This window comes from Periplaneta americana, chromosome 8 (assembly GCF_040183065.1).
Source record: "Periplaneta americana isolate PAMFEO1 chromosome 8, P.americana_PAMFEO1_priV1, whole genome shotgun sequence".
Taxonomy (NCBI): domain Eukaryota; kingdom Metazoa; phylum Arthropoda; class Insecta; order Blattodea; family Blattidae; genus Periplaneta; species Periplaneta americana.
Genome location: NC_091124.1, coordinates 93824746 through 94836807, shown reverse-complemented (window position 1 = coordinate 94836807; position 1012062 = coordinate 93824746). Strand labels below are relative to the sequence as shown.

The 1012062-nt window shown below is 35.9% G+C and overlaps 5 protein-coding genes across 7 annotated transcripts; 2 read left to right on the top strand and 3 right to left on the bottom strand.

Annotated features, from left to right (window-relative positions):
- Window positions 1-90168: 90168 nt before the first annotated feature.
- LOC138704895 (catalase-like) lies at window positions 90169-146893 on the bottom strand. The gene is made up of 10 exons (XM_069833289.1): window positions 146743-146893; window positions 137177-137351; window positions 134559-134700; window positions 131030-131180; window positions 123348-123527; window positions 114006-114197; window positions 111569-111721; window positions 105270-105502; window positions 95910-96039; window positions 90169-90588 (listed from the first exon to the last, which is right to left on the bottom strand). The coding sequence occupies exons 1-10, from the start codon at window positions 146860-146862 to the stop codon at window positions 90481-90483; spliced, it is 1584 nt and encodes a 527-aa protein (XP_069689390.1). The 5' UTR covers window positions 146863-146893; the 3' UTR covers window positions 90169-90480.
- Window positions 146894-159927: 13034 nt separating this feature from the next.
- On the bottom strand, window positions 159928-188341 carry LOC138704894 (EF-hand domain-containing protein 1-like). 2 transcript variants are annotated; one of them, XM_069833287.1, is made up of 11 exons: window positions 188027-188341; window positions 179889-180025; window positions 177227-177443; window positions 174113-174268; window positions 173864-174027; window positions 168916-169100; window positions 166671-166776; window positions 166050-166164; window positions 165563-165682; window positions 162392-162614; window positions 159928-160323 (listed from the first exon to the last, which is right to left on the bottom strand). In XM_069833287.1, exons 1-11 carry the CDS (start codon window positions 188072-188074, stop codon window positions 160106-160108), a joined length of 1689 nt encoding a protein of 562 aa, XP_069689388.1. In that variant the 5' UTR covers window positions 188075-188341; the 3' UTR covers window positions 159928-160105. The 2 variants fall into 2 exon arrangements, with proteins under 2 accessions (XP_069689388.1, XP_069689389.1); XM_069833288.1 differs by lacking the exon at window positions 162392-162614.
- Window positions 188342-198915: 10574 nt separating this feature from the next.
- Window positions 198916-635384, top strand: LOC138704893 (pseudouridine-5'-phosphate glycosidase-like). 2 transcript variants are annotated; one of them, XM_069833284.1, is made up of 11 exons: window positions 198916-199210; window positions 199321-199579; window positions 204810-204950; window positions 210190-210265; window positions 212480-212622; window positions 217646-217847; window positions 225487-225618; window positions 233800-233902; window positions 318196-318271; window positions 415202-415264; window positions 633783-635384. In XM_069833284.1, the coding sequence occupies exons 2-11, from the start codon at window positions 199346-199348 to the stop codon at window positions 633825-633827; spliced, it is 1215 nt and encodes a 404-aa protein (XP_069689385.1). In that variant the 5' UTR covers window positions 198916-199210; window positions 199321-199345; the 3' UTR covers window positions 633828-635384. The 2 variants fall into 2 exon arrangements, with proteins under 2 accessions (XP_069689385.1, XP_069689386.1); XM_069833285.1 differs by lacking the exons at window positions 318196-318271; window positions 415202-415264; window positions 633783-635384 and adding an exon at window positions 255266-260670.
- On the top strand, window positions 570774-628208 carry LOC138704892 (protein maelstrom homolog). Its single transcript, XM_069833283.1, has 3 exons — window positions 570774-570931; window positions 576349-576484; window positions 626696-628208. Exon 3 carries the CDS (start codon window positions 626794-626796, stop codon window positions 628159-628161), a length of 1368 nt encoding a protein of 455 aa, XP_069689384.1. The 5' UTR covers window positions 570774-570931; window positions 576349-576484; window positions 626696-626793; the 3' UTR covers window positions 628162-628208.
- LOC138704891 (uncharacterized) lies at window positions 586979-598144 on the bottom strand. Its single transcript, XM_069833282.1, has one exon. The coding sequence runs from the start codon at window positions 596714-596716 to the stop codon at window positions 595025-595027; it is 1692 nt and encodes a 563-aa protein (XP_069689383.1). The 5' UTR covers window positions 596717-598144; the 3' UTR covers window positions 586979-595024.
- Window positions 635385-1012062: the final 376678 nt, after the last annotated feature.

Below are 1012062 nucleotides of genomic sequence, written 5' to 3'. Positions count from 1 at the left end.
GTTATGTATGACGGATCATTCACATCGCGTCTAAACTGGGCTACAAGGGAGACATCTAATCTGGTGCATACCATGTCTGTATATAGATCTGAATAAAGACTGTAATTTTAAGGTGGTGTAAATCACTATGATATTAGACTCTAATGTTTAACTCCCCTCCTTGATTCATCTCTCAACAGGACCCTATTCAGTTTCCTTCCGCCCTCTATTCCATATAAGCCACCTGTAACTGAGCGAGGTGGCTCATGCGTTCCTCATGGGACTCGCATCCGGGAGATCCGCGGTTCGATCCTCGGATCGACCAGCCTGACTGGTTTTTCCGTGATTTTCGACAGTTACTTAGGCAAATACCGGGTTGAAATTTTCATTGCCACGGTTCATTTCCCTTTCCATACCGTTCGAAAAAGAATTTAGATTTCTTATCATTAATCTTCATTTCATTCCATAGACTTATTCAGGTCATGATGCATGTCTTCGTCCGCTTACGGGAGGCAGCGTCCTATTGACAATATGAAAATGTGAAGTCTTGGTTGTTCAGTCTTTGACTTATTTATTGTAGCAAAAATATCAAGAATTTATTTTTACTAATATATATTAGTGAACGTTTTCGTCCTTATTATGGGCATCATCAGACTAATGAGTAGGCCTAGATATCTATGTAAAAGTTAGTAAATCCATGTTAAGCATATTGCAATAAACTAGTTTAAAAAGTTTAAAACAATCATATTGGACAATTTCAATTACATGTACTACGACAGTGACTTTTATATCTATGGTTCTAGCATATATGAATACTAATTTGTGACCTTATGTATATATACTCGTATTATGATTTGTTCCTTTTATCTTGCTAAATGGCACTTGTCTGCAATACATTTGTATATTATCTAGTTCATGACGTACATTTTAATTTAAGAATGTTCAATTTTGTTTTATCACATCTTTCAACATTGCTATAAGTAATTTGGATTTTAGTCATTCTGTTTTTGCATGTATTACTGTTTGAGTAGCCATACACACTCATTGTCAACTTATCCTATTTCATAGTATGTTATACACAGTTCAATTTCATTCCATACTGTGCTTTTTCATCCATGTTTATTATATTGACTTCATTATTTTAATTACATCTTTTCGTCACTTGTTTTTGCAGATATTAATGACAGAATTTTTTTTTTTTGCAAAAATCTTTGTTCTTTGTAGATTTTTTGTAAAAAGTATGCATATTTAATTTATCCCCATTGGCAAATAAGATAAACAAGTGGTTAGTTACAGTTTTCTCCCGCATTCATACAATTGTTGCGTAAAGTATACATTTAATAATTTACCCATTTATCAACCTAGTGATGATAGAAAAGTATTAGTTCGTAAATTTTTTAACTCATCTCATACAAACAATTTTAATACGTTTTTATTAAATATGCATAATTTTCAATAAATTTTATATCTAACATTGTCAATAATTTTTAATCATTTATTTTTAATTGATGGTTGTTTTAAACTTTAAAACTTGTTCATTGCAATATGCTTGACATGGATTTACTTATTTTGTATAGATATTTACTCATTAGTCTGATGATGCCCATAATAAGGGCGAAAACGTTTACTAATATGTATTAGTAAAAATAACTTTTTGACATTTTTTCTACAATAAATAAGTCAAAGACTGAACAATCAAGACTTCACATTTTAGTATTATCATTATATTATTTATTGGAATACACATAAAATGAATTCAGAATTCAAAACCTATTGAAATGTACTCTCTACCACTGGAACAACTGCGCGCTGCATTATGCTTTATGCTGGCTTGAGGGGATTTGTGTTTGATTGCATTGTGGTCCTTTCGAAATGATACAACTGTCTAGATGGCAGAGTTTGTGAACGGGGTAACTATATAGCTACGGGCCTCCATAATTGACACTACGTGGGTGTATTCGATCTCTGGTCCGGGCAACACATCTGAACAGGAGAAATGAGTTCTCTCTCTTGAGTATTGTGTTCCTCGTAGCCGCACACATGCCGGAAGCAGGGCTGCCAGACGTCCTGAATTTCCCAGGATTGTTTTGGATTTTAATGGTGTCCTTTATCCTGGACTGAATTATATTTGTCCCGGAATGTTGAATAAATTGGCAAAATACAATTTTTGCTCATTTCTATAAATTGTTTTTAAAATTCCTTACTCATTTTTTTTTTTCAAGACTCTGTCCAACATATGTTCAACTTCGTCGTTAACGCCGCCTGGCGCATCCTATCGGGTTGTATTGAAATAAAACATATACTATGTACTGTATGTATTAGGTATTATACATAATCTTTATTCTATACTCTCTTTGGAAGTTGATTTATTATTAAAAGGATTTAAGCACTCTATCATTCATTTTTCTCTTTAGGACAGGCTGTAATAAGACCATTATTTTTCCTAACTTTATCAATAATTATAAGGAAGTTTCATAATGTAAAAAATATAACACAATTACAAGTTTGGGCACAATATAATTAGTTGAAATACTGTACATAAAACGAATAAAATCAGTTTTATTGCAAATTGAATTAATTAAAATGTGTAGTCACGTTAAAGTACGCAGTATTATCACCTGTCCTGGATTCCTGATGAGAGAATCTTACAATCCTGGTGGAAAGTCTCATGGAACAGGACCGCGGGGATTAGAAAGATTCCCGCTACTGAGACTGACAAGCAAACATTCTGATGGGAGCAAATAAAAAAAGTTAATTTTTTTCTTTCACCATGTTAATAGTGTCAAAAGAAGTGCTTATACAAATTTTGACCACTGGACCGCAATTATGAGGGCCGTAAAAAATAGGTTCGCCAGGGGCAGTTAACAAAAAGAAAACACAATTTCATTGGAAAAATTTATTGGAACAGACACAGCTATATTATTGAGCTATTTTTCAACATATTCCCCGTCAGAATTGAGACATTTGTTATATCATGGGATCGACAGAGAGGTGCAGACGGGTCTCAAACGCTGGTTCCGAACTCAGGCGGCTGACTTCTACAACACAATGTTACAGAAATTGATCCCATAGTATGACAAAGTGTTTCAGCCTCAGTGGGTTATATATTAACAAATAGCGCAACAATTGCTGTGTCTGTTTCAATAAATCTTTTCATGCAATTGTGCTTTTTTCTGTAAACGGCCCCAGGGAAAATCAGTATCTGGACGGCCTCGTAATTGCGGTCGAGTGGCCAAAATTTGTATAAACACTTCTTTTGACATTATTAACATGGTGGAAGAAAAAAATTAACTTTTTTATCTGCCCCCATCAGAACGTTTGCTTGTGAGACAAAAGTCAATACTACTAAATTCTTAACCTATTAAAAGTATTAGTTAGCCTGGAAAAGAAAGATACATAATAATGGAGACTGCAAAAAGGTAATCGTGTCTTAATAGGTGAACGTGGCAAGAACGTTCAGATGGGATGAAGGTGTGATAAATGTTTCTTGATGTGATGGGTGTTCTGCAAGAAGAAGTGGCTGGCTCTAGTAGGAAAAGGATTGTGAATTATAAGATATAATGAAAGAGAGGTTTATTTATAAAGATTAGAGAAAGAAGAGTATACCGCTACCATTGCAACCTCTGTTCATCTGCTTCTATAGGCATCCGACAAGGAAAACTCAGTGCGCAGAAACCAGCGGGCGTGACTGTCTCGCGCAGATGACGTATGCTCTCATTCCCAGCATGCTCTCACGCCTACTGCAGGGGGGTAAGAGGGGTATAGCATGCACACCGCGAGGAGTCCGAGCTGAGTTTTCCTTCTAGTATACCTATAGTGATTCATATCGAATTGAAGGAGCTGAAGGAAAAGAAAGTAATTTATCTCCTCCACTTTAAAATAACTCAGAGCAACGTGGGTATGCATAATTTGTATTAGTAGCGTAATCTTCGTTTCAGTGCATTATTATTATTATTAGTTTCCAAAGTTCGTTACTTTCACAATAAAAAAAGTGTTGTTCAATGTGTCTGCAAATAATACAACAATATTTTACATTTGCATACAGGTTTATATGCAATAAAATGCGCGCATTAATAATATTGTATTTTTATACAGATCTTTCGCATAAATATCTGAAGGGGTGAGACTAACATAGTCCTAAGCCACACAGACAAGATTTAGCAGGAGAGCGTATTAAAAGTTCAGATCCCAATGCTATTAGTTGCGGTGTCATAATTTCTTCAGCTTATCCTTGCGTTATTTGTTGAGTAAATTGTATATTATTTAACTAGTAGCTTTCCCATATGTATAGGAAATGAATTCACACAAAAAACTACCTATTTTTTTTTCTTAAAAATGTGTCTTTGGACTATCTCATTCTCACCCCTTCATGTATATATCTTATCAATCAATCATTAGTATTGCTATATCGCTTAATAATACAATATAATGTATTACGAATACAATTTTCAGTTACACATTTCTTCAATGTACTGTAGGTGTATCAGGAGACATTATTTTAATCATACAATTTAAGTTTCATTCATAATTTCATTGCTAGAATGCACAACGTTGCTGGTACAATCAGACCAACGGATAAGCTACCGGCTCCTCCAGGAGTAGTTTCTGGGTTGTCAGTTGTCGTTGGTTCCTCACTTGTCGAAATAGGATTTTCTGTGTCGTCGGTATCGATGGTTGTTTCTGTATCAGTGGTTATTGTAGTGTCGGCAACAGGTTCTGCACCTACAACATAATTTGTATTTACATTAATATCGTCATTATAAAAGCTTAAAAGTCTCAAGTGAATACTCGAGTTCGAATTTTTTTTTTTTTTTGCAATATTGTGTTTAAGTCACTGCTTAAATGTAAACAAGGCCTGGGCGCAAATATATCTCCTTAACTCTCCATTCTACCTCTCCCGGCTGAGACAGTCATGTTTTGGTGCGGTACGAGCAGACAGGAAGATCATTGACGGATTGTATCAAGCGGGCATCATAGCTTTGGGTCTGAGTGAATTGTCACAAAACCCGAACAATTGTTGTGCAATGTTCGAACATGAGAGGGGATATCAAGATACTACAAACTTCATCCTACTCCATAGGCATTCCAGCATTACGTGGAAGTTAAGCATGTAAACTAAAATAATCGAGTCCATTGAAAACCGGTAAGAGGCCTTATGTTCGGTTCAAGTTTGCCAAGTCTCTGTACAACCGAAGCTCCTTTTGCTTTTGTTGAATCTTACCCTTTCCTTACAAATGTTCGATGCCTTTCTCTTTAGTTCCTCCTCTCCCTGCGCCCTTATGCTTTAGCTGCATAAGGATATTAAGCACATATCCTACGAAGTTACGCATAGTAATGAGTATAGGTAATTTTTCTTGTTATTAATATGACTCAACATTCACAAAAAATATACGCATAAATGAATCAAACAAAACATATAAAAAACGAATATGTTCAAAGTACCGACTAGTATTGTGTAATGGTCAAATATGAGAGCGGATACCAAGACATTGCAAACTTCGTCTTATTCCATTTGAAAAAAAAAACTAGTAGCAAGATATATGCTCATATCCTTAAGCGGTTTAAAATTGTGTCTTGCAATGTTTTTTTAGTAGGTTATTTTACGACGCTTTATCAACATCTCAAGTTATTTAGCTTCTGAATGAAGTGAAAGTGATAATTCCGGTGTAATGGGTCCGAGGTCCAACACCGATAGTTACCCAGCATTTGCTCATATTGGGTTGAGGGAAAAGGGAAAACCCCGGAAAAAACCTCAACCAGGTAATTTGCACCAAGCGGGATTCGAACCCGGTCCACCTGGTTTTGCGGCCAGACCCGCTAGCCGTTACTCCATAGGTGTAGACTCTTGCAATGTTCGAATATGAGAGGCAACCAAGACATTACAAACTTCTTATTTTATATGAAAAACTAATCGCAAGATCTGTGCTGAAACATGAAGAGGTAGGAGTCGAGGACAGTGAATATTTTTATAAAAAGTTGGAACAAACACAACAGGTCTCTTTTGCAGAGCGAACATCGACGAATAACTTGAATCGAACATAGTGCCTGTAATACTTCCATCATCCGTGCAGTTACACAAATATTGTTACAGAGCAGCTGTGATTTATTTGAATATTATGTGAAGAATATTTTCTGTCGGTAATTGATATAGTAATAACTGCCATGTATTTTTAAAACATAATGTTTAATTATATTTTTGTAATAAATATTACCTTCCTTACATCTAAATAACACTTCACAATCTAATCCTTTCTCAGCTAAAATCATGAAGGGTTGGGAGGGGAGAGGCCAGCGAACTTAAAGGACACGGATCATACAAGGCGCAAGTCCGAGCGAGCTGAGACAGATCCGCTTCTTCAAAGCAGACTTCGGTTCTTGTCACGCTCGACAAACTCGAACCGAACATAGAGCTTGAAATGCACGACACTAATCAAGATATGTTAATTGCCACAAAATTACCAGCGGGCAATTTTAGAGTTGGTATGTGCGAGATATGTTAATTGCCACAAATCTACCTACGGTAAATTTTAGAGTTGGTATCTGCGAGATATGTTAATGGCCACAAAAGTACCTGCGGTAAATTTTGTGGTTGGTACGTGTGTGGATCAAGTTGCTTATGTTTCCTATCAGTGTCTGTTCTACCCTGCTTTGTGATGGCAGTGCATTTTACTTACAGTGAAAAAAGTAAACAACTTTTAGTGATCAAAAATTTTAAATTTTATGTTCATTGTATATCTAAAAGTCAGAAACATACAGTACATGGCGGTGTGTCCAAAGAAGCTGCAGAGCGAAGGTTTGCACAACAGGGTTAACTGAAGAAATATGCGACATGGGTAAGTGTGACTTTACTCATAATCGTACGAGCATAGCCGAGGTAAAATTAAATCGACAAGAAATAAGCGATACTTGCAAAAGGAAAGCAATAGAAAACTTATCTGAAAAACCTTAAAAATTCATTCGTGTTGAATTGGCAAACCATGACAATGAACATGAGTTGACAACAGCGGATCTTGAACTTATTAGGCGAAATATAGGCCTACATTTTGTCAGATCAGCTGTAGCCTACATCCCGCATTCCCTAAAGCAAGACGAGAAGTCCAAGAAGTGCTGGAATCAATGACCATAAAGAGATGTTCCAGTATGTGATATCGTGTATTGTTTTGGTGATATCGTATTTTGGATAATAGCGGATGGGTTATATTGTAGAATGGGATATCGTTAATTATTTTTAATTTTTTAGATAGTTTTATTGGTTTGCTGATATCGTATTTTTGGATAAGAGCGGATGGGCTCTGTTCCAGTATGGGATATCGTGAATTGTTTTGGTGATATCGTATTTTGGATAAGAGCGGTTGGGTTATATTGTAGAATGCGATATCGTCAATTTGTTTTTTAAATTCTTTTAGATAGTTTTATTTATTTATTGTTTTGGTTTACGTCGGCCATGTTGTGACGTTACTGCGTTGTGACGTCACTGCCGCCATATTGTGACGTCATAGCTTGTGCAACTTGACGAAAATTAAGCGATATCGTATACTACATGAATCCCAAATGCAGAAACTGTATATGGATGGGATATTTCAATATTGTACTCGTTCACTTTTATCAATTGTATTCCGTGCATGGCCTGTTAAATAATATTTACATTTGTTATTCGCGCTTTTGTCAAATAAGGCACTTGGAACCTGTACTAGGCTGTTAGGCGTTTTGAAAAATCTTTGAATTTTCCCTCTTTACTGTGTCATTAAATTTGAAATTCCCACGAAGTTAGCCATCGAAACAGCGTTTCCAGATAGTAAAATTGAAGGTTGTACATTTCATTTGGGGCAAGCGTGGCACAGAAAAATGCAACAACTCGTCGTTTCAAAACAGTTTGCTGATGGTGAAGGTGAAGTTGGAAAATGGTTGAATTACGTTTATGGTCTACCATTTCTTCGTCCTGACCAGTGGCGTATACTGGTTAAAGGGTTTGGGCTACCACTGACCCTATTATTACACAAAATATATCTAACAATTACTTTAATTTTAATTACTATGGTAAAACTAATAATACAAAATTATTACATTATTTTATATTATAAACTTTCTCTTTTGTAATTTCCTTGGACTACCACCGGTAGCCCGGGTAGTCCGCAAAATACGCCCCTGGTCCTGACGAAGTGAGTGATGGTTTTGTTGAGGACTTCATGTCAATAAAGCCTAATGACATTTTTTTGTTTAGTCAATTATCCGAAGACAGGTTTGAACCTCAAAAGTAACACCAGTAAGGCATCACTTATGAGGCAATTAGGCCAGAAGTTAATGGGGTAGGGTGGCCAGTTCCCTTCCCCCCTAATGACAGTGCTGTGGATAAATATAGCGATTATTTATTACTAATTTGATTGATTTGTATCATCTCGTGGGTGTGGCTTGTGCCGAGGAGTGGATTTGCTTGCTTTTTCCTCTTTGGAATTAATATTATCCGAGCTTTGCCAATCTTATTGAGTACACAGAAGCTGCATTTCTTGGAAATAACGAAACCACGTTTTTTGCAGGCTCCTATGATTTTCACTTACTTGGCATCGGAAAGGGTCGTAATGTACCCCTCTCAAAAGGTTCGATTTTCTTGGGCATTGCTGCTGTGAGACACAGTGCACTCTATGAAATCACTCACAACTGGTCTATCACCTCTCGCCACAGTTCAACAGTCGTGTGACTCCTGATGCACATGACGTCTTTCAAAGTCATTTCCAGAGATCGGAAACAACCTTCTGTATATATACAGAGTGTAAGGGAACGTTTTATATTAATTCACAGACGTAATAGATCAAATCAATGCGAACAAGTTTTATCAAATAAGTTTTTTGGGGCGCGCTTCCGAACAGGGCCAGAGGCATTTCCCCTAAGGTTAGAGCCCAGTTTAGGTGTGTGTGTATTAATCGAAAAAATGTCATATAAACATGCGTCCTATTCTCAATATTTTCTAGCCCCTAATTTTCGATTAATACACACACACACCTAAACTGAGCTCTAACCTTAGAGGAAATACCTCTGCCCCTGTTCGGAAGCGCGCCGTAATTAATTTATTGCATCTTCTCAAATTCAAGAAGAGAGGTCATGGAAACAGGGAATCTAAACCAAAAGCTCATAACATGTCACAGGACAAAGTAAATACAAAACCAAACTGCGTACAAGAACAGAAAATCTCAAACTCGACGCAACGACTCTACTGAGGAAAGCACACATAGCTTTATAAGGTAATATTATAAGTAGAGTTCGAAGTTGAGGAGCATTTACTCTTAAGGGGACACTCAACTCAAAAATTGGAGAAAAAGTGTCATAGAAATGAAAAATTAAATTTCTACACTAATTTACGTGACAGAACTAAACCAATAGGCAGAATTCTTCCCCTATTCATTGAAAAGTCACAGTCAAATGCACAAAGCCCAAAAATAAAAGTGATATTTCAATTAATTATTGATTAAAAATTGAAATATTTTTTATTTTGAAAAGTATTGGATCTAATGAGCTGAGATTTTGCATGTTACTTTCGTTGTGTATATTAAACTTTTTCTCCAAATTTGAAAAAGATTGGTCAAATAGGAAAAAAGTTCCAAAACATAGTTGAGTGTCCCCTTAAGTTAAGTACAGACAGAATAATACAGTGTTTACAAAGCAGCTGGCAAGATAGACCCTCCACTCATACACACATCATGTTAGTTGAATGGAGCAATATATTCCAAGTAAGGAAAAAATTAAATGTTCGCCTGAAGGACAAACGTAAATATTAGGTTGGTCGGAATACATCGCATTATCGTCGCTAGGTTGTAAGAACGTAACAATTGTTAGGCCTATAAACAGTTATACAGGGTAATAATATTTACAAAGGTACTTTATAACAATTATAATAATAGACTAATAATAATAATAATAATAATAATAATAATAATAATAATAATAATACTTAATTATTAGAATATCAGAACACATACCATTTGTAACTGTAGGCCTACATAAATTACACAATAAGGAAAGGAAGCGACATAAATACTGTACAGTAATTATAAAACATAGATCACAAAAATAGACTTGTCTGAAACTAATTAGATTACTATAAAAGAAACTATTTAGATAAAACATTTAAAAATCAATATGTTCTATTTAATATAAACTTAACTTCCGTATGAGCAAAACTCGTTGCCTAGAAACGAAGGTAATATTATACTTAAAATGAAAATAAGTTAAGTATTTTATTCAGTAAGAATGAAATATTAATAAGAAGTCAAAATGAAAGTTTTGTAGGTTAACTTGATAACAAAATAGAATAAACTAATAAATCACATGAAGTAAAATGAAGTACCGATACCACAAGATAATTATTTAAAATATACAGTATGTTAAATATAACAATGTATTAATACTAATTTAAATTACATATTCTAAATGTCTCTATTTCTTATTTGTATTTATACGGTATAATTTTTAAATATAGATACCGGTAGTTTAAAAATCATGTCTTACATTTTAGTCCATAATTAAGGCTGTGTTCTATTTCAGCAATTGCGTCGCATTTTGTCGTTTCAAATAAAATTACTTATTTCTACTGTAAGTTTTCTTGTAGCAGAAATTTAATAATGTATATTTAAAAATTTGTTCCAATTGAATTTCGTTTTCGACATCGCAATGACTTCACATAGTCCCAACTGTTCCAGCTTCAGTGCTAGTACGTACGAAACCTCCAACCAGACAGGAAAAAGTAAACAAGCCCTAGCCTGTTCCCCCACCTCCGTCCAACACTCCGCTATCAGTTAACCTGTATCTTCTCTATCGGGACCTGAACTTCGAAGTTTAGTTATAAGCAGCTAACAATGCCTCAGTTAGCAAATATAGCTTAAATACTGTATGTAAGAGCTCCGCGAAAATACTCGGAATCTAATAGGAAGTAGTAATTTTTATTGGATTATTTTACTACGCTTTATCATCTGCGATGGTTATCTATCGTCTGAGTGAGATGATGGTGATAACGCCAGCGAAATGAATCCAGGATCCAGCACCGAGAGTTACCCAGCATTTTCTGTTAATTGTTTGAGGGAAACCCCCGGAAGAAACTTCCACCAAGTAACTTATCCAACCAGGTCTTGAACAAGCCTGCTCATTTCACGGTCAGATATGCTAATCGTTACTCCACAGCGGTGGACGAATGTAGTAAAAAATTAATCTAACCTGGATAACTCGGCAAGCAAGAGAACAGAATTTTGACAGGCCAGTTAGGGGAAGTTGTCTTGCTAAAACTTCCAGCTATTGCCACGTTTGCTCTTGGCTGGACTCTTTAAATGTATTTTCTTTTACAACTGGTTGGATTCTTTTCAATATAATAATAATAATAATAATAATAATAATAATAATAATAATAATAATAATAATAATAATAATAATAATAATAATAATATATTATTATTAGATTATTTTATTAATAATAATAAGATATTTTATTATTATTATTATTATTATTATTATTATTATTATTATTATTATTATTATTATTATTATAACAGGTCATCACCGATCATCGAATGGTTAGCATGCCTGTCATTAGACTAAGAAAAGTAAACAATATCTGTTTTTGTGCCATCGTGCATTGAAATATTTATGTTTAGTCTACTGTATATGCTATAGGCTAGTCCTAACTAATTTGGTAAACAAGATTAGGTTCTGTTATAAGTTATTTGCTACACAAAAGTAACACTGAAAACTGTGATAAGGTGCATTGTCACATACTATTACAGAGGGTTCCTGTAGCATTTTCAGGACACTATTTTCGAACCACTCCAGAGTTTTGTCTCATAATCAAAGCTCGGAACTTGGGGACTTGTGTCTTTGCACGTGGCTAAACGACCGGACTTCAATGTCAACAAACTGCCGCTTCCAGCACGGAGGTACTGTCAGGTCTGCTATAAAAGTGGTTTCTGGCTGGAACAATATATTAGTAGTATTATGGTAGGTTGAAATACGTAATTTTGTAGCATATATATAATAAAAATAAACATGAGCAATATATCAAATTTACTGTTCTGCTCTGCACATTTTATTACAGTGTATGACTACGTACATTTGAAGCTTTCCGAACCCATAACTTCTTCGCCTGTTAGTTAAATATGATTTGAAACGAAAAAAAACTTACTTCCACGTCACATGAAGTGACGGAAGCAAACTTAAAATACTGAATGTTTTCACTGTCACTGTTCTCTGTTCGATTTTCAGCTGTTGCTAGCTGATTTCGTATCTGAGAAAGATAAGTATATCCTACATTTTTCTCGAAAATAGTTTTCAATTTGTAGGTCACTACTGGGGCAGGTTTTCTACGACTTGAGCCATGGCTACGGACAAATTTCCCACCAATTTAATCTTTCAATGAATGCCCGTTTCCAGCGTCTAGCTTTGTGTCGCACAATTTACAAAATATAAACTCTCCATTCGAAGAAAATAATGTATCTCCTCCGAATTCCTCCAAGAAATTTTATACCTAAAATTTAAAGAAATGTATTTTCTAACTTCTATAATATACCCATTCGAATAACACGTATTGTCCAATTCCTCGAACAGGCCGTTTACCTGTAATTCTCTGAATATCATTGGCTTTGGCATGACACAGTTTCTTCGTCCGTCTTCCTGTCCTTCGATGTGACCACTTTCTTAGTACATATGACTGTCCCTGAGAGCTTGCAGCGTGAGCTTTGTGTACGTTGTACCTGTAACCTTACTCATGTACACGACACACAAGTCCCCAAGCTCCGAGCTTTGCTCATAATCTGTAGGTGTATCTGCCCATTTTCTTGTGAGTAGGAGCTAGAGCATCATCTATGAAACCGAAACGCCCCCCCCCCCCCACAGTGCACAATAACATTATTCTGTGTAGTTTTTCATGCGACACAATATGACTGTCGTACCAGGTTTCGTCTAAATCAGGCCTGCACAAGATTTGCGCTCTCCGAGCCGGTTTACAGCTCATGAGCGGAATGCAGATATTAGCTGCGCTCTGTATAAGGGTGGACTGGAAGAAGGGGTGATCTCGTACAAAATATACACAAAAGGAAATATAGTGCTAGTAAGAGTGTTTATTAAATGAATTCCCGTTCATTGTTTGCAAAACTATCTTGGACTATTATTAATTAATAAATAAATATTTATTTTACAGAACTAATAGAAATTATATAGCTACTTAAATGTACAATACCAGTTTGTTATATTTTTATTTATCAGTACATCAAAACGAGGTTTTATGCTGTTGGCAGCTGAAAGGAACAGTAGCCTACTGATCGTAATGAAACATCAGTTACAGATGTTCGATGCCTGCCTTTATTAAAGTTGATAATCGAAAACAGTTGCTCACAAATATAGATATTGAGCCAAACATAGCAATCATTTTCACAGCCAGCCTGTGTAGTCGTGGATATTATTGCTAATGTTTAGTTTTGTAAAACTCAACCAGGCTAGTAGTATTATTCAAACGATCTTTGCCCTAGGTCACATTGAAGTTGAATAAGTTCGAGCTGTAAATCGTTAAATGTTATGTTCCGTCTTTTAAATTCCTCCATACTGTACTGTAGCAGTAGCTGAGCAACGTGAAACAGTTACTGAGAATAGGCCTACACACTGCACTCCACTAGATAACTGAGTGGTCGTTTCCCTCTCATCTACTTATAGTAAGTCTATGTCATTCTGACGTATCTTCCTCTCCGTTTCGGCGAGCGGTAAACACAGCTCTCCCGCTCCTGAGGAGCGCGCGCGCTCGTTGAGCGCTGTTTGTGCAGGTATGGTCTAAATACACATCATTGTAGCCTTGTAAACGCAATTCTTATCTGTTCAAGATACGAGTACCACCAGGCAATGATGTTACTGGCTTCAGCTCTAGTGGGTTTTCTTTGCACCGTCTTATGTAAAAACCCTATACTTCGGAGTAATCTACGAACAGCACTTTTGCCATAAAGAAATTCGTAGTCAGTGCCACTAGTTTTCTCCCGCATAGAATGCGTTACGGACTCTACTGTGGGTAACATCCCGCTTTTGTAGCACTCGTACACTGTTCGTCGCACAAGATCGTGTCTAAAATCATCTATTTTTTTCAAAAGGACGGCTTCCCTTTCTTCCTTTTTTTTGTTCGGAGTGTGATACGTAGATGGATCTTCAATATTTGATATTGTCTTTATACTGCTTAAACTAAGGCCTGTCGTGTCTTCCACCAATTGATTAATATTCCTCCCTTTCAAAACTCCACCATTTTGAATTATTCTTCTAATAAAGTTCTTAGCATTTTGTACTATAAGTAAACTTTTTCATAACTTCGTCCCCTTTCCTATTGACGATTTATTACAATTCTTACGTTTAGACGGCGTCATTTCAGAAGAAGGCCCTGGTTGTGGCTGTAGAGGCACTTCACTTTTATTATAGTTTATCCACGGTCGAAAGAAATTAAACATTGTAAATTCACTATCATACTGCTGAGACCCACAACGCGCTGTTACTAAGACACAACTGAACCGTAATGCTGTGGTAGGGGTATTCTTTCAAAAATGGAAAATTCACAATACAGAATTCTCGGCCGTCTTCTGGCAGTATCTTTGTTCACGGTTTCACTAATCGCGGGAGCGTTTCACTCAGATTTATGGCTTCCTGAACCCAACCCTGCAACGAAGGTTCTTTACTTGTGAAACCAAGAACAACATTGACTGCGAAGGGAGACCAAAGTCATGATCAGAAATGTTTACATGTTGCGTTACAAAATAATGAAATGCAAAAATCAATTCAAAACTTTATTGAATTCGAGGAGATTGCAAAATTAACGAATTTGTCAATAAAATAGATAACTTACAGTACGCACTCATGTCATTGCAGTCCTCACTGTCTAACTTCTCGGTTTGTTGACGGTCACTTTCCAAACATAAATTGGATTCGTCTCCTGAGTATTTTGGAAGCCTTGAAGACACAACGGACCTCTTCTTTTAAATCTCCAACAGAGAACCTAAATCCCACCAAGATGTCCCTCCATGTAGGACAACAGACAGTTATTCTACGTCGTCAAAGAGAATAGGAGAGGTCCAATTCTTCCGTTGTACACTGGAAACTGGCTGCTGAGATATTGTCAAACGAGACTTCGGTAACTCTGTCGAGTTCAAAGATCACCGAGTGTGACAACAAATGATAGTGCGATGCACCAGCCGCAGACGTATGGAAAAAATATGGTACGATGATAATTTAATTAATAAGTTCAGTCCATATCACAATGATGGGGATGTTTTTAAGGTCTTCGGAGTAAAAAGAATTGTTTTAGATCACAAATAAACAATCCTTGTAAGACAGCTGAGAAATAACGCACATTAACCTGTCATAACATTTCAACGAGCCGCTGAAGTGAGAGAAGTAGCAAATACGGATCTCATGCCTCACGCCTTACACACACATACAAGCACTCAGAGACAATGAAATTAATATAACTTAGTAGATTTTAATAACTTGTTCCTCGAGAGTATTGCAAAAAATTATAATACCATATTAATCCAAATGAATACTTTTCTCAGAAAAAAAATAATTTCTCCCTAAATGCTAACACTGTTTTACGCGATAAGTACTATCCGTACGATTCTGAATTTTACTATTATCTTTAGAGAAACTGATAAGGAATGATTTATTCCTTTGCAGGTTTTAATAAAAAATGGAAGGTTTACTTGCAAATTAAATATTAACACATATCGTTATTTCCTGCTACTGAGTAGACAGAACAGTTTCTTGGTTCTACTCTCACCTTAGCGAACGTAGTGAGTATCCATTAGAAGTCGAATTTCCTCTTCGCGTATCGCTGATGCTGAAATTATACAATGATCTGCACTTGGAGCTACTATATTCAATATTTACGCAAATGATATCCCTTCGACTCAGCAACACTGCAAATACCACCTTTAAGCCGACGATTTTTAAGTCTCACTCAATGACGCAATACGCAAACTTAATGAGTATCTTGAATTTATATCTCTATGGATCAGAATGTTACGACTATCATCATCATCATCATCATCATCATCATCATCATCGACGCTACAGCCCAATTTGAGCCTCGGCCTCCCTTAGAACTCTCTTCCATGCATCTCTGTCCCTGGCAACCAACCACCATTCTTTAATTCCCACTTTCTTTAGATCCTCTAACACTCCATCCATCCATCGCAGTCTTGGTCGTCCTACACTCCTTTTTCCTTCAAATTTATTCCCCATAACTTTCTTGGGTATCTCATGATCTGCCATCCTTTGCACATGTCCTGCCCATCTTAATCTTGATATTTTAATGACTGTAACCACATCAGGGGACTTATATAGTTGGTAAAGTTCAAAGTTGTATCTTATTCGCCATTCTCCATTATCACATATTGGGCCATATATCTTCCTTAGAATTTTGGTTTCAAAGGATCTCAATCTTGACATATGAGTCTTTGAGAGGGTCCACGTTTCACTGCCATATGTTAATACAGGTTTTACCAAAACATTATAAATATTGCATTTTGTTTCCCTTGTAAGAAGTCTTGAGTTAAAGTGCCTCAATAATCCAAAATATGCTTTATTGGAATTTTGAATTCTTCTATCAATTTCTTCACTAATATCATTAGTGTCATTGATTAAGGAGCCCAGATATACAAAACTAGAGACCCTCTGAAATTTATATTGATTAATTTTTAAATGGGTTGTTGTTGTCAAGTCCCTTTTTTGTTTTTTACATCCAACAATCATGTACTTAGTCTTCTGTTCGTTAATTTACAGCCCCATTTTTTGGGCTGCTGTTTCTAAAGCAGTAGATGTTCTCTTAACATTCTCCACAGATCGACCAATGATATCTATATCATCAGCATAGGCCAGTATTTGGGATGATTTGTAGATTATTGTACTTCTAGTTTGTATATCTGCATCCCTTATCACTTTTTCAAGGGCAATATTAAATAAAAGACACGCTAGTGAGTCGCCCTGTCTTAGACCCTTAGTTGTTTGAATAAATCTGATAGTTCAGATTGGATCTTTATTTGACACTGACTGTCATCCATGCATGTTTTAACTAGTCTCACCTTCGACTAACTATCAATGCAGGAAAATCACAAGCAATGCTAAGGGACATCAACGTCTATTATGCAAAATTACTCCTTCTCTTCTAGTAAAATTAAACGGCACAATAATCCCTTTTGGAGTTTACTTCGACACGTATTTAAATTGTAACACCCAAACAACTCACATTACCAGAAAATGATTTCTTTAATTCATTTCTTAAACAGCATTAATTTTTTTTTCTCGCCACCACTCAAAAAATAACTAGTATAAACACTAGTAATGCCCCATTTTCATTACTGTGATTTTCTACTGACCGACCTCAATGTCAACCAGTCGCAAAGATTACGTGTTCATAATTCTTGTGTTCGCTTCGTCTGCGCTGTCCATCGCACTGACAACCTTAACCCATCCTTCAAAACTCTAGACTGACTTTGGTTTAATAAACGTAGAAGTTCTTCTTTTCAAAGTCCTTTTAACCTATAACCTATCTACTTTGCCTCCCGCTTCAATATCTTCAGATACCCTACACACGCACGCAAAATATCCACGTATTCATCATTCACTATCTCGCTATCACGCGCGTGGAATACTCTACCTAGTGACATCAGATGCTATCGAAATTAAACAGTATTAAAAAATAACTTAGTAGACATTTCTTACTCAGTAGAATATGATGCAGGAAACTGAGTGTTTTAATTATAATTATTGTAAATGTTCCGAAATTAGTTCTGTTTTGTTTCTCTTGAAATTTGTACAAACTTAGATGTTCAGTCATTTTCTTTAATCACTATTAATATACAGGGACATTATTTCATTTTTACTTCAATTTTTATTGTACCTGAGTTTCTTAATGTACATCACTCAACCTTCCACTACTAGTAAACTTCCAATCGTCCTCCAGACAGAACCAAGGCCGCGTATGCAGTCAAAGTCGCCTTACGGTCATAATAAACAGTATTGAGTTAGTGAGTACAGTACGTTCCAGAAATATGTTCGCGTTTTCCAGTGACGAAAGAGTTTTCAATATTCAACCATATTTTCGCACAGGTACTGTCGTCCGTTTGCCTACGTCGCATCCCAGTTTCCCCCACCCGCTCCTGTTCGCCCCTCTGTAAAGGCTAGTGGTTGGGCTGTCTTAGTTCTTTTCTGAAAACATTAATTTCTGTTAAGAATTGGACGTCTACGTAATATTACACAACTGTTAAAAATAACTTAAGTAAAAGGGTCTCGTTAAGTAATTAACTGTCACGTGATTTCCCGCCTTTCTACGATCCTGCGACAAAACCACTTGGACGGACAGTAGATAGCATGTCTGAGTAATTTTATCTTTTCGGATCGGGCAGAAGTGAAGATTGAATTTACAATACGTAAGGTACTCTTTTATAGAGTAGGTACAGAAATATTTCAACATGAGTTACTAGTACGAAGGACGAAACTGGTAATTGGAATTAGGTAGGCCTATGCTAGTCTATAGTACGATAATATGCACAAAAGAACTGGAGCCTGTATCGAAATGAACGGCCACCATTTTCAAAAATGTGTTTAAATATCCATATTATGATTATTTTTCAATTTAACTTCATTCTTTAAATTGTAAGCTAATGTGCTGTAACAGTAAAATATACACTGCATAATGAATACGTCCGAATGGATAGCTCAGTTCGTGAGTAAAAACACTTATTGTTAATACAGTACTGTATTTTGATTAAAGAAAAACCTAATGAAAATTTGAAAGACATGTTGGTTCAGAAAAGTGAGAATAGAATTAATAATTATATATAATAAATTTTCAGTCTTGGTCGTCCTACACTCCTTTTTCCTTCAAATTTATTCCCCATAACTTTCTTGGGTATCTCATGATCTGCCATCTTTTGCACATGTCCTGCCCATCTTAATCTTGATATTTTAATGACTGTAACCACATCAGGGGACTTATATAGTTGGTAAAGTTCAAAGTTGTATCTTATTCGCCATTCTGAAAATTTATTACATATAATTACTAATGAAAATTATTAAACTCAAAATTGCGATATTTCCTAGTTTACGTAAATGGATGAACTACTTTTCTTCCCTCTCATACCTAGTAAAGTGATTTGTTTGTATTTTACGCCAGTATCATCGAACTCCAGTCGTGGAAGTGGGTAGCAAGCGTGTTTTCGGTTCTCAACCGTTAATCCATAGGTATAGCCAGGTTAATATTAGAAATGTTAGTAAAAATAAAATGATGTCCCCATATTACCCTGTGGGTACATTAATTATTACTTTTTCGTACATATTGTAGTCATGATCTTTGTATTTGTATTTTTCCCCTCCTTTCTTTCCTCATTTGTGTTTTTTTTTTTCTATTTGTGCTTTTATTTATCTTCCTTATTTTCTTCTCACTTTATTTGTTTCTTTTTTGTATTTCTGATGATATGGTAAAGAAGGCCTGATGGGCTTAACTCCACCACATTAAATAATTAAAAAAACTGCTGATTCAACACAACATTTAACTACGGTACTTATTTCAGAACATAACTGATTTTCTTTCAACCCTGAAAATATCACTGGTTAATTCTATATTGTTAATTTAACTTCCAAAAAAAATGTGTTGTGCACTTTAAATTTCTCAACTGGCACTATCACTGTCACACACCATTAATCACACTAAAATTAATCACTGGTATGGTGTTGTAACTTAAATATGTAATATATCTATAGAAGCTTCTTGCTACGTTCGAAGCTAAGCCGGTTTCTTGCAGTACGGAATATCATAGAAAAGACCAACTAGAGAAACGTCTTTCAAGTTGGCTTGAAGGTGCTGGGATGTTAAGTAACTTCAAAGCAACTCCTGACACCTCCATATGCTACCCAATAGGGAAGTATTAGGCCCACTATGTTCGCGATGGTCTTTCTAGAATTTGCTCGATAATGTTGATAACCATTTATGAAGGATGTTTTATTTTTATTTTTCCAATCTTGTTATTTGATCCCAGCTAAGTTCTCACCTTCTTTGCATACCATATTACAAAAAAGGGTTTTTCCTGTATGAATGAAAGGTTATAAATAAAACATAAAATATGAAATACACTCACGCGAATAGCGATACTATCATAATTGTGAAGTGGATGTTACAGTTTGTAAAGTGCCAATGTTAGGAGCATATAAATTCGTAATAGAAAGTAACTCTTTAAAATCATTTTGTTTTCCGTCATGTATAATAACAGTAACCATCTCAAAAATCCTGTTTTCTTTTAACATTTTTTATATTATTTATTTAGGTTTTACGTTTTTTGCTGATTTACATATGCCTGGTGGTGAGCTACCTTGTTGCCAAAGACTGCAGTTGGAATCTACATTTCCACAGCTTCCTTATCTATTTCTTTGCTGAAAGAAGAAATGATTCAGCTAAACATTGTGAACGTTTACTGGCGTTAAGATTGACACATTTTCGGGACTTCTGCTACATCTTGCATCCAACACAAAACCAATTAAGAAAGTCTTCCTTTTCCGTACACGCAGCTTACTGTCACTTGTGGCTGATGTATTAAAGTCGTGCAATTTTTTTTTTCTGATTTTTTCGTACGTTTTACCAAATCGAACTTTCCCTTAAATTCATAAGCTAACAATGAGATTTTTGCTCAATCGTGAGTCGGGTTATAGGCTATCCTTCAAGGCTTATTGAACAAAGAAAACACCAGAACTATTTATTCAATCCAACATATTCATAAAGGCAAGCGGATCATTTGCTGAACTACCCCAAACGAGACGAAGTAATATTATGACTAGTATCCTGTGCTTGGTTACTTTGAATACAAGTTAGGTGTACATCGATCATACTAGTTTCGTACGGAAAGCAAGTTGTAAGTCGACAGTCTGCACCGGTACAGTATGTCTAATTCTGTTTATTCGTGTACCTGAGTGTGTATGTCGGTGAACAACACGAATACCACTTGGATTTAATAACAATAATAACGGATTATATATCTAAAGGTAGCTTATATGCAATAAAAGATCATTTTCACTGGAGACGGACGAAATAAAAAAAATCAGGAGCCAGTCTTTATTTTCAGGAGCCACCACATTTCTTCCAGACATGCAATGAAGAAACTTTTCGAGCTAAGATAAAGATACATTTGCTGAAATATATTAAAAATATTAAATATCTATGCAATGTAAATACATGCTCTCAGACAGGCTCTGAAACTATGTAGGGCAATATCTTGAGGTATGTAACAAATATAACGATATTAATAAATTTTAAAAACACATTTCAATTTCTTCGTACAACAGTTTTTATTAACATTATGTATTAGTCGTAGTGACAGAAAAGAAATCGAAGTTTTAAAAAATTTTGAAATCCATAAACAATTCAGGCGCCACATACAACTTTTATTCGCCATGGCTAGAGCCCGATCGCAAACTCGTGGCACCAACATGCGCGAGCTTCTCTCTAAGACTTCGGAGTGGGGGGGGGGGGTTCTGTGTGTGCGGGCGGCTGCTTACTCATAGAGCGTACAGTTCAAACACCCCCCAGCAAATCTCTTGGGCGAGTCCATGTAAGTGGGTGCAAATTCGTCTTTCGCGCAGGTGCCACGAGTTTGCGATCGGGCTCTACGTGGCGCCCGGAATTTGTCTACCCCGATTTTTACAATAAGTAAAACGGATCTAAATACTTTAGATCTAATTAAATTTTGGAATTAATAAATGAAAAAATATACATTTCAGCACAAACTTAAAACAAAACAGATTATGAATGCGTGCTTTACGAGTCTACAAATTACAACCATTGACTGTAAATATTTTAAGTCTTTCAAATGAAAAATGTTTCCTTCTTTCTGATAAAATACATTTCCTTCTTGCCTAATGATGTGCTCGCTACCAAATTCTTATATTGTAGCACTCATTTCCAACCGCCTAGCTCTGTTCCCCCCCCCCCCCCCCGTATATTCACTGAACAGCAACTTGAACTAAATAGCGCTGGGTGACGTCAAGCTATACTCCGTACATAACTACACTGTTGCGGATTGTTTGGAGACTTTAGGTAATCAAACGCAGGACTCTAATTATGGCATTAATGACCTGACAAACACACGACTGATTCAGCTCTATCGGAATCGTGACGAACAACTTTGACATAAGGCATTTGAATAGTTCTAGCTTTCAGTTACGTTTGTTACTTGTGACAATTATCTTAATGTAGCATAAATTCTATTCCATCGTAACGTTTTCTCCTCCGTTGTAGGTAATTCATACATATCTATTGAAATTCAGAAATGTTTTATCCGGAAAATATTTCAATTACGGTCATTTATAATTACAGTTTTTCTTTCTCTTCTCTCACAATGGCTAATGTACACTAAATTTACTAAACAAATGCATAACTCCCTTTTATGAACAGAGTTTAATTTACAGACAGAATTTTGTCCATAATAATTGATTTACTTTAAACAGCCACTTCTGGAGTATGGTCTGTCTCATTTTAGCCTGCTTCCTAATCTCACGTAATTAGATAACCTTTAAAGCAGTCTTTAAATAAATCACTGTTTCTTATTCATTTTACACTAGTCACAGTTCAATTGGGAATGATTATACTTATTATAAATTATGTAAGTTTGAATTGACACGACACGAATGCGAACATTAATTAAAATTAACTATTCGTAGGTAGACGAACGAAATAAAAATGATATGCCAAAACCACATTTTGGGTGCCAGACACTGAAAACGTGTACTTTGAAAAATCCTGGAAAACAATTTTTAAGATTCCTTGAAAATTGAATATAATTTATACGACAATATGCTTCACATTTCTCTGCAAAATTAAGTTAAAATAATTTATTCCTGATTTCTTACCCTCCATGTTCTGATTGCTAGACATCACCAGAACTGTAACAGTGAGCAGGAAGAACAATGTTCGAAGGAACTCCATTTTTAACTGGTGAGCGAGGCCAGGAACAACAGCAGTATATATATCCCTTGTTTACAAGCATTCATGACGCAACGACTTTACAGTGACTCAGATAAACCTGTTCACTCTAGATACTATCAAAGGAAGTAAATCAAGTTCCCTTCCTAAGTGTATCGCATTTTATCTCTTTGAAACCATAGCATACCTTTGTTTGTTTATTTATAATACAGATGATTCTCACGGAACGGTAGAAGGCAGAAATGTAGAAAATTGGACTTTCAAAGGCATAAAGGCAGGAGAATGATAATATTTATACACTATCCTGATTTAGGCGTATATAGAGGATTCCACGTTAAGAAAATTGCATTGAACATATGGAGGCTGTTCCACCAACTATTTATAACTAATTTAATTAATTAGTTTCCTTTAATTCATAGAACATAATTTCTACAATTTGGAATTTCTCGTTAGTGATATCGACAGAATTTTTGTCATCACACTTCTCTAGCTGAAGAGGAAAATTGAAGTCGAAACAGAGAAAACGCAAAACAACAAATAGAGTTTACACTCCTAAAATACAAGTTTGTGTTTTGACAGATCTTTGCCAAAGGTTTCATCCTTTGATTGCATTTGGTATCATCCTTTGCAATCTTTGGATTTTCCAAAGGCTTTGGCCTGTGATACACAAAATGGGACGATATTCTTTTACCCAGTTTGCGAATCTTCGGTTTCGAACTATTCGGTTCTCATCAGTTTGCTTTTGCAATATTTCTGACAAGATTATCGTTCCACGACTTCTTCGTGTATCACAGGCCAAAGCCTTTGGAAAAACCAAAGATTGCAAAGGATGATACCAAATGCAATCAAAGGATCAAACCTTTGGCAAAGATCTGTGAAAACACAAACTTGTATTTTAAGAGTGTAAACCAGTGGCGGCCGGTGAGGCATTCTGGTGGTGGTGCCAAAAATGAAAAAAGGTTTTACTCAAATTACCCTAGTGAAACTGATAATCGCAGCTCACGTTTACATTATGTTAAATAAAACACATTAATTAAACTAGCTATTTTACTAGGTGTATAGTTAATGCATCTAGTAACAGTTACAATAACATTTCCGAAACTAATAACGAAATTTACAGATATAGATAATGCAACACTTTCACAGTATTGTTAGTGAAATACAAACAAATTTTATAACCAATAAAATTACTGGCAAAAACACACGAGATAAACAGTGATATAGATAATAAACGAACACGTTTGCATTTTATTTAACAGGCCGATGAATCCAAGGCAGCGGCCTGAATAACACATGTTCATGTCCTGCATAGATCTCGTGTATCGTTAACAAAAGCATCAATACTATAGCAACAGTGTAGCGATATTTAGTTGCCGCAAAATAAAACAAATATTACACAACATTAACAAACAGTGTTACATAAAAAAACCATAGCTATCTCTTCATTCAATATAGTTAAACGGATTATACTTTACACATTCAAATCCAAGTTATGTGCATTAGTTTTGAATTGGCAACATTACATTAACATCTGGCGCAGAACTTTAACTTGTGTTTTCGTGCAAGTCTGCGGTTTATGGTTCCCTTCCTAACGTCTCCAACAACCTTGCCATCTAGCGAAATTTCTGCATTACTGTGCTCTAGCGGGCGGAATATTAACTACCGAGTCAAACTGAATTCGGCTCAAAGTCTGCCATAAGAAACGTATATAAACTAGAATCAGTAGCCTTTTGTACAGTGTTATATGGACGTAGGGAGTGCCACATAGAAGTGGCTCCAAAGTTCGGAAAAACTCTGCAAGAGTGTGTCCCGATCTGTGCGCGCGCTCGTTCAGATGAAATACGAATAAAATGTGTAAAAATAAACTATTACAATTGCTTTTTAGGATATTATTTTTTGTTTATTTCATTGGCGGTGCCATGGCACACTGGCACTACCCCAAAAGCCGCCCCTGGTGTAAACTCTATTTGTTGTTTTGCGTTTTCTCTGTTTCGGCTTCAATTCGCCTCTTCAGCTAGAGGAGTGTGATGACAAAAATTCTGTCGATCAGAGACAGAGTGGAGAAGGAAAAATCTCTAACGATAAATTACAAATTGTAGAATTTAATACACCTCCACAAATGCTACTGCTTAAATCAGTGGCCGGCAGATGCTGCAGCTATAACGTAAGGGCCAGTCAGGCCTCAAGAGCTTGGAAGAGCGAGCAGTTGAGTCGTATTACTGTTATCACGCACCAGCGCAGTGGCGTCAGTGCAGCAATGATACGAGTTCTTGGAGATAAATTGATGGAATCACATTCCTGTATTTTGCTAGGGAATAACTACTCTGCGGTCATGATGGCAACATTCTTGGCAAATTCCCCGTCATTAAAAGAACGCATGTTCTTTGCAATGGCTAGTGAAATCCTATATCTTAAGCCTTAAGCTTACGATTGATTCACTGATAGTGTGTTCCCTAGCTTCACTTAACAATTTATCTTTCAATTGCTGCACTAGTACTTGTCGATATTCTCCCCCATATTTGTCATATTCATTTTTGTGGCATAGAGAATAATGGCATTGTATATTGAATTTCTTTACATGCTGAAACAGCTTGCCACAAATCAAACACTTCGCCAGTCCTCCATACTCCATAACACAGTTTGATCTCGACAAAGCATTTAACTTCGGCACGGTAGTAACACAAAGTGATGGTGTGTTTCAAAAGTTGAAATATACTTTACATACTACTCACCAAGTTAGGGCCTATATAGTTCAATCTGTATATTGTGTAGGAAAATGTCTGTTAAAAACACTTAAACTGTTTTCAAGTTTCCGAGTAAACAAAGTGTTGTAGTACTGCTTAAATTATTTATTTCTATATTTGTTATTTATAGCAGTTTCGGAGCCTCATTTACATAATTCGAACGCTTCTGCAGCTGGATGTATTATGAATTTCATATTATTATAAGTATATTAAATTTGATTACAAACCAAAATATTTTGTTACATTGATTTATCACGGATGTACAGTTTTGTTTTCGTACAAATGTATTGTAATTGTGCTGTTCCCATACTACCTCAGACGAATGGATCGCGCTCTGTCATTGCATAGGCGCCGTACCACTACTGTTCAGTTGAACCTTCTCTCCTCGCTGTGCTCAGTATGCAGAGATTGCCGAGCAAAGAGCGTGGCGGCTCCGTGGTATGACGTCACAGAGCACGGAACATGCCGGTCACTGGCTTAAATCAACCCGTATACTGAAGAAATCATTCCAATACTAAATGGCACCAAGATAGAGGAAGGCCTAAACAACGATGGTCAAACAATATATTCGAACATTGGAATGGGCTCAAATATGGAAATAACTAGAATGAAACATATGAAGCAAAGAATTTAGATTTGTCGTTTGTGTGGATTCCAGGTTAATAAAAAAGCATTGATTATATGGGCCTTGTCTAGTACATTGTATAAGCTCTGTGGTAGGTAGGCATATCTATGACAACTGGTCATTTGATGGAATAGCCCCATATGCTCAATGCTTTCTTCACGTGGAGAAGTATTCCACCTTAAGGAAACAGCATTGGTCTTACGGGTCTTGGCTAGTATGTACATATAGATAAATACAATATAATATTTGTTACTTAGTCAAATGACAAATCAATGTAAAATAATGACATATATTATATGGTCATTAAGTTTTATATACATGAATTACAAATTGCAAACGTTTTCGCTCATTCAGGCATCTTCAGGCACAATTATACAATATCTCAATATCAAACTGTGTAGCCATTACATTGGTGGTAGATAAACTGTTTAAGATTAATGATGTACAAAACATCTCGTAATTAAAATGTAATATTACAGGTCATAAAATTAAAATAATGTTAAAAACCACGTAGTGTTGTAATTAAACTTCATGATATTCTGTGGAACTCTTGTTCATTAGAGTCCAATGAGTGATGAATTATGTCTGAAATATATAAATAAATACGAAATATAAATGGAAATTATCAAATGTAAAAGTGTAATCGGATTGGATAATTGAAAGTACTCACGTCGTTTGAACGTGGCAACTGTATAGATCACTATAAAACATCCTATGTTTGAAGTAGTTATCTGTAATGAAAATAATAAATAAATCAACATTTTGAAGAAATTGAAAAACTAATTGGAAGACTAAATTATGGACGTACTTACGTAGACGTGAGACGACCTGCTGCTATAAGGACTGTAACTGGTATGACGTGGGGGAAGTGTGTGTTCGTGTAAACAACTAACGCGGAAGGATATTGCGTAGTGATGGGGTTAGAGGTTGTACAGGGGATTCCGGATTTGAGTCAAATTTTCACTAAGAATGCTGTTCTCTATTTGAATCTGTTTTGCAATATAATATTCCTTTGCAGAATTTATCAATTTAGTATCTATTCCTGATTTTAATATTTTTAAAGTTTCATGTGTTGGGCCTAATTCATGTCCAGTATCTATTAGATGGGATGCATATGTGGATTTCTTACGGTTATGTTTGAAATCCGAAATGTGCTCATTGTATCTAATTTTGAAATTTATTTTGGTTTGTCCTATATATTTTTCTTTACATGTAAAACATTCCAATCTGTAAATACCATTATTGTGGAGTTTATTAACTTCTTGAAATCTATTGTTTAAATTGTTATTGAGTTTATTAGTTGGTTTATGTGCTATGTAAATATTTTCTTTTTTGAAAAAGTTAGCTAATTTGCTAGATATATATTTATTATATGTTAAACTGAAATATTTTTGTTGGTATTGTTTTGTTTTGTTAACGTAGATATATTGCTTAGTTCTTTTTTCCTTTTGTTCTTATTTATTAATTTCTTAATGAAATTAGTACTGTAACCATTTTCGTTGGCTATTTGTATTATTTTATTATATTCATTCTTGTTATTGTTTTTACTTAGTGGAAATTGTATTAATCTATTAATCATGTAATTGAAGATACTTAGTTAATGTGCAGTAGGATGTTCTGAATTTAAGGGAATACTATGGTTGGTGGTTCCGGGTTTTCTGTAAATATTAAATTCTAATCTATTTTTATGTTTTTTATTACGATGTCTAAAAATGAATCATATTATTGACTTCAATTTCTTATGTGAATTTCAAGTTATTATGCAAGTTATTGAAAGATTCTAATATTTGTTCATTAATTTGTTGGCTTTCGTAAATTATTAAATTATCATCTACGTATCTATTGTAAAATTTAACATTTTGTGTTTTTAGAATATTATTAACTTTATCTTCAATATCTTGAATAAATATCTCGGCAAGTAAACCGGATAATGGATTGCCCATAGCTAATCCTTTATGTTGTGTATATATTTTATTATTAAACTGGAAATAATTCTGTTTGGTTATAATGTATAATAGTTTAATTATTTTATCTATTATGAATTTTTGTATATTGTTATTAAGTAGTTTTTTCTCTATTATGTCAAGAGTTTCTTTTATGGGAATATTAGTATATAAATTTTCTATATCTAGTGATAACATTTTGGTGTTTTTTGTAATCTTTAAATTTTGAAGTTTGTTAATTAATTGACTGGAATTTTTGTTCTGTATAAATGTTGTAATTTCAAAGCAGATTTTAGAAAATGTTGGAGAAATTTGCATATTTTATAATTTGGAGAATTTATACAATTTACTACTGGTCTCATTGTTATGGAGTTTTTATGTGTCTTGGGTAAGGTTTTCATAGATGGAATTTTTGGATTTGGGTTGATATATTTCAACATTTCATTGGGTGGGATAATATCTGGCATTCTTTTCAAAGCGGTTCTAATTTCTTTTTGATAAATATCTGTAGGATCATTTTTAATTTCTATAATTTGATTTTTCTCAAAAAATTCTAAAGTTTTATTGCAATATTGTTCTTTATCTAAAATTACTACAGCATTGGATTTATCGGCTTTTACTTGGACTAAGTTATTATCATTGAATTTTTTCTGTAAGTTATTTAATTTACGTTTTATTTGTTTGGCGTTTTTGAATTTTTTTTTGTTTTGGAATAGTTTTTGTAATCCTTTATTAACTTTGCGGTTTGATGTCTGAGAAAATCTTTATTTGGGTGGGCACAATTCTGTATTATTGTTTCTGTTTCAATTACTAACGTATCTAATGTCTGGTTTATATTAGGTTGAGGAAAATTATATTTGTAACCCAGATGCAAAACGTTAACTTCTTCTTGTGTGAATTCTACATCGGTTAAATTAATTATCCTGTTAAGTTTTGGGTTCTGTTGTTCAATATCATGTTTAATTTCAACTTTATTTACGAGGTTATCTAATTTCTTATTCAAATTATTGTACCTATTTTCCATTAATGAATGGATATTTCATTAATTTCTAGGTCGACGAGAGGCCATGTCTGTCCAAAGGTCTTTGAAATTATTAAATATAGTTCATATAACTGTACGTTTATGTTTTCTTTCTTTTTATACAAAAACTTGATCTCATTTTTTATCCAATTTATTTGTTCAGTTGTTTTAGTCTTAATCGCGGTTTTTGTTTTTGATTTAATTCCAATCGTGGCATATTTGGGAATAACTTTGTTTTCTAAGCATTTACGATTAAACCAAATATTAGCTATCGTATTATGAAGTTTAATTTTACAATTGAGATATCGCTTGTAGATATTTGTGTGACTCACATTCGTTAACTTAGAAAGCATGATGAAAATATTCAGATTGTCAATTAATATAGATAAACACAATATAATATTTGTTACTCAGTCAAATGACAAATCAATGTAAAATAATGACTTATATTATACGGTCATTAAGTTTTATATACATGAATTACAAATTGTAATTGTAACCAAACAGAATTATTTCCAGTTTAATAATAAAATATATACATAATATAAAGGATTAGCTACGGGCAAACCATTATCCGGTTTACTTGCCGAGATATTTATTCAAGATATTGAAGATAAGAAAGTTAATAATATTCTAAAAACACACAATGTTAAATTTTACAATAGATACGTAGATGATACTTTAATAATTTACGAAAGCCAACAAATTAATGAACAAATATTAGAATCTTTCAATAACTTGCATAATAACTTGAAATTCACACAAGAAATTGAAGTCAATAATATGATTCATTTTTAGACATCGTAATAAAAAACATAAAAATAGATTAGAATTTAATATTTACAGAAAACCCGGAACCACCAACCATAGTATTCCCATAAATTCAGAACATCCTACTGCACATAAACTAAGTATCTTCAATTACATGATTAATAGATTAATACAATTTCCACTAAGTAAAAACAATAACAAGAATGAATATAATAAAATAATACAAATAGCCAACGAAAATGGTTACAGTACTAATTTCATTAAGAAATTAATAAATAAGAACAAAAGGAAAAAAGAACTAAGCAATATATCTACGTTAACAAAACAAAACAATACCAACAAAAAATATTTCAGTTTAACATATAATAAATATATATCTAGCAAATTAGCTAACTTTTTCAAAAAAGAAAATATTTACATAGCACATAAACCAACTAATAAACTCAATAACAATTTAAACAATAGACTTCAAGAAGTTAATAAACTCCACAATAATGGTATTTACAGATTGGAATGTTTTACATGTAAAGAAAAATATATAGGACAAACCAAAATAAATTTCAAAATTAGATACAATGAGCACATTTCGGATTTCAAACATAACCGTAAGAAATCCACATATGCATCCCATCTAATAGATACTGGACATGAATTAGGCCCAACACATGAAACTTTAAAAATATTAAAATCAGGAATAGATACTAAATTGATAAATTCTGCAAAGGAATATTATATTGCAAAACAGATTCAAATAGAGAACAGCATTCTTAGTGAAAATTTGACTCAAATCCGGAATCCCCTGTACAACCTCTAACCCCATCACTACGCAATATCCTTCCGCGTTAGTTGTTTACACGAACACACACTTCCCCCACATCATACCAGTTACAGTCCTAATAGCAGCAGGTCGTCTCACGTCTACGTAAGTACGTCCATAATTTAGTCTTCCAATTAGTTTTTCAATTTCTTCAAAATTTTGATTTATTTATTATTTTCATTACAGATAACTACTTCAAACATAGGATGTTTTATAGTGATCTATACAGTTGCCACGTTCAAACGACGTGAGTACTTTCAATTACCTAATCCGATTACACTTTTACATTTGATAATTTCCATTTATATTTCGTATTTATTTATATATTTCAGACATAATTCATCACTCATTGGACTCTAATGAACAAGAGTTCCACAGAATATCATGAAGTTTAATTACAACACTACGTGGTTTTTAACATTATTTTAATTTTATGACCTGTAATATTACATTTTAATTACGAGATGTTTTGTACATCATTAATCTTAAACAGTTTATCTACCACCAATGTAATGGCTACACAGTTTGATATTGAGATATTGTATAATTGTGCCTGAAGATGCCTGAATGGGCGAAAACGTTTGCAATTTGTAATTCATGTATATAAAACTTAATGACCATATAATATGTCATTATTTTACATTGATTTGTCATTTGTTTAAGTAACAAATATTATATTGTGTATATCTATATTAATTGACAATCTGAATATTTTCATCATGCTTTTTAAGTTAGTATGTAGATTGTTTCCATAAGATGCCTTCGTTAGTAGAACGAATGAGGTATAATATCTCTGTCTCACTCCCTTCCTAACATAGGCGCCGACTTCGGGTATGCTGGGTCGCTCAAGCAAATCCTAAAATTTGAGTGGGTATGCACAGCATACCTCATTGAAAATTGTAGTATTATATTTATTTACGTTACTATTTTGTAAATATATACATATGGTTTCATCGTACCCAACCGGCACTATAAAGGTTTGCTTCTTGACCATAATTAAAATCGACTCACTCATCGCATTGATGGGCGGCTGGCTTTTATAATACACCGCTGTAAAAAGATTATCTTAAAACAAACGGCTAATTGAATTCGTAGGAATTAAAATCCACGTTGACATGTAAGTGAAGTGACCGTTTTCTAAATATTACAGTGTCTATCGCCACTTGATTTTCATCCATGGGTGTTGTTCTGAGTGGCTATGTAATCAGTGTGTGCACGATCCAGATTTTGTAGGAAATATGATTACAGATGAAGCTTGATTCACGCGAAACAGCATTACGAAATTTCATAATATAAATCTCCTATGATGTACTTGTCATGTCAATTCATACAATAAGGTAAATCGAAATACTTTGTAATAATTTCAAGGATGTTGAAATTCATGCTGCTGTTCCTAATGAATGTTAAATTTGAAACATAATTTCGATAGTTTTATTGTTTAATTTTATTGACCTGGGGGCTTTTCTAAAGCACGTGACACTGAAACTTCCATCTTGAATTGTCCTAAATTCTCCTGTCCTGAAATCTCTGATAGGTTAGGTTAGATTAGCTTAGGTTAGGCTTTTCGTATACCTCGTATATACGAATCTGTGACAGGTTAGGTTAGTTTAGATTTATGACATATCTTGCATATACGAATCTATGCTGGTTGTTAAATTAGTTTAGGTTCTTTGTATGCCTTGCATATAGTAAGTGAAGTGAAATGTGCGTTTCGCATTGTATTTTGAAGTGTTCTACCTCTTTATTATTCTTGTTAAATAATCACTTTTAGGTTACCTGCACCGATCAATTCCTTCCAATTTTTACCTATTCTCTAATATGTTGTCAAGTCAACTAACGTCCTATATGAATTCTCCACATTCAAAACTACCTTCTCTCTGTAAATTAGACCTTCTTTTTCACTTTTTTCGCCAAAAAAAAATGTCAGTGTCGCGTGCTATAGAAAACCTGCCCTGTGGACTGACAAGACTAGAAGGAAGTTAAGTTTCCCCCTTTTTCGTCTCTCTTTTTACGACCAAGACCAGTTACATCATAGTCACGAATTTGTAGTTTCATCACTGGCGAAAGCCATGTACGAAATTATTCAATGACACGATAAACAAACTTTCTAGAAATTAAAAATACAGTATTATAATCACCAAAAAATTATTGGCACACTGGCGTCATCGTATGTTTTTGTCATTTAAACTGCATTAAACACAAGGTCATGTTTCTGTACATTCACCGTGGGTTATTTACCAGTCAGTCGTAAGTCTGGTTCGTAGTGCTCAGTACTGTCAATATATAACTGAAGAAAGGTGAACACTCATCCTCTGTTCGAGATAAAGTTGTGTTATTGCATTCACAAGGAAAAACTTGCAGAGAAATGGGTAGAATACTTTGTATAAGTTTCTCCACTGTAAGATCTATAACACATAAACACAGAGAACAAGCATCCATAGGAAACAAGCAAAGTTCTAGTCGCCCATGAAAACTCACATATCGAGAGAAAAGAACCACCATACATTTAATCCAAAAGAAAGCTACAAAAAGTGGTGTCCCTTTAGCTGCTGATATTGCAACAACATCTAACAAGACTGTAAGTGCTCACACAGTACGGAATGCCTTGAATAGTGCTGATGTCCATGGCAGGTCTTCCAGCAAAAACCATATATTTCCGAGATGAACAGGAAGAAACGTCTTCAGTTTGCCAAGGAATATTGTGGAAATTCTAAGACACTGTCATATTCTCAGACAAGACGAAGTTCAACTTGTTCGGTTCTGAAGGACAGAAGAAAGTGCAGCGAAAACGTAACACAAAATTACAACAGTAACAACAACAACAACACATAGTTCCAATAGTAAAACATGGAGGTGGGCATGTTATGATTTGGAGGTGCATGGCACCCTCGGGAGTTAGAAATTTGGCCTTTATTGATGGAGAAATGGATCAGTATAAATTCATTGGTGTATTGCGAGATAGGCCTATTTTGTCAACAGAGTGTACAAGTTCGAACTGAATGGGGTCTTCCGTTTCCAACAAGATAACGACTCCAAACACACAGCTATAGAAACAAGAAAGTGGCTACTATATAATGCCTCCAGAAAACTTCTTACTACACTACAGAGCCCATATTTGAATCCTAATGAGTATTTGTGGGGATATCTTGGAAGAGAAAGGGCCAAGAGTCGCCCATCTAATAAGGAAGGGTTTAAGAGGGTTCTCAGATGTATGATATTAAATTTCCCCTGAAACGAAGAGAAATTTGGTTCATTCAATGCCGAGACTTCTGGAAGCTGTCATCCGTGCTAATGGTTTGCATACAGGATACTGAAAGTACAATACAGAGACCTATTATAGGCATTAGTATAATGTGCCAATATTTTTTTTTGAAATGAGAAAATATATTTTCTTTTCTAAACAATTATTTTGTGTTATTGTTATTGTAATTTCATTTAAAGTTTTAGTTTTAAATTTAATTAAGGAATAAACATTTTATTTTCTTAAACTTGCCCTTTATACAGAATCTTATATGGAAAACATTGAGTATGCCAATACTTTTTGCTGTCAGTGTATGTGATTCCCCGGGAGTTTGTTCCGAACGGGCGTAGAGTCAATGCGGATATTTATTCTGAACAGCTAGAACGAATTTATGAAGTTTTGAGAGAAAGGTACCCGGCATTAGTTAATCGAAATAGAATAATTCTCTTGCAATAGGACAATGCGAGATCCCATACCGTTCTAACAACCACGGGAAAAAATGCAGAAATTGGGACCACACCCGACATAATTACAGTGCTGATCTTGTGACTTTTTATCCCTGGTCAACTTTCTGCGTGGAAGAAATTTCCAAAACTTGGAAGCCATTGAAATGGGCATTACCGAATTCTTCTCATCAATAACCGTCGAGGAGATAACAAACCCCGCTGAAAGGTGACTAAAATCCATATAAACTCATGGCCTTTACATTGAATATTAGATTAATTTCTTGTCACAACAAACTCCAACTAAAATTTTGCTCCAAAACCGACCTTACTTATGACACAGTATATGTGTATGTATATAGATAGCAAGAAATCTTTTTAGATAACAAAAATGGGTATGAGATAAGAGAGACAATTTCATGACTAATAGTAAGAGTACATCGACCTGAGTTGAAAAGTAATAACGTTTGGTAATGGAACCACATTTAAAATGTAATTTTGTTGCATCTTATGTGACCATTGCTTAATTACATTTGATCAGATAGCATTTAATTTTACCAGGACCAAGTCTCAGTTTGTACTGTACACTGTTCCTTCAATATGAAAGGAGGAAACATTCATACCGCAAGGAAAAACAGTAGTTGACGTCTGCAAAGGACTGCACTTACTTCATTTAATGTCGAAACGAACTTACGTATTATTTTAGTGTTTTTTCTCTCTCATTTTTCGACGTTATTAGGTATATCTTGCAAATTTAAAAATTCAAGACAAAACATCAGCAAAAATGTATTTAATTACTGGAATATATAACTATTACTTAATTAGAAGTTAAAAATATCATACAGATATCCAGGTACATAAGAAAAATCGGCTAAATCATCTACAGAGAATGAAATCAATTCGTTTACAGAAGAAAACTTTTTAATACCATTCTAAAGAACACAGAGATAGAGAAAGATCTAAACCAGTGGTGGGCAAAATGAACGCAACCACAAGACAGGATTTAAATGGCAACTACATAGTGTGGGAGGGGTTGCACTCTAGAGTGCAGTGAGGATTTACAGACAGTTGCGCCACTACACTACTACCTACCATATGTAATTAGAATAGTCCATTCACGTGATATTTAATTAATCATTTTTCAAAGCAAGTTCTTCGAAATTGGGATTTATATCTGTGCATGCTATTTTCAGTTGCGCAAGGAGATAAGCATCGCTTAAGCGGGATCTGTGGCTGGACTTTATAAATTTCATTTTAGAAAACAGCTGTTCGCACTGGTAGGTTGATGAATACATACCGTCATTTCCCATAACTATGGTCCACGATACAACCATTCAAAGATCATTGTAGAAGTAACATAGACCATTCGTAGATAGCTGCAGTGACTTGAATTCAAACTACAGTACAGCAGGAATATAAATAAACGAGGTACTATGTTATGGAGTACAAAATTTGAATAGTTGTATCGTGGACAATAGTTATGTTCCAGGACCATAGTTATGGGAAATAACGGTACTCATTATTTTTTAAGCAAACTGTCTAAGCAGTGGATATGTAGTATTGGACATCTTTTAAAACATTTTAGCCCCCAGTAGACCTTCACATTCTGCTTTCAAGAAGCCATCATTCTGGAAATCCAGTACCTCTAACTGCAATTCTGGGATAACATTTTCAATTTAAACACGAAAAGGACTGGCAAAAATATTGAAATCTTTCTCCATCCTTTGAAAATCACTGAATCTGTGTTCTTTGAACTCGTATAACAGGTGTTCTATTTTAAGAATGTACATATTTAAGTTCGCGTCCTGAATATTTGTAACTGATCCTAAATGTGAGAAATGAAAGAACCGTCTTTCTTGTAAGTGTGATATCCTCTCGATTCACATGATTCTGCGAAAGACATTGTGTCACTAATGAAGCTCCGAAGTACAGCAGTCCAGTATAATCCGCCACATACACGCGCAGTATTTTCATGGAGTATGGGAAGGGGAAAGTAAGGGGTAAGTTTGATGCTTCGCTGAGGTCTGACGTCACTGCGGCAATGCCGCAGGAATGCCCACCATTCATCTAAACTGGTCAAACCAAGAGCATCTTGAGTCATGTGAACAATGGCAAGTCAACATAAACCTAAACTGTTCATGTTGACGTAAATGATGACGACGACGATTATGATTGTGATGATGATGATGATGATGATGAATATTATTTTACTGATTGGTACTTCATACAGAAGTATTATTTATTGTGTCTATGATTATTTACTTTTTGTTTATTAGGAAAACATAATACGAAAGTATAATCTGGGTCGATATTTCCCAAGCTGGACGGTACTGCCCCCAAGAGCAGTTTGTGTTATCACTTGAAAGAGGTCCATCCATTACACAATAGTACTGGATCATCATCTGTTTCTACGGACCGCTCATCTCAGTCGAATTTAAATCACTTCATAGCCTAGCCGATTTCTGTTTGGAAGAAAGCTGAACTAACGAACAAAATACTATGTTTGAAGCAGTCTTCATACTTTTTTTATTTGTATTTGTCTCAAAAACCCCCGGAGGAATTGGGACAATAAATTATAAACCTACATAATAAATACGTCGGTAAATAACTAAAATAATATTGTTTTGCAATATAACGATACAATATATATATATATATATATATATATATATATATATATACATACACATACACACACACACAACATTTTAAACTTATGCTTATCACCGAACACAAATTAAATTTAACAATAATGTGTATTACAGTATATTAAAATTTTTTCAACACTGTCAAAGCTCAATTAATCGATTAAATTCAAATCGTTAATTGATTAAATATTTTGATCGATCAATAGCACTAGTTTCAATGTGACAGGCTCATGTCAGTAGATTTACTGTAAAAGAACTCATGCGGAACAAAATTCCGGCACACTAGCGACGTTGATATAACTTCTACAGTTGCAAGCGTCGTTAAATAAGCCATACTTCAAAAAACCAATGTTTATTTGCTATTGTAATATGGCATGTTACTGACGATGACATAGCAGCAGCCCTGACTGATGCTGACGCGTAAAACAGATGGAACACTATTAGATAGCTTGGTTTGTCATAGCTTTCATCAATATTTATAAGGAAATGGCTGGAATTAAACTGTATCAGTTCGAACCCTAGAAGGATTTAGTGTGTAGAAGTGCCAGAAGTCAGTTCACTTGAGAACAGAAATAACAACAAAGAGTGGTGTAATTGCGGTATATGTAAGGTAATGCCAACAAAAGAAGAACGTTTTAGTTGCTGCAGAAGTATTAGCATTAATACTATTAAAGGCAGTGCAGAGTGTATAACTTTTCACGGTTCTTTCGAAGGCGTTGTTCTAAAATATAGATACACGAAATACAGCTAGGCATTTAATTGAATTGGTCATTGCTAAAAGGCCCTTTCTCCGTATTTTTGTAAAAATGAGTTAACTACAGATTCAACATCCTTACACATAAATACACAATCTGTGCTAAAAGGACTTTCCTCAAGCCTTCATACACACGCACAGTTGAGCATTTCATTTTTCGTGTCATGCTAAAATGCCCTTACTCCAGGGTAGAGGGCCTTCTAGCTGTGAACTTGTCATTTAGCGGTGTTTCCATCTGATGACAAACCTTTATACTTACTATACTATCAGCTATCTTCATTGTTTGAAGCGGTCTGTTTATTCTGCTCTGATCTTTATTTGTGTTTTAATACAAATTATTATATTATACGCAATTTCGGCTAATTAAAATGGAGACTGAGAGTTTGAAAAGCAAAAAGAGATGTAGTGATACTTGCAGTTGGAAACGAAATATATTAAAGAAAGCTAAAGTTAAAGGCACTGAACATGTGACTTACTCTGGAGAATTGGTGGCTGAAAGACGAACTGGTGAGGATTGTAGGTAAGTTCAGAATATTTACACTGAATCACTGACGTAAATGAATATTGCATAAAAATGTTATTTCCTTAGGCCACAAAAATCTTTATAGGCTATATAAAATATTTATGCATGCAAAAAAATAAAGTCGCTCATTAACTGGTGGCCCATGTTTTACAAAAGAAGTCTTTCTGTAGAATCTTATGGTAGAAATGTACCTCGGTGTTCGAAGTTGTCATTCGCCCCTGCGAGTTATTATGAATATATGTACAATGCCACTCTTCCTCATATTGTTTCAACATCCAAGTTCGTTGATGGTTGTATTAGGCATACCTTTGCTCTTTGTCTACCTGGAATTGAAAACATAGTCCTTCCCCAACGTCCTACTTATGATGAATTGATTGCAATCAATCCAGACAAAATGCAGGATATGAAGAAAATTCTATGCTACATTCCCCAGGAACAGTTACCTTATTATGAGAAAGTTGTAAATTCTCCACTAGCAGAACATAGAGAAAATACAGAATGAAATCGTCAAGTAAGATTTAAAACAAGGGCCTAAAACTTTGTAATACGTAATTAAAATATATTTTAAGAAGAGAAATATACTTTTAACTTGAAATAATGGTAGTTTATTTAATTTACAATCCTGTATTTTATTACAGTACTCCATTTTTAACCAAATGTGAAATTATTTTAAGTTCACTGCTAAAAGGCCCTTAAATTTGAATTTTTAATTAATAATATTATACAAACTACATATAACAATATAAAAATTCTGCTTCCAGAAAGCACAAATATACCTTTATGATGGACAGTCACCACATTGCTCTACGAAGATTAGTATTTCTTAAAAAACAGTTTTTTTCGATTTATTCAGAACTAACATTTTTGGACAAAGGGCCTTCTAGCAATGACCAATTCAATTATGGTTAGGACAGAGACCTTTAGATAAGAGACGAGAAACGAGTAATCACTGTTTTATAGGTCGCTTTTTCCAGTTCACATTTTTAGTACCTTTCTGAAACAAAATAAAAATCTAAAATTTTGTCTGTCATGTCCATGCCGTATATGTTCCGTAGAATATTTGTCATTAAAACCACGGCTGTCATATTGACTATCACCAGCTATTCAAACTCTGTTTTACTTTCCCATAATTTACAAATCATCTTCCTTTTTTGTCCCCATACTCTCCTAATTTCATGACCGATATGTGTTTTTACTAATAGGCCTGTATAATATGTACTGTCGTAGCCAAGAGTTACTATATTTGTTTCATAAAAACGTTTAAAAGTAAAACCCTATAAAATTGCGTATGTGGATGCAGCTAAACTTGGACTTTGAAGATTGTCTATTGTCTACTCAATTTTTCCTGTGAATACCACACATTTCTGTGTCCTGTGCATTCAGTTTCAACACGAAGGATTCACAGTCGTAACTAGTTACCACATTACACACAAAATATAAAAAGGTTCGTGAGACATTCCCATATTACAAAGAACACTTTATTTTTCACTCCTTCACTTCGATAAGCACATTCTTTCTTTCTTTTCCTTCTTCGGTTCCACCATTGACATTGTAACTGATCGATAGTGTGAATTATTATTAGTTCTGAATTGTAGCTGTTTCGTTATACTGTAGTTCTCACTTTTAATTTGAAAATGCATATATATTTTACGTCCTATTTCACATTGTACACCGATTTGTAACAAAATGGTATAAAATTATGTTTCTGATTCTTCTTTTATTCATCTGGCTGAATGAAATTTTCCTAACTTCACAACAATAAAAACTAGCACATACTTGCTTTCGATTCCAGTATTGTTTCATGTACTATTTTTTTTTATTTTTATCCTCTTTCTTTCTTTTTAATGACGAATCTAATATTTGTTTCTGTCTCCTTAAATTCACAGAAGAAATCGCATTCTTTTTTGAAATTCTTCGTTTTTTAGGTTGAAGTAAACTGAAATGAACAGAGCACACATGAGCATATTTGCTTGGAATGAAGTATTTGAAATTAAACCTATTGAGCCATTCATTATAGTCTATTGTTCCGGAGATTTTCTATATTCGGGGATGATGAAAAGTTATAATATTCCTCTTATGATAATGTTCAGAACGATTAATACAACACACTACAAATCGTCATAATTATTGCAACAATGGATGTAACACGATATACTAAAGAAAATAAGCGAGCAGTACTGCAATGACGCAAACTAACTGCACGTGAGGGGGCTCAGCTGACGTCATCGTCACTGTGAAGCGAAACTTCACGAGAGATTTGCTAGACAACGTATCGACCTAAAACATTGGGGTTTTCTTTGCAGTTTTTGTGAGAGAATAATCTTTCAATTATGAAAATATTGAATTTAACCGGACTGGGACTTCAAATCAGGTTAGCTTACGTTATCAGCGGATATTGGGTCCCGATACTGAACGTTACGTGTACTTCAGTTGGAGGAAGGTCACTGAACTCATTGCTACTCTCTCTGCGTAAGCCAAGTGACGTGACGTCTTGTCTTTGTGTTAGGAACCGAAAATCCGCTAACTGGTCATTACTGTTCATCCTAGGGTTTGTTTTAATTTTGTGCTAGCGTTACTGTCTTCCAAACAGTGACGTAGCGCCAATGTAAGCTAAAAAGCTCAGCTTCCCCAGTTAATAACTCCGTAATAAACCTGCAGTTTATGAACTAAATTATTTATTAATTTTAATAGACTACAATTTATATTTACCCGTTAAATATTGTGATGCGGCAGCTCAGGATGATTTGTAATGCAGCTGTAAATATGAAGCCTGCACACACCAGCTTTCAATCCCCTCCACTGCACTGCAAGCAGTTTCGTTTCTTTCACGCATTCTCCTGTGTAACCCACCCCGCAGATTTTCCATCCCTTTCTAACTAAACTACCCTGGTCGCAAGGCTCGCAAGAAGCTAGCTTTGGCATTGGAAAGAATTTAGCTTTCGAGTTATCCCTTTCGTGAGTTGTGTTCAGTTGAAGTTTTAGTGTGCATTGTGGCTGATATAATAAATAATGAGTGAAATAACAGTTCCTAACAGTAATTTATATAGTCAAAATAATCTTCTGATAAAGATTTTAACGTTGATTGACGTAATTTTACTAACACTATATCTATTGACCGTTAATATTGTGATTTCTCTAAATATGGGAGGGAGTAAGCCAATGTTAAATTATACGTATATGTGTCCAGTGTTAGAGATATGTGTAAACTATGAAATTATATTTTACTACCATTTGAGGTGATGCCTTATTGTTGTTACTTATGAGGTTCCAACCAATCTTCGGACTACTGATTTGACATGGACTATTATTTATTTTAAGACTATATTTTTGCAATACGTTTCCTCATACATGAAAGACAACTTGAGTTAGCTTCCCCTGCTCAAAATTTCATGCTACGCCACTGCTTCCAAAAGAGAATTTCTCGCACAGTTGCGATGTTTTTTTAGAGGATAGAGAGGCGGGCGTTATCGGTACACATTGCTAGGTTGATCCTTATCAATTGCCGATGACGTTCGCCGATAATTCGCCAGATTGTCTAACGTCAAAGTAACAAACAGCAGATCTTTATGTCCATTTCTTCAATATTTCAACGTTGAGATCATTTCTTAAGCATAGTTTTGTGACTTCGTTTCGTCATTTATGTCAAATATAGGGAAAAGTTAGATAAAACAGGATACCTTGAAGTTGACGGGCTAAAATGAGCCTCCTAAATGGTTAAAATTACTTTTTATTACATTAAGCCAGTGGTCGTCAGCACAGAGACCTTGGGGCTAGCGTCTCTTACCTGCGGAAAACAGAGTGCACCATGGTGCACTCGTAGCTGCTAGCGGGTATGCGCTCTACCTCTTCCTGCTGCACGACGGTGCACACGGGACTGTCCCGCTTACCCTTTGCACATTTCAGCGACTGCTGACGGCCACTACATCTCAGTTTTCCATCTCAGTCTACAATAATTATGATTTATTTATTGGCAGAAGTTTTTAAAAAATAATACTTTTCCTCAAAGTGTCATATCACCCCATTTTGTCCAACTAGTAGAATAAAAAATAAGGTACCGGTAGGTATTTAAATCAATGTGAAATTCCTATTTCTCGTTTCTAAGTAATATGAACCTATAACGATTGTGATTTAGGACGCAAACAGAATAAAATACACAAGTAGCGACACAAATAGCACAGGAAATATTACATTACCTAAAATATTTATTAAAAAATAGCACATAAAATTTCTAATAGTTTCAAAAGTTGAAAGAATGGAAACAAAATGGAACATTAATTTAATTTAATTTAATTTTTAATCTTCCTCAACTTGGTGAGTTGCCAAAGACAAAGAATGTTAAACAGTAGCATTTAAGTTGTGACATTAAAAATGTCTTACAAGAAGTTTGTTTACAATAAACTGAAATTTACAGCAGTTAATTTAAAAATTTGGACAAAACAGGACACCCTGTTTTGTCGACCGTCGACCGTTGGAGTACCCTGTTTTGTCCAACTGCGCACATTTGAAAATATAAACATGGCGCGAATTAAACAAGGAGGTTGGGAATGAACTCATCAGTTGTTTACACGCAGAAGTAAATGTAGATTGAAATTGTATACTTATAATTTTGATAGTGTTTGTCAGTGGCATGCATTAATTACATTAATGTCACGAAAAACTGGGTGCACAAAGAGTTAAAACTCCTCTTTTAAGAGATTAGGTACAGCTTACAGCAGTAAATTTTTTTTAAATATTCAACTTTTTTTTTCCTCCATTACTGTATCTTGTACAATAATGGAAATTGGTATGTGTAAAATACTGTCCTTCTGCTATATGAAAAAAATATTTTTACGATTTAAAAAAAAATATATATATATATATATATTTTTTTTTTTTTTTTTTTTTTTTTTCAAAATTCAAAATGGTGGCAGTTCACTGTACAGTGATGAAGCGTTTTCCTCATAACTCCTGAACTTTTTTCATGTTCTCTCTCTTTTATTTTATTGCTGAAACTCATGTTTACAATATCATGCTCTTTCAACTACATTCCTTAATAAATAATATATTTTTTATTTTGTGTTGGAAGAAAATACTAATATTTGACCATTTTTTTAAATTAATTTATTTTTATCAGACAATCTATCAAAGTGAAAGAAGTGATCTCGATTATAGATACGACATGCATAAATACATACAAAAAAATTTCATGCATAAATACATACAAAAAAATTTCATTACAGAATGTTGGATAGTGTTTTTAGTTATGTGGGAAAAGCTTCATCACTGCACACTGAACTGAATTAAAAAAAATGTAAATATTTTTTTTATCGTAAAACTATTTTTTTTTCATATAGCAGAAGGACAGTGATTTACACATGCTAATTTTCATTGTTGTACAAGATAGTGATCTTGCATCATATTATAGACATGACATGCATAAATACATACAAAAAATTTCATTACAGAATGTTGGATAGTTTTTTAATTATGTGGGAAAAGCTTCATCACTGCACAGTGAACTGAATTTTAAAAAAATGTAAATAATGTTTTTCAATCATAAAAATATTTTTTTTTCATATAGTAGGACAGTGATTTACACATGCTAATTTTCATTGTTGTACAAGATACAGTAATGGGGGAAAAAATGTTGAATATTTCCAAAATTGTACTGCTGTAAGCTGTACATAACCCCTTAAAAGAATAATTCGCTAGGACCAACACAGAGTAAACTGCACATAGTATGAAACTGGCTACCACAGGTCATTGTACAACTGTCAGCCACTTCAGCTGTACCAGTGAGATAGCACCATCCGCCAAACCGTACCCCATTCTGTCCAACTATGCTGTTTTATCGAACTCTCCCCTTCTAGTATATGTTGTTACGTGGTGTTTGAATCATATGTTTATTTTATATAATGTTCGTTTCTAAAAGGAGAATGTTTTTAGAATGGGTAGTGGAGTTTAGTTACGTACTGTATTTTGCAATGGTTCTACTTTACATTCCTGTCAGGGATATTCTTTGCTTTGTAATACAGCACCAGTTTTGGAGGCATTAGCTCATGAAACGTATATCTTTTAGTGGGTGTGTTACTTTACCATTTACATCGCAGATTCGCTACTCTCTTTCCACTCAGAAACTCATATTCCCATAGTGTTCCGTTATTATATTTTTCATCTGGCCACACTACGTAGGGCCTACCGCTAATATTGTCCAGAAAACGTTATGTTCAACTCGCAGTATTTACGGAAATATGCCGGCTCGGGGTAAAATACGTGGAAACGTTCACCACGATCACACGCCACCACTAAAATGTGCGAAATATGGGAAACGCACCAACCTGAGTACCATTATGTTAGGTTGGGACTGGTTTAAACCTGGTCGAAAGCAATAGATTTATGTTGTTCTCCGTCGAAAGATAAGTAAAACACAGTGTCCTGTGTCATGTATTTACATTACGTAAAATGATGGATGAAAGGATTTCAGCAAGGCTTTTCGTTTCTTTTATATCAAAATTAAATGTTTCTGTCACCGTGTCGAATAGGTATTGATTTCCGTCTTCCAAATATCCTAAAATAGAAATTTAATTCAGTCCACACCTGTGGAGTAACGGTCAGCGCGTCTGGCCGCGAAACCAGGTGGCCCGGGTTCGATTCCCGGTCGGGACAAGTTACCTGGTTGAGGTTTTTCCGAGGTTTTCCCTCAACCCAATTTGAGCAAATGCTGGGTAACTTTAGGTGCTGGGCCCCGGACTCATTTCACCGGCATTATCACCTTCATCTCATTCAGACGCTAAATAACCAAAGATGTTGATAAAGCGTCGTAAAATAACCTACAAAAAAATTAATTCACATCGTCAGACCAGCAGAGGCCGATAAGACCTGATTTGCCACACAAAAATAAATAATCTCGATTTTGTTTATACCAGCCTGAGCATAAGAGGGGAAGTGAAAGAGTTTGAGAAACCCCCGCCCATGTTCTTTTTGATAATCCACCTTATAAATAAACGCGCAGTAAGGCTCTGTGCACTGTGGTGGATTTTAGGCGACCAGCGAGAACCGAAAGTTCGTAAAAGCTTTTATGCCCACCTGAAACAATCCGTCACTCACTTCCTGCTAAGTTTATTTCATACGTTAACCTCACCACGCCGAAACCAATATTACAAAGTGAACTTATAATGCAACCCCCATCACCTTCGGTCTCAACTTCAACTTGGGCTAAAATAGCGACTGTCAATACTCAATCACCATCTAGACAAACATCTCAACCGTTACAAAGAGAATTACATGAACTTCATAAATTGTTACGTTCCTTTAACATCCAAAACTTTCTACTAGACCTCAAGGAAGTTTTTAAGCAAGTATCGTTATTAGTATGTTCAATACAAGAAGTCATGGCGACAATTCAGCCTTTCAATAAGCCAACGCAACATGGTCAATACTACTCTGTCGATCATTAACTATATTTTGAAATGCCAATTAGACTGAAGTTTCAATTATGAGGATTTTAGGTGAATCCAAACATTTTCTTTTCAGAAGACCATAATTCACTAGCCATTAATCAAATAATTTCTGTTGTATTTATAATATTGTTATTGTGATTATTTTGTGTTATTGGAGGTTAGCCTCCTCATGTTTATTCTGTAAACCCGACAAGGTAAACACTCTTTTTGGTGTGACACTTGAAAAAATTGCATAACTTAAGTTATGCACCAAAACATTACTGTCTCAACCCGGGAAGGTGAAGTGGGGAGTTAATGGGTGATCTGCAGTTACTCAATCGAGTTATTTACGCCCAGGTCTGATTTATACTGTAATAAATGTTCGGGTCTATATGACTATAGGATATCGGTAGTGTGTTTATGAGAATATATGTTGGCTAGATTGGAAAATGGGGTGATGTCATGTGGTCGACGTATGTGAGAAGGTTAGTGGGTTAGTTGAGGTGATATCTCAGTGACATGAGGTCGACGTATGTGAGAAGGTTAGTGGGTTAGTTGAGGTGATATCTCAGTGAGTTTTATTTACTCGTCGTGTTGGTTTACATCGGCCATGTTATGACGTCAGAATCGTTTGTCAAACTTGACGAAAATTAAGCGATATCCTATAATAAAAGAATCCCAAATGTTATTTTTCTTTCAACCTACCCGATGCCAAACCAACATCTATTTTATACGTACTTCAGTAGTTTTATTAAAATATAATCCATGACTGTATTTGTATTAATAGGAACTTGTAAAATATTTCTTGAGTCATCCAATATCAGTGGTATCAAGATGAAGTCCTTCACTAAATCAGAGAACAATAAATCTTAAAATCTGTAATCAGCAATTTTGTCACATTCACATGTCCATATGTCAGTCATAATAAGATAACAATTTCATAGCGCAATGTTCAAAGGCGGAAATTATCAACCTCAAAATGACTCTTAAAAATGTCTGTCAGTTGGGAACTAAACGTCAAGCATTTCGACATGACATACTTTGCGATAAATGTGTCCAATGAAACTCGTACCTGCGTGTATAAGTTCCATGTTTTGCACGTTTTATATTGTGAATATCCTTTTGTATACTAATTCAGTAACTTGTAAACCTTAGTTTAATATAATCATTGAAGGCGTGGTACCTAAGTTGGTAGAGCAATGGTTATGCAATGGAAGGTCCTGGGTTCAATCCTGGTTAGTAACGGGATTTTTCTCGTTGTCAAAACTTCCAGAATGGCCCCGAGGTTCCCTCAACCTCTTATCAAATTGGATACGGAGTCTTTTCCAGAGATAAAAGGTGGTCTGAGCATGGTGCCGACCACACAACCTCATTCCAGTGCTTAGATTTAAGAAAGCATGGAACACTGCCTCCACTCTTCCAGCATCAACATGGCGTCTATAGGGGATACCTTTAACTTTTGACTTAGAATAAGTCTTTCCCGAATCGAGTATGAGCACCTGTTAAGGGATTTATGGTGAAATAGAAAATGCCAGAATTTCAAATGCTTATCGTAACAACATTAGAGTGGATCGGGGGAAGATGCCTCAAATTTTCTTTCATTGAAAATTTAAGATACTCTTCATTTAGTTTTGAATTTCATATTGAAATATCAAAGTCTGGAAGGATTTTGAAACTATATTTTTGGTACAAAACAGAAAACATTAATTACCTTGTATATAGATACAGGTTTTCTTCTTACCTGAACTGTAGGCATCTTTCCTGATAGTCGGGTAAGATGGCAAATGCAATTAACACATTTACTGATATACGAATTTTACCTGAACTTGGTGTGATACATGTACAGGGACATCATTTTATTTTTACTTCAATTTTTATTGTACCTGAGTTTTTGAATGTACTTCACTCCCACCCCCCCTCTACTAGTGAATTTCCAACTGTTCTCCTCACAGAACCAAGCATATACAAAGTCGCCTTAAGGTCGTAGTAAACACAAACAGTATTGAGTTAGTATAGTTACTTACTTACTTACTTACTTACAAATGGCTTTTAAGGAACCCGAAGGTTCATTGCCGCCCTCACATAAGCCCGCCAGCGGTCCCTATCCTGGGCAAGATTAATCCAGTCTCTATCATTATATCCCACCTCCCTCAAATCCATTTTAATATTATCCTCCCATCTACGTCTCGGCCTCCCTAAAGGTCTTTTTCCCTCCGGTCTCCCAACGAACACTCTATATGCATTTCTGGATTCGCCCATACGTGCTACATGCCCTGCCCATCTCAAACGTCTGGATCGAGTTAGTATAGTACGTTCCAGAAATATGTTCGCGTTTTCCAGTGACGAAAGAGCTTTCAATATTGAATTATATTTTCGCACAGGTACTGTCGTCCGTTTGCCTACGTCGCATCACGATTTCCCTCACCCGCAACTGTTTAAAATAACTTAAATAAAAGTAATTAACTGTCACGTGATTTCCCCCCTTTCTACGATCCTGCGATATAACCACTTGGATGGACAGTAGATAGCATGTGTGAGTAGTTTTATCTTTTCGGATCGGGCAGAAGTGAAGATTGAATTTACAGTACGTAAGGTACTCTTTTATAGAGTAGGTATAGAATTATTTCAACAAGAGTTATTAGTACGAGGGATGAAACTGGTAATTGGAATTAGATGCAATAATCTATAGTGCGATAATATGCACAAAAGAACTGAAGCCTGTATCGAAATTAACGGCCACCATTTTCAAAAATGTGTTTAAAGATCCATGTTATGATTATTTTTCAATTTAACTTCATTCTCTATATTGTACGCTAATGTGCTGTAGACAGTATAATATACACTGCGTAATGAATACGTTCGCATGGATAACTCAGTTCGTGAGTAAAAACACTTATTGTTAATACTGTACTGTATTTTGATTAAACAAAAACCTAATGAAAATTATCAAATTCAAAATTACGATATTTCCTAGTTTACGTAACTGGATGAACTACTTTTCTTCCCTCCTATACTTGGTAAAGTGATTTGTTTGTATCATCGAACTTCAATCGTGGAAGGGGTTTCCGGCTCTGAGCCATTAATGCAAAGGTATAGCCAGGTTAATATTAAAAATGTTAGTAAAAATAAAATGATGTCCCTGTATATAACAAAAATGACTTACTCTGAAGTTCACGGACACTTCCTCACACGTTTATCACTACATATTTTATTGCCGTGTGCAAGACTCGTGAAATCACTTCTTGCACACAATGAATTCATTCCAGTACATTTTTTGTCATCATTCTTCTTTAGGCGGCGTTTAAGGGCACGGTAAAGAATCCCGCATGCTTACGATGCTCTAAAACAGTTCATATCACAAGTTATAACATGTTCCATCGCAAGTTGAACTGACTTCTATCAGAGGACCTTACGTAATGTTTACGCATTCCCTGCAAGAAAACAAAAAATAAAACTCTTGCAACAATTTGCCATCTTACCCCGAAAAAATTTAGCATCTTCCCCAAGTATCGAGGTAAGATGCTTCGTGCTGTGACGCAACCTAAGATGGCGGAACAGGATCATTGGTTGTTAACAATACAAACTTTAGAACCTTTACTATAATATCCATTACAAATTTTTGACAGTTATTACGAATTCAAGGATGTATTAAAATTTTATCATATCTTTGCAATTATTTTATAGCAAAAAATGAGCTGTTTCCTTGCTTTTCTTCTTTTCACAACAAGAACACGTGGCAAAATGAGTTAGTTTCCACTCTACAGACATTCAGTGTCTCAGTGATCATGAAGACATGCGCGTGGCGTTCTCCCTTGGAAGAATATGAAACTACAAAGAAATATGCATCTTCCCCCAATAGTCATCTCCCCCCGATTCACCCTATGAGCCACTCAAATGTCATTAGTAACTAGGCCATGAACTAATGCAACTTCTGTGACTACGTTCAGTGACTCGGCTTCGAAACATTCCAAGAAACAGCTTCAGTTACATTACAAGCTTAAGTTACAACACCATACCACCGATAAATTATTATTATTATTATTATTATTATTATTATTATTATTGTGTTATTTTACGAGGCTGTATCAACAACTCAGGTTATTTAGCGTCTGAATATAGGTGAAATGAGTCCGGGGTCCAGCACCGAAAGTTACCCAGCATTTGCTCGTATTGGGTTGACGGAAAATCCCGGAAAGAAATCTCAACTAGGTTACTTGCCCCGACCGGGATTCGAACCCGGGCCACTTGGTTTCGCGGTCAGACACGCTGACAGTTACTCCACAGGTGTGGACCCAGCAATGAATAGTCTATTTGTATGAATAATGAAGGGTATGTCCATGTATGGTGGGTCCCTATCACCACGGCATGGCGCGTCCTCAGGTTGCGGATAGAGGAGACGGCCTCCAGATATGGAGGGTAGCTGCGAATATATTGAATAAGCAGTCGTGGACAGCCGATAAGGGGTGGTCCTCCAGCCTGGGGGTTGGGCGAAGGGCTAACAACCCATCACCGTAAAAAACAGCTTGTTACGAATTCCTACAGTAAGCCTCGGAATAGGACTGATTCTCTGGCACGACCACAGCAAAGGAATAAGGTTGTGAGATTTGGCACTTGGAACGTAACTAGTCTTTATAGAACAGGAGGGGTAACATTAGTAGCAAAAGAACTAGCTAGATATAGAATAGACTTTGTGGGAGTACAAGAGGTTAGGTTAGATGGGAATGGCATATCACAAATAGGAGATTACTTGTTGTATTATGGGGAAGGAAACAATAATCACCAATTAGGAACAGGATTCTTTGTACATAAAAGAATAAAATCAGCAGTAAAAAAGGTCGAATTTGTCAGTGACAGGTTATCATATTTAGTACTTAAGGGTAGATGGTGCGACATCATGGTTATAAATGCTCACGCCCCTACAGAAGAGAAAGACGACTATATAAAGGATAGCTTCTATGAAGAATTGGAACATACTTTTGATCAGTTCCCTAGATATCACATGAAAATTTTATTGGGGGATTTCAACGCTAAAGTAGGACGGGAGGATATTTTTAGACCAACTATTGGAAAAGAGAGCCTACACGCAATTAGTAGTGACAATGGAGTTAGATTAGTCAACTTTGCCACATCGAAAAATTTAATTGTCAAAAGTACAACATTTCCCCATAAGGATATACATAAATATACTTGGACTTCTCCAGATGAATTGACACACAACCAAATAGATCACATCTTGATAGATAAACGGAGACATACTAGTATAGTAGATATTCGAACTTTCAGGGGTGCAGACTGTAATTCTGACCATTATTTGGTGATTGGAGAATTAAGAGAAAGATTATCAGTAGCCAAGCGAGTAGAGCAACAAGTTAATATTACTAAATTCAATATTTTGAAATTAAAGGACGAGGAAGCTAAGCAAAATTATCAGGTCGAAATTTCGAATAGGTTTGCCACTTTAGAAAGTTCCGACGAAGTTGAGAAAGAATTAGATGTTAATAGCGTGTGGGAAAATATCAGAGATAGTATCAAAATTGCAGCTGAGCAGAGCATAGGTTATTATGAAACTAAGAAAAAGAAACCGTGGTTTGATGAAGATTGTTGCATGGTAGTAGAAAGAAGGAAACAGGCAAAATTGAAATTCTTACAGGATCCAGTTGAGGAGAAGAGAGATAATTATTTCAATGAAAGACGGGAAGCAAGTCGTACACTTAGGAATAAAAAGAGAGGTTACTTGAAGGAAAAACTGAATGAGGTAGAAACAAATAGTAAGAATAAAAACATTCGAGATTTATATAAGGGTATAAAGGAATTTAAGAACGGATATCAGCCAAGGGTAAACGTGATCAAGGATGAGAATGGTGACTTGCTTGCAGACTCTCCATCAATCCTAAACAGATGGAAAAACTATTTTGCGCAACTACTAAATGTACATAGGCCAAATAGAAATGATCGGGACGATATTGAAATACAAACTGCTGAGCCATTTATACCCGAACCCACGCTTTCAGAAGTCGAAATTGCGATAGAAAATCTGAAAAAGTACAAGTCTCCAGGTATCGATCAAATTCCAGCAGAATTAATACAAGAGGGTGGAAGTGCATTATATAGCGAAATTTATAAACTTGTACTTGCTATTTGGGAAAAGGAAATTGTACCAGATCAATGGAAGGAGTCCATAATTGTACCTATTTTTAAAAAGGGGGACAAAACCAACTGTGGTAACTTTCGAGGAATATCACTTTTGTTGACGTCGTACAAAATTTTGTCCAATATTCTTTTGAGGAGATTAACTCCGTACGTAGATGAAATTATTGGGGATCATCAGTGCGGTTTTCGGCGTAATAGATCGACTATTGATCAGATTTTTTGTATTCGGCAGATAATGGAGAAAAAATGGGAGTATAAGGGTACAGTACATCAGTTATTCATAGATTTCAAAAAGGCATATGACTCGGTTAAGAGGGAAGTATTATATGATATTCTTATTGAATTTGGTATTCCCAAGAAACTAGTTCGATTAATTAAAATGTGTCTCAGTGAAACATACAGCAGAGTCCGTATAGGTCAGTTTCTATCTGATCCTTTTCCAATTCACTGCGGGCTGAAGCAGGGAGATGCACTATCACCTTTACTTTTTAACTTCGCTCTAGAATATGCCATTAGGAAAGTTCAGGATAACAGGCAGGGTTTGGAATTGAACGGGCTACATCAGCTTCTTGTCTATGCGGATGACGTGAATATGTTAGGAGAAAATACACAAACGGTTAGGGAAAACACGGAAATTTTACTTGAAGCAAGTAAAGCGATCGGTTTGGAAGTAAATCCCGAAAAGACAAAGTATATGATTATGTCTCGTGACGGGAATATTGTACGAAATGGAAATATAAATATTGGAGATTTATCCTTCGAAGAGGTGGAAAAATTCAAATATCTTGGAGCAACAGTAACAAATATAAATGACACTCGGGAGGAAATTAAACGCAGAATAAATATGGGAAATGCGTGTTATTATTCGGTTGAGAAGCTCTTATCATCCAGTCTGCTCTCCAAAAATCTGAAAGTTAGAATTTATAAAACAGTTATATTACCGGTTCTTCTATATGGCTGTGAAACTTGGACTCTCACTCTGAGAGAGGAACATAGGTTAAGGGTGTTTGAGAATAAGGTGCTTAGGAAAATATTTGGGGCTAAGCGGGATGAAGTTACAGGAGAATGGAGAAAGTTACACAACACAGAACTGCACGCATTGTATTCTTCACCTGACATAATTAGGAACTTGAAATCCAGACGTTTGAGATGGGCAGGGCATGTAGCACGTATGGGCGAATCCAGAAATGCATATAGAGTGTTAGTTGGGAGACCGGAGGGAAAAAGACCTTTAGGGAGGCCGAGACGTAGATGGGAGGATAATATTAAAATGGATTTGAGGGAGGTGGGATATGATGATAGAGACTGGCTTAATCTTGCACAGGATAGGGACCGATGGCGGGCTTATGTGAGGGCGGCAATGAACCTTCGGGTTCCTTAAAAGCCATTTGTAAGTAAGTAAGTTGTAAGTAATGAAGGGTATGTGAGAGTGACACTTATAAACATTTAAAGTGTAGGCCTATAACAAAATTTTGTCAATGAAAATGAAAATAACAATAAAGAATCAACCAGTGATATTTTTGTGTTAGAAATAAAATCAACTACATTTGAAAATAAATTTGTTAAATGTTCTGTTCAATCAACAGTTTTTCTTTTGGGTACAGCAATCACACTTGTTTCTTTTTTACAGTTATGTAAAGTATTAGACAAAAAAATAACCGGCTGCCCCATAAGCTAAATCCCCTTCGGAAGACTTCGGTTGTTTCCGTGAGAGCGTAGATTTACATGTGAAGGAATTTCTTATACACGACTCCGGTCTATTCTCTCTTTGTTTTGTTTGTTTCTTTTTCTGTCTGTGTATAGCTAAAAAATTATGAATAACCTATAAGAAGATATATTATTCAGGAGTAAATTAGGTTCAAAATAAACATCCTTTCCTTAGTCGTGTGAACTAGGCGCTGCCCGAAGTGGACATAGATAAATTCACGCTACAGGAGAGCGGTCATTTTTTGTGTCTAAGGCTATACGTACACCCTTTGACACGGAAATTGGTCGCTGTTCAGAGACTAAGTTCCACCTCGGAATAGCTCGAGAATTATCGTGTACACGGTGTTTATACGCGCACGTTTTACGTAGAGAGATTAGAAGTTCGGCCTTTGTAACGAGAAGAAAAAACTCTCTCGCTAAGCCATAAAGGCTTTGTAGGAAATATGTCGTTTCGTGACATACGGATACGTCGTTGCTACAACTTGTCTTCATCCTCGGACCTCGATGTTTAATAGTTCCCAGCATGAATCTCGCTTGAACCCGAGCGACACTTCATACAAATTTACGATACAGGAGAGCGACCATTTTACGTCCCGAAGGGTGTACATACGAAAATACAGTCGATGAACTTAAAGAAGTTACTAAAATGTTGAAATCCTATTCGGATAAATTGCCATTATAAAAGTACTGGTGTATGAAATAGGTATCACTGTTCTCAATTTAATGAAATGCGAAAGAATAGTATAACTTACTTTTCAATCTATTAATATATAGCCTACATGTATTTAGAAAGTAGTGATGGGCGAAGTTGTTCCGACTGTTCCGGTTCCGGAAAAATACTATGTGCCAAACAACAGTTCCGAAATAACAGTTACAAATTGAGATGTATCGGAATCGTTCACCGATGCGAGCTATGTCTCTGACTTTGAGGAGTCGTTCAAAAGAGTTAGAAGTAAGAATATTTCTAGCTCCCTCTTCCCCAAGCAGCTCGCACATACGTTCGAGCACTCATCGCTTGGACTCCTCCTAAAATACGTTATCTACATGACATCATAGCACACATGCTTCTCAATAGATAATAGATGGCATTCCAATGCACATTCGAATCGGTTTGGAAACTTACTGTGTATGCGGACAGAAGCTTCAAACTTCATGTTTATTAGATAAACAGCTGTTGAATACAAGGTCAGAATGCAACACTAATTGGTACATAAAGCCATGAAGATACGGTAACCAACTCAAAAATTTAACATGTAATTTAAAACGTGTAGTATGTAATTTTTGTTCTCCGTGTTACGTAGTAAAAAAAACAAAATCATTAATTTTTATTTTTACTTTTCTTAATGCTTAGTTATAATAATAATTACATTATAATTTCATAAATACAAATATATAACTACTGTATATATTTATATATTAGCAGTAGTGAAACCTGAAACCCACATACTGGCTTAGTAAAATGTTAGAAACGCATCTGTACCAGTGTAATAATTTGAACTTTGCATCGCACCTCGCTCTGTGTCATTACTTATGATCACACTACAAGGATTTCAATTTCCACGTTTCCTCATCCATCCACGTGAGACTTCCAAGTTCCAACTTATTCCAAATACAACATAAATAACAACGAGAACAGTGTAGCCGTCAACGGAACGGGTTCCGACTGTTCCCTGTTGTCTCGGAGTCGGAACATGCCTTGCGCAACGCAGTACTGAGGGCCCGCAACAACTGGACAAGTGAGCAGCTCGGAGTCGGAACAGTGTTATTTCGGAACAGAAGGTTCCGACCTAATGTTCATTTTTGCAACAGTTCCGAGACCGGAACAGTTCCAAAATAACTGTTGTGTTATTTTTTTTATCCATCTCTATTAGAAAGTAACCATTTGGTGCTAAGATACACAGGGTGTTCCCGGGCTGGTGTTACAAACTTTCAGGGATGATGGAGAAGGGGACATGTATCAATTTGAGATCAGGAACCCTAGTCCGGAAATAACTGAGTCGAAAGTTATAAGCAAAAGTAGTTGTGTGGAAATGGAATTTTAATTTGGCACCACGTGCCCTCCTTCCCTTAACCTTTGTAACAGTCGTGGAAAGATGGTATGAGCCGGATGTCTCCTACGTGGGTACTTGTACCCGATACAATCTGTGAGCTTGTCTACTGTTCCCATTGGCTCATCCGTATTCGAAAATCTGGTCTCCATATTCCACTCTCGTGTACTCCATTTCACTAGAACTGATCGACTGGACACTGCAACTTGCAACTTGTACACATACACCGCTGTCGTCGACTTGGTTAGCGAGTTGGTATAGCGCTGGCCTTCTATGCCCAAGGTTGCGGGTTCGATCCCGGGCCAGGTCGATGGCATTTAAGTGTGCTTAAATGCGACAGGCTCATGTCGGTAGATTTACTGGCGTATAAAAGAACTCCTGCGGGACAAAATTCCGACACATCCGGCGACGCTGATATAATCACTGCAGTTGCGACCGTCGTTAAATAAAACATATTTATTTTACACTGCCGTTTACAGACGTGCATATCAGGACCGACAATGTCCATTACACATTACGCCATCTGCAGTGTTTTAATGTAGTTTCCTGTCCCTACCCCTCAGATTGCGCACTGAATGGAATACTGTAAGTAGACAACGTCAGATGAATACAGTATGTGTAAGGTGTACAGATAAATACACATAAATAAGGTGTACAGAGGAATAAAATTATTTCATTTCCACACAACTATTTTTGCTTATAACTTTCGACTGTCATTTCTGGACCATGGTTCCTTATCTCAAATTGATACATGTGCCCTTCCCCATCATCTCTGGAAGTTTGTAACACCACCTCGGAAACATTCTGTATAAGAAAATTAAAGTTTAAAATTCCATGTAAAATTAAAGTAATTTTTATATCACTACTACACGAAAGAAAATTATTTTTTAAGTCAGCTCGGCATAAAAAATGGTTTTCAATGCAAAATAAATTAGTCTACTAGTAAATTGCCAACTCTGATATCGAGAGTAGCTATAGACCTGTGCGGCCTAGTAGTTTAATTCGTAATCGCGAGTTCTGCAATATTAAAGTAATAATAGATACATATGATACACTATGAGATCTACATCAGCCGGGTTTAGTCGAGTAGCGGCGACCCAGCTGAATCAGGAGCTTACTAAGCCGGTTACGTACTCGATCGGGTATGCGCCTGCGTGAACGCGTCCGAATTCTATCCGACACCCGACTTCAAACTAGTGATGGGCGATAGTCGATGGTACTATCAATATTATCGATATTTATGACTTAACTATTGAAACTATCGATAGTCGAATTGTTTCCAATACTATCGATAGTTCTGGCGACTACAGCTGTACAACACTATTCTTTTTCTGCGATTCAATCAGACATTACAAATCGTTTGTAACGATTTATTCACGGTTTGTTCAAAACTCACCCCAGTCTACGATTCCAAGTATTCTTTTGAATCGTAAACGAACGACTCATACTATTTTTCACTTTGCAGTCGTGGGTAGAATATCTCACATAGAGGGAGAGTAGACCCGGGAAGGATACTGTCCATTCATAATGAGAGTTGATACATTGGATTGTCTCTTTCTGATTGGCTGGAACCAGTTTTCGTGACCTCCATTAATCTACAACATTATGAACGACAGTTATCTTCAATTATAATTTATAAACTCAACCTTATTACCAATGCGTTTTTACATTAAATTCCTATTTAACTACTACGCATATTTCAGGTACGCAGTCGTTATTTTTTCACATTTAACTAAGCAAATCCAACATTTTGTTTCCACTTATTCATTTCTTTTATCATACACTATTCACCCATAACTGAGTAATTTGGTAAGAAAGTATATAGTATATGTATTCACTGGGATCTTCAGTTCCCTCGGAAAGACTGTTATCCAAAACTGAAAACTTAATCAATGAAAGACGAAACCGTCTGCAACCCAAGAAAGTGGAAACGCTTATTTTAATGGGAAACATAGACTATCCTTGGAGCAATGGCCACATGTTTAAAAAAATACATAATGATGGCTAATGTTGGGATTTTAAGAACAGATTATAATATTGTGTGTTATTCCTATATAATTCAGATTCAATTCAGTATATAAATATTATAAAATTAATAGTTCAGTACGCGTTTAGACATAAATTCAGATATGTATATTTAGTTTATAACCAATTAACAAAACGTTTTGTGATGTCTATCGATAATATCGATAATTTTTGATTATAACTATCGATAAGACTATCAATAGTAGAAACAACAGTCGATAGTACTATCGATACTGTCGTGACTATCACCCATCTCTATTTCAAGCCTCTCTCAAGTAGTGCTGCGTTCTGAGAGCAGTGATAGTAGTATTACTTACTTACTTACTTATGGCTGTGAAGGAGCCGGAGATTCGTTGCCGCCCTGACATAAGCCCGCCATCGGTCCCTATCCTGAGCAACATTAATCCAGTCCCTACCATCATATCCCACCTCCCTCAAATCCATTTTAATATTATCCTCCCATCTACATTTCGGCCTCCCCAAAGGTCTGTTTCCCTCCGGCGTCCCAACTAACACTCTATATGCATTTCTGGATTCGCCCATATGTGCTACATGCCCTGCCCATCTCATACGTCTGGATTTAATGTTCCTAATTATGTCAGGTGAAGAATACAATGCGTGCAGTTCTGCGATGTGTAACTTTCTCCATTCTCCTGTAACTTCATCCCTCTTAGCCTCAAATATTTTCCTAAGAACCTTATTCTCAAACACTCTTAATCTCTGTTCCTCTCTCAAAGTGAGAGTCCAAGTTTCACAACCATACAGAACAACCGGTTATATAACTGTTTTATAAATTCTAACTTTCAGATTTTTTGACAGCAGACTAGATGACAAAAGCTTCTCAACCGAATAATAACAGGCATTTCCCATATTTATTCTGCGTTTAATTTTCTCCCGAGTATCATTTATATTTGTTACTGTTGCTTCAAGATATTTAAATGTTTCCACCTCTTCGAAGGATAAATCTCCAATTTTTATAGTTCCTTTTCGTACAATATTCTGGTCACGAGACATGATCATATACTTTGTCTTTTCGGAATTTACTTAACAGTAGTATTTATTTATTTATTTATTTATTTATTTATTTATTTATTTATTTATTTATTTATTTATTTAACCTGGTAGAGATAAGGCCGTCAGGTCTTCTCTGCCCCACTACCAGGGGATTACATCTACGATATGAAGAATAAAATTACAATTGAAGAGTCCACTACAAGAGTGATGGATGTCACTTTCTTGTCGAAAATGAACCAAGATTGTCAATGAACCAAGCTTAAGTCATATAGAATGTACATTAGGGTGACCCTTATTTTTAAACTTTCTAAAAGTTTAGCTTCCACCCCTCTATTTTTTCCAATCAGCAAAAAAAAAAACGATCTGTGCAAATTTTCAGCTCAATCGGACAACTGCAAGGCGACCCTCATCGATCATGAAGTTTTGAAATTTTAGCCCGAAAAATATTTTTCTTATATTATTAGATAAACCTATATTATTATTATCATTATTATTATTATTATTATTATTATTATTGTATGTGCTTTATTCATCTATTTTATAACTAAACATGATCTTGTTGATGAATAACTTTTCAGTTATTGATTGAAAACTGTCTGTGCTGACCTGCTGACTGCTCGTGTAAAGTGACTTTCAAGACTTTTTTCCTAGAGTTGTAAAATGCCATCAACCTCTTCACATAGTTCGTCAAATAAGTTAAGACAATACTTTTATGTCTCTCTTGTTGGCTACATCTCAACTCAAACTACCCAAACTACCTTCAAACCGGCAAGTTTTAAGCATTTTCTTCTACAATGTACAAGTTTTAAATCTTATAACAAAGGAAAGTCTAGCATTCGAGATTCAAGAAGTTTTTAATTTTTTGGCAAAAAGCACGAATCCGTACTAGAAAAAGTGACCACTGTGTTCATACGTTATTCAAACTCTATGATGATTGGAAAGGTTTATAGAAATATTTGAGTAGAACTGCAGGCAAGGGAAAAGAAAAAAGAGACATGTTTGTAGAAATTATGGACGATCTCTTTGACAGAGTTCATTCAGAGCTTTGGGACAGATGAAAAATGAAGAGGATAAGAATTTTTAACGATGATATCATTTCATATACTAGGAACTAGAAGTCATGCTAGGTGAATGGCAAAAGCAATTTTTGCATTCAGCATATACTTGTTTCAAGATAAATTTCAGGTATCTCATAAGGAGAAGAACTTTTTAAGAAGATTATGTATTTTTCTTGCTCGAGTGAGGCTATGTTCGAGCCTGGTTTCTGTCATCAGAAGCAATTAAAGCACCTTATCATGATTTCCTATTCATGCGTGAACTGATAAATTATCAGGATATTGATCTAGAAATCAGGCTGCTGCAAATAAATTTTCTAATCATCTCTGGTACTCAGTTCCTGAAACTGAACTATGTTCCAACAGAGGTTAAAGCAAATATGGTTCAAGTTATACTGGAAGTAAACGAAGGCGAAGAAGAAAAAGAAGAAAAAAATCAACTGAAGAGCTACATTCTGCAACACAATGATTTTTCTTCCTTTACAAATATTGAGTTTTTGTCTTTTGTAACTCCTGGTATTAAAATTTTCTTCACGAGATTTTATATCAGCACCGATTTCCTCAACAAAAACCCTTCAACTTGGAAGATGATCCTGTTTACAGGAGTGGAATTTAAAAAAATTTAGAAGATAGTTGTTGTGAAGGACGTTGCAGAAAGAGAAGTCAAACCTATTCAGGATTACAATAATATTCTCACAAAAGATGGAACTGACAAACAATTTGTTTTACAGATTGTTACCAGAGATTGTAAAAAAATATCCAACTGCTACTAAATCCTCCCTTAGGAAAAAATAATGTTCAATATTCGTTCATATACATACTGTTTTGATTCTATAGGAAGTATTATTGTAAATAAAAATGTGTTTCTCTTATAGAAGTTGTGTGCATTACTAAAAAAAATCTTATATTCCTTAAATTTTTCATTTGATTTTCAGGAATTTTTCGAATTAACTTTTGGGAAATTTCGTTCAGAATATTTTTAAACAATTGCTGAGGTCTCCAGAATGTCCAAATAAATTTCTCTAAGAAGAAAAAAGGAAATGGTCGAGACAGGTAAGAGTATACCGCTTTTGTATGGAATTAATCGTTGCGTATACTATGTTCCAACTTCAAAGCGTTTGAGGGTCGCCAAGCAATTGTCCGATTGAGCTGTAAATTTGCACAGATAATTTTTTTGTCGAACGGAACAAGATAAGGGGGTGGGAGCAGCACAATTTTAACGTTCGGAAAATTACCTATAGCTAAGGGCCAACCTAATGTACATACATAGTTATATGGCATTAACACTGATAGTCATTGTTCAGTAATGATCGGAAAATCACAGTTAAGCTTTGAGCGCTAAGCATTTCAAACTTTCAATTGCTACTCCTGCAAAATGTATTCCAAATGACATCCATCATTCTTGCAATGGACTCTTCAATTAATATTAAATTTATCATTGCAGTTACAATAAAAATCAAAGTACGAAAAGATTACCCGATTAATGAAAGCTAGACAATTTATTATGTAAGTTAAGAACAAAGAATATGTATGAACATTTTTTTTGTATTTACTGAATTACAAATTAAACCTAGGTTACCAAAATTGTATAGTGATGAAATAACCGGATAGTATACGAGTCTTAAAAAACTATCTCACAATGCTGCATTATCTTTGATTTAATTTAATAATATTTCCACCAACTGTAATATTTTAAATGTATTATTAACTATTATTAAATGTGAAGTACAGTCCAGGATTATACGTAATCCAGTTGTTGAACTGTATGTAATTCGTTTTTGTGTGTTGTAATTTTTAAAATCAAATTTGAATATTTACATATTTTCGTTCGCTTTGATGTATACTAAAGTTTAATTTTAACTTCACATGATTTTTCTTATGGCTCTAAATAGATTTTTATTATTCCCCACGACCCTAAAGGTCAGCTGCGGGATATGAGGAACATTAAGTCATGTGACAGTGAAGACCGCTTCCTCTGTAGGTCTACAGCAGTGATCTCAATGTTACAGGACTCTTAACGGATAGAACAGCAAATGCACACAGCCCAGGCGAATATAAAGCCTGTATGCTTTGTTTTTACATGCTAACTTATCTTCTTTCTCACAGGATATGTTTCAAATATTTGAAAACATTTGCAAGTCACTCAGTATCTGTCCTAGCAATCATGTGTGACAGTAAAAGGATAAGCTACTTGCTAGAAGACAAAGTTGGATTTATAAACGAAATTGAGGCAAATCCCAACAAAAGAAAAAGTGAAATTGTAAGAGGTTAATGAACATGTATAGACGTGGACAAATTATTAGCAAAATTGAAGATTTTTATTATATATATTTTTTTTTTACAAAATACGATTCTTCAATTTAGACTACAGTTGACATTTTTGCGTATTTCCAAATTATTAGCAAAATTGAAGATTTGTATTGTATATTTTTAGAAAAGTTAACTCTTCAATTTGGACTACATTTGATATTTTTGCATATTTACAAATTATTAGCAAAACTGAAGGTTTTTTACAAAATTCGATTCTTCAATTTGGAATACAGTTGACATTTTGGATATTTCCAATTTATTAGCAGAACTGAAGATTTTTATTTTACAGTTTTACGAAATTTGACTCTTCAATTTAGACTGTAGTTGACATTTTTGCTAATTTACAAATTATTAACAAAATTGAAGATTTTTATTATATATTTTTACCAAATTTAATTCTTCAATTTAAACTACAGTTGACATTTTTCCATATTTCTGTCTATTGCAATGATAGAAATATGCAAAATTGTCAACTGTAGTCTAAATTGAAAAATCAAATTTTGTAAACAGAATTATCATAAAAATCGTCAATTTTGTTAATAATTTGTCCACGTCTGTATAATACAAAAAAGTTAATACTAATTAAGATAGTCCATACCTGTGGAGCAACGGTCAGCGCGTCTGGCTGCGAAACCAGGTGGCCCGGGTTCGAATCCCGGTCGGGGCAAGTTACCTGGTTGAGGTTTTTTCCGAGGTTTTTCCTCAACCCAATACGAGTAAATGCTGGGTAACTTTCGGCGCTGGACCCCGGACTCATTTCACCGGCATTATCACCTTCATATCATTCAGACGCTAAATAACTTGAGATGTTGATACAGCGTCGTAAAATAACCCAATAAAATAAATAATTAAGATATCTTAAAATCTGAGTTGATATTTGAGTAACAAATTTTATACTGAGTGTAGTGCACATATATTAAATAATAAAATTATAGCCACTTTCTATTGACTAAAACATACTTCGAAAAGTTAAAAGAATGAAGTGTTCTCAGTTCCCTGTTCAATATCACAATAATTAATTTTCTCCATATAATGTACCGAAGTACATATGGTATTTCCATGCAGATATTCTGCGTCATCATACGATGATACGTTCCATTACTCTTTCACAGTATGATGACGCAGAATATCTGCATGGAAATACCATATGTACTTCGGTACATTAAAATAATATATATGATATGCGTAAATCACTTCGTGATTTAAGACGGCGCTTATTCCGTCGGATCCCGGCCAACTAGTCCTCATAACGAGTGCACCTAAGCACATGTGTGGACTTTAGTCCTACGTTCATAGACATCTATGACGTAGTGCAGAGGGCGGCCACTAGAGGGAACCCAAGAGTTGTAACTTAATCTGAGACGATTATGTCCGGCGCCGGGGTGGGTATCCGGTGTGGCTTAGTGGATAAAGCATCAGCACGTAGAGCTGAAAACCCGGGTTCAAATCCCGGCGCCGGAGATAATTTTTCTCCGTTCCATTACTCTTCTATCGTATAAGTTTCTCTAGTTTTAAGTCTTCCTTTGAATTGAAAAGGCAGCATCTCAGTGTGGCTAGACATGACCACAATATTCTTGAAAAGTGTAACTGCCAAGTTCTAATCGAGTGGAGTCATGGTGGAGTCTGCACCTAGGCCCGACTGATTCGAGACTCTTGTGCAACATGAACAAACAATACGTGATGTCGAAAGCTTGTCTGTACTCTCATGTCGCTTGCGTCATTCCTTTGCTAGTCACAGCCCTGCTTAGCACACGGAATCAGACCCGACCGGCGCAGATCTCTGGAGTGGACCATAGTGAAAATGCTGTTGTAAGGTGGAACTAATTTTGGAATGTGGCTTCATATGAAGACAATATTTTATTTCTTGCTCTTCATTAATTACTTTTATCATAGACATATATCCACCATTGCAAACCAAGACAGAAATAAAACATTCAAACCAACACAACTGCAGTGTCATTCCCGAGACCGGTTGACATATTCTACATGCCGGTGTATCCCTGGTACAGAGTAGAATTTTAATCATTATATGATTTCTAATGACTATAGTAACATGCCGTAATTAGCCTACCATCAGCAGCAGTAGAAGCATCGCCATTACTTATTGGATTCTATAAAATATTTGGCATCTTCAATGCGCCTCCACATTTCTAATTCCATCCTTCCAAACTTATTCTGCCTACAAGATTAAAGTAAGCTGTTAGTAAATTCTGCTGTTCGTTCATCTTCAATCTTGTTAAAATTGTTACACCAAATATTTTAAACTGCTTCTTATTATCTTTTGTAGTATTGAAATTGAAGTTATATATCACTATCTTTCTTCCTACAGCTGTATTTTAAGCTGTGTCTAGCTATCCTTCTCCGCTGTTTCATTACGCTATTAGCCACGATTTCTTTGTATCTTTCATTGCCATATACAGAGTGTTTCACGAGGAGTCACTTACGAAGCGTGTTCCCGAAGACATTTTGATCAAAAAATGTCATATAAACATGGGACTTATTTTCAATATTTTCAGAGTTACACTAATTTGAAATTGTTAAAAAATACTTTTTTTCTTTAGTTTTAAGGATAAAAGAATATTACAAATAGAGAATGAACTCTTGAGAAGTGTATTGTGAGTCCCTGAGCCTAAAATAGCTTATTTCTATTTGTTAAGTACGTACATATTTTTTAATTTTCGTGTAGCAGTGAAAGAGGAAGTTTTTAATGTCATGAGGTGGGGATGTTTCAAATATCCTGTAATAATTTGATTGTAGGAATGAAGAAATTTCCGCAAGGTGTCTACTTTTGTTCAGCACTTGAGTAGACAGTAGGAATGTGATGAATAGGGAGGATGTAGTCCTCCCTAAAGAAATCAGCATGGCAAATATTGCTAGATTTAAATATGCATTTATGGCTTCGGTATCATTGGGAAGAATTTTTCTCACTTATAAAATGATTCTATCTAAGAAAAGGCAAAGTTACGCATTAGAAAATGAGAGAAAAACGTTATGTATTGCAATGCCAATTATGAATAATTTGTTAATTATAAATTCATTGGTAAATTAATTTAATTGTAATATGAACACTTATGTAGGCCTATTAGCAGTCTTAGAGCAACGAGGCCGATGGAGTCATTAAAAATTACGTACCGGTATTCATAATTTAAAAAAAAAAAGTTTCTAACCACAATATTTCAAAGACGAGATATTTATGTTCGACTGTATTTTTAAAAATGAAGCCATACTTCAGGAGTGATGGTTTTATCAACAGTAATCTCAGTAGAGGCTTTGATTTATCTAGAGAAAATCAAAATTCGAGTGGAATTTGACTATTGACTATTACACGATTAGAATAAAGTATATAAAGATTATAAGAAATATTTTTGTCGCTGCATACTGTAATGCTTAATACTCGCTAATTAATTAGATTTTTATAATTACTGTAGTTTATGTGAATATAAATTACATTTTAGCTGCATAAAATAGTATTTTAACTTAGCATGCAGGCTTTCACGGCCGGAAGCTCTGTTTCAACTAGTATTTTAACTGCTTTTAATGCATTTTTAGGTGCCTAAATCTATGTTTTAGTGCCTATTTCGATAAATTCAGTGTCTATTTGAGGTGCCTAAAGGTAAGTTTTAAGTGCCTAAAAATTCAAGGTCTAATTATAACTAGAGCGCGGATTTCCATGCAAATACGCGTTTCTATAAGCTGGTAACCCTTCTTAAACTTTGCAAATATTCGTTTTATGGCGATGTAAGGAATTGTTGCGTTATTGAGTCTAGAATTTATTTTATACGTATTATTTTCAATATTATGCCTTACATTTATTTGAATAATTTTAATTGTCCATTACTTTTTGAATTATAATAAAACTTGTTCAACCTCGGACTCGAATGAGCTTAAGGATGAGAACAATAATTCTGCAGTGCCTGGGGAAAGTGACATAAGTCAGTTTCCACAAACCTTTTTTGATAATTTGTTGACAACTTACACTGGTTTATGTCGATATGATTTTTTTCTGTATGAATTATTGTAATGGGAGAAATACTTATGTCTGTTTTCCCAAGCGAGCAGATGTTTGGTAAGTTGGCAATAAATTATCAAAAAAGGTTTGTGGAAACTGACTTATGTCACTTTTCCCAGGCACTGCAGAATTGGTGCGACGAATACTAGGACGTGCAGTGATTTGAAAAATCGTTATTTAGCTAAAGACATAAGAAATAAAGTATTCTAATAGAATGAAATAGGTATCAAGTGACTTACTAAAATTCTATTTCACTAATGTTACCTTCATCAAAACGTTTGAACAGAGCCGCCATTTTCAGTTGACTATCTATGAGGTAAACAAATGACGATCGCAAAGCATGTTTTATAGTACCATAAAGAATTTTCATTTTGAAATGTTGGTAAACAATCAAACAAATGCTAGGGAAGTTATAAAAACAAACAAATGCTAGGGAAGTGATAAAAATAAACAAATACTACAGAAGTGATACAGTTGTAGGATAAACAACCATGAGTGATTGAAATACATCCTTTCGTACCGTTAATTGGTCAAAAATAGTGTGAGTAGTAAAAGTGTAATATTCTCGTTAAAACATTATAATTGACCAAGGCTGTAAAAGGGTGACTGTTGTTTCGAGGTGATTATAGACGATATAATTATGGTGATATTATACTGATGTAGGTAGCCTATTTCTAATATGAGTGTCTGTGGAAACAATTTTTTTAAGTAAAGGATTTTTTCACATAAGAACTATAACGTTAACAAGTTATAGTGCTTACAAGCATGCAATATATTGTCACATTTTTCACGACATGTCTAGGTGCTCGATAAAAATGAGCAGCACGTCCACATTATGAGGCGACGTCTGAACTTCCACCGCTATGAGCTGAATACTATCTTGTTGGATCTGGACAACAAAAACCATTGTAACTGTTATTGTTCTATGAGTGAGGCTGATTGAATTAGTATTGAAAGTAACTGGAAATTATTTCATATAAATATTACTACAGGGTTGTTTCCGATCTTTGATAACGAATTTGAATGACGTCATGTGCGTCAGAAATCACACCGACAGCTGAATCGCGGCTAGAGGTGGCAGACCAGTAGTGAGTGATTTTATAATCAGAATGCACGGTGTATCAAAGTAGCAATACCCAAGAAAATGAGCCTTTTTGGGAGGGGTACATAACACCTCTTTCCGATGCCAAGTACAGGTACGTGAAAATCATAGGAGCCTGCAAAACACGTGGTTTCATTATTTCCAAGAAAGGCATCTTGTATGTACCCCATAAGACTCGCAAAGCTCGTAACCTGGTAACCTGGATGCAAACTTCTGTGTTTATGTTAGGGTTATGTTTAATTTTCATTGTGAATGGACCTTTAGGTACTCTGAACAGCAAAATTCTGTCCCTTTGTCACTCCAGTAGTGTTGCCAAACTTCCATTATAAAAGCAGCAAAGAATAATACATGTTAATCTTTCTTTTTAATAAATTTGGAACATAACCGTTCATTTCATTTGAAAATTGCAGCGGGATAAATCATTCCTTATCAGTTTCTCTAATGATAAAAGTAAAGATCAGAATTATACAGATAGTACTTACCGAGTAAAACAGTGTTAACATTTAGGGGATAATTATTCTTTTCTGAGAAAAGTGTTCATTTGGAACTAATATGGTATTAGAATTTTTTGTTGTACTCTATCGAAGGTCTCGCACCGTGGCGTCATGGTCTAAGGCAGCGTTTCTCAAACTTTTTTGAAGTGGGGACCACTTTTTAAAGTCAGAACAGTTCCGCGGACCACCTTACTCTTGTTCCCTTCGAAAGCAAATTTATCATTTTCGTAGCATATTTTAATACCAGTATACTTATATTTTAAAATTGAATTAAGGTTCGGTACTTTGGTCCCCTGTTATGAATTCGGGTGGTCCCTGGCTGGAATACAGGCCAGATGTGCAGGGAAAAGATGTCGAGAAACATCACGTATACAGTGCTTTAAATCCCTCTTTTGTTGCTGAGAGTAGAGTGGGAAGTCGATAGACGGATAGGGTAATAAATCTCATAAACTGTCTGTACTGGGAGAAAAAGTGAAATTTGATTGCCATGTGTCATTCCCAAACTCTGAAATTTTAAGCTATAGTGTGATACGCAATTCGTTCGAATTTTATTTTTCTTCTGTCTTTTTGAAGGACCACAAGGGCAGACCTCGTGGACCACAGGTGGTCCGCGGACCATAGTTTGAGAAACACTGGTCTAAGGCATCTGCCTAGGACTCGCATTACGGAATACGCTCTGGTTCGAGTCCTTATGGTGGAAGAACTTTTCTCATGTAATTTCGGACCTGTACCCACCCAGCATCGTGATACACTTGGGGAGCTGCGATGGGTAGCGAAATAGGGCTACTATAGCCAGTTATAACGGCTGGGTGGGTTCATCATGCTGACCAAACAATACCTCCATTCTGGTTGGATGATCGTCCACATCTGGTTCGGCATGTGCACGTGAAACCAGCAGCCAGCTGATTGCCGTCAGCCCTTAAAGGGCTGTAGCACCACGGATGATGATGATGATGATGATGACGATGACGATGACGATGACGATGACGATGACGATGACGATGACGATGACGATGACGATGACGATGACGATGACGATGACGATGACGACGACGACGACGATGATCATCATTATCATCTCTTTCGAGGTCTGTCAATGTATCTTTTTTCCCTCGGAAGATTATTGATATTATTATTATTATTATTATTATCATCATCATCATTATCATTATCAGGCTATAATTATCAAGGAATAAGCACTTAAAATCTACACAGTTATACTACTTTCATTCTATATATCGATGGTGTTCAACAGCAACCTCGCATGTAAAAAAATTAATAAAATGAGATTTAATTTGATCCATATCAAAAAAGCCTATCCCGAATATTCTGCAAACACATTTTAGGTCAAAGTATGGATACAAACTATACAAGAAGATATTTAAATCAGATATTTGTTCGTTATCAAGATTTTAAAATGTTCTTTCGGTCTACTGTAAAATTGAATATTTTGACATCCGAGGTTCCTGTTCAACACGATAGGTGTGTGTGCGTGCGTGCGTGCGTGTTTATGTGTGTGTGTGCACATAACCCGATTTTGATTGATTTTTTTTTATTTTACGACGCTTTATCAACAGCTTAGGTTATTTAGCGTCTGAATGAGATGAAGGTGATAATTCCGGTGAAATGAATCCGGGGTCCAACACCGAAAGTTACCCAGCATTTGCTCTTATTGGGTTGAGGGAAAACCCCGGAAAAAACCTCAACCAGGTAACTTGTCCCGACCAGGAATCGAACCCGGGCCACCTGGTTTCGCGGCCAGACGTGCTAACCGTTACTCCACAGGTGTGGACTGTGTACATAACGATAGTCTATATATATATATATATATATATATATATATATATATATATATATATATACATATATATATATATATAAGGTGAATCGTAAGCAATGTCATTAATTTCAGGAGGTTATTTTTTGAGATGTTTCAAACTAAAAGGCTTAATACAATTTTGCTCATTTTTGCATCTTTTCGAGATAAAATTGTTTAATTTGAAATATTTCATACCGTGCGTTGGGAAAGCCATTGATTTAAGCTCCAATATGTTAAGTCAATTTAAGAGACCAATGTATTATGATAATAAGTGATTGAAATAATTTTAGTTTTTTCCTTTGAATGCTCATAAATTTGATGGGAACAAATGTAACTTTTCTTTATGCAAAGGAATTTTCAAATATTACATTTTGTTCCGATCGAATTTCTGCACATTTAAGGACAAAACTGAAAGTCTTTCAGTACTTAACGTAATACACTGCTCTCCTAAATTGACTGAGAAAATTGAGAATTAAATCAGTGGCTTTTCGAAAACACGTTATGAAATATATCACACAAAACAAATTTTTCCTCGAAAAGGTAGAACAAAACAAGCAAAATTGTATTATACTTCTTTGTTTGAAATATCTGAAAGAATAAGCCCTCGAAAATAATGACATTACTTAGGGTTCATTCTATATATATCTTCTTTTCTAAGTAATTTCTCTGTTCGTCCTTTCTTTTTCCTTGGTATATTATTTCTTTAGGCCTATTTGTCTTCTTCTCTACACGAATATAAATATCTCTCAGCAAAAATTAAATACATTTACAAAGATTGTACTGTACAATATTATATTATTACAACATATTATATCAAGAATAACAATGTTGAGTACTGTACGCACACAATTGCTTTAAAATACTAATAAAATAACTTCAAGATGAAAATAACAATTCAAGGTCGAAAAGGAAAATCTAGTTCAAGGCAGCTGTGTAATATTAATTTAATACAGCCATTTATCATTATTTTACTGATTAATTTCCCTCATTATTTCCTTTCCTTCATTATTTATCAAATCTCCCACAAAGCTCCTTCTTTACTTTCACTCTCGTCTTCCGTTTCTCTCTGATTGGTATTCATTTGTCAGTCACAGATGTATTGTGCAAAACTGATGTTTGGTCCTCCGGTGCTGCTGTTGGCGTTGCCCTGTCTTCGCCCTCCAAGCACTCCAGTCTGCAGCAACCCACTTCGTCCTTCCCAAGCTTATCCTATTAGGAGGGCTGCGAGTCAGAACGTGGTCGCAGTTTCGACGTCATCTTGCTCAAAGTGGACCAACTCGTCACGGGACTGCGCCTCGACGTGAAGCTGGACATGGCTGCCAACTTGCTGGGAATATGTCAGATGCCATCTTTCTGCTCTGTTTCTCTTATGTTCTTATAACCGACCTTTTTTTTTTTTCTTTATGCCCCTCTGCCATCCGCCTGCGCTGCTTCTCTTTTGTTCTTACAGCCGCCTTGTTTTTTTTATGCGCCTCTGCCATCCTTCCGCTCTCCTCTTTTAATCTTATAGCATCCCTTGTTTTCTTCTTTTTTCCCCTCTGCCATCCTTCCGCTCTGCTTCTCTTTTGATCTTATAGCCGCCCTTGTTTAATTCTTTTTTGCCCTCTGCCATCCTTCCGCTCTCCTTCTCTTTCGATCTTATAGCTGCCCTTGTTTTCTTCTTTTTACACTCCGATATCCTTCCGCTCTGCTTCTCTTTTAATCTTATAGCCGCCCTTGTTGTCTTCTTTATGCCGCTCTGCCATCCTTCCGCTCTCCTTCTCTTTTGATCTTATAGCCGCCCTTGTTTTCTCCTTTTTGCCCCTCTGCCATCCTTCCGCTCTGCTTCTCTTTTAATCTTATAGCCGCCCTTGTTTTCTTCTTTATGCCCCTCTGCCATCCTTCCGCTCCGCTTCTCTTTTAATCTTATAGCCGCCCTTGTTTTCTTCTTTATGCCCCTCTGCCATCCTTCCGCTCCGCTTCTCTTTTAATCTTATAGCCGCCCTTGTTTTCTTCTTTATGCCGCCCTGCCATCCTTCCGCTCTGCTTCTCTTTTGATCTTATAGCCGCCCTTGTTTTCTTCTTTTTGCCCTTCTGCCATTCTTCCGCTCTGCTTCTCTTTTGATCTTATAGCCGCCCTTGTTTTCTTCTTTATGCCCCTCTGCCATCCTTCCGCTCCGCTTCTCTTTTAATTTTATAGCCGCCCTTGTTTTCTTCTTTATGCCCCTCTGCCATTCTTCCGCTCTGCTTCTCTTTTGATCTTATAGCCGCCCTTGTTTTCTTCTTTTTGCCCTTCTGCCATCCTTCCGCACAGCTCCTCTATTGTTCTTATAGCCGCCCTTGTTTTCTTCTTTTTGCCCCTCTGCCATTCTTCCGCTCTGCTTCTCTTTTAATCTTATAGCCGCCCTTGTTTTCTTCTTTTTGCCCCTCTGCCATTCTTCCGCTCTGCTTCTCTTTTGATCTTATAGCAGTCCTTGTTTTCTTCTTTTTGCCCCTCTGCCATTCTTCCGCTCTGCTTCTCTTTTAATCTTATAGCCGCCCTTGTTTTCTTCTTTTTGCCCTTCTGCCATCCTTCCGCTCTGCTTCTCTTTTAATCTTATAGCCGCCCTTGTTTTCTTCTTAATGCCCCTCTGCCATCCTTCCGCTCTGCTTCTCTTTTGTTTTACAGCCGCCCTTTTTTTTTCTTTATGCCCCTCTGCCAGACTTCCGCTCTGCTTCTCTTTTAATCTTATAGCCGCCCTTGTTTTCTTCTTTATGCCCCTCTGCCATTCTTCCGCTCTGCTTCTCTTTTGATCTTATAGCCGCCCTTGTTTTCTTCTTTTTGCCCTTCTGCCATCCTTCCGCACAGCTCCTCTATTGTTCTTATAGCCGCCCTTGTTTTCTTCTTTTTGCCCCTCTGCCATTCTTCCGCTCTGCTTCTCTTTTAATCTTATAGCCGCCCTTGTTTTCTTCTTTTTGCCCCTCTGCCATTCTTCCGCTCTGCTTCTCTTTTGATCTTATAGCAGTCCTTGTTTTCTTCTTTTTGCCCCTCTGCCATTCTTCCGCTCTGCTTCTCTTTTAATCTTATAGCCGCCTTTGTTTTCTTCTTTTTGCCCTACTGCCATCCTTCCGCTCTGCTTCTCTTTTGATCTTATAGCAGTCCTTGTTTTCTTCTTTTTGCCCCTCTGCCATTCTTCCGCTCTGCTTCTCTTTTAATCTTATAGCCGCCCTTGTTTTCTTCTTTTTGCCCTTCTGCCATCCTTCCGCTCTGCTTCTCTTTTAATCTTATAGCCGCCCTTGTTTTCTTCTTAATGCCCCTCTGCCATCCTTCCGCTCTGCTTCTCTTTTGTTTTACAGCCGCCCTTTTTTTTTCTTTATGCCCCTCTGCCAGACTTCCGCTCTGCTTCTCTTTTAATCTTATAGCCGCCCTTGTTTTCTTCTTTATGCCCCTCTGCCATTCTTCCGCTCTGCTTCTCTTTTGATCTTATAGCCGCCCTTGTTTTCTTCTTTTTGCCCTTCTGCCATCCTTCCGCACAGCTCCTCTATTGTTCTTATAGCCGCCCTTGTTTTCTTCTTTTTGCCCCTCTGCCATTCTTCCGCTCTGCTTCTCTTTTAATCTTATAGCCGCCCTTGTTTTCTTCTTTTTGCCCCTCTGCCATTCTTCCGCTCTGCTTCTCTTTTGATCTTATAGCAGTCCTTGTTTTCTTCTTTTTGCCCCTCTGCCATTCTTCCGCTCTGCTTCTCTTTTAATCTTATAGCCGCCTTTGTTTTCTTCTTTTTGCCCTACTGCCATCCTTCCGCTCTGCTTCTCTTTTGATCTTATAGCAGTCCTTGTTTTCTTCTTTTTGCCCCTCTGCCATTCTTCCGCTCTGCTTCTCTTTTAATCTTATAGCCGTCCTTGTTTTCTTCTTTTTGCCCTTCTGCCATCCTTCCGCTCTGCTTCTCTTTTAATCTTATAGCCGCCCTTGTTTTCTTCTTAATGCCCCTCTGCCATCCTTCCGCTCTGCTTCTCTTTTGTTTTACAGCCGCCCTTTTTTTTTCTTTATGCCCCTCTGCCAGACTTCCGCTCTGCTTCTCTTTTAATCTTATAGCCGCCCTTGTTTTCTTCTTTATGCCCCTCTGCCATTCTTCCGCTCTGCTTCTCTTTTGATCTTATAGCCGCCCTTGTTTTCTTCTTTTTGCCCTTCTGCCATCCTTCCGCACAGCTCCTCTATTGTTCTTATAGCCGCCCTTGTTTTCTTCTTTTTGCCCCTCTGCCATTCTTCCGCTCTGCTTCTCTTTTGATCTTATAGCAGTCCTTGTTTTCTTCTTTTTGCCCCTCTGCCATTCTTCCGCTCTGCTTCTCTTTTAATCTTATAGCCGCCTTTGTTTTCTTCTTTTTGCCCTACTGCCATCCTTCCGCTCTGCTTCTCTTTTAATCTTATAGCCGCCCTTGTTTTCTTCTTTTTGCCCTTCTGCCATCCTTCCGCTCTGCTTCTCTTTTAATCTTATAGCCGCCCTTGTTTTCTTCTTAATGCCCCTCTGCCATCCTTCCGCTCTGCTTCTCTTTTGTTTTACAGCCGCCCTTGTTTTTTTCTTTATGCCCCTCTGCCAGACTTCCGCTCTGCTTCTCTTTTAATCTTATAGCCGCCCTTGTTTTCTTCTTATTGCCCCTCTGCCATCCTTCTGCTCTGCTTCTCTTTTGTTCTTACAGCAGGCATTGTTTTTAAGTTATGCCCCTCTCCCATCATTCTTCTCTGTTTTTCTTCTGTTCTTAAAGCAGCTCTTGTTTTTACTTTTTTCACCTCTGTCTTTCTTCTTTGCTGCTTCTATTTTGTTCTTATAGCAGATCTTTTATTTATTGTATGCCCTTTCGTCTTCTCTCTGCTCAGCTGTTTCCTTGTAATATTTTTGTCGTTTCTCTTCGTTTCGCTTCTCCTGTAATCAGTCAATGAATGAACCAATCAATAAACCAATCTTTTTTTAAGTCATCAGCATCCATTGATGCTTTGATTAGTGTCAAGTAGGAAATACATTGAGTATATTTAGACTATTGTTAATAAAAATCAAATGGGAGTTGAACGGAAACATTTTTGCCTACATTTGTATTTAAGACTCTTTAAGGCTACAAAATAGATTATTTACAAGCCACTCTTTGCAGCATTCAGATTTCACCTGAAATTGATTCATATAGCAGCTTCTGTTTTTACTGTTTTCTCTCTGCGAAATTGTCTCCTTGTAATAATTATTATCTGTTTTCTTTTTTCATTCCCGGTCCACACCTGTGGAGTAACAGTCAGCGCGTCTGGCCGCGAAACCAGATGGCCCAGGTTCGAATCCCGGTCGGGACAAGTTACCTGATTGAGGTTTTTTCTGGGTTTTTCCCTCAACCCAATATTAGCAAATGTTGGGTAACTTCGATGCTGGACCCCGGACTCATTTCACTGGCATTATGACCTTCATCTCATTCAGACGCTAAATAACCTAGATGTTGATACAGCGTCGTAAAATAACCCAAAAAAATAAATAAAATCCTTCGTTCCCTCGTCTCACTTCTCCACTTTTTAGTTTCTCCTGTAATCAATTAATCAGTCAATCAATGAATGAATGAACTAATATTTTTTTTAAGTCATGAGCATCCATGGATGATATGGGTAGTGTCAAATAAAAAATACAATGAGTATATACAGACTCTTACTAAAAACAAGCAATTTGAATATTCTTATGATGTACCGAAGTTCATATGATATTTCCGTGCAGGAATTCTGCGTTTTCATATGATGAAGGATGAATAGAACAGAGAAAAATTCTCTCCGGCACCGGGACTCAACCCGGGTTTTCAGCTCTACGTGCTGACGCTTTATTCACTAAGCCACACCGGATTCCAGTTCCGATGCCGGATCTAATCCCAGAAGTTTAAGTTCTATCTCTCAGTTTTCCCTTTGGTGGCCTACCCTCATGTACTATGTCACAGATATGTGACAGTGGCACAATGCCCAACGCACTATGTACAGAGGTGCACTAATTACGAGTGAATAAGTAGCCGGAATCCGACGGGATGAACGCCGTCTTGAATCACTAAGTGATTACTTACGCATATCATATTATGATGTATCGAAGTACATATGATATATCCGTGCAGGAATTCTGCGTTGTCATACATTGAAGGATGAATTAGAGCTGGGGACGGAGCGAGTAGAAATGTTGAGTTACTCGGTTCTATCGGTTTATGTGCTTGGTAGCGGAGCACCGAAGTTACTCGGTTAACCGTAGCCGTTACCTGTCAGTTCAAACATTCAAACAGAGTTCACGTGTTTTACTTAATTCTAGCAGACAACAACGTAGGTACTGTAGTATTTAAATATTTTCTGCTGCAGGACAAATTATTTCCTTATCCCCAAGGCGGGCTGAAAGGCCTCTAGTATTAAAGAGGAGTTCATCCTATTATATGATCTGTCAAGTGGGCCTAATGAACACTGACAGTCTGAACATATTACTGTAAATAATGATAATAATAGTAATAATAATATTATTATTATTATTATTATTATTATTATTATTATATTATATATTATTATTATTATTATTACTATTATTATTATTACTACTACTAATAATAATATTAAAGTCGAGGATAAGAGAGAAAGTATGGAATTCAACGGGTTGCATCAGCTCCTTGTTTATGCGGATGACGTGACTATACAGTATTAGGAGAAAATCCACAAACAATTAGGGAAAACACGGGATTTTACGTGAAGCAAGTAAAGAGATAGGTGTGAAAGTAAATCCGAAAAAGACAAAGTCTATGATTATGTCTTGTGAATATTGTACGAAATGGAAATATAAAAGTTGGAAATTTATCCTTTGAAGAGCTGGAAAAATTCAAATATCTTGCAGCAACAGTAACAAATATAAATGGCACTCGGGAGGAAATTAAACGCAGAATAAATATGGGAAATGCGTTTTATTATTTGGTTGAGAAGCTTTTATTATCCGGTCTGCTTTCAGAAAAGCTGAAAGTTAGAATTTATAAAACATTATATTACCGGTTCTTCTATATGGTTGTGAAACTTGGACTTTCACTTTGAGAGAGGAACAGAGGTTAAGGGTGTTTGAGAATAAGATGCTTAGGAAAATATTTGGGGCTAAGAGGGATGAAGTTACAGGAGAATGGAGAGTGTTACATAACACAGAACTGCATGCATTTTATTCTTCACCTGACATAATTAGGAACTTTAAATCCAGATGTTTGAGATAGGCAGGGCATGTAGCACGTAAGGGCGAATTCAGAAATGCATATAGAGTGTTAGATGAGAGACCGGAGCAAATAAGACCTTTGGGGAGGTCGAGACGTAAATGGGAAGATAATATTGAAATGTATTTGAGGGAGGTGGTATATGATTATAGAGACTGGATTAACCTTGCTCAGGATAGGAACCGATGGCGGGTTTATGTGAGGGCGGCAATGAAACTTTGGGTTCCTTAAAAGCCATAAGTATTATTGTTGTTGTTGTTGTTGTTGTTATTATTATTATTATTATTATTATTATTATTATTATTATTATCATCATCATATTAGAGTGTTTGATTAATATTGAAATATGTTAAAAAAGGAAGTGCATTATATTTTCTTCTATTTGTGTTTATTAGATTTGTGTTACCTCATCAGTCATCATTTTATTTGTATTTATTTCTACGTATTATGTTAGCTAATTTTATTACTTTAATTTATCAATAATATTACTCTTCACCAAAGAGAACATGGTTGAATTGAAGGCTAGTAATGTTATAAAATAAATAAACATTATGTTCTTCAGTTTCAGATTCCACGTTTTATTGATTATTTTATCCACTTTTCGTAATAGTAAATAATTCTGTGTGTTATTTTTAAGTGCTTTAGGCAGCGCTTCATGGAGTCTGTTTCTTTTGATCTTCTTTTTTACTTAGCTGCAGCGTTTAACGTTTACCTCATACGTTAATTTATTAGCTGTTAGTATTATAAATTATTTTATCAATTTTATTTCGTCTGTCATATATAACAACACTGAAAGTTAAATAGGCCTTTCATACAAAATAACTCCGCAAATAGTTGTAATGAAGTAAATGAAATTTGCAACTATCATTTTACAATGAAGCGAAGCACTTTTTTCTCGTCAATTGGCAAAGGGAAAGCGCTTTACTACAACGCTTTTAAAACACGCTTGGTTTCACTTTCAAAGTACGTTCTAAAATCGACTCTATCTGAATTTTGAATCTGCCGCCACAAATTTGTACTCGGTACTGTACTCGGTTCAACCGAGTAATGACGTCACAATAACTGCTCCGAACCGAACCGCTCCGTCCAACGAGTTAGAAAGAGAAAGATATAGAGTGGTCCTTGCGCCGCCATGTTTGAAGAAAATTGAACGACCGTCGGTAATGAACTTATGCGCCCAAAACAAAGTGGGCGTGGTGATAACTGACATTAGAATCGTCAGCTGTCTTAATTTCGTTTGCATAAATCAGTTAAACTGAAGTGGAAAAACCTAGTATTTCGTCAAATACGTGCTAGGAACTTAATCTAAACTTATGTACGCTAAATTTAAAACACTTGAGCTATTCCTAGAAGGAATGCTTAAAAGAATAATCTAAGCAAAATTGTCATGTAGTATGACAAGAAGTCCTAGCAAATATACTGAAGAAAATGTTAATATTCCTAGGTTCTTTTAAATGCGACCTGCAAGATTGCCTGTAAAATGAACGAGTATGATTCGGATGATTTTATTAAATTGTTTTCCCAGTCTCTACACGTTGCAAAACTATTTACTATACCATAAGATATAGAATGAAAATAGGCCCTGTCTGTAGTAAACAACCTTTACCTCCAAGCTGGTAACGTGGGTGAAACACGACAAAACATGCTTTCAGGTTTTTTTGTTACAGTAAAGTATAATTATTATCGAAATGTGAACGTGAGGCCAACAGCCGGCTGGTCTGTCTGGGCCTTTCAAGGGCTGTGGCACCACAGATAATTATTAGTGTATAATTGAGCACCCACGTACAATAATGGGGTAAGTAGTTACGAAATATATTCATACTTACCCCATTATTGCACGTGGGTGCTCAATTATGTTCTTTCATGTCCTTCCAGTCAAAATACTAACAACAATACGACCTACCCCAGAGTTTTGCGTTATTTTGGATGCGAGTGTCGAAATACAAGTTTAATATTTGATTGCTATTACTAGGTTTGAAACGGAATTGTAGCGGTTTTATCCGTATTTAGTTTAACTTTATTACTAGTGAACCATTTATTTGATTAATCGTTTGTCTTCGAAATAGGCCTACTTCTTATAAGCTACAGCTCATCGTCTTCTTGTATAAGCAGTAAGGACAGAAGGAGCAGAAATAAAGGATGCCGGTGTCGAAATACAGTTTTAATATTGTATTGCTATTTGTTTTTCACTGAGTCTGAAACGGAATTGTATTGGTTTTATCCGTATTTAGTTTAAGTACATTACCAGTGAACCATTTATTTTGTTTATGCCGGGCGTTGTTACACATTTATGCATGAAAAAAAAATGCTGCTAATTAACAAAACTATGGACTTAACTTCACAAAATTTACATGAAATATGATATATCAGTTGTATTTTTCCTTTTGACATTGCAGTTATATGCAGCACACACAACAGGCATGTTTTTTCTTCGTTTTTTTGGGCCTCTTACCTCCGTTATACAATATTGTAAGCAGACGAATTTTTACACAGGTGGGCGCTTAGCTCAGATCTCCCGTGTTTCGCGGTGGCACCGCAAAGAGCGCTGTACAGGACAACATGGTCACTCTATAGTCTTCTCTTTCTAACTCGTTGGCTCCGTCCCCAGCCCTAGGATGAATAGAACAGATATGTGGCTTGACAACTTTGATAAGGAACATGATAAAATATTTTACCAAAGTTCTGTGATAAAATGTAGGGTAATAATAATAATAACAATAATAATAATAATAATAATAATAATAATAATAATAATAAAAGCCGTAGATCCCCAGTGGGGCAAGGCCTCCTGCTTGGGCAGAGGTGACTCGAGTCTTGACCATCAGAAGTGCCGACCTGATAGTAAGCACCACGCTTAGTAAGTCTATGGCGCCGCGTGATCAACCTTCTCTTCTTCCTGTTTACTTCTGTATGCCACCATCTCAAATGACACCGTGCTGTTTGGTTCCAGACCTGGGTGGGCGAGGTGCAGACAAAGAACAGCCTGCAGTTCACCATCCCCAACCTGGGAAAAATGGTGCAGCCGTCGCCTCCAACCCCTATCCGTGCGGAATACTCGTGACGTTCCCCGAGGGTGGGAATGTGCCTCGTCTGCGCAGCATCAGTTTCAATGGCTACCAAATCTGTCCCTTGACCCAGGTAAAGACCAGCATCAGTCAGGGTCCAAGGTTCGCGGCTAGGGTGATGAACCGTCATCATTTTGAGAACAGTCCCGCATTTCGAGATATTTGAAACGTACCGCGCAGGACAGTATCTGGCCCACTTCTTTCTGTCCAGCAGTATTTACTTGCTTTCACAAGTTGAAGCAGTCAGGACTCAGGCAGCAACAAAACACACCATTATTGTTCAGTAAATAACGCTTTGCTCCACATATAAATACTTGATTTGGACTTTTAGACCTATTTATTATTATTGTCGTAACTTTGAGGCCCATTTTGAGCCGAGGCCCCTAGTGGTCACCGGGATCGCTCATGCATTTAAATGACACTACTTACTTCCAATTCCAAGAATTGTGGAACAAGTTATGGCTGAATGAGAGGTGACAACTGAATCTGCGTGTATTCAAATCTATGATGCTGTAGATATTAAGCAGTTATTAGTGCACTACCGAAAATACAGTCCAACCTGGTTAATTCGAAGTTGAAGAGACCATTCAAAATAATCTAATTATCCAAGATTTAAAAAAAAAATAGATGTTTCAATTATTTTCTTGCTTTCTACGCCAGAGATATTTTGATTTAAATAACTTTTTGAAGATAAATAGTTTAAAACAATCAACTAAATTTATGGAGACCATACGGGAATCATATGTCGCACCTCTTGTATAAAAAAATCAATGCAATGTAGTAAGAACGAAACTATTTCTTCAAAATTTTGCACAATATTCCCAAAATACAGCATATTTAATTAAAAAAAGCTTGATACTTAGGTTTGTTTGATTTTAACATTCAATCTTTCATTGATGCAAAATTCTTTCAATTTATTTAATAACAATTGTAAAATAGATTCACTCACATTTTGTTGCCCTCTAGCATACCACTTTAAATTCCTGAATGAGGTCCATGGCCTGGCCGATTGTAGGCAATGGTTTCCCGGGATGTTCTGACCCTTCTTCTTTATCGGAAGACACGGCTACAGTTTGGTCAGCTTATATTGCGGACTGATATTCATAATTTAGGTACTGAATTTCGTTCAATTTTACTTCGGATTTCCGAAAAAAATTTGAATCACAAACTATTTTTTTAGATGAAATTTTATCGGAGTGTAGGGAGACCGTGCGAGAAGTTCGAATTATTCACGATTTCAAATTAAAAACGTTGGAATTAGACTAGTTGGACTGTATTACCCAAGGATTATTAGAAAAAAAAACATGTTACCTGAATCCGAAATGGCTCTGACCCTTTTTAGATCTGTTTCCATCTTAATTCCTTGTCCTCTTTCAGTGATGCACAGTATGATATTGTATCTATGTTATCCCTTAGCTTATGGTGACGTGTAAGTTATTAAATCACTATGCACTGCAAGTAAAGACATCAGAATTTGAAATCACATGTAAAAGAAAGAATTATTACAATACATCAATTTGCTGTCTCATCATGGTTGCAATGTTACTTACTGATCAATTCTTGCTCATTGTTATTAACAATGACAAAAGGCTCTCAATGCCAGAAGCGAACTTGGGAATTTTAAAGTGTTATTTGAGTACAGAGGTTTTCATTTTCCAACTAAACCCCTGCCTATGGCTAGGAAAATATTGACGATGATTGTGATAGTAATGATACTATCGATCATCATGATGATGCTAGTGATAGTAATAATCAATCAATCAATCAAGTAACTTAGGGCATTTCAAACCCTAAGATGTTTTTAGCCTCATTCACGATATATCGCCATTATTCTCTGTTCTCTGCATCTTCTTTTCGACCTCCCACTGTAGAAAGATTATCATATACTTGGTCCTGCCAACGGAGACGAGGTCTACCAAGAGGTCTCGTACATCTTGGAGCAGGCATGTCAAAACCCTGCACATTGTGCAGTAGTCTTTGTGCGATGTGCACTTTCTATTCCCCTACCTGGAGGTAGTGAATCACCTCGGAGGGGAACGCGACAGGGCTATACAGACCTGCAACAGCATATCAGCTTTTCTTTCAGTAACGCAGTTTCAGTACGGGTGCTGATTTGGCTGTCTGTGAATGAGTTATGATAAACAAAGTGAAGAGTTCACAGATAAGGAAGAAGGGAAATTATGAATCAATAACACAATTTTTATAATGTTTTCCTCAGCCAACAATAAATTGTCCTAACAAAAAAGATCTTGCGAATATGATTTCTCTTAATAAAAGTGATCAACCTGCTTGGTCTAAGTTGGTAGCTGGGACGCTGCCGCCGAGACGATCTGTGCTTCAGATGGATGCAATTATTAAGGAAGTGGATGTTAGCAACAATAAAAAGAGTTATTCAGACCACCCGTAACAGTAATTTATTTCGGAAACTAGTGCATTAAAACTTTCGAGACAAAAATATTTATAATTAAAGCACATGTGAGCTTTCACTTGAGCTTGATTTCATCAATCAGCCTTAACAGGAAGTAGAGTCAGTGGTGTATTACTTTAAAATTTCAAATGGGAGTCGTGGTCAACTATGGTACCATTTGATACAGCTCTTCAAAACAAACAACTTTCATAGGAAACGTTTTTATTAATTACTACTCCTTCAATGAGAAAACAAACGAGAAGACAATGGGTGATTCAGACCACTCGTAACAGTAATTTATTTCGGAAACTAGTGCATTAAAACTTTCGAGACAAAAATATTTATAACTAAAGCACATGTGAACTTTCACTTGAGCTTGATTTCATCAATCAGCCTTAACAGGAAGTAGGGTCAGTGGCGTATTACTTTAAAATTTCAAATGGGAGTCGTGGTCAAATAGGGTACCACTTGATAGAGCTCTTCAAAACAAATAACTTTCATAGGAAATGTTTTTATTAATTCCTAGATTTTCAATGAGAAAACAACGAGAAGACAATGGGTGATTCAGATCACCCGTGTCATTTATTTCGGAAACTAGTGCATTAAAAGTTTCCAGACAAAAATATTTATAACTAAAGCACATGTGAACTTTCACTTCAGCTTGATTTCATCAATCAACCTTAACTGAAAGTAGGGTCAGTGGCGTATCACTTTAAAATTTCACATGGGAGTCGGGGTCAAATAGGGTACCATTTGATAGAGCTTTTCAAAACAAACAACTTTCATAGGAAACGTTTTTATCAATTCCTTATCTTTCAATAAGAAAACGTACGAAAAGACAATGCCGTCAACAGTGAGAAATGTTACAATACGAAAACATAGCCTAAACAAGATAGTAAATGTTGAGAGATGTTACTGAAAGACTGGAAAATGCCATTAATTTTTACAAATGTTCAAACTGTGTGCCGTTATGAGCAGCACACACTCGTATTCTTCTTCTAACACTGTCAGTGACTCCTAAGACTTCGGCGTGGTCAAGTGACTGGAAGGTCTCTCGGATTCGCTGTTTCATGTCATCTCTTGTTGTGGGACGATCTTGATAGAGGATGTTTTTCAATCATCCCCAAGCATAAGAATCCAAAGGATTTAAGTCAGGAGATCGTCCTGGCCATACCACAGGACCGCATCTGTTTGTAGTACGTAGGAGGTATTTGTAATCACTCTTAACTTTTAGGTACTTATTTTATTAGTTACAAAAGTAATTGAAAAACTAGGAAAATCTACATACGTAGGTACAAAGAAAAAAACAATTCCTTCTTATTGTACATTCTTAGGCAAGGCCTCCTGAGCTTATTTCCTGGCTAAGTGCAGTGTAGATACTGTATTGCGGTGACTAAAGGAAACACCGTCCCGCGCCGTGGTCCAAGGCATCCTGTCTAGGACTCACGGAATGCGCGCTGGTTCGAGTCCTCATGGGGGAAGAAAGTTTCTCATGAAATTTCGGCCTGTGTAAGGGACCGGTGCCCATCTAGTATCGTGATGCACTGGGGAGCTACGATAGGTAGCGAAAATCCGGTTTCGCATACCAGCTACAACGGCTGAGGTATCATCGTGCTAACCACATGATATCTCCATGATGGTTGGATGATCGTCAACCTCTGCTTCGGCATGTGGACGTGAGGCCAGCAGCGGCTGGTCGGTCTTGGCCCTTCATGGGCTGTAGTGCCATGGATTTAAAAAAAAAATAAAATAAAGGAAACACTGCTGCGCGAGCAAAAGGGGAAGGGATGGTTTACTTGTATTCACCCTCTCGGCAGTGCTACCGGCCACCAGGTCTACACTCAGCCAGGTAATTGTGCGTGTGTACTATGTCAACATTAATGTACTTATCTAGTTCACATTTTCTTCTCGTAACATTCTCTCGTTATCTTTTCATATGTTTTCTCATCGAAAGAATAGGAATTGATAAAAAAAACGTTTCCTATGAAAGTTGTTTGTTTTGAAGAGCTCTATCAAATGGTATCCTATTTGACCCAGATTACTATTTGAAATTTTAAAGTCATACGCCACTGACCCTACTTCCTGTTACGGTTGATTGATGAAATCAAGCTCAAGTGAAAGTTCACATGTGGTTCAGTTACAATTTTAATGCACTAGTTTCCGAAATAAATTACTGTTACGATTGGTCTGAATCACCCTGTATATCCAGCGAATAGGGATTATAAAGAATGGACACTGATCGAATTTCCCTGTGTTTTGTTTCTCTGTGCGCCGGCGTTTAGTTCCACTTTCAAGCTCTAGAGGTTAGTGTAATCGAGCATACGCTAAGATAATAATTGAGTTATGGAGTTGAAACACAGGATCCAAACATCGCCTACCTTATTGCATAATCCAGTAACGCTTTGCTTCAAATAAATTCAAGTTAACAGTTTTCCTTATTTCTCAGTGACAAACTAGTTGTAATAATATTTTTTTTTATATTTCAGATATAATAAATTATATTATAAAATAAATTATATTATAAAATAATGTAATTCATTATAAAATCATGTATCAAATTCGTTTAGTATTTGTATGTAATATAATATAGGTATATGGTTTTACTTCTCATAAGAGTTTTGTTTTCCCATTTTCAGTGCTATCAAATTATTACGTATTTTAATTGTTGTTGGGGTCAACGTCTCAACTCTCATTATACAGGAACTTTATAGTCTAAACATTACAGTTAATGATGGATTTATTATTTCATGGATCCAATTTATTATATTTGAGTACATGATGTACCTAGATGTATTAATTATATGTGTTATATTTCCGCTGTGTCGACTGCTAGCTGGTGTGATGTCAGCGCCAACTCTAGGGAGAAAGCAGAATCTCACGCTCTAGCTGGCTTGAAGGTCATTGAAATCAGTCCGGCTACATCAACATGTCAACTCAATAAAACAGTTATTTATTTATCGAGTAGTTCATATGAGACAGTGTTATTTATAGACAGTAGTGTTTTTCCCTAACGACTTTAAGAATTATTTATAACTAGAGATGTGCACGGACAGACCGCGAGCTTTCAGCCGACTATCCTGTAGGGCCTACAGCAGTAAGCCCACCAATCCTGCACTCGGCTCTTACGAACTGCTCCTTCAGAGTTCGAGCTCGAGGCAATGAACCCTACCCCGCTGCCAGCCCGCGGAGCCACTCAGGCCTGCTTGCGGACTTCAATGATTCCTTCACAGTTCGTAGTCGAGCCAGTGAATTCCGAGTCCATCTCGAAAGACGACATAGCCTCCCTCTTTCTGTTCTTTTTCATCAATAATAATTGATCTATTACTATGTCAAAAGATTTGCTTGTATAACATTAACAAATAGGGCCTAATGCATTAAAACACAATATTCCTTTACTTTATGCGTGATATAACATATTTCTGTATATAATCTTATTCATTACTCTTATTATTTTGAAAATAACAGTATTACCACACTAAACTTGTTCATATTCAAATGAAAAGTAAAATATGGACGAGAAAACACAACGTTACATCAATCCTTTAATACAGAGTTAACGAAAAATGAAATGACAATTTTCTGACTCTACCACCATTATTTATCTTATTAATTAGATCATAACATATATTCATGGTTCCCAGATGTGTCGCCTACATGAGTTCTGACCATTACCTTTACCTCTACTCTTATTTTTCTTCTACACTAATATTTCCTCCATTGTAAGAATATCTTTCTCCACTCCCTTTTCATTCACTTATGTTGTTCGTCCACAAGGATTTTTCGTCCATATGATATCACGGTCATAGCAAATAATAATAATAATAATAATAATAATAATAATAATAATAATAATTTTAATATTATTTCATGTTAACTATATTCTTCTTTTCGTAGCCACCGGCGTAGCTCGGTCGGTTAAGGCGCTTGCCTGCCGATCTGGAGTTGCGCTCGGGCGCGGGTTCAATTCCCGCTTGAGCTGATTACCTGGCTGGGTTTTTTCCGAGGTTTTCCCCAACCGTAAGGCAAATGTCAGGTAATCTATGGCGAATCCTCGGCCTCATCTCGCCAAATATCTCGCTATCACCAAATCCATCGACGCTAAATAACCTCCTAATTGATACAGCATCGTTAAATAACCAAGTAAAAAAAATTAAATTCTCCTCTTCGTCAAAATGATTTGCCTATAGTTTTATTCTCTTTCTTATAGTGGTTCTACTGAATACAATTTAATTTTGTAACGTATGATTCTCAAATACAAGTTAATGTTGTTATGTTTACAATATATTTGATTATCTATCCACAATTTGTTCTATAGCCCGACCACTGACATAAAAACCTGCGTCACAAACCAGTGTTCGTTCGTGCGCAGGTTCTCGTAGTGGGGGTCAGTTGTGTTGTAGATGCACTCCCTGATCGACGTCTCGCAACGAGTACGTTTTAAACTATTCGAAACAACAGTCGTGTTCGCGTCCATTCTTTCACTTTTCAATCAATTAATATTCCATTTCGACTTATTGTATATAGGCTAGTTAAAACAGATTGTAATTTATAATAATGGAAGGGAAACCAAGTGTGCGCGGCAGGCCTTTGAAAAGTGAAAGCTCCGCTACAGACACAGCTTTTGAATCGGAGTCACAATTAGAGTCTGACTAGTGTAACCCGGCCTAGCGAGCTGCTCGCATAGTGATGACGTCTCTCCCTCTATGGCCACGTGAGTATTGGTATTGGAAAAGTTGAAGGTCTTTTTGTAGTTGGTCGAGCTATAGTTACTGTTTCTTCAGGATATAGACTACCTTTTTAACAAGGTATCGAATGTTTACGTGTCCCGCGGATAACTATAGAATCGCCGTTTGAATTTCCGAGTGATCTTTTTCAATGTGTTCCAAAAAATCCGAATGTTTGATTGATGTATGCTAATTATTTTTTAAAAACGAAACTGCTACCCTTCCACATAATAATTACTAGTAATCTGCACTCTGTTTATCTCTTGACCATAGATGTTCAAATGTGCGGGCGAAAATCTTGGAGGTAGCTCTCGTCTGCCTCTTGCTCGACGGTCTCTTGCATATATTGTCTCGATGTATGCAAGAGATCTTAGACATCATCTTCAAAACTGTGTAATGTTTGGTCTAAATTATCTTCTAGTCTATATCTTGCAATGAAACAAGAGCAAAGCTCAGAAGGCGACGAAAGCCAATGCGAATGACATCATTTAGGAAATGTTCTCGAAGTCCAAGATTTACTGCGTGACGTCTGATGTTTTAACGAAAAAGATTAGACATCCCTTTACCATACTATTTTGGAACGAAACTTGAGCGGCATTTATTGCACTAATTTTGGATTCCTCTAAGATGAATTGTAGATTTAAATCCGAGTTTATTCCTTGTGCTGTAGTTTTCAAATGCTGGAATATACTTCTTTACTTACTTTCACCTTTTCTAATAGAAAGTGGATATAGATATACTGTATAACCTGAAAAATTTGCTGAAACACAATTCCATTGGCTATGTTTGTTTGTCTATAAAAAAATGGGGAGATATTTTATTACTTACAGACATTAGACAGCTAATAAATTGGACGTAGGTCCTAATGTGAAGTGGATGTTATATCTGTGAACGAAAAATTGTGGTTAAATAAGTAGTTACTCGTGGTAGTGAATATTTCTCCTCATCGTTATAGTCATCTTTTATTCTTATTGTCCTCCACATCAAAATCACTCCAACTCTGCCCTCTGTTCCTTTACAAACGCTCAGTAAAGACACATTTTATATGCAATAATAATGTTGCTTTTTAACTTACAACTGCTTATTTTACATTGTGTGAAAATTAAATACAGAACATCAATAACATTAATTATAATTAACACAACTTGAAATTGAATTTTTACGTGAGCACTTTTTTATTTGTGAATGCAGTATTTCGTTCTAATAGTAATTTAGCACATTTAGTGAGTACCTTTCACTTCAACTGTGAAGGAAACTGTTTACGTGTTACTGCCCGTACTACTGAATTTACAACAGAAATTACTGCTCTATATCGATAAGTCAACCCTTTTAGATATGCAGTGTGCTTTAGTTAGCCCGCGGAGTACAGCTCATGCATGATGTCCAGACACTCCCCCACTCTTCCTAAAGAGCTGCGCACGAGATCGGATGAGTCTACTTACGAATTATAGGGGAATGGGTTAGTTTTGCCTTGAAATCTGTAGACACATGCCCGATCTTCCCTTCTACTCCTACCCTCTCCACAGAAACGTTGTTCCCCTACTGGGCATCGCGAGTATCTTGATAAAATGCATGAGCTGTAAGAGCAAAGGACGGAGCAAGCATGTATGATAATTATGATGACGGAACTTACTCTAGCCGCGTAACGCAAGATCAAGAATTAACTCAGACCGGGGCCGTCCTGTGCTCATCTCTGTTTATAACATAGCAAGCCTATCAATACAACTTCATTATGAAGTCATTCCGGCACTTTTCAAGCCCCAAGTCCATTTAAAACATAACTTATAAGTTCATCATCATATTCCAGGCACGAAATTAGGCCTGTTTCGGCTCCAGCTATACAGGATCCAATAGACGTTTCTGTGGACGTCCAGGTCGTCGTCGTCCTTGAGGATGGTATTTTAGCATTTCTTGAGGTTGTCTGGTCAGCTTCCATACGAGAAATGTGTTCAAGCCATCTGTTTCTGTATTCTGTAATTTTTTCTTCTAATGGTTGCATGTTGAGTTCCTGCAGTATATCCTCGTTCCTCTTGTGGTCCAGAAGTGTGTATCCTGCAGTTCGTCGCAGATATTTCATTTCAGCTGCTCTTAATCTGCTGATATCTCTTTGTTTCAGAACCCAAATTTCGCTTCCATAGAGGAGAGTTGGTTAACTTATAAGTTAACATGTCTAATCATAGCTGAAGTAACTGACGACTTTTTATTGAAATGTTGTGAATTTATGATGGGCCTATATTAAACGTTTTTGAGCGTGTTTGATCTCCATATTCTCCAGCCGTTTTCATCCCAACATTGTTCCAATGACTACCATAACCTTATCGTCTTTGAAGCAGTTTCTGTTAAAGTGTGATTCATATAATTATATACTGTATTAATCTATATACAGGATGGAAGTAATATAACTGAACAGATTTTAACAGCTTATTCCTTAGATAGAGTACAACAAAAAATTCTAATGCCATAGTCCCAAATTAATACTTTTCTCAGAAAAAATATTTTTCTCCTAAATGTTAACATAAGTATTATCTGTACGATTCTGATGTTTATTCTTATCATTAGAGAAACTGATGAAATATTCATCTGTATGCAGTTTTTCAGTGAAATGAATGGTTTTCTTGAAAATTGAATAAAAATATTACTATAAGGAAATCTGGCAACCCTACTGGAGTGACTAAGGGACGAAACTCTGCTGTTCAGGCCCTGTTCATTTGTATTTTCTTATGTGAGTCGGTGACGCACTGTTACCAAACTACGCTGACTTACAGCCTAATTTCCTAATTAACCGTGCACTTAATTTCGAAACGCATAATAGGTTTTATTATCTATTTCAATGTAGTCTATTGTCCCCTTTAATCTTCACAGTTACATTACTTCCATCCTGTATATACAATTACCAAATGCTATTTGACGATGGAACTCATACTTCTTTGTTTTTTTCATTTAAATACATATTTTAAATGAATTATTTTACTTCGGAAAACGTATTATGTGTCTTTCATATGTTAAATTTTACATTAACTTTCTGAAGATGGCCGATAGCAGGCTGAAACATGTTAACTAGGTAATGTAAAATTTAACACGTGAAAGACACATAATACGTTCTCCGAAGTGATATATGTAGTATTAAAAGTTGTGTAATCAAGATGTAGAATTATTTTATCTCTTAAAACTTTATTTTTAATTAATTATTGGTAATTACATAAATGACTTTGTTTTGAAGCTATAAATCGAAAATGATAACTGCAATTTCTTTAATGTACATTAATATCATTACAGTTTGCCCTTATCCCTTTATTCACACAAGAATAATGCATTTAACAAGTGGTTAATTATTTATAAGGAAAATAGAATAAATTACTTGTTTTATGCTAAAGCTCTTCGCGTATTAAGTGATAGTTTGTTAACAGTGAAATGCTTGTTAATTATGGGGGAACATGAGTTATACACGCATCTTGCTTCATACTCAGCACGTTGAACATTTCGTGGCATACTTCTCATACTTTCCCAGTTGTTCCTGCAGCCTCCGTCCTAGTTTCTCGTGCACATTGCTGAACATCTGAATGGCACGGTCCTAAAAATGAAAGAAAAATATATTTGCGTTTTAATGAAGGCTACTTTTAACTACGCTTTTGGCTACAACATCGAAGATTTAAATTTCTCTTTGCAAGCTTTTGCACACTATGAGAGCTGGTTCTACGTCCTACCACAATGGTGATAATGATATAATTATTGGTGGTGGTGGCGGTGGTGGTGGTGGCGGCGGTGGTAGAATAATAATAATAATAATAATAATAATAATAATAATTTATTTCGTGTAGAACTGTAGACAGTCTTTCCCGCATCCTTTAGTTTTGTTGCCACTTTCAAATTTGTCCCTTTCTCAATTGTTTAATTTAAAATTTTAAAATTCAGTTTTATTTTGACTGCCTCCGTGGTCTGTTGGTTAGCATGCTGGATTCCAGATCAGGAGGTCCCGGGTTCGATTCCCGGGCTCGGCTCTCGGTGAATTTTTCTTGAAGAAGAGGAATTCCCTGGGTGTCTAGAGTCTGGAAATTTGTATGAATGTGAGTGTGCCTGGTTAATATTAATTAACCAATCGTCACAAATATAAAAATACATCAGGACTGTCGCTGGGCAGTAACCTGAACACACGTTTCAGCGTCACATTGTTGACAAATAATTCTATCTGTTAGCACAACCATAGAGCATCTAATAGATCCTATAGAGTTACCAACAACGAAAAAAAAATTGTTCTGTTTACTTCAAAATAAGTAACTTATTGCATTAGCAATTTAGTACAGGGACATCATTTTATTTTTACTTCAATTTTTATTGTACCTACGTTTTTGAATGTACAGTTACCCTTAAAAAGAATGAGACGATTCTTGGTCGTCGGAAGTTAAAGTTCTACAGCGCTGTTCACTCGATATCGACGTAACGATACATACCATGACAAATAGTACAAGAATTGTTACAAGGACCACAGCAAGGACAAGGACCAGAATAAGGATCACGAAGAAGACTGCCATTTAAGGCCAGGATTTCACAACATAGCTCGAGTCACAAAATATAATTGCTTCACTGTACCGAATGGCAAATGCCTGCTAAGGGATCTACATTCTGGACTGCTGCTGTCACTGTCTTGTCTCGGTAGCTCATATAGTAGCGTGTCGGTTCCACTGTATAACCGAAACGTCTCGTGTTCGATCCCGGATAAAAATTTTTTATGGAGGTGTAATTAATTTGTTCAGAGTTCCTCGGCTGTCTAATTTGTCGAAAAATATGGAATAATTTATGCCCAATATCTGGGTCTTACAAGTGGGCTGAACCTCGTCAAAAAAATGAATCTTACTTGGAAGTTAAAAGTATTCTTCCTCAAACAAAAATCATAAGTAACAAAAAGAGACCTGCTAACTTAAAATCTTGTCCACATGTCATCAGCTTCTATTACAGCTCTAAGTCGATCCGGCATGGATGTCACGAGATTGTGGAAAAAGTTCTGATCCCCGGCGAGATCTTCCCAGGTGTCAACAACTAGATCCCACAATTCGTCTCGATTTCGAGGGCGTCGGTGGGCATGGGTGGCTATCCTTCTCTTTTTCAATTCCGCTCATAAATATTCGATGACATTCAAATCAGGTGACTTCGGAGGCCAATTAATGATTTCGATCTCGGATCTCCTTTGAAACCATCTTTGAATGCTTGCAGCATAGTGCACGGGATGGTTATTGGTTATCCTGCTGGAACAGCAATGTTCCTTTGGGAAAACGTTCTCGGGCGGAGAGAAGGAATATATTTTCCAGAATGTGTTCGTAAGTTCCCGCATTAAACCGGCCATCGATGCGTTCTATAACGCCAGGTCCATCGTAAGACATCCACCCCCAACACGATATGCTAAAGAGTCCCGATCTTTCACGTCGGTGCACATAGCGCTGGTCATGTCGGAGACCATCCTCACGATAGACACGGACAGGACCTTCGTAATCACTCGAGATGGTTGTTTCGTCGGAGAAAATTACATTTCTCCAATCGAAATCCACTCGATTGGTAGCGAAGGCAAGACGGTCGACAGCTTGTGCTTCCCCCAATATTTCCATTTGCGCAGCCCTCCGGCTCCTAATACCGCGATTCCTCAACCTGCTGATCACCGCGATTCCTCAACCTGCTGATCACGGTCTATGAAGAGCCGGGAAAGTTAGATGTTGCTCTTATTTCGTTAGCAATCAGAAAGGGGTCCTGTCGAACTGTCTCGAATAAGAGAGCATCCTCTTCCAATGAAGAAATCCGCGGACGCCCAGGAATAGGGCGATTTTCGACCTCCCCTAAATTTTGGTAACGATGAACCCACCTCGCGGCTATACTTCCAGGAGTCCACATCTGTGGAGTAACGGTCAGCGCGTCTGGCTGCGAAACCAGGTGGCCCGGGTTCGAATCCCGGTCGGGGCAAGTTACCTGGTTGAGGTTTTTCCGGGGTTTTCCCTCAACCCAATACGAGCAAATGCTGGGTAACTTTCGGTGCTGGACCCTGGACTCATTTCACCGGCATTATCACCTTCATATCATTCAGACGCTAAATAACCTAGATGTTGATACAGCGTAGTAAAATAACCCAATAAAATAAAATAAATACTTCTAGGAACACCGACCAAACGGCCAGCAGATCTAGCCCCATATCCAGCCTCAACTAGAGCTATAACTCGCTGTCTCATGACACGTCGGTTCGCCATTACGATGAGAAATGAAGGATGACGATAATACTTTAGTGTAGACAATGACTATTTAACGTGATATAGAATTATTGATTAGGCATCTTGCATAGTAAGAGTTAATAAATCAACCCTAAATTAAATATCTAAATAACAGGATATAACAGGAAGTCCAATTGTTGCGAAACTAATCAAATTAAATCTAAGCTGAAGTATCACAGCCATTGATAAATGTTTTGTACACAGAATTAGACTGAATTCCTATTCGACAGAACCTATAATCAATGGCTTGTCTGAACATGATAAACAAATCCTAAGTGTTTCCAATGTCACTGAACAATTTCAAAATATTCATTTAAAAACTAAGAAAGGATCGTAAATGCTGTATCTAGTGATTATCCACATTTATGTCTAGAAAATGAATCTTGGAAAAACATATAAGATACTGGTGCTACTGCTATTAAGAGTAAATGCATTGAATTTTTCACTTAATTTCATAATCACTTCAGTGGATGTTCTCCACTCAATGTTGTGAAAAAAATTCAAAAGTAAAAACATGTAGATAACGCAGGACTTCAAAATCTCATGTATTAAAAAGAAGAATCTATATGTAATGAGTTGCACTTAATCTCAGGACTTTGTAAAACTCTACTTCAACGTTACTTAGCTATTTCAACGTTATTTAGACAAAAAAAAAATCGTTGTGTAGACTAAGAATCGAACTCGCACTCTTTTACACAACACGCAGAAGTCTTACCGTCTGAGCTATTGAAACGACATGAAAGCTTTCCTTTCTGTGCGGGTGTCGATCTAGTCATGAAGGTCCATTGTCGATTTAACTACACGATTTATGTATATATTTATGTTTTATTTACGTAATATTAAGCTTATCATATTTTTTGCAGTTTTTGAAGTGAATTTCTGAACGATGCTAGTAACAAACCAAATAGCCTGATTTTAAGTAACTTATTATTCGTTATCTTGTGTATCAGTGCTCTGGTCTCCGATCATGCGCAGTGTCTTACATCTGAGACTTAAGAATATTCAATCGTCTCATCCTTTTCCAGGGAAACTGTACTTCACTCTCACCCCTTCTATTACCGTCCTCCACACAGAACCAAGGCCGCGTATGCAGTCAAAGTCGCCTTACGGTCATAATAAACAGTATTGAATTAGTGAGAATACGTAGTACATTCCAGAAATATGTTCGCGTTTTCCAGTGACGAAAGAGCTTTCAATATTGAATCATATTTTTGCGCAGGTACTGTCGTCCGTTTACCTACGTCGCATCCCGGTTTCCCCCACCCGCTTCTGCTCGCCCCTCTGTAAAGGATAGTTTACTTGGTTATTTAACGACGCTGTATCAACTAGGAGGTTATTTAGCGTCGATGGCATTGGTGATAGTGAGATGATATTTGGCGAGATGAGGCCGAGGATTCGCCATAGATTACCTGACGTTGCCTTATGTTTTGGGAAAACCTCGAAAAAAAAAACCAGCCAGATAATCAGCCCAAGCGGGAATCGAACCCGCGTCCGGGCGCAACTCCCGATCAGTAGGCAAGCGCCTTAGCCGACAGAGCTACGCCGGTGGCCTGTAAAGGATAGTAACTAGGCTGTCTTAGCTCTTTTCTGAAAACATTAATTTCTGCTAGGATTTGGACGTCTGAGTAATATTATACAACCCTTTAAAATATCTTAAATAAAAGGGTCTCGTTAAGTAATTAACTGTCACATGATTTCCCCTCTTTCTACGACCCTGAGGCAAACCCACTTGGACAGACAGTAGATAGCATGTCTGAGTAATTTTATCTTTTCGGATCGGTCAGAAGTGAAGACTGAATTTACAGTACGTAGGTACTCTTTTATAGAGTAGGTACAGAATTATGTCAACATGAGTTACTAGTACGAAGGACGAAACTGGTAATTGGAATTAGGTTATAGTGCGCTAATATACACAAAAGAACTGAAGCCTGTGTCGAAATAAACGGCCACCATTTTCAAAAATGTGTTTAAATATCCATAATATGATTATTTTTCAATTTAACTTCATTCTTTATATTGTACGCTAATGTGCTGTAGACAGTATAATATACACTGCATAATGAAACGTCCGAATGGATAGCTCAGTTCGTGAGTAAAAACACTTATTTTTAATACTGTACTGTATTTCGATTAAACAAAAACCTAATGAAAATTATCAAACTCAAAATCGCAATATTTCCTAGTTTACGTAAATGGATGAACTACTTTTCTTCCCTCTTATACCTAGTAAAATGATTTGTTTGTATTTTACGCCAGTATCATCGAAATCCAGTCGTGGAAGGGGGTAGCAAACGATGTTTCCTGTTCTCAACCGTTAATCCAAAGGTATAGCCAGGTTAATATTAGAAATGCTATTGAAAATAAAATGATGTCCCTGTACAATCATATTATATACTGTATATTTTCAATTATGCTTATTGTATTTAATAGTTATTTACATGTGCATTAATAAATAAATTAAGATATAAAATAAATAATAATAATAATAATAATAATAATAATAATAATAATAATAATAATAATAATGAAAATTTATTGAAAGCTAGGAATATAACAGTGTTTCCTATCCTTCCTTTTTAAAAATTAATATATTTACTTGATGAAATTATTTGAGCTCCTAATATTATCACAGTTTTCCCCTTACCTGAATCCAGTGATATGTGTCTTTCAGTGACTCCACCATATTGTTCACAAGGCTATATTTATCTTTCTCCGATAGATAGTTCCAAAAGTAACGACCCTGTGAGTAGTTATCTTCATAACTGGAATTATACCTGTGAATATAAAAAGTATATGGAAATTACTGTATACCGTCTGAACTAAAAAATATCTTCGGAAAGACCAACAATAGCAAAATAACTCACATTACTTTGGTTTATTTATTCTTCAATGCTGAAATATTCTGATAATACACATAATACGAGTAATGACTGATAGTAGTTAGACGTGATGCATATCGCTCGTGACCAAGCCAGTTATTTTCGTAGGTGTAAATAACCAATAGTCTGCAATACCGTGTGCAAGCAATTAATGAAATCGTCTTCTTAACATTATCGTGTCTCAAATAGCAATATGAGTCCGATAAAGGATGTTAAAGGTGAAATTGAAGATGATGTGAAACGCGTAGTGCGGCAGACTCTTCAGGACACCACCATGTTGGCAACTTATGCCAACTTAATACAAGAGTCAGTGACTGCAGCACTAGCGGAGCTCATCACGGCCCTAGAGCAGCCGTGGCGAAAATGTGGCTCTTGCTTCCTACCTCCCACAATCCCCATCCTCTCACTCACTGGAGTCAAACTCCGTTCCATTTGTATTTCTCTCTGACCTGCGAGTGGCGTATCGTCCCAATGTCTCTCTCGAAACCATGTACCTCTACAAAAACGAAAGTTTCAAGTAGAATGGGAGGACGCATTTTTTTGCTGCCAATATGATGAGAATATTAAATGTATGATTTGTTCACAAGTATTACGAGGAAAACGGTTGTATAGCATACAACGGCATTATACTACATGTCACTGATGAAACATTAAAAAGTTAAGTGTTATTATTGTTATTATTATTATTAATATTACTATAATATTATTGTTATTATTATTATTATTATTATTATTATTATTATTATTATTATTATTATCTCTATACGTCGATCCTTTTTCAGCAGATGTACGAATAATGCGGTTAGATCTTAAATTTAAACTCACAGATTTACAATGTGATGTTAAATGAAAGCTAGATGTAAGGACTTGACAAATGTTGAACTTTTCAAATCTTTGCCAAAAAATAAATATCCCAAGCTTCGTTCTTTCTCTTGCTCTTTTGTAGCCATTTTCGCTACAACGTACGTTTGTGAAAAATTATTTTCAACAATGAAAATAGTAAAAACCAAATTTAGATAACGACTGACAGACAAATACCTTCGTCATCAACTACGACTGGCAGTAAGTGACATAATTTCTGATTTTGAAACTTTGTCGCAGAGACATTCTGAAGACAGTTAATTTTAGGTTGTGATAATGTGTCCTATGTTTTATTGTTCATTTCTTTCTTCGTTACACGTACTAAACATTAGTTTGTAACCTTGTACTGTGTAAAATTATATTTAAGTGCTTGACGTAAGGAAAATGAAAATCCGTTAATAAGTCAGACAGTCGCTTCACTTCCCCTTCGGGTGTCCGCCTCCCTCCATAGGTGCTATGCACGTTGCAGGTTACACAGTGGCTCGGCGCACGATCACATTTTCGCCACCGCTGCCCTAGAGGAAAGTATGGACCTATACTGAAAGTCAGATTATGAGCCAACTAAATCGGAAGCAAAGTTCTGTTGCTCTCTTTCTGAGCTCTGTTGCCACATAGTGCGCGAGATTCCACATAGTGCGCGAGATTCGAAGCGTGTTCAGCGTTTGTCACCGATATGTTTAAAGTAACTGTCATAGCTGTGTTTTCAATTAATATTATAAAGAAGTATATGAAGAATTGAAACATTTCAATTAAACGAACGACCAACGATTCAATTCAAATTAATAATAATAATAATAATAATAATAATAATAATAATAATAATAATAATATAGTGTTAACTAAATATGTCGAAATATAGTTGGGAATATCTCACAGCGTTCAGAAGAGGTTTGGTTGCGAATTGTGCTATGCATGTGCCTGTTACTTCATCCCGAAATTCGTATATTTTTCTTAAAATAATATCCGTGACTCTAGAAAGAATATCTTTTCTATCAATGAACAAGGATTCGCGCTTTCGTTTCATATATTTGAACCCAATGTCCGCAAGAAGTCGCCTCAGGGTTGTGTAATGGCAAGGTCTCTAGATGTCGCTGTCGAACAGCTCCTAGTCAGGTCCTCTCATCCCATTCCACTAATGTCCGCCATCTTCGCGCCATCGGTTGCTGTTGTCAAGCATAACGTTCTCCGAAAGTTATCGAAATATGTTTTGGAAACTTATTTTATGAAATATATAAATTTAAACACAAATTCCTTCCACAACCCAACCATAGCGCAATGTAAACAAACCTAAGAGTTGGCGCAAATCTGGCAGCGTGCGAAGACCTGACTTATCGACGGACCTTGGTGTAATGGGGCATCAGCGCTTGCCCAATACAATTAACGACAAAACCATACCAATACTGTCAATAAATGGGTCTTTTATTAAGTATAGCAACACTGTAAAATAAAACCTTGGATTGTTAATGGACAGAGATCTAAATTGGAATAATCAAATAACTCACATCTGTGAGAAAATATTTTTATTCCTCCACTCTCTAAATCATTTGCGAAATTGTCTGTCCCTTTCCATAAAAATAAACATTATTCGATCGATAGTGATGTCCCATTTTGATTACTAAGATTCTCTCTTGGCAAATATAACTGACAATTTAATTGAAAGTCTACAACTTGTTTATAATGTGTATGTCCGTTTCATATGCAATACTCGTAAATTTGACCATATAATGCCATCTTTAGAAGTTCTTTCATGGGTCCGCCTAAAGAAGCGTAAATACTCGTAAATTTGACCATATAACGCCATCTTTTGAAGTTCTTTCATGGGTCCGCCTAAAGAAGCATAGAACAGCATATTCTTTTTCTGTTATGTTTAGAATATTACTCACTGCTACCCCAAAATATCTGAGAACTCGCTTTGAATATCTTACAACGTTACGGAATCAACATCAGGCTTTATTATCGTTTTCTTATCACCGTACCTCTTTCTATTCATCCTCTTTTTCCGTGTCAGTTTGTCGCCTATGGAATTCCTTACCTCGTCATATCAGGGATTGCCGAACGGTTAATCAATTTAAATTAAAAATTAAGGATTACATACTTTTACACGAAATTGACTTATGAGCGAAAGCCGATTTTTATAGATGCCACTCTGTGTGTTTGTATAAACTGTCATTTAGGCCTATCATAAAGTATAATTAAGATTTGAATTGTAAATCACTTAATTATGTATCATGTTCAGTCAATATTTCTTTATATGGAAGCTTGTTGACGTGCATGAAAATGATTTTTATATTTAAGTATGACTATTAATATTAGGTACTATTTTTGTCATTGTTTCATTGTATTTCACTTCTGGTAGTGTGGAAGGAAAGGCCTCATGGCCTTAACTATACTACAATAAATAAGTAAATAAATAAATAAATAAATGAATAAGGAATAAATAAATATTACAGATACAAAATAAGTGTTCTATTAAATATTTTATTTCTTTGTTCTTGTTGTTATTATTCTACATCAAATGTGTAATATTTCTGTAGCTATTTATTTCGTTATTATTTCTTCACAGCACTTCTTCCTTGAGATGTATTTTTCTGTCCTCAGTTGTTTTTTAATAAAAATATTTAAAGAATACCAAGTAAAACCTACAATCTCTTGAACCGTAAGACATTCGGATCTACTACCTACTGCATTCTATAACGTCTTATAATAAATGTTACCCTTATACTCTTTATCTATGACGAGCAATTAATCTACACACGCTGTTGTTGTGTGGACAAAATTGGCTTACCTCTAATGTAGGCATATATAGGGGTGGTGGCTAATTCCACAATTTCAGTACTGTATTTTAAAAGAGTGAAATTATAATATGTTAAAAGTGAGAAAAATGTCAAAATCTCTATTTTCCTCCGATTTAGTATTACATTGTTTTTCTTGTTTCTAAGAGAATAATTTCTTTAGGACATATTAAACATAGTCGCATTAGGTGACGCAGAAAGTAAAGTACTAGAGTGTTAGTTGGGAGGCCGGAGAGAAAAAGACCTTTGGGAGGCCGAGACGTAGATAGAAGGATAATATTAAAATGGATTTTATGGAGATGGAATATGATAGTAGAGACTGGATTAATCTTGCTAAGGATAGGGACCGAAGGTGGGCTTATATGAGAGTGGAAATGAATCCCCGGGTTCCTTAAAAACCATTTGTAAGTAAGAAAGTAGGATACCTAAACTTTTCCTGACATATCTGCTAACAAATTTTATGGTGATGGAATCAAAAAATAGCGTTCAAAATAACAATTTATTTTGATATCAACATATAACAAATACGCATAGTTCTTATGTTCGTCATGGCGAGCGAATTGAAAATCATTGCACTTCTTATGGCACTAATAAATAATTATTACAGAGTCTGTCATTGGGTGATAGCCACTCTCATCTCTATATTAGCCAGTGAAGACATTTTGGTAAGCTGTGTCAAAAAGTTGACATACTGAAAAGCAAGCATTGGATCCTTATACATTAGAAAAACATTATTGACGATGATTGTTAGAAACACTATTCATATCTGATTCATTTACTTACCATGTTCTGTAAATTTATCTACCGAATTTTATAATAATGGCAACAATGAGTTTTGGGAGTCTCAATTTGCAGAACATTATGACTGAAGTTGAGATTAACAACGTTTCTATCTTGAAAAGGGCCAGATCTACCACAGTGCTTCTTTAGGCATTCTGAACTTAAGTACTATTAAGCGAAATACGACCTAGAAGTTTGCCATTTGATTTTAAACTAGAATTTCAAACTGTACAAGGAAAGTGGTTTTAGAGTTCAGTGTGTACTAGAATTTGTATTTTGACATATTGAAGACTGAACGATTTATATGCTGCTTTCAACTCACTATCAGTTTTGACACAGCGTGTCTATGATCGCACTGCGTGTATACGGAACCAAATTCACTCAGCGTGTTAGAAAATAGACGAAAATAGAAACTAAAAAATATATCTAAAGACTAATACAAACATGTTAAGTTTTTTATATTTCAGTCTTCGACTTCTTTATAGTAAAATATATCCACAAAGTTATTTTTTACTAATACATCTTATTAGTTAACTTTTTCGCCCCTTATTGTGGGTATCATCAAACTGATGTAGGCTAAGAATATATATATATATATATATATATATATATATATATATGGTAAAAATCCATATTACATATTGTAAAAATGTTTTGAAACTTTAAAAAGACGAGCTTGAGATTAAAAACAATAGACATTAAAAATAATTAACAATGATTACATATAAAAAATTTATTGAAAATATACATACCTATGTAATATTAACATACTGAAATTGTCTATCAACGAGACGATTTTACTATATACATGCATTTCTACTTCCCTAAGTTTGTTATGTGTGGATCGTTGAGTATGTACTTCACGCAATGACTATTTGAATGTAAAATGACCTGTAAGAAATCACTTGTTTATCTTGTTATATAGTGATGCGGAAAAGAATTAAATATGCATACTTTTTACAAAATGTACAAAACGCCTGCAAAAAATTCTGTCATTACATATTTAGAAAACCAATGACAGAGATAACATATAGCTAAAATCATGGGAACTATGTACTAAAGATGAAGAGAAAATGATAGTATAGGGTTCAATTGAATAACGTTCTGTTACACGTTACACAATGTACTGAAGATGAAGAGAAAATCATAGTATAGGGTGCAATTGAATAACGTTCTGTTACACGTTACACAATGTACTGGAGCTGAAGAGAAAATCATAGTATAGGATGCAATTGAATAACGTTCTGTTACACGTTACACAATGTACTGAAGATGAAGAGAAAATCATAGTATAGGATTCAATTGAATAACGTTCTGTTACACGTTACACAATGTACTGGAGCTGAAGAGAAAATCATAGTATAGGATGCAATTGAATAACGTTCTGTTACACGTTACACAATGTACTGAAGATGAAGAGAAAATGATAGTGTAGGGTTCAATTGAATAACGTTTTGTTACACGTTACACAATGTACTGAAGATGAAGAGAAAATGATAGTATAGGGTTCAATTGAACAACGTTCTGTTACACGTTACACAATGTACTGAAGATGAGGAGAAAATCATAGTATAGGGTTCAATTGAATAACGTTCTGTTACACGTTACACAATGCACTGAAGATGAAGAGAAAATCATAGTATAGGGTTCAATTGAATAACGTTCTGTTACACGTTACACAATGCACTGAAGATGAAGAGAAAATCATAGTATAGGGTGCAGTTGAATAACGTTCTGTTACACGTTACACAATGTACAGGAGCTGAAGAGAAAATCATAGTATAGGGTGCAATTGAATAACGTTCTGTTACACGTTACACAATGTACTGAAGATGAAGAGAAAATCATAGTATAGGGTTCAATTGAATAATGTTCTGTTACACGTTACACAATGTACTAAAGATGAAGAGAAAATCATAGTATAGGGTTCAATTGAACAACGTTCTGTTACACGTTACACAATGTACTGAAGATGAAGAGAGAATCATAGTATAGGGTTCAATTGAATAATGTTCTGTTACACGTTACACAATATACTGAAGATGAAGAGAAAATGATAGTATAGGGTTCAATTGAATAACGTTCTGTTACACGTTACACAATGTACTGAAGGTGAAGAGAAAATCATAGTATAGGGTTCAATTGAATAACGTTCTGTTACACGTTAAACAATGTAATAATAATAATAATAATAATAATAATAATAATAATAATAATAATAATGATTTATTTTAGCTGGCAGAGTTAAGGCCGTAAGGCCTTCTCTTCCACACAACCAGCAAAAAGTGTATATACATATGCATGAACTTACAAAGAATTCAACAATTTGATTTAGATGAGAGTTACATGTATACAAGAGTTATTTACGAATTAAACAACAAAATACTATGAACTATTAATTAAACACTGAAATAAACTGCGTAGCAGAATTAAACTAAAATACATAGAATGTTAATATATTTCAAATTATATTAGATAATAGAAAGAGATTATTATGAGACAATTTTGAAAATGCAGCACAATCAGGATGATGTCTAAAGAAAAAAAAGCAACAGTGTAGTCAGTAATATTTTAAATCAGTATGATTGGAGTGAAATGCTAATAAGGTTATTGCTAATAAGGTTATGTACTGAAGATGGAGAGAAAATAATAGTATAGGGTGCAATTGAATAACGTTCTGTTACACGTTACCCAATGTACTGAAGATGAAGAGAAAATCATAGTATAGGGTGCAATTGAAGAACGTTCTGTTACACGTTATTCAATTGCACCCTATACTATGATTTTCTCTTCATCTTTAATACATTTTTCCCATGATTTTAGTTATGTTTTCTCTGTCATTGGTTTTTTAAATATGTAATAACAGAATTTTTTGCAGACGTTTTGTACATTATGTAATAAGTATGCATATTTAATTCTTTTCCACATCAATAAATAACAAGGTAAACAAGTGATTTCTTACAAGTCGTTTTACATTCAAATAGTAATTGTGTAAAGTAGATACTCAACAATCCACACATAACATAGTGAAGACAGAAAAGTATGTATATAGTAAATTCCTCTAGTTCATAGACAATTTCAATATGGTAATATTAAATATGCATATTTTCAATAAATTTTATATATGTAATCCTTGTTAATTATTTTTAATCTTTATTGTTTTTAATGTGAAGGTCGTATTTTTATTTTTTTTAACTTTGGAATATATAATACGGCTTTGTTATCATATATATAGATATCCTTACATTAGTCTGATGATGCCCACAATAAGGAGCAAAAACGTTAACTACTGAGATATATTAGCAAAAAGTATCTTTGTGAATATATTTTGCTATAAATAAGTCTAAGACTGAAATATCAAGTTATTGGAGCAAATACAAAACTGAATTCTAAATTCAAATTTATATCTAAAGAAACCAAATTACACTTAAGAACAGAGGGACGAACGTTTCTGACATGAGCAATGAGTCATCATTATAGGATTGGTGGGGTACCGACAGTCATGTGCCAGTGTATGACCATAACTCGGGAACGACACGTCCTATAGTGTTCAGTTTGGTGTCAGTCAGTTCAGAATTACAAGTTCTGCAAGCATGCAAGTAATGTAAATTTCTGAAGTTTATAAAAGTTTGAACGAAATTAATTTTGAAATAATTATGATTAAAAGCTAGTTTCAGTGAAATGTGCAAGCATATAAAGCGAAAATACTCGTACGATCAGACGTACCGGAAACGTTTGAAAATGAAGAGAGCAGATCAGCAGGAACAGAAAACGGTGTCGCATACCCCGGCAGAGGCTCATTGGTTGAACATGACACTCGCCTGAACGATGTTCAGCTCATTCTTTATAAAATGTTCATGGAAAACTCGGCGATATTCAAAAAGATCTTCCTGAAGTTGAAGTTGGAATTAGAAGTGTTTGTGATTCTTACCGGCGAGTCATCCTGGATATTAACAAAGATTCGATCCTAGTTCAGTTTCTCAGCAATCAGTTCAATCTAAGCTCTGTTGAAACTATACCCTCTACACTGTCTAGTTCATGTTTAGATTTGATGTTTCCAAGAAATCTCAAAGTTAACTGTGTGCCTCTTATTTCCCACTTCTCGTATTATAGATATATCTTAGCCGGTGTAAAATTTGTCAGTTATAAAATCTTGTGAAAACGAATACTGTAGTCTCAGTCTATCTCAGCGAACCCCTCACACATATGTATTCTACGTGTAAACATTGCGGCTATAACAATGTACAAAGCCTTCGACTTTTTTTTTAACACAATGAAGTCTAGATATTTCTCGGTATACAATTGAGGACCTGGATACAATAACAGCGTAAATCTACTGACGCTGTTATTGCATAAGCATCGTTTTCAAAATCCAACTGTTTAAATTTTGACTCCTGTTCAAATATGTTATTACCACAACTCAATGAAATCTTATGGGTATTGGAGAGATTGTCATGGCTTCAGATTTATTATGTTAAATTATTTTGCGGTGTGTTAAACAGATAAATTGATTGCTATAAGTTATTTTCATTCTCAAAAAGTGTTTGGTATTATAGTAATGTGTTCTTAGAAATGAGATTATGAACATTGTTTCCAATACATGCAAAGATAACGATTACAATTCGAAATCATGATTTAGAATAAACATAAGAGAACCAATGTAAGATTAAAAGTAGCTGAGTATAGACCTACCTATTGACATCGCCAGAGGCACTGTACACGCTGAATACTGGTGAGGGAAGACTTTGGGGACCATGAAAACTGTTGGGGTAGTAGTTTGGTGCCTCTCCCTGACTTTCAAACGTGCCCAGTCCATTTCGCTGATAATTAGTTACTGGGCGATTGGTAGGGCAATTCACAGGCAATTGGAGATAGTTCACTCCTAGTCGATAGCGCTGAGCATCTCCGTATGCAAACAGACGACCCTAGAAATACAGACGACAATGCATTGTTAACTGTTGGTATATTATTTAAAAATACAATATTAATTATGTGCTTAATAAGTAAGAGGCGTTATTAAACAGTATATTTCCATAACAAGTATTTCTCAGCATGTACAGTAAGTACTATGTATTGTAAAATTAGTTAATTGCCACATAAAGTTACAACTCCGTAACATAGAATACCCATTTAACAACAAAGATGGCTTTAAATTGCCCTACAACTTCATATCAACCCTTAAATTTAAGCTTTCCTGAACTTCCAGTATACTTGTGTACTAACCGAAAACCAATGTGGTCAATATATCAACATACAAAAAAGTCACTTCTTGATCTACATTCCTAACAAATAGTGTTACGTTAATTTTCCAACTTATTCTATGTATTCCCTTCCAATTGCTAAAAACATTGTCTTACTCGTATATACTTTACTATTGGAGTAGCAGCAATAGTTGTAATATTAGTGGTAATAGTAATAGTATTAGTAGCAGTAATAGTAGTATCAAAAGTAGTAGTAGTACAGTAAAAGTAGTAGTAGTAGTACAGTAAAAGTAGTACGTAACAGTAGTAGTAGTAGTAGTAGTAACAGTATTAGTAATAGTAGTAGTATCAATAGCAGTAGTAGTACAGTAACGGCAGTAGTAGTACAGTGACAGTAGTAATAGTAATAATACAGTAACGGTGGTGGTAGTAGTAGTAGTAGTAGTAGTACAGTAACAGCAGTAGTAGTAGTAGTAACAATATTAGTAGTATCAGTAAAAGTAATAGTAATACAGTAGTAGCAGCAACAATAGGAGTAATAATAGTAGTACAGTATCAGAACAGTAATAATAGTAGTAGTGGTAACAGTAATAGTAGTACTAGCAGTAGGAGAAATAGTAGCAGTAGCATTGAGAGTAATAGTAGCAGTAACATAGCAGTAGTAACAGTAGGAAAGGCTTGTACACAGATTGTAACTTTAATAATGGCAACTATTTATTTATTACGAATATACAAGTGTTACATTGGTGAGACTTTTACAGTCCTTCAATGTAGCAACCAGCATTGTCTACAACTCGTTGCCAGCGATGTGGAAGTCGAGTATCCCTGTAGCAGATCCTATTCTGTTGATATTTCTGATGGAGAGCCCTACTGCCTGCAGAATATCGGGAACAGTCCGGAATCGAACGTCACGAAGTGGTTCCTTCATCTTTGGGATTGTCATAATCACAGGAGCTTAAGTTCGGTGAATGTGGTGGATGGAAAAGCACTTCCCACCTCCAGCGACTGTACAAATCAGCTACAGGGTGTGTCGTGTGTGCCCTTGCGTTATCCTGGAAAATGATGGGAGAGTTCTGCAAAACGTGTGGGCGCTTTCTTCGCAACGCTGGTCTCAGATTGTGCTCCAAAAGATGACGGAAATGTACATTAATATACTGTCTTTGCGGGACGGTATGTGTTAGGATGACGCCGTCACAATCATACACAACAATCAGCATAACTTTCACATTTGTAGGGGTACGACGCTCCACTGTTTTGCGTGGTGACCAGTAATGACGCCACTCATTTGATTGGCGCTTAAGTAGAGGTTCGTATGACCTGGCCCATGTCTCAGCAAGCGCAACAATACGCCATAAGAAGGCGTCTCCTTCACGATCATAACGCTACAAGTGAGTTTGAGCGGTGTCTTATCGTATCCATCGCTGTGCCTCCGTCAAATCCCAGGGAACCCACCGAGATGCAATTTTTCTCATTTTTATGCGATTCTTTAGAATAAGAAACATAGTCATATGCGATATTCTTATCTCCTGGGCAAATTCATGTACCGTCTCTCGTCGATCGTTGTCTAAGAGCGCGGAAACAGCTTGCACTTCCTCTTCATTAGAACACTCGGACGACCCGGCCGAACCATGTTCCACGCGGTCACGCCCATCGTTGAAAGCTCGAACCCACCTCGCCACAGTCCTGCATGGTAACGCCGACTCTCCACATGCCTCAATAAGACCGTCATGACATAGTCGTGCTGTACGACCATGGGTAGATTGAATTTTCAGCCGAGATTGCTGTTCCTGCTTTGTAAACGTGGCGAAACACAACAGCTTAGAGTTGTAACTAACAGGAGACTAACTTCAACTCTCCGTGAGTCGGACAGAAGGGTCCTTTTAGGGGGGAGGAGGACAGACATAAAATGTGGTAGAAGTGACAACAATTAACTCCTTCTCGTTTCGCTTTTACGGCAGTGTTGCCACTATTAAAGTTACACCCCACGTATAAATCTGCAATTGGGCCAAGTGCAATGTAATCCCTAATAATACTTTTTTCATCAGAAAATCGGCATTTGAAAGTATTTCAAATGTTAAGGTGGTATTCGATATTGTTGTGGTTAAGACATTGCGCTGTACGATTCTCAATGTCATTATTAGGGACCGTATTTTGTTGAAGGTTCTCAAGTGGTTATAGATCCAGTTTTAGATCTAATGTTACCAATGAAATTGACTCAATAACGGAAGATGATGTTCGATATGCACTTAGGAGTTAAAAAAATGAAAAAGCTCCAAGATGTGGAGGAATAAATATGGAATTGTTTAAATAGGGAGAACGAAGTATCTTAAGACTGTTCAACAAGATCATAGGAGGTGACCAGACTGGACCTCATCATATGTAAGTGCAATATACAAAAAGGGAGATAAGTGGAATCCAATTAACTATTGAGGTGTCAGTGTCTTGACATCAGTACCCGCATGCGATTCTGAGATTCTACGTCACTGCTGCACCTCGCTTAAAGGTTAGAATTTCCATCGCGGAACGTGCCTGATATAGAGAAACATAAAAAATAGTAAGACTTCGGGACTGGCTGTCAAGCATACTATAGGGCTACTTACGATAAATAGTCTACATTAACTCTGCCATTACCTTCAATTGACATATTTATAAAATCCATAGGAATCGAACAATGTAATATAGGCCTACAACTAAATACGAGCCGCCGGCATAGCTCAGGCGGTAGGATATTTTCCTGCTGATCAGGAGTTGCGCTTGGACGTGAGTTCGATTCCCGCGTGGACTGATTACCTGATTGGGTTTTTCCGAGGTTTTCCCCAACCATAAAGCGAATGTCAGGTAGTCTATGGCGGATCCTCAGCCTCATCTCGCCAAATACTACCTCGCTATCACCTATTCCATCGATGCTAAATAACCCACTAGCTGATACAGCGATGCTAAGTAACCAGTTAAAAAATAAATACGTTACTCTTTAAAGACAACTAAGATTTATATGCAGAGTCTAAAGATTGTTAACAACAATCTATGTAGATAGAGGTCTATTAATAATCTTATTGTTGCATAGACACCGACTATGTGGATGCTCGGTGGCTCAAGCACCCAACGGATTAATTTCTGTTTCGATTTCAACATTTGTCCGGCGATGAGGCGAAAAATAATTTTCTTGCATTATGTAGGCTAATGTTGGCTTTATCAAAAATATAATTTATCCAATTTATAATATACAATTTTAAAAAAGAAGCGATAGCTATCGATTTTATTTTCTTACCGCAGTGTACGGTACCATCAATAATAATTGAATCAGGGATTGCAGAAACAGCACATGTCACTATTTGTGACGAAATGAGTTTATTCGAGTTTCATGGACTGTTGATATAGGGCTATCATTCCATGCAGAAACAACATATGTCAGTATGGTCGTCTCACATTTGGATACCTGTGAAATCCTGGAAGCGTGCAGAAACGACTCATGTCAAAGACATGTGCTGTTTCGTTGTGCTTTAGTCTGTCGCCACAGGGAGTGCCACTTTCAGACAGTTGCCGTGGACAAAACAGTAACCATACAATATTGCGATTTTGTAAGGCTAGTGACAACTGATGGGTTTCAAACTATCAATCAATACTATCAAGAGAATGATAGACATTTTTTATTACTGAAGCGAAGTTTGCGGAAGTAAGATCGACTTTATTCACTAATGTAATATGTTGAGGTTATTGTGAATTCCAGTAAGTTGAGATATTTTACAATGAAGTTAGTAGACTCTAGTCTCTAGTGATATGCTAGACTTTAAACAATGGTGGCCGACGTGCTTAAAAAAACCTGTCTATCGAATCCTTGAGGCGTGGTGTGCCAAGAAGACAAATGAAAGTCTTGCAACCCACCGTTATGAAGCGAACGAACCTGGTATTGTTATTGAGTGTGAATTTATCGATAGTTTAATCAAGGATACCTTCAAACTAACAAGCAAACATTCTCATGGGGCAGGTAAAAAAGTTTTTTTTTTTTTTTCCACCATGTTAATAATGTCAAAACAAGACGTGCTTATACTCGTACAAATTTTGGCCACTCGAGCGCAATTACGATGGTCGTAAAAATAGGTTTTCCTGGAGCCGTTTAGAGAAAGAAAACATAATTTCATTGGAAAAATTTATTGGAACAGACACAGCAATAGTTGAGCTATATTTCAACATATTCTCCACCGGAATTGAGACATTTATCATACCATAGGATCGACGGAGAGGTGCAGACGGCTGTCACACATTGGTTCCGATTTCAGGCGGCAGACATCTACGACACAAGGATACAAAAATTGATCCAACGGAATGACAAATGTCTCATTTCTGGTAGTGAATACGTTGAAAAATAACTCAACGATTGCTATATCTGTTTCAATAAAACTTTCCATGAAATTTTGTTCTGTTTCTGTAAACGGCCCCAGGGAAACTTATTTTTTACGGCCCTCGTAATTGCTCTCGAGTGGCCAAAATTTGTGCAAGTACTTCTTTTGACATTATTAAAATGGTGAAAGGAAAAATATTAATTTTTATCTCCCCAATGAGAATATTTCCCTGTAAGTACAAAGCGGATTACCATATTACCTTCTTCATTGGCATATCCAGACAAAATTATGCCAATTCAAAAAAAGAAGCTTCACGATATACGCAAACTAATGCGTTACATACCATATGAATATGAAGAATTTCACAATAATATTCTTCAGTGGCCTGTTGTTTATAATATTGTGGAAAAATAAGTTCATTTATATGCTGAACTTATGTTTTAAGTATACAGTAGGCCTAAGCATATATTATATCCCTAATTTGAAAAATAAACTTTAGTTGAACTGAAATTTTGATTCCTTGCACAAGCAGCACATGTCAAGTTAATATATCTGCAATGCTTGAGAAAAGTGGCTTAAGTCAGTTTCCACAAATATTTTTTATTAATTTATTGACAACTTACGGAACATCTGCTCGCTTGGGAAAAGACACATAAGTATTTCTCCCATTACAATAATTCATACAGAAGAAAATAAAATCGACATAAATCAGTGTGAAGATAGTTTTTTTCCTTCTCCTGTAAAATTAACATTTTTGACTTGTACCACTTTTCCCGAGCACTACAGATATATTGATTTATTTCAATAAAAATTCATTAGATTCCAATAAATTTGGTATAAAACGACACATCTATTAGGCTTCTGTCTGAAGAAGCCAGTACTATAACTATTGATGTGGTCTACCAGCAGTAATACTGTTTTTTGTGTCTACTGAAAAATTTGGTTTTCATTTTATGTGCTGTTTCTGCAATTCCCGATTCAATTAGTATTCCTGGTCGAAGTCGATATGGACTTAAATTACTATCTTAGACTGCACAAATACTGTTGAATGTTTTATCTTGCATGTCTCAGTTGTAACAATGACTTCACTGATTTATATCAATTCCAAAGTGTGAGCACCCATTGAAAAAAATTAAAAGTCGGCGCCTCTGATTGTTTTAATTGAATGTAACTAGGAAAGACATACGAACGCATTGTGGTTATTTCTCATGCTGCTGATATGTTTTGCAATATAAAAAATTATATTGTTTTCCTTTGGTTTGTGTACCAATAATAGATATCATGTAATGTAAGTACAATAATTTGGAGATAGCCTATAGCATCTTATCGAGATGACTTACAAAAAATAAGTTTTGACGAACAAATTAACCTATTGTCGGACTGGAAACCGTGTCTCCAAGAGTTATTTCTTTATTTACTTACACCTATTAAGAAATATTATTGGACTTACCTGCAATATTTTTTCTGGACTGGGCTCCAATCCCGGTATTAAATGTGCTGGACTGAATGCCAATTGTTCCACTTGTGCAAATTGATTGGTCGGGTTGTCAAATAGCGTTAACTTGCCAACTTCTGTATACTTAAACTGTTCTCTTGGCCATACCTGGATGTGAGATAAAAATTGTATTAGTTACATAATAATTAAGCCGCTTATGTAAAATATCTGTACATTCAACTGATAATTAAACTTGAATTACTGTCTTAGACTGCAGAGTGGTAATTTCCTTTCCCAAATTTTATTTGTACATATTAATAAGAGAAAGTAAAATTTGTTCAACATTTGAGCATAAATTCTATATGATGTTCGATAATAGGCAAGCAAACAGTTAAGCAAACGCAATTTAGTGTTAGGGAAACATTGGAATAGGTATTATTTTATATAAATGAAGGTAATTTTACGAAATTGCAATGCAGTCTATAAAACTTTTACAATAAAAAATCAAGGGAAATTGCTTTCCCTACGACGCATAGTGTATAATTTTCCTAATCTAGGTGGACAAAAATCAAATTTCGATTTGTTAAGTTAAGCATAGGTGAATAGGAATTCATGTTCTTTAACATTTGGAGAATGCTGTGAGAAATAGTTTTTACTGTTTTATCAGCAGCAAGCTATTTAGAAGGGTACGAACAACGAGTTCTTTCTAAACACATCTCGCTCCGCTCCAGTCGTAGACAGAGAGGCTTACTATGTGAGAGAATAAGTGCAAATTGTTAGTGATTTATTGTGCTGTTAGATATGTAGCCTACTCTGTTCAGATAGGTGCGTTCTTACTAATGTAACTTCAATTTCAATTTTGCAAAGTATTTTTCTCACAGTACTGTTTAAATATTACAATTGAAAAATTGAAGTTATCCAAATATAATGTGAGTTTTAGTACAATCGGTCACAACTGGTTACAGGAACTCTTTTGCCATTTAACACAGCATAATTTAGAGTGTTGAATCCGTGATTTTAAAGTTTGCGGGTTCTTGATCATTTTTCAGTAATTATTTTTTTCAGTGGTGGGGCATACGGTAATGCGGCGTAAACTGTTTCACGTTTGGCTTAACAGCAGAAAAGAATAATGGAATAAGTAAGTTTTTAATTACTGTGTGTGAGTGTTTAGGCCTGTAAAATTATTCACATGACATCGAACATCAGGTTAAAAAGTACATAGAACTCATTTTTATCTAACCTTAACAAACTCACCGTGGATCAGAACACAAATCTACTAGTTGAACAAAATTAATAACATTTCTGCATTCTAACAGATTTTTATAAAACTTTGTACAACCTTACAGGTGGCGCATATTTTTTGTGTATAAACTCTAATTACGTTTGCACAAGAATATCTACTCCTTTATAGCGGGTGCATTTAGACAAAATTAATAACTTCTCTCCTATCTAACAGATTTTTATGAAACTTTATACAGAAGTTAGATGTAGTATATATTTTTTGTCTACGAAGTCTGATTATGTTCCTATAAGAGGAACTGTCCCTTTATAGTGGTGAATTTAGACAAAATTAATAATTTCTCACCCATCTGACAGATTTTTATGAAACTTTGTACAACAGTTAGGCCTACAGGTAGCATACAGATGTAATAAAAATTTGTACACAAAAATATATGCTAGGCCTACATGTAACTGTTGTACAAAGTTTCATAAAAATCTGTTAAGTACGAGATAAGTTAATTTTGTGTAAATGCACGCCCTATAAAGGGGTAGTTCGTCTTATGGAACCGTAAATATAGTTTGTACACAAAAAATATATTCTACCTATAACTTCCATACAATGTTTCATAAAAATCTGTTAGATAGGAGGGAAGTTATTAATTTTGTCAAAAATCGCCCGCTATAAAGGAGTAGTTCCTTTTACTCAAACGTAATCAAACTTTGTACACAAAAATATGTGCTGCCTATAAGGTCTGCACGAAGTTTCATAAGAATTCTTTGATCCAGAGAAGTTATTAATTTTGTCCCTCTAGATTAGCGTTTTTGCACACTTTGCGACGCAAAACTGAACTTTTGAGAATAACAATTTAATTAGGCAACATATTACTTTTTTTAAAGATCGTGTTTTTTATTGTATTTACAGCTATTTTTGTTAAGCTTAGAAAGACAGAATTCCCATTCAGAAACTTGTTGCTAAGGAAACCAGTCTTCATAAAGTAAAACTATACTGAAATAGACCCATTACAGTGCACTTATTGTTACTTACCATTACAGTGCAGTTTTGCGAAGTCTTTGGAATAATATTGCTCTAAATTTTCAATGAAAAATATATTGTATTTGCAATTTTAAAAATATGATCGTGCAAAAAATGTTGTACAATACACGTTTGTGCAGTGCATTACAAAATCCTGTATCCTAATATACTATTACAGTACTGTTGCATATTACAAACCTTGGTCACATCAAACGGGTTAAATTGAAATTTCTTGGCTTCTTCAAAAGTCATTATTTGTATGCAAAGTGTCCAAGAAGGGTAGTACCCGTTACCAATAGCGTTGTATAAGTCGCGTGTGTAGTAATCCGGGTCTTGAATTGCCAGTTGTAGTGCTTCGTAAGCTGTAAGATTCTTCACCCCTTGATGTGTCTACAAACAAGAAGGGGTTAGTGGAATAAGGGGGTATCCCACATTTTGGTAAAAACTGAACTAAATCCATATTATGAAAGCTGAGTCCATCTACTGTTAGTTTAACGTACTATTTAAGTAAGGGATAGCCCCATTTTAAAATAAATATGAACATATGAAAGGGCTTTGTAAGTTGTATCAGAATTCTGAATGGAATAAGGAGGTATCCCACAGTTCTTTGAAACCTTGGTTCTGAATGGCAAGCTGTTTACCTAAATGACCAATGGGAGAACTGCTTTGATACAATAAGTTTCCAAGCAGCATGGCGGATGTTGACCGTACTAATGTTTTTGTAAGTGACGAAATAGTGAAAATAAGACAAATAATAGCAAAAAGAAGAAAATAAATCCATAAAATGGAAAGACAACAGCAGAAAGAAGGCACGAAACAATGGACAAGAATATATTACACGTACAGACAAAGTAATGTCTGCTAAAGTGTTCACTAACATACAACAGAGAAAGAAAAGCCACCTAATACAGGGTGTTAAAAAGTATCTAATATTTTAAGAGGTGATAGTATAAATCAAAATAAGAAAATAATGTCTAAACATGGGTCCTACAACACATATTTTCTGAGATCTGAACACTTGTTCATAAGAGGTGCTCAATGTGACGTCCATTCATGGCAATGCATTTCTCTGTCCTACAATACAGCAGACTACCAGAAAATCATACCGTAGTTGACACCTTTGGCACGGAATAATGATATGTCGCAAGGAATACTGAAAACAAAAGTCTGGTTGTGGATATGAGCGGGGTTCAGCAGAGATGCTGTTGTGAATTTTTGTAATCTGCATGTGTGGGCTGATGAAAATTCCCATGCAGTTGAAGAAACGAGGCATCAGCACCGATTCTCAATCAACGTATGGGCAGGCGTTCTTGGTGAAAGATTAATAGGGCCATACGTGCTACCACAGAGATTTTTAGGACTTTCTTATTAACGTATTGCCAGTCTTGCTGGAGAATGTGTCATGTCAGCAGGACTACAGATGTGGTTCAAGCACGATGGCGCATCAGCACATTTTCTCCGCAATGTGCGTGAATCAGGACCACTGCAATGGTCGGGGAAGCCCCACACCTTGGCCTGCTCGTTCCCCAAACCTAAATCCCCTAGACTTTTGGTTATGGGGACACATGAAGGAACCAGGCCAATTTCAAGAGTGCGTGATTCCTTACGCCAAAGGGCAGAGGAATGCATTGCCATGAATGGATGTCAGATTAAGCACCTCCTATAAAGAAGTGTTCAGATCTCTGAAAGTAGGCTATGTGTTGTAGGACCCATATTTATTAGACATTATTTACTTCTTTTGATGCATACTAGCACCTCCTAAAAAATTGGATATTTTAACACCCTGTATAGCAGGCACAGTTACGGAACCAAAGCACCCCAATGGAATGCCCATCAAAGCTGCTTAGCGTTCTGACATATCGTCCATATTAAAGTTCATACCTCCAATTCATCACAACTTTTATTTAAATTTGAAATCAGATAATGGATGTGAAGTAGAGAACAATGATCATAACCCATTACCTCCTGGTCTAGTTGCCTCACAAGTGGTGCCTTGTTGGTATCACTTATGAGGTTCAGACCTGTCTTCAGACAGTTGACTCAACAAACAAACAAATGAATCTTATTTAAGTGTCTTTTGATTAATGTCTTTCAAAGTTTGTTTCTTTCTTTGTTGTAAAAAATAGTATATCATAAGTGAAATTGTCCTACAATAATAATAATCAAGATATTATGCTCTACACTTGCAGAAAGTTAGTGCAATACCTATCTAACACATTACCCAAAAGACTTTGTGATTCTTATTATTTTCCTTAAGTTACAGAGAATCTAACAAAATGCTAAATATCTCAAAAACATACTTTTGAGGGATACCCCCTTCTTCAACTAAGCCCTTTTAATAAGTCCGTTGAAGGTATTATACGACACAGTGGAATAACCAAAGTCGATTTCTGATCATATTCAGAGCGAAAGCATGGAAACGTAAATAAGAAATAAATCCTTTTAAAGCCGTATTATATACGTATACGTAAGTACGAAGTTTCCAGGTTGTTTTTGTTTTAGTAGTTCGTACCTGCTATAATTTGAAAGAATATTATATTATTTGTCACAAATACAGATGTAGCCTATATTTGACAAGATGAGTTAGAAGCAATGGCTGAGGTAGGTAGGAGATTAGATGAGGGCACTCAATTTTGAAATTACTGCCAGGTGGAAGAAGTTTTATCAGTCTGAAAGAATGCGACTGATGGTATCCTACAATTTTGTGTATTGTTGAAGCTATTTCGAATAAATTCGTACATCAACTAACATAAGTGTTTGAGTTCTCATACGACAATTAATTCTTAAATGTAGTATTTATTTTATCGCAGTGTTATTTTAATTTAAGTTATATTCATAATAATGTTAAGTAGTTTTCGCTTTGTATAGTTATTTTTATGAAGAAACATACAGTCCGCATTTCACGAGAAGATCCGAGCAAGGAATGCGAGTTTCCCCCCACTCTTATAACCTATTCCAGACTCTGAACCGGCCGGCCATTGACTGAGCCTTGCTTGTACCAGCCGGCCAATGACACCACTTCCATTCACCTGCTCCTTCAAGAACGCTGAGTTACTGGCTTACTCTCCCCTCACCCCGCAAGGACCGTACTCCCCTCACAGTAGTGTGTCATCCCTTCTACACTTCAGAACGTTTAGATCAGCGGTGACCAAAGCGGGTGTCGTGATTACATCGTGTAATCATAGACATTCAAACGGGTACGAGGAGTTTACTGTACATTGCTGTGTTTTTCATTCACGTACTGAAGGCAAGCAGTGGCGGTATCATGTCGCTCTACAAACTTTGTCTCTACAAGCAATAAGAGGTAGTTTCGTAAAGAATGAAGAGGAGAAATTTTTTTGTTCTGTCGGACAAAATGTAATATGTTTACTTTCTTCAACGGTTCAATTAGGAGTATATAGAAACATTAATTTCCACGCTGAATAATGTATTATTATTATTATTATTATTATTATTATTATTATTATTATTATTATTATTATTACTGACCACTAAATATGTGTTTCTGTAATTCTTCTGTACATGCATGAATATTGATATTTTTAGATCTTCTCCCTAGAAGGATAAAATTATTAGGTTTTATCTCAATTTTAATCTCTTTAATCTTTAGATGAGGATAGCTATTTATTAGTTATTCATTTAATAATAATATTGTAGAAAAACTGATTCAATATTATGTGCCTAACGAACTGTTAAACTCCAGGAATTGATGTCTTAAATCATAGCCAGAAAGAGAAAAATGACATAAATGGGGTTTGAAATATCTCGTGCTCTAAAGCCTTTTAATAGAACACAATTTCTCAAAAGAGTAATGATTAAAATACCTTAAATAACATGTCCACAAGAAGTTTTTAATTTTGAAAAACTACGAGAGAAGAATTTAGAAAATTCCTGATTATATTCAAGAGGAAGGTTAAAAAAAGAAGCAAGAAAAATCGTATATTATTCACTGGCTCTTGATGACAGCAGTGACATTACTGATACAGCAAAGCTTGAGATTTTTATCCGCGGGATTGATCAAGATGTTAGTACAGGAACTACCACTGGTTGTAGTTTTCATGCTAACTACCTTTCCTCTGTCTCCTTACTTCATAGACTATCTGTGGCATGTAATCACTGCAGCTCGAGTTTTGGTCACCGCTGGTCTAGATGTATACATTAGACCATTTATTAGTTACATACACATGAATACTCATACACACGCATACACATGTAAGTACATATAAAAATATTATTTTACGATTTTATTATAGTGTGTCTCTCCTTGTCTCTTCTCCCATAGTAGGCTACGTCGTCTATTCTAATCTTGGTCGAAATATGGCAGAATACAGCATATTTTTAAAACTTCTCAATATCTGATTATTCTGTATTGTTTTATTCTCAAGTAATATTGCTTCAGAACCAAAATTATTGTACAATGTCTTTTTTCATTTATTACAAAGCATGTATCCTATTATTTAATACAGGCAACGAAACATAGTGCCCGATGAGAGAAGTTTGCTATTCCTTGATGGGCGGAGGTAAACTACACACTTTTCAGGTATATTTTATTCCACATCTTTGATATACACTTGGGGTATGTAATCTGCACACACAACAAAACCTAGGTAGCAGGGGTCGTATGTAAACTAAACCAGGGATTATTTTTTAATTAATTACATATAAATCTAACGCAATGTCAACCAATGTTACGGGCGACAAGCACAATTGACTTACGTAGTCTGTAATGGAAGGAAAGAGGTACTGTATGAATTAGACTGACTTATTGACTTACGTAGTTTGAGAGGTGATATATGAGTTAGACTGACTTGGATGGTAGTTACGCAGCAGTTCAACATAAAGCATTGGCCCTTGACCACAGTTGTTTATAAGTTGAGCACTTCAAACATTTTAGTATTGTTCGTGTGGTATCATGGAAATACAAAGCATAATTGATGACCGTGGAAAAGAATCCGACCACGGTAATTGTGCCATCCATGCTGCAATAAATGTTGTATGGAGTGAGACCTATGACATTGGATGTAGGTACCACGTAAGTTAATCTTGGCTACGTCAGATTAAGAAATAAAATTTGATAAAGGAATATAAAAGTGATTCTGAAATCGGCAGATGGTTAAAACTTGTATTCGGTCTACCATTTTTAGACCCACTTGAGGATGGCGACTGTATTGTATCTGATTTAGTGGCCATTAAGCCACAAAATGAAAAACTAGATAACGTTTGTGATTGTTTAGTAGACACCTATGTAGCCGATGACGCTACCTTTCCTCCTCCAATCTGGGCAGCTAAAACAGCAAGCTTGCAGCGTAAAATTAATGCCTGTGAGTCTTTTCATAGTGTATTCAACAATACATATTACTCTGCTCATCCTGATGTTTATACTTTTATAAATAGGTCAATTGAATATCAAATAGACACAAAGGTAAAAATTCAGGGGATATCTACTGCAGCAAGAGTTAAAAATAAGGCTCCTGAAGAGGAAAGAAACTAGGGAGAGAAATATAAAAGATTTTAATGAGGGGAAAATATCCTGATTGGAATTCATTAAGAGAATAAAATGCCACCTACCAATTCAAATTATTGGTTAATACTTTAATATTGTAGTAGTGAGTATGTTCAAAGCAAACACATGCCATTATAGCTCTGTTTTCAATTTACATTCTGTTTTTATTACCTGGGTTGTTTGCGTGTGCAGATTACATATCCAAAATCGGTGTGTGTAAATTACTTTTGTGCGAGATCGTGCGTATTTGCTTGGTTTCCGCACAAAACCAATCCGCGGAAAGTCTAAAATTCCACATTCAGTAGGCCTATTCCCAACCTAACACACATAACAATTTCCCTCTTCTTACCGCTTAAGTGACATATTGATTTTACTGCTTTAGGCTTTTAACATATTATTTTTAGAGACGTTCAATATAGTAATAATTATAAATTGGAAACTTACCACTGCAATTTCACCTAAATTGCACTGTTAATTATTGTTTTTAAATATTTGCAAAAATTAAGTAAACTCTACTAAAGTTACTGAATTCGTGATGCAAGTAACGTTAAGGAAGCCGTGAAAAAATCAACAAGATTCCAGACTCATCATAGACTGGGGAAAAAAAAGACAGACCTGCTGGAGTATAGTAAACACAGAAAATATTTTAAAGCAACAATGTTGAAGATAGATATTTTTGTTTTGCAAATTTTCCGTCATTGAACAGAAACCAAGATGTAGATTTCATTGCAACTAATTATAAATTCCTCTTTCAGGTATGTAATAAACGATCTTCGCACAAAATAATGTATGATACACGAGCGGTATGTTTTCTTTCAATTCTCGGAAATTAAAATAGCTCAACTACATTTCGCTTTTTCAAACTTTTCCTCGAACATGAAAACTTCAGCATACCGCTCTTGTAACGCATATTACTATCTTTTAGGTCACATACCTGAAACGTGTGAGCAGTTTACCGCCCCCGTCCTTGATTATAGGTACGGGTTTGTTTACTTGCGTGTGAGTTGCCATGAGGGATAGGCAGAGACCACAGATTTCCGCATAATGACATGAAGCGTAGAATGAATATAGTAATTTGTAGTAATATATGGGACTCGGTAGGAAATTAATTAACCATTTCAGTTTGGATTTAAGGACTGAAATATAAACATTATTTAAGCATGTCAGTAAACTAGTGATTCAGAAAATTGAAAAAATACGAGTTACATGATTCATATTCATTGTTTTTAAATTTAAACGACTTATTCAACCCATAAAATTTGGTACAGATAATTGTTAATAATGTTAATGCACTCACAGAAAGGATTAAAACAGTGAGTTAATTCAAGGATATAAAAAGTACTGATTGCAGTGTAGCATTTCTCACTTTGAAAGAAGTAGTTTTGGAACAATCACTCAACACTTTTAATGTTAAAATTGACGTGATTGAGGCATTACGAGCTCTCATGTTGAATTATCCTTAATTTACACCTGCTGTGTTGAAATGTGTCTGGGTTCCTTGTGCATCTGTTGAATAAATTGTTGTACGAAACCCTTTTTATGCGTAATATGGGGTTATTTTTTGAGGTAAAAATTTATTTCCAATTTATATGAAACTATTTCTACTAGCTAACTTACAACTAATTAGCGATAAAACGCGAAATATGATATTTTATCACGATTTGTTTTCGAAATTAATACGAAATTCTGTAGTCGCTAGTCCATGACGTAATTTACTCTTCCCAGTTGATAAAGCCTCGTAACATAACCAATTAAAAAAAGTTATTCGTAGACTGCAACAACTAAGGCACAGTAGTTCAACGAAGCACGACCACGCTACCTTCTGTTATACAAGTAGAGGGACTCTAGAACACAGTTAACCTGAAACTACTTGCCTCTCTCCCATCGGGCAACAAGTTTCGCTCCCTGATTATCAACAGTAATCTCACTAGAGAAAATCAAAACTCGAGTGGGATTTAATTGACTATTACACGATTAGAAGAAAATATATTAAGATTAGAAGAAATAAAGTATTGTAATACAATAAAATATTGACTTACTAAAATTATATTTCACTAATGTTAGCTTCACCAGAACGTTCGAACGGAGCCGCCATTTTCAGTTGACTATCTATATGCGGTAAACGAAGCGATCGCAAAGCATGTTTATAGTTCCGTAAAAAATTTGCAGTTTGAAATGTTGGCAAACGAAGAAACAAATGGTAGGGAGCTAATAAAAACAGAAGAAAGTATATAAAGTTAGAAAAAAATACTCAAATACAATAAATGACTTACTAAAATTATATTTAACTAATATTAGCTTCACCAAAACGTTTGAACGGAGCCGCCATTTTCAGTCGACTATCTATGCGGGAAACAAATGACGATCGCAAGAATATTTTACAGTACCGTAAAGAATTTGCAATTTTAAATGTTGGCAAACGAAGAAATAAATGCTAGGGAAGTGATAAAAACAAATTCTAGGGAAGTGATAAAAATAAAAAATGCTAGACAAGTGTTAAAATTGTAGCGATAAACAGCCGTGATTTTGAATTTAAAAATTTGTTGTGAATTCTATAGTTGCTTCGTACAGATTTTATTTCGATTTTTAACTACAAAATTACATTATTCTTACGCACTTATCACAACAATTTTGTTACAAATGACACTGCACTCGTAAACTCTTTAAGACTGTACAGTAGGATGCAAAATTAGACTGTAAGGAATCGAATCATTAGAAGTAGTACGTTTTGTAACAACTGTTGTAATAAGTGCATAAGAATAGAATAATTTTTAGTTAAAACTAGAAAAAAAATCTGTAAAAAGCAACTAAGTTATTAAAAACACATTTTTAGCTTCATAATACTATGATGAAGGATGAGTGGAACGGAGAAAAATTCTCTCCGGCACCGGTATTTGAACCCGGGTTTTCAGCTCTACGTGCTGACGCTCTATCCACTAAGCCACGCCGGATTCCCATCCCGATGTCGGATTGAATCCTCTCAGTTTAGGTTCCACCTCTTGGGTTCCCTCTAGTGGCCTACCCTCATGCACTGCGTCATAGATGTATGACAGTGGCACAATGTCCATACATGTGCAGAGGTGCACTCGTTATGAGTGACTAAGTGGCCGGGATCCGACGGAATAAGCGTCGTCTTAAATCACTGATTATTTTTCGCATATCATATCGGTGCTTATTCCGTCGGATCCCGACCACTTAGTCACTCATAACGAGTGCATCTCTGCATATGTGTGAACATTGTGCCACTGTCATACATCTATGACGCAGTGCACGAGGGTAGGGCACTAGAGGGAACCCAAGAGGTGGAATTAAACTGAGAGGATTCAATCCGACATCGGGATGGGAATCCGACGTGGCTTAGTGGATAGAGCGTCATCACGTAGAGCTGAAAACCCGGGTTCAAATACCGTTGCCGGAGACAATTCTCCGTTCCACTCATTCTTCATCATATGATGACGCAGAATTTCTGCACGGAAATGTCATATGTGTTTCGGTACATCGTAATAATATTCATAATACTAGTCAATTAAAGAAATGACATATCTGAATAGTTCATTCTCTATTTGCAATATTACTTTACTATTAAAACTAAAGAGAAAATGTATTTTATAAACAATTTCAACTTAGTGTAACTCTGAAAATATTTAGAATAGGATCAATGTTTATTTGACTTTTTGCTGAAATTGTCTTCGCAAAATATTCTCCGTAAATGGCGGTAACTCCTTGTGAATCACCATATATAGCTTATTCAAAAAATATGTTATCAAGTAACGGATCTGGCTGGACATGTGAATAACGAGGAACAAAATTGTGTCTTTATACAGAAGTGTACATATATAATACTAGAAACATAAGTTTAGTCCCTATTGACGAGAGATAAACCTCTGAAATCGAACCCGGCTCGTCCAATTTGTAAGCCGATATTGACTAGTAATAAAAAGTCATTTAATATGAGATAGTACCTGTGAAGACAAGTAATTCCTGCAAACATGAAAACAAGGTTTTATATCTATGATGTATATGAACATTTTCTATACCATCCAGTGGAACTTGACGTAGACTGCCTTTCCATAATCATTCACCATCTTGTAAGTGCTCACGCTATGGAAGTTCGTGTGTCGATAAGACTGTGGTGTTCCACGATCCGAGAAATAAACCAATGTTTGAAACGTCGTTTCTGGCAGCAAAGTGATAAAATCCCACATCATATTCGGATCCTGCAATAAAATAAACTGCATTATACAAATCGGTCACAGTTTCTTATTATAATATACGTTACAGGAAGTTTGTATAATTGCAAATTTTTATGAAGTGCCTATCAGTGTCCTGCAACGTTAGAACATGAAAGAAGCAACCAAGACATTAAAAACTTCATCTTATTTCATATGAAAAAATAATCGCTAGATCTGTACTAAAATCCTTAAGCTGTTAAAAGCATGAGAGGTTGGGAATGGAGGACAGTGAATATTTTTACAAGGTGAAATAAACACGACAGGCCTCCTCCTGCAATGCGAATATGGGCGAACTTTATCATATCGACAAATTTGAACCGAACATGGCGCCTGCGATGCACGATGCTAGTGTAGCCTATATGGTGATATTAAATGTGTAGTAAATTCGGTCTGTACGTCAAAACGTGTTTTGATAATGTATTATGCTCAGTACTTTTATGAATTGAGTAATGTAAGTTCTTGTTATTTTCTTTTCCTTTCTCTTAAGCTCATAGAGTCGCATCTTATTTTCTGAGCTTCAACATGGCTGATGGTAAGAATTCCTTCCCTCTATATGAATTACAGAATGGACACTAAACACTCACAACACTCACATTGTGGACGTCTCAAGCCGTTAGATTAACAAGACACGAGACCACTGTTCGAATGACATAAGTCAATATAAGACAAAGGACAGTCACTCAGTCCCGTGGTAGAAGATATCGAACCCTGGCCTACCTCATAGAGAATTGTGCACAATATCCACTCACAGCGGCAGATGTCATATAAACTTAAGCATTTTCCTTTTCTTTTCTGATTTCAAATTACAAAATTCTGTAGTGACGTCACCACAAGGTCACAATAAGAGTGTAATGTGTCAAGTGAATGAGAGCGGTAATGTACTGTACTCCAACCACGAGAAAGTCTCCAGGGAATGAGAGGCGGCGGGGTGATGCTGTGAATGAATGTTGATATCATAAGATGTCATAAGGTCACACACGTGGGTACTCATATCTCTATTGGCTATCTCTCAAAGCACAAACGATAACACTAATATACACATTTTTATACTACCCTCGTTACAAAATTAGATCACGGTTAATTTCCTGGTCTTTTAATCCCTCCATAAAGGAAATAACATATGCAGGAGAGCGCATAATATTTAAACTGATGTAATAACGGTAATATTATCTATCTACTTCGCTCCAATAGATGACGCAATAGTAAGCACATTCCTTTCACGGTTTATCTCCTGGTTGGAGAACAGTAGACGTTTGTGGTGTCAGCGAAAGCAATAAAGGCAATGTGAGTCAACATCTGGGAAAGGTTAAGGTGCACAAGAAAGACGATAGGGAAAAGAAAGGGGGATTAGGGATAAGAAGTGAAAGTATAGAGAATGTAAATAGAGCAGATAGATGAAATAGGGCGGGGAGCAGCAAGGATAAACCATCGTATAATCTAAGGAAATGGTGTGTTAATGGATTGAAGGATTAATTGTGCAGTGAATATGGATGAATAGTGTTTAAGCATGAGGAGAAGGGGTCATGATGAGTTTATTTAATTAGTGGGAATGAGTAGGACGTACTGTAAAGATAGTAAGAGTAGAGGAGCTAAAAGTAGGATTAGACTAGATAGGTATCAGTAGGACAAAGAAGTAATATAGATAGATGTAAAGTAAATAATAGTGTAGGTCTAGCTAAGACTATAGTACAGTAAAATGATTGTAGTGTAATTGTAAATAAGTAGGGTCTGTGAGAATGCGGAGCAGTAAAAGAAATTGGTATGTTTTTATTATGAATAGGAAAAAGTAGAAGGTAGGATTAGAAGGAAAAAGGAATAGTTAATAAACGCAGAAATATAGTAAGTGTGGTGAACGAACATGAAAGATATAGTGGATGAACAATGGAATTAAGAATAGGTGTCGGTCATTAACATCGGGTAGTGTATAAGTTGTAAATAGTGTATGAACGGGACTGCTGGCCCGAATACTAAAATGTGAAGGGCCAGCAGGACCAGAGTTTAGAGTGAGAATAAACCATACACAATACCATATTACAAAATTATCTCCTATCTCGGTCCACGCCTGTTTCTTTATCTGATGTGTTCATTTCCTACAGCTGGTTTGGATTAAGAATTTTGTATCCTAGATGCCTAACATATTTGTTTTGTATTTTGTTATATTAAGAATTAGGAATAAAATTAACCACGAAATCCCGTGAAGGGTAAGGGGCATCTGACTATGCAGGGTGACTGTCAAGCAATTCCCGGTTAGCCACTCCGGGAATGATGGTCACTTTTGTAATGTAATAGTTTGGGATGTTGTCTAGGTTAACACTGAAGGGTCCACTGTTCACTAGTCACTGTTTGGGGTGCAAGTCACTTTGTGTTGAGCTTCCATTGTTGTCGGTCTTTTGCTGTTCTTGACCATAGATGGCCGAATCTTGATCTGAGTTCGCCCGCTCACCTTGTCTTCTGTCTTCCAGCGTTGTGTTTGCCAATCCTTGGGTCCCACGTCGTAAGGATGTGTCCACCGGTTCGTGTTGAGTCGCATCACGTGTCCATTTCTTCTTCAGCTTTTCGGCCGTTACTGCTGCGTCTTTGAGATGTGTTTGGCTCCTTATGTCTTCGTTACGTAGTCTGTATCTGATTGTGATGTTCAGCATCTTCCTCTCAATTTTTCTTTAGCACTTTCTCAGCATGTCCCGCTCTCTTCCCGTTAAAGACCGTGTCTATTTTATGTTTTCCCTAATACAGTCAAGGTGTAGGCCTTATGGTCTGTTCCGATATTACGTCCATCTCTTTCAGATTCGTTTCTGAGATGCCTTTTATCTTCTATTCTTTCTATATTATAAATAATCTTTCCACTTATCTTTCTTTTCTTGCAATGTATGTACTACTGAGTATAAATTGTCTCATTTCTAATATGGCCTCTAACATGCTTAATTCTGTAGCATGATTATGGTCTTCGCCTTTTTATGTAATACCCAAAGTTCACTGCAATGTAAAACAGGGAGTATTAACGAAAGTTGACGTACTATATATCGGCCGACAAGTGGTAAAACCTCCATCCTGCTGTTTGCCTCCGCGAACGTTTGGAGCAATTCGATCATGGATACATACGTAAGCAGTATGAGCTGTGGAGTTATCCTAAAGAGAATACGCCGTGAAACATCTCTCATATCGTCGTTGTTCCTGCAATAACTCCTATGTGCAAAATATACAATTTTTCAGTAGGAGGAAAAAACACATTTATTCATCCTATGGCAGCCGTACATAGGAGACTGTGAATTCTTACATTTTCAAAAGAAAGAAATATAATTACATATATTATTATTATTATTTTCTGTATCACTATTTAACCTATTTAATAGAGCAAAAATCTGAAAATCGATAAATATGTTATTACAGGAACAATGACGATATGTTCATTCACCATATAATGTTTCTAAAATGTGACCTATGTACCTCACACTGTTGATTGTTTCTTGAGAAAGAAACCATTTAGTAATTCTTTGGGAGCTGACGGTACATCACACCTGTATTTTTTCATCTTACAGTGGAACCTCATTCACGATCTGAGATTATTCTCCCCCTTTATTTGTAACATTTTCTAATATCCAGTTTCAAAAATGAAGTCTGATGTGTGATGAACAGAGCTAGGAAGTTGGTACAAAAACTGTTAAGTTATGTGAGTTTGGACTATATCTCTACCGAATGAAAAGTAGTAGCAATGTCAGTGAACCAGAATGACAAACATATACAGCCGGGTGATAACCAAATATTTGCTCCAATCAGCCACGACCTTAAAAAAAACAATAATATAAAAAGAACAATAATTTATAATTGTAAACTTCGTAACTCCCAATCTAAAGTAATTTACCCATACATATAAAAATAATATACAAAGTAGCCTCATTATAACAAATAACAGTAAACATTTTAATTTTATCACAGGAAATACGGTACTTCTTTTATGTTTAGAAAAATAATAAAAACAATATTTGTACTCTGAAAATATTTCTTCTACGTCACAAGGTGTTACTGGAGCAAATCTGAAATATGATACAGTATTTCTTACTATCATCAGGTGAACAACTATTTTGTGAATTTAATAGTGTATCTCGTATGTGGCATATAATATTAAACCCATAATTATTTTCAAGAAAATTTTTCGTTTCTATTATAATGGCAGCTAGGAAGTTCGCATCCTAATTCCGATGTTGAACTTGGACTGTAACGAACCTGAATGCATAGCAGCACGAGACGTCAACATTTAACGAAGGATAATCCGTGAAAAAATAAACGTGTTACACACTCCTTTTTGCATAATTATTTAACAACAGATGAGTTTACTTTTTTGGAATCATGCATAATATTAACATTACGTAAATAATACAATAATAACAGAATAGCTTACTTTGTTCAGAAACTAAAATATTAATATAAATTAACAATATTCTTCAAGCTATTCACGAATGTATACAGTTCCACAGAATGATACTATGCGTTGATGTGAACTGCGTATCGTCTGCAGCCAGGGGGAGCAGGGAGAGGCGCGGGTGACATCTGTACTCCTCGCTGTACTCAAATGAAATCTACTGTTTTTGTACCGGTACCAACTTTCTACCTACGGTGATGAATTAATATATGCGGAAAGTTTCACCGCGTATTTTCAGCAAGATAACACCACGGCCCATACCGATGATGTATCCTGATCGAATTGCGCCGAGAGTTCGCGAAGGCAAACAGCGGCCATAGCTTTATTTCGATAGAGTCTTACCGCTATTGGCCGACGTTCTCTGAATGTCTGCGAAACAAGTGTGCCGTCACATTATGTAACTGAAGTTTGATTTCATTTTAGTGACTGTAATCGTTCTCTGATCTTGTCGTAGAACCTCGAATTAAGCTTGCAAGAAATACATAATTTAAACTTCTTCAAATGTTTAACTGTTATGCAGTGATCTACTATCCACTTACGTTATGCATTTAGGTAAAGTTATTACAATAGTTTGCCCGCTCTTAGTTTGGGTCTTAATGGGAGCATTAACCACGTGCTAGCGACCGCAAGACAATCTATCATTCAAAACACCTGAACCATCGACAACCTGTCCGCTCCGCTTTTCCCTCATCTAACCCACTCTAATCTTGTCACAATCTCGACATCCTAACATTTGCCTGTTTAAGTTAGGATTATTCTAAGAGTGAACGAGATACTGTATACAAGAATTTATGATTTACTTAAAATTGCCTAGTTATTTTTAATCACTAAATTTAATATATATATATATATATATATATATATATGCTACCTATAGTTAAATATAATATAAATGTGAGTAAAGTGAAAAAAAAAATCCATTCTAAACTAATGTAAGATGACATCAGTCATCATTAAATAATCGAAATTATCGTTCGAAATCATTAGTGACTAATAGTGGAGGATGCTAACAGAACCGGTCACTTCCACCAAAGCAAAAAATAAGTTGTTTTGTGGTTTCGGTGTGCTTAAACAGGCATCTTTCTGAGTATGTTACTGTTTTTATTCTAAGTCGGTCATATTTCCATGAGAAACAGTGTGTTAAAATTGGTATTTTCAATCAAAACCGGATAATTACAATATCAAACTATTGCCAATATTTCTATTGTCTGTTTTGTATAAAAAAACTGACATTTCCAACACTCTGTATGTGTTGCAATTACCAATCCATTCAAAATCGGTCGTTTCCACTTCTATGTACAAGAGTGATAATATCTTACTGCTATTTGAAATTATTGTAACAATGTTATAATTAAAGCCCGGATTTCTAAGCACAATCAAACAGTAAAATAACCAAGCAAATAAGCAAGGAAAATGGTGAAAATAAGCACCAAAATAAGAAAAAACGAATACATGGAAACAGTAAAATAAGCACGAAAAGTGGTGAAAATAAGCAAAAAACGAATACACGAAAATATTATGATAAATTATTTGTTTCGTAGATATCTAATATTATTATTATTATTATTATTATTATTATTATTATTATTATTAGGCTACCTTATTGAATTATTATTATTATTATTATTGAAAAATGTATCACTAGAACTCGATTGTTCACCCACATTGCTTTTAATCAGTTGCTGGTTTAACTTAGATTTATTCTTAAATCTTTTTTCTTCGTAGAAACACTCTTTTTACACACCAAACAATAACACATTGCCTTCCTCACTGAAAATATTACTTCAAAACTCATTTACGCATTTGCGTAAGAATGCTGATTGAGAGGTTTTTGTGGGTGACATTCCTTAACTACAACAACCAGCAATCACACACACCTTATTGAACCAACGCGTGCTGCACAACTTGCACACTGCAGCTTGGAACTCGGGGATTCACCATCCACGCACATGACATCATTCCGATAACGCGAAAAGTGCGATAACCGATTGACCCTGCCTAGTCGCAGAAACTTGGCGGGGAATCCCAAGGTTCTTTCCTAATTAGAACTATGCAGTATTATTTCACAATATCCTGGGTCTTACCCTACCATTGCTTTCTTACGCATTCGATTGAAGTTAATTTTTTATTAGCCAATAAAAAAAAAGGAAATCAGTGATAAATGACGGCTAGGAGTGAAATATGCACTTTTAAAATTACTTTTTTTGGGTAAAATATGCTGTTTTAATTAAAAATCGTAAAATAAGTAAGCAAAAACGTTTTCCTGCGAAATAAGCATTTATAAGCACTAACAAACATAGTTAAAACTGCTTATCTAGGTGTGTCTTACGAAGTATAACCTTTCTGCTTATCTTTAAAAGTGTTTAAAAGAATATGCATTTTGCTTAGAAATCCGGGCTTCAGTTATAATATATTCATTTTTTCATGATACAGTAGAATGAAAGTGAAGGATATCTAGGGAGATAAACTATTCAATTCATATTTTCTTTTTCTTGCGATGTGGATTCACATAGTTGAGCTAAATGTATTTTACTTGATTTTCAAAATTTAATTAAAATATATGTATATAGTATTTGGTAATCTAAGCCTGTGTGCTCTGAACTCTTATTGCTGGGAGATTGCCTGACCGATGCTTACTACACAATTACCATAATATAATGCTATAATCGTAATGTAAGATTGTAATATTATATTAGTTATTCCATGATACAGTTGATGTAAATGACGTGTATGTTTTACTATTTTAAATATCAAATAGCTTTTTTTTAACAAAAGTGAACATTTCCCTCACATTTACAAACAAAACCGGACATTTCCAAAAGATTTTTCTCCATAAAATCCACAGAAAATAATTAAAATCATGATTATTCAGACCATTAGAACAACGGACGGAGCATGCACGACAAATAAAATTGTCGTTCACTTTGGGGTAAAGTGAAGGCTCGATAGGCAACAGTTTTTTTTTTTCTAATTCCTGAAAAAAAAAAAACTATTTTGGAAATGACCGGGTTTGTTCGCAACTTCTGTTTTCTTGTTATAGATTTCTTTCAAAATATAATTTTCTCATTACCTTTATGTTTGTAACAGGATTTCTCATAAAAGCATGGACCAGCAGTGGATATTTCATGGCATCTCTCACAAAATATACTTCAGAACTACAAGACAGTAAATCATAAATACCATCTTGAGTGTAGAACTTCACCGACATTCCAAAATTGTCTCTGCAAAAATGAGAGGAATTTAATTATTTAAATAGGGATTTCCATAGCACTTTATAAAATGTGATGTTACATTTATTTATATTTTCACTTTTGCTATTTAAGATATCTTAACCAAATACCGTAGTAGAAGTACAAGTGTTCAAATTAATATTGTGGAAAATACAGGAAGAATAAGTCGAAAGAAAAAAAGAAGGCAGACAGAAGGAGAAATAGAGTAAAAAGGAAACTGAATTGGTCCTTGAAATCACAATGCTACAAACAGACAGCGCACAGTGGTCCTTTTTCGCTATTTGGCCGCGCAAAAGACAGAAATTGAGTATCACAATATATTTTCATATTGTATGGAATTTGTAATTACTATAATATTCAAGGATACGAGATTTGTTATAGTTACGCTTATTTGTGCAGCCCTTGTGTTGCAAAAGCAGTCAGAATTATGATGTTTCTTATCCCATCCCCGCCTGAAGCCGAGCTCTTAATTTATGTTCGATAACCGTGTTTGAAAAGACGCATTTTCTTTTTCTTTTTTTTTACGATCTTCATCGATTACTGGTGGATATGGGAGACTAAGGTACGTGCTATATTTGCGATATTTTAAAAATCCCATAGAACTTACTACTTTAAAGTGAAATATACTTGAAAATTGAGAAATTATTGTTATTTTAACTTCTAGTTTTGAGTATTTTAGACCCGGAAATTTAGAATTGAGGCGGTAGCCGAAAAAAAGGCCCATGGGTCTATAGGCCCTTTTTCGGGAGAATGTTTAATTCGATTCTCCGTGTTAAAATCTACTCGCTTATGTAGTTTCGTTTCGATATCTTGTAAACAGGGGGCAGGGTAGCTAATTGAATGAACCCATGCACCCTTGCGTAGTTGTAGAATGCAGCAGACATGAACACAGTCAGCTTGAGGCAGGCACTGCAAGCAGTATAATTGTGTTGTGTGTAGCAGTTGTGATCTGTGTGCGATCTGAATTGTTTCAAAATGGAATGAAATGAACATAAACGAAAAGAGAGGAGACAGGACATGAAAATGAACTTAAAACGAGAAGATAGAAAAATGAATAAACAACATGATATTACGTGTGTAACTTCGAAAGGTGCTATTGTTGAAGGTAAAGGCGCGTCTCTACTATGAAACATTTAACAACAACATGTTAAATAAAACATGTTGAATTTAACATGTATATGAGCATTTCAAGTCTCAGTTGACTTAACATGTCAACTAAGTATGTTGACTTTAACACTTTTAACATGTTGGCGTGTTTTCCAGCAGAAATGGAAAACATGTCAAGTCAATTCATTTGCTCGTGCAGCGTCGGTACAGTTCGGCAAAGTTCGTACAGTTTCCATAGCAACAACTATAAGTTTCGATTTTGTGGCGCGTATCTTGATCATTTTTATACTATCATTGGTGTTGGCTGTAAGTTGTTCGAAATAATGGAGTGGACGAAAGAAAATGCATTAGAATAAAATTAATGCTCTGATGGAAAGGCCTTGTTTGTGGGATGTGTCTGAAAAAGAATACACAGGCAAAACTAAGAAGGCCGACTGTTTTAGAAAACTGGAATTATTATTTAAGTGTTCTCGAGAATATAATAGAGAGTTTTCGCACTCTCATCGTACGCTAAACGTTAATGCTATGTTGATGTCAGTAATGGTCGTATTTGGTGATGTATGTCAGCGTTCGTAAAACTTCGGAAAGAATAATTAACATCTATCATGTTATAGGTCCTATGATAATCAATCGCGCTGTAATTTTTTTAATTGAATGAAATGACTGCTCTTAAATTATGTATTTCTTTGATGTAACAGGAAGTATTTTTGCAGCACTATATTAAAATCGTGTTCTGACATTCTCAGCAAATATTTGAATTCAAATCGATACTGTATTCAACTTTAAGCTCGTTTAGAATGTATCCTGCATAGTGTCTTTTACTAAGATATTGCCGCATCCACATTCTCATTTTCTTCCTTTTCAAAGCCTTGTAACAAGCAATAGAGGCAATTACAAAAGTCATATCATCATCTGAGTCCATTCTCCAAGGTTTGAAAATAAAACACTATCTACTGTATATTAAAATCTCATAGACTGTTTATGGTGGACTACGCAAAGAAAGTCAAGTTTAACATGTTTAACAGTGTGGACAAAGTGTTAAATGAAATTAGCATTAACATGTTCAATCAACATGTTGGGATTTTAACGGTAAACAATTTAACATTTAACATGTTGTTGTTAAATGTTTAATAGTGGAGACGAGCCTTAAGTTTTTGCACCCGTTACCTCTGCTGCCAGGAGAAATGTTTCTCCAAGTTCACTGTTGATAAACAGGAAGATCTCTTCGAAATATTTTACTGTACAGTAGGCAAACAAAGTTACTGCAGGTTGCTACAGTGGCAGGCTTGTTATAAAAAATCTACTAGTCGTGAATGTAAATTAAAATCCAAAAGTAAGTCGTGAAAATACATGGTCATATTCTCTGAGTCTGTCTACTTTTATCCCGATAACAATCTTGTTGGCGTTTATTTTTATCCCATACTGTTTACAACTGTCATTTAGCTCCAATAGCAAATCCTTTAGGACCATCTTCTCTTCTGCTAACATCAACATATCATCAATGAATGCTAGTAAATTTATGGAATACTTGGAACCTCGCACAAAACATAAATCTCCTTAAACAACACCAATAAATGAGCCTAAATGTCTTGTATTGGTTTAGTGGCTACCAACCCTACAATTGGATTCATATATACAGTCTTCAAAACCTGCCGAGAACGATGGACTTTAATGTTGATAAAAAAAATCTTGGTAGACCTACGTCTTTTCTCGGGAAGAAATTACGTGAAACCGAGAGTCCAGAGTCGTGAATATACGATCCGCAAACAATTCGGTTCCTGAATTTGAGGATTTCAGGAAAATTGTTCCTGCCATTCATTACTACATCAAAATTTGGAACTATAGGTATCCTACAAGCAAAACTCAGCTCGAACTCCTCGCGGCGCACATTCTATTCCCCCCTCTTACCCCCCTACAGTAGGCGTGAGAGCATACTGGGAACGAGAGCATGCGTCATCTGCACGAGACAGTCACGCCCGCTGGTTTCTGCGCACTGAGTTTTCCTTGTTGGATGCCTATAGCACAATGGAATCCTTACGGATGACATGAATGAAAATGTGTTTCTTCCACGATCCATCTTCAATACACATATCCATACGTGGGACTTATTAAAATCTCTATTGCCATGCAATTCTCTGAAAAGTCCCAACCAAATTTGCTACCTTTACCAATTTTGCAGGTACCATTTTAATATTAGCCTGTATGATTTTTGATACTAATAGAAGTTTGAATATATAATTTTGGTAATAACCTTTTACTTACCTTGTTGTTTCCGCTGTTCCCCTGTCATTCATTTGGCGTGAGAAACGAACTGCAACGTTTGTAGTCTTCCCAACTTTGTCGAACAGTTTCGCTTTTGTATACCTTGTAATGTCATGTGTCACTGTAAATTTCCCAAAAGCTCCTACGAAATGAACAACAGCTATGGTAATAAATTGTTGAAATAGTAATGGTGGGAACAGTAAGATACCGGGACAGGGAATTAGAGTTTCATTGCTTTAATAAGACTGGGACTAGCAGGTGATTGATCACCAAAAACAGCTTTCTGAGATGCTGATAAAAAAACACACTGCGAAATGCATGTTGAGCTACCTACAACACTGTCTTTTGGCGCACGAATGAGTCACTTACAGTTGAGCTACGACAAAGACAGTTTAGTATGATATTCTCATATGGATATTCCTACCTTAGATTGAATAAAATTAAATTTGAAAAATTGGCACTTAGCACATTTAAAATGTTAGTTCTTCAATTCCCCAGAGGTTTCTCACATTTTTAGTTACACCCTGTATTATTGTAAAAGCTACCTCTATTTATATGACTGTACAGTCTTAGAAATAATTGATGGACCACAGATAAATTTCAAAGTCCCAGAAATGAGGCACTACGCATGATCAAAGGACGAGCGACCAGGGTCACAAGCGAACCAATAGTTCAGATAAAAACATCCATTCTGTTTCGTTGTATGTCGTCCCTAAGTAGTTAGCACAAGTGCCAGGGAAAAGAATTTAGCGTAAATATATAGGCCTAGTGCGATAAAAACGTTTTCACAAATTGTTGCTAAGTCTGTAGGCTACATAGCTTTTCTGAGTTATAGGATACAGTTTATTCTTAACGACCGCTGTTTTCGTGTCATAGAGAAGTCTTTGAAAAACAATTATTACGATATTTTTCCTGCACAGTACGCTCAACATATTCAACTGGTGTTCAGAAGCTTTCTGTCTATTCTCGTCAATCAAAATAAGTTTCTCAACTTTATTAAACATTGTTGTTGTTTAGTCAACTGTCCGAAGACAGGTCTGAACCTCAAAAGTGATACCAACAAGGCACCACTTATGAGGCAACTAGGCCAGGAGATAATGGAGTAGGGTAGCCAGTTTCTTTCCCCCTCCATTGCATACATCGCCGACTAGCTACATATTACACTAGTCAGACTTCGGATGCACACAAACAATTGTTCTTCCTCTGACACATATTTTCAAGTGAGATGTACTGCCTGATTGTAGATGTACAGTAGTGGCAAAAGAATCAGACCGAACCTTATAGCTGATTTCAGAACCTTGTTCACTCCAAAGCACGATAGACTGGTAACTAAGACTTTCGTGGTTCGAATCCTACCTAGGAAGGAAACTTTTTTTTTCTTATTCAAATTTATTCCAAATATTTTTCGATTGCAAAGATATTTTACTACTTAATTAACTTATTATTTCCAGAACATGAATTTTACCAGCAATCGAAAAGTATTGAGAATAAATTTGAATAAGGAACAAAAAAAAAAAGTTTCCTTCCCAGGCAGGATTCAAACCACGAAAGTCTTAGTTACCAGTCTATCGTGCTCTGGAGTGAACAAGGCTCTGAAATCAGCTACAAGGGTCGGTCCGGTTTTTTTTGCCACTACTGTACATATCAGACAGAACCTCAACCAGAGGATTTATTAAACATAATGAGAGTAATTTTAAAAGAAATGATTCTGAATGATAAATGAAGATATTCATGATTTTAGGTCTTTCAATACAGCAACGATCATCGAAATATTACTATAAAAAGTTAGGTAGTAAATTGGCGTACCTGTATCACCTGCAAGAAACAATACATTTATTATATCTTAAACCTTATGGGTATAGATATCCCAGTGCATACTGTAAAAGAAGGTGATCCATGTTTGAGAGTGAATTACTGCAAATGGTTTCAGGAATGAAAGTTAAAGTTAGAAATTACAAGAATTTCAGTGGAACGATTGGAGAAAATGAACGATAACATTTACATGATATGCCATTTGTATGAGTCAGGAGGGTCGACATTTTCAGCATCTGTTATAATATAAGTGTGTTGTAGTTTAATTGGGCTGTTACGGTACTAATTCTGGCGGCCGCAACCGCAGTCCTCGCCGAGGACCCATGCGCCGATACATCGGTAAACCAAACCGATAACAACTCTGTAGTAAGCTTTCTCTTTTTTGTTAAAGTTATTTTCATTGTACCGCAGAAGATATTAAAGCTATTCAATTCCATGATTGTCTGTAATTTAATTAATCCTTATTTGAGCCAATCATAGGCTAAATTTCACTCAACTTCTCATCCGCCTTAAAAAAGTAAATTCGCGGCGCAACAACCCACAAAAACCTGGACCGACCAGTCGACTGCTGGCCTCATGCCCACACGCCTCTGCAGAAGTGGAAGATTTTCATCTGCCTTACCTATAATTTTATTTAAAAGTGTAACATAAAATATCCGTACTATTTTTTTTTTCATATGAAATAAACTATAGTATGTAACGAATAAAATGTCATAAAAAATACTTGTGAAGAAAATTGTATGACACATTACTCCGCTTATTTGCAAACGGCAAGAAGTACTTGGAGAGCACTTTGATAAACTGACCTGTGCCACTGGCATAAACTGTTCTGCTCGGAATTCTCTCTCTGTCAAAGGATCCGACTATATCCATGAATACGCTGTCGTGCATCACTATAGGTCCCCTATGGCCAGCAGTTAAAGTGTTCTCAACGTCGTCCACATGAGTACCGTAGCTTGTCCGGATGATGGTCACATTCCCCTGTGAGAGAGTTTTGTAATAATTCAGATGTAAAAAGAACTTCGAAAACACAGCTAACACACGATTAAACAAAATATTTAAATACATTATTTTCCTGGTTATTTAGAGTGCTGAGAATTTCTGAATATAAAAGTAAATGCAAAATAACAGCAATGCGATATATTTATCAACAATTCTTTACGTGTAATGGTGGACATCACATCTTCGTATACTGACCCACCATTACCATCTATTACATTTACACTTACAATATTCCAATAACAATTACGTCATCATCTACTCATTTATAAGTATATTATTGTAATTTAAACTTATCGTACATTCGTTTGCTAATATTTCTCTCTTTCTTAATGATATCCCTAATACTGCTCATCTCTTTGCAACCTTTTTTAATTATTGCTATGGTATGATATGAAGAGTCCACTACAAGAATGATGGATGTCACTTTTTTGTCGAAAATGAACCAAGACTGTCAATGCATAGCTTAAGACATATATAATGTACATAGAGAGTTACATGGCATTAACACTGATAGTCATTGTCCAGTAATGATCGGAAAATCACAGTTAAGCTTTGAGCGCTAAGCATTTCAAACTTTCAATTGCTTCTCCTGCAAAATGTATTCCAAATGACATCCATCATTCTTGCAGTGGACTCTTCATATAGTATAATAATTCGTGTCAAGAAATACATTAATGTAATGTGGATCTCACAATTTTGTATACGGTTCCACTATATCATTCATTTGTTGTCACTTTCATGTCGAAATGCTCTTTAATCCCATTTTCATAACTAATACTGTTAATCCCTCTTAGTGTAAAATACGTTTATATTTAACACTTCCCTAATCACTGTTAAAAACTATTAGTAGTCTAATAATACTCGCTATTTCACTGTCTTGCTATAATCTGCTTGCCTCTTTCGATCCTCTCTTATCTGTAACTGGATACCTCCTCCTATTTCTCTCACAAGTACTTTATTGTATTATATTCTTCATTACACGCCAATAACATAAATCTTCGGAAAACGTATTATGTGTCAATCTAGTGTTAAATTTACATTACTTCGTTAACAGGCTGAAACATGTTAACGAGGTAATGTAAATTTAACACGAGAAAGACACATAATACGTTTTCCGAAGTGATAAAGTGTTAAAAGTTGTGTAATCAAGATGTATAAAATAAATCTATTTATTCCAAAAAATGTTTAATAATATTCGTCTTACTCTTTACCTACTCAGTTTTCTTCCCGTTCAAATTCTATCGTTCGAGTCTTCCCTATTTATATTTATCACTACTCATTTCTTCATACTATAACAGTTTTAATTCACTCTTCACCAATTACTATAATCGATTATTTCCCTTCGCAACGAATTTCCTCTATTCTCACCTTTATTAATAAACCTAATGAATTAGGTTAGGTACAGCTTATAGCAGTAAAATTTTGGAAATATTCAACATTTTTCCCTCCATTACTGTATCTTGTACAATAATGAAAATTAGTATGTGTAGAACACTGTCCTGCTATATGCAAAAAATATTTTTACAATTTAAAAAAATTATTTACTTTCTTTTTCAAAATTCAGTTCACTGTGCAGTGATGAAGTTTTTCCCACATAACTCAAAAACTATCCAACATTCTGTGATGAAATTTTTATGTGTATGTACAGTATTTATGCATGTCATATCTACAACATGATGCAAGATCACTTCTCTATCTTTGATAGATTGTCTGATAAAAAATAAATTCATTTTAAAAATGGTCAAATATCAGTATTTTCTTCTAACACAAAATAAAAAAAAATATTATTTATTGAGGAATATAGTTGAAAGAGAATGATATTGTAAACATGAGTTTCAGTAATAAAATAAAAGAGAGAAAACATGAAAAAGTTAACAAGTTTATGAGTTATGAGGGAAACGCTTCATCACTGCACAGTGAACTGTCAACATTCTGAATTTTGAAAAAAATAAATAAATAACTTTTTTAAATCGCAAAAATATTTTTTTTCATATAGCAGAAGGACTGTATTTTACACATACCAATTTTCATTATTGTACAAGATACGGTAATGGAGGAAAAAAATATTGAATATTTCCAAAAATTTTACTTCTGTAAGCTATACCTAACCTCTTGCTTATTCACAATTGACGTTTCACTACTCCTTGCTTTCTCGTTTTAACCTGTTCTCTTCTACCGATGACTCTTTGCTTACTAATAAAACTTATCACTAATCTTTTTCTTTTACCATTATAAAATAGGATCGTTATTAGAACTGATTCTCCCACTAGTTCACTGGCCATAACAATAATATAGTAGATATTAACTTTTCAAAACTGATTCGGTACATTATAGTAATTCATTCCTCATTACTGCAGCCAATGTATCCATAAGACTTATACCTTTCAAGATAGTGCATTAGCGCTGCAGATATAATATATAAAAGTGTTATTTTTACACCTCATATATTATTAAACTGGCCTTTGAAGTGACCTTAAAATTCAAAATATATCAATAAAACTAATTTCATTATGTTTGATGAGTTAAACACGAACACAGTGACGTGAATAAAATTAATTTGTATACACCTGTTACTTACATAAAAATTTAAAACTACATATTCCGTGAAATTCATGTAACATTGTTGTTCGTACTCTTACCCTACGGACAGAGAGTAGTTACATTTAGATGCATAGTAAACAAAGCATGCAGTGCGCATAAGATCTTTCAGTGGAGGTCACTTGCTGTTAGTCTGTCATTCAGAATTGTATACAATGGAGCGTCGTAAGGAGCTCAGTTCCGATTTAAAGAAAGTTATTGTTCGCCTGGCTCTAAAGAGCTATTCGTATGCATATAGAAAAATAGATGAAGTAGTGCATAAAACACATTCTACAGTACAACATATTGTAGAGAAATTTGGAAATCATGGAACTTTAAATAATATGGCAAGAAAAACTAAGCAAAAATTGCTAAATGCACGTGACGAGAGATTCATAGTTAATCAAGTTGTCAAAATGCAAGAATAAGTGTTTCACAAATTCGAGTCATGATTGAAGAGTCTTCAAAAATGAAGATCAGTAATTTATTTATTTTAGTAGGTTATTTTACGACGCTTTATCAACAGCTTAGGTTATTTAGCGTCTGAATGAGATGAAGGTGATAATGCCGGTGAAATGAGTCCGGGGTCCAGCACCGAAAGTTACCAGCATTTGCTCATCTTGGGTTGAGGGAAAACCCCGGAAAAAACCTCAACCAGGTAACTTGCCCCAACCGGGAATCGAACCCGGGCCACCTGGTTTCGGGGCCAGACGCGCTGACCGTTACTCCACAGGTGTGGACAAGATCAGTAATCAAACTATCCGGCGTGTGTTGAGGAAAAATGGTTACGATGGCAAAAGACCACGAAAGAGACCGTACTTTAGTGAGACAAATCAAGCTCGATGATTGGACTTCGATAAAGAACATGTTGGTAAGCAAAGGAAATAGAATAGAAGGTACCGTACTGGCCACCAGAAACATCCTCCACTGTTCGTGACGTCATCTGCCGTCAAGGCTGGGACTTGTAACATGTCTCATACTGTACTATGGAAAGCAATATTTATGGCATTCATAAAAAGACTATTTTGATCCCAAATAATTTTTTCAATTATTGTTGGTTCTTTAACAATGTTAAAATTCTTATTTCTTTGCAATGGGGATATGAAAATAATACAGAATGACTCTCTAGGAAGAATATTATGTTATTGTGCTCACATTACATAGTTGGCGATTTTCTTAATTTTCTTCGCTGTTTTACGGCTAGTTGTAGACTTTTCTAATCTTGGCATTTGTTGAGAGTTTTCATGATGATCGAGTTCTGGAGTATCATTCAATAACGAATGGATCTATAGGCCTACTAGAGATCTTTTCATTCAGTATATTATAAAGTGTTTGTGCTATGTTTTTTAACTTCCATGCTACTCCTCAAAACATTTTCAAATTTGTAAACCACACCAAGCCAGTCAGCAGAAGGACGAATATTTCTCCGTGAAACACACTGTAACCAATAGAATTTCTTACTTTCACAGTTTTTTTTCTTCACTATAGAAGTGTTTGTTTGCATTATATACAACATAAATATTTCTCTTCAATCGGTACGAAAGGTAACCGGCTAACATTTCAACAAATTCACTTTTTTCATAATTATTTACTTTAAGACTTTAATTTAACTCTCATTGTTAAACCTTCTGATATTGCTGGCCTAATACTTTCTCCAGTTACCGAAACAAATCCAGTGTATATTAAATGAATCCTCATTAATTTCAATACGTGTGATATATCGCACAAACATCAAATTCTACGTCCACATGTCACAACATTTCGATATGTGTCTGACTTATATTAATTTCGAAGTCTTTTCGTAGTTTCTTATTTTGAGGACCCATGTCACTACGAAAGCACGTACTTTAAAACCAGAGGCTTGTACAGAGATTTGTACAGAGTGCAATCAAACATATAATGAATTGGCTGCTTCCATTTTTCCGTCAAACTACGTACAAGTATGACTTCACAATAATTTTACTGTATGGCCCATAGAAACAGTCGCTTGTTGGGTCATAATTTATAACAAAACATCACTGTCTATTTTCATTCTATCGCAACACAACACCATATTTTTCTCCATTTCAATTAAGCCTGGAGGACACTCGGTTATTGAAAGAAGTTTACGAAAAATACGTGCACTTGGTAAGGGTAATTTACAATATTTTTCACATATTCAGAACGTCTTTTTGAAATTGCACGAAGTGTCACAACTACTGCAATATCGTTACTGACCCAAAATTTTACATGAGCCACGGGTTGTGGATTTACATTGGCATTTTGAAAAGAGCTGTTCATATTTAATAAGAAATTATTTAAATTTTCAAAGTTATTTCTCAAGTTCTGAAATTTTTTGTTTCAATTGTAATATTTTGTCATTTGCTACTTGTAGTTGAAATAGCAGAAAACTCACCTGAATCATTTATCATTTTAATCCAGCACATATAAATACCAAATATCTCGGCAGGATTTTTGTTTACCACGTCCATACATACAGTATGCAATAGTGTTGTTTGTACAGTTCTATTTTCCAAATAAAACGGTATTTTATCTTATGAAAATATATAATTTAATTTCTTTTCATATGAGATAACTATTACACATGGACTTTGGAATATATTCATGCAAAAAATAAAATATAAACTTCTGAATAAATTAAACAAAACAAAATAAACAGAAACATGTCCAATTTCTATGTAACAGTCTTGTTTGTACACTTTGATTATTTACAATTTTAAAAAACATAACCTTTCGACTTTATTACTGCTTGGCATCTCATTCTCATTCATTTTACCAAGTTTTTACACTGTTCTGATTTGATTTTAGCCCATTTTTTCCTCACTACAAGTTTAAAATCCCCTATTGTTGTACACTTCTGCTTTCTCACACTCCTTTTCAAAATTTCAAATAAATATTCGATGGAATTTAAGCCTGGTGATTGAGGAGATGTTCGCAGTTGTTGAGATATGTTCCATATGAGTCAATTCTTTTTGATTTGAGCAGTAAGTTTACTGTCATTGTCTTGTTGGAACATACACACATATACACTTTTTTGTGCACTCTGCCTAACATTTGACCTTAAAATGTTATTGCACACATACTTATTCGTAATCCCATCTTTGAACTCAATATTCTCCACACCATTTGCAGACATACATCCCCACAATAGTATGCATCCACCCCCGCGTTTCACTGTAGGTAATGTGTTGTTTTTGTCCCTATCTGTGTTGGGATTTCTCCATATCCTATGAATGTCATCGGAACTATAAAGATTTATCTTCCTCTCATCTGACCAAATCACCCTGTTTCAAAATGCCTCATCCTTACCAACAAGGAAAACAGAATAGAAACTATTGGCCACCACCACTGTCGTCTGTCAGTCTTTGAACAAACCGCAAGAAACACCCATCACAGTGTACGACAGAGCGATAATCCAGTTTATCAAGAAAATAGGAGACCAGTCCTCGTGGTAAAGAGTTTTTCGAAAAGCAAAATCAAATGAATCACAATATACTTGCCTTGGTAAATTTTGGTCTTTGATGGGTTCAGTGAAATACTGAGACAAAGTTTAGTGCTATACGATTTCGAAAATAGTAAATAGAATGACAATAATTTCAAATAAATTTGTATTTTAAATGTTCTTCGCCATTCAGAATAACAGCACAAACTTTACTTTTACTTCAGACCACATTAGCAAAAGGTGATATTCGACTTTGGTCGAACATACATTCCAGACTAAAGTACATTGAGAACATAACGCCATACGGTATGGGTAGGTACGTAAGGGAAGGGAGATAGCGACAATACAATTTTATACAGCACGGATAGCTAGGCGAAGGGAGATGCTACAATGAGAACACAACGTCATATGATACGAATAAGTAAGGGAAGGGGGATGCTACAGTGAAAACAATTGTCATACTGTACGGACGGGTAAAGGAATGGATATGCTACAGTGAGAAAACAACGTCATACGGTACGGATAAGTAAGAAAACACAACGTCATACGTTACGGATAAGTAAGGAAAAGGAGATGACACAGTGAGAACGCAACGTCATACGGTAAAGGAATGGCGACGCTACAGTGAGAACACGTCTTACGTTACGAATAGGTAAAGAAAGGAAGGAGCTAGGAGAACATGTAATTTAATGGAACGGCACGGCACGGATAGGGAAGTGATAGGAGAGATATACATATGTATTATGAATCAAACTTTACCCTTTTGATATGTTGTAACTCAAATCCTGAATAAGTTTTTTTCTGTGAACGCAATAAGGCCTACTGAAAAAGTCTTTGTTTAAATTCAATACTTTGTCAGTATTGCAGAGTTACATTCGTAGGGCCTATTGACAGTTCCAGTATACAGTAATGCCTTTATGTTAAAGATTTCGATTACGTTATGTGCATTCGTTCATGTAGTGGTTTTGAGTTTAAAATTGTAAGTACGATTCTACGGAATAATAAGGGTGTAGGCCCTAATTGATGTTTTGTTATTTGAAGTGTTATATCAGTGAAGAAGTGTGTTGTGCCAGTGAAGTTTTATGCTTTATAGTGGTAGTGCAAAGTATTTGAACAGTGAAATGTTTTTGAAGTGTTAGTGAAATCAGGATAGTGTCAGTGAAATGCGTCGTAGTTCCAGTGCAGTGAGTGAGTTGAGAGCGAAATGGTTGTAGTGCTGAAAAGTACTTGTGAATGTATAAACATATCATATATACTCGTGGATTTAAGTTCGAAAATAAGGTTCATATACAAATTGGACTTACTTTAAATGTTATTTTAAGTGATCGTGTTTCATTTAATTTAGGATGCTCCTTGTTATTATTATTATTATTATTATTATTATTATTATTATTATTATTATTATTATTATTATTATTATTATTATTATTTTCTTCTTTCTTGGCGCTACAGTTCATTGTGAACCTTGGCCTCTTCTACGATTTTCCGCCAGTTGTCTCGATCCTGCGAAATTGCTTTCCAATTCCTATATCTCATTTTACATACGTCTTCCTCAACTCCATATAACCATCTTATTCTTGGTCGTCCACGGCTTCTTTGGCCCCCAGAATTTCCATTTACTGTAATATCCTTTTAGGAATTTCTACGTCACTCATCCGTGCCATATGCCCAGCCCATCTTTATTATTATTAATTGTCATTATTGAGTGTAATTAGTTACCACTGCCACCAGATATTTACCCATTTTCAGTGTGAATACATACCCACCCACCCACCCACCCACACACCCACACACACACACACACACACACTCACACAGATTAGGTTTTATTCTGTATGTATTTGGATATGTGTATATCTGTGTATAATTGCGTGTCTGCTGTGCATTTGTACAGTTATTCCTTTTAATTTAGCGCCATTTATCCGCAGTTGTCTTATAGGTTTTCCTTACGTCTGTCACACTGGCCACTCTGGCTCATTCAAGACCTGAGGTAACAATAATAGACTATACAGTGACACAACAACAAAAACTTAATCACCCAGGATAACTGAAAAGAGTTTAGATTCCTGCTAAGTCTGTCAACTAGTATCAACGATAATTTCTCTTGTGGTGATCCTATGATTAAACTGGATGTTTGTCGGTTTATTACACGATAGCACGTGATTATGGTCTTCATATATTTAATATCTTTGTCGGAGAAGTGCAAACTAAGTTATCAAACAGTTCCTGGATGTCAACGTTCTTAGTCCTACAGTCTAGTAGAAAAATTGGATATACTGGAAGTGCACAAGACCTTTAAAAGCATCGAAAGAGGATGTATTATTTTTATCTGGGCCGACATTAAACTTTCAATAGGACATACTTAAGTGAGGCAATATTTATATTTGTATTTTAATTGTAGCAACAATTAGTGATAATAACGAATGACTGTCCAAGATATTCTTCTGCGAATCACATGAACTCCAAGTTACATCCGACGTGCTAGCAGCAACAGTGAAAAAGCTACCGAAGGTGCCTGAGTGGCGCAGTCAGTAGAGTGTTGGTCTTCTGTGCTAGAGGTTGCGGGTCCGATCCCGGTCCAGGTCGATGACATTTAAGTGTGCTTAAATGCGACAGTCTCATGTCAGTAGATTCACTGGCATGTAAAAGTACTCCTAAAAAAGCAAAACTTACATTATATAAAACAGTCGTAAGACCAATTGTGCTTTATGGCAGTGAAACATGGATTCTGTCGAAGAAAATGGAACAACAATTGATGACATGGGAAAGAAAAATTCTAAGGAAAATCTATGGTCCTAAATATGAGAATGGGCACTGGAGAATTAGATATAATACAGAACTAAAAACTCAATATAAATCTCCAGATATTGTTGCTGAAATCAAAACCCCTAGGTTGGAATGGTTAGGACATGTAATCAGGATGAATGACCAGAGAATACCAAAAAAGATTCTAAACACAAAACCAGAAGGCAGGCGCAATATTGGCAGACAGAAACTAAGATGGTTGGATGGAGTGGAGGACGATTTAAGGACTCTAGGCGTGAGAAGATGGAGGCAGAAGGCTCTGGTTGGACAGGAATGGACCAAGATCCTAAGGGAGGCCAAGGCTAGACTACAAGGGCCGTAGTGCCAAAGAAGAAGAAAAGTACTCCTGCGGGACAAAATTTCGGCACCTCGGCGACGCTGATAATCCTCGCAAATTGCGAGTGTCATTAATTAAAACATAATTTACAATTTAGCTACCGAAGGTCAAAGAGTTAAGTGACTCACACTGTATAATCGGACGGACAACGGATATACCGAATATAACAAGTGTTATTGAAATAGTAGCAATGATTTTGGAGTACTCACTTTATGCTCTCTAGCCCAATCGGCGAGTTGATCGTTCACTGGGTTTCGATACCTATTTTCTGCAGACGACTCTCTGGACAAGGCCAACAGAAACAGAGAACAAGCGATAAACATTTCCATGTCCGAAGACTCGATGTTCTATCGTTCAACATGCAATACTTCACCCTAGTGAACATTCACAGATATATATCAAACACTTTACTACCGCGTTGCCTTATCGAAAATTCCAACAATGAATACCTAGTTTTAGTACCGTGACTTCATACAAATAGCTGTATGACTATCAAATCGGTATTTCACAGCACGAATTCCGACTAATAGTCTCGTAAGAATAATTTTGGCAAAATAAAACTCTCTAAAATTACTCCTAGAATGACATTTCTATTTGTCTTGTCAGATTCTTTCAAATAGAAATTGTGATGGACAAAGATAGCGAATAATGTTCTCGGATACTATCGTTCCCTTAAAATCTGCCTAATATTCATTCAATCAATAGGTCTGTAGCTCCTAAAATTAATAGAATGGCAAAGTCTTACTACTGCTGCAATTCATCCACTGATCTAACTTTTGATAACAGATGCAACAAAGACTGAATTCATCTATGAGGAGTCTCGTGGGCTTGGATAAATAAACCTAGAGATAATGAAAGAACACTGATTTAGAGAGATACGGGAAGCTAATGCAGTCGATGGTGTTCCCACAGCATCACAATGCTTGCGTGTCGTATGGAAGAGGATGCGAACGAGTATGTTCTTAGTATGAATAACTATAGAGTCTCTCAAAACAGCTGGAAAACGTAATAAGATCACTGTAATAACTATCATTATTGCTTATTAGCAGTGGCGGCTCGTGAACTTGTGGATTGGGGGAGCTGCAATAGATTTTGGTACACACAAATTTCACTTCTTGATATCATTACTAATAAGTATAGGACAAAAATAAATGCACTACATATCAAAAAACCAAAACTTCCTGAATTAGTTGGGAGACGTTTGTGGCATCATTTGCCATAGTCGCTAAAAATAAACTAATACCATCGATTTCAGTCTGAATTTCAGATCGGCAGACACTCAATATGCAATCTACCAGTTCATTCTGAATTTTTTTAGAATTACCTTTAAACAGTGGCATGTTCCAAATGATTTTTGAGAGGCTCGTTTAGATTACTCACGAACTGTAGCTACTCACGAAATAGACCAGGGTTCTTCGAATCGTTTTTTCATCATGTCCCCTAACGAGAAGTTCATATTGGCCATAAAATTTGATAAATCAATATTTTTTAAATAATTTCACTATTTTTTCTCACTTCTTCGCTATGTTTGAGAATGTTTGTTCTGTTCACTTGACTTAATTGCGCAGCAATATTAGCTTTCTCAAACATAGCCAATGAAACAACATTTTTCTGGTGAGGCTGCGAAGATTCGTGCTTTTCAATTTTTAGGGACAAATGTCCTTAATCTGTCACACCAGTCCTAATTCATGCAGCATCACCACCGAAGGGAAGGCAAAGAAAAAAAATACAGCATTTTTTTTTTCTCATCCACATAACCACAAATACTTAGCGTATATTTCATTGTTAAACTTCCTTACAGAAGCACTATTTCGGCTGGATGAAGCTTGAATAAGATTTAAGTCTGGTAACGGACGACTCTTTAATTTCACATCATTACATCAATCTTTTCCGCTAGGGAAAGTTAAGAAAAATAAAATTAATACCGGTATTCTGTAATTCACACACACTCATGCTTGCACATTTGCACTGGTTAAGTTACGGTGCTAAGACGTAACCATAGTAACACTCAGATATAGTGTCAACAATTTTCTAAAACTGGAAAAGACGTCTCTTTCGTATTTTACGTGCTATATCAAAAGAATTCTACTCGTGCAATCATTTTGAGTTAAAGCAAATATTAAGTTCTGCTGGAGACTGGATATATACGTAATAATAAGGCAAAAGACAATATTAATTTCGTTATATTAACTCGATAAGATTCTACAACATTAAGCATTTCAGCCATAAATATTGTTAAACCAGAAATAAGTAAAATAAAAACATTTAATCAATCACTGAAAACAACTCTAAACCGAATTTAAGAGAAAATAAACATTTTGTCATTAAGTTTCAAGGGAATAGATAATCCATTTGACGTAGCATTACAATAGCGGTGTGGGAGGGGAGGAAAGTTCTTCCCTTGTGGCCTGGCTCTGCAAGCCACTGCAGCGAAATAAGGGTTTTAAACAGCGGCAGTTTCTCTCTGCTTCCCTTCACCTCTCTAACTCCCTGATCAAACAAGACACTCTCTACGAGCTGCCCACCCTGCAGATCCCAGGACGACTTTGAATGCAGTGTCAATTCCAATACAGTCGACGCGCACAAAGATTATGCATAAGATAATAGTACATATTCTCGGCCACATGAAATATAAAGCAATATCAATAAAAGCTGTAACAATTCTTCTGCAAATTAAAATAAATATTATTTTTATTTTCCTGTCAAAGCAGGGAGTGCTGCAGCTCCGCAGCTCTTATTGACGGGCCGCCCCTGCTTATTAGTATTATTAATAGCAATACTGTCCCGCGCCGTGGCGTCGTGGTCTAAGGCATCTTGCATAGGACTCGCGTTACGGAATGCGCGCTGGTTTCGAGTCCTCATGGGGGAAGAAATTTTCTCATGAAATTTCGGCCACTGTATGGGACCGGTGCCCACCCAGCATCGTGCTGCACTTGGGGAGCTACGATAGGTAGCAAAATCCGATCGCGAAAGCCAGCTAAAACGGCTGGGGGGATCATCATGCTAACCACACGATACCTAAGTTCTGGTTGGATGATCGTCCACCTCTGCTTCGGCATGTGAACGCGAGGTCAGTAGCCGGCTGGTCGGCCTGGGCCCTTCAAGGGCTGTTGCGCCACGGATTATTATTATTATTATTATTATTATTATTATTATTATTATTATTATTATTAATTTCACTACTGCTATACCTACTATCACACCCAAGACTGTTGCTACTAATGTTATTACAAATAGTATGCCTATTACTCTTCTTGACACTATTTATAGTTCTACTCCTAACTGATGTTATTGCTAATACTCTTATTACCGGTATTGTTATTGATGCTGTTATAATACTGTCATTTGTACTAGCTACCTCTACTACTACCACCAATGTTTTGACTATTACGCATACATTCCATTATTAGTACTATTATTTGTTAAAGTGTATAAACTACTCTTGGTACAACCAATAATTCTATTTCTTTTACTCTAATTTTTATTAATCTACTATAAGTCCACTAAATATCACTAAGAGAAAAACTTATGAAATTAGAAAATCGTAAATGAACGAAGAACGAGGATGAGTTATAAATGTGGAGTAACAATATGATTTGATAATTCGGTGTGGAAAAACAAATTAATATCAAAATAGTACAATACGTTTCGAATAGAAGGAAAAACTTTAGCTTCGACCTAAGACTTTCTTAAGAATAGATCATTTAAAGTCAATTGAGTGATGAGTATTCTAAAAATTCCACATAGTATCAAGGTATTAAGCGAGGATCGGTATTGATACCAACACATTTTTCTTTAGAACCTAGCAGGAATTAAACATCGCGAATGCCAGTCTCAAACGCTACCGTCTGAGCCAACTATCTCGGTTGTACATCATTATTTGTGTAAATAAAAGAATGAAAATGAATGTGGTACATAAATATTATTTTAAGAAACACAGGAAATGAATATGGGCAAATTATGAGCGCAGGAACGCCATTTCGCACTACTTTGTAAAATGACTCGACTCCAGTGAGCTCAACGGTAAAATATTAATTTTTACTCCATATGTATTGTATTTTTGGTCCAGAGAAAATGCTCATCTTTACGACAAAACTCGTAAAAAATATTACTATGTTCTGTGGACAAAAAGAAATTGAAAGATATAAAATTAGAGTATTTTATTTGGACCAAATAAAATTTAAATAATCAAATAATAAATATTGCGACAGAATATAAAGTTTTCTGTGAGTAAGGATCTATTTTAATCCTACCTCAGTCCTCTATTCACTTGAGAGTTACCGTAATGGTATAAAGCATTATGTTCATCTAGGTCAGGCATGTCAATTGATGCCCACACGAGCAAGCGCGCGCTTTAGAGCCCAGGAGAGCCTGAGCGCTGTACAGCGGAAAGGAAAGAGACAGACGAAAGAGGTGGTATATGCCGCTTGGTCGAGCTATTTTCAGGGATGGCCAGCACTGATGCAATAGATAAAGGGAAGAGAACTTATTAAAACTCTATCCATGTTAATTTTTAGATTTGCCTGACAAGTATAAGTGCATTATAAGAATATAAGTTTTAATTTTAATGCTCATTTTTCACAAGTTTGATTTTTTTACTCAAAAGAAATATTTTCTCAACTTTTCGTATTGAAAAGTGAAATTTTCAGGTATAGGCCTATTTATTTAGTAGCCTTACAGAATGTTTTCATAAATCTAATATACCGTATATACGTATTACTGAAGATAGTGTATTGAAAATTTTGAAAATATTCGCATGGAAATTGTTTGTAAGGAAATGAATTAACAAAGCAACTACTGTTACATCATAAGCGAAAGATACGTGCCCATGTGTTGTAAAAATGTCAGCTTTATAGCTTCAGCAGATTTCGAGAAAATAATGTAATATTCTGATGATAGGAAGTTGCTCACAAATATCACCTTAAAAGCATAATGCGATAAGAGTTTTGTTATGTAATATTAGTTACACTTAAAACAGATACAGTAGGCCTACCTAGGTAACTTTGCTTTGTACTGTAATGCTGTTTTGATTAGTTTATTGATTACTTTTGTAAGGCTAAAGATACCACCAATATAAATTCCAACTTATCATGTCATACTCAATCTCTTTCTTTGGAATATCACTTTCTTTATGAATGATGTGTTTCATCCACTTAATACAGTATAATATTATACTACTATGGAATTTAAGTGATATTCCTTCTTAACTCTTTATTATGTTATTAAGATTTAAAACACAAGTGCAATATTAAGAAATCAGTGTTAGTACTTTTGTTTTACAGACAATATAGATAATATTAAACAGAAAGAAGCCATATAAAAATAACGACATAAAATTTGACGTTCCGTTTGAAGTTTGTGCACCACTGTTTTCTTAATCCAACAGGTTGCTTATTCATATACATAACCCTTCCTCTTTCCATACTTGGCGCTTGCTGCCCGCGCACGACGTCAAGGTCAGAAAAATGCGCTTGCTTTGACATCACTGATCTAGAGAAACCACACTTTCAAATCAAATGGTGAAAGGAGTATCTATATCAGTTAAATAGCTTCTGACATTACTTCATACAAACATACGAACATTCCCTATATGTTAGATAAACATTTGGATATTTCCATCATAGAAAACAATTATATCCGAATGAAAATAGTGTTAAATGAATATCTTCAGTTTGTTGTGCAAGGCCACCTTAAATAGACGCAGTCATTTGTTTTCATTTCATTATAGCCTGTTAGTCTGAGGTGGCACTGATAAAACGCATTGTTGTTTTAAAACTTGTATATTTCGTTAAATATCATTCCTATCAAAATTATGTATAGAATAAAACTCATCTAAAATCGTTTTCAAAGAAACTTTTGTTATGTAACATTCCTCATGAAAATCAATAATAAGCTAGATATTTCGATTTATTTAATTCAGAACCCCTTATAACCCCCCTTTTAAATGAAGTGTTTTCAATGTCATACAGCCTGAAATCTAAGTTGGATCTAACTTAATTTACATGCCAATTTTCATAGAAATCGGTTCAGCAATTATCGCGTGTAAAGGTAACAAACATCCAGACAGACAGACATACAAACAAAAATTTAAAAAATGCGACTTTTGGTCTCAAGATGGTTAATTATACAATATGTTAACACCAATTATTATTGGAAAAGCGAAAATTACCAGAAAAAAATTGATTACAGGTTTATTATTAGTATAGATTACTATTAGGCCTATTACTATTATTATTATTAACGGAATACGGCGGTGTGATGTTTATCAATGTCACCTTTCATTCGGGAGGTCCGGTGTTTGATCTCAGGGACCTGCTTTTCCGACTTGGGTTTTTCGTGGTTTTCCAAGCACACATCAGTTGACTGTTGCACTGTTTGCTGTGTATGTACAGCTCGCGTGAAAGATCTGAAAGCTTCGAGACCGTTGAGATTTAAACGGTAGATAACGGTTTCTTGTCAGGCGTATAGCCCACTTGCAAAACATTTCTCTCTTTGTCAGTCAGTCAGTCGCTTGCTTGCTATAATATGCGCTTGTAGTTGTAGCATTTTTAAGTGTGTGTAATACTGTACCATAAAAATCGTGTATATAGAGTTGAAGTGCGTGCGTGCGTGTATATATGGTATTGGTATTTAAATTGTGTATATACAGTTTAAGTGTTTATAAGTTGCAATTAGACCTATTGTTACGGAAATTCTTGAAAGTCCCGGGTATATCCCACCTAGACTTCCCCCTTATCACCCTGAATTAAGCCAGATCGAGAACATTTTGTTCGATAGTGAAGGAATTGGTTGCTTCCAAAAACATAGATTAGCCTATAAATTAAATTCAGAAAGAGAACTATGTGAACAGAAATTTAACATTATAACTGAACTCGATTGGCGTCCTCTTTGTAAAAATTTAAAAAAATAGAACAAGATTATATGGACCAGGAAGTACTGTTTGATGATGTCATAGACCCAATTATAATATATCTCGGTGGTATCAGCAATGATGACGATGACGGTGAAATGGAAGGTATAGCAGAGCTTGAAGACTCCGACTAGCAGGTCAAGATAAGAGGTCAATGTTTTCAGTTAAATGTTTAGAGCGTATTTGTTGTTGTTCGCACTCTGCCCCCCACTCCCCCCCCCCCTGCTTCTCCTTTGTGACGTCAGCCAGGATCGGAGAAATGTTACGAATATGAGAATGGAATGGAGTTTGGCAGAAATTATGTTAATGCCATCGTGAGGAAAGGGGAGTAAAAATAAAGCCAAAACCTGACTTCGTCCACCAGAAGTGTCGCTATGGATTTTTCAAGTCTAAATCCCAGACCTATCCGGGATTTGCATCCGGACCACAAGTGTAACAGATTATGCTCTAGAGTTCTACTGTATAAACGAAAGTAATGAATTCACTCCTACTTGTGATCGAACTTCAGACCTAAATTGTACGACTAATAGAATTATTCAAGAAACGTTTTATTTAAGAGGAACTTGGATTTCTTTTTCTATTCCTGGCAAAATATAAAGCAAACGACGATGCCAATTTTATATCTTATTCTTTGAATTAAATAGGAAAAAGGATAAATTTAGTTTATGTTACTGATTTGAATTCTCAATACAGCGAGATAGCCACTTGAAATGGTATCGCCATGTACAATAATCTTCTTCCTTTCCTCTTTTCATTTAAGAACGAAGGATGGTCGAAACTTTCAAACGTAGCGTTCGTCTGTATTTCATCAGCAATAGAAAGAAAGATGAGCCAATACCTCTCTTGCGTAAAGAATCACCGATTCCTTTCCAGTTTGAAGCAGTGTGGCCCAATTCGACCAAATCTGGAGATATCGATAACTAAAAAGACAGCCGCATCTACAGCTAGCGCTACCGCTCTAGTTTTTTTTTATCCAAACTAGAGTCGTGCATAACCGGTTACGAAAGATAGAAAAGACATATTGCTACTGAACGCCTGGCGCTGTAGACAGTATATGAAGCTCTTGCTTCTCGCGGAGTGGTCCAATGTTCGGTTTAACAAATGTCCGAGTCTCTCTCGGTTGGACGGCTCTGGATCATGAACGACAGATAATATTGAGCGATCCAGGAGTTCCAAGAATCGTTACAAAGACGCGATTATCATCGTGTACCTTTCAATTAATATTTTCTCCTCTCTTCCCATTCATTCATTTATTCATTCATTCATTCATTCATTCATTCATTCATTCATTCATTCATTCATTCATTCATTCATTCAGCAATCCAGGTAATGCAACAGCACGCATCATGAAGCTACAATCATTAGGCTTAAGAGTGCTTTTATTTTTGTTAATAATTCTTTATCTCTCTAAAAACGATTTATTAGAGAAATAATAATACATCAACTTAGAATAATTAAAAGATATATAGGCTATATTAACAAATACTCTTTCAGAGGTAGCCTATGTATTTTGAGTTTAACGTATGAACGTTACAATAGTAAATGTGTACATATTTGCTCTTCTATTCCGTAAGTAATTGTAATTTATTTTATTCTTGTATTTGTTTACATGTCAGATTTCATCTATGCATTACGCTTATCTCCTTCGTTGTTACGATGTCCATTAGTTGATTTATATATTAATTATGAAGATAAATGTACCAAAGTGTCCAATCAATTATAATCCTATTTAAAGCTAACGTTTTTTTTTAATTAGGAAAAGTAAATTTCCTTCAATTATTGTTACTCCATTTGTGTAGTTACAAAATGTCATCAGAGTTCCTGTATGATGAAATGCGCTTGGTATTCTGTACTATATATCTGTGGTTCTGTCTAGTCAGGTGCAACCGCTTCAAGGCTGGATGTCTGAACGAATGTCCAGCCTCACAGGTTGATCTGCGACTGGTCGAATATTAACCGGTTCTAAGTGCTGTTCTGCAGCACTCTGATCCAAACAACCCGGCTTTGATCCCCGGCATGTCCTTTGAAATTTACAGTTCCAAATAGAGTTTTCATTGCAAAAGTTTTTTCTCGAGGTATTCCACTGTTTTTCTCTTTCATTCCATCAACACACTCCATCTTCTCCTCATGTCGTCTGTCGTCTGCAATATGCTAGCTAAAAATAAGCTGGGATGAAATCTTGGGGCTAGTACGGTTTTCGATGCTGATTTAAGGACTTGGGAATCACGACCTTCAAACTTACCAGGTTGTAGTCTAGGGTGGTATCTGCATCTGTCAAACTCACGCAAGAAGATTCGCCTCTCAGCATCGGATTCAAGAATACCAACCCGGCCATCTGTCGGACATTGACAATCATGGATGGGCGAAAATGAGCCAGTGTGATTCTAAGTGTATGAATTGAGTCCTCAAAAAGCCAGTCAGCCAGTGATTATAATAAATTGTTTCCATTCAGTTATAAAAATAATAATGTAACATAAATTTGTACTAAAATCTTCACACCTCACTTTTGCTGTTTATTATTACAATAATTTTGTATTGTTTTATATTGAAGTTCGCTGCTATGGCTCACTGGGTAACGAGTGCAGTTCATAATCAAGCGGTCCGTGGTTCGACTCCTCGTAAGCGTAATTTACCTCCATTACACAAGACTGGTAGTTTTCTCCTTATCTTACACTTGTGACATCTCCGCAGTGGCTCTGCATCATGTTGACCACAGAGTCAGCGAGACGCGCAGTGTAAGAAAGTCAAGGGTTACGTTCACTTCATTGGAGTGTAAATCGGTAAAAGTAAAAGGAGATTAAACACGAAAACTAAAGAAAGAGTTTATGACTGCTATGAAGGAAATTATGCCACTGTTTTACGGCTTGTGTTTATTTTCCGCGATAAGGCTGAAGCTAATTTAAAGAAATGGTCAGAAACGACATCCAATAAACTACTTACGACACCGATAGTTCTCAGAATATTTGGTTTATCGTAAGTGCATAAAGTAAATACTTCGAGTTACATTATCACGTTGCAAAGAAACTTATTGTTTCATTGTGTTGTTTACTCCTACTAGAAATGTTCTGTTATCTTTTAAAAGAAACAACACGTGTCATTCAGGTGAAATACGGCAAAATGCAGCTGCAGCCCGCAGGCTTTACCTGCAGTGGTTTGAGAGTGATGTTAATAAATAATAATAATAATAATAATAATTATTATTATTATTATTATTATTATTATTATTATTATTATTATTATTACAAGCTATACATCTCTTATAGTATATTTAGCCATGGGTATTAGAGACCGGCGAATCCTCCTTCAAACCTGCCCATGATTGTTACTTCGTGAGTGGGCTACGCAAGTCTTCTCTTCTCTTCTCTTCTCTTCTCTTCTCTTCTCTTCTCTTCTCTTCTCTTCTCTTCTCTTCTCTTCTCTTCTCTTCTCTTCTCTTCTCTTTTCTCTCTTCTCTCTCCTCTCTCCTCTCCTCTAGTCACAAGTTACGAAATGTTACTATTTTGTTGAGTCAGATACACTCTGTAGGAATATGAAATGTATAATATTGTCTTATTATTTTATGAAATTCTGTAGCACAATAAATAGTAAAACTGTGTTTCTTTAATCAAGAATTATTTCTTGAGTCAAATACACTTTGTAGAAAAATGAAATGTATAATATTTACCTTATTGTTTTATGAAATTCTGTAGTGCAATAAATTGTAAAACTGTGTTTCTGTAATCAAGAATTATCTGCTGTTATTTCTTGAGTCAGATACATTTTGCAGAAAAATGAAATGTGTAATATTTATCTTATTGGTTTATGAAATTCTGTAGTGCAATAAATTGTAAAACTATGTTACTTTAATCAAGAATTTTCTGCCGTGTTGGACCAGAAAATAAAGATTTTTTTGAAGTGGCTAAATAGCCAATGAACGTAGATTTCAAACTAATACTGTTTTATCTTAACCAGCGTAAACTGGCTTCCATGAATGTAAGTCACTCCATAATATGAGCATACAGGCAGGTTTTCTCGGGTCCTGCCTGGACTGGACTTATAAAACCTGGGCTGAATGGGCCAGTCCTAGATTTTAACTTGCTGTGCAGCTGCGCCAGAACCCAAACCTGATGGGAGGCAGTTACGGGAATGAGTCTTGTCTCATTTGCTGGTCTCTACACTCTACACCAGATGTCATTGGGGCAGACCATAACAAGGGTCACGATGCATATCATGTTATCGCTGCACTCCCATTGGTTGCCCAGTCCCTACTTCCTCCTCCAATATTTCAAAGAAGTCGGCGCCTATGCTAGTGGACATTATCAAATTTAGTTGACAAAGCCATGTGCATTTGAAAGTACAGAATGGAAATCTATACAATGAGATGCAGCTCTGGTACCCGCACCCATTCATGGAGCAACTATGTGTTGAAGAGAACCAGGAACAAAAGATGCAAAACCGTTTGGTTGTCTTGTGGAAACAAAGCATAAACAACATAAACCATATCAGTGGTGAAGCTCTTAAAAGATTTTGAGGCTTAGCCTACACCAAAAAATTGAGTTATTATACCTAGTTACAGCAGGCCTATAAGTTCGTAATAATGATGTATCATAACACTTGGTTGCACTCCAGTCCTTCCATATATTAAGTTCACTGTTGGCAGTCATTCCAGAATTGAGAGTTCAGTGCAAGGATTGTGGCAGAAGCCTCTAAAGGCATGGCTACGACCTTAACTCGCAAGGTTGAGAAGGAGATCGGAGTGGGAGTATCGATTCATTACATCTCCGTACAAAACAAGGCTAGCTTTCCAATAATATGTCGCGCTATATTGGTGTTCTTTGATGTGCTGCGTTGTTGAGTGTTAGCTTAATTGAAAGTACATGCGTGTGTGTGTGTGTGTGTGTTACATATTAATTGTGTGTAAAATGGCTCATACTGAGATAACACTGAGCTCATTATTTGTGGAATTAAAAGAGAAACCGTTTTCAAGTTGGATGTATGAAGCAAAATGTGCTTACAAAGATAGCAGATCGACACCACATTTATATAATAAAATAATTTGTGAGGTCCACATTACATGAATGTAATTCCTGACATGAAATATATATGCATATTAAAATAGCGAATAGAGGAAGACAAAATAGAAATTTTCATTTTTCATGATATAAGAAATATCTTTGGTTAACAGAGTGCTCTGAGACAAATAAGTTATATTGTTTTCTATTTGGGGGTGAAAATGAGTGGACATCATTATCTTATGGGGTCTTTGGGGTAAAATTAAAAATAAAACAAAATAAAAAAGAAAGGAATAAAACTACGATAGGGGGAAGAAAAGAAGAGAAAACAAGGGAAATAAAAGTGGTGAGAAAACTAAATGCCACGATAGAGAACAGAAAACTTCAGTGCTCTCATTTGCTTAAAGAATAAGGACGTGCTGCGATTATTTTTCATGTATGTATCTGGTACTCAGTCCTGAGTCAACTAATGAAAAAGATTCCTTTCTGTTTCTGTTATACACAAATTTCGTACCTTGGTTAGTACGAATTTTAGGTTTTAGTGCATTAATCAGACCTATCTTGCGTATTTGTTACGAATCTTTATTACTCGTATATATCTTTCTTCCATGTTGAATCTTTCGTACATTACTACTTTCAACACTTGAATATAAATAACTGATCAAATGGCCATTTTACTCGTGTTAATCGTGTAAGCATATGCGGCTTACAACTGTTTCGGTGCTTCTTCACACCATCCTCAGAGCCTACTCTACATTTCTTCACTATCATAAGTGTCCTGTGCTGTAGCATCATCATATAAGGTAACATGTCAGCATGTTACAGAATACGTACTGGTTCAAGTCCTCGTGTAAAAGGAATCTTCTCATGAAATTTCAGTCAGTGCATAGGACTGTTGCCGCCCACCCAGCATCATGAAGAATTTGGAGAGCTACAATAAGTATCAAAATCCACTTTCAGAATCCAGCTATAATGGCTGGGTGGGAGGGGGGGGAGATCATCATACTGACCACAATATCACCATTCTGATTGGATAATTGTTCGCCTTTGCTGAGGCTTGTAGACATGAGGCCAGCTGGTCAGTCTTGGCCCTTCATGGGCTGTTCACGCCATAAACGAACTATCATGTGCAGTGATCTTTGTCATGCAGTCAGAATGTTGCTAGTCACAATTATGGATAATAATTAATTAATAACATTTTTTTTAAACACGTTAATTTTTAGAGTAATAATTGAGGGGCTCACAGCCAGAGTGGACTAAGTCCACCAGTGGTCAGTTTGTGGATTAATACAATCTCGGATGAAAAAAACAAACAAACCAAGTCCATAACTCATTTGTTACTCCACAGAGGGCAGCATTTCCTATGGAAGGTGAAGGTTGCTAAGCATGAGCCAGGAACTTTAAGACTCAATTTCTCAAAATTATTCCATCTGGTTATGAACCCCTCAATTATGTAAAACTGGTCAGAATGGGGAATAAAGAAGACACACTGGTAATATATTATTCACATTTATATTCGAAAATAAGTTATGAAACAACTACATTTCATTTTAAGAATAAAATACCAGTACGATTTTCTGTCTTTCAACTAAGTTCTGCAACCATGATTACAAAAATTGAAATTTCACTGCTTAACATTAGATAATATTCAATCTCATTTTTGCAATCCCATCAGCAGGCGTTGTTATTCTTGCTTTCTTCCTCCTTCTGCATCTCTTGCATGCGATTTGCAATGTCTTCCTTGAGATGACCTGCTTGTATCATATAATTGCGCATATTGTCCACAATATTAGGAGGGAACTTTTCAGGATTTTCTTCCATATAATGATACACAAAAAGATCTGCCCCAGTAATGATGAAACGTTGTGTGAATACCACCACCACTGCTCCTGAAAACCATAATAATTAAGTAAATCATTAATAGTGGTTTGGTGTCTTTATTGAAAGAATCTTTTGGACGCATAATTAGTTAATCTGCCAGAACATTACCTTTCTATTCCATAAACCCAAGTTCAAATCCCAGCTACCCAAGTGACCAAAAACTGCATTGGTACACATTTATCAAGACACTACCGTCTCCTCTCACCTTTCACCATTTATTTGTAATAATTCTTATCATTTGTATTTGGTACTATTGCAGTAGCAACAGATAACTGTTGTGCAGCAGACAAGATATGACAAGAACTCTCAGATAGGAGAGAGCCGCTAATGGGGAGTAAAGCTTTGGTTTTTCCGAACCGACACATGTCGTGTGGGGTGCAAGCCCTGCCTCGCACAAATCCAGATTACACAAGAGTTAGTGAGTGGTTTCTATAACTGCGAGATGCGAGGTCTGCGCACCTCGCAGCCATAGAAACCACTCACCCCGCATGTTGCATGTGCCGGTTCAGAAAAACCAAGGCTTTAAGATGTGGGGACAGGCAGGAGCGGTTCTGATGCTACTATCTAGCATGAAAACATACACTACAAGGTTGTTTCAAGACTTACCTGTTATGTATTTGAATTATACTAGTTCGATGCCAAGCTACAGGAGTATCGCACAGAAAGTGAAAAAGAGACAACAAAATGCCAATGCAAAGACTTCTTTCTAAATTACCAGGAAAAAAAAGACCAAAGAAGAAAACAAAAACAAATGTTGACGAATTCAGTTGTGTCCTACTGTCCTACGAAAACTGTTGAAGTGCACTCCACAGCAACTTTCACTCAATTGTCGAGACTACTATCCCCACTTAACCACAACTGCAGTTTGCCACAGCGCATCCGAAAGTAATGGTCCTGCACCACACCATCTCCCTTAGGAGAGATAAGATTCATATGACGAATTTACTTTAACTGTGGTGGTGGTGGTGGCGGTGGCGGTGGTGGTTTCTAATGCCAGGCGTTTGACAATAAAGTCATTTGACCTCTTGCACCCCAATATTTTTCAAATATATTATCATGGTCAGACACTGAGGCACAGATTTCGAGGTGTTCCGAATCCATTTCTTGGTTTGAGTTGCACAATGGGCAGTTAGGGGACTGATATATTCCAATTCTATGCAGGTGTTTGGCCAACAGTTGTGGCCTGTTGCCAATCTAAATGCAGTTACAGACGATTTTCGTGCTAAATCGGGAATTAACTGTGGATTATGACGCAGAGAGTTCCATTTTTTCCCTTGAGATTGTTATCAAATTTTGTTTGTTGAAGTTTAAGTATGTAGATTTAATAAATCTTTTCACAGAGTAATATGTAGATTTACTAACAGGTCTGCAAGTAGCAGTGCTGCCCTTCTTTGCTAAAGCATCAGCATTCTCGTTTCCCAGGATTCCACAATGGGATGGTATCCATTGGAATACAATTCTTTTATTGAGTGTTATTAATTGAGAGAGCATTTTAGTTATTTCGCTGTTTGAGAAGAAGGTGTATGTCTGGAGACTATTGATAGAATAGCTGCTTTAGAGTTTGAAAATATAACTGCATTCTTAAATTTACTTATATGGTATAGAAGATTCCTGAGACTTTCACTTATTGCGATGATTTCTCCATCAAAACTTGTTGTTCCATATCCAAGAGATCTATAAAGTGAGAAGAGACAGCACGTAACACCTGCACCTGCACCGGCATCTTGTTACCTGGAGATCAAGGATCCGCTGGTGTATAAATGAAGCCAGTTTTATAGAGGGTACCAAATATTAATTGTCTCTAAAGACAATTGTTTCATTATTTCAGTGTTTACTTCTGATTTCAGTACCAGTATGTCTTCTGTTAAATTTAGATTATACTCTATATTTAATAGAGTTAAAGGGTTTGGTTTCATTTGTAAAGTAAATAAAAGTAAAACAACACAAATAATTGGATATAGGTCTACCAGTATATGTTCAAGCAAGTTTAAACAGATAATGAAGTTTACTAATTCTTTATACGTAAAACAGAAAGTAACACGTAAATGTGTACTAAAACCCGTCTCTTGCTCATACCAATGTAAAGATCAACTGGCGTGTAATATTCTGGGTCGTCCATGTTTGTGCCAGGCTTCGGTATACGAGTTGATCTCAAGTACGTTCCTTCCATGAAACCAGAATTGCGTTGTGGAATTTCGCTGATTGTAATAGAACAGTCGGACAAAGAGTAGCTGAATACAAACTTGCGATCCTTATCTTCAGGATGTACCCAGTCCATGACAGCTTCATAACGAAGGTACTGTAATGAATACAATATGTTTTGTGTTATATTATATCTCTTTAGATCTGGAGTTGGGATTGCAAAATTATGTGCCAGTTCCCAGACTAAAGAATTGAATTTCATGTGTTAAAACATTTATATATACAGGGTGTTAAAAATATTCAATATTTTAGGAGGTGCTAGTATGCACCAAAACAAGAAAATAGTGTCTAATAAATATGGGTCCTACTACATATACTTTCTGAGATCTGAACACTTCTTCATAGGAGGTGCTCAATCTGAACTCCATTCATGGCAATGCATTCCTCTGCCCTTTGGCTTAAGGAATCACGCACTCTTTGAAATTGACCTGGTTCCTTCATATGTCCCCATAACCAAACGTTTAGGGGATTTAGGTTTGGGTAACGAGCAGGCCAGGGTGTGGGGCTTCCCCAATCAATGCAGTGGTCCTGAAATGTCAATGTCAGGTGTTCACGCACAGGGTGGAGAAAATGTGCTGGCGCACCATCGTGCACGAACCACATCTGTAGTCCTGCTGATATGGGACAGTCTCCAGCAAGGCAGGCAATACTCTAATAAGAAAGTCCTAAAAATCTCTGTGGTAGCACGTATGGCCCTTAATCTATCACCAAGAACACCTGCCCATACGTTGATTGAGAATCGGTACTGATGCCTTGTTTTTTCAACTGCATGGAAATTTTCATCAGCCCACACATGCTGATTACGAAAATTCACAACACCATCTCTGCCTACTCTGCTCATATCCGCAACCAGATTTTTGTTTTCAGTATTCCTTGCAACATATCAGTATTACATGCCAAGGGTTACTGTATGATTTTCTGGTAGTCTGCTGTATTGTAGGGCAGAGAAATGCACTGCCATGAATGGACGTCACATTGAGCAGCTCCTATGAACAAGTGTTCAGATCTCAGAAAGTATGTGTTGTAGGACCCATGTTTATTAGACATTATTTTCTTATTTTGATGCATACTATCACCTCCTAAAATAATGGATACTTTTTTTAACACCTTTTATAAAATAGTATAAAGGAAATTAGATAATCTTGTATTAAGGCAAATACATAATATTTTCAAATTATAATCATTTAAAACCATACCAACTTGGGTTTTGCCTGGTTTCCCCAAGTCCCTCCAAAGGAATTAAGGGACAATACCTCTTACAAAAGGCCACGATATGCCAGTGTTTAGCATGGCTTTAAAGAAGGTGACACTATGCAACTAATATGAATAATACAGAAAGTGTGGTGGCGATCATTTCAAGAACTTCAAAATGGAATAGGATTTAACATAGGGCCCATTTAAGAACTTAAATTATAAAAATTATAAACAACCTCTTAGCATGCAACATAATTTAAAAAATATACAAACACACAAAAAACATCCAAATGAAATTCTCAACACACAACTCAATTTCAGAACACACATACTCTTTGACTCCACATTACACTACACAAACAGACCCCCACAGAAAACAAAACATAAGGCGCCAAGGCCAGCAACAACCAGTTCTGATGATGGCCAATAGCAGGCCGAAACATGTTAACAAGGTACTGTAACATATAAATTTAACACGTGAAAGACACATAATACGTTTTCCGAAGTCATATAGTGTTAAAAGTTGTGTAATCAAGATGTATAATTTAAAAATTACATTAGTAGAAAATTATTAATGTCATGCACCGTAACATCATGGCCTAACACATCATACCTAGCACATGCGTTATGGATGTGTGCTGGTTTCAGTCCTCATGGAAGAGGCATTTTCTCATGAAATTCGTGCTATGAGGGACTGGTCCCCACTCAGCATCAAGCAGTAATGAATTTGAGGAGTTACGAAAGGTAGCAAAATTCAGTTACAAAAACCAGCTCTAATGGCCGGAGTGATAATCGTGCTAAACACACGTCTTGGGATTCTGTGAACAGGGATTGCTCTTGAGGAACTCTAGACATCATCTTGTAAGATCCAAAATTGCTGCCGCATTAAGAACTAAGGGCTGGATAATAGAAGAAGAAATCTCCTGTCTAGCAGAAAATGGGTCAACGAGACGAGTAGATATTTTAGCGTACAATGCTGACACTAAACAGGGCATCATTGTGGACCCCACGTTACGTTTTGAAGTAGGATGTCATCAGTCAGCCGAGGTCCACCTTGAGAAGAAGTCGATCTATGAGCCTACAGTCAACTATTTCAAGCTGAAATATGCCTTAATTGACGTTGAGGTATTCGGCTTGCTCATAGGTGCTCGAGGGACTATACCAGCTTTTTTCGAAGAATTTCGACGGAAATTTGTTCTGCCAACATCTTTGAGGGATGACATTGTGATAATTGTGTCAAAAAAATCCTGCCAAATCCTAATTAATCACATGGTGCCACATTAATAGCAACTGTAATGTTTCACGCCCTTTTCTTTGTTTCCCTTTTTTAAAATTCAATATCTATGTTTACATATATATAATAATTTTTTTCAGGATATATTGAGTCCGTAAGGGCTACCCTCAATGGGGGGCAGTTTAGTATTATTATTCATTCTAGTTGGATGATTGTTCAAAATCTCTACTGAGGCATGTGAACGTGAGGCTAGCAATCAGCTGGTCGGCCTTGGCTCTTCATGAGCTGTCGCACCACAGATTTATTATTATTATTATTATTATTATTATTATTATTATTATTATTATTATTATTATTACTATTATTATTATTACTATTATTATTATTATTATTATTACTATTATTATTATTACTATTATTATTATTATTATTATTACTATTATTATTATTACTATTATTATTATTATTATTATTATTATTATTATTATTATTATTATTATTATTATCACTAGCATTAGCAGCAGCAGCAGACAAATAAATAGAGTTGTTATACATGAAATATTAGGAGTAAATTACAAATAAACAGAAAATAAAGATTATATAAGGTAATGACTTACTTTGCTAGCATTGATGACATATCGTACAACATCTTTCTTTGGAGGAACAGGAATTGTGACTGTAAGACATGATTGAAGTGAGTCCTCAGGGCTTCCAAATCCAAGATGTGGTGGAATAGGCTGAAAGATATCTGAACCTTAATAAATTCGTATTTTGATACAGTACTGTTTAACAAAGCATAATATTGCCACTTGCAATACACTAACCTAATGAGAAATACATATCAACTATGCTTTGTACATGCACGAAACCAGCAGCAGCAACTCTGATACTTAGTTTATAGATTTCACCAAAGAAATATAGGTTCCATTTCTGAAGAAACCTGTGGTATTTAAAATGCAAAGCAAATAAATGCTATGTGTTTTATACGTAGATATTTCTTTCATTCTCATTCCATCATTGCTTTATTATCAACTGATTGTTTTAAAAGCATTTTCTGTTTTAAAATACTAAATGAAGGATGACAATAACTAATTATTCACTTACAGGTGCAGGAGGAGAAGGCTTTTTCTCAAATACTTCTATCGCATTTCCCTGGACAATGTTAAGAACTTCCTTAAAATATTTCCTTGTGAATGAATCTGTGTCATAGATGAGAAACCTAAAAAAAAAAAACAGTATTATCGGAAAGTTAATATTTACTAAAAAAATTAAATTTCTAAATTTAGAATTTTTTACTCAAACATAAATTGTAAATTTGACGCAGTTATATCAGTGAAACAGTAATGAAGTCTACAGAAATGGAACTTAATTTGATATGCTTGAAAGGTTAAAAATTCTTACTGAAATAAAGAAGACCATTTCTTTCATTTTTTCCTACTTTACGTATGACATCACACAGCTCTAATATCTGCCCATCTGTTATAAAATCATTACATTAAAGTAGTAAACATAGTTATCAATTAATCGTTTTTAAATAATTGTCTTAGCTCTCAAGAAAAAATTCAATTTAGAATATGTGATTACTTCAGGAAAAGGGTGGCATGTATTTTATAGACTAGAGCAGCCAGATCCTGAAATCCGCCTCTGGATACAGATTTCCATTTCAGATACTATTCATTACTGTACTGTGCTACAGTCTTAAACTTCTATTACAAATAACATTACCTTCTTCCCATAATGAAAATAGTTTCTCCGACCAAGAAATCTTGTGGTGTGTAATAAGAGGTCACTTCTTCATCTGATATTTCCATTGTAATAGATGGGAAGTCAACTGTACAAAATGACGAAAATAATTATTAAATAATGTATTTAAAATTTATATAATAGGGAAACATTATAAATCTAGAATATTATGTTTTAAATCATGTGGCATGGAAATTCTTAATGTTCCTACCAGATTTTGTAAAGAGGAACCAGTAGTAAGGGGAAGCGAGAAATACACTATCGAAATCGTTCTATTTTTAGCATAAACGATACAGTGTGAACACGGTACTAAAATTAGAATGCAACACTGCACAATCCAGTCTATAAATCACGAGTACACTTTGCTAGGAAGTAACCTTATGATTAATACTTAGAAAACTGAAAATTTTGATCGAATTTACCCCATGTGACGGTACTGAATTTGTTTATATCAATGCCACCAGGTTGTCTTTCAACATTTCTGGTCTTCTTGGAAGATGGAGTTACATTACCCTGATGATGTGATAGAATGACTACATATGATTACGTGGTGCCAGGAGAGGTCTTAAATTAAACTTAACCTAAATTCCAGACCTTGGAAGAATACGGGAATAATTTCCTTTAAGGAAAAATTCCTATGCTCTTACTGGGAATCGAACCCGGGATCTCATTAACAGAAGCCAGGAGCTCTGGCCACTAGACCATGAGACTGATCGATCTACTGAAATTAGGTGCAAATGTTTTACGCACGATTTTACTGCTTTTAAGGTACTGTGCTGATAAATTGACGATAAAAAAATGATCCTATACCTTCACATTCAGAACAATCTTTATATCATCATTGTACGCACTTGGCACATAGTAGGTATTCATATTCGGAATAAATGTTGACTGCCATTTTGCTATTTATAAACCATGAAAATTTGTTAACAGTTTTCTTTTAGTTACTTTCTTTTTCCAAGTTTATAATTATAAAATAATTATTTTGTCTCATTACAAAATTACTATTCATTTCGGAATATGTATTAGGCCTATATGTCTTTATCGTGTTAAATTTTACTGTACTTGGTTAACATGTTTCAGCCTGCTATTGGTCTCCTTCAGAACTGGTTGTTGTTGGTCTTGCACCTTTTGTTTTGTTTTCTGTAGGGGTGTGTTTGAGTAGTTAATGTGGAGTCAAAGAGTGTGTGTGTTCTGAAATTGAGTTGTGTGTTGAGAATTTTATTTGGATGTGTTTTTGTGTGTCTGTATATTTCGTATTGTTCTAGTGTGTTTAGTTTCTGGCTTTTTGGTTGGATGTGTAGAATTTCCATGTCCGTGTTGATGTCTCTGTAGGTGTGGTTAGCATTTGTGATGTGTTTTGCAGCATAATAGACAACATAATACGAAAGACAAAATATAATCACAAAAAACATAAGGATACAACACGAACACAAGAACACAAAAAATACATCACACTAACATACGAAAACAAAAACACATACAAGATTGCAACCTCATTCAAGAAATTAAATTACAACATCGCATACAGAACAAATAATACTCTACAAAAACATCTCAACACACAAACAACACAAACAAATACAACAACACACTCGTATACAAACTCAAATGTAACACCTGCAACAACTTCTACATAGAACAGACGACAGATCATTTCAAACACGTTACAAAGAACACATCACAGCCATAACAAAATTACAAAACACCTCCACATATGCAGAACACATCACAAATGCTAATCACACCCACACAGACATGGAAATTTTACACATCCAACCAAAAAGCCAGAAACTAAACACACTAGAATAATACGAAATATACAGACACACAAAAACACATCCAAATGAAATTTTCAACACACAACTCAATTGCAGAACAAACACACTCTTTGACTCCACAGTACACTACACAAACACACCCCCACAGGAAACGAAACAAAAGGCGCCAAGACCAGCAACAACCAGTTCTGAAGAAGGCCAATAGCAGGCCGAAACATGTTAAACCAGGTACAGTAAAATTTAACACGAGAAAGACATATAATACATATTCCGAAGTGATATAGTGTTAAAAGTTGTGTAATCAAGATGTACTATTCATATATGTAGTTATTCTTATAATGTGTATGGTATGTTTTAATTCATTAGGTTTCCCCATACCACTGACTGCCACTGGTTAGTAAGCTTCATTTTTTGCAATTTTTTAACAAATGTGTGAAGATCAGTACCTGGGACATCTTTCCAATTTCTGGGAAGTTTCATCTTCCTCAGAAGAAGAGGAAATGGATCACAGCCATCGTTCTTCTTATGAACTTCTTGCACCTCAACAGTATCATCTGCCAGATAGTAGTAGATTATATATGGCCTCATTTCTCCATACTCTGAGTCTCTATCATCCCACACAGCAAAGAACCTACAGGTGAAGTCGTATGCTTTAAAAAGTCTCAAACTTTCTTCCTCATGATAGTATCACAGTCTAGTATATACAGTTACGAAGCTCAATACGTAGTAAATATGTGTCCAAAGATAGTTGCTAACCACTAGGATCGCTACTATCGCCTCATCACAGACAATGAGAAATAGTATCTGCACAGTCTATTGTTCCTAGTACCCTCATAAACCCAAGCTTCGTGACTGTATGTACTAGACTGTGATATACCTGGTAAGGTTTATCTTGTCTCAGTAGCAATAAAACCAAGTCCCTTCAAATGAGGGTGGAGATTATAGGAGGGTTGTAAATTTTCAGCATTCCTTTCAAAACCTTGTTATTGTGCAGGCTACAGGAACTTAGTTTCTTGAAAGACAAGCTCAGTGACGGAACTACACAGTACAAAGAGAGATATTTTGTAATTTTATTTTGCGCTACAGAATGTATCAACTGGTCCCTTCCGACACTGGATGGATGGACGGCACCGCTCTATTCCCCCATCGCCATAACAATACAGACGAAGTAAGACATATCTCCTTTCTCTCTCTTTTCACAGTGGGACAAGATACATCACGCAGACTCTAGTATCCTATGTTAAGAAAATTATATCAAAGTAGTCTAAAGAAGCATATTCCCTGAAATTCTTAACACTAAAAACTTTTTATTATCTATAAAATACTATTACGCCTTAAATAAACTCTTCTTCAAAAAGAGTTGTAGGACTTATAAATCAAATTAAAAAATGGGTTACCACGCACAGAACTGAAAGTGCGCAAAGTTGGCACCAGTAATAGCAGTGGTGGTAGCAGTGGCAGTGGCAACGACAGTGACAGTAGAAGCAGCAGTACAAATGAGGATTATTTGAGAGCTTATTGACTCTCGCACGTCAGTTTCAAGGCTTATTGTGCTACCCCGTAACCTTCCATAGAGGTTCCAGTTCTGGGATTTAACAAGCTCCAGAACCTTCACTTCTATATAAGGATCTTTCGTACTGGAGCCTCCTTTTTTCCAGAACCTCACACTTGAGCAGTATGTGTTTTGCAGTTTCAATATGTTGCCCACATAGTCTACAGTGGGGTCTCCACAAAAGATTTCCCCAGTTTGTAGATGTTTCCTGAAGTGTAAATGTTCAGTGATAAATTCAACTACTCTCTTCAGTTTCTTTCTATTTAAATGTAGGAGAGACCTGCTGAGAGCTAGGCTGGAACTCTTGACCAAAACTCTGCCAAGAAATTGACAGCAATAATTGATGCAAACACGTTTGTTCGTTTTTTTGCGCTGAAAGTTATGTTAGTTACGTTAGTGATGCGTGTATTAGTCCAACATCTGAAATGGAGGCGAGTAAAGAAAAGCAGAGTAGTGTGGTTAGTTTTTTGACTGGCTGAGGGTCCAGGTCGAAATTCATCAACACACGTCTGTTATGTATGATGAACACTGCATGTCAAGTTCATGTGTGCTAGAGTGATATAAGAGATTCCGAGATGGACGCAGGTCACTGCATGACTCAGCGCCCAATATAGGCTCACTGCGTCATTACCGTACTTTTGGTGTTATTGCGCTAGTGGATGGTCTTATCCAGGAAAACCGACAGATCACAGTATAATAACTTATTTTTTTTTGGTGGGGATAAGACATGATTTCATACACACCATTATCAAAGTCCACCTACAATACCGACAAATTTGCATACAGTGGGTTCCACACCACCTGATGGAGGAACAAAAGTAGAATAACTGTATCTCTGGAGGAAGAGTTGACCAATGTGTGCGAGATACGCTCCAGAGACTTGGCTGGGAAACACTTCAACAATCACCTTACAGCCCAGGTCTTTCCCCGTGCGATTTCCGTATTTTTGGTGACCTGAAGAAAGACACCATTTTGCAACGAATGAGGACATTTGTGATTCAATGAGGTTGTGGTTCTGTCAGCAGCCAAAGGACCTCTACAAAAATAGGATTGATTGTCTTGTCTCCCAGTGGGATAAATAAATTATGAGTTAAGGAGAATACTTTTGAAGTAATAAGTATTCAGTGACACTTTTTGGTGACTGACCTATTTTCATTTGACTGTGCTTTTTACGTGTCAATTCGGAAAAAATATTTTCATATAAAAGTTTTGAATACATAAATAGGGTACTAGACATAATATTCCTAAAGATGTAAATGGATTTTATATTTCATTGTTTAATTCTTCAATATCTCTGGTGTCATGAAATAAATCTAAAAAACTTTATCTGCAATAACCATATACAGAGTGGAACAATTATCGTGCTCCTAGTTATCAAAATCCTATCTGGCCAGATGAGAATTCAGTACCTAGGAGCACGATAATTGTTCCACTCTTTATTATACAATATGCATAGGATCAGATCAGCTTAAACCAAAGGCCCAGTTCACACAAAATAATGGCACTGGCAGTGAAGGTGATCCCTGGGTTATGAATTACGACTGGGCAAGATAACACCGAGCCTCCACACATGTGAGATCGCCCACGTAGTGTCAATCACAACCTTATTTATCATCCACTTTAACAAGGATAATGTTTTCGTATTCAAAATTGTAAGAAAAATCAGTAACAAGAAAATCTCTCAATTTTTTACGTACGGTAATATACCGGTAATATTTTAATTACAATAATATGGTAGTAACAAATCCCTGAAATCTTATTATGAATGGTTTGATTGTAAAGATGGTACCTACTTATCGAGTGTGTATCACTTATACATAGCTATATAAAAAGAAAGAACTACATTTTTAACTGACGGTGTTGTAATATAGATTTTATGTATATTTTTAAGTATAAATGCAATAGAATTTCACGGATATATTTTTTAGTTCGTCTAAGGTATGTGAATTTATCCTTTACATTTTGTATTTTAATGTTCCTCAGAGGTAATAACCACAAGAGATTAGATCGGGAGGATCAGGGGGGCCATATGTTGTTAGTGATGGCTCTATTGTCATTAAGTTCATGAATTGCTTGCAAGGAAATATGGCTGTATGTGCCACTCACAGTGTCCTGCTGGACAACGTGAAACTACGTTCTTTCAGAGTTAATGAAACAGAAAAGATTGTAAAATATTTTGCATATATCCATCATTTTAATTATTGTTTCTTCAAAAAATATTGAGCCTATTAATATTTGTCACTGGTAAATCTGCATGGCATTCCAATTTTTTGGTCATAAAAGGGTTCCTCATGGAGTAGATTTGGTTTTCGAAATTCCAGTATCTGTTGTTTTGCTTATAAACATAGCCATGTAAGTGGAACACGGCTTCATCCGAAAACAAAATGAGATTAGGATAAATTTTTCTATCCTGCACTTCAGGTATCGATACTCAAAATTCATTCATAAAAATTGCTTCTAAGTCCTACTTGATCACCCAGTTTAAGCTCTTGCACAGTAATTTTAAACTATTTTAACTTAAGTGTAAGAAATTCCTGTTGCTGAGAAAGATGCTGAAGAGATTTTTAGGGAGATTTTCCAGCCAGTATACATTGTCATCTGGAGTTTCTTCTGCGAGCACTGTACATCGCCTTTTTCTCATCTTTAACACTTCCCACTTCACGAAATTTATTAACCAACTTACGAATAGTAATAGACCTGGGACACGAACACTTGGGAATTTCTCATGAAATAATCTCCTGATAGCACGACCATATGAATCACAAATGAACAATAGTTGAGGAATAGAATATTTAGGCCTATTGTTTTCAATTTCATCTTTCCTTTCCTAGCAGATGATGGGTAATCTTCTAAGCAGATAATATAAATGTGTGGAAAATGAAAGTAGACAGTTTCAGTATCTCCTTTCACTCCCTCTGTATAATATAGAGCATGGACCAGAATTTGGAATTTGTTAGAATTTCTTGGAGGCCTGACTCATTTAGTGGAACCACCATCTTGTGTTTATTTCTTGTTGAATTAAGTGCATCACACTGTAGAAGTATCGGTATTCATTGTCCCCTTCGCAGAGTTTGCACTCGGGTTGTCTGTGATATGGAAGCTATGCAAATAGGATTTTGTTACTATGTGACTTATTCTTTATTTCCTTATGGATATTTGGATTTTTCTATTGATATTTTTATATATAAGGAGAATGGATGTTTCTGGTCCAGAGAGGCTAAGGAAGAGACGGCTAAGGAAGAGATGACTAAGGACTTCGTAAGTAAAATGAAATATGAATTGGAGGAGTGTAATAGGAAGTTAAATAAGACGATAGAGGTATTGAAAATAGGTAAGGAGTATGGTGGAGGAGGCTAGCTAGGATAGCGAAGTATAATATGTAGAAAATTAGTGAGATCTGAAAATGAAATGTACACAAAAAAAAAGACATAGGCCTAATAACGAATATATTGGACAATGGTGTAGTATGTTTTAGTAATAAGCATTATTAGAAATTGTGTGTGTCCGATATAAGTGAACTGAAAATCAAGAACAGAATCGTAAAAGTATCAATTTTGAATGATCTAAATTAAGTTGTTAGGATTTAAAGGTGGGAATACTGATCAATTGAAATAGGGTCGAAAGTTAAATTATAAGAGCATCTACAAAAGTATATCTGTAATGAATGTAATTGTGGCACAGGATACAAAATTGTGAGGTCCACATTACTTGGATGTAAATGTTGACATAAAATATATATATCAAACATCAAATCAAATATATAAGGAGAAGAACTGAATTGCATTCTCATAAGAAATGTTGGTTAGGGAGAGTGAATATTGAAGTACGGTACCAGTACATACCTCAGTATCTTCCCATCATATTCCAAGAAACGCCTTAGTTTGTCATCGGCTAACTTGGTTTTATGACTATGAGGTTTTATTCTCAAATTTCTATCCAACATGTATGGATCTGGTGGCATTTCTTCAGAATCATTCAATTCTATGCCTTGACTTTCCAGATATTCCTGCATTGAAAGATCATGTTAATTAATTTTAGCCTAAATAGAACACAGAAAGTAAGGAATCACTATTGCCTCCAAGAATACTTACTTTAGTGAAAATATCACAGTCAACAATGTGGTATACAACACCATACATTGCTATATCTATACCAATGTTGAAGTCCTTCCAGTGCCAGTAATCACCCAGGTTTGTCTTCGGAATTCTGTCTCGTCTTACAAGCCTTCCTTGTTTCATTCCAGAGTTCTGAGAAAAGAAAAACGCGTAAATTGTACAGATTCTCGTTCTTAATGAGGGAGAAAGTAGAGCTAGGTTCAGTAAAGTAATATCATTAAATCTGTACTTCACAAAGAATTAAATACCGGTACTTTTAAATAGGTGTACATAAACGTAAAGTATGAGAAATGTATTATCTTCATTACAACAACATAATAACATAATTTTGAGCGTTTTATTTCGTATTACAGTATTTGTATATTTTAATTGTACCGTACTGTTTTAGTTACTATGTTACCTTTTTTTAATGAGAGTATTTTTAGTTCATTTTTCGTAAGGTTGATTAGTGATTACTCGTATAAATAATAATGAAACAGAGGAAACTGCATATCAGTACCGGTACTATAAAAGCTGCAGACATTTAAAAACTACAGGAAAGAAATTCACCCACGCTGAGGATTCAAATTGTGTGGTGTAAAAATGCAAAATGTATTGTATTTACCAGAATATAAGGCAAGCTTGAATTTAACACTAAGAAGCAGGAAGACTTATACCAGTATTGCACGCAAATGTATAACTCTTAACCAGGGATTCGTATACCTGCATAATCGGGTAAATTCGTGTTGGGTTCGTTAGCCGAGCAGTTTAATGTGCACAAGATACGTCTGGCCAGCATATCGTGCCTAAGATCGCAGGTTTGTGTCCTGGTCACTAGAGCCAATTGAGCCTGTGGTAAAGGATGGGGAGGGCCCATGTAAAACAATCGGTAAAGGTACGCATGGAAGCTGACGGGGTTTCAGTTGACTGCAGTTGAAATGATTTTGCTCCTTTAAAAAAAAAAAAAAACATTACAAAAAATTTTTACTGTTTTAATGAAGTGCAATGTCCTTAATGTTATATAAAATTAAATAATACCAACGTATTTTATATATAACATACAATTTATAACATATTATATCACGTCATGACTATAATATTAGCTGGTCACTATAATGGATGCACAGCTCCTAAGGGTTAAGACGACCTCTTAGTTTTCCAATGGCTTCTGCAGAATTTAATTTTTTAAGATATTTTGTTGATGAATTCATTATTAACTTGGTTATAGAACATACAATTTCAAGGTTACTTACTTCTGCAAAATAGATATCCTCCTCTTGATGAAATGAAATTTGTATCCCCATACAATCTGTCTAAATATTCTATTTACAAAAACTATGTACACGAACTTACTATTAACTAAATGGCTTTACACTAACTACACAACATTTTGAAATTGACAATGTTACTCAGCCATCACTGGCACTTCCTTCACCACCATCATCATATTCACTGTCACCAATGGCGCAACTTATGTATTTTCTTAATACACGAATTTAAGACGATTCCCCATTTTTCAAACGCAAAACTTGAGAAAAAAACTCGTTTTATATTCAGGTAGGCCTACATACTGTAATTGAGGTATTTGCATCTGAAATTTCACAAAAGGAATTATGTACTACAATCCAGTGTTACCAGAGCCATCAGATTCATTTGTGACTGATTCTGATACAAATTTGAGACTAACATTAAGTTCTTTAGATGATAGCAGTATCCATGAAAAATCACAATGAAATGTACCAGTACAACTTATGATGGCAAAAATTCCATCGTATCTTCAAATAGCGTACCTACCTATACTTACCATGTCTTCTTCCAAAAGTAGTCTGCATAGCTCTATTGATGAATTGTTTATGTTTGTAATTTTGAAGTAATTTGCATGATATGTATTATCAATTTCTGTATATCTCAACTGATTGAACTGTTTATGCATTTAAATTGAATTGATTTACTTGCTCTGTATTATATTTTATAGCTCAACTGATGAATAATCGTTTGCATTTGTAAATTTAATAATCTGATTGGCTATGTGCTGTATATTTTTAGTAGAGCCATCGATGTACCACAGTCGGCAGACTCGCTGGCCTGCTGATCCGGAGCTGTGCTCGGGCTTGGGTTGGATCCCCCATTTGGTCTCATTTGTTGGTTTCTTCAGAGGTTTTCCCCCAGCCTTGGGACTGATGCCGGATGGTCTATGGCGAGTCCTCGGCCTCATTTTATTTCACCCCCTTTGGTCTGATTACCTGATTGGGTTTTTTTCCGAAGTTTTCCCCAACCATAAGGCAAATGCCAGGTAATCTTTTTGCGAATCCTCGGGCCTCACCTCATCTCACTACATCTCGCCAAAGTATTGTAAAAAAAATTGTAGAAAATTGTAAAAATTGCAAAATTTTAAAAATTATAAAATTTTGTAAAAATTGTAAATAATTTGAAAAAATTTTAATGGTACTTGTAATTTTGTAAAATTTTGACTTGTTCCACATCTTAAAGCTTAATTGTTAATGTAAGATCTATGGAATATAATAAATGAAATTTTAAAAAAAAGTGAGTACTATGGACAAGTATCACCCTGTGTGTCTAACCAACACAACTTCAACACATCTACACAATCATAAAGTGTTTTGAAATTTCTAAATAATCTGTCCTGTTTTTATGAAAAGTCCTGCATTTTCTGAAAGAATTTCCCGCATTTGAAAGTTTAGACAAGGTAACCCTAACTATACAACAAATTTTATTTGTAACTGAACAATTATTATTCCTGTAAATCTGCCCAAGAAGAGGAAAAATGAATAGTATTTTTTGTTATTGTTCTCTCATTCTTGAACAGAGCTCTTTACATGTAATAAATTTATAATGCGAGAGCTCACACTCACTTTCCTTCCTAAGCATGCTAAGAATCTTTATCAAACATGCCATTTGTCTCTGGGCTGTATCCTTGTATTCATGATGACAGAAAGCATCCAGTGGATTAAGTAAAATCTTAGAGATCTTGTGTTTTGTATCCATGACTCTGATGATAAACAACAGAAACACCAACTATTCATGGATCTAATGTAGAGATACGGATGTTAAAAAAACACGAATAATAACTTCTACACTATTCCACCTCACCTCTACTTCTGGTTCCATGACAGTGATTGTATCGTCCTCCAGGAAGTAGATGATGTTCACTTGGCGAACACGGTAATGTTCATGTGGAGATTCAAACACAGACTGTTTGAAGAATGCTTTAAAGGTAAGGCATTTTTTATCGTATAAAACAAAGTGAGGGATGAACTGGGAAATCGCATATTCTTTCACACGTCCATATGTAAGTGATGGGTCATACCTATAACAAGTACCAAAAAATTGTAGAGTATTCATGCAAAAACAAACAAGTTCATAATTACAAAAATTCTATCTAATTACTGACACTACATAACAATCATAAGTGCTGTATTCAGTTAAGCAATTCTTGACATGTCTCATTTTTATCTGATAACAAACTGTTCACAGTAAAGCAAAACGAAAAGTCCAATGTGCTGTAACAAGCAGAAAAGAACATGTCCAAATAAATAACATTCTGCATCATGTTATTATGGTTGCAGACGTACGGTTTTACCCGGAACAATATGGCATTTTCCGTTTTTTTTTTTTTCCATGTATGGAGGAAGTCTTAAACCGTTTGCCAAATATTTCGTTTTCATATTGTGCATCGCCATTTGTTGAAGGCATGCAGTGCTGCATTGGTACCTACATAACCTATGTCACATTCATACTGTTGATACTGAGACAGGTATTCGTGAAACTGTGAAAGTATGATTGTAGTCCATTTGACTTTCAGATTGAGCAGCGTGAAGTGCTTTGTACTAAGGATAGGTCTGTTTACCACATGCGATGTTTATGAATATTGTGTGTATATTATGGATAAGTTCTTGAACAAGTGAACAAATAACAATAAATAAAGTAAAATAGCGAACACGTACAGAAAACGAGGAGGTAACAGCACTAACAGACCATCTGGGAAAAAGAATTTCCAAAATTGCGCTCAGTAACTGACAACCAGTACAAAGCGAAATGTATAATTTGTGTAGGAAAAGCAGAAGATAGCTTTTCCATTTCTCATGGCGGAATTACAGATGTCAGACAGCAATTCAATAGTGTATCGTATAAGGAACGGCAGAAATCATCACTTCAAGACTCATTAATGAAGAATTTATTCAAGAAAAACTCTCCAGAGTCAGAAAAGGTAAGACGTAGTATGCTCGTAGTATTCTTTGAATTGAAATAGGTTTACAGAACGTAATGAGCAGATATTAATGTGTCTAATTTCCGTTCATTTCAGATCAGTGCATTGGAGCTTAAGCTGGCTTACAAAATCCTAGTTTAGTGAAATCAAATTGTTGTGCACATATTCTTCACAGTGATTGTAAATCTGGCATGAACTCAATGTCTTTTGATATTGAAATGGTAATAATTAAAATATACAATTATTTTTCAAATTCTGCCAGAACAGTTAAACAGATGAAAGAGTTCTTTGAGCTTGTTAAAACTGAATATACTAACTTGTTACAACATGTGTCAACAAAATGGTTTCCCGTATCTATAAAATCTGCTATTGAAAGATTATTAAAGGATCTATAATATCTTATTTTTCAATTGTATAAGATTGTCCAGTTTTCATGCAGAAACACTTGTTGAGTTCATCACAATCAAACAACCAACAAATTATTATAGAATTATATCTGCATTTTTCATTATATCTTGCTGAAATTTTTCACAAATTACTTTTAAATGTACAAAAAAAAAAAAAAAAAAAAGTTGACTGTGTGTGAAGTGTACAATATAATGCAAAAGTGTCAAAGTTCAACTGGAAAAGAGGGTGAAAGACCAATTTTTCGGTTACCAGTATAAAGTGATGCAAACATAAAATAAGTTAAGAGCTCAGAGTTATTGCCAGAAGACAAAGTCTGCATAAATGAATATGGACATATATATGAAGTTTGTGTCAATTACCTATGTAAATGGTTTGATTTCAGTAGTGATAATGTTTTGTCAATGATGGATGCTCTAACATTAGAGAATGCATCCCAGTTTAACAAGGTTTTAAGATTAGTAGAATCTCTTAGAGGAAAGGAAGTACCGGTAGGTGGGTAAAAAAAACAACAGTTGTGTTTGACACAATAGAAAGGACATACCGTATCACAAAACCTGCAAATAACTGGTCTCGGGCTCGTCAGAATATGACCTGCTTGAAAGCTTCCATAAGCATTCACTGATCTCATGCTGCTCAGATATAATGTGGACTTGCCTAAGCCATGTGTGGTTATCCAGTCTATATGCGTAGAAGTGCATAGTGCTGTACACGCTTACATTTACAGTGAACAGTTTTAGTTCAATGCTAATATATAGAATTATTATTTTTGTTCTATAGGTCTCACTTTAAAGAATATACATAATTTCCTAACAAATTATTTATGTACCAGTACTTAGTTTTTCCTTTAAAATTGAACAGCAGCCCTTACGTGTGAGCATCTACTGATTACGAGACTCACCCAGTACTTGTATTGTTACCAATAGCACAAGAGTGGTAAATAAAGTTCAGTACTGCCTTCAAATTATACATTTCTAATCTATATCTGGCAGGGGTAATTAATAGTCATTTTCGTCATCCTAGGAAGAACTACAAGAAAAAATCCTCTTACCTTAATTAGGCATACATATGTTTTTAAAAAAAGGGTAAATTATTATGTATTGTAAATTTTAAAATAGAAGTTGTCATACTGATACATACCTTACTGGATCTACAATACTGAAATAAGCTGTACCTTCTACATCTAAAGGTCTTTTCCCAATGCCAATATTTGCTGGACGTGGGTAGTGATATCCATTTTTGAAGTCAAACTGTTGTGAGACGTGAAACTTTGTTATCTGTAAGAGGACAGTTGATGCATTTAACTAGATTTTACTTCCACGTTTTTCACCTTTAATTTCATATTCGGTTCGACATTTTTCAAATTATTAGGAAATAAATGCATAATTTCCATTTTCCTTGTGAAAGATGCTAGAAATGTAATAATTAATTAGTCTATGTAAAGATTAATTTTTGGTCCTACAGAATTTATCTGTTATGGTAACAATGGTTATTAGAGGAGAAAGACCTGGGTTCGATCCCTGTCACTGGAGTGAATTTTTCTCTTCTAATAACCATTGTTACCATAACAGATAAATTAATTAGTACTGTCAATAGTGTAAATATACAAACATTTGGGCATAAAACAAAGGCGAAAAGAATTAATAAAGGGAAAAAGAAAATAATAAAATAAGCAGTGGAAGAAGAAAATAAAAAAATAAAGGAGAAATTATTTATAAAAAAAATTATAAAGTGAAGGATGATGATTGGAGGTGGGAATTTTTGCAGTAAATGGCTTTCTTACAAGCACTTTGGAAGTACTTTAAGTATTTTAAATTTGTAACAGATCAAAGTCAAACCTGTCATAATTACTTCGATGTCAAATGTGATAATAAAAGGCTACATTTTTTCTAGAATTCCTCTGTTTCCAACAACAAAAAAATAAATCGATGTTATGAAGATGATACCACTTATTTATTTTTTTACCACTAAGTAGCACTTTCACTTTTCGCAACTGAGCTTCCAGTTTCCATCATGTAGCCCAATAGTTAGTCCCAAATTATTTCTTGGACAAAATAATTTATCATTGTTATTATATTGAAAAAATGAAAGTTCTCTAAATATGCAGTGTATGACTACTAAGAACTTTAACACTTTTAAAATTCTATTGTAGAGCAGAGTGTGTACATGATTCAGAAGACTATGCAAACCACATCGAAACTAGTCAGTTAAGGTAAAATACGACCATAGTTTAATATTAACGCAATGAAGTAGTTGTTTATTTTAAATAACTTAATAGTTCTTCAGTATATTGTACAAAATGGAAATATAAAAATTGGAAATTTATCTTTTGAAGAGGTGTAAAAATTCAAATATCTTGGAGCAACAGTAACAAATACAAATGACAATCGAGAAGAAATTAAACGCAGAATAAATATGGGAAATACCTGTTATTATTCGGTTGAGAAGCTTTTATCATACAGTATGCTTTCAAAAAAGTTGAAAGTTAGAATTTATAAAACAATTATATTACCGGTTCTTCTGTATGGTGAAACTTGGACTCTCATTTTGAGAGAGGAACAGAGGTTAAGGGTGTTTGAGAATAAGGTGGTTAGGAAAATATTTGGGGTTAAGAGGGAAGAAGTTACGAGAGAATGGAGAAAGTTACATAACGCAGAACTGCATTCATTTTATTCTTCACCGACATAATTATAAACATTAAATCCAGATGTTTGAGATGGGCAGAGCATGTAGCATATATGGGCGAATCCAGAAATGCATATAGTATGTTAGTTGGGAGGCCAGAGTGAATAAAATCTTTGGGGAGACCGAGACGTAGATGGGAGGATAATATTAAAATTGGTTTGAGGGAGGTGGGATATGATGACAGAGGCTGGATTAATCTTGCACAGGATAGGGATCAATGGTGGGCTTATGTGAGGGTTTCTTAAAAGTCATAAGTAAGTAAGTAATAGTTCTTCAGTGACAGATAAACTTTCATTTTCTACATGATGTACAAAAAGTGTTTTTTGTAATACCTAAAGTAAGATACCTTACTTAAGTCATTAACCGTACTGTTTATGTATATAATTTATTGTGCACAAATATCCGTGATATACCGTAACTAATCATATATTATAATTAGGGATGTGAATTTTTCGTATGAAAGATACACGCGAAATTTTTTAAAGTTAATTTTATGCATGGAAAATGCAAATCCCTTAATGGAAGTCCAAAATTAAATGAAATATTATATCCGCGAATTTTTTAGAAATTAATATAAATTCACCAAATTACTTCATAATCACGATATTTTCAACAAAAAGCAGGTTTCATGGAGAATTAGCACGAAAAATGACTTTTTTCCAAATAAAACGTGGAAATTTCTTCTTCATAAAATATACATGAACATTTCTACATATTTGATTGTTTAGCATTACATGTGTGTGACATCTGGGAATGAAGTACGCATAGTTTGAGGAACTATTTCCAGGGAGCAGCACAAGTGAACAACTGTCATTTCTCTTTCCCGCAACAACTTCCTTCATGAGATGAAGAAGGCAGTGCCGTCACTTTCTGACAGTTGAATGAAATTGAATTATGAATTTAACTAATAACGCAAACAATTTTCTGTTAGTTTCAAAGGGATTGTTTCAATATTAATTTTTAAAAAAATATTACTTCATTATTTTTTAAGTTTCTGTAGGGTGCAAAATGTACACGAAATTGCTTGTTTTTTTTTACGAAATATTAACCGAAATTAAATCATTTTAATCACAGAAATCAGGGTAAAATAATGACCATAAAATCACACCCCTAATTATAATATTTAATCTTAATAATTAATACACATTTGCTAGTGAATTTAAAAGTAACAGTGAAAAGCCAGTAATCTTTTATTAAACGAGTGATATTTTGGTCAAGCTGTCTCTTTTAGCTTTTAAATTATTATATGTGGAAAAAAGGAATCCTTATTGTACCATTTTGGAAGTTGTAAAATAAAACGTTTGCCGAAAAAAAAATGCTCCATTTTCGTAATGACTATGGTTACTGCTACTTTGATTTTAATGTTACAGAATAATATGTGCAGATATCTTCTTTTCTAAGTAATTTTCAGACGTACACACAATTCTATATATAGGCCCTACTATATTAAACCTAATTATTTTAAAGTCTCTTTTTTGTTCTATTCTTATAACAATTAAAGCTTGCAGTACAGTACATTAATTTAAAAAAGTTAATCGTATATGTTTAAGTTCCAGAATTGTCATCCGAGGTATTTTCAATTGGAGCTGTAACATAATGTAACTAACATCTCATTTCTTCAACATAATAGAGTTTGGATACATACTGTCTTTACCATTTCCTTTACAATTATTTATCTTATGTAAGAGACACAATATTAGAAAAAATTTGTCACAGTTGATTTTGATTAAATCACGCTGATGTAGCCTTCCAAAATAATTTTGAAGTAAATATCTTCAAAGGCCCATCAATTACACAAACAAATGGTTTGTAATGTAGAACTACATCTTTCTCCTCACAAGATATGAGGGGGAGGGGGGGAGGGAGAACTTGAGAATCAACTGTCGCATAAAAATGCAACTCCCTTTCATCACTACAAGAAAAACATGGGGAGTACAAGAAAAATACAAAGAGAACAAGTGGAATCAAAGAAGAACAAAGTAAATACAAAGAGATTAAGGGAAATACAAGGAGAACAAGAGGATGATAAAGAGAATAAGGGGAATACAAGGAAAAAGAGGAATACAGAAAAAGCAAAAGAAACTCAAGGAGAACAGAGAGATACAAGGAGAAAAACGGGAATACAAAGAGAAAAGGGGGAATATAGGAATACATAGAGAACAAGGGAATGAAGGAGAACAAGAGGAATATGAAATATGTAGCATATGTATCTGTCGACAGGTGATTAACACCCACACGTTTCTGGAAAACAGGCACATTTATCGTATTAATGATTTTTTACTTTGTAACTACTTAAACATTATTTGATTTTTATGTTCAAGGTTGTTTATGTTTTAAATATAACAAATATATATATGTTGTATTTTGTAAATCATCTCGCAATCCCCCTCAGCTCTTTACACGATCCCCACCAAGGAGTCGCGACTCACACTTTGGGAACCACTGGTGTAGTTAAATAAAGTACTGTATTACTACATATGGAGCATGTGACAAAGTCTGGAGTTTTATTGCTGCAACACACACAAAATTGTAGAATTCTGACTGGCTGATGCATGAAGCTTCATAAGGCCAATTTAGCTCCTTGATGTTTCTAAGTTTTATGATTGTACTGACATAATCATAAATTCATGAAAATTTTCCCCTAATTAAGCAACTTTTTTAGCTTATTGATTTTACTAAATTTTATACTTTACTGTAGTGCTATATTATAAATTTTCCTAAAAAAGTTCCCCTTGTTAAGTAATTTTTTTTTTTTTAGTTTCTTGATTTTGCTAAGTTTTGTAATTGTAATGGTATAATAATACATTTTTCTGAAAATATTCCCCTTATGCCTATAAAGAAATTTTATTTTGCTAAGTTTTATAATACGACGGGGATCCAGGAAATAACGACCGTTCGCGCATACCCGCCGCGCAGCTGACTCCCCTTCCTTGTTTGAAGTTCAACTGGCTTCCTTAACATGTGTTCTCATAATGTTGTGAGTACTGGTTGCAACAAGTCGCCATTGTGCATTTTGTGTTACTTCAAAATGAACGACGTGATTGATAATCCCACAGACTGTGAGGTGAGGAGTGTGATTCGATTTTTGAATGCTCGACATTTGAAACCTCCAGAAATTTACCGGCAATTGAAAGAAGGTATGGTGATACTGTAATGAATGAAAGAAGTGTGAGAAAATTGTGCGAAATGTTCAACAATGGGCGAACAAATGTCCACGATGAAACTCGACCCGGACGCCCATCACTCATACAGAAGACCTGAAGACTAAAGTGAACAACAGAATCTTGCAAGACAGGCGCACATCACTCGACGAATTGCATATTGCCTTTCCTGACATTTCTCGTTCTTTGCTTGGTGAAATTGTGTCGCAACATCTTGGCTACCACAAAATCTGTGGGTTCCACGGCAACTGAGTGACCAACACAAAACTCAGAGAATGGCCTCAGCATTGACATTCTTGATGCGATATCACACAGATGGAGACGCCTTTCTTGATCAAATTGTGACTGGTGATGAGACCTGAGTGTCTCACAACACCCCAGAGACCAAGCGCCAATCACGTCAGTGGCATCATCCCTCATCACCCAAGAAACGGAGAAAATTCAAACAGACTCTCTCAACACAAAAAGTCATGGCTACTGTCTTTTGGGATCGCAAAGGTGTTCTTTTGCTGGATTTCATGCCAAAAGCCACTACGATCAATGCAAATCGTTATTGTGAGACTTTACGAAAACTACGGCGAGCCATCCAAAACAAGAGGCGAGAGGAGTTGTGCTTCTTCACGACAACGCCCGCCCGCACACTGCTGCTTCAACTCGAGAATTGCTGGATCAATTCGGTTGGGAAATCTTTGATCATCCGCCCTATAGTCCAGACCTTGCTCCTAGCGATTTTCACCTTTTCACTAAGCTGAAAGGCTTTCTGGGTGGTACGCGTTTTGAAAGTGATGAAGAGTTGAAGAAGACAGTGAACACCTGGCTTAATGAACTGGCGGCAGAGGAGTATAACACGGGAATTCTAAAGCTAGTGAACAGATACGACAAATGTTTAAATGTAGGTGGTGATTATGTAGAGAAGTAAAGGAAGCTTCAGTTATGTAACAGACTTTGTTTTTTCAAATAAATATATTTTTTTTAATTATTACAACAAAACGGTCGTTATTTCCTGGATCCCCCTCGTAGCACTAATATAATTGCATGTATAAACTTTCTTAAAAATTTCCCATTTATTAAGAAATTGTTTTAGCTTCTTGAGTTTTCTAAGTTTTAGAATTCTATTCATATAAATTGTAAATTGTTCTAATTTTTTCCCTCTTATTAAGCTATATTTTTAGCTTTTTTATTTTGCTAAGTTTTATAATGTAAATTACTGATATAGGCTAGTTATAAATTTTCCTGACAATTTTCTCCTTGTTATGCAATTCTTTGTTCATGGATTTTGCTAAATTTTATAATAAACATACTGATATAATTTTAACTAAATTTTCCAAAATATTTCCTACACAATTTTCCTCTTCTTAAGAAATATTTTTTATTTTCTTGCTTTTTCTGAGTTTTTTTAATTGCAGATTTACTGTTATGATTATAAATTTTCCTGTAAAATTTTCATCTTGTTGTTTAGTCACCTGTCCGAAGACAGGTTTGAACCTCATAAGTGACACCAATAAGGTATCACTCATGAGCCATCTAAACCAGAAGATAAATGGGTAAAGTGGCCAGTTTCTTTCCCCTAATTTTTCTCCGTATTAAGTTTTTTTTTTTTTTGTAAGTTTCTCGATTTTACTAAGCTATATGACATTGTACTTAAATGAATTTTCCTAAGATTTTTTTTTTTTTTTTTTTTGCAAATTCTATAATAAAATTGTACTGATATATAATAACATAATATGATTCTTGCAGTTTTGTCCACATTAAGTTTTTTTTTCTAAGTTTTATAATTGTGTTGAACTAATTATCAGTCACTTCTATCCTGATTAGTAGATGAAGTAATTTCTGCTCAAATAGTCACCATTTTGCACAATACTATACTATACAATACTATATACAAGTCACTTTCCCCAAATATTTCCTTACATTTAATTACATTCAATTTACTTTTGACTACATCATTCCTTTACAGATTTTGTTCAAAATGGAGGCCCTGTATCTCGATACACAATTCACAACGTTTAGACACTGATTTAACTTACATATGACAGAACATAACTCACGACCTTAATCGATTTTCACAAATGACTATTCGATCACGTGTCACAACTGATGGAGATCCTGCGGTTTGTGAGAAAAATCATCATTTTTCAGGATAACTCGCAGCAAAAAATCCATGGTGGAAGGTCGCATGATCTGGGTGGTCATTCTGTTGTGCCACAATGGCCAATCCATTAATGGAATTGCTGGTCCAAGAAGTTCCTCACTCCTATATCAAAATGAGGTGGTGCTCCATCCGTTGTCATAGGCTATCAAGTGCATATTGGCAAAACGAGGACTGTTTTCAAGACATGACATCGAAAAAAAATTTGACGTACAAACATGGTTGTCAACCCACCACTTATTACACCAGCTATTCGTTTATTCAAGTTATGACATCTGTATATATGTGTACAAGTATGAAACCTAAGAACGAATATTGGGAAAAGCGACTTTTGACCCACTTTGTAGCTTATATAAAACATAGAACTTCGCTCTTGCTTTGGATATGGATAGCTGACTGAGCTACGAATGCGTTGTAAAAAGAATTAAGTGGAAAACCTACACACAGTACAGTATAACGAAGTCGGGCAATTACTATATTAATGTTTTCTCAGCTACACGTAAAAGTAACTGATTATTTTTAAATGAATATGGAATAGTGTCGTGATAATTTAGATTACGGTATGTCAGTACAGTTATCAAGAAATTATATTTGTCAGGTTTTGTTTTTTAATCAGTGTTACTGTTAAGGCAAAGCAAACGTGAGGATACCGGTACCTAGCGTTTATTTTGGAGTCAGTATTGACACAGCCATCAAAGGTTTGACGACTTACGACTTCCGCTTGATATGCTGGTGCTTAATGATTACTAGAGATCATCTAAAAGGCAACGATTTGGTTGGGCAGGAAATTTTCCTTCTCACATCACTATTTACTGTACAATTCGATGCTATTTAGAGTAACATGAGTATTATAAATTGGAGAAGACACATTTGGAAGCAAATCACTGCGATGTTTTAATAAGTAATAGACCAACGGCGTAGCTCAGTCAGCTGAGGCGTTTGTCTGTCAATCCGGGGTTGCGCTTTGGCGTTAGTTCGATCCCCGCTTGGGCTGATTACCTGGTTGGTTTTCTCCGAGGTTTTCCCCAACCGTAAGGCGAATGTAAGGTAATCTATGGCGAATTCTCGGCCTCATCTCGCTATCACCAATCCCAATGATGCTAAATAACCCAGTAATTGATACAGCGTCGTTAAATATAGTATGCCTACCGGTACTGTGCAGGCATTTTCTTCGGAAGGACAAGGAAAAGCTCAGTCAACAAAATTATCCTCATCGATGACAAGAAAAGACCGTGCTGTGTAAAGATGTTAAATAAATACTGTACGAATTGTGAAACACTGACCGTTGGATCCCGAAAAGAATAACCTGGTAACAGCGGCAGTCCTTCCATTTGTAATAACCTTCTTTTCTCAACTTTGTGTAATTTGTGTGGACGTTGTAAAAAAAATCAGTTGTCAGTTACCAGATGTTTCTTTTTAACAATTACGCGTTGCCTAGCAACAGTAATATTGTAATTTAATATACCGGTACAGTGATACATTACGAATCCCATATAATGGTGCACAATAGCGTGCTCCAATAATTTATTTCCACGATTTACAGTAAGTGGATATAGCATAAACTTTTCTGCAATTAAAGAAATCGGCCAATTGCCCCAATCTCCTCTTTACCCCTCCCCCGACCCCCTAACAAACAAAATACAAGCAATGTGCCCAACTCTTTAAGAATAAAATCCGCTACTGAACCGCCATAATTCTGCTACATTCCATTACTGTTCTGAGCAGCGAATAAATATGTAGGAATTAAGAATGTTGTTGTTTAGTCAACTGCCCGAAGACAGGTCTGAACCTCACAAGTGATTCCAAGAAGACACCACTTATGAGGCAACTAGGCCAGGAGATAATGGGGTAGAGTGGCCAGTTCCTTTCCCCCTCCATTGCATACATCGTCGACTAGCTACATATTACACTAGTCAGATGCATACAAACAATTTTGTTTTTCCTATGACACATATCGTCAAGTGAGATGTACTATTTGAGGAACAACTGGATAATACGCACGGCAGACCAATATCGATAGTCGACTCTACTCGCTGGCCACTAGTCACCGGGCCGTACCGAGCCGTATCAAACAAAATATAATCGAAATGGTGGTAGTCAAATTCGCGACTATATTCTTAAATAATTCACTCCATTAGTCAAGTTCAAGGTTTTATGTAGTACAACGGCGGTTTTTTGAATGCATTAAATGAAAATGAAGATGTAATAAGATAATAAACTAGGTTATCACAAGGAAATTAACAGGAAAAAAGATGTGTTTCACGGAATACAATTAAAATGACGGAAAGTAAATTTCCGGTTAATGTTCGCCAAAGCGTAAAGTACGTAATTATGACGGCGTTGCTGTTTTATTTCTGGCCTATAGAAAAATACCTAGCCTTTTACGAAAAAAAATTTAAGGACCATGAAATTATTCACCGCTTTCATTATAGGCCTATTATTTTTTAACAATATTACGAATCAAAAACTGTCATATTATATAATTTTAACTACTACATGGACGAACCAAATCAAGCTAACCTAACCTAACCTAACCAAAGCTAACCTAACCTAACCTAACCAAAGCTAACCTAACCTAACCTAACCAAAGCTAAGCTAACCTAACCAAAACTAATCTAACCTAACCAAAGCTAATTTAACCTAACCTAAGCTAACCTAACCTAAGCTAACCTAACCAAAGCTAACCTAACCAAAGCTAAGCTAACCTAACCAAAACTAATCTAACCTAACCAAAGCTAATTTAACCTAACCTAAGCTAACCTAACCTAACCTAAGCTAACATAACATAACATAACCTTCGTAAATGCAAGGCCTGTAACCGGAGCAAGAAGGGATCTCAATCATTTAATCTGCAAGTACACGCAAAAATAAATTCAAGTAAGGATCACGCTCCCACTGCATGAGAGGTCCGCGCATGCGCTACAGCAAAACTGTTTCTGTCCCGAGCCTCTCATCTAAGGCACTCGTCATAATTTACTCGCAATATTTACGCAAATACACATTGTCGCTAACAGTGGTGCTATCTCTCAATAATGTTCAGAACGAAGGAGGTAGACAGAGAGAGAAAAAATTTCTCCCGCCAACTACGCCACACACCAACGTCATGTTCTTATGTTGGTGACATTGTGTATTTACTTAAATTTGGTGCTAAACGTAACGGCACGGTTCAAAGTGACCGTGCTAATTCTCCAGTATAGCGCTATTTGATAATAGATGTAGCCTACATATCAACCAGAGGATATTAGGAATGTGTTACATTATTTTAGAAATAGGAAATGCTGTGTTTTCTGGAATAGTTATACAGTTTACGTTATGGAAAATGAAATCTGTGAATTATATTTATTTTGTTTTATGCCATAAGAAACCTACAATATGTAGGTAATACCAATGAAGAAATAACATAATCAGTAGTCCATGAAATTAACAGGCTTTGACAATTTGTAAAACAAGAGAACGTCAATTACGGTTATTAAGTCAAAATCTGATCTCTTGTTTACAAATTGTCAACCCACTGATTAAGTCGTTTATTTATTGTTCTTTATACATTACGAAGGTTTCTTATAGCAATGTTAAAATCCCTAAGTATGTCCTATATCCAGAAAAACACACGGTACGATATAGGCCTATTCATCAGTAGTTTTCTGGCCAAGGACAGGTCTTTCACTGCAAACCCAACATTCTCAAATCTTTCCTATTTTCTGCCTTTCTTTTAGTCCATAAGATAGCTTAATGTCGTCTATCATCTGATATCTTCTTCTGCCCCAAGCTCTTCTCCCGTTCACCATTCCTTCCAGTGCATCCTTCAGCACCGGTAGGCAGTTTCTTCTCAGCCAGTGACCAAACCAATTCCTTTTTTTTTTTCTTCCTGATCAGTTTCAGCATCTTTTTTCTTCACCCACTCTAACACAGCTTCACGAATAGGCTTGTATATAGACACATACACTATTTGTGGAAATTGCAATGCCAAGAAGGATACATGTGACTGAAATGAAATTGATATCACAGATTAAGTACACGACAATACACAAATGATTAGAATTACAGAACTGTACTGTACCTGATTTGTGACCGTGAGATTTCAGTATGGTGTGAAGCCTCCAAGCGCTGCAATCAGAGCCTCTAAGCGTCGTGGCATGAAATCAAAGAGGGCCTGGATATGTTCCTGGAGAATCTCCCTCCACGCAGTTTGTATGCGAGTCCACAAAGCGTCAAGAATAGGTGCTGGAGGACTATGACGAACAAATTGCCAACCAACCATATCCCAGACATGTTCGATGGGCGACATATCTGGCGAACGTGCAGGCCAGGGAAGCAGTGATACTTGTCGTTCTTCGAAGAAGACTTGCACAATCCTTGCCACATTTGGCCGGGCATTGTCCTGCTGAAATATGGCATGTGGAGTTGCCTGAAGGAGGGGCAGTACCTCGGGCTCCAAAACCTCAATAATGAAAGCTGACGCAACGGCATGCGAGTCACTAGTCCAGCCCTCAAAAGACGGCAACAAACCGTTGACGCAGACAGCTCCAGACCCATTGCAGTACTCCAACGTCGACTCAACACTGTGGATGAAGCTGCACGGTTTGTCACGCCCATGCGGACAAGATGGCGGTCATCCCGTGCTGTGGTCACATTACGTGGTCCAGTACCCCTCGTCTCTCCGTACGACCCTCTTCTATCCACTGGTTGCACACACGCATCACTATCGTAGATGCATGCCCTGTACGAGGCGAAATGTCACGGTATGATAAACCTACTTCCCGGAGACCAACCATTTTGCCACGTTCGAACTCGCTCACGTGCTGATACTGCGCCCTTCCACGTCGACTAGACATGCCTGCACTAGCTTTCACGTTTCCACTTCGTTTGGAAGCTCTACACTGACTGAGCAAAGCATAACATTGATCTTGCTTGTGACACGAGACGTCGCTGTTGGGTCGGGTTGGGCTGTGTGTACGCCATTTCTTTGAAAACGTAATCAATTATTGGTGGTAGGCCTACACTGTTCTACACATCTCCGAATTTGGAGCCGTTCGGGCCATTCTTTCTGGATGTTGCACTTTTCACAAACAATAGTGTACCTACATACGAGGCGCATCCAGAAAGTAAGTTTCCCGATTTTTTCCCCCTTGAAAGTAAACGTAATTAGCCGTGTCAATTGCGCATGCGTAACAGATCTATGACGTATCAGTCATACGCCAGCCGGACAGGTCCCGCCTGGTACCAGTAACGTGGCAGCAATGGTCCGAAATGGAAGCTCTTATTCCTTCTCCCGCCGCCTGCGAGGTTCGGTCGGTGATAAAGTTCTTTAATGCACAAAGCATTGCGCCAATTGAAATTCATCGGCAACTCTGTCAGGTCTATGGGCCGAACAACATGAGTAAGCAGATGGTGCGTCGCTGGTGTAGGCAGTTTTCCGAAAGTCGTCAAAGTGTCCAGATGAAGAGCGCAGTGGGCGACCGTCCCTCATCAATGATGATCGTATTGAGCTGGTGCGGCAGTGCATCATGGAGAACCGTCACTTCACGATTACGGAGTGAGCAGCCATTTTCCGCAGATATCGCGATCCTTGTTGCATGAGATTGTCACTAAGCACTTGCTGTTCAAAAAAGTGTGTGCCAGGTCGGTGCCGAAAAACCTGACACCCGAACACAAAATGCAACGTTTAGGAGCAGCACTGACATTTATGCAACTGTATCACGATGACGGCGACGAGTTCCTCGACAGGATCGTCACGGGCGATGAGACTTGGATTTCGCACTTCACCCCGGAAACCAAGCAGCAGTCAATGCATTGGCGGCATAGTGGATCTCCGGTCAGGACGAAATTCAAACAGACGCTGTCGGTACGGAAAGTGATGTGCATGGTGTTCTGGGACAGGAAGGGCATTCTGCTCATTGACTTCCTTCCAAGAGGTGAAACAGTGAACGCTGCCCGTTACTGTGAAACACTCGAAAATTGCGACGTGCCATTCAAAACAAGAGGCGTGGAATGCTTACTGCAGGTGTTGTGCTCCTCCATGACAATGCTCGTCCACATACGGCTCGGCGCACAGCAGCTGTTTTGACGGAATTTGGCTGGGAGTTGTTTGATCATCCACCCTACAGTCCTGATCTTGCTCCCAGCGATTTTCACGTTTTCTTGCACCTCAAGAAATTCCTGTCCTCCGGTGAGCGTTTTGGCAACGACGAAGAGCTGAAGACGTCTGTCACACGCTGGTTCCATTCACAGGCGGCAGAGTTCTACGACAGAGGGATACAAAAGTTGATCCCACGATACGAGTGTCTCAATTCTGATGGTGGCTATGTTGAAAAATAGCTGAAACATTGCTGTACCTGTTGCCAATAAATGTTTTCCTGAAAGTGTGTGTTCTTTTTTTTAAAAAAATAGAGAAACTTACTTTCTGGATGCGCCTCGTATAAACCTATGTTCGGAAAAAGAAATTGGCTACTCTACCCCATTATCTCCTGGCTTAGTTGCCTCATGAATGTTGTCTTATTGGTGGCACTTATTATGAGCTTTCAAACAGTTTTCGGACTGTTGACTGAACATACAACCAAATTTTTATTTTCAACTTTTATAAATACGCTTCTTGGGAGTAGGCTAGTAATTAAGTTACTCTATAAATGATTTTCTTTGTTTGTTATTTTCTGTTATTTATATACCGTATTCTTATTATCTGAATCAAACTTGTATACAGCTTTGTAAAGACAGGCATAGTTGACCAGTAGTAACTAATTCAATTCCCAAGCAATTATAAGTGATAGATCCTAATTAAATAAGGTAATAATTATTTCAACAGATTTCAAACTGGTTCATTGTAGTCAAGCCAATCGGAGAACCTCTCACTGATTATAATAAACAATCGTAAGCAACGAATAAACCTATCTCTATTAGTTACCTGTCAAACTGTTGGACCATCACCGGCGATGGTTGGACAAGCATTAATATTACAATAGTTATTCGTACTAGTGATTTCAAGTACGGTATTGCAGTCATGCTATGTAGGTAAGCATGTGAGTTAAAATTAAATTATGGTTTATTTAACGACTCTTGCTACTGCAGAGGTTATATCAGCATCGCCAGTGTGCCGGCATTTTGTCCCCCCAGTAAACCTACTAATATGAGCCTGTTGCAATTAAACACACTTAATTGCCATCGACCTGGGCGGGATCGAACCCACAACCTCGAGCATAGAAGGCCAGCGCTATACCAACTACGCTACCGAGGCCGACGCATGGGAGTTACGTCAAATATTATTTTATGTTTACAAAATAAAAACTACAAATACACAAATAGTTTCCACACAAATACCATTAGTAGAAAATCTATAATATTACAGATTTCAAAGAAAACAACAAAATTTAAGCTTAGAACATATTTTTTTTTAATTCCGCTACATTGCAGGAGGTTTTCGATTATCGCCGTGACCCCTCCCCAAGATTCAAAATCCGCTACAGTTGTGCACTCTATATCAAGAGGGCTAGATATATTATAGCCTTCTTGCTCTACATATGTACAGGTGGCGGCATTAAGCCACCTTCGAGTCCACCGCTGTGAAGTAATGGTCAGCACTTCTGGCTATGAAACGAGCGGGCCCGGGTTCAAATCATGGTTGGTTTTTTTTCCCCCGGAATTTTCCTTCAACAAATTGAAGCAGAAAAGCAGAATTGCTGGGTAACTTTATACGTTGGACCTCGGACTCATTTCGCCATTATTAATTCACATATCATCATCATCCATACAATAACCCGGGTTAAGTTCACGATGCAGTGTGCTGTACTTGTACAAGAGTGCGGCCGTTCGGCTACCCAATCATTCACAGAATAGGGTGGGAAGCACAATAAGCCTCAGGCTGCAGTGTAAGCTTTCGGGTCCTTCCTCCGTACAAGAGAAAAAAAAGGCACCTTCGCATTGATGGATCGCAAATAAAAGATCTTGCGAATAGAGTGACCAACTTCAGCTTTTTAGGAATTGCTTCTGGCTTCGAAAAAAAATTATAAACAGAAGTCTAACATACGGTATTTCGCGAGAAATCGCCAGTCTATTTTTTTTAATATCCTTATTTTAAGCAAAACAAAACATTAATAGATAATAGATTCTAGTGATTCTGGTACTGTATTTAACTTTTTTTTTATTTCACAAGTGCAGGAATTGCCCCATATCACCCAATACCTTCATCCAACATTTCCGGAATACCTCATCATTTGTAATAAGAAATATATGCATATGCATATTTACACCAGAGCTGCATGTCTTAATGAAAGTTAGTAATTACATGTTCCATGTTTAATTAAGACGATTGACGCATGGTTGTTCGAACATAGCCTATGTATGCATATGTTGTACGTTTGTGCATTTTTAGACATTAGGAACATATTTCATTCATATTTTTATTATTTTTTTGTAACGAAAACTGTTTTTAGTTTTCTGGACTTTGGTAAAAACATGTAGTACTTATTACTTACTTTAGATTAAATTATGGTTTATTTAACGCGTTCGCAACTGCAAAGGATATATCAGCGTCGCTGGTGTGCCGGAACTTTGTCCCGAAGGTGTTTTTTTACATGCCAGTAAACCTACTGGTCCACACCTGTGGAGTAACGGTTAGCGCGTCTGGCCGCGAAACCAGGTGGCCCGGGTTCGATTCCCGGTCGGGGCAAGTTACCTCGTTGAGGTTTTTTCCGGGGTTTTCCCTCAACCCAATATGAGCAAATGCTGGGTAGCTTTCGGTGCTGGATCCTGGACTTATTTCACCGGCATTATCGCCTTCATCTCATTCAGACGCTAAATAATCTAAGAAGTTGATAAAGCGTCGTAAAATAACCTACTAAAATAAAAATAAATCTACTGACATGAGCCTGTCGAATTTAAACACACTTAAATACAATCGATCTGGACCGGGATCGAACCCGCAATCTCGAGTATAGAAGACGAACGCTATACCAACTATGCTACCGAGGTCGACTATTTACTTTAGCTTTTGGCGCATTTTCTCGACAAAATTTATTCAGAGCTCCTTGATTTGACTTCGAGAATGTGTAAATTGGGCGAAAATCAATAATTTGCATGTTATCTAATTAGTTGCTAGGCCTACGTACGACTTTAAGGTGTATATTCTTGGATAGACTTCAGTGTAGGGTATAGGCGACTGAAGTTGGTGTATTTTTTTAGTAGGTTATTTTACGACGCTTTATCAACAGCTTAGGTTATTTAGCGTCTGAATGAGTTGAAGGTGACAATGCCGGTGAAATGAGTCGGGGGTCCAGCACCAATAGTTACCCAGCGTTTGCTGGGATGAGGGGAAAACCCCGGAAAAAACTCAACCAGGTAACTTGCCCCGACCGGGAATCGAACGCGGGCCACCTGGTTTCGCGGCCAGACGTGCTAACCGTTACTCCACAAGTGTGAACAAGTTGGTATATTTTGATGTTCCTTGTATAGGGGTCGTTGTGATGCATTAATGAGTTGGTTTGTTGTTTTGTCCCGTAAAAATAAAAAAATCAGTCTTATCCGATCAATTTCGATAGTTCATAGCCTACATATTCCGCAAGTCAAATCAAGGAGTTCTGAATAAATTTTGTTGAGAAAACGCGGCGTCAGCGAACATAAAGAATGATGGTCTGAAGATGTAGAGGGAAATTAGCGAAGTGCTTCAAGGATACGGTAGTGATTTGGACGTTAATCCTACCGTGTTGCCGAATTGTAAGTTTTGTCCCCTAATATAGACCTAGTAAGAACTTTTTTTGTGTACAAGTTTATATTTATGGGCAGGAGAAACAACCTGAATCCTAAAAAACATGAAAAAGAGTATTGTGTTACAAAGTCATGCTGTCATAAGATAAAATAAATTGTCTGTGTCAAATTGGTTTTAATTAAGTTAGCAATAGCCAATAAGGGAATAATTAAGAAATTAAAGTGACAGTGTTTTTCTTTATTCCCAATAATTTGAATATTTCCAATTATATGACTAGTAATTACTGTTTTCGTAGGATCCTATACTGTGGTATGTTTGCCGGCTCTTCAACATTTAGTCACAGTCATAGGCGAAGTTATGGGGCAGGGGGGGAGGCAAGGGGGCACTGCCTCCCCAAATATGTCTGAACTTTTTTTTACCTATAAAAGCTAGAAAATATTGAATTCAAAAGATCTATTTTGCTTTTGTTTATGATTAAGTTTCTGTGCTTAAATTGATGAATTAATGTCTTCAGATCATGTGTCTGGACTATAATACTCATATTTATTTTAAATTTCTGAAAGTATAAGAATTTCTATACCTCACTTGAGGAATGGAAGTACTGTAATGTTTTTTTTTTTGTAACAGCCTGTACTCATATGTCAGAAGTCTGCAGGTGTTCAGGCCGCCACTTGGAGATTTATGAATAACATACTGCAGAACAACGCAGAAATAAGAAACGTGATTCCAGTAAAATGTGTAAACTTAAAGACGAGATTAAATAAAATAATTAGACACGATAATTTAACACGAGAAAGACACATAATACGTTTTCCGAAGTGATATAGTGTTAAAAGTTGTGTAATCAAGATGTATAAATAATTAGAGTCTACATTTCTTATGATATCTTCAGGAAGGTAAGCTTCATATGAAAATTTTTCTGTTAGCACTTTTACGTAGTTTTATTGATGCATGCATATGTTTCTGTATGAGAGAGAAAAAGAGGGAGATTGTTTTAAGTTATGCCCTATTATAATTTGTAGTTGACCTACAATTCAAGCCCTATACAACTCGGTCCGATACATCGCGGCTATGGATGTAACACTATATGAAACATGCTCCCCGAAAATACCTTTACTAAATGATCATATATCGATTGTTGTGCCACGGTTAATCTATAATGGGAGAGGAGGTAAAAGATGTCCCCCATAGCTCCGTTATATGGGGATTCTAAGATTTTGCTTTGCCCCCAAAGAAACGGTTCTCTCTCCACCTATGGTCACAGTGCACATTTCGACATTTATAAATGCATATTTTCTGCATATTTTACGATATTTAGTTGTTATAATTCTCAACACTGCTCTCCATTGATTAACTCGGCAATGTTCATCCTATAGATACCGAAAGAGCTTAGGCTTAAGGTAGATTTGCAGTATGAAAACCTGAAAAATCGGTTTCCGTTTCGATATTTTTCTTAATATACCCTCCCCCAGGTCCAAGTGATAAGGCTACTGTCTCTTTGAAGTATTAAGTATGAAAAAAAGACATAATTCTGTAGATTAATAATAGATTTTCAAATTAATGTACAAATTAACGTTTACGAAAATATTATGTTTCAAAACATAAGCATTCATTATGCGATTAATTTTTTTACAGTATAGTTAAGAAAGAATTGGGACAAGCTTGGAATATTTTGTAGAGAGAGGTCATTGTGTGACAATGGATCTGTGGGATATCCGGTCCTTTTCTAAAAGTACAGAACAAAATGGAAATAAACGTTTTATTAATCCAGAAACAGAATTGCTGGGTAACTTACTACGGCGTTGGACCTCGAACTCATTTCACCATCATTAATTCACATATCATCATCATCATCATCATCATCATCATCATCATCATCCATTACAATAGCTCCGTCCACACCTGTGCGTCTGGCCGCGAAACCAGGTGGACCACCTTGTCCCGGTCGGGGCAAGTTACCTTGTTGAAGTTTTTTCCAGGGTTTCCTCTCAACCCAATAAGAGCAAATGCTGGGTAACTTTCGGTGCTGGACCCCGGACTCATTTCACTGGCATTATCCCCTTCATCTCATTCAGACGCTAAATAACCTAAGATGTTGATAAAGCGTCGTAAAATAACCTACTAAAATAAAAAAAAATACAATAGTTCAGGTTAAATTAACGGTGCGGTGTGCTGTAATTACTTGTACAAGAGCGAGGGCTGTTCGGCTATCCAGTCGTTCATAGAATAGGACTGGTAAGCACAATAAGCCTTAGGTTGCAAGAGTCTTGGGGTCCCTCCTCCGTACAAGGTAAAAAAACACACAAACGTTTCAGCTCTGATCGTGATCAGGGGTTTCCGTAATAATGAAGAATCTGCTAATAGTTCAGATAATAGTGCAAATGTTGGTGCATCTACATTTAGCTATTTTTAGCTTTATTTTGTACTACTAGACAGCCATTTTTATTAAGCATGGGTTGGCGACAATGCGTGCGGTAATGGAGTTTTCGCGTGTTGGCTAGTCTCGTGAGATACACGTGTAGAACGCGGCAATTTTCTTCGGTCGTGCCGGTAGTGTTTATATTATATTTTTCGTGTACGTTAGTTTCCGTAACTTTCAGGGAACATTGCGTTAATTATTTCTTGCCCTGAGTGATATTTATAATATACATTTGTAAGTCGTGAACACGTAGTTACGAACGTCTCGTTTTGTCACTGTCATATTTTTATGATGCTCTGTAGCTTCGATTAGGTTAAAAGTAATTTAGTAAGTTAATATTTTGTTCAATTATAGGTAAGTAGTAAATTAGTTTGTGATTGAAAACTAAAATAAACGCAGAAATAATAAGTAAAATGGATTTCCACTGAGGTTATGTTAATTTATTTTAATTTATCTGTTTACAGGTCATTAGATAAACAGAAATAGTTTATGCAGATAAAAATGACACACATATTACGAAATCGTGCTGCCTGGTATTTATTGAAACGTAAAATGAGTAGATATAACTGTTCAAGCTGTATTGATGTTTCGTCAGACGTTTCAATAGCATTGAGAAACCACAGACCTGTCGTTGCATTGGAATCGACAATAATTACACATGGAATGCCATATCCTCAAAATCTTGAAGTGGCTCAGCAAGTTGAGGAAACTGTCAGAAAGGAGGTAAACAGTATTTTGGTTGACATTTGGATTGTGAATAAGGACTATGCATATGATGTAGGTATGAATTTTGCCATTTTAAAAGAAAAGTAGGTGTTAAAATATGTCAAATGAAAGTAAGCTTACCTTAAAGAAAAATTTTGAGGTGGTACTGCTCCTTCCTCCTTTCCTTTAGCGACTGAGACTGATCTGCCGAATGATGTCTGGAGGTGACCCATGTATCTGCGACTGTAAAGGTATCCCACAAATTCAATGGCGACCCATTAAGTTTAATTGTCATTAGAGACTCTTAAAGTTTTCACCAACAAACTATTTTTTTCGGCAGTTTTGATGCTATGAGCAATGCTGAAACCTCGTTCACACGCGGCAGTTGACAGAGGCACTGAACGGACTTTCCGTATTAATTTTTCCAGAATAGGCAAAGCATTAAAGGTTAGAGAGCCTCACTTGTACTCTCTCCATTGTGACACAGCAGTGAAGGCTGTTAGCTGTGAGTAATGTACTTTGTTTCCTTTTGTCCATAATAAAACATTTTATACATTTTTCAATTTCCCTTACCCATTGAATCCTGTACCTGGACCCAGTTTGGTATTAGCATTGTGAAGCACATTCCAATGATCTTCAATCGAATATCGCGAATTTCTATTCCTGCTGATATAATATAGTTGCCATGACTTATGGTATGACCCTCTTGCTAAACATGATAAATATAAAGATGTCGCCATCCTACTCCTACTCATCCTCCTCCTCCTCCTCCTCCTCCTCCTCCTCTTTCTCACCATCACCATTACCATCCTTCTCCTTTCTAGTAGTAGATCTAGTGCCCTATTATGGTCTCCAATCATTTCTTGTAACGTTTTCCAATAAGTCTAATAAAAAAAAAAAAAAAAAAAAAAAAAAAATGTGACTGATATGTGACACTGCTTTCAGTCAGTAAATCTGTATCAGGACTGAAGGATGTAAATTTCAATTTCAAATTACTTTCTACTGACAGTTTGTTTCTATATTTATTTTTCGAGTACACCAAGGTTGAAAAGACATGCTTACACAAATATTTTGTTGAAAAACCCATCAAGTATAGGTCGCACCAGGGATTTTGGCAGATGGATTTTCTTGATGTGAATTGGAGAGCGAGTCCTCACCGCTGCAAGATCGGCTGTTATCTCTGTCGCAGTGGAATGGGTAGGACATAAGAGTAAACATGCACGTCCGAGTATTTGTGCACTCTGGACAGTCACCTCCAAAAACTAAACAAGTATTACAGTAGCCTATAATGTGTCTTTGGTATTTCCAAGAAACTTGTTCGATTAATTAAAATGTGTCTCAATGAAACTTACAGCAGAGTCCGTATAGGCCAGTTTCTATCTGATGCTTTTCCAATTCACTGCGGGCTAAAGCAAGGAGATGCACTATCACCTTTACTTTTTAATTTCGTTCTAGAATATGCCATTAGGAAAGTTCAGGATAACAGAGTGGGTTTGGAATTGAACGGGTTACGTCAGATTTTTGTCTATGCGGATGACGTGAATATGTTAGGAAAAACTCCACAAACGATTAGGGAAAACACGGAAATTTTACTTGAAGCAAATAAAGCGATAGGTTTGGTAGTAAATCCCGAAAAGTATATGATTATGTCTCGTGACCAGAATATTGTACGAAATGGAAATATAATCTTTTATATATGGAAATATATATGTATATGGAAATATGTTAATCCTTAGTCAATAGATAAGACTGAGTTTTACGAAATACTGAACGTTAAGGGATGGAAAATGGGGAGGCAGTAATGATCAAAATAATTATACTGATTAATTTTTTTTAACCAGCAGACATGCAGCCTTTAAATTTAAAACAAAGATTCACTCATAAAATTGGGTTAGACTATTCATCTGATCTCTCAGAATTGTTCCTAAAATGTATAAGGAAAGTAAAAAAATTCAATTTCACTAAACTATATTTAACTAGAGACGTAAAATTTAAAATGAAGGTTTCTCTCTACAATATTGGTTAAACATTCTTAGATTTTTTTAAATACCATATCCTAAGGTACTGATGAAAAGGCAGAAGGGAGTGAGAAATCTCATGTCATCCGATCTCAATGAAAGTCGTTATCTGGGGATCTTTGCGATCACAGAATACGAATAAGGTATTATTTAGTCCGACTTTGTCCCTAAAGTGGTGGAGTGGGAAAAAAATGGGTGAAAAATTAAAATAGTTATCTTAGGGATTTTCGAGACGAAAGTTACGAATAATACAATTTGTGCGAATTCAATATGGCAGTTTCAATATTATGAATTATATTTTAAAAAATTGAACATTGGATATCGCACAGGTAACACATGTACAGTATTTAAGGGGGTATGTAACACCTTTTGATAGTAGGCCTATGCATTTAGTAAAATCCAAAGTGTAATTTCTACATATTCTGAATGAATGTTGTGCTGGAATTTGGTATAGTCATCAGCCAATACCTCTAGATTAATAAACAACTTTTTAGAAACCATAAAATACAGTATTTATTGTGAATGGTAATTATATTTTTCAATTGGTGCAATTTGTGCAGGGAAAATTGGTTTCTCCGATATTTTGTACGATTTCGAATATTTTAAAATGCTTTCTTCTCTGTTCTATTGACAATGTGCGTGTGAAGAAATTATTGCTCTTGTAATATCCATTACAATCCTATTTATTATACTCTTATATAAATCTAACTTCCACAGCATGCAATTTTACCCAATTAACCAAATTATATTTTGATTATTAAGAAGAATCGTAATTTTATTAACTTGAATTGTCGCACCACCAGTAGACGATCCCTAGATTATTACTGGACAAATCTTGTATATTGATCTGGTAAGGGTAGGATTATATATATATGCGCAATGCAATGCTTTTTTCTTTTAATTAAGAATTAATTTAATTTAGAAAATGTAGGAGACGTATTGTAAAATCATCGCGAACGGAAGTCATTTACATTTATTAAAAGTATTCTTTGAGTAGGACTGTACCGTGGAAATATGAACGACTCAGAATGTTATCGCATCTCATTCTCGCAGCTTACACAAACAATATTGGCTCGCCTACTGGAAATGTCATCGAGGTCATTTGCCAAAATCGGTGCCTCCGACTATACCTCAGAGTATTTTAATTAAAAATAAGACTGAATTAGTCTCATGAATCACTGGTTTTAGCAATGAGTCATACGAGAACTCTTTCAGGGAATTATCCTGTGCTGATGTTAGATTCACTTTAAATCATCTTCTACAAAATGATCTTTTATCCATTGTTTCCCCTCGTCTAGCAGAGGAAAGTAATATCTAAGGCTTTAAAATGCTGTTTGGTTTTGAAGCATCCGCATCAACTGTCATTGAACATGAGTCCAAAAGTCACCAGAAATGCACGAATGCCAAATATCGCTTCCTTCTCTCTGTTAATATTTTTGACTTCACAAGTTACTACAGTTGAAAGCATAGGCCTACTATTTTGTTATAATATTACCCATAGCTATCTAAGAACACTGCCAGACATTCACTTTCGTTCAGTATTCAAACTAACTAAACATTATTTATAAACCAACCACATTTCGATACTTAACACTGCAAGTTATTTGATTTGTGACTGACGTTGTTTCGTGACCCACCAAACCTTATGACGAATTAAAATGTAGGACAGCTCACTGAAAAACACTGTATAAAAGCAGCATCATCTGAGCATAGTGGTTGCAAGTAAATGTTCGGAAAGAACTGGTTGACTCAAGCTGTGTTGACCTCCTTACCATGTTTTCTTTTAAATATTATACACACAATATTTTTCCATGCAAATAATAATCATATGATTAACAAATATCTTCCTGATATCATTCTCTCCTTTCAATTTACTAAAGAATAAAGTCAGAATTCGTCAGCATATCTTTCAGAATTCTGTCATCTTGTGAAACAATGTCTTGATTATTTCTAGACATACTGATCATAAATTAAACTCAGATTTTCAAGTCATGTAAATTATAGATTGGTTTGGTTTCGTATATTTTCTTTAATATCTCTATAATGCTCAGTTTAGAGAAGTATTGTACATAGAATTCTTTTGTTCAACAGAGTATGTTTACAAATTTTCCCACTAGAATAATGAAAGAGATGGCTCACTGCTGATTTCAACACATACCTACCTACTGTGTGTGGTTTAGATTTTGTCTTGATTATCGCTAGATAGTTTCACTCTGTATTGTTGAATTATGTGATATGTTCTTTACTTACTCACTTACTTACTGGCTTTTAAGGAACCCGGAGGTTCATTGCTGCCATCACATAAGCTCGCCATTGGTCCCTATCCTGAGCAAGATTGTTGTTGTTGTGTTCTAATGTTGTTGTTTTCTAATGACAATAAAGTCATTTGACCTCTTGCACTCCAATATTTTTCAAAGATATTATCATGACCAGCCAATGAAGCACAGATTTTGAGGCCTAAGCAAGATTAATCCAGTCTCTATCATCATATCCCACCTCCCTCAAGTCCATTTTAATATCTTCCCATCTATGTCTCGGCCTCCCCAAACGTCTTTTTCCCTCCGGGCTCCCAACCAACACTCTATATGCATTTCTGGATTCGCTCATACGTGCTACATGCCCTGCCCATCTCAAACTTCTGGATTTAATGTTTCTAATTATGTCATGTGAAGAATACAATGCCTGCAGTTTTGTGTTGTGTAACTTTCTCCATTTTTCTGTAATTTCATCCCTCTTAGCCCCAAATATTTTCCTAAGCATCTTATTTTCATACACCCTTCACCTATGTTCCTCTCTCAAAGTGAGAGTTCAAGTTTCACAACCATAAAGAACAACCAATAATATAACTGTTTTATAAATTCTAACTTTCAGATTTTTTGACAGCAAACTGGATGATAAAAGCTTCTGAAGCAAATAATAACAGGCATTTCCCATATTTATTCTGTGTTTAAATTTCCTCTCGAGTATCATTTATATTTGTTGCTGTTGCTCCCAGGTATTTGAATTTTTCCACCTCTTCAGGGGATAAATTTCCAATTTTTATATTTCCATTTCGTACAATATTCTGGTCACGAGACATAATCATATACTTTGTATTTTCGGGATTTACTTCCAAACCTATCTCTTTACTTGCTTCAAGTAAAATTCCCGTATTTTCCTTAATCGTTTGTGGATTTACTCCTAACATGATATGTTCTTTACAGTATTTTATGTTTTTTTTTTTTCTGTAGGGGGCAGTGCCAGCAACAATAGCTATTATTGGAGGTCGCATCAAAGTTGGTCTTGATCCAGAAATATTAGCAGATTTTGCCAGTTTAAATGTGCCTGCTATCAAGACATCTAGGAGAGATTTTCCGTATGTTTTGAGCAAGGTATGATGATATATAGATTATTATGCTTGAACTCATTTTCAACATTCATCATTAAGGCAACCCTAATGTATGAAAAGCATGACTTTTGCTCGTAGGTTTGCTACTTTTGACCAGAATCATGTTGGTTGAGGGTCTATAAAATATAAATTTTAAATATATATATAAAAGAGCATAATTCCTAAAAATAAAGTGTAAAGAATAATAAAGCATCTTCTAAAATTCCTTTGGAAATACATTTAAGTTAGGTAGGACAAATAAAAAACTAAATTCTTTTCTGTTAATAAAGCTCATTTTTGCTGTTAAATATTCAGTGTACACAAATAAATTTTTTTTAGAATGATGCGTATTGTGAATATAATCATTTTTATACAAAAAAGTTAGTAATCTTTATTTGAAAAACAGAGTAACACAGTATGGGTATTGGTCGAAAATGGTGGTATATTTTCCTTTACATGATTAGACAAACATTTATTCGTAACTATTACAGAAATTAATAAAAGAAAGAGATTTTATTTATTTGTAAAAAAAAAATAAAAGATTTATGTTTCCAGTTGAAAAACTTCTTCTGACAAAAAAGATTTAGGCTTAAAGGGTAACTGCTTTGTTTACTTTTTGAAATTAATGTATTGGGAATCCTTTTGTGAAAGAACAAATTATAAAATTACATTTCTGTGTATAAACTTTTTCAGTCTTTAGTCACAAATCTATTTTTAGAAATCGTTTCTTGCCACAATTTCAATATCAGTTAACAAGTTTTCTGTTGAAGAATTAGCTGCTTCTAGTCTCCATTATGTGTGAGCGAATTTTCAAAAACATATTATTTTACAATCTTCCCCTCAATAGTCTGATTTCCCAGTACTACTGGTTGTTTGACAAGCTACAAGCGTCATTCCTAATTTAATGCCTCCTATTATTTGTGTTGACCTATAATGTCCGAGCTGGATGTTAGTGGTGTTTTAGTAAATTTTGAACTTTCACGTTAATGACCTGTTAGTTTGGTATTCATGCGATAAATAGCAGCAGCAGGGCAGTCTACGAAAATGACATCTGACATAGAGGTGCATACAAAACAGAGATATGTTACTGAATTCCTTACTGCCAAACAAATTGTACCCATTGACATCCATCAATGCTTGCTAAAGGCTTACGGAGACTATATAGTGGATGTGAGCACAGTGAGGTAGTGGGTAGTGTGTTTCGACAGAGGAGAAAATGGCAGTCTTTTGGAATAGGCAGGGTGAGGTTGTTTTGGATGTCCTGGAGTCTGAAGAAATTGTCAATTCTAAATGCTAATTCAGTTAGGTCAGAGAAGGAGATAGTCTTTTGCTTGCAACACAATAATGCCAATCTCCATACAGTTTCACAGCCATGCAAAATTTGACTGAACAGTCTATCACATCCACCATATAGTCCGGATTTAGTGCCTTCAGACTTTCATCTCTTTAGACCTATGAAAAGACAAGGATGCTGTCATTGCAGCTGTAAGGAAGTGGTTTGCTTCTGTTGGTTCAAATTTTTACGTCCACATCATGCAGGCTCTTATTCATTGTTGGCAAAAGTGCATAGTGACTTGTGGTGACTATGTGGAAAATAACTGTATGTAGTTGAAATCTTGCTCTATTTAATTGTGTTATTATGGGTTCGGTGCTACTTCACACAAAGAATATTGACCCAAATGAAATTTGACTCATGGACGATTGACACAACGAAGAATGCACCCAAATAAATTGGCCCAAGAGAAAATTAGAACAAAGAAAATTCATATATATTATTATTTTTTAAATTTTATTCGTTGATAATGCAATAATTTAAGTGGAACGTAGTTTTGAATGGTTTATATATCTTCTGAAAAACTGTAGGCCTATTTTATTGCAGAAACCTAGTCTTGGATGGATTTCTTCAGATTTGAATGTTGTAACCATGGACATGCAAATATTCAACAACACGTCCTTTGTCTTTGAATTCATCATACCTTTGTGAAATACTTTGCAGCCTTATATTTCTTCTTCTTCTTCTTCTTCTTCTTCTTCTTCTTCTTCTTCTTCTTCTTCTTCTTCTTCTATCTCTTATGCTGTCAAGCGTCGGGGTAACCTCGGTCTATCCATCTCTGCCACTCCTGTCTATTACTACTCAATCTCTTCATTTCTCCCATTATCTTCCCATGTTTCTGTCCAATTCTCTCAAGTCTATCCTTCCATGTTATACGTGGTCTTCCTCTTCCATATCTTCCTTCCACTCGCATTTCAAAAACCTGTTTTACTTTCCTTTCCTCTCCCATTCTCTTAACATGGCCATACCACTTCAATTGGTGTTCCTCCACTACCATGCTCATAGCTTTCCTCTGTCCAGTCTCTTCTCGGATTCTTTCATTTCTGATTCTATCTCTTCTGGTTTTCCCTACTACTCTCCTTAGAAATTTTATTTCCGTAGCAGTAATACAACTTTATATTTAAGCGTTTATATTTTCTTTTTTGTTGTTCGTACTAGACCCAACTCCTGTATCATAGTGTGACATCGGTTTGCTGTTTCTTTAAATAATGTATGACTTTATATAGTGGAATGTTGCTTACAAACAATGTTCTGGAAGTGATTGTGCCATGCTTCTGTGTTATTATTTGTGTGTGGTTCTTTGGATCTAGCTGCTTGGAACTGATTCCATAAGTGAGAAGGATATCGAGCTTCTGCAGCAGGTCAACGACCTCTTGCAGTAATCTTAATGTAGGTGGCCTTGAAATATTTGACGAAATCTGTCATCCGTTTGGGCAGTATCTAGAGAACAGTATGAAAATGCACTGGTACATCTTCGACAGGAACAAATGCTGAAGATAGCAATTTACCGAAAGATTGTCTGATGGTAGTATCATGTTGCAATGTTACCACGGAAACTTTATCACACTGGATGAATTTTCCGTGAGTGAAGGTGAGAATGGAAGCTGTTGAGTGTAATCATTTTGGGTGAATATTCCTGGATTAGTATTATTGAGCAAATTTTTTGGGTGAATTTTCTTTTTGGCCAACTTTCATTGTGCGAACTACCCTGGTTCGGTTATTATGCTCTCTGTATCTATTATAATGTCCATGAAAATAAATAGGAGGCATTATTTTCAGAATGACTCTCATAGTAATAAACTTAGCGTCTTATTTTAAACCTTTAATATCAATACCAATTTGAAATACCGATTTTTCATAAATAGTACACTTATTTCACCAAAGTGACCAAGGGTATCAAAACCCTGCAGTGCCAGTGAAATTTGTGGTGGACATTTTTTCTCCCAGTACTTCAATCACTCCAACCAATTAACTCCACAATTGCTCCATCATCATTCATATATTACCATCCCGAGGGGTGTGTGGCAGCTTGATCACCCATACAGATTATCCTCAGAGGTTCATAGGAGAGGTTGCATATCTGAGGCAAGAAGTGTCAAAAAGAGAATTGAAGGAGATGTATAAGTGATATTAATATGTGAATAGCTATGTTCTATGCAAAATTAATTGCAAACTTTAATTTCATAGTACAATTAAATCATATTCTCACTTTTTGGAATTTAAAAGAAAATACCTTATTATAACTGGTTTCCGTAACCAGATTTTGCTACCTATAATAGCACCCCAAATTCATCACATGCTGGGTAGACACTGGTCCCATACACTGGCCAAAATTTTATGAGAAAATTCCTTACTCATGAGGACTTGAACCAGCGCACATTCCATAACATGAATCCTAGGCATGATGCTTTAGATCACGATGCTACAGCGCAGGACTCATTGAGCCATAGTTAAAGGAAATAAATTAACAGAAATATAACTCACAGCTTGTTAAGGAAAATGGATTGCTGGAAAAAACCATTTTGAACATCTTAAGAATGCAGCCATAATGTAACTTGGCAGCCAATCAGAGGAGACCATACTGCACATAGTGAACACTCACTGTGCCATAGTCTGCCTAGCTGGCTATCTTGCCTGCCTAGCCTTCTCCTAAATGCATACCTAATTTTAGCTCGGGTGTTTGATCAAATAGATAGGTAACTCCTGTTATGCACCATAGGGTATAATAGGGTGACCAGACGTCCTGTTTTTAATGGAATTGTCCCTTTTTTCAGCTTGTCCCCTATCCCGAGAAAAGTATGCTCAGGACATCAAATGTTCCATTTTTAAAAATGGTGTCCAGTTTCCCTAAATTATTGTTGAAATATTTATTTTTCTTTTATTTTATTTAATAATCACGTAAAACATTGATTAATTCTATATTGTTTTCATCAGATGTCACCATAATAAATTCAATAAAGGCATAGTCAATCACAAAATATCATTTCAAAAATGTGTCTTGCATGGACTTCTATAGTTTCCTGAAGGAAAGGCCAACACTTTAGAGCAAATTCACTCATCGAAGAAATATGATGCTGATTGTACAGTTCATCTTGATGGAGAATGTTAAAATAGTTGAAAGGTAATATGAGGCAAAAAATGTTGTTATGAAACAAGTTCAGAATACATTGACATGGATATAATGTAAGGTCCAATTAACCTGAAGTATTTTTAAACAGCTAAGTTAACCTAATTAATTCAGACTAGTTGCAATATAAAAAAATGGTTAACAATGACTTCAGCCAAGTATCCATGCTACTCTATTATGTATAATTATTAGGCCTATAGCCTAGTTATTTTATTACTTTAAAAGAAATAAATTTGGATCTTATTGTTCACTGACATTATATAAACACAAGTAATAATGAATGTTTAGATGAAATGTTGATTCATGACAACTTTAATAAGTGTCCCGTTTTTTTATTTTGGGAATCTGGTCACCCTAATGTAATATAGTACTGGTTTGTAAGGTTATGGGTCAGTAGTACTGACTGAGGTGATTGTGAAAAATAAGTGGAATAATGACTAACCTATTCATTTCTAAGTAATTAAAATATACATAAAATGAATATAATTTAACATGTCTATTGTAATCTATTCATTCCTATTTTTGTCCGTAACAAATTCCCATTTGGCCCTCCTAAGATATGAACCTGAGTTTCCAGCATGGAAAGCTAATTGTCTAGCCATATGACTGACATTGTACCTAACTTTATTAAAGTTTAAGGAATTTATAATTTTGAGTTTATTTTCAAATATTGTAAATATTAAATTATTACATTATTTATAAAAAATAGTTTTAAATGTTTATATTTTATAAGAGTTTTGTTTATTTTTCACATTTATTTTTCTCCTTTTAAATAAATTTCAGGGTTTGAATGGTGGTACAACTGTTGCTGGGACTATTATGGTGGCCAACACTGTAGGAATTAAAGTATTTGCCACAGGTAATGTATAAGTTTTAAAAAAATATATTAATTTCTAAACATAATTTAAGACATTCAGATCAACAATTCTCAAATTTGGCCTTAAATTACTACAAGTATGTTCTCACTAAGTAATTATACTGAATGTGATTTCTCATTATTTTTGTTTGTGTAAGTTATTTGAAGTAAAATGGTAGTTTTAAACGTATGGATTATTGATAAAGCTTTTTCATTAATTGTAAAACTTATTTACATAAGATGATCTGGCTTTTTCTTTTCCCCACAAGTATAATTGTCGTAATTAGCCATCCTTTTTCCTACCGGTACATGAAGGAAATATTTTCTTCTGGAAATTCAACATAGATTATACATTTATACTTGTTCATTTATATTGCTTAAATGTTATTCCAAATTTTATTTCAATTGTGAGTAAGCTTCATCTTTGCTGATGTTTACACGGCTATGGAACCTTGATTATGTCATCTAATGACATCATTCACTCACAGAAACCTTGTTTAGAGTATGCATTATACTATCAGTTTAAATGCATGCTACAGTTGAAAAAGCTGACATACAGTCAACTCCGGATATAGTGAACCTGTGCGGATTTGCATATTTCGTTCACTATATCCGAAGTGTCTCTCCCCTAACCTTAAATTACAGAAATGAATGAAATTGTGAACAAGAAAATAAAATATTTAATTTTTGTGGAATGGATTACACTGTATACTGTTACTCACAGTTGATTTATGTATGTAAACTATGCTGTCGACCCAGGTCCGCTTGCGAAAGACCACATTCAGTGTCACTTATAATATTCGCCTTGACTTCCAAAGAAAACATTTTACGCTTCGACATTTTTATACAGTACTGTTGGTACACTAGAAACAGACTGGTCAGGTAGAAATGACAAACGCTGTTATGGTGTGACTGTGTACTCAGCCTTGGAATTTCCCGGGTAACTTAATGGAAACTGGGAGTGGGTTGATGGAGTTTGAAAGCCATCGAAATCTTACCTTCATTTATGCTTTGGACGTAATGTTCGTCCCCTTTTAAGAAAAGAAGGCAATTTCATTTTCCATTGTTTCGATGCTATCCATCATAGTGGAAATGTTTATGAGAACAAAAGGCAAGCCTTTGACTGTGGAGGATTAGAAATAACAGTAGCGTAGAGTGTCTGAGAACAGAATGGCAACCCTTCGATGGTGGAGTGAGGCAAGGTCGTTACGTGTTGCCTGGATTTACAGTACAGCACATTGTCTAGGAATCACTAATTCTACCTTTGTCGTTTGACTAAAGGAGTAAGAAACTTATTAGAATGTTGTTCTCGACACATTCTTTCAATTTTATACAAGAAGGTCTGACTTCAAATAAGAATTTTTCAGGATACTAGGTTCACTATAACCGAAGCGAGGGTTCACTATAAACGGAAATATTAATGTACTTTTCAATGTATGCGGGTCAGGACCAACGATTTAGGTTCACTATAGCTGAATGTTCACTATAACTGAGTTCACTATATCCAGAGTTGACTGTATCTACATTGTTCTCAACAAATGTTCTTATTTTCAACTATCAAATTATCATTCTCAGCCGAATCTCACTTTGCCTTCAACCATTTTGAAACTAGAACGTTTGTACTTGAATTAATGATGGCAAAATGAGTCCGAGGTTCAACATCGAAAGTTACCCAACAATTCTGCTTCAATTGGTTGAGAGATTATCATGGAAAAAACCTCAACCTGTTATCTTGTCCCATTCAGAATTTGAACCCAGACCCGTTCATTTCATGGTCAGACATATTGTTACTCCACAATGATAGACAACTTACCTCCAAGCCCAATGCGTCCAGTGCATTTGTACTCTTAGTTATATGTATCTGCTTTGTATGTAACTTACATTATTTTGATATAGAACTACATCCTTCCCCAAGTGTCGGTGAGGAGGTATGTACAGAGTTTAGGATGTCTCAAACAGTGCAGAATTTGAAATGCTTACTGCACGGAAATTATAAGAGCTGTGTTAATGATTTATTTACAGTTGGATTTAGGACAGATGTCTTTTCTTAACAGTATGTAAACCTGAATAATTTCTGGCATCTTGTCAACCCACTCGAATTATGTGGATGTAAAGGGAAAAATTGAGACTGTGTCGGGTGAAGTTCCTGGGTAGCTCGGTTAGAAATTATTCAAGTCTGCTTTACAGGGAGCTTTACCAAACAAATGTATTTTACAGGTGGTTTAGGAGGTGTACATCGAGGTGGTGAGACTACAATGGATATAAGCACAGATCTAATGGAACTTGGAAGGAATTCTATAGCTGTAGTATCTAGTGGAATTAAATCTATTCTGGATATAGAGAAAACACTAGAGTACCTGGTAAGTTTCTTTATTTGAAACAACATAAGTAAAATTTAAGTAGATTATTGACATTGTGCTTTTTTGTATAATTTGTGGTAGGCCTAATACATAATGATGTGCATATTAACTCTTGTTTGAAGCGTATTAAGTTTGAAAATTCTTCTGATATAGATACAAGGCTGATGGCTATTGTTCTGTTCTCAACAGTGCAACTTTATTTTCATACCAAAAGTCATCATTAGTTGACACATACTTTTATATTATACTACTGATATTATGAAACAAACAACCACTATATTAAAGTAAGATAACAATTTGAAGCCACAACAAACTTAAAAGTACAAAATATAAAAGAGGAGGAGAGTAGTAGAAGAAGAAAAAGATGACGAAAATAAAGGTAAAGAGGAAGATTATGAAGATAAGAAGAATAGGGGATGGTGGTAGCAGCTGCTGCAAAATTGCCAGAGTTCTATCTACCCATACCAGAAGTTCCCATTTCATGCTGACAGTCAAAAGAGCTTCTAAATCTTCTCAGCCCAAATCCTCAACCATAAGTTTGTTGATGCAACTGAAAACTGTGATTTCAGAAGCCTTGTCTCCTAATTGATAAAGAAATGACAATATGGAATATGACATCGCATAGAAAGTTCCAAGAGTACACATGTCCCTTCTTGATCTACCTACCAAAAAGCTTTAGGAATTTTAATTTTTCAAAGTAATTTTGTGTGTGTGTGCTTGCGCATGATTCGGGTTCCGCATATTGCGAATAGATGGCAGGACTGCAACCCATTTTGAAGTTGCACACCATTTTGGCGGGCCATGTTATGCATGATGTGTATCTGTGAAGAGTTATGTTGTGTACTAGGGTGAGTGTATATGTAAGTGTTCGTGTAAGTGTAGTATAGAGAATGGGTGTGGATGATGATGAAGTGAGGAAGGGAGAAGGAGAAACCCGGTGCCGACACATAGCCTACTCCTGTCGAATAGCACCAAGGGGGCTGTCAGGCTTAATGTCCCCATCCTACAGACGAATCACTATCAGCAGTGACATATGCCTTCTCTTCATATGCACTGCAAAGAGATTTGGGATTTAACCCAGGCATATTGGTGCACAATTTAGTGATTAAATGTTGTACACCACCATCTCTCCTAGTCCCGAGGTAGAAATTTTACAGGAAAATTTCTGACCCCACCGGTAATCGAACCCGGGCTGTTAGTCTGGAGGCAGATGCGCTACCACAGAGCTAACTCGGTAGACCAAAGTAATTGTAGTATATAATTTTAAGCCCTATTAATTTTTCCTAAAGTTTTTTGTTGGAGGTGTCTTTGAAGTTCAATGCTTCTATTACCAATTTATTTATGGTTTTGCAGTTCTTAACATAAGATGTAAAATTTTCATTAGCTGTAAATAGTATATCCAGTTATTTCGGTAAGTAATGTTTGGAATATATATTAAATTCTTCTCCTCTGTGTTTTAAAGAACATATAAAATCGGTTTCCATGTCTTGCTCAGTATCAATCCTCTGTCTTGGTTTAATGTTTTGGAGCATATTTTAATTTCTAAGGCAATTACCTATGTGGAGTAACTCAATACTTTTACTGTTTTATAAGCATTTAGTTTATCCACAGCCCTTTAATTTTAATACTTCTGAATCACCTTGCGATACATAAGTTACCATCATATATCATATTGGCTTGGCATGGTGGCAGTGATCACCGAGTGCATCATGGGTATACTACACAGGTCATAATATTAAGTACTTATATTCTAAGAGTCAATAATTGGATTTTTCTTCTCTGTACTTATAACAATATTTTATTATTTTTATTAATTCAAAATACAATAAAATCTTGGATTACGAGTAACTTGGTTTGCAAGTGTTTTGCAAAACGAGTGAACAATGAGGAAACATTTTTGTTTGATAAAGGAGCGATGTCTTGCAATACGAGCAGCATGATTTGTATGTAACTTGCTTCGTCTGAGGAGGAAGAGGAGAAAAGAAAATGTTATTAAAGAGGTGTGTGAAAAGTGGGAAGCAGTACAAATTTTTTTTCAAATTCACCACCCTGTTAAGGTTGTAGCAGTGCATACGATAAATCTGTTTAATGACAACGCAATGTCACATTTCCACAAAATCCTCAAAATGACACAGAAGAGTCCACACCTGTGGAGTAACAGCTAGCGCATCTGGCCGTGAAACCAGGTGACCCAGGTTCGATTCCCAGTGTGGGAAAGTTACCTGGTTGAGGTTTTTTCTGGGGTTTTCCCTCAACCCAATATGAACAAATGCTGGGTAACTTTCGATGCTGGACCCCTGGACTCATTTCACCGACATTATCATCTTCATCTCATTCAGACGCTAAATAACCTAAGATGCTGATAAAGCGTTGTAAAATAGCCTATTAAAAAAAAGACGACGCAGAAGCAGGTGTCAGTGGATAGATTCTTAGTTGAAGCTAAAGATTTCAGTCAGTCAAGTGATTCCGTTAGTGATGGTGAGAATATTTTCTTTATATGTTCAAGAAGCTTACTAAGCAGTAAAACAGGTGAAAGACACTCAAAAACAAAATACAGTAAAGTAATTTGTGTTGCGCTAATGATTGAATTTTACCTAAATTATACTGTATCAGTATTTTATGTGAATAAAAGGTTGTGAAACGAATTAATTTGAGTTTGCATGGTTTTTTATGGAGAAAGTCACTTTGATATTCGAGTGTTTTGGATTAAGAGCATGTTTTCAAAACGAATTTTGTTTGTAATTCAAGGTTTTACTGTATATTATTTATAATTCTCTTTTCCATATATTTGTACAGGGTCAACCATAAGTAATGTCATAATTTCAGGGGGTTATTCTTTGATTTATTTCAAACAAAAAAAGTTTAATACAGTTTTGCTCGTTTTTGCTTCTTTTCGAGATAAAAATTGTTTTATATTAAACATTTCGTAGCGTGTTTTGGGAAAGCCATTGATTTAATTCCCAGTATGCTCAGTCAGTTTAAGAGAGCAGCGTATTATATTTGATGGTGTTGGTAAATCAATTAAGGCATTGTTGGCAATTTTAAATAAAGGGTGTCTAATTCGTATGGGTTTATTCATTAATTTATTTGTCGTAGTGGTCCTTTTGAAATATTTGTGATTTTTACTACTACAATTAATGTTGGTAATAAATGATTGAACGAATTTTAGTTTCGTCCTTTAAATGTGTAGAAATTTGATTTGAACAAATGTAATTTTTTGTTCTGCAAAGAAATTTTTCAATGTCACTTTGATGTAATTGTAAGAATTTTGGTATTCTGTCATTCTACATCATCTAGAAAGGAAGGTTAAAGAATATATTATAATAATACAGAATAAACCGTAAATTATGTCATTAATTTCAAGGGGTTATTCTTTGAAATATTTCAAACAAAGAAGTGAAATACAATTTTGCCCGTTTTTGCTTCCTTTTGAGAAGAAGTCCATATATGAACCTTGTCTGCCTTATGTTTCTCAAAAGTACAACGTCCCTCTTAAACAATGGTCTGTCATTGGTTTGCTGTTTGGCAGTAGAGGTTCTATTTCCAAATTCACATGGAATTATCTTAAGGAACTTCACATTCCTTTTGATTATGTAATGTCTGTCCTTATAAATATTATCAAGGATTCTCTTCAAATATTACATCGTCATCTGTATTTCAATTAATCCTCTTATATTTGCCTTAAACAATTAACTTTATTTTTTCTTTAATGTATCACATCACATTATATTGTACATGTTTATTGTATTCAGAACCCTTGTGGTCACTCATATTCTTTGAGCTGATGTCTATAATTTAGAATTTATATATCATGTGCTGCATACAAAATTTACAGACTTATCACTCTAGCCTTACTGAGAGAACAAGAGAGAGAACATTTCACACGGAGTAATTTAGATTAAGTTTCACATAATCTTTATGCTACTCCCATCTCTATCTTGCTAAATGTTTATCTTTCATCAAAAGAATGATTGTGAATTTGAGTTGATTTCCCACTAGATCCATACACAACTTCAACCTTATCTATAAGTTTGAATTTTGCCATGGCTCCCACTGTATTATCATTAGAAGACATTCTCATATTCTCATTTGGGACTTTAAAAAAATGTATGTAAGTATTTCTGCAAAATTAATGTAACACAAAAATGAAGCAAAAGAAAAGCTTTCTAAAAACGAATAATTATTTACAGATTCATACATCCAATTAGAAACTTTTTCAGGTAAAACTTTTCTAATGTAATAAACCGTATCTACACGAATTCATTTTCAGAACTAAAGTAATCCTAACCATTATAAAAATAGAGCAACGATAAGGGGGTTTGAATGACAAAAATAAAAAAATTGGTATACTTCTCTTAGATGCCAAGTTTCGAAATATTTAGTCAGAATTCATTCCTCTTCACAAATAATTTTAAATGCCTTGGAAAAATCACTCTTTGTAATAAAAACTTGCCTGCTTTTGACCGTCAGTTGTAAACATTTCATTCCTATTGAAGAATGTTTGTACATTAATTATTTTCATTTGAATGGTTATCAGTAAAGACTGTATGAATTGAAAACAATACAGAATCTCATTACAAAGGACTAGTACTTTTTCATATTTCTACTGATTTTAAATAGTGATTTGGGTCAAAAAGAAAGTAATATCAGAAGTGAATATAATATACAAAGAGCTCTAACATTGCAATCTGCTGCAGAATTAATTACATTTACTTAAACGATATAGTTTATCAATTAAGTCAAATGTTTCACTTTTAGGATTGTAAATGATACCTTTTTGTATGCAATCAAAAAGACGAAAGTTATCTTGTATTTCGTTGCATTGTGAATTAATTAATTTATGTATGTTTTTTTAAACAATAGTTGAAAATAAACCAGAAACAGTAATATTATTCCCTATATGATAAAGGAACAGAATTGTTTCAGAGCCACATAACAAGTATGTGTCATCTTTGTGACATAACTTTTAATTATTCTTCAAAGTTAAAGTTTTGTGCAACATTTATTTTTAACTTTGTTACAGGAAACTCAAGGTGTTTGTGTAGTAACATACGGTAAAAACAAGAATTTTCCATCGTTTTACACATCAAATAGTGGTCTGGAATCTCCATACAATGTTGAAACTCCTACAGAAGCAGCAATATTGATTAACAAATTATTCGAGTTCCGAATGAATTCTGGTGTATTACTAGCTGTTCCTATTCCAGAAGAAGATGCTATGGAAGGTATGAAAATTATCAGAATGATATCAGTAGCTTCCCCAAAATGTAATCAAGTTAATACAAAATAAATTGTAAAAGAAAAAAAGTCTAAAATTAAGTACAGTATAAGTCGTATAAAGTTGTAGTAGCACTGCAATATTGTCAGGCAATTAACTACCATATAGGTATTATTATTGAATGTTGATATTCTGTATTCATGTGAAATTGATTATTAATTATTTTCCTACACTGCAGAACTGTGGATAAATTTTCACAATGTGTGAAGTAAACAGAGGTAAGTGGTGTGTATTAAAATACAGAGTGATTCACGAGGATTTACCATCCTTTGAGGAAATTATTTCTGAAGACATTTTGAGCAAAAAAGTCATATAAAACATAGTTGCTATTCTCAATGTTTTCAGAGTTACACTAATTTAAAGTTGTTTGTAAAATTTTTTTCTTTAGTTTAATGGTAAAAGAATAATACAAATAGAGAATGAATCATTCAGAAGTATAATTTTTTTAATTGGCAAGTATCATGAAGCTAAAAATGTGCTGTGAACTCCTTAGTTGCTTCGTACAGACTTTTTTTTTTTTTCTATTTTTAACTAGAAAATCACATTATTCTTACGCACTTATCATAACAATTATTACAAATCACACCACTTCCACCGACTTACTTATTTGCAGTTCAATTTTGCATCATAATTTACAGTCTTGGAGAGTTTAAAAAATGTCGCCTTCAACTTGAGTACACTTTGCTGCACACTTGTGAATGGCACTTGTCACTCTACGTAACTGCATATGTCTATCTTTAATTTTCGTAATATTCATGCTGGCTGCTGACTGCACGCTGACCAAGATCACACGTTCATGGCAATGCGTTCCAATAATGAAATCGTAACTCTGTAAATATTGAGAATAGGACCCATGTTTATATGACATTTTTTGCTCAGAATGTCTTCGGAAATAAGCTCCGTAAAGGACGGTAAATCTTCGTGAATCACCCTGTATATATTATATTTGAATACTACAGATTATTATATTTCCACATATTTACCAAATTTTTTCAGACCTAATATGCTGAGTTTCTTTATGTGACTTCAAAGTTATTTCTAGATTTCTTCAGTTTTGACGTTGTTGTCAGTTTGACAAGGAAATGGCTGACATCAAATACTGTGCTGATTTACCATATGCAGAAGGTCAGAACATTACAGAGCAATAGGGAAGTCAAACATCTGGTGTATGTTTCTTTATGACACTTTATCTATCAACTTCTTTGGTTGTGGCACTGTTTTGCACTTTTTATGTGGACTGTGCTACCATAATTTGCTTGAGAATCTGCACTGGTTCTTTGTTTTGTGCACATTGCATTCCAACTTTCTTAGTTCAGGCACTGTATTTACACATGTTACATTGACTGCAAGGACAGTCTGCTCGAGAATTTTGACTTTTCCTGTTTTTTTCTGCACACTAAACCCCATTATTATCTTCTGGTTCAGGTTTTTACCATCATGCTGACATTGGTGATAGTGCATGCCTTTCTAGTTATGCAAATGAGCATTGATAGTGAAAAGACATAAATTTGCTATGATTGTTCAGTTTACAAGAGCCAAATGGAGCATTGTTACTATATTATGCAATATAAATCAGATTCTGAGCAGATACTAGTGTGCACTTCTGAAATGGAATAATTACTTTATACACACGTAACCCGAATCATGTAAGTGTAACCCGAATCATGTAAGTGAAGTGGGTAGGTATAGAGTACACACACTTTATACACAAGTAATTCGACTCCTCCTCCTATGACTGTGGAGTCAAACATTGTACTTAAAATGTGCTGTGAAAGTAATTTTATTTTTAAGAAATTCGTTTTTTAATTTACATCTGGAGGTTACATTTGTTGTTTAGTATACATGTTTTTAACAAACTTGACATTCGGACCTTCTACATCTGAGTATTTTAGAAATGCGCCAGATAATTTATTTCTGGTGGCATTTGTTTTATTATTTTATTCTTTCTTTTTCAATACTAGCTAGGGCGTGAGAAGTGCTCACTTTTATGATTTTTATGCATCACCTTGTTGAAACTGCATTTGTGTACCTCGTTTTAACTGTGACAACGCTTTTTAGTTCTTTTAAGCATTCTGTTTATTGTTTTGTGTTTCTGTTTTGTGAAGGATTTTAGATAAAGGAGCAAATAGCCATAATAGCTGATGCACCCTTTTTAAATTCCACTAACTAACTAACTAACTCGTTTTTTTAAAACATCAAGACTTCAGTGTTATTGTGAGGTTGGCAGTGTTATATACAGTATATATATATATATATATATATATACATATTCCGCGCTCTGGCATCGTGGTCTAAGGCATCCTACCTAGGACTCGTGTTATGGAATGCGCGCTGGTTCAAGTTCTCATGGGGGATGAAATTTCGGCCAGTGTATGGGACCAGTGTCCACCATGCATCGTGATGCTCTTGGGGAGCTACGATAGGTAGTGAAAATCCGGTTTCGCAAACTAGCTATAACGGCTGGGGGGATCATCGTGCTAACCACATGATACCTCCATTCTGGTTGGATGATCGTCCATCTCTGCTTCGACATGTAGACATGAGGCAGCAGCCGGCTGGTCAGTCTTAGCCCTCCTTGGGCTGTAGCGCCACGGATTTTTATATATTTATACACACACGTGCACGCGCACGCACATAAAATGGAAACCTTATAGATCACTATTTCCCATTCTGTCAGATAGAACTAAAACAACGTCATACTCAAGATTTCCAAAACTGTTAATGAAATGCACTTCAAATGAAGAAGAGAGCAGGGCCGAACAATGAAGAAACAGATGGATGAGTTTTAGGGCTGGAACAAATGAACAGTGACCTATATCCTTGGAAGCTCATTGATGATAATGATTAATTACTAATTACACCGTGCTGATTTTAATACTTTTTCCTGATGATTTTGATCTGATAACTGATTCTTAATAGTTTTTTATGCTGAATTCGAAACTTACGTCCAAATAGCCCCATCACATCAGAATTTTTCACAAATCACAAAAAACCAAAATATATAAAAACAATATTTTTACATGTAAATATATTGCGTTCATGTTTGTTAAATACGTGTAAATCAGATTTTGTGATAAAATTAGAACTATTAACTGAATAACAAAGTTAGTAACATAATATTTACACTCGTGTAACCTTACCTTGACCATATGTGCATTTCACTCCACTTGAAATTTCCGTTTCCTTGACTTCCTGGAAGACGTTTTTGAAGAATTCTCTCTGAAGCATTCAGCAGTAATCAGCCATCCAATTTCCTTGGTATCTGGTTTCCATGTCTTTGATGTCTTCATGAAACCTTTCACCATGTTCCTCACTAAATGCGCCTAAGTTCTTGGGAAAATAATTGAGTTGTGAATGTAGAAAATAAACTTTAACATTCATATTGCAGCCCAAGGTTCTGAAGTTATCCAACATAGTTTCAACCATTTCTTTGTAATTGGGATCTTCATAGTTGCCTAAGAAATTATTTGCAACCATTTTGAAGCTATCCAAGGATTCTTTTCTGAATCACATATAACAGCATCCAAATAATTGTGTAATATTAATTTACATATCTGAGGGCCTACAAAAATTTCAGACTTGACTTTATTATAACTGAGTGAGGGAAATTTATCACACAGATATTTAAAACACGGTCCACACCTGTGGAGTAACGGTCAGTGCATCTGGCTGTGAAACCAGGTGGCCCGGGTTCGAATCCTGGTTGGGGCAAGTTACCTGGTTAAGGTTTTTTCCGGGGTTTTCCCTCAACCCAATACGAGCAAATGCTGGGTAACTTTCGGTGCTGGATCCTGGACTCATTTCACCGGCATTATCACCTTTATATCATTCGGAAGCTAAATAACCTAGATGTTGATACAGCATCGTAAAATAACCCAATAAAAAAATATTTAAAACACGATCTATTTTTGTCCAAAGCTCTCACAAACTGCTTCATAAGACCTAATTTAATATGTAAGGTTGGCAACAAAACTTTGGTGGAGTCAAGTAATGGCTTATTAATACACCCACGATTAGACATTAGTGTACAATAGAATCACATAAATAACACGTCAACATACAACTATCATTCACTGGCAAGTGCTAAACTCAATCTGGAGACTGATCGGCAATTGAAGGAAATTATTCTTTCCGGTGCCATTGTGATGTTGCTTTAAAAATTGGATTCTTGTAATTGACTATCCAGCTAATTTATAAAAATAATTTTAACGAAAATCTTTCAAATCCATTCGTCATATTCTAAAGCAGGCAGAGCCTAAATCTTCTCACACCACGATTTATTATTTTTTTTTAATCGTAATTTATGCAGAAGCACAATTTCTAAAATCTGTTACAAAGTGCAATTACACATGTTTTATTGCATCTGCGCTTGACGTTTTGAGATTTTAGTAGCTCAGACATACCGTCTGCAAAACACTTTAAACAGTCATAAATATACGAGAGATAGGAACAGGCACCTGCACATCCGTGTGCATTTACTTCAGGTACAAAAATCAGGGAGTGACTGCTTATTAAGGGATGGAAAAATTCTACCAATGTCAAACACAGCCAAGCATGCGACAGTGGTGAGAACATGAAATATTTAATTCATATCCACGTTAACCTAACAATATATAAAGAGAGATATATGAAATTACTTTAAAATTGCAGCAAAATAATTATCAAAAAATAATTTAAAATATTAATCTTTGTACGAACACACTTTAAAAATACACAAAGATTTAGAAAGATCCAAACTATAAATGTGCAAAGTTTCATTGCTGTGCGATAGTTTCTGATAAAAGTGTACTACCTAAAGTAGGTAAAATTAACATGTTGAGGATAGGGTCTACAATCCCTCTAAAAATATTGCAATTAAATAAAATCATTTATACTAAATATCTTACTGTAAAAGTATTTCTATGACTGTAATTCATATTCAAAAGAAATATTATTACATTTAATATTGTATCTAGAAAACAGTGGCCCATGGAACGTTTGTTTAATTGGGATTATTTGCATTATAAAAACATTAAAAAAAATAATAGCTTAATAACTATCTGTCCAATTAAATTCAAATTTGATAATATTATTACTGTTAAATTGTTAATTGACAGTAAAAATTTTAAGAAAATCTGTCAAGAAATGTAGAAGTTTGAAAATTTAGTCCACGTGTTCCTTAACTAAAAATAAAATTGCGAATTGTGGAATATTCTGATGTGATGGGCAAAAACTAAGTACATTTTCGTAATCAGGACTGACTCAAAAGTCGATAAGAAACGGAAATGCTATTTAGTTTCAATTCATATAAAATTATGCTGCACGGTGTTATCTTACATTCATACAAAAAAAGAAATGTGTTTTTACACCTCTAGGTCTGTTTTATGCCTGTAATAACTGTCAGATTTCTGTCAATGAAATTGCAGACATGCTTGCCAAAAAAAGAATCTCTTATTAGTCAACAACAAAAAACAATCCATGTAACTTACACCTCAGTTAAATGATATATGTACAGTCAATAATGAAATAATTGAAGAATGAGTTTGAATTAAAGTTGCAGCAGTCAACAAGAAATGGGAACATTATATAGAGCTTGGCAAACAAGACTTGAACGTGCTTGTTTGCCAATCACCACACATTACTCTCTTCTAAGGCATCCAGCATACTGACATTTTATATTTATAAAACTTAAGCATTTTGAGTCCTTGTAAAACAGTTCATTGCGACATAATTCCTATGCTAACCATCTTGAAGATTTCACTTCGAATTTTCATTAACCTTGTTTGTATATCATCAAGATTTTCTGTGTGAACTCTCTTTGCATATTGTCTTTCTCATTGTTTAAAAAAGGGAATCTGTTTCATGTCATTTATTAAATAAGTCAAGGACATATTGCTTATGTTTCATGATGTGAAACAAGTCTGAGTTATACAGTTTTTTGGTGAGATGAAGTGAGGCTGAGGATTCACTATAGGTTTTTATTTTTATTTTTTTTTTATATTTTCCACATACAAACCCTATTTTACATGAGTGTACCATAAATTACCAGACATTTGCCTTACGGCTGGGGGAAAGCTCGTAAAAAACCCAACCAGGTATTCAGTCCAAGTGGAAATCTAACTCAAGCCTAAGTGCAGTTCTGGATCACCAGGCAAGTGAGTCTACTGACTCTGCGCTGGTGGCTCTACAAAATTATACAGTACATAGCAAGCAGATAATTCAATTTACAAACCTAAACAATTATTCATCAGTGAGCTATAAAAAAAGTAATACATAATAAGTAAATTAATTCAATTTGAAAGCATAAACAATTCAGTCGGTCGAGATATACAAAAATAGGTAATACATATCATCCAGATTAATATTCAATTTACGAGCATATACAGAAATTCATCAGTTAAGCTATACAAGTAAGCAGATTAATTCAATTTCCAAACATAGGCTTAGATGGTCAGGTAGCTTCCAGAATACGTAGTCGAAATTTGCACAAACCTGTCATGTACAGTATGAATTTTTAATCAAGAAATCTTCACAATGAATACTCTTTGCTCAGTAGTGAAACTAACCATGGTGGTTATATATTTACGATTACGGCCTCTTGTTGTGAGAACACTAATGAAACTAACCATTGTTTGGTAATCTGAATCCAGTTGTGTCTATCTGCAAACTTCTTACTTATCAATTCCTGGCATTGAGTAGCACGTTACCTGGATCAACTTTTGTTTTTCATGCTCTGTACTTGAAAATCAAAGAGCAATTCCAGATATCCCACGCAAATCAGTAATTGCAAAATTCAAGGTATCTACTGGATATGGCTGTCTCAAATTCTATTAAGTAGTTGAAAGAGAAGCATTCTTAGTTACAAAGTACTGGGGAGCAAGCCTCCTGATAGCTTCAGGATCAAATGCAGCATACTAGACGATAACAATAACAGCAACAGTAACAACAACAACACTGTCAGAGAAACTCTTCAAGTATGGTGCATAATCTTGAGCAGTATTTTGTATTTTGAAACCAATTTGATATGACTAATGTTGAAGCCCACCAGCTTGGCACAGAAGTTACTGACCTGAACTAATCCTCCGAGGTAACACTTATGCAAAGGTTCGAGTCCTGCTTGGGTTGATTACTTGCTTGGTTTTTCTTCTGAATTCAATCATCACATTCCTTTGGAAGAAAATCATATTCATATATCCAAATTGTAGGGAATAAAATTCTAAACAACTGAGTATAGGCCTACTTGTATTTTTTCCCTTCTCACTCTTTAAGCAAAAGAAAAGTGTTGTTGTTGGGGGACAAAGTTACTCGCGTCCACAGCAAACCTCAAGCTGTACGTGTCCCCTGGGTGGTGCAAAATGAGTAACAAAACAGGTGCAAGAGCCATCTTTAGGAATGCGACAAGCTAAATAAAGTTACCAGCATAGTAGATCGTTATCGGGATGCCAAAAGACTGCCTTTAGAAACCAACCAGAAGAGTTTGTTGGCTTATTATTAACTATTTTCTGTTACTTGTAGGTAAACAAATACGCACATATATACACATATGTGTGGTAGTTACTTAGCTACTTATTTTTAAAATTAAAACAGCATTGTATTTACTGTTGCAGGAAGTGAAATTGAAGAAGCTATTAATGAAGCCCTGAAGGAAGCAAAGAATCGTGGGATCAAAGGAAAGGAAGTGACTCCATTTATTCTTAATAAAGTAATGAATCTTACGGACGGAAAATCTCTCACCTCAAGTATCCTTAATAATAATGTTAAATATGGATTTTGTTCACTGAAAAGCCGTAAAAATGTGTTTCATGTAGAACTACTTGTCTTGTCTTTTACATAAACCATTTACACTCGAATTCAGCTAGGGCTATATGTATTGTGACTGAGTTAATTTCTCCAAATTGGTACATTAGGTCCTTTAGTGGCTCTCATGCTTTGTCTTCTTTCCATTCAATCATCCTTATGCCTCTTCATTCTGTCTTGTTTATTTTTTTTTCTCTTCTACAGCTTCTACATGCAGAATCCCTATTATATTATCATATGCATCTTCATCATTTCATCCCTCCTATTTCTCTTGCTACATCTTTTAATAGGACGAAATTTATAAAGTTTTGCAGTTTTATTTATTTGAACCCTATTTTACCATAAGATATATTAGGGTTATAATTAAATACATTTCAGATACAAATAAGTACACAAATGTTACTAACGAATACATGTAACATAACAGACAGACAATTATATCATATGCAAGTACATATTATGTAAGTATGTAGAATATATTACACACAGAAACGTATATATGACATAAAAGCGGACGTATTACATAAAATTACATACGTATGACATAAAAAAAACATTATATATAATGAAGTACATATTTAATAATAAATAATACATCTTGATTACACAACTTTTAACACTGTATCACTTCGGAATATGTATGATAACACTTTCTTGTGTTAAATTCTAACGTACCTTGTTTACATATTTCGACCTATTATGGGTCATCTTCAGAAATGTCGTTGCTGGCCTTGGCGCCTCTTGTTTTTGTTTCCTGTGAAGGTGTGTTCGTGTGGTGTAAAGTGGAGTCAAAGTGTGTGTGTGTGTGTGTGTGTGTGTGTGTGTGTGTGTGTGTGTGTGTGTGTGTGTGTGTGTGTGTGTGTGTGTGTGTGTGTGTGTGTGTGTGTGTGTGTGTGTGTGTGTGTGTGTGTGTGTGTGTGTGCGTGCGTGCGTGCGTGCGTGCGTGCGTGCGTGCGTGCGTGCGTGCGTGCGTGCGTGCGTGCGTGCGTGCGTGCGTGCGTGCGTGCGTGCGTGCGTGCGTGCGTGCGTGCGTGCGTGCGTGCGTGCGTGCGTGCGTGCGTGCGTGCGTGCGTGCGTGCGTGCGTGCGTGCGTGCGTGCGTGCGTGCGTGCGTGCGTGCGTGCGTGCGTGCGTGCGTGCGTGCGTGCGTGCGTGCGTGCGTGCGTGCGTGCGTGCGTGCGTGCGTGCGTGCGTGCGTGCGTGCGTGCGTGCGTGCGTGCGTGCGTGCGTGCGTGCGTGCGTGCGTGCGTGCGTGCGTGCGTGCGTGCGTGCGTGCGTGCGTGCGTGCGTGCGTGCGTGCGTGCGCTTTTTTTTTTTTTTTTTTTCTGAAATTGAGTTGTGTTGAGAATTTCATTCTACACTAGAACAATATGAAATGAATTAACAATATGAATTTCATTCTACACTAGAACAATATGAAATATACAGAGACACAAAAACACACCCCAATGAAATTCTCAACACACAACTAAATTTCAGAACACACACACTCTTTGACTCCACTTTACACCACACGAACATACCCTCACAGGAAACAAAACAAGAGGCACCAAGACCAGCAACGACCAGTTCTGAAGATGACCTATAATAGGTCGAAACATGTAAACAAGCTACATTAGAATTTAACACAAGAAAGTGTTATCATACATATTCCGAAATAAATAATAATAATAATAATAATAATAATAATATAGTAATAATAATAATAATGATGATGATGATGATGATGATGATAATAAAAATAAAAATAAAAATAATAAAGAATATTACACAGAAATTAAACAGACACAAAAACAAACATATTGCATAAGAACAGACACATTACGAGTACATAGATAATGTACACATGACAGAAGAAAAAAAAAACATAGTACATAAAAATTACACACATATGACATACAAATATATATAACATAGTAATTACATACATATTTATCACAAAACTGACATATCACATGGAAGTTTCATACATACGACATAAAAAAAGACATTAGATACAAATACGTAGTAGATATTACATTACAAATACATTAATGCATTTGGATTTGAAAGTGAAATATGGGTATTAAGTGCGGATTTTTAAAAGAGAAATGATGGGAGTAGAATTGGCTTATTTGCAAAGAAGTGAAATAATTTTCAGATTGGGACATGTGAGAAGCTAAGGTATTAATAGAACAGTGTTGCAGTAGGGGAAATTATCCCCACTCTCACTGCTTCTTTTCACACAGCAGCTGCTGTCTCTGTCTACTGTGTACTGTTTCCCTCTACCCCTCTCCCTAACAGCTCACTCCCTAGTATGTACATTTGACAGCTCATACCTGTCTGCCAAAATTCTAAATTAACTAAACTATGTGCATTGACACCTCGTAAAAAATATTCGCAATGTAAAATTACACTGTTGCTCATTCATTAGTATGTGCATTTGACACCTCCTATAGCAACCCCTCCTCATCCGCCAAAATTCTAAAGTAACTGACTTAGCATAACTGTCTTAGAGTACATGGTACAATTACACTACTATGTGCATTCCACATCTCATAAAAGAACACTCACATGGTAAAATTAAACTTGTATGCACATTCGATATCTGTTAAAATAAGCCACTAGAGCCCCTTATTCGCTTTCACAACATGCAACATAAGTAGATTAATTTTTTCCTTTTTTCTCAAATGCTCTCACTGCCAAGCTGGATAAGGCATCACTTGTTAGCAGTAGTGTGCATGTGTTCGGTATGCAACTTCGACACATTGAATCTCAGCGTAAGCAAAGAAATAAAGGGAGAGAGGGGAAGAGAGAGATGGAGTGAGGAAGGGAGACAGAGGGAACAGAGTTCTGTTTTTGCGTCCTAGATGGCACTTTTAGTTTTATTTCTCTCCACTAGGTGTCACCCTGCCTCAAACGTTAACTTTCTGGGCTTTCCTGTTAGAATGTGTGGTGAACTAGTGGAGGGGATGGTGGACAAAACTTCTCTCCATCGGTCATTCAGATTCTCCCTGCCATTATAATTCTTATTCAATTTAAGTATTTTAGAATTATTAGCACTCATCTCACGAGCAGGGCTCTTTCCTGTCTCCTTGACCCTATTCTATACTTTCGAGTGCAACCTTCATCTTATGTGCCCCTTAGGGGTGCCCAGGAATGAAGCACTAATGGACCCTTGTTGTCACTGTTCCTATATTCTCAGTCGAGAAATCATGTACGCTCCCATAGTGCCTCATTTGGCTCCTCAAGCAGTGTATGTATCCCTGCAGCTGACCCTGCCTGCTGGAATAGAAGAATCATTTTGTGTTACCAGTCCTTAGCATGGCTTTCTCAGCTGGGGACCTTCTGTCATAAATTTGCAGCAGAGTTCCAGGCAAAATTTGTCATCCATTTCTCACCCACATTCAATTTCCACACTTAATTACCTTTGCAAATTGGAAACATTGTTAAATAAATTGTTACTTCATATAACTGAATGCTTCGTAATATGCCACCAGCTAGAAAATTCTTCCTCACATTTTGTAAAAGGATGAGGATGAAGAGATTAATTAAAATGTGTCTCAGTGAAACATACAGCAGAGTCCGTATAGGTCAGTTTCTATCTGATGCTTTTCCAATTCACTGCGGACTAAAGCAGGGAGATGCACTATCACCTTTACTTTTTAACTTCGCTCTAGAATATGCCATTAGGAAAGTTCAGGATAACACAGAGGGTTTGGAATTGAATGGGTTACATCAGCTTCTTGTCTGTGCAGATGATGTGAATATGTTAGGAGAAAATACACAAACGATTAGGGAACACACGGAAATTTTACTTGAAGCAAGTAAAGCGATCGGTTTGGAAGTAAATCCCGAAAAGACGAAGTATATGATTATGTCTCGTGACCAGAATATTGTACGAAATGGAAATATAAAAATTGGAGATTTATCCTTCGAAGAGGTGGAAAAATTCAAATACCTTGGAGCAACAGTAACAAATATAAATGATACTCGGGAGGAAATTAAACACAGAATAAATATGGGAAATGCTTGTTATTATTCGGTTGAGAAGCTCTTATCATCCAGTCTGCTGTCCAAAAATCTGAAAGTTAGAATTTATAAAACAGTTATATTACCTGTTCTTCTGTATGGTTGTGAAACTTGGACTCTCACTCTGAGAGAGGAACATAGGTTAAGGGTGTTTGAGAATAAGGTTCTTAGGAAAATATTTGGGGCTAAGCGGGATGAAGCTACAGGAGAATGGAGAAAGTTACACAGCACAGAACTGCACGCATTGTATTCTTCACCTAACATAATTAGGAACATTAAATTCAGACGTTTGAGATGGGCAGGGCATGTAGCACATATGGGCGAATCCAGAAATGCATATAGAGTGTTAGTTGGGAGACCGGAGGGAAAAAGACCTTTAGGGAGGCCGAGACGTAGATGGGAGGATAATATTAAAATGGATTTGAGGGAGGTGGGGTGTGATGATAGAGACTGGATTAATCTTGCACAGGATAGGAACCGATGGCGGGCTTATGTGAGGGCGGCAATGAACCTTCGGATTCCTTAAAAGCCATTTGTAAGTAAGTAAGTATGAGGATGAAGAGATTTTTTTCCTCCACTTGACATTTTGTCATAGTAATCCCAGTTCAGAAACCAGGGAGGGACTATCTTTGCTTATTATTTATATATTTAATCTGTCTTACTAGTTTTGTGCGTAAGGTCGTGGAGAAAGTGTTCACTAAACACTTGTTTTCTGTTGTGTGTTGTAGATAGTTTGTGTTCGTGTAACTGATTTAGATTTATGTTTATGATATTGGTGATCGAGGTGGTGATGAATCATGGTATGTAAATTCCAATTCGGCATTTGCCTTTTGTGACTGAGGGAAACTATGAAAAATTCCAGTCAGATTAGTCGACCACAGGGTTTGAACCTGGGACCTCCCGAACGTAAGTCTCAAACGTTACCGCCTGAGCCAACTCGCTCGGTACCATTGTGAAACAGTCCACTCTTTGGTTTAAGCCTGAGTCAGTGTTTTAAAAATATTACATCAACTTTTATTCATAAACTACCTTCTAATGAAGTTTAATGATATTTCCAAATTTTATGTTAGTGTTTACTGACAAATCCCATGTGAATAACTGTGTGGATAGTTTTTTTATTACTACTGTAATGGACAGATATATAAGTTCAAACTAAGCTCCTACATCAATGTTTTTACTGCAGAAATTCATGCTTTTTACAAGGAAATGCTTTTTTAATCTGTCTGACTTTGGGCAGCTGCTTCAGTTCATTGTCTGTCATTCACACATTTTAGTTATGTAGTCATTTTATTCTGATGACCCCTATAATGCTAAGGATCCAGGTCCTCTTTCACTGATTCCATACTTCAGGTTCTGAGATTGGAGTGGTGTGGATTTCTGATTATCTTGGTATTCATGGGAATGAGAAGGTGGATGTCACAGCAGAGACACTGTTATTTCCTTGAGAGGTGGCAAGACGTGATAAATTGCATAAAAAATCTTCTTTGGTGGCGAGGGAAGAACAGTAATCTGCACTGAAGGGTATTAAACAGCACAGAATAAAAGACACTCTTTGACAATGGGATTCACCTAAAAGAGTGTTACAAACTGAAGAGGTAAAGCTTATGAGATTGATAATAGCCACTGCCATTTCATGTACATGTAAATGTCTTTCATGTGGTGATCCTCCACTAGAGTGTGACACCTATCATGTCTTAGTGGAATGTGTTTTATTGTACTGTCGAAAATATGATGGTAAACTTATATTTGTCCTTGAATAATTTCACTGTTCCGATACCCAGCCCCAGAAAAATTTTTCCCTCGAAATTATTCAAATCAACTTTACAGGGAGTTATACCTGAAAGCTCGATTTGCATAATACACGTCACTGTTTGTTAACAGAAAACCACAATTCAAGTCACACAGAGTTTGTGTGCACTCAGTGCTGGTTGCTTGACGGTTGTCAGCCCACTTTGAAGTCTGTGGATATAGAGTGAAAAATTGGATCGGTATCTGGTAGAGTTTCTGGGTAGCTCAGTTGGTAAAGTGTTGGTACGTTTAATCAAAGATCCTGGGTTCGATCCCCGGCCTCGGAACAATTTTTTCCTCCAAATTATTCAAATCAACTTTACAGGGAGTCATAGGAGTTATACCTGAAAGCTCGAGTTGCATGATACATGTCACTATTCATTAACAGAAAACCACAATTCAAGTCACACAGAGTTTGTGTGCACTCAGTGTTGGTTGCTTGATGGTTGTCAGCCCACTTTGAGGTCTGTGGATATAGAGGGAAAAATTGGATCCGTGTCTGGTAGAGTTCCTGGATAGCTCAGTTGGTAGAGCATTGGTATGTTTAACCAAAGGTCCCGGGTTCGATACCTGGTCCCGGAACAATTTTTCCTTCGAAATTATTCAAATCAACTTTGCAGGGAGTTATACCTGAAAGCTCGGTTTGTATATTTGTCCTTGTTGCCCATTGTGCAACTCAAGCCAAGAAATGGATTCGGAACACCTCAAAATCTGTACCTCAGTGGCTGACCATGATAGTATCTTTGAAAAATATTGGAGTGCAAGAGGTCAAATGACTATTGTCAAAAGCCTGGCATTAGGAAATAACACATATTTGTCCTTCTTATTTATTCTCCAGATGCCATAAATGTGGAGGGTAATTTAGGTGCTGATTATTTTGTTTTAAATACAATGCATACCAAAATGCATCAGAATATTTTATTAGGTAACATCGCCAGACATTTTACATCGTGGATCTATCATTATTGTTATTGATTTTCGTGTTATTTTTTGTGCAGCGCACTATTAGCTAAACTGCTAAAGCTTCGGCTTTCCATGCTTTTAACCAGGGTTCAAATCCTAGCAGGTCGAACTTGAATTTGTTGTGGACAAAAATTATGCTTGAGGAGGTAGGTTTTCGTGGTGTACTCATACTTCCCCTACTGGCATTTTATCATTACTCCATTAATCATATCATTATCATCATCATCATCATGCTATGTAAATCACTTCCTATCGTGCAATGAGGACAATGCTACAGCACAAAAAGGTCTACAGTTACAGTTGTAGTGTGTCTCTCGTAGTGGGAGACACTTAGGTGAATGACGCAAAATCATGTAGGCCTACCTGCCATTGGATAAAATAAATATAAAATTTCTTAAAAACTCGGAACTTCAAAGGTGTTAAAATTGTTTAAAAGGTAATATACCTTGTATAATGGATGGCACCTTTTCTACACTGGTCTCGTGTCTTTGTCAATGTCAGTTGACTTTGCAAAACAAGCTGAAGCTACAGTAGTTCAACAGATGCTGATGAAGACACAGTACCAGTGTCAGAACGATGTCATCAGGTTGTTCATTTTATTATGTAGATATTAGGAAGATATTTTAGATTTTATTTAGTTTTACATATTTGGACCCTTTACATCAAACTCTTTTACTTGTTTTAGTAGGTACCAACTGAGGACATGAATTTTATATTTATTGTATGCTGAATACCCTTTATAATACCATAAACGTGACCCACGTCGTTTTTTTTTATAGTCACAGTTATTGCTATTTTCATGTAACTAATTTGTGATTCTATTTGAAGTGTGATGTGTATAAATTATGTGCTATAAAATTACCTGATTGAGAGAATGCATGTAACAGCTACCACTGATGCTTACTTTATATAAACACTACTGCCACTTCTACCGCTACATTTATCACATCTTCCATTTGTAATAATACAGTACCTAAGTATTTCTGCATTCAGGATAATGGGAATCTGTGTGTCCTGCTTGAATTTTATAATTTGTTTTATCTAATAAATACTTCATACAGTAAGTAGCTCGTAATATTTACCGAAATTGAATGTAATGATAGCTATCATGTCAGAAATATTTGAATTGTCAAAACATTAATTATCTTTACTGTATTCCTATTAATTTGTTCTTGACTGTACCGTAATATTAAAGAAAAAAATCAACATATTCACAGATATCACTTGAGATAATTTAAACTTGTTCAGAAAACTTCATATTTGTGTTTATGTTGATATCTTATAATAAATGTCTTTATATTTTCCATAGTGATAATTTATAAATTGAGAAAAACACAGAGTATGTCCTTAACTTTCTTCCAGATATTGCCCTGATAAAGAACAATGCTAAAGTTGCAGCTCAAGTTGCTATAGAGCTCGAGAAGTTACAAACAGGATCATCGAAGTTGCGAACAGAATCATCAAAGTAAGTTCAGTATAATAAGTCGAAGGGTCCTCACTGTAAGAACTTTATACAACTGTTTTTGAAATGTGATTTTCTGATAATAGAACTGTGTATGGTCTGAGAAGTCAGTAATGTTCTCTAATATAAAATCTTTGTACCTGTGTGCCTTTTTACAAGAGGAGATCGTGTATGGTAATCTCTTATGTTGATGAAAGTCGTACCAGCTTGTAGGGAGTGACTGGTTTAGCTGAGGGATAGCAAACTGAACTGAGTTGAATTTTTGCCGAGATTTTCTCCAACTGTAAGGTGAATGTCAAATAATCCTTGGCGGATCTTTGGTCTCATCTCATTCGAATACCATCTCACAATCACGAATTCTACCAGTGTTAGTTCCACATTTGATACAACATTGTTAAATAACCAATTTAAAAAAACTTGTAGAATTTAAAGAGTAGATTCAAACATCAACAAATTTTTACTTTTTGTCTTGCTCCAAAATAAAAATAGGTGAATATTACTAATATGTGTGCTCTAAATCTGAACTTAAAATCCAAATTGTCCCATCACGTACCATTTTCCGGGGAAAGTGAATTGAATTTTTTATGAAAAAACTTTTTATTTTTTTATTTTTCATTGCTACTGATAAAATTACAAAGACTAGGGATTCAAAATACCTCATAACACTTGAAAATTGTGTACTGGATACAAAATTATATTACATAGTTTAAAACTCAAAACACACAACAACAATAAAAATATTTCATATGTAGAAAGTGAAAAATCTCGGAATTTGAACTTATCATTTAAAAAGATTTTCTGGATGACTTCCGTTTATAACTAGACCCGGGACTGTGTTTTATAAGGAACCAACGATGGTCTGCAAGCATGCTGGATGATGATCTTCCTTTATATCGCCTTTCCATTTCAGATATTTCTTGATGAAATCTTTCCCCATGCTGGTCACTTACCGCTCCAAGGTTAGGAAGAAAGAAATCCAAATGAGAATGTAAAGAGTGTATTTTTGAGAGACATATTACGCCCCATTTTCTCATATGCACTTAACATGGTTTCCACAAATTCGATGTAGTTGTCTGCCCTAGAATTTCTAAGAAAATTTAAGCAAACATCTTTGAAAGCACGCTATGCCATTTTTTTCTGTAATGGAAAGTTGTTCCTCAAATAGTCAGCAAAACTTTGCGCATTTGTGGAATGATGAAAATACCCTCTTTTAATTTGCCTTCACTCAAATTGATAAATTTTTCTTTTAAATACTGAAAACCATACCCTTGTTTGTTCATTGCATAGACCTCACTTTGAACTGTTATGAAATTTATTGAATAGAAGGGACAAATATCCGTTTATTTATTAGAAGTGCAAAAGAACGTGTTAACAAACATAAGAAACTGGCAATAGGTCATAAACTCAAAATGCATTAGTTTCCTTTTTGGTTTACAACCCCCAACCCGCGCCAGATGTTTCCTGGAAGAGCACTTACCAAAAAGTGAAATCATAGTATATCTTAAAAAAATTACATGTTACGAAGAAAAGAGATGCATTTTCGGATTCAGTGCACACCAAACCATATGGGACACATTGTTTTAAGTCAGAGGAAAATTCTTGTTGTTCAGTGTAGATGTACAGTTTTAGAAAAAAGTTTTTTTGCACAGATACTTTATAAGTCACAAAAAGGAGGCAGTGCACATGATCAGACATACAACGAAACAAAACTAATTTTATTATCTCAACTAGTCATACTCTTGTGAACCAAGTCACTTGTCCTCTGATCATGCACACTTTCTCCTTTCTGGGACTTATAAAGTATCTGTGCGAAACTTTTTCCTAAGACTGTACAGTAAAACCCTGTTTTAATGTTCCTGTTTTTAAGAAATTCCCATTTTTAAGAAATAATCTGTTATGTCCAAGTCAAAATACCACAAGAATAATGTAATTAATTCTCATCTTTAGAGAAATCTATTTAAGGAAAATCCCGCTTTTAAGGAATATTTTCAAGTGGACTTTATGATAATGAAGCCCAAATATTGAACTGGCTTTTAGTAATCAATAGTATCAACATATTCGATAGTGCATCTCAGTTGATAGTAATGCGGTCAACGAAGCTTGAGTTGTGAAGGTATTAGGAACAATAGACTGTGCCGGTACTATTTAGCATTGTCTGTGATGAAGCAATAGTAGCGATCCTAGTGGTTAGCAACTATCTATGGATGCATATTCCCTATGTATTGAGCTTCATGACTGTATATACTAGACTGTTGTCTTGCTTTGTGTTGCTTTCACAGAGTAGTTGCTGTGCCTGCTTTGTTTTCGCGAGTTGTGTGAATCCTATTTCCAAGATTTTTGTTACTTTATGGTGTTTATTCATTATTATAATGGCAACTAAATGGAATAAATTAACTATCGAACTGAAAGTTAAAATAAAAAGGAATGTTGAGTCGAGGCTAATCCTCAAAAAAACACTATTACATATGGTAAAAAGCATGGTTTACCAACTAATTCATTATGGGGAATAATAAAGAAGAAAGAAGAAATTTTCAGTGCCGAGTTTCAGTGTGATTCAGGTTCAACCACACAGAAAAACAATAAATTGTGCCTCAGCATTTGGAGAGTTAAAAAATATTATAATAAAATGTTTTGTGAATAATAATTGTAGGCTTACTTAAATAATTACAATGTTTTGTATATAACACACATGTTAATACTAGTTATTTTAGCCTTACGTTCCCATTGTATGTAAACCCCCTTTTAAGGAAAACCCCTATTTAAGGGATTACTTTTTCCCTCTATTTAAAGGGGGGGGGGGAAGTAATCCCTCAGAGATTCGTTGAAAAGGGGTTCTACTGTATATTCACTGGAAAACGAATTACGAATTTCTTTAAATGTTATTATTCAGAGATATTTATGTCAGTTTTACATATTATTTAAATTAGTTATGGTAGGTATTGTCGAAGTTAGTGTTCTCCCCAAACTGATACTTCTAATATTTTGTTGTTCCCCTTTCCTTAATATCTCCCTTTTTCTGTTTTGGCATATTTCCATTCCAATTCCTTCTCATAACTGCGTGGAAGGGGCTTCATCATGCATACATAGTCAAGTTAGATGTTCTCTGTTTCGTGGTATAATTTGACAGTGCTGATCTTAATTTTATTACATTCCATACCTCCTCAATATGATCGAAATCTGAACTTGAGCAATCCAAATCTGATGCCTTGTTCTTTTAGATGGTTTATGATAAATTTGGATGTGTAACATGGTGCTCTCCCTTGGACTCCTCAGGGTTTCTTACTCATTTTATTAATTGTAATACTGTAATTGTATAATTTATATACATGCTGACAGCTGTGAGCAGTATGGGATGAAGATAAATGGAAATAAGATGAAGAGCATGGTCATAGGAAGAAAAATACAGAAGATAAACTTACAAATTCTAAATGAGGCAGTAGAGCAAGTGGACAGCTTCAAATACTTGGGGAGTACTATAAGCAGTAACATGAGCTGCTGCCAGAAAGTGAAAAGGAGGATACCAATGGCAAAGGACGCTTTTAATAGAAAAAGAAGCATTTTCTGCTGACCTCTGGAGAAACAACTAAGGAAGAGTCTAGTGAAGTGCTTTGTATGGAGTATGGCATTGTGTGGAGGCAGAAACATGGACATTACGACGAAGTGAAGAGAAGCAAATCGAAGCATTTGAAATGTGGATATGGAGAAGAATGGAACGTTTGAAGTGGACAGATAGAACAAGAAATGAAGCTGTGTTGGAAAGAGTGGGTGAAGAAAGAATGATGCTGAAAGTGATCAGGAAGAGGAAAAGGAATTGGTTGGGTCACTGGCTGAGAGGAAACTGCCTACTGAAGGATGCACTGGAAGGAATGGTGAACGGGGGAAGAGGTCGGGGCAGAAGAAGATATCAGATGATAGATAATATTAAGATACATGGAACATATGAGGAGACAAAGAGGAAGGCAGAAAATAGGAAAAATTGGAGAATGCAGTGAAAGTCCTGCCTTGGACAGAACACTGAATGAATGAATATACATGCTGTGTTCTTTAACTCTGAACATTAGCTCAACTCTATAGCATAGCACAATATACAGGTTTTAGTAATGTAAATATATCTTCCTGTGTCTAATTTTTATACAATTGAAAATTTCTTCTTCCATTTCTGTCTTCCCAGTCACTATCCTGTAATCTTTTCGCTTCCATCATGCCAGTAACATCCTCCAACCATGTTTTCTTAGGTGGTCTTCTTTTTTTCCTAGTTGGAACCCATTCTAAACTCCTCTCCTGTAACCTATTTTCATTCATCCTTTTTACATCTCCAAAGCATTGTAATTGTTTAGTTTCCACGAACTGTATAATAGAATATATTTCCTCTTATTGAGAATATATTTCCTCTTATTGTATGATATCTAATTCTGTCTAGTTTGTAGTATTATGCTGCCCTTGTTAAAATCTGTTTCTGTTGACTGAATTTTGATGTTAGTTTTGCATTCATATTCTATGTTTCTGCTTTATAAGTTATTAAACTTTTTCCTTTTGATTTATTTAAATATTGGTTTGTTCCAGGAAACTCCTCTCAGCATTATTGCACTATTGCAAATCAATCCTTATTCTATTTCTTATTTCAGAATCATTGTTTCCGTCTTTTGTAATCCAGATATTTAAATCACAAATATCAATACACACTTCAGCATCTCCTAATAATAGTTTTTGAACACTAAGACATTATAAATTACAACAAAATTTAGCTTAACAGTCTACTCTCGTCAAAGCAGTTTGAAAATATGTGTATGTATGTATGTATGTATGTGTGTATATAAACTACAAATGAGCAAATACCTGGTGGCAATGGTAACTTAATTACAATTAATAATAATAATAATAATAATAATAATAATATGGTAAAAAATAATAATAATACAGTAGTAGTTAAAATAGTCAAAGCATAACAGTTATTTATGACTAATATTTTACAACTCCTATTGAGGAGTATATGGTCAGTATAGACATTCCTGGTGGTGAATGTGTGAACTAATAACCACAGACAGATTAAAGAGAATCTTTTGCAAAGCAAAGTCAAAAGACAAAGCAATAGCATTTGTGGAGGTGGATCAAATTCTACAATTTGGAATTTCTCATTAGAGATCTTTCCTTCTCCATTCTGTCCACTTTGGCAATGATTCGCGAAAACACAAACTTGTTTTAAAGAGTGAAAACTCTATTTGTAATTTTGTGTTTTCTCTGTTCCAGCGTCAATTCACCTCTTCAGCTAAGGAAGTGTGATGACAAAAATCTGTCGATCACTACCTTAGGACAGAGTGGAGAAGGAAAGATCTCTGATAAGAAATTCCAAATTGTAGAATTTAAAGAGAGTCATTTAAATGATTTTATATGGATACAGTAGAACCCATTTTTAACGAATCTCTAAGGGATTACTTTTTTTCCCTTAAATAGGGGTTTTTCTTGAAAGGAATTTACATGAAATGGGAAGGAAAGACTAAAATAACTAGTACTAACGTGTGTTATATAACAAACATTGTAATTATTTAATTAGGCCTATAATTGTTATTCTCAAATTCACAATGCATTTTTATTACAATATTTTCTAACTCTTCAAATGCTGAGGCACTAATGCTTCTCCATTTGGTTGAATCCAAACCACACTGAAACTCGGCATTGAAAATTTCTTCTTTCTTCTTCATTATTCCCCATAATGAATTAGTTTACAAACCATGCTCTTTTGCCATATGCGATAGTGTTATATGAGAATTAGCCTCAACGTAACATTTCTTTCTATTTTCACTTTCTGTTCGATAGTTGATTTCTTCCATTTAGTTAACATTATAACGATGCATAAACAGCATAAAGTAACAAACATCTTGGAAACAGGATGCACACAATTGGCGAGAACAAAGCAAGCACAGCAGCTACTCTGTGAAAGCAACGTAAAACAAGATTATAAAGAATAATGCTGGCACTTGACATCGCATTGCTATCAACTGAAGTGCACTATTGAATATGCTGGTACTATTGATTATTGAAAGTCAGTTCGATATTTCGGGCTTCCTTATCACAAAATCCACTTGAAAAGTATTTCTTAAAACTGTTTCCTTAAAATAGGGACTTAATTATTCTATTCTTGTGGTATTTTGTCTGGGACTTAACAGATTATTTCTTAAAAAACGGGATTGTTAAAAGGGGTTTTACTGTATGTCTTCCCCTAGATAGAGTTTGTCTATAAGACAAAGAATACTAGATATATCAGTGCACAGTTACAATTCTTGGAATTTGAGTGAAAGTGCAAAGAATATTTGTGCAGTAGAGAGAGAGGGAGGGAGGGGATGGGAGGGGGAGAGAAAGAGACCCCTACTTAATATCAAATTTTTAAAGAAATTTATTTCACAGCTTGTAATTTTTTAGTGTTTATGTGGTAAACTTGAATATAATGCCCCGAGCACAGTCATGAGCCTTATAACCTCGATGTCATCAAGTTCGTAACTGGAAATAAATTTAATAATTTCAAGGGAAAAATTGTTTCGGGGCCAGGTATCGATCCCGGGATCCTTCGCTTAGCGCACAAATGCTCTACCGACTGAAATTATTCAAGTTTGCTTCACAGGGAGCTATACCTGAAAGCCAGATTTGCATAATGGAAATAAATTGTTTCTCACTCAACACAAAATTGTATGTCATGTAGTTTATGTTAGTAGATAGCATACAGAATTTGCAGCTGTGTATTTGTAGGAGTTTAATTTTTCAAAAGAAAAAAAAAAAAATATATATATATATATATTATATATGTGCTTAAAGTACTCTTTGTCGTTTGTGACAGCTCACAAATGGTGAGAAGAGTTCTAAAATAAAAATGTGTTTATGTAGGGTTTGGAATTGAACGGGTTACATCAGCTTTTTGTTTATGGGGATGTGTGAATATATTAGGAGAAAATCCACAAATGATTACGGTAAACACGGAAATTTTACTTGAAGCAAGTAGAGAGATAGATTTGAAAGTAAATCCGAAAAAGACAAAGTATATGATTATGTCTCGTGACCAGAATATTATATGAAATGGAAATATAAAAATTGAAAATTTATCCTTCGAAGAGGTGGAAAAATTAAAATATCTTGGAGTAACAGTAACAAATATAAATAACACTCAGAAGGAAATTAAACACAGAATAAATATGGGAAATGCCTGTTATTATTCGGTTGAGAAACTTTTGTTATCCAGTCTGCTCTCAAAAAAAAAAAAGCTGAAAGTTAGAATTTATAAAACAGTTATATTACCGGTTATTCTTTATGGCTGTGGAACTTTGATTCTCACTTTGAGAGAGGAACAGAGGTTAAGGGTGTTTGAGAATAATATGCTTAGGAAAATATTTGGGGCTAAGAGGAATGAAATTACAGGAGAATGGAGAAAGTTACACAGTGCAGAACTGCACGCATTGTATTCTTCACCTGACATAATTAGGAACATTAAATCCAGACATTTGAGATGGGCAGGGCATGTAGCATGTATGGGCGAATCCAAAAATGCATATAGAGTGTTAGTTGGGGGGCCAGAGGGAAAAAGAACTTTGTGGAGGCCGAGACGTAGATGGGAGGATAATATTAAAATGGATTTGAGGGATGTGGGATATGAAGATAGAGACTGGATTAATCTTGCACAGGATAGGGGTCGATGGTGGGCTTATGTGAGGGCGGCAATGAACCTCCGGGTTCCTTAAAAGCCATAAGTAAGTAGTATGCTACAGTCCTCCTCAGTGATCATGTGGTTACCATGCTTGCTGTTGGATCTGTGGGTTCAAGCCGATCAAAGGCAATGGATTTTAAAGAGTGATAAAACCCTGAAAAAGTTCTCTTCTGGAGGGATGTAGAGCTGTGGGTCCTGTGTCATAGATATACAACATGTAAAAGAACTTTGTCTCTGATGAAGGGCTTCAGACTATTTTAACCCACACTGAATGTCGATACTGAATAACTTCTGCAGTTAATATCATTAAATGAAATAAGCTACATATATCAGTAAAGCCAGCCTCATGGTCTAGTGGTCAGAGCTTCTGGCTACAGTTCATGAGTCCCGGGTTCGATTCCGGTTAGAGCACAGGTATTTTTCTGTAAAGGGAATTATTCATATGTTCGTCCATGGTCTGGAATTTAGGTTAAGTTTAGATTTAAAACTTCTCCTGGTGCAACATAATCATGATCATCCTGTCATATCATCGGGATAATGTAACTGTGCCTTCCAGGGACCCCAACCTCAAAAGCAGGTTACACCTATACCTGTTTTTTTAAAGATGGGACATGACAGTTAAGCTGCCGAGCTTGAAACTATAGCCCTGTGTTGCCAATATGGGCTACATGCCGTCAGCTGATGGGATTAATGTTAGATGGCTGACATTCATTGACAATTTATGCGAAGGTAAAAAAACAATAAAAGGAATGACAGACAAAACTTATCAATGCTAACTTTGTGTGCGCAATAAATGTCACCAAGAGAGCTATTGAGCACTCACCATGTGAGAACTAACTTTGGCAACTCAACCGTTGTTACCATGGTAACAGGCCTGCCACGCTATGTGACATCCAGTTGTCTTTCCAATTGCAGCGCTAATGTCATGTCCCATCTTAAAAAAAAAAAAAAAACAGGTATAAGTTACTGTCAGGAAGAAAGACCAGAAATGTCGAAAGATAATCTGGTGGCATTAGAAAATAAAATCAGTACAATCACAATATTGCTAATGTGATTTCATTACGTGTTTTATCTGTTAAATAGTTCAGTTTGAATATCTAAATACTTTATCAGTACTTCTAGGTATGTCATGTCATACTTTGCATGATATTATCAATTGCTTATCCTAGCTGAAGTGTCACATGCACATACCTACTGAAGACATTTTTTCATACACTATATTTATTTTATTCAAGTACTTGGTTTTAATCTTATCTGAAGTCCTGCTGATCAGCTGTCATTAATATTGTCATTAAGATATCAGTCTGAGTAAAGAATTCAAGCTCCTTTAAAGTAACAATTGCTATGCTCTTTAAGAACTTGAAATAAGGCCACATATACAGACAATACATTCAACTCCGGTTATTGTGAACCTCTGTGGACCAGCATATTTCGTTCACTATATCCGAGGTTCACTAAAACCGAAGTGTCTGTTTTTATACTACTGATGTTGCTATACGTACAGTATGAATGCCCGTTTGGGACAGACCATGTTTAATATCAGTACTAATGTTAGCTATATCTTCCAACTTAAACAATTTACGCTTTGACATCCTGATGTTCACAGTTCATAACTTGAATCTAATCTGACCATGTAGGTAGTAGGCACTGATCGATTTCGCACCTCTTCCCACTAGAGGTATGCTACTGTGTACTCGGCCTTGGAATTTCCCCGGGTTCACTTTTACAAAGATGCGGGAGGAAGGGTTGAGGACCATTATACTCTAATCCTTCTTGTATTTACCCTTTGGTCATCACTCTACTCCCTTTTACAAAAGAAAACATTTTCTCTTCCTATTCTTCTAATAACCTCTTTTAAAGGAGTCAGAACTAATCCTTCCTTTATCCCTCACTGCATACACTATTCTCTTTAACATGTTTCAAGCTGTCCAGGAAGCTGAACAAATCCTTTGTCTTTCAATACACTTAAGGAGTAGAAGTTTTGAGATTTTGTTCTGAACATATTTTTGGAAGTTTATAGGAGAAAGGATTTCCTAAATTACCATTTTGGCTATTTTTAAAATTACATTTTCTTGGGGAAGTTATAGTTTTAGGTTCACTATAACTGAAGTGAGGGTTCACTATAAACGGTAATATTAAAGAACTTTTAATGTATGCGGATCGGGACCAATGAGTTAGGTTCACTATAACCGAGTTCACTATATCCAGAGCTGACTGTATTGAGTATTTGAAAACGTGCTCAACACAGTAGAATTTAAGTATAAAATTGAAAGAGAACACAAGAATTGAGAGTTAGAATGTAATAGTTCTTCGTGTATTTGTAAGATATAGTATCAAGATTTGTATAACATTTAAGACTAGCAGATATTCAAAGGAATATTACATAAATAAATATTCTCGATCATGGCAGTGAAAGTTACCAAGCTGAATGTAACACAGTCTTCTATTGCATATCTTCTTCTGAAAACATTTTGTTACAAGGAAAGGAATGCACTAGTATCTACTACATTAATATTACATAGATGTATGAGGCATTACAGATAGACTAAACTCAACAAATGCTTGTTCAAAACTACAAAGTTAGCATTTCCTCAAATGCTAGGTTTGCGGTGCTATGCTTGGCCCATACCTTTAACAACCACCTCAAAGTTACCACTGATACAAGCGGCACTAGTACCACACCCATTCATGGATCGATTATGTGCTAGGAATACCAGGAACAAAGATGGGAAACCGTTGGGTTGTCTTGTGGTAATAAAATATACCTAAATAACATAACCACTACTCAATTGAAAGCCACTTTAATAATTGACAAATCAGCCTTCAAGAAAAGTAGCATAAGAACACACAAAACACAAATCCCTGACACACACACTCAATTCCATTCCCCCTTCTCTATTAAGAGACAGATAATCAACCAAACATAATAAAGCGTAATCCTAAAGTAACTCCAATCTCTAGCAAGGGAAGGAGAAAAGAAATAATATAAAATTGCTAATATATAAAAATGCCTGATTTATAGAAGTAAAGACATGTCCCTCCCTCAATTAATAACAAAATATACAACAAATGGATCATAACCTCTAAACTGCTTCACACAAAAGTTGTTGTTGTTTTCTAATGCCAGGCGTTTGACAATAAAGTCATTTGACCTCTTGCACTCTAATATTTTTCAAAGATATTATCATGACCAGCCACTAAAGCACAGATTTTGAGGTGATCCGAATCCATTTCTTGGTTTGAGTTGCACAATGGACAGTTAGGGGTCTGATATATTCCAATTCTATGCAGGTGTTTGGCCAAACAATCATGGCCTGTTGCCAATCTAAATGCAGCTACAGACGATTTTCGTGGTAAATCGGGAATTAACTGTAGATTTTGATGCAGAGAGTTCCATTTTTTCCCTTGGGATTGTGTTATCAAATTTTGTTTGTTGAAGTCTAAGTATGTAGATTTAATCAATATTTTTACAGAGTAATACGTAGATTTAGTAACAGGTGTGTAAGTAGCAGTGCTGCCCTTCTTTGCTAAAGCATCCGCATTCTCGTTTCCCAGGATTCCACAATGGGATGGTATCCATTGGAATACAATTCTTTTATTGAGTGATATTAATTGAGAGAGCATTTTAGTTATTTCTGCTGTTTGAGATGAAGGTGTGTGTTTAGAGACTATTGATAGAATAGCTGCTTTGGAGACTGACAATATAACTGCATTTTTAAATTTACTGATGTGGCATAGAAGATTCCTGAGACTTTCTCCATCAAAACTTGTTGTTCCATATCCAAGAGATCTATAAAGTGAGAAGAGACAGCACGTAACACCTGCACCGGCACCTTGTTCTCTGGAGATCAAGGATCCGTCAGTGTGTAAATGAAGCCAGTTTTGTGGAGGGTATCTAATATTAATTGTCTCCAAAGACAATTGTTTTAGTATTTCAGTGTTTACTTCTGATTTCAGTATTTCTTATGTTAAATTTAGATTATATTCCATATTTAATAGAGTTAAAGGGTTTGGTTTAATTTGTAGGTTTTCTTTTAAATTCGGGATATTGATTTTCTGTTTTAATTCTTGAACAATGGATATGAAACTTTTTTGAGTTTTCAATCTACAGAGAGGACTGTATGAATGCCAATTGTTTCCTGGTAATCTAATAAGTTTTTCATATTGAATCAGTGCTTTTTCTTCTGTTGTCATTTTGATGCTGTTAATATTAGTGAGGAATCTCATAGAATCTTTTGGAGTTGTTTTGATTCCACCAGTAATGAGTCTGAGAGCTTGGTTTTGAACATATTCTATTTCGTTTATGAAAGGTGAAGTAATTAAAATTTCTCCGCAGTATGTCAGCACTGGCTGTATAAACATTTTGTATGTAGTGTTCAAAGTATTCCTAGAGCATCCCCATTTCTTTCCTGCTAGTCTTTTTAGAAGGGAGAATCTTTTACGAGCTTTTTCAGAAATGTATTTCAAATGGTTGCTCCATGTTAACTTACTATCGAAAATAACTCCAAGATATTTGGATTCATATGTCCTAGGAAGGTATTGGCCATTGTATTGGATATTGAATTCTCTTTCTTTTTTACCAAGTGAAAATATTTGGTAGTTACTTTTGCTTAAATTGAGTGTCATCAAATTTGATGTATTCCATTCATGTAGTTGATTTAGTGCTTTAAGAGCAGAATTTTGAATTTTGTCTCTATGTCTGTAAGATCCGGAAGTCCACAAAACTATATCATCTGCAAATAGTGCTGTTTTCATGTTTGATTCCTCTAGTAGGGAGGGTAAGTCATTTATATAAATATTGAATAAAGTTGTGCTGACGACAGCGCCCTGAGGTAGACCTCGATATGTTTGTCTGTAACTAGAAAATGAGTTATTGAATTTAGTGGCAATGAATCATTGACTAAGGAATTCTGATATCCATCTGAACATATTGCTGGAGATACCTAATTTCTGGAGTTTTAGTAATAATTTATTTCTCCAAACAGAGTCATATGCTAGCTGAAAGTCAATAAATATTGCCAAGGTATCTTCTTTCTTGTTAAAACTGTCTTTTATTTCTTGGCCGAGGCGTATGACTTGTTCATTGGTAGAGTGTAGTTGTCGAAAGCCGGCTTGTCTTGGTGATAAAAGATTTTGGGATTCTAAATACCAAGTTAATCTGTTGGAGATCATGGACTCCATGGTTTTTGCTATCATGCTTAATAGTGCTATTGGTCGATAACTATTAACATCGTGGAGTAGACACATGTCCATCTCCGGAGGAAATCTTAATCCACTATTTAGAATAAAAAAACACAGTTAATGAACTCTCTCACAAAATCCGTAGAATATAGCATGTAGAGAATCCATCAGAGTAACTTGGTGTGTAGCAAAAATACTCATACAATGAAAATGATCCAACCTCCAAAAAATCACAATCAGCGTACAGCCCAGGTCTTCCTATCACGACGCATGCTGCATAGCCACCACCAGTGGATGACGTCCTCTGTCTGATGCACATGCAACCAGCATGCTCGCTGAGTCTCGATATCCAGAGAAAGTTCCAAACAGGAAAATATAAAAGCCGTTAGCCATTCAAAAGATTCAATCAGGGAACCCCTAGCAGTTAATCTCGACCCCCAGAAAAGTATGAAGCAAAACCACTGCGCTCTAGTGAAAGAAAGAAAAGAAGAAATAAATTAAATTAAAATTAAAGAAAACAAAAGGAAGGAAAGGGATAAAGCTAAGATAGGAAAAAGGAAAGAAGGGAAAACAAGAAAATTAATGTGATGGGAAAATAAAATGGCACAGGTTCCAGATAGTAAGGCCAAACTTGCAGAATCTAATTTTGGTTTACATACTATATTATTAATATTTCCGTATTGTTTTCATTGATTAATATTGTACGAATTTTATATAGCTACTATTCTTATGTTGTATTATCAGATTAAATTAATTCAGAATAGTAGCAAGGACAGGAACTTTTGTGCTCACCCATGTGATGGTAAGACCATTAAAATCAAATTATTATTATTAGTCCCCGAAATAATAATAATAATAATAATAATAATAATAATAATAATATTATTATTATTATTATTATTTATTAATATTATTATATTCACAGAAGTTACGATTTTTGTTCAAAAGTAATAAAATAGCACACAATCTTGTCATTATTTTAGATACTGGTACATTGAAATACAGTACAGGGTTCTTCATGTATGTCACTTCTCTCCCTCCGCAAGCTCGGTGACATTTTTCATTATATGCCTCATGTAGTACCTAAGTTACTGCAGAATTGGCCACCATTTCTACAGCAGAAACTTTTGTATCTAAAACCTGTTTAGTGGGAAAATGTTTACGGACAACTTAAAATTTAAATAAAAGTTCATCTTACCTGTATCAAAAGAGTTGTTCAAAATGTCCTCCTGTTGCTTCAATATATTTTTGACATCTCCAAAGATTTTTTTGACCAATCTTTTCTTGAAGAATGTTCGAAATGACTTGCCAGATATTTTCTTCCACTTTTTACATAGCTTGAAAATGTAGTTCTTCATCATAACTACAGGCAATAAACACAGCCTTTAAACGACTCATGGCTCATATTGACAAATTTAAAAAAGTAGTAATACTCAAAGATTCTAAGTAGTAATACTCAAAGATTCTAAGACAGGACTACAAGCAAAGGAAATCACCACACCCTGAAAACTATAAAATAAGAGAGGTATATACTCTAGCAAAAATACTCTAAGCCCACTGTAAAGAAATTGTAATTCAGTGGATACCCGCACATTGTCAAATTGCAGGGAACGAAACAGCTGACTTTCATGCAAAAAGAGGAACGAACATTACACGAACTACCAACCATAACTTGTCTATTCATAATGTGAAAATCTGGTTCAGGCTTAAAGTCCATCAAGCTTGTAAAGCAAAGCATATTGAAGACACCAGAACCAAATCATGGAACATACTGTTTGAGGACAACTTTTTCATTCCTAACTTACCTAGGAAAAAACAGTGGTGCTTTTCCAGTTAATTACAGGCCATGTCTGTTTGGCATCACATCTGCATAGAATTAATATAATATATCTTTCATCACATTGTACTCTTTGTAAGGATGAGAATTCCACTATGAATGAAGAACATCTACTGAAATGTCCAGCGATTAAGAAGGTCTCAGCTGACAAATTATTATTAAAGGGAGCTTGTAGGAGAATGGAGGAAATCCAAGTTCAATGAGCATTGACAACAACAACAACAACATAACTTGAAACTACAAAAACTTGCTGCAATATGCTATACACCATTCTCAAACAATTAGAAAAAACTCAATTGCTTGCCCAATGTTAGACATAAATGAGTAATCCCTTCATTGTTCTCGAACAATTATAGAAAAAAACAATAGCTTGCACTACATTACGCACTAATTAGTAATCTCTTCAGTAGCTCAGAACGGACTGATGTGAAATTCCTTGTACTACTGCTATTCTCTATTAACTCAGTCTGTTAAGTACAATTATAAGAATAGTATGGAAGAAAAATAATTTTGAATAAATTGAGTTTGTATGTTACTTTTTCAAATAAGACCCATTAATTTTCTAGGCCAAAAGGATTATCTTTGATATGAATTATAATACAGATTGATTGATTTTTAGATAGTGAATATGGACGGAATTCGTCCAATAGTTTAGGCGAAATCATGATATGGAGACAGACAGAGCATCTGAAACACTTTCAGGAAACATTATTTCCTTGAAAATCTCGAAATCGATGTTTTGCAACATCAAAATACATTAAAAGAGAATGTATTTTGCGAAGTTTAGGCAGAAACGATATGTACCTTCAAATCACTGGACGTTTCTTTATCTATGACACAATGCAAAAACCTACACTATATTAATCACAGTAGAAGTTTCAAATCATACTTAAGTTTTATTAAAATTTCCCAATTTTACCGAAGTGTTCACAATGAATGTGTGAGTTCTTGTATTATAGACATATACTTTTAAATTGAACTCATATACCAGCTTTTTCAACAGAACTATATGCTTTTATAGGGCATTGTTGCTTTCAATTACACAATCCGGGTGTAAATTCCTCACTTACTCCAATTTTCTAAATGCCATTCATTCTTTTTTATTTTGATGACATTGTAAGACTTAAAGGTTCAGGTTGTGATTTTTGAGTGATTTGTATTCTAGGCAAAGGGGTGTTGGATTCTGCACCCAGAAATGTTTCTAGGATGGCACACTAATGTATTAGCATGAGAGGGAATAAATGTCAGTTACTTACAGAAATCTCTTTGGTTGTAATGGGAAAATAAATGGTCTGAACAAGAAGGGATCAAATTATGTAAAATAAAGCATACTATCCAACATCTACATGGTAAAGCTGCATCTACATGGTTCAACTATCCATGCAATCTGCGGAATATATTGAAAGATGCAAGTTGAAAACCCACATTCATTTAAGATGCATGCAGATTTTGTGGCTACATGGTGTGTTGTGTTGAATGTCACTTATATATACAGAGTGATTCATAAATATCTGTAAAAACTTTGTGGGTGTAATGTAGAGGTAAAACTAAAACTAAAATGTTCTATACAACTTTTCCCGCAAATCCTTACTTTCAGAGTTATGATGCAAAATGTCCTCTCTTGCTAGGTATCAAAAACATGGACTAGTGAAACCTTTGAATGTGTAATGCTCGCTTACATAGGACTGCGTTAGATGTTTGTTATTCGTACACCCCTATTACATACAGTTGATTTCGACCTGATAAGACTTAGTTTACTGTACGTAGGTATATATTGATCTTAAAATTTTACAGACCACGTTCAACTCATTCCGAACTGTTTCATAGCTATTTTGATGTCACTGCTGTAGTTATGCTACGTTCAGAATTTAAGTGGCATAAACGAGCAACTTCAGACATCCCTAAAGGTAGAAGTCTGGTGGTCTGGCTGGCCAAGCAATTGGTGTTGCACGATCTATCTTACCACACACAACTCAAGCCTATTGAACTAACGACAAAATTAATGTGTACCTACGGGATGTGGTGACCGTAGGAACTGCAACAGTGCCATACAACTGAACATACCTACGTACAGTAAACAAAGTCCTATCAGGTCGGAATCAACCGTAGTGGGGTGTACGAATAAGAAACATCTAACGCAGTTGTTATGTATGCGAACGTGACACAGCCGAAGACTTTACTGGCCCATGTTTTTGATGCCCGGCAAGATATGGCATTATGCATCACAACTCTGAAAGTAAGGATTTGCGGGAAAAGTTTTTGCAGGTATTTATGAATCACCCTGTAGATATATGTATATACCGGGTGCTTCAGACCACCCGTATTAGCCTTTTTTCTCGAAAACTATATGATACTGGTTGTTCATAAAAAAATTTTGATAACCAAAACCTATGTAAAGAATCGATTGGTGGCAGTACCATTTCCTGTAACAAACTGGAAGTAGAGGTACCTGTGTGCAACTTCGAAATTTCAAATGAGAACATGGGTCATTGAAGGTGCCATTGGAAACTACTTTTAAAAAGAAACAACTTTTACTGAAACTTTTTTTTCTAACTTTTATTGTTTACTCAAAAAGCAACAAAAATGGTATTTTCTGAGAAATGTTGTATGTTGTTTATGTACGTACACTTTTCATAGTAAGTGTTCAAAATGTATGCCACCTTGTGCTAAACAATGTTATGATCAGTGATTGCACGGAGACCTTCAGCACATCTGAGGAACACACATGGTGTGGCTTCTCTAATTCTTTGTTTTATGTGTTCTCTAGTTGTTGGACGCCCCTGGTAGATAATGTCTTTAATGCTTCCCCACAAGAAGGATTGCCCGTGACTCAGGATTGCATCATAATACAGTGTTTAGAATTTTCAGAGACAACACATTTCATTCATACCATATTCATCTCCATCAGGAACTTGGGGGACATGACTTTCAGACTCGTGTTTGATTTCTGCATCTGATTTCTAAACATAGACCGTGATTTTGAGCTCAGAATTCTGTGGACTGATGAGGCAACTTTTAAAAGTAATGGTAATCTCTACAATTCCCATTACTGGTCTCCGGTTAATCCACACTGGCAACGTGAAGTGGATTACCAGTACGTGTAGAGCCTCAACACATGGTGTGGTCTCCTCGGGCACCGAGTCATAGGACCATACTTTTTTGAGGAGAACTTGAATGATAGAACGCACGCTTCCTCTGAACATTTTGCACCAGTTGCTTCGTGATGTTCCCCTTGCACTTCGGTTAATGATGTGGCTTGAACAGAGTGGCAGCTCGGCTCACTTTTCACATAGGGCTCGGTGAGTTATTAACTGGTTATTCCCCTATGGTGGATTAGACGAGGAGGACCAGTAGCCTGGCCTGGCCGATCTTGTGACTTCACTCCAAATGACTTCTTCTTGAGGGGGAGAATTGAAGACATATTTTATCAGGTGCATCCAACAACTAGAGAAGATATGAAACAAAGAATATTAGAGAAGCCTGTATGTCTCTCAGCTGTGCTGAAGGTCTCCGTGGAATCACGGATGTTAGGAGGAGATCAGAACATTGTTTAGCACAGGGTGGCATATATTTTGAACACTTACTGTGAAAAGTGTACGTACATAAACAACATACAACATTTCTCAGAAAATACCATTTTTATTGCTTGTGAGTAAACAATAAAGGTTAGAAAAAAAAAGTTTCAGTAAAAGTTGTTTCTTTTTAAAAGTAGTTTCCAATGGCACCTTCAATGACCCATGTTCTCATTTGAAATTTCGAAGTTGACCATAGGTACCCCTACTTCCAGTTTGTTACGGGAAATGGTACTGGCACCAATCGATTCTTTACATAGGTTTTGGTTATCAAATTTTTTTTATGAACAACTAGTATCATAGTTTTCGAGAAAAAAGGCTGATGCGGGTGGTCTGAAACACCTGATATATACATATATATATATATATATATATATATATATATATATATATATATATGTATATATAAATTAATAAATATTAAATATCAATCCAATACTCCAATACTTAGGCATACTTTATTCTCAAAATTGTGGTTGAACAGTCCATAGGCACTCCTGCTTGCAATAATCTTCAATAAAGCTAATCGTACTTGCCACCGTTTTCAGCTTAAAAGGTCCAACATCACCAAACAAAACAATTTTCAGTTTACTCACTGTCACCAGCTGCTTGCTACATGCTAGTGTTGAATGAAATAATGCACAAGATTTCCACTGACGATGGATAGCTTTCAATTGCTGCATGCACCATAATTTTTATTGAAAAAAAAAAAGACATGCACAATTGAATGCGTTTCATGCACTATTGCATGGATAATTTGCATGTGTAAAGTTGAAAGAAAAGTTGAACATGTAGATGCACCTTAAGAGTGTCACGGCATGGAGAGGGTTGCTGGGTTGCCCCTGTCTACATACATTTATCTTTTAAGCGGTGATCCTCTACCAGAATGTGACACATAGCATGTTCTAGTGTCAGTGGAAACATATATTTTACTATTCAGTTATGTATGTTGGTTCTTGGCAATAGCATGCAATATATTTGACAATTCTTGATGCTCCTGATAATGATTTAAATTATATAAGTGATGTTTTAACATTTTTAGTAAGTACAGATCTGGATGTGTGTTATGAAGCTTACAGAAATTTTGGCACTTGCTCTTTGTTCTTAGAAACCTATACACTTGGAAGATATGTCATGTACCTGTTATTTAATTTTAAATTTACTATTCAGGTTCTTTACATCTGGATGTACAATTGATTTTAATAGTTAAGACACTTCCCATCTGGCGGTTCTTTCATTGTCTCTTATTGATATTTTAAGAACATTTTTGGGTGTACTGTTTGTTAATTTTATTATATATAAATTATGGGTTGGGGACAACTCGCCACAGAAAATTAACCACAGAGGCAACTCGCCACATAATTGAAATTCGTATCAAAGGCAATTCGCCACATAATTGAAATTCGTATCAAAGACAATTCGCCATATAATTGAAATTTGTATCAAAGACAATTAGCCACACATTAAAATTCGTGTGAAAGGCAATTGGCTTTATACTCAAATTCGCAACAATTTATAATATTATATTCCTATGGTAACACAAGACAAATCCAGAAGCTGTAAACTAATTCGGAACTATGGTGGAAGAAATTCGCTTCACAAAATCAGAAAGAGGCTCTGACAAATTAATTTATCTTGGCTACATGTACACGAGACTTAGAGAAAATAAGAATGGAGTTGAAGCCAAATTTCATGTACATAGCAATTTACATACTTAATGGAATTTACAATTATTAATCTCTGTATCCATTCGCACAATATAGAGTTTCTGGAAGTCATGGATTTATCTTTGTACCACAGTGTGGCAAATTGTCTATCTGTGGCTAATTGTCTATTTGTGGCAAATTGTCTATCTGTGGCGAATTGTCTATTTGTGGCGAATTGTCTACCTGTGGCGAATTGTCCCAGTTACCAATTTTCTGTGGCCAATTGTCCGGAACCGATAAATTATAATTATATATATGATTAATCTTGAATAATGATTTTTAATGCAGACACTAGACGGCAGTTCGGAAGGCGGTTGGCTTCTATATGCGCTGCAGCATTTCTGGCATGTGACGTCACAAGCTTGTACAGTAGAACCAATCAGAATCAGTCTATAACAAGTACTTCCCGAGTTCGTTTGTTCATGTGTAAGTGTTTCAATACACTGAATAAGTAAAACTAACATTTATTGTGTGTGTAAGATAAATAAATGGAAGAAGAGACTGTAAGAAGACAAGTATTGCACAGGCAGGTGCGGAAAATATTGTTTAAGGTTTATAATTATTTTAAAAATGTTGACGAGCAGAATGCTGCTGGCCATCTTGATGCTGGCTGTAATGTTACCAACATGCAAGAAATGACTGCAGAAGCATGTGGTGTGGGATTGAGAACCTTGCAAAGAATATTGTTAGTGAAGGAAACAGGGTTTGTTTGGTGTCATGCTTACAGTAATCAATGGCTAAGATCATTATTGCCTTTTGATAATTTAAATTCTCTCCTGTGCTATTTGTATTGCACGTGCTCGTGAAGTACAATGTGGCAATGTTGTATGCTGCCTTGCCCTCACTATCTGTCTTTCTTGACGCAAATGCTAGCAGATTACCGCCTTCCGAATTGCCGTCGACTCTAGTTATTTTAAATTTTGTGATTTTAAAATGACCGGAGTAAAAAGGTGCAAATAACCGTTGATACTGATGCATCCTTTAAATATATCATCTGACGTCATTGCTAAGTTTACCCTTACTGTCGTCAGTGCCTTATATATGATTTCAAATTAAAATTTCAGTAATGTTCCAGAATAAATCGAAAGTATCAATAAGATTTTTCATGACCTGATTTAAGGATGTTTGTTTTTGTAAACAACGAGAAAATGGAACAGATTGCATATAGCTAGTGCACTGTATGAAGTGGAGATTAATGGTAAAGGATGAATGGAAAATTCCTTATTATGAAAGAATGTGTAATTAAATAAGTATTTTAATTGTTATCCCCGAACTTCAGCAATTGAGTGAACTTATTTGAGATTATTCACCTAATGAAATGGCAGTGGCTTATTACCCACAGAAAAATATGAGATAAATAAAATATCATTATGTTTGCAGGTTATAATGTCAAGAACCGAAAGAAGTAAAGTGTGCAAAACATTCGTGCATTAAAAAAATGCTATGCATAACCTAACAGAGAGACAGAACCTGAACTTGATCGAGAAGTGATGGCTGATCCAGCAAAAATTGACTTGGAGGCCAGCAGACAACGGACAGTATTCCACTCGAATTCTTCCTTACATTAGATGTTTGGACCGAATTGAGCTGCATTTTTTATTAAATGTATCGGTATTATCACTTAGCTTAGTATGTCATTCATGTATGCAAGTATGTATAAGTTTGATGTAAATTTTCAGCAAAAAGTAAGCTAAAATGTACACAATTCAGACATCAAGTCCGATATTGGAAATTAAATTACAGTAAACACTCTCCCTTAGGAGAGAGAGGATGCTGTATTTCAGGAAACACACCTAAATCTTAGGTCTGTACAGTCTATTCTGACTATTGTCGGAACTGGTCTTATCATCTTTTCTGTGATCTCTCCACATTTATTATTCCTTTTTGGGAGTGCACTGTCCTGTTTTCTTATGTTTGAATCTGGCATGTGGTCAGCATGATCGTTTCTTCTCCTCTAGTACTTCCTAGTCTTCTCAGTAATACTTCTTATTGCAAAGTGGAAAAAATCTCATCACCATTACTTGAATTTATATTTGGTTCTTTGTTGCTGTTTGGTTATAACATCCCTGGCAAAGTGTTATAAATTATATTGTTCCATTCCTACTATGTTCGCTATATTAGGTACGCTATTATGATGTTGCTTCTAGGTAGTATTACCAGATTATTTGAATGAAATATAGGAGACAATGGTTCAAAATGTAGGACATTACATGAAAATGTAAGACATGGGTAGGATAATGTAGACAAATTGAACATCAAAATCTTAAAATGCAACTCAAAATATGTACCATATATATATTTTATATTTTCTTAAAATATTTAAACTCATAAAGAATAGCTATCAATGAATCTCATCAGTTATATTTTTCTGAAGAACTAATCTTATGCAAAACATCTGACTTCTTTGAAATATACCTAATCATGAAACTCTGCACAACTGAAATTTTTAAAATTATATTTCACTAAAACAATACCTTTGACTCAGTCAATTAAAAATGTTCCTTTGGTCTGACTGCTGCTGATATCAGTGCAAGAAAAAAAAACACCCTTTCAACATTAGCGTTGTTTACAGGAATAGCAAAAAAATACTCCCCTGGTTTCAGCAGTTCAGAATGGCTCAATGCTACTGAAATACACTGACCAGCAAAGAAAATTGGATCACTTCGTAAAAAATCGAATCATCATCAATAAACCACCAATTTATAGAGTATATTAGTAAGTTGAAAAGGTTTTACGACTAAGGAGAGATGTATTGAATGTTTTTTGAGATGAATATGATGTTAAGAGATCACAAAATGCCATGCCATGAGCCATTTTCTATCCCTGAGCATCAGGCTGTGTGCTTTATGGTTTTACGACATGTATCAATAATAAAACCTTTTAAAGGTTACAATTGTGCAGTGGCCCCTATTGATAATGTGGCACATTTTCTGTCATAAGTCAACTTTATTTTAGTTTCTGATAAGTTAAGATGCCTCTTATTCGAGAAAATATTGCGAGAGATGGCACATTAGTTGAGGGTGGATGAATCATTAGTTTTGCAGCTAATACCATCATGAAAGCATCCAATGTACCTTACAGCAATTCTGTGAACTGGTTACCAACCATAGATGACCAAAATCAGGCTGTGATAGGTCTACATCCATCATGGATGACAGGTTCTGATTCTCCATATCATGTGATATTTCCCACAACTATGGTCCAGGCCAAAAATCGTCTCGAAACATTGAGGAACATCACCAGACAGTGCAATTACAGTTTGTGCGGAAACACCAAAATTCGACTGTGGACCATTGGTTAATGGTGCTGATTTTGCTTCCAGTTATCTGATGTTAAAGAGAGACTGTGGAGAAAGAGTGGAGAGCGATATTTGTCTTGAAACTTCCCCGAAAGTACACTGTTTGGAGGTAGTTCTATCATGGTATGAGATGATATCCGTTTTGGTGTCTGTTTTCGTCGATGGAGGCACTCTGAATGAGTGGTATTAGCAGACCTTACAATCGTCTCGCTCCCTTCGCTGGCAAGAATTTCATCCTTATGCATGACAATGCCCACACCCATGGAGCTCGCTGTAGGACAGACTACCTTTGTTAATTATTACTTCTGTCTTTTTTTTTGTGCACATGACACTTTCTTAGCAATGTCCAAGTCACAATGAAGCTTCACATTTAATTTAGGTGTGCAGTCCATGGATTTGTGTGATACATGATGTTGAACTGTGGGAAATGAAAGTGTTGCCTCTAACATGATCTGATGATTGTGTAAACTGAACAAAGAATATTATCTGAAGTACCGTACCGGTAGAATTTTGTAAAATTTTCTTTGTGTCTTGGAAGACATATGCACTACAAATCTTGTGCATCTATAAAGAGAAAATTTAGTCTCGTGTTAAAATAATAGACCTGCATTTGTTTACAGTAGAAACATATATTTTTTTTACTTGGTTACTTAATGATGTTGTATCAACTATTGTGTTATTTAGCATCAATGGAATTGATGATAACAAGATGGTTTTTGACGGGTTGAGACTGAGGATTCGCCATACATTACCTGACATTCACCTTACAGTTGGGGAAAACCTCGGAAAAAACTCAAACAGGTAATCAGCCCAAGTGGGAATCGAACCACACCCAAGCACAACTCCAAACCAGCAGGCAAACATGCTACTGCGTGTGCTACAGAAAACATTGCTGGGAGACAAACTGTGTGTGATTCGAGTTTATTTCTCCTTGCTATGTAACACACATACTTCCTTGTGAAAACATTAGTGAATTTACATTTCCTTTTTGGCATGTTGGTGCACGTGTTGCAACTGAACCTCTATTAATAAGCTTCCTGCTTCAGTTTCTCTACTAATACCACAGTCTAGTATATACAGCCACGAAGCTTGAGTTTATGAGGGTACTAGGAACAATAGACTGTGCAAGTACTATTTCACATTGTCTGTAATGAAGCGATAGTAGCAATCCTAGTGGTTAGCAGCTATCTGTGGATACGTATTGAGCTTTGTGACTGTATATACTAGAGTATGCTAATACTACTCTCTTGAATCACATAGCACACTAACCTTTTAGCACTGAGTGATATTTTTGTGATCGCAGCCATTGAATGTTGTTAATTAGGATGATCACTTCATTTCATATTGAGCACACTAAACATTTTAAATTTGTGTAATGAACTACCTATATATTGGTGGGATGGTTTTGGAAATGTTTGCAGTTCCCTTGTTCTGTGATTGTCTGCACAGAGCTGTACTAGCTTCAAAGCAATAATGATTTTTCCTTCACCTCTCAGTAATTGCAAAGTATAAGTAAAAACACATGTAGCATTGTTTACCATGGCCTAATCACAAAACTTAAATGTAAACTGGAGATAGTAGTCATTTCCAATAGAATAATGCATTCAATTTGGCTAGTGACTTTTGTGCCACACAGTAGTGTGCGTTACACTGTTCTCATACATGTTTTAATTTATGTGAGATAAGTTACATTGTAAATATGTAAAATTCTTTCTTCTTGCATTATTTTAATGATCATGTCACCAAAACTCTTAATTATAAATCAAAATGTTTGAAGGGTTACATTTTGATGTATACATTTTCCTTAGCATTTGTGATTAGATACGGTACATATGTTTGAAGATAACATCTTGAAATTCATCTTTCAACAATTGTCTCGCATAAGGAAGTATAGGTTGATAAATGTTTTATAAATAGTGTTTAGGGCAGGCTTGGGCGCTATTAGCTCGATTGAGTCATTGCATGCCATCTCTTTACTCCCCACTCCACCTTACCAGGCTGAGACAGTTATGTTTTGTTGCCGTACTAGCAGACAGGAAGGTCAGTGACGGATTTACAAACTTTCGGCTTTCACTGGTCGCCTAAAATCCACCACTGATGCACAGAGCCTTACTCTGCACTTGTTTATAAGGCGGTGTAAGTGAAAAGGACATGGACAGGGTTTCTGCGTCCCTTTCACTTCTCCTCTTATGCCCATGGCTGGTTTAGAGTGTTTCTGGAACATCCTCATTTACTACCAGCTAGTCGTTTAAGAACTGTAAATCTTTGCCTTGTTTTGGATGAGATTTCCTCTATATGGTTTTTTTCCATGTTAATTTCTGATCCAATTTAATCCCCAAATATTTGATGGAAGGTTTATATTCCATTATGTTGTTATTATATTTAATGAGAGTTTGTGGTACTTTGTGACATAAGGTAAAATTGTGTAGTATGTTTTGTCTGTGTTGACTATTATTTTGTTCTCATTGCACCAAGATGCCAAATTAATTAATCCCTCCTCAAGAATTCATTCGTTTTTTCACCGAATTTGTTATGGTGTTTGTGGCTGACTGATGTCCATATTTCCGAGTCATCTGCATAAAGTGCTGTTTTGACTTTCTCAACTTGGTTTAGAGTCTGGGGAGGTCATTAATCATAACATTGAACATCATTGTGCTTAGAACTGATCCCTGTGGTAAACCAGTATGTATTTGTCTATAGTTAGACATTTCGTATCCAAATTTTGTACTAATATATCTTTGAGTAATACTTCATGTTTTAGTTTTCTTTTAGCTCTATGTTTTAACTAACTATCCATAATATTTATTGAGTTTTATTCACTTACGAAAGTGACGATAATTTATTAGTTTCTTCATGTTGTTAATGTCTAATTGAATCATGACTTGTTAAAAGGACTTGAGTCCAATGACTCTACTGTTGAGAAAACTAAAAAAAGAAAAAAAAACTGTATGCCATCTGGTTCAATTATGTGACTTCAATTCAAACTACAGTGACTATTGCTACTGTTATTCTCTGACATGTTTATTACAACACTTTTCATTTCAGAAACGTTTTCAATGTATTTTAAGGTGTTTATAATGCATGGAGTTAAGTCCTTTTAACAATTCATTTTCAAAAAATAAATATATTTCCAAAAATAGCAAAATTCGTGTCAGCAAGAATTAGTAGCCCTCTTCTCTTAATGTGTGTGAGAATTCTTTCAACTTTCCTAATATCTTCCTCTATGTTTGAAACTCTATCAAAGTACATGCTTGAGGCAAAAAATACTTTCTTCTTGTAATTAATTTCAACGACTATGCAATCTTCATCTGAGATTTGCTTGATTTTTGTAACGTCAATATCTTTGTTATTGACAATTACCGCTGCCCTCTTTCTTCTATGGCCACTTGTATATGTCCTCATTGTTTTCGATATTCCTGCCAATTCATTATTAATAGTGTAGGGCTTCTGAATGAATGTTATGTCAATGCCCTGATTTTTAATAAGCTGCACCAAATTGCTAGTCGCTGTTCTCGAATGTTGCAGATTAATCTGGACACACGTGAGTCCATGGTAATCCATTCTAATAGTCAGTGTTTAGTTGGTACCGTTTAAGTACTGTTTGATGGCAAGGACAATCTTTGTCTAGCGCAGAGTGGTTCTCGTTCATGCTGTTGTCTCTGTTATATTTATTGTAATTGACACAATTTATACATTTGTAATTCTCTTTTCTCTCCTGGCACTCCTTTAATGTGTGATTTCCAGTGCAATTCGGGCATGTTTGAATTCCCTTGCAATCTTGGGCACGATGATTGAACTTGCAGCACTTGTAACAGTGGGTGACTTTTTTGTAGTCATGCCAGTTACACATATTCCAGTGTGTGTGTGCGTGCGTGCACTATTTTAGCTACAGTACTACAAAATGTTAATAAATAATATTTATTGTTTTGTGAACTTTTTGATTACATCTTCATAAAATGTGGCAGATTGTATCACTGTATGAAGAAGTCCCTTTTCAATGGATAGAAGTGCTAACCCATTAAGACGTTCTTGGCTTTGTATTGATCGCTGGTATGATTTTATTCTTCTAAGTGCAGAGAATGTTCACTCTATGGGAGCTGTGGTGCTAGGGATAGTGACAATAAGTAATCCAAGTTTATAGACTTCTGGTAATGCTGTGTCAAGTTGTTTTTTCTTGAGTGTATTAACCAGCTGGTATGGATGTTGTCCAGAAAATTCATATAAGTGTAGAGCACAATGAGTTCTTTTTTCAGCCTGATAAAATCAAACATGTCCGAGTGATTTTCTTTCAAAATGTTAAATATAGTAGCAGGAAAGTTCACCCTAAATTCTTCGTACTTCTGAGGATCTAACAAAGCCACAAAGTTTAAGTTATGCATAGAACTAAATCTTTCATCAATCTGAAAAACTATTGTATCGATTATCTCAATGTAAAGGGCCTTTCTTGCAACTTCAGGGTCTTATTCTGTGCGGCGACATTTACTTGCAGTTTCATCATCTTCGTGGTGGTAAACTACAGTTTTTGTCCTTATAGAATCCCAACATTTTCTGAGATTTTGGATATGTCTCTTTGTTTCTGTAACTTTTTCACAGCAATACTGGATATCTAAAGATTTGGACTGAAGTATATTGAAAAGTATGTCAGTGTAGCTGAATATCTTACTGAAAATAACTAATAACAGTGATGTCTCAAAACTGGTCAGAAATGTAAGGAAGCCTTGTGCAGTAACAACTGTTTCACTGTCCCAGGTAGAACTGTCGTCTAATATGTCTTGAAAAAATCCAATAAATTCATCCCTATGTTCCTTTATAGTCTGAACAAGACGCGATGTAAAATTCCATCTAGTTGGAGCATGTCTAGGCATTTTCTTTGAGGTGTATTCCTAAGTCGTTGTGTTCTTTTGGACAATTTACTGAAGAAAGAACCCAAACCAGTTAAAGTCTGTAAAAATATTTTGCACTCTTTCAAACACGTAAGTGACTGAGACAAGATTAAATTTAATTTATGACTGAAACAGTGCACAAATATTGCCTTAGGATATTTTTCAAGAACTTTAGCTCTCAGACCATTTGTGTGTCCAGCCATGACAGCAGCTCCATCGAACATTTGAGCAACGAGCTTGTTACTTATGTCATACTCAGTGGCTATATTTTGGACATGTTCGAATAAACCACTGGCAGATCTATCATTGCTTACATCAGTAAAACATATGAATCTTTCATTAATCTCACCATTGTCTGAATCAACATACCTAAGAGTGGTTGAAAGCTGGGATGCATTCATTATGTCTGATGTTTCGTCTAGCATGATTGCAACAAATGACGTTTTTGAAAGTTCTTGTTTTATGTTATCCATAACAACATCACTTACAGCGAGAGTCAAATCATTCTGTATTCAATTTGAAGTTCCGCGGAATGTGTAGAAGTTTCCAGATGATGACTGAGGGTTAAGCCATATTTTGCAAGGTAATTGAGCGCACCTAAATATACTCCTTTGTTAACTGCCTCTTCTGACTCACAATGACCACAAAATGGCAATTCATGCAAGGCTAGAAAACAGACTGTATCGATTAACCTCTTCAATATTTCCCTGTTCTTTCGCACCATTTCATTGTGTTGCTCGACACTGACACGAAGTTGTGAATCTAACTGTACGTCTATTCGAGATGATCCAAATGACTTAAATTGTAAAACACTAAAAATATGTGCCTGTGACTTTTCATGTTTATTAATGGCTTGTGCAGATTGTTCAGATTATCATAACCATTTTTAGACCAAACTGTTTCTTCTTTAGAAAACATAAGACAGGGCCAGCAAAAGAGTTTATGTAATTTCGCACTTCCTGCAATCTACTGAGTTTTCTGATATTGGGATGCTTGGAAATGTCGATTATATTCTTTTCCTTTGTCTTTATGAGCTGCAAAAAGCATTGGCATTTCAGGACATGGTCGATCACTTTGTATTATTATGGATTTATTAATTTGTCCTTTTCTCCTCAAATATTAACTTTGTGTTATGTTTAATTTTTCTTGCAAAGAATGTAGTCGAAATGGGTGTTTCAATAATTGTTCGATAGGACATAACGAATCACCCATTCTTAATCAATATTTAATTTATACACAGAAAACTACGACATAAATTGTCACTCACAAAGAAACAAATCTTCAAATAACTGAGAGATCCTGAACACTGTCTCAATTGACAAACAAATCGCATGTTTCACACACACTGCCAAATTCAACAATCAACACTGGTATTTTTCTGCAGGAACTTAACAAGCCAGGACAAGCGATAATCCCAGTGCTTGTTCTTGCTGTGTATTCGCGCGTATAGGCAATACAGTGGTGTACGAGGAAATTTTCCATCCTTGTCTACTGTCCATGCATGCGCCAGCACTGTAAAATGAGGCTTCAGGCAAGCTGTGAACGAAGAGCTGCCTTACTGCAGAAATGTAGTTAATGCAGAACATTTAAATTTGAAGTGCAGAATACACTTTATTAAAAAATGTTTATTTATAAGGTGAATGAGATAAAATGATACATTAATTTGAAGTGTAAGTCTACTAGGGTATATGGCGCTTACCCCGCTTGCCCTAAATGCACGCCCCTGCCCGCTCTTCATATTTGAGGAGGCAAAAAAAATGCTGCCAACATATCTTTTCTCAAGGAAAACCTATTGCAATCAGAAAAACTGTTGGATACAACATTGTTACACCTATATGACACTTATGACAGAAATATTGATTACAACATTGTAGGGGGAGCCATTCAATTATTATTTGCAAAACATTTCATTATAATATTTTCCAACTCTTCAAATGATGAGGCAACAATATTTTTCTGTTTGGTTGAACCCAAACTACACTGAAACTCAGTATTGAAAATTTCTTCATTATTCCTCATAATAAAGTAGTTGGCAAACCGTGCCTTTTTCCATATGTGATAGTGTTATTTGAGAATTAACCTCGACGTCTCTTATTATTTTAACTTTCTGTCCAATAGTTAATTTCTTCGGAATATGTATGATAAGACTTTCTTGTGTTAAATTCTAATGTACCTTGTTTACATGTTTCGACCTATTATGGGTCATCTTCAGAACTGGTCATTGCTCGTCTTGGTGCCTCTTGTTTTGTTTCCTGTGACGCTGTGTTCGTGTGATGTAAAGTGGAGTCAAAGAGTGTGTGTGTTCAGACAGATACAGACACAAAAACACACCCCAATGAAATTCTCAACACACAACTCAATTTCAGAACACACACACTCTTTGACTCCACTTTACACCATACGAACACACCCTCACAGGAAACAAAACAAGAGGCGTCAAGACCAGTAATGACCAGTTCTGAAGATGATCCGTAATAGGTAGAAACATGTAAACAAGGTACGTTAGAATTTAACACAAGAAAGTCTTATCATACATATTCCGAAGTGATACAGTGTTAAAAGTTGTGTAATCAAGATGTATAGTTAATTTCTTTCGTTTAGTAGCCATTATAACGATGCATAAACAGCTTAAACTAGGTAACAAAAAAACTTGAAAACAGGATCCACACAACTCGCAAGAACAAAGGAAGCAAAGCAAAGCAAAGCAAGACCATAAAGAACTATAAAGAATAATGCCACCATGTGGTGCAGCATTACTGTCGATTGTGATGCACTATCAAATATGCTGATATTACTGATTATTGAAAATTGATTCAATATTTCGGGCTTCATTATCACAAAATCCACTTGAAAAGTATTTCTTAAAAGTAGAATTTTCCTTAAACCAGTTTCCTTAAAAGCGAAAATTAAATACATTTTTCTTATGATAATTTCGTTGGGACTTAACAGATTTTTCCTTTAAAACGAGAATGTTAAAACGGGGTTTTACTGTATTTTCATTCTGCTGTGCATGGCCTGTCTTCATCAGATAGTGGTAGATCATAAAGTTCCTCTCTACATTTATTTTTTCTTTGTAGAGCTGCACTTTTGCTTCTGTTACTATTCCTATTGATGACATACTAGCCATCACACAGGAGGCTTCAAGTGAAATAGTTCTATAAGCCTTTGCCATCTTCATGTTTATAAGTCTTTGTACCCTCTGCAACTTCCAGAGGTTTGCTCGTTTCTTTAGAGTATCTTCCTACAGTGGGGCTCCATACACAAGCAGTGTTATCGGCATTTCCTCCTAGATTGTTTTAAGTGACTTTATGACCTAGACCCCACTGAAGTTTTGCAGATCTGCCTAGCATATGGATCAAAGTGGTGGATTTCTCTGCTACTTTATGTATGTGTTTGTTGAAGGTCCGTCTGTAGTCAAAATGTATCCCCAAATATTTTATTTCTTCAACCATTTCCATTGTTCTGTTGTTCAAATGAATGCCGATATTTTCGATGTTCGTTTTCTTTGTTATTAACATAGCATTTGATTTGCTGTTGTTGAATTCTATGTTGTTGTCTCTTGGCCATGTCTCTATTTTTGCCAGATTTGAGTTTGCATACACTTCAGCTTCAGATGGGGTATTTCCTATTGTCAGTATTGCAATATCTTCAGCACCTTTGTGTGTCTAGAAAATGCTGAATTCAGAAGACTATTGTACATTATATTCCACAATACTGGGGCACATCATGATCCCTGGGGACAGCTCTTTGTTGCTGCTTTTTCTGCTTTATATTATTTACTTAGAGAGTTGCTACCTTATCCTCAAAGTAGTTGCTGGTTAATTTGTATAGGTTCTCTGGGCAGTGAAGAACTATGTAATCATGATGAACTTGGGTGTGAAAGGGGCCTTTGATGCTGCCTGGTGACTGAGCATACTAAGTAACTTGTGCAACCTTCACTGTAGCTTTATATTATTTATTTAGGAAGTTGCTATGTCTTCTAGTAGATTCAAAAGTTGGAATGTCTGTACACTCATTAATCAAAAGCAGATTGCTTGTTATTAGAAACTCTTCAAAAAAATTTCCCTGTTTATTTCTGAATATGTCATACCATAGCTTGCTTCTTGTGTTGGTGTCCATGCAAAGTATTAAACCTTTCCCTCTTGCCAAGTATGTGATTTTCGCCACTTTCTCGATATTTCATTTTGAATATCACAAGTATACTGGCATCAATGAAGTAAACATTCCTGTGGGTGATCTCCATTACAACATAATCCTCGTCTGAGATTTGATTAACTGTTATTACATCAATGTTGCTGTTGTTTATAATTATAGATGATCGTTTCCTTTTATTTCCATGTGTGAAAATTTTAAAAGACTTCGGAAATCCAGCCAAGTTGTTGGAAATGTTCTTGTAGGAAAGCGATATCTGTGCTTTTATATAGAACAATTTGGGCTAAGTTATAAAGTTCCATTTCGTGAATGTTGTAGATATAGTTGCACGCATTTGATCTATGTTGCTTTGGTAAGCCTATTACATCATCGTACAAGTGTATAGTTAGTTAGATGAAGTGGTCATACTTGTAATCTGTGTTTTGTCTATACTTGTTTAAGACACGTGCAGACTCAGACAGTTTCTGTGGAATGAAGAATACAGTAATTAACACATATTTTCCGCATTCTTGTGTAGTTATTATATGTCATGAAGTTTATATATTTATCCTCGTTTTTGGGTGCCGTGCATTCTCACAGTTTATGATTCCCTGTGTGCAGAGGGCAAGTTTCCTCGCCTTTGCAGTCAATGTGCCTATGCCTTTGCATTGCAGATCAGCCAGCCAATTTTCAATTTATGATGGAGTAGCTTCTTCCGTGTTTCATGGCCTGCTTCAATTACAATGTAATTCTGATTTTTTTTTTTCTGATGATGTATTTACCTGATATTTCATCCTGGTCCAGATCAAGTTCAGAGTTCTGTGCTAGTATTGTTTCTTCCAAGTTCTCTACTGTGATATGAGGATTGTTGTAAATAATTAGTCTTGATTTCCATAATTTTGGGACATATGCATGTAGTTGTTTTCCGAACTTTGCACTAATTTTTGTGCTTAATACACATCTCTTCTTGGGTTCTAGCTTCTATTAGAACCTGTCCATCCTTTAAGTGATTTAAAAGTGTTGATACCTATTTTCGTTTCTATAGGGTTGATTGTCCAAAGGAAACTTTTTATCTTCTCAGGAGATTGTTTTCCTTTAGATTTAACTGTCAATTTGTACAGTTTTTTTGGTATCTCTTTTCAATGCCTCGCAGTAGAATTTCTTATTCCCGTCAAGAGGTGGCAGCACTTGTCTCACGTTGCTTGGCCAGTTTCCAAAGTGCCATTAACAGTTGATGTGTCATGTGTCATCGGCTGCATAGATTTCTTTGTATGGAACTTCTTCCTCACTTCACTAACCTCATTTTCCAGTTTAGTCACGTCATTCTTTTCGTTCAGCTCTTCTTTAACATTCACAAATATTTTTCTTGCTGATTGAAGAATGTCTTGCTTTAGATCTTTCCCCAGATTTCCACTCTTCTCCATTATGCTTGTCAAAATACTAGTGGCGAAGCTACATTCATACATGGGTATTCTAAAGTTCATACCTTATATTTTTTTTGTAGATAAACTCCATTTGTCGTGATGAAAGAGTGATGGAGCGAAGAACAATTCTCTCCGGCGCCGGGATTTGAACCCGGGTTTTCAGCTCAAATCCCGGCGCCGGAGAGAATTGTTCTTCGCTCCATCACTCTTTCATCATGTGATGACGCAGAATATCTGCATGGAAATATCATATGTACTTCGGTACATCAATATATATATCCATTTGTCGTGTTTTTCGCTCTGCAAAGATGTCGATGATGCATTCTTTGAAGATGTCGTCCCTAGAAAGACTGTTCAACAAACCCTTCTCAATAGCTAGAGTACTCAAATTGCTCAGCCTAGAATCTGACATGGAGTTCCTTAAAAATGTCTTAACTCTCGTCAATGCATTATACGAGTACTTCGTTCACTCGAAGCAGTAAATACAGGGAAGGTGAGAATCAGTCTTATGAGCTGCACTGTTTCTTGATAGATTTCTTCTAGGCCATTGTTCAAAAAATATTTCAGCAACAAACCTGCAGGCAAGTGCTTTGTTTGGTCAGAATATACATTTGTGAGTTCATTTTGAAGCTGTTCTCTGTCAAAGTATGGATACTTTTTTATCAGTGCACTCAACTTAAGTGATGGAAACACTGATTTATAAGCAGGAACTGTTTTTCATTGAGTAATTCAACAAAATTGAAGTTTTTAAAATCTTCAAATCTCGATTCCATCTGTGTCACTATCATATCAATTATTTCAAAAGCTAGGGCTTTTAGTGTCATACATAATCCTGATGCTGCCTGATTGTTCAGTGCCTTGGTGTCTTTGATGCAATCCTCAACAGTTTCCTGATTTCTTTCCCATTTCTGTTGAAATAATGATCCAGGTACACTAATAACATCACTATCATAGACAGGTTCCAATCCTGTACCATTGTCTCCCATCATACTTTTAATTAAATGATCTACCAGCGTGATTTGCACAGTAGTTGGTGTGCCACCACCAATCTTATACACTTCTTGCTTCTCTTCTGCAAATTTCTTTTTGCTGCATTTTTTCACGTTCTCGTATTTCGTCCTAAGATTTTTCGCACATCTCAGGATGAATTGAAATCATTACACAGTTTCTCCCATGCTTCCGCCTTGGCTTTTCACGTTGTGGAATCTGTTTTTTTTTTTTGCATTCTATTATACCATTGTATTTCTTAATCAAATTAACTAATAATTCTACCTCTCTGTCTGAAAAATTTGCGCTTCTCTTTGAACAATCTCCAAGAGGATCAGTCATTTTCAAACAGTAATATAAACAAACTGCAGCGATCGTCTTCTTTTCTATTCTTCCAGTGGTACCAACTGTATTCAACTACCGTTCAACTTAACTGAGAGGCGCTTTCAGTTAAACTCTCGGCTACGTTTAACTTACATTTAACTCAATCTTTAGATTAATCGTATTTATAATACCAGGTCTAAGAGATTTTACATTTGTTACAGCAAGTTTTACTTAATGATTGCAAATGCTGATATTTGATGTAAACTTTATCTGCAGCACATAAGTGGACAATGTAAACAAATATTTTGTGATAAAAACACACACACAAAAAAAAAAAAAAAAAAGAAGTTTGGATCTTCTAATCTTCTTAACAAACTAACAGCACCATTATAGGAATCTCCATTCCAGTCTTCATCATTGTCAATAATATGAGACATTACTCTTCTTAGTTCCTGAAAATGAGCAGTTATAGTTGCTGTAGTTCTAGAGTGATAATTTCAGCGTGTAGTGCTTGCTTGAGGGAGTTTGAAGCCTGCTTCTCTTAAAGGCACATATCTTTTTGAAGATGTACTGAAAAATATGTGAAAGGCTGTCAAATCATAAACAAACATAGGCGAACTTTCTTAATCTTTTGATACCGTACAGAAGTACCAGATTAAGTCTGTGAGCGTAACAATGAATGATCATTGCATTAAGGCACTGATGTTTAATTATTGAATTAACACCACCACGAGAACTTGCCATCACTGAAGCACCGTCATAAGTTTGACAGATTAGCTTCTTGTCAACTTTGTTGTCTTTCATCACATTCAAGATAACAGTAGATAAACCTTCGGTGGCTTTGTCTTTTGATACATCAAAGAATCCTAAAAACTGTTCTTGTACTGAATTGTTCACACAGTAACGAAATATAATGCTCATCTGTGATTTACAAGATACATCTAGTGTTTCATCTGCCTAAACTGACAGGAATTCCATCAAGTCAAATTCCTTCTGAATTGTTTCCTTCACTACTAACGTTGCACATTTAATTAATTCATTTTGGATTTCACTTGAAGTCCTTTTAAAGCCTGATATGGATTCCAACTTTTTTCTAACAAACTGATCTTTTTGTGCAAGCATATCCAATATTTCTAGGTAATTGTCTTTATTTTCTGACCGATCATCACTCTCAATGTGTCCACGAAATGCAAGCTCTTGCTTTCCTAAAAAGCATATGACTTGAATCAGTCTACCAAAATATTGTCTATTGTGACTCACCATTTCATTGTGCTTGAGACTCGAGAGCCAAGCCACTTCTGATAGAGCATGCTCTATTCGGAGTTGTTCCAGAAGATTATATCATTCCCAATTAAGAATATGTTTCTTAGAAATTTAATGTTTTCGTGCTCTACAATGGAAGCTTTTAATACATGCAATACCAGTTTCACTCCATTCTTTACTATCATCATCACCACTAAACAGAAGACAAACATAACAGTGCATCATGCCGGTTCTTACACTTACTGTTTAACCATTCATATTGCTCATACCACTGAGACTAGAACTTAACGTAACATGTTTATCATGTTGTACAATATTTAGATGAGATTTTGGTCTTTTTTCTTTCACTGCACATTTTTCTTCATAGGACAACGAAGAAAATGGTCGTGAACATTAAATCCAGATGCTTGAGATGGGCAGGGCATGTAGCACGTATGGGCGAATCCAGAAATGTATATAGAGTGTTAGTTGGGAGACTGGAGGGAAAAAGACCTTTGGGGAGACCGAGACGTAGATGGGGGGATAATATTAAAATGGATTTGAGGGAGGTGGGATATGATGATAGAGAGTGGATTAATCTTGCACAGAATAGGGATCAATGGCGGGCTTATGTGAGGGCGGCAATGAACCTGCAGGTTCCCTACAAGCTATTTGTAAGTAAGAAAGAATAATGATAGCGAAATGCGCGCAAATTGCGCAGATGTCTGATTTGAATCACATTGATTCACTTCAGAGCAGTGTATATTAGAGAGTATCGCATTCTTGGCAGTGGCGGTCATATTTACTCCTTGCTCAGCACAGAAGCATAAGCAGTAATTCTAGAAGGAAGGTCATTAAAGGCGATATCATACATGTTGTTGTGGTTTATTGAATACAGGAGACAAGGATTAATAAACATTATTGTTATAGTGAAATGACTCATTAGAGATAACACTCTATTATTTATGTTATGTCCACTTCAATAGGAATAACATCAGCAATTTTCTGCTGCAATTCTTATACCAACACTTCCACTGCCACATTTAGCAGATTGTTGTAGTGAAATTGCTTAACAATAAATATATTCTAGTCCTAAAATACAGTGATAAGAATTTTTCAAAAATATTATGACAAGTTGGAAACGTATGAGTTGAAGTGTTAATGAATAAAGACTTCATATCCTTTAGTGTCAACTCATTTTCTACCAACGTTTCACATTTTTCTGCATTTAGAATTATTATATCAAACACGAATTTACAAGGGTATACAAGTGACATTTCCTTGTACGACTTGCGAGTCACCAATGTGCTAATAAAATTTATAGATTCATCCCTGTTATTAGAGACGAAAAACAATTTTCACAAATACTATATAACTTATTTTGTTTAATTTTGAACAGAACTGATCCCAACAAATAGTAAAGAGCATGTTGTTCACTCAAGTCGATATTCCTATTTTCAGTTAAATTACAATTTAGCCTGTATCAATTTCCATTTGCTCACATTCAGCTTCACTTTCGGGTTTTCTTACTTACATCAGTACCTAGAAACTCAACTAATTGTTCAGAATCGCAAACTGCGTAATTTCCATGCTTCAGTTTTTGAGAAAAACTGAGAAATCGTAATGTAGTTTTGAATTCATTTGCATCCAGGATTGGATTTATGGAACGGACAGTAAAAAATAAGTTTTCTAACGCATCCTGTGTGCATCTATTTAGCATAAGATTCGCTTTATTAAGACAACTTTCTTGAAAATCAAGAACTGTTTTTCTTACCAATATTATACCAGTTTGGAATGGTTTCCAACGTCCGCTTTTGCCCACCTTGATATTTTCAATTACGCCTACAAATATTATGTCATTAATTATGGCTTTTAAGGAACCCTGAGGTTTATTGCCGCCCTGATATAAGCCCGCCATTGGTCCCTATCCTGTGCAAGATTAATCCAGTTTCTATCATCATAGCCCACCTCCCTCAAATCTATTTTAATATTATCCTCCCATCTACGTCTCGGTCTTCCCAAAGATCTTTTTCCCTTCGGCTTCCCAACTAACACTCTATATGCGTTTCTGGATTCGTGCATACATGCTACATGTGCTGCCTATCTCAAATGTCTGGATTTAATGTTACTAATTATGTCAGGTGAAGAATACAATGCGTGCAGTTCTGCGTTGTGTAACTTTCTCCATTCTCCTGTAACTTCATCCCTCTTAGCCCAAATATTTTCCTAAGAACCTTATTTGTGGTGGTGTGGTGCCAGTGATGTTGTGAAGTGCCATAGTTCTTCGTTGGCGTTTGTCCAAGTCCTGTTCAACATGGCTTCTGTTGAGTAGAATTCTGGACATATTTCATTCCTCTTTTGTTTTCTTTCTTCTAGTTGTTGAGCAGTTGTTTGTGGATGGGAGGTGCAGCTTTATACATAGATCCTCCATGAGGAAGGGTTCCTTTGTCAGTTTGTAGCAGTCTCGAGGACGTGTATTTAAAGAGGCTGAGGACAGCTTTGATGAAGCGGGCCTTCACTTTTTCCATTGATCTTAGGTCTCTTACTGTGAGTCTGTTCCATATTAGTTCGACGTCATTATGGTAGTGCTGGAAGTATTTTTGCATCAAACAGGGTCATTGCTGTGTTTAGGGATAGTTTGGTCAATGATCTTATGTTGTACATAGCTTTTATAGCTGGTGTCATTCTGTCACTAACATGTATTCGGAATGGTTTCATTGTTGTCTGTAGTCAGGCCGAGGTATTTATATGTGTTAACTGTTTTCAGTGCTTCTTGTTTGTACAGGATGTGGTTGTCCGCTGACTCTCTTCCTCCTTTTCGGAAGGTCATCTGGTTGGTTTTTTTTATGTTGATACGTAGTGTGTTTGCGTCTGCCCATGTTTCAAATGCCTTGATTGCTTTTTGTAGTTCGTCTTTCTTGGATGATCCTATCGCCATTTCGTCAGCATAGATGTAGATCGAAACGTCTTCTGTATGATGTCATATGGAGTCTACTGCGTCGTCTGTTGCTATATTGAACAAGAGGTGGCTAATTGTGTCCCCCTGTAGGACGTCATTTGTTATGCTTTTTTTTAAAGTTGGTTATTTAACGATGCTGTATAAACTACTAGGTAATTTAGCGTCGATGAGATTGGTGATAGCGAGATGGTATTTACTGAGATGATGCCGAGGATTCGCCATAGATTACCTGGCATTCACCTTACCGTTGGAGAAAACCTCGGAAAAAACCCAACCAGGTAATCGGCCCAAGCAGGGATCAAACCCGCGCCCGAGTGCAACTTCAGACCGGCAGGCAAGTGTCTTAACCGACTGAGCCATGCTGGTGGCTTTGTTATGCTAATGCTATCATTAATGTGCACTGTGTTATAGCTAGGATGTTGTGGATTAAGGTGACCATTTGGTCGTCGTTTCCTATCAGTGACTAATTTGGAGTCCAGGATTTTTCTGTCCAGTTTGTCGAACGCCTTTGTGTCGTAGATGTCTTGCATCAAGTTGTGGATTGTGTGCAGTGTGCTTCGTTCAGCCCTGAAGTCGAATTGCTCTTATGGGATTTTATTGTCTATTTCTTTTGAGAGTCTTGATGTGAGGAGCTTGGTGAGTAATTTCAATAGATTGCTCTCCAGAGCAATGCCCCTGTAGGAATTTGGGTTCTTTGGGTCTTCTTTACCTTTGTGCATGATCTTTATGGTGGAATTTCTCCATGCTGCTGGTAAGCTGCCTATTTGTAGGCACAGGTTTGCTAGATCTGTTAGAGGTGTGATAAGGGTGCTGGTAGCAGTTCTTATATGTTCATTATAAATTCCGTTCTGTTCGGCAGCTTTGCTGTTTTTTAATGAACGGATTGTTTTATACACTTCTTCCATTGTGAACGGAGGAAATTCATCCTGATTTGAGGCTTGGTGCCTTTGTTCAAAGGCTGTTGTTCTGCTTTCTTCATTTAATATTTATTCATTTTTATTTAAGCTGGTAGAGATAAGGCCATCAGGCCTTCTCTTCCCCTCTACCAAGGGATTACAACTACAATATTAAGAATACAATTACAATTATAATTACAATTAATATTAAATTTACAAATACAATAACAACCAAAGTACTATAAGATTAACTGATTAATAATAGTTAGACAGTTTATTGTAAAAGTTAAGAAGAGAGAAAAATTTTTTTTATTAATTAAGTAAAAAGTAAACTTACTCTACGCAGTAAGAAAATGCTTAATAAGTTTGCTTTTGAACGCTACTAAATTCTGACAGTCTCTGATGTCACTGGGTAGGGTATTAATATGTGTGCGAAGTGGTGTTCCCATGTTTCCATGTCTATTTTTCCGCCCGTTGTAGTCTTCCTTGGTTTTGGAGCTAGATAATGGTTTTTTTTGTAATCCTCTATTAGCCTGATCACTTCCGATTCAATGTACACTTTTCTTTTCTGTTTCAGCAGGTCTTTGTATTTCTTTCTGAGAGTACAGTAGTTTTGGGTGTCTTCTTTATCTTTTGTTTCTCTTTATCTTTTGTGCTCTTAGGACAGCCTTTCTACTTGCCTAGCACTCGAAGTCAAACCATTTTGTGCTTTCCATTCAGGTTGCTGGTTGGCTGCAGAAGTGATGGAAGTTTGTAGGGCCTTGGAGGCTGCTTTTAGTTCTTGGTTCTTTATGTGTTGGTCAATTCTTTGTAGATGTTCGGTGTTTTTCTTGAGGGTGTCTGTGTTGAGTTTCCTGGATAGTTTGGTCATTTTCGGAGAAAGGTGAGGTTTGGAATACGTCAGATTCGCGAGGCAAAGGGGAGGTGCTTCCAGATAGGCATTTTGAGCAGGTTATTTCGTTTCGTTATGTGCATGCTAATATTTGGCCCTTTGTGGTATATTAGGTCGATTGTGCTGGAGCCATTGGGTGTGTGATACGTCCTGTCGTCTGTGTCTTTTATCAGCTTGAAGCCTTCTTGTAACATTTCTGTTAGTATCTTTCCCCTGCTGTTGTTTGGCAGGTCTGTGCTGCGATTATTACAGCTTCTTTTGGATCTGTTTTATTTAGTGATTCCATTAGGGGAGGTTGCCCTTTTATCGGTCAGACCATAATACCGGTTATCAGGTAGTTACACATTTATAAGCTAGATAGGAGAAGCAACCAGTTATGCAGTGATAGCTGGTGATAAAGGAACTTGGTTCCTCGCATAGGGCTCAGTGTTTGCCTCACCAGTCTGGAGGAAACCTTTGTGAAGTGAGCACCACGTGGTTTTTGTATTACGCTGTTAAAGTTTGGACCATTACTGATTGTGTTTAGGCGAGTTGTTCTTATGCATTATATTTTATTATATACTTAACATACCTAAGCAATGATTTAATATGCTTACATTACGAAAAATGTTGTTATATATGATTCTTTATAACCCCTCTCTTGCCCTAGTGCCAGTCACGATGTCTGTTCCTAATACCGGCATGCAGAAAGTCCCATAACAACAGCAGTAAATTAATTGTTCATTTCAGGGATTATTATCAAAATGGCAGGAACCAAGAAAGGAAAATGGGATGAAAAAAACATGAAAATGGCTGTTGATGGTATGATGGCGGGAAAATTGACTCTGAGGGAAGCAGCTGGTCGCTTCTCTGTCCCTAGAAGCACTTTGAGTGACCGTGTATGTGCTCTTAAAAAAGGGAAATGCATTCAAATTACAAGCTCAATGGGATGGTTTAAAAAAACCTTTGATGATGAACTAGAAGGCAAACTTGTTTCGTATCTCAAATATCTTGATTGCTGTTTCTTGCCTGTAAATAAAACTGAATTCTTAAAGCTAGCCTATGCTCTGGCTGAGCATTTCAAATTGCCCCATCGATTCAATAAAATGAAAACTGCAGGAAACAAGTTTTATTGGGGATTTATAAAGTGGCATCCAGAATTTTCTCTGCGTTGTGCTCAGTCAACAAGCCTGCAGAGAGCTCAAGGCTTTAACAAGGAGCAAGTAGATGCTTTTTTTGACAAATTAGAAGAACTTATGGATAAGTACTCATTCCCTCCAAACAAGATATTCAATTGCAACGAGACAGGTGTCAGTGTTGTACATTCAAATTCTCAGAAAGTGTTGTCCATTAAGGGAAAAAACAAGGAAGCAAGCTAACATCAGGTGAACGGGGCAGGAATATCACAGTGATGCTTTGCATCAATGCTGCTGGTGACCAATTCATCCTGCCTTTATTTGTATTTCTGAGAATTCGAATGAATCCACAGCTGATGAAATGTGCTCCAGATGGTAGCATTTATGATGTCAAGAAAGCGGCTGGATTTCGGTTTCAGGATTTATTAAATGGCTGAAGGCTTTCATTGAGAGAGTAAATCCTACAGAACAAACTCCAGTTCTGCTTATCTTAGATGGTCACAATACACCCAAAGATCTTCAAGCTATTCTTCTTGCCAAAAAGCATCACGTTCATATGTTGAGCCTTCCCCCACATACAACACACAAACTCCAGCCTCTGGATCATGCAGTCATGAGGCCTTTCAAATCTGCATACAGTGCAGCGTGTGAAGAGTGGATGAGCAAGTATAGAAAACTAGGGTTGAAAATTACAGACAAATACATCTGCAGATTGGTAGGAACTGCATTCACCAAAATATGCAGGATGGAATTGGCAAAGTCAGGATTCCAATTTACAGGGATATATCCCTTCAACAGGAATATTTTTTCAGAACTGGATTTCCTACCAGCATCAAACACAAGAAAAGCGGCAGAGGGAGGTGAACGTGGAAAACTTTCAGCAGAGTCTACAAATTTCAATGTTGACTCTTTGCCAGAGTCATGACAGACTCTTCTGAAGAATCCAGTGGTTGACATGGCTGTTCCTTCGACATCTAGATCTACAGACTTCCAGAAGGCCATAGCTAAGGTCTCTCCTGTAGCTGATGACCTGCAGAGGAAAATCGTTAACAGAAAAAGGAGAGGAGAAAAAAGTGCAATTCTAACATCCACCCCCTTTATAAATATGCTACAAGAAAAGAAGGAAATCAAGCGACAAAAGAAAGAAAAAGCGTTGTGTGGAAAAAATGACCCTAAAAGGAAGGCAGTTTCAGGCAGTAGGCCTACCAAATGTAAACTTCAGTTTGGAATGAAAATGAAGTCAACAAAAAAGACAAAAATGATACCGAGGAAACTGAATGCATTATTTGTGGCGAATCTTTTGAGGAGGATTGGGTGCAGTGTTGCAAGTGTTGTGGTTGGGCTCATGTAGGTTGTGCAGACAGTGACCAAATAGTATATTTTGTGTGTGAGCATTGCAAGACATGACAAAGAGTGATACATATCAAGAGAATAGATATAATTGTATTATTTTCATTTAAATTTTGTGTAACTGTTTAGTCATACCTTTGTTTTTCCATGTACACCAAAGTGACCGGTACTGGGAACATTTTTTTTTAAAGTCATTATCTCAACAGTTTAGGAAACACTAAATCATGGGTAATTAAACGTGTTATTTGATACAATTCTTGTACTGACTTATTATTCATGTCCTGTATCCTCAGATTTCAGTTTTGTTTAAATTCATTAACAGATTTACCTCAAATAATGATAAATACTTAAGTGACCAGCACTAGGGCAACCTCCCCTATGGTTTCCTTATTTTCGTCTATCGGGGTTAGAGGTGAACAGTACATACATATTATGTTGATTTAACCAGTCTTTATAATTAACAATTTTTCTCCATGTGGATTTCTGTGGTCTTTCCTAATGTAGGTTTATATTAGCAGGACACCCCTCCTGACAGCTGTCCAAGTTGTCTTTGTGTGACATATGCGTGGGTTGAGTAATAGCTCCTGATTTCTGCCGCTTCAACTATGAAGGTTTCGGTGAAGATAAATATATTGTGTAGTTGTAGGTCTGATATTGGGGTCAGTTGTAGTAAGCCTCTTTGACCCTCAATGTTCCACAGCAATAGGTTGATGCTAATGACTGAGGCATACTCCTTGGCTGTTCCGAAAATGAAACCGTCATATTTGAACTTCTTCGGGCCAGAAGTTGTCCTGTGTTCTTTCCAGGTCCTTTAGAGGGATTTCAACTCTGAAGGCTTTGTAGTTCCCTCTGATGTTTATTTCTTTGCATTCAGTATCACTTATACCTCGTTTGTGTAGATAGCGTGTTATTTGCGAGTTCGTGGTGGAGTTTACCAATGAATATCCAGGTGCGTCTCTCTGCTGCTAGTAGTTCCACTTCTGTGCTTTCTGTTGTTGCGTCGGGTTTTGGATTTTTTGTGGTTTTCTGTTCCAATGGTTTGCTCATCGTGTTTCATTTGGTCACTGTCACCCAGGTGTCTCTCTTCTCGACTTTGGCATCCTCTTTGTTTCCTTCTGTGCTTTTGCTTTCCTTTGGGGTTTTTTGCTGGTGACCGTCTGTTGTTTGGTTGTCCGTGTTTTTATCTGCTTGTTCTTTGCCTTCTTCTATGTTTTTGTTGTCTAATGTATCTATTTGTGGGTTGTTGTTTGTTTCGTTTCTTTTGTTTTCTGATTTTCCAGTTATTTTTCCTCTCTCTCCGACGTTGTTTCCTCTGCTGGAATGGGATTGTGGTCTATTATGACTGCTGTGTGTTGCGCTAGTTTTGTACTTCTGCATTAATGATCATTTTTATTCATTTTGTTGAGTTGGCTTCTTTTTTCACTTGCTAGGCTAGTATCAGATCTACTTTTTGGGTGAGCTGAGACAGAACTTGTTCAGTGGAGTCTAACAGACGCAGCTTATTTATGTTTGCAATTGTCACATAGCCATATGAGTTTTCACTTGGCTCTTATTAGCATATCGAATTCTCCTTGCGTCATAGTGCATTTGCGGTGGAACGAGCTTCTGCAGCCCTTGCATTCGACTGAGTTGCCATCTTCTTTGATTGTCTTTGTGCAGGTTCCGCAAACATCCATTGTGATGTTATCAATCTTTGGTGTTAATCTTCACCTAGGTGAGTCGTCACTTCCTGTTGCGTCGAGATGCTCACTGGTTTATATAACTAGCTGTAATTTGATCAGATATAGTGTGTCCAGATAATTAATACTATATATCTAATAAAACTGTTAAGGTGTATATTCATTACTTCATAATTTGTTATCGGACATTTTCCACCATTTTTAACGCTTCCCTCTATAAGGTCTGTCTTTTGGCACTTAGCAGTTCACAGTCCCACACTAGGTGTTTTACTGATTAGTAAGAGTGGAATTTTAGGCTCTAAAAAGTGGCATTCTAGGTGCCTAAAATAGGCTGTTAAACTCCTTTATTTAGGCTCTGTAAAATAAAAAATAGGCATTTTTTGTTAAATAATGTCACTTATGTCTTATGTACTAACATAAGATTCAACATATTTTATTTAATGCAAAATTCTAGGATTAAAACTTTCACATATTTCACATTTTACAAGGGTACACATGCATACACACAATGAAGACGTTCTGTCTTTAAGTTAGTTTTTTTCATTCACCAATCACATTTCCGTAGTTTGCTTCACAATAGATGGTCAGCACTTTTTTCTAAATTATTTACAGAGAAGATATAGCATTTGTCACTTAGAATTAATTTATAAGCCAAAAAAGAATGTTCTACATCGACTGAAGAAACAGGGCAATATTTAGATTTGGAATGAGACAAACTAGTAATTCAATTTCAGCTTCATTATCCTTTTCCATCAAAATGTTAGTGGCAGTGAATGAAGTCTTCAGTCCTGTGTTTTTCTGCAACACCATATTGAACTTGTTTTTACCTTTTCTCCAGCAGTTCCAGGTACTTCAGAAAGATTCTGTTTTGTTTTATTGAGTAGTTCAAGCTGTTCGTAAAGAGATTTTCCATTACTCTCGAGACCAGTAATCAAGTTTGCAAAAATGTAAAATGGGATTTGATATATACCAAGTCATTATGAACACTAGAGTCATCCACAATTTTCTTGGCTTCGGATATCCTTAAAGGTTGCCACAAGTTCTTTGATTTCTTCAAAGTGTTTACTATAGTAATCTACAGTAGTCAGCCATGTTCCCAAGCGAGTGAGGACAGGTTCTGGAGGAAGGGGAACGTCTGGAAGTTTCTGCCGAAAAGACTGCACTCTTAATGAAGCTTTCACGAAGACTTTCTTAACACAAGAGATCAGTTTGTTCACTTTCGGATATTGTACTTGATTTGCTCCACTACTCAATGTAGTCAGTGTGCCAATGTAGTCCAAGGTCACATATACAAGTGAAGGGAAAAACACCTTAATAGTATGCATCGCAGGGGCCATGTAAGAAGCAGCATCTGTCAAAGCTATTAGCACTTTATCTTCACCAGGATTAATTATCTTCAGTCCACTGTTGACAAAATGAGCTGCTGTGTCCTGATTGGTTTTAGTCAACTGTTTGGTGTAGATTAAGTAAGCTTGGAAGGTACATCAGAATCAACCTTTCCAACAATCAAGTTGGCTATATAGCATCCAGGGCTGTCTGTTGTTTCGTCGACAGGGATCCACAAATATGAATCTCCAAGATCCTCTTTTATGGAGATGGATTCTTCATACGTAGGATTCAAGTAAGTCTTACAAAAAGTGACGACTCTGATGAGATTGACTGGTGGCAATATTTCTGAAGGAAATTTCTGAAATGAGTGTTTTCTAATGTTTTAAACAGTATGTTTACTGCTACAATAGCTCGGCATAAATCAGCCTTAAACTCATTTTTCATTGATGATGTCTTGGAGATCTGCGTCAAGAACGTGTGCTTCTTTGTAGACTTCTGGTCTACATTTGCTTTATGAGCAGCACTTTGTGCGTGTTGTGTTAGGTGAATTTTCTTTTCACTGGACACCTGGAAGAAAATTTTTAAAATATGTTTCAATATTTGTGAAATGTTATTTTGTTTTAGAAATATTAACAAGTATTTTAATGTATCAAATTTGAAAGTATGTTTTACTTATCTCCTTGTTGCAGACTTGGCAAAAAATTATCCTGTCGTCCATCGAGTAATGAGAAAATTCATTAAGCCACTGACGAATTAATGATGCTTCAGGACATTTTATTTTCCACTTTATACAGAGGCCTACACATTTGTCAACCACTTACTGTAGATGTCAAAGAACAAACTGGGAAAAGTGCAGTTGCTATTCGGATGAAAGTTGGAATTTTAGGATTGAAAGAGGAGTGGCCTACAGATACTTCCCTATTGTGTCGCTCACTGCTGTACCTACAAATGGTGAGAAAAAAGGAAGGGGTTTTTATCTGTCTTGGAATGTAAACGGTACAAGCTGTCAAGAAGAACAGTAAACAGTTATGGAAAATGATGCAAAAATTTAAAAAAAAAACTTAAAAATAGGCATTAACGTCGAAATAGGCATTTTTAGGTACTATAAAACCCCTTTATTTATACCTATATTTCCATGAAAAATGTAAATATTACGTCTCAAGCCTGTATGTATTAAGGAAAAAAAAATAGGTTTTTTCCTAAATTCCGCTCTCTACCGATTATATATCTTGTATATTTATTTATTTATTTATTTGAATATACAATTTCTTGAACCCTATTTTACCGAAAGTACATTAGGGTTATAGTTATAGACTGATAGTTTATATTATGACAAGGAGAATTCATTTGACGTGGGTAACCCAGTCTTGCTACTTGAAACTAACACATACCTACTACATTAATTTGAATGAATTACAAATTCTTAATATATTACATATAAAATTACAAAACTGTTTATAACAGCATGTTTTTCTGAACACATTGAATAATGGTTTGTCATATATTACATTACAAAAATGTAAATGTCCGACCAAACTAAATCTTCTGTTTTCGAATACTGGACAATGAAACAAAAGGTGATCCACAGTTTGCTGTTCCTCACAGATACATAAGTAGCCATTTTCCTTATGTAATTTAAATCGTTCTAAGTAAGACCCAAATTTCCCATGACCCGATAAAAATTGCGTTAGTATAAAATCCGGTATAATTTTGTTGCTATTTAAGCAGGTGTTGACCCTAGGAAAAAAGATTTCTCTTGTAACTGAATCCTTTGTACTGCGTAGCCACTGATTGTTCCACCTATTCATTATGTACTCATTTAGTTTCCTTTTCACATATGAATATCAATGCGTTTTTCTGTCATTAGTTGGTTGAAATTTGAAGTTGCAGTTGCTGAATGTTGTAGATTGATTTGCATATAATTGAAGATGAATATATCTGATACCTTGCCGGGTTGTCTGCTTGCTGTAGTCATCTTAATAATCTGAGTTGTTCTTTCTTATGATAGCAGGACTTCTCTAGTGATGAGTGATTCACGCTCACTTGTACTCTACGGTTATGTGTACTATAATTAATGCAGTTTATGAATTTAAGTTCGCTTGGTAATGTAGTACATTGCTTCAAAGAATGGCCTCCACTACATAGTCGATATGTTTTTTCACCATTACATTTTGTGGCTTTATGGTTATACTTGCTGCATTTAAAGCAGCAGTTGATTATCTTATAATCTTCAGCAGTGTATATCTGCCAGCCTATGTTTGAGCCTGATATTCAATATGTCTTGTTTGTCATTTGACATCTATTATTAGGTTCCTTGTGTTCTTTTTGTCTTTGAAGATGAATTTTGGTATGAAATCTCCTTTGTTTTAGGTGTGCAGCTTAGGATTCTATGTTTTGTACTGTAATGTCTTCTGGTATATTATACACAAGTAGGTTGGGATTCCCTAATTTCTGTATATTTGCTTCCAACTCCTTGTTGCAGATTTAGTTAATTTATGTATTCAGGATTTCAATTTCTTCCTTGCTCTTTGTTTCTAGGAAAAACTGTACCACCTCTATGGGTTCTAAGGTCACAAATCGCTACTTTTGAATTCACCCATAATTTGTATATCCATTGAGCTCTATACTAAAATGGAGGAAACACCGTATGTTAAAATATCATGCCACTAGATTCGCGTGTCGCCATGTTGGTAAGGGAATCTCTCTCTCTCTTTCTAACACAGTTGCTACAATGATGTCGCCTCCCAAGTCCATGTATGCATATTGAAATTATTTATATTGTGGGTTATCTTGAATTATTTCTTTCAATTTAATATGAGCTATGAATTCTCTAAACTTATACGTAAACATCATAAATGAAATTAAGTGTATAATGTGCTCTACATTTTCTAATTTAAAAAAATACATAGTGTAGCATTGTAAAAATGTGAAAACCAAAGACAAATGCAGTATATAAAAGAAATCTCTTGCCTTATCTAGGCCACATATTTACATGCGTTACTCCTGATCAAGATAAATATGGGTTAGGAATAGTAAAGATTAAATTACAATAAAAGTTAAATACGACATAACAAAAGTACACAATTATATTCATAGAGTTTTAAACATATACTGTACTGTAGTACAGGTAGGAAACCGAAACATATATTTTGAACTAGAAAGATTTATTCGCCATTAAAATTGTATAATTTTTGGTTTTGTCATAAGTTTAATTACCTTACACCCAATTAATAATGTAACTAAATTTATCGATTTTTACTTTGACCTCAGAATATAAAAACCTGTTATTATTTAATTGTATGTGATATAAGAGCTGAGTTTCCTTTAAAATTTATTTTCTTCTTAACAGAAATACACTATAGTAAAAAAGCCAAGTATAAGCATAATAAATACTAAAAACGGTACATAAACACTAGAAGAAAATTTTATTATATCAATTTATTAAAATAATAATACACACAAAATATTACATCATACCAAAAGATGAATAGTTAAATATGAAATATATAAACATTATATAGGAACAGCGGTGAACTTCTGCCTAAGCAAAGTAGGCAGCTGCCTAGGGCTCTAACTTCGAGGAGGTCCCGGCCAATAATAATAATAATAATAATAATAATAATAATAATAATAATAATAATAATAGTGCTATTTGTGTGGCAAACTTTCGCGTGGTAATGAACCTTGTTATAAATTATGTTTAGTCAACTGTCCGAAGACAAGTTTTAACCTCATAAGTGACACCAATGAGGCATCACTCATGAAGCAACTAAGCCAGGAGATAATTGGATATGATTGCTATCTCATTTCCCCCTCCATTGCATTCATCGATGACTAGTAACATATTTAACTAATCCGATCTATACAAACAAATTGTTCTTCCTCTGACATATAAGTGATGTACCGTACTACTGTTTATTAAATACATACATATATGTATCAGTCACAACCTCAATCAGAAGTAATCTTGTAATTATAAATATAAAAAAAAGTATAATTGGTAATTGTCTACTTCATTTCTAAGTCTAGACATTTTCTAAATTCAAATTACGTTAAATAAATCCTACTCTGTTAACTGTCTAGGGCAGTGGTCCCCAACTCAGAGCACTGTGTCATCATCAAGCCTTGCCCGCTCGCCCTCTCGGCAAGGGAAAGTCTTATCAGGGCAGGTAAGACGTTCAGTGGTGGGACCACAATATGAATTTACTGCATAGGTTTATGATTGTTTTCTGATGATAAAAGATACGCGCTAAATAGAAATAACTAAATAAACTATCTTAAGCAATTTGAAAAACGTTGTAGTCTATTTTCAACAAAGTTAGAAGTTAATAAATTTATAATTACTTTCACAAATGTAATACACATTTCATGTTAATTATTCGGGCAATGCATGACAATTACTGTAAATGTGTAAAATGCTTCTGGTTAAAGAAAATGTTGAACAAAACATATAAAAACCCTAGGAAGAGTAATGCAGAAATTAACTCCATTCAGTTCACTCAACACTGGCATTAGCACTGATTTTTCAGAATTTGTTTAATTCTCTTTTCCCTCAGCAATTTCTCAATGTTTGGAACTATTGTTGTATAGTGCATAATGTGACAGCACATTTTAAGTTGTGATACGATACTTGGCCTCCATGACATAGCTTGTTTATCTTCATCATACTGTTCGCACAGATATATATGAATCCGAAAATGCATGTCTGTACAATCGGGGAAATCTAACACATGGAAAGTTCATATAAAAGTCAGATAACTTCTTTTATTTTGATATTTGCTCTTCAATTCACTATCGTAAAGTAAATCAATAAGTTTCAATTACAAATAATAATCGAAAATCAAATTGAAAATTTTCCTAGTCCTTAAATCTACAATCAAATTCCTGGCGCAAATCTCATGTTGTGTGAATATATTCTTCAAAATCCAAAGTCTTAAGAAACTAGTAGGCCTATATCGTTGTTAATTTTAAAAAATATGCTGGAACTTATCATTTTAGTTAAGCTAACATTCCATAATTAGAGGTGGTTTCATATTAAACGCCTTCACTCTGTCATATAACTCTGTAATAATCTTGTTCTTACCTTGTCGAAAACAATTTAAAGCATTCAGATAATTCCATTAAGAAGGCAAATTCACAAATCCATTTTTTCATTTTTCAATTATGATACAGGCTTTTCTTTTTTCTCCGTGAATGATGATGTTTCCTCCCTCAGTTCAAAGAACCTATCCAATAATTTGCCACGACTTAGTCACCGCACTTTACTATAATATGACAGATCGCCATAGGCCTACTCACTATTGCATTTATCAAGAAAGACTTAAATTGACGATGAGTGAGACCTTTCGATCTAATTGTGTTGGTGGTTTTTCGAACTGGGCTACTTTCATAACACCATTTTTATTTGTTTTGCACATGAATTCTGTTGGTGTATAATGTAGTGAATAGAAATAACTTCATGGGATAAATTAGCACTTTTCACTTCGTCCCTTAGACTCCTTATTACACCCGTTTTACTTCCAACCATGGAAGGAGCACCATTAGTTGCCAAGGATATAACTTTATTCCAAGGAAGTCCAAAATAATTTCTACAGCCTCTATATGAAAATATCGGAACCAGTAGTAGTATCCTTTATGAGAACAATATGTAAGAGCTGTCCTTAATCTGAAGGTTTTCAATAATACCTCTTACAAAAATCATCAGTTGGGGATTATCACTTACATAAGTATTTTCATCTACTGCCAAAGAATAACAAATGAAAGACTGGCAAATAATTACCTGAACGTCCTCGGCTAGATCTCGGATGGGACACATCATGGTGGAAGGAAACAAACTGAGAGATTCAAACTCCTACACTTGTTGTGAGAAAAGTTCTTCAGTTGTAATTAAACATTCTTCAAATTTTCAATCTTTAAAAGGTTTCTAATATCTTACTATTAAAGGTGAAATTTTATAACTGAGTCGCACAGCCGATTCACTAATATTGTTATCTTAAACAATTTCTAGCTCATTTTCTTTCAATTGTTGAATTAATGCTGCATGCTCTTCACCTTCGTATCTGCCATATTCGTTACTATGAGTTGTTTAATGTATCTGTAAGTTGTATTTCTTCAGTGTGGCCTATGTTTGAAGTCTTTGTGCTCCTCACATCTCATGTTTGAATAGATGGCAAGAACCGCCTCTGTTCACTACAACGCAACGTCACAAACCAGTCCTCTGCCTGCTATAGTAAGCACGCATCAGCCAAGCATTGCCCGCTCCCGTTCATATGCGAGTTGATGATCACTCACCTAGGATCTCTGGGTCTCTATGTCCAGGCTTGTTTGGAAAAATAAATTAGGCCTGTATGTCACTTCTTTGTTACTCAGTCTTACGTATGGTAGAGCTGTAAGCTGCACAATATTTCACCATTATAACTGCAAAATTAAAGAAATATAATTAATGTATATACTTCTTTCAACAAAACAACCATTTCCCATGTGCGTTAGAAAGAGAGAAAGATATGCCTCAGGTGTGCCAATAGTACGGAAGTTACACGTCACGTTTTTTTCAGCATTTCTGTACAGGAGTTGTGTATCCAGTTTATAATGTTGAGATCACTGTGTATATCTTGGCAGTGCTGCCATCTTCCTTCAGAATTTCAGAATAAAGTTTAAGCTTCTCAGTAGATGACGGGCCATGCCTATTGCTGCTGCTTTGTTCATAATGTTGGTCAAAAGATGGTGCCACGTGTCCAGACTGACTGCTCTCCTGTCTTAGCTTTGTAACTTATTCCTTCAGTTCTCTAACCTTTTTTTCCAGTCCTTCCAGTTGCTCCATTTTGTCTTCTAGGGCATTTTTCACTTTGAATACCTAGAGAAGAATAAAGAAGTGTATATAGTATTTTTGTGGACCTAGAAAAGGCGTTTGACAGATTGGATTGAAACAAACTGACGGGCAGTGATGGTCGTCAAATATCCAGGATAGGCAAAATTTACAAAACATAATGAGATGATAATATATACAGTGGTCATCAACCGCCTACATTCCGGGCACTCACAACCCACAAAGCAATGCTAATTTTTCATTCTATATTATGCTATGCTAAAAATGTTTCGCTTGCAGTACCTGCCCTTAATGCAGGCGCTTGGGGAACACTGAGCTTAAGATTATCTTATCTTCATTTGTACAGTAGGTCTATGCGCTGATCGTTCTTATAAGCTTAATGACGTCATCATACCATGACTCCTGTTTTTCTAACGAATGTAGAAGCTCTCTTTAAATTGATGCTGTGGTTAAGGCTGTCACTCTACTTTGTCCCATGGTACTCCTTAAATAAGACTTCACTTTGTTCAGGCAAGAGAAACTTCTCTCAACACTACAACTTGTTGCTGGTTTTGTTACAGCTAAGCAAAACAGTCTGTAGGTTTCCAACAATGCATTCTGTGTATCGCTGTCCACAAACATCTTGATAATGTCCATTGCACTACGAGACATGACCTGGTCGTCTGAATAGACGAATTCCAATTCATTTTTCAGTCGTGAAAAATCGAAGTGAAGAGAATAATTAATTTTTAATGAATTTAACTCTTTAGAAGGTAAACGTTTTTTTGAATTCACTAAATCGTGATGAATCTACCAAGTGAAGAAATTCTAATTCCTGAATGCCTCTGAACCTAGTCTGAAGCTGAACTATAATGTTACCTAAAGTATAGCTGTCTGTAATGGGCTAGACTTGAAGTAGAACTATCTCTGGTTATTTTCAGATCATTTGTACTGTTCACAATGTTAAAATATTCTTCGACCTTGTAGTCATTTCTCATGTGTTCTAATTTCTTTATTTGTCTCTAAATAGCTGAAAAACAGTAAGTACTGTATGTCAAGTGATTTCTTCTGTAAGAGTTCTTCTGTCATTGAAAATATATCCTTGTACACAGTCAATAAAAAAAAATAAATTTCATGTTTTGAAGATTTAGTCCTATAGCCTCATTTATAGATTCAGGGCTGGAAAGCAGATCTTCCTCTATGTCATGGCAAACAGTGATTATATTTTCTCTTTGGCTAGAAACTGTCTTCAAAATTCTAGCATTTATTTATTTATCTATTTATTTATTATATTCCAATTTTACACAACCCTATTTTACCTGAGAGAGGTATGTTAGGGTTATAAATACATTATTATAATATTTATATGATATTGATTAATTAAATCTCATATTGAATTTTTTTAAGTACAATCTCATAGAATGTATACTACGTGGATGGATGAAGTGAAAAAAAAATCTTATGTTTCAATTATGAAATTAATAAAATTTTACAAATCTATAAATTCAGCAAATTTGTACAACATTGTACAATTTATATACATGAATGAATGAATGAAATGAAATGAGATGAAATTAAAGACTAAAATACAATCTTATATTTCAATTAACAAGTTTCATGAAATATATACAATATTATAACCTAAGCAAACAACTAATCCAAATATTTACTAGAATGTAATTTAAATTACTGTGGGTTGAAATTTCTGAAGACGTTACACAGTTTTCCGTAAAACAATGTTGTTACAACAGTTCCTAAATTTTATACAACACATTTATCGTGAATTTATTGTAAATTATTATCCTAATTAATTTCTAGCAACTGTTAATTTAAATGTTTATAACAAAATATGTAAATTCTATAGATAATAAAAATTCAGTGAATATATATCAATTTTATCATGTGTTCAGATTACAACTTTTGTGAACGTAATTCACATACCTCATAAAATCTTGATAACAGCATTTATTTCGGGACACTTGTAATGGTGGGAGTAGAGAGGGTGGGCCAGGGTGAGACAGAAAAAATATATCGTGTTATGCTGATTAATTTTTTTTATATATAGGAAACCCTCTATAGGCTGTAATATTACCTCATCCTTGCTCTTCAATTTGCCATAGTTAAAATTACTGAAGCTCCCTAATTTATATGTAAAAATTGCAAATCATAAATATGTGACAATTGTCTCATGGTGGCCCACACATGTTCCACAGTGAGACAGATGATGGTCCACAATGAATAGAATGTATTAAAACCAGTTTATTTTAAAACAAACACTGAAATTACCAGTGAATACAAGAAAAATACTACAGAATACTCAGTTTTCCAAAATTTACACAAAATATGAGATATGCCTTTTGTCTTTTTTTTTTTTTTCCATGTGTAGAAGGAACTGGCAACAATGATCTAACATCTTTTGCAGAAACTGATGCAACATCTGTGACTGCTGGAAAATAAAACTTCCCAATCATTTTTTCACTTTTTCTGAGGAATTTGATGTTGTAATCACCATAATCTATATCACTCAGCACCTCTCCAACATAAAATTTGGAATGTTTTCCTGGAAACTCTACCAGGACAAAGTCACCAGGTTTTCTGTCGAGTTGGTCGAATGCTTTAAGTTCGATTTCTTCATTATCTGTTGAACTATCTGAATCAGATGATATTTTGTCATCCAGGACATTTACATTTATTAGGGCTGACTTCGACTTATTCTTAGTTTGTTTGAACAAGCGTTTCGTAAAATTCCTTTTATTTTGTGATTGAAGAGCAAGTTTGTTTTTCTGGAGTGTCAGTTGGGATGGAAGATCTTCTCTTTTCCCTCCTGGAAGCAGACTCCTTCCTCTCCCCTGCTTTGGGGTAACTGCATATCTCTTTTGGGCAGATATAGCTTAGTTTGGTACAATTTTCTGCTACATTTTCACCAATCACCTTTCTCATACTGCTACCTGGGACATCTTCATTTACAACTTTATTTCCATCATAAGCACTGATTTCCTTATCAGAAACAGCATTTACAAGGAAATTTTGGTCTGAAAATATGTGCCTATCAAACGGAAAGATCCCAGTTTTGCGAAATCCAGACATGATGTTCGCTGGTGTCATCCCTCTTTCCTGAACTTGACCACTAAAGCTTACGATTTCGTAAATAGAAACAGTTTTTCCAGGATTTCTCATCATCCAGGAATCAACTGCAGCATTATAATATGATTTGAAGGCCGCAAACACTGACACATCTAATGGCTGGAGATGGTTACTGCAGTGAGGAGGAATTGAGGCGTTGTGTCAGAGACAGTCACAAGCCACAAAATCATAATTTTACAGGAAAGCATTTTAAAACTTTGGAATGATGCTAAAATCAGAATTGTCTAATATGAGTTTCAAGGTCTTTAAGGTATATTTTCTGAAGTATTTTACAGAAGCAAATATTGTTTTATTATTTACACTATTTAATTATTATGAAAAAATATTACAAGCATGTAGGTAATTTTATATGTGGCTTATGACTTTGTCTCCAGAAATATTAAATTTATTAGCTTTTTAGAGTTTTGTAAGTTTTCTTTTAATCACATAACATAAGACCAAAGTACAACATATCCCAGGTGGCCCGGGTTCTTGAATTCCGGTCGGGGCAAATTACCTGATTGAGGTTTTTTCTGGGGTTTTCCCTCAACCCAATACGAGCAAATGTTAGGTAACTTTCGGTGCTGGAACCTGAACTCATTTCATCGACATTACCACCTTCATTTCATTCAGATGCTAAATAATGTGAAATGTTGATACAGTGTTGTAAAATAACCCAATAAAAAAACAAACGTACCAAACGTATTACAAAATGCTTTTTCAGTCATTTTAATCAACATCAATCTCCAAATCATTCTTGTTGTCACGTTCTAGTGCATGAAAGAAATGCTGATTTACTATTGGAATGTAATCCATAAGTGACAGTACATCCTGTAATTCCTTTTTATTTATTTCCAAGGCTTCTTTTATTTTTCAGACAAATTGAATGGTATTTAAGGAGTTATATATGCCTTTTCTACAGATGGAAACAGCATTTTCATTATTTTCGTGATTGTACAAATAAGCGAGCTGAAAATTATTACGATTATTCTCTTCAAGCTTGAAGTTGATGGCATCCGAAAATCGAACAGGTTTATTATTGTAAACAGTCCTTTTCAATATGTCGGGCTGCAAACTTTCAACATCCTTGAAATCTCCCCTTTGCATCATAATGACAATGAAAGTTGACAGATGATTTGGTTAACATCAGCCCAGTTATTCAGATCATAAATGCCTCTGCTTGTTTGTGCATGTTTTTCTAGTTGTCCGAAATTACGCCTGCTGAGTAATCTGATACGACACACTTGGGGGAACCAATGGATATCATATTTAAATCTTATGCATTCTACTAGTGCTATCTCCAGAGCTACAATCGTCCAATTTTTGCCCTGTCCCTTACAGATATCAGTTATTTTATGAGATGTTCAGATATGAGATCAGCTATCTGCAAGTTTCTTCAATAAGCAACTCCCCACCTCATCTGCTTTTCTTCTAGCCTGTTTTCACTCCAGAGAAACATACGGGTATACTCTACATAGGCCTGTGCAACAGTTGTGTATCCCTAAGTTGTATGTCCAAATATTTCTGCAATAAGAAACTGCACTCATAGTTAACTTTGGGGTAGATAATGTCTGTGGCAGTCCATTGCAATGACATGAATTTGATTCTTTTTCTTAGCAAGTTCAGAAACATCTTTTATTATTGTTTGACCATGTTTATCCTGTGCATGATGAAGATTTCTGACTGTTTCTATTGCTGTTATTTCAGTCACAGGCCTTTGTGTTTGTATAGGATCGTTCAACTGTTTCTGAACATTATCACATTTGCCACATGTATCAGTGTGAGATATTTTGAACTCAATATTAAATTTTGGGCCGAAAATTTCTCGGAACTTCTTTCTTTCATTTTTTGCAGCATTAGAAGAAGTCAATTCATTAATCATAGATTTTTGTGCCATCTGAAAAAAAAAAATGCTTCAGATAGAATCACAAGCCACATGCAACTCAAAATATTTTATACAGTCTTATAATCACTCTAACAAGAAAAGAAATAATTAATTTTTATTTAGTTTTGTATATTTCATATTTCACAATAAGTAACACTACCTAAATCAGAATTAATAAGGGAAACACTATGTTAGACAAGGTTATGCTCGAACTTCAGTCATATTTTTATTCCCTTACCTGTTCATTTTCTGAGTCTGATTCAGTTCAAATTCAGTGGAGAATTCACTAGTGCCATTAGTGGGTAAATCACTTTCCAATTTATCAGTTTTTACTTCAGAATTATCACATACAACGGATTGAAAATCAAGCTTCTTCCTTACAGACACCATATTGGTGGCTTGTGATTATGTCTCAGGAACAATATGAAGCCAAAGAGTGAAAGAGAAAACAACCCTCCTTATATTTCTCAATATGTCTACTGGATTGCAGAAAATTATGCAGTTTTGGAGACATCTACAGGTAGAGAATAGAATTATAGCAAAATCTTAATTTCCATCGAAGTGTGGCTTGCGACTATCTCTGATGCAACGCCTCAATTGTTAAAATGGTTACCCCATTTTCTTTAGCGATATCAATTGCTTCTAATGTCAAATGGCTCTCGTGATTATTCATTATTAGGAGAGATGGGTTTTCTGGCAAAGAATGAGAATGCTTCACAAAATGCTGTAGCACTTCTACAAACAATTCAGCATTCATCCATCCTGACTGTGTGGCCAGTTCGAGACTTCCAATGGGAGCTCCTTGAAACTGTGATCCCTAAAATTAACTCAGGGGAAAATTATGGCTGGAGGAAGAACACTTCCTGCAGCATTTATTATACAACATGCTGTTACAAGGCTGCCTTTTTCACCACTAGTAACTTTAGCCACTTGCTTCACACCTTTTCCTGCAATTATTCTTTTTGGCTTCTGAACAGTGCTGCAACCAGTTTCATCTAAGTTGAACACACACAGTCCGTCAGAAAAATGATCAGAGTGTTTTAGCACAGTCTCCAGTTTATTAAAAAACAGGCCTACATTATGCTTATTAAAAGATGTCGCATGTGACAAATGCAGGCTTCTGGCTGTATTAGAGACAAATTTGGATTCCTCTTAAAGTAGCCCCAGACCCATTCTATACCAGCTCTCTTGTGAATTTCCCATGATTCAGGGCATTTTATGCCATTTCTTGATGTCATATCGTATGCCAAGATTCTACAGTTCATTAAACTTAGGCCATAACACATAGCCGAGCAAGTCAACAGATAGTCTTGCTCACCAGTAAACACTTGACAGCAATTATATTTGGGACACATCCTCATTGTTTCACCAATATTAGGTCTACTCTTCTTTTTAATCATATATCTGAAACATAATACAATTTAATTGTAATATTTCGTAAGAGTATAATATTCTCCACAAAAATATTAAATAATAGAAAGTGATAATTAACATTTATAAAAATCTAAGCTGGGGCTTTATTAAAAAATTAAATTCTGTAGAACTTCGTACACACCTGTGGAGTGTCTGAAAAGCTAAACTCATAGCTTTTGCAGCTTTTCACACTGACAAGCCCTCCTCTACAAGCTTTACGGCAGCCCTCATGTCTTCTTCTGTAAATGTACCCATGGTAGTTTTCCTCTTTCTGTTGCGTGCCATGACTAAAAAAAATAGTTAATAAAAATATTTACTATACCATTATTTAGATCAGAATGTTTTGTAATTATACTTTACTTAAAATAGAAAGCGACTATTAAACTGACAAGTATGGGGTACACTGAGACATGTCTCACTCTAGACCACTTTGCTATGTCTCACTGTGGCCCACATGTCCAACACAAATAATTTTACTTTTACCACCTAACCTATAATGCTCAATGTTCTAGCACTTCCCACAATCATATCATAACATATACACATTTAAACTTTATATCCACTATTAATATATTTCAAGATATATAATTATAAAAAAATAAACAACACAGAAAGAAAAAATTACTTTTCTTACCTCAAAAACAACAAAGTTCAATATTTAATAATCATAATCAATCATTTATTACATCCACTGATCATATACATGATATGGGACATGTCATATGTACAAACTAATAATTAATTACATAATATACATAAATGTAATAACTATAATTAAATGCAACACAAATACAAATATAAAAAACTTGGAACTTGATTGAAGAAAACTACAGGTTAGTCTATTTCGGCTATAAGTCTCGTTTGCAGTATGTCTTGAAGTCGGGAGTCAATTTCAACCATCATGAGAAGACATCCTTCTCGAAGTCAGGATCTAGAAAAGAGAGTCCACACCTGTGGAGTAACAGTCAGCGCTTCTGACTGCGAAACCAGGTGGCCCGGGTTCGATTCCCGGTTGGGGCAAGTTACCTGGTTGAGGTTTTTTCTGGGGTTTTCCCTCAACCCAATTGAGCAAATGCTGGGTAACTTTCGGTGCTGGACCCCAGATTCATTTCACCGGCATTATCACCTTCATCTCATTCAGATGCTAAATAACCGAAGATGTTGATAAAGCATTGTAAAATAACCTACTAAAAAAAAAAACCTGGAAAAGAGGAAGTACAATTTTTTGAAGTAAGGCGTTCTTTTTCTATTCAGTTATGACAATTTTCAATAAATTTGTTCATACTGTAAAAGCAGTTTTTGATTAAAATTTTATAAGGAGCTTTCTTAAATTTCTGATGTGCAGATATTTCTTTAAGATAATTTGGTAGGCTATTGTACATAAGAAGACCAGCATGAATGAAACTGTTTTTATATAGAATTTATTTCTTGTATTGTACTGGTGTGTGTCTGAATTTGTAGGAAAGCTATGCAAATTATATTTGATAAAATTTAAGGTTTCATAAATATAAATATAGGGTAATGGCAAGATATGTAATTTTTTTAAGAATGGTCTGCAGCTGGTAGTTTGAGACACTTGAACTATGGCTCTAATAGCTCTCTTTTGTAGTTTAAATATTTGGATTGCATTGGGTGAATTACCCCAAAAGACTATACCATACGTTAGGATAGAGTGAAAGTATGCAAAGTACAATGTGCAAGCAGATTCAATAGATGATGCTCTTATTAGTAATCACAAGGCAAAGCAAATTTTACTTAATTTCTTCCCTAGTTCCTGAAGGTGTACAGACCATTTTAAATGTTCATCTAGCCATATACCAAGAAATTTTGTATTGTTAGAATACTGAATTGTTTCATTTTGATACTCTATGACCGGCCACTCAGAATTATTATTTTGTGAATGATGAAAAGAAATGGCTATGGTTTTCGACTTATTGATTACCAGTTTGTTTCTCTCAAACCATTCCACTAGTTGATTTATTGTCTTTTCTATAAGAAAACGTATCGTATTGACATCTTTTCCTGATAAAAAGATACTGGTATCATCTGCAAAGAAAGTTGGTTCTCCATGGCTGATGTATGACTCTAAATCGTTTATGTATAACAAAAAGAGAATTGGTCCAAGAATTGAGCCCTGTGGAACACCATACCCTATGCACTTTTTTTCAGACAGATAATTTATTATTTTACTATTTTCTTTACAAGTGATCTCTGTTCTTTGTTCACGGTTTTCCAGGTAAGACATAAACCAACTGTGTGCCAAGCCTCTAATTCCAATAGTTTTTAATTTTTCCAACAAAATAATGTGATCCACTAGATCAAATGCTTTTGAGAGGTCTAAAAATAATCCTCTTCCTATTTCTTTCTTGTCGATAGGTTCATATGCTCTTTTTAAAAAGTTTATAGTTGCCGTATTAGTTGATTTACCCTTACAAAATCCATGTTGGTTTTCAACAATTATATAATGTTGGGTTAAAAATGATACAAGCCTCTTGTGCATAACCTTTTCAATTATCTTAGAAAAAACAGAGAGTAAGGAGATTGGTCTATAATTTTGAACTTCCGTCTGTTGTCCTTTTTTATATAAGGGTTTCATTTTTGCCATCTTTAAACTATCTGGGAATTGGCCTGTTGACAGTGAAAGATTTACTATGAAAGTTACAGGAGTAACTATATTTAGAAAACATTTTTTGATAATAAAATCTGGAATCCCATCGATGCCAGCTGATCTTTTATTCCCAAATTGTTTAATAATTTCCGTAATTTCTGTTTCATTAGTAGGATTTAGGAATATGCTATTACAATTATCCTTGTGTTTTGTTATATTATTGTTTTTTATCTGTGTACTGTTACCCAGTATAGTTTCTGCAATATCTACATAATAATCGTTAAATATGTTTGCTATTTTATTGGGGTCACATATTTCTCCACCATCACATTTTAGTTTGATATTCTTTATATCATTACTATTTTGTCTCAGTTCATCTTTAATCCTAGAGAGCTCGTGCCTGTAAACTTTACGTCATGGTTCGCGTACGGTCGATCGACCGTGCGTGGAAATGAAGCGGAATCTATATTTTTTGCTAATATCTGTTAGCACAAAAGTTACAAAAACATTATTTAACTGTATTTTATTCACTAACATCACTGTTATTATGTATTAAAAAGAAGATGAACATGCCAATATCCAAGTAACCTGGAGTGTTCTTTATACTGTGAAAAATGTATAAATCACATTATATGTTAAATATTTTCATCAACGTCATGGCCTGGTATAAGAGTAACACAAAAATATGACGGTATTTCCACTTGTCCTATTCATTATAGTCATTATCGGTGTGAAATAGGCCTAAATTCAACAAACACGGAAGAAAATAATATTAGAAGATGAACTCACTTAGTCACATGACCTCACACGTATTACATATCATCACTATCACCATCGGCACTTTCTTCAGCATTAGCACAAAAAGTGCAAGTTGACTGTGTATGTTCTTTGCAGATGAAGTGGCAGCATACATTACACCTCGTCTTAGACTTACGATTTTTCTTCCAATCGCAGAGATGGCACCTTCCTGGACCCTCATCTTCTCCAGATGGAGGTGAATTTCTTTCTTCGGCAGTTCCAGTAATTTCTCTGATGTTTCTCTTCAGATGACACGGCAGATTTTCTAGTTGCAGTCTTTCAAGTAGATAATTTCTAGACAACTCCTTGCTGAGTGTTTGTAGGAATTTTCTTCGAAACATGTCAAATTGGCGAATATTGTGTTTCAGTATAATGAAACTATTGGTGCCTGCTATGTTCAGTAGTGTAAAGAACAGAGTTAGAGGCCAGCGGTTACTAGTTCTTGCAACTGAATACCTAGCCTTGTACTCGTCCACCATGTCTACCCCTCCTTTCGTTGAATTATAAAACGTCAACATGTAAGGTTTTCTAGATTCTTCAGAGTCTGGATCAATTTCGTCAGTATGATGCATGGTGGATAACAGCAACACCACCTTCTTCTTTTTCGGACGGTAGGACAGAAGGGTCTTGTCCTTGGTGAACCCGAAAACACTGCTAATTTCCATTGAACGACATTGCAAAAATAAAGGGGGCACCTCCCTCTTATTTTTTCTCAGCGTTCCAACTAATGTTAACTTGTGAGTTGTTAGAAGTTCATCAGCAAGCGGCACTGAAGTGAACCAGTTGTCAGTGGTGATGTTTCTCCTGGATCCACTGATTGGCTGCACCATCCTGTTCACAACACATTTAGCAGAGTTATCAACTTGGTAGGGCCCTTCAGGCTGCTTACCAGCGTAGACTTCCATATTCAGTGTATAAAAGGTTTTTGCACATGCCAGAGACAATACCTTTATTCCATATCTTGCCGGTTTTGTTTTTATGAATTGTTTGAAACTGCACCTTCCTCTAAAAGATTCCAACATCTCATCGATAGTGACGTATTCGCAAACAGTAAAATTCTCGGAGCATTTTTGAACAATTTGCTCAAAGACAGATCGAATAGGAGCAAGCTTATCAACACTTCTGCGCTCTTGTCGAGTATTTGAATCATCAAATCTTAAAACTGTCACCAGGAACTTGAATCGTATCCGGTTCATACAAGTTCTGAAATAAGGAACACCTGTCCCATCAGCAGACCAAAGGTCGAACAGGTTCAGATGAGATGCTCTCAAAACTCCAGCCATATAAAGAAGTCCTATAAAAGCTTCCATTTCAGTTCTCGTTGTATTGTGTGCATCTCTTGGGCAGCTGTAATTTGGACGCACTTTTCAATTTTTTCATTTGTATGTCTAACAATTTCATCAATGAGAGTGTCAGTAAAAAATAACTTCCAACACTGGAATGGAGTCGATGCGCTCCTTGCTACCTTTTTACACCAGGTATAAACCTTACTATATTACATTCGCCAACACGTCTATTATGTGGTGGACAGTGCATTTCCCATGTTGTTACTCCATCTTTCCCTGTATAAATTGGACCTGGAACAAGGTCTACTTCCTCATCTGCTGATTGAGCAGAGTCTGTGTTATGATCGATTTCTTCAACCGTATATTCTTCAACGTCCGATTCAATGCTATCAATTGGTCTGATAATTTCTTCTTCACGGAACAATTGTCTTCTGACTGCACCAGCTTCCCTTCTTGTTTCTTCTTCCCAGGCCATTTCCTTTTCTACACTATCAATAAGGTTCCTTATCCTTTCTCCCTCTTCATCCATATTTCTACATGGCAATGTACGGGGATCAACAGTGAAAATAAAGTATTACACTGACAAAAATGTACGTATATGTGAAAAGTTATAAATACAAGAAAAAACTACATTATACTTATACACCAAGTGAAACAATACAAAGTTGCGTAATGACTCGCACACGGTTGAAACGACCAGGTCTGTATAACAACAGTTTCAAATCAAATTGACCAATAGCAAAGTGCATGACAACAATCACATCTTATTCTGGAAGAGTCGAATGAAAGGTACTGAAGGGGTGAGCGGCAGAACTCAAGTGACCTTGAAGCAGAAGCTAAACGTTTATCACACCCGGTGGAAAAGACCGTGTGCGAGCTCTCAAGGGTTAATAACTTTCCACACAGCCTTTGACTTGTTCCCAGCTGAATTTGTAAATTTATCATTGTGCATTTTTTTGGCCTGACTTATTACTTTATTATAGATTTTCTTGTAATGATAATAATAATAATAATCTTTAAACGTTTTTGAGACATTCCCCCCTTTTAATATTTTGTTAAGAAATCTTAGTCTTTTCCCAGATTCTCTTATCCCTGTAGTGACCCAGTTTTTTGTATTCCCTGTAAATTTGATATTAATTTCAGATAAAGCTGTCTCATAATAATAATTGAATGTTTTAAAGAATTCATCATATGCAAGATTTACTGATGTTTGTTTGAATATGGAGTTCCAAGATTCTTTCTCAAGTAGATGATGTAGATACTGAATATTTTCTTCCTTAAAGGATCTTACTTTCTTGTATACAGCAGAACTGTTATAATTATTTTTATTCCTATCTTCTAGATGTAACTGCAAGATTTGAACATCATGATCAGAGAACCCAGTTGTTATTACATTAAAACTGTAGTTCCACAAATCCTTGTTCAGTATGATTTGATCAACTGCTGACTGACTGCTGCTTCCTATTCTTGTTGGGACATTTACTGTTGCCTCTAAACCATGTGTGTTTAAGACTAGTTGTAATTTCGAAGTAATATTATTTAAAAAATCTACATTTATATCACCCAAAATTATAATATTTTTGTTTCTATTTCGCAAAGTATGAATTATTATATCTAATTTGTCAATAAGGATCTGGATATTACTGCTGGGAGTCCTATATATACAGATTATAATTAGTTTCAACTGGGGAAATTCCACCATGCTAGGTTCAGAAAGTTCTTCAATATTAAGATGATCAAATAATGTAAATGGTATTGCTTCTATACTTGTTTTTACAAATATACATGAACCTCCATGTTTTTTGTTTTTCCTACAGAATTTTGATAAAAGAGTAAAATTATTAAACTTATAGAGGTCTAAATCGTCTTGGTTTAACCAATGCTCAGTAAAACATAAGACATCAAAATCAAAAGATTTATTAGTGAGTAGTATTTCAAGGTTTTCTTTCTTGTTACCGTAAAGTGGTGTGACTTTGAACGCTGAGGTGACTTTGAACAGTAATTTACCTCCTTTCTAAATTAAATGCTGTACCCAATTCCGAAAAAACTCTCTTACCCAGTTTTCTGTTGAATCTCTTCACCTCTTGGTTTACACATGACCATTCCACTAAATCATGTGTGTGAGGTGCTTCCAAAACTATGAAGTTCGTTTGTTTGTTATCTTGAATGAACTTAACAATGCTGTTGAGTCCTTCATCTGTACAATTCTTTGCAATATCATTGGTTCCTGTACACAATACAAACATATCATTATTCGTCATGTTAGTAATATTTGTGTCCACAACATCCTTAGACCTGCCATTTGGCTTTACAAATCCACCAACTTTGAAGTTTTTACACATCTTTTCCCTTATAAGCTGCGCATAACCTCTAGCATGACTGTCTCCTAGTCTTGCACTTTACGCCATCTTGGTTTAGGCCTACTCGAATTTTCTGAAGTTCGAGGATTTTCTTCTTTACTTTCTTCTTTTATACTGGCCTGCGAGTTTACACACGGCAACACATATCTGTTCACAATAACAGGAATTGCTTGCAGCTGTACTTCTCTGATCTGAGTCGTATTCCTGCGATGTTTTACTGTTATCCACTCGTCTTCGTGCTGACTTTGAGTGTCACTTGTAGGCCTAATTTCCGCGTCACTGGTTTTCGTAAACAATATGCTTCTTCCAAAGAGTAACAAAATCAGAATGACTACCATTCAGGGTACCATCATTACCGAAAGAGAAATAATGTTCCCTCTCATTTGAAATGGCTGAAATGTACCATGTCTGACTCTGTACTCTGTCTCACTGTAGACCACTCTCCCCCTACTTGATGTTGCAACTATCTAATCTACAACAAACTAGTTCAAGACGACGTAGTTCAAATTTGTGACACTCAAATAACAAATGTTGGACTGTTTGCAGGGAGTCATCACATGTACAAATATTTCCTCTTTCTGTTTCCATCTTGAATCTTTCGAAATAGCTACCAAACTTGCCATGTCCAGATAAGAACAGAGTAAGAACAAAGTTTGGTTGCATTAATTTAGAATTTACTCTATCATAAATTGTAGGGAAGTATAATTCCCTAGTTAAAGCTCCCTTTGTGCTGCGAACCCAATAATCATTCCATTCATTAATTACACGTTCTTTTAAATGCTTCTTCATATAAGACATAGGGCATTTTGTGTACATATATTCTAAATCCGAAGCAGCAGCCTGTTTCGTTAACACATTGGCACACTCATTTCCAGTTCCAGTTTGTCCACGAACCCAACATACACAGACATGTGTTGTATTTCTGATGTTATTTCTTATTTCAATTGTGAGAGGATCCAAGTTATATTTATTGTCTATTGCATGGATTGTTGCCTGAGAGTCACTGTAGATGCGAGCACTGTGGTCATGTTCTGCTCTTAATTTCACTACTTCCTTGATAGCGTAAAGTTCCACCTGAAAAACTGTGTTAGTGGAGATAGACGGATGAGTTTTGTATGCGCCTCTATGCCCTCACAATAGGTGACAAATGCACAGCATTCATTAATTCTTGAGCCATCTGTGTAAATTTTATACATATGTATATCGCTACAGTTATGAGATTGATAGCGGTCGTGCTGTAATCCCAGATGCTCTGCATCCAGAAAATGCGATGTGTATTGTGGTTCAAAGGATAATTCTTGAAATGTTGTCTTCTGATTCTGTTTTATGTCGCTTATTCCTGCTTTGTAGTGTCCGATCAAGTGAAGTGGCTCTATACCAGCAATGACTAGTGCCGCATCTGTTGATATTGTGCGATATGCTCTGCAGATTTGTAAAGCATATTCTCTTTGGATCTTTAAGAGTCTATTCTGGGCATACTTATGCAGAACTTCCTGGAATGCCGATACACAATAAAGAATTAATGACTCTACTGCTCCTCGATATATTATTTTAAGGATGTTGGAATTAAGCCCCCATGTGCAGTGGACAAACCTCGAAGAAGCTTGCTTGCTTTTGTTGTCATATAGTCGAGATGCAGGCTAAATGCCAGCTTTTTGTCAATGATAACTCCTGGGTAGTTCATTGTGTCGACGAATGGAATATTCTCTCCTTCCATTATGAGTGGAGGTGCAGTGTTACTTTACGTCTTCTAGTGGTTAATATTGCTCTACTTTTAGTTGTATTACATTTCAGTTTGTTTTCTGGTCTCCATTTGGAGATTGTCTTTAAGGCAGTGTTTGTCTTTAAGGCAGTGTTTGATTGTTTATGCATTTGGATTTGACAAATAGTAGGGAATCGTCAGCAAATGCAATGATATCACAATTCTGAGGTAGTTTCAGCTGAAGTAATTCGTCATAAAGTATGACCCATAGCTCTGGACTACAACCTGAGCCCTGTGGACATTCTTTGGTCAACATTTTTGTGACTGTTGCATCAGATATGGTTAGCTGAGCTACGCTGTCTTTCAGGAAATTCTGGACAAGTATGTATAGATTTTTGGGGCATCTTTTCTCCTCGAGTTGGTGTAGTATTTTAGGCCACCAAGCAAGATTGAAGGCTCCTGACACATCTAGTGAAATCAGTAAACCTATCATTTTATGTGATAGTGATAGTGATAGATTTATTGATATTAGTTCACAAAAGTACTGTACAAAACTTAATTTAACAAAAAGATCTATATACATAAGTAGTTGTACATAATAAATATACAGTTTCCTAACCTAATTAATTTATCGCAAATCTCAATAATTTATTGGTTCAAACATGCACTTACGTCTGGTTTTAGTGCATGTTTAAACCAATCGAATCATTTTATGTGAAAAGATGTCTTTCATCCAGTTCATCGTAAGAAATACTGCTTCTTCAGCTGATTTCTGTGGTGTAAAGCCAAACTGTTTATTACTGAGACAGTTCGTGTTATATAGAGTATACATTATTCTGTCGATTAAAATCTTCTCCAGGATTTTATCGAGAACTGGCAGTAGGCTAATAGGCCTAAAATTATTTGCACTTTGTTTGTATAGTTTGGTTTATGTATAACTTTAACTACTACCGTCTTCCAACAGTCTGGAAAGGTTCCTAATTATAGGCACTTGTAAATGTTCATAAGGAGAGTTGGATTTGTATCATGCAAATGTTTCACAATGTTAGCAGAGATTGCATCTATTCCCGGTGCTTTCTTGTTGTTGAGTGCTAAGATGATGCATTCCACTTCCTTTTCATGAAATAATACATCTTCTGCAGTATTTGGAGGAGCAGTGGTATTTTGTCTTATGATATGTTGACCGGATTATCGACTGTGTCTGAAAAGAAGAAGGTTTCTCCTAAAACAGTAGCAATTTCGGCAGCAGTTTTTGTATAGCCTTGATCTGTCTGTATGGTGTGGAGTGTTTTATTAAGATTTTCGGGATTCCTACATAGTTTATAAATATTAGACCAGGGATTTTGAGCTGTGTGTATTGTACAGAAATCTTTCCAGCTATTTACTTTAGCTTCATATATGGCTTTTCTGTATTGAGCCTTAGTATTTTTGTACATGTCCTCATATGATTGCCTGAGGAGTGTGCATTGCTTTCTTTTGAATCTTCTCTGGCTTGCCGGTAGATGTTTCCTCAAAATTGTAAGATTCTAGCATTAGATCTCCAATGCACATCACTAGCTGTCTGTATCCTTTTGCCTACTATTTTATCCAGAACAGCTATGCATTTAGATGAGTTATGAAAAATATGCAGGGAAAGCCTGGAGATTAGGGAAGAAAATGCGCACATCTTTTATACATTTTGCTCCATTTTTCAATACAAGATTTAGTCCATGAGCACAGCAATATGTGAACAATGCTTATGGAGCATGTTCTTTCACCAGTGCCTGAATTCCTGAAATTTCACCAGCTATAACACTAGCTCTATCATAGCATTGGCCAATCAATTTGTCTTTACTATCAAAATCCTTGATAACTTCAACTAATAAAGTGAATAATTCTATAGCAGTTCTGCTAGTACTAACATTGTAGAAGCCTAGAAATTAATCTTGAGTCATTCCAAACTTATTTACATACCTCACAATAATTGAACATTGAGAGACTTCCGTTATATCTGTTGTGTCATCACACTGCACTGAAAAGAAAAGGACCTCCTTAATTTCAATTTTTATTTTAGCCATTATTTCGTTATATATACAATCAATAAGGTCATTTTGAACCATGTACTGCCCGTGTCTCACATCCTGAACCGAGAGTTCCCTAGTGCCTATAACCACGCCTCTTAGGTCTGCTCAGAACGTCACGGGAGGTGCAACGTGGCGGCACGGCAGCATATTACATGTTCTGAAAACATCCTACGCCATCGCAGGGATCTTTACTGGTTATAATACTGGATACTCTAATCATGGTTACCACTATCGCTATTATCTCTGATGGCGATTTCCTAAAATGTAAGTACACACTAGGCCACTCTTCGTTCAGTTTGGACAACTGCTGAATTACCATAGAGCAGCATTTCTCAAAGTATTTTCTGGGGTTCCGTGAGCCTTATATGATTTTACTTGGTTATTTAACGACATTGTATCAACTACTAGGTTATTTTGCATCGATGGGATTGATGATAGTGAAATGGTATTTGGCGAGATGAAGTCGGGGATTCGCCAAAGATTACCTGACATTCGCCGACAGTTGGGGAAAACCTCGGGGAAAAAACCCAACCAGGTAATCAGCCCAAGCGGGGATCGAACCCGCGCCCGAGTGCAACTCTGGATCAATAGGCAAACGCCTTAGCCGACTGGACTGCTCCTGTGGCTATTTTATACTTAGTGGATATTATAAAAATATATAAATGTTACGGAAATATGAATCAATAATAACATGAAACCACCGATGATAATAATAATAATAATAATAATAATAATAATAATAATAATAATAATTCAAGAATATGCGTAATTATAATAATAATATGTTTAATGAACATCTGAAATGGAAAATACCCATAATATTTATCACCTTCATCACTGGATTCTCTGCGCATCTGTTCACTAAAACAAAATATCGAAAAGACAAAATGCAGAAATACAATAGAAATGAGACTACAACTTTCCGCCATAAAACCAGATTGCAGGCTTAAAAAGCAAATACATTCGTCCCACTGAACAGAATTATTGAGATACTAGCTTTCACTTGTCTGTTAATTTAAACACTAATAAAATATTACAGGGATTCTGCAGTTACACTTTAGATTAAAAGGGTTTTCACGGTGGAAAAAGTTTGAGAAACACTGCCATTGAGGAAAGAGTTTACGGATGTGTACACGTGATAACCGTAATTGCGATTAGGTCTATAATGTCTTGTAGAGACTGTAGTCTACAACTGGTATTAGTGTTTAGTTACAGGAATTGATGGGGACATAATCTGTTTCGTGAGGGGACAGCCTATACATTCGCTTGTCAATGGCTGATCTTGCTCCATAGCTGACGAAAGGAATCCTGAAAAGGCCGATGTGTTGAACGTAGGGTAGTAGGCACATGTGGTACGCAGCTCCTCCTACCCTGTCCCTCTGCGTCTCGCCCCGCAAAGAAACAGCTCAGAAAGTGAGGCACGGGCAGTATTGTGGGTCCCTATCACCACGGCATGGAGCGTCCTCAGGTTGCGGATAGAGGAGACGGCCTCCAGATATGGAGGGTAGCTGCGAATATATTGAATAAGCAGTCGTGGACAGCCGATAAGGGGTGGTCCTCCAGCTTGGGGGTTGGGCGAAGGGCTAACAACCCATCACCGTAAAAAACAGCTTGTTACGAATCCCTACAATAAGCCTCGGAATAGGACTGATTCTCTGGCACGATCACAGCAAAGGAATAAGGTTTTGAGATTTGGCACTTGGAACGTAACTAGTCTTTATAGAACAGGAGGGGTAACATTAGTAGCAAAAGAACTAGCTAGATATAGAATAGAATTCGTGGGAGTACAAGAGGTTAGGTTAGATGGGAATGGCATATCACAAATAGGAGATTACTTGTTGTATTATGGGGAAGGAAACAATAATCACCAATTAGGAACAGGATTCTTTGTACATAAAAGAATAAAATCAGCAGTAAAAAAGGTCGAATTTATCAGTGACAGGTTATCATATTTAGTACTTAAGGGTAGATGGTGCGACATCATAGTTATAAATGCTCACGCCCCTACAGAAGAGAAAGACGACCATATAAAGGATAGCTTCTATGAGGAATTGGAACATACTTTTGATCAGTTCCCTAGATAGCACATGAAAATGTTATTGGGGGATTTCAATGCTAAAGTAGGACAGGAGGATATTTTTAGACCAACTATTGGAAAAGAGAGCCTACACGCAATTAGTAGTGACAATGGAGTTAGATTAGTCAACTTTGCCACATCGAAAGTACAACATTCCCCCATAAGGATATACATAAATATACTTGGACTTCTCCAGATGGATTGACACACAACCAAATAGATCACATCTTGATAGATAAACGGAGACATACTAGTATAGTAGATATTCGAACTTTCAGGGGTGCAGACTGTAATTCTGACCATTATTTGGTGATTGGAGAATTAAGAGAAAGATTATCAGTAGCCAAGCGAGTAGAGCAACAAGTTAATATCACTAAATTCAATATTTTGAAATTAAAGGACGAGGAAACTAAGCAAAATTATCAGGTCGAAATTTCGAATAGGTTTGCTACTTTAGAAAGTTCCGACGAAGTTGAGAAAGAATTAGATGTTAATAGCGTGTGGGAAAATATCAGAGATAGTATCAAAATTGCAGCTGAGCAGAGCATAGGTTATTATGAAACTAAGAAAAAGAAACCGTGGTTTGATGAAGATTGTTGCATGGTAGTAGAAAGAAGGAAACAGGCAAAATTGAAATTCTTACAGGATCCAGTTGAGGAGAAGAGAGATAATTATTTCAATGAAAGACGGGAAGCTAGTCGTACACTTAGAAATAAAAAGAGAGGTTACTTGAAGGAAAAACTGAATGAGGTAGAAACAAATAGTAAGAATAAAAACATTCGAGAATTTATATAAGGGTATAAAGGAATTTAAGAACGGATATCAGCCAAGGGTAAAAGTGATCGAGGATGAGAATGGTGACTTGCTTGCAGACTCTCCATCAATCCTAAACAGATGGAAAAACTATTTTGCGCAACTACTAAATGTACATAGGCCAAATAGAAATGATCGGGACGAAATTGAAATACAAACTGCTGAGCCATTTATACCCGAACCCACGCTTTCAGAAGTCGAAATTGCGATAGAAAATCTGAAAAAGTACAAGTCTCCAGGTATCGATCAAATTCCAGCAGAATTAATACAAGAGGGTGGAAGGGCATTATATAGCGAAATTTATAAACTTATAGTTGCTATTTGGGAAAAGGAAATTGTACCAGAACAATGGAAGGAGTCCATAATTGTACCTATTTTTAAAAAGGGGGACAAAACCAACTGTGGTAACTTTCGAGGAATATCACTTTTGTTGACGTCGTACAAAATTTTGTCCAATATTCTTTTGAGAAGATTAACTCCGTACGTAGATGAAATTATTGGGGGATCATCAGTGCGGTTTTCGGCGTAATAGATCGACTATTGTTCAGATTTTTTCTATTCGACAGATAATGGAGAAAAAATGGGAGTATAAGGGTACAGTACATCAGTTATTCATAGATTTCAAAAAGGCATATGACTCGCTTAAGAGGGAAGTATTATATGATATTCTTATTGAATTTGGTATTCCCAAGAAACTAGTTCGATTAATTAAAATGTGTCTCAGTGAAACATACAGCAGAATCCGTATAGGTCAGTTTCTATCTGATGCTTTTCCAATTCACTGCGGGCTAAAGCAGGGAGATGCACTATCACCTTTACTTTTTAACTTCGCACTAGACTATGCCATTAGGAAAGTTCAGGATAACAGGCAGGGTTTGGAATTGAACGGGTTACATCAGCTTCTTGTCTATGCAGATGACGTGAATATGTTAGGAGAAAATACACAAACGATTAGGGAAAACACGGAAATTTTACTTGAAGCAAGTAAAGCAATCGGTTTGGAAGTAAATCCCGAAAAGACAAAGTATATGATTATGTCTCGTGACCAGAATATTGTACGAAATGGAAATATAAAAATTGGAGATTTATCCTTCGAAGAGGTGGAAAAATTCAAATATCTTGGAGCAACAGTAACAAATATAAATGACACTCGGGAGGAAATTAAACGCAGAATAAATATGGGAAATGCGTGTTATTATTCGGTTGAGAAGCTCTTATCATCCAGTCTGCTGTCCAAAAATCTGAAAGTTAGAATTTATAAAACAGTTATATTACCGGTTCTTCTGTATGGTTGTGAAACTTGGACTCTCACTCTGAGAGAGGAACATAGGTTAAGAGTGTTTGAGAATAAGGTGCTTAGGAAAATATTTGGGGCTAAGCGGGATGAAGTTACAGGAGAATGGAGAAAGTTACACAACACAGAACTGCATGCATTGTATTCTTCTCCTAACATAATTAGGAACTTAAAATCCAGACGTTTGAGATGGGCAGGGCATGTAGCACGTATGGGCGAATCCAGAAATGCATATAGAGTGTTAGGTGGGAGACCGGAGGGAAAAAGACCTTTAGGGAGGCCGAGACGTAGATGGGAGGATAATATTAAAATGGATTTGAGAGAGGTGCGGTATGATGATACAGACTGGATTAATCTTGCACAGGATAGGGACCGATGGCGGGCTTATGTGAGGGCGGCAATGAACCTTCGGGTTCCTTAAAAGCCATTTGTAAGTAAGTAAGTAAGTTCATTTTGAATGATTTTGGATAGCCCTGTGAATGTTTATCCTAGTTTCTCCCAATGCTGACGTAAATCTTCGTTGTAATGTAAAATATAAGTGCTGTTGCACAATTTGGAATAGAGCTATACTTTTTTGAGGAAGAAGGACGCACAGTCACTGTCTGAGGACTGTATGGATCGTGAGGGCAAACATTTGGACGATATCTTTAAAACAAAGTGATGTCAAAATGGCAAACATTCTTCTGTAAGATGGTAAAATAAAATTTTGAATAGGATCTATGTTGCTCTTATTATTTATGTTTATAATTGGGGAGATCATTTTGCTGGACCCTGCAATAATAATAATAATAATAATAATAATAATAATAATAATAATAATAATAATAATAGTAATAATAAAGTGAAATCCCACACCTGTGAAATAACGGTTAGCATGTTTGACCACGAAACCAGGTGGTCTGGCTTCGAATCCCGGTTGGGGCAAATTATCTGGTTGAAGTTTTCTCCAGGGTTTTCCTTCAACCCAATACAAGCAAATGCTGGGTAACTTTCAGTGCTGTACCCTGGACTCATTTCACTGGCATTGTCACCTTAATTTAATTCAGACTCTAAACAACCTGAGATGTTGATACAGCATCGTAAAATAACCCAATTAAAAAAAATACAAAGTGATATTATCATTTAACATTAGCTGAATAATTATTTCGAGTTTAACTTTCAATGCCAACCACCAGATTTCGAAGTGACCAGCCATTACTGTCTTCGAGTTGAGTGCTTTGGCCTCCATTATTCCCAGTGAAGTGCAGATGATGTGGAACCATAAAGGGCAACTCTCACATCCTAAGCTTTTGCCACTGATTACTTTGCGACCTGAAAGACGTTGGGCATGAGGCAAGAATGTGTTTGGAACTAATTTTAGAATCTCTAACCATCAAACCATTCATTTTTTTTTTATAGAGCAACATTGTGAATCACTTAGATCATTTTCATACCCCACTATACTCTATCCCATGCTTTCACTCGTATATACAATATATGGTGGGAACTGAGTATCATTCCTGATTCACACCACATTATAGATGTCGCATAACTTAAATAATTTATAATAATTTCAGATTATTTAATTCTTCTTCTTGTAAGACTGAATCTCCTTGCCATTCAGCTTTGTGAGGTATTGCTCGCTTTGTTTCCTTTGATAAGCATGCCCTGCTTCATTTTATTTTGGAACTCAATCTTTGGGATGGTTGGTATTTGTTGTCAGTTTAGCATAGCCCAGTCTGGAAAATGGTTCCTGAAAGTTGTACAAATATTACTATGAGTATCCGGATAATGTTTGATGAATATTCTTGTATCCTACTATAAGTAGGAATTCCGAATCATTGCTTTTATATTGCATTTTTCCTCAACTTCTGAGAATACAGTCTGGCTACAAAATTTGGTATTGAGTTTATCTTTACATTTACTATAGTTCCTGCCAAATCATATTTTTTAGTGTTCGGAATCTGTATAGACTGAGAGTGGAAGATAATTTTAATTTTATTGAACTTACCACCATTCTGGATGTGCTGCAAGTACAAAGTGTATCAAATTCAATAAATATTCCAGAAATACAAAGGTTGGATATATGACGAACAACATATAAATTACAATGACTCAGAGAAATTGCATACTATGAAAGACATACAAATGTAAATAGCCTATAATGAAAGATACAAAATATATACCAGGGTCGAAAAAACTATTATTTTTATAATAGTTGTTGTTTAGTCAACTGTCCGAAGACAGGACAGACCCTCATAAATGACACCATAAGGCATCACTCGTGAGGCAGCTAAGCCAGGAGATAATGGGGTAGTGTGGCCAGCTCCTTTCCCCCTCCTCTGCATACATCACTGATTAGTAACATATTTCACTAATCAGACTTCAGATGTATACAAACATTTGTTCTTCCTCTGACACATATTGTCAAGTGAGATGTACTGCCTGCAGAGACCGGAACTTTGGCAGAATGCCTTTTTAAATGTGTTAAATCTATCTTCTTTTTTGAAGTAAATCTGTACGAATTATACCTTTGTGATTGAAACGTCACAGTTTTATGTTGTCCTTTTCTGCCTTTTTTAATATAAATGCATAATTTACAAAATAAATGTTTTTTTTGCCTTTATTTGATTATTTATCTATTATTTATTAATTCATTATTGAAAAATTGCCTACAGGTATATTTTAATTTATTTCTATAACCGCTACAATGAAAGTGACTTCACCGAATGTATATTGTTGTCTGTCAGTTCATATTCTCTTTGCTACAGTGAGTGCTGCCATGCAAAAATGTATAACAGTAAGCATTTTAATTATCGCTTGTGTTTATTTGACAAGGCAACAATGAATGCAGGTCTAACGTTATTTTTAATGGTTATTTTTCTTTCAGTTTTCATTGCGACGTTGTTGTAGCTAGCTAAATATTTCATATCGCAACATATCAGTACAATCAAACGCAAAAATGCACTTTCCAAGGCTACTGGGAAGAAGATTTCTTTGTTTCTAACAGTAATTGCAACATCGAGTCAAAAATCTCAATTTGCATTCGACTTATGTAAAGCTTTCCTTGCTGCCGAAATCCCTTTGTGGAAAGTGCAAGGTTGTGGGTCTAGTGCAAGGTTTTTGTAATTGCCTTTTATTGCGTATTTTAGCTATTTATAATGCCTTTTTGCCTGCTTATTTTAGCTATTTATGATGTCTTTTTGCCTGCCTATTTTAATGATTCATAATGCCTAAACTTCCAGTCTCTGCTGATAATAAATGTACATATCAGCCAGAACCTCAGTCAGAGGTATTTTATAATAGAAAATTATGATATAAATGATATCTTAAAATTTATATATATGATTTATGGCCAAAAGGGTCAAATCTTTACAAACTTTTCTACCTAAATTGAATTTTGTACAAAAATTAAAAAAATGTTTGGTCATTGTACTCGGCTGTCAATGAAAAGTGTCATTACAGATGCCTCTTTAAGCATGTCATTATTTAAGTATATTTTTTTCGTTTCTAGCTCCTAATTTTCTTGCACATACTGTATGTGAACCATTTTGTGAATGTACAACACAAAAATGCATTTACAATAATTTTAAAAGACTGTTTTGTAATACCGATATCCAGTATAATTTTATCGAATTAATAAACCTGTAATTCATGAAAAATAGCCTACTTAACATTTATAACACAAGAAACTGTACAGTAATAGAGAGCTGGTTTCACAGTGTGCTCTCTTTAATAATGAATACACAAGCTCTATGAATTTCGACCTGGAAATTTGCCTATATGAGTGACATAATATGAAACATTTCAAAACCATATCTCTTTTGTTTTGTTCGCTACGACCCTGTTTTCCTGAATAGAGAGCAACTGATGAAAATTGCACCTTTCTATATGAGGCAGCATGTTTGATATATGTGGACAAAGTGTTATTAATGAGAAATCATTGATTTTGAATAAAATTATGCATCATTCCCGACCAAATTCCCGAACCAAAAATCCCGAAAATCTATTTTGCAGAATGGACATTTTTCCAAATCAGTTATCTCGAACTCATATTTTCGAATAGACATTTTCCCAATTTGGTTATCCTGAATCTACTTTGTGTCATTTATTAAAAAATAGGTATGTAAGTTTCTATAGCAGCATAATACAAAATAGTCTTAATATTGCTATACATTTCATTAAAAAAATCAACATTTCAAAATCTTCAAGTAAATATGACACAGTACTTACAGTTGAAATGGACAAAAAATCTAGAATTATAATATATGGAAAAAGAGGCAATAAGTTATTATTAAATGGTTACATTTATTATAAAAATATAAATGAGATAGAAGGAAAAACTTACTGGGATTACAAGAAACTGAGGCAGGAGGAGAGTAATGCAAGAGCCATTATGATAAGCCAAGGTACGAGTGTAAGAGTTATTAAAGGCGATGTGGAATATCCACATTCTCATAGAGGAGACTGATGCTGAAATTGTAATAGCAAACTTCAAACGTATCATAGATGAACATCCTGACAAATTTTGAGACATGAATTACATAAATTTACTTACGTTTTTTAACACTGCTACCAGAACATGAAAATTTGAAGAAAGCTATAAGGAGGGAAAGACGAAAAGATATACCAGTTAATCCAATATCGCTGACACAAATTCAGGGATTCCAGAGAGATTAAAAAAAGAACCTTTCAAGGCGATAACTACCTTCTGTTTGGTAGTTTTGATGAAGATGGATAGACTGAAAATCAGATATGAATATAAAGAGGAAAACCGAATATTAATTATATGAGATGCATTGGATATAATTTCTCTTTTAAAAATAGCATTCTAATATTGACAGGAATAAAATTATTCAACAGTCATTAAGTTTTGATATTTGTTTGGTATTGTTTTTTGTTTCGGAAAATTTGATTTCTGGCAGTCATTCGAGAAATTGGATTTGGAAAGGGAATCTTTCGGGAGAATGGGTGTTTGGGAAAGTGGCCGGGAATTATTCTCTATATAACGTAGTATCTGTATGTAAGGTTTTTTCATATCGACATTTGTCATTGCCTAGTACCTCGTTTTTTTTTTTTGCTCTTTTTTTTAAACCTTACATTACACAGTGACATAAGCAGAATTGGAATCTGTAACTCTGGTTTCTATGCAGTGTTAAAGCTGCATATCTTAGCTGTCTTGTACGCTGCGACTGGTGTGTGTCATTTGTATACATGAAATAAAATTTAAAGCACATTATTCAGTGAATATGTAATATACATACTAAGTGTTTTGTACCTATATTATAATTTAAAATGTCTTTAAAATTAGACTCAACAGAATATTATTGTCATGTTTTAAGCTAGCGAGTTCATTTCTGTGGCTGTTAGATACTTTTGCTCAAATAGTATGACAGAAATATTTTTGTTGTGATGTTATTATTATAAACTGAATATATTGTTTGAAAATATATCAAGTAAACTGTGTTATTAGACACTGTAGTTTATACTGAAAAATAAAGAGAGAGTTGATTTTAATTGTGTCAACATTTTTTTAGACTATCCTTATGGCTGTAAATAATGTAAATAACCATACTTTGGTTTCAGAATAACATAACATTTATTAATACTTTGTATTGTATTGTACTTCTTTACATTTCATGGTATTCGTACATCACTTCATAGCTAGAATATGGAACATGTCAAACGAAAAAAAAAAAAAAAAAAATTAATAGTACTATAAAGTCTTAATAAATTATAGTCACAGTCTAGTTGAAATATAATTACAACACAAAGTTTTAGTATTAATAATACAACACGGAAATATTCATGAAGCATTGTTGAATGTCATGAATTCACCTACAGAATAAAAGGCGTGAGAAATTAGGTACTTTTTAAATTTGACCCTAAATAATCTTATGTTTTGAATTTTATTTTTTATATCCATAGAGAGGCTATTAAAAATTTGACTGCCATATAACACACTCCTTTTTGATAGCACGAGAGACTTGCCGGTGGAATATGAAAGTCATTTTTTGACGCATATTTATGTATGCTATGAACTGTTGAATTAGTTACAAAGTTTTCATGATTACATACGGGGGAGATTATTAATGAAAATATATACTGACAAGCCATGAGCATTATTTGTAGTTTTTTAAAATGGTCCTCCACGATTCCCTAGATTTGGCACCCACTATTATTGTAATTACTCTTTTCTGTAATAAGAATATACTGTTACTATCTGTGGAATTTCCCCAGAATATTATTCCAAAACTCATTACCACGTGGAAGTATGCAAAGTATATGTATATTTACTGTCTCTTGCATAGATCTAAATAGCAAAACATGCTGAATTTAGTTTAGGGGTAATTTCTTTAATATGATTTTTCCATTTTAACACATTATCGATTTTTAAGTCAAGAAATTTGGTGGTGATTGTTTCTATTAGGGACCTATTGTTAATTACTGCGCTTGGAATTTGCGAGGTTGAATTATGTTAGTTTTGTTATAATTTAATACTAATTTATTGGCTTAGAACCAATCACATATTTTGAGGAGAATTACCTCTGTTGAAGATTGGAATGTGTTGGAGTTATTGGCTGTAATTATTATACTTGTGTCATCTGTAAATAATATGGGATGACCTAGATCTTTTATTAGGGGGGCAAGATCATTTATGAACACTAGAAAAAGTAGGGGACTTAATATTGATCCTTGAGAAATTCCATTATTAATAATTCCCCATGTCAAGGCAGATTTCATAGTTGTATTGATTTCGACTTCCTGTTTCCTAACTGTAAGATATGAGCGAAACCATTGGTGTGCAACGCCTTTAATTCCATAATAATCTAATTTGCCTAGCGACATTTTATGATTTATACAGTCAAATGCTTGGATAAATCACAGAAAATCCCTCCAACTTGTAATTTATTATTAACTGCCTCCAGAATTTTGTCAGTTAAACTAAATGTACTTGTACAAGCCTGAGCACAAAGTGGGCTAAAGGGTCCATTCCCTTAAAATTGATGGTCATGGTTTGACTCAGTTGATCTTGTTTTATGTGTGTTTTTTTTTGTACGGAGGAGGGGTCCGAAGCCTAACATTGAAGCATCTAATAGGCTTATTGTACCTTATCACTCCTATACTAGGAATGAATTTGAAGATAGAATGATTACGCTTTGGAAATATCGTAACTTAGGTGTGTGATGCCTGCTATGTGATTCCAATGGAGTCTCACTAAAGTGGCCTTCCACCACCCAGTCCTTGCCACAGAAGCATAGTGCTGCATGCCAGTCATAATACATCACAGCACACCATTTTGGGAGAATACTATTAAAACGAAGATAATGAATATTGAAATGGAGAGAGATGGAAGGAAATAGGAGAACCCCAAGAAAAACCCTCAGGAACCTTGGCTTTGCCTACCACAAATGCCAATTGTGTTTATGCAAGTTTCAGCTGCGCTTTGCAGAGACTATATAACAATCGAAACATTGTGTTGTTAAATTATTTAGTCAGTTGTGAGAAACAGGTTTTGATCCCAATAACAAATATTGCACATGGCTAATACGGAATATTAGTGTGGATGAGCTCAGCGAGTGTCCCATAACTTCATATATTGTCACACCTAATGTGTAGAACGTAATGAAGGACATTTTGAGTAACTGCTGTGAAATTCAGTTAAGATTCTGTCCATTTCCGTAAATAAATAATACACTAATTACCCGAAAGGTCATTTGCCACACTATAATGCTGTGAGATGGCAAGAACCTGATCTACAAGAGCTGGTGATCTACTTACCAGACTCCAGTACCAAGAGACAAGAATGTTGGTCCCTTAGGTTTGATTCATTGTACATTAGCAGAAAGGAGGTTTGGTGCTGCGCCTACTGTTAAAATGCCTAATTGTACAGTACTACAGTTTAGACCACCCATTGTGGTTTCCATAGATTAGAACAGGGAATGATTTCCGACTGAAATTGTGTTATTGTAATGAAGTAATTTGTGACGTACGTTTTCAAAGTATCCCTTAAATAGAAATTCGGTGAAAGCAGTTTTTCAACTGAGAGCAATAAAAATTTGTTGAAGCAATAAGTTTACATATAATTTATTTTATTTCTTTGTATATTTACAGAAAACTTAGGATACTTTATAGTGTTGAGGCCCTTCCACATTGGGGGATTTTGCCCCATAGTAGCTCTGCCACTGGTAAAAATTCAATCTCTGAAGCATATGATCTGGGAAACTTTGTTTTATGGAATGGTTTATATGTATAATCTTTGGCATTATACTGGCTAATACTACTTAGCAGAATACAAATATTTCATGAGGAAAGCAAGCCATCATTAATTGATAAGTGGACTCCAGTGGATGTTAATTTCCATCACGTATATATATATATATATATATATATATATATATATATATATATATAAATTGTACCAGGAGGCATTGAAGTTCGACTCCATAAAAAAACAGCTGTGGAGCAATTTTTTACAACAATATTACTCCATTATATTCATATCATCTCAATAGTCTGTTGTAAACAGAAAATGTAATAAAAATACAGCAATTATGTGGTAACTTAAACCCTGGCTGACTAATTGTTGTTATTAAATTTGGTGATATCAGTTTTCTCATGGAGTGTATTTGAGACCCATATAATAGTTCTAAAGGTTGATGTCCGTAATAATGAAATAGTACATATCGATGGCCCAGTTCAAAAGGGAAACAGCTCATAACTTAAAGTTTTGAGAAACCTGAATTTTAAAGCTTCATATTGCTGTGAAAAATCCAATTAACACATTCTAATTTGAAACATATACTATATATCAAATGCCATTAATAGAATTTTGAATAATTTCGACGATTTTTTTATTTTTCACAGCAACATAAAGTCTTAAAATGCAGGTTTCTCAAAACTTTAAATTTTGAGTTGTTTCCCTTTTGAACTGGGCCTTGATATACAATGATGGAGCCACTCTATAATGCAGGTAAATAGCTAAAAACCTTGTCGCAACATTGAAACAAATCAAGGTGAACTCTACAGAGGAATATGTAAAGTAATCATTCCAGGGAAAATACTTCCCTTTCATTAGCTGATTTTTTTTTGTGTCCAAGGTAAAGTATAATTTTTTGGTTCAGAGAAAATATTCGTCTTTATTCGCAAATTAAGCTTCATTTTAACTTGATATTTTGTAACAACATCTACTAAACTAGCCAAAATCTTTGGTCCAGGGATAATTATTCGGAATTCATTGTATAGCTATCTTTACTGATCTTCACTTGTTTCTCCTCTCCTTTGGTTCGGGACTCAACATGGCACAATCACTAATGCTGGAACAGTTTGCTTACCTGTATTCTAAAGTTTAGCAATACATGACTCGGTGGACTAATCTGCATTGAGTCAGCGCTAATTCATTGAGGATTTTGGAGACAATCGTCCATGAAGCATTAGGCTATAAACAGGGCTGATATATAAAAATTAGTTTTACTCTACATATTGTTTTTAAGTTTTATTATGTCGGTGCATCTAGAGTTTAGTGCTTAGTCATTAAGGAAACATTATTTATGTTAGAAATTATATAAAATATTATTATTTTTGGTCCAACCAGCTCGAGACCTGTATCAGAAGATGTTTTTCAATCAGTGCAACCTACAACTGAGAAACTGTCGAGCAATTCACCGTTGGTAAGTTAAAGAAAAAGGCTTTAATTTTTAAGGTTTTATGTTTGTTTGATTTTATGCATGTTAATAATTAGTTTTTGCAATTATTTTATGTTTTGTTTTAGTTACTTATTTTTGTTTAGTATTTCATAAGGAAACAATTTTTGTTGACAATGTTAATTTTTTATTAATACAATTTATTTGAATTTATATTTGTGTAGTTATCAGTACTTTATTTTATAATCTTTAGTACTGGTATATTCAAATATAGAATGAAAACTTTTCACTTGGAATAATAATTGTCTCCATTATATTAACTGAACACTAGTAAATAAACCTTAGACCTGCAATACATACAGTATCTCATTACAAATCGCTGATAATATACAGACACTGAGTAATTACATAAGTGAATTTATGAGTTTGAGTGGTTGGGTTTAGCGAAGCTAAAAAAAATCACCTCAAGATCTTGACATGTGTATGCAATTCCATCTATTCCCAGGGTGTCATAACTAGAGTCCGAAGGTTTAGCCTTGATCTAGCCCACCACGTGGTGAAGAGGGTAGTATGATGGCGCAACAGTAAACAGACGTAATGCTACTCCCCTTCACTAGACTAGATCAGGGCTAAACCTTCGGACTTTAGTCATAGCACAGCATCTGTAAAGAACTTTGCCTCTGCAGGTTGTGAAGATCATTAATTGAAAGCCTAAGTTTCATGATACATCGATCAAGTGATCCAGCTGTCAAGATGATCAATGTGTGCACAAACGAAACAAAGAAGCAGTAGTTGCTAGATGGCAGCACCTTTGTATAAGTGTACCATTGTCAAGTAGTGCTCTGTTGTGCGATTTTTCTGGGCAAAAATTCTGGCATCATAGGATATCCATAAAGAAATGCTACCCATGTATGGTGAGTATTGCCTGTCCCATCAAGCAGTCTACATTTGGGCACAGAAGTTCTCTTAATGGTGGACAAGTATCGAACATCGAGTCAGTCGAGCAGAGGTGATTGTCACGGAAGCAAATGTGCAACAGGTTGACTACTTGATCCGAGCAGATAAGATGAAGGAAACGACGATACTAGCCCAGGTGTCACAGGTGATGTCTTGGGTGCATCATTAACAGCCCAAGACAAAGCATGGATCAGTGTTTGGTTCAAATCACTAATAATACACTTGTGTAGAGGTGCCACCATCTTGCAACTACTGCGTCTTTGTTTCGCGTGGGCACACATGGATAATACTGCTATCTAGTAGTGATAACTTCAGGTGTCTTGTTAAAAAATGTATGTTGCTACTTCAATTTGTCACTGACTCTTCCTTGAACACACGCATGCGCACACGTCTATTGAAGGTTGTATATTTTGCAATGGAATGACACATCTAAATGGGATGGAATAATTTTGTTTACTGGTATTGTTCTAGAAGAGATGCTGGTAATGAAAAAAGAAATTTCGAAAATTGTCTCTATCGTCTTTAGGTGTCAAAAAAAAAAAAAAAAAAAAAAGTAGAGGTGATTAGGATATTCTACTCGTTGGGATCGTTATGTACAATCAAATCTGATACACCGAACTGCAGTATTAGTGCAGATATTAGTGAATTGCAAACTGTCTTAAACGAAATTATTGTATCTGTCAACAAACACATAGACAAATGTTTCACACAGGGTCATGATCCACATATATTTCACTCCCCGAGACAATCCAATGGAAATCGGCGTTACAATAATGATTCCAGATTTTGATATCATCGTAAATTTGGCAACAGTGACAACAAATGATGCGAGACGTGTATATTTTGGCGTACTATAATTTTTAAAAGGAAACTAAATGCACTGAGTCATTTCTGTGAAACCTTTGAATTGCATATATGTATTAGATTTATTGTAAAACTTGTCAATAATGACAGCTGTTTTTGTTGTATTTTGAAAAGTACAATTAGAATGAGAAAGGAAACATATGATTATTATTCCCTATGCTCAAGTTCACTCAGGATGAAAATTCTTCAAATAGTTATGACTATAAGAATGTCCACTGCTGCGGGAACTGCTAGTTCTGTGCCCATTGTGTTTTACAAATATTAAGTGGTTGAGTTCCATTCGAGGGTTTTTCTGTCCCAGATTTTTGGAAGTGAATTCTGCCCCACGTTTTTCGAAGGTATGGTGGAATTCTGTCCCAGGCTTTTCGAATATATGGTGGAATTTCTTTCCTTTTTCATGGCCTGCTGACAATTACGTCTTCTAACGCAAGTACACCTTCTGGAACCTGATTATTTCCCGGTTCATTAGTCATTCGTGCTTGGGTTTGGAATGTGGAGTCGATGTTAAGCAAAAAGGGGGGGGTGGGGGTTACGTATGTACTTCAGGACCTTAATATGATGTAAGAGTAATGGAACGGAGAAAAATTCTCTCCGGCGCCGGGATTTTAACCCCGGTTTTCAGCTCTACGTGCTGATGCTTTATCCACTAAGCCACACCGGATACCACCCCGGCGTCAGACATCTATGACGTGGTGCAGAGGGCGGCCACTAGAGGGAACCCAAGAGTTGGAGCTTAATCTGAGACGATTCTGTCCGACGCTGGGGTGGTATCCGGTGTGGCTTAGTGGATAAAGCATCAGCACGTAGAGCTGAAAACCCGGGTTCAAATCCCGGTGCTGGAGAGAATTTTTCTCCGTTCCATTACTCTTACATCGTATGATGACGCAGAATATCTGCATGGAAATATCATATGTACTTCGGTACATTAAAATAATATATTCATGACCTTAAGTTCAGAAATCACAAATACTTGAAGAATGTAATCACCCGAACGATCTGCTGTATTTCATTATCATGCAAATGTTTTGTGAAATTGAATGGATTTAATATGTTAGATACTGGCGACTTTCTCACAGAAATGTCAACACAGTTCTATAGTTCAGTGTCTACATTTTCGAAAATTACAAATCTTCATACCATATGTATTATTTCCTCTACTAGTTTGGCATGAATTTTCAGTAAGTACTACCAAAGTCACAAATGGATGTGAATCATTCTATTCCAAACTTAACAGACTATTTTATTCCGCTGATCCAAATATATGCGTAATTATTCTTTCAGACTGAATCAAGCCTAAAACTACGTAATAAACCAGTTAATAATAATAATAATAATAATAATAATAATAATAATAATAATAATAAATAATAATAATTTTAATAAGACAAGGCAGAAGGAATAGTTTTAAGAATAAAAATGATGAAGTTGCAACAAGGGGAAGTCAGCAAGTTTCAGTTTGTTATGGCAGTGTCTTACAAATGTTTACTTACTAAAAAGTAAGAGCATTCAGGCTGAAATTTTAGTAACAGTATACAGAATGATCTGTTTGGGTATGGATAAAATAAAAACACTTAAACATTTACTACTGAACTTTATTTGTCGAAACTTTGTGTATAAAGCACTGAAAGATGGGAGGTTTCTCAGAACTCTACAGGACCCCCATTGCACACTCTGCACAACTCATAACGGTGATGCAATTCAGCCCATGCCGTTGTAACATTGGATGGGTGGTTTGTTGGAAAGCTTGAGTAATTTTTCCCCTTAAATCATCAATGTTCCTGGATTTCTGTGAATAGACAGTATCTTTAACAAAGCCCCACACGAAGAAGTCGGAAGGGTTGAGATCTGGGGAGTTTGGGGGCCAAGCAATTGGTCCATCATGACCAAACCACACACGATTGAAAATGACGAACCTCCCATGCCCAGTGAAGGTGTACGCCATCTTACTGGAATACAATATTCATATTGTTGTCTTCTTAGAGTTGTGACAAGATATCCAAGTAAGATCCATAATGTATTGACTTTTCTGCAAAGAAGAATGATCCATACACTTTATTGTGGCTCACTCCACACCATACGTTAACTTTTTAACTTGATCTTTCAAGCTCGTAGGAGACATATAATTGTGTGTTTACTCTCCCGATGACATGAAAAGTCACTTCATCTGTAAATAGCCATTTGTTTAAAAAGCCGTCATCTTCTGCAATCTGTTGGCACACCATGGATGCAAAATTTAAACGAGCTGCATGTTTTTTTAACACAGAACCACAACATTATGGATTCGTATTTAGGTACATTACGCACACCATACTCACGTCGAAAGTCTCTTTGAACTCTTGTAACATTCTCAAATTTGTAGCATAACGAAAAACACATTGTGCCCACTGTTGAATCTTCTTTAGCCAAGACTGTTTCTTTGATAGCTCTAAAATATTCAATCTATCTTCTGAGAAATCACATATATAAAGTGAATTAATAACACAATAATAATTATATTTCTCACAAAAACATTTTCATAAAATTGTACGCATTCACAAATACTTGTATATTTGATATACTTTGTCCTTCAGGGCAACCCCTATTTTAGGGGAAGTTTGTTTATTTACTTATAATTTTAAATCATCTACGATTTTCATTTTACATTATGCATTGATGATTTTCATTCTTGCCATGTATGGAAACGCCCATCTTTTAAGCATAATATTACCAACACGAAATTTCTCAAACTATCTTAATAGCTTTATAATAATAAATTAATATCATCCATACCCAAACGCATCAGCCTGTATTTTATAATTTAATTATTTTAACAGACTCAACAAACTAATTTTTAATCATACCTGTAACGAATAGTAAACTCTCATTTCCAAATTTATTCATATTTTCTGCGATAAGTTTGAGTTTGACTTTAGATATTATTTCTTGTTGTGGAGAATATAGTGCCAAAAATAACGTAAATAGTAAGTTAGAAGCAGTCTTGTGTCAGCAAAATGAGAAGGAAAATGTTGTTTTCATAGGGATACAATTCCATTACTACTCTTGATATCTTGGGACGGAACTCAACCATGTCCCACAAATTTCCTGGACGTAACTCCGCCTGAAAACTGATTGTGATGAATTGGAACTGAAATTATTAATTTTTATATTTATGAATGTGAAGTCAAACTTACTGTGAGATGTACCGAGGATAAACGTAAAAACCCAAGTACTGCTGAAGGATGCAACCGAAAGCACTCATGTGATGGACTGTCCATAACGTGAACATCGTTTCACATTTGAAGTCCTTGTCTAGTCTTTGAAGTACACTAAAACTTATCTGTGGTTTCTCTGACAGTATTGACTGATGTCCTTCAATAAAGCCTGTGGTATTTGTATTACTTAGAAGAGCTGCCTGTCTTTATTTTAATCTCTGTGCTCTTAATATAAATGTCACTGCTACGTTTACTTCACCATTCGTTTCTTTTTTTCGCGTCGCGAGATCCAATAATTTGTGAAGACAGTTATACGAAGTTCTCATACGGCTGATAGAAAGAAGCTCTCTCTATAAAAGTTGTCAGATATACGAGTTGTGTGCATGTGTGTGCTTTCTTTGCTCTTTCCTTTGTGAAATGATCTGAAATGCATAAGTATAAACTAGAGAAGTAATAAATGAATTGCAGGGATCAATTTATAAAATAAAGTGACTCACAAATGATTGCTTCTTTTTAAGTGATAATATTCGATATCTCTCGTCTTTGGAACTGGAGATACAGTATGTGTTCACGTCATACGAAATGATTGATGCTTCTTGAGGGATATTTACGGGATGAAATTAACGCTTACGCCTCCAGCTCTGTTGTGTTGCTCTCGCCTGTGTCAGTGTATATATAGGCCTATTTATATTAATTCTTGTTCACTTCACAGTAAACGTAATATGTTTTATTTTAACTTCATTTAACGATGCTTTTGAACTGTGGAGATTATTTAGTGTCGGTAAGATAACATCATAGTGAGGAAAAATAATAGAGTAATGCTGGATACACAGGCACCGGCGTGGCTCAGTCGGTTAAGATGCCGGTCTGAAGTTGCGCTAGGGCGCGGGTTCGATCTCCGCTTGGGCTGATTACCTGATTGGGGTTTTTCCGAGGTTTTCTCCAACTGTAAGGTGAATGCCAGGTAATCTATGGCGAATTATCGGCCTCATCTCGCCAAATACCATCTCGCTATCATTAATCTCATCGACGCTAAATAACCTCGTAGTTGATACAGCGTCGTTAAATAACCAACTAAAAAGTACTGGATACAGCGTAGAATGGTAAACGAAATGTTCCACACAGTTGCTTTCTCTACCTTACATATCATAGAATCGAACCATACCGCTTATTTGATGAGAAACTATATCATATTCGGAGCTATGACTAAATAATACAAGATGTTAAAAAATTATAATATTTTAGAGGAGATAGTCATAAAAAATGTAACAGGCATGGGTATTAAAATGAATATGTTTGAAGAAACAAGCACTTTGAAATTGATATTGTAACAACGTGAGCTGTTTGCTCGTTATTATTGGGTATGCCATATCTGCAATGCAGTAAACAAAACAATAAGCAGGAGTGCAGTCATTTGTCTCTACAATGCAGTAAACATTTTATTGTCTCTTATTGTCCGTATCAGGTGTGGTGAAGATTACTTTTCACCGAACAAAGTCCGTAAAATACGTAATTTTGAAGAAATCGCGGCACACAGACAGACAGACACAGACTGCATGGTAAGAACCACCTGTTGATGCCGAAAATTCATATTGCGATTATTTGGAGCATCACAAAAATTTCCATTTATACTTATAATAAAATTAGTTTAATGGAAAAGTACGAAGCATTAGAAAGAAGATATTGAAGAAAGAAAGAAAAAAAGATAATTGAAAAAAGGCCTTAAAATTTAAATATAAAAGAAGGGAAAATTAAGAAATAAAAATAAAAAAGAAACAAGAATTAAGAGAAAGGAAAGGAACGAAAAATAAGTAAAAAGTTAACGGAGGAAAGGAAGAATGAAAGATAAATAATAAAAGACTTGAAAAGAGTGAATGAAATTGAAAAGCAAATTATGAAAAAGGAAGGGAAAGAAAAGGGGAAATCATAACGAGAAGAGGCGAAAGTGAATAGAGAATAAGGAAATAGGAAAAACATTAAAACTGAATAAGGAAAAGAATAGAAACAAAAATGTCAGAAATGAAAGAACAAACAATGAAAATGAAAGAACAAACAATGAAAATGAACGAAATCTTGAAATGAAACGAAAGAACTTACATACAGAGGGAAAAAATGAAAGAAGAAACGAAGAAACAAAATAAAAATAAAAAATATGTAAGTAAAAATGAAAGAATATAAGGAAATCGAAAGAAATGAATAAAGAATAGCATAAGAATAAAGAAAATGGAAGAGAAAAATTAATGAAATGAAAATTATAAAGAAGAAAAAAGAGAAACTGACATGAATAGAAAAAGGTAAGAGAAGTAAGTGAGAAAAAGAAATGAAACACGAGAGAAGAATTATTGGAATTGGTGATAAAGAAATGATTAGAAATAGAAAGGATAGAAGAAAGAAAGGAAAAAAGAAAGACGTACAGTACTTCAACTACTTAAGATTTTTCAGAGGCGATAATGCAGTGGCGTTGAAGTTTAAACTGTGTAAATTGAAATCCTATGATAAATTAATTTTTGCGAAACTCGTGGAACTTATTACGAAAAAATTACTTTTTTAGGGACATTTTTACAGTGTACTCAAGTACTGCTTACCGCGCCGTAGCGTCGTGGTCTTAAGCATTATGTCTAGAACTCGTGTTACGGAATGAGCGCTGGTTCGTGTCCTCGTGAAGAAAGAATTTTCTCATGAAATTTCGGCCCACTTAGCATCGTGATGAATTTGGGAATTATGATATGTTGCGAAATCGGTTGCGAAAACTAGCTATTACAACTGAGGGGATCATCGTGCTGACTATACGTTACCCCCGTTGTGGTTGGATAATCGTCCCCTCTGCTGAGGCATGTGGACTTGAGGCCAGCAGTCGGCCTTGGCTCTTCATGGGCTGTCTTGCGACGGATTACGTAGCATTTTACTCCAGTAGGTCTAGACCTACTGTTTTCCTTCCTGGTGAACCCAAGTGTTAGTGTCGCAACTCCGAAATTGAAGACCGGCTGAGCCGCTTGCCTGACGATCCGGAGTTGCGATCTGGCATGGGTTTGATTCCTGCTTGGACTGATTACCTGGTTGGGTTTTTTCCGAGGTTTTCCTCAACCGTAATGCGAATGCCAGGTAATATATGGCGAATCCTCGGCCTCATCTCGCAATCACCAATCCCATCGACGCTACATAACCTCAGAGTTGATACAGCGTCGTTAAATAACCAAAGTAAAAAAAATATCCTCGGAGAATGGATGTAACATCATATTCTTGGAATATGTGACATGTGGAAAAAGTAATTTTGAAGTATTCATTTATAACAATAAATTATTGCATTCAATAGCTGAATAAACTTGTATCCTTGATTAGTCAGATCGTTCTTCTAGTACAGCGTTGTCAGACACAGCCTAAACGGAGCGGAGCGCTCCACTATAACTCGTTGCGTGCTCCGGTGCTTCCACAGACATAAGCAAGTTCACGCTCCGACTGGACGTCTCTAGCACCACAACCGATTTCGGAGCTTACAACTCTGACACTACTGTTCTAGTAAATATAGGCCTAATGAAATATACCCCTGAAATTATTTTCCTTTCTCCTGAAACATGAATTATAGTTTCGTTGGTTACAGTGAGATCTTCAATTATTGGCAGTTAGAGCCGCAATTTATAATTATGCAGAGCGGAAGGTAACCTTTTACAATCCTTCTGCGATATGATATCTCGAATTATGACAAACAAGAAAGTCTAATAATATTTTGTTCTCAGAAGGGCGGGTTTAGAAAAAAAAAAAGATCTTTTGTAACTTGAAATTATGATTAAGTTTTTATGAAACTGCCCAAAATTGGATTTTATCTTATGTAGGATGATATAGTAAGCTATGTATGAACCATGTTATAGTAGTATTTTCATGGAAAATAACACAGATTTCGAATAAATCGCGTTAATAGTCGTGTACACATTGCATGGGAACAGGGCTGTGACACGCTGGCAACACTGTTTCTGACTTTCGCAAACCATGTGGTCGAGCTAGGTATACGGAGCGGACGATACGCTTACATTCACTTCGTCATTAGTTGCAGGCTACGTGCAGTTCGAAGCAGTTGAAACACAACGAGATGCCACATTTTTTACTCGTGAGTGTCTGGACATTCATTCTACTGTATTATTGATGAAATTTCCTTAAAATGTAACGGAAACTATGTGTTTATTCGTACTAAATTTAGTGTTGAAACGATACAGTATTGAACGTTTCAGCTTAGATAACGAATAACATAGGTCATGTAATTAACATGTTACGATTACATAAATTTTGATTTGACTGCATTCTCAACAGATGTTTTTGTTTACAAAACGGTATGTGTGTACATCCTCTCAAACCCCCTGTCAAGTAGATGAGTGGAGCGGCATTCAGTAGGCTATGCTGGGGTGCAATGATCTTGGGGAGTAAACACTGCTACTGTTTACATCGTTGCAACATTGCAACAGTCGTTTTCTGAAAATATTACAAAAACTATTGGTCGTATGAAAAAATATTATTTGACATAACGTTCCCAAATGATATGATCTGTTATGTGTGTGAAGGATTGTAAAAGGTTACCTTCCACCCTGTATAGGCTAATATTTTCTACTCGTCATAAGCCCAGTCATAAGTTGCAGTATATGTCATAACTAAAGCTGAGATATCTAGGACGTTTGTCGTTAAGTTACGTGCACCCAAACTATAGCATAGCAAGTAGAGTGAGCGGGGGAGGTCAGTGTACAGACTTTGTACGCTGTCCTAGAGAGTAAACAACAGAGAATAAGGTGTATACTCACATGACATATAAACTAGAGCTCAGGTCATGTCATCATTCCTGGATTCTCGAGTCTGTTGCAGTTAACACTACCTACGTTTTGATTACGTCTTCAACCCTTTTATAATGTGTAGCAAAATAGACTGCAGCATCCAGCCATGTCCACCATCTAATTACAACGGGTTGCGACGGTAGAGGGGCTCCAGGAGGTATTTCACTGAATTTAATAACCCGTCCTGGTGCCTTAAACATATTTCTTTGACATTCGATATGAAACTGTTCACATCACTGTAGCAGGAGCGAACTTCTTCGACTATTTGATGTAGTCCATGGGCTAGGATAACTTTCGGCTAAAGCAGTTGAAGTTCCTTACCAACTTTTAACAAATAGCCTAGAATCCGTGATGAAAATAACTATACATTATCATTTTTTATTTCGTCTGGCCATAAGAGGGTAATAGGCGTTTCAAAACTTTGATTATATTTAAATGATCCACTTTCTCAAGAATTTCAGAGGTTAATAAAAAAGTTTTATTGGGTTTGTGTGGTGGAAGAATGTCCGTAACGACGTTTGGAACAAATTGCCCAGCGGCGTCTGCGCATTCATTAATGAAATACATATTTTACTATCTCCTATACTTAGTCGTATGCGAGATAGGCTATAACATTATAATAGCATTTCGGTGTATAGTATTTCTGTAAAGTTGATTGACTAGGGAGTTTCCTTTTCACGTATTTCCGCATAAAGCTTCTAAAGTGTGTATTTTCAACGTTATTTATTGGTATGTTGACACATACCATCGTTTTACATAAATCGTGAAAAAAGTATTTCTGTGTGGTACACATTTAATTCAAACTTAAATGCGATTCATGTCCTTCTTCCTCAGTTGAAACTGTCATCAGTGCTTTATGTTTTTCGTGTTACAATGTTATGTTACGAATTTACGTCTTTTACCTTTAGGGGAGAGTCGGGTAGTATCGGACATCGGGTAATATCGGACAATGCGTTTCTTTCATCTACCACCATATGGTAGTACCTGAATGACATGGTTACGTTTCTCTATGCGACATCACAGAAATGTAACCATGTCAATCAGGTACTATTATCGTATGGTAGATGAAAGAAACTCACTGTCCAATATTACTCGCTGTCCGATACTACCCGACTCTCCCCTAATTTCTGTGCTACATAAATTTAATAGAATATTTACCCCACTTACTGCGAAATGTTATGTGTCTAATTCTCCATCAACCTGTTTACTATTCATATACTTGATGATTCTGCCATTATAAATATTATACGTTACGTAAGATAGGTAATACAACCTGGAGGTCTGTCCACTACACAACGTAAATGTGTTCTGTTGCCTGAGTCGCATGCCTGTATGCAACCACTCCCCACCCCTTCATACTATTTACCTTCGACAAACATCGCAATACAGTTAACTTGATATTGTCCTGCAGTCCTACATGTCTCAGCTTTAGTCATAACTTAGCGAATCATTCTATGTATGGACTCTTGTAGTTAAAATTGAAAGTTTTCGAAATTGTCGTTGGCTTTGAACTATCATATCCGTGTATTGTTTTTCGGTATTGAATAATATTTTCCACTCTGTGGATAGCACACGTAAGTTACTTCCCAACCACGCTGCTCGTTGCTCCATTCTAGCATGGACGGAGATTAATCCCCATTTCATGGGACTGGGTGTTCGTTCCTTGACTTGTGGTTATTCTGCGTCGTCTTCCCAGCTGTCCTGCGTCGTGCCGATCCCACTACCAGGAAGGCCTATGTGAGTAATGTCTCTTGTTGATTAATTGAAATTCTCTCTCCTACAGTGACGGTGTAACGGGGGAAGTAAAACATAAAAAGAAAATAAATTGAGTAATGTGACAAGGGGAGACAATCTTGCGGGTGCAGGCTCTTGACTTTCCTCTAATAGCCTTCGCTGGACAAATATTGATTATTGACACTACTGGAGCTCTGTAGTAGGTTTTGCCTCTGTCTTGTAACGATAAAGAGGTTTAGCCAAGCAATTTACAAACACTGACATATTTAGATAAACTTACGAGAGGAAATAGATGCGCTGTGTATTCCTTGTGACATTTCAGAAGACAACATAAAACAGTTCGTGATTTCCCGCACAGCTCCTTACTGTATGTCTTTTCTATTACCGTAACACAGGGGTATTATGTCCACCGAGCTATCGTCACGACTGTGGCTAGCAAGCAAAAATTCTGATGGGGACAAATAAAAAAGTTAAATTTTTTTCTTCCACCATGTTAATAATGTCAAAATAAGTGCTTATACAAATTTTGGCCACTCGATCGCAATTACGAGGCCGTCCAGAAAGTGATTTTCCCTGGGACCGTTTATAGAAAAAAGCACAATTGCATGGAAATATTTATAAAAACAGATACAGCAATTGTTGCGCTGTTTGTCAATATATCCCCCACTGGAATTGAGACATTTGTCATACCATGGGATCAATTTTTGTGTCGTAGAAGTCAGCCGCCTCAGATCGGAACCAGCGTTTGAATGCGTCTGCACCTCTCACTGTCGATCCTATGATATGAGAAATGTCTCATTTCCGATGGAAAATATGTTTAAAAATAGCTCAACAATTGCTGTTTCCGTTCCAATAAATTTGTCCAATGAAATTGTGTTTTTTTTTCTGTTAGCGGCCCCTGGCGAACTTATTTTTTTACGGCCCTCGTAATTGCGGTCGAGTGATTAAAATTTGTATAAGCACTTCTTTTGACATTATGGTGAAAAAAAATTAACCTTTTTATCTGCCCCATCAGAACGTTTGCTTGTCAGCGCTAGCGCACTGGTCTTCTATCCAGGGTTCAATCTCGACACAAAGTATACGTTGCAGAGGATTTTTCTTTCAATCTTTCTGATACTAATATAGAGTTTAAGGGCTCTTGAGTCTCGTTCTTTGTGTGAGGTAGTATGGCCCACCTGTCACCATTCACAAATTCTTTCCACATCATCTATCGGACTGGAACACTCATTGGTGCACAATGGGGCATTACACTGGTCAACAGTAATTTTTCGCCAGACATAAAACCAACAAATTTTTACTAATTTCGACCTCCTGAATTCAAAAATAACAAGCAGAATGTTACATCAGTTCGGGTTTTCGAGATGCACAAAATAATCCATTTTCTATGCATTTTATTTAAAAAAAAATCACCGTATTTCGTGTGTAACTTTTGTTTTACAAATGTGAAGACCCTTTATGTGAAAACAATATTAGTGTAAGTGGGCCGCCATTTTAGAAGCATTTTTAGAAAAGGAAATTGTTTTATTGCTCTTTTACGAGTCTATTTGGGGAGGGTGAAACAGGTTCGCAGTATGAATTCGCTTGAATTTACCTGATTTTACTTGAGATGTGTGTTTCTTTCACTGTGAGCTTTAATTACATTACTGTAGTTTATATTTTGCAATACACCACCCTGTCAAAACCGCTTCCAGAAGCGAACATTGTTTTATTGCCCTTTTCAGTTCCATTTGGAAGGGGAGACACATGTTCGCCGTATGAAATCACTTCAGTTTACCAGGAGATTTCCGTGGTGTTGGTATTCTGTGTAAGACGTGTATTTTTTTATTTAAAGTGTGCTTTAATGATAATATTCAAAGTACGAATGGTTTAAATGTGCGGATTTGAAGGTTGTACCATTGCTTCTTGGAATGCACTTGGATGTTAGCACCAATGAAGAATTTTGTTAAAGGGATGAATCATAAAACTGAAGCATTTAAACATATCTAGGAAACATTTCTTGCTGTTAGTGATTCAAAAATAAAAGACTGAGTTCTCAGTGGACCACAAATTAGAAAAATAATGAAGGACAGTCACTTCGAATCTTTGTTGGAAGGAAAAGAGAGCCGCCTGGATTGCATTTAAGGAGGTTGTGTTAATTTTTTGGGTAACTGTAGAAGTGAGAACTATGAATAACTAGTGAAAAATTTACTATTGGCGTCTGAAGCTATGGGTTGTAACATGACCCTGAAAATTCACTTTCTTCACTCCCATCTTGACTTTTTCCCCTAGAATTGTGGCGATTTCAGTGATGAGGATGGTGAGCGCTTTCGTCAAGAAATTTCAACTATGGAAAAAAGATACCAAGGACAGTGGAGTCCAAATATGCTAGCAGACTATTGTTCGACTTTAGTTCGTGATGTACCTGATGCCCAGTGTAAAATAAAAAGCAGAAAAAGAAAGCTGTAATATTCTGAACAGTGAATATTTAACCTTATTGACATTATATAAAGCAGTATTTTGAATAGATATAAATTCGAAAATTTCTCAAAAACCATAACCAACAACTGTTTTTATTGTCATATTCGTATTCAGGAGGCTCAGATTATGTAGAAAACATGTATCACGCGCCCAGCGCAAAAAAAAAAAAAGTTAAAATTTGTTACGCAGATTATAAGCCAAAGTGCATGGATCCATCTCGGGTCCTGCCTTCGTAAAGCTAGCCAGCCGCCAGGACACAGTCCTGTCACATCTGGTTTTTATTTACTTGTTGTTTTAATGTGTAACCAGAATATAGAATGGCTCAGTTAAAATATTGCATTTCGGAAATAATGTTTGTCTATGAATCGTATGTGGTAACACAGTTCGCGAAAGTGAAAAAGAATTTTAAGATAGAATCTGTGGTAACAAAAAGATGTTTGTCGCATAACTTTTCATAAATTGGTGGATGAATTTTCGTGAGGGAGTGAATTTTAAAGACAAAAACCTGAACGTCAATGTAAAGTCCTAACCAAAGGATGCTTCGATGGCATTGCTTAATCACATACAGGGTTGTTTCCGATATCTGATAACGAATTTGAATGACATGTGAGTCAGGAGTCACACGACAGCTGAACTGTGGCGCGAGGTGACAGACCAATAGTGAGTGATCTCATAGAGTGCACGGCGACTCACAGCAGAAATTCCCAAGAAAATCGAGCCTTTTTGAGAGGGGTACATAATGATCCTTTCTGATGCCAAGTACAGTTAAGTGAAAATAAAATAAGCTTCAATAAACGATGTTTCGTTATTTCCAAGAAAGGCATCTTCTGTGTACTTAATAAGATTGGTGATGCTCGAATGGAATCAAGGGGGGGGGGGTGGATTTGCTTGCTTTTTTCACTCTGGAATTAATCCCATCCGAGCTTTGTCAGTCTTAATAGGTACACACAAGGTGTCTTTCTTCGAAATAACAAAACCAGGTTTTTTGCAGACTCCTTTGATTGTCACGTAACTGTAATTGGCATCGGAAAGTGTTGTTATGTACTCCTCCCAAAAATGCTCGATTTTCTTGGGCATTACTACTGTGATACACCGTGCACTCTGATTATGAAATCACTCACTACTGGTTTGTCACCTCGCCGCAATTCAGCTGTCGGTGTGATTCCTGACGCACATGACGTCATTAAAATTCGTTATCAGAGATCGGAAACAACCCTGTATAAATTTAGAGCAACGGGTCTCAAGCTGTGGGATCCGCCCTCTTGGGGGAAGTGGAGCCCTGGAGGATCGGAGAGACCACAAAGATACATTTGTTAAAGCCTTGCTTTGTATTTTAATCGAGTAAACATGGTTTTGTAAAAATAGTACATAACTTATTGTGTATTTTAGTATAAATGTATAATTGGGTAGGGACAGAGACAAATTAAGTGAAGATATTACCAATGCTTACATTAGGAATCAAAAGTGAATGAAAGACCATAGCGGATATCTGAGTTCAGATATGAAGTTTTCTACATTTCTATTAAAGAAAGTCCGCCGAGTTAACTCTGTGGTAGCGCGTCTGCCTCTAGACTAACCGGCCCGGGTTCGATTCCTGGAGGGATCAGAGGTTTTCGTATAACATTTTTACCTCGGGACTAGGAGAGGTGGTGGGCACAACTTATTATCACTAGATGACTAGAGTGTGCACCAATATGCCTGGGTTAAATCTTAAATCTCTCCGCAGTACATAAGAAGAGAAGGCATAAATGTCACTGTTGATTGTGATTCGTCCGTCGGACGGGGACGTTAAGCTTGGCGGCCCCCTTGGTGCTATTCGACAGGAGTAGGCTACGTGACGGCACCATATTTTCACTTCTCCCTTCCTCATAATTATCATCCTCACCCATTCCGTACACTACACTTACATTTACACATACACTCACCCTAGTGCACGACATAACTCTCCACAGATGCATATCACGCACAGCGTGGCCCGCCGAAGTGGTGTGCAACTTGAAAAATGGGTCACAGTCCTGTCGTACATTCGCAATATGCGGAACCTGAATCACGCAAGTGAAGTGGGTAGGTATTAGATACACATTTTTTGACTGAAGAAAACAGTGTAGTGCAGACTTGTACAATAACGAAAATTTCTTATTGAAGCAGACATATTCTAAATATATGTTTGAGAAACTGCACCTTATCAATTCCAGGTAACTGTATTTCTCTGGAATGACAAAGCTTTTGCATTTATTATAACAGTGGTATTCAATCTTTTTTTTTGCTAGCATACTTCAAAAATACATTTGTTTCACATTCGTACCCTCAAACTGCATTGCAATTATACATATATTATTATTATAACGTAATTTTAACTTTTTGATTTAGCTAAGTTTCATAATTGTAGATGGCAGGAGTGTGTTATGATGAGCTGTTCTCTTGTTACCAATTGTGCCAACTACACAATCTTCATTGAACTCAATGGACGATAAGAAGTCAGGAAGGCTTTGTTGATTCAGTTTCATTTTTATTAAAACAGTTGTACTTCATTATTTACAAATCTCTAATACGTGACTGCCCATAATGTCATACAGCAGAAGCTATAACGTAACCTAAATAATATAAACAAGATAAATGATAAAAAAAGTTTTAATTAAGGATAATGAAATAAACATTAATCATTTTAAAAGGTACAATTATTGAAAGTACAATGTTGGCAAACAAAGAAACAAATTCTAGGGAGGTGATAAAAATTGTAGGATAAGCAGCCATGATGGGTTGAAACACGTACCGTTTTATTGGTCAAAAGTGGTATGACGTAGTAAAAGTGTAATAGTCTTAATAATTTAGGCTATGTTTTGTAGTTATTGTACTATATTTTGTAATTTTATTGACTTTTTGTTATACTGTATGAATACTTTAGTACAAAACAGTTATTTGTAGGAACAGCCTTCGAATACAAGCTTGCTCAGATGGATGCGCGTTGTTTATTCCTCGCATTAATTTTGCATTGCGGTATGCAAAAATAGATATGTATACGAACAAAACTCATACGGTATAGTGGACTTCATGGGAAAGCATAGGAAAATAGGAATAAGGCTGGCAAGCTCACTTTCTAAAATTTCCGGCATAATGTTAGGTTACAAACTTAGAGGATGAACTCTCTTGAAGTTGGAGCAGATCAATAGGCCTGAACTCAGGAACTGCACGATTGTGATTTCGGATTTAATAATTCGGAAGTAATAAATAATCAATGTTATAATTCTGCAGTGCTTGGGAAAAGTGACATAAGTCAGTTTCCACAAACCTTTTTTGATAATTTATTGACAACTTACACTGGTTTATGTAGATTTGATTTTTTTCTGTATGAATTATTGTATTGGCAGAAATACTTATGTATTTTTTTCCAAGCGAGCAGATGTTCCGTAAGTTGTCAATAAATTGTCAAAAAAGCTTTGTGGAAACTGACTTGTGTCACTTTTCCCGAGCACTGCAGAATTTACGAGTAGGTTATATTACTTTCAGATTATGGAGGAAATAGCCTTGTTATGGAACTGCCCCCTCAAACTTGGCTGAACTCTTTTTTTTTTTTATTAATGTTCGAAAATATTGAATTCAAAAGATTTTTCTTGCTTTTGTTTATGACTAAGTTTCTGTGCTTAAATTGACGAATTAATATCTTCAGACCCTGTGTCTGGACTGTAATACGTACTTACTTACTTACTGGCTTTTAAGGAACCCGGAGGTTGATTACCGCCCTCACATAAGCCCGCCATTGGTCCCTATCCTGAGCAAGATTAATCCAATCTCTATCATCATATCCCACCTCCCTCAAATCCATTTTAATATTATCTTCCCACCTAGGTCTCGGCCTCCCCGAAGGTCTTTTTCCCTCCGGCCTCCCAACTAACACTCTATATGCATTTCTGGATTCGCCCATACGTGCTACATGGGACTGTAATATTTATTTTAAATTTCTGAATGTATAAGAATTTCTATACCCCATTAGGAATGGAAACACTGTAATGTTTTTTTGTAACTGATGTGTTAGAACTCTGCAGGTGTTCAAGCAGCCACTTGTAAAAATATGAATGAGACTTAGCACAATCGGTTGGAAATTGTAGATTTTATTAAAGACGCGTTTCTAGCTCGAAAAGAAAAATGATCCCTGTAAACTTAAAGACGGAATTAAATAAAATATTTAGAATTTACATTTAATATGGCATCTTGATTTTTTAAATAAACAGATAAAGTAATTGTAAAATTGATCCACCGCTGTGGAGTAATGGTTAGCACGTCTGGCCATGAAACGAGCGGGCCCAGGTTTAAATCCTGGTTGGGTTTTTTCAACCAATTGAAGCATAATTGCTGGGTAATTTTCGGCGTTGGACCTCGAACTCATTTCACGATCATTAATTCACATATCATCATCATCCATACAATAGGACGGGTTAAGTTCACGGTGCAGCGTGCTGTATTTGTACAAGAGCCGTTCGGCTGCACAGTCATTCACAGAATAGGAGTGGTAAGCACAATAAGGCTCAGGCTGCAGTGCAAGTCTTCGGGTCCCTCAGTTCTGTACAAGAGGAACAAAAAAAAAGTAAAATTGTCTGTATACTTGTATTTTGTTACAAAAGTAATATGCGTTACAAGAGCGGTATGTTGATGTTTTCATGTTCGAGGAAAACAAACATACCGCTCGTGTATCGTACATTATTTTGTGCGAAGATCGTTTATTACATCCTGAAAGAGGAATTTCTAATTAGTTGTAATGAAATCTCTATCTTGGTTTCTGTTCAATGACGGCAACTTTGGAAAACAAATATATCTATCTTCAGCATTGTTCCTATAAAATGTTTCCTGTGTTTACTATACTCCAGCAGGCCGTGATATACGTCTGTCTTTTTTTTTCCCCCCGTCTATAAATGCGAACTTAAAACAAACGGTAAGGTTATGTAATGATTTATTTTTCATTTTAATATTTTAACAATATTATTTATATAACATATTGCAGTAATAACATCGACATCTGGAATCTTGTTGATTTTTTCACGGCTTCCTTAATGTTACTTGCATTGCAAATGCAGTAACTTTTGTGGTGTTGTAGAGTTTACTTAATTTTTGCAAATATTTAAAAACAATAATTAACAGTTCAATTTAGGTGAAATTGCAGTGGTAAGTTTCCAATTTATAATTATTACTATGTTAAACGTCTCTAAAAATAATATGTTAAAAGCCTAAAGCAGTAAAATGAATGTCGCGCTTAAGCGGTAAGAAGAGGGAAATTGTTATGTGTGTTACGTTGGGAATACTGAATGTGGTATTTCACACTTACCGCGTATTGGTTTTGTGCGGAAAGCAAGCAAATACGCACAATCTCGCACAAATTTACTTTATTTTACAATACCTTTATTAAATGATCCAAGGTCAAGCTATAACGGGGGGAGGAGATAAATGATGTCTCCCATAATCTCATTATATCGAGACTCCAGTTTTCCTTTGCCCCCCCCCTCCCCAAGGAAACGGTTCTCTCTCTGCCTTTACTTGTTATGAAGGCTGAAATTAAATATGCAATAATTAAGGATAACACAGATTCATCATACGAAGCGTAAGATAACAGCATTTATTTTCATAACACAGGCAATCTGATGAGAGTGATGGCCTGCCTTTCCGTCCGTGGAGTGAGAGGACTCTTTCAAGTCGGAGCTGTGAATTTCCGTCCTCTATCCTCTTAGCTCACATTGCACTGTAACTCAGAATTATCTGCTAATGCAGGGCACACTCTCACACGCGTGCAGGGACTCGCTTGGTGTGTTTTCAATTAATTAACTGAGAAGAGAAACTTCCCTCGGGACTAAAACCGTAGTCTGTATATTATGTCCAACGGAAGAGAGGCTCGGACATTGACATTCAAATGAGTTTTATTGACTAACAAGCACAGAGAGTGTGCACTGCCATCCAAGTGAACCTAATTCTAATTCTGGCAAGTGAAGTATTTGGTGAATAAGACGGTATTGACACAAGTTTTCTCTAGCTATTTCCATATCCTTTGCCGTAATTGTAGTGTTTTCTCATCTGTCATCAGTATCACCGGGTATTTCTGTTTTCCCGTCCACGTGCTCATAATATGTGTGTACGTTTTGTAAGCAATGTTCGTAAATATGATCATATTACCCCATACCTGGAAACAATAGCTTGGCTTAAACTAGATAAGAAAAGAAATTTCCATTCACTTCTCTTTCTCTTCTGTTTCTCTCTCAAAGTGAAAATTCAAGTTTCACAATCATACAGAACAACCGGTAATATAATTGTTTTATAAACTCTAACTTTCAGTTTTTTTGAAAGCAGACTAGATGACTAGGTATTTCCCATAAGTATTCTGCGTTGAATTTCTTCTCGAGTGTCATTTGTTACAGTTGCTCCAAGGTATTTGAATTTTTCCACCTTTTCAAAGGATCAATTTCAAATTTTTATATTTCTATTTCGTACTGTGTTATGGTCACGAGACAATCATATACTTTGTTTCTTCGCGATTTACTTCAAAACCTGTCTCATTTCTTGGTTCAAGTAAAATTCCCGTGTTTTCCTTAATAGTATGTGGAAATAACATATTGACGTCATCCGCATAAACAAGCAACTGATATAACCCGTTCATTTCCAAATCCTGTTTTTTCTGGACTTTCCTAATGACAATAAAAGTTAGAAAAAAAGTTTCAGTAAAAGTTGTTTCTTTTTAAAAGTAGTTTCCAATGGTACTACCACCAATCGATTCTTTACATAAGTTTTGGTTATTAAATTTTTTATGAACAACCAGTATCATATAGTTTTCGAGGACAAAGGCTGATACGGGTAGTCTGAAACACCCGGTATGTGTTTTCTTTTTTAATAAACGTGGAAGTTTCTGCGCTGCGTTTCATAATTGTCTTGCTCAGTGAAATTCACGTGTATACGATTCATATTTCTGTCATTATCACGTCGGAAGCGAATATTCACATCTACTATTGGACTTCTGTTCATTTCATTTGAGGACGTGTTTCAGTGTCATATCTTTCCTATTGTATTTTGACATGAGGTTTTACGCTTGAATTCTTCATGCTCCAGCAACTTCTCTCGTTTACCTCATTTCTGTATATGCTGATTTTTACTGGTAACCTATAGTTTGTTCCATGTTCGGTGAATTTCTTCGTTTGTATAAGTAGCTACCGTCGTAAGTCGTAGCAGTCTCATCTCTTTTCTCTCCAGTCTTCATGGACTGGTGTTTGCAGTTAGCAGATATCCTATGTCTACCGGAACAGGAATGTTCGGAGTGCTTATGTTCTTGAAATTGAGTATTCTTTCATTTGACACTTCTCGAATCAGTGTATATTCATTCTGTTGTACCTACGAACTACTGAAATTTGAACACTCTTAGAGAAATCTAACCAATCTTGTTTAACGACGACTTTGGCAGCTGACTGGAATCGAGCCACTGTTCTGAGGTGTCAGGGTTTCGGTAATATACCCATTTCTCATCACAAAGGAACAAAGTTGAGACACCAAAACATTGCTTAGTGGTGACTGCAGGTTTAAGGAACGCAGGATGTAGGATGGCATAAAGCTTAGGTTTTTCTGAACTGACGCTTGGGAGTTGCGAGGTGCGAGGCAGGTTCGTATGCAAAATGAAAGACGTGACGTGAAGGGAACTTTTTTCATTCGGAGTTTAAGTGATGTGGGTTTTGTATTGTTTACTTCATTCTAATAGATTGTTTCGACACAGCATGCCTATTTTCTGCTTGAAAGCAAACCTTTCGTCAGGAGTTCAGTTGTGATCTAGTGAAGGTAGGTACTATGAAGATATATTAAAATGCCGCCAATAAAATGTGTATCTTTGCCTGTGCTTGTAAAAGTGTCCGGATTTGATTATTTTTCAGCAAAGGAGGACAATATATTATGGTAGAGTAGAGCGTCTCGTTTAGGCACAGTGAAAACGTACACAAAGTGCAGGTAACGTGTGGGGGTAGGAGGAGCCGTACGATAAATACGAGGGATGCACAAGGTTTTAGTTACAACATTTATGACGGAGCATTAGGCTAATAGAAATTATATTTTCCAAAAACACACAAAACAAAACAACACAAATTGCACAACGTTATCATATACACATTTTTAACAAAGAAGCAATTGTAACGTTGAAATAATTCAATAGTCTATAACAAATAAATTTTACTACTTACATGATGTTGCTTTCAAGGAGCATATTTTATGGTCATGAATTTCATTCTTTGTGTGACTAACATAATATCACGTCTTCTGTGGCCGAATTAACAAAACTACAGTATATTGGTCTGTACTGTAACTCTACCTAAGTAAATTGATCTTTGAGAAGGGATAATTATGTTTAGGAAATAGTGTTGTCACTTCAGGCCAATATACTGCAGTTTTATTAATTCGACCACAGAAGACGGTGATACTATGTTAGTCATACAGAAAATGAAATTCATGACCGTAAAAATGGTGAAAGCAACATCATATATAAGTAGCAAAATTTGATTTGTAATATTGAATTATTTCAACGTTACAAATTGCTTGTTTGTTAAAATGTGTATATGATAACGTTATGCAATTTGTGTTCCTTTGTTTTGTGTGTTTTTTGAAAATACAAATTTTAATTAATGCTCCGCCATAAATGTTGTAACTAAAACCTTGTACATCCCTCGTGTTCATCGTATGGCTCGTCCTGCCCCCACACGTTCCCTGCACTTTGTGTGCCTAAACGAGACGCTCTACGGTATAAAGTGTGTAAGTTGGACATAAAAGTTAAAAAGCGCAGTGATTCACAAACACATTGTGACTAAAAGACACATCGAACACCTGAAATTGTTTAATGATTCGATTTCGGATCAGTTCACTTTTTATTATGACATGTATCTGATGTTGATATATGCGAATATTCCGTTCCATAAACTTGAGAATCCACATTGTAAACACTTGATTGAAAAGTATATGTCTAGAAAATTGCCATACGACCAGCTGTTGATAACAAGAAAAGGGTTAGACTAAAACTGAAGAGTGTTCTTGAAAAAAATCCTGCACATTTGAAACACTGTGAAGTGCAGTATGAATTAAATTGTGAACAGGCAGAAGATGATACACAACATTATAATAAATACGAACTATTTCAAATTCGCACAACTAACATCGTGCGATGTCGAAAGAATATTTTATTAGTACAAACATTCTTTCTGTGACAATCGAACAGGTTCATATTTGACAATTTACGAATGTATAGTAGTGGCAAAAAAAAAAAAAAAAAAAAAAAAAACGGACCGACCCTTGTAGCTGATTTCAGAGCCTTGTTCACTCCACAGCACGATATACTGGTAACTAAGACTTTCGTGGTTCGAATCCTGCCTGGGAAGGAAACTTTTTTTTCTTCCTTATTGAAATTTATTCCCAATACTTTTCGATTGCTAGTAAAATTTATGTTCTGGGAATAATAAGTTAATTAACCAGTAAAATATCGCTGCAGTCGAAAACTATTGGGAATGAATTTGAATAAGGAACAAAAAAGAGTTACCTTCCGAGGTAGGATTCGAATCACGAAAGTCTTAGTTACCAGTCTATCGTGCTCTGCAGTGAACAAAGCTCTGAAATCAGCTACAAGGGTTGGACCGGTTTTTTTGCCACTACTGTACACAGTTGCATATTGCAACAAAATTAGTGACACTTAAAGTACACAATTCATTTTTATTTAAAATCTACCACAATTTTCTACAACGAAGAGAATGAGGTAAGTCGCTTTCGTAAATGTGTGTTATTATCTATTTGTTTTTGTCACCTATCTATACGCAGCAATATTTTGATTCAAGCATAGCAGAGCTCAGTAGAAGTCCCTGTACTACCCTGAGTTGATGTAGACATCACGACTTGTATAATACGCGACGTAGTTAACTTCATAGGTTCGGTGACCGAAGTTTCATCCCAATTCATCACATGTGACAATTCTTATGATCTATCATCCATATTATTTATTAGTGACAGGCTAAGTCAGTGATGTCAAAGCAAGCGCATTTTTCTGAACTTGACGTCGTGCGCGGGCAGCAAGCGCTAAGTATGGAAAGAGGAAGGGTTGCCTTTATGAATAAGCAACGTGTTGGATTAAGAAAACAGTGGTGCACAAACTTCAAACGGAACGTGAAATTTTATGTCGTTATTTTTATATGGCTTCTTTCTGTTTAATATTATCTATATTGTCTGTAAAACAAAAGTACTAACACTGATTTCTTAATATTGCACTTGTGTTTTAATAACATAATAGAGAGTTAAGAAGGAATATTCACTTAAATTCCATAGTAGTATAATATTATACTGTATTAAGTGGTTGAAACACATCATTCATAAAGAAAGTGATATTCCAAAGAAAGAGATTGAGTATGACATGATAAGTTGGAATTTATATTGGTGGTATCTTTAGCCTTACAAAAGTAATCAATAAACTAATCAAAACAATATTACAGTACAAAGCAAAGTGACCTAGGTACTGTAGCCGTTTTAAGTGTAACTAATATTACATAACAAAACTCTTATCGCATTATGCTTTTAAGGTGATATTTGTGAGCAATTTCCTATCATCAGAATATTAAATTATTTTCTCGAAATCTGCTGAAGCTATAGAGCTGACATTTTTACAACACACGGGCACGTATCTTTCGCTTATGATGTAACAGTAGTTGCTTTGTTAATTCATTTCCTTACAAACAATTTCCATGCGAATATTTTCAAAATTTTCAATACACTATCTTCAGTAATACGTATGTACGGTATATTAGATTTACGAAGACATTCTGTAAGGCTACTAAATAAATAGGCCTATACGTGAAAATTTCACTTTTCTATACGAAAAGTTGAGAAAATATTTCTTTTGAATAAAAAAATCAAATTGTGAAAAATTGGCGTTAAAATTAAAACTTGCATTCTTATAATGCACTTACACTTCTCAGGCAAATCTAAAAATTAACATGGATACAGTTTTAATAAGTTCTCTTCCCTTTAACTATTGAATCAGTGCTGGCCATCCCTGAATATAGCTCGACCAAGCGGCATATACCACCTCTTTCGTCTGTCTCTTTCCTTTCCGCTGTAAAGCGCTCAGGCTGTCCTGGGCTCTAAAGCGCTTGCTTGCTCCTGTGGGCATCAATTCACATGCCTGGGCTAAGCTGACGACAGATATCCACTCTGCGTTGAGCATGTTCAAGTATCAATTAATGAGGCACAGTTAAATCTCTTTACTATTTTCCAAGCGTCTTAGGCCTAATGTGGTGATGTATTGTAACTTTTGCAGCACCAAGTTGTTCTGACAATTATTTTTTGTGGATTTTCTTCCAAAACTCTGCGTGTATTCTCAATATTCCATGCCGTTGGTCTTCCAGGACGTTACAAATCTTTGTCTCTTTCCCCTCTATTGAAACGCTGGGAACTTTTGTTATGCTATTTTCACTAACGATACCTTTACCTTCGACTTCACATATATTTTTCCATATTTCTGGGTTTAGCACATATTGTGGAAAATAAATGAGGAGTCCACTGCAAGAATGACGGATGTCACTTTCTTGTCGAAAATGAACAAAGACTGTCAATGCATAGCTTAAGACATATAGAATGTCCATAGAGAGTTACATGACATTAACACTGATAGTCATTGTCCAGTAATGATCGGAAAATCACAGTTAAGCTTTGAGCGCTAAGCATTTCAAACTTTCAATCGCTTCTTCTGCAAAATGTATTCCAAATGACATCCATCATTCTTGCAGTGGACTCTTCAAATGTTATTACGAATTTAGCAGCTTTGATACAATATTCATACAATATATTACATTGTAACTGTGTATATTTGTTTAGTTGTTCGTTTGTTTACTTGATGGTTCCATCTCTAATCACATATATAACAGATTGATCAGCCTAATGGACTTTAAAGACAACTTTAGTCAGTTTCACTATGCTGTCATCTAGTGACTGCAAGATAAATCACGTTATGACCCTTATGGAATAGCATAGCAACTATACTTCCATCTAGCGGTCGGTACCAAAAATGCCTTTTTGACGTGGAGGATTTGATGATTGTTCTCATTTTATGTTGCCATTTCATAACATGGGAATGGACAATCTGATATATACCAGGTGAATCTTCTTATCCTGCGGATTGAGAAGTTATGCAGTGCCGGCATTTTACAGACTATACCGTAAACACAGTCCCCTGCGTCGTATGACTTTCGGTCGAATTGACTGCTATATACCGCTCGGCATGACTTGGTGTTCCACTAGCGCAGGTGTGTACGCGTTGGCCTTTAGCGGTGAAGGTCTGACGTTCAAGTACTGACACCTGAAGGCAGTTTTTATTTAGAGTAATGTAACGGATAATTTGGCATGGAAGAGATTAATAATGGTTATGTCATATGTTTTGACGTAATTAGTTTAACACAGGTCAAATCGGACGGGCTGGTGAATGCGTTGTGAGCACCTGCTTTTCGCATCGTCTGTAGAACGCTGGTTTGCCTAGTTACCAATCCGCAGGATGAGAAGATTCATCCTGTATGTGATCAGAGGTTCCATGTGGTACTCGCGATGCTCAGTTGTCCCGCTTTTCGTAATTTTTCTGAGCTCGAATTCAAGACTACAATGTCTCACTTGCGCTTGTAGCAAGCTCTGATGCGGTCGCCCTTTGTTACAATATTTTTCTTCTGTAGTAAAACAAACCAGAACTCTCCTAATTTTCAGTAACAGAAAGTGTGGCAATGCAGGTAACGTTTATAGTTATATTCAAAAATAGTTTATGAAAGTGAAGTCTTTGAGAAGACAACGACAAGTTTGTAACTTGAACAATACTCTTTGCAAACATCCGTTTGTCAGTCAGAGAAGGTCATTGGCATGGCAAATCCATCGCCTAACTGCAAAGCATCAACCAGCCAGTCAGTCAGTCAGTATTCTGGTCTTGTCCCGTGAGCGTGCTACCTTCAAAATGGCAACTGAAACTAGATCTACATTTGTCAAATTAAAAAATTATGTCAGTGATTTTAAAGATGAAGATTTTGCAACAGTTGGGAACGTGTTATTTTGAAATACGTGTCCGTCCACGTCAATGCAAGTCAGAGATTTTTAATTAACCAGCACATCTCTACGGTTAAGCATCAAGCTGGCTAGAAAAGAAGTACCGGATTACGTCAAACTTTTGTGTCGCAAACGAGTTTAATTCAACGCTGATCTTTGTCGTGCTCTCATCGGATCGGATATATCTCTTTGAAAAGTCAGCGGTCTAGTATTCTAGCAGTTTCTAGAAAAATATACAACATGCACTGTATGTTTCACTGATCCGGAAAGCTGTATGTCATATAGCTTTCCGGATCAGTGAAACTTATGATAAAACTACAGTAAAGCCTTGGTTTTTCTGAACCGACGCATGCGACGTGCGAGACCCGAGGCCCGCCTCGCACAAATCCGGACTACACGAGAGATAGTGAGTGGTTTCTACGGTTGCGACGTGCGCAGACCTTGTATCTCGCAACCATAGAAACCACTCACTATCTCTCGTGTAGTCCGGATTTGTGCAAGGCGGGCCTCGCACTCGCACGTCGCATGCGTCGGTTCAGAAAAACCAAGGCTCAAAGAGGTGTATCAAGAAACTGTGGAGATGATGAGAATTGAGATTAATGAAATCTCCATCTGGGTGTCAGTGGATGAAACTACAGACGCAAAAGGACATGAACAGTGAGACTGCTTGCAAACCTATATTGTGGACTAGTGAATTAATGGGAAAATTTAAATATACGACACGAGACCCACAATTTGACGTCTCTCTTTCATTTTCTTGCCGAAAGCAATCACACTAAGAATTTTATTGTCTGCTAAACCTAGGATCCAGCAAGGTAATTACCAGGCTTCGAGACTTCGGACCCAATAGAGCAGTTCAGTGGGAAATCCGCATAACGGCGTACTGAGTATAGTGGTAAAGCGTAGGCTACAGTGGGTGGGGGCACTGTAGAATGAATGCCAGCAAGTACGCAAAGAAAAACGTTCTAAATTTGAAGGTTCTGACGAATAATTTGGATTTCATACAAACCTATTTTCAAACTGTGTCTGAAAGTATTACACGATTAGAAAAGAGATGCCGGAAGCCCTCAAATTAATTGTGGAAATGACACAGAAAATTGAGACACCAAGTACACCGGTTATTGAACGTGTAAAACAGAAGTGGAAATCAATTTTATGTAAAAATAGCGGATATGGAACATTGTGTAATATAAATATTGCAAATTAGTAGACATAGAGTCACCCGAGAATAAAGGACTGTCTCTTAGAGACTGCAATGATGTTAGGTTTTTTCTTTTTGCTCCTATCACGTCATGCGACGTAGAGCGCAGCTTTTCACAGTACAAACTGTGTTTGGCAGATAACCGAAAAAGATTTACGTTTGAGACACTGAAAATGTATCTTGTAGTACATTGCAATTCGGTACTATAACTGCAGTTTCTAAATACGACCAATAGGATACATGAAGAAATTAAAATTGCTACATGTTTATTTCCACCATTAACACTGTGCATAATCAATCACAAATGCTTATAAAGAACAGGAGAATAAATGATTTTCATATTCTCTTGACATTGTCATTGTGTAATGTATATTTACTTTCAAAATGTAAGATGTGTGTGTTTCCCCATACTACCTTACTGTACTCTAAATAGCAACGTTATCTCAACACATCTCTACCTTTCACTACCTGCAGCGAGTCAACAACCTATAGTACAAGTACAGTAAACTTGTTGTATCGGTTCCAAAGTTTCGAAGCCTGGTAATCACTAAACGAACGAAGACGTCAATATTACTAAGTTGTAATAGTAGTGGTTGCGGTAGTGGTAAACATGTGATAACGCTAATATGTTTTCACGGATTTGTATTGCCTGGCATTTAAACGAAGTGCATCTACAGTCAGACACGAAATTCACATACAAAAATCGCTATCCTTTGAGTTTACCCCGCCCATCGTGGCCTTCGCTTGCAAGCTAAAGCTGGCAAATTGTCGTCATGGTAACGTGAAATTGCGAGAGCGGAGATAAATAGCAAGCGACGTGCAAGAGTGTCCTAAAGAGAACACGCCTCGATGTGTATCGAACCGGACGCGTCGTGCAGAGAAGCGGCTGTTACACGGAATTAGAAGGATGCTATGGCAGGGATTTCCAAACGTCGTTGGCGCTTTTGGATCTATCAACAAGAATGCAGGTGTCTAAACTCAAATTATACAAGACTTTTTAGACCAAAATGGTGCAAATGTATTTGTTTTGTAGTTCATAAATTTACCTTAGCAAATATAACTATACTTGGTGAACAATAAGTATGGAATATTACTAATAACTTTGTAATGTGAATGTTTCTTAAAAGTGTTAAATTCTATTGCTTAATATTTTAAACATAATTTAGAAAACTTATGTTCTCGTGTATGCAATATGTGCCAAAAAAAAACACTCATTTTTATTAAATGACAGCATAATACTTATTTTTACATTTTTTTAAACTTTTATATCAATTCTGTGTGTGGAGAGGTCAATTTATTCATTATTGTATTGTTTGTTTTCTTTTAATTTTAACCTCATGCAGAAAAAGTAAATTAATTTAAATAGAGTATTAAATTGTTTTAGGAATTACAGAAGACCATAAGTAGGGCCTACCATTCGAAAAACAAAACTAGTCATTCATCGTGTAGAATATTGCGTATCGTGGTAAATCTCACGGAACTGGGAAGAATGCAAGTCTTCATGATGGTTGCATATGGCGATATAAAAAGAACTCGGCAAGAGGTGTGTTATTTGTTTAATCAGGTGGATCAAAACAGAAGACTCTTCGAACTTCTTTACAATTTTTTATACTGTTATGTTACATTTGTATTATTTGCATTGCAAATAACATAAATTGATAAAGATAAATGTAAAAAAATATGACGCTTTGTAATAAGGAAATATGCATTTACATAATAAATCCTAGCTCTGCTCATAAGTAATGTCGGTTTTTTAAGTTTGGTATTTTGGAAGATTTGAATGATTTTCCTTAGTTGGACAATGCAATTTTCAGGATGCTATGGTTATTACTGCGTGGTTGTGAGCATATGATAGTCGTCAACTGTTAATATGAATGAGTGAAGGAATGAATTAATGAATGAATGAATGAATGAATGAATGAATGCTAGCGGTGATGTCCCATGTTGGGCACAGGCCTCTTGGGATGGGGTTAGAACCCCCTCGATAGGGATGGCTGAAGTGTACTCGCTTGGTGAGCCAATCCAGGCGAGTTTGTCGTGTAGTCTACTGTCGTGACATGGTTACTAACTCTGTTAAACTTTAATTAGTCTCAGAACTCTGTTACTTGTTCATTTCATGCATTGTCCGCATAATACTAACACCAGTACTTTGACAAATACTGATTGCTATTTACACTGTTTAACACTTTCATAACACTGACATTACTCTTTACAAAATTTATCTCACACTTTCACAAATACTGACTTTACTATTTACAATATCATAACAGTGATTATGTTATCTACTTACAATGACCTTCCCTAGTTCTTTCCACAAAACGCTGCTCTTTGCTGTTCTCGACTATTGTTTCTCCGCCTCTTTGGCAAACATGTCAGCCCATCTGAGCCGTGGTCTTCCCTGTCCTTTCTTTCCTACGTAGGGGTCCCACATCGTGACTGCATGAAATCCATCTTGTCTGGTGTAGTCTCGCCACATGTCCCCCCAGGTCCACTGTGAATATGAAGAATATAAAATAGAGGTGATAAAGTTCGAGATTGGAGTCTTTCTGAAGCACTGTTGGAAACAAGATTATAAAGCTGCTGTTGCGGATCGAAGAATAGGTACGCAAGTCTTCATAACAGTTGCATATGGTGGCAGAAAGAGTACTCAGCAAAGGTGTGTTATTTGTTTAATCAGATGCATCCAAATAGAAACATAACAGTGTCACAAACTGTAAAGAAGTTTGAAGCGTGTTCTGTTTGGATACACCTGATTAAACAAATAACACATCTCTTGCTGAGTTCTTATTCTATCACTATATCCAACCATGATTATTACTAGAGACCGAATCTGAAAGGGAATTTTTTCATCAAAAAGGGACAAAAAAGGGAAAGTTATAGCTAAACAAAGTACTTGAAAAAGGACAATATTACTCCCCAAAACACACTTCAGCACATTCATGGATATACATGGCACACACAATCTTACATTTATCATTTCACAACATAAGGAAAGTGTTGTATTTGATACAGTCAAAAAAGGGCTTCAAAAAGGACTACATTACTCCCTCAAAAAGGTTCTATTTTAATTGAAAACACACTTCAGGGCATTCATGGATACACATAGCACACACAAGCTTATATTTATCGCTTCACAACATAAGGAAAGTGTTGTATTTGGTCACATTCAACATTTCAGTATGTTTCAATATAATTCTGCCTCGTTGAATGCAGAATGTCTTTATAAACAGAAAATGACCGCTCAACATCAACTGAAACCAGAGGTGAAAATTTTCTTTTTATCCCGAACTCTAAATCAGCACACGTTATTAGTTTTTCAATGGCTGAAATCAGAAGAAGAACGATATTTATTTTCTCTTGCTCAGGAAGTTATAGGCCTATCGGAAAAAAAAAATATATATAGAAAAATTATCTAAATGTTTGCGATATTCTGTCAAAAAAGGACAAAAATAGGAGATTTAAAAAACTGAAAAAAAAGGGAATATGGACTAAAGAGGGGGGGAAGGGAAGTCAGAACCACATCATTTGGTCGGTGGAAGATAGTTATGAAAATCCTAATTAATTAGTTCATGTTTCATGTTGAAATAAAAAAAAGGGATTCCGTTTAAAATCCGGTCTCTAATTAGGCCTATTACTAAACTTGTACTCTTTCCATTTTCGTGAGATTTCCTATGATACGCAATATTTTACACTATGAATGACTAGTTTTCGAATAGTAGGCCTACTCATGGTCTTCTGTAACCCCTAAAACAATTTCAAACTATATTTAAATTAATTTGCCATCTCTGCATGAGGTTAAAATTAAAAGAAAGTAAACAATACAATAACAAACAAATTGACCTCTTCGCACACAGACTTGGTAGAAACAGTTAAAAATTATAAAAATGAGTATTGTGCTGTCATTTAAGAAAAATGTGTTGTTGGCTCACTCTGTATACACGAGGATATACATTTTCTAAATTATGTGCAAAATATTCAGTGATATGAATTTAATAAATATTTAAAATTTTTAAGAAACATTCACATTATAAAGTTTTAGCAATATTCCATACTTATTGCACACTCTGTACAGAAATTGTGATCTCGGCTAGGATGTAATCCGCCTGAGAGCGGCGCTAGTTCTAACTAGGGCTCTGCATTTCCGACCGAGAGGCACGATTAGAGCCCTGCCTTTAGTCACCTAAACGCTCCAAGCAACCCGCAGCAGTGTACGTATATATAGAGCAGTGATCGCCAAAAGCTGTGTCGCGACACATGCCCCTGCCTCCACTCAAGCGTGACCATGGCATCATACCCCCACCCTCTGTTTACTGCCATCACTTCGATATAAGTAAAGACATTTATCAGCAGCGGACGTGCACATAGAATGTTACAAATGTGTAGGATAATATGTTTCGATGTCTTTTCGAAAACAGATAATAAGTAAAAACTTAATTTTAAGGAGCATGGGAGGAAAAGTATTTATTTTGTGCAGATAGCAAAAATATGAGATATTTAATTTATTGTAAAATTTTAAATGAAGTATAAAAGAACAATGTACGTTGTCATTATTCTTCTTGTTATGAAGACTATCACGCCCTTATCTGTAATTTGAATATTTCATTAATAAATAAATAATAAAAAGTATCGGCTTCTATGTCTTCATCGGAGTAAAATACTTCGACATTTTTTTTAAGTATGTAGTTTAATTTACAACTTCGTGACCAGCCTGGTACGTTTTTCTAATTTCAAATATCTGCTGATGTAAAGTACACGTAATTTTTAAGATAAATAAAAAAATAAATTTATTTTATTTTATTAATAATACAAAAATGATGAATAGGAGGATAAAAAATTAACATGGAAAAAAGTGTGTAGGTATAGTTAATAAGTAGAAGAATATTATATTGCTTTTGCTTTTTGGTCACAGTCCGTCTCTGCACTGTTATTCAAAGCATTACCTGAGGAGATACACACTCCACCCCTCTCCCTGCGATAGTGGTGTGCGGGTTGCATTTCTATTACGTCACAATTTCGTGGTGTTTGGCAACCACTGATATAGAATATAGCTCCGTGACACCACCCCTCATCTGCACAGTTGCGTTCTGTTGTTCAGTGAACGAAGTACGCGGTCTACATGCCGAAACAAACCAAAGGTAGGCGCTTGACGATCAGTACTCTGATAGAAGAATTTGGTAACGAGTATTTCTTGCAGAAAGAAGAAAACATTTTCTGTAAGGTATGCAACATGGAAATAAAAATCAACAAACGGCGTTTTATAGAGAAAAACTGCAACACGAAAACACATGTTACACTTGTAAAAGAATTGTCCACAAAGCATGGGAACGTGCTATCCACTTCCGACTTCCCCGCTATTCGGTCTGAATTTAACAATGACTTGTGTAAGATGTTGGTATTAGCGGATATTCCATTTGAAAAGGTCGAAAATAGTCACTTTCAAGAATTCATGGAAAAATATACAGAAAGAAAACTTCTTTGTGCAACAACATTACGTAGATATCATTTACTGCCCTGCTATGGAAATGTGGTAGCTTGCATAGGGGAATCTGAAAATGTTTATGATAATTGAGGCGTTCAGAAGCCAACATGATAACTCCACTTTTGGTTATTTCAGAGTTTATAAGTTGGCAATGTATTAAATTCACCATATTTTCAGTGGTCAATATTATTTGCTCCATAATTCAGTAAAAAGCCCACAGACTGCAGTATTCTTCTCGGCTGCATCACAGAAGTAATAGTGTGTGTTTAACGTTAACCTTGAATATCTCAAAATCTTTGAAAAAGGAGTTAATCATGTTGACTTCTGAACGCCTCAATTCATTGCAATACATAAACACTCGTAAATTTCGTAGAAGAGATAGTTTCGTTTAATGAAATGTATGTCTTTTCACCTAATAATTCCAACTTGTACGAGTCTACAGTATGTACAGTGAAACCTCTCATTTACGGACATTGAAGGGACGTAACAATCTGTCCGCATCTGGGAGGTGTCCTTTATTGGGAGGGAGGCTCCCCAATCTAACAGTAATTTTATAATTTGCATTATGTATTCCTTCACGCTTTAAATGAAATGTATTACTGTAGTTTAATTCTAAATACAGTATACTACAGTAAATTCTCTGCAACTTTGAACTACAATAGATAAGACCGGAAAAGGAAAATACAATACTATGTCATGCAATTTTATTCTACGTCTAAAGTTATGCATTATTGTAATTTACAGTTTTCAACTTAACCTTTACGTTCAGGTGCCATGTATCTCGAAACAGAACAACTGATTGAAGTGAAGAGAATAATCCTACAAACCCCATCATGTGTCGAATACAATTTCACGATCGCGGAAACCTTGGACCCATCAGACAGGTTAAATTTTATGACTTTGTTTTTCCTCCCGCTTCCAGCTAACAAGGGGTAGCTGGCTGAACTAGTGGTAGCCTACGAGACCCTTATGTTATGTTTCATGTTAAGGAATTTCTGTATAGTTCTCAAAGCTAAATTTTCCATTATTGGAAGACATTAGGTCTTGAAATCCAAGTTCTGTCCGCAGTCAGGAGGTAAAGCAAGCTTTAGGTCTATGAAACAGCTATCCGTGTCCGTGTCTGAGAGTGTCCGTAAAAGAGAGTTCAATTTATCATTATTTCTATATTATTTCAGTTGAGACATAAAAATCTGTCCGTATATGAGGAGTGTCCATGTCTTGGGGGTATCCGTAAGGAGAGGTTTCACTGTAATTTTAATATATTTATTGTAAGAATAATATTTGTTTGACTTAAAATAAATAGTTTATTCCTATTGAGTCATATAAAATCATAATAATTTATCGCATGACTACTGTAAAATACAGGGTGTCCACCATGAACCTGACACATTTGAAATTGCTGTATAATTCATACTGCTTGGGGTAAAAAGAAAAGAATGCCTGCAATATCAAGAGTAACTAACCAAGTTTTATTTAAAAAATCAGTACACCTCAACATGAGATCCTCATACTGCTTGGGGTAAAAAGAAAAGAATGCATGCAATATCAAGAGTAACTAACCAAGTTTTATTAAAAAAATCAGTACACCTCAACATGAGATCCTCTCGTTGCACGAAGAACATCTAGCCTGAATTCAATTTCCTGCCAGGTCTTCTGAAGCATCTCGGGCGTAACGGAATTGACGGCATCTCTTATGCGGCCGCGTAGCTGTTGAAGATCACGAATTTTGTGGTCTGTATACACTTTGTTCTTTACATATCCCCACAAGAAAAAGTCTAGAGGGGTAATATCCGGTGATCGAGGTGGCCATCTTGCCGGTCCATCACGCCCAATCCAGCGACTGGGAAATTGTGTCGAGAAATTCTCGAACGATCAGGCTCCAATGTGGTGGGGCGCCGTCCTGTTGAAAGATGACGTTCGGCTGCAAATGTATTAACTGAGGCACAACAAATTGATTGTTCTACAAAGAAACAGGGGCCGATGATCAAATTGTGCATCAATCCGCACCACACATTTAATTTCGGGCTGTCACGAATGTGTTCCGCAATGCAGCATGGGTTTTCTGACACCCAAATACGCGCATTATGTGTGTTGACTTTGCCCGATAAATGAAAAGTGGCCTCATCAGAAAAAGCAATGCGAGTTAAAAATGTTGGGTCTTCATCAATGTGCTGTAACATGTCGATAGCAAATGCCTGCCTCTTATTACCGTCATCTGGTTTCAGTTCATGAACCAACTGCAATTTGTATGCATGAAACCCAAGAGAGCGATGCAGTATCTTATGTACCGTGGACTTCGGCATCTGCAGTTCTCGTCCCGCTTGTCGAACTCACTTGCGTGGACTTCTTTCATACGCCTGTCTCACTGCTGCTACACGCTCCTCTGATACGCGCACATTGCCGCCACCATGCAATTTCACCACACTTCCCGTTGCCAAAAAGTGCTGCTTCCATGTCTTAATGGTGTTCCGTGATGGTGGGTCCTTCTGGAACACGCGCCGAAAGTTGCGTTGCACTTGAATCACCGAATTTGTTTCAGCATACCACCAGATCGCTTGTGCTCGCTCTTGCGCTGTCGCCATTTTGACTTAAGCTACCGCAGCACCACGTACAACCTCTCGCGCGGGTTTTTAAAAATAGCCAACGAAATTTCCGCAGTTTCTCTACATATTGCAATGCATGTTACCAACTTATTTCCATTCATTGATTTTTGGCAGCCAAATGAAATGTGTCAGGTTCATGGTGGACACACTGTATATCGTACCTACTGTTCACAACGTACACACGCAAGATGTAAACATACAGCACAGTACCGGGGAGACTGATTCGTTGCTGCCTGCACTGTTTTGATTGACAGGGCTCTCCGTACACAGCGAGGTTAGAAATGATCATGGGTGGGCAACTCGTGCTTCAAAGTGTCAACACAACCTCAGTCAGGTAGAATGAATTCTGTGTCTGTACGCGGGTTTTGCGGTTCGCTGGCATCTGCAGTAAGTGGCGGCTCGTTTTAAGTGAAAAACAATATAATCCCCAGATCATTTCCCTTTAGTGATGAGTCGAAAGAGAAAGATTTTTTTATTAAGAAGGGACGTAATGCTTGTATTATGTTCGATTACACTTTCTTACGCATGACAGTTTATGTTACAAATAGACACAATGAAGGTTTTAGTAAAGAAATACTGTCTAGATCTGCTTTAGAACAGCTAAAGGAAAAATGGGATATCAACAAGATGAAACTGATATCAAATATCGTTAGCACGTTGTGCGTGCGAGTTACAGAATTGCAGGTTATATGATCGACTAGCTAAGAGCATTTTGGATATGTGGCAGTATCATGTAGAACATAGACAACTTGACTTTATTTGACTATAAACCATCTTAAAGAGTGATAAGAAAATCTTCTTATCAAATATAAGACGCTACGCAAGTTTTATAATTTTATATGTTGAACCAAAATGAAATATTCAATTCCATAATAATAAAATTATTCCTACTTCAAGACGTACACTAGAATTCACTGGTAAGTTTGAAGAAACAGTGACAATTGACGAGGAATCGAGATTTTTCTGAAATCCTTTTGGCTTACAGCCGATAGAAAATCCTGAAAGTTTATAACTCGAATTGATAAATCTACAGAACAGCATACCACTCAGATTCCAGCGAAATCAGGAATCGAACTGTTCGTAATGCTGCCTGAGTCAGAATTTCCAAATATACTCTTTGCTTTCATAAATACTATATGTGCTTGAGGCAGAGTTTAATACAAGAAAGAAGTGTAAAAGCTTTCAATGTACAGAAAGAGCTCAGAAGTAAGTTTATTTCATCTGCCGTGACAAATATAAAACACTTCCTTGAATTTGTGATTGTTTGCGAATATAGACTATTACCTTTCTGAGAACAGAGGAATACTCTTTAATGTATAAAGACTTGTAAATTCTCGCTTTATGTGTTTCAAATAACACATATAATAAGAAATATTAACAAATAGTGTAATAATAAATAAGTGTTGCAGCTATATTTGTTGTATCTTAAAAAGGTTGTATTCAGTTTGTACTTCCAGTACTAAACTAATTTACAAAGCTAGGAAATAATATACTTATTATGTGTGTTTAGGTACAGTCTGTCTAAAATTACTATAATTATTGTACCATGCGTCATTCTGAAATTCAAATCATGGAGTAGATATCACTACAGCATGCATGAGCCGCCAGAGCGCACCATGCAGTGAACTGCTTTTGCAGCGAACCTACAAACAACTTGTAAATGCTGCGACTGGCTCCGTCTGTCTTTCTCTCTTTCAAGGTTTTTTTAGCACTTTGTGATCACGAGTTGTCCATCCATGGAAATGATCGACTTATACCTAACTTGTATCCAAAGTGACTGCAGGCAGGGCTCTAATTATCAAATATCGAACGAATTTAAGAAAAAACTACGTAAGCAATTATTAATAGAAGGAAAAACTCATTGAGGTAGAAACAAGTAGTAAGAATAAAAACATTAGAGATTTATATAAGGGCATAAAGGAATTTAAGAATGAATATTAGGCAAGAGTAAATGTGGTCAAGAATGAGAATGGTGACTTGCTTGCAGATTGTTATTCAATCCTGAACAGATGGAAAAACTATTTTGGGCAACTACTAAATGTAGATAGGCCAAATAGAAATGATCGGGACGCAATTAAAATATAAACTGCTGAGCCATTTATACCCGAACCCACACTTTCTGAAGGCGAAATTGCAATACAAAAGTTCAAAAAGAGAACAACAAGAGAAGCTTCAGACGAATTTCATCGTCATCCACACATTCCAAAACCACAACACCAATATATAGCCAGGTTTGTTGCGTAAATTTGAAACAACATTACATTTAATGTGCTCGACATGAAACGAAATGGTCGTCCTAAGTCAGCTGTCGTCTAACAACATTAATTGGATATGATTGGTTAGCCCTAAAATGTCAGATCGCTATGTGGCTCGACAGACTGGTTTTAGTAGAGAATTTGTTGGAAAAATATTTAAATCGGCACGTTTTCACCGTTACAAATTGCAGCATGTGCACACAATGCATGGAGATGACTCACGGGAGAGGCGAGCTTGCTGTATCTGGATCTTGCGATTTGTGTATTAATAATTCCTTCAGTATGTTTTATTTAGTGATAAATGCCTTTTCTTTCTGACTCAGTGTGCTCATACACAAAATACAAGATATTTGTTCGAAGAAAACCCAAGATAGATACGGGAATTAGTCCGCTGCTGTGGAGTAAGAGTTAGCATGCCAGACCGTGTAACTAGTGGGCCCTGATTCAAATCCTGTTTGGGACAAGTTACCTAGTTGAGGTTTATCCGGGGTTTTCCTTCAACCCATTAAGTGCAAATGATAGCAACTTTCAGCGCTGGACCCTAGACTCATTTCGCCGACATGCAATCTTAACTAGGACCTTGAATCTATATCTGCATGGGTCAAAAAGTTTGGTTTGACTCTCAATGCAAGAAAATCACAAGCAATCCTAGTGGGACATCGACGTCTATTATGCAACATTATTCCTTAACTTAGAAAGCATGATGGAATATTCAGATTGTCAATTTCTATAAATGAATACAATATAATATTTTATTACTCAGTCAATGACAAATCAAAGTAAAATAATGACTTATTTTATAGTAATTAAGTTTATATACATGAATTACAAAATTGCGAACGTTTTCGCCTATTCAGGCATCCTCAGGCAGAGTTTTACAATATCTCAATGTCACATACGTAGCTATTGGTGGTGAGTACTATTTAAAATTAATGATGTACAGGACATCTCCATTATTAAAATGTAATATTACAGGTAATAAACTTAAATAATGTTAAAAAAATGTTAAAAACCATGTAGTAATTAAACTTCATAATATGTGGAACACTTGTTCAGTCCAATGAGTGGTGAATGTATCTGAAATATATAAAAATACGAATAGAAATGGGAATTATCAAATGTAAATTGTAATCGGATTGGATATTTAAAAGTACTCACGTCGTTTAAAATGTGACAACTGCATAGTTAGCAACTGTATGGATCACTATAAACATCCTGTGTAGAAATTAATGAAAAGATCCATTCACTAATGGAAAATAAATACAATAATTTGAATAAGAAATTAGATAGCCTTACAAATAAAGTTGAAATTAAACATGATATTGAACAACAGAATCCAAAACCCAATAGGACAATTAATTTAACCGATGTAGAATTCACACAGGAAGAAATTAACATTATGAATCTAGGTTACAAATATAATTTTCCTCAACCCAATATAAACCAGACATTAGATACGTTAATAATTGAAACTGAAACCATAATACAAAATTGTGCTCACCCAAACAAAGATTTTCTCAGACATCAAACCGCAAAGTTAATAAAAGATTACAAAAACAGTTCCAAAACCAAAAAACAATTCCAAAAAGCCAAACAAATAAAACGTAAATTAAATTACTTACAGAAAAAATTTAATGATAATAATTTAGTCCAAGTAAAAGCTGATAAATCCAATGCTGTAGTAATTTTAGATAAAGAACAATATTGCAAAAAAAACTTTAGAATTTTTTGAGAAAAATCAAATCATTGAAATTAAAAATGATCCCACTGATAATTATCAAAAAGAAATTAGAACCGCTTTGAAAACAATGCCAGATATTATCCCGCCTAATGAAATCTTTAAATATATTAACCAAAATCCAAAAATTCCATCTATGAAAACCTTACCCAAGACACATAAAAACCCCATAACAATGAGACCAGTAGTTAATTGTATAAATTCTCCCAATTATAAAATATGCAAATTTCTCCAACGTTTTCTAAAATCTGCCTTGAAATTACAACATTTATACACAACAAAAATTCCAATCAATTGATTAACAAACTTCAAAATTTCAAGATTACAAAAAATACTAAAATGTTATCATTAGATATTGAAAATTTATATACTAATATTCCCATAAAAGAAACTCTTGACATAATAGAGAAAAAACTACTTAAAAACAATATACAAAAAAACCACAATAGAAAAAATAATTAAACTATTACACATTGTAACCAAACAGAATTATTTCCAGTTTAATAATAAAATATATACACAACAAAAAGGATTAGCTAGGGGCAACCCATTATCCGGTTTACTTGCCGAAACATTTATTCAAGATATTGAAGATAAAGAAGTCAATAATATTCTAAAAACACACAATATTAAATTTTACAATAGATACGTAGACGATACTTTAATAATTTATGAAAGCCAACAAATCAATAAATAAATATTAGAATCTTTCAATAATTTGCATAATAACCTAAAATTCACACAAGAAATTGAAGTTAATAATAGGATTCATTTTTTAAACATTATGATAAAAAACATAAAAATAAATTAGAATTTAATATTTACAGAAAACCTGGAATTACTAACCATAGTATCCCCATAAATTCAGAACATCCTACTGCACATAAATTAAGTAACTTCAATTACATGATTAATAGATTAATAATCATTATTTTACTTTACTTTGATTTGTCATTGACTGAACATTATTCCTGCTCTTCCAGTTAAGTTAAACGACACAATAATCCCTTTTGTTTCCTGTGTTAAAAACCTTGGAGTTTACTTCGATACTCATTTAAACTGGAATAACCAAGTAACTCATATTATCAAAAAGGTGCTTTTAGACTACATTCCTTAAACAGCATTCGAAAATTTCTCCCGCTATCACTCAAAAAATACTAGTGGAAACACTGGTAGGTAATGCCCCACTTCGATTCTACTGACTGTCCTCAAAGTCAACCAGTCGCAAAGATTTTACAACGTGTTCATAATTCTTGTGTTCGCTTCGTCTGCGATGTCCGTCGCGCTGACCACTTTACCCCCATCCTTCCAAACTCTATACTGGCTACGGCTTAACGAATGTAGAAATTTTCATTCCCTTGTTCTCCTTTTCCAAGTCCTTCACACCTCTACACCTGCCTATCATGCCTCCCTTTTCAATTGCCTGTCATCATATCATAATCTCTTCACACGCACACAAAATAGCCGCATACTAGCCATACCAACACATAAGACATCATCGTATTCATCAACATATACAATCTCGCTATCGCGCTTGTGGAATACCTTACCCAGTGACATCAGAGACTGTCGGAATTTAGCAGTGTTCAAAACCAAACTTATTAAGCATTTTCTTACTGTGTAGAGTAGGTTTAATTTTTACTTAATTAATAAAAAAATTATTTATTCTTAACTTCTACAATAAGCTGTCCAGATTCTTAGTATTGTAGTTGTAATCCCCTGGTAGAGAGGAAGAGAAGGCCTGATGGCCTTATCTCTACCAGGTTAAATAAATAAATAAAAATAAATTATTACCTTCATCTCATTCAGACTCTAGATAACCACCTCAGTTGATAAAGCGTCGTAAAATAAACCAATTAAAATACGTGAATCCAGTATCCCTAGTGCTAGAAAAGTAATGGTGTGGTGAACAATACTACAGTCGCGCTCAAACCTCCTGACGTTTCGCGAAAGCCAGTAACATGCGAGCGCAATGTTGTCATAACTACGCTCTCCGTCTCTGTCTCTCAGCGGCAGTACTTTTAAAACTGTGGAGCGTGAGCCTTTACCTGAGGTTGGTTTGATAGGGAGATACAGAATAATAATAATAATAATAATAATAATAATAATAATAATAATAATAATAATAATAATAATATTATCTTCAGACTGCATCGAATGAAATTAAAAGTCACAAAATATAGAAACATTAGTTGAGTCAAACGTAACTTTCTGAATTTATACCAGTTTTGTAAGTTTTACTTTTATTAGGGTTAATAAAGTTGTCGAATAGCACAAAGGTGCAGTTTGATCAAATAAATTGAATGATAGGATTAATTTTAAATAGTAATTTATTATATGCCTCTGTTTCGTTTAAGGAAAATGATGAAATAATAAAATGTACCTTTTGTGCTGCAAATTTCTACTCCAGTGGCAGAGCTACTGACCCAACATCGTCGTCAGCCCCCTCACCGTCAGTTTTACTGTCATCTGTGTCACTGTCTTCTTGTAAATTAATGACCACTGGTTCTAAAATGTTTTCCCGACCTAACTCTTTAGCGAAATCTTCCTCTTGTCATTTCACCGCGTGTTTCACGCATTTTACCCAGTCCTCAATTGTCACATTATCAAGTTCCTTATTTACAAGTTCTTCCACATCCGACATTTTAAAGTTTTGTTGTTTCTAGCGACCTCCCTTTTTTCCCGGATCCAAATTAGTTCTTCTGCATTATACTGGCAATGATAAGGTGGGAATCTTATCACTTCATCCCCCATTTCAATGGCCAGCTGATCAAGTTCATACATTTTTTCAGTGCTTTTGAAAGGCAACACTTTTTCCAAAAGTTCTGACTTAGTTTCTGATGGAGAAAAACTAACACCTTTATTTTTCAGCCATTCACTGATTTCATCTTTTTAGAGAAGGTAGTTGGTGTTCTATTAATGCTAACGGAATGGTATGGAGCATTTTCCATCATAATTATACTCCCTTCCTCTAGATGATTTAGAAATCTGTTTAAGAACCAATCGCGAAATGATTGTGCCGTCATTTCTTCATGACAATCACTGGTTTTCTTTGATCTGAATACCCATTTACTACCTGGAACGAAACCTGTTTCAGCTAATCCTACATGGCAAACAATATGTCTACCTCCCTTTCCTAAAGGTAATTTAAGACCTCCATTTCTATTTGAGTCTTGCCAAGCATTGTTGACCCACGTTTCATCAAGGTAAAATATGGGTCGAGTGTCACTTGATGATCTGATCATGTTTATTTTGCGCAGAAACTTCAGTCTTGCGGCAACAATATCATTCCGTTCCATTAGATATTTTCGCCCATCAATGGTTTTCCTGTAGCGGAATCCCAACCGATTCAATAATCTTTTAGTGGAAGAAACTGAACCTGAGTAATTAATTTTTTTCTAAGCAGTACGGTTAGTTTGTCAGCTGTAGGAAATTTTCCGTTATCGTAAAAAATTGTACGTCGTACAACGTCTTTTTAGAAGTCGTCTAGATTTGTAACTCTTTTAGGAACATTTATATGCTTTCTAGGAGAATGGAACAATTTATTGGCACCCTGTGTTTGCGCTCTTTTAACTTCTCTGCATACACGTGACACTATAAAGACACTTAAAGAACACGCCTCGGCAGTCAGTGCTTGACATTTTGAAAAGTTCAGATTTTTACGCATTTCTTCAGTAAAGTATTTCCTAAAGAAATTATAAACACTAAACACCATTTTCCGAATTTTACTGCCATATCCACCCGATCCACCATTCCCACTTGTACTAGGAACACCAAGAGACATAATTGTTTTGAGAATGCCAAATTGCCAACACACGAAAAAGGTATTACATTACACTTTCATATACGGTACCGTATTATACTCCAAACAGATCCAACTGGACACAACACTATCAGAAATCGAACTGACATTTCAATTTAGTAGCCTCTCTTCTCTCCTCTCACAAAGAGATAACTCGGTTTATATTCTGAAGAGACTCTTTGTTTGAAGCTGTAAGTTTATGGTTCTCAAAATTCTTACATATAAACATTCCTTATCGCATCGCAGTTGTATAAACATCGTCCACTACTTGATTGCTGGATGTCTGCACAAAAGCAATGAGACAGAGGCAACTGTGACAGGAAAAAATGGAAATCTTACGAAATTACGATGAAAACAGTACTCTTAATCAGAAACAAATCTCTGATTCATTAGAAATCCCATCATCCACATTAAGGACAATAATAAAAAATCGCGACTTAATCTCTGCAACTGAAGCGTCGGAAGGATGTAAGCGCTGGAAAGTGAAGGTGATAAACATGAGGACTTGGAAACACGCACGCGAGAAATAACTATAAACTACTTTTTTCGAAAGAATTGAGTGCAGTATGTATTGTAAATGTCTTTGACGTACAGTATAGTAATTACATAATGGAGTAATGCTGTATTACCTTTCATGAATCATGTATTTCCATAAAGAAAAATGATAATAGATACTGTATATAAGTCAAAATTAGTATACCCGTCTAATACACCGTCCCGATTAATACGAGGTTTACACGCGGTCCCTTGAACAGCGTCTTATCGGGGTTTTACCGTATTAACCCATAAAATTGGAACCACTGGGGATAGAAACGTGGTTTTTTTTCTATGTGTTCAGAAAACATTAAGCATTCATCATATATACATGCAGGGTCCCAACAACATACCAATTTTCCCAGCGCACTTGTTATTTGATTTTGAGATTTCTAAGCGGCGACTATGCGGCGGGTCTGCGTAGCCCGTATGTCGCAACGCAGCACTGCCGCTATTGGCTATCGCCGATAAGCAGACACACCTGCAAACGTCAGGAGGTTTGAGCGCGACTGTAGGCGATATGACTATGAGACCATATTTTTTAATGGGAATGTGAACAATACACATTTGGCAGATTGTTAAGACAGAACTGTAATGGACTTCCTGTATGATTTATGACTGAATAGACGGATGAGAATGTAGTTTCAGCACATTATAGTATGACACTCGTCAGAAATTAAATAACGTGTTAGGCTTGCACTGGATTGGATGGTAATGCATTGCAATAGGCCTAATGTTGTGTGTCGGCTGGGTGGGACAGTTGGTAGAGTGCTGATCTGTGCCCGAGTTTGCGGGTTCGATCCCGGCCTTATCGATGGCGTTTAAGTGTGCTTAAATGCGACAGGCTCATGGTAGATTTACTGGCACGTGAAAAAACTCCTGCGGGACAAAATTCCGCACACCGGCGATGTTTATATCAACATGTCAATCTCGGCAGTTGCGAGCGTCGTTAAATAAAACATATATAGGCTATATACAGTCAACTCTGGATATAGTGAACTCTGTTATAGTGAACATTCGGCTATAGTGAACCTAAATCGTTGGTCCCTATCCGCACACATTAAAAAATACATTAATATTTCCGTTTATAGTGAACCCTCGCTTCTGTTATAGTGAACCTTAAAAATTGAAGTTACAAGAGTTGTATCCTGACAAATTCTTATTTGAAGTCAGATTTTCGTGTATAAAACTGAAAGAATGTGTTGAGAACAACATTCTAAATTTCTTACTTCTTTAATCAAAAGATAAATGTAGAATTAGTGATTCCTAGACAATGAGCTATACTGTAAATCGAGGCAACGCGTGACGATTTTGCCTCACTCCACCATCGACGGGTTGCCGTTGTATTCTCAGGCACACTAGTCTACTGTTATTTCTAATCCTTCACCGTGAAAGGGTTGCCTTTTGTTCTCAGAAACATTTTTCCATTATGACGGATAGCATCGAAACAACGGAAAATAAAATTGCCTTATTTTATTAAAAGGCGACGAACATTATGTCCAGAGCATAAATGAAGGTAAGATTCCGATGGCTTTCAAATCCCATCAACCCTCTCTCAGTTTCCATAAAGTAACCCGGGAAATTCCAAGGCTGAGTACCCTGTCACATCATAACAGCGTTTGTCATTTCTACCTGATCAGTCTGTTTCTAGTGTTCGAACAGTGAATGTACTGTATAAAAATGTCGAAGCGTAAAGTGTCTTCTTTGAAAGATAAGGCGAATATTATAAGTGACATTGAACGTGGCCTTTCACAAGCGAACGTGGGTCGACAGGATAGTTTAAGTAAATGAACTATGAGTGACAGTATATAGTGTAATCCATTCCACAAAAATGAAATATTTTAATTACTGTACAGTATTTTATTTTCTTGTTCACAATTTCATTCATTCCTGTCATTTAAGGTTAGGGGAGAGACACTTCGGATTTAGTGAACCTCGGATATAGTGAACGAAAAATGCAAGTCCTCAGAGGTTCACTATATCCGGAGTTGACTGCATATGTATACTGTATAGCCTTTATGTTAATAATGTGCTGTACGGTATTTTACTCTGGAAAATGATTAGGCTACTAAGGGATTTGTTCCAAAGAAAATAATTTGTTATGGACGTATTTGCCATTTCAAAAATAATATTTTTTCCCCATTTGGCCAGTGACTTTTGTGTTACACTGTATAAATTAAATTGTGTATTGCAACTTTCTTTTACACATAAAATTATAAACTTTTAAGATTTTCGGTTAATCTTGATACTACCACAGTCTACTATATACAGTCACGAAGCTTGAGTTTTGAGGGTGCTAGAAACAATAGACTGTGACAGTACTATTTTGCATTGTCTGTAATGAGGCGATATTAGCGATCCTAGTGGTGAGCAACTATCTAATGTTTGCATATTTACTTCGCGACTGTATATACTAGACTGTGATACTACTCTATCATGTTCAGGAACTTTTATTCGTAACTCCCAGACGCACGCATGTGAATACCGCTTATCTCGTAGTACACTGGTATGGGTTGACAGTAGAGTTTGTAAAAACGTATGTGTTTAAACAATCAGCCCAGGATCGTTGACCTCACCTCTACTATACTCGACCACAGAGCGGATTGCCACCATTTCCTCGATAATCCCCGTCGATTTACAGTTCATAGCATCTTGCATCATGAAAGCCATTAGTCTCAGTAGTTGAGCAAGCGTCATTAAGCAAGGCGGCAGTCATTCACTGAGGCAGATGTGACTGTAGTGCGTAATCATTGTGTGTCGATGATTATTGCTGTTGCCATGGAAATGCTCAATAATTCCTGCTTGTCAGCGTCATTAGAGTGTGGTCGCATTGTAGCAGACTCTCCAAACATCTCTATTGGAGTGCAAGTCCGTGTAATGTAAGAGCCGTGTCAGGGGTGGCCAATCCTGTGAATAAATAACCATTGTTTTTAGATCAAAGACAGCCAGCAATCTATTTTAGGAAACTATTAAACTAATCACTAACAGGTCAAGATTGTTTTGTTGCTAAAAATAGCATTAATATCTTAATAGAACAACAAAGACAGGTTTAATACTACATGTGGACCATGGTAAGTGGTCGAATATTTGTTTCCTGTGGCATATTTATTTGTTATAAATTTTATGGACGCTCTATGTTGTCTTAGGCGAAAGCCCGAATGCTGCCGACTCCATGTCACGACCATCACTTGTCTATCCAATTTTTTTTTTTTTTAGATATCATAGGTAGACCTGCCGGAACGAAGAGGTCAGTGGTGCATATTAAACCAAAAGACTTTATCAACTTTCCCATAAAGGCTGAATTTTGGTCATTGAAATATCTAAAGAATTTCTATACAGCACGATACACGTATATGACATGTTAAATTCCTCACTAAAGACCCACAACGATACATCATCATCATCATCATCGTCGTCGTCGTCGTTGCAGGTATTAGGCCTAGTGGCCTGTTACTGTCTCCGTCCATCTTTTCAGGGGCGTTCCAAAGATCGTCTTCTTCCATGTGGTATATAGCGGAGAATTTGTCTTGGGAGTCTGGAACGGTCCATTCTATTGATATGGTTAAGCCATTTTTGTCTATAGTGGTTGAGATGTTCATAAATAGGTGTAATTTTCAATTCTTTTGTAATTAGTTCATTCCTTTTGTGGTGAAGCAAGCTGTAGCTGGCAGTCCTCCTTAGAATCTCATTTCCGCAGTTGATAGGCGTTGAACATCTGAGTTTCGGACAGTCCAGGCCTCACTATCATACATGAGGACAGGTCTTGCTAGAACTTTATATGCTTTTAACCTGCTATGTTTTTGGGTTTTCGTGGTTGTGGAAACCTGGTTGATGGTTCTTAAGGCTCCATTAAAATGTTGAATATCACAACGATACAGTATTCAGAATATTGACAGTGCTCTTCTAACTGAAAATAGACAAAATCATGAGTATCACCTATGATCCCATGCGTAAGTTATGTTAAAAGCGGGAAGAAACTTCACATACCAATGTTCTTCAGTGTCTTGAACTGAATTAAAAAAATCGAGTGTACCTATGTCGGGGAGACAGTCGTGGGGTTGACGTCAACACGCTTGGCTTGAATCGACAACTCTAGACGAGGTATTTCGTTTGGTACCAAAATCAACGCGCTAACACATCGGAGTTGCGAGATATACTGCCCGGAAATTTTCCTCTGCAACCTAAATGACCGCCAGACGCTGCGGGCCCCCACTCGCGACTCGTGCATGCGCGGTGCTAATTCAAGGTCATCATTGCATCGTAGTCGTATATCATAGCGAACGAGCCCACATTTATGCCAATAGTGTTGTTAGTCACGAAGTTATAGTGTTGAAATGGATCACCCTGCAAACGTTACATCGCCTTTTCCGTCCCGGTATCCTATGTGTCGCTCTGGTTTTTAAGACGTATTCACGTCAAGAAGATAAAGTTATCCCCATCACAGACCATCTTAACTTTTTAGTGGATTATTTTACGACGTTTTTATCAACTGCTGTGTTTATCTAGCTTCTAGATGGTATGAAAGTGAGAAGCTGGCGAAATGAGTCCAGGAGCGCCAAAAGTTACCCACCATTTACTCTTAATGGGTTGAAGGAAAACCCCGGAAAAACCTTAACCACGTAACTTGTCCCAACCAGGATTTGAACCCGGGCCCGCTCGTTTCATGGTCAGGCAAACTAACCGTTACTCCACGGCTCATTTAGAAAGTTGAATATTAAAGATATACCTTAAGTAATGTAATTAATTTCAGGAGTTATTTCAAACAAAAAAGCTCAATACAATTTTGCTCGTTTTTGATTCCTTTTTCGAAATAAAAGTTATTTTATATTAAACATTTCGTAGAGTATTTTGGGAAAGACATTGATTTAATTCCAAATATTCTCAGTCAGTTTAAGACAGCACTGTATTATGATAATAAATGATTGAAAGAATTTTATTTTTTTCCTTTAAATGTGGAGATATTTGATCGGAACAAATGTAATTTTTCGTTTTACAAATGAATTTTACAATGTTACATTTGTTCGGATCAAATATGTGCACATTTAAAGGACAAAACTAAAATTCTTTCAATCATTTATTATCATAATACTCTGCTCTCTTAAATTGACTGAACATATTGATAATTAAATGAATGACTTTCTCAAAACACGCTATGAAAATAAAACAGTTTTTAACTCGAAAAGGAAGCAAAATCGTATTAAACATTTTTATTTAAAATATATCAAAGTATAATCCTCAGAAATTGGCATTACTTACGGTTCACCCAGTATAATCAGGAAGATGAATAGGATCGAAAGATATTAAATTCTTGGATATGTGCCGGGTTGTTTATTAATGGACGAGAAGAAAAATAAAGATATTAAAAAGAAAAATGCGAAGCATTATCGAAATTTTAAATCAACTTGTGGAATGCTCTCTGAACACGACTATGTAGGCCTACTCTTTCTTGGAGATGCTAGAGTGATTGTTTTATAAGAAAAAAACCAGTGGTATACTCAATAATACGAATACAAAGGCTGATATGCATAAAGTTGAAGTAAATGCTATTGCTAAGGTTTTCGTAATATATATTACGGTCCTTATATATAAAAACCATAGTAAATTCTTTCCTGCATAGCAGAAAGTTAATCTGGTAGGCCGTTTTTAGCTTATGCTAAAATTTGTAGTTTAAACCACTATTTATATGCATAACAAGAAGTGTCTATACTTCTACTTCTAAGTGTAAACTAATAAAAATCGTAGTTTGCCCTGTTTGAGACTTTGTTAGCTCAGCACAAGCATTTGTATGGTTTAATATAGCAGAATACATGTAAATTCGCACCAGAAAAACATACGAAAAAGACTAAAACAATCAGAACGTGATTATAAGAAGTTGTATAGGTTTTACAAATAAAAAATGTTAGGCCTATATGATCAGTTTTTGTACTGAACTACCGAAATGTTGATTTTGAGATAACTGGAATTCTGTCAGTTGATTTTTGTTATTATTACTTAAAATAATATACTTTTCACAAAATGATTCTATGATGTGTTTATAATACACTTAACTTACGTGAAAAAACGTCGTGTGCGTACAATATTTTAGGTTACGTGTAAATTAAATGACTAACATTTTGGGCCTGTCTGATTTATGTCTGATTTATACTTTACTTTTCATGTTATTTATTCTCTTCATAATTTGCTTTCCGTCAATTTTTTTCTTGCTGTAAACTTCCGATTTAACTTTCATAGCCTGGATGGGTTTTTCTACATCACTTCTTGCGGCAGAAGTTTGCGACTTGTTAAATAACGCTGGCTATTCTTTCAATAGATTAACAAACAGCAGTTGTTCTCTTTCTCTCCCTTCCACACTTCCGAATTCGTCGCAATTGTCCCTTTTCTTGTTAAACTAACCAAGTTTTGAGGACAACAATCAATTTTCCCCACCAAGAAATTAACATAAATACATGGAAGGCGAAAACTAACGAATCTTAGTGGATAAGCCTGAAGTACTATTGATAATCGATATAATCGAATACTCTTGATAGTTTATACTACTGCCGCGTAGCACATACTTCGTAGTAGTAGTAGTATCAAGTTTGTGCATACAAAACTAAGTATATACTTTTACTTCAAGTAGTCCATACCTGTGGAGTATCGGTTACGCATCTGGCCGTGAAACCAGGTGGCCCGGGTTCGATTCCCGGTCGGGGCAAGTTACCTGGTTGAGGTTTTTTTGGGGTTTTCCCTCAACCCAATATGAGCAAATGTTAGGTAACTTTCGGTGTTGGACCCCGGACTCATTTCACCGGCATTGTCACCTTCATCTCATTCAGACGCTAAATAACCTAAGATGTTGATAAAGCGTCGTAAAATAAGTTACTAAAATAAAATTTACTTCAAGTATCTTCTACAGTCAAAGCAAAAGGTAATACTACAACTTTATGCATTCCACCCAATTAGCCTGAAAGTCCATAAGGGGAAAAATATCCTACAGTAGTGTAGGGTGAGCTAGAAAGTCTACTTCACTTGGGGAGCCAGTCAAAGAGAGCTTAGTTATTACTCGACCAAGGCCAGTGGAGTCCTGCAGCCGTGGCGCTACTGCTCTTGCGTTCGTAATACCGCATCGCGATAGTTCATATTACGCCCGCGGCTCCACTCGCCTCGGTCGAGTAATACAGTGTACACTTACAAACTAAATACACAAAGTATAAAAATAGATTAAACACTGCATCCTCTTAAACATACACTAAGTTACATGATGGCACACAGTTTACATAGTTTCATATCATAATGGTTCTCCGGAAAGCATCCGACCATCTGCTCTTTGGACGTCTTTTGATCCTTTTTCCATTGCGCGGGTCGAAACATAGGTTCATCTGCTGCAGTCATTCCTACTCACGTGTTCTCCCCATTTCCATTTCTGTCATTGCGCCAGCATCACTGCATCCTGCATAACGCTTCTTCTTGTGTTGTCTGTGTTTCTTATCCTGTCTTGCAGTCTCAGTTGCAGGGACCAAACTTGGCATTTGTACAAAATTACTGCAATCACGCAGGTTGCGAGAACTTTGAATTTTAGTTTTTTCTTAATTATAATTAACAATTAGTTTATTTTGTGAAATAAGAGAATACATTATTACAGTTAATATAATTATTACAATCAGAAATCACAAACATACATAAAAAGTTTGGTGCTAATTTTTCTGTCTTGTAGAATGAATTTGAAACTTCAGAATGTTTTCCCATGCCAAACTTATTTTTATCTCTTTCTTTCTCATGCAAGAGAGTGACACATTATTTGTTGCAGGTAGATATACTCGATCACGTATTCCATTGTTTTGTTGATCGTGCTAGGGATGTCTGCATTGGTCATTAGTTTGGTTCTTTCCGAGTAATACCACAGTCTAGTATATACAGACACGAAGCTTGAGTTTATGAGGGTCTTACTAGAAACAATAGACTGTGCAGGTACTCTTTCGCATTGTCTGTAATGAGGCGATAGTAGCGATCGTAGTGGTTAGCAACTATCTATGGATGCATATTTACTACGTATTGAGCTTCGCGACTGTAGGTTTTATACTAGACTGTGGTAATACCTCGTATTAAGTTTTAAATGAGAGCTTTCGGTGCTTGTTTTTGTTTGTTTGCCAAACCTAACCAAAGACAGATGATTTTACTGATTTAATAATTTGTGGTACTTTCGAATGTTTGAGTTTCCCACTTAGTATTTTAATTTCCTTAATCATGTTCGTTGTCACGTGAAGAACACACTGAATTTACCTGTTTACAATTCTGAGAAGGTTTCGTGGAGGAAGTTGCTGGAACTGTGGCCAATTGGCCAGAAATTCAAACATGATAACAACACTGCTCTCCAACTAAAGATCCTGTACGGCAGTAGTGTCAGAGTTGTTAGCTCCAAAACCGGTTGTGGAGCTAGCGTCGGAACGTGAACTTGCTTATGTCTGTGGAAACACCGGAGCACGCAACGAGTCTAGTCTATTTACGGCCTTACTACCTGCATTTAAGACGTCCCGACATGGCTCAGTTGGTTAAGAGCACTCAGCGCGCATAGCTGAGAGGTCCTGGATTCGATTCCCGGTGCCGGTACGAATTTTTCTCGTATTTAATGGTAATAAAACAAACTGACTAGTTCACACTAGTCATGTAATATGCAATGAGGTGGGCGAGACCTCATTCATATTCGATACATATATAATGTTAACAGTTTTCAGAAACTGTTGTTGAATATGGCCATAAAGTCATTTAATATGCGCTCCTGTATATATATATATATATATATATATATATATATATATATATATATGACGTGTATCGTCTTAAATGCAGGTAGTAAGGCCGTAACATAATACTACGAGAGGAGTTCGGCCGGCGTCGTGGATCGTGTCCCGGCATGACTCAGTTGGTTAAGAGCACTCAGCGCGCACAGCTGAGAGGTCCTGGGTTCGATTCCCGGTGCCGGTACGAATTTTTCTCGTACTTAATGGTAATACAACAAACTGACTAGTTCACACTAGTCATGTAATATGCAATGAGGTGGCCGAGACCTCATTCATAGTCGATACATATATAATGTTAACAGTTTTCAGAAACTGTTGTTGAATATGGCCATAAAGTCATTTAATATGCGCTCCTGTATATATATATATATATATATGAGTCATTCCACGTCAAATCGCACAAAATTATACAAATTTTGACCTTCATATTTCTGATTGCGTTTATACTTTTTTACCAACTCTATGGGTCTCATAAACCAACAAGTGTTTTTTTATTTCCTCCTGAGTCCACATGTTTTTAAAATATTACATGTTAAAATTCGTTAAAAATGTCGCACAATGCAACATTTAAAGCGTCATATATCTAACGATATTGATATTAATTTTTTTTTTTTCAAAAATGCATTTAAAAGCTTGAAGTACTGTCTTTTATTAAATATTTACTAACTAATTTTATTATAATTATTTCAAATATTTTTTTTATAATTCAATTTTTAAAACATATACATCAATGTGAAATAGCCCTATTAAAATATAAAAAAATGCCTACTAGGTGCACTGAAGTATTCTTAATAATTCCAGAAAAAATCAGAATGGGATCTCCAATAGTTTAATGGAAATTTAATTACTTATGACAGAATGTGTAGCGGTCGGCGCAGTAGCAGTGGACGGGAAGCGTTAAAGCGCGCTAAGAGGTTTATCGGCGCTGGATAATTGACTGAACGTTGCAACATTACACCCAGTACGGATCAAGTTACTCGAGGAAACACTGCTAATTTACTTATTATGATATCTTCAAATAATTGTACATTATGCTTTTCAAATGTTTCTTTTCATTCACACTTTAAATTTTCATTCGCCTACCTTCTTTCCTGAAAGAAAATTATTTTACTAAATCTTCAGTTTTTGACAACGGAATGAAAGAATATAATTTTAATGTACCAGTTATTGGTTTTAGATTATGGTATCTGGCCTGCAAATTTTCAGTGTGGTTTTTGTGCTTATTGAATGGACAGAATATAAATGACACGTTAGAAATGTTTTTTGTGACTAATCAAGCAGTTTTTTTTGGTGTTGTTATAGGATCTTGTATAGGCTAACTCTCGTGGCAAGTCTTTTAACAGTATCTCCAATGCCAACACATGGACCTTTACCATGCGACATTGCAAAGAAGTGTCATTCAGCACTAATTCCATAATCGTCTTCATATAAGCAATTATTTTTAAAATTCTTTCTTTTTTTTTTTTTGTATTGTGAACTTGATCCATTGGAAAAGTAGATGATTTTTTTCATATCGTTGAATTCTTGCTTTAAGAAATTGATTGCTTCGGATTGAAAAAAGTGAAAGGGATCGGTGTCATGTTCCATGGTTTCTGAGATGACATTACTTTTGTAACGAATTTCTGTATCTCCTTTTAAATATACTACGAAAGGATTTATTTATTTATTTATTTAAATATACAGAATAAAAAATATATTTACAAACAAGAGAAATATAAATAAAATAATACAATCAATATAAAAAAAGGAGATGCAGTAGTATTAACAAAATTTGAGACCGAATGAGCAGCGCTCGTGTTCGGTCACAGTTCAGATATAATATTAATAGGCCTATAAGAGAATATAAAATAAAATAAAGTAGGAAGTAAAATTAAAATTGTATTGTATTGTGGCTTGGCATATGTTCCAATGCACACCTTGTATTGAATCTTGTATTTCAAGTGAATAATTTTCAGAAAAGTCTGCAATAACTATGTAATTTTCAGGTTGAAACTTTCTTTGCATTCCGTCAAAAATAAAATATGGCTGACTTTTGAATGGATGATGATGCATCTTCTACATGAAAAACTTAACATGCTAGGGAGCCTTTTACTTTTGAAACTTTTCACGGGAGTATCGTTTTGTTGTATCTTTCTTTTCTCGATAGGGGATTCTATTGACATCAAACTCTTGTTTAATTCCTCAATATTACTGATTTCTAGCACTGTAGCCATAGAACTGCTAGAAGAAGTACTGGGTTAATAACTTTCTCTGTCCGCACCTTCATTTGATTCATGTTTATTAATATCACAAGAACTACCGGCCTCACATATAATTTCACCTGACCTATGCGGAAATTGATTGATTTTTACGGAACAAATCACATATTTGCACACTCAAAGACTCCTTTAAATTGAGCTTTATCAATAAGTCGCGACTTACGCGTCTTAGTGTACTTTTCTTTTTAAAAGCGTGATTAGGAAGGTACATGGATTTAAACACTTGTTATATATTACGCGATCTTTACCATCACTCATGTTTTATAGAAGTCACGTCACTGCGCGAAATTCAAACCCAAACTGATTATTTTTATCTCCTGCCATCTGTTTACTGTCATAAAGTTGACTGCCTTACCCAGCCTTGCTATCATCAAACACTTGGCTATATTACAGTATAAACATACAACCCTGTAAAGGGCTTCCCCTCTTAGCTGATCTGACAATAATAAAATAATTTTAGATAAGATATTTACTGTTCCTTAAGGTATTAATCATTTGATGATTAGTATGGTGACATCAGATGCAACGGGGAATTTCCACGGGCAGCCTTCTAGCCTATGGCTGCAAGCAGTTCATTAGCTGGGCATACGCGAGCGCGTGCATGCCTCCGGAAAATAATTGTTACAAATGTATGGGTGCCGATCCCATATTTATAAATGCAGTAATTTACAGATAATACATCAGCGAACAAGTCTATATTTTTTTCAGATTTTTAACTTGGCTGTTTAATATAGTAATTTTGCTTTGAAAAAGAAACGATTAAAAAAATAGGCCAAATTTTAAATTTATTTGTGATAGGCCTAAAGTAATAAAAAGTGTTGTATTTCGTCTTTCAAATGCGCCAAACCGCAAATCTCAATTATATGTAGACACAGAGTTCCAAGCGAGTTTATGTAACAGTGCGCGCATAATTTGCGGAACTTCAAATATTCATAACTACACAAATAATTAATAATTGTGAAAATAAAAAAATACGGGTCTCCTTATTTGATGTCTGGAATTCATGAAAAAAAATTCGACCATTTCCGAGAAGGTCGTGTTTTATTGCTGTGCGATTTGACGTGGAATGACTCATATATATATATATATATATATATATATATATATATATATATATAATTTTTAATTTAATTTCTTCCTGTAACCACTACAGGTTGCCTTCGACAAAGAGTACCATGATACAATAGAGTAAAAGGCTTGAGGCTTAGTGATAAATTGTTGTTAGAGTGAAAAAGAAAGAATTTGAATTATATTGAAACACATGATGTTAAACGAAGTAACGTCAAGGAGATGCGAATTAGTCATGCTCCATATGTATGATGCCTGAAAATAGCTATTAAACCTTTGAGTGCTGCAATTGTTAGATCTCTTAAAATACTTTTATGCAGGCCAAAAGATTTACAGAAGTCGACTAGGAACCGGGTTATGGTCCCACGGGCTCCTATCATTAGTCCCGTAATGACGATGGATTCCAGGTGGTATTTGTCCTTATAAAAACTGATGGAAGGTTCATATATATTCCTTTTTTCCTCGTGTACTTCTTCTGGCTGGTGTTCGTGCGATTCGAATCACAGTAGGGTCTATGATGTAACCTTCAAGAGAGGGAGGTTTAAATGCAATTATGTCAATTCTTCGATTACTGCCCTCACTGGATATGCCGTGTACTTCTTCATATACTGAATAACCTTTGTTCCTTAAGGCAGTTGCTATTATAGATCTTACTGTATGATGCCGCGTATTTCGTAGAAGTTCACCGTGTGGACAGGCCCCCAGGACATGGGCAAGGGTTTCAACCTCCCTGTCGCAACGTCGACAGAGGTTACTGCCCGAAGAGCTGCCAGGTACACTACGCACAGCTGACACGTTCGCATTCATCTTGATTGCTTCCCTCCACTCACTACAGGAAAGACCCTTGTGATTCCGGATCCACTTATTGGCCGAGGTATATTGTTTGTATAAGAGCACGCCTTTGCCTTTATGTTTTTTCTGGCTCCAGTTCTCAAACGCTTTTTCTCTTAATACTTGCCGTACCTTTCGCATATCTACAGTGCCGTACTTGTCCAAAATATTTGCTGATTCGGTGATATTGAGTGCTGTGAGACTGGATGTAATTTCTTGGGATAATTTCCTTGTAGCATGTAGGAATGAATTATTGGATTTAAGCAATATCTTACATGCGTTTATATTTTGTAAGTGTAATTCCCATGCTGAACAGAATAAACCTAATCCCTTGAATTTTGTGTCTGTATACAACATATCTGTAGGAAGGTCATTAGGCAGTTGCAGTATTTCTTTCAGCACACCCCTTATCATAATATCTGCATCCACTATGAATTTATTAGAAATTTTTTTTGGAGGCACTGTCTGAAATGGATATATTAGACTAGGACAGATTGAGGTGTTAATGATGTTGTACTTTTGATCCGCTTGTAAGTGTGGTGAAGAAATAAGCAATTCTACATTTGTTCTTAGTTTAGACAATGTTGAAAGAGGACCAAAATTAATCTCGTCATAAAAATTGACTCCTAGATAGCGAATGAAGTCACCTCTTTGCAAACCAGCTATTTCATTTCCAGACGAGATGTGGAAATTTTCTTCAAACAGCTGACCCTTTTTAATACACATGCCTTTACACTTGTTAATGTTAATGTCTAGTCCGATTTCATGGAATTGTTGAACTGCGTGATTGAAGAGTGTTAAAGCGGATTTTTTGTCTTTACCAATGATAACAATATCATCTGCGAAGCCCATTACAGTTAATTGATCTTCAGATGGACTTAAGTTAAATCCATACTGAGTAGTCATGCCGTGTTCACTAAGTTCGCTCAAAATATGGTCAATGCATAGATTGAAAAGAGTAGGTGACAAAGGGGAACCTTGTAACACACCTCTGACTATGGTGATGGGTTTTGTTTTACCATTGTTAGATTGAATCGTTGTAATATTGCCTGTCTGTAAGCTGAAGACCAGATTTGTGAGTTTAGTTGGAATGGGTAATGCATTTAAGGCATTTCTTAAGTGGTTATGACCTATGTTATCAAAAGCTTTCCGTATATCAATTAAAATAACAGCCAGATCTTTTGCATTTGTTTTGGCTTCACGTAGCAGAGAATCTAGAATTGCAGTGTTGATTTGAGTACCAGAGGAGTTGGTGAAACCTCTTTAGTTGGGGTTAAAACTCACGAATTCGCGGATACGTCGGTCAAGTACACGTTCAATTACTCTTCTGATTACTGAACATATTGTGATAGGCCTCCAGTTTGTTAAATCCATTGTATCACTACCTTTATGGATTAATATAGTTCGGGCTTGTTTAAACTTGGAGGGTATGAAGCCAGTTTTTAACATTCGTGTAGCGATAGAAGCTATTATTTCTGTTGCTGTTTTATTTTTAATTACTCTCACAATAATGTGATCAGGGCCAGGTGATGTATCTACTGCTATACTCCTTAGGGCTGTCTCAATTTCCCCAGTACTTATTGTTTCCATGAACATGTCGTCCATTTGAATTCGTTCATCACAATTTAGGGTGGAAGAATATTCAGTGCGAACCATATGATTAGGCTGTCCGTGTGCATCAGAAAAGTATTTAAATATAGCTTCAGTTGAAACATCACAACTTTCGGCTTTAGAACGTAGGACAGACCTCACTGCTGCTTTCCTCCGTTGGTTGTAATAGAGGTATTGTGTAAGTTGAAACTTATATTTTTCTCTACGTTTCAGTCGATCTCTTTTAGTTGCACGTTCCGGATTTGTAGTTTGTTTATATTTCTTCTGGTTATCTGTGTTACTTTTGTTTTTCCGATATTGGTAGTACTTCCGAGCTGGATGTTTTGGACCTGGAAGTAAATCGATCGCTGTAGCTAAGAATTCAGTCCACTGGTTGACATTAAGATCGTAGTCTTCATCATTAACATCTAGAATAAATCTATCTCGCCATTCTGTCATTTTCTGGTTAAATTCTGTGCACACAGTGCGATTTCCAATATTGGTATGTTGAAGGGATGATGGGTTACAATCCGTATCCTCAGACATCCCAGAACTATGATTTTGTTTTCCATGATGTGAGAGTAAAGTCTGACGGTGTATTTCATGGTGGACTTTGCTGATATGAATTTTCACCCCGTGTTTACTTGAATAGAAACAGCCACAGTGTGGACACTGAGATGGATTAGAGGCTTTACTCTCCTCTATACTTTGAGAGTTATGAGAAGTCTCGCTTTCTCCCGAAGTCTTTCCTTGCTGATCAGTATCATTCGTAATACAATCAATGTTGTTAACAGAGTCCTGAGATGACGAATTATGACTTCTAGCTATATGTATGTGAATACCTCTTTTTGTAAAATTTTTATTACAAATGGCACACTTTATTATGTCTGAAGAATTAACAAAAGATGTGGATGTAGATGGATTAACGACAATTTCATTCATGACAACATTATAATACTGGTTGCCAATGTAAACAGTTCCTTCATGTAGTTATCAATATTCTATATTGGAGAAATAAATATATAAAACTTACATTCAAGTGCCACTAACGTCATCACAAGTTCCCATCAACTTATACTTCACATCCAAAAATCATAACTAAATAAATTAACTGTTGAAAACTATGAAATCACAAGAAAACAACGAACTAAATATAGGCCTTTGTATTTCTCGTCATGGCCTACTACAGTAATACTACTATATATATGACGTGTATCGTCTTAAATGCAGGTAGTAAGGCCGTAAATAATACTACGAGAGGAGTTCGGCCGGCGTCGTGGATCGGTCTTGGAATGGCTCAGTTGGTTAAGAGCACTCAGCGCGCACAGCTGAGAGGTCCCGGGTTCGATTCCCGGTGCCGGTACGAATTTTTCTCGTACTTAATGGTAATTAATGTATAATTTTTGCGAGCGTAGCAAGGATGTTGCACAGTAGCCTACTAATACAGCGACTCTTAACCCTTAAATTGGCAATGTATCCTATAGGATACAACAGGTTAATAGGCTGTATGCTATATCTAGGCCTATACCTACTAATAATAAATCTAAAAGCGAAATTTTTCTGGTAATTTTCGCTTTTCCAAAAATAATTGGTGTTAACATGTATAATTAATCATCTTGAGATCGAAAATAGCTTTTTTGAAATTTTTGTTTGTTTGTATGTCTGTCTGTCTGTCCGTCTGTCTGGATGTTTGTTACATTTTCAAGCGATAATGGCTGAACGGATTTCGATGAAAATTGGAATATAAATTAAGTTCGTTGTAACTTAGATTTTAGGCTATATGGCATTCAAAATACTTTATTTAAGAAGGGGGTTATAAAGGTGCCTGAATTAAATAAACCGAAATATCTCTCTTATTACTGATTTTTGTGAAAAATATTACATAACAAAAGTTTCTTTAAAAATTATTTCCGATAAGTTTTATTCCAGGCAAAATTTTGATAGGACTGATATTTAAGGATATACAAGAGTTTTAAAATAACAATACAATACATTTCCACCGCCGCCTCAGATTATAGCGTCGTTGTTCCGTAACTCCTATGTGCAAAATATAAAATTTTTCAGTAGGAAGAAAAACAGATTTATTCATTCTATTGTAGTGGTACATAGGAGATCGCGAATTCTTACATTTTCGAAAGAAAGAAACTTAATTACATATCCGTGGCGCTACAGTTGCTGCCGGCTGCTGGCCTCACGCCCACATGCCCAAGCAGAGGTGGACGATCATCCAACCAGAATGGAGGTATCGTGTGGTTAGCACGATGATCCTCCCAGCCGTTATAGCTGGTTTTTGCAACCGGATTTCGCTACCTATCGTAGCTCTCCAAGTGCATCACGATGCTGGGTGGGCACCGGTCCCATACACTGGCCGAAATTTCATGAGAAAATTTCTTCCCCCATGAGGACTCGAACCAGCGCGCATTCCGTAACGCCTTAGACCACGACGCCACGGCGCGGGACTAATTACATATAGTAAATTGTATTATTTGCTGTATCACTATTTAAGTTATTTAATAGAGCAAAAATCTGAAAATCGATATGTCACATAGGAGTTATTGCAGGAACGACAACGATGGCTATAATGAAATAAAAACAAATGACTCCGTCTATTTTAGGCGGTCTTGACGTTTATCAGTATTAATATATTAATTTGTAGTTTCTCTAGATGGATGTAATGTTACATAGGAGGACTGAGGTAAGATGAAAATAGATCTTTACGCACAGAAAACTTGATATTCTGTCGAAATATTGTATAACTTGATTATTGCAACTTTATTTGGTCCACATAAAATACTCTAATTTTATACAATTAAGTTTCTTGTTGTTCACAGAACATAATAGTTAAGAGTTTTGTCGCAAAGATGAGTATTTTTACTTGACCAAAAATACAGCTCATAATAAATTAGCATTTTACCATAGAACTCACTGGAACTGAGTTATTTTAAAAGGTGTCACGAAATGGCGTACCTGCGCTCATAATTTACCCATATTCGTTTCCTACGTTTCTTAAAATAATATTATGTAGGGTACCTAATTTTTTTTATTTGCATAAACAATTATATACAACCGAGCGAGTTGGCTCAGCGGTAGCGTTTGAGACACGCATTCAGGAAATCCAGGGTTCAAACCCCGTGGCCGTCCAATCTGACTGGGGTTTTTCATGATTTCCCTTAGTCATAAAGGCAAATGCTGGATTGGAAAAATACATTCCATGATTCATCACCGCCTCAATTACCAATACCAAAAACATTAATCAAAGTCTACAATCAGTTACATGAACACAAGCCATCTACAACACACAATAGAAATAGGAACTCAACAAGGGTAAAAACGGCCTAATGATATACCCACACATTCTAAACACGCGACATGACCGTAGATGTTAAGGCGCGAATAAAATGAACATAACAAAAAAAATGCAAAATAAGGTTAACATAAAAATTATCTTCGTACACAATCAACTCTATTAATTTGAAGTGATTTATTAAAGGATGCATTCACAGTCTAATTTAGAAAAATGTTAAAAGAATTATCCTTGCACCAAAAACGGATGTTCTCTGAACCAAATGACCATATTTTAATTATTTGCATGTAATAACGATTAAGAAACATGTTAAAAGAATTATCATTGCACTAAATGAATGGTGTCTGGACCAAAATGATCGCATTTTAATTATTTAAATACAATTTAAATTAAGTGACATATTAAACGATTTATCCTTCTATAAAACATGAATGTTCCCTGGACCAGATGTCCTATTTTAATTATGTAATTACTTTATATTTATTTCCAACAAGTGCAGCGGAGCGCACGGATACGGCTAGTTTTTAATAAAACAATAGAAAAAAAATTGGTAGGAAAATTAAAATTTCACAATACTATAATATTGCACAACATATAAAATGTGGACATTGCGATAGTCCTTTTCTTTACAGTCCGACACAGTTTAATAAACTAGTGCGAGAAATGAAGTTTTGCCAATATAAGTGTTAAACTGTGTTTGTTGCCTTATTATGTATAGTAGTACAACATGGATTATGTATCTTAAAATAACAAATATCTTCTAATAATTTTATAATTTCGAAGTTTAATAATAATTCACATTTATTTTATTTCTCTTTCGTAAGTCTTCGAGTGTAATGATGTTAAAATCCATGTTTTTGCATTACTCTGATTTACTTCTTACCTTAGGGTCTCCCAGGAAATAAATATTTGAGAACCGTTGTGCTAATATATAGAATAAAAGCTAATACAGTAACATTAAAGTACTATATGAGATGATAATTTTCTCGGTTTAGTCTTTTTTATTTTTTAAGTTTCTGATTGGCATGTGTGAAAGCGGGCGAGTTGCAGGGTATATTTATTTGAACAATAATTATCATTCTGAACTGGTTCAATGGGAGACAACGATATTACTCCCAGCAACAAAGTAGAAGGATTCAAGAAGAAAATTAATAATATCTGGCAAAATATGACTGCTCAGGAAAACTTCGAGATGTTTGAAAGTTGCTCTGTTTTCATTCAGGAAGAAAATGTTGGTTTTGACATGAAATCAGTCTCTGAAGCTATCAGAGACCATCTAAAGGCTCTTAAGAAAGCATTGGAAGCATATATCCCGGAAGATGACCAAGAAAACATAATATGTGGATAGTAAATCTATTTAATGAGCAAATGGATACTGCTCTTCAATATGAAGTCCAGGAAAAACTATAAATCTCGTTGACTTATCACGTGACAAAGAACTTGAAACTATCATCAAGAAAATAAGTATTTCGAGTAATGGATAAAAATCAAAGCAGAATACCCGAAGCTTCATGGAAGAGTTATTAAATTTTTTCTTTGTTTTTCAACCATCTATCTGTGAGAATATTTTCTCACTTCTCAACAATGAATTTACTAAAACCCAAGCAAAGAAACAGGTTCGAATTGAAAGACTGTTTAAGTTCAAGAGTGACGTAACATGAGCCCATGTTGGGAGACCTAGTTAAGAACAAAGAACAGAAAAATTCTCGCTAGCAAGACTAATTTGAAACATAAGTCACCGTTACTAAAGACAATTTTAGCAAGTGTATGAACATCGAATTTTTAAATTCTATTTTTTATGTGAGATAAATAATAAAATAGGTAGTATATAAGCAAATCTAATGTACATTACACAGTATCCTATGAGTTGAAAACATATTCACTTGTATACTTGGTGGCACGGAGACGATTGTGTATTATGTTGGGCTGTCTAGCCTTTAATTTGAAAAACATTGCTCTGAACGGTTGTCTTGATCACTTCTATCAAACTCTGCCTGTCTGCCTCGTAATTCTGGGAACAAACCATTATAATATTACCCTCCGCACCAAGGAATGCCGTGTGAGTCGGATTGTAATTTTCGTAAGCGAAAGCGTCCTGATGAAGTGCTTTTTAATATTTTTGAATATGATTCTGAGAATGACACTCGGTTGGGTTTGAACTCTCTAATCTCTTGTCTAATGGATGATATGGTGGCCACTCAATAGTTGGTAACGGGCACCAGACAACCAGTTTGTGTACTTACCATTATGTCTGTAATTCTGAGTCAGGTTTATGAAACACTGGAAGCTATATCGACTTTCAGTCGATCGATGCTTACACTATTTATGTAAATGCCAATTAGTGGTCCATTGGTCATTCTACGCGTTCCTGCGGTTCATTGTGCGTTGATATTAAAAGGGATTTACCTACCTAATTAAATCAAATGTGCGTCGAGATTTCTCGGAACATATTTCGAACTCGGTATAAGCCTACATCTTTATATTCCTCGGCTTGAAGCTCTTGTAGACTGTGTACCCTTGATGCTTTCAATGTAATATTATCAGTACTCGGAAAATTGCACAGCTCTGATTGTCGTTAAAACACACACATATATGTACATGATATATGGCACATTCTTGTAATGTGGTTTGTTGAACTGTATTGCTACTCCTTGACGGCCTATGAGCACAGTTGATGGAGCAACCGGCTATGTACTAGAAGGTCCTGGATTCAATTGCGAGTGGTGTCGTAATGTTTCTCGTTGCAAACCTCAGCACGGCTCCGGATCTACTGAGACTCCTGTCAAACTGAATACAGTATCTTTCTCGAGAGTAAAAGAATGTCAGAACGTGGTACCGACCACACCACATCAGTCTAATGCGAGATCATATAAGCAAGGAGCTGTATTCCATGTCGTCATGACGTGTGAAGGGGATACCGTACCTTTTACTGCTGTCTGAATTATCCATAGTTTTGACTACTATATTTTCCAGAAAATCGGCGAAAGATAACTTGAGAAGAATAAAGAAGAAGGTATATAGCCTATATTATTTGGGGACCTAGAAAAGATATTTGACAGTGGATTGGAATAAACTGATGGAGATCGTGAAGGAAATTGATTTGGATTAAAAAGAGAGAAGGCTGTTCTGGAACCTTTATATGAAACGAGTCAAATTCAGGATAGGAGAAGAAATGTCAGAAAGAAGTGAAATAGGGAGACGAGTACGACCAGGACGCACTTTATCACATACCCTGTTCGATCTCACTTGTATGATATAATAATGTACTGTTTTCAGAACATAGGAGGGGTGATAGTAGGAGGAAGAATAATAAAGTGTATAAGATTTGCTGATACGGCGTTATTAGCAGAAGAGGAGACAATAATAAAGGATATGGTACTGGAGCTAAATGACAGCTGTGAACATTATGGGGTGGAGATATATACAAGTAAAACGAAGACCGTGGTTATCGGAAGAACAATAATAAAGAAGATAAACGGGCGAATTCTAAATGAGACAGTAGAGCAAGTGGACAGCTTCAAATACTTGAGGTGTACTGTAAGCAGTAACATGAGCTGCTGCCAGGAAGACAAAAGGAGGATAGCAATGGCTAAGGAAGCTTTCAATAGAAAAAGGAGCATCCTCTGCGGACCTCTGGGAAAATAACTAAAGACGATACTAGTGACATGTTTTGTGTGAAGTGTGGTAGAAGCATGGACATTACGACGAAGTGAAGGTAAGTGATTAGAAGCATTTGAAATGTAGATATGGAGAAGAATGGAGCGTGTGAAGTGGACAGACAGAATAAGAACTGAAGCTATGTTGGAAAGAGTGGGTGAAGAAAGAATGATGTTGAAACTGATCAGGAAGAGAAAAAGGAATTGGTGGGGTCACTAACTAAGAAGAAACTGCCTACTGAAGGATGCACTGGAAGGAATGGTGAACGGGAGAGAAGTTCGGGGCAGAAGAAGATATCAGATGATGGACGACATTAAGATATATGGATCGTATGCGGAGATTAAGAGTAAAGCAGAAAATAGGAAAGATTGGAAAGTGCTGGGTTTGCAGTGAAAGATCGCCCTTTGGCAGAAAACTATGAATGAATATTCCAGAAGCCAACTTCAGATGGAACCGAGATTCTTTGGGAAAGGGGTAGATGTGGCTGAATCGGGGTATTATTCCCATTTCATTTCGTTGAAAGCCTAGAAAAGATCTTAATAGTTCTGAGAAATAGCTGAGAACAAAATATTTATGCTCTGAATCAGGCCTGGGCATTATTAACTCGATTGAGTAACTGCAGAATACCGCTTAACTTCCCACTTCACCTTATGTTTTGGTGCGGTACGAGCATACTGGACGGTCAGTGACGGATCGTATCATGCGAGCATCTTAGCATTTAGGAACTTTCGGGTCTCGCCGGTCGCCTATAATCTACCACTGTTACACAGCGCGATTGTTTATAAGGCGGTGTAAGCAAAAAGGACATGGACGGGAGTTTCTCCCTTTCACTTCTCCTTTATGCCCAGGGTTGCTCTGAATGACGGTGATAGTAATGGGGAATATGATGAGGATATTAAGGCGGTATTGATGGTGATTACGGTGATGGTTGTTGAAAATGTTGAGTGAAACGAGAATGGAGATGTTGACACGTTGAGGATTGCGGTAATTATCAGGTTTAATAAGGTTCAGGTGGATATTGAAGTCGATTTTTAAATTGCTAGGAACTAATGAGTTGGTCAGTGGCAGGAATGCCATTTATCAGTGATCTGTAAGTTGAAGTTCGTGGGAAATTAGGAAAGATAACCTATTCAGAGAGGCAATAATACCGCTATTAACGCATTAAAAATTACAGACTTAGCATTTAACACAGAATAAGAGCAGGTTACTGTCTGAAAATGCATTGTGCATGTGTGATAAGTTTGTGTCCGCCCTTCGCAGATAAAATAAAAGTAATACCTTCTACTCCTCAAATGGTTCATACTATCTAGTCAGCAGCTCCAAAGTATAGATGAAGATGAGATTGAAGGTGATGGGCAGGATTTTGAGGATGATAATGGTAGTGAGGCCGTTCAGTTGAAGATGTTCGTGAACATCTGGTAGTGAACATGAAGATTAAAATGGTTGTGGTGGACATGATGGTGATGATGATGAGTAGGGCTCGGATTTTTGTGCTAAAATTCTGGAAAATATGTGACAAAAAAAAAAGAAAAAAATTAAAATATGTTTCAATTATTTTATGTGAATATGAACAATATGCAGTAGTAACCAGTATAAATTATGCTGTCTCGTCAACTGCTGAAGAATTTTAGTACACAATGAGATTCATCCTTAAATTGTTCATCATAAATGACTGACAATTATCGCGAAACACTGACGTACTGGGAAAAAGTGCGCCCTGGCCATTGAGAAACAACATGCACTCCCTAGATACATGTTTATGATTGGAAACTAAAACAGATGCAGCTGATGTTTATGAAATTGCAATTACTTTCTGAATCAGTATTATGATAACTTACAAGGCAATCCTAAATGACACATCAGTGTTTGTGTGTGTTAGTTACAGTACAGTATTTTAGTGCTGACAGCTCTTATTGTCTGTGGTGAGAGAGTAGACTGCAGTTCCATAGGCCCACAGATAAGCATTTCCGAGAAACAGCTACCAGGTGTCACGTCTAAGCAACATTCGGGTGATGATTAATCTGAAATGGGGCTTTTGTGGAAAATTATTGGATGAAAACTGAATATTTATCTGTTTTTATGTGAATATTTGAAAATATGTATTTACATTTAAAATAATTCATAATATGTGTTTTTATTTATGTGAAATAAAATTTAAAATATAATGCCCAGGTGACCTTGTCCGAAAGGTAAAACCAATTACGAGTTTCTATTACAGTGCAAATAAATTATTTATTTACCTAAGAATCCTAGCTCTAGTGATGAGATGAAAATGATGATGATGACGATGATGATGATGATGATGATGATGATGATGATGATGATGATTAGAGCTACGAGTATAATATTGCTGCCAATGATGTGTTTTAGTCGGTTATTTAACGACTCTGCACCACTACAGATTACCATTAGAGTATGTACCATTTCACTTGGAAGTAGAAGTAAACATTGTTTCTATCTTCCAAGCACGTAGAAAGTGATTGCACTACTACCTGTTTTGAAAAAAAAAATAACTCTTTTGCTGTAATGGGATGCATAATTAATTTAAATGTCACACAGCAAGTGAGACATTACCATACCTGTTAAGCATCATATGGTGGCTGTTCGATGCGAGCATGTCAAAATCGTTGACTACGTTTTTCTCTCGCCCCCGTCGCTATTACTGCCACGATCACTTTCATTGTTAACACTAATTATAAGTTGATGCACCATCGTCGTTTTCAGGCAGATAGTTTCATTTCTGTCTTACGTGACAAATGAATCGTTTATTTCTAAAACTCCAAAAGTGACATAAACAAAACTTTTGGGAAACCAATAAAAACTGTTTAATTTCATTACTTTTATTTTTATTGTCAAAATGTATTTAACAACTGATATTGATTGCTAAATATGAAGTTTTGTTCACCATTAGTTCTGTTTTATAATATATATAAAGTCCCCCCTCCAAATTAATTAATTAGAATGTTATGGGGTTTTTCTAACAAACAAACTGAAGCTAGCAAGGCATTGCCTTACAAACTGAAGCTAAGGAAGGCATTGCCTTTTTCCAAGTATCAGAGTGAATAAAAGTAAGTATGAACAGACTTTATAATATATGTAAAAACTACAGTATAAAATCACAAAAAAAAAATGAAGTTTTTTCTGTTGCAACAGACATTTTTCTTAACAGGACATTATTTTTCTAATCTTCGCTTCCACTGAGATTACTATCTTTGTTGGTTGTAGACCATGTGTGCAGTTCTGTGTAGATTCCTTTCACTTCATCCGGTATGTACTGCAAAATCTTCTTAAGGTCCTCCATTTTTTTTAACATTGATTGGTAGCGTCGAGCTGTTATAAGCTAGGTTTGTTGGCAGTTCAAACGGTAAATTTTCAGCACAAATACTTTTCTCAAGAATTTGAATGGTGAATACTTCTGCCGGTACAATGCTGTCAGTGAACTCTTTACAAAGAAATTTACCTTTTTGTTCATTTCAGTGAAAGAACTCTTTCACCTTCGAAATTTTAAAATGTACCTTTTTATCCTTTGGTACACCACGGCCATAAGATGAATCAGACATGCTACCAAGCTTTGAAGTTAACCACACTATTAGCTGTGACTCGTTTTACCTTGAACTTAGATGAGTTCTCAATAATCCTCATTAGCAACATTTTCATCACTTGAACTATCTTGTAGCAAAATACTCAAAACAGATAATAATAGTAAGAGTCAACAATAGACAGAACAAAACACTGACCCGGCTGTGACTGAAATCAGCTGTTGGGTGCGACAGTGCTGCTGTCAGCTAGTATGGCAGACTAGTTTATTTGAAAAACACCATATGTGATTTTAGTTGTGGGATTTTTACAATAAATGCATATTTCTTGTCCAATTTTTGACATGTTACAGTTATGCTAGATATAAGGTTTTTATATCAAAAGATGCGCATTCATACTGGCAATCAAAATCCACAAAAAAGTATTTTGTAAAAAATGTCGGTTGTGGTGTTTTTACAATAAACGATTCAAATACAGTCCTCCGAGTTGTTTTGAGTCACATTTTACAGTTCCAGTACTTCACGCAGACTGAAACTTTTATTGTTTATGGCCACATAGCCTTTGATTTGCCTCCATATCATTTCAGTTGATGGGTACACGGGAAAAACGAACAATGTCACAATTCCTTTAAGGGTGACGTCGTTATCTAATTCGCTGTATTACTACAAACTTTAGTGTTATTTTTACCAAAAGTGGTAAAGGAGAATTAAAACCACGGATACACTCATCATTTTTTCCTTCATTTCAAGTAGAAACACCAATAAATTTTGTAGTAATATACCGAAATCATTATCTCAACTTTAATGGAAATGTGACATTGTTAGTTTTTTCCGTGTACTCTTCAGTTGTATTTAATTCGTAATGATAAGTAGGTAGTCGTACAACTTTTCTTTTCTTCTCGGCAGCATTGGCGACACTCTGTTTCATTTCTGACAGTATGTTGTCAATAAAATTATCTTTAGAGTAATCAAATTCTTAGTCAGTAAAGTCTTCTATCTGATACTACCTTCGTATCTGATCAAGGATTCATGGCATTGTGGGCAATTTTTCCAACTTTATATTATAATAGGGCGCATTATCCATATCAGTGCACTTTCTACAAAGCGAGGAAGGATTTTTGGAAACCACTTTTCAAATCTGTACCCTGTACCTTTTCGTGGTAATCTATTGTTCCCTTTGATTCGAAAAGAAGCCCGACTTCAGCAAAACCTATGTCGCTACCATTACTACAACTATTAACTCTCGGGCGTGAGTTCGATCTCCACTTGAGCTGATTACCTGGCTGGGTTTTTCCCCGAGATTTTCTGTACATGTAAAGCGAATGTCAGGTAATCACACAGCGAATCCTCGACCTTATCTCACAAAATATCATATCACCATTTTAATCGACGTCAAATAACCTAGAAATTGATACAGCGTTGTTAAAGAACCCACTAAAAATTAATAATGAATATCTTACCCTTAGCATTGGGGTTTTTAATCCCGTTGACAAGTCTCTAAGAAAAACCTTCCTTTCGTGTACTATGAAATATGAATGGTGTCCGTCCATACGCTATTACCTATATTTCATCCAAATTATATATATATATATATATATATATATATATATTTATTCCTTGCTTATTATTTTTTATCCTACGGCATTGCACAATATATTGGTAGTCCTGGACTTTTTGTTCCCTTTCTCATATTTAAATTAAAGCTATTTAATTAAAAATGATGTAGTGTGGTATACGTGAAAAGTCAAGAAAGCTTTCTATTCTTTACAGCGCCGACGGTAAGAATTTTGTCTAAAGTGGGTATACATAATTTGGAAAATACAACTGGTTTACTCTGCCATGAATTTTGTAATGGTATCTTCATCGTGATTGTCACCAAGTTTCAATGTCCGACGAAATTTTTTCGGGGTTTCCATGTCTCTCCTGATTTTTTCTTTCGTAGTCTATAAATGCTTGTCTTAGACTTGGCTTCGCTTTACGAGGGCGGATCCGTACACTTAGGCACGCTTTGGCCAATTGTGCGCCCTATACAGAGTGTCCCATTTATCTTGCCACTAAAAATAACTGTACGCAAGCACCAAATGAAAAATTGTTTCATACAAAAGGTATACAACTGAAAGGGGGAAATAATACTAATGGGGAGGCAAACTTATAGCATTATTTATTAATGAGATACGAGTACTAACATTGCTCATTTAAATGGCACTATGTATTCATTATTCAGTATTTTAATTAAGCTTGTCAAGACCTGTCCAAAAATGTATCGCATTGGGTCATTCTAACAAACAGGACGTTAATAAGCGGAACGTTACTTGGTGCCTCGACGGCAGGTTTCTTGTTCATAGTATATACAAAGGAAGTGATTTGTCTAAGTTGGTGTAAACATTGCGTAGTAGGCCCACATTGCAGATACCCAGGGTCGCGTAACCAATTCCACATAGCTTTGGTTTACAGTAAACAATGAAACCAAATGTAGCACAGACCACTCACTCAGTCATCAGTGTACAGCGGAATAAAACCAAAGCTACGTGTAATGGGTAACGCGATCCTGAGTATCATCTGCAATGTATTAGCCCAGATTACATATAGATTGCTCATTCCTATGTTAAAATCGGTTGCACTTTGAAGAGAACAACCGCCAGGATCCCATCCGTCCGTCGTAAACGAACACGAGATGGCAGTACAATCGCTAATGCAATTCAAATGGGAGTTATGATGTGACTCCTTATGTAATAACTAGATGGCAGCATAGTAAACCTGACAAAAGTTGTTACCGTCAAAGCCTATAACGCAGAGCAATCAGGGTATATATGATCTAGGGTATTACGTATTGTTTACACCAATTTAGTCAAATCACTTCATACTATTCACAGGAACCATGCCGTCAAGGCACCAATAACGTTCTGTCTATTAACGTTCTGTTTATCAGAATGACTCACTATCATATATTTTTGAAAATGTCTTGACGAACTTAACTGAAATATTGAATAGTAAATACATAGTGCCATTTAAATAAACAGTGTTAATACTCGTATGTCATTAACAAATAACGTTACAAGATTGTCTCTCCATCAGTATTATCAGCATTATTTCCCCCTTTCATATCTTTAGTATGGAACAATTTTAGTAATAATAATAATAATAATAATAATAATAATAATAATAATAATAATAATAATGGTTTATTTAACCTGGCAGAGTTAAGGCCTACTCTAACACTCAACCAGGAGTAAAACTGCGATACATAAAACACTACAACACTATGTAATCGACAATGAGAGCGGGTCCGTATACGCACGCTTTGGCCAATTGTGCGCCCTATACAGAAATCGACAATGCACAATATTTAACATCTGCACTACTACGGCACTATGTATTTACTATTCAATATTTCAGTTAAGCTCGTCAAGACCTTTTCAAAAATGTGTGACAGTGAGCCATTCTGATAAACAGAACGTTAATACTTCACTTCCTTTTGTGCTTGTGTATAAAGTTATTTTGAGTGGTCAAGGTAAATGGGACACTCTGTATATGCGATGATTGTCCAAATCCGACATGTGGCCTGAGTGGAATTCGTGAATCCGATGCTGACAGGTGAGTCATCCTGCCTCAGCTCCTGATAGAGCCAGGTCCCTTTTAGCGGATGAATAATCTGATAAGCCCCAGGGGCTCGGAGTCCCAAGCCTTTTCTTTAATCGTCGGCTGACAGGTGGGCCATCCTTCCTCGCCTCTAATATAGCCAGGTCCCATCCGCACACTAGTAGCCTGATAAGGGCCAGAGGTTGAAGCCTCAAACACTCCCCACAGTGGCGCACGCAGAATTTTAGTGGGGAGGGTCATTATTAAAATTGTTTACAATTTACATTATAGGTACTTCAAATTTAGTGTATTATTATTATTATTATTATTATTATTATTATTATTATTATTATTATTATTATTATTAAAATGTGAACTATCAAATGTCAAATGCACAAAACCTTAAACGAACGTTTCACAAAGTCAGGACTCAAACTAACCAACGGGTGAATACCGCTTTTAAAATGAGTTTAAAATTGACAGTGCACAATATTTAACATCTGCACTGCAGAACTATCAAAATAACCTTTTCAATATTATGTTTCATAACAAGTTAAAATTCCTATTGTATCGACTTCATTTTATTATAGTGTCGGTACTAGGCGATAGATCTCTCTATATTAAAGGCAGCATTGTTATAATTCAACGTGTGTAATTAAAAAAACGTTCAAGAGTGTTCAAACCCGCTAACCCCACTTTGTGTACGTCCCTGATTTCCTATACCTGTATCGGAAACCCATACTACCCTCAAGACTTCATCCCAGCCCATTTTTATTATTGCTGATGATAGATGAATTGAGAGGGTAGAGATTGTTGGTTGAATGAAAGATGGAAACGGGAGTACCTCGAGGAAAAACCCTCTACAACGTCTACTTTGTTTATTACAAATCCCATCACAACATGGCTCGGGAATCGAACACGAGCCACCTGGATGGAAGACCAGCGCGCTAGCATTTAGCTATAGACATGACAAACTTATCTTACTTAGGCCCAATTGTATAAAACTCCCTGACTAAAGATCAACGTTGATCGAAGATCGAAAAGTGAACCGAGTTCAGACACTTCTTCTATTGTATAAAACTTTTCTGCGATCAAACTACCTTGGTTCAAATGCAATCTAAGTTCACGTGAAAAGGATTTGGCAACATCGCATAAACAGGTGAAATACGTGATGCGCGGACAGGTTTGTTCAGTGTTGCCAATCTAGCGACTTTAACTCTTTTTCAACAACAATTTCTTTTAACTTTTATATTGCTTAAATAGGGATTTAGTGACCTTTTTAGCACCCCATACTGACAAAATTTAATCTTTCTTTGTTGGTAATGAGAAATCTAGCGACTTTACAACTACTTTTTGGCGACTTTCCGTACACTCTATTGGAGACACTGGTTTTTTGTGCAATGTGAATAATGGCGGACAATAAGAAGAAGGTTGACTGTTCTCCGAGTTGTTATCATGTTATGGTGTTTGATACTGCTAAACATAATAAAGCTTTATAAAACGACAATTTTCGTTTAGTAATACAGTTAATTGAAAATTTATGAATGTACCTATCATATCCATTAATAATTAATGGTTGTTATAAACATAATATAATTATAGGTTATGTTATTTGATACTGCTGAACACGATAGAGCATAAAAAATATAAGATTGTGTATTAAGGCAAGAAATTGAAAGAAATATATATATATATATATATATATATATATATATATATATATATATGTACCTATATCATATCTATTAATATTAATAATAATGGATATTTTATTTGCACAATCTGTCACTCGTATATTTCAAACAGAAAAGAAATAACTGAACTTGGATCATCTAACTTAATCGGAGAAATTTCTTCAGTCAAAGTTGACTTTAGTTTGAGACAAATTAATCTCAGATTAGACTTTATACAACACAAAATTCCAAGTTCAGCTGAAACAAGGATCAATTTAACCTCTGATCTAAGATTAAATGGTTTATACAATCGGGCCTTACGCTGTTAGTTTTGTAACCTCATCTATGGACAATTCACGATTGTCGACACAAATCTTATTAAAAATATTTCATAGGCCCTATACAGGATTGTTGGTCCCGCTGTAGATGTTTCCCTTTTGTATTGTATGTTTCTTTGCACTTTACACTTCAGCCACAATTTTATTATATACTATACTTATAGGTACACTGTGTTCGTACACACAACACTAGGCTATATTACGTTGTTTACAGTATGTAATTTGCTGACATACAAATTTGAATATTTACACAAAATTTTAAGCTGTTAAAACACGAGAACCCACAAACAGTATGACAGAATAAACATTCAGCACGTGAATAACCCTTCAGCCTCAAGCGCGTTAAACAGGTAGTAGCCTCCTGTCAGGAATTTTCATCCCTTGAACCGAACCGGATTCCGTTCCATTGGTCATTCTCAACCCTTGTTGAGTTGAGAATAATTAATATTGATTCCCGTTTTACACATATCAACAATAATAATTATAATTTAATTCATAATTATGACATGATTTATTGGTTTTGTTATCCTATTTATGAATTTTAATTTTGAAATAAATTAGGAATATTAGTTATTTACTTCATCCCTCAGGTGTCATCCATCTTCAACACCCTGCGTCACTGTCGCATCTCTTTACTTCGACTTTCAAATGAAATGGTATTTGATATGAATTATTTAGTGAACATAGAATAGATGTCATCTATTGCGAAATGAGGCTGAGAATTCGCCATGGGATTACCTGACATTCGCGTTACAGTTTGGATAAACCTCGGAAAACCAGCCAGATATTGAGCGTAGCGTTACAGTTTGGAGAAACCTCGGAAAAAACCAGCCAGATATTGAGCGTAAGCGGGAATAGAAACCACGCCTCACGCTCTAGTGCAGCTCCGATTCAGGAATCAAACAGACACGCCTTCCGCCTCTGCAATATAATGTGTGTTAGAATGTCGTTGATAATGCTGAAGGTAGCATTAAATTAATTATCAATTCAAGATTGATTAAGGGAGATCGCGGAACTGTCATGAAGTGGAGCCTGTTCTGCAGCAAGATAATACCACAACTTTCATTAACAAGAACTATTAATAATCCTTTCTCTACACAGCGTTCTTGCACGATGTATGAGAGAGGTGCACTATGACAAGGCGCTACAATCTATACTCCGTTTCTGAAATCTGTAGAGCATAGGAGATGAAACAAGACCTTTGCGCAAGTGGTGAATGGAGGGAGCCGTACAATGACCACTTTGGAACAAAGTATTGTTTGAAGGGAGTGAGCATTTGCAGAGAGGGGATCATTTCTATCGTAACTCAAGATGCCGCACTATCTGATTAGCAGATTCATGGTCCAATACAGAAATGTCTGTATTACGAAAATGTCCATAATGTGGTAACGTTCATTTATGTAAAATGTCTAAGCTCAGAAAATGTCCAGTTACATAAAGTCCATAATTAAAATGTCCAAACTGGTTATGGGCTAGATCTGAAAAGGTCCAATTCTTAATTGAATACGATCCAATGCCTATAACGTCCACTTGGAACGGAGTTGTGTAAAATGTCCAGACTTACTCGTATTAAAAAATATATTACTAATGAATAGTGATTAAAAAGTATTACGGTAACTGTATTTAAATTAGTTCAATGAATTTATTCGGAATTGTTATAACAAGCCACTGAAGAAATACATTAAAGTTCACCTAGAGGATCATCATCTTCAGGTTGTGAGTCAGGAAGCAATTTTAGGCGGAAAGAAATTGCTCTTAAGTAGTTAGGTATATCATTCTGGTCTTTGAATTACTGGTATCTGGTTAGGTTAGGTTTTACACTTGTTGATTGTGAAGGTATTTTCTGCTCAGTGGCTCTTTAATATATTCATATTCACCTAATAATTTTGTCCTGTAATTATGTATTATATTGTCTTGTATTGTAGTATTGTATTGCTTTGAATTGTATTGTATTGTATTAATTATGTTATATTCATAGCATTGTAGTCATTTTCTATGATACTGGTTGAGTGGAAGAGAAGGTCGATGGCCTTAACTCTGCCAATTAAAATAAACCATTATTATTATTATTATTATTATTATTATTATTATTATTATTATTATTATTATTATTTTGTCACCAATACTTCCGTTTCATTCTGCTGTTGTTTTAAATGTTCTATAACTCGCCATATATTTACATGATGAGATATAACTAATCTTTGAAACTGAGAATGGAATCCCTCCATAGCGTTGTTCGTTCGTTGGCGACCATTTAATACTAATTCATAAACATTCCACATTTCAGGTGGGAACTTAGGGAGAACAGCCCTCCTCCCTCCTCTTGCTGGCTACTATTGACGTATTTAGTATCCACATATTCAATAAACTCCATAATTTCTTCTTCAAAATGATCATTGAGATTTACTACAAAGTACTAGGAATTTTCGAAGTCTTTCATTTCCATAACGACAAAAATATTGCTTTCGTGAGTGTCACCTTGGAAACATTCCCGTCTAGAGTTTCTTTTTTTCTCGTGGTATTGCTTTCATAATTTTACTCCCTTTTTAAATAAGCATTTTTGTATAATGGGCCATTTTGCATTTTGGACTTTTTTGCACTTTAGATTTCTTTTTGTCTATTGGACATCTTAAATTTGGACATTTCTACTTTTGGACTTTTTGTTTATAGACTAAATATCATGGACGAATACGTATCTGGACTTTCCTGTGTGGACCTTTTATATATTTGGACCTTTCATTTGGACCTTGTCTCTGGGAATGCACTATCTATCACTTTTTACCACGCGAATCTTACCCCTTAGCGGCCGCGAGTCGATGCAGCCCACAATTCACTCTCGCATTGCTAGTCTCCGCTCATTCGCTTGTCTCCGTCCCCACTCTACACCCAAATGCGCTGTCTAACTCTACAGATTTCAGAAACGGAGTTTAGAAGCTCTATGTACGCTTACCGTTCAGCTAGGCGCTTTCCCAACCACAGCGGCTAACTACACTAAGGTTTGCTGAGTATCCAGATTTCGAAGAGGCAACCATACTCGTCCCTAGATCAGATTCCTCCGTGCGTCGCCAGCCGACGTTCGAGGAATGATATGGAATGATATTGGAATAGAGTTGGGTTAAAATGATATCGATACGTACAGTAATACAGAGGAAACGGGACAGCCCCTAGATAAACCTCAACTGCGAAATTTCCCGTCATAAGGTTCAATATGATATTTTTAAAATGTAAAATCGGGATTTGAACCCCGAGAGGCCGAAGGCATTCACATTAGTGTAACATACGTGATTGCTACTCGTTTTTATTACTGTACTTCCACTATCCCTATCTAGATATTTCAAGGGTTTCTTTTTCGTTTGCTATATACAGGGTGTTAAAAAGTATCCAATTCTTCAGGAGATGATAGTACGTATGAAAACAAGAAAAAAGTCTAATAAACATGGGTCCTACAACACATACTTTCTGAGATCTGAACACTTGTTCATAGGAGGTGCTCAATGTGACGTCCATTTATAACAATGCATTTTTCTGCCCTACAATACAGCAGACTACCAGATAAACATACCGTAGTTGACACCCCTGGCGTGGAATAATTGTACGACGCAAGGAATACTGAAAACAAAAGTCTGGTTACGGATATGAGCGGAGTTCAGCTGAGATGGTGTTGTGAATTTTGGTAATCAGCATGTGTACGCTGATGAAAATCCCCGTGTTGTTGAAGAAACAAGGCATCACCACCGATTCTCAATCAACGTATGGACAGGCGTTCTTGGCGATAGATTAAGGACCATACGTACTGCCACAGAGATTAACTGGGGCTGGTTATCAGGACTTTCTTATTAACGTATTGCCTACCTTGCTGGAGTATGTGCCATGTCAGCAAAGACTACAGATGTGGATCATGCATGATGGCACACCAGCACATTTTTTCCGCAATGAGCGTGAACGCCTGACGCTGACATTTTTGGACTTTTGGATTGATTGGGGAGGCCCTACACCTTGGCTTGCTCGTTCCTCAAATCTAATTCCCCTAGACCAGGCCTGCAGAACTCGTAAGAAGGGGAAATATGACGTCAGCCTCACTCCACTTCTATTGGGGATGATCGACTTCCGCGTAGAGTTATTTACCATCTCTTGTCGTCAAAGGTCCATCAGTAGTGGCATGTAATTTTCAAAAAGGATTGTAATAAATTCATTGTTTTCATAATGCGTTATCACGTTTCAAGGTTTACAATTATGCTAGATTTCCTGTCGGTAGTTTCTTTGAGATTTCTTTGCACCTAACCTGTTTTAGAGTTTCGAAAATTTCCTCCTATCATTACCTACGGAAACATAAATTTATAGCATTTAAGTAATGAACGTTGAAAGTCATTATTAATTTCAATTCAAAATGAACACAACGAGTGACGTCCTTAATTTTACAGTATATAAATAAATAATCAATATACAGTTCGTAATAATTCCATAATTGAAGACCTCCCTCAAAGAACGTTGTATATCATGTGCAAAAGTCGTTGATATACAACGTTCTTTGAGAGAGGTCTTCAATTCTTAATATGGGCTTTGTTGAAATATAGTTTAATATTGAAATGACGAGTGGAAATAAATTGGATGGTACACAGTAAACAAGCAATTCTTTCGTCTTCAACAACAAAATAATCATATTACTATTTCCTTTGGAAGTAGTATTCCTGCACGGGTTTAGATTTTGCCATGTTCCAGTTCTCTTTAAACTGCAGTACGCGTATTATTTGTTTGTTTGTTTACTGATTTACTTACTTACTTATTTACTTATGTATTTATTTATTTATTTGGCTGGAGTGCGTTACAATGTTGAATGACGGCATTGACATCCGGTCATATAGCTATCACTTACTTATCAACGTACAATTTATTTATCGTCCTATTATTAGTAAAACCAGTTAAGACCAGTAATACAAGTTTTGTAAAAACAAGAATTGAAACTTTATTAATGCACAAAAAATTATAATAAATTCTTCAAATAAAGTAATTGGTTTGTTGCCTGCAAAGAACATTTCGGACTTATTTCATTTTAGTAGAATACAGAGCACGGAAAGACATGTCACGGACTGTACTTAATTTATTTTACACAAAAAGTGGATTTAATCGGCTTTACTATAGTCGCGATGCTATTATTCCCGGCGTGACTACTCCTCTTTGCTTACGTCTTAGGAAGTCAAGGCTCTATAAAGTCGAGGTAGGTAGTATCATTCGCCATTTTTGTTCTTTCGTTGCCGAGCTACCAGACGAGGGATCTATTTGCCACACCGTTAAACATTATGATGTCGTAGCTCCTATGATAATAAATCAAACGCACTGTAATTGAGCAAATAATTGAGCGGCAATTAACGTCCTCGTGTGCTTTCTGCGAACGCCAACGAAAGAGCCAAAATGGCGGGCGATTATATTAAGTATTTATCCAGCCTTAGGAAATGCATGACATCTTCATCAGCGAATCACAAGACGCACACGTTTAAATGTAGCCGATCTCCAACGTGATTGGCTGCCGGAAATTAGAGCGACGGGACTATAGTAATAGGACGATACACATAGGTAGACCTTCTTACATTATTAGCACACATATATTTTAAAATTTATTTTACATGTCTTTTAATTTATTTATTTCCCTCATTCATTTTTCTCTTACTTTCTAAAGGTATGTTTCTAAGGATTTTATTATCTGTTCATTTGCAAATTCTTGATAGCGTATTGTATACCTGCCGCCGCGAATGAATGTTATTAACATTCATTCGCGTAACTAGAACGTCATGACCGCGTTGCTAGAAAAGGTGAGTGGGGTAAGAAAGGGGAATATAGTAGTACTCTCAGGATCTACAGTTCTACAGGCCTGCCCTAGACTTTTGGTTGTCAAGAACCAGGTCAATTTCAAAGAGTGCGTGATTCCTTACGCCGAAGGGCAGAGGAATGCATTGCCATGAATAGACGTCACATTGAGCACCTCCTATGAACAAGTGTTCAGATCTCAGAAAGTATGTGTTGTAGGACCCATGTTTATTAGACATTTTTTTCTTGTTTTGATGCATACTAGCACCTCCTAAAATATCGGATACTTTTTAACACCGTGTATATGGAACACATTGAACAGTCCTGCGCTCACTCATTTTTATTTAAGCAAAAGATAGTGTAATTAGAATTATTTGACCACGTAGTATTAACCAGTAATTCACCACTTCGCCAGAGGTCATGTTAGGAAGGCGATGAATAGTGAGAAGAGTGACAGTACTTTATACAATTTTTAATCTGTAAAGTCGAATTTTTGTCTGTGTTGAGTGCCGATTAGTATAAAACTAAATCAATGCACAGGGTACCGTGCGAAGACTCCAACGGTCACCAGGACGACATGGGAATTTTACCTTAGTTCGGTTTGAGGAGCGGAAGGAGCAACCCTCGCTGTAGGGGTTGGTACACAGCGATGTTTGGCTGGAAACATTAAGGTAGCAGCCCTACCACCAGTCTTACCCTGCGCATCGCTCGTAACGAGGCCAGGGGACATCTTTATTACTGAGAATCTTCAAAGTAACAGCCGGACTGAAAACAAGATGACGACTAATGCTAAGAGAACGGTCAAACGAATAAAGGGTAACGAAATATTGAAAATCTCTACATGGAACGTACGTGGACTAGCTCACAAAGAAGTAGAACTTAATAATGAACTTAAAAACTTAGATATAGATATTGCAGCCATAACGGAGACTAAAAAGAAACTCAAAGGAAGCATCGATTTGAAAGATTATGCTCTATATTACTGAGGTGTACAAGTGAAGCAAAGGGCATCATCGGGAGTTGGAATCTTAATTAAACAAAGTCTAAAAGCAAGAATACAAAGTTATAATTTCATCAGTGACCGAATGATGTATTTAAGATTAAAAACTACAAGAGGATACCTAACGATTTTTAGTATATATGCCCCTGAGGAAGGAAGAAAAGAACTAAGTCAAGAATTCTATGAAACATTACAGAAGCATCTAAATAAAATCAATAAAAACGATAAAATAATGATATGCGGCGACTTCAACGCTAGGGTAGTTAAAGAACCCATAGGAGACATACTAGGATCATTTGGTGAAAATGTATTACACGAAAATGGCAAGTCACTACGTAACTTTGCTATATTTAATGACTTGAAAGTGACAAATACCTTTTTCAAGCACAAGGAAGTTCACAAGTATACCTGGGCAGCCAGAGGATATAGGTCGCTAATAGACTATATACTCGTAAACAAGAAAATGAAACATACTGTTCTGGATACTCGCGCATATAGAGGTGCAGACGTACAGTCCGACCACTATTTAGTAACGTCTAAAATTAGAATTCCACCAAGATGTCAAAAAAGTAAAAAGAGCGCTACACCCGAATTAACACAGAGCTGCTACAATGTACATCTATTAAGACAAGACAGTATAAGGAAATTGTACTGTAAGAGATTGGAAAATTATATTGACCATAGAGCCTTAAGTATGGACGTAAACAAAGAATGGGAAGACTTAAAAAGCGTAATTGAGAAAGCAGCATATGAGTCCTTGGGGAAAAGATACAAAAGAAGAAGTAAAAGAGGTATTAAAATATGGAGTGAAGAGACGAAACATATTATAGAAGAAAAACGGAAAGCATACTTAAAATTTCTCCAAACGAAATCAGAAGCAGATAGAGCAGAATATAAATATAGATGCGCTATAGTTAAAAGAGAAACACGAAAATTAAGCAGACAAAGTTGGGACAATTACATAAGTAATATAGAGTATGATATACATGGGGCACAGACTATGGCATATAAAGCTTTAAAACATTTAAATAAAGAAGAGAGAGACACAGTAGCATTGAATAATCTAAGGACAGAAGATTGGCTTCGGTATTTTAAAGAATTATGGACAACTCAACATTATGAGGAAAATTTACATGTCGACAAAGATACTTCTGTACCTGTAAGTGATATTGATCTTATAGAATATGAAGAAATGGAACAAATTCTACAGTCTTTCTCTAATAATAAATCTCCAGGTAGCGACGATCTGAACATAGAACTTTTGAAATATGCCCCAGTGGGAATAAAACAACGCTTACTGAATATATTAAACATCTGTTAGATAACATATAAAATACCAGAAGAATGGACAAAAGCAATAGTAATCCCAATATATAAAAAGGTGACCGCGGAAATCCCAACAATTATCGAGGCATTAGTCTATTGAACTCCACTTACAAACTCTACGCTAAAATAATTACTCGCCGTTTGAACACCATTAGTGAAACAAAATTAGACGAAATACAATGTGGATTTAGGAAAGGACGGTCTTGTGCCGATTGTGTGTTTGTGATGCAACAAATAATCCAGAAAAGAAGAGAATTTAATCTCCCTACATACATAATGTTCGTGGATTACGAAAAAGCCTTTGACAAGGTTTTAAGAAATAAATTATGGAATATACTGTCCAAAGAAGGATATCCAACACACCTAGTGAAAACAGTTAAAAGCTTATACGAGACAAGAATATCAGTAAGAATAGAAAACAAAACGAGTGATACAATAATTGTAAATCAGGGCGTTAAACAAGGCTGCCCATTATCTCCAACATTATTCAATATATACATAGATAAAGCCACAGAAGAATGGCAGAATAAAATGACAACCGGCATAAATATAGGCACGACATTATTGAAGTCCATGCTTTTTGCTGACGATCAGATCTTGATGGCAGAATCGGAGGATGACTTACGGGTGGCAGCTTATCAACTACAATTAATAATGGAAAAATATAATCTCAAAATTTCTAATCATAAAACAAAAACAATGACATTTGAAGGAGTTGATCACAGAAGATGTAAAATAGTTTTAAATCATGAAATCATAGAACAGGTATCCTCCTTTAACTATTTAGGCTGCAATATATCATACGTAAAAGAACAAGACGTCAAAAATAAAATGAGTAAATTTCAACAGATGTGTGGAACAATACGAAGGACCTTAAAAAATAAAACACAACGTTCAACACAACTAAAATTTTATACAACGTTAGCTGTCCCACTATTAACCTATGGCTCAGAAAATTGGTCTATAAACCGAGCAACTAAAAAGAAAATTGAATCCAGCGAAATGAAATTCCTTTTAAGTGTTGCTGGTCTCACTCTTTCAGATCATTAAAAGAACAAAAATATACGAGCACAACTAAATATTTTTAATTTGACTGAGAAAATACAACAAAAAAAAACATAATTCGTACCAACATATAAGAAGAATGAATGACGACCGGTTACCTAAAGTAATACTGAACTATGAACCAAGAGGACACAGAAATGTTGGTAGACCAAGAACAAGATGGATAGACGACATAAACTTTGAAGACGGAACAGGCCAATAGGCCTAATCCCTGTGGTTGATGATGATGATGATGATGATGATAAATCAATGCTAGATTAATCTTACTATTTAAAAGTTTGCCGTTCAGTATAAACATCTAGAAATTAACACAAGAGTAATTGGACAAGTTAAAAACAACATATTCTTGTTATTGTTTAGTCAACTGTCCGAATACAGATTGCAACTCCATTAGTGACATCAATAAGATATCACTCATGAGGCAACTAAGTCAGGACATAAGGTGGCCAGTTCCTTTCCCTCTCCATAACATACATCGCTGACTAGTAACATACTTTACAATCATAATTAAAATGTATACAAGCAATTGATTCGGTTATTTGATAAATTACACATGACGATAGGGTAAACATTGGTAATTTCGTGGCAGTGGTTATTTCGTGATACTTTTTCTTTGCTCTTTCGTGAACTAACCAATGGTGTTACGAGATTCAAATTTCCGCCAAGGGATTGCGTATGTTGTCCAGTTTCCAGAAACATACAGCTACGCTTTGTGTGACTATTGTAGCTGCTTCAGTGAGCTTTTATGTTTGGGGAGAGCAAGTTAGCGTCGACTTCTCAGGCGTACAAATTTTGTGGATTTTTGTAATTACATTACAGGCTTATTACTAAAGGTAAGCATATGATATTTGGTACAAAGATTTATTGTATCTTCATGAAATTTTAGGAAATGTTTTTGGAATTTTAGATACAGCTGTACTCGCCATATAGGCTTAGCTTTACTGATAGAAATCTTAGCTGTTTGAGGCGAAATTTTGTTGAGCATTAAGCGTTACATTTTATGCTATTTTAAAAATTGTATTACAATGCGAATTTTAGAAATCTGAAGATAAGATGTGATAACAAAAAAGAAAAGAGGAACGCAATGGGTTCAGTGTAGCTTCTGTTTGATTTGTTATCATGCTAAGTGGCAATGATAAGTGCTAGATGACTTATTTGCAAGAATTGTGACAGAAGATGAAACATGGCTCCACCATTTTTACCGGAGACAAAAGCAGACAATGGAGTGGCATCATGCCAATTCACCAAAGAAATAGAAATTCAAAAGTATACCTTCGGCAGGAAACGTTATGGCTACTGTGTTTTTCGATTCAGAAGGACTCTTACTTGTGGGAATCATGCCATACGGAACCACCATTAATTCTGACGCGTATGTTGCAACTCTCAAGAAACATCAAGCTCGACTGAGTAGTGTTCGACGACATCGGGAGAAGATGGATGTTCTGCTATTGCACGAAAACGCACAGCCATATGTCAGTCACAAGACCACAGACCAGATCAGAAAATTCGGATAGACGACACTGAAACATCCGCCTTACAGCCCTGAACTGGCACCGTGCGATTACCATCTCTTTGGTAAACTAAAGGATCCCTTCGCGGAACGAGGTTAGAAGATGACTGCCTTGTGCACGCTGCTAAAGAGTGGCTCAGACTTGTTGGTCCAAACTTTTACCGTGCTGGTGTACAGGCCCTCGTTCCTAGGTTACGTAAGGCAGTTGAAAGGGACGGGGATTATGTGGAAAAGTGACATTTTCTTCCTAAAGGATGTATCTACATTCTTTGAAAATAGCAAAGCTATAGAAGAAAAATATAATTTTTAAACAAATGTTATGCATTACTTTTGGAGTTATCCTAGTAATATAGGCTATTGTAAAGTCCGTAATAAAAGTGTTCACCCTTTCAGTGCAAAGAAGATCCCTTTTCAATTTCAATTTTTACTTTGATTTCATTCTTATTATGTGTTGATATGTATTTCTATGTTTTCTTGCTATGAATATTAGACGGAATTACTATGTTTGAAGTCTTGTAACAATAAATGAGAATTTCATTTGACTTTAATGAATTTTTCTACAATTCTTCTACCTATCACGAAATTATCAATGTAATGTCACGAAATTACCAAGGTTATCACGAAATAACCAACCGTTTAGCTTAAGTTGTAAATGTGGTTTTTCCCACTTGTTCAAGAACGTGTCCAATCTTTTATGTCTCCAGATTTGTACAGCAAATTAATGTCTTTTAGATGAAAAAATCGGAATAAGGATATATTTACACATTTGCATTTTGAATTAATTTTCATGAAATTATCACGAAATTACCAATGTTTACCCTATACTTTATTACAGCTTTCTCCTCTTTTTATGGCCATGAATCAATCTGTGTTGTTTATTTGCTTTAAAAAGTGTCTCCTCCAGCTATTTGGTTCAAAAGCACTGCTTAATTAAATAATGTTATCTTTTCAAAAGTATTTTCGTTTGGACTAACCACATTTTAATCCGATGCTCCTCACATGCCAGCTCTAAGTTTTGAGCAACTGCAAAACAACTATCTGCAGCTTATACGTATAGAGCTTTAATTTCGAAACTTTCCAGTCTAAATAACTAATTATTTAAATTGAATTCAATTTAAACAAAAAACACGTCAATTTAGATATTGAGGGGAAAGTCTGAAACCAGGCTTAATTGCATTTTACATTTCACCTCACACCTTCCAACCGCCCCCACTTTAAAATTTCAAATGGCACTCCTATACTTTTGTACTTAAATATGAAAGAGTATTCAATTGTTTATACACCTCATTCATTTGTTTTCGCATCTTTTGTTTTCTATCGTCGCCTGGCAACGTGGATTGTTGTTACTGTTGATTAGAGCTCAAGAGAATAAAACTACAAAATCTTATTGAGCATTCCATGTAATAGTTGTGTTTGTGTATTAAATTATTTTAAAATGGTGTATACCCTTCAACAGATAACATAAATCATCCTTATTGACTAAATTTAGAAAATTACACAAAATAAGCTGTGCTTTCATCCTCAATCAACTGATAATAACAAAAATACAGGTTGCCAAACGACGATAGAAAACAAAAGATGCGAAAACAAATGAATGAGATGTATAAACAATTGAATGCTCTGTCATATTTAAGTATACAAATATAGGGGTGCCATTTAAAATTCAAAGTGGAGGTGGCTGGAGTGTGGAGGGATGAAATATAAAATGCAATTAAGCCTGGTTTCAGACTCCCCCCCCTCAATATCCAAATTGACGTGTTTTTTATTTAAATTGAATTCAATTGAAATAATTAGTTATTTTGACTGGGAAGTTTTGAAATGAAATCCCTATATACAGAATGTTTCAGAAATAAGTACCGATTTTTTAGGAATGATAGGTTGTGCCCAAGTGATTATGTTTCGCATAGGAACGTGTGTCCGCGATGACTCATTCTCTCGCTATCCAATGTCAACATGCTGTCTATCCGCCTGGAAGTTAGGTACCCAGCATTGAAAAGAGCACCTTTCATTTGTTCACACTGCCACGCCACCGTTCGACTACGGAGTGCTATGTAGTGTATCTGTTGTCTGCTCTCCAGTTAATGTTGTGTTTCTCATCTCGACGGAGTACGAGTACATGTCTTCGTCCTGGGCTTCCTTCTCTTAGATCAAATATCGTCATATTGTATCCCATTGTGGGATGTTAAAAAGTAGTCTATCTATATACATTGTTTCCTCTTTCATTCCAAAGCATCTCCGGCTGCCTATCTCCCAGGGTACGCCATGCCAACTTCGGCATCACGTAGAACAGGCATGCCAGAAATCAGAGCTGAATGTGCAGTTATATGCACGGATCGTCGGTCTGTACTGACTGCATCATTCAAGCGTTGCTCTCACCAGTTCTTAGCTGGAGGGGTGTACAATAATCCATTCTGGGCTTCTACTGGTGGATTAAATAGGCATTTAGACATTATAAACACAGCAGAATGAAAAAAAAAAACAGTTATTATCAGTGTCTATATTCGATAATTATAATTGTAGTACAAGAAACGTTAGGCTTACTCAGGTATACTTCATAAGATAGTGGTTTGTAAAGCATAATTTATTAACATGATTATATATAGTATTTGAAGAAAAAAATATTGCAGTAATTTCGAAACAACAAAAAATGAACACGTAGTAGGTACTAATTATTTTGAAGTAATAGATCCTACTCTTTCATTGTTCGTCAAGCATTATTATTTATTGGGACCATTGGTACACAAATGTTGAAGAAAATATTATACTCCCAATTAATTACATGCAGTAGGACATTGTGAAGTTTTTACACTGAAATCATTTCCTTCCTGTATGTCAACATAAAATAACATTAATATTAGTAAGTGGTATAAATTAAGCTTAGAATTTTAATTCACATACAGTTTATTTCGAAAACTTTGAGAGCAAGCATCGACAAGTTGGGAGCGTTACTGAAAGAAATTAAAAGTGTAGTTCACAACCTGTGAAGCGACGACATTCTCTTTACGTCAGGTTTAAAGATTTATTAATGTAAGTATATTAACATAATATAGTGACGTGAGATGGAAAATTTGTCATTATATATTTTTCCAGAAAATTTTTCCGCTTGCAATAGTTGCTGTTCTTCGCTCCTTACAACCTCAAGAGCCTCACATGTATTCCTCACTATATTCTCATCACTTACCAGCTTATGAAATGGAAGTCGTAAGTCGTCTAACCTTTGATGGTTATGTTGGTACAGACTCCAAAACAACGCCATTGTCAAGATTGTTTTGCCGTGAGAGTACTGATTAAGAAATAAGCGCTGGCGAATATCATATTTTAAGAACTTTACTAATCTGATCTAAACTGTCACAAGACTACAATCTCGATATGGACTGATGAAAGCCTTTCATTTTAAAATAATTATGTTGGCTGAGGAAAACATTATAACAATTATGTTATATGATTCCTGATTCCTCTTCTTCGTTATATCTGTGGACTCCTCACTTTATTTTTCATAACGCATTCACAGTCAAAGCTCAATCAGCACCCGTACTTATCTATGCTACTGAAACAAAAGCTAATCTGCTACTGCAGATACTGTATAGCTCTGACGCGCTCCCCTCCAACCTGATTCTCTCCCTCCAAGTAGGAGAATAGGAGCTGCACATCGCACAGAGACATCTACACAATGTGCAGGATTTTGGCATGCCTGACGTAGAATAAAAGCGACTCATCAGGGACACCCGGTTCCTATCCTTAAAGTGAATAACCCGACCCAACCTATCTTCCCTAAAAAATTCGGTACTTATTTCTGAAACACCCTGTATATTGGATGTATGTTCTAATTTTTAGGTGCAGTTTGATGTAAATTGCAATATCTCTAAATATTATAAAAGAACATATAATTATACATATATCACAGCGCCAGAATACCCTAAAGTTCATGGACAAGTGCTCTTTCTCAAATATCCGAAATGTATTCAGTAAAAGGTCGTAATATATTTCATCTTCATATTTCAAAATTAAGAGAAAAATAATATCCTAATGTTAAAGTGAAAACACTGATACCTTATTGAAGTCCCACACTACAGCACCATCTGTGTTACGACTAAGCCAGAAAATTAGGCCTATATTTTCATAGAATCCTTTGATTTCATCTTCTTCATGACATCAACATCAACACTTAAAAATAAGGCGGACATGTCCACTTTCTTCTACAAACGTGCAAATACGAATACATATACGGATATTAACGTTAGAAAAATGTGTCGGAAGAAAAAAATAATTGTTTGTATGCATTTGAAGTGTGACTAATGTAACATGTAGCGATGTATGCAATGGAGGGGGAAAGGAACTGGCCACCCTAGTCCTTTATCTACTGGCCTAGTTGCCTCAAAGGTGGTGCCTTCTTGATATCACTTATGAGGTTCAGACCTGTCTTCGGACAGTTGATTAAACAACAACAATGTCAGAATCACAATAAACTCATTTTAGCTAAAAATGGACTTCTGTGGTTTCTCAAATAACCCATTCAGTTCTTCCTCTGACATATATCATCAAGTGAGATGTAACGCCTGATAATAGAAGTTCATATCAGCCAGAACCTCAATCAGAGGTAAATAATTAATTATAGCCCGGTAGGATATCTGAATTACGTTTAGTATGCAGAATGTATAGTTTAATTTTATGTTCATGTCGAACACGTTTTCGTGAACAAGGTAAGTTCGGGTGCTCTTCGTTGCTGGATTATCCTCTATTACTGTCTGCAAATCCAGCGCCTGATAAGTGAAGTTGGTGAACAAGTTAGTACGTTTTGTTTAAAGTTTAGAGCAAGATGTTACACAATTGAACAACTTGCTCGCTCGAAACTAAGTTATACCGCATTGTTAACAAATGCCTTTGTACTCCTGAGTTTCCTTTCTAATGAAAGTGCTTTCTAGTTCTTACTCCTTCTTGAAGGACATTGCGTTCGTATTGAATGACGTCTTACTTTCCTAAGATATCGAACGAGGAAAGTGTTATCATGAATTAAAGATCGTGTGGATTTAGAGGAAACAAAAGTATTCCAAATTTTATGTAATAAAAGAGAAGAAAATAATTTGATACCTTAATCTTATGATTATTTTCTCTAAATTCTTCGATGGATTTTTTCTAACGATTACAGATGTGAGACAGATCTTCATAGACTGGCAATGTGAAGAAATAATTCTATTTCTGAATTAAGGCATTCTTTACCCTTGATGTTAGGATGATAGGCAAGGATAATGACTTGCAGAGTTGAATTTTGACCCTGGCAGTAGTCAGTAAACTTCCGAATGCTCGGTTTCTTTGTAGAGATCGTGACTCAAATAATTATGTGGTGCAATCTGTCGATTCAGCCTTGTAGGCTTAAAGGTCCAATGGAGACCCACTTTCACCACCTTCGAAAACGTACTACGGCTCCTCAAACTGATGCCATCTGTAAGTAATTCACATTACTATAGGCGATTACTACTGATTATGATTACTATTACACTTTTACTACGTCATACTACTTTTGACCAATAAAACCGTACGAAAGGACGTATTTCAACCAATCATGGCTGCTTAACGCACAATTTTATCGCGTCCCTAGCATTTGTTTAATTTTATCGCGTCCCTAGCATTTGTTTCTTTGTTTGCCAACATTTCAGCTGCGCTGGTCTGGACGTCAAAAAAAAAAAAAAAAAAAAAATACAAACCACTCCAGTCGATGTACAGCAGTTTCAAATATGACTCGCATTGGCATTCAAGAACAATAATTAATAAGGATCACCCGTCATAGCTGTGTGTCTTCCTTGAAACCCTATTTACAAATAAATAAAGCGCATTATTCGGAAATCCTGAATAAGTTGAGGAATAAACCGTCTACATCAACGAGTTCCACTTCTTTTACACACACGTCCAATATAACATCAACTGAACCACCAACCACTAAAACATTCAAATTTAAAAATTGTACTTTCAATAATTGTTCCTTTTAAAATTATTCATGTTTACTTTTTATTTCATTGTCCTTAATTAAAAATTTTCTTGTTTATTTCGTCATCCCTAATTAAAACTTTTCTAACACTTGTTTATATTATTTAGGTTATGTTATAGCCTCTGATATATGATATTATGGATAGTCACGTATCAGAGATTGTTTAACACTAAGATTTATTGAAAATAAACTGTAAAGTGACGTTGATTACTGGGATCCGGATAATTGAAGTGGAATGCAACTGTTTTAATAAAAATGAAATTGAATCAACAAAGCCTTCTTGACTAGTAACCGTCTACAGAGTTCAGTGCAGATTCCATAGTTGGCACACCTGATAACATCACATAATCATAACACACCACTGCCATCTAGCAAGCATCTAGCGTAATATTTGTAATGTTGAGATGGTACAATAAAAGATTTGAACACAGTTGTATTTTCGTAAGTCAATATTTTATTGTATTGGAGTACTTCGTTACTTCTAATCTTTATATACTTTCTTCTAATCGTGTAATAGTCAATTAAATCCCACTCGATTTTTGATTTTCTCTAGATAAATCAAAACCTCTAGTGATATTACTGTTGATAATTAATATTAAGATAAAGAATAACGATAGAATTACGAACGGAAACGGGAGAATGCCGAGAAAAATCCTTAGAAAACTTGGCTGTCCACTACAAATATGACTCTGCCATCACAGGTATTCGATCCTAGGACGGCAATTATGGTAAGCCAGCGCCCTTGCCAATTGAGCTACCAACGCGGCTAGCGCTGTTACCTAGGGACAGTGTTCCTTTATATGCCTTATCTGCAAACTGCTTCTCCCGACTTTAGTTATCTTTCGAAGGGTGCCTGGCTAATAATTTTATTAACAGTAATCTCACTAGAGGTTTTGATTTATCTAGAGAAAATCAAAACTCGAGTGGGATTTAATTGACTATTACACGATTAGAAGAAAGTATATAAAAATTATAAGTAACAAAGTACTTCAATACAATAAAATATTAATTGACTTACGAAAATAAACCTGTCTTCAAATGTATTATTGCATCATTACTCTAGATGGCAGTTGTGCCAACTATGGAATCTTCATTGAACTCTGTAGACGGTTACTAGTCAAGAAGGCTTTATTGATTCAGTTTCATTTTTATTAAGACAGTTGCATTCCACTTCAATTATCCGAATCCCAGTAATCACCGTCACTTGACAGATGGTTTTCAATAAATCTTAATATTAAACAATCTCTGATACGTGACTATCCATAATATCATATAGCAGAAGCTATAACATAACCTAACTAATATACACAAGTGTTAGAAAAGTTTCAATTAACGACGACTACATAAAAAATAAACATGAATAATTTTAAAAGGAATAATTATTGAATGTACAATTTTCAAATTTGAATGTGGTTGGTGGTTCAATTGATGTTATATTGGACGTGTGCGTAATAGAAGTGGAACTCGTTGATTTAGGCCTACATGGTGTATTCACCTTATTCAGGAATTCCGAATGGTGCTCTTCATTTATTTGTAAATCGGATTTCAGAAGATGCATAGGTATGAGCAGTGATTTTTTATTAATTCTTGTTCTTGAATGCCAATGCGAGTCATATTTGAAACTGCTGTGCATCGACTGGAGTGGTTTGTAATTATATATATATATATATATATATATATATATATATATATATATATATTTGACGTCCAGACCAGCGCAGTTTCAAATGTTGGCAAACAAAGAAACAAATGCTAGGGACGCGATAAAATTAAACAAATGCTAGGGACGCGATAAAATTAAACAAATGCTAGGGATGCGATAAAATTGTGCGATAAGCAGCCATGATTGGTTGAAATACGTCCTTTCGTACCGTTTTATTGGTCAAAAGTAGTATGACGTAGTAAGAGTGTAATAGTCAACAGTAATCTCACTAAAGGTTTTGATTTATCTAGAGAAAATCAAAACTCTAGTGGGAGTTAATTGATTATTACACGATTAGAAGAAAGTACATTAAGATTAGAAGAAATAAAGTACTCTAATACAATAAAATATTGACTTAATAAAATTCTATTTCACTAATGTTAGCTTCATCAAAACGTTTGAACGAAGCCGCCATTTTCAGTTCACTATCTATGCGGTAAACAAATTACGATCGCAAATCATGTTTTACGAGTATAGTACCCTACCGTAAAGAATTAGCAGTTTGAAATGTTAGCAAACAAAGAAACAAATGTTAGGGAAATGATAAAAACAGAAGAAAGCATATAAAGATTAGAAGAAATAAAATACTCTAACACAATAAAATAGATATTTATTGACTTACTAAAATTCTATTTCACTAATGTTACTTTAACCAAAACGTTTGAACGGAACCGCCATTTTCAGTCGACTATCTATGCTGGAAACAAATGACGATCGCAAAGTATGTTTTATAATACCTTTAAGAATTTGCAGTTTTAAATGTTGGCAAACAAAGAAACAAATACTAAGGAAGTGATAAAAGCAAACAAATGTTAGGGAAACGATAAAAATAAACAAATGCTAGGGAAGTGATAAAATTGTGCGATAATCAGCCATAATTGGTTGAAAGTGTCCTTTCGTACCGTTGTATTGGTCAAAAGTAGTATGACGTAATAAAAGTAGTCACGGTTAAAAATTCATTGCCTTCAACTAGATTTTAACGACAGAATTTCGAATCTAATTGACAACCATGGTAACCACTGCATGACATCAAGGGCGCCCGCAGGATCCAATCTTAGTGGTAGCAAAATGGTTAGAAAATTAGAGGAAATGGATAGACGAGGAGAGAGAAAATTGAACATGAAAAATAGCCAGTTGTTTATTGTTGTTTACACAATGAATTTATGTAAGTATATTTATTACCGTCAAATTACTTATGTATTTATTATAAACCATTGAAGTCATTAAATTATGAGTTTATGACATAAAATTGGATGTATTATTACATTACAGGAGACGAACGTTATCGCCAGAAAAATGGCATCATCGGGTCTCGTAACTTCAAAACGCGTAATGAACACTTTCCTTATCTGGTGAATTTGACGTACTATCTTTAATGTATGTGTGGATAGACTAACGTTAAAATTAAATAGTAAAATATTTAATAACCGTACAAGTCACATTTTACAACATAATAATGATTATTTGGGGCTAAAAGGGATGAAGTTACAGGAGAATGGAGAAAGTTACACAACGCAGAGCTGCACGCATTGTATCCTTCACCTGACATAATTAGGAGCATTAAATCCAGACGTTTGAGATGGGCAGGGCATGTAGCACGTATGGGCGAATCCAGAAATGCATATAGAGTGTTAGTTGGGAGGCCAGATGGGAAAAGACCTTTAGGGAGGCCGAGACGTAGATGGGAAGATAATATTAAAATGGATTCGAGGGAGGTGGGATATGATGATAGAGACTGGATTAATCTTGCTCAGGATAGGGACCAATGGCGGGCTTAAGTGAGGGCGGCAATGAATTTCTGGGTTCCTTAAAAGCCAGTAAGTAAGTAAGTAAGTAAGTAGGTAATAATAATGATTACAGATAACTTACCTGAATGACCGTTCCACTGTAGGCTACATGTAGTGCAGGGTAAAGTGATGAACAATGTCAAATGTTGCTCAATGGATGGGGAAAAAAAGTAAAAAAGAGACGTGTAAAAAATAAAAAATCTCAGTGGTAGCAATTGCTACCACTGGCTACCCCCTGCGGGTGCCTTGCATACATGATAAGTACCAGAATGTCTTTTATACAAGTTCACTATTTTACATCAAACATTAGGGAATTAAAACAAAATACAGATGAATTGATGACTGCTATAGCATCTCAAAATGACAAATGCCACATATTATAACGGAACATCGTATGAAGCAACAGAATACATTATAGCTACCTGGACTTGGGAATTTTTATTAATTATTCATAGTTTTCTGTCCAAGGGCAGGTCTTTTCATTACAACCCCAGCATTCTCATTGTATCCTACCCCAGTATCCCCTTCCCGGCCATCTGATTGGGGAGGGGGGATAGACTTGGGTCCTTATTAGATCGTAATTTCTGTCGACATGTCTTCCAAAAAGATGGTGTATTTACGACTGGGCGAGGGATGCTTTGGGATACGGCGGTAGTAGCTGTCTATGCTGTTGTGGGTGCTCATGTGTGACTAGCTTAATTGCCATTAAACGTTATTTCTAGTTGGCGGTCCTTTCGGCTTTTACCCCTGAAAAAATTTGTGGTACAGTGTGAGGGAAGTGAGACGAGTGATCTTTGGGCTACGAGCTCACATAAAAATTGAAATCCAAGCCAAGAGTCCTTGCAAGGATGCGATAAACATAGTGTATCTTTTAACTTACACTTCCTCCTTTCTCCCTCATTGATTCATTCTTCTGATACATGCATGCATGCATGCATGCATACATACATACATACATACATACATACATACATACATACATACATACATACATACATACATACATACATAGTCAGTGAAATGCGTCATAGTGCCACTACAGTGAGTGAGATGAGAGTAAAGTGAAAGACTATTGAAACTTATGTAGGGCCTATACATATGTAGGTTGTATTGTGAAATTAGGTATTTTATGTTTTATTATTAATTGTAATTATTATGTTAAATTGTATTGTGTATTCGTATTGTATTGTGTATATAATTGTATTGTATATTGTAAATTTATTGTGTATTGTTTATGATTTTATTGTGTATTGTTTATCATTTTATTGTGTATTGTTTATATTGTGTATACCACTGCCACCGGGTGCTTGCCCACTTGCAGTGTAAATAAATACATACATACATACATACATACATACATACATACATACATACATACATACATACATACATACATACATACATACATACATACATAGCTACATACTCAAATGAAATGTGATTTTTTTTATTTCATTTTGTTTTTATTGTTTTACAGGTATTCGTTGTCGGAGGCAGCGTGCTTGATTCTGTAATTTCTGTCAAGGAAACCTCCATTTTGGTGAGTCCTCTTTGTTTCTTTTCTATATCTGTTTTTTTAATACGGTATACTTATGAGTTTGTTATTTATGTAGGCTTATACTTGCGTGTTTATGAGTTTCGAAAGCTTAATTTTCTAGATATATTCTTCAAATTACAGTATGTTTATATAATTTTTGTTTGAATTTATTTTTACCGTATTATGCAAATGTTTCCACTTAGAGTCTTAGATAATTAAGGGAGCATTTGTAAGATAGCAGCCTGGTCCTGCTTCAGCGTTGACGATTTCCTTTTATATGATATTACTGCTAGTGATCTGAGTGTTAGCACATCACACGTGAGAATATACCATTAGAAACTGTAGTTGGAAATATAGTTCTGTATGTATATGTATATATATATATATAAAGTATAATAATAATAATAATAATAATAATAATAATAATAATAATAATAATAATAATAGCCTAATGTGTCCCTTGAAGGGCAAAGGCCTCCTGCTAGAGGGTAACTCTGTTTCACTAACGCGGTGAGCTACTCGGCATTAGGTTGTATCTGCTGAATAGTAATTTGCTATATTAAATATGAAGTTTCAGGCATTCATTCTGACACCATCGATAAGATTGTTGCGAGTTCTTGTTCCGATTTTTCATATATGCATCGTGCAATATTTCGAAACCATTTACTAGTAATTTTCAATTCTTGATGTTCAGATAAGCCAAATGCTATATTTTTTATCAGTATTTTGAAGTAATCAATCTTAATGGCTTAACAAGAAAGTATACAAAATAAGTTACATTATAACTGTTTTAAGTATATTTTTAAGTAATATTTATATGCCTTTCATTACAAGTGCAAACGTTTTCGCCCTCCAGGGGCATCATCAGGCTGGAATAACAATATCGAATATCAAAGTCAAAAGTTAAAATAAATATGTGATGACAATATATGTGATAAAATTGGATTTTATGGAGAAGATGGAGTGTGTTTAATATTAAACTTATCTATATAATATAATAAATAAACACTATATTGTGTGTGAGAACGTATGTTCTACAGTTGTGAATAACATCGATAAGTGAATATTAAAACCGTCAAATATAAGGCTTGATGTGGGTCAAAGTATTGTCAAATTGCCTAAGAAGGCTGTTGATTATCATTATGTTTGCATGATGTAAAAAGATGGAAAGTGCTTCTTAATTGGAATATCTACTTTAAACACTGTTTTATATGCGAGAACCTTGTGTTCCACAGTTATGAATAAAATGTCAATACGTAAATATTAAAATTAAAATTAAAATTAACAAGCAGCCTAAAATAGCTATTGGATATCGTATTATATACATGATGTGAAGAAAATGGAACGTACTTCTTGTTGGAGCGTTTACTTTAAAACACTGTATTTTGTGCACGAACCCTGTGTTTCACAACTATGAAACAAATATCGGTATATAAAATATTAAAAAATAATGTTAAAGCTTGATGTAAGTTTAAATGAATAACAAGTTGGCCGATGTATATTATTTATACACACGATACGAATGTATCGTATTGCTAAATGTAGAGTCACTCTTTTGACTAAGTTCAATGTTGCATTCGGAGAGAAGATTAGATGATATTGTGACATGGCAAGTAATCTCGTAACGCACCACCATATACTGAAATTTGGAGATCTGTAACAGATATTTATTTATTGTAGTGGATGAAGTTTACTAAATATTTGTATTCGATTATGTTTTATCTATACTTACATGGTGACGATCGGGACAAAGATGTGTAGATGTCTGCGTGAGTGTGTGTGTGTGTGTGTGTGCAACTGACTAGATATTACGTACTGTACTCCAACCAGGAGAAAGTCTCAGGGGAATGAGACGCAATGTTAATGTCATAAGGTCACAGACGTGGGTACATGCATCTCCATTGGCTAACTCTCAAAGCACAAACGATAACATTAATACACACATATTTATACTACTCTAGTTACAAAATTAGATCACGGTTAATTTCCTGATCTTTTAATCCCTCCAGACAGGAAATAACATGCAGGAGAGCGCATGTTTTTTAAACTGTCGTTATAACGGTAATATTATCTATCTCCTTCGCTCCGACAGATGTCGCAATAGTAAGCACATTCTTTTCACGGTTAATCTCCTGGTTGGAGAACAGTACTGCACTCCACTCTCGCTAAAGAATTTTACATACCGTAACAAAACAATATTAATTACAAGATGGTGCAATAATAAATCAGAACCTTATCCTTAATAATAATCCCTTATACACTCTCTCACCCACTTAAAGCATAGTTCCCTATTTCAACACAGTTAATAAAATACGCAGATGCGAGAGTATTCACTTTATTCTGACGTCCGAAGTTTCACATGTGAAGAGTCACTGCAAGAATGATGGATGTCATTTGGAATACATTTTTCAGGAGACGCAATTGAAAGTTTGAAATGCTTAGCGCTCAAAGCTTAACTGAGATTTTCCGATCATTACTGGACAATGACTATCAGTGTTAATGCCATATAACTCTGTATGTACACTCTATATGTCTTAAGCTATGCATTGACAGTCTTGGTTTATTTTCGACAAGAACGTGACAGCCATCATTCTTGCAGTGGACTCTTCATATAAGAATCAACATGGGATAGCTGTGATTTCTTAGAATCTTATTTCTCTTTCTTTCATGGTTTTGTTTTGAATGTTGTACGAATTCTTCTTGAGATGGTTTGAAACCTGTACAATTTATATCTCTGGTGGGGATTGTTATAGCCGCAATTACGCGAGAAGTTTTTTTTCTCTATCCCCATCCTATCCTAACCCTTTCTCTAACCTCTGTTTTTGGGTGGAAGGTGAGACACTATCCCTCACCTCAGGATACCCAGTGTTAAAGTATTAAGACCGATTACATTAATTGAACTTTAATAAAATTAAGCGTATTTGAATTATATATATATATATATATATATATATATATATATACTTTATTATGTACTATACGTGAAATGTATACAGAGTGTTTCATAATTCCTATTACAAACTTGTTGTAGAAGGGACTAAGTAGATAAAGTTTTGATTTGGAACCCATGTTCGGTAATGTATCGTTTCGATGCAAAATAAGTTTCAAGATCGATTCGATTTAAAATCTCCCACTTCACAGTACGCAAACAAAATGAACTGAGGGCGACGTCTGCAGTCCATTGATATCGTGTATTTTCTGTTTACAATCAGTTCTGCAGAATGAACTGATGTAAACAGAAGACAGACGATATCAGGGGACTGCTGTCTCGTCCTGTACTGCTCATTGACTGAACCACAACTGACGTGAAAGCCGACTCCGTAGAACTGATTGTAAACAGAAGAGACACGATAACAGGGGACTGCAGAAGTCGCCCTCAGCCCATTTTGTTTGCGTACTGTGAAGTGGGAGATTTTAAATCGAATCGATTTTCAACATCGAAACGATACATTTCCGGATATGGGTTCCTAATCAAAACCTTATCTACTTAGTCCCCTCTACAACCCCTAGAAGTCTGTAAAAGAAATTATGAAACACCAGGTATATTATATAATGCATCTAGAATTAATCATTTGTACACGTTTTAGCCACGCAGAACACCCAGCACTAGAAGCTCCAAGAGTATCGAACAGCCTTTTATCACAACTGCTCTTATACCAGGACGTTTTGAAAAGTAATGCCTCCTAATTTTGTATATTATTGTTAACATATTTCGGAGTACTAGCCACAGATAACACACAGCTGTCATAAATTCTACTCAGTTAACTTTCTTGCTTCACTGATGCAAGTTTTTCGTTCCTCTGCCGGTAGAGAGCTCTGAATTATAATCTGAAACATGGTGGTATGTAACAGCCAATGACTTGCCGTACATGGAAAGCAAGGGAACCATTGCTTCTTCTGTTCATAAAGCGAAAAAGAATAAATTTATTGCAGAAATTATATTTTAATTGTGAGAACTATGAATTCTCTAATCTCAAAATATCACAAAATTCTTTCTCTGAGCGCTTGTGCTGGTCGAGGGGGATTCCTGTATTACTTTTCTTAGCTTTCGCGCCTGTTACTGGTGAAGGCGGAATCGTTTAATATTTCCGTTTCAACTTCGGAAGTCTTCGCCGCTTCGCCTACAGCCAGCATTATCTCAGCTGCTTCCTTGTGACATATGTTGCAAATTGGAAAGTTATTTTTGTGTGCAAAAAATAACGTTTTTTGGGATCCATTTACACATATTATGTGCCGTTCTTGTCCGACGATATTATTATTTTTTTCGGTTAGTGTTTAAAGTGGGTCTAAATTATTTGAAATTTAAAATATAAAATTAAGTTGTAGACTGGAAGGGAAGCAAACTCAAGGTAGCTTTGGATTCCTGCCTGCGTGCGGCCCTACTACGAAGAGGGGAGGGGAGTTATTGAGCGCAATTTCTAATAACATAACAATGGCATCCTAACTTATTGAGTGTAAATTGTCAAACAGAAAAACTTTTAAAATGTGGATTTGATTCTCGGGACTTTACTCAAAAGAAAAGAATTATCGAAATTAGACAACCAATGTGCGATCTGAAAGAACTTAAACTAGGAAAACAGAGATAGTTAAACGCTTAATTGATATTGTCTGTCATTTAGGTGAGAGATAACTGGCCCTCCGTGTAGGGTGACCAGATTCACATTAATAAAAAAGAGGACACAAAGCTTCAAAAAAGGAGGACATTGTTCGAAAAAAAAAGATAGAAAATATATACTTAGATTTAGGCTTTGATCTATATTATACTTTAAGTTACGTCAATATCTATTTTATTACAAAATATTTACAGTACAAATTTAGACTTATATCATACTTAAAAGTACGTTAATATCTCTTATTACAAAATAATTATAATAAAAATGTAATTATTTTACAGTTATACCTGTTCTTTTGAAAGATGGGACATGACAGTTAAGCGGCCGAGCTTGGAACTACAGCGCTATGTTGCCAATATGGACTACCACGTTGTCAGCTCATGGAAGCTAGCAATTGACGTTAGATCGCTGACATTAAATTGACAATTGACGCGAAGGTAAAAAAAAAAAATACAAAAATCGACGGAGAATCAAAGACGAAACGTACCAATGCTAACATTGTGTGCACAATTAATGTCGCCAAGAGAGCCATTAAGCTCTCGCCACGTGGAAACTGTAATTTTGGCAACTCAACCGTTGTTACCATACCAACAGGCCTACCACGCTGTGTGACATTCAGTTGTTTTTCCGATCGCAACGCTACTGTCGTGTCCCATCTTAAAAGAAAAAAAAACGGGTTTAGCTACAATATTAAAGTCAAGGGAACTATCATATTAAAGAGGACAGAAAACATCTCTTTAGATTTAGGCTTAGGCCTATATTATACTTAAAATTATGTCAATATCTATTTTATGACAGCATACTTATGATAAAACTTAATAACGCAAAATTATTGTACAGTTGCTTACATATGAAAGCAATGACCATAACAAGTAGGAGCAAAGAGAGTTATGGTCATTGGCAAAGACTATATTCTGTCGCTGCTGCTGCCACCTACAGACAAATTACTTGAAAAAGGCATCAAATCAGATAATTTCAAAATATCACGCGTACAAGTTACGAAAAGGAGGGCATTTCTTGATTTTTAAAAAGACCGTCCGGACCCCAGACAAAGGCTTAAAACGGAGGACATGTCCGGACAAAAGAGGACGTCTGGTTACCCTACCTCCGTGGTCATGACGAAAGCGTAATTCATTTCACAGAGATAATTGTGTTGAATTAGTTCATTTATTAAGGAAATGCGACCCTATATTGAATGCCCACGTTAAATATAGTAATGCATTTACAGGTGTATCTAACGAGTAATCGAATTCAAAACGATCCGATTGAATCAATAAGTAGTGTAGTTAATAACAGAAATTAGAAAAGAAGTCCACAATGCCTCATTTGTTACAATAATGATAGATGAGACGACTGATATTCGAAGCAAATCGCAACTCTTAGTTGTAATTAGATATGTCACAGTCTAGTATATAGTCACGAAACTCAATACGTGGTAAATATGCATCCATAGATAGATGCTAACCACTAGGATCGCTACTATCGCCTCATTACAGACAATGCGAAATAGTAGCTGCACAGTCTATTGTTCCTAGTACCCTTATAAACTCAAGCTTCGTGACTGTATATTGTGGATATGTAACTAGTGACGGAGTAGTACAAGAACGATTTGTAAGATTCTCGAATGTGAATGCTGATCGAACTGTTCGGCATTAGCCGATCGAGTTATTGGTTGTATAGTTAGGGTGACCAGATCCACCGACATGAAAAAGGGTGGGAAAATGAGGACATTGTAGGAAAAACGGGGACATGCCTAATGGAAGCAGCGAAGAAATGAGATATAACAAAGATGCAGAGTTTAGTAACTTTGAAGTATATTAATAAATGTAATTAACATGAATTAAACATTTTGAACATTTACACAAATTATAGATATTAGCAATCAAAAGGATTTGATTTTAATTTTGCATTTCTCCATTTTTATTTTCCTTCCATTGCTTGATGTAAACCTTCTGAATGTCTGTATTTCTCTCGCGCGTATTATAGTTGGCATGAAGTAGTAGTTAACTTACCTACATTATATGAAGGGTTCAGAGCCATAGTGGGCCAAGCACCATTTATTAAAAACGGAGAAAGCAAGAGTTAAAGTTATGTGAATACCATAGTTTATTGAAGATTGACATATCATTTAGTTTTGAAGTGTATACTTTATATTACTTGCTACATGTTTTCATTGAATTATAGTAATAACTTCATTTTAATTCTTGTTTTCTACGGTTTCAGTAAATGCCGCTTGGTCCTCTATGGTTCTGAACCCTTCATATCGTCGTTGTTCCTGCAATAACTCCTATGTGACGTATTTATCGATTTTCAGATTTTTGCTCTATTAAATAACTTAAATAGTGATACAGCAAATAATAAGATCTCCTATATGTTAATATATTTTTTTGTTTCGAAAATGTAAGAATTCACAGTCTCCTATGTACGGCTACCATAGGATGAATAAACGTGTTTTTTCCTCCTACTGAAAAATTTTATATTTTGCACATAGAAGTTATTGCAGGAACAACGACGATATGATCTGTGAATTGTAAGACCTTCCAGGAGATAGTTACCACTGGCGCAGTGTGTGCTACGAGAGAGAGTCACTAAGTTACAAACTCAAGTAGCGACCTACATTTTTTAACGACGCACCTAAAGTTGTCACCGCTAGATGACACTGTTACCGACGTGCGCACATGTGAAACAAAGAAGCAACAGTTGCAAGATGGAGGCACCTCTGCACGAGTGTACCATTGGCGACTTTATCCGAGAATTGAAGCACGTTTTGTCTGGGGCTGGTAATGAAGCACCTGTGACTATCTAAAGTAGCATATCGTCCCTTTTATTGTGTCTGCTCGGATCAACTCGCCAACCTGTTACACATTTACCTCCGAGACAATCTCCACTGGCCGATTGACTCGGTGTTCGATAGTTGTCCACCCTTCAGAGAGCTTCTACACTCAGAGAACCTTAGCGTAGTCAACTGGCATGAGCTGGTAATCAACTTAATTGTTACGTTAAACAGATGTAGCCCTGCAGCTTATATAAATTGATTATTAAATGAAAATTGATAAGTGTAAATTGTGCATTAAGTGTAAATTACGAATTTTACAATACTATTGTAATAGTTGTATATGAATATTCTTCATCTCCACATTTTGCATAACGAAATTTGCTTCTCTTATATTTGTGTATTGCCGGTAGTATAATTTGCGCGATTGCGCGTATTTTACTTTTATCCACCCCTGATTTTATGTATGTACAGTATGTATGTATGTATGTATGTATGTATGTATGTATGTATGTATGTATGTATGTATGTATGTATGTATGTAAATTTAAATTTAAATTATGATTTATTTAACGAATGAATGAAATATTTTTACTGTAAGATTGTATTTTATAAATTAACTTTATGTGTAAATTAAATTTACACCTCTCCACATTTTGAATAATGCAATTTGCTTCTCTTATGTTTATGTATTGGCGGTAGTATAATTTGTGCGATTGCGCGTCTTGTACTTTTGTCCACTCCTGATTTTATGTATGTATGCATGTATGTATGTATGTATGTATGTATGTATGTATGTATGTAAATTTAAATTATGGTTTATTTAACGACACTCGCAACTGCAGAGGTTATATCAGCGTCGCCGGTGTGCCAGAATTTTGTCCCGCAGGAGTTCTTTTACATGCCAGTAAATCTACTAACATGAGCCTGTCGCATTTGAACACACTTAAATGCCTTCGACCTCGGCTGGGATCGAACCAGCAACCTCGAAGGATAGAATAGGCAGTATAGAAGGCCAGCACTATACCAACTACGCTACCGATGGCGACGTATGTATGTATGTATGTATGTATGTATGTATGTATGTATGTATGTATGTATGTATGTATGTATGTATGTATAAAATTGTTTCAGAATAAATATTCCTCATTTTTAGATGTGATAAAATGCATGCAATTAAACATTTTTTTCTTAACGCCTATTTTGTGTAAATTCTTGCGTATCGAGGTAACACAACAAAAGTCAAGACTCTTCATTGACCTCAAGGAACATCCTCAGCGTCATATTTCCCGTCTTACATTTTCAAGGCTGGATTCAATATCGTTATATCTCGATACAGAAGAATTTCCGAACACTACTTCATTACGTAACACTGTTTAATTACGTGCTCTGTTACATCCGAAAATTAGGAATAGTTATTCTGATATATCCTGTAGGCCTATATGCATTTTACACTTATTATGGCAGTGCAATCTTTTTGAAAATTTGTAACTCGTTCTAAGATATAATTATATAGCTAATTTTCTTTAAACCGATTTTTTCGTTGAAGTCTTCATTTTTTAAATATTTTGAAATAGCATGTGCTATCGTACCTATCGTGCTGTCTTATGCATTAAATTCATATTGTCATGTTTAACTACGAAACCGATTCACAGGCCAAATACAAATTCTTGTTTTTTATAGTCGTGGTCTACAAGGTAGCCTACTTTTCGTTACGCAGTAGCTACGTAGTGAATACGTCCTCAGTAAGTAGTCTACTGTATGAAAATGGGTTGTTCGCCTATGAGGGTAGCTGGGTAGCTTCGTCGAATTAGTTCCCTACCTCTGTCGCCCCTTCTCTGATGCTAATCCTACAAAGTTAGCCAGAAGTAAGAAGGATTAAGGTATTTGCTAGAACAAATGGATTCCTACGCGCATTCCTCTTTCCCCCCTCTGTGTTTCCGTAAAACACTTTATAGGACAAACTTCCAATTTCTGGAATGCTTTTCTAACTTCCACACACAATGCCTTCTTCTTAATCTCATTAAAGGAAGCCGTATATTCGGCGGCGGAAAGTTCGCTTGGAGATAAGCTACTAAGTTCCACTGCATCACTTTCAATTCATGATGTGTGGAATGAATATGAGAACAGAAATCAGCTTGAAGAGATCATACAGAAAGCTTTGGAAACTCTCAGTCAATCAGGAATGCAACTGATATTCTATAGCCGATGGCCTATAACTTTTCAAGTTATCTACAGATGGAGATGCTAAAAATATTTGTCATTGTTTAATAAATTGTAATTGCAGGAACATAAACTCTGTGATGCCCTTTCTGGCATGGCTTTGACTGCATTACTTTTCTGTCTTTCTTCTACTCATTTTTTATTTTATTTTTATTTAAATTTAGATATACAGAATAAAGAATATAATTACAAAACAAACAAAAGAAATAGAAATAAAATAATACAAGCAATATAAAAAAAAAGATACAGTAGTATTAACAAAATTTGAGATCGAATGAGCAGCGCTCGTGCTCGGTCGCAGTTCAGATATAAGTTCATGTTTCTGAATTGACATAATCGTAATCCAATCGTTCTCATCATATTCATGACCACTACTGCCACCGTCATCACAACAATAACACAAATAACTCATACGTAATACTACCAACCGGCCAGCCGTATTGGCGAAATAACGTACGAGAGCTGAAATACGGGATATGGCAATTTTGGTAGGGAACGAGGCCAATGAGAAAAACAGGCCATGGTGCTTAATGGTAGGCGCTCACTTACCGGAACAGATCCGTACGGCGCGTTCGGATTTTTATTCTTTGCATTATTTTAAGTGAAGCATCGCCCACTTTGCCGTATCGCCTCTGTCCGCATGACCGGATTCCGTCCAGAATTCTGGCCAGAGGATTATGAACGGATTTCCATACAGTCCAAGATCGAAATAAAGAATGTCATTGCAAATATATCGATTGCAAGGCCTCCAATTGCTGTAATATTGAAGGTATAATGAAATGGATAACGCGAAGTTTATTAAATAAGTCCAACAGTATGAAGACCTTTATAATTTATGAAATTAGAATTATAGCAATATAATGAGGAGAAAGAACATACGGAATGAATTGGGAAAATACTAAATTAAACAGGTATGTCTTTCATAGTTTAATTTACAGAGCAGTTCATTTTGTTTCCAGATTCAGTCCACACATATTATACAGAGAGATTCACGAGGAGTTACCATCCTTCACGGAGCTTATTTCCGAAGACATTCTGAGCGAAAAATGCTATATAAACATGAGTCCTGTTCTCAATATTTTCAGAGTTACACTAATTCGAAATTGTTAGTAAAATACCTTTTTTATTTAGTTTTAAGGTTAAAAGAATATTGCAAAAAGAGAATGAACTATTCAAAAGTACCATTTTTTCAATTGACTAGCATTCTAAAGCTAAACGTGTGTTATAACTACTGAAGCTTTCCAGGCGACGTGAAACTCAAAATTTTCTCGGGCTTCCAGGTCATAAGTTTGTGATCCACCGACGTTTCGAGAATGTTCATCTTCCTCATCTTCAGGGTTAAATGATAACTAAGGGTACCCAGCTCCTTAAAGAGAAGTTGCTGGAGCTGGAGCTGGGTACCCTTAGTTACCATTTAACCCTGAAGATGAGGAAGATGAACATCCTCGAAACGTCGGTGGATCACCAACTTATGACCTGGCTGGAAGCCCGAGAAAATTTTGAGTTAAAAGTGTGTTGTTAATTTCTGAGTTACTTTGTAAGTCTACAGATTTTTTTTTTCAATTTTTAACTGAAAATTACATTATTATTATTATTATTATTATTATTAATATTATTATTATTATTTCGCACTTATTGCAACATTAGTTACAAATAAACCGACTAGTAGCCACGTGCATCCTAATATACAGTCTTAAAAAGTTTACAAGAGTGGCGTGATTTGTAACAATTGTTGTGGTAAGTTCGTAAGAAAAGTGTAATTTTGTAGTTAAAATTTAAAAAGAAATCTATACGAAGCAACTATGGAATTCACAACACATTTTTACCTTGATAATACTGACCAATTAAAGAAATGATACTTCTGAATAGTTCATTCTGTATCTGTAATATTCTATCACCCCTAAAACTAAAGAACAAACTTCAAATTAGTGTAACTTTGAAACTATTGAGAATGGGGCCCATGTTTATATGACTTTTTTCCTCAAAATGTCTTCGGAAATATGCTCCGAAAGTGGCGGTACCTCCTCGCGAATCGCTACTAGGTTATGCAGCGTCGATGTAATTGGCGATAGCAAGATAGTATTCAGCGAGATAAGGCTGAGAATTCGCTATGAATTACCGACATTCGCCTTATAGTTGGGGAAAACTTCGGAAAGAATCCGACCAATCAGCACAAGCGGCGATCGAACCCCACTCGAGCTGAGTTCCGGATCAATGGGCATATGACCTACACCGGTAATTACCTCCATGTGTAAGGAATGGACAAGGAAAGGGGAAAGGAGGAGAAAAAAGGAGTAGATAGTGGCGAAGAAAGAGGAGAATGAGATGAAAATTTTCGATAAGTTCCGCTAAACCGTAACAGCGGAAACAAGGCAATGAATACACTATCTCTGTGAAAAGGAAATCGATCCCCACTTCTCTGCTGGGAATCAAACCCTAGTTCTTCGAATTTGTAGTTAGAACCGATATTGCTTGAGACTACGGACGACAAATTTCTATTTGTTCGGTTCAAATTGACTAAAAATAGATAAATGTTTCATGACTAAATTCTGGAGTACAGTTAAAGTTAACTACTGCTGCGGAAGTTGTCCGCGTGTACGTCTCATGTAGTTAATTTACCATGTTTTATCGAAATGCACAGTTGACAAGATCAAAAGTTGTAGAGTGCCATTTGACAGCTGTGATGCTTCTCATCGGAACCACAACATCCGAACCAGTGGCGTAAGACCGCATAACAACTGCATTAAAATGGTATAACATGCGGTAGTATAGAAGGCAGCTACCGAATGTCAGACATTTGATCGCGCCTCTATGCTGTCAGGAAAATTTTGAAAATGTTACCATAGATACTTAGGAATCTATGTTAATGGTCTGTTTAAGAATAGAGAAGATGTTGCATCTCAATAAAATACCCAAGACACGCCAGGATCAAGACTAACAGACGATTTCGATTTCGATTTCGATCTAACACTCCTCATATAATTCATTCATTCATTCATTCATTCATTCATGTAGACCAGGGGTTCCCAACCGGTGTGTCGCGCAGCTCCATGGAATGTGTCGCGAAATTTTTGAATTGAAAAATAAATTGTATTGCATCCAGAATGTCTCTTTACAACACATTTTTATTTGCAACGAAGTCTTTGATATTGTACATTTTATTTTGAGACAGACTTTACTAATGAAGCGTGAACACCTGCAACAATCTTCGGTTCAGTTTTTCAACCATAAGGCCACGTATAGAGAAACTCTGTGCAACCCATCAAGCGCAGACTTCATATTCATTTAAATAGGCGAGTTTTCAAAAACGATAATAAAAGTTTTTTTATCGGACATCCAGCATAGATAGGTTGGGATTTTTGACACATACTTTTGTTTTTCCTAATGCCACTCAAGTTGCTGCTTGTTCTTGTAGAATTTTCGATTGCGTGTTAACATCAACTTATCTACAATACTGGATGTCCGACACAACATAGAAATTGTTATCAGCGCTTTTTTTCTGGTGGAAAGCGCTGGAACGGTACCTTCTTGTTGCATTTTTCATCATGGAACCGTGTGTGAATAACTATGTTTTTAATATAATTCTGCTTTGAATTCCGCTTAGATCTTGGAAGTCTTAGTTTGACGAAAGGTAGGTTAAAAACAAAATTCCCATGCAGTGAACAGTAACGTCTTTTGCTTCTAAAATTAGAGCAGAAGTTTAATATTTTTCACACAGTTCAGGACTAATTTTGAAAATTTTGACATCCCATGTCACCGTCCCCTGTAAAATATTCTTCACAGAGTTCGACCACCTTTTTCTCCAGAAAAAAAATAGTGGTTATTATTATTATTACCATTATTACTATTATTTATTATTATTATTATTATTATTAAAGTCAAATAAGTGTGTAGCGATATCGTGGACGTTAAGTAAAGTGTGTCGTCAGTCAAAAATGGTTGGGAACCACTAATGTAGACTATTGAAGGTGGAATTCAAAACTACGTCTGCAAGTATTGTAAACACCATCCAGTTTTCATTAACTGTTGTTTAGGCCTGTTGTCAAGTTGTTTTTACATGTTAAATTAAAGAAAAGCAAACTCACACACTTGGATGGATATGTTTTATTATGCGCTGTATTTATAATTGGAGAGAGGGAACGGTTTCAGCTAAAAATTGCACCCCCCTCCCGGTCGTGTATTTAGAAATTCGTTCTCTTTACACATGGTCAGCAACGGAAATTTTAGAATAAGTTATAATTTTTCGCTGGTGGGCGGAAAAAAGGAGATAAGTCCAAAATTGTGAAAAAAAATGAGTTAAGCGTACCTTGGCACTCATTTGGATCGAGCGCACATTTTTGTGGCAAAGGGGATTAAAAAATCTCATGTTTAATACATTTTAAGTAAAATCTGATATAGGGTAAAGATTGGTAATATTGTGATAGTTATTTTTGAGAATTTATTACAATTTTACTGAGCGAGAGGAAGATCGGTTTTTTACTTCAACGTATTAAGGAAATGTTCGTGGACAAGTTTCTGCACAAAACCGGTCCTTCTATCGCTCAATAAAATTGTAATAAATTCTCAGAAAGAACTATCACAATATCACTTGTATAACAATTTACCAACCTTTACCTTACTGTAAGTGCGACTGGTTTTGTGCGAAAGGGGTTATGCAAGTTATTCCATTATGAATTTATTACCTTAATTGCGAGAAAGTGGACAAATGCTGTTATAACCTTTTACATTTTATATTTATCGTAGTTACCCCATTGTCTGCTATCTACTAATAAACATCAATGCGGAACTATTTCCTGTGTTGTGAGTTATGTAATTGCTAAATAACGTACAAGTAGGAAAGTGTCACTTGCATTTGAAGAGTCCACTGCAAGAATGATGGATGTCATTTGGAATACATTTTTCAGGAGAAGCAATTGAAAGTTTGAAATGCTTAGCGCTCAAAGCTTAACTGTGATTTTCCGATCATTACTGGACAATGACTATCAGTGTTAATGCCATATAACTCTATATGTACATTCTATATGTCTTAAGCTATGCATTGACAGTCTTGGTTCATTTTCGACAAGAAAGTGACATCTATCATTCTTGCAGTGGACTCTTCATTTGGAATAGAATGCAATTTTCGTGAGGGGTGCCATATAGCCCAGCACTGCGACCTTTTACAATCTATTGCGCTAATCCTCAAGCTAGGCGTATTCCCAAACCCACACCGGTTGACTACACTGAAGAAAGTTCGCTACGTACCCAGGTTTCGAGCAGGCAACCCCACCCTCATTCCTAGGCCAGCCCCCTCTGTGCGTCACCATCCGGTGTTCGGGGAGTGCTATGGAATGATGACGAAAATGGTAAAATGTTGACGGAATGATGTAGACGCGGGATTAATCCAACTGCGACCTTGTCCGCCACTAGTGTCACTATGGATTTTTAATGAAAAATTCCAGGCGTGACCGGGACTCGAACCCTGACCGCCTACGTGACAGGCTAAAGGTCTGACCACTCAGCTACCGTAGAGGACCACTTGCATTTGGAACTGTGTTCTGTAAAACACAATCCATTGCAGGAAATAAAAACAATGACATTAATACGTATTATTAGGAAAAAATTGTCTCTGATTTCTTTATTCCTGCAAGCTTTTTATTAATGTGCTTGTTACTATGCACCGTGGAACGATCTTCTCATTACTGTACGACTGTACGTAGTTGATTCTTGCTACAAGCAGTTTAATTTTGTGTTCATCCTCATTCAGCAGCGTATTAATTAAAATGACTAGATCTAGAACAGTGGTTGCCAAACACCACGAAATTGTGACGTAATAGAAATGCAACCCGCACACCACTATCGCAGGGAGAGGGGTGGAGTGTGTATCTCCTCAGGTAATGCTGGGAATAACAGTGCAGAGACGGACTGTGACCAAAAAAACAAAAGCAATATAATATTCTTTTACTTATTAACTATACCTACACACTTTTTTCCATGTTAATTTTTTATCCTCCTATTCATTATTTTTGTATTATTAATAAAATAAATTAATTTTTTTATTTATCATAAAAATTACGTGTACTTTACATCAGCAGATATTTGAAATTAGAAAAACGTACCAGGCTGGTCACGAAGTTGTAAATTACACTACATACTTAAAAAAAATTCGAAGTATTTTACTCCGATTAAGACATAGAAGCCGATACAATTTATTATTTATTTATTAATGAAATATTCAAATTACAGATAAGGGCGTGATAGTCTTCATAACAAGAAGAATAATGACAACGTACATTGTTCTTTTATACTTCATTTAAAATTTTACAATAAATTAAGTATCTCATATTTTTGCTATCTGCACAAAATAAATACTTTTCTTCCCATTCTCCTTAAAATTAAGTTTTTGCTTATTATCTGTTTTCGAAAAGACATCGAAACATATTATCCTACACATTTGTAACATTATATGTGTACGTCCGCTGCTGATAAATGCCTTTACTTATATCGAAGTGATGGCAGTAAACAGAAGGTGGGGGTATGATGCCATAGTCTCGCTTGAGTGGAGGCAGGGGCATGTGTCGCGACACAGCTTTTGGCGATCACTGATCTAGAAGAATGGTGCAGCTAGCTCAGAAAATGTTTAAGGACGACACAATATGTTAAGACCAATGTCATATTCATATTGGTATTAACAGTGGTACGCTACACCCTGGCATAGCTGGTTAATATAATGAACATAACAGATGCACCATTTATACAGAATCCTAATAAAATGAATGTCATTTATTATCTTAATAGTACATTCTAGTCACCGGCGTAGCTGATGCGGCAGGCGCATTAATCTGTTGATCCGGGGTTGCGCTTGGGCGTGGGTTCGATTTCCGCTTGAACTAATTACCTGGTTGGGATTTTCCTGAGGTTTTTCCCAACCGTAAAGCGAATGTCAGGTAACTGGTGGCTCAAATCTCAAATTCGTTTGTTTGCGGCTTCATAAAACCTTATATTTCGTATAATTAGTAAGTAAAAAACAATGTGAAATATACAATTTGTAACTTAAGTGAGCCGAGCTCGACGCGTCAGTCATCCACCTAGTACGTCACTTCGCCCGACAGAGTGCACTCAGACAGCATATCATAGATAGCGCTACTGATCCTTTCATTTTCATACCTAAATTTTCCTATTGGCCGGTTGGTTTCGTCAAACAAAAGAGAGAGGGAAGCCGAGGTTACTTGGCTACGCTCAGATATATTTGAGTTTACTCAGGAATCAACGCGCGTAACGACAACTTTACTCAGGAATCAACTCGCGTACCGACAACTTTACTCAGGAATCAGGGCGCGCGTACCGACAACTTTACTCAGGAGCCAGGGCGCGTACGGATAGCTACACTTAGGAATCAGCACTCAGGAGGTAGGGTTCGAATAGTAAACTACACTAGTAACTTAAGTTCGTCGTGTTAGCTTGTTCGAGAATAGTGCATCATTAAATTTCACTTAGGAATCTACGGATTACATGAAACCTTGTTTGGAATATATCTTGGGATTCAGTGCTGCAATAGGTTTGTATCAGATTTATTATTGGATTCCACACCTGTGGAGTAACGGTCAGCGCGTCTGGCTGTGAAACCAGGTGGCCCGGGTTCGAATCCCGGTCGGGGCAAGTTACCTGGTTGAGGTTTTTTCCGGGGTTTTCCCTCAACCCAATACGAGCAAATGCTGGGTAACTTTCGGTGCTGGACCCCGGACTCATTTCACCGGCATTATCACCTTCATATCATTCAGACGCTAAATAACCTAGATGTTGATACAGCGTCGTAAAATAATCCAATAAAATAAATATTATTGGAGTAGTTAAATTAGGCTTGTGATATTAATTTTTCATATTTGGTTGTATGTGTTTGCGTTATAGTGGTGGATCGTGTATGGAAATCACTCGCTGATGATACGTCTTGGGTTAAGTGATTGGGATTACGTGAAGAGATATAATTGTGATGAGTGAGGTTGAATTGAAGTTCCAAGACAGTTTTGGTGATATCGCGGTGATTACGATCTCTTTGCTTACATCGTAATAGGCGGTGTAATGAAGTAGAATAGTATGGGTCTCGTAATTATTCTAGTACTTGCTACTCCATATTGGTTATCATTAGTTTCCACACGCTGGTATTCAGGAATCCGAGTGTATTGAGTTTCTGTTGCTATTCAAACGAGTATTCGTATTTTAAACGATCGTCGTTACATATTATCTATTGTATATCTCTCTCTCTCTCTTTTGGGCATTATTTGATTGTAAGGTACAGAGATTATTATTAGCACTATGTGCAGAGTTTATGTGAGACATATGTTTAATTAGTTATCTGTATATTGATCAGTCGTGTGACAGTTTGTATTGGGTTAATTCTTTGTGAAATGCTGAGTCAATGTGTACATTGTATTTGCTTGTTGCATTTCATGGTAACTGTAATTTAATGGGGCATGTGCTATGAGTTAGCATACTGACTGGGCATTCATGTGAAAGAAAGTTTATATGTTGTTTATATATATATATATATATATATATATATATATATATATATATATATATATATATATATATATTGAGAGAATGTTCCTATGGGTAAACTCTTAATAGGTCAGCAACTTGTTATTGAGAATTGGTTAATTAGATTGTATCATGACTTGTAGGTACATTGGCCCAGTTTAGTTAAAGTGTCGACGATTCAGTGATTGGTTTATTGGTTATTGAGATTAACTTGCAATATTTTTCCGTTCACTTAACTTTATATCCACATGTTACTTTCATTCTATAATTCATGTAATTGTTATCCATTATTTGTTACAAAAATTCACACTATTTATTTGTAAGTATTCCACTGCGCATATCCCAATCATCCAATGTACCATAACATCTGGCGAATAACAACCCGGTAGAAGAGATGATCCTACTCCTCATAAGTCATTGCTTTCCAAGGCTAAGTTTCACTCTGCAGAAATAAAATGCATTATAAGTATAGATTTGGGCCAAGTCAACTTATGTAAATTCTCAGGTTCACAGTTTTTCTCATTTGGAAGTAAGAATTATTTCCAACGCATTGATTTAAAACTGTAATAAAACAGTACGAATAATCAACAAAGTTCGCAGTCTTACAGCAAAAGAATAAAATTATTACAAAATTATTGGACGAGATGTACAGCATTTCGCTTGAAACGAAATTGTTTTTTTTTTAATCTGCGAATCGAACATTATCAGAGCAGAAGAAGATAGAAATATAACAGAGTAACTCAAAATATCGTCAATAAAATGCACATAAAATACAGGAAAAACTGGCTGCGTAACCAGAATTTCAATGCAATTCCGAAGAAAAGACATTCTATTGGAAGAATGCGGTAGGCCTGTTACAGGTATGAAGTTTTACTGCAGAGAAAGAAAATTGGTGCTAATGATGGTGATGATTATGACGTTATTGATAATAACGAAGATTGTGATGAAAAAGTCTTATGAATTCTCCGATGGTCGCCTGTATATATAGGAAAGAAACATATTGCATCCTTGTGGAAACGTAAATCCAGGATTGAAACATTGGGAATGTGAAACATGAAATATTACGTGGTCCCAGAGGATAGCTGTGAACGAGGTAGAATAGAAAAGCGGCCTTAGAAAATATCCAGAAGCGATGCCATGACATCGATTACAACAAGTAATATTTGGAACTACCCACATGTTGAAGAAATCCCCGTAGTGCAATACGTCATTCGACAGCGAAGGAAGTCGAAATGTATATTATAGCTACTCCAAAAGCTGCACTACGTTTTTCCAGTTACAAATTTCAGCATAAACGTTCTCTGCCAATATTTTTAAAGAAGCGCCTTACTGCTTCTAAACCCTGAAGACACTTCTGCCTAGACTTACTGTGTTTACTTTTGATTGGTTGATTTCACAAGGATTGGATCTGATAGGGATCCTTGGACATAGGCCATTTAGGCCCATTGCAACCCTATACGAGATGATTGTGTACATAAGTCCGATGAATGACCCGAGTGGCGTCTGTGAATCCGACGCTGACAAGCGGGCCATCCTTACAGTCGCGCCTGTGTTAAATGTTATGTTTTATTTAACGACGCTCGCAACTGCAGAGGTTATATCAGCGTCGCCGGATGTGCCGGAATTTTGTCCCGCAGGAGTTCTGTTACATGCCAGTAAATCTACTGACATGAGCCTGTCGCATTTAAGCATACTTAAATGCCATCGACTGGCCCGGGATTGAACCCGCAACCCTGGGCATAGAAGGCCAGCGCTATACCAACTCGCCAACCAGGTCGACTCGCGCCTGTGTTTACCATAGTTCATCAGATAATCATTCCAAAACCTTTGTACTCCCCAGAAGATAAAACAGATTCTTCATTTGAAAGCAATTCTTGAGTAAATTAATTAAAATTTAATATAATTATTTAGACGAAAATAGTTAGTAGGTAAAGATAAAATTGTACAAATGATGCTAATTTTCTAAAGGAGGGACTTCTTCCGTCTCTTCTCGATTCGAAACAGTTGGCCTGGGTAGCGTAGTTGGTATAGCGGTGGCCTTCTGTGCTCGAGGTTGCCGGTTCGATCCCGTCCAGGTCGATGGCATTTAAGTGTGCTTAAATGCGACAGGCTCATGTCAGTAGATTTACTGGCATGTAAAAGAACTCCTGCGGGACATAATTCCGGCACACCGGCGACGCTGATATAACCTCGGCAGTTGCGAGCGTCGTTAAATAAACTATATATTTTTTTCGATTCGAAGCGGGACGCGAGACTTTTATATAAAATCGAGACATCTGGCAACCGTGCTTTGAAGACATTTTTGGAGAAATACTCTAAACAGTCCATACCAAGCGAATCCACACTTAAAAAAACAATGTGCATGATTGTTATGTTTTGGCGAATGACGAAAGTACACGCCATTGGGAAAGAAAATAAATAATTTCTTTAATGGAAAATTAGAACTTTTTGTAAGAGCTTATTTTAAGCAAATCATAGTTTTGTGTAATTCTGGCATGATGGCTTAGAATAATATCACAGTCTAGTAAGTACAGTCACGAAGCTTGAGTTGTGAGGGTGCTAGGAACAATAGACTGGTTCCAGTACTATTTCGCATTGTCTGTAATGAAGCGATATTAGAGATCCTAGTGGTTAGCAACTATCTGTGGATGCATGTTTACTACGTATTGAGCTTCGTGACTGTATATACTAGACTGTGATAATATCATGTTTCTGTAGTAAACATTTTTTTATTTCATGTGCATACTTCCCGGCAGAAGTGATTCATTACTAAGTGCGAACAGAATTCGTCCAGTAGTTCAGGAGAAAAGGCCATGTACAGACGAACATGCAGACGGCGTGTAAAAAATATATTTCTCGCGTTTGTGTGATCGATACTGGAAACGAATATTTCGTTAAAAATCGCGAAATCAATAACTTCCAGATCCTTGATCCTTTTTGATTTTGCATCAGACTATAAAAATAGCGAGCAATCGTTTAATTTTTACTCGTTATATGTACAAACGGAACATGATATGTTGATTACTTGCTATTAATTGTTTGTTTATGTTAATATCTTGAAATCTAATTTTGCATTACTTTATAATACATTTAACGAGAAATCAGAAACTTTTCAACCTGTTTGCAGTCTTCATTCCTGGCAAAATTCAAGCAACGAAAAAGCATAAAAATACTGAATTCTGTTAGGCGATGAATCTTACATGACATGTTCTTTTGATGTGGTTTACTGCAGATGTGTCTTTAGCCTGCAGTTACCCAGGACCCTGGGAATGGGCTCCTCTGATTACATAAACATTTGCACATCGTCTTGTTTGCTTGTTGCCATGGTAATGGCTGGGATACGTGAAAGCTCCATAAACAACATCTGGCATATAATCACAAAAACTATAATGCTACAGAAATATCCACATATTCCTTACAGTGTAATTCATAGTGCAGCAGATACTTGTAATCCTGGATCATTAATCTATTTTATTTTTTATTTTATTTTACTTCGTTATTTAACGACGCTGTATCAACTACGAGGTTATTTAGCGTCGATGAGATTGGTGATAGCGAGATTATATTTGGAGAAATGAGACCGAGGATTCGACACAGATTACCCGACATTTGCCTTACAGTTGGGGAAACCTAGGAAAAAACCAATCAGGTAATCAGTCAAAGCGGGAATCGAACCCGCGCCTGAGCGCAACTCCGAATCTGCCTTAGCCGACCGAGCTACGACGGTGGCTTCTACTTTATATATGACTTACTTACAAATGACTTTTAAAGAATCCGGAGGTTCATTGCCGACCTCACATAATCTCGCTATTGGTCCCTATCCTGAGCAAAATTAATCCAGTCCCTAGCATCATAACCCACCTCCCTCAAATTCATTTTAATATTATCCACTTCTCAGCCTCCCCAAATATATTTTTTCCTCAGGTCTTCCAATCAACACTGCATAATTATGCATGTATGGATTAATAGTAAACAATATTAACCTCTGAGATTTATATATTATATTTTAATGTACCGAAGTACATGCAGATATTCTGCGTCATCGTACGATGAAAGAGTAGTGGAACGGAGAAGAATTCTCTCCGGCACCGCGATTTGAACCCGGGTTTTCAGCTCTGCGTCCTGATGCTTTATCCACTAAGCCACACCGGATTCTCATCCCGGTGTCGGATCGAATCCTCTCAGTTTAAGTTCCTCCTCTTGGGTTTCCTCTGGTGGCCGCAAAGAGTTTGTAATACTTACTAGAGACACATACTCGTGAGTGGCAGGCAAGAAAAATGTCACAAATTGAATCGGCTAGCATCCTCCATTAAAGGGAGTGTTTGCGGCGCGAAATTCGAAAACAGTACCACAATACATTGATGTAGCCTGGTGATAGACACTGTTTTATACATCTTTTACAAAGGATGAGTCGTGATGAAATAAACATGAATAGCAGAGGAACTCTATATTTATTAAAGTATTATAATGATTCATCTTTGGCGATATTCTAAAAAATAAATTAAATCACCATATCCACTCGGGATAAGTATGTGAACTATTGAATAATGGCAATGTCAACATTAATGTTCAGTATTAATAGTATTGTTTTAAGGACATAATAATGGATATTTACTGTAATATTTAAAATGATCTATAGTTCAGGCCTTTCATGCAAAGGAAGAGGAAGGTATATGGTTCTTAGAAAATATTTAGTGGTGAAATATGAGATCATAAAAATTCTGGAAACTGTTTAAAAAATAATGAGAATAAATTTTACCATAAAACAATCTATTCATTGTGGAGTTGATGACCACCAAGTTAGAGGTCAGTACAGACTTTTTAACACAATTAGTAGCGGTAATAGTAGGCCTAGGAGTAGTGGTAATAGTAGGCCCAGTAATAGTGGTAATAGTAGGCCTAGTAGTAGTGGTAATAGTAGACCTAGTAGTAGTGGTAATAATAGATCTAGTAGTAGTGGTAATAATAGGCTTTGTAGTAGTGGTAATAGGCCTAATAGTAATGGTAATAGGAGGGCTAGTTTTGGTAGTATTAGTAGGCCTAGTAGTAGTGGTAATAGTAGGCCTAGTAGTAGTGGTAATAGTAGGCCTAGTAGTAGTGGTAATAGTAGACCTAGTAATAGTGGTAATAATAGGTCTAACAGTAGCGGTAATAGTAGGCCTAGTATTAGTGGTAGTAGCAGGCTTGATTTTTGTTGTAATAGTAGGCCTAGTAGTAGTGGTAATAATAGGCCTAGCAGTAGTGGTAATAGTAGGCCTAGTTTTGGTGGTATTAGTAGGCCTAGTAGTAGTGGTCATAGTAGACCTAGTAGCAGTGGTAATAATAGGCTTAGCTAGGCCATCAGCTGTATTTTCACTAATTTCTTTGCATTTAATACAACCAAAAACTAGAAGTACATGTTGTACAAAACGAAAATTACATAATTAATTCATTTATTGTGAAACAAAACAGTTTTAGACGGATTTTCTTATGCGCTCTGCTATTATAATTCACTGTAATGTGATGGCACCTAACCCTTACATACATTATTGAAATCAACCTTATAAACCTGATTACTGTGTTTCTGGAAAAACTACATCCAAGAAATATTCCAACATTCTGTAAACACATTCAAAGGAGGAACTGCATTTGGAACATTCTTCCAAATGTTAAGATATGCATGCTTTCCTGGGCATCCTACAATAGTAGCTATGTTCGAACAAATATTTGCGGCGCAGTATTTCACCATTTTCTTATTATTTCCCTTCAAGTGTACTTATATTTATTCTTACTCCTCAATAAGCCTGAACTGCTTGCACTCCCGGCGAAGCATCAACTCCCTTTAATGGCGGCCGAACAGCGGTTCAATTTTGTACGCGAAACTAGCGCCGTTGGTGTCTCTAGTTACATATTGCAAACTCTTTGGGTGGCCGCCCTCTGCACTATGTCATAGATGTCTATGAACGTAGGACAATGTCCACATATGTGCGGAGGTGCATTGGTATGAGTGACTGGTTGGCCGGGATCCGACGGAATACGCGCTGTCTACGCATATCATATATATTATTTTAAAATATATAATATTATGAGAATGAGGTATACCAGTGCTCCTGCCGCATGAGACCCCTCACCCGCCCACCCAGTGGGTTCCCTACACCAACCCCCCCACCCACCTTAAGTTCATACAACCAAGGTGACCAAGCAGCACAGGATCCATTCCGACAGCCCTTCTAAGGTGTCGAAGCGCCCTCGAAAGTGATCTTAAGGAATGAATCCTGGTAAAGATATTGTTAAAGGCTTGGAACCCAGAGACGGTTTCGGAGAGGACGCTCCTCCTTCAAGCGGACGAAGACATGCGGACTGAATATGCCTACGAAATGAGGTGAAGATGAATGATATGATATGAAATATAAATTCTTTTTGTACAGGGAAGAGGAAAGAAGATGAACTGTGGCAATGAAAATTCCAAGTCGCCATTTGCCTAAGTAGCTGTACCTTCCGGATATGAGTCCCGTGCATGAGCCACCTGGCTCAGTTAAGTCGATTATATGACTGAATTTTTCTGAGTTTCTTCAACTGTAGGTCGAATGCCATGCAGTCACGTGGGGAATTCTGGGACTCATGTCATCTAAATATAATCTCAATTCCGCCGACGCTAGATCTGCTTATTTCAACGGCGTTGTTGAATGACTGATTTAGAAAGGTAAATTGTGGTTTTGGAACCGTTGTCTGAGATTATTGAGCCAAGGAACAATAATTAAAAAGCGATTTTTTCTTCATGTGTGATAGTAGTAGTGATAGAGGCTGTGGCTGTAAGAATAGGAATAGTAGGCCTAATATAGTAGGACTATATATATCAGAGGGATTCATAAGCCGGATTAAGTGTAATCTGTCAAGAAGCTTCTCACAACTATCAGAGGAGCGCCACAAGCAAGCAAATAATTGCGGGAATTTCAAAAGATTTTTCACTTCCCCCCTATAGCCTATTATTATTATTATTATTATTATTATTATTATTATTATTATTATTATTATTTACAATTTCAAAAGACTTCCGTCGTTAATTACTTACAAATTCTCTGCACCTCTGCGTTATATTAATATTTATATCAATGTTTGAAATGTAACCATCCCTATTAAAATCGTTATTTTTTGTTGTTGGAATAAATATCTCGAGCCAACACCATCAGCATTTTTAGAACGTGATATGCCGAAAAGTGAAGGTAAGAAAAGGGCTGTGAAATATGAAATGAATTAGACATGACCAACCAAATCTGTTGTGGTTAGAATATATTAAATTTATTTAGGTAACAATATATTTTTTTCATGAACATACAAGATATTTTGTTACAATTAACTTCTACAGTTTTGTTGCAATACAGAAAAGATTTCATGATCCTAAGTTTAATATTAGTACAATAATATAATTAACATCACAGGAAAGTGTTCTACAAAAGAATCATATGTACACTTAAGTCTATTGGAAATCGGAGATTATTTCATAAAAAATATTTAAAGTCAGTTTATTTAAATTTCTAGATATATCATTAGAGTTATTATTGTGTTATGAAGAAAATAATTTCAAATCATCCTCCGTAGAAATCGGAGTCTGCAATGCTGTATTCTTATTGTCTTGTACAAATAAATATCGATGTTTCAAATAAGCGATTACAATGTGTTAGGCTTTGTGATAACATAGAAGGCTAGTGTAACTGTCATTGTGTTTAAATTGTATGAAATTTTAAATAGGAAATGTAGTACCTTTCTCGAGCTTTGTTTAATGTGTCGAGAAGATGGCTCCTGTGTTTAACATACAACCTTGGCCACAATCTGTATTACACAATAGCGATTACCAGGATCACTTTTCCACATCCAGTTTCACAAGCACGTGTGAAGTCCAAAGGCACACAGCTCTTCAAATCTTGGTGTGAAATTTTTATTCTGATACACCATCAGTGCTAAGAGGAACACCTACTAAGATGAAGCTTGACATGCCCCAGAAGCTTCTCCACTTAGAATGCAGACAAAAGTATTTGAACAACATTCACTCCCGTTCTCTTCCGGAAAGACAGTAACATCAAAAAGGAGGAAAATTCGAAGTCTTCGCATCCAACTGTATCGCTAAAGTATGGAAAGGGAAAATAAGGTACTAGAAGAACTGAAGACAGAACAAGCCCTGTGCACAATGAGGCAAGTTATGCCTGAGCAATTATATGAATCAATAAAGAAATTGTACAGCTCTTGTTCACGATTTGCCCAGGGATGTCACTGGTCATCAGAATTGAAATGTAAAACCCTTAATATTTACTTACCAGTCCAAGTGCAACAGAATTTTCAGAAAGTCATTGAAATTTCCTTGTAAAGCCATTCTTCTACATGAATTTGCTAAATATACAAATGATGCTGATTTTGTGAGAAAATATTAGATGAGGTAAAATATGCTTGTGACAAAATGACTGACAGGTGAGCTGTGCTGCCATATATGCAATGAAATACCACTAAATATCAGTTTAACTTGTAACAATAATAATGAGGATACTGTTGATGGGTTTGAAAGATTTGGAAAACACTCATTATCAGGTAAAATTGCAAATCAGGTGCTTATGTGTGTTTATGTCAACTGGTCTTTGTCATAATTACAAGCAGGTACAGAATTACTTTTTAACAAATTCCGGTACTCCTGATACATATCTAGCAGATCTTATTTTCAATGCAATTCAGACATTACAGAACGTTGGCCTTAATGTAGTAGCAACTGTATATGAGCATAGGCTTAATAATAAAAAAAAAAACTTGAATCTTGCTTGAGGTAAAGCCAGCTGAACCATTTTATTCAGCAAATGGTCAGATAATTGTTGATTTTTTTTTACGCAAACCATCTCTTAAAATGTACACGAAATATGTCGAAAAAGTATAATATAATAGTTCAAGACTAAAATAGCAAAATGGACACATATAGGTTTATAGTATACAAATTTGATAAAGATAACCAGTTTCAGTTAACAAGAATTAATGATAAACATGTATATGCAAGTGGATTGATGAGAGTAAGGATGCAGGACAGACATTAAGCCATTCAGTAGCTGCAGACATTTCTTGCTTGCCAGCACTGGCAATACATGCAGGAGATGCTTCGCATAGAGCAGAATTTGTAGGCAACATGGACAAGACATTTGATTCACTGAATGGAAGTACAGTTTTCGGGAATAGGAAGACAGTATGTGTGGCTATGAAAGAAAAGTTTATCCATGTATCCGCCTGGAATGAAAAGTTGAATTTTTAGTACTGTTAAATTTATAAATAGTGACAAACTGTGCATGTGCCATCCAAATCTGGTTGGATTTATGACTTGAATGGAGTAAAATTACTATGGGAAGTTGTTAAAAATGTACACTGATATGCATTCGCTCTTAATTTGGAGTATTAATCAAGATTATTTAGAGATTTACTTCTGCATTATTAGAAATAAGGATGGTAGAACAATCCATGTAACTCTTCCTGCAGTGATATTCAGAACAGTAATCGAGCATTGCTGCTCAAAATAATGTTATGTTGTAGTAACAAATGAAATTGTGAAAGAGGTTAATAGCTGTTGAGGGAATCTTTTAATTTCTCTGATTTTGGTAATGAGCTCGTGAATGCAAATGCATTATAATATATTGCTGGTTATATTGATAAGAAGGCATGTGACGCTAAACAGTGTGTTAATTGTTGTACAGCTCTTGTAGACAATAAAAAATACAAAAGGGCATAACATTCGTGTTCAAAGAATATGAAAAAGTAAACGAAGATCCTCAGCTGCCATCAACGCATTTATTAGAATGTGTAACATTGATGACCAAAATGTTTCATAACTGCTTAGAAAATCATCACAGAATGATGTAATAAAGCAATTTAATGAGCTTGATTCTTAATAGTGTTAATTTTGATTTTCTTTCACACTGAAATTTTGACTGCAAAAATTATTTTTTTCTCACTATAATGTTAAATCAATGCAATACTCAGAAAACTGAATGAAGATATGTCTTCTGATAATGTAAAAGCAATAAGAAAACAAAAATCATTTTGCACCAATAAATTGCTAACATAAAATAGCATAGATATAATATAATATGAAATTATATTACATAAGACTCCATTTTATTGATGCAGGACTTTTTTCATTTTCTTTCCTTCCTTTCTGTTGTCATCACTTGACAGTTTTTCATTCATTTTCCGTAATCTTGCACGAATCAGAACTCTTGTGAACAATGAAAACAAATATCTTTTACAATCAGAATTACAAGTAGGTGCAAGAAAATCAAAACAAACTTCATCCTGAAATCTCTGTACTACATCAGGCTTAGAAATCAGGTTTCTAAAGTTATTATCAAACTTATGTGTCATATCTTCAACACATATAAGTAAATTTCCTGAAGGATATTGGAGACCATTCGTAACTTGTTCATATTCCTTAAAAATAGGAAATGTTATACCACCTGGAAGAACTTTTTCAGAGTCAAGAACAGCTGTGCAACATATTTACAGCACTGTTTTGCAGAACACGGCTTTTTGGCAAGATAACCAGCAACATAAAACATAGCATTGCTATTAACGAGATCATTGCTCAGATCAGAGAAATTACAACTGCGTTCAGTGAACTGATTCACCTCAGAGTTTGGTGGGTTAACCACCATCTCACAACTAGTACCTGTTGACCCTATAGATGCTAGGATAACATCACAGTCAATTTCACAATTTCCCTTGTCACTACATATTAGCATATTCTGGGCAGCAACTGCTCGGAAAGCGTAACGAAAGTCGTTACACAAAGCATTGTCTCTATTACCACCTTTCCTTCTGATTATACAAACTGTATTTTCCAAACAATCTTGGTTTATCCTCCCCATCAAAAATGAGTGCATGCCCTCTTTCTTTGCAACCTGACACAACAATTTTGCAGCATGAAAATTTTGTACCCAACCATATGTAGATGGTGCATGTATACTTTTTCCTTCAGTATTTATAAATTGGTCAGACTGAAAAAAAAACTTGCCATCTCCTCCCAGGCTTTATGGTGGCTGGTATATTCTTTCACTGCACCACATAATGGCTTCGTATTGTCAGTCATCACTCGCCCATTTAATGAATCAAAAGCTTTATCCACATTACCTACGAATTTTCAGTTTGTAGGTACTCCTCCTTCAAGCATCCCAAAAGATGACATCGTGAGAATGGCTGCAGCAACCGAATTACTTAAAACTCTTGCTGCTGTGCGCACCCTCATAACTCTGAAACCAGACAAATAAACATCTTTATCAGTTAGTTTAGTCGCACAAAACTCATTATCTTTATCTGAGTTATATAACCGCACAATGTGCTCCCATTTTGCAATGTTATTATCATAAAACTTATCAGAATACTTTTTGAACATGTTTCATGTACTTTTAATCAAGTGTGGTGTATCAAAAAATGCCACAATTTTCCTGTCATTTGCTGTAAAGGGGGGCTGATCTGTAGTAACTCCCAATAAATGATACGCTTTTTGATTGTTTGTTAGCCCTGATCACAAACAGTAGCTACTACTTTTAAACCAATGCTACTCAACTTCTCTATTGCTTTGACAATGAGTTCAACTAATGTATTACCAGGGGTGCTTGAATGTGCTAAGAAATAGCCCAGAACTTGTTTGTAATTACTGCAAATACTTGACCATAAACACAAGACCTTGGTTGGCAATTTTTGTCTGATGAATAATTGCTAGAATACCTCTCAAAGCCACCTACGATGTCTTCATTATGATTGTAGCTTGCTTTTAAAGACATTTCATCGCACATAAGGCAACACAGTTTGTCAGTCTCAGTCATCTTACTACAGGCATTCCTTAGTATGTCAAATAGTTTATCACTAAAACCAACATCAGTGGTATACTTTTGCAATACTCTAAGTAATGTAGACTTTGAAGGGAAATTTAATAACTTCCTAATCATCCTATAGGAACTTGGGCTCTGTAAATAAATGTTAAGAGCCTTTGTTTTCATTTCCGGTGACCACCGATTCCTCTGTACACACCGTGTATCTGAAGAGATGCAGTTTCTTACCAGTTCATATAATGACCCAGGAACCTTACTCTTTATACATGCAAGAGAAGTGTGTATCTTCGGTCCTTTCTGCGTAGTCTTGAGAACTCTTCCTCTCAAACGATGCAATTGTACTTGAAGACTGCGAATCTTTCTCCTCTTCGGCGTTACTATCTTCCTTGCTGTGGTTGTCTCCGGAGCTCTTGGAGTGGGTTGAGCAGCCGCCTCTTCCCACTCCATGTGACTTGGCCCTGCAGAATCTGTATAAAACAAAATAACAGAAAATATATAATTACAAACTAACAGTAAGAGTAAGCAGGCCTATAACACCACAAATAGAGGTTGCAGTTATAGGGTATATCAAGCCCAATATGGGACTACTTATCTTTTCCTATAAATAACAATTACAGAATCTCCAATTATGACAGAATTTATTAGTATAGTTCTGAAGCATTGAAATTGCATATCATTGCTTACTTTAAAAATCCTGTAACTGCATTTCAGGAAATTGCACAAAAGAGCAAAAGAGCTTATTATTTTTATACCCAGGTAACAATTGTATATTATACAAAATAGAAGCATTTTCATACTAACGAGGTGTTACCAGCAGACGCATTTTTTAAAATAATTATACAGAGATTTCAACATCCCGGAAAATTTGGACTTGGTTTTAGAAGTAAGCCAATGATACCTAAAAAGTATACGGTTAAATAAGTTACCTTGACCGATGGAGATAGTCTGAACTTTGCAAGGTATGCCTTCTCTATTCAGATGTGTGCGGAGGGTACTTGTGAAGTACTTATCTTCAAAATGGTCCGCACACACCCGAAGGCGGTTGTGCAATTTCTTGGGCAGGTACACCTTTAGGTCTTCTCTGCCCATTGCTTATAGCCATTCCTTGCATCTGAAATAAAAAAGGGAAATAAAAATAATATAAATATAAATGATGAGCACAGGAACACTATTTCGTGGTACCTTGTAAAATCACTCGGATATGCTAGAAAATGAAAAGAAATTGCTCCATTGACCTTAAAGGTAAAATATAAATTATTTCTCCATTTATGATACTTATTGGTTAACCTTTTCAAACGGTTTAAGTATAAACTACCGTGTCTCAGTGCATCTGATCCCTCCGATTTTCTGCTTTATCTGAGTGATTTTATAAAGAGATACGAACATGCTTTCCTGTGATTATCATTCGGTACTTGCCGCATCACACACGAGAGAAAAAAGTTACTTAAATCACTGAAAATAACTTCTAAAATTGTAGCAAACCAGATAAATCAAACATCAGTGTCGTGTGCTGCGGGGTACCGGAGTTTCAATGAAAAGAATAACTGCAATAGATCCTTCTCTTGAAAAATATCCACCACGTGGTATTGTTAATTTATACGAATACATAATACAGAAATTAAATATAATATATTTGAATAATATATATATACACACACGAATTAGTATTCGGTATCTTATATAATTTATAATGATGCACGTGACATCAAATTAGTTTAAGTGATAAAATTACTATTATTGTAAATGAAAACTCACCTTTCACTATCTCCCGGTATTTTGAAGAAACACTTATTCGAGTGGCTGTCCTTTTTATTCGTACATTTCAAATACTCAAACCTCACGTGCGACGGCTTTCTTCCACACGCAGATACACACAAATACAACAGAAACAAGATAAATCAAGATGTCTTCCTTCACCTTCGTTTTTTTCTTTCGTTTTCCTACCTTAACAGGACTGACAACTTAAACCAAAAGCACGCATGCTCATTTGAGCCGTTCAGACCAGAAGTGGTGTAAGTCAAAAATGGATAATGAGGGTTAAAGTAAACATTCTGTAAAATACAGCTCAAAGTAACAATTAATATTCAATTTATTTAAACTATTAGTAGTCAGTGGATAGGAGGAAGGACATATTAACTGCTACTTTGCGTCGTATTTTACAGAATTTGTACTTTAAATCTCATGAAAGAAAAAATGTGAGTATAGGGTACAATGCATCAGTTATTCTTAGATTTCAAAAAGGCATATGACTCGGTTAAGAGAAGAGTTTTATATGATATTCTTATTGAATTTGGTATTCCCAAGAAACTCGTTGTATTAATTAAAATGTGTCTCAGTGAAACGTACAGCAGAGGTCAGTTTCTGTCAGATGCGTTTCCAATTCACTGTGGGCTAAAGCAAGGAGATGCACTATCACCTTTACTTTTTAACTTTACTCTAGAGTATGCCATTAGGAAAGTCCAGGAAAACAGACAGGGTTTGGAATTGAACGGGTTACATCAGCTGCTTGTCTATGCGGATGACGTGAATATGTTAGGAGAAAATCCACAAACGATTAGGGAAAATATGGGAATTTTACTTGAAGCAAGTAAAGAGATAGGTTTGGAAGTAAATCCCGAAAAACAAAGTATATGATTATATCTCGTGACGAGAATATTGTACGAAATGGAAATATAAAAATTAGAAATTTATCCTTTGAAGAGGTAGAAAAATTGAAATACCTGGGAGAAACAGTAACAAATATAAATGTTACTGGGGAGGAAATTAAACACAGAATAAATATGAGAAATGCCTGTTATTATTCGGTTGAGAAGCTTTTATTATCCAGTCTTCTGTCAAAAATCTGAAAGTTAGAATTTATAAAACAATTATATTACCGGTTGTTCTTTATGGTTGTGAAACTTGGACTGTCACTTTGAGAGAGGGACATAGGTTAAGGGTGTTTGAGAATAAGGTTCTTAGGAAAATATGTGGGGCTAAGAGGGATGAAGTTACAGGAGAATGGAGGAAGTTACACAACACAGAACTGCTCGCATTGTATTCTTCACCTGACATAATTAGGAACATTAAATCCAGATGTTTGAGATGGGTAGGGCATGTAGCACGTATGGGTGAATCCAGAAATGCATATAGAATGTTAGTTGGGAGGCCGGAGGGGAAAAGACCTTTGGGGAGGCCGAGACGTAGATGGGAAGATAATTTAAAATGGATATGAGGGAGGTGGGATATGATGGTAGAGACTGGATTAATCTTGCTCAGGATAGGACTGATGGCGAGTTTATGTGAGGGCGACAATGAACCTCCGGGTTCCTTAAAAGCCAGTAAGTAAGTAAGTACATACTCTCTAAAATACTGTATTTGCTTTTCAGACTGTTATCAGTCCGAAAAATTTAACTTTAGTGGCTTAGGTCGCTAAAGTCGTCATGGCAACCTTTAACGGCGTTTGAACTAAAATCAACTAGAGTAGTGCGTGCAAGAAAAGAACTAAATCACTGAGTGAATACAGTAGTGAAAGTAACATCTGAATGCACATTTGTGCGCATTCCTTTATTATGAACAAAATCAACGCAGCGCCGTCTAAATCCGTATTTGTACATAGCAGCTGTGATTCAATGTTTGTGGCTCAGATTGAAATTTCCTTGTAATTGTCACTCATACTTTCACAAAACTAAACAAAGCCTTTCATAAATAAACTATTTCGTATGTATTGTTGTTTAGAAATACGCGCTAAGAATATGTAGACTAGGTACCACCGTCTGTCTATAACCATATTCGTACGTAGTCTATACGAGATTGCAGACGACAGTGACAATCTTCATACCAACTGTAACGGGATTTTTATATACAAACTTTGTTTCATTATGTTCATCAGACGGCTGTGAGAATAAGACAGTTGAATGACTATGCCTTTTATACTTATATTTATATATATACTTTTACTTTATTTTATGTCATAATTTAGAGAGCTTTCGCTAAAAACTATATGCACCACGTACGCAAAACCTTTAGCGGACTCATCCCGTATTTTGGACTCGGCCCACGTATCGTCCAAAAACACTGAATTCGTCCCCTAAAGCCTTATTTTGCGTACTTAATACATAAATAGCTATTGTTTTTAAATACTTGGAAGATTTGTTGCTTAAAAATATTGCTTATGTTTAAATGCTTGTAAGTTTTGTTCTTTAAATATACCTTTTATGTTTAAAATAAATTTTGTTGCTTAAAATATTTTTTTATTTAAATGATTATAAGTTTTGTTGTTTAAAAATATGTTTTATGTTTAAATGTTTGTAAGATTTTTTCTTCAAAAATACATGATATTTGAATGATATCTGCAGCTGATAGCCTATTATAGAACATTGTATTATTATTATTATTGTTATTATTATTATTATTATTATTATTATTATTGTCATAAATCTTCTTACAAATATCGAGGCATATTGCTTTTGAACGCACTTATTCACATTCTTAACCAATATTAGCCAGCCTAAAGTAGCGAGAATCTTGTGGCTTGCACGGTATTAGATCACCATTTAAGGTTACATGAAATAAACTCAATGTAAGAGACACCCGGTCCACATGACAGGGAAATAAATATTCCCACTCCCATCAGGTTCGTTGTATTTTGACGTATAATACTTCTTTGTTCGCACCTCGTAAGGGGCATCGTGTCGGTGGATCGTGCAGGACGAAAAAGAGTGAGATTTGAAACCTTTGTAGCTCAGCGAGTAGTAGCTTGAGGGGTAAAGATAGAGTAGTAGTATCACGCGGTAGGGCGTGGACGTACACGTGGTGTGATAGGAGAGATATGCAGCCGAACGCGAGGTAAAAATTACTACGTTTCACTCCGTCTCGGCAGTAGAGATGGGAAAAGTTATTTTATCGTAACAGTTGCAACTGTTCCAGTTCCTTGAAAATACTAGGTTCCCAGTAACAGTTCCGAAATATACAGTACCATAATATATAACTGTACAAGTGCACAGTGGTATCTTGGAACATGCACGTTCGAGTAGCATCCAATGGAACAGTGGTGTTTTGGAACATGCACGTACGACTATATGTAATGTAACAGTAATATTTTGGATGCTAAATAACCACATAATTCCCTATAACCTATGCCATGTGATGCAGTATGTCATAATGAGCTCAGACACTGAGATGTGAATTCGTGAAAAAGAAATGTATTCTAATACAAAAGTGAATTCGTAGATCAGGTTTGTATGAAGCAGGAAATGTAATACAATTTTAAATTATTTGTAAATTTGTCACGAAATCGAAGTGAATCCCAGTGATAAATAAGACATAACCTATTCTTCCTCTTCTGCCCAGCTCAAGTTCACAATGGTGTTGAATTTCTCCAAGATTGAATAAATAAAAAGCTATGCTGTAATTATTTCTGCTGTGCTAAAATTCATAATGCCGTCATGAAGAGTAATAATCTCATTGTAACAAAAGAACGAAAATTTGTAAGTATTTTTGAAAATAAAGAAATCTTCAATGTTCTCTCCTGTCTCACTAACGTTACAATAAAATCATATTTGAACAGAATTTACTTTAGTTTGAAGAATTGGTAATAAAACGAAAAATGGAAAACGTTTGTACCATAAATAAAACTTAACCTACATATTTTCATCTGCATTGATAAAAATTCACAATATAGTTACTATGCTGTAATATAGGCAATATGTTAATAATAATTGTTTGATACGAGGGTTATTTAATAAATAATGCTCACAATTTCTTTTTTACTTACACGTTTATTTTTTTACAGTATCTCTTTACAATTCTTCAATATAGTCTCCCTGCTTCTCAATGATTGAATCCCAACGTCTGGGAAGCTCAATATTCCATCCAAAGTAACATTTCTGTTCATCTGTCGAATGGTCAGAAAGCGCTTCCAAAGAAGCAAAATGACGTCCACGCATAGTTTCTTTCAACTTTGGGAACAAGTCGAAGTCAGATGCATTCATGTCCGGACTGTAGGGAGAATGAGGTAATACTTCCCATCCGTATTTGCGCAGCTTTTGGGTTACAACATACCCGACGTGCGGGCGAACATTGTCATGGAGAAACAGTCCAGTCTGGAACAACTGAGGTCGATTTTTGTGCATTTTCTGCGCAGATTTTGTATGAAATTACGATAATACGCTGCTGTGACACTTGTTCTACATGGGACTCTATATGTCATAATGATTCCTTGGTGATCATAAGCAAATATAATCATTTGCTTCACGTTTGAAGTAATTGCAATTTTTTTTTTTTTGTCGTGGGGAAGCCGAACCTCTTTACACGTTGGGCTGTGATTTCAACTTCGGCTCAAAGTCTCTAACCCAAGTTTCATCAATAACGATAATTCGACGCAAGAGTGCTTGACCTTCAACATCGAATCTTTGTTTCAGCAAGATTGTAATGTCCAGGCTTTTCTGATTTTGTTCAGCAGTCAAGCAGTGAGGGACCCATCGCGCAGAAATATTTCTCTTCTCTAAATCGTTTGTCAGAATACGTAATACTGACGTTGGTGGAATCCCCGTGGCTTCAAAAAGTTCCCCACACATTGCACAACGATCTTCTTCAAGAGCATCTGCCACAAATTCATCTGTTGATGTTTTCGGCCTTCCTGGTTTTCGATCATCGTTTATGCTCATACGAACACCACGAAAACGAAGCCCAACGAGAAACTGTGCTAAGATCCGCTGTGACCTTACCACAAACTTCACTTAAAGCACTGGGTATATTTGTGGGGTTTTTTCCACGTAAAGTTTCGATCTTAATGTACGACCTTTGATCTTCATCAGTAACAGTACGCAAGATATGTGCAGGCTCCATTTCTAGCTCTCGTTATTTAAACACAAAGTACGCTATGAATGAAACAAAACACGTGCTTCTTCATCAAGCTTTTAACTGCAAGTAACATAATTTTCACTGTTCTTGCGCCACTCAGTCTCCAGTATTTATGAAATTACCCTCGTAGAATACAGTACTCAGTAACATCAGTTTGAAGATAATAAATTTGTACATTTTTTCAAAGTAGTCCTTCGTATCTTTACTACTGTTCTTTTACTTTAGTTTCTAGCATTTCTTTCAGTGTGACGAAAAGATTCCCACTTCTCCTTCAAATAGTGCAAAAAATGGTCCGTTCTGTGGAATAGACGTTGTCATGATGTAGTTCCAAAGTGAAACGGGTATTTTGTACTAGCTCAGAACAACACTTATTTTGGAACGTAGTATTCTAAGGTGCTGTTACATTTTAGAACAGTTCCAAGATAACTGTTACGTTATTTTCCCCTTTCTCTACTCGGCTGTCGTTACTCAGCAATCGGAGGAGCTACAAGCGTTTTTACCACTCAACGATTCGTTACGGACTGATTTAGGAAATAAAAATGTAAGAATATTGGTAGGGAAATTATAACCTAATGAAAGTTTGAAGAAAAGGAAACAATTTTGGATGTCATTTGAAAATGTGGAAACATTTACAAAGAAAATATTCAAAATCCTATAAGATTGGTGTGCTGGAAGAAAGAAGGCAAAACTTCTAACAAAAGAGGGGCTACTCCGCGATGCCGAGCGGACATGAAGGTGGTGGGAGTGTTGCAAAGAAAGCGATTGATTACTAAATTGATGACAGCAATTTCAATTTCGCAAACAAATGACGACCGTATGTACACGTAGATGTAGTAACTTTAATTTTCAAATTAAACTGTTCTGTGTGTGAATTAAATTGAAAAAATCGTGTTCAAAATATGACACCAGGATGGGGTATGTGTTAATCAAAAGAAGTTTGAATTATGAAATAAAACCAAGTACAAAATCATATTTCACGTTGCGGACATACCTTCGATACAGTGTCTCGATTTTAAGCTACCATTGCCAAAGACAGTAATATCTTGACCACCATACATTTCATGTTGAATCTATGGAGTTTGAACCAAAATCTCCGGCGCAAAATGTTGACATATTAGCGATTCATCTACCACTGTAGTGAACAGAGGAGGAATATAATGAATCTGTTAAACTTTGTGTTGTATTGTGAACATAATTTCCGATATTCGCTAGTCTTATCTCAATCGCGTTTGGAGCTTTGTTAATGTCCTGTATTTACTCTTATTGCACGCACATCGCTATGTCGCGATCAATGGAGCTTCAACCGAGATCATATAGTCCTGTACCGGAAGTTGGCTAATTGGCGCAGCCTAACAACAATGTTTCAGAGATCTGTCAGTTTCCCAGCGATTATTCAGGCTGTATAATAGATTATCGTAGTAAAACTTGCTGTATTCGTCAACATGGAACTATTATTAGAACCAGCTTACCATGACTGTTTGTGATATGTTGGTCTTTGTGTGTAAACGCTCTATCTGAACTGTGGCAAATTCATATACGCAGGAAGAGTCAATAATTTCGTGCATTACGGTGCTGTGAATACCAATTATTGCATAGTTGTGGCAGCTTGTGCTCATTCATATCTCCTAGCTACGATGCATTTTTGTCCGCGATTGAACAATACTGCTGGAAACAATTTCCACAAACGCTGCTTTTGGAATCGAATAAAGAACATAATTGTATCTCTGAAAATGTCGAATTCACAAAGATAGTCCCACCCCAGAATCTAGTTTTCCATACGGACAAACAAGGAAGGAATTACAGTGTGTCAAGTGCTCTATGGACGATGGGGATCATTTTAATATTTTAGTTTACCATTATGCCAAAAATTTGACAGGATTTTACACTTTCAGACTGTTAAAATGCTGACATAAATATTGTCATTTACAAGAAGACTTCAAAATCGGTTCAAAACAAGGTCTTTCAACTCTCTAGAGCAGTGGTTCCCAAACTCTTTGAAGTAGAGCTCTATATAGAGCTCTACTTTGAAGGTGCCACCCACTTTTGGACGAGACTTCTGTATGCGAACTCGTAGGGTACTTAGCCATACTCGTAAAATAAAAATCTCTGTAAAATCTACAACGATGATTTTTATTAAAATTAGTGGTTTCCACCCAGAGAACGACCGTTGGAATAGTAGAAGAATATAGTGCAAGAATGACACGAAATATTACATGAGCGTCTTTTCTAGTAGGCTACTTTTCTGATATTTTTTAACACAAACACTTTGAATAGTAGTTTGCAAGGTCAAGATGTTAACATAATAACAGCCATGGATAAAAAAAGAAGAATTTATAAAATAACTTGATTTCTGATAAACATCACTTGACAAAAAGAAATGTGATGCATTGCAATGTATTAAAGAACTCCTGGAAAATTCAGCTACATAGGCCTATGATACGACAAATACTGAGTTCATTTTGTGAACATGCAACATTCTAAACAAGAGCTTTTTGAGTATTTTCCGGAAGATGCTCAACATATTACGACTGTCGCAGACGGTTACTAAATCCATTTCTAAACATATATTATTATGATGTACCGAAGTACACATCTTTCAACATTTCTAAATATTTGCGTTCAACTGACTGAAATTAAAAAGGCAAATTAAGAGAAAGTTCATTTAAAATAAGATGTACGTGCCTACTGATTACTTGCTTACTCCCCGAGTTACACCTTCATTCAAATGATCACTTTGACACCTTTACTAACTTGTAAAATGTATATACAATAATTTGTGCATTATTAATATCACCGGACATCCAGTCAGAGTACAATAAAGTGAGGATGGTATATTATATTTCATGACCGAAAAGAAAAGTATAACTCACTTGTATTGAGTTTATTGCCTTCTGTGAACGTAATACACAAGTTGAAGCCACTAGATTCACATACAGTCAACACAGTCAAAACAGATCTCATGTAGTTCGAACTTTTTCCACATGAACGGTGCTCGCAATGGCTACTTTTCTTCAAATTTCGAGATCTCTCAAAACGACCCTATATTCTGAAAGTCGCCAATTATCGTATAATAAAAGATTATCCTGCGAGCATTATCGTACATCGTAAAACAGTCAAGCCTATCGTACGAAACGGCAATTATCGTACGATGTGACAACACTGTGACACAATAGTGCTGCCATAATATTAAAATTATTCACTTTAATGTTTTATCTTTAGAGAATTAACCACGTTAGGAAAGTAAATAAATGTATCTCCTGATAAGTCTGTTAATTCCACAACTAGAAGCATGTGCCGTGCATGGAATATATTTACATTTCTGTAAGCACTGTATTTTATCATCATTATCATAATCTTTTTCTCCGTCGTTACTATTCATATATCATCACTATTAGGCCTATTGTCCTTTTCCCCTTTGCTATCTAGTCATATATCATTATCATAATCGTGGTTGTCGCCATCATTTTCTATTAATCATTATCATTATTTTCATCCTTGACGTCTTTTTCTTCATGTTCTTCGTTGTTATGATGATTTTAAATTTATCAGCTTTCATCACCATCATCATTGTTGTCTATATCATCTTTATTCTCATATATTGCGTGCCTCTTGATGAAAAGTAAATAATCGGCTGATGAACCATTGTCATAAAAATTTATAGTTCTCTCCTGCTGTGTAAAACGAAAATACATTCGCAACGCAGAAGTATGTAATTGGCAGGTGAATGCGATGTTTATTTCTAGAGCAACCACAACTGATTGTGTCGTCATAGAGGCCGCGATTAACAAATGAGACTAGCAATAACGGACACCTGCTGAAGCGAACCAGTTCAAGAGAAAATTTGTATTCAATGTAAGGCGGGGCTCAAGTATAGTAAACAACCACACGCAAGCTGAACTTTCAGAAGCTGCCAAGCACTTCCTTGTTAAGAGTATATAAATACCGTTCTTGATATAAATAGATGTGTGTTATTAAGATGGCTAGAACTACAGGATCTCAGGTACAAGTAGGGTTTGTGTTCTAAAGCTTTCATACAGTAATTGGCTACTTGATTCTTCGTAATCTCATAAGAGAGCAATTGTTATTGTGTTTCGTATTCTCTTTGTACTAAATTGTTGTATATACATGAGGAGAAACGAAAATATACACAGGAAGGAATAGTACTTGACAGACGAATAAAATTACAGTGAAACCTGTGTTTAACGGAACCTGCATTCAGCGGAACCCTATCTTTAATGTACTAAATTTGTGGTACCGTGATTGTACCTTATAAATTAATGTTAATTGACCTATATTAAGCGGGACCTGTCTATCGTGAAAACAGAAACACATTCGAAATGTACAGTATATTACGGAAATTAAAAAAATTAGTAATAATTTTATTTTTTAGTCTTCTAAAATTTTTCATAAGTTGTATTTCAGCCCTGAGATCACTGAACAAAACGTTGCAATAATCGAAGTGAGATTGAATGTCTAAACTAGCGTCTGTTTTAATTTAGTTGGATAATGATACAAACTTTTTAGCAAATGGAGAATAGAGAATGCCTTCTTACATGTATATTTAATATGTAATAATAATAATAATAATAATAATAATAATAATAATAATAATAATAATAATAATATTTATTAATACTATACACTTGAGCTACATTAGGCATTGCAGCCCGAAAGAGCAGAAGCTCGGGCGCAGTTCAGATCAGTTATACAAAATATATCAAAAAATTACGAGAGTTCATTGAGCACAATCACATTAATAAATACATACAGCATGTAATAACAGGGTCTATATACAAATAGAAAATACAGAAGTACATGAATATTAGAGTAACAATTTTAACTCAATTAGCTTAAACAATTAAATAATTAATCTGATTTGTTTCTTAAATCTATGTGTGTTAAGTGTACTTAGCTCAGGGTAAGCTCTAATTAATGTATTATATATTTTGGGTCCAAAATTTCTGCTGTGTTTTAATCCAGCAGTTGTGTGGCATTTGGGAGTATTTAGAAAGAAACTGTAGTTTTGTCTCGTCTGGTATTCATGAGGATCATATTTAAATTTATTGTGGTTTTTATGGAAGTAAATCAGCAATTTTTGTTTATAAATTTGTTCTAGATTTGATACGCCAAATTCCTGAAAAATTAATTTTGTTGGGTAATCAAAAGGTTTATATAGACAAATTTTGATAATTCTTTTTTGGAGCAGATTTAAAGGACGGAGAGTCGATTTTGCCATTCCTCCCCAACCTAAAATACCATACTGAATTATTGATTGAAACAGAGCTAAGTACACAGTACGCAGAACATAAACAGGTAAATAAGAGCGTAGAATGGAAAATTTGTGGATTGTTTTACGCAATCTGTTACACAGAAAGGAGATATGCTTGTCCCATTTTAAATGTTGGTCAATAATAATGCCTAAATATTTAACTTGTGAGGATATACTCAAAGCGTTACATGAGCAAGTAGGTAGGTTACAATCATGTATAGTTATACTTATATTATTATTTATTTCTAGTTGCTCAAGACCATGTGATGTTAATGAAAATGGTATTAATTTTGTTTTAGAAACGTTCAAAGAAAGTAAGCGAGCATCCAGCCATTCTTTAATAATATTAATAACACTGTTAGAATTTTGATAAGTTTCATTCCAACTTGAACCGCTAAATATAACCACAGTATCATCAGCATAAGAATACAGAGTACCAGAATATTTCTCAATGTCAATTTTAAGTAAATCGTTGATATATATTAAAAACAAAACAGGACCTAAAATCGTCCCCTGAGGTACACCTATATCAATGTTACGTGATTTACTAAGGTGATCATTTATTTTAGTTGCTTGAGTTCTGTTACTTAAGTAAGATTTAAATAATTTTAAAGCAATTCCATTAATTCCTAATCTTTCCATTTTATTCAAAAGTATACTGTGATTGACCGTATCGAAAGCTTTTTGTAAGTCTAGAAAAATTCCTAGACATTTATTTCCTACATCTAATTCTTGAATTATTTTTGAGGTAACTGCCATAATAGCATCATCAGTGCACAAATTTTTTCTGAAACCAAATTGATTATCATTTAGTAGTTTATTTTTTTCTAAAAATGTTATTAACCGTGTTTTTATACATTTTTCAAATACCTTAGAGAGACTGGGTAATAGTGAAATGGGTCTGTAATGATTAAGATTACTTTTGTCACCAGACTTGTGAATTGGTATCACCACAGCATGTTTTAGGGCTGAGGGAAATACACCTTGAGGTATGCACAAATTAAATATAAAGGCAAGTGGTTTAGAAATAGCTTCGATAATAAGTTTCAGGGTATTTGTTGTAATACCATCAATACCAGGAGCCACATTATTTTTTAAACTGTTTACAATATTAATGATTTCACATTCGTTTACAGGAAACATAAACATAGATGATATACTTTTATTATAAAGCTTATAGTGATGAATACCAAATACTTTCTTTTTTATATTAGATACGATGTCATGACTTACATTAGTAAAATGATCGTTAAATTCATTTGCGATAGTTTCCTTATTTTCAATTGTTATTCCATTTCGACTTATAATTGTCTTTAATATACTATTTTTATTACATTGGGTGTCAATAGCTTCGTTTATGGTCTTCCAAAATTGCTTTGGATTATTTTTATTTTTGTTAAATTTTTCAGAATAATGTTTGATTCTCTGATTCTCTGATTGTGTATCCCAGTTTTATTGCGATTAGATTCGAAATGAACTCCGAAGTTTTTTTGCTGTCGAGCTAAACTGGGATAATTGTTTTATTCAGTTTCACAGTTGGAATATTCTGGTCGTTGACATCAGGAATTAATCTATGGTTGGCGAACAGAATAACTTGTGATTTATATGCGTTTAGATTAAGTCAAAATTGTTGAGATCAGGAAGAGATAGAGTCCAGATCTTCATTAAGGCTATTAATACCGTCAATCAGTGCATCAGGACGGGCTGAAATGTACAATTGAACGTCGTCAGCATATATTTGATATCTACAGTGCTTCAGTGATTTAGAACTTCCGTTTATATAAATAGAAAAAAGCAAGGGACCTAATACTATATCCTGAGGAACTCCTGTGTCTACAGTCCGCCGGGATGAGAAGCGATTATTAGATATGACACGTTGCTGGCGGCCAGTAAGGTAGGAGTGCTTCCAGGTGAAAACACTGTCAGAAATATGTAGCATCTGTAGTTTAGTCAATAGTAGATCGAATTCAACGGAATGAAAGGCTTTAGTATAATCCAATAAAGCTATATGTGCAGAGCCATTTCGACAGAATCGGTATTTACATAAATCTCAATTCAAACTGAATTCCCGTCTATATGGACGAACTCAATAAGGTATTATTAAATGAAATTTTTATGTAAACCGTTGTTTCATTTGCAAGCACCTGTGTGACAGGACGTAATCTACGTTGCGGACGTACCTCCAGTACACCTACAAGCTCTAAACTGTTTTTACAGTAAATGTTTCTAATCGCTCACGATATTTTGTTGCAACCTGTATTCTTAATAACCTGTATACAATACACCACTCAACGAATTCAATCTATGCTTCTACTCGCGTGATTCTCATCTGTGTTTACTTATTCATGCTGTAAATGACTCCTTGACCTTGTAATGAAAGTCATTAAATCGTTATACAATTTCGTTCTGGAGTGCACGAAGCGCCCTCAACTGTTGAAACAACGTTGACATCGCGTGCGTATTTATATTCTTCTATAACATCGTTATCGCTTTCGCAATATAAGAATATTTAACCGAATATATAATTAATTAAACTATTACTCGTAGCTCATAACCAGGGAAAGGATTTATATGTAAATACATATTTACTTATAAAGCTAATATAATTTATATTTTGCATTATCTTTATGTTTCACAATGTGTAGGGTTGAAAAATCCTACTTTTATTTTCCATATTTTTCCATATTTTAGAGTTTAGTACATATTTTCATTAATTTCCATATATTTTCCATATTTCATATAAAACAGTCCATATTATATTAGGTTTAACAATAAAACAAAACAAAATTCCATTAACTTTTAAAAATACATTTCAACAATAGAGATTTAAACACATGTTCAGTAATCCCTTTAACATCAGAGTTATTTGAAAATTAGCAGTCCTATCAACAATGGGAAAGTAAGTTACAAAACTGTATTAATTTAATTTAAAATTTTTAACAGACTTCAGTTGTGCAGCTCAACAGTTAAATGCCAGTCAGAGTACACATAGGTTCAGTTTTGTAAATCATACTATAAAGACGGTAAATATGCCAAAAGTACGTCATTCAGTCAATTTAAAATCAAAACTAACAAGTTACATTTCAGAATTTAAAGAAGATGGTTTATCAACTGACAATAAAATATTATTTTGTAATTTGTGTCAGTGTGCAGTATCATCTACACAAAAGTTCCTGGTGCAACAACACATTACAACTAGTAAACATCAGGCCAACAAACAACTAAATTCCAAGCAGAGACAATTGTTTTTAACACAACCAACAACATCGAATGTAAGATCTGAGTTTAACATCGACCTGTGCCGTTCTCTCATCTCTGCTGATATTCCTCTCTACAAACTAAAGAATAAGGTCTTCAGGGAATTCCTTGAAAAATATACTCAACATACAATCCCGGATGAGTCAACACTTAGGAAGACGTATGCTCCATCCATCTACGATGAGACAATACAGAAGATAAGAGATGAAATTAAAGATAGTTCAATTTGGGTTTCCATTGATGAGACTCCCGACAAAGAAGGTAGACTTGTTGGTAATGTAGTTATCGGTTTGTTAAGTGAACAATATTCTGAACGAATTCTTTTACATTGTGATGTTCTAGAAAAGTGCAATAACAAAACTATAGTTAAACTGTTCAACGAAGCTATGGGTATCCTGTGGCCAAAGGGTATTATGTACGATAATGTGTTATTCTTTATTAGCGATGCTGCCCCTTATATGGTCAAAGCTGGACAAGCATTATCTGTTGTATATCCTAAATTGACTCATTTTACTTGTGTGGCGCATGCATTTCATCGTGTGGCAGAAGTGGTCAGAGACAATTTCCCTAAAGTAGATTTGTTGATTTCATCAGTGAAAAAAGTATTTCTCAAAGCTCCCAGTAGAGTTAACGTGTTGAAAGAAATGTACCCTGAAATTCCATTGCCACCAAAGCCAATTTTAACTAGATGGGGTACATGGCTAGAAGCAGTTGAATATTATGCCGAACATATAGACTCTATTAACAATGTTCTCCTTGCATTGGACTCTGAAGATGCAGTCTCAATTGATACTGCGAAAACAGTTACCTGTGACATAAGTGTGAAGAATGACTTAGCTCACATTCAGCATACATTTTCATGCATCATAAAAACGCTCAAAAGTCTCCAAAATAGGCACCTTTCACTATCTGAAAGTTTTGAAATTATAAATAGTACTGTGGAACAACTGAATCGTGGTAGAGGTAAAGTTGCAGATGCAGTAAGAGCTAAGGTGGACACTGTACTTTCAAAAAACCCTGGATATGAAGAACTACAAAAGGTTGTTGCTGTGATGAGTGGTGAATCAACAGTGAAGATTAACTTGGACTTATCCCCAGCAGACATTGTGAAATTGAATTATGTACCAGTTACTTCTTGTGACGTCGAACGCTCTTTTAGTCAGTATAAATCTATCCTCAGAGACAATAGAAGAAGATTCACTTTTCAGCACTTGAAAGAAATGTTTGTAACCTATTGTTATGGTAACAGACAATAAAAATTGTGTTTTGTTGAAACTACATTGGAAGATAAGGTACGTCCATTATATTTTTTGTTTAGTTTGATTAAAATGTACCAATATTTAACGTACATAGTCATTTTTTTATAATTTTAAGTCCATATTTAATTCCATATTTTGGTAAAAATCCATATTTAATTCCATATTTTGGTAAAAATAACTACATATATATTTACATATTTCATATATTTTTAGTCCATATAAATCCGTTCCCTGCTCATAACATTTATTTTATATTATAAATGTTTCATTTCATTTGAAAACCTTTCTCAAGTCTTTACGTCAGTTAAGTAACTATGTCACTTACGTACTGTAATATTGCATGTCTTGGTCAAATATGAATAAATGTACTAACTTCTGGTTTAGTTTTAAATTCAGTTACATTACATATTGAAGCAAACCAATACGTACTTGCATCCCCGGAGACATAGCATTGTTAATCCTGTTCCTCGTCTTCCTGAGGTTTTAGCGATGCTGTAGAACTATTTCAGAACATTACTAACATGTATAGGATCTGATTTGGACTCTTTATTCGATCATTATAGATCGCTGCAATCTATTATTTTTCAGGACAAAAGACAAAGTTTTTAAAATGTATTTATTTATGTATTTATTTATTTACTTATTTACATACATACTTTCTTATTTATTGATTTATTTATTTATTTGACATAGATCCCTTGAGTAAAAGTTTATAATTTGAACAGTACATATTAAATATATGGCGGGTATATAATTTATGCAAACAGTTACATACAAAATTTGTACTACATTAATTTAAATGACTACGTTACTTCGTATAGTCTAGTCTACTAGCCTATTCATATTTTAACTTACTCGTTTTCTTTTTATATTTTTTCTAGTGTTTGATCTTAAATTTTTCGGCAATTCAGTATATTCTTTCGATGTCAAATAAAAAGTGATCTAAGTTCAAATTTTGTTGTTCCGGGTTGTTTTAGATTTACCATATTAACTGATCTGGTTCCCCATTGACAAACATCACATTTATATTTAAATTTGTAACTAAAATGTACCAATCCATTAAGCTTATTAATTTGGCTCGTTGTGCGTTTCAAAATCAGCTCTTCAGTCAATTGATTCAATAGAATTTTCTCATCTACAGAAATGTATGACTGTCAGACTACCCTGAATAAGCTAAAAAATTCATAAAAGGAGTTCGTTTTGCAATGAATCCCTGGACACTGCCAAATATTTGGGAATGTACAGACCGATGATCTGGCTGGAAAGAGAGTCACTTTCACTCTTAATCCCACAAAGGAACCATCATAGCACTGCGCCAAAATATATATGAAATATCTTCTGAAAACATGTTACAACTCAGAACTGGAACATAGTACACTCCATGAACCCAGGAACATAACACTGAAGACAACACCAGACTGGCCAAGAAAGGAAGCTGTCTGCATAGCTCGTTCAAGTTTGCGAGATACTGAGAAGCCAGAGGAATGATAAACCTGCTGGATCAATGATATTTATTCAGAGACCTTTGTTATTACAAATATAAATAAATACAATTGGCTCATTGTGTGTCCCTTCTATAATAGGCTATGTTTATAGTAACTACAGAAACAAGTTTAAACTTTCGTAAATTTAATCCCGTTCAAATCTTCAGCAGTCAACGAACAGTTTCCAAGATATTTGTATACTTGGCTCCATCTTCAGAGTATTAGAGTATGTGAAGATAATATGGTTTGCACGTAGATTCATCAGTGTTACTAATGATTGGTGCCCTTTCTGGTGACAGTGACCTATCAGTATAAATGTATAGCCTAGTAATCCTGAGCACTGATCTACACCGAAGGGGACTTCATTTGACTTGCCTATTCGAGCGTTGGACCCAGGACTTGTCCTTACACTTAGACTTGCTTTGGTCCATTGTGCGCCCTATACAGGGTGATAGGGGTATATGTGCAAATATTTTAGAGGTAATCGGGTATAGTATACTGAACCACATTATGTAACAAATTTCTCAATCTTAGAAGTTATTATTTTATACATGAAAAAATGTCACGTTTTTAGGTTAGTTAATACTTCCATTCGATTTGTTCTCTTTACAAACGCCTCACTAGTTGCGCGGAGGTCTAAGCTTGTGGGGGTTGTCTACTGTCCAGGCTTACCATAAAGATCTTTGTGGTGTAACAGGTTATCAAATAATTTATCGTGTATCCAAACACAATCACCTTTTTACATTAGCACATGGGATTACTTTCATGATTTATTTTGTACTGTAATACGTTCGAATTTCACCCTTAACTGTTTATGCTCGAGTATAATAACGGTATTACTCGATCAAGGCGAGTGGAGCCGCGGGCGTAATGTGAACTATCGCGATGCGGTATTACGAACGCAGGAGCAGTAGCGCCACGGCTCCGGGCTGCAGGACTCCACTGGCCTTGGTCGAGTAATATTCAAAGACGTGCGTACAGTCTAAACGTTCAGACGTTTCATAGTACTACATCATACCGTAAAATACGTGACATATTTATGAAAAAAACTATAAGGGATGGGAAAAAAGTAAATCGGGCGTTATTTCATTTGCATATTTCTTAAACAAATATCAAAATATTTGCATGTACACCCTTCCCACTCTGTATATGCGATGATTGTCCAAATCCTGCAAATGGTCTGTTTGGCATTCGTGAATCCGACGCTGATAGGTGAGCCATCCTGCCTCAGCCGCTGATAGCGCCAGGTCCCACCCACAGACGAGTAGTCTGATAAGCCCCCGGGATCCGAAGCCCCAGACTCTTTCTATATCAGCATCGGGAACCCGTTAGCTGAACCTACAGTAAATGTTACATGAATCACAGCGAGAGTTACGGGTCAAATTTATACTGCTCCATATTCATAATCTAGACTTAGGTCATTTGAATTTTGATAAATTTAATAACAGAACTAAGCAAATTGTTTAATATTTATATCCCTTTTTTTCTGATTTTCTTTTCTTGTCCTCAATATATTTCTTAATTCAAACTCATATTCTGTTCTTAATTTGATTCTCAGATTTTTTTTCTTAGTAACTCCTGTTTTGTAGTTATTTAATTGGATTTTGTACGTTTATTGAATTTTTGTATTGCATTTTAGTAGGCCTACAAAATTGTTACTTATAGGAACTGTCCCTAAACACGAGCTTGCTTAAAGGGGTGTGCGCTACGTACATTCTGTGTATTAATTTTGAATTGTAGTATGTAGCAATAAGACACTTGGCATTAGAACTGCAGCTGTTGAAGTCTGCGACGCGAACTGAGGAAGGGATAATAGTATCTACCCAACTGTACTCTTTTATGTGCTTTAGGTTAGGATATATTATATAATGTGTTTTATTGTGACATTTCCATTTAAATATATGTGTTCTTGTAGAGAGTAGTTGGATGTAATCATGGGGGGGGGGGGGAACCTACAAAGGAGAACTTGTTTCGGGTACAAAGCACGTACGGTCAGAAGACCCGTGCATTGGATTTTAGACAAAATTATGATAATATAAAATTTGTATGTATAATATTACTCAATAAATCCATCTAACTATCTAACATATATTTTGAATAACGCCAAATGCCTTCGGAGTGTGGTGAAATTTATGTCAAAATTTTGACAGCTCGGAACTACCGAGGAGTAGGGGGCCAATGAAGGAAGAGATTTAGTTACCTAATAGTGTTGCAATGAGTAATACTATTATTGGATGCAATAGGGTATATTAAGGGTTAGTGTTCATTTGTTTCACTGTATTTTTAATAGAGTTTTGTATCTCTGTTAAACTGTACACAGTTATAGCACGAATGACTGTACAGTCTCGTGCGAAGAATAAATTTGCAGTGCTTGGGAAAAGTGACATAAGTCAGTTTTCACAAACCTTTCTTGATAATTTATTGGCAACTTACACTGTTTTATGTCGATTTGGTTTTTTTCTGTATGAATTATTGTAATGGGAGAAATACTTATGTATTTTTTTCCAAGCTAGCAGATGTTCCGTAAGTTGTCAATAAATTATCAAAAAAGGTTTGTGAAAACTGACTTATGTCACTTTTCCCAAGCACTGCAGAAATAATGTATAGGCTACATGCATTTGTATCCATTATGTATAAAGTACACTTAGCACATTCATTCATTCTGTTTCTTTAAGTAGAAGAAGATATGTTTTTGTTTATTTTACAACGCTTTATCAACTGTAGTGGTGACTAGTGTCTGAATGAAATGAAGGTGATAATGCCAACGAAATGCGTTCGGGTTCCAACCCCGAAAGTTGCCCAGTATTTCGTCGTTGTTCCTGCAATAACTCCTCTGTGCAAAATACACAATTTTTCAGTAGGAGGAAAAAAACATATTTATTCATCCTAAGGCAGCCGTACATAGGGGATTGTGAATTCTTACATTTTCAAAAGAAAGAAATATAATTATATATTATAGGAGATTTTATTATTTTCTGTATCACTATTTAAGTTATTTAATAGAGCAAAAATCTGAAAATCGATAAATATGTCATATAGGAGTTATTGCAGGAACAACGACGATTTGCTATTAATAGGTTGAGGTAAAACGTCAGAAAAACTTATCTCAACAAGGATTTGAACCTTGGCCCGTTCGTTTTACGGGCAGACATGCTAACCGTTACTCAACAGCGGTGGACCCTAGAAGATAAGAATTAAGTCAGACTTTGGTTCTTCAATGAGAAGTTTAGCTTCTGTCATAACTGGTGCTCAGGGGCGGCAGAACCGCCATTCAAATGGACCTGTAAAATTAAAAATGTAAAACGTGCCTTTATGTAATCTAGTTCATTGTTTCCTTTATTTTTCCAATTCATTCTCCTTCGATTCGAGATTTTACTGTCTGTAGGAGCCTTGAACTGCTCGAGAATTTTATCTGTAGTGTACTTTTCGGATCTGTGATCGGCAGTTCCTGGAGCTCAACGTAGGGTATTCGGCTGCAGAAAACTGGTTTTCTTCACTGTCCCATAAGACTGCACGAAATGTGTAATGGAAACGATTGGTTTTTTGCTGCGCTCATGAAAACGCTTTCTCCCCATCCGTGTATTCTGTTTAGAGGAGAAAATACATGGATAAACACCGGGGTGAAGGATTTAGTTAATTTGACTTAAATAAAAACTAGAAAAGCATGTGGGGCACATCTCCACAACGTGACTAGTTGTACCAGGTGTGAGAGGTGTAGCTCACGAATTGTTGGAGTAGAATTTCGGATCCATAGTCAACTTCGAGACGGGACTGTAATTACACGCGTTATCCGATTTAGATGCAATAAACACCATGCCTTTGCTAAATACACTATTTTTCATGCAGAACTGCCAACCTTTGTAACCACGTGCCGCTACTGCTGGTGCTTCAATCCAAGCCATCTGCAATCTCTTCACAAGATCTTTTTCCAGCAATTAAGTTCGGCCAAAAAAGGTTCTGGTCCAATAGGGACAGTTGAAGTACTCTCTTTGGCTAACGCATCAGCCGTGTGACATAAGATGGATTTCATTACACCTTGATAGTGTTGTCTTACGTTGTACCTACACTGTTCAACTAGTGTGAAAGTGATCTTAAATGATTTTAGGGCGTCAAAACTATCATACAATAATGCAGCCCTTATTTGTATGTGATGGAAATTTACCCGTGGCGTGGTCACGCGTACATTGGGCTTGATAGGAATCGATAGTTTTTCCCGAGCTTTGATAGCATACACAGTACAATCCAATTTGTCAAAATGTTTAACAAAATAAGATAAAAGTTTACACATTATTTAAAAATGTATAACAGATATTAAAGTGAAAATTACACAACAATTTCTCAAATAAGTCTATTCTCGAGAATCTTCCTAAAATATTATTTGATAACTTGTTCTCAGGAATTTTACGAAACGAACCTGAACTGAGAATTTTTCTCCGTTCTACCGATTCTTCACCATATGAAAACGCAGAACTACTGTACTAAAACTTCATATGTACTTCGGTACATCATAGTAATACGATAAAGCTTAAATAATTACTTTGTGATTCAAGACGGCGCCATGTTTCGTCGGACCCCGGCCACTTAGTCACTCATAATGAGTGCACCTCTGTATAGTCCGGATCACTTTACTTAATACCTTGAGAGTGAAACCTAACCATTCTTCCCCTATTACTCCATATGCTAGTGGATTATAGTGATTTTCTAGCTCTCAGATTGAATTTTCTTTTACCAATTTTATTTCTTTTCGAATTTCGTGTACAGACAAATACTACAACTGGCAGTTATTTTCTGTTATGTTGGCAGCAACAGTTTCGGTTTGAAGTAAATGAAACTGATGAAAATGCAAGTAAATATATTGTGAATTTTATTTGTAACAACAATGTAATTTATTCGTCACAACAATAATTCCTTTCTACAATTCACCTTAAACGCTCTCGTCAACAATTGGATCTTCACTCACACAGTATTCGTTATAGCACTCCACCGACGACAATGACAATTTACTTGGACTAGTACGAACAACAATTAACTGTTAATCTTAACTAATATTTACAAAGCACTATTTACAAATCAGAACTATCAGTTCTCAGTTCACAGTTCTTCTATCTCAGTCACTCGAGTTCACAGTATCTCGAACCACAGACCTTCAGAGACAGTTCACTGTACTCGAACTCGGGTCCCTCCAACTGCGGTCCATTGCACTCGAACTCAGGTCCCTCCAACTGCGGTCCACTGCACTCGAACTCAGGCCTTCGGATGCTGACGCAGATGCGGACGCACACTCGAGTCGAACTCCGGCTGGCTTGCTTGCTCTGGCTTTCTCACTGACTGAATAACTGAAAACTCTGAAACTCTAGTTCGCTGGCGCCTGCTCTTTTATAGCAAAATCATAGTTGCGAGAACCTTCTACAGTTGTGTAGAGAATTATCTCGATATCTCTACATCGACAGACTCCTGGAATAGTCGAGAAGGTCGTTCCACATTCACTGCGTTAAGTAGCAGCTGCGCGCAGACTCGTTGCGTTGACGTAATACACCCTCTCTCTTCTCTCCACCGCGCGACGTCACTCAATGTTCCGTGGAGCCTGTGCGATCTGCTTTCTTGCGGGACGCTGGTCGTGAGTTCGATTCTCACGTCGCTGTCACAATATTTTTAGCAATGAATTTCATGTTGCCAGACAAAATAGATTTTAATATTAGATCATACTATCCTAATTACCAACACAATATGCGAGAAGTCTAAGAGGAAAATATAGGCCTATTACTCGTATATCATAAATTATTGAACCATTTAGGAAACACCTCGCAACATAAAGGTAAGATGTGGTAAATAAGCAAGACTTGTTATTGATAATACTGTATTATTATTATTATTATTATTATTATTATTATTATTTCAGTACGTAGCATTGTGATTTTACCATCTTTAGTGATATCTGATATTAGTTGGCAACATTGAAGAGACGGCCAAGTTAGATTTTAGAAACTACACTTACGTGATCCTCACTATACTTGTGGTTAGACATTGTGTCTACTATTACACATATTGCGAAGTGCATCAACATCAGTTAAACAGTAACAGTGGTTAAAAGTAATTTCTGTGCATCATTCATAATCACCGATTACTTAAACATGGCTAGCTGACACCTCATTTAACCAGAGTAAAGTCTGTGATGGTGCACTGTTTCTACAAAATGACTAAAGGAAAGAATCCATACCGCTACAAGGATAATAGCACAGTCTAATAGATACAGTCACGCAACTCATACGTATAAAATATGCCAACATTTGACAGCTGGCGCGACAGTAGCCCTCTAGCGGCAGGCAAGTTAAAAGTGTGCACACGACATATGATAACATATCAGAAAACGGGTTTTGCGTTATTTATTTTATATGTTTATGCTATACAATAAGTGTATATGGTTCTAATTAATTCTACTTTAGAATCCTGGAAGAATTTCACATGCAGTTAATCTACAAGTTTCAGAAGCTGGGAATAAACGTAATTCTTTCTGCTCCTTACAACTGAATCATGGCCCTGATCGCGTATCATGTTTTGAAATAATATAATTGTTCGTGCGTGGTCGGTTAATTCAATTCATTCCTAAATATATTTATGAATCATTGGAACTTTGTATTTTCTGTGAGAAGAGTAAAAATTAGTATCTTCAAAATTGTAGGGCATATCTCGTAGGGTACATCGCGTGGTGAACGCCTCTCCCTATTTCCTGAGAAATTATCGATTTTTTCATACCGCAAATTGGGGTAAACTCGGCCGCAGAGGTAAACTTGAAAATAAAGAAAAGGGGAGGATTTAAATATTAATATGGAGTTCATTATTTTTCCATTTCTTAAGAACCGGTATTTTCTTTATTATTTTGAGTCGCAAATAGTGCTGATGTTATGGTTTAAATTTGTATGGTAATTTTACCGCTTTTTACATTACATTTCCAGTTTTCACACATAATGCCTAATTTTAACTTATCCTGCCTATATAATACGTAATTTACATGCACTTACTGTTAATATGACGTAGGTGAGAACAAATAAATGAACACACAATTTTGTTGAAATAATTGTAACTTCAATTAACTCAGAAAATGTAGGCCTAATTTTATTTTCAGAGCACAAGTGGTGTAAGTCAAAAATGGGTAATGAGGGGTTAAAGTAAACATTCTGTAAAATAGAGCGCAAAGTGGCAGTTAATATTGAATGTATTTAAACTATTAATTGTCAGTGAATAGCACGAAGGATATATTAATTGCTACTTTGCGCTGTATTTTACAGAATTTTTACTTTAAACCTCATTACCTGATTTTGACTTACACCACTTCTGCACTGAACGGCTCAAATAATCACTGGGAATGTAAAATCAACACCAATAACAGTCATGCAAATTATTACAGAAAAGATTGCTTTTTATATTAAATTTAAAAAAGCTCTTTTATTTCTTGAGAACTTAATAAGTCTGGCACATGAATCTACACCAAAACATCAGAAATTTATCGACACAGTCTGGATTTATTCAAGAAGTGAATATTTTGCAAAAGGATTACTATACTCCATGAATTCTTGCAAAATTATCACCATGATACCTACTTGAATGCTATATAATATTCTTGAAAAATATAAAGAAAAAAACACGAATTCAAAAATTATGAAATTACTTGCATTAAAAACTGTAGATATATTATCCAAAATCGGAATGGTTACACATTTACACATATGATCTCTGCAAAAAAATAATATACTGTAACAGGTATTTACTTTGTTTTTATTTAAACTGTCCTTCCTGACATACAAATATGTAACTGATAAGTAATAAATGTTTTATAGAACACAATACGTAGGCTACCTACAACGTGGATTATTGGTTATGACTGAGTTATGATTTTCTCTTGGTCTTAGGGAATCTGAAGAACGACAAATTCGGAGATTAAAACTTGTTGTTACTGCAATTTTCGTCATTGCACACATTGCCTTTATTCCGACGCATGATTAAAACGTTATTATAACATCTCGCATCCCTTTAAAGCACGTGCTGGCTGTATCAACCCTATGACCAGTGCCTTGCCTGCCGCTTGGGCGCTAGTGTCGCGAATGTTGGCAAAAAAAGTGTTGAAGTTGCGCGACTGTAAGTATTAGACTGTGATAATAGTCAAGGTCTAAAAACGACTGCGCTCACTTCGTTCTAAATCGAGATGAACGTGCTCTACTTTTTCGCGTTGCATTTGTTTGCCTTTGGGCGCTGTTATATTTGCGAGTTGGATTTCTGTTTTTCAGTGTTGTTAGGTTAAAATCATACAAAATAGAAAATTGAATGCAAAAATAATATCCCAATGTGAGGTTGAAGTATCGATAGACTTACTTCCTAATTTAAATATATTACATAAAAAAGAAGGAATATCCATAAAGGAAAAGGATGCAGAAGATTAGTGGGAATGTGTGTACGATCTAGGAACTCATTTACACCAGGGAACTGTTAATTATCCTAAGATCCATCCATAACCTCTCTTTGTTCAGCCAGTGACATAAAGAAAGAGATATTCGAGTATTCCCTCTTAAAATACAGAAAGTAACAGTTACATAGAATCGTAATAAAAGAGCCGATCCATAGGAGAAATATGACTGTTTTTGTGTTATTTCAAGCGATCCATTTGTAGATTTTGATAAACGAAATCCCTCCTGAAAATTTCTGTCACGTAATTCCTCGTAAGAATTCTCTGTTTCCACTAAAGAAACTTCACGCTCACGCTCTATCCAAGTAGGCCTAATTCAAGTAGGCTACTGTATAATAATAATATTAATAATAATAATAATAATAATAATAATAATAATAATAATAATAATAATAATAATAATCTTCGAAATAAACATCTGTGGCTCTTGCCGCCATTTTGCTTTACTTGGTCTACTAATCACTGGTTATCTCCTTTAACCGCTCGAATATGGCCGGTTAGAGATTACTGTGGTTAACCTCCTATTTAAGTCGTAACCGAGGTCGATCCACTGTAAAGATGCTTAACCAGGGGTTAGGTGACAATTTTAACCGGTGGTTACACTAACCGACGTCGATGCACGTGGGCAATACTGTGACACGGTACACGAGGATAGGCCAAGAAAGAGGAACACAGTAGGTTGAACTTAAAAATGAGAGGGGTTCAATCCGGCATCGGGACTTGGATCCGGTGTGGCTTAGTGAATAAAGCGCCAGCACGTAAAGCTGTAAACCCGGGTTCGAATCCCGGTGCCAGAGGTAATTTTTCTCCGTTCTACCGATTCTTCGTCACATGGAAACGGAAAACTAGTGCACTGAAACTCCATATGTACTTCGGTACTCGATAGTAATATGAACTGAACTAGTTATTAAATGCAGATACTGTTCTTTGATTCATAAACACTCATCAGTTTCTGACGTGTCGGTTGTGATGTCAGTGGAGCTGATGCGTGACCCTGATGGATTCACTTCTTGGTGGATGTAGCAGTGGGGGCCAAGAGGAATGCGTTCGGAGTGACATCGATCCAACGTTGGTCTATATCGGCCCCAAGGGGAGAGACAAATAACGAGGATAGGAAGGGTGGTATTGTGAGGTAGAGGGTGGGTCACGTTATCTCTCTTAACCAGACAAGGTCAGGTCAGGCCGCAACATAGATGGCAGTACAGTCAACCAAAACCCACACAATTTGTGTATAAATAATTCTCTTGCATCCCATTGATTTTCCGAATCGTCAATGGAAATGTTATTCCCGAATCTGGTCCGTATTTCCTGCGCAAGAGCTTTCTGTGAAATGCTAAAGTACTCCAATAAAGTTAGTGCTATAGACGCTTTATCTGGAGTATATTTTTTAACAGGGCTCGCAGTTTACGAAACTAAATACGTATCTAGGTGTATTCAAATTATATTATGATACAAGTAAACAATATGATCTCTTTATTGAAACTCCTAATAACAGTGTTAAAACTAAAGAATGATTAGTTTATTGCAAATAAACTAGCAGTTTATTATAAACTAACGTTGATAAAACCTGTGTAATCAAATTTGATACACATAATAGTACCCCTGTTTCCTTCAATATTACTCGTACTCTTATATTAAATGAAATCAATCGCAAAGAATTTATGAGCACGAAGTTTCATGGTTTGAAATTGGGTTATCACTTGAACTGGGAAACACACATACAATATATATGGGTCATTAAAATTAGTGGCAACATTCGAATTAACAACAAGGAAAACATTTTTGGAACAGTCACATTGTTGCAGTGCTCAGAAGTAATCTCCTCCAACATAAAGAAACCACCTCCACACCTCAGGGAGACGGATGCCGCCACAGCGTCTTGTTATACTAATCTTCGAACAGACTGTTCTACTGCTGCTATAATTGCATGTCTGTTTCTAAAGTGAACTCCTCTAAGTGTTAATTTTATTTTCGCGAAAAGGTCAAAATCACTTGGACTCATATCTGAAGAGTATGGAGGATGCTCCAGAATTTCCCAGTTCAATCTGCGAAGCAAATTAACCATAGGGGTAGCTATGTGAGAGCTAACACCATAATGTAGCACAATAGGATGAGAATTTAGGAGATTTGGACGTTTACAGCCCACAGCTGGTCGTAAATGTTGTTCCAGAAAGTAACTGTAATTTGCACCATTCACATGATTTCCCCCAGGAACTGAATGAGTGACAAAGACACCGTCAAAATTATAAGCAACAATGAACATGACTTTAAGTGGATCCTGTTCTTGCCGATACTATTTTGGACGTGGCGAATCATTGTGCCGCCACTAATTTGATTGTCTCTTCCATTTCTGTTGGTAGCATCGAACCCAGGTTTCATCTAAAGTTATGATACGTCGAAGGAAACGCTCGCCTTCACGTCCATCGCGTTCAAAGTGCAATATCGCTGTTTCCATTCTCTGCCACATGTTTTCCTCTTTAAGATTGTGTGGAACCCACCGAGCGCAGATTTTCCTCGTCTTTAACTTCTTAAGTATGTGAAGAATCGTACGGAGGAATTCCAACTTCCCTTGCTAGTTCAATACAAGTCCAACGGTGTTCTTCCAGTAGTGCTCTTACAGCGTTCAGATGCACATAATCACTTGCCGATTGCAGTCTTCCAGCTCCACGTTTTTGATGAACATCTTCTCTCCCATTGCGAAAATGCATGTGCCCACCTAGCCACGGTGCGATATAGTGAAGTCTCTCTATCACAAGCTTCCAGTAATGCTGTATGGCATTGTCTAGCATTCTTGCCTCTTGCAATCTGAATTTTAATGAAGCAACTTTTTACGTATTTCTTAAACATTTTAGAGCACTACAGATAACACTCTATAAATTAAACTCACTACAAATATATTATAAATGAGATTATTGTTTGCAAAGTCACAGATAACACACATCAGATGCTCTTCTTTTTCATTGTTATCAGCTTGTATCATTTACTCTGATAGCGCCACATACAAACATTGTTGCCACTAATTATATTGAATGACCCATGTATTACTCCTGAATTGAGAGTTCTGCCTGTTATGTGTTAAGATCCTTAACCCTTTGCAGCATAGTGGTTGTTCAGAAGAACCACCGTTTTCTAAATTTTATGGCACAGATATTCCACCCACCTCTTGAGTATACATAGAGGTGCCATCTATGTTTTGAAATTGTGTACAGAGTTAAAATGTTGAAAAAAATTGATCGAAGCTTTGTTATGATCCATAAAATGAAAAACATAAAAAATTAATTTGTGCTGCAAAGGGTTAACTTCTATTGGCGATATACACACCCCTAAAATGCCATACTTTGCATACTTTATGGGCTAATTCATTTCAAGCTAACCATATTTGTGTTTTACAAAAGAAAGTGCTTATTTTCTGAAATTTAGAAACCTTGACCTTACCTTGTGAGTACATTTTTTTCCCTGATTCTATTTTATGTTAACAATAAAGATACTTTTAATTTTAACCAGAACAATCATAATTTTAGTGGATTATACTAATCATACCTCTAACTACTTTTTGTCAGACTTAGCTGTTATCAAAGGAGTTCACTATTAATGTATTAGAGCTTTATGTGCATTTCCTAATTATCTCAAAGATTTTAAGGCTCAAGAGAGAAATGTCTCCATATTCATACCTTCTACTCAAATGATTAGTTGTTTGTGCTTGTAAATTACATGAATATATTGTATAGGCCGATTAATAATGATGTATTTTATATATATTTTGTGTAATATTCTACTTGTTCCATATTTGAAAACTACGTTGCTGATGTAAGATTAATGAAATAACAAATAATGGAATGAAAAAGGAATTATGGAATATATATTTGCTCTTTCATGTGGTTATAAAGATAAGGGCGCCCGCCATTGAAGCCAGAGAGGTTTTGCTTTCTTGACCATGCGCTAGAAGGAGGCGATATAGTCAGCACTACATTTTATCGCCGGAAAGAACATCGTACTCAGTTTTACAGGATTTTGAGTTAACCTCTGAGTCGTTCTGGAAGTTATGACGAGATGAAAAATCCCGCCTGCACTTGTCTGAAACCTACTTCGTTCCAGTCTGCTGTCTGTCATTCTGTACTATAGACAGAGCCATTTCGGCACCTCATAGCGGTACAGCTGACGTCAGCGTTTTTGGCGCATGTCCTACATATATAGTACCAAGTTTGTGAAGATGTTGCTACTGCAGCAGAGAATGGTACCACTTCCTACACACGTCACATCAGCCATTTGCCAAACACAGTTGTCAGACTGACTGCGGCAATTGTAAAACACTCCCACTTAACGTTCCCATTACTTATTTTACACGCCAAAAACGGTGACGCGGACTGTACACGCACATCATTAATCTAACGATTAGAGCGTCGGCTTTCTGCATTGGAATTCTAAGTTCAAATTTCTACGAGTTCATTTGTAATTTGTGTTGGACATAGGAAGTGTTGGCACACGCGTGCGTTGGAACGCGCCGCTCTCCCAACAGTCATTCTGAGCGTATTCCGAATCTCACCGGTGAGCAATCCGATGGCATCACGGTGTTCCGAATTCCACCGATGACGTCATTGATGTTCCACCGGTGTCGCACCGGTGCCGTCAACTTGCAGAGGTGGTGGCAGGCTCCATCAGCCGTCATCAGTGAATCTGATTGGTTCTTGTATAGGGCGGGAATTAGCAGACGAATGACATCGTGCACTGTTGTGTCATGGCGGTGTGTTCTGCTTTAGTTCTGCTGTATTGTTTGTAATGAACACAACGTAAAAACAATATGTTAATGGCTTATGAGCGAACATGTCAACCGATCAGTTATTACTACCGGTTCAAGAAATAAGTTGTTTATGATCTCTTTTATTTGAACGAGATGGCAGTACGGAAATTTCGCAAAATTTTGCTAGAGTAGCACAGATAACCACTTACACAGTCGCCATGACAGCATCGATTCTTCCAGCAGTTTTGTTCCTTATTTTCGTTGCAACGTGATATCATTGATGCCACCGGACCGGTGAGATTCGGAATACGCTGTCTGCTATCATCCAGTAGTTCTGTCGGGTTAAAAAATTGTGTGAGTTAGGATATTTTTACATGGATGGATCACCAGCCCAACGCATAACCCCGACATGGAGGACCTGGCCTTGATTCAAGGTCACCTTTCCTTAGATAGATTACCCTCACTTCGGCTAATAAGGTTCATCTACTCTATGCAGTAAGGCAATAAGTAATTCTTCTTGGACTTCGTGTGCCATTGACGCCACTGTTTCAATGCTACACTATACCATATATTCCAGTATATATCGTCCTGGCGATTTAGTCATCAGGACCTCCGTCACTCTTTAGCTTGTTTACATTCTGAAATGTAGACATTAGGAATGACTTTGAAAGGAAATCTATACTACAGTAAATAAGGGATTAGTCTATAGAGAAAACTGGATACTTTATTTGGAACTGACGTAATCTAATCGAATCTCTAAACAAATGAAAAACTACAGACTAAGAAGACACTGATTAATATGACGAGTCAGAAAATGATGGACAGATGTAAGACTGGATTAGGCTTTGACCCGATCCCTGACTGTAGAAGAAGAAAACTATCTCCATATTTAGGATAAGCAGAGGCAGGTTTTTATGGAGATTCATTTTATCATGTGTGTTTTTTAATATTGGTGTCAGCGGAGATTGTTGGAGATTGATTTATACTCTTGGCGGAGATTAATGGAAATTTGGAAAATATAATTATTTTGGAATTGGAGTATTAATTCAGTATGAATATTGCTTTCCAAATATTTAACATTAAAGGTTCATTGGATTCTGGTAAAGGTGCGGTATGACCAATAGATATTATTTGTTGGATTGAGACTGGATTTAACACATATTGATTAAAAACGAAAAAAAAAAAAAAAAAAAAAACTTGCAGCCCTCAAATTAACACTTTCAAATTATTAGTGAAATGTTGAATTCTCCGTCTTTTGTGTTCACTAATGTAATCAGAACATCTGGAATACTATGTAATGTAGTCTACTTGGATATATAATAAATTCAAGTGGAAAAAAAAAAAATCCGAAAAAAAACTCGGAATATGAAATTTGCTATAAAACGACGCAATAGTAATAATTCGCGAATGTGTTCATATTTCGCTATTAGAACTCTATTTCGCAATTTGTCACGATTGTTTTATTCGCATATTATTAATCGTAATTTTTGCGATCTCCATAAATACCTGGCCCTGTGGATAAGTCATACTGATACTGTGTACTCATCTACGAGGCTAGGTCATTGGGATAAAAGACAAGGTGTCACATCGATGTCACATTATTTCTTTCAAAGTTTTTTCAGTTCGAAGTACTTAAAAATAAAAGGACGTGTTTCCCGGACCATGAAATGCTATAGCCTAGTACATAACATTTTTGTGTAGGTGTATGCGAGTCCAGGGCTATAGAAGGAAGGGCTGGCTCATAGCGAGTCGGAAAGTGATGCTGTCCTCCAAGCCGCTGTGACGTCATCACGGTACACAGCAAGTCCTTCGCTCACAAATAGAACGTAAAACTCCGTTACAATGAGTGCTGGAATTATCGACCAAATACAAAATCAACCATCGTGAACACCCCCAATAACAAGTTAGAAAATTGAACCCTAGGCACATGACCTGTTTAATTCAATATTTTATCAACGCTAGTTGTCTTTAAAGACTTCAATTTTAACAATTTCGTCGCTCTTCAAACTGATGTCTTGGTTACGTCTGCCTGTTGAGCTATAGCTTCTTTCTTAAATATATTATGGTAGACTTTTATCTCCTTTCACGTGTCACGTTTCCTTGCTGATTAAATGTTATATCCCAGGTCGAGGAGAGGCTTCATTCATACATGGACAAGATTTCAAAATAGTAGGCCTATGGGATTTGTGGAATGAAACTATGCCCCAAAACATCACATCAATGACGATAATGATAATTATACTATTATTATATTAATATTGTTAAATATTATATTATATTATATTATATTATATTATATTATATTATATTATATTATATTATATTATATTATATTATATTATATTATATTATATTATATTATATTATAAACATACGTGACTGCTGGGTTTGCACTAAAAACCTGCCCTTGGGCAAAAATCTATCAAGGAATGAATATTATATTATATCTGTAATGGAGCGTATTAAATGGACAGACAAAATAAGAAATGAAGCTGTGCTAGAAAGAGTGGATGAAGAAGAATAATGCTGAAACTAATCAGGAAGAGAAAACGAAATTTTCTGCGTCGTTGGCTAAGAAGAAACTGCTTACTGAAAGGAAAAAAAGTTCGAGGTAGAAGAAAACATCAGATGATAGCATTAAGATACAGGGAAGAGACTAAGAAGGCGGAAAATAGGGGAAATTGGATAATGCTGGGTTTGCAGTGAAAGATCTGCCTTTGGACAGAAAACTCTGAATGACTATATGTTGTTGTTATTATTATTATTATTATTATTATTATTATTGTTATTATTTCGATAACCAATAATTTCACTCCTGGTGGAAGTGCATGAAATGAAAGGGTTTTAAATAATCAGTTAAATACATTAGATGGAAATAATGGAACAAATGTTTACCTTTTGCTAAGTAATAGTTAAGGATGCATATTGGTGGCAAATGTTCTCACACGTGCATGTAGTTTGATAGCCTCGGAGCACACGTTTCAAAACTTAGTTTCTAGCAATGTTTTAAAACGTTGTATCACTTGTTCCTCTTTGTCAATGGAGTTTCCGTGCATGGTTTTAAACTCAACTTCAAACATTTGTATAGGTTTTTCCACTCTTCGGAAGGTTCAGTTAATCCACCGTAATACAAAATCCCCACCCAAGTGTTGTTTTCACCGCCCAAGTTTTTTGTTTTCTGGCCTAAATATGAATCTTTTTCTTTAACTTTATATGCTATGTAGTTCAGACCTTCACTTTCTGCCCAGCTTTTCAGATCTTCTTGGTTTGCATCTTCTATTCCTTCCATAGGCCTTAATTCATCATCTTCATCGGAGAGTAAAGAATTCAATGTTACATTATTTTCAGTGGCAATAATATTCACCTCATCAATCCCGAAGGCAGATTGCAACTTGTCTGCTGTTAAGTATGGTTTTAGTTGATAATCCTTATCTTCAGTAACGTTAGATGGAAGGGGAAGTTTGTTAGAAAGTAGGAGGCATATCAGTCTGAAAATGAAGTCTGTTGGAGTTGGATGGTCGTGAAAATGCCCGAGACCTCTAATTTAGCTGAAGAAACTTTCTAGTACATCCTGAGTTAGGTGGCAAGTCATTATGTATGTTAATCCATTACGTTTAATATCTTCATGTAGACCCAACAAGGAATTAATTGACACCAATATCCTCTTTTGGAAAGGCAGTAAGTGCTTTTTACCCAAAACTCTCATATGAAATATTGCATCTTTCACGTCAATAAGCACTTGCAACTGCACTGACATGCAAGAATTTAAATCAAAGGCGGTATTCATTGGATGAGATGTTCATTATATCGCAGAATGAATCTATTAGTTGAAAAATTCTGATGCCTTTTCATTTCCAGTTAAAGAGGATATTGCTTTGGCAACTGTTCTTGAGAAAAGAGTTTTAGCCGGGCCAACCTTTTGTCTCTCATTTACTTTAAGGAAGAGAAACTCAGGCTTAAGTTTGTAACATAATTTCACTTCCTTTCCATCTTTATTTAGAACTTCGATCAGTAAGTTTTCATTTATAACTGTCCCATCTTTAAGTACTAATCCAGTGTCAAGCAAATGGTTTCTCAGTAGCTTCAGAAAGTCGAGTTTTCAGGTGATATTGCCAACTCTTTCCACAACAAATTGTACCCACCCAAATCAGAAACAATAGCTGAAACAAGTATCCCAGTTCTATCTATATGTACAATTATGTCAAACAGCAATTTCTTATTCATAGTTGTGTCGAAATCATAGTACACAGGTTGTTTACAAGGTGCTGTCAATCCTCTAGCAATTACTACTTGAACCTTAGAATGAGGTCCAAACACCTTATCCATGCCAGGATGGTAATTTAGGTGGCTGTCGATGCTCATCTCATCGAAACTAAGGACACATGATTTCTCTAAAGATGCAATATTTTCAGAATTGTCGGACATGAGCTGCAAAACATTATGCAAAATTCCAGGGCAACATTGGAATCCAGAGCACCATCTCTTTAAAGTCGCTGGAGAAGGAAGAGGAATACCTATTCTTTCTCTCCAAAAATCGAAAGAATTTTTGGAAATTGCCCATATTACAATTGCTCTAGATATATCCTCTGAAGACCAAATAATTTTTTTCTTCTAATAAATTACAGCCCGAATTTGATTTTCTGTAAAAATATATTCCATATCTCGAAGAAAAATACAACACTTCTTACTGATAATTCTAGATTTGTGCTCTGTCTTTATACTATAAGGAACAGTTACTTTTTTTCTCATTAATCTCCTAACCTTGTTTTTCAGTATTTTATTGTTTGACTGCAAGTTTTAACACTGTATTCTAAAATATTTACCTTTTTGTTCAGTAAATCAATTTGTTTTCCGAGTTCATCACACTTCAGACACTACAATCCTTTCTTCAGATCCCTGTGCAATATTTACGTATTCAGAGCTGCCGGTACTAGGTTCTAATCTCGACTTCTTTGGATTCAATGTCTGAAGGTGATTAAGAGCAGCTTTTCGAATATTTCTCTTCTGATATCTATCGTCTTGGTTTGAGTCACTTGCAGCCTTGGAACTTGGAATATTTAGAGATGGGACCGCACTTTTCTTCAATATTTTTCTTTCTTTTACCCCCAAAAGCCTGTTCTTCATATCATCTTCATAATCAGTCACACTTTCGAAATGATCACTACAGATACGTGCACATTTAATATTCACTTGGTCCTGCCTATGACACTTGCTTTCCCACTCTTTGGTTAAAAGCACATATTTCGGAAAACAGTGATAAATTACTTCGTGAGTGTGACGAGAGTCATTCGAACAGTCCGCTACAGCACAATTCACCATTTTTGAACTTAAAATACTATCATTAATAATGTAATAATGTACCTTTATAATTATTCAATACATAAAGAACTGTAATATATGCTAATTATACAACCAGATACATTACGAAACGGTGCACGTGAACTTGAATTACATTTCTCAACACTCGTATCTGCGACAGTCACCGAGACCAACTGTACCGCAGTGACGTCAGAAAGTGGTGGGGTGGCTAGAGGGAAAGACTCAAGGCGGCAAGAGGAACAACAAAGCATTGAGCCAGCCCTTCTTTCTATAGCCCTGATGCGAGTCTGTGTTGGGTGTGGACAGTACACAGGTCCATCCCATTAGCAGCGTGTTCTCAAGGTCGTATACCGTATACGTAACTGAAGTCCGAATCGTAGCAGGCCACCAGACTATCAGCGCATTTGCTGGAAAGTCAGTATAGCCTATTATATGGCTAGTCTTCTGGTGTAGTCTCAGCAGTTAAATATTTCGATCTGGGGTGGGAAGAACTACTTATGTGAAAAGCAAAAATTGTTTGTTATAGGTATAAGTGCTACAGGTTAGAAGTTTAACATAAAAGAAACATCATACCAGTGAACATAGTACGGACTATTAACATATCGCAGGAAACGGAAGAACTGCTCTATTAGGACAATAAAACTTATGATTGAATCATAAAATGATCATTAACATTATAAAATAGTTCAAAACCAGTTATTTGAACACTTTGCCTTTGAGTGTGGATAATCCTCAGCTGTCATGCATGTTTCGGGGCTACTGCTACCTCATCCTCAGTAACGTTATGTGCTATAATGAAATTATATTAAGTTACTAATTTGAAATAATCTACTTAACGTCTACAAATGTGACAATTATACTTTGATTAATGTAAATTGTGGTTTTATGCAATTTTACAATATTTATCCTTGATTAAAATTGTTTGTATTGGTAGAATAATTACGTTGCAATTGAATTATCTTTAACATATTATGAACAATGTAAATTAGTTTATAAATATATTGCGGCGAATAAAGTGCAGTATTGGTGTAATTGAGAAAGGGAAAAGTACAACTTAGTTGACTCATCGAGGTTCATTGACGTGATATTCAATTTGGACAGATGGCGCTTCCTCATTTCTGTCGCGCTGTTAAGTAAGCGCCGCATAGACTTCTCAGGAGTTTTTATCGGTTCTGTGGCTACGTTGATCAGATTGTAAGGCAAGGAAATAGTTAAATATATATATATTTTCATATGGTTTGCCACTAAGAGTATTACAGCCGTGGCGGAAATGTAATCGTGCGCCGAGCCACTGTGTAACCTGCAACGTGCATAGCACCTATGGAGGGAGGCGGAAACCCGAAGGGGAAGTGAAGAAACTGTCTGACTTATTAACGGATTTTAATTTTCCTTACGTCAAGCACTTAAATATAATTTTGTACAGTATAACCACACGATACCTCCATTCTGGTTGGATGATCGTCCACCTCTGCTTCGGCATGTGGGTGTGAGGCCAGCAGCCGGCTGGTCGGTCTAGGACCTTCATGGACTGTAGCGCCACGGATTATTATAAGGTTACAAACTAGTGTTTAGTACGTGTAAAGAAGAAAGAAATGAATAAGAAAACATAGGTCACATTATAACAATCTAAAGTTAACTGTCTTCAGAATGTCTCTGCGACAGAGTTTCAAAATCAGGAATTATGTCACTTACTGCCAGTCGTAGTTGATCACGAAGGTATTTGTCTGTCAGTCGTAATCTGACTTAGGTTTTTACTATTTTCATTGTTGAAAATAATTTTTCACAAACGTAAGTTGTAGCGAACATGGCTTCAACAGAGCAATCGAAAGAACGAAGCTTCGGATATTTATTTTTTTGGCAAAGATTTGAAAAGTTCAACATTTGTCAAGTCCTTACATCTAGCTTTCATTGTAACATTACATTTTAAATCTGTGAGTTTAAATTGAAGACCTAACCGCATTATTCGTACATCTGCTGAAAAAGGATCGTAATAATAATAATAATAATAATAATAATAATAATAATAATAATAATAACACTTAACCTTTTAATGTTTCATGAGTAACATGTAGTATAATGCTGTTTTATGTTATACAACCGTTTTCCTCGTAATACTTGTGAACAAATCATACATTTAATATTCTCACCATATTGGCAGCAAAATAATGCGTCCTCCCATTCTACTTGAAACTTTAGTTTTTGTAGAGTTACATGGTTTCGAGAGAGACAATGCGACGATACGCTACTCGCAGGTCAGAGACAAATACAAATGGAACGGAGTTTGACTCCAGTAAGTGAGGGTGGGGGTTGGGGGAGCAAGAGACATGCACAGCTATCATTGCGAGCCACAATGTGCTCGTGAGTTATATTTTCGCCACGGCTGAATTATGAGGATTAGTATATTTATCTTTGTAAATTTCAATTTATCACAAAAGATTCAATATTTTGCCTTTATGGTTTATATTTACAATTTTCATTACATCTAAATTTATGTTTGTAAAGTAACATTGACAGTCGTATACTGTATATGATCGCTGAAGGCCGAATGTGTATTGTTGTGACAAATTCTTCATTGTTCTTTAGATCTGTCATTAAAATTTCTGCCTGTTTTTACCGTGTATGTAGCGTGACATTCTAGTGAAACAGGCATCAACTAGCAATAAAAAATAATCTTAACAGTACTTTATTTTTTATATTACATCATCATACATATACCTACACAAATGTCAGATACGTTGTTCAAAGAGAGTTTATAAAGTTTTAGAAGAGCTCGTGTTTTACATAAATCACTGTCAGCACTTTAAACGAAATTAAATACAAGTAGACGTTGACATACTGTACACGCTCAAAATGTGTAATTTGTATTATTTTTGTAGGTATAGGTAGACAATTATTATTATTACAACATTACGAATAAAATGAGAGGAATTTAACAGATATAAAGTACAAACAAATGGAGCTAAAATGTTGTCTCTTTGTTTTCAGGTGTAATCGTAAAAATTCTATCTCAGTTTCGTCATGTCAGCATTTAATCTTGTATATATTGGTTTCATGCAGACGTTCGTAGCGTTTTTTGACTGTGACGAACTTTTATATATGAGATGAATAAAAGGCAGGAATTAAACAGCAATACCGTATATTCATTATCAGGTATTTCATTCGTTAGTGAGTGCAGAAAAGCAAAAAGGTAAATTTACTTCCTTTTCAAAAACACATGAATATTCTTTGTTTTGTTTTGTTTTGTTTTGTTTTTTGTTTTTGTTCTTTTTTTTTTTTTTTTCAAAGAAAGACAAAATATTTGTGAGGATGATAACCTTACTAATGCAAGAAATGTGTTCGAATAATTCAAATGAATACCCATAAGTACAGAATCCTTCTTTCGGTCATTGTCATGTTTGGAATGACTTTTCTAATGGACCTTTTTCGGTTCACATTAACAAGCATCATACAGGGCAGCAGATAAAAGAAAAGAAAATGTGTCCACTAGATTTATCAGCTCCCTTCTTCTTTGGTTCATTTATCCCAGACTATATAATAATAATAATAATAATAATAATAATAATAATAATATTAATAATAATAAACGATTTTGTTTAACCTGGCATAGTTAAGGGCCATAAAGTCCTCTCTTACAATCTTACTACAATTAACTAGGAAAGAGATGGACTGTACAATTGCATCATTCTTGAATACTAAAGGCAGGAGTCTTACCTGGCTTTTAAATTATTATTTGCTATATGAAGAACAAGCTCAGGAATCGGCAAGTTGTTGATCCTGATTTGAGATTTAAAGTGTAAAATATTGAACCGGCTTTAAAATGATTATTGAAGGTAAAGGAGACATGACATCTGTCATCCTAATGTTATATTGAGTAGTTACGGGACAGGTTATATTTTGTAGTAAAAATGTGTCTGTTTTTTTTCTAACCAAATCACATATTCTCAAAACAAAAAGAAGAAGAAGAAGAAGAAGAAGAAGAAGAAAGAAAAGAGAATTGTTTCGCTTGGGTAAGTACCTCGAAGAAACTTGTATCAACATTTTCAAAAATAAGGGTCGTTGGTTTGGTTTTTTATTTTTAAAAGGGCGGATCTGCTGTCTTCAATTAATTGAAGAGCTCTTTTCCAAAATTATCCTAGTAATTTTTTAGCGGTTTTTAATATCGTGGACCTAACGATTAAGAACGTCTACACGTACCAAATTACTGAATGTTATTTCCAAATTGTGATAAGTTTCATAGATAGATTATAGAGCTGTAAAATCTGGAAGTATTTCCAATCTGCAATTGCACTAAGCCAACTGGTACAGTCCACCATAATTAAGGAATATAGAGGAAAATTATTGAAGATTCACTCAGTATAGCACGCATGGACTTTAGTGTTATGCTTTGTCAAATAATTTTGCCTTAAGCTGCGGTTTGTTTACGGCAGCGGTCATCAAAACACTGCACGCTCGGGCTAGCTTCTCTTATCCGCGGACAAGACACAGCCCTAGTGTGCAATCGTGGCTGCTGGCGGGTATGCTGTCTCTCTATCCCTTGTGCACGACGGAGCAGAATTCCTTACCCTCCGTGCACTCTACCCATTTCAGCGTGTGCTGACGACCACTGATTTACAGCGATCATCGCCGGGCGCATATCATTGGCGATTGTCGCCTGGAGCTGCTAGCAGTTAAAATGAATGCGCACGGTTTCTTTACAGCGATGATCACCAACGTAGACCGTTGGAGGCGACGTAGATCGCTGGAGGTTGGTTCTGAAGGAAATTCAGGTCGCACATCGCCGCATATATGTTCAAAATCGATATTTAGAAAATGCCATATAGATATATTGAATCGAGTTATGGCAGGAAAACAAATGAAAATTGACAGCGATGTACGCTGCTCATATCCGCACTTCCTGACGATCATCGCTAGCGTTTATAATCGCCGGAGATATGCGTCCGGCGTAGCCTAGCTGTTTGTCATTAATACCAATTTTTATATACTCCTCATTAGATTTGGAAGGATTACAATAGTAAGTGTGTACTTATTTGCTCTTTTATTTTGTAAGTAATTGTAATTTATTTTATCTTTGTATTTGTTTACATGTCAGATTTCATCAATGCGTTACGCTTGTCTTCCTTTGTTGTTACCGGTGTCCATTAGTTGATTTATATATTAGTTATGAAGATAAATGTGCCAAAGTGTCCAATCAATTATAATCCTATTTCAAGCTAACACTTTTTTCAATTAGGAAAAGTAAATTTCCTTCAATTGTTACTCTATTTGTGCAGTTAGAAAATGTCATCAGAGTTCCTGTATTGTGAAATCCGCTTGGTATTCTATCTGTGGTTCTGTCTCGCCAGCAACATCAGGCGCAACCGGTTGATGGCCGGATATTCGGTCGAATGTTCAACCTTGCCAGTTGTTCTGCGACCGGTCCAATATAAAGCGGTTCTAAGCGCTATTCTGCAGCACTCTGGTATGCTCTAACAGTTCTAGGAGGCTACAACTACATACCTACTACTTACACAGACTACAAGTTGTTCATAAAATAGGTAGTCAAGGCTAAGTTGCACATCCCTGTAAGGATACACAACTTGAAATAACATTAAATCTATGCATACCTCACTTACATATCTACATATTTAGAGAACAATACATGAATTATTTAAATAAATTATGTAATATATGACTTATCTAGCCGACTTTCTGAAAAGCCGATGTACACACATTTTTGAAATGGATAACGATTGGTATTCGATGTTTTCCCTATTCCTATATTCTATAAATGATTCTACAATGAAAAGACTGGTGTTTGTGTACTTATGGAGCTTCAAACGTTGAACATTTGAAAATGCCTACAGTAGAATTTTTTTTTTTTTTTTTTTTTTTCGATTTCCTTGAATTTTACACAACTCTCTGAAAAAGTCAATTTTGGCGTCCGGTTTTGTTTGTGACGTGCAATACATGTTTGCAGCATTCTTATTTTTCTTATATATTGGTATTACAATGTGCCTATATATTTGCGTTTTCGTGCTCTTGTAACTGAACGCCAAACTTTGCACTGAATTGCTTACTGTTCACAATATTTTACTTAATATTTATTCGTTGGAGCATATTGCTTCCGCTGTATGCGCTGAACAACTGAACTCCCGGTACCTTCATATAACACCACGTTCTTAAGATCATTAATTGGTGGTTGTCTTATGTTGAGTGTAAATAGAGACTGCATGGCGTAGATCAGTAGTCACAACCGTATGTGCACATAGCCACCCCTAATTATCGTAATGCACCGGTCATTTAAATTGACTGAACGTATTGGGAATTCAGTGGCTTTTCCAAAACACGCTATGAAATGTTTCATATAAAACAATTTATATTAAAATATTATCTTAAAAAATAACCCCGTGAAATAATTAATGACATTACTTACGGTTCACTCTTTTTGTATATGTATGAATAACTTATATGCTGGGTGTTAAAAAATATCCAATACTTCAGGAGGTGATAGTATGCATCAACACGAAAAAAATGTCTAATAAACATGGGTCCTACAACACACACGTTTCATGGGAGGTGCTCAATGTGACGTCCATTTATGGTAATGCATTTTTCTGCCCTACAATACAGCAGACTCCCAGATAATCATACCGTAGTTGACACCCCTGGCATGGAATACTGATACGTCGCAAGGAATACTGAAAAGAAAAGTTTGGTTGCGGGTATGAGCAGGGTTCAGCAGAGATGGTGGTGTGAATTTTCGTAATCAGCATGTGTGGGCTGATGAAAATTCCCATGCAGTTGAAGAAACAAGGCATCAGCACCGATTCTCAATCAACGTATGGGTAGGCGTTCTTGGCGATAGATTAAGGGTCATACATGCTACCACAGATATTCACTGGGGCTCGTTATCAGGACTTTCTTATTAAAGTATTGTCTACCTTTCTGGAGTATGTGCCATGTCAGCAAAGACCACAGATGTGGTTCATGCATGATGGCACACCAGCACATTTTTCCGCAATGAGCGTGAACATTTGACGCTGACATTTCAGGACCGCTGGATTGATTGGAGAGGCCCCACACCTTGGACTACTCGTTACTCAAATCTAAATCCCCTAGACGTTTGGTTATCACGAACAACCAGGTCAAATTCAAAGATTGCGTGATTTCTTATGCCGAAAGGCAGAGGAATGCATTACCATGAATGGACGTCACATTGAGCACCTGCTATGAACAAGTGTTCTGAACTCTGAACGTTTGTGTTGTAGTATCCATGTTTTTTTCTTGTTTTGATGCATATTAGCACCTCCTAAAATATTGGATACCTTTTTTAACACCCTGTATATATATATATATATATATATATATATATATATATATATATATGAGTATAAGGTTATTCTCATCAAGGCATGAATGGTTAATGGAGGCAATCTGTAGAATACGAGTAGAAGTATGTGTATCGTTGTTAGAAAACTTGTTTTAAGAAGATTTCGTCAAATGAGAATTTGGTCATCATTGTCCTTGTGATATCAGTTATTACTCCTGTGATATATTTTGCATTTAACTGCAACGTCTGCTTCATTTATAAATGAGTCTGAATATTAACCTATCACTTAATTTGTATTTAAAAGGGAATATTCATTTAACTCATTCCTACACATCCACTGCACATTAGTTAAACAATCTTGTCTTCTGTAATTGTAGTAGTAATACAGTCCCTATTATTACCTCTTCTTGTTATTTCGCTGTAACAAGCTGGTATCATGTACCTCATCCCAGAGCCAAGACTGAGATCGATAGCATTGAAAGAGAAACGTAGAACGTGTACACCGAAGTCATACAAGGGCGAGCATAGGCTGATATTTTAATCTCTGTTCGCTCCAACAGTGAATGATTGAAACCAACGCACAGTGTGCAATTTTCCCAATCTAGATGGACAAAAATCAAATTTCGATTTCTTAAGTTAAGCATAGGTGAATAGAAATTCATGTTCTTTACCATCTGGAGAATGCTGTGAGAAATAGCTTTTACTGTTTTATAAGCAGCAAGCTATATTTAGAAGGGTATGAACGAGTTCTTTCTAAACACATCTCGCTCCGGTTCAGTCCTAGACAGAGAGGCTTACTACGTGGGTGAATAAGTGCCAATTGTTAGTGATTTATTGTGTTGTGAGACATGTAGTCTGTTCAGATAGGTGCGTTCATACTAATGTAACTTCAATTTCAATTTTGCAAAGTATTTTTCTCCTTACAGTACGGTTTAAATATCACAATTGAAAAATATATTTTCCTTAAAGTTCTTCAAATATAATGTGAGTTTTAGTATACTCGGTCACGTCCGGTTACAACAATCCTTTCACCATTTCTTACAGCATCATTTAGAGCGTTGAATCCTTGTTTTAAAGTTTGCGCGTTCTTGTTCATTTTTCAGTAATTAATTTCTTTCAGTGATGGGACATATGGTAACGCGGCGGGAATTGTTTCACGTATTGCTTAACAGCAGAAAAGAAATGGAGTAAGGAAGTTTTTAATCAATTTGTGAGTGTTTAGGCCTGCTAAATTATTCACAAGACATCGAACATCAGGTTAAAAATTCATTGGACACATTTTTATCTAACCTTAACAAACTCACCGTGGATCAGAACGTAAATCAAGTAGATGAACAAAATTAATACGTTCCCTCCTATCTAACAGATTTTTATGAAACATAATACAGAAGTTAGAGGTAGCATATATTTTTTATCTACGAAATCTGATTATGTTTCTGTGAAAGGAACTACCCCTTTATATTGGTGAATTTAGACAAAATAACTGCTCTTACTTACAAGTGACTTTTAAGGAACCCGAAGGTTCATTGCCACCCTCACATAAGCCCGCCATCGGTCCCTATCCTGTGCAAGATTAATCCAATCTCTATCATCATATCCCACCTCCCTCAAATCCATTTTAATATTATCCTCCCATCTACGTCTCGGCACCCCCAAAGGTATTTTTCCCTCCGGTCTCCCAACTAACACTCTATATTCATTTCTGGATTCGCCCATACGTGCTACATGCCCTACCCATCTCAAACGTCTGGATTTAATGTTCCTAATTATGTCAGGTGAAGAATACAATGCGTGCAGTTCTGTGTTGTGTAACTTTCTCCATTCTCCTGTAACTTCATCCCGCTTAGCCCCAAATATTTTCCTAAGCACCTTATTCTCAAACACCCTTAACCTATGTTCCTCTCTCAGAGTGAGAGTCCAAGTTTCACAACCATACAGAACAAAATAACTTCTCTTCTATATAATATATTTTTATGAAGCTTTGTACAACAATTAGATCTACAGGTAGCATACAGATGTAATCAGAGTTTGTACACAAAAAAATGCTACCTGTAACTCGTGTACAAAGTTTCATATAAATCTGTTAAGTAGGAGAGAAGTTAATTTTGTGTAAATGCACCCCAATAAAGGGTAGTTAGTCTTATGGAACCGTAAATATAGTTTGTACACAAAAAATATATGCTCTCTGTAACTTCCGTACCATGTTTCATAAAAATCTGTTAGATAGGAGAGAAGTTATTTTGTCTAAAATCACCCCCTATAAAGGGGTAGTTCCTCTTACTGAAACGTAATAAGAGTTTGTACACAAAAAAATATGTGCTATCTATAAGATCTGTAGAAAGTTCCATAAGAATCCGTTGAACTCCAGGGAAGTTATTAATTTTGTTTATCTAGATTTGCGTTTTTACACACTGTGCAAGCTTGGACACCCATAAAACCCGCCCTCTTTCGTTAATTGTATATTTTTAATTTTTCATTAATTACTTTGACAGCATAGTCAATATACGACGTCTCTTCAAAGGGACAGTGTTCGATTTTCGACAGATACTTTGAAACTTGTATCGACAGTATGGCTGTGAACGGGTTTCTTCAGACAACTTCGGTTTATCATTATTCACATTACATGGAGATGTACGGTTTATTATTATTGTTACATAAACAAAACCTTTACCTTCATTTCTCTTGTTTCAAGAACTGTCTAATTATGTGTAATATGTATTTGTATGTGAGTATATACTCTACATTCATACATGTACATATGGACTTTTCGTCCCGATGTGGCGTTCCCATTTTTCCATGTTACACTAATGTTGTTTTATTGCCTACTGTACACATGATTAGTCAGTAGATTTACTGGCATGTAAAAGAACTCCTGCGGGACAAAATTCCGGCACATCCGGCGACGCTGATATAACCTCTGCAGTTGCGAGCGTCGTTAAATAAAACATAACATTTTTTAACATTTTTACACATGATTACTTACAGCGAGATTAAATTTATGACACGGTTTACTGTAGAATTGTAGATGTTCTTGTCATGTTAAGAGTCCTGGATGAATATGGATTGGTGTGGGTGGAGAACCCTCTCTTGCTCGGCGGATAGCGACGGGAAAAGACAGAGGAGTTAGCGACGTGCTTGAACTTATGTGGAATTCAATTTTGGAATTTGGACAGAGCAGAGTGGCTCCTGGTCTCGATACGAAGATGCACGGGATGTGTGCTTGGGGGCTGGCTGCTCTGACGTGGCTGGTAGCGAGCCTGTATTTCTTAACGAATACCCTAGCTAGCATTGTTTTCAGGGAGTTTTCTGTTTGTATTTTCGATTGTTGTTTATTAAACTGTCCGAAGACAGGTTTGAACCTCATAAGTGACACCAGTAAGGCATCACTCATGAGACAACTAAGTTAATGAGGAAGGGTGGCCGTATTTTCGATTAGATATTGAAACTTTGGTGGCCATTTTGTTATTTTGTATTTTATCTGTTTCTCCTTAGCCAAATGTAAATTTGATATCTAATATTTAAAGTAATAGCTATTTTATATTGAGTTAAATTTCGTCGTTGTTCCTGCAATAACTCCTATGTGCAAAATATAATATCTTTCAGGAGGAAGGAAAAAAAAAATTATTCATCCTATTGGCAGGGCATGTAGCATGTAGCGAATCCAGAAATGCATATAGAGTGTTAGTTGGGAGACCGGAGGGAAAAAGACCTTTGGGGAGGCCGAGACGTAGATGGGAGGATAATATTAAAATGGATTTGAGAGAGGTGGGATATGATGATAGAGACTGGATTGGTCTTGCTCAGGATAAGGACCTATGGCGGACTTATGTGAGGGCGGCAATGAACCTCCGGGTACCTTTAAAGCCAGATAGTAAGTAAGTATGGCAGCCGTACATAGGAGACTGTGAATTTTTACTTTTTTCGGAACAAGGATATACCTATAATTACATATAGGAGATTTTATTATTTGCTGTATCACTATTTAAGTTATTTAATAGAGCAAAAATCTGTAAATTGATAAATATGTCACATAGGAGTTATGGCAGGAACAACGACGATATAATATAACAGTTGAATTATTTGATCTTTGGCACAAGCATTTGTGAACTTTTTAGAGATAGGTTTTGCTATTTATTAAAAAGATTCATATACGAATAATGCAGATTTTAAATAAAAAATTCGAAGTGATATCCATTACATAAATCAGTTTAGTCGCACAGGAGTTAGCTTGTATCGTTTCATGCTTTGTGTAAATTTTGGCGCATTTATTTTCAGTGGGTTTCTTGTTTGTTAGTATGTGTATATAGATATTTACGCTGGACACTTGGATCCGTTTTATTGTCATATAGGGAAATAGGAGGCGCGTTTGAACAGTTTTTATATTTACTTTTTTATTCATACCAATTATCATTTTTTTAACTTTAAATAGCACAGAATTGTAAGACATTACGTAATAAACACCTTAAAATGTTATATTTGCAGCAATTACATATATCCGAAACGTAAATTAAGTCAGAACTAACTCTTGTAACATGTCCTCATGTATGCGGTAGGCTATTTTTGAACAGGCACGGAGGACTTTTAAACAATGTCCAAAATCATCTCTTAAGAATTAATTAACGCTCAAAAATATTACGCAAAGAGCACTACTATGGTTACATTAGTTTTTCTTTTAAGCTACTGAAGTCCACATTAAAGTGTTTCATTGTCATATTGCGAGCATTTCCTCCTGCATTCTCCGGTGTTCCTGTTTTTCCCCTTGCTCTCCTTTTGGTCCCTCTGTTTCACTTGTCTCTCTCTTGTTCTCCTTGTACTTCCCTTCTTTTCCTTGTTCCCTTATTCTCATAGTCTTCCCCTTGTTCTCTATATATTCCCCTTATTCTCCTGTATTCCCTTTACTCTGATTGCCGACAAGTAATCGTACCCACAAGTTCTACGTGAAGATGCAGCATAGTAAAGCAATGCAGCTATCGATGTTTAATTAACGAAATTATGTCGATATTCTATCTCGAAATACGAAATGGAAATATGAAAATTGGGAATTTATTCTTTGAAAAGGTGGAAAAATTCAAATATCTTGCAGCAACAATAACGAATATAAATGACACTCTAGATAAATTAAACTCAAAATTAAGCAGGAAATGCCTGCTATTATTCGGTTGAGAAGCTTTTGTCATCCAGTGTGCTTTAAAAATACTGAAAGTTAGAATTTATAAAACCGGTTGTTCTGTATGGTTGTGAAACTTGAACTCACGCTTTAAGAGAGGAACAGAGGTGCTCGAGAATAAGGTGCTTATAAAATGCACGTATTATATTCTTCATGTAACATAATTAGAAAACTTAACTCCAGATGTTCGAGATGGACAGGGCATGTCCTAGCATGTATGGGTGAATCCAGAAATGCATATAGAGTGTTAGTTGGATGACCTGAGGGAAAAACACCTTTGGGGAGACTGAGACATAGATGGGAGGATATTATTAAAATGGATTTGAGGAAGGTGGGGTTGCTAGAGACTGGATTAATCTTGGTCAGGATAGGGATCGGTGAGTGGCTTACCTGAGGCGGCAATGAACTTTCAGGTTCTTTAATAGCCATTTGTAAGTAAGTAACTATTCTGTCTCGTAATATATTTTGAATTCAGTGATGAGATAAGAAGTTCGTACAGTGTGCCAGAGAATAAGTTAGGAGAAAGAGAATTAATCGTAGGAGATGAGTCCCAAAGTCCTTTATCTTCATTAGAACATTAATTTTATAATGTATTTTTAGATGCCACTTACTTGGATGTCTTTAAGCAAAGACGTTGGAGTTCTTGTTTGATGTAGTTTATAGCCTGATATTAGAAATTTAATCGAATACTAACATGGTTCTCTAGGAACGTCGTTAATACCGATATCGAATATCTGTCTAATTTTTAGTCATTCAGCTGTGAGCCAAAGAAATTACTTTCATTGCATCTGACCTTTGGTGATCTACAGAATCTAATCATCAGAATTGAATATGTCTTTGCTTTCTTCGACTATCCCCGTGATGCACCGTGTAAGGTAGAATTTACATTACGCTAGTTTATTGTGGTGATTACATCGTCTAACCACACATTCAAACTGGTACGAGGAGTTTCCTGTACATTGCTGTGTGTTTCACTCACGTACTGAAGGCAAGCGGTGGCGATATTATGTCGCTCTACAAACTCTGTCTCTGCAAGCAGTAAGAAGTGGTTTCGTAAAGAATGAGAACTTTTTTATTGTTCTGTCGGACAAAATGTAATATGTTTACTATGCTCAACGATTCAATTAGGAGTATATAGAAACATTACTTGCTACGCTTGAGACGGTTCCTCGTATAGGATAAGGAGGTTTTGATTAGATTAGTATTTCGTGTTAATATTCTCATATGGGGCGTGTAAGTAAGTTTCAAAATGTGAGACGGAAGTAACAGGTGGACAGGAAGGCCGAAGGGAAGCTAGGCGGACAGGAAACATGTGTCAAGGCGTGGAGTTGACTGATGAGGGAATGTATGGACTTTGCCTGCGGGTGGTCAGCAAGATGACGCCAAGCCAGGTTGCAAAAGAGATGATCTGGTATATGTCAGAGAATTGTCAGGACGCCGGAAGTAAGGAGATGTTCTAGTTAACGAACAATTTTTGAAGAACGCGTCTTAAGTGACGTAAGTGTAATCGTGGCCAATCAGGATTCTTAATAGAGACACGTGATATATAGATAGGAGGGCGAAATTGTAAGTTTGGTGGTTGAAAGTAGAGGGTAGATTTGGCAGATAGACAGAAGGCAGATAGACAGTGTTCGGAGAGGTCACACTCCACATATTCTCGGCAAACCTAACTCGGAAGTATAACAATTTACGGACTTAGAATTTTTAGTGGGTGTAGTAAGAAGTCGTGTGTTGCATTATTATCATAAGTCTGAATTCTTTCCTCTCATCACGTTATCAACTGTCCGTTATATTACTGGTGTTTTATAGTACAAAATATATAATTACGTGAGCTCAGAAATTAGTCTACCAACTTGCGGGAAGTGAGAGCGAGATATTATACACTTGGACGCGCATTTCTGCTAATCTGAAACGAACACTTAATAATAATAATAATAATAATAATAATAATAAACGTTTTCATAGCTCTTACCAACAACTTCTGGTGTGCGCCTACATCATTTCAACCTACGAGCACGTCTCCCAAACCCCATGTCCCGACCGTTTTGCAGCTGACCTGGGACCTCATCCTCTACCGGAGTAATCTCGAGGAGGCTGGCGCCCAAATTAATCAGTGTACATAGTTAATTATTGACATCGACGTGCCTCCTCAAGATACTTTCCATATAAGACGGAGCTGGCAGCCGAGGGCGACGACGACCAACAACGACGACGACCGCTGCATATTTTGGCGCCCCAACGAGGTCCGACCCGCTTCATATTCGGCGCCCCAACGAAGGCCGACCGCAACAAATTTGGCGTCCCAACGTCGGGCTCGAGATGAACAACGTCGGGCTCGAGATGAACAACGTCGGGCTCGAGATGAACAACGTCGGGCTCGTGATGAACAACGTCGGGCTCGAGAGGGCAACAGTGAACACGGCGGGGATCGACGCGAGAGCCGACAGCCGATGCAGGGTTAATGCGGCTGATGGCAACACTGATCGCAGCGGGGATCGACGCGAGAGCCGACAGCTGACGCAGTGTTAGTAGAGCAGCTTGCAGTATCATGCAGTGTCAACGACCGACAGCCACAACACCATGCAGACCCCAAACAGCTGAGAACAACGATGGACGGTGGGGGAGACGATCAACCAGGCGTAACCTTGAAGACGTCGATACGTAAGCATAAAGGGTTTCATTTCAATTGTTGTGTCCATATATATGTACATGTGTGTAATTCATTTTGGTTGGGTTCATTTTGTTTTTGAGTGTAAGGGGAATTGTTGAAGATATATTGTATATTACATGTTACTGAGCAGCCAAACTAAAAGTGGAAAAATGGAGAGGTCAGTAGGGACGAGTCCTAGTCAGGATAAAGAGAAGTCACAAGACTCGGATAGTAGAATGACGAACAGTGCGATAGAGCTAATATTAAGTAAGATTAACCAATTGAAGAGTGAATTAAAGAGTGAGATGGCTGAGAATAGTAGCAGGCTAGAGAGCCAGTTCGGTAATTTGAAGAGTGAGATGGGTAAATTGGAATCCAGAATGGCTGAGAATAGTAGTAGGCTAGAGAGCCAGTTCGTTAATTTGAGAAATAAAGTAGCCGGGAATTATAGGAAATTGGAATCTATGCTGGTCTGGAATTGTAGTGAATTGGATAATAAGGTAGCCGAGAATAGTAATGAAGTGGAAAGTAAATTGATTGAGGATATTAGTGAATTGAATAATAAGGTAGCCGAGAATAGTAATGAAGTGGAAAGTAAATTCATTGAGGATATTAGTGAATTGAATAATAAGGTAGCCGAGAATAGTAATGAAGTGGAAAGTAAATTGATTGAGGATATTAGTGAATTGAATAATAAGGTAGCCGAGAATAGTAATGAAGTGGAAAGTAAATTGATTGAGGATATTAGTGAATTGAATAATAAGGTAGCCGAGAATAGTAATGAAGTGGAAAGTAAATTAATTGAGAATACTAGCGAATTGGATAATAAGATAGCCGAGAATAGTAATGAAGTGAGAAGTAAGTTAGCTGTGAATATTAATGAGTTGAAAGAGAAACTAGATGAAAATAGTACTGAACTGAAAGATAAGTTAGCCGAGAATATTAATGAATTGAGTAATGAACTAGCTGAGAATAGTAATGAAGTGGAAATTAAATTAGCTGTGAATATTAATGAGTTGAAAGAGAAACTAGATGAAAATAGTACTGAACTGAAAGATAAGTTAGCCGAGAATATTAATGAATTGAGTAATGAATTAGCTGAAAATAGTAATGAAGTGGAAATTAAATTAGCTGTGAATATTAATGAGTTGAAAGAGAAACCAGATGAAAATAGTATTGAACTGAAAGATAAGTTAGCAGAGAATATTAATGGATTGAATAGTAAGATAGCAGGGAATAGTAATGAAGTGGAGAGTAAATTAGCTGAGGATATTAATGAGAATATTGGGGAATTGAATAGTAAGATAGTTGAGAATAATAATGAGGTGGAAAGTAAAATAACTATGGATATTAATGGATTGGACGATAATCTCGATGAGAATAGTAATGAATTGGAGTATAGGTTAACCGAGGACAGTATCAGGCTAGAGAGCCAGGTGTTAGAAAGTTATAGAGCATTCAAGGAACAAGTAAATAGAGTAATCGAAAAGTTTGATGAGTTTGGGAGCGATAGTGGACTTGGGAAAGAGAATGCTAAAACCATCACAAACATGGGGCGGAGGGCAGAAGAAGCCTTCCCACCCCACAGAGGGTACAATAGCAATAACCATAATGACGGTTGGAGCAGGGATCGGCCACACAGTGCTGGCGGTCATGGTTTACAACCCTACAATAATGACCGATTTTCTAACAATGGTACAAAGCGGTACTGCGACGATCAAAGGAGTGGATATAGGAAGGGCTATTGGAGGCCTCATTTTTCTGCAGGAGGAGAAAAAGTTAAGTGGAAGCATGCTTGTAGATTTAATGTGAGGAGAAGTGTGTCTCCACGTGTAAACTGTCAATTTAAGAATGGCACAATGACATATGAGGAAGGCCGCAGACGATCCCATTCGGAGAATGACGATCCGATTCATGATAGACATCCAGGCGACGTACCAGGTTAATAGACGAGAATTTGTGTGAGGTTGAAAATAATATGGTTTTTAATTATAAGAAAAATGAGAATGTGTTTGTTTTGTGCATGTAGTATTTGAGCGATATAAGCAACTAGAACCAAGAACTGATTTCAGTAATGAAAATGTTTCCTTGTGAAAAGTTTTGTTACTTTTGTTTTCTTTTTGCCACCTTCAGAATTAGTTGTTTTTGTGTGTTTTCTTATAAGATCATGCGATAAGTAGTATTCCCTGTGGCAATAATTTAAAGATGATATTAATAAGAATTAATAATGATTAATAATAATGATAGAATATTTTTTTTTAATTAACTGCATTTATGTTCATTTATTCGTAGAGGTTGAATGATTAAATTTGAATATGTATCCATTTTTTTAGAATCAATATTAAGTGCCAGACCATCATTTTTAGTTCGAGACATAAAGTTGTCCTCTATGTTGAGGGGACGTTATTCGAGATGTGTATTCAAGGCTGCAGCTCATGTATGAGATATGATAAATAGAGTCAGTTAGTATTTCAGAAGTATTGTGTCGGTTTTATGGACGTAAATGTGTTGTCAAGGTTTCAGCTAATGTGTGAAGTATGATATAAAGGGTTAATTGGTATTTTAAAATGTATTATGTATTATTTAGCGTATTTTTTTTTATTGTGGTTCATAATTCTTATTTCTATGTTATAAGTATAAGTATGTATCAAGGAACCGATCATGAATGTGAGTGAGAGAGCGCCATTGTATTCGGATGTGCCCTGAATGTTACGATTGGATGCTGTATATATGTCAGGTATAAGTCAGTTAAACTGACGTGTGAGGTGTAAGCAGGCGTGAGGTGTGTATATAGATTCATACATGTAAATAGTTGTAAATATGTAATAATTGTAAGTGTAAATTTGTACATTGTTTACAAGCTTAGCAAAAGGTGTATCCAAGTGTGACTAATTAGGGGACACCGGACACTAGTAGTGAAGGTATTTTATGGGGCGTCTCATAACAACAAATATTCCCTTGGGAATATTCTTTGTTATGACATGGCATTTGAGACGGTTCCTCGTATAGGATAAGGAGGTTTTGATTAGATTAGTATTTCGTGTTAATATTCTCATATGGGGCGTGTAAGTAAGTTTCAAAATGTGAGACGGAAGTAACAGGTGGACAGGAAGGCCGAAGGGAAGCTAGGCGGACAGGAAACATGTGTCAAGGCGTAGAGTTGACTGATGAGGGAATGTATGGACTTTGCCTGCGGGTGGTCAGCAAGATGACGCCAAGCCAGGTTCCAAAAGAGATGATCTGGTATATGTCAGAGAATTGTCAGGACGCCGGAAGTAAGGAGATGTTCTAGTTAACGAACAATTTTTGAAGAACGCGTCTTAAGTGACGTAAGTGTAATCGTGGCCAATCAGGATTCTTAATAGAGACACGTGATATATAGATAGGAGGGCGAAATTGTAAGTTTGGTGGTTGAAAGTAGAGGGTAGATTTGGCAGATAGACAGAAGGCAGATAGACAGTGTTCGGAGAGGTCACACTCCACATATTCTCGGCAAACCTAACTCGGAAGTATAACAATTTACGGACTTAGAATTTTTAGTGGGTGTAGTAAGAAGTCGTGTGTTGCATTATTATCATAAGTCTGAATTCTTTCCTCTCATCACGTTATCAACTGTCCGTTATATTACTGGTGTTTTATAGTACAAAATATATAATTACGTGAGCTCAGAAATTAGTCTACCAACTTGCGGGAAGTGAGAGCGAGATATTATACACTTGGACGCGCATTTCTGCTAATCTGAAACGAACACTTAATAATAATAATAATAATAATAATAATAATAATAATAATAATAATAATAATAATAAACGTTTTCATAGCTCTTACCAACAACTTCTGGTGTGCGCCTACATCATTTCAACCTACGAGCACGTCTCCCAAACCCCATGTCCCGACCGTTTTGCAGCTGACCTGGGACCTCATCCTCTACCGGAGTAATCTCGAGGAGGCTGGCGCCCAAATTAATCAGTGTACATAGTTAATTATTGACATCGACGTGCCTCCTCAAGATACTTTCCATATAAGACGGAGCTGGCAGCCGAGGGCGACGACGACCAACAACGACGACGACCGCTGCATATTTTGGCGCCCCAACGAGGTCCGACCCGCTTCATATTCGGCGCCCCAACAGAGGTGTGACCGCTACACGCTGAATAATGTATTATTATTATTATTATTATTATTATTATTATTATTATTATTATTATTATTATTATTATTACTGACCACTAAGTATGTGTTTCTATAATTCTTCTGTACGTGCATGAATATTGATATTTTTAGATCTTCTCCCTAGAAGGATAAAATTATTAGGTTTTATCTCAATTTTAATCTTCTTAAACTGTAGATGAGGGTAACTATTTATTACTTATTCATTTAATAATAATATTGTACAAAAACTGATTCAATATTATGTGCCAACGAACAGTTAAACGCCAAGAATTGACACGTCTTAAATCATAACCAGGAAGAGAAAGATGAGATAAATAAAAGTAAGGAAGTCAGCTACTTAATGGGGTTTGAAAAATCTCGTGCTCTAAAGTCTTTTAATAGGACAGAATTTATCAAAAAAGTAATAATTAAAATAGCTTAAATAACTTGTCCTTAAGATGTTTTTAATTTTGAAAAACTATGAATTTCTCGATCAAGTATCGAGAGAATAATTTAGAAAATTCCTGATTATATTCAAGAGAAAGTTTAAAAAAAGAAGCAAGAAAAATCATATATTAGGCTATTCACTGGCTCTTGATAACAGCAGTGACATTACTGATACAGCAAAGCTTGAGATTTTTATCCGCGGGATTGATCAAGATGTTAGTACAGGAACCACCCCTGGTTGTAGTTTTCATGCCAAGTACCTTCCCTCCGGCTCCTTACTTCATAGGTTGTCTGTCGCATGTAATCACTGCAACTCGAGTTTTGGTTACCGCTGCGCTAGAATGATGATATGATTATGAGTAGTGGAGAAATAATGGAATCATGGTAGGAAAAAACGAAAGCACCCAGAAAAAGCTGCCCTAAATACTGTCTTTACCTTTCGTTTGAACTTGCAGGTAAGAAAAATGTTTCCTGAAATCTCTCATTACAAAAGGATAAGAAAAGCAGACTTAAACATGTTACACATTATCTCGAGAAGCACTATGGACTCCTCTACGATCAAACGACACAAGAAGAAACCGCAGTCAGTAGCAGACCGCAATAAAGGAACACAAGAGACAACAAAAACTAAACCGGATGAAACCCATAACTTGCGGCTCACCCTGAGATGCTAATGGCGACCTTTCGTGCAGCTCTACTACACATCATGTCACCTGACATGCGCAGTTGTGCTAGGAGAGGAGTTAGCGCCGCAGTTAATGTTTCTTCCCAAGTTTCTTCCAGTCATCACCATGGTAATGGTTAATAAAACATGAGCGCGCCATGCAAGACGATTATCGGATTTGCACTGTTCCTTTCTGTCCTTTAACATTTCTCATTTCAACGTCTGGAAATGACAGGATGATCACGAAAAACGGAAAGCTCTGGGGGTTCTCCTAGTCGTCATTCTTGTTTCGAAAAATGAGAGGAAATGCAGGTACGGGTAATGTTCAAACTATTATATAAGTCAATAGTACAATGGCTAGAAGTTGTGGCCAGGGGCGTATTTAGGTCTAGGCAGACTAGGCTGCTGCCTAGGGCGGCAGATTTGAGGGGACGGCTTTTAACCTATTAAGCTATTACTGTTTATATATATTTTTTTAATTTTATTCGTAACTCTTTAAGAGAGTACATGAACTTAAACGCACAATGAAAAGGATACGAATAACAATGGCAACAATCAGTTCAAATTTAATCAACAGTCTGCCAACGGAAAAGGGCAGTTTTTCAATAATAGTGTCAATGCGATCATAGTACTTCTTTTCAATGTTATGCCCTCTCAGCGTAAGAGTCTCACGTGATAACATTAAAGAACGTACAGCAGCGGTGACGAAAATGTAATCGTGCGCCGAGCCACTGTGTAACCTGCAACGTGCATACCACCTATGGAGGGAGGCGGACACCCGAAGGGGAAGTAAAGCAACTGTATGACTTATTAACGGATTTTCATTTTCCTTACGTCAAGCACTTAAATATAATTTTATACAGTACAAGGCTACAAACTAATGTTTAGTACGTGTAACGAAGAAAGAAATGAACAATATCACAACCTAAAATTAACTGTCTTCAGAACGTCTCTGCGACAGAGTTTCAAAATCAGGAATTATGTCACTTACTGCCAGTCGTAGTTGATCACGAAGGTATTTGTCTATCAGTCGTGATCTAAATTTGGTTTTTACTATTTTCATTATTGAAAATAATTTTTCACAAACGTAAGTTGTAGCGAACATGGCTTCAACAGAGCAAGCGAAAGAACGAAGCTTCGGATATTTATTTTTTGGCAAAGATTTGAAAGTTCAACATTTGTCAATTCCTTACATCTAGCTTTCATTTGACATCACATAGTAAATCAGTGAGTTCAAATTGAAGAGCTAACCACATTATTCGTACATCTGCTGAAAAAGGGTCGACGTACAGAGATGATGATGATGATGATGATGATGACAACAATAATACTTAACCTTTTAATGTTTCATCAGTAACATTTGGTATAATGCCGTTTTATGTTATACAATCGTTTTCCTCGTAATACTTGTGAACAAATCATACAATTAATATTCTCATCATATTGACAGCAAAAAAAAAAAAAAAATGCGTCCTCCCATCCTACTGGAAAGAGACATATTCCACTCGCAGGTCAAAGACAAATGCAAATGGAACGGAGTTTGACTCCAGTGAGTGAGAGGGTGGGGGTTGGCGGAGGTTAGAAGCAAGCGAAATGCACAGCTATCACTGCGAGCCACAATGTCTCGCGAGTCACGCTCTCGCGACGGCTGACGTACAGTACTGGTATTATATTACGATAAGTTAGGAAGGCAAATCCCATTGCTCGTTATCATAAGCTTTGTGATGACTGATGACTTGATGAGAGACGTCGCTAACTCTGTCATAAGAGTAGCCAGTATCAACACTCAATATGTCCATCCAGACTTCAATTAAAGAAAATACCGCCAGCAATAAAATTGTAGCAGCGTGGAAGTTCAGTTTAATTTGAAACGATAAAGGGTGCAGTTGTTTTGTATATAGGTGATTTATAAAATTTTAATATGCATTATAATGAGTGGCAGTCGGAAAAAGGTAAGTGGTTCTCAATACCGGAAACACCTCTGGATTGAGGTTCTGGCTGATATTATGTGCATCTACAAACAGTACATCTCACTTGACGATATGTGTCTGAGGAAGAACTGCATCTGAAATCTGATTAGTCTAATATGTTGCTAGTCAGCGGTGTATACAATGGAGGGGGAAAGGAACTTGTCACCCTACCCCATTATCTCCTGGGCTAGTTGACTTTGGAAAAAAAAAACGTATTTCTCCCATTACAATAATTCATACAGAAAAAAATCAAATCGACATAAACCAGTGTGAGTTGTCAATAAATTATCAAAAAATGTTTGTGGAAACTGACTTATGTCACTTTTCCCAAGCACTGCAGATATACCCAGATAGGTCGGCCTTATAGGCTTTGACGTTTACAACTTTTGTCAGGTTTACTACGCTGCCATCTAGTTATACTACATAAGGAGTCAATTCATAATTCCCATTTGAATATCATTATCTATTGTACTGCCATCTCATGTTCGTTTACGGCGGACGGGTGGCGATTCTGGCGGTTGTTCCCTTCAAAGTACAGCCGATTTTAACATAGCGATAAATTATCTGTTACATATATGATCTAGGGTGATACCTTGCTGGTGTCACTCGTGGGGCCCATACCTGTCTTCGGACAGTTGACTAAACAACAGTACCGGATATTCGCGAAAGACAAGACAATAAAAAAGAGGACATTTTGAGAAAAAGTGCAAAAATAGATGTACTATCTAAAAAAAAACAGACAGTCAGCTTGTTCCAGTTCGAGTCCAGATACATCAGACTGTAATATTGTGACGAACAGTACCGAAAATAGCGGAGTGTGTGGTTTATCTGAGTCAGGTGTTTCCGATATTAGAAATAGTAATAATGACGCGGAATCTATTATTTCAGTTGATCCAAATGACGCATACAAGGCGAAATAAGAGGCGGAAATATTATTCTCTGCCTAGAGGTGCCAAATAGTTAGATTCACCCTTGGTTGTGGCTGAAGTGGTAACGTTTCCAAGTATCGTAAATATAGCAGACCTGCTCTGATTCCCAGCATGGAAGTCCTTATTTGTCTGACCATTGACAAGCCGCATTGTATGAAATTGCATGAAATATAAAAGGAAGGTATGGTGAGCTGCGAAAAAAATGATTTAGGGAAATTAAAATACGTAGGCCTACACGTTTTCATCACTTTCTCTCTCTCTCTCTCTTGCTCCTTCACATAAACCGTATCCAATGAAACAGAGTGAGCGATGTAGCTCAGTCGATTACGTTTGAGACTGGTATTCGGGAAGTCCTGGTTCAAATCACGTGGTTTATGCATCTTCTTGGCATTTAAAACGAAAAACTTTACCTTTATACATCTATTAGAAGGTGAAGCGATAAAAGAAAATATGTAGCCTACTTATTGAATCAAACTAGATATTCATAAATGGCTGTACTTCTCGGCCATGAGGTCATCACGACACAACATAGTAGGCACATCCAGTCCCTGTGGGAGGAAAATGAATTTTCAGTCCCTATGCGAGTCAAGATTTGTACTGTATCTTGTACATTTTCTCTTAATCTACATAATGGAACGTATCTGATTCAACAGTCAGTGGTATAGTACAGCTGAATGCAATGAAACAATACTTTCTCTGCATTTGGATGTAATTTCCATTGTATCTGTCGAGGCATTTGTTTTGTGAGTCTTTTGAAACGAACGCTTTTTGAACGCTACCATGAGCCTACGCTAGATAGTGAATTTGTCGTGTTAATGAGTGGGCATAATTCATGAGCATTCTGCCTACATTCCCACGCTTGTCGTTCGATCCATCGCTCCCTATACAGAGATTCGGTTCCACACTCTGATGGTTCCTCTCACATTTCTAAACCGTATCTGTTCTATTAAGTTGTAGTGTTCTGTATCATATACCGTCTACGTATTGCCAGTGGCCCTTAACTATTACTACTGAACCTTACCTATTATTGCTGACCCTTAATTATTATCAGTGACCCTTAACTATTACTAGTGACCCGTAACAATACTATTATTCTATTCAGTATCTTGGTGCTAAAAAATCTCAGTTTCTTTTTCGACTCAAATCTAAACTGGAAGACACAAGTCACACATGTTTGTAAAAATTATTCTTAATAATTATTTATGCATTCACTGAAAAGATAAAGATTTTTTCCTTCCTACTAAATGAAAATAAATATAATTAAGGAGGCAAGACCTGACATGTGGGCCATCTGGTTTCGCGGCTAGACGCGCTAACCGTTACTCCACAGGTGTGAACTTCTCCTATGATGTTTCTACAGTATATTCACTATTCTTTCATATTTTAATTTCATTTCATTTATTATATTCCATAGATATTACATTAGCAATGAAGCCTTAAGATGTGGAACACGTTAAAATTTTGCAAGATTACAATTACAATTTTACAAATTTTTGACAATTTTTACATTTTTTTACAATTTTTACAATTTTACAATTTTGCTATTTTTTACAATTTTCTACAATTTTTTACAATTCTTTTGGCGAAATGTAGTGAGATGAGGTGAGACCGAGGATTCGCCAAAAGATTACCTGGCATTTGCCTTATGGTTGGAGAAAACCTCGGAAAAAACCCAACCAGGTAATCAGACCAAACTGGGATGAAGTGAAGTGAGGCCGAGGACTCGCCATAGACCATCCGGCATCGGTTTCACGGCTGGGGAAAACCTCAGAAGAAACCAATCAATCAGACCAAACCGGGGATCCAACCCAAGCCCGAGCGCAGCTCCGGATCAGCAGACCAGCGAGTCTGCCGACTGAGCTACACTGTTGGCTCTACTAAAAATATACAATACATAGCCAATCAGATTATTAAATTTACAAGCCCATCCGTACGATAGGGGAAAGAATTAGCTATCATAAAGAAAGTTTGTTTCACGACGGTTAATATTATATAGGCTGACTAGAATTTTTATGGTCAAGCAGGAGGCACCGGCAATTTCAAGAAAAACGACAAACACTTATCGAGTCACTATCCGTTGAAATGTTGCAGAAAATGCATGTAACAGTAGATAAAATTATAGAACTTTGCACTCTAAATTTGTAAAGTACCTTAACTTTTTTAATTAAGTGAATAAACACACATAACTCATATACATAATTATGGCCACTAAGAATTCAATTTGAGTACTGACGCATGCATCGAAGTCTTTCACATAATATTGTACACACTGAACTCTAACACACACATTTTACAAGTACTGGTCTGAAGAATATATCTTATATCTTTTTCAGGATCTGTCCATTCTCTCGGTCTCACCTCATCTCACTACATTTCGCCAAAAGAATTGTAAAAAATTGTAGAAAATTGTAAAAAATAGCAAAATTGTAAAATTGTAAAAATTGTAAAAAAAAATGTAAAAATTGTCAAAAATTTTTTCGGTGATTTCAACACCAATCTTCTAGCTCTTAAATCAAACGGGACTAAACAACTGTGTAACATGTTGGAAGCGTTTAACTTAAAAATCCTTCCCCTTAACCCCACCCATCACACAGCTACTACTGAAACTCTAATAGATCTAATTATTACAAACAATCCTGACAGAATTGTAACATCAGGGAATTTCCGCGCACGACTTAATATTCGCAGAGTATTCTCTCCAGTGCCCGAAAGCTGCAGCGAAATTCATTACATACAAAGATCTGAAACATGTCGACGACGATCAATTAATTTCCGACGCTATGGAATTGCCATGGCATACTATATTTAACTTAGTCACTGTTGATAAAAAATTGACAGTTTTTAATAACATGGTGATACAATTGTTTGATAAACATGCACCATTAAGGAAAAGACGTGCCACTCATCGTCCTGCTCCATGGATGACTGATAACATACGTAACCTCATGGTGTCACGTGATGCTGCCTACAGGAAGTATAGACACGATAAATCTGAGGAAAATTTTTACAACTATAAAAAAATTAGGAACAGAACAACGCAAAACATTAGAAATGCCAAACGTCGTCATGCTCTCAGTCTTGTCGACCCCTCCATTACCCCACGGTATCTTTGGAAGCATTTACGTGACATGGGAATAGGAAGTAAAACTACAGAAACTGAAATCCCAAACATATCACTTGATAAACTTAATCAGTACTTAACTTCACCACCCACCTCACAACCTGATAAACAACAAAAACTTAACACCATGAATACTCTCTTAGCCATTCCTCTTCCTGCTCGCGAAAAGTTTTTCTTCTCTAATATTACAGACATAGAAGTTAGGCAGGCTCTTAGAAACGCTAAATCTACAGCGCAAGGCTCTGACAACATAAACATTGTTTTTATTAATAAATTAATCGATATCGTGCTTCCTGTGATAACACATATTTTTAATTCCTCCATCATTACTTCTACCTACCCAAATCTTTGGAAAACGGCTTTAGTGCGTCCAGTACCTAAAGTAAACACACCTACATCTCCTAAAGACTATCGGCCAATATGCAATCTTCCCGTTCTGTCAAAGGCTCTTGAACGTATTCTCCATAAGCAATTAAGCAAATATCTGATTGAATTTAATGTTATCGACCCCTTCCAATCTGGATTCAGAAGCGGGCATAGCACTTCCACTGCCTTATTGAATTTAACTGAAGATATACGGGAGGCTATGGATAAACGACTAGCAACAATATTAATTTTATTGGATTATAGCAAAGCATTTGACTCTGTTGACATAGATCTACTATTAACTAAACTTCGAGTGTTAAATTTTTCTGACAGCGTTATCACCTGGATGCACTCCTACCTCACTGGCCGCCAGCAGCGTGTTGTCTTTAATAATCGGTTCTCCTTCTGGCAGACAGCAGAGTCAGGATTTCCCCAGGGTTCGGTATTGAGTCCATTGCTTTTCTGTCTCTATATTAACGATATCGCCAAGTCATTTAAATATTACAGATACCATATTTATGCAGATGACGTTCAATTATACATTTCCGCCAGTCCTGATAGACTAAGTGACTGTATTAATAGACTCAATAAAGATCTCGAATCCGTTTCATCTTGGTCTTACCAATTCGGACTTAACTTAAATACAGATAAATCACAGGCCATCTTATTTTCGAATGAAAGATTAATCCCCGATATTAATAAGCTCAACCTTCCTCCTGTGACTCTGAATAAAGCGATCATTCCATTCAGTTCAACTGTAAAAAACCTGGGAGTTCATTTTGAATCTAACCTTACCTGGGACACGCATATCAAACACACATGCAAGAAAGTATTTTCCACTCTTCACTCATTAAAAATATTGTACCACTATCCAGGTAAATTAAAGCAGACGCTTGTACAGACTCTTATTATGCATCATTTCGATTATTGTGACGCTTTATTCAGTGATCTCAGGGTGGATTTATCCCAGAAACTGCAACGTGTCCATAATGCGTGTGTTCGTTTCATTTGTAATGTCCGCTACTACGACCACATTTCGCCTTCTTTCGTTAAATTGTTGTGGCTCAGGTTAAATGAGAGAAAAGAGTTACATTCCCTTTCTCTCTTATACCGAATTTTGCACACCTCTACTCCCTCTTACTTATCTGTCCGATTCCACAGTCTTCCTCGGTATCATAACTTAAATACTCGGTCACAATATGATAACACGCTAGAAATAGCACTGCACACATCATCTCTTTATTCTTCGTCTTTCACTGTTGCTACTTCTCGTCACTGGAATTCTCTGCCGCCTGAAGTCAAGGGCTGCTGAACTTTAATTTCCTTTAAATGTAAATTAGAAAAATATCTTATGATGAGTTGCCAGACCTAACGTGTTGCAAATGTGTTCCACTGTATTTATTTTTATTTTATTTTATTTTGTTTCTTATTTTTATTATCTAAATCGTGTTTATTTAAATCACTTAGTGCCAATATGTATCCCACTGTGTTGTTGTTTTTTATTATTAATCTATTTTTTGTGTACATTTTATTCAATTGTCGGTTTCTGGTTTAATTATGTAAATCCTACTCAATTGTAATCTAATACTAATATGTATACTAATGTGTTTATTTTTATTTTTACTGTGTACATTTTTATTTTTTTTATTGAATTATCGGCTTCTGTTTTTATGTGATTCGTATTTGATTCTAACAAATTAATATGTATTTCACTATGTTTATTTTTATTTTATGAGGTAAATTTTATGTAACTACCTCTTTTGATCTCATTATGTATCAGTATGTAATTACTTAATTCTGATCCAGTTTTATGTTCAACTGTGTAAGCAAGTTTTAATCCTGGTTGAGTGTAAGAGAAGGCCTCACGGCCTTAACTCTGCCAGGTTAAATAAAGCCATTATTATTATTATTATCATTATTATTATTATTATTATTATTATTATTATTATTATTATACAGCTCTTCACACTAAGAATAACTCTTCTCGGGTTCTCACCTGGCTGAGAACCCGAGAAGAGTTATTCTATAACAAACGCCGGGAAAGCCTCAAGTCATACACAACTTCACACTAAGTTCTTCACATGAGAAATAAAAGTTTGTTTTCACTTGTAACAAAGCTGGTTCAATTTTCATTCTTGACTTTTCATCAGTCCAGATTGACTTCATTATGGAGAAAAGTCTTTCGATTGACGAATTACTGACTTGACAAATCATTAATGACACTATTTTGAAAATATTTTCAAATGGAATAGAATTTTTTTTGAAATATTGAAAAATATCACACCAATTTTCACCTGTTGGTTTGTCAATAAAACTTCTTATTTTTTGAACTACTTAAAAATGGATGCTGCGGCAGTTCCAACGCATCTGCGCAACGCGAATGAAGACAAAGATGGTATGTTCTTCTTAAAGAGTGCAGAATATCTCATACTGTGCTCATTGGTTCTTCTGTCTCATACTGAGAATCGATAAAAAATGTGCATGAATCACAGCAGTTTCATCACGATTTTTAAATATTCACGTGTAAAATGTCATTGAAACAAAATCAAAACTTCTGAGAACAAAATTAATTTCCGGGGACAAAAACGGGGACAGCAATTCAAAACCGGGGACTGTCCCCGGAAATCGGAGACGTCTGGTGAGTCAAATATTATACGAATCTATCGACACGTAAGTTCATCTGAGACTAGAACCTATCTTCTCCCCACATACCCATTGGTGATATAACCACGGCACATGATAAGGTCACAGGACAGGTGTTGCTTCCCCTACTGTATTAGTACCGACTCTAGTAATGCTCCAGTTTGACTCTTGAAATGTTCCCTAAAGTGATCTAAATGTTCAATTGTCATCGAAACTTCAACAGTCGACCTGAGTGGCCCAGTCGGTAGAGTGCTGGCCTTCTGTGCCCAAGGTCGCGGGTTCGATCCCGATGGCATTTAAGTGTGCTTACAGTACGATTATTTAGTCTTGACAGTCGCCGGCGATGTGCGCCTGGGTCAGGCGAGTCCATTTATTTACGCCAAGGGGTGTTTGGGTTATTCACTCGCTTGCCTTCGGAGCGATCGAATGTCATGCGTGCGGTAGAGCGGTATGTTTCCATTACAATTAAGTTGTACTGCATTCCTTTACCGACCGCTCGCCCTTATCTCTACTACGGAACTCTCCCCACTCCTCCTATTACTTCCCCTCTTTCGCGTCGCTGAGCTGTCAGGACTAAATAATCTGTCCGTAAATGTGACAGGCTCATGTCAGTGTATTTACTAGCATGTAAAAGAACTGTTCCGGGACAAAATTCCGGCACACCGGCGACGCTGATAGACCTACAACCTCGGCAATTGCTAGCGTCGTTTAATAAAACGTAATTTAGAATTTAGAAACTTCAACATATTTATAATACTTGCATTCGCTTTATTTTCAACAGTTGCCGCTATGATCAGCTCTCTCTTTACTTCCTATAGCTGTCTTGGGTTCTGATGAAAGGTGAAGTGCACTCTATTCTCGCTGTCTGCTAGACTGTATAAAATTTTAATATTTCCGGGTCTAATTATCTGGTTTCCCCTTCACATTCCTAGCTTCCTATCACGACCATGATACTCTCTCACAGCATAATCTACTTCTACCTAATCATCAAAAATCTCTCTATTCTGCCTCCTTCATAATAGCCACAGCCCAGTCCTGAAATTCGTCATAAGACGTCAGGAGAAGTCGGGGTCTAGAAGTTTTTAAATCTTTGCTTCTGAAAAATAGCATTACTGAACAGAACTAGTCCTTCGTGAAATAAAAAGTTCTAAATAATTGTAATGTCTTTTATTTTGATTTTTTATTCCCTATGGTGAAGAATGGGTAGAACGGAGAAAAATTATTTCCGGCACTGGGATTCGAACCGTGTTTTTCAAATGTTAAAATGTTATATTTTATTTAACGACGCTCGCAACTGCAGAGGTTATATCAGCGTTGCCGGATGTGCCGGAATTTTGTCCCGCAGGAGTTCTTTGACATGCCATTAAATCTACTGACATGAGCCTGTCGCATTTAAGCACACTTAAATGACATCGACCTGGCCCGGGATCGAACCCGCAACCTTGGGCATAGAAGGCAGCGCTATACCAACTCGCCAACCAGGTCGACCCCTGTTTTTCAATTCTACGTGCTGACGCTTTATCCACTACCACACCGGATTCAAATTCCGATGCCGGATTGAATTCTTCTCCTCTCTGAGAGGTAGAACTTAAACTGAGAAAAACAGCAACAGGAGTTGTTGGAATCACTCATTGAATTAGTGAAATGCTTGGGTGAAGAAAAGAAGGAAATTCTATCATTAAGCAACGAAATATATTAAAAATGAGATTGGCCTTAATATTTTACGGAGACAGTGTTGCTTCCAATACCGAAGAAAAATAATGCCAAGAAATGTAAGGCGTTCAAGGCTATTAGCCTAATATCGCACTCGGAGAAGATTCTCTTGCGAATTCTGAATCGACGTATATATTCTAAGAAGGAAGAACAGTTGGAAGAAGAGCAGTTTGGCTTCAGGAAGGGAAAAGGTACGAAAGATACAATTGGACTGCTACGGACAATCGACGAAAGATACCTAGAGAAGAATAAAGAAGTGTATGTAGTATTTGTGGACCTAGAAAAGACGTTTGACAGGGTGGATTGGAATAAACTGATGGGGATCCTAAAGAAAATTAGCGTGGATTAGAAAGAGAGGAGGCTTTTCACTAACCTTTATATGAAACAACGAGTCGAAGTCAGGATAGGAGAAGAAATGTCAGAAGGAAGTGAAATGAGAGAGGAATACGACAAGGATGCCCTTTACAACCTACCCTGTTCAACATCTACTTGGAGGACTTAGTCAAGAACTGTTTTCAGAACATGGGAGGAGTGATAGTAGAAGGAAAAAATAATAAAGTGTATAAGATTTGCTGATGCTGGCGTTGTCAGCAGTAGAGGAGACGATAATAAGGGATATGCTACTGGAGCTAAATGACAGTTGTGAGCAGTATGGAATGAAGATAAATGCCAACAAGACGAAGACAATGGTCATAGGAAGAAAAGTAAAGAAGGTAAACTTCCGAATTCTATATGAGGCAGTGGAACAAGTGGACAGCTGCAGATACTTGGGGTGTACTATAAGCAGTAACATGAGCTACTTCCAAGAAGTCAAATGGAGAATGGCAAAGGAAGCTTTTAATAGAAAAAGGAGCATATTCTGCATATTCTGCGGACCTCTGGAGAAAGAACTAAGGAAGTGACTAGTGAAGTGCTTTGTATGGAGTGTATGATTGTATGGGGCAGAAACATGAACATTATGACGAAGTGAAGAGAAGTGAATAGAAGCATTTGAAATGTGGATATGGGGAAGGATGAAGAATGTGAAATGGACAGAGTAAGAAACGAAGCTGTGTTGATAAGTGTAGATGAAGAAAGAATGATGCTGAAACTGATCAGAAAGAGGAAAAGGAATTGGTTGGTTCACTGGTTGAGAAGAAACTGCCTACTGAAGGATGTACTGGAAGGTATGGTGGACAGGAGAAGAGTTCGGGACAGAAGAAGGTATCGGATGATAGACGACATTAAGATATATGGATCTTAAGAGGAGATAAAGAGGAAGGCAGAAAATAGGAAAGACTGGAGAATGCTAGGTTTGCAGTGAAAGATCTGTTCTTCAACAGAACACTGTGAATAAACAATGAAGCAGAACCGAGCGAGTAGGCTCAGACGGTAGAGTTTGAGACTCGCATTCGGGAGGTCATGAGTTCAACTCTGTGTCCAACCAATCTGACTGTGATTTTTCATGGTTTCCCTTAGTCATAAAGGCAAATGTCAGATTGGAAATTTACATCCATGGTTCATCACCGCCTCAACTACCAATACGATAAACATTAATCAACATCTATAATCAGTTAAATGAACACAAGCCATCTACAACACAATAGAAACCAGGAACTCAATAAGAGTAAAAAGACCTACTAGTATATTCGCACATTCTAAACACTCGACATGATCACAGATGTTAAAGCGTGTATAAATAAACTTAACAAAGAACATAAAAATAATTTTCGTACACAATCCACTCTGTATTGAGCTATTGACATTAATTGGGAGTGATTTATTAAAGGATGCATTCAAAACTAATTTAGAAAAATGTTAAACGAATTATCCTTGGACCAAAAACATATGTTTCCTGAACTTATTTTAATTATCTTCTATATATATATATATATATATATATATATATATATAATTTGAACTGGTAATGGAAATTACGGGAAAACGGCTGAACGGATTTTAATAAATGGCTCCTCATTTTGAAGCTTGGAACCCAAAGTTTTTCGGAAAAATAGTAGTTTTCAGTGAAATGTCAATTTTCCTACATAATTTTCCTATTTTCCAAAATCCATCTGTCGTCAGTTTTGAAAACTAGCTAATTGCATTCAGGAGAAGGGAAGCGAGCATCAAGTCGGCCGTGTTGCATTTCAGAATAAAACAAAACACACGCTACAGTAAACAATATTAAACGAAGGCCATGATCTGCAAGACTGCTGACATATTTAGAGCTCAAATTAAATTGGTTATTAAAAACTTAATTTATTAAAAATAATTTACAGGTTCGATTCTGTGGTGTGTAATTTTCTGGGTACAGCTGTATATTGGATATTAAAAACTACAAAACTTGAGGTGGTTTGATGACATTATTACTATTAGAAATGAAATATTATTGTAGTTAATGCCGTGATGTGACTACAGTATTTTTCATTAATTATGCATATTAATGCTATATTGATGATATGAAAGTGAAACGTTTTGGGGTTATATAAGTAGATGTAGAGAAGAACTTAAATTAGATTTTGATTTCTATATTTTACTGAGTGGCGGCTATATAGTATATGTTACTGAAAGCTATAAAACTTACGTAAGATAATAATATTATTAAAAATCAAATATTTTTATAGTTATTAATCAAGTGGGGTTGGGTCTTTTTCATATATTTAATGGCGGTGTGGTATAGATATTTATATGCGTGGTTCTCTTCAGTATTGGCTCGAGAGAGAGTATCTATCATTATTATGAAAGCAAATAACTTTCAGAATGTGTGGTATTCTTCATTGAAAATAAATCTGAAAAATGTTTATTTGAACGTCTAATGAACTTAGTTTGCAGCATTTGCTGCACAAGCCGCTAGTTTGCATATAATAACAGTTAAGAAACATGATAAAGGAATTATCCTTACATCAAATGAGTGGTGTTTGGACTAAAATTATTGTATTTTAATTATTTAAATACAATTTAAATTAAGAAACATATTAAACGATTTATCCTTCTATCAAACATTAATGTTCCTGGACCAAATTTGCTATTATAATTATGTAACTACTTTATATTTATTTCTAATAATTGCAGCGAAGCGCACTGATATGGCTAGTTTGTAATAAAAACATTAAATGAGCAAAAATTATAACTCAATATTATTGGCATCATGTCAGTTGCCTCTAATGATGTGTTAATACTCCTCGATATCATCGGCTGTACGGTATTGTTACATGATGTGATGAAATTATACTTTTTGCCGTGCAATTGGCAGCATTCACGGCTTCACTGAGAACCAATACAAAATGGTTCAAAACAGGCCAGACATCCATTTAGCGGAGTAATAAGACATCATTGCGCTCGCTATAGTAGCGCCACCAGTCCATCCTATTCCGAGCTAGGTTAAGTAGTATAATATAAGCGTTACAGAATGTTATTAGACCCATGGCAGATATGGGAACACATCTGTGTACACATTCGTCCGTCCCCTCAACAACTCGCGGCTTCCTACCGATGAAAGATGACGTAGTGTATACGAACAGTAGCGCATCAAGGCCAGGGGTAATAACATTCTGGTCGGGCTATATCAATGTAATTAAATAGGTATGTTTACACTGTGTCAAATAAGGAGCGAATAGGCCCGCTTGTGAAGTCGAATAATATTAACTAGTTACCACCGCACGCTTCAAACCGCTGAGACTTCCTCCTACTCGGTCTAGAGCAGTGGTTCTCAATCTTCGAGAAGACGTGACCCACTTTTGGGCAAGACTTTTGTTTGGGATCCCCCCTTCCACTACCGTCTCTTTATCCCGAGATTTTTCCCAACTTTAAGGTCAATGTCAGGCAATGCCGTAGCGAATTCTCCTATTACCAATTTCGCCGACGCTAATATTTGACACAGCGTCAAAACTAAAAAAGGAGCTGTGTAATATTTTTCTATTTACTTTGGATAAAATGAATGGTGGTGAAGTTGCTATTCATGAACAACAGACTTATTTACTTAGAAATGGCTTTTAAGGAACCCGCAGGTTCATTGCCGCCATCACATAAGCCCGCCATCGGTTCCTATCCTGTGCAAGATTAATCCAGTCTCTATCATCATATCCCACCTTCCTCAAATCTATTTTAATATTATCCTCCCATCTAGGTCTCGGCCTCCCTCCGGTCTCCCAGGTCTCCCAACTAACATTCTATATGCATTTCTGAATTCGCCCATATGTGCTACATGCCCTGCCCATCTCAAACATCTGGATTTAATGTTCTTAATTATGTCAGGTGAAGAATACAATGCGTGCAGTTCTGCGTTGTGTAACTTTCTCCATTCTGCTGTAACTTCATCCCTCTTAGCCCCAAATATTTTCCTAAGCACCTTATTTTCTAACACTCTTAATCTCTATTTCTCTCTCAAAGTGAGAGTCCAAGTTTCACAACCATATATAACAACCGGTAATACAACTGATTTTTTGACAGCATACTAGATGACAAAAGCTTCCCAACCGAATAATAACAGGCATTTCCCATATTGATTCTGCGTTTAATTTCCTCCCTTGTGTCATTTATATTTGTTACTGTTGCTCCAAGATATTTGAATTTTTCCACCATGAACAACAGACTATTAATTTTAAAATCTTTTATCTTGAAACAGTTCTCACTGGCATCGTATACTGTATATGTGTTTTTGGTTTTTCACTTCTTGAAATATTTTTATTTATGTGATTATAAACTAATAATTTAAAATTAAATGCTTCTAGTTTCTCTTAAGGTGATTATTTCTTAATCTGTTGTTATGAAATAAATGTATTACACCGCGCAGAAAATTCTGTATTGATTATATTCCTACGTTATGTAAAATGCGTGTAAGTACACTTAGTTGATGTAAAATATTTATTAGGCCTACGTAATTTTCGTGGTGAACCCTGTGTATCAATACAGAAAACGTTACCTTCAGCATGCTGTGGATATATATACGTGGAATTCTCATTAACTATTGGATATACTTTTGTTCCTACATATTACCTACAAGTGAACTTATAATTCTAGAGAAAAATTAGCATTACATTGTTTTTAAATCGGTTAATAAACGACGCTGTAAAAACTACTACGTTATTATTTTAGCATCGTTGGATTTGGTGATGTCGAAATATTATTTGGCAATCTGAGTTCAAGAACTCACCTTGACCATAGATACGGTAGTTGATATTCGTCTTAGAGTTGGGAAAAACTGTGAAAATATCGCGGACTTCTATTGCGAATACATCTTGTCACCACCTCAGTTATGCCGGTGACCTATATTATGAAGGTAATGATGTACCGCTGTCAATTGTAAAGATTTTATTGTTATTTTAATATATGAGTGCCTTACGGCAGGGGTTTCCAACCAGTGTGTGTCGCGCAGCCCCATGGAGTGTGTCGCGAAATTTTGAAATGAAAAATAAATGTTACGCCATCCAGAAAGTCTCTTTACAACGTATTTTTATTTACGACGAAGTCTTTGATATGGTATATTTATTTTGAGACACACTTTATCAGTGAAACGTGATCACCTGCAAAAATGTTAAGTTTAGTTTTTCTGTCTGGCGATAATTCGAATGAAATCACGAACACCTGCAACAATGCTTAGTAGTTTACTCTTCCCACTTAGTAATAAATAGAATTTAGAATCATCAGAACATATTGGTCAGTTTCAGTATATAGAGTGAGAGAGTGATAGTGTGACTATTTTATTAAAAGTGATTTTTTTAGATTTTATCATGGCCAAATTTTTAATTCGAAAAAGACAATCTGAATCAAGTTCTGGGTTAAATGACAGTACTGCTAATTCAAATAATGTGAACGAAAACTCTCTTCAAGGTTCACAAAAACGTACTGCGTTTCGTAATATAAAGTGATGAATACTTGCATATGGCTTTACGTGGCGTGGAGATGAATATAAACAAAATCCCGAGTGTCTTATATGCGGAAATGTTTTGCCAAATTAGTCGATGGTACCAAAAAAAAGCATTTAGAAAGTAATCATTCTCATGTAGCTTTCTAGGGGTAAATCAGTGATGCGAGTGGTAGAGCTTCAAAACGAGCTGCTGCTTATTTTTTTTTTTCTGGAGGACGAAAAGCCAGCGTATGTTAAACTTTTGGAAGATAATTTTTAGTGTGCCAAACTAGTATGTCTTGCCGAAATTTTCGAGAAACTGAACTCTTTAAACAAGCATGCAACATAAAACCGAAACTATTATTTCGGCCATAAACAAAATTCAAGGATTTTACAAAAAAACTTAAGTTTTGGAAGTTTTCGGTTATAGCCGGTAAATTATTGCCCTTTCTTTAGTTGAAGGTTTTGAAAATTGACTTGCTGAAAATGAAAAAGAATGCCTAAAGAAGTTAATACAGAACACCTAAATGCGTTACAAAGTTCTGACACTTTTTTGTTGCATTTTTCATCATGAAACCCAAACATGTGTGAATAACTATGTTTTTAATATACTAATTTTCTTTGAATTCTACTTAGGTCTTAGTTGGGCGAAAAGGAGGTTAAAAACGACAAAATTCTCGTGCAGTGAACAATAATTATCTCCTCGTCGTCTGCTATAAAATATCCTACACAGAGTTACACCACATTTTTTCTCTAGAATAAAGCACCGGTTGTTATTATTATGTTATTAATAAAAATAAATAGGCGTAAGTGTGCCGCGATATCGTGGGCGTTCAGTAAAGTGTGTCGTCAGTCAAAAAAGGTTGGGAACCACTGCCTTACAGTATAGGATAGATAGACCATGTACCTTAAAAATATATTTTGGATAAATTGGTTATGTCCAGAAGTATTCCTTCAGTCGAAAACTTGTTCAGATAATATTATATTGTGTTTTAGAGTTATTTTTAAAACAAAATATATATAAAAAAACAGATAATTCGGCTTGCTGGATAGTACTTTACTATAGTTTCGAAACATTGAGAACTTTATACTTCACCACTTTAACTTTCAAAAGCACCACCAGAGATTGTGTATGTTAGGACTGAAATTCACGTGCATATTGTCGATAGTATGAGTGAAGGGCAAAATACTTGGTACAGGACAGTCATAGTTAGAATTTGTCATGTATCCGCTGTTGTAATTTCAGAGTTTTAATTAATTGGGTACATTAACTACTAAAATAGTAATTTCCTGATAATTCAATATGGAATACCTCTGTAAAAACAGTAAACATAATTATGACACTGTGATTGGCTTGGTACACGGTACACTGTTGATAAAATAGTTACGACAGCCAGGCAGGTAATAGAAACAACGAACAGCGCTGTCGCTGCGTTTTATTGACATACAAGATTCCTTATGCTGATCAATATCCTGTTGTTTACATTCCTTTACTGACTTTTCAAATTTGTTCTTATCATCCATATTTATCAATGTACATTCCTTATTTACACAAGACTTGTATTTTTGTGTATATGTATTGTATTAGAGGTGCCAGATTTTCAAACTGAAAACACGGGAGATTTTGGAAATAATTTCCAAAATCGTTTCATCAAGACATCGACATGTTTTACCTTTAGGAGCATGTTATACGTATATGTACAACAGCGGTGACCTAAGCGGGTTCCAAGACATTCCAACGGATACGAGGAGTTTCCTGTACATTGCTGTGTATTTCATTCACGTACTGGAGGCAAGCAGTGGCAGTATCATGTCGCTCTACAAACTCTGTCTCTACAAGCAGTAAGAGGTGGATTCGTAAAGAATGAGAATGAGAACTTTATCGTTGTTCTGTCGGACAAAATGTAATAAGTTTACTTTGTTCAGTGGTTCAATTAGGTGTATGTGGAAACATTAATTGCCTCGCTGAATAATGTATTATTATTAGTCTATTATTATTATTATTATTATTATTGTTATTATTATTATTATTATCATTATTATAATTATTATTACTGGCCACTAAGTATGTGTTTCTATAATTCTTCTGTACGTGCATGAATATTTATATTTTTAGATCTTCTCTCTAGAAGGATAAAATTATTAGATTTTACCTCAATTTTAATCTTCTTAATCTTTAGATGAGGGTAACTATTTATTAGTTATTCATTTAATAATAATGTTGTAGAAAAACTAATTCAATATTATGTGCCAACGAACTGTTAAACGCCAGGAATTGACCTGTCTTAAATCAGTGGTCGTCAGCACTCGCTGAAATGGGTAGAGTGCATGGAGGGTAAGGAACTCTGCTCCGTCGTGCACAAGGGATAGAGAGACAGCATACCCTCCAGCAGTGACGATTGCACGTTAGGGCAGTGTTTTGTCCGCGGGTAAGGGACGCTAGCCCGAGCGTGCAGTGTTTTGATGACCGTTGTCTTAAATCATAGCCAGGAAGAGAAAGATGACATAAATAAGTGTAGGGGAGTCAGCTACCTAATGGGGTTTGAAATATCTCGTGCTCTAAAGCCTTTTAAATAGAACAGAATTTCTCAAAAGAGTAATGATTAAAATAGTTTAAATAACTTGTCCATAAGAAGTTTTTAATTTTGAAAAATTACGAATTTCTCGACCAAGTATCGAGAGAAGAATTTAGAAAATTCATGATTGTATTCAAGAGGAAGGTTAAAAAAATAAACACGAAAAATCGTATATTATTCACTGGCTCGTGATGACAGCAATAACATTACTGATACAGCAAAGCTTGAGATTCTTATCCGCGGGATTGGTCAAAATGTTAGTACAGGAATCACCACTGGTTGTATAGTTTTCATGCCAAGTACCTTTCCTCCGTCTCCTTACTTCATAGGCTATCTGTCGCATGTAATCACTGCAGCTCGAGTTTTGGTCACCGCTGGTGTAGACTATAAGCCAATAAAAATCTCATATTATTCCGCAACATCTTAAACCGGCACTGATTCTGCGTGTTGTCAAAACAACATTCAGGCTATGTTTAACCTAAAAACAATGTTTAGGGTCGGAAATCGCAGATCTAGAAACGGTATTTTATCACGGAAGAGTTGTGTCATTAAGGATTCAATGCAATGCTGGAAACGGAAAAACGACTTAACGTACGTTAAGTTGTTATTCCAAGGAACGTCTCAATTGTTATGATGCTTACATGTTTTGTTTGTATCTTAATATCTCTTGTAATGATTTGTAAATGTATACACGTGATGGTTCTCTGGTTGTGTCTTGGATGATGACGTGTGTACCTCTACCCAACAATTTTATTATAACTACTTGGATTTTATTAATTTTGTGATTCATTGTGAAGTTGCTGGAATCTATGTCATTATGTTATCTAATCTGTAGCTTATACATCATCTTTACATCTACAATAAACCTCATCTTTGATACAGCCTGTTTTTCTTTCTCACTAGGGTGTGAAAGCTTATGCACTACCAATTTTCGGACCCTGAAATCCAAAATTGAAATTGTGTCTGACTCCACGGTTACGCTCCATTACAATTAAAAGAAATATACAGAAAAATGCTAACGACCTACATATTAATCGGATCGTAAATACTGAATACGAACAAAGCACACGTAATACTACTAATAATAAGTGAGGAGAAATTAATGATATACGCACAGACACATATCAAACGGCATGTCACAAACCGCTTTGTAGGTAGGAGAGACTGTAAACGTGCATTTCTGTGAACATTTCGAAATATATTTTTGCAGCATCATAATACCACAGTCTAGTATATACAGTCATAAATATGTAATAAATATGCATCCATAGTTGCTAACCACTAGGATCGCTACTGTCGCCTCATTACAGACAATGCGAAATAGTACCTGCACAGTCTATTGTTCCTAGCAAACTCATCAACTCAAGCTTCGTGACTGTATATACTAGACTGTGATAATACTGTAATTTCGTTTTATATTTCGTATAAAAAATGTAGTCCGCCGTTGTGCGTATGTGGATAGCGCGTGCACTTTCCAGCAAAGCGATTCCCAGCATGGGCGACAGAAGAAATTTATTTTTCGTCCACGCGACTGGGTTTTTGTTCGTTGTCTTGTGATTGTCCTGTGATGTTTCTGCGGTGGTCCAGTGCCATGCTGATCGCATGATATGGAGATGAGATGTCTAGTGTGTGATTTAGTGATTCTCTCTTTTACTTGCAGTGGCATGTACTTACTTACTTACAAATGGCTTTTAAGGAACCCGAAGGTTCATTGCCGCCCTCACATAAGCCCTCCAGCGGTCCCTATCCTGTGCAAGATTAATCCAGTTTCTATCATCATACCCAACCTCCCTCAAATCCATTTTAATATTATCCTCCCATCTACGTCTCGGCCTCCCTAAAGGTCTTTTTCCCTCCGGTCTCCCAACTAACACTCTATATGCATTTCTGGATTCGCCCATACGTGCTACATGCCCTGCCCATCTCAAACGTCTGGATTTAATGTTCCTAATTATGTCAGGTGAAGAATACAATGCGTGCAGTTCTGTGTTGTGTAACTTTCTCCATTCTCCTGTAACTTCATCCCGCTTAGCCCCAAATATTTTCCTAAGCACCTTATTCTCAAACACCCTGAACCTATGTTCCTCTCTCAGAGTGAGAGTCCAAGTTTCACAACCATACAGAAGAACCGGTAATATAACTGTTTTATAAATTCTAACTTTCAGATTTTTGGACAGCAGACTGGATGATAAGAGCTTCTCAACCGAATAATAACACGCATTTCCCATATTTATTCTGTGTTTAATTTCCTCCCGAGTGTCATTTATATTTGTTACTGTTGCTCCAAGATATTTGAATTTTTCCACCTCTTCGAAGGATAAATCTCCAATTTTTATATTTCCATTTCGTACAATATTCTGGTCACGAGACATAATCATATACTTTGTCTTTTCGGGATTTACTTCCAAACCGATCGCTCTACTTGCTTCAAGTAAAATTTCCGTGTTTTCCCTAATCGTTTGTGTATTTTCTCCTAACATATTCACGTCATCCGCATAGACAAGAAGCTGATGTAACCCGTTCAATTCCAAACCCTGCCTGTTATCCTGAACTTTCCTAATGGCATATTCAAGCGCGAAGTTAAAAAGTAAAGGTGATAGTGCATCTCCCTGCTTCAGCCCGCAGTGAATTGGAAAAGCATCAGATAGAAACTGACCTATACGGACTCTGCTGTATGTTTCACTGAGACACATTTTAATTAATCGAACTAGTTTCTTGGGAATACCAAATTCAATAAGAATATCATATAATACTTCCCTCTTAACCGAGTCATATGCCTTTTTGAAATCTATGAATAACTGATGTACTGTACCCTTATACTCCCATTTTTTCTCCATTATCTGTCGAATACAAAAAATCTGATCAATAGTCGATCTATTACGCCGAAAACCGCACTGATGATCCCCAATAATTTCATCTACGTATGGAGTTAATCTTCTCAAAAGAATATTGGACAAAATTTTGTACGACGTCAACAAAAGTGATATTCCTCGAAAGTTACCACAGTTGGTTTTGTCCCCCTTTTTAAAAATAGGTACAATTATGGACTCCTTCCATTGTTCTGGTACAATTTCCTTTTCCCAAATAGCAAGTACAAGTTTATAAATTTCTCTATATAATGCACTTCCACCCTCTTGTATTAATTCTGCTGGAATTTGATCGATACCTGGAGACTTGTACTTTTTCAGATTTTCTATCGCAATTTTGACTTCTGAAAGTGTGGGTTCGGGTATAAATGGCTCAGCAGTTTGTATTTCAATTTCGTCCCGATCATTTCTATTTGGCCTATGTACATTTAGTAATTGCGCAAAATAGTTTTTCCATCTGTTTAGGATTGATGGAGAGTCTGCAAGCAAGTCACCATTCTCATCCTTGATCACGTTTACCCTTGGCTGATATCCGTTCTTAAATTCCTTTATACCCTTATATAAATCTCGAATGTTTTTATTCTTACTATTTGTTTCTACCTCATTCAGTTTTTCCTTCAAGTAACCTCTCTTTTTATTCCTAAGTGTACGACTTGCTTCCCGTCTTTCATTGAAATAATTATCTCTCTTCTCCTCAACTGGATCCTGTAAGAATTTCAATTTTGCCTGTTTCCTTCTTTCTACTACCATGCAACAATCTTCATCAAACCACGGTTTCTTTTTCTTAGTTTCATAATAACCTATGCTCTGCTCAGCTGCAATTTTGATACTATCTCTGATATTTTCCCACACGCTATTAACATCTAATTCTTTCTCAACTTCGTCGGAACTTTCTAAAGTGGCAAACCTATTCGAAATTTCGACCTGATAATTTTGCTTAGCTTCCTCGTCCTTTAATTTCAAAATATTGAATTTAGTAATATTAACTTGCTGCTCTACTCGCTTGGCTACTGATAATCTTTCTCTTAATTCTCCAATCACCAAATAATGGTCAGAATTACAGTCTGCACCCCTGAAAGTTCGAATATCTACTATACTAGTATGTCTCCGTTTATCTATCAAGATGTGATCTATTTGGTTGTGTGTCAATCCATCCGGAGAAGTCCAAGTATATTTATGTATATCCTTATGGGGGAATGTTGTACTTTTGGCAATTAAATTTTTCGATGTGGCAAAGTTGACTAATCTAACTCCATTGTCACTACTAATTGCGTGTAGGCTCTCTTTTCCAATAGTTGGTCTAAAAATATCCTCCCGTCCTACTTTAGCATTGAAATCCCTCAATAAAATTTTCATGTGATATCTAGGGAACTGATCAAAAGTATGTTCCAATTCCTCATAGAAGCTATTCTTTATATGGTCGTCTTTCTCTTCTGTAGGGGCGTGAGCATTTATAACTATGATGTCGCACCATCTACCCTTAAGTACTAAATATGATAACCTGTCACTGATAAATTCGACCTTTTTTACTGCTGATTTTATTCTTTTATGAACAAAGAATCCTGTTCCTAATTGGTGATTATTGTTTCCTTCCCCATAATACAACAAGTAATCTCCTATTTGTGATATGCCATTCCCATCTAACCTAACCTCTTGTACTCCTACGAAGTCTATTCTATATCTAGCTAGTTCTTTTGCTACTAATGTTACCCCTCCTGTTCTATAAAGACTAGTTACGTTCCAAGTGCCAAATCTCAAAACCTTATTCCTTTGCTGTGGTCGTGCCAGAGAATCAGTCCTATTCCGAGGCTTATTATAGGGATACGTAACAAGCTGTTTTTTACGGTGATGGGTTGTTAGCCCTTCGCCCAACCCCCAAGCTGGAGGACCACCCCTTATCGGCTGTCCACGACTGCTTATTCAATATATTCGCAGCTACCCTCCATATCTGGAGGCCGTCTCCTCTATCCGCAACCTGAGGACGCGCCATGCCGTGGTGATAGGGACCCACAATACATGGTGCAGTGGCATGTAGGATGATAAAAAGGGGAGGTCAAACCGACAAAGACAAAAAGAAAGAGAAATGAAAATATGTATGGACTGATAATAAACAATTAACAGAAAAGAAAGCACGCATATCTACTTAAATGTATGCAAACTGATAGCACACCTGAGAATTGAGTCGCTTAGAATCAAACTGTACTTCATCCAAGAATGTGATTCGTCAGAAAAGACGAAAAACTAGTCCAGTCAGAATCTAAACGGTGGTTTACTACTAAAATGAAGGCATATAAATTCCAGTTTGACTCCAAACTAGCAGTTTATCACATTCCTTGCATAATTCTACACTCAAACATACCTTAATCTCATAATTCTTAATTTGGAGAAAGTGCAGTTTGATTCTAGGCGACTCAATTGGTAAATTGATAAATGTGACAAACGAAAATAATAATCTGCCGAGATCAGTTTCCTACTCCTTTCGGGATCATAAACGCGCTATGAGCATTAGACATTAATAGAATATTAAATTTCAATAAAAATGGAAAGCTAGAAACACAAGGTATGCTAGTAGAATTTGCTTACGAATAGACCTAAAATTCCAGCATCTCTCTTAAACAACGAAAAGAAGAGAGTGGTAAGTATGGGACATTAAAGACATTAGGTGAACAGAACGAATTAAGACAGTGATGATGAAAAAGACAGGCAACGGGATTACCTACGCAGATATAATCTTATTTGGGCAACATATATACAACAAATTAGCCTTGGTTCTCGGTAGGATTTTGACTCCTGTCTCTTAAGTCTTGAGACTTCAGCCGATGTCCTAGCTGCCGATCGTGTGCCCAGAATATTTTAAGTATCTGAAATAACAGAACCAGAGAGACGGTGCGTGACGTAATGGAGCTTCATAATAGTGTAGTCAGTCTGGCTATCCCTGGGAAGCCAGGCCGTTATGAAAAGATAAGTTGGCGGACTGCCCCATGAATTATTATTGGGAGAGCAAACAACAGCTAACTACTAGCCATGAAGAATACATCAGTTATTGATATTCCATTACAACGCTTCTCTTCTGTATAAAAGATAACATAGTAGGGGGAACACTTACTTCACAAAAGGGAAGTATACAAGATTACATTCGACCAGTTTTCCTCGCTTGCTACTCGTGTTTAGTTGTGCACGGAACACGATGTAGCAAGCAAACATTTAGCAATGAAATACAAGTTAAAACCCAGTTGTGATTTGTGGCTGTTATCTGAATCTTAGATCAGTAATTCTCAACCGGGGGGGGGGGTGCGATGAAAATAATAATAATAATAATAATAATAATAATAATAATAAAGTGAGAAGATGGATGAAACTTTGGTTATTTTTCGAGATAAAACCTATTTTCTACTTTTTTTTTTTTCAGAAAAATAATTACTGACCTTTCATTTATATGTTGATCAATTTTGTCAACATAATCTTCCTCAGAATTCTTGGTTTAGCTATATTTCATAATTGCAGGTTCTAGTGACGAAAAATCTACATTTAAAAGTCATTTTTCCACACATTTGTTATTCCTGTCACTCAAAGTCGTCAAACAAGTTGTCAAATGTCGCTAAAACTCGCTAAATTCAATTTACAAGTAAAAACGGGTAAGATTAACAATAGCAAATACATGTATCATAATTTTTACAAATATAAATCATCCATATCCTTCTCTTCTACTGCAGCTGATGGCGTGGAAGACAAAGATTCATATAGGCCGGAAGTGGGACTTATACATAATATACGCATCAGTATTTCCAGTCTTCCGCAGAACACTTTCAGGAAATTTGGTACTTGCACTGGCGGCTCGTGATAAAATGTTACGTGTGTTCACAATTTTGTGTTCCAAAACCGAAGAGAATTTGAAATCGTACGTTTAGACTAATATGAAATGTCATGATTCCAATGTTTCACTATCGAAAATCTGTATATTATAAATTAAAAACATATAATAATAATAATAATAATAATAATAATAATAATAATAATAATAAAACCCAGTCTTTTTATTTCCAATTTTCTTTGTAAGTCAGTTTACCCAGTTCTTTATTGTTCAAAATTGCTTGAACAGAGTTTGTTTACTTTTTTTTTAAATTAATACATACCGCAGTGCCATTATTTACAAAAGCGTGTGTTCAGTAATACATTTTGGTTCACAAGACACTGATATACTATAGCCTATACCACTACTCTAATCCCATTCGCATAGATTGGTTACTATAAATACATGCCAATAAATATTATTCTTAAATAATATACACCGCCATACAGATCTTACATTCATATCACTATCACAGTCAGCTAGCACGTATTTAAAAGCCAAACTATGCTATTATGCTAACACTAAAGTATAGTAATTTACAAACTACACTCTCGTAGCAGCACTGTACACACATCCACACAAAGTAAACGTTCCGATAGTGAGAAATGCTGACATCTACAGGCTAAAATACAGACTATTCAATTTCCTCCTCGAGATGTCTTTGTTCGAGATACAGCATGTGAACAATAGGCATCGATGCACCTGAGATCTGTAGGATAGATTCACTGTTCACTTAACGCTTTGTGCTCTTGACGAGTCATAAGTGACCAGCGAAAGACAATTTTCTCCCGCGCATGCGTGAAATTCCTGCAACCTTCTTGAAAAGAGCACGGCTTGTACTTGAACGCATATTGCCAAGTTTACATAAGAAGTTTATGCAAGATGCGGAAAGTTTAAAATACTCGATTCTGATATTAAACATCTCCACTGCGTCAATACGGTATTAAATAATAAAATTATTCGTGCATTGATGGAAACAAGGTGTTCACGTGCTCTTGTGCTCTTATTGATGCACCGCCACTGGGTACTTGTAACTCGTTTTCCCAAAATCCTCAAGGTGTTTCTGGCGTGAGGTATAGCACTAGCTGTTTCGAGATGAATTATGTGACGTAGTTTTGATTTCACTAAGACTGACTGAACAGGCATTCTACCGCAGCATTAAAGCAGGAAAGAGTAAGTACGGCCATAGCCAGGGCCGGACTTCAGGTAGAGTTCCGCCCCTAGGCAGTGCTAAAACTTCCCGCCTCCCAACTCCCACAAACAAGTTATAAGCAGCTATTATACAGGTCATGCCATCTGAAGTCTGACTAGTAGGCTATAATATGCAGCTAGTCGGCGGGGAAAGGAACTGGCCACCCTACTCCATTATCTCTTAGCCTAATTGCCTCATAAGTGGTGCCTTCTTGGTATCACTTGTGAGATTGAAACATTTCTTCGGACAGTTGACTAAACAGTAACAACATACAGGTCATGTTTAATTTAAATTAGTTTTAAATGAAATGTTACAATTCAGAAAACAATAAATTACTGGAATCGAAATACATGCTTCTTACTTGTAAATTATAAAGATTTCCTTCGCAACTCTTTCACAGAGAAAGCATTGTCGATGTCATCAAAGTCGATCTGACGAAGCACATCAGACTCTATGCAATGAAACATATTCAGACATTCATTGTTGAAACAATATTGATTTGTGAAAGCCAGGCTCTGGTTTATTTTTAAGGATTAGTTTTGTTGGTGGTATAATTATTACGAGTATTTCTTACTTCAGTTGGAAGTATAAAATAAATTGAAAAATAATCTCAAACCCTTTGCGGAATGAACCTTTCATATCGAATTATATAGGGTGTTTCACGAAGATTGTGCAGTACTCTAGGATGTGATTTCTGACATAATTCTGATGAAAAAAGTTCCTATATGCATGTGTCCGATTTTGAATAGTTTCGGATAAAATCACGTTTCTTTCTTCTGTAACACCCATTTTCTCTCTCTCCCTCCCTCCCCCCCTCTCTCTCTCTCGAGCTGTATATGTTACACTACAGCTGATAGCAGCGACACAAAATCTCGTGACATCAGAGTCACGGTTAGAGATAACCAGTGTTGCCAACACATAAATTGTATCCCCGTCAGTATAACACCTGGAAATCCGTGAGAATCTGTCAAAATTAAAAAAAAATAAAAATAAGACTAAATAAATAAATGTATTAAAGCAAATTTTAACACAACTTACTTACCAATACCGATTAAAATAATAATTCGTCAACATATAACTTCATTACGAGGAAATCTGAAACAGGGGATTCTTAAACATAGTACGGAACAGGCAGAGCTGTTCAAATAAAAGTAAAACCTCCAAAAAATTAAACAGTTAAAATGACAGCAACTAAAAATGTCAAAAGACGATGTAAATCGTTATTACCGCCAGAAAATCCGTCACCCGTCAAAGCTATTTTTTTTCCCGTCCGCTACGTTGAAATTCCGTCAGTTTTGACGGAATTTCATTTTCCGTCCAGTTGGCAACACTGGAGATAATTCAACAGTGGTACAACGTACCAAAGTACCAAAGCAATAGATTTCAGTTGAGGACAGGAGGAGTATAGATATCATCTGCGCCTTGTCCTGCTGCCGTTCACTACAGATGATACACAGTATGTTAACAAACAAGGAATAGTGGCATTCTATGGAACTGTGTAGAGTCGTTAATAGCTTGAAGAATATTGTTAACTCACATTAATATTTTAGGTTCTGAACAAAGTGAGCTATCTTGTTATTATTGTATCATTTACGTAATGTGAATATTATGCATGATTCCAAAAAAAAAAAAGTAAACTCCTCTGTTATTAAATAATTATGCAAACAGGAGTGTGTAACACGTTTATTATTTTTCCCGGATTATTCTTCGTTAAATGTTGACGTCTCGTGCTGCTATGCATTCAGTTGCGTTACAGTCCAAGTTCAACATTAGAATTACGATACGGACTTCCTAGCTGTCATTACAATAGAAACGAAAAATTTTCGTGAAAACAGTTATGGGTTTAATATTATGTCCCACATACGAGATACACTATTAGATTCACAAAATAGTTGTTCACCTGTTCATAGTATGATATACTGTATCACATTTCAAATTTGCTCCAGTAACGTCTTGTGACGTAGAACGAATAGTTTCAGGGTACAAATATTGTTTTTTTTTTCCTCAACCTAAAAAGAATATTTGTTTGATAAAAAAATATATATATGGATAAATTAATTTAGATTGGGAGTTACGAACTTTATAATAACAAATTATTGTTTTTTATATTATTCGTTTATTATTTTCTTGTTCTAAGGGTTTGGACGATTACAGCACATGTTTAGTTACCACCCGGCTATAAATGTTAGTCGTTTTGCTTCACTACACCGAGAGACAGTCTATTACTTTTCACTCGGTAGAGATATAGTCCAGGCTCACACAACAATTTTGGTACCAACTTCCTAGCTCTAGGTATAAGATCACAGTGTCATGGCCGTCTAAACTCAAAACCATTAAGAAGTAAGTATCCATGGCATGGCAGTCTGTGTTATTCATGTTCACGATTTCATGGCCGTCTAAACCGGCCATTTAATTAACAAAGCGGTTAGGAACATTAAATGATAAATCTCTTACAATCAGTACTACCATAGCCATCTTAAATTAACAAGCCATGTTCATACACTTGGCAACGTTGCTTTTCCAGGATATAGTGGTCCGATTGCAGAAAACATAGCAAACGATACATTTACGAAATATATTTAAAATTTCGTAACCGAAAAACCTTATGAACGATTTCAACATGAAAGTGATTAAAACAATATTTATATACATTTTATTCCAGAAATAGGGTATATAAGCACAAAATCTGTATGTATGTTATTTGCTGTTGCGGTTTAGCCTATTAGTAATTAAGCTATAGGCTTAATTTAATAAGTATATTTCTACACTACACGATAAAATGAAAACTTCTTCTTCTTCTTCTCCTTCTTCTTCCATCTCTTATGCTGTCAAGCGTCAGGGTAAAAATAGAAAACATTAAACTAAAACAATGGTTCATCTTCCTTTCTTAAATATTAACTAATTTATTTAAAAAAATACTTTTTAAAAATCAATAGGCCTGTCCCTGAAATCAACCATTAGGCCTATCAAATTACGTGATCTATATTACTAAACTAATGATGATGATAATGATGATGATGGGCTTTAAAAGAAAATTATATTGGACAATAATTTGAAATTTACACCTCCTTAAGCTTAAATATAAGCGATTGAATTGATTGATAAATTTAAAAAAGTAACTGGATAGTAACCTAACGTAGGCCTAAAGTTTTCGATTGTTCTACTGTGTCATTTGCACACTTTGTGTTATTGTTCAAAATTATGTTTGTAAACTCAGAAAAATTCTGTGAATTATTACATTACATTGCTGCCCATATACACGCTGTTCAACTTCCAACATATTGTTAGATTTCAATCTAAACCCTGCCAATTAAATAAGGAGGACATATTTCAGATCTTTTAAATCAGGGGTCGTCAGCGCAGAGCACCTTGGGGCTAGCGTCTCTTACCCGCAGAGAACACAGTGCACCATGGTGCACTCGTAGCTGCTAGCGGGTATGCTCCCTACCTCTTCCTGCTGCACGACGGGGCACACGGGACGGCACCGCTTATCCGTTGCACATTTTAGTGAGTGCTGACGACCACTGTTTTAAAGGAATCTCACTGTTTTTAAATTTACTTTTGAAGTTAGATTGTTATAAACCACAATTGTATTTACTACCTTTTTGCCACTATCAACTTACTGTTTCACTGACATAACAGTTTAATTTGTATAGCCACACAAAATAATTTCGTTTAAAGAACCATTTTCACAGACTTTTGCAGGAAACTCGTCAATGCTATTAAAATCACTTATTACACCTATTTTCAATATCTGTTCTTCCTTTTTCTTATATAGTTTTTCTGTGGTCTCTATTCTATAATAATTTGGGTTAGGTTATCGTCAAAGTAGTTGATTCACACAGCTGATGAAGAATTAGAAGTTCAATCTTTCCGAGGTAGGCCTACTGAACGAATCCATGCTTCTCTTCTATTTTCATCTTTGGGAAATGAAAATATTGTTACATGCGTGCCTGATTTCAATGTACTATCGTAGTTAGACTTGCATTCGGGAACACAGCATCGTCTAGACATATAAAATCTAAATACTGTAGTTAAACTTTAAGGATACAAATATGTACGTCTAAAATTAAATGTCAAATTTCTTAGGTTGGGCAAGTTAAATATAAAAAAGCATTATAGTAATTATTACCGTTATATTTTTTCCATAATACAGTAAAAAAAACATGCAGAGCGTTAAAAACAATACCCACCCTTAAAAAACTAAGTGTTAATTTAAATTACAGTTTCACTACAATCATTCTCCTCCACTTAAACTCCAGCTCGGAGTCTGACTCAGCCCTACACTAACATTACCGATTCTAACAACAGCATGCCTTGTAATTTAAGATGACTGTGGTACTACATGAAACTTCAGGTTAATAAGGGTTAAAATGTAGATATGAATGTTAAATTTTTTACTTATTTTTGTTACGTGTAATATTTAAGTAATGAAAGATCGAGGTAATCCAGTAATTTGTTACTGAATGAAGTTTGTATATTGAATATTACATTTTCTTTGGCAATGCATAAATTGAAAAGCAGTGCCCGAAGTGATTACCAGACTCCGGAGAAAGTATTGCTTACAGGGAAACGCGCGATGTAGTATAGCTAATGTATATGAACCGAGGACTCTCGCACGCATCACTGTGAAGGTAGTAGTAGTGCCGGCGTAGCTTAGTACAACGCAGTCAAAAGCAATCGACATGGGTCTTCAGAATGCCGAGACCAAAAGTACGCAAGATAGAAGCACTAAAGAAATATGTTCGTCAATATGAAGAAAATGTGTTTTCCATCCATGGTAATGAACTGTTTTGTGAATTGTGTCACGTGAAATTGGCAGCCGACATGGCATGCAACGTTAAGAAGCATATAAATAGCAATAAGCATAAACTTGCATGTAACAGACAACAGAATTTAAGCAAGGTACAGCAGGAATCTCCTTCACAACTACTTGAACGAACATTTCGAAGATATGTGTGACGCGTTTATTGCTTCAAATATTCCGTTAAACCAATTATAAAACGCGAAACTCCTTGGCTTTTCAGAAAAGTACACTGGGAGACAAGTTCCTAAAGAAGCAACACTGCGTAAGAAGTATGTGCAATATGCATATTAGAAATATCTGCGTGAAGTGAAGTGTAAATTACAAAATGAGAAAATGGATTTCTTTCTATTGATGAAAGCATGGACTCCGTTGGACGTCACGTTGCAAATGTGGTCGTGAGTGCCCTTAATGCGAAATGTTGCTGTAGACTCTATCTCTTAATGAGTGAAGTGTTAGAGAGCGTTAATTATTCCACCATATGTGAACTTTTTGATAGTGCTATGGAGTTGCTATGGCCATCATGTGTGCAATTCGAAAATGTGTTACTATATGTTACAGATGCTGCAAGCTATATGAAGAAATCTGCTAAGTTTCTTGAAACACGTTATGATACACGTTACATGTCTTGCACATGCAAGTCATAGTTCATTGCAACGCATCAATACGTAAATAATATTACCAGTATGTCAAGTACAATGAAATATTTAGGTCTCTTAATGCGAATAAATTAGAATTGCACTTTGTAAGCTTCATAGCTAATCACTGGAAAGTAGTCAGAAGGACGCACAAATAATGAGACTTTCATGTATTACTTCATTTCTCATGAACCAAACTGTACTACTGCCAGCGTCACGCTGTCTATCGTTATTTACCCCATCCCTCTCAAAACAGGTATGCATACTAAGCTGATAGCAATACTTTTCCCGGGGCCTAGTGATTACTTACTTTTTGGACAATCTTACTTTTCCTCCCTACTTACCATTGTTGTTTAGTTGCTTCGTAAGTTGAAAATACAGCACGTTCTGGTTGCTATGCAAACAAAAGAAATCACTTACCGCATTAGTGTGCAGTAAGTAAAAACAAATACCTGCATACTGCCTTGGCAACAATGTTCATAACTTTATTATAGGAAACATTTTTACTTACCAAACAAATTTGTGTAATTTTCAAAATTAAAAACATATTTATTTAAATTATGATCGTTAAAAAATAATGTATAGGCCTACACATGCTTCAAGTGCAAGTGGACAGAGGAGTTAAATTTCTAATTTTTTCTTTTTTCTACCAATTATTTTAAAATTTTAACCACTTATATATGCCATTGCTAATAGCTTCTGTACAAAATTTTATGTTTCTACCTTAATTCATTTCAGAGTGATACACATTTTTGTTATTTTTTAATATCCGATACAATAAATGCCCCTTGTGAAACAATTTTTGAAATTTAGTTCTAGAAATTGGTTAGCACCTAATTTATATGTATAAAAACAATAGTTATTCAGAATTTTGTTGATAGTAATTTAGTTTGTTGGAAATATTTTTTTTTAATTCACTTATTTCATTTTCTTTTAAAAAAATCTGTAACTTTTCAAATTCTGACATCTAAAATATATGCAAAATATGGCACTTACAATAAAATGCTAACCCACTATGGTTTTTACAACTGTCCTCGTTAGTCACAGAAAGTTTCAATGGAATTACATGAAAATTGTTTTGCAAGGAACTTTTTATAGATGGCAAGGTGCTGTAAAAATTTTTTCAGGGAAAAAATCAATTCAAAGATTATATTGACCAACCTTTTGTCTAGAACAGTCCAGCACCATAAGTGTGACCTTCCTTCTTCTTTGTCACCTCCTCAGAAGAGATCTTCATAATTCTGGCCTCTTTCTGGTTGATCCTTCATGCAGTGTACTCCTTTTCCTGCTCTGTCGGAGACATTCTTGTCGCGTCATTGACCAATTTCCAATGTTGTTTTGCAACATCTATTCCATGAAGAACTTCAGTTGTTTTTGTGCATCCCATATTGCATTCCCTACACTTCTACCTAGTGCCAACTCTAACTTCTTTTTTGAAATATAGTAAACATTTTCTTTGAGCACTTCTCCCAAATAACACTTTGAGTTATACCGTTTGCGCAATGTTGGAGCAAAGCATCTGATGCAAGTCTCTGGTACACTGGCATAAATTTAATTACAACTTCAGGTGTCAGTGTTATTTTCATTTTAGTGTGACTGTCTGGAGTCTTGCCTTGTGATCGCTGTCTGTTGTAAAAGCACAAAGACATTTTGCCTGGTGGACATTTCCCATGTTGAAGCTTCTTATCGGTAGACACATAATGACTGATGGTGGCATATATGGCTGATTTGAATCATTTTCGCAATATCAGGGGCATTGTCAGTAATTGCATTTCTACAGTAACTTGTCAGCAAAGCAAAACCAAGAATCCCCATATAACGGGATTATGGGAGACATCACTTACCTCCTCCTCCATTATAGCTTGACCGTGGCACAGTATATCGAAATATGATCATTTAATAAAGATATTTTCGGAGGGGCATGTTTCTTACAGTGTTACATCCATATCCGCGATGTTTAGAACTTGAACTGTAGGTCTACTACAAATTATATTAGGACATAACTTAAAACAATCTCTCTTTTTTTCTCTCTCGTAAAGAAACAACTGGTACATCAATAAACTACGTAACTATGCTAACAGAAACTTTTTTATATGAAGCTTACCTTCATGAAGATATCATATGAAATGTAAACTCTAATTATTTTATTTAATCTCGTTTTTAAGTTTACACATTATACCGGGATCATTTTTTCTTTTTTCTGCATTGTTGTGTACAGTATGTTATTCATAAATCTCCAAGTGGCGGCCTGAACATCTGCAGACTTCTAACACATGAGTACAGGTTGTTACAAAAGAAACATTACAGTGCTTCCATTCCTCAAATGAGGTATATGCGTTCTTATACATTCGGAAATTTAAAATAAATATTATAGTCCAGACACATGATCTGAAGACATTAATTCATCTATTTATGCACAAAAATTGTATCATAAACGAAATCAAAAAAGATCTCCGAATTATTATTTATTTATTTAATCTGACAGGGTTAAGGGCATAAGGCCTTCTCTTCCATCCTACCAGATAGCACATATAAATACAAGAAAGAAATACAAACCCCGATCAAAATAATACAAATTAAATTAAAGCCCTATAGAAGGTCAACAGGGTCGAAAAAACACTATAAAGCACTATAGAGCTCTCATCGAGCTAATATAAGAAAAAAAGATAGAAAAGCAGAGATAGCAATGGTGATAGTGATAACTGATAATAATAATAATAATAATAATAATAATAATAATAATAATAATAATAATAATAAATACATTACATATTAATTGTCAGTTTTACAACAATTCAATATTTTTAACGTTAATAGAAAAAAAAAAGAGTTTAGAGAAGTTTGGGGGAGCAGTGCATGTATTTGGACCATATACTTTGATGTCATTCAAGTGTGCATATGTTTAGCAGATGCATGTGGCCATGTCGGACATTTAATGCCTGCACGTAGGCTTTTAAAATGCTGATGGGGTTTTAAAAATGACGACACAACACTAATTTTAACATATTTCGATTTACGAAAATCTAAGTAATTTTTTACTGTAAAAATGCAAAAATTAGTTTTTTTTTTTTTTTTTTTCAAATAAAATCATTAAATTTCACTCTTGTGTCCCCTTCAGAATCTCGGAAACTGAAAAAACTTTGCTTCACCTCATTTTTTCAAACTGTTTCTTCGATTCTGATATAATGCACTTACCACACTTGTATCGCAATATACTAACTCTACGCACCAATGTTTTAAAGGCTCACTTTAGACACTGATAACTAGAGACGAGAATTCCATGCAAATGCATGTTTTTATAGGAACATAGGACATAGCTCAAACTTAGTACTTATCAATTTCATTATTTTCCAGTTCCAAATATGTGTACTTTTTCCGTGCATATTTGCATATTTTGGCCTTTTTTGGGGATAAGAACATGCATAATGCATGTTTAAGCAATTTTTAGCTTAATAATGCATAATGTAATATACATTATATTCAGTAATGGTTTTTAACGAACACCTCAGTTTCTCGATTTTTATGTCCCTTATTTTAACTTCAGGGATCAGGGCTGAAGAAGGAAAAGATAAAAAAATTAAATAACAAAAAAATGAAATAAAATGTTAAGATTTTCACAATAAGATGTTAGAGGACCTTTCCCTGGACGGAAGTTCACTTTTACAACATTTTAACGACAATCCTCTACAGACTGCGTGTCATAAATGGATTTATTACGTTGGATATTTTGAGAATAGTAGAGAAGAAATATAGCGGATTCAAGGAAAGTGCCGTCAAATAATTTAGGTCAAGAGCACCCTCTTTCAGGGAGGTTGTAAATTCTCTCTCTTTTCCAGTAGGCCTACTAGTAGCAATTTAGATTCTTCTAAAATTGGAATCATTCGCTAAACTCTCTTTGCAGTGTGTGAACCTCGTAAGTGGCTAATGTGTTTGTCTATTCTGTTTGCGTGTGTTAATGTGGTTCTAATATGCTTCCAATTAAAGGTTTCGCCATTCGGATAAAATGTACTAAACAATTTCAAGTCGACCAGTATGTCGTATTTGCTTCACTTATTGCAAGAATGCAAAAAAAAGGAAAGAATCTGCAAAGAATTCCATAGGTCCCTCAGTTATGCTGTGGGAAAGTGGGTGTAGCGGCGAAAAGCAAACTGTACAGGGTCATAAATGCGAACCCGGACTATGGATTCTTTTGTTCAGTAAAGAGGGTTGTTTGTGGCGAAAACGTGATTGAAGAATTTGATCTGATACTGTCACAAATATGTTCATTCAAGTTTGCACCCATAACTTCTTGCGATGTGGAGGGGCCATTCTCTGCCTACAAAAACATATTGACTAACAAGTGCAGGAACCTCACAGAAACCAATTTAGAAATGTTGTTAGTTTATTAACTATGCAAAACGAGTGAAGTGAAATAAGACATTTGGAACAAAAATGAAAGTGCATATTTTAATGTATTTTTCGCTTAATCGTGCATATTTCGTAGTTTGATAGCGCATGAATGCATGCATATTTTGGGATTTTATAGTGCATGAAATTCTCGTTTCTACTGATAACAGTAGTGAAATGCTACTTTACGCACTATCGTAGAAAAAGAAATAATTGAAATAACACAATGATGTTCTTGTATTCCTTTTAAGAATTAGAAAAGTACAATACATCAGCTCTCCTATCTCTGCCAGGTAGTATAGAAACTGACAATAAGTAAAATGATGCAGACCTTATATTTCTGTCAGTTATATTAAAATCATGTCGTTATTTCCGAAAAAAATATGAATCAAATAGAATTATTAAGGAAAAATTAAAGTCACATTGTACTAAGAATTATTATTTTATTCAGGAATATCTTATTACATCATCAGTAAATATATAACACATATTACATAATAAGCGTATATAACAATTTCTGTACATCAGGGAAAAGTTTAACATGATATAATGGTTCTGAATTTTATATTACATTATGTATACATATTGGAATTTATTACAACCACAGCCTCCTGTAAGCCTAGTACATTTTAAAATATTAATATCATTAGGGCTTCCAGGAGGCTCTGAAACTGGGCTTAATGGGAGTTTGATTTTGGGTGCTAAGTTATCGTCCATGATTTTACACACTTTTCTTCCGTTTAGAATAACTTATCGCTGTGACTTTCTACACATTAGATACATGTATACTGAATGTGGTTACTCCCAACGAAACATATCCTCTTTTTGTATGGTTTCATTGGGATGTAGACAGGTTCTGTTGTGTATAATCTAGCATAGGTGTTTCTATAATGAATACGTTGATCTATGTTCTAAATATTCTAAATAAAAACTGTGCAAAATGATAGAAACAATGAAAAATATAGAGCTAAAGTGTTCTTTAAAGGTAGAAATTTCATAATATGTTGTATTTAATGAACAGAAACAGATTTTTGCTGTCAAATGATATCGAAAAACGTTGAACTTCAAACTTCTGTTCCTCAATTCAAGATACATTTATGGCATTCTTATTATCATTCTTCCAGATTACACATCAATTAAAATGTTTTGATGAAAAAATCGGATCTTTTTTTATTCTTCATAAAAGTTCTCTGAATAGTTTTCTGTAATATACGTATTTAAAGCACCATCATGTACATAGTTGATTAAATTTTTGGTGATTTGGCAATAATATAGCAATAGTAGAGTGAAATTTTTAGAGAAAATCGAAAGGTTTTGTGAAAAATACATATGTTTTATTTCAAATCTATTTTTAAACTGTTGCTTCCTAATTTCTTAATTTATGATCGATTAAAATTCCCCTGGATTTTACTATTGTAATTTGGAGAATTCAATTTCTGATGCTATTATAATGCGAAATTCACTACTACTATTAGTAGGATTAGGATCATTGGTTAGAATGATAACCAGCATCGGTGCGTTAACACGTTGGTAAGCAGTGACTGCTAAATTTTGGCCAGAACGGTCTCATTTAGCAGTACGGTTCTGTCATGTGCCGTTGAGTTTCGAATGACCCTGTGGTTATGCTGTGCTCTTGGTTTTTATCGTCCTCTAAAATCAGTTATTTTCGGTCGAATTTCGAATCTGTTTATTTTAGAGATTTTGTCGAACATGAAATCCCAGTCTCTACGGTATGCGGTTGAATTGATAGGACAAAGTTTTATGTTAGAACAAATCTTACATTTTATATTATAATTTATTTATGCTTGCTTACTTTCAGTATTTTTGTCATTTACTTATTTTCCTTCTTCATTTTATAGCAAGTTAAAAATTATATTTTCGGCCCGGTATTTTTTTTTTCCACCTAAAGGCTGGTTCACAATAAACTGGAAACGGAAACGACAACGAAAACGGAAATAATGTTAAATGTATTTCCGTTCCCGTTGTCGTTGTCGTTTCCATTTGCGGTTTATTGTGAACCAGCCTTAATTTATTCGCTCGTGCGCCGCTAAGACTGGATACACTGGCAATATGAATTAATATTAGTTCATTAGATTTGGACTCTTGTTTCAACCTTCTTACTACTTTTTTCTACGAAGGTGTCTGTAATCGTGCAAGACCACCTGCATATTTACAGCCTCAATCACAGCCGTAGATGCCTCAATTTTCGGATTTCCCCCCTGCAATTTTTACCTATTTTTTGTTTGTTTTTCTATTCATTCTATGACCTGGTACCGACATGATAGTCTCATGACCTTTTCGCCTATGCATGGTAATTGAATAGTGTCACTTTATATATCGTATTTATAAAATAAAACCATCTGCCCTTCAATAAGAGTGACCACAAGGATCCACAAAACAAATACATATAAAAATTTACAATGGAAAAATGGAAATACTATAAATTTCAAAAGAAAATTAAAGGCTCTTCTTGAGGCTTTCCAAATTTTACTTAAGTCTCTTCAGTGGGACGGTGTGATCGAAGTGAGATAGTTTATTAAAGGGTTCAAATCCTGGTTGGGACAATTTAGGAGGGTTTTCCGAGGTTTTTCCTTAACTACTTGAAGCAGAATTGCTGGGTAACCTTCGACATAGGACCTCGGAATCATTTCGCCATCATTAATTCAAATGTCATTTTCATCATTACCATAGTCCAGGTTAAGTTCATGATGCAGCATGCTGTATTTGTACAAGAGCGCGGCCGTTCTGCGGTAGAGTCATTTACAAAATAGGAATGGTAAGCACAATAAGCCTCAGGCTGAGGTGCAAGCCTTCGAGCCCTTCCTCCGAAAAAAAAAAGCGCTTTACGTAACTGCTGTTTATAGGTTATAAGCTCAGTATCCATTTTCAGTACTGTTTGTTTTTAGCTTATAATGTATTTTCTTAGAACAGTTTTAGAGTGAGTAAGCTTATCGCCTAACCTGGCACGAATCAGTATTATCTCTTCGTCAAAATGGATCGAGATTTTTAAACCACTCGATATTAGAGCCCAAATTGCTATGCGTATGTAATTATTTTACTGCCAAGAACACATATTAGATTGCCACATTGTCTGTCAGTAACACTGCTATCGATGGCGTTGAAACTCTCACAAGAATTGACTGAATTTAAACCCACACAATTTTTAATCTGATACTGAACGGACTTCCGTTGTACGACTTCACATGACGCTAAAGGCACATTCACAATGAAAATTAAATATAACATAAGCGTTAACTTAAAAATGTAAACGTTGCGGTAAAATCAATGACGTTATTTCCTCATATTCTGTCGAATACTTCAGCGCTCCGCGATTGTTTACTGTTTGCAAATCACGTAAGCATAAGCATCAAAGTTTGGAGTTATCAAACTTTAATGTTAACGTCTAACGGCAATGTTAATGTCAGTGTTTATGTGAATCATTGTGAATAATCCCATTTGGTAACCTAGCCGCAGACTTCTGTGTTTATGTTACGGTTATGTTTAATTTTCATTGTGAATAGGCCTTAAGTCTTCATCTGCAATACACCGTCACAGAACATCATACTGACAACGAGCAGATGTCCATGCCTTAGGCGAGACTCGCACCCACAACTAGGGATTCTTCGTAATATTAAAACTACTCCTCTAAAGTCATGCGAACACAGCGGGCGACCAGTGTAACACTTCAGTTACAAAAGAAACCCGAAGAGACTGAAAATGGATAATTTTCATTTCCATATACTCTTTTTACATTTTCTCTTTACAATACGGAAGAGAAGGCCTACTGGCCTTAGCTCTGCCAGATTAAATAAATTATTATTATTATTATTATTATTATTATTATTATTATTATCTTTAAATGTTATAAAACTCAATTTTACTAATAATAAAAATGTAATTATCATTTCTTAAATACTGTTCGAATATTATAAGTGATTTTATACTATATTCATAATTATTTTAAATTCATATTTCTTGATTTTACCCAAACTGTTTTTTTTTTTTTTTTTTTGGCCTGAAGTTAGACTCCTCATTTGATTGTTTAAGAATTATTTTTAACTTTTTTTCTCATGATATATGGTACAAATATCGGCTTTTGAACTGAAGAACTTTCCATTTCAGTTGTTTTCTTGACATTGGTCCCATGCAAATTATTATTTACTAATGAATCTGCTAGCAAAGATTCTCGGATTCAACAATGGGATTCCTCCAACAATAGACATATAATGCAGTACTTTTATTAGTATTGTAAAGCTCTCCTATCATCGTTTTAACGTCTTTCGATTTTACGACAGCAAAGAACTGAGTCTGCTGCATATCAGTGTTGTAACGATTTACAGTAAATTCTACAGGATGGGAAAATATTAACATTTCAATAAGATGGAACTTCATTAAGAGGAATTAGGGTACAACGAGGCACTGGTATCAAAGCTCACTTCAAGTAGTTACAACAAATAAGAACAAAAATAGCTGACACTAACTTTGTTTAATTTACTAAATAGATTTAAAACATAGAAACGTAGAAAGAAAGCTTTCCCACGTTTTCTTTTAAAAGATTTACAAATTTTATACAATTTCTGGTATTATAATACCAAGTAAATTGTGTTTTAACCACAAAGGAGTTTCCTTTTTAAAATATTTCAATGAACTATTTTAAACTTCTCTAGCACCGTTTATTCAGAACAGTCATTAACATGATGTTTCAATAATTATAACACTTTAGTAATCCATAGGTATATTTTATAGAATACATATAAATTTAATACATAGAATACAACTGGACGGATTTGTTCATAACGGCATACAAACTTCATTTGTTTCTTCAAATGTTTTCCATCTGTGTAAATGAGTACCGTAACACAATTAAGATTATATGATTTATTTTAGTGTATAAAATTAAAACTAAAAGTACCACTGCTTATTATTTATTGCGTCATGTGTTGCTACCTACTCAAATGTCTTGTCTAAATCTTTCATCGTTACCAAGTTGAAAGGATATTTTGAATTGTTGTTGTAAACTTATATTTTTGTTAGTGAAACAACGAAACTGTTATTAGTTACAAAAGAACTACTACACTTAAAAGCAGTTATTTCTACTTTCCAGTGGAATACTTATAAGTGATTACCCTGATTGCAATAAGCTTTAACGACGAAACCTACTTCATTTTTCAGGATAGTATATGTAGGTACTCGACTTTCATTTAGCACTTCCATTTTCTTAAGTATTTTCGCTGCTGGTCAGTCAATGAAGGTGTTTATTATAGAGACGACTCGGTGTGTTTTATAGGCCTGGTTTGCAGAAACAAAATCTCCGATGAAAATTATGGAAAGAATCCACCTGGTATGAAAATAATTGACACCTCAATTAAGCCTAGATTACTAATATTTTGTCTGACAGAATGCTTAATTTGGTAGCATTGCTAATTTAAGGTATTTTTGGTTGCGGGAGACGCATGACAGTTTTGGTATCTTCATTCATTGAACTCTATGCTTCACAACCGTAACAGTTTCCAAGCGCTACTGGGTGAGAAGCATGCAGAAAAGTATGCAACCCGCACTATCTAAGTACAGCCAGTGCCATCGTTTCTGGCGTGTGAAATAAGTAATGGCAACGTTGAGAGCGAGTATATTATCTTTGCCACAAAATGTGGGCGAGAAAGATGACAACTGTGATTGGCAGATTGCTGATGTCACATCTGTTTAGACCACACAGACAAACTCCATAGGACGACATGCTGCAGGCAAAGACGCCGATACTTCAGTATTTCTTCCCTTGCCTGCTTCAGTCCCTGCCGTTATGTAAGACCGCTAGAGTCCGTTCAAGTTGTGAAGCGTAGAGTTCAATACCTTCATCAGTCTAACATGGAAAGGATATCACTGTGATGATTGTTGAAAATGACTGAATTTGTAGTATGGAATCAGTGCGGCGTCCTTGACGAACAAGTATTTAGTAATAACATAGTGCAGACATTTTTCATTATCAGCAAATGATGATAGAGTCAAAATCCTGAATATGAACTATCAATTTTGAACTTCAAGCCCTATTGAACAGAATCATAAACAATTTACTTATCTGTGCCACAATTTTAGGTAGAAATATCCATTTTTTTTGTCGTCATCGTTCAAGAGTCTCTGCTTAAAGAAAAGGTTGCTGTGAGTGGGAAGAGGGGCTGTAAGAGATGAAAATGTGTTGAAATGATCAATAATAAATCTTAAAAGAACATGTTCTTGTTTAAGTAATATCATTTTAATTAATGAAATATTTTTGTCCAAATGAAGTGAGTAACCTCTCAAACGAATGTTTAGTTGTCATGTTCTTTCAACAGAAGTTTATTAATCTAGGGTTAAAAAGGAATGATAGAGAGAATAATTGAAAAGAGAAAGAGCAATGGCAGGCCGTCCGATAGTGGGAAACATTTCAAACCGCTTTCACACGGTTACTCCAGATTGTCTATCAGTGCGACAAACTTTCTAGGCAACTGTAGTTACCTAATGCTCTAATTCTGAAAACGATACACAAACGTATAAAATTACATGGCTACAAAAGTCAAATTACTTAAGAAATGGAGTCTGACGCCCATGCTAAACCTAGACATGCTTGTGAATTATTCTGAGCTACAAGACAAAGAGGAAACTGGAGAGCTTCTCCCTCCTCGGACATATGGTTTTCTGAAATATTTTCAAGTCAGTAGATTGGCGAAGACGAAATAGTCCTTTGACACCGTAGATTACCAGACATAAATCCACTCTATTTCTTTCCTTAAGCGAAAAGTTAAAAATGTGATTTATTGTTGTTCAGATATCGAGATTCAACGAAGACATTCCAAGTGCACACATGTTGAATGTTTGGCTTGGAAGTGAATGATGCGCACGTAGAAGTTTAGTATCACTGTTTATGTATAAACATTTTTGGATGCTTATCTACTTTTATGTAGAATAATTAATTTTGATAATCATTCCAACTACAGCATATCACTTTCAGGGTAATCGTTCATCGATACTACATTGCATGTTTGTATGAATTGGAGTATTTAATTTAAAAAATAGGGAAAACTTGATTATGCATATTGTAGACGTTTTAACCAACATCAAATTCCGTTTAAATTATATTTCTTTTAGTGACAGATTTCTAAGCAAATCGTTTGTACTTTAAGTAGGGCTACCATCCGTCCGGCAAAAGGAGGATATTTCCTCTTTTTTAATCATTTATCCTGTCCGGCAGGCATTTAAATTTTTTTTTTTAAATGTCCGGCATTTCGTATTTCAACTAGAATTAATATGAATATTGAATAATGTGCGATATTATGCATAGAATATCTAAATAAATGGTGAAAACCTATGAAAGAATTTAACTGCTTTCAATAGTTGAAGCTGTAGCACATAAAAAAACTATGATGACACCTATTGGCATGCACTGAATTCTTACACTCTAAATATGTCTCTATTCATGATTCTACGCTATTTTATCAATTTTATTCTGCAATGTACAAAGATATGCCAATCAAGTTAATTTTGACAAAGATTTAAGTTAGATAAACAATGGTACAAAGTCTTCAATTCCAATAGTTCTGCGAGCACTGAAACTTTCTCAGAACTCTAAAAAATATGTCAATTCTATTTATTTATCTCAAGTCACAATGAAAGTGCTGAGAGAGTATTTTCCCTAATATCTGCTCAATGGACAAAAGAACGAAATCGCATGCTAACGGAGACAATCAGAGGTATCATCATGGTGAAATGTAATTTCAAGGACATGTCCTGTGAACAGTTCCATAGTTATTTGTTACAAGATATAAGTTGGTCCATTCAGGCTCTTGTGCACAAAGTGGGCTCCACCGATAAGTAGGGTACAGATGTAATACTGATTCACCAACTAGTGAGAAAACTGACTAAGGTGAGCCATTGTTTTTATCTTTAATTTTGTTCATACCAATTTTTAAAAAGTCCTCCTTTTTTCAGCAATATCCTCTTATTTTAGTCTACGTAAAGATTATTATTTTTTGGTCCCATAGAATATATATGTTATGGTAACAATTAACTCTTATTTTAGATTCCATGTCCTCCTATAGAATTTCTTCTCATGCTGGATCAACATTCATTCTTTATGCAGCATTCTTTCTGTTGCTTAGGTTTAGGGCTTACGGCACAGTCGCATTTGTCGCATTTTCTACTCTACTACTAAAAACTTTCAATGCAAATGTGAAATAATTTGACAACCACACTGGATTTGATAAAACTTCAGAAACCAAGATAAATGCAGAGAAAATTAAATCAAAGATGTGTACTATGGAGGAGTTAGTTCTGGAGAAATCGTAGATTTAAATGAAATACTAATGGAATGGACAATGTTAAAGAACGTATTGAGCAATACATGTTCAGGAATGTATTTTAAGAGTTGGTACAGTTAATGTATGGACGACAATCTAAGTGAAAAATTTCGTCTAATTGATTTAGTTATACAGAATGGATATGGTAAATTGTATTTCATTGCATCAGTCATGTAAAAACTATTTTTACAAACTGCTTCAGTAAAAGAGTTAGCAGTCTTGTAACAATATATCTTGAAAGGCCTACTCGTAAAGGATTTAATTTTCCAAATGCTTTCAGTGTTTGGAATCCTCATAAAACAAACGTATTTTAAAGTGGTGTAAATTCAGCAGTAATTGATTCTAAACATAGGCCTGATGTTCTACTTACTTATACCAAGAGTATGGTAAATTGGGTTGAAAGTAGTAAAAATCCAAGAAGCAAATTACTTTTTGTTTCTGCAAACCTTCTTAATTTTATCAATTACTTATAATGTTGCACAACCTTCTCGCAATTTGCACAAATGTAATTTTTTGTTTGTGCATCTTTGCGACAATTATTTAGGTCCTATTTCCTAGCTTAAACCCTGCTTAGGCTGAATGTATTGGGAAAAAATATGTCCCAATATGTTTTCTATAATTAAAATATATTTATGTTGCTTATATATTTATATACACAAATTACTTAGAACGTATTCTGTATGTAATATTTTAACATATAAAAATAATAATACTGTTAATAATATAATAATAATAATAATAATAATAATAATAATAATTTACAAAATATTGTTTACGAGTTTGAAAATTGTCACTTGTTTTGTTAATTGCACCTACTCACTACAACAGTAAATTTAACTAATAACCATAATAATTATTAACACACGAAACAATTACTTGCACAGGTACCGATAACTAAAAAGTATGAAAAATTTTCTTGCAGCTTTCTGATTTTTAATTTCATGAATAAACTCCATATACAAAAGTTTATTGGTTGTGAAAAAAGGAATATTTTGAACATACTTTCAAAAATGACTACTATTTCCATTTGTTAAATGGTGTGTCAAGTAATCTACTTTTCTTAATGGTACCATATGTTTATTTATCCATTTTTGTATTCTTCGGGTCTCAAATGTATAAACTTATATTTTTATTATAGGTGTTTATTAACTGTTATTTTGTAAAAATTGCCTCAAATTTATGTGTACACAACAAAGACAAATCTTTCAGTGTATCAGATTTTCACTATGGAGAATAAGGGAGCCATGAATTAAATAATAATAGGCAAAAGTTTTGCTTAATTCACGGTCCCTTTATTTTCTATAGTGGTAAAGTGATATATTGAAGCACTAGCCGTACCCGTGCGCTCCGCTGCACCTGTTAAAAATAAATATAAAATAATTACATAATTAAAATAGGACATTTGATTCAAGGAACATTCGTGTTTGATAGAAGGATAAATCGTTTAATATGTTACTTAATTTAAATTGTATTTAAATAATTAAAATGCGGTCATTTTGGTCCAGAGAGTAATCATTTGGTGCAATGTCAATTCCTTTAACATGTTTCTTAATTGTTATTACATGCAACCATAGTTTAATGAAGATTGACATATGATTTACTTTTAATGTGTATACTTTATATTACTTACAATATGTTTCAGAAGTTACTGTAATAACATCGTAGAATTATGTCCATCTAGAGAAACTACACTTTCCAATGGTGAAATAATAATTAAACAATTAATTAGCTTCCGATAATACTTCATACAAACACAGAAACATTCCCTTAGGCTATGTTTAATAGCTTTCGATTGTTGTTGTCCAAGGTCCCTTATAGACGAAGTCATTTGTTTTTATTTCAGTACAGCGCCTTAGCTGGCGTTTTTATTGTAATTTTAAAACTTATTTATCTCATTAAATATGAGTCCTATCAAACTTTTGTATAGAATAAAACTTATCGGAAATTATTTTTAAAGAAACGTTTGTTATGTAATATTTTTCATGATAATCAATAATAAGCGAAATATTTCGATTTATTTAATTCAGGCCCCCTTATAACCTCCCTTTTAAATAAAGTATTTTGAATGCCATATAGCCAAAAATCTAAGTTACAACGAACTTAATTTATATTCCAATTTTCATATAAATCGGTTCAGCCATTATCGCGTGAAAAGGTAACAAAGATCCAGACAGACAGACATACAAACAAAAATTTCAAAAAAAGCGATTTTCGGTTTCAGGATGGTTAATTATACATGTTAACACCAATTATTTTTGGAACATCGAAAATTACCAGAAAAATTTTGGCTACAGATTTATTATTAGTATAGATTTCTCTTTGTTATGTACACAAACATTGCGATCATAAATTTGAGGCAATGTTTTATAAAATAACAGTTGATAAATGATTTAAAACATAATACTTTTTACGTTTTGAGACTTGAGGAATCCAAAAATTAAAAAAACAAACACACAGTAGTACCATTAAAAAAAAGACTACTTGGCACTATACTCTGAGGTTTTGGCTGATATTCACATTATCAGGCAGTACATCTCACTTGACGATTGTTCACAGGCAGAACAATATGCATCTGAAGTCTGATTAATGTAATATGTAGCTAGCCGGCGATGTATGCAATGGAGGGAGAAAGGAACTGGCTACCATACTCCATTATCTCCTGGCATAGTTGCCTCATAAGTGGTGCCTTCTTGGTATCACTTATGGGGTTCAGACCTGTCTTCCGACAGTTGATTAAACAACTTGGCACCCTCTAAATATAAAAAGCACGGTTCTTGAAAGCATGTTAGAAACATTTCTTTTTTTAACCTCCTGTAACTATTGTATAATTATAGACTTTCGTTTTATAAAATTAAACATAGGAAAGCTACAAGCATTATTCTATACTTTTTACACATCTTATATTCATTATCATGTAAAATTGAGATACAGGAAAAAAAATGTCCTTGCATTGTTGATTGTATTATTACTACATTCCAGGTTTGTTTTATTTATTTAAATATATAGTAACAGATTCAGACCAAGTTTTATTAATAATACCCATCATACATACATTTTCTTTTGCCTTCACGATTTTAATACTGTAATCAGAAGTCTTTCTACCATGCGTAGTACTCGTTAAATGATTACGCTTGTGTTTCATAGCGGTTTTACGCCTTTTGTTAGCACTAAATATTTTACATGGATTGATTTTTTGAAGATGGGACAAATGAACAAGTTTGATGCCGCAATGGACAACATTTCCATTCAGATTTCAGGGCGCAGTTTTGGGTATAAGCAGCATATTGCAGCAATAATTCATTATAATATTAAAACTAGAGAACTTGAAAAATATTTTTATAGAGCTTTGGTGTTTTCTTTATACTCTGTCCAACGAAATAATGAAGTGATGTAAACCATAGACAACAATGTCACTGCCAATTCAGAGATCTCTAAACCACGTACATCTGTTTACAAACTTCGTTCTTTCATTGAACAGAATATTAGTACAATCATGGGTTTCAGATGTCGTGATCATTTATATGATGTCTCTGCTATGTTGCCAGGGCTGATATTCCATGACATCGCGCCGTTGTAACAATATTAAAGTCAGAATATCGATTGTAGACGTTAAGTTCTACTGTTTCAAAATTAAACTGATTTTATGTAATGAAGTGAGTCACCTCAATGCAGCTGAAGAAAGAACTTTTATTACAGAGGTGAGTGAAATGCACATATTCCTAATGTTAAAACAAACAGAAATAAGAATATATTATTTCCTTTACGTCGAACATGATAACATAAAAAGCTTTCTTATTTATTTGTAGCCTATGTTGATTTTTCAAATGATAATTCTTTTACATTCGAATATTTATTTCTGTGTATATGAAATATACATAATTGTGTAAAATGTTGACACAGAAGTCAAGCGCAATTCATAGTAGCACTCATCATTATTGTTTTGATTCCAAAGAAAATATAAGATAGATAAGTAATTTTACATACGGTATTCATCATCGTTAAATAATCAACCAAGTTCGCGGAACAATACAATTTAATATAATAAATGTAATAGAGGCTAATGAAATTCAACTATCGCAATGGCAAATGTATAACTTTAGATAACTTCGCACAACGAGAAAAAAATAACTTATAGTATTGTGATTTTTAAGTTGTAATAAACTTTCAAGAAATAAATATTCGCTATAGTTTGAATTCACGTTACTCAGATATAAATCTGTTAAAAATTTGGTTGCCTCCCCCTTAGTTCTTATTTCCACCGCCAGGAGCGCAAAAGTAGTATTTTTATTCTCCAGCAGCAAGGCTTCTGTACTCTCAATAGGTTATCTCGTTTTTCAATAGCCAATCAAATAGCTAGTTGGCTGATGACGGGTGAAGAGTCCATGCTGATTGGTCCTTTATTTTCAATGATAAGCATGAATTATAAAAATAATCGCCTCAAATAAAAACATTACAAGGAATATAAACCAAGTGTGTACGTATCATGGAATAAAATAAATACGTTGAAAATGTTTTTACCTTGTATATAAAAGCTATACTTGTCACTGCATTATTTTTATGTATTTCTTAACAATTCGTCTGCTCTCAGTGTCTGACGTCCGTTTTCGTCTGCTAGTTTCCAGTCTTGTGTTCACATACTAGAGTCGTATAAAGAACCTAGTTTTGACCGTACAATCAACAATAAAATTTCACGTGAAACGTTACGTACGAACATTGCCACATATTCTTTGGTTCTTTTTATAATATCCCGCCCCTTTTTAATCGTGTTCTTGCCATGAAACTCATTGCAGAATTTTTCAGTATTATTGAAAGTACTTAGCCATGCTGGTGATGGCATGGTTAAACCTTCAAAAGATAGAATAATGTACTAAAATTTAAAGAGGACCAAGATGGTGGTGTTTTTGTTTTAAATGGATGTTTATAAAAAATCTAACATTGATTGATTTTAATATCTCATTCTAAAGTTTGGAAAAAGGGGCATGTACCGGTAATGAAATGTCAACAACACGTTCATTTACAATAATCATTATAACTCAACAATGAATTGTCACTGGAGGCTATTATGATTAATCCACTGATTATGCCATAATGACAAAATGTCATAAATCGTTAATATAAAATCAATATAATGAGAATTATAGTGAAAAAACATCACTGGTATAAGTCGTTAACTCTCCCCCCTTTGGTATGCAACTGTTAGTATTAGTAGTAGTATTAGTAGTTAGTATTTTTTATATAAGTAGCATGATTACAAAAGAAAGAAAATAATTTGTAGGTTAACATAGATGAACCTAATCTAATTATATAAAGCTGGTATTAACATAGGCTACTTATATAGACCTACGTGATTTATTTAAACTTACCTATAGGCTTTAACATTGTCGGTCGTTTCGGCTTTATTTTCATTAAAGCTGCTCGAAAATCAGGGACAAAATCGTCATCTTTAAAATGATCAGAGCACAATCTGCTTTCATCAGGATTGAATTTATCCTGTCTTTTGCATGCAATTACCCACTTTTTTTTTCTAATTTCTAAATCTTTAGAATTGTTGCATACCGCAACAGCACACCTTTGACCTGGCATAATGCATTCAAAACAACATAAACAAGAAAAAACACGAGATACTGCTTTGAAGCATTTGAGCTTTGGCGCGCTTAGCTATCTTGTGACGTCAGAATCGCTCTCCTTTCCCCGTCGAGTCCTTGCCCACAAGCTCAATAATAATGCAACCTATGAAAAGTTTAGAAGCCTTGCTCCAGCAGGAGCGTAAGAAGCGTCCACTGTAGTCATACGAGCGAATTTGTATTTTTGATCCCGGAAATACTCGTCTTTTACGAAATAACTTCTCTTTTTAGACGAGTATTTTCCCTGGACCAAAAATATAATGGAGTGAAAATGAGTAATAATTACTAATATGTCGATGACATGTCATACACATTATGATCGATTAATTGACATTTAAATCGACACCGTACTAAAAAAATTACATTGCTTTAAGAAATTCGCTCTTATGACTTTGGTGGTCGCTTTTTGCGCTCCTAGCGGTGGTAAAGAGAAAGATGTAAAACGTGTCTTGCATCCCGGGTGTTAAAAAAAAACACTGAACTATGCAACGTGAATAAAGTGCCGTGCATTCAAATAATATCAAATTTGTATTTCCGACGTATGCTACATCCAAAACCATTTTCTGATTCTGGGAAATGTTCAACACACCACGGCACTTCGTTGCAACACAATATTGTACTTTTGGTCCATTGAAAATACTCGTATTTTACGAAAATATTCACCTTTGTTTCTTCGTAGCAATGTGGTATTGAATTTTTGGGGAAATACAGAGTAGCTTTCTACGAAGTGGCGGTGATGTGCTGAACATTTAATTTGATGGTAACTCGTTGATTTTGAATGGAAACGTGATATACATTGTATTTATAAGAACTACTCCTATATTTTAATAAAAAAACAAGCTCTCGTATTGAAAGTATTTTGTAGTAAAATAAAAAAAAAACAAGTATCTGATAATGTAAGTTAGATAGAAAAGGTGAATTAAAATAGACAATACATAACTATCAAGTGCAATTTTTATGAATACCTAACTAACAAAAACTTTGTTATAAAACGTCAGTATTTAGTTTTAAATATTTGAAATTAAAATATAACAGAACGAGCCATTATTAGCATTTGCTTAATATAAATTGTGCTGAATATAACTTATCTTTGTTTACAATAAAATGACTGTATGGGTGCAGCTCAAAGTATAAAGTTTCGGTTCAAAACCAATATAGTCATAGAAAGATATGCATGTTGGTAAAACAATAGTATACGAGTAACTGAAACGAAAGTTCAGAATAAAATTCCTTTGCTTCTTTCTGCCCTTCAGGATTTTCTCTTAAAGATAAAGAAATAAATATTTCTCAACATAACTACATTTAACTTAGATATGTGGGTGGTTCTGAAATGAAGTTGAAATTCAGGTCTGAATTTTTTTAAGAAAAAAAAACACTCAAAACTTCTCTAAACTAATTATAAATCCATTCTTTATTTATATTAAATTAAAAAAAGCATTGTGTTGAATTCAACAAAGAGATAATGTCTTCAAAAACCAATTTTTTTTAAGGTGGTGACACGCTTTGTGGAGGTGATGATACTCCATGGAAGTGACAACGCATTTCAAATTGTTAATTTCTAGGGTCCTTTGAAGCCACTGTCCCTGTTTCTGACTTACATTCAGAATAACTGCTGTGATAGACCAAATTAATTCACTCTCCTAGTGGTTTTATAACCTAGTTATCTCGTTAAGGAAGTTTAAGACATTTATTACAATTCTCTTTTCAACAATCCTTTTTTGAAAATTATGGTTTATTTAACGACGCTCGCAACTGCGGAGGTTATATCAGCGTCACCGGTCTGCCGGAATTTTGTCCCGCAGGAGTTCTTTTACATGCCAGTAAATCTACTGACATGAGTCTGTCGCATTTAAACACACTTAAATGCCATCGACCTAGGCCGGGATCGAACCTGCAACCTCGAGCACAGAAGCCCAGCGCTATACCGACTACGCTACCTAGACCGGCTCAACTATTGATGTTCATTCAAAATGTATATGGGACAATTATTTTATGTTTACTTAGAAAGAGACACAACCTCCTGCCTCAGTTTTTGTTAATTGGCTTAAATAGGAACAGTAACAACAGTCACATTGAATTTTTCGATGAAGTAGACATTTCACAGAAAATGTCTAAATACACCAAAACAATGGGAATAATTAACACCGTTATGAAACCTTCCCTAGTACAAAGGCATACTCGAATTCGCCTTTACAAGACGTTGGCGAGACCTGTACTTTGTTACGGCAGTGAGGCATGGACATTGAGGAAGAAAGACGAAAGCTGAATAACGGCTAATGAAATGAAATTTATGAGATATACAGCGGGATATACGAAATGGGATCACAAACGCAATGAAGATGTAATGGAAGAATTACAACTAGAACCTGTAATTAATCACGTAAAACATTATCAGAACAACTGGATAAATCATCTGCATCGCATGCATAGAGATAGAATCCCAAAAGTCATGCTCCACTAACGTCCAAACGGGAAGAGATCTCTCGGTCGTCCAAAGAAGCGCTGGATTGAAAATTCAACTGTGAGATCGTAACAAGCAATTTGGCCTAATACTTGAAGGGAAGAAGAAGAAGTAGAAGAATATTGGATTTAGTCAAATGTAGTAATATAAGGAATTACTGAATAAAATGTCCGGTAGTGAAAATTCACTATAAGAAAAGAAAAAAATATGTATATTTTTCCTAAAATTATCAGAACGAAGAACACAATCAAACTGAGATTTGAAATTTACAACAATTATTTTGTGAGCAACCAAATTAAATACAGATTTATTTTAGATCTGAAGACATTCAGATTTACACATTACAAACAAACAAACAAACAAACAACTGTTCCTTAAATTCAGTAGCATGGGCCTATTTTATTATTTATTTAAAGTTAACAGAAAAGGGTTTATATTAATGAAGAAGTTTGTCTGAACCAAGGAAAACATACTTTTATGTTGATAAAATTGTTATTCTATGGTTAGGTGACCTTATTATAACATACAGTGTGTCTCCGCTGAAGTAGTATCTTTATTTGCCACCTCCATAGCATCAGTGTCACATCCACGGAACTCTGTTATCCATGGAGGTGACTTTCATGGATGTGACAAACTTCTTATTTCCTTCCAATATTTCTAAGCTGTAAATGATCTAACCATGAGATTTTAAATAAAGATAAAAAATTACATAAAATAAAACTTAGTTATAAAGAAATTTCAAATAAAACTAATAAATTAAAGTTATTGAAAACATGGAGGTGACAATCAATAAAAGTACGCCTTGTTTCCCCTATGTATTTTTGATAAAAACAAGAATAAATAATTCGTTACATTTTATCACAAAGATCCTCAGACAAAACAAATTTATGCTTCATCCAAGCACATGTCCACGCTTGTGCTGTCTATTAATGAGTTTTCACTGAACCTGCAATGCAATTCCATGGAGATAACCCTGCCTCCATGCATGCCGTTGTATGGGTTTGGAAAAATAAAATAGGTTTATGTTTGTTTCTGATCTATTTATAATAATAATAATAATAATAATAATAATAATAATAATGATAATAATAATAATAATAATAATAATAATAATAATAATATACAGGAACATCATTTTATTTTTACTTCGATTTTCATTGTACCTGAGCTTTTGAATGTACTTCACTCCCATCCCCTCTACTAGTAAACTTCCAATCGTCCTCCACGCAGAACCACAGAACCAAGACCGCGTATGCAGTTAAAGTCGCCTTACGGTAATAGTAAACGATACTGAGGGAGCTATTGGAGCAATAGTAACAATAACAGGCATAATTAAATGATTTCATCAATATAATCAAGAATTGTTAATAATCGGTATAACTATTATATTATTAACAATAATTCAATGATGACGTTTAGTGAGTATAGTACATTCCAGAAATATGTTCGCGATTTCCAGTGACGAAAGAGCTTTCAATATTGAGTCATATTTTCGCACAGCTACTGTCGTCCGTTTGTCTACGTCGCATCCCGGTTTTCCCAACCCGATTTTGCTCGCCCCTCTGTAAAGGCTAGTAACTGGGCTGTCTTATGTCTCATAGCTCTTTTCTGAAAACATTAATTTCTGTTAGGAATTGGACGCCTACGTAATATTATACAACTGTTTAAAATAACTTAAATAAAAGAGCCTCGTTAAGTAATGGTCATATGATTTCCCCCTTTCTACGACCCTGCGGCCTAACCACTTGGACGGACAGTAGATAGCATGTCTGAATAATTTTATCTTTTCGGATCGGGCAGAAGTGAAGATTGAATTTACAGTACGTAAGGTACTCTTTTATAGATTAGGTAAGCCTACAAAATTTCAACATGAGTTACTAGTACGAAGGACGAAACTCCTAATTGAAATTAGGTACAATAGTCTGTAGTGCGACAATATGCACAAATGAAATGAACGGCCACCATTTTCAAAAATGTATTTAAATATCCATATTATGATTATTTTTCAATTTAACTTCATTCTCTATATTGTACACGAATATGCTGTAGACAGTGTAATATACATTGCATAATGAATACGTCCGAATGGATAGCTCAGTTCGTGAGTAAAAACGCTTATTGTTAATACTGTACTGTATTTTAATTAAACAAAAATCTAAAGAAAATTATCGAACTCAAAATCGCAATATTTCCTAGTTTACGTAAATGGATGAACTACTTTTCTTCCCTCCTATATCTAGTAAAGTGATTTGTTTGTATTTTAAGCCATTATCATCAAACTCCAGTCGTAGAAGGAGGTAGCAAACGGTGTTTCCGGTTCTCAACCGTTAATCCAAAGGTATAGCCAGGTTAATATTAGAAATGTTAGTAAAAATAAAATAATGGTCCTGTATAAGATATTTTGATTTATTTACAATAGTTAAATATTAACTTCCTTTACACTAAGATATGCAATAACTCAGTTTTGTATGTAATTTAGGGCAGTGGACATTACATGGAGGTGACATACCTTATATATTTTAATTAATATTAAATACATTCTGTTAAAAATCTATAAATCTTTACTCTCTGGCTCTTGATAATGACAATTCACTTGAGAACATATTGTAATAAAAAAATTATATTTTTAATAGAATACAAAAGAGAAGAAACAAAAACGCGGACACAAATTTCCACTTAATTTCAGAACTACCCATGTATTGTTGGGTCGAACTTTGTTACACAGTTAAATACCTTCGATTTTCTTGTCATTTTACGGAGCTTGTATCTTACAATACGTGTGATCAAGACTTCTGTGACACTGGGTTAGGATTTGCCAAAATGAGTGATTAATTTCCTAACTAAAACCTAATGATTTTGCTTTTTAACATGTTCTATGTAGTTCTTAAGACTTTCTTTTTTATATAGAATTCGATCTTCTTAATAATTTCCGCAGAAAGCCATTAGATTGCAATTTAGACAGACGGAGATAAAACATTTACTGAAATTTACACTGATCCCCTAATGCGACACGGACTGCTTTACTTTTCTCGCAGGATGCTGAACTTATTCTTATGTATGTAGGGACATTTTTAAGTTACATTCTCTTCCTTATGTTTGCTGTACTGTATCTTTTTACACCGATCATAATACACGACATCTGAATTACCTCGCACCATCGTGATATCGTTTGTTGCATCTTCATTTGCATACAGTAGTTATAATACTTGAAGTTTTTTCCTACCATTTTTGCCTATTCTAATCCTGTTTTGTTTATGTCTTAATAATTACCCTGCATGTTAAATTTTTTTATAACAATTTTTGGGTAGATGATTCTAATGTTAGCTTATGTGGGACATTATTTTGTGCTCTTCTTATCTGGAACGGGGTTTCGAGAGGGCTGGAACTGTGGCAGTAGGCTTGACCAGGAATGAATTCTAATTTTCTACAGCATGTTCCTCAATGTATCAGATTGAATTGCACAGGAAGTTTTTTATATTCTAAATAACTCAAACTGAATCGTGGGGACCATTCTGTAACTAGCATTGCAATCAGGTACAGCTTTACGGGATTTGATTATATATAAAAGCATTTTCTCTTAATGTAGTTTATAAATTTAATACTTTTTATGAAGTTTTCCTCTTCTTCCAAAAATGAGAAGTATTTAATAGTTTTATTATAAACTTTCAACTGAATTTATGTTTCTTAATTTTCAGTTTCTTGCATCTAATTTGCTTTAGTGCTTCTAATCGCTCTATATGATATTTAACTGATGCCTATAGTAACGTTGAGGTCCCCTATATAGTTCTTAATATTGGTCGTCACATATTCGTTTCATTCGACTACAATATATCACCTTTTTATCTAATTTTAATATCTCTGTCAGTTGTCATCGATTCTAAGGAGTAACATTTTGGTCCATCGGAACCAAATAGTACTGCGACATGTCTAAATAATCCATCTCTCAAAACATGTTTTGGTACATCTTAAATTGTGATTGAAAAATCTACAATCTACAGTTCCTTATCCAAAAAGAAGTCTCCCAGTTTAGCTAGCTACTGCATATGCCTATATTTCCATTACTCTTCAGACCTTTTCTTCGATTACACATAATAGATATAATTAATAATAATGATTGAAATGTATACTTATTTGTATAAGGAAAAGTAGTTTGTGACCAATTAAATAGTTCAATGAAATTCTGCTGAATATTCAGCAAAATTTCGACAATGAGACAATAAAATTGAGAACAATTTATGATAATTAATAATACAGTAATTAATAATTTTCAGAGTTCATGTATCATTTGTTACTTCCATCTTTTAGAATTTATTTTTGTTATATATTTGCTGATATATATCAGTAGGTGAGGAATATAATTATTACAGACCAAACTAGTAATCTGCAATAATACACTCAACGAAGCGCTATCATTTCCCTCAAATGAATGTAAGTTTATGAACGGTAGAGTTTTAAGCTCTTAATTTCTCGTTAGTATGGTGAAAGTAAATTTTGTCTAAAAGTTTTCTATTATGCTCTTAAACTTAATAGTTAACAATACTCATTATTTCGTGATTTAATTGTGAACTTGGGAAAATTTTATGTGGGCATACATATTTTAAGAACTTATATAAACGTAAGTTCACATTACTACTATTTCTTTCAAATGTACATTCTGTTAAGATTTGAATACCGGCAGTTTTGCGAAACTAGTGAGAGTGTAACAACTTCGCAACTAAATGTTACGTACTTACATTTCAGAGGCACACGATTTGCCCCAGTTTAATTTAGAAACTATCGGGTATTATCTCATTGAAAGAAATTTTTACTTAGATTTCCACCATATTTTCATATTATTTTTAGACAACCGATTTGGAATAGCCAGACTTTAGATGCTATTACATAACCCATTCAATAATTATTGTTATACTCTTACGAGTGAAGTCATGTGTCCAATAATCTACTTCTAAAATGCTTCTTTCTGTATAATAAATTATACAAATAGTATCCTGGACTGAAACATTTAAAGAGTGCTGAAAAAACATCAATTTAGGAAGAACTGGAAATTACATGTGGAAAGAATGAAGAGGGGTAGACTACCAAATTTAATTTCAAAATATCAACCAACATAGAAACAGAGCCAAGATCGTACACTTAGAAGAATTCTAGATGAACTCTTAGAACGGAACGGGCCACTGGGCCTAAGTTCTTGACTTGTTTGATGATGATGATGATGATAATGATATGATGATGATGAAAAATATAATCTGCATGCCAGATTCATAAATAGAAATTATGAATGGAAACTAAGAGGTGGAGCTTAAACTGAGAAGATCGAATCCGGCATCGGAATTGGAATCCGGTGTGGCTTAGTGGATAGAGGGGCAGCACGTGGAGCTGAAAACCCAGGTTTGAATCCCGGTGCCAGAGAGAGTTTTTTTCCGCTCCACTGATCTTTCATCATATGACGCAGAATTCCTGCATGGAAATATCATATGTACTTCGGTACATCGCTACAATAGAAATGATGTCTATATGAAATACTGTTGCTTATATAAATAATATAATCGGAGTGTTTATTATCTTATTAATCTTAATCTTAGTCTAAAAATCTTATTCAGATGCTAGAAATTGCCCCATTTTGATTATTGTGAATACTTGCTAACTAATGTAAGTTCATTCTTAGCTGAGAGACTACAACGTGTTCATAATGTGTGCATACGATTCATCTGCAATACTCGTAAATTTTACCATATAACGCCTTCCCTCCAGTTACTTTCATGGGTGCGTCTGAAGGAACGAAGAACAATACATTCACTGTCTCTTCTATTTAGAATCATGCATAGGCCTACTTCTAATCCGAATTACCTGCTATCGCGCTTTCAATTTCTTACAACTCTTCGAAACCGCCATCAAGCACTTCTTTCTATCCCTCATCACAAAACGTCTTTATACTCATCCTCCTACACTGTAGCAATACCTCGCCTCTGAAATTCGTTACCTAATGACGTCAGGACTGCCGGATTTTATCACAATTCAAAATCAAATTGGAAAATTTTGTCTTATTCAATGCGTTTTAGGTATTGCTAGAAGTGTTGATTTGTGTTTTTTACTCTAGATTAAAATTGCAAGTTTCTTGTTTATGTTAGTTAATTAGTTAGGATATAATGAATTACGATACTTAATCACTCATATAAAGTTTGCGTGATTGCAACCTGTGTATATTTTTGTGTGGTTTTACTTTGTTTATAGTGTGATTTTTCTTTTTTATTTCTATTATTGTGGGCTTCTAGTGGCCAGCGAGTGCCGTAACGACGGTCAGGGTTTCCAACTTTACTGTATTTAACTATAGGGGAACAACTTAAAAAACTTCGTTGGTCTGCACATGCGTCAATCTTAAAGAGTGACACAATATACTGTTCACCTACTCCTTCCTAATTGTTACCCAATAGTCGCAGTGATAGCAGTGATGCATCAGATGACTTGTTAATCAGCAGCGACAGTGGTTCAGATTAATGGAGAAAAACTCAGACTCCGCCTCCAGTACAGCGGTAAGGTTTAGTAACCTCCTACAACGGAGTTTTCCCAGTTGTTAACCTATAGCATATTCAAGCATTCTGAAAAATGTTAAGAAGCCAGGTCACAGGAGGATAACGCCGCAACAGCAAAGTATAAGAAATTATAAGACACGGATGACTGTTACAAGTTAGTCACATTATTTCTACATAATTCTGCTATAACTGTAATTGTAATAACAGGCAACTTATACAATGTAAGTTTTCATGAATATTAGACTATTGCTTTCACATATTCTGTTGCATTTATTATTCCATAAATTATGTTTATTACTGCACAAATTATGTGTGATTGCATACTAAAACAACTGCTTAAATGGAATATAGACCGCACACAGACACGAGAAACGTAATGTGTGATGTAACGGAAATCGTTCATCTGGATATTACTGCGATCATTACGTATAATGTTCTCCAAAGATTGGAACTGATTAGTCTGCTGTTGGTTTTCCCCCTAAACACAATGTCGCTCAACTAGTACAGTATTGCCAAGTCTTTCATTTTATAGCTTGAAATCTTTTTTTTTTTTATTTTGTTAGAAGACAGAAACAATTTAGAAAATTGTGAACTGTACATAGATTTGCGTATTAATCAATTTTCAAAATCCAGTAATTTCTTAAATATTACATTTTATGTTCATCGACAATAAAAATTAAAATAATATGAAAACAACCATTTCTCTTCCTCCACCTCCTTCTTGGGCCCTTTTCGGCCCAGACGGTGCTTCTATAACTCATAATCTTGAACACATCTTTTCTGACATCGGATACGGTTGGAATAGACTCATGAAAATATATAAAAATGTGCAGTAATATTTTATAATACTAAAATAATTAATGAATATTATTCATTCTAACCAAAATATCTGTGCAAATGTTTGCATTAATACATAATAGTATTATAATTAAATGAGATAAATATCTAAAACAACATAAACTTATCAGACTAATTACGTTGTTTACTTTTAACACCCATAATTCTATCCTATGATTGAAATGCATTTCAAATGGACTATTTTAATTATTGTGAGGTTAAATATCGTATATCCGGTAGAACAAATGAAATAAGATACATTACAGTTGCCGAACTTAATCCTGTCATTCAGAATATGTTTTCAGGATACAACGTCTCTATACGACATTTTCAGGGTGTTCTATAAGGTACGATTTTATGCACGTTTTAAGTAGCAGGGTTAACGTACGAGGTGTCCAGCAGCCGAGAAGCAAAACACAGTTCCAGCGGTCAGTACATAATATAATACAAGCCCTGTATATTAATTATTAGATTTAAATTTGAAATCTGATGATTTTAAGTGCTAATCCAGTTACTATTGTACAACATTATATATAAGCCACCGGCGTAGCTCGGCGGTAGTGCGTTTGCCTGCTGATCTGGAGTTACGCTCGTGCTTTGATTCGATTTCCGCTTGAGCTGATTACCTGGTAGGGTTTTTTTCCGAGGTTTTCCCCCAAGCGTGACGAATGTCAGGTAGGCCCTACTCTATGGCGAATCCTCGGCTTAATCTCGCCAAATACCATTTGGCTATGATCAATTCATCGATGCTAAATAACCTAGTAGTTGATACAACGTCGTTAAATAACCAATTAAAAACATTTCTTTGAAATTTCGAGTTGAAAATTCTGCGTTCAACCCTGGCATGCAAAGTAGTAAGTTTGAACGTCTGTGAATGCGAACGTAAGACGAAATCTAATTTGTGGACCGTTTTCAGAATATCAAAACAGTTTATTTCCACAATTATTGCACAATTGTTGAAGCCTTACAAAAAATTGAGGTAATTTTCTTAACCACTTTATTGAGTAACATGAACATCTCGTAACCATAGGCGGAGTTATGGGGGAGGGCATGGGAGGCAGTGCCTCCCGAAAACTTGTCTGAACTCCTTTTTTTTTTTTTTTTTCTATTAACGTTAGAAAATATTCAGTTCGAAAGATCTTATTTGCTTTTGTTTATGATTAAGTTTCTGTGCTTAAATTGACGATATCTTCAGATTATGTGTCTGCACTATAATATTTATTTTAGATTTCTGAATGTATAAGAATTACTATACCTCATTTGAGGAATGGAAGCACTGTAATATTTCTTTTGTAACAGCGTATGTTAGAAGTCTGCCGGTGTTCTGGCCGTCTCTTGGAGATGTATCCATAACATACTGCACAACAATGTAGAAAGAAGAAAAGTGAACCCGGTATAATGTTTAAACTTAAAGACGAGATTAAATAAAATAATTAGAGTTTACATTTCATATGATATCTTCAGGAAGGTAAGCTTCATATAAGAAAGTTTCTGTTAGCACTTACGTAGTTTTATTGATGCATACATGTGTTTCTGTATGAGAGAGAAAAAGAGGGAGATTGTTTTAAGCTGTGCCATATTAGACTTATAATTTGTAGTAGACCTACAGTTCAAGCCCTATACAACTCGGTCTGAAACATCGCAGAAACTGTAAGAAACATGCTCCCCGAAAAACACTTTTATTAAATGATCGTATTCCGATATCTGATTATAAAGAGAAAAAGGAATAGTTTGGGTCACTGGCTGAGAAGAAACTGCCTACTGAAGGATGCACTGGAAGAAATGGTGAACGGGAGAAGAGTTAGGGACAGAAGAAGATATGAGATGAAAGACGACATTAAATATGTGGATCATATGCGGAGACTAAGAGAAAGGCAGAAAATAGGAAAGATTGGAGAATGCTGGGTTTGCAGTGAAAGACCTGCCCATGGGCAGAACATGTATGTATGTATGTATGTATGTATGTATGCATGTATGTATTCCGATATGCTGTACCACGGTCAAGCTATAACGGGGGAGGAGGTAAATGATGTCCCCCATAACCGCGTTATATGGGGATTCTATGGTTTTACTTTGCCTTCCCAAGAAAACTGTTCTCTCTCCGCCTATGCTCGGAACTAAAAATCTGTATATTTGAAACAATCTATGTTGAACTGAAATAACAGTTCTCATTGGCGTATTCACTATTTTTGGCCCATTAAATGTTATTATAGGAAAGATTGGAGAATTATGGATCTGCAGTGAAGGACCTACCCTTGGGCAGAAAACTATGAATGAATTAATATTTCCTGTCACTTAAAATCCAACCTGAATTCGTATTTTTCACCAGCGACGACAGCTACGTGAGTAAATGCACCAACATGGAAGTAGAAACGGCAGTCGTTATAATAAATTCCCGTACTTTCGGTATGTTCTCTCAGTAATTTGCGGTAGCATTTGCTGTGTGCTAGTGCGACATCTTACGTAAAAATTCGTGTTAACGCTACAATTTACGTTGGGTATTCAAATGCATTCTATCATTCTTGCTTAAACGCTGGACATTTCTGGTTAATCGAGGACTACCTTTATTTTAAATTATGTTTTTTGAAAGAGAGATTTGTCTATATTGCAAATAAAACAGAAGTGCATAAGCCTTAATTTATTATTTAGGCTACGTTTCATATATCCTCACTGAATCACAGTTCCACAGACATCAAATCAAATTAAAACAGAAATTAAAAAATTGAAACTATTAGTCTATGTACTCGTAAAAAGAATACAATATTGCCGTATTGGGTGTTCTTCGTCAGAACTTGGACATTTTAAACAAATAGGCGAAAATTTAGGGGGAAATTTTATGATTTAAAAGCTGAGTGAAAAATATTATATTTTATTTCATCTTTAATTTTATTTTTTCCCGTTTCTCTCTGTTGTAATTATTGTATTATGCTTCAGTAGACACGTCCTGCCATGCCTCAAATCCGAAATCTCAATAATGCGAACTATATAAAACACGGTCAAAAATGAGTTTGCTTCCTGGAATAATATTATCTCAATTTAATTTAATAATTTTATATTTCAATCAGAGCAATGTTCTGTATGCTTTTCCTACATTAATTATCATTACTTAATTTAAATAGCAAATAATAAGGCCGTGTCCCAAAGCTACATATACAGCTGAAGTGAACTAGTTTACTAAATAGTGGGATGTTACGTCAGAAGTCATCATCGAAAGCTACATGGTTCATAGCAATCAAGTCTGTAGCAGAAAGGAAACGAAGATAGGAATGTATGGCGTAATGTGAAGATGCGTTTAATTGATATCGAGAGGCAAGAGATTGAGCTCCAATGTTCGGAAAAGCCCTCACTACATTTACAATCAGGTCTCATGCTTAACTGGGGGAGGTGTGAGTACATAAATTCTTGTAACAAAGACAGCAGAGCAAGTTTAGCGTGGCTGAGATTGGGGGCATGGAAGGGTAATAAAATTGTCAACGAAGAAGGGGAGCGTCTTTGTCCGCTTTGGAAAGAAAAGGATACCTATAATCATGTTTTATTACTGTGTGTCGAATTGGAACATGTAAGGAGAAAATATTTACCACCCTCGATGCTAAGTCAGAATAGGAGCTCGGTTGCGTGTCTTGACCTCATGGGGAATAGAGAATGGGAACAAAAGATAGGATTGTTCCTCTTGAAGGCGAGAAAGATTAGAACTGTAGCTGTTGAAGTTTGCGACGCGAACTGAGGAAGAGATAATAGTATCCACCCAAATGTACACTTTTAGGTCTTTTAGGTTAGGATATATTATATAATGTGTTTTATTGTGCCATTTCCATTTTAATATGTGTGTTCTTGTAGAGAGTAGTTGGATGTAATCATAGGTGGGGGGGGGGACGTACAAAGCAGGACTTGTTCCGGGTACAAAGCACGTACGGTCAGAAGACCCGTGCATTGGATTTTAGACAAAATTATGATAATATATAATTTGTATGTATAATATTACTCAATAAATCCATCTATACTACTACTACTTGTTTGATTGATGACTTGAACGCTAAAGAAATATGGATACCTAATCAGTAGACAGCGGAAAAAAGTCAAATAAAAGTCATGTTTACGGTTTACAAGTACTATGCGCGTAGACTATGGCATGAGGTGTGCACGCATCCCAAATAGGTACAACACGGTACTGTCCGCAGAGAGCACCACGCGAACACCGAAAACAACTGCCACTCTGCGTTCTCAGTCAGTCCTCGTCCGTACGTGAACAGAGAACATTGAGATACGTAAACATGTTCTTCACTTGTGTTCAATGAAGTGCTCATAATGCCGAAGAGAGATGTTAAAAATCATAGGGTGTATTCTTTAATACAAGAATATGGTATCCACAATTTTAGTAGTGATACTGGTGAAACAATTAAGTGTCGGTTATGTTTGTGTGCATTAAAAAAATAACAAAACAATCGGTAGAACATCACTGTAATACACAGAAACACATAAAAAATGTTGCTCGTATGTTAGAAGAAAATAAGGGTTCAAGTTCAAATTCCGCCTCAAATATGAAATATGACTTTTGCCAGGATTTGTGTCGAAAGATTGTAAGTTGCAATATTCCATTCAAAACGTTGAACAATTCTCACTTTAAATGGTTTATAGAACTGTACACAAAATACGTCATTACAATAGTTATATCAACGTACAACTTTACTAATATTCAGTGATTATTCCGTCTGTCAATTTACATTTCCCCTGGGCTATACCTGCACGCGCCTCTAGTGTACCTACTGCGCTTACGTAAACAACCACCCTCTGACGAGACAAATTAGTCGCGTTGTAGGTATCTTCACATCCGAATTACTTTTTTTCCGTTGTCTACTCATCAGCAATTGGAACTATGAAATCTGAAGATGCTTTGGGAGTGAAATAATGTAAATATAATGTAAAATAACACGTTAACTTTTAACATTAACAATGTTAGTATCTTCTTTATATTTCTTAATCAATCATACAGTATTAGGCCCCTATCCAGACGTCTCCAAAAGCGTACTCGCGAGTAAGCCCCTGAACGGAACTGAAGCCAGTACGTAATGACCACGCTCCGCCTCACCCATCCCCACGTGTACTGTACTCAATGTTTATGCGCAAACGAAGAGCGGTGGCGGACTGCCATTATCATTGTGTTGGTCGGAGTGTTCCACCGTTTCACAATGTCTTCTAATCATGGACATAGTACATTCAAGGATGAATAGGAAGATAAATTTTTTGTGTTAGTGGGGAGAATGTGATATGCTTAATTTGTTGGAAAATCTTAAGGGTGTGTTGAAAATCAACATGCCACGACAATACTGGACTCTTCACAAAGAATATCATACAATTACAAGCATGTTGGACATGTGAAAATAATTTATTTTGTGGCTATCTGTATAACTGTTGGTTATACATAATAATCAGTATATTACAATACGTTTACACTCAGTTCCGCATGACAAACATATAGTTTTTCGTTTAATTTTAGGTGAAATGCGTAGGCCTACAAATATTTTGATAAATATAAAACAAGAAAATACAAATACAAATCACACACGTGTCCTCAGTATTAAACAAAAATAGCTTCTTGCTAGCTATGTTCTAGCTTGGAATATTGGAAAATCAATGAAGCCCTTTACAGAAGCATTATTTATAAAATCGTGCATACAGGACGTTACTAAAACACTGTGTCCAGAACAAAGTCAAAGTTTAAGAAAATTAAATTGTTTCCAATTACAGTTTAGAGAAGGAATTTCAAGATTGTAAATGCAGTTTAATTTAAAGTCGAAACCACAATTAACCAGTTTGTGGCTTACACACTTGCATTGGACTAAAGCACAGATAGAAATGACAAAGCTCACCTAGCCATTTTCATCCGAGGAGTTAATGAACATTTTACTGTGTCTGAATGTCTTCTAGATGTAATTGCAAAATACAACTGGAGAAGATCTTTTCCAGACACTGAAAGGCACCATAGAACAGAAGAGGTTAAATTTGCAATGGCTTGTGTCAATAGCAACAGACTGGGCTCCAGCTTCATAGTATATCAAAATAATATACAAATGTATGATATTTCTTATTCTTTTGATATTATTTGTAAACATAAGCAGACCGTTGCCGCAATCCCCCACTGAACGCTCCCATCTGTTCAGGTACGAGTCTCTCCCCCCTTCTCTAGCCTTACAGCACGACGGGCAGTATCGAGAGCACGAATGACGATACGCTTTTTGGAGACCTCTGCCCTTATCTATTCCATATAACTCGTAAATGCAATTAGGACACTGCCTTCTTAAACCAGTGCTGCCCCGTAATGTCATGTTTTTTTAGAAAAATAGTCTATGAAAAAGACCGTGATTTAAACATACATGTCCAAAGCTCCCTAGTATGTAGTTTATAGTCCATCGCTGTGGAGTAATGGTTAGCACGTCTGGCCATGAAACGAACGGGTCCGGGGACAAGTTATCTGGTTGGTTTTTTTCCGGGGTTTTCCCTCAACCAATTGAAGCAGAATTGCTGGGTAGCTTTCGGCGTTCAACCTCGGACTCATTTTGCCATCATTAATTCAAATATCATCATTCATACAATAGCCCGGATTAAGTTCACGATGCGGTGTGCTGTACTTGTACAAGAGCATGGCCGTTCGACTACCCAATCATTCACAGAATAGGAGTGGTAAGCACAGTAAGCCTTAGGCTGCAGTGCAAGTCTTCGGGTCTCTCCTCCGTATAAGAGAAAAAAATGTAGTTTATAGTTAGCTATTTGCTAGTCACTAGTGTGTAGTATATTATTATTAATATTTTTACTATTAATTATTACTAGTAGTATTAGTATTAATTTATTATTAATTGTCATTATTGAGTGTAATTAGTTACTACTGCCACCGGGTATTTACCCATTTGCATAGTGAATAAATACATACACATACAGTCACGAAGCTCAATACGTAGGGAATATGCATACATAGATAGTTGCTAACCACTAGGATCGCTACTATGGCCTCATCACAGACAATGCGAAATAGTACCGACACAATCTATTGTTCCTAGTACCCTCAACAACGCAAGCTTCGTGATTGTATATACTAGACCGTGGTATGACTTGATTGCTGAAGTCAGAATTTGGAATACGACCTAATTTATCTGGTTTATAATATAAACGGGCAGACATTATTGCTATTAACGGACGCTTAAAACGGGCTCTTGTTCTTGACCCTACTATCCGTTTCGAAAGAAACCTAAATCAGGCCACCGAAGTTGATATTGAGAAGTCCATATATGAACCTTGTCTGCCTTATCTTTCTCAAAAGTACAACGTCCCTCTTAAACAATGGTCTGTCGTTGGTTTGCTGTTTGGCAGTAGAGGTTCTATTTCCAAATTCACATGGTATTATCTTAAGGAACTTCACATTCCTTTTGATTATGTAATGTCTGTCCTTATAAATATTATCCAGGATTCTCTTCAAATATTACACCATCTCTATTTCAATTAATCCACTTATATTTGCCTTCAACAATTAACTTTCTTTTTCTTTAATGTATCACATCACATTATATTGTACATGTTTATTGTATTCAGGACCCTTGTGGTCACTGAAATTCTTTGAGCTGATGTCTATAATTTAGAAAATATATACAGAAATTATACAGTATGTAGATTATGTAAATAAATAGGAAATAAACCGTGTATACTATAAAGTGTTACATTATAACATATTATCAGATGTGAAATTTGATTATTCATTTTTTATAACGACAGTTTGATGAATGTTTATAAAATTAAAACTTAGTTTTGGGAGAAATTCTGAACACGATATAGGGAAATTTCGTTTTCATCATCTGGCAATAGCCTACATAATTATATATTTAGCAACAATGAACAAATGTAAGAACGGACATACTTCATGGTGTGCTATTTATATTTGTATGACATATGAACCAGTTCTTGTTTCTGTAATTTGTTTTAAGAGTTAAGAATTCTAGAGGCTTACAAATAAGTTGGTTTTTGAAGACACTGTTGTATCTCTTATTTAAAGGTAAAATTAAGCTTACATTAACTTCTAAATAAGAGTATAATTCATTTTATCTGAATAATATTCTCCAAATCTCCATTTAATATCCACTTCATGGTTTCCACAGGAATGTTGAATAATGAAACAGTCTCAATAATTATGCAGTTAATACAATTCAATTGGATGTCTTATATACCTGCCTTTGCAGTTTTAATTGCTGGTTACTTAAAATAGTGAACGAATTTTCCTGTCGTATTATAAATTATGTATATAGAAACGGATGTAAAACCGTTGACGCCTATGTCACGTCACCGTTAAAGCGTTGTGCTACATGTCTTCGCGGGTTTGATTCTCGATGGGGTCATTGATTTTCTTTATTGATCTAACCGCGTTCGTCGTGAATTTCCAGAATGATTTCGTTGATAGTTCAGCTCGTGGCTAACGGTTCAGCTTTTAAGACGTCACACGAGATGCGCTTTTGGTAAACACAGAAGCATGAGAGTTTGTATTAGGATGTTGTGATTGTGATTTAAAAGCGAGCATTAAGTGATTTCTCAATGTTTTAAAATAAAAGCAGCCTATAATTAATGTAAACCATTAATGAAACACATTTTTGTGTTGCAACGTTTGTACTGGTGTCACATTGTTGTTTGAGATGTGGCTTGCTGTTACGAAGACAGCAAGCATTTTTAGGTTATGTAAACGATTTGAACTTTTGTAACATTATAGCCACATTCAGTTACCGGTATTTATTTTTCTTAGTGATATTGAACGTAATTGACAAAATGGGCGAGTGTTAGTGTATCAGATTGTGCATCTAATTACCGTCTAAGTAAGAAAAGACCCGTTTCAACATTAGCTTTTCCTAGTGACAAAAAGACGAGAAAGGTAGATTCATACTGTACACCGTGCAGATTTTGAACCTGGTAAATATAGGTTACTTATGTCTGTGTTTTATAAACATTTTAGCATTGATTTATGATGTGTACTAGGCTATATGGTCTAGAGTTAATAGATAATTATTGTTAGAAAATTTCCCATATTATGGGAAACATTTTGGGGGACCACCCATTTTGGAAAATAATTGTTCAGATATAATTTTTTGGTTGGCGGGAAAAGGCACATAAATAAAGAAAAACTAATTTTTCAGGAGAGACTTTCTTTTTAATTTACTCTTAACTGAATATAAGTGTAATAATGAAATTCATGTATGTTGGTTAAAGTAAGACCCTTTTCAATTTAAAATACAGTAAATTTTATTATTTAAAAAAATAGAAAAACACTAGACTTAAGTGATTAGGTACAACAAAAAATCGACTTTTTTGACTTGTGCCTTTTCCCGCCGACCAAAGAATTAAGAGAACACTTACTCAAACGAATGCAAAATAACGATATTTACGGCCGCCAGAAAAACACAGGTGTGTAGGCATAATTAATTTGAGTTTTTATTATTTTTGAAGTACATATTATGTTGTATACTAAAATTAATTTAGAAGCTCTGTTGCTTCATTTTGTCATATTATTTAAAAGAAACCGCTATACTTCAGAATACCGCGCAAGTACTTATGTACAAAGATTGTGCATATTAAAAGTAATTAAAAAAACATGGCACAAGGATAGATAAATAAATAAGTACTTAAAAAAGATAAGTCCCTTGGACCAAAAATAAATAATTCAATAAAACAATAACGACATATGAAGGGTTGGTGGGAAGAACGATGAGGGTCCATAAAATGAAGTTTTTTAATTAGAGGTGCCATCTATTGGATTATGTTGAGAACTAATAGAGGCTTACATGGCTATTACAAAATCTCCAGGTGCAATAAAAAAAATTAAAAGTAAATGACATTGCGCATACGATTTTTTTTCGCTGTTATTTATACTACTCGCTTTAACATCTTTGGTCATATCGCGAGTTAATATTTTGGTTGAAATCCGAAGGCCTGTGTACTATTGTTGAGACTGATTCTATTGTTGTGAACTAGATGGCGACTGGTTTGTTATGAATATGATTTTGGTGATGAATGAGGCCGATGATATTCAGGGATGCTGTGGCCGGAATTTCCTGGCATTTGCCTTACGTTTGAGGAAAAACCCTGAAAAACCTCAACCAGGAAATTCAACCCGACCGGGAATCGAACTCGGGCCCTCTGCGTATACGAATTAAAGCAGAGTGTTTTAGGGTTTAAAATTCATTTTTCTCTAAAGTTTGTTATTTGAACCCTCATCGTTCTTCCCGCCAACCCTTCATATGTAAGCTTATTACTAGGGCTAGGATTTTGATGAAATTGCATCTTTTTTCTAGTAAGCCAGAAACATAGCCGCTTTAGTATTTATATGTTATGTGATAAACTGAGTGTTTTAAGACATATTTGTTAGGGCTTTTTTTTGCATTTTTTGCCTGTTTCAACTCATAAGAGCATCATTGTATTATTCGGACATTTTTGAGGCATTTTCATTTAATTTTGGCCACAAATCCCCATTATTAATATAAAATAATGTTTATTTCCTTTGATGTTTTGTCTACATATTTTGTCCATTAATACCCTTTATTTTTTACTTGTTATTTAACGACACTGTACCAACTACGAGGTTATTTAGCGTCGATGGAGTTGGTGATAGTGATATGATATTTGGCGAGATGAGGCCGAGGATTCGCCATAGATTACCTAACATTTGCCTTACAGTTGGAAAAAACCTCGGGGGGGGGGAAACCCAACCGGATAATCAGCCCAAACGGGAATCGAACACGCCCGAGCGCAACTCCGATCGGCAGGAAAGCACCTTAACCGACCGAGCTACGCCGGTGGCTAATACCCATTATTTTGTATAATATTTTAATAGTTTTTCTACACAATTATTGCCCTTTTAACGTAGTACACCCCATGTAATGGATCAGTCCAACCATCCCTTCAATATAGACTCCTCTATACTACTTAATTCCGTGTAAAAGTGGCCTTGTGATGGGCTACATGGAAACTACATCAGGTAAAATAATTAATTAAAGTGTACCACTTAGAAAAAATTATGTAAAACTAAATAAATTTAAATGTTGGTACTAGAATTCAATTTAATTACTAGTCTAAGTATTAAGTAACACAAAACTCCTTTTCCTACTAAGCCAATTTTAGAATGTAAGATCAATTTTTAGGGCATTTTTGAAAGATTTTTAGGTAATAAATGCGTTGTTTTTAGGACATTTTTTTATGATTTATAGGTCATCAAAATCCCAGCCCTACTTATTACTTTCGCGGTATTCTGAAGTCGTTCCAAAGAAACAGTCGTATCGGTATAGGGATTAACCTCTCCGAGTGCGAGACATAGCACATCTGTTGTGATATCACGGGTGCTGGTGTAAGGCCTGTAACTTTATGATGGCCACGATCTAATCCTTGCAACCGTACTTATGGCCCTAGATTCACTCAGCTTCTAACAGAAATCAGTGCCAGGGATGTTTCCTTTTGATAAAGACAGTAAGCATATCTCTGCTGCTCTTCAGTGCCGATTGTCCCGAGAGGTGGAAGCCGTGACATCCCACCACTTTAAGAACCCTCGGGGCGTGTAATGAACTCGATAGTTTATCGTCCAGATTTCACTATACCTATCATATGATCTGTACCTCTCACTTCATTGCTTGGATAGGCTTATATATGTATTTTCTTGGCTGCTTGTAGTAGGGTATTAGCCAAATTCTGCTCACAAGCAAAATTTATGGTGGGGGCAGATAAAGTTATTTTTTTTTCTTCCACCATGTTAATGTCAGAACAAGTGCTTAAGCAAATTTTGGCCACTCGACCTCATTTACGATGGCCGTAAAAAAATTAATTCGCCAGGGGCCGTTAACAGAAAGGAAACACAATTTCATTAGAAAAATTTATTGAAACAGACTCATCAATTATTGAGCTATTTTTCAACATATTCCTCACCTGAATTGAGACATTTGTCATATCGACAGAGAGGTGCAGATGACTGTCAAACATTGGTTCCGATCCCAGGCGGCAGACTTCTACGACATAAGGATACAAACATTGATTCCATGGTATGACAAATGTCTCAATTCCAGTGGGGAATATGTTGACAAATAGCGTAACAATTCCTGTATCTGTTTCAATCAATCTTTCCATGCAATTGTGCTTTTTTTCTGTAAAGGGCCCAGGGAAAATCACTTTCTGGACGGCCTCGTAATTGCGGTCGAGTGGCCAAAATTTGTATAAGCACTTCTTTTGGCATTATTAACATGACGGAAGAAAAAAAATAACTTTATCTGCCCCCATCAGAATGTTTGCTTGTCAGATATCGAACATAATATATTGTGGTGATGATAATACTGTAATAATTATATTAGTTTTCTCTGAAATTGTACGTCATCGGAAGAGCAATGTGATGTTTCATGACTCATGAAACACCAGTACCTATTAAAATATCGATCAATATGCATATGAAAACAGTTAATTATTTCTCTCTCCTAAATTTTGCCGGAAATATATCTAATGTTGTCAACTATAACGTAATTATGCTGTTCATGTTATTCATTCCATAATTTTGTGTCGTATACCATGTAATGTAACGAATTCATTATGTTAACAGAAAATATAATTTACTGATTATCGAGTTATTCTCTTATTAAATATAAGCTTACATGCAATTTATCTTTTCAAGATTTACGTATTTTATAAGAGGTTATGCGTTGAATTTTTCTTCCATTTACATTGCTTCCTGCTGTTTAAATGTGTACATTGATCCAATAATGGACCGTCTATTTTAAATTATGAATAAATATTCACGCAATAACGGCTTGAGTTACAAGTTGTTTTAAGGGTCATATTAGTATACAAATGGTCATTAATACTAGGTCTTAATGTACTTTAACCTTTATGCTGGTGCATAATGTAAATGAATTTTAAGTTCAATGGGAAGAAAGAAAGGAAATTTAAAATTAGAGGAAGTAGGCTGTGTGTATTAATGTGAAATTAGTGTTGCATTATAAATGTGATTGAAATGAGATAAAAGCCATTGTAATCATTATATCAATGACTTTGTCTATCGTGCTGCTCCGTTTAAAAATGTTGTGTCGTAACAATGCAATATTTTCAACGACGATAAACCTATAGTGATATTATTAGGTATGAAATTCGTCTTTTAACTTTATTTAGCAGCAAGCAGGATCAGCTACATATTTATTTAGTGCAACATGATTTTTCTAAAAATATACTAAAATACCATAATTTCCTACAGATGATAATTGTAGACTTGAGAGTTGGCGACACTGAATATGTTTCTTTATACGTTTTGAAAGCCCGCCACGTATACGTCGCGTTGCCGAGTTAAAATTGCTTTGTAGTGGATGAAAGGTTTGTTAAGACATATTTCTCGGAATAATCAAGCTTTTCATGTCATAATTATACCATTTCTCTATAATGTTCAATTATCCATATCCACAGTGCAGAAGAAAACGGAATTATTGGGAAGTATCGTACTGCCACGAGAACAACTCTACAGGTTCCCGACGTGAAAATTTCGCGGAGCAGTAGTTAACTGTTTGAAACCAGGAACTGACTCCGACATCTGAATCTTAAGGTATGTCACAAGCGAGAAGTGCGTATTTACCGACGTTGGGTTTTCTATAGCGCGTGACACTGAAGGTTTTTTTGGCAAAAAAAGTGGAAAAAATGGTCTGATTTTCAGACGGATTGTGAAGAATTCATATAGGACGTCAGTTGACTTGTAAACATATTAGAAAATAGATAAAAGTTGGAAAAAAATTAATCGATATAGGTAGCCTAAGACTGATTATTTAACACGTGAAATGAAGAGGTAGAATACTTCAAAATGAATGCGAAACGCACATTTCACTTCACTTAGTATATGCAAGGCATAATAAAAGCCTAAACTAACTTGACATAATCTGTCACAGATTCCCGTACCGTAGAACTTAGAAAAATGCAAGTTGAAATTTTTAGTGTTGCGTGCTATAGGAAAGCCTAATGCTCAAATAATTATCCATATTTCTAGCGCAGAAGAAAACGGAATTATTGTGAAGTATCATCACAGTCTACTATATACAGTCACGAAGCTTGACTTTTGAGGGTGCTAGAAACAATAGGCTGTGCCGGTACTATTTTGCATGCCTATAATGAGGCGATATTAGCGATCCTAGTGGTGAGCAACTATCTAATGTATGCATATTTACTACGTATTGAGCTTCGTGATTATATACACTAGACTGTGGTATCATACTGCCACGAGAACAACTCTTTAGGCATAGGCGAAGAGAGAACCGTTTCCTTTGGGGGGAGGGGAGGCAAAGCAAAATCATAGAATCCCGATATAACGAGGTTACGGGGGATATCATTTACTTCTTCCCCCGTTATAGCTTGACCGTGGTACAGTATATCGGAATATGATCATTTAATAAAAGTATTTTTGGGGTGCATGTTTCTTACAGTGTTACATCCATATCCACGATGTTTCGGACCGAGTTGTATAGGGCTTCAACTGTAATACTACAAATTAAGCTTATAATAAGGCATAATCATAGACAGAGTTATGGGAGGGTATGTGAGGGCACTGCCCCCCCCCCCAAATTTGTCTGAACTCTTTTTCTTCTATTAACATTACAAAATATTGAATTCAAAAGACTTTTCTTGCTTTTATTTATGAATCGGATATTAGGCTATTTGTAAATGCTACCATCGTACCATCTTTCTGGACAATGGCTGTTTTCACAAAAAAAATCTTTGTACTATGGTTGTTTTATGAAAACTACTGAATATTTCTGCTCCTTTAACATGGGACTATGGTGTTTTTTTTTTTCACTAACACCTAATTCAGTAGATCGCTGCTGACTTCTAACGCAGGAGTACAGGCTGTTACAAAAGAAACATTACAGTGTTTCCATTCCTCAAACGAGGTATAGAAATTCTTATACATTCAGAAATTTAAATTAAATATTATAGTCTAGTCTAGACACATGATCTGAAGATATGTAATTCGTCAATTTAAGCACAGAAACTAAATCATAAACAAAAGCAAATTAAAGTCTTTTGCATTCAATATTTTCTAATGTGAATAGAATAAAGAAAGTTCAGACAAGTTTGGGGGTGCAGTGCCACTCCCACGCCCCCCACCCCCCATAACTCCGCCTATGTCTTCAGGTTTCCTGCATGGAGAAGTAGTTAACTGTCGAAAGCCAGAAACTGAATCCGGCACCTGAACCTTCAGGTGTGCCACACGCGAGAAGTGCGAATATAGCTAGGCTTATGTGGCTGTTAAGAAAGAGTGATAAATGCAGATATAATGTGCACTAGCTAACTTGCTGGTAGCTAGTGCTAGCAATATTCGCTTTCACTATTCAGAAGTAGAGCACATCACTTGTCTTAGAATATAGACTTTCACGGCTGGCGTCATTAGGATTGGTAGAGGGCCGTGGTCTGTGTACCACGCCACTGATGTCCACCGGAGTAGTGGACGAAACGTTTGGTTACATTACCAACAGATCACGGCCCTCTAGCCCGGAGAATACCAATCCTATCAACACTTGTCCCTCGAAATTACTCGTAGTCAACATGAGATGTGACTTAATTACATTAATTTTCCGTTCGTGAAAAATAAAATATCGGCACTTCTATATTAAATATAATTTTAAGTCAGAAAAGACTGTCAAGGAAATCGCCATTAACGATGTATAGCGTAAAATAGAACTTTGAAATAGGTACACAGTTTCTGCAATCAAAAAAGGGTGACTGAGCCACGACATAATCGTATAGGATGACCAGTTTCCTTTAATTTTCTTTGCTGATATTTATCCCGTTTATTTTTTACATTCCTTTATCGACAAACACAAGCACCTCCAGTTGTCCGAGATATTCTATGTCTATCAAAAACTGATTTAAATGATACTGTTCGTTTACAATATTAAATACTGTAAGTAACTGTTAAAATGAGAGATAATGGTTTTTCGCAGTTGAGTTAAACTCTATTTATCGTCCACCGCTGTGGAGTGACGGTTAGCATGTCTGACTGCGAAACGAGCGGGTCCGAGTTCAAATCCTAGTTGGGACAAGTTACATGGTTGCAGTTTTTCCGAGGTTTTTCCCTCAACCATTTGAAGCAGAATATCTGGGTAACTTTCGACGTTGGATCTCGGATTCATTTATATATCATGGTTTATTCCTATGTCATCACCATTACCATAATCCAGGTTAAGGTCATGGTGCAGCGAACTGTGTACGTACCAGAGCGCAATTGTCCGATGACAAAAGGCGATCTAAGTCTCCGGTTTCTCCTATGTAAGAAAAGAAACCTAATTGTCTCACAAAGTTTGAGTACTTAGCTAGTATTTTGATTCTTCATAATACATTCATTATTTTTATTTACTCTAAGTCCATTTGTATTATGATTGAGGGCGTGAAATTTATTGAATTCTGTGACATAACAGGAAAATTACATATTTTTAAGATTCGAATATTATGACGTGAGTTTGGGTAATTTCATTGAAGGATATGTCACTTTTTATGGCAGTACCTTAATGTTATTCAGAATAATGAAGACGTGGGAATTGTGCAGTGTAAGTTAAGTTATTTATTTATTTATTTATTTATTTATGTATTTATTTATTTATTTATTTATTTATTTATTTATTTATTTATTTATTTATTTATTTATTTATTTATTTATTTATTTATTTATTTATTTATTATGTATTTAAGCTCCAAATACCAGTGCAGATGTTGAACGATTGTTCTGATAATATTGTACCGCGTTCTCAGTTTTTTTAGTCAACTGTCCGAAGAAGATTTGAACTTCATAAGTGACATCAATAAGGCAACACTCATGAGGCAACAGCCAGGAGATAATGGAAAGGTGTTGCTAGTTCCTTTCCCCCTCCATTGCATAAACCACTGACTAGAAACGTAACGATTTTTAATTTGCAGTAGTTAAATTAATTTTGAACGTAGCGGTATAACATTATTTTAGTACGCCTACTTGGGATGCGAATACTTCCATTAATAACTGTAAAATAGAGGTGCCATTCTCATGTGCTGTGTCACGACAAGCAAATGAACCGCGAAACCATTAACAATGGGTGCTTTAGCAATAAGAAGATATGGTACTCATGCTCTTCATTTGGTGTCTTTGAAATTACCAGATTAATTTAAAAAATGAACCTTATGAGTTATTTTATTCTATAATTTTATGAACAACAATAATGTGTAAAGGCAAAGTCATGGAGGCCCACGGGATGGCTAGAGGTTAAGGCCTCCATTTGTACAGGGAAATCACTTTATTTTTACTTCAATTTTTATTGTACCTGAGTTTTTTAATGTACTTCACTCCCACCCCTTCTACTAATGAAGTTCAACCGTCCTCCACACAGATCCAAGACCCCATATACAGTCATAGTAGCCTTACGGTCATAGTAAACAGTACGTTACAAAAATATGTTCGCGTTTTCCAGTGACGAAAGAGCTTTCAATATTGAATCATTTTCGCACAGGTACTGTCGTCCATTTGCCTACGTCGTATCCCGGTTTCCCCCACTAGCTTTTATTCGCCAGCTAGTGGCTGGGCTGTCTTAGCTCTTTTCTGAGAACATTAATTTCTGTTAGGAATTGGACGTCTACGTAATGTTATACGACTGTTTAAAATAACTTAAGTAAAAGGGCCTCGTTAAGTAATTAACTGTCACATGATTTCCTCCCTTTCTACGACCCTAGGACATAACCACTTGGACGAACAGTAGATAGTATGTCTGAGTAATTTTATCTTTTCGGATCGGGCAGAAGTGAAGATTGAATTTACAGTACTTAAGGTACTCTTTTATAGAGTAGGTACAGAATTATTTCAACTTGAGTTACTAGTACGAAGGACGAAACTGGTAATTGGGATTAGGTACAATAGTCTATAATGCGATAATATGCGATAATGCGATAGAACTGAAGCCTGTATCGAAATGAACGGCCACTATTTTCAAAAATGTGTTTAAATATCCATATTATGATTGTTTTTCAATTTCACTTCATTCTTTATATTGTACGCTAATGGGCTGTAGAAGGTATAATATACACTGCACAATGAATAGCCTATGTCCGCATGGACAGCTAAGTTCGTGAGTTATTGTTAATACTGTACTGTATTTTGATTAAACAAAAACCTAATGTAAATGATCAAACTCAAAAGCGCGACATTTCCAAGTTTACGTAAATGGAGGAACTACTTTTATTCCCTCCTAAACCTAGTAAAGTGATTACGCCAGTATCATCGAACTCCAGTCGTGGAAGGGGGTAGCAAACGGCGTTGATCCAGAGGTATAGCCAGATTAATATTAAAAATGTTAGTAAAAATAAAATGATGTCCCTGTACAATGACAGTACGAATATAAGTTCCACGTGCCCGTCGCCTTTACACCATAGGTTCTCAAAGTGGGGTCCGCGGATCCCCGGGAGTCCTTCGAGCTCATTCTGGGGGTTCGCGAATATTCTGGATAGGGACATTTTCTTCTTCCTTCGGAAGAATTTTTACTTTTTTATGTTGCAATAATGTCAGAAGCGCATTGGCCTTTGTTGGTACAACTTATAAGTTCGTTCAATAAAATAAGTTATCGACAGCCTTGTTTATTAAATAGGACCGTTAAGATGAATTTTTTGTTCAGAGTTGCCATACGTACGACTATAGGCCTGACAAAATTATTTTGGAAGTTAAAATGTTGGTCTATAGTTAAAATAAAATTAACGGTTAACTCCTCCCTTTTTCTAGACAACTTTTCTTCATTCAGTATGTCATTGACAAATATGAAAGAAACATGTTTCAAAGGAATAAAATATGCTTTGAAAATCAATATGGTGATTATACTTGACATGCAAGTCACCCTGAGCTCATGTTTCATGTACGGTGTGGTTATATCAAACTAATACGAGTTCAGAGATCTGCTAACTTCATTGTATGTTCAAAAATGAAAGTATTTTATCAATGAAATAGTACCGCAGTAGGATTAAGAAGTCTAAACGCGCCGACGTTATAGCGGTATCGGGTTTGAATCGACTGCAGGTGGATTAATTTGATGTAATCATGAGCTGCCGCATTGATTGATATTAAATATCTGCCGTCGCACCCAGAGTTGCCATATGTCCCGATTTGGCGGGACATGTCTCGATTTCCATATAAAAATCCTGAATCCCGCTTCGATTTGAGACGGGACGCAAAAAGTCCCTCCTTTAGAAAATTAACATCACTTGTATAATTTTTGTCGTTACCTAGTAACTATTTTCTTCTAGACCTAAATATTTAAATTAAATTTAAATTAAATTTCTTAACAATGTAGGCTTGCAAATTGAAAAACAAAACGAATATTTTGGCAAGTGTAAGGTTTGTGGCAGCGAATTCAGTGGTGAATATAATATTTCTGAACATTTAAAAAGAGACGTTCATGAGAAATGCATGGCACAGAGAATGGAGAAAAGCTTGTTGAAAATGATAAAGCCCAGTGATAAATATGTACGAGTATATAAGCTCTGAAAATGTATACTGTATGTTAAATGATGGGTTTGAAGCAGTAATATGCAAAGTCACAAAATAAATATGAATTCATAGGCTATATCAAAAAGCAAAAGAGTACAATTTAGAAATTTCTATACACAAAACAAAAACCATGGCCTTTATTGGTAAAACTGCTATAAGAACTAAAATAGTTATCAATAACTTTGGAGTAGAACAAGTAAATGCTTTCACTTATCTTGGCTGTAATCTCTCCTATATTCATTCTCGAGATATAGATAACAGATTAGCCAAATTTCAACAGCTGCTAAGAACAATTAGAAATACACTGTTTAAGAAGGTCCGGCAAGACACAATTTTGAAATTCTACAAAAAAAAAATGACCATTCCAACTTTGCTATATGGACTCTAACAACTAGTCAACTGAAAAGAATAGAAGTAGCTGAGATGAGATTACTAAGACCACTAGCAGGCTACACTCTCTATGACCATAAATGTAATGAAGACATCCGACAAGAACTAAATATCGCAGCCATTACAGAGACAATCCACAAGTATCGGAGCAACTGGCATGAGCATGTCCTACGGATGCCAAATGATAGACTACCCAGGAGATTATTAAATTACAGATCCCTTGGATACAGAGATCGTGTACGCCCGAAGAAGCGATGGAGAGACCAGCTTTTCACCTGAGACGGAACAGGTCAAATGGCCTAACCCTGATAGCTATTGATGATGATGATGAGATATCAATGAATTTTATGTCATTGTAATCAATTAATTAACTTTAAGATTGAAATATTTTGTCACATTATGATGCCATTTTTTTGGAATTTGTTCCTTACAATTAGTAATAAACAGCTGGGGAAATCTATGAGACAGAACTACTAAGACATTAGGTTAATAATTTGGCATAACATATCATAGCACAAGCCATTCAGAAAGACGCGAGAGAAACATGATGTAACCTACAGCCGGATAAATATTGTTTTGTACTTGGAAACTTGTATCTTCAATGTTTTTTTATTGCAATTTCAATTTTGAGATTCATGCTATTTTCTTCAACTGAATATAAAGGATTTTTTTTGTACGGTCATGAAAATGTCAACTCTGCCAATATTCAAGTCACTCTTCCTTTAAGACAAAATGTAAATACTTTAATGGAAAAAGGCTGTACCTCCATGGTAGATCTAATATCTAGCAACCCTGGTCGCACCGGCTAAAGGTAGAGTTTCTGCTGGCTTTCAATATAATAGTGTTGTTTCCGACCAAGCGTCATCGTACATGCTTTACCGGGATGACAGTGTCGATGAAGAAATGGTAATTTGAATGTTAAATGTTATTGTTGATATGCTTATGAACCATTTTTTTGGGTGTTATGTGAAATATATTTGTGCGCATTATCTATATAAATAGTAAAATTATGAATGTACGACAATTTTATGCTGAAGTACGACATTTTTTATAAGTTGGTACGACGGTTGCATTTCTTTAAGTGGCAACCCTGTTTTTGTTTGGCAATAATGTCTCTAGCGCATTGGCCGTTGTTGGTACGTACAGTACAAACTATAAATTCATTCGATTGTTGTTGGTATCCTTCCTGTGTTACAAAAGTTATTGAACAGTGTGAGATGATTGGTTCAAACACAATAACAACAAACATTTTATGTGTTTTTATAATGGATCATACGCTTAAACATTATCATAATACGGATGAGGACGAACTCGTACATATTTTCCGGTTCCTAATTCTAACAATATGTGGATTCAAATTCCCTTTATCAGCATGGATACTCAACAATCTCACCCAAGAGGAGGAAGATGAGTTTGTTGAGTTATTATGTGATATTGTTTGGAATAAAAACGTTTCAGTGAATGTCACCTTTTTTATTTTTGGCTGAAAGATCATGCGGAACTGAACTCTCAGAACCTTGAAACATAATGCCGTTGCCCATGACTTGTGTCAGCAGGCATTTTCAACTCTTTTGTGTGAGAAAACGGTTAAAAGAAACCGAGTAAATGCAGCGACAAACTTGAGATAGAAGATATCTAACATCGATCCTAAATATGAAGACATTTTAAACATAAAGTTTCATCATTCTCGCTGAAGTAGACAACCTTTTAAAAATATACTTGATTTCTTTTTCAATGCAAGAAAATTATACATAAAATGTATTGAAAGTAGAGTATTGTTTTGCTTTACATGATTAATATCAGCTCTTCTGTGAAATATTAATGAAGGCCATTACTTTTTTCAGGACAATATTATATTATTTACGTCTTAATTCAAATATATCGTTAATATTTTCTCCATTTTGGAAAATATAAAAAATATTACTACTCATATTCACATAATATTAACCCCAAAATGTAACCTACCCAACATTCCATTGACAATTTTGAAGGGGTCCGCGAAAATACTGATCTATGGAGAGGGTTTTTTTTCTTTCTTGTACGGAGGAGGGACCCGAAGGCTTATACTAGCAGCGCTAATAAGTTTGAGAACCACTGCCCTAGGAAATACCCCCGGTGCTCATTCCTGTTAGTCTGAGTAAACACTAGGGCCACGGTGCGGCGAGAAGGATTAGATCAATGAAGAAAATACACGATTCCACCGCGACCTTCCGGCTTGCAGAGTTGCTTGATGTTACAATGCGCCCCCCAGTAATGTGTACTGATGCGGAGTTGTCTGATTTCCTCCTAAATACGTAGCTCCATTCCTTCCCAAAATAAGGAACATCTCTATTTCCTTCCATCTGAAAACAAATTCACGGATACCATAGAACAGTTCCCTTCCGATTTAAATTGTAAACACTGGTAATTGATAGTCATGTTCCCTCCGTGCAATGGGAATACAACTTTCCGTTCTACTTACAAAATGCAGACTGACGTAAGTTCAAATTAATGTTACAAATAAAATTTTTCTTGTACACGTCCATCTCTGTATACCGCCCTTCAATGTCTTTTGAAAACTGTATTTAAAATCATCAGCCTATTTATATTAAGTCATCATTACTCTTCTGACTTAAAACTTCCATTATTTCAGTCATGGTAGAAACTTCTCCATTGCAATTAACTTATTGATTTATTGCCCAATTTTGACTTCAAGCTATAGGTTACGCGAGATAGATGATGTTGTAATCTTGTGGTTAAGACGGTGTAGCTTACATCATCTTATACTCGTAGGTATTTTATAAAGCTCAAGAGCAACAAGAACGAAACATGACCTGTGTAAAAACTGCTTTCTTACTTTTAGTGGATGAGAATTCCAAATTAAATTTGAAATTTAATTCATGTGAAATTGCTATACCCAGTGCAATACGATCAATATTTCTGAATGCTAATGTGGTGTTGCATGTTTAGTTGGGACATGTTTATTGAAATTGGCCGAACGGAAACTGGGTTTTAGAACGAGATGAAAGAGAGCTGTTTATATTTCTAAATAAACTGTGGCTGGGAGTGAACTGGATTCTCATTATCTTTGGACCTTATTCAATAGGGAAGGAATGTGCCTGTGGAAGCTGACCACAAAAGGCAACTGACCCACACCTTACTGATGGATTTGTGACTATCTCATGCTGTACGCTCAGTCGGACGAATAGTTCTTCATACGGTGTTTGCTGTATGTGCGCAGTGCTATAATTGGGTCGGTGCGGGCTGGTACGCCGTACCGTCTAAAATAAAAACTCGCTGTTACCGTACCGGAAAAAATATAAACTCGAAAATATAATTATTAATTATGTTTAAATAATCTTTAATAGACTTTTAAATATAGGATGTTAGCTATTTGAAAAACATTTCGATTTTGATATCTGGCATGAAAGTAGCTGCTGGCATCTCTTATCCTTTGCTTAAACGCTTGTCCATTCATTGTTTTATCGAAAACCAGGGTCTGGCACTTCAGAAGTAGCTGTGATTGGTTAATTTCAAGCTTGCATACTATCGTCGTATATTTCTATAAGTAATTAACACTAACTTCATGGCATGGCGCCTCAAGAAATCTGCTACACTGATTCGCTAATTTCTAAACTTGCGTAGATGCCTTCGCATAACACTAATTTTATTATATGACGCCTCAAGAATTCTGCTGCACTGATTCGCCAATTTTAAAACTCGCTCAGAGGAGGGAAATATTGTTACTTTTCGTGCGTTCATGAATCTTGAGTCCAGTTACATACTACGAATTCTATTCCAATTTAACTAAAGAATGTGAATGAGCATTACTATAATGAACGATATCTGTACTAAGAAAAGGAATACTCTTCCAGTAAAAGAATTCTTAGGCTTTTCTTCCTAAAACGTGTTGGGCTACCAATGTTAGAGTTTAATTTTTTGCGTTATATGTAATTGTGGCTGCGATCCGGAAGGTCTGCAGAATCGACTGCTTGACGAAGAAGTAACCTTGGAAAGAAATGCGGTACGAGTCCATACAGAGTCTAATCTGACCAAGGAAATTTCAACAGTACCCCTAATTTTTTTTTCCAACTACAGCGCTGTATGTACGTTATGCCCTTTTATACTTTTGTACTTCAAGTTTAGAGAAATGTGTCACTCCTTTGTATAGGGTTAGTTGAAAGTCAGAAGACGTTCTAAATCAATGAAACTTTTGAAAGGAAGGTTGCATGACAATGAAAACACCATTTCAATAACAAAACTTAACAACGCGATATTTATTTTTAGTTGTTTCATTTCGGTTGTTCTGACAAAGTTTATTTCGAAACATAACAAACAAAATACCTTACAGTTCGTGTTATGTTATTGCGTTTTTCGCAAATGAATCTCTTTTTAAATCGATTATTTACACGACGCAATATCAACTACTAGGTTATCTAGCGTCGATGTACTTGATGATAGTGACATGATATTTTTGGAGATCAGCCCAAGGATTTGCTGTGGGATTACCTAACATTCGCCTTACACTTGGAGAAAATATCGGACACAAGCCATTCAATAAAGCTGAAGCGGTAATTGAACCTATGCCCGAGCGAAGAAAACTAACGCAAACGCACTATCGCCTGAGCTACGCCGGTGACAAATTTAATACTCGAATCACTACACTAATTTGTTATGTCAGTTGAATATTAATTCACTTTTACGTAACTGAAACCACTTTTTTATAAATGAGGTGGTGGTATTGCTTTCACGTAAACTTTATTTTTAACAGAGTTTAACTTATTTCGAAAGTGTCCATTGTAAATAATACGATATAGATTTACTGCGTATGTATGTATTGTACACTACCGGTCAGAAGTTTTCGATTACCTATCACAACTATGGATTTGTGGTTAAAACAGGGATTTCATTTTGAATATTCTATCATATTATCATAATGCTAGAGAGAGAAAATATTTATTTTGTTGGTCTATTTAGTTTTACGATGTGTTTTTACATTGAAATAAAGTATATACTTGTTTTCATAGCTGATCGAAAACTTTTGACTGGTAGTGTACCTATACAGGTGTCTCATTAAAAATTTTCCCCAGTCTAAATAACTGTTCCGTTCAGTTGAATTTAATGTAAAGAATTTAATGTAAACTTAAATTTAGATATTGAGAGGAAAGTTTAAAATGTTCATTATTAGGTGTTAATTATGCAGTTTTTAAAAACATGATTTATTTTTCAGCGTGGCTAATTCATTTCCGTATATTTCGATTGTATCATTTTCAGAAATTATGGGAGGCAGTAATTCTGGATTTCGCGATCAACATGAGGGCAGTCACTATTATAAATTTGTAGTAAGAAGTTGACGAAGTCACATTCCTCTGTCTTCGCTCGTATTTTTTTACTAAATTTATTTACTCTCAATTTTTGCCACAAAGAGGAGAACCGTACGGAATTTTGGACAATGGTTACTCTCAGTCCGTGAGATACATTAGAGTTAGACAATATCTGCCTGAAATTGCTCCCAAAATCATAATTTTGCCGCCATTTTCATTAAATCATTATACAGGGTGTAAGGGGTATAAGTGCCATTATTTTAACTGGTCTATTATTCATGTCATAAGGAAGAAAAAATGTCCTCACAATTCTTTTTCTAATTGCAATATGTAACTAATTATTAAAGTCTACAATATTAGGCGTTTGGCAGCGTTGCTGGATGGAGAGGAGGGGGTTTACAAGTATTATTCGACCGAGGCGAGTGGAGCCGCGATCGTAATGTGAACTATCGCAATGCGGTATTACGAACGGAGGAATAGTAGCGCCATGGCTCCTGGTTGCAGGACTCCACTGGCTTTGGTCGAGTAATACACGGTACAGCTCAAGCGGATACAGACATATCGGTAAAAAAAAATATAAAACAGATGCTCTGTTCTAATGCAGAGGCGGACCGTTGTTTACATAAAACGAACAGCAACTACGAACTTCTAATTTCATTAATAATACTTTATGGTAAATTTCCATTTTATTTAACAATATTGGTCCATTTCTTTATTGTCTAAAAATAATCAATAATTGTTTACTGCATGAACTTTTTTAATGCAACATTTTAATCTCTCCCGCTTCCATAAGGTAGTAGGCCTACCATTTTTAAAGAAATTTCTGTTTGTGCTATTTTTGATACGAGGTAAGAGACTCCTAGTTTGTAATAATCGTTGAGAAACCGCTACAAATTTCGCCGATTAGGTAATCTTCATTGCGGAAAACACTGACAGTACATCCTCTTGCCTCACTTGAATTACGACGACTTTCTCCATAAATTAATAACATATGATATCCTTAACACTGTGAATGACATTGCAAGTTGTTTATCGAATACCTGGTTCCTAACAGCTGTCATCCGCTCGGCAGTAGACCTATGGACAGGGAGCTTGAATTCAGCTAACATGTACGTACGTCTGTGCAGAGTACTGCCTGCTGAACACTTTGCCACGTCTCTCACGCCAGAATATTAACAAATTTAAGCATGAAATTTTATTTAATTTCACGAAAACGTAATAGAACACACAAGTATGTATTTAAATTAATATTAACTCTTTGCTAGATATACCTACTGATGTAATTGTTTTCGTAATTTTACTAACGATATAAGCAGTATAACGCGAATAAAATAAGGTAAGAAATACTTTTTTGTGGGAAAGGCATGAAGTTTTGACATTACGTTGTATGAACATTTTTTGATCCTGCAGACCGTCCCCGACGACTGTGAAAAGGACGGCACTTATACCCCTTACACTCTGTACACATGAAATCATGCATATTGGCCATAGGTGCTTCATCCCAGATCATTATCTTTACTGAACGAATATGAAAAGCCGCTTAGCTGTTAATTTTCACACCTGATATAGAACTGTCATGTAAATTTATAGGTACGAGTAACTTGAATCGATTGTGTGCAGTGCTGTTGCAAGGCAGTGACATTGCTGTGATGCAGTCTATGCAACAAAAATTACACTTAACCCAAAATTTGTGCAATTATGAATCAAACTTTGGTAAACAAAGTTTTGTCCATTGACACTTGGGCTGTCAATAAAGTATACATTACTGACACTTTCATAATTTTTTGTACCGTACCAAATCCGTAATTTCAGTTATTATAGCGCGTTGTTCTTCAGTTACTTGGCTAATTATCCGTTTAACTGATCATCGTTAATTTGTGGAAGGTTTACTGGCACATCTGACTGAGAAGACATGAGCAATGGTTGGTAGTTTTAATGTATAAGAAATGTCTGTAAGAGCGAACTGATAAGCAATATTAGGTAGTTAAGTGAGACTGAAGATAATTTTCTGATAATGACTTCTTAAATTGGTCCAACAATTTCTTACATTAGAAGGGACAAATACATAGGCAAATATATATATATATATATATATATATATATATATTTTCCAATTCTCGCGTTTTGCTGCAAGTTACATCACTACCATTTAGGATGTCTGAATTCGTCAAAAGTCACATGTCGTTGAACATTTTTTGTCTGATTTTTTCGTTGATCTACCAGAACCCATCTTAGATATCGCTACAGAACTGTCGCGGATTGACTTTCATTGTTTATTTATTTATAGGTTTTCTTTCACATTCCATGTATGAAATGACACTTGCACAAAGATCATTTAGTAAAAAAAATCTGTGTTTACAATCACAGCAAACACAGAATTAAAAAATAACACATTTTCTTCTTACATAACTTCAATACGTTCTATAATCATGTAGCTTATACCAATTTCCAATGCCTTCACCACGATAATTCATAAAACAGACGACAACCTAACAATTCAGTTCCGCTTTAGTAGTCCATATATTAAAATAATTGGCATAATCTATTCACCGTTTACTTAAACTGAAATATCTCGAGACATAATGAAGCTACGATAACGTACATGGGCTTAAAACACTCGGAAAGTTAACCCTTTGCAGCACAAATTATTTTTTAAATGTTTTTCATATCATGGATCATAACAAAGCTTCGATCAATTTTTTTCAACATTTTAACTCTGCACACAATTTCAAAACACAGATTGCACCTCTATGTATACTCAAGAGGTCGTTTCTTGGTGGAATATCTGTGCCATAAAATTTAAAAAGAAAGAAAACTGTGGTTCTCCTGAACAACCACTATGCTGCAAAAGGTTAACCATTATCATTTGAGCCCTAATTTACTTTATTCGGGCAATTTTGACCTAAGTTATGCTGGAACATCACTCAAATATATGTGTTAATATTTAAATATAATATAGGAGTGCAATTTGAAATTTAAACGAGGGTGGGGGATCAGGGAGTGAAACGTAAAATGCAATTAATACTGGTTTTAAACTTCTAACTCAATATCTGAATTAAAGTGTGTTTCGCTTACATTAAATTTAATTGAAATAAATAGTTATTTAGACTGGGAAGTTTTGAAATGAATGTCTGGTATGTGTTGTCCCTATATATCAGAAGTTTACATTTCCTTTTGCACTGAAATCATTACACTGAATACATGTAAAAATACAAGGGAATAATAGAATACTTTTACATACTTGTGGAGTATGGAAAATGAGGAGAAATCCAGAAAAAAAAAATCAAACAATTGAGACTGCAGAATCTTCCGCAATGGAAAGGTGTTGCGGATTATTCTAGCATTTTGGATTAAACAGCAGGTTAACAGAGGTAAAAGTGTGCTGCTTTTATATTCGTCGACGTTTCCATAGCAATAAGCATATAGGGAAATCCACACGTGAGTTAGTTGCTGTTTTATTTCATTTTGGAATTTCATTTTTTGGAGAAATGTCTTGGAATTAATTTTTCTGATTTGAAAATTTACCCTGATGGCATCTTGAACATTCCGTCTAAAGTATACAGGGCTTTCATTTCAAAACTTCCCAGTTTAAATAACTAATTATTTAAATTTAATTCAATTTAAACAAAAAATTCATCAATTTAGATATTGAGAGGAAAGTCTGAAACCAGACTTAATTGCATTTTAGATTTCACCCCCAACCCCCACTTTGAAATTTCAATGGCACCCCTATATTTGTATACTTAAATATGAAAGGGCATTCAATTGTTTATACACCTCATTCATTTGTTTTCGCATCTTTTGTTTTCTATTGTCGCCTAGCAATCTGTAGGTATTTTTTTTTTTGCTATTATCAGTTGATTGTAGGATGAAAACACAGGGTCCACACCTGTGGAGTAACGGTTAGCGCGTCTGGCCGCTAAACCAGGTGGCCCGGGTTCGATTCCTGATCGGGACAAGTTACCTGGTTGAGGTTTTTTCTGGGATTTTCCCTCAACCCAACATGAGCAAATGCTGGGTAACTTTCGATGCTGGACCCCGGACTCATTTCACCAGCATTATCACCTTCATCTCATTCAGACGCTAAATAAGCTGAGATGTTGATAAAGCATCGTAAAATAACCTACTAAAATAAAAAAAATGAAAACACAGCTTATTTTTTGTGAATTCCTAAATTTAAACAATAAGAATGATTTATGTTCTCTCTTCAAAATAATTTAATACACAAACACAACTATTACATGAAATGCTCAATAAGTTTTTGTAGATTTATTCTCTTCAGCGCTCTAATCAACAATAACAACAATCCAGATTGCCAGGCGACGATAGAAAACAAAAGATGCGAAAAATGAATGAGGTGTATAAACAATTGAATACTCTGTCATAGTTAAATATAAAAATATAGGGGTGCTATTTGAAATTTCAAAGTGGCGGTGGCTGGGGGTGTGGGGTGAAATCTAAAATGAAATTAGGCCTGGTTTCAGACTTCCCCTCAATATCTAAATTGACCTGTTTTTTTGTTTAAATTTAATTCGGTTTAAATAATCAGCTATTTAGACTGGGAAATTATGAAATGAAAGCTCTGTATATTGAAATATATAGATGTAATGGCACAGAATTTACATGTTTGAGCATAGTCGCTGAATCGTTAGAAGAATAATCTTGCGTAGCCTATATCACCTTCACTACCTCTCCAATAAGAACCTAGAATTATTATTCATTTTTCAGATTTGCTTTTTACTGTAATTGTACAGCGATCTTACCGTAATCTCATAATTTTCTTGTTTCATTGTGTATGAACTATAGTTTAAATTATTGTGTCATAATTTGAATATCGTCCTTGATTATGCATGCATTTGAGTGTGTCGTAACAATTTAATTATTAGCGACCTGATTTTATGTCAGGTATATAAGTCATGCTCAAAAAAGGACAGAAAGAACGGTGGATATTGTCAGCACATTAATTTGATAGTGTTAGTTACAGAACGATAAAAAAACTGATTTTAATTATTCAGTGGTAAAAATCATATCTTTCTTTTTTAGATTATTCCAAATTAAATATGGCAAAAGTACGTATTCTTAGGTATAATTTTTTATTCAATATCATTTCTGAAATATGTTTTGTGAGTAAAATACATATGTCGCAGTTATATGATACTTTATAAGTTTATTGAAGATGTTATTGAGACATGTTCGGAGAATGCTTCTCCATCTTCAGAAGTTACATCGACGAAGTAGTTCAGATGTTCGAACTGTGTTCTTGCTTGGCTTAAATTAGACTGACCACTTCGTCGATGTAACTTATCACTGAAGATGGAGAAGCATTCTCCGAAATATATCTGAATAACATTATCAATAAACTTATAAAGTGTTCATATAACTGTGACATATTTCCTTTAATGTATTTTATCGACTTCATGAACACTGTGTTATTGACCAAATATGTGTATTTTATCATGTTTTGTGAATATTAAAATTTACTTGTTTTCACAAATACGTTACGTTTCCTGCCTTATATCAAACTGATTTCAAAATCTAAAAACTGAGTCAAAGAAATTAATTTTGTCGAAAGTATTCATTAAAAATGTGTGAAGTTCTTACGATGTTCTCGCTTTGCTTCACTCTACCGTTCATTTGGATGGAGTTACTAAACATTTTATGTTGGTTTCATCTATCAAATATTTATGACATCTTAATAACCAATGCAATAGTTAATAAATTTACAATTTTGAAAATTAATACTACCACTGATTAAAAGTGAAGTGCATTTCATTATATAATTGTAAGGGAAACAACTGGCAAGTAATTACTTCTTTCCTTTCTACAGCATAACATACATTTCTTGCCCAGTCACTCAATCCTAGAATAAAACATCATGGCCTGAGTATATTACGTCACTAGCAAATCTCATAACATAGTTTCTACATCTCATCCCGTTCATCACAGCAAGGTGATTAAGATGTCAGTATCATTTGGTAGTAAACCATACATATATGGTCTTATTTTGGAAGGTTGTTAAATTCATATTTCTTTTATTCACCAGCCACTGACACATTCGCGCAAAGAATCATACTAAGAGTAATGCCACACCAGGATGTCAGCTAATGCAGCAGAATTTTAGGAGTTATCATTTAAGTAATATCCTCTCTATATTATTTGTAGCCTTGTATTCGATTCCACTTGTAATACACAACCTACTTTGATTATTCACTTCACTATTAAAATCACAGCCTCCTCGTGTCGGAAACACAGCACATTTCTTTGCAGAATAACATCTATAACAAAACCACTCGTAGTTACTATTTCCATCTCCTAAAAATCTGCACCTCACTTTGTATAATTATTAGTAACACACAAAACTTTCATAGCGTGTCACGCATGTATTTGGAGGACAGGTTTCAGAGTGTCTTGTGTCGAACATAGCCAGCTGTGAAATGTGTGGCGTGTAATAATTATCTTCAGTAATGTGCCATCTAATACCATCTTGACGGAAATATACTTGAATGATATTAGCTTTATTACTCACTTCTTCGAGGTGTGTTGGGAACATCTTTCTTCCACTTAAGGTTGTTTTGAGATGTTTCCATAGATGATTACGATACTCCTTTTCTCGTGGATGTTTCATTTTATGAAGGATTAATCGTGATAGAGGTTGATGGTGAACGCAGGACATGCCTCATACATATTTAGATATGGGATCATTCATTGAGGGATTCTATTTTAAAGAGTATGGATTGATGTTGATACAAAGGATGTCGAGAAGCATCTACTTGTAGCAGCGTGCACCACTCACTCGCTCGTTACACTGCACTCAGTAGTAACCGAACTCCTTCCTTCGTTTCCTGGGCGGTGGGGGCGACGGGAAGAGCGGCAGAATGGGGAAGCAGGCGGCTATCCATCTCCGTAGTCAGATCTGGGTCTGATGCCTCGCCAGCAGCCTGTTGAGCTCTTGCAGCTCGTGCAGCTCGTAGTTGTTGTTGCCATTGGAGCCTCTCGGCTGCTTCGTCTTGCCCGCCGGCGGCTTGTTGGACCCTGTGTTGTCCTCCGAGATGATCAGTGCACAGTTGCTGTTGGTGTCGGAGTCTGTTCCGTCGTTGTTGATGAGGCTGAGGTGTCTCTGATGCTGCGCCGATACGTGGTGCAGCGGCGTCGTCTGCAGACTGTCCGGCGGCTGCAGCAGCAGTAGGGCGTTGCCGCGCTCCGTCGCGGCACCCCCGTGTCGAATCTGCGGCGGAGGCGGAGACGTCGTGTTGCTCACCACGGGAATCATTCCCCCGTTGCTCCCAGTTACGATGTTCCCGTTGTTATTTTCGTGGTGGTTCATGAGTAGAGGTTCCAGGTGCTGCGTCGTCGTCGGTGAAGTGATGGGCGATGGTCCGGCTTCGAATTCCGTGAGTAGCAACTGCGGTGGTCTCATTTCACCTTGCAGTACTTTTATCTTCTGGATCATCTCTCTAATTTCGTATCGTAGGATACCGAGGAAGCACAGTTTAAGGAATGCAATGACGCAGTAACCCAACACAAACAGGACGTCTGCACTCTGCCGCAACCAGAATAGAAGCCGACCTTCGCACCCGGTTGTGAACACGTGAGATTCACCATAGCCCGCATCGGCGTTGGTCACCGCACATGTGTCGGCCGGGGAAGAGGGCACCGGAAGTCTGTGAGTAGTGGTTGTTGTGTCGGTTGGAACTCTATTGGTATCGGCTTCCTCCTCCGGGGATATAACGTGGTTCAGCGGTTCGTTGTCCACGGATGAGGAAGCCGCTGACGAAGAAGGAGGCGATGGAAGGTTCGGATACGTTTTTAACGTGGACGTTCCTCCTAAGGAAGGTCTTCTTTCTGTGATGGCTTGATGATGGTGGTGGTGATGTTGATGATCCTGGACAGGTAATGTGGTAGAGACTGGGGGAAACCTGCAACAACTCTCGGGCACACCTTGAGTTCTGTTAACGACACCGCCCTCGAAATCCTGAGCGCCATCCACGCCACAGCATTTATAGTCCCTCTGCAGCGCGTTCCACAGGGCAGTGAAGTCTGCGTCTACTCCGTATTCAGCCGCCAGACGTTGCTTGAGTGTCGGTCGCAAGTCGGCGCATATCTTGTCGAATCGAAACACCCAGACGATGCCGACTATCGCGTCGCCGAAGAGGAGTACGAGGAGCAACAGCCAGTAGACGTTGAGCAATCGCTCGTTGAGGCGCAGCGCTCCCAAGCAGCCGACGAGCTGAAGAAGTCCGCTCTGCGTGGCCAGGGCGAGGTACGCGTACAGGAAGCTGGGCTGGTAGAGTGAGAGGCCTGGGACGAGGTACCGACGAGGGTCGGCCACAACGATTCTGCCGGCGACGATGGCGAACCCCAGAACGCTGACGAGTAACACTGCATTGCATGTGTAGATCCAGAGGCGGTAGTAACGCATAGCCCTTGTGTTGCAAGACGCTTTAATGGCCTGGACTGAGGAGTTGCCGACCGAGTGGTGGTGGACGGGTGGAGTGCTCATATGTCGCTGCTGGGTGGAAGTGTCTTTGGATGCTGATGACGGAGGTGGAGGAGGCTTGTAGTACTGGAGCGACGCGTGCTGCAGGAGCATCACAGTCATTGGCGATGCTTGAGGGGTCCGGCCGATAGTAGTCGAGTACTGCTGTGTTGCGTGGTATGTAGGCGGTGCTTGGTGTAGAGGATGATCTTGGCATAGGTGTTCACAATTTTACGGAACTAATCGTTTTCGCTAGGGGTTGTATTGTGTGAAGAGTTGTGTAAATAAGTTGTGGTTCTGTTAGAACCAGAATATATTATTTAAAAATAACTAGGTAACTTGTGTCTCCACAATGGCATTTCTGGAAACAGAAATACGACTTTTAACTGGTGGTACAGCTATTTGATTTCAGCGTTTATAATATGGGAGCTAATGCAGAGGGTATTTTAAGCGAAATTTGTTAAATATCTCATTTCAATTTAACAATTTTCTAGCACCATCGGGGTATATTATTGCCATTTACACTAACAGTTTGTCCTCTACCTTTACTGTAATTACCAGGCCTTTTCAACAATATTTACAGCCGTGTCGAAGTTTGTTTTTGGTGTAACACTTCTGCACACGATTTGGTATAGTATTTGAAATTCTAATGGACAAACAATTATTATTGCTCAGTGTTCTATCACAATGAGTCGCTTGTCCTTCGTCCTTATGGTTCACTATCACATGCATACTCGCATTTCTTGCGGCACGACATCTTTACAAGAAGTTTCAGAATAGGTATTCTTATTTATGAGTAATTCCTTCACTATATGTTTTCATGTTTATTCTGATTTTCTGTCACTTCAGCACGTTTTTATATCACTCTTGACTTAAATTATATATCGACGCACTCAAAACCCGTCGCGAATTCGCTGAGACAATGTCACTCGTAGCACTGCGGTTCTCGGATTGAATGTAAACAGTTCATTACACGTGATGACGTGGTATTAGTTGAGTCAGAATCTTTATGCTTGTTGTTTTGCGATGCCGTCCGATAGGACGGATTTGTAGAACCAGCTGCTAAAGAATAAATTGCTCTCATGTTTTAACTCTCAGCTACACCAAGCTAATGCTCCACACAAGCAAGTTAACAGATACTTAAAGTTCTTGGCCGGTGTTCAAAACGCTTGTGCTATATCATCAACCTTATTTCTTTACCAAATAACAAGAGTTTTATGTATTCTTCGTTAATTCTTGAACTGTATATACCATCAAACTAGGCACGATTAAGCTTAATATTTATTATGTCATTCTTGAAATTCTGTTTTATTTCTTCTTTTAGCTTCCATTAGTTTAGCACGTGATGCGGCAGACATCAATTCCGTAGCAACGCGAGCGCATGTAACGCCTTCACGCATTTCACACGAAATGCTTTGTCTTGTTATTTATCTTCAGACTGCATAAGGATGTAACTTCTGCACTTATCTTGATGTTCTCGAATGAAAGAAGCTGATGTCATTAAAACTTGTTTAGCAAGAAAGTGCTTTCCTCTTGGCATATAATATTAAACTTCATCGTCATTGTATATTTTAATGATTTGAAAACGGTCCCGTGAGTCATATGTTGCTATCTTCTCGAATTCATTTAATTCTTCTCACTTTGTCTTCTCCAGAGCGCGACGACGTTCAAAGACCTGAAACAAACAAAAACACATATTTATTATTTATTTATTACTTCATATAATGGATGTTTTACTTAAAAAATCAAACGGTTGTCGATTATTATATTTCAAAGTCATTAAGTTCATTGTAAGTTATTTCATAACATACATTCACATGTATTAATCATCTGGATTATTTGTTAAAATGTCGACATAAAATTTAATTTAACTTTGTTTCTGAAACTCCAGCCATTTTCACTGATTCGCTGCTGCGCCGCGGGAAAATGAAAATAGTGAAGATTGTCGTAGCTAAATTAGAAAAATAAAAGTGAAAAGAGTAGTAAAAAAAAAGTTCACAAGAGCCAACATTCAGCGAACGCGGCACATGTCAACATGCAGTAAATACAGTGTAGGTGTACGAGCGTCAGAAGAGATGCCTGACGTGTAGTTAGGGTTTCCAGATCAGTAAAGTTAGAATATCATAACAATCTTAAAAAAGTGTATATTTTGTCTTTATGAAAAAAAATACAACGTAGAGCCTACATTAAATACCTCGGCAAGATATGTAATAATATTGTATGTTTTCATATTTCCTAAATAACAAATTAATGAAACATGCATAAAACCATAATTGAAGGGCTCAGAACCATAGTGGGCCAAGCGCCATTTACTAAAACCGTAGAAAACAAGGGTTAAAATGAAGTTATTACCATAATTCAATGGAAACATACAGCAACTAAATGATATGTCAAACTTTTCATTAAACTATGATATTCACTTAACTTGCTTTTTCCGTTTTTAATAAATGGCGCTTGGCCCACTATGGATCTGAACCCTTCAATTATCACACTAATATTGCATTGTAATAATTTTCTGTCATTAAATTTTACATTGCTGTCATAAACTTCAAATAAAAGTACAAAAATGTGTTATATTTGTGAATAGTGTGAATTTGGTTTTGGTGTTTCTCATACTTTTTCGCACCATGCGCATTTTTACTATTCATCACATTATCACTCCTCTCTATGTTGACTCAAAAATAATACATATAAAATTGAAAATATTTTATTATATACATATATGTATATATACACATATATACAGGGTGATTCACGAGGATTTACCGTCACTTATGGAGCTTATTTCCGAAGACATTCTGAGCAAAAAATGTCATATAAGCATATGTCCTGATCGCAATATTTTCAAAGTTACATTAATTTGAAGTTGTTAGTAAAATACCTTCTTTCTTTAGTTTTACGAGTAAAAAGATATTACAAATGGAGAATAAACTATGCAGAACTATCATTTCTTTAATTGGCTAGTGTTCTGAAGCTGAAAATGTGTTGTTAATTGCTTTGTACAGATTTTATTTTTCAATTTTTAATCAAAAATGACATCATTCTTACGCTCTTAACACAAAAATTGTTACAAATCATACGACTTTAGGAACTTGATTCTTTGCAGTTTAATTATGCATCCTAATGTACAGTCTTAAAGAATTTACAAGAGTGGCGTGATTTGTAACAATCGTTGCGATAAATGCTTAAGAAAATGTAATTTTGTAGTTAAAAATCGCAAAAGAAAATCTGTACGAAGCAACTACGGAATTCACAACACATTTTTAGCTTCAGAATACTAATTAAAGAAATGATACTCCTGAATAATTGGGTCAAATTAATGTTTTGCTTGATACTAGGATACTAGGTTTCGAATTCGGTTTTGAGAAAATTTAGAATTCGTCCCATCACTAATTTTTACCGACTTTGTGTTTACCTCCCGAATCTGCAGCCCTGGTTTAAATACCAATATGAAATATGTACATTGGCAAAATAAGGACACAATCCAGCTCAGTGTTTTTTTCTATTTCTTCTTAGTTTTACTCTTGTCAGTGTTTGGCCATTATGCGCTTCAAGGTAATTTCAGTATCGCACACTAAGACAGATACATGATGTGACTTCCGTAGCGTGGGCTTAACATGGCACAGACAGTACAGGATATAACGCAGACAAGTGACAAACATCCACGCTTACGACAGGTTCCACATTCACCACTGTTGCTTTCATGGAAGGTTCAATGTCCTCTCACCACATAAATATGCTATTGCTTACTTAGTGTAGGCTAAAAATAAACGCCATCTTTCTTGATCAAAGTGAGTTTGTAAGCTTGTGGCATATCGCACTTTAAGAATGAAGTCTGCGGAAATTCTGTAACTCCCTTGAAATCGGTTATGAGTGACACGAAATATCGATGAAGCCCAGTCATGCATGAAAACCAAACAGACGATTGAAGAACTGCTAAAGAATTTTCATCCAAACAGACGACTGAAGAATTGCTAAAGAATTTTCGTCCAGATTAACCCAATATCTATTAAAGAAAGGAATTTTATACCTAAGATGGTAATTCGTACAATCTACTGGGTGTTCATTTGAAAGTGTGTCATGACGTCACTGTTGATCAGTCAGCGATTTGAAGCGAGTTTCAGCTTTTGTATCAGAGAAGTTGCCTATTAATCAAGGCGTTCAATCTGAACTTGAGAACGTGTACGGTATAACTTGAACGTCGTAGCAACAGATGGCGGTCTGTTCGGTCTGTGTGCTACCATAACCTCTTTCGAACTATGTTTTGCGCGGCCAAGTCGTACGCAGGGTATTTGTTATCATCGGTTGCGTACGGCAACATTCCACAATACACATCAAATGCTCCGTGTCCATGTTGACCGTCGAAGTTAATGTCAACAAATACGTAGGCTAAGTAATCGTCTTAACCCTCTCCCCATATCCCGACAGTCAGAAAAAAAATTACCTCAGTACACGTTTCGAAAAAAGTTCACATTCCTGCCACTACCGGCGTTACCGTACGTATCGGTAAGTACTCTTCTGAATGAACGCCGTACTTGCTAGGCAACTTCTCTAGCACATAGGTAATACACCTCTGCGGAAGTGTGGGAAGATTGAATTCTCTAGGCTCATCGACTAGCCACTTGACGGCATGCAGCGAGCCATGACACACTTTGAACTGAACAACCAGTATACTGCGCAGTTATACATACAGTGCATACGGCAGTGATATTTTTAAGTGCATTATTTTATGCATTACACAGCATTTGTTACAAAAACGTTGACCTCAAAGTAAAATTCTAAGTTCTCGCAACCTGCGTGATCCCAGTAATGTTGTAGGCTACGGAAGCCAAGTTTGCTCCCTGACAGAGCAACATGTGCTTCATGTGTGGAAAAGGTAGTTTCTACAGTTGAGACTGCAGGCAGGATAAGAAACACAGACATCAAAAGAAGCCGAATGCAGGATGCACATTAGTAAAAATCTATCCTATTAAATAAATACTCTCACCATTTTCATATGTTAATATTCGTACTGTTCCTATACGGCAGAGAGATCAGATGAAGTCTGGACGGGAGCGACGGGGTTTTCACTGTGCGCTGCTGACGCGACTCGCAGCTGAGAACGGGCAGTATAGACTTTCCGTAATTATTTTAAAAAGCGTCTTACTTGGCATCTCTTTATGAAATGTCCCATAACTAGCTGTAGTTCTGGTTGATTAATGCTGTTAATCTCGTGAAGGATATTACGTTTCAGTTCTTTGACGGTGCGTGGGTATTTCATCATGGAGGGGTACTTCATGAACAATATCAGGTTTCTCAGCACTCCAATAACGATTGTTTTGTAAACACACATAACCATGGAAATGGAACCATGCCTCGTCTAAGAAAAATATTAAATGTGGCTCTATTAGTCCGTTATGAAACTGTTGCACAAAGCCATAAGATATTCATACTTGTGAAAGCCGCGTAAGTGATATTCTAGGACATTGTTCCAATCGATGACCAATGACATCTAATATGTTTCTTCTGTGAGAATCTTATGCTGTCTGTTTTGTTTCTTAGGCTGAACACTTCCACTTGCCTGAAATTTATTATAAAGATTATGAGTTGTTGCACATGACAGAATTTTTACACTCTGAAATAGTATTTCAAAGCGCCTTCGTACTTGGCTGGCAGACTGGATTAACACATATGAATCATAAATAGAGGGTGATTCACGAGGATTTACCATCCTTTACGGAGCTTATTTCCGAAGATACTATGAGCAAAAATGCCATGTAACATTTGTCCTAATCTCAATATTTTCAGAGGTACACTAATTTGAAATTATTTGTAAAATACCACTATTCTTGTGTTTTAAGGGTAAAAGACTATTACAGGAAAACAATAAACTATTCAGGAGCATTATTTCTTTAATTAGGCAGTATTCTGAAGCTAAAAATGTGTTGTAAATTCCATAGTTGCTTCGTACAGATTTTTATTTCCGATTTTTAACTACAAAATTACATTTTCTTACGCATTTATCAAACAATTGTAACAAATCACGCCGCTCTTGTAAATTCTAAGACTGTACATTAGGATGCATAATTAAACTGTAAAGAATCGAATTCTTAAAAGTTGTATGATTTGTAACAATTTTTGTGATAATTGCGTAAGAATTATGTAATTTTTAGTCAAAAACTGAAAAACAAAATCTGTACAAAGCAATTAAAAACACAATATTAGCTTCAGAACACTAGCCAATTAAAAAAATGATACTTCTGAATAGTTCATTCTCTATTTGTAATATTTTTTTTTACCCCTAAAACTAAAGGAAAAAAGTATTTTACTAACAAATTCAAATTAGTGTAACTCTGAAAATATTGAAATTCGGACACATGTTTATATGGCATTTCTTGCTCAGAATGTCTTCAGAAATAAGCTCCGTAAGTGACGGTAAATCCTCGTGAATCACTCTGTATATAGCCTACATGTTATTCAGTAGAAAACGTTTGATTAATCGTTACACAGTTTCCACTTATTCACATTTTCACTTTAAATATACAAGAAAACACCTTACAATACCGTATATACCGTGTCACTCGACAGTCACTTGGGAGTGATTCACTAACCTTGACACGAGCCAGGACGAACATGTGGGAAACTTGTATGGTTGTATCCGTTCCCCGCCGCGAGTACGTCAGCAGCGCACAGTGAAAACCCCATCGCTCCTGTCCAGACCTCATCTGATCTCTTTCTACTTCTGTCAACATAGCCGTATTCGGGATCGGAGTCCGACTAATCTAGTAGTGTAACTCGGCCTGACAGACTACTTGCCTGTGACATCTGTACTTACGTCACCGAAAAGGGATTCAGAGTTGTTTCCGATCTCTGATAACGAATCTGAATGACATGTGCTTCAGGAGTCATGCGACAGCTGAACTGTGGCGCGAGGTGACAGACCAGTAGTGAGTGATCTCATAGTCAGAGTGCACGGCAACTCACAGCAGAAATTCCCATGAAAATCGAGCCTTTGGGGGGGGGGGTACAGTACGATCCATTCCAATGCCAAGTACAGTTAAGTGAAAATAAAAGCAGTCTGCAATAAACGAGGTTTCGTTATTTCCAAGAAAGGCATCAACTGTGTACTTAATAAGATTGGTAAAGCTCGAATGAATTTAATTTGTATCATCTCGTGGGGTGCGGCGACTAGTGACGGTGGGGTGGATTTGCTTGCTTTTTCCACTCTGGAATTAATCCCATCCGAGCATTGCCAGTCTTATTAGGTACACACAGTATGTCTTTCTTGGAAATAACGAAACCACGTTTTTTGCAGGCTCCTATGATTTTCATGTAACTGTACTTGGCATCGGAAAGGATTGTTATGTACTCCTCCCAAAAAAGGCTCGATTTTCTTGGGCATTACTACTGTGGCACACCGTGCACTCTGACTATGGAATCACTCACTACTGGTCTGTCACCTCTCGCCGCAATTCAGCTGTCGGTGTGATTCCTGACGCACATGACGTCATTCAAATTCGTTATCAGAGATCGGAAACAACCCTGTAATTGAATGACAGTAGTCTACTTGAATGTGTTGTAAGACTAGAACATGCTAAGAATCCCATTACGAACAACTAATATCATTCACCATTTACATCACTTTTAAATACCAATTTTCGTAACTAAAAAGTACATATTACAGTAGTCGCGAAGAAAGATTCGACTTCTCACGTCTCTAGTAAAACGCATGGAAGGTATAGGGCCAGGGCGCGACGTTGCAACTAACAGCATTCCCACTTTCCTCATCCCGATGGCAGGCGGACGGATGGGCAGGCAGATAAGTGCGGAAAGCGTGGCAACGTCGCGGTATCACGTCCACTTCCTTTGTGGCGACAGAAAAACGAGTGACGCGTCCAGTTGTCATTGGCTGACGAGCCTGGGAGCGGATGGGAGTTACAAAATATTCATTCGAGAGCTGTGTTAAGTTGCTTCTTTTCCTGCGGGAGCTTTAAAAATGGCTACAATGTGAGAAAAGATATTTTATTTGAATGTATCAAAAATTATAACTTCACAGTTTATTTATTTACTTACTTATTTATACTGGCGGAGTTAAAGCCTTACAATGTGTGTATATATATATATATATACACATTGTAAGGCTTTATATATATATATACATATATATATATATATATATATATATATATATATATATATATATATATATATTTCATGTAAGCGAGATGAATTTCGTATATTTACTTTTCCCTATAAGAAGTTATATAGTTTTATTTATATTTACCTGTACTTACTATATTAATAAAATAATATTTTTAAGCTACAATGACTAGACAAGTGATAAATTGTTCGTTTGCACGTCACATAAGCTCACTGACGTCAGGGAGGTGGAGTGGAGCTCCCTTACGTCATTGGCCTTGGCACTAGAAGGAGGTGGTGTGTTGAGCACCACGTTTCGACTAGCTCCAGTCTCCAGAAAAGTTAGTTTGGTAGGAGTTTGTGTGGTACTTGAAAGTTCAGGAAGTTATTAGGAGATGGAAAATTCCGCCTTCATCAGGCTTTTCCCGTCCGTAGTCTGTGGATCTACTAGGAGAGCAGTCATATCCCCCGATAATGATGTAACTTTATAATAGTGTAAAAAGTATTGGTTCGTCGAATTTTCTGACATAGAGTGCACGTTGGAATTCTCAGCCTGTGATCCTCTTCTTCCCAAGAAAAACGTTTGTAAGATGATTGGCGAGTTAAAGGAAGGAACTAAATTACAGTTTCAGTCATATCAACATTTACTAAATAACACCACGAGAAATGACTCGGGCTTGTACAAAAGATAAAGAATGCAGACTATGAAAACCTTGCTTGCAGACTCTCATTCAATCCTTAACAGATGGAAAAACTATTTTGGGCAACTACTAAATATACATAGGCCAAGTAGAAATGATCGGGACGAAATTCAAATACAAACTGCTGAGACAATTATACCGGAACCCACACATTCTGAAGCCGAAATTGCGATAGAAAATCTGAAAAAGTACAAGTTTCCAGGTATTGATCAAATTTCAGCAGAATTAATACAAGAGGGTGGAAGCGTATTATCTAGCGAAATTTATAAACTTGTACTTGCAATTTGGGAAAAGGAAATTGTACCAGAACAATGGAAGGAGTCCATAATCGTACCTATTTTTAAGAAGGGGGACAAGACTAACTTAGTAACTTTCGAGGAATATCACTTTTGTTGTCGTCGTACAAAATTTTGTCGAATATCCTTTTGAGAAGATTAACTCCATATGTAGATGAAATTATTGGGGATCATCAGTGTGGTTTCAGGCGTAATAGATCGACTATTGATCAGATTTTCTGTATTCGACAGATATTGGAGAAAAAAATGGGAATATAAGGGTACAGTACATCAGTTATTCATAGATTTCAAAAAGGCGTATGACTCGGTTAAGAGAGAAGTTTTATATAATATTCTTATTGAATTTGGTATTCCCAAGAAACTAGTTAAAATGTGTCTTAGTGAAACTTACAGCAGAGTTCGTATAGGCCATTTTCTATCTGATGCTTTTCCAATTCACTGCGGGCTAAAGCAGGGAGATGCACTATTACTTTTACTTTTTAACTTCGCTCTAGAATATGCTATTAGGTAAGTTATGGATAACACAGAGGGTTTAGAATTGAACGGGTTACATCAGCTTCTTGTCTATGCGGATGATGTGAATATGTTAGGAGAAAATCCTCAAACGATTATGGAAAACACGGAAATTCTACTTGAAGCAAGTAAAGAGATAGGGTTGGAAGTAAATCCCGAAGAGACTAAGTATATGATTATGTCTCGTGACCAGAATATTGAACAAAATGGAAATATACAAATCGGAGATTTATCCTTCGAAGAGGTGGAAAAATTCAAATATCTTGGAGCAACAGTAACAAATATAAATGACACTCGGGAGGAAATTAAACGCAGAATAAATATGGGAAATGCGTGTTATTATTCGGTTAAGAAGCTTTTGACATCTAGTCTGCTGTCAAAAAATCTGAAAGTTAGAATTTATAAAACAGTTATATTACCGGTTTTTCTGTATGGCTGTGAAACTTGGACTCTCAGTTTGAGAGAGGAACAGAGATTGAGGGTTTTTGAGAATAAGGTTCTTAGGAAAATATTTGGGGCTAAAAGGGATGAAGTTACAGGAGAATGGAGAAAGTTACACAACGCAGAGCTGCACGCATTGTATCCTTCACCTGACATAATTAGGAACATTAAATCTAGACATTTGAGATTGGCAGGGCATGTAGCACGTATGGGCGAATCCAGAAATGCATATAGAGTGTTAGTTGGGAGGCCAGAGGGGAAAAGACCTTTGGGGAGGCCGAGACGTAGATGGGAAGATAATATTAAAATGGATTTGAGGGAGGTCGGATATGATGATAGAGACTGGATTAATCTTGCTCAGGATAGGGACCAATGGCGGGCTTATGTGAGGGCGGCAATGAACCTCCGGGTTCCTTAAAAGCCAGTAAGTAAGTAAGACTATGAAAACTGTTTTTCAGACGTCGTGATAAACTCATCATTATAACATGTAAAGCAGCTGCTTGATGGTGATGAACTGACAACAATAATCATAACGATAACTATAGCGATGACTGCGACAACTAATAGGTTACTGGAAGAAAGATGTAATCATTTACTATGTAATTCTTACGTCATAAATTTGGCCACGCTATCCTATGGGTCTGTGATTTGTGCGTACCAATAACTTCTTGTGACTTAGAATATTTCACTGTATATAGAGACGTCAGAGACAAACGCAGGTGTTCCACTGTTATAAGAAATATCTCCGAATGGCTTTCAATAGACACCACAAATGCAGAAAATAATATAAAGTTATTGGCATGATGTAGGCCTATAACGTAATAATTGGAGAATGGAAATATATGATGGGCCAAGCGCCAAAACCAAGATTTGGAGGAAAACAATATTTTATTAATAGTGCAATCTACAATGTTTGAGCCGTGTTAAACTTTTTTTTCATGTTATTTCATTGTAGGCATACATTTTCAGTGATTTATTTTTTTAAGGCCAGTATAAATAACCTTGTGAAAAATTTTGGAAAACATACAATTTTATACGTGCTATGTGCAGGTACAATAATTACCTATTTAAAATGGGCCATGTGGATGTGAAGGAAACAGTTATACCATGCTGTGTGTCAAAACATTGTCATCTATTTTAAATACAAAATAGCACTAAGAACCAAAAATGCACACAATAAAATTCTCTGTCAGTAATGTTTAAGGTCTAATGCCCTTTCATGTTTTGCCTATTTATTATTGTAAAGAAACTCGTTAAGTCTTATGTAAGATTAGCGATAATTTTTTTTTTTCATCGAAATATACTGTTTCTGTCCGCCGAGTTAGCTCTGTGGTAGCGTGTCTGCCTCCAGACTAGCCGGCCCGGGTTCGATTCCCGGCGGGGTTAGAAATTTATCTTGTAAAATTTCTACCTCAGGACTAGGAGAGATGGCGGTGCACAACTTTTGATCACTAAATTGTGCACCAGTATGGCTGGGTTAAATCTTAAATCTCTCCACAGTGCATGTGAAGGGAAGGCATTTGTCACTGTTGATAGTGATTCGTCCCTCGGATGAGGACGTTAAGCTTGGCGGCCCCCTTGGTGCTATTGGTAGGCTACGTGCCGGCACTGGATTTTCCCTTCTCCCTTCCTCACTATCATTCTCACCCATTCCCTACACTACACTTACACTAGCACTTAACATACACTCACCCAAGTACACGACATAACTCTTCACAGATACACATCATGCATGACGTGGCCCGCCGATGTGATGTGCAATTTGAAAATGGGTCACAGTCCTGACATTTATCCGCAGTATGCGGAACCCGAATCACGCAAAGTGAAGTGGGTAGGCATCAGACACACAAATACTCTTTCTTACGGTGCACAAGATTATCATAGAAGTGTTTGTTGTCGTTACTAAGGAACGGAATCATTTGACGTAAGTCTTTTGTCTTGGGATCATTGAGCCTGTTGATACAGTTAAAAGTCGGAGTCTAATTGGTAGATTCTCGAACGTCATACCTTTCTTGAACACCTGAATAGATACCCAGTCTTCAATCTTATTTGAAGTGCTTTTGACCCTTACGATACTTGGCTCATCTCTCTTAATACAGATCCACTGAGTTTTGGAGATATGTAGGATTCCTATATTGATTCTGGCATCTGCTGCCGTCTTAAAGTAAAAAATATATATATATATATATATATATATATATATATATATATATTGTTGCATTGTTGTTACTAAGAAGGGCCGTTTGTCTCGAGATTCGACCATTACTCTGACTAGGTCCATGGGAACTTCATACTTCTTCTTGTGTTTCAATTTTTCAATAAGGACAAAATCCCTATCACAAATGTGCGGTTACAAGATATTTTTGAGTCACCTCATCTACTATCCCTTGAGTAATAAGATAAAACCACAGAAAGGTGAGTATTTATTTATTACATTACATCATTCATGGCGGATTAGATGTATTCCAGTTCAAAAAGAGGAGTAATGCGATTCTACTTCTGCGCGCTACATTATCACTCCAGATTATCAGCTGCGTTTGCGTGTGATCCAAGCTCTCATCACTTCCAAGAAACATGAAGCTGTTTTGTTTCCGTCTCGTCCTGTAACGCCTTCGTGCCATAACATCATGAAACCATTGTTGTGTATACACCAAAATTGTAGCGGAAGAACTGTTGTAAATAGTACATGGTCACTCATTTTGGATGAGCATACCTTCAAATAATGTACCCTATTTTTGTTTAAACAACACTAAACAGTCACCTAACAACACTACATACCAACAAACTAAAGCCGAATGGAGCTACATGACCGTTATATGTAAATGATTGGCAAATTCCAGACTCCATCACATAGCCCACTATATCTGAAAGTGAATGTGGTTGAATAATTTGAAGGGAAAAATTGTTCCGGGGTCGAGTATCAATCCCAGAACCCTTCGCTTAGCGCACGAATGCTCTACGGACTGAACTACCCGAGGAACTATACTCGACACCGTTACAATTCTTCCCTTTATATCCACACAACTCAAATGGGCTGACAAGACGCCAGAAACCCAACTGAGAGTGCACAATTCTGTGTGACTTAAATTGTGGCTTCTTGTTAACGTACCTACAGTAACGAGTATACCCGGCTACGGAACAATTTTTCGCTTGACATTATATTCAAGCCTGCTTCACAGGGAGCTTCTGCGTTAAAGCCAGATTTGTATAGTAGAGGTGGGGAAAAAATAACGTAACAGTTATTTTGGAACCGTTCCTTGTTTGGAACTGTTCCAAAAAGTAACAGCACCTTGGAACACTACGTTCCAAAATAACAGTGTTGCTCTGAGCTAGTACGAAATACTTGCGGTTACAAATACTCGTTTCACTTTGGAACTACATTATGACAACGCCTGTTCCACAGAACGGAACATGTTTGGTACTATTGAAAGCAGTGACGCCAACTTTCGAAAAACAGTGGGTGGGTTCAAACATTTGACGAGCCTTAAGTTAAATAAATCTCAAAACACGATAAATTATTGGGTGGGCTCGGATTCCACGAGCCCATATAAGCTGGCGCCACTGTTTGAAAGCAGAATTGGGAATCCTTTCGTCGTACTGAAAAAAAATGTTAGAAACTAAAGTAAAAGATAAATAGTAAAGATACGAAGATAGTCTTTAAAAAATGTACACATTATCTTGGAACTGATGTTAATTAAATATAGGATTCTATCAAATAACATAATGCCTGTATTATAGTAACTACATTGTGAATTTTATCAAGGGAGACGAAAATATATAGGTTATGTTTTATTTCCAAATATTTTACACTTTTAGTTTCATTACCAATTCTTGAAATTAAACTAAAATCTGTTGAAACATGACTGTATTATTGAAGTTTTTTTGTTTAAAAAAAAGTACAATGGTAAATTTTCATATTTCATTACAATGAGATTATTATTCTTCATGACGGTACATTATTAATATGAATTTTAGCACGTCCGAAATGATTATAACTTTTATTTACGCATTTTTGGATAAATTGAACACTACTGTGACCTTCAGCTAAGCAGAAGAGGAAGAATAGGTTAGGTTTTATTTACCACTGGGATCCATTTCGATTTCGTGACCAATTTACAAATAATTTAAAATTACATTACATTTCCTGCTCCGAAAAACCTGATCTACGAATTCAATTTAGTATTAGAAAAGATTTCATTTCCAGGAATTCACATCTCGACTCATTATGACATCGTACTGCATCACATGGCATACAGGGAAGTATGTGATCATTTAGCGTCCTTACATGTTCCTAAATACCACTGTTACATTACGTACTAGTAGTACGTGGTTCTTCCACTGTTACATTAAATACTCCTGTTACAAGAAATACTTGCTATTACAAAAAATAACTTGCTGTTACAAAAAATACTCGATGTTATAGAACTACATTATGAGTCATGACTATAAAATAACGTAACGGCCTGTTCCAAACCATCACTGTTACATTACATACTAGTAGTACTGTACCTGTTATACAAAATACTTGCTGTTACATGTTACAATATACTCGATGTTATGGAACACGGCCGACTTGATGCTCCCTTCAATTTCAAAGGTGAAGCGAAGCTAGCATCAAGTCGGCCATGTATGGAACTACATTATGACAACCGTTGCTGCAGTGTTATCAATTTAGCGACTTTGTCACTAGATCAGGCTACTTTTAACAATTTTCAGGGGCAAAATCAATACTTTTAATCCTGAACTGGCGTCGTGCATAAATATAACGTAACTGGTTTCGTGGTGTCAATACTGTCAGTATGACTTCTGGACTTTCTCATGGCCCTCGACTTATACTTTTGCCTTTTTTACCCAAATGTTTGCATAAACTACTTTGACTAAAGAGCTTTAACAAAAATAAATTGTGTCACACGCTTCACAGAATGACAGAACTGAATTTAGGGACTTGACTCTGGAGGAGTTTCGTTCATTCCTGGTGTGTTTTATTTTGGTACAGGTTCCACATTAAATTATATATATATATATATATATATATATATATATATATATATAAATAATGTAAAAATTAATTTCTGATCCTACAAAATGATCCTATGGTAACAACATGGAGTCAGGCCACAAAGGGAAAAACACTGGAGGAGGGATTCGATCCGGTGCTGTGGAGCGAACTTCGGCGTAGGCTATATAATATATGGTGGCACTGTTATTTTGGAACTGTTATTTGGAGCCTAGTATTTTCATGGAACTGTTACGAGAAAATAACAACTTTTCCCATCTCTATTGTATAGTGAATGTGGTTCTTAGACCATGCTCCATCTTTCGGGAAAAATTTCAACTACATGGAAGTGACGGTTCACATGACCTGTTTTATCATGTTGTGAGAGATGTTTCATATCACATACTATATATATATATATATATATATATATATATATATATATATATATATATGCCTGTTATTATTCGGTTTAGAAGCTTTTATCATCAAGTCTGCTATCAAAAAATCTGAAAGTTAGAATTTATAAAACAGTTATATTACCGGTTGTTCTTTATGGTTGTGAAACTTGGACTCTCAGTTTGAGAGAGGAACATAGGTTAAGGGTGTTTGAGAATAAGGTGCTTAGGAAAATATTTGGGGCTAAGAGGGATGAAGTTACAGGAGAATTGAGAAAGCTACACAACACAGAACTGCACGCATTGTATTCTTCACCTGACATAATTAGGAACTTTAAATCCAGATGTTTGAGATGGGCAGGGAATGTAGCGCGTATGGGCGAATCCAGAAATGCATATAAAGTGTTAGTTAGAGGCTGGAGGGAAAAAGACCTTTGGGGAGGCCGAGACGTACATAGGGAGATAATATTAAAATGGATTTGAGGGAGGTGCGATATGATGATAGATACTGGATTAATCTTGCTCAGGATAGGGACCAATGGCGGGCTTATGTGAGGACGGAAATGAACCTCCGGTTTCCATAAAAGCAAGTAAGTATATATATATATAATAAAATTGAGGAATTTGTCGCTTGACCCATTATATGAGCAGTTCAGAGCAAAAGTGGTGTACGTCAAAATTGGGTAATGAGGTTTAAAGTAAAAATTCTTGTAAAATAGAGCGCAAAGTAGCAATCGTGCTATCCACTGGCTACTAATAGTTTAAATAAATTGAATATTAATTGCTACTTTGCGCTGTATTTTACAGAATGTTTACTTTAACCCTCATTACCCACTTTTGACTTACACCACTTTTGCTGTGAGCGGCTCATATATTTCCACTCTTACTTACAAATGGCTTTTAAGGAACTCAGAGGTTCATTGTTGCCCTCACATAAGCCCCCCATCGGTCGCTATCCTGAGCAAGATTAATCTAGTCTCTATCATCATATCCCACCTCCCTCAAATCCATTTTAATACAGTATTATCCTCCCATCTACGTCTCGGCCTCCGGTCTTTTTCCCTCCGGTCTCCCAACTAACACTCTATATGCATTTCTGGATTCGCCCATACGTGCTTCAATGCCACTTTTCAATTGTTATTTCTGATTGCACATTTATAGTGCATTCTTCAGTGAATATATGGGCACTCATTAGTGATAAAGATCTCTGTAATACATAGGTTACTTTATGTACGATATTTACATCACGAAACATAGTTATCATGGTGTTCGAAGTCGCAAAGGTGTTTTTCTGGTTGTTGAAAAGAATGCAGCATATTAATATTTATTTGGAGAAATGCCAGCCAGTCAAGTCACACCAGACACTGAAAATTACAATAAGCTGCCAAGTTACACGCTCCATCACTACCGCTCGTGGTTCCAAACAAGTATTCTCTCGTATGACGTCTTTGAATACGTACTAAGAAACTTAAAATTGTGTCCTTTATTACGTAAGCGAGCGGACTAGTCATTAAAACTTTCATGTCACTCAGTTGTCTTTTAACATGTGATGTTTTTAAAGAACTATGCTCTTTTTTCCACTAATAGAATCGATCATATAATTATCTATACAACAAAAATATCATCATAAATCAATCCAAGATTGAGACATACTGCATGTCAGACCTGAATGCAGGTATTTGGTTACTTCTTGTTCATTCAGTAGACACTGCAAATTTTTCTGTCAGTAAAAGTAAATTTTCATTCAATTGAAAATTAGTAATAACTTTTAGTGCCAAGTAATCAATTACAAAATTTTACTGATATTTATTCAACTGACCCTTCGTTAGGAAATACTTGAAGTGTTTGCTACATATTTATGAGTTGAAATGTTATATCGTCGTTGTTCCTGCAATAACTCCTGTGTGACATTTATCGATTTTCAGACTTTTGCTCTATTAAATAACTTAAATAGTGATACAGCAAATAATAAAATCTCCTATATGTAATTATATTTATTTTTTTTTCGAAAATGTAAAAATTCACCATCTCCTATGTAGCATTGCCATAGAATGAATAAATATGTTTTTCGTCCTACCGCAAAATTTTATATTTTTCCCATAGGAGTTAATGCAGGAACGATATAAATGTTAACAATTAATATTATATTTGTGTAAAGTAGTAAATCGACTTTTGTTACACCCGGTATACACGCGTATGTTGCATACACTGATGATTTCGAATCGAGGTGTGCAGCAGATGCTGTTTTCTTCATGAAACGCTTACGATTATGTGCCAATATCAAATGAGGACGATCAGTTGACGAGACTCACTGTCACAAGGGAGGAGTCATTCGAGGTTCTCGGCGAAATTCGCTAACATAGACAATGTTATGTAATATTTGGTGATCATTAAGTAACATTCTGAGCTGTGATACCTTCACGATGAAAGTTTATCCTACGGTGGACACTAAACTCACTCCCCCCCCCCCTCCCGAAAGGCTGTTGTGCAGGATGGGGCAAACCCTCGTCAAGTTGGGCTTTAGTGACTGCCTGCTGTCTCCATATTTTGACGAGAAATGGTCGGAAAATGTTTCGAAGGAAGCCATACGATATCTTCATCATCTTCAGGGCCTTTTGACCTGCTCTGCTTCCTCTAAAATTTATCTCGTCAAATTTCCATTGACCTTCCTAGTGACCTTTTTTCTTTCGGATTATAATTCATGGCTGCTCTAGCAATACGTGTAACTGGCAATCTACCAAATTATCATTCCAATTCTTTTGATATTGTTTTATGATCGGTACAGTATTTTCAACGTTTAATCCAGATTTTATATCTTCACTTCTTTTCTTATCTAAGAGTGTATATCCAGCTACTTACCTACGTAACAATGCAGAACTGCCATTACAGTACGATTATTTAGTCCTGATAGTCGCTGGCAATGTGCGCCTAGGTCAGGCAAGTCCATATAGTTACGCCAAGGGGTGTTTGGGTTAGTCATTCGCTTGCCTTCAGAGCGATCGGATGTCATGCGTGAGATAGAGCTGTAAGTTTCCAGAACAGTTACGCTGTACTGGATTCCGTTTCTGACCGCTCGCCCTTATCTCTACTCCGGAGCTTTCCCCAGTACTCTTATTATTTCCCCTCTTTCGCGTCGTCGAGCTGTCAGGACTAAATAGCCGGTCTGTACTTTATTACTTGATTAGCGTCTTTTTCGGACTGTTATTATAATATTCAGTTCATTATTCACAAAATAATTAAATATACTTAATTTTTTTTCTATTTCGTCGCTTTTCTCGTTTGATATAATATACGAATAACCTGAAATCCCATAAGGGCAACAGTCTTCTACTGTAGTGTAGGTAAGCTCAAAAGTCTTTCATATAGGGAACCAGTCCAAGAGAGCTTAGTACTTGACATACACAATATTGTACATAGTTTACATAGTGTTCATAATTATCACAACGGTTCCTTCCAGTGTTTTCCATGCCTGCCTGTCCTTCACTGTCCTCGTCCACTGCGCTACCGTCTCTCTCCGGAGAGCATCCGACTATCTGCTCCTTGGACGTTTCCTGCACCCCTTTTCCAATGCGTCGGAAACTTGGCAACATGTGCATCAGGCATCAGTCTTCTTACGAGCGCGTGGTATATGCTATTTAAGCCTTGCTTTCGCGTATTGAAGAGCAGAAGTATTTACAATTTATGCTGAGTTTTCCTTTTTAAGTTCTGGCGTGAAATCAGCCAAGTGTGGATTTCTAAAATGGTCCTCGGAAACATATGAAACAGCAGATGGTATAGAACTAGAAAGAAATGAAATGATAGATGTACCGGTAGCTCCATTTTTTTTAGAGTTACCCAAGACCCTGATACTTTTAGCTTTGAAGCTTACACACCCAGCCTTCTGAACATATTAGTTTATACCTCTTTCAAGGTATCCTAGTTACCTTGAGTATCCTCAAAGTTACATTGCTCACTTTGTATTGATTACTTGGCAGGGAAAGAAACCAACGATCAAGATATTTATTTTGACACTTCGAATCGAGGAGGACTTTACTCTTTCTTCAGATTTTGTACTTTACATTTCAACAATTGCCTAATGCATTGTAAATACACTGATTTCAAACAGTGTTAATGAAGAAAACTATGTAAAATGTGGAAATCAAAAAAGTTGTTGAAGTTACTCTCAAAAACAGTGTTGTGTAGCTATGTTGGCTTTGTAAACTATGTAGCCTATGCCCACGTGCGATGGAATAAGCTAACTTGCTGATAAAATACTTCCAGACATTATGGACAAAGTTAAATAATAATATTGAAAGGCAAGGAATGATAGCTGCCAGTTAACAAGTGTATTTATTTTATTTTAGTAGGTTATTTTACGACGTTTTATCAACATCTTAGGTTATTTAGCGTCTGAATGAAATGAAGGTGATAATGCCGATGAAATGAGTCCGGGGTCCAGCACCGAAAATTACCCAGCATTTGCTCATATTGGGTTGAGGGAAAACCCCAGAAAAAACCTCAACCAGGTAACTTGCCTCGACCGGGATTAGAACCCGGGCCACCTAGTTTCGCAGCCAGACGGGCTGACCGTTACTCCACAGGTGTGGACGAGGAAGTTTATGGGTGATTTTTTTTTCATAATTTGAAAAAGAATAAAATATTCTGTAATAAAGTTTTACAAACTTTGATTAATAAAAATTTTTAGAAAGAAATTACTATTGAAATGAAACGTTCATAATTTGTTGTGCTTTTCATCATTCAAAGCGTCTCTAAGAGACAGATTAATAATACCTAATTTTTACAGCTTTTATAATAAGGACTTTGAATTAACTAAAGCAAAAATGATGTTTCCTGTGAGATTTAGTAAATGGTGTTTGCTGAGTCTTGTTAAAACGATCAATAAAATTACAAGTTGATCAAGATATAGAGAAGACAGAAAACATCCCAAAAGTTATTGCAAGCATCTTATTTAGGCATGAAGAGAAGAAATAAATTAGAAACAGTTATTAATACTTCCATGTTACATCCATTGTTGCACTTAAAAAGATATATTGTTTGACCTAATGTTGGAATCATCTGTTTACCTAACTCGGACAGAAATAATGGTTATCGGAAAGAAAAAAAAATCCTACATCTGTCATTTATTTTAATGTCAGAGATATTGTGAATTTTCGAAAATAAAAACACGTGAAATGTTGTAGACAATTTGTAGGACACTTTTTTTTTTTTTTTTTTTTTTGGAAGAACGATTATATATTTACAGCGTAAAATGCTGATAGAAATTGTGTCAATTACATGCTGTCATTTTCATACAACCTTCTGCTTTTATAGTACTAATTTATAAGATTGTAACGTTTGTTCCCCTGACTGCGTATTGTGACGTTTTTTGTATTTTAGACACGTGTTCTTGAAACTCAATCAAGGCCTGCACGTAACACAATTTTTGTCCTGCTCGATGTACCTTAAACTTTAGTAAAAATAAGATATTGGTCTTCAACCGGTTCATAATTTTGTGAATTGTTTATTTCAGACATGTAATATTCTTGTCTAAATGCGATGACAGTTCTATCTACAGTATGGGACTTAGTTCACCGGCCCTGGCACAAGGGGAACATCACAGGGAAAGTTGGGATTGGGAAAATAGTGGAACTGATAAGCGGTGATGATAAACTGAAGGTCTGACGATTCAGCTACCGCAGGGGTTAATACAGGGATATCATTTTATTTTTACTTCAATTTTTATTGTACCTGAGTTTTTGAATGTACTACACTCCCAGCCCTTCTACTAATGAAGTTCAACCGTCCTCCACACAGATCCAAGACCGCATATACAGTCATAGTAGCCTTACGGTCACAGCAAACAGTACGTTCCAAAAATATGTTCGCGTTTTCCAGTGACGAAAGAGCTTTCAATATTGTGCATCATTTTCCATTTGCCTACGTCGCATCCCGATTTCCCCCACCTGCTTCTATTCGCCTCTCTGTAAATGCTAGTGGTTGGGCTATCTTAGCTCTTTTCTGAGAACATTAATTTCTGTTAGGAATTGGACGTCTACGTAATATTATACCCATACAATTGTTTAAAATAATTTAAATAAAAGGGTCTCGTTAAGTAATTAACTGTCACGTGATTTCCTCCCTGCGACGTAACCACTTGGACGGACAGTAGATAGCATGTCTGAGTAATTTTATCTTTTCGGGTCGGGAAGAAGTGAAGATTGAATTTATAGTACGTAAGGTCTTTTTTATAGAGTAAGTAGAGAATTATTTCAACATGAGTTACTGATACGAAGTACGAACCTGGTAATTGGAATTACGTACAATAGTCTATAGTGCGATAATATGCACATTAGAACTGAAGCCTGTATCGAAATGAACGGCCACCATTTTAAAAAAATGTGTTTACATATCCATATTATGATTATTTTTCAATTTAACTTCATTCTCTGTGCTGTATATAGTATAATGTGCACTGTATAATGAATACGTCCGAATGGATAGCTCAGTTCGTGAGTAAAAACACTCATTGTTAATACTGTACTGTATTTTGATTAAATAAAAATCTAATGAAAATTATCAAACTCAAAATCGCGATATTTCCTAGTTTACGTAAATGGATGAACTATTTTTCTTCCCTCCTATACATAGTAAAGTGATTTGTTTGTATATTACGCCAGTATCATCGAAATCCAGTCGTGGAAGGGGGTAGCAAACTGTGTTTCCGGGTCTCAACCGTTAAATCAAAGGTATAGCCAGGTTAATATTAGAAATGTTAGTAAAAATAAAATTATGTCCCTGTATAAATACAGTGATTTGTTAATGTGTTTATAAAGTTTGTAATGTAGTTCGGAAGCTGGCGAATAGTGGCGTGGTTTGAAGTAGCTTTGGAGTAACAGTTGATGCATTCCTTTTGCATTCTTCACAAGGGCGGTGAGGTGAGTCCCTCAAAATACTTTGATAATTTTCATAATGTTATGAAGTTAGATCTGTCTCAGTTTAAAATGTTGCTATGTCACATTGAAGATACAAAATTCACTGCAGAGATTTCAGTCCGTTTTACTGTGTGCGTGGTCTATGTTAAAAGTTAATGAAGATACAAAATTCACTGCAGAGATTGCAGTCCGTTTTACTGTGTGCATCGGTCTATGTTGAAAGTTTATGGAGATACAAAATTCACTGCAGAGTTTTCAGTCCGTTTTACCGTGTGCGTCGCGTCGGTCTATGTTGAAAGTTTATGGAGATACAATATTCATTGCAGAGTTTTCAGTCGGTTTTACCGTGTGCGTCGCGTCGGTCTATGTTGAATGTTTGTGGAGATACAAAATTCATTGCAGAGTTTTCAGTCGGTTTTACCGTGTGCGTCGCGTCGGTCTTTGTTGAAAGTGTATGGAGATACAAAATTCATTGCAGAGTTTTCAGTCGGTTTTACCGTGTGCGTCGTGTCGGTCTATGTTACAAAATTCATTGCAGAGTTTTCAGTCGGTTTTACCGTGTGCGTCGCGTCGGTCTATGTTGAAAGTTTATGGAGATACAAAATTCATTGCAGAGTTTTCAGTCAGTTTTACCGTGTGCGTCGCGTCGGTCTATGTTGAAAGTTTATGGAGATACAAAATTCATTGCAGAGTTTTCAGTCGGTTTTACCGTGTGCGTCGCGTCGGTCTATGTTGAAAGTTTATGGAGATATAAAATTCATTGCAGAGTTTTCAGTCGGTTTTACCGTGTGCGTCGCGTCGGTCTATGTTGAAAGTTTATGGAGATACAAAATTCATTGCAGAGTTTTCAGTCAGTTTTACCGTGTGCGTCGCGTCGGTCTATGTTGAAAGTTTATGGAGATACAAAATTCATTGCAGAGTTTTCAGTCGGTTTTACCGTGTGCGTCGCGTCGGTCTATGTTGAAATTCATTGCAGAGTTTTCAGTCCGTTTTACCGTGTGCGTCGCGTCGGTCTATGTTGAAAGTTTATGGAGATACAAAATTCATTGCAGAGTTTTCAGTCCGTTTTACCGTGTGCGTCGCGTCGGTCTATGTTGAAAGTTTAAACAAGGATGTGTTCATTAAATACTGCATAGATTAAATTGTCTACTTATTGGTTTCCTCATCATTCAAAGAATAGTAGAGTGGTTTGTTGCCTCTGTAAGACGGCTTAAACTCAATAAAATGTCCCGTCCTAATCATAGTCAAATTTTTCGATGACCATGTTTCCCAGCGTTCTTCCACAGCTCACTCCACGGACGTCTAGAATGGAATTTCCTTTAATTGCTCTCTTATCTTCTAATTAACATAAAACACAACAATTAACAATGTTTAGTTAAACTGAAAATCGTGCAAAGTTCACGACCGAAACTGGAAATAAATTTCAGCTACAAATTCTTTATTATTTGAAAAAGTACAGATGCACTTTCGTATCATCTTACGTTTGTGTAATAAATTCTAAGGAGAACAATTAAAATAAAGATATTTATGAAACTTAAGGTTTGTCGGTTCCAGGTAGTTTTTACGTAGGGTTTACTGATTGGGATTTTTTTTTTTTTTTTTTTTTTTTTTTTTTTTTTTTTTTTTTTTTTTTGGCGTGTTTAAGAATGTCTTCAGGACTTCCTTGTCTAGATTTCTCCCAGGAGTATTGGCAGGTGCAAGAACATTATACAAATGCTGACAAAATTCTCTTTGGCTCCTGTCATAAATTTTAACAAAAGAAATTTAATTGCTATCTGTTTATTTTTGCTTTTTTGATATGGGAAGACATTTTTTTTTTTTTTTTTTTTGCTGTTCTAAATACGTAGTACTTTTTCTCGCATCTTACCTGAAGTGAGGAAGAGAAATTAAACGAAATTGAAAAGGGAAGCAATTAAAGTAGGGGTACAACACTACAAATAATTGACTGTTATTTGTCATTTTTTCATCTTATCTCTTTAGAGCATGCTTGACGAAATATAATTTTGTGCGAGATCGTGCGTATTTGCTTGCTTTCCGCACAAAACCAATACGCGGTAAGTGTGAAATACCACATTCAGTATTCCCAACCTAACACACATAACAATTTCCCTCTTCTTACCGCTTAAGCGCCATATTCATTTTACTGTTTTAGGCTTTTAACATATTATTTTTAGAGACGTTTAACATAGTAATAATTATAAATTGGAAACTTACCACTGCAATTTCACCTAAATTGCACTGTTAATTATTGTTTTTAAATATTTGCAAAAATTAAGTAAACTCTACAGCACCACAAAAGTTACTGCATTTGTAATGCAAGTAACATTAAGGAAGCCGTGAAAAAATCAACAAGATTGCAGATGCCGATGTTATTACTGCAATATGTTATATAAATAATATTGTTAAAATATTAAAATGAAAAATAAATCATTACATAACCTTACCGTTTGTTTTAAGTTCGTATTTATAGACTGGGGGAAAAAAAGGACAGACGTATATCACGGCCTGCTGGAATATAGTAAACACAGAAAACATTTTATAGCAACAATGTTGAAGATAGATATATTTGTTTTCCAAAGTTGCCATCATTGAACAGAAACCAAGATGGAGATTTCATTGCAACTAATTAGAAATTCCTCTTTCAGGTATGTAATAAACGATCTCAGCACAAAATAATGTACGATACACGAGCGGTATGTTTGTTTTCATGTTCTCGGAAATTAAAAAAGCTCAACTACGTTTCGCTTTTTCAATCTTTTCCTCGAACATGAAAACGTCAACATACCGCTCTTGTAACGCATATTACTATTGCTATCCGTAGTAAAATTGGCGTCACTATTGATCTAGTGCATATATTGCGTATAATTTGCTTGGATGGTTTGTCTTTCGGTATAAATGCAAAATTCAAGAAAAATACACGAAAATTTAGTAATTATCGTCCAAGCCACTTAGTTTCTTTAATTGGTTATTTTACGACGCTTTATCAACTGCTATGGTTATTTAGCGTCTGAATGAGATAAAGGCGATAATGCCAGCGAAATGAGTCCAGAGACGGAAGTTACCCACATTTGTGGGTTGAGGAAAAACCCCGGTAAAACCTCAACTAGGTAACTTATCCCAATCGGGATTTGAATCGGGGCCCGCTCGTTTCACTGTCAGGCATGCTAACCATTACTTCACAGCGGTGGACGAGCCGGAAAGTATTACGGAAAATCTTTGGGCCTACTTATGAGCAAGGGTTTTGGCGAATTAAAACAAATGCTGAGTTATATGAATTATATAAAGATAACAACATTGTTGTTGACATAAAACTCAGAAGGTTAGAGTGGCTGGGACACGTAGCCAGGATGAAGAACAATCGCACACCCAAAGCTCTACTAGATGCATTACCAGTAGGAAGAAGGAAAGTCGGACGACCTAAATTGAGATGGCTGGATGACGTTCAGGCTGACCTAACAAAAGTTGGAATTAGAAGATGGAGAACACGAGTATTAGACAGGAGTGATTGGTCGGATGTTCTGAGGGAGGCTAAGGCTAAACTATAAGGGCCGTAATGCCAATGATGATGATGATGATGATGATGGTGGACGAGCCACTAAGTAAAGTCTCTCTTTACCACAGTCGTTATCGCGTCGCTATCATTGACAGTAGTTGCTGTGAAAAGAAATTTTCGCATGGCACGTGCCTTAAAAATAGGGATGGAAATATTGCGTAGCTCATAGCTGTCACGTTTGCTTTATACAAGGTGTATCACAAGACATTATAATGTTCCATAAGTAATGCGCATGGCAATGAGTGATAAATGCGGCAACACTATGCGACCGTATTAACTTTAAATCCGAAGAGGGAAAGCAGAGCTCTTGTCAGTTGAGTTTCTTCCACTACTTACGGAAGCGATCAGAAACAAGGAAAAATGACAGTACAATCATTCTCGTAACACTAGACAACAATCCATCATTCTAATAAGAGATTAATATAACCCGACAATAATTATTAGAAAGTGTTTTTAAGAAACATAGCAAGTCCATCCTACCGGGCAGAAAAGGCAGGTCCGTGCAGGTCTGTCTGAAGGGCAGTTTCATATAATAGGCTATGTAAACATGATCAAAGATTTGTCATTACACTGCACTCCGACTATTACTAGAATTGTCATTTGGAGTGATAATACGACATCATAATAAACACTCTTCGGCTTGCCAGTATTTTTTTTACTTGATTATTTAACGGCGCTGCATCAACTACTGGATTATTTAACGTTGATGGCATTGGTGATAGCGAGATGGTGTTTGGCGAGTTGAAGTCGAGGATGAGATGATATATGTCGAGACGAGGCTGAGCATTCACCATAGATTACCTGACATTCGCCTAACGGGTGGGGAAAATCTCGGAAAAAATCAAACCAGGTTATCCGTCCAAGCGGGAATCGAATCTACACCCGAGCGTAACTTCGGATCAGGAGCCGACTGAGATACCCCGGCGGCTTGCCAGTAATCATTTTCAATTTTAATTTATGGTCTTATCACTTTATCCTTTATTATAACGACAGGAACATTGCTTTTTTTTTATTGAGTCATGCCTTGCGATACAACAGCTAATCCAATTCGAATTGTTGTCTTAATAGCTGTTTTTACGTTTCTTTTCTTAAGGCTTTGGCTTTTCATAATGAATATTTGCTCATTATCACTCAACTTATTTCTGAATTCGACCATTCAGACCTTCCAGTAGTGGCATCGACGCGTTTTGTAGCTTAATAAATGGTATACTCGTACATTAATTTCTCACTTGACATTTGTCCGTTAAAAACGTTAATTACAGTTCTCATTATTTCACAATCTTTTCTGTGGATATTAAGTCTAATTGTGGTTGATACATGTTCTCTTTTGATGCACTCAAAGCATTAATACACGTAAATCACACGTAGAAGTAAGAAAGCTTATAAGAACTGTACATCATCACCTAGCTTCTGCAAGAAATAAGATATCAGATTTGAAATCTCGCCCACGTAATGATTTTGTTCTAGTTCGTTTGCATATGAGGGAATCAAAAGCAAAGGAGTATAAGTGCAGTTAAGTTATTTGTAAGAAAATGTGGTTGAAAGTACATAAGATTTCGTAAATTCCGTAAAAAAAATTATTTCAATTTTAATGTGTGGTGTTTTTAAAAGATGTATCCCTCTGCCACTAAAATTTTAAATGTTTTAGCTTAACCTGGGTGCACTTAATTAATGTTCTTAGAAATGTCGCTTGTACTCCTTTGCTTCTTTCCCCCACATATTTTGTTAATGTGGTCGTACAGTATGGTAATTTGAACTTCCATCGTTGGAACAAAAAAAAAAAAGTGTGATTGGATCAAGATTTAAAGGCTTCTCGGTCTTTTACGCAAAAGTCAAAGTTTAACGCTTCTCATCGATGATAGCGACCCGATAATACTTAAATATGTGCGGAAGATGACATTTAAGATCTGTCGTTACCGGAGAACGAAATGAAGTCAATTAAGAATTACATTGTTTGTGCTGAAGCAGGATAAATTCAAAAGAGAAGTTACATGAGAAGTTACTTTAAGCTAGGCGTGAAGAACCCGTAAGTAGGGGGAATATGACGTCAGTCTCACTCCACTTCTATTGGGGATGATCGACTTCGCGTAGAGTTGTTTACATTCTATGCCCGTGTAAAGATCCATCAGTGGCGGCATGCAATTTTCAAAAAGGATTGTAATAAATTCATTGTTTTTATAATGCGTTATCTCGTTTCAAGGTTTAAAATTATGCTAGATTTCCTGTCGGTAGTTTCTTTGAGATTTCTTTGCACCTATCCTGTTTTAGATTTTCGAAAACTCTCCTCCTATCATCATAAATAAATTTATAGCATTTAAGTAATGAACCTTGAAAGTTACTATTAATTTCAATTCAAAATGAACACAACGAGTCACGTCCTTAATTTAACAGTATATAAATAAATAATCAATATACAGTTCGTAATAATGAACTTACCCGAAAGTTTGTGCATTCCATTATTCTTAATATGGGCTTTGTTGAAATGTGGTTTAATATTGAAATGACGAGTAGAAATAAATTGGATGGGGCACAGTAAACAAGCAATTCTTTCGTCTTCAACAACAAAATAATCATTCTCATTTCCTTTGGAAGTAGTATTTCTTCACGGGTTTAAATTTTGCCATGTTCCAGTTCTCTTTATACTGCAGTACGCGTATTGTGTATTTATTTATTTATGAATTTATTTATATGTGTTATTTATTTATTTATTTTTAATTAATTAATTTATTTATATATATAGGCTATATTTATTTAGTTGGCTGGAGTGCGTTACAATGTTGAATGACAGCATTGACATCCGGTCATATAGCTATCACTCACTTATCAACGTAGGCCTATAATTAAATTATTTATTATTATAAATTTTATTTATCGTCCTATTACTAATGAAACCAATTAAGACCAGTAATGCAAGTTTTGTAAAAACGGGAATTAAAACTTTATTAATGCACGAAAAATCATAATAAATTCTTCAAATAAAGTAATTGGTTTGTTTCCTGCATGCAACATTTCGGACTTATTTCATTTTAGTAGAATACAGAGCACGGAAAGATACGTCGGGGACTGTACTTAACTTATTTTACACAAAAAGTGGTCTTAATTGGCTTTACTAGTAATAGGACGATATATAGCCTACATAGGTAGACCATCTTACATTATATGCACACATACATTTTAAAATTTATTTAACATGTCTTTTAACTTATTTATTTCCCTCGTTCATTTTTCTCTTGCTTTCTAAAGGTATGTTCTAAGGATTTTATTATCTGTTCATTTGAAATTCTTGATAGCGTATTGTATACCTGCCGCCGCGAGAATGAATGTTGATGCAACCGAGCGTAACAAGAACGCTATGACCGCACTGGTAGAAAAGGTGGGTGGGGTAAGAAGGGGTAGTAAGACAGTCTCTCTGAAAGCTACAGTTCTGCAGGGCTGCTTTAAGCCATTATTGTTGACGCAGCAAGTTGAAGATGCACTGTGATTAATGATTATTATTATATGTGCTATGAAGTTCTTGGCACAAGTGTATTTTTTTCAATGCCTGGGGTTTCTTTCTGTAATCAGCCTAAGCATAGTAGCATTATTTAATATCTTTGTAATAAATCTTTGTGGTGCATGTGATGACAAGTGATAGAAAGTAGCGCAAAGAATGAGATATAGGTGAAGAACGACAAATACAGTTTAATCGAAAATGACAAATATGGACGAATTAATTATTTTGGGCCCTCAAAAGATTGTGACATAAGTGTAGACATTTATGACTAAAATAGGCAATTATAGACAAGTATCTGGGTTTGATTTTTTGTAAGAAAGATCTCTATAATATGAATTTAAATGGTTTTAGTGTCGTTTTAAAAAAATTCAAATTTTGCAGGACTGAATAATAAATTAAAAGTCACATACTTTCATCGTTAGAGTACTCCTATTTTACTTCTCTTTGTTTTCTGCGACATCCTTACTACTGCCTCTCAGCAATATCTAGGCCTACTAGGTATTGCAAGAGATGAGTACACTCTGGATACAGTATTATCTTATATCTTATTTGTATCTAAAGGGAAACATATTCTTGATTTCGTATGTTATGTAACCTTGGAGAATTTTTGACATCCTGCATGTTGTTTCGAATATTCTCTTGGTATGTGAAGTGCTTATTATTGTTTTGTTTTATATTCCAGTTTGTTCTAAAAGATAACGGAAGCTGCCGATTGTCGATTTCGAAGGGAAGAAAGAAAAACGTGTAATATTTACCAACAGAATAAGGGAAGTGGACGAAATGGCAGCTGCGAGAAGTGACAGAATGCAGCCACGCGAAAGATGTATGTACGAAGTAGAAGCACAAAAGGAGAAAGAACGTAATTTATTCTTGCAAAATAAATGTACCACGCAAGGGAAAAGTTACGCTCAAATAAGAAGAGAGATGAGCGAGGCCATCGAGCGAGAGAACAAGATGGTTGAAGAAATAGAGTTTACAGTACGTTCTCTTGACCGCTCCTCTTCACTCCTCAGCTACAAGTTTTATGTTATTCACGTAAATTACTACTGCCGATTGGAAAATGGAACTTTCCTTCCTTGCGAGCTGGGTCTTGTCGAATTCAGCCTCCTTGATGGCATTACAAAAACTTATCACACACTCATTAATCCAGGCGGAATTCCTATGGGCTATAATTATCAGGCGAAGAAGTATTCAGAAGATACACATTCTATTCCAGTTCCACCAGACGAATTTGGAGGCGAATCGAATCACCCGAAAATACTCGAGAAGGTCAAGCAATTTGTGATGGGAGAAAAGGGTCTTGTACCGCCATTATATACGGCTTTAAATACTATTGAACCTGTGAAGAACATACTTTGGAGATTTCAGAAATTTGTTGATCCTGGTCTTACGCCTGATGAGAATATGTTTGCAGTGTATTCGCTCCCAAAATTATTTTACGAGTTGTCCATTGCGTCCGCGAGTTCTTCAGGCGCAGGCGGATTCCGATATTACAGCTTGGCGGAGCGTGAATTGGAAAAAGACGTTCTGAGTTTCACTAAAGGAATATCTTGTAATTTCCACGAAAAGACGGATGCTCTGCCTTACTGCAGTTTGTCATGTGCGCGTCGCTGGATTTTTGTTATACTCAAACATTGTTGTAAGAATTTGGAGATAAAAATGCTACCTGATCGCCATTACGCCAGAAACAGTTCACAGTTCCAGAGACCTGATTTTAAGAGAAAGGAGGCATTCTTGAACAGCCCATGCGATTACCCATTTCTTGGTGATGAAGTTCATTGTGACAAGGAATTGAAAAGTACTGGAAATAAAGTACACAGCATGTTCACCCCAGATGTTAAATCTAAGACTCTTTCTACATCACAGGTTTCCAGTGGAGATACATTCACCTCTCATGCAGGAGAACAGTCTGCTAAATTATCCAGTACTTGTAAGGAGGAAAGAGAGCAGTCATCAATGATTGCAAGTACTTCCACAAATATCAGTAGTGCGAAAAATTCGACGAATGCTGACGCAAGAGGCACCGTACCGAAGGAAGAGCGCTTAACACCTCTAAGACGCCCAAAATCATTACCCGTTGCTCTGACTGTAATGTATGAATCAGATTCCAGTTTAATACAGCCAGAATTAACTCCAGAAGTCCCGTAAACCAGGAAAACATTGACTTGCAGAAAAAAAAAACAATGTGGTAGGTACATAAGGTGTTTTAAATTGCGAAAATATTTCTGAGTTAGTATAATCTGTAAGTAGAGATATTTGTCTGTATCTACATATTGCCTTCTTTTACTTTTGTTTCTACTCTGTTTTTATCGTAATGTGGTTTGTTGGTTGGTTTCGAATGTGCTGTTTTGTTTTTTAACTATTCACAGTCTAGCTCGCCAATATTTGGCGGTAATGCAGGTTTCACTCGCTTTTGCTGTCTAGACTCCGTTTCGACTTCATTGCCACATAAGGTGCAGTTAGCTGAAGGAAATATGCCATCCTTTTGGAAGTGTTTCGCAAGAGTCATGATCTGTGAGTAGTCTGAAGGCGGCAATTGATGATTTTCTTGGCGATTGCGGTGTGAGTTTGGGGTCTTTATATCATTTTTTTCCACTTCTTGTTCTCAGATGCTTGTTTCAGTCGGTTTTCATTTGCATGCCTAACTTTTGTGTATATTATTCTCCTGGCAGATTCATTTCATTATCCGCCAAGTCACAGTGTGAAGAAATCCATATAATTACTACTTTCTTATCCATATTCTGTATAAGGCTATCCTGGATAAATTTGCAGAAAACCCTTGTTCCATTGTCATCTGCTTTTACTCTTGCTTCTGTAGCTGATATGAAGTCTGATAAAATTATTAGGACTACTTTTTTTTTAATCCATCTCAAAGTTAATTTTGCATTTTTTGTATTGTAAGTATTTCACCGTAAAAATGTGTTTCGTAATGTTTAAATGCAAATTTTCTATTGTTTTTATACTTTTTTTTCCCCTAAATGAGATGCACCGTTAACCAGATATTCAAAGCGTTTGATTTCCACACTGAAGACACGTTTAAATGCCTGCGACTGCAAATAGAATTTGTGTTGGAAAATAACTAATTTAGCGCCCTACTCCCTTTTCACCTGCCACATTCCACCATAATTTCATCACCAGTAAAATGCGACTTGTAGATCCACCACTGTAGGGCACCCCAGGCAAAGTCGGAAGTTAATACATTCTTCGACTTATATGTAAAACTATACAGAGAATAGATATCGCGAACACTTTAAATAGTTAACAACCCTACTCTCTCAGCGAGTTGTTAAAAACATGACTAAATGACTAATAACTATGTCTGTTACAAGAAAATACCCTTATCAAGGCATCTTATCATGAGAGTCCGGCGTTTGTTTATCTAAAGCCTAAGCGGCTCGCAACAGTTGTTGTTGTTTAGTCAACTGTCCGAAGGCAGGTCTGAACCTCACAAGTGATACTAAGAAGGCACCACTTATGAGGCAACTAGGCCAGGAGATAATGAAGTAGGCTGGCCAATTCCTTTCCCCTCCATTTCTTATATCGCCGACTAACTACATATTACACTAGTCAGACTTCAGACGCATATCAACAATGTATTGTTCTTCCTCTGACACATATTGTCAAGTGAGATGTACTGCCTGGTAATAGATGTAGGCCTACATATCAGCCAGAACCTTAATCAGAGGATCCCGCAACAGTGTAGGTTTTTAGTGAGTCTAACGGCGGCACCCAACCCTACTACAAAGTTCAGGTCTGCTGTTCAGCGAACATGCGAAAACAAAACAAAGCTGGTCGCTTTGAAATCAGTGCCCTAATAGGAGAATTTGGTAGTGAGCACTTCATTAAGAAAGAAGAACATGTATTTTATAAGAAATCAGGAGACATTTTTCATTTGTATTCTTGTATTCTCCTCGTTTTTCACCTTGCAGTCTCTCAATCGTCCCCGTCTTATCCTTGTCGTCTAGTTCTCTTTGCCGTAACCTTATTCTCCAGAATTGTGTCTACTTTTCGTTGTGATTTTTTGTTTCACACTTTTTTCGGCAGGACAGTGTGGCCGCTGATGGCGAATCTCTCATTCAAATAAGCATTTCTTGTCAAAAACACGTTCGATACACGTGAGCAAATTACTGAACCAAGGTGCAATCAAGGGCGAAGGTACGGACTCTCAGTCTCTGACAGCGTATTCCGAATCTCACCGGACCGGTGACATCAGTGACGTCACGCTGCAGCGAAATAGGAACAAAACTGCTGGAAGATTGGAATGGCAGCTGTAAAAGTTGTTGTATGTGCTATGCTAGCAAGATTTTGCCAAATTTCTATACTTTCATCTGGCTCAAAGGAAAGAGAGCATGAACAATTTATTTCTTGACTCAGTAATAATAACTGGTCCGTTGACATGTTCGTTCATAACCTATTAACATATTTTTTTACATTGTGCACATTACAAACAATACAGCAGAACAAACCGCCATGACACAACAGAGCACGATGTCATTCGATTCACTGATGGAGACTGATGGATACTGCCACCACCTCTGCAAGCTGATGGAACCGGTACCACACCGGTGGAGTCATCGTTGAAATTCGGAACAACGTGATGCCATCAGATTGCTCAGCGCTGAAATTCGGAACACGCTCTGAGACCACGGGGAAAGTTCTGAGGCATTTGTAAGCGCAATATTAGTTTTTAGGGGTAAGAAACAAAAGGGATGAAAGGGACCATTTAATTCTAACGAGAATATTGTTTTAAAGAAATATTAATAGATTGCGTTAATATTTTGAAATCTGAAAAGGTTAAGCAAGGCGTTTTTTGGAACAAGAACTTAACTACAAAATTTTGTATCTGACATACAGAGCATTAAACATTGTAGGTCCTGGCCGTTTCATGAAATTAGCAGTCTACTAAAACTATAAACTAGTGTCATAAAAATAATAGTGTGAAATAGTAGTTAGCAGTGTAGAGCCTATATTTAGGAGTATTATTTAGCAGTGTAGCAACAATGCTGTTTCATAAAACGTGAGTACTGCTAATTTAGACTCTTAATTAGTAGTCCATTATCAGTTAATAGAGATTTATAAAAGTAGGAGAATATATTTTTGAAAGTAATACAGTACCTGTATATTTGTTTTAAAATAATGTTGTAGATGTGGATTCCTCATCTAGAGTGAAAAAAAAAAATATATATATATATATTTGTAAGACGTCCAAGAATTTTCAGACCTAGAATACAGTATGACTTTACGGAAGAGACATATAAATATAGGGTGAATCAAAAGTCTGGAACCATATAAATATCTTCCATATGCTTGATTTTCGATTATTATAGGTGTTACCAGTATTTGTAAGACCAAATTCTGCACCAGTGACACATTCGATTCTAGCCCTCAGCTATCTCAAAAGCCGCCATTTTCAATGCAACTTTGAAATTTTAAATGGAAATGTGGTCATGTAGGTACTCACAATCATGTGAAATTTTCTGAGAAAAACAATGGTGCAATCCGCTTTGAGATATCTCTAATCGTTTTAAAGTTATTTAAAGATAACTATAATAATGACACAAACATTAGTTACTGCATCTACAGATATTTTGTAACATGGTACGGTACTAAGGAGGCTTTGGAAAAGGAGTTTTTATGCAATTCTAGTAATTAACTTTTCCTTCTTTACTGTTTGGTTAACCTGTGACAGTTTCAATACATTGTTGTGATTATTTGAAGCTTTCCTATAACAAATTTCTTGATTTTCGTGATGACATTATCGAAAAAGGAAGGAATTGATATCATTCATTCTGGTAGGTAAAGCCACAGAAATGTTGCAGCAGACTGGACGAACAGTTCCCTGGACATTGGATTGGTCGACGTGGCCAATAGAATGACCGGCTAGGTCTCCAGATTTAAAACCCTTGATTTTTTCTTTTGGGTTACATAAAGATCTTGGTAGGATGAATTGAAATTGAAAATTTTGATTAGATGTGTCGTGCTCCTGTTTCGAATACCTGTTCAATTACTGTTATGAGATAAAACGCCCTCTTTGTATGAGCATTACCACTTGGTTTGCATACAATAAAACTAGCCAGTTTTTCCAAATTTATATTATTATTATTATTATTATTATTATTATTATTATTATTATTATTATTTGATTTTAAATAGATGAACACTAAAACTCATTTCTGGCAAACAATACCTTCTAAAAAACTGCGCATTTTAATGCATCTCTTGAACAACAAAATTCATCATGTTAACAGTCATCAATCACGGCAAAATCTAATGTTTAGAATACCGCTAATGATTTTTACATTAAACAGAAATAAGAGAGAAAAATGTTCGAAGAGAAGAAAAATACGGGAGCCGGGAGATTGTTAAAAATTAAGGGCAAATACGGAAGATCTCGGGAAATACGGGAGGGTTGGCAGCCCTAGTTAAGTTTAACAACTGTTTTAATATAAGTGCCAATTATTCATCACTTATTGCACATTTTAAGTTACTGTTTGAAATGGCAGCCGGTGAAAGTATTTTCCATGTATAATAATTGTTATATGCTGGTTGTTTAAATGGTGAAAGAGAAGAAGAAATTATTACGTTAACTATCTGAACAGAAGTTTTTGGAGAGGTATATAATATATGAAGAGTCCACTGCAGGAATGATGGATGTCACTTTCTTGTCGAAAATGAACCAAGACTGTCAATGCATAGCTTAAGCCATATAGAAGGTACATACAGAGTTACGTGGCATTAACACTGATAGTCATTGTCCAGTAATGATCGGAAAATCACAGTTAAGCTTTGAGCGCTAAGCATTTCAAACTTTCAATTGCTTCTCCTGCAAAATGTATTCCAAATGACATCCATCTTTCGTGCAGTGGGCTCTTCATATAATAGTTGCAGCAAAAGTGTTACAAGAAATAGAAGACAGGTTATAATACCCAACTAATAGAGACCTACTTGTAACTCCAATTATTCATTGGTTTAAGATTTTATCCTTAGGCTCATTTCAGTTTAATATTTGGGAGAGTAGGCTTTTCAAAGGCAACTACAAGCTAGTGGTAAATGGAATAGGGCAGCGGTCATCAGAACACTGCACTCTCGGGCTAGCGTCTCTAACCCGCAGGTCTCTTACAGCACCAGCGTGCATCCGAGGCTACTGGCGGGTATGCTTCCTCCCTCACGAGGGTGCATATTGCCATGCATTGCTTACTCGTAACCCATTTCAGAGAATGGCGACGACCTCTGGAATAGGTTTGGGTGCAATAGACTGCACTAATGTTAAAATTTAATCGTCTGGGGGTAATATGGGTCAAATATTTCGCAATCAAAAAAGATATTTTTCAATAAATGTGCAAAGTAGTTCTATATGTGATGTCAATTTGTTAATAATTCTGAGTTGGCAAATAACGTAGATTTTAGAATGCAAGCAATTGAGATCAGAGTCATATAAAACAAAACGCTAACAAAAAGCGTGACCTTGGGCGCGTTCATAACAGTACAATATGATCGTGTCCTGTTAGATGCTACGGACCAACATGAAAAATATGATTTAACAAGAGTTTTCTTAACAAAACTCTAACGTCGATTAAGTAATATTTAAATAACTATTGAACAATAATTAAATGTTTGTTAGTAAAACACTTGCTATAGCACATTTAATGAAGGTTGATGAAACCGGTCGTAAGTACTGTATATGACTACAATCAAAGGTCAGGCAAGACGATGGAGTCTTTCTGACACTGAGTAAACCTTACATTTATCTGTGACGTTTATGTTGACAGGAGAGAGGCAAGCCGGTAGAAGACGAGGAATTTCCAGATATATGAAGACAATTGAAGGCTAATAAACTGTGTCTGTAGCAGGAAATGCTGTCACTAGATTGAAAGGACATGGAATATAATGTTGTATAGTTATTGCTTTCTATCCTTGAGAAAATTCGAATTTATTTTTCTATTCTACACAAACTTTTTCACTGTTATGAAAACAATGTTAGACATGACGAGCAGTGAGTCTCCTTGGTTATGAGATCAGCATGGTAAAGAGTCACAGCTTAAGATACTACAGACAAATCAAAATACAAGAGACAATGTTCTGTGACAGCGATGTAAATCTCCTGTTACATCCGGATCCCCTGGATTTTTAACTAACGGGTGTACGCCTGAAAACAGGTTGCGTTTAATACTTGGCCGTTAGAAAAATGACATGGACAAGTAGCAGCCCACTTAGTGGCGATTCATAGTGTCTGCTTTGAGTAATAAAGTCTCGCGACTTGTACCGGTACATTACAATATAGATTTAATTTAATAGTTAGAACTGTTAATCATTCTCTCTAATACAATTTCACATCTTTTGAAAAGATTTCCGGACACAAGCCAGATTTCGTATCGATAAAAGTGTCATTCAATTTATGAATGACTTGTCTAATAAGGTTTTAACTTTAACAATTTCGTTGCTTTCCAAGTTGATTTCTTGGATACATTTATTTACACCTGGCTGTTAAGCTATACAGTATTTCTTGACGAATATGTGGGAGACTATTCACGCGATTTATGCGTCTTCTTTGTTTATTTAAACGTGAACCGGTTTCTCTTGTTTTTTTATTCAATTCTGAAGTGTTGAATCAGAAGGTTGTTGAAAGCCAGAATATTCCTGCATAAATATGATGTCTACGATTTCTTCCTAATATACGTACAGGTAGCATAAATGAAGATTCGCTGTTCTGATGTGTACTGCATTGACACGAACTAAACTCAGCTGCATTTAATGGAAGTGAGCTGTATACTAATGGTCTAATCTTGCTGTCGCTACTGGGAACATAAAACGTCCCACGCTCGATGTAGAGGAAATGTACAAATTATTTCCTCGTCGGTATTTATAACAGTAAAGTCTTACTTCATTTATGTGAGCGGAATCTGTTTTCTGGCGAACGCTTGTGGAATTTGTTTTAGCTTTTGTGCTTTCGAGTGTAAATTTATCTGTGTGTTCTAGAAAATAGTGTTAATATATAATTTTGTTCTTTAGCGCTTAATTTATAATAAGTTCATTTGTAACTGTTTACTTGAATTAAACACGTAGAAATAGAAATGCAACAGGCCTATTATACTTGTCCCAGTCTGCTACAGTTCGGATATGTCGTTGTGAATTCTCACCTTAACTTTCTTATTCACTGAAATAGGTTCAGGATTGTGTTGGTACGTGTGTTTGTAATAATACAGAAAAAGTTACCTGGTTGAGGTTTTTTCCTAGGTTTTCCCTCAATCCAGTAACAGCAAATACTGGGTAAAACTTTCGGCACTGGATCTTGGACTCATTTCGTTAGCTTTAGCACCTTCATATCATTCAGACTCTAGATAACCATAACAATTGATAAAGCATCGTAAAATAAAACACTGAAAGTATTATTATTATTCTTACTATTATGTACATGTATAATTATTAATTGGTATTATTAGTCAAACATCAGAGCATCTGAGACTTGGATTCTAATTCGTCAAGTCCAGGTATGAATTTGTGTTGGATACAGAAGCTAGTTGCAGTATTTTTCTGGATACTCCGTTTCTTCTGCAATTTGTTTCGTGAGTTTCAAATATTTACAGTAATCATGAAAGAAACCAACAGAAAGCTATTACACTCCATAATTTTCGTGTCAGAAGAACTCCAAACGCAAATTTTCCACTGCATCAGTAACCATGAGAATTTCTGGAGTTGATCCTGACGAGTCTTGAAAGTATGATCTAATCCCCGACTGCCCTCGCCAGTCGGCCGCTTCCATAGGCCCAGTTTACTACTCGAAATAGAATGGTGTACACTAAGCCCCTCGCGCTATGAATTCCTCCTCGGACCGCCCCCGAATTCCCATATTCCTTTCCCGCGTAGGCATCATCTCAGTCACTCAACTCCAAATCCCACGGACCCTACGATCCCAAAGAAAAAGCCTACGGTACATAGCACCATTCTCAGCAACTAATGACTGTAATATTATTACAGTCTAAGTTCGGTGACGTCCCACGACCGGCTCTACATCGGAGAAAGTCCGAAATATGGGAAAGAAACGAAAATTATGAAGTGTAATTCTGATGACGAAATGAGTTCGAAGTCCAATGCCGAAAGTTACCCAGCAATTCTGCTTGAATTGGCTGAGAGAAAACTTTGGAAAACAATCTTTACCAGGTAACTTGTTCCAACCAGAATTTGAACCCAGATCAGATATTTCTCCACAGCGGTGCACTGAAAGTATAATACATGAGAAATGTTTCTTGGCTTGGGAAGACTACTTCTATTGATATTGAGGATGCAAACATGGTTTTTAAAGACTTCTGAAATAATTCACAGATAAACATACATTCAATACCAGAAGTTTCTGGTCGCACTTGTTACATTGTTAAAATATTCATATTATAAAACAGAACTTTTGGAATTTGAATATTCCTTCGCTTTAGGTGAGGAGAAGGAAACGAATGTCGGTAGGACTCTAATTGCTTAAGCACACTTCACTGATTGACAACTGAGAATTAAAGGCAAGGGATTTTGACATTATTTTCGAATATCGTTACATTGCGGTAAAAGGACTCCATTGACATATTGAGTGCCATTTTAGTAATTCTGTAAATTCACCTGAAATTCACAAAAATTGAGACGCTTATGCTGAAAATATCCTGTTTATAATACCATATATTACATATAGATTTATTAAAATTATTTCGAAGCAGTTATACTTCTTGGTCTTTATTTCGTGTTGATGAAAAAATTACATTTCTTGATGTGAGAATACAAAAGTTTCTACCTGTATTTTATATAATTTTTCAAGAGAGAGCATTGTAATTTGTATTTAAAAATATTTGCCATTTTTTAATTAAATTCTTCTGAAATTTTGTCATATGCTCTCATTAAGAGGGACCGTCTCTGATAGGATTTTCATAATCGAAGGTCTACTATATTCCCATAGCTGAAATGATCATTTTGCAGATAGAAACTTTTTACGCTGAAAAATGTTTTTCAAGTGAGGAGTTGTCAGAATCTATGAAGAGAAAATGACAAGAGTGGAAATTATATCTGAAGACTTATACATTATTATTAACAAATTTTAGAGGTGAATTAAAATTAAAATTAATACTTAGAACTGAGAATTGGTATTATAGCATCAAGTGAATTGAAGCACGGTCTATGACAACGCTGTAAGCGACAAATTTGTGAAAAATGAAATTTCAAAGTAAATATGGACTAACTTTGCCTTCTATTAGTTTTTCATTGTTTTTGTAAACCATTTAAAAATTCTACTTGCAATGTTATAGTCCATACTGAAGTTATTATTAACGATACATTAGAACTGAGATAAAATAATCTTCGAATTCAAAAATAAATAAAAACAAGGTATTTATATTATGACAGGAAGCCTTAATTGAAAGGGTGAGAATATAGTACTAAGCTATACAGACAAAATTGTACAGGAGAACTGTTGAAGGTTTAGAGTCCAATGTTATTAGGTGCGATATCATAATTTCTTCGGCATATATGGTACTTTGTCTACGTCATTCGTTGAGTAACTTTTCTCATATTTTAATAGTAGCTTTCTCATATGTGTAAGAAATGAACCCACACAAAAAAGCCATTTTTGTTAAAAGTGTGGCTTTGGACTATCTCATTCTCATCCCTTCAATTGTTAATACTTTAAAATTATTTTAAGAATGGTTAATAAAACTTAGGTATGCATGGCATCAGTGTCTTTACTGACAGAATTTTATAAACTGAATTGAAGAGTAACAAATAGAAAAAAAATAATTAGTAGTTTTTTTAATAATGGAAAGTTATTTACTGTTTTAATCAAACTCCCGTAATATTTTCTGTCTTCATGAGGCATCTACGAGTATTTTAACATAAATTTATATGTGGAACCTTCTTTTTACTACGTTTAGGACTATATTATAAACAATAATTGCATATTGAAAGAAAGGTGGAATATATTCGATCATTTATAGTTTTCAGGCACCTTGCATTTACTACCTGAAATTCAGTATCGTCAAAATTTAACTTGAATCCCACATTAAATATATTATGTTCTTTCCCGAACTTCAACTATTTAACTTGTGAAAATGGAAGCTTCTTGAAATCGAAATGTTTGCTGGTATTGTGAAAATCTTTAAAATCTTCAGGCACAAAGTCAATCACTTTATAAGGATGTTTTTATTTACACCCTGTAGCAGCCTAGCAAATTAAGTGGATGACCAGAATTCACACACGCTAATAATACAAGAGTGGCCTGCTGTAAAATACTTCATTGTTACAGTTTCAAGGTTTGGGTACTGATTAAAATTTCATAATAAATTTTTATTGCTAATGACATCATCCATGATAATGAACAGGAAATCTCATCAGCTGTTCTTCACCATAATATGTAACCTGACTGCATTAAAATAAAGACTTGTAATATAATACACGAACTAAGAGCATACTTAATATTCTGAAAATATTCATACCAGTAATGAATGCAAATTATTAACATTTCCGATATTGAAGAGTATACAGTTGTAAAAAAATCCAATTCTGATATGCAGTTAAAGTACTTCGTTCCAGTAGAGACGGCAAAAGGCAGGATTGTCTGCATAATGTAGATAGAAGTTTTTTTCCGAAATCGAAAGTTCTTTTGAAGTTACAACCTTTCCCACAGATTTCTACGTCATCATAATCATCCTCACAGATTGTAGTCTACCAAAGTTTTCTTTCCATCGTTTTTGAGACGTCCCAACTACCTTTTTCCTCTTGGATTATAATTCAGGATTGCTTTTGGTATTCTATTGTTTGATATTTGGTTTACATATTGGAGCCAATTGCTTTGACATTGATGTATATGATCCAGAACAGGTATCATTTGGAGTTCGTTCAAGATACATTCTTTTCTTTTCCTGTCCCTTTTCATATATTCTGCTGTACGGCGCATGAAGTTCATTTCACTGGCAGTAATGCGATTTTCACCACGTCTCCTAAGGGTCCAAGCCTCACTGCATTAACATAGAACAGATTTTATAACTGCGGAGGCGTGTAAGCCTTTGGACTAATGACGGTTTCATAATGCTGTTCATGATACCCATAGAGTTATTAAATTTAAGAATTTTGTTTCTTATATCTGATTCTGCCATAAATGATATTTTTGATCCAAGATAACTGAATTCATTTACTGTTACTAATATTTGATTATTAGTGATGCAAATTTTGCTTGGTATTGCTTCTTTTCCGTAAAAAGCCATAACTTTATATTTGCCTGTAGACATTTTCATTGAATACCTATATGTTAATGATTGCAAATTAAGTTCAGATCGTTGTAGGTCATCTTCTGTAGAGGCTAGAAGTATAACAAAGTCATCTGCAAAGATTAATGAATCTAAATGTAAATGTCGAGTTACAGCTATACACACCTGAATTCATTTCCCTCCAAGGTGATAAAGTATTTCCAATTTTTACTGCAATTGAAATTTCTTTTTATAGATCAAATATGTTTTGGATGATTTGATGTATATTATCATTTAAAGGTATACCGATTTCTGCGTAAGAAACTAAATTATTTATGAGGATAAAATTAATATAGCTGTAGGAGATAAATCTGAGTGTCAGATATAAGGTTTTCTGTATGACTCAATTTCAATAAAAAGTGTAAATAGAACCTTCTTATTTATTTATTTATTTATTTATTTATTTATTTATTTATTTATTTATTTATTTATTTAAATCCACCACCAACAGAAGCAGGCTTCCAATTACAGGTGGCTTGCACAGATATATACACAAAATACATAATAAGAAAAAAACAGAACAAACAACACAAACGAAGGAAAGAAAATACATAACAGTAATAGATGCTAGAATATAGTATTGCAGTTAATATAGTGCAAAATGTCAATATAATGATGCAAAATTATTTAAAAACTAGAGTACCGATAAAAACATTATAATACACTTCTTCATAATTTAAATATCTAAGGAAATACAGTTCTTTTTAATATTGTATGAAATTTGTCAACTGTTAAACTGAAATCTAATTGAGAATCACAGTTTAAAGACAGACACTAAACAAGGCATCATTGTGGACCCCACGGTACGTTTTGAAGTAGAATGTAATCAGTCAGCCGAGGTCCACCTTGAGAAGAAGTCGATCTATGAGCCTACAGTCAACTATTTCAAGCTGAAATATGCCTTAATTGACGTTGAGGTATTCGGCTTGCTCATAGGTGCTCGAGGGACTACACCAGCTTTTTTCGAAGAATTTCGACGGAAATTTGTTCTGCCAACATCTTTGAGGGATGACATTGTGATAATTGTGTTAAAAAATCCTGCCAAATCCTAATTAATCACATGGTGCCACATTAATAGCAATTATAATGTTTCACGCCCTTTTCTTTGTTTCCCTTTTTTAAAATTCAATATCTATGTTTACATATGTATAATATTTTTTTTAGGATATACTGAGTCCGTAAGGGTACCCTCAATATGGGACAGTTTAGTATTATTATTCATAACAAACAATGGAGAGTTATTGAAGAAAACAGTTCTAGGAATGGGAATAACAAAAGGTTGCCTATGACGTAATTCTGATATTTACATTGAACTGAAGGAATTTAAGAAAATCACAGTTATTCAATATACCGTTAACAGTCTTATAGAGTAAAATTTGACTATTTATTAATCGTCGAGATGTTAAAGTTTTATAATTAAATTCAAAAAGTAACTGATTATATGAAATTTTCTTGTCATAAGGCGACACGTGATGTTTTTTAAAATATGAATAACGTACAAATCTTTTCTGTATCCTTTCTATTTGCATCTGATGGGACTGGAACTGAGGTGACCATATTACAGACGCATACTCTAGTTTACTCCTAACCAGAGTTTTATATAGAGTATCAATAGTATTTATATTTTTTAATTCTTTTGTATTTCTGATTATAAATCCTAATTTTCTATATGCATCAATTACCACGTGATTTAAGTGCATCTTAAAACATAAGTTGTGTGTAAAATAAATACCCAAATCCTTAAATGATCCTATTCTAGTTAACTTCACACCATTAATTTCATACGAATTTTGAGTAACTGTCTTATTTTTAGAATACGTCATAAAGCAACATTTATTAAGATTTAACAGAAGAAAATTATCGATACTCCATCTATATACTCTGTCCAAATCATGCTGTAGATCAAAAACGTCTTGTTGTTTGTCAATTGCTTTATACAATTTAACATCATCAGCATATAGTAAACATATAGAGTGGACAATTTGTTTAGTAAGTCATTGATATAAAGTAAAAGAACAAAGGACCAAGATTGGATCCTTGGGGTACACCTGAAGTTACAGTGAATGGTTTTGATTTTACTTGATGGAATGAAACCTACTGCTGCCTGTTTGTAAGATATGATGTTATTAACTGTAAGTATGAAAAATGTAATCCAAAACTTGAAAGTTTATTAATTAAAATTTTATGGTCAATTTTATCAAACGCTTTGGAAAAGTAAAGGTATATCACGTCTAAATTTCTGCGATTATGTTATGTATTAAATGCCTTTTGTGTAAAATTTATTAGATTTGTTGTGGTAGACCTATGGGTGTAAAATCCATGCTGATTTATATCAATTGCACTATAAACATTTTGAAAAATTCGTGTATATAGAATCTGCTCAAATACCTTGGACGGGGCACAAACTATTGCAATGGGTCTATAATTTTGAATTTTACTATTATCACCAGATTTAAACACATGGCAAACCTTTGTTAATTTCCACATTTTCGGAAAATTTTTAGTTTTTAAAATTAGATTATGCAACAAACATAAAGGATACATAAGTACTTCGAAACAAGCTTTCAATAAATAAGGAGGCAAATCATCTGGGCCACAAGATTTTTTAGGCTTTAATTTTTTTATAGCAGTCAAATATTCTTGTCTAGTTACAGGGTTAGTTGTTAATGGATAATTAATATAATCCGGTATTACCGTACTTTCTTTTTGGGGGTTGTGTGAAATGTTCACAGAGTAAACCGAACTAAAGTAATCAGCAAACTCTTCCGAAATAGAAACATTACTACCAAAATGTAATTTTGCCTAGTCATTAACTGTGCTGTGATATTTTTGCTAGTTCTCCTATTTTTTATATAGTACCAAAATACTTTAGAGTCGTTTTAAAAGTTTTATCTATCTCAATAACATAACTATGATACGCATTATTTATCATAGTTTTAACTCTCTTTCTAATTTGTTTAAATTTTTCTTTATTATCTTACTCAGATAAATGCATCCTTCTCCTGAAATATTCTTTCAACTTGAGATTATTTATCATTTCTTTTGTAAACCAGGATGGATATTTCTTTTTAGCTGAAACTCTTTTCTTTGCAACTGTAGAATCCATTACAAAATATATTACTGAGTAAAAATAATCCGTAGCAACATCAATATCAGTAAACTGTGATAACAATTGCCAGTTAACATTGGAAAACAATTTATACAATTCTAGGAAGTGAGCTTTCTGGAAATTATACACGTGAGTATAACTCTGTGTAACAAACGATTATTGTCTCTTTAATGATATATTAACATTTAAGGCAGGGTGATAAGTATCAAAAAATATAAGGGGAGAATCATCTTGTAATACACAGGCAATTCTATTGAAATTAGTAAGAATCAAGTCAAGTGTTTTCCCATTAGAATTTGAAATATTATTTATAGATTGTAAGTCATGCACAGAAAGAAAATGTGACAAAGCTCTGTAACAAGGTCCAGCACATAAAAGATTATAATTTGTGCTTGTAATTAGAGGTAAATTGAAGTCCCCTGCGATTAATAAATGCTTATTTTGAAGATTTGTATTATTTTCGAAAACCCTATAAAAAGACATCATTTTCTAAATTTGGTAGTTGGTACGTATGTTAGTATTAGTACTACTACTTCCTAATAATAATAATAATAATAATAATAATAATAATAAGAAGAAGAAGAAGAAGAAGAATTCAGTCACTGGAATAATAAATGTTAACTTCATCATTTCGACCCTACGATTACTGGATTTAAAAAGCATTCAAGTTATTCATACAGTCACATTACTCGATAGACATCAAATGTCAGGTATTCTATGGCCAATCCACGGCCTCATCTCGCCACATACTATGTAACCAAGTAAAAAATAATGTTATCAACAGTTCAAATTCATGACATGCAATGAATTTATTCACTAAAATGCTGTTTTATGGTTGCAAAACATATCAATTAGCAAATTTTTGTTTCTATTGTAGAAATTCTCTTTTTCTCCCGTCCATTTTCTTGTTTTCTACATTTTTTTTTGTCTTTTATCACTAATTTAAGAAATAAATTTTAATCGCTGTCAAAAAATTTCGTGCTATTATCCTTGTCCCGCTTTTTGCAGTTATATTTAATCAATAACAATGCTCTTAAGCTTTTGTGGGCTGGATAGCCAATGCGCAAAGTAATCGAAAATTATAGTCAAAAATTTTGTTTCGATACCGCAAAAACAACATTTACAATTCCGCACAATTCATCTGGTAACTTCATACCAAATTTATTATAACCCATTCTGTACTGGTGAAGATGGCGCTGATGAATGTGTGTTCGTTGTTGGGTGTAGATGGCGCTGAACAGGGGCGTGGGTTCAATGTCTCCATAACCACAGTTGAAAGGAAGTGTTGCTGTTGGAAGGAAATGCTGACTGTGATAGGAAGTGAATTTAAAGTGAATGTCATTTATAAGGACGGTCACAAATCGTGGCGTGGAATGCATTGTTAAGGGCAATTTAAAATATAGAAAACAGCGTAAAATGAGTACGGGAAATACTTCGTGGAGATGCACGGAAAATAATTTTACAGACTAATGCAGAAGTTAGTGAAATAGTATATATAAGAAACTTGCATGATCGTGAAAATAAGAGCGCTACGGCTATTGAATCACATATTTTGCGGGAAAATTTTAAAAGAAAAGCGTGTGAAGAAATTACTTCACAACCCAGTAAAATAATATGAACAGAATTATCGAGGTTAGATACTTTTTAATATTCAGAGAATGGAGACAGTCAAACTTCGATTAGCATTGTTCAGAGCCAGGAGGAAATAGATGCCCACTCATCCTCGCAATGTAAATGAGGCATTAGAACAGTTAAACAGTTTAAATATTTTAACAAATTGAAGCGAAAGGTTCTGTTTTGTAGACATCGAAAATAAGGCAGTAATTTTTACTTGTGAACGAAATTTGCAGTTTCTGTGTAGTAATGCGCGTAATGTATTAGGGGATGGAACATTCTACGTTTCGCCAAAACACTTTCATCAGGTTTATAATGTACATATACTATATTGCGGTAATGAGGTACGTTCAAGTTGCTTTTTGTTTACTGTTATTAAAAAGTGTATCAGCTTACGAATGCATGTGTAGTGATGACTTTAATCCTGAAACCGGAATTTTAGATTTTGAAGTTGCTGCTCATAATGCAGTCAGAAAAGTGTTTCCTAACATAACCATTAAAGGCTGCAGTTTTCATTTAGGCAGACGTGCTATAGGAAGATACTCGACCTGGGACTTCGCTCTGAATATACCAATCCTAATTCCGAAGTAGGAAAGTTCCTGAAATATATGTTTGGTTTAAAATATGTACCTCCATGCACAGTAGGAGATGGGTTTGTTGAGTTGCATAGTATTGCTCCTAATCACAATCAGTTAACGAGATTGCTAGACTATGTATTTGAAAACTATGTAAGTGAAGATGCTAAATTCTCTCCTAAATTGTGGGCCAGAGTACCAACAGATGAAATCAGAACAACAAATAGGAAGGACTCGTTCCATCGTCATTTGAAACGACAACTTTACAAACCTCATCCCTTTATCCATGAATTTACACAACTGTTAAAGCAGAGTGAAACATATCTTTCTTTCAACACAGTGCGTTATAAAAAAAACCGTGACCAAAATAATCATCGTGTTGCAATTGAACTATGAAGGAAATATCAATGTGCAGAATTATCATTACTGTGGTACGTTAAAAAAATTCCAGTTCGGATCCAGCCCATCGTACTGTAGACAAACGGCATACCGGGACGATCATTGGACAGTGTGCTTTAAAAGTAAGTTGTACATGAATTAATTTTATTTAAGGATCTATTAATTTAGGGGCTTGAAATATTTTTCGCATTTGCAATCCGTCGTTTTGCGGGAAAGAAAGTATGGAATTTTGCGGATTAGCAGTACCTATTTGCGTAAAAGCAAGTTGCCACTTTTATGATCACTTTTTTTCGCAAGATCTCTTAAAATTGACACCTGTTCTGCAAGTTTATGTTGATATAAAAAGTGAAACCTGTTTGATTCTTTCTCAAAAAGTGTTCTATTGGATACACTCAGAATACTCTGCAATAATAAGTCGACATTAGTTAAATGGCTCTTAATTTGACACTGTGAAACGGGGAACGATTTAAAAGAGGACTTAAATTTAACGAATTAGCAAAGTGTGACTTCACTCAGTTTTTGTGAAATCGGACCTTATTCGTGTTTCTTATATAATATTTCTTTAATGTGCATTGTATACGAAGTTTATTACTCTTAAAAATTCGTTTCCCTCGTTTGTTTTTGAACTCCTGAACCACGAATCTCATGGTGACACCCCATCAACACAGACGATAATGCAGTGCAGTTCTTGTTTCCGTGTATCTATTATGACCCAAAGCAACTTAGAATGTTCGCGTTCCAGAATAGTGTCATTTATCAGAAGTTCATGTCTCAAAAGTTCTTTCTCTCGGAGAGTTGCAGTAAATAATTTCTGTGTAATGTGTCGCATTAATTCATCAAAAAGAAATGTAAAATTAATTGTAATCCAAAATCAAGTAAAAGTGTAAAGTTGAGATAGAACACAGAAAAGGCTTACTGCTAAGCAGGTATTTTATACGTGGAATTACCTTTGTCCCTTCTGTTTCCGTACGTCTGCCTGTACGTCATTAATACGTCAGTACCTTGGAAAAGCCATGTTGAAAATGATGTCCACATCGCACACAGTGCTCTTGTCACAAAGTAAATCTGCTGTTACAAGTTCCAAATGAAAAGGATTTCAAATGTTTCAAGTTCCTTGATCATGTCGTCCTCACCTACTATCTTTCCGTCAGAATCCAAGAGGGTTTATTAGGCCTAAATTCTACACAGAGAAGAGATGAAAAGCGTCGAAGAAGAAGAAGAAGAAGAAGAAGAAGAAGAAATAACGTGCGAGTAGGCTATATATGTAGATCTATTGTTATGACTATGAGGATCTATAAAATTAATATTCAATATCATACCATTGAGCGGAGTAGACCCGTGTTCCAATTTCGACCGCCGACTAGCATGAAGCTAGACCTATAGTCCCGTCGCTGTTCTTTCCGGCTGCCAATTACGTTGAAAGTCGGTTACATTTAAACGTGTGGGTCTTGTGATTCGCTGCTGATGACATTATGCACTTCCTAAGGCTAGATATAATCGCCCGGAATTTTGGTTCTTTCGTTGTGTTCGCAGAAAGCACACGAGGACGTTATTTGCCACTCAATTGTTTGCTCAATTACAGTGCGTTTGATTTATTATTATAGGAGCTACGATATGATAATGTTTAACGGTGCGGCAAATAGATTCCTCGTCTGGTAGCTCGGCAACGAAAGAACAAAAATGGCGAACGATACTATCTACCTAGACTTTATAGAGCCTTCACTTTCTAAGGCGTAAGCAAAGAGGAGTAGTCATGTCGGTAATAACAGCGACGCGGCTATTACTTGAAGTGACCGCACACAAATTGCAAATACAACCTAATAATCATGGCTACATAATTTGCGATCTTCTCTAAAGAAAACCTTTAAAGTGTAAGCTGTTTCTATTTCAGTTATAAAATATACCATCTTAATATAGTTTGCATTCTAAATAATTTTTAAATCTTAGTCTTTAATGTCTTAAGTACTGAATTTTTTGAAGACCTATTGCGATCAATATTTTATATACACTTTGTTTCTTCTTTACGCGCCAGAAGACCCCTGATGTTCCTGCGGAATTCTGCAGAAACATTAATTGAAATCATAGTGATACATAACTCCCTTTATAATGAGAGTCAGATATTGGTTGGTCTCTTTCTGAAACCAGTTATCATCATAGCCATTAATTTATTAATAAGTAAATTAATCATAGCTAAATAATACAAATAGCTGGGTCGGTGAAATAATAAATTATTTTTCTCTTAACAAAATTTTATTACCGTAATGTCTATTTTGCATGAAATAAGCCATGCACTCTTTATGTGATTTCATCACTAATTGAAATATGTAATGATTTGGAAACAATGGCTGACTAAACAGTGGAAAACTAAATCGTCTATTAGAAATAAAAAACTTACAATATATTAGATTAGACGGCCCGGGTTCGATATTTTTACGTAAAATTTCTAATCATTAAATTGTGCATCAATATGCCTGCGTTAAATGCCAAATCCGCAGTGCATATGAAGAGAACGCATATGCCACTGTTGATAGTGATTCGTCCGTCGGACGGGGATGTTAAGCCTGGTGGTTTCCATGATGCTATCGACAGGAGTAGGCTATGTGCCGACACCGGGTTTCCCCTTCTCACTTTCATGATTATCCTCACCCATTCCCTATACTTACACACCCTAGTACTGTATGCGGAAACTGAATCACGGAAATGAAGTGGATAGGCATTAGATAGTCTCAAATTGTACTTTCTGCTTTCACTACAAAACTGTATTATAACATTACAATAATGCTACACCTTAAAAAAAAAAGTAAAATCAGTAGTAAAACAAAAACAAATATATACAACCTATGCTTTTAGTATGTTTACTGTGACAAGAGACTAGCAACTTAACGTCAAGCAATCGAACTCAGCTGAGCTGTCAATCATCTGGTCACTGTAGAAAAGACGAACCATGGCTATGGTAAATACCATCTATGGCTCGCTTTGACATGCCTGGTCTAGGGAGAAGATCTGAGTTCCTTGATTTCTTACATCTGTATTATAGAAAGAAGGAAGAGGTATGTGTTAGCGGCGATGTTGCCATACTGCTGAAACTTCCAACTTAATTTTCTAATTAACCTTGCATTTAATCACAAAACGTAATATAGGTTTGCTATTCATTTACTGTAAGTGTACCTTATCGTCTCTTTCAATCTGAAGGGTTATTTCACTTCCACCCTGTATATACTGTACTTGAACAATATTATTCTTCCACATATCTCACGACTTCAGTCATTTTAACATTTTTATATTACAGTAGAATGATTGTTACAGGCAATTCAATTGTTTGAAGGGATATTGCATCATACCAACATTATAGCCTACATTATATCGAATAAGATTAATGGTGTATACTTGTCTCAGGTTTTTGAGAAACCTCTCTTCATTGCTGCATTTCCCATGTAATAAGAGGTAGCCTATGTTACGTGTTCTCATAGAGTAGCACAATGTTCTTGAACTAGTATTCGTTTTATAGATTAAATTTCCACATTACATAATTTCCAGTAAAATGTTTCTCCATTTGTTACTATAGTTACCAGGATTGGAGGATTTAACTTCTGTCACGTGAAAGTCGTTCATTAAACTGCACAACTCCACTGCGAACGTTAGTACGTATTAAAACTGCTTCTCTGCTGTGTATGCTATTGTAATGTAGTGACCAAAGTCATCCACTGATAGTTGCTGATATACTGTGAGTTGTTTATATGAACAGACTGTAGAATGCTAGTATAATATAGATCTCTGTATATGCCTGCTGCAGTCAACCTGAAAACAATGTTTTGGTATGCACGTCCTAACATTGGTTATAATTGACCCATAAAAGCACGCGTACGTCCTCGCCTTGCCGCGCGATACCACTGCCATACAGAGTGCAATTTTCCCAATCTAGTTGGACAAAAATCAAATTTCAACTTGTTAAGTTAAGCATAGGTGAATATGAATTCATATTCTTTAACATTTGAAGAATGCTGTGAGAAATAGCTTTTACTGTTTTATCAGCAGCAAGCTATATTTAAAAGTTTATGAACGAGTTCTTTCTAACATATTTCGTTCTGATTCAGTTGTAAACAGAGAGGCTTACTACATGGTTGAATAAGTGCCAATTGTTAGTGATTTATTGTGCTCTGAAACATGTAGTCTGTTCAGGTAGGTACGTTCTTACTAATGTAACTTCAATTTCAATTTTGTAAATTATTTTCTTCTTACAGTAGGATTTACATATTACCATTAAAAATATATTTTTTGAAGTTCTACCAATGTACCGGTATTATGAATCTTAGTACAGTCGGTCACCTCCGGTTACAACCATTTAAGACAGCATCATTTAGATGTTGAATAATTGTTTTAAAGTTTGCGTGTTCTTGCGCATTTATCAGTAATTAATTTTTTTTCAGTGGCGGAGCATATAGTAACGCAGCGGCAACTGTTTCACGTTTTGCTTAACAGCAAGAAAGAATAATGGAATAAGGAAGTTTTTAATCACTGTGTGTGAGTGTTTAGGCCTGCAAAATTATACATTGGGTACATTTTTATATAACCTTAACAAACTCACCTTCGATCGAAACGCAAATCTAGTAGTGGAACAAAATTAATAACTTCTCTGCATTTTAACATATTTTTATAATAGCCTACTTTGTAAAACTTTACAGGTAGCAGATATTTTTTATGTACAAACTCTGATTACGTTTGCGCAAGAAAAACTTCCCCTTTATAGCGGGTGTATTTAGACAAAATTAATAACTTCTCTCCTGTCTAACAGATTTTTATGAAACTTTATACAGAAGTTAGAGGCAGCATAATATATTTTTTTGTCTACGAAGTCTGATTATGTTTCTGTAACAGTAACTGTCTCTTCATAATAGTGAATTTAGACAAAAATTAATAACTTCTCTCCTATATAATATATTTGTATGAAACTTTGTACAACAATAAATTAGGCCTACAGGTAGCGTATAGATGTAATCAGAGTTTGTTTTTTTGCACAAAAAAGTATGCTACATTTAACTCGCGTACAAAGTTTCATAAAAATTTCTTAAGTAGGAGATAAGTTAATTTTGTTAAACGGGTAGTTCGTCTTATGGAACCGTAAATATAGTCTGTACACAAAAAATAAATGGTACCTGTAAGTTCCGTACAATATTTCATAAAAATCTGTTAGATAGAAGTAATTAATTTTGTCTAAAATCACCTTCTATAAAGGGGTAGTTCCTCTTACTCAAACGTAATCAGACTTTGTACACAGAAAATATGTGCTACCTATAAGATCTGCACAAAGTTTCACAAGAATCCGTTGAAATCCAGAGAACTTGTTAATATTGTCCATCTAGATTTGCCTTTTTTGCACACTGTGATGCCGTCCCCTTTAACTATTACACGCTGAGCTACAAGAATTTCAAATCTCACTGTTTTTCATCACACCCGATCTGCCGGCACGGTGCCCCAAACCAGGTGCGAGCAAAGACTTGCGGTATTCTATTGCAAAAATCTTCCGGCGACGGGAGTTCAGCCATTTCTCAGTCAGAGGCAGTAAGATGTCATCTTAATGGAGCAGTGGTGGAACGATTTTCATTGTACATTTGACCTGCGCTGAATCTCATGTTTGAGAAGAACCTTTGTAACATGGAAGTGTGGAAACGATGGTAGCTAGAATTTGTATAACTGTAGAGAAAAAAAAAACTTTGTCGTTTTTCTCCTTTCACAATTACGTAGGAATCGCTATGAACACACTGAACTGACAGATTTGAATCACACGCGTCACCCCTGAAATCTATAAATGTATGGTTACAAGTTGAAGTCTGTAAATAGAAAATTATATCTGGAAATGTCGGCGACACGTTTCTCAAGGAAATGTAAGTCGTACGAGTGGGAAGTAAGGAAGAATCGATTTGAGAACAAGTCATTGTAGCTGGCTCTCTAACTCATAGTTCTTTTTATACGAAATATCTCTCTTTTTCCGTCGTCTGCTATCTTCGTGACTCATTGTTCAGTTGAGAGCAACGTGACATCGAGACATGCCGAGAAGTTGTGTACGAAGGGACTTCTTTAAGTGTGTAGATTTGTGGTTCACTGTTTTATTTTACTACTATATTAATTCCATTAATACAATTCATTTTTGCTTTGTTTCTTCAATTTTTATTAGAGTATAAGATATTGTGGTAACTTCTTTTTCTTCTCCTTCTTCTTCTTCTTCTTCTTCTTTTTCTTCAATAGGTCTACAGCCCAGTGTGGGCTTTGATTCCTCAACATTCCGCCTCCATTCATCTCTTCTTTTCGCTTTCTCCCACCAACCAGATATAGCTTACGTAACCTCTTCAAATTATCCAAAATATCTTGGAACCATCTTTTCCTAGGTCTACCTCGTCTAGCCATACTCAGCATTCTTCCATCCAACATACGTTTTGGGAGTCTTGTATCGTCCATTCTGTGTACATGTCCCAACCATGGCAGCCTAGCTGACTTTATAAATCTGACAATATCTTCACCCTGTAATATCGTGTTTATCTCATTGTTATTACGAATTACCGCAGTTCTCGCCTAGGGTCCGCGCGTCGATAGTCTACCATCGGTAAACCAAACCGATAACAACTCTGTACATTCTATGTTATTTGAAATTTTATCTAGATGCACCGTTAGCACCAAACGGCTAGATGTTTGCTTTCCACTCATGGGACCCGTATTGAAATTTCCACACTGCCAGTGGTATTTATAGTGACTATAGACGGTGTTGGGAATGCTTGTACTCCCATCTCCTGTGGTATAATTAAGCCCACAACATTTTCTCGTATTATTATCATGCTCATAATTATCTTCATGGCCATGATCCCTATAGATCCATCTCCGTTTAAGCACTGCAGACAACATCGAAGACGGCGAAGAAACGTGTACTCGTAGTTTGGATGCATTTCTTGCCGATGGCGGCCCTTGAGGCCAAATTTAATGATCGAATGCATATCCTCACCGTCTTAGTTTTGAGGATCATTAATGGAGGAAACGTATGGTTATTCTTCACAAAATATTATTAGACTGTATGAGAAAATGCGGCGTGAATGCAGATTGTCGCAGAATGCATCCATTTGTACTGTTTTTTCGCCATTGCTTCAATCTTGCCACTTCTTCATAATATTATCTAATGTGAATAGCATTTTTAGCTCACAACATTGTCAGATGAGTTTTTTTTTTACTTTAACTATCAATATAGGAGCCAGCAGAAATTGATTTATCAAACATTATTTTGCTTGCGACGGTATCTCTTTTATCAGCCAGTCAGTCTCAACTTTGTAATGACTCTTTGTGCATGCATGTATTGTTCGAAACTAGCACGAGGTAAGTGTAAAATATAAAAGAAGGCAGTCAATAACTTCATAACTTGATTCTGAGGGGAGCAAGTAGATAGTTTTTTATTGCTATATAAAGTCCAACAGATAATGCTTGAACGACTGCTCTTCGAAGACGACTGACATGTGCAAGAATGCCTTGAATTCCCTATACGCACTCGCTTGGCACACGTCCGTCGATAAGGTATGTCCATTCCATGTCTTCCTTTCATAGCACTGAATGCTCATTCTAAAAATGTATCACAACATTTCATCTGACTGCTTCTGTGCGGCTTGAAAATTAACTTTGCTGGTATCACAGGGTTGACATTCTGTGATTCTGGTGGAAGAGTTATGACCGATATAATATATCTACTTGTCGTTTTCTTCTCCTTCATATTGACACTACCACCACCACCACCACCACCATAATCAGCAACAGCAGTACCATCATACCACCTCCACAACAACCAGCACGATCATTTGTGTCGCTAGAATCTATGCTGATGACTGCCTTGATAGCTCATTTGGCAAGCACTGTCTTACGATGACTGGTGACCCCGGTTCTAGTTCCGTTGATGTATTTGTGGTGGACAAAGCCGAGGTTCTTAAGGGGGTTTCTCAGGATTGTCACATTTCCTTCCATCTTCACTTCATTCCAATAGTCATTGTCATCATAGCATAATGTAGTATTGTGATTGGTGTATACATGGCACCAGTCTGGGAAGGTGTAGGTTTTCGGAAGGTGGAGGGCACTGTAGTTGGGCTCCATTGGAACAGTAAAGACGTGAAATATGAATCAACAGATGGCACCATATTGATCACTCACGGTGTCTACAGAAGACTGACCCTTTCGACTTCAGCATCTTTCCTACGAAAGAAGAGGTAAGGCACAAAAAATCTACTAGAGGCTGTAGTGCTTTAGGCTCCTTTTCGGTAAAAAAACAGGGAGACAATCTTTTATGGTCTTTACAAATACATTACTTCACGCGCCAGAGGGAAGAAACTTTTCTCCACACTGTTCTATAGAACCAGCTTGAATTTCACTAAGTAGCCTACTTTAATGTGCTCCTTCGGTAGCTCAGTACTAAAACGCAGACCTGAATTCACTTTCCGGCGCTGACTGGAGTGATATTTGTGTTGGAAAAGGGCGGAGAATAATGTATTTCTTGAGGTTCTTTCGTTTCGATATAAAAAAATTTCATTCCATCAACACTTCATTCCATATGACACTGAAGGAAACGGTCTCTAAAATGAAGATGGAAGGAGAACCTAGTAAATACTTCCCTGTTAATCAAGAACTTAAACAAGGAAATGTACTAACAACATTAATGTTTAATATTGCATTAGAAAAAGTGATGCGGAAGGTTGAGTTGCGAAACACTGGAGGAGAGTTATTTAAACAAAATGTCGCAACACCTTGCATTATGTTGACGACATGACTCAGTATCTCGGAGATGGCAAGAACTTGAAGAGGCAAATGAAATCAGATAGATGTATTATGCAGTGAGATAGATCTAAAATTATGTGGGCCAACTATCAAACATTTTTATATACTCTATAAATGCGATATGGCCTCCTCTTGTCACCCTACAGACATGAAGATATAGTCCAGTTTACTTCATATACGGTGCAATGTATCCATATCGATTGCAACATGGCGGCGATGATACGGACCCGAAGCTCTGGCAAATTTTTCCAATAGTAATTACTGGGTGCACAAACACAGAGTATATACCTCCACACGTAGAATTCTCATGGTGTTAAGTCAGGGGAACGCAGAGGCCAGAACAATAGATGATTGTCGTTCCCCGATAGACCAGTCCATCTGTTTGGCAATCGGGCGTTCAGAAATGTCCTAGCATCGTTGTGGAAGTGAGGCGGAGCGTCATCTTGTTGATAGATTAAATTTTGTGAGATGATGACCAACCAGATTTTCCCTTACTGAAGAGTCCATTGGTCGCGCAGTCTTGAGAAGTATGGTGAGTCATTATTGAGCTTCGAAAATAACACTGCCCAGTATAATAGACCTGTTGGAAACACGCAGAACGGACGCTCAGCGCCGGCCCTCTAGCGGCTGTAGGTGGAATTACGCCGTGCCGGAAGTTGTATATGAAACTTCGAGAGATATTGCCATTCATGGTACGCGCCTACAAGATATTCTCCATATCGGGGCAATCATTTAGGTACACGCGTTGTACATATTTCAGAACAAAATCATACCTGCCTGGAAGCACTTCAACCCATATTTATTTTTACGAACATATCTAAAATTCTTCTTAATGATATGTGATAAATATAGCAGGTTCTCACTATAAGACATTTTGCTTTGTTGTTGTATTTCATACAAAAATACTTTTCTTCCCACTCGTTGCAAAAAAAAAAAAAAAATAGGGAGGGGATTATAACGTCACAAATTAGCATCATCGCCTGCCTCTGCCCTAAAGTCTTGCCCATTTTTAGTTTATTACAAAAATGTAATTGATAAGAGGATATTACGTAGAACAGAATTCATAGTGTGGTGTGGATTGCCAAAACTTCACAAAGAAGGGACACCACTTACGCTTGTTTCAACATTGTGATAATTTCTTCCTATGGAAAGCAAGGTGGAATAAATTCGGAGGAATGATATGATTAACGAAAATTATAGCATTATCCTTTAAGCGTTATCGCATATCACATAACTCGATAATTTATCGCATGGTTGGCAACGCTAATACAACTTATTTAATTTGTTTGTTTTGTTTGTTTGTTTGTTTGTTTTTTTTTCCAAATTCCCATATAATAGAACTTCTAACATATTATAGAAAAGAATATTTCAGTCTCCATCTAAAATAACTTTTTTAAACCTTGTGTCACGCTAACCTTGGAAGAAAATTTAATAAAGAACGATTGAAGGAGCCGGAAACTGCATTCAGATATGCTGACCTACTTAATGTGGCTTTGACAGATTTGTCCAACAGTGAGCGTGTTGATGAAACCTGGAAGGACCTTAAAGATACCCTTATAAAAACTGCGGATGGAATATTAGTAAGAACAGATAGAGCTATGTACAGAAGTTGGTTTGATAAGGAGTGCACAAATAACAGCATTAAAAATGAGGCCTATAAGAGAAAACAACGCAGGAATTACACCCGAAAAGCCGTAGAAGACTATAGAATAGCCAGAAGAGTAGAAAAGAGACTGCACAGGAAGAAAAAGAGAGTAGGAGAGGGAAGAATTGGAAGAAATGGAATCATGATGTATAAAATAAGACCAGTATTAACATATGGCGCTGAGACTTGGACGTTATCAAAATCTGATGAGAGGCAACTTGGAATATTTAAGACAAGGATCCTGAGGCCATTGGTAGATGTATAACAGTAGTGTCAGAGTTGTAAGCTCCGAAACCGGTTGTGGTGCTAGAGACGTCCAGTCGGAGCGTGAACTTGCTTATGTCTGTGGAAGCACCGGAGCACGCAACGATTTATAGTGGAGTGCTCCGCTCCGTTTAGGCTGTGTCTGACAACGCTGATGTATAAAGATCAAAAGGCTGGAGTGGCCAGGACATGTACTTCGTGCCAATGACAAAATTATAAAGAGAATATTTAATACAGTGCCAGAAGGGACGAAAAAAGTTGGAAGACCTAAATTAAGATGGGAAGAAGGAGTGAGAGAGGATGTAAAGATAATTGGAATTAAGAACTGGAGGAGCTTGGCACTAAATAGGGAAGAATGGGGAAAACTTCTTCAGAAGGCCAAGACCCACGGGCTGTCGTGCCATTGATGGTGATGGTGGTGTCACACTAACTACTGCTTCACTACATTTACCCCATTTCACATTATATTATTATTATTATTATTATTATTATTATTATTATTATTATTATTATTATTATTAACTTAGATGTCCACATATTTCAAAACCAAAGTTCTTCATCATCCAACAAGCTTGCATCGAAGCACGTTGTTATAAAACGATCTTACCCCATATGGTTCACAATTGCACAGCTCTATTAATCTCTGATCTCCCATAGGAATAACGTTGCTCGACGATGTATTACGAATCATACGCACAAGCAGACTGGGCAGCATTATTTAACGGGCTTAATGCACGCGAGTAGATCTGGAAATTTAAGCAGATCTAAGGCATCTCTAATGTTGTACTAATAACTGTTATCATCATCATCATCATCATCATCATCATCATCATCATAAGGCAGTGTTCCTCAAACGTTTTGAAATTAAGTTTTGTTTTAAGAAATTAAATAACTTATACACATTTCGAAATAATAGGCTACTTTATACTCTACATTTATAAGATGCGCAACTAGATCTATAACATGATTTTCAAGTAGGACTTGTTGTACACAGCACGTACAACCAGAAGACCCGTGAATAGGATTGAAGAGAAAATTCTGTTAATATAGAGCATCTGCATGTGTATTGATTTCCAAAGTCAAGTCAGGTTGGTGCTGATAGTTTATTGCGTATTTTTTATAATAGGTCAATACACATTTTTTTAGTTATTTAACGATTCTGTATCAACTACTAGGTTATTTAGCGTCGATCAGATTGGTGATAGCGAAATGGTATTTGGCGAGATGAGGACGAGGATTCGCCATAGATTACGTGGCATTCACCTTACGGTTGGGAAAAACCTCGGAAAAGCCCAACCAGGTAATCAGCCCAAGCGGGGATCCAACCCGTGCCCGAACGCAACTTCAGACCGGCAGGCAAGCGTCTTAACCGACTGAGCCACGCCGGTGTCTTATACACATTTTATATCTGTACTTATGAGTATAATAATAATAATAATAATAATAATAATAATAATAATAATAGTGATAGTAGTAAAAGTAACGAAGTATTCATGTTTATGACAGTCATTTATTATATTTATTATGGTAGGCCTATACACATTTTATATCTGCACTTATGAGTATAATAATAATAATAATAATAATAATAATAATAATAATAATAATAGTAGTAAAATTAACGAAATATTCATGTTTATGATAGACATTTATTAACACAAATCATTTAGTACGTTTATTATAATATTTAAATGTTTCACATCTCTAGTTGTAAATAATATTGATATTTATAGCAACTACTGCATGTTGAAAAAAATAAACTCTTTAATTAACTGAATATAAATATGTTTATGCTCTCACAATCAGTCATCAATAATAAACTCACTTCGAAGGTAAATTTTTAATTCGGATCTAAATTAACACTGTATCTACGTACAATGTTCACGATGTTCTCAAATCAGACTATAAATACATTTTTTCGCATTTGTAACAGAAATGTTATATAATCTGCGACCAAGACACGAATAGCAATTTGTTTATTTTTCTTTAACGGATCTCTTCTTATCGTCATTTTCCTATTTAGTTGACTTTCGGCTTCACATGTTTGTGTTCCAACTTTTTCAGGAAATGGATCTGCGAAATTTTATTGAAATGTTTTAGAAATACTGGCAGAGTTATCACTTTCTGGTTGATAGGATAAAAAATGATTAAATCTCCGAGAATTTTAAATAAATAGAGTGTAGGCCTAGTCCTTTTTGGGATGTGACTTATTGAAACAAACTCGTGCCAGTAGGCCTGCTGATGTTGGGTCTGATGGACCTATATAAGACTTAATTAACTTTACTTCTTTCCTTGCAGCCAAGGCAATAGAACGAACGTACTGTGCATTATTTGAAGGGTTCAGAGACATAGTGGGTCAAGCGCCATTTATTAAGAACGGAGAAAGCAAGGGTTAAAGTTAAGTGAATACCATAGTTTAATGAAGATTGCCATATTATTTAGTTTTAATGTGTATACTTTATATTACTTGCTATATGTTTCCATTGAATTATGGTAATATCTTTATTTTAACTCTTGTTTTCTACGGTTTTAGTAAATGGCGCTTGGCCCACTATGATTCTGAATCCTTAATTTATTCTCTACATTTTTCTCATATTACGTATATAGTATGTACATATTTCTCACAGGATAACTACTAACATAAAGAGCTGGGGTGGATAAAAAAGGGTTGGAGATGTGTCAAGAAGTGCCTTATTCGTGTTGTTTATTCCATCTGTCGTAATGGACTCTAGTTATACTACCGGAATCACTCGATGTCGCATTGTGAGGAAGTGGGAGACAGAGCGTCCTGTCGACATCATATGCCTTAAAAAGGTAGTGAAAAATTGGATAAAGAATTACCAATAACTTTTTTTTTTAAGTTTGTTTCAATATGAATAATTTCGAGGGAAAAATTGTTCCGGGGCCGGATATCGAACCTGGGATCTTTGATTAAACGTACCAACGCTCTACCAACTGAGCTACCCGGGAACTCTACCAGACACTGATCCAATTTTTCCCTCTATATCCACAGACCTCAAAGTGGACTGACAACCGTCAAGCAACCAACATTGAGTGCACACTAACTCTGTGTGACTTAAATTGTGGTTTTCTGTTAACAGTGACGTGTATTATGCAAATCAAGCTTTCAGGTATAACTCCCTGTAAAGTTGATTTGAATAATTTCGAGGGAAAAATTGTTCCGGGGCCGGGTATCGAACCCGGGACCTTTGGTTAAACGTACCAACGCTCTACCAACATCAATTTAAGTCACACAGTTAGTGTGCACTCAATGTTGGTTCCTTGTCGGTTGTCAGCCCACTTTGAGGTCTGTGGATATAGAGGGAAAAATTGAATCTGTCTGGTAGAGTTCCCGGGTAGCTCAGTTGGTACAGCTTTGGTACGTTTAACCAAAGGTCCCGGGTTCGACATGCGGCCCAGGAACAATTTTTCCCTTGAAATTATTTAAATCAACTTTACAGGGAGTTATACCTGAAAGCTTGATTTCTTTCAACATATTTATTTTACATTCAGTTGGCGATACCGACTGCTATCTGCGCCATCTATTCGTACAAGTAATAACTAATGAAGACACACTTACAAGAACAAATTATCAGTCACTATCAATTAGTTGGGGTCAGGTATCTTTGAACGCTAGTTTGCAATTTTATTATCGTATGAAATAGGACGAAGTTTAGATTTCCGCTAGATTCTGGTTATGTCGAAGCGTACACGTGATGCTATCTGTCGAGTGTTGTGTAATCTACTTGCAAGTGAATACGTGGCGATTGTTTTATAATAAACAACTAGCGTTATTTGCATATATTATAACTGGATAATGTAAAGATAGTTATGACGTCTCTAGATAAGTCCATATAACAGAGGGGACTCAACTGAAAATGGAAGGGTTTTATTATTTGTGTGCGAAATGGAAGACTACATTGGCCTATGTATTAATTTAATTAGTTGGTATTGTTTTATCGTTTTATCATGGACACAATACAGTCAAGAGCAGCATAGAGTATCGCAAACGTAAGAAAGAACTTAAAGATAGTAAAAATTTAGGCTGTGCATTTTCACATAAACGGATAAAACAGAGATGTGTTCAGGATTCTGATTCTGTGAATCCCCTGTCATTTTTATCTTTGGTACCTCATGAAAGCGTAAGGATCTCTTTGATAAGATTTGAGTTCACGTACTAGTCACAAGTAGCGGGATTGCCTGGTCATTTGATTAATGCCAGAGAAAGACTCTTTAAAACAACATAGGTAGAAAATTTGGACCTTATGGGAGTTTACATTGGCCTAAATAATCACATTTCTACCGAAATTTGACTCATAGTTGCCTAAATTTGAAGACAGTTGAGGATGGTGATGATGGCGATAAATACATGATGATGATGATGATGATGATGATGAAGATGATGATGATGATGATGATGATGATGTTGTTGTATACTTAGTTGTATTGACTCAAAGAGTAACTACAAAATGAATTAACCGATGCAGTAAGGGTGATACCGATATTGATAGTTATAAAACTCCGAAGAAACTCTGCTGACGATACTTTTGTGATCAGAAAAATAATTATATGTATTGAGGAAGTAGGAAAATAGAGGACGGAAAGCTCACACTAATAGAAATATGAATGCACATATTAAAACTGTCTTAAAAAGTAGAAACGAACTTATAAATCTGAAACTTAAAACGTCATGACAAAGTGACTGAGAACTAATTATAATATCAATCGCAAGTCGCCATGCCCTGATCACATATAAAAGATCGATCAGCCTAATGCTCTTTCAAAACAACAACTTTTATCAATTTCACTATGCTGCCATCTAACGACTGCAAAAATAAGTCACGTTATAAACCTGATGGAATTGAATGGAGTAATAGCTTACACCAGTACTTCCATCTAGAGATCGTTACCAAAAAAATAATTTTCGATAGTGGAAATCGTAGTGGTTGCTCTCTTTTATATGTAACATGGGAATGGCCGACCTGATATATGTGATCAGGGCTCCAAGTCATGTTAAAAATCTGGACACTGGGAATTGCGAAGAGAGTGTACAACAACAAGACGTGTTGTCAATTGAACATAAAGAATCGTGTGAGTATAAAGACTAAATTCCATTAATTATTGAATAATTGAATAGTGTAAACGATTAAAGATAAAAAAGAATATTAAAATGACGTGGATTGATTTTAAAATATCCTAATTTTTGGATTGTGGAGGCTCTTCAGTTTTCTGAAACCACCCAAAATTGAGAATGTTCTACAAATCTGCGAGAAATAAATGTTACAGCAAGTTACTCATTAGAAACTAGCACCAAATACTTTCCTCAAGATTTAAAAAATATTAACAGACGAATATTTCAGGCTTATTGTCCCCTTTATTGTACTATAACACCTTAATTCCTCTGTGAATACCATTAAACGACTCTTTTTGGTTACAGGTTTCGTATGTATTGTAATTTTGTTCATATGGATAATCTTAATGTCACGTCAGTAGAAGTTCCCTCTTTATACGTCATGAAGAAAAGAAGAAAAGGTAGAACTCCATGCTTTCATGACCTTGGCACTAAAATGGACTGGTGTCAGTATCACACTCTGACCAGTTGTTATGGGGTATCCGGAAAATACCCGGTATTTAATATGACAGCATGCTGGGAAGATCTCGGGACCGTTCTGGACGTTTGACAATGAGAAATATCCCGCCACCACCCGGGAATTGAATCCGGTATCTTCCAGTCCATAGCCACGTATGGGTTTGGGACCAGAGAATTCCTGAAGATATTGTATGACAACAGACAATGTATACAATGACAGGATTGTATAAACAAAGAACAAAAACTTAAATTCACAGACCGTAATATAAGAATTAGGACTAGGAAAGACATAGAGATATGTATCTTGGAATCCACGAAGGTAAGCACAAAAGTCGCCTGGAATCTGAAAGCATAGCGGCCGTTAGCTTCGTCTGTTAAAACACCGTCTGCGCATGCCCGAGCATATACTTACAGTACAGTTTCTACCCACCGCGTGACGTCACTCATGCTTGCAGATCCCAAGCGGGAAGTGCACATATTCAACGAAGGATTAGCTGAAATAAAGCTGCATCTACACGGTTCAATTTTCCTTTCGTGTACGAATGTAATCTGGGAAAAATATTGAAATAATCAAGATTAAAACTCGCATTCAATTGCGATTCATGAAGATTTTGTGTCTACATGGTGCGCTGTTTTGAACATCATCTTCACTACGTATGTATATATGTTTTATATATATGTATGTATATATATATATATATATATATATATATATATATATATGAAATATCAACCTTGCATGCGTTGCTTGAATGTGTAAAGTTGAAAGAAAAGTTGAACTGTGTGGATGCACCTTAAGACATACAAAAATAGTAGAAGTATATGTCTTGTTCAAACATAAATTGATGGCTGTTTGCATACTTACAATACCAATAGCCGATTATAATTCTCGATTGATTAAAGCGATAAAAGGATAAATTCGTCGCGTGTATCATAGGATTCGAACTGAATCAACGATGCGTCATTTGCTCCACTTAACCTGAAAGATGATGAGGGGTTTGAGAAAACTAGAAGCAGTCCACAAAATTCCGCAGTACTAAATGAAGAAATCAGTGTTCAACCATTGGAATGTTCCTTTCATGAAAATAATCATCATCGTCTGCCTGTCAAGAAATAGGCCTAGCGGCCTGTTACGGTCTCCCGTCATCTTCGGAATGGTCGACCCACAGGATCTCCCTCCTCTGGGTATGTAGCGGAGCATCTGTTTTGGTACTGGATTGTTGCATTCTGTTCGCGTGTTGTAACCAATTTGGTCTAGTCACGGACATATTCAACTATAGCGATTATTCTGAGTTCATTAATTATTGCTTCAGTTCTTATGCGATATTCATTCATTCATTCATTCTGCCCAAGGGCAGATCTTTCACTACAAACTCAGCATTCCCCAGTTTTTTCTATTTTCTGCCTTCCTCTTTGTCTCCTCATATGATCCATATATCTTAATGTCGTCTATCATCTGATATCTTCTTCTGCCCCGAACTCTTCTCCCGTTCACCATTCCTTCCAGTGCACCCTTCAGAAGGCAGTTTCTTTTCAACCAGTGACCCAGCCAATTTCTTTTTCTCTTTCTGATCAGTTTCATTCTTTCTTCACCCACTCTTTCCAACACAGCTTCTTTTGTTATTCTGTCTCTCCCCTTCACACGCTCTATCCTTCTCCGTATACATATTTCAAATCACTTCTCTTCACTTCGTCGTAATGTCCATGTTTTGCCCCATACAATGATACACTCCACACAAAGCCCTTCAATAGTCTCTTCCTTAGTTCTTTCTCCAGAGGTCCGCAGAAGATGCTCCTTTTTCTATTAACAGCTTCCTTTGCCATTGTTATTCTCCTTTTAACTTCTTGGTAGGATCTCATCTTACTGCTTATAGTACACCCAATATATTTGAAGCTGTCCACTTACTCTACTGCCTCATTTAGAATTCGCAAGTTTACCTTCTTTACTTTTCTTCCTATGATCATGGTCTTCGTCTTGTTGGCATTTATCTTCATTCCATACTGTTCACAGCTGTCATTCCTTAGTATCATCTCCTCTTCTGCTAACAACGCCATATTATCAGAAAATCTTATACACTTTATTCTTCTTCCTCCTACTATCACTCCTCCTGTGTTCTGAATACAGTTCTTTCCTAAATCTTCCAAGTAGATATTGAACAGGATAGGTGATAAAGGGCATCATTGTTGTACTCCTCTTCCTATTTCATTTTCTTCTGACATTTCTTCTCCTATCCTGACTTTGACTCGTTGTTTCATATAAAGGTCACTGAAGAGTCTCCTCTCTTTCCAATCCACGCCAATTTTCTTTAGAGTCCCAATCAGTTTATTTCAATCCACTCTGTCAAACGCCTTTTCTAAGTCCACAAATACTATATACACTTCTTTATTCTTCTCTAGGTATCTTTCATCGATTGATTTTATGACATTTTCTTCTCAAAAATTTAATTTCAGCCTGGATTTCATTTCCTGATGAAAATAGTTGGAATTCCGAAATTCTGAGTAACAGAGGAATGTCATATTGAAATACTCTAAGATTCTAAATAAAATAATAAGGTAGAGGAATTTATAAACCAATTTAACAGTAGACTATATACCAAAATTAAATTTGAAGTTCTGGAAACCTGCGTAATCCCAGCAATGCTATACGGATGCCAAGTTTGGTCTCTGACAGAGCAACAGAAAAACCTGCTTCGTGTGTGCCAGCGGAAAATGGAAAGAAAAGTCCTACAGCTGAAACTGCAAGACAGGATAAGGAACACCGACATCCGAATAAGAAGCGGTATGCAGGATGCAGTGAGACTGGCGCAACGTCTCAAATGGAAATGGGGCGGACAGCAGGTGGGCGTATGCCTCGACCATGTGGGACCCACGCAATGGGAAAAGAAGCAGAAGACGTCCAAGGAGAAGGTGGTCGGACGTGTTCCGGAGAGAGACTGGAGCGCAGTGGACGAGAACAGCGAGGGACAGGCAGGCATGGAAAAGACTGGAAGAAATTACGAACACTATGTAAACTGTGTATAGTTGGTATTGTTTATATAGTTATTTTTGTGTGTGTCAATTTGGAGAGTTTGATTCTGTGTATAGTTGGTATTTTTCATGTATTTAGTTAGTATAATTTTTGTGTTCAATTGTAGGGTTTTGTGTGTTTTAGTTTGGATAGTTTGATTCAGTGTATAGTTGATATAGTTCGTATTTATTTAGTATAATTTTTGTGTTCAACTGTATCCTTTTTGTGCGTTTAGTCTAGGTAGTTTGTGTGTTTAGGCTGTACATTTATGTGTACAATTTGTATAGGTTTTTGTGTATTTAGTTTGTGCGTGAGTTAAGACTGTGTATGCGTTCAGTTTGCGTATTTTTTTTTTCGTTTTTTATCGTGTGTTTATTGTGGATAGTTGTGTTCAGATTATGATTTATGTGTTTAGTTCGCATAGTTTTTTGTGGATGTTTAGTTTGCATAATATGTCTTTAGTCTGTATAGTTTTCCGTGTTTAGTTGGTATAATTTGTTTATGTGTTTAGTTTGTAAGTGTATAGTGTAAGCTCTCTTGGACTGGCTCCCCAAGTGTAGTAGACCTTCAGCTCACCCTACACTCCTGTAGGAGACCGTTGCCCTTATGGGATTTCAGGCTTTTCGTATTTTGTATTCGTATATTTTAATCGTATAACAAAAAAGAAACATGGCAAAAACGACTCTACAATCGATATTTCAAAAGATTTAGGACAGGTCCAAACCCATAAATAGTTAAGGAGAAGAGTAATGGTGTCAGAAACAGAGACAGTCGTGACTGCCATTACGTGTCCCGGCTTTCTTTCCCATTCGTCCAAGTTTTCCCGTAAAATATAAAAGCATAAAAGCTTTTTAATGTATTCACTACTATCCACCCTGCTATAGCAACAGCCTGCAGCAGATTTCTTGCCCCGGTTTTGTTTTTTATATTTACGATACATCATAGCAGGTTTTATTGTTTTAGATGTGACGTAAGAGGGATACGTAAATTAATAATAATTGTGTTAGACTATGTATATACAGTGGGTGATGTCATTATTTATAATTACTGTGCCGGATCTAATTTGTTTGAGCTCAATCATCAAGACACGATTCCTTTTATTTTTAACGAACTGTTATTCCAAAGAAGTCCCGAGGTTCTTGGTTAAAGTAACCACCATTTAGGGCGGACTTGTGGCTACGGGCTTTGAGTTCAGGCTCGTCAGTAAGTTATGTGACCTTACTTGCAACACTCAGGAAGGATAACCCGCCTGTCAGCGTCGGATTCACGAATGTCACCCGGACCATCCGTCGGACTTGGACAACGTTCGAAATAAGTATAAATGGTTTAATTGTAAGAATCTATCCTGAAACCATGGATCGCCTGGTAGGAAAGCGGGTACGATATTTATGAATTCAAGGCGGTGAATTGGAAGGGATAAATAATTTTGTATATTATTAATGCTCTCTGTGTTGTTGAATATGAAATGTCTCCTATTGTTATCAGTAATCACTTGGAGTCAGTAATATTGTAGTTAAATGTATTATATGATTAGATTCATTACATCTTTGCAGACGATTTAGCTCTGGTGGCATCCTCAGAAGATCAATTACAACGTTCAGTTTTTAATTTTAACGAAACAGAAATTGAATTTGATATGAAAATCAATAAAGAAAAAGCTAAAATTATGGCCTTCTATGGAAAATACCCTGTGCCTAGCAAAATATGTTTAGATTAAAAAATATTAGAAAGAGTATTTTTTTTTTACATATTTCGGATACACATTATCTTTTTTCGATGAAGTAGACATTTATAAATTCTCCAAAACAATGGGAATAATTAACAACATTATGAAACCTTCCCTAGTACAAAGGCATACTAGAATTCTCCTATACAAGACCTTGGCGAGATCTGTACTTTGTTACGACAGTGAGGCATGGACATTGAGGAAGAAAGACGAAAACAGAATAACGGCTAATGAAATAAAATTTATGAGATATACAGCTGGATATACGAAATGGAATCAGAAACGCAATGAAGATGTAATGGAAGAATTACAACTAGAACCTGTAATTAATCACGCAAACATTATCGAAACAACTAGATTAATCGTCTGCATCGCATGCATAGAGACAGAATCCCAAAAGTCATGCTCCACTATCGTCCAAACGGGAAGAAATCTCTCGGTCGTCCAAAGAAGCGCTGGATTGACAATTAAACTGTGAGATCGTAACAGGCCATATGGTCTAATACTTGAAGGGAAGAAGAAGAAGTAGTAGTAGTATTATATGAAACGATCAGATGGGAAAAACGTATAACACAAATTATTTGTTTCAGTAGTGTGGTATGGTCAGGGTTGTAGAATTAAGTGTAAAGAATGGTTTCCTACGTAATACCTGAATTGCAGTAAAACGTATAAATATTTTGAAAACGTAAGATACCTATATAAAAATCCAAAAAGCCAAAAGACATGACACTTGAGATGGTTATTAAGTATAAAAAAGAAAAAAAAAATAACAAAATAACAAAGAGACTTTAAAAGACTAGCATATCCATTGGTGTTTTGTGTTCTTATTGTAACTTGGCAAACTGCCACGTTGACATCATATATCACTGTCGTGTCATATTCTATTTTTTTCTGGAACAATCAAAATAAAATTTTACTTCGCCTTTGATATTCATGCGCCGACTAATGATTGGCGACACCACACTTAACACAAGCACAACGTACGTGTAGGGATATGCTACTGGAGCTAAATGACAGCTGTGAACAGTATGGTATGAAGATAAATGCAAACAAGACAAAGACCATGGTCATAGGAATAAAAGTAAAGAAGGTAAACTTGCGAATTCTAAATGAGGCAGTACAGTAGAGCAGGTGGACAGCTTCAAATAGGCTACTTGGGATGTACTACAAGCAGTAACGTGAGCTGCTTCCAGGAAGTCAAAAGGAAGGATAACAATGGCAAAGGGAGCTTTTAATAGAAAAAGGAGCATCTTTTACGGACCTCTGGAAAAATAACTATAGAAGAGAATAGTTAAGTGCTTTGTGTAGTGTAGCATTGTATGAGGCAGAAACATGGACATTACGACGAAGTGAAGAGAAGCGACAAGAAGCACTTGAAATGTGAATATGGAGAAGAATGGAGCGTGTGAAATGGACAGACAGGATAAGAAACGAAGCTGTGTTGGAAAGAGTGGATGAAGAAAGAATAATGCTAAAACTAACCAGGAAGACAAAAAGAAATTGATTGGATCACTGGCTGAGAAGAAACTATCTACTGGAGGGGACAGGAGAGGAGTTCGGGACAAAAGATATCTGATGATAGACGAGATGAAGATATATGGATCATATGAGGAGATTAAAAGGAAGGCAGAAAATAGGAAAGATTGGTGAATACTGGGTTTGCAGTGAAAGACCTGCCCTTGGGCAGAACACAATGAATGAACATAAGTTTCTTCTGAACGACATGTTAGTTTCACACCAGGAGGAGCTTCATGCTTTTGTTGACTCTAAAACAATAATATTTATTCCAACTACAATATGTTCTTTGTTTTAGTCTTAGCTTCAGTTTATTTATTTTTATTTATTTATTTATTTCATCACTACTACAGGACATGTGTTCCAATTACAGTAGGATATATGATTATAACTATAACTAACATGCAACTAGAGGTTAACATATTATCATGAAATTATATATATATATATATATATATATATATATATATATATTTTGTTCTTTGTAACATAAGATACACATTTAAATATTTAAGCATAATAAAATATGAATCAGCTCTATTCTTAACAGTACTTACATCATTGACATCAAGTAATGCGTTACATAACTTTTTCTTGTATATATTGTATGATAACGAAAAATCCAAATCTTGTTTAATTGATAGATGAGTTTATGTTCGAAGCATTAATAAAAGTGAAGACATTTTATGACATTGTGTTTTTGATGTCTGTAAATAAAAGAGAGGTCGCTTTCTCAAATTTGATTTACCAGTATTGAAACTAATTTTATAAGCTGTATTTTTTTATTTTATTTTAGTAGGTTATTTTACGACGCTTTATCAACAGCTTAGGTTATTTAGCGTCTGAATGAGATGAAGGTGATAATGCCGGTGAAATGAGTCCGGGGTCCAGCACCGAAAGTTGCTCAGCATTTGCTCATCTTGGGTTGAGGGAAAACCCTGGAAAAAACCTCAACCAGGTAACTTGCCCCGACCGGGAATCGAACCCGGGCCACCTGGTTTCGCGGCCAGACGCGCTGACCGTTACTCCACAGGTTTGGACTTATAAGCTGTAGATCAGGTTTGTCTATTAAACCATTTATGGTTTTGAACAAAAACATTTGTTTTGCTGTTATCCTACGAGAGATGGTACATTAAATTCAAGAAGCATGGATTCATAAGATTGTAATATGTTGTAAAATGAATGTTTTTTCATATATAGCACTTTTACGATTTTATTCTCTACTGTCTCTAGAATGACCGGGTGCGAGTGATAGTGAGGGTTCCAAACTATAGATGCGTACTCTAATTTACTTCGTATTGAACTATTATATATTTTAAGACAGTTTCAACATATCTGAAATCTTTTGAGTTTCTGTCGATGAAACCTATCAGTTTGAAGGTTCTATTCGCAATTGAGGACCGTTTTGCAAAACTTGCTAACTGAAAAAAACTAAATTTTACAGGAGAGACAAAACACTACATTAAGCAAGTTTTGCTGTAATTCTCACTTATAGCAGAAAGGAAGTTTTGAAAAAACGATCACACTTTGACACACTACAATGAAGAGAAATTACCCAATTTTACTAAGACGCCTTGAACATCATGTAGAGGCCTGCCTTATGTTAACGAATCCATCAAAATCTCAATTTTGCAAATTTTTCAGTTAGCAAGTTTTGCAAAAACGGTCCTAAATTGTTTTTATATGTGTTAAAAAAGATAGGTCATTGAAGCGAGAGCTGTCTTGTTAAAGATTATTGCTTCCTCGAATAGTGGTCTATTGTTATTGTAATCACTAGTCATTGAGGCTTGAAATTCTAATTGTGACTTCTTGTTACGAATCATGACAATGGATTTCTTCTCTTCATAATGTGTACGAGGAAATCGGAATGATTGCAGTTGGAGTGGAATGCAAGAATTATGTGCCAAGTGTTTTAAACGTGATCTAACTATCAATGCTATAACAAGGGAGAGTTTAAAACCACACTGGAAATTGAAAGCCCCCTGAATCTCTGCCCTAGTTACTATTCAACCAGCTCCATGGTGAGTGTTCCCTCCTAATCACAAGTTTCAACATTAAATCACTCTCGTTGTAACTTCTAAACCTTCGATGGCTAAAAAAATAGGCCTAGATAATATTAGGCCATTTAGCCTAATACTTGAAGGGAAGAAGAAGAAGAAGAAGAAGAAGAAGGAGTTATTGAAACTATCGACAGTGCCGTCATAGACTCCATTTCCGTTATAACTGGTTGGAACAATAAATCAAGCAACTCCAAAAAATTAAATACATTCTCACAACCCATGTTGCAGTATTTCCATAGTTTTAGTGCTTTTGATATGCTAGTACCGTCAGAAACAGCTGAAACGCTTTGTGATGTAGTTAGGGAACTAATATATATTAGTCAGTTTACAATGCCTTTTGACATTTTCTGACAGCCAAATAATTTACAGTCACTGATAAATGTATCGCACTGCAAGATACCACTCCCCTCTATCTCTCAATAGATCTTCTCCTAATTGTCTTCTTTCCATAGCTTCCAGAATGACCTTTTTCCATGTTGTCATAGGTCTTCCTCTTTTTCTTCTTCTTGAAGGGGACCAATCATATGCCAACCTTGGTAATCTTTCCATCTTTCCGTATTCAGGGAACTGTATAATGTGAATATTTATTGTAAATTTCCAGACAATACCAGTTGTATCGGTTAAATTCGGTTAAAATTGCTTCTACGTGCAATTGCTTTACCGGAAATCATCCACCGAAATATATTCTCCCGAGTAACATTGCATCTTGCGCGGATATGTTGATGAAGTCTTTGCAGCATCCTGAATTGAAATGCAATGAGGTAGGTTGCTGCCACCGTAGATCTGAGAAACTGTCTTCTTGAATTGTTTCTCTCCTTGTACAGTGTTTTTCTAACACAAATTGCCAATTTAATAATAGTGCTTAATTCTGCTAAGAAATAAATGGCAGAAACAAGAGGCAACTGCTGCTAATGCAGTTCAATTGCGGATGGACTTTCGTCTGCCCGAGGACAATAAGAACCGCTTATTAAATGTAAACAAAATCAAACAATTTCTAAAAGTAGCGATACAACTTTCCAGCAAGTGTTCTGCATCGTGTGTACCAGGGTAGAAAAAGAATCGAGAAACTTTATGAACAAGTAGAGGAATTTATTTTAAAGAAACTTGATCCCTCGAGGACAACCATTATTAACAATATCGAAAAAATCTGGAAAGTTTTGTGAAAGAGGGTGTTAAATCACATTGTGGTACCATGCTAGCCGGTAACATAAGAAGTTGTCAGCAGTTGCTTTGAAGTCACTCATCATCCCAACTTTTTCAGCGTAACTTGAAAAGCGTTTCTGTAATAACTGCTCTTTGTTCATATTTTACAACAATCGAACTTCAAATCAACTTCGAACGTTCCAGCAAACTGGTTGACATACAAGGTATACAATCAGGATTAATTATTAGTGTGTATATAGTCACAACGAAAATGTTTAAAATGTGTATGAACATTTTCTTTAGTAAAAAAGTGTTAATAGACAGTGATATTTTGAATGTTAGAAGTTAAATTCAGTTACACGTGAAACGGGTAGTTTAAAATTTTATTGAGTTTAGAATTTTTTTAAGGTTAAAAAATGGACTTGAGAAAATATGTTAAAGTTTTAAAATGGATAAAATTCTGACTTTACTGCTACTTAAATAACGTATGAAACATATTAAATTTAAATTACTCATAATATTTTTAATGATTTATAGACATGCTATAAACATTTATATGCAATAATCTTTAGTAAATACAATTTATTTCTTTTCTACAATTACATAGATATGATAAAATCGTGAGCTCTATTTCACATACTGTAGATTGTATTTTCTATTAATACGAATACCAGAAGTAAATATCGGCAGTTGTTGTCTGAATGTTTTACAAATTGCACAGACATTTTTTTTTTAAGGAATCTGGAGAAGACAGTGTTTTGATAGTGAAATATACGAGGAACGTTAAGTTTAAAATGTAACGTAATTGAAGCAGTTTTGTATTATTTGATTATTAATGCATGAAAGAAAATTAGTTTTTACATCAGCTTTAAAGCTAGTCTTATACACCGAGTAAATTACGTATAATATAGAGTAACCTGGGGCAAAAGTCCGCATGGGGTAAGAGTCCTATTATCGCTTTCTCTGTCTTCGATTTGTTAAGTTGCCACTACTGTATGGTGGTTTTGAAGGTGTCATGGTTGCCGTTGTGCTGACGTAGTTTGCTTAATTTCGTGTGTAAATTGTCTGAACAATGAGGTAAGTTTCAATTTACATACTGTTGATGTTATATTTAACGTTTCTGGAAACGTGTTAACATTATAAGTAATAATGTATATACAAACTATTGTAAGGGATATGAAAAGAGTCAGTATAAGGTACATGTAGCGTTACTTGAAGGTTCTTAGTTGCCCGTGTGATGACAGCACAGATCAGAACATGAGTTTTCCAAGGATGGGGCAAGAGTCCTGATGCGGACTTTTGCCCCAACTGCCAAACGAAAATGCTTATTCTTGTTTGCATTATCGGTTTAAAAATTAATTAATTAATTAAATTATTTATTTATTTTCAGAGACTATAAAAGAAAATCAGATCGGAAACCAGTAACATCAGAAAAAATTGCTAGTGGCATGTCCAAAAGGAAAGTCGCCGAGCATTTTGGTATTGATGAGTCAACACTGCGGAAAAGACTCAAGAAAGGTACAGGTGTTTCAGCGCAAGGATGGTTCAAATGCATTCTAAATCAAGAACAGGAAATGGAACTTGCACAACATTGTAACTTGCTTAGTGACATGTTCTATGGACTGACACTATCATCTTTGCGCAGTCTAGCATTTAAATATGTTCAACTCAACAAAATAAATCACCCATTCAACAACGAGACTCAAATGGCAGGAGTTGACTGGGCAATCAATTTCTTAAAAAGGAAGAATTTATCTCTAAGGCTCCCACAGAAAACTAGCGTCGCTCGAATAATGGGCTTCAATCGCGTGCAATGTGACTTGTTTTTTAATAATCTCACAGAATTGCAAGGGAAATATAAATTCTCTCCTATCCAGATCTACAATATGGATGAAACTAGGATTACAACAGTACCCAACAAAGCCCCAAAAATTGTCACTACAAAAGGGAAACGAGCTGTGGGGAAAGTATCATCTGCAGAGAGGGGCCAACTGGTGACTGCAGTTTGTTGCATGAACGCTGCTGGGAACTACGTCCCCTCAGCATTAATTTTCCCCAGAAAGCGGGAAAAAGAAGAGCTAATGAATGGGAAACCGGGCTCTGTGATGTTTATATCAGACTCAGGCTATATCAACTGTGAACTCTTTGTTAAATGGCTACGTCACTTCCAGAATCATGTTGGAGCAACTACGAACAAACCTGTGCTACTGATTTTAGATAATTATACTTCACACATTAGAGAATGTCCAGTATTGCAGAGAGAACAGTATTCATCTTCTGAGTCTTCCACCACACAGCAGCCACAAGATGCAGCCGCTTGACAGGTGTTCTTTCAAGTCTCTTAAAGACTTTTATAGCACATATTGTGACCAGTGGATGATGAGTAACCCAGGCAGGGTCATAACTCAGTTTCAAGTCGCTCAGCTGTTTGGTAAAGCATATCTCAAAAACAGCACAGCGGAGAAGGCTGTCAAAGCGTTCGAAGTTTGTAGTATTGTGCCCATGGATCGCTTGAAATTAGGCGAGGAAAACTTCCTTCCTTCGGAGGTAACTGACCAGGGGTCCATTTCCCCTTCTGCATCACGCGATGACATTGGATCACATAACGAGCAGCAGCCACCACAACCGTCAACATCTGGAGTTAGCAAAGCCAGCAAAACAGATGTGCAAGAACGTGAGTGTTCACCCTGTGGATCATCAGAGAACCGTGAACGAACGCAGTATTCACCCTCGGAAGTAATTCCTGTTCCAAAGGTAGAATTCAAGAGAAAAAGAATGGGGAAAGGGAAGAAGTCTATTGTACTGACTTCGACGCCCCATAAGACTGCACTCGAAGTGGAGAGGAATAGTAAAGTTAATGTTGCCAATAGGAAATTGACTTTCAAGACCGGTACCAAAAATAAGAAAGAGAAAAGCAAGAAACCTGAGTCATCTGAAAAAACAATTTGTCCCGGGTGCGACATGGATTATGAGGATCCTCCCACAGAAGATTGGATAAAATGTGACTCGTGCGAAGAGTGGTGGCACGAAAATTGCACTTCCTATGAAGGAGGACGTTTTATCTGTGATTTGTGCTAGTGTTTAGTATTCAACTGTTTATTTTTTTAATGAAGAAACTTAAATCCTTTGTGCTTTAAATATTATAGCAGTGAACAGTATCATAAACTCAGCATCACCTTCATTTGGAGTAGACTACTGATTAGAAAGTGTATTTTTTCAATAATTCGTATTTTTGTTTGATTTAATTATAACAAAAATATCAAATTTATTAATTTAATTAACAATATCACTGATTTTTTAGTTCAGAAAATATAATTCCACTGAGTTATAACCATCGGGACAAATTATTATAATACTTTAAAGTAATTGAAAATAATTTTTAGATTCGGACTCTTGCCCCTTATGGACAGCACTTTTGCCCCGTGCATGGAGTAAAAGTCCTATTTTACCACAAACTAATTATAATTTAATAGCAAATATTAAATACATAGTATATGAATGTTACTTTGCCATGTTGTAACATAAACATATAGCATATGTCAGGACAAAAATAGGATGAAAAATTTAATTACTAAGTATATTGAGAGAAATCGACTTTTATCTGAAAAGTGCGGACTTTTGCCCCAGGTTACGCAGTTGTTCTCTGAATAATTTACAAATTACACAGACCTAAAAAATCTATTTTTTTTTTCTGTATAAGGAATCTGGAGAAGACAGTGTTTTCATAGTGAAATATACGAGGAACGTTAAGTTTAAAATGTAACGTAATTGAAGCAGTTTTCTATTATTTGATTAGTAATGCATGATAGAAAATTAGTTTTTACATCAGCTTTAAAGCTAGTGTTATACACCGAGTAAATTACGTATAATATACGTAAAATTCGCACCAATTAATTACTTTGTCAGCCCTGTGTGGTGTAAAGATATGACGATAAAATAATTTATCATAAAAATGTGCAATGTAAAATATAATAATAGTAATAATAATAATAATAATAATAATAATAATAATAATAAAAATAATGCTAATAATAATTATTATTATCATTATTATCATTATTATCATTATATTATTATTATTATTATTATTATTATTATTATTTACAAATGACAGGTTCATTGCCGCCCTCACATAAGCCCGCCATCGGTACCTATCCTGTGCAAGATTAATCTAGTCTTCATCATATCCCACCTCCCTCAAATCCAATTTAATATTATCCTCCCATCTACGTCTCGGCCTCCCCAAAGGTCTTTTTGCCCCCGGCCTACCAACTAACACTCTATAAGCATTTCTGGATTCGCCCATATGTGATACATGCCCTGCCCATCTCACACGTCTGGATTTAATGTTCCTAATTATGACGGGTGAAGAATACAATGCATGCAGTTCTATGCTCTGTAACTTTCTCCATTCTCCTGTATCTTCATCACTTTTAGCCCCAAATATTTTCCTAAGAACCTTATTCTCAAACACCCTTAATCTCTGTTCTTCTCTCAAAGTGAGAGTCCAAGTTTCACAATCATACAGAACAACCGATAATATAACTGTTTTATAAATTCTATCTTTCAGATTTTTTGACAGCAGACTAGATGACAAACGCTTCTCAACCAAATAATAGCACGCATTTCCCATATTTATTCTGTGTTTAATTTCCTCCCGAATGTCATTTATATTTGTTACTGTTGCTCCAAAATTGTTTAATTTTTCCACCTCTTCGAAGGATATATCTCCGATATGTATATCTCCATTTCGTTCAATATTCTGGTCACGAGACATAATCATATACTTCGTCCTTTCAGGGTTTACTTCCAAACCTATCGCTTTACTTGTTTGAAGTAAAATTTCATTGTTTTCCCTAATCGTTTGCGGATTTTCTCCTAACACATTCACGTCATCCGCATAAACAAGAAGCTAATGTAACCCGTTCAATTACAAACCCCCCCCCCTGTTATCTTGAACTAATAATAATAATAATAATAATAATAATAATAATAATAATAATGACAATAATAATAATAAGTTTAATCGGATGTCGTTCTCTGCGGTCTAGCGTTTACCATGCTGGCTGTTGAAGCTGAGGTTCGCAGATTCAAGTCCGGATTTAAAGAACGATAAAATATTTATCTGACTTCCTCCCAGACGGAAATGAAACTGGCAGACCCGTATCGTAATGTACGGCACATAGAAGAATCTTATCCCTGGTAGATGGCTTCAGGAAAAATTCCTCGGAAATTTCTCTCTCCACGTTGGATCTCTATGATGAATAATCTCTGCAGTTGAAAGCGTCGTTAAAAATACTATTGCTACCGCCACTGCCACCGCCACTGCTGCTACCACCATTGGCGTTACTTCAATCGGGATTGCAAGTGCGGAGTATGAAAACAATCAACGAGTACCTTCTTGCAGCAGCTGCATAGAATTAGAGACTTAAGTTACTTTAAATATTCACAAAGGGAATTTTTGAAATCGACTCTGAATTACTTATCCTTGAGAGTACAACACAAAGGAAAGGCAACAGATTCGCTGCAGAAGAGGAGTTCCTTTGTGCATTGTGCATGGCATCTACTGGTTTCGTTTCAGTGCCGTCCGTCATTCGAGGTTAGGTCTTCCTTCAGTTTAAAACTTAATCGCAAACGCAGCGCTGAAATCGAGTTACAGGAGAAGTTTTCATAACACAGGGAATGTCTTGTCTTATAAATGCATAAGTAAGAGAAGCTGCTAGTGTCTGTATAAAAAATGATATGGTTTATTTAACGACGCTCGCAATGCAGAGGTTATATCAGCGTCGCCACTGTGCCGGAATTTTGTCCCTCAGGAGTTCTTTTACATGTCAGTAAATCTACTGACATGAGCCTGTCGCATTTAAACACACTGAAATGCCATAGACCTGGGCGGAGATCGAACCCTCAACCTCGAGCATAGAAGGTCAGCGCTATACCAACTATGCTACCGAGGCCGACTAGTATCTGGATCAGTGCAAGAATGCGATATTTTAAATGATCATATAATTAACATAAGGTGTTTCAGACCACCCGTATCAGCCTTTTTTCTCGAAAAATATGTGATACTGGTTGTTCATGAAAAAAATTTTTACAACTAAAACCTATGTAAAGAATCGATTGGTGGCAGTACTATTTCCCGTAACAAACCGGAAGTAGGGGTACTTGTCGTAAACTTCGAAATTTCAAATGAGAATATGAGTCATTGAAGGTATGGACATTGTGCCACTGTCATACATCTATGACGCAGTGCATGAGGGTAGGCCACTAGAGAGAACCCAAGAGGTGGAACTTAAACTGAGAGGATTCGATCCGACATCGGGATGAGAATCCGGTGTGGCTTAGTGGATAGAGCATCTGCACGTAGAGCTGAAAACCCGGGTTCAAATCCCAGTGGCGGAAGGAATTTTTCTCTGTTCCACTCTTCCATCATCATATGATGACGCAGAATTTCTGCACTGAAATATCATATGTACTTCGGTACATCGTAACAGCTTATTTCAAGTTAAATAAAATCTTGGAAAATATAAAATAAACTACAACCTGATTTTTATTAAATGTTCAGAAAACTCAGAGAATAAGATACGCTTATTTTATACTAAATTGAAAATATTAGGAGATATTTCAATATTTCGCGCATTTCAATATTGAATATTCTAGAGAGCGTAAACTATAATGATGCTTATGTACGTTATAAAAACAAAATTTGAAAACGTTTAAAACTCTAAAGGAAAAATAAAAATACGATATGCTTATTTTACGTCAAACAAACTAAATTAGAAATGTTGTTTTTAAACTTTTCGATTTAATTTTAATTAGGCCTAAATATTCAGTGAACAGACAACAAGAAAAGCTTATTTTAAGTTGCATAAATGCAATTAATAATTAAAAAAACTCTGTTTGTCGTACTACAAGCATTTCCTTCTGCCCTCCCACTTAAATTTTAGGTAGCCTAGTAACCGGTAAACTTACATACGAGTACAAGAACTCAAATTTGTGTGTGTGATGTTTACATTTCTCGTCTCATTCATCTCTCGCATTACGCGAGCCTCATCTCTCCAGCAGGCAATAACCTTTACCGGGTTGTTAGAGTGCATCAAATTTTAAAATTCCTTTGCAGGAGAGATCAAATTTCTGCACATTGAAAAGCCAAAACTAAAATTCTTTCAATCATTTATTATCATAATACACTGCTCTCTTAAATTTTTGAGCATATCCGGAATTAGTTGAATAGTTTTCCCAAAACACGCTTTGAAATTCATACAATGTGTCATATAAAACTATTTTTATCTCGAAAAAAAAAATAAAAACGAGCAAAACTGCGAAAGTTGTCTTATGTTCATAATCATCATTATATTGTAAGCGTATCATCTCATCTTTATCGGTAAGTTATCGTATAATTTTACCTCAATCATTATCAAAGTTTTACTTAAACTGATATTCATTGCCATTGTCTAATGTTTTTCTTCTTATTCATTCCTACCATAGTTAAGCCCATCATCATTGTCATTATCTCATCTGGTTTTATTCTTACTTTTATTGCATTTTATTTCCATTATTATTCGCGTTTTACGTATTGTTGTAGGATATTCTTCGCCAACGTCTGAAACGTTTTTCGTAACCATTGTTAGCACATGTTCATAATTTTATTATCTTCACATCATCATAATCATTATCGTCTGCATATCATTTTATCATCATATTCATCTCTTCGCCGTCATCCTTCAGAGTTTGACTCTTGGGCCCATTCTTCCCTGACTGTTGAGGATCTTGTGTTTTTTTACACAGTTCTAAATACAACATTCATTATGGTTTGAAAACTTTCGAAACATACATACTGCATCTAATGATATAATGAAACAATGTATTAACTTCACGTAGCGCTCCGAAGCTCATGACTCATTGCTACTCCATTGGCTGGCATAGTAATACCGTTGCACAATGCAGCGTATTTGATCACAAGCAAAGTGGTGAACTTTCGCGGATCCGTAATTAAGAACGGAATGCTGGGAATGCAGGATTTGGTAAACAGTTTGCATATTAAATACTGAGAGTAGTGGCGCGAATTTTTCATGCTGTAGGCAGAGTACACCATCAATGTCCAAGGTCAAGTAACCTTCAGATAGGATCAGGCTTTTTACATTGTTAGTAAACGTGTTTGTTATCTATCCTCGTTTTCATTCAAGTATTTAGGTTTTTTACTTTCCATTTGACTTACATCCGAGACAACAATTTGGCAGGATTCCCCTGAAATGGATCCAGCACAAGATATTCACCTGAGACAACACAGAATATTACATTGAAAGTAACGTCCATCCGTGCTCAAGGCGAGATTCGCATCCACTTGTTAAAGTTTTTAATGCTGTGGGATAAAATAAATTATTATAATGACATAACGGTTACCTTTGGGACTAACTTCAAATAGAAAATGCATTGTTTGGTATCATATCATATCATATCATATCATATCATATCATATCATATCATATCATATCATATCATATCATATATCATATCATATCATATCATATTATATATCGTATCATATCATATCATATCATATCATATCATATCATATCATATCATATCATATCATATCATATCATATCATATTATATATCATATCATATTATATATCATATCATATCATATCATATTATATATCATATCATATTATATATCATATCATATCATATCATATCATATCATATCATATCATATAACACGTCGCGTCGGCATCGGCATTGCATATAGGGAGTTGGCGTAGTAGTTCACACAGATTTTTCCCACAGTCACAAATTTTCTTGGAAGGACGAGCGATTGCGTACCTAATTTTATTGTCTCTCCTACCATTTCATTCATTCACCTTAACTTGAATTCATGAGTGTTATGATCTGGTGAATTGAAGAAAAACTTTGGCAACCAATAGGCAAAAATAGCGAAATGTTGTGAGAATAGGATAATAATCACAAATTAGAATCTATAGGCTAAGAATATTAAACGCTTTCCGACACTCTGGAAACAAATTTAAAAATTTAAATGTCATGTTGAAAATTCAGGTAAGTTCAATTTGTAATATAAATAGTTTTGTACAATTTTCAGTCTATCACTTATCTAATTGTGAAAGCAGAAATAAATTCTGTTACATCAAATTTAATATTATATCATGTATCACGAATATTTTCGACTTTTCATATAAGTCATCTTCAGTGATATAGTTAGCTGACAAATACAATTGAACATAAGTGAAAGTAGTACAGTGATAAAACATATACAGTACGTAAGTAATTTAAACCATGCTTGCTAATTTTAAAGCAAAGAGTGGTTATGAGTCATAGCATCATACGTAGTGTTGGATTAAAACAATCAGATAAAATAAACAATGAAATGAGTAAGGCTACAATAGGAATAATTATTTGTTGTATCAAATATAGCAATTTGTATGCCAGTGTTTAAAAGTAATTGTATTTGTCAGCTAACTATATCACCTGAAGATGACTTATATGAAAAGTCGAAAATATTCGTGACACGTAATATATTTTAATTGATGTAACAGAATTTATTTCTGCTTTCACACTTAGATAAGTGATATACTGAAAATTGCACAAAACTATATATTACTCTGGAAACAGTTCACCGTATCCCAATATGAGTCTTCGGATTTCACAACACTTTATCTCTGTAACTATAAAGCTACAGCAGTGCAGTAAGTGCCAATAGACAGGTTCTCGATATGTGAACCTCTGGTCACACGGCAGACATTAGGCGTTTATTGCAATTCCTACCACATATTGCGCAGTATACCACCATCTATCGTCTGCATGCTGCTGTGATGCGACGCCGTACCTCCTGCAGGTTATTGGCGGCCAAAGGTGGAACGTAAATATTGTTCTTTACGTACTCCCACAGGAAGAAATCACAGGCGGTTAGGTTAGGTTAGGTGAGTACGGAGGTCGCTTCGTCAGGTTTTGGTCTTCTGTAGCGCAACGGACATTCCAGCGTTAAGGGAGATGCTCGTTGAAATACTCACGCAGAAAGTGGTGCACCAACTTGCAGAAAAATGAACTCGTATTCCTCTTCCTGCAGTCACAACAGAAGAATGAGCTGAGAAATTCAGGACACAAAAAGCTCTCTGAGGTTTCGAGAGTACTATTTTCTAACAGTGGCCTTTTTCAATAATAGCCAGCATGCGCATATAGCAGTCGTATACAATAAAATAGGAGACATTATCTATTGAAATAATGGCTTACAAAGTATAATAAAATGAGCGAAATGAAAAACAAACAGTTAAACCAGTAGAAAAAATATAAAAAACGAAAAATATTTATATATCTTAAAGATACCAAAATTAAATCCTCAGAATAAAATCCTGCTAGAAAGGTTTGCTTACATACTTTCCGAAATAAGAACATATTCAAATCGGAGCAGTCATTTTGGGAAACGTATTTTTAAGAAACTTTGGTTTATATTACAAGAGTCATTTGCGCTATGTGGATTTCCATGGCTGACTCAGATGATTATTATGTTGGCGATGTTCAGACTTCGAGACTTGGGACCCGATACAATAAGTTTACTGTGCATGAACTACAGGTTGTTGACTCGCTGCAAGTAGTGAAAGGTAGAGATGTGTTGAGGTAAAAACGTTGCTATGTAGAGTACAGTACGGTAGTATGGGGAAACACACACATATGTACATTCTGGAAGTAAATATACATTACACAATGACAATGTCAAAAGAATGTGAAAAGCATTTATTCTCTGTCTTTTATAAGCATTTGTGTTTAATTATACACATTGCTAATGGTGGAAATAAACATGTAGCAATTTTAATTTCTTCATTTATCCTATCGGTCGTATTTAGGAAGTGCAGTTACAGTACCGAATTGCAATGTACTACAAGACATATTTTCAGTGTCTCAAACGTAAAACTTTTTCGGTTATCTGCCAAAAACAGTTTGTACTGTGAAAAGCTGCGCTCTACGTCGCATGACGTGATAGGAGCAAAACGAAAAAACCTAACATCATTGCAGTCTCTAAGAGACAGTCCTTTATTCTCGGGTGACTTTATGTCCACTAATTTGCTGTTTACATTACACAATGTTCCATATCCGTTATTTTTACATAAAATTGATTTCCACTTCTGTTTTACACGTGTATTTGGTGTCTCATTAATTCTTTGTGTCATTTCCTCAACTAATTTGAGGGCTTCCGGCATCTCTTGCTCTGACTTTTCTAATCGTGTAATAATTTCAGGCGCAATTTGAAAATGGGTTTGTATAAAAACCAAATTATTCGTCAGAATCTTCAAATCCGGAGCGTTTTCCTTTGGGTATTTGTTGCATTCATTCTACAGCACCCCCATCCACTGTACGGTTTGTCACTATACTCAGTACGCCGTATGAGGATTTCCCACTGAACTGCCCTATCGGGTCCGAAGTCTCGAAGCTTGGTGATGATAGATGATAATTACAATAACCATAATAAGTGGTATGGCAATCATTTATAAAATAATAATTCGAAACTGCTCAGATCGAGGAATACAGCTGATATTCATAAGATGTGTGCTGAATTTTAAAGATCATAAAATATTCCAGAAGTTTTGGACTGTGATTGTAAAAGTTCTCCAACTGAAGCATTTTCCAACGTACATAAGTTTAATTTATCACCTTAAGAACAAACGCAAGCTTTGTCTGAGGCGAGTAGAAGTGTTAAAAAAAGTTTGGACGTTCCTCGTTCAGTTGACATTAATTACTTAGAGAGCTTTTGTGATATAACCACTTTCACCTCCCCCTTGGAGTTTCTGCGTCCGTTTCGACTTACCCCTACTCATCTCCAATGAAACGGATGCATTATGATTTTTTTTTAAACAGGGGAAGAGAGCTAAACTGGAGAATAAGTAAAGAGAGCGCGTGAGCAAGGGAAGGAAAAGATTCGCAAATTATCCTTTCTTTTTATTCCTTTTCTCCTCTCTGTGAAGTTTTTTTGTTCCTTTTCTTTTTTAGAATATTATTGTAGTTCATCCATCCTTATTCCGAATATATAAACAATAAACCTTTATTAAGGGGATATAAGGACCAAGGAGCAATTTAGTGACTTAAATGCAGTACAGGGGTGACCAGTCCCTTGGCGATCTTAAATTTTGTCGACAAAAGAAAAACGATTAAATCAACTTATTCCAAAATGTAGTCACATGTGAAATGTTTATTGAATGAGAAACTTATGCCTTGGTTTATTTAATTGTAAATAAGATAGTTTGAAACAAAGATAAATATTGGCCCACCCTATCATCTTCATCATTATCAAAATAAAATTGGATTAAATCAAAAGCATATTCCTCCCCATATTTGAAACAAAAATAAATATTGGCCCACCCTATCATCTTCATCATTATCAAAATAAAATTGGATTAAATCAAAAGCATATTCCTCCCCATATTTGAAACAAAAATAAATATTGGCCCACCCTATCATCTTCATCATTATCAAAATAAAATTGGATTAAATCAAAAGCATATTCCTCCCCATATTTGAAACAAAAATAAATATTGGCCCACCCTATCATCTTCATCATTATCAAAATAAAATTGGATTAAATCAAAAGCATATTCCTCCCCAAATTTGAAACAAAATTAAATATTGGCCCACCCTATCATCTTCATCATTATCAAAATAAAATTCGATTAAATCAAAAGCATGTTCCTCCCCATATTATAAGAAGGCTTAGGATCCGAGACAACTTAAGAATGAAGTGAAGTTACAATGCAACGGAGTACAGATGGAGTGAGGTGGTGCGTTGAGTTTTGTTTACCTGTGCTTTAGTGTCGATCCAGTTCGTGATCAGAGGTACAGTATTCTTCCATCTCTGCCTACGAAACGAACTCATGTCATCACAGTGTATTTTCATTTCATAGTGAACAGTTTTTTCGAAGTAGGTACAAGTATGTACAGTTGTGGCAAGAAAGACCGAACCGACCCTTGTACTTGATTTCAGAGCCTTGTTTACTTCAGAGCACGATAGACTGGTAATTAAGACTTTCGTGGTTCGAATCCTGCCTGGGAAAGAAACTTTTTTTTGTTCCTTATTCAATTTTATTCTCAATACTTTTCGATTTCTGCTAAAATTCATGTTCTGGGAATAATAAGTTAATTAAGTAGTAAAATATCGCTGCAATCGAAAAGTATTGGGAATAAATTTGAATAAGGAACAAAAAAAGTTTCCATGCCAGGCAGGATTCGAACCACGAAAGTCTTAGTTACCAGTCTCTCGTGCTCTAGAGTGAACAAGGCTCTGAAATCAGCTACAAGGGTCGGTCCGGTTTTTTTTTTGCCACTACTGTACATTGTTGTTCATAGTAACGATAACGCCTTCAACGTCGCCGAGGGACATGAAACCTTGTGAGATATATGACCTACTTCAATTTCCACCATAGGCGGAGTGCTCCCTCAAACTTGGCCGAACTCTTTTTTTTATTATTATTATTAACGTTAGAAAATATTGAATTCAAAAAAAAATTTCTTGTCTTTGTTTATGATTAAGTTTCTGTGCTTAAATTGACGAATTAATATCTTCAGACAATGTGTCTGGACTGTAATATTTATTTTAAATTTCTGAATGTATAAGAATTTCTATACATCATATTTTGAGGAATGAAAGCACTATAATGTTTTTTTTTTCTGTAACAGCCTGTATTGATGTGTTAGAACTCTGCAGGTATTCCAGCAGCCATTTGGAGAAATATGAATAACATACTGCACAACAATGCAGAAAAAAGAAAAGTGATCCCGGTATAATGTGTAAACTTAAAGACAAGATTAAATAAAATAATTACAGTTTACATTTCATATATCTTGTTTTTTTTAAGTAACAGATGAAGTAAATTTAAAATTTGTGCACCGCTGTGGAGTAATGGTTAGTACGTCTGGCCATGAAACGAGCGGGCCCAAGTTCAAATCCTGGTTGGGACAAGTTACTTGATTGGGGTTTTCCCTCAACCAATTGAAGCAGAATTGCTGGGTAATTTTCGGTGTTGGACCTCGGACTCATTTCGCCATCATTCAGAGCAGAAGTGGTGTAAGTCAAAAGTGGGTAATGAGGGTTAAAGTAAACATTCTGTAAAATACAGCGCAAAGTAGCAATTAATATTTAATTTATTTAAACTATTAGTAGTCAGTGGATAGCAAGGAGGACATATTAATTGCTACTTTGCGCTGTATTTTACAGAATTTTTACTTTAAACCTCATTACCCAACTTTGACTTACATCACTTTTGCTCTGAACGGCTCAATTCACATATCATCATCCATACAATAGCCCAGGTTAAGTTCACGGTGCCTACCCAATAATTCACAGAATAGGAGTGGTAAGCACAATAAGCCTCGGGTCCCTGCTCCGTACAAGAGAAAAAAAGTAAAATTTTCTGTATATTTTGTTACAATTTTATTTGAACATTTAAACAAGGAAACAAAATGGTTAAATAATACAATTCTTTAAATGAAATAATGGTTTATAGTATTAATAATGTTATTCAGCATCCATCTTGTGAAACTGATTATATCAATAACGAAAATGTTTTAAGTAGTTTAGTAAGTATGAGTTTGCACAAAAAGAACAGAGATTTTGTGATGCGTCTCAAATGTCTTCAAAAGTAGACATAATCTATTTCAATCACAGTATTTAATAGAAATAAACCAAATCTTTATGTTCACTTTGCTTAACATTTTTACAATAACATATATTAAGAGATGCTTAATCGCATACAATGATTGACGTTGGAGTTACTTATGGAAGGTGGAGGCAGATTCTATTATTCCACATTCAACGACCATATCACGAAATATCAAGGTTGGAGCAAACGAAATTCGTGCTGAAGTTATTCCACAATTAAAATAATCGATGGAAATGTCGCCATTTCGTTTTAAAAATTAATAACCTAGTTTATCCTTACCTAGAATTTCCTCCTTGGTTTCTTTAACGTACTCGGTCTTGGCCCTTCAAGGCTGTAGCGCCATGGATTTACTTTTTATCGGTATTTACTTTTGTTCTGTGGCATTACGAATACAACACTGTTACAAAATATTGCAAGTTAACTGTTTTGTGCAACTAGAGGATGAAGAGTAACTTATTTTTTAAATCTTTTTTGTGCTACTTATACTTTATATTTTTATTCTTATAAACAACATAGTTTGTTAAAATTGTATTTCATTTTATTGATTTATTATTATTATTATTATTATTATTATTATTATGCAAATATTTTATTGTTTAACATTTCCATAGCGCATACTGTAAACACTTGATCGAAGACAGTTTTTAGTTCATGATACCCTTCAAGCGATCGAGACCACCGGTCGTCCGTGATGTTTCATCTTGTATTTTGCTTTCTGTGGAGTCAGGACACGCGGCAGCTAGCCTGTTGCGTATAGTACGGAGCGAGCGAGAAAGTGTATTAATTTAAGTAAAGTTAATAGAAGATTTTAACTTCAATTAAAGCTGATGATATCCCATTCAATAAAATAAATTATATCATTAATAACAAAATAAAAACCGATCGGCGTATATCACGAATCTCTGTTGGTCGTTCTTAATGAAATGCAGAGCTCAAATGCAGGTAACACTAGTTCCTTAGTAAATAACGATCGTCGCTTATTCATTTGCAGGTTTAATATGTAACACTAGAAAATTGTCAACACGTTTACGTTTTGGTATATGGACAATCTAGCGGAAACCTCTTGAACTTCACGTTCACTAAAAATGTTAGATTTTTCTCGTCATTTGTACCTCGAACAAAAATATTTACGTTCATATGCCCGCTCTTGTGATACATTCACTTTTCATTCTGAACTTAAGCGTCGCTAACATATCTAATTAATTTGCCTCTACTACAGTCCAACAATAAATCTATTGTCTAATGGCGGCTGAAAGAAGTGAAGCTTCGGCGGGTCGCGTTGCGTCGGCAATTAGATGTTGACGCTTGGGTGAATGATGTAAGCCAAGTGCTCGCCATTACATAAAATACTTTACATACATAATAATAGGTTGTGTGTGATTTAACAAATCCATTTTTACTCGTTTGAAATGAAATGTCCTCTTAATGATTTAAAAAATAAATTTATAATCGGGTCCCCATACTACCCTTCAGGGCCTTCCCAACAGTTTGCGTGTCAGATCACAAAGAGAGATTATTGGATTAACTCCGTTGTTCTCTTCAGTGAGTTCTCTCAGATGTGGGGTCAAGTGTACACATTCCTCCATAAATGATGTTTCTAAAACAATTTGATAGAAAACTCCAAGATTGTGCACTGATAAAATGTTATCATTACTAGCTAAACATTTCAGTTTTTCAAAGAATGTAACAAGCTGTACAGGGTGTAAGGGATATGTGCCATTATTTTAACTGATGATTGTTCATGTAATAAGGAAGAAAAAGTCCTCAATATTTTTTTTCTAATCGCAGTATTTAACTAATTATTAAAGTTTACAATATTAGGCGTTTGGCAACGTTGCTGGATGGGGAGGAAAGAGTTTACAAGTACACAATACAGCTCAAGCGGATACAGACATACCGATACAAAACGAATGCACTGTTCTAATGCAAGGGCGGACTGTTGTTTACATAAAGCGAGCACCAAATACAAACTTTCATCTCATTAATAGAACTTGATGGTAAATTTCCATTTTACTTAACAATATTGGCAATATTGATCCATTTTTTTATTGTTCGTCTAAAAAATAAACAATAATGGTTTACTGAACAAACTCACACGAACTCTTTTTTTTAAATCCAACATTTTAATGTTTCCCGCTTCCATAAAGCAGTACCATTTTTAAAGAAATTTCTGTTCGTGTGATTTTCGAAACGAGGTAAGAGACTCCTAGTTTCTAATAATCGTTGAGAAACTCCTACAAACGTTTGCCGATTAGGTCATTGCGGAAAACATTGACGGTACATCATCTTGCCTCACTTGAATTACGACGACTTTCTCCATAAATGAATAACATATGATATTCCTAAACTGTGAATGACATTGTAAGTTGTTTATCGAATACCTGCTACCGAATTGTCATCTGCTCGGCAGTAAACGTATGTACGGGGAGCTTGAACTCAGCTGACATGTATAGTACGTACGTCTGTGCAGAGTACTTCCTGATGAACACGTTGTTACGTCTTTCACGCCAGAATATTAACAAATTTAAGCATGCAATTTTATTTAATTTCACGAAAACGTAATAGAACACACAATACCCTACCCAGTGACATCAGAGACTGTTGGAATTTAGTAGCGTTCAAAAGCAAGCTTATTAAGCATTTTCTTACTGCGTAGAGCAGGTTTAATTTTTACTTAATCAATAAAAGAAATGCTTCTCTCTTCTTAACTTTTACAATAAACTGTCTAGCTTTTATTAATCAGTTAATATTTTAGTACTTTGATTTTTATTGTATTTGTAAATTAATATTAATTGTAATTATAATTGTAATTGTATTCTTAATATTGTAGTTGTAATCCCCTGGTAGAGGGGAAGAGAAGGCCTGATGGCCTAATCTCTACCAGGTTAAATAAATAAATGAATGAATGAATGAATGAATAAATAAAATATATGTATTTAAACTAATATTAACTCTTTGCTAGATATACCTACTGATGTAATTGTTTTCGTAACTTTACTAATGGTATAAGCAGTATAACGCGAATAAAATAAAAGAAGAAATATTTTCTTTTTGGGAAAACTATCAACTTTTGACCCTATGTTGTATGGAGATTTTTTGATCCTGCAGACCGTCCCCGACGACTGTGAAAAGGACGGCACTTATACTCCTTAGACTCTGTATATTGCATGTAGTCTTCTAACACGTTAGCTAAATTGTATAGAATCACATTAAAAGTACATAACGAAAAGCTTCACGGTCAGAAGAATAAACTTCCTCGTTCATTATTTCATCGTCCAACCGTTTTACGTCTCTCTTGTACTGGAGTGCTGCAAGGAGAAGTTCTTGCCAGATTTTCGTAATATTCAATCGAGTTTCGCAAACTAGATAGAGATTTCTGTAATTGAACTACAAGACCTAAATTAGTATTGAGTGATTGCACTATGACACTCACGATATGAAAACACTCAAGAATGCGCCCCAAAAATATTAATTAATATTACTCCGAGATCTTTTAGCTTACCGATGAGTGACCCAACTTCATGTCGAGCGTTTAGGTTCTCTATATGATCTTTTGTTATAGATTTTAATGCCTCCAGTGTGCCCTTTTGAAGGGCTTGACATAGTTAATGACGCGGAGACCATCGTGTTTTAAAAAACTCTGCAGTGTTACACGTGTTTTATTCATTAAAAACTCTCATCGACAGCCTGATGCGACGAAAAAGTGTTATATTCCCTGAACTTCCCTTCATCAGTGCACGAGTCTACTCCGTTGTAGTCATCGAGTTTGGGGAATGAACGGCACACGGTAGATAAATCGCTAGTGGGTTAAATTCTCCATTGCGTGCTTGAAGATGAGAATACGCATCCACATATCGATGGCCCAGAACCAGGCTGTTCCAAGTCCATTTTACTATATTCTTTTTCAGGAGAGCTATTTTAAGCTCCTGACATTCAAAGCTTCATGAAAAAATTTGGAATAGCTTCATAGCAACCTCATGGAGGGGAATATTTACAATTTTGTGCGATTCATATATGCAGAAAAGAACTGGAACACAATGAAATACAGAGTTCTTTGTTATGAAAAGTTGGACTTAGAACATTCTGGGTCTCAGCCATCGATATGTCATTGTCATATGACTGACCGCGACAGTCCTAAATAACAGCATCTAGATTTCTGAGAACATTCAAGACAGCCCCCACATTTTTCCCCTTATTTCTTTTGAAGCTCATGAGTCGCTTGCTAGGTATTTTTCCTGACTTATAAAGCTGATAATAAATGCTCATTTTTAATCCGTGTGTACAATATCCGCAGTTGACTCAACGATAAATCGAAAATATTTAGAGTTCATTACTGGGCGAACTATTTCCTGAAGTAGTTTTGTCAGCCATTAATTGTAGAAACACTTTAAATATTGTTTTGGACTGATGGGATGCATGTCCACTTCCTTTAACTTTGTATTGTCTAATATATATTTTTGAAAATGGGTGAAATTGTGCTGTACTGTACATTCTTGTGCCCACAAATTTTTTATCTGATCCACAAAAGAACATATCTGTCCCTACTAAGTATTTGTTTGTAGTTGCGATTCATCAAAGAACGTCTCTAAAATATAAAATTTCACTGTCTATTTCTTTAGAGGTAGCCACCGGCGTGGCTCAGGCGATATCGCGTTTGCCTACTGATCGGGGCTGCACTCTGGCGAAGCAATAAATGTATAAGTCCTAAATTTCTTTATATTAATATTTACAAACTCTTGTACATTGGAAGATTTAAATCAATAGTGAGTTATATGTAATTATTTTGAAGCAAAGTAAATAATTTCAATAACTTCAAAACAGCATTATTATTATTATTATTATTATTATGGTTATTATTATTATTATTATTATTATTATTAGTATTATTATTAACTTTTATAGAAACAAGAGTGTTATTTGGGAGACCGGAGGGAAAAAGACCTTTGGGGAGGCCGAGATGTAGATGGGAGGATAATATTAAAATGGGTTTGAGGGAGGTGGGATATGATGATAGAGACTGGATTAATCTTGCACAGGACAGGGACCGATGGCAGGCTTATGTGAGGGCGGCAATGAACCTGCGGGTTCCTTAAAAGCCATTTGTAAGTATAGAAACAAAACTACAAAATTGAATTCGAGGCGAACTACACAGTACCGCATGATGATTTATGGAGCAATGGTGAAATGTCGCTGGATGAAGCGGGAATAACTCGCGGAAACCTACCATTAAGCACTGTCTTTGCCCAACACAAATTCCACTCGAATCCACCAGGATTCGAACTCGGATTATCAATGTAAAGTACCGACACTGGAATGCAATGCCCTCGATATCTTGCCGTGGTAAGGCAAAGCACGGAATTCATGACAGATAAGCCGTTTCCTCGTAACTTCTTGTGTGGAGGCGTTTTGTGGAGGATACAATCCTAGAGTCTACAGCCGATATTACTGACGCCAGTGTTCCTAGCGTGTGTCCTTGAGTACAATGCAGTCTGCGAGCATCTGTTAATAGTGTAGCTGAGAATGGTACCACCTCCTATACACGTCACGTCAGCAAACTGCCAACCACAGTTACCAGTCTTGCTGCCCAGACTGTGGCAAAAGTAAGATACTAGCACTTAAGTCTCCCTACGCTAGCGTTCCTGCAGTGTGTCATTGATTACATTGTCCAGTCAGTGAGTTTCTGTAGTCTCTGCAGCTGAGAACGGTACCTCCTCCTAAATACACACCACTTCAACGATCTGCCAATCACAGTTGTGAACTTTATCGCCCATACCCTGCTACAAATATGAGACACTCGCACTTAAGGTTCTCATTACTTATTTCACATGCCAAAAATGGTGCCGCGACCTACAGTGAATAACAAAAATATTCGGACATCCGTCAACTAACAATTCAATGACATATATTTACATATAAATATATAAAAATAAGCTTTTCTTATTTTTCCCCTAAAAGTACCCCATTTCATATAAACATTTTCAACACAACAATTCCAATTAAGTTAATGTTCTTCTAATTATTAAAACATAAAAGAAAACATTTGATTTCTAATACTAACAAAAATATTCGGACACTTTTTGAAAACAAAGAATACTATTCCAGCTCCTTATTATTAGTACATTGTAGGACCACCCTTCTGTTTAATAACCTCTTTCAGTCGGCGTGGCATGCTGTGTACTAATTTTTTTGTTATGTCTATAGGAATTTTCACCCATTCTTCTTAAAGTCTTGCTTTTAGCTCTTCTTTAGAAGAAATAGGCCTTGATCGAACCATCCTGTCAAGTTCGTCCCATAAATGTTCAATAGGGTTCAAATCCGGCGATTGTGGAGGAGGATGAAGCACTTTAGGGCATTTGTAGAGTAGAAATTCTTGTACAATATAGGAGTTATGGTTGGGATCGTTGTTCTGGTAAAACATAAACTCCTTTTCAATTCCAAGCTTTTCTGCACTTTTCACTAAATTATGTTGCAGGAGGTGTAAATAGTCTTCCTTCTTCATGAGATCCTCGATGGACACCAATTCACCAACCCCAGAAGCTGATATGCACCCCCATATCATCACATTTCCTCTACAGTGTTTAACAGTAGCTCGCAAATTCTTGGTTTTCATTTCCTCCTTAGGCTTTCTCCAAACCATTTGTCTACTATCGCTGCCAAAAACATTGAATTTGCTCTCATCAGAAAAGAAAGCTTTTTCCCACCAATCTTGGCCTTTATTTTCATATTCCTTAGCAAACTGAAGTCGTTTACGTCTGTTCCTTTCACAAACATAAGGCTGTTTTCGTGCTATTCTTCCGTTGTAGCCCCGTTTATGTATTACCTCTTAATTGTTTGGGCATGCACTTTTTTACCCGTAGCCGATTCAATTTCAGAAGCTAACTTCGGGGCACTTAACGAGGGTTCTTTTTAATCTGTCTGATAATAAGAGATTCTTCTCTGTCTGTGAGGACTTTTCGGCGACCTGTTTGCTTTCTCAGCTCTGTTCTGTCCTCGTTTTTATATCTGAGAATTATGACAGACACTGTACTTCTCTTTACCTGTAATGTTTCGAATGGTTTTTCCTTTTTCGTGATGGAATATCACTAACTGCCTCTGATTAAATGTTGTTTGCTTACCCTTACGCCCCATTTTGTGTTCCGTCTTGCTGAAACGACAGCACAAGTAAGACTAAGTACGCTCGCATATTACTAAAACTCGGTACTTCCACCTACTGTGTAATGTGATCAACAGGGGTGTACAGAATAGGACCAAGAGGAATGTCCGAATATTTCTGTTGCGCAGTCAATTGTATATTTGTTTATTTTTATATAAATACATTGTAAATTTTTATACTGAACAACAATGTAATTTTATTATCTCAACAATAACTCTTCACCTTATACAATTTAATTCCACTCCCGTCAACAATGGGATTTGCTCTCCACACAGTAACACAATATTCGTTAGTGCACTCCACAGACGACAATGACAATTTATTTGGAATATTGAGAACAACAATGAACTGAATTTTAACTAATATTCACAAAGCACTATTTACAACACAGAACTGTCAGTTCTCAGTTCACAGCTCGTTTGTCTTGGCTAGTTCTTCTAGCTCAGTCACTCGCGTTCACAGAATCTCGAACCCCAGACCTTCAGAGTCGATCCGCTGAACTTCGAACTCAGGTCCCCCAACTGCGGTCCACTGCACTCGAACTCCGGGCTTCAGGCTCCACAGTTACGGACACAACTCAAGTCGCGCTCTGGTCTCGAAGCTGGCTTACTGTTCACTGACTGTAACAACACTGGCTTACTGACTGAATGACTGTTCCAAGTTCACTCGCGTGCGTAATTTATACTCACACCATAGTTGCAAGAAATACGAGTTCTCGATATTTCGACGCGCGTCCAGATAGCACTCCAGAGAAAGCACTCGAACAATCCGGACCCCTCTCCTCTCTGCCGCGGTCGCTCTTTTCCCTATCTTCTCTCCGCCATAGCACGTGCCCCAGGACGCAGATGCGCGCGCAACCCGCCCAAAACACGGCCGACTTAGCCCTTCCTCCGTCGGTCGTGAGATCGAACCTCACGTGGCCGTTACAATATTAACATACCATTTCATTAGCAAGCTCTTTTTATGTTCATGTTATGCAAATTGGTTTATTTGACGTAACCGCAAGCGTAATTTCTGCGTTTTTGCAAACACGTTTAGTAACATACACATAAACATTTGGAATATTAAGAGTCCGAATAATTCTGTTATTCACCGTATAATCCTGACCTCTCTCCATGATAATAATATCTCGGTTTTCAAAGCATGGCTATCCTAATCAAGAAATGGATCTTTATCATTTAAACGAGTCTATAAAGCTACAAGGACACTGTTGGTCGAACAACTAAGGCTTTCTGTAAACATTCCGACTATTTTGAAGTAAAATTAGCGATGAAAAAGAATTTACTCTATCATAGTAGTTTCCTACTATTTTCCGACATCTCTCCATTACCCTAGATAATTCACTTCACTGTTACAGAATTAGGAGAAAACTGCTGCGCAATATGCTCTTCCCACTACCCTTATCCTCCTGAGTCCTGAATAATTTGTTGTTTTATTTTTAAAGTTCAATATAATTGTACACTTAAAAAAATGGTACAAGATATGAGGAAAAATGCTGAAAAAATTCTGCAGGTTACAGTTAGGGCACAAACGCAGGTATATTATACTACACTTCGCATCTCTACACATACATCTTATATCATAATCATGTGTGACGTATGGTATAGTATAGTATACTCTCAGGACTCAGGAGGTTAAGCATGAGATTCCTTCAGCAAACGTCCATTCTACATTTGATACTAACGCCTGAACCTTCGGTTATAGCGTAATGAAATAGTATGAACTTAAGAAACTGCTTGATGTTAGCAAGATGATATGGCACGGGCCTAAATGGGACATTGATTAAGTGGAGATTACCGAGCGAGGTGCCTCATGCGTTCCGCATAGAACTCGCATTCGGGAGATTCGTGGTTCGATTCCCGGACCGACCAACCTGACTGTGGTTTTTCCGTGGTTTTCCACAGTTACTTATGCATAAATTTTCATTGTCGCGGTCCATTTCTCTTCCTCTCCCGTGTAAAAAAAATTAGATTTCATATCATTCATCTTCTTCATATCATTCCATAGACCACCTGCTTATAGCGGGGGTTCCCAGCCTTCCGCAATATCTCTGCCAGGATTCATTCCTTAAGAACACTTTCAAGGGCGTTTCGACACCTTGGAAGAGCCGTTGGAATAGATCTTGTGCTGCTTGATCACCTTGCCGGTATGAATCTGGGGGGAGGGATAGAGGGCACCATTGAATGACGGGTGAGAGAGTCACATGCGGTCGGTGGGTTGGTACACCTCATCCTCATTCATCCCATAAATTTCGGGGTGTATAGGCCTCAGTTTGGCGGACGTGCAAAGGATCGTTCCTAATCCGCCCCTAGCCACCGTTAAGTGGAGATTACAAGTTAAACCTAATTATTCAGACAAAGAAAACCTTTCTCACAGCAGCTCGCCTTTGCTACTATGTTTGTATTAAAGCGATCCAACCACACATACAAAGTGGAAACTGTATAATGCTCTGTAGCGGTATTTGTGATTACCTTAATTATGAATAATCAGCTTCATTCATCACAGCGATTGCTTACAATTGGCTCAAAAATTTCATTGGAATATTCTGGTGTGGCATGACTACGGGATCCTGCTACTTGACAGGTTTATGTTGGTTCGTAGCTATCACATAAATGAAGACGAAACGAGTCAAAGAGCTTGGTTCTTTGCGGTGATGGTGCTGCTGCTGCTTCTGATGACGATGATAATGATGATGATGATGATGATATGTTGAGTATTATACTGATATTGAATTAATTAATTGTCCTACTTTGCTTTGAGTTCTGTGTGAAAAAAGGCTGTGCAGTTTATCACAAAACGAGATAAATAGGTAGTGTAGAATATCAGTATTTCAATCGGGAAGTGCAGACGAACAATAACCACCACACGCTGAGCCGAAGACAGTGTTGTGGGATGTCAGGAGCAGACAACCATGACTTGTCAAGTCAGAATCCAAGCTCTACAGTGGATAATTAACGAAGGATCGTCTTCTGTTGAGGCAGACGATAGTCTTGACATTAAATTTTAGTTCACAAGGCAAACATCAAGACCACAAAACTCCGTAGCTGGTATTGATATTAGTATTCTCGGGCCATGAACTGTTGAAACATAACAGGACGTGTGAAGTGGACGATGGTTCGAAGGACTACCATGCCGTACGAATAGTACGCGTACTTACTTACAAATGTCTTTTAAGGAGCCCGGAGTTTCATTGCCGCTTTCACATAAGCTCGCCATCGGTCCCTATCCTGTGCAACATTAATCCAGTCTCTATCTTCATATCCCACCTCTCTCAAATCCATTTTAATATTATCTTCCCATCTACGTCTCGGCCTCCCTAAAGGTCTTTTTTTCCTCAGGCCTCCCAACTAACACTCTATTTGAATTTCTGGATTCGCCCATGCGTGCTACATGCCCTGCCCATCTCAAACGTCTGGATTTAATTTTCCTAATTATGTCTGGTGAAAAATACAATGCGTGCAGTTCTGTGTTGTGTAACTTTCTCCATTCTCCTGTAACTTCATCCCTCTTACCCCCAAATATTTTCCTAAGCACCTTATTCTCAAAGAACGTTAATCTTTGTTCCTCTTTCAAAGTGAGAGTCCAGGTTTCACAACTATACAGAATAATCAGTAATAGGCATATAACTTTTCTTTTTAATATAAATTCTAAGTTTCAGAGTTTTTGACAGCAAACTAGATGACAAAATTTCTCAACCGAATAATAACAGGCATTTCCCATATTTATTCAGCGTTTAATTTCCTCCCGAGCGTCATTCATATTTGTTACTGTTGCTCTAAGATATTTGAATTTTTCCACCTCTTCGAAGAATAAATCGCCAATTTTTATATTTCCATTTCGTACAATATTCTGGTCACGAGACATAATCATATACTTTGTCTTTTCGGGGTTCATTTCCAAACCTACCGCTTTACTTGCCTCAAGTAAAATTTCCGTGTTTTCCCTAATCGTTTGTGGATTTTCTCCTAACATATTTACGTCATCCGCATAGATAAGAAGCTGATGTAACCCGTTCAATTCCAAACCCTCTCTGTTATCCTGAACTTTCCTCATGGCATATTCTATAGCGAAGTTAAAAAGTATAGGTGATAGTGCATCTCGTTGCTTTAGCCCTCAGTGAATTGGAAAAGCATCAGATAGAAACTGCCCTATACGGACTGTGCTGTACGTTTCACTGAGACACATTTTAATTAATCGAACTAGTTTCTTGGGAATACTAAAGTCAATAAGGATATTATATAAAACTTCTCTCTTAACCGAGTCATATGCCTTCTTGAAATCTATGAAAAACTGATGTATTGTACGCTTATACTTCCATTTTTCTCCAATATCTGTCGAATACAAAAAATCTGATCGATAGTCGATCTATTACGCCTAAAACACCTACTAGCAGAAGATACTAAAATACTAATACCCTGCAATAACAAATTTAATAATCCGAGTCATCGTTGCCAGGCTCCAATCATAAAATATTCCTCCATAAATTAGGTCATGATTACACAAGTAATACAGTTTGGAAAAATATGGTATAACTTGCTCTAAACAGTGACATTACTTTACTCCGATTTGCGATGATGTTTCTCGATTGGTATCATTGACAATCACGGATGTCACACTCTGGTACTTTCTTCTTGTTCTGCCGTACTTTGTTTCAATTTCTTCTGGTGTAATTGGACTAATGAGTTTTGGCGTCGATGTCCATTATTAGCGCTTCTGTAAGATCACCAACGTGACTAGCTCTCTTTTTGCCGAAAGCATTTCCTGAAATTACTTTTCTTTCCAGATCTGACCGTGATCACAGATTTTAATTGTGTTGAGGCAAAAATGGCAGGCGTAGAACTACTCGTATATGGATTTCAAAGCCACTTCATCAATTGCACATAGAGTCTAATGTTGATTCGGTATCCTTTGGTGCTGTGCTATGAAGATGTTTGTGCAGATTTTCGTCCGCAGTGATAGGATGCATTGTCGATGATGATCATGGAAGGCTTTTCTAGAAGTTGCACGAGGTTTTCAAAGTATTTTTAAAAATATCTTTGCATTCATGTTAGTTAACAGAAGCTCCAGGCATTTTCCGATGAGTAATGAACGAGTCTTCTTGGCATGAAACCGTTTCTGCTAAGAATTATTTCACTTTTTTTTTATTTCGAGAAGAAAAAACAACATCGCAAGCTTATTTACCATCATTGTCCAACGCAGAAATTATTCATTAATGCTAGCATGTCGTGTCTCATCAATATACTGTACAGGGTGTTAAAAATCATTCAACATTTTGAGAGGTTGTAGTATTAATCGAAACAAGAAAAATGTCTAATAAAGACGAGTCTTAAAATTAATATCTTCCGAGATATGAGTACTTCATCAACAGCATGGGGATGCTCAATGTGATTTGCATTAAAGAAAGAGCTTTCACTATACTTTCACTAAAAGGTCTAATACAGTATAAATGATTCCAAAATTAAATGTTTTACAGGACAAGGGCATTTAAAGTGATATTATAGCAACAGCATATCTTCTAATGTCAGTGCTTTGCTTGTTTCCATTTGAGTATATAATATCATATAGGAAATGCAGTAAACAAAAGGGTAGTCAGCTTCCTTGATCTCGAGGTAGCGTGCTGGACTCCTGATTAAGATTCCCTGGGTTCGATTCCCGGTCGTGAAGTCAGGGGGATTTAATTCGGACCTTTTCACGGGGACTGGTTTTCTGTCCATTGTCCCAGTGTGTGTGATGTCTCGCAGTGGCCCAAGGGTATCCTGACTAGAGATGAACAACGATCGAGAAAGCGAGACTAACAGCGCCCGCAAAGCCGAAAACCCGCACGACAATGTTGCATTACGTCGCGTCCTTGACGTAAAGAATGGTTATGAGTAAACTCGTGGAATTGCCACGAGAATCGTAAGGTTTACTAAGCACGCAGTATAGACTGTATGAAAAGGGGACGTGCAAAGGATTGAGTATGCCTCTGATGTAAACACTGAGCAGTATACTGCGGTTACAATAAAACCTGTATCCTGAATTCAAGAAATATATTGAATGATCACTGAAGTAGGAAACGTCTAAACATGTAAATACACAATTATTTTGTAGTGAGATATATTAGCTCTTAAAATTTAATGTAATATACTCACGTCATCCTTGAATATGTGCATTGCAGTGAAGAGTTACATACATTTTGAGCGACTGCAAAGTAATCTCCTCCGATGGTCACTCAAACAGTTTTTATTTTGGGAAAATGTACGTTCAACAACACACGATGTAATAGGTGCATATTTAAAGAACTGAAAGAGTTACTACTTTTTAGTACACCAACTTCAGATGTCTTGTCGTGCCCTGATAGTACATCATTCATTTTATGAAGTTGTGAATAGGCAGAATTTTTAGCAATAATGTTTCTCAACTGACATTTCACTTTTTCTGTAATTAGTAAATTGTTATTTTGGATAACGGTTTGTGATACTTTATACACTATATTAAGGGCTTCTGAAATTTGTAGATTAGACGATTCTAACAGGGCGATGCTTTTGGACACGATTTTAAAATTAGAATCAATGAACAGAATATCTTCCAATAGCTGTTCAGAAAGCAATGATTTTACAGCTACAACAGCGGAACTGTCTGTGCTATCCAATGCATCAATTACCTCCATTATTTTGCCGTAATATTTTGCATAATAATTAACAGCATTCAACCATGTTTTCCAACGGGTCAAGACTGGCTGCGGGGGCAAGGATATTCCAGGGGCAATTGTTTGGAACAGCAACACTCTCATTGTAGTATGTTTGGTTGAATTCTTGTCTGCACTGAACAAATGTTAAGCTTTGACTATTCCAACCACAGTAATGCAAAAACAAGTTCTTACATAGGTATACATTAGCTGTAGCTGCTTTATATATTTGGACCGGTCACAACTCTTAACATGAACTGCTTATACTACGAGACCGGGCGGTCGCTCACCTCTTCTATACTACCGTACATAGGCAACCTGATTGCATGCTGAGTGTGGCAATTCAACGAAGTCTAGTTATGAGTGTTCTAAGACTAGATATTGATGACTCCCGAAGTCAAGCAGCCTTGAATACCCCACAGTTGTTTATACCTGACTGAACTTTTATCTACTTTGGAAACTGTTATATACAGTATGTATAAACAATCAAGTAGCCTATTTGAAACATCTCTACCTCTCAGTGTATAATAACCCGTTCCCCAGTCTTTATTTAATTACTAGGCCCTTATTAAAAGGCTAGGAATTGTCTTTTCATATCTTTAAGATCAAGTGTGCAATCTCAAGTAAAAAGAAATTAATGTTATGTTTTATGTTTCTTAGAAATGCAAATTTATTTGAGAATTGTTTTTTTTTCTATTTATATAACCATATAATAGAACCAGAACATTTTGATAACTAAGATACTGTTTTGTTTTGTCATTTTGTCTCATTTAAACATTTATAATGTTATTTATTTCAAAGATGTATATTATTCAAAGTTACGAAATCTTTCCACGTCAACCAAATGCTATTTCGAGAATGATGAGCGAGACTCGAAGCGCACAAGAATGACGAGTCGAGACTCGGAGGACAAATGCAACGAATACAGCGAGCGAGAGCGGCAGTTAGTTTTGTTCATCTCTAACTTTGACCCAGTAAACGGGGCAGTCCTACAGTGTGTGCATGTGTTCAGTAGAGTTGCGGGTCTAGGCACAATAAGCCTCAGGTGCCGAAATTAGTAAAAAAAAACAAGGGTAACAAGATATGATTAACTAATTAGATGTAAGGCAGAAGGATACGTTACAGTGAATGGCAATCACATTGAGCATTCCTATGATGTTGAAGGACAAGTACTTATATCTCAAAACATAATCCATTTAGGACCTATGTTTATTAGACTTTTTTTCTTATTGTCATGAATAGTACAGTCACGGAAGAAAAAACTGGCCGATGAGCATCAAAATTTGTAATGTTACTTATGCCAGTTTTGTTGTGATTATCACAGTACAGAATGTATAAGAGGGATACTGCTTACTTCTCCTCAAATTTGCTGGGTTAGGAGAGAAAGGCTTTCGGACTGTTTTCTGTACAGAGTGTCTAATAGGGACACTGTTGACTTCCCCTCGTAGCTGTTGCGCTACGAGAGATTGGCTTTCGGAATAGTTTTGTTTTAATTCTACAGTACTCTGTATCCTATTTAGGGCTCGAGTTAGCTATAGTGCCGCCTCTAGGCAGTGCTAGAATTTGCCGTCCCCATCTCCCACAGTTTATGGTTAGCTATTACACAGGTGACGTTTAGTTAAATTTATTTTAAATTAAATGTTCAATTCAGAAAATAATAAATTACTGGAATCAAAATACATGCTTCTTACTTGTGAATTATAAAGATTTCCTCCGGATTTTCTTCTCAGAGAAAGCAATGATGTATTATCAAATTCGATCTGAAGAAGCATATGAGACTCGATGCAAAGAAACATAATATTCAAACTTATTTATTGTTGAAACAAAATTGATTTTTGAAAGGCAGGATGTGGTTTATTTTTAAGCATTGTTTTTGTTGGTGGTATAATTATTACGAGTATTTCTTACTTCGATAGTAGTATAAAGTAAATTGAAAAATAAACTCCAACTCTTTGCGGAATAAATCTTTCAAATCGAATTATATAGTGAGCATGCTGGAAAGTGATAAATAGTATTATTGACGATATAGGCTATTATATTGTGAATGTAACTGAGTGTTGTGGTTACTGTTCATAGCGATAAACCGCTAATAAACACACCTGCAATTTGATTTTCAAAAATGCATTCTTGTTCATACAAGCAGTTAAATTTAAGCTGTTTCATAGTATAATAACGTGATCCCGGCATTACAGCAGCTATTACACCTATGTAACTATGCAGCTGCACACTTTCCTTTCACTCTTGCCACGACCGCGACAATGCGATAACAAAACAATATCTGAATTCCACAAGGTATTCAAGAAGCAACTTCAGAAAAGATTTACCAACAAGTGTTTTAAAAATAAATTTCACTGTAAAATGAAAATGAAAAAGGAAGAGAAAGAAAGAGAGAAAATACCGCCCCTTCGAAATTGCCGCCCTAGGCATCTGTCTAGATTGCCTAGACCTAAATCCGACACTGAGCCTATGTGTATAATTGCAACGTTTGTTGTGTTTTAGTCGACATACAGACAATTCTTTGCCATTGCGGGTATGAGGACTGTGTTAATGTTATTTTCATCCCCTGTGTTCGTCTCTCTTCACTCTACATGCATACAATTTTTATGGTTTATGACTACTGTATATTTCGTGTTCTTTCTATAGTCCTAGGCCCGTGACCCTTTCCAGCCCTACTAATAAATTTTGTCTATAAATAGCCACTACCACTTCGAAAATCATTAGTAGCCTATTTCAGTTCGATAGGTATGGACGTCAAAGCCAAAGTAATTGCACTGATCGAGTAAGGCGGATTTAGCGCGGCACAGCTGAAGAACACTATGGAGTTGCGACTAGAACAGCGTCCATGTGGTGGGCGCAGTATCAAGAGCGAGGATACGTAACTCGTAAACCTGTAACGGAAGATCCAAGGCATCAACACCACAACAAGATCTTATGTTAATAGAACGTTCGAGGCGTTTTCATTTCATACTTCTAAAATGCTTGTGGCCGGCACAGAATTTCCTGCTTCCAACAGAACGGTTATGTAAAAGGCTCAATAGTGTCAATATTGTGCCGAGAAGAACAGCGGTGAAGGAAGTTCTGACTGAAGACCATCGAATTGATCGTGTCGCATTTTTTCAAATCCATTACAACTATCATAGAAAGAGGTCATCTTTTCGGACGACGTGTTTATAAACTACAGCACAGGTCCAGTGCAAGTATATCGACCTAAACAATCCAAGAGATTTGACCCTGAATATGTAGTCCAAAGACAACGCAGTGTATGTTTGTCCATGTCGGTGTGGTATGTATTTCTGGTTATGGTGGCGGTGCGCTATGCAAGATTCATGAGCATATGAATGGGCATCAGTAGCCTACACCAATATAGTCTACTGGAAAATGTGATGCTACCTAGGGTTCGTGTGTTTTGCCCGAAAAAAAATTCCAACATGACTTGTCTTCGGTACACACATGCGTCGCAGTGCAGCGGTGATTCAACATTCACAGGGACGATGTCGAGAGGTTCCATGGGTGCCAAAAAGTCCTGACTTAAATTACATAGAAAATGTGTTTACGGAAGTGTAACTCGGTGTTAATGTGTAACTACAGAGTCGGTGTCCTGGAAATGCAGACGAATTGTGAGATCTCGTTGCAGATGTTTGGGATGATGTTGCATTGTCAGATAAATACAGTAGGCCTATATCCAAAGCCTTGTTATTTCTGTAAGTAGAAGAATGGATGCAGTGATCAATGCCTATGGTTTATGGACAGGTTATTAAGTCCAGAAGAAAACTGTTGTATATCACTGAAGCTACCTAGGTAGAAGAACATTTTAATATTTGATAAAAAGAACATTCAGTATTAATTATTTTACTTCAGGAATGTATATTTATCTATTCTTTTTGTTTTAGAATAAAAATAAACACTGTAGGTTTAAAAATAGAATAACTAAATAAGTTCTAGTAAACCATTTATATAATCAAACGATTTCCTAAATTGCGGAATAATTATTTCTAACTAACAAATCTATTTATGTTTCTCTTCCCTCATTATTATTAATTGTTTACCGAAATTGATTTATATGTATTTATTTATTTATTTCATATTATCTGAATGTTCAATTATATAATTTGTATTGGATTACCTTAATCAATTTATATTTCTTCTATTTTATCTGACTGTTCACTTCTATATCATCTTAGCACAAAGTTCGTATGTATTGTATCTATCTCAATTTTGTTTACTCTTCGTCGTCTGTTTTGCCAGTAAGATATTAAAGTAAAAATAAACCATAAATAAATGAAGTATGTCTGTAGAGTAAAGAGAGGCGAACAGAGGAGTTGATAATGAAATCAGTAACATTCCTCATACCCGCAATGGTAAAAACAATAATATAACAAATTTCTGTGTACCGACAAAAACACGAGAGTTTCAACCTTATAGAATGTGAACAGAAACAGTACGAAAGCCTTCCTCTCCTAGCCCAGTAACTTCGAGGCGAAGTAAACAGTATCCCTCTTAGGCACTCTGTACTGTGATAATCACAACAAAACCGGCATAAGTAACCTTACGAGTTTTGCTGTTCATCGGCCAGTTTTTTCTTCCGTGACTGTACCATTAGCGTCGTGCATTGCATGCGCTATGTTCGGTTCAAATTTGTCGAGTATGATGATGTTCGCTCTGCAGGAGACTTCTCGTGTTTGTTCTGCATTGTTATAAAAATATTCGCTGTCCTCCAGTGCCATCCTTTCATGTTTTAACCGCTTAAGCATTTTAGCACAGAACTTGCGATTAATTTTTCATATGAAATAAGACGAAGTTTGTAATGTCTTGGTTGCCTCTCTCATGTTCGAACATTGCAGGACACTTACTACCACTTCCCAGAATATTGAATGCACTTCATTTTTTTTTAAATGGAAATTACATTGATATGCTTCTGTGATGTTGATGAAAAAGTACTCATATCGGAGAAGATAATTTTAGAACCTATATCTACTAGGCCTATACTTTTTTATTGATTTCATTATTATTACCATCTCTCAAAATATTGCATTTTTGTAACAGTATGTATACTTAGTGATAAACCATTTCTCAAAACTGTTGGATTTCACTCAGTACAAACACCAAGCTTGTATGTCTTCCGTCCCCATGACCCCCGAACGACAGCCGTGCATTTTATATTTGAAACACATAGACTTGAGACGCATCATTGGGATAGATTTTATGTGGAAATTCATATGTTGTACCCTAGAATTTTTACGAATAGCTCGCAAAATTTTGATTATTGTTATGGCTATTGATATGCTTCCAATTCATAATTCGCTTACCTAATTAAATCCTTACAAAACCTATCAAACCTATATTACAGTGGTCGTCAGCGTTCGCTGAAATGGGTACCGGGTAAGCAGTACATCATAATATGCCTCGTCGCGCAACAGGAAAAGTGAGACAGTATACCCGCAAGCAGCGACGGATGCACCATATCCTTGGGTAAGAGACGCTAGCCCGAGGGTGCACTGTGCTGATGATCGCTGCTGTATTATGGTTATCTCTTTCACTTTTTTGTTACATACTACATTTTATTTGTAATGTTCTTTGTGCCTTGTTTTACTCCTGGTTGAGTGTTAGAGAAGGTCCTATGGCCTTAACTCTGCCAGGTTAAATAAAACTATTAATATTATTATTATTACTATTATTATTATTATTATTATTATTATTATTATTTTAAATGGATTATTTTCCAGTTTTCTAGGTGATTTATATTTATAGAATGTTGTTTCAGTTTTCTTCGATATTATTCTCCATAAAGTTGTGCTACGCGCACCCACAACTTCGCCGTATTTTGATACACCATTCTCACATTTTTCTTTTTCCGTTTTTAGAATAGTTATATATAATCATCTCACTTGCCTGTTTATATGCAGAAATACCTCATACAACTGGCGACGTTATGTGGCGATGCTCAGGTTTTTCTTTTTCCGTTTTTAGAATAGTTATATATAATCATCTCACTTGCCTGTTTATATGCAGAAATACCTCACACAACTGGCGACGTTATGTGGCGATGCTCAGGTTTAGTACCTGTATTACCGTTTGATTTTCATCTCAAGATTCTCACCACCTCCAATAAAGTACTCATGTTACATTCAATATGGCACCACTGTCTTCTTGTGCGTTACGTTTGTACCGCAGCATGAGCTTTGATTTGAATTGAATTTCGGAACCCAGCACTGCGATTTTACAAGATCAAGTTCTCTAACCCTCAAGCTAGACGCATTTCCAACCGACACCGCCTGACTACACTAAGGATCTCTGCGTATTCATGTTTGGAGCAGGCAAACCCACTCGGCCCTAGACCAGCCTCCTCCATGCGTCGCCAGCCGGCGTTCCGGGATTGCTATGGAATGATAACGGAATGGAGAAATGTTGATGGAATGATGTAGATGCCTAAACGGGAGAACTCCGAGAAAAACTCGTACTGTAATCTTGTCAGCCACTAGTTTCACTATAGATTTTTTAATGAAAAATCCCAGGCCTAACCGGGACTTAAACCCGGAGCGCTTACGTGATAGACTGAAGGTCTGACACTCAGTCACCGTACAGGACAAGGAAGATACAACGCAAGTCTGGTAACGTCAGCATCGATAGGAGAGGGAAGCTCTATTTCACTCTCTCGTGCGCTATTTTTTATTTCGTTCTTGAGTTGATGTTAGGAGAGTCAACTGAAATCAAATTTTGTTTTTTTTTTATATAATATATTAGTCATTTGAATGAAGTAGGCCTATATATCGCTCGCTGCAGAAGTATTTGAAAACTTTGTGATGTATATAGATCTGTTTGGAGTAAAATTTGTTCCTGAGGCCAGGATAGCTCGTGCCGGGTCTGGCTTCTGCATTTCGTATGTTTTCGCGGGGTTTGATGTTGCAATTGAAACATTGTAGCTGAGGCACTATTCGTCTGGCCTCGTGGCCTGGTCAGCTTTCACTCCTCTCATCCATGGGCCGATCTCAAGGATGGAATGGGGTGGGTATAGCAGTGATGAATTGTCTTCCTAAATAGGCCATAAATAACATACAAATTCCAGCTGTTTTGCAGGTAGAGACCCATACTGCTCTCTCCCCTTATGTCTTAGTTTATGACTTAAGCAAGGCGTATACTTCGTAGTACAGTAGTGAGTGTGGTTCAATGTTATGTGTTTCGGGAAAATATAGACAGAAATAGATGCGAGAAATAATGATGATGTAGTTAATCCATTGTTGGAGTATCCTTTTTCGAGAAGAAATGATATTGAAAGAAAGGAAGTTTTAAATAAAGAGAGAGCCTACCGAGATACCTACACCATCACTGACAATTTTTCTGACAGGTAATCTTAAAACGCGAGTTTCTATTGCATCCTGATATGGGCAACATAAATGGTTACGTAGTAATGTAGTGCAAAACAAACATAAAAAATAAAAATAAACCTTGTTTGTTGCTGTAAAAAAAAAAATAAATAAATAAATAAATAAATAAATAAAAAAAATAAAAAGGAAAGAAAGAACAGTGTGTCTCCTGAGAGCTTCAGGGATCTGAAAAATATTTCCCGGGGAATTTCAACATTTATTATTTCAGCTGAGCATAATATGGGCTGTTTCATCACACTCAAACTCACAGCATAACTTATTTGATGAGTGACATTATTATTTTTCATTCACAATAATTAGGCTCCGTATTCCAGCTACCTATAAACTGGAATGAAGTTGCCTGATTCGAGGTATATGTGACATCACAGCGCAGATACAGATACGAACGTACACACAATAGTTACGCATCCCCTGCTCTCTTCCTCTACAAGGTCAAAATTGGGACTCGATTGTAGAGAGTAGTCTTATGGATCACTGCTCTTACTAGTCGTATTATTTAAATAACTACATTTTTGTGGCTGATTGAAGGTTCATTGCAGAGGTAAAATGTCTGGATAAGACGCTCAAGCGTGTAATATTGCAGGGCATAGTAGAGGATATTTGAACTAATATTTTCACCGTCAATGTAGACAACATTACATAAAATTGTGTAAAATAAACGTAAAAGTGACATAAATAGTGTACTCAAAGCCACTGTAAAACCAATAGGCACAGAAAGTGTGTTGAACGTAATTCAAAAGAACCGGGTCAATAAAAATCTGAAAATTATGAATATATTAACTCGACGTTTAGCATGGATTTGTGTAGCCTACCATGTTGTTCAGTGCCATAGTTTCAATTAATAAATTAAATAATCTATATTTAGAGAATTTCTAGAAAAGTATAAAGAAAATGAGTGGGGTTTCAATGATAAGCGACATATTCCACTTCACGCATCGTCTCTGTATTCCTCATCCTTCACTGTTGCTACCTCTCGTCACTGGAACTCTCTGCCGCCTGAAGTCAAGGGCTGCCGAACATTGAATTCTTTCAAATCCAAGTTAGAAAATTATCTTATGACGAGTTGCCAAACTAACTTACTATTATGACAAGTGTTGTATTGCATGTTTCCACGTATTCACATTTTTTTTATGTTCTAATGATATCAACTTATTTTATATTTTTGTTTTCATATTTTCCGATAATGTTATATCTCTAATGTGATAAGTTGAGCTATATATAATCTTAATTTTCCTTATTGTGTGTACTTAGAAATATTGTATTCACTGTATACTTTGTACTGCACTATTTTATTACTACTATTAGTATTATTATTATCATTATTATTATTATTATTATTATTATCATCATTATTACTATTCTTATTCTTCTTCTTCTTCTTCTTCTTATTATTATTATTATTATGAATAATTGTCTTTTTTTTGTATGCCTCATTTATTTTGACCTGCTGTTCACATATTATTATGCTTTTTTCTTTCTTTCTGTATGTTATATATTATGTCTGATTTCTTCTTATTTGTTGTTTATTTTTTATTATTATTATTATTATCTTATTCAGTTTTGTGTGTAAAATTGTAGTGTAATTTGTAAATTTGTAGTGTTTTTGTAACGCAGTCTTTACTCCTGGTTGAGTGTTAGAGAAGGCCGTATGGCCTTAACTCTGCCAGGTTAAATAAATCATTATTATTATTATATGCAATATCCAACCGTAACGCTCAGGTAATCTTAGGCAAATCCTCAGCCTCATCTCGCCAAATATATCTCGCTATCACCAACCCCATTGACGCTAAATAACCTAGTAGTTGACACAGCGTCGTTAAATAACCCAGTAAAACATGAAACACGAAGAAATTAATATCAGACAATAGGAATATCTTATACTACATGATGCACCAATAACGTCATGTCTTATTGGAAGAATTTCTTGCAATATAAAATAATTTCAAGTGACATCCGCATATGTTCAAGTTCCGTAACTTACGAATGCATATAACTATTCACTGCAAAGATCACGATGAAAATGAACATCACGGCTCAAGCATGTGTTTACTAGTATAGCTTCAGAATGTAGGGAGTTGACTGTAGTCTACGAACACGCAGCGACGACCTGTTTGTTTATATCCTTATCCGTTACATTACCTGTGTTCGGCGTACTATATACCTTACATGTCTTTAACTTCAGTCTTCAGGTAGCTGGAATACAAACCAGCCTAATAATAATAATAATAATAATAATAATAATAATAATAATAATAATAGTAATAATAATAATAGGCATAATAACATAGTAATGATGATATTAATAATATAATAAAATAATAATTAGTTTCATGAATAAACATTTCCTATTGGAGGCACTTAAGCTAGTTTCATCTGACCTCACCGAGGATTTCGGTCACCGGCCGCTACTGATGTAAAGTGAAAAAGTAAACGAAAATAGGCCTATGTGAGTACTTAGAACTGTTTGTATTATACAGGTAAATAAGCTTGTATACAGAAAATGATGGGTGGATGGATGGACAGACGGACCAGTGTGAGGACGGACAGGCAGGCGGACGTGGGTGGAGGATTGAGAGATTGATGGATGAACAGGTGGGGAATGGGTGGATAGTGTGCTCATAAAGAATGAACAAACAGACAGGTGGTAAAACATGTAGGTATTCCGGTTTTCTGCTTGCACACCACAAATGAGCATAGATTTGTTCGTCACTTCGTGCTGGAAACTGCGTAGTGCGGAGAGGGCGACGAAGACATAAATCAAGTCTCACAAATGCGCCCCCTCCTCGTGGCTCTGATGTACACCGCGGAAGTAATTAGTTACATGGTCATCGTAGCGTCCCCACAAAACATACAACAACCCTCACTGACCTCTTCATCCCTTGTTATTCAACACCTTTGAGAGCGGAGGGTCATATAAATTTACTTAATTGCACGTTGGTAGAGTGATTTCCAACAACGACGCATAACTCCAAGGATTCCACATGTTTAATGTAACATTTCATTTTGTAGTTCACTGTAATCCGATATGAGACTTTTTGTAATGAATTGAGCTCAGAATGTAGATTACCTCATTTCTATAGGGTGAAAACGAAGTTTGGCGACAAAATTTCGGAGGTTATTCAAAGATGTTGGCTGAATGTTTTGATATAAAGAACCCATTGTCTTCGGTGATTCATTATTCAGTAATTGGGTTACACGAAATTTGTTTCATTTTTCCAACTGAACTAGAGTTGCCATGAGAAGAAATTCTATAGGAGGACATGGCATCTAAAATAAGAGGACATTGCTGAAAAAAGGAGAACTTTTTAAAAATTGGTATGAACAAGATTAAAGATAAAAACAATGGCTCACCTTAGTTTTCTCACTAGTTGCTGGATCAGTATTACATCTGTACCCTTCTTATCGGTGAAGCCTACTTTGTGCACAAGAGCCTGAAGGGACCAACTTATACGTTGTAACAAATAACTATGGAACTGTTTACATGATATGTCCCTGAAATTATATTTCACCATAATGATACCTCTGACTGTCTGCGTTAGCATGCGATTTCGTTCTTTTGTCCACTGAGCGGATATTAGGGAAAATACTCTCTCAGCACTTCCTTTGTGACTTCTTTTTATCCAATATAATAAACCTTATTTCACCCTGATGTATATTAGGGTTAGAGTTCGCATGAAAATACATATTTTATAACCAATAAGCAATAGTAAAGTGATAATACAAAATAGTGGTCACAGTTACAAATCATAAATGAATTATGTAGAAACATGTACATTAGTGAAAGAATGGCTCCTATTAAAGATTATTTAGATATTCCATTGCCACTTGGGATAAATAAATAGAATTGACATATTTTTTAGAGATCTGAGAAAGTTTCAGTTCTCGCAGAACTATTGGAATTGATTAATTTGCACCATTGTTTATTTAAACTTAAATCTTTGTCAAAATTAACTTGATTGGGATATCTTCGTACATTGCAGAATAAAATTGATAAAATAGCTTAGAATCATGAGTAGTGACATTTTTAGAATGTAAGAATTCAATGCATGTCAATAGGTCATCATATTTTATGTTTTTTATGTGTTTCAGCTTCAACTATTGAAAGCAGTTAAATTCTTTCATAGGTTTTCACCATTTGTTTAGATATTCTATGCATAATATCACACATTGTTCAATATTCATATTAATTCTAATTGAAATGCGAAATGCCGGACATTTCACATTTTTTTAAATGCCTGCCAGACAGGATAAAACGATTAAAAAAGAGGACATGCCCTCCTTTTGCCTGACGGATGGTAACCCTAAACTTGAATTACATTTTTGTATGTTTATTCGGCGCCGTGTCGTTTGACTGATTGCCACGGTACTCGCTGTTGAGAGTACTGTATATTAACATTATAAGTTAACAATCTCACAACAATTCTCGAATTCTACTGCTGTATGACAGTACGAACACAGTGCTCAGTCCTGTCTCAGGTTTAGTTTCCTTCAGCATTTTAAGTTGATAATGATATATTATGGATGGACTCTGTAGGTAGAGTCCCTAGTTCGATTCCCGACAAGGACAATGGAAGAGATTTATCTTCCGTCCAAGGGACTGGGTGTTTCTCTTATTATATGTTGTCCTGTGTTGTCTTAGCGGTGATCCTATGTCGTACTGACCAAACGACTAGGGAAGCCTACTGTGTGTGTCTGTTTAGTGTTATCAAATTATATTATATATCTTCCCCTACACAGCATTGAATTGTAGGTCGTTATGAAGGATCGAGGTAAGAAATAGCAAAAAAGAAAGTATCCAAGCTCATTGAGTCGAATTACGGCAAGCAACGTTATACCAATACATGATTCATGTGAAGTCATCTATTGTCGGACAGCTGACAATCTATTGCCAACCGCGTGGTATAATATTTGTTATTGTATAAATCCGGAGAATAGCACGTAAGTTATTTCTGCGCTAAATTATGGTTCTCTTTGCTTATAAATTTGCCGCTAGAATAATTTTTTACACCTTTGTTTTCAACATACAGGTCACATAGCTACTGATTCTTCGAAATGTCAGTTGAGATTTTATTTAATAATAATAATAATAATAATAATAATAATAATAATAATAATAATAATCCGAGGTGCTACAGCCCGTGAAGGGCCTAGACCGACCAGCCGGCTGCTGGCCTCACGCCCACATGCCGAAGCAGAGATGGACGATAATCCAACCAGAATGGAGGTATCGTGTGGTTAGCACGATGATCCCCCCAGCCGTTATAGCTGGCAATCGCAACCGGATTTCGCTACCTATCGTAGCTCCCCAAGTGCATCACGATGCTGGGTGGGCACCGGTCCCATACACTGGCCGAAATTTCATGACAAAATTTCTTCCCCCATGGGGATTCGAACCAGCGCTCATTCCGTAACGCGAGTCCTAGGCAGATGCCTTAGACCACGACGCCACGGCGCGGGACGAGATTTTATTTAAGTAGACTTTATTTGAAGTTCACAGGGCAAATATTAATTGATTTCACGAAATTTGCTTCCAAGATTCTTCTATCATATTCAGTTATTTTATGCATTCTCCTCTCTTCCGGTACGAGATGCGCACTACGGGATAAAATAAAATATCAAACATTTTAAACACCCGAACGGAAATTCATGACAGCAATAAAAGATTAAAATTATTAGATAAAAAAGGAAGAATTGACACAGAAAAGAACTTAAACTAAAATTATTACACTTGTGTACACTACAATGAGTATAGCGAATTTGAAAACAATAGGTTAACACAGCTCGCAGTGAATATCAGTTCGAATGACTGGAAGAAGTTATTTCGTTCAAAGAAAAGATAAACAGACCAGTTTCACACTTGAATGTCGGAGAGTATCCAAAAGGTGTTATCTTATGGGACTTATGACGACGATATTATTATTATTATTATTATTATTGTTATTTTTATTATTATTATTATTATTATTACTATTATTATTATTATGTAAACAAGGGTGTAAAAAGTCACGATTTTTATTAAGAAATATAAATATTGATTTTTATTTAAATCACATTTGTTTTAAATCGGATTATTTTAAATTAAATTTTCACTTATTTAAATAGTTTTAAATTATTCTCAGATTGGTGTACATTTCAGCGAAGAATGGGGATTCATACTGTGTTTTAACAATAATTTTAATTGGGATATGATACATTACAACATATTTTTGAACCAGTTCTTCTGTCTTATAGCTGAATGCAACAGAAGAAACTGTTTGTAGCATAACAGAATTTTGCAACTTATTTATCAAAGTCCTCTTTCTGTTTTTCATTTGTTCGGATGACAAAGGGACTAAGCTCGCTTCGCTTAATTTTCAGAGATGGTCTTTCAGTGGATAGGTGATCAGTAACTAATGATCTCTTTTGTTTTGATACTGAAGGTGCAACTACTGGACCTGTATCTAAAATTTGATCTTCATTGTCAGATATTGCAGTAAGCCTATCCTATTGTTTTCTTTATTTATCTTGAATGCTGTTACATTTTTAATATGTAGCTTCATTATAGCAACTAATCCCTGCATTTGTAAACCATATGATTTGCATTTAACTGTCATGCCTTTTTCACTTGAAGTGGGAAAAACTGAACCATTTTTAATTCTCTCCAAACTGGAACAAGTTTTTGGCCTGGATTACTAATTTTAAGCTCACAGCAATGTTCTTGCTACACTTTTACAAGTAGAACAACTTAATACACTCAATAAGTGACTCTTCTTCTCTTAGCATAGCAAGTTCTACTAGAACTAGATGTTAACTTAAAAGACGATGTAAAACAAAATGAAAATAAAAAACGAGCACTTTGAATTTGAACAACAATGGACTACAGGCATTAAACAACTCCGAAAAAGCAAATTGATTTTAATACTTATCCATTGGGGATAAAATCGAATCGTGTGTACACTGCTGTCCGCACAAATCGATTCGAATAAATGCGCGTATCATGTGAACGAGCTCAAGAGATGAACTGATGTGAGACCGTAACAGACCACCTGGTCAAATACGTGTTTTGGATGATGATGGTGATTATTATTATTATTATTATTATTATTATTATTATTATTATTATTATTATACCTTTTTCTGCGGTTGAGGTTCTGGCTCAAGCACCTATTATCGGGCAGTACACGTAACTTGACGATAAATATCACAGGAAGAATAACTGTTGCATACATCTCAAATCTGGTTAATGACTAGTGTTACTATTCAGCGATGTATGCAATGGAGGGGGGAAAGGAACTGTCACCTTTCCCCATTAACACCTGGCTTAGTTGCCTCATGAATGATGCCTTATTGGTGTCACTTATGAGGTTCCACCTGTTCTTCGGACTATTAATTAATATACACATATATTATTAGACCTATTATTATTGTTGTTATTATTATGCTATTATTATTATTATTATTATTATTATTATTATTATTATTATTATTAATCCGTCATTGTGCCTATGCCAGCGGTGACCAAAACGGGTGTCGTGATTACATCGTGTAATCACAGACATTCAAACGGCTACGAGGAGTTTCCTGAACATTGCTGTGTGTTCATTGACGTACTGAAGGCTAGTAGTGGCGGTATCATGTCGCTCTACAAACTCTGTCTTTACAAGCAGTAAGAGGTGGTTTCGTAAAGAATGAGAAGAACTTTTGTGTTGTTCTGTTGGACAAAATGTAATATGTTTACTTTGCTCAACGGTTCAATTGAGATTATATAGAAACATTAATTACGCTGAATATATTGTATTATTATTATTATTATTATTATTATTATTATTATTATTATTATTATTATTGACCATTAAGTATGTGTTTCTATAATTCTTCTGTACGTGCATGGATATCGATATTTTTAGATCTTCTCCCTATAAGGATAAAATTAGTAGGTTTTATCTCAATTTTAATCTTCTTAATCTGTAGATGAGGGTAACTATTTATTAATTATTCATTTAATAATAATATTGTAGAAAAACTGATTAAATTTATGTGCCAACAAACTGTTAAACGCCAGAAATTGACATGTCTTAAATCATAGCCAGGAAGAGAAAGAAGAGTTAAATAAATGTAAGGAAGTCCGCTACCTAATGGGGTTTGAAATATTTCGTGCTCTAAGGCCTTTTAATAGGACAGAATTTCTCAAAAGAGTAATGATTAAAATAGCTTAAATAACTTGTCCATAAGAAGTTTTTAATTTTGAAAAACTACGAAATTCTCGACCAAGTATCGAGAGAAGAGTTTAGAAAATTCGTGGTTATATTCAAGAGGAAGATCTAAAAAAGAAGCACGTAAAATCGTATATTATTCACTGGCTCTTGATGATAGCAGTGACATTACTGATACAGCAAAGCTTGAGATTTTTATCCGCGGGATTGATGAAGATGTTAGTACAGGAACCGCCACTGGTTGTAGTTTTCATGCCAAGTACCTTTCCTCCGTCTCCTTACTTCATAGGCTGTCTGTCGCATGCAATCTGTGCAGCTCGAGTTTTGGTCACCGCTGGCCTATGCGGATACCGCGTGTCAAACTGCCCGAAGCTCGATTCCCGGTATGGGCAATGGAATACAGTGGAACTCCACAAATAGACACAGCAATGGTCCGTGTGCGAGACGAGGTACGAACGCTGTCTTTCTACGGAGTACTGCGGGCATTGGTAAACATAACGGTGTACAATGTATTTTTATGGCGTGCGGACCGAAACATAAATAATTAACGTATATCATTTTAAATATATTGTAGAATTTGCAAAATATATAACAAAACAAATCCGCGATTAAGTATAATATATACGTGATACATTTGAAACATAAAATAAACTTCTGGAGGAAAAACTCTCTAAATATATCTACATACGTGGCTTTCATTTCAAAACTTCCCACTCTAAATACTAGTTAATTAATTGAATTCAATTTAAACCAAAAAAAAAACACGTAAATTTAGATATCAAGGGGGAAATCTTAAACAAGGCTTAATTGCATTTTAGATTTCACCTCCCACCCCCAGGCACTCCCACTTTGAAATTTTATTTCAAATGGCACCCCTATATTTTTTTACTATTGAATATGAAAGAGCATTCAATTGTTTATACACCACATTCATTTGTTTTCGCATCTTTTCTTCTCTATCGTCGCCTGCATTTTTGTTATTGTTGATTAGAGCCGAAGAGAATAAAGCTACAAAAACGTATTGAGCATTTCATGTAATAGTTGTGTTTGTGTATTAAATTATTTTGTGCGAGATCGTGCGTATTTGCTTGCTTTCCGCACAAAACCAATCCGCGGTAAGTCTAAAATTTCACATTCAGTATTCCCAACCTAACACACATAACAATTTCCCTCTTCTTACCGCTTAAGTGACATATTGATTTTACTGCTTTAGGCTTTTAACATATTATTTTTAGAGACGTTCAATACAGTAATAATTATAAATTGGAAACTTACCACTGCAATTTCACCTAAATTGCACTGTTAATTATTGTTTTTAAATATTTGCAAAAATTAAGTAAACTCTACAACTCCACTAAAGTTACTGTATTCGTGATGCAAGTAACATTAAGGAAGCCGTGAAAAAATCAACAAGATTCCAGATGCCGATGTTATTACTGCAATATGTTATATAAATAATATTGTTATAATATTAAAATGAAAAATAAATCATTACATAACCTTACCGTTTGTTTTAAGTTCGTATTTATAAACTGGGGGAAAAAAAAGACAGACGTATATCACGGCCTGCTGGAGTATAGTAAACACAGAAAACATTTTAAAGCAACAATGTTGAAGATAGATATTTTTGTTTTCCAAATTTGCCGTCATTGAACAAAAACCAAGATGGAGATTTCATTGCAACTAATTAGAAATTCCTCTTTTAGGTATGTAATAAACGATCTTCGCACAAAATAATGTACGATACAAGAGCGGTATGTTTTCTTTCAATTCTCGGAAATTAAAAAAGCTCAACTACGTTTCCCTTTTTCAAACTTTTCCTCGAACATGAAAACTTCAACATACCGTTCTTTTAACGCATATTACTATTAAAATGGTGTATACCCTTCAAGAGAGAACATAAATCATCCCTATTGATTAAATTTAGGAAATACACAAAATAAGCTGTGTTTTCATCCTACAATCAACTGATAATAACAAAACTTCTTATAATCACTACAGAATGCCTCGTAATTAGATTAATTTTGTTTTATCCCATGCACTGTTCTGATCGAAATGTCACATTCTTGAGGGATGGCTTTGATTGATTAACTTTTTTTTTAAACCGTTCCAATTTTTGTAACTTATGCTTCAACATAAGTACACATTTTTTGTTGCCTGCCATGCTGCCAACGTGTATGAGTATCTGCACACTACTGCACTGGTTCAACTGGTTAGCCCTGTGCAGCACGGGACAGGATGCGTTGACTTACCTTGTATCGTGAAGTAAACGAGAGTGAGCATCTATTTGTGGAGTTCCACTGTAAATTTATCTTCTCCCTACGGGACTGTTTGTCCGTTGTCTTGTGATTGTTGTGTGATGTGTCTGCGTAAGCTCTGCCTCATGGCAGTGCCATGACCGGGAGACCGGCCCTTCCTTACCCGCTATAGTGTGCAAGGGAAGGTAAAGTAGAATAAGAGAGAATTATTATTATTATTATTATTATTATTATTATTATTATTATTATTATTATTATTATTATAAATTTCTAAGCTCACATTCCACTCTGTAACCTATAATTACCCTACTTCTCCATGTGTAGTTCTAAATTCAATACAACTCCATACTTGGATTGCATTTTCAGTAGGCGTTGGTATTTGATGACATGACAGTGAAATGAATGAGTTTGGTTATAGCCTGATTGGATACCTACCTATGAAATGACACGCCGGACCTCCATAATTCGAAACCAAGGATCCAATAACACGTGTCAGAAAGAGAGCGAGAGAGCGTAGGGCAGGGCATCTGAAATTAATAATAAATTCAGCGTAGCTATTCCCCATTGTGATATATTCGCCTATATTTCTTAATTAGCAAACGAATGTATTCACGAATAAAAGCCATCAATCCTATCTGTTGTACACAGAAATTTAATTCTGAAATATATGTATGGTCTTGACATATCACAGAAAATATAGGGGTGCAAATTAATATTCTTGTGTTGTCTCTCCAAATAGTATCCGAATCTGACCGAAGTTACTTGGAGTTACAATAAAAATTATTTGTGGAAAAAGTCCTCAGTTCAGAGACATTGTACTGTAGGCGTTAGTAGAAAGGAAGATTTTGTCAGAGATCGCGCCTCAAAGTTGGCATGCGTGTTGAGCAACATCTCATGCCATGGCAGTATATAAACCTTGTCACAAAGTTCGAATCAATAGCTGTATGGCCGTTTTCGTTTTGTGGTTTCCGATATGCATATTTCTCCATACAACGTTGAAGGTCATAGTTATCAGCTTTAAATAGTACTCATAAATAAGATTATGGCTGTATACTTTTTTGCTACAGCAAAATGTCAACTGTATATAAGTTTGTGTGGCTGAAAAATCTTATAGCAAGATTGTTAACAGCTCACGCAATGTCGTTTTTTTACTACCAGAAAAGACTCAAAGCAATTTAAAGTAAAAAAAATTGTGCATTTGTAAAGAAAGTAAATATTAAATGCTTCACATATTATGCTAAATATCATATTTGTTCTACTCACTGATTTTACAGTTTACATCGCTCTTTCCGTCATTTGGTCAAGAGAGAAATACTTTTTTAATGAAAGTTGTTTGCCTTTCATCCCAGGTGTCCAAAAGAGATCCAGAAAAATACAACAGAAAAAAATTTCACTTTAAAGTAAGAAAACATAATATTCAGGTAACAAAATTTGAAAGATACAGTTACTAACCGTTCGTTGTAAATTGACTAGTGTTTGTGCCAGAGTTCATCTCCCTCCACGAATGCTTTGATCCTCACAATGCCTCGCGCTCCGTAATCTCTTACGATGTCTTGTCCTATACAACGACAATAGCGGCATCACCGTTATGTTTGTTAGTGTTTTAAGCCCAGCCCATTTTGTTCCAAGATGCTGGATTTGAAATTAGGCCTATACACATCTGTTTCGGTTGACGTTGAGGGTAATTCAGTACATGAAAGGAATTGTTGAATAATACTAGAATCTTCATCAAAAAATCTCATGTTGATTCATCGAGCTGTACTGAAAATACTCGACTGTCGCTTAGCTTTTCATGTGCATGGCACTGGACATTTGAAGACGTGTCATTAATCCGCCAGGAAATAGTATCGTTTGACAATGAAACCGAGGATATTTTCTTCTCTGCGCCGTCACCTAACATCGATTTCACTATTTCCTTGCAGGCAGGTAAAATTACGTCCTCTTCGATAGTGTGGGGCTGCATTTTTTTCGCTATTATTTCTGAAACTTTATAACTGGGTACGTGTGCTTTTTCAGAAATAGTTTCTCTCCGTACCATACCTTTTCCTTGTTTTTCTTCCGCTAAAATACATAGTTCTAATCTTTCCCAGACACGTTACTATGTTTGGTATTCAAATGTCTTTTCAATTTACTAGGGACCGTGGATCCATTGTTTAGTTTTTCTCCACAAACGACACATTCTGGTGCAGGACGTAAATCCAAACTTTAAATAAATATCTTGGTAGTTACGGACTGTTCCAGTAGGTTCTACGCCCCGCTGTACTGCTTTCACGACACTTGCACTTGGAATTGTTTAGTTCCTACTTTTGTTACTACAAAATATATTGCTGTTTCTCATGAAAAAGTAGGAAAGGATGTCTGTATTCGTGGTGATAATTCTCCTTTACCAGTTTTATTCTTTGTCATATAATGAAAATAAATATTAAGACACCTACAAATAAGATTATGGATCCAATAGATGACAGTACATTTCAAGCTGTATAAGCATCAGGATAGTCAGAATATCATCGAGGTATACCTGATAAGAAACCACTAAAAGTTTTCAGCAATATATTGAATTAGATAACCTCATCCTTATGAGAAATGTGACTTTGATTATTTCCTCCCCTGTACTCAATATATTTCATGCCTATCTCGTTGCTGGATAAAGTAATTTTTAGACGTGAATTAAAACAAAACATCGACAGGTGCATAGATTTACTATGTTGCATAACCTTATGTAGAACTACGTGTGATTGTGATCACCTGTCGACAGGTGCGTAGCTTTTTTTTTACACTGCTTACTTTACGTAGAACTATGTTTGAGTGGTGCGAGAATGAAACGAGAAGATACAAGGAGAATACAAGGATAACGGGATGGTAGAGAGAACAAGGAGAATGTAAGAACAATGAGAATGTAAGGATAAGAAGGAAAATACAAGAAGAACAAGGGAATACAGGGTGCACAAGAGGATACAGGAGAACAAGAGGCAAGAGGAACACAAGGAGAACAAGAGGAACACAAAGAGAACAAGGGGAATACAATGATAACAAAGGAAACAGAAGGTGAACACAAGGAGGACAAGGGGAAGACAAGAAAATCAAGGGGAAGACAAGGAGAACAGTGGGGAAGGTAAGGAGAACAATGGCAAGACAAGGAAAATAAGAGGAAGACAAGGATAATAAGAGAAGTATACATTTTTATGTGATGGACAATGTCTAGTTAACTGCCCCCTAACTAGTGACGAGAAAGACGTAGTGTTTACTTAAAAAAGGCTGTATTCAGTTGGGCTAAATAGTATTAATAATCTTTCACTCAATTATTTTGATTAATTTTATGGCGTGGTATAGATTTGGAGTGAAGGGCAGATGAAGTCCAATTCACTTAAGGCATTGCTATGGACTCCTTATGCTTCCCTCGAATTTTGACAGTAGATGAATGAGAAACAAATGTTTCCTAGAGCCCTTAAATCAGGAGCAAGTTTTTTTTTGTGTGCCGTAAGTTTGCGACACGGACATCTCAGCTTTACTTCCATCCTTGAAGTAGACATGCTATGGATTTTATCGCCTTTCAAAATCCTTCGTCCTCGACCGAGTCTGAAGCACAAATCCATGGTCACCGCTAAACCACGTAGCACTCATTTCGTAGTGTACATTTGCTTCAATGGACGTTTGTTAACTTTTTAAAGTGGAAGTTTTATTGGACCATATGTGCCAGGATTTATTACGTTTTGTCGTCTATGCCTTGTTTTCCAAGAACCAGCGTGATGGTCAATATATGTACTTCAGACCACGATGGGAGTGATTTACATGACATTGTTTTTTTTGTGTAGCCACAATTGGAATGGTTTTCGAAATGTGAATGTCGTTGAATTATAATTAGCTACTTGGTATGTTTCCAGCGCCGAGTATTTTGCAGCTGTGAAGAGTCAGATTATGAATGGACATGTTTCCGTTCTTTTACTACCAGTTGCCTCCACGATCAATATTGCATTGATATACTGACGCTACTGGTTAGTTACTAAACCGAATAATGTCTTCACTCACCAACCAGTAGACGATCAGATTCTCGCTCACAAAGCCAAATGAAAGTTACTGTAATAGTAATATGCGTTACAAGAGCGGTATGTTGAAGTTTTCATGTTCGAGGAAAAGTTTGAAAAAGCGAAACGTAGTTGAAACAAGTTACCTGGTTGAGGGTTTTCCCGAGATTTTCCCTCAACGCATTAAGTGCAAATGCTGGGTAAATTTCGGCGCTGGACACTGGAGTCATTTCACCGGTATTATCGCCTTTATTTCACTCAGACGCTAGATAACCATTCATTCTGAAGGAGTTAACGCCATCAGGCCTTTTCTTCCACTCAGCCACAAACAAAAGGATGCAATAATGTACAAATAAAATTATTATTATTATTATTATTATTATTATTATTATTATTATTATTATTTATTGTCCACCGCTGTGGAGTAACGGTTATCATGTGTGACCGTGAAACAAGTGGGCCCGAGTTCAAATCCTTGTCGAAACGAGTTACCTGGTTGAGGTTTTTCCCGAGATTTTCCCTCAACGCATTAAGTGCAAATGCTGGGTAACTTTAGGCGCTGGACACTGGAGTCATTTCACCGGTATTATCACCTTTATTTCACTCAGACACTAGATAACCATTCATCCTGTAGGAATTAACGCCACTCAGCCACAAACAAAAGAATACAATAATGTACAAATAAAATTATTATTATTATTATTATTATTATTATTATTTATTGTCCACCGCTGTGGAGTAACGGTTATCATGTGTGATCTTGAAACAAGTGAGCCCGAGTTCAAATCCTTGTTGAAACAAGTTACCTGGTTGAGGTTTTTCCCGAGATTTTCCCTCAACGCATTAAGTGCAAATGCTGGGTAACTTTCGGCGCTGGACACTGGAGTCATTTCACCGGAATTATCACCTTTATTTCACTCAGACGCTAGATAACCATTCATTCTGTAGGAGTTAACGCCATCAGTCCTTTTCTTCCACTCAGCCACAAACAAAAGAATACAATAATGTACAAATAAAATTTGTGTTATTATTATTATTATTATTATTATTATTATTATTATTATTATTATTATTTATTGTCCACCGCTGTGGAGTGACGGTTATCATGAGTGACCGTGAAATAAGTGGGCCCGAGTTCAAATCCTTGTCGAAACGAGTTACCTGGTTGAGGTTTGTCCCGAGATTTTCCCTCAACGCATTAAGTGCAAATGCTGGGTAACTTTAGGCGCTGGACACTGGAGTCATTTCACCGGTATTATCACCTTTATTTCACTCAGACACTAGATAACCATTCATCCTGTAGGAATTAACGCCACTCAGCCACAAACAAAAGAATACAATAATGTACAAATAAAATTATTATTATTATTATTATTATTATTATTTATTGTCCACCGCTGTGGAGTAACGGTTATCATGTGTGATCTTGAAACAAGTGAGCCCGAGTTCAAATCCTTGTTGAAACAAGTTACCTGGTTGAGGTTTTTCCCGAGATTTTCCCTCAACGCATTAAGTGCAAATGCTGGGTAACTTTCGGCGCTGGACACTGGAGTCATTTCACCTGTATTATCACCTTTATTTCACTCAGACGCTAGATAACCATTCATTCTGAAGAAGTTAACGCCATCAGTCCTTTTCTTCCACTCAGCCACAAACAAAAGGACACAATAATGTACGATTAAAATGTGTATTATTATTACTATTATTATTATTATTATTATTATTATTATTATTATTATTATTATTATTATTATTATTATTATTATCCGAACAGACGACGAAGAAGATTGTGGACTCGCGTACACATACCAAACTGACCGGCAAGAAAAAAATAATTAAATAAAAAAATAACGCAATAGTATAGTTCTCGCCAAGCTTAGACGACCTCACTCACACAACTATCCAGACTAATGGCTTAACCAAAGCATAATACATCATACAATGCAGGTATGTCATATGTCAGTTGTGCAGCGTTGTCAGTTCCTTTCTCTTGATAAACGTGATCCTGAAGTAGCCCAGGTGCTGGACTGAGGTAAGCACGATGTTTTTTCATAGAGAAATTTGATAATGTAATATAGGTCTTACACAATAAAACATTTCAATTACGGTATTAACAGTCTTTGTATTTCTCTTTCATTCACCGAGCCGGCAATGTATGCCTTGTATACACACATGCCACTTCATAAGAATCCTGTGATTGCATTAAAAAAAGTCGACAAAGACAGACAGGTTTATAACTGAACTGCATCGAGTGATTGAAGCGTTGTTATGAGAGCCCAGAGAGTCCGGGTAGAGGTACACGGAGGCTGCACTCCAGTCTATTTATAGCAGCAATCGACCTGGCTGATGAAAGCATTACAACACATCACGCCTATCCTCAATGAATCTCCTCACAAAGCTCGACAGCCCAGCACTTTTGCGTCTTGCATTTCCTATTATGTGCACGTTCACATTTTAAGAGCTGGGTAAATCAAGAAGTTGTCCTCGGTTGCCTGGACCTCGCGAATTCTAAGCCGATTGAGGACGATGGATTTTAAAACGAAAGAAACGTAAAGTGCAGCTTACATAGAATGAGACAGCAAAGACGGTGGGCATATCTCGAAAATTCACGGAGTATAAATATCTTTTTGCTCATAAATAAAAATAATGGACAAATTCTATATCAAGGTACTTCGTTCATAACAAGACTGACCATATTTCCTTGAAACAAAAACGGAACATTACGATGAGGTTTATACTCCTTATTCAAGAAAAAGATGATAAAACGTTTTGTTATGTGAACATACTGATCTTCATTGACAGAATACGAATACATACTGCAGTTATTTAAAGATAACTGTCATAATGACAAAAACATTAGTTACTGCATCTACAGATATTTTGTAACATGGTACAGTACTAAGGAGGCTTTGGAAAAGGTATTTTATGCAATTCTGATAATTAAATTTTCCTGCTTTACTGTTTGGTTAACCTGTGACAGTTTCAGTGCATTAAGAATGGCACAATCTGTTTTGAGATATCTCTGATCGTTTTCAGTTCATTAAATAACTTTATTGTTACAATGACACAAAAAGAAATTTCTACAAAATGTGCTCAATATGTTGTCCATTTTCGACGATGCTCATTTGTAGACGGAAATAACTTGAAAACGATTGGAGATATCTCAAAACAGATTGCGCCATTGTTTTTTTTTTTTTAGAAAATTTCACATGATTTTGAGTCGCTACATGACTCCTTTCCATTTAATATTTCAAAGTTGCTTCCAAAATGGCGGCTTTTGAGATAGCTGAGGATTAGAATCGAATGTGTCACTTGTGGAGCATTTGGTCTTACAAATACTGGTAACACCTATAGTAATCGAAAATCAAGCATATGGGAGATATTTATATGGTTCCAGACTTTTGAGTCACTCTGTATATTTTTTGTAAACTTAGGTTCATTTGAAAGAAAAATATGAGTGCAAAGTACATTTATGAGTAAAATGTATTATAAGACAAATACAAGTAAGCCAATGAAACGGACAATTTAAACTTCGGTTTTTTTACTTGGTTATTTAACAACGCTGTATCAACTACTGGGTCATTTAGCGTCGATAAAATTTGTGATAGCGAGGTGGTATTTGGTTAGATGAGGCCGATGATTCGACATAGATTACCTGAGATTCGCCTTACGGTTGGAGAAAACCTCGGAAAGACCCAACCGGGTAATCAGCCCAAGCTAGAATCGAACTCACGCCAAAGAGCAACTCCGGATCAGTAGGAAAATGCACTACCGCCTGAGCAACGCTGGTGGCTTTCCGTTTGTTTTCTGTAATATTCGAGTATTTTAATTGTTGCCAAAAAAAAAAAAATCAATCCTTTTTCTATAATATTATTTATGATGATCTTTGGACGGGTGAGCAACGTGCATTAATGCTGTTAATGCTTATTGCAAAAACGCGTATAGTTTTATATCAATGATGCGGCACCATACCATTAAAATCTGAGTGAAGAAATTTGAAGCAGCTGATTCCGCTTTGAAGAAGCCTCCGTGTAAACAGAGAACTGTACATAGACCCGAAAACGTTAATTCCGTAAGGGCTGCTAAGCTAACTAGTCCTAAGTGTTCTGCCCGTCATCATGCAGTTTCAATATTAGCTTATCTGAAGGATTCTTCATAAAGATTTACAGTACAAATTCGTTCATATAAAATTCTAATGCAAACATTAAAGGAAGCTGGTCAAGTGAATCATATAACTTTTGCGTCCAACTCTTGGATCTCATAAACGTTAACATAGATGTCATCCACAATATGCTTATGAGCGATGAAGCACACTTTCATTTGTCCACTTTTGGCACTGGCCAGCAATCAACCTTCATGAAATATATCCATTGCATAGTGCGAAATACACTTATGATGTGCAAGTGCGTCCTTTGGAATCATCAGTCCTCATTTCTTTGACGACGACAATGAGAATTCTGTTACCGTCACATCAGAGCGATAAATTCGAATGATTGAAGAATTTTTGTCCCCTCAAATTGCGCAAAAACCTGAACTCAATCCATACACATGATTTCAATAGCTGGGTTGACCTGTCAGACGGCTAGACAATAAGGTCAAGCATTTGTTTCCAGATCATGCAGGTATGACGATATTCTATGGCCCACGAAATCGCTATATCTGGCAGCATGCCAGTTTTTCTTATTGGGATGTTTGAAGTGTAGATAATGTATTCAGTGATCCAGCTCTACGAAACATCGACGAATTCAAAGAAAAGTGCAGGTCCAAATTGAAATGAGTCAAATTGTCGTCTTGAAGTTAGCATGTAAAGAGTTCACATTTAATTTCAGAAGTTTTGATGTGGCTAAACAGAGTTTGCACCACTTGATATTTTGACTGCAACTTCAAATTTAATCACTTCAGAATAATTCTCTGTTAAGAAGGAAAAGTCTGCTATTCAGTTCGGATCGTCATATTCTGGTATTCGCTTACTTTCTGCTGTCATGAATTTCTGTATGACATCTTCCAATTAAAAAATCTTTCTATGATATTTTTTATGGCGTAACCAACGCACGTCAGAGGAGTAAATAACATCGCTACAATTGTTATTCCATACCATTTGTAAACTTTAAAACTTCCAACGATTAAAACACTTTGCTCAGATGAAATTCACAACGAATTTCATAACTTTCATTGCTCTATCAAAATCGAGAGGTAGGGAACATAAACATTCTTTATGAATGATGCAATGGTAGCTCGTAAATCTGTAAGTATCTTCTTCGGATTCTTTCTTTTTAAGTGCTACAAATCACACCTTTGTTCCAACTATAGATGCAGCTTCATCTTCCGTCAATGCAGAGAGAATTATCAAACTGAGGCGACATAGAGCAAGAATCCTTTTCGTGTCATCTATTCCTTTGGTGCTTTCTTTCAGGGGACATAAAATCAAGGGATCCTCAACGATCAAGTTCGTCTTCGACCCCACGAATGCAAATTGCCAACTGAGTTGTATTTGTTAAATCCAAATTTTTGTCCAATGTTAATGAATGCAAATGTTAAAATGTGCTTGCGTGCAACTTTGTTTTTAATGCCTCTCAACACGCAATGGTAGTTCTTCCACTTTTCTTGTAACAGTCTCTCGAGACAAACTTATTCTTAACGTAGTTTATTCCTAAGGCTTTAATTTTGTTTAGACGCATAACTTCAACAACTGAAACACAGCACTGCTTTACAAATTCTCCGTGAAAAAACAATTTACACTTTTTAATACTTCTATAGCAATTATATAACTGTCTTTCACATAAGTGATATTTTCTTGAATACTTATGTTGAGATTTAAATGATTCAGAGATGGTTCAGCTTGTCTGTGCATACTTGTCTTTGGAGAGCGGCGAACGTGATGATAGGTTTTGTGTTATTTCATTTAAAATTGTACTCTTTCACTGCTAACATTGATTACCATACGTCAAAACAGGCATATTTTCCTTCTACTGCCACAACATAGTATGGATCAGTGTATTTTCGTTGAAATTGTGAAAAACTTAATTGCAAACGCGTATTTAATTCACAAATGTAATATCACAGGAAGAATAAATAAAACGTATCCAAATAAACAGTCGTGCACATGTTGTATCGTAGTGATGCGTGTGCACGGTGCATTATGCAGTAAATAAACGTCAGATGTTATTAAACTCATTGTATACTCACAAAAATATCACTATAAAACTGATTAACAAACAGAACAGTTAACACACTACTGATTTATATTTCTGATACTGACTCATCAACAGCGATACTTTTTCACATAACGGTCTTGTAATGTAAATAACTATATTTTCGAACTGATGGCTCTCTCTGAAAATTCACTATTATATTGTTAAAAGTTCTTAAGGTTATATTTTATTCCCTCAATTTTGCTAAAATATTTAATTTACATTGGAAAGCATTTGATTATATTCTTATTGTTGGAATCTGTTGATACAGTAAATATAATATCCTTCTTTCTGATTTCTGGTGACAAAAAGCGGAGAAACTTGCTAAGGAAATGGGAAAGACGATTTTGTAGCAACAAATCTACGATTTCACCGATATATGGAACAGAAAAACGTCGTGTACACACGAAGGCATGGTGAGCAGACGATTTTATTGAAGTGCTGATAATATAATTTTGTCATAGAGTTTTATATTGTATTACGGTATAAACCTACTTGATTTTAGTGGAAAGAAAACAACAATGGACGATTTATTTAAGTGCTGGTATTATAATTCTATCTTTGCAGTTTTATATCGTATTGTAGTGGAAGTTCACTTAATTTTAGTGAAATATTAACAACAATAAATATTTATTTAATTGGTGATAGTGTAGTATTGTCTTGCAGTTTTATTATTATATTACAGTGTACTTTATAGTGAATTAGCTTGTTTGTATGAGTAAGTAACTTCGAAAACTGAGAACTATTTTCGGTCATTGTTTGGTTAATGTTATCACTTATCAGATTAGTAGTATTCCTAAGTGATCATTGTGTATATGTATTATATAAACGTAAAAACCACTATCAAAGATTTTATTAAAAATTAATTTTTTTCCAAGCAGTACCTCCAAGTCTAAATTAGACTTTGCCCCAAATTTCTCCTCTCTTGCGTCCTAATAATATCTTAGTTGCATACTACTAGCTGGCTTTTGAGGCGAAGAGCTTACAACTTGTCCCTCTGCCCCTATCGGCAATTAAGTACAGCAAATTCCTGAAACCTCCGTCAGGGGGCACCTATTTTCCGGCATCAGAACGATTAATAACATATATCAACATATGATTGATTAATTATTCCGTCAATATAGCTTAAGCAATGAATTACATATGAAAGAAAACTATTGATGTATTACATCCTATTTTATCTTGATACTAACGTTTTCGCCCCTAGTGGGGCATCTTCAGGTACAAGATAGAAGTATCATCTAAAATCAATTACAAACAAGTTTTACATTTAAAAATGTCATGACTAGAATAAAATATGACATGGTGACAATATTATCCATACCAGCATTATATGTACTGTCAAAATGTTAAAAATAAATTTAATTTGGATAATATTGTCACCATGTCATATTTTATTCTAGTCATGACATTTTTAAATGTAAAACTTGTTTGCAATTGATTTTAGATGATACTTCTATCTTGTACCTGAAGATGCCCCACTAGGGGCGAAAACGTTAGTATCAAGATAAAATAGGATGTAATACATCAATAGTTTTCTTTCATATGTAATTCATTGCTTAAGCCATATTGACTGAATAAATAATCAATCATATGTTGATATATGTTATTAACACGAGGCTTAGCTGAACATTTCCCAACATGAATTGTAAATCAGAACGATTGTTCGCCTAGCACTTTCTTTTTGACATCTTGTTTTATACATGAGTTTACGTTTGCAAAAAATTCATACTATTACCACAGTCTAGTATATACTGTACAGTCACGAAGCTTGAGGTGATGAGAGTACTAGGAACAATAGACTGTACCGGTACTATTTCGCATTGTTTTTGATGAGGCGATAGTAGTGATCCTAGTGGTTAGCAACTGTCTATGGATGCATATTCCCTACGTATTGAGCTTCGTGACTATATACTAGACTATGATATTACACTGACACACAATGAGAAAGCATCGGTACTATACAGGGTGGAAATGGTATAGTTGCGCAAATTTTAACAGCTCATTCCTTGAGTACAATACAAATGAAAATGCAAATAACATTTTGGTAGGGACGTGAATACTTAAAAAAAAGTTTCTGCCTTAAATGTTTAAGTCTGCTTTACTCGGTAAGTATTATTCGTACTATTCTAATTTTTATTGAGATAATTAAAGAAATCAATTTATAACAGTTTGTTCCTTTGCAGTTTTGCAATAAAATTGATGGTTTTCGTGCAAATTACATAAATCATTAACACTTTTTGTAATTCTGAGAGCGACTTCGGCAACGTCGCGTCCCTTCGTCTAGTACACGTAAGCCGCGAGCCCTGGATTCAGTATTTAATCTTCCTCGAGCGGTAGTACACGTGTTTACGTTCAAGAGTACAGCTTACGTGCGCAGACGTGCAGGTTTGTTGTTTAATTCTCTACATTTAAAAATGCCAGAATTTACAAACTAGGAATATCTTGACATGCTGCTCATTTACGGAGAATCGCATTGCAATAATCGTGAAGCTCGGCGACTGTATGAGGCAAGATTTCCAGATAGGAATATTCCAAATACATATATCTTCAGGGCAGTGTGTCAGAGTGTTCGTGACACAGGAAGTATATTACCTCAGTGTCGTAATTGTGGTCCTACGGGACCTGACGAAATTGTAAATAAGGAAGAAGACATGTTGAATTTGATAGAACAAAATCCAGGACGCAATAGCCATGATATTGCTCGTGAAGTTGGTATATCACATCGGACTGTTTTACGAACCTTCAAGGAACAATTACTGCAGTCAAACCACATATGTTCAGTGTCTTTCACCTAGTGACTACTAACCACGTGTGTTATTTTGTGAGTGGCTAAATAATCAGCGTGTGTAGGATCCAGATTTCTTAGACAATGTCCTGGTGACCGATGAAGCCCGTTTCACGCGACAGGATATTTCGAACCTCCATAATACGCATACGTAGGCCTATGCTTTAGAGAATCCACATACGATACGTCAATCACATTTGCAACACAGATTCTCACTGAATGTCTGGGACGTTATAAGAGGCGATTTTCTGATTGGACATTTCATCTTTTCAACCCGATTGACACGGTAGGAGATACAAGCGTTTTTTGAAACGTAATTATTACTCGACCGAGGCGAGTGGAGCCGCGGGCGTAATGTGAACTTTCGCGATGCGGTATTACGAACGCAGGAGCATTAGCGCACACGACTTCGGGCTGCAGGACTCCACTGGCCTGGGCCGAGTAATACCAAATCTATTGGATGATGTATCTTACTAGACGAGGAGACGTATGTGGTTACTTCATGATAATGCACGGGCTCATATTACGCATTCAGTATCTGTGGGTTAGACATGAAGAGTCGAGTTTACAAGGGCGAAATAGCTACCGAAGAAGAGCTCCTTCACCTTCTTATTCCGCAAGTTGCTGAGGACATTAGGGACAATGACGGCGTATTTTCGAGAGTGTGTGAAAATTGGATGAGCATGCATGAAGGCGAATGGTTCCCATTTTCAACATCTCCTGTTATAAGCAGGTTTTAAACCGGAGGTAAGTTGATACACATTCTACTATGTAGACGAAGATTATTAATTAATAAGGGTTTAATAGGATTTATACCAAGAATAACTATGTGGTGATTTTTATTAAGATCTTGTAATATATATATATATATATATATATATATATATATATATATATATATATATATATATATATATAAGCGATACGAGCGTACCTTGTATCGCTTTATAATTTCATTAATGTTTCTTATTATGTGTATTTTATTTTATTGTTTGCGTCATGACCATTGCTTCATGTCATTTAACATGCTCACATCTGCGAGAGTAACGTCTTAGTCGTTTGTTTACATTCCAGGCAGCTAGTTAGGTCATTACTACTGTAGACGTGGTTCAGACGGGCGAGTCTGACTATGCAGTTTGTTTACATCTCAGTCAGCTGGTTAGGTCATTGCTATTGTAGACGTGGTTGAGACGAGCGAGTCTGACTGTGCAGTTTGTTTACATTCCAGTCAGCTGGTTAGGTCTTTGCTACTGTAGACGTGGTTCAGACGGGTGAGTCTGACTGTGTAGTTTGTTTACATTCCAGCCAGCTGGTTAAGTCATTACTATTGTAGACGTGGTTCAGACGGGTGAGTCTGACTGTGTAGTTTGTTTACATTCCAGTCAGCTCGTTAAGTCATTGCTTATGTAGACGTGGTTCAGACGGGTGAGTCTGACTGTGTAGTTTGTTTACATTCCAGTCAGCTGGTTAGGTCATTGCTTATGTAGAGGTGGTTCAGTCGGGTGAGTCTGACTGTGTAATTTGTTTACATTCCAGTCAGCTGGTTAGGTCATTGCTTATGTAGACGTGGTTCAGACGGGTGAGTCTGACTGTGTAGTTTGTTTACATTCCAGTCAGCTGGTTAGGTCATTGCTTATGTAGACGTGGTTCAGTCGGGTGAGTCTGACTGTGTAATTTGTTTACATTCCAGTCAGCTGGTTAGGTCATTGCTTATGTAGACGTGGTTCAGACGGGTGAGTCTGACTGTGTAGTTTGTTTACATTCCAGTCAGCTGGTTAAGTCATTGCTATTGTAGACGTGGTTCAGACGGGTGAGTCTGACTGTGTAATTTGTTTACATTCCAGTCAGCTGGTTAAGTCATTGCTATTGTAGACGTGGTTCAGACGGGTGAGTCTGACTGTGTAGTTTGTTTACATTCCAGTCAGCTGGTTAAGTCATTGCTATTGTAGACGTGGTTCAGACGGGTGAGTCTGACTGTGTAATTTGTTTACATTCCAGTCAGCTGGTTAAGTCATTGCTATTGTAGACGTGGTTCAGACGGGTGAGTCTGACTGTGTAATTTGTTTACATTCCAGTCAGCTGGTTAGGTCATTGCTTATGTAGACGTGGTTCAGACGGGTGAGTCTGACTGTGTAATTTGTTTACATTCCAGTCAGCTGGTTAGGTCATTGCTTATGTAGACGTGGTTCAGACGGGTGAGTCTGACTGTGTAGTTTGTTTACATTCCAGTCAGCTGGTTAAGTCATTGCTATTGTAGACGTGGTTCAGACGGGTGAGTCTGACTGTGAAGTTTGTTTACATTCCAGTCAGCTGGTTAAGTCATTGCTATTGTAGACGTGGTTCAGACGGGTGAGTCTGACTGTGTAATTTGTTTACATTCCAGTCAGCTGGTTAAGTCATTGCTATTGTAGACGTGGTTCAGACGGGTGAGTCTGACTGTGTAATTTGTTTACATTCCAGTCAGCTGGTTAAGTCATTGCTATTGTAGACGTGGTTCAGACGGGTGAGTCTGACTGTGTAATTTGTTTACATCTCAGTCAGCTGGTTAAGTCATTGCTATTGTAGACGTGGTTCAGACGGGTGAGTCTGACTGTGTAGTTTGTTTACATCTCAGTCAGCTGGTTAAGTCATTGCTATTGTAGACGTGGTTCAGACGGGTGAGTCTGACTGTGTAGTTTGTTTACATTCCAGTCAGCTGGTTAAGTCATTGCTATTGTAGACGTGGTTCAGACGGGTGAGTCTGACTGTGTAATTTGTTTACATCTCAGTCAGCTGGTTAAGTCATTGCTATTGTAGACGTGGTTCAGACGGGTGAGTCTGACTGTGTAGTTTGTTTACATCTCAGTCAGCTGGTTAAGTCATTGCTATTGTAGACGTGGTTCAGACGGGTGAGTCTGACTGTGTAGTTTGTTTACATTCCAGTCAGCTGGTTAAGTCATTGCTATTGTAGACGAGGTTCAGACGGGTGAGTCTGACTGTGTAGTTTGTTTACATCTCAGTCAGCTGGTGGTTAGGTCATTGTTACTGGAGACGGGGTTGAGACGGGTGAGTTTATCTGTGCACTGTTGCCATCTTGCAGAGATTTTACGGCCTTCTTATCTCAGTAACCATGAACTTAATCACATAATATAATTTTCATTTTCTTTCGTATTCTACCAAAGGAATACGTTGTTCAAATTTGCACAAATGCCACTTTCGCTCTGTAGAAATATTAGCTGTGTTAACAAAACTAAATTTGGACTATACTGGCCGCTGAAGAATTTCTCATTATTCGAATTTTCTTTCTTTATCGCTGCGCAAAATACTTTATAATGATTGGATAATAACACTAAAGTAATGCATTTATTAACACGTCGCAATGTAGGGGAAAATTCAGCATTGATATTGTCAATAATACGGAAAGAAGCAGCACAGTTGCGTCCCAGCAAGCTAATACTCTCAAGCATTGAAACAACAAGACGAGAGGTAACTAGTCATTTAGTACATAAGAACATAAATTCAATACGACATTCTGTTTATGGAATTCGTCGTAGACACTTTCCGAAAGTTCATACAAATCGAGATGAAGTCATTGCTAAGTCAGTATTCAATCCTATTTGAAAATGAACAGTTTTGTTTTGTTAATTCAGCTGAATATTTAGTTCCTTTTACTTGCCCTGAAAATTTGAATCTATTATGTAATGCGAAGTCACATTTTGGGGATGGAACATTTTTGTATTCTGCTACGTATTTTGCTCAACTTTACACCAATCATTTATACAGTATAAGAACTAATCGACAAATTCTATTTCCAACACAAACAAGAAACTCGATTGAATGATTACAGAATTTACCCCCTGCAGAACATTGTAAGGAGTTTAAATGCCATTATTTTAACTGATGATTACTCATGTCGTAAGGAATAACAAATGTCCTTACATTTTTTTTCTAATTGCAATATTTAACCAATTGTTAAAGTTTACAGTAATAGACGTTTTGTAACGTTGCTGGATGGGAAGAAGGGAGTTTAGTAAGTACACAGTACAGCTCAAGCGGGGCGGAGGGGGTACAAAACAGATGCTCTGTTCTAATGCAGGCAATAGGCTAGGCCTACTGTTGTTTATATAAAACGAGCAGCAAATACAAACTTCCAATTTCATTAATAGTACATTATGGTAAATTTACGTTTCATGTAACAATATTGCTCCATTTTTAATTGTACGTCTAAAAAATAAACAATAGTTTTCTGCACAAAATCGTACGAACTTGTTTTCTAATGCAACATGTTAATCTATCCCGCTTCCGTAAAGCAGTATCATTTTTAAACAAATTTCTGGTTGTGTGATATTCGAAACGGAGTAAGAGACTCCTAGTTTCTAAAAATCGTTGGGAAACTGCTACAATAGTTCGCTGAATAGGTAACCTTCTTTGAGGGAAACTTTGACGGTACATCCTTCTTGCCTCACTAGAATTACGACGACTTTTTCCATAAATTAATAACATAATGATATTCCTAAACTGTAAATGACATTGTAAGTTGTTTATCGAATACCCTGTACTGAACTGCCATCCGCTCGGCAGTAGAGCTATGGACAGGGAGCTTGAACTCAGCTGACTCGTACTTACATCTATGCAAGGTACTGCCTGCCGAACGTTGTATTTTTATTTAATTTCACGAAAACTTAATAGAATACACAAATATTTATTTAAACTAATATTAACTCTTTGCTAGATATACCTACTGATGTAATTCTTTTCGTAATTTTACTAAACCTGGGTCTACACTATATAACAAAACACGTTATATAACAAACTTTGTATGCAAAATGTTTCTTTAACTTGCTGTATGTTATATTTGTGTTGGAATCAAAATAACATTCTTGTAACAAATTATATAACTCGATAAATTAAATTAATGTCACGTTTGAAAATGGCGTCGAGGGCAGATGATGTAGTTCTTGCTGCTGCGTGTGTGATTCTGGCAGCAAGTAGTAGGCCTTGTAAACGAAAATGTTGGGTACGACCATCTTTACAAGCTATAAAACAATAAAATAGACGTAACCTTTTAGCAGATCTTAAGAGAGATGCTAGTGATTCCTTGGCAGAACAACTTGGATGTAATGGAAGTTTCAAAAACTTTGCCAGAATGATTAGTTCTGATTTTGAAGATCTTATAAACGTAATCGGGCATAAGATAAATAAGAAAGAATTTCGAGATTCAATACTGGCGAGAGAAACCGTTACTTTAAGATTTCTTCCAAGTGGAGTTTCCTACAAAATTTAAAGTTGTTTGTTCAAATTCTCCAAGCAGAGCATATCCAAGATTGTGCCAGAGTTTGTGAAGCTATCACTGACTCACTTTGTCTCTTAAAAACAAGAGCATCTTGAAGTACACCCATTTTGATTTGTAGTGAGCTTTTGCTCCATATACACTTTTCCCTTTCTTTAATTCTATCTGGAACTGACCAATAAGAATTCTCATTTTCTTTTCAACCTCTTGCACATCCATTTTCATATTAACACCCAATTCAGCCCATGCGTCGTGCTTTTTATTTCTTTCTCTTGTCCATATCAGTCGCGGATCCCATAATACCCGTTTTTCTCTGTACAGCTCAATTAAAGCCTTGGTTTTTCTGAACCGACGCATACGACGTGCGGGATGCGAGACCCGCCTCGCACAAATCCAGACTACACGAGAGAGAGTGAGTGGTTTCTATTGCTGCCAGGTGCGCAGACCTCGCATTTCGCAGTTATGGAAACCACTCATTATCTCGTGCAGTCCGGATTTGTGCGAGGCGGGCCTCGCTCCTCGCACGTCGCATGTATCGGTTCAGAAAAACCAAGGCTTTACTCATAAGTTGCAGTCTTGTTTCACTACATTATGCCAAGTTGACTTCGGAACACAGATGAATAATCACGCCAAGCGCACAGAGAATGCATACAAGATACTACGCAATAATGCAAAACACATGACGTGATGATTCCAGCAAGACTCAGCTCGTACCTGTTTGTGCAGCGGGTGTTACATGATGCGCAAACATGTTATATAACGATGTTTTATAACATCCTTTGATCTTTACCGACACCAGATGGATAACATATAACTTGCTATACAACACAAAAAAAACTCATGTTATATAACATTTTGTTCCAGTTTCTGCAACAAATTATATAACTTTGTTATTTAACGTGTTTTGTTATATAGTGTGGACCCAGCTTAACGATATAAGCAATATAACGCAAAGAAAATAAGAAAATAAATACTTTTTATGGGAAAACTATCAAGTTTTGATCCTATGTTGTATGGAAATTTTTTGATCCTGTAGACCATCCCCGACGACTGTGAAAAGGACGGCACTTATACCCCTTACACTCTGTACACATTGGACTACTACGTAACATTCGCTTTTCTCACCTCTAAAGCAATGGAAATCTACTTCGAACTTTGAGAGAATGTAAGACAACTTTGTGAACGTTTATTGGGATTGACAGTGCATCTAAATCGTTTTCCATATCGACTTTGGAAAGTCGGCACGCGACAGTTAAGTACCATTTCCCAAAGTGTATGATACGATGTTGTAAGTTTCATATTATGGAGAATTGGTATAAAAATTGTCGACAATCTTGAATTTAAGACAGGAATATGCTAATTCTGAATCACAAATAGGCAAATGGATCCATTGTGTGTTTGGACTGCCGTTACCCTCATATGAAGTAAGTGATGCTTTTGTCATATTGATATCAATCACACCAACTACTGACTTCGAATTTCTAGATTATGTGTTTGATAATTATAACTACACCGCCGAAAACTCATTTCCACCACACATGTGGGTTGGTGAACCTTTTGAAACACCCCACGCTACCAGTGGACCAGAAGCTTTTCTTTCAGTTGAATATGAAACCAGGCTTAACCCTGCACTGCTCACCCTTTTTTGGACTCATTACTGCTCACCTGGGGTATGTTGTCACACAATGACTTTTCTTTCCTGCCTCTAGAACAGGGAATTGAAACTTTTATTGTGTTTGAATAGCATAAGCTGTTATTAGATTATTAGACAAAACTACAGCAGAAAATGAAGTCATCTGGTGTGACGCGTCACCCCGGAGAGCATTGTAGGGTTAAAGTTAATTCAATTATGGAAAATGTGCCATAACTGCTTTGCAATTCTGAAAAAAACAAAATCTGTTAATACAAAAGTGTAAATCAAACAAACTCGCAAATTTATATTATCTACAAAACGTTGGTTATCATTACAAACCCAGAAAGTAAATATCTGTAATATTAAATCAAACTGACGAAGTGACGTAAGTCATTTTAGAATAAAATTTTATAAACACCAAAAATAAAGGAACATTTTTAATCATACCATTGTCCTGGCAGTCCCAACTCTGCATGAAATGTAAGGTAAATATTGCTGTTAACAGACCCAAGCGACATACGAAAAGCTGACTAGAGCTACACCAGTCGTCCAAACGTATGTTTCACGATATAACTCAAAGAACCGGCATTTCGGACCCACTTCGCCATCATGATTACACGTTCCCTCTTTCATTATTATCTCCCTTTCTTTCCCATATTCCGGGAATTATAGACTGGCTGCGGGTCGCCATCGAACTTGAACCCAGTAGTATGTGGTCAAGTCGCTGGTGATAGTGCTACAATCTAGTATATACAGTCACGAAGCTCAATACATAGTAAATATGCATCCATAGATAGTTGCTAACCACTAGGATCGCTAATATCGCCTCATTAGAGACAATACGAAATAGTACCTGCACAGTCTATTTTTCCTAGCACCCTCACAACTTAATCTTCGTGACTGTATATACTAGACTGTGTTAGTGCTGTGTACCAAGAGCTCTTCCCCTGGGGCTCATGGTAGCTTGTGGGACTGGGGATTGGGGGACCACAGTGATGCCTAAAAGGATTCTGTAGGTTTTACGAGTTCGTGGGTGGCCCGCAGGGGAATCTGTAGAGCGCGGGGCGTAAGGGAATGCACATCATTCTATTCCTGGTAGTATGGTAATACAGTGTCCCCAGTCCGTGCTCTTCCCGTTAAGATGGACTAGTAGATAGAAAACCCGACATCTGAACAGCCTATATATGTGGCTGGCAGGACAGTTAGACTACATTGTGAACACTGTCAGACTTTTCTATGTTAACCAAAACTTTCTGCTTTAATTTAATAGCATGTTTTTTAAAATTACTTTATCTGTTAATTCATATATTTTATTTATAATTTAATTGAAAAATTTCATCGATTTACTAATACATTTTGGAGCACAGTCGGTCCCCGAATCACGAGTTTGCAACCTACCATAGACTCTCTAACAATAAGTACTAATATTAATAGCAGCAACTTGACTTAAGACTTGAGGAAGTTTTATTCAACAGTCATGTTTATACTCTGGTCCTCAAACACAGAAGCAAATTAAAGCGGAAACTCAAATGACAAGAGTATGAAATATGATGCAACGATGAGTAAATACTGTAATGTAAGATACATTTCGGTCCTTATCTTTATGTGTATGTTACCGCCGTGCAATTAATGAATCTTTGTCGGATTTGCATTGCAATTACTATTAGTAAATTTACGAATTTAATTGTAAAAATATTCATAAGTTGACCTCGCAGACGATTCACGAGGGTTTTTGAATAAGAAAGAAGTTTTTTATAGCCTGTTAGTCTCTGCAACCGGAGACTCATTTGCATTAATAATTTCAGTCGTACATATGAGAAAAAAAGGAAGACAAATGGTGGGAAATCACGAGACGTAGTGTTAGCATAACGCATAACGCGTACATATTGATTTGAATGCGTAGGCCATATTAAATTCGTAAAAAAAAGATTGCTCAAAGATTTTTCTTATCTTCATGTGGAATGAATTGGAATTAAGACGAAGTCTTTTATAATATGCGGTATTTCAAAAGTCAGTTCAAATATTAAACCGCTATAAATATTATAATATTTGAGTAGGGAAAAAACAAAACATCACATTGTTGGACAAACAACGGTGTTTACAAAACATTGGGAAGATGTCCGCCGTTCGCTTGCTCAACGTACAGCATTCTGTCCGCGACACCATGCACAGCATTTTGCAGATAATGTCTTAGAATATTGGCATTTCTTGCGAGATGACATCTTTCAGTTGCAGTAGTGTTGTTGGATGTGTCAGGAGAACTCGTTCTTTAAGATAACCCCACAACCAAAAGTCGGCTGGATTGAAACCTGGAGATTGCGGAGGCCACATTGTTGGAAAGTGTCTACTGATGACTGGTCGGAAGACGAACATCAATTATGCGTGTTAACTCCACCATTAATTTTTTTAGTACGGTAGGTTATTTTACGACACTTTATCAACATCTTAGGTTATTTAGCGTCTGAATGATATGAAGGTGATAATATCGGTGAAATCAGTCCCGGGTCCAGCATCGAAAGTTACCCAGGATTTGCTCATATAGGGGTTGAGGGAAAACCCCGGAAAAACCTCAAGCAGGTAACTTCTCCCGACCGGGAATCGAACCCGGGCCACCTGGTTTCCCGGCCAGACGCTCTAACCGTTACTCCACAGGTGTGACAATAATGGAATAAGGCAGACTGTTACAGTAAACGGAGAGCGCTACTACAGCATGTTACGGAACTTTGTTATCCCTAGACTGAGGAATCACTATATGGAAAACATAATCTGTATGCAAGATGGCGCTCCACCCCACATCTTTATCCCTGCAAAGCAATTAATTACGCAGATGTTTGACGATCGTGTCATCAGTAGGCACTTTGCAACAATGTGGCCTCCGCGATCTCCAGATTTCAATCCAACAATCCTACTGCAACTGAAAGATACCATCTCGCAAGAAATTGCCAATATTCCAAGACATTATCTGCAAAATGCTGTGCATGGTGTCGCAGACAGAATGCTGTACGTTGAACAAGAGAACGGCGGGCAACTTTCCAATGTTTTGTAAACCCCGTCGTTTTCCCAACACTGTGATTTTTTTGGTTTTTCACTATCGCAAATATTATAATATTTATAGCGGTTTAATGTTTGAACTGACTTTTGAAATACCCTATACATTACATTATACCTGCAAACTATTTACAATCTATACTAATAATTAAAATAACTGCCATCTAAGGCCGTGTAATGAGTTAAAAAAACAAATGACTTCGTCTATAAGGGGCCTTGAACAGCAACAATCGAAAGCTATGAAAGATAGCCTACAGAGAATGTTTCTGTGTTTGTATGAAGTAATATCGGAAGCTAAATTAACCGATTTGTATAATTAATTATTATTTTTCACCATTGGAAAATGTAGTTTCTCTGGATGGACATAATGGTATAATGTTATTACAGTAACTTCTGGTATAATATAATATAATATAATATAATATAATATAATATAATATAATATAATATAATATAATATAATATAATAAATATAATATAATATAATGTAATATAATATAATATAATATAATATAATATAATATAATATAAATTAAGTTATTTGAAGGGTTCAGAACCATAGTGGGCCAAGCGCCATTTACTGAATACATAGAAAACAAGGGTTAAAATTAAGTTATTACGATAATTCAATGGAAACCTATAACAAGTAAAATAAAATATACACATTAAATCTAAATGATGTCAATCTTCATTAAACTATAGTTACATGTAATAAAAATTAAGAAACATGTTAAAGGAATTGTCATTGCACCAAATGAGTGTCTCTGGACCAAAATGATCGCATTTTAATTATTTGGATGCAATTTAAATTAAGTAACATATTAAACGATTTATCCTTCTATCAAACACGAATGTTCCCTGGATCAAATGTCCTATTTTAATTATGTAATTACTTTATATTTATTTCTAACGGTGCTGCGGAGCGCACGGGTACGGCTAGTAATAGTAATAAAAATGTTCTTTCAAATTATTATTATTATTATTATTATTATTATTATTATTATTATCATAATTATTATTATTATTATTATTGTTGTTGTTATGTCAGACTGGTGGATTTTTACGGCATTAGAGTCGGGTTGATATCACTGAAAGTTCAAGTCGAATTTTTGACCAATAGTGTCTTTATTCATACAGATTTCTGATGGTATTGCGGTTTTCCTTGCAATAATTCCACTATTTTTAATTATGAACTCTCATTACTATCGCATCATGAGAAAGTATAGTCTACCTATGGCAATACTGAATACTAATACGGTATGGTGCTCTCCTATACAAGTAGAGGCATGATAGTTCATAAATTACTTGTGATGAGAAAGATTAGATAAGAGAAGAAGTATTGAGTATTTCATAAATTCACATTATAATCTACATTCAAAAATTGTTTATTTATTTAATCTGGCGAAGTTAACGCCATCAGGCCTACTCTACCACACCACCAGAATACAAATAGGCATACAAAAGACAAATGCAGAGAGAAGAAGTAAATAAGAAATAGAAATAAAATTACAAATACAAAACAAAACAAACACCTAAATGCAAAAATGCAGAAATAGGGGAATAAAAGAAATAAAAGTAGGAAGATACGATCACAATAGGCACAAAAAGTACTAATGCAATGTATTGACTTCCTAATAGATTAGTGATTAAAGAAAATGACTAAATATTTAAAAATAAGTAACTAATTTTGCAAAAATGAAGAGAAAGAAAACAGTAACGATTTCAAAACATTTTGAATAAGTTAATATACAGGTACTCATTTCACTGGATTGCACTCTACACAGTAAGAAAATGCATAATAAGTTTTTTTTATTACAGTTAAATTTAGACAGTCTGTGATGTCACTGGGCAGGATATTCTACAAACGCGATAGCGAGATTGTGTATGATGATGAATACGATGATTTCTCATGTCTTGGAATGGCTGATATGCAGCTATTTTGCGTGAGTGTAATTAATATGATGATGGGTAACTGAAGCGGGAGGCAAGGTAGGTAGGTGTAGAGGTGTGAAGGACTAGGAAAAGGAGAACAAGGGAATGAAAATTTCTACGTTCATTAAGCCGTAGCCGGTTTAGAGTTTGTAAGGATGGGGTAATGTGATCAGCGCGATGGACATTGCAGAGGAAGCGAACACAGGAATTATGAACACGTTGTAATCTCTGCGACTGGTTGACATTGAGGGCAATTAGTAGAGAATAACAATAATCAAAGTAGGGCATTACTAGTGTTTCCACTAGAATTTTTTTAAGTGATAATGGGAGAAATTTTCGAATGTTGTTTAAGGAATGTAGTATGGAAAGCACTTTTTGATAATATGGGTTACTTGAATATTCCAGTTTAAATGCGTATCGAAGTAAACTCCAAAGTTTTTAACAAAGGAAGCAAAAGGGATTATTGTGTCGTTTAACTTGACTGGAAGAGCATAATGAACGTTGATGTTCCAATAGGATTGCTTGTGATTTACTTGCATTGAGAGTCAAACCGGACGTTCTGGTCCATGCAGATAAAGATTTAAAGTTCTCGTTAAGATTACATATTGCTTTAATAAGTATTTTTTTCCATTATCAGGCAGTACACACCACTTGATATGTCAGAGGAAGAACAATTGTTTGTATACATTTGAATCTGTGTAACTAGTCAACGATGTACAAAATGGAGGGGAAAAGGAACTGGCCACCCTATCCCACTATCTCTTGGCTTAGTTGCTTCATGAGTTATGTGTTATTGGTGTCACTCGTGAGATTCAAACCTGTCTTTGGACAGTTGACTAATAAAATCTATAGCCATCCTTATTTAGTGCAGTTATGAATACAAGGTGGAAGGTGTTAATGATAGTTCTTTTACGGAATCAATGCTTAGCATAGTCTGAATAGAAAAGTCCTCTACGTTTTGTCCCTTTTGCCCTTGGATTTCCTAGAAATAATTATTTTACATTCTATTTTTATATTTTTGATCTCATTATCTTCCAAACTCTTTTAGAAAATACACATTTCAATAAATGTACTTACATTAGACTTCTCAGTTCAAACAAATATTTTGCACAATAATTCTGTCACGTTTACGGTTTAAGGGTATTTTAATACTTTGATTATTAATAAATAATTTTAAGTAATGGATGTTTGTAAACTTTATTATCGAAATGTAGGCGTTTGCTTTACTCTAAGGCCTGAGTACCGCGGATAGTGCAGGAAGAGTGTATAGGCTAAATCTTTCCCCTCACTGCTGTTGAGAAAGGGTGTTTCCATTCGTGGGCAAGTGGCACGGAATTTACTGCGAAGTTTCAGTTATTTCTAGAAATTAAACATGAATCAGGAGATAGCGGAGAACAGCGTAAATTAATTTTTATAATACGGATATTCATTTGCATTCTTTCTTTCGAAAACTGTAATCAAATTGCATTTAATAAGCTGAGAAAAGCGTCGCTTTACGGTGTTAGCTCAAAGTTGTGCGAGAGTTGTAAATATCATAAAATAGGACGGAGAAAGAGTATGAAACAGAAATCGTCATTCACAAATATTTTTCGTTTGTTTCTTTGTTGCGCTATATCCTTTGAAGAACTGTGTTCATATCTACATTGTATTTTGACCACAGACCAGTTGCACACAGTGATGCCTCGTTCCTAGAATTCTACCTAAGACAATATAGGAAAACAAACGTCGACAATTTTAATTCATCATTGGAACTTGCTTGTAGTGATCAAGTCATGACTGAAGAACAATGTAGGCTAATAGTCTGCGTTGTGGCTGAATTGTAGCATTTAAAACTACTAAATCAGAGGATTTGTATTAGATTTTCTGCTGGCAAATGGAGATTTATCGGCTCTTTAGGGATCTAGTTTGTATCTCTTGTCTTGTTCTCTCTTGTCTTAAAGGCGTTACTGTGCTACGCTAACTACATGCCAGGGGTGTTTTATTTTTGCAAATGTCTAGTTTTGGATCACAAGCTGCACAAAATTCTGGAAAAAATTGGCCAGACATTCAAGATAAATTGTGATTATCATTTATTGATCAGATTATATTAATTATTTATAATGTCCACGGCAGTGGAGTAACGGTTAGCCTTCTTGTCCGTGAAACGAGCGGGCCCGCGTTCAAATCCTGGTCGGGACAAGTTACATGGTTGGGTTTATTGTGACTTATTTCCTCAACCACTCGAAGCAGAATTGCTGGCTAACTTTTGGCTTTGGTCCTCGGACTCATTTCACCTTCATTAGTAGTCAATAGTTTACAGGTCGACCAGGAGGACATGGCGGACGTGGTTCTAGGATCTATCGATAGGTGGCAACTGTCCGCGGAAGTTGCACATATCCTGCGAAGTCGCAGGGCCTTAATAAGCGGACTGCGGGTGAGCGGGGGAATGTAGCTCCCTTGGATAGATGGCGCCTTGGTAAGCCGTGGAATCGATGGCGACATATTCTTCTGGTTGAGGGTGCCGCTGATTCAGGGACATGAATTGCGAACAGATGCCATTGATGTGAGGATGCCGCAGAATAATATCACAGACAGACGTAGGATCAGGTCTGCAGTCAGAACTGAATGCTGTGCACTGAATTATGCGCCTGAAAGAAGCGATCCTAATGGACTTCAACAATCATTCCAACATAAGGAGGTTGCACAATAAGCCTAAGGCTGCGGTGCTTGCCTGCAGGCCCCCCGAAAGAAAAAAATATTTATAAAACTAATTATTTTTACTATCTAGAAAGTAATTGTTTTGTCATTTAGAATTTTGGTTCAAAATTGAAAGATATGGCCTGAGCCGTGAGATGCGACCCTTCAAGGTAAATTATATTAATCAGATAATCATTATAGTCGACCTGGTTGGCGAGTTGGTATAGCGCTGGCCTTCTATGCCGAAGGTTGCGGGTTCGATCCCGGGCCAGGTCGATGACATTTAAGTGTGCTCATGTCAGTAGATTTACTGGCATGTAAAAGAACTCCTGCGGGACAAAATTCCGGCACACCCGGCGACGCTGATATAACCTCTGCAGTTGCGAGCGTCGTTAAATAAAATAACATTTTTAATCACTATATTATACTTAGCGGCAAACCTCCTGCATATACACTTCAGTGGCTTCACTGCTTACGCGAATCAGAGGAGTGCAGTGTTGCCTAGTCAAGAAGTATCGCTATCAAGTGAGACAATTGGCGCTCGGACATATTTTATTCTGAAATCGTTGACTTGCCAGTTATAAAGGGAATTAATTTCTAACGAGAAAGTACTACCGCAGTGTCGAGTGGCAACGCAGTGGAGAACTGATTTCTTTGTCCCTCTCCAGTCTGTCCGTCGTCTTATTTTGTTGCATTTTAATTTTATTTTGGCGTGTCTTTTGTCAAGAAAATTAACTATTCTCACTTGACTGAACATGTAGTGGGTGAGATCTACACATTGTTTGAACGTAGATGATGAACATATTTAAGACGCGCTTTCTGATAACGGTGTGTCAGTTCATTGAGAACATAATTTCCTTTCATTAGAGCTTCACTATCAGGTTGTCTGTTGTTGTGTCCTGATTTCGTTCTGCTCACTTGGTTATTCGATTACAATTCAGCGAGGAACACGGCCTCTTGTACAGTGATTACCTTAATTGCTGGATCCAGATACAGCGTGAAGGGGGGAGTCTTCAAGTTCAGAGTGGCGAGGGATTTCACGTCCATTTCCATCCATTATGTCTTCAATTAGCTGTTATTTCACGTCTATCAGGCTTTTCCACAGCGCATAGACAAGGTTCTCTGGCACGAAGGCTACATCATAACATCAGACGTTTGAAAATATTTTGATTGCCAGCAACGAACGACTAGAAAATCCCGTCACTTGACGACGGTCTAAGGCAGACCTGCAGAACTGTAGCTCCTCAGAGCGATTGCCTTAATACCCCTTCTACCCTACCCACTTTTTCTACCAGTGCGATCATAGCGTTTTAGTTACGCTCGGCTGCATCAACATTCATTCTCGCGGCGGCAGGTACACAATACGCTATCAAGAATTACAAATGAACAGATCCTTAGGAACATTATTACGAACTGTATATTGATTATTTATTTATATACTGTTAAATTAAGGACGTCACTCGTTGTGTTCATTTTGAATTGAAATGAATAGTGAGTGATTTTCAAGGTTCATTACTTAAATGCTATAAATTTATGTGTCCGTAGGTAATGATAGGAGGAAAGTTTTCGAAAATCTAAAGCAGGCTAGGTGCAAAGAAATCTCAAAGAAACTACCGACAGGAAATCTAGCATAATTGTAAACTTTGAAACGAGATAACACATTATAAATGCAATGAATTTATTACAATCCTTTTTGAAAATTACAGTTCCGCCATTGATGGACCTTGCACGGGCAAAGAATGTGAACAAATCTACGTAGAAGTCGATCATCCCCAAATAGAAGTAGAATGATATTGACGTCACATTTCCCCTACTTGCGGGTTCTGCAGGCCTGGTCTTAAGGATTTGGATAGGCTTAACATTAGTGACGGAACGCCATTTATCATTAACATCACCGCCATCATTGTCGCGTAATCAACATCATCGTCTTCATAGTCACGATGACTATCTTTTAACTATGTCATCATAATAATCATCTTTGTTATTGCTGACATTATTATAATTGAAATTTCAACATAATAATCGTAATTACAATAGTAACCGCCGTCGCCAACACCACTCTCATCGTTGTCGTAAATTTTATAATAGTCTTTTGCTTTAGTTAATCTTCAAAAAGATCAACATTTTCTTAACTTTCCTGTTGATAAGTGTTCATAATTTTCGACAACGTTTAGGCAATCATATTCAGTAAATGATTTATGTCTGCTGTAAAAATTTTTATTTTTTTTTTATTGCACAGGGTGATTCACGAGGATTTACCATCCCTTACGGAGCTTATTTCCGAAGAAATTCTGAACATAAAGTGTCATATAAACATTTGTCCTAATCTCAATATGTTGATAGTTACATTATTTTGAAATTGTTTGTAAAATACATTTATTCTTTAGTTTTAAGGGTACAAGAATATTACAGATAAAGAATGAACTATTCAGGAGTATCATTTCTTTAATTAGCTAATACTCTGAAACTAAAAATATGTTGTGAATTCCATAGTTGCTTTATACAGAATTTTTTTTTTTCGATTTTTAACTAAAAAATTACATTTTCTTACGCATTTATCACATACATTGTTACAATCACGCCACTCTAGTAAATTCTTCAAGACTGTACATTAGGATGCATAATTAAACTGTAAAGAATGAAGTTCCTAAAGTCGTACGATTGGTAAGAATTGTTATGATAGGTGCGTGAGAATGATGTCATTTTTAGTTAAAAATTATAAAACAAAATCTGTGCAAAGCAACTGACACCACATTTTTAACTTCAGAACACTAGCCAATTAAAGAAATGATACTTCTGAATAGTTCTCTGTTTGTAATATTCTTTTACCCTTAAAACTAAAGAAAAAAGGTAGTTTACAAACAACTTCAAATTAGTGTAACTTTGAAAATATTGAGATTAGGACAAATGTTTATATGACTTTTTTGCTTAGAATGTCATCAAAAATAAGCTCCATAAGTGCCGGTAAATCCTCGTGAATCACCTTGTATAGTACACTGCTCCGCTTATTTAGTAGAATGGGTTTGAATCTAAAGAAAGCAGCAAAACATTACAACGCGGTTTGTTGTGATGAGAATCCAAGCCCCCGCACATCGGTAAGGCATCATGTCACAAAGACGTTCACATCTGAGTATTTCTGACAAAGTATATATTATTCAACGCCTTGAAAACGGCACAAATATAAAAGATATTGCTGGAGAGTTTAAGGTAATATCTATTTATTTATGCCGATTTATTTATTTATCGTTGCATTTTATAGATGTATTCTAAGAAGTAAAATCAATTTCTATTAACGTTGTATCAGATTCGTTTTTCGTAATGAATTAACAACTTAAATACCTATTCTCGTATGATCGATTTTTACTGTCCATAATATTCATTGAATTTCATGCTCTACCTAAACATGATGCTTGCCGATTGCAGAGGACTTGCTTCGCGTGTTATATCTAAGTAGGTAAACATTATTTTTTTTCCTATATCGACGGACGCTATGACAAAAACAATGGTAAAAATATCCAACTACAAAACCAGTAGGCCTCAATTCATTTCCAGATAGAAAAGTGGAGATTAACGTTCTTTTCAAGAAATTTGTCCTTTATTTTGTTTTTTCTCATGTTTTGAGAAAAGCGGTGACCTTGAACCATGGTGAACACAACACATGAGTGACAACAGTCTCATTCCTAATTTTAAGTTCGGCAATGATGTCATCGACGATTAGATATGGCCCGTTATCTCTGCGTTAAGCACTGGTACTATAAATTGAAGGGTTCAGAGCCACAGTGGGCCAAGCGCCATTTATTAAAACCCAGAAAACAAGAGTTAAAATTAAGTGATTACCATAATTTAACGAAACATATAGCAAGTAAGATAAAGTATGCACATTAAAATTAAATGATATGTCAATGTTCATTAAATTACGGTATTTACTTAACTTTAACCCTTGCTTTCTCTGTTTTTAATAAATGGAGCTTGGTCCGCTATGGCTCTGAACTCTTCAGTCGTCATTTGATATTCATAAGCGGTGGGAGTCCCTGGTCAGATGGTGAACTTGGCAACACCACGCTTTTCCGACAACACAAGATGCACTACCCGGTCCCTATGTGAACGACATAAATCTCCACTACCATCCCGCGAATCGAACTCAGGTCAGCTGGATTTGTAGCCAAAAACGCCATCGATTCATAGCCTACACATCGGAAATTGTAACGTCTACTGAAAAAGAGAAACTACAGTTCATACTACAGTCATAAATTATGTATAAGCTATTATATTGACAATGTTTGGATTACTTACCTACGAATAGTTTCTGCATTCTGAAACAAATGATAATACGTTGTTTTATTATTTTTCACATAGTTATGACTTATGACAAATTCACGTTTTTATTTGGTTATTTAACGACGCTATATCAACTACTAAGCTATTTAGCGTCGATGGGATTGGTGATAGGGAGATCGTATTTGGCGAGATAAGGTCGAGGATTCACCTTAGATTACCTGACATTCGCCTTACGGTTGGGGAAAACCTAGAAATAATCCAACCAGGTAATCAACGCAAGCGGGGATGAAACCCGAGCGTAACTCCGGATCCGCAGGCATGCGCCTCAGCCGACTGTGCTACGCCGGTGGATTTCATATACAGGTTGTTAAAATAATACCCAATATTTTAGGAGCTGCTAGTATGCATCAAAACAAGAATAAAATATCTAATAAACGTGGGTCCTACAACACATACTGTCCATACCTGTGGAGCAACGGTCAGCGCGTCTGGCCGCGAAACCAGGTGGCCCGGGTTCGAATCCCGGTCGGGGCAAGTTATCTGGTTGAGGTTTTTTCCTGGGTTTTCCCTCAACCCAATACGAGCAAATGCTGGGTAACTTTCGGTGTTGGACCCCGGACTCATTTCACCGGCATTATCACCTTCATATCATTCAGACGCTAAATAACCTAGATGTTGATACAGCGTCGTAAAATAACCCAATAAAATAAAAAAACAACGCATACTTTCTAAGATCTGAACACTTGTTCATAGGATGTGCTCAATTTGACGTCCATTCATGACAATGCGTTCCTCTGCCCTCCGGCGTAAGGAATCACGCACTCTTTGACCTGGTTGTTCTTGATAACCATACGTCTAGGGGATTTAGATTTGAGGAACGAGCAGGCCAAGGTGTGGGGCCTCTCCACTCAATCAATCCAGCGGCCTTGAAACGTCAGCGTCAGGTGTTCACGCTCATTGTGGAAAAATGTACTGATGTGCCATCATGCATGAACCACATTTGTAGTCTTTGTTGCCATGGCACATACTCCAGCAAGGTAGGCAATACGTTAATAAGAAAGTCTTGATAACGAGCCCCGGTTAATCTCTGTGGTAGCACATATGGCCCTTAATCTATCTCCAAGAACGCCTGCATAGCCTATACGTTGATTGACAATCGGTGCTGATTGCTTCTTCAAGTGCATGGGAATTTTCATCAGCACACATGCTGATTACGAAAATTCACAACACCATCTCTGCTGAACTCTGCTCATTCTACAACCAAATTTTTGTTTTCAGTATTCCTTGCGACGTATCAGTATTCCATGCCAGGGGTGCCAACTACGGTATGATTATGTGGTAGTCTACTGTATTGTAGGGCAGAGAAATGCATTGCCATAAATGGACATCACATTGAGCACCTCCTGTGAACAAGTGTTCAGATCTCAGAAAGTATGTTTTGTAGGACCCATGTTTATTAGACTTTTTTTTCTTGTTTGGTGGGTACTATCACCTCCTAAAATATTGGATATTTTTTTAATACCCTGTATGTTTACATACTCATTACATCAAGTGTAAATTAAGCTTTGTGACTCATGTACGCATTCAGAATCCCTGATGTTAAAAAAAAAGTAGATTTTAGCAAGCCACACGTTCAGGTGTATGCAGTCATTTCTCCTTTCTGGACAAATTTTATTATACCGTACTTAAGCCTACTCAGTGAAGAATTTACATGAAGTTGAATGTTTTTGCTTCAATAACAACGTGTACTTGTTCAAAACTCTTATTACAAGATTGCATAAAGAGGCGTTATATTCAAAATTATAATTCTCCCGTCATAAGTTTCTACTTTACCAAATTGATGAGTTCACAGAGAAGCCTTGGCTTTCGCTCTTGCCTCGGGAACGTTTTTAGCAAATAAAGCTACGATATTTAATAATCTCTAACTACAAATAAAAAGTCACAGTAAAATGCGCAGAAGACGGTATCTTCCAGAATATCAGAACTTGATATCACAAATGATGGGAGCAAAACAATTTTTGGAATCAGCCAGTAGTTCATTTTATATTTTCTTCATACATGGTTCAGAGTTTTTCTTGTAGTTCCGATGTAGTGAGATGCATGAGTCCTAGTATTCCGCTCACAAGTAAACTGACAATGTTTAGTGCACTCTAACTACAAAACATAAAAAAATCACTGAAAAGTTCGCAGGAGACGTTAACTTCCAGGGTACCAAAACACAACAAGTAATTTAATTTTAATTTCATTTCTTGTATTGCATTGATCTTAGATCAGCATTGGAGCTTTAAGATGTGGATCAAGTCAAGAGTTACACAATTTTTGCAGAGATGAGGTTAGGAATTGAAAAATTATGACTGTTTGAAAATAGTTCCTGTACGTTACCTTATTCTTAACAACCTGTGTAAAATTAAAACTAAAGCTAATTTTCAATTTTCTTTTCCAAAGTCGTTCTCATTTCTGCAGACCTGATAACAGGTAGGCCTAACTTTTCTTGAGATTACATTTGAATGTTGAACAGTGGGTTTAGGGTAAAGCATTAAGCGTTATGGAACCCACTTACGTTGAAATTTCGCGATCTTCATCTTCATCCCTTTAAGGCGACCTAAAATGAATTGAACTAGATCTATTATTTTCATGTCCAATGCGTGCATCCATTCACGGAGTTTGAACAGACACTCAGACGCAAGGATAAACATATACTTTATTCAGAAGTAACTGCTAACTTTTTGGTAAAGTAGTTTTTTGGCTTGGTTTGGCTTTTCTAGGCCGGATCCTGGACGTATACATGCACTTACACTAACTTTGGTCCATTTTGCGCTCCATAATAGGCCTATATGTGATGACTGTCCAAGTCGGACAGGTCCCCTGAGTGGCATTTAGCCCAGACAGAGCCAGGTCCCATTCTCAGATGAGTAGCCTGATAAGCCGCAGGGCCCGATGTCCAAAGTCCTTCCTCTAGCCTATATCAGATCGGAAATCCTTAATCTTCCACCTACAGTATGTAGGCAGATGCACCAGAAACAACATAGTTTACACTATAACAAACACGGAGTCATTCTTCACACATCTCAACCACATAAACAGGAAATACACACACTCGGCAATAAACCGCCTGTTTACACAACACATCTCCTCAAATCCCCGAACACAAACAACAAAACAACATGGGAGAAACTCCTCCTCTACGACTGCCACCAGGGTTATGAATATCATTGAGAGTGAAATAAATTTAACGTAATTTTATGAATTGTGTTATTATTATTATTATTATTATTATTATTATTATTATTATTATTATTATTATTTTAATTCTTTATTGAATATTGACCATGTATCTATAGAAGCAAGCTATTTACAATGGAATTACTGTGTTTCATCTCAACATGTAGGCTACAAGTATGTCTAAGCAAGGGACATCAGAATAATGTATGAATGTATGATTCAGAGTTGAAATGTTCACAGTTTAATATACTTCTACAATAACGTCCGCTATGCTTAAATGTCCACATTACATAAATGTTCACATTACATAAATGTCCACACAAATAAAACGGCGATTGCGTTATATGTCCACAAATTTTATTGAAAAATGCCCAAAGTTATTAATTTTCTTTTGCATTTAATGTCCGCAAATTTTACTGGAAAATGTTCGAAGTCATTCTTTTTCTTTTACAATAAATGTCCACAAATTTTACTGAAAATGTCTGAAGTCATTAATTTTCTTCTACATCTGCCAATAGCTGATCAACGTTTAGGTTCAAATTGTAGAAATAAACACGGAGGTATTGTCTAATAGTTTACTGTCTTTATATTCCTGATATCGCCGTACTATTCCTTCACTCCTGCGTTGGTTTGTTACATATTGCTTATTAATGGGTTCTCTTATGTTTATGTGTCCTCCTCGAATTTGTATAAGAGAATTTTCTGTCGAATGTTGTTCATCTCTGATGTGATCTAAAAATCTCCAAATACTGACATGATGTGTCGACACCATCCTTTGAAATTTGCAATGAAAGCAGAATTATTACTTTTATAATACATAATTGAAAGTGGACTTTTTTGTTATGCGGATATTTCCTCACATTGGATATTTTACTATGGACATTTTCTCACATTGGACATTTAACTGTGAGCATTTTGTACTGTGGACTTTGTAGTGTATGGACATTTCCCTTTTATACATTCTGTTCCGGACATTTTTGCAAGTGGACATTTTCAAAATTGGACATTGTACTTTGGGCATTTTAACCTGGAAGCGTATGGATTTATGTAATGTAATGTAATGTATAGTAATGTATGTATGTATGTAATGCCTACCCCTTCACTTTACATGATTCGGGTTCCGCATATTGCGAATAATGCTACATAAGCAATTATTTTCTTAAACAACTGATAGCATTTTAATCATTTTACACTCGAACATAAATGGTTCACGTGGAATATTTCTAAATAATTGAAATAATGATGTAATTTAACTAAGTAAAGGTAACGAGTGGGAACTCTCTTTTGAGATAGTCCCACTTCAGGGCGTAGCGACCCTTCCTACGTGATGCTCCAGGTCCTCCTGACCAAGGAGGTAATACCTGGTAAGGGTTCCTTCTCCAGGGTTATGAAGGGGGTAGGTAGGACTCCAGTCTATCTAAGGGAGTATACCCTAACAGAAAACAGAAGCCTGAAGGCGGTAGCCCCGCCACTGAGCTTACTCAGCAATAGATTGGTTATTCATTCTGAGGACACATCTTAGTAACTCAAAAATTCCAGGAATGCCGAACTGATCTTGGCAGGCCCAGAAAGACATGGGGAGAATAGTTCTGACTTTCTGCAAATGGAACAGGCTTAAGGACCTAAACCAGGGATGAGACGATATTAGCTCCCAATCATGGTAGAAGAGCTCGACTTTGATCACGAGCGCATAGCGCATTCACTGTAACGTGGACAAAGGAATGTACACTTAGCGGCAAAAAGAATGGGCCGACTCTTGGTCGATAGAAATGCTAAGTTCTATCGCGCGGTTCACTCGTGTAAACGTAACCCAGTGCAAGGCATTGCTGTGGCGTCTCTTCATTGAAAGTCATCCGTCTATAATGTAATAAACCTTACGAGCAGTGTGTGGCCCAGTGGTAAGAAGTCTGACATCCGTGCCAGAGGTTGTGAGTTCGCCTCCTAGTACGGTAAAATTATTATTATTTTTTTAACTTTTACTTAATTTATTAGTTTAAATGTGAAATGGCATTTGTTAACAAACTTCGTTATGCCTGCCTTGTAAAAATATTATTGCCCATCATCTGTGGGCTATTAATAGGTGAGACCTGGCCTGTATAAACAAAAAAACTTGTTTCACATCCTAAACAACGGACGCACATGAAACACAAATAAATAATTAAATTAACAAAAACAAACAATTTGTTAATATATTAACAAAACAAGGCTGTGGTGGGGACTAGTATCTCGTCCACAAACCACCTGAGTCAACATCTGCCCTCATTATGCGCGGCATAGAGTCCACAAGATTATGAAACAGGTCTAAATTCTTGGCCATATTCTCCCTTGCATCTAGAACTCTGTCCCACAATTCCTCAGGTGTCCGAACGGGTGGTTGTTCTGCTTAATTAGAGCGTAGGATCCTTTTAACTGCAGCCCACAAATTTTGAAACGGATTCATATCTGGTGAATTTGGAGGCCAGTCGACTGGGTCGACATCACGCCTCCTCGGAAACCATCTTTGAATCCGGTTGGCGGTGTGTATCGGATGATTATCCTGCTGGAAGAAAAGTGTTCCTTCTGGATATCGTTTTCGGGCGGAAGGGATCATTACATTTGCCAAAATGTGTTCGTAGACTTCTGCCGCAAACAGACCGTGGATGCGTTCCAGAAGTCCTGCCCCATCGTATGACATCCACCCCCAACACGCGACCCTCACGCGAAGCGTATCGGTGGTCATTCATACAATAAACTAGGGCAGTACTATCATTGCTATTGGAGACAATTACCTCGTCGGAGAAAATGACATTTCTCCAATCGAAGTCCTGTCGGAACCAGGGCAATGAGTTATTGTTTCTGTGCCATCTTCAAGAGTAATGACGAGACAGAACGTTATATTAACAGAAATCAGTATTGCTTGAAAAAGAGAGGGAGGTTTATTATTTATTAGAGTTTGGGCATATTCTAAGACATCGCCACATAATTATAGCTTTGCGAGACACATATGATGGCAAATTTGTAATAAAAAAAAGAAGATTGGGGGAGATTCGAACCTTGAGCTACTAGTACTAACGTGTTCAATATACCAATGCTGTAACAACTTACGCTACTGCAACCGTTTATATCAATTCAGCATAATACATGGTTTTCCTGTTCATATTCGCTCCGGTCGATTTTGTATTTATCAATTTTATTATTATTTCACTCTTCAAGGGAACTTATGTATCTAGAATCAACCCGCCATTTGATTTTATTACATATTTTAGCCTCTTAAACAAAATACAGCAAATTTAAATGGTTTAATTATGTGTTAACTAGTGAACTATGGCGTTGACGAGACGAGCATGCGCAATGTATGTCTCTGGAACTTAGAAATTGTTGGCCGGCCCATTCTTTTTGCCGCTAAGTGTACATGCACATGCAGCGAATAAAGGCAGCAATTATTACAATAACTTGCGTTACTAAATTTCTGGCTATGTAATAGGGCTAATTACTCAGTTATTTAATATACATGTACACATATAAACAAATCGCAAAGGGAAGGGTTTTTAGGAACAAAAAGAGAAATAGGAAAAGTTAATTGTATGTGAACCATTTTATTGTTAAAAACAATTATTTATTATGGAAATACTTCACTTCATTGCTTAGGAGAAACTAATAGGGTCTACCTGCTCGACGTGTGTGATCTCTAAGTACTTTTGAGTATTTGTTGAAAAAATAATAATGGCAATATTGATTGAAATAGAGTATATTGATTGTGTGATTGTGAAAATGTAGTCTTTACTCTCCAGTCTTGATTATGTAATGAGTTTTCTTAGAGTCATTTGTGAGATGCACGTAACACGAAAAAAAAACAAATTGATTAAATTAAGATATTGAGAGCCATCGTAATTTTTGGGGTCCATCATTTAAGGGGATATGTATGACTTTTAAAACTTCCACAATTTCGGCCAAAATTTGTGAAATTTAAACTATATAAACAGATCTATAATAATATCATCTGTACAAAATTTGGTGCAATTAGGTCTAATAGTTTTGAAATTATATTTTTAAGTATATTTTATATTGACGTTACTAAAAAAAGCTCCTTGCATCAAAGTTTTCAAAATGTTTAGTTCATATTTGATAAAAATTCTGAAAATAGTTATTGGAATAAAAGTGAATTAGCATTTTGAGTTTAGTAATAGTATAAGTTAAAGTGCAATCAAAGATAAAATATTATTTCTAAATTAAAGAAACACGTAGTCTAATAAAAGTAAATATCCAGCAACAAGTAACAAATAAAACATCAATAATACATTTAAAATAAATAAATGAAAGGAATCTAGATACTATCTGCTGACCCAAATGTAAATTAATTTATTTTCGATGTCAATTCCGAAATGAATTTATTTCTCTCTTCTCCTGAATAATGCCTAAATTTTTTTTTCATGTAGCGTCTCATAATGCCGTTTTATGTTGCTTTTTTTGCAAATTATATTTTTTTTACACAACAAACACTGGACTTCATCACCATGTTCGAAGCATAAATATTGTATCTTCCACTCTTCCTTGAAAGCTTTAAGCGCTTCCGTTCCGTCATGATGCGCTGTGTTCTAACAAGGGAAGTACCCCAGCTCGAACGGCTAAAGCCGAGTGTAAATGCGTTTAAAATACAGAGTTGTGCTTGTTCTACCACCCATCAAGGTTATTTATCTGTAAAACTCCGCAGTCGTATACAATCAATGATTGAAGAATAACGGATCTAATGACTAGAGTAGAGCAAATCACTGAAGAAACAACACAGTGTAACAGACAGTTATGACAAGGAGATCCACAAAATACATAAATGAGGTATTATGTGCCAATAAGCTACACGACATTTGCTTTAAATAATATACGAGTATAGGGTATTTCAAAAGTCAGTTCAAACATTAAACCGCTATAAATATTATAATATGAGATAGGGAAAAAAACAAGAACATCACGTGTTGGACAAACAACGGGGTTTACAAAACATTGGGAAGATGTTCGCCGTTCTCTTGTTCAACGTACAGCTTTCTTTCTGCGACACCATGTACAGCATTTTGCAGATAATGTCTTGGAATATTGGCAATTTCTTGTGAGATGGCATCTTTCAGTTGCAGTAGGGTTGTTGGATGTATCAGGAAAACTCGTTATTTAAAGTAACCCCACAACCAAAAGTCGGCCGGATTGAAATCTGGAGATCGCGGAGGTCACATTGTTGGAAAGTGCCTACTGATAACTTTGGTCGAAATATTTATAATATTTATAGCGATTTAATATCTGAACTGACTTTTGAAATATCCTATATATAAACATATGCAGTGCGTACCTGTCCGTATATCCCGAACTAGAAGATGCTGTGTTATGGTACGTTCTTCCCTTATTCGTCACAGAGTGCAAATCTGGAGTTTCAATGAAGTGATTAAAACACAACGGAATGGAACGGTATGCACACTTGACAAGGGCAATATGTGAACATGCTACATCATCTTCCGTGTATCCGCACTGCAATAGTTCAATATCACAAGTACATGATTGCATTTTGCGCGTCACATAATCCAAAATTACCTTACAATTGGATTTCAAACGAATGCAGCCGTAACTGTTCATTAGTTTCCTGTAAGAATTATAACCGCGATTAAAATAATCATAAATATTGTCCAATGTTAGATCATCAAGACACTGTAGCACACTAGGTCGTGGTATTTTTTAGAGTGAAGGTAAGTATTCACTTTGACTTGCAGTTCCTTTATTTGCTGGAGAGGACGTTTCAGAACTGTTGGAACTCTCATACCCATGTGCTGTTTCTTCTCCGCCATCACACTCACAATCACTATTCCTATCCAATATGTCGGTATTTACTTCTGATAATTCCCGGTAGTATGTTTACATTATAATGTCACGTAACATGCATGCAAACGGCTCATCCTCACTCCAATTACATCCTCATTATCCGGTATGTAAGTTCGACGTACCTTTTCGCGCAGCAGGTAAACAATGTTCACAGGATTAATTGACTTCAGCCTACTCATTTCCGCCGTTAGTACGTGCACTTCACTATTGAACACCACAATGGTTTCGCTCGAACTCTCTGCACAGCTACGACGTAGTGAGCCTAGTACGCTAACTTTCATATGGCGATAGTGGCCGCACACGTAGTTTTACAGATGAATGGCAGTGATAGCTATTCGAACAGGTACAACATTATATTTTAAACGCGTTTCCAGTCGGTTTTAGCCGTTCGAGGTGGGGTACTTCCCTTGTAAGATCTGTACATCCTTTAGCAATGTTTACAGGTAAAAGAGCTCCGCGCGCGCGCAGCGGGCATAAAATAGCTCTCGCCCGCAAATATTAGTCACCATCGCAAGACTGACCTAAACCATTATGTATTTGATAATGATTTAACTAGGTACTTGTGTGGAAAATAGACAGCAGCGGGTATCGACTGAACATGTTGAACAGTAGCAGATGTTCAATATTGGTATTTCTTTTACTTACTAAAGCCCAGTGAAACAATACCTACTGGGATTTCTATTCAACGTTAGAATATAAAAGGATGGTTACCCCATATATAATATCCAACTGAATCATACGCTTAGACTATTTAGTATCACTGTGTATCTCTTGTCACAAAGGAAGAAAATTGATTGAAGATTGTATCGGAAACACAGCCGTAAGTTGTATGCGTGAATACATCTCTAATAGATTAATTGCTGTTAAGGTAAACGTTAGAAGTGACGATTAACATCTCTTCTTTCCAGATATTCTGGAAACCTGGTACAGCTTCGCTGTGCTGGTACTCCTGGGAATAGCTGTCTTGTATGCATCGAGCGTAAACATGTCGGTTGTTATAGTAACCACCGTGTTCTATCGTTTGCTATCTGCTTATACGTCCTCTCCCATTTTCATAGCATGTCTCGACATTGTGAAATTTCTCTCTTTACTCAATTATACTGGCGAATTTTTCCAATGTAACTTGTCTACTTCTGACTGTTGCTGAAATGTGATTGTAGCCTGGTTCATTACTAATCGTTTGACACCACTTCGAAAGTTATATCGCTTCATATTCTCGAGTTACACTGCCACGTGAATGCCATTTCGTGCCTCAACTTCCTCTCTCCCGCCTATTGCTAGATGACGTTATCTGATGACATTAAGCATCGTTTACTTTCTTGGAATATGTCGTGTAATTTAGAAATTATTGGCGCGACGAAACTCTCCTGAAAATGTGTCGGTCAACTTTGTGGGATGACATTTTAATTGGACAAAATTTTGGTCTAAACATCAGTGGCGGTGGGTCAGTAAGAGCACAAGAGCACGTAAGCACCTTATTTCCATTAATGCGCGACTAGTTTTATTATCTAATACCGTTTCGACGTAGTGGGGATGTATAATATCAGAATCGAGTATTTTAAACTTCCCGCATCTTCTTATGTAAACTTGGGAACAAGCGTTCACGTACAAGCCGTGCTCTTTTCAAGAACGTTACAGGAATTTCACGCATACGCGGGAGAATATTTTCTTTCGCTGGCCGCTTATGGCTCGTCAAGAGCACAAAGCGTTAAGTGAAGAGTGAATCTAACCTACAGATGTCAGGTGCATCGATGCCTATCGTTCATGTGCTATATCTCGAGGAGGAAATTTAATAGTCTGTATTTTAGCCTGTAGGTGTCAGCATTTCTCATTGTCGAAACGTTTACTTTGTGTGGATGTGTGTACAGTACTGCTACGAGAGTGTAGTTTGTGAATTACTATACTTTAGTGTTAGCATAAAGGCATAGTTTGGCTTTCAAACACATGCTGGCTGAATGTGATAGTGGTATGAATTTAAATATCTGTATGGTGGTGTTTATTATGTAAGAATAATATTTACTGGCATATAGTTATAATAATCAATCCATGCGAATGGGATTACAGCACTGATATAGGCTATAGTGTATCAGTGTGTTCTGAACCAAAATATATTACTGAACACACGCTTTTGTAAATAACGGCACTGTGGTGTGTATTAATTTTGAACAGACGTAAACAATGAACTCTGTTTAAGCAATTTTAAACAGTAAAGAACTGGCTGGCTCACCAGGAAAAATTGGAAGTAAAAAGACTGGGTTTTTTTATTATTATTATTATTATTATTATTATTATTATTATTATTATCATCATTATATGTTTTTAGTTTATATACGGTTTTTTTTTCGATAGTGAAACACTGGAATCATGACATTTCATATTAGGCTAAACGTGCGATTTCAAATTCTCTTCAATTTTGGAACATAAAATAATTGTGAACACACATAATATATTATCACGAGCCGCCACTTATAGACATATTCACTTAAACAGTATTTGGGGATATGAAAAAGCGATGTACATACAAGGACTAGAAGTCAGTACGGCCTGGAAACTAGTCTAGAAGTGCAATAAGAAGCCAAAACTTCATGTGAAAAGTAGAAAGGTAGGCCTATGCATATTTCCTTTTGCGAAGGAGTTCTTGGCAAACAGCTGTAGCGCTCTGTATGTGAATTGGTGACATGGACGCAGGGTTGAAGGTTTTCTGTCTGATACTGGATGATTGATTGCCGACTTCTCTTCGTACTCCCTCCATATCTCTTGAGTAGGAAGCAGGATGAGAGACGCTTGCGTCTACATCTTGTACCCGAACTAAGACCCCTCCAGCCCTGGCAGTATATCACAGAAGTCCTCGTGACGTGACATGCAACTTTATTTGTTGAAAGATGTTGTTCTTATTCTAATCATTTCACTTCAGCAGATCCGAAATTTTGCTGCTTGTTTTACGGTCGACTAGCTCTACATTCATAAATGAAATAGGTTAACAATAATAGATTATATTTTCAGTTATCTTTTGAGAACTCAATCTCAAACTGTACAGTACTCTCTTAATAATGTAAGAAAGGCCACATCATCATAAAATGATAAGAATTTCATATTTAGTCAGGTACTAGAGCTGAAGAAAAAATAGATAAGGAAGGAGAAGGGAAAGGAAGAGAATTATTATTATTATTATTTTTATTGTTGTTATTATTATTATTATTATTATTATTATTATTATTATTTTGGTCTTCCAAAATTTCTGCTTCCCGTTGGGACGTAACTTATAGTAGAACTTGCTATTAGAACGTAATCCTCCTTTTGATGCCTGTATTAGTTTATGTATTCGAGCAATAGGCTCAACTTTTAGTTATTTGAGAATATTTTCATTTCTTCGGTTTTCAAGTGATGAGCATCCTGCAGTCTTCCTCATGAACGCTGTAGCATTCTCTCATCCGCCTTTCTTATACTACGCTCCTCGCTGCTACAGGCCAGTATTGGTCGTGCAAGAATCAAAGGAATAAATGAAATAATAATAGACATAGATAGGAAATAAAAATGGCGATAGAAAGAAAGAAGCAAAGAAAGGGTGAAAAAATCATAGAATAACAGAAAGCAACAAATATTGGACTGTAGAAAAAAGTGACAGGGACTTTGAGGAAATCCTTATGGACGCGTGTAAAAATACATTGAAATTAGCGTAATATTAGGTGAACAGTATACAGCAGAACAGGTTTCACGGCTCTTAGCCGGTCGGCCGGCTATGCGCCCGGAGGTGGGGGACTCAAGGCCGCGCGAGGCTTCATTGTGAGTTGAACTCTTGCAAACGTGGCACGTGTTTGTTAGGTGACGCAATAAAGTGCGTATTAGGGGAGAGTCGGGTAGTAACGGACATCGGGTAATATCGGACAGTGAATTCTTTCATCTACCACACGATGATAGTACCTGATTGACATGGTTACGTTTCTGTGATGTCGCATAGAGAAATGTAACCATGTCATTCAGGTACTACCATATGGAGGTAGATGAAAGAAACGCACTGTCCGATATTACCCGATGTCCGATACTACCCGACTCTCCCCTAAGTGAAATGTCTCAATTCGTGTATCGGTATTCTATTCCCCAAAAAGTATTCGTTTATGATTCATACGTCCTTACAGAATCTTCGAGTGCCGTAAGGAGTTTATTTCAAGAGAGATATCCTGATGTTTAAGTTTCGGGTCGAACTGCGATTCATAGATTAGTAAATAAATTACATGAAACGGGAAGTCTTCTTGATAGGAAACATAATAACCACGTACAGTGCTCACAGAAGAAACTCTAGATAACATTGGACATGCTTTGGAAAGGTCTCCTAGAAAATCACTTCGACATCTTTCTTAGCAAATGGAAATTTCCTATAGCTACAAAGGAATACTAAGCTTCAATTAATATTCTATATAGCCACCATCGTAGCCCAGGCGGCAGACGCGTTTGCCTGCTGATCCGAAGATGGGACCATTTACCTAGTTGGGTTTTCTCGAGGTTTTCTCAATCATGAGACGAACATCAGGTAATCTATAGTGAATCCTCGGTCTTATCTCGCCACATATCATCTTTCTGCCTATCACCAACGACGCTAAATAGGCCTAACCTAGCGATTGATATGACGTCGTTAAATAACTAATTAAAAAGAATTACGATGAGTTGTGCATGTATTTGTTTTGCGTGCATGTCAAAGCACAACTGAATAGCATCATTTTTTAAATTATATATTGCTACCTTCATTATGGATTATATCAAACTCTTTCAATTATGTTATGTATTATGTGGACTCCCCTTGCGTGTAATAGTAGACTTCTTCACATGTTCATTTTGTCGGATATGACGTAAGCATTTCTAAGGTAACCGAAGTCGAATTTACGTTCCAAATAATCATTTCATTGTTTTTATTAGTGTAACTTGAAAATAGACGTTACACGTCGGAAGAAGGGCTAAAAGGGCAAAATAGAGAAAGAAAAAAAGAAAGAAAGAAAGAGGGAAAGAAAGTAAGGATAGAAAGGGAAATGAAAGAAATGCAGCAAGAGAAATTTAAAAAAGGTGAAGAAAAATTAAGAAGAAAGAAAGAGACAAGAAGAGAAATGGAATATAGGAAGAAGTGAAAAGATACTGAAAGGCAAGAAGAAAGAGAGAGCAGGTGACAAAGAAAGTAAGACAGGAGTACGTTAATAAAGAAAGAAGGAAACAACTGGATAATATGCACGGTAGAGCAACATCAGTAGTCGACGTTGCTCGCTGGCCACTAGTCACCGGACCGTACCGAACCGTGTCTAACAAAAGACAATCGAAATAACGGTAGTAAAATTCGCGACTATATTCTTAAATAATTCACTCCATTAATCAAGTGCAAGGTTTATGCAGTACAACTGCGATGTTTTAATGCACCAAAAGAAAATGCAGATGTAAGATCTTAAGGGAAGTTATCACAACGAAATAAAGGGGGGGGGGAAAGGTGTGTTTCAGGGAATATCATGCAAATGAAGGAAAATAAATTTCCGGTTAATGTTCACCAAAGCGTTAAGTATGTAATTATGACCGCATTGTTTATTGTGGTTTTATTTGTGGTGTAAAGAAAATATCTCGACTTTTACGAAGAAAATTTTTAGCGGCCATGAAATTATTTACCGCTTTCATCATATTATGTTAACAATATTACGAAACAAAAACTGTCATAAGGGCCATGACCGACAGGATCATCTTCGCTGTCTGCGCATGCGCGGACTTGGTTAATAAAAACCTAAACTAACCAAACCTAACCTTCATATAATATGCAATGTGTGTAACCGAAACAAGGAGGGATCTTCTTGATTTGATCTAGAATGTACACACGAAAATAAATTCAAGGATCACGCTGCTACTGCATGAGGTCCGCGCATACGTCAAAGCAAAACTGTGCCACACTTAAGCCACGTAATCTACTCACAATATTTACGCAAATACATCTTGTCGCTAACAGTGGTGCTGTCTCTCAGTAATGTTAAGAACGAAGCAGGTAGAGAGAGAAAAAAAACAAATTTCTCTTTCTAACGACGCCACAGATCAACGTCATGTCCTTATGTTGGCGACATTGTGTATTTAGCTCAATTTGATTGTAACCGTAACGGCACGGTTCAAGGCTACCGTAGCGAATTCTCCAGTTTAGCGGAAAGAAGAAAATAAATATATCAGAGAAGGCGGCAAGGAAGGTAGATATAAGATTGAATGGTAAAAGAATAAATGAATGAAGAAGTTGGTTGGTTATTTTAACTACGCTGTATCAATTACTAAGCTATTTACAGTCGATGTGATTTGGTGATATTGAGATGGTATTTGGCAAGACAAAGTCAAGGATTCGTCATAGATTACCTGACATTCGCCTTATGGCTGGAGAAAACGTCGGAAAAAACCAAACCAGGTGATCAGTTTAAGTGGGAATCGAACACACGTCCAAGGTCAGCACTGCAAGCATACGTGTCTGCCGCCCGATGTACCCAGGTGACCGTAAAAGAAGAAAGACAATGAAGAAAAATGGACAATACGACGAAGTGAGTGTAGGAATAAATTGGGAAGAAACGAATCACAGAATGGAACAGATATTGAGAGGAATAAAGTATGAAATAAAAAATACAGATACGTAGAAAAATAAAGGGAAAAAGAACCGTAGAAAGTTTGTGAGTTATAAGGAAAAAATGAAGAAGGGATAGAGGTAAAGAAGGAAATTGAAATAGAAGGAAAGAGGAAACAATCGATGAAAAAGGAAAGGAGAATAGGAAAAGTAAAATGAAAATTGATGAAGAACAAGAAATGAACCTGTGAGGTTAGAATGCGATAGACAAGAGTAAGGGACAAGGGAAAAGGGCACAAATGAAAAAAAACGAAAGAGAAGGAAAATAATTTAACCTAGATAATGCTCATTCTCAGATTCTTCTCAGTTCTCATCTCTCGCTACTTGGAGCAAAACTTATCGATGTCATTTATCGTAACTCGGCTTGCGGTCTTCGATGTCTTCTGAAACGCGGCGTTGTTCTGCCTCGCACATTACCACAGCTTTGCGTGTCCACCATCGCTGCAAGTATTGCTTCCGTCTTCATGGCTTCCTCTTCCGCCTGGAACATGCTTCCGGCAGTGTGCTTCGCTGAACTCCCATGTCACAAACTCTGCCCCGCTTCCGCCGACAATTTCAGCGTATATTTTAATCCAGTTTTCAGCACGACTTGTTCCGCACATTCTTCTTTAAATTCTCTTCTTTCTAATTTAGCGGCTCGTGACGAAGGCAAAAAATGTAAAACTTGTGCCGTGGTACTCTGTTGTATGTGGCAAATTGCGAGTAACATATCGTCGTTGTTCCTGCAATAACTCCTATGTGCAAAATATAAAATTGTTCAGTAGGAAGAAAAATACATTTATTCATTCTATGGCAGTGGTACGTAGGAGATTGTGAATTCTTACATTTTCGAAAGAAAGAAATTTTCAGTGCTTGGGAAAAGTGACATTAAGTCAGTTTTCACAAACCTTTTTTGATAATTTATTGACAACTTACGGAACATCTGCTCGCTTGGAAAAAAATACATAAGTATTTCTCCCATTACAATGATTCATACAGAAAAAAATCAAATCGACATAAACCAGTGTAAGTCGTCAATAAATTATCAAAAACAGTTTGTGCAAACTGACTTACGTCAGTTTTCCCAACCACTGCAGACATATAATTACATATAGGAGATTTTATTATTTTCTGTATCACTATTTAAGTTACTTAATAGAGCAAAAATCTTAAAATCGATAAATATGTCACATAGTTATTGCAGGAACAACGACGATATATCGAGTGTCGATGCTATTATGACAGAGTGTGAGAGTAAAAGCTGGTTCACAATAAAATGTGAGCATTCACAACAGTTAATTGTGAACCCTCACATTTAAATACATTTATTTTAACAATATTTCCGTTCTCGTTCTCGTTGTCGTTTCCGTTCCCGGTTTATTGTGAACCAGTCTTAAGTCTTCAATATTGTAAACCGTTTCGATGCGGTGACAAATTCACTGGAGAGATTTGTTTCTCTGGTTATGCTCGAGTAAGGCCTTATATTATGTATAGGCCTATGTATTACTGAAATATATCTCGTTGAAGCGGATAATATACTGTGCCGGTTGCAGTGCCGTTAGACATTATGAAATTTTTGCATTATAAACCAATTTTTCTTCAACTTTTAATCTATTTTAAGTGACAGAATAACGTTCAAATCTTTAATTGTATATGATTCAAAACAATTTTATTTAGGCATTACATCTAGTATACGTATTAATTATGATTTTAGACACGATCAGCTGTGACTTCTCTCGTGTGCTTTCGAGTAAACGGCAATAACTTTGCACTTAATCTTTTCGTGCCACAGCTCATGGCTTAGGTTGTATGTAGGACAAAATCCAGAGATTTCCACAATTATTACTGTTCCGTGGAACGTTCATCCCTCGGGATTTGATGAGGTGCGGAAGTTTGCTGTTATTCTCTGCAGAGATGAAATGATAATTGTAAGTTACGGAGAAGAGGCCGCATGGGAAGACAAGTAACCCGAGTGAACTCACTTAACTATCCTCCAGCTTAACCTTTGAGTTATAATAGTTACTATTTTTATGTAATTATTGTTTTTCAGTCTCAACAAATTTGTCACGTTCATTTTTCGAGATACTGTACAATTTTCATTTGTTGCATTTATTTGGAAGTCGTTCCTACAACTCGAATTCTTATTTTATCCAGTTTTTACTCTACATGAAAATTTCACTCTGCTTCTATTTTATAGTTTATTTACAGTTGTCTCAAGGATTACGCCTGTTATTCCTTATAAAAGAAGTAGGGATGTCTTGCAAAAACAAAATTGCGCTTTTGAAACCAAATACAGATGTTAAAACTGATCTCAAGTTCTAGCTCTCCAGAATTGTGTACGTTTCATGGCAACGTTCGTGTAGGATCAGTCCTGAAACGTTTACTTGTCGATTATCAAAGTTAGAACCTTGAAATGTTTCGTGTAAAAACAAACTGTGGAGCTATCTGATCCCATATAAATATCATGTCCTGTGTCAAGACTACTAAGACATGACTGTGTCCATTGCCATTTTCGTGTTCAGTTACCGGTACATATTTCTCTTCTTCGTCGTCGTCTTCTTCTTCTTCTTCTTCTTCTTGTTCCTCATGGAATTACGCCTTTAACCTGTTTCCACTTCAAGAGATTTTATCTTTCCATCTTGTAATTGGACGTCCTACTTTCCTTTTGGCTTTAGGTTGATATTGAAGTGTCAGCTGTGGAAATCTATTATGTGGCATCCTTTCAATATGTTCTAACCAGTTCTTATTTGGTTTAATCTGTCATTTACGTTGTGTATATTTAATTGTGTTCTTATGTCTTTATTATGTTTTTTTGTTTAAAATTGTATAACCCGCTACGGAACGCAAGAACTTCATTTCAGCTGTCTCTATTTTTCTTCTGTCTGATCTATTAAGTGTCCAGTACTCACAGGCGTACGTTAACATAGGTACTGCCATTGTTTTGTAAAATTTTAGTTGAGTGGTTCTTAATGTTTTATTTTTTAATGTATATATTTTTATTGGTATTAATTCCGTTAAAAAGTTTGAAACCAACTAGAAAAATGACATTTGTACGTTTCTATAAAAATGCGAAAAAAATATTTTTACCTTTTAGACACGAAACTACAACTTTACCAATTTGGTTTATAAACATTATTCTTATCTATCATTTGAGCCTTGATTGTCTTTTTTTGATCATACGAGGTTTCCCATGATGAAACTGTTAAAAACATTAGAGAGAATAAAGACTTGCATCGTTTACGAACTTCACCAGAAAATACAACTTCAGTTTCTAGAAATACAAATTAAATTCTCAGATTCAATCCAATGCAGCTTTGTAATATGACTAGACCAACTAAGAGTGTTACTGTTAAACGACTGTTCAATAAATATCATTTTGATTCAGACTGAAAAAATTACAAGAATGACAAATAATGCCACAGAAATCTGTTCAGTACGCTTCATTAATTGCATCTTTTATTTTTATTTTGTCATTATAGACAGCGTAAAGAAATAAAGGGTACTGTTTTGATGCAAAAATCGATTTGAAGGTTCTCATACAAATAAAATGTTTTTAATAACTTATTCCTAATATCGAAGTAGTTACAGAAAGATGACAACCTTCTAAACTTCAAGGGGAAGTAAGACAAGGTGATTCAATTTCCATGCCTATTAGAAGATATATTTAAAAAATTGAATTGGAGAAACAGATGTGGATTTAGCCTACTATGAACGGCTTCGAATTCACAAACTTAAGGTTTGCGGATGATGTGCTCTTTGCAAGAACCGATAACGATCTACAAATAATGTTTCAGAATCTAAGCAACTTCAGCAAAAATGTTGCACTGTCAGTGAATATGAATTAAACTAAAGTCATGACTAATGGTGAGACATCACCAATTAGAGTTGTCAGTGAGTTGCAACACGTATCGAAGTACGTCTACTTAGATCAATTACTTGCCTTCCAGCATTCGTGGTATCGACAAAGAACTGAAAAGAATACTGACACTAGCATGGAAAGCATCCTGGTCCTTTAAATTCATTCTATGTTTATATAAGAATTTAAACCGCAAAATAATATTTAAAGCATTAGAAACCTGAATTTTTTTTCAATATTGCTGTATGGTTGCCAACCTAGTGCCTGACGGACACTCAATAGAAAGGCATCCAAGTATGCCAGAAAAAAAAATGGAGCGGAAAATCTTGGAAGTTACCGTCAAGGATTGAGTTCTTATTGCAAGGATGAGGGCGATGAAAAGTACAGAGGACACCACCCAACGTGCCACTAGCTTAAAATGGAAATGGGAAGGTCAGATGGACTGATTATATTTCTTATCTGTTTTGAACCGTAATTCGAAAAAAAAAAACTCTAAAAGGAAATTTTATTCGCAAGGCTTTCTGCGGTGTTTAGGACGTCTTTCATGCCGGTACGGTTGCGTAGCTCCTCATTCCTTACTTTGTTCCTCAGAGAAAGTTGCAGTATTTTTCTTTCCATGCTGCGTTGGCAGGTTTGAAGCATACGTCTCTGTTTTGATGTTAGGGACCAGGTTTGGTATCCGTACAGTAGGACTGGTAATATACATTTTTCCAGGGTCTCAACCTTTAAGCTTAGCTTCTGGAATTTGTCTGTAAGTATGAACTTTAGAGACCAGAACTTCTTCCATGCCATAATAATTCGTCTCTTTAGTTTGAAAGATAGTGACATAAAAATTATAATGTAAAAGGATTATTTATTTCTGAAAAATTTAAGCGCAAATGAACATAACGGTAGAGAAATTTTCCTTCCATACTCTGCTAAGGATTCGCCTATTGAAAGAACTGTCATTGAATGACTTCGATTCTGTATAATTACGTAGACATATTTGTGACTATTTCGTAGGGGATAACGGGACCATAGTTAGCGTGTCCAACAAAATAGTTAAAAATGTAGTTTTGTTTTTTTTTTTACTTAGTGATGTACAAAGTGTTACCAAAATAAGTGCATATATTTTGACAAGTCGTAGATAAAACCATTACTAATTGAAAATATCTACAACCTTTTCCTTCCTGTAGAGATATTGTTCAGTAGTGCATCGATATAGCATGTTTTTCGAACGAATATAACAGTAAAACGCCTAAAATATTAGTCTTTCCGCAGGAAGAGGTAGATCCTATTGCTTTCTAAAGACCTGCAATCAGTCTGAATTCTGAGTTTACCCGAAAAGTCAACATAGAAGCTAAGAACACCTTAAAAATATATAGAAATATTTTATAATTCGTAGATGTTGGAATATGCTCGATTTGTAATTTTGAAATATTATTTGTTTTAAGTGCTAGAAATTACATCTCACAAAAATACACAATATTATAATTTTCTGAAAGAATTTCTGTAGATAAAAGTACGATGCGAAGTTGCATTGCGTTCCTATTTTTGATTGAAAGTGTCCACTGAAAATTACACTCGGTGTTGGTTATTCTCTATTTCATATTAATCCGGTCACTAATTGAGAAATTCAGCTACAGCCAAGACAACCGTTGACTTCTCATTTGTGAAGATCAAGATTTGATCGAAATATTTTTGCATTTTATACTACATTATGGAAAATACAGGATAATTCATGAAATGATTCCTCTTGTTTTTTTTAGTTGGTTATTTAACGAGGTATCAACTACGAGGTTATTTAGCGTCGATGAGATTGGTGATAACGAGATGAGGCCGAGGATTCGCCTTAGATTACCTGGCATTCACTTTAAGGTTGGGGAAAACCTCGGAAAAAACCCAACCAGGTAATCAGCCCAAGCGGGGATCGAACCCGCGCCCGAGCGCAACTTCAGACTGACAGGCAAGCGCCTTAACCGACTGAGCCACGCCGGTGGCTTCCCTCTTGTTAGTGTAGTAAGAATATTTCTTACAAACGTGAGCAAATTTTAACGGATGTGTTATGGAATTATTTTATTACTGAGAACCACACTCCTCCGAACCGTTCTTCGTATCTCGAGTAGTAAACAGACAACAGCCCATTTATTACTGGCTATGTTTAAGGCTTTGTTATGTGAACACACTCGAAGTTCCATTCATTATGCTGTGCAGTCCGTATACCAGAGTGCTGCATTGGAGTTAAATCGCTCGCTTGAACTCGGTCGAATGTCGCACCCTCGAGTGAGACAAGATCTGTTGTGATACGCTCGTAATAAATAGAAGCACAGTACAAGGTCATCTCACCGACATGTCTTATCTTGTATGGAAGGCGACAGATAAGATACACATATGTTTTGCTCACACCTTAAAAATAAGGCTTTATTTTCTGCGTTTATGACAAATGTCTAATGGAACATACCAAAACAGTAACATGGAGTTATAAATAAAATAGTTTGAAAAGCTTCGATATACAGTTATTATTGCTAATTAATAATTATTCAATATTTGATTTACCACATATATAATATGATAGGTCCATACATAGTGTTCCGCCTATATACTGCGACAATGTAGACTAAAAACGTTTTACAAAATATTATTGATATAGCAGTAGATTAATAACAATATTAGTACAGAGATAACGTCACAGAAAATATAATAAAACGAATAATCATGCTGCACAACTGTTACAGACGCACTCAGTATCACAAGTAATAATTTGTCCCATACATCATTCTTCATACCTTCTTCAGGACTTAACTTGCATTCCTTGTTGAGTAGTTTCAACTTCACTACATCTTTTAACTCGCTCTCCATTTTTGACAGTGTGCCTCTTGCCAGTAACAAAAACGAATGCCTGACGCTCGGCTTATACAGTTCAAGGATTTATCGGTCGCGACAATTTTACCCATGCGCTACCTATCGGATTATGCTATGAACTACTTGGCGCTCGAGCGAAAACGTCCGATGCAGACCTCTGCCGTATACACGTGTGGAGATCCTAAAAAATGTGCTATAAGCAATGCTTCCATTCCTGTCAGCGTTAATTTTTAATCATAATGGGTGCAACTGAATGGAGTGTGAGTTTATGTGCCATTTAATATTTAATGCTGCTATTGTAGTCAACGAATTCATATTTTGTTTCTGCAATACAGTACATTTCAGTTATTTTTTATTTTGTTATACTGTCCACCTAGTTAATTGTTACCTTACTGATAACATCTATAGGGGATATCACATGAACTATTGGGTCATCAACTCGTCACTCTCTCGCATAGCTGATTCCGTACGTTATGACAGCGGGTATCCCGCAGGACTCAAAGCGAGATGCTGTTCTGAAATGCTAGCTTGCAGTTCACTCAGGAGCGACAGTTACACGTTAGCTTTGCTTGCAGTTAAAATCAGTGATATTGATATTAGTAGTTAATAACGTTTTAATTTTCGTTACGTTCGTATACCAGTACTGTATTTTAATTTTATTTCAAATAACCAAATCTGCTTTGATCGGTACACAAGCAACTGTAGACAAAGCGAGAAGAACGCTTCATGTCACATGTCTATGACGTTGAGATAATCCCAGTATTATGTGGACATGAAGCATTCTTTCCCTGTGGCGGCCAACTTTCAAAGCGGCTTTTCGTATGACTCGGGTCGTTTCTCCGTTTCGTTTTTAGGCACGTGATAGCGTCAGCTCCTTTTGCACCGAAAGTGGACATAAAGCTTTTTATGAGCTTGGTCTTCAACTCCACATACTGTACTATATATGCCTCTGAGGAGCTCTCAGAATTAAAGAAAGTGATGTCACCTATCTAAAATTTATCGTATTTATTGATTTCTCGATATGATGCTAATATGTGACACATAAAAAGATTGAAAGTGTAGACTTTTCGATCAGAATTATACAGGGACATCATTTTATTTTTACTAATATTGTTAATATTAACCTGGCTATACCTTTGGATTAACGGTTGAGAACCGGAAACACCGTTTGCTACCTCCTTCCACGACTGGAGTTCGATGATACTGGCCTAAAACAGAAACAAATCACTTTACTAGGTATAGGAGGGGAAAAAGTAGTTCATACATTTACGTAAACTAGGAAATATCGCGATTTTGAGTTTGATAATTTTCATTAGGTATTTGTTTAATTAAAATACAGTACTGTATTAACAATAAGTGTTTTTACTCACGAACTGAGCTATCCATTCGAACGTATTCATTATGCAATGTATATTATACGGTCTATAGCACATTAGCATACAATATAGAGAATGAATTTAAATTGAAAAATAATCATAATATGGATGTTTTTGAAAATGGTGGCCGTTCATTTCGATACAGGCTTCAGTTCTTTTGTACATATTATCGCACTACACACTATTGCACCTAATTCCAATTACCAGTTTCGTCCTTCGTACTAGTAACTCATGTTGAAATAATTCTGTACCTACTCTATAATAGAGTACCTTACGTACTGTAAATTCAGTCTTCACTGCTGCCCGATCCGGAAAGATAAAATTACTCAGACATGCTATCTACTGTCTGTCCAAGTGGTTTTGTAGCAAGGTCATGGCAAGGGGGCAAATCGCGTGACAGTTACTTAACGATGCCGTTTTATTTAAGTTATTGTAAAGAGTTGTATAATATTATGTAGACGTCCAATTAATGTTTTCAGAAAAGAGATAAGACATCCCAGCCACTAGCCTTTACAGAGGGGCGGGGAGAAGCGGGTGGGGACAATCGGGATGCGACATAGGCAAACGGACGACAGTACCTGTGCGAAAATATTATTCGATATTGAAAACTCTTTCGTCACTGAAAAACGCGAACATATTTCTGGAACGTACTGTACTCACTAACTCAGCACTGTTTACTATGACCGTAAGGCGACTTTGACTGCATACGCGGCCTTGGTTCTGTGTTGAGGAAGGTTGGAAGTTTACTATTAGAGGAGGTGGGAGTGAAGTACATTAAAAAACTCAGGTACATTAAAAATTGAAGTAAAAAATGATATCCCTGTGTATGTATGTGTGTGTGTGTGTATATATATATATATATATATATATATATATATATATATATATATATATATATATATATATATATCTTTCCATGTTGCTTTTTAATAAAACAAAATATATTATATGTGGTGTTGTTGGAATCCACTGTTGCAAGTTTTTTTTTTTAATTTGTTATTTCGATTAAATCTTAATATAAAACTAGTGCTGTCCATTGTCTATTTTTTATCTTTCCTCAGTACCTGGTAGCACGACATCTTTCTGAACCTACATAATTTCCATTGTATGTGTAATTTTGAGTGATTTATAAATCTTATAATTGTTTTGAAATGCTGGTAAGCTATCCATTTAATGTATTTCAAGTATATTTTTCATAACCTGGTTGAGGGGAAGAGAAGGCCTTATGGCCTTAACTCTGCTAAGAAAAATAAATCTACTACTACTACTACTACTACTACTACTACTACTACTACTACTACTACTACTACTACAAAATAATTTAAACCGCGTATATATGCATAGGATGTGTTGGATGTTATTTTGTTCAGTCTCGCAACACGTACTGGCAAGCTACATTTGTAATAATTTACTTCTGTGTTAAATATCTGATGAGAGGCGTAATAATTACTGACTGTTCCAAGTAAAAGCCATTTGCTTCAGTAAATCTCTAAATGTCATGATATTAACAATAACAAACGAACTTGTTTTCTCCTTGTAGTCGTTATGATATTACATCTGATTATGCGACAACTTCTCCGACAGGACTGTACAGCGGGTAGTCTGTATTGTGCCTACAGGCGTTCGTACTGTCGCATGTGTTGTGTCAAGAGAGATAGGTGGCTGTAACCTTTCCCGCATTCGTGGTTGACACAGCAGTATTTATGTTCTCTGACCATGAAGTGTCAGACTTACGAAATGAATGCCATTGTTTACACTGCTGCTACCTACGTTATCTCAATGACAGTTGTGTATCTTCTGTCATTACCAATTTCACTGAGGGCATTCGACGTCTCTGCATTCAGTGATAAGAGAAGACTTGACGTGGGTTCGATATGTCATTGTCGTTTCTCGGTTTTTATTTTTCGTTTGATATATGCCTAAACTTTTCTTCTTTAAATTTATTGCCGTCCAATGTGTACCTGGTCTGTTTCTCGTCAGTTTATTTTCTTTGCTTGCCGTCTTCATCAAAAAGTTCACCGCTGTAAAGTAACGAGAGGGCCCGGGTTCAAATTCTGGTTAGGATAAGTTACCTGGTTGGGGGTTTTTTTCGGGATTTTCCCATAATCAATTCAAACAGAATTGCTGGGTAACTTCGACGTTGGACCTCGGACTCATTTCGCCATCATTATTTCACATATCATATTGGGATCCTTACAGAGTAGAACATATTAAGACACTGGAAAAGATTAAAAAACGGGCTCTCAAGTATTGTCGGAAAAATTCACCATTAAAATGGGACACACTCACGGACAGGAGAACGCGAATTCGATTATGCGCACTGTTCAAAACATACAGAGGTGAGTCTGCCTGGAGAGAAATAAAAAATAGGTTGCAGCCGCCAAATTATTCTTCAAGGAACGACCACTCTTATAAATTGAGGGAAAAAAGACAGAGGTCGGACACTGGAAAGTTTTCTTTTCTCAATCGTACTATCAGGGACTGGAATTCTTTACCTGCAGACTTACTAAAGGCTTTACCAACAACCAAAAAGTATTTAAAATAGGCTTAAGGACTTTACTAATAGACGATAATTGTACACAGTATTTAAAGGGTGTAATTGATATTTTATTATTGAAGTGTTCTATCAGTGAATAATTATGTTGTGTCAGTAAGTGTGTTGAGTAAGTGAAACGTGTTCCTGTCAGTGAAGGTTTATAGTTTATAGTGGCAGTGCAAAGTATTTGAACAGTGAAATGTTTTTGAAGTGTTAGTGAAATCAGGATAGAATCAGTGAAATATGTCGTATTTCCAGAGCAGTGAGTGAGTTGACAGAGAAATGAGTGGAGTGTTGATAGGTACTTGTGCAGATATGAACATATCATACTCGTGGGTTTTAGTTCCAACATAGGTTTAAGGTACAAATTAGATTTACTTTAAATTTTATTTTAACTGATCGTGCTTCCTTTAATTTAGGATGCTCTCTGTTGTTATTATTATTATTATTATTAATTATTGTTAGTATTAATTATTAGTATTATTATTAATTGTATTTTTATTAATTGTGTTTATTGTCTTTATTGAGTGTAATTAGTTACCACTGCCACCGGGTATATACCCATTGCAGTGTGAATAAATACATACATACATACATACATACATACATACATACATACATACATATTATCATCCATACAATAGCCCGGGTTAAGTTCATGGTACGGCGTACTGTACTTGTACAAGAGCACGGCCGTTCAGCTATCCAATCATTCACAGAATAGGAGTGGTAAGCACAATAAGCCTCAGGCTGCAGTGCAAGCCTTCGAATCCCTTCTTCATACAAGAGAGAAAAAAAATCTTCATCAAAATACGCACTACTTAGTCTATTCACAAAATCTTCATCCAAATGGATCCGAAACAGGCCTAAATACGCTGCGTTATTATTGAATGACACTGCTGCTGCTGCTGCATGTCCTATCTTGCTAGGCATCAAAAACATGGTCTAGTAAAGCCTTCGGATGTGTAATGCTCGCCTACATAGCGACTGTGTTAGGTGTTTGTTATTCGTACACCCCTATTACGTACAGTTTATTTCAACCTGACAAGACTTCGTTTACTGTACGTAGGTATGTACTGATCTTAGAATTTTACAGACCCCGTTCAACTCATTCCGAACTGTTTCATAGCTATTTTGACGTCACTGCTGAAGTTATGCTACGTTCAGAATTTGAGTGGCATAAACGAGCTCCTTCAGACGACCCCAAAAATAGACACCTGGTGATCTGGCTGGCCAAGCAATAGGGATATCTTATGCGAAGTTTTACCGTTAGATGGCAGGAGCGTTCCATGCGGCGCAACATGTTGTAGAGCTATATTATGTCATATGCTACAGTTGATTACGTTTTCCCGCTTGTTGGTTTTCTATATTTCAAAATTATACTTTGAATTATTTTGTACAACCTAGTTTAATTCAATCTAGCTAATTCAGTATTTTCTTACTTCATAATTTAATTTAATTTACAATAAATACTAGCGTAAACCTGCATAATATTGAGCGATTCCCCTTAAGAGATGGGTCGGGAAATCTGCAGTATTCAGAATATACTGTAGATAGAAGTAAATTGTATGTTCATGAACCTAAACGAGAACTTTGAGAACGAGGTGCATGAATAAAAAAATAGAAACTATGTAGAAGGTGAATGTTGCTTCTTTAATCATAAGTATTTAAATACCGTACACTAAAAACAAGACATGCAGGCATCAGTGTGTTTTTTTTATAAGGAAGGGACTATCGAGAATGAATTCTTCGCATTTTTTCTATAGTTGCAGAAAGATTAAGTGCAATGTTTGATAGGTTGATAGAATATGATCGCAGTAGTATCACGATTATTCGTGTGTTTTGTAGGTTAAGTCCACGCAGAATACTATGTAGGATTATTTTGAAAATTTGAAGATAGAACATGGTTTTAATAATTAGTCCACAGTACATTAAAAACATTATTCACGAAATTGATTTCACTGCGGATCGTCCTGGATAATAAACATCCCATTTTATCGAGTTTACTGCAGGCGTAAAATTCGGAGACTCCTGCAACTACTGCATATAAACTAAGGCACCTAAGCTGACATAGCTCGCTGTCCAGCTTGCAAATGTTTTTATTAATTTTTTTTTCCCTTTTCCAAAATGAAACTGTAGCAGCAATTCCTTACTTGAAGTAGTTACTTTTGTTTAATAGCTAGCACTTTCGAGGCGCAATTTAATTAGTTCTATTTTTTAAGGTTTAATGGAATATATTCAGAATATTTCGGCACCTGAATGAAGATAAAAAGCTTTCCCTGGTTTTTACATATAGGAACATAACAAAAATTTGGCATTTTGAGTTGTTTTAAGAGTACTTAATATACTAATACACTACGTATATCCTCAATGTTTATATACCGGAAAATAAATGCACACGCAAAGCGCATCCCTCAAAGTACACGTGCGCTATCTGTTGGTGCTAGTTCAGGATATCCCTATTGGTGTTGCACGATCTATCTTACCGTACACAACTGAAGGATACTGAACTAACGACAAAATGAATGTGTACCTACGGGACGTGGTGACTGTAGGAACTGCAACAGTGCCATACAACTAAACATACCTACGTACAGTAAGCAAAGTCCTATCAGGTCGGAATCAACTGTAGTGGAGTGTACGAATAAGAAACATCTACCGCAGTCGCTGTGTATGCGAACGTGACACAGCCGAAGGCTTTACTGGCCCATGTTTTTTATGCCCGGCAAGATATGGCATTATGCGTCATAACTCTGAAAGTAAGGATTTGCGGGAAAAGTTGTATAGAACTTTTCAGTTTTAGTTTTACCTATACATTACACCCACAAAGGTTTTACACGTATTTATGGGTCACTCTGTATATACTGTAATTACGATATTTCTACGTACCATCTTAGTCGTTCTACTATACGATATATTCTATTGATCATTATTACTCTTTCAAAATATCATTTTAAAATAATTGTACCTGCCCATCCTAAAATCACTATACTAATATTTCCTATTTCACACTTAACACTTCACACAGTTTTACTCATTGGGATCCTCTTCTTCCTAATGCACATCATTATAATAATCTTGCCAAATCTCGACATGAGCATCAAGTTCACTTTAGTCTGATCATCCATTCCTTAACCTCAAGCAACAATCATAATAAACTATCTAAAAACTGTAACTACGCTCACGGATATTATCTTTCAGAACTTCCCTACATTAGTTTCTAAGATTTACTTATTTAACATAAACTTCTACCGATATAATATATTAATTAACTAGACAATGTTTTAAACTTCCTAACATCCACAATCATGAAGTATTCGAACTTTAAGTAATTTAGTCATTGCTCTATTCGTCTGTCCACTCGATATTTCCTCATTTACCCATTCATTTTACTCTCAATTCATTCATTAATTCACTTATTCATTTAGTCGAATTTCACTGTGTTTCAAGTTCATTCTTTCATTGGTTCACATTCATTCATTCATTCATTCATTCATTCATCATTCATTCATTCATTCCATTGTGCATTCATCTGTTCATTCATTTGACCATAGGCCTACTTCATTTCAATATTCTTCCATTCGTATTTAGTTTGTACGTCATTCCGTTCATTCGTGTGATCTTGAACTCTCCGCCATTTCATTCATTCACTCGATTATGCATGCATTTCTTTAGTTACTTGTTCGTGTGTTCATTGGCCCATTCATTTAATCTTGCGTTTATTCACATGTCCTTTCGAGTGTAATTTTATTTCTTCATTCCATAGTACATACACCTTACATTTATTTTATCATGTGTTCATTTATTCATCCATTTCATTGTTCATTTGTTCATTCATTTCATCAGTCTTGCTCACTTTAGCGTTCATTTCTCCGAACTGTACTTTCATTCTGTACCGATATTTGCAGACTAAAGGATATCAATTGTATTTTCTGTGTCTCGTACAGAGAAATTGTTTTCGTCTTACGTAGAGTTCTAATCTTCATTCGTGGATGCGTTTAGTTGTCGAAAAGAATCCCTGGGATTCTCTTCTGCGAGTCACTGTGAGCACGGCATCCCATTACTTATTTACTGTGTAAGATTGCTCGATAAAGCTGCATCGGATCCCTGCACCAACTCTGGGAAAATTAAATTTGAACGCAATCTGTTTCTCGAACGAAAGTTTTCATGCTCGATAAAGGTCGTACTCCACCATAAACTAGTTTGCAGGTGCTTAGAGGCGTTGGAGTATAACATTCTAGCCTTTGGTATTAAATTTTAGTATTTGTCATGAAAGAATCTGAGTAATAACTGAGCAGACTTCCGGAAAGCAGGATGTTAATATTGGCAGGTTCCAGGAAATGCACTCCCACGCGCCACCCGGCGAAAGGGATGATTCCTAGAACAAGAACCACCCACACCTAGAATAGACAGAAGGTCTGCCATTCTGTGGGTCTATACAAGTGCATCACAAGACAGAGATTTACGGAAGGAAACTTAGAAATGCGAGAGTTGTTACAACATATAGGGTGCTATTCATAGACATTTCGCTAGCCCGCGCTACGAACGTGCTAAAGTAGCCCCGGCTATCGACTGGTTACTTGTACGGGATTCATATCATATCATATCATATCATATCATATCATATCATATCATATCATATCATATCATATCATATCATATCATATCATATCGCTAACACTGGTTTATGAATAAGAAAAACGTACGCACTAAAATTGAATGTAGTAACTAGGCTGTTAACATATTTTTATTATAAAATTTAAGTTAGTGTAAAATAGTATTGATCGGTTTACAAGCGACTTACATATTAATTACCACTACACTACCGCTACTACTACTACTACTACTACTACTACTACTACTACTACTACTACTACTACTGCTGCTGCTACTTACTAGCTTTTAAGGAACTCGGAGGTTCATTGCCGCCCTCACATAAGCTTGCTATTGGTCCTTATCCTGAGCAAGATTAATCCAGTCTCTATCATCATATCCCACCACCCTCAAATCCATTTTAATATTATCTTCTCATCTACGTCTCGGCCTCTCCCATTCCGAGGCTTATTTGAAAGTTTCGTAACAAGCTGTTTTTATGGCAATGGGTTGTTAGCCCTTCGTCCAACCCCCAAGCTGGAGGACCACCCCCCCATCTGCTATCCGCGACTGCTTATTCAATATATTCACAGCTACCCTCCATATCTGGAGGCCGTCTCCTCTATCCGCAACCTGAGGACGCGCCATGCCGTGGTGATAGGGACCCACAATACATTATCCATTACCGGTATTATTATTATTATTACTATTATTATTATTATTATTATTATTATTATTATTATTATTATATGATCATCACATTGTCACGACTTTTTGCTACTATTAGGAAAGGTCGAATTGTGATTTAAGACGGCACTTATTCCGTCGGATCCCGGCCACTTAGTCACTCATAACGAGTGCACCTCTGCACATGTGCGGACATGGTCCCACTGTCATACATCTATGACGCAGTGCATGAGGGTAGGCCACTAGAGGGAACCCAAGAGGTGGAACTTAAACTGAGAGGATTCGATCCGACATCGGGATGGGAACCCGGCGTGGCTTAGTGGATAGAGCATTAGCACGTAGAGCTGAAAATCTGGGTTCAAATCTCGGTGTCAGAGACAATTTTTCTCCATTCCACTCATCTTTCATCATACAAATAGTTTGATTGACTTTGTTTCCTTGGATAGCATTTACATTAGCTTCTCAAAATTTAGAGTATCAATGCGTTCGCCTACTATCTGTTTGGTGTTCTTTTCATTACTTCATCAGTGCCATGAGGAGCCCCTTTTTCATGACCACTTTCAGTGTAATTCCAAACAAGTCCTTTCTTGCAAAATCTGCTAAGATATTTAAGCATGAAATAAAGCATTTTATTGCTGCAATATTGAATGATGGGGCTATCGCTGAGGAAATTGATTGTATTTATTGCACCCGTCAAATTTTGGGCATAATTTAGTATTAAGAACTAGCGTGCCTGACCTTCATTTGAACTTTTTTACTTGTTTTCTATTAATGAGCGGTTTCCTACCTGGCCTATCTTTAGTACTCCCTTCAGTTGGATTCACCTTTGTCAAAGATTTGAAGTTCTCTTTTAATTTTCATGGCATTTTATCTACGAAATACAAAAAGAAATAAAAAGAGACACAATTGACCACAACCTCCTGCCCCAATTCCTGTTAATTGGCTTAAATAAGAACAGTAACAATAGTGACATTGAATTGTGTTGATTTGATTGAATTTAGTCAAATATAGTAATGTACATAGAGAATTACTGAATAAAATGTCCCGCAGTGAAAAGTCACTATAAGAAATGAAAAAAAAAAAAATGTACATTTTACCTAAAATTATCAGAACGAAGAACACAATGAAACTGAGATTTTAAATTTACAACAATTATTTTGTGAGCAACCAAATTAAATACAGATTTATTTCAGATCTGAAGACACTCAGATTTACACAAGACAAACAAACAACTATTCCTTAAATTCAGTACTATGGACCTATTTTATTATTTATTTAAAGTAAACAGAAAAGGGTTTATATTATTATTATTATAAAATTATTATTTTTGGTTAAGTGACCTTATTATAACATACAGTGTGTCTCAGCTCAAGCAGTATCTTTGTTTGTCACCTCCATAGCATCAGTGTCACATCCACGCAACTCTGTTATTCATGGAGTTGACTTCCATAGATGTGACAAATTTCTTACTTTCCTCCAATATTTCTAAACTATAAATAACCTAACCATGAGATTTTAAATAAAGGTAGGGGAAAACACATAAAATAAAACGTAGTTATAAAGAAATTTCAAATAAAACTAGTAAATTAAAGTTAGCCTACTGGATACATGAAGGTGACAATCAATAAAAGTACACCTTGTTTTCCCTATCTATGTTTGTTAAAAACAAGAATAAATAATTCGTTACCTTCTATCATAAAGATCCTCAGAGAAAACTGAAGATTCATGCTTCATCCACGCTTGTGTTGCCTATTAGTGAGTTTTTACTCAACTTGCAATGCAATTCTATGGAGGTGACCCTGCCTCCATGGATGCAGTTTTATGGGTTTGGAAAAATGAAATAGATTTATGTTTCTCTCTGATCTATTTAAAATAATAATAGATAAGGTATTTTGATTTATTTACAATATTATGGATTTATTAATTTGCCCTACAGAATAATCTCTGTAATGTTGACAATTAATATTTGAGGAGAAAGGGAAACACTGAAGGAGGAAGATTCGATCCGGTGCTGTGGATTGAATTCGGCGTAGCTCAGTGATCAGAGCGCTTGGTACGTAGAATCAAGTACCCGGGTTCGATCCCCGGCGCCGGAGCGAATTGTTCTCCTCAAATATTAATTTTCAACATTACAGAGATTATTCTGTAGGACAAATCAAGAAATCCATAATATTCTCATAGCTAGCAGTGCATCATAACTGCGGAGTCCCGGCCAAATAAGTCACTCAACTGAATGCGCTCCTAGTATAATGGCAGTTGACACTATACATATATGTCAACATATATGCCTAACTTGGAGTCAGGCCACAAAGGGAAACACTGAAGGAGGAAGATTCGATCCGGTGCTGTGGATTGAATTCGGCGTAGCTCAGTGATCAGAGCGCTTGGTACGTAGAATCAAGGACCCGGGTTCGATCCCCGGCGCCGGAGCGAATTTTTCTCCTCAAATATTATTTGCAATAGTTAAATATTAACTTCCTTTACAGTAAGATATGCAATAACTCGGTTTTGTTTGTAATATAGGGCAGTGAACATTACATGGAGGTGTCATCCCGCATATATTTTCATTAATATTAAGTGAATTCTGTTAAAAAAAATCTCTAAGTTATTACTGTCTGGCTCTTATTAATGACAAGTCATTTGAGAACCCATAATAAAATGAAAAATATATTTTTAAAAGAATACAAAACAGAAGAAACAAAAATGCGGACACAAATTTCCACTTAATTTCAGAACTACCCATGTCAATTTGCTTGTCTAGAACCTATCATACACTTAGTTAAAATATTAAAGTGTTGTTCAATAACACCCTGTATACACATGCAACTTATTACATGGGAGTCTCATTTTAGGTTTGAACGGTCTGAAATGAAATGGAATATGCACGCTTGAGCTCTTTCATAATGTTCATTCAGAAGGTATTTCCATACAGAATTTCCAATTTAAAGAGAAGTCAGACGGGAGACTTTTTATGGTTCTTAATTTACTGCGGATTGTGTTATTCGTGAAGACCAAGTGGAAACAAAAGTAAAATTTTACTGATCCTGTATCTTTCTTCAGAACTGAATGAGGGTGAAAATAAACATTAGGACTAGAATTCTTAAAGGTTATACCAGTCTTCCAAGAATCAGAGAACAGTATCTCATGGAATAGTTAGGGAAAGAATAGATGCAGAGACCCATAATAAGGTTCCGATGTTAGATTGTGCACATAAATACAAACCTATATTCGCTGTACATTGTTAAAATTGTTAAATGGAGCACTATTCCATTATTGTTCAACAATTTACAGCCTAGAATGCAATTAAATTATAGTATGTAAATTATAGGTAGTCATGAAATGAGGGGTTCAGGAGTAAAACATGGTAAGTGACGTTTTAGCGTTTTGAAGTTATTAGGTAGTTAAACATTTATACATGCAACAGTTTGTATAGTTAAGAGGAAAATGAAATCCAAGGTTCGTCAATAAGTCAGGTCTTCGCACGCTGCCATATTTGCGCCAACTCTTAGGTTTGTTTACATTGCGCTGTGATTGGGTTGTGGAAGGAATTTGTGTTTAAATTTATATATTTCATAAAATAAGTTTCCAAAACAGATATTTCGATAACTTTCGGAGAACGTTCTGCTTGACAACAGCAACCGATGACGCAAAGATGGCGGACATTAGTGGAATGGGATGAGAGGACCTGACTAACAGCTGTTCGTCAGAGACATCTATCGACCTTGATAAAATCTATATACTTGTGCCATCTGTGAAGATGTTGGAAAACTAACTACTGCATTAGATGCAGAATGTAAGATACCATATTATACGCTACATATCTCATATTTGAGCAAAATGTCAGTTACCATATTTTACCCCTGAGCCTCACAAATGTTGAGATTAAGTTTTAAATTATACTCATGTTAATTTGATTTTATTTGAAATTAAATATGTACAGTAATTAGCAGATAATATTCTTACTTTCATTTAGACTGTTAGCCTTTTCGTAGTGGTAAAGAATCTAGCTAGCTCTTGCGAGGCCCTTCCGCTCTCTTTCGTCCTTTTGGAATATTATGTTTAACAGTTACGTTCATCGTATTTTCTAGCATCCTGGAGACATATTACTTCCATTCCAGTCTTCTTGTGATGCATTGATCGGATAGGGCAATGCTATCTAATATCTTGTTTTTAATATGGCAAACGCTGGTTCTCCTGCTGCATTTTTCTTGGGGTACTCGTTTCGGTAGTTAACAGAATTTGTTTACTATTACTAGTGTCAGCGCATCTCAGCTGTATATATGAGAATTGGTCTTTTAACTGATTTATAAACTGTAAATTTTGTTTCTGGTTTAAAATATTAATTCTTATGCCATATCGTGTCATTAAGGCAGCCTGAAATTTTTGCTACCGTACCTTTGATATTTCACCTCAGCTTTCAGTACGCCTTCGCTTGCTCTTATCATTTGTATATCTAAATAATTCATCCACCATTATTACTACACGATTTTCACTATTTTGAAGATTTTTAGAAGACTGTTAATGAGAGAGGAAAAATCTACCCGCACAATGGATAGGTCGAAGAGGTACTGTCGATTATCCAACACGTTCCCCAGACCTAACACCGCTAGACTTTTACATATGAGGAACACTAAAGGACGTCGTTTATCGACAAAAGCCACGCACACTGGATGAGCTACGAGAATCCATCGTACGTTCCTGTGCATATATTCAACCGGACACGTTTAAGTCAGTAGTTCGAACAGCAGTTCGGCGGAATCTCCTGTGTATGGATATTAGTGGTGACCACTTCGAACACCTACACTGATTTCAATACTTCGAACATTAAGCTACACTTTCACCGAAAATGAGACGTTTCCGTCAATTAATTTCAAAGTTATTGGTAATTAACCAGTGTATACATTTTTTGGCCCAGTCTGTATAGGCCTGTGTATATTCCCCTCCCCCCCGAATATCTGCAGTTTATACAATATGAGACCATAAACAAAATTTTAGAGAAGTTAAAATTAGAGCCTGTAGAACACAAAATTCAAAAGTACAAAAATAACTGGATCAAACGCGTTTCAAAAATGGGTATTAAAACTAAAAACAAGCTACAAGTACGTGTAGGAGTTGGGAGATCGATAAAACGGCTTTCAGATGCAGCTGAAACAGATATATTTAGTCCTAATTCATGATATATGAAGAATACCCAATAAAATTAACTGCAAATAATAATAATAATAATAATAATAATAATAATAATAATAATAATAATAATAATAATAATAATTATAATGATAATAATGTTTATTAAGGCAAAGGCTAATTGGGATTTCTGGGTCTCTGATCGGGTCAAAACCCTGATGGAACTGACATTTAGCTTTTTGCGTTGAATTTCGGTGAAGTTCGGAGGGACTAATTAGTGTAATATACTTTTCTCACTTCCTCGTTGGGGCCCCCTGGGACCTCATAAGATGCGAAAGAGACAGTGGTGCGAGGAAAGCAAAGGGAAGCTACCGCATTTATCTTTCCTAAAAAAATTGCAAACATGGCAAGTGGGTTTACAATGGAAGATCTGTTCTTGGGCAGATAACTGTGAATGAAAAAAAAAAATAAATAATAATAATAATAATAATAATAATAGATTATTATTATATGTCGAATTTTGACTGTCTCTGATAATAATAATAATAATAATAATAATAATAATAATTTATTATTATTATTATCATCATGATCATCAGAGACAGTCAAAATTCGTGACTCACGAAAGTGCGAAAAACCTGAAAACCAAATAAATATAGTTTAAAGCATGGTTCACATAAAAAAATATCAGAATTACACGTTTAAACTCGCGAAAAATCGCAAAAATCCCATGGCTTGCGAAGTTAGCACATTTCTGTCATTCGCGAAAAGACGCAATTTTTCAGCAATTAATAAATATATTATCTAAATTTGGAAATTTTAGAAGTTCAGTTTGAAAAATACACAAGGTTTGGAATGCTGGCGCTAGATGGCATGAGTTGAAATGGTTCGTAAACGGTTTGATGCAACTGAAAGCAGTTTGAAACCTCTCTTTAATCAGGTGCTAAACCTTAAAGAATCAATCATCTGATGTAGCAGTACATGCATACAGTAAACTGAAGGACATAGGTAAAAATAGTCCTGCACTTTCAGTGCGAGAAGGTTTGCTGTCGACACGTGAAGGTCACAGTGATTTTGTGGATGGAGCACTCCAAGCTATATGGGTCTCAGTTTCTAATGTTGACTGTGAACGTTCTTTTTTTTTTTTTGCTTCACAGTTCTCCTGTGTGCTAACAAATAGAAGAAGAAACCTTGCAATGACAAGCTTTTAACTGTTGTCTGCGTACAACTTTGAATGTTAAAAATAATGTTAAAGTATCTTGGAATTGTAATCAACGTAAAACTTTGAATATAGTTAGTTAGTGGGGTTTGAAAAGGGCGCGTCAGCTACTAGGGCTATTTGCACCCTTATCTAAAATTCTTCACAAAACACAGACACAATACAATAATCTCAATACTTAAAAGAACTAAAAAGCGTTGTCACGGTTAAAACGGGGCAAACTAATGCAGCTTCAAAAGGGTGAAGCATAAAAAAACTCAACATTGAGCAGTTCACAGAACTTAGCTGGTACTGTATTTAAAAAGAAACAATAAAATAATAAAAATATGCCGCCAGAAATAAATTACCTGGCGCATTTCTAAAATGCTCGGATGTAAAAGGTCCAAATGTCAAGTGTGTTAAAAACATATATAAAACATTGAATGTAACCTCCGATGTAAAGGGTCCGGAGGATAAGTAAAACGGATCAATAAAAAACTAAATCACCCTGTCAAGTCCTGTATTTAATAAAAATCTCAGAACTGCATTTGTACAATTAAAATCGTTTCCAAGAGCGTCACGGAGAATCGGCCGAATTCCACACTGCCGACGGACACGGTCATACGTATTTTCCACCGTGGAACACGGCATATATCACACTCCGGCTGAGGCTCGCTACGTAGGAGATGGCCGTGCGTCAGATCACAGTGGCCAATCCTCAACCGGGTGAGTAAAACTTCATCGTGTCGTGACGCTCTTGTGGACGAATCCCAAACGCGAACAGTATTCTTTATTCTTCGTAACTTATTTCCCTCTTCTTAGAATATATAATTATAATTGTTAATTATCTTATGTAACATAAAAATTTAATAAAACAGGGTGAAAATTTCTGGCTTACTCAAGAAATTTTAGTTTTTACTCAATGATTTTTTAACCTTTTTAACCAACAATTTTAGCCCCTTTTATTCAAGAATTTTAACTGTCTCTAATTCTCTAATTATTATTATTATTATTATTATTATTATTATTATTATTATTATTATTATTATTATTATTATTATCTGTCGTAGTTTTCCTGTAAAGTCAGTTTTAACAATTTTAACCAATGTGTATTAATCTGTCTGGAATTAGAATTAACGAGGATCAATTGGAGGAAATGGCAAGTGGGAGATCGTATTCGGCTCGCCAGCATTGAGAGGTGATTTAAAGCGTCGCTGAGGAGGGAGGGGGCGGCTTCCCATAGGTCATGTAGTGGCGGACATTATTGATCTATACCCGCTCAACGAGCGCTGGCAAGACGAAGCAGGTGCGCCGCCCCGTGTCTGTAATTAGCATTACAATGCGAAAGCCTAAAAATTCAGCAGCTTCCGGTGAGCAGGCGCCTTTGTCTCATCGGGATGTTACGCATTCTGCGAAGTTATCAACACCCCTGCCTACGTTAATTTTAAGCTAGCTTCCGAAGACATCCTTCAGTAAATAAGTGGGCGTGCATATACAGAGTGTTTCTAAAAGTACAGTTAAAATTATTTTATTTAACACCTGTTTTAGCTATAAGGGTTATTCATAGCGTTAGAATTGAAGGGAGGAAGCAGGGGAACTTCTGCATTCTGAATTTTTCCCCCAACTTCTGCATTTCTTCGTTCTTTCCCGCAAAGGGAAGGAAAATTCCCCTGTCTGAATATATGGTTTAATATTATTAGTACCACACCGGCCTGAATAGCAATATTCTTCGTGATATTGCATTTCTGAAAACTTGCTTTTATTCTTTTTGAGGCGGTTGAAACATGTTCTCCTCTAGAGCGAATTTCCTATAGCGAGCTTATTCTGAATGTTGTTTGTAAATATCAAATAGAGTGCAACACTAAAAAGTTATAAGATAAGTTATATAAAGTTAAGATAAAATAGTACCGTATATTAAAACGTTCTAGACTGTATATTTTAGAACTTAGCCTACTTACTTATGGCTTTTAAGGAACTCTGAGGTTCATTGCCGCCCTCGCATAAGCCCGCCATCGGTCCCTATCCTGAGCAAGATTAATCCAGTCTCTACCGTCATATCCCACCTTCCTCAAATCCATTTTAATATTATTCTCCCATCTACGCCTCCGCCTCCCCAAAGGTCTTTCTTCCTCTCCGGCCTCCCATCTACCACTCTATATGAATTTCTGGATTCGCCCATACGTGCTACATGCCCTCCCATCTCAAACGTCTGGATTTAATGTTCCTAATTATATCAGGCGAGAAATACAAAGCATGCACTTCTGCGTTTTGTAACTTTCTCCATTATCCTGTAACTTTATCCCTCTTAGCACCTTTCCTAAGCACCTTATTCTCAAACACCCTTAACCTCTGTTCCTCTCTCAAAATGAAAAGTTCAAGTTTCACAACTATACACAACAAACGGTAATATAACTATTTCATAAATTCTGTCAGTTTTTTTGACAGCAAACTGGATGTCTAAAGCTTCGGAAACGAATAATAACAGGCATTTCTCATATTTATTTTGAGTTTAATTTCCTCCCGAGTGTCATTTATATTTGTTACTATTGCTCCAAAATATTTAATTTTTCCACCTCTTCAAAGGATAAATTTCCAATTTTTATATTTCCATTTTGTACAATATTCTAGTCACGAGACATTATCATATACTTTGCCTTTTCTGGATTTACTTTCACACGCAAAGGCGATAGTGCATCTCTTTGCTTTAGACGCAGTGAATTGGAAGAGCATACGACAGAAACTGGCCTATACGTTGCTGTACGTTTCACTGAAACTTTTAATAATCGAACTAGTTTCTTCGGAATGCCAACTTCTATAAGAATATTAGATAAAACTTCCCTCTTAACAGAGTCATATGTGTTTGATTAAATTCAATATATTGGAGTCACTAGAACTTATTTCCTTGGTGTAACATTTGTTGCGCACCTAGGGACAATTGTAGAAAATGTGTACCTTTGTAAATTTACTCCTCCATTGTGAAACGAAACTCTTGTAAAGTATGTAAAATTAAATTAGCTCTGATATGACTTTTTTTGTAAAGTACAACTTTACAAACTAAAGATTTTGGAACAGAATTTTACAATTTAAAAACAGAATTTACAGATTATATATAAGAATTGTAAACTTAGTGAAATACACCTCCAAGAGTAACAAAACTATAAAAGGGCTGGGATGACGGGAAGACCTAAAAAGCGCTGGAAATCGACCGTAACAGACCCCTAGGTCTAATACGCAATATGGTTATGGTAATGATTATACACGGTGATGAGGATATTATTATTATTATTATTATTATTATTATTATTATTATTATTATTATTATTATTATTTGGTTGAGAAGCTTTTGTCATCTAGTCTGCTGTCAAAAAATCTGAAAGTTAGAATTTATAAAACAGTTATATTACCAGTTGTTCTGTATGGTTGTGAAACTTGGACTCTCACTTTGAGAGAGGAACAGAGATTAAGGGTGTCTGAGAATAAGATTCTTAAGAAAACATTTGGGGCTAAGAGGGATGAAGTTACAGAAGAATGGAGAGAGTTACACAACGCAGAACTGCACGCATTGTATTATTCACCTGACATAATTAGGAACATTAAATCCAGACGTTTGAGATGTGCAGGGCATGTAGCACGTATGAGCGATTCCAGAAATGAATATGTGTTAGTTGGGAAGACGGATGGAAAAAGACCTTTGGGGAGGCCGATACGTAGATGGGAGGATAATATTAAAATGGATTTAAGGGAAGTAGGATATGATAATAAAGACTGGATTAATCTTGCACAGGATAGAGACCGATGGCGGGCTTATGTGAGGGCGGAAATGAACCTCTGGGTTCCTTAAAAGCCATTTGTAAGTAAGTATTATTATTATTATTATTATTATTATTATTATTATTATTATTATTATTATTATTATTATTCTGCTACGAACTGTCATTCTGCTACGAACTGTCATGCGGGGTAGACGTGTTTGCTCGTAGCTGCGCTGGTAACAGTGTTTATAGTTGCGTCAATCGGCCTACATATTGTTATACGGTGAAAATCAGTATGCCGGCAAGCAAGGATACCTGCCCGGCTTGTAGTGCTGCGTTCTTCGGAAGGCAGAAATTCTTGAAGTGTGCGGGGCCTTGTGGCTTTAGATATCATCTTGACTGCATCAATTTGGGAGATGCAGAGTATGACTTATACATGGAGAGAGGCAACTCATCCTATAATTGTGAGCGTTGTATTAGTGCTTCGAAGACGTCGCGTGGTGATGAAACTCCTGTGGGTTCTAAAAAACTAGTTTCTCCTGTGAAAAAAGTTATTTCGCCTACAAGAGAACTCAAGCTACCTTCTCTGCCTTCTGTGGATTCTCTATCTGTGCAGGTAGAGACTGTAAGGTTAAATAGTGTGACCATATTGGATACTCTTAGTGACATATTGGACTATGTTAAAAGTCTACATAATGAAATGTTAGAAATTAAGAATGAGAATGCGGCACTGAAAATTCAGATGGCCGAAATTTTGGACAAAAGAATTTGCTCTACAAATTCGGATCAATCAAATCCGAAAGTAGTTCAGCAGGTTATTGCTAGTTGCATCAGAAAATCATACAGTCAGGTGTTGTCTCAATCAGCACCTGCGTCATCAAAACAAAGTAATCCAGGTGCTGCGAAGTCAGCGTCTGCTTCAAATGTTGTGACTACGCAACTTACGGCTAATGAGGTCGGATCCCCTTCACCTCCTATTGACGGTGAGGGATTTCAAGTTGTAGCAAAAGAGCGCAAAGTTCGTAGAGTCACTCAGGGTATGTTAACATCTAGTTCGCTTGAAACAGTTCCAGTTAGAACTAAAATGAAATCTCTTTTTGTATCTAGATTCAGTCCGAAAGTTAATGGTAAAAGTATTGAGGATTCTCTAAAGAACCAACTTACGCTAAGTTCTCTGGTAGTAACTAAATTAAAGACAAAATATGAAACTTATTCCTCTTTCCATATCTCGGTTGAGGAAAAAGATTTCCACTTAATTAACAACACTGGTGTCTGGCCAGTCGGGTGTCTTATCGCACCTTTCTATGGTAAATTGAAACCGGAGCAACACTATGCTTCTACTGCCAGAGAACCTGAGGGATCCAACGGGAATGCCTCTTAGTTTTACCATTGATATACAATGTATAGTTCAAGCAATCATCTTGAAATATATTATCAAAACGTCAGAGGATTAAACACTAAAATTGTTTAATTTTTCGGAAATGTTGTTAGTAATGCTGACACCATTATCTGTTTGACAGAAACATGGCTTCAAGAGCTTGTTGAGTATAATATTTTATTTCCTAATTATTATACCATTTTTCGTGGTGATAGAAAATTTGAGGATACCAATAAAACCCGTGGTGGTGGTGTCTTAATAGCTGTCAACAATCAAATACCTGTAGTATACCGGAGACATGACTTAGAATTCATTAGCGAGTGTGTATGGATTCAGATTCCTATGTTAACTGGTAATCATTACTTTCCGCCTGATATTGATCCAAAGTTTCTAAAATCTTATCTAAATTTTCTTGAAAATCATCTCGATACACACAATAAGAGTAGTTTTTCTCGGCGATTTTAATACTCCTGGTATGAATTGGTCATCTGGTTGTTGTGCTAATAACATCCATTACTACTCCAAAATTAAGGCTCTAGAGTTATTTTCATCTTCTTGCTTTCTTGGATTGAAACAAGTAAATTCAACAGTTAATAACAAAAACTTACTTGATCTTGTATTTACAAATTTAACCGAGACTGAGGTCAATCTGGCCACTCACTCGCTAGTCTTGCAGGATGACTATCATCCTCCCTTAACAATAACTCTTGAAGTCACACTAAATTTTTCTCCCCAGAATCAACAAAATTCTTTCCCAAATTATTCTCAAGGTGATTACTTGAATTTATATTGGAGTCTATATAATTACGATTGGTCCTGTGTTTACCAAGCTGTCGATGTTAACGATGCAGGTAGCTCACTATGTTCAGTAGTTAATAGTGTCATATCCCAGGCAGTTCCTGTCACTCGAGTCAAAAGGTCTAGTTATCCATAATGGTTTTCCAACACCTTACGTAAACTTATCAGAAAGAAATACCATGCACATAAAAAATATAAAAAATTCAAGACTGAATTTTATTATCAAGCATTTTCCTACTATAGAAAACTTGTGAAATCTAAAATTAAATCGGATAAATTATCATGGCTTCAAAATATGAATGAAAATCTTAAAACGGAACCAAAAAAGTTTTGGAAATATGTTGAATCATTTCGGAAGACAGATAATTATCCCTCTGAATTAATTCTTAACGATAAACACATCACAGATCAATTAGACATTGTCAATGCTTTTGCTGATCACTTCAAATCTGTTCAGACTAAACACAGCCATACATATGAAAACATTATTACGAATATAACAGACTCATTACCTATACCTAAAGTAACACACGATGACGTTCGTAAAGCAATTAAAAAACTGAAACCAACAAAAACAACTGGCACTGACGGTATTCCAAATTTTATAATTAAAGGATGCTCTAATATATTTATTCCTCTTTTAGCCCACATATTTAATATTAATTTGAAAAATGGTGAATTTCCCTCACTATGGAAACAAGCTGCAATTATTCCTATATTTAAAAACGGAAAAAGAAATGATGTCAGAAACCTATCTCGATCCTAAATAACTTTTCAAAAATTTTTGAAACTATTATTCACAGACATATATCGTTTTATGTGAAAAACAAGCTCAATTCTTCACAACATGGATTTACTGAAACTAAATCCACTGTCACTAACCTGGTCACATATCTAAATCAAATTGTACCAATAATTGAAACGCAGGGACAAACTGATTCAATATATTTTGATTTCAGCAAAGCTTTTGATGTAGTTCCGCACTATATCCTTCTTCATAAGTTAGGAAATATTGGCCTTTCTGTAAGCTACGTAAAGTGGTTCGAAAATTATTTAAGTAATAGAGTTTCATGTGTAAGACTGTTTAATATACACTCTTATTCTTATAATATAAATTGCGGAGTCCCGCAGGGATCTACTTTAGGACCTCTCCTATTTATTATATTCATAGATGATATATGTAAAAGAATAAGTTCTGACTGTTTATTATTTGCAGACGATTTAAACATTTTTCGTACAATCAAAAGTAGTACTGACTGTCAATCACTTCAATGTGACATTAATTCAGTCGCTAAATGGTCGGAAGACAATGGTATGAAAATTAACTTATCCAAAACTAATGTAATAACCTTTTCTAGAAAAACTTCTTCACTGAAATTTAATTATTATCTAAATAATGCACTAATTAACAGAACGGATTGCGTAAAAGATTTGGGAATATTCTTTGACAGTAAATTGTATTTTCATAGTCACGTTAATTACATTTACAATCACGCAATCAGAATGCTAGGAATAATACGGTCAATAACTTATTCTTTTTCCACGCCCGATTCTCTTTTAATGCTATACTATACATTGGTGCGATCGAAACTCGAATATGCATCTGTAGTTTGGAACTCGATTACAACTACGGACTCGGCTAAATTAGAAAATATACAAAGAAAATTTATATCCTTATGTTCATTCAGATTTCTGCCCATTAATTCCGGGTATAGTTATGAGAGAAAATGTGAATATTTTAATTGTCAAAATCTATATGCTAGACGCCATGAGCTAGATTATCTGTTCTTTTGTAAAGTCCTCAAAGGTGATATGTCCTGTGACTCTTTCTTAAACAACATTACCTTACGTATTCCAACAAAAGATATGAAAGCCCACAAACTTTTCTATATTAGAAATTCGAAATTTCTTACATCAGTCTCCAGATGCATTAAAAATGCCAACATGCATGGCTGCGAATTCGATCCTTTCAATGTATAGACTTTGTCTGCTCTTGGCAACGATTTATCATTTATGTATTCTTTCAGGCATTATACTCATTTAACATTGTCTCATAGTATTCTTAGTTATCCATTCATCGTCATTATTGTAATTGTAATTATATTTATGTGTAATAATTATTTTTGTTTTATGTTTTTGTTATATTTGTGCTGAACTGTAATTGGCCACTGGCTGTTGTACAGCACATTAAATAAATAAATAAATTACTATTTTGTTATTATTATTATTATTACTTTTATTATTACTACTTTTATTATTATTATTACTTTTATTATTATTATTATTATTATTATTATTATTATTATTATTACTACTACTACTACTACTACTATTATATTGAATAAGTAACAAATTATTTTACTAGTTTAGGTTATATGTAAAAGCTTTCAATTGAAGCGTATTGTCTTTTTTTTTTTTTCAAGGGTTTCCCAAATCGATTCATTTGTCTTGTGTCACTTTTGCTCCTTCACTCTAAAGGGGGAGAGACTCGCTGCGCGACGGAGTTTGAACGGAAGCCGGCTCTCCCCGAACCCTCCCCAACACATTCATCCACTCAACCTATTCATCCCATGCAGTTCCAAAATGATGTATGGCAAATAAAAGGGCTTGTTCAGTCATTATAAACTTTTTTTCTATAGAGTGAATGGTGGTGGATTTAGTGACGTGGTGAGGTAAAGTTGATAGTCGACTGAAATATCGGTTCTCGCGGGGGCGGGACTTGCAGCAAACTGCGACCACTTCTCACAACAAAAATAAACTTTCCTCAATAACCAGTCGTTCACAGCGGTGCTCGATTATGGAATTACGCTAACGAGCGCAGCAGTCTGCTTTATGGACGCGAGCTTTAAGCGAAAGCCAGACTAACCCCATTGATCGTTATATTTTCTATAAATAACTGAAATCCTCAACAGTATTTTAAAATAAGCAAGTTATGTTCTAAAAATATAAATATAGTACTTTGGAGTTATGACCGTAAGTAGAAAAACGTTATGGCAGACAATGAGAAGACGGAAGTTCCTACTACACATTATGCATACAAAAAATGTAGTCATATGTGGAAAACTAGAATTAATATTCAGAGTAGAGAAGAAGAATTCTTATTTTCGTTGTTTCTTGGGCTTGTTATCTGGGAAGGCTTTCGAAGCCAATCGATAGCCTCTTAATTTATATTCCAATATAATTCTTGCATAGGAGCGATATTAGGAGGAAGAAGAATAAAGTGCATACTATTTACTGTTGGTCTGACCACAGTCTAGTATATACAGTCACGAAGCTTGGGATGATTTTTTGCGTTTCTCGTGATAGTTGCTAGCCGCTTGGAGCGCTGTGAGTACTAGGAACAATAGACTGTGCCCCTGCCATCGTGATCTAATACAGTCCGTAAGGCAGATCATGTGACTCGCTTAACTCGATCACGAAGGGCGGCGTTTCAACCATATAAATTAATTGGAATGCATAAAGAGTGACATATATTTCTCTAAAATGTAGTGCAATTGCATTAATAAAATTTAAAACAATGATTATGAGCAGACAGTGTATGCGGAATGACTTAAGGAAAAGTGAAGTTGTTTCCTATCACGTGCCGCGTCGTCAGTCTTTTGTGTATCTGGCGAGTACAGCAGCGTACATAACGAAGGAACCCCGGTCCGTTCATAGTAATATTGCAACGCAATGTGTGCAGTTGTGTTATTCTGCTCAAGTATTTAGTAAGCGTTGAATATGTTGTGCTGATCCATTCATAATGTCGAAGGCAAAACGTTAAATTCGCTCAGAGATACGAAATGCAATTAAGAAGTATGAGAGTGACATTTTATGTATTAACGAAGACAATATCCTGTGTAATGTATGTGAAATTAAAATAAAAAGCAGAACAACTCAGGCTATAGAGAAACATTGCAACAGTACATCGCAGAGGAAATGTGGTGAAATGAAATCTGGGGAACCATCTACATCATCATCATTATCATCATCATCATCATAATCATAATCATCATCATCATCATCATCATCATCTAGTTGTGTAACATGATGCTCAGTGCAAATATTCCTCTAAAGAAATTGAATGATCCCCATTTTAGAGTTTTTCTTCAGAAATTCTCTCGATACAAAAATTGCTTAAGCGATAGGCGAAGACGATTCTGCTTCGACAACTTACGAGAATATATCGTCGTTTACTGCAACGCTGGTAATTGCATCAATGATGACGAGGCCTGAACCTTGCAAGGCATGTACTACAGTACGTTATTTTTCTTTTCCTTCTGACTGTACCAGTATAGTAGCATGTTGACGTCGTCTGTTTACGTTTAAAACCTGTTGAGCAAATGATCTGAATGAAAAAAATATAACATATAGTAAATGTGCACCTACATGCAACGATAAGTCATCCCGCATCCACTGTCTACATATGAGGCACTTCAGACATAATTCACTTGCGAGTTAAGGTGTAATATAATTTTTGGTGTGAAAATTACGTTGTTCATATGTGTAACACCTGCCTTTATTTCGATTAAATATTGCGAAATTCTTGTGCATTAATTTATTCACAATTCAATAGTTTACAGTTGCACCGCACGGATATTTAGATATGTTGAAGGTAATGTTTACTGTACCAGTTGCCCCTTTCTGTCTAGTTTTATTGGTCTCCAATGGCCTGCTATTACATATGTTATGTCATATGGAAATTATAGGTAATGTTAATATATTTACCTTACATTCTTTTTTATTAAACCTCAAAAGAGCTTCCATTCTAAACTTAATATGTTGATGCGAACAGATTATGTTAACATATAAAATTCTCTTCACATTAAAATAACACAGTTTTGTAATTATTTCTGCAACATATTATGCAACAAGAAATAAACGGAACTTATGGACACATTACAATGAATAAAACTTAGCAATGATACGCAGTAAAGTTATAATATTTCACTGAGCTCCATTCACTGAAATAGAAAACCCGACCATACATTACGGCCTGTCTAAATCGAAAAGACATTGACTGTACCGTATTTAGCACTGTTGTGAAAAGTTGTGTAAACTGTGAAACGTTCATTATCGGTTGTAATGACTGTAATTTACTAAAATACAATAATTTGAATAATAATATGGGACAAGGAGACGTTTGTAGTACTATAAATTTAAAGGAAAAAGAGGTCAGAGTTATCCTTCTTCCGAAAGATCCAGGAAGGTGAGTTTATATAATATATATTTTATGAAAATAATATATAAACCTTATGTTTTCATATTTCAATAGTGGAAGGAAGATGTTAAAAGAACAGGATATCGAAAGTACAATACATTTTATCGTCTGCTAGGGAAAGGGTCTGTGATGAGGCGATCCTGGTGGTTAGCAACTATCTATGATTGCATATTTTTAAGTATTGAGCTTCGTGAGTGTGTATACTAGACTGTGGTATGAGTTGTTAGCAGAAGAGGAGATGATCGTGTAGCTTGAATTTATTTAAGTTAATTTCCTGATTGCAAAAACACCCTAAGTCACATTTTGGTCAAAAATGAGTTATACACTGTAGTCGCTACATCGCATATTGATGCATCAGTTTAAGTAGAAAAACAACTGAAGTGACAATAATAATACAGTGAAGGAGGATCAATATTGCGTTGAGGGTAAAAACACCCGAAGTTCTGGATTCCGGTTGTTTTTACACTCAACATGTAGCAGTGACTTCCAAACATTTTGATGGTGCGACCCACTTTTGGGCGAGAATTTTGTATGCGACCCTTATTACCAAAATGTTAGGGTACTTAACCCCTTTCGAAAAATATAAATCTCTGTAAAATTTAAAACAACGATCATTTTACTCAAAATTAATGGATACCTTCCAAAGAACGATCAAAATAGAAGAATACAGCGCAACTTGTTTTTCTGTGGAGGCTGCAACAAGAGATGTACCAAAAGCCAACAAGATCCAAATGAACATATTCTTTCACCATTTTTGCTAGAACATGTCAACGCCACGAGTTGTTGTGACTAAGAAATTCATTCATGGTCTTCAAAATCACAGCTTTTCCTTGAAAATAGACCACAAGAGAAAATCAGAACTACCAACAAAAGAAGCCTACACAGATGGAAGAGTACCAATATGTGCAAAGAAACTGAGAGACATTAGAAAGTGTGCAATATGTCCCTGATGATGAATCATCATCTTTCTGGAGTGAAATATTGGCATGGCCAACAGCTGTGGTGTAATGTATTAAAAGATATAGAATGTATTTCGTTTAATATAAATTTTGTAGTGCGTGTAGAAAAGAATGCTTTTGTTAATGTTCAGTTGGAAGCAAAATTCATATAATAAATAGTAAAATAATGTGAAAAATATTAAAAAATAAAAAGTCTAGTATTAATACAATGGAAATGTTTACCAATCTATTTTCTATGAAGTTCACTTATAATTTAAAGAATCTCAATATATTTTTTAGATCAAATACCAATTCTTTAGAACTGGTTGTAAAAACAATCTAAGTCCACGTAACAAATATATATATATATATATATATATATATATATATATATATATATATATATATATATATATATATAACATTTGAAGAGTCCACTGCAAGAATGATGGATGTCACTTGTCGAAAATGAAACAAGACTGTCAATGCATAGCTTAAGACATATAGAATGTACATAGAGAGTTACATTGCATTAACGCTGATAGTCATTGTCCAGTAATGATCGGAAAATCTCAGTTAAGCTTTGAGCGCTAAGCATTTCAAACTTTCAATTGCGTCTCCTGCAAAATGTGTTCCAAATGACATCCATCATTCTTGCAGTGGACTCCTCATTTGCAATTCCATTTTTAACTTCAATTTTTGAGATATTATGTGAAACAATGCATTCTACAATCAGTTGATTTTATAACTTTTTATATCAATTCATTTAACCGATATAATGTTCCTTGAAGTTTCCTGAGAATGTTTATTCTGTCACTTAGACTGTTTTCCAATCATCGATTCAATTGTCCTTCGTTAAGAAACGTGGTGATAGTCGTTTGTTTTCTCTTAACTCACATTAATAAAGTATTAGTGCAATCCATGGCATTTTCCACTCATTCGTCATTCGAAGGTTGTTCGATAGAGAGCGGTAAAAGTGAAAATCTGAGGGCGCAAGATCAGGTGAATAAGGTGGGTGAGGAATGACTTCCCAATCCAACTCGTGGATAGTGTTTTGTGTCAGGTTATCAAAGTGCTGGAGGGCTTTATCGTGGAGTAACATAACTTCACGCAGTCTTTTTGGTCGTTTATTTTGGATTGCGTTTCACGACGAAGTGTAAGTGAATAGTTTTCAGAAAAAAAAACGAATTCCATATACAAAACTGTGAAAGAACAAAAGAGGAAGAAGAAGAAAACTATGAATGCGATTGTAAAGAAATAAAAGTTCACAAAATAAGGTGAGTTAGATTATAGACTTTATGAATAAAAGTGGAAACAAGACAAATAAAATAAAAAATAAAAACACATGTGTTTGACGTTCAAGGAGGTACGTGATGTCTCTGAAACGGTGCATTATTGACATTTTTATAGAAATGGGCAAAAGGAGGCGCTGCGAGTGGGACTGGTAAACTTTGAAGCATGTAGTGCATTTATACAGTACGGTACTTGAAACGACGTTTAAAAATAATATCAAGAAAAATTACGATATTCACTATGAAACTTTGTTGTAGAGGAGTCACCATCATAAATCGTGAGTTTGTTCTGAAAACACAACAATACATTGATAAATATGACATTGAAGAGGGCTCTGTGTTCAACACCGATTAGAGCTAATACGAACTGACTGTCAATCGCACATTATTAATGACCGGAGAGAGATCTACTGCAGCAAGTGTGCAGTCAGTTGCGCACACATTCCTATACAGTACAGTCGCTTGTGATCGTGTCAGAGAAATTAGGACAAAATTTGTTTATATGTTTTCAGGATCCTGGCGTCAGATTTGAAAAAATGAGTTGCAGAAAGTGTTAGTTCTCATATACCACCGAACATTGTGACTGTAGTAGCAGTGGTAAATTGTCCACTGATCTGATCATTTCCTGGATGCAAATATGCTTAAACCAGAGTTGCATGGAATGTCCCTACTTCTCCTTGTTTCATGGTCGGATCAGACTGATGCCACGTTAAGGTGAACAGTGTTTTCGAAATATATGAATCTGTGTAATAAAGTAATCCCGCGAAAAACTACGCGTTACTGCCAGCCAATCGACGTTTATTTCTTCCGTCAGTACAAGTTATTTGCGCGACGAATTCAAGACGTATCTCTTAACCCTAAGGCGAATGTTAGGTAAACTATGATGAATTCTTAGTCTCATCTCAGCAAATAGGGTAAAGTTGGCTAATTCCGTGATACCTCTAATTCCATGATACGTTTTTTAAAGCTAAATGTACCAGGATTGGGTATCTTGCTAGGAAGTTCACCGATGTTTCAAAAGTAGGCGAAAGATGTACTCTTTCGAGAAAGATGTCTGGCGCTATGGTCGAACCTCAAAGCTTTGGCTGACATTCAATTTAAAAAATGTATCACGGGATTTGGGATGTCACGGAATTAGGCAACTTTACCCTACCATCTCGCTATCACTGGTTACGCCGACGGTGAATAACCTCGTAGTTGATATAGCTTTGTTAAATAACCAATTTAAAAATAAATAAGCTTCCTCTATTTTCCCTAATGATATATCCAATATGTAGCTCCGAAACGTTTGATGTCTCTACAACTATGGCACGGTACAAATACTAAGACGTCTCACACCACTTTGAAGCCTGAAACCCTACGATGTTAATCTACGTTAAGATGGATTTAACGGTACAATTATGTACCTTAATACTATGCCTGCCACCTGAGGAAAGTTAGCAACTACCTAAATATATAATTTAATTGCTTAAAACTTTATATGCCTATTAATACGTTATAGTTTTAAATTGATTTTCATGTAAAACCGCGTTATGTTTTACAGAATAGAGATTTTATTAAATCTACCCTGTTCTAATCGTCCGTTGGACGTTTTCCACACGTTGGCAGCACTGACCTAGTTTCCTCTCGGAGCACAGTAGTGCGCGGGTTAGGAGCTCTGATTTATCGCTCTGGAAACGTCAAGACCCGGTGTTGTGTGTTTGTTGTCATTCCCGTTATCGAAAGTCAAGACGACGTGGACTGTAGCAATGTGGGGGTGGTGGTGAACATTACGTGAACGCGGTCACGAAGAGGCTATCACGTAAACTAGAGAACCGGCGCGGCGTGGCTTACTTTACGAGGCGCACCCAGAAAGCCAGTTCTGATTGGTACTAGTTGACAGTGTTGTTTCACATCAACGAAATTACACATTATATTCGTTCACTATAGAATTTTACAGTTTTTAGACTAGGAAATCGTTGTTTATTGTTATTGTTACTCCTGATAGCGGTGAAAGACTGAGAAGTAAGAGTTGTACCACAGTCTACTATATACAGTCACGAAGCTTGAGTTTTGGGGGTGCTGGAAACAATAGACTGTGACGGTACTATTTTGCATTGTCTGTAATGAGGCGATATTAGCGATCCTAGTCGTGAGCAACTATCTAATGTTTGCATATTTACTACGTATTGAGCTTCGCGACTGTATATACTAGACTGTGGCTGTACGTGTGTTCTAGCTGTGTACAGCTCTGGTAAGGGAAAGTCGATGTATCTGGCAATTGTAACACCTGTACCTACACATTACACAGGGTGTTAAAAAGTATCCAATATTTTAGTAGGTGATAATATGCATCAAAACAAGAAAATAATGTCTAAGAAACATAGGTCCTACAACACATACTTTCTGAGATCTGAACACTTGTTTATAGAAGGTGCTCAATGTGACGTCCATTTATGACAATGCATTTTTCTGCCCTGCAATACAGCAGGATACCCGATAATCACACCGTAGTTGACACCTCTGGCATGGAATACTGGTACGTCACAAGGAATACTGAAAAGAAAATTTTGGTTGCGGATATGAGCAGGGTTCAACAGAGATGGCGTTGTGAATTTTCGTAATGAGCATGTGTGCACTGATGAAAATTCCTATGCACTTGAAGAAACAAGGGATCAGCACCGATTCTCAATCAGTGTTTGGGCAGGGGTTCTTGTCGATAGATTAAGGGCCATACGTGCTACCACAGAGATTAACTGGGGATTGTTACCAGGATTTTCTTATTAACGTATTGCCTATCTTGCTGGAGTATGTGCCACGTCAGTAAAGAGTGCAGATGTGATTTATGCATGATGGCACATCAGCACATTTTTTCCGCAATGAGCGTTAAACATATGACGTTGACATTTCAGGACCGCTGGATTGATTGGGGAGGCCCCACACCTTGGCCTTCTTGTTCCTCTAATCTAAATCCCCTAGACGTTTGGTTATCAAGAACAACCAAGTCAATTTCAAAGAGTGCGTGATTCCTTACGTCGAAGGGCAGAGGAATGCATTGCCATGAATGGTCGTCACATTTAGCACCTCCTATGAACAAGTGTTCGGATCTCAGAAGATATGTGTTGTAGGACCTATGTTTATTAGACTTTTTTCGTTGTTCTGATGCATACTAGCACCTCCTAAATTATTGGATACTTTTTTTAACACCCTGTATTATACACCATACAATTTCATTCTATTCGTCTGCAGTCAATTGTGTTTAGAGGAAAGTAGCCTAATATGGGTGGTGCTTAATATGGGGTACCTTAGAATCTCAGCTGTTTGGCGCTGTTATCGTCTGGAACTTAACCAACCACAAGGGCACAGATAACATTTTGTGTGAATAGGTCACCATATTAATCTGTTGGCATCTCGAAAACTTTTGTTTGTATTGACGTCTGTGTATATAAATAAATAAATAAATAAATATATATATATATATAAATTGTTTTTAACAAATTTATTGTCAAGTGGTAGTATGAAAATCACGCTATCTGACGCCACTCTGTTTTTGGCCTAACTCTTTCTAAAGCAGTGCTTTCCAAACTTTTTTATATCTAAAAATTTGGTGTGTCACTTTATCCCTCAAATGAAAGATCCCACACATTAATAGGCTACTTGTACACCCTTCATAAAATGAATAAAATGAACCCACATATTTCCAGTGTTGTTAACATATTATAATATGAGGTGAAAGAAACATTTACATATAATTCTAAAATGAGGAAAACATTGACACTTATTTTCACCCTTGATTTTAGTTTTTCAGTGGCTTGGCGAATCTTACAAATGTATTTTATGTTTGGATGAATATGGGATAAATAATTCAGTCAAAGCCGAGCAGCCGTAAAGAACACACCACCACAACAACAGCTATTGCATTATACTCGGCAGACTGAACTTCGAGAAGTGACACCCTAAAAAACTGTTAACAAACGTCCATGTCAAGCTGTTATCTAATATTAATATCATCGTACTTCAACTTGATTGTTAATGCTAGTAAACTTTGCAACACTTGATATAATAGTCAAACAATCTACCATCTAACAAAGCTATCTAATTGTTTCTAACTTGTTTCATCACAAAATGTAAACAAAAAAACGAACGACGAAAATGACATCTGTTCTATAAAGAATTATATCAAGTGTCAACTTTTAATGTTTTTAATCTTTTAATGTTTTATAGATCTGTTTTACTCAATTATTGTTTGTGTTTTATATTATGAAATAATGACATTGTCCAATTAACCTGTAAAACTAGTGTAGGGTAAGGTGGTACATTATGGATCACTAAAGACAGATTTTATTGTTCCAACCAACATACACGTCTGTGCATTATGATTTTATGTTTATATAATCTTTGGACATTTTCTGATATGATACAAGTGTTTAAACAAAATTACTTCACTTAAGTTAAGCACTGAAAAATAAATTACATTTAACAAAAAATGATCCATAATGTACCTCAGTTGGTACAATTCGGATCGCTACATAGTACGTATAGAATCACTGGTATTTGCCACAAATAAACTTTTTTTACCTTTTCCACCTACACAGATTTCATGATACCACATTTGGCACCCTTGACAACAAATCCAGTCTCCTTTCCTTATGGATTGCTGACAGTAATAATTCAGAAAACAGAATCCACACACATCTTTTCTTTTTGGTGATTCCTTGATAACACCAACACACTTCTTTTTAGCACTGTTGGGCTTCTCACCATTGATTTTGGTTTTATTTGTGGTTTCATTGCCACATATCTTAATACGAATGGTGTCAATGTTTTATGGGGAAGGAAGGTGGCCAGAGGTCTGCAGTTTCCGTTTTCGGCACGACTCCTTTTTAGGTAGAAAAGGCAACACAATTTTTATTGTATCCTCTGGTGACGAAAAACAACTTTTATGACTTGAGAAGTTGCCACTAGTTTTGGTGGATGATCTAGTTTATGAAAATATAGGCTTGGTCGCATTTGGGTGTCTGCTTGAGTGCTCTCTAGAGGTTTAGGGCCTACTAGTGCTAGCGGTTGCATGACCAGCTTTATTTTCGGCATCATTATTTGATTATATAGACGTGACTGCACGTTCAAATTTTTTCTCCGGAACAATGTCATCGTTGAATGGGAATATCCCAGTACATTGAAAACTTTTTAACAGTTGCACCTACGGAATCCGTGTGTTCAAAGCTATGTTGAATATGGGACAGAATCTTTCCTTCGACAGATTTTCATTTGGATGAATCCATTCAATTGCATTCTTATGGTATTTGGTCTTCAGTGACTTAAACAATGTTCTGTCTAATGGTTGTAAGACATGAGTGCTATGTGGTGGTAACCCTAAAAATTCATCTCATTCATCTGAAAATATTCCAAGGCTTTCAAACTCACATGGCTTGAATGATTGTCCAGAACTATCAAGACTCTGCCTGGGGTTTTGTATATATTGAAGTGATTCAACCATGCCAAGAAGAGATTTTCATTTATGTACCCTGACTCGCTCATTGCCACTATCGAGCCTGGAGGCAAGCTGTCCTGAAATTCTGGGTGTTTCCTAACACTTTCAAAAATGACTATTGGAGGGATGAATCCACCGGATGTGTTACAACATGCAACGATGGTTACATTTTCCTCTCTTTCTGCGTTGTTAATAGCAACAACTTTTCATTTCCCCTTTTGATATTCTATTTTAGAAGGCCTGTTATTAAGTGGAAAACCACACTCATCCATAAAGGACACATTATAAGGCTTGTCACACAATTCAAATTGGTCCGTAACTTCTTTCAAGTTGCCGAAAAAATGCGCAACTGATTGCCTATTTAATCCTTGAGCCTCGTTAGAAATGCGAGAAACCAATCAATCCGTGCAACTGTGTTCTCCGTATTCCATGGGTGTTTCACCCGACTTCCTTCTGCAAAGTTAAATGCGGCTTGCCTCACCTGAAGAGGTGTTAAACCAAGACTATTGCGTCTCCTAAACGAAGCTTTCACCCAGTAGCTCTCTGCTCTTCAAGCTTCAGTTTTCTATGGAGTGCAGTAAAAGTAACTCGAAAGCCTCACGTATAAACAAATACCCTTCCTTGACGCTCTTAATTGCAGTGTTCATCACCGATGGCTTCCACTTTCGCCTGCATTTAGGTTCTGTTTTTACCCTTGACATCTACCTATGAACATGTAAGAAAAAATATTAAAATCAACAACAAAACGAAAAAAAATTGTAATATATAAAATATACGCGTAGGATTATATATAAAAATAATTACAACAAAAAATAATCGTCTAACTTCTCCCGACCCCATTTGTACTACTAGGCTATATCCATATTGTAGCTAGACCACTGATCCATATTGTACCTAGACTACTGATCCATATTGTACTTTAGTAATGTTAAATGTATGGGGATCATTCATTGTTGCAATGCAACAATAGGTGACAGCACTTGCACCTACAGTCGTCTATTTCATGGCATCATAAGACTGTATAAAAAGGAAAATGATACTGCCATGTTTGAAGCTACACCAGGAACTTAAATACTGTGCAGTTTTATAAATTGGATATCTTCCATGTGCAAGTATTCACCTTCCTATGCAAAATAAATTGTAGAGCTTCAATGAAAGGCACAGCTGTACTGAAACTCACACGATAAACACAGCAAGGATCCTCCTCCTTGACGCACTGCTCAAAACAGGTCTACCAACAATAGTCTTGTAGAAAATTACGCTAATCTTAGCTTGATCCGTATTGTACCTATATCCATAATGTACCACCTTACCCTAATTATGATTTCGTGGTTTGTTATTTATATATTGCATTTAACCAATGTGGCATAATATTAAGTATGTATAAAAGATAATTTTTCAAGATCTGATGATGGCATAGTATGCCGAAAACGTTCATCAATAAAATGTAACATAGTAACACTATATTGTATGATAAGCAATTGATGATCATATTAATTCCATACCCATTGTATTTCTGCTTATCGGTTAAAACTACAGTTGGGACGGTCGTTCTGTGCCGATGTGCTTGGTTACTTGAGCAACAGGGTGAGTTTATAGAAACACGTGACTTACCGCCTCGGCTGGGATCTGCAGCGTGAAGTGACATCATCATGCGCAGTTGGTTCCAGGATGTGCGATGAACGGCGCATTCCACTCACAGTTGTCCAGTATCATTTATCACATCACACGTATTATCATAATAAATACAAACTGATTATAAACATAACATGATATCCATGGTTCAATTATATAGCAATGAAGAGAAACAGACGCAATCAATATATCTAATCATCAGACAAACTTTCGATACCAGATATATCACCACCATTGTCGTCGTGATTTTCGTTATGATCATCATCTTCATCGTCGTCGCTTTCACTACTGCTGTCTCCGCCCGTAATTATGAAGCTTTCAATTACATTTTCCATAATTCCTTCCTGTTGAATATATTCATCTTCGATTTTTTCAACATGTTCACATACTTTTTCCCATTTTTCTACACTGATGTCATCAACCCGTTGTTGGCACAATTTCATCACTTGCTCTAATTTAAAAGTTGTGTTTTGACCGGCTACCCACTGCTTGATATCTGCCCAAATCAATTCCAATGGATTTAGCTCAGGTGAATACGGCGGCAATCTGAGTACACAATGTCCATTCATAGCTAAGAGATTGTCAATCGCGTAAGTTTTATGAAGTGGCTTATGTGTTTTAATGAGCCCGTAAAGCTCCACTTTCAGCATATTTTCCTGAAACTGCACATTGTTTCTTCTAAGCCAGTCCTGCATATCACTTTTCTTTGAATTACTCGAGGGAGCTTTATGCAACTGCACGTTATGGTAAGGTGCGTTATCTATTATAAAAACAGATCTAGGGGGCAAATTCGGAATCAACTTTTCCGTTATCCACTTCTGGTAATTGTTGGCATTCATTTCATGATGGTAGTCTCCAGTTTTCCTGTTCGATTTAAACATCAGAAATGCGCCAGGTACAAAACCCGCTCGACCCCCTGCATGAACAATAATAAGCCTAGGTCCTTTCGAAATAGGCGCCAGTAAACCTGAGGTTTTGTCATCACTCCAATTTTTTGGTCTTGTATGCGTGCTATGAATATACGTTTCATCCTCGTATATTAGAGGCCTACCTTCTTCTCTGTATTTCTTTATTGCGCGTAAATATGATACACGCTGTTCTCGAATATCATGCCTTTCCTGTAATACCGCTTTATTATTTCTTGTCTTCTTCCATTTAAACCCCATATCACGTAAAATGATCTTTAAACTTGTACTACCGCCGTTAAAGTTTATGGCATCTTTTAGTTTAGGTAGCAGTTTACTGACAGTGGGCACTGTTTTCTCATTTATATAAAAATTATAAATTGTCTGTCGTATAACTCTTTTATCAAAATCATCAACATCTGTGATGCGTTTCGGTACACGATGAACTTTACCGGGCGTTCCAAAAGAGGTCCCTTCTTCCTCACACTTTAATTATCTTTCTTATTGTTCTTTCGGGCACTTTAGTTGCTGCACTCACTCGTTCTTGCACCTTTTTCAGCGGTATTAAAAAGTCTCCAGAAGCTGCTTCACTCTTCATGAAAGAATGTGTATTGTTCACAACTTCCCGAGTTTGGCTATGCAGTGTTTTTGCGCCAAGTTTAGACTGAATAGGAGGCATTTTAGTCTACACAAACACACACAACTGCAATTTACCACGATAATAAATAAACAATATGAATATGAACTAACTAAACTAACAAACAGCAATTATCACGCACGTGGCAGGACGATGTTACACAGCCAAGGCTTTCTGCGAGACTGGCCACTTGCCATATTCTGCGCATGCGCGAGAGTGTAGGCTCACTGGCTAGCTACCACATGATTCTCACCGGCACAGAACGAACGTCCCAACTGTACCTGCAAAATGAAAATATTAATACTGAAAGTTTAATTTCAAACATGTGTGTTTTAGTGATATTATAATGAAAACATTTCCTATAATAAAAATTCTAGCAGTGTCATTAGTGTTCTTCAAATTTCCACGTCCGTTACGTCAATGGATATCAACTGAGAACTTTTTTTAAGTTCAGTTTTCTTGACTCCTTACTCCAGTCAACAGTTTGTGCAGTAAAGTGGTGAAGCTGTGTAGGTTTAATGGACTGGGGAGTCGAGCAATTACAGGGATTACCTTAAATTAACTTGGCACGGCGCTTCTTCCGCCTACAAACACGTCAATGAAACGATTTCTGAAGCTTTGCTTCTTCGGAAACTCGTTGAGTAGAGACTTCTTTTATCGCTAGTGTATTTAAGTTGCTTAGTATAGGCCTTCTGTTCGTTATGGTGTTTCTTACGTATGTTTTGATGCATTTTACGTGCTCAGATTTCTTTCAATAGAAAATGACACTGAAGTGTGAGAACTACATGAATTAGACGTGTTGTTTATTGTAAACTGTCAGAAACTTTTGTAATGGTAGACAGCCCTATTTGGGTTTATTAAAGTACATGTTCACAAGCTCATCTCAAAGAATGAGATATTGTTAGTAGTTACTTCATCTTTGTTGATGGAAAAGCTTTCTCGTATGCCTGAACTTTTCTCTCCATCTAATAATTTTATAATTCCGTAAAGATTAATTTTTCGAAGTTTCCAAACTGTACTTCAATCTGGAAAGCAGTTATCCATACTGGCTTAATCTTGCTCAGGATAGGGACAGATGGCGGACTTATATAAGGGCGGCAATGAACCTCTGGGTTCTCTAAAAGCCATAAGTAGGCAGGTAGTTAAGTAAATAGTTATTCATAGAGTTGCGGTATTTCGACAAAGAAACCGATTAAATTAAAGAGGAATGTGTTGCGTTTATTAAACTGGAAGCGCTTGACTCAAAAACCATTGCGAAAGCTATTGACGATTTTGTCACAAGCGAAGAACTGGATCCCGAGAAATTCATAGGCTTTGATTTTAATGGCTGTTCTGCGATGTCTGGCAAAGAAGGTGGAGTCCAAGCAATATTGCGGTAAAAGTATCAAAACTCACTGTTCTTTTATAGCTCTTCACACAAACTAAATATGGTTACAATTGATTTGAACACAATAACTGAAATCCGCAATACTGTAGGAACCATAAAGGACATTACTACGTTTTTCCATGAGTCAGTCTTGAGAAGAAAATTGATATCAAACATCCCACGCCTATGCGAGACCCGATGGTGTGAAAAATACAAGTGCATCAAAGTGTTTAAGGAGGGACTTCGTACAGATAATACATTCGTCAGAAACCCTTTCCGTTGAAGGAAATGCCGGCACAAGAAAAAGCGCCTTTCAGTTGCATTCAGCGACTTGTCTCATTCCTCATGGCTGTCATTTTGATAGCCAAGTATTCTGCAGTGTTACAACCAGTAGTGAATGCCCTCCAATCCAAGATCTTGGATATCGTCAAAGCCTCGCAGCACATTCGACGCATTGTGGAAATGGTTAGGCATAATCGCGTGGATGAAGAAAAAATCACCGATGAAGTGTTAAAAGAAGGTAATCAAATCGCCGAGCAACTGTGACTTGATTTGAATATACCACTTATTGTTGATAGGCAGCAGCACTGTAGCAACTATCCAGCAAAATCAACATTTCAAGGTAATTTTCTCTATTTACAAAGTCACTATCTCGTCTTGTTCATGGAAGGAAAGTTCTTTTTTTCCTAGGCCATACTACTTGAAATAATTTGCCTAAAATCCGTATATTGTGAGTAGAGTTGGGTCACTTAAGGTCACTAGATGAAGAACTGCGTAGCTTCAACTAGAGGTTCGTTCCAACAAGTCAGGAACCGTCCGTAATTATCGTGAGCATGCGCAGTACAGAAAAAGCGTTCCAACACAATTCGAACCAGTCCTGAACTGGAAACATGTACTGCAGTCGGACGTTCCAGCAAATTTTTGACACGGGTCCGTAACGGTCAGAGGTAGTCAGCGGATTGAGGCATGTACTTTTGAGTGGGTCTCTCGCGCATGCGCATAGACACACCAACGTCACCTGGATACTGAAGAAAGACATGATCAACTGTTCACGTCAATGAGATTAAGATGGGGAAGTGACAGTGCAGACAATAATAAAACAATAGATATAGTTTAAATTTTCTTCAAAAAGAAAGAGAATGAAAATTATTTGGGTATTAAAATAGTTAATTACAATTTCAACATGCAACTTTGATTAAAAATATAATAAATAACGAACATAAATTAATAATAATAATAATAATAATAATGATCATAATAATAATAACTATTTTTAGATGAGAGTCCCCCAGTACACGACATTGAATTATTGGAATTCTTGCCTCCCATATTTTTTGTCATCTTTTTATAGAAAATTATCGAAATTCTATTTTCTGCAATTAGAATTAGCTGCTAAAGAATAATAATTAAACATCCCGTTCTTAGCAAAGATGATCACTGTTATAGAATCTCTGAATTTAGTAGATAACGATCCGTGAAAGCGTTCCAACAGCGTCCAGTCCATTTCAATCCCATAGCAGATGCTCAACTAGCGCATGCGCATGAGATGGTACAGGAACCGTACATAAACTGATCCATGAACCGCTTGTTGGAACGAGCCTTAGGATCTCAGCAGGAAAGCAATGGACCTTTGAGTAGGCGTAATGTAAGTGTGGAAGGAGTAACGCTCTTGTATCCCATTTCCTTCCGTCTAGTCCACAGAGACGCTCGGGTTTAAGATATTCATCAGCCAGTAAGGAGCGTTGAGTCTGACATGACAGAAGCTCCTCTCGAAGTGCCAATTAGATACGACAGGATAATATGAAAGCAGGTGAAGCTAAAGCACCACGTCTACCGGAGTCAGCTTATGTTTCCATTTGTTCGTGTTAAGGGATAAAGGTCTTCGGCAGGAACTGAATGCAGTTTTATTATGTTATTTCTGTGTTAGTTCGATCTCCCTACGTCTTCAGGGAATTATATTACTTATAAATATGTAAGAGGTTTTCTCCGGGTACTCCAGTTCCCCTGTGGCGTCCCAACAATTCTCATCATCTTTATTATTACAAGTTCATTGTAGACTCACTGCCTGTGGCGCAGTGTGTTTAATCCGTGACGAACTGAAGTGGTCTACGCTTCTCTGCACTAGTAATATCTTTGAGCCACGCTCGTAAATTGGACATTGGACAAAAAAACTCTTAATTGTCAAATAATTGGCTCACTACCGACCAGCAGCTGGAATCCCCGAATATGGCTTAATATAAATAAATATATTATTTATTATTATCTTACATGCATACATACATACATACATACATACATACATACATACATACGTATATGTGATGTTTGGTGTAAGTCCTATGCCTATAATATGCAGATAATTCAGAGTGCTGCATTGGAGTTAAATCGCTCGCTTGAACTCGGTCGAGTGTCGCACCCTCGAGTGAGATACGATCGGTCGTGATACGCTCGTAATAAATAGAAGCACAGTACAAGGTCATCTCACCGACATGTCTTATCTTGTATGGAAGGTGACAGATAAGATACACATATGTTTTGCTCACACGGTAAAAATAAGGCTTTATTTTCTGCGTTTATGACAAACGTTTAATGGAACAGTCAATGGAACGTATCAAAACAGGAACATGAAGTTATAAATAAAATAGTATGAAAAACTTCGATATATACAATTATTATTGCTAATTAATAATTATTCAATATTTTATTTACCACATATATAATATGATAGGTCCATACATAGTGTTCCGCCTATATACTGCGACAATGTAGAAACGTTTTACAAAATATTATTGATATAGCAGTAGATTAATAACAATATTAGTACAGAGATAACGTCACAGAAAATATAATAAAACGAATAATCATGCTGCAAAGATTGATACACTAATTATTAGAGATTATTATTATTATTATTATTATTATTATTATTAATATTATTATTATTATTATTATTATTATTATTACTGCTACTACTAGAAAACTTGATACAGTTCTTGCATTATCGTGATTGTGTTTTCCGTTTATAATAATTACATTTACAGCCAATAACATCTATCAGATGTGGCAAAAGCAAAATCACTCCTGTGTGGGGGAGGGGGAAACATTTACCTACAACATTTATATTACATTTTAAAGCAAGTTTTGTAGTTGTACTATGGAGAGGTTAGTTCAATACTGCAAAGTTTTGAAATGATAAACATCTATGTTGTTACTACACAGTTCATCATTGTAAGAATAACGAATGTCTAACGCTCGGCTTATACCGTTCGAGAATTTATCGCTCGTGACAATTTTACCCATCATCCATGTGCGCTACCTATCGGATTATGCTATGAACTACTTGGCGCTCGAGCGAAAACGTCCGATGCAGACCTCTGGCGGATATATTAATAATTTTGGTAGGGTGTGTTTTAGTATCATTAGCAGTAAGTGGCTAAAAATTTCAATTCAATGTGTGATATAATAAGTGAAAAAATGTATCTAATCACAGGCATATAGTGAATTTATAAAAAAAAATGTATTTAAATTCAGAAATTGTTTTAAGGAGAAAGATTTGCTCTACAGTAACCGTTCTATTTTATTTTGAAGCTTAATGTGTATACACACCTCACAAAAACTGAAATAGCTCTGATGAATAGTGTTATATTTATGACTAGCTTAAGATTGGATATTTTACCATTATTTTGCATGCCATATGAAGGACGTTCCCTTAAATGATACCATGTACATTTTATTGAATGAATCATATTACCTTTTGAATACCTGTTCAAGAATGTATCACAATTCACCATTCTAATAAACAAAACATTGAGAGATATAAAAGAATGTGCAACTCATGGTGTACGTAGTCTACTCACTACAAGACCGAAGTAAAATGGCACTTCGTAGCACTCCAATACCGTTTTTGGGTCTTATTTGATAAAATGACTGACGATATGCTAGGTTCTTAAGAATCACTCTTCTCGATATTTTGGAGGCCACAACTTTGAGGAACAGAATGGTTATGTGGCACCAACATGATGGATGCCGAGCACATAACCCCTGAAGAGCCGTCGTGTTTTGGACCGAAAATAGCCTGATAGGTAGATTTGACGTGGTGGATCAGTTACTTGGCCTGCTCGTTCTCCTAACCTTACGCCACTAGACTTTTTTCTTTGTAGAACGGTCTAGGACACTGTCCCAACAACACCAGAGGACATGCAGCAACGTATTAGCGTTTGATGCTTGTGCTTCCATTCAGCAGGAAACACTAAAACTATGTAGGGCATTATTCATCCAAAGACTGAAATTATGCATTAATTCCAATGGTCACCACTTTGAGCATGACATGTAAGTCTAAATGTTCTGTTTCAGCAGGAATACGAAACTGCTACAAAGTGTTATTTTATTTCGGACTTGCAGTAAATACGTACACTATGAGTTCCATAATCTTTTACACTTTTAAATATTTAGTTTATTAGAATGATACAATGTGACACATTTTTTAAAAGTATTGAAGAGGTGAAACGATTCATTGAATAAAATGCACATGGTTTCATTTAAGGGGTTAGGTACAGCTTACAGCAGTAAAATTGTGGATATATTTAACTTTTTTTTCCCCCTCCATTACTATATATTGTACAAAAATGATAATTAGTAGGCCCTATGTGTAAAACACTGTCCTGCTATATGAAAAGAAATGTATATTTTTACGCTTTAAAAAAATTATTTACATTTTTTTTTTTTTTTTTAATTCAGTTCACTGTGCAGTGATGGAGCGTTTCCCACATAACTCAAAAACTATCCAACATAGTGTAATGAAATCTTTTGTGTGTATTTATGCATGTCATATCTATAATATGATGCAAGATCACTTCTCTATCTTTGATAGATTGTCTGATAAGAAATAAATTCATTAAACAAATGGTCATATATTAGTATTTTCTTCTAACACAAAATAAAACAAATATTATTTATTAAAGAATGTAGTTGAAAGTTGTAGTTGTATTGTAAACATGAGTTTCAGCAATAAAATAAAAGAGAAAGAACATGAAAAAATTAACAAGTTTATGAATTATGAGGGAAACGCTTCATCACTGTACGGTGAACTACTACCATTATAGGTTTTGAAAAAAAGAAGTATACAAATAATTTTTTTTAATCGTAAAAATATTTTTTTCACATAGCAGAAGGACAGTGTTTTATACATACCAATTTTAATTAATGTACAAGATACAGTAATGGAGGAAAAAAACGCTGAATATTTCCAAAAATCTTACTGCTGTAAGCTGTACCTAACTCCTTAAAGAAATGAAGTCGTTACTATGATTTCCTTAATGAACACGCTACAAGAAAAATATATTATATAAAATAAGTATTAATTTCTCATTACTGAAAGGAAGGCGGAAAATAGGGAAGATTAGAGAATACTGGGTTTGCAGTGAAGGAGCTGCCCCTCGACAGGAAACTATGAATGAACGTACTTAAACAACTTTTGTTTGAAACGATTTTTAATTTGGTGCCAAAGAAAAAAATATTATTTTGCTTGAGCAGAATAAGTGGGAGAACTTTATAATGATAGTATTTCCGTTACATTTTAAAGAAATGAACTTCAATAATTTCTTCCAATTAATTTCAGCACACGAGTAATTACGTCGTATTACGGAAGTTTCACATTTTCCACACATTCTCCTTTTCTTTCTGGTTTAGTCTGGAAATGAAATGAATTTCCAGCAGGACTGGATAAAGTTTTCCATGGAGCACCACTTGCGCTTGGCATGATTGTCGCAGTTGAACAAAGACATCCGTCAGTCGATACAATTGTCTTCTATTTCAGGCTCTCGGGGGCGGAGTTGGCGTGCAAGACGCCGAGCAATCCACTCCAGAGAGAACGCGATATCGTAACAGCTCCACATGCATTGCCTGCCGCGTGCACAGTAAACAGTTAAACACCGCACTATCACTTGCACACATTTTCTCATTACACATTCGCGACATCGATTTTGCACGGCTTAGGTCAGGGTTGAAATCATAACTAGCTCAAGTGAAATTTGTGGTGGATAAAGATGTTGAGGCCAGTTTTCTCGAAACGCTAACGTTACATTGTTTACAAATTATGACTTCGTTATCATCGCCCACTCTGGAAGTTTCGGAATATATCAATGAACAGTGCATGTCATTCAATATACGAGTCATTCCACGTCAATTCGGACAGTTTAAAGAGAAAATTGACCATGTTACCGATTTTTATGAAACTTTTTTTTAGGCATTCTATGATTAAAATACACACACAGTTGTTTTTCTTGTCCCCAATCTCCTTTAATTTTCTAGTTACAAAATATATAAATTTCCAAAAACTTTACACATTGTTTCATTTTAACTTCAATGTCTCATATTCTAATTGTCGTAAGATCACCGTTCTAGGCTGTTTTAAACATAATTAAACACAGTTTGGACACATATGAGGCGTTCCGTAAGAGAAGGGCGAGCCCCCCCAAGGGTCGAATGTTGTGTTTTTTTACTCCTCCGAATATTTAAGACATATATCTGAAACATAAGCCTGGCAGACTCGCATAATATTAATATTACTCCGTACGAGAAGGGCGAATACGCCACTGTGCCTGAAGACGCGCGTCATTCATTGTCTTAGTGTTGTTGTAACCACACAGACGAGTGCAACCGTATTACGTGTATTTATGGACATTGTAATAGCTTAGTATGAGTAATAGTGACAGTGATAATCAACCAGGCATATCTGGTTGTTGTAAGAAAGGTCAGAGGCATGTCAAAAAATGATAAACGTAGACGCAAAGATTAAAAGGAACAAAGGTGAATCGTACATTAGTACGAAAACTAGCAGTGACCGACTCAGAGGAATACCTTCATGAAGATTATGTCATGGATTATTACTGCCTCTGTTCCTAGAACAAGTGAGACCACTTTTGATAGCAAGGGTAATAACATGACATGCATCCACTTATTTTTTGTGAGTCGAGCAACGGGCACATTTTTTTTATCTTTCTTGGGAAACTGTTATAATTTCTCTACTCGTTCTTCTTTGAAACCAGTATAATATTAACTTAGCCTTCTTGTCTTACGATTAGACCGCACTAAGTTGCTGAGAACGCATCACCATTATCACGAGGACAACCGGAATATTGCTTCATTTGTCAGTTACTCCATTCCTGTTTAAAAATTATGATTTATTATGATATTTATTACTTTAAATTTTTTGTTGTTGTAATAATGCATGGCTACATGTTTTCAAACTATGCGTCGGTTTAATAATTTTTTTACGTGAAATGGAGGCACTCACAGAAATTTCAACGAAAATAAATATTCTTTACATTTTACTCCTATAATTCACTGTATATATTTTAATTTAAAGGATATTTTAAAGAATACAATCAATTTCTAACTTCAAAGCGTTTATATCTTGAAGTGAAGTAGCTTTCACTTTACAAATATTTATCTTACACAATTGAAGACGTAAATATAGTTGTGGGAAACATTCAGATGATGGAAGAGAAAACGATACCATCTCTAGGAAATGTATCGCAATATTTATTAACTACAAATATATTTATTATTAGAACTCACCGGGATTTGAGCACGGTTCTCCCACGCGATCCAACGCTTTGGATGTTCTGTAACCGTGTGCTAGAGACAGCAGTGCATTATAAAATTCGTCGTCACATTTTTATGGACGTTTTCCTTATCAGGACGGATTTCAACACAGAAACGAACGTTGGAAATATCTCTGTATTAAAGTATTGATCTCTAACCTGCGACGTAAACTACCATTCATTCATTCATTCATTTATTTTATTCCATAGATCTTACATGAGCAATGAAGCTTTAAGATGTGGAACATGTCAACATTTTACAATATTACAATTACAATTTTTACAAATTTTTATAGTTTTACAATTTAGTAATTTTCTACAATTTTTACAATTTTGTACAATTTTTTTACATTTTTTTACATTTTTTACATTTTTTTACATTTTTTTACATTTTGGCGAGATGTAGTGAGATGAGATGAGGTCCGAGGATTCGCCAAAATATTACCCGGCATTTGCCTTTTCGGTGGGGGAAACCTCGGAAAAACCCAACCAGGTAATCAAATCAAAGGGGGTAATCAAATCAAAGGGGTTGATGTCAAGGACTCGCCATAGACCATCCGGCTTCAGTCCCACGGCTGGGGAAAACCTCCGAAGAAACCAAAGTCCAAAGGGGGGTCCAACCCAAGCCCGAACGCAGCTCCGGATCAGCAGCCCAGCGAGTCTGTCGACTGACCAACATCGATGGCTCTACTAAAAGTATACAATACATAGCCAATCAGATTATTAAATTTACAAACGCAAACGATCATTCATAAGTTGAGCTATATTATAATACAAAACAATTTAATTAAATTTAAGGCATAAACAATTCAACCAGTTGTGATATACAGAAATTGATAATACATATCATGCAAACTACTTCAAATTACAAACAAACAATTTATCAGTAGAGCTATATAGATTACTATTCAATTTAAAGCATATACAATTCATCGGCCAAATCTATACAAATATATACAATACAAAGTAGCATACTTTCATTAAGCTATACAAATTTGTGCAATTAATATCAAGTAGATTAATTCAATTTATAATCATAAACAATTCATCAGTTGAGCTATACATATTACCATTCAATTTACAGTAGGTCTGTATACAATTCATCAGTAGAGCTACACTGACTAGTAATCATTTAAGAACATATACAATTCATCAGCCAAACTATACAAACATATACAATCAAATTAGTTCAATTTACAAACTTATTTTCGTTAAGCTATACAATTCATATGAAGTAGATTAATTCAATTTATAAGCTTAAACAATTCATCAGTTGATTTATACAGTATACTATTCAATTTACAGTACATACAACTCATCAGTTATGCTAAACAAAAAATACAATACATAGTAAACAGATTAAGTCAATATAAAAACATATTTTAGTTGAGCTATATAAAATTGTACATGTCATTTAAGTAGAATAATTCAATTCACAAGCATAAACAATTCATCAATTGTGTAGAAGGTATGAGTATGTAGAAATTTGGTTAATTCTTTTCTGAACCTTTTCTCGTTGTTCTTCAAATCTTTAAGATAATTAGGCAGTGCATTGAAGACTGTTATACATGAATAGCGAACTCCTTTTTTAAAACTGCTTAGACTAACAGAGGGTAGATGAAGATCTGACTTATGTCTTGTATTAAAATGATGAATGTCTTGATTAGTACTGAATTTATCTTGGTTCTTAATATACAGCATCATTAGGGAAAGAATGTATTCACAAGGTAAAGTCAAGATTTCTAAGTTTCGGAAAATATTTTTACATGAGGTCCTTTTATGCACACCGGCCATTATTCTTATAGCTTTCTTTTGTAAAACAAAAACGTGTTTAGCTTCAGACGAGTTACCCCAGAATATTAAGCCATATTTCATTACAGAGTGAAAATATGCAAAGTATGACATTTAAAGGAAGTTTTATATGACATGCCCTTAAAAAGTGCCACTGTTTTATATCTTCCTCTTTAATGCAGAAATAAAACTCGGAAGGGCACTTGAAATACGTAGTTAATCGTGGAACCTGCTCAACTGAAACTCAATGCAGCAGAAGCACATTACTCATACTGCATATGAGGTGATCAACGTATCGAAAAGCGGTAGTTTTCAAGCCAGCATTTTATTCCGACAACAGTTTGCTACTGTGTTGCAAAAAATGGAGTTGGTAGAAATTGCACTATTTCATTATTGCTTAATACTGAGAAGTCCATTCTGTTGAGTCTTCTGTTTCCTATGAGTCTATTTCTCTGTCTTTCAGTATTTACCAGTTAATTTCTAGTCGTGGTGTAGGCCTACATAATGAGTTAAAGACTAAGATGAAGTCACGGTCTTAGGTCTGAAATTCCATCTAGTGCTGTAAATGTGATATCCTGTGTTGTCTTAGGTCGAGGTCATTGCACTGTAAATCACCCATGTACATGTTTTCAGGAGAATTTGGAAATAGTTTTTGAGTTAAACTCGATATAGACAAGCAAATGTTTTCGACAAGATGAGGCTACAGTCCATATTGGTCATGGTCATGGGTGGGCAACTCGTGCTCCCAAAGCGTGAACACAACTTCAGTGCAGATTGAACGCACTCTGTACTAGCTGTAGCGTCTGTATGCGGTTCTTGCAAGAAGCTAATTTGCCCGCGTCTGCAATAAGTGGTAGCTCGTTTCAAGTGAAAAACAATATAATCCCCAGATCTCTTCCCTTTAGTGATGAGTCGAAAGAGAGATTTTTTTTATTAAGAAAGGTGATAAAGCTTGTTTTATGTTCTATTAACTTTCTTACGCATGACATTTTATGTTACAAGTAAACATAATGAAGGTTTTAGTAAAGAAATACTGTCTAGATCTGCTTTAGAACAGCTAAAGGTAAAACTGGGATATCAACTATGTGAGACTTATATCAAATATCGTTAGCACGTTATGCGTGTGAGTTACAGAATTGCACGACATATGGTCAGCTAGCTAAGAGCGTTTATGGATAAATTTGAAATGTGGCAGTATCATGTAGAATATAGACAAGTTCACATTCTTTGACTATAAACTATCTTGAAGAGTGATAAGATAATCTTCTTATCCAATATAAGACCCTAGTTCATGACCTACAGCAGAATTCAATGCTAAGTTTGGAGGAACAGTGACAATTGACAAGGAATCGAGATTATTCTGAAATCCTTTTGGCTCATAGCCGATAGAAAGTCCTGAAAGTTTATAGCTTCAATTGATAAATCTACAGAACAGAATGCCACTCAGATTCCATTGAAATCAGGAATCGAACTGTTCGTAATGCTGCCTAAGTTAGAATTTCCAAATATATTCTTTGCTACCATATATTATACTGTATGTGTTTGAATCAGAGTTTAATACAAGAAATAAATGTAAAAGCTCTCAATGTACAGGAAGAGCTTAGAAATAAGTTTATTTCATCTGCCGTGACATGCAAAAATTAGTTCCTTGAATTTGTGATTGTTTGCGAATACAGACTATTACCTTCCTGAGAACAGAGGAATACTTTTAATGTATAAATACTTGTAAATTCTCGCGTTCTATGTTTCAAATAAGACATATAATAAGAAATATTAACAAAGAGTGTAATAATAAATAAGTGTTGCAGCTATATTTGTTGCACCTAGAAAAGGTTGTATTCAGTTTGTGTTTCCAGTACTAAACTAATTTATAAAGCTAGGAAATAATATAATTTTGTTATGTGTGTTTAGGTACATTCTGTCTAAAATTACTATAATTATTGTACCATGCGTCATTCTGAAATTCAAATCATGGAGTAGATATCATGACCACCTGCATGAGCCGGCAGAGCGCACCGTGGCAGTGAACTGTTTTTGCAGCGAAACTAGAAACAACCTGTAACTGCTGCGGCTGGCTCCGTCTGTCTTTCAAGGTTTTTTTTAGCACTTTGTGAACATGAGTTGCCCATCCATGGTCATGGTATAGGAATAGACGGCCTACTCCAACAGATGTTTCCCGGTCGGTTGATTTCTAGACACTCAGGCTTTTCATATCTTGCACGATGCTCTGATTTGTCTTTGTGTGATGCGTTTTTGTGAGGGATTTTATTGAAAGAACAGTTCTTCATACCCATTTCACGTAATCTAGAATCTAGACGTCCACACCTGTGCAGTAACGGTTAGCACGTCTAGCCGCAAAACCAGGTGGCCCAGGTTCGATTCCCGGTCGGGGGAAGTTACCTGGTTGACGGTTTTTTTCGGGGTTTTCCCTCAACCCAATATGAGCAAATGCTGGGTAACTTTCGGTGTTGGATCCCGGACTCATTTCACCGGCATTATCACCTTCATCTCATTCAGACGCTAAATAACGTAGATGTTGATAAAGCGTCGTAAAATAACCTGCTAAAAAAAAAGAATCTAGACGATCTTCGTGAAACATTAAAATAGTTCTGTACAAAGTAACAAGAGAGCAGTGTGTTATTGTGGTCACTACAGTGGCTCTGTTCATGATAGTGTCGACAAGAGAGTGCAATCATTTTTATTGATTGAGTAAGTCACGTTGTACCGGCGGCCATTATGCTAGTAAAAGTGTGTTTGTATACATAGTGTTAGCTTATGTTCTGCGCTATTGTAATGCTTTCTAATATAAAACGTAATTACCTCCTGTGTGCTTTATGCTTTGTGCTTACAGGTTTATTCTTACTACAGTTCATACTCATGTTCCAAAATATGCTCATGTACTTATGTTCTTAGGAAAATATGTCTGGCTGTGCTGCTGTATGTTGCAATAATTCAGCCAGCAAAGGAATGTTAATGAAATACTTCCAGAAAGACCAGCAAGAAGAAAGGAATGGCTTCTGCAGAAATATCATAGCATTTTTTTTAATGTTTTAGGGATCATTTTTAAAGTAAAATTTTGCAAAAGAACTGTAAACCATCTGAAACTGGTTTCCTAATTTCAACTCAAGGAATGTTAGAATTTCAAGCTTACTTATTGGAAGACAGGCAGTTCACGTTTCTTTTGTGTAACAGGTTTTCTCATGACTGTCTGGAAAAATTTTTTAATGTGATACGAAGTAAACAGTGTGTTCTAAATGTAGTTCAGGTGAAAAATGACCTCAAGTTGATCTGTGTATCTAAGCATTTAAAAAATACATCTCGTAGCACCTATGGGAATATCTTTCTGTATATATATCATGAGACACAGCCTAAGTATGAGGAAATAAAAACTCCCGCAAAAATGAGTTATCCTGTAATTGACTTGAATTATAGTGAATTGAAATAATTGTATAATGCACTGCTAGCTATGAGAATATTATAGATATATTAATTTGTTCTACAGAATTTATCTGTAATATTGACACTGCGGATTCCCGGCCAACAAGTCACTCAGCTGAGTGCGCCCCTTGTATAATGGCAGTTGACATTGGACATATACCTCAACATATATGCCTAACTTGGAGTCAGGCCACAAAGGGAAACATAGAAGGAGGAAAGTTCGATCCGGTGCTGTGGATTGAATTCGGTGTAGCTCAGTGGTCAGAGCGCTTGGTACTTAGAACAAAGGACCCGGGTTCGATCCCCGGCGCCGGAGCGAATTTTTCTCCTCAAATATCAAGTGTCAATATTACAGATAAATTCTGTAGGACAAATTAATATATCTATAATACTCCCAGTTTAAGTTCCACCTCTTGGGTTCCCCCATCATATGATGAAGCACAATATCTGCACGGAAATATCATATGTACTTCGGTACGTCATAATAATAGTAATATTTTCTGCTTACATTTTCTTATATTTTACTGCCATAAGCAATATCCTTAGTTAGACATTCATACTGAAAATACAGTATACTGGTCATGTGAAAATGTTAAATATATAAAATGAAAAGCTATGAACACAGAACAGATACAGCAGAACTTGGTTTTAGCGACCTCGTTTGTGCGACACCTCGCCTATAACGTCAAATATTCTGTGGTCCCAACTAATTCCCATTAAGACATATGCTTTTCTACTTTGCTTAATACGACAAACGTATATGCGTCTACTCGCATATGTCATTTTGAACCTCAGTTTGGAATACGATTTTCTAAGAACCAAAATATTTAAAGAAATATTTTGTTGAAATCTGGTAACCTGGCAAATTCTTTACTGTCCCCTTCTGTCATAGACCTCTGGACTGCAGACAGATTCCCCACCCCATTGTAAGCCGCCCGAATTTATGCGGTATTAACTGAACCTGCGTCCGGTCAGTTTCGACAGGAAGTTTTCTCTAAGTGCACGCATTTTAACGCAGTATGACCACTAAAAGAAAAGTTTTAAGTTTGGAAGAAAAAGTTAAAGTGATTCATCAAATTGAGAATGGTAGGCTATTAAAAAAAGCTTACGTGTGTCGTGAGTTTGGCCTAGTTAATTCCACAGTCCAAACGATTTGGAAGAGCAAGGATAAATTGTTGCTGCATTTGAACAGAATGGATCGAAGCTAGGGGAGGGAGTAGTGAAATTGTAACTGAAATAATCAACATAGCATACTCGTAGGACGTAATTTAGAAAGAGTGTATTGGGCAAGTACGAGACAACAGAGTAAAATGACTGATTACTTGACTCCTAAGTAAAGAAGTTTGGTGAGTACTGAACAAACTGTTTTAATACAGAATACTGTATTTATAATCGTACGTGTATTTTTTATGTTCATTGTAAGCTTAAAAGTGAATACATCTAAAATAAGGCTAATTAAGTTATTTTTCATTTTCCACCTCACTAGACTGATAATATGAATCTCGGTTACTACGACACTCGTTTATAACAACATAATTTTTAAGGTCCTTTGGATGTCGTTATAACAAAGTTCTTAAGGTTTGTTTTAATAGTGTTTAACGCTGTTACAGTTTGACAACTTCAAATGAAACCCCGTAAAACACGCCAAATTCTGGAATCTCTCTCTTTCTTTCTTCTCTCTCCCTCGCTCCTCGTCATTCAGTCACCAATCACCGCTTAAATATCTGAGAGGGTGTGTGTGGGCATCGCGAGCAATAGAAGAAGCACTCTCCAGTATTGCCACAATAACGGATTCTTCATTTTTGCCTCGACTGTCGGCTAGGAAGGTTCCATTATGCTAGCATTGCAGGCAACTAGTCAACCTTTTAATGCTTTTGATAGCAGGTTTAACAAACTGTGAGTGGACCTGCAAGTACATAGTGCATAGTGCTCTCTCCCTCCCCCCCTTGCTTTCTCACTTGTTCCTCCCCAAGTCAGCCAGCGCTCACATAAGTAGTAACTCGGTCAGAGTTTCAGTTCTATTTGTCAATCTATAGCAGGAAGATTTTGTATGTGCCTCATGTTTGTAAATACAATAAGTTTACTATGTAGTAATGCATTATCAGCATAAATTTCAGGCACCCATCCATTCACAATATTTAAAATGACACTGACAATTGAATGCACTGTAAATAAAAAAAATATTAGAAGCGTATCTGAACTAATACATTTTATCTTCCTTCATCATAAGTTATACGATGAATTTATGTTATTTTTCGAGCTTAGTCTAAGCAATCCAAGACATTAAAAATGGAGAGACCGCTCAAAAAAAGTTTCTCAGATACGAAATATTCTTTCCAGAAGCTCCAATTAGCTAAAGTTAAGGGATAGGGCTTCCACTTGTTATATAAAATTATATCAATATCGTCTGTGCTTCAATTTGCCACAACATGACGGATGGGCGGACCTTATGCTGTCTTGTCGCCACTGTCTGAATGGAGCCACTGCATGGTCATTAGGATGATAGAGCGTATGAAACATGTTGTACACAATGGTGGAAGACAAGCAGAAGACATAGACAGTGTCGCCAACTCAGCGTTCTTCCCGCTAAATCTGGCGTTTTTCAGTGTTAGTTTAGCGGGTAAAATTTATGAAATTTGCAGTGCTGAATTTCAGACGTGTTTATAATATTGAATTCTTATTTCGTTGTATTTTGTAATAGCATTACTGACTTCCAATTGTTATTGTCGTACCTTGGCATGGCTTTTCGAGAATAGGGATCGGAATGCATCCTTGCACTCATGCTGTTTTGGCCGATACTACGCTCTGAATGCCATGATTGTCCTAGTTCGATAGGTGGCTTGGGGTGCATTCGTGAACGCGATTATGACAGGTGCACCATCCTGCCTCAACCTTGAAAGAGCTAAGTCCTATCCTCAGATGAGTACCTGATAAGCTTCAAGATATGGAGCACCACGCCTTCTTATATCAGCATCTCGTAATACTCTCAAGACTTCACCTTAGCTTAGTTTTAACTTCATTGCAGATGATGAATGAAATGATTGGAATGGAGAATGTTGGTGAAATGAAAGAGGGAAACGGGATTGTCCTCAGAAAACCCCTCTGCAATGTCTGCTTTGTCAATCAATAATTCCACCATGATCTGGCCGGGGATCGAACCCGAACCCGAACCGCCTAGGTGGAAGACTAGGGCCCTAGCATTTAAGCCACGGACGGGGCATATTGTGCCACGCGTATATAATTGTTGTTCATGTTTATAATACGTGTTTTTATAATTATTATGCCACATAATAAAACTTATTCCTTTTATGATAACGAACAGATTTATCCCGCTCACACAATCTATGTTCCATGCCATTGTCTGAATCTGTGGACGTTCGTAGCTGCAACTGCTAAGATTTGTAGATAGGAGCTCCGAAACAAAACGCGTTAAGTCCACATTCAATCATAACAGAGTTTCAAACGGATCCTTACCTTCGGAAGGATAAAAATTACATTGCTTCTAACTCAATTGTTTCCCTTCGAATTGAGTTTGTAGCCGATGTAAGACTTTTCCGAGTGTCTGAATCCGTTTCAAACTCAGTTACGTTTGAAGTTGGACTTAACGGGTTTTATTTCGGAGATTCTCTAAATAAATAGTCAACTAGTCGTAGTGTGGCAGTTTGAAGAATTCTGATTCTGAGTTGAAGACGTTAGTAATGCAGAGTTTCTGATTCGTAATTGCTAATAATAAATTAGGATGTTAGCTAGCATGGACTAATTTTGAAACGGACGACAGGTGATCGATACATTTTGCATAAGATGAGAATTCCTCTTAATAGTGTAAAGCTAAAATATGGGTCTATCTGTTTTTCCCTGTGATAATTATTTTCTTCCTTAGAAATAATCTATCTCTGCCAGATGGGAACCTGCAGTTCACAGAGGACATAATAAGGCAGATTTCAACTTCGAGATCTAATTATGAACTTGATATAGTGATTTGAATTGAATTGTGATGTGTTTCAATGCTAATTGAAGATTAAGACCCTAATTGGAAGTTAATATAATATCAGAATTTTGTATTTCAATTCTTCAGGGATGTGCAAAGTTTTCAAAAAAATATACAAGCGCCGAAGAAAGACGAGGAGGGCGGATATGCCGGTTTTATAGCCTATATGATTATAGGAAATGGGCATTAACTTGTTCGAATGTAATATTGGTCATATCAACTTATATGTGCTGTAGAGATGTACAAAACTAACTGCCGCTCTCGCTTGCTGTGTTCGTTGCATTTGTCTTTTAAGTCTCGTCTCGTCATTCTCGTGCGCTTCGAGTCTCGCCCATCATTCTCGAAACAGCATTTAGTCGGTGTGGAAAGATTTAGTAACTTTGAATAACATACATCATTGAAATAAATAACATCATAAATGTTTAAACGAGACAAAAGAGAAAACAGAACAGTATATTAGTTACCTATTACATGATATTACCTATAGTTATATAAATACAAAAAAAAAAAATCTCAAATAAATTTGCATTTCAAAGAAACATAAAACATAACATTAATATCTTTTTACTTGAGATTGCACACTTGATCTTAAACATGTGAAAAGAAAATTCCTAGCCTTTTAATATGAGTCTAGTAATTAATTAAAGACTGGGGAACGGATTATTATACACTGAAAGGTAGAGATGTTTCAAATAGGCTACTTGATTGTTTATACATATGTAACAGGTGCCAAAGTAGATAAAAGTTCAGTCAGGTATAAACAATTGTGATTATTCAAGGCTGCTTGACTTCGGGACTTCGGGAGTCATCAATATCGAGTCTCGGAACACTGACAACCAGTCTTTACTCGTACGTCAAGGACACGACGCGATGTAATACAACATTGTCGTGCGGGTTTTCAGCTTTGCGGGTCGCTGTTAGTCTCGATGGTTGTTTATCTCTAATGTGCGGTATTACGCAGTGTAGCAAATATTTAATATTGATGAATAGTGTTAGTGCACCAGAGCAATCTTATTTGCCACTCCGGTATGTGAGAAGGAATTTCGATATTAATTTCAATCCTCCATAATTTGATTTGTCTAGTATAGAAGTTTCCGGGTAATAATTTATTCTATTCAGAGTAACCTCAAATTAATATTACGTTAGGAACAACAGTGTACTATAACGAAATTATTGAAATAATTAATAACTTTATCTGTATACTCTCTATTCTCTTAATATCAAGATACAGAAAGATTGTGATTGAGAGTAAAAAAATTAATTCGATGGAATATACAAATATATTGACGCCAAATTATTCCAGAGAAGTTCAAGACTAAATATACGGTACCGGTATATAAATAACTTCCACTCACCTCTTGTGTATCAAAGGCAGACTTGGTTTCTCTGAAAAAGAGATAAAAATTAATTAAAAACAACATAAATTAGATGTATCCGAAAAACTGCCGGAATCACATTATTGGTCACACACAGGGGTTTTCTACGGGTATTCTGATTCCCTTGTGACATCCCAACAATTCTCCACCATCATTATCAGAATAATCGTCATCATCTTTCATTACATGTGCAAGGTAGATCCACATCCTGGGATGCATTCTGGAAAGTCTCTGACGAAGTGTTCTACTTTTTTCGACACCAGTGATATCTATGAATCTCTCTTAAGAGTCGGGGTGAATAACGAAAGTTAAGGGCCCCGCCATTGGATAAAAAAAATTTCCTTGTCATCCCCTTGTTTTCCTTTGATTTCCTTGCTTTCCTTTTATTTATCTTTTTTGCCTTTCATTACCTTGCTTTCCTGTTATTCCCCTGGTTCCCCTTGTAACCCCTTTCTTCTTTTTGTATTTCCACGACATGCCCATGATGCTTGTCGACGATTTCAACGTAGGGCTACATATATGCAAAATCGAGGACGCCTGCCACCTCCTGGACTTCGTGCGCACCATGTATGATTTGAGACTGGCCTATACAACGACGTCTACAACACACGGCGGCTGGTACATCGATATGGTCTTCATTAGGAATTCGGGCGGCTTGTGATGCAGCCACCACATATCATACTTCTCATATCATGGCCCTTTTCTTGGCGTGTATGATTCCATTGAATGTGATGAGAGTGCCGTAATTTATCGCCCAATGAATGACGATTGCATGCAAAACCTCGTTTCATTTCTCGCACCGCCCACACATAGTTCTAGGCCTACTTAAAGTACATCATCTACGTTCAGGTTTAGCCTCTCACTATTGGATATAATGGCATGATCCGATTTGCAGATCAAGACAGGAAGAAACTAGAATTTAAAGTGTTGTGTAACTTCAATATTCGGCGTACATTAATAAAAAAAATGAAAGGATTTTGTGGAACAGAAATTACGTGACGTCTTTCGACTTCGATTGGCATGGAAATGGTTAAGTAATATCCGGTTGATAAAGCGTCGTAAAATAACCTACTAAAAAATATCCGGTTAATTCGACAATGTGAACGAGTCCTTTCCTATACATAAGGGGAGTCCGAATATAGACTATGCTTAACCTACTTGGAAGAGTTTATTATAATCCGTGGAAGGGGTTTGCAATACATTAAAAAAAATGTTATTCTGTTGTGCTTGGAAATGAAACGAAACTGATGCATGCACAATACATGCGTAACCATAGAAAGTTAGACAAGGTTGGCATTACATACAGATTGTTAAATAACAACATTTGGGTGATAGTCTTATGTGCTTATAAACAGTATACCAGTAATTGTTAACTGTCTGTGACTGAAAACAGTTCTTTACTTGTCCTTTTAATAGTGCACTTTGTTTTAATTTACTATTATTATTATTATTATTATTATTATTATTATTATTATTATTATTCCATGTAATGTGGATCCTTATCACCACGGCATGCCGCGTCCTCAGGTTGCGGATAGAGGAGACGGCCTCCAGATATGGAGGGTAGCTGCGAATATATTGAATAAGCAGTCGTGGTCCTCCAGCTTGGGGGTTTGGCAAAGAGCTAACAACCTACCACCGTAAAAATCAGCTTGTTACTAATCCATACAATAAGACTCGGAATGGGACTGATTCTCTGGCACGACCACAGCAAAGGAATAAGTATAGATAGGAACCGATGGCGGGCTTATGTGAGGGCAGCAATGAACCTTCGTGTTCCTTAAAAGCCATTTGTAAGTAAGTATCATCATCATCATCATCATCAGCCCACACCTGTGAAGTAACGGCTAGCGCGTCTAGCCGCGAAACAGGTGGCCCGGATTCGATTCCCGGTCGGGACAAGTTACCTGGTTGAGATTTTTTCCAGGATTTTCTCTCAACCTAATATGAGCAAATGCTGACTAACTTTCGGTGCTGGACTCCAGATTCATTTCACCGGCATTATCACCTTCATCTCATTAAGACGCTAAATAACTGAGATGTTGAAAAAGCGTCGTAAAATAACCTACCAAAAATCATTACCATCATCAACATCATCATCATCATCATCATCGGAGGATTGTTATTAATTTCTTATTTCTTTCCATTCATTAGACGCACATAAATCTTACAATAAATTCTATTTACCGGCATTTATCTTATTCTCTGTAGTCCTATAGACGTTGCACGCAAACATAGGGATTTTTTCAGATCCTCTGTCACACTTTAATATCTCGCACATGTTCTCATACTTCATTGTACTAAAAATGACCGCAGACATGCGGCACATTATGCAGAACAACAATTTTTCTGTTTGCGCTTTAAGCCATCTTACATCCACGGACCTGAAATAACACTGGCTAGATGCTTGTCGTACAGTTCATTCTCCTTCTGCTTCCAGTCACTTAGTCATGCAAGTGGTATTCATGCCATGATTTCCTTTTTTTAAGTTGGAAGCATTTACACCTTGATGTGAACATCTTATGTGCTTCCATAAGAGTCTGTCCGTCTGCATAGTACAGAGAATTTTACTTTATGCATTCTTGAATTGATATGTAAAGAATCTTCCAATAAGAGTGTCCTACTTTTAACTTATAACGGCTGCCATGTTTATGAACCTATAGCAGTCATATTTTTCCCATGGTTACAATTGTTATTGACAAATAATAATCATGGAACATTACACCATTCCACAATGCGTAGAAATCATTACAATTTATTATTTAAAAAAGTTATCCGTTCGCCAAGCATTCCATGAATCAAGATGTAAAGTGTACTTTTTTGTAAGTTACCGGGCAATGATAAGGGATTATTTATGACCTCAATTGGAGGATATGGATTTCAGACACGTCTCGTTTCAGCAAGATGGCGCCACTTGTCATACTGCTTACGAAACAGTCGACCTTTTGAGGGAGAAGTTCAGAGGCTTCATCATTTCGCGTGATGGTGATGTTAACTGGCACCCGAAGTCATGTGACTTAACGCCGCTGGATTACTTCTTATGGGGTTATGTTAAATAACGGGTTTATGCCAACAAGCCAGAAACAGTTAATGACCTAAGGAACAATATCACGTGCATTATTCGTGAAATTGAGCCTGGTTTATGTTTGTTATTGAAAATTGGAAGACTCGTATACGCGCAACCAACTATGGCACGGCGGTCATTTAACTGACGTTCTCTTCCATACGTAATATCATTAAGTGTGTTTCAAAATAATAGTAATGAAATAAATAAACCTCTTTCGTTTATACCAGCGGTCGTCAGCATAGAGCACCCTCAGGCTAGCATCTCTTACCCGCGGAAAACACAGTGCACCATGGTGCACTCGTAGCTGCTTGCGGATATGCTCTCTACCTCTTCCTGCTGCACGGTGGGGCACACGGGACGGCTTCACTTACCCTTTGCACATTTCAGCGAGTGCTAACGATCACTAGTTTATACAATTTATTTCATTTTAAAAGTGTGACACACTTATTGGAAGATTCTTTATAACGCCTTTTATACGTCAAAGTTACCTTAATGTCATTGCCGATCTAAGGTCACCTGCAAGGAAGATTTGCTCTGACTGTACTACAAGTATGTTGTTGTAGCATTTAGCCCATTCAACATCGTACAATTCTCGCTTCTCTCAGAAATATAGGCGAACCTAAGCGATGATGTTCCTGTGAAAGTAGTATGTAATATTTCATAGACATTCCTCATACATTTAAGAAAGTGACATTACAACCTGAGATATGTGTACAGGACTATTCTAAATGATTGTTCGTGGTTTTAAAAAACACTACACGTAGTAAAATAATTGAGATAAAAATATGAATCTTGTTTTATTTTGTAGAAAAACTCAGCAGAAATCTACATGATTCTCCATTCCCTCCCATACACGCCACAGCGTGTCAGCGAGGGTGTTTGAAATGGCGACTTTGGTACGCTTCTTCAGTTCCGGGTTATTCGCAGCTAATGGAGAACATTATCCTTGATCTTTCACATAATATTATAGGTAAAATCACACGGTGTTAAGTCCGGTGAACGTGGTGGCCAAGACATGATCTTCTAATTGTCGGTCCCTCTTCCGATCCATCACTGTGGTAAGTGTTGCTTTAAAAATGACTTGACATCATAATTAAAATTGGGTGAGACGCTACCTTGTTGCAGTATATAATTAGGTCTCATTCAGCTAGGGTAACAGCCATTCAGTAACCATGTCGAGATAAGGTTAATCCTGTTACTGTTTTCTCGGCGAATAGGGCCTTAAATGCACCAAGAATAGAACTTCGAGAGTTTTAGAACAACTGAACTGAATTGAACTGAAATCTATCGCAACAATTAACATTTACACAACATCTAGCGGTAAAGAATAGAACCTTGAGAGTTTTTCTTTAAAATAAAACAAGTTTCATATTTCTATACCAATCATACTATGCTTAGCGATTTTCTAAAACCCCGACAAACCCTGTATTTGTTTACTTCTCATCATCATCATAATCATCATCATCATGAAAATTATTAGGCTGAGTGGCCTGTTACAGTCCTGTTTCTGTTCATCACTTTTGAGGTCTGTTAATTCTGTAGTGCTTGGGAAAAGTGACATAAGTCAGTTTTCACAAACCTTTTTTGATAATTTATTGACAACTTACACTGGTTTATGTCGATTTGATTTTTTTCTGTATGAATTATTGTAATGGGAGGAATACCTATGTATTTTTTCCAAGCGAACAGATGTTCCGTAAGTTGTTAATAAATTATCAAAAAAGGTTTGTGGAAACTGACTTGTGTCACTTTTCCCGAGCACTACAGAATTGATCTTTTTCCTCTCGGTTGATACATTTAAATTGCCTTCGGAAATCTGTTGTTGCTGATTATGTTGATTTTTCCAGTTTTCTTGATATCGCCAAATGTATTCCATCATTGGTTCAGCCTCGAGTTCCTCCATGATATCCTCATTCCGCTTGTGGTCGAATTTAGTGTATCCTGCAGTCCTCCTCATGAATCTCATCTCACATGCTATGATTCTACTAATATCATGAGCTCTTAAACTCCATGCCTCACTTCCGTAAGAGAGAATTGGTTTTGCGAGAATATTATACAGGCGTAAACGGGTATATTTTTGAACAATTTTGCAAGCTTGAAAACACTATTGATTATGCTCGTAGTTTTAGTGTATTTGTTGATTTTCTGGGATACATCCCTTTCAGCTTGAAAAGATAGGTTGTACCCCAAGTAATTGAATTCACTCACCCTTTCCAGAATTGCTTTCTAAACATACTTTACTTTGAATTGGGTCTTTGCCAGAAAATATCATAATTTTTGTTTTATTAGGTGAAATTTCATGTTATATTGTCCAGAGCAGGGATACAGAACTGGCGAGAGAGGGGTGGAAACCATGGGAAAGCGTTGGTTGTCCATCCACAGTCCATCGGCGTTGAATGACGTATCTGTTGCCCGTACGCAATCACATAAGACAGACACTGAATACAAACCCCCTCCCCTACCAAGCAAATGACGCGGAGGTGGAAGGAAAGGGTGAGTGATGTATTCCGGTGAGTGATGTATTCCGATGAGTGTGGTAATGCTACAATTAGTGCCCAGTTCTGCAAGCTTGGACCAGAGATTATATGAAGACTATAAAGCGATCTCTGTAAATCATCTTCTGATGATGCTAGTAGCGCCAAATCATCAGCAAATTGTTCGCTTGTATCTTTGTAAAATATTCGAGAATGTAAATGAACGTGAAAAAAGGAACTGCGGAAAGAAAATAGTCTAAAATGAATCAGTTGTTCTATAAAATATGACTAAAACTCGGCTTTGATTTTCTCCGTAACTTCCATTCACTACTGCTCCTTCATCGCTACGTAACCATCTTATTAGTTATAAATTGCCTCTGTAGTTGAAAAGGGATGTCAAGTGTCAGCTCATTAAAATATAAAATAATCTGAAAACTGTACAGTCTCTGTATTCCTTGTGCTGCTGTGTTGGAAGGTCGTCCGGGTTCCTCCTCACTTAGCCCAGACGTGTGATGGATGTAGGAGGGACACGCTTCCGTGAATTTAAATTGAAACTTGAAGCATGGGGAGCGTCAGTGCTGTAAGCGGAAAGTTTGAATTGAGTCTCTCAGTGGATGGCAGTCCTTGTTCTCACCAGATTCGAGTAGCCGCAGTGGGAGACTTTTGAAGACGCTTGAAAGGATCACAGCTGACGCACTTCCACCCAGCGGAGAGTGTAACAGCCAGAGAGTAGGCATTTGGTTCGGCGGTAGAAGGATTTCGAATGAATCGACAGCGTGTTAGCGGTTTTAGTAGTCGAGATCTCGGGTGTTCGATCCTGACATTGATTATATTCGCAACTTTGTCGTGCCTTCTATTTCTTCAAGCAAATATGAGGAGCATAGTATCAAAGTTAGATAACTCCATTTCTTTCGATTTTGAAATATCGATTGTTTCTTATAGAATTTTGTATGCTGAATGCGATTCTGGAACTGTTTATGTTAAAAAACGGACAGAACAAAGAGAAAATAGCACTTGATAGTGCGCTTTAGGATCAAAATGTAGACAACTTCACAGTGACTTGGTTTCAAATTAGGACAATTCCTTCAGCAGCCAATGAGAAGCCCACATTCGTACCACCTTTGCCCATCACGCATCGCGAATCCAATATGGTTTATTGTTTACATAATCGGTTTGTAGATGAATAAGACATATTGTTTTACGTCATTTTTCTTTGTAAAATTATGTTACATCGTTATTTCAATAAGAATATGGAAGTTCGTGTCAAAGAAGTTCCTGAAAAGGAAGAGAGGAAGCTTCGTTTGGCTTCAAAAAACAGACAGCTACACTTTAAATATGGCTCCATTTGGTTTCAAAACAGAGCACTCCACTTAAAACATAGCTTCATTTGGTTTCAAAAACAGACAGCTCCACTTTAAATATGGCTTCATTTGGTTTCAGAACAGACAACTCCACTTTAAATATGCCTTCATTTGGTTTAAAAAACAGATAGCTCCACTTTAAATATGGCTTCATTTGGTTTCAAAAACAGACAGCTCTACTTTAAATATGACTTCATTTGGTTTCAAAAACAGACGACTCCACTTTAAATATGGCTTCGTGTGGTTTCAAACATAGAGAACTCAACTTTAAATATGGCTTCATTTGGTTGCAAAAACAGACAGCTCCACTTTAAATATGGCTTCATTTGGTTTCAAAAACAGATAACTCCACTTTAAATATGCCTTCGTTTGGTTTAAAAAACAGACAACTCCACTTTAAATATGGCTTCATTTGGTTTCAAAAATAGACAGCTCCACTTTAAATATGGCTTTATCTGGTTTCAAAAACAGAAAACTCCACTTTAAATATGGCTTCGTTTGGTTTCAAAAACAGACAACTCCACTTTAAATATGGCTTCGTTTGGTTTCAAAAACAGACAACTCCACTTTAAATATGGCTTTATTTGGTTGCAAAAACAGACAACTCCACTTTAAATATGGCTTCATTTGGTTTCAAAAACAGACGGCTTCATTTGGTTTCAAAAACAGACAGCTCCACTTTAAATATGGCTTCATTTAGTTTAAAAAACAGACAACTCCACTTTAAATATGGCTTCGTTTGGTTTAAAAAACAGACAACTCCACTTTAAATATGGCTTCATTTGGTTTCAAAAACAGACAGCTCCACTTTAAATATGGCTTCGTTTGGTTTCAAAAACAGACAACTCTACTTTAAATATGACTTCATTTGGTTTCAAAAGCAGACAGCTCCACTTTAAATATGGCTTCATTTGGTTTCAAAAACAGACAACTCCACTTTAAATATGGCTTCATTTGGTTTCAAAAACAGACAACTCCACTTTAAATATGGATTCATTTGGTTTCAAAAACAGACAACTCCACTTTAAATATGGATTCATTTGGTTTCAAAAACAGACAACTCCACTTTAAATATGGATTCATTTGGTTTCAAAAACAGACAACTCCACTTTAAATATGGATTCATTTGGTTTAAAAAACAGACAACTCCACTTTAAATATGGATTCATTTGGTTTCAAAAACAGACAACTCTACTTTAAATATGGCTTCATTTGGTTTCAAAAACAGACAACTCCACTTCAAATATGGATTCATTTGGTTTCAAAAACAGACAACTCCACTTTAAATATGGCTTCATTTGGTTTCAAAAACAGACAACTCTACTTTAAATATGGCTTCATTTGGTTTCAAAAACAGACAACTCCACTTTAAATATGGATTCATTTGGTTTCAAAAACAGACAACTCCACTTTAAATATGGATTCATTTGGTTTAAAAAACAGACAACTCCACTTTAAATATGGATTCATTTGGTTTAAAAAACAGACAACTCCACTTTAAATATGGATTCATTTGGTTTCAAAAACAGACAACTCCACTTTAAATATGGCTTCATTTGGTTTCAAAAGCAGACAACTTCACTTTAAATATGGATTCATTTGGTTTCAAAAACAGACAACTCCACTTTAAATATGGATTCATTTGGTTTCAAAAACAGACAACTCCACTTTAAATATGGATTCATTTGGTTTCAAAAACAGACAGCTCCATGACTTAGTTTCGGAGATGAACAACTCCACTTTTTAAATTTTAATTGCGACCTGAATATTAATTTTAATCACATTTTGAGACTGAAAAAATGTTTCTACGATCCACGAGAATGTTAAAAAAAATATACGTATAACAGTGACATTGGTTTCCAAGGATCTAGTTTTTCGCCTCTCATGTAAATAAAAGCAACTGTGGAATTGTCCAACTTTGATACCAAGCTCCTTATATAATGTTTGTATTTGCTTTTATTGATTAGTAGTTACAATGATTCGGATTGTTTCCGAAATTTGTCCGTCGAAATTGAATTGAGAACGATGGATTCTAATATTTAAGTAGTCGCGTGAGGGTCATATTGACCCCAGTGTTATATGGTACTAATGTCACGAAATAGTTCACGAGTACTTAAATGTTAACAATTGTCACCTCAAGCAATGTGTGTATAACTTCGAAAGATAAAAAAGGACAATGCTTAAGGACTAAATTGCGCAAGGTGATGGAACGGACCATTTCCTTTCATAGAAATAGCCTATGCCTCTGACAATGTCACAAAATATCTGATGATTCAGGAAGTTGTGTGAGGACTGGTCATTTACAATATAACATGTAAATACGCATCGTTCCTATTGGACACTGTTTTGAAACTATGATTTATTTATTTTTGTTTAGAAAGGTTATAACTTTACATGTAATAATTCAATTGTGACAAAGCTAGATCCAGTTAAAAAAATTCACAATTTATAGTGGAAAAATTAAACTCTCAACCACTCCATTCATTTTGTAATGTTCACTCTAACCCGGTCTTAGTGCGATTTAGTAGCAAACCTGCGTTTGTTTACATCTCAGAATAGATGCAAAATGGGTACAAATTTGGAGAAGAGAAAATGTACATTTTTCGTTACAAATCAACAGCCCTATTACCTCGTAGCTTATCTATATAACATTTTGAATTTCCTGTATATTAGTCGAGTTAAAGCAGTGGAAATACAATTTCTGTGTGCTGTACTCATATCGAAAGAATAGAAATTAGTTAAATTAGAAATAAGTTTGCAGTACGGGGGTCATATCAAAATTTTATACAGTCTGATATGTATAGCAATAAAACAGATTGTCTTTAGTTCGATAATAAATACAATTCAGTTGTTAACAAATCCACTATTATACACTGTGTATGTGTGTATATATATATATATATGCACACACATACACAGTGTATAATAGTGTTGTTTGTACACCTGATATATTATTAAACTAACCTTTGAAATGACCTTAAAATTAAAAATCTATACTAATAATAAATCTGTAGCCGAACTTTTTCTGGTAATTTTCGATTTTCCAAAAATAATTGCTCCTAACATATATAATTAACCACCCTGAAACCGAACGGATTTCGATGAAAATTTGAATATAAATTAAGTTCGTTGTAACTTAGATTTTAGGCTATATGGCATTCAAAATACATTATTTAAAAAGGGGATTATGAGGGGGCCTGAATTAAATAAATCGAAATATCTCGCTTATTATTGATTTTTGTGAAAAATGTTACATAACAAAAGTTTCTTTAAAAATAATTTTCGATAAGTTTTATTCCTTGAAAAAGTTTGATAGGACTGATATTTAATGAGATAAATGAGTTTTAAAATTAAAATAACTGCCATCTAAGGCCATGTAACGAATTAAAAAACAAATGACTTCGTCTATAAGGCGCCTTGGACAGCAACAATCGAAAGCTATGAAAGATAGTCTACAGAGAATGTTTCTGTGTTTGTATGAAGTAATATCGGAAGCCAAATTAACCGATTTGTATAATTAATTATTATTTCACCATTGGAAAGTGTAGTTTCTCTAGATGGACATAATGCTATAATGTTATTACTGTAACTTCTGATATAATATAATATAATATAATATAATATAATATAATATAATATAATATAATATAATATAATATAATATAATATAATATAATATAATATAATATAATATAATATAATATACGGTAAGTTATTTGAAGGGTTCAGAACCATAGTGGGCCAAGCGCCATTTACTGAATACGCAGAAAACAAGGGTTAAAATGAAGTTATTACCATAATTAAATGGAAACATATAACAAGTAAAATAAAGTATGCACGTTAAATCTAAATGATGTCAATGTTCATTAAACTATGGTTGCATGTAATAAAAATTAAGAAACATGTTAAAGGAATTGTCATTGCACCAAATGAGTGGTCTCTGAACAAAAATGATCGCATTTTAATTATTTGGATGCAATTTAAATTAAGTAACATATTAAACGATTTATCCTTCTATCAAACACGAATGTTCACTGGATCAAATGTTCTATTTTAATTATGTAATTACTTTATATTTATTTCTAACTGGTGCAGCGGAGAGCACGGGTACGGCTAGTATATCAATAAAACTAAATTCATTATGTTTCATGAGTTAAAGCCGAACACAGTGACATGAATAAAATTAATTTACATACACTGTTACATAAAAATTTAAAACTACATATTCCGTGAAATTCATGTAACACTGTTGTTTGTACACTTACTCTACGAACAGAGGGTATTTACCTACGTTTAGATGCATAGTACGCAAGCATGCAGTGTGCACAGGGTTGTCTATTAATGGAGGTCACTTTCTATATTCTGTCATTGAGAATTGTGAGCAGTGGAGCGTCGCAAGGAGCTTATAACTTCACTTCTATTTTTTTTAATATTTACTTTCAATATTTTTTTCTCATTTTGAAATATAATATAACGTGCAAGTAAGGTAGTAGTTGCAGCAGCAGCAGCAGCAGCAGCCTGGAAGGAGTAGTAGTATTAGCATAGCAGCTGTAGTAGTAGTAGCAGCAGTATAGCAGTTGTAGTATTATCATAGTAGAAGTATTAGTAGTATAGTAGCAGTAGTAGTATTAGCATAGTAGCAGTAGTAGTAGTAGCAGCAGCATTGTAGCAATTGTAGTAGCATTGTAACAGTAGTAGTGGTATTGTAGCAGTAGAAGTGGCACTGTAGCAGTAGTAGTAGTAGTAGTAGTAGTAGTAGTAGCATAGTAGCAATAGTAGTAGCATTGTAGCAGTAGTAGTAACATAGTAGCAGTAGTGATAGTAGCAGCCTAGTAACAGAAGTAGCCCAGTAGACTAGTAGCAGTGGTGGTAGTAGTAGCTAGTAAAAGTGCTAGTAGCCTAGTAGCAGTAGTATATTAACCTAGTAGCAGCAGTGGTAGTAGTAGTAGTAGCCTAGTAACAGTAGTACATTAGCCTAGTACCAGTAGTGGTAGTAGTAACGTAGTAGCAGCAGTATAGTAGCATAATAGCAGTAGTATATTAGCCTAATAACATAAGTGATAGTAGTAGCGTAATAGCAGTAGTATAGTAGCCCAGTAGCGGTAGCGTAGTAGCAATAGTGGTAGTAGTAGCCTAGTAGCAGTAGTACATTAGCCTAGCAGCAGTAGTAGTAGCCTGGTAACAGTTGTGGTAGTAGTATATTAGCCTAGTAGCAGTACTACATTAGCCTAGTAGCTGTAGTACATTAGCCTAGCAGCAGTAGTAGTAGCCTGGTAACAGTTGTGGTAGTAGTATATTAGCCTAGTAGCAGTACTACATTAGCCTAGTAGCTGTAGTACATTAGCCTAGCAGCAGTAGTAGTAGCCTGGTAACAGTTGTGGTAGTAGTATATTAGCCTAGTAGCAGTACTACATTAGCCTAGTAGCTGTAGTACATTAGCCTAGTAGCAGTAGTAGTAGCCTAGTAGTAGTAGTACATTAGCCCAGTAACATTAATGTTAGTAGTAGCGTAATAACAGTAGTATTCTGGTAACAGTAATAGTAGTAGCTTAGTAACAGTAGTAGCGTAGTAGCAATGGCAGTAATAGTCTAGTAGTAGTAATAGAGTAGTAGTAGTGTTTGGTAGTAGTTAATGTTAATTACTTCGAGTAGTACTCTTTTGTCATGTAGCCAGCGTGACATAACCGCTTAAAATAAGTTATACAACTAGTGCAAGGAAAGGAACATACAGTGTCCTTCTGCCAAACTCGAACTCCGATCTATTAAATTTGTAGAGGGAGATTCTACGACAGTGAAAGATTTATAATAATATAAGAATGAAATTGAGGTAAAGGGCGCGAGTTGGTTTCCAGGTGAACTCAATACACAATTATAGAATTTACAAAGTTTCGGATTTTTATTTTGTTTAATTTCTACGCAGCTGCGTGGCATAGTGCCGAACACTTTCACCTTTACCTTTAGCATGTGTATCCATACCCATAATGTCAACACCTGAGTGAAGTAATGGCGTTTCCCTGTCTCTAATTTTGTGTTGTTTGTTTCAGGTAAGTGACGATGGATCAAGTATCAGATGCCACAACGGCAGTTATGCAGGTAAAGGAACAGTTCTCATAGCAGGGTTCGCAATAACGGAAATTGCGCTGTCGAAATGAAGTCTGATAATATGATTTTTAAGAGAGCACTATTTACAGACACAATCTATAAAAATGTCTATATCTGTTTGCAATAATATATACTCGTACAGTAATTACCAACGAGCAAGTGGTTTTGTACAGAAGTTGTGAAAGCAGGTTCTTCATGGTTTTACGAACGAGGCAGGCAGAAACTTCACCGATCACTTGGATCATTATTAAGACAAATGCCGGTAGGTATGTAAGGCACACTTACATTAAACCTTAATCTTCATGGATGATAACAACGGTTGATTCTGTGACTTTGTTACAAATTTTTACGGGTAATAGGAGATGATCAGTATACATAATTTTCATACAGGACCCCGTGTCCGGAAACGTTCCATTCGGTAGTTACGAGTCAAGATGAGTGTAACTAGCTAGTGACGAAATCTAGTCATCTTTCTGAAGTTTGATTATGGAATCCCTCTTCATGAAAACGTTGATGAATTCTTACAAAAATAGTATGGGCTAGTTGACATCGTAAATTGTATTTTGGCTAATAGTCTTGCATTTGTATTTCTCTTTCCATAAATAAAATGCTTATCAACAAGTTCTCTTAATATGAATATTCCTTTGATAACTAGAAATTAAAGAAACTAAAATTACTGTCTGTACGCAATGATTAACCGAAATAATAGCTACATATAAACTGAGGTGAGGTTTCAGTGCATTGGCTACGAGTTCAATGCCATATGGCTGTTTTAATGCACGCTGTAAACAACACTCTTTACCTATTCGCATGAACTTTGTAATGTTTGTTTAAATCACTAGGACATTATCATGGTATACATTGATGAAATTATTATTTATTTTGCCATGGTCCTCTATTGTTACTTATGCCGGTTAGCACACACGTCATTTTTTGTAATTACCAAGCGAAACGTTTCCGGAGACGGGTTATATATGAAAGATTTTTATAATATCCTCTCTAATCCATAAAAGTTCGTAACAAAGTCACAGGATCACTCAGTATAGTCACAGCTTTGTGCTTGTCTTGTTGAAACGCTAACAAGATGTTAGGTGTAATTGAGTGGCAACATGGGACATTATTGTTCAAGGTACACCGACTGCATTAGTGGTGACATGGAGTAACCCAGTATTTATTACTACATTACAATGCATAACGTCAATTTACTAAATTACATAGTTACTACCCGTCTCATGTAAGTTGACCGGTGTTAATTTCACGAACTAGCAGATTACGTCATACCCCTGAATGCCACACGCTACGTAATCGCCAAACATGTCTTGTTGTACAGAATGTTTCAGAATTCAAGCGAAGGAATTTATCTCGTTTTAGAGGGGTTTTAGACAAGCAATTTGAGATGAGGAACCCAGTCTCCTAGGAAAAATATTTTGGTTATCAGTTGTTAAAGTTGTTTACATTTTATACTTATATTCCACTATTAAAATGAATTACAATGATATGCGATGGTTTCGGAACTTTTTAGAGATTGCATGAAGCCCAACTATTGAGAACTAATCGACCTAACAAGTAACGAGAAAACACGCTACTGCACTGCTTGTTTCACCTTCATTCGTTTTCGTTATTGTAGCTAGTTTAGAATGGAATTATCGACTTGGGGCTCTGTTCTAACGGATAACGCGTTAAGACTGGTTCACAATAAACCGGAAACGAGAATCGAAACGAAAACGAAAACTGTAAAATTGTTAAAATGTGTGCACTTAAATGTGAGCATTCACAATTAACGAAAAGCTTGCCGGAGCCCGGGATCGGGAACGGAGAGTTGACCAAATTTCAACTTTGGCGTTCACGTTTCCGATCACAGCCCACTAGATTCATTCTATTGCCCTCTAAAAGCTATTTTGTCGTCGTATATTTTGTATCAAGAAGACCGTGACATAACCTATGCATTATTTTGTTCTGTGCTGTGCATCATGAGGCGAGTTTTATTTGATGAAATTCTAATATTGAATGTTGAGGAAAATCTTCACGTTTACGATAAGCGGCGCGCCTTGTATAAAGATGAGAAAATGAAGGACAATATGTGGCTTTCAATAGCTGCATCTTTGAACACCATAAGTGAATCAGATTTTATTACTGTATTGGTTGTATTACACATTACATATTCATGCTTTAATTCAATAACTACTGTTGTGTTCATTTTTGTTCTATTACAAATGTCTCTTCTCTAATTATTTTACGTTATGGTAGACTTAAAATAGGTTGTGATAATAAAGATGCGTGGGCATATTTATAGTACCGTACCTAATGAAATGTTTCAGTTGAAATTTCGATGTTGGTTAACCTGTGTTTATGTTGGCTGCCTTGTACTCATGAGAGAACGCCATTGGTCAGTTATACACAAATAACATCAGAATGCGTAATATCGACTTTACATATCGTTATTGACATTCATATCGATATGCATAGTCGTCTACGTTCTCGGTTTATTGTGAATCAAACATTTTCATATTCACGTCCTCTGCTTCCCGTTTTCATTCTGGTTCTCGTTCCCGGTTTATTGTGAACCAGTCTTTAAACCTCAAGCCAAAAGGCAATATGGTCGAGTCTGACCGTGGTAGATATTTCTTTTTAGTCTTAATATATATTATTTTAATAATGAGATATCTGAATTCTTCCTTTTCTGAACGTGAAATTTTATATGGCTTCTTTCTGTTTGATATTATCTTTAAAATAACAGTACTAACACCAATTTCTTAATATTGCTGTTGTGTTTTAAACGTTAATAACATAATAAAGAGTTAAGAAGGAATATTCACATAAATTCCATAGTAGTATAACTGTACTGTACTAAGTGATGAAATACATCATTCATAAGGAAAGTGATATCCCAAAGACAGAGATTGGAGTATGACATGGTAAGTTGGAATTGATATTGATGGTATCTTCAGCCTTATAAAAGTAATCAATAAACTAATCAAAGAAATAAGCAATATTACCTAGGCATATGTTTTAACTCTAATATTACATAACAAAATTCTTATCTCATTATGCTTTTAAGGTGATATTGGTGCGCAAATTCCTATCATTAGAATATTAAATTATTTTCCCGAAATATGCTGAAGCTATAGAGCTGACGTTTTTACAACACATGGGCACATATCTTTTATTTATTATGTAACAGTAGTTGCTTTGTTAATTCATTTCCTTACAAACATTTTCCATACGAATATTTTCAAAATGTTCAATACACTACCTTCAGTAATATTTATTTACGATATATTAGATTTACGAAAACATAATTTCATTATCTGTAAGGCTATTAAATAAACATATCTGAAAATTTCACTTTTCTGTAAAAAAAAGTTGAGAAAATATTTCTTTTGAATAACTTTCCCTTTTGAGCAAACGTGTGAAAAATGAGCATTAAAATTAAAACTTACATTCTTATAATGCACTTATACTTCTCAGACAAATCTAAAAATTAACATGGATACAGTTTTAATAAGTTCTCTTCTCTTTATCCATTGAATCAGTCCTGGCCATCCCTGTATATAGCTCGACCAAGCGGCATATACTACCTCTTTCGTCTGTCTCTTTCCTTTTCGCTCTAAAGCGCTCAGGCTCTCCTGAGCTCTAAGCGCGCGCTTGCGCCTATGGGCATCTTTTGACATGACTGATCTACTTTATGAACTAGTTACTCGGTATGTTCCTGTCCTGAAACAAACTGTTCTTTCTACCTGGAAGTAATATGTTATTTGAGACTCTTAGTCATTCATGCACAATGTCATTAAATATCATATAATTTAGGTAACGTACATAGGGTTTTTCATAAGTAAAACATGAAGTACGAGAATTTACAAAACTCGAAATTCCCCGTCTACTGCATGTTGACACAATAGCGGAAAGTCATCGGTTAAGGCTGTCCTTGAAAAGTGCAATACTGGGGACACATTGTCAGTTCTATGGACACAGCATAAATATTTTCCTTCTTTTTGGGATTAGAAACCGGATAGACTGTATTCATAGCTAGAAAGTCTACTATTTCTGTCAGAGTAGAGGACATAAAAAAATAAAACTCCACCAATTTGCAGCAGTGTATTTCGTTCTTGGAAATGAATTTGAGGCCACTTGAGATCTCAATAATATAATTTTTTCTGCAAACTGCTTTTCATGTACTTCTGTTACTAAAGAGTAGTGTATCGAGTAAATATATGGCCAGAAGCAAGTCTTTTGCCGAATACAGGTTTCTATGATAACGTGGTTTCTGTACTTACGCATGTAGGAAATTAATATTTCCCAGAAAAGTGGCTCGTGAGTAGACTTTGAACTTGCTTTATAAACAACTAAAGGTTTTTATTAAGTTTTGAAGTCAGAGTTTTTTTAAGAGCAAAAACACCGACAGCTTTTATGGACTGAATAGCCATAACAAATTTTTACGAGCGTGTCGAGAATGCATGAGCAAGTTCTTATATTTATACTAATTATTAAACTGGTTCATGCCCCATTAAATGCTTTCATTTTCAGATCATAGAGTACTAAACATTTCAAGAGATTTAACGCGCAGTTTTGGCATTGCCCTGTTTTACAGTTTATTTTGTCTGTTAGCAAGACCTGCGCTTTGAATTATTTAGCTGACGAGAGTTTCATGTTCTCTCATTGCTTGATTTTCTACTCTGCCTTTTTATATTCTCAATTAAATAATTCCACCTATTCTCTGCGCGTTCATATTCATACATGGAATGTTTTAAACGTTGCCAGAGCTATGGAATTTGATGTAAATTTCTGACCGTACTTCTTCATGTAACATCAAATGTTATGAAGATACCGGTACTTGATAAGAATTATTTTAAAATGTCTATAAAAAGTTCCCATATACGTACCGGTATTATGCTAAGCCCATACAATTTATCTTACTTTTTTACTGTCTTGGTATTTTTATTTGTATTACACAGGGACATCGTTTTATTTTTACTAACATTTCTAATATTAACCTGGCTATACATTTGGATTAACGGTTGAGAACCGGATACACTGTTTGTTACCTCTTCCACGTCTGGAGTTCGATGATACTGGCGTAAAATACAAACAGATCGCTTTACTAGGTATAGGAGGAAAGAAAAGTAGTTCATACATTTACGTAAACAAGGAAATATCGCGATTTTGAGTTTGATAATTTTCATTATAGGTTTCTCTTTAATCATAATACAGTACTGTATTAACAATAAGTGTTTTTACTCACGAATTGACCTATCCATTGGGACGTATTCATTATGCAGTGTACATTATACTGTCTACAGCACATTAGCGTACAATATAGAGAATGAAGTTAAATTGAAAATTAATCATAATATGGATATTTAAACACGTTTTTTGAAAATGGTGGCCGTTCATTTCGATACAGGCTTCAGTTCTTTTGTGCATATTATCGCACTGTAGACTATTGTATCTAATTCCACTTACCAGCTTCGTCCTTCGTACTAGTAACTCATGTTGAAATAATTCTGTACCTACTCTATAAAAGAGTACCTTACGTACTGTAAATTCAATCTTCACTTCTGCCCGATCCGAAAAGCTAAAATTACTCAGACATGCTATCTACTGTCCGTCCAAGTGGTTATGTAGCAGGGTCGTAGAAAGGGGGGAAATCACATGACAGTTAATTACTTAACGAGGCCCTTTTTAAGTTATTTTAAACAGTTGTACATATACTATTACGTAGACGTCCAATTCTTAACAGAAATTAATGTTTTCAGATAAAAGCTAAGACAGCCCAGCCACTAGCCTTTACAGAGGGGCGAGCAGAAGCGTGTGGGGGAAACCGGGATGCGACGTAGGCAAACGGACGACAGTACCTGTGCGAAAATATGATTCAATATTGAAAGCTCTTTCGTCACCGCAAAACGCGAACATATTTCTGGAACGTACTATACTCACTAACTCTGTACTGTATACTATGACTGTAAGACGACTTTGACTGCATACGCGACCTTGGTTCTGTGTGGAGAACGGTTGGAAATTTACTAGTAGAGGGAGTGGGAGTGAAGTACATTAAAAAATTCAGGTACAATAAAAATTGAAGTAAAAACAAAATGTCCCTGTATAAGTAGGCTGAACTGCACCCGAGCACGAGCTTTTGCTCTTTCGGGTGTACTAATTTTATACGTCATCTTTATAATCAAAAGGAAATAAATTATTAAAAAAATTATAGAAATTATTTGTGTTAAATGTGTCTGAAGATTTATGGTTTGAAACCTTTGAATTTTCATATTAACTACCTATGAAATTGATTAGGCGTAAGTTTAAAGAAATAATTTCTTCATACATAATTTGCCATAGCATATTACGATTTATGCTTTCGCATTTTTTTCATCATTGTTTTTATTATTGATAAATATATAACTATTATTTAGGACAATTGCCATAAAGCCCCTCTATTTTATCTCCCGAGAAGGGCCAACAAGGTATTTCTTCGGCCCTGAACATACGCCTACATAACGGAAAATTCCTGCACATAGCAATACAGGTAAGCTATAATAATACTACAGATGTTGTATTATGTCTCTGCCGATGACTGACTGTTAAGTTTCAAGTGGTTTATCTTAAAAAGCAAAACAAAAATATCTGGTTGCCTTCATTTCAATGCTCTGGCCACTGCTTGTCTGAGTATGACATACTTTTTCTCACAGATAAGTACAACCTTTTGCTATCTCTCTTACCTCTCTCCGTAAACTATGACGTTACACGAAGGAAGGTATAGAGGGTGGACCATTCATTTCAAGGGGCTATTTTTTTTAGATATTTAAAAAAAGAGTTTAAAATAATTTTGCCTGTTTTTGCTTCCTTTTCGAGATAAAAATTGTTTTGTACGAAACATACCGTGTTTTGGAAAAGCCATTGATTTAATTCTCAATATGGTGACTCAGTTTAAGGGAGCGGTTTATGATAATAAATCATTGAAAGAATTTAGTTTTATCCTCTATATGTGCAGAAATTTGATCTGAAAAAATGTAACATTTTAAAATTCCTTTTCAGAACGAAACGTTACATTTGTTCAGCTCAAATTTCTGCACATTTAAAGGAGAAAATTGAAATTAGTTCCATCATTTATCATAATATACTGCTCTCTTAAATTGACTGAGCATATTGAGAATTAATTCAATAGCATAGCTTTCCCAAAATACGCTATAAAATATTTCATATAAAATATTTTTTTTTTCTCGAAAAAGAAGCAAAAACGAGAAAATTGTATTAAAACCTTTTGTTTGAAATATTTATAAGAATAATCCCTTGAAATTAATGACATTACTTACTGTTCAGCCTGTATAATGGAAGATCAGTACAGCCAATTCTTGTAACAAGTAGATACACTAGGACCCCGATTATCCGACACCTATTAACCGATCGGCGATTATCCGACTGTTTCTCTCTTTTTTTCTCTCTCCTTTTTTTGCTGCAGAATAAAATATGAAGTCCTATACAGTTACTTGTTGGAGGGAGTGTTTTTCCTAACCTGTAAATTAGTAATTACCTGCTTTCAATGTAATCACCTCAAGAACTTCCACACAATTGTAAATTCCGTGTACCATTCAGTCCTTGTCCTACTGTTGAAGTGGCGGTACTGTATAACTTATATTATGTAAAATTTTTGCATGGGTGTAAAAAGAAACGAAAATGGGCAATAATTTAGAGGTTGGGAAAGCAGAAACTTCATTTCATATCGAATCGGAATAGGCTATGATAATGACGTTATAACTGCGGGCTATTTAATAAAAAGAAAAGCGAGTAAAGTGTATGAAGTATGAGTACCTATGTAAATGTACAACACGAGACCTCTGTTCCTATATATTCATACAGTAAGCAACCATCACAAGGAGTTCCCTTGGCCCTTAAAACCGGACTTAAATTAGTTAGCTTCTGGTGCTTTAACTAGCATGTTAAACACAAGACCATGGAGAAAATTTGGCCTATATATTATGCACTTAATTTATGAAAATCTTTTATGGTATCGGTACGGATTATCAGATTTTTTCGATTAACCGTTCAATTCACCGCTTTCATTACCACGGATAATAGAGGTTCTACTGTAAATCTATACGATCCTGTCGGAAATCTAAGCTGATTCCGTTCTGCATGTAGTGAGAATAGATTATATTAAAGAAAGTAAGTGTATGGCATTAAATCTGAACCTTCTTTTTGTTAGTAGGAAATCACAGTGTACATGCGTCCCCTATTAAGTAGACTCGCTCTGTATCCATAAGCCTCTTACGAGGAGTGTGCAGATATGACGTCCCGGGAAGCAATTTCGGAGATTAGCTTCGATCAGGGCGCGGGTCGGAGGGTAGGAGCTTGGAACTTTAATTACTCGGCATTGTCACCAAGTGTTTGTTCATCACAGAGCGCTCCCGTGTTTGTCGTCGCCTTCAGTTTGATTTAATCCCGCGACAAGTAATTTCACTGCAGTTGTGATTGCAAGTCAATCAGAAAATATTATTGGCAAACACTTGCGCGTCACTTGCCTTAATGAGCACAAACCCTGTAATGCCTCGGTGCTTCAGCTTGTAGTTTCAGCGTTTTAGCATTACACACAACAGGGGATCTTGGTTAGATTTTTTGCATACGTATTGATTCTACATACAATCACAAAAAGTTTGGAAACACCTACAGTTTCCCAATTTTGTTGCAGGTTATTGAATGATAGTGAGTGGACCAAGTCCACCGGTGGTCAGTTTGTGGATTGAATTAATACTTAGATTTATTCATTGCCATAACAATCCAAGTCCATAACTCATTTGTTACTCCACAGAGAGCAGCATTTCCTATACAGGGCGAAAGTTGCTAAGCATGAGCCAGAAACTTTAAAACTCAGTTTCTCAAAATTATTCCAGAAGGAACTCTGGTTGTGAACGACTCTATAGCGATCTTGTGCTGGTGTACAGCTCATGGATTTTGTCAAGACACTCGCGATGCGAAGTAGGCAACAACGGTTCTGTGGGGGATAGGAGTAGAAGAGAAGGTCGGGCGAGTTTACAGAGTTCAAGGCAAAGGCTAACCCATTCCCCTATAATTCGTAAGTAGACTCATCTGATCTCGGGCGCAGCTCTGTAGGAAAAGTTGAGGAGTGTCTTGACATAATGCATGAGCTGTAGTTATTCGTGGGCGTCCTTCATATGGTCTGTCTGTAACAGACCCCTTATCCTGGCAGCGCTTCCAGGTCTTCGAAACACCGCTAAGAAAAAATATTTGTTCTTAGACGTTGAATTTTTTTCCCGTATGGTATGCCTTCTAACCACATTGTGATGATGCGCATTCGCGTAAATGGTGATATTGGATGCGTCATTAAGAAAAGACAAAATTATTTTGAAACAGATAAAAATTATCGTCTTTTAGAGCACTATTTGGACTTTCTGATAACCTAATTTATTTGCAGTACCGTCATTTCCCATAACTATGGTTCACGATATAATCATTCAAAGTTTGTACTCCTCCTGCAGTGTTCTTTGAATGATTATATCGTGGACCATAGTTGTGTTCCAGGACCATAATTAGGGGAAATGACGGTATGCGATATTTAATTCTCAACTAATACTTGTCATGTGTTTTAGATGTTATAGTTGAAAAGAAAACAATGTAAAAATCGTATAAATATAGCGACAGAGAATAATTAATATTGATAAATGATACTAGAAAACAAAGTAAATTAGAATGTTTCCAAATGTTTCCAAACTTTTTGTGATGTGGGGTATTAGGCCTGTGTACTCCTATGTATACTTGTCTCTGTCTCTGTATGTATGTGTGTAGGAAAATTCACGAGACTATTCCTGCAATTAAGGAGCTATCTCTGAGATAATTTTGGGTACAGTAGAACATTTCGTATGAACATGGACCTGAGCCTCATTATTATCTTATTATATTTATTTTATATTTTCACCGGTATTATCACCTTCATCTCATTCAGACGCTAAATAACCTAAGCTCTTGATAAAGCGTCGTAAAATAATCAACTAAAATAAAATACATACATACATACATACATACATACATACATACATACATACATACATGCGTACGTTTGTATATATAGGGTGGAAGGGAACGTATTACATTAATTCACAGAGGTAATAGATCAAGTAATGCGAACAAGTTGTGTCAAATAAGATTTTTTTTTTTTTGCGTATAATAGTTTTTAAAATACGAAATGTAACGTGTTGCAACGCTGCAAAGAGTGGCAGTGCTCCTTGATGTCATTTCTCCTCAGTGGGAGTAAGTATAACTCCAATTTTTTACAAGATTCTTTAATTTACATCACAAAGCTATATACCACTATAGCATTAACAAAACCATTACAATCAAACCATGCTTAATAAAATAATGGCACCAAAACAATGTTGATTAATCTGACAATCACCTACTTCAACAAATGTAAATTGCTGTACATATGATAAACAAATAGCCTATTATACTCTCTAAATATTACAAAGCTATACAAGAAAGAAAATACGATACATTTTAGATACGTAGCACTTAACACATTACTTAACATTACTCTAAACTAAATTACTTTTCTAAATTAATTTACTTTTAATTTCTTCAAAAGATAATAACTTAAATGGAGATTGGGTTACAGAATGTGTACATTCTTAATAATATCACTTGGGATTTACATCAGAATATGTAAAAGAATCTTTAATGGAAATAATTTTGTTTTATAAGAATATACCTAGATTGTTTACGATTTTGTAATTACGTAAAAAGCAAAGAAATCGACAGATGCTGTCAATGTTAAATAAGTTTCATCGTAGATGTTAAATTTAGAATTAAAGAGCTTATAGCGTAGCCTAATAAACAATGTTATAAACCAAACAATTTGAGTACAATTAATTCATTGAATACTTTAGGTTTTGATATGCAGTAACGTGATGAAAACGTATCTGATGAGACGTTTGTGTTTACATTCTTCTCTCGCAAGTCTTGCAGAGTGGAAGATTGGAGTTACATTTACCCCAACTACAAAGTAATGACCTCAATGAGCACTGCAACTCTTTACAGCGTTGCAACATGTTACATTTCGTATTCTCGAAACTATTGAACGTATCAAAAAATTATTTGACAAAATTTGTTTGTAGTGCCTTGATTTATTACCTCTACGAGTTAGTGTAATAGCTTCCCTTCCACCCTGTATGCATATATGTATACAGAGTGAATCGTAAGTAATGCCATTATTTTTTTATTCTTTGAGACATTTCAAACAAAATGTTTTAATACGATTTTGCTCGATTTCGCTTTCTTTTCAAGAAAAAAAATATTTTATATGAAACATTTAATAGCATATTTTGGGAAATCTATGAATTAATTCCCAATATGCTGAGCAAATTTAAGAGAGCACTGTATTATGATAATAACTGACTGAAAGAATTTCAGTTTTGTCCTTTAAATGTGTAGAGTTTTGATCCGAACAAATGTAAGTTTTGGTTGAGCAAAGGAATTTTTAAACGTAATAGGGTGTGGCAATTCTGTAGAGGTTATTGCTGGTGGGATAGGCAGATGTACGTGTCATAGGCTAGGTACCCTGAAGAGCTGGCGTGCTCGAGACGACGGGAAAGAAAACGAGAAGTGAAACAAAACGTCTCGGGAAATTTGATTTCTTTTATGTAAGTTTATCGGTTATCATTTTTGGGAGGGAACTATTTCTGATTGCCTGAAGAAATTGCTTGCATTACGACAAAAGGAGTTGTTCTATTAAATTGATTTGTATAACATAAAATAAGCTTTTTTATTGCCTGTTCATCGAATATTTAATTAAAATTAAATCGAAAGAGTTAGTTTAACGTAAAATAGCATATCAAATTTTTATTTTTGCCTGTAGAGTTTTAAATGTTTTAATTTTTTTTAACGTGAAATGAACATTATTATTGTTTTAGTTCTCTAGAACATCAATTGAAATGGGAGTGTAGAAATATTTCTTAATCTTTTAAATTTATTTTGAGATAAGTGTATCTTATTGTCTATGTTCTCTGAACATTTAATTAAAATTAGGTTGTGGAGTTCGTTTTCAATTTTCAAAGATTTTGTTTAACGCGAAATCAACAGTGTTCACTTTCCGTTCTGTAACACACAAAAATTAAATGGTATATCATTTGTGAATTTTTTACGCATTGAAAAACATTGTACAATGAGGGATATAATAGGGATAGTTGAGCGATTCGAGTTTTTTCTAAGTCAAGGAATGTCACACTACGCATGCTACGAGCCGAAACTTTTCAGTCATATATTGAGCAGGTATTCGCTTCGATTTCGATTTTCTCTTTAAATATTACATATCTATGATGAGAAGAAATTAAAACAATAGTATTTTATGAACCGCGATATTGAAACATTTTCGCTCCCTCAATAGTTTATGTCCATCTCTATTCATGGCAATGATCTTGCACTTATCTATTCAGAACATATCAGGTGAAGGGGTTGTTTTTTCACTTGGTTATTTAACGACGCTGTATCAACTACTAGGTTATTTAGTGTCGATTGGATAGCGAGATGATATTTGGCGAGATGAGACCGAGGATTCGTCATAGATTACCTGACATTCGCCTTAGGGTTGGGGAAAACCTCTTAAAGAACCCAACCAGGTAATTGGCCCAAGCGGGAATCGAACCCACGCTCGAGCGCAACTCCGGATCGGTAGGTAAGCGCCTTAGCCGACTGAGCTACGTCCGGTAGCTAAGGGATTGTTCAGAGCAACATAATTCTAACGTGCACTCGTTCCTAGCTACAGCGTTGCACGATGTCATAATTTAAGTATTTTAAAATGTACGTCATTCTGGAAAACTATACAAAATAAGTATAGCAAAATGGTATTTGACTTTTTTGTGGGTCTTTACTAAAGGAATTATCCACCAGAATTAATGGCATTACTTACGGTTCACTCTGTATATAAGCTATAAATAATAACGATGAACTCAAGCAAACGTGAGCACTGTTACGTTAAAACACATGAAAGGCGTTTCCTATACATGACATGACGACGCATGGGGGCACGGAGATAGACTCCATGCTTTTATGACATCGGCACTAATGTAAAATGACGTAGTGTGGTCGTGACCATGCTCCGACCATTTTTTACTCCGGAGGAGACCCATTACCCAAGTTGACAGTCGGCTGAATGGACCCTGAGGAAGTTTTGGCTACGGAAAAAAATCCGTCGCTACCAGGAATTTAATCTAGCTCATTCCAATCCGTGCCAGTTGCTTCACTAACTGAGTAACCCGGCCACCATGGACATGTATACAGTACAGAACATTAGAAAGTTTTTTTCTGGAAGTAGCATAAGAGAATTGTGTAGTGTTGTGTAAAAAAGTCTCTCATTTTATTTCCAGAGTATAAGTAAATAATCATTGCATTGTGATGGTTTGTATGTTGTAAAATTTGTTTTTCACACTAAAAATATATACCAGATTAAAAGCACCTCCTCGCATGATTACATCTGACCATACAGATGTAAATCGCTAGTGTGAACCGCTTTATGCATTATGTATTCGAGAGACAGCCCTCACTGCTTTTCTGATACGACCGTTCGATGAGATTAGGGAGACCTAAAGCACGGTTGATATGAATTTATTTTCGAAATGTTGTATGACTACGTAATTTTTCTAAATCTGAATCATACTACGTGCATATGTAAGTTAGTAGTTTTTCGAGTCCCGGAAAAACCAACCTGGCTGGTTCTTCCGTGGTTACTTAGAATTTTCATTGCCATGGTCCATTTTCTTTCCCCTCCCATGTACAAACAGAATTTAGATTTCATATCATCCATTTTATTCATTTCATTCAATAGACGCATCTCTTCATCCGATTACGGGAGGAGGCGTCCTCTCCGCAACCGTTCCTGAGTTTCCAGCCTTCCGCAATATCTCTGCCAGGATTCATTCCTTAAGAGCACTTCCAAGGGCGCTTCGACACCTTGAAAGGGCCTTTGGAATGGATCCTGTGCTACTTGGTCTCCCGGGCGGTGTGATCTTAGAGCAGGGTGGTGGATAGGAGGACCCATTGGGTGAGCGGGTAAGGGATCTCATGCGTCCGGTGGGCTGGTACACCCTCATTCTCATTCATCCCATAAATTCGGGGTGTACAATAGACCTCAGCATGGCCGACGTGCAAAGGATCGTTCTAACCCTCCCGTAGCAACCGTGACATAACCTAACCTAACCTAGTAGTTTAGTCAAACAGTCCGAATACTGTCGGAAGCTCAAAGTGACACCAACAAGGCATCAGTCATGTGGCAATTAAGCCACGAAATAATGTAGTTTGGTGGCCAGTTTCTTTTCTACTTCATTGCATTCATCTCTAACTAGTAATTCACTACTCAGACGTAAGTGTATGCAACAATTAGTGTTGTTGTATTACTTATTATGATGTACCGAAGTACATATGATATTTCCATGCAGAAATTCTGCGTCATCATATGATGAAAGATGAGCGGAACAGAGAAAAATTCTCTCCAGCACATATATTGACATTCTGCCACTGTCATACATCTATGACGCAGTGCATGAGGGTAGGTCACTAGAGGATTCAATCCGACATCGGGATGGGAATCCGGTGTGGCTTAGTGGATAGATCGTCAGCACGTGGAGCTGAAAACCCGGGCTCAAATCCCGGTGCCGGAGAGAATTTTTCTCTATTCCACTCATCTTTCATCATATAATTAGTGTTCTTGCTCTGACAGATCGTCAAGTGAGATGTACTGCCTCCTTCAAGCAAACCTCAATCAATGAGTCGCCAGACGGCGATCGGGAAATGTTAAGAAATTATAACGGAATAAAGATAGGACGGAATGATGCTGATGCCTAACTTGGAAAATGAGAGAATCCCGAGAAAAGTCTAAACTGCGACTTTGTCAGACAAAGATTTAATGAAGTATCCCAGATTTGACTCGGATACGAACCCGACCCGCGTGTGTAACATGCCGAAGGTTTGACTAATCTACAGCAGGGACAACGCACCAGCCTTTCTTTCTCCTTGTTTTTTCTTCCTATACATACCAGGTGCAATCAATATATTTCCGAACTGCGCTTTAATTTATTGTACTGCTATGCATACATGCGCATATTACTAAAGATCGTTGTTTCCACGACTGTAGAGTTAGTCTGTCAAACAACGTCAGATTGTCTTTAAGAACTGAGGTTGTACATGTGATTTTGTGCAAACATGTCAAGGACCTATTGCGACTTTTCCTAGAATCTCTCCACATACACCTTACCGTTAGTCTTCTTCTCTGCCTTTCAAGTGATGCATTTAGTATAGATTCCAGGCGTTTCTCGAGTTTTAGATTATCTTCTCCGTTTTTCTTGTCCTGTATGTTGCCTACATTCAGGGCAGTCCGAAACTTAATTGTCCCTTGTATTATATTCTAGCGGTCTGTTGCATTTCGTCCGTATTGATAGAGACTTTCCATTAGCCTTCTTATTTGAAAAGTGTAGTGGAATAATTTCCCACGTGAAATACATGATTTTACCTTTCAGTTCTATATTTTCTATGTGATACAATTTTAAGTATACGATATGCGGCAAAACAAAGGACACAGAAATTATTAGTAATTTACTGCCCATTCATTCATTTATTATCTTCCATAGATCTTACATGAGCAATGAAGCTTTAAGATGTGGAACAAGTCAAAATTTTACAATATTACAGTTACAATTTTTACAAATTTTTACAATATTTTACAATTTTTACAGTTTTACAATGTAGTAATTTTCTACAATGATGAGGTGAGGTCCGAAGATTTGCCAAAAGATTACCCGGCATTTGCCTTTTGGTTGGGGAAAACCTCGGAAAAACCCAACCAGTTAATCAAATCAAAGGGGGAAATGAAGTGATGCCGAGGACTCGCCATAGACCACCCGGGTTCAGTCCCAAGGCTGGGGAAAATCTCGGTAGAAACCAAGAACGAAGTATTTATTTATTGTATATAATACAGTAGTTTTACATATTGTGAATTCAGTACTGTGTTGATGTCTGCAATTATGGTTCTCACAACAGAGGAGAAGATACTTATCGTGGAACTTTATTTCCGGTCATAAGGAATAGGACGTCAGAATGGGCTAAGTTTGGTTTACGTTAAAGAACAGCACGACGAGCGATTTAATAAGGAGGAACCAAAGAATCTTAGCGTCGTTGACAAGTTCCGCCATATGAGTTCAGTCTTAGGTCAACGAAAGGGGACAACAGGGCGCCCAAGAACCGCCACCACAAAGGAGAATCATGGACGACTTCTCCAATAGATGTTACAGTCCCCAGATCGTAGTCTAATAAGCAAACATTCTGATGGAGACAGATAAAAGTTATTTTTTTCTTCCATCATGTTAATGATATCAAAAGAAGTGCTTATACAAATTTCGGCCACTCGACCGCAATTATGAGACCGTACAGAAAGTGATTTTCCCTGGGGCCGTTTACAGCAAAAAAGCACTTATTGCATGGAAAGATTTATGGAAATAGATACAGCAATTGTTGCGCTATTTGTCAACATATCCTCCACTGGTACTGATACATTTGTCATACCATGGGATCAATTTTTTTTTATTTTAGTGTCGTAGAGTTAGCCGCCTGGGATCTGAATCAGCTTTGACAGCCGTCTGCATCTCTCCGTCAATCCCATTATATGACATATCTCAATTTCGGTGGGAAATATGTTGAAAAATAGCCAAACAATATATTGATTTGTTTGTTCCGGTAAATTTTTCCAACAAAATTGTGTTTTCTTTCTGTTAACGGCCCCTGGAGAACTTATTTTCTACGGTCCTCATAATTGCGGTCGAGTGGCCAAAATTTCTATAGCCTTAAGCACTTATTTCGACATTATTAAAATGGTGAAAGAAAAAAATAACTCTTTCATCTTTCCACATCAGAATGTTTGCTTGTAAGACGAATATCGCTGAACCTTTGTTTGAGCAATAGGTCTGTTCTACGGATGTTTAAAGAGCTGGGTGGATTTACATATCGCATTCAAGTTGCTCAGCTTCTAACAGAAAGGAATGAGCGGGTCCGATTGCAGTATTGCAGCCGAGTGTTGTCCATGACGTTTCAAGATCCAGATTTCTTCTGCAACTTATACTTTTGAGTTGAAAGTCATCAACAATTGACGGTTACATCAACCGACAAACCGAAACAATTTTTCTCTTAAAATGATTCAAGTTTTTTTAGTGTTTGAACAGCCCGATGTCGTTACACACAAACCACTACACAATGTGCGGGTTATGATTTGTTGCGCCGTTCATGGAATATTGGATATGTTGAAAGAATCAGTTTTCAAGACAGATGACCGACCTACAAATATTCCCGAATTACGCGAGAAGATAACGTTATTTTTTGTATCCTTACAGCAACTTTTGTTCAACAATATGTTCAGTAATCTGCAGAAACGTTATGAACAATGAGTGGCACGTGATGGTGCACATTTTGAACACATACTGTACCACCGCAACTAAATAACATTTAAGTGTCGTTTGTTTTCCCGCATGTTGTATAAGGAATGTAGATGTAATGATATAAAACTGAATATACAAGAAGAAAAGTTCAGTGACTTCAGTAGCAAAATTATATCCACTGTTACTGACACTATTTTACAAGTATTTTACTGTACGAAGAGTTTTTGAGTGTCGTTTTCAGTCCATGCTTCGAACGTAACTGTGACACCGGCATTATGTTTTAATACAGTCTATGGCAGATTTTTGGACGGAGGTACGCAACAATGGACCAACCGACAAAAAAAAATAGAAACATATGCACAAATCTATTATTGGCTGGATTTTTTAACTCGGAGAAAATAATGAACGCGATATCTACATTTTGCTGCAAAATTCGTTTATTGCATAACATTTATTTTTATGTATTTTATCTATTTATTTTATTTATTTATTTAATTAATTTATTTTATTTATTTATTTAATTAATTTATTTTATTTATTAATTTAATTTAATTTATTTATTAATTTAATTTAATTAATTATTTATTTTGCAATTTTGAATCAACTGCTGGTCTGTTATTAAAAATGGGTTAGACCTTTTTTTAGTATTGTTTATGTTATTTTTGTAATTGTATGAATGTTACAATACTTCTTGCATAAAATGTGTAATAAAAATGATATTTATTTCAATACTCAGTATTTCGAAAACAGATTTTTGGTAGTTGGTCTGTTATTGCGTAACTCCGTCCATATCATTCTTCATAGATAACCTGATATATCATACTATTTCAAAGAATGTATCTACTTATCTAAATTTGTTATGCATTCATGTATATAAAAAGTAATAGCCTATAGGTAGGATTAGGCCATTAATGCACGTGCGGGAAGACAACAGACTGTGACCATGTCAGTGAAGGAAGTTAATCGAAGAAGCTGACGTTTTGCTTGACATACTCCAATTCTTTCAAGATGATCAAACATGGCCTGTCCGCAGACGTCATTGAGGATGAAATCAGCAAACAGAACGCTGTATTCTTCCTTCACGAGATGTTATCTCCGATGAAAGTGAACAATAGTCTGAGAGCTAGCGGAGCTGACTTGTGCAAGAAACTGGGGCGAGAGAAGTATTCATTACTTTACCCACTTCACTTAGAAAATTCGATAGAGAATGCTTTATTCTTGAAACTTACTTTCAAATATATAACTTTTATTGTAATACACAACTATCTTATTGAATAATCTTAACAAATTTGCTTCAAAAATCAACAGCAAAGAAATGAAAGCTGAAAGTTAATATAAATTCTTCGTTAATTTAGGCTTTGAAATATATTTTCTTTCTTCATTCATCCATTCGTATATAAATATTGTAATATAATTTGACGAGGAAGAGTTAGATGTTAATAGCATGTGGGACAATATCCGAGATAATATCAAAATTGCAGCTGAGCAGAGCATAGGTTAACATGAAACTAAGAAAAAGAAACCATGATGTGATAAAGATTGTTCCATTGTAGTAGATAGAAGGAAACAGGCAAAATTGAAATTCTTACAGGATCCAATTGTGGAGAATAGAGATAATTATTTCAATGAAAGACGTGCACTTAGGAATAAAAAGAGAGATTACTTGAAGGAAAAACTGAATGAGGTAGAAACAAATAGTAAGAATAAAAACATTCGAGATTTATATAAGGGTATAAAGGAATTTAAAAACGGATATCAGGCAAGGGTAAACGTGATCAACGATGAGAATGGTGACTTACTTGCAGACTCTCATTCAATCCTGAACAGATGGAAAAACTATTTTGGGCAACTACTAAATATACATAGGCCAAATAGAGATGATCAGGACGAAATTCAAATACAAACTGCTGAGCCATTCATACCGGAACCTACACTTTCTGAAGTCGAAATTGCGATAGAGAATCTGAAAAAGTACAAGTCTCCAGGTATTGATCAAATTCCAGCAGAATTAATACAAGAGGGTGGAAGGGCATTATCTAGCGAAATTTATAAACTTGTACTTGCAATTTGGGAAAAGGAAATTGTACCAGAACAATGGAAGGAGTCCATAATCGTACCTATTTTTAGGAAGGGGGACAAGACTAACTGTAGTAACTTTCGAGGAATATCACTTTTGTTGACGTCGTACAAAATTTTGTCGAATATCCTTTTGAGAAGATTAACTCCATATGTAGATGAAATTATTGGAATCATCAGTGTGGTTTTAGGCGTAATAGATCGACTATTGACCAGATTTTTTGTATTCGACAGATATTGGAGAAAAAAATGGGAGTATAAGGGAACAGTACATCAGTTATTCCTAGATTTCAAAAAGGCGCATGACTCGGTTAAGAGAGAAGTTTTCTATAATATTCTTATTGAATTTGGTATTCCCAAGAAACTAGTTCGATTAATTAAAATGTGTCTTAGTGAAATTTACAGCAGAGTTCGTATAGGCCAGTTTCTATCTGATGCTTTTCCAATTCACTGCGGGCTAAAGCAGGGAGATGCACTATCACCTTTACTTTTTAACATGCTCTAGAATATGCCATTAGGAAAGTTGAGGATAATAGACAGGGTTTGGAGCTGAATGGGTTACGTCAGCTTCTTGTCTATGCGGATGACGTGAATATGCTAGGAGAAAATCCACAAACGATTAGGGAAAACGCGGAAATTCTAGTTGAAGCAAGTAAAGCGATAGGGTTGGAAGTAAATCCCGAAAAGACTAAGTATATGATTATGTCTCGTGACCAGAATATTGTACGAAATGGAACTATAAAAATTGGAGATTTATCTTTGGAAGAGGTGGAAAAATTCAAATATCTTGGAGCAACAGTAACAAATATAAATGACACTCGGGAAGAAATTAAACGCAGAATAAATATGGGAAATGCCTGTTATTATTCGGTTGAGAAGCTTTTGTCATCTAGTCTTCTGTCAAAAAATCTGAAAGTTAGAATTTATAAAACAGTTATATTACCGGTTGTTCTGTATGGTTGTGAAACTTGGACTTTCACTTTGAGAGAGGGACAGAGATTAAGGGTGTTTGAGAATAAGGTTCTTAGGAAAATATTTGGGGCTAAGAGGGATGAAGTTACAGGAGAATGGAGAAAGTTACACAACGGAGAGCTTCAAGCATTGTATTCTTCACCTGACATAATTAGGAACATAAAATCCAGACGTTTGAGATGGGCAGGACATGTAGCACGTATGGGCGAATCCAGAAATACATATAGAGTGTTAGTTGGGAGGCCGGAGGGAAAAAGACCTTTGGGGAGGCCGAGACGTAGGTGGGAAGATAATATTAAAATGGATTTGAGGGAGGTGGGATATGATGGTGGAGACTGGATTGGTCTTGCTCTGGATAGGTACCAATGGCGGGCTTATGTGAGGGCGGCAATGAACCTCCGGGTTCCTTAAAAGCCAGTAAGTAAGTAAGTAATATAATTTGACGAAAACGTTCCATGTTTTGGTGACCTCTCAAAATGTAAAGCAAGTAGTCTAATTCTGAAGACTTTCATATTACTAAGAACCAGTCTTGTGCTCTGTCGTGCTACACTTATTTGTTAGATGCTACTAATTATGTTGCAATTAAATTTGTTCTTACCTTAATTATTACAATACATTATTCTAGCTATTTTTCAAAACCTGTTGTCCACATCTGTGGAGTAACGGCTAGCGCGTCTGGCCGCGAAACCAGGTGGCTCGGGTTCGATTCCCGGTCGGGGCAAGTTACCTGGTTGAGGTTTTTCCGGGGTTTTCCCTCAGCCCAATACGAGCAAATGCTGGGTAACTTTCAGTGCTGGACCCGGACTCATTTCACCGGCATTATCACCTTCATCTCATTCAGATGCTAAATAACCTGAGATGTTGATAAAGCGTCGTAAAATAACCTACTAATTAATTTCATAACCTGTTTGCGTGTATTTATTGCAGGGATGTCTAAGCGCGTGCACTGCGTGCTCTCAAGAAGCACCATAACATTTCCTTAAGAGCGATGATTGAACTTTATCTTGCTGAAAAGTGAACCTTGTTGGATTTGTATTGCTTGTAATATGAGCACGTAATACAGGCGTTTTCACATCTCTGATGTATTGGATTATATTGAACAGTTTATACAGTGGGTACACATATTCTTTGTCGTTAAGTAGCACCTTCACTGTTCACCGGTAGGATCCCGACTTCCGCCATGCTCCCGCAAGATAAACACAAAATATTATCTTGCTCTGCCACTCGTCATTACTACTAATTGTTATTAAAGTATGCAGCTTTATTTAAAACGTTCTACACAAAGGTTATGTCGTTTTATGTTCTTCGGGTCAAAACATGGCTCCTACTTCTACCCTTTTCTGTCTTTACTTTCTCACTTTCTTAAAAGTATTTTGTAATGTGAGACGACAAAGAACTGTGACATCTAGAAAATTGTGTACAAGAGTTTATTTGCATTTCTCTGACAGAGTTAGTGTGTTTATGAGAAACAAAAACTCTCTGTTGTGTAGTCAACGGAGAAAATCCGTGTCTCAGGATTAATACAAAAAATTGTCCCTCGTGCTGACTACCACAACGATTAGGCAACTTAATTCCCTTGCATAGGGATTCGGTTAGTGCAGTTGTTTTGTGTTTGTTCTGTTTTGTTGTTATTTCAGACCAACGACACAGCATAATATGTTTAGGAAAACTCATAACACAGCTGTGGGAATAGTTCCGCTTTTAAGCGGTAGGTGTACTGTGTAATGTAAAATAACCATACTGTGTTATAATTATTACTATTTACATAGGTCAATTCAGTATTGCTACAGAACTTGAAAGGTAACCAGAGAATAGACTACTGTGCATAACAGATCATGAATTGCAATGAAGACAAATGTCTTCTTTTTATGGATTTTCATTTATGACATTTCTGACTAATCCACTGGGGCCAAGTATTGGCTATTTCTGGATTTAAGGGAATGTAGGTGTTACTAATCGTGTTCTTTTAATATTTTTACTAGCATCGTTCAAGATTTTCGTATATTTTACTACTAGTAGTTTCTTTTTTTATTCCGTCAGGTTTATAATGCTAATAACATTTTCTTCTTCTTCTTCTTTTTCTTATCATCATCATAATCAGCAACAAAACGCGGTTTGAGCCTAGTTGCCCATTCTCTCCCCATTACAACTTCTGACTCCATCTTATTCTCGAACGACCAACATTTCTTCTTCGTCGTTGAACATATTAAAATGGTTTCTTCGGATTGCGGCTTATCTCCATACTTTCTGTCTTTTCCATCCATCTGTTTTGGTAGGATTGTATATGTTGTGCTATTTCTTCGGGAAAATATGGAAGGAATTTGTACAGGACTCCCCGATGCTGTAATGGCACATAGAGGACGAGAAAGAATAAGAAGTTATTTCTTCTATTGAAGTTCTTTTCTAATATCCTTACTTCTCTTATGTTCTGTTAATGATGTTCCTGCCATGATAGCAGAAACTTCATTTCCGAAGCTTCTAGACGCTTTTTGTCTCTTTTGTCAGCATCCGTGTCTCCGATCCATAAAGTAATAGTGGTAGCGCCTTTGATTTATCGAACTTCAATAGAGTTTCTTTCGTTATTTTGTTTTATAGAGTTGTCTTTAGGGCTCCACATACCCATTGGGATGTATGTAGTTTTTTCATGTTCATTCGCTTCTGTAAGATATTTTATATCCCAAATAATTAAAGTTACTCTGTGAATAATTTTTTAGCCCCTATCTAATTTTATCGTCTATGCTGGGCTCTAATGAAGCACCTTGTTTTATTTTAGTATTGATATTTTCAGATTATACTCCGTTGTTACTTTATGTAATTTGCAAGCAGCAATTTCACGGCGTTCTTCTGAATTTGCTAGCATAACTTGATCATTCCGCCAAAAGTAAATAGTTCATACATATTTCATTATTGCTCGACCGAGAGTCCTACAGCCCGGAGCGCCACTTGTACTTCTCTGCGTTCGTATAGCGTCATCGCGATAGTCCACATTACGTCCGCGTATCCACTCGCTTCGGTCGAGTTATAATAATAGAATCACTGTTTAAAATATTCAGCAATGGTTCATTCGTATCGTCAAGATCTTTATTGAACAGTGTGGGCGAGAATGGCATCCTTGTCTTACCCCCGTTTCATTTCAGCAATAATTTCTTTCCCTGGGCCTTTTCCTTTATCAATACATATTCTGGTATAGTGATATAAATTACGTATAGTTGTGATTAGTTTAGGGGAGTAGCCTTTAATGGCCAGTCTTTCCCACATTATTGTTCTATTTATTTTGTCGAAAGAACAACACCTTTGTGACAAACTAAATAAAGTAAAATTAAATAAAATGCATTTGTTAATTAGTATAAATTATCCTTCTTCTAACATGGAAATACCCTTCTGCACGATCTGTCAGCTGGTCATTTAATAAACTTATGTCCTTTAGAGCCTCTAAAATAATCGTCTTTCATGTTGGTCATGTCGACCTTCTTTCTTTATTGTTGAAATTCAATTATATTTTATCTCATGACATGTCCATAACATATTAACGGTCTTCTTAATAAATTCCCCCAAATTATTTAATCGAACTCCCATTTTGTCTCTGATAATGTTGCTTCTAATTCTCTAGAAGATCACCTGCAGTAATCAATTTCCATTGACAGTAATTATTTTTGTTGAAAGGTATGTTTTAACTGCCAAAGTTCGGATCCATACAAAATCATACTTTGGATAATTGCATTATAAATTTTGGTTTTTGTTATGTTGCGAAATTTTTTATCCCACCAAATACTGATCAGAATTGATATAACAGTCTTTACCCTGATTAATTTCTGCATGAATAGTAAATACTTATAGCTATTATTCAAAGAATTTTATTGCCCCTTTGTCTTCAACTATTATTATTATTATTATTATTATTATTATTATTATTATTATTCATTCATTCATTCATTCATTCATAGTGTTCTGCCAAGGGGCAGATCTTTCACTGCAAACCCAGCATTCTCCAGTCTTTCCTATTTTCTACATTCCCCTTATTATTGTTATTGTTATTATTATTATTATTATTATTATTATTATTATTATTATTATTATTATTATTATTATTACTCATTTTCACATAACTGTGAGCTGCGAAAATTGCATTCTAAGGGCTCATTTCACCAACACAAATTATTGGGCTTTAAGCTCTGATTGAAATGCATTTAAGTTATTTGATCAATATTTGGTCATTTAAATAATTAATCCTGCATTAACTACAATAATTTTCATCTTGGCGAGGAAAGTGACAGACTTCATATTTAAAGATGATAATTTATTACCAAGACGGGCAAGGATAATTTCTGAAAGAGAAGATTATTTTAATAGTCTACAATGGACGAGAAAGATTTGAAAATGCGATTTAGACTAAGTAGAACATCAGCATTGTATATTTTGAATACTATAGAAGATTATTTACAATTTCTAACTTATAGCTAAGTTTCATGGCGATGCACAACTTCTAATCGCTAAATTGTGCACCAATATGCCTGGGTCAAATCTGAAATCACTCCGCAGTGCATATGAAGGGAAGGTATGTCACTCTTGATAGTGATTCGTCCGTCGGATGGGGACGTTAAGTCTGGCGGACCCTTGGTGCTATTCGACGTAGGCTACGTGCCGGCACCTGGTTCTCCTTCTCTTTCTTCGCCTTCAGCACATACACGAAATAACTCTTCATAGATACACATCATGCATAACATGGCCGGCCGAAGTAGTGTGCAACTTGAAAATGGGTCACAGTCCTGCCAACTATCTGCAGTATGCGGAACCCGAATCACACAAGTCAAGTGGGTAGGCATTAGTCACACATATACACTTATTTATTGAGGAAACGTTTAATCAATCTTTGATTTCCTAAAATACAGCAACTAAAATTATAAGAATAACAAATTAATATTACCTCCATTTATGATGGCATTTTATTGGTATAGGCCTATATACAGAATGTGTCAGAAATACTTTGACAAACCTTGGGGGCATGTTCCTCACAACACGACAAGAAAAGTCCATATAAACATATGTCCGAAAATCCTTAGTTTTTTAGTTATTAATGAAAGAACATAATGAAACATATGTTAGATATTGTCAGTTTGGTAGCAAGTGTTGCAACGTTGATTAATTCAGAAACTCATAATAAATGTTCAAAATGTTCTCCTCTTGCTTCCACGCACGCATGCACTTGTCGGATCATGCACTCCTTGGCAACACATAGCCATCTAGGATACAATGGGTGCATCAGCAGACTTGTATCAATAAATCGATAACATCATTCGATTATCTAACAAAATGAATATTATTATCGGTTACAAACTTAAGTTGTTTCATTGTACCTCGAAAAGCGTTGGACGTAAACTTTCATTGTTATGAGTTTCTGAATTGATTAAAGTTGCAACAATTGCTACCAAGCTGACAATATCTAACAGATGTTTCATTATGTTCTTTCATTAATAACTAAAAAAATAAATAAATAAATAAATAAATAAGGATTTTCGGACATATGTTTATATGAACTTTTTTCCTTGTGGTATGAGGAACATGCCCCCAAGGTTTGTCAAAGTATTTCTGAAACACATTGTATAATTTATTATAAAACAACCTCCTGAATTTACAGGTTGCCGAAGAATACAAGGTAAACAAACATACAATAATAGCGGGAATAATAACTTAAGATGTATGTGTAGTCCGCACAATAAATGTTGAAGAAAAAAATAATAAATTAATATGAAATCAGAGATCAAAATCACTTACTTGTGTACTATGCCCTATGGTTGTTATGATACCTGATTTCAATGCAGCTACCATTATAATATTTTTATAATATTTTAAGTACCGTAATTTATTTATTTTATGACAATCACTTTCGTGTGTACTATGCTCATAGGGCGCAACTATGCCATGTCCATCCATGTTAGTACATACATGACATTAATTTCTACCACCAAACTTTCCATAAAAAAATTCATCACAAAACGCTACGAAATGCTAAATTCTAACCTTAAAATTGCTATAAAATGCTAAACTTTATTTTTAAGGTGCTACATTATTAAGATTATTATTCTGTTAAAAGTTGCGTAATCAAGATGCCAATTTTTGTTTTATTTTAAGTTGCTAAAATCTACACCATCTCTAAGCATTACAGAACGTTGGAAACCACTGTGTGTAAATTTCTGTATGTTCAGTAAACAATCTGATGTTTTGATTGGCTAAATATGACGAGTAACTAGGATGTGCGAGGGGTAGGTCCTAATATCTGGCACGAATGGTGTTGCACATCAGCTTGTGTCTCGCGCACAGAATATCTGCTTTCTCTGCATGTTTTCTCCGTGGGGATTGCGACTTGTAATTCTGTTTGTGGAATCGTCTCACACTGTTTTCTTTATCAGAATTCTATCTCGATAAGTAGATCTCGTTGCCACTTAGCATGAGTGCAGACGGAGAAGGATGTGCCTGCACGTAGAGCGATATACACGATCTCATCCATGTGGTCGTCCGGTCACGCTCTGCCGGGAAGCGAAAACACTTTGCAAACTGTAATGATAGCATATTTCCTGAGATTTGAACACATTCGGTATTTATGAGGAGCACGTATCTAAGAAGTGGCACGTTTTATAAATGAATCTGGAATTCCAAACATGTTTAGATCCCTTTGGATTTCCGTTTGGGATAATTAATCAAATGTACAGTTGAAATATAGCGCTAGGAAACTAAACTTAATACTAAAGTAAAATGTGTGAAACTTATTGCAAATTTGAGGCTTATAACAATATTCGGAAATTCCTTATATGGAAATAAAACATTTGTCGTAAATTTAAGACTTACAATTGTATAGAAATTTCTTGCATGAGAGTGATTTCCTATATACATTTTATTTTCTGATGATTTCTGATGATTAGAGCCTGGATGCTTAGGGATTTCTTTTGGTTAAAATAGGTAGGCATATAGTAAAATAGGCAGTGAAATAGGTATTTATTAATCGTGGTAATAGACAAGAAATAGACAAATACTTGATAAACTATCCCATACTGTACTTCATTAGAAGTAGAAAGATCTTTTCACCATGAAAAACGTTCTCTCTGACAGGCAGCTCACTATGCCATTTTGGTAATTCCAGTCTTATGTTTCGCTGTTGCAAAATGTTGAAGTATAAAATATATTTTTTTCATGGTTAATTGTTTTTTCACAAACTGTGCACATCAGAACAGTACCGTCGGTAGATAGTGTATCTGAACCGAATTCGCGGACATAACCATGTAGTTTACTACTTAAGTATGCACTCACTTTCGACATGATAAATATTGCAATAATCACGAAAACTGGAGGTGTTTAATACAAGTTCAGTCCCAAACTAACATTATTCTATTTGCTGCAGTGAAGAGACTATATCTTTCTGTCTCTACTTTCTTTGAGACATCGGGAAAAACCGACGTTGTTTTTTCTCAAAAAGAGGGGTGTGAAAAGGGATTAGAGACTTCAAAGTACGCGTGACTTGTGCGGGACCTGGAGACTTGCTTTTAATACTTCCCTCATCCCCTTTTTTTCGCTGGTAAACCCCGAAGTGACCTGAGCACTGAGGGTTATACTGTTCAAACATCTTTGTTAAGTGACATAAAAGATGGAATCGGTAGGGGAGAAAGTTTACGACTTCTTGGAAACATATGTATTGCTGGAGAATAAGATTCTCAGAAAATAGACTATTTGTGTGAGGTGAATATATATTTTTTATTTGTACAACCGTTCTTTTTTGGTTTTTGATATAATCTATGTGCTATTTATTTTAAATGCATTAAAATTATAGAAAATGTAGCTACAATAACGACGTAAAAAGCTAAAAATGACATTTAAGCATAAAATAGGCAAAAGAGGCAAAATAAAAATTCGGCCTATTGTCCCCAAATATGTGGAAACGTGTTTATCTCTAATAGGTCTTTCATACAAACACTCAGTTTAAAAAAGGCATTTTGCCTAACATCCAGGCTCTAGTGATGATATAGCTTTGTTAGTATAAGAGGATACAATCCTAAGGGATATGCTACTGGAGCTAAATTACAGCTGTTGGCAGTATGGGATGAAGATAAATGCAAACAAAGCAAAGACCATGGCTATCGAAAGAAAACTAAAGATGGTAATCGTGAGAATTCGAAATTAGGTAATAAAGCAAATGGACAGCTTCAGATACTTTGGGTGTACTGTAAGCAGTAACATGAGCTGCTGCGAAGAAATCAAAAGAAGTACAGCAATGACAAAGGAAGATTTTTATAGAAGAATCAGCATCTTCTACGGACCTCTGGAAAAAGAGCTAAGGAAGAGACTAGTGAAGTGCTTTGTATGGAGTGTGGTATTGTATGGGACAGAAACATAGATATTACGACGAAGTGAAAAGAAGCGAATAGAAGCATTTGAAATGTGGATATGGAGAAGATTGAAACGTGTAAAGTGGATAGAGAGAATAATAAATGAAGGTGTGTTGGAAAGAGTGGGAAAAGAAAGAATGATGCTGAATCTGATTAGGAAGTGAAAAAGGAATTGGTTGGGTTGCTGGTTGAGAAGAAAGTGCCTATCGAAGGATGCACTGGAAGGAATGGTGAACGAGAGATGATTTCGGGCGAAAGAAATGATCAGATTTTAGACGACGTTAAGATATATGGATCATATACGGAGACCAAGAGGAAGACAGAAAATAGGAAAGATTGGGGAATGCTGGGTTTGCAGTGAAAGACCTACCCTTGGGCAGAAATTTTGAATGAATGAATGAATGAATTCCATATCAACTGTATTGAATTGAATTATATACCTAGTTTTCAAGGTAAATATATAATACATAATGTGCCAAATTTTGTCGACATCATACTTATTTGTAAGAAAAGTGTTTCTTGAAATTAATTATTTTGAAATATGATCTGTCTAAATGAGTACATTCCTGAGCATGTACTGTAATTATAACATATATTTTATGTCTTCCTGGAGCATGGCGCGATATGGAGATGTATAGACCTTGTGGTCTACTTTGGAATGTATATTCTCACATAGCAATAAGTTGTATGATGTGAGTCTTATGAAGATTAGACCATGAAATGTCACCAAATCTAGAAATTATACGATTGTATTCATTTTCTCTTTCTTTGAAGTGTCGTCTGGCTTGTGGCGCTATCTGATACCATATTATCGTAGGATCAATTTTATCAAGTCATAACTTTGATAAGAATACATTTCCCCTATACACATATTCATCAGATGTTGCTATAACTGTACTGCGACCGCTTGCATCTTCAAGCAAATGCGGACAACACGAGACATATTCCTTTACAGTACAGTAACTGCACAGTCTAGTTTCTAGTATATAAAGTCACGAAGCTTGAGTTGTGAGGGTGCTAGGAACAATAGACTGTGGCGGTACTATTTCGCATTGTCTGTAATGAGGCGATATTAGCGATCCTAGTGGTTAGCAACTATCTGTTGATACATATTTACTACGTATTGAGCTTCGTGACTGTATGTACTAGACTGTGGTAACTGTGTGATTGTGAAGAGGTTTCATGCGAAATTGTCGAGGATTGTGATGACTTCGGAAGTGTTTGTTTACTGCACCCGACTCTTCAAAGTGTGTTTCATAAGACATTAACGAAAGGTGAATAAAGTATGGATGTTGGTGTGATAAACCAATCAATCAGGTTGTCATTAAATGTTATTAATGCGTAATAATTTGTACACAGTTCTTGAAATCTGCGCCATAGAGGCGAGGGGCGAGGAAAATTGTGGTGGAGTATTCGACGAAGATATTTTTTAATGTCCACACCTGTGGAGTAACGGTTAGCGCGTCTGGCCGCGAAACCAGGTGGCCCGGGTTCTATTCCCGGTCGGGGCAAGTTATCTGGTTGAGGTTTTTTCCGAGTTTTTCCCTCAACTCAATATGAGCAAATGCTGGGTAACTTTCGGTGCTGGACCCCGGACTCATTTCACCGGCACTATCACCTTCATCTCATTCAGACGCTAAATAACCTAAGATGTTGATAAAGCGTCGTAAAATAACCTACTAAAATAAAAAATAAAATACTTTTAATTGGGTAAATTTAACGATCCTGTACCATGTGGAAGGTTATTGGAATTGATAATAGCGAGAAAAGATCCCGTGGATTCCACGTGAGATTACCTGACATTCGCCTTACAGATGGGGAGAATTTCTGATATTCATCCCAAAGGAAATTAGAACCCAAGCCAGAATCAGAATGCAATATTGGAACAGGAGGCAAACACTCCATCACCTGAGCCATGCTTATGACTCGAACAGATCTGCTTGATATGTTACGGGCTCTCACCGATCTTCGCGCCAATGCTTAGAACTACGAGTGATTGCAAGACGAAAACGTACCCTTTCGATGTCTTCGTGTATTTTACAGTTTTCCTACTTCGTCCAGCTTTCTTGTTTGACTCGGAAGTTGTGCTTCTAAAATTTTCCATTCTACTTTCTGTTGCCTTGGGGCCTGAAATCCTGTCATGTCATTCAATATTGAAATGTACGATAAATTTTAAAATCAATTTCCACAGTGAAAGCTCCATGTTCTGCAGACTACGGTTTCGTTTTTACAAAAGTACCATTCCTTCGATCATGCTTGTCAGCAGTTTGTTACAATTTTGCGGAAGAAGCCAGTGTAAGGAGAAATAAAATACGAAGTGAAAGTTACCCTATTCTGTATTTATACGAAGCTTCTATTTGTATTCAATTTAATTAAAATATTTTTAGTGTTTACAATTTTTCTGTAGTTCAAGTACGAAATGTGTAATGATTTTGACGGATCTAGTTCTTCATAAATTGTCTCCAATTAAAGTAAAATGCTTATCATAATTTTTATTTTCTATCAATTTTTCCTTCAGTTGAAGTAAAATATTTATCGTATAGAAGACATGGATGTAGGCGCTGGAATATTTTGCAGATTTTTCTCACACTACACTTCAGTGGGAGATGGAGAAGTAGAAGCCATTTATATAGCTCTACAAAAATTAATTTACAGAACACATAAATATTCGAAAAAGAAGTTATACTTGTAGACTAGAAGGCTACCATTCAAGCAATATCCCCAAACAGTAAACCCTACTCGACTAGAATTAAGGATATTAAATATAATTGACAACAACTAGAAAAATTAAAGAAAATTATTGCATTCCAATGGATACCTGTCCATGTTAGGATTGAAGGCAACGAGAAGGCACATGAGTTAGCTAAAAGAGGTACTACAGTCTACATAGGAACTGAACCCCTGACGATCAACTCAGTTAGAAAATTCATAACTAGCGAAACCCTCAAAACATGGGAACAAGAATCCCCTAAATTTGCAAAAGAGAAGAAGTGGGAGAAAATAACAGAATTATGGCGGAAAAAATAAGAATAAACCAAGGTAGGAAGCAGTGGCAGCCTTTAGACTAGCTATGGGACACGACTGCCTAGCTGCACATCTTGCTAAAATAAAAATATATGAGATAGAAGAGTGAGTGGATCAGTAATGGTCTCGGACCACCTCCTTCATTGTACAGGACTCGACGCAGCCCAACAAATCCAAGGAAATTTATCAGCTCATTACTAGACTGCCAGGAGCAAATTAAATGAATTAATGTTTCTCTCGAATTGTTAAGGTTTATATTTCATTATGCAACGAGATGCCATTTATAATGGATTAAGTTCCAAATAAAAATTATTATTGTGATTTACCGAAGTACATATGATATTTCCGTGCAGGATTTCTGCATTATCATATGATGAAGGATGGGCGGAGCGGAGAACAATTCTCCCCGGCACCGGGACTCGAACCCGGGTTTTCAGCTCTACATATTGGAGAAAATATATGAATTATTTACTTTCTAATTTATTCAATTCTAACTTTAACAATCATTACAATTGTTAGATCACATCAAATTTCATTTATTAACCAAACATTTTTAATAGGAAGTGAAATATCTGACGCTTTATCCATTAAGCCACACCTGATTCCAGCCCCGATGCCGGTTTGAATCCTCTCAGTTTAAGTTTCACCTCTTAGTTTCCCTTTAGCGGCCAACCCTCATGCACTGTGTCACAGATGTGTGACAGTGGCACAATGTCCAACACACTATGTGCAGAGGTGCACTCATTACGGCCGGGATCCGACGGAATAAGCACCGTTAGTGGCTTAGTAGATAAAGTGTCAGCACGTACAGCTGAAAACCCGGGTTCGAGTCCCGGTGCCGGAGAGAATTTTTCTCCGATCCACCCATCCTTCATCCAAATAAAAAGTCATACGTTACAACAACAACAATAGTTATTACTTTTATAAATTTAATTCCTTACAAATTTGCTCCAATTGAAGTACGTACTTATCATTATTTTTATTTTTATTTTCCTACAAATTTCTTCAATTTAAGTACCATACTTATAAACAAATTTATATTTGTAAGTTTCTTCAATTGAAGTGCAATACTTATCATAATTTTATGTGGCCTCTTTTTAAATGTCTACAAATTTCCTTCAATTGAAGTAAAATAATTACCATAATCTTATATATTTTATTTGATACAAATTTTCATAATTTATAGTAAATAATTATCGTAATTATATATTTTAATTACCTAGAAATTTCCTGCAATTCTCATAAATTTATATTTTTAATTTCCTACAATTTTTTTAAAGTTTAAATAAAGTACTTATCGTGATTTTTTTATAGGGTACATTTTTTGCTTCCTACACATTTCCTTCAATTGAAGTAAAATACCATACATATTAAGCTTATAATTCACTAAGGAATTTACTTAAATGTAAAATTTGTCATACATTTAAAACCTCTAATTCTGAATAATTTGTTAATGACGGAGAAAAATTCGCTCCGGCGCCGAGGATCGAACCAGGGGTCCCCAGTTCTACAGACTGAGTGCTCTACTACTGAGCTACGCCGAGGCTCAATGAACAGAACCGGATTCCCTGAATTGAAACAAAATAATTTTCATAAATCAAAGCAAATGTGTTTCATTTTTGTGAAACACTTCATTATAAATTTAATATTTTTCATTCTAAAGACGCTTGTTTGAATTAAAGTGATAATCTGTACTTGTAATCTAAAATCTTCTAAATCAATGAGAATTTTCCTTATACAAAGGTAAACCGTATATCTTTAAATGAGAATTGTGAAAGCTATTTAAATTGGTTGTGTGAAAGTCAAGCACATATGAAGGTGTATAGATAGCAGACATTCGACTTTTAATCTCGTCGTCATTCGTTGGTTAGTGTGGTTTTCTTTCAGTAATCTACTCCTCTCAGCTTTTTTTTCCTTTCGTGGAGATTTCACCGGGATTTATTGCTGCTCATTCTCTCTAAATGCTTACGAACGCCATTCCAGCCCTCTTTTTCACGATAAAGAGTAGTTATTGAACATTTTATTATTTCATTTGCAATAAACTACTGTGGATCTTAAAAAACTCATTTCCGAATACTGGATTCTCGGTCGTTTAATTCTAGTTAGATTTGATTTTTAGGTAAGTATGCGCACACAAAGAGAAGTTAAAAGATGGCGGTATAAAATAATTACACATAGGCTATATCGGGTGTTTCAAAGAGTTACCGATAAACTTAAGCAGCATGTAGAGGAGTCAGAATAGAGCAACTTTCGAATAGGAACTCATGTTCTCCAAGAAAATAGCCAGTGCAAGATCTGCATGATAATCAGGCAGCGCATTTTCATTCCCAAACAAGTTAGGAAAGTTATCGGTCAGTATATCCTGGAGTTTTATAGTTCAATCTCTAACCCTAAATGCTTACGTCAGGACACTACGAAAGGTATAACCTAGCTTCGGTACTTAATAATAATGGAGCATGCCAACTATAAGTAGGATTCATACTAAATTGAAATTATCTGTCAAGCTACTTTTTGACCACTGCGAAACTAGCTTTGTACAAAATATTAGTGCTACCTGTTACAGAAAATATATAGATCGATAATACTATACTGAACTAGTGTACGAGTATACAATATATATTACAGAACATAATAGAAAAACAATTAATTCATTTAACGAAATAAACTCCGTTACGGTAACAAAACATTTATTCTGAGATTATGAAATTCATATCTTTTACTATAACTGGCAGTAAAAATTTGTTTAAACTAAGAAAAAGTTCTTCCTACGTCACATGACGTTACAAGGACGAAATAACGACAGAAATGAATATTTACACTTTACACAATATGTGCAAATAATTCATTTAGGCCTATCAAAATCTATCTCGTTGCAGTGAACGAAAACATATATTCTGAGGTTATGAAATGCAAATTTTTTACGAACTTCATATAAAATTTGTTTAAACTAAGAGAATGTTCGTTCTACGTCATAGCCTATGACGTTACAGGGGCATATAATATATATAATACATTACTTCATGACCCCATGCGTACCTGCTTGTAATTCTACCTTGCTTATGAATCCACATGACGTAAAAGATGTAGCTACCAGAAGAAGCTACTGGATCCACTGTACGTTTGGGAACGAAAATGCGCTGCCTGATGATAATCATATACACTGGTGTCATCCACAAAAGACGCAAGTATTGAATGTATTCCGTTTCTCTGATTTGACTCTCTTGATTACTTCTTTGGAGGCATATCATGGACAACCAAGAAGGACTTCTAGCAAGAATACTTTCAGTATCTGACGTGGTTCATGAAATACTTGGAATATATGATAGAATGCGCCACAATTTGGTCCAACGATGCAATGCCTGCATTGAATGTGGCGGTCGCCAATTCGAACAACTTTTCTTGGAAAGTAGGTGAATTCCTACAAAGTCGAGATCGGCCGAATTTTAGATAGCTATGTGAATTCCTGCAAAGAGATTAGTGAATTCCTGCAAATATAATGTAAACTTAAAAAAAATCTTCCCTCCCATATTGTACAAACTTGAAACTGGTCAACAGAAATACTGGTTGGTGATGTTAAAAATTTTGTCTTGCTTCATTGTTAAAAGAATAAATGGTAAAACAACCGGCCATAAAAGTCTTCGGTCTATTTATTTGTACAACACAGAGCAGAACATTTTAGAAGGAACCTGTGAAGTCTTTGATATTTTATTTCTGTATGACGCCTTCTTAATCTAATAAAATCTTGTAATGTGCCTTTCTGTATATTAATGTATAGCCTGTTGTGAAAGCTTCCTTTCTTCAGTGTCTTCTTCTTTTTCCTATGTGAAATATGTTTGATGCAGTACGCAGTTTTATGTAAGTGTCGATTTGCATAGTTTTTAAGACATCTAGAAGTGTAAATATATGAGGATGGTAATGTAAAAATTGGCATTTATATTATTTAAGAAACAATGCCAAGTGTAAAACTGGTAGAAGCGTCGGTCGCAGAACTCGACAGTTACATTGAACTGTGCAGTTTGTGTACTCCTCAAGTTTCTTATATTTGTGTCACATGAGGAAATGACTGTTTCATTTCCTACATCGTCTCCGTGCGAACATAATTATAATGGGAATTTAAAATTAGTTTCAAATTGACTGTGTAATGGCAGAAATAATAGCAGCTCAAAAGCATAGGCCTAATCTCTATTTTATTTTATTTGTTTTTGCTATCACTATCACGATTTCAACAAAGATAGAACAAAAATTTGCTCTATATATATATATATTAGTACGTTATTTTACGACGCTTTATCAACATCTTAGATTATTTAGCGTCTGAATAAGATGAAGGTGATAATGCCAGTGAAATGAATCCGGGTTCCAGTACTGATAGTTACCCAGCATTTCCTTTTATTGGGTTGAGGAAAAACCCCGGAAAAAACTCAACCAAGTAACTTGTCCCGACCGGGAATCGAACCCGGACCATCTGGTTTCGCGGCCAGACGCGCTAACCGTTACTCCACAGATGTGGACTGGAAATATATTCAATTCAATAAGAAATCTTGAAGTCATGAAGTTTTAAATTATAAATTAAATCGTGTTTCTCTTCTTAAAATTGTTCTTCCTATCTTATAATTGGGCATACTTTACTGTTCTCCAACCAGGAGATCAACCGTGAAAGGAATGTGCTTACTATTGCGACATGTATTGGAGCGAAGTATATATATATATATATATATATATATATATATATATATATATATACTGCGTGTTCAGTTCAAAGTGTGTCATGGCTCGCTGTATGCCGTCATGTGGCTAGCCGATGAGCCTAGAGAATTCAATTTTCCTACACTTCCGCAGAGGCGTATTACCTAAATGCTAGAGAAGTTGCCTAGCAAGTACGGCGTTCATTCTGAAGTACGCAGAGTCCGTGGGTACCCACGGACTCTGGGACTCTGGAAGTACGTACCGATACGTGCGATAACGCCGGTAGTGGCAGGAATGTGAACTGTTTGGAAACACGTACTGAGGTGAGTTTTTTTCTTACTGTCGGGATATGGGGAGAGGGTTAAGACGATTACTTATGTATTTGTTGACATTAACTTGGACGGTCAACATGGACACGGAGCATTTGATTTGTGTTGTGAATGTTGTGGAATGTTGCGGTATGCGACGGATGATAACACATACCCTGCGTACGACTTGCCCGCGCAAAACACAGTTCGAAAGAGGTTATGGTAGCACACAGACCGTACAGACCACCATCTGTTGCTAAGACGTTCAAGTTCTACCGTACACGTTCTCAAGTTCAGATTGAACGCCTTGATTAATAGGCAACTTTTCTGACATAAAAGCTGAACCTCGCTTCAAATCGCTGACTCACAACAGTGACGTCATGACACACTTTGAAATGAACACCCAGTAGTATTATCGTTATAACGTCTGTTTAAAAACCATGCGCTCTCCTGCATTTGTTATTTCCTGTATGGAGAGATTAAAAGACCAAGAGATTAACAGTGATCTAATTTTGTAACTAGGGTAGTATAAACATGTGTGTATCAATGTTATTGTTTGTGCTGTGACAGCGAGCCAATAGAGATATGAGTACCCACGTGTGTGACCTTATGACATCAACATTCATTCACAGCATTACTCCCTCATCCGGCAGAGACTTTCTCATGGTTGGAGCACAGTAGTCACTTTTTTTCGTGGGTTCGTGAATTGGAAGTACCGGGTCATCATTTTGTTTTTACTAACATTTCTAATATTAACCTGGCTATACCTTTGGATTAATGGTTGAGAACCACAAACACTATGTTACCCCCTTCCACGACCGGAGTTTGATGATACTAGTGTAAAACACAAACAAATAACTTTACTAGGCATAGGAAAGAAGAAAAATATTGCATCCATTTACATAACCTAGGAACTATTACGATTTTTAGTTTGATAATTTTCGTTAGGTTTTTATTTACTCAAAATACAGTACAGCATTAACAATAAGTGTTTTTACTCACTAACTGAAATATCCAGATGCAGTGTATAATATACTGTCTACAACACATTAGCATGCAATATGGAGAGTCCATTTAAATTGGAAAGTAATCAAAATCTGGGTATTTAAACAAATTGTTGAAAATGATGGCCGTTCATTTCTATACGGGCTTCAGTTATTTTGTGTGCATATTATCGAAAACATTTTTAAGCATATCTTCTGAAATTGAATGTATTGTTGCTGGAATATAATTCTTTAATTCTTCTATTGTTGTAGGACGTTTAACAAACACAACTGTTTTACAGTAACCCCAAAAGAAATAATGCAAAGCATGGGTGGCATAATCCTGTACCTCTTGAAATAATAATTATGTAGCTACTCTACGAGTACCTTACTTACACATTGTAATCACTTCACTTCTGCCCGATTCGCACAGATAAATTTACTCAGATTGCTGTCTACTGTCCGTCCAAGTAGTTATGTCGCAGGGTCGTAGAAAGGGGGAAATCATGTGACAGTTACTTAACGAGGCCCTTTTATTTAAATTATTTTAAATAGTTTTATAATCTTACGTAGACGACCAATTCTTGACAGCAAATGTTTTCGGAAAAGAGCTAATTCAGCCCAGTCACTAGTCTTTACAGAGGGGCCAGTATAAATGGATGTTGAAAACAGGGAAGCGACGTAACCAAACAGATATAGTACCTGTGCGAAAATATGATTCAATAATGAATGCACTTTATTCACTGGAAAATGCGACCATATTTCTGGAACATACTATACTCACTCAGTACTGTATACTGTGACCGTAAGGCGACTTTGACTGCATATACGGCCTTGGGTGGAAGTTCATTAGTAGAAGAGGTGGGAGTGAAGTACATTCAAAAACTCGGGTACAATAAAAATTGAAGTATAAATAAAATGATGTCCCTGTAGTTTCGGAATGCTGTATTCTTGCATATTTCCTTTGTACTGAATCAACTTTAGGTAGTTATTTTACTTAAGGATATATGTACGTGAACGACCACAAATATTATCAGAAAATGCAGGCTCTAAATTACTAAAATTTTATAAGGAAATGAACTCACAATTGGACAAAAATTACAAGGTACCACAAGAAGACTTATTAGAACTTAAATATCTGATAAAAGTAGGAAAAGGTTAGTAATAATATTTTTTAGAATTCATTTTTTACTTTAAATTAAATTTTTCAAAATTTGACAATTTTCACACATATTATTTCATAACTCCACAACCATTAGAGATAGAATTATGAAATTTTGTACAATGATTTAACATGCATTTATGCAAAAGGTAGATTACAATAATGCCCATTTCTTTGAAAATATAAAAATTAGGTCACAAAACATTATGTAAATTTTAATATATTTTATACAGGACAAATAAAAAATTAATTGTATTAAAATAAACAACTCTACATGTCTGAGAGTGGTCTACATTTCAGAAATAAGTGTTTATTACAGGCAAAATAAATAAATAAATAAATAAATAAATAAATAAATAAGATGTCAGAGAAACCATAACAATGTTATGGTTACCAAATGATGTAACTGCAGAATTGTTTTTTTTTCATACTTTGATAAAACTGATTTGAAAAATATGATATGTTTTTTTCATACTTCGATAAAAATGGTTTGAAAAATATTATTAGTAACCTTTTTTTATACTTTTATCAGATACTTAAGTTCTAATAAGTCTTGTGGTACCTTGTAATTTTTATCCAATTGTGAGTTCATTTTCTTATAAAATTTTAGAAATTTAGAGCCTGCATTTTCTGATAATATTTATGGTCGTTCACGTACATATACCCTTAAACCTTTTTATTTATAACTTTAATTTCCAGTTCACTTCTGATTTCATGGTTCTATATGCGAATACAGTAACGAATATCGCAGTCGATGTCATTTGTAGTTTATTTCTGTCACAATATTAGTACATTGCTTATGGTTTTCTTTTTAGAACTCGGGAATTCAAGTCTAAAAAATGAAAGCAAAAGAACTAAGGAAAGATGCCAGACTGGGGAGTAAGCAAGACTGCTGTAATATTGTTGGCGTCACTGAGAGAGTATTGAGCTTTAAGCGCGGCCTGAGTAGAAAGCAGATATTATGCTCGATACAGCGGGCAGACGATATTAATATCGCGAGCCGCGAGTACTGGCAAGGTTCCGTCAGCCGCATGATTTATTGCGGCACCTGCAATACAAAGATTGTTGTGTCGGCTGCCGGTAAACATTTGTGTAAAACTTAAAGCAGCTGCTTGCACTAATCTAATTGTATGTGCGAATTAGAGGGACTCTCGGAGCCATCGAGGCGTTATAATCTCCGTCTTCTTCTTTAGGGTGACCTAAAAAAGATCTGCGGCACTTGAACATATTGATTTGACCCAGTGAATACTTCCTTCACAGGAATTAAACTCGTTTAGGTCGACCAGTTTAATTCCTTTTATATGCCCAAGAACCAAGCACCTTTTTCCAACAATATGTTTATACCTAACTTCATACAATTCAGGAAGCTGTCATCCTCTATGTGTAGTAATCACTATAATTAGGTGCTATGGATATTTAAGAGAGATGAAAACATTCTTAGTAAACCGTAGCATAGTCCACCGCTGTGGTCTCGTGGTAGCGTGTTCGCTCCCGAACCCAGCGGGCTGGGGTTCGATTCCCCGCTTGGGACGTGTTGCCTGAGTGAGGTTTCCTCAGGGTTTCCCCTCACTCCTATGGATGAATATCAGGTAACTTTATCAGGCGTATGGAATTGCAGTCATTTTCGCCACTTCCTTCCCCTCTCCCTCATCAACCTTTCCTTATCATTCCAGTTGTCTTCTTGGTTTTCAGATCGCGCCTGCGGTGTCTCTCTAAAGCTCATGGCGCTCTCGGCCCGCCTCGATGGACATGTCAAAGCATGTTAGTTGGTGACCCAGCAGCGGAACCCACTCCCCTTCCGATGGTAGGGTTGGCCTACATCACAGACCGTTGGCCGTACGGGAGGGGTGGCGTACACCTCAGACCGTTTGAGGGGGAATGTGGGGGGGCTGTTGGGATGGAATGGTACATGGACTTAGAGGGATGGCGGGACTGGTCGTTAGGGTGTTGGGGATTAGATCGGTACGGCGTGAGTGCGGTCGTTGTGCTACAACTCATTCCAGAGGCGCACAATAGACCTCAGGTCGCTGTGCGTAGGGATGTTACACAACGAGGCAAAATCGTTCAATTTCGAACAATTGAAATGAAGTCAAGTGTTTAATATGCTGCATGTTTTGATACCTAATTCCTAAAACTACAACAGTAAACTTCGTTGTTCGATAAAATTTCAGTCACTCAGTTCCAATAAAAGAGGGGTGCCGTTAGGAGAACTAGATCTGTCGGTACTACTCCCTCCAAAAAGTCTCCAGCATACTCTATACTTCATTCCGTAAAATCTGACAGGCGACGTAAAGATTGCCGGCAGAGAGAGAGAAGTATAATTGCTATTCAACCAATGGCAGAGATCTCATTCCACGCTTGTCTTGAAGTTTAACGGGGGTAGAACGTTTTAGACTGTCCAACTTCAAGACAAGTGTGGAATGAGACCTCTGCCATTAATTCAATAGCAATTATACTTCTCCTTCTCTGTCAGCAATGTTTACGTAGCCTATCAGACATTATGGAAGAAAGTATAATACTATTTTACTTCGTGGGTGGGGATGGAGCGGAGTAGATAGTTTCAGTGGCGAACTGTTTTCTTTACAAAATTAAAATGGTGTTCATATATCAGTATAAATGAAACAAAGTATTTCTCACAATGAATTATTCTTTATTTTGTGAGGACAATGTAGAGATTTTACCAGTAAATAACTTTTCAATATTTGTTCCAGTGTAGACACATTCACTCGCAGTTACTTACAAATGGCTTTTAAGGAACCCGGAGGTTCATTGCCGCCCTCACATAGGCCCTCCATTGGTCCCTATTCTGTGCAAGATTAATCCAGTCTCTATCATCATATCCCACCTCCCTCAAATCCATTTTAATATTATTCTCCCATCTACGTCACGACATCCTCAAAGGTCTTTTTCCCTCCGGCCTCCCAACTAACACTCTATATACATTTTTGGATTCGCTTATACGTGCTGCATGCCCTGCCCATCTTAAACGTCTGGATTTAATGTTCCTAATTATGTCAGGTGAAGAATACAATTCATGCAGTTGTGCGTTGTGTAACTTTCTCCATTCTCCTGTAACTTCACTCGCAGTACAGAAAATAAATTAGAATAAATAATTCGGAATCGTCTTATGTTTTTGTTATCATTCAAAAATGAAAATAATGCTTCGCATATTATGTACGTTAATGCAAACATTGCCGCCACACGTCCACGAATATTATGAAAATTAGGAACCTCTTCAACCGCTGACTTTCTACAGTTCCATTGGCGAATACTCTCAAATTTTAAATTATGGGGATCCTCTGGTTTTACTGAAAGTTGTAATGGTATGCCTGTGTGTAACGAGAAATCTTCCTAGTCCAGCACTGAATACTGTTCTGGTCTCGTTTGTGAACACACTGATGCGCGGAGGGTATGTGTTATGAACTACACCTCGTTGAGGAAGGGGTAAAGTAGGGGAGTGTCACTGAGTGGCACAAAACGGCATTTCTAATATAGAGAGCAACTTCGTTTAAGGGGTTAGGTACAGCTTACAGCAGTAAAATTTTGGAAATATTCAACATTTTTTTTCTCCAATATTCTATCTTGTACAATAATGAAAATTGTTATGTGTACAACACTGTTCTTCTGCTATGTGAAAAAAAAAATTATTTACAGTTTTTTTTTTTTTTCAAAATTCAGTTCACTGTGCAGTGATGAAGCGTTTCCCTCATAACTCAAAATTTATCCAATATTCTGTGATGATGTTTTTGTGTGTATTTATGCATGTCATATCTACAATATGATGCAAGCTCACTTCTCTACTTTGATAGATTGTCTGATAAAAAATAAATTCATTAAAGACATGGTCATATATATCAGTATTTTCTTCTAACACAAAATAAAAAAATATATATATAATTTATTTATTAAGGAATGTAGTTGAAATTTGTAGTTGTATTGTAAACATGAGTTTCAGCAATAAAATAAGAGAGAGAGAAGATGAAAAGTTAACAAGGTTATGAGTTGTGGGAACTCTTCATCACTGCACAGTGAACTGCCATCATTTTGAATTTTGAAAAAAGTATAAATATATATTTTTTAATCGTAAAAATATATATTTTTTTTTTCATATAGCATGACAGTGTTTTAGGCATACCAATTTTCATTATTGTACAAGATACAGTAATGGAGGGAAAAAATGTTGAATATTTCCAAAAATTTTACTGCTGTAAGCTGTACCTAACCTCTTAAACAGCCCATGGATATTTTCTTTGTTGATATGATTTTTCTGTAAAATGTCAGAAAATTACTACAAGTACTAATGTACACAACTGAAATGACGAAAGTTGTAGTTCACTATAGTTAGTCCTTCACTGACTTCACAACAAGGTGATTCGTCTCCTTAGGCCACTGCATTTGATTTAAAGAAGGGGAAAAATTGCTCGGCGAGCGTGGGAAAAACTCGCGATCCTTATCTGAAAGGTCGTGTGAACTAATTACGTATTCAAATTGAGATAACAAGACAAACACAATCTCTTATGAGCTCTGTGCGAACCATCCAGTAAAGCGGTAAGGTTAAGGGAATGGAATCTGTACTTGGAATCTTCAAAAAGTGTCGAGTGTCATTCTAAGCTCCTGACTCGTGAGTAGATCGAAGATACTACTTATGTCGTTAATCTTAGCTTCCGTTATTTAAAAGCCAAACATTTTTTAAAACCCACAGGTCCAATTTCTAGACATTCACGTTGATTTTGAAAATTACTCCCGAACGGTAATTTAAGCCTTTAAAATAAGGGAATGTCCTGGAAAATGAGGATATATGGTAATCCTATTTTCACTTCATTTTTTCGACATTATTTTTTTACCTAATTGGTTATTTTACGACGCCTTGTCAACTGCTATGGTTATAGCGTCTAAATAAGATGAATGTCAGCGAAATGATTCCAGGGTCCAACGCCAAAAGTTATCTACCATTTGCTCTTACTGGGATGAGTTGAAAACCTTGGAAAAACCTTAACCAGGTAATTTGTCCCAACTAGGATTTGAACAGGCCCGATCGTTTCACGATCAGGCATGCTAATCGTTACTCCATGGCGGTGGACTAGGAATTCTATCAATCGGTTAGTGTATTCTAGATTTATTAACAGAAGGGCAAAAAAAAAAAAAAAAGGATGTGTTTAGTTACTTGTTTGTTGACAGGTAATTTGTCTTTGTTAATCAGATATTCATTTTTAACTATGTATCGTGGTCAAAAGAAACCAAACACACCGGTCTACAATAACAGGGAATGCACTCCGACTAGATCCGACCATACTTGTAGCCCCTGCCTCATGCTGTCTTGACTTCTGGGATCTCCCAGAACCAGAAATTAGTTGCATAAAGTATTAGCTGGAACGCAACCTGGTGAAGCTTGACCTTGAAGGCGAAACTAGTTCTACGAGCAGTTAGGAGTGGATAATAATAATCAGGGAACGGATTTATATGGACTAAAAATATATGAAATATGTAAATATATATGTAGTTATTTTTACCAAAATATGGAATTAAATATGGATTTTTACCAAAATATGGAATTAAATATGGACTTAAAATTATAAAAAAATGACTATGTACGTTAAATATTGGTACATTTTAATCAAACTAAACAAAAAATATAATGGACGTACCTTATCTTCCAATGTAGTTTCAACAAAACACAATTTTTATTGTCTGTTACCATAACAATAGGTTACAAACATTTCTTTCAAGTGCTGAAAAGTGAATCTTCTTCTATTGTCTCTGAGGATAGATTTATACTGACTAAAAGAGCGTTCGACGTCACAAGAAGTAACTGGTACATAATTCAATTTCACAATGTCTGCTGGGGATAAGTCCAAGTTAATCTTCACTGTTGATTCACCACTCATCACAGCAACAACCTTTTGTAGTTCTTCATATCCAGGGTTTTTTGAAAGTACAGTGTCCACCTTAGCTCTTACTGCATCTGCAACTTTACCTCTACCACGATTCAGTTGTTCCACAGTACTATTTATAATTTCAAAACTTTCAGATAGTGAAAGGTGCCTATTTTGGAGACTTTTGAGCGTTTTTATGATGCATGAAAATGTATGCTGAATGTGAGCTAAGTCATTCTTCACACTTATGTCACAGGTAACTGTTTTCGCAGTATCAATTGAGACTGCATCTTCAGAGTCCAATGCAAGGAGAACATTGTTAATAGAGTCTATATGTTCGGCATAATATTCAACTGCTTCTAGCCATGTACCCCATCTAGTTAAAATTGGCTTTGGTGGCAATGGAATTTCAGGGTACATTTCTTTCAACACGTTAACTCTACTGGGAGCTTTGAGAAATACTTTTTTCACTGATGAAATCAACAAATCTACTTTAGGGAAATTGTCTCTGACCACTTCTGCCACACGATGAAATGCATGCGCCACACAAGTAAAATGAGTCAATTTAGGATATACAACAGATAATGCTTGTCCAGCTTTGACCATATAAGGGGCAGCATCGCTAATAAAGAATAACACATTATCGTACATAATACCCTTTGGCCACAGGATACCCATAGCTTCGTTGAACAGTTTAACTATAGTTTTGTTATTGCACTTTTCTAGAACATCACAATGTAAAAGAATTCGTTCAGAATATTGTTCACTTAACAAACCGATAACTACATTACCAACAAGTCTACCTTCTTTGTCGGGAGTCTCATCAATGGAAACCCAAATTGAACTATCTTTAATTTCATCTCTTATCTTCTGTATTGTCTCATCGTAGATGGATGGAGCATACGTCTTCCTAAGTGTTGACTCATCCGGGATTGTATGTTGAGTATATTTTTCAAGGAATTCCCTGAAGACCTTATTCTTTAGTTTGTAGAGAGGAATATCAGCAGAGATGAGAGAACGGCACAGGTCGATGTTAAACTCAGATCTTACATTCGATGTTGTTGGTTGTGTTAAAAACAATTGTCTCTGCTTGGAATTTAGTTGTTTGTTGGCCTGATGTTTACTAGTTGTAATGTGTTGTTGCACCAGGAACTTTTGTGTAGATGATACTGCACACTGACACAAATTACAAAATAATATTTTATTGTCAGTTGATAAACCATCTTCTTTAAATTCTGAAATGTAACTTGTTAGTTTTGATTTTAAATTGACTGAATGACGTACTTTTGGCATATTTACCGTCTTTATAGTATGATTTACAAAACTGAACCTATGTGTACTCTGACTGGCATTTAACTGTTGAGCTGCACAACTGAAGTCTGTTAAAAATTTTAAATTAAATTAATACAGTTTTGTAACTTACTTTCCCATTGTTGATAGGACTGCTAATTTTCAAATAACTCTGATGTTAAAGGGATTACTGAACATGTGTTTAAATCTCTATTGTTGAAATGTATTTTTAAAAGTTAATGGAATTTTGTTTTGTTTTATTGTTAAACCTAATATAATATGGACTGTTTTATATGAAATATGGAAAATATATGGAAATTAACGAAAATATGTACTAAACTCTAAAATATGGAAAAATATGGAAAATAAAAGTAGGATTTTTCAACCCTACACATTGTGAAACATAAAGATAATGCAAAATATAAATTATATTAGCTTTATAAGTAAATATGTATTTACATATAAATCCTTTCCCTGATAATAATAATAATAATAATAATAATGTTTTATTTTCGCTGGCAGAGTTAAGGCCATAAGGCCTTCTCTTCCACTCAACCAGCCTTAATCAATACAATACATAAATTTAAATTACAAATATTTTCACTACACTTAAAAGGTTCTCCAGCAATAATCTTCACTACACATTTATTTAAATTTAGATAAATCTATAAGGTAAAGTAGTAACTTAATGTATGAGCTAATTTAATTCAATGAATTATAATTAATTTAATATTTGAGATAGCTAGTAAAATGATGAAAATTAATTTAATATAAGCTTACTAGGACTATGTTACAGGGAGAATATATATATTTATATTTCTATAATGAGAATATTAATGTAATTGCCATTAGAGGTTTTGTAAATCTATTTAGAGAAATTAAAGATAATAATAATAATAAGAATGGACAGATGTTAGTTTCATTATAAGTAACAAATATTAGGATAGGATAGGATAGGATAGGGATATGGATAGGGTAACGCTTGTTCACTCTCGCTTATATCTCGTCCTGTAACATCGGCCGGTAGCCGACTCCACACCACACTACTGCTCTCTCCCTCCAAGCTTCACCAGGATCCGCACGAGCTTATAATTTATGCAACTAATTTCTGGTTCTAGGAGAACCCTGACCGAGCTCATCATCCATGACTAAATGGAATAAGAATGTCTTGAGAAACTGAAATGTTTCAAGGAAACCTATTTTGTGGTACCTTTAAATACCACAAATATTTCTGAAAATCTGCCAGAACGGATTTCCTCCGGATAAATTTTAACATTGAAGCAATGGTGAAATGAGAGCAGTATGAAAAAATAGAAGTACTCTAAGAAAACCTTAATTTTTTGTCGTCACAAATCTTCGAGAATCTGCCAGTAATCGAATTTCGGTCTCTGCAAATGGCGTTAATGAAGAAATCGTTAAGTGAAGTAGGAAATCGATGAGATAATCTCATTTCCTTGTTTCACTGCAAGACATTATCCAAGCTTCGCGTGACGTTACAGCATTCACTCTGACTTGAAGTATTTCTGCTGTTTCGGTTTTGTTACAACAAAACGTTTTGTCGATTTAGCCATGATGGCGTGTCTGCCAGCCTCACAAACAGTTGTGACAGCGTCGGTCAAACCTCGCAGCGCCTGAGAACAACACCGCCCGCTACACCTGCATTTAGTGCGGGAAATCTACTTATATTGTCGTAATTTTAGAGCTTATTGGCTACAACTTCAGTCATATACCTAATGTTTCGGGGCTCAAGTCTCGGTGACACAGAGTGGAATTTCCGTTTTTTCCATTTCCTCTGCCACTGTGGACCACGTTAACAAAACATACGGACTAACAGCCGCAGTCAAAAAAGTACTTAGGCTTCCTGATTCTCAGCCTCACCCATTTCTTGCTAGGATTGGACGATGGTACAGATATCCTTCCTTCTAGCATGTGTTAGCATTGTGAGCGCTTCAAAAGAGAATATGACATAAACAATTAGACACTACTTACAGTGAGGGCACTGAAATAATCAGAAAAACAATTAAAATCTTTCCAGTTATCCGGAAATTAAATTATCACATTGATGATGGTACAAAAACTCGCTACTGCTACTGGAAAGTCTGAATCCACCATTAGTAAAAGCAAGAGTCGAAATTAACAAAACATTCATAATGGAGTACAGTCTGATGTCTCCAAGAAAAACTTTAAACTAACTCAATAATAATAATAATAATAATAATAATAATAATAATAATAATAATAATAATCTTAATCATAATCACCATCATTCATGGGATAAACAAATTGATTTTATGTGTACAAGTATAAGGACAATTTATAACTTTTTATAAATTTTATGACTAAGGAGGCAGTGAGAATAATATTTTTAGCTTTAGTCCAATCATTAATACAATATGGTATAATAAATTGGGGTGGAGTAGCATCATCTGTACTTAATCCATTAATTTTTTACACGGAAGATTAATAAAACTTTGTCTGACCAAAAATATGGATTACCCAACAAATTTAATTGATACAGATATTATAGTATTAACTATTGAAGAAATTTATATTTATAGTTTACTAACTTACTACCACAGAAATGAAATAAAACATAAATCTAATCGACATGAATATCGTACTCGAAGAAAGAAGTCTACTTTCCCATTAATTGAGCCTAAATGTCATACAAGTGCAGCTCTTAAACATGGTGCTAGTTTCGACCCAAGACTTTATAATAAAATTGCAAACCATCTTCCAAATTTGAAATATTTTAAAATTGAACCTTTTAAAAAAGAAATTTATAAAATTATTCATGATATATAATATTAACAAATGTGTGTATTTTTTTACCTTTTATTTCTGTCGACTGTATTCATGTTTTTATTGAATATCACTGGCTTCTGTCTGATTGTCAATGTATATTAACTGTGTTTTCCTCTCTCTTTTACTCTTTCTTCTTTTCTTTTTTTTTTTTTTTTTTTTGCTCTTGTGTGTTATTTATTGCTTTGAATTAAGTTACTTACTGTATCTTTGTAAATTTTATGTTACATTATTGACTAAGACCACACCGTACACGAGCCTGGCTTTTACGGTAGTGGCTAGAAACATTTTTGTTTTATAATTTTAATTTGTACTCACTAGCTAGCTAACTAGTTAAATAAATAAATTCAGTTCAAGCACTAGACCTAGTAGTCTGTTGCGGTCTCAATGGTCTCATGCCATCTTTGTAATGGTCTTCCAACAGATCGTTGTCCAGTAGTGTAGTACTGCCTTTGGCTATAATAATGCTATTGTCTTGTATCAGTAAATTATGTAAGAGCGGAATTAGACACACAGCAACATAGAATATGTGAAAAAAGGGATACGTAGATCAATAGAACTTTGACAAAGAATATCAAATGAAAGAAAGTAAAAAAAGTATTATCTAATAATATAAACAAAAGTGAACAAGTGATGTGGAAAAATATTAAACTACAGAGATTGGAATAGGCTATGCAGTTTAAACCTTATTTGGAAAGTAAAGAAAATGGGAATGAGATAGAAGCGAAGAAAATAATTTAAGAAGAGAAAAGACTAAATAGAAAAATGAAAAGAGGAGTCTGAGAAGAATTACAAAATACAATACAATATCCAAGTGAAGACACAAGTAGTAAAGAAATGACGGGGAGTAACAGGCTCCCACAGGCTCCCCATGTGACGTCATACATTGGCCACGCCCATGACGTCACTTGCCACGCCCACTTCTGACGTAATTTTCGACATATCGTTGCATATATGTTTCATTTTCGACATGCTGTCGCATATATGTTGCATTTTCGACATGTTGTCGCATATATGTTGCATTTTCGACATGCTGTCACATATATGCCGCTGTTGCGTATATGTTGCATTTTCGACATGCTGTCGCATATATGACGTGTGTATTTCAAATTTGTACCCCCCTCCCCATTTCCAACTTCAATTACAAATTTATGACGTCACACTCTAATCTTTCACATTTAGATACCCATTTATGACGTCACACTTTAACCTCGCAGTCTTAGATAGCCATTTATGACGTTACACTTTAAAAGTTCGCCCCTTCGTGACGTCATACATTGGCCACGCCCATGACGTCACTTGCCACGCCCACTTCTGACGTCACTTGCCACGCCCACCTATGACGTCACATGGGGAGCCTGTGGGAGCCTGTCACTCCCCGTCATTTCTTTACTACTGACACATGCTTACATCTGGTAGGAGACCCTCACAACAGAGCGAAATTAGCGTGTCTCCGATAAGATCATTTACGCTGAAGAGGCAGGCGGCGTTTGTGTTTGGATGATGCAAAGCGAGGAAGTTAATATAATATTTTTCTCTAATACACAGTGTAGATATATTATAAGAAGGTTTATACTTACAAATAAACTAATTCTTTTGCTAAAAATTATTATCTCATTGTCTGGAATAAATGTCTGAATAAACATGTGCAAAGAGTCGAAGTTCTACATCATTACATCATTTTGAGCCCTCTATCACCTCGATAAAATTTTGTGGAAATATTCATTATGCTTTTGTGAGCAAGATGGCGTGATATCTTTCTGCAACCAGACGCATACAGAATAACTATTAATTATTTTCAGACACCATGCGCTTCGTAACCCGGAGAACTGTTTTCGAGGTATGGAGCTAGAGCGAGTGAAAAGTGAAATTTTCAATAAATTATATAATTGAACATTTTGGCCTCAAGGATTGCTCTGAGGACATTTTACAGTCAATGAAGAAATGAATTAGATTTCTATGCTCGAAAATTCTATTACGGTGGGGAAAATATAGCAGAAATGAGAAAAAAAATCTTAAAATAGAATGCGCTATATTTGAACCAAGACAAAAAATCTGAGAATCAAATAATATATAATGCTTTGCCATGTACTACAAAACAATTCCAATTTGAATCTGCTAGTACAAGCATTCGAGGACGACCACGTAAACGTTTCGGAGAACTGAGCGAAAGATCAAAACTAAGAAAAAATAGTCCACTTTTTTAAGAATGGTGGCCAGAAGAAAAGCTTTCTGCTGACCAGATGAATTTCAGAGGTTCTGTCTAGGAAAAGAGATGCTGCCAATATTATAGGAGGGTTTTTACTTGCATTACTTCAATGTGCGACAAAAACCATGAAAATTGTTTTTGCAGGAACGACCAACAATGTCACCTAATAAGGATCTCGCTTTGATTACTGATTTACAGTTGACCTCTAATCGATATAAAGAATTAAGGAAAATGCAAAATCTTGTAACAGTTAATGTAGATCCACCATGTAATTTAGTGCAAAACATTAAAGGTAGCATACGTTCAGGCAGGAAAGAAGATTACTTGTTGACTTGATAAAACAAAGCAGTCACAATGAAAACGATGCAAATACCGCAAGATGATTTTTCAGGGATGTTTCAACTTCCGCATATATTACGGGAATAGATGGAAATCTAATAAGTCGTCTACCATATAATATTAGGAATGTTTCCTTGCGGGTTTGTAATATTGATAAACGGGCATTTCACATGTATGTAAGGGAGACAAGGGAATTATATTTATTCTTGCACAAATAGTTTTATATGCCTATAACTCTTCACAAACTCTTGGCTCGTGAACTGAAGGTCACAGGACACTATTACACCTACTGGTAAACTATAGGCTACCAGGAAGCTCAGCAAACGAGGAAATACAGGCTATTAGACTTTTCAGAGAAGTCTTCACAAGAAAAACATCAAGAAAGACATAAATACCGATCTTTTACTCAGTATACTTATTTCTTTTGACACTTTAATCATCAGCTTAAAGAAATTAAGGAGAGAAAATCACGGTCGATTTTAATAGTAGTGCTGCAGTTACACTCCGAGCCTCTTACTCGGTGCTGTCGAAGGAAAGACTAGCAGCGAAGATACAGATTCTGATGGGGATTCATTTGGCGTATTATATGTAGCAATATTCCTTGATCTTACTCTTTCAATTTTAAGTGCATTCCATATTATGGACATTAATTTATTTATTCACTCAAATCGAAACATTTTTAACAGTATTACTAATTTAATTTTCAATATTAATTTGCTATTTTAATTTTCACTATTAATAACTTGTCCACTTCAATAATTGAAGGTACATACCAAATTTTATGAAAATTGAGCGAATAGTTTTCGAGAAATGAGTTTTGGCCGGCTCTTAAAATTACACACTGTGCGCCTGTAGAACTGGTTTCGCCATCAAGGTCAAGCTTCACCAGGTTCCGTTCGAGCTATACTTAATGTTGAAGTGTATCAAAGTCTAATATGTAAGATAAAAACAATTGCTAACGTGAATACTAAATTTCCTTGGAATCAAATAAATTCAAGGTTCGACTTCAGTTGTATAGAAAACAAAAAACAGTCAGTGTAGGTAAATAAGCGAAATAAAGAAATTCCTTATAAAATAAGAATTAAGGTACTTTAAGCTGCCTCATATCTTAATTTCTTAAATTTTCGTTCCTTTAACTCCGGCTGCGATTGTTGAAAGTCTCATCTTGTATTTTTGTTGATAATAATACTGATAATGTACTCGTATTCATGGATGTTCCGAACATCTAACAGATGCGCAAGAGATATGCAGTGCTCTACATTTGTTGTACTATTTCTGTAGGTAAGCGAAGGCACATTTGGTGGATTCAATTCGACCATTGTACTGTAAACAAAAGCCACCGAATTGGTTACGTATCTGCTTGAAACCGCAAGACCAAACGCGCGGATCTGAGGGTTGCGGAACTGTTAACGCTATTGCCTGCTGCCCAGCGGGAGACGGAGAAAGGAGAACTTGCTCTGTCTAACCTCAGAAACAGACGAGAAGTTGTGCAAAATCTACTTGCAGTAAAGCAACGTAAAGAAACATACCTTGAATCCTCACGCGTCATTAAGACAGACACATGCAATTTCATCAGATTCGCAGCGACTTTTGTCAATGTTTTTCGGTGAGTGTATGTATGGGTCACAGATACATTGGTCTCTGACATTTGGGTCACGTTTTTTCTCTCAAAGTTGTATTTCGGTCACTGGATTTTGATCAGAATTTTTGGTCACTCAGCATATTTGGGTCACGATTTTTCGGTCACTGAAATCGGTAGGTAACTAATTTCTTCGGTCAGAATTGAAGAAGACAAAATTTCTTCACTCCATTTTATTTTCGTTGTTTGAGGCATAAGCACAAGTTATTCGTGATCATCTTCACTGTCAGTTTTATTCACAGTTCTCGCTTGGATTGAATTACAGTGTGTACGCTACATCTCTTAGGTAAAAATCTATCTGTCCGCAATCTTTACACTCTTCATATCTTTGCACAACAGTTAGCAGTTGCTCCTGGTTGTTAATATACTTCTTGTTCAGGACTGGTCTCGCATTCCTTTGTCCTCCAAAGAGCCTTGTAATACGTTGTTCATTGTCACGTTGTGCTTTGAGCTTATCTATAAATTTTCAGAGTGAAGGTTGAAGTGTAGAAACTGCTTTCTGGAACTTATTGTGCCAGCCTTCGACAGCATTGTTGGAATGAATTTTTTTTGCCATTTTCACTATTGTAATTTAGTTATAAATCAGAATTTTGTAAAAGTAGTGACGGAATGAAAGTTAAAGTGGTTCTAAACCGAATACGAACGATGTAATTGCTAGGATACAGACGCTACAATCGAGTAATTAAAACACAAATCTAATCGACATGAATATGGTACTTGAAGACAAAAGTCTACTTTCCTATTAAGTGAGCCACTATGTCATACAAGTGCTAGTATCGGCCCAAAACTTTATAATAGAATTACAAACCATTTTCCAAATTTGAAATATTTTAAAACTGAACCTTTTAAAAAAGAAATTTATAAAATTATTCATGATATGTAATATTAACAAATGTGTGTATTTTTTACCTTTTATTTCTATGGACTATATTCATTATTTTATTGAATATCACTGGCTTCTGTCTGATTCAATTTATATTAAATGTGTTTTTTTTTTCTTTTTCTCTCCTCTTTTTTTTTTTTTTTTTTTGCTCTTATGTGTTATTTATCGGTTTGAATTAAGTTACTTACTGTATTTAGTAAACTGTCCTTGTAAGTTTTATGTTATATTATTGGCTAAGACCACACCGTACACGAGCCTGGCTCTTACGGTAGTGGCTAGAAACATTTTTGTTTTATAATTTTAATTTTTACTCGCTAGCTAGCTAGTTAAATAATACATCTTGATTACACAACTTCTAACATTATATCACTTCGTAATAAGCATTATATGTCTTTCTCGTGTTAAATTCTATCGTACCTGGTTAACATGTTTCGGCCTGTTATTGACCATCTTCAGTACTGGCTGTTGCTGGTCTTGGCGCCTTTTGTTTTGTTTTCTTTGGGGATGTGTTTGTGTAGTGTAATGTGAAGTCAAAGAGTGTGTCTGTTCTGAAATTGAGTTGTGTGTTGAGAATTTCATTTGGATGTGTTTTTGTGTGTCTGTATATTTCGTATTGTTCTAGTGTGTTTAGTTTTTGGCTTTTTGGTTGGATGTGTAGAATTTCCGTATCTGTGTTGATGTCTCTGTAGGTGTGGTTAGCATTTGTGATGTGTGTGTTGATTCCACATTATACTACACAAACACATCCCCACAGGAAGCAAAACAAAAGGCGCCAAGACCAGCAACAGCCAGTTCTGAAGATGGTCAATAACAGACCGAAACATGTTAAGCAGGTACGTTAGAATTGAACACGAGAAATACATATAATACGTATTCTGTAGTTAAATAAATTAAGTTAAATTGATAGTGCTATGATACAGCCAACACAATTGGATGACCATTATGTCCATGATACCGAAACGTGGCAATACCGAGTATCGTTGTACCGTAATGTCGTATTGACCGAAATGTCTTATTGGCCGAAATGTCGTATGACCGAAAAGATTCGTCACCTAGAAAGAGAGACCAAAACTGCCTGAAACGCCTATTGACGTGTTGTATTCACTTTGACTTACAATTTAAAACTTGTTCAAAGGCTAATGTCATTCTCAATTCTTCCAAAATTACTTTAGAATTAGAAGGATAACAAAAGAACTTTTGCGTGTGAATTCAAATTTCAAAACATGTAGGGAATGTCAGAATGCTAATGGACACCACTTTCAGCAACTACTGTAATACAGGTTAGTGAAATAAAATAATGATTGTGTGCATTCCATTGATTAATGAAAGTTATTTGAGTGCAATACGCCGAAGATTGCGGATCTAAAATACCGCGCTCTACAGGCTTGCTCCCGCCCGCGTTTTTTCGGATCAAGCGTGACGCGACCGCAGTGTTTAAGTGTCGAAGATGTATTTAACCACTCAAGGACGACTTGGTGTTAGTGTGCGGCATCATAGATCAACACATCGTTGAATTGAAAAAAAAGTTCTATTATACTAACTTCATCTTGAGTTTCTTTCGGATACCTTGTACAGAGCATTCATGACGCTGCTAACAGTGAAAGTGTTCTAAACAAAGATGCGTCGTGTTTGCTACTCATCGCGGTTGGGCAGAGGTCGCGGCTGTACGTCGCTTCTCGTATCCGGCGGATGACAGTAATTTCATTGCTGTAAGTGCACCTGTGTGCCGGACTGTGGCGTGCCAGGGCGCCCCCAGGGACGGGTGGCGGGCGTCGTGACGGAGACAAACAGCCGGAAGGTCAGCCTCTGCCGCCGCTTCATTTATATCCGCGTCCAATGCCGCCCGGCCGGCAGGGCACAGCTGCTGCGAGGTCGCCACAAATTCTTACATTTTTAATTTCCATCACGACGCTATCGTCTGGCCTCAGATTGATCTGCTTACGTTACACTGTCTTAAGGGAAATGTAGCCGACAAGTTTGGACAAGTGTCGAAAACTTTTAACAAAGTGAGCAGTGAAGCCGGGTACTGCAGTTCGGTGCCTGCGGGAATTGAAGCGTTACAGTATATCATGTTAAAAACACAAGTTATGTCCGGTTATATGCAGTATAGTTACGGAAACCTCTCTTGATAAAAAAATATTTATAGAAACTTAGACCTGAATTAGGTACTTACTACGGTTAGGAATTTGTTATTCGTCTTGCCCATCTATTTTTATCTCACGATTAGTTAGGCTGAAAATTGATTTTTTTAACACCCATATTTTCAGTTGAAGTCTTATGGTCATATATTTTGATAACAGCAGTCGCCGGGCTGGTCACGTAACATCCCTCGTAATGTCCTGGCTCCGTCTAGAACAGCGGTGACCGAAACTCGAACGGCAGTGATTACACGCGAGAGACAGTCTAAGAAGTAAGGAGACGGGGGAGAGGTACATGACATGAAAACCAAACCAGTGGTGGTTCGTGCACTAACATTGAGCTCTTCATCAACCCCGCGAATAAAAATTGCAAGCTTTGCTGCATCAGTAATGTCACTACTGTCATCAAGAACCAATTAAAAATATAAGCCTATACAAATTTTCTTGCTTTTTAAAAATATTCCTCATGAATATAATCAGAAATTTCCTGAATTCTCTTCTGGATATTTAGTCGAGAAATGCACAGTTTTCAAACTTAATTAACAACTTTCATTGGACAAATTATTTGAGACACCTTGATCATTACGCTTTTATAAAACTCTCCTTCGTTGGAAGGCTAAAGAGAACGAGCTGTTTCGTTCGCCACTAGATAGCTGACTTCCTAACATTTAATTTACGTCATCTTTCTCTTCATGACGATGATTTAAGGTTGAATTCAGTTCTTGGAGTTTAATAGCCGGTTTCATTACTACACTCGCACGTAATATTCAATCAGTTTCTCAATACTATTATTATTATTATTATTATTATTATTATTATTAAATCAATAAGTAGTAAGTAACTGATAATAGTCATCAAAAGATTAAAAAAAGAAATTAAAATGGAGATATAGCGTAGTAATTATTTTATCATTCAGGGGAAGATGTAGGCCTATATATTGAGGCACATATATAAGAATGGTAACACTTGCTGATTAATATTAATAATAATATTAATAATAATAATAATAATAATAAATGTTATGCCTGTGTATTCAGCGTAATGCTCTGTAATGTCGCTTCTATATACTACTACTAATTAAACCGTTGAGCAGAGCAACATATTACATTTTCTCCAACAGAACAGCGAATAAATTCCTCTTCCCATTCTGTACGAAACCTTCTGTTCCTGCTCGTAGAGACAGAGGGTTTGTAGAGCGACATGGTACCGACACTGCTTACCATCAGTACATGAGCGAGACAGAGAACAATGTACAGGAAACTCCCCTTACTAGTATGAATGTCTTTGATTACACGACGTAATCACGATACCCAGTTTGGTCACCGCTGGTCTAGAAGATCGTAGAAAAATCCACTGTCTTTCCCTCCTCTTTCATATATTGCATTTATCCATTTGTGTTTATCTCGCGTCCCGTGTTGAAAATTTATCCATCTATCACTAGACACACGGTCACAGCACTCCTCAATATTATCCATTCCCTTCCACCGAACAACCTCACACTCTTCTTCTTTGACTATGGCTGTTCATCGACTTTGGAATTTCCTACCGAGCAATGTCAGAGACTGTCATATATCAAACGAATTTAAGAATATTCTAAGAGAGTTTTTTTTTTCAAATAATTTTCGTTAAAAATAATAGTTTAAATTCTCTCAATTTTTAATGGTTACTTCTTTATGTATGCGTGCGTGAGTGTGTGCGTGCGTACGTAAGTGTGTGTGTGTGTATTTTCATTTTGTGGGCAAAGCTGTGATTGGGTAGATTTTCTCAGAGATATTCACTTCATCTATTTACTTTTACATCATATTTCTTCCATCATAGCCGTTTAATTTTAATGACTTTCGTAGCCTATAGTTTAGCAGTGACATAAAATAAACAAATTATATTACGTAGCGACCGATTTGTGGAGTTGAATATAATAGTTTTTCTTCATTCCTGACATTAACGCTGGTTCCAGGCATTTTCACTACACCGATTTCTCACTTTCACATCCTATATATAGCTGGAAGCAATACCGTAAAGTAGATTTCTATTGACTTTCGCGGAGGTGATATTGCAATATAAACCAGCCTCAACAACGTTTCTGTCCACCAAAAATTCAATTTTGGATTTCAATCCGTATTTCCGAGTTGAAATACCGATACACAGAGTACCTTTCTGACGATACACAATTGAAGAGGTGGATTCCAAAGGGTCCTAAGTCTTTTTTGTTTTTTAGATTTTAACTTGCTTTATTCATCTTTGAATTTAACCATTTCAAGCCTATATATAATTGTGTAAGTTTATTTAACTGACTCTCCTAAGTCTTGACTTAGTGTCTGCATATCGTGGCCTTGGTTTGACAAGGTTCTAACTGTTTTTTCCATTCTTTTGAGATACAGACTTCAAAGTTTCAATTTATTGTAATAAGAACATTTAGTTTCTTATACATATGGCATCTTATAGCATTGAACTCATAATTACATACTTTCATAGTCTAATTAGACCAATTATTCATTTTATTTAGAATATTTAATTTTGCAGTTAGAACTATGTCCTTCCATAATGAATTTTCAGGGTGAGACAAGGTTCTAAGTGCTGATAGAACTTTGTCAAACTTTATTTCTGTTCATTACTTAAAACATTATTATTCGTTACATGAAACATTTAAACTTTAAAAAAATTGTTCTCTTTTAATTTATAATTGGATAAAATTTACATTAAATAAATTACAGAAATTAAATTATATTTTGTGAAAACAATCAGATCTCTGTTATATCACTCTTCATGAAAGGCCAATCCCACTTGATGTTATACACTATGTGGAGGATGTCTACTTCGAATATTGCATTTCCATGACTGTGGCTTAGACACTACTTTCCATAGCTTCTTTTTTGTGTATTTTTTGTTGTTATTAGGCCTATCGCTTGTATTATTTAAATATATGTATATGTTTTATTTTCTTTATATTATATTATAGTTTTAAATTAAACAATTATACAATTAAAATATTGGTTTAAGATGGAGTTTCTTGGAAGTGAAGATAATCATCAAATTTATTATTGACGAATAAAAAATGCATATGTTAAGTAATGGGGATGTGTAAATGTTATGAACACGTGACAAAAATGGCTAAGTGGAAAACGAAGGGATTGAACATAAAAATTATCACACGTATTGTTTGGCTATCCTATATGCGCAAAACTTTCTTCCTTGTGTAAATCTTTGTTCAACTAAATGCTATTGTTGGCATTATAATTCTGGGAAACAGTACGTCACCTGATTGAAGAAATTACGTTTTTGAGGTTGTTTCTTCATAATCTTCATTAATGTATGAAGTAGGAGGAATCTAATCATCAGTGTAGTCATCACGGAACATATCGTCAGAACTTTGATATCCCACTTTCATTAAGCTGACAGCTGTTTCTTATGGGAACAAAGTACCGTTATACTGATACTTGTTTTCAATTAATTATCAATAATCTGAACACATTGTTCGTATATTTATCAATACGCCATGAAAATTACAAATAAAATATGATATCATGCTTAGCTGTGCAGAACACAAAATAAATTGCTGGATCTTTGCGAGAGAATAGTAGCAGCTTGCAGTTAGAACTTTGGCAAAATAAATATTTTCAAAAGTTGTCATCATAATATAGAACTCTGTCACATTGCTAGTTCGTTCATTTTTCAACAAATGGTGCTGAAATGTATTTATAAGCTACACAGTATTATGAAGAGTGATTACAAATGAAAAACACATTTTTGCCAATTTTGTTAGTTAGAAACTTGTCAAATGAAGGCCACGATATGTTTTTCAAACGGATTTAAGGGTGTCAAATTTGTTTTATCAGTTTTTGTCAAATTTCTCATAGCTTGTCATTTGGACTTACGCCAGTGTGGAATCCACCTCTTCAATTCCTCTCTGATTCATAATATGTTTTCAGCTCAAGTAGCTGGTTAAATGTGATGCACCTATTATGCTGGCACACAACTAACATACGTAAGTTAAGAATGAGAAGGCTATACACAGAGTTTTACAATAAAATTTAATGAGAAGATTTTGGGGAAAAAATTCAGGCACGTCAAACCTTATAGTTAGAATATAATATTTTTATGGAAAAAATATATATTTGCGATTATTGTTGTGCAAGTTATGACGTCATCTAGATTTTTTTCAAATGACACCCTATAGTTTTTAATATCATTTGAAAGAGCATACTTTGTTTTATAAAGAATCACTTTGGTTATGGTTACTAGGGTAACAATTTATTGTTATAATTATATTTAGTTAGTGCCTGTGTTATGAAATAAGTTTTACTGACAAAATCAACATAACCAAGAACAGAATAGGAGCGAATTGAGATCCTGTGATGATAGAATTTGGTGACAGAAAACGTACTTAACAAGATGTATGCACACTAGTGTCGTGCATTTCATGCTCTGTGTTCGGTTCAAGTTTGTTGAGCGTGACAAGAACCGAAGCCTGATTTGAAGAAGCGGATCTGTCTCGCTCGCTCGGTCTTGCCCCTTGTATGACCTGTGCCCTTTAAGTTCATGGGCCTCTCCTACACTCTTCTCTCAATCCTTCATGCTTTTAGCTGAGTAAGGATTTTAGAACAAATCTTGTGAAGTTTTATTTAAATGTAAGGACAGGTAATTTTTGTTACAAAAATATGATCAAACTTCGACATAAATATACATACATATAGGTACATCGCATTATGTTTTTAAAATACATGACCGATCAATTACCGGAGAAAACAGCTATAATTACATCCTTCACATACTATTCAAATAAATCACAATTACTCGGTAACAATATTTGTGTGACTATACGGATGATGATGGAAGTATTACATGCACTATATTCGATTCAAGTTAGTCTAGTATCTCGAAGTTCGGCATTCCTCGATTTTCGCTCTACAAAAGAAAGTCTGTCGTGTTTGTTCCGTTTTGTTATAAAAATATTCACTTTCCTCCACTCCCACCTCTTCATGTTTTAGCATAGACGTTACGATTAGTTTTTCATATAAAATAACACGAAATTGTCTCTCTCATTTCGAACATTGCAGGATATTATTTTAAACCACTTAATGAATTGAGCACATATCATGCGATTAGTATTTTTCATATGAAATAAGACGAAGTTTGCAATGTTTTGGCTTCCTCTCTCATGTTTGAACTTTGCACAATACAGTACTTTGAACATATGCATATTTTGTTTGATTTATTTATACGTATATTTATGTGAATGTGTAGTCATATTAATAACAAGAAAAATTATCTATACTCACTACTATGCGTAACTTCGCAAGATATGTGCCTGATATCCTTATGCAGCTAAAGGATAAGGCGCAGAGAATGGAGGAACTAAGAAGAAAGGCACCGAACATATGTAAGGAAAGGGGAACATTGAACAAAAGCAAAGGGAGCTTCGGTTCTACAAAGACTCGACAAACATGAACCGAACATTTGGACTCTGACCGGTTTTCAACAGACTCGGTTATTTTAGTTTACACGCTTCACTTCCACTTACTATTGGGATGCCTATGGAGTAGGGCGAAGTTTGTAGTACATATATTAATATCCCCTCTCATGTTCGAACATTGCACGGCACTAATGAACACTTTTTAACGAAACTCATCCAAATCGGCCACTTATTTGTCAGCCAACTGTGAATAGAATAGAAGCGAGATTCAGAGAATGTGAACATGTCAGAGACATAAAATATTTGATAGCCCGTTCACTGACGGTTTGAAACTTGACGTTTTGAAAGAAAAACCATATTCTTCTCTCGGTGTAATTGAATCTTCATTAGATATCTCGAAAGCAACTGCCCTGAGAATATTGCACAGTACTAAATATCACCCTTGTAAAATCCAACCTTTGCAAAAGTTAAGAGAAGATGACTTTGATAGAAGGTTGCAACTCAAATATCCCTAAGTTGACCTCATAGACCTATAACAAAATACTCAGTAAGCCACTATCCTTTTTTATAATTTTAAAACGGTTAATTAAATTCATCCTGTCTACAAAGCGAACCGTTAGTAATGTCACTCTGGTGGATGATTCCTATAGTAGAGAGCAACAAACATGTCGAATACAATTTTCCCGTATTTGAAATAGTTTTCCAGAAAACGTGCGTTTTAGAAGGCATGAATTGTGCGATCGTGCAACTCTGTAATCAGTAGGAAATGCTCAGTGCGTTATTGTGTTGCTCTGAACAACCTCTCCACCTGGCTTGTTTTGAATGGGAGAGTGGGGAGAGTCATTGCCATTTACAGATACGGAAATAAAATTTGGAGCTCCCATATTGTATTTTTCGCTTACTACACATTGCTCATGTGTAGTAAACAAGAGTCCCTGTAGCCTATATATGCTATTTGTGGACAGTCGTGTGAAATTGTTATTTACATACAGGTGGACTCCTATTAAGACTCGCTCCAAATTTTAATTCCGTATCTGTATTGTTTTTAAGATCGTAAGAAAAAATGCAGATGATATGCCGTTTAATTTTTGTGTTTAGCTGTGTTGGAGAGCGGAGACTGTAGAATGTCCATTTTATATTAAAGAAAAAATTTGGTGTATATAAAAAAAACCTTCCTCCACAACTTACAAAATATTTCCATACTCAAATTTAAATTGAATGTTCTAGAGAACATAAACAATAATGGTTTTTATTTCATGTTATAAAATAAAAGTTTAAAACATTTAAAACTCAATAGGAGAAAACAGAAAATACGATATGCTTATTTTACGTTAGACGAACGAAATGAAAAATATTATTTTAATGTCTTCGGTTTAATTTGAGTTAATTATTTAGTGAAGATAGATAATAAGAAAAACTAATTTTTCGTTACACAAATCAACATCATGATAAAACGCTCCGTTTGTCGTACTTCAGACACTTACTTCAGCCAATTAGAAATAGTTCCTTCTCACTTTAATTTTTAAAGCAGTAACCTGTAATCTTACATACAAGAAATCAAATTCCTTTAAACGAAATTGTTTGTGTAACGTTTACATCTACCGTTTACATTATCGTAGTTTCCTCCATCCTTCTCACAAACGCATACGCGAGCTTTAAATTATCTAGGCCTAAGTTTCTGCTTCTCTCCAGGCAATAACTTTTACAGTGCATTACATTATAAATTCTTTTGCAGAACAAAAGGTTACATTTGCTCGGATCAAATTTCTGCTCATTTAAACGACAGACCGAATACTGTTTCAATCATTTATTATCATAATACACTGCTCTCTTAAATTGACTGAGCATATTGGGAATTAAATCTATTGCTTTCCCAAAACACGCTATGAAATTTTTCATATAACACAATTTTTATCTAGAAATGGAAGCAAAAAGGAGCAGAATTGTATTTAACTTTTTCGTTTGAAATACCTCATAGAATACCTCCTGAAATTAATGATAATACACTCAAGGACAAAAAAAACCCGGACACTTTAATATTTGCTGGTATTTTTCAAAACATTATCTTCTCATACAATATTATGGTAGCCATCTGTTGTTATGGAGACGTGTATACATTGTTGATTGTTTTTTGTTTTATAAACAAGCCATTACAACCAAATATTCAAATTTTGCTTTCGGAGCCTCAGCTATAACAATTTTGTCTCAACCATTTTGTGCTTCATTATCGTTATCATTCGTTAGTTCCTTATTTTTACATTTTCTGAGTTTAAGTGGGGTTGTAACATTTGTCTTAAAGCAAGATGCGACCTGAAGATGTGGCTCGAGCTGTAGCCCTTTACGATGATGGACGCAGTGTACGTTACATTGCAAATGTTATGAATATGGCTAGAAGCACAACCCATGTTGCCATAAAACGGTATAGAGAGACCCTAGAATATACCAGAAGACCAGGTTCGGGTCGCCCAAGAGCTACAAATCCAAATGAAGACAGGTATATGGTGTTGAGAGTTCTTAGGGAGCGCAACCTGCCAGCTACTAGTGTAGCCCAGCAATTTGTTAACATGCATGGACGCCCAATTTCGGCCAAAACAGTTAGAAGGAGGTTGAAAGCAAGTGGACTGATATCAAGTAGGCCTGCAACTGGTCCCAGACTTCTCAGGATGCATCGAGTTGAACGACTGCGTTTTGCAAATGATCACAGGGATTGGAGAAATGGACAGTGGAGCTGTGTTCTGTTCACCGATGAGTCCCGTTTCAATCTGTGCTCACCTAATGGACGTGAAAGAGTTTGGAGAAGGTGGGGAGAACGATTTTCACAGTGTTGCATTTCCGAAAATGTGCCATAACTCGGAAATAAAGCATTTCCGGACACATGTTGTAATGAACTATTTTGATTGTCTACATGTAGGAAATATATACCTGAAATTATGCCCCGTATTTTTGAAACACCCTGTATAATATATGATATGATATGATATATGATATGATATGATATGATATGATATGATATGATATGATATGATATGATATGATATGATATGATATGATATGATATGATATGATATGATATGATATGATATGATATGATATGATATGATATGATATGATATGATAGGACCATAAATTAATACAACTTAAAGAAAATGTTTCTCGGGTACATTATATTAGAGTATTTATTCGATATTTATATTGCATTATAAGTTATTATAGTACATTTAGTAATATATCATTTTAAATTATACAAATAGTATAGTATATCATAATATAGTAGGCTATATTACAGTTCATGATATATAATATGATATATGATATATCATGAATTGTAATATACTATACTATGATATATCATAATACTTGTATAATTTAAAATTATATATTACTAAATATATAATAACCTATAATGCAATGTAAATATCAAATAGATACTCTAATATAATGTACCTGAGAAACATTTTCTTTAAGTTGTATTAATTTATGGCGTTCATTACCAACATATTTGTCATATTCAGTAGCATGTTGTAAAGAATAATGCCGTTGGATATTGAACTTCTTAATCAGTTGGAGTGTTTTATGCTAAATTAAACACTTTGCTAATCCACTGCTCTCTACCAAAAAGAACTCCTCCTCCCATGATACATTAAAAGCATTGGGAATATGCGGGACGCTTTAGTTTATGAGCGGAAGTTCCGTCTTCAAAGTTCGCCATCATACTGCAGAGTCACCACTCCACCGACACTGAATGACGTACAGTATGCATACGTCAGAGCGCTCGCAAGACCAGCTCTATAAAGCACACAGCGCTCATTTCTCAGAATCACGTAATGTGTCCAGCCCTGGTATAGAGGAAGGTCTAAATTAAGATAGACAGAGTTTTGAGAAGGGCCAGAACAATCAGTTGCCTAACCAGTGTTCCGCAACCGGTGTGTCGCGGCACACTGGTGTGCCTCCACAAGGTGAAAGGGTGTGACGCGAACTTTTACCTGTTATTGTAAGAAAATAATAAAATTAATTAAAATTAAGTTAAAATTAAATTCCTCTCTCTGGTGCCACAATTAGTGGCCGAGTTAGTGATATGTCCAGTGACATTCAAGACATTAAGAAGGAGAAAATAAAGAGCAGTCAGAAGTTCTCACTTGAAATCGACGATATTCGCGGTCACGCACAACTTCTTTTCTACATTCGGTACATTCATGGAGATGTAATTGCATTTCTTTTGTGCAGAGAAGTGCCCGAGCGAGCAACCTGTGAAGAAATATTTCGTACAACTAATGAATATGTGGTCCGTAATTAATTAACATTGGAGAATTGCGTTAGCGTTTTACAGATGGAGGTTTCGTGGTTAAAGTATATGAAGTAGGCTATTATCATAACATACGGAGCGACCATTGTCTCATTCACCGCGAAGTCATTGTTGTTAAGTCTTTGCCATCACCTCTGAACATTGTGATGCACGAAGTAGTAAAAGTTAATATGTTCTTGTCATTTCCATCTAAATATATGTATGAACTGTGCTTCTCGACGTTAACTGAAATTAAAACATTAGAAGAGGGAGAGACTCAGATCCATCGATGAAGAAATTAGGCTTGCACTGTCAACAATTCCGCCACGGATCAGCCACCTGTGTGCAGCTAAGCAGACCCAAGTATCATATTGAAGTTGAGTAAGAGTTGTTTAGTTTAATATTAGTAATATAAATGTGTATTTTCTACAGTGAATTGAAGTTCATAAATTGTTAATAAATGCAAGAGTCGATTTTTGTTTGACAATAATAATAATAATAATAATAATAATAATAATAACAATAATAATAATACTTACTGGCTTTTAAGGAACCCGGAGGTTCATTGCCGCCCTCACATAAGCCCGCCATTGGTCCCTATCCTGAGCAAGATTAATCCATTCTCTATCATCATATCCCACCTCCCTCAAATCCATTTTAATATTATCTTCCCATCTACGTCTCGGCCTCCCTAAAGGTCTTTTTCCCTCCGGCCTCCCAACTAACACTCTATATGCATTTCTGGATTCGCCCATACGTGCTACATGCCCTGCCCATCTCAAACGTCTGGATTTAATGTTCCTAATTATGTCAGGTGAAGAATACAATGCGTGCAGTTCTGTGTTGTGTAACTTTCTCCATTCTCCTGTAACTTCATCCCTCTTAGCCCCAAATATTTTCCTAAGCACCTTATTCTCAAACACCCTTAACCTATGTTCCTCTCTCAAAGTGAGAAATAATAATAATAATAATAATAATAATAATAATAATAGTAAATTTTATTACATTACGTAATTATATTAAGAGAGTCACATCATATATTTTTGAGGGGATTAACATTTTGTTGTGGCATGTTGAGTCTAGGCCTGTCTAGGGTGTGCCGTGAGTAAAAAAAGGTTGCGGAACACTGGTCTAAACCACGTAGTAAAGGAAAATAGCAGGAGATTTCATTAGAAGTTAATGTGCTTGACTACTCATCCTATGCTTCGAAAAGACAAACGGGCCTTTGTGATATTAATAGTCCATATAGCGGTAACGAAGTACGATGACAATGTCCGATCTACTTCTCATTCAGCCAGTGCAGGGTAGGCATGCGTCTGGTTTATTGTCTTGGATTGACTATAAATGGAGTTAGAGACTGTCCTCCATTTACGGGCCCCCAGGGTACTGTATAATATATGATGGCTTTCTCTGCGATGAATAGCGCCACATACGTTGAACACCAACGATTAATCTCACTTCACTACTCACGTGCATTTGTTTAGAGTGGAACTCTGTTAGGAAAAGTGCAAATCATAGTTTGATTTTCGGTAATTTGGCAAATGAGATTAGACAGATCTGCATGGCTTTAATTTTTTTAAGTGAATAGTTCTTCCCATTTTTCATGCTGATAATGAATATATTTACAGTTTATATGCATTTTATCAGGAGTTTTCAGAAATTGATAATTTATTTTTAAGGTTTACTAATTATCATTTGAAGAGTCCACTGCAAGAATGATGGATGTCACTTTCTTGTCGAAAATGGACCAAGACTGTCAATGCATAGCTTAAGACATATAGATGGTACATAGAGAGTTACATGGCAATAACACTGATAGTCATTGTCCAATACTGATCGGAAAATCACAGTTAAGCTTTGAGCGCTAAGCATTTCAACTTTCAATCGCTTCTCCTGCAAAATATATTCCAAATGACATACATCATTCTTGCAGTGGACTCTTCATTTCATTTGAGTGTGCCGATATGTTACGTGTAAGGCCGCTTTAACCACTTTTTAACTAAATTTTAATAATTATTAATTATAATGTGAACCGGGGTAAGTGTCAACTCGGGGCAAGTGTAACCCATGCTATTGAACGCAAAAAGGCGAGTTTGTAAAGTGGCGCCAACTATCGAATGTTCATGTTACTAGAGGCTACTCCACATATTATATTTTGAGTGGAAACGTTTTTGCACGGAAAATATAAAATTCTGCTACAGTGTGTATTGTGATTCTTTTAATTTGTCCTATGCAAAATTTCTTGGGGACATAAAGAATGTTTATTATTTAGTTTTTGCACCATTTTATCCTTTAAATATTTGCAGTAGGCTATATTAAATGTCCAAAATATAAAATTATCGTTATATGTGGCTTTTGATCATTTCAATTTTTCTTGAGTAAAAGTTCTTAGGAACATAAAGAATATTTTTTATTTAGTTTGTGTGTTATTCTGTCATTTACATTTTTCCAGTGTTTTATATGCCCAAAATATAAAAATCTCATTCTATACAGAATGTAATGTTCTTTCATTACCATTTTCCCCAAGACATATTCTGATCTTTGCTGCAGAAAGATACTAGGTTACACTAGACCCAGTAGTGAGGGCAAATGTAACTTAGTGAATGTAATGTTCTTTCATATCCACTTCACCCAAGACATATTCTGATCTTTGCTGCAGAAAGGAGTTAGGTTACACTAGACCCAGTACTGAGGGTAAATGTAACGTAGAGAATGTAATGTTCTTTCATATCCACTTGACCCAAGACATATTCCGATCTTTGCTGCAGAAACGTACTAGGTGACACTAGCCCCAGCACTGAGGCCAAGTATAACTTACAGAATATAATGTTCTTTCATATCCACTTGACCCAAGACATATTCCGATCTTTGCTGCAGAAACGTACTAGGTGACACTACCCCAGCACTGAGACCAAGTGTAACTTACAGAATGTAATGTCCTTTCATATCCACTTGATCCAAGACATATTCTGATCTTTGCTGCAGAAACGTACTAGGTGACACTAGCCCCAGCACTGAGGCCAAGTGTAACTTACAGAATGTAATGTTCTTTCATATCCACTTGACCCAAGACATATTCCGATCTTTGCTGCAGAAACGTACTAGGTGACACTAGTCCGAGCACTGAGGCCAAGTGTAACTTACAGACTGTAATGTTCTTCCATATCCACTTGACCCAAGACATATTCCGATCTTTGCTGCAGAAACGTACTAGGTGACACTAGCCCCAGCACTGAGGCCAAGTGTAACTTACAGAATGTAATGTCCTTTCATATCCACTTGACCCAAGACATATTCCGATCTTTGCTGCAGAAACGTACTAGGTGACACTAGCCCCAGCACTGAGGCCAAGTGTAACTTACAGAATGTAATGTTCTTTCATATCCACTTGATCCAAGACATATTCCGATCTTTGCTGCAGAAACGTACTAGGTGACACTAGCCCCAGCACTGAGGCCAAGTGTAACTTACAGACTGTAATGTTCTTTCATATCCATTTGACCCAAGACATATTCCGATCTTTGCTGCAGAAACGTACTAGGTGACACTAGCCCCAGCACTGAGACCAAGTATAACTTACAGACTGTAATGTTCTTTCATATCCACTTGACCCAAGACATATTCCGATCTTTGCTGCAGAAACGTACTAGGTGACACTAGCCCCAGCACTGAGGCCAAGTGTAACTTACAGACTGTAATGTTCTTTCATATCCACTTGACCCAAGACATATTCCGATCTTTGCTGCACAAACGTACTAGGTGACAATAGCCCCAGCACTGAGGCCAAGTGTAACTTACAGAATGTAATGTTCTTTCATATCCACTTGACCCAAGATATATTCCGATCTTTGCTGCAGAAACGTACTAGGTGACACTAGCCCCAGCACTGAGGCCAAGTGTAACTTACAGACTGTAATGTTCTTTCATATCCACTTGACCCAAGACATATTCCGATCTTTGCTGCAGAAACGTACTTGGTGACACTAGCCCCAGCACTGAGGCCAAGTGTAACTTACAGCATGTAATGTCCTTTCATATCCACTTGACCCAAGACATATTCTGATCTTTGCTGCAGAAACGTACTAGGTGACACTAGCCCCAGCACTGAGGCCAAGTGTAACTTACGGAATGTAATGTTCTTTCATATCCACTTGACCCAAGACATATTCCGATCTTTGCTGCAGAAACGTACTAGGTGACACTAGCGCCAGGACTGAGGCCAAGTGTAACTTACAGAATGTAATGTCCTTTCATATCCACTTGACCCAAGACATATTCCGATCTTTGCTGCAAAAACGTACTAGGTGACACTAGCCCCAGCACTGAGGCCAAGTGTAACTTACAGACTGTAATGTTCTTTCATATCCACTTGACCCAAGACATATTCCGATCTTTGCTGCAGAAACGTACTAGGTGACACTAGCCCCAGGACTGAGGCCAAGTGTAACTTACAGACTGTAATGTTCTTTCATATCCACTTGACCCAAGACATATTCTGATCTTTGCTGCAGAAACGTACTAGGTGACACTAGCCCCAGCACTGAGGCCAAGTGTAACTTACAGAATGTAATGTTCTTTCGTATCCACTTGACCCAAGACATATTCCGATCTTTGCTGCAGAAACGTACTAGGTGACACTAGCCCCAGCACTGAGGCCAAGTGTAAGTTACAGACTGTAATGTTCTTTCATATCCACTTGACCCAAGACATATTCCGATCTTTGCTGCAGAAACGTACAAGGTGACACTAGCCCCAGCACTGAGGCCAAGTGTAACTTACAGACTGTAATGTTCTTTCATATCCACTTGACCCAAGACATATTCCGATCTTTGCTGCAGAAACGTACTAGGTGACACTAGCCCCAGCACTGAGGCCAAGTGTAACTTACAGACTGTAATGTTCTTTCATATCCACTTGACCCAAGACATATTCCGATCTTTGCTGCAGAAACGTACTAGGTGACACTAGCCCCAGCACTGAGGCCAAGTGTAACTTACAGAATGTAATGTCCTTTCATATCCACTTGACCCAAGACATATTCTGATCTTTGCTGCAGAAAGGTATTAGGTTACACTAGACCCAGTACTGAGGGCAAATGTAACTTAGAGAATGGTAATGTACTTTCATATCCACTTGACCCAAGACATATTCTGATCTTTGTTGCAGAAACGTACTAGGTGACACTAGCCCCAGCACTGAGGCCAAGTGTAACTTACAGAATGTAATGTTTTTTCATATCCACTTGACCCAAGACATATTCCGATCTTTGCTGCAGAAACGTACTAGGTGACACTAGCCCCAGGACTGAAGCCAAGTGTAACTTACAGACTGTAATCTTCTTTCATATCCACTTGACCCAAGACATATTCCGATCTTTGCTGCAGAAACGTACTAGGTGACACTAGCCCCAGCACTGAGGCCAAGTGTAACTTACAGAATGTAATGTTCTTTCATTTCCACTTGACACAAGACATATTCCGATATTTGTTGTAGAAACATACTAGGTGACACTAGCCCCAGCACTGAGGCCAAGTGTAACTTACAGACTGTAATGTTCTTTCATATCCACTTGACCCAAGACATATTCCGATCTTTGCTGCAGAAACGTACTAGGTGACACTAGCCCCAGCACTGAGACCAAGTATAACTTACAGACTGTAATGTTCTGTCATATCCACTTGACCCAAGACATATTCCGATCTTTGCTGCAGAAACGTACTAGGTGACACTAGCCCCAGCACTGAGGCCAAGTGTAACTTACAGACTGTAATGTTCTTTCATATCCACTTGACCCAAGACATATTCCGATCTTTGCTGCAGAAACGTACTAGGTGACACTAGCCCCAGCACTGAGGCCAAGTGTAACTTACAGACTGCAATGTTCTTTCATATCCACTTGACCCAAGACATTCTGGTACTAATTTACAATACCCCAGGTCTAAGGGCAAGTGTAACTTACATAATGTAATGTTCTTTCATATCCACTTGACTCAAGACATAGTCTGATCTTTGCTGCAGAAACGTAGTAGGTGACACTAGCCCCAGCACTGACAGCAAGTGTAACCTATGAGCCGACAAATATATTTTCTGTTCGTAGATCGCAACGTAATAACAGAATTTTCCTTCCTTTTCACCATGGCTAGGTTAGGTAATGATTGATGGTCACTTGTTCAAGTTTTGTATGAATTTTAATTTCAATTCAGCAAGTTATTAAATGTCAAACTTGAACTATTGAATTTATGTTTTCCACTTACCCGTGATTTCCTTAATTTATAAATCATATTTACTTTCAATATTTATATCAATCCGCAATATGCCGTTCTGATAAATTTTGGAATACGTGAAAAATGGAGCTACAATGAGAAAAATGGAAAAACTAGCAATAAGTACCAATTTAATTCTTTATATTGGACCTAATATGCTTACAGGGTTGTTTCCGATCTCTGATAACGTATTTGAATGACATCATATGCGTCAGGAGTCTCGCGACAGCTGAACTTTGGCGCGAGGTGACAGACCAGTAGTGACTGATCTCATGGTCAGAGTGCGCGGCGACTCACAGCAGAAATTCCCAAGAAAATCGAGTCTTTTTGGGAGGGGTACGTAACAACACTTTCAGATTCCAAGTACAGTTAAGTGAAAATAAAAGAAACCTGAAATAAATGAGGTTTCGTTATTTCCAAGAAAGGCATCAACTGTGTATTTAATAAGATTGGTGAAGCTCGAATGGAATTAATTAGTAACATCTTGTGGGGTGAGGCGACTTGTGAGAGGGGTGGATTTGCTTGCTTTTTCCACTCTGGAATTAATTCCATCCGAGTTTCTCCAGTCTTATTAGGTACACACAAGATGCCTTATTGGAAATAACCAAACCAGGTTTTTTGCAGGCTCCTATGATTTTCACGTAACTGTACTTGGCATCTGAAAGAGTTATGTACCCCTCCCAAAAAGGCTCTATTTTCTTGGGCATTGCTACTGTGATATACCGAGCACTCTGATTATGAAATCACTCACTACTGGTCTGTAACCTCTCGCTGAATTCAGGCGTCGAGGTTGGTGTTATTCCTGACGCACATGACGTCATTCAAATTCGTTATCAGAGATGGGAAATAACTCTGTACCACCTTACTATCTTTATTAAAACTGTTAGACATGGCCATAAGGACCTGCGGTAGGTTCACTGTGTTTCCCCTTTTATTAAAATCCTTAGAGAGAACTATATCTGTTGTAGGATACCACTACATTAAAGCATTTCAAGTAATCGTGGTTAGTGTCACAATATAGGCAGTCGCATGGAGAATATAGTGTCCTATAGAGAATGTGTTTCTTAACTCTGTGTTATATTAAATGACATGTCGGGAATGTGTAAACCGTTTTGATTTATTCTGCTACATTTGTGGTTGTTACACCCTAGTAGAGGAGCGCCAGAATATAAGTGTGTTCGTGAAAAGTATTTACTACTCCTACTTTAGCATTAAATAACCGTTCGAGGTAAACGGTGAGCACCACGCAAATTATCCAAAGTTTGTGTAAAGCCTTGGTTTTTCTGAAGGGACGCATGCTAGTTGCGAGGTGCGAAGCTCGCCTCGCACAAAACGAGACTACATGAAAGATAGTGAGTGGTTTCTATAACTGTGAGGTGCGAGGTCTGCGTACCTCACAGTTATAGACACCACTCACTATCTCTTTTATAGTCCGGATTTGTGCGAGGCGGGCCTCGCACCTCGCAACTCGCACGCGTCGTTTCAGATAAACCAAGGCTTAACGGAATTGAGAAAATTGAGGTGTGGCGATAGGAAAGCTATGCCGTTGGTATTCCAATTATCTGGAGAGAGCCTAGAAACGACGAAGAGGAAATTTAGCTTGAAATAAATTCAAGAATGATGTGTTTAATTTTTTGGGTAGTTACGAAGATCCAATTGAAAGAAATATAATGAATAACTCTGAAATTCTGGGTTGCAATGTGATAGAATTATTTTGCGGAAAATTTAGGAAAAGTGAGCGAAAACAAAGCGAAAGATTTGATCAGGATGTTAAGGCAATGGAAACTAGATATCAGGGCCAATGAAATGTAAGCATAGTGACAGATTACTGTTGGATGCTGAAAAGGGATGGTACCAGCGAAGAACATCCTCCAGAATCGGAGTTCAGGATGTAGTATCCATCAGTGGCGTAGCATGAAATTTTGAGCAGGGGAAGCTAACTCAAATTGTCTTCCATGTACAGTAGTGGCAAAAAATAAAAACCGGACCGACCCTTGTAGCTGATTTCAGAGCCTTGTTCACTCAGAGCACGATAGACTGGTAACTAAGACTTTCGTGGTTCGAATCCTGCCTGGGAAGGGAACTTTTTTTTTTGTTCCTTATTCAAATTTATTCCCAATACTTTTCGATTGCAGCGATATTTTACTACTTAATTAACTTATTATTCCCAGAACATGAATTTTACCAGCAATCGAAAAGCATTGGGAATAAATTTGAATAAGGAAAAAAAAAGTTCCCTTCCCAGGCAGGATTCGAACCACGAAAGTCTCAGTTACCAGTCTATCGTGCTCTAGAGTGAACAAGGCTCTGAAATCAGCTACAAGGGACGGTCCAGTTTTTTTTTTGCCACTACTGTACATATGAGAAAATGTATTGCAAAAATATAGTCTTAAAATAAGTAGTAGTCAATGTCAGCAGTCTGAAGATTGGTTGGGACCTCGTAACACCGATAAGACATGGCCTCAAATAGTACGTAGTAAATTATGATTTCATGGTTTACACATATCTCTAACAAATAGACACGTATACCTATAATTTAACATTATCTTACTCCCTGTCATATATTTTAGAGAAAGCACAATATTAACGGTCAATAAATACAGTATTAGTAATTAATTACGTGAGTATGCGTCTGTCTTGGTTGTGTCCTTCACTGATAGCAAGGGAGTCGGTCGTTTTTTAAATCACACTTTTGTTCGTAAGCCAGTTTTGAAAATGTAATTGTCTTAAACATTGAAGTAAATTGGTGTCAGAAACTGTTATTTCACTCATTATTTATTATATCAGCCACAATGCACACTAACACTTTAACTAAACACAATTCACGAAAGGGATAACTCGGACACGAAATTCTTTTCAATGTTAAAGCTGGGAGCCTTGCGACCAGGATAGTTTTGTTAGAAAGAGATGGAAAATCTGCAGGGTGGGTTACACAGAAGAATGAGGGGATTGGAAGCTGGTCTGTGCAGGCTTCATGTTTACTGCTGCATCACAAATCATCCTAAGCTGCCGCATCACAATATTTAACGCGTAAATATAAATTGTATTAAAATTAATAAATAATTTTGTTCATAAACTGCAGGTTTGTTATGAAATTATTATTAACTGGGGAAGCTGAGCTTTTTAGCTTACACTGACGCTGCGCCACTGGTAGCCATAAAAGTAGTGGTTAGATTTTTTTGAAATTATTTTTGAGTGCATGTTACGATATTAGGATTAAATAGATGAATATTTTATTATGAATACTAACTATATCTGTAAATAATAATTTGTTTGAATTTTAATAATAATTGTATTATTGCTAATCAGTGTAGCCTGCAATGTATTAATGATTACTTAAAAAAAAAAACTAGACGGCATAGAGAAATTATGAGACCAATTCTGAATTCAACGACAAAACCCCCTTTGGAATCATATTTTCGGTATATAAAAAAAAACAAAAATAAAACAAAATAAATGCAAACCAATATTAATATTATTAGTAGTAGTAGGCCCTATTACTAAACAATTTGACATCTATTCTTGTCATCTTCATTTACCTTCATGAACTGGACCCTTTGATTCGTGTCCACACCTGTGAAATAACGGTCAGCGCGTCTGGCCGCAAAACCAGATGACCCGGTTTCGAATCCCGGTCGGGGCAAGTTACCTGGTTGAGGTTTTTTCCGGGATTTTCCCTCAATCAAATATGAGTAAATGCTGGGTAACTTTCGGTGCTGGATCCCGGACGCATTTCACCGGCATTATCACCTTAATTTCATTCAGACGCTAAATAAACTGAGATGTTGATACAACGTCGTAAAATAACCTACTTTCCCTTTGATTCGTTACATCCCCACGTTTGTGAAGATGAATATTCACAGTCAGAGGGACTCCTTGGTAATATAGGAAACAAGGTGCAGGAACACAGCTTACTTAAATACAGAATAAATACAAGTTAAAAGACTTGCATTTAGTGTTAATGAGAGATAAATAGTTAAATGTTCTGTCCCTCGCCAGAAATATGACCCGAGTTCTCTGAAATTTTAAATGTAATTTTATTAAGTTACTACCACTTGGGCCGCAGCCCAGAACAAATGTTGAGTGTAAATTATTAGAGGATAGTACCATGCGAATTCTCACACCACTACTGTTATTTCTTCTTATTCTCATTTATTAGGTGTTCTATATTTATCTCTGTCTGGCCTTTTACTCTTCCAGGTAATTTTTGAACCTTGACATATATTAAGTGAAACAAGCTTCCCTTTTCTTGCAATTTCCGTGGCGTCGAGCTGCTTCTTCAGCTATGACATTTAAAAAATACGAACACTAATGCAAAACCGTTACATTATAGATATTGCGTCAATACCGTTGCGTTCAAGAATGCGAGCATTGTTAATAAAAGCCTAATGTAGTGATTTGGAGGAAAAATAAAAGCTGTTTCCTGTGTGTGAATTGTAATTTTTAACAGCAGAGATCAATAAAATATTAAATGTCAAGTTTAGAGAGTGGCACTGCAGGTACATATTTATGTACACTAATGTAGGTTGTCTAGGGGAAACAAATTTTGATGGCATTATTTGTATAGTTAGAATCTCAGCCACAAAGTAATAAATCAGAGATTAAGACTACAGCGTATCACCAATAACGTAAAAATGGTACTTTTTGATGAAGTCGTAAGGCACTTTGTAAAACTAAATAGTTAAACAACACAAGGTAGGATAAAAATTTAACGCTTTTTTATTACAGGAATGGCGTAGAGAAGGCCTTTAGTCTTGCGAAAATATGATCTACTTTGTTTGTATATTATTCCTTCTGTGCAGGGTGTGAATTAAGATTTCTGATGAGGGGGGGATAGAATCCTAGATAGAGAATATCATACATAAAATTATTATCATCCTCATTCGTTACGGCTCAACGCTTGGTCGCACTGAGTTGCTTGTCTTGTATCTTGATTATATTAATAACTATATCCATGAGGAGCTTAAGATAAGATGTGTAATTCCTAAGTTATTGATTATTTTCTTACTTTATACTGTACTTTATAAAGTATACTTGTATTAAAACAATTATATTTTGTGAGGAGAGATAGAAGTTATCCCTGGCAGAGATGTTAATATGAATTTATGAGAGGGCGATAACTTTCCAACAGGAGGGAAATCCTCCCCCCAACCCCTCGTTAATTCGTACCCTGCTTTTGTGAGATAGACGTTAAGATGAGAAGTCCTCGATGCTTTAACCTATAAACCCAAACATAGTACAGATATGGCTTAGGCAGTTACCTTCCATGATATATACAAATCAACTCCGAAGGAAGGATCTGGCGTTTCCGATATTCTCCTGTCCGTAGTCGTGAACGTTACACAGATTAGAGAGGTGAAGAACAGGGCTTACCGTCGGTTTAGATTCGACCGGTCAGAGAACATCCGTCAGGTTCGAGCATCCGACCGAATGTTCGAATTTCAACCGGTTACCCCTAATATTTTGCAGGCTGGACAGAACACCAGGCGCACTTCATCATACATGAAACTGACATTTTCTGAATACACAAACGTAGTAACAACTGAAGAAAATTTACTTTGTCTTATTAAAAAAATGTGTTTGCTTGATATGGGAGATTTTGTTCATAGCGCCCTTTTTACTAAACACCATCATTATGAAGAGTACAGGGGAAAAAAGATGAAGATCACATTGCTCTTAAGGGTGAAGAAATGATGTAATTCACTATATTTATACGAAATTTATTGCTCTTCCTATCAAAAATTTAAAAAGGATTACTATACGTGATGATTAATCTCATTTTTTAAGATTTGATAGGAACAACACTAAAGTTTGTAGTAATCAATCGAATTAGATATTGGAGTCATCCTTAGCAGCACTGTGACATTCATCTTTTGCCCGTGTAATTCTGCATGTGTTAATAAGATGAGATATTTTAAACTATTCTTATAGAAATTTTAACCGATAACAACATTGTAATTTTTGTCACATGGTTGTAACAAATAAGATATTCATGTTCTTTAAGACATTTTTGCAATCATTAATTTAAATAATTCTATTACAGTCACTATAGTGAGAATAAAATCATTCGAGATTAATATAAGGGTATAAAGGAATTTAAGAACCGGTATCAGGCAAGGGTAAAGGTGATCAAGGATGGGAATGGTGACCTGCTTGTAGACTCTCATTAAATTCTGAACTGATGGAAAAACTGTTTTGGGCAACTACTATACAGGATGTTTAAAAAATACGGGGCATAATTTCAGGTATATATTTCCCACATGTAGACAATCAAAATAGTTCATTACAACATGTGTCCGGAAATGCTTTATTTCCGAGTTATAGCCTTCACAACATTGAAATTAACCGGAACGTTTTTCTTTCCGCAGGTCGTTGCCGTCAAAGGAGACATTAAGAGGCACTCTGACAGTTCATTCCGAGGCGAAGGTTACATTCAGTGTTGTGTAGGCGTTAGACTGTGCGACATGTATTCAAATCAAGAGCTGGCAGAGATACACTTCATGTACGGTAAGGCGGACTGCAATGCTGCGCTGGCTCGTCGTTTGTACCAGGACAGGTACCCACAGCGACAATGTCCAGATCGGAAGACATTTGTACGTCTCCATTACCGTCTGTGCGAGTATGGAAAATTTAACTCTCCTGGTTTGGGAAGGGGACGACCAAGATCTACAACTACAGAAGTACAGGAGGAGATTCTGGAGGCTGTGAACATGACTCCTTCTATCAGCACACGAAGGGTAGCGTTGCAAGTCAATGTTCCTCATACGACTGTCTGGAGACTGTCATTTGCAACGTGTACAGGCCCTGTCACCAGCAGATTACCCTGCACGAGTTAGGTTCTGTCAGTGGTTCTTGCAGCAGTGTGGTGTAAATCCGAACATTCCTGCCTTAGTATTATTTACAGATGAAGCACAGTTCACACGAGATAGCATAACAAATTTCCACAATCAGCATGTATGGGCGTATGAAAACCCACGTGCAACTGTTCCATCTCATCACCAGGTGCGGTTCTCCCTCAACATGTGGGCCGGTATCATTGGTGATCGATTAGTTGGACCCCATGTACTTATAAACAGACTTACGGGGCAGGCGTACACAAACTTCCTGGAAAACACCATACCTCATGTTTTAGAAGACACTCCACTGATCAATCGTCAACACATTCACTTCTTGCATGATGGCGCTCCTGCACACTTCAGTCGTACGGCTCGCCGGTACTTGGATCGAAGGTTTCCTGATCGATGGATAGGTAGAGGTGGTCCAATTGCTTGGCCTCCACGCTCACCTGATCTGAACCCTCTCGATTTCTACTTGTGGGGCCATTTAAAATCATTGGTTTATTCGTCTCCGGTGCCTGATTTGGAATCCCTTCGGAATCGAATTGTGGCATGTTCTGAGGACATACGCAATACTCCTGGAGTTTGGGATCGTGTTCGCAGGTCAATGAGACATCGATGTGAGGTCTGTATTCAAGCAGGAGGTGGACATTTTGAACATCTTCTGTAATGACAACGACCTGCGGAAAGAAAAACGTTCCTGTGAATTTCAATGTTGTGAAGGCCATAACTCGGACATGAAGCATTTCCGGACACATGTTGTAATGAACTAATTTGATTGTCTACATGTGGGAAATACATACCTGAAATTATGCCCCGTATTTTTAAACACCCTGTATATAATATATAATATATTATATATATATATATATATATATATATGCCAAATAGAAATGATCGTGGCGAAATTCAAATACAAACTTCAGAGCCATTTATGCGATAGAAAATCTGAAAACGTACAAGTCTCCAGTATCGATCTTATTCCAGCAGAATTAATACAAGAGGGTGAAAGCGAAATTTATAAACTTGTACTTGCTATTTGGGAAAAGGAAATTGTACGAGAACAATGGAAGGAGTCCATAAGTGTATCTATTTTTAAGAATGGGGACAAGACTACTGTAGTAACTTTCGAGGAATATCACTTTTGTTGTCATCCTAAAAAATTTTGTCTAATGTTCTTTTGAAAAAATTAACTCCGTACGTAGATGAAATTATTGGGGATCATCAGTACAGTTTTAGGCGTAATGGATCGACTATTCATCATATTTTTTTTTATATTCGACAGATATTGGAGGAAAAAATGGGAGTATAAGAGTACAGTACATCACTTATTCATAGATTTCAAAAAGGCATATTACTCATTTAAGAGAGATGTTTTATATAATATTCTTATTGAATTTGTTATTCCCAAGAAACTAGTTCGATTAATTAAAATGTGTCTCAGTGAAACTTACAGCAGTCCGTATAGGCCAGTTTCTATCCGATGCTTTTCCAATTCACTGCGGGCTGAAGCAAGGAGATGCACTATCACCTTTACTTTTTAACTTAGCTCTATAATATGCCATCAGGAAAGGTTAGGATAACAGACAGGGTTTGGATTGAACGGGTTACTCAGCTTCTTGTCTATGCGGATGACGTGAATATGTTAGGAGAAAATCCACAAACGATTAGGGAAAACACGGAAATTTTACTGGAAGCAAATAAAGAGATAGGTTGGAAGTAAATCTCGAAAAAAAAAAACAAAGTACATGATTATGTCTCGTGACCAGAATATTGTACGAAATGGAAATATAAAAATTGGAGGTTTATCCTTTGAAGAGGTGGAAAAATTCAAATATCTTGGAGTAACAGTAACAAATATAAATGACACTCGGGAGGAAATTAAGCATAGAATAAATGGGAAATGCCTGTTATTATTCGGTTGAGAAGCTTTTGTCATCTAGTCTGCTGTCAAAAAATATGAAAGTTGGCATTTATAAAACAGTTATATTACCGGTTGTTCTGTATGGTTGTGAAATTTGGACTCTCACTTTGAGAAAGGAACAGAGGTTAAATGTGTTTGAGAATAAGGTACTTAGGAGGGGCTAAAAGGGATGAAGTTACAGGAGAATGGAGAAAGTTACACAATGCAGAACTGCACGTATTGTAATCTTCACCTGACCTAATTAGGAACATATTTAAATCCAGACGTTTGAGATAGGCAGAGCAAGTACCACGTATGGGCAAATCCAGAAATTCATATAGAGTGCTAGTTTGAGACCGGAGGGAAAAAGACTTTTGGGGAGGCCGAGACGTAGATGGGAGGATAACATTAAAATGGATTTGAGGGAGGTGGGATATGATGATAGAGACTGGATTAATCTTACACAGGATAGGGACCAATGGCGGGCTTATGTGAGGGCGGCAACGAATCCGCGGGTACCTTAAAAGCCATTTCTAAGCAAGTAAGTATTAACTGCTGATGATGGGGAAGCAGTAACCCCGAAACATCTGATTAAAGAAGAACAATTCCTTCATGAAATGTGTTCATACAATTGTTTTAATTATTCATTGTATTTTAATTATACTTTAAGAATTCAATTACTTTACTTCCTTAGATGTAAGACATCTTAGCCCGTAGCTTTTAAAATAGACAGACTGAATAATTACGGAAATAAGCATGCTGTAGAAGATATAAAATTATAGCTGATACTGAAAGTACTGTAGAATAATAATAAAAACAGTTTCTGTCTATTGGCATAACGTGAGTAAAGACAGCCATAGGTAGAAATCGAGCAGCTTAGATTACAATTCTGACAATTATTGCAGCTGGAACTGCAGGAATACATTACAAACTAATCCGTGCAAAATCCTTGGAATAGGAATCCTCCATGTAAACACTGAAGACTTTCATGCCAGCTGGTTACAGACAATGGGCGAATATCGATTTCGAAAATACATAGTAGGCCTACCACAGTCTAGTATATACAGTCACGAAGCTTGAGTTGTAAAGGTACTAGGAACAATAAACTGTGCCGGTACTATTTCGCATTGTCTGTAATGAGGCGATAGTAGCGATCCTAGTGGTTGGCAACTATCTATGGATGCATATTTACTACCTATTGAGCTTCGTGACTGTTTATGCTAGACTGTGATAATACCTTGCCGACTGCAAAGAAAGGACTGACGCTAAACGCAATAGATATAAAATAATTAGGAGCCGCAATGGCCCTGAAACCCAGTGACTGAAAATAAAAGAGAGTGAAATCACTGTCGTTTCTATCTGCCTTCCTATAGAAGCGTTGAAGAGCACGAGAATGACATGTTGCGCGTAAGGTCAAGATAGGAGAAGTGAGCGGATAAGTAGACAGGGGACAATCTTATTTGAGCTTGACGTCGAATTCGTGAGGAAATAATGATATCCCGGCTTTGTAGGAGGAAAGTTTACAAATTTGCTCTTCACCCCATCTCATGATTGAAATTGGAGAAGGGAAAGAAGTGGCAGCTATAGAAATCTTTTGAGTAGCAGGATAGCTTTACAGATCGAGAGCTGGGTGGTAGAAGCAATATTTAAGGAAGAATAAAAACACATTTTCGATTATAAATTACTGTGCGAAAAAGGATTTTATGCAGACGTGTGAGAAAAACGACTAACCACTATTAAGTGACGTTATGCCACGAATAGCATAAACTGTACATCTTAGAAATGGTTATATAGTCAGTCTTACTATAACTGTAGTATGACGAGTATTTAATATATTGTACTTAGTTCTTAGAGAATATTCCGGTAAGAAATTACGTGCCATTATTTTGCTACTGGTACTTCGTTATTGTGGGGATAAGTTAACTACGACACAATACTGCGGCTTTGTAAACCAGAAACGATCCACAGGTTGTAAATACACATACCTATGGCATTTATAAACCTAGAAAAAGCCTGTGATAGTATACCAAAAAATAATCTTAGCAGGTTGTGAGTAGAATGAAAATACCAAAGAAATGGATTGAAGTGTAAACAGGATGTATAAAATTACTATGTTCGAAATAAGAATAGGGGAAAAAGGTCACAAAAATAACTAAAGGACTGAAGCAAGAGTGCACTTTTTTACCACTATTAAGTAGGGCCCTATAGGACAAATCTTAGAAACATGGCTGAAAAATCCTCTGGAATGACTTTTGAAGTGGAAAATAGAACATTACATTCATTACTGTTTACGAAAATTTGTTTTAGCCCATGACGAGGAGTTTGCTTGAGGAAAACTAATGAAAAAATATCGGAAATGGGGACTAAAATAATATAAATTTGCACAAGACGAAATATACAGGGTAATTCAGGATCTCTGCAACAAACTCTGGGAATCGATAGATCTCGCAATGTGGATCATTTTTCGTGAAAGAACCCACGTTCTCCGATGCCTTGTTTAGGAGCTACGCGACATCGAAACAAATATTTTTAGTGACATTATCTTATTACGAAATGAATTATTTTTCAAGTATGTTTTCTGACAAGTTACATGTGTTTAAAGTGTCTATCCTGAACCTGATTACGTTCATTACACCGTCGTAGCAGTGGTTATCGGCCTGTGTCGGATTTGATCAAAAGCAGCTAATACTCGCATAGTCGGTTCCTCTCTGGTGTCAATTCGAGTAGTATATTACTTCATATATCTCGAAAGAGAAAACAAGATTAAGGGAGTGAAGTCGGGTGATCACACTGGCCACGGAACAGGTCATGCTCTCCCCATCCATGCTCGCCGTAGATGTTGTTCAGATGCGCTCGTACAACCAGGTTGAAGTGCGTTGGGACTTTATGTTGAATCACATGTCCCCTCACATCGTGAAGGTTACATCCCCCATGAGCAGCAGAAGCGTGTTACGAAGAGTGCACCACTCAAACGGGGCAGGAAAATGACAAGACACTTGTAACCTTTCCACAAGAGTACTTTAAGAAATAAATGAATAATTAATTTAATAATTAACCTGTATTTTTTTCGATGTCGCGTAGCTCCTACACGAGTTGTTTTACGAAAAATGATCCTCATTGCGAGATCTATCGATCCCCAGAGTTTGTTGCAGAGATCCTGAATCACACTATATGTGTATAAGTAAGAAAACTTTAAATCTCAAAATAGGACTGAAACAATAAAACAATATCAGACGTACTTTCAAATACCCTGGTAAAGCATATATATATTCAACGGGTACAGATGAGGAGGCGAGATCTGGCATGTGGGCTGTGCGAAAAGGGAAATAATGAGCTATCAGGGAGTTTGTTTCATTATGGTTAATATTATACGAATCTACCGACGACACGGAAGTCCATCTCAGACTAAAACCCACCTTCCCTCTCCATACCCATTGATGATATAGAACATAGCTGTCCAATTGTAACTCTTACGAGGTAACCCCTGGCGTAAGCAACCCGCAGCGCATATCCTTTAAGGTCTTTTTTCCTATTTTATATGGAAAGTTATTGACCTTACCAGAACATGCTTGACGTGCAATATCTCCTGGTTCTATAGGCGTTCAGACACCCGTGATATAGAACAGTGCTCATCAGCGCTCGCTGAAATGGGTAACGGGGTAAGCATTGCATCGAAATATGCCCCTCGTGCAGAAGGGAGAGGTAGAAAGCAAACCCACCAGCAGCTGCGGATGCACGCCAGTGCAATTTCTTATCCGAGGGTATGAAACGCACCCTGAAGTTGCACTGTGCTGATGACCGCTGATATAGAAGGTCACAGAACAGGTCTTGCCTCCTCTACTGTTACGTTCCAAGTGCCAGATCTCATAAACTTATTCCTTTGCTGTGGTCGTGCCAGAGAATCAGTCCCATTCCGAGGCTTATTGTAGGGATTCGTAACAAGCTGTTTTTTTACGGTGATGGGTGCTTCCTCTACTGTACATGTCAAAAAGATATGTAACATAGAATTGCACTGGAAATAAATGCAACAAGAACTTTACAAGATTTCACATGGAATAATATTTTGCAATAAGTAAAGAAAATTATATTTCACAGTATAGTTGAGAACTATGCTATATGGGGCAGAAATGTGGCTAATGATAGAGATGATGATGATGATGATGATAATAATAATAATAATAATAATAATAATATTTATTTATTCACTTATTCTGGCGAAGTTAAGGCCATCAGGTCTTCTCTTCCACTTAGCCAGAAAGAAAAGAAGTTGATACAATTAGCAGTAATACAAGTTAATGATTACAGACAATTATATTTAAAGAACACTAAAAAAATTATATAGTCATACAAGCACAAGTTGCTTAAAAAAAAGCAAACATACTAAATAATAATTACAAAAAATATAGGGCTAAAAGTTACACTCATTGAATATGTAAGCGGTAAGTGAACCAGTAATTACAAGAACGAGACGGAATTAGAACTGTGGAACTGGATTTCATGAGAAGATGTTTAGATTTAATAGGAAAAGATGATGCCAGAAATGCAGTACGGGAAATAATAGGAATAGAATGTACGATAACCAAAAAATTGGTAAATGCAGTACAATGCGCAGTTGTCTGGACATGTTGATCAGATGTCGGAGGAGAGATGGTCCAAGAAAATAATGCAGTGGACACCAAACGAACAAGAGAATGGACCTTCTATGAAATGTTAGGCCTAATGCTAATATGTTTTATTTAACGACGCTGGCAACTGCCGAGGTTATATCAACATCGACGGTGTGCCGGAATCTTGTCCCGCAGTAGTTCTTTTACATGCCAGTGAATCTACTGACATGAGCCTGACGCATTTAAGCACACTTAAATGCCATCGACCTGGCCAAAGATCGAACCTGCAACCTCGGGCATAGAAGGCCAGCGCTATACTAACTGTGCCAACCAGGCCGACCCTTCTATGAAATAGAGAAAATATACGTTCATAAGGCAGTGGAGAACGACATTTACAAATAGGGGACTGGAAAACATAAGATAAATTCCTAAGTAGGGGTCGGGGAGGGAAGAAAAAGGAGAAACATTTATCACCCTTAAAAATCCGTGGCTCAGCGAACATGAGATCTTATAATAAGGATGGTAGCCACTTGACCAATAACCACGACTTATTTTAATTCCAAGGATTTTATAGGACGCTCAAGTTCAGAGTCCTGACTTGATGGTCTGATTGATTGTTGATAAACCACACATACACCCACCCACACTCTTCATAGTTTGCTCATTCTTCTCAAAGTCAAAGTTTCCAAGTAACTTTTCGCAGGAGGGTCGTACTTAACCACGGCATTAATTCACTCCCGCACCCCTGTTCCCAAAAGCTTGCGGTAATAGCACAACGTGGCAACGCGGGCCGCACTGCGGAGGAGGAGTTTGAAGAATAAGATGGACTCGCCGAGCTCATCAATAACAGTTTGAGTACACAAGCCAATGAAGGAGAAGCGCCAGAACGATGTCGTTATCGAATTGAAGCAAGGACCATTCTACATTGAACCCCTAACGGTTTATGGGACGTAATTATATATATGAACGTGATTCCCAACATATCGTTCGAAATGGGTTTTCTCTTCGGTGTCATAAATATGTGTGGCAAAAACAAAGCTTTAAAGGCTAAATTTACTTTCCTTATCTGACGAAAAGAAATTAACTCGCCACGAATAATCAATAGTGATTATTCTTTATTCAACGCTTATTTTTCAACTATAAACAGTATTCAGGAACGATGAATTATTCACACCGTATATACTCGTGTAATTCGTGCACCTGGATTTTTCCATAGAATTGAAAGAAAATGCGTATCCTCGTATATTTAATACAAAAATAATTTACAACATTTTTAACGTATTCACTCATTCATTCATTCATTCATTCATTCCTTCATATTTTTCTGTCAAAGGACAGGTCTTTCACTGCAAACCCAGCATTTTCCAGTTTTTCCTCTTTTCTACCTTCCTTTTTGTCTCATAAGATCCATATATCTTATTATCGTCTATCATCTGATGATATCTTCTTCTGCTCCGAAATCTTCTCCCGTTCACCATTCCTTCGAAGTGCATTATTATTATTATTTTTTTTTAATACTAAAATTCTACAATGGCCAAGTAATTTAGCATACCTATATATTGAAGAAGTAAGCAATATTTCAGCTTTCTAGCACTATATTTGTGGAATTCTTAGTATTTTTCATGCAAGAAAATGTGTAAAAAATAGAAACATAGAAAAATGAGGTTAAAGTTTTACATTCATATTATAGTGAAAATCATCATACGTAGGCTATAGGTCCAGAAACATCCAACTTCATATGTAGGACCTTCCTGGAAGTTGGCTGCCTCCTCTGTTTTAAGTCTGGCTACCTTCACAGTACGTCGATACTGTGAACTTTTGACTGCTCACGACAGGTATCTCTTCGAATCCCTAACTTCTCTGTTCTGTTGTCTGGTGAGAATCCTGCAGCTGAGTTCCAATTGCACTTCTGGTAGTGCCAGAATTAAACTCACAGTTGGTCCAACAGCAGTATCGACTTGATCCTTGGAATCCAAAGTCTCCTTTGGAAAGAACTTTCATATTTTACTATAGAGACTCATTCGCGTTCCGAGTCTTTTCTTGCAGACAGCTCTTCAACAGATCATCAAATGCCAGTCTTTGATAGCTATACCAGGATCATTTTTAGAAGGTATTCTTCTTGCAATGGTGTCCCAACATGTTCTATATGTGCCCCAGGTTTTTTCCCCTTGTCTATAGCTCTGTTGAAGAAACACCAAGAATCCTTTCCTTTAGGACACTTCATATACTGGGGTTTCTGCTCAGTGGAGATACTATGATATAAGGTAGCATAAACTGCAGTTTTCATAATATGCAGATCTGTACAGTTTTTTCTTATTGCCTTCTGGTAGTATGAGCTCAATTTTGCTATGGTGGTGGCTTTTAGAGTACCATAGCCTCGACCACCCAAAGTCATACTTTTCGTTCTTCATTCACTTACTGCAGTCCTAAGAGCAGTTCCCATTCTTTTCTCAACATGTTTTCAATTGCCCGCATATTTAGATTGTTAGCAAAAATATCCATTAAAATACTCAAAATACAACGATTTATAAAAGATAATACAGAAAATACACCCATGCCATTCCCATCAAGAGAGCGCAGGCATTTAAATATGGCTTCAAATGTAGGGTTCAGAGCCATAGTGGACCAAGCGCCATTTATTAAAAACGGAGAAAGCAAGGGTTAAAGTTAAGTGAATATCATAGTTTAATGAAGATTGACATATCATTTAGTTTTAATGTGTATACTTTATATTACTTGCTATATGTTTCCATTGAATGATGATAATAACTTAATTTTAACCCTTTTTTTCTACGGTTTTAGCAAATGGCGCTTGGCCCACTATGGATCTGAACCCTTCAAATAAAGTATTTCCAAGCGCCGTAGGACTTCAAAGCTTTTCAGACATATAAAGGGAGTATGTAGGAACAATTTTATGCAGAATTCCGAAAAAGTGATTTTTTTTTTTCACAAAAAATGCCATATTTTCAGTGCAGTGCCTCCTTAAATGGAGGTGTAGGTACCAGCATTGTATTGTACAGTAGATAATAATTTTCTTGTCCAGTTGGTTATGTAACTTGGCAGGGTGAGCAGAGAATATCGAGCGTGTGAATGTGTTAAATTTTAACAACGAAAATAGCTTATATTTAAGTTTCGTGTAGCTGGATTCAGTGATAGCCAGTTGGCAACACTGCGGGTCACTCTTGGAGAGAAACGCTTGGGTGAATGACGCAATGTCAAGTGCCCGCCACTAGATAAAAAATTTATTTTTTCTCAATTATCTAATACTAAAAATTTTGCGCAATTATTTTTCCACCTATTACGACCTTCATCCGCTTTACATTTTCTCCATACAATGACATTGTCTACATTTTGAAAAAGAGACATTCATAACATGTTTAAGCTTACATTAAACATAGAAACACACACATACATCAATGTATGTACTGTATGTGAAGACGTATGAGCACAGCTTTAGAACGCGTTGGAGAGCAATGCGGAGTAGCCTAATTGAAGTTAAGTAATATAATAAATATTTGTTTTAGCTACCACATTTAAAAGGGAATCCTTTTAAGTTAATATACTGCTAGTTTCGTTGCGCATTTGAAAGCATGTAGGAATATAAATGGAGAAATAGGAGATAAATCGTCTGGGTACGAGAACGTGTAAAAATGGAACCAGTCCAGCAGATATCGAATGACTAATGAAAAAAGTTTACTGCTAAGATAAGTTGCGAAGGACGCCAGCAAAATTAATGATCCGTCGTTTTTTAAAGATTCTAGTTGAGTAATTGTTTTTCCTCAATTACAGCAACAGAAGCTCACCCTATCACTGTTCCTATCATAATCAATAATCATCATCATTATCATCATTAACAGGAACAACAACAAAATAATAAGGGAGCAAGGGAGAACCAACTCTACTTCAGTTAGATTAAACAAATGGCCTTTTCAGAGCTGTACGTTAGTGTACGCTGTATGAGGATGGTTACTTACTTACTTACAAATGGCTTTTAAAGAACCCCGAGGTTCATTGCTGCCCTCACATAAGCCCGCTTTTGGTCCCTAGCCTGAGTAAGATTAATTCAGTCCCTAGCATCATATCTCACTTCCCTCAAATCCATTTTAATATTATTCCCCCATCTACACTCGGCCTCCCCAAAGGTCTTTTTCTCTCAGGTCTTCCAACTAACACTCTATGTATATTTCTTGATTCACCCATATGTGCTAAACGCCCTGCCCGTCTGGATTTCATGTTCCTAATTATGTTAGGTGAAGAATACAATGCGTGCATTTTTCCGTTCTGTAACTTTCTCCATTCTCCTGTAACTTCATCTCTCTTAGGCCCAAATATTTTCCTAAGCATCATATTCTCGAACACCCTTAACCTCTGTTCCTCTCTCAAAGCGAGAGTCCAAGTTTCACAACAATACAGAACAACCGGCAATATAACTGTTTTATAAATTCTAACTTTCAGTTTTTTTAAGCAGACTAGATAACAGAAGCTTCTGAACCGAATAATAAGAATTTCTCATATTTATTATGCGTTTAATTTTCTCTTTATATTTGTTACTGATACTCCAAGGTATTTGAATTTTTTCCACCTTTTGAAAGAATAAATTTCCATCGTACTAGGTTCTGATCACTAGACGTAATCATATACAGGGTGTTTGGAAAACGCGTGAACGTGTTCTTGGATCAAAAATAAGAACAATTCCTTACATGAAAATTTGACGGAAAATGCTTATATATTGGAGAAATGGTCATGCTTTCTTTTTTATCATTTTTATCTTTTTTGTTGTGTCACAAGTACAAGTTTGAAAACTTGTCATTTAACGTTGACAAAAAGTGTCCAATGTATCCCCCTCCATTGTTTACACATGCCTGAGCACGACCTACACACGACTGGCGAGTTACCTGAAACACCATGTTGTCATCACGTATCAATTGGCATGCATTTTCATCACGTTGCAATAGCTCCTGTGTGTCGTTCATTGATGTTGCATAGACGACAGCCTTCAAGTGACCCCAAAGGTAAAAGTCTGATGGGGTGAGGTCGGGTGATCTGGGTGGCCAAGGCACTGGACCACCGTGTTCAATCAAAACAAAAACAATGTACTACTGTCTTGTCACTCTGTTGTTGTAAACAAACACTAATACAAAATCAAAACAAAAACAACACAATAATATGGTCAGACACATGTCATTATTTTTGTGAATATCTTGTAGATATTGGACATAAACTTGTAGTTGTCTCTGTCATTTTTCGGACCTTTCTTTTGTAGGAGGAGGATTGTATTTGTATTCCCATGCTCTGGGATGTCTTCTGTCTCCAATATTTTATTGCAGATGTTGATTATGTTGGATGTTAGCAGATGTGCCTCCCATTTGATAATTTCATTATAAATTCCATCTTGACCGTGGTTTTCCCGTTTTTCATTCCGGCGATCACAGTTCTGGCTTCGCTTTTTAGGCTTTTTAGGATCGTAGGAGTGGTTTATATGTAACTTTATTTTGTCTTAAAATTTTCATTTCAGCTGATTCTGTAATTTTTTCTTCTTTTTTGGTTGTAGTCCAAAAATTCACAGCCATATAATAGTATAGGGACATTCATCATCTTGTAATTCAATGATCTCTTTATAGGACCACATATATAACTAAATTTGTTAATTTCATTAAAAATGTTTTCATTTTTTAAATAATAAATATTACAGCCATAATAGTTAGAACAATTGACTTGATCATTGGTCCTTCCTTCTAAAATAATTATAGCTATCATAGTATTTGCTGTTTGAAAAGCTAAAACTTTGGTTATATCTGCTGATATTTTCAAACCAAACTGTCTAATTATATTATTTAAATTAAACAGAGCCTTCTGTAAACTGTCTTCTGAGCTAGATATGAGGAAATGATCTGCAAAGAGTAATGTGTCTAAAAGTCTGTTTTTAATTTGAAAATGTGAGTTTAATTTTGTCAGCCAGTTATTTATAGCATCGTCAATGTATACATTATTAATACAAAACAATTCAGTCAACCTGAAGGATAGATACATACAACGCCGGTCATGTCAAGAGCATCTTGAGGTATAGGAACGGGATCAAGTGAAACTAAACTAAACGGTTCATGATGATAATAATGATGATGATGATGATGATGATGATGAACATGCACTTCTAATTTAATTATGAGCATCTAATATATTTATTGGTATTGATCTTCCCATAGTAGATTGGACATATACTTATCAGACGATATCATAATTTCTATATATTGTCATAAACACTTTGGAAACAACTACTAATGAGTATTTATTTATTTATGTACCCTTACTTATTTATTTTATTTTATTTATTTATTTACGTACCCTTATTTATTGATTCTATTTCATTTATTTATGTACCCTTATTTATTTATTTATTTACTCTTATTTACTTATTTTATCTATTCATGTACTCTTATATATTTTATTTATTTATGCACCCTTATTTATTTTATTTATTTTATTTATTTATTTTATTTATTTATTTATTTATTTATTTATTTATTTATTTATTCTTATTTACTTATTTTATCTATTCATGTACTCTTATTTATTTTATTTATTTATGCAACCATATTTCTTTTCAATTGCACGTTGTTTCCATCGCTTCCTTTGCAAAGCCTGAGTCTCGCTGTATGTCTTGTAAGATTTTACCCTGTGTATGCATTGCCGGACTATATCGTAAATCGCCTCACACGTTATTTCCCATTTGTTGTAGTTCTGCACCTGGGTACCCGGAGGCGTGACTCACAGCCTATCTGCGCCATTTCTTTGAGAATTCACAGGCGTGTAAAATGTACAACAGAACTAAATTTACTGTGAGTCGTAAACCTTATCGACTCAGCACATGCCAGAAAACAGTGTGGCATTTGGAGAGAGTTTAAACTTAATTAAGGTAATAGTGGAAGCAGTGGCGGTTCGCCTCCCATTGAAAAGTTATCAGCTGAATAAGAAAAAAGGCATTGGGTATAGATATCGACAGTGTTGAAACATCGTTTGTCTGTTTTCTCTTGTTTTGTTTTTAATGGGGTGTATTCATTTGTAAATAAAAGCTATCACCATCAGGAGATTTATTTTTCTCTAATCTGAAGTATACAGTGAGAGCATTACATTGCTGCAAAAATATCTATTCTGAAATTTTCACAGAAATATTCTTTTCCATTCGAAATGTCGATCGTCCGTCTGTAAGTCTATACAGAGAATTCTTGTGAAGTTGTATACGAATTTTATTAATATTAAGAAGAGAAATATTATTTTCTATTCGATATACTGATCGTCCGTCTGTAAGGCTATACAAAGATTTCTTATGAAGTGTATAAATGAATTTTAGTAAATTAGTCTTCTGTGGATCAGATCATCATGGAAATATGAAGCATAATGACTCCAAGTAAAAATGGTTTTTATGGCGTAGGACAGTGATATCAAAGCAAGTGCATTTTTCTGACCTTGACATCGTGCGCGGGCATCAAGCGCGCTAGGTATGAAAGGATCAAGGATTATGTATATGAATAAGCAACCTGTTCGATTAAGAAAACAGTGGTGTCCAAACTTCAAACATAACGTGAAATTTTACGTCGTTATTTTTATGTGGCTACTTTTTGTTTGGTATTATCTATATTGTTTGCAAAACAAAAGTATTTACACCAATTTCTTAATATTGCAGTTATGTTTTAAACGTTAATAATATAATAAAGATTTAAGAAGAAATATTCACATAAATTCCATAGCAGTACAACTATACTGTACTAAGTGAATGAAACACATCATTCATAGAGAAAGTGACATCCCAAGGAAAGAAATTGAGTATGACATGGTAAGTTCGAATATTGAAATTGATGGTATCTTTACCCTTATAAAAGTAAGCAATAAACAGAGTAATCAAAACAATATTTCAGTACAAAGCAAAGTTACCTAGGTATATGTTTTAACTGTAACTAATATTGCATAACAAAATTCTTATCGCATTATGCTTGTAAGGTGATATTAATGAGAGCATTGTTATTGATATTGGAAAAGAAAAAGGCCATGTAGATTTTTAATCATAAGTATTTTTACAGTTTATAATTTTTTCAACTCATTTCTAACAATATTACATTGAAGAATACCTGCACTCTTAAAAGTAAAGGCTTCGTATTAAATTTAAACCTGTTTTTACAGTTTACAGTCCATTCGACACTATTCTAACGGTATTACATTGAAGACTACTACCACTACCACTGCTACTACTTATAGTAATAGACTAATAAAAATAAGAATGTACACCAATTTTAATGCCTAGTATTCAACAAATTGGTTAGAAATATAGGATGTGTTCATGTCAGCCGTTACTCTACTGCGGCTGCGTACTCGCTTACACGAAAGATGGGCAACATGACAGCATTCCTCCCCCTTTCCAGTAAGCTGTCAAGTCGGAAGTAGTTTTGGTCAAGGTATAGTACTGATTTCCCAATAGTTTGAGCACAACTTTAGTAGTGGTACTATTAGTAGTAATATTAGTAGAAGTAGTGGTAATATTAATAGGCCTATCACTCGTTTATTGAACTAGGTTTAAACAACAGAAACTGCTCACAGTCGTTTAGTTTTTCTCAAACCAATGTGAAGCAATGATGCTATGCAGATAGAAGGAAAACAAAATTCTGGGACAATACCTGCTTTATAGCCGTAATTTCTGTCACAGACTTCAGGCAATTTGTCAGAGATCGAACCCTCCGTATCGTTGAGGTATTTTTAGCTGACTCGGCGCTGCACTCTTCTTTACAGGCTAGTGAAAGGGCAAATTACCTCGAAACCGACATCTGAAGAATTCATTTCTCTTCTTCAGTACTGTGGCTGACATGGTTCATCTACTACTGCCGTAATGGTGGTGTGGTTTCGCTGAATCAGGTATGTCGTTAGGAAATCAGGAAACCAATGTCTGCATTGCGACAAAACAGGAAAATAGAACGTGGTTGTTTGGATTTAATTTCACGCTAAGCGAGTCTAAAATATCCTGTGTTCTTTGTCTATCACTTAACCAGTCTCTCCACGACTGCTACGTGATAAGTCGGGCTAATTCTTGATACAAGTGTTCCCAAGGGCGGACTTGACTCTGATGGCATGTTAGCTGGTTTTGTAAGAAATAAGCGAGAAGCTAAGACCAAGCAATAGCGCAAAGTAGCCATGGGTACCTCGCGTTGAAAGTTATTTATGTTCTGTATTGAATTCCGAAATATTCATCACACGTCAGAAACGAAGAAAATACTTTTTTAAAAGCTGTGCAAATGTAATTCATCGCTGGACAGATGAAGTAACAGATATTTATGTTTCTTTTCTTGCTTTATTTTTCAACTGGTTGAATCGTTCAATCTTCCGTTGGAAATCAATTTCTCCTAAGTAGGAAACTGAAGTTGCTAATTTGTTCAACTGCGATATTTGTTTTTATATATATATATATATATATATATATATATATATATATATATATATATATATATATATATATATATCTCAGGAAACCAATGTCTGCATTGCGACAAAACAGGAAAATAGAACGTGGTTGTTTGAATTTATATATATATATATATATATTTATTTATTTGTTCTTAGTGGTTTATCTCCTGTAAATGCCGTTGATTTGGTTTTATTTGCCGCTATGGATATATTATATTTTTTTCCATATTTTATTTAATTTATGAATTACTTTCTGCAATGTATCTTCATTATCGGCAATAATAATTTGATCATCAGCATATACGAGTGAGAAAATAAAATTATTTTTGTTCCAATTATCTTGAATGTTTATAATCCTAATTCCTGTTTCCATTGCCGGAGAATATGTCAATATTTAAATTAATTAGCAGAAGAGAAAGCCCACATTCTTGTCTTATGCCCAAGTTCATTGTTTCTTCTATCATTGAACCATGTGATTGCTTCATACAAATTTATTTATTTATATTGTAAAATTGCTTCCATTATTCGAATTCAGTCTCGAGGAATACCTTTATTACCTAATATTTTCCATAGCTTATTTCTGATTACTTTGCCAAACGCCTTGGAATAGTACTTTTTCTTTATGAGAGTTTTCTGAGACTAAATACCAGGGTTTTAATCATCTTTTGTAGAAGTTCTTTCAGATGAAAGACCAGGAATTGAATTTTCTTCTTAATTTCTTGCCTCGTAAACTTCCGCACCACTTAACCACGGTCGAAAATTGGAATACATTAAGTCGATCACTGCACTGCGCATACGAACAGATACAGACTGATAAAAACTGGGATACTTGTCTCATCATTAGAATGTCTGATACTTGTCAACACTGCATTTTTCTTATTGAGGGTATGGTCTCTACTGTACCTTTGTCGGTCTCAAGATGAGTCTCTTTAAAGTAAATGATTGAAAGGTGTAGGCTTCTTTGCCATTTCCAGGAAATAAGGCCGTCAAGACTTGTCTCGAACGATACCTTCCACGTGTTTTATTAGCAGTGTTGCCAATCGGTGTGAAATTCCAAAAGATATGTAGAATTTTCAATGCTCTGTGTATTTTATGTGGAATTCTCACAACTAGACTCAATAAATTGTTCATTTAATTAAAAGACAAATGTGCACGCAAAAATACCGATACAGTTAATTGTCGGAAAAGCCATGGGCGGATTATTTGAGCCTCCCTTAATCTGTAGGAATAATTTGGTTTTTGATCCTTTCTTAATAGACTTCCTCCCTGGCTTTCAAAATTTTTGAGTGACAAGAAAATACTGAACACTGGTCATGGACCCTGCTGACTGATGTCTGACAATGAACTTGAGGGGGGTGGTGTCAGCTCCGAGAACAATTTTTACCGCTATGAACAATGCCTTCTTGATCTCTATTGCGTCACGATGGCAGTGACTTGGATCATGTTGAGAGGGTGGGTGAGAGAGTAACAATAAGCTCAATCATTTGTCTGGTTTTCTGTTTCTCTAATCTGCTCTATGTACTATCCTTAACAAATATATTTTCTCTTTCCTAAGATTAAATTGCTTTTAAATAAATGAATAATATATATGCATAAGATATACATAAATTTGAACACTATATAAACAACTTTTATACAATGTAAGATGTTTGTAAGTACTGTAGCGATAATAAAAGTGTGAATATCGGAGGGGACTGGATGCAGAAAGCTATTTAAGTAGGCCCTACAGTACATTAATTAAAATGTTTATTTTACAAAGAATATTCTAAAGTTGTGTGTGAAATTGTGTGGAATTTGTTTGTTACGTGGGTGGATTTTAGTGTTGCTAGTCTCGCAACGCTACTTAATAGACGCGTCAGAAGTGGAATTTTCCGCACGGCCACTGTAATGCTTCAAATTTTATTTTGCTATAGAAATTTATCCTTTTAGACAAGACTTTAAAGAGCCAGAATTCTTTCCATGGTAGAGCCTTAATCACTAAGTTATCATGTCCCCAATGTTCGGCGTAGAAAGTAGACGCTCTAGTCTTCTGGATAATGGTGCGCTACAGAATTTCAACCATTTAGTTGATAGAGTAAAAAGTGAAATGTGTGTTAATTAAATACAGAGAGGAAGAGCTGACTTCAGTTGTAACATACAGCCCCAACACGTACCTGTGGAACAAATTAAGACGACATTGCTATTATTATTTGTTGTATTATTTTTATCCACCAACATTTGTTTTATTTAAAAACTATTATAGTAGAATTAACGTTACTTTAGACTTCTGAAACCTTGTTAGCCGCATGCGTTACGGTCGCTAATCAAGTGGGTTACGGGTTGTCATGGCAACCAAGGTTAACCTTGGAAGTAGCCAATCACCATTTGACGCTCCCAGCTTATTTCGCCCTAGCTTGCTGGCAATGCTACCACATTATCGAACACACCCTATTTGGCTAACTGATCGGCTCCTAGAGCTCTTTCAGAATAAGAAGGCATATAAGGCGGAGCTAGTTCAGGCCAGTCTATGTCGTCTAGCCAGTGGCAGTGAAGCCCTGTTGCCTAGTTAAATCGTCGCGAAGTCTCGCTGAAGCGTCGCGTAATAATTTCTTTCTTGCGCGCACAATACTTATGGTTAGGAATGAATTTTAAGCTGTGCCATTCGATAGAGCTACACATACTGAAATAAACTGTACAAGAATGGCAATTGTATGTCAACCGGTTCGCGTGTTATCGCTTTAAGACTAAACAGAGATATCCAACCTACAGCATACGATAGAACATATTTTTCTCTGAAGTCCCTCTCTGTAAACGAAAATAGATGCTTTCGCATGTGAGTGCTGGTGAAGTATATGAGACTGACGCCCGTGATTTTCAAACATCTGTATGTCAGATACTGTTAAGAACAGGGCATATGTTCATGTAAGATTTCTTCTTCAGAATTACCAATATTATCACCCCTCACAACATGCATCTTTCCTCCTGACTCAGCCTGTATACATACATATAGTGTTTTCAAGTTGTACCCACAAAATTTAAGGGGATGTTTGGAGGATGAATCTGGATATTATAAGGTAGGAAATCCATAAGCAATACAATACGTGTAAATCCTCCTTTCTAATTTATCGGAAAACACACATGCTGGGTCCTATGAAAGGTAAAAAAAAAATATATATATATATATTTTTTTTTTTTTTCGTAAAGTGCATGAATTACAGGATATGTTCAAAACTTCGTCCATGAACATCACGACAAAATGTCAAACGCCGCATCAAGGACCGACGTACCAGTCCAGCATTCCATGAGTCGTGCGCACTCATCACAGGCTGCAATAATACGAGCAACAAGGTCGAATTCATCTTCCACTGGTGTTCTGTACACTACACTTTAGAGTGTTCCCACAAAAATAGTCCTTCGGTATAAGTTCAGGCGATCTGGCTGGCCATGAGATAGAATCAGCCCTTCAACTACGAACTAGAACATGTTTTCTCATACCCACTCATGAAAGGGAAAGAATGGTAACATGAGCTAGTGGTAAAGTAGTTGTTAGACTAGGTTTAATTTACGAATAAATAAACCCCTATAACTCGGAAATAGAGCTCTGATGTCCATTCATTCCTGATCTAAAAATGTTCAGATACCTCCTCTGAATATACTCTTGAAGTTTTATTTTATTTTCTTCTTCTTCTTCTTCTTCTTCTTCTTTGGCACTACGGCCCTTGTAGTCTAGCCTTGGCCTCCCTTAGGATCTTGGTCCATTCCTGTCCAACCAGAGCCTTCTGCCTCCATCTTCTCACGCCTAGAGTCCTTAAATCGTCCTCCACTCCATCCAACCATCTTAGTTTCTGTCTGCCAATATTGCACCTGCCTTCTGGTTTTGTGTTTAGAATCTTTTTTGGTATTCTCTGATCATTCATCCTGATTACATGTCCTAACCATTCCAACCTACGGGCTTTGATTTCAGCAACAATATCTGGAGATTTATATTGAGTTTTCAGTTCTATATTATATCTAATTCTCCAGTGCCCATTTTCATATTTAGGACCATAGATTTTCCTTAGAATTTTTCTTTCCCATGTCATCAGTTGTTGTTCCATTTTCTTCGACAGAGTCCAAGTTTCACTGCCATAAAGCACAATTGGTCTTACGACTGTTTTATATAATGTAAGTTTTGCTTTTTTACTTATGCATCTTGCTCTCAAAGTTTTGTTAAGGGCTCTCAGGCATCTATTTCCCCCAGCAATCTTTTGCCTCATATCCGCATCTGCAGTGTTTTCTTGGGTAATTAGAATTCCTAAATATTTAAAAGAATCTACTTACTCATATTTCTGTCCATTTATTATATCTTTATTACAAACGCCACTTGGTCTTAGGTTTCTCATATATTTAGTTTTCTCTTTATTAATTTTTAACCCCATGTGCTCTGCTTCTATTTGAATTTGGGTTACTATTTCATTTAGCACTCCACGAGATCTACTCATCACCACAATATCATCCGCATAGGCCATGCACTGTCTGGTCCTATTAAATATGGTACCATTAAAATTTATATCAATGTTCCTAATGACTTTTTCAAGGCCGATGTTAAACAGAATTGTAGATAAGGAGTCTCCTTGCCTCACCCCATTTACTGTTAAGAATTTATCAGATAGTTTTGTTTGTATCTTTACCTTATTATATGTTTTGAAAAGGGTTATTTTCGTTAAATTTACCAATTTGGTAGGGATACCAAATTATCTCATAGCCTCCAGAATTTTAAATCGATTCATGTTATCAAATGCCTGTTTAAAGTCTATAAAAAGCATATGTATAGGGATATTATATTCACTTATCTTCTCTAAACACTGTTTGATTGTGAATATGTGATCGGTTGTACTTCATCCTTGCCTAAAACCAAACTGATATTCACCCAGGAGTTCATCTGTATATGCTTTAATATAATTAGATATTATATTTGTAAAAATCTTATATGTAACATTCAGCAGCGAGATTCCTCGGAAATTGTTGCAGTCCAGCTTGCTGCCCTTTTTGTGTATGGGGCATATCAGCGCTGTTCTCCATTCATCAGGAATTTCTTCTTTGTTCCAAATCACTAATATTAATTCATATATGTAGGTCCAGAGACGCTTTCCACCTTTCTGTATCAGCTCTGCTGTTATCAGATCCTCACCAGGAGCTCTGTTATTCTTCATTTTCTTAATTACGTTAAAAACTTCAATTTACTTGGTTCTTTTAGTTGTACTTCTGGGCCAAAATAAACGGTTTCATTTGATGATGTGTCCTCTTCAGTGTTTATGTCAGGATTCATTGTTTCACTAAAGTGTTCAGTCCATCTTTTCAAGACTCCAGCAGTTTCGCCAACCAGATTCCCATCTTTATCTCGACGCCAGGTTGTTCTTGGTTGAAAGCCGCCTTTAAATTTCCGAATATTTTCGAAAAATTTTCTCGAGTCATTTCTGCTGTATCTATCTTGTGTTTCCCGTAGTAAATTTTCTTCATATTCTTTTTTCTTTCTACGGATTAGTGTCTTATTTTATTTTATTTTAAATCCACCACCAACAGAAGCAGGCTTCCAATTACAGGTGGCTTACACACATGTATACACAAAATACATAATAAGAGAGAAAAAAAACAACAAAACAAATAACACAAACGAAAGAAAGAAAATACATAATGGTAATATATGCTAGAATATAATATTACAGTTAATATAGTGCCAAATATCAATATAATGATGCAAAATTATTTATCACTAGAGTTTGGAACAGAAGGAAAGTTGAGACGGCAGAAATGAAATTCTTACGTTCTGTGGCAGATTTGACAGTATTAGACGAAAAACGAAACTAAGATAAGAGAACAGATTTGAATACATTTAACAAATAGGATAGATAACCTAAAGAAAAATTGGTATGACCCAAAGAATGGTCCAGATAGAATACTAAATAGTTTATTGGATTACATACTGAGGACAAAAAATTGTGGGCCTTCCACTATCCAGATGGCAGGATTCATTCAACATTTCTTGATATGGGAACAAGTCTTGGGCCTAATTCCGTGAAGACATTGAAGCCACTGGCGTAGCTCAGTCGGCCGATGCGCTTGCCTACCGATCCGGAGTTGCGCTCGGGCGTGGATTCGATTCCTACTTGGGTTGATTACCTGGTTGTATTTTTCGGAGATTTTCCCCAACCGCAAGGCGAATTTCAGGTAATTTATGGCTAATCCTCGGTCTCATGTCGCCAAATATACTATCTCGCTGTCACCAATCTCATCGACGCTAAATAACCGAGTAGTTTATACAGCATCGTTAAACAACCAACTAAAAACAAAAAAGACGAAGGAGTAGTTCGGAAAAGTCCTGCATAATGCAACAAGGATGGAAGCCAAAAAGCAGATACGTAATTGTCTCACTCTTTTAGTTGTTCTTTTCGTAGCCTATATGGGAAAGCACTACTGTAGAGTTTTGTATACCACAACTTGAAAATATATAGGCTAATCACTGGATTGTTTCACAAGTGTTACATTTTTCCCATGGTTCGAGCATCGTGTTGGTGATGAGTGCAGTAATGTAACTCAACTCCAGAATAAAAGTGACTGTTGACACCCCATGAGAGTGGGTGTGGTGTGTGTTGTCTATATTGCATCCGCCAGGTGTTGAGGATGATAGATGAGGTGGGCAGCACAGCCACTCTCACTTCTCCCGCTCCTCTGCACTGATTTATAAAAATGACTCTGTTCTCACTACGAGCTACATTGCGCAAGGGACTGGGGAGGCTCGTAATTGTTAAACTCAAGAATGGCCTAAGCGACATAAAGCGTGTCATATGAATCTCGCAAATGTATATCGTTAACGAGAAAGGGACCTTAAAATAATTCCATATGAATAACAAGTCACAGGGCCCGAAGCGTAGACTCTACACACCTATGGACGTCAACAGTAATCTGTTTCTAAAGACTTTAACGCAGTGATGTCATCATTTCTTTGATATGTCACTCGATTAATTATCCACTAGTCCCAACAAAGTTGCCAGAGATATATACTCAAGAAGTCTATCGACTGCTTCGTTTTTAAAGTTATTCACTGGGAAATCGGCTGATCGTCTGTTCGTCTGTATCTAAATCTGAAACCCGTTCTTCGAATCCTACTACTTGGTACATCTGTCATTTAAAATATGGGATTTCTAGCTTGCGGCCTCTTCTTGTGTTTATAACCCTATTTCCCTTAGAGTGACTGTGCTAATTTCAAAGCTGATGACTAATCAATATTTAGGCGCATGTTACAATGGCCACAGAATATCTCCGATGCAAATTACATTTACTTATGAGTGTCATTATACCAGCCTTGTAGGTATCGTGAACATATACTGCAACATTTGACTTTTTAACTTCCAACTCTTGTCTTGGTCTATCTACACCTGTGGAGTAACGGTCAGCGCGTCTGGCCGCGAAACCAGGTGGCCCTGGTTCGATTCCCGGTCGGGGCAAGTTACCTGGTTGAGGTTTTTTCCGGGGTTTTCCCTCAACCCAATATGAGCAAATGCTGGGTAGCTTTCGGTGTTGGACTCCGGACTCATTTCACCGGCATTATTACCTTCATCTCATTCAGACGCTAAATAACCTTAGATCTTGATAAAGCGTCGTAAAATAACCTACTAAAATAAAAAAATTGTCTTGGTCTCTAACCTTGCATCCAAAGAATAATTCATATGCGTTTTTCATTGCAGGAGGTAAGAATTTGCGTTGAGATTTTACTGTATGTTCGGCACAGTTACAAAAAAATACATCCGGCGAATTTAAAACTCAGGAGATATAATAGCACTGTAACTAAATAAATCAATACATACCGTCATACCTGTACTTACAGTATTTACCAGTATTTAAATAACACTATCATCTGAACACGTAGTTTAAAGGTACAAATTCTGCAATTCATACATGAAATACACAACTGTATCTTACAAACGCGAAAATACTACTGAAACTACGTTATTATTGCCACTCTACACTCCGAAATGCCATAAAAGCAGGTGTGGAATAGATACGATGTGTGGAACAGTTATTAGCAACATGTGAAAAAAACACGTGGTTCACCGAGCCGAGAACATGCTGCTCATAATCTATTTTCTGCTTAACTTTAGGTGATATCACAGTATAGTATATACAGTCACGAAGCTTGAGTTGTGAGGGTGCTAGGAACAATAGACTGTGCCGGTACTATATCGCATTGTCTGTAATGAGGCGATATTAGCGATCCTAGTGGTTAGAAACTATCTATGGATGCATATTTACTACGTTTTGAGCTTCGTGACTGTATATACTAGACTGTGGTGATATCGCAAAACGGATTTCACTTTCGAAATTAAGGCATAAAGATACATTATAATAATGTATTTTTGTCAAGTGAAAATTCTACTGTTGTGCATTGTAATGTATGCCTGGAAAAAGACTATTTATGGAATGTCTGAGGAAGAGATGAAGGGAATAGAACTCGTCTACGGAATATGTGATGTAATGATTAAAATAATAATAATTATAGCGAAGAAAAGGAGGCGATTTTATTTAGCTAACTCGCGTATAAGCCTGTAAGTGTGTAACTATTGTTCAAAATTTTTTTAAAAACTCATAAGTAGGACTCGAAAGTTGATGATCTAAAAATCACAGGAAAATGACTGTAAATGTTTGAAAATTTTGCATTAAAATTTAAAAAAGAACATGATTTTTATAGTTAAATACAAACAAAATATATACTTCCATCTATGTAAAATGGATTGTCACTAACTGTCGCGAAAATTTTTGTTTTACGTTCGGCGTTTATACGTCTTCACTTGTGAGACACAATATGCTGACTGCAGGCACTGTGGCTGCAGTATTTGTTCTGTTGCGTTGAATGGGGGAAGTACGTAACACAAGTGATCATGAGTCATGAGTCAAGGCTAATTCAATTATAAGGAAAATGCCTGCAAGACGCAATAGATTGCGTAAGAAATCTGCAGTAGATTCTCGAATATAGACTGCAACTACATCACCGATCATCAGAACACTACAGTCTCGGGCTAGCGTCCCTTACCCGCGGACAAGACACTGCTCTAGCGTGCATTCGTGACTGCTGGCGGGTATGCTGTCTCTCTATCCCTTGTGCACGATGGAGCATATTTCCTTACTCTCCATGCACTCTACCCATTTCAGTGAGTGCTCACGATCACTGGACTACACTTCAAAAAGTGTCCTTTCATAAGCAAAACAAGGAGGGGAAAACGGAACAAAAAGTAGAACATTTCCTAAAAAAAATTATCAGTAGACAATAAAAGACCGAAATATGCAAAATGAAAGTAGGCTATATTAGTTCGTGCTGAAGTGAAACAAGTTGCACCCTGCATTGTCTATGATATCTCACAAAAAAGATGATATTTCGTCAACTTCAGAGCCCTACTCATAAGTCGTAATTTCGTACGCAGTATGATCTTGATGTATTATTTATAAACCTGTAGGTGTGTAATTCTGTCTGGCGTAAAATATTTTAAATAAACGAGCGTAGAACTTGATAGTTCATAACTGATGTTAATTTACAGTAACGAGAGACGATCTGTCTTGATGCGAATATTGTCTCTTGATTTATGTGCGTACGGCAATGCATCTCCCAGATGTCTGTCTGAACTTCAAGGCTGTGATGCTACTAACACATATTCCGTCACATGCCATAACTTTTAATCTTACTCACAACTGTTAGTTTCTACAGACCATAATATTATGTTTCCGATAATAAGATTGAAATAGAAAGCGTGAAATCATAATATTCGTAATTCTCATACGTTATCAATACTTATTACATTGTTTAAGATATTCAAAAAGGACTATCTGTTATGACCAATAATAATAATAATAATAATAATAATAATAATAATAATAATAATAATAATAATAATAATAATAAAAGTTCAAATATCTTGGAGCAACAGTAACAAATATAGGCTAAATGATACTCGGGAGGAAATTAAACACAGAATAAATATGGGAAATGCCTGTTATTATTCGGTTGAGAAGCTTTTATCATCCAGTCTGCTGTCAAAAAATCTGAAAGTTAGAATTTATAAAACAGTTATATTACCGGTTGTTCTGTATGGTTGTGAAACCTGGACTCTCACTTTGAGAGAGGAACATAGGTTATGGGTGTTTGAGAATAAGGTGCTTATGAAAATATTTGGGGCTAAGAGGGATGAAGTTACAGGAGAATGGAGAAAGTTACACAACGCAGAAATGCACGCATTGTGTTTTTCACCTGACATAATTAGGAACATTAAATCCAGACGTTTGAGATGGGCAGGGCATGTAGAACGTATGGGCAAATCCAGAAATGCATATAGAGTGTTAGTTGGGAGGCCGGAGGGAAAAAGACTTTTAGGGAGACCGAGAAGTAGATGGGAAGATAATATTAAAATGGATTTGAGGGAGGTGGAATATGATGATAGAGAATGGATTAATCTTGCTCAGGATAGGGACCAATGGCGGGCTTATGTGAGGACGGCAATGACCCTCCGGGTTCCTTAAAAGCCAGTAAGTAAATAAGTTAAGTAATAATAATAATAACAATAATAATAATAATATATAATAATATATAATAATAATTTGTGGCGACTAGTTTTGCATCTATGACATGGAAAAATAACTACTGTCTTACCATGAGCTATATTTTAAAGTATGTTTTGAAATTTTTCACACATCACCAAGCTTCGATTTTTTTATGCAGGAACATGTGTATTTTTTTTCTTTCAACTTCGTTGTTATTACTATATTCTATGATGTACCGAAGTACATATGGAGTTTCAATGCAGTAATTCTGCGTTTCCATATGGTCAAGAATTCGTAGAACGGAGAAAAATTCTCTCCGACACCGAGACATGAATACGGGTTTCTAGCTTTACGTGCTGACGCTTTATTCACTAAGCCACACCGGATTCAAGTTCCGATGCGCCGGATTGAATCCCAATCATTTTTAATTTCTAATTACTGTGCTCCCCTTTGTTGGCCTAGCCTCATGTACCGTGTCACGGTATGTGTGACAGTAGAGACAATGTTCAACAATAAGTACGGAGGTGCATTAATTACGAGTGACTAAGTGGCCGGAGTCCGACTGAACGTTGTTATTATTCATTATCTTAACATTCTGGTAACATTTCTTTTCACCTACATGTTTTTATACTTCGACACAAATTAATCACTGGATTGTAGTGTTGCTTACAAAAACGTAATCCATCTATTATATGAGCACTAAAGTACACATGTTCAAAAATATATGCGATAACAATTAATATTCGTTTTAATAACAAATTTTTAACCTCTTCTCCTACTATATATTTTACCAATTTTGTGAAAAAAATTTTTTTTTTATTATTTTTGTATAGAGGTCATTTAATATTACAGAATCACTGTACATCACTAATTTTCTTACATACCTAAAAAAATCACTATAAAATAGACATACATTCATACCTGAATTATTATCCCGAGTTATCTCGTGCACCTTGATTCCAGCTCTGGTAGTTGTCCCACTTTGATATTCTCCTGAACAAATTACCAACTTATGTTTTTTTTATGGGTTAATTTATGAGGTACAATACCAGTCTGTTATCAAGGCGTTAAATGTTACTTGTCGTGTGATAGGCTCGAAAGCAGGGTATTACGCACAGTGGCACATTGCATTCCGGACAGTAGTATCTGCTCTTGTGTCGCATTTGTTTGTATTTTGAGTCTCTCGCAATACAACACATGAAATCCTGTCTGGTTGGGTTGTTCTTCTTCAGAGTTCGTGGAATAACTTCTGGAAAATGTCTACCTGTAAGCCGAAGTGGATTGAGCGATTTTCCTGGCCATTCTGGTGTATTTTTCGAAAATCTTACGATAGTCAAAGGGTGTCTTCCTGCCTTCAGATATCGTATACCAAACGTAGGAATCCCACCACCAGATGTAGCAATATCACTAACTTCTGTAGCCATCTAGTCAGGAAAAGGTTAATGAAATGATGGAAACGTATATATTCGGGATAATAATCCTTAGCAGCGAAAATGGGACTCACACGAGTTAACTCGGGTTAATAAATTTGACGGAAGTTAGCAACCCGAGTTAACTCGGGTTAATCAGGGAAGTGGTTAATTAAAATAAGATTACATACACAATTTAAATGTTATGCCATTTATGTGTGAAGAGTAGAATGTACGTCGGACATCCACGAATCTGCACAGCCCTTAATGACATTCACGACCAAGAATATCACATCAATATATTGGGTCGCTAGACGCCGTAGGCGCCGAATAGCCAAAATGCCATGGGCGGGCGTTGGGTAAAGAAAGAAGAAAAGAAGAAAGAAATGTTATGATGTCAAGTCTATTCTTGTTTCATTATATCGTGTTTCATAGAGTCTATTATTAAAGATAATTGGCATTCTTACAGTCTTCTTTTGACAGTCACAGCATATTCCTTCTCTGACTTGTTTCATTCACGCACATACAGAGCACTGTTGCGACAGACCATTCCGATAATGTGGTGAGAAATGGCTTTGCTCGAAGAACCAGAGCTGTCAAGATTCTATTATTGCTGGGTTTGAAGTGCCCAAGGCTCGCACTCATATTTTTACTTTACTGCCGTTATTCTCCACGTTAAATACATGGCGCCCCAGTTCTCACATTAAGTGTGCGACAGCGGCCTCTCTAACCATTTGTCAAGACATAAGTTACTTCATACTTCGGAAAAGTCATATCTCATGAAACACTCACTATGTCTTCAGGAAGTAGACCAAATGCACTAAAGTCAAGTGCCTGGCGACATCAGAACAAAAATAGATGGACTCAATAGAAGCAGATCTTGTAAGATTTGTGATGCATAAAATATTTGTGGGTAGGCCTACAGGTTTCTTCCTAAGTGTTTCTGTTTGCCATTTCAATATTATGCCTTCATCTTGTAACGCCATATAGTCATCTCTCTGGTAGAATTGGGATCTTAAATAAATTAAAAATAAAGTCAATAAACTAATAAATCCGGGAAAAATCAAATAGAAGAATGTATCGAGAAGAGGCAACAGCAAAGATGCACTTGAGACAGGTAATGAAGAATTTGAAAAATAGACAAATTCCAATACCTGGGATATAAATTCATAGATAAAAATGTAATACAAATCGACATTTTTTATCGCATCTCTAAAGCAAATACATGACTTCTTTGCTCTGAAATTATTAATGATTTCCAAAATTCTTACTACAGCCTAAAAATAAAACACAGTTTTACAGTTTATTGCACTACAAAATTTCATAAAATAATAAGATAAATATTATACATTTCATTTTCTTGCAAAGTGTATCTGATTCAAGAAATAACGGCAGATAATTATTGATTAAAGAAACACAGTTTTACAGTTTATTGCACTACAGAATTTCATAAAATAATATAAATATTATACATTTCATTTTTCTGCAAAGTGTATATGATTCAAGAAATAACGGCAGATCGATTAAAGAAACACAGTTTGAATCCGTTGTAGTTCCTAACAGATTTATGACACAGAAAGCCTTTCTTGGTCAGATTTTATTCAAGCACTTTGGGTTCTTTTATCACATTCATTCCACAATTGATCCATTTTAAAAGGACCTACTTCATCTGACTGTGATGATCTTACTGGAGGGCCACCGTACATTTAGCTTGGCTTTTCGAGGCTGTAACGGGTCCCTGCACTTAAACTTTGCTTTGACCCATATACGAGAAATGATCATGCTTTGTGTCTTTGTTCTCTTTTTGATGTGTCACAAGTACGCGTTTGGAAACTTATAATTTAACATTGTTTACACATGCCTGAGCACGACGTACACACGACTGGCGAGTTCGCTTAAACACCACGTTGTCATCACGGATCAATTGGCATGCTTTTCAACACGTTGTAATAGCTCCTCTGCATCATTCACTGGTGTTGCATAGACAGCCTTCAAGTGACCCCAAAGGTAAAAATTTAATGGGGTGAGGTCGGGTGATCCGGGTGGCCAAGGCACTGAACCACTGCGTCCAATCAAAACAAAAACAATGTACTATTGTCTTATCACTGTGTTGTTTTAAACAAACACTGGTACAAAATCAAAAAAAAAAAGAACACAATAATATGATCAGAGAGCCTACTTATGAAAACAAGAGTCATTATTACTATTTTTCCAATAAATAAGCCTTTTCCGTCAAATTTTCATATAAAGAATTGTTCTTATTTTTGATCCAGTAGCACGCTCACGCCTTTTCCAAATATACTTATGACTCACCCTGTATAATTATGTGCATGTGTGTATGGTGTGTGTATATACAGTGTATCTGTGTGTGTGCGTGCGCGTGTGTGGGATGGTTGTCCAAGTTCGACAGGTGGCCCGGGAGACAATCATGAATCGGATGCTAACAGGTGCACCATTCTGCCCCACTCATGACAGAGCCAGGTTCCTTCCTAAGACAAGTAGCCTGATAAACCCCAGGGCCCTTGCCATATCATATCAGAAACCCGTGCTACCCCGAAGACTTCACCGTTAGCCTATTTTTAACTGTTGAAGAAGGTAGATTGGGGGAGATGGAGAGAATTGGCGAAATGGTCAAGGGAGTACCTCGAGAAAACACCTCTGCAACATTTTCTTTGTCCATTACAAGTTCACGACGTGGCCGGAGATCGAACCCGGGCTCGGAACGCGACAACAAAGAATATCTCACAAATTAGTACGAAACTTCTCAAGTTGAGAATATAATATTAATGCGACTGTCAGTAGACATGTATTATTATTTTGTATTATAAATGTACATATGAGGAAAAACCTGGTTGTTCAATTAATTCCGCGCTTTACAGAGAGAGAGAGAGGCGCAATGCGATCCATAGAATTGAAGTGGTCAAGCCAAGGTTAACCTAAACCGCCTGTTTATCTAGTCAGTTTCAATTAATCTAATGTAATCAGTCTAATGTAATCTAATCAGGATCATATAATTTTCATATCTTGTCATCTCTATGAAAGTGTCGCTCAAAATTAGGTTACCTCATAATGGATTAATTTCTTAGAGTCGCGTTTTGTACATGTTCCCCAAGGCCTAATTCTGTCCTTTCTTAATTTTTCTCTCAAACATACATCGTACTTCTCATCAGTAATAGCGAATTGCATATTTTACGTACTTTATGATGACATCTGCTTATTATCTGAGAAACCAATTTCTGCAGGAAAGCATTAACATAAATTCGGGATTAATAGTTTCATTTGCTTACTTTCTGGAATCCTGAATCCAAGAACTAATAAATACTGCAATAAATTGTATATTTTAGTAACGCAAGAAAAAATGTGGGACTGGATAGTTACAACCCTTGAAGATGTTACCTTGTTTCTATTCTCGAGTAAGAAATACAAACATTGACGTTTGTTGTCTGGTCATTTTATATATAGTCTTTAGAGGTGTTGCATATTTATCTACTAAATATTTTACAACTCATCGTCATTCACCACTACCACCAACTATCCATCATCATCATCATCATCATCATCATCATCTTAATCTCATGATCATTATTATGTCCCTGATAGCACTCAACTGCTTCATTGACTTCTTCTCGCTATACTCTAGAAACTATCTTTCTCTAAATTCATATTTCGTATCTTTTATGGCTCACGAGTTGTTAAACGACTAATCATCGGCTTTCTACTCCGGTTATACCAGGATACCAAGTCCAGGTTTTCTGTGATCATTTTTATTTTCCTGATAGTTCACTATCATCATGATATCTTTATTAAACTCAATGAGTACAACTAGTTCATACTTCTAGCCATTTTTTGTATTTGTTCTGGAGATCTCGCGGAGTAAAGAGTGATTGTGGAATGTTGGTAAAATGATGATGATGATGATGATGATGATGATGAGGATGGCGATAGTGATAATGGTGAGGAGGGAAGAAAGAGGAACCGCAAGGAAAAAACCCCTTAACACTCACTTTAAAGATAAAGTAATTGCCACTGCGATATGCCCTTGTACCGGCCAGTTACTTTATGGTGACAGCTCTGGCCTGGCGACGCAGTGGTTTGGGCGAGTTCACTGTTTGTTCGAAGGGGTGTTCCTTTTAGTCTTCCCCTGGCTGCGCTAGCGGTCACATCTCGGGAGCGTTAGTGTGGGCATACAGTCGCGCTAAGGACGTACTACACCACCACTGTCTTGTATATTGCAATTTAGTGTGTTTGTTACGTACATTTCATTTAGTTTAGAGTCGGGCAGACTGCCTCATATTATCGCCCGTTCTCGGTTGCGTAATCTCCACAGTCTCGCTTAGTGCGAGCGTACCGAATGTAGCCAAATGACTCATTGATAGAGAACACGAGATTCTCTTGGTCCCGAGATTACCGATCAGTGTTGCCAACTGGACGGAAATTCCGTCAAAATTGACGGAATTTCAATGTAGCGGACGGGGAAAAAATGGCTTTGACGGGTGACGGATTTTCTGGCGGAAATTACGATTTACATCGTCTTTTGACATTTTTAGCTGTTGTCATTTTTAATTGTTTAATTTTTGGAAGATTTTGCTTTTTATTTGAACAGCCCTGCCTGTTCCGTACTATGTTTAAAATCCCCTGTTTCAGATTTCCTCGTAATCAAGTAAGATGTTGACGAATTATTAGCCTATTTTAATCAGGATTTGTAAGTAAGTTGTGTTAAAATTTGCTTTATATATACATATATATATATATATTTATTGGGTATTATATTTTTAATTTTGACGGATTCTGACGGATTTCTAGGTGTTATACTGACGGGAATACAATTTATGTGTTGGCAACACTGTTACCGATACTAGGTCATTCCCGACAGTCTCGGAGGTCTAGACGGGACTGTAGTACTGATAAGGAAGCAATATCGCTCGGGCCGTGGTGCTATAGGAAGCATTGGCTTATACATTTCCCGGTCCTATATATATATATATATATATATATATATATATATATATATATATATATATATATATATATATATCATGTCGTAGCTCCTATAATACTTAATCAATCGCGCTGTAATTTTTTGGATTGATAGCTCAATGTCTAAGGAAAGCATAGAAAAAAATCGAACTGAAAATCTTTTTTGGAAAGTGATACAAAAAAATTAACTTCGATGGAGATTGATCTGTTCAGAATAGACATTTGCTACTTCACCTCTCATAAGCGGAAAACTTTTTTATTTTTCACGTTAGATGGGGGGTCAAAGCGAGAGAAATGTTGAGAAAGGATGGAAATTACTTTTAAAAGTGATGGCCACTCAAAATCTTTACTGGTTCTCGAATAACGGCGAGTTAACCAAAGAAGCTGTTGGCGCAGGACTCATGACTCAAACGTTTGTTCCGTGAAATTTGTACGGAACCCTCCTACGCATGAAAACCCGTTATTGTACGGATGGTATTAAATGGTATTTTAATATAGTATGTATAACATGAGGCTGGCCTTCCATCTAGGCCAGTGGTACTCATTACGCGGTCCGCGGCCCGCTTGCGGCACTCAGAAACATTTATTGCGGCCCCTGAACTAATAGGCCTATTACTATATATATATATATATATATATATATATAAATTTCTGTAATAATGTGCAACCGGAGAAAACTTTGGTTACCCTCTATCATTACTGCCAATGAAGATTTTCAGCTACTACACGTAGCTATTTGTTTTCTTTATAAAAGGATAGTCATGATGACCCATGTGCCTATTATGTCTTGATATAATAATGGGTTGTAAACATGTTTATCTTAATATATATTACAATAGCATGCATTCAAAATTTGATAAGAAGTGTCGAAAATATTCTCATCCAAGAACAGGAGGCTGAAAATATTAAAAATGTCTCTGATATCTGAACAGAAATCGATGTTATGCAAATCTAGAAATTATTCTAGAAATCGATGTATTCCACTGTACATAAAAACGAACTAAAACCAAAGTATCGTATCACGTAGCAGAAATTAAGCCATTTACAGGTGCGGAGATTGTTAAAGGAGTGTGTTTCAGTTGTAGGCCTATGTGACACTTTATTTTCAAAATTTGGAAATTAAAAACAGATTAAATAACAATTCAACCTTCTCGTACTATTGATGTGATTTTGCAGAAGAGTAGCAAAGTTCGCCCTTAATTTTTAGAAACACCAATCACATACTATTATTATTATTATTATTATTATTATTATTATTATTATTATTTTTATTATTATTAAATAATTCATAATAATAATAATAATAATAATAATAATAATAATAATAAATCCACGTATTTTGTTAAGCTTCAATACTATGAAATGCATTGTGGCTCTCGGAAAATAACCATTTTCTCAATGTTGGCTCTTCAATAATTGCTAGTGAGTACCACTGATCTAGGCGGTTCGGGTTCACACCCCGGTCATGTCTGGATGGAATTTGTGGTGGATAAAATAGACTTTGCAAATGGTTTTCCTCGGGTTACTCCCGTTTCTCTCATTCATCCCACCAATACATTTCACCCTCTCTCATTTCACTTATCATCTGTAATAGTCAAAAAGAGGCTGGAATGATATCCAGGAGTAGTGCGGATTTCCGATGCTTACCGAGGTTGTAAGAGCTTGAAGCTCCGGGCCCCGGGTTTGGGCTTGTTAGTAGATTATGGGACCTTGCCTGCAAGGTACAAAAAGGATGGCGTGCTTGTCAGTGTCGATACACGGATGCCACCCGTGCCATCTTTCGGACTTACTGTTAGGCAATCATCGCATATAGATAGTACAAAGGGCCTAACTGGCCTAAGTGCAAGGATCCATCCCGGATCCAGCCCTTGTGAAATCAATCAATCAATCAATCAATCAATCAATCAATCAAACACAAAATTAAGCTCAAGTATAACATAGTACATCTCACTTCGGTTTCAACACAAACTGTATAACCTTCAGGGAATAAGGACGTATGGAGACAGGTATCTGTGTTATGGTTACTTGGGTTAAAACGGGTCAACTTGGATGTGAGATGATAACAGCCGTCACATTTTTTCGCAGATTGGACGATATGCTCAAGAGCAAATGTCATCGATATCTCAAGCTACTTATGAAGTGTAGACTCTGTAGAGATCACTCATTAACCCAGTATGCTATACGTGGTGATGAGTTGCGCTTGCTAAATACAATGCAGTCTAATACAAAAGAAACCGTGAGGAGTAAATTAGCGGATGGAACCTACAAATTAGTGGGAAAGATTGTAAATGACAAAACAAGTGCATGTTGGATAAATTTTCAGGAATGAATTTTTAAGGAAGTTGTTCTTTAGTTATAATATTTCATTTTGACAAATTAATACTAATCCACGGTAATACTATAAATTCGTGAATTAAAGACTAGTATTTACTGTATGTAAAGAAACGCACGGTAGCGTCGCTGTTAAGGCGTAACGCTCAAGCCGGAAGGTCGCGGGTTCGATTCCCGATGGGGTCATGGATTTTTCCACTGATCTAATCCGTCCAGCCGCACTATGGCCCTGAGGTCTACTCAATCTCTAACAGAAATGAGTAGGCCTACTAGAGACATACTTCATTGGGAGGTAAAGGCGGCGAGCACGTAGGACTGACACCCCTACTGCCATTAAATACCGAGTGTCTGTAAAGGTGGAAGCCTTAACCTCTCGCCATCCTCTAGACCTATTTGGCATGTCATGGGGTTGGTTTTACTTTATTTATAATAGTACACTTTTTTAAATCTTAAATATTTAAAATTACTATCTCAAATTATCTCATTTTGTAGTATTTAATTTTGTAATTACATAATTTGAAACCATAATTTGTCTTTTATGAGTTCTAACATTTATATTCCTATTATTATTGACTTACCATCTCAAATACTATCTCAAATTATTTCATGTTGTAGTATTTAATTTTGTAATGACATAATTTGAAACCATAATTTGTCTTTTATGAGTTCGAACATTTATATTCCTATTATTAATGATTTTAAATTGCCATTATACTATCTCAAATTATTTAATTTTGTAATGACATAATTTGAAACCATACTTTGTTTTTTATGAGTCCTAACATTTAAATTCCTATTATTAATGATTTTAAATTGCCAGTTATACTATCTCACTTTATTTCATTTTGTAACGTTTTATTTCATGTGAAAAAATTTGGAATACTTTGCTTGTCTACTATGCGTCCTATAATTAATTTTTTATTGCCAATATTCTACTACCTCAATTTATTTTTTATGTCATTTTATTTCATAATGGTGAAATTCGAATGCCTAATTACTCTATTATGCGTTCTAACATATTATACTGCCGTATTAATTATTTTATTGTCAATCATACTAACTCAAATTATATCATTTTGTTTTATAATATGTACTCTTATTGTAAAAACGTTCGTGTAATTTGTTGTCCAGTACCTACTGTTTAATTAGCTTTTATTTTTACTAATTTCGGAACCGTAGCCTGAGGCTTATTGTACCTAGATCCACAACTATATTGATCACATGCACACACTGCAGGACTTCCCCCTTTACTGGGTCAGAGTATTCGGGGGCCACTGCGAGACATCACACACACTTGGACAATGGACAGACAACCAGTCCCCGTGAAGAGGTCCGAATTAAATACCCCTGACTTCACGACCGAGAATCGAACCCGGTCCATCTTGATCAGACCAAGGAGGCGGACTAGCTTTTACTTACTATTGTAAATATACACTCTTGTGATATCCATTACAATAGCGGTATTCAAAAACACTATTGAATGAATAAAAATAATGTGAACGAAATACTGATAAGAAGAAAACACGTTATAGATCCAATCACAGCTTGTTATTGAAGAGCTTAAGCAAATACTGAAAATGCTGCAATATTTTGTCTCCCGAGAAAGGCAACAGTTAATTAAAATAATGTGAATTCTACAAGAATGTCGTCATCATATTATGTTGTATTATTGTGTAGCCTACACACTTCATGAACGTTAACATTTCAATAAGAGTCACGAGTTGTTGTGATGAGCGGTAATTAAGCCGGCAGTCAGTGTACGCATTTCATAACAAGTCGGCCGTGCGATAATAGGCCGGGACCCGGTATTCCTCGTTCCCGAGAGTGGCGATCTCGAGAATACGATTCTCGGAACTGGCGTTATCGGCCAGCTAGTATCGCCTGCGAGAACGAGCGGGAGTAAGAGGCTGTTTGCCCGACTCTAATTTAGTTACTTAAATAGTTGTGTGCTTCTGTTTTGTATTGTTTAGTATGTAGTATTTATTGTCTAGATTCACTGCTATTTTCTGTTTGTGAAAATGCTGCCTGTTAGAAGCAAACTGAAAGGTCAGGTATTACATTCGCAGTCGCGAGAAGTCGTGAGCAACGTGTAGCGCTTTATGAAGATAGCGTCGGAAGAAAAAAAAAACGTAACAAATGTTGGAAAACTTGTAGCAGAGTTTATCGCTGTGTCTGAGAGCTGTGTTAGCCAAATAATAAGGGAGACTAAAGACATTGATAATCGGCGCCAAAATCAATTGTGGATAACTTTAATGAAGCTGTCATAAGACGAACCAAAGCACGAGTTCTATATTTCACAGAAATAGCGGCCCACACTTAAAATATATATATATATATATATATATATATATATATATATATATATATATATATAATTGAAATTGAAAGACTGTCGAGTTTCAGGGAGGTATCTCGACTTTGAGGAAAGTTATTTTGAAATTAGGATTTCATTGAAAAAAAAAAACACAAAATAATCGCCAAATTCTGGTCGAGCATCACAGCATTAGGGCCAAAAGTTTGCAGTATTTGAAGAAAATAAAGAAGTACATAGAAGAAGACCGCTCCATCTTTTACATGGATGATGATGATGATGATGATGATGATGATGATGGGAAAGGTAACAGTGAAGCACTGATGAACATTACCGATATTACCGTATGAATATATTTCATTATTAAATAGTGATTAACTGTTAAATATAGTGATTCGATTCCTGCTCAGTGTATTTCACATTAGTGTTTATTAGTGATTATTGTTCCGAACTGCTGCTCATTGTATTTCCACATTAGTTTACTTCTTTAGTGTTTATTATTGTTCCGAACTCCTGCTAATTGTATTTCCATTAGTTTACTTCTTTAGTGCTTATTATTGTTCCGAACTCCTGCTCATTGTATATCCATTAGTTGTTCCAAATTGCTGCTCATTGTATTTTCACATTAGTTTACTTCTTTATTGTTTATTATTGTTCCGAACTCCTGCTAATTGTATTTCCATTAGTTTACTACTTTAGTGTTTATTAGTGATTATTGTTCCAAACTGCTGCTCATTGTATTTCCACATTAGTTTACTTTTTTAGTGTTTATTATTGTTCCGAACTCCTGCTAACTGTATTTCCATTAGTTTACTTCTTTAGTGTTTATTATTGTTCCAAACTGCTGCTCATTGTATTTCCACATTAGTTTATTTCTTTATTGTTTATTATTGTTCCGAACTCCTGCTCATTGTATTTTCATTGCTTACTACTTTAGTGTTTATTAGTGACTATTGTTCCGAAGTGCTGCTCATTGTATTTCCACATTAGTTTATTTCTTTATTGTTTATTATTGTTCCGAACTCCTCCTCATTGTATTTTCATTGCTTACTACTTTAGTGTTTATTAGTGACTATTGTTCCGAACTGTTGCTCATTGTGTTTCCATGTTAGTTTACTTCTCTAGTGTTTATTATTGTTCCGAACTGCTACTCATTGTATTTCCATGTTAGTTTACTTCTTTAGTGTTTATTAGTGACTATTGTTCCGAACTGCTGCTCATTGTATTTCCATGTTAGTTTACTTCTTTAGTGCTTATTAGTGAGTATGAAGTGAACACCAGTGACAGGAGCTCAAAATTATGCAGACGCTGCAGCGTGAGACTTCATTTCTAATATGACTGTATTTCCCTCCCTCCATTCGCTCCGTCTCGGATCGGTCTCCCTCCCACAGTCGAACCTTCTCCTCTCTCGCGTCGACGAGCTGTCACTATAAATTAACTGGGCTGTATCTGATGATGAATATATAGGGTGTTTCAAAAGTACGGCGACATAGACAAACTCCGTTATTAGTGCAGATACGTAGAATGGAAAGATGAGGAAAGTTATTGGAAATAGGTAGTTTACAATCTAATGTCTTTTAATTTTCAACGTAGAATATATTTGAGGATGTACATTAAAACGACATACTCGCCAGTCCTAATGTTGCGAAATCAGTGGCTTTTTCGCTAGTTCTAGCGGATTTTAGATCCATCTTGTTGGAAGTTCAAGCACGTTAGTTTCAGAATTACATATCCGAGAACTTCCGCTTCTTTTATATTTTTCGCTAATAACGGAGTTGGTCTATGTCGTTGGATTTTTTAATTACCCTGTATATTATCCATCTATGACAAATATACTTGAACTTGATCAAGAAGGCACATTATTAAATTGATTATATGCAATAATTAAAGTTTATTAATATGACATATCTAAGTATTAACCTGTATTATCATTTTATTGCGTTAATATTATGAAATCCTTACTTTCGTAAGTGACGATAAATACAGATAAATTGTTTTGAAAGGTATGTAACCGGTTTTCGAGTTATTAACTTTCAAGAGTTATAAAATAATAGTACTGTAACAGGTTTAACCTTATTTCTTTACAGTAATAGATCAATCCACTTTCATAAGAGAACTTAGAAAGTTGATAGGAGTAATTAATTACTCACCCAGGTAAATTCCTGAAATGGAGTTGATGCAACCAAGTGACTTCTGTTGAAGATATCCACCTGCAAAATATGAAAACTATTATTAGAACTTCGCTGATATCCGGACAACTATAATATCGAGGTTGATTGCCACAGATCTAAGATTTAAATTCAAGCAAGACCATGTTGTATCCGTGATGGATGAAGTCTTTTCAGTGCAGAAGACAAGCTGCTGTCTGGATCTTTACGTTATTCTGCTATTATTGTGTTAATAGGTTTTTGTCCATTTTCATAGATATTAAAATAGTTTAAGACTCTAACTCGCCACTACTTCACATTGGATCCATGTTCAGGAATTCACTGGAAATATGCACTGTATCCGAAAGTGTGATATTTAATGCTTCAAATAATTTTTTTAACATAATCACTAGTTTTTTTGGGGGTTTTAGGTGTTTCTGTCACACTTTTTTTGACATAGGTACGTTCCATCACACTTTACACTTTCGTCACATCGTCTTTTGTCACGCATTACACTTTCGTCACAGGCCTACGATGTCACACATTATAGTCGCGACCCTGTTATTCCCGGCGTGACTCCTCCTCTTTGCTTACGTCTTAAGAAGTCAAGGCTGTATAAAATCTAGGTAGGTAGTATCGTTCGCCATTTTTGCTCTTTCGTTGCCGAGCTACCAGACGAGGGATCTATTTGCCACACCGTTAAGCATTATGATGTCGTAGTTCCTATGATAATAAATCAAACGCACTGCAATTCAGCAAATTATAATTGAGCGACAAATAATAAAGTCCTCGTCTGCTTTCTGCGAACGCAAACGAAAGAGCAAAAATGGTGGGCGATTATATTAAGTATTTATCGAGCCTTAGGAAATGCATAACTTTTTCATCAGTGAATCACAAGACGCACAGTATAATTGCAACAGTTAGTAATTAATTACGATCTATTGTTATACGTTACGAAGGTTATGGAATAAATTTTTTTAGTGATAATCAAAATTTTTCCAGTTATGTCTGATAACATACGTTTCGGGAAAACTAAACGTGGGAAGAAGAAATTAATTCAAGGAGGATGTATGTACCGTACAGCATACATTGCACTCTGTGCAATCTTATAATAGTACATTATGCAACGAGCCTATAATGATAGTAATTAAGACACGAGTATGTTTGTTTATTAAACGAGTGCAAGCGAATGTCATAATTTTCATATGAGCGTCTTAATTACCATTATAGGCAAGTTTCATACGACTTTTTATGCTCGACCATGTTTCTAACTTGAAATTATACAGAAGTATTCATTTTATTCGTATCTAACTGAAGAGTGGAAGTGACCTTGTGCATCGCTCGTAAATTGTGAGATGTGCGCAGACGCGAAAGTATTGATTTTTTTCCGAGGAATAATAATGTCATTGACCTTGTTATAATCTACAGAATAACATGAACTAATCTTGATATAACCTGGAAATTGATTTAGAATTGAAAAACGAGATGACAAATTGAATTTATTTGAATATTATTTACAATTAACGCTAATTATTATAGTAACAGAACATAACCTTCTGCGACATTATTCGATTTCCAGCCTTCGTAACGTTTCCCTCGTTGTCGTTCGATTGCATATCCGAGAATAATCGAAAATCTGAACTTTAATGAATAGGTGTACTTTAATGACATGCATTAAAGGACTGCTACCAGGTGTATAATTACTACATTTCGGCATGGTCGAGCATAAACTTATTTTTAATACGCTTAAAGAGAAGGTAGATAACAGATTACAAAAACAGTTGTTGCCGCACTTTATATCGACTGATTACGAGGCACCCGTAATGGAAGTAATTTCAAATACTTTTCTACAAGCGAAGCTGGTCGGTTGTTTATTTCATCTTGGGCAAGTTTCTGGAGAAGACTTCAGACTGATGGACTCGTTGAAGAGTACAACCGGGAAGAAAATGTAAATTTACGATCCAGGTGCCATTCGCTAATTACAATAGCATTTGTTCCCGAGGAAGACGTCGGCGTCGTCTCCGCTACTAAGAGATACCGTACCAGACAACCTTGTTAATCTCTTCGACTATGTCCAACACAGCTATGTAAGAAGACGAAGGCGTGGTAGAGGAAGGGAGGTGCCTATATTTACTCCATCCACCTGGAATTATTTCGTTCGAATGCTAGAAAATCTTCCAAGGGCCACTAACACTTGTGAGGCGTGGCACCGACGCGACGCCTTAACACACTAATCGGAAAGTATCATTTTACCACAGTCTAGTATATACAGTCACGAAGCTCAATACGTAATAAATATGCATACATAGATAGTTGCTAACCACTAGGATCGCAACTATCGCCTCATTACAGACAATGCGAAATAGTACCTGCACAGTCTATTGTTCCTAGCACCCTCAAAACTCAAGCTTCGTGACAGTATATACTAGACTGTGATTTTACCATGTTGTCCAGTCGCTGCAGGCTGAAACTGCAAAAATTCACAATGATATTGAAAAATTGGAAGGTGGACAGTCGCCACCACGTAAAAAGAAAAATATACAGATCTCGTTACAAGATTATCACGAACTGTAGAAAAGATATCAGGAATATAAAACCGATGACAATGTCCTAGGTTACCTTTGAGCATGGTGTCGCTGGACACTTCGGTTAAATTACTTATTTTGAATATCTGCATTAACTTCAGGTAAAAATGTGCATAAAAATTGATGAGTATTCAATAAATAATAGTGAAAGTAATATTGTGAGTTGCATTCAATATTGTAACGAAACATATTCACTGTGACGCAAAGGTACGTATGACGAAATGCAATCTGTGACAAAACATGCCCATATGACGAAAAAGTCCGTGACGTAATGACCGTGGCAAATATACCGTTGGCGAAAGCATTGGTTACGAATACCCCGGATCCTGTAGCATTTCTTTTCATCAAACTCATAAATTTTCGTAGTGAATTATTTATTATTATTATTATTATTATTATTATTATTATTATTATTATTATTATTATTATTAGTAGTAGTAGTAGTAGTATTAGTATTAGTAGTAGTAGTAGTAGCAGCAGCAGCAGTATTTTCTTTAAATATTAGCATTAGACCTCTATTATTATTATTATTATTATTATTATTATTATTATTATTATTATATGGTTTAAAGTAGCATTTCTTTTCATCAAACTCATACATTTTCGTAGTGAATTAATTCTTCCAGTATTCTGTTAAAAATCCAGTACAAAGTTCAAACGAATAAAAAACTGTATCTTTATTAAAACATACGACGCGTGTTTACGTATGTACGACGGAGCGAATTGCCTGTGGTCATGTCAATGTGCGTATCGATTGGATTCGCAACTGTGGGACTCATACCACCTCCCACCCCAAAATGACAACGTTTTAATCACATTGTTTGCGTCATCATTTCATTGTATTGGTTTATGTTTTGACTGAATCTATGAGGCAAATATCACAAACTCCAGCGTACTGTGCTGCCTTGTTTCTGAAAGTTGGCCATTTATTTGATCCACCTCGTGTTACTCCTAGTCAGAGTGAATGCTTGCAATGATTATATCCTGCATAAATTCTTCGTGAACTACAAGTACCATCTATTCTACATTATAAGTAGAGTATGAAATTTCATATTTTACACCGTTAATCTCAGAATATTGGGTATCATAATTTTTTTGTTTTACCAAGAGTAGTTAATCTATTATCAGACAGTACATCTCACTTGACGATATGTGCCAGAGGAAAAACAATTTTGTTTGTATAGGGTACATCTGAAGTCTGATTAGTGTAGGATGTTACTAGTCAGTGATGTATGCAGTGGAGGGGGTAAGTAACTAGCCACTTTACCTATTATCTCCTGGTTTAGTTGCATCATGAGTAATGCCCTATTTGTGTCACTTACGATGCTCAGACTGGTCTTCGGACAGTTAACTAAACAACAACCATGAGTAAAATCGAACTGGGATTATTCTTCATATTTCCTAATATTTCGTTAACTTTTTCATATTATGAACAAATCTTCATATATATTTTTTTTTTTCATATTTCCAACTCCGACCTTCTTTTGGCGTTTTTCCGAACTGTTGATTTCGATTATCTTCAAATGTTATATAATATTTGAGTCATGTCTAATGTCATACCATGTTGAAATTATGGAATTTCAAGCAATCTATTATGATACCAGAGCTTACGTACTGCACAGACATTCATTTCGCGTCATGCTTCCTGCGCGTATAGGCCGCGCCACCGTTTTTGGCATGTGAAATAAGTTATGGGAGCCTTAAGTGCGAGTATCTTACCCTTGTAGCAGAGTATGGGCGATAAAGCTGGCAATTATGATTGGCAGATTGTTGATGTGACGTGTATTTACCGTTCTCAGCTGCAGTGGCAACAGAAACTCACTGACTGGACACTATACTCAAGGACACACCGCAGGAACGCTAGCGTAGGGAACTTAAGTGCAAGTATCTTACTTTTGCCACAGTCTGGGCAGCAAGACTGGCAACTCAGCTACACTATCAACAGATGCTCGCAGACTGTGCATTGTACTCAAGGACACGCGCCAAAAACACTGGCTTCAGCAATAATACTGTTTTTATCAAGATGTCAAAAGTAAGTTGAAGAGACTGGTGCTCAAGTTTTAAAAGCTACACCATTAATGAAAAAATGTGTTAAGCAACTACTGTGACACATGCATAGGCCTATTGGAGACACAGAAAACATTAAGGCTGACCCGGTCTACATTTAGGTCCATTTTGATCAACTGCTTAAAATCATAGCGAAGCCTAGAGGGCCTCTTTACGTCCGTTGCAATAAGGTGAAGAGCTGCGGGAGAGCCTCAAGAGGATTTCTGAACATGTGAGAGGGAGGACTCCATCCAAAATGGAAAATATACAGGAAAAGAACCCATTTTATTCTGTATTCCTTGAAGTAAGCAATGCACTAGAACAGCCCTGTCCACTGGGGGCATTCAGCTCCCATGGCATACAGCGAGAGACGGGACAATGCACGGAGCGCTGTCTTCTGAATCTGAAAGTTTTGGTGTGGTGGATGTACAGTAGGCCTACATTACAATCTACATCCTGTACAGAGCGTTCGGAGTTTAAGAAATGCCGTTGGGTATATAGGCGTCTTCTTAGCGAACATCCCTCTCTCATTATAATATAAGTAAAATAAATTATTTACGTGTTTTCTAACGTAGGCCTATATAAAAGAACAGAAGTAAATGTAAATACACTGTAAGCATTGCTTCAAATATATATATATATATATATATATTTATTTATTTAATTATTTATTTATTTGCTAATAATTGTAAGAAAATATAAATAAACAGAAAAATTTTAGCTCGCCCCTGAAGGAGTAGAACTCGTGCTCAAGGGCGGATTCCTGAATTGAAATTAAGAAGTATATAACACAATTTGTCTTATATCTACTGCACGATAAGAATATATATATATATATATATATATATATATATATATATATATATATATATATATATATATACCTCTAAATTCTATTTTATAAAATCCATACATAACTTTTTTAATTTAATACTACAGCTATTAGAACTGACAAGATTAGGATATTTAAATATAAATTTGTTATATATTCTTGGACCTTAATTACTACTATGATTAAATACTGTAGCAGTGTTACATTTTGGTTCAAACAATCTTGAAGAATTCATACCTTTTGTTTCATAACTATGAGAATACAATTCAAAATTATTTCGATTTTTATGTATGAATTTTATTAATATAATATAATAAATTTGTCTTATTTTAAGAACATTAAAGTCTAAAAACAATTTTGAGATGGAAAATCAATAGGTTTATCAAGACATATTTTAATTATTTTCTTCTGTAACGCTTATAAATAGACTTAGGCCTATATGTTACTTTATTTGTATTTCCAATAACAGAATACATATAATACATTTACTTCTGTTATTTTATATACGTTAGAAAATACGCAAATAACTTATTTAATTTATAGTAGAAAAAGAGGGACGTCCGCTAAGAAAGCGCCTATACAGGGTGAAAAGTAATTAAACCGACAAACTCCGGGAGGTTGTATGGGACACCAAAACAGTTTTCTCTAATGCCATATTGCGCTGTGAGGCACTATTTTGTGAGGACACCAGATCTTAATGTAATACAAATCATACTCATGCTTTATTGCTTGAGTCTCTTATAAAACATGTACACACCAGAATCACTGCAAAAGTTGTTCAAAAACATATACACTCCAAAATCACCTCCCTTGACTGTAGACAAAGGTTACATCAGTGGGACATGGATTGTCTAACGCGGTAAAAGACTTTAGGATTATCGTTTATTTCCCCTGCAGGATTATCGTTTATTTCCCCTGCTGCAGCAAATATCCGGGCCACCAGATCATCTTCTAGTTCAATTGGGGTTGCGTAAACAAGATTACACATCTGTCCCCACACAAAAAAAAGTCGGGAGGGGTCAAATCAGGAGATCGGGGAAGCCAAGGTACAGGACCGTCTCTGCCAATCCACTTCCCTGGAAATTGTTGGTCCAAGTAGTCACGCACACGATGAGTAAAATGTGCCGGGGCTCCATCGTGCTGGAACCATATGCGTCGTCTTGTAGCTAGTGGCACGTTGTCCAACAGGTCTGGCAATGCAGTCGCGAGAAAATTGTAGTATTGGTTACAATTTAGGGGACTAGTTAGGAAATATGACCCAATGAGATAGTCGTCAACTACCGGTTTAATAAAGCCTCCGAGGAAAATATGACATGCTAATACCTATGATTTGGTCTTACAAAAGGATAGTACAAAATTGACTCAGGGTCTTTTTCTTTTAATTGGTTCATTTTACGACGTTTTATCGAATGCTATGATTATCTAGCGTCTGAGTTAGATGAAGAGTCAGCGAAATGAGTTCAGGGTCCAGCGCCAAAAGTTATCTAATGAGTTGAGAAAAAATCCCGGAAAAAACCTCATCCAGGTTACTTTCCCAACCATGATTTGAACCCGAGCCCGCTCGTTCCGCGGTCAGACATGCTAACCATTACTTCACAGCGGTGGACCTCAGGATTTTGAGAAAGCTTCCTTAAACGAGACAAGTTTAATTCTGAGTAATAATAATAATAATAATAATAATAATAATAGCAATAATAATGTTACTGATTATTGATAGTAGCAATGATAATGTTTAGCAAGTCTGACAACTGATATTAGCTATTAGCCTATTGTAATCTTGTCGTGCCGGGATTGTTTACATGCCGGATATTTTTAATCTCTATTTTGTAAGTCTGTCTGTCCAGATATTTCACGTCTCATGCCACAGAGCCACACGTAGTATAATCTCGTGGAAGTTTTTGTAGTCAAAAGAACTACATAATCTTTATATGTTAAGTATACTGTAATCTCTGAATTAAACTAATCTTATTATATTATTTATTTATGTACATGCAAGAGCACGTATTCTTCAGGCATAATACTAATAGGCCTATTAAATTAGTGCTTAGAGCAATTCAGACTTAAACTGACAGTTGTTATCTGAGAAGCATTTATTTGAAAATATGAATAAAAGCCGCTGCACTGAGTAAAACACGACTTGTGCTTGAGTCCGCCGCTGCACTCATCCGTTCACTTGCTTTCTGCCCCCGTACCCCGAGAGTCAGTTCGAGGCAGCTCCCATGGACAGGCCAGCACCAAAAAAATCTATTCCAGCAAACAAAAAGCTACTACGCGTCCCATATTACATGACCGCCGGGCGCTGAAGTTGCTACTGTAGTTGCATACAAGATATCATAGGCGTTTACGAAGCGCAGGGCATTGAGGAGATCAAAGTATTCGTGGAAGGTTATGACGCATTCTACTAGTTCGTGGAATTAACACCGGTCAATTTGTAAGGGACGGGTAGTACAGAATGTAGCAAGATTTAAATTGGCTCTTATCACATTATGTGACATAGAGTGCAGTTTTTTTTTATCGTACAGAACCATGCTTACTGACAGACTGTACAATCTCTTGCCTGAAAATGTGCAAAAAAAAAAAAACGCTTGTAATTTACAGTCAAAGCAGTGTACAGTGTCAGTCTCATCAATGTATTGTTTTGTAACATTGTACTGTAATATATGAATGTGTAGCTAAATCTTAGTGCTATTTTTTAAAAACTGGATACGTTAATGTTTTTCAAGATTTCAAAATTTTCATGTTTTGGGGATATGGCTTTCATATTTTGCCAGAATTTTCTTCGTAATTTTCCACTCTTAAGTTATAAGCGTCTTTCATGACTGGAGGTAGTGAGATAAGAATGCAAGTGGACGAAGTGATAGTGAGGAAAAAGAAAGGGATTGGAACAAGCGTATTGTAAGATCTCCAGATTTCAGACTTGGCTTGCTAACTTTTACGATTTGAACTGTTTTAATTATTTGAATAACTTTTCTTCAATCTTCGTTGTGGGTCAGTGGTAGTCTATTTCCTTCCTGACTAGCCTACCCGAGTTAGGTTTTCGACATGTTAAGGGGCTGGATGTGTCCATTGTCCTGTGTGGTCTCTGTGTTGATCCTGCTTTGAGCTAATCACATTTCGATGGAAGCCCGCACTGTGTAATTATATAATGTTTATATAGAAAAAAATGTAATATTGTACAATTCCTTTACAGAACGAAAAGTTGCATTTGTTAGGATCAAATTTCTGCAGATTTAAAGGACAAAACTAAACTTCTTTCTTTCAATAATTTTTATTATTATTATTATTATTATTATTATTATTATTATTATTATTATTATACATTACTCTCTAAAATTGACTGAGCATATTGAAATTCTTCTCAAAACAAGCTATGAAATGTTTCATATAAAATAATTTTTATCTCGAAAAGTAAGCAAAGCGAGGAAAATTGTATTAAACTTTTATATTTGAAATATCTCTTTGAAATACTTACGGCTCAATCTATACAATCTCACAAACGTTGCTATACGTTGCATTAGATATCCTGATTATGCTCAGAATTCTCAATAGATTATTCGTCGTACCAAAAACATTATTTTCTAAAATTTGTTCGTATTGAATGTTCTTTATCATTTCTATGAATTAATATAATAAGTTTCCTTCCACTCTGTATAAAGTATTTTACGAAAGAAAATAGACTTAGTCGATCGTTGTGTATCCAACAGTTAAGTTGCAGCTTTGACGCTGAGGTTATGGGTTCATATCCTCACTTACGACATGGATTTCTTTCTTTGCGTTGGTGTCTCGTGTTTTATAGGCCGACGTCATACCCAATCTGTGTCAGGTAGTGTCACGATTTTACTGTTTAGGAGTTAGTTCAATAGCAGAAGTCAACGTTGCCAAATCTCATAAACAGATCACCTGATGTTTTATTTAGGTTACAAGTTCAAATTTTCGTCTTCGAAAGCGGTCTGAAAGCTTGGTCGAGCTTAAATAATTTACATAAATAAAAAAGGCTTGCCTGCCGGTCTGAAGTTGCGTTCGGGCGCGGGTTCGATCCTCGCTTGGGCTGATTACCTGGTTGGATTTTTTCCGAGGTTTTCCCAACCGTAAGGTGAATGCCGGGTAATCTATGGCGAATCCTCGGCCTCATCTCGCTATCACCAATCTCATCGACGCTAAATAACCGACTAGTTGATATAGCGTCGTTAAATAACCAACTAAAAAAATAAAAAAGTATATGGCGATATATGGATAATGATAATAATAGGCCTAATAATAATAATGATAATAATATTGATAATAATAATAATAATGATAGTAATAATAATAATAATAATAATAATCTTCAGGTTGCGGATAGAGGAGACGGCTTCCAGATATGGAGGGTAGCTGCCAATATATTGAATAAGCAGTCGTGGACAGCCGATAAGCGGTGGTCCTCCAGCTTCGGGGTTGGGCGAAGGGCTAACAACCCATCACCGTAAAAAAACAGCTTGTTACGAATCCATACAATAAGGATAGCGACCAATGGCGGGCTTATGTGAGGACAGCAATGAACCTCCGGGTTCCTTAACAGCCATTTCTAAGTAAGTTGTAAGTAATAATAATAATAATAATAATAATAATAATAATAATAATAATAATAATAATAATAATACAGGAAGATTGAACCTAATGATCCGGTTTTGTTAAGGCTTCGATTTTATTCCTAAAATTAATATTCCTTTCATCCCATACCTGCTAATAGCCTACATAGCTACAGTGCCCTTTGAAGTGTATTCAAGAAGCTCTCCTGGTGTTGTGATTTGTGTCCTTTGTAATCTGAACTCCTACTAACATGTTCTCAAGATAACTCTAAGAATTATTAGCTAGACTACTATTTTCATTTTAGGTATATTATCTCGCAGCTTTATCCACAAATTCTCATCCCCTCCACTTCAATTCTTGGACGCAGCTATTCTTTCAAGTCTAGTGTTACGGGTAAGATTGGAACACCGGATGCCTTGTAGATTTCTTTCATCGTTTCTCCACTTGTTTGTGTAGATGCGTCCGTCTAATATTTTCACAGGTTCTATACAATTACTTTAATCTTGAAAATGATAAATGGATGGTAATAATGACTATAATAATTACAGAAACACTACTTGAAATGCAAGTGCACAGTGCGTAATGCTATAGTATAGTTTCACGTACAGTACTATAATAATACCTAATGCCTCTGATTGAGGTTCTGGCTGATGTGTAGCTACTAGAGGTGAACAAAGCTAACTGCCGCTCTCGCTGTATTTGTTGCATTTGTCTTTCCAGTCTCGTCTCGTCATTCTTGTGCGCTTCGAGTCTCGCTCATCATTCTCGAAATAGCATTTGGTCGGCGTGGAAAGATTTCGTAACTTTGAATAACATACATCATTGAAATAAATAACATTATAAATGTTTAAATGAGACAAAAATACAAAACAGAACAGTATCTTAATTGTCAAAATGTCATGGTTCTATTATATTACCTATGGTTATATAAATGTGGAAAACATTTCTGAAATAAATTTGCACTTCTAAGAAACATAAAACATAACATTAATATCTTTTTACTTGATATTGCACACTTGCTCTTAAACGTATGAAAAGAAAATTCCTAGCCTTTTAATAAGGGCCTAGTAATTAAATAAAGATTGGGGAACAGATTATTATACACTGAAAGGTAGAGAAGATGTTTCAAAGAGGCTACTTGATTGTTTATACTGTACATATATAACAGTTGCCAACGCAGATAAAAGTTCAGTCAGGTATAAACAACTGTGGCGATTCAAGGCTTCGGGACTCGAGTCTCGGAACACTAACAACCAGTCTTTACAAGCTTTGCGGGCGCTGTTAGTCTCTCTTTCTCGATCGTTGTTCGTCTCTAGTAGCTACAATCAGGCAGTACTTCTCACTTAACGATATGTGTCAGAGGAAGAACAATTGTTTGTATGCATCTGAAGTCTGATTAGTGTAATATATAGCTAATCGGCGATTTATGTAATGGAGGGGGAAAGGAACTGGCCACCTTACCCCATTATCTCCTGGCCCAATTGCCTCATAAGTGGTGCCTTGTTGGTATCACTTGTAAGGTTCAGACCTGTCTTCGGACAGTTGACTAAACAACAACACTACCTACGCCTCTCATTAAGCCTGTTTATCATTAGCCTACGTTTCTTGTTTAATCAAAATTGAAGTGCGCTGGCGTTAACTTAAATAAGAGGTTATAAAAGAACAGTCTACCAGTAGATTATTTTCTAAAAACGTTATAGAAAAAAGTCAGTTAATATTTATGTATATTTTATAGATATTCTTGAGAACATGTTCATATTGGAATGCAGGATAGCAAAAGCAGTGAAAATGTGTAAAACCAAAGAATCAAAATCGATACAGTATTAGGGTGCTTTGAAGGCACTGACAAAGACAGGAGCTAGAGTGTCTTTTTATGAACTGCACATTCTGTATTTTGTAAACACGTGCTGAGCGGTAAGCTGTGGGCGGCAGAAAACTCATCTTGGGGCGAGGACGAAAATAAGTTCAAGGATAGATTGACGCTGAAACCCCCTTAAGAATAGCGGGTAAATTTTCAAACCATTAATCTTGTCAAGTGTCCTATCTGATTCTGACCCTGCTATGAAATCGCGGTTCCCTGGGACGCCTCGCACCGCAGGAACGCCTGGTGGTAGTATTGTCCGCACAAGTTATCTTACTAGCTGGGCTTCTTGGTTCTTCCTACCTTTTCTGCAACTATAGTCCGGGTCAGCTTACTTAATACCCTAAGGGTGAAACCTAACCATTTTACTCCCATTACTACACAAGCTAGTGGATTATGGCGATTTTCTAGTTTTCAGGTTGAATTTTCTTTTGCCAACTTCGTTTCGAATTTCGGTACTGAGAAAAACTACAACTGGTAGTGATTTTATAACTGTTATGTTGGCACCAGTGACACAAGTTGTCGGTAGTTTAAATTCTGAAAATTCAAATTGTTCTAGATTTCTGAGCCCATTACTGGAAGCTAGTGAAATTTGAACATACTAATAGTTAATTAATATCAGTATTAATATTAATACATAAAAGTTATTGTATGTGTTGCTTTGTGTTGTGGTTACAATTTCAAGAGTCATGTAGGCTAAGTGTAAATAAATATAACCTATTTCGTGTGATATATGCCCTTGGGCAATCGATAGAAATATCATTTCACATTTTAATTAATTTCTTTCGTGTTTAGAATTTTATTACAATAATGGAGTAAATATTCTAAAACATACATTTCAAAGTAGCATTCGTTCTCGGAATTCTTACTCATCATTTCACGTGATCAAACAAAATACATTTTTAGGTTAGGTCTCGTGAATCGTAAACTGTTTAATCAAAGCAATGAATTTCATGTTGTCGACAAAATATATTTTAATATTAGATCATACACTAATCTACTAACTACTAACATAATGTGCGAGAGGTCCAGAAGAAAAATATACTCTTTCACAAATTATTGAACCATTTTAGAAAACATCTCCTCAACATAAAGCTGAGATGTGGTAAATAGGCAAGACATCATTAGACATCATGATTGTTAATACTATATTATTATTATTATTATTATTATTATTATAGTACATGGCATTGTGTGATTTTATCCTCTTTTGGTGATATCTAGTATTAGTTGGCAACACTGAAGAGACGGCCAAATTAGCCTTTTAGGAACTACTCTTACGTGATCCTTAGTATAACTCTTTTGTACCGGGAGCTTTTTAGGCAGCAGTTGTACTGATTGTTACAATATGTTCGTTCGAACAAGCGGTTCATGGATCAGTTCATGTACGGTTCCTGTACTATCTTATGCGCATGCGCTAGTTGAGCATCTGCTATGGGATTGAAATGGACTGGACGCTGTTGGAACGTTTTCACGGATCGTTATGTACTAAATCCAGCGATGCCATAACTGTGATATCTTTGCTAAGAACGGGATGCTTAATTATTATCGTTTCGCAGCTAATTCTAATTACAGAAAATAGAATTTCGATTATTTTCTATAAAAAGATGACAAAAAATATGGAAGACAACAATTCCGCTAATTCATTGTCGTGTGCTAAAAATAGTTCTTTTTTCAATTGAGGGGTGGGGTGCAAGAAAGGCACTTCTCTCAAGTTGTGAGAAAATTGATGTTGAAAATTCAAACCATAATAATGTTATCTATGCACGCCTTTACATTTTGGGTACTCCTGTCCTCTATGATCATAGTATTGAACTACAACTTGGTGATCATATACATAACAGGTCAGAGAACACAATAAAGCATTTTACTCAGAAAGGGCGCATCCTCTAAAATGCCCTTCTTACACCCAGCCCCTGAATTATTAATTTATGTACGTTATTTATTATACTGTTAATCAAAGTTGCATGTTGAAATTGTAATTAACTATTTCAATACCAAAATAATTTTCATTCTCTTTCTTTTTTGCGAGAATTTAAATTAAATCTCTAGTTTTATTATTCGTCTGCACTGTCACTTTTCAGCTTAACCTCATTGATGTGAACGTCGATCATGTCTTTCTTCAGTATCCAGGAGACGTTGGTGAGCTTATGCGCATGCGCGTCTCGCATGCTCATCAGTACATCCCTCAATCCACTGACTACTTCTGACCGTTCCGGACCCGTGTCAAAAGTTTGTTGGAACGCCCGACTGTAGTACATGTTTCCGGTTCAGAACTGGTTTGGCGTGTGTTAGAACGCTTTTTCTGTACTGCGCATGCTCACGATAGTTACGGACGGTTCCTGACTGTTGTTGGAACGAACCTAATAACATCATTAAGTTTGGCGCGTTCGCACTTCATCGGAGCGAAAAGAGTCCATTAACAATTTTCTGACATTCTGTCTGTCTGTCTGTCAATCTGTCCGTTTTTCAAAGACTGACTGGTTAGGGTGCTCGGTCAATTAAAAATATTATGATAATATTATGATAGTAAATGATTGAAAGAATTTTAGTTTTGTTCTTTAACTGTGCAGAAATTTGATTGAACAAATATAACTTTTCGTTCTGGAAATAAATTTTAAAGTGTCATAGTTGTTTGGATTAAATTCCTATACATTTTAAGGACAAAACTAAAATTCTTTCAATCATTTATTATCATAATATACTGATCTCTAAAAATGACTCAGCATATTGGGAATTAAATCAATGGCTTTCCCAAAACACGCTACGCTATTAAATTTGTCATATAAAACAAGTTTTATCTCGAAAAAGTATAAAAAACGAGGGAAATTGTCTTAAACTTTTTTGTTTGAAATATCTCAAAGAATAACCCTCTGAAATTACTGACGTTACTTACGGTCCGCCCTATATAGACATATGTATATAACTGTATGTGTGTGTATGTGCGCGTGCGTGCGTGTGAAAATATTTCTGAAAAAGACTTTTTCATTCGAACTCCCAGTTTGTGCAGAATGGCTGACTAGGAATGCAGACGCTGCCGCTGGTAACCACCTGTTGTCTTCACGCATCTTTACTTGCGGAGAAAATAATGCCATACAATTTTTTTCTGTACCTGCTGTATGAATGTTGGTGGTTTATGAATAGATATATGGTAAGATTATGTTATAAAAACGGCTTATATGAAGAAAACCAGAAATATATGATTCAAATATTTACATTAATTTGACTTCAAACAATTTTGAGACGATTACTACTCTATAACCAATCTTCAAGAGTAATATAGGAAGATGAAGAAATCCCCGGACAGACAAAATAAATTAGAATTATCTTATCGCGATGGAGTCGATATAGCTCAGTGGCCTAGCTCGTTAAGAAGTAAAAATGATAATGATGATCATATCGTAAAATAAAATGCCATCAAAATCAAATTGGAGCAAATCATTGTTTTATATTACTCAAATAAAATTCCCTTTTTAGTAATATACTGTAATTAAATTTGATGTCAATCATCCAATCATTCTAGGTTGAATGGTGTCGTATGTAGTTATTGTGAATGAAATATTTGCAGAAGTTTCGCATAATTTTCGATATTTATTTTTATTCAATCATTTTCTTTTTGATATGAATAGGATATATTTATTGTTAATTAAATAATTGAAAAAAAATTCCCAGAAACAGACAGCATGCTTGAAACGTATGTTTTGTTTGTGTAGTTGATAATAGAAGCGTAGTCAGCAACATTTTCGATATTATTTCGTTAGCGTTACAATACTTCATTTATATTTAATATGATGAAAAGAGGCAGCATTTTAGTTTAGTTGGCACAGCACACACTATAACTCATTACAGTTACAGGACTACGCATTTATCATTTAACGTAACTCACTCATTTTCACTGTAAATCTAACTCATTTCTCGGGCACTATAACCTACTGAATTGGCTCTGTAGTTCACTGCACTTTCGCTACAGCTAACTGCGGACACTCTATAACTCACTGCACTCCGTTACGCTCTGCGCACTCACTGTGTATATCAAAGAAATATCGAATACTACCGTCTATTGGTGGTCATTAAGCATATTTATAATTGCATGCACTGAAAGCTAAGAATGCCACCGAGTGTACTGAACGGGTGTGATGTCTGTTGGAAGAATTTCTATGCGTGGCTTCAAGAATCCGAAATCTGATAATAGATAACTGAATCACATGGACTAAACGCATCTTGTAAACCGCGCGCTGACGTACTAAGTGACTGGTAAGGCAAGCAACGATATCAAAATAGAATACTGACGATATTTTTTAAGGGTCCTGACCCTCACTTATAAGTCAGCACGCGATTTACAAGATACATTCTCCAGTCCATGTGACTCAGTTGTCTGCTATTTGATTTCGCAGTCTTGTGAACAATTTCTATTCCATACCCTCTTCGAATATTTACGCACAAAGAGTTTTATTAACAGTACTTCTATACGCGACTAACGAGGCCCTCGTTAACAGGCGTAGTTTAGAAAAAATGCTGCAAATTCTAAAAAGAAAAATGACAAAAGAAGCGCGTATTGATTTCTCATTAGTAATAGATGCTCCGCGATGTTTGTTACAACTGTTGTACGAGAGGAAAATATTTTTGTCACGTTCACTTCGACTTTCACCAGAACTGCAAAGGACCTGTTCTCCAGTTATCGTGGAAGAAATACAGAATGACATTTGTACAAACTGTGTCATTCAAATGAAACATACATGGTGGAAGGTGTTCAATGACAGTAACTTCACAGGTTAAATTCTTAAGGTAAAAGGAATAGAATCTTCCTTTGTAATTTCGCATTTTTTTCTTTTTATTTAGTGGGAAATCGACTTTTTAGAAATAATTGCAACATCGCAGTAAATTCAATAGCACTTGCCAACTCATGGAAAAACCCCTTCTCCACAGCAGTGAGGGCGGTTATGAAGTGAATGTCAGTACCAGACCTGTTTCAAGAGGTGACTATTCTTACGTAGTACGGTACTCAGGCCTTAAGATGAAGCACGCGTCCGGTAACAGCGTTTCCAAACATACATAGCTTAAAGGGTTTTATTAATAATGAAAATATTAAATATTCTTAAACTGTTAATGTAATAGAAACGTTATACAAGTTTATTCGTTGAAATTGTGAATTCAAGTGTAAATACGTTTATGAAATGTTTATTTCTGAATGTGTTAAAAAGACAATGTGTATAAAAATTATCGTCTAAAATATTATTTATTTAGTGCATTATAAGAATAATATCTATCATGTAATAGTTAAGTAGTGTGGGCCTACGTAAAGTTAACACTTATTTCTGATAGTAAGTGTACTCGTGGTATTAGTTCTGCGCCGTAGCGTCGTGATCTAAGGCAATCATGTCAAGCTCGGCCACTGGTAGCAGCTGCCACAGGTTTACCACCAGCTGGGACCCAGGGCCTCTCTTGCCCCGAGCTGCTAGAACAGTGCTTTGGCGGAAGAAGACGTAAAAACTTCTAGTTCAAGAAATGGCTGCATTTAAATCCATAGACATAATCTGCGTTGAATCCCCTATCTTGCGTATTTTTTTAAATAGAATGGGAGAATCTATTCTTATGTAGACTTGAAGCAAAAATATACAGTGCTTAGTAAGCAAACATTACTTATTTATAAGAAAGTACAATATAAAACGACATTACGATTTGAAACGCCAGGCGGACTAGGCCTATGAAAGATTTGATGGAGGAGAACGAGTTGTTCTAGTAAAATGTATAAAAGTGGATAATTGTGATGCAAGTAGTTCACTGAGCTGTGAGATATTACAATTATTTGTCTACCAAGTTAAATGCCATTTACCGTAGTTGCACAGTATTAAAGCTAATAGAATTTGCTGATAGTATTTGTAAGTCTAATCCTAAGAGGAAACTAAAAGTCTCTTTCACAGAATCATAGTTAATATGTAAAAAAAGGCATACCAGCATATAGGTAGTATTAATGACCGGGATCTGCATTTCGGTGATCCAAGGAAATATAAAACTGATCATTAAATTTATACTAGAGCTTGAAGGAAGTGATCACAAATTTAAAGAGAGTGATATAAATAAACATTAATTATACCATAAGGTACACATTTTTTATTATAATCATGTATTCTATTAATGCTTATTATTATTATTATTATTATTATTATTATTATTATTATTATTATTGCACTTGTACTGTGTCTTAGAATAATATTCTTCACTTATCAAGTTCTACTCTCTGTCGTATTATGATGTAAGTAGAAGTTGATAAGTGGAGAATATTATTCTAAGACAGTACAAATGTATTGACCATCATTATTGGTAATTTAGAAGTTTCCCTGGTCTTACATTTGCACGCTGCAATGTGATCGGTCACAGAACTGAATGAATGATTGAATTGTTGTTTGCATTACGTCATCTGCCTCGAGTTTAGTATCGTGCTCTCAGTAGGTTTTTGGTGACATTGAATCTGACATTACTTATCTGGCGTAATGCCTAGGACTCGCGTTACGGAATGCTCGCTGGTTCGAGTCCTCATGGGAAGAAATTTTCTCATTAAATTTAGGCCAGTATAAGATCCGATGCCCACCCGCCATCATGATGAATTTGGGGAGCTACGATAGGTAGCGGAATCCGATTTCAAAACCCAGCTATAATGGCTGACCACATTATACCTCCGTTCCGGTTGGATGATCGTTCACTGCTGAGGCATGTGGACGTGAGACTGTTCACGCCACAGATTATTTATTTTTAGTGTAAATCCACATTATACTAATTTTAGTGCTATTTTTTTAATTCTTCTGGTAGTCTAAACTGAAAGGTAAAAATAGAGAAGAAATATAAGAGTACGCTGTATGAAGAGTCCACTGCAAGAATGATGGATGTCATTTGGAATACATTTTGCAGGAGAAGCAATTGAAAGTTTGAAATGCTTAGCGCTCAAAGCTTAACTGTGACTTTCCGATCATTACTGGACAATGACTATCAGTGTTAATGCCATATAGCTCTGTATGTACATTCTATATGTCTTAAGCTATGTATTGATAGTCTTGGTTCATTTTCGACAAGAAAGTGACATCCATCATTCTTGCAGTGGACTCTTCATATGGAGAAATACTTTACGGCGACGGTATCGATTCGATCATCATAAACTGTGGTGGTATCAGCCACGATGATGAAAGTGACGATTATAGGAGTGATACAGATATGGGTGGCGTAGAACAGCATGAGAGAGTAGAACATAGATGTCCAATTGTAACTCGTACGAGGTAACCCCTGGCGTAAGCAACCCGCAGCGCATATTCTTTAAGGTCTTTTTTCCTATTTTATCTGGAAAATTATTGACCTTAGCAGAGCATGCTTGACGTGCAATATCTCCTGGTTCTATAGGCGTTTGGACACTCATGGTATAGAAAAATAGGAGAGGGTTAAAGTTTGAAAGAGATGGGACGGAAATGACGTCAAATTACATCTTCAACGTCTCATGATCCTTCGCGAATCACGAAATATTCAATTACTGCTATCGCCTGCTATTTCACTTGGTGATATTTAAATGCCTACTTAAAATTTTAATAATTGTTAGTTGTTGCGTATGTGGTATAACAGTTAAACCAAAATCTTCAGGAAATACTATGACCTTTCAGATGTAAGCTTTAAATTGTTATATTTATGTATTATAATGAATGGCATTCGTGTACAATTTGTATTTATTTCTAATCTGAGAGTACAGTCCTTAACCATTATTCTTACTCCCTTTATGGGTACCGTACAGATGTTCTAAATACTATACTTAAATCGTAAAATCGAATGTTTTAAACTTACATATAAGCTAAATTGACAGACAACAGGATGAAGTGTTATTTGTTGACAACGTCTCCTATAGAAGAACCGTTTCACAGGTTTCTGATAATACGTTGTTTTATAAAGTCAGGCACTTAAAAATAAATGTATCGAAGGCATAATACATGAAGGGCTTATCAAGAAATTTGGCGTTACGGAAAAACTTAATGGAACTTATTCATGTTTGAAAACAATCCTACCTAAGCTAAATTGACAGACAACAGGAGGAAGTCTTATTTGTTGACAACGTCTCCTATAGAAGAACCGTTTCACATGTTTCTGATAATACGTTGTTTCATAAAGTCAGGCACTTAAAAATAAATGTATCGAAGGCATAATGCATGAAGGGCTTATCAACAAATTTGGCGTTACGGAAAAACTTAATGGAACTTATTCATGTTTGAAAACAATCCTATGGATATGAGAAAGTACCTTGTTATGTAGACAAGGGTAGGAAAAATCATTCCATATTTATATGGCTCTACTGTGAACTTGCACTTTTGTTAATACGCTTTTCTGGTATGATGCCCTCGATATAGTATATACAGAGTACTGCGTAATTATAGGTACAAACAGCAGGGGTGACTAGAAGACAATTAAACAAAGCAAAAAGTCCTAATAAACACAGGCCCGGAAACCAACCGTTTTCTAGATATATCATCATTGTGGTCACCAATCGAATAAATCTGGTACATTTGCAACCTCATTTCTTACTTTACAGATTTAATGGGCGTGCTTACATCCATTTTTCCAACATGAGCTGCGCGATCTTTTGGATGATGTGCTTCTTTGGGAAAGACAGATGCTGTAGTACATGCATGACGGAGCACCTGGTCACTTTCATTTTAACGTTCCAGAGTTCTTAAACAAAAATGTCCACAGCATGCGTGTCGCAACTTACCAAATCCATGACCTCCCGGATCCCCCGACTTCAAATTTGTTTTATTTTTGTTTGGAGATATTTCAAATTGTTTGTACTGTACAATGGAACCTTGTTGATAATGTTAACGAACACCGGAAATACATTGTTAATGACTGTCAGAGACACACTTCAGGTTTATTCGAACGTGTACAAATTGTCGATGAGGAAACATGATGAGAGGTAGGGTGATATTTTTAAGGGGCGATAAAAGTTCTTCGGAAAGAAGTTCCTATATCGCACATTTACAGCACTGAAAAAGAATATAGGCTCAAGGAATTCACAGAAAAAAATAATTTACTTGCCGTTTCTAGTCAATGTAAAATTCAAACTCTGTACTTCATCTTCCTTTCATGGGGGTAATGAATTATCTCTTATGTAATGCCACAATACAGATGTGCAATTCAGCATTACCGGATGTTCAGGATGGACACTGCTCGTTAGTGCGGACTTATAATACGTTGTAGTCAAGCCACAGTGGTTTTCAGTCATTTCCATTTCACCAACACATGACGTCAGAGCACGTTTCCTCTCTCGAAACAGAGCTGTGGAGCATGTGAGGGAGGGTAATTAATGTTGTATCCCGGAGATCGTATGTCTGTAGAACAGGTTGCAACAACTCAAAAATTTGTGACGTAACAGCACTCTAAGGTCGACTGAGAAAATGAAAAGAGACATGGTGGTTCGGTGTGTAGCAGTTGTAAGAGCTGCGTCTGTGGCTCAGTGCTAGCATGCTGGTCTTCCAACCAGGCGACCCGAGTTCCATCCCCGTTCAGGTCGTGATGGAATTTGTGGTGGACAAAATAGACACGTTGTTCTTTTATGTTTAAACTGGATTTGCACAGTAATGAAAGGCTTACTAAGTTGGAAATCTGATCACTAAACTACAAATCAGTATGAGCATCTCTTTCTGTTAAACGTCTAGTTAATGTTTATATCGTTTTCAAAGGACTTAGTTTGCCAGTGTTTCTCTCTTTATTTCTTTCTCTCCAATACGCAAATGTTTTTATTGTCATGTTATTCCATCTGTCAACGATTTGACCACAAAACGAGCCGGTATGCATCAGTATACCATTCATCGAATGATTACATCTTTCAGACTAACCGGTAATGCTCTATAGCCTGCGTCCAGTTGGTAGAATGGGGAGATAAACGGTTGTATCGCTCAAAATGCACGGCGACGAAGAGCCAGACTGCACAATATTTTACACTTTTATAATGGACATATTGATGGAAGCGGTCGATTGTGCTGTACGCAACTATTAAGGTGCAGTTTCCCCCTGCAGTGTAATACTTTACAAGCCTGTTATTGGATCCGAAGTGTGCGGGTTCAAACCTGATAGAGGGCTCTGGATGTTGAAGAGACGACTGTTGGCTGGAGATTCGTAGAATCGCTGTAATTGCGTGGATCGTTTAAATAGTTGGTGGTTTTGTGATTGATGAGTTTGGATGTTTGTAGGTTTTAATGTGTATAAAATAAATTAGAGATCATTATGCATATTGTATTGTTAAGGGTTATTTTATGTATATCCTTTAGGCTGTGTTGCGGGTTGCATTGGCTCACTGCCGATAAGGGGCAATGAAATGTTTCCGGTTGCGTCGGCTCGTTTCTGCTAGAAACAATTGAGGAGTTAGCTGGAGGAAGGGCGTAACTCAGAAAACATAGTTTTGAGATAATCAACAAAAGCTATCTGTACCCTGCATCTCTTGCTGGAAAATGACACTATTAATATATATTGTAGTGTAATACTTTCTCTTGTGATTACAATGAGTTCCATGATTAATGTTTATATATTGTACAAGAATGAAGCATTCAATTTTTTTAATTTACGCCCTTCTTCCATAGAAGAGGGTTGAAAATACTGCAATGCTGTTAACTTTTCTATATTTCTAATATTACTATAGGAAAGACTAGATATAAGTCTATACTGCAATAATGAAGATAATTACAAAACTACAAAATATATATATATATATATATATATATATATATATAATATGTTCGTTTACTAAATTGTTATAACATTAAAAATAATTAATCCCACTTATTTCACGTTACCATTTTAACTGAAAGTACCTAGAATATGGGCTTACAAACATTATACCACTTTAAGTGATCTAATAACCTAACATAAACAACATCTAGAATCTTGTGAGGCCTATTGGAGTGTTTACGTTTCATATCTATCGTTACAGTATCACCTAATTTCAGTACATTTTGTACAGTTATCACTCGTTTCTTAGATATTTAAACAGTGACAGAATAAAAAAGTAGCATAAAAATTCTTCTCAGTCATGATACTGTACACCCAAGAACATTCTCGGTGCTGTGGTTTAACAGTTGATTGACATTGCTTAATGGTCCTCTCCAAATATCCTATAAGAAATGGATTCTGTTGGTTTTTGATTCCAGTTTCCAAAAATCCTCAATGGAAAATGGCTTGTTCCTCTGTAGACATCTCATATTTCTTCTGGCAGCAACTGGCTTAAATGTTCTGCTGCTAACCTGTCAGAAATATGGTCGTTAATATGGCAGATAAGTGCAATGGATTTAAGCTCCATACATAAAGTATTCCTGAAAACTTTTATTTCATCGTGCAATTCGATATAATCTGAAATATTATATAATTTTTTTTCATTTTATTTCCTAAATGACTGACCGTTAGCCTGGATTGAACATTTTATAGCACTGCATACGCCTATACTATCAGTACCTTATATTCATTCTCCATTGACAAAAATAAATAGTAATACTGTATTTCTTTCATAGTTTGTTAAGCTGTTTCCGTTTTCTACCGTGTGATTCTTTCAACATCAGAAATGTTATATTCGCTTCCATTAGGCGAAAGATAGGATAGATCAGACCATTCGTCAGACAACGCGAACATCCTTGCAGTTACATTCGCCAGTCTTCGGACCACAGTAGTGAGATGGAAGACGGTCTCAATTCAATAATACCTCTGTGTTGCAATCTATTGGGAGTAGAGCATAATATTGTGGTGGTTGGTAGGAACGTCGCCAAAGAACGCATATAGCTATTTTACGGATAAACGCCGTAATTCGAATTACGACGTTCATCCAGCTAACCCCTCAATTATTGGGCATAGGACATAGCGTATTACAGAAATAATGGACATTTTTCTCGGATAGGTGCCTAGTTAAACGTTCCACGTTATTAACTTAAACGTAGTTTTTTGAGGTGAGGGGGGAAGGACTGAAACCAAAGTTTCGTGTCGTAGATCTATGGCACCTAAGATCCCTGAGTATCTGCAAGCAATTCCAATAGGATATTAGAGCTTATTTATTGAAGCTTACAGGGACGTAAGAAGACGATGATAACACTTCTTTCAATTCGCATATCGGAAGATAATTTCAATATCATTATCATTATCATCTCCAGAGCGTGAAGTTACAAGGTCTGTGCTCCTCACCAGGAACATATATAGCTCATCTTCCCACCTTTTTCGTTGCTGATCGGAGTTTGTATTGTATTACTAATGCGCTGTGCACTTTATATTTCTTTATCTATTACTTCATATAGCCTATCATTCAATAAAACATGTAGTTCTTGAAAATAGCTATGATTTTCATTGAGTCTCATCTTGTATGTTACGCAGCGCATCCCATGCGATTCTTATCTACACTTTCTCCTCATTAAGTATAGGGAGGGGGGAACTGAGGAGGAATTGAACGTTACATGAAAATGCAATCCTCTCTGCCTTGTCTTCTTGTATTCCCCCTTTTCTTCTCACAGTCCCCTTGTTCTTGCATTCTCCTTTCTCTCCTTTATTTTCCTTTCTCTTCTACTATTCCCCTTGTTTTCCTGGTCTTGCCCTAGTTTTCCTTATATTCTCCTTGTTATTCCCTTGTTCTCCTTGTCTTTCCCTTGTTTCCTTGCCTTCTCTTTGTTCTCCTTGCATTCGTTTTGTTTTTGTTGCATTCGTTTTGTTCTCGTTACATTTGTTTTGTCCTCTTGTATTCGTCTTGTTCACCTTGTATCCGTCTTGCTCTCCTTGCATTCGTCTTGTTCTCCTTGTTCTCTTTGTATTCTCCTTGTATTCCCCTTGTTCTCCCTGTTTCATTTCTCGCACCAGCCACACGTAGTTCTACGTAAAGATATTTAATATTTATTTAGTATTATTTATTTAATCTGGTAGAGATAAGGTCATCAGGCCTTCTTCTCTCCCTCTCTACCAGGGGATTAGAACTATGTACGTAATTAAGACTATTAAAGATATGCAGTAGGCTGTTTCGAACATGTGTTTTGTTTAATTAAAAATCGATAATATTATTTGCTGATGTTTAATTGCGGAGTTGAAGGATTAATAAAATTACAGAAAGCTAAAATCCAACTGAGTGAAAAAATGAATGAGTTAATGTTAACATATCTAGGCTACAACAAAAATAAAAGCTATTTTTTCTGGAACAAGCATCAAACGAGATGAAAAATATTAATTATTGATAGTATGCATTTTTTACAAGTCAAAGAGTTTACGTACTTTGGATATTATGGCATTTTAATTTGTTATGAGGAAGATTTAAATCGCAAAATAAATAAATTTCAGACAGCCTGCGGTACAATAGTAAGAATGTTAAAAATCGAAGTTAAAAAGGATACAAAGATTCCGTTTTACAAAGTAACGGTGTTACCCATGTTGATGTATGGATCGGAAAATTGAGCTATGAAAATATCAAATAAAATAAAGGTGAAAACATCAGAAATTAATTTCTCAGATCATATACTGGATGCACCCGCAAAGATAATATCGGAAATAAAAGAATCGGACAGCAGCTAGAATTAATGTTTAACTTTTACAAAGAACTAAGTTTAAACAAAGCAAAATGGTATGAACACAGTCTTCCGATAGACGCAACAAGATTAACTTATCAGGCACACAGTCTAACTCTAAAAGTATTAGGGACATTCGAAGAAATCGTCATCGATGCCAGGATGACCTCAGAGATGGAACGGGCTGGTGATTCATCTTGAAGAAGAGGAGGAAGAAGAAAAAGATGATTTGTTAAGGTTATTTTACGACGCTTTATCAACATCTCAGGTTATTTAGCGTCTGAATGAGGTGAAGGTAATAATGCCGGTGAAATGAGTCCGGGGTCCAGCACCGATAGTTACCCAGCATTTCCTCATATTGGGTTGAGGAAAAACCCCGGGAAAAAATCTCAACTAGGCAACTTGCCCCGACCGGGAATCCAACCCGAGCCACCTGGTTTCGCGGCCAGATGCGCTAACCATTACTCAACAGGTGTGGACGATGATTTTTATTTTGCAGTATATTGGTATAGCCTATATACTGATTTTTTTAATCACCATGTTTCTACAAATGCATTACGAATAATGAATACTTTTATATTTAGAAGTGACTGTACTTTTTTAACGTCAGATGGGTCCGAGCTAGTGCTCATGAATACATTTGCCGTTCAGTTTCTCCTTTGTGAAAACATTCTTTGCCAGTATAAGTAGTGCATATGCTTAAAACTTCTGTACCTTGAATTTTTCATACTTACACCTTAGCTGGATTCGTTCAATAATGCCGTGGAATTCCCTGCCTATATGTTCATGTGAGTAACTTTGTGTGTATTGCAGACTGCTAAGCTATTTATGAGTTGCTTGGCCCCGACTCCGTCTGCACTGCTCTTACGAAAGTGCTCCATTACACTGAGCCTGGTATTAAAAGCTTCGTTTCGTTCACAAATAGATGTTAGGAAAATAAATCCACTCAAATAAAAATTTGAAACCTGTTTTGATTTCATTTAAAATGGCGAAACATTGCTTTCCGTTTCAAAATTGAAGAACTTGTGATTTATACCAGTAATAATTGAAGAGGTTTCTCCAAAAATGGGTTAAGTCCATTTTCAGTAATTTGACAGGAATGACAAAAAAAAACTATGAATGCTGTTTCGATTTATGCTGGATGTTTCCCATTTGGGCCATGGGTCACATCAATGTGTTTTTTGAATTGTGCTTGTTACACGTATTTACAAAATAAATTGAAAACAGGATTATTATAACTATAAATAATAAAAGGTATTCTCTTCGCATCTTCAAAAACCTAAGTTCTGAGTAGCTATTATCTACCATTTGAACTAACTACAAAGCCTATCATAAAATTGAATGCATTGGGATGAGATGTATAAACTTATAAAATGTGCGACTCAAAGTAAAACCAGTTCCCAGTCAATATTTGTATGTGCAGAGAAAACAGCCATTTTTATAGCTCGTCTACTGTTGATTCGGAAAGGACTGAATTAGTGACTTCCTGCAACTCATACTATGCCTTTTAGTATATATACATCAGTGGAGCAGTGAACAGCGCAGCATCGTGGTTTCGTATTGGAGACTTTTTTTTTTTAACTCAGCGGCAGTTCTGTGCGTATTTTAACGTGGGACGTCATGGTCGAGTTTCCAGTAGGAATTCGATATTATTATGGGTCAAATCTTCACAGATACACGTTCTGCATTAAATAAGCCTCGAGGAGGTGTGGAGAATGTTCCAACACAAGGAACACTAAGGCATTAAGGTGGGCAATGGTACAATCATTCCAACATATGGAGGTTGCACAATAAGCCTAAGGCTGCGGTCACATTGGAAGCACACTTGGAAAAGTAACATGGAAGCGCCTGCGGCCCAAACGTGCCTGAAGAAACAAAATTAGTGAATGTCTGTTTGAAACTATTGGTGGCGCGGCGAAGTGTTCACACTGGAAGCAAGTTACAAGCGCAAGCTTGTGCACGCTTGTTCACCCGTCTCCGCCGATCAAATAAATTTGTTTTTCTGGCACGCTTGCCTATGTGACGTCATATTTTTAGCTGTTTTTTGAGTGATTTTTTTCTACGAGGATGTTGAAATACTAATAGCATGTATTCAAGAAAGAAGGGCAATATGGGATGCATCTTATAAGGACATTCTAAAATACGAGTAATTAAAGAATAACTCTGGCTTTTTAAGAAGATCGGCAAAAATTCGTTTATATTCTCCATCTTCCTCCCTATCCTTAAAATATTCATTCACCCATTCATCCCTTGATGCACCTCATATATCATTTAAAACTTCAACACTCCATTCTCTAACATTAAATGCTCTTCATTCGAGGAATCCATTTCGACAACTAGACTGGTAGTGGAAGCGGTTACTTGTATCCAATGTGACCACACTTCCAGAGCAAGCTTCTAGACACACTTGGGCACACAGGAGCTTCCATTTCACTTGCCCAAGTGTGCCTCCAATGTGGATGCTTGCCTGCCGACCTTCTTCAGGAGATAAAAAAGGTGGGCAGTAGTGACCAGTTCACACCGTTCTGCATCAAGATATGCTGTTGTATAGACCTTTTTAGCTCACAGCCCACAATTTGTATTTTTATTCGTACAAATTGATATTTGTGTACAAGTTGGATGCACACTTCATATTTACTTGAAATGTTCATAAATGAAATGATAAAATCTTTGTTAGAGATAAACAAAACTAACTGCCGCTCTCACTTTGGTGTGTTCGTTGCACTTGTCTTTCGAGTCTTGTCTCATAACTCTCGTGCGCTTCGAGACTTGCTCATCATTCTCGAAATAGCATTTGGTCGTAACTTTGAATAACATACATCATTGAAATAAATAACATTATAGATGTTTAATTGATACAAAAAGACAAAATAAAACAGTAACTTATCATAGTTATCCAAATGTTCTGGTTCTATTTTCAGATATTACCTATGGTTATCTAAATAGAAAAGAAAAAAACAATTCTCAAATAAATTTGCATTTCTAAGAAACATAAAACATAGCCTATCGTTAATATTTTTTTACTTGAGATTGTACACTTGATCTCAAACATACAAAAAAAATCCTAGCCTTTTGATAAGGGCCTAGTAATTAAATAAAGATTGAAAAACGGATTATTATACACTGAAAGATATATATGATGTTTCAAATAGGCTACTTGATTGTTTATACATATATAACAGTTGCCAAAACATAAAAGTTCAGTCACGTATAAACAACTTTGACGATTCAAGGCTGCTTGACGTTCGAGAGTTGACCACTCCCGATGTCTTTATCGTTCGTTACAAGCAGTCGACAACGTAGGCAATACTGTCGTGCGGGTTTTCGGCTTTGCGGGCGCTGTTAATCTTGATTTTTCGATAGTTCAACTCTAATCTTTATGAGTTATGAATCACACCTCCATTTAAGCGGTTATATAAATAAACAGAACGTTCGCCATTGACATGAGTATCTATTAACATGTAGAGACTTGTGCAGTGAAGACAAATTTGGTTTATGTGGTGTGGTTGGTCTGTTTTTGTTGAGAAGGACAGTCAATAAATTCAGATCGATATGTGCAAATGTTACGCAACTTCCTTGCACCAGAATTCACTGACGTGGAACTGATCCCCGAACTTTATGGTTCCAGGAAAACTGTGCGATCGTCGATACGTCGAGGGCTTCCATGGATATTGTGCGATAAATTTTTCCAGGGCGTCATTTCTCAACACGGTGACCTTCCGTAGTCTGTTCGGTCACCTAATTTTTCCGTTCGCGAGTTTTTCCTTTGGAGGTATCTCAAAGTGTTCGTCAACAGGCCTCACACAGCTAATGAACTGAATGTGGGTACTGAACAGCAAATTAATGCGATACCTCCAGACATGGTCCATCGCGCAATGCAGAACTGGAAGAAAAGGTGCAAGAATGCGTAAGGAGGGATGGACAGCGTCTAGATGGTATAATCTTTAAAAGAAAATGAGTGGAATCAAAACGACATCAACAACTCTGTAAAGCTACAAAATAAAAATGAAATAAATAATGTAACAGAAATTAACTTTGTAATTATAATTTAAAATTCATAAGGTTCTACTGCTGGAGCCTATCTAAGACTGCAGTCATAATTTTATTCTTATTTACAATTGTGAAATATTGATTCTCAAATTAAGAAATTTAACCAAAAAATACAAGCAGCAAAAGTATCTTTCCTATGGAATGTTAAGGATTGTATGAGAACTGAAGAGGTGCTGGACCCCGGACTCATTTCACCGGCATTATCACCTTCATTTCATTCAGACGCTAAATAACCTAGATGTTGATACAGCGTCGTAAAATAACCCAATAAAAAAATAAGAACTGAAGAGATTAAAAACAAAGATAAAGGAATATATCTATAAATATTCAACTTCCGCAATTAAATAAAAGTATAAAGGTCTAATAGGAGTTTCACAGAATAATCGGTATGTCTGGACGGAAAAAGAATCCGAAAGCGAACATTCTATTCCAGCTCAAGTGAAACAAGAATTTCTGTAAGAGATAGACTATGTAACTACTTGGTCGGAATGAATTTATTTGCCTCACCACCAGTTGGTGGTTTAAGTCCGCGCAGTGTTTTTTTTTTCATTCCTGATATATTGGCATTAATTTGCCATAAATGTTTTAGAAAGCATTCTATTAGAGGTATAGCCAGTCTTACGTTAATATATTATTTCTGAAGGCATTTTTCAGAGTATGATACGATTCATCAAAGCTTAGGAATGTCATTTTGAAGTTAATTAAAATAAGTTGATTCCTCCTTGCGTAATTAGTTAAACAACACATAAAAAGTTCCTTGTGATAAAGGACTACTGATTATTGGATGTACTCAATGTCTTCATCTTTACTTTTCTTAACAACAATTGCATTTCGAAGTACACTAGTACTGCATGGTGATTAGAATCTATGGCGACTGTCCACCTCAAATCCTTCCGTCCGTCTTCCATTCGCTCGCGTGGCCTCAGAATGGTGCGGCTGCCGCATAGTTCCCGTGCGTTCCGCAGACATTCCGCTCGTGTGAACCGAGCCTAACTCTTCTGCTACTGAACCTTCCAATTCTTCCTGTATATTTATAAAAGTACACACTCATTATACTGGTGTTCCTGTTGCCCGACGACCCTGTATTACTTTGGCATACAGGCTTTAGAGCAGCGTTTCTCAAACTATGGTCCGCGGACCACCTGTGGTTCTCGAGGTCTGCCCTTGTGGTCTTTCAGAAAAGACAGAAGAGAAAATAAAATACAAACGAATTGCGTATCACACTATAGCTGAAAATCTCAGAGTTTGTAAATGACACATGGCAATCGCCTTTCACTTTTTCTCCCAGTACTGACATTTTATGAAATTTATTTACCCTACCCGTCTATCGACTTCCCACTCTACTCTCAGCAAAAAAAAAAGGATTTAAAGTCTATGAACGTGGTGTTTCTCGCCATCTTTTTCGTGCACATCTGGCGCCGTGCCTGTAACCCAACTAGGAACTACCCGAATTCATAACAGGACCAAAGTACCGAACCTTTTCATGTATTTATGACTTTCTTAATAGTTTGCACATTGAAATGGCACGTACTGTACGTCGTATGCCAATAATAGAACGTGCAAAATTGCATCTTTACTTGTTGAAAATTGGGCATGTTTCTGCATTAATTTTTTATTTCTCTTTTTGCAGATGACGATATAAGAAATTTTCTTCTATTAACATTAACTTAATTAGTTAATACTAATATAAAATTAATTGAATTAAATTAATTTCAATTAATTATTTCTACATTAAAATGTAAGTATATAGATATTAAAATATGCTACCGTACATAAAGATAAATTTGCTTTCGAAGGGAACAAGAGTAAGGTGCTCCGTGGAACTGTTCTGACTTAAAAAAGTGATCCCCACTTCAGAAAAGTTTGAGAAACGCTGCTTTAGAGCATCGCTCTCTCTCTCTCTCTCTCTCTTTCTGCTGATTCTGCAATTCTGCTTACGTTACAGTTCGTCCATTCGCCTTGGCTTCTAGTTACTGACTGGTAAAAATAACTTTACTGTATCTGATATGGTAACTTGGTATACTACTGAGGAATAAATTAAGCAATATCCGTCGCCTTGGCACTGTGAATAGCATACATGTTACTCATCTAATTGGTTTGTAGTTCGATTTCCGGGAGCAATGGAAGAGATTTACGTTCCGTCCACGAGAATGGATACTTGTACCTTGGCGTTTACTATCCTGTGTTGTCTCAGTGGTAGACATGTACCGTGCTGATTACTCGCTCAGGGAGGTCCTCAATGTGAGATTGTTTATTGTCGGTCCAAAGATATATTCTCCCATACATCACATTGAACTGTATTGAAAGAGGAGGTAAAATATACAAAGGAAGCTATTAAAGCCAACACCTCTTCTGCATTATATGAATTTGAGATAGGGGCTTTCTGTAGAAAAAACTCATTCATGCTTCTCAATGTTCTGGAAGTACTTGAGCGACACTCTCTTACTTCACAGCTGGCAAGCCAGTATGTGTAGCAATTGACAATTCTGACTCCTAACATCAGACCCGCCTTTTTTCCCCTCACCCTTTATACTTCTGATCGATGAAGTTTTTTTCCTTAGGTCGAGCACAGATTTTCTTGACTATCAGTATTTCTTACACATAACACCGGTACGTTTCCATTAAACTAAGGAAATACTTGTCTAAAAATATCGACGTCTTTCTTTGACAGGATTTCTAGCGTGCAGTGATGCGAAAACAGAAGTCTCAACTGAACAAGTATTGCTTCATACCTTCTGGGTAGCTTTCATGTCCAAAGAAGAAATAAATTCAAACAAACGCTGTTGCCTTTTAACAGTGGATGTTGTGTCCATTTATAACAGACTCAAAGAAATTCCATTGCGTTACCATGAACTGTCCTTCAAAAGACACTTATTAAAATGGTAAGGAACATTTATAACATAGTATTAATAGAGAAATTTCCGGCTAATATTTGTATGCAATGGACAAGAGTCATTATTTTATATGATTTTGAATTCTAACTTGCTGTTGAAAGTAATATCTGAAATGAAATTACATGATTCAGATACATTTTTCTTAATATTACATACATGAAATAATTATGTATCTTAAAAGTGGTTAAAGTCGACCATTATTTGTGAGTGTGACGTTTATGACACAAACGCGTAGCGAGAGTGTCATAATTTTTTACGAATACATAATGTGTAATATACAACGTTTTATCTTGACCTCGTAATTATTGTAATTATTTTCTTTCCCATTTATAAAATAATATTAGCCATAATACATTGTTCCAAGTCCTAGCATGATGTAAAAATTCCTTTGTTGCGAAGTTGGTTCCAATCAGTGTTATACCCGTGTTAGCTATTGTGTTGTGTACTAAACGGCCGGCCATTCCAAAATTTAGACTCTAAGTGATCATTACATTTTAAAAAGTCGAAGGCAATATAACATTCTTTAAATAATTGTTTTTTTTTTCTTGTTAGGAGGGAGGGAACACACAACACACTGCGACCTGAGGTCTATTGTACACCCCCTATATGGGATGAGTTGCGTGCCCACCGATCCTCTATGCGCACCGACCTAACCACTGGACCCCATAACGACCGGCCCCTACAGCCACCGGACTCCATATACCACTCCTGCTTCGGCACCCCCCCCCCCCAAGGCTCCCTTAACGGTCCGAGGCGGAAGTCCTCACCGGGAAGGTCTGCCCAGGGTTCCGTTGCAGAAGCTATCCATCATAATTTGAATACAATCCACGGGGGTCGGCCGAGAGAGCCAGCAGCTTCGGAGAGCCGCCTGTAGAGCTATCTGAAAACCGTAATAGAATGATGAATGAAAGGATGATAGGGGAGGAAAGGAAGTGACGGAGATGAGTGGGGTTCCAATCGCCTGATAAAGTTACCTGATATTCATGCATAGGAGTGAGGGAAAAACCCCGAAAATACATCACCCAGGCAACCCGGACCCGCTGGGTTCGGAGTTAGACACGCTAACCCCTCAGCCACAATAGTGGACAAATAATTGCTTCACTCATCCGTTTGTTACATGTCTTGGATATTATGTTCTCGTCTCTGGTATATAAATGAGAAAACGCATTTCGATGTGGACCTGCCAAGTGTTTCTACTCTAAACAAAGATATTAAGGATCCTTTTTGGAGCATATGACTTAGGACTACTATTTTAATCACTAGTAATAATAATAGAAGAAGAAGAAGAAGGAGGAGGAGGGGGAATTTGTGAAGGACGATTTAGAGTAATTGAAGGGCTTCCTGCATAAAGGGGATAGCTCCATTTTTTTATCTAATTAATGTTTTACTTGTTTCATACGTTAAAAAATATGCCCGATCTTTTAGTGCAAGAACGGTGTGATTCCGAGCAATTGATAGTAAGTTACAGTGGAATTGGAGCTGAGCTCCCAATCGTTTCGTTGCAAAAAAGGAGGTAGATCTTGGAGCTATTACAGAGTGAACCGTAAGTACTGTAGTTAATTTAAGGGGTTATTCTTTGAGATATAAAGTTCAATAGAATATTGCTCCTTTTTACTTCCTTTTCGAGATGAAAATTGCTTTATGTGAAATATTTCATAGCGTGTTCTGGGAAAGCCATTGATTTAATTCCAAAACTGTTCAGTCAAGTCAAGTGAGCAGTGTATTGTGATAATAATTGGTTGAAAGAATTTCAGTTTTGTCCTTTAAATATGCAGAAATTTGATCCGAACAAATGTAACTTTTCGTTATGCAAAGAAATTTTACAATGTTACGTTTTGTTCGCTTCAAATTTCTTCACATTTAAAGGACAAAACTAACATTCTTTAATTACTTTATTATCATAATGCACTGCTCTCTTAAACTGACTGAGCATATTGGGAATTAAATCAATGGCTTTCCCAAATCATTCTATGTAATGTTTCATAAAAAAATCATTTTTATCTCGAAAAGGAAGCAAAAACGAGCAAAATTTTATTAAACCCCTTTGTTTGAAATATTTCAGACTTACCACTCTGAAATTAATGACATTACTTACGGTTCACCCTGTATATCTGCTATGTCTTGTGTTTTATTTTATATTTGCAACAATACATGTGTGTTCAGTGCAGAATGTGGCTGATTTTATCTCATTTTATTGGGAAAAGGGAGTCGCACCATTATTTGTTAATATTTTACCCCCATTAAATGCTGATTGTCATAAATGAATGATAAAATGTAACTCCTAGTTACCTAGGACATACTCTGAAAAAGGAAAGAAGCTCAGTTAAAATTTGAATTTTTAGAATGTTTTGTTGTTTTCCACAACTTTATGAAAGTGGATCTATCTCTTTTTTTGCAGGGAGCCCTTCAGTTCTTTATTTTTAATGGCGTGAAGTAAAGAGCTGACCAGTAATTCGCATTTTACGGATGAACAATAACGATTCAGAATAGGAAGATTTTGTATTGATGCTATTTTTATATAAAAAATTTAAAAAGTAATAAAATTTAATACACCAATTATATATTTCATAGAATTAGAAAAAGCATTTGATAGATTACGATTAGGGGATATACTTAATATTTTGGAAAGAAGAAATATCCACTGAAATCTTATCAACATCATTAAAGAAATGTGCACTAATAATACGACAATAATGATGACAAGAAATCTGTTTATCTACATAAATCTTAATCAAGACAGGAATAATACAGGGAGGCTCCTGAAACTCTACTCTCTTTAACCTCATTATTGGTGAAGTTACAAGAAAATCAAATAAAGAAGTCAAAAATATATATACAATTCAGATGAATAATATAAATTTAAACCGAATCAGTTATGCAGACGATAATATACTTTTAGTATATTCTGAAGATATAACTTACAAAGACTGCTCCAGAAATTTAAACAATTAGCAAGCGAATATAACATGAAAATCTCAGTAAACAAAACAAAAGCATTAGCATTATGAAAAGAACCTACAAGAGTAAAATTATAAATAGACAGATAAATAATAGACCAAGTAATGGAATGTAAATATCTAGTAATTGCACAAACACAGTGAATGATGAAGTAACACATTAAGCTATACAGTAGAACCCCGATTATTCTTCAGCCTATTAACCGATTGACGGATTATCCGACTGCCTATTTCTCGCTCTTTTTTTTTTTCTTCAAAAAATAAATAACTTGCATGAAGATCTGTTTTGTACATCATATTAGTAGGTTCTACATATGTTTTTGCTAGGTGTTATTATAAGCCTTTATCGTTACATAGCATTGTCTACTGTTCGAATTGGCGTTCTATGATATAACTGGTATATAAAATGTCTTCCACGGGTGTTAACAGAAAACGTGTTGTGCTAAGTATCGAAAAAGAATGAAAATAATTGAATGGTTTGAGAGAGAGAAACTGTGGCTCATCTCGCAGCAGAATATGAGATTGGGTTACAACTGCGCGATTTAATAAAAAAGAACAAGGAAAAAGTGTAAAAAAGTATGTAAACCTACAACATGAGCTCTCCCTTATTCCTATCTTTCCTGAGACAGTCATTACAAAGGGTTTCCTTGTCCCTTAAAAACTCGTCGTTGACAACCAGTCTTAAATTAGTGAACTTCTTATCCACTACATAGCGAGTTAAATACAAGACCATGGCGGAAATTACAAAATCTTTCACAGTACGGATTATCCGATTTTTCGATTAACCGTTCAGTCCATCCCCTTCATTACCAAGGATAATAGAGGTTCTACTGTACTACTAAAAAAATTAGAAGTTGCCTCAATAATATGATTGTTATTGTTGTTTAGTCAACTGTCCAAAGACAGGTCTGAAACTCACAAGTGATACCAAGAAGGAACCACTTATGAGGAACTAGGCCAGGAGATAATGTGGTACGGTGACCAGTTCCTTTCCCCCTCCATTGCATACATCGCCGACTAGCTACATATTACACTAGTCACACTTCAGATGTATACAATGTTCTTCCTCTGACACAGAGCATCAAGTGAGATATACTGCCTGATGATAGATGTACATGTCAGACAGAACCTCAATAAGAGGATAATGATATGATACGGAATAATATTAATTTAAGAAAGGAAAGCAAGACTAGGATATACAAATTAGTTCTAAGACCCGTACTTATTTATGAGTGTGAATCTAGAGCAACAACACAAAAAGGTAAGTACACAGTAAATGAAACAACATAAATTAAGTTCTAAGAAGAATTACATAAAAATCACTAAGGGGTGAAATCAGAAGTGATATAATTAGGGATACATGCAAAATTGAACGTGCGAACAGCTGGGTAATGGATATAAAAATTAAATGGAATGAACATATTGATCGTATGGAGGACGTCAGATGAGTGAAGAAAAGTAGAGATTAGAAACGAAATGGAAAGATAAGTTTAGGACGCCCAAAATTGAGATTGAAAGGTACATTAACTCAGCATTGATGAATGGACGCCATACTCCGCAGGCTTAATGTGAAAAGAAAAAGATGAAGTAAAGTAGAGACGCGTAATTTCTTATTAAATAATATAAATTTATTTTATAAATAAATATATATTATGAGAACCGTCTATTTGCTTATCTAAGTACAATATAGTGTTAGGTACTATAGTACATTTATTAAGAGATAAACGTTTTCGGCATTATGATACCATCTTCAGATCCATGATTACATACAAAATTGATCACGCTAAATACATGATTTGTTCTGAATCAATAAGTAATGCAGAAATGTACAATATGAATTGAGTTAAATGTAAATTGTTCAATATTACAATTATAAAAAAAACGTGACTAGAAATATTATGATGCCATCTTCAGATCTATAATTACACACAATATTGATCATTTTAAATGCATGATTTGTTTTGAAATCAATAAGTATTATGTAGAAAATGTACAATATAAATAGAGTTAAACATAAATTTTCAATGTTAAAATTACAAAAGAGGTGACTACTAGCTTTATTTTGCACGCCTCCAAATTTCAGTTTTACCATTTCATTGCTCAGGAGGATAAGCAGCCAGACCCAATGGGAAAATGAAGGAACAAAAATAGCCTATGTGTAACATACACCATTGACAGCTAGTCCAGCATAACGTAACGGACCGACATATTAGCCATCTGTCCCAAGTTACGCAACAATTTTAGTATAAATGACATGATTCTCTTAACCTACTTATGTCCCTAAAATGAAACCAAAAAGCAGCTCAGAAACGTAGAAAACAGTCCAGATCACCAAATATTTGAAACGGTAAAAAAACGTAGATTATGTTGCAGTTTCCTTCAGTACTGTGTCTAAACATAATATGTGCATATGTGGATCTCGTCTCGTGTTCACTAAAAAGGTGGTATTTCGCCATGCTAACCACACGACGAGAGAGTTGCTCTACTTCTGAATATCTGATGTTGGTTAATACTCCTCAGTATAGTGACGAACAAACGGTCCAGCGGATGTGATCTGTAAAAAATATATACTGAAGAAGAAGAAGAAGAAGAAGAAGAATATGATGATGATGATGATGACGACGACGAGAATGATGGTGATGTTACTTTGTGCTACACAGATTTTAATTAAAATATTTAGTATGTACAATTTTTCTCTCATGTCTCAATTTGTAAACATGAAAGGAGGACAGTTACTAAAGAAGTTAGTAAAAAATTTAGCACACGTCCAAAGTTCTGCAAGACTTGCTGTATATCCGCGGATATTGAAGTGACCCTGAACATCGTTGAAGTTTGAGTGGTTCTCCTCATCTTGAACGAATCTGTATATTTTAACATGTTTACTTCCACCCCCTTTGCTCTGTAGAAAGTTTGAGCCGCCTCTATTGCTTTTCCCTTATCCTCATTATTAAAGACCAAGATGCAAGTTGCTTTCAGGTTACTGTATTGTAGGTATAAAGGCATATGATCAAGTAATACATTGCCGATCATAGATATAATGTAAGATGCCTCAAAGTGGCGTGTAACGAACAGCCAAAATAATTGGGATTGAATTGGAATTTAAAGAATATTTAATATTAGGTAAAGTCATCACTATGGACCACAACAGATGGGCGTACAAAACAATAGCCTGAGACCCAAGAACCGGACAAAGGAGCGTAGGCCGACAGAAAAAAAGATGGGCGGACGATCTGAAACTTCACTTTGGATCCAAATGGACAACAGCCAAGGACCGCCGAGAGTGGAGACTACTGATAGATGCAGCATCAAAAGAATGAGGATCTTTCCCGAACTGGCTACGCGGGAATGTCAGAATAGCCACCTTGCCAGCCAAGAGGCCCTTGCCCTACAGGGATTCTATGGGCTAATTCTAATTCTAATTCTAAAAGTCATCACTATTATTGTATAGCTTGCTAAGAATCGGTCAATTGAAGGGTTCAGAACCATAGTGGGCCAAGCGCCATTTACTAAAACCGTAGAAAACAAGGGTTAAAATGAAGTTATTGCCATAATTCAATAGAAACATAGCCTATAGCAAGTAATATAAAGTATACCCATTAAAACTAAAGGATATGTCAATCTTTTCATTAAACTATGGCATTTACTTAACTTTAACTCTTGCTTTCTCCGTTTTTAATAAATGGCGCTTGGCCCACTATGGCCCTGAACACTTCAAATGATTCATAATGTATTCCATTTTCAGATACTCAAAATTACGAGTGGATAGTCAGACGCCGCATTCTGGTCAGCAAGAAGGTCAAACAAAAGAAACATGCCCTGTCCTTACGGAAGAGAAATAGTTTTAAATCTGGCTCGAAAGGGAACCTAGATCTGATAGATTTGCAGCCAGAAAAGCAAACACTTCATCAATGATAAGCTGCATATTGTGCAAGATTTTTGGATGTTTGCACCATATCACCCAAAATTTCGGAACCACGTAACGGCTCCACCATCCGAGCTATTCTCCATGACCGTAAACAAATTGTGTGTTATCATTTTGAAATTGTTCAGAATATTTTCGATTTTGTTGCTTGCTTTGAATTTCTGAAATGAATGAAAAATATTTTGCATATCGAACTTGGTAAGTGATGAACGTGTGCCTTTTGATCATAATAATCATCATTATCATCATCATCATCATCATCACCATCACCATTTTCAAAAGTTGATCTTACTAGACCAGTGCTTCACACAGTGCACTGCACTGCGGAATGCACTTTTCACACGCATTAACAAGACAATATTGAGGGGATGTCAGTGCGAACTGTATACGTTACGGCGAAGTAAATAAATGTAGCCTAAGTTACATATTTATTTACAATTTTTGTTATTATTAAGTAATATCTGACAGGAAGTGTGTTGGGGTAACTTGAATTTTTTTTATTGACAGAAACATAACACTTAACATAGAACGTAGCCTATTGATGTTTCTATCGTTTTTTGCGGTGATACCAGTCAGAAGCAATAGTACGACTGACAGAAACCCTGAGAATATGGTATAAATTAGCATCTGAAATACTCGACCGCAATTTTGTTTTTGTACACTTGAGGACAGAAAAAAATCGTTCCCTTAGACGAGTTGAGTAAAACTTAAAGTAAACAAATTAATATTAGAGGAGAAAATTCGCTCCAGCGCCGGGGATCGAATCCGGGTCCTTGGTTCTACGTACCAAGCGTTCTCACCATTGAGCTACGCCGAAGTTCAATCCACAGCACCGGATCGAACCCCTCTCCTGCAGTGTTTTTCCCTTTGTGGCATGACTCCAAGTTGGGCAAGTATGTTGACATTTTATATTGAGTCAACTGCCATTATACAAGGAGAGCACTCAGTTGAGTGACTTGGTGGCCAGGATTCCATAGTAATATGCACAGTAACCCGTACAGTTATATTCACAATTGCTCGAAGAATCTACATAAAGATTACTATTTTTTTGGTCCTACAGAATACACATTGCAGCAGAGGGGTTCGATTCGGTGCTGTGGATTGAACTTCGGGGTAGCTCAATGGTGAGAGCGCTTGGTACGTAGAACCAAGAACCCGGATTCGATCTCCGTGTGCCGGAGCGAATTTTTCTTCTCTAATATTCATTGTTACGTATTCTGTAGGACCAAAAAATAATATTTAAGTAAAGTAAACAAAGTTAAGCTCCGTTCAGTGATCGATACCACACAATTATCTTTACATGTTATGCCAAGATTTTATTTATCTAATGTAGCCTAACCTAACATAACAAACATACATACTTTTTATTTATCTAAACAACACTATTCTGAAGGTTAGAACAAAAAAAGATTGATCGCCAAACTGTGTAACCTTTCGACTCAGGCTCCGCCGTCTAGTTCCGCCCCCTAGACTTCCTGCAATAATCGCTGCTATTTGCGCGCGTGCAATTTTGAGCATTTGTGAAGCCCTGTACTAGATCGACCGTTCCTTCTCCAAGGAAAATTTTGAATTGGCCCTTCCAACGCATAGTTGGTATTTTGCTTAATCTTCGTCCTTTCGGTTTGTATTGGAATTGCTTTATAATGTATCTTTTCCGTTCCATTTTTTCTACATATAGTACAGTTTATATGACATTTCCAAGAAATTTTCTCTGATTTATTGCATCTGATATCATAATTCATAATATAAGTTTATTGATACCCAGATATTCCGAGTGAGAATAGCATTTATGCCACCTCTGTTCTCCATCACTCCACTCCATAAAGTAGTGCAGGTACAACCATTATCTTGTAAAGCTTTAAAATTCTGTTCGTTCTTGCTTTTCTGTATAATGTTCTTACGATGCTTTATCGTTTTGTAAAAGGTGAAATGTCACATTCAAATCGCTAAAATTATTCGGACTAATGTAATGTCTCGGGTATTTAGATTTTAGATTTATTTATTTAACCTGGTAGAGATAAGGCCGTCAGGCCTTCTCTGCCCCTCTACCAGGGGATTACAACTATAACATGAACAATAAGATTACAATTAATATTAAATTTACAATTACAATTACAATAAAAATTAAAGTACGACAAGAATACCTGATTAATGAAAGCTAGACATTTTATCATAGAAGTTAAGAACAAAGAATATTTTTGTATTTACTAAATTACAAATTAAACCTACAATAACAAAATTCTATAGTGATGAAATTACCGGATATTGAGATATTTTGTGGTAGATTAAAAGAACTATTTACAAGAAACCATGTCTGAACGAGTCTCAATTACCGACCAAGTGCCTAGTAAGTTTACGTTTGAATTGAATTTTATTTCGACAGTCCCTGGTGCTAGCAGGTAACGAATTCCAGAGTCTTGGCAGGGCTATTGTGAAAGAGGATGAGTATGAGGAGGTGCGATGGGATGGTATTGTTAGTATTGTTTCATGGCGAGAGCGTGTGTTCAGATTGTGGTTATGTAGAAGAGCTACAAGTAGTTTGTATTGGACAGCTACCACTTTGTCTTCTAATATCGTATTATATTCATATTATATTTCCCCATTATTTTGCTTTGTTCGTGCAGTGATTTGTGTTGTGCATGTTTCTTATTGCACGCTAGTTATAAATTTTACTTCTGACACTAAAATTAGGCCTATTATATTGTAACTTATGTCGGCTGACTTGTAGAACGATTGGCTACTGCGTTTGACTCCCGGTAATAACATACCGATACCCATCAGGATTTCTGACACCATCATTATATCTAATAATGAAATAGAATGAATGAATGAATGAATGAATGAATTACATTTATTTATACATAATAAATACAAACACATATACACAAGATCAGACACCGGCGTGGCTCAGTCGATTAAGGCGCTTGGTTGCCGGTCTGAAGTTGCGCTCGGGCATGGGTTCGATCCCCGCTTGGGCTGATTACCTGGTTGGGTTTTTTCCGAGGTTTTCCCCAACCGTTAGGTGAATTCCAGGTATTCTATGACGAATCCTCGGCCTCATCTCGCCAAATACCATCTCGCTTTCACCAAGCTCATCGACGCTAAATAACCTCTTAGTTGATACAGCATCGTTAAATATCCAACTAAAAAAATAACAAGATCCTCCGCACGAACCTGTACGGCCATTCGTGCTATAACTATATACAGTTTGAATCTTAAAAGAAAAGAACCAAAAAAATCTACTAATAATAAAACAGTAATAATTATTGCTATTTTTTATCATGAATTATTATTATTATCACAATTATAAGTAATCCAATTTCATACGAGGTTTCACAATAATAATAATAATAATAATAATAATAATAATAATAATAATGATAATAAATGTAAAATATGAAAAAAACAGTGAAATATATATACATAAACAATTAAATAATGAATTAGGCTGACTTTACATTGTTTCTACTTATCTCAACATTTTATTTGTTTAGTTAATTTCACTCGTTTTACTTAATTAGCTAATGCCACTTGCCTTACTTATTATCATCTTAATCATCACTATCATCATCATTATCATCATCATCATCATCATCATCATCTTCGCTTCTTCCGAAGGCAATGTCTTGTTAGGAAGTAGATTTTGCTTAAACATAAAACAAAGCTACCCAGGTCAGGGCACAACAGTATCAGCGAACGTTTTCATCAGTCTGAAGACCTGTGGAAGGAAAGCTTTGAATTGGCTTGGTTTTTCGAGATCTGGATCCGGAAAGGATCCTTGCACTTTGGCTTGCTTTGGGCATTGTGCGCCCTATAATCGATAATTGTCCATCCGGCAGATGGCATTCATGAATTCGATGCTGACAGATGGACCATCCTGCCTCAGCCCTTAACAGACCCATGTCCCATCCATACACAAGTGCCTAGTAGCTCCATCACCCGGAACCTCAGTCCCTTCCTATATCAGCATCGGAAACCCGTACTACTCGCAGAACTTCACCTCAGCAAGTTTTTTGCAGATAATAGATGAAATGAGAGGGAGATAGAGGATGTTGGTGGAATGATGAAGGAAAACTGGAGTACCTAAAGAAAAAAAACCTACAATGTCTCCTTTGTCTACCACAAATTCTATCATGACTTGTCCGGGGATCGAAACCGGGCCGCCTGGATAGAAGACATACGCAGCAAGGAAAGCTTTACTTCTCAGAAGTCTTAGCAACCTCAGCGCCTGCTAAAATTTATAATAATAGACTTTATTAGGCAGGAATGTGTACAACTTTCAGCCATTTTCTCGCAGAGTGAGGATGATTGTGGAGTAATGGTTTAACGATGTTGATAATTATGAGGGGAAAAGGGGGAGCCCAGAGAAAAACTTCTCGCTTTGTTCACCACAAATTCCTTCGTGATGTAGACAGGAATCGAACCGGAGAAGGTAGGAGGACTAACCTTTCGGCCACGGGCGATTACTATTTTTGGGGAGATCCGCAGCTTTTACATCAGGGATGCCAAAACACCTGTATTACGTGCTCATACTGCAAGCAATACAAACCCAACAAGGTTCATTTTTCAGTTCAATCATCGCTCTTAAGGAAATGTTGTGCGAATTTTTGAGAGTACGCAGTGCAGGCGCTTTGACATCCCTGTTCTACATGCAGGAGTCATGGTCTGTGATGCGTATTGACAGTTAAAATAAACAAAAATATAAGTATTAAGAAGAATTTACTACTGGCCGCAGTGTTTGTAGTGGTTAATACGCGCTACTTCAGCAGTGTGGGCACCATGGTCGTGGGTTGAGATCACGCACATGACATGGTTTTTCTTCCGCTATCGATATGTTATGTGGAGACCCATCATCTTTCTGATATGCGTCACGTGAATCCCACATTGTGTTCGTCTATCTCTAGTACATATAAGTTGCACGAAATATGCACTTAAGATATTAGCCGGGAAGGGGATAAAAATACTGACTAGGCCTACATTAAATATAGCGAAATTCATTAAAAAATGTTTACAGTTATAAATCTCATTGTTTTATAATCGTATTTTTCATATGTTACCTTGGTTCAGATCTAAAAAAATGTTATGATTTGTTTTCAAACACAAATGTTCCATTTCTGAAGCATTTCAATCTTGATATATGAAGTTTCACGAAGAAATGAAATACATAGCTCAAAAGCTTACATAGCAAAATTATATGGCCTTAATGTGGAAGATCATGTGTCAGGTTTGTTTTTGTGCTTTAATGTGTAAGAAGTCAGGTAAATCTTAATTCTTAATGTTACGTTAATTAAATTGTAAATAATTATTTCTCCCTCTAACGGTTCTTTGTATACCATATGACGTCAGAGTAGTGGCCAGATAAATGTAACGAATGGCGCAAAATTATATTAAACATTATAACTGTAATAATAATTTTCTTAAATATTCAACAATAGTCACCTTTTCTTGCTATTTGTATCTATGGTTTTGTAGGCTATTTGTTGTTGGTGGGGTGATGGTAGTGGTGTGGTGGTGGTGGTCGTGGCATTGATAATGACAATGTTATTATTATTATTATTATTATTGCTATCATTAATTAAACGCAGAATAAATATGGGAAATGCGTGTTATTATTTGGTTGAGAAGCTTTTGTCATCTAGCTTTCTGTCAAAAAATCTGAAAGATAGAACTTATAAAATAGTTATATTACTTCTGTATGGTTGTGAAACTTGGACTCTCACTTTGAGAGAGGAACAGAGATTAAGGGTGTTTGAGAATAAGGTTCTTAGGAAAATATTTGAGGCTAAGAGGGATGAAGTTACAGGAGAATGGAGAAAGTCACACAACGCAGAACTGCACGCATTATATTCTTCACCTGACATAATTAGGAACATTAAATCCAGACGTTTGAGATGGCCAGGGCTTGTAGCACGTAGGGGCGAATCCAGAAATGCATATGGAGTGTTAGTTGGGAAGCCGGAGGGAAAAAAACTTTTGGGGAGGCCGAGATGTAGATGGGAGGATAATATTAAAATGAATTTGAGGGAGGTGGGTTATGATGATAGAGACTGAATTAAACTTGCAGAGAATAGGGACCGATGTCGGGTTTATGTGAGGGGACAATGAACCTTCGGGTTCCTTAAGAGCCATCTGTAAGTAAATTTTTATTATTATTATTATTATTATTATTATTATTATTATTGTTATTATTGTTATTATTATTATTATTATTATTATTATTATTATTATTATTACAATGATAGTGAATTGGAATAAAATATTTTGCGAAATCAAAATAATAAAGGAAAGAAATTTGCAGAGTTCATCACAAATTGGCCACGTCCCTGTTTCTGAATTGCCTCACCTATAGACGCCTACACGCCTGACATGAAAGAATTCATAAATAAATAAATAAAGTAAGCTCAGAATTCACTAAACGGCAAGTTATTGAGAAAAATATTTCGTGTTTTGCTCAAGTGATGAATTACTCGAAGTGGAAACATAACTTACATGTTTTATTATGCGCAAGATTTCGTAAGATTTACATTACCTGTTGTATCATGAATTTCATTATATAGACTATCCATTAAGATCGATTTACAACATTGAAAATTCCTTTTGCTCACACTTCACATCGGATTAAGCGTTTCGTATTTCGCTTTCCTTCATGTTCTTCTGTGCTTTGCTACTCGTGACCTTTCTTCTTTCGCCATCTTCTTAAAGAAGTATGTCTGGACCTGACGTGTCTCCTCATCTCGTTGTTGTTTTCTGGTCCACAAAGCCGATCCCTCTTTCACTGTATCACATCGAAGATTTTTTTAGTTAAAATCTGGTTAGCCTTTGCTCTTCATGGGCTGTCGCGCCATGGACGGACGGATTATTATTAAATTGTAGGTAATGAGAGTTATTTATATTTATTTTATTTATTGTTTCGAACGCCAATTATTCTACACATGTTTTATTAATTTATTTTTTCGTATCGTAGGAGAGCATGGCTGGCTGCTCCTTTCTCGTACCAAAGCAGTAGATTTCAGTTGAGTACAGCGAGGAGTACAGACGTCACCAGCGCCTTGCCCTTCTTCCTTTCGCTACAGACGATACACAGTATGTTCACATAAACAATGCATTATGACATTCTGTGGAGCTGTGTAGAGTCGTGAATAGTTTGAAGAATATTGTTAATTTATATATTAATATTTTAGGTCCTGAACAAAGTGAGCTATTCTGTTATTATTGTATTATTTACACAATGTTAATATCATGCACGATTCCAAAAAAGTAAACTCATCTGTTATTAAATAATTATGCAAACAGGAATGTGTAACACGGTTATTTTTCCCGGGTTATTCTTCGTTAAATGTTTACATGTTGCTATGCATTCGGTTGCGTTAGAGTCCAAGTCCAACATCGGAATTAGGATGCGAACTTACAATAGAAATGACAAATAGTGTATCTCGTATGTGGCAGATAACATTAAATTCACAAAGTAGTTGTTCACCTGATGATAGTAAGATATACTGTATCATATTTCAGATTTTCTCCAGTAACGTCTTGTGACGTAAAACGAATATTTTCAGAGTACAGATATTGTTTTTTCTTTTGAACGTAAAAGGAGTATTTCTTTCGATAAAATGAAAATGTTCATTGTCATTTGTTACAATGAGACTAGAATCATATTTTGTATGTTATTTTTATATGTATGGATAAATTATTTTAGTTTGGGAGTTACGAAGTTTATAATTACAAATTATTGTTTTTTTATATTATTCGTTTATTATTTCCTTGTTCTAAGACTGTGGACGATTGGAGCACATGTTTGGTTACCATCCGGCTGTATATGTTTGTCGTTCTGGTTCACTGTCGCTGAGAGCTGCGCTACTAGACTTTTAATTTGGTAGAGATATAGTTCAAGCTCACACAACGTAACAGTTTTGGTACCAACTTCCTAGCTCTGCTCACTATACCTGCAGACCATCCATAAAATGTTGGTGTTATTCTCGGTAGTCTAGCTGTTGGATCCGATTTTCGCGGTTTGAGACGATGCTGAAAGTCAAGGATTTCCGCGCGAGGGCGCAGCTCCTGATTGGCGGGCGGGCGCGCTACCGTCTGAGCTACATCGGTGGTTTTTTATATTGCATTTAATATATGTATATATTTTCATTTTGTAAGCACTGTAATAAGTCTTGGTATTTTATTTGATATTGAATAGGTATTATAACTGAACTGCTCCCAAGCATGGGCTTTATAATAATGTAGCTAGTCATCTGTATAATAAAAAAATACATTATTATTATTATTATTATTATTATTAATGCTATTATTATTACTATTACTACTACTACTACTACTATTATTATTATTATTATTATTATTATTATTATTATTATTATTATTATTATTATTGTCGTTATTTAAAGGGTGATAAAATGTTATTGTTTCCTCCGGGAGAAAAATAAAACAGTAGATGCATGCCATATATTTGAGACACACAGAAGAGTCCTGTTCTGATAGAGAACCGTAGACAAAATTTGTCGGCCACATTTTCCCGTGTTGAATTTCCACGCTGAGTAACATCCACAGTTAAAAACACTGTTAAATAAAAACACTAGTTCAACTACTGTAGATTAATTGCATATATGTAAAATTTTTCTGGTAGTTGTAGTGTATTTCTGATGGTGTGAAAGAGAAAGCCTGATGACCCTAACTCCACTAAAGTAAATAAATAAATAAACAAACAAATAAATACTAATACTATTACTACTACGGTACGATTACTACTACTTCTACTACTACTACTACTACTACCACAGTATTACTACTACTAATATTACTACTACTATTACTACTACTTCTACTACTACTACAGTAATACTATTATTACTACTACTACCAATTCTTCTACTACTACTACAGTATTACTACTGCTACTATTACTACTACTACCACAGTATTACTACTACTATTACTACTACTACTTCTACTACTACTACTATTACTACTACTACTATTACTACTACTACCAATACTTCTACTACTACAGTATTACTACTGCTACTATTACTACTACTACCACAGTATTACTACTACTACTTCTACTACTACAGTATTACTACTACTATTACTACTACTACTATCAATACTACTTCTGCTACTACTACTACTACTACTACTACTACTACTACTACTACTACTACTATACGTAGAAAGCCATCTTTGGTAACTCAATTGACAGAGTGCTGACTTACGACAACCGAGGGACACAAGTTGAAATCTCTGCGTTGGCGGAGTTGTGTTTGTGATAGATAAAACCAAGGTTGCGAAGATTTCCTTCGGGATTCTCCTGTTTCATTATCACCTCTCTCTCTCTCTCTCTCTCTCTCTCTCTCTCTCTCTCGTGTTTGCGTGACGCCGAATCGGTCGTCTGCCATGCATGATTTATTCATGGATTTGAATATGGAAGTGGTGTTGGATTCTGGACAAATAATTAGATCTTTGTAAGAATGCACCGGAGCCAACAGATTGTTGCATACCTGAAGAGGACTTGACGATCCATACAGTTCTGTGAGGTACGGTGGACCATCACCAGGGAAATGGCATAGCGATTTGGTGACATAGCGCAGTGTGACAGATGGTGCAACCGGCTTCGCCGTGCAGTACAACCCCCAAGCAACTCATTCCTTCATGGGTGCGCAAAGAGCCTCTTTGGGCAGAACTGCTTAGGGATGCTCAATATCTCGTCCAAAAGCGTCTACAGTACAGAGTGTGCGGTACTCCTCATACAAACACATTACTTTTTATGACTTTGTTTAGTTTCATACCTCAAGAAGAAGTCATTAACCGTTCTTACGTTCAGATTTGTTTTATAAAAGTACTAAAAGAAGACCATAGTGCTTTTATTGTGCGTAAAAACGCTACGAAAAATTCTGAAATACATAAGGTATATTTTTGGCCTTTTCATTGACCTCTATTACTAGAAAAATAATATAGTATATATCACTTTATTTTTACTTATTTCCCAAACATTCTGTGCATTGCCAAGTATATTGTTTAATTATATGGAGCTCTCCTTTAATTTACGCTTAAATTTTGTAACATTTTCCTTTATTTTTATACTAAAGCATAAATAGGAATAAACAACTCTCTTAGCTATGAGATTTTATTTTGAAGACTTTGCATTTGTCTAACACAGTGATGTCAATTGATGCCCATAGGAGCAAGAGCGCGCTTTAGAGCTCAGGAGATCCTGAGCGCTTTACAGCGGAAAGGAAAGAGACAGACGAAAGTGGTAGTATATGCCGCTTGGTCGAGCTATATTCAGGGATGGCCAGCACTGATTCAATAGATAAAGGGAAGAGAACTTTTTAAAAGTGTATCCATGTTAATTTTTAGATTTGTCTGAGAAGTATAATTGCATTATAAGAATGTAAGTTTTAATTTTAATGCTCATTTTTCACAAGTTTCATTTTTTATTCAAAAGAGATATTTTCTCAACTTCTTTTATAGAAAAGTGAAATTTTCAGATATAGGTCTATTTATTTAGTAGCCTTACAGAATGTTTTCGTAAATCTAATATACCGTATATACGTATTACTGAAGATAGTGTATTGAAAATTTTGAAAATATTCGCATGGAAATTGTTTGTAAGGAATTGAATTAACAAAGCAACTACTGTTACATCATAAGCAAAAGATATGTGCCCATGTGTTGTAAAAATGTCAGCTCTATAGCTTCAGGACATTTCGAGAAAATAATTTAATATTCTGATATTAGGAAGTTGCTAACCAATATCACCTTACAAGCATAATACGATAAGAGGTTTGTTATGGAATATTAATTGCACTTAAAACAGATACAGTACCTAGGTAACTTTGCTTTGTACTGTAATATTGTTTTGATTAGTTTATTGATTACTTTTATAAGGCTAAATGTACCATCAATATCAATCCCAACTTACCACGTCATACTCAATCTCTCTCTCTTTTTTTTTTTTTTTTTTTTTTTGGGATATCACTTTCTTTATGATTGATGTATTTCATCCATTTAGTACAGTATAGTTATACTGCTATGGAATTTATGTGAATATTCCTGCTTAACTCTTTATTATGTTATTAACGTTTAAAACACAACTGCAATATTAAGAAATTGGTATTAGTACTTTTGTTTTACAGACAATATAGATAATATTAAACAGAAAGAAGCTATATAAAAATAACGACATAAAATTTCACGTTCCGTTTGAAGTTTGTGCATCACTGTTTTCTTAATCCAACAGGCTTCTTATTCATATACACAACCCTTCCTCTTTCCAAACTTAGCGCTTGATGCCCGCGCACGACGTCAAGGTCAGAAAAATGCGCTTGCTTTGACATCACTGGTCTAACAGGATAAAATTTCAGACAGCAAAAATTTTTTATACTAGTTAATATGTCTTATAGCTACATTTTTGTCGGTACTATTGTTTATACATACAGTTCTTCTCTTCTTCTTCTTCTTCTTCTTCTTCTTCTTCTTCTTCTTCAAGGATTAGGCCTTCTGGCCTGTTCAACGTCATGAGAGATTTTGGTCTTGCCTTCTAGAGATGGACCGTCACTCAGACCTGAAATCTGTTGGTTTTTAACTGACAAGTGCTTAGGGAAACTCAATTTTCTGGCATTCTTTTAGAGATGTTCACACAAATTCTTTCTTTGTGGTATTCCAAGCTGACCTATTCTGTCTGTGTTTTATTTAACGATACTGTATCAACTACTACCGTATTTAGCGTCGATGGGATTGGTGATAGCGAAATGGTATTTAACGAGATGAGGCGCAGGACTCGCCACAGATTGCCTGACATTTGCCTTGCGATTGAAAGAACCTCGGAAAAAACCCAGCCAGGTAATCAGCCCAAGCGAGAATCGAACACACGCCCGATCGCAACTCCGGATCGGCACGCATTCGTCTCAGCCGAAGCTAAAAATGTGTTGTTGCTTCGTACAGATTTTTTTTTTTCAATTTTTAACTACAAAATTACATTTTTCTTGCGCATTTATTACAACAATTGTTACAAATCACGCCACTCTTGTAAATTCTTCAAAACTGTACTTTAGGATTGTACTGTAGGTAATTAAACTGCAAAGAATCAAGTTCCTAAAGTCGTATGATTTGTAATAACTTTTGTGATAAATGCGTAAGAATGATGTAGTTTTTAGTTTAAAATTGAAAAACAAAATCTGTACCAAGCAATTAACAACACATTTTTAACTTCAGAACGCTGGCCAATTAAAGAAATGACACTTCTGAATAGTTCATTCTCTATTTGTAATACTTTTTTTACTCTTAAAACTAAAAACTACTAACAACTTCAAATTAATGTAACTCTGAAAGTATTGGGATTAGGACACATATTTCTATAACATTTTTTGCTCAGAATATCTTCGGAAATAAGCTCCTTATGTGGCGGTAAATCCTTGTGAATCACCTTGTATATAAAAGACGAAGTTGAAGAGAGTGGACATCCCTATTTTGCGCCTTGATTAATTTCTGTTATATGATTTTATTGTTTTTTCTCTTTCCTTTCATAATATACCATAACTTATTTCTGTAGAACCTATCAAAATATGTAATTAATTATACTAGAGTTCGTAATCAGACTACCTCGTTATTTTGTTTCTCTTAACCCTTGGAGCATTCCCTTTAGCTACGAGCAATACTACATTATCAGAGAAACGTAAGTTTAAAAATACACATTCTGAAGTAGATAAAAATATGTTTGTAACAGCCCGTCTGTCCTATTCATGGAAAAAGCTCATTAAATCGAGAAATCACCATTAGCCTTCACTTGCGTAGGCAGATAAAACTGAATTGGAC

What these genes read in the sequence shown, in the direction of transcription:
- LOC138704895 (XM_069833289.1), bottom strand. Translation starts at nt 146,862, where the DNA reads ATGGAAATGTTTATCGCTTGTTCTCTGTTTCTGTTGGCCTTGTCCAGA. An exon ending in ATTGGGCTAGAGAGCATAAA is followed by an intron (nt 137,352 to 146,742) that starts GTGAGTACTCCA and finishes ACTCTCTCACAG; the next exon opens with GGGAATGTGACCATCATCCG. An exon ending in ACGTCAAGTTCCACTGGATG is followed by an intron (nt 114,198 to 123,347) that starts GTATAGAAAATG and finishes TCTTGTTTGTAG; the next exon opens with ACACATCAAGGGGTGAAGAA.
- LOC138704894 (XM_069833287.1), bottom strand. Translation starts at nt 188,074, where the DNA reads ATGGAAGGACTGCCGCTGTTACCAGGTTATTCTTTTCGGGATCCAACG. An exon ending in ATTTTCATTATGGGAAGAAG is followed by an intron (nt 166,165 to 166,670) that starts GTAATGTTATTT and finishes TTTTTTTTTTAG; the next exon opens with GTTTCTCATCTATGACACAG. An exon ending in AGCCTTCTCCTCCTGCACCT is followed by an intron (nt 165,683 to 166,049) that starts GTAAGTGAATAA and finishes GATATCTTTCAG; the next exon opens with CCTATTCCACCACATCTTGG.
- LOC138704893 (XM_069833284.1), top strand. Translation starts at nt 199,346, where the DNA reads ATGCAGATAAAAATGACACACATATTACGAAATCGTGCTGCCTGGTAT. An exon ending in AGGAAACTGTCAGAAAGGAG is followed by an intron (nt 199,580 to 204,809) that starts GTAAACAGTATT and finishes TTTTTTCTGTAG; the next exon opens with GGGGCAGTGCCAGCAACAAT. An exon ending in AGAAGAAGATGCTATGGAAG is followed by an intron (nt 217,848 to 225,486) that starts GTATGAAAATTA and finishes TTACTGTTGCAG; the next exon opens with GAAGTGAAATTGAAGAAGCT.
- LOC138704891 (XM_069833282.1), bottom strand. Translation starts at nt 596,716, where the DNA reads ATGACTGTGATGCTCCTGCAGCACGCGTCGCTCCAGTACTACAAGCCT.
- LOC138704892 (XM_069833283.1), top strand. Translation starts at nt 626,794, where the DNA reads ATGGCAGCTGCGAGAAGTGACAGAATGCAGCCACGCGAAAGATGTATG.